The sequence below is a fragment of the Schistocerca cancellata genome, chromosome 2 (assembly GCF_023864275.1).
Source record: "Schistocerca cancellata isolate TAMUIC-IGC-003103 chromosome 2, iqSchCanc2.1, whole genome shotgun sequence".
Classification (NCBI taxonomy): domain Eukaryota; kingdom Metazoa; phylum Arthropoda; class Insecta; order Orthoptera; family Acrididae; genus Schistocerca; species Schistocerca cancellata.
In genome coordinates, this window is record NC_064627.1 from 192404322 (window position 1) to 193557754 (window position 1153433).

The 1153433-nt window shown below is 43.1% G+C and overlaps 1 protein-coding gene, 15 non-coding genes and 2 pseudogenes across 16 annotated transcripts; 3 read left to right on the forward strand and 15 right to left on the reverse strand.

The window, feature by feature from the left end:
- Positions 1-293982: 293982 nt before the first annotated feature.
- On the forward strand, positions 293983-771295 carry LOC126161511 (putative uncharacterized protein DDB_G0271606). The gene is made up of 3 exons (XM_049917416.1): positions 293983-294175; positions 762758-764605; positions 770876-771295. Exons 1-3 carry the CDS (start codon positions 294134-294136, stop codon positions 771089-771091), a joined length of 2106 nt encoding a protein of 701 aa, XP_049773373.1. The 5' UTR covers positions 293983-294133; the 3' UTR covers positions 771092-771295.
- On the reverse strand, positions 318559-318676 carry LOC126164187 (5S ribosomal RNA; annotated as a pseudogene).
- LOC126163287 (5S ribosomal RNA) lies at positions 603509-603626 on the reverse strand (annotated as a pseudogene).
- A 149394-nt stretch (positions 771296-920689) lies between the features above and the next one.
- Trnas-gga (transfer RNA serine (anticodon GGA)) lies at positions 920690-920773 on the forward strand. Its single transcript is given in 2 exon segments — positions 920690-920729; positions 920739-920773. It is a non-coding gene; the product is annotated as a tRNA-Ser (tRNA).
- Positions 920774-1010332: 89559 nt separating this feature from the next.
- Positions 1010333-1010404, reverse strand: Trnah-gug (transfer RNA histidin (anticodon GUG)). The gene has a single exon. It is a non-coding gene; the product is annotated as a tRNA-His (tRNA).
- A 7955-nt stretch (positions 1010405-1018359) lies between these two features.
- Positions 1018360-1018431, reverse strand: Trnah-gug (transfer RNA histidin (anticodon GUG)). Its single transcript has one exon. It is a non-coding gene; the product is annotated as a tRNA-His (tRNA).
- Positions 1018432-1021932: 3501 nt separating this feature from the next.
- Positions 1021933-1022004, reverse strand: Trnah-gug (transfer RNA histidin (anticodon GUG)). The gene has a single exon. It is a non-coding gene; the product is annotated as a tRNA-His (tRNA).
- A 21685-nt stretch (positions 1022005-1043689) lies between these two features.
- Trnah-gug (transfer RNA histidin (anticodon GUG)) lies at positions 1043690-1043761 on the reverse strand. Its single transcript has one exon. It is a non-coding gene; the product is annotated as a tRNA-His (tRNA).
- Positions 1043762-1048512: 4751 nt separating this feature from the next.
- Positions 1048513-1048584, reverse strand: Trnah-gug (transfer RNA histidin (anticodon GUG)). Its single transcript has one exon. It is a non-coding gene; the product is annotated as a tRNA-His (tRNA).
- A 13948-nt stretch (positions 1048585-1062532) lies between these two features.
- Positions 1062533-1062604, reverse strand: Trnah-gug (transfer RNA histidin (anticodon GUG)). The gene has a single exon. It is a non-coding gene; the product is annotated as a tRNA-His (tRNA).
- Positions 1062605-1096582: 33978 nt separating this feature from the next.
- Positions 1096583-1096654, reverse strand: Trnah-gug (transfer RNA histidin (anticodon GUG)). Its single transcript has one exon. It is a non-coding gene; the product is annotated as a tRNA-His (tRNA).
- Positions 1096655-1103897: 7243 nt separating this feature from the next.
- Positions 1103898-1103969, forward strand: Trnah-gug (transfer RNA histidin (anticodon GUG)). Its single transcript has one exon. It is a non-coding gene; the product is annotated as a tRNA-His (tRNA).
- Positions 1103970-1108534: 4565 nt separating this feature from the next.
- Positions 1108535-1108606, reverse strand: Trnah-gug (transfer RNA histidin (anticodon GUG)). Its single transcript has one exon. It is a non-coding gene; the product is annotated as a tRNA-His (tRNA).
- A 12444-nt stretch (positions 1108607-1121050) lies between these two features.
- Positions 1121051-1121122, reverse strand: Trnah-gug (transfer RNA histidin (anticodon GUG)). Its single transcript has one exon. It is a non-coding gene; the product is annotated as a tRNA-His (tRNA).
- Positions 1121123-1125983: 4861 nt separating this feature from the next.
- Positions 1125984-1126055, reverse strand: Trnah-gug (transfer RNA histidin (anticodon GUG)). The gene has a single exon. It is a non-coding gene; the product is annotated as a tRNA-His (tRNA).
- A 1149-nt stretch (positions 1126056-1127204) lies between these two features.
- Trnah-gug (transfer RNA histidin (anticodon GUG)) lies at positions 1127205-1127276 on the reverse strand. The gene has a single exon. It is a non-coding gene; the product is annotated as a tRNA-His (tRNA).
- Positions 1127277-1145433: 18157 nt separating this feature from the next.
- On the reverse strand, positions 1145434-1145505 carry Trnah-gug (transfer RNA histidin (anticodon GUG)). Its single transcript has one exon. It is a non-coding gene; the product is annotated as a tRNA-His (tRNA).
- Positions 1145506-1149719: 4214 nt separating this feature from the next.
- On the reverse strand, positions 1149720-1149791 carry Trnah-gug (transfer RNA histidin (anticodon GUG)). Its single transcript has one exon. It is a non-coding gene; the product is annotated as a tRNA-His (tRNA).
- Between the last annotated feature and the right edge of the window lie 3642 nt (positions 1149792-1153433).

Below are 1153433 nucleotides of genomic sequence, written 5' to 3' on the forward strand. Positions count from 1 at the left end.
GTAGAACAGTGTGTAGGTCACATCGTGAAAGTACGAAACTTTACTTCTGATTGAGACCATCCCATACAACATACAGTGAAAAAGCTAATTTGTATTGTGTCGCTCACCAGGGCTAGGATTTTAATGACAAGTCATATTTTTTTCCTGAACTTCAGGGTATATTTTACAACATTTCATGGAGTAACCCATGTATTGTAGTGTAGAAAAACGTATTTTTATTTTGCATATGATATTTTTTTAGTAATAAGTCATATTTTGGCCAACGTCTGCCATTATAGGTCATATTTCAGTCAGATATTCCTCAAAACGTGTGAAGCTATCGAGAGAATAAAGAACTTGACAACTGCTCCTTTGTTTGACAACTCTCTGAAGTTACGGTGGGTGGATGGTCTGAATAGAGATAACGTTTTTCTGGTAACATCATATGGCGTTTATTACGCGGCCAACGCAGCCGAGGGCTTCAAATTATCTAACATAGTATGGCGTACGTTACTTGCTTGCACATGCGTGACACAGAGTTGCAGAAGAGGTGCCCAATTAGCCCCATGAAGACAAATTAATTTCCTATGGCAAGAAAATCTATGTGAAAGTTTTTTCTATAGGTGCAGGAATTCACTACTCCTCCCTCTTCAGCCTGGCCTTTCACGGTGGGGTCTCGGTTCAATGCTGCTACGTATTACTGCAACAACTAAACCAAAGCAAAGAGAGTCTTTGGTGAGGTTGATAGCGATGAATCAAGTGCCATCAAAACTGCGAAAGAGTTTTTTACAGATACCTTGTCTGGAAACTTGGCATACACCAAAGCCATCTTTTCAGTGGGATCAGAAGCCTTCACGTGATTGAAAGCTGCTGGTACTCAACTGTGTGACGGCCTCGATATTGCGCAACTTGTGCAAAGTGAGCTGGGTCATGTGCCTGAGTCATGTGGCCGAGTCATGTGGCTGATAAAGTGAACAACGAATTGCAGATTCTTCTCCAGCGGAGCCCTGGGTACTCTGCAGTGCGCAGAATTAGTGACAGTCTTTCCGGGGATGCCACAACGCTTGAAGACAATGAACCAAAGCTGGCCTGTAGTCACCTCGCCGCCTTCCAGTAGGCTCCTGTGACGTTCTGTGATGTGGAGAGGAGCTTCTCTCGGTCCAAAACTATCCTCAACGACAACCGTTGGTTTCTGAAAATGGAAAACGTGAAAATGCACCATGTTATCCAGTGTAAAGGCACGGTTTTGTTGTTTGGTTGAATGTTATTATTTTCATTTTGCTTCATGTTTTTTCAGACGCATGCAGAAATTTCAAAAATAAGTGGTAGTTACTTTTAAACACTGGAAAGAGTAAGTCTATTCTCACAATCTGTTCAGAAATTTATTTTGTATTATAAGGTGTAAAAAACAATCAACACAAATGGTTTGAAATGAACATATACGGTCATATTTAAAGTCATTTCGGATCTACGTGCAGCGATTGCTGGAGTCACTACACATGAAGCAAGTTGTAAGAGGTCCATGACTAAAGAATTTATTGCTAGCGCACTCGAGCAGATGTAATTTCGATGGATTGCTCACACGCTGCCTGCGATATGTAAGCTATAAGAGAATCGCAGACCAGAGAGCAGTGGCGGCAGCAGTAGTAGTTGTAGCTCCGGCAGTAGGAGTAAGTAGTAGCTAGCATTCGGGTGTATGGAGTTCGCGGGGCCAGTCGAGGGGAGCGATGGTTGTGCCTCAGCGCTGTAGTATAAGGTAAAAGCAGCCGCACGCGTATGTAGTTTGTTACAGCTAAATTTGTATTACTGTTATATCAAGTCCCATCTAAATACTTTTAAAAATGTTTTTATAAAATTAATTTTTTTGACATTCATTTGAATTTAAAGAATTTACTAATTTCGCAGAAATGCCTGGTCATCCAAGTTATCGTAAAGAAAAATAAGTTGTTTCTTTTTATACTTGGCAAATCTAGCGGCCAGCATTGCACTGGGCTGTGCCAGAAAATTTTCTTATAGGAGCAGATATATACGCGTTATCCGGCGACTTCATTGAGGTAAGGATTTTCAATTTATTTAGAATGATCTTTCAGTGCCATGACGCAACCCTGCTGACGTCCAAATTTACCAGGTTAGAGTCACAGTCAGTTAATTATTGAAAGGATATATACGAGTCACATTTTTTATTGGGAGGTTAGTCACGTTATTATTGCGAGGTTACGGAATAGTATTCTGTTGGGAGGTTACACTGAATGTGAATGCTATACATATTTTTATTGTTGGGAGGTTACAAAGTACAAACACAAATCCAGTGTTTTAACCAGCTTGGCCAAGCGGTTCTAGGCGCTTCATTCTGGAACCGCGCGACAGCTACGGTCGCAGGTTCGAATCCTGCTTCTGGCATAGATGTGTGTGATGTCCTTAGGTTAGTTAGGTTTAAGTAGTTCTAAGTTCTAGGGGACTGATGACCTCAGATGTTAAGTACCATAATGCTCAGAGCCATTTTTAACCATCTGCCGCCCTGGCTACTGCAAAGACACAGCGTAATTTTAGATTAAGTGCAGTACAAAAGGGACTGCGCTCGTGCTTCTGTTTTTAACGCGATATTTTCTAGAATTTTATATATGCATCACCCCTATGTAGCTGTCTTTACGGATGGGTCTATGCAGGAGAACTCTGTCGGTTTTCCTAATCGTGTCCTCAAGGTTCGACTGCCTCAAGAATTCGCTGCCTTCGACGCAGAATTATGTGCGATCTTGAGGTCACTGGAGCAGATGAGACGTTCTTCCAGTGTTAAATTTCTTGTATGTTCAAATTCTCTGAGTGCCCTTCACTCTCTCCAACGTTTATACCCAGCAAATAAAGTCATTTAAAGTCAATCAGAATATCCAGGATGTCCCGTTCCAACTACAACGACTGGGGAAGGAGTTGTCATTCTGTTGAGTACCACGGCACATGGGTATTGTGGGGAACGAAAGGGCGGATCTAGCAGTCAAGGAGGCGCGGCGTGATCCTCAGGTATTTCAGCGTACCGTCCTCCCCCCCCCCCCCATCCCCAGCATGCTGTCACCTTGCTGTTGAGGTACAAAGTCCTGCGCCGAATGGCTGGAAGTGACCGACAATAAGCTCCGTGTAGTAAAGCGCACAACTCGGTCGTGGTATACTTCCTTCCAACCACGTAGAAGGGACGAGATCGTCCTTACTTGTCTTCGCATAGGCCACGGTCTTCAGACGCATTGATCTTGCTACAGAGAGAGGACCATTCAATGTGTGGCGGTTGTGACGTAGAGATAAATGTACGTCACATTTTTTTGAATTGTGTTTTATTTTCGGACCTGAAGGCCGCGGCGAATTTGCCGTATGATCTACATCCACTTGGTTAGAGGTTAGAGGTTATAAAGTTTTGTGAACTGTCCAACAGCTTTAACAAGATTTTAGGGAGATGTTTTTAATGTGTCTACAGGGCGACTGGTTCACCCTAGATTTTTGTAAGTGGTCGGCAAATCACATTTCCCTGTACTTTTCTTTTAGTTCTTGTGTGTTTTGTTTTCTCTGTGTTTTAATTTCAAGTATAGCTCCTTTCCCTTTTCCTAATCTGTTTTAGAGCATGTGAGTTAGAGTGACTGTGTGGTCATTTCGAGTGCATGAGTGTGCCACTGTTTTAGAGTTTATCTCCACATTCGTTTGTTTTGATAACTGCAAGGGTGCTGATGATCTCGATGTTGAGCGCCCATAAGATCCGAACACTACAACAACAACAACAACAACAATAATGTATGGGTTTTAGGTTACAAATGCTTCCATATTTCGCTGCTTCTTAGGCGAATTTAAATCCGGGCCCTCTTTATCACGTGGTCCAGGACTGCTGGCTGTTATCACTGCTACGGCAGAAGCAACGTAAGTCGTTGCTCTAAAAATCTCTTTGACTTGCAGGTTTTATATTAAATGTCCTTCGTGGAGGTTCCGACGTACCTTTATGTTTGGAACAGGGAAGGTTGCAACTTCCAAGTGTCCTAGCCATCGTATTCACTGTGATTTCACAAATTTTACTATGTCCCTGCCTTGTATTAACTCTTGCAATTCGGCATTGTAGCTCTCCAGCCTTCTTCCTCCCTTTTTGGCCCATAGATTTTAGCAGTATTTTCCGCTCAATGGTTCGTAGTGCATTTTTATCGTGTTCTGTCAACGTCCATACTTCTGACCCGTTTATGTGATAACTAAGCGGACTAGGGAATTATATATTAGCAGTTTTTTTTTTTGTAACAAGGCTTTTTTTGAAAAGTTACATACTTGCAAAGTAAGCTCTGTTTCCTGCTTGTATTCTTTCCCTTGTAGCCTTTCCAATACTGTTATCATTTGTTATTAGGGCTCCCAATTAGTTAAAAGAGGACACTCCTTTGAAGCATTTCCCATTGATGTTTAGGTTTTTAGGGATTCTTCTGGTCTCTGATTGTGACATTACCATATATTTTGTTTTGTTTTCATTTACTATGAGGCCAGTTTTTAAGGCTTCTGTTCCCATTGCCCGGTATATTCCTAGGAGTGTATTGGTATTTCTTCCTACTATAGCAATGTCATCAGCGTATGCACATAATTGGCTAGTTTTCATAAATATGGTGCCTCTTTCGTTGATTTTATTTGCTGCACTATGCAAGGCTATATTCAATTGAACAGTGGAGAATATATCGCCTTGCTTCACATCTTTATTAAAGTCAAAGCTTTCACTTGTTCTGTTAAGGACCTTTACTTTTGCTCTGTCATTGTCATTCTGATTAGTCTTATTAGTTTAGCACATATACCAACTTCTTTCAGTACTTTGTATAGTTCTTGCCGATTTATGCTGTCAAAGGCTTGTTTGAAGTCGATGGATAGGAAATTCAGATCTATATCATATTCATAGAACTTTTCCATCATTTGTCTTATCACAAATATTTGATCAGTTGTTCCCCTGTCTGGTCGAAAGCCACACTGATATTCCCCTAGTATGCCTTCTGCACACTTCTGTATCCTTTCGTTTAATATACTTGTGAAGAGCTGCGCTGTCCCCGCCCCACTGATGAGTTTTATTATTTGCGTAGTTCGGTTCTGTCTCAATGTTCCTAAATTCGTCGAGTGAAAGAGGGGACGGCGCAGCTGGTGAAGAAAATGTCGCCTGTGGCGATCATTCACCAGTAACTGAAGCTGTCTGACTGCTTCTCGTAATAACTCTTATTCAGAACTCCTTTTTTACAACAGTTACAGCGATTTATTTCTGATACCTATGTACAGTCGGCTCTTGAGATATCGCCTACTGCGTTACCGGCCGTCAAATTGCTTCTTCCTACTTTCGCTGTTATACACAAAGTTCCTCATTATACATTCTTCGTTTTTTTCCTCCGAAGTCCAACAACCGCCTCGGCATATCCCGCCTCTGCGACTCTGGACCTCTATGGAGTGACGTCATCAGCCTCACTGTGTTTGCTCCATGGCGGCCCGCTACTTGCCGCGTCAACGAAAGTCCGCGCCGGTTGCTGGCTCGGTGTTTGAATTATCTGCACATATAAAAACCAAATACTTCCGCAGTATTTATGCACATAACTAACAAATCCTAACCCGCAACTCAATTTTATCATTTAATTATAATTTGTGCTAGGCCAGGAGCGATAGACCGCGCATGCAACAGACCACTTGTCGTCTGTTACACCACAGATCTTATAAGCTGTGCTTAGGAGTGTTATATCTCTATAGTTTTCACATGCTGTTCTGTCCCCTTTCTTATAAATGGGGATTATTATTCCAATTTTCCAATTATCTGGCATAGTTTCTGTTTCCCATATGTCTGATATTAATGTGTGCAGTTCCTTTAATACAGCCTCATCGCCAGTTTTTATTAATTCAGCAATTATGCTGCCTTCCCCAGATGCTCGATTGTTTTTTGACTTGTGCACAGCCTCTTGTAATGTTGGATTTCATGCTTAATTGGTGTCATGGTCTACTTCCAGTTCCACTCTTTCCTCCTGTGCAGCTGTCTCTTCATCTTCTAGACTGGTGCGTAGTGTATCTTTGAAGTACTGTGCCCATCTCCTCACTATCTGTTCTTCCTCCCTTATCATTTTCCCATATTTACTGGAACAGGCCATTGTTTTTGGTTGGAATCTGTTCTTCATTTTGCCTGTAGCATGATAGAACTTTCTTATTTCACTCTGTTCCTTTAATTCTTCTAGTTCTTGAAATTTCTTCTTATTCCACTCTCTTTTCTTTCTCTTGCACAGTCTGTTAGCTCTTCTCCTTAATTCTCTATGTTGCTCCACATTATTTCTGGTTTCTCTCTGTAGCACTTTTGTTCTTGCCCTGTTTTTTTCCTTTATTGCTGTCCTGCAACCTTCATTAAACCATTCCTGGGTTCTTCTATTCCTTCATTATGCCTATTATTTCTTCTGCACCATCCTAATAGCTTTTTCAATCCCGTTTCACCATTCGTCTACTCCTACTGCAGTCTCTTCATTGCTCAACTTTCTGCTTACCTGTTATTTTTTTACTTCATCAGGGATGTTCAATTTGTCTGTATTCCATTTCATCATCTTTCCTACTCTGTTGCCATTTGTTAGTGACAGTTTCTCTCTCAAGACTGATTTTATCACAAAGTCGTCTGAATCACAGTTTGGTCCTCTGCAGCTCCGTACATCCGTAACTGACATGGAGTGGTGTGCAATCACTCAGATATAGTCAATCTGATTGACTACTCATCGGCTGCAGACTTCCAAGTACCCAGATGGATCCTTTTGTGTGGAAAGCGGGTACTTTTAATAACCATATTATTCCTTGCTGCGAATTGGCATAGTAAGTCTCCATTCTCGTTGTTTTCTTCATGTAGTGATTATTTTCCAGAAACTCCATATGGATGTTCATTCCTCCCTATTTTTGCATTAAAATCTCCTATTACTAGCATCAGGTCATATTTAGGTACTGCGCAGCATACTTTTTCCAAGTATTCGTAGAACTGTTCTTTAATATATCCTCTTTTTCCTCTGTTGGTGCATGTGCATTAACTATTGATATATTCCTAAATTTCCCTCTTAGTCTGAGTCTGCACATCCTTTCATTTATGGGTTCAAATTCTAGAAGGCTTTTCCTAACTTCCCTAGCTATTATAAACCCTGTTCTAAGTTGGCCTGTTCTTTCTTCTTGTCCCCTATATACCAATGAGTACTCAGGTTTATCTGTCTGGTCATTCCCTTGCCATCTTATTTCCTGTAGCCCCACGATGTCATACTTGAATTTTAAAATTTCATTGGCTATTTCTTTCATTTTTCCAGGCTGAAGCATTGTCCTCACATTCCACGATGCTAGTGTCCGTCTCCTTTGCCGGGGTCGTGATACATGCGTTCCATCCAGTTTCCGAGGCTTCTGTTGAATTTCCGTAATATTCTTCTTTTTTTTCAGTATGGGGTTATCAGCCCCATGCCCAACCCCCATCCTGGAGGAACAGGATTTTTATGAAGTTTACTCGTCTAGGGAAGCCTGGCTTCACTACACCTCTAGAGCCCTCCCTGCCCTATGTTGTGAGACACACTTCGTCTGGCTCCTCTGTCGAGACAAATCCGGCTTGGATGACCCTGGCAGCAGCTATGCTACCGCCGGCATAGCTCTCGAATTCGACGAAGCACTCAAACCCTCCCGCCCGGCACTGAAGGTGCCTACTACGTATAAGGCGGTGTCCCCTGGGAGGGTATTAGGTAATCTACCGCAATAAATTCTTTAAGTTTGCAGTGAAAAATAAGGGTAGTTATAAATTTGCATGTCAGGTCATATGTTGCTTCATATGAAATGTAGATAATATCTTGAATTATTCTTTGAACTTGGAGAGATATCGCTATCTGTCTCGACTAGTGAAAAAATGGAATGTATGCAAGCCGCTCCGTTACGAATGCACGTGCGAAAAAGCCAGATAGAAAGATTCATAGATCCCTGGTATTTCATAAACAGTTCGAAGTATCGAAACAATATTTTAGAAAACGATAGCACACAAAGAGCCGAATATTTTTCCACATGATTAGAATTCGAAACTTCCATATCCATCGCGATATTCAAGCGACTAAAGATTTTCTTCAATGAATAATGCAATTTTTAAGGACCGTCGATAGCTGACGAAACCAAAATTGCTGTGGGTTTTGTAACAATATAAGTGAAGAAGTTACACGGTTTTATTCTGATCTGACTTGCTCTCAGTTACTAGTTTAATAACACACTCTTTGAGGATCCTTTCGCAATTACAAATGCATTAGAATGCCAGTGAGATGAATATGTGTAAAGTCTGCTGTGTTTCGGTAAAAGAAAGAGATTTTAACATGGTAACAACAGAAGTGACGTATTATTCAAAATTCTTCATAGTCCTCTCCTCACCTACCTTCTAGATATGGCCCATAACTCGAGATACGTCCTCTGGTGTAACATTTGCAATGGCTTCTGTTTTCAGTACTTTAACCTCAGTCGGATTGAAATGAGCGTGATATGGAGGAAGCCTGATTAAACTATGTGCCTTTGCGCTTTACAGTTTGTCGACCTGGTACTGTGCGATTTTTGAATTATACAGCACTAAAAGTTACGTGCTACATTCAACTTTATACAGTGGAACATTTCTTTTTGCCCAGAACAAAATATTCGCTTTCCTTCACTGCATTGTTGGAGCTTTAGCCATCACAACGGAGTGGTTATCGAATTCGGAGAAAGATTTTGCAGCAGAACATTATCTCAGTGAATGTATTCGTGAATATCCACTTTTATTGAGAATCTTGTGTGCTCAGACGTTGTGCATTGTTGTTATTAGTGCAACGCCAACACAAAAAAACATTTGTTCACAACACCTGACGACGGCAAACACTTCATCGCCAGGAAATACCACTCTACAACGATGGATGACGTACGTAGAACGCTACTACGTGGTAATGTTATTCACGGCATGCCTACAGTGACCGGGCCGGGTAGCCGCGCGGTCTAGGGCGCCTTGCTACTGTTCGCGCGGTTCCCCCATCGGAGATTCGAGTCATCCCTCGGGCATGGGTGTGTGTGCTGTCTTTAGCGTAAGTTTGTTTAAGTTAGATTAAGTAGTGTGTAAGCCTAGGGATCAGCAGTCTGATCCCATAGGAACTTACCACCACCATGGCTACAGGGGCTCTTTACCAACAAAACCGCTGCTGACGTGGTAAGGAAAACCGGCTTGCCATTGGTGTTACCTGGGCAACGGCGTCACGTCCTCTCCGGTGGCCCAACCGTCAAAAGTCGCAACTGATTTTAAACGCTCTACATACGCAAGCATAAGTGCAAAAACTACCAAATACGACACATTATCTTCAGCACATGCTTAATTATTTTCATTTTTTCCAGTTCCGAACTCGATAGTTTAATGTTTATCATGAGTGTTCAGTCGATAGCGTTTATGAGTTTACGTGACGAAAGAGTGATGTTGCAATGACGTAACGGGTTCTGTGCTGTGATTGGCTGACAGAAGCTAACCGAGCAGCCACCTTATTTATCATTGTGTGTGTGTGACGCTAACATGACCTATTATGTGCTTTTCGTATTTATACTTGCCCATTACGAAAATATGCAATGAAGTGCTACACCACAGTAATGATCTCTTCATTTTAGTACGGTTTATTGTGCTGAAATGTCGTAAAATGTGACGTCGTTTTCTACATATGTTACCAGTTCATATTGCGATGTTTTCGGTCGCGTGACATACTGCAAGTGTTCACAGGAAAATAAAAATAACAACAATTCAAACACAATACACTAAAAAAAAACACGCCGATAAACGACTTTATCCCGTGAACGCTACCGGCAAGCAAGGAATTTATTAGCGACTGAAAGTAAATGGTAAGTATTTCGCGCCCTTATTCGCTTCAATCACACCTGAAACTCCTGCAAGGTGGTGAAGTGTGTTACCCTGTCAGCCGGGGTGGCCCAGCGGTTCCAGGCGCTCCTTCCTGTGTTCTATTCATATTTCTTTCAAAATAATTATTTCTGATTGTACAATACTCATTTTGGCCCAAATCTTTTTCATATAACTTCGCAATGCATTCTTTACCTATTCTCCATAGTCAGTTTCTTATGTAGTCTACCCCTCTTAAGCTAACTTAAATCTACTGAGCTCAGATGCTAAACTAAGGGACAAGGCAATGCAGCAGCACAAAACAATTAATGCAAACAGCAATGAAAAAAATGCAGATTTGCGAAGCAAGCAGCATTATAGAAATTAGCAAAGCAATTGCACTATTACAACTAATATAAGGCAATGTGCAGCAAACAAGAAAAATAAATCAGTAGTAAACTGGCTTAGAAGAGTAACACAAAGTCAAATTCAGTAACACTATGCCTGCCAAACAGCAGCATCAAATGAAGTAACTTATATCTAAACATGACATAGCTCAAGCAGAAAAAATATTACAGTAAAAATGGCCATGTTTAATACCTATGTCACATCTGAACACTAGAGTGATGCATCACAAAAACTTACTCTACCAAAAAAATTACCAAGTAGTTGAAAAGAAAATTATGTATGCAGTTCCTGTGAAGGGAAATGTCTTTGTGCTCCCCCATTTTTGGGAAATGTATTACAAAATTAGTATTTACTGGATCTGTAGACAGAAAATATTTATATTAGTACATCTACAAAATTCTATTTTAACCAGTGCAGCTAGAAACTAGATATTAAAAAACATGAAAATATGTACAAAGGAAGGCATGAAACATCATTCATTAGCCATATGGCATTTCATAAGGTAGTAAAAAAATCTCTCAACTATAAAGACAGTAGTCATAATCAGGTATATAGACATAAAATATTTCTCATCATTTCATTAGGCATTTCAGTAAATCATAAATTAAGAGCTCCACAGTGTAATCATATGTTTTCAAGTTTGAGCGTGTCGTATTTGGGATGCTTTCTACAAAGGAATGTCAATAGCGAGGATAAGGGCCTCCCTTTTTTTTCTACCTGTGCCTCTGAAAACGCACACACTAATGGCTTTTTATCCAGGCGTCTGACGCAGCTGGGTGCCCACGATGCATTACGTGCAGGTGGTCACTTAACTTTCTTACGGAAATATTTACGACAGCAGTTTCCGCTACAGTGACAGTCTCATATACAAAATTTCACGGGTCGAGAATTTGCGTTACAAATGTGTAGAAGCAAAATCTTATGAATATAGCAGTGTCCAAAAAATTTTCGCCGGCATTGTGATACATTCACGTATTTACACACATCTCATAACTCTTAAAGTACGATTCTTGGTTTCCAACATCCTTTTTCACAAGTCAGAGTCCCTAACCACTATTCATTACTCCTTACCTTATTACACATATATATATTCGTCGACACGTCAATCTTGCGACGACACTTCAATATTTCATCATAATAAATACATAGCATAATCAAATTCCTCATATGGCATCAGCTTATTGATCATAAACATACCGCAACAGCATAATACACATAGTCATCGTAATAATAACCTCAACCAACACTCAAAATCGTCGTAGCTTCCTCCAATAATTTCAGAACCTAAAAAAATTCTCTGCTCATGTCAAAAGTGTCATCTGCCCCAAACGTACTTTAAAAATCGTGATCCCATACCAAATATATCATTCAAAGCTCTCATAATATCACAATGGGTCTGAAAAAATATGAACAGTTCACAAAGTACAGACAAAATACAATTTCGTAAGTGTGAAGTAATCCAACTCTGTAATTGCGTAAACATGTGTCACTGACGTAATAAAAAACTTTGTCTCTCTCAGTTAAATGATCAGATAGCTGTGTAATTACGTGTTAGAGAAATATGGTACCAATGTGTAAAGTTGTGTAAGCAAATACCATATTAGCTAGGGCTCCTTGTGCTGGCCAAACACATGATACACAAAGTAATCGTGTACCCCCCTGAGGATTAATGTAATTATACCCTCAGGTGTTACAGATTACAACAATGGAATGAAATGTATCACGGAAAACTTTCCTTGTAATTCAAAAATCTTGAAAAATAAATGGTTTAAGTACAAAATTAATCACTCAAATACGTGTACTGTAGCGCTAAACTGTGCGTCTTGTTGTACGATAATCTCTGTGGAAGTGTCGTAGTTATTTTCCTCCGAAAGCTAAGTTCTGCAGAAGCCAATATACACTCCTGGAAATTGAAATAAAAACACCGTGAATTCATTGTCCCAGGAAGGGGAAACCTTATTGACACATTCCTGGGGTGAGATACATCACATGATCACACTGACAGAACCACAGGCACATAGACACAGGCAACAGAGCATGCACAATGTTGGCACTAGTACAGTGTATATCCACCTTTCGCAGCAATGCAGGCTGCTATTCTCCCATGGAGACGATCGTAGAGATGCTGGATGTAGTCCTGTGGAACGGCTTGCCATGCCATTTCCACCTGGCGCCTCAGTTGGACCAGCGTTCGTGCTGGACGTGCAGACCGCGTGAGACGACGCTTCATCCAGTCCCAAACATGCTCAATGGGGGGGACAGATCCGAAGATCTTGCTGGCCAGGGTAGTTGACTTACACCTTCCAGAGCACGTTGGGTGGCACGGGATACATGCGGACGTGCATTGTCCTGTTGGAACAGCAAGTTCCCTTGCCGGTCTAGGAATGGTAGAACGATGGGTTCGATGACGGTTTGGATGTACCGTGCACTATTCAGTGTCCCCTCGACGATCACCAGTGGTGTACGGCCAGTGTAGGAGATCGCTCCCCACACCATGACGCCGGGTGTTGGCCCTGTGTGCCTCGGTCGTATGCAGTCCTGATTGTGGCGCTCACCTGCACGGCGCCAAACACGCATACGACCATCATTGGCACCAAGGCAGAAGCGACTCTCATCGCTGAAGACGACACGTCTCCATTCGTCCCTCCATTCACGCCTGTCGCGACACCACTGGACACGATGTTGGGGCGTGAGCGGCCTAACGGTGTGCGGGACCGTAGCCCAGCTTCATGGAGACGGTTGCGAACGGTCCTCGCCGATACCCCAGGAGCAACAGTGTCCCTAATTTGCTGGGAAGTGGCGGTGCGGTCCCCTACGGCACTGCGTAGGATCCTACGGTCTTGGCGTGCATCCGTGCGTCGCTGCGGTCCGGTCCCAGGTCGACGGGCACGTGCACCTTCCGCCGACCACTGGCGACAACATCGATGTACTGTGGAGACCTCACGCCCCACGTGTTGAGCAATTCGGCGGTACGTCCACCCGGCCTCCCGCATGCCCACTATACGCCCTCGCTCAAAGTCCGTCAACTGCACATACGGTTCACGTCCACGCTGTCGCGGCTTGCTACCAGTGTTAAAGACTGCGATGGAGCTCCGTATGCCACGGCAAACTGGCTGACACTGACGGCGGTGGTGCACAAATGCTGCACAGCTAGCGCCATTCGACGGCCAACACCGCGGTTCCTGGTGTGTCCGCTGTGCTGTGCGTGTGATCATTGCTTGTACAGCCTTCTTGCAGTGTCCGGAGCAAGTATGGTGGGTCTGACACACCGGTGTCAATGTGTTCTTTTTTCCATTTCCAGGAGGTGTATTTACCTCATGATAAACAAAAGTGAAATGCTTTGCGTATAGATATCTTAGTTATTACACTTATTGTTGTGATGATGAAAGTACTGTGCTGTAACGTATTGTTGTGCTACGGAAAAGGCTGTCTCCTTGTAGCTATACCACAAAAGTCACCACTAAAACATGTCTCACGTTACAGAAGTTCCAAGTATGTGAGCCTCATAGTCGTGACACGATCGTGCAACTAACAAGCAAGAATGTACAAACAACAACACTGCGTCGGGGGGCTATGTAAGTAGGCTGTTTAGGTTCTTATATTGGTAACGCCACCGCCACGTAGCGCTCTCTGTATGAAAATCACTGGCTGTGCTGTGTGCAGTCTGTGGCTAGTTTGCATTGTTGTCTGCCATTGTAGTTTGGGCAGCTGGATGTGAACAGCGCGTAGCGTTGCGCAGTTGGAGGTGAGCCGCCAGCAGTGGTGGATGTGGGGAGAGAGATGGCGGAGTTTTGAAATTTGTAATACTGGATATTATGAACTGCTATGTATATTATGATTTTTCAACACTATTAAGGTAAATACATTGTTTGTTCTCTATCAAAATCTTTCATTTGCTAACTATGCCTATCAGTAGTTAGTGCTTTCCGTAGTTTGAATCTTTTATTTAGCTGGCAGTAGTGGCGCTCGCTGTATTGCAGTAGTTCGAGTAACCAAGATTTTTGTGAGGTAAGCGATTTGTGAAACGCATAGGTTAATGTTAGTCAGGGCCATTCTTTTGTAGGGATTTCTGAAAGTCAGATTGCGTTGCGCTAAAGATATTGTGTGTCAGTTTAAGCACAGTCACGTATATAATTTTTCTAAGGGGACGTTTCAACTTCTACGGTTATTTCATGTATTGTTGTCTGTTAGCGCTGACTGTTTACACAAACGCCTCTGCTCTCGGTCGTTAAGTCAAGGCCGTCGCCACTGCGTTGTCGGTGGCGAGAGATAATGCCTGATAATGTGGTATTCTCGGTACACTGTTGAGACTGTGGATCTCGAAATACTGAATTCCCTAACGATTTCCGAAATGGAATGTGCCATGCGTCTAGCTCCAGCCACCATTCACCGATCAAAGTTTGTTGATTCCCGTCGTGCGATCACAATCACTTCGTAAACCTTTTCATGTAAATCACCTGAGTACAAATGACGGCTCAGCCAACGCCCCTTGTGTAGCGATACTACCGCCATCTATGTATGTGCATGTCACTATCCAATGACTTTTGTCATCTCAGTGTACGTAACAGCATGTGTTGTTTCATCTTAATCTACATCTACAGTTATACTCCGCAAGCCACCCAACGGTGTGTGGCGGAAGGCACTTTACGTGCCACTGTCATTACCTCCCTTTCCTGTTCCAGTCGTGTATGGTTCGCGGGAAGAACGACTGCCGGAAAGCCTCCGTGCGCGCTCGAATCTCTCTCATTTTACATTCGTGATCTCCTCGGGAGGTATAAGTAGGGGGAAGCAATATGTTCGATACCTCATCCAGAAACGCACCCTCTCGAAACCTGGACAGCAAGGTACACCGCGATGCAGAGCGCCTCTCTTGCAGAGTCTGCTACTTGAGTTTGCTAAACATCTCCGTAACGCTATCACGCTTACCAAATAACCCTGTGACGAAACGCGCCGCTCTTCTTTGGATCTTCTGTATTTCCTCTGTCAACCCGATCTGGTACGGATCCCACACTGACGAGCAGTACTCAAGATAGGTCGAACGAGTGTTTTGTAAGCCACCTCTTTTGTTGATCGACTACATTTTTTCTAAGGACTCTCCCAATGAATCTCAACCTGGCTACCCGCCTTACCAACAATTAATTTTATATGATCATTCCACTTCAAATCGTTCCGTACGCATACCGGTGTTTGTACCGCTATCATATAATCATACAATAAAGGAACCTTCTTTCTATGTATTCGCAATACGTTACATTTGTCTATGTTAAGGGCCAGTTGCAACTCCCTGCACCAGGTGCCTATTCGGTGCAGATCTTCCTGCATTTCGCTGCAATTTTCTAATGCTGCAACTTCTCTGTATACTACAGCATCATCCGCGAAAAGCCACATGGAACTTCCAACACTATCTGATAGGTCATATACACTCCTGGAAATGGGAAAAAGAACACATTGACACCAGTGTGTCAGACCCACCATACTTGCTCCGGACACTGCGAGAGGGCTGTACAAGCAATGATCACACGCACGGCACAGCGGACACACCAGGAACCGCAGTGTTGGCCGTCGAATGGCGCTAGCTGCGCAGCATTTGTGCACCGCCGCCGTCAGTGTCAGCCAGTTTGTCGTGGCATACGGAGCTCCATCGCAGTCTTTAACACTGGTAGCATGCCGCGACAGCGTGGACGTGAACCGTATGTGCAGTTGACGGACTTTGAGCGAGGGCGTATAGTGGGCATGCGGGAGGCCGGGTGGACGTACCGCCGAATTGCTCAACACGTGGGGCGTGATGTCTCCACAGTACATCGATGTTGTCGCCAGTGGTCGGCGGAAGGTGCACGTGCCCGTCGACCTGGGACCGGACCGCAGCGACGCACGGATGCACGCCAAGACCGTAGGATCCTACGCAGTGCCGTAGGGGACCGCACCGCCACTTCCCAGCAAATTAGGGACACTGTTGCTCCTGGGGTATCGGCGAGGACCATTCGCAACCGTCTCCATGAAGCTGGGCTACGGTCCCGCACACCGTTAGGCCGTCTTCCGCTCACGCCCCAACATCGTGCAGCCCGCCTCCAGTGGTGTCGCGACAGGCGTGAATGGAGGGACGAATGGAGACGTGTCGTCTTCAGCGATGAGAGTCGCTTCTGCCTTGGTGCCAATGATGGTCGTATGCGTGTTTGGCGCCGTGCAGGTGAGCGCCACAATCAGGACTGCATACGACCGAGGCACACAGGGCCAACACCCGGCATCATGGTGTGGGGAGCGATCTCCTACACTGGCCGTACACCACTGGTGATCGTCGAGGGGACACTGAATAGTGCACGGTACATCCAAACCGTCATCGAACCCATCCTTCTACCATTCCTAGACCGGCAAGGGAACTTGCTGTTCCAACAGGACAATGCACGTCCGCATGTATCCCGTGCCACCCAACGTGCTCTGGAAGGTGTAAGTCAACTACCCTGGCCAGCAAGATCTTCGGATCTGTCCCCCCCATTGAGCATGTTTGGGACTGGATGAAGCGTCGTCTCACGCGGTCTGCACGTCCAGCACGAACGCTGGTCCAACTGAGGCGCCAGGTGGAAATGGCATGGCAAGCCGTTCCACAGGACTACATCCAGCATCTCTACGATCGTCTCCATGGGAGAATAGCAGCCTGCATTGCTGCGAAAGGTGGATATACACTGTACTAGTGCCGACATTGTGCATGCTCTGTTGCCTGTGTCTATGTGCCTGTGGTTCTGTCAGTGTGATCATGTGGTGTATCTGACCCCAGGAATGTGTCAATAAAGATTCCCCTTCCTGGGACAATGAATTCACGGTGTTCTTATCTCAGTTTCCAGGAGTGTATATACTGAAAAGCAGTGGTCCCATAACAAATGGATCTGAGCACTATGGGACTTAACATCTGAGGTCATCAGTCCCCTAGAACTTAGAAGTACTTAAACCTAACTAACCTAAGGACATCACACATATCCATGCCCGAGGCAGGATTCGAACCTGCGACCGTAGCGGTCGCGAAGTTCCAGACTGTAGCGCCTAGAACCGCTCGGCCACATCGGCCGGCTCCCATAACACTCCCCTGTGGCACGACAGAGGGTACTTTAACGTCTGTAGACGTCAAAATGCTGTGTTCTGTTTGCTAAAAACTCTTCAATCCAGCCACACAGCTGGTCTGATATTCCGTAGGCTCTTACTTTGTTTATCAGGCGACAGTGCGGAACTGTATCGTCCGCCTTCCGGAAGTCAAGGAAAATGGCATCTACCTGGGAACCTGTATGTAATATTTTCTGGGTCTCATGAACAAATAAAGTGAGTTGGGTCTCACACGATCGCTGTTTCCGGAACCCATGTTGATTCCTACAGAGTAGATTCTGGGTTTCCAAAAACGACATGATACGCGAGCAAAAAACATGTTCTAAAATTCTACAACAGATCGATGTCAGCGATATAGGCCTATACTTTGTGCAAGAAATGATCTTTACAAACTTTAACTAACACTATTCATTGTTTCCATGGAGCAACCAATAAGAAAATGCTCTTTACTCGTAGAAAAGCAAATTATATTTCACTAATGCTGGTGTAACGGCATAAACAGAGCTTGAAAACAATAACTTTTCTAGTCCTCATCTTCTACATCTGAGTGCAAAATATCAGTCATTATAGGTATCGGTTGGCTAATCAAATATTTTCTACTGGAATGATTCATAGTCTTGAATGTACACTTCAACTTTCTTCAAATCCTCTACCTTATCCTTATGAATAATTCTTCTTCTGAGAAAGAGAAGTGGATTTGGCTGTTTTTGCATAACTGAAGGTATTCATAACTGATACACTGGTGAATGAGCTGGCGTGTACCCTCCCCTTCGTCAGATTGCTGTATCGAAATTCTTTGAGCATGGATATCTTGAATGTTTCCCTTTCATTCTTAGGGCTTACTCGACCAGAACGTTCATTGGAGTTTGTGGTCTTCTTATAGAAAGGGAGCCACCAACCTGTGATTGAAGGCATATCATCAGTCACCATTTGCTGAGTCTTGAATCACGATTACAGGGTAGAAAAGGACGTCTGTGAACAGGGAAAAAGTGCTTGACTGTTTCAAATCCATCACTGTCATACCAGCTTCACAAAAACTTCACTGCATGTTGTTTGTGTTTTGGCCTATGGTACAATCACTGAAAAGTGTTCATTAGGAATCCTATTCACTAATTCTGCCTCAATCAATTTTCTCTCCTTGGCGTTCAAGAACGAGGGCTTGCCAGCCATGGAAGAGAGAGAGGGGGGAAAGAGAGGTGACGATGTAAGAGGTGTCTGGCTTTCCGTCGTCCGCTTACGTAACCATCTAATTTCCGATTAACTCGGAATGTCTTGATTTCTACTGCCGCCTTGCTTGTCGTTACTGAAAAATAAAATAATTACTTCGAAGAACTTAATGAGATTGCAACACACTGCCTGCACACGTTCACAGGTCGACGAACTAATGTGAGAGTGATTCATTTTACATAAAGCTCTTCTTGGTACTACTGTCGTGCCAGTTTCCTTAAAAATTTCAGAGAAACGGACTTTTTCATCCGAAAGAGTGACCGTTAAGTTGTCTCCACGGACGATATCGCCGAGAGATGCAGAGAGAGAGAGAGAGAGAGAGAGAGAGAGAGAGATACTGCACGTCCAACTGTGCTTTTCGAAAAGTAGGGTTTCTGCTATGAGTCTACGTAAGTCATTCATTCATTCACATGTCTTGTTTCGTAAATCTCATCAGCGTTCATTGATATTCCAGCATTTGACAAAGATCGTACTTATAGGTTATTTATATACACCAAATTATCTTCCATATTAAATCTCTCTCGCAGTCATGTTTACTGCTTTATATATTATATATAAGTGATGTTTTCACGAAGCGTTGATGTACGGCAATGTAACGAGTGCTGTGTACCATCATACAGCAGACTGTAATTATAGCTTAGAATATAACGGCTCCTTTTCAACCAATGATTCGAAAATATCGCCAAATACAAGTATCCGCAGCATCAACCAAATTATTCAGAGGGGTAGTGATGGGCTAAACTGCGATTTTCCGATATCAGTGATTTCTGTGAATGCTACTTTTCAGTATCTGTTATTCTTAACTGTGATTTGTCGCAGTTTAGAGTCGCAGTTAAGGAACATAGGTCGTGTATCCCTCCGCCACTGCTATTTCTGCGATTTCTGCTACTTCCGCGATTTCTGCTACTTCTGCGATTTCTGTGACTTCTGCTATTTCTGTGATTCCTGCGACTTACCACCGTATGAAAAAGTTACATCTGTCAACACAGAAAATTGCATCTCAACAAACCTGTCATTGGCAAGTATGTTTTACGTTTTTTCTTCTGTTGGCTTTAATTTTGTATTAAAGAAACAACTATGAAAATATTAATAGTATAATTAATATGTAAGTAGCCGTACAGTACCGTATTAGTTCGTATTTAGAAAAAGAATTCTAACATATTGTTATGTTCACAGGTACCTGAACTACATTTCAGTCACTCAGTAAAGTCAGATCTGAAGAAATTGCCACTGCGTCATTAGACCGTTTTCGTCAGAGGAGAGGTTACTTTCTAAGCGTTTCGATGGACTTAATTACTTCAGTGAGATCGTTCTTGCAAATGTGATATTCATTATAGCTAATATTAGCAATCTACTCTGTCAATTATATTGCTAGTAATTAATGACAGCAAAAATTGTTTAATAATCCTTGTGTTTTTGCAAACACAGTTCTGACTCTGATTACTGGTTGCTGTACGTATCTATCCACATCAAGGCTGTTTTTGAGAGAGACTCGTGAAGATTCAAGACAGCTCTTAGAGGATTTGCAGTTTAAAAGTGAAATAATTGTGAAATAAGTGTGTGAATGATTAAACTGTGTTTTATTCAAGTTGTTGTGCGATTTTAAAGGAATAATAAATGTCAAATACAGTGAGTGAATAATAAAAATCTCATTTTCCACATGTTTAAGCCGTCCTATACCCATAATTTTCCTCCACTTACTTATTGGTAAACACTTGTTGGAGAGTGACATGCCGCCCCCCCCCCCCCCCCTTTCTCCACAATCTTGGTGTGACACTGACCTGTAACATATCCCGAAGTCTACAATATGCATTTTGAGGCTGTTGATATGAAAGTGGGAAGTACAGATCTTCCAGTTAAATCAGGAATAGCTTAAGTGCATTACTTGAAAGTAACACAGGTAGGTGGTAGTAGTGTCGGCAAAAAGTTCTTGTGTGTGAAGTTGCCATGTAGAACACCAGGTGGAAAACTTTTCTCCCGAGTCTTGAACTGTGTCGGAACAAAAGTGAGGCATTCATATGACTGTTTTCACTTCTCTACACTTATACAGATGTCTGAGTTCTGCTGTGTTAACATTGCGAAGTCCTGTAGGCATGTGGAGTATTAACCAAAACTGTCATATTGGAAGCAGAATCAAACACATTTGTTACGTTACTTGATATTTTCAGGAGAAAAAGGCAATGTTGCTTTTTATATTAATAATACATTCAGAGTCACAGCAGTATTTGACCAACCATAACTGATGCTGAATGTGCATGTCGTCATATAATATGAAGGGCTTATTTCAATAGTGGTACAAGTCCATTACCTCCACTTTTCTGTCTATAATGCTTCTGAAATTAGTGATCCAAACAAACATAAATAAAGGTTCATCTCTAGCAAGAAGCCATATGCTTGAATATTTCTGGTATCTCTAATGCAGCTTTGTCAGCGCTCATTTAACTTTACGACTCTGTATCTCAAAATGAACAAAAATGGACTTGTACCACTATTGAAATAAGCCCTTCATATGCACACACAGCACATCGATCTCGTGAGGCACAAGGCTCTCATAACGAAGTACGTACGTCGGTCAACAGATGACACTAGGAAAAGTATGTTAACTGCGCTTTTTAGTTGCTACTTGCGATTTGTCACAGAAATAGCAGTTTGACTCGGTAGCGAATAGCGTAGTATGAACTTTGCTCAACAGATGGCAGTGCTAACTGCGCTTTTTAGTTGCTACTTGCGACTCTTAGTTGCGACTTGTCACTGAAATCGCAGTTGGACTCAATAGTGTATCGCAGAGATGGGCGTAGTACGAACTTTGACCCACAGATGGCACTGTTAACCGCGCTTTCTAGTTGCTACTTGCGACTCTTAGTTGCGACTTGTCACGGAAATCGCAGTTAGACTCGATACTGTATCGCAGAGATGGACGTAGTACGAACTTTGGCCAACAGATGGCACTGTTAACTGCGCTTTTTAGTTGCTACTTGCGACTCTTAGTTGCGACTTGTCACGGAAATCGCAGTTGGACTCCATAGCGTACCGCAGAGATGGATGTAGTACCAACTTTGGCCAACAGTTGCCACTGTTAACCGCGCTTTTTGAGTTGCTACTTGCGACTATATGTTGCGACTTGTCACTGAAATCGCAGAAAGCAGTGCTAAATTCGACCAATAGATGGCTCACGTCTTTGAATATGAAATACTACTTGCGACTGCTAACTATGACTGAAATCGCAGTTAGATTCTGTAAAGTTGCTACTGTGATATCTGTGACTTCTCAGTCACTGTGATTTCTAACAGATACGCGATTTCCTGCCCACCACTACAGAGGGGCAGAGTTAGCTGAATTAGCCGCTCATATAGCAACAAATTGTAGTTTTGGCCCAAAGCATAACGGCTCCAGTAAATCATCATACAGCCTGTTTTAATTTAAGCCCAGAATATAACGGCTCCTGTGCGGTAATTCGTAAGCCAACAATTCGAAGCTTTTACCACACAAAGTATCCCGAGTAGTGGATTTAGCTGAATGAGCCGCTCCCCTTGCAGACCCACACCCAGACCCACTAAACATAAAATTGGTAAAGCAAATGAAATCAGTATACTGTACCCGTGGTCTAGGGGACGCCGGCACGGTAACTCAGCGTGTTCGGTCAGAGGGTTAGCTGCCCTCTGTAATAAGAAAACTGAGTTAATGGATCAACAACGAACTTAAACGGATGTCTTACGACGTCCGCCCCGAGCAGATGGAACGAACTACAGCGAGCAAGATGAGATTAAAAAAAAAAAAAAAAAGAAAGGGGGGGTAGCGTCTTTGATTCATAATCAAAACGTCTTCGGTCCCGGGTTCGATCTCCGCCACTGCCAAAATTCTGATAAATAATCAGCATTGGCGGCCGAAGACTGCCGGCATAAGAAGTCAGCCCCATTCTGACAACGGTCTTGTCAAAGAGGGCGGAGGAGCGGATAGAGGTTCAGGGTACTCTCTTGTCCTAGGGGTGGGAAATTGCCCCTAAAGGCGGAAGAATCAGCAATGATCAACGACATGAGGGTGCAGAAGGCAATGGAAACCACTGCATTAAAGACACGTAACGTGTATCCACAGGACATGTGGCCTGTATTTGAAGAAGTGTCATGACGATCTCTCCATTGGCAAAGATTCCGGAAAAGTCCCCCATTCGGATCTCCGGGAGGGGACTGCCAAGGGGGAGGTTACTATGAGAAAAAGATTGAATAATCAACGAAAGGATAACGTTCTACGAGTCGGGGCGTGGAATGTCAGAAGCTTGAACGTGGTAGGGAAACTAGAAAATCTGAAAAGGGAAATGCAAAGGCTCAATCTAGATATAGTAGGGGTCAGTGAAGTGAAGTGGAAGGAAGACAAGGATTTCTGGTCAGATGAGTATCGGGTAATATCAACAGCAGCAGAAAATGGTATAACAGGTGTAGGATTCGTTATGAATAGGAAGGTAGGGCAGAGGGTGTGTTACTGTGAACAGTTCAGTGACAGGGTTGTTCTAATCAGGATCGACAGCAGACCAACACCGACAACGATAGTTCAGGTATACATGCCGACGTCGCAAGCTGAAGATGAACAGATAGAGAATGTATGAGAATATTGAAAGGGTAATGCAGTATGTAAAGGGGGCCGAAAATCTAATAGTCATTGGCGACTGGAATTCAGTTGTAGGGGAAGGAGTAGAAGAAAAGGTTACAGGAGAATATGGGCTTGGGACAAGGAATGAAAGAGGAGAAAGACTAATTGAGTTCTGTAACAAGTTTCAGGTAGTAATAGCGAATACCCTGTTCAAGAATCACAAGAGGAGGAGGTAAACTTGGAAAAGGCCGGGAGATACGGGAAGATTTCAATTAGATTACATCATGGTCAGACAGAGATTCCGAAATCAGATACTGGATTGTAAGGCGTACCCAGGAGCAGATATAGACTCAGATCACAATATAGTAGTGATGAAGAGTAGGCTGAAGTTCAAGACATTAGTCAGGAAGAATCAATACGCAAAGATGTGGGATACGGAAGAACTAAGTAATGACGAGATACGTTTGAAGTTCTCTAACGCTATAGATACAGCAATAAGGAATAGCACAGTAGGCAGTACAGTTGAAGAGGAATGGACAACTCTAAAAAGGGCCATCACAGAAGTTGGGAAGGAAAACATAGGTACAAAGAAGGTAGCTGCGTAGAAACCATGGGTAACAGAAGAAATACTTCAGTTGATTGATGAAAGGAGGAAGTACAAACATGTTCCGGGAATATCAGGAATGCAGAAATACAAGTCGCTGAGGAATGAAATAAATAGGAAGTAGCTAAGACGAAATGGCTGCAGGAAAAATGTGAAGACATCGAAAAAGATATGATTGTCGGAAGGACAGACTCAGCATACAGGAAAGTCAAAACAACCTTTGGTGACATTAAAAGCAACGGTGGTAACATTAAGAGTGCAACGGGAATTCCACTGTTAAATGCAGAGGAGAGAGCAGATAGGTGGAAAGAATACATTGAAAGCCTCTGTGAGGGTGAAGATTTGTCTGATGTGATAGAAGAAGAAACAGGAGTCGATTTAGAAGAGATAGGGGATCCAGTATTAGAATCGGAATTTAAAAGAGCTTTGGAGGACTTACGGTCAAATAATGCAGAAGGGATAGATAACATTCCATCAGAATTTCTAAAATCATTGGGGAAAGTGGCAACAAAACGACTATTCACGTTGGTGTGTAGAATATATGAGTCTGGCGATATAGCATCTGACTTTCGGAAAAGCATCATCCACACAATTCCGAAGACGGCAAGAGCTGACAAGTGCGAGAATTATCGCACAATCAGCTTAACAGCTCATGCATCGAAGCTGCTTACAAGAATAATATACAGAAGAATGGAAAAGAAAATTGAGAATGCGCTAGGTGACGATCAGTTTGGGTTTAGGAAAAGTAAAGGGACGACAGAGGCAATTCTGACGTTACGGCTAACAATGGAAGCAAGGCTAAAGAAAAATCAAGACACTTTCATAGGATTTGTCGACCTGGAAAAAGCGTTCGACAATATAAAATGGTGCAAGCTGTTCGAGATTCTGAAAAAAAGTAGGGGTAAGCTATAGGGAGAGACGGGTCATATACAATATGTACAACAACCAAGAGGGAATAATAAGAGTGGACGATCAAGAACGAAGTGCTCGTATTAAGAAGGGTGTAAGACGAGGCTGTAGCCTTTCGCCCCTACTCTTCAATCTGTACATCGAGGAAGCAATGACGGAAATAAAAGAAAGGTTCAGGAGTGGAATTACAATACAAGGTGAAAGGATATCAATGATACGATTCGCTGATGACATTGCTATCCTGAGTGAAAGTGAAGAAGAATTAAATGATCTGCTGAACGGAATGAACAGTCTAATGAGTACACAGTATGGTTTAAGGGTAAATCGGAGAAAGACGAAGGTAATGAGAAGTAGTAGGAAAGAGAACGGCGAGAAACTTAACATCAGGATTGATGGTCACGAAGTCAATGAAGTTAAGGAATTCTGCTACCTAGGCAGTAAAATAACCAATGACGGACGGAGCAAGGAGGACATCAAAAGCAGACTCGCTATGGCAAAAAAGGCATTTCTGGCCGAGAGAAATCTACTAATATCAAATACCGGCCTTAATTTGAGGAAGATATTTCTGAGGATGTACGTCTGGAGTACAGCATTGTATGGTAGTGAAACATGGACTGTGGGAAAACCGGAACAGAAGAGAATCGAAACATTTGAGATGTGGTGCTATAGACGAATGTTGAAAATTAGGTGGACTGATAAGGTAAGGAATGAGGAGGTTCTACGCAGAATCGGAGAGGAAAGGAATATGTGAAAACACTGATAAGGAGAAGGGACAGGATGATAGAACATCTACTAAGACATGAGGGAATGACTTCCATGGTACTAGAGGGAGCTGTAGAAGGCAGAAACTGTAGAGGAAGACAGAGATTGGACTACGTCAAGCAAATAATTGAGGACGTAGGTTGCAAGTGCTACTCCGAGATGAAGAGGTTAGCACAGGAAAGGAATTCGTGGCGGACCGCATCAAACCAGTCAGTAGACTGATGACCCAAAAAAAAAAAAAAAAAAAAAAGTTTCTCAACGTACTCCACGAGCCGGAAACAGGACTCAAACGGGAAAACTCGCTCACCCTCCGTAATATGCGTGGGTGCAGGACGGGTAGAAGAGGCAGAGGTGAAACAACGTTAGCTATTGCTCGGTACTGACTCGAACGCAAAGAAGAAAGCCTACCAAGGTTACGAACCCAGGAAGCAACAGCAGTCGAGGTCAACACAACGTACGGACAAATAACAATGATTGCCGCGTACTTCAGACCCTACGCCCTTGAAGCAGTTTTCGAATGTGACAGCATTCGTGCAACGTGCTATTCGAGGAACATCAACCTAACACGAATAAAACTAATCGAACTCGAAGAGAGTTTGAGTTCGATAGTGTGGAGCCCTCCTGAAGCGACAGACCTGCTGTGGCCGGAAAACCAGCACCCGGATGTCTTGGACAAAATTTATCGACCTCCCGCTGGAACAAAATATGCTCCACAATATGACGTCCGACCATAACCAAGCACTTCAAGACCCTAAACGCTCCACTCACATTACTAAGGTCAACGGAAACCAACTGGATACAATTCGCCCGCTATGTCAGCAACAATATCCATCCTATTTGCCATCGTGCATCCGTAGAAAAAATGGATGAAGCCGTCACTTACCTGGCAAAGAAAATCTCCAGGGCGCAAAGCTGGTGACCAACATCACAACCGTACAAGTTTTGTATCAGATGCGATGATCGCCTCTCCTTCATTAGCTATCAGAAAAGAAGGGCATGTGTACGGTGGCAGAACCCGAGGGACCTGAGACTGAAACATAAGACGGAACTAATCGGACCAGAATTCACGGAAAGACTTCGCAAATGGCGCACCGAAATGTGGGAAGACCAAGTGACTACGTTTATACTCCAAAACTGGGACGAGTGGCAGCTATTAAAGAGAGTCAGCACACAGAAAGCACATGAACAGTCATTAGTAGGAGGCGAGGATTACTCTATGGTACATTGCAAAAGCAGAGGGTGTTGTTGCTGTTTACCAGGAGCAAACCAGGCAATGCCAGCTCATCAAAACGGTTGTGACGCAATTGGAGAGCGCTGAGTTGACCAACTAGCAAGGAGAATCTTGACAGACGCACACACTATGGAACACGACCATCAACGAAGTACCGGCCATCTTCAGAATATTGGAATCACACAAAGGACCAGGCGTAGATAAAGTGACCAACCAAAAAGTGAAACGCCTGCCCCATAAACCACTGGTCCTGTTGATGCAAATACAATGACGGAAAAAGCCGCAGTACCAAGAAATAATTCATTGAGAGTAATGAAATTTCATGAATAGATTTGTCTACGTAATATATTGATATGATTAATATTGCAAGACCACAGGTTAATGTAAGTGCGAGATAAGCCAGTGCAAATGTAAAACGATGGTACATTAATAACGGTGTAGCCACCAGACTACTTTCAAACAGGCAAACGTAGATGCATTGTGTCGTGACAGGTGCAGGATGTCAGTTTGTGGGATAGTATTCCATCCTGTGGCATTTTGTCAGTCAACACAGGGGCTCCTAATACTATTTGTGGATGACGTTGCAGCTGTCGTTTGATGATGTCACATATGTGTTCGATTGGACTCAGATCTGGTGATCGAGCAGGCCAAGGCAAAATGTCGACACTCTGTAGAGTATGATGGATTACAAGGGCGGTATGTGGGTGAGATTATACTGTTGGGAGACACCATCTGGAATACTGTTCATGAATGGCTGCTCATTGACTTACAAATCTGCAGTCAGGATGCGTCGGATAACCACGGAGTACCCCTGCTGTCATATGAAATCGCACCAAAGACCGTAGCTCCAGGTGTAGGTTCAGTGTGTCTAGCACATACATGTTGGCTGAAGGCCCTCGACTGGCTTCCTTCTAACCGACTACCACTGGCACTGAGGCAGGTCCAGCTTTCATCAGAAAACGCAACGGACCTCCACCCTGCCCTCCAGAGAGCTCTCGCTTGACGCCAATGAAGTTCCAAATGGCAATGGTTTGGGATTCAGTGGAATGCACGCTTTAGGTCGTCTGGCTCGAGGCTGTCCTTGAAATAATCGATTTGTGACAGTTCGTTGTGTCACTGTGGCGCCAACTGCTGCTAAAATTGCTGCTGCAGATGCAGTACAATGCGTCAGACCCGTAGGCCGAGCACGATGGTCTTGCATCTCGGTAGTGCCACTTAGCCGTCCAAATCCCGGTCATTGTGACCACCACTGCCAGCAATCATGTACAGTGGTTATATTCCTGACAAGTTTTTCTATGATATCGCAGAAGGAACATTCGTTTTCCTAGCCCTGTTATAACGGAAAAAATACGGGTAAGCTATAGGAAGAGACGGGTCATATACAATATGTACAACAGCCAGGAGGGAATAATAAAAGTGGATGACTAAGAACAAAGTGCTCGTATTAAAGAGTGTGTAAGACAAGGATGTTGCCTTTCGCCCCTGCTGTTCAATCTGTACATTGAGGAAGCAACGATGGAAATAAAAGAAAGGTTCAGGAGTGGAATTAAAATTCAAGGTGAAAGGATATCAATGATACGATTCAATGATGACATTGCTACCCTGAGTGAAAGTGAAGAATAATTATGTAATCTGCTGAACGGCATGGACATTCTAATGAGTACGGAGTATGGGTTGAGAGTAAATCGAAGAAAGACGAAGGATATAAGAAGTAGTAGAAACGAGAACGGCGAGAAACGTATCATGAAGATTGATGCTCACGAAATAGATAAAGTTAAGGAATTCTGCTTCCTAGGCAGTAAAATTACCAATGACGGACGGAGCAAGGAGGACATCAAAAGCAGACTAGCACTGACACAAAAGGTATTCCTGGCCAAGAGAAGTCTACTAATATGAAATATCGAACTTAATTTGAGGAATAAATTTCTGAGAATGTACGTCTGGAGTAAAGCATTGTATAGTAGTGAAACATGAGCTGTGGGAAAAACGGAACAGAAGAGAATCGAAGCATTTGAGATGTGGTGTTACTGACGAATGTTGAAAATTAGGTGGACTAATAAGGTAAGGAATGAGGAGGTTCTGCGCTGAATCGGAGAGGAAAGGAATATGTACAAAACACTGATAAGGAGAAGGGACAGGATGATAGGACTTCTGTTAAGGCATGAAAGAATGGCTTCAACGCTACTAGAGGGAGCTGTAGACGGCAAAAAGTGTAGAGAAAGACAGAGATTGGAATATATCCAGCAGATAATTGAAGACGTAGGTTGCAAGTGCTACTCTGAGATGAAGAGGTTAGCACAGGAGAGGAATTCGTGGCGGGCCGCGTCAAACCAATCAGAAGACTGATAACCAAAATTAAAAAAAAAAAAAAAAAAAAAAAATTACACTACCTCGTTCAAGCTCGGTGAGGTGTTGATAATGGCTTCATTGTCACCTTAAGGGTATTCTTAATTAACATCAAGCCGCATTGTTCTATCTCAAAGATAACTAACGCTCACAACCAGCACACCATGTGTACAAAGCAAACCTGTTTTGCATCCTCATAGTAGTTGTGCAGCTGGTGGGAAATTTGAATCGACATCACATTTCATATCTAGTAAACGGCTCCCACCTTTCATTTATGTCGCAGAAATCCTTCTCGGTGTTGCAATTTTCTTCCATCAGTGTATTTGAAATACCAACTTTGCAATGAAGTACCAATACAATTGGACTAAAATTTCACCCACGGACTATCGTATCTTATGCAGTCTTGGATTCTGTGGTAGATGTGTGATGAAACACATTTTTCTGCTGATACCAGACTTACTTTCCGGTATAGTCCAACACGAATTGGTCGGACACAGCGTTTAAATGCGCCTCCATGGCCACCTGACCTCAGTCCCCTCGGTTTTTCTGTCTGGTATCATCTTAAAAGTGAAGTCAACAACACTGTGTTCGATACGGTTGAAGAACTCCAACAGTGTGTTCTACAGTCTTGTCAAGATTTAGCAGATGACTCGGGAGAGTTAGAATGATATCATGGCTCACTGCAGAAACCAGTGCAGTATTGCCTCCAAACGTGAAGACAACATTCGGAACACTTGCTTTAAGAGGCACCTGTGTATAATAGATTATAATATGTGACCTGGAAATTTACTACTGTATCCCTTGTTAACGTAGGCCTTGTGAGAACTTTGATTCCATTTAGATGGCGGTTTAATTAAAAAACTTAACTAGGACAGTATTTGATACTGAAGCCAGTTCGGGTCGTAACAACACATTCGCAGATATCTCGCAAAGTCCTTGTCCAACGTTTTCCTTCTATTATGGAATATTACAATCAGTGTCAGTTTCTGGTACTTTCGTGGTCTGGAGGCAGCATCTTTGACTAGTAATCAAAACGTCCTCTGTCTTGAGTTCGATTCCGGTCACTGCTAAAGTTCTGAATAAAAATCGTCAGAAATGGTAATCGAAGACTTCCGCCATAACGAGTCATCATCGCTCTGCCAACGCCCTTGTTACAGAGGGTGCAGAAGCGGACAAGTATTCACGGAAATCCCTTGCCAGGTTGATGAGAAAATGTCCCTAAAGGTTACCGAATCAACAATGGTCAAAGGCTTGAGAAAGCTGAAGGCAACGGAAACCACAGTGTGAAAGATGCACAATGTGTATGAACAGGCCTGTAACTGAAAAAAAAGTCTTGCTGGTCTCCCTAGTCGCAGAAGATTTCGGACTATTCCCCCATTCAGTTGTCCGGGAGTGGACTGCCAATGAGATATGGATGGATCAACTAACTGAAACATAACATTCTACGAGTCTAAGCGTGGAATGTCAGGAGTTTAAAAGTTGCAGGGGAAGATAGAAAAACTGAAAAGGGGAATTCAGATGTTCAGTCTACAGGGTGGTTAGTGAGGAGTAATGGAAAGATAAGGACTTCAGGCCAGACGACTACAGGGTAAAAGCAACAGCAACAGAAAATCGTGTGGTGGGAGATGGATTCGATACGAATAGCAAGGGAGGGCAGCCAGTGAATTATTGTGGATAGTTCAGTGATAGGGTGTTCTTATCAGAATCGACAGCAAGCCAACAGGAGCAACAATAGTTCGGATAAGAATTATAAGAGCTGGTATACTTGGAAAAGACTGCGAGACACGGAAGATTGAAGCTAGGTTACATCATGATACGTCAGAGATTCTAAAATCAGACGTCATATAGTAAGGCATACTCTGGAGCAGACATAGATTAAAAGAATTGTCCAGACGAAACAATACCCAAGAAATGCTGACAGGCGTTTGAAATTTTCTAAGGCCATAATGAATTCCAAATATAGGCAGTTCATTTGAAGGGCACTAAGAGTCTCTAAAAAGGGGAGCCACAGATGTTGTAGAGAGAAACATAAGTGCATGGAAAGTATTGGCTAAGAAACCTTGGGTAACAGAAGAAACAGTTTAACTGATCGACGAAAGGAGGAACTACAAAAATGTTCTAGTAGAGAAAGGCGTACAGCGTTATGAGTAACATAGGAATGAAATACAATGAAGCTGCCGGGAAGGCATGACGAGATGGATGCATAAAGCGCGTGAAGAAATCGGAAAAGAAGTACTCGTCGAAACGACTAATTCAGCATATGGTATAGTAAAAACAACTATTGATGAAATTTAAAAAGCAACGGCGTCACCAGTGTAAACTGAAGGCCTCTACGAAGGGAAAAACTACATAAAAACATGACAGAAGACGAAATAGAAGTCGATACGGAAGGCGTATGGGATCCAGACTCAGTCAGAGTTATTTAGAAAATTTGTGATGAAGTAAGGCAGTAAGGATAGGCAACATTCTTTGCAATTTCTAAAATCCTTGGGGAAGTGGCGACCCAAAACTATTCACGTTGGTATGTGTAGTATATGAGATTGGAGACATATCATCCACACAACCTCAAAGATACCAAGGGCAGATAAGTGAGAGAACTATTGCACAATTAACTTGACATCTCACACATCCAAGCTGCTGACAAGAGTAATATACAAAGAATAGAAAAGAAAATTGCTTGTTGATGACGATCAGTTTGTCTTTATGAATTTTAAAGGACCCAAACAGGCAGTTTCTTATTTATTTGGACTCCAGAGTGTGTACCCTATTTAGCCATCTAAAACACATGGTTACAATGTATACTGAATTGTATGACAAGTATACATAAATTCATATTTACAGACGTAAGAGGTCAAACTGTCACAATTTTGTCCACCATCAATTGATAACAAATATACTGAGAGGCTAAATGAGACAGTTGTGATTTATCAATTCACCCCATTATGGAAAATGCATCACAAACAAGACATAAAAATTAAAAATGCATACTGTTGAAACGTACAGATTTTTCCCAATACTGTTGAGGAAATTATTAACCACTTAATAATGTAGAGTGTTGTTGATAAACATAAGAGAAGAAGCTAACTGAAGAAAGTGATATCCCATACTCAGCAGTGCCTTCAAAAAGTTCAACCTTTCTCAGTGAAATTTGGGATACGAAAACAATATGTACTTCACATCAGCTTCCAATTCAGAATCACACTCACATGCAGGAGAACTGTAAATATTTATTCAATGTAGATGGAGAGTAAAAGGTACATGGATGGTTTGCCCCCTACATATTCTGTGAACGTATTGTAAAACGACATACAGTATATAACAGTTAGTTGTTTTGTAACATCTCCAGTAATGAATATTTTTAAGGACGCTATGGAAATCAGACACGATTAACTTTTTTTGAGAAGAGAATAGAGGATACAAACTTCAATGCTTGTAAATGTGTCACTATCTTGGCTGTAAAGATAGAAACGCCTATAGGAACATGGAAGGCTTTCTGGAAATTTATTTTGGAAATTTGTGGTAAGTTACTGAAGGACCAAACTGCTGAGGTCATCGGTCCCTAGGCTTACACACTACTTAATCGAACTTAAACTAACTTACACTAAGGACAACACACACACACACACACATGCCAGAGGGAGGACTCAAACCTCTGACGGGCGAGCCACGTGACCCTTGGCAAGGCATCTCATACTGCATGGCTACCTCACCCGGCAAGGCTTTCTGGACTTGGATCTGAAGGGATAGAAAAGAACATCCAGTATATTGCTACTGTGAAATTTTGGATCCGTCAGTGTAAATACATAGATGATCAGGCCAGTGAGCTGCAACATAACTAATAAATCTGCAGTTGACATCAATGCTGTCCAAGCTGGAACCTGGCAGTTGTGTGTGTCTTGATAGTCTGTTATCTTTTATATATCTACAACGGGCGCTGATAACCTCGCTGTTGTGCGCCTTAAAACACTAATAATCATCATATATATACAAAGCAGAATGAATCTGTGTATGTCCAATTTATCCTCCCAAACGCTTGGTCTGTTTTAACCAATTCTAGCACAGAAGCATCAGGCCTAATGACAATCAGTACTGTGTGTTTTATAACTTCTTATCTCCAATAGAAGCGGAGATACAGGGAAAAACGTATTTTTCCCAACTCCTGACATGTAGGCTGCCCTGCACAATGGAAATGCTGTATGGAACAGTATTGGCCTGCAGTGCAGAGTGGCCACACGGTTTGAGGCGCCATATCATGGATTGTGCAGTCGCTCCCACCAGAGATTCGAGTCCTACCTTGGGCATGGGTATTGTTCTTAGCATAAGTTAGTTTAAGTAGTGTGTAAGTCTATGGACCGATGACCTCAGCAGTTTGGTCCTTTAGGAATTCACACACATTTGAACAGTATCGACCTGCCAAATCAACCTACATGTCTTGGGGGAAATAAATAGTTTTCTGGGCCCTGCCCTGTGTGACAGATGTGCTGTGTTGGTGTGTCATTGGCCAGCTTTATCAACCTGCTATACATGGCAACCTGTACATCAGGGTCAAACAAATGATTTTCAAACCCCTGATGTGCAGCAGGGTGGCAGGTGAGTTGTGGGAGTAGTATTGCCCTGCTTTATTGAACTGCATTGCAAGAGTTAGACATGCCTATCGTAGAGCTGGGTACTGGTTGAGATGAATAGAGGAGGCGATAGGCAGAACGAGGCTGAGGTGGAAATAGATGGAGAGAAGGCAGGAGTGTGAGATGCATGAGGCAGGTGAAAAGTATAGAGAGATAGTTCCCAGGTGGGCGAAGAGAAGGGAGTGGGAGGAGGAGGATATGGTCAGAAGAAGGGAACAAGAAGAGATGGTTGCAGAGGGGAAGTGGAGGAAATGGACATAGAGTGGGAGGAGGAAATGAAGAGACAAAGTTAGTGGGGAGATATACAAATAGAGTGTGGATGAAGTGGCCAGACAGAAGGAGTAAGAGATGGATAGAAAAGAGGAAGGATGAGATATGTTCAGTGTATCTATCGATTGAATACATATTGTTGAGTGGTACTTAAGATAAGTAAATAAATTAGTGAAATCAAAGTGAAGTAGAAATTAGAAAATAGATGAAAAACTTGGTTTAGTTTAGAGAGTTACATACTGGAAAACAGCGGGCAGAACAGCAGAGCAGAAGAGACAATGACCGTGAAGTCAGCAACTTCCACATAAACGGACGCTGTCGGTTCAGCCGTCAGGGCATCGCCTGACCGGCTCACGTGTTTCTCAGTTGTCACATGTGAGCAAAGAGCCTCGCCAACATTCCAAGAGCCAATGACCGACGTTAAGAAGATTCTTCGAGAAGCTTTTCAACGTGACAGAAGAGGCAATGACCGTGAAGTCGTTCACCTCCAGTAAACTGAAGTGAATAAATACGTGAGACGCAGTTGGCCTGACAGACAAAAGAAGTGAAGAAGAGTAGCAGTAGTTTTCAGTCAGATTCGGTGCTGAAGACCGTCATGCAAGAAGAGACTACATCATGCACAGACGCACCAAGTCCTCCGCTGTAATGGAATAGCAAGCAGCAGACTCGGCGCCAGAAGACAGAAGTTAAAAGGTATTTGTAGACGGATTTTTACATACCCAGGTGACTCGTGAGGACGGGAAGGAGACGGCCTCACATCAGCAGTCACCTGTGAGCTGGGATGAAGATCTGACAGCCGAAGACTGGCAAGCGGGAGTCCGTTGTTCGAGTCCGGGACACTGGCCTTCCCCCGTAGCGCCGCTCCGCTGGCCGACGCACAACACACGCGGTCGCTTAGAGAAGAGAAACACTGGGACGCCACATCCAAGGTATCACCATCTGATGCACGACTTCGCTCGCAATAATTAAACGGGCCACCTCGCGCTGCGCGTCTCCAGTCAACTGGGCAAGACGGCGACACGAGATACACACTGCTGTGAGTAATCAGACGCCGCCGCTGCCGCAGCAGAAGGCTTCGCAAACGACACAGCTGCCGCTCTCCGAGCCAGAACATTGAGTAAGGAAACAGTTGTACAAATCTCCAATAAAAGTTATCTTATGTAAAATGCTGTTTCATTCTACCTCATACCCGAGCCAAGGAAGAACCCACCCTGCCCACATGTTGTTAAGAGAGAAAAATTAATTAATTTAGTATTTTCACCCTGACATAATGCTTTAGAGTCAAATGCCCTTTGCAGAATCCTCATCCTGACAATTGTCTAGCATCAAAAGAGAAAACCCAATTACATTTAGTGACAGAAGTGTTACAATATAGGAATCCTTTGGGGAAATGCCTAGTATTCAAGTAAAGGCATAAGCAGAGTACACTGAAGAGAGCATATGACAGAATACAAGTGTCAAAGCCGGTACAGATGGCTAGAAGTTTATTTCTTCTATAGCAGATGTCCATACTTGATAAATGAAGTCTCGACTCACACCTGCGGATACCGCGTAGTGTCTGTTCTTTCGGACATGTCCCAAAGCACAGACACCAAGCATCCATATTAGTGCAGTTGTGATGCGGAAACGGAGCGGTTTATCTGACGTACAAAGGGCCATAACCATTAACTTTCGGACCAAAGGTAGAAGCATTTCCGATAGGGCTAAGTCTGTTACTGTGCGCGTGCCGCCGTGGTAAATAGCGCTATCCGAAACCGACACCAAGGCAGCTGTGGCGCACCACGGGCCATAGCTTCGACCATAGATACTAGTAGACTGGCCTTGCTGTGCAGAAGCTATAGAGCTATAGAGCTCCAACATAAACCGCGTGACTGTTGGCAAAACGTGGCGGGATTTCAAATCAGCGGTCTGCCATCCTCTGTTTGTATCCTATTTTACCTACATTTCTCTGTTGACTGCCAAATGCTTCCAACAAAAATTGCCTTTTTATTTGCGAAAATTATGTCAGAACTACATTTGACCTGGATTTGTTCACAGTACCATTTATACAATCTAACAAATACATCGAACGCCCCTCTGGTGGGCAGCGGGACGAAATTACAATAAACTATCAATTAAAGTAAAATGTCGTTAAAATTCTTTTAATCAGTAAGAGTGGTCCCGTGTCAAAACTTTAAACATTGGATTCCCCACGTTTTGAGCTCTAGTGACTTATAAAATAAAATGGGATATGGGAATTATGTCAACTATAGGTGCCAAAATTGTCGACTTTAGGAGCAGGTCGATTTTAGAGTATCAATTTTAGGTGCACTTCAAAGGTTCAGTTCCTACTATTTTTACAAAAGTTTAAACTATCAGTTTAAAAAAAATTATATTTTAGATGCAAGGTGGGACTTTGAAGTTTCAGAAAATAATTTTGGAGCCAACATTTATTTAAAAGTATTAGAAGGTAGAAAAAATTCTCTTCATGCGTCGACTATAGGTGCTCTTACCTTATTATAATTTCACTTGTATATACAAAAAGGCGCGTATGTGTAGATGGCTTAAAGTTTTTCCGTTTCAGGGCCTGTGTCCAAATCTGCCTTCGGTTTTCATCCTTAGGGAACCTATGAGTAGGGACGAGAAAGAGTTATAGTTACTTCTGTAACCGAATTATCACAGATACTTTCCAAAATGTAATATGAGTCTGACTTTACAGGCATCACTTTCAACACTTTAATTTACGTGATAGCCTATTTCAAGTGTAAAAAACATATAAAAGTCACGTCAGCAGATTTCAATAAACGCATCTGCACTACCATAGAAACACTTACACGTGAAATGCAATGCCATTTGCCCCTACAAAACGCTGAGTACAGCCATAAACGCAACACGAAACAACCATGTTTTGGCAACATTCACGTGACTTTAGCCCAGAGATTGGTATCCCGTCAGGTCCAGTGGACTTTCCTCTGTTGAGTGATTTAAGTTGCTTTTCTGTTCCTTGGACACTTATTTCGATGTCAGCCATTTTTTCGTTTGTGCAAGGATTTAGAGAAGGAGCCACGAAAATGACGTCAGGGCCAGTCTATTATATTTATGATCGAAGGGCCATAGACCGTTGGGCTGAACGACGGCTGTGGAGATGTGTACAGGCGAATAGACGTGCAAGTGTCCAGATAAACTAAGGGGCTGTCAACAGTGTGCCACTAACGTCCGTGTAGCAAGCGTTGTTGCGTATGGGCTCCCACAGCAGCCGCCTGGTCCAGGCACCCCTGCTGGTCATCGGCGACGAAAGCTGGATTTTGCACGCGAATACTGCAACTGGACGTTCACTGAATGAAGACAGGTGGCCTTTTCAGATGAATCACGTCTGCAAAAATCGTCGGAAGGGCGCAGGGCGAAGGAGGGAGCGTGAGGGTCTGGTCCAGAGCGAAGGACGGAGCGTTATGGTCTGTGATCTCGTCAATCTGGAGGGCACAATGGATCACCGAAAGTATTTATCTATCCTCGGTAACCATGTACACCTCTACTGCAGTTTGTTTCTCCTCTTATCGATGGCACCTACCAGCAGTACAGTACAACGTGACACAGCTCGCATTGTACGTGCATGGTTCGAAGAGCACAAGATGAGCTTACCGCACCCTGTTCCCCGGATTTAAACCTAATCGAAAATCTGTGGGGCTGCTCGATCGGGCTGTGCAAGCCATGGAGCCTCAACCGAGGAACCTATCACAGCTGACCACAGCACTGGAGTCGGCATGGCTCCACATCTCTGTCGGTATCTTTCGGTCTCGCATTGACTATCTTCCTGCACATCCCCCGCTGCAAACAGTGGTTGTTCAGGTTTTTGATAGCGTGTCACATACATGTGACTGGACAGTGTAACTGAATAATTTGGATAAAAAGCTTTCAGAATACAAGCAAGTGTTTTAGTAAATAGTGGAACATAGATTAGCGTGCCTCCCACGCCAGTGTTGTTGTTGTTGTGGTCTTCAGTCCTGAGACTGGTTTGATGCAGCTCTCCATGCCACTCTATCCTGAGCAATCCTCTTCATCTCCCAGTACCTACTGCAGCCTACATCCTTCTGAATCTGCTTAGTGTATTCATCTCTTGGTCTCCCTCTACGATTTTTACCCTCCACGCTGCCCTCCAGTACTAAATTGGTGATCCCTTGATGCCTCAGAACATGTCCTACCAACCGATCCCTTCTTCTGGTCAAGTTGTGCCACAAACTCCTCTTCTCCCCAATTCTGTTCAATACCTCCTCATTAATTATATGATCCACCCATCTAATGTTCAGCATTCTTCTATAGCACCACATTTCAAAAGCTTCTATTCTCTTCTTGTCTAAACTATTTATCGTCCATGTTTCACTTCCATACATGGCTACACTCCATTAAAATACTTTCAGAAACGAGGTCCTGACACTTAAATCAATATTCGATGTTAACAAATTTCTCTTCTTCAGAAACGCTTTCCTTGCCATTGCGTGTCGACATTTTATATCCTCTCTACTTCGACCATCATGAGTTATTTTGCTCCCCAAATAGCAAAACTCCTTTACTACTTTAAGTGTCTCATTTCCTAATCTAATTCCCTCAGCATCACCAGACTTAATTCGACTACATTCCATTATCCTCGTTTTGCTTTTGTTGATCTTCATTTTATACCCTCCTTTCAAGACACTGTCCATTCCGTCCAACTACTCTTCCAAGTCCTTTACTGTCTCTCACAGAATTACAAAGAATTACAATGTCATCGGCGAACCTCAAAGTTTTTATTTCTTCTCCATGGATTTTAATACCTTCTCTGAACTTTTCTTTTGTTTCCTTTACTGCTTGCTCAATATACAGATTGAATAGCATCGGGGAGAGGCTACAACCCTGTCTCACTCCCTTCCCAACCACTGCTTTCCTTTGATGTCCCTCGACTCTTATAACTCCCCCTGCTTTCTGTACAAATTGTAAATAGCCTTTAGCTCCCTGTATTTTACCCCTGCCACCTTCAGAATTTGAAAGAGAGTATTCCAGTCAACATTGTCAAAAGCTTTCTCATAGAGAAATTGTTAGTTATGTACGAAAGTGATGTGGTATGTGCGGGAGCTATGGAACAAATAAAATATAAGTTCGATAAATCGTGTTCGAATGACATACCCATTGAAGTCTGTGTAGACCCATGTACTTCATTTGCAACGAACGGGGATTAGGGCAACGGCCAGTTTGTCAAGGAGCAGTTTATGATCGTTGCTGCAAAGGACAAGAAACTGCTAAAACCAGGCTTTAGCGATTAACGTTACTTGCCAAATGAGTTCGAAGTTTGTGCAACGATGAAAAAGTGAATTAACTTTAAATATCGAGACTTTTATTTTACTGTTTGGCAAATACGAGGTAGTATACTTGTGTTACCATCGTGAAAGTGAGGGACTGAACGCCAAATAAGATGGACATCATTTGAGAGACAAGTTGTAACTGTATTACGAAATTTGTTGCAGAGTTCATGTATGCACAGACTCACAATGGTATGAAGTACTGAGATCATCTTGATTAAATAGTTAAATCCCCACGGGCTTCCAGCTAAGTGTTACTCGGCCATTGTGTAGTGGTATTTGGTTTACAAAAGCTGTTCTAATTGGCCATCATGGAATACGATGTAAAGCTCACACATCGCTTCACTGTTTGAAATGTTCCGGTCTGCAACCGAATAGCCCACAGGCTTCACTGATAGGCTGTTCAAGAGCCTGTACATTAGCACGTGTCTAGCAAAGACAACTGTTTTCAGAACCCTCCACAAGTAAAATTCAAGGAGACTTTGTAAGTAGGCTACTTCTGCGTTGGCAGCGCAGTGTAGCGCTTTGCACTGGATCTCTGACTGCGCTTCCTTTGTAAGGGACTCTGTGGCTGATTGGACTCTTTGTTGGAAGTTAATCGCCAGTAGTGTTTGGCAGTTGGAAGTCTGTCGCCAGCAGTGATGGAGGTACCGTTGGGCAGTTGGAGGTGAACAGCCAGCAGTGATGGATGTTAGATGTGAGAAGTTAGCACTGATGGAGGGTAGAGGTCTGAAGTGTTAGCGTAGGCTAACGATCTGTACATGTTCGACTTGGAGATTGAATATTATTCATGACTATATACGTTTGTATTAGGTTGGGTTGTTTGGGGGAAGAGATAGCCGACCGCGGTGGCCGTGCGGTTCTAGGCACTTCAGTCCGGAACCGCGTGGCTGCTACGGTCGCAGGTTCGAATCCTACCTCGGGCATGGATGTGTGTGATGTGCTTAGGTTAGTTAGGTTTAAGTAGTCCTAAGTTCTACGGGACTGATGACCTCAGATGTTGAGTCCCATAGTGCTCAGAGCCTTTTTTTTGGGGGGGGGGGGGGGAAGAGACCAAACAGCGCGGTCATCGGTCTCATCGGATTAGGGAAGGACGGGGAAGGAAGTCGGCCGTGCCCTTTCAAAGGAACCATCCCGTCATTTGCCTGGAGCGATTTAGGGAAATCACAGAAAACCTAAATCAGGATGGCCGGACGCGGGATTGAACCGTCGTCCTCCCGAATGCGAGTCCAGTGTGCTAACCACTGCGCCACCTTGCTCGGTTTTTTTTTGTACTAGATGTCAATGACGATTTATATTTGTTTTTGAAATGGATGTCACATTATTATGGTAAAAAAAAATACATTATTTGGTTCGCAACAAAATCTTTCCTTTGCTAACCACATGCCTTTTAGTAGTTAGTGACTTTAGTAGTTAGAGTCTTTTATTTAACTGGCAGTATTGACGCTCGCTGTATTGCAATAGTTCGCGTAATGATGATTTTTGTGAGGTAAGTGCTTGATGAAATGTATAGGTTATTGTTAAGATTTCTTTTTAGTCTGGGCCATTCTTTTGAATTAATTATTTGAAGCCAGGTTGTAATTTTTTTGAGCAGTCAGATTGCGTTGCGCTAGAATATTTTGGGTAAGTGTTGACATGATAAGAAAAAGTAAAGAGCAAGTAGGGTCAGTACGTTCAGTCTTACTCAGCTGTTTCAGAATCAGATAACGTAGAAATTTCATCTTCTCAGTCATTCTGCAATTTAATTGCAGACACACTCATTTAAATAAAGAAGTTTCAACTTAAGTACGGTGATCGAGGTGCCCATGTCACAAGTGCCTCCATGTCACAGGAATCCTGTAGGAATCATGAGACTTTTGGAGATATCTCCTACGAGTGTTGACGAACGCTTGGTGAAAACTTTTTAAATTGTATTGTTGTTGTTGTTGTGGTCTTCAGTCCTGAGACTGGTTTGACGCAGCTCTCCATGCTACACTATCCTATGCAAGCTTCTTCATCTCCCAGTACTTACTGCAGCCTACATCCTTCTGACTCTGCTTAGTGTATTCATCTCTTGGTCTCCCTCAACGATTTTTACCCTCCACGCTGCCCTCCAGTACTAAATTGGTGATCCCTTGATGCCTCAGAACATGTAGCCGTAGCATGGAGAGCTGCATGAAACCAGTGTCAGGACTGAAGACCACAACAACAACAACAACCACCGCGTACGTTGCGAAGCGATGTTTCCATTTCAATGCTCACAAATTTCCTTTAGTAATATCTTCTACTTGAGATGAATGATTTTAAGACTGATTGTACATCTCAATGCAAATATTTTGGTTCTTGCTGCAGGGCAATCCTGCCATCTAGTTGTGAAGTGACGAAGTTTTTGGATGTTGTATCAGACGGCATACAGGAAGCGTAACAAAGATGGGTACATATTTCATTCAGTTTTACGTATTTGAATGTTAGAGGAATCAGAGTTTATATGTGTTAGCATATTTAGAAAACATTTGAGTACTTTATAAACTAAATTTGATTACCAGTTCACAAAAAGAATTTTGTTGCAGGCGTTAGAAAATGAGTGTCCATTTAAACGGACATTTGGTCTCGGTGGTTGTTTGTTATGCGAAAACAACTTTTTAGGTTACATTACACCTCTTTTATGAAGACAGGAGACTAGAATTCGAATGACTGACTTTACCAAACATTCGGTGGATTAAATTCCGTGCGTTTCTGAACAGTTCTCGTATATCTTTAAATCCGTTTGCTGTGATATGGATATGACAAAGACATGGCGTGGGTTTTCTGAGGAAGTTTTGAGCTTGTGTGAAGCAGCTATACCGTGTAAATGGTTTGATAACAGACCAGTTGGTTCAAATGGCTCTGAGCACTATGGGACTTAACATCTATGGTCATCAGTCCCCTAGAACTTAGAACTACTTAAACCTAGCTAACCTAAGGACATCACACAACACCCAGTCATCACGAGGCAGGGAAAATCCCTGACCCCACCGGGAATCGAACCCGGGAACAAGTAGGGGAACGTGGTCTAAAATGACAGTGTGGCAAAATGACGTATCTCGTGTTTCTTGTTACTGGTACTGGAGGCAGCACTTTATGGCACAAAGTTATGTTCTGTAGTTGTTGACACAAGAAACGTCATGGGTGTTCACTCAGACACTTACATGCTATGTAAAGAATCGTACACATCAGGTTTTAGAGGCTGAGACAACTGTTCTTCTGTAGAGTACTACGCCTGGATCGTTTTATTTATATTTTTTACGAGGAAGGTGAGTAAACACTTCCTTTGCAAACATTTTAAGCATATTAGTGGCCATTTAAGTGCAACTGTTTATGACCAGTGTCCTTTCACACAGAATGCTATCAGCTGCGGGTAAAATGACACAAGCATGTCATTTTACCCACAACCACAGTTTATGCTCCAGTCTTTCCGTTCATTTCATAGCATGTAGTTCATTACTATCATTATTATGTTAGTAATAATGATTTGATGTTGTAAGAGACCGAGCAATCACAAGTCATGGGATTCAAGAGCATGCAGAAGGCTGTTGATGGTGTTAATAAGAGGCAAATGGGCTGGCAGCATGCCTACAAATGTTCGATGTTTGTCAATATACTTGACCAAAGGCAGTACAAGGCAAGAATAAGCAAGTCATAAAAACTGATAAAGGTTTCGGTCAGTTCCAGCAAACACTTCCAAAAGAGCTAGAAACTGAGCTAATACAGAACATTAAAGACCTTGAATTCAGGCTACTTTGACTTACATTGAACGTTGTAAGGAAACTGGCACTGGAGTTAGCGAACAGGAATGAAATTGGCAATCGTTTCAGCAACCAGACGCTGATGCCAGGTATTAGTCAACGTAAACCAAAAGAGACATAACTCATTAATCGTTTATTGTGGGCCCACAGTGAGTTTTCTGGGTTTTCACAAAGTCAAAGATGTTTACGTGTGCCGTTCGCAAAAAAAGTGAATATCTATAGAAGACATAAGATTACGTCGTTTTGCCCAATGAATCTCAAGAAATGACATTGTATAAGCTTCCTAGTAATTCGTTGTAATAAAGATATAACGTATAACATAGTTCCCTTTCAGGAGTCATGGTGTAGTGAATAGTTTTTAGTGTTAACTTACAAAAAAATAAAGTTTGTAATTAAAAAATGTACCCACAGTAAAATTTTTCCTTAATGGTATGTTACTTAAGGACACATTACCCTACGGCACTGATATAAAACTAATGCGACGAATGTTCCTGTCACATGGCCTGACATTTTATGTTCTTATAAACATGCTATTGAAGGTTTAGAAAACTTATATGTGTTAATTAACATGTACAGAATTTGCGTTATGTCTAGACAATTGAATTGGAAGATGTTGTCCCAGGATATAGATTCAGCCTGTGTGAACAGCTGGACAGAGTACAAGGAAATTACTGAATTACTGGGAGACAAAGTGATAATACTCTCACTCCATTTTAAGCTTATCAAAAGTCATCAAAATAAAACGTATTTGATCTAGTAATGACTTTTTGAAGAACAAATCAAGAAGTCTAAGTTTTGTATCCCGCCTGGAAGGCGGCCCGTGAGTATGCTCCTGTAAACTGAAGGGTAGGCCGAATGTAGGAAGTGAGTAGGAGCAGGAAAAGGTAAAACACGTCGGTACAGCGTGTAAAATTATATATATTTACTATAGCCAAAAACAAGTGAATGAATGGTTACATAACTTTGCCATGATGAGCAAGCCTTATACCCGTCGTAAGCAGTGCAAAGTCTCTATGAAGCGAACTGTCCCGGCTGTCTGCTCTTGATCAAATGGGCTGAATCTGAAGCGGAGCTCGTAGAGCTCTACAGTGCCGGCCAGAGGGCGCTGTCGTCGATGTCGGTGTCGTAGCGCCAACCTAAGAGCTTGCACCTACGCCGTGGCATTGTAGCTATCGATACCACTCCAAGAACAGAAATTCCTCCAGGACTAGAAAATCGAAAACATCTTATTGTGCATTTTTCTGAGAATCATGAACAAAAAGAAGGTTAAAGGGGTGAAATGTCTTGTTATAAGCATAAACTCCATGTATTGTGTGAAAAATATGATGTCACTGTGTGTTGCAGAGGCAGAAACTGTTTCAACAGTTTCATAATGCAGGAAGCAACAACCTTTGTTACTGTTTGTGCATCGTAATCGACACTGTGTAAAAAAATAATAAATCTATTTTCAGTTAACGTATTGGATTCATTTTGTTTCTAACACCTACTTTATCGACCTCAGTGAACAGATTTTTCTTCATGTCGCCTATTTGACTGTCTTTTAAAGGATCAATTGAATAATATAGTGTGTCCCCCTCAAACCACCCTGATTTCAAAGACCAAAGAAAAAAACCACAGTAGATACGATAGTGAAAAATCCACCATATTGTACAGCATCTCAAAGAATTTATTTATTTATCATCTATCCACCTCTACAAGTGAACCATTTGTAGCACGAAAAATATCGAGTCTATTTTCAATTTCTTACCAAGTTCTTTGTAACACTTCCTCTGTTATTGTTGCAATCGCATTATACACTCCTGGAAATGGAAAAAAGAACACATTGACACCGGTGTGTCAGACCCACCATACTTGCTCCGGACACTGCGAGAGGGCTGTACAAGCAATGATCACACGCACGGCACAGCGGACACACCAGGAACCGCGGTGTTGGCCGTCGAATGGCGCTAGCTGCGCAGCATTTGTGCACCGCCGCCGTCAGTGTCAGCCAGTTTGCCGTGGCATACGGAGCTCCATCGCAGTCCTTAACACTGGTAGCATGCCGCGACAGCGTGGACGTGAACCGTATGTGCAGTTGACGGACTTTGAGCGAGAGCGTATAGTGGGCATGCGGGAGGCCGGGTGGACGTACCGCCGAATTGCTCAACACGTGGGGCGTGAGGTCTGCACAGTACATCGATGTTGTCGCCAGTGGTCGGCGGAAGGTGCACGTGCCCTTCGACCTGGGACCGGACCGCAGCGACGCACGGATGCACGCCAAGACCGTAGGATCCTACGCAGTGCCGTAGGGGACCGCACCGCCACTTCCCAGCAAATTAGGGACACTGTTGCTCCTGGGGTATCGGCGAGGACCATTCGCAACCGTCTCCATGAAGCTGGGCTACGGTCCCGCACACCGTTAGGCCGTCTTCCGCTCACGCCCCAACATCGTGCAGCCCGCCTCCAGTGGTGTCGCAACAGGCGTAAATGGAGGGACGAATGGAGACGTGTCGTCTTCAGCGATGAGAGTCGCTTCTGCCTTGGTGCCAATGATGGTCGTATGCGTGTTTGGCGCTGTGCAGGTGAGCGCCACAATCAGGACTGCATACGACCGAGGCACACAGGGCCAACACCCGGCATCATGGTGTGGGGAGCGATCTCCTACACTGGCCGTACACCACTGGTGATCGTCGAGGGGACACTGAATAGTGCACGGTACATGCAAACCGTCATCGAACCCATCGTTCTACCATTCCTAGACCGGCAAGGGAACTTGCTGTTCCAACAAGACAATGCACGTCCGCATGTATCCCGTGCCACCCAACGTGCTCTAGAAGGTGTAAGTCAACTACCCTGGCCAGCAAGATCTCCGGATCTGTCCCCCATTGAGCATGTTTGGGACTGGATGAAGCGTCGTCTCACGCGGTCTGCACGTCCAGCACGAACGCTGGTCCAACTGAGGCGCCAGGTGGAAATGGCATGGCAAGCCGTTCCACAGGACTACATCCAGTATCTCTACGATCGTCTCCATGGGAGAATAGCAGCCTGCATTGCTGCGAAAGGTTGATATACACTGTACTAGTGCCGACATTGTGCATGCTCTGTTGCCTGTGTCTATGTGCCTGTGGTTCTGTCAGTGTGATCATGTGATGTATCTGACCCCAGGAATGTGTCAATAAAGTTTCCCCTTCCTGGGACAATGAATTCATGGTGTTCTTCTTTCAATTTCCAGGAATGTAGATACGATGTCGCAACGCAGGAATATCACATACACACGGTCCTTAACGAATTCCTACATAAAAAAATCAAGCGGCGTAATGTCGGGTGAACGTGGTGGCCAGGCAATGGTTCCTCGGCGTCCAATCTAACGATTGGGAAATTTCCTATACAGGAATTTGCGAACAGCCGTTGACCAATGCGGCGGAGCTCAGTCTTGTTAAAAAATGATGTTGGGTTGCAAGTCTTGTATCTGAGGGTACACAAACTGCTCCAACATGTTCCGCAAAGAAGACCGGTGCATCAACCCTGTCGTGCATTAACCCGCTCCAGACGTTTAGCTTATGGCTATCACTAACATGTTCAGTGACAACGTGTGGATTTTGTGAACCCCAAATTAGAACATTTTGCGTATTAACCCTTCCTGATAGATGTTGCCTCATCTGAGAATAAACATCTTTCCAGGAAGCTGGCATCCATATCAATACACTGCAGCATATCCGCAGCAAATTGTTGTCGTCGTGGTTTGTCGTTCAGCGTCAGATGTTGCAGAATTTGCACTTAATAAGCACATACGAAGACGTTGGTCAGCTACACGATGCAATGTTGATCGAGGTACATCAAGTTGCGTAGCTGCTTGACGAATTGACTTACGTGGGCATCTGAGAAACGTTTGTCTGATGTCCACCACTGTCTCTTCTGAAACTCCGTTACGTGCACCGCCAGAATGTTTCATAACACTTCCTGTTGCCACAAACTTCATATACCATTCATTAATCGTTTTGACATCAGGTAGATCACATTCATAGACACGGTGATAACTTCTTTGCGCAGTAATCGGCGATTTTATTTCTGCAAACCACACTACTGCTTGCGCTCGCTGCTGTTGAGTCGCCATTTTCACTTCATGTGACCATGCTGCACTCTGGCGATACTCGGCACTTCTGACGCGGGAATATAAGTTCTTTGAGATGCTTTACAATGTGGTGCATCTCTCATTGTCGTATCTACTGTGGTTTTTCTCTCCTGGGTCCTTGAAATCAGGGACGTTTGAGCGGGACACCCCGTAAATTAACACCAAGTTATGTGTAATGTTATGTACTAGTACTAAGTGCTTTATTGCAGACTCAGCAGCCATCGCCGGACACACATTTGTGCACCCAGTCTGGTCGGTACGTCCAGCCATTAATACGACATTCGAATGCATCCTAGATGGGGCAACCTCTGCGTGTCGGAAGCGAGCGGCTGGCTGACGCGTTGCTCTTTCCAGATACGGCGAGGCCGGACGCGGAAGAATTCCGCGTAACTGGAGCGGCCACAGCAGCAGCCACGCCGCCGGCGAGGTTGCGACCCGCCCAGAGCGATGACGCAAGCACGCGTCACAGGCGAAAGCTACACACCTCGCGTTCCACGCTGACCGCAGACGCGGCCGTGAAAAGCTTTCCGTGTCCGGGGGGCGTCTCAGACGTGTAGAAACTTTTAACACTTATTTTATCCCGTGAATGAGCAGCCATATCATCAAGAAAGACGCGAGTACTTTCCCTCTCTCTCCCCCACAGGAATCTGGAATACAGAGTTTTTATTCACTATAGCATTCTCAGGCATTGTAGAAGCGATTACCTGAGATTCCTCGAAAGCCCTACTTTATCCAGTTGCTGACTGCAGTGAGCCAATACTGAAACTTTAGCAATTGCTGTATAAGTTGACATTCCATAGTAGCCTTAGTGTCGTTGCCCCCTTGCCTGCCCTCTTTGCCCGCCCCCTTGTCCGACACCTTGCCTGCCCCCATTGCCAACTGATACTAATTCATATGTGCTATCATGTGTGAATTTGTTCAAATGTGTGTCAATTTTTAAGGGACCAAACTGATAAGGTCATCGGTCCCTAGACTAACACACTACTTACACTAACTTACGCTAAGAACAAAACACACACTCATGCCCGACGGAGGACTCGAACCTCTGAAGGGAGGGGCCTGCTATCATATGCTTTAGCCAGGAGATCCGAAGATTGCCTGGCAGCCAGTGTTGGCAGCTCTTTAGCGTTACCATGAGGCGATCTGACGTTGCGCTCCATGGCAGAAACATGGACTCTCTTCATTTGTGGAGTAAGGCTCCATCTCCAAATTGCGAGTGCAGAGCAAACCATTCGTCACAATGTTGTAGAACGTCCCAGCAGGACCTATCGTGGTACTTTCGAAGATTTGCTGATGACAGCGAACCACACAGCTGATTATATTAAAAATTTAGATGCCTTTTTGTAAATTAGGTGTGTTATTGCCTGCATTGTATTTAATACTGTGCTTTAAAAAAAACCAGGCGATGAATAAATAGATACAGTCACATCTGTATCAATTTTGGCTTAAATTGCTCCAGGCATTCAAGACCAATGATGGCACACGCACACACGCACACATTCATGTGGTGGAATAATATTCATGTAACTTCATAAGATTTCTGTAGCATTGAAAATGGAACCTTTGGATACATTTTCACTTATACATACGATTATAGGGTCATCTTCCAAAAGAACCATCTGGATTTACGAGTATATATCTTTTACAAGCATGTACACCTGTAAATATGAGGAACTTAGTAGCTGATATCCTCGGTGTGGCGAAGCAGCTGATACCACTTTGTAAGACCAGCCTTTCTGAGCTGATTGTATAAAAATTAGGTTCCTTTAAGAGTATGTTGATATAATTGCTCCATATTTAGCAATGGTATACAATCGCTCGCTCGACAAAAACCCGCACCTAAAGACTGAAAAGTTGCACATTGCAAGAACATGTATGTTGCTCGTTTGTTTTAATTATCAGATCAGGAGAACGGACACACGCATGGTCATATGATGAGGGGAAACAGCGGACCAACGCCCGTCTCCGGACAATCTGGCCCGAGTCTGCGGAACAAACAAAGGTGAATTAGGAGGAAACAATCGTGTAGTCACAAATTTTTGTGCAATAGTAGGAGACAGGACGATGAACAACATACTACAAGTCCTGAGCGATTAGGTGTGTGCGTGCGGGTCGTTTAAAGGTCACTTGATCATGTTTTTCATGAATAATTCGAAAACTGCTGCGTCTAACGAATATATTTCCCAGTACAAAATTAACCTACATTAAGATTCCTACAAGAAAGGTACTGTTTATATTTTCTCTAGGAGTAGGTTGCACGATGTGGGGGTGGAAAAATTGCAGATGATTAAAAGTAGTCTTTAGATGATACAATGTTCAATGTTATACGAGGGTCACTCCAAAAGAAATGCACACTATTTTTTTTAAATTCATCTTTTATTCTACATGTTGGAAAGTTTTACAGTATGTAGAAACATCCTTTAGAAACACATTTCTACACATAATTTCCATCCCTCTCAACTGCCTTAAGCCATCTTGGAACCAGCGCCTGTATACCCGCACGGTAAAATTCTGGACCAACCTTTTGGAGCCACTGTTTGGCAGCCTGCACAAGGGAGTCATCATCTTCAAACCTTGTTCCACGAAGACAGTCTTTCAGTTTCCCAAAGAGAGGATAGTCACATGGAGACAGGTTAGGACTGTAAGGCGGGTGCTTCAGTGTTGTCCATCCGAGTTTTGTGATCGCTTCCATAGTTTTTTGACTGACATGTAGCCGTGCATTGTCGTGCAACAGAAAAACATCCTGCTTTTGCGGATGTGGTCGAAGACGACTCAGTCGAGCTTGATGTTTCTTTAGTGTCCTCACATATGCATCAGAATTTATGGTGGCTCCACTTGGCATGATGTCCACAAGCAAGAGTCCTTCGGAATCGAATAACGTCGTAGCCATAACTTTTCCAGCAGAAGGTGTGGTTTTGAATTTTTTTTCTTGGGTGAATTTGCATGATATCACTCCATTGATTGTCTCTTCGTCTCTGGTAAAAAATGATGGAGCCATGTTTCACCACCTGCCTCAATTCTTCCAAGAAATTCATCTCCACCATTCTTGTAGTGTTCCAAAAGTTTTTTTTGTTTTTAGCCACTGTCAACATACTGGGAACCCAACTGGCACAAACCTTTTTAATGCCAACACTTTCAGTATTCTGCAAACACTTTCTTCCCCTATCCCAACGTAGCGTGACAATTCGTTCACTGTGATGCGTCTGTCAGCAGTCACCAATTCGTTAACTCTCTGCACATTTTCTGGAATGTGTGCAGTACGCTGCCTGCCGCTGCGAGGAAAATCTTCAATATTGCCGTGCCCGCTTTCATCACGTAACCTGCTTGCCCACCGAATAACTGTACTTTGATCGACAGCAGCATCTCCATACACCTTTTTGAACCTCTTGTGGATGTTTCCCCACTGTCTCGTTTTCAGGGCATAGGAATTCTATGACAGCACGTTGCTTCTGACGAACGTCAAGTGTAGCAGCCGTCTTGAAGACATGCTGTGACGGCGCCATCACGGGAACAGGTTGAACGAAGTTTGAAAACAAGCGGGAACGATGTATCTACACACTGTAAAACTTTCACACATGCAGAATGAAAACTGTATTTTTACAAAAATAGTGTGCATATCTTTTGGAGTGACCCTCGTAGTTTTAAATGAACTGTGTTACTAGTAAATATAATACGTGTGTACCACACTTAAATGCAACAGAGCCTTTTTAAGGGAAAAATTGTTTTCTGGGCATATAACGTTTCGGGGGTGGCGGGGAGGGGAAGGGGTTTCGAAGGGCGGCAGGTCGCGGATTATGGCCATGCACTTCCCTTATTCGTAGATCTGCAAACTGAATGAGAAGCAAGCAGACGAATCCCCATGCTATCTATCCCCACACGTCACAATAAACAACTATAGAGTGTTTCACAAAGTTATACCGACCCTTTGTGCAGTGCGCGTTATGAATCGCAGTGCTCAGAGGTTTCTGAGGGCTGTTAGTTATCCACAGTGCGTTAACACTACATGGGATACAAATACAAATACAAATTACTAATAATATATTGCAAGCAAAGCATGTCGAAAGGATAAACGTAAATCTCTTACACTACTAGATATGAAATAGATTCTTAATTAACCTTTACCACAGTTGTACAGTACTTCCGAGAAAGGCAACCACCTCCATCACTAGCGCTGCTTACTTTTCAGTTTACAGACTATACCTTCCCAGCATTTCCTGTGCATTTCTCTTACGTAAGTAGACAAAATCATAGAGCTAGTGTTTATACCAGTGGAATTATTTTCAGTTTATTACGTAAGAGCGTATTTGACGTTGTTGGGCTATTATGTACACAAGCTCAACACCTGGAGCTGTCAACTGTCCACCACATTTAAGTGCTTGTCCCAAGTGTGACATGTCGTCAGTATGTAGTCGACAAGGTCAATTTCACTGCCTCCAGCATCGATGGAGGTAATGCTTCTCAGAGCATGAGGGGTATCAAATTCATAACCACAGCCTTAGCCCTCCAGATATTTGGAGAGGCCCTGAGGCTTAAATTGGCTCCTTCTGCAACAGAAGCAGGTCACCTAGATATTACGGAATTCCAAATATTTCAACGTAAGTTAATTAATCCATTGCAACAGATTACTGCTCTAGGCTTTAACATGATCAGTCTCACCGCGTAAGACATATTCATACCCACCTTAGAAGATATACTGTGGACCTATGGCAAGAGGCTCCACTCGGGGCGGTTTACTTCACAGGTGCCAGCAGTTCTGAGTGGAAGAGATTTATATCCAATCTACTAGTTATGTTGAGAATAGTGCAATAGCTTTCTGATCATTCATTGATTCACCAGCAAGTGTCCACAACGTGGTTACATGGTTCAAAATAATCTTTCAATACTCTCAGGTTACCTCATTTACCAAGCGAATCCCTTTCCCACCAGCATAACATAGGTCGTTGAGATCACACCTGCAAATTAAACACTTCGGCGCCTTTCACGCTTCACCGCCATTGTTTACAAGAACGTTTATTACATAAAAACTCACTTAAAAACTGCAAATAAGTACTTCACTATCTAAACACATGTTCAGTGAAGTTATTTTGACTACTCACATAACAGAACTGGACAGGAAATGCTGAGGAGGTATAGCCTGGCTGGGTTAAGTGGCATTTCACGGACGAACGCTAAAACTGCTGTACAGGATACCTAAGAACGAATTTCATATTTAGAGCGTAGAACAGTATACAGTCTGTCCATATGCTCCTCTTGCATTAGTATTATTAGTAATTCATGTCTGTATTCCATGTACTGTTAACGCACTTTGTGGAAAATGAGTATCCCAACAAATTCCTTTGCACTGTGGTTCCCGTGATTCATAAAGCGCACTGCCGAAGGGTTGGTATAACTTTGTGGAACACCATGTTGTTGCTTCTTGTGACGGGATGGAATAGACCGAAAGAGGTCTCTCTTTATTTTTCTTCAGTTCGCAGACATAAGAACAAAGGAAGTGCATGACCACAATCCGATGACCTTCCTTCTTTCACGCTTCTAACCCCCCCCCCCGCTCTGTTACACTATTACAATCCCAGGACACCATTTTTTGTTCACGTGAAGCTGCCTGCGAGAAGTTCACACATATAAATGAGAGCACTGGCACACTTTTTTTATGGTTAAGATTCGAAACATGTGGTGATGATGATGATGATGATGATGTTTGGTTTGTGGGGCGCTCAACTGCGTGGTTATCAGCTCCCGTACAATTACCCAATCTTTGCTCAGTCCAATTTCGCCACTTTCCTGGATGATGATGAAATGATGAGGACAACACATACACCCAGTCATCTCGAGGCAGGTGAAAATCCCTGACCCCGCCGGGAATCTAACCCGGGACCCCGTGCTCGGGAAGCGAGAACGCTACCGCGAGACCACGAGCGGCGGACTCGAAACATGTGGAGCTCCAATAAATACCTGCGGTGCGACTTAGTAATACGTCTGTCCAGAAAGCCATCAGACAATGACAGGATATGCAAGAGGCTTCCAGCCACATACGAGTAGCCAGCATGTCTTTGAAACGATGCAATTGTTTTCTAGAGAACTGTACTGTGTCAACAACAGTTCTCTATAAGGTAGCAATAAATACTGTCTGCTTGGTGTTTCTTATTAACATCTAATTTAGTTATCAACTAAATTAAACTAAATACCTAGGAATTAGAATTACGAAGAACTTAAATTGTAAATAGCACACAGAAGATGTTATGGGGAAGACGAACCACAGACTGCGTTTTATTGGCAGAATGCTTAGAAGATGCAACACATCTACTAAAAAGACTGCCTTCACTACGTATTACCGACCTCTTTTGGAGTACTCCTGCGCGGTGTTGGATCCTCACCAGACAGGATTAACGGAATACCTCGAGAAAGTTCAAAGAAGGGTAGCACGTTTTATGTTACAAGAAATAGGGGTAAGAGTGCCGTGGAAATGATACAGGATTTGGGGTGGAAATCATTAAAATAAAGACGGTTTTCGTTGCGGTGGGGTCTTCTCACGAAATTTCAATCACCAACTTTCTCCTCCGAATGCGAAAATAATTTGTTGACGCCGTCCTACAAAGGTATAAACGATCTGTATTATAAAATAAGGGAAATCAGAGTTCGCACGGAAAGATATAGTGTTCGTTGTTTCCTCACGCTGTTCGAGAGTGGAATAATAGAGAAGTAGTATGAAGCTGATTCGATTAACCCTGTGCCAGATATTTAGTTGTGATTTGCAGAACAACCATGAAGTTGTAGATGTAGATCAATGTCTTTAATGCGATGGTTACACAGAGCGCTATAAAGGTTACAGCACAGATAATTTAGAACTTTGGACTGTCTCTGGCCACTGTATGCAGGACGGGCAAGCTACGTAATCGCTCTGCGCCGTATTTCATTCCCTTTTCGACGCTGCTGTAGCTCTTCCATTCACTCGACCTTGGACTTTTTGGATTCCTTCCAATGCGAGCTGTCCTCTGACTTGCATTTTCTGTAATTCCGAGTCATGTGAGAGAACACCTTTCGTTATTTTGTAATTTTTAATTTAATGCCAATTTTCACTTATATTCCGGCGAATATATTTACTATCTCATTTTGCGTTCTAGTAGTGCTTCGCAAGCTCTTCACAATAATATCCGGTTCAGTGTCCTAATTAAACGCGTTTCCACTTCTAGCTTTAAACGTAGCTAATTCGTAACAAACCATGCACATGCGCTTACATTTGTACAATGAGTCACAGGCAAAACAGGTACAGGCATAGTCCATCCCTCGTTGGCTTCCCCATATAACACAAAACACTATTTTGTCAAAATTTGAAAAGTAATACTTTTATTGGATTTGTTGTTGCTTATACTATACCTAGAATTATTTTATGTTCATTTTTCTTGGAACTGAGAGGAAAAAAAATAGTTAACTGAATTACAAACCACTCTTAATTTTGGATGGGGCTTGTACTACCGTGTATGGTGGTCATTTAAAAGTCCACCTTCTTATATCAAGAGTAGGTATATAAAAAATATGACATTTTGAATGCAGAGATAATACAATATATCAATTAATTTGAGGAATTACAAAAATGGAACACATTACAATATTCAAACAAGAAAACAGAACTGAACATGATGAAATATTATAAATTCCAGTGCTAAACATTTGATTAGGAATGAAATGGGTAAAAACAAGGGCAGAAAAGAACAACTTTGCATGTAATACTACTCCTCTTGGGTTGCTTTTTTCTACTATGATGAGCAAACCTTCTGCTCGTAACCCTCTGTGGCAAAATTGGTCCTACATTATTCACGATCTATGGAACCACGTTTCTGACATTTCTGCCAAGAAACTTCGCGTCTGTAATCAAAACTTTTGGGGGAGTCTGTGGTCCATGATTCTTCTTGCTAGGAAAATTTCCAGTTAATTCATGGGCCGAGATGCTTCGGAAATTTAGGTGTTGCATTGGATTTCCATGGTGACTGTGCCATTTTTGCGATCTCATTACAAAGAATGAAGGAAATGACAACTTAAGCGTACAGAAAGTAACAGAATAATTTGATCAACCACTTTCTTGGTTTCCATGTAACACTGTAGGTAGGCATCAGTTGATCGAATTCATTACCTATTGTAGTGAGCAATAGCTTTGGGGCACTCAATACTTTCCATTTCAGCTGCTTGTTTTTCCTAGACACTTGAAGCACCTCGCTAGGGTTATGCATGTTACTCCCCATTACAACTGATTTTGTACCTCTGTCTTTCCAGTTGGTTGTGGAAAGATCATGTTCCATAGCAGAATCATGCTCTCCTAATTTCATCTGATTGTCAGCCTTTAGTAACATTTTGGGAAAATATTTTCTATTTTTTGGACATGGTTCCACAAACAGATGTACCTCTAGTCAATAATTTTTAAAGCAATGGCAAATTAGTAAAAAATCTGTCGAAAAAGAGGCAGTACCCTAAAAATTGTATTGGTTTTGAAAGTGACAAAACAACTTCCTCTCCTAGAGAATCTTCTTCCTTGAGTTCATATTTGCCTTCATAAACCTGAAAAGTTAACATGCACGCTTTAAAGCCATAGGCTCCAACCAAAATTTTGAATCCTCGTTTTGTTGGGTTCGTTGGTACTTACTGCTTTAGGGAAATCCTAACTTTGAAAGCCACCATGCTTTCATCAATATTGAGAAACTGCTAGATCTAAAATTAGAAAAAAATAATTGGTTTACATGGGGAAGAAGTGAGCGAATTTTACATAACTTGTCAAACCGACATTCTCCCTTTTTTGGCATTTTTGGGAATGCAAAAACCTTACTATCTTCAAAAATCTTCTGGCAGACATAACTGAAGCTACCCTTTTACAGAAAAAATGGAATCAGGTGACCAGTAACGTCTTATGCTAGGAGGTCGATGGTAACCCATTACAAGAAGTACACCAAAGTTTGCTTTCAGTTCAACTGTGGTCCAGTTTAGATCAGTGCCTTTCAGACTAGCACAGAGATCAGATTCTCTAACAATATGTTCTAAGATGAAGTTAGAAAAAAAAACAATGAAAATATAGCTATAGGAGATTCTAAATTCACATCAATATTTGTTCCAAAACCCTGTGAATAATTTCCTAAATTATATAGGGAAGGATCAGTAACATTTTTTGAAAAATTGTACTGCACGGTAGACCTAACATGAGCATTGTCACATTCATCCTCTTCTTCACTTCGTCTTCATTCTCATCATTTACAGGGACTACAAATTTTTGTTGAGGTGATAGAGCAATGATATCATTTCAAGAATCATGGAATGAATCATCTCCCCCGCTAGTAATGGGATGACTATTAGGCAATACGTCTTCGGCTTCCGTCTATGAAACGTTGGAGGTCTTGTGGTTACATCTCTTCCAGTTCTCGAAACGAAAATCTGTTCGTCAATATGTACATCTGCAAAACTGAAATGTGAGGTTATGCCATTTTACATTATGTAGGTGATATAAAATGTATATATAATGTTAAACACGCAAATAAATACCATACATACTTTATTTTTAAGTAAGTTTCACATTAATAACGCCTTCAGTGTGACGATTTTATCTCGTACGCACAAAACGGCGTGAAAGATACATCTCAGGTGGGCAGTGTTCGGCCAGCCGACCACAATTTCAATAAGAACGTTCTAACGACATCAGAAAACAAAAAGTGACCTCTTAAGGTGCCACCATCCGTTTAGGAATCCTAATCTGTCTCTGTCGATCCATCATGGACAGAGGTTGCAATCAAGTCCTCGAATGGAGCACTTGGGATACGTTTTGGAATCCACGACATCCAAGAATTAATGGCACTGTATGACAATATCGTTTATTTTTTAGAGATGCATATGGGGTCTGAAGATGACATAGTGGAACGCCGAAAATCGTAGTCAAAATAAAATAAAATAACATCTCAATTACACGTCTGTTGGCGAATTCCATTGATAATTACCTAATCTGTTGTCAAGGGTCACTTTTCAATATAACAAGTACAATGTTTCGCTCTTATGATAGATGATCAATATATCGACCACTGTCCTATAAATGGTTTAGCATTGTTTGCGTATTACTAATCTCACAGTTATTAGCGATTCAAATCTGATAGTATTTTCTTCCAAAAAAGTTCGATCAATGAGAGACTACACGTTTTCACGTCTTACTCTTATTTACGTCAGGTGTGCATATGTCATGGTTGTTTCACTTGCAAGTAGACTACGCCGGAAAGCAACCACGAAGAAAATAATTAGCATGTGTAATTGTTAAAAGGCTTTTATTTAATTCAGTAGTTTCTCATTTCGTTTCTGGAACCACTCATTTCACCTAAATCGCACCGCATGCTTTTGCTGGACGTTAACACCGTTTCTTAGGAGGGGGAAATTGCTCCCATGACATTTCAAACCATGTCTTCTCTCACCGTCATGAAGACCACACGCCCTAATACTACTTACTATACTACGCTCTCATCACAGTTATCTACGATGGTTAACAACAAGGCAAAAATAACATTGCTACTTGTCGAAGAAATCTTCTGGAAAGCAGACGTGACAGCCGCCACAACCGTCGTCCTCTTTCTGAACAATAGACTCATTACATTTATACACTGGTGTGTAAAACTTCCACATGATGTGTTACTGCGAAGTAACATAGCTAGATGAAACTTGGACCATACACAGAAACGACTGCTATAACACAGAAAGTAACTGAAAGAAATGCGCAATGATAAGAACAGAGATGAGACTTTTCTTCAGATAAAATAATCACCCTGAAGTTACCGCGATGTGTAATGGTTGTCTTTACGTTACAAAAAGCGAGACACGGTTGTTAACCGGGTATGTGGTCACCACGGACGACAAGCGCACGGTATTCAACATGCTTCTATGCTATCTACAAACTTGGTAAGAAGTTCTTGTGACAGAGCGTTCCATTGCCCTACTGGCGCGGTTGACAACTCTGCAGTGCGTCTCGCCAGCGCATCCCACACGTCCTCGATGGAATTTAAGTCGGAAGAACGGGCAGACCAGTTCATTCGCCGAATGTCGTCTCGTTCCAAGAGCTCTTCTTTCTGCGTTGATCATGTATCCTGACATCATAACACCTGGACCACCAAAACGATGTTCACCAATGTTCCTTGGTGCATTATGTGTTCTACTGCAAAAAGTGCTGCCGATGTGCGGATGCCAACGGAACACAGTGCAATGGTCGTCGGACAAAGCGACCACCATCATATAGTCGTCGTGCCCCTGTGGACCATGAGACAGCGCGCCTTGCAGTCCTGTCAGTTGCTGTAGCATTTGCACACACTGTATGACGTGGTTCCCTTCCTGCTTGTCACATAATGTGGCGGCCATCTGCTGCAGTAGTTGACAAGGAAGAACCGCCTCCTCTCCTTCGGGCAGCAATGCGTGTGGTTCGGAACGCTCCCATGCACGTGAAACAACGCTGTGAGCAGAAACAAACTCCTGGGTGACACTCGTCACAATCGCTCTTCCTCCAATTTCCCAATGATTCTTCCCTGTGTGCAGTCAATCAAATGTTGTCTCCAGGCCATGTTGCAACGAAGAATACTGTCACCCCATTTGGCGCTATAGTCACGCTGGCCTCACACCTCGTGAAGGCCAGCTTTCTGTGAACGACTGGAAAACTTCTCTCAACATACTCTTGCATTTTCATTCATTTGCACTTACTTGTTCATATTCTACGTTACTTTACCCAGAGAATTTTGCAGATAAGTGCCCAACATCACAAAATACCTTATATATTGCTGCCTCACGCTGTCCACATCACATTTCGACACAGGTCTGTCACATTTGTACGACGTACATCAGTAGGTCTAAAATTTCAGTTTAAATCATTTTTTAGTATTATAAACGTGCCTACTTCCGTCCTGTACAGTTACTGCTGAGAGATCATGATGAGTGATTGGTTGTAGTGGAAACGCAACACTCTAACTCAACTTCCTCGTCGACACCTATGTTCTGCTAGCCCCTCCTGTACCAAACTTTTCATCTCAGAGTAGCACTTGCAACCCACGTCTTTAAGAGGGATTTCTTCCATTCTCTGTCTTTCTCTACAGTTTTTACCCTCTATAACTCCCTTTAGTACCACTAAAGTTATTCCGCGATGTCTCAACAGTATCCCACCATTCAGCCTCTTCTTCTTGTCAGCGTTTTCCATATATTCTTTTCCTCGTCGATTTTCCGGAAAGCCTCCTAATTCCTTATCTTATCAGTCCACCTATTTTCTACATTCTTCTGTGGTATCACATCTCAAATGCTTCGATTCTCTTCTTTTCCTTTTTCACACAGCCCATGTTTCACTACCATACAATGTTGCGCACCAAACGTACAAACTCAGGAATTTCTTCCTAAAATTAAGCCCCATGTTTGATACTAGAATACTTCTCCTGGACAGAATGCCATTTTTGCCAGTGCTAGTCTGTTTTTTTTTTTTTTGTCGTCCTCGCTCCTTCTTTCGTGGGTTTTTTCGCTGCCCAGGTAACAGAATTCCTTCATCGACTTCGTGATCACCAATCCTGATGTTAAGTTTGTCGCTGTTCTCACTCCTGGTGCTTCTCATTACTTTTGTCTTTCTTCGATTTACTCTCAGTCCATATTCTATAGTTCATTCCATTCAGCAGATCCTGTAATTCTTCTTAACTTTCACTGAGGTTAGCAATGGCATCAGTTAATCTTATCATTCATATCTTTTTATTTACGTCAGTGCTTCTTCGATGTGTAGATTCAAACAGTAGGGACGAAAGACCACACCCCTTTCTAACAAACTTTTAATCCGAGCACTTCGTTCTTGGTCTTCCACTTAGTGTCCCCTCTTGGTTCTTGAAAATACTATGTATTACCCGGATTTCACTGTAGCTTATCCCTATTTTTCTCAGAATTTCGAACGTCTTGTACCATTTGACACTGTCAAACGATTTTCCCAGGTAGACAAATACCAGAAACGTTTATTAATTTTTCTGTAGTCTTGTTTCCATTATCAACTGCAACGTTACAAGTGGTCCCTGGTGCGTTCATCTTTCCTAAATCCAACCTGATCGTTGTCTAAGATATCCTCAATTTTCTTTTACATTCTTTTGTGTATTAGTCTTGCCAGCAATCTGGATGCATGAGATATTAAGCTGATTGCGCGATAATTCCCGCATTTGGAGTCTTCGGAATAAGTGGGTGGATGATGTTTTTCCGAAAGTCAAATACTACATCACCAGACTCGTACATTCTACGCATCAACATGATTACTCATTTTGTTGCCACTTCCCCGAATAATTTCAGAAATTCTGACCGAATGTCATCTATCCCTTCTGCCTTATTAGATCTTTAGTCATACAGAACTCTAATTCTAGTACTTGATTTCCTGTATGTTCTATATCAACTCCTGTTTCTTCTTCTATCACATCATCGGACAGGTCTGCCCCCTCATATAGGCCTTTAGTGTACTCTTTCCAACTATCCGCTTTCTCCTCTGCATTTAACAGTGGAATTCTCATTGCACTCTTAATGTTACTACCCATCTTTTAATTTCAACAAAGATTGTTTTGACTTCTCTAAATGCTGAGTCAATCCTTCGGGCAGACTTTTTTTTCGGTTTTTTCGCATTTTTCATGCAGTCATTTAGTCTTATCGTCCCTTCACTTCGTGTTTATTTCATTGCTCAGCGACTTGAACTTCTATGTGTCTTAATTCCCCTGAATATATTTGTACCTGCTTCTTTCATCGATCAACTGATGTATTTCTTCTGTTACCCGTTGTTTCTTCGCATTCACCTTCTTCGTACGTATGTTTTTTTCCAACTTCCGTGAATTCTCTTTTTAGAGACGTCCAGTCCTCTTCAACTGAACTGCCTAATGCCCTCCCCCTATCTAGAGCCTCAGAAGACTTGAAGCGCATCTGTTCATTCCTTAATACTTCCGTATCCCACTTCTTTGCACACTGATTCTTCACGACTAGTGGCTTGAACTTCAGTCTACTCTTCATCACTACTAAATTGTAATCTGAGTCTATCTCTGCTTCTGGGTACGACTTACAAATTAGTATCTGGTTTCGGAATCTGTGCTCGACCATTGTGTAATTTAACTGAAATCTTCCTTTATCTCCCGACCTTTTTCAAGTATGCCTCATGCACTTACGATTCTTGAACAAAGTGTTCGCAATTACTAGCTGAAATTTATTGTAGAACCCAATTAGTCTTTCTCGTTTCTCATTCCAGGACAAAAGCCATGTTCTCCCGTAGCTCTTTCAACTGCTCCTTCACCTACAACTGCATTCCAATCATCATTGACTATTACATTTTCACATACCTTTACGTACTGAATTACCCTTTCAGTATCCTCATATTCCTTCTCTGTATCTTCATCTTTGGCTTGCGACGTCGTCATTTAGCCCTGAACTATCGTTGTCGGCTTTGGTTTAGTGTCCATTCTAATGAGAACAACACTGTCACTGAACTATTCACAATAACTCACCCTCTGTCCCACATTCCTATTCAAAACGAATCCTACTCCCGATAAACTGTTTTCTGCTGCTGTTATTATTACCCTATACTCAACAAACCAGAAATCCTTGCCTTCTTCCCATTTTTCGAGAACCCTCACTACACCTAAATTGGGCCTTAGCATTTCCCTTTTCAGATTTTCTAGCTTTCCTACCACGTTCAAACTTCTGACATTTCTCGCCCCGAGTCGGAGAACATTATCCTTTCATTGGTTTTTCAATCTATTTATCATGGTCACCTGCCCCATGGCAGTCTCCTTCTAGAGATCCGAATGGAGAACTAGTCCGGAATCTTTTGCCAATGGAGAGATCATGACGCTTTTGAATTATAGACCACATGTCCTGCGAAGTCACATTTTTCATCTTTAATGCAGTGGTTTCCATTGGCTTCTGCATTCCCATGCCGTTGATCATTGCTGATGCTTTCTCCATTTTGGAGCAGTATCCCACCCCAAGGACAAGAGAGTGCCTTGACACCAGACCGTTGGCTGAATTACTGTAACTTCTTATGCCGGAAGGCTTCGGCCACCATTTGTGACGATTTTTATTCGAAATTTAATCAGTGGCGGGTTTCGAACCCAAGATAGAAAACGTTTTGATTACTAATCAAAGCCGGCCGCGGTGGTCTCGCGGTTCTAGGCGCGCAGTCCTGAACCGCGCGACTACTACGGTCGCAGGTTCGAATCCTGCCCCGGGCATGGATGTGTGTGATGTCCTTAGGTTAGTTAGGTTTAAGTATTTCTAAGTTCTAGGGGGCTGATGACCACAGCTGTTAAGTCCCATAGTGCTCAGAGCCATTTGAACCATTTACTAATCAAAGATGCTACCCTTTTTTACTTATTTTTATTTATTTTAACGGTGGCGTAAATCTAACCCGGATCGCCTGCCTTTTTTGTGGACCTATCTCCATGTCTAACTAAATTTAATCTACAAAAAGAGAAAAAAGAAGTACCCCTACTTGGCAACACAACTTTGACCCTCCCATACTGTTCCCAAAAGTTATCCCAGGGCGATAGGCTTCTCAGGTCTATATAATTTTTATGTTTTTATATTTTATTTTTTATTTCATGAGTATAATTAGTGAATGTATACAAATTAAACTTTTATAAAATAGAACGTTACAAAAAATTTGATTTAAAGCACAAACTAAAATTACGTTATTTACTACTTGCGCTACCTCAGCTAATAGTATATTTCTTTGAGAAATGGCACAATTGAAGTTTTCGTGTCCACTGCCTCTGGTGATTTCTAGTTCCAACAAAGCCTTCTAAAATATTTACAAGAGATTAATGTTGCACTGCCAGTGATTCAGTGAAAGCTGTGATCCGACAATCAGCCAGTCGCATTCCTTCGTCTCTGCTTGCAATTCAGGACATTTCGTCATCGATGTGATACTGCGCGGAACGTCACACTAAGCCTAGCACTCCCCACGTAGAGAGGGAAGGGAGGTTTACGCAAACACTATGCAAATAATTAGTTAAAAGCGTACGATACCACGGTGTGCATTCAAGAGCACCGTCAGCGTTTTGCAGGTTGAGACCTAGTAGTCAAGGGAAGCCACGATTCGGTTACGATTGTGGACGGGACCGTAATCTGTTACTATTGGTTGCCTTTTACAGTTACACCAAATTTATTTTAAACCAGTAATTCCACACTCAACAATAAATAAAAATAGCAAACGTTATTAATAAAGGAATAAACAACTGTGTGAATAATAATGTTTTCATTGAGTTACAATTCAGCAAATCACCATTAATTACAGATGTTTTAAAATAACGCCACTGTGATCTGGGCGGAAGGACTTACAAGTAAAGAATGGCAATAAATTATGAATTGCTTAAACCTCGCTGCAATTTACAGCTTACAGGTATTGAAATATTAAAGGTAAGTAGCCACAAACACAGCAGAAGGCATCAGACGCCAGAAATGGCGGTAAATGAGGTTTTAAGGCTTACTGCGTAAATAGAAACACCAAAGTAGAATTTTAAGGCAAATGACCACAATCACAGCTCAACACCTTACGCGCCAGGAACCGCAATAACACAAAAAATTTAGAAATCTTCTGTAAAACAGCAAATACAATAGCAAAGGTTAATTTAAAAAAACAAATGGGTGAAATAAGATGATAGTAAACTTTGTAAGACAACCCGTAACATCCACTCAACACTGCACTGCTAGATTTATTCCAGAAGGCGACCAGAACTGTTAACTAGACATATATAGGATGGTCCATTGATAGTGACCGGGCCAAATATCTCACGAAATAAGCTTCAAACAAAAAAACTACAAAGTACGAAACTCGACTAGCTTGAAGGGGAAAACCAGATGGCTCTATGGTTGGCCTGCTAGATGGCGCTGCCATAGGTCAAACGGATATCAACTGCGTTTATTTAAATATAAAACCCCATTTTTATTACATATTCGTGTAGTACATAAAGAAATATGAATATTTTAGTTAGACCACTTTTTTAACTTTGTAATAGATGGCGCTGTAATAGTCACAAACGCATAAGTACGTGGTATCAGGTAACATTCCGCCAGTGCGGACGGTATTTGCTTCGTGATACATTACCCGTGTTAAAATGGACCGTTTACCAATTGCGGAAAAGATCGACACCGTGTGGATGTATGGCTATTGTGATCAAAATGCCCAACGGGCGTGTGCTATGTATGCTGCTCGGTATTCTGGACGACATCATTCAAGTGTCCGGACCGTTCGACGGACAGTTACGTCATTTTAGGAAACAGGAAGTGTTCAGCCACATGTGAAACGTCAACCACGACCTGCAACAAATGATGATGCCCAAGTAGGTGTTTTAGCTGCTGTCGCTGCTAATCCGCACATCAGTAGCAGACAAATTGCGCGAGAATCGGGAATCTCAAAAATGTCGGTGTTGAGAATGCTACATCAACATCGATTGCACCCGTACCATATTTCTATGCACCAGGAATTGCATGACGACGAATTCGAACGTCGTGTACAGTTCTGACACTGGGCAGAAGAGAAATTACGGGACGATGACAGATTTTTTGCACGCGTTCTATTTAGCGACAAAGCGTCATTCACCAACAGCGGTAACGTAAACCGGCATAATATGCACTATTGGGCAACGGAAAATCCACGATGGCTGCCCCAAGTGGAACATCAGCGACCTTGGCGGGTTAATGTATGGTGCGGCATTATGGGAGGAAGGATAATTGGCCCCCATTTTGTCGATGACAGTCTAAATTGTGCAATGTATGTTAATTTCCTACGTAATGTTCTACCGGCGTTACTACAAGGTGTTTCACTGCATGACAGAATGGCGATGTACTTCCAACATGATGGATATCCGGCACATAGCTCGCGTGCGGTTGAAGCGGTATTAAATAGCATATTTCATGACAGGTGGATTGGTTGTCGAAGCACCATACCATGGCCCGCACGTTCACCGGATCTGACGTCCCCGGATTCCTTTCACTGGGGAAAGTTAAAGGATATTTGCTATCGTGATCCACCGACAACGCCTGACAACATGCGGCAGCGCATTGTCAATGCATGTGCGAACATTACGGAAGGCGCACTACTCGCCGTTTAGAGGAATGTCGTTACACGTTTTGCCAAAATCATTGAGGTTGACGGACATCATTTTGAGAATTTATTGCATTAATGTGGTATTTAGAGGTAATCATGCTGTAACAGCATACGTTGTCAGAATTGATAAGTTCACGAAGGAACGTGTATCACACTGGATCATCCGAAATAAAATGTTCAAAAATACCTGCGCTCTGTATTTTAATTTTAAAAACCACCTGTTACCAACTGTTCGTCTAAAATTGTCAGACATATGTTTGTGACTATTACAGTGCCGTCTATCACAAAGTGAAAAAAGTGGTCCAACTAAAACATTCATATTTCTTTATGTACTATACGAATATGTAATAAAAATGGGGTTTCCTATTTAAAAAAAGCAGTTGATATTCGTTTGACCTATGGCAGCGCCATCTAACGTGCCAACCATAGCGCCATCTGGTTTCCCCCTTCAAGCTAGACCAGTTTCGTTCATTGTAGTGTTTTCATTTGAAGCTTATTTCGTGAGATATTTGGCCCGGTCACGATCAATGGACCACCCTGTATAACCTTTAATGCAGGCATTACAAGGTATTGTAATGAATAACACAATAATAAAACACAAGGACCAGTACCTAAGTTGCTTAAAGGGTACTGAGGCGGATTATACTCGCAGAAGGCGTGGACTAAAGCAGTATTACACTGAGCTACTGGCCATCAGACCCCCTTTTAGAACACACGTCTTACAAGAACCAAGGGGCCACATATGGTGCTTCAGGAATCGACCTCTCAGATAGTCCGGCAACGAACACTTTTGCGAGCGATGAGATAGGGATCCAAGAGTTGCATTCACTTCACAAGTTCATAACTCAGACTAGGGACACTCTAAAGAATTACTAATGATAATATTGCAGAAACTACCTGACGACCAATAACCAAATGCTGCGATGCAACAATACGCCAAAGCCGGAACCGGCAGTCTGCACTGCGTCCACAGAATAATGTGCTGAGAGGGCCTGGGCCGAGAAAGGAATCACTACCACCAGGGTAGAAGAATCACCAACCGGCCTACAATCAAGAAAGCTGTCAAATCTACACGCCTTACCGGACAGCAACGGCAAGGCAAGGAAAAGTACACTGCCGTAGTAATAAGAAGTCGAGGAAAGCTAATAAGGTCCGCCTTCCCGAAGCATTCCACTCGCTGCTCTTCACCTCGGCGACACTACGAGCAGCAACACGAACCCATGATAGTTGGCAGAAATCGGTGGTGCATCATTATCCACACTCACAGTGAATTGACAGTTGGACACTTGGCTTCTACCGTGTTATGCAGAACGTCCCACAGAAGGGTGTTGTAAAAATATTTTGCCTTCTGCGGCCGTGTTGTGGCGAGATTCGATGTCACATAACTGTATTCCAGAATGAATGTCGGTACACGGGAGAGTTGTGTCACGACGTGCGCCACCGACACTGTCGGACGTGAGAGAACGGTATCAGGACCTCCAATAGACAACCCGTGATAGTAACGTGTCGACTGGGTCATCGTTTCCACATACTGCTTATACAAAGGGCAGCTGCCTGTGCACGAACGTTCACCAGTCCATGCCTCACATCGCGCAGAGGCAGGGTAAGAGTGCCACAACGTACTCTGAATACGTGTCCTGTGGATAGGAAATAACCGAAGGTTGCCTGAAGTCTGCAACCTACCGCCGCCGGTAGGGGAGAACCTGTGCCACGTGACTGGGTTTGGACGTAACGTGGAGGTTCAACTATTCCACAAGCTGTAGCTGGTTCGAGTTGCGAAGTAGGTTCTGGCGTACCATCACACATACTCGTACAATCTGTAGTACCCGTCTATGGTTTGCCGCGGCCACCCCGCGTACATCCCTCATAAACGTGACTCCCAGATGCTGTATCTCAGTTCAGTAAATGGTAGGAGGAGGGCGACAACGCTCAGCACCCGATACCCAGCGCTGCCGACTTGTTTACCTTCAGATGACTGCAAGCAGCATCTCCATATAGCCAGATCCAGTTGAGTACGCTGCCGACTTCATTGGTGGAACGTACCACCAGCAACGGGTCATTGGCGTACCCCCTATAGCTGAAGGGTGTGTGCCAGATAGCCTACGGTAGACACCCCCGAGGAGTGGCACGAGCGCGATTGCATAAAAGTAAGTAGAAAAGGGGCCAACCTTATCGTAGAAACGTCGTGATAGGTGTTGGGCCTACCGTCCGTCCGTTGACCTGGTTCTCAGAGCTGGCTGCTGTCAGAAGGCGCTGCAGGTTGTCAATGAGCTAGGGGGAAATCCTATACGGCCCATCACCTGTAGGAGGAAATTAGGCTGCTCTCTATCGAAGGCCCTATTGAAACCGTTGGAGACGAAGGCCGCTTGCAGCCGGCTGTTGTGGTCGAGCGGTTCTAGGCGCTTCAGTCCGGAACCGCACTGCTGCTAGGGTCGCAGGTTCGAATCCTGCCTCGGGCATGGATGTGTGTGATGTCCTCAGGTTAGTTAGGTTTAAGTAGTTCAAGTCTAGGGGATGATGACCTCAGATGTTAAGTTCCATAGTGCTTAGAGCCATTTGGACCATTTTTTACAGGCCGTTTGTAGCCGGCATGCCGACTCGATGTAGGAGGAAATTATGGGGCTCTCTATCGATGGCCTGATTGAAATTGATGGGGACGAAGGCCGCTCGCAGGCGGCATCTCGAGTGGACCGCTATTCTCTGCAGTCGCCGGTGGCGATTTGGATGTTGGCACCTCTCCGTTGCGATATCTGTTGCGGGACGAAGGTTATATCTTCTTCAAGGGGCCTGGCAAAAGCCTGGCGATGATCTTGTAGTCGGCGTTCAACATTGTAAGTGGCCGATAGCCTTATGTACTTGTATGAGAAGTCCTTTGACTTACGTACGCGGTACTGTGCAGTCCAGGGACGTGAGTTCTCGGAACATTTTAACCCTGCGGGGCATCTTAATATCACGGAAGGTCCAGTAAAACTCGACTTGTAGTTCACCAGTCTCTGGGGACGTATTGACCGCACCTTTGTCCACGACATACCCCACCTCCTCAGACGAGACTTTCTCCATTAATGTCGTCGCTGTTACCATGTCGATAGTGCGTGTATTAGCGCTTCAGCAGTGTCCTCATTGTCTACGGCTCTTTCCTGATAACGATGACGAAAATGATCCCCCATGCTTTCACTGTTGTTACGTGGGTTGTACATTAGCGACCTTTTTGCGTTGTAAAGCGTTTGATTGACTGTCGGCGTCGTCGGCGCATGTCCGCCACGATATGGTGCACGTTGGGGACCTCTGCGGCCGTTCGATCATGTCGTCATGAGTGGACTACGGAGCCTTCTAACCGGCGCTACGTCTACATAATGTGTGAGCCTTGAATGGGTGACATTCTCGTTGTCTGTCCAGCGATGGGGGTAGAATGCTGAGGCTCCTGAGCGCCGCATAGTAAAAGTTAAGGAATTGCCCGTGAGACGTAGTCGTGTCCTTTCCAAACAGCATTTTTGGTGGATTGCCGGTTTGGCACAGGGCAGCCATCACGACAAAGTCGAGTGGTATTGGGAGTCACATCATTCATAGTTAGCTCAAGATGAGGCGGCTTGCAGACGGCAAGCCGTGCCGACTCCCAGTCTGGGGAGTTTGGTGGCCAGGGGAGTACGGTAAACTCACCCTGGCGCTCTTCGAATCACGCACGTACACTGAGAGCTGCGTGACACATTGCATTGTCCTGCTGGTAGATGCCATCGTGCTGAGGAAAAAAACAATGTGCATGCAGGAGTGGACTTCGTTCCGAAGGATATATGCATTTTTGTGCTGATTCATTGTACCTTCCAGAATGACGGGATCACCCAGGAAATGGCACGAAGACATTCCCCAGACTACAATGTGGACCCATCCGACGATTGTCCCAGAGTGTTTGCTTTCAGACGATTCACGCCGTACACGTCGACGGCAATCTCTCCAATGGAGCATAAACATGATTCATCAGAGAAAGCCACCTGTCGAATCTCAGTAGACGTCGAGGTGCACCATGGGCGAGCAAGTTCCATCCTTCGTCGCCGATGAACAGCAGTCGGAATAGGTGCTGTGGATGCCCATATGCAGCAACGTTTGCTGAACGGTTGTTGAGGAGGCACTATTGGTAGTTCCTTGTTTCATCTGGGCAGTCAGTTGGACAACAGTTACACGTCTATTCCCCCGTACACATCTCCTCAACCCTGTTTCACACCTCTCATCTATGGCCCACAGTGTACTACAGTTGCCTCGACATCGGTTTTGGATAGCACCACGTATCCATCCGCCTCTAGTCATACCTGCTTCGCCACTTTTCACATTATATTGATTTCGTTTTTTGGTTATCTGTATACTATTTAAGCTGTATTCTATTTTTAGCTGATTCATTTGCTTCTATCCTTAAATAAATGTAACTAGCGCAAAAAGGCATGTTACTGTTTAATTAAAAGATACTGAAAAGTGCGGTACCAGCTGCCTCATTCTACCTTCCTCAGCACCTTCAAAAAATTCTCCAAAATTTTGGCATGCAAACACATCCGCTCCCTTTTTAACATACAACTCACATCTCATTCCCACCAGCTTTCCTAATTGCAGCTCGCTCATGCCCGCTAGTCCTTCGCTGTAACTCGCTCTTTCCCATCCACTTCCACTTGTCCTTTCTCAACCACTCAGTCGTCCCAACTCATTGTCATAATCTCTTTGTCTCTCTATGTCATCGTCTCCTGTCTCAATGCCACACTAGCCTTCGTTCTGTCCTACTAATAGTGCATCCTGTCACTGTCATTGTCTCCCTCTTACTCTCTCTTATTTCTACTAATTCATTCCTTCCAACTGCTGCTGTCTCTTCTCACTGTCGCTATCTCTCTCTTCCCCATTGTCACTGTCATACACACTGTCTCTCATTATCTCTGGTTCTCACCCATTTCCACTTTCTTCTTCTCTTTATTTCTGTCCCATTCGTAGTGTCTCCTTGACTCTTTCCCTATCAGTGTTATGTCACAGTCGACTATGTTCCAGTGTCACTGTGTCCCCGTCTTTCGCTCAGACTGCCATTTTCTCCTTCGCTCTTTCTACACCACAACCACTGTCTACTGTCAATGTTTATTACTTTTCCGTGTCTTTGCCACTGACTCGTTCTCTCTCAGCATAAAAAAGGGCGAATATTTTCGTGTACCAAAATTTGTAAATGTGCTGAGGAAGGTACAACGAGGCAGCTGGTACCCCACTTTTCATTTCGAATCTTAATTTAAACAGGAGCATCTTCTCCTTTTTGTGCTTCAATAAGAAAATTTTTTCGGCGACTCCTCTACCTCAACAGGTTATGTGACTCTTATCAAAAGAACTCTGTGGGGCAGTAAAGTTTTGATAGTTTACCCATGTGAAACTGAAGTAATGAGAAACAAAGTTTTACACCGCAGACCAGATTTTACGTGCACAAAAATTTGGCGTGTGCTCCCAGAACGCTTTTGATGATAACGGTGACACTTAACAGCTTATTTACCCATGATATGTCATTTTATCAACTACGTTTTCGCCTCACACCGTATTTTAGAGTATGGTAACATTGAACATCTCTATCTCGAAAAGGGATAAAGATATCAAGAAAAGTTTCAAGGTTGTTCGAGATTGGAATCTTAGGAATATATTGGAAAAATTTCAGCCATTTGCTGCTTATAGCCGGCTTGGAATTCGTGGCTCGATTTTGGTACCCATAAATGACGTATTTGGGGTGTTTCTCGATAATCGACAAACCTTTTTACAAAATGGAAGATACCACTTCTTGATAAATGCCTAGAGAATATACCATTAACATTTGAACAATTTGATGCTGATAGTCATTCAGATATCCACTGCTGACGGCGAAAAACTGATGAAAAGCGCTTTTTTCGGATTTTCTCAGCAACCGCCCATGAACTAAATGTTGCCTCCATAAGCCCCTTAAGGCGCACCGTAGAAGACATGTAACGCATGTAATGCTCCATTAGCCTAAATTGGGGGGAAGTATTTTGTAGAATAGTTACAGTAAGACGATCCTGTGTGTACAAGTGGTCCCTAACCCTAGGGCTAATCAGAATACCTGACCCTATCTTTCGTCACCAATAGAACCCGAGGTAAGAGCATCGGAAACATCCCATTAAATGTGCGACGTTTTCAAACATATTGGTAGCGACCCATAACCCTCCCGAACCAACCTGTTTTAAGAAAAGTGTTTCATTGCTTATTGAACGCATCTCCTAAATAAGCTGACTTTCCTAGGTATCTTGAAAAGACCTTTAAAAATAAATCCGAGTTATAGTAGAATGGGTTGTTATATGCTATATAGGTTTTCCCCTGCGACACAGGCATGTCTCCAAACCTGAGGCTGACATGTGGAACACCTGCTTTAACAGGCACAAGTGTACAGTGACTAGTTTCAACCACTGTTGTAGTTCTTGTTAAGGTAGTCCTTGGGTGAAATTTACGCCAAACTAGATGGGGACTTAACTGAAAAATTTACATTTCAAATACATTTGCACTATCCAAGACAATGTTTCACAATGTCGGTTAGTAGCTACATGAACGTCATTATAACAAAAGCGGCTCGTTTGCGGCCCAATGTTTACTGAAACAGTTGGGCTGCAGTATTATCTCGTACTTTCACTAGTGTCAGTTTTCGCTACTAATTATTTTCACTCTATAATTATGAAAATGTTTGCACTTGGGCGCCTCTGACGCACCTTCCAGCTTAGTAAACCAGCTTAGTCCTAGAGAGATCCTTGTGCCTTAAACCCATCCTGTACACGAGTTATATCATTTCCTACGCCTCCAAAACTGTGGGCAACGTTTCTATATTCATGCGGTGGTAACCCTTGAATTTCTCTGGATAATTTCGTAAAGGTTAGCAGGTTTCAAAACATTCTCCTGCTGATCTACTTTCTTTAAACTGGTGCACCCATCACTCCTTCCTAACTCTCCTATTAAGGGGAACGCTCTTCTTCTGCAGAAACCAATATCAAAGAGACCACGAGGCACATCGGATCAGAAGACGTAAGAGTCCAATGCAATTGTAGTCTAAACGGCTAAAAGTAATAAATACTTCAGAATTCGAATCAGTAACAACCGCCAACCTGAGTAACTTAGAATTACATATCCTTCACGTAGCGAAGTAGCTGAAATCAGTAAATCAGTATATTAGTCAAGTTCCTTTCAGGATACTTAAAAATTGTATACAACCGCTTGCTCGTCGAACAATTAGTACCTAAAGACAGAAAATTTGCACCAGTCACACCAATACCCAAGAATGAAATTAGGAGTAGTCCGCTGAATTTCATATCCCTATCAGTAATGTCGATTTGCACTAGGATTTTGGAATGTAAACTGTGTAGGAACATAATAAATTACCTAGAAGAAAACTATTTATTCACAAACAGCCAACACGGATTCAGAAAATATCATTGTTGAGAAACACAACTAGCTCTTTATTCTCACAAAGCAATGAGTGCTATCGACAGAGATGTTGAATTGATTCCGTATTTTTAGATTTCCAGAAGACTTTGAACACAGCGTATCACAAACGACTTCTAATCAAATTGCTTACCTATGGAGTATCGTCCTAGTTATGCGACGGGTTTCGTGATTTCCTGTCAGAAAGTTCACAGTTCGTAGTAACTGACGGAAAGTCATCGAGTAAAAGAAAAGTAATATCTAATGTTCTCCAAGGAAGTGTTACATACCCTCTTCTGTTCCTGATCTGTATAAACGACATAGGAGACCGTCTGAGCAGTCCCCTTAGATTGTTTGCAGAGGATCCTGTCATTCACCATCTTGCGAAGTTATTAGATGATCAAAACCATTTACAAAATGATTATGACGCGGAAAGTGGAAACTGACACTAAATAAGGAAATGTGTGAAGTTATCCACATGACTAATAAGAGGAGTACTCTAAATTTCGGTTACACAATAAATCACGAATTCAGCTAAATGCTTGTGGTTACAATTACGAATAACTCAATTTGAAACAATCAGATAGGTAATGTTGTGGGCAAATCATATGAAAGACAACAGTTTATCGGCAGAACACTTATAAAATTCGTCTGGTCTACTAAACCGAGCGCTTACACTACGTTCGTCCGGCCTCATCTGTAGTATTGCTGCGCGGTGTAGGATACTCATCGGATAGGACTGACGGAGCAAATCAAAAAATTCAAAGAATGTAGCTCACTTTATGTTATAGGGAAATAGGGGAGAGAGTGCTACGAATACGATACGCGAATTGAGGTGGCAAACATTAAAACAACGGCGATTTTCGTTGCGACAGAATCTTCCTATGAAATCCCAATCATCAACTTTCTTCTCAGAATGTGAAAATATTTTGTTGGTGCCAACTTACACAGGGAGGAATTATCATTATAATAAAATAAGAGAAATCACAGCTCGCACTAAAAGATTTAAGTTTTTGTTTTTCCCGTGGGCTGCTCGAGAGCTGAACGGTAGAGAAATAGCTTTAAGGTGGTTCGATGATACCTCTGCCAGGCACTTAATTGTGAACTGCGGAATAATCATGCAGATGCAGATGTAGAAGCGTCGGTCACCCTGTCACTGAATCCCATTGCATGTTGCCTATCTAATAGCTACCAGGTGCAACGAAGTTTGAGTTTCAGTACGAGTAATGTGGTCATTAACCGTTATAATCGCACATTTAGCACAATGATACAAGTATCAAAGTTAGATACAGTTCATATGTCTTCAGACAGCATCACTCATGGCACACAAATTACCCAGACTCTATTCATCCAGTATGAGAATGAGGGCACTAAAAAACTTCCATCACATATTACACATAATTTCAACTTTTCTGAAACTTTCTCTTGCTGACTACGCCTACGAATGTTCGTGCAGTAAAACTATGTCATCAGATTTTATTACTTATTCTAGCCACAACAGACAGTATCTACATATACGACTGAATGCACTAGCAAATTGTACGATTATACAACGTACAGTTAAGTAGATATGATGTCATAAACATTGATGTCATAAATATTGAGAAACATGAAAAACTAACTTTCCTAAAAATGGAGAAAATTATACATTAATTCATTACAAAATGCTTGGTATCGCGCGGTCTGCACAACAGGCTTCAATAGAACTATACGATACACCACCCCATATGCCAACCTCGGCCATTCCGAAGTTAGTCACTATTGCTATAGCCACCCGACAATCAATCAATTTCATATGAAAATTCCCTTTGTTAAAATACCCTCTTCAGATCACAAAATGGGGCCCAGTACAACTGAGATCGTCAAACAGAATGAAAAAGGAATATAAAAGATCAAATTCGCACAGTTAACAAGCCAAAATTACTGCATAAAATGCACTTAATACAACCTTTGAGACTGATGAAATAGTAAGTTGATTTTTCTTTAGCAAACTACTTTTTCTGTTTGCAATAAGATACTGAACTTCGTTTCAGGATAACTTTCATAGACGTATTAAGGAATTTGCAGGATATTTAAAGATGGGTATCTGAAAAACTAATTTAATGAAAGACACTGCTACAGTTGAGTACATCAGGACTGTAGTTTCGCTTTGTTACAGTTATAACACCAAAACGGAATGGTGCCTTAGAATCACCAACAATTACATTCCTTTTTCTCTCAATCGTTATTGCTTGACGTCCACAAATTTGATCACAAGATGCAGTGTTCAAAATTTTAAATTGTGTTTCAATTTCCTGCCCTCAGATAGTAAAAACAAATAGCCACACATTACACATAATTAAGAAAAAAACGCATCGCGTCACGAATCATGCTGTTTCAGTTTCCTTTACTCACTTCACTTTTTCCTATTTGTCCCTCTCTATAATCCTACCAGTTGCTGTCGACTTCTTAATAGTTACCAGTGAATCGCTTTATTTCGTCGGTCTTCGATGTCATCCAATGACGAAAACAGGAGTCATTCGAGTGCGACTTACGAAGTCTCATTCCTTTCCACACTCATTCGTAATCAGGCGTTTGAAATTGTTTTCTGCATGGCAGTACTATTCTTTGAAGAATAACTGGGAGGGAAGGCGGATATTAGTTCTACGAACTTTGAGTTACTGTAGTCAACCCTGAATTTTTATTGCAAAAACCATTCGATACGTAAATGTGACTAAGGGGAGAAGCATATTGCGAATGATTGGTGAGCCGGTGAAAATAAAAGAATAGATCAAGGGACATACAGTAATGGAAGATTTAACTATAACTGTAATTAAAACATAGGTGGTTGGGACCCGTGTCCAGGAAAAGAGACCGAAGATAAAATAAGAAAGTTCTTTGTTGGCTTCCAGGATAAGAAAAGATCTGGATGTTGAGGTAATGGAAGGTGAGAAGATGACGTTAGAAATGCTTATTGCTTAAAACTGTAATGGGTGATGGAAAAGTCTATAGGAGGCCCTCATCGCACGGTTGGCGTCAGATGCGTGATGATGATGATGACGACGATGATGATGATGACGATGACGGTGAATATTCAGTGAAGTGTGTTGATAACCACATATTTATTGCTTTGTCAGGTAGCATGTTCGTGTTGACACTACACTGACCCAGTCCAATAAAAATCAAAATAAGCAGTAATGAAAAAACGAAATATGTTATGGTCTCTACCAGTAACTGTTTCTAAATAAGGAAACGTTTTCTGGAAGGTATGCCAGTACTTTAAAATTAATTATATTATAATCACGCAGAAGTAAAATGGATATATCCTTCACGTTTTTTCGCAAGCTCTTTTTCCTTTTTCACTTGAATCATTTATGTACATTAAGACTGCTTCGAATAGAAGGTGTATAAAGCCTGCAGCCTTACAATGAGGCAAAATGAAGGCTTTTCTTTGATGTGTGGCATTAATTCCCTGTTATATCATTTGCTAATCTTATCGTTTTCACTTCGGTTCATAAGCATTTCCGTTGTAATTCATTACCTTACGATTTGTTGCAGAACTACGACGATGTCAACCCGTACAAGCAGTAACACAGACTAGTTCATGTTTCAGAAAGAAACGGAAAAATTACTGGTATCATGTATTAAAATCAACCACGAAAATGTGGAAACGTGATGTAACATGTAATTTCACATAAATGCGATAAATTCATAAATACGAAACATTAAAAAGGAAATATCAACCGTAACCAACACAGGAAAACAATACTAACCGCTTAAGGACAGTTTGTTATACTACGGCACAAAAGCCGAATGTTCCGCGGAGATACGTGCAAATATTTGAGTAGTAAGAGGTACGGGATAAGAAATAACGTGAATTTTATCAAAGCTACAGTGTTTTACAGTTAATATTTTACATAAGCCTTTTAGCTCTGCCAGGACTCGCATCAGACTGCGGCAACTTTTTTGCGTCCCTGGTCTGCGCGAGAGAAATCTAGCTCAGTGCCACCTGGCGGTTTTCTGTCGAACTGGGAGGTTCTGTTGCACCAGTACAGGTGGCGCTCGGCTTCAGTCGTTCCTTAAATGCGTGAACATGGCAGCCACAAATAATTTACAGAAAGAGTGACAAAAACTGTCTGGTTGTGACCAAAATCAGTTACATCTGGTTCACGAAACATTTTTATGGTACTAATCTTCTCGGAACTAGCCTGTGAATGACTTGAAACCTGTTCTTCCATCTACGGTTGAATAAGAATTTTTCATCGTCGTAGTCCAGAGTAAAGATTACTCGTTTGACAGGTTTCGTATATCAAAAGAAGTGCCGCCTTTGAAGACTTCACTTTCTGTATGAAATATAAGAGTATTAAACAACTTTTGTGCAAGCATCTGTGAGATCTGCATATCAACACGTTGAGGTTAATACCTGAAGTTCGTTGTCTTCTTTGTCAGGGCGTTAACCCCTAACTATAGTTCCTTTGGCAGCATTTGTAACAAAAAATCTCAGATTCCAGTCGTAGCATGTGAAGCTGTAAAGTGTAAGTAAAAAAAAAAAAAAATATACTGCGTCTATAGTGACTGTTAATACAATACAAAATTTCTACTGGATGTTGCTAGATGACCAAACCGCGGTGCCACAGAAAAATGTATAACATATGAAGCAGACGAAGTAAATATCCAAACGTAATATCATTCTTCGAAGAGAACTTGACATGATAATGTAGAAAGAAATGAAGGGAGGAAGTTACTGCAGACCAATCTCTAGATGAGAAATTGGGAAGAAGAAATTTATAGAACTAAATTTAACTTTTGTTACTAAGTACTTGTATTATAAAGGAAAATGAGAAGCACTAATATTGCCAAGATTAAAGAGACTTCACGCGAGCTCTACCTCACCTGTATCTTCAGTTTTCTTGAACAGGCGTTTTTCCTAATAAATTATTATAGCTGCAGTGTGCTGATACACACTAATGTCATTTGTAGCCAGTAAAGTACTTGAAATGTTGGGGAACAGTTAGCCTGTGCCTTACGAGCCCTCTTAACAGACTTCTTGTGCGTTTATTGTTGCGTTTGCTACCAAAGGCACTCGCAGTAGCGCTTTGGAAGCAGACCCATCTATGCAAAGAAGTTTTTTTTGTGCATCTTTGATTCTACTTCAGCTAACAGCTCCTTATGACGCAGTCCCACAGTTGACACGTTTTCTTCGAAAGGAATGGGCGAGGTAGGCAGTGATTAAGGCAGTGGACTCCCATTCGAAACGAGCAAGGTTCAGCATCCAATGCAGCCATAAATACTAAGGATTTCAATGTTTTTTGTAAATCCCTTAAAAGGGCGGCTCCCCCTGTCGGAGATTCGAATCCTCCCGCGGGCATGGGTGTGTGTGTTGTCCTTAGTGTAAGTTAGTTTAAGTTAGATTAAGTAGTGCATAAGCTTAGGGACTGATGACCTCAGCTGTCTGGTCCCATAAGACCCTACCACAAATTTCCAGATTTTCCAAAACCCTTAAAATGAATGCAAGGATGGTCCCTTCAGAAAGACAACAGCTAGTCTCAAGCCCTCCCGTGACCACTCTGAACTTGCTCTTCGTCTGCAACGATTTGGTTGTCGACCGTAGATTAAATCATAATACGGCGCCGGCCGCTGTGGCCGAGCGGTTCTAGGCGCTTCAGTCTGGAACCGCGCGACCTCTGGGGTCGCAGGTTCGAATCCTGCCTCGGGCATGGATGTGGGTAATGTCCTTAGGTTAGTTAGGTTTAAGTAGTTCTAAGTTCTAGGGGACTGATGACCTCAGATGTTAAGTCCCATAGTACTCAGAGCCATTTGAACCATAATACGGCAGTACACAGTTACACGGGGGATTCAGCTTCAAAGAGGCCCTATCACTTAAGTTTATTCTATGAGTAATATTTTATTGGCAAACTTACATCGTAAGTTATTATAAATTACAACAGGTGTAGGAAATGTTGTCCATCCATTTGGACGTACTTCTCGACACGTTTGACCATGTTTCTGTCTACTCTTGTTAGCATTACACGGCCTCATTTGTTGATGGCTTTCGTAATGTTTGTTTTCAATTGCTGCAAGGTATGTGGGTGGCTCCTGTAAACAATATCTTGTACGTATCCCCACTGAAAGGAGTCTGGACTGTTAAGACCAGGGGATCGTGATGGCCATAATACTGTCGAAATGATTCTTCCACCAAAAAAGATCCCATAGCATCTCCATAGCAGAACAAGCTGTGTGACAAATGGCGCCATTACGTTCCAACCAGCAATCACGCTCATCCTCTTGCAGTAAGGATATGAACTGCTGGATAATGTGTTGGTAGACGGCAACATCCACAGTCGTTTCCTGAAAGACGTGGCTCGTCAAAACTGACCTTTGTCTGGCGCGTACCTTATCTAAACACTGAGCCTGGTTCGCGAATTTTTTTAACTAAATTCTGAGAAACGCTTTTCACTGGTGTTTCCTTTTCAAATTTCTCCGCGAACTTTCCTCGACGCACGTGATGAGATTTCATCACAAAGTAATATCACGAATTCACATTCTCCAATAGTTAAGCTCATTTTAACAACCAACAAGGCACGATTCCGCAACTTTGTTCAAAAGCCAGTCTCAGCAGTGACTGGCACAGCTTAAGTGTGCAGGCAACAAACAGCCCTCCAGCTCCAGCCCCAGTCGCACCAACAATATAATTTCAGCCATCTCACACCTATAGCTGTATATGCATTTCAACAACAATATTCACGTACCATAAACTGCTGAAAGATGGGGTCTCTTTTAAGTTGAACACTGTAAATGCCAACGGTATACACTCCTGGAAATGGAAAAAAGAACACATTGACACCGGTGTGTCAGACCCACCATACTTGCTCCGGACACTGCGAGAGGGCTGTACAAGCAATGATCACACGCACGGCACAGCGGACACACCAGGAACCGCGGTGTTGGCCGTCGAATGGCGCTAGCTGCGCAGCATTTGTGCACCGCCGCCGCCAGTTTGCCGTGGCATACGGAGCTCCATCGCAGTCTTTAACACTGGTAGCATGCCGCGACAGCGTGGACGTGAACCGTATGTGCAGTTGACGGACTTTGAGCGAGGGCTTATAGTGGGCATGCGGGAGGCCGGGTGGACGTTCCGCCGAATTGCTCAACACGTGGGGCGTGAGGTCTCCACAGTACATCGATGTTGTCGCCAGTGGTCGGCGGAAGGTGCACGTGCCCGTCGACCTGGGACCGGACCGCAGCGACGCACGGATGCACACCAAGACCATAGGATCCTACGCAGTGCCGTAGGGGACCGCACCGCCACTTCCCAGCAAATTAGGGACACTGTTGCTCCTGGGGTATCGGCGAGGACCATTCGCAACCGTCTCCATGAAGCTGGGCTACGGTCCCGCACCCGGTTGGGCCGTCTTCCGCTCACGCCCCAACATCGTGCAGCCCGCCTCCAGTGGTGTCGCGACAGGCGTGAATGGAGGGACGAATGGAGACGTGTCGTCTTCAACGATGAGAGTCGCTTCTGCCTTGGTGCCAATGATGGCCGTATGCGTGTTTGGCGCCGTGCAGGTGAGCGCCACAATCAGGACTGCATACGACCGAGGCACACAGGGCCAACACCCGGCATCATGGTGTGGGGAGCGATCTCCTACACTGACCGTACACCACTGGTGATCGTCGAGGGGACACTGAATAGTGCACGGTACATCCAAACCGTCATCGAACCCATCGTTCTACCATTTCTAGACCGGCAAGGGAACTTGCTGTTCCAACAGGACAATGCACGTCCGCATGTATCCCGTGCCACCCAACGTGCTCTAGAAGGTGTAAGTCAACTACCCTGGCCAGCAAGATCTCCGGATCTGTCCCCCATTGAGCATGTTTGGGACTGGATGAAGCGTCGTCTCACGCGGTCTGCACGTCCAGCACGAACGCTGGTCCAACTGAGGCGCCAGGTGGAAATGGCATGGCAAGCCGTTCCACAGGACTACATCCAGCATCTCTACGATCGTCTCCATGGGAGAATAGCAGCCTGCATTGCTGCGAAAGGTGGATATACACTGTACTAGTGCCGACATTGTGCATGCTCTGTTGCCTGTGTCTATGTGCCTGTGGTTCTGTCAGTGTGATCATGTGATGTATCTGACCCCAGGAATGTGTCAATAAAGTTTCCCCTTCCTGGGACAATGAATTCACGGTGTTCTTATTTCAATTTCCAGGAGTGTATTACGTCACTGCCATCCAGGAAACACTTGGTTTTATGTTTATTTTAAAGTCTGGCCACCCCCTGCATGTTAACCATGTATGGCCAGCGCAAGTTTTGACTTAACGTAATTATATCCGTTTAACAGTTTACAACACAAAGCTGAAAATGGCTCTGCAGTGTAGACTGTACAGCAGAAAAAATACAAAAGAAAAGGATATTCTAATCCAGATTACGACTTGCTCAGATAAATGCCGTTCTGTACGTAATCGCCTACTCAAGACACACTTGTCTGACTTCTGCTTCTTGCCCTGTAATTTAGAGAGGGGACGCGTTTGAAACGCACGCACTCATATTGTCATTGTGCCTAAAATAATGAAGACGAACATGTAAAATTTTCTGCGGTTGTTTGTGGTAGTATAACGCAACTTTGAGTTAAGTTGCTGTAATTTTCTTCGAATCAGAAATTACTATAAAAATATGTACTGCACTACATCAGTAATTATTAATGTTTATTTTCCTCAAAACATATTAAACAAATTATCGTCAAAGTTGAAATGTGTTATGTCTACAGCCATATAAACAATAATGCATAACCAGTTCTGAATATCTTCGATAAAAAATTTATAACCCTTTACTTTTTTTGGGTGCAGGAATCCGTACAGGAATTTCACTGCTTTTATCCGTACGTCTTATCTTAAATAAAACATTTGAAAATTTACCTCTGTGGATGATGCAGTGTGAAAAACATATGATCCAAATATCAAGGCATTATATCACAGATGTCCTGAGAAAAAGGTATGTCAATTATACCCTCTCATGAAATAATAGAAATCAGAGTTTTAAGTGTTCGTTTTTTCCATGCGTTCTTCGAGAGTGAAACGGTAGAGAACTAGTTTGAAAGACGTTCAATGGATCCTCCGCTCGTCATTAATTGGAAGTAACCGTGTAGATGTAGATAATGCTGCAGAATTATACTTAGGATCTTCTTTGTCCTCAAGACTTGTCTCGTAACTCCTTTTCTTTTGTCTTGTTTCCTCTCCTCGGCCTTGAATATATATTTCAGCTTTAGAAACACGATGATGGCCAAATTTCTCAAGAATTGTTGGAGTGATTGCAACAGCCCTGAAACTCAAACGCTGTAACATTTTCACTCTCCCTACTTTTTCCATGGTTAAAAACAATTACAGCATCAAATGTTGCATGATTTACAACTATAGATGCTGAAAATGTTTGCTTGGAACAACAATTCGGGATTAGCGCATTCAGAGACTCATTTAGATATTGAGCTTTGAGATTGTCCATGAACACACTTCCTTAGTAGGTCAGGAAATTGCCAGGAACCTAAATGTGAGCTTGATAGCATGTATTTCACATTCAGGAATTATTAGATTACATCAGATTCAGTTTTTGTTGCACAGACCCAAAAATGGCTTGATTCTCGCGGGTGTGGTAATATGTCAGAAAGTATAACATAAAACATATAAAATATCTGAATATAATACTCAATTCCCTGATCATTTGTCAGAAGAGTGTCAAAATATGCGATTACATTACAGTAAACTGGAATAAACTGGAACTGCTGATATTTACAGAATTAATACACTGTCTGAATGAATCATAGTTACGCACTTTTAATAAACTTATCATACACAGAATACCCAATCTTGACTGTTGTGACCAAGTGCTGCCGAAACTGAAATCTAACAGACATTTTTTCTTCTGCCAGTCTCACAGTCTCTGCTAAGATATTCATCTATAGAGTAGAAGGCATTGCTTACCAAAAAGTTTTTCAAAGACTGTTCAAAATGTGCTTTATCTAAAACCACGTTTTTAATGGATGCTTACAATTTATTGAAAATTTGTGTTCCTGAATATTGGACCCCGTTTTGGACCAAGGTAAGTGACATAGATCTTCATGTAGATTGTTGTTATTCCTAGTATCGATACCATGTTAAAAACAATTGGTTGGAAACACAGACATTATTTGTAACTAATTTCATCAATAAATAAATATACTGAGAAGCAGTGGTTAGAATACCAAGTTGTTTGAGAAGGATTCTGTTTTGGTTGGCAGGAGAGCCAACACCGTGTTACTAGAAGGAGGCCGAAAGGCACGCGTTTTAGTTCACGCAGGCTGGCGTGAGGTCTGGAACAGAACAAGGAAATTAGAATTTAGAAAAGCGGACGTAGCTAGTGGAATACTTAACTTTAATCCGTTAAAGAAGAACGTCGGTCTTGCCGGTACATGATTCACAATATCAATGGTAACTGATAATGGCGCCTTGCTAGGTCGTAGCAAATTACGTAGCTGAAGACTATGCTAATCTATCGTCTCGGCAAATGAGGACGTATTTTGTCAGTGAACCATCGCTAGCAAAGTCAGTTGTACAACTGGTGCGAGTGCTAGGAAGTCTCTCTAGACCTGCCGTGTGGCGGCGCTCGGTCAGCAATCACTGATAGTGGCGACACGCGGGTCCGACTTATACTAACGGACCGCCGCCGATTTAAAGGCTACCACCTAGCAAGTGTGGTGTCTGGCGGTGACACCACAGATTCTACATGAAGTTATTGAATGTACACCACAAATGAGTCTTATTAGACGCTTCTGCAATCTAAAAATTTTTCTCACTTTGACGAGATGCTCCAAAATATGATCCCATATGACATAAAAGAGTGAAAATAAGCGAAGTATACGAGTTTTTTATATTTGCATCACCTACTTCTGACGTCATTAACATTGAAAATACAGACTTATTTAGGCTCTTCATCAGTTCTGAATTTACTATCGAGTTGTAATCTCAGAAATTTAACATTGTCAACCTCTTCTATTTGCATGTCTTCATAGGTTATACACATGCTGGAAAGAAATCTCTTACAGGTTCCGAATTGCATATAGCGGGTCTTTTCAAATTTTAATGACAGTAAATTGATGCCTGTGAAAATTTCATTAGCAGCCATTTATATACCTGTACCTGACTTTCTTTTTATTGTGATGTTTGTATCACCAAAAAACAAAAACAAAAAACAAAAAAAAACTTAGCGTCTGGCAATTTAACAGAAGAGAGGTCGTTAATGTACACTAGAAAAGCAACAGGCCCAAGATGAACCTTGAGGAACACTACATGTAATAATTCTCAATGAGATGAAGGTTCGTTGCTTACTCCACAGGTATTTCACAGCGACACCCTTTGTTTCCTGTTGGTTAGGTAAAACTCTAACCATTTTGTAATACTATCAGCGACACGCTGTAATTCATGCAGTTAAAGGCATTTGACAAGTCACAGAAAACACCAGCAGCGTCTGATTTGTCATCTAATGAAAAAGTACATTTTCACTGTACATGTAAACAGCCTTTTCTATGTCTGACCCCTCAAGGAACCCAAACTGTGACTTGGACAATACATTATTTGTAGTCAGAGGCTTAAGATGATGCCTGAACACAACCTATTCAAATATGTTTCAGAAAGACTGCAAAAGTGAAATTGGCCTGTGTTCTTGTAAAGATGCTTAACTTCAGCATATTTTAGCTAGTATGGTAAAGTTTCATTCAAAGAGAGTGATTTCACAAATAACCTGAGATGGAACACTCTTTGATTAACTTCATTGATATGTTATCATAAACGCTAGAATACTTAGAGTTTAAGAGTTTCGAGATAGATGCTACTTCTTTGGGAGAAGTGAGTGTCATTCCCATTTCACTGAATTTATTAGTAGAGACTGGTATTCGATATTCCACCACACTGTTTACTGAACCTGATAACCCAAGCTGTCAGAAACAAAGTACTTTTTAAGGGGTTTGCAACACTACATGCAGTTGTTACCCATGTCTGATTTATTTTTAGAGTTTCTGTTCCTCTTCTTTTCTGGCCACACCTGCCTCTGTGTTCACTATGTCCCATGCGGTTTTTATTTCGTTGCCTGATGCAATTATCTTTTCCTCATAATAAAATATTTAGATTTCTGCATTATCTGCTTCAATATTTTGCAGTAATCTGTGTTTTCATGAATGGGCTACATTAAAATTTTCTTTCTGGCTGCCTGTTTCATCAATGTGAATGTAATTTTCAGTTTTTTCTGCCCCCCCCCCCACTCTAAAAAAGTCTACTGTTCTGCTACTTGTAACCAATAGCACTTTATCATATGTGATAGTGCCCCTCTCTCACTTTAAGTTATTTACTATTAGTCCTTCCCTTTACTATTGAGGTGAAGGCCATGCCAGGTATAGCCCCACAGAACCACACGGTCAATAGGAATCACACCAATATGAGACCCCATACCTGATCCAAGCAGCCGTTCCACCTCAACACTTCTAACAGAAGAGTTTAAATGAGGCCTGTCATGGCGCTTCAGAGGAGAATGTATTTCTTGTCGGCGCAGAAACTGTTATTCCCCCAGATAGGGAGAGTGACTGGAGAACACTGAACAACGAAGATTGTTTTTTCATCACTTATCATACGATCTCGAGAATGAAACTTTGGGAAATAGTAGTCAATAATTTTTACTTCTGAATGGAAACAAAATCCACAAATGAAATGTTTGGTCACATTGTAAGTAGGCTGTTTATGTTTTCTTTATGTAAGTAGGCTGTTTAGGTTCTAACATTGGTAACGCTGCCGCCACGTAGCGCTCTCTGTACGAAAATCACTGGCTGTGCTGTGTGCAGTATGTGGCTAGTTTGCATTGTTGTCTGCCATTGTAGCGTTGGGCAGCGGCAGCTGGATGTGAACAGCGCGTAGCATTGCACAGTTGGAGGTGAGCCGCCAGCAGTGGTGGATGTGGGGAGAGAGATGGCGGAGTTTTGATAATTTGTAATACTGGATGTCAATTATGAATATTAAGGTAAATACATTGGTTGTTCTCTATTAATATCTTTCATTTGCTAACTATCCCTATCAGTAGTTAGTGCCTTCAGTAGTTTGAATCTTTTATTTAGCTGGCAGTAGTGGCGCTCGCTGTATTGCAGTAGTTCGAGTAACGAAGATTTTTGTGAGGTAAGTGATTTCTGAAAGGTGTAGTTTAATGTTACTCAGGGCCATTCTTTTGCAGGGATCTTTGATAGTCAGATTGCGTTGCGCTAAAAATTATTGTGTGTCAGGTTAAGCACAGTCTTGTGTACAATTGTTCTAAGGGGACGTTTCATTACCTGTCAGCATGTCAAGAGTCAGCACTGTCTTTCCGTTGGAAGGACACCACTACTTCTTCAAGACTGCATGGAAATCCACTACTTCTGTGTGCAATTTCTTTTACTAATGAGACTTTGTGAAAAAAAACTGTAATTACTATTATGATGAATGATCAGGGCTGTCTTTATGGACTGTGAGAAAATTTTAGCTTTTGACCAACATTGTATCAATAAGTGTGTGCATTTTATATCATTGTTACTGTAATTGTGAAAAATTTTTTCAAATATGTATTGGCCAGTGCCCAACACCATTTGTAAATTTTTTTGTGGGGAGCATGGGGGCTTTGTAAGTAGGCTGTTTATGTTTTCTTTATGTAAGTAGGCTGTTTAGGTTCTTATATTGGTAACGCCGCCGCCACGTAGCGCTCTCTGTACGAAAATCACTGGCTGTGCTGTGTGCAGTATGTGGCTAGTTTGCATTGTTGTCTGCCATTGTAGCGTTGGGCAGCGGCAGCTGGATGTGAACAGCGCGTAGCGTTGCACAGTTGGAGGTGAGCCGCCAGCAGTGGTGGATGTGGGGAGAGAGATGGCGGAGTTTTGATAATTTGTAATACTGGATGTCAATTATGAATATTAAGGTAAATACATTGGTTGTTCTCTATTAATATCTTTCATTTGCTAACTATCCCTATCAGTAGTTAGTGCCTTCAGTAGTTTGAATCTTTTATTTAGCTGGCAGTAGTGGCGCTCGCTGTATTGCAGTAGTTCGAGTAACGAAGATTTTTGTGAGGTAAGTGATTTCTGAAAGGTGTAGTTTAATGTTACTCAGGGCCATTCTTTTGCAGGGATCTTTGATAGTCAGATTGCGTTGCGCTAAAAATTATTGTGTGTCAGGTTAAGCACAGCCTTGTGTACAATTGTTCTAAGGGGACGTTTCAACATTTGCACACGTCTTCCCCTTAAACTTCTTATGATGTTCTGCCATCGAAGCAGAGATATTATGTGGACCACTTTAAGTGGACTTGTTATTCATCGTTGTGACTGAGACGTCAATCAGCAGCAACATCACGAAACCCGAACCGTATAACTGCATCTCAACACATCGTTCTATCTCTAGTCTTTGTACCTGACCTACAACGCAGTTTCCCTTGGCAGAATGGCGAGTCTGTGTAAAGTCAACGATCTCAACCACTGTTTGACTGCGCATTTCGTAATGTAGAAATTTAGTACTACGCTTAGCTATCTATCAAAAATTTATGCAAGCGTTGAAGAAAACAAGCTGCAACTAAGGGCGAAGTAATGCCAGTTTGTTAAAAGTTTGTCTAGTCGTATCTAGTAGGACATTACAGTAGACTAATTATTCCCCGATGATATATGTTTCTAGCACATAACTTTGCTTAGCAAATATGCGATCTCCAGTTGTAACATGAGCCAACTTTCGAGCTTGTCCAGACACAAATGTCTAACAACAGTCTTTTCGCAGAAGGAAAAGAACCGTAAACTTTAATTCGTGACACTGCACAGAACACATCAACTTTTGTATGCTATACGGTAGCACGGGGATTCTGTGTCCCCCAGATTCGCACACTGTACACGCTATCTAGGGGTGCCGACACGGTACCTCAGCGGGTTCGTTCTGAGAACGAAAACCCCCTGTGTGACATATTCTACGATGAACTTGTCTTGCGACGTCTACCCGTACCAAATGACGAGAAAAATGACGAACAAAATGAAAAAAAAGGAGTGGTCTCTTTGACTAGTAATCAAAAAGACCTCGGTCAGGGTTCGAACCTCTCCATTACTTAAATTTTGGATGAAAATCATCAACAATGAATGCAGAAGACTTCATGTATAAGAAGTCACCCTCGTTCTGTCAACGGACTTGTCAAAGAGGGTGGAGGAGCAGACAGAAGTCCAGGACCCTTTCTCGCCCTTGGGGTAGGAAGCCGCCCCTGAAAGGCGGCAGAATCAGCAATGGAAAACGCTATGAGGACGGAGAGGGCGATAGGACCACACTATCAGAAAAGGGAAATGCTAATGCTTAATCTAGACGTAGTGAAGGTCAGCGAAATGAAATGGTAAAACGACAAAGATTTCTAGTCAGATGTGTGTAGGGTAATATCAACAGCAGCAAAAAAGAGTATAACGGGAGTAGGGTTCTTTATGAATAGGAAGGCAGGGCAGAAAGTGAGTTAATGTCAATTGTTTAGTGACAGAGTTGTTCTCATCAGACATCATAGACAGTAAACCAACACCCACAACGATAGTTCATCTATACATGCCGATGTCAAAAGGCAGAGAAAGGAGAGAAAGTATACGAGGATACTGAAGGGGTGATTCAGTAATTAAAGGGAAGTGAAAATCTAATAGCCGTGGGGGGAATTGCATTCGGCTGTAGGGGAAGAAGAAAGGGTAACGGGAGAATATGGGCTTCACACGAGGAAAGGGAGGAGAAAAACTAATTGAATTTTGCAATAAATTTCACCTAGTAATATCGAACAATCTGCTCAAGAATCATAAGTGGAGTAGGTATACTTGGAAAAGGGGGGAGATTAGGGTAAATTTCAGTTAGATTACGTAACAGGCAGACAGAGATTCTCAAACCAGATACTGGATTGTAAGGCGTATCCAGGAGCAGATTTAGACTCAGATGACAATGAAGTAATAATGAAGAGTAGGTTGCAGTTTAAGAGACTAATCAGGGACAGGCGCAAAGAAGTGGAATATAGATTTACTAAGGAATGAAGAGATACGCTTGAAGTTCTCTGAGCCTGTAGATATTGCAATAAGGAATATCTCCGTAGGCACTTCAGTTGAAGAGGAATGGACATCTCTCAAAAGAGCAATCACAGAAGCTGGGAAGAAAAACGTAGATAAAAAGGAAGGTAACTGCGAAGAAACCATGGGCAACAGAAGAAATACTTCAGTTGATCGATGAAAGAAGGAAGTTCAAGATTGTCTGGGAAATTCAGGGATACAGAAATACAAGAATGAAATAAACAAGAATTTCAGGGAAGCTAAGGTGAAATGGCTGCAGAAAAAGGTGAAGGAATCGAAAAAGAAATGATTGTCGGAACCATTATCTCAGATGTAGAAGAGTCAATAAAAGCAAGGGTGGATTAAGAGTGTAATGGGGACTGCAATGTTAAATGCAGTGGAGGGAGCGGGTAAGTGGAAAGAGTACATTGAAGGCCTCTATGATGGGAAAGACCTTTCTGAGGATGTGACAGAAGAAGAAACAGGAGTCGATACAGAAGAGATAGGGGTGCAGTATTGGAATCAGAAATTAAAAGAGCTTTGAAAGATTTAAGACCGGATAATACAGAAGGGAAATACAACGTTCCGTCCGAATTTCTAAAATCACTGGGGAAGTGCCAACAAAACGACCATTCACGTTGGTGCGCAGAATGTATGAGTCAGGTGATATACCATCTGACAATCGGAAAAATATCATCCACACAATTCTAAAGATAGCACGAACCGATAAGGGCGGGAATTACAGCATAATCAACTTAACAGCTCATGGATCCAAGTTGCTGACAAGCATAATATGCAGAAGAATGGAAAGGAAAACTGAGAATGTGTTAGACAACGAGCAGTTTGACTTTAGGAAAGATAAAGGCATCAGAGCGGCAATTCTGAGGTTGCCGTTGATGATGGAAGCAAGACTAATGAAAATTGAAGACACGTTCATAGGATTTTTCGACCTGTAAAAAGCGTTCGGGAATGTCAAATGGTGCAAGATGTTCGAAATTCTGAGAAAAATAGGAGTAAGCTATAGGGACACACGGGTGATATACAATATGTACAAGAGTCAAGAGGGATCAATAAGAGTGGAAGATCAAGAAGAACGAAGTGTTCAATCACTACATCGAAGAAGCAATGAAGGAAATAAAAGAAAAAAGTTCTAGAATGGATTTAAATTCAAGTTGAAATGATGTCAGTGATAAGATTCATTGTTATTTTCAGTGAAATCGAAGGAGAATTACAGGTTCTGCTGGGTGGAATGAACAATCTGATGAGTATAGAATGCTGACTTAGAGTAAATCGAAGAAAGACGGAAGTAATGAGAAGAAGCAACTATGAGAAGGGCGAGAAACTTAACATCAGAGTTGGTGATCACAAAGCAGACGAAGTTAAGAAATTCTACTGCCTAGACGACAAAATAATCCATTTCTGATGGAGTAAGGAGGACATAAAAATCAGACTAGCATTGGCAGAAAGGGGATTTCAGGTCAAGAGAAGTCTATTAGTATCAAATATAGCTCTTAATTTGAGGAAGAAATTTCTGAGGCTGCATGTTTGGAGCATGGTAGTGAAGCATGGATTGGGGGAAAACCGGAACTTAAGAGAACCGACGCATTTAGGATGTGATGCTACGGAATAACGTTAAAAATTAGGTAGACTAATAAGGTAAGGAATGGGGAGATCCTCCGCAGAATCGACGAGGAAAGGAATACTGTACATGGGAAACACTGATAAACTGATAAGAAGAAGGGACAGGATGATAGCTTATATGTTAGGACATCAGGGAATAACTTCCATCTTACCAGAGGGGCTCTAGAACGTAAAAATTATAGAGGAAGACAGAGACTGAAGTTCATACAGCAAATAATTGAATCATAGGTTTGAAGTGAGAAGACTGGCAAAGGAAAGGATTTCGTGGCGTGCCGCGTCAAACCAGACAGAAGAGTAATGACTCAAAGAAATACCTTTCCACTACGTCATTCACAAAAATGTTGCTTCAATACTGAAGATGAGTTTCTCACAAAACCCATCCTCTTCCATAACGCGTCGCAACTGTGCCGGAAATCCAAAGCATCTGACTTTCTCATCGAGCGTCAGTGCTGTTAGCAATTGCAAGTGATACGGATTCAGCTTCAGTCGTTCCTTTAATATTTTTCAAACGGACGGTTGTGGTATGTTAGGTCTCTACTTACATTGTTCGTCGATGTCTATGGGCAACGTGCGAAAGTCGCCTGCACTTGGTCAACTGTGTCTTTCACTCACTGCAGGCCGACCCGTCTGTTTCCCCTTGCAGAGGTATCCTGAAACTTTAAACTGCGTGTACCACCTGCGAATGGGTTTGGCAGTTGGTGAATCTTTGCTGAACTTCGTTCCGAAGTGTCGTTGCACTTTTGTGGTAGACTGATGTGAATGTATTTCAAACTGAACATACGCTTTCTCGAATCCTTTCGCCATCTCGCCTAATTCCTCATTGCTGCGCTCTCGTGGCAGAAATTTAAAGTGCGGCTGCAACGATATTTCACTTTTTGAGTTTTTCTATATGGGTTTTGAGTTTTGTGACAATATTTCAATGAGCTTACGGTGAAATTATGAAATCGCTTGAATCGTTTATAATAACTTTGTATTAATTGCCTTTCCTAAACAGCTGCCTGCTGCATCTAATTGGTTCTAACGTTTCCTCAAGAAAGCTCCGAGACGTTCTGAGCTTGCGTCTGCCCGACGCCCACCAACGTCTCGTCTCATATTCATCATCTGTTGAGAAAAAGCTACCGTAAAATTCCTCAGTTCACTGGATGGTGATAAATGCAGCTTGAATCCTATCAACCCCATGAAATAGAGTCGCAATCTGTTCCTCTCTCTCCTGGTATCCTAGCCACATTCTCATGATATTGCAAAAAAAAAAAAAAAAGTCGTCCTCTGTATCGACTACAGTGCAGTCCGAAGGTCAGCAAGTCGAGAGATGTGGTTTAGAGTCTGTGGCATTAGTCTATCTCGAGACAGACCACTATGTCAAATGGGTTCACTACAGACTCCATATCATTTGTAGAATCCCCATAAACTGATTCTGCACTCACATACCCTCAGAGGTATTAACTAGAGTGTTTCGAGTGGGATCCTGACGGATTTCTGAGGACGTAATTATGGGAGCGAAGGAATAAATGTATTGGTGTACTGTGTGCATAAATTGCCACCTTTAGAATTCTAAAGGTGGCAGGGGTAAAATACAGGGAGCGAAAGGCTATTTACAATTTGTACAGAAACCAGATGGCAGTTATAAGAGTCGAGGGGCATGAGAGGGAAGCAGCGGTTGGGAAGGGAGTGAGACAGGGTTGTACCCTCTCCCCAATGTTATTCAATATGTATATTGAGCAAGCAGTAAAGGAAACAAAAGAAAAATTTGGAGTAGGTATTAAAATCCATGGAGAAGAAATAAAAACTTTGAGGTTCGCCGATGACATTGTAATTCTGTCAGAGACAGCAAAGGACTTGGAAGAGCAGTTGAACGGAATGGATGGTGTCTTGAAGGGAGGATATAAGATGAACATCAACAAAAGTAAAACGAGGATAATGGAATGTAGTCGAATTAAGTCGGGTGATGCTGAGGGTATTACATTAGGAAATGAGACACTTAAAGTAGTAAAGGAGTTTTGCTATTTGGGGAGCAAAATAATTGATGATGGTCGAAGTAGAGAGGATATAAAATGTAGACTGGCAATGGCAAAGAAAGCGTTTCTGAAGAAGAGAAATTTGTTAACATCGAGTATAGATTTAAGTGTCAGGAAGTCATTTCTGAAAGTATTTGTATGGAGTGTAGCCATGTATGGAAGTGAAACATGGACGGTAAATAGTTTGGACAATAAGAGAATAGAAGCTTTTGAAATGTGGTGCTACAGAAGAATGCTGAAGATTAGATGGGTAGATCACATAACTAATGAGGAAGTATTGAATAGGATTGGGGAGAAGAGAAGTTTGTGGCACAACTTGACCAGAAGAAGGGATCGGTTGGTAGGACATGTTCTGAGGCATCAAGGGATCACCAATTTAGTATTGGAAGGCAGCGTGGAGGGTAAAAATCGTAGGGGGAAAACAAGAGATGAATACACTAAGCAGATTCAGAAGGATGTAGGTTGCAGTAGGTACTGGGAGATGAAGAAGCTTGCACAGGATAGAGTAGCATGGAGAGCTGCATCAAGCCAGTCTCAGGACTGAAGACAACAACAACAACAACAACAACGTGCATAAATTTCGTAAGTGCACTTTCGTATTTTGGAGTACGGAGTGTGAGGAGATGAATGCACAATCTACTTTTTTGAAATGTATACTAGAAGTGTTACATATGTATTTAAAGGAATAAAAATATCTGTCTTTCTTTTATTAAATTCAGGAATGTTAATAATATATAACGAAATTATGATCATCCTTAACGTTTTACAACTCGTCGTGTACCTGGACCAAGTGAGTCGCTGCAATTGTTATACAATCAAGTCGGATTCTTTGAAGATGGTGTTCAAATTCTAAGAAATCAAATTCAGATTATCGCTGTTTCCTCTAAATCGCTTAAGACAAGTGGCGTGATGGATTCTCTGAAGAAGTTACGTCTGTTTTCCTCTCCTACACTACTGGCCATTAAAACTGCTACACCTCGAAGATGACGTGCTACAGACGCGAAATTTAACCGACAGGAAGAAGATGCTGTGATATGCAAACGATTAGCGGTTCAGAGCATTCACACATGGTTGGCGCCGGTGGTGACACCTACAACGTGCTGACATGAGGAAAGTTTCCAACCGATTTCTCATACAAAAACAGCAGTTGACCGGCGTTGCCTGGTGAAACGTTGTTGTGATTCCTCGTGTAAGGAGGAGAAATGTCTACCATCACGTTTCCGACTTTGATAAAGGTCGGATTGTAGACTATCGCGATTGCGGTTTATCGTATCGCGACATTGCTGCTCGCGTTGGTCGAGATCCAGTGACTTTTAGTAGGATATGGAATCAGTGGGTTCTTGAGGGCAATACGGAACGCCGTGCTGTATCTCAACGGCCTCGTATCACTAGCAGTCGAGATGACAGGCATCTTATCCGCATGGCTGTAACGGATCGTGCAGCCGCGTCTCGATCCCTGATGGGGACATTTGCAAGACATCAACCATCTGCACGAACAGTTCGACGAAGTTTGCAGCAGCATGGACTATCAGCTCGGAGACCATGGCTGCGGTTACCCTTGACGCTGCATCACAGACAGGAGCCCCTGCGATAGTGTACTCAACGACGAACCTGGGTGCACGAATGGCAAAACGTCATTTTTTCGGATGAATCCAGGTTCTGTTTACAGCATCCTGATGGTCGCATCCGTGTTTGGCGACATCGCGGTGAACTCACATGGGTGTATTCGTCATCGCCATACTGGCGTATCACCCGGCTTGATGATACGGGGTGCCATTGGTTAAACGTCTCCGTCACGTCTTGTTCGCATTGACGGCACTTTGAACAGTGGACGTTACATTTCAGACGTATTACGACCCGTGGCTCTAACCTTCATTGGATCCCTGCGAAAACCTCCATTTCAGCAGGATAATGCTCGACCGCATGTTGCAGGTCCTGTACGGGCCTTTCTGGATACAGAAAATGTTCGACCGCTGCCCTGGCCAGCACATTCTACAGATCTCTCACCAATTGAAAACGTCTGGCCAATGGCCGAGCAACTGGCTCGTCACAATACTCCAGTCACTACTCCTGATAAACTGTGGTATCGTGTTGAAGCTGCATGGGCAGCTGTACCTGTACACGCCATCCAAGCTCTGGTTGACTCAATGCCCAGGCGTATCAAGGCCGTTATTACGGCCAGAAGTAGTTGTTCTGGGTATTGATTTCTCACGATTTATGCACCCAAAGAGGGTGAAAATGCATTTACATGTCAGTTCTAGTATAATATATTTGTCCAATGAATACCCGTTTATCATGTGCATTTCTTCTTGGTGTAGCAATTTAGTGGCCAGTAGTGTATATTGGTCTACACCAACCAATGTTGCGTCTCTAATATACTCTCTTTCATGGGGGCTTTAAACCTTAATCTATCGTTTTTTATAGGGGGTTTCTGTCTCAGTGTTTCCTATTTTTTGTTATTATTATTATTATTCATAAGGACTTAATATGTACAGCCTTTGTTGTCCAGGTGGACTCACACGTTAAGTCGTTCAGCAAAAATGTGTGGCGATACGCCAAGACGTCGTAAATATTGCCAGTTTTTGACGTAACACACAATACTTACACATGACATGCAATTATGGATTAAAAATGCATTTAATATTTGGATTTCTACTTGTTTTGCAGCGGACTGAATGGCTTACCATGCAGAAGAATATTCAGTTATGTACTATAAAATGCTTCTCCGTGACAGGTTTGTATTACTTTTCGGAAGATAACAGCCATTATAAATTCATGAGTTATTTGTATATTGGTGCTTCTTCCACCCTTTTGTGAATATGAAAGACTCTTTCACTGCCGATAAACTGTATTCTACAGTTTATTTTTTGATCTTCACAGCATTCCTGGGCCACACTTTACAGGAATATGGCGTCGAGGCGAGGTGACTATTGAATCGTATATATTTGAAGAGGCATCAGTCTGTAATTTGAAAATTTTGAGTTTATTACTGCTCCAGGTACTACACTGCACAAACTGACATTAAAGGGGTATCTGTCCATCAGTTAATGTACATGAGAAATGCTTCCGAGAAACCAATTTTAGTTTCACAGGAGTATCAGTAAATGACTCATGACCTTTCAAAGTAAAGAGGCATCAGTTGAGACTCATATTCCTTTGGAAAGAAAGCTTACGTAGATGCATTGACGATGGTGCATATCACCTAACACTTTATACTCGCACCCCTAGGTAACGTTACCAATAGTGCTCACAAGTAAACAATACGCTGTAACACATTGTTTCTCTGTTATCCAAACAATTAAAGTAGAAACGCATTATGTTTATTTATTTTTATCTATTTATTTAGGTAACAGGCCCTCTCTTGCATCGGACCAAGGTTTAACACAAAGAGTACTACTTTTTACATGGTAGTTACCTAAAAATAACAATTTTATTATGACAGATGGCATTAAAATTATTTGAGTGTCTATGGTGATAATGTGTGTAAATAATGCTGAGTATGAACTAATGTAGGTAATAGTGGCAGTACTTGTACTACAGTTGCTGCTGCCACTAACAGTGATAATAGTACTAATAATAATTATTATTATTATCATAGTAACAATGACAATAGTGATAGTAATGATACTGACAAATACGAGAGGAAGTCGGAAAGTAAAGGGGCTTTTGCAGTTTCTCGCCGGAGGGGTTGGTAACACTGCTAGTATCCCGTGCTGAAGCATTGTCGGGGGCAGTGATTCACTTTTTGTTGCGGAAGGTGTTAAACATAAGGAGATTATTCGCCGTCTGGTGACACAGCTCTTTATCGTGAAGCATGATCTACGAATGGATAAAGCGCTTCAAACAGGGAAGAACTTCTCTATGTGACGAGGAAAGACGGGGGAGGCCATTGACGTCAACAACTGAGGATATTTTGGAAGTCGTTGAGGATATGGTGATGGAAAACAGACGAATCACAGTTGACGAAATAGCCAGTGCTTTACATATATATCATGTTTCAGAGTATTCCATCTTACACGACAGACTAAATTTTCGGAAAGTGTGTGATGGTGGGTATCGAAAGAATTTTCAGTGCAGCATATGGCGCAAAGGATAGACGTCTCTCGTAAAACATTTGGCCTGTTATCATCGCGAGGGACATGGATTTTTTTACAGCAAAGCCTTATTACAGACGAAGCGTGGGTGCCTCTTCAAGAACTGGAAAGTAACACTGCGAGCATGGTTTGGAAACACCCATCGTCACCAGAACTTAAGAAATTTAAGCGTCAACCATCAGCTAGTAAGATTATGCTAACACTATTCTGGGACACGGAAGATGTGGTAGTCATTCATTTCACCGAAACAGGCGAAACTGCGAACATCGAGAATTATTGTGAAGTGTTGCGAACTAAATTGAAACATGTAATTAGATCCAAAGGTCGCGGAAAACTACGGAAAGGTGTCATCCTGCAGTAAGATAACTCTCGGTCACATTCTGATAAACACACGGCCGAAATAATAAATAAGTTGGGATTCGAATTGATGGAACATTCAGCATACAGTCTAAACCTGGCTCCAAACGATTTCCACGTGTTTGGATAATCGAAGGAGCGCTCAGGGGAAGAAGATTTGCAACTGATGCATTGTTTACAGGTACAGCCCAAAACCTTTTTTCCTACGGAATTAAATAAAATGTGAAACGATGGACAAAGTGCGTTGAAGTGCATCGAGGTTACGTAGAAACATAATGTATGTTTCAGTTTTATATCATTGGAATAAATATTCCTTTTCTAAAAAATCCATTTACTTTTTGACTTCCCCTTGTAAATAAAAATATTATCTGTACAAAGTAGATGTTTTCTGGTATAGGTAGTCTTCGGGAAAGGAATTAAAAAAGCTTGCTCCAGCCCACGTACACAGCAATGATAATCACTATTATTGTTTTAGTATACAGTATATGTACTGTCTTATCAAGCTGGATGTGTTATTTAGTTCTGTAACATAATGTGAGAAACTATTCCAGAGTCGGGTTCCTGTTAGTGAGAAGGACTTCAGAAAGTTGCTGAACGATGTGGTGGGACAGAAAGGATTTTTCTCACATGGGAACCGGTGTTTCTGCCATGTTGTTCAGAAAACAACTTGAAGTTCGGCCAGAGATGTGAGGGAAAGTTTACGTTGATAAAACGTACAGAAGACAGAGGGAATGAAAATGTCTGCGCGTTTCTGTATGCAGGCGGCATAGCTGTGGATATTTGTGAAATACAATCGACGAGCCGAACATCACTGATATAATGAACACAGGGGTTCATAACTAGTACCAGGCGCCGTAACGTTTCCTGAGAAGACCTTGTAGGATAACATCGGTGTAATCAATAATTGCAAGTACACTCACGTTCAGAAAAACAGAACACCTTGAACGACCAGAGAAAGGACGTTCATATTCGCAGGACACGTACATTAGGATGTTCCGCAGAAATGATTAGCATCTGAACCATGTCTGTCCGCGGGTTCAAGGTCAACATCGATACCGCGGCGCAACACAACCAACCGGTAAAATGTGCGTGGGACTCTCGTTGTCGCTATAAACCAAGATAACGGATCAGTGTGACTTGAGTAGATGTGCAGGATGCCTAACAGACGTTTGCGCGAACCGTGTCGTCAAATCATGAGTTTTAAAGAGGGCGCATTATTGATATGAGAGAATATGACGTATCCATTCGGGAAATTGCTGCTTATGTGGGACTACATGTTGCGGCAGTGAAACCGATCTCTGGCGCCGCCTCCAGCACCGGGACCTGCCACTCCCCACCACCTTCCAGTCGCTCCCATCCCCCACACCTCCTCCGTCGCCGTCAAGCGCCCCAGTGGCACCCCTGCCTCCTCTACTCCCAAAAAGGCTCCGCCTCGTCCCCCTTCCTCCACCCATGATGCCATGAATGTCTCCCCGCCTGTTCCTGCCCCCTCCTCCTCTTCCTCCACCCCCTCCTCCTTCCGCTACCTCCTCTCCCGTCCTGATCCCTCCCTTCTTTAATCCCGGAACCTTACCCTCTTCCTTTGCCAGAATTTTCCTGGTGCCCCCATCTCCCTCCTCACACCTCGCCATGATTCGGTGCTCATCTCCTCCCCCAGCCCTACCCTCCACACAGACCTCCTTTCCCGCATCCCTGTCACCCGCTTTGGCCCTAATGCCTCCCTCACCCCTGCTCCTTCCCCGCCTCTCTCCCGCCAACCCCAACCCTCGTGTTGCCCGCTGACCCTCACCGCCGTGATCACTCTGCTTAATCCGACGATCACGGAGGATGAGGTGTTGGCAGAGCTTCAGGCCCATCCCCATCTGGAGGTGCGTGCGGTTCGTCGCATACACAATGCTGCCGGCCCCACCAGCCTTATGTGGGTCTTTTCCGAGCACACCCCCTCCATAGACCGTCTCCTGAAGGAGGGTGCCCTCCTTTTTAACCAGTGCTATAAAGTTGACCCCTCTCATTCCCCTCGTCAGTCCCTCCGCTGCCAAAAGTGCTTGCAGTATAATGCGCACCCGACATCTGAGTGCCGCGAAGCCCCCACCTGCCCGCACTGTAGGCAAGCCCACTTTTTACGGCAGTGCCCCAATCTCCAGTCCCCCCCCTCCTGTAATACCTGTAACCTCCCTCATCCTAACTACTCCCAGAAATGTAAGGCACGACCCCTTCCTACCACTCCTGAACTCACTGTTCCTGCCTGCTGTCTGGACGCCCCCACCCCTCCCGGCAATTCCCTTCGCCCACCCTCTACCGCTGAGGGCATCATCAGATTCCTCACCATCATCCTTCAGAATGTTCATCCTTTTCAGCGCCCACACTCCGTCCAACAGATCTCCCTCACCACCCGTTCCATTTTCCAACTCAAAATGTACGCCACCTACTGCAACAACCAGGCCCATTTCACCTTCTCCCATCTTGACACCCTCGTTTAAATCCCTGTCATGGCACGACAGCACCGTATCCTTTTCAACAACATCCGCTCCCTTCCCGCCAACAAGAACCTCTTCCTGCACCCCCTTGCCACCCACCGCGTGGATGCCTTCCTCGTCAATGAAACCTTCCTTTAACCCCACCACACCGTCCACACTTCGCCCTACCTCCTCCACCGCTCCGATAATCCCATTCCGATTGCGCGTGGCGGAGTTGCCATTGGGCACCACCACCAGATCCCCGTTCGGCTCCAACCTCTCCTTCCCAACCCCACCAAATACCTGATCCTTAGTCTCTTCTTCCCTGGCCTTACCGTTACCTGCGCCACCATCTATGTCCGCCCTAAGGCCCCTATTCCCTTCGACTTCCTCTCCCACATTGACCGTACCTTCTCCTCCTACGTGATCGCCGCCGACCTCAACATCCATAGTCGTTCCGCCGCCCAGTTATGGCGGTGGCATCGGTTCCTCTCCTCCCTTCAAGGCGAACTCATCCCCCCAGCACACCTGTCCCGATGTTATCCTCTCCTCCCCCAACCTCCTTGGCCGCATAACGGTGGATGTCCTGGAGCCTATTGGTAGCGACCATCTCCCTGTCCTCCTTACCATTTCAGACGGTCGTCGCCACCGCCCTGACCCTCATCATGACCCTCCTCCTCAGTACATCCATGACTATTCCTGTGCCAACTGGAATGCCTACCGGGATACCCTTTCCACCCAGGTCGATAGCCACCCCTTCACCTACCACCACCCTGACGATGTAACCCATGCTGCCTCCTTTCTCCAGCAGACCTTGTCTGAGGCCATGGAGGCCCAAGTCCCTATTGTCGCCGTCCACCCCCACCGTCCTACCTTACCCCCACAGGCCGTCCTCCTCCTCCGTGAATCCCGCCATCTCTACCGTGCCTTCCTCCGCACGTGTGACCCAGACACACTCCGACGCCACCAGCAACTCCAGTGACACATTCGTAATTTGCTCGCGGCTAAGAAACGCCGGGACTGGCGACAGACATGCACCCGTTTAAATGCTACCCTACCTATCAACTCGTCCAAGTTCTGGTTAGCATTCCATCGCCTTACTGGAACTAAACCCTCCCCCTATTATCCTCTTCTCCATGATGATCACCCCTTCCCTGCCTCCCTTAGTAAGGCAAATCACTTTGCCTCTTACCTCTCTGATGTCTTTTCCATCCCCGATGATCCCCAGTTCGATTACTCCCTCTTCCCGGATGTCCGCGATCGAACTGACACCTCTGTCCCTCCCCTCGCTCCTCGTTTCCAGTACTTGGACAACATTGCACACATGGAACTCAATGCCCCTAACACTACACAGGATCATATTGCTACACTCCACACGAAATGCAACACCGCTCCTGGTCACGATCGTGTCACCTACCGTCACCTTCGTGAAGCTGCTGTCTCTTTCCTCTCTACCCAGGCCAGGCTCTACAATGTAGTCCTGTCCAACGGTTACTACCCCAACCTGTGGAAAACCTCCCGTATCCTGATGTTCCTTAAACCTGGCAAACCGCCGTCCGCCGTCTCCTCCCACCATCCCATCAGCCTTACCTCGGTCTTCAGCAAGGTCCTGGAATCTATCCTGACCCACCGCATCCACCAGCATCTCCGCCAGCAGCGCCTCCTTCCCGTTAGCCAGTGTGGCTTTCGGCCATCCTTCTCTTCCGACGATCTTCTCCTTCACCTCACTCATCTCCTTTCACACCAGCTTAATTCCCGTCGCTCCGCAATCTTCCTCTCCCTGGAACTCGAACGAACTTATGACCGCGTATGGCATTCCGGTCTCCTCTTCAAGCTCCAAACCTTCGACCTTCCCATTAACTACATCCGTCTGATCGGCTCCTTTCTGTCCCACCGTCCTTTCTACTTCACCATCCATAACACCGACTCCTACACCTTTTTCCCCTCCGCCGGTGTACCCCAAGGCTACGTCCTCTCGCCCCTTCTGTACCTTTTGTATACGGCGGTCATGCCGCCGCCGTCACCCCCGTCCATCTCCTCCAGTTTGCCGATGACACTGCCTCCCTTGCCCTTGCCCCCACCCTGCAGCGCTCCCAACACCTTCTCCAATCCCATCTTGACCAGTTCACCGCTTGGTGCAACCAGTGGTTGCTCAAGGTCAATACCTCCAAAACCCAGGCGATCATTGTAGGCAAAACCACCCCTTCCTTCCGCCTCCTTGATTTCTATCTTACCATCTATGGCCGTCCTATCGCCCTCACTCCCACCCTTAAGTACCTTGGCGTCACCCTCGACCGTCGCCTCTCCTGGACTCCCCATCTCCAGACAATCCAAGCCAAGGCATGCTCCCGAGTACGTCTCCTCAAGCTCCTTTCTGGCCGTACGTGGGGTCTGGACCCCTCCACCATCCTCCACACCTATAAATCCCTCATCCGCCCTATCCTTTGTTACGCCCATCTGGCCTGGATCTCTGCCCCCCCCCCCTACCTTTTATAAATCCCTCCAAATCCTTGAACGCCATGCTCTCTGCCCCACCTATCGCATCCCTCTCCCCTCCCCCACGCTGATCCTGTATGATCTCATCCCCTTCCCCCACCTCCTCCTTTTCCTTGAAAGGATACGGATCCTGTACACCTCCCGAAAACTCGATCCTCCTCATCCGCTTGTCTCACCCATCCTCTCCCACCCCCACCTGCTGCCGCGCCTGTATTCCCATGTCCCACCCGGTCTCCATCTTTCCACCCTCCTCACCCTCTCCCAAGGTGGCTTCCGTCAGCGCCCCCTCCCTGATGATGTCCTCCTCCCCTCCATCTACTCCTCCTATCAACTTTGATCCTCCCCCCCCCACTTCCTGTGCCCTTTCCTTTAGGCACCCTCCATCCCTTCTCTTTCCTTTTCCCCCATCCCCTCCCTCCTTCCCTCTTCCCTCGGGCTTCCCCTCCCCCTTCCTCCCTTCCCCCTATCTCCCCTGCGCATGGTATCTGCTCTCCCCTCTCCCTCTCCCACCCCCCCTCCTCGTCTCTTGGCAGGTCCCCGGACTCGTCCACGGTTAGTGAACATTCGCGCGCCGGAGATCAATGTCTCGTGTTCTGTGTGTGCCGTCGTTTTGTGCTTAAGTGATTCAGTGTTATTCGTTTTGTGCACCTACGTTCACGTGTGACAATTTTCGTCTCTGTCTGTGTCCAAGTGTCTGAAGAATTTTATCTTGCACTCTACGCCCGTGAACGGCACCTTGTATTTTAAAATGTGTTTGCTCCGTTTATAAGTCCACCATGTTTTTTCTCTAAATGTCTTCATTTGTATATTTGTGTTTCTCTGCGGCCAAAGAGCGGCGTCGTATGCTGCTGCAGGCCTGCCTTTAATACAGGTTTCAAAATAACAATAAAAAAAAACTGTCGTGGGGTGAGTTGGAGCGTGCCAGGAGGGCAGTTCGGACCTGGCAGTGGTGGAGTTGGAATGCGGCACTAGTTCAGTCGGGTTGGAGCAGCAGTGAAGCCTGGATGTCCATGGCTCGCCAGACCGTCGCCGCCACGAATCACTTGAGCTGGGGACGGTCTTCATGGATCGTCGGTCGGTCGTCCTACTGTACGACGTGTATTGGCTCGCCGATCGCTCATGGATTGGCTGAGTGTGTGTATCGACTCCCGATTTGTCTTCGTGGTTGCACAGCCACTGCTGAGTGTCGTTCAAGTCTTCGTGCAAGTGTTTGTCAAACTGTGTAGTTGGCGTCATTTCCACTGACAACTTGTTTTAAATGTTGTCGGCACACTGGCTGTCAGTCGGTCGGTTAGAAAGGATCGGCAAGCAAGTCTCGGCGCGGCACAGTCGGCCGGGCCCGCTGGCGGTCTCTACGCAGTGTCTGAGCGTGTGGGGGCTGTTCCGAGTGCTACGAGGTTCGTGGCTCACCTACCCAGGACATGAAAGTTGAGTGATGATTTAATTTCCGAAGGCACGTCTGTTCACGTTGTCCCCTTGGTTTGGTTGGTGGTTCGCTGTTGGCGGTATTCCTGGGAGCAACAGTGAGTGTTCGAGTTGGTGAAGATTTAGCCGCCGTGTGGTGGAATTAATTATATGTGACAGTTTGAAATTCCAGTTCACCAGCGGAATTTTCTGCCTTGTGGCCATTAGTGTTCCGGTTACCTGCCCTGGTCGCTGACGTAAATTCAGGCAGTGTCCTTTACTCACCTGTTGTCGCTGTCCAACAGGGTGTGTAGTTTTTGAGAGCTTAATGTATGTTTGGTTGTGGACGGCTATGTCGGTAACGTTTTAGCTTTGGAGTTCTCGTATACTGGCCGGTAGTTAGCAAGTCGTCTTGTCGGTGTGTCCCTGACTGTCTCTTGGTTGTGTTGCCGGCGGATAGAGTATAGTTCGGCCGACTTCTTGTCCCACCTAAGCGAACGTTAAGATTTCGAGGGCAGACCGAGCCCCCTGGAAACTTCTGAGCACCGTTGCCTATACTGCCTTCTTATTAGCGTTTAATTGTCTATTTTTAATGGCTCATAGCCGATGGTTGGAATTTGTATGCTTGTAATTGTGTTTTTAAAAACATGGGCGTTCAGCCGTTTTAAAAGTATTTTTTTCTAAATTGGGCAAGTCTTACGTTGTCTGATGATAAAGCTTGGGCCTTCTACCTGTTGAAAATTTATTGTAGTTTTGTTGTTCTTAAAATGATGGGCCTTCAGCCGCTTTAAAATTTTGGGTTCTTACTTATCAGGTCTTACATCACTTGGCCTTAAATACTGTTTAAGGTTAAAGCCTAGAGACTTCCGTCTGAACAAAATAATAATTATTATAGCAGTGGTATTTAATTCATGGGCCTTCAGCTGTTTTAGAATTAAAGACGTTTTCTGTCGATAGTCAAGCTTAGACGTTGCGCTGTAATGTTTGGACAACTAAATAAAGGGTTATGTTTGCAGAGTAACTGACAGCCGCTCATTCTGGCCCCCTTCCACGATTCGTACTACTTGTCCTGTCTGCGGGTTTAGCGAGGCGTCTCAGTCTCGTCATTCTGGAAGGGACAGTCGATCAGCAGAAATATGCATCTATTCTTGGGGCTCATGTCCACCCCTACATGTACACTCCTGGAAATTGAAATAAGAACACCGTGAATTCATTGTCCCAGGAAGGGGAAACTTTATTGACACATTCCTGGGGTCAGATACATCACATGAACACACTGACAGAACCACAGGCACATAGACACAGGCAACAGAGCATGCACAATGTCGGCACTAGTATAGTGTATATCCACCTTTCGCAGCAATGCAGGTTGCTATTCTCCCATGGAGACGATCGTAGAGATGCTGGATGTAGTCCTGTGGAACGGCTTGCCATGCCATTTCCACCTGGCGCCTCAGTTGGACCAGCGTTCGTGCTGGACGTGCAGACCGCGTGAGACGACGCTTCATCCAGTCCCAAACATGCTCAATGGGGGACAGATCCGGAGATCTTGCTGGCCAGGGTAGTTGACTTACACCTTCTAGAGCACGTTGGGTGGCACGGGATACATGCGGACGTGCATTGTCCTGTTGGAACAGCAAGTTTCCTTGCCGGTCTAGGAATGGTAGAATGATGGGTTCGATGACGATTTGGATGTACCGTGCATTATTCAGTGTCCCCTCGACGATCACCAGTGGTGTACGGCCAGTGTAGGAGATGGCTCCACACACCATGATGCCGGGTGTTGGCCCTGTGTTCCTCGGTCGTATGCAGTCCTGATTGTGGCGCTCACCTGCACGGCGCCAAACACGCATACGACCATCATTGGCACCAAGGCAGAAGCGACTCTCATCGCTGAAGACGACACGTCTCCATTCGTCCCTCCATTCACGCCTGTCGCAACACCACTGGAGGCGGGCTGCACGATGTTGGGGCGTGAGCGGAAGACGGCCTAACGGTGTGCGGGACCGTAGCCCAGCTTCATGGAGACGGTTGCGAATGGTCCTCGCCGATACCCCAGGACCAACAGTGTCCCTAATTTGCTGAGAAGTGGCGGTGCGGTCCCCTACGGCACTGCGTAGGATCCTACGGTCTTGGCGTGCATCCGTGCGTCGCTGCGGTCCGGTCCCAGGTCGACGGGCACGTGCACCTTCCGCCGACCACTGGCGACAACATCGATGTACTGTGGAGACCTCACGCCCCACGTGTTGAGCAATTCGGCGGTACGTCCACCCGGCCTCCCGCATGCCCACTATACGCCCTCGCTCAAAGTCCGTCAACTGCACATACGGTTCACGTCCACGCTGTCGCGGCATGCTACCAGTGTTAAAGACTGCGATGGAGCTCCGTATGCCACGGCAAACTGGCTGACACTGACGGCGGCGGTGCACAAATGCTGCGCAGCTAGCGCCATTCGACGGCCAACACCGCGGTTCCTGGTGTGTCCGCTGTGCTGTGCGTGTGATCATTGCTTGTACAGCCCTCTCGCAGTGTCCGGAGCAAGTATGGTGGGTCTGACACACCGGTGTCAATGTGTTCTTTTTTCCATTTCCAGGAGTGTAGTTTGCTTTTTCCTCGGCGCGATGGTATCTACCAGCAGGACATGCCTCTTCGTGCGTGGTTCAGAGAGTACCAGAATGGTTTACCTTACTTCCTTTGCCACTAAATTCCGCGGATCTAAACCAATCGAGAATCTGTGTGAGTACCCCGACAGGGCTGTTCGAGTTATTTAACTTTAACAGAGACACGTAGCGAAGCTGGCCACGGCACAGGTGTTTGCATGTCTCAGCATCCCTGTCGATATCTTGCAGAATCTGACTCTTTTTCCCGCACGTCTCGAGGCGTTCCGCGTTGCAAAAGGTGGTTATTCCGGTTTTTGGCAGGTGGCCACATTAATATGGCTGGACAGGGTATATACATAACTTGCAAAACGGCTCACTTGTTCGTTGCGTCGGCGGTAGCAAACGCCACCGATAATTTCACTTCGTAGCAGCGTGGAGTCGTCCCTTCAAACTTGAATTTTTGAAATGTGGGTTCAAAAGGTTCAAATGGCTATGGGACTTAACATCTGAGGGCATCAATCCCCTAGACTTAAAACTACTTTAACCTGACTAACCTAAGGACATCACACACGTAAATGCCCGAGGCAGGATTCGAACCTGCGACCATAGCAGAAGCGCGGTCCCGGACTGAAGCGCCTAGAGCCACTCGGCCACGACGGCCGGCACAATGCACAGTAACCCGATCTCTACTATGAGCAGCTGGCTCGTAATATGCTTCAGGTATGCAACCTGGATTTTCTGACTTAATTCCAAATTGTAAATCGCTCCGTTCACCTTGTATCGGCGGGCTGCACAGATAATCTGGTGCTTCAGTCGCCAAGCAGTGTTCCTTAAATTTAGTAGTGTTAGCGTGACTTTTCGTTGAGGTAATTCGTGATTCATTTGATCTTGATCCTTGATAACTTTTGACTAAAATATTGATACATAACCAATACGGATTCAGAAAATATCGTTCTTCTGCAACACAGCTAGCTCTTTATTGTCATGAAGTAATGAGTGCTGTCGACAAGGGATCTCAGGTCGATTCCATATTCCTAGATTTCCAGAAGGCTTTTGATGCCCTTCCTCACAAGTGACTATTAATCGAATTGCGTGCATATGGAGTACCGTCGCAGTTGTGTGACTGGATTCGTGGTTTCCTTTAAAAGAGGTCACAGTTTGTAGTGTTAGACGGTAAATCATCTAGTAGAACAGAAGTGATATCTGGCGTTCCGCAAGGTAGTGTCATATGCCCTCTGCTGTTCCTGATCTACATAAATGATCTACGTGATAATCTGAGCAGCCCCCTTAGATTGTTTCAGTGACGACGCTGTAATTTACCGTCTAGTAAAATCATCAGACGATCAATTCCAATTACAAAATGATCTAGAGAGAATTTCTGTATGGTACGAAAAGTGACAATTGGCACTAAACAAAGAAAAGTGCGAGGTCATCCACATGGGTACTAAAAGAAATCCGATAAATTTTGGATATACGATAAATCGCCCAAATCTAAGAGCTGTCAACTCGACTAAATACCTAGGAATTACAATTACAAGCAACTTAAATTGGAAAGACCACATAGATAACATCGTGGGGAAGGCAAAACAAAGTCTGCGCTTTGTTGGCAGAACACTCAGAAGATGCGACAGACCCACTAAAGAGACAGCCTACATTACACTTGTCCGTCCTCTGCTGGAATATTGCTGCGCGGTGTGGGATCCTTATTAGGTAGGGTCGACGGAGGACATCGAAAAAGTAGAAGGAAGGGCACCTCGTTTCGTGTTATCGCTCAACAGGAGTGAGGGTGACACTGATATACGCGAGTAGGGGTGGCAGTCACTGAAACAAAGGCAGTTTTCTTTCTGGCGAGATCTATTTACGAAATTTCAATCACCAACTTTCTCTTCCGAATGCGAAATATTTTGTTGACACCCACCTACGTAGGGAGAAATGATCATCATAATAAAATATGAGAAATTAAGGCTCGAACGGAAAGATTTAGGTGTCTCTTTTTCCCACTTGACATTCGAGAGTGGAATGGTAGAGAAGTAGTATAAAAATGGTTCGATGAACCCTCTGCCAGGCACTTAAGTGTGAATTGCAGAGTAACCATGTAGATGTAACTTTTGTGAAACTTAAGACTAAATATCATCATGTTAAAGCTAGACTTCACTATTTCAAGATCCTTAACTTGTCCTACGACTTTGACGGTTCGGTCACCACTAAAAAATAAATATATCCCAGTCAACTACAAAGTTCTGCTTTGCTGTGTCGACGTTTGTTCTTTGCGTACAGTGGCCAGATTAGACGATATGACACTGAAGTCTCACAGACTGATACAGCGAGAATATACGAGCACACATGTTCCCTTTTGTCGGTAAGTGAAGCGTTGTAATAGCGGTCCTGGTACACGATCCTCTTTTATTTCTGCCGAGACTATTTCAAAGTAAACTATAATCGTAAAACTGCCTCGTTCACAACACAGTTTGAGACTGCAGCTATATTTCGTCAGCAATCCATTCCCGATGCACGAATCTTTAAAGAATCACACGCCCACGTGTAAAACAGCTTTACTTTGGAAACAGCTAAATGAGCTCATTATCATATAAAGTGGAAAATTTGCACTCCATTTTAAGGGCAGTTTTTCACACATCACACAATCAGGTCGTATTTCCTGAACTATACGTTCAGTCGCATTAATGTGACCATCGGCTATGTTCGACGTGAACGTGCAATAACCACTCCCAGCTGGCAGGTGGCAGCACTAGCAGCGGAGGGTACTTAACAGCGACGGGGGACGCGAAGAACAATGCAGTCATTCCCGTAATGCCGTTTATCTGGCGTTCAAGAGGGCATAATCATTAGCCTTTCGGGCCAAGGGTAAAGGAGTTACCGAAACTCGTAATTTCGTAAACTGTTCGCGTGCCTCCGTGGTTAAAATACACCGTGCATCGCTAAATGGCGCCATACAAAACGATGCCGAGGAAACTGTAGCTCACCACAGGCCATAGATGACAGGGATGGAATACGGCTCCAGAAATGTGTACATCTACATCTACATTTACACTCCACAAGCCACCAACGGTGTGTGGCGGAGGGCACTTTACGTGCCACTATCATTACCTCCCTTTCCTGTTCCAGTAGCGTATGATTGCCGGGAAGAACGACTACCGGAAAACCTCCATGCGCGCTCGAATCCCTCTAATTTTACATTCGTGATCTCCTCGGGAGGTATAAATAGGGGGAAGCAATATATTCGATACCTCATCCAGAAGCGCACCCTCTCGAAACCTGGACAGCAAGCTACACCTCCATGCAGAGCGCCTCTCTTGCAGAGTCTGCCACTTGAGTTTGCTAAACATCTCCGTAACGCTATCACGCTTACCAAATAACCCTGTGACGAAACGCGCCGCTCTTCTTTGCATCTTCTCTATCTCCTCTGTCAAGCCGACCTGGTACGGATCCCACACTGATGAGCAGTACTCAAGTATAGGTCGAACGAGTGTTTTGTAAGCCACCTCCTTTGTTGATGGACTACATTTTCTAAGGACTCTCCCAATGAATCTCAACCTGGCACCCGCCTTACCAACAATTAATTTTATATGATCATTCCACTTCAAATCGTTCCGTACGCATACTCCCAGATATTTTACAGAAGTAACTGCTATAATTGTTAGTGCCGCTACCGTATAATCATACAATAAATGATCCTTCTTTCTATGTATTCGCAATACATTACATTTGTCTACGTTAAGTGTCAGATGCTACTCCCTGCACAAAGTGCCTATCCGCTACAGATCTTCCTGCATTTCGCTGCAATTTTCTAATGCTGCAACTTCTCTGTATACTACGGCACCATCCGCGAAAAGCCGCATGGAACTTCCGACACTATCTACTAGGTCATTTATATATATTGTGAAAAGCAATGGTCCCATAACACCCCCTGTGGTACGCCAGAGGTTACTTTAACGTCTGTAGACGTCTCTCCATTGAGAACAACATGCTGTGTTCTGTTTGATAAAAACTCTTCAATCCAGCCGCACAGCTGGTCTGCTATTCCGTAGGCTCTTAATTTGTTTATCAGGCGACAGTGCGGAACTGTATCGAACGCCTTCCGGGAGTCAAGGAAAATGGCATCTACCTGGAAGCCTGTATCTAATATTTTCTGGGTCTCATGAACAAATAAAGCGAGTTGGGTCTCACACAATCGCTGTTTCCGGAATCCATGTTGATTCCTAGAGAGTAGATTCAGGGTTTCCAGAAATGACATGATACGCGACCAAAAAACATGTTCTAAAATTCTACAACAGATCGATGTCAGAGATATAGGCCCATAGTTTTGCGCATCTGCACGACAAATAGACGTGTGCGAATAGGCGTGCAGCTGTTCGGCAACTGATCGGCCAGATGAGGCAACGGGCCAGCAGCAACGACCGTTCCGCGAACGCTGCTGCGTACGGGCCTCCGCAGCCGAAACCAAACATCATGCCTGAGGATGGGGTGTTATTGGTGTTAATGTTTTCATGGCATTGGCTGGGTGATATCTTCATTCTGGGAGGCACAATGGATCAACACCAGAATGCCTGTATCCTTGAGGAGCATGTCCATCCCCGCATGCCGATTGTTTTTCCTTGACACGATGGCACCTACCAGTAGGATAATGCAACGTGTCAGACAGCTAATAGTGTACGGCGTAGTTCAAAGAGCATAAGGTGTACCTCTTGCATTTCTTGCTTTTATGTTTTCGTTTTCTTCAAAGGCAAATATAAAATGTGAAGCGGTAGCCCAGCATAGAGCCTGCGCCTATCGTCATGTATTTTTCATTTTCAAATGTTTTTTAAATCATCATCATCATCATTTAAGACTGATTATGCCTTTCAGCGTTCAGTCTGGAGCATAGCCCCCCTTACACAGTTCCTCCATGATCCCCTATTCAGTGCTAACACCGGTGCCTCTTCTGATGTTAAACCTATTACTTCAAAATCATTCTTAACCGAATCCAGGTACCTTCTCCTCGGTCTTCCCCGACTCCTCCTACTCTCTACTGCTGAATCCATGAGTCTCTTGGGTAACCTTGCTTCTCCCATGCGAGTAACATGACCCCACCACCTAAGCCTGTTCGCCCTGACTGCTACATCTATAGAGTTCCTTCCCAGTTTTTATTTGATTTCCTCATTGTGGACACCCTCCTGCCATTGTTCCCATCTACTAGTACCTGCAATCATCCTAACTACTTTCATATCCGTAACCTCAACCTTGTTGATAAGGTAACCTGAATCCACCCAGCTTTCGCTGTTTGTTTTTTTTAAAAAAAAAAAAAACAGAAAATGTTTCTCCTGTTCGTCGGTAATAGGAGGGACTCTCTTTCTGCTAATGAACGAAGGTAGATGCACGTTCCCCGGCCGTCGTGGCCGAGCGGTTCTACGCGGTTCAGTCCGGAACCGTGCTGCTGCTACGGTCGCAGGTTCGAATCCGGCCTCGGGCATGTATGTGTGTGATGTCCTTAGGTTGGTTAGGTTTAGGCACTTCTAAGTCTAGGGGAGTGATGACCTCAGATGTTAAGTCCCATAGTGCTTAGAGCCATTTGAACCAAGACGCACGTTATTTTAGAACGTAATGGACGGTAGCCATTTTGATTGTGAGAATAAGTAAAAAGTCTGTATTCCTGATGTGCGTCGAAGGAAGAATATAGTTTTTTACCAGTGAAAAGGTGTGTGAGTCGTTATTCCAAGTAGTACAGCAATATATAAAAACCCAAGAAGCCCACCTGTGTACCACGGGGTTATCACGAGGATCCGATGACAACAGTGTGAAGGACACGATCAAGATTTTGTAGGTGGATACGTAGATCGGACGTAGTATTATTAATTGGTAAGCATAAATCTACAACAAGAGAAAGATTATTTCGTTGATGTGGAACTAATATGAAAAGATTTTTTACCCATTCACAGGCATAGCTCAGCTTATTGTGTTCGTCCGACAGGCCGGAAAATTTCATAGGAGGTAGTAATCAAAATTCCGATTTCACATAACCTCTTTATTATTTTCTTATCTGCCATTAATTTCATTATTTCCACAAATAATGTCGTGTGACTAGGGCCTCCCGTCGGGTAGACCGTTAGCCTGGTGCAGGTCTTTCGAGTTGACGTCACTTCGGCGACTTGGAGGATGGAGATGAAATGCTGAAGATAAGGACAACACAACACCCAGTCTCTGAGCGGAGAAAATCTCCGACCCAGCCGGGAATCGAACCCGGGCCGTTAGGTATGACATTCCTTCGCGCTGACCACTCAGCTATCAGGGACGGATATTATTTCCTCATATTTTTTATTATAAGCACCAGAATGAGTTTACGATGCTCCTCTGGCAACAAATTCCCGGTATTTAAACCCAATCGAGATTCTGTGGGACCAAACCGATAAACCAGGTTTATCTGGGCACTGCACTGGAGCCGTCATGGCTCTACGTCCCTGTCCGCACCTTCCAGATCCCCACCGACCCTCTTGCTTCAGATCTGCGCTCCAAAACGTGGTTATTCAGGCTTTTGACAGGTGGTCAAATGGCTCTGAGCACTATGGGACTTAACAGCTGTGGTCATCAGTCCCCTAGAACTTAGAACTACTTAAACCTAACTAACCTAAGGACATCACACACATCCATGCCCGAGGCAGGATTCGAACCTGCGACCGTAGCAGTCGCGCGATTCCGGACTGCGCGCCTAGAACCGCGAGACCACCGCGGCCGGCACAGGTGGTCACATCAAGATTAATGGACCTTGTATATGTTCTACAGTCATATTATTTTGTAGGTACAATCAGTCATATAATTATGTGGAAAATAACTGCAAAATGTGTTGCGAATAGAGTTAATAAAGAAATAATGAATTACAACGTCATACATAATGCAGAAGAATACTTGCCGGAACAGTGAAAATCCAATACCGATGGATTTTTTCCTTTCATTAATTTGCAATGAATGTCAGCGAGAGTTTCGAAAAGTTTGAAATTATGTGTAAAGTTTGTAAGAAGTCGCTAAGTGCTCTCATCCTCGAATAATGATCAGCTGTAGTCTGAATAATATGCACGCCGTGACTTATGCTCCCTCAAGACATGTACACAATATCTAAATTATGTACTTGTATTTCTATGATAAACCTGTAACTTAACATGATACCACTTAATGAGAATTTATTCAATCCTTACGTACAAAAATTTAGCCTGTGTATGTTTGTGGTTGCTAAACTCTGAATTCTGTCAGTTTATTGACTTGAAGGTTTAACTCAGTCTTACATTCTAATACGTTCATGGTTTTAAGTATCTATTTTTAAATGTGCAAAATAAGCAATAAATCAATGGAAAACATCGTTACCAAAAATAGAAAAAAGCTCTTGGCCAATTTATTCAAATTTTTACACGATACTCTAATGAACTTTGGGAGGGGCATAGGCTACATATTTTAATATAGGCTGTATATAATACATAAATATAATATATAAAAGGGAAACGTAATTGACTGATCTACTTCAAACCACACACACACACACACACACACACACACACACACACACACATATATATATATATATATATATATATATATTGGAGCAATGTATTATTTTGTTTTCTTGCCACAGACGGTTTTCACTTGAAACAGGAAATATGCATTTGCGGCTCATCGGCTTATGATTGGAATATTACTATAAAATCTGAACTTGCAGTAACAATAAACAAATCTCGAGGTCGGAAGGGTAGGGAGAGAGGGGGGGGGAGGGTGCGAAGAGTAGAAATGGACAGAGGGGTGGGAGGAAATGAACATAGGGACAGGAAAGGAGGAGATGGGCAGAGGGGGCAAGAGGAGAACGAGAGAAAGGAGGGGGAGAAGATGGACAAAGACAAGCGGCAGGAGGTGACGGATAGAGAGAGGGGAAGGTGGAAGAGAGGAAGGGTGGGAGAGAGGTGACAGACATGGGGGAGGAGACTAGGACGTAATCCAATTCCCATACGCTTTCTGCATTTCTTACTTTCCAATATAACCACTACAATGTGGGACCTGGTACAGCTAGTAATTGTATAAAATACTGCAAATCAAATTTTTGTAGTTCCTGTAGGCGTTAAATACGCAATCTGCAATACGGCTTGGATGATTAGGTGACAGTGTTAAACATTTATTAATATGGATTGAACATGCATATAATTAAATTAATCGAAATAATGCAAATAATTAAATTAATACAAACTAGGTCATATTGTGAGTATACAGACCTCCTGCCCTGGAACTGAGATGCACCTGTGTATATAAGTAGTAACGAAACTTTAACGTTCTCCGATGGTTTCCCACGTTACCAGTTTGTATTCGTTTTCGACAAGAACTGCAAGATTCCCACAGTCGAAAACAAAGATACCTTTACGTTCAGAAGCGTGAGAAAAGAAAATGTGATTCAGTTGAAAGTGTGCTGCAGAACCGCTTAGTTAATGGTTGCTAACACAGTTCTACCCAGTATTGTCCGCATGTTACAGAATTCCTGGAGATTCGCGACGGAGACCTGTTACACCGCTAGTCTGATCACAATAGCCGAGCGGGCGGCTGTTTTTATTGGCGTCTGAGTAACAAGAAGTGCTTCGGGCTGAGTGCGGCACTCGACACGTAGCTGCAACTAACAGCTGGACTGTGACTGTAATAGGCGAGAAGAAACGGCGCTACGGCAGCGGCACATGCAGGGGGTCATTAGGTCGTGCTGCCTCGCTATTAGAAGGTGCTAGCGGTAATGTTAACAGTGGAACACCCTGCCGCCAGTCATTGTACGACCGTTCTACGTCGATCAGTCGTGAGCTGATGCCGAGGCATTTGTCACGCCAGCCTGCCTCATGAGGGAGCAGTTACAGTCAACGTGTCACGTTTTAAAGAGAAGAAAACTTCTCAGAACGTGCTTAATCCACCATTTAACTAAATACACGTCTGTTTTCTCTTCCGTTTTTGCTGTTTTAGCAAGAGTAGTCTGGGAAAATAAATGGTATTCGCTGAGCCCACGGCGTAGAAAGTCGGAAAGTACCGGGTTATCAAAAAGTCAGTATAAATTTGAAAACTTAATAAACCACGGAATAATGTAGATAGAGAGGTAAAAATTGACACACATGCTTGGAATGACATGGTGTTTTATTAGAACAAAAGAAAACAAAGTTCACAAAATGTCCGACGGATGGCGCTGGACAGCAAAACGTCAGTAACTGCGCATGACAATCGTGTATAAAAGGAGCTGTAATGAGAGAGAGAATCAGATGCGCCAGCAGTCGCAGCATGTTGACGTTACCTGAAAAGGCGCTTTTAGTGATGCTGTATTATCAGAACGGGGAATGTGCTAGTTCAGCGTTACGATCCTATCACCATAGGAAGGGGATTCGAACGGGTAAAGGTCCTTTGACAAATGCAGCTGTGGCAAGAATGATTTCGAAGTTCGAAGCCACGGGATGTTTAGACGATAGACCCCGTAGTAGCCGACCGAGCACAAGCCGTGTTGCTGCTGAGACAGTTCAGGAAGAAATGGAGACTGTAGCGGGTTCGTCTATGCACGGGGAAGTCAGCGCTCGTGCAGTCGCACGTCGCACCGGCATTCCATAAACTGCTGTTTGGTTGGCATTTAGGCGTACCCTCCGATGCTATCCGTACAAAATCCATCGGCATCATGAACTATTACCTGGCGATTTAGTGAAGCGGAGGGCATTTACGGTGTGGGCGTTTCAGAAGATGGCGGAAGGTGACGATTGGTTGAGTAACGTGTTGTCATTACCGACGAAACTCATTTCACGCTCCGAGGGTCTGTCAACGCCCACAACTGCAGAATTTGGCCTACCGAAAATCCTAGAACTGTCGTGGAAACTCCGTTGCACGACGAGAAAGCCACGGTATGGGTTGGATTTACCACTCTACCGTTATCGGGCCTTTTTTCTTCGAGGAAATGCCTGACTCTGGTTTTGTAACTGCTACCGTGACGGGTGAGAGGTACGCCGATATGTTACAGAATCGCATCAGCCCTAGCCTGGCTGAGAAACACCTGCTAGAACGTACGATGTTTATTCAGAATGGCGCATCACCCCATATTGCTAGACGCGTGAAAGATCTCTTGCGCGCTTCGTTTGGTGATGATCGTGTGCTCAGCCGCCACTTTCGTCATGCTTGGCCTCCCAGGTCCCTAGACCTCAGTCCGTGCGGTTATTGGCTTTGGGGTTACCTGATGTCGCAAGTGTATCGTGATCGACCGACATCTCTAAGGATGCTGAAAGACAACATCCGAGCCGGCCGCGGTGGTCTGGCGGTTCTGGCGCTGCAGTCCGGAACCGCGGGACTGCTACGGTCGCAGGTTCGAATCCTGCCTCGGGCATGGGTGTGTGTGATGTCCTTAGGTTAGTTAGGTTTAAGTAGTTCTAAGTTCTAGGGGACTTATGACCTAAGATGTTGAGTCCCATAGTGCTCAGAGCCACAACATCCGACGCCAATGCCTCACCATAACTCCGGACATGCTTTACAGTGCTGTTCACAACATTATTCCTCGACTACAGCTATTGTTGAGGAATGATGGTGGGCATATTGAGCATTTCCTGTAAACAACATCATCTTTGCTTTTTCTTACTTTGTTATGCTAATTATTGCTATTCTGATCATATCAAGGGCCATCTGTCGGACATTTTTTGAACTTTTGTATTTTTTTTTTTTTTTTTTTTTTGTAATAATACCCCATGTCATTCCAAGCATGTGTGTCAATTTGTACCTCTCTATCTACATTATTCCGTGATTTATTCAGTTTTCAAATAATACTGACTTTTTGATGACCCGGTACTTAAATTACGGTGTCGTTAATAAGTGGCTAGGTTAGCAGATAAACGTGAGCCAACACCTAAATGGAAAAAAAACCAATTCAGTCCTTCTACTTATCTACGTGCTGAAAGGAAAGTCTACGAATTTTTTGGTTGAAAATTCAATAACATTCTGAATCTTTATTTCTCATGTCTGTAATTTATTTCTCAACGTAGTCATCCACGCGACGAAGACATTTGTCCCAACGGGAGACCAGTTCGTCGATATCATCATTGCAGAATGTTTGACCGTTTTGTTGGAGACACAGCCTCACCGCTGCTTGCACTGCTTCGTCACTATCAAAGCGAAGTCCTCGAAGCTGTTTTTTAAGTTTTGGAAACAGATAAAAATTGCATTAGGCCAAGTCGGGAGATTGAATGAAGTCGGGACAGTAAGGAGGACGATCGATGACAGCGAACCCAAGGCTTCGCATTGTCGAAGATGTCGAAACGCTCGTGTGTGGTCATGCTGAAGGAGAGGGTGCTCCATGTGTGGACGAACTCTTCGAACTCTAAACTCTATTACAGCTCAATGTTTCTCATGCACCGATGAAGTTAGTTACGTACCGCCTTGTTACACGGTGCAATTCGGATCCTCAAGTCACAGAGCGCTTCAGATACATATACATAAAGAACAATGATGTAGAATGTTAATATAGTTTGTTTTATATAAAAAAGTTTAAGTGATGAGACATTACTTTTCAGCACGGCCTCGTACTTCGTTTTACTCACCTTGTTCCTCTTAATTCACCTCTTCTTCCTCTTCATCGTCCTCTTCATCCTCCACCACCTCCTCCTCCTCCCCTCCTCCTTGTACATGTCCTTCGAATCGCTCTCCTTCTACTACTCCTGTTTTTCTTCCACCTTCTTCTTCTTCTTCTTCTTCCACCTTCTTCTTCTTCTTCTTCCACCTTCTTCTTCTTCTTCTTCTTCTTCCACCTTCTTCTTCTTCTTCTTCCACCTCCTCCTCTTCTTCTTCCTCCTCCTCCTCTTCTTCTTCCTCCTCCTCCTCTTCTTCTTCCTCCTCCTCCTCTTCTTCTTCCTCCTCCTCCTCTTCTTCTTCCTCCTCCTCCTCTTCTTCTTCCTCCTCCTCCTCTTCTTCTTCCTCCTCCTCCTCCTCTTCTTCTTCCTCCTCCTCCTCCTCTTCTTCTTCCTCCTCCTCCTCCTCCTCTTCTTCTTCCTCCTCCTCCTCCTCTTCTTCTTCTTCTTCTTCTTCTTCTTCCACCTTCTTCTTCTTCCTCCTGTCGCTTTTTCCCTTTTCTGTCCTCCTTTGTTTAGTCTGTCACTGTAATGAGTTTATTTTTCAAATCTCTGAATACTATAGCAGTCAGTTACACCTTTCACACATCACTGTCTCAGGGGCATCCCAGCAAGGAGGTCTACACGTTGATATGATGGAGAGGAAGGAGAAGAAAAAGACGGAAAGAAGACAAATAAAAACGACAACAAGAAGAAAATGACGGGTGACCGTCATGTTTGTGTCTCACCACCGTCTGGGACGTCTCCAAACAAGTCTTCAACCTGGAATGCCTTTGACTGGAGTAGACACGACTATGTCCACTCTTTCCGTTAACTTGGGCTATGAGGCCTGAACGTTGTCAGCATTGTTTACAACAACGGACTTCAAATCATTAACCATGATTCCATTCATCTCACCCCCTTCTTTGCCTTTTTATTTAATCCTTATATACATTTTCTGTTTCTTCAGGCTAGTTCTTACGCACTAGTTCACAGGAATTTGTTAACTTAGAAACTTCATTTTTAACAATATTAACAGCCTCCCTGTGAGCCTCCTTTATCACTTAATCGCCTCTTCTAACCCTGTGGTGCACATGTATACAGTGGCAGCTGTTAATGTCTCTTCTTTGGTGTTTTCAGTCAGTTGTAAGGTTGCAAATGCACACAACCCACTTCAGTGGATACTCGCTATTGGTGCTGTGCCCTATGTGCATTTGCAGTCACCGAACTGACTGAAAACGCCAAAGAAGGGACCGTTAATAGCATGTTCACTGAATTCGACATGTATAAAAGACGGTTAAGATCCCTTATTGCTGAACCACCTTCCAATTTTATTTCTTTTCTGAATTCTCTAGTTTAAAGCTGTAATTCATTTTTAATTCCTTGTAATTAGTATCTAGCTTATTTTCTAGTTCACCAATAAAATCACATTTTAATTCATTCAATTTAGAACACAATTCTAATCTCAGATTTTAGTTATCAATCTTCAGCTCTCGGTTATAATTTATTATTAATTATTTGGTTATCAGAGCTCAACTCTTCGATACTAGAATCAAATTTGGATTCTAAATCGTACTTCTCCGAAAATAATTTTCACAGTACTGAGTAAATAGCTTCGTCATTCCCTGAGTTACTTCATTTCATACTAGTTGACTCCTCGTTTCTGTTAACATCTTATCACTTAAAACTCCATCATCAACACTTTCTACAGTTTCACTGTCTGTTACAAATTCATCTTTTTAACCATATGATCTGTAACTCAATCTTATAATCTTCGTTCCCTTTCATGGTTCCTTATTTCAATTATAAAAGCGATACCTTTTAAGCTTATGTTAAAAACAGTTAATAAGACATGCAGTGCATCTGGTGAGTTGATCAGATGCTAATGTGTTGCGGATGCAGGTCATGGAACCGCGATGTGTGAACTACAGTCGTGGCCCCTCTGTAGAGGAGCAATCAGCAACCACTCGTTTCATCATCTGTTCGTCACGTTGATGGCGTGACCCCCCTCAATTGCTGCCGTTGACTGCCACACGCCCGTGACGCTTTCACTCACTGTCGACGGTTGCAACGCATGCCCGCTACACGCTCTGTTAGATTTATAGGCTCCACCACAACCCACCACATAGAAGCAACACCTGCTAGACAATACACTAACTCGATTGGGAAAGCGAACGAGCAAACTTCCTGTAGGCCATTAAGTGAACTCAAGAGCCTCATGTGCTCGCTGGCGCCAAATCCCGAGCTCTTCTTAGACCATCAGCACACGGGATCGACTGCCACCGGCTCACCAAATGCTACAGCAGACTCTAGACGGGTGTGTGGAACTGCACCACCTACAGTATAGCTCCTCATTGACTGGAAGCGTCTCCTCGCTGTACCGAGCGAGGTGGTGCCGTGGTTAGCACACTTTACTCTCATTCTGGAGGACTGTTCAAATCCGCATCCGGTCATCCTCTTTTAGGTTTTCGGTGATTTCCATAAATTGCTTCAGGCGTATACTGGGATGGTTCATTTGAAAGGCCACTGCCGATTTCCTTCCCCCACCTTTCCTCATTCCATGGGACCGATGACCTCGCTGTTTGGCCCGCAGTCCTAGATCAACCAACCAACCAACCACCTCGCTGTTTTTCATTCACTCCCATTCAGGCTTCTATTGAAATCCGTTATTAGCGAGAACGATACTAGCAGGGTCACCAGTGTGATATTCTGTGTATCTGGAGGTATATTAAACTGATGGCCCGAACTAAAACCTTGACGATTCTGGCCACAGTAAAACTGCTAAGTTCGAACGAGGTTTGGTCACCAGCATTAGGGACCTACTACATGTCCCCAGCTTATGTGCAAGGTTCAGTTAATCTGTGTAATTAACTAAAACGTAATCCAACTGCGAATTATTGAGTATTTTTTGTCACTGAGTACAAGTTAATAGTTTTTATTATCAGAGAGGGTATAGGCTTTTAAAGTAATAAAATGACCACTGCTAATACTTATAGTCAATTACACTTCAAAATAACATAGTTCAACTTACAAAGGCTTATGCAATGATCAAACTGCAATCTTATCACTTAAAAAACCTCCACTTCACAAATCTATCAATCATAAAAGCACAAATGCTACAGCAAAATTTTTCATATACTCTTCCAGGAAGTACTATTGTCTATAAAGCTGTAAAATCCCTGACTAAACTTCAGTTCAGTATTAAATAGATTCATCATTAAGTACGATCTTCCGTTGGCGCATCAATTGCTCCAGAATACAACGAAGAACCACCTTTACAATACAGCCTGTCTAATTTTTTTCATTATACAGAAATCTCGTTAAAGTTCTTTGACGGAACATGTTGTAGGCCTGCCGTCGTGGCTCACACCTTCTGATACCAAATATTCTAATTCATCACTTCTGTAGAAAGTTTATAGAAACATTAGCATAAATACATGCGACTAGAAGTGCTTCCCTTGGGATCTAAGCAGTAGAAGTAAAATTCCCCAACATTTATGGTTCATTCGATGCTTAAAATACGTGCTGATGGTACACTAAACGAGCCTTCACAGAGCGAACTACTGCGTGTAGCAGATACGTGTACCACTACGTTATGTTAAAGGAACGTTTCTTTGCATCAAGTAGATAACATTATCAGTTAAAAATACAATACGCATAATACAATACGCATAAATACTCCTAAAATATGCAGTAGTAAACCTATGTGTACCCGTTGCACACACAAAGAAATCTAACATGACTGCTTCTCACATATACAGGCGTTCAATGTCTTATAAATTATTTATAGGTGACGAAATGCATAATCTGACTGTTCATTCCACTACTCCATACACTGCCTAACCAAAATGGTATAATGAAAGCACACATGAAAACGGTGGTGAACTACACGATGCAATGTTGATAGCGATACATCAAGTTGCCTAGATGCTTGACGAATTGACATACGTGGGCTTCTGAGAAACGTTTTTCTGATGTCCTCCACGTCTCTTCTGAAACTCTGTAACGTGCACCGCCAGAATGTTTCAGAACACTTCCTGTTGCCAGAAACTTCCTATAACATTCCTTAACTGTCTTTACATCAGGTTTATCACATTCATACATACGACTATAATTTCTTTGCACAATAATTGGCGATTTTGTTTCTGCAAACCACACTACTGCTTTCACGCACTGCTGTGGAGGCGCCATTTTCACTTCACGCGACCATGCAGCACTCTGGCGGCGATACTTAGCACTTCGGACGCAGTAATATAAGCTACAATGGGCTGCAGTTTTCATTGTCGTATCTACTGTGGTCTTTCTCTCCTGGGTCCTTGAAATCAGGGAGGTTTGAGTGGGACACCCTGTATATTTTAAAGTCTGACTGTCCATTTGACTTCCTCTGTCTTATTAGCTTTATTCGTCGTCCACTACCAAAGACGTAGATACATACACCAAGTATGAACTGTTTGTTTGTAATAATCCAGTATAATATTGTTATGCATGGAGTTACTTTCATTATTTCTATATGTAAATTATTGATTCCTTCTGAGGGAGTCATTTTATTATAATATTATGAGTGTGATCTTCAGCCTCGGAAGTTCTCTTGCCTTGACACGGAAAGCGTGAATAGCAGTCAGTCACTTGTAGGCAGTATCACGGTACATCCAGCACATTATGTGCGCAACAGAAAGTTAGTTTTTGTGTAGTAAAGTGGTGCAAAATGAGGAACTGAAGCGTCATTTGATGTAACTTACAAAAGTAAACTGTCTCATTCAAATAACTACATCGGATGCTAGATATTTGCAGGCAAAATGTGTAGTTGTAATTGCTCTCACCATAAATACTTCAAGCATTGTGATTAAGGAAGCTGATATGGCGAGTAGTAACTCTCTATTTAAAATGCGAAGATAATGTAAAATATTGATTGCACCCTGCTCACACGACTCTGTTGTGTTTAAAGGGAAGAACGTTTTTTTCTATCTTTAAAAGCGAAACAGGAAAGATATTTGGTAAATAATATAGAATAAAATTGCATGGTTTCTGGTAACTTATGTAAATATTCTTTTCCCTAAATTATTTAAGAAACAAACACTGTTAAACACAAAGTAAATTCCGTTCGTACTAATATTTGTGCAGTAATCGTAATGTGAAGTTAACAGAAGTATTTACTTAAATTCTCAAACGAAAATGTTATTCTATTCTTGGAAAAGTTGCTTTGCTATTTTACAAGGTACAGTTCATTTTCAGCGTTTTTCAGGCTAAACGCAAATTACTAACATTAACAAGTAATACGATTTCTCTTTGAATAATTTCATATTTTCAGTTGTTAAAGTAAATAAAGCAATTGTTTGCTTGTTTCACTCGTTCGCTAAACTGATAATACCTCAAGAAAAGTTTTAATAATGATTTAAAGTGCAAATACAACAACTGCTCTCAAAATTTATCCCTTCAGGACTAGCTACCGATTTATTTAGTTAACAACATTCGTTTCCAAAGGGACAATGCATAAAGTGAGATTGTACTCTTTCCTGTCCCTGCGGTGAATACTGGCACTGTTTTCTGGCGCTTTATGCAAAGCCATCTCGACAGCTAAACTAGAAAGTGAGGTGTTAGCGAAAAACGATTTTTAATGAACATGGCAATATCAGCCAAACGACTCTGATGACGACATAGCCCCTGCAGTAGCGTAAACAAGTGTCAGAACACAGATTCTTTTTCTAAATTAATATCAGTGAAGCAAATTTCAGATCAGTTACTTTTCAGTAAAAGTGGTCATGTGAAGTATAAAAGCATAGCTTTACTAGCCTTCTCGAGCCCACAGTTTATGTACCGGTAGCTGCTGAAGGTCGTAGCAAAGTCACACGAACCAGCAGACGCGACTTTGCCCTTAGGAACTAGCAGATAAAAGAAAGATTTAAAATAAAGACTAGTTAGGTTACAATTTTTAAATTAGAAATAAAAATGGATTTTTACAAGTCCAAATGTTTCAAATGGCTCTAACATTTGAGGTCATCAATCCCCTAGAACTTTGAGCTACTTAAACGTAACTAACCTAAGGACATCACACACATCCATGCCCACTCAGCCACACCGGTCGGCTTTTTACAAATGGACACATGTGTACGTAACGACTTAGATGTAGATACATATGACGTGCAAACATTAGTATACTATACTTTTTTAATGTCTGTAAGCATATTGTATTTTTAACTATTTCATTTAGATGCCGCAATTGATAATAATTGTGTACTTCAGGCCAGAAAACCTTCCTTTAACCTGTCGTAATGGCTCTTGTATCTGCTATACGCAATATTTCGTTTTAATTATTTTGAATCTACTACTATTTACACATTCTTGTTCATGTGTAAGTGACTTGAAGTCGCTCTCCTGACCGAAGCTGGTTGTCCGTAAATTAACGTATATCAGAGCAGCTTTTGATGATTTCGTGATGCCGGTCTTGAACTACACTGGAGCTGCAACACTGTTTATGGAAAATAAAGGATAACAGCTTTTGTCATATTAATCAAAATATGTTTACTGCAATTACATCTGGAAGCGTATAAAATTCACGTCCTGCGTCAGTCATAGTAATAGGAGTAACTATTTTTTAAAGTGTGTCAAATGCCCTCGTACTAATAGAAAATACACTTACTGTGATTAAGTGTGCAAAATAATGTCATTCAAATGATGATTAAGTGTCGCCAACAGATCGTTGGTTCTCATTCTTAAGTTGAAAAGCTATTTGTGGATAATTGTCGCAAATATGTAACTTCATGTAAAAGCAAGAAATGGAAAGTACACCACTGGCCGTTAAATCGTGGAATAACTTGTCCAGGAATTATTTCAGGTAACAAATCCGTTCTTCGCGTTCGGCATGACTACATTCTCCTTACTATTCACAAAAAAAGCCTTCCAATTACTTCACTTCAGGCTGTGGACATCAAAGCTTCATGATCATTCTACGCTCCCACTGTGCAGTAAGCCTCAGTTTCAAAGAAAGACCCCACAATTTCGCCGTCAGTCCGCAAGCAGCACCAGACCGTTGCTCTTTCAGTATGCAAAGGCTGATCCTGAATGATGCGAATGTTGCTGTGTTCCAGATCCGACTACTCTGTTAATTTACGTGTACCTGTTCAGATGGGAGTACGATTAATGACTGCACAAGATTTTATAACAAAAAATTATGTTAATTAAACCCAATATCCTCCCATCAAATTCCTGGTGCCTGAAATGATCACCCTGCTTGTGTTCTGTTAACAACTGTATCTTATAGACATTCAGATAAAGATTTTAAAGTTCTTTGTGCTGAGCTTCCCTGAATGATCAGTTATTGTGATCAGAGGTGAACTGATTTTCCTTGGCTCACTTTAGCGCAGTATTTTACAATCGCTCTGTTTACAATAGAAAGGTACCACGTGGAAACCAAGGCGTCTTAACATGTAGTACGGAAACCTTTTCTTCAAATTCCCTATTCCTTTTCTACACAGTTAAAGGTTTAATTTCCTTTCATCCATAGAAAATTTCACATAATTGGCGACCGATTGTCGCGTAACATTCTCCGATAATGCAATGGTTCCTCACCATAACAAAGCTCTGTTATTCTCTGTAACGTTCCGTAATGACTTGCGAAACTAATAGCATCATAAACAGATGAGTATAACAGACACTAACGACAGATGACGGTTGCCTGTCCTCAGGTCGCTGGATCTGCACGCAACTCGCACGTGTGCGCGCAAATCGCAGATCGCAGCGATGGATCTCTGGTGGCTAGTGGTTATCGAGCAATACAGTGAATCGCTAAGAAGTGACCGTGTGTGATGATACCGCTGGCTAGCAACGAGCAGTTTATTTATATACAATAATTATTTCATCAGTCTCAATCGCATATTGAAACCCAAAAACCACCTGGCTGAAAATGACTCACAAGTTAGTGGCGCCCTCCATCGGTAATGTTGGAATTCAATAAGGTGTTGGCCCACACTTAGCCTCGATGACAGCTTCCACTCTCCAGATACGTTCAATCAGGTGCTGGAAGGTTTCTTGGAGAATGCTAGCTCGTTCTTCACGAAGTGCTGCACTGAGGAGAGGTACCGATGTCGGTCGGCCTGGAACGAAGTCGGTGTTCGAAAACGTCCCAAAGGTGTTCTGTAGGATTCAGGTCAGTACTCTGTGCAGGGATGTTATTGTCATGTAACCACTCCGCCATCGGCCGTGCATTATGAACAGGTGCTCGATCGTGTTGAAAGATGTAATCGCCATCCCCGAACTGCTCTTGAACAGTGGGAAGCGAGAAGGTGCTTAAAACATCAATGTAGGCCCGTGCTGTGATAGTGCTACGCAAAAGAGCAAGGGGTGTAAGCCCCCTCCATGAAAAACACGACCACACCATAACACCACCGCCTTCGAATTTCACTGTTGGAACTACACACCCTGGCAGATGAAGTTCACCGGACATTCGCCATACCCACACTCTGCCATCGGATCGCCACATTGTGTACCGTGATTCGTCACTCCACACAACGTTTTTCCACTGTTCAATCGTCCAATGTTTACGCTCCTTACAACAAGCGAGGCGTCGTTTGGCATTTACCAACGTGATGTGTGGCTTATGAGCAGCCGCTCAACCATGAAATCCAAGCTTTCTCACCTTCCGCCTAACTGTAGTAGTATATACAGTGGATCCTGATGCAGTTTTGAATTCCTGTGTGATGGTGTGGACAGATGTCTGTCTATTACACATTACGACCCTCTTCAACTGTCGGCGGTCTATGTCACTCAACGGACGAGGACGGCCTGTACGCTTTTGTGCTGTACGTATCCCTTCATGTTTCCACTTCACTATCATATAGGAAACAATGGTCCTAAATATGTTTAGGAGGGTGGAAATGTCGCATACAGACCTATGACACAAGTGACACCCAATCACCTGACCACGTTCGCAGTCCGTTGAGTTCCGCAGAGCGCCCCATTCTGCTCTCTCACGATGTCTAACGACTACTGAGGTCGCTGATATGGAGTACCTTGCAGTAGGTGGCAGCATGATGCACATAATATGAAAAACGTATGTTTTAGGGGTGTCCGGATACTTTTGATCACATAGTGTAACATTAAAATTAATGGCAGGGGCATTACTATAACATGGAACACGCCATGGCATTAATTTTAACGTTATCTGAAATAGCTCTACCCGGACAAAAAGCGTAATAAATAAGTAACGTATCTGCAACTTACGAATGTTTCACAACGCAATTTGTTAGGGATTGGTACTAAAAATGAAATTGTTTTCTAATAAGTGATAAATGATAATACCTCGTCGTTATATTGATACTTTAAGCAGTTCGTTTACTCTTATGTAGCGATATTGCACTATTTGGCTCACTCAGTATGACTGAATAATGGGATAATGGGATAATGATTTTATACTGAGATTTATTGAGTTGCTCTTGAGCATAAAGGAATTTCGAATAACCGAATATAGTAACTTCGCTTTTATGGCGCTGTCATCGGTAACATTATCGTTGATATCGTTTAGTGAAGATATTGACTGCCTTATGATACCGGTATTCTTTGCGTACAAGGTTCCTTTTAAATTTTCGGTCAATTTTCGAGATTTGTTGTGTAGACTATTAAAAGTATCTCGCGTCAAGTCCACGCTAAATTTCGAGCTTCTGTAAAGCACCACCATACTTGGAGATCTTGTTTACATTGAAATCTGACAAGATATTTTCGTTGCTTCTGCAAGACTGCAGTGTTTTGTGTACCATTGAGGATAAGTACCGTTAACTCTCAGGACTGCGTAATCCAGGGCTCTTCCCAGCTATTAATAGCATCACTTCACGCAGTCATTATGGGACATATTCATAGACCTTTTTCTACTCCTTTACACAAAACAGCGATGCTGGATCAATCAGACGAAAATGTCTATAATCAAACTACATTATGTAGAAGAGTTACGGATATCTTCGGTAAGCATCCTTCCAACACGTCTTCTGTGATGTTATATACTGCTGTTCAAAATTAAAGCGACAAACGGAAATTTTGCATGGTTGCTTTAATTTTGCCACAGAACAGCATATACAGGTGATGGTAAAGTGGAAACAAAGTAAAGAATACAGAACCTGAACAACTGCAACATGCATAACTGTAGACAAAAATGATCTTCGTTTTTTCCAACTTAACAGATTTGCACACACATTCCGACAATTGGATAACGAGTTAAGTATGGGGTATACATCAGGCAGGGTGTGACAATGTCTGACAGCAGTACAGACCTGACAATGACGGGGCGTACTGTGAATGATGTCATCAATCTCATGTTGAGGCAATAACTCCCATTCTTCCTGCAGAGCTGCTCGCAAGTCTTTGAGAGTGATTGGTGGGTGCTGAGATTATGTAACCTATCTCCCTAATGCATCCCACACAAGCTCTACGCGATTCAAACCCGCAGAGGGAGCAGATCACGCCAAGAGTATATCTTCCGTTTCAGAGAAAACGTCAACCAACTGTGCTCTATGGGGTCGAGCTTTATCGTCCATCAAACGAAGTCTCGGCCCACAGGAACTCACAGCAACCGCGCATAAGGTCCCAAGATCTCATCACGATACCTGACAGCCGTTAAATCTTGCCGATTCACCCTTGTAACTCCCTGAAGAGGTGTTCGAGTTGTCGACGTAATACCTGCCCACACCATTCGGGGTCCTCCACGTTATCGTCTCTTTCTACAACATCTGAGCCCTGAAACCGTGTTCCATGTTCCCTCGAGCTGCAATTCCGTCGAGAATCACTCTCCAAACCGGTTCCCACATGTGAAAAGAACACTGGCCCTCTGCTCGATTGTCCATGTGGCATGTTGACGACTCCACTCTAGATGCCCCTTTCTGTGCAGACGCGTCAGAGATACATGTGCAGCAGATCTCTGACAATAAAGGTCATTCTCCTGAAGCGTTATGTACACCGTTTGCCTCGATACAACACGTGGATGCTGCGAGGTCACATGGCAGTTGCTGTGCGGTACTAAGGCCTTCGCGGAGTTACAGCCAAATAAAGGTCCGCTATTTTTGATGTAACACTTGGTTGGCAGTGCCCTGGTCTTCAGGATACAGTTCCGGTCTTTATAAAGTGTTGCCTCATCCGAAAAACAACGAAACGATCTACATTAAGCCATCGGGCAATATTTCTTTCCCCCTATGGCTCTCCACCGCAGATAGTTCGGTAGGTGACTTCTCTGTGCCATCGCTGTTTCACAGAGGAGGACCGCACTGCAGTTCCTTCTCTAAATCCTCGCACAAACGAAAAATGGCTGACATCGAAATAAGTGTCCAAGGAATAGAAAAGCAACTGGAATCACTCAACAGAGGAAAGTCCACTGGACCTGAGGGGATACCAATTAGATTCTACACAGAGTACGCGAAAGAACTTGCCCCCCTTCTAACAGCCGTGTACCGCAAGTCTCTAGAGGAACGGAAGGTTCCAAATGATTGGAAAAGAGCACAGGTAGTCCCAGTCTTCAAGAAGGGTCGTCGAGCAGATGCGCAAAACTATAGACCTATATCTCTGACGTCGATCTGTTGTAGAATTTTAGAACATGTTTTTTGCTCGAGTATCATGTCGTTTTTGGAAACCCAGAATCTACTATGTAGGAATCAACATGGATTCCGGAAACAGCGATCGTGTGAGACCCAACTAGCTTTATTTGTTCATGAGACCCAGAAAATATTAGATACAGGCTTCCAGATAGATGCTATTTTTCTTGACTTCCGGAAGGCGTTCGATACAGTTCCGCACCGTCGCCTGATAAACAAAGTAAGAGGCTACGGAATATCAGACCAGTTGTGTGGCTGGATTGAAGAGTTTTTAGCAAACAGAGCACAGCATGTTGTTATCAATGGAGAGACGTCGCCAGACGTTAAAGTAACCTCTGGCGTGCCACAGGGGAGTGTTATGGGACCATTACTTTTCACAATATATATAAATGACCTAGTAGATAGTGTCGGAAGTTCCATGCGGCTTTTCGCGGATGATGCTGTAATATACAGAGAAGTTGCAGCGTTAGAAAACTGCAGCGAAATGCAGGAAGATCTGCAGCGGATAGGCACTTGGTGCAGGGAGTGGCAACTGACCCTTAACATAGACAAATGTAATGTATTGTGAATACATAGAAAGAAGGATCCTTCATTGTATGATTATATGATAGCGGAACAAACACTGGTAGCAGTTACTTCTGTAAAATATCAGGGAGTATGCGTACGGAACGATTTGAAGTGGAATGATCATATAAAATTAATTGTTGGTAAGGCGGGTACCAGGTTGAGATTCATTGGGAGAGTCCTTAGAAAATGTAGTCCATCAACAAAGGAGGTGGCTTACAAAACACTCGTTCGACCTATACTTGAGTATTGCTCATCAGTGTGGGATCCGTACCAGATCGGGTTGACGGAGGAGATAGAGAAGATCCAAACAAGAGCGGTGCGTTTCGTCACAGGGTTATTTGGTAACCGTGATAGCGTTACGGAGATGTTTAACAAACTCAAGTGGCAGACTCTGCAAGAGAGGCGCTCTGCATCGCGGTGTAGCTTGCTCGCCAGGTTTCGAGAGGGTGCGTTTCTGGATGAGGTATCGAATATATTGCTTCCCCCTACTTATACCTCCCGAGGAGATCACGAATGTAAAATTAGAGAGATTAGAGCGCGCACGGAGGCTTTCAGACAATCGTTTTTCCCGCGAACCATACGCGACTGGAACAGGAAAGGGAGATAATGACAGTGGCACGTAAAGTGCCCTCCGCCACACCATTGGGTGGCTTGTGGAGTATAAGTGTAGATGCAGATGTAGATCCTGCCGCGTCTGTGACTGTGTGCACAGCGATTGTGGATGTGGGGCTATCTGGAAAACACTGTTACATTTGACAGGTCCCATGACGTAATCGTTGGTGTGGTTGTCCGTTGACCGGAATGCCATCTTCCGTGCAGGACATGATCGTGCGGATCTGTTGACGGTTTGTATGATTATATCGCGAATTATACACAGGGCGGGTAAATAGCTGTTTGTTGCTTTAATGTTGGACACCAGTCTATATCTACGCAAGCCAAACATTTCAGACGTACTATGGTTCACCGACGGTTGTAGTAGCGTAGTTCTTAAGCTTCCAGTTAGCACTGTCAGATCTGGAGTTCGGTCGCAAACAATATGCTTTCAATATCATGTAGAGGGTTGGATAAAAATTTGGAAACACGACGAGAAATGTAAGCTTAAACATAACTACACATTACAGCGAAGCCTGCAGGTCGCGCTGATGCATTTGATCACGAACGGCACATGTGCAATGTCCTCAAATACATTTGCAAGTCTCAGACGTAGTGAGAAGAGTGTTCTGTGCAGATGCGAATGTTTTATGTCGGAACTAATTGAATTAGAATTTGGGCAAATTGTTGGTGCTGCATGGTGGATAATCCCGTAACCAAGAAAGCCGAAGTGTTTGGTGTTTCAAGAGGCACCGATCAAAGATCTATACAGCATAAAAGAAAAGTGGAAACACGTCACCTGCTAAGACACAATGCTGACGATAGCGTGTGTTGAATGATCCTGACGGACAATTGTTGAAATGGATTCTGACAAAAAATAAGAGCACGACAGCTGCAAAAGTCACTGCAGAATTGAATGTAGTAATCGCGAGCCCTCTCATCATCAAAACAACACTGAGGCAGGTGGGAATTTCGGACCCAGTTGAAGATCCAAAACAACACGTCGGACATGATAACGCTCCCAACAGGAAAACGTGGTCTCGAAGCCACGAAACCTGGACTATAGAGCAATGGAAGAATGTTCGATGATGACTGGGACAGCCATAGCCTGGTACTCCACGATTCCTGCTCACTCTGTAAGGCCGCGTTACTGACAAAGATTATGCGAACGTTTTGGCTGGTCAGATCTTCCCATGATACAATGTTTGTTCCCACTGCTAATGCTGGGTTCCAAGACGATAGAACCCCTATTCACACTGCTCGCGCGGTACAGGACTGGTTTTGTGCGCATGTGAATGAACTGTCGCATCTTCCCTGGCCACGGCAATCGCCAGTTCTCGATGTTATTGATCTTTTGCGGTCTGCTTTGAGAGGAGGGTACGTGATCGCTATCCATCTCCTTCAACGTTAGCTGAACTTACCACTATTTTCCGATAAGAATGGTATAATATTCCCATGAACTGTTTTTGTCCACTCCAAGACGACAGAAAGCTGTTTTGAATGGAAACGGTGTTCCGCATAAGGCATGGTAATGTGTTGTGTTTGTGACGTTTCCATATGTTAGTCCACCGTCTGTATATCGACTAACCTTTGAGAGTAGTCTTGAGGCTACGCCATCTAGCCGCACTGATTTTCGATCTGTTCTTTCGGCTGAAAACTGTTTCACTCTCTACGTCAAACAAAACAGTCTTTATTGTCAATTGCAGTTTATCATGTACTGATATCCATTGTAAATGGTTTCACTTCAGCCTTCTTTTATGAAATCATCTCAGTCTGAAAGGAGCTTCGTTACTGAAGACAATCTCTGACAATGCCGATCTCGCATCAGTAAATTTGATTTCCCTCTTTGTGAACCCTCAAGTGCGGCTTCCACCACATGAAGTATACTTAAGTGCTGTGTTTAATCTAGAAGTACTCTCTTTTTCGAAATGTCCCAACATACGAGGTGCATTCAATTTCTAAGGCCTCCGATTTTTTTTCTCCGGACTGGAAAGAGATAGAAACATGCACATTGTTTTAAAATGAGGCCGCGTTCATTGTCAATATGTCCCAGAGATGGCAGCACTATACGGCAGATGGAATTTTACCGCCAGCGGCGACAATGAAAACTGTTTTAAATACTGAAAATGGCCACGTTTTCCTTACTTGAACAGCGTGCAATCATTCGTTTTCTGAATTTGCGTGGTGTGAAACCAATTGAAATTCATCGACAGTTGAAGGAGACATGTGGTGATGGAGTTATGGATGTGTCGAAAGTGCGTTCGTGGGTGCGACAGTTTAACGAAGGCAGAACATCGTGTGACAACAAACCGAAACAACCTCGGGCTCGCACAAGCCGGTCTGAGGACATGATCGAAAAAGTGGAGAGAATTGTTTAGGGGGATCGCCAAATGACTGTTGAACAGATCGCCTCCAGAGATGGGATTTCTGTGGGTTCTGTGTACACAATCCTGCATGACGACCTGAAAATGCGAAAAGTGTCATTCAGGTGGGTGCCACGAATGCTGACGGACGACCACATGGCTGCCCGTGTGGCATGTTGCCAAGCAATGTTGACCCGCAACGACAGCATGAATGGGACTTTCTTTTCGTCGGTTGTGACAATGGATGAGACGTGGATGCCATTTTTCAATCCAGAAACAAAGCGCCAGTCAGCTCAATGGAAGCACACAGATTCACCGCCACCAAAACAATTTCAGATAACCGCCAGTGCTGAAAAAATGATGGTGTCCATGTCCTGGGACAGCGAGGGCGTAATCCTTACCCATTGCGTTCCAAAGGGCACTACGGTAACAGGTGCATCCTACGAAAATGTTTTGAAGAACAAATTCCTTCCTGCACTGCAACAAAAACGTCCGGGAAGGGCTGCGCGTGTGCTGTTTCACCAAGACAAAACGCTCCCGCACATCGAGCTAACGTTACGCAACAGTTTCTTCGTGATAACAACTTTGAAGTGATTCCTCATGGTCCCTAATCACCTGACCTGGCTCCTAGTGATTTTTGGCTTTTTCCAACAATGAAAGACACTCTCCGTGGCCGCACATTCACCAGCCGTGCTGCTATTGCCTCAGCGATTTTCCAGTGGTCAAAACAGACTCCTAAAGAAGCCTTCGCCGCTGCCATGGAATCATGGCGTCAGCGTTGTGAAAAATGTGTACGTCTGAAGGGCGATTACGTCGAGAAGTAACGCCAGTTTCATCGATTTCGGGTGAGTAGTTAATTAGAAAAAAAATCGGAGGCCTTAGAACTTGAATGCACCTCGTAGTTACCGTATCATAGTAATACAAGAAGATGCTTCTACCCTGGGCCGTGGTACAAGAACTTTGTTCCGATACTTTTCAGTTAGCGTCAGTACTGAAAGAACAAGGACTCTTCTGAGCTGGCGACCCGCACTACGTCAGCAAGAAATATGCACGCCCGTTAACGAGCCCACCGGTTCCTCACCGGAAGCCAACACACAACTCAAAATGATGTAAGCGAGAGGTAGTCGTCGTTAGACGATAAGTGCTTTCTACTCTCTCTCTGTACTAGGTGATGAATAATAATTTTCAAGTGAAATTTACAGTGTGCCTGTGGTAGGTGACAAGAAAAATAGTACAGAAACGTACGAGGTGACACCCTTCGTTAACGTAGCGCACGGTTGTTGACAATCGTTAAAGCAGTGCACTGCGCAGGTAATTTTTCCCTCCTGTACGTCTCCGTACTACTTTACTGTGCAAGAAAATATATTTAATGCAGGCAAGTCTTGACCCGGAAGTGCTGAATGAATTGGTGAAATAAATAATTGTTACGACTGAGCAGCTTTCTTTGTGTTAGCCTATTTCCTAAAACAATGGCACACACCATTCGTTCCACACGTCAGCCATATTTATGAAGCTATGCCACCGGCTACAAAAACTCGATAGAGACGATAATAATAAGCGTAAGGCCGATAAGGTTTTCAGTGAAAGTATCGTTAATAATGTCCGAATCTCGTATCTAAAGTATCTAATAAATGCGCTAGTAAGTTAGGATAAAAGCTCATAGTGATTCTAGATACGAACTGCAGTTTGCATCGTATATCACAACAAATGAATTAGTCAGACACTCTCTTTCTGGTTCATACAGAAGCTAAGCTCACAGAACAAAATGTTAATCTCATTCCTAAAATATCACACAGGTCGCTGCGAAGCACGTAAAGTTAAGATTTTAAAACCGTAATTTTTTTCGTATTTTTTCCGCCGTCGTTGTGCAGTTATTTGACTGGAGTTGCGGTTATTTTATTTACGGCCCACTGCGTAGACTTACGATTAAAAATCAGAGAACAACATTAAGTAACTGATTATTAACTCCAAATTCCAATGGTGATAATATTCGTGTAGAAAGAAGAACAAAATTTGTTGCATTTAGCTTACAGATCAAGCACTTGAAAGATTATTATTTTTATTTTAACTGTGACCCAGTGGATATTTTCTATGTATTTAAAATATTTGTTTGTATACTGGACTGATAACTTCTTCAGGGTTAAGTGTACAGCCACGTACACCTATGCGAAAAACACTGCATACTTAGTTCAGTTCAGCAACGTTCAGTGTCTGGCCCAGTGCTTTAACTGTCATACCGATGGCGAGTTTATGGGGAAATTGAGCCGCCTGAACTGAAAAGGTACGTTTGCGTGTATCATTGGTATTCTTGGTATCAAAACAGTTCCACAGATAGCTATTATTGTGCAAGCGATAAAAATATTTTTGACATCAGTTACTCACTGTCTTCTTTTGTTGCCAAGTCAGGGGGTCTTCAAATTTCTCAATAAAAAAATAGGTGAACTAATTTTCAGTATTAATTTATGCCTTGGAACTCCAGGCGGCGCAAAGAAGTAGCGTAATGCACTGCCTTTTCTGCTTCTAAGACCGTTTCCGCCAATTCTGACATTTGCGAGTATTAGATTAATTAAAAATGCCTTGGCAGTGCATCCAGGTCCATCTAAAAAAGACATTCTCCCTTTGTTGTTGTTGATTTATGTCTTTATCAAGTTGTAAACATTTATTGCTCATGATTAAAATGGCAGTCACTTTGATCGATCTGCAAAAGTTAGTAAATGATACTCCATGTTGGTTGACGTTTTTATTTTAGAATGTAACGGTAAATAATACCCAGAATGTGTTACAGTTTCGCCTGATAGAGATTCAGTCTCTTTAATCAAGTCAAGTAAAGTTTCATCAAATATATTTTGGTCGCAATCTACATCATCCGATGACAATTCCTGTCGCGTTGAGTGCTGTATGCCTTGAGCCATGCTTTCGTGATGATTTTGACAAAGGAGCATGGGGCTAATAACTGCACAAAACGGAAGCCAATAAGTGCCTCTGTGATTTTACTGTACAGCATATCACAGGTTCGGATAGCGTTTTCTCCAATCTTCTTGAGACTCATCATCAAGCAGACCCATGGCTTCGCAAGCCCCTCACCGCTAGATGGCAAGGGCATCACTTTCACGGATTATGGTACTAATAACTTCGTGAAGGTCAATTTTCTGGCGCAAGTCCTTCAGTTGGGAATCACCTCGGCGATGTTTGTCTCCCTAGCCAGTTTTCCAACCGGGAAAAGGTGACCTACAGTTTAACGTCAATCTGAAACTCATTTCAAGAAAATGGCTCTGAGCACTACGGGACTTAACATCTGAGGTCATCAGTCCCCTAGAACTTAGAACTACTTAAACCTAACTAACCTAAGAACATCACACACATCCATGCCCGAGGCAGGATTCGAACCTGCGACCGTAGCAGTCGCGCGGTTCCGGACTGCAGCGCCTAGAACCGCGTGGCCACCACGGTAAACTCATTTCATTTCTGGCGAATGTTCACATCATTGAGAGATAATTGATAGGTTCTAGGTTCAAAAAACAGAAATAAGAATCCGTGGTTCGACCTTAATTTGATACCGCGACTTTGTATTACTAGTGACGCGCCTTACCACGTGACTATCACTCCCGAACTGGATTTGCCTCCCGGTAAATCAGACCCACAGTTCAACATGGAATCCGAACCACGTCTCGCATCTGGCGAATGTGCTCATCATTGAGAGGTCACTGCTAGCTTAACATACTGAGTGAGAAATCGGTATTCCGACATTCGATTCCGCAGCTTTTCGGTTTTCAGACACGCCCTTTACCGCTCACCACCAGGCTCGACTCGACTCAAGCTTCGTTGTTCACTGGTGTTGTGGCGGCTGTACCGCTAAATAACAATGTCCTTATTTTCACAGTTCGACCGATATCCTCGAAATACTTATATAAATTATACACACGACATTCTTCGTGAATCTGATAGTCAGAACTGGTTCAAAATCAGTACAGTGGTACCTGATAGTATCCTGAACGTACAGACAGGAGATAGCAGAGAACTTCCACTTATGTCTTATATAGAGAAGAAGACAAGAGAAGAAATAAACAGCGTATTAGAGGTGTAAGTACAGATATTTTTATTGGTCACTAAGACAGTGTACTGAATAACACTACATCAGTATTTATTTCATTTGCCGACTAGTAATTATAGCTATTAGGAATATCATGTTTTTAGGTTGGTTAATAGCTCCAAATACATGTGGAAAGAGCAAGCCATTAATGTTTATTTTCCCCTGGACAGCAGGTCACCTGCGAAGTGTGCATGCATACACTCAAAGCTGTCAGTCTATACTAAGTGTATTCCACTTAGCAGTGCAGTTACGAACGTGCAGAAAACATCAGTTAGTAAGTTATGTGACGTGTTTGCGGGAAGAGTATCAGACTGAGAGAAAGAAACACCTAAGACACTGAAGTGGGTACATATTAAGCTACCAATTGTCACAGTATTTACACTATACCCCTAACACCCTGTAGACTCTGTCATTTCAAACTCGTGAGAGAAGGAGGGGCTGTTGTAGAACTTCGTCCATTTCAGCCAAATATCCCAACAGGCAGGGATTGGGACAGAGGGGATACAGAACGGGAATATTTAACAGGATATCTTCAGTTCCGGTATTCGTACGATGATCAAAAGAAGCCTTCTGACGACCTTGGTCAGACTATCGGGACTGGAACTATTTTAATTTATTTTTGTGACAACACTGTCCATTGTTTCAGTCAAAAATTAAATTTCTGTATATATAAGGACGATCAAAAACCTGTTTGAGGGAGTTGTTGCTCGATATATGCAAAGTAGCGGGTCTCCAATGAGCATATATGAGCGCCGACGTGTAGGATTCGTGTCTTTCCGACGTGCGTCTGATAAATCTGGAAACGTGAACTATGGTAACATTATTACCAACTCGTCAAAACAGGACGAAAGTGCTGTTATTATTACCACAGCTGCCGAAGGACAAACTCTGGTAGACATCCGTCGAAGAATGAAGAACATGTATGGAGTAGTACGTTTGTCGCAAAGCACTGTTTTGGAATGAAATCTGCGCCTAGAGGTGCTGATGCTTCATAATAACGCACGTGCAAATATCGAAAATGCCGTAACGCAGAAGTTACGCCAACTCAACTAGGAAGTTCTATAACATCCGCCCTGTAGTCATCATATCTCCCCATGTGGTTATCACTCCTTCAGCCAGTTAAAATGCTCCATGAATGATCGACGATTCCTGTCGGAGAGCGGATGTGCAGCAGGCAGTTACGGACTCGTTCATGCAACAGGGCATGATGTTCTACCCGCTGCATGTCTTAACCTGATACGCCGGCGGGATGATTGCCTGGACGCTCACGGCGATTTTGTCTGATTGGCATACCGATTCCGGATTGTACGGCCTACTAACAGAAACTTTTTGGTCGCCCCTTATACATAGTTACACACATCAAAAAAGTTTTGCATCACCCTGGTTCCCAGAACTCCTGAAGGTAGACGTTGACTGTGGATATTATATCACAGACACAGCACCTTTGACTGTTCAGAGCTGTCACTAAATTCACTCAGACATCTAAACAACCATGCACGAGCAACGCCTATTAGACGCAGGGAGTCCGACAGCCGATCAGTTCCAGTCATTCCACCAGGAAGGAGCTACACGGCTCGTGTTGTCTGTAGTTCAACAATGCCTATACGGTCGATACCGCGGTTCTATCGCGTCCACATTGTTACTTTGTGCCAGGAAGGGCTTTCAACAAGGGAAGTGTTCAGGCGTTCCGGAGTGAACCAAAGCAATGTTGTTCGGACATGGAGGAGATACACAGAGACAGGAAATGTCGATGACATGCCTCGCTCAGGCTGCCCAAGGGCTACTACTGCAGTGGATGAACGCTACCTACGGATTATGGCTCGGAGAAACCCTGACAGCAACTCCACAGATGGACCCAACAACATACCGAATGGACCGCTCGGGATTGCCATCACGTTCACTTCACTGATGAGTGTCGCATATGCCTTGAACCAGAGAATCGTGGAGACATGTTTGGAGGCAACCCGGTCAGGCTGAACGCCTTAGACACACTGTGCAGCGAGTGCAACAAAGTGGAGGTTCCCTGCTGTTTTGGGGTGGCATTATGTGGGGCCGAGGTACGCCGCTGGCGGTCATGAAAGGCGCCGTAACGGCTGTACGATATGTGAATGCCATCCTCTGACCGGTAGTGCAACCATATCGGCGGCATATTGGCGAGGCATTCGTCTTCATGGACGAAAATTCGCCTTCCCATCGTGCACATCTTGTGAATACTTTCAGGGCAACGACATCGCTCAACTAGAGTGGCCAGAATGTTCTCCAGTCATGAAGCCTATGGAATATGCCTGGGATGGATTGAAAATGGCTGTTTATGGACGACGTGACCCAACGTGACCCACCAACCACTCTGAGGGATCTACGCCGAATCGGAGTGGGACAATATGGACCAACAGGGCCTTGATGAACTTGTCGATACTATGCCACGACGAATACAGGCATGCATCAATGCAAGTAGACGTGCTACTAGGTATTAGAGGTACCGGTGTGTACAGCAATCTGGACCACCACATCTGAAAGTCTCGCTGTATGGTTGTACAACATGCAATGTGTGGTTTTCATGAGCAATAAAAAGGGTGGAATTGATGTTTATATTGATCTCTATTCCAATTTTCTGTACAGGTTCCGGAACTCTCGGAACTGAGGTGATGTAAAACATTTGGGATGTGTGTATATGCAGGGTATTTCATAGCCAGTGCATTAGTATCTAGGGGTGATAGATGGCGACATGGAAAAAAACTTTTCTTGGAGACAAAATGTTCGTTGATACTAGGCGGCGACGCTTGGCGTCTTCGCATTGAATTCGCTGAATTGAATTCGCTGCATTGAATTTTAGCGAACTTCAAGGGTTTAGTAACCAGGTGTGCTGCATCCACGTACTGCGTACCCATGTAATCAGACAGATTGATTTCCAACAAGAAATGAGTGTCTCTAAGCGGAAAAAGACACTGTAGAAACCCAGTCTTATGTTATACGGAGCAGGTGATTGGATTGTAGGCAACACATGTTGCATATGAACGCCGCAAGTGGCTATCAACTCCCGGCGGTCAGCGGAATAAACAATACTACTAAAGACTCCTAGTGTCACCAGCAAGCGTCAGATAACATTTCCTCTCTTACAAAACTTGTCAGTGAACATTTTCTCCCTTACAAAAGTTGTTCCCTTGGTGTGATCTATCACCCCCGGACGTTTGACGCAAAGACCTTGATACGGCCTTTATGTGTATATTGCGTGTCAGTATGAAAAGTTTCAAAAGTTTTTTAACTTTGTTATATATATTCTGCGAGAGAACAGAGATTGTTGATTGCTAAGTCAGGACGTGGCGTGTGTGTGTTTATGTGTGCGTGTGTGTGTGTGTATGTGTGTGCTTAACAGCACGTGTAAACTGTTTTAGATCCAAAGTGTGAATTATTAACGAATGTATATTTGTAGCAAAGTTTTTGTTCTCGAAAACACCAATCTCAGAAAACAATCTGAAACATACTACTTGAAACAGTGTAGTCAAAGTGGAGTGATGTCTACACTGGGCATTTGGTGTGAATTACATGTGTAAAAGTGCTGAAGTGCTTCTCTTTACAAAATCAAGTCTGGGAAGATCATTTAAATGCTACAACTATCGAACAGTGACGAGTAATGTTTGTAAGGACGACGAGGCTGGTGGAGTTATTTCTACTACCGTAACTTCAGCCAATATGAACAGACAACGCAATTAGACCATGAGTTTCTGTCACCAACGTGGAATGACGATACAACATATCTGACAGCTAAGCTGTTTCATTGGATTTTCCGACGCTTAGAAACTTTTCCTCTAATGAGATTCCTCTCATGAGTTTTCTCTCGCAATGTTTTTGCAAATAATAATAATAATAATAATAATAAATCTATAATTCTTCCACTGAATTTAAGTGCACGAGTTCTTGTGGTTCTTATCTGTCTTACGCAGCTTTGTTTCTGAATCTTTCCGAACTCTTTTAGTAATTTCAAACATTAAATTCAATTAAATTTTACATTAAATGATTTTAATAGTAACTATAAGACCTACATGTGAACGCTTCTTTTTGACATGGATTCCGTTATTGTGGCATTTACCTTTGTGGGGTGATTCTTCTTGTCAGTATTTTCCGTATATTCCTTTCGTCGCCGATTCTGCAGAGAACTCCCCATTCCTTACCTTATCAGTCCACCTAATTTTCAACATTCGTCTTGAATGCCACATCTCAAATGTTTCCATTCTGTTCCGGTTTTCCCACAGTCCATATCTCACTCTCGTACAATGCTATGCTCCAAACGTACATTCTCAGAAATTTCTTCCTCAAATCGAGACCTATGTGTGCTACTAGTACACTTCTTTTGGCCAGGAATGCCATTTTGTGTCAGAACTAGTCTGCTTTTCATGTCCACTTCGCCCGATCCGTCATGGGTTATTTTGCTGCCAAGTAGCAGAATTCCTTAACGTCGACTACCTCGCAATCAAAATTTTGCTACTGAACGTCTTGCAATTCTTATTTCTGCTACTTCTCAAAACTTTCGTCTGTCTCCGGTTTGCTTTAAATGCATATTCTGTACTCATTAGACCGTTCATTCCATTCGACATATCCTGCAATTTTTCTTCCACTGAGGATAGCAATGTTATCTACGAATATTATCGCTGATATCCTGTCACCTTGAATTTTAATCCGACTCTTGAATCTTTCTTTTACTTCCGTCATTACTTCTTGGATGTGCAGATTGTACAGTAGGGGTGAAAGACTGCATCCTTGTCCTACGCTCTTTTTGCTGCATATAAATGTGCATTTGCAGGGTTTTTGAGTGTTATTCCTTTATTTGTGTATTTATACAAAGTTTATGTCGATGTTAGTGGCATTTGTGCAATGCTTATGTAAAACACGCGTGTCGTATAGATCCTCCGGTAAGCCAGTTGGCTTAAACTAATCAGCAAAGGGTAGGCGTAGGCACAGCGCTTAGATACGAGAAAACTCTAAATCATACAGATAAATGTTGAATGGGTTTTACCTACGCCTCAAAAATTATCATTCTGAAATATTCTAAAGGCAGTATGGAAAATTGTTACCAGTCACAGTTTTAGTCCAAGGGTATGAATTATTCCGTGATTTGTTATTAGTTATTTTTTTCATTTTATAATTGTAACGCGTTTATTAATTCCAATGCAGTAGTGATAAGGCGCCGTGTCTTCATTTTATTTTAACATTTGTTGTCAGTTTCTGCTCAAACTGGAACATAATTTTCATTTTATTTATTAAAATTTTACGTGAACGCGATAGTTTCTGATAGAAATAATAACGGAATGGATCTTGTTTTGTTACAGGCGCTGTATAAGGTTCAGAACTGGCGCCAGGTTGTCATGTGACCTCTACCACTGGCGTAACCAGGGCGGTGAAGTGGTGTGCATATACCATTCAGTTCTATGGAATCAATACAGTAGCCGGCCGGGGTGGCCGAGCGCTTCTAGGCACTACAGTCTGGAACCGCGCGACCGCTACGGTCGCAGGTTCGAATTCTGCCTCGGGCATGGACATGTGTGATGTCCTTAGGTTAGTTAGGTTTAAGTAGTTCTAAGTTCTAGGGGACTGATAACCACAGCAGTTAAGTGCCATAGTGCTCAGAGCCATTAAAAAAAAATGAACCAATCAATACAGCAAGGTGGGTAGATGTTGGTAAGCGACTGAGAGGCAGATATGAACTCTGTATACGGACGCGCCAGTCACCTCACCGTGAATGAAGTAGTTCAATTTGCTTGACGTGTAAGTGTAGAATGTCCATCGTGTCTACAAGGAATGATATATCACTTGCAGCCAAGTAACACGGTGTAATAAAACGTTGGTGCTCAAAAATAATCCTAACCGACAGCAATCGGAGACGAGGGTTATACCTTGTTTCAGGCGCGACAAGAATTACTGCTGTCAATGAGTGTACGTCCATATCAAACAGTATCCGAATCAAACCTGTATGCAACTTACATTTGGAGTCGGGTACTTCGCTCGAATAATACGTGTCGAGTAAACAGCACCGAGAGTCGGCTCGCCGACAGTGTCCAACACTGTATGGCAAGATCTCAGATAGTCACTCTCTGCCAGTTAAGACGTCCTGTGTAGATGGCAACCTCTATCCCTAGAGAGACGCTCGCCATAGCTCTCAGATAAAAACAATTTTACCGACTTTTTTGGTAGAGCTGAGATTACTCTCTGCTGAGAAGTCATATTGCGTCCGAGATCTGTGTAGCATTTCGCAGTTTCTACACTACCACATCTTGCTAATACATTTTACCGTGCTCAAGCTCTTGTTAGACTAGAGTACCTACGAAACTGCGTGTTCTGAGCTATAGTTTGTGGCCGTGGCATGTTTCTGAGCGAAGAAATCACTCAGTTTACCTACTATTCGAAGAGGACGAACATCAATCAGCCTATTTCTGAAGTTATAGACTTAAACAATGCAGTGCAGCAAAGAATACACTAAACACTTGCTAACGCGGCCATTCCTTCCAAATATGAGTGCCGAGTTAATGGAAGTGCCGAATTATTGGGAGTGTTCTAAATTTAGTGAAAACACTTAGGGATTACACTTTATTGAATCCAAAGACACATTCATTTTCATAGAAAACTTTGTCCTGGAGTCCTGGTGTGTATATGTATACAGTAGTATCCCTCGCTATGAAACATGTCCCAAATTTTTAGTTGTCGCAGTGACGATAAGCGACGGAAGTACGCTTTGTCAAAAAAATGGCCCTGAGCACTATGAAACTTAACTTCTGAGGTCATCAGTCCCCTAGAAATTAGAACTACTTAAACCTAACTAACCGAAGGACATCACAAACATCCATGCCCGAGGCAGGATTCGAACCTGCGACCGTAGCGGTCGGGCGGTTCCAGACTGTAGCGCCTAGAACCGCTCGGCCACCCCGGCCGGCACTCTTTGTAACACAACAGCTTTACAAGCATTACATCGGTACTGCATGTATCTGATTGTTGCATAATGTACTTCACGAAGATGTCTGCAGCTACAGCAGCAGCCGTGTGAGATATTTCCGTGTTTTCTCCCCCTATGTACTCTTCTTCATCGCTTTCATGTACGCTTTAATCTAATCTATTCGTCCTTAAAAGTTTGCTTATAAATAGTAACTCGTCCTACATTGAACTCAGGAGTAATGCCATTCTGCGATGAACCTCAATTCAGCTTATCTCTAATTTCGAGTTTCTACCTAAGGCCTAGCATGACATTTTTCCTTTTATAAATCATTATACTGAACGGTAAAGAATGCCACAATTTCAAACATGTGTAGCGTTCTTTAACATTGTAATTAAATAACAACCCTTTTCACAGGAGAATTCGTTATTGTATGCGTCTTTTCTGCCTGAGCGACTAGAGACCGGATGTGGAACGGATTACAGTGAGGCCGGATTATTGATGGGCGGATTGGCGAGAGTTTAACGTATATCGCTTTAGGACATGGTGTAGAAAAGATCTGAAGGTCATCGTCAAAAGAATTGATATTGTGATCAAAGACTGGAATAAAACATATTTGTATATAAAAACAGAATTAATAAAGAAGGAAATTGTCACTGGTCAGACTCGACCTCACGTTAATTTGAATAAACGTCTACCTGGAGAGGTTGGCTGGTTGATCTGGCGAAAAGGACCAAACAGCGAGATCATCGGTCCCATAGAATTAGGACAGAATGGGGAAGGAGGTCGGCCGCGCCCTTTCAAAGGAACCATCCCGGCATTTGCCTGAAGCGGTTTAGGGAAATCACGGAAAACCTAAACCAGGATGGCCGGGCGCGGGTTTGAATCGTCTGTCTCCCGAATGCACGTCCAGTGTGCTAACCAGTGCGTCACCTCGCTAGGTCTACCGGTATTGTCGGGACAGTTGAAACTACTATCGCGGCGGATACGCATAGCGGAGTGAATCTCAGATACGTGTAGGCAAAAATGTAATGATGAAGGCTGCCAGGAAGTGGACTCAGGAAGAATTTGTGCAATTAATTAGTTTCCACGAGGAAAGGCAAGCGTTACGGAATGCACAGTTACTGGACTGCAGGAACTGAGATAAAAAGCAAAGTTTGTTAGCTGGAACGGTTACAGTTTTTAATACTTCCACAGAAGAAATTTAGCACCACAATATCCAAAAATTAAGGGTTACTCAGGCATTTTTATAACTTACACTAATTAACATAAAGCAACAAGTGAAGTTATGTTTGAAAGTAATCACTTTGGAACTCGGAATACTGCCTTTTCATTTCAAGTAATTCACCTGTATCTATAATTTTATATGAGGTGATATTTATTGATTACATTATATTGGATGTTGAAGAAATGACCTTCAGGAAGTTACGAGTGGTTCCTTAAGTCAATATAAGTAAAAACGTTCAAATAAATGTGTGTCTGGAAATGCTTCATTTCTCAGATATCGACCCCATCTGGCTTTTGAACGAGTAGGGGTATGAAGCTGATATCTGGTGTAATGTTGTTTCATTGTAATTGTGACTTTACCAAATGTTAAAGAGAGTAAACGTACTTAATGCTACAACTCTTCGTGTCAAAAAATGGTTCAAGTGGCTGTAAGCACTATGGGACTTAACATATGAGGTCATCAGTGTCCTAGACGTAGAACTACTTAAACCTAACTAACCTAAGGACATCACACACATCCATGCCCGAGGCAGGATTCGAACCTGCGACCGTAGCAGCAGCGCAGCTCCGGACTGAAGCACCTAGAACCGCTCGGCCACAGCGGCTGACAATCTTCGTGTCACAAGAAGTCTGTCTTTAACACTAATACTAAAACATTTACATAATGACGTCTAGTTTGTCAATTATGAGTACATTTATAAGGAGTAATATTTCCATTTCCATCGCTGACATTCTCCTAACATTTCGATATTGTTGGAGCTCTACAGCGAGATACTTGCATGTTCCACAATCATCCCGCCACGTAATCCATTCTCTTATCCAACACGAACACGCTCGTTTGTGGTTTTTCCTTGCCACTAAAAGAATGAAAAGTGCAGCTGTAGCCTGACGCCCTTCCATCGCAATCTCTTCTTTCACGCCGGAACAATCTCGCGGAAAGTGATCTCTCAGCTCCTCCAGACCTTGTCGCGTACAAACGCTTCCGACATTTGCTCTCACAAGACTCTCAGGCATTTACAGAAAATACTCACAAGTAATTGTCCACAGTAACTATCAGCGAAAATTAGCCCTTAGTGTAGACAAGTGTGCGAGTACTGTCTGAGAAAACCAAACTGTCGGAGACAAAAGAGCTCTTATATGATTCCCTGCCCTAAGGGTCACTGCTTACAGCAGCAGTTAAAACTGTACTTTTTCAATGGCCGAGTCAACACAGGTACTGGGCAGTAGCTGACTGTAGGCATGGAGTGTGGACCCACGATCCGAGATTTTTCCACTTTTCGTATGATGCAAGGCGGCGATTGTCCTGACAGTTCAGTGATGCATTTAATCCGCGATGTGTGGAGCATGTAGCTCATGTCAGAGGAGACTCGATGATGTTTCAGTCGTGTCTTTCATCTCATGAATTCGGTCTGCTCTTTCCCGTTACTGTGAACATTAATCACTGCATTTATTATAACATCCACAGTGAGCAAGCGCTGACGTTTCTTCTGCATCTTCAAAATTAGTACATTGTGGACATTTCCTTCTACCAAGGTTACGACAGGCGTTTTCATAGAGCTGCACAAGTACATTCCTGGGGTAACGAACACCCAGTCACCCTATAGCACCTCGATTTGCATTGTATTTCACCCCTTCTAAATACAACAGTAACTCTATGAGGCTGTTGGGGGTGGCAGGTGAAACGTAGTAGCCACAATTCCCAAAATTTGTTACCTCTGCAGAATCTAAAGATGGTACAGCTGAAGAAACTTGTGCTTTCTCTTCCTCATCAAAATGTAGCCATTGTCTAGGTTAGAAGCGGTGGTACATGGTGTTAATGAGACGTCATCCAAGGGTGACTAATTTTTTGTCCGTTATGCTTATCATGCAGGAATTGAGAACTATTTTAATGTAGGAATCATACAGTTTTGTAATCGGATGTAGTGATTACTGACAGAAAATGCGAGCAAGTTCAGAAATTGTTTAATTTCATTTTACCGGTTTCAGCAGATCGATCTACTATCTCCAGAAGTTCCATACAGGTTTACATGATTAGCAAGTCAGCGTGAAATAAGGATCAGAGAATAAAGACGTCATACAAGGAATAAGTAAAATATATAAAAGGTTTCAGCACAAATGTACAATGGCTGGGCTCGAGACAGGTATAACAGATTCCTTAGGAATGAATGTGCAACATATGAGTATCAGAAAAACCACATATCGCCACCGGGTTTCGCCCTCTCCCTTCTCTCATTATCATCGTCATCATCACCATCATCATCGTCATCATAGAACACAGACATTACACTACACACGCTACACTACACTACACTACACACAAACACACACACTGCATACATGTATTATTACAAATATTGTAATGGAGCAAGTTGCAAATAAATAAATAAAAATCAAGTGATGGACTAATGACTTTAAGTGATTTTTTTGTATGTCCGTCCATTGACTGAAGGCCTTGTGGACCATGACCGTTCACTATTGTAAGAAAATGAACACCCTATAGCCGTCCTTATGTTCTGATGTATTGTGTAGCTACCAGTTTCAGCGCTTCAATGCTGAAGGGGTTAACACGATCCACGTATGCAGCGCATCAGTCGCCAATATAACTGGTTTACGCGGAGTATCTGTAAACTTTTGTGTCAGCACTCCAACCACCAACTGCCAGCTGGCTAGAGAAACATTGTCGCGCCTCTATGCATAATAGGACCACTAGCATCCAAAAATCTTATCATACCATATAAAATGCTTAACCTAAAAATTTAGAAAGACACTCACACATTGCGTGAAATGTTTCACAGCTAAACAAGCAATAATACAAAAATAAAATCTCTTATAAGGGGAGTTAATTAAAAGCCAGGTAAATAATTCCGTTTTATTAACTACTGATGTTGACGCCATGGGCCGATGGAGTAGTGGCATATCACCGAACATATCAAGTATCCTGGAGGCGAGGCTGCAGACGGACCTTAGGTAGCGGAAACGCAAGTTAAGTCCGCCCACCCGGAAGCGTGCGAGGGGCCCCGATGCATGTTTACGAGTTGACTTCATATGCAGAATCCGTATCCGTAGCTTAGGTAAATGCTGGTTAAAGTCGATCGTACAATTACTTGAAAGCTAGCACAGCGTGATAACAGTCGCTTAATGTAGGTATTTTAGCAACTGTGACAGTGAACTACTTCACTAACCTGTAGCCCGAGTTAGTAGAACGACAGAAGATAAATAACTATGATAGATGAAGTAGTGAAACGGGAGTGCCCTATTTGCTATACTGATTTTCAAGAAATTTTGGCCAAAAGTGTGTATGAAGTAATGAATTTGATAAATGTACTCAACCTCTGTAGAATCCATATAACCATATTCTTTGTGAGTCTGTTCTTGAGACCACAGATGTTGCTCAGAGAGGTTTCTTCTTTTGAAGAGAGTAGCATACAAGGTGTGTTAAACAGTCTGGCAATATACTTGGATTGAAAAGGATGGAAGCTGGCCTGTCGTGCAGTGGAGACAGCATTATTTAGAAAGGATCTTGCAACAACTTGTTTGATGAAAAATACCGAGTAAGTTGGGGTCTAGTAATGGTGGAATTAGTAAGCCAACGTGTTAGGTAATCAGTTTTTTTTGTACTTGTGTAGTTTCTTATTCTTAGAACATTGCGTATGATTGCAGTTTCGTAAAGAAAATTTTATAATGCAATATATAGTTTTGTCTTATAACTGAAACACGTATCAAGAAAAGTAATTGTGCACATGAAAATCACAAAGAAATATTTCGCTAACTTGTCTAGATTTGAGAACTTTATGAAAAGTGTGTTGTTAGTCTCGCTTAATGAATCATAATTTTACTTGGGTCTTGTTCTCATTTATCAGTTGTTGAGTTAAGTTTCTCATTTTTCATTCCTTACCTTTACGAATGAATTTTGCATACTCGCATTGCACATCACGAGTTGTGTGCTACAGAAGCATTTTTACGAAAATTGATATGATACCGTCTCGCATTCCACATCGCAAGTACGGTAAATGAAATTTGATTTTTGACAGTTTCATCTGTATCTTAATAGTACAGGGTGCAGAGTAGACGAGCGTTTCGTTCGCACAGGTAGGCCAACAAATTCACTTATCATTAAAATTCATGTCCATTGTGATATATGACTGTAGCTACAACCTCAAATTGGAAATGGGAGTATAATGAACTTGCCCATTCTTACCGACTCTGGCCGCATTCGACTTAAGCGATTTTGGGAAATCACGGTAAACATAAACCCGGATGTCTGGACGGGGATTTGAACCGTAGTCCTCCGAATACCAATCGACTGTGTTACTACTGCGCCGCCTCGCCCTGTCTGTGTTGTTTTTCCAATTGGGAAAAAAAATTACTTTTAATCACCATTGAAGATAAGCTTCTTGCTGGAAGGGAATTAAAATAGTAAAAAATAATGTGAGGACCAATAGTCAAAAGCCCACATTGGTGTCTATTCGTAGCATGAGCAGGGCTAATATACGGAGTGTCCTCTGGTTACAGTATGTTTGTTGCCTTTTCAACAGGCCCACGAAGTTGTTCACTTTCTAAAGGACTCAAAATACACAGAAGTGGCAAAGAAACTGGTATAGGCATGAGTATTCAAATACAGAGGTAGAATACGGCGCTGCGGTCAGCAACTCCACTACAAGACATCAAGTGTCTCGCGCAGTTGTTAGATCGGTTACTGCTGCTAAAATAACAAGCTATTAAGATTTAAATGAGTTTCATCGTGATATTATAATCGGTGCACGAGTGATGGAAGCAGCATCTCCGAGGTAGCGATGAAAAGGGGATTTTTCCGGACAACCACTTCACGAGTGTACCGTGAATATCACGAATCCGGTAACACATCAAATCTCCGACATCGCTACGGCCGGAGAAAGATCCTGCAAGAACGGGACCAACGACGACTGAAGAGAATCGTTCAACGTGACAGAAATGCAACCCTTCCACAAATTGCTGCAGATTTAAGTGCTGAGCTACCAATGAGTGTCAGCGTGTGAATCACTCAACGAAACATCATCGATATGGTCTTTCAGAACCGAAGGCTCACTCGTGTACCCTTCATGACTGGACGACACAAAGCTTTACGCCTCGTACGGGGCCCGACAATATCGAGAATGGACTGTTGATGACTGGAAACATGTTGCCTGGTCGGACTAGTCTCGTTTCAAATTGTATCGAGCGGATGGACGTGTACGGGTATGGAGACAAACTCATTTATCCATGGCCCCTGCATGTTAGCGTGGGACTTTCAAGCTGATGGAGGCTGTCTAATGGTGTAGGGCGTTGTGCAGTTGGAGTTAAATGGAACCTCTGATATGTCTAGATACGACTCTGAGAGATGACACGTACGTAAGCATCCTGTCCGGTCACCTGCATCCATTTGTGCCCACTAGTTGGGCAATTCCAGCAGGACAATGCGACACCCCACACGTCCAAAATTGCTACAGAGTGGCTCCAGGAATACTCTTCTGTGTTTAAACGCTTCTGCTGGCCACCAAACTCCCCAGACATGAACGTTATTCAGCATATCTGGGATGCATTGCGACGTGCTGTTCAGAAGATATCTCCACTCCCTCGTACTCTTAGTAATTTATGGACAGCCCTGCAGGATTCATAGTTTCAATTCCCTCCAGCACTGGTTCAGTCATTATTCGAGTCCATGCCACATCGTGCTGCGGTACTTTTTAACGTTCTCGTTGGGGTGCTAGATGATGTTGGGCAGGTGTACCAGTTTCTTTGGCTCTTCATTGTATATACACCTGTCTTTCCAATCACTGCTCTGTGCATTATGTCGACTCTCATGGCCAGCACTGCCACCCGACCTGCCTGTGATCGAGCAGCAATGGCTGATGATGGGCAGACTGCATCATCAGTCTCCATCTTTCACACATCCAAATAGTATTTGCGACAACTGCTGAATCTACCGTAGAAGGCCTGTTTCCCGAAAAGCCGTCTGACACGTCCAATGTTGTCTTAACTTCGTGCAGGGCGATGTTCAACTCTGCCAGCCCTATACACACAGCCCATCGTGCCAGTTTTGTTAATAGTATGGAGATGCCACATTCACATTTGAACAAAAAGCAGTTTACTATTCGATAATAGTTCTTTAAATATAGTACTTACATGAAATATTTGGATCGTTTTAAAAATCCGTATCATGAATTGGAGATTCTAACTACAGCAGCTGTGTATGCATAGATTTCGGACATCAAAGAAAATATCATTAGCTATCAGCTGTGCCGGCTACTCTTTACTGTGGCTCAGTCTGCTTAAATGGAAAAGGAAGAAAAGAGGAAGCACACGTTTCTAACACGTTTGGGAAATGCCCCTTTATTTGTCCATCTCCTCTTTCCTTCTTCCTCCAACCTCGAGCCATGTTTATTGTCACTGCAAATTTAGATTCTGTAGTACTATTCTAATCATAAACCAACAAGCCATAAATACAACTTTCCTGTTTACTAACAAAGTTTCAATATTTTATATATATATACATAAAAATCGAAACGGTGCAGGTTGAGATGTTTGATATCAATGTTTTCCCTTTATATATTACACGTACGTATTTATGTATTATAAGTATTAAAAATAATAATATATTAAATAATAATTTGGTAAATAGTTAGAGGTTCGTAAAAATTTAAAAATAAACCGTACATCCTATTACGCAATATATTTGAAGAGTATGATGATGTGACAAAAAATGGTAACCTCGTGTCATCTTCCTCAGCTCAACATCTTCCTTATGGAGGACTGCTGACTCAGTTTTTCAGACAGAGAAATTTTAATGACGAACAATGTGTACAATGACGTGTCATGAGACGTGGATCGATAGTGGACCATTTCTTTTGGAATTAATCACATGTGTGTGTGATTATACGCCTGATTATTTATAAACTTTTAACTATGTCATATTGTTATGTTAAACTGACGTGCCTAATATCATTTTAAAATTATTTGTCGATGAATGAACTAATTAACTAACAAACTCGTGCAGAAAGGTAATCACAAACTTGCATTTAATTTTCAATAGATTTCTAAGTGAACTGAAAAGCTTGTGTGAAAAACCCCATATTTTCAAACAGTGGTCGACATGTTTCATTGTGTCACATTTTTTTAATTTGTAAAGAGGCTCCTCACAGCAGTTGAGAACTTTTCTCTTTGATGTATTATTTGCTGTATGCAGGATGTTAACATTAACTGTTGACAGCGTAGGAGAAGGCGAGACGAACATGTTTATATTGGGCACCTGTGATCTATGAAGCCAAAAAAACCTAAAATTGGTCTATAAAGCCATATGAGAGTCACAGTGCATGCACGGCGCACCAGTTTCAGGATACACAGGCTTAGTCGGCTACTTAATTAACATTACTAGTTCAAACTGTCCAATGAGGGTAATGAAAGAAGAAAGTCTTTTGTAAATGTTATGCAAGAACTACTTACGTATAGAATACAGTCTAAATTTAATGTTTACAAGTACGTTAATTTCGTAGTAGGAATGGCAGGTAAACAAAACGATATAATTGTTAATTTTATGCTCTTAAAGTACAGAATATCTCGAGTTAGCAATTACACAAATGCCAAATTTACATTTTATACCTGCAAGAACAAAGGGTTACTCATATTTTGATCAGCAGACGAAACTAAGTTCGTCCGGCCATAACTGCGTAATTGCGTAACGCAATGTACAGCCGTGCAACAGCTGGATTGAGTCCCATAAATACAACATTGCGTTTTCGGCGTAACAAGCCTTCCAAGAAGCTTGCGCCCACCTGCAAACATAAGATCAGTACTGTGTAAAAGACAAAACAAATGTGAATATCCATTTGAAACCGGTGAAGACAAAATTTTGTATTACAGTAAATAACAGACTTCGGTCACTGCTTGTGCTTTCCATTTTGCGTACTTCAAAAATGCTCTTATTTCAAACAGTAAAATAACGGCCCGTATATCTTATGTTTAATTTATCCCATGTGAAGCATCCTACATTTTGACAGTTTTATCACATTCAACACATTAGATCTAGTGTTTTCAATATTTTTATAACCTTTCTTTGATTTTTTAGAAACTAGTGTGCTCGTTAACTGTACGAGTTTAAGATGCATGTGAATCCTAGGATTCGGAGTGTGTCCTTAACAAATTTCTTCAGGTCGTTGTGATGCATGGGCTTGTTAGAGCTCATTTTCTCGCCTCAGGTACTAACCTTCCTGACAATGATTTCTCCTGTTAGGTTTAGATGCACGGAATTAGTTAAGTTTTATACTCCGCAGCCTAGTCAGGCACTTGAAACACAATAATGCTGCAGGTTTCACGTCGACGACTATTTATTGATGACCTGGCTCTGGAATGGATGTTCGCCTGGCAATGAAAGATTTTATCTGTAAAGACCGCAAGATAGTGTTACACGAAGAACGAATGGGTGCAGAGTAACAGCAGTTTTACTGTCCAGCTATGGCACTGACTATCGTCCATTTGTTTGTGCGCCATCTTTTAGTTGTAATGCGAAGCATGTAAAGTGGTTGAATGTCATTGTCACAGTATGAGTGATTGTAGTTATTTTCAGCTTTGACTGGGTTAGTTTTAACTTACAGATTATATATACTAAAATGATGACATTATAATTTCTGTCTTTCGGATGTTAACTTCGCTAGTAATTTTATGTAAAATTCAAAGCTATGTCAAAGCTGTTGCCAACCGATGTCATTTCACCACATCTTGGAGAAAATGCACCAGATGACACTTCCTGTTTTATTGTTTTCTGGGTATATATTACTACAATGACAAACTGTGGTTAACTATTTTAATATCAGAGTGCCACAAACGAAGTTCATTTATAGAAGCTACATTACAATTTCTATATATCATATTTTAAATAAGAACAAAAAAATTGAAGTCGTACACACTTATAGAAGATGCATGGACGTAGTTTACAGATAACGTGAAAGCGGGTGGTTTTCCCAACAAGAACTCAGTTATTCCACTACCGTATGCCAGCCACCGTAACTAATTCTGCCTCTCGTGAGCATATTAGAGCCACAACTCGTGCAGCTGTTACGGGAGTTATGCATTCCATGCCTACTGTTATAAGCGAATTAACTTGTAGGCTAATTATAGCTTACCACAGACCAGTCTTTACTTCACCTGATTTGAGAATCTACTGAGAAATTACAGACAAACTCATAGAAACTCACGAGATATGTAGTAATATGAAGTAGAATGATCACGAAGGCTCAGCCGTATGTAAAGCAGACGGCGGACACCAGCTCACAGGTAGGAGACTGCACAAATACAACCAGTCTATATAGGTGGCTTTAAAATGAAGAAAAAATGCAACAAATGTCAAATTGGCATGTGGTGTAGCACCTACTTGGATATGCAGATGATAGACATTTCAGCACAGCCGCAGAAATTAACTAAATTAACATCTGTATATATAAAAAGAAACGTCGTGACTGACTGACTCATAATAGCCCAGCCCAAACCTCAAAGGAAACAAACTTGAAATTTCGAAAGGGTGTTTGTTTATCTTGTACTGTAGGCATCGTTTAAGAAGTGATTGTTCGAAATTGCACCCGTGAAGGGCTGAAATGATTTTTTGAAAATATATCGATATTAAGACAATTTTTAAGCTACAACTACAGCAATTGGTATGCTGTTTCTCGCTCAGCCATAAATAAATAACTAATTTTTATGAACCACTGAATAGTCAAGATTGCATAAAGTATTTTTATTTAATTCAACCAATTTCAAGGAATGAAAGGGGAAGCTGCCTGGTAGAATTTTGCAAAGAGAATGACTTTATCATAGCTAACACTTGGTTTAAGAAAGGAGGTAATATACGTGGAAGAAGCCTGAAGACATTGGAAGGTTTCAGATAAATTATATAGTGGTAAGACAGATATTTAGGAACCAGGTTTTAAGCTGTAAGACATTTACAGGGGCAGATGTGGATTCTGAGCACAATTTATTGGTAATGAAAACTAAATTAAAACTGAAGAAACAGCAAAAAGGTAGGAATTTAAGGAGATCGGACCTGGATAGACTGAAAGAACCAGAGGTTGTAGAGAGTTTCAGAGGGAGCATTAGGGGAAGGTTGACAAGAACAGGGGAAAGAGATGCAGTAGGAGAAGGATGGGTAGCTTTGAGAGATGAAATTGTGCAGGCAGCAGAAAAACAAATAGGCAAAAAGACGACGGCTAGTAGAAGTCCTTGGGTAACAGAAGAGATATTGAATTAAATTAATGAAAGGGCAAAGTATAAAAATGTAGTAAATCAAGCAGGTGAAAAGGAATACAAACGTCTCAAAAATGACATCGACAGGAAGTGCAAAATGTCTGAGCAGGCATGTCTAGAGGACAAATGTAAGGATTAGAAGCATATATCAACAGGAGTAAGATAGATACTGCCTACAGGAAAATCTGAGAGACCTTTGAAGAAAAAAGAATATCAAGAGCTCAGATGGGAAACCAGTCCTAAGGAAAGAAGGGAAAGCAGAAAGGTGGAAGGAGTATATAGAGGGTCTATACAAGGGTGATGTACTTGAGGGCAATATTACGGAAATGGAAGAGGACGTAGATGAAGATATAAAGGGGCATATGATACTGCGTGAAGAATATGACAGAGGACTGAAAGACTCAAGTCGAAACAAGGCCCCGGGAGTAGATAACATTCCGTTAGAACTACTGATAGCCTTGGGAGAGCCAGCCATGACAAAACTCTTCCAACTGGTGAGCAAGATGTATCAGACAGGCGAAATACCCTCAGACGTCAAGAAGAATATAATAATTCCAATCCCAAAGGAAGGGATCGACAGTTTTGAAAATGACCGAACTGTCAATGTAATAAGTCACGTTTCAAAATGCTAACACAAATTCTTTACAGACGATTGGGAAAGTGGTAGAAGCAGACCTAAGGTAGATCAGTTTGGATTCCGTAGAAATTTAGGAATACGCGAGGCAATAGTGACACTACAATTTATTTTAGAAGATAGGTTAAGGAAAGGCAAACCTTTTCTAGCATTTGTAGAGTTAGAGAAAACTTTTGATAGTGTTGACTGGAATACTGTCTTTGAAATTCTAAAGGTGGCGGGGTTAAAACACAGGGAGCGAAAGGCTATTTACAATTTGTACAGAAGCCAGATGGTGGTTATAGGGAGTGGAGGAGCCCGTAAGACAAGCAATGGTTGAGAAGGGAGTGAACACAGTTTGTAGCCCACCCCCGATGTTATTCAATCTGAACATTGAACAAGTAGTAAAGAAAACCAAAGAAAAATTTGGAGTAGGAATTAAAATCTATGGAGAAGAAATAAAAACTATGAGGTTTGCCGACGACATTGTAATTCTGTTAGGGACAGCAAAGGACCTGGAAGAGCAGTTAAAAGGAATGGACAGTGTCTTGAAAGGAGGATATAAGATGAACATCAGCAAAAGCAAAACGAGGATAATGGAGTGTAGACGAATTAAATCAGGTGATGATGAGGGAATTAGATTACGAAATGAGACACTTAAAAAAAGTAGATGAGTTTTGCTATTTGGAAAGAAAAATAACTGATGATGCTCGAAGTAGAGAGGATATAAAATGTAGACTGGCAATGGCAAGAAAAGCATTCCTGAAGAAGAGGAGTTTGTTAACTCCGAGTATAGATTTAAGAGTCAAGAAGCCTTTTCTGAAAGTATTTGTAAGGAGTGTAGCCAGTATGGAAGTGAAACACGGACGATAAGTAGTTTAGACAAGAAGAGAATAGAACCTTTCGAAATATGGAGCGACAGAAGAATGCTGAAGATCAGATGGGTGGATTACGTAACTAACGAAGAGGAACCGAATAGAATTGGGAAGAAGAGGAATTTGTGGTACGACTTGACTAGAAGAAGGGGTCGGTTGGAAGGAGACGATCTGAGGCATCAAGGGACCACCAATTTAGTGTTGGAGGGAAGCGCTGATCGTAAACATCGTAGAGGGAGATTTAGAAGGATGTGGGCTGCGGTAGTTACTCGGAGATGACAAGGCTTGCACAGGATAGAGTAGCATGAAGAGCTGCATCAAACCAGTCTGTGAACTGAAGACCACTACATCAATAACATGCTGTCGTCTTGAGGTCTTAAAATATTCTGTTGTAAAACATGTTTATTTTAGGCTGTTCTCACGCACAAGATGTCAAATGGATAAAAATAGCACATTATAATAGGTTTGTCAACGCTAAAATGTCTTAAAACATGAAGACGAATGCCTCGTTAATATGGTGCCAATATAGTTGCACTATCGGTCGGAGGATGGCATTCATGTATCGTTCAATCGTTACGGCGCCTTCCACGACCACGTCGGCCCAACATACCGCCACCCCAAAACAGCAGGAAACCTCCACCTTGCTGCACTCGCTGGAGAATGATTCTGAGGCGTTCAGTCTGACCGGGTTGCCTCCAAGCCCATCTGTACCGGAATGCATAGTGTCGTGGTTGCAAAGATGATCGTTGCCATGGACGTCTGAAGTGAAGTTGCGTATCATCCAGACTATAGCGTACAGTTGTAACACGACGTCCTGTGGCTGCACGAAAAGTATTATTCAACATGGTGTTGCTGCTGTTACGATTGCTCCGGCCCATAATACGTAGGTAGCAGTCACCCACAGCAGTAGTAGCCCTTCGGCGGCCTGAGCGAGGCATGTCATGGACAGTTCCTGTCTCTCTGGATCTCCTCCATGTCCGAACAACATCGCTTTGGTTCACTCCGGGACGCCTGGGCACTTCCCTAATCGAGAGTCCTTCCTGGCACAAAGTAACAATGAGGGCGCGATCGAATCGCGGTATTGACCGTCTAGGCATGGTTGAACTTCAGACAACACGAGCCATGTACCTCTTTCCTGGTGGAATGACGAACTGATCGGCTGTCGGACCCCCTCCGTCTAATAGGCGCTGCTCATGTATAGTTGTTTACGTGTTTGGGCGGGTTTAGTGACATCTCTGTACAGTCAAAGGGACTGTGTCTGTGATACAATATCCACAGTCAACGTCTGTCTTCAGGAGTTCTAGGAAACGGGGTGATACAAAACTTTTTTGATGTGTGTATTTGACATGTCATCTGTTTTCACTAAATACCACTGCATGTGACTTCAACCTACTCATTTCCCTTTTTAATTTCTGTAACTTACCTACTTGATTAAGAGTTATACACGTTCTCAGATGCTAAAGACAGTTTCTCGGAGACGGCAACGCACCTCTCTCATGAGTCTGCATGTCGAACACTTTGTTCACGTGGTGGAAGAGGAAAGCGCTGCTGAGGCTGCCGGGAAGTGAAACTACCTAACAGCCAGCTAGGGCCTGAGAGCATCATATCGTTTATTGTTTAATAATTACTGCAGACCATTATTATAATATACAAATACACTGTTGCTACAAAGTGGAAATGGTCCAAATTAAAATCCTTGTTCCAAATGATAAAAAGCTCGGACTATTGCAGCAGCCATATGAATGTTGATATAACGTAAGATTGCTTGGATTTTTAACAAAATGGAGTTGTATGACTACCAAACTTAACGAACGACTTCAGTGTGCTGGGGTATGCTATTAGGGAAGTACTGATGTTATAGGAAACAACAATATGGCCGGCCAGAGTGGCCGAGCGGTTCTAGGCGCTACAGTTTGGAACCGCGCGACCGCTACGGTGGCAGGTTCGAATCCTGCCTCGGGCATCGATGTGTGTGATGTCCTTAGGTTGGTTAGGTTTAAGTAGTTCTAAGTTCTAGGGGACTGATGACCAAAGAAGTAAAGTCCCATAGTGCTCAGAGCCATTTTTGAACAACAATATGTCCGTTCCATGTTCCTCGACAAGTTTGCTTTTCGCGGCAAAGATGACACAACACAAGTGATCGTAACAAGTGCAAAAGACTACTGTTGTCGGCAGTTCGGCATTGTTTTGGGGCTTCATGGCGTTGTGGAGGGAGGGAAGAGGGTGGAGCAGGTGGCGACATGCGGAAGCGAGTGACAGTACGGTTAAGCTGTCCTTCGACTGACCGACGTTCAGGTAACAGTACTATCAAATATGTGCAGATATTACCGAATTAGAATTGGTTCTTACAAATAATATTAACCCACAGATTTTAAGGAAAATACTCACGTTAAACGATTCCCTATTGAAGTTTTGGAGTATAAAATACAGGGTGGTCCACCTGAAGTTCCGGATGAGATTATCTCGAAAACTATACATCGAGTAAAAGTAGTGCGTAAGGCAAGTTCGTAAGCTCAAGGGGGGACATCAAATGATACTACACGTGACCCCAGTCCCCGCCCCCTTAGATGGGCCGGGGGGCAACTTTTAAATCTTAAATGGAAAGACTCATTTTTTATCACAGATGCGGATTCTCCATAAAAAAGTAATCAATTTTTGTCTGAAACATTTTTTAAACCATTAACAGATGGCGTTGAAATCGAGAAAAAAGTAAAATTGTGAAAGAACTCTGATTTGAAATCGTGAAAAAAGTAAAATTGTGAAATAACTCTGATTTATTTACAATTATCCGAGAAAGACGCATCAAATCGATAAAAAATGTGCACCAGTTCTTTCGCTACGCCAAATTAGGCTATATTTGTACAAAATGAACTGTATTCTACTTTTACCGTTACCCAGGAACAACGATATGGACGTAGTAGAATGATGTTCCCATGGGGTGCTTGATTTGTGTGAGTCCTCTTGCCTCTCACATGTTGGGGTACTTTATTAATGAAATTAGCCACGAAGAAATTGTTCAATGTTATCCCCATTTGCTTCAATGCATAAAGTCAATCGTCTGCGAAAGTTGTCCACAGTTTTGAGCAGCACATTCCGTGGTATGGCTGCACACGCTCTTCGAATGCGTTGCTCCATATCGTTTAGGGTTGTGGGCTGTCTTTCATAAGCAATATTTTTTAAATAACCCCACAAGAAAAAATCAGGAGATGTTAGGTCTGGTGAACGTGGAGGCCACTGAATTGGCCCGCCGCGTCCTATCCACCGACCCCAGTACCGTAAATTTAAAACGTCCCGCACATTATTAGCATAATGGGGAGCAGCTCCGTCCTGTTGGAACCACATTCGTTGCCTAGTTTCTAAATCAACATCTTCCATTAGCTCCAACAAATCATCGCGGAGAAGTTGTAAATAAGATTCCCCACTAACATTTCGATGAAAAATATATGGTCCTATCAAGTAACCGTTTAAAATTTCACGCCAGAACATTAACGACCATTTGTGTTGATTATCAACGGGTCTGTGTCAGTGTGGATTACCAGGGCACCAATAATGACAATCATGACGATTTAATTCATCAATGTTTTTGAATGTGGCTTCATCCGTGAACATAACGTATCTAAAAAAATCAGTGTCACCTCTTATCATTTCCAAGGCCCATTGGCAGAAATGCACGCGTATTTGCATATCTTTCGGAATTAATGCCTGTGTCAGTGTGATATGATACACATGATATTTATGTGCCTTCAAAATCCTCAAAACAGTTGATTTCGGTATTCAAGTTTCTCTCTGAATCGCACGACTACTGATTTCGAGATCCAGTTGAACACAGGCGAGAGCGGTGAGGGCACGAGCGTCATTTTCATTGTATTCCTGATGACGAGGTGGACGGTGCATGTATCCATTTCGAGCTCGTTGAGTGCAATTTCGAATAATGTTTTCACTTGGATGTCGTCTGCTTGGGAAACGATTCGCATACAATTGTGCAGCTGCAGCGTAATTGTTATGGCATTCACCTAAAATTAACAACATATCAACAAACTCTGTAAGAGGATAGTGAGCTATGGTTCGCTAAAGAATAATTTACTTTCGTCAGTTGATGTTTACGCTTCACAATCTGAAAGTGAAGTGACCTCTGATCGCATTGCACCCATCTTTATACTGAGCCATAGTTCGCAGTTTGGCCACAGTATTTTTTTTTTCTTTATTGAATTTCAATTCCCCCCTAAGGGGGCGGGCTGGCAGCAGCTTAGCATGCCGCTCTTCAGCCTACAGACTGTGTGTGAGAAAGATCAAAAGAATAAATAATAAAAAACAGGCGATAAAATCGGAGACTTAAAGAGTAACATGGCGTAAAGAAATCGTGGAACTTAAAACAAAGAACAGAGGGATGATGATGCTAATAAAATACGTACGAAGCAGACAGGGAAAACAATAGACAGACAATTAAAAAAACACGGCGACAGTCTGGATTCTGTTCGCAAAAGACATAAAATTCACACCTAGCGACAGCATGGTTTCTGTTCGCAACACGAGAAAGACAAACAACACTGAATAGTCACTGGAACACTGCACTAAAAAGTTGGCAAATGTGACGTACCACAGTCGAGAGCAGGTGGGGGGAAACTGGACAGAGGATGGGAAAACAAAAAAGGGGGGAAAGGAGAGTAAAAGCGAAGGGGGGAACTGGGAAAGGAGCTGACGGAGGATGAGGACCCAGAAGAGGGGTGGATGCCACAGTAGCGCCAGAGTCGGGTGAGTAAAGCAATTGTGAAGAGTTCCCTAACGAGATTGTAGTACCATTCCGCCTCCCTCCATCAAAAACTGTGGCCGGTAGGATACATTTTGTAACAAAATAGCTTAATTTGGAGTAATCAAGGAAATAGTGCACATTTTGTATCGATTTGATGCGTCCTTCTCGGATCATTCTAGATACATCCGAGTTCTTCCCCCATTTTAATTTTCTCGGTTTCAGCGCCATCTGCCAATTGTTTAAAAAAATGTTTCAGACAAAACTTGATTACTTTTTTATGGAAAATCCGAATCTACAATAAAAATGGGGGGTGGAGTGGGGGCTGGTGGCATGTGTAGTATCATTTGATGTCCCTCTTTGAGCTTACGAACTTATCTTATCCAGTATTGTAACCCGATGTATAGTTTTCGGGATAATCTCATCCGAAACTTCAGATGGACCAACCTGTATATTTGTAGCAGTGCTGCCGTTTGGCCCTTTGTCTACTACGGGTAGAAGTACAGGGCCCAGAAAAGGCTGTAAACTATGCTATGTCTGATTATAGTTTAATTATTTGCCTGTAAACTATGTGGATATGTATGTTGAGCATCTGATTCTGTTGCGCTGCTCGAGTACTGCCTATTTGTCGTGAGAAAATTGCATTTGAAAACAGGAGGACGGATGTCGGGGTAGGCACACCATAGAAGACTGTAGTTTTAATGGAACGTTTGTTGATGGTGATTGGCAGTGCAACACAGCAATACTGTACTAAAACAGGGTAGTGGCAGCTGTATACAGGGTGTTTCACACTTCAAGTTAGATACTGCAAAAAGGTTACAGAGGGGATGCAGTAAATCATGTTTTACATAGGAACCCATGTCAGGAAACGTCATCCATCGATGCTACAGAGCGTGAAGTTATATATATAAATATATGTACATACATGTAAATATACATACGTGGTGATTCCGTGATGATGTAGAAGGATGATGGAGAAGGATAAATGTATCAATTTGAGGTAAGGATCCCTCTGAGCGGAGACCGTTCTGAAACCTCTGACAGTGGAATACATCTCCTGGTAATATTGTTTAAGGTAGACAACTCTTTCAGACGTAGTAGTATGAACCAAAACAAGGAAAAAAGTCCATTAAACATGGGCTGTAAAATGTACACCTGAGAAACTATGAGCACTTGTTTATCTTCGCTACTGTGAAACACATCTCTTCTACTAAACGAGTGGTCACTTTTGTTAGCTCACTGCCCGCCCACGTCACAATCCTGCTAGTCTTAGCTGTGCGGGACGCTTATGGCGTATTTCTTTTTTTCTTTTTCTACGATTCGTGTGTGATACGACACAGAGCACCCAAGAGGGCATTTATTACAATAGCTCTTTCCAGTAGCTTCAACAGTCATGGTGGACGATTTTTTTTACAGCGGGATTTGGTGTGACAGAGAGCACCCAAGAGGCCATTCGGTCACTCTCTCTCTCCCTCTCCCTTTCTTTCTGACGCTCCAGCAGCGTTTTATATCTGGTGTGTGTGATTCTTATGACCGTTACCCATGCAACAAAGGATGCTCATAAAGCCATTTCACTCACTCTCTCTAGTGACATTATCTATCAACTGTGACAGAGATTCTGCCTTTGACAGAGAGAGCGCCATTCTGCATGTCATTAACCCTCCAGTGCCATGACTAGCATTGTAGCAGGAGAAGGATGACATTATGGTGAGGACGCACAGTATAGAGACTACATGCTTCAATGGAGCATATAACAGAAGACATTTTGTTGTTCGTTATAAATACAGTGAATACCTCTACTGCTCCTGTCCAATGTCAATAGTGGCGGTATCAACACAGGTGAGGCAAACTATTTACTCCACACTTTAAATATTTCTTGTGTGTTTCTTTTAATAAAAAAGTACTTGTCTGTAGAACCATCATTCGGCTTCCTGCCGCTGTTTACAACTATAATGGAAATTTGTGGTAAGGTCTTATAGGTCCAAACTGCAGCAGTCATCGGTCCCTAAACCTACACACTACTTAATCTAACTTAAACTAACTTACACACACACCCATGCCCGAGGGAGGACTCGAACCTTCGACGGGGGGAATACTATAATCATACAGTATGTCCTATACGGTATCCAGTTAGCGACATAATCTTTTTTAACCGACTAGGAAGCCTTTTTATGCCGATGTTGGTAGTTAGCAGCAGAGTTGTGTTGAGGGTAATTGTTTACATTGTAAATTAATAATGTATGAATTCAATGTGTGTGTGTGTGTGTGTGTGTGTGTGTGTGTGTGTACATACTTGGACTTTCCGCCGTTATTTCCAAAACTGCTATAATCTTACATTGTCAAACTCTTCTAAGGCAGTTTTACAGCGAAGTCATTGTTCTTAACAGACTAACAGTGCAAGAATAATTTCACTACTGGCCATTAAAATTGCTACACCACGAAGATGACGTGCTACAGACGCGAAATTTAACCGACGGTAAGAAGATGCTGTGATATGGAAATGATTAGCTTTTCCGATCATTCACACAAGGTTGGTGCCGGTGGTGACACCTACAACGTACTGACATGAGGAAAGTTTCCAGCCGATTTCTCATACACAAACAGCAGTTGACCGGCGTTGCCTGGTGAAACGTTGTTATGCCTCGTGTAAGGAGGAGAAATGCGTACCATCACGTTTCCGACTTTGATAAAGATCGGATTGTAGCTTATCGCGATTACGGTTTATCGTATCGCGACATTGCTGCTCGCGTTGGTCGAGATCCAATGACTGTTAGCAGAATATGGAATCGGTGGGTTCAGGATGGTAATACGGAACGCCGTGCTGGATCCCAACAGCCTCGTATCAGTAGCAGTCGAGATGACAGGCATATTATTTGCATGGCTGTAACGGATCGTGCAGCCACGTCTCGATCCCTGAGTCAACAGATGCGGACGTTTGCAAGACAACAACCATCTGCACGAACAGTTCGACGACGTTTGCAGCAGCATGCACTATCAGCTCGGAGACCGTGGCTGCGGTTACCCTTGACGCTGCATCACAGACAGGAGTGGCTGTGATGGTGTACTCAACGAGGAACCTGGGTGCACGAATGGCAAATCGTCATTTTGCGGATGAATCCAGGTTCTGTTTACAGCATAATGATGGTCGCATCCGCGTTTGGCGACATCGCGGTGAACGCACATAGGAAGCGTGTATTCATCATCGCCATACTGGCGTATCACCTGGCGTGATGGTATTGGTTTCCATTGGTTACACATCTCGCTCACCTCTTGTTCGCATTGACGGCACTTTGAACAGTGGACGCTACATTTCTGATGTGTTACGACCCGTGGCTCTACCCTTCATTCGATCCCTGCGAAACCCTACATTTCAGTAGGATAATGCACGACCGCATTTTGCAGGTCCTGTACGGGCCTTTCTGGATACAGAAAATGTTCGACTGCTGCCCTGGCCAGCACATTCTCCAGATCTCTCACCAACTGAAAACGTCTAGTCAATGGTGGCCGAGCAACTGGCTCGTCACAATACGCCAGTAACTACTCTTGATGAACTGTGGTATCGTGTTGAAGCTGCATGGGCAGCTGTACCTGTACACGCCATCCAAGCTCTGCTTGACTCAATGCCCAGGCGTATCAAGGCCGTTATTACGGCCAGAGGTGGTTGTTGTGGGTACTGATTTCTCAGGATCTATGCACCCAAATTGCATGAAAATGTAATCACATGTCAGCTCTAGTTTAATATATTTGTCCAATGAATACCCGTTTGACATCTGCATTTCTTCTTGGTGTAGCAATTTTAATGGCCTGTAATGTATATATGATAAGTATATTTGTGCTAATCGTTTTATACGGTAATCGATGTGTTTGTTGAAATATCACAGTGTATTAACTGTTTAACATTTAAAGTCTCGTATTTATGTGTGCGTAGAGGATGATCTTCAAAAGTGGGAAAAAATCTGTCAAGAAATATTACGACCTAAAAACGGCAACGGCTGGGGCTCATGCATTGGAGTGCTTAGAGAAAAGTCATTATTTTTAACAAACTACAACACAGGGACTAGTTCCCCATAGACTTGGTACATAGCAATAAATTGCTTGTTTAAATAATGTGTATGGTAATTGTTAAACTGTAAAAGTCTCACATTTATGTCTCTTTGTTTGATGATCTTGATAATTGGGAGAAAATTGGTAAAAAAATGCAACAAATTACATTAAAATAGTAAACTGCAATGGGAAGGGATCAACAGCACAGTGTAACTCTTTGAATAGCCCGCAATTTTTAGGTCACATCCTATAGCGTCACAGCGCATTACGTAATTTTGGATCAAATATTAATATAATATTTACCGCCATTTTTCAAGGGGGATGAATCTGCAGCTGATCCCTCCGATGACCTTTTCATAATCGTGCACACACATCGAATGACGAATCTCAGCGATTGGACTAGAAATAAAAGGGGTAGGGGGACTTGTTTCTCTGCCATTTTTAAGTCATCTTATTGGCCTAAGTCATTGTGGGGGGGGAGGGGGAGGGTGTCTTTGATTCTGGTGCTTGCATGCCCACAGAGAATGGGTGATCTTCATTTTCCCGCCATTTTATACACGTGCCCTAGAACTTTGAGCTGCAAAATGGTTGAAGGCTATTGAAGCACATGACTGGTATCAGATTACATCGCCGGCCGGTGTGGCAGAGCGGTTCTAGACGCTTCAGTCTGGAACCGCGCGATCGCTACAGTCGCAGGTTCGAATCCTGCCCCGAGCATGGATGTGTGTGATGTCCTTATGTTAGTTAGGTTTAAGTAGTTCTAAGTTCTAGGGGACTGATGACCTTAGAAGTTGAGTCCCATAGTGCTCAGAGCCATTTTGTTAAGTCCCATAGTGCTCAGAGCCATCTGAACCATCCATCACGAGATTACATCCTGACTTGAATGTAGCACAGGTTACACCGCCACCTTGAAAAAGGATCCCGAGGTGCACTATTGCGCGCCTGTTGTACGTTTATTAAGATGTGTGTGTGAGGTGTGTGTGTTTGTATGAATTCCTAAGGGACCAAACTGTTGAGGTCATCGGTCCATAGACTTACACACTACTTAAACTAGTTTATGCTAAGAAAACACACACCCATGCCCGAGGGAGGACTCGAACCTCCGGCTGGAGGGGGTGCGCAATCCGTGCCATGGCGCCTCAAACCGCTGGGTCACTCTGCGCAGCTTGTTAAGATGAACTGAAAATCTATGATGATGAAGGCTAATGTATAATTTCAGTCTCGTTATTAGTAGGAAGACGTAACATGTGTTACTTGGTCGTAAGAAGTAGTAATATTCAGTCCCTGTGAATGTAACTTTCTGTCAAAGCCTTTATTCTTTACACTGACCTTCAGTTTTGTAATTTGATGCTAACTGAAGCGCAAAAGTGTCGTCACCAAGCCCGCATTTCGTCGTCGTGCGGTAGCGTTCTCGCTTCCCACGCAAGGGTTCCCGGGTTCGGTTCCCGGCGGGGTCAGGGATTTTCTCTGCCTCGTGATGGCTGGGTGTTGTGTGCTGTCCTTAGGTTAGTTAGGTTTAAGTAGTTCTAAGTTCTAGGGGACTTATGACCTCAGCAGTTGAGTCCCATAGTGCTCAGAGCCATTCTTTTGTCGTCACCAAACGTGACGTTACATCTTGCATAGCTACTACTTCTTGACAGAGGTATTATACAGAAACACCAGTATGTGGTAAACTTGATCATATCGAGTCATTAAACTGATCATATTTAATAAATTCAGTCTGTACTATAGATTATCTTACAGATATGCACGAAGCTTCTAAGTTAATAGTGACGATTACCAAAATCAAATGACTTTGATTTTTCCTTTCAACAACTTTTACTCCCTGTCCCTGTTAGGCGGGCTATTGTTGAACTAACTTTATTTTCACCCGAATGTCCCAGTACACTTGGGGTGGGGCGGATGGGATTCTCATGCGTATGCTATGACTGGGATATCGGGCAGTGATATATCGAAACGTCGGAGTGAGTTAAGCTATATTTTTCATCGAAGGTTGTTCAAATTGTTCTACGGATATAACGGGAGCGTCGCTATTTTGTGTACATATAATCAGATATTATTATTATTATTATTATTATTATTATTATTATTTATATTATTATTATTATCTAACTCGTAATAGAGAGAACTAAGCCTTAATTTCTTTTTCATACTTAAAAATTTACAACATAAGATCAGCACCTATCATTTTTTACTATGAATTTGATAGAGAAATTTTAACTATTTGAGTTGTGTATTTTCGTAATCTCCTCTCACTCTATAGTAATGTTGGTAGAAATATAATTGTGGAACCTTCTCCTGTTTGTACTGTTCGTTGCTTGTTTTGTGTTTGTATTAGAGATTTTTAAGTGCAGAAGCAAAAAGCAGAAACAACATGAAATGCATCTCAAAAGCGATGTGTGGAAACATTTTAACCAAACAATGGTAAAAGTGTGAAGGGTAGTTATTGTGGGAACATCCCTGAACTTCTGGTACCATTACAAATTTAAAAACTTAAATAAGGTGGCAACAGTGATATTAACCTCGGATGTATGGATTGAAATATATCAAACTAAAAGTTTTGTGGGTGTTACTGTCCTTTATGTGCATCGTGATAGGGATGAAATAAGTTCAGTTTCCTTAGAACTTTTTGAGCTCTCAGAATGGCATACCTCAGACTGTACTTCTCATGTTCTGAAAAAAACTTTATGATTAGGTCACAGCTGTATTTGCCAACGGTAGAGCAAATACGATGAAGGAAAGAGTATCTATGTTTTGTCATTAAAAGTATATCCACTGTTCTGCTCATATGTTACATCTTGTACGTACAAAAGTATTATCTTCCTCAAAAGGACTCGAAGACTTATTAAGTGTAACGCCATCTTTGGCTCAGGACTCAGGAATAGGGGATGGTCGATGAATTAAAATAACAGACTACCAACAGCCATTATCTTGATATTGTCTTATTTGGCAACGAGTTTCGAGTTTCCAATGGCGTCATCTTCAGGACTATACAATAAAAGTACAAGACAGCAGATAAACCATAATAGGATGTTATACTTAGTGTTACATAAATGAAACAATTTTTACATATTTATGTATAAAAGAAACCACTGAGAAGTAAATTATTCAGATTATAACGAAAGATACACCATGAATTACAGCATGGTATGCATACATAAAACAAGAACATCAATCACCTAAGAGAAATAACTAGAAAACAGCAGTGTCGGTGAAATACAAACAGTATTCCTATACATTCATACGTCCATCACGATAAACGAGTCTGTGGATCGACCTGCACCAGTGGCCAGTGAAGTTACTGCTTGCATTGAGGTTGACCCTCACCAGTGGTCCATTGGGAGGTTGCCTCAGATCGTTTTAGGTGGGTCGAACTTAAGGCCTTGTCGGTTAGTCTGACAAACAGGTTCCAGGTGTAGTCTGCGGCTGACACTGTCTATCAGCCAGATACAGTCGCGTTTCCTGTTTCAGACGAAACCTCGCAGCCCGCAAGATCTTCGCAGTCACCGAAGGTGGGCTGACTGTTAGTTGGAAGCTCCAATGTCAGGCGCGTTATGGGGCCCCTTAGGGACATGACTGCTAAGGAGAGGAAGAACGCCAATGTGCATACCGGGTGGAGTCATTCCAGACTTGGAATGGGACCTTCTAGATGCCAGAAGAGCACAGGTTACAGCCTACTGCAAGTGGTGGCTCACATCGGCATCAGTTATGTGTGGCCGCTTTGGATAGGAAGAAATGCTACCTGGTTTAGAGAAGCTATCAGAAGTGGTAAAGGCTAGCTTGTGAGATGAAAGCAGAGTTCACCATTTGCAGCATAGTCGACAGGACCGATTGTGGACCTATGGTACGGAGCCGAGTGGAGAGTGTGAATCAGAGGCTCAAGCGATTCTGTGATGATGTAGTGTGCAGACTCTTCGACTTGTGCCGAATGCTGGTGGGGTTTCGGGTTCCACTATTAGGTCAGGTGTCCGTTACACGCAGGAGGCGACTACACAGCTAGCAGGGGCTGCGTGGTCTAGGTGTCTTTTTTTAGGTTAGAGCACCTCAGGGAAACACAATAAGGGCCCTCAGTTTCAAAGTGTGCACGTTCAAATTGTTCAAATGGCTCTGAGCACTATGGGACTCAACTGCTGTGGTCATAAGTCCCCTAGAACTTAGAACTACTTAAACCTAACGACATCACACACATCCATGCCCGAAGCAGGATTCGAACCTGCGACCGTAGCGGTCCTGCGGTTCCAGACTGTAGCGCCTTTAACCGCTCGGCCACTCCGGCCGGCTGTGCACGTTCAACTCAGGAAGAACGTAGGTCTAGGGACCATTGGTAAAACAGTCGTAAATTGTCATAGCTGTGTTGGCAAAGTACCAGACTAATAGAAAGCACTGATGCTCCAATCGTTATAGGCACTGATAGCTGACTGAAGCCAGAAAAAAGTTCAGCCAAATTTTTTGCGTAGGACCTAACGGTGTTAAGAAAGGATAGGCAAAATACAGTTGGTGGTGGGGTGTTTGTTATTGTTAGTAGTAGTTTGACTTAGAGCGTAATTGAAGTAGACAGTTTGTGTGAATTAGTATGGGTAGAGGTCATTCCTGACAACTGGAATAAAACAGTAACTGGTTCCTTTTACCGACCTACCAACTCAGATGAAACAAATGCTGAAAGGTTCCAAGAAAACTTGAGTTTAATTTCAAACATCTACCCGACTCATCCAATTATAGCTGATGGTGACTTCAATTTATCCAGCATATGTCGGCAGAAATACACTCCTGGAAATGGAGAAAAGAACACATTGACACCGGTGTGTCAGACCCACCATACTTGCTCCGGACACTGCGAGAGGGCTGTACAAGCAATGATCACACGCACGGCACAGCGGACACACCAGGAACCGCGGTGTTGGCCGTCGAATGGCGCTAGCTGCGCAGCATTTGTGCACCGCCGCCGTCAGTATCAGCCAGTTTGCCGTGGCATACGGAGCTCCATCGCAGTCTTTAACACTGGTAGCATGCCGCGACAGCGTGGACGTGAACCGTATGTGCAGTTGACGGACTTTGAGCGAGGGCGTATAGTGGGCATGCGGGAGGCCGGGTGGACGTACCGCCGAATTGCTCAACACGTGGGGCGTGAGGTCTCCACAGTACATCGATGTTGTCGCCAGTGGTCGGCGGAAGGTGCACGTGCCCGTCGACCTGGGACCGGACCGCAGCGACGCACGGATGCACGCCAAGACCGTAGGATCCTACGCAGTGCCGTAGGGGACCGCACCGCCACTTCCCAGCAAATTAGGGACACTGTTGCTCCTGGGGTATCGGCGAGGACCATTCGCAACCGTCTCCATGAAGCTGGGCTACGGTCCCGCACACCGTTAGGCCGTCTTCCGCTCACGCCCCAACATCGTGCAGCCCGCCTCCAGTGGTGTCGCGACAGGCGTGAATGGAGGGACGAATGGAGACGTGTCGTCTTCAGCGATGAGAGTCGCTTCTGCCTTGGTGCCAATGATGGTCGTATGCGTGTTTGGCGCCGTGCAGGTGAGCGCCACAATCAGGACTGCATACGACCGAGGCACACAGGGCCAACACCCGGCATCATGGTGTGGGGAGCGATCTCCTACACTGGCCGTACACCACTGATGATCGTCGAGGGGACACTGAATAGTGCACGGTACATCCAAACCGTCATCGAACCCATCGTTCTACCATTCCTAGACCGGCAAGGGAACTTGCTGTTCCAACAGGACAATGCACGTCCGCATGTATCCCGTGCCACCCAACGTGCTCTAGAAGGTGTAAGTCAACTACCCTGGCCAGCAAGATCTCCGGATCTGTCCCCCATTGAGCATGTTTGGGACTGGATGAAGCGTCGTCTCACGCGGTCTGCACGTCCAGCACGAACGCTGGTCCAACTGAGGCGCCAGGTGGAAATGGCATGGCAAGCCGTTCCACAGGACTACATCCAGCATCTCTACGATCGTCTCCATGGGAGAATAGCAGCCTGCATTGCTGCGAAAGGTGGATATACACTGTACTAGTGCCGACATTGTGCATGCTCTGTTGCCTGTGTCTATGTGCCTGTGGTTCTGTCAGTGTGATCATGTGATGTATCTGACCCCAGGAATGTGTCAATAAAGTTTCCCCTTCCTGGGACAATGAATTCACGGTGTTCTTATTTCAATTTCCAGGAGTGTACATGTTTAAATCCGGAGATTCACATAAAACATCACCGGAAATCGTGCGGAACGTATTGTCTGAAACTTATTTCGAGTAGTTAGTTCATGAACCCACTTGAATAGTAAACGGTTGTGAAAAGACAATTGGCCTCTCAGCAACAAATAATACTGAGCTAATAAACCGCATCAAAACGGATACAGGGATTAGTGAACACAGAGTTGTTGTAGCGAGACTGAATACCGTTACTCCCATATCCTCCAAAATAAGCGAAAATATATCTATTCAAAAAGGAGATAAAAATTCGCTTTTCGCCTTCCTAAGGGACAATCTTTACGTCTTTCAAATTCACAATTTAAGCATAGACAATTTGGTATGAATTCAAAGAAATAGTATCGACAGCAGCTGAGAGACTTATACCAAATACTTTAACGAACGTCGGAGTCGATCCCTCATGGTACACAAGATCACCAAGATCGGCAATTTTTGACCTAAGCTCGAAACTTAGCGCGGGCTTCAGTGCGAGATGCTTACAATAGTCTCCACAACGAAATCTTATCTCGAAACCTGAAAATCCGTAGAGATTTTGGTCATATGTAGACTATGCTAGCAGCAAGACACAACCAATGCCTTCCCTGCGTGATAGCAATTGAAATACCATGGATAAAAGTGTTGCTAATGCAGAGTCATTAACACAGCCTACCGAAATACTTTCACCAAAGAAGATGAAGTAAATATTCCAGAATTAAAATCAAGAAGAGCTGGAAAGTAGATATCCTCGGAGTAGTGAGGCAACTTAAATCACTTGATAAATGCAAGTCCTCCTGTTGAGACAGTGTACTAATTCGGTTCCTTTCAGAGTATACTGATCCAACAACTCCATGTTTAACAATCATACACAATCGCTCGTTCGACGGAAGATTTCCACCCAAAGACTGTAAAGTAACACAGGCCACACCAATATTCAAGAAAGTCAATAGGAGTAATCCATTAATTACAGGCCTGTATCATTAGCGTCCGTGTGCAACAGGATTTTGGAACATGTATTGTGTTCGAACATTTGAATTGCCTTGAAGAGAACGGCCTATTGACACATAATAAACAGTAAAGACACATTTAGAAAACATCGTTCTGTGCAACACAATTATCTCTTTACTCACACGAAGTTTGATTGCTGTCGACAAAGGATTTGAAATTGATTCCGTATTTCTAGATTTCCAGAAGATTTTCGACATCGTACCTCACAAGCAGCTTGTAATCAAATTGCGTGCTTATAGAATATCGTGTCAGTTAAGCGACTGGATTCATAATTTCATTCAGGAAGGTCACAGTTCGTACTAACTGACGAAAAGTCGTTGAGTAAAACAGGAGCGATTTCTGGTGTCCCTCGCCTGTTCCTTATCTACATAAACGATTTAGGAGACAACATGAGCAGCAGTCGTAGGTTGTTTGCTGACCACGGTGCCGTTTACCTTTTAGTAAAGTCATTAGAAGATCAAAACAGATTGCAAAACGATTTAGAAAACGTTTCTTTATGGTGCGACAACTGGCAGTTGACGCAAAATAATGAAAAGTACAAAAAGGAGCCCCTTAAGTTTCGGTTTAAATGATACGTCTGAAGGCCGTAAATACAACTAATACCTAGGAGCTACAATTATGAACAACTTAAACTGGAAAGAAAACATAGTATTGTGAGGAAAGCGAATCAAAGACTGAATTTTATAGGCAGAACAGTTAGAACATGCAACAGATCTACTGAAGAGTCTGCCTGCACTAAGCTATCCGCCTTCTTTTGGAGTACTGCTGCGCAGTCTGGGATTCTTGCCAGATAGTGTTAACGGAGTACATCGAGAAAGTTCAAAGAAGGGCAGCACGTATCACAGACACGATACAAGATTTGGGATGGACATAATTAAAACTTTGGTGATTCTCGTTGCGGCGTGTTCTTCTCGCGAAATTTCATTCACCAACTTTCTCCTCCGTATAAGAAAATACTTTGTTGACGTCGATCGAGAAGGCAGAAACGATCATCATAATAAAATAAGGGAAATCAGAGCTCGCACGGGAATATATAGGTGTTCGTTTCTTCCGCGCACTGTTTGAGAGCGGAGTGACACTGAATTATTGCGAAGATATTTCGATGAACCCTCTGCCAGGCACTTCAGTGTGACCAGAATGAGATTTTCACTCTGCAGCGGAGTGTGCGCTGATATGAAACTTCCTGGCAGATTAAAACTGTGTGCCCGACCGAGACTCGAACTCGGGACCTTTGCCTTTCACGGGCAAGTGCTCTACCATCTGAGCTACCGAAGCACGACTCAGGCCCAGTACTCACAGCTTTACTTCTGCCAGTACCTCGTCTCCTACCTTCCAAACTTTACAGAAGCTCTCCTGCGAACCTTGCAGAACTAGCACTCCTGAAAGAAAGGATATTGCGGAGACATGGCTTAGCCACAGCCTGGGGGATGTTTCCAGAATGAGATTTTCACTCTGCAGCGGAGTGTGCGCTGATATGAAATTTCCTAGCAGATTAAAACTGTGTGCCCGACCGAGACTCGAACTCGGGACCTTTGCCTTTCGCGGGCAAGTGCTCTACCAGCTTCTGTAAAGTTTGGAAGGTAGGAGACGAGGTACTGGCAGAAGTAAAGCTGTGAGTACCGGGCCTGAGTCGTGCTTCGGTAGCCCAGATGGTAGAGCACTTGCCCGCGAAAGGCAAAGGTCCCGAGTTCGAGTCTCGGTCGGGCACACAGTTTTAATCTGCCAGGAAGTTTCACTTCAGTGTGATTTACGTCCAGTTTAAGTTGTTCATAATTGTAATTCCTAGGTATTTAGTTGAATTTAGGGCCTTCAGACGTATCATTTAAACTAAGTTTAAGGGGTTCCTTTTTTGCACTTTTCATTATTTAGGGTCAATTGCCAGTTGTCGCACCATAAAGAAATGTTTTCTAAATAGTTTTGCAATCTGTTTTGATCTTCTGGTGACTTTGCTAGAAGGTTCCGCAGATATCAGATCCAAAGAGAGAAGTGAAAAGTGAGCCGTGGTGCCGCTCGCGTTGCGGCCATTTCTAGGTTCGCATCGTTTAGTTGGTGTAGTTACGGTTGACGTCTTATTTTTGTGTTCATTGGTGCCACTCCATTGTCTGTCCGCTAGTGGCGGCAGCGGCGGTTATCGATACCTATTAACGATGGTACTGTCTTTGGGGCGACGTCGTTCTGTTTCCGGGAGGTGTGAGTCGGAGGTCTGTTGGGGACGGACACACGAGCAGCCAGGTCCTCGCAGCGTACGTACACGCTGGGCCCACTGGCGGCATCCGTGCACTGCCGGATGGAAGGGTTGTCAACCGGACCCAGAAAGTTTAAGCTGAGTGAACCTTAATTCAAGTAGTGAAACCTCCACCATTGTGAGATATCGCCATCTGGTAGCGTGTTGCTGTTCGCATTGTTGCCGAGACGAAGAGCAGCGAGTGGAGCGTTTGGGGAAGGCGAACGTAATTAGCACTCCTCCACTTCGTATTATTAATTGTTGCATTCTATATGTCATTATTTGTGAAGTTCAACCAATGGTATTTTTCCTGTCTAGTGGCCGCTAGCGCCCCAGTTACTTGTCCTGGAGCTTAGTGTATGTTACGGAAGTGTACTTTTCCTCGCCTTACCGCTGCTGTAAGGCGTGTAGCTCGACAGCTTCCTTGATTTGGGGGCCGGGTGGTGTTTTTTTTTTTATCCTACTCTGGTATTAGTGGTTCCTTTCTGCTTTCAGATACTCTAAACAACGGAGTCTGAAGACGTAGTGCTGACTGCCGGTCACATCTTAGGTGTGTTATTCCATCGCTGCATTGGTCATAGGACATTAGGTAGATTCGGCAAATGATTATTGGTCATGCGTTTAAACTGCCACTAGTCTGAGTTACCATCTCGTGAAGTGAATGCAACTCTTGGCTGCCTGTCTCATCGCTTGCGGAGTTTTGAGGAACTTTCCCAGTTCGAGCCTTCGAGCAACGTCTGCCGCCCCCCCCCCTCTCCCCCTCCATGGTTTAGTCAGATTTGTTGATTTTATAAAAATTAAATAACTGTAATTTCACGTTGTTTAACTGGTTCTTGAAGGATTGCTAGTCAGACCTTAAGCCGTGAACAGTTTTTAAATTATTACTATTGGAGCCTTCAGCCGAGAAGTAGTTTGAATTTGTTGCCTTTAAGGCCTTCCGCCGTGAGTGTTACTTGTCTTGAAATTTTAATTAGACAATTTTATTCTACCAGTGAGATTTCGATGACTGTTCTTTTAAAAATATTTTAATAACTGTAATTGAAATTTGAAGACGTTAACTGGTTGTAAAAATATCGCTATGCAGGCTTTCAGCCGTGAAACAGTTTTAAATTATTACTGTTGGGGCTTTCTGCCGAGAAATAGTTTGAATTTGTTGTCATTAAGGCCTTCAGCCGTGGGTGTTACTTGTCTTAAAAATTTTAATTAGGCAATTGTATTCTTACAGTGACATTTTGATCTACATCTGCATCTACATCTACGTGATTACTCTGCTATTCACAATAAAGTGCCTGGCAGAGTGTTCCATGAACCACCTTCAAGATGTCTCTCTACCGTTCCACTCTCGAACGGCCCGCGGGAAAAACGAGCACTTAAATTTTTCCGTGCGAGCCCTGATTTCTCTTGTTTTATGGTGATTATCATTTCTCCCTATGTAGGTGGGTGCCAACAGAATGTTTTCGCAATCGGAGGAGAAAACTGGTGATTGAAATTTCATGAGAAGATCCCGTCGCAACGAAAAAAGCCTTTGTTTTAATGACTACCACTCGAATTCACGGGTCATGTCTGTGACACTATCTCCCCTATTTTGCGATAATACAAAACGAGCTACCCTTCTTTGTACTTTTTTGATTTCATCCGTCACTCCCACCTGATGTGGATGCCACACCGCACAGCAGTACTCCAGAATAGTGCGGACAAGCGTAGTGTAAGCAGTCTCTTTGGTAGGACCTGTTGCACCTTCTAAGTGTTCTGCCAATGAATCGCAGTCTTTGGTTTGCTCTACCCACAATATTATCTATGTGATCGTTCCAATTTAGGTTATTTGTAATTGTAAGCCCTAAGTATTTAGTTGAGTTTACAGACCTCAGATTTGTGTGACTTATTGCATATCGAAATTTAGCTGATTTCTTTTAGTACTCATGTGAATAACTTCGCACTTTTCTTTATTCACTGTCAGTTGCCACTTTTCGCACCATACAGATATCTTATCTAAATCATTTTGCAAGTCGTTTTGATCTTCTGATGACTTTACAAGACGTAAATGACAGCATAATGTGCAAACAATCTATGACGGCTGCTCAGATTGTCTCCTATGTCGTTAATATAGATCAGGAACAATAGAGGGCCTATAACACTTGCTTGGGGAACGCCGGATATTACTTCTGTTTTACTCGATTACTTTCCGTCTACTACTACGAACTGTGACCTTTCTGACAGGAAATCACAAATCCAGTCGCACAATTGAGGCGATATTCCATATGCACGCAGTCTAATTAGAAGACGCTTGTGAGGAACGGTGTCGAAAGCCTTTTGGATGGAATCAATTTGACATCCCCTGTCGATAGCACTTATTTCTTCATGAGTATAAAGGGCTAGTTGTGTTTCACAAGAACGATGTTTTCTGAATCCGCGCTGACTATATGTCAATAAATCGTTTTCTTCGAGGTACTTCATAATGTTCGAATACGGTATATGTTCTAAAACCCTGCTGCAAATCGACGTTAGTGATATAGGCCTGTAATTCAGCGGATTAATCCTACTTCCCTTTTTGGGTATTAGTGTGACTTGAGCAATTTTCCAGTCTTTAGGTACGGATCTTCCTGTGAGCGAGTGGTTGTATATAATTGCTAAATATGGAGCTATTTTATCAGCATACTCTGAGAGGAACCTGACTGGATACAATCTGGACCGGAGGCCTTGCCTTTATTAAATGATTTAGGCTGCTTCGTTACTCCGAGGATATCTACTTCTATGTTTCTCATCTTGGCAGTTGTTCTTGATTGGAAATCAGTAATATTTACTTCGTCTTTTTTGGTGAAGGAGTTTCGGAAAACTGTGTTTAATAACTCTGCTTTAGTGGCACTGTCATCAGTGACTTCACCGTTGTTATCGCGCAGTGAAGGTATTGATTGTATCTTGCCACTGGTGTGCTTTATGTATGACCAGAATCTCTTTGGGTCTTCTGCCAGATTTCGAGACAGAATTTCGTTGTGGAAATTATTAAAAGCATCTCGCATTGTAGTACGCGCCATATTTCGAACTTCTGTAAAACTTTGCCAATCTTGGGGATTTTGCGTCCTTTTAAATTTGGCATGCTTTTTTCGTTGCTTCTGCAATGATTGTTCTTTTAAAAATATTTTAATAATTGTAATTGCAGGTTGAAGTAGTTTAACTGGTTCTTGAGACTGCTGTTCAGGGCTTCAGGCGTGAAACAGCGACAACCGTAACTATACCAACTAAACGATGCCAACCTAGCAACGGCACCAACGCGAGCTGCAGCACTGCTCTCCTTTCACTTCTCTCTTTGGCTCGGATATCTACGGAACCTTCTACGAATACTGGTGCCTTGTCTTCTACATTTACGAGTGGTACTTGGTGTCATTCATGCGACCGGTGAGGGTACTCCCTTCTTGATTTATTAGTTTTTGAGTATCTGAAACTTAATGAATGTTCTTTCATATAACCCACTGGTTTGGTTTTCTGCCTAAGCTATCCCATGTGGTTCGCCTTACGAAGTTCATTGGTAAAAGGTAATCCTGCGTTATTTCGTTTCTGTTACTTTTCGTTAAAATTTCAGTCCATACTGTTTCTACTTTACCTCTTGCCTAGGCATGAACTGTTATATTTATATAGTTCCTCGTCAACACTAACAAGTTTAACGATTGTCTGAAAGTTGGATTTAATCTTTCTGCCTATTTTACCACAGTTAATTTATAGGACAATTGTTCATACATATTCTAGATTTTAAAATTACGGAGATTTTTTAACTATGACAATATTTGTGATCCCCACATGGACTTCCGTTTGCTTATGGATTCTGCAGGACTTACGGACTTTTATTTTTTATTTCTGGTTTCACATGTTGTACACGAAGAACAATTTGCATCATGGCTTTGGTGGGACATTATTGCTAGTTACGATTTTCTATAAACGATATTCTCCAGTAATTTGTTATTAGGTCATCCTGTTTGAAATCAATGTTTGTTCCCCTTCTTCCGAATATTGTTATTACACAAAGGTGGTAGTACAACCTTGCTGTTAGATTAATGGCAGGGGTTTTGACATACACTCCTGGAAATTGAAATAAGAACACCGTGAATTCATTGTCCCAGGAAGGGGAAACTTTATTGACACATTCCTGGGGTGAGATACATCACATGATCACACTGACAGAACCACAGGCACATAGACACAGGCAACAGAGCATGCACAATGTCGGCACTAGTACAGTGTATATCCACCTTTCGCAGCAATGCAGGCTGCTATTCTCCCATGGAGACGATCGTAGAGATGCTGGATGTAGTCCTGTGGAACGGCTTGCCATGCCATTTCTACCTGGCGCCTCAGTTGGACCAGCGTTCGTGCTGGACGTGCAGACCGCGTGAGACGACGCTTCATCCAGTCCCAAACATGCTCAATGGGGGACAGATCCGGAGATCTTGCTGGCCAGGGTAGTTGACTTACACCTTCTAGAGCACGTTGGGTGGCACGGGATACATGCGGACGTGCATTGTCCTGTTGGAACAGCAAGTTCCCTTGCCGGTCTAGGAATGGTAGAACGATGGGTTCGATGACGGTTTGGATGTACCGTGCACTATTCAGTGTCCCCTCGACGATCACCAGTGGTGTACGGCCAGTGTAGGAGATCGCTCCCCACACCATGATGCCGGGTGTTGGCCCTGTGTGCCTCGGTCGTATGCAGTCCTGATTGTGGCGCTCACCTGCACGGCGCCAAACACGCATACGACCATCATTGGCACCAAGGCAGAAGCGACTCTCATCGCTGAAGATGACACGTCTCCATTCGTCCCTGCATTCACGCCTGTCGCGACACCACTGGAGGCGGGCTGCACGATGTTGGGGCGTGAGCGGAAGACGGCCTAACGGTGTGCGGGACCGTAGCCCAGCTTCATGGAGACGGTTGCGAATGGTCCTCGCCGATACCCCAGGAGCAACAGTGTCCCTAATTTACTGGGAAGTGGCGGTGCGGTCCCCTACGGCACTGCGTAGGATCCTACGGTCTAGGCGTGCATCCGTGCGTTGCTGCGGTCCGGTCCCAGGTCGACGGGCACGTGCACCTTCCGCCGACCACTGGCGACAACATCGATGTACTGTGGAGACCTCACGCCCCACGTGTTGAGCAATTCGGCGGTACGTCCACCCGGCCTCCCGCATGCCCACTATACGCCCTCGCTCAAAGTCCGTCAACTGCACATACGGTTCACGTCCACGCTGTCGCGGCATGCTACCAGTGTTAAAGACTGCGATGGAGCTCCGTATGCCATGGCAAACTGGCTGACACTGACGGCGGCGGTGCACAAATGCTGCGCAGCTAGCGCCATTCGACGGCCAACACCGTGGTTCCTGGTGTGTCCGCTGTGCCGTGCGTGTGATCATTGCTTGTACAGCCCTCTCGCAGTGTCCGGAGCAAGTATGGTGGGTCTGACACACCGGTGTCAATGTGTTCTTTTTTCCATTTCCAGGAGTGTATATAGGCTAAGCTACCTCACTCTCATATCCGTTTTTCTGTATTTTTTGTTTTCAGCGATCTTATAATGTGAGCAGACATAGAGGTTAATGACTTCGTTCTTTCTCGGTAGGACACATGTTGTTTACATATGTGGTTTGCATGAATTCATACATTTTACCAATCTTATGCTTGACCATGTTCTTTCGGCCCATTTGGTGATCACGGAGAGGCGATCAGAGGTACGACACAGATTTTTATTAATTGACAATGTGTTGATCTGGTTTTAGCACATGTATTTTCTACATTCCGTTGATTTATATTCCCGTAATCCGTTACTGGAATGGTTGATTTGTTGTTCCGACCGCTGGTTCCTTCTGGTTCTTTGGCTTTTTCTTACACTGAGATCTGCGTGTTAGTTGTATTTTAACGGCGACAGAGTCGTTTTCAACTATCCATTGGATCTCATGACGTGTGTATCATGGATCTCTGGCATTTTTAACTTAATTATTATGTAGAGTGCATACAGCAGTTTAAGATTTTGCTGCTGGACACTCATAACTGCGCACTGTTTTATTCCGTTGTTGTCAGTTCGAGATTGTGTGCATGAATTTTTATTTACTACATCTTACACATTTATACATTCATTTTTGGGCGTCATAATAATAGATGGATTCTTATTTCGGTTTTCATCTTCTTTAGTTACTTCCTCGGAGAGTACCTTGTAAAAGGTACATCTTGCGTCATTTCGCTTTGGTTAATTTTCGTAAATATTATAGCTACAATGTTTTCACTATACCCTGTTGACTCAGCATGCACAGTTAAATTTATGCAGTGCCTCAACGCTAACAAGGTAACGATTGTCTGTAGGCTGGAGTTAGTCCTTCTGTAGATTTTAATGTGATTAGATGTTACTTCTCTTGATTAATGAAAGCACACATTTAGGTGAATTTAGAGTATTTCGCAGCAGTGGCGGCCAACAATTGACGTACATCTGCAACACTGAAAATGGCAATAACTCGGAGGCAGGCTGCTTTGCACACATATGAACATTAAATAAAATCAGTTATTTTATATTAACGAAGAAATTATATTCTTAAATAACTAACACAAATTATCACATCGGAGACCATCCATACACGTAATAAAATGTTGGCGTACCAGTACCGGTGCTATTCTTGAAAGAACTCGAACAGAAATAAGTTTTAATAGTATCACAGTATTTAAATTATTAGTGTTAACAATGAACATTGTATTTTCTTTGATTTTGTTGAATCGCAGATACGACTGTTATCTTAGTTTATTGGATTGTGTTCTTTTGTCACTTCGTGTCTTTCATGGGCAAGAAATATTTATTTAGCATTTTTTCCATTTCCAGGTGACAATACAATTTGTAGACAATGAATATGTCTTATCAATGTCTGAATTTCATTGACACTACTGTTCTGTAGTTATTTCTGTTAGGTAGCTGATGTTCTTGTTTCATGTATGCATCTCATATTGTATGTTCATAGTATATCTTTCACTACAACCTGAATATTTTACTTATTGCTGGTTTCTTTTGCTTATATGCATTAATATGTATCATTAGTTTCATTTATGTAATGCTATGTGTGACATCCTATTATGAATTTATCCTCTTTCTTGTATCTTTATTGTCTTTATTTATAGGTCTGAAGATCATGTCAGTCAAAGCTAGTTGCCCAATAGAACAGTATCAAAATAAAGGCTGTTGGTACACTGTTGTTACATTTAAAAGGCATATGCATCAGATTCAGAGCTCTAATTAAGCACAGCGTAGCCACGAGCGACCATCTGAGGAAGGTGACAGAACGTAGCACGAAGGCAAAGTTAATTCCTTACCTTCCAGTAAGATAGTGTAGCAGACATCATATGACATTTTCAGTACTCATCGTTCAAATCTGGACGTGGTTTCAACAGAGGAGTTAGAGAACCTCACGGAAATCTTGGATTGTTTAATATCTGTCCAATATACAACCAGAGAAATATCTGAAGATATATAAAGAGTAGTATAATAATTCCCATAGAAAAAATTATGTGGTCTACAATTGAAGCGTTGAAGCCTGAGGGGTCTGTAGCAAGGAAACTTAAATAAGGTACGTGTGTAAGTCTTCTTTCCCTGAAATTAGTAATTAATTTGTTTAAGTAATTAACGGTGGAATTATTTTAAGGTGTCATTGGAGAAATGGCCAAGCGTTTTCAAAAAATGGAGATGTGCCAAGCATTGACCTTAGCACATTACTGGATCCAAGAATCCAAAGATGCCTATTTTTCAAACCCAACTGATAATGTTGAATTTGTGAGAAAAGTGAATACTATGCTGACTGAAGTGTAGAGTGAAAAATGTGGCTCTGAGACAGGTGCTGTCACTTCAGCAGATAAGGTTTTAGTAGTATACGGCAAAATCTAATGATGAAAAAAATATTATTATGTATTTAGATGCCGGCCAGTGTGGCAGCGCGGTTCTAGGCGCTTCAGTATGGAACCCCGTAACCGCTATGGTCGCAGGTTCGAATCCTGCCTCGGGCATGGATGTGTGTGATGTCCTTAGGTTAGTTAGGTTTAAGTAGTTCTAAGTTCTAGGGGACTGATGACCTCAGATGTTAAGTCCCGTAGTGCTCAGAGCCATTTGAACCATGTATTTAGATATGGAATTCTCCCTGTGAAGTGGCTTTCAAAATATTGCCCAAGAACCATAGAAGCTAAAAATAAAAAAAGTCTAGAAACTGTGAAGGCACTTCGCTAGAATTATCAGTATATTTATGAATTCCAGCCCCTGGTCACGAAACAACCCCTTCACAATCTGGAGGGAAATATCTCAACGTAGTTACAGTCTGTATTATTGAACTAGGATATATTGATCTGTTGTATGGACTCCATTCCCAGCGGGAAGACTATTTTCAAAACCTAGTGAAGTGGTTTCTTCTCACAAAAGTAGATTAAAAGGAGAACATCGCAACAAACAAACTTTTTTATGTTTTTAGAAAATAGATTTTCAAACTGATAATTTTTGCATTTACATTACCCTTATTGTGAGTGATTTTTTTATATCTCGTTTTTCTACCTGCTTTTTCATATGCTTTAGTGCCACGTTTTTATTATTTGTATGTAAAATTATTTGTATGTAAAATAATGTATATATACTAATACATCTCTAAATTTATCATGTCTGCATGTCTTTGAAAACACTAACCTCCAAATCTATAAGACGAATTTTCGTAGGGTGTGGGGCACTGTGGTCTTTACTTCATCAAAATCGGATCAATGGAATAAGAAGCTATCTTGAGTTAAAGTTTAGCTGTCTGCATGTCTGTCTGAATAAGCTAATCTCGAAACCAACTAGAAGAATTTTTTCACTGGTAGCTTTAGCGTGGCTAGGGGCTCACTGTACCCTATACTTCATCGAAATCGGGTCACTGAAAAAAGAAATATTCAAACATGTTACAAAAATGTGCAGTGTATATGTATGAGTGTCTCATATCTATTCCGAAACCAGAAGACCAACTTCAACCAAACTTGATACACATACCACTTTCCGTTTGGAAATAACCACCTATCTATTAAAGGGGTGAGAGTGCGGATGAAAAAGTAATGTAGCAGACGACGCACAAATGCCCACATTTTATTTATCCAGTATTTGAGAACGAGACCACTTAGTGACTTGCAACAAATTTTGCACATAATTTCAAATGTTTAAGATCTTTTTTCGCTGACTCCCATACATAATGACGAAAGGAAAATAGTTTATCGCTTACTGCATTTCCACTTTTCATTTTCGCAAAAGGTACGAGGTTTTAATTTATTACGTCTTTACTACTCACTGTATATGCGTCACATTTCGCAGACAGTGCTCACATATACCACTGAATGTACGTGTAAACTTATGTAATTGTACGACACATAGTTCAGGATATATGACGTCTTAACCACTGTGATGCGTGAAAAACCGCCGTATCATGCATTACTTTTAAATATGTTATTACTAACCCGCTAAACCGATTTCGATAAAATTTCGTAAGGAGTTAGATGGAACCCTTAGGAAGAACATATGTCACCTGAGAAAGTATGTGTTGCTTTGAAAAATATTACGCTAATTAGGGACAAATATTTACTCTTTGAAAGAACTATTTGAATGTAGCTGCAAATTTCTATCATCGTACGGCACAGGGAAAGGTGCAGGAGGAGACAGACAGAAAAAGGGAAGAGGACGAAATGGACAGGGGAGATGTGAAGTTGGTAATCGAACATGTTTTAGAAACCTCTTTAGGGACCTAGGTACTTTACATTTAGATACCAATATATACACACCCTAATATGTCTGTGGTTAGTAATAGGAATGAACTGCGCAAATCACTAAACTAGGTCACTATCAATCACTCCACAAAATTATTTTACTTACCCAGACGGGTTTTCGGGTTCATAACCCATCATCATCGGCATTTGATACAGAGAGACGAACAACTGTTTATGCTTCGATTTCTATTGTACATATATAGCATTAACATAAGTCCACTTATATATATATATATATATATATATATCTGTGGCATATATTCATTCATACAATTACGTAAACTGCAATTTTTGTCAGTTGGCATGTGAAGGCAGAATATACAAAAGGTATGAGATTGCAAATTAATACAACATATCACGTCGAATAAGACATTTTTTATGTGCTTGAAACAGACTCCAAAACAAAATTATTCTTGAAATTTTGTACATAGTCCTATTCTGTAACTCTTTTTGTTCATTAAGTATGCTGTCTGGTTGTTTTTTCCATATGTGAGTATATATGAATTTGCCGGCCGGTGTGGCCGAGCGGTTCTAGGAGCTTCAGTCTGGAACAGCACGACCGCCACGGTCGCAGGTTCGAATCCTGCTTCGGGCATGGATCTGTGTCGTGTCCTTAGGTTAGTTGGGTTTAAGTAGTTCTAAGTTCTAGGGGACTGATGACCTCGGATGTTAAGTCCCATAGTGTTCAGAGCCAACCATTTTTATATTGGAATTTCATCTACATTATTCAATAATCTGCCTTTTCCTGCTTTATGGAGAATGGTTGTAAAGCCGAAAACCAGTTTTGGCAAATAAAACATGGTGTGTTGAATACGTCTCTTAATAGATAGCGTTAACCCGCGCTCGCTCGCGTATATTCTAGTCACGTGATAACTCCCGGGTTAGGTTTTTTCTAACAATGAGAGCTTGCACCTTTTTAAGCTCTTTATGCCAGACAAAGAAACGTTTATACAATAAATCATTTCTTTATTACTACCAAAGCATTATGAAGTGGTATAAACATGGTATGGAACATGTAATTTGCTAAACTTAAAAATGTTTCAACATGCAAAAATTTCAGAAACTTTTTTGATTATAATTACAACACCTGTGTAAACATCAGTTCGTAATATTTGTACCAAGTGATGACTTAAGGTTAACCACAATCCTTTTTACTCGTCAGATTCAGATATGGCTTCTTGTGACACACACTCCAGGCATATAACAACACTCGATGCTGTGTGTTCTTTACAAATAGGGCTGGAACAATGATAGCAGAGATGCTGTGTGATTCTGTTTTTCCTTTTAGGGCAGTAGTGACACCTTGTTTTTTCTCTTGATTAAATTTCTTCTTTAGCTGTCGGTAGCTTTCAAAAGTGTACAACACCTTTTATTTTCTCCTTGAAGCGAAGTGATATCCTCGGAATCGACATGCGTTTGATCATGTGGGTTTTTACAAGCATCATACTCAATTCTGTGATGAATCTTCTCCGTGGAATTTAGTTATTTGTGTTTACCTTATATATTATTTTAGCATTTATTGCTCCGATGTTCAACACACTGGAAAACATTATAAGAGGCCAGCAGTTGCTTATTCGTGAAACAGAATACTCTGATTTCAAACGGTCGGCAACATCTACACCTCCTTTCGTCGGACTGTGAAATGTAATGACTTCAGGTTTGTTCGCTTCGTCACTGTCAGCGTCTATATCATCGTCGCTGTGCACGATGGATAACATTAGAACATTCTTTTTCTTCTTTCTTTTTTTGGGACCTATGAGCAAATCAAGCAGTTGTTGCTTGGTTTTTCCAAATGCGAATATGCTGCTGTTTAGTTGCCTACACTTTACGTCCAGGAGTTCCGGTGGAATTTCTCTTCTATTGTTCCGTAGAGTACCTATTACTGATTGGCGTACATTTTGTTAGCCAATGGTATAAATGTAAAATAATTGTTCATCGTCACGTTTCTGCCTGTATTGACAATAGGTCGAATCATTTGTATCACCACATTCTCTGCATCGTTGGGTACTTGATATGGCCCAGTAGGCTGTTTTCCTGCATATACTTCCATATTTAACGTATAAGACGTTCTGGCATCACAGAGCACACATACCTTGATGCCGCATTTTGGCATCCTTGTTTGCTATACACTGCCTGAATTTGCAACGCCCACGGAATGGTTCTAACATCTCGTTTATCGTTGTCAATGCACCGGCTCTATAGCTCCTGCTGTAGACATCCACAAATTCGTCAAATATTTCTCTAATAGGTGCCAGATTATCTGTTTTCTTTCTCTGAGCTCTCGTAGATCTGTCGTCAAAACGTATAGCTCGGAGAAGTGTGTGTGGAGCCTTCGTTTGCTCATCGATGCAATAATGAAATCCAGTGCAGTCCCATCAGTGGCGCATAGCTCGTCAGTACTGAGATGCTGTGCCTTTTTCCCTCCTGCAAGATATAATACACCAAAGAAAGCATATAACTCTTCAAAATCTGTCCAAGGGCAGTCTCGAGCACTCCGTGAATAGGATGCTGTCATTCTGTCAAGTTATTGGTTTGTGTGTTCCACAATGCGACCAGTTACACTATCTGGAAAATTCCAAAATTTTCGAACTTTTTGCAACACCCTTCACACCCGGTAACTGTGTTACAGTATTCCGACGGGCAGTTTTTGCTGGAGGAGCGTCTTTCATCAACCATTTTGTTATTCCATCCTTACCAAGAAAGGTTTCACGATCTGTATATTGAGAAACAGCTGTAGCAGAAGTAACAGATTCGCTGTGTGACTGGCCTGTTGCGGTATTGATCTCTTCATGCTCAGAGGCTGCGTCAGTATCTGATGACAGACCCTCTATGTAAATATACTCGTCCAGTGGTTCATCTTGCCATTTCAATATCTGTTCCTCAGACATGACTTCTTCCCTGAAAAGTTTTATATACAGGGCTATTACAAATGATTGAAGCGATTTCATAAATTCACTGTAGCTCCATTCATTGACATATGGTCACGACACACTACAGATACGTAGAAAAACTCATAAAGTTTTGTTCGGCTGAAGCCGCACTTCAGGTTGCTGCCGCCAGAGCGCTAGAGAGCGTAGTGAGACAAAATGGCGACAGGAGCCGAGATACCGTATGTCGTGCTGGAAATGCACTCACATCAGTCAGTCATAACAGTGCAACGACACTTCAGGACGAATTTCAACAAAGATCCACCAACAGCTAACCCCGTTCGGCGATGGTATGCGCAGTTTAAAGCTTCTGGATGCCTCTGTAAGGGGAAATCAACGGGACGGCCTGCGGCGAGGGAAGAAACGGTTGAACGTGTGCGGGCAAGTTTCACGCGTAGCCCGCGGAAGTCGACGAATAAAGCAAGCAGGGAGCTAAACGTACCACAGCCGACGGTTTGGAAAATCTTACGGAAAAGGATAAAGCAGAAGTCTTACCGTTTACAATTGCTACAAGCCCTGACACCCGATGACAAAGTCAAACGCTTTGAATTTTCGGCGCGGTTGCAACAGCTCATGGAAGAGGATGCGTTCAGTGCGAAACTTGTTTTCAGTGATGAAGCAACATTTTTTCTTAATGGTGAAGTGAACAGACACAACGTGCGAATCTTGGCGGTAGAGAAATCCTCACGCATTCGTGCAGCAAATTCGCAATTCACCAAAAGTTAACGTGTTTTGTGCAATCTCACGTTTTAAAGTTTACGGCCCCTTTTTCTTCTGCGAAAAAAACGTTACAGGACACGTGTATCTGGACATGCTGGAAAATTGGCTCATGCCACAACTGGAGACCGACAGCGCCGACTTCATCTTTCAACAGGATGGTGCTCCACCGCACTTCCATCATGATGTTCGGCATTTCTTAAACAGGAGATTGGAAAACCGATGGATCGGTCGTGGTGGAGATCACGATCAGCAATTCATGTCATGGCCTCCACGCTCTCCCGACTTAACCCCATGCGATTTCTTTCTGTGGGGTTATGTGAAAGATTCAGTGTTTAAACCTCCTCTACCAAGAAACGTGCCAGAACTGCGAGCTCGCATCAACGATGCTTTCGAACTCATTGATGGGGACATGCTGCGCCGAGTGTGGGAGGAACTTGATTGTCGGCTTGATGTCTGCCAAATCACTAAAGGGGCACATATCGAACATTTGTGGATGCCTAAAAAAACTTTTTGAGTTTTTGTATGTGTGTGCAAAGCATTGTGAAAATATCTCAAATAATAAAGTTATTGTAGAGCTGTGAAATCGCTTCAATCATTTGTAATAACCCTGTACATTCAAATCCAACAGAGAATGTCATGTATTCTGTTTAAACAATTGCTTCATTCAATTCGTAAAACCTAATAAGAATACTTAGATTTTTATAGAAGACGTAACATACGCTGAACACTTTCAGGAGAAAACAAAAGAACACAGCTGCATGTTACAAGTGCAAGAAACAGACAAAAGGAGAAGCAAGGCGATATTCCACGAAAGGAGAAGTAATTGTTACGTAAAGACTCCCGTGTTAGAAAAAATCTAACACTGCACATCAATTCAAATAATGGCACAGCTAGCAAGCTATTGTTGAAATTTGACTGTCGAGTCACAGATTAATTGAAGCACGGGATATGAAAGAAAGCATTTCTAGATCGTCAGTTCTTTAGCTTTGAAATGTGCTGGAAGATTTCATTAAAATTATAAATGTAGGATTTTTTCTAACAACAGGAGTGATCGAGGGTTAAGCTAAGGTTCGCTATGAGATTCACTTTCACACACTAAACCAAACTGACGTAGATAATCTTCACGTTGACGCCAGTTTCCGTCGAATGACGAGGTGCAAGAGATGGTGCTATTGTGGATCCGTCTGCGGGCGTCCGGGTTCTACGAAACAGGCATCGGTCGCTTCGTCTCCCAGTGGGACAAGTGTCTTAACGTGAGTGGTGATTACTTTTGAATGGAGCCATTCCATGCTCCCGCTGTTTCCAATTTGATTGCCACTCATACATTTCACGTCCTCCATAACAAATACGAACTTAACCGTGCATTCTTTCTTCTGTACCATATAAGCACAAAAAGTGAATTTTCGTTATTTGTTATCTTTCTTGACGCTAGAATTTTAGTACCTAGCTGTGTAGCTCAGCCAGACGAGACGTGCAGATAAGGACGAGTCAGCAGTTCCAGCCAATGAAACAACTCTTGGGTGCGGTCCAGACACGCCTCCACTAACGCTCTACTTTTATCTACCAACAAATCCTAAACGAGAATGAGATTTACACTCTGCAGCGGAGTGTGCGGTGATATGAAACTTCGTGGCAGATTAAAACTATGTGCCGGAACGAGGCTCGAACTCGGGACCTTTGCTTTTCGCGGGCAAGTTCTCTAGCAACTGAGCTACCCAAGCACGACTCACGACCCGTCCTCACAAGTTTGGAAGGTAGGAGACAAGATACTGGCAGAATTGAAATTGTGAGGACGGGTCGTGAGTCGTGCTTGGGTAGCTCAGTTGGTAGAACCAATGACCCGCGTAAGGCGAAGGTCCCGAGTTCGAGTCTCGGTCCGGCACGCAGTTTTAATCTGCCAGGAAGTTTCAAATCCTAAACGCTTCGGGGGAACAGTGTCGAAGCGTTCAAGTGCTCGTGACACGTTTGGCAGTCTTTTCTGAGCTGCCACCTGGCCTTTCCCAACTGTTGGAATTATGTATCCCTACGCAGACATGCGTATCCTATGGGAAACAGCACTCGCAAATCCGTCTTCTGAACTATACAGTGTGTCTCTCCTAAGAAACGTCAGGCGCATTTTCTCTGGTGTTTCGGCAGATATTTGCAATTTAATCTGTAGCTGGTGCCAGCCCAAAGTAACAATGTTTGTCAAATCTTCCATAACACACCCAGTGTCAACGGAAAGCGTCGCTTTGTTCCAATTACAAAAAAAAAAAAAAATAAAATAAAATAAAATAAAATAAAAAAATAAAATAAAATAAAAATAAAAAAATAAAATAAAAATTATAGCGGAATTTTACCTGGCCATTCTATGCAGTAGTCCCACGTTAGTCCAGTTTTATCGATATGCAATAAGAGGGACTGTGAAGCACGAAGAATAGCCAGTTACCAGCAGCAACTGAGCAGCACTGTTGCAAGGCGTCAGGAGTCAGTGCAGGCCACGGGGGAGCTGATTACTGGCTATTCTTCGCGCTGTACTGCCTCTCTTAATGCATGTCGATAAAACCAGTATCACACTTGGCTAATACGGAACCACTCTATGCTTTGGAATGACCAGGAGAAATTCCGTATTTTTTTTTTTTTTTTTTTTTTTTTTTTTGCATGTAACAAACCGACGCTTTCTGTCAACTCTGTTCGTCTTCTGAAAGACGCGAACAGAAGTATTTCTTTGGGATGGTCCTAGCTACACGTTGCAAAAACAAAATTACAAATATCTGCCGAAACACCAGAGAAAGAACGTCTGATGAATTTTAGGAGTGACAACTGTGCATCTACCATTACAGCCATAAATCGACGATGGTAACCACTCTCCACTGAACAGGGAGCGCAATGAATCGGTAACATAAGATCTACAACGCATAAAAAACACAGAACTAAAGGGTGAGAAAATAATCTGGATCGGGAAATCATTACAATAAGATTGGCACAAGACTGACTTTTGTTAGAGAATACGCTGGAAATGGCCACCATTGACACTGATGCAGCGCTGTGCTCGATTTATCAAACTGCGAGAATCGCGTAGCATCCCTGGCTGTGGGAGAACAAACAGTAGCAGCGTTTTTTGTTGTTGTGATGTACGTCTTACAATGTATGAATATGATTTGAGTACACCTGACCGGTTTACCCCCACAGTTAAAAATTGGAAGGAGCGAGATCGGGCGATCGAGGTGGCCAGGAGATTGTACTCCTCTAGTGATTGACCTCTCCTTAACAAACACCTCATGCGTTCGTCACAACGTCGTCAAGGCCGTGTGTGCTACTGCTCAGTATTGGTGAAACTATTCATACAGGCGTTAGGCCACCTTTAGTTGATCCACACATGGATCAAAGAGTTTCTGGTCATACTCGTTACCGTTACCATTTCGATTAAAGAAACGTGTCACAATACGGACACCAAACGCTGTGCATCGTACACATATCTTGAGACTATGAAACCCGCTCTTCAAAGTACTGATAGGGATTTTCTGATGTATAATAGTGTATATTCTGTGATTTTATATACCCAGAGGGACTGAACAATGCCTCATCTGAAGAAATGAAAAACTGAGAATCGAAATGTTCCCATTCCATTTTATTCAGAAACCTCTGGTAGAACTCAATACGCGGACGTTAATCTGGACGCTTTAACTCATGCACAACAGCTAATTTATAAGGATAAAAATGCGGCTCCTTTTTGATAATATTTCGGCACTACGATCCGATGACTGTCGTTTGCACAGATAAACAAATTTGAGATTTCGTCGGACTTGGTGTCAGGCTTTCCTTCACTCGAACTCTTTTACGATAGTTAACGGTTTTTATTCGCAAAAGAGCCCGTTTCGACCCAATTTTGCCACAAAATTTTATATGGCTGACTTTTATGGAGGTTTTGACAAAACATTTTCAAAAAAGAAAAAAAATGGCTCTGAGCACTATGGGACTTAACATCTGAGGTCATCAGTCCCCTAGAACTTAGAACTACTTAAACCTAACTAACCAAAGGACGTCACACACATCCATGCCCGAGGCAGGATACGAACCTGCGACCGTAGCAGTCGCACGGTTCCGGACTGAAGAGCCTAGAACCGCTCTTCCACCGCGGCCGGCCAAAACATTTTCAGAATTAAGCATTTGTGTTAACAGTTCGTCACACGTTGTTCACAAACTGTACTTCACGTAACACCCGACAATGCACAAACGCTATATTGCTGTGAGCACCATTTCGTTTTCTAGTTTTCTATTCAGCTAGTCACTACTGTCCTATACACGACCGATGGCGGTTCGCGTAGCTCGAGACACGGGCGGTAATTCCATTGTTGCCCGTTCCAGGCGAAGGTTGCGGTAAGCGCATACACGTGCTCTGCGGTTGAAGAAAGCGTGTATACTGCAAATTATGTCTTTCGCTCGCTTGTGCAGAATTTGTCGCTAACCACCACCATTAGCCGCAACAACTCGCAACAAACAGAACAAAAATTCACCAAATAACTCGCTACGATCAAGTTTAATGCTCGCATTGGCTACGATATTCACAACAGTGCACCGAGAACACTACTGGATGCCTGTTAGCCTTGTCGGGGAATGGGTGACGTAGATGTGCAGAACAAACATAAACTCGACGGTCACTGCAACTATAATCATGTCTTATCCTCTCACTCAAACGTAATGACACAGCGAAGTACTCGGGACAGGGCATGGAAAAGATGTGCATGCGCAGGCATTTAACGGCTACGGGTTGATGCAAAAAAAATCAAGGTGTCCTGCATTTTCTATCTTGGGCAGTTCTGCTCTTCTTTAACAAGGGTTAATTCCGAGACAGCCTACTAAATACATTCCGGGGCAGTTTTATTTTGGCCAGCATGTACAAATACGTTAATTTCTAGATCTCTCGATTATGGGTAACGTACGTGATGACAAGTCAGTCTAGAGTTTAGTTTCATATGGTTCGTTCTTTCCGCCTCTTATAAGTTTTGTTTCAGAGAGCAGTGTATTTTATTACCTGTCGTATTTAGAGGCCTTCCCTAAATTGGGAACTTGCCAGTACAGGTACTGAGATCAGTAATGGTGTAGTTTTTAGAAAAGTCAGGGATATATCGACTGCTGACATTACCTCGCGTTTTTCCGTCCAGTATGGCTGGTAGTCTATACGGGAGACGTAAGGCGCCCACCATGGTAACACAGGAGCTGTTGTAAGAAAAGAGATTTCAAACCAGGACTTGCAGTTATCAATTGCTGCAACAAATCCATGACGTCATTATGACATGTCTTCCACAAACATATGTACCCAACGGTTTGGTTAATTAGAACCATGTGTTAGTCAACTGACGGGACAAATAATATTTATTTTGGAAATGCATATTGAGAAATTATAACGACACCTGTTTCACGTAGACCCATTGTATTTCTACCTCAGAGTTGGAAGCAACATTAAAAATTATTGTAGCAACAAAACGGAGAGTGAAATGTTAGTTTACTTGTAATAATTTTATTGGATTTACGTGAAAAAACAGCCATAAATTTAAATTTTATCTTTCGCAGTGGATTATACCACCTTTATGCGAATTAAAAATACGTTACCCTTCGACAAAGCAAAAAATGAAAATACGAGGAAATGTCAATAAAAATGTACGAACTGCTTGAACTGGTTCCATTCCGTACATTGAGGCATTGAGTTGTTTTGCATTCATGAATTTGTAAGCAAAGGCCAACTTGCAAACTGGAATCATATCTGGTTATTAATCTAGAGTTAAGGTCATACTCAAAACTAACTGCTTTTCTCGTTAATAATGTTAATCAGTATGCGGTATCCGTTGTGTAATTCCAATATGCTACGTATTTTGTACAATTACATGTCCTAAAGAGCAGATACCTCGTGTGTAACTGTATAGATACTCCTGTGTTTCGTGTCGGCCGTCAATGGCTGTGATTAATCCTGTCCAATAATGTCTCTCTTCCTTAGCAGTTGTCAAGTAGTGTAATTATGAACATCAAGAAAAGTATAACGCTTATACGCAGAGAATATTGAAATAAATATCTTGGTTTATGATCACAGTAATAGGAATAAGTGGGCCCAAGTCATGGTCCGAAAACACCCCGAAAAGAACAGAAAGCCTCCTCTATTCCCCCCCCCCCCCCCCACCCCCACTGTAGGACTATAGCTTGCCTTCATTCCTACTTTTAACATGCCTCAAATGTCTACGATTTTGATAAAAACAACAGTAAAATACATTGTTTAATAAAATGAAGTATATAAAACATATTTTAAACATTTTTTTTATATCAGTGCTTAGAACATCACTTTAGCATAACGCCCAATAAACTGAAGTTCAGAGATCTAATCTTTCAAAAAACATACTTTCAAATAGTCGAGAAGTACATGTGTCATGCAGTTAATATAAGAACTATAACAGCAACAAACTCTTATAACTTTTCCAACGTCATAACTTACACGATATAAAATAGAAATGTCTGCACAACATCTTTAGTATTTCACTTGGCACTGCGATTGTGAACCCTGGTTTGTAGACTGTCTATGCGAGCGTGTGGGTGGGGGGGGGGGGGGGGGAGGCGATTTTTGTTCTGTCGTTTTCGTCAACGTTCGGGAATTCCATATCTGAAATAAAGGACTACTGCGAGTAGGTCTCGTACCCTGAGGGTTCTGTAAAAGCCTAATTATGTGTGTACATATTTCATATACAGCTTTTGATTAGCGATTTTGCTAGTGTCAGAATACGTGATGTAAGTGCCCGTAGCTTTTGATTGTAATGACTTAGTAGCTAACATTTTTACACGCCAAGGAACCGTACATCATTGTATTAGCATAAATTTCAAATTGATGCCTATAGCTGTTCCTAAGATAGAAGGGTCTTAACAGATGTTACTTTCTCTGCCTCGTGATGACTGGGTGTTGTGTGCTGTCCTTAGGTTAGTTAGGTTTAAGTAGTTCTAAGTTCTAGGGGACTGATGACTATAGATGTTAAGTCCCATAGTTCTCAGAGCCATAAAGGAAACTCTTAACAGATGGATAGAAAGATGGACAGGAAAGTTGTGGGATGTTACCCACTCGTCTCGTATAGGGTGCCTAAAGGATGCAGCGTTCGAAATGCTTTGCAACAATTCAAGCAAGTGGCATTAATAGTTTTATTTCAAAAAAGCAGATTGACAGTTCTTAACTCTGGAATAACAGTGGTGTCACAAGCGATGGGTGACGTGCAAACATGAAATGATCTTCGCTATAGACAACGTCTATGCAAGATAGACACACAGTTTGTGGATCACCACTAATTGATATCGTAGAACTCTCTCCTGGGCCGTGTTAATACTCTGCGCGTACTGTCCACTAATGTCCGGCCGAGGCTGGCAGGAGTGGCGCTTATAATCACTTTGGCAAGGTGCCGCTCCTGTCGTGGTGACGTCCTGTTTAGGGCACTATTGGCTGACGTCGCCTCACCACCTTCTCTGGTCTTGCGTTCTTCCTCTTCGTTCCGGCGCTTGTGGTTACGCCAGATCAAAAGTGATCCTGTAGCTGTTCCGCTTTGTACCGATCGAGGTACGGAACTCTAAAAAGCTCTCGGTTGTGATGGTATTTTTATCACTGAAAGTTAGCTGTGAACGCTGGAAATGACGAAAAAACAGTTCACGTCTGGTTAAAGTCTTTACTGCTTTTGTACGAAGCAATGATGCAAGAAAATTGAAGTATTCACTATTTAATGAATTTGCGTCCCATCAGTTTACTCTCCGTTATTTACAACCTTTTTATTGAAGTGTTGGTAAATCTCATCAGCTCTATTGTAGATAACGCACAGACCAAAGAACAAGGAAGTTTACATAGTAGTTACAGTGCAACTGACCATACACACACCCTGTGTGAAGTAATTATTCGAGCCAATGAAAATGAAATGCCACCACGCCTGACTTGCCCGCTCGGTTGGCCTTGCGGTCTAACGCACGGCTTTCCGGGCGGGAAGGAGCGCCTGGTCCCCGGCACGAATTTGTGTCGAGATTTGTGTCGAGGTCCGGTGAACCAGCCAGTCTGTCGATGGTTTTTAGGAGGTTTTCCATCTGCCTCGGCGAATGCGGGCTGGTTCTCCTTATTCAGCCTCAGTTACACTATGTCGGCGGCTGCTGCGCAAACAAGTTCTCCACTTACACGTTCACCACCATTACTCTACCACGCATACATAGGCGTTACACGAACAGTGCGACGACGTTTGCAGCAGCATGGACTATCAGCTTGGAGACCATGGCTGTGGTTACCCTTGACGCTGCATCACAGACAGGAGCGCCTGCGATGGTGTTCTCAACGACGAACCTGGGTGCACGAATGGCGAAACGTCATTTTTTCGGATGAATCCAGGTTCTGTTTACAGCATCATGATGATCGCATCCGTGTTTGGCGACATAGAGGTGAACGCACATTGGAAGCGTGTATTCGTCATCGCCATATTGGCGTATCACCCGGCGTTATGATATGGGGTGCCATTGGTTACATATCTCGGTCACCTCTTGTTCGCATCGACGGCACTTTGAACAGTGGACGCTACATTTCAGATGTGTTACGACCCGTGGCTCTAAACTTCATTCGACCCCTGCGAAACCCTACATTTCAGCAGGATAATGCACGACCGCATGTTGCAGGTCCTGTACGGACCTTTCTGGATACAGAAAATGTTGGACTGCTGCCCTGGCCAGCACATTCTCCAGATCTCTCACCAACTGAAAACGTCTGGTGAATGGTGGCCGAGTAACTGACTAGTCACAATACGCCAGTCACTACTCTTGATGGACTGTGGTATCGTGTTGAAGCTGCATGGGCAGCTGTACCTGTACAAGCCATCCAAGCTCCGTTTGACTCAATGCCCAGGCTCATCAAGGCCGTTATTACGGCCAGAGGTGGTTGTTCTGGGTACTGATTTCTCAGTATCTATGCACCCAAATTGCGTGAAAATGTAATCACATGTCAGTTCTAGTATAATATATTCGTCCAATGAACACCCGTTTATCATCTGCATTTCTTCTTGGTGTAGCAATTTTAATAGCCAGTAGTGTACATGCACATACGATGTAACATCTAGGACACCTCGATGGTTTCTGTCAGAATTTTCAGAACTTTCCCTTTTAAGAGGAGTGAAGCAAGGTGATCCTTTATCCCCGAAACTATTTATAGCAATCCTTGAGATGGTTATGTCCAAAAATTAATTGGTAAGAGAAGGGAACCCTAATAAATGGTAAAAGACTCACTAGCTAGAGATATGAAGTTGATATAGCAGTCATAGCCAACAGACTATATTGTAATCTTCTACAAAGGATTTGTCAGACAGCTGTGGAAAAGTGGCCTTAAGATAACATGTACCGACTGGGATGTGGAGCCATACCGACACCTTTGCAGTGGCCAGCTGCGCTGCGTTTCTTGGTTGACGATCCACGGCGCGTACAGTCCGCTAGAGGTGTCGCAAAACTTATCGATTTGGTTTTAATCTGGGGAGTCTGACAAACTCAGTCTGCTGCTCTTCGAGCCATACACTTACTCTGCGTTCTGTTTCACACACTGCATTGTCATGTAGGTTGCATTGTCCTGTAGGTTAATGCCATCGCTCCTAATCAAAACACTAAGGATAGATGTATTCTTAATCCATTGTGTCTTCCAGAATGACCAGATCACCCAGGGAATGCCACGAAAAAATTCCCTAGGCCAGAAGGCTCCCTCTGGTAGCAGCGTGTTGCCTTTCAGACGTTTCATGCTGTACACGCCAAGGACCATCTGTCTGATGGAGCCTAAAACGTGATTCATCTAAAAATGCCACATGTCGCCACTGAGTGGGCCTCCAGTTACAATATTCGCGTGCAAATTCCAGCCTTCGTCGCCGATTAACAGAAATCAGCAAGGGTGCATTAACCAGGCTACGGCTGCGGAGACTGATACACAGTAACTTTTGCGTTAGGGTTGGTAAGGAGACATTGTTAGCCCCTTTGTTCCTCTGGGTGCTAGCTGCTCAAAACTTGCACATCTGTTCGCCCACAGACATCTCCGCTGCCGTCGTTCGCACCTGTCATCTATGGCCCGTGGTGAAACACAGTTGCCTCGGTGCCCGTTTTGGATAGCACTATTGTGCCACGCGCTGTATACTTTCACGAGGGTGGCACGCAAGCCGTTTAAAAATTTTGCGATTTCGGAAATGTTTCCATCTTTGGTCCGAAAGGCAATGATCATGGCCTTTTGGACATCAGATAAAGTGTTCCGTTTCCGTTTTACGACAACGACTGCACCTTTCCCGCATTTTCCGAGAGGCCTTATATACCGTCCACCTGGTGTTGCCATCCGCAGTCTGTGCATTTGGACATCGGACATAGGCGGTGGTCACTTTAATGTGACTGAACCAAGTATATATAAACGCTTTCACTATTTTTATCAAAGGATGTGTCTGAACCTCATGATTCCGTCTCCACTGTTGGATACACGCCTGGAAGCGCTGTAACAAATGTGTCTGAAGAGGCCGCGTACAGAATCGCGGTTGGATGAGGATGGAGGAAGACGGAGGGTCTTGGCGTTCTGTTCCTATTTGAGCTAGGAAAATGGGGTGAAACGTATTTCGGTTGGCCCCGACCAGCGGCCTTTTATATAGCCATTCGAACATTTGTCGTACAGTACGTATGTTACAGTATATTAAGCAAAGTTCGAACGCCGAACCGTAGCTGGAGCCCAGGAAAATTGTGCGAATTGATTAATTCCTGTGGTAAAAGATTTTAATCGGGCTGAAATTAGTGCTCAGTTGATGACACCATTTGTACGTGCACCGAACGCATTTTACGTGCAGAAACATTCACCCTCGTTTGGATTGTACTTGAATCAACAAGTCACCCTTACATAACACCGGACAGGAGCTAGACTCATGGTCAAATTTGGTCCACCGGTATGTCGTATCTTGGTCTAAAGTAAGTTTTACTCGTTTGAAAAAGTCTTGATTCATTTGGGTTTTGCTTGCAGAAAAGATCGCCGCTTCTATACTTGTACGAGTCAGTTCAGACTTCACACGAAGGTAGACAAATGGAAAAGCGGAAATGAATTTTTTTTACAATTACATACGTGGTGTCTGTTCTTTCGGAGGTATCTCTTTAGTTCCTTTAACTATGAAATTTTCTTTTATCCAGTAATCTTTATCCGTTGTCGAGATATCTTTGTTTAACGTACTTCTGGGAGTTTTTTGACGCGCGCCGCGTCTATACGTGAAACTTGTACGAATAGATTCAAACTTTACGCGAATATAGTAAATGGATAAAGACAAAACAATTGTTTCTATCTAATAATCTTAATTAGCTTTCTAGATACGATGGTTTAAATTAGAGTTACATGTAGTGCGTAAATTTCTTTCTTATGTGAATTGAATCCGTGTAAACTATTTAAAGTAAATCAAATAAATAAAAAAACACGTTGTTTCTATAAAACTGAAAACTCGCTTTCAGACATATAGCTTCATTCGGATTTTACGTGCAAAAAACACATTTCTGTGAGTTTTTTCCGCGCGCCACTTCTTTGTTTCAGACTTGTGCGAATCGGTTCAAATTTTGTACGAAGGCAGACAAATATATGTAATTAGTGGTCGTCCTTTTGTTTTGTGAAAGCTGTATCCATTGCTGCGATATAAGCAATGTGATTCGAAAGACAAAGAGCCATACATCAGAACAGACGTCGTCGGAGTCAACAAAAATCTACATCGTTTGCCAAGCTATGGCGGCCTAATGTCAAAATTATGTTAAAATGGGAACCAGAAAGAAAAATGCTCCTATCGTAGCACAAAAAAGGTGAAATGGTCCTGGGCAGAGTTAGGGACGTGAAAGAGGGGAACTAGCTTTTCGATTTGTCTAGCAGCTTCAAAAACATTTAAATCGAAACATCTTGACATATTCGCGGTTTTTACGAGCTAATCCCACTTTCCCAGCACAGTGTGATCACTTAGGAACAACCATTACAATATCTAAGAGTCTATTAAGATTGAACGGGCAACACAAACCGGACTGCACTTCTTGTTTCTGTTACTTTTTATTTGTTTCCGTATTTAGTAACGCTAATCAGAAGTCGTTCTCATGCAAAGAGACATAAAATTATGTGCTCTTAGAGAGTGGCTACATCGTCAGTAGAAAGTAGCCGAGAGAGGGGGTGCATCTGTAACAGAAAGTATCCTAGAGTGAGATGAACGAATCCTAATTTTAATGACGCGTTGTGTCATATTGGACCACAAACGCCATATTGGATGGCATGATGGCATGTGCCGTGCTACACGACAAGACATCATGCATCATGCTGCTTCACTTGACACGATGAATTATGTTAAATGACGTTGGTATAACACTAACAAGTAGAAAAACCGGAATAAGTCAAGGTGTTTTTATTTAAATGTCTTTGAAACTGCGAGATAAGTCGAAAAGGTAGCTGTTTTCTTTTGCATCCCTAACTCCGCCTAGGACATATTCTCCTTTTCTCGTGCTACGATAGGAGCGTTTTTCAGTTTGGTTGTAAATGTTGTTGACTGAGACTCTTCAAAAGCCAGTAAAGGGTAACCAAGCACGTGACAGGACTTGGCAATACGATTCCGCCCTGACTCTCAGAACTGTGTCCTCCCATTCAGCGGACTCCATAAGAGGCTATTAAGTTTGAACGAGCAACACAAACCGGGTTGCACTTCTTGCTTCTGTTACTATTTATTCGTTTCCCTATTTAGTAACGCTAATGAGAAGTCGTTCTCAGGCAGACAGCCTTCCATTTCGGCTTATCTTCCGAGTTGCAAATGGAGTAACAGGAAGCCCTTGACGGGCACAGTATTTTTGACAGCCAGCCTGCTATTATTACGACCGTTCTCGCCGCTCGAGTATGGGAAGCAGCAGTTAAATGTCGCAGTTAAAAGTGGCCATCGATTAGCAAGGCGGCAGTTAAAGGCCACAGGCACGGGCAGGCACAGGCATAGGCCTGTTAGGCCCTAGCGATCTCCGCAGCTCCACCAGTAGTTGCGGGCGCGGCAAAGATCAAGGCCGCCGTGTTCTCGCGCTCCCACGCATACCTCCGAAGCTTATTAACGTCTTGCAGAAGCGGCGCTAACAGATTTCGGATAATATCCCAGCAGTCATTGTCTTCCTCCGTTGATTCTCAGATTGTCGGTCCCTCAATGTTCTGACTGCACTCTCCATGTCAGAGCCTTAGCCTCAGAGGTTACAGTACAGCGAGAAGCACACCTAACAATGGGTTTGTTTATTTATATTTTACACCCCGCGTCTCGGGAAGTTATTCCCAATATCAAGTGCGTTTTCTCTGTTGACCTTGCTATTTTTACGTACTGTTTTTGACGTGTGAGGTTCTGCTTTCTTCAGTTGACTTTCAGTTCTTTTATGGTCCATTTGAGAAGATATGTTAAACATCACACACTGTTTTCTGTACACAGTAGACATCGTATGTGAGTTATTCTCGATATATAATCGACCAAATGACACCCAACCATGTTCAAAGTGTCTTTGTTCATGATTTAAAGAATGCTGTACCGTGGTTAGCTTGCAAAGACTTTTTATTCATTGATGTTCACAATGGTTTGATGCGGTCCGCCTCGAATTCCTCTTATGTGGCAAGCAATTCATCTCGGACTAGCACTTCCATCCTACGACCTCAATTATTTGTTTGATATATTACAATCACTGCCTTACCTGCAGGTTTTACCCTCTGCAGCTCCCTCTTCTCTCTAGTAGCATGTAAGTCATTCTCTGATGCCTTAACAAATGTCTTATCGTCGTGTTCCTTCTTCTTGCCAGTGTTTTCCGTATATTGATTTCTTCACCGATTCTGCGGATTACGCATCAGTCAACCTGGTTTTCAATATCCTTCTACAGCACCACATGTTACACGCTTCCATCTTCTTATTTCCCGATTTTCCAGTAGACCATGATTCGATATCATACAACGGTGTGCTGCAAACTTACATTATCATAAATTTCTTCCTCAGATTAGGGTCGAAAGTGATACTAGCAGAGTTCAGTTGTCCAGGAATACGCTCTTTGTTTGTGCTAGTCCACTTTTTATGTCCTTGTCTGTCTGTCATAAGTTATTTTGGTAGCAGAATTCCTTCTTTTTGTTTAACTCGTGGTTCCCTATTTTGGTGTTAACTTTATCGTTAATCTCATTTCTAAAATTCGTGACTAATTTCGTCTTTCTTCAGTTTACTGTCAATTCACATTCTGCGCTCCTTAGGCTGTCGCCACTGACAGCCTTTCACGCTGTATTGTTATCGTCCTCTTGAACCACTTCTTGCTAAATGAAAGATGCAACAGGCATCACAACCTAGGACCTTATTTCTCTTATTCACATAACATCTTTCATTTCCATTGTTTGCATCATCCAATTTATGTGATTTCTGATTTTTGACTGTTTGGTTTCTTTATATATGTGTATAACTTTTACTATTAAATGTCGCGGCACAAAATCAACAACAATTATTTTAGGCTACAAAGAGTTGTCACCTAGAAAGGATTTCAATTTGTTTTTAAAGCTTTTGTTAATCGACAGTACCATAAATTCACTTGAGAGATGGTCAAACATTTTTGTCGCATAATCGATCATCTTCTGGCAGAACGACTAAAATTTTTATTTGGATTACTTTTCAAAATTACAGATACGTGTCTTTATCTATTTATTTTTTGCAGTTGTGCCATAAGAAGACTGGCTCCGTCATAACTAGTTTCTGAGTAAGAAGAGTAAAATAAAGATCTTTTACAGCTTTGTGTGTTTATTTTACAAGGAAATATCTTTTACGTAGGCTGTGACGCAAAATTCTAAGAAGACTTGTGAGTAACCAATTATAATGAAGAGCACGCTTAAGTTGTCGATAGTCAGTCTATTTCTGATCCTAGTGTTGTATTTATAAACGCTTCTGTTACTTTCAAATAACGCCCTATTCTTCACGAGAAACTATGTAGGAGGGTAAATATATTGTGAAGTTGTTGTTGATAAAACTAAATCACGTTTCTGTGCACTGAATACTTGTGTCTGTATGCAGATTTACACAAACAAATTATTCTGTATGACACTCCATAAACGTAAGAGTAACGTACAGCAGCTTCCTGAGATATATCTGTCGACAGTGTCATAAGGTCTAATTTCGCTTCTCACTCCAATGCATTCTCTCTCCAGAATGCTACAATTCACGACGAATGCAAAGAACTAGATCATATTTCAAGAAAATTCTTTTGGGTATGTTAGCTCGTCGTGATATGATAAAGGTACCGACTTTTCGACTACTATAGCAGGCAGCGTTCATCAGAATCAAGCCTTGTGATTATTGGTTAGTAATTTACATCTGTTATTGAGTCCCTGCCCTTGCAACCGTAAGATAACTGACCGTTCTCATACAGGATCAAACTCACTGCTATGAATAATTGATGTTTATATCTGTTGGTGGTCATTCGCGAATCCTTGACACTTGTTGTAATAGCTTTCTTAATGGGCCCTGTGGAGGCGCAACCACTTCGACGTAGCAACATTTTCACCCTAACACCCTCTGACCTCGCTCTGTTAGTGCCAATTCACCAATAACTGCCTATTGCATTTCACTTCAGTTTCAAGAGGTTTGCAGCTAGGCGTGCTAATAATCACCCATTACAAAATAGAACATAAAATTTGTCGTCATATTCTGAAATCTTGCTGTACTGTAAGAAAAATTTGAAGATAAGACACTATAATCGAAAACATGGAGCCGGTCCCTGTGGCCGAGCGGTTCTAGGCGCTTCAGTCCGGAACCGCGCTGCTGCTACGGCCGCAGATTCGAATCCTGCCTCAGGCATGGATGTGTGTGATAACTTTAGGTTAGTTTGGTTTAAGTAGTTCTAAGTCTATGAGACTGATGACCTCAGATGTTAAGTCCTATAGTGCTTAGAGCCCCTTTGAAAACATGGAAGTAAATCGGTAACTTCTTAAATAAAGCGAAAAGAAAACAACAACTTGTAGAAACGGGTAATCTTCGACCGTGATCAGGCGTTTATATGTTTCCCTTTCCTCCTCATTTTGCACATATTATTTGCCACTCCTCTATCATCAATAAATTCAAAATGATTCATGGTGGTGACCGTTAATAGTTTTTCAGGCCTAAGACACGAAACAGAAAAGAACCTCAGTGGTTCTAGCCGACGACGCAAGCTGCCACAGATAGTCTCAAACCAGGATACGCAGACGGGGAACAACATCTAGGACTTTCCAGGTTATAAAATCATATCAAAGATGGTAAACTTAGAGTAGATCGACTTCGCAGTATAAGATGCATTTTGTAGCCTGTCTCGCGTGCCTTAGTTATAGTATCTGTTGAACGTTAACAGCTTCACACATTGATAAAGGAATCTCGAGCGGCAGGAACTCGACACTCGGATTCGGACAATGTTACGACTGACACCTGTGGCTGCAAACGTAGATATCTCTGCACACGCCAAGCAGCCTTCGGACTGCTGACTGCAGCCGCTAGGAACCTTCAACACAGATCGGAATCACGTGTTAATTTGCTCTTACTCTGCTGTTGCTAAATAACTGGTTCTGCACCTGCACTTGCCATAGGCTGCACGTTGTCACAGCGACTGCGCGAACGACTTGGTCAGCTACAACGTATCATTTTGTTTCGAGTAATTTTTACGCGTTTTCCGTGCCTTTGATTGCCATTCCAGTTGTATTCCAGAGACGCTTGCGGGCTTAGTTCGAACGTCACTGAAGTCGTTTTTGTTCTACTCACTGACAATTAAAAACTATAAAAGGCGTAACCGCCGTTTAACACCCGTAAAAGCTCCTTCTGCGATAGACAGTTTCTGAGATGGATTTTGCTTAGACTTCATTACAGCGTTAGCGCTTATAGAAACCCGTTAATTAGACTAAATGTTGAGAATGAAGAGGCGAAGAAACTGGTACACCTGCCTAATACTGTGTAGTGACCCCCGATCACGCAGAAGTGACGCAACACGACGTGGCATGGAATCGCCCTGCAGGGCTGTCCACAAATCCGTACGAAGGGTGGAGGTCTATTCTGAACAACACGTTGCACGTCGTCCCATATATGCTCAATAACGCTCATGTCAGGGGAGCTTGGTGTTTAAACACGTAAGAGTGTTCCTGGAGCCACTCTGTAGCAATTTTGTCGCATTGTCCTGCTGGAAATGCACAGGTTCGTCGGAATGCACAATGGACGTGAATGGAAGCAGGTGATCACACTGGATGCTTACGTACGTGTCACATGGCAGAGTCGTATCTAGACGTACTCCACTGCACTCCAACTGCACACGCCTCACACCATTACAGAGCCTCCACCAGCTTGAACAGTCCCCTACTCACATGCATTTATGAGGTTTCCTCAATACCCGTACACGTCCATCAGCTCGATATAATTTGAAACAAGATTAGTCCGACCAGGCAATATGTTTCCAGTCATCAACAGTCCAGTGTCGGTTCTGACGAGCCCAGGCGAGACATATAGCTTTGTGTCATGCAGTCTCAAGGGTACACGAGTGGGCCTTCGTTTCCGAAAGCCCACATCGATGATGTTTCGTTGAATGATTCGCAAGGTACCCAGCATTGAAATCGGCAGCAATTTGCGGAAGGGTTGCACTTCTCTCATGTTGATTCTGTTCAGTTGTCGTTGGTCCCGTTTTTGCAGGATCTTTTTCCGGCCGCAACGACGTCGGAGATTTGATGTTTTACCGGATTCCTGATATTCACCGTACACTCGTGAAATGGTCGTACGGGAAAACCCCCACTTCTTCGCTACCTCGGAGGTGCTGTTTCCCATCGCTCGTGTGCCGGCTATAACACCACGTTCATACTTAATTTTTTGATAACCTGCCATTGTGGCAGCAGTAACAGATCTAACAACTGCGCCAGGCTCTTGTTGTCTTACATAGGCTTTGTCGACCGCAGCGCAGTATTTTGCCCGTTTACATGTGTCTGTATTTGAATACGTATGCCTATACCAGTTTCTTCGTCGCTTCAGTGTATCCACTGAAGACGCTTTGTAAAAAAGGCGAAACGAGTCAGGGTGCATAAATAAAAATAAAAATTTCGATGTGCGGCATACAAAAGACATTTTCTTTGAAACAACTGCAATTTATATACAGCTCTGCGAAAATGGTCACTAAAAGAAACGTGTAATACTATTGTCATTTCAAGCGAGGATAACTCCAAATAGACGCACAATTTTCGTGATTGTATCCGGAAGGCTAGAATTTCGTAGTCGTTATTGAAATTAGTTCTGTTTTGCTGAGCTATGAACCTGCTACTTGTATCAAAAATAAACGTTCAGAATATTCAAATTAAAGCCTATAATAATTAGAAACATTTTCCAATGCGAGTTGCCGCCAAATAAGAGTGGTGTTACCGTCGCATTGAATACTAGCGCTAGGAAAAAAAGGCACAGTTTTAGTTACGGGAATTCAACAGCAACCGAACTTTCTCCTCCTAATATTTCTGTTATAAATTGTTCAGCCATATTCTGAACGAGCCGTAAAGACTTCCCACCACTTTCATATACAGGGTGGTCCATCGATCGTGACGGGCAAAATATCTCACGAAATAAGTGGTCCAACTAAAACATTCATATTTCTTTACGTACTACACAAATATGTAATAAAAATGGGGGTTCCTATTTTTAAAAAAATGCAGTTGATATCCGTTTGACCTATGGCAGCGCCATCTAGCGGGCCAACCATAGCGCCATCTGGTTTCCCCCTTCAAGCTAGACGAGTTTCGTTCTTTGTACTTTTTTCGTTAGACGCTTATTTCGTGAGATATTTGGCCTGGTCACTATCAATGGACCACCCTGTGTACCGGTAGGATGAATCAACTACGCATTGATACACGGAAAACTCATAATGTAAGAACTGCCACACTACTACTGCTCCCTCTGTAAAGAACGTTATGCAACAAATTCTGATCTACAGGGTAACAGGACCGTTAGCTGTGAGAGCGAACAATTGCGTGTGCTGGATTAGACAATTTATCAGTGTTGAAGCCACCAGCAACTGGTATTCCAGAAACCCTAATCCCAGGTGGAGGCTGAAGATTTGGAGACCCGGGAACCCCAATTTTCTGGTAAGTTTTGATGTTGTGTCGTTGTTTATCGAAGTTCCGCGTGTAGAATCGTTAACCCTTTTTACAGAACATATTCACAAAAATTCCATAACCTTGTTTCATGTTGTGATACCCTCACCTTTTACTTAACTAGCACTTTTATCAACAAATTGAATTGATTGCCATGGGATGTCATTTGTCACCCTTGGTTGAATTTTTGTGTAAGTAGCAAGGGGAGACCAAGCTTCCGATATAACGTAGATCTATTCAAGAAAGGCACATTATGTCGTATTTCAATTTATGATATTGTACATGTAATATTCATACAGCTAAGAAATAGGGGTCACCGTGCTTTCAGCTATCTAGTTTCAGCTGCCTGTAAAGGTCACCCACCAAATAGACACACGTAGGTCAATGCAAACAGAAGGATTTTTAGAATTCTTGGTAGGATATCAGATGAGAAACAAATAAATTGTACTGAAACGCTATTAATTTTTGCATATGCTGTTCATTTACACGCAGGAAGCAACACTTTCTTTGTATTTGGTATAGTTTAGGCGCTATCCAATTTCGTTTTTAACTTATAATTTAAATCTACATTAGAAACATGTTTCGTCTTCCAGTCAGTAATTTGACAAGTAATAAGGTAAGTTCTCAAGTTCTGGCATGTATCTAATTCTTTTCTTGTAAAATATCTGTTTTATGACTTTGGAAACTATTTCTGTTCCCTCCTGCATTTGGGAATTTAATTTTGCGTCTTATTTCTTTCGGTACTATTGTTAAAATGTTCCACACCTTCCTGTGTGTACGCTAACAGCTCTTTTCTTATACACTCTAGTGGAATTTCTGTATAAATTTACAACTTTTGCAAAAGAATGTGCATTAAATGTACTTTTTGCATCCAGTTTAATCTCTGCAGATGGCTATTGTGTTGCTAGATAGACAACGTCCAGTCCACCACATTTAGATACGATGTAATCAGCCTTTTTAAGCTGGTCGAAATGGGAGTCAGCTTCATAAACCGAGAGAATCCCTCATTTTTGACCGGTACTCCAGCACAGGGCCCCTTAGCAATGTTATTAACAGTAAATGTAGATATCTTACACTCTCCACTTGTACCTTGTACCCAGATTTCTCCAAACATTTTGTTAAAGTAATATGTAAACCTTGACTGCACATCTGCAATAGCTTCTTCTTTTTCCATTTGCAGTTTATATTCATCTGTTGTGACTGTTTTTTGGTCATATACTCCAGTTTTAGTTTCTTCAATTCGACAACTTCCATTTGCAGTTCTCTGCTTGCTACTCCTAGCTCATTACCTGCACTTAAAGGAGTAATTTCTTTAATGGGGAATGGCTTAAGTCTGTTAGACACTTTGGGTCTTTTTCTTTAGACTTGTGGAATAACATTGTTTGTGGGTCTCAGTCCTAATTTGGCAATATCTGTATTTGATGGTAGTGCCAATCTTAAGTTACCACTTTGAATGAAATTGTTGCGAGCCACTACTGACGAAACGCTACGTTAGGCGTGTTATTAGGCCATCCAAATCCCTTTACTCCTCTCCTATGTTTGTGGTGCCCAAGCCAGGTGGGGGTGAGGGGTGGGGGAGGGTTCCTGTTGTTGATTATCGGCAGTTAGTAAATAGGAATTCCTTTTTGATTTTCACTCATGTTTCTCGTGATTCCAAAGGTCAAACGTCTTTGCGTTATTTGACCTGAACCAAGCTATTACCAAACCCCTCTTGCGGAGGAGTTAGAAACTTTTATGGCCTTTGCTAGTGAAATGGCACTTTAAGAGTATGATCAAGTTCTGATTGGGCTGTCAACGGGGGCAGCAGTGCTGTCCAGTATCTTGGATATGGCGTAGTCTGATTATAAGTTTGAGTGAAGATTTAATAATTTTTAGTCGAAATTCTCCTGGAGCATGTAGGCATCATTAGAGAGATCACGGGTGGAACCAGTCACTAGATGGGTCGTATGTATTTCAGTATTTCAGTTTAAAGTCAGACATATCCGTGGCTCGGAAAATGTCATAGCAAGTGGACTGGGCCGAATATTTAATCAGGAGTTGCAGGAACAGTTGGATGATGATGAACCTCCTAGAGAAGTAACTCTGGAGTCATTAGATAATCAGAGTTGTACCATTCTCACTGGTTTCCCACTTCTCTTTAAGGATGTTGCCATACAAATGGATAGGGACTCTGAGCTGAGTAGCATTAAGGAAGGGATAGAGAATGAAAAAAATCGTCAGGCCCTATTGTTTGAAGGGAAATGTATTGTGTTTCACTGTACGAGACGAGCAATATGAGAAAACCGTGCTGCAGGAGACCTGGATTCTTCAGTGTTCAAGTATTATCATGAAACCCCGGTCACAGGTCATTTGTGAGTGTTCATAACGCACAGGTAAATTATATAAATATTTGTTTGGAGAGGCACGGATAACAGATAAAGGAGTCGGTGCTATGGTGCAATATTTGAGGGATCAGCAAACTAGCGTTGAATACGTGACAAGGTTTTATGTCTTCTAATGTTGCAACTGAAACTATGCAAAACATGTATGTTCATAATGTGGGGTCGCTCCCACGTTCCAAAGAGGGTAATTGGTATGTCTTCGTTTGGTAGATACAAGAAAGGTGAATGCAACGCGTATTTGTTACCTTTGGGCGTGCTGCGTTTCGTAATTTCCGCTTCTAAGTAGCTGATAGTATAACCATGCCCTATTGTCCAGACACTTCCCTGGTGAAATCGATTAATCATAATTTGAGGGCAGCCATGGTCATTCTCCATCACAAATCTGCCCTATTTGGGAGTGCACTCGTAATAGGTTGAGGGTATCCCATGAGAAAATGAAAAAAAAAAAAAACGTAACAATGCTGAAGACGGTTGATCTCGATGAAACCAGAGGATCAGGTTTGCGTGAAAACTTTCCACGCGACAAATCGTGGGGCAGATCAAATTAATGTAAAGCATTTTTCCCAGGTTGTGGAATCTACTTGCATTTATTTCGACGCCCTCGTCACCTTGCTGGTGAGGAATCCCCACAATAGAAGGATTTTTAGAAAGCGTGTATCTCAAGCTGAACCTTGTGTGAAAGAAGATGCACCTAAATAACAATGTAGATTTATGCTGGTTGATCTAGCGTTGTGAACTGCACGGTGGTGACGTCGGCTTTGTGCAGTAACTGGGTGAAGTTGTGTTACCCATGTATTCAGATTATGAATTTTCTTTTTCTCTCGGTGAATATGATAGTTCTCATCGAAAGACTAATGTAAGGAGCTGTTTCGCACTACCTTACATTGTGAGTGAGGTGAAACTGAGAATTTGTGTTTAATGTGCAAGTGCGAGTTTTCAGCCATGGTCCACTCCCTGTGGACTTGAGATTGGTGGTGGAGGATGTGCCGACCTTAAGTCGGATCTGGTTGCGGTGACTAGAATTTCTGCCTGTGCGTCTCCTGGCTTGCTCCAATGTGGCACTGCGATTAGCGCTAGTGTGACGACGCCTAATAGCGGCTGCTTCTTACCGGGCCACTCGGCTCAACAAAAGAGTGGTCCTCTTGACTGAGCCTTCAGCCTGGAAGTATTGACTATTCGACACGCTCTTCCTGCAGGACGCCACTCGCCGTACGTAAGGCGTTCAAAAAGTTTTGCATCTCTAATTTTTTATTTTTTGCGGGAGGAGAATGAAATTTTTTGTGAACATACTTGGAACATTTAGCTGTAAGTTGGTATATAAAAATGTTCTCTTTTATTTACAGATGAGCCGTAATGGACCGTGAAGTAGATGTCAGGTTACGACAACGGTTAGTGATGGAGTTCCTCTTCAAGATAAGCGATGACTCTGCCACATCGATTCACAGGAAGTTGCTCCCTGTTTATTGGGAGGACACAATGGATCGGAGCAGTATCCAGCGGTGGTTGTAGAGGTTTAAAGAAGGTGATTACTCTCTACTGGACAATCAACGATGCGGTAGACCATCGACGGCAGTGAGTGATGTGAATAAGGAGACCATTGATCAAATCATCCCAAATGACAGATGTGTGACGTCACGACAACTTGCTGAAATGACTCGTTTGTCATTGGGTAGTGTGATATCACTGGTACAGTCACTAGGGTACAGAAAAATCTGTACACGTTGTGTGTCTACATTATTGATAAGAGAAATGAAAACGATGAGGAAGAATGTGTAGGAGGGTCTCATGAAGACCTTTCCTGAAGCGTGGAAACAGTGTTTTGACGGCGTCATTACCCAGGATGAAACATGGTTGTTTTTGTCTGAACCTGAGAGCAAAACTCAATCCATGGAGTGGCGTCATCCGGGTTCCCCTCGGAAACAGAAACCTAGACTTTCACGAACAGCAGACCGAAAGGTGATGGCCTCCTTCTGGGATTCGTGTGGTGTCATTTTCATTGACTTTGTGGAACCTGGCTCCATAATTAGCCGTGACGGTTACTGTTTGTCATTGGAAAAGCTGCGACGTGGCATCAAGACTCACAGACCGCAGCTTCAGGGTCTGCTCATCAGACTACATCATGGGAATGCCAAACCCCATACAGCCTTGACGCAGGAGAAAATCAGGAAAATGGCTTGGGAAATTGTTCCTCATCTTCCCTACAGTCCGGACTTGGGCCCGTCTGAATTTTACGTCTTTGGCCGTCTGAAGGCCCACCTGCGCGGTAAAACATTTGATAGTGAGAAAGACCTTATGGTGTAAAAGTCAGTCCCCAGAATTTTACCAAAGCGCATTTACATCGTGGAAAGAACGTTGGGCCAGATGCGTCACAGCTGATGGAGACTACATTGAGTAGGCTCAATGTGTAACTAAATGTTCCAAGAATGTTCACAAAAAATTTCATTCTCCTCCTGCAAAAAGTAAAAAAAATTAGAGACGACTGTGAAAAAGTTTTTGAACGATCTTCCTACATCGCCCGTGGCGGTGAGAGTGGCGATTATCATCAGATATTAGTGTCATTTGTGTAGCAGTTGGCGCCGACGGTCACGTGCTGGTGTCCAAATTTGTAGGGCGCCACTGAATGGCTTGGTTGACGCTTTCGTGCGGCTGCTGTGGCTGGGTGCTGACGGCATCATAATGCAAGCAATGTGAACTTGGTAGTAGCTGCCTGAAGTTACTGGGGAATAACCCACTTGAAAACTGAGAACTGTTTCCAATTGTAATATTCAGCCAAATTATGTTATCTGTGGTGCTAGCAGAAGCAGTTATTCTAGGAATGGATAACAGCATGTTCTACATTATTTGGGTGTATCGCAACACACTGTTCAGTTAAAATATTTCATGGTTAAAAGCGTGCGTTCTCTAAAATTGTTTATATTGTGTTTCTAACATGGGTAAACAAGTCATAACATTATACCAGTCATCAATTGCAGTTAAGTATTTTAAAATTCTGTTGTACTATAATTGTGTGACAAATAGTTGTAAGTAACGTTACTAGAGGTTTTGGATCTGAAAATTGGAGGTTGAAATTGTAATAAACGCAGTGTGTTTTAAAGGAATACGTCACGCCCACTTCAACCTAGCCTTTCTCTTACTAGAACTTTTACAATGGTATTGTGGAAAACAGTGTCCTAGATTGATGAAAATATTTCTCCTGCTTTCACATAATACTTTTGTGATATCATCTTCGATGGAATTTTTACGTAGTTTACAGGTAAAGAAAACAGTTTTCAGTCTTTTCTCTGTTTTGATTGTTTGGAAGGTTGACCTGAGCACCTTTCAGTGTTCAGATAATTACCCTAGTAAACATACTGCAGAACACTGTAAACACCACGCAGCATCTGTTCTGTGAGCTACGTTCGTTGACTCCATGCGGAAGTGATAGGAACAGAGCACAGAGACACACATTGTAAGTACCATTTGTTAGCTTTTAAAATATTTACACAACTTGCACAAGGCAAACACGCAATGCATACCCTAGTTGTATATTTTAGCCTCCATCCTGGTAGTACTATGTTATTTTGCCAAGGAAGACGTTCAGATTTCTTGTGGATGCATATCCGGACACTTTCTAATATGAGTAAGGTAGTTTCCAATGTCTTTTTTCACTCCTGAACTTGTGATTTGACACATGAATTTGTTACATATCCTTAGAACTGCAGGTCATTAACCTTAAGCACTTTACCACTTGTGGTATCGTTATTTAGAATCACATAGTTATTTACCATTTGGTCTGCTTGCGTAAAGAAGTTGTAGTTTCATATTACGTAGCCACACATCACCATTTTAGCGTCAATCAATTCTGCTTCATATGCTTAGCCCTAGGTTCTTTACATTCCATCGAAATGGTTTCCAGTACTTATTTGATGAGTTTTCCAATATTCCTTTTGCTTTAACGCTGTCATTCCCATGAAGGACAGATGGTACCTTTCCCTTAACGCCATTTCTGGCAGAGGTGAACTTGGAGGAGAATTTACTATGCAGATAATAGTTTATTGACCCATACATATCCTTCTTTAACGTTACAGATCTGCCCTTCTCTAACTGATCACAGATTCTAGTCACCGTAATGTTGTCATAAGACGTTCTGTAATGGGTGAAAGCTCATTTACATTCTAGAATGAAAGGCAAATGTCCCGAGTTCGACTCTCGGTGGGGCACACAGTTTTAATCTTCCAGGAAGTTTCATTTACATTCTGCTTGCTAAGGAGTGTGCAATTTCTGGTGTAGTATATGTATCAGTATCAGTATCAATAAGAAGACTGTTCAGGTTCTCCAATAATAGCCACAAATCAAAGCGTACGCCAATTGATCTCCACTTCTTCCACAATAGTTGGCAGATGATTACCATATCGGAGGAATCAATGTTGGTGCTTTACGTTATCACAGAAAAATGTTGCGGCTATCAAGCCTCCTTTTATATTCCTTTTATACTCTAAAGATGACAGGTGGCAGTCACATGATCTTTCAATAACACCTTCTACATCTGCTTGCACCTGCAGTCCCTCCCACAGATATCTTGCACAGAAAACTGTTCAATTGGGCTGTGAGTTGACAGCAAGACTGCAAGTACAACCAAATTAGGATTGGATGACTCTAAAATGGATGTACGAAGGGAAAAGCTGCGTGGAATATTGGAGCATTTTCGTATAGATGGCTGTTACCTATCGGCGCTGGATGTAATGCAAGATTTGCTGGAAATTTAAAAAAAAAATGGAGATGTGCAACTGCCTAATATCAAACCATAACTTCTATATGCAAGGAAATAAAATATAAACAGCAATCTGATTGTAAATAACGATAAGACATTTGGAAAGGACTCTTAAATGTAGGTTACGTCTCCAAATTAATGGATTAAGAAAGCAATAATTACTAAATGAAACAAGAAAGACAATTAATTTGGCTTAGTGCATTAAAGTGGCTCACAAATCTTCTGACAAGCATTAGCAAGGTGTGAAGTAAAACCTTGTCACATCTGAATAAACGGGTCTGGGGTAATATTATAATAATCGCGCATCAAGATGAAACAGGTACGTTTGTATAGGCGTACCGTGATCGTCGTGTTATTAGAATTGAAGACAGGGAGCACTACAGAACGAAATGCGTTGCATCTGTGGCCAGAGTTGAAAGCAAATTGGTCATAAAAATCTGAGAGCAGTGTTTCAGAGTGAAGCTTGAAGTTACTGAAATCCTCTACAAATGACTTTGCTGTCCCAACGGAACATGTCGCTGTTGCAGTTCTATCTCAGCATATTAATCTGTAGGTGCAGGCTGAAGCGCTTGCAGAAGCGGTGATTGGTGTCACACCAACGACCCCCACCTGCAGCTAAGTTCGAATCTTTCTGTCAGCTCATCTTCTCGGAGATGCACTCTGACAGCGACAGAGGGCAACAGCTGGGGAGTCTGATGGTTAAAGCTCCCGGTGATGAAGGCTCCTGGTAATGAAGTAATTTTGTACTGAATGCTAGGGATACAAATATGCCTATGGATATTCCGAGAGCCAACCAGTAAGAAAGATTCCTTAATAGATGATGTTCCCCTTTGTTGAGTTTTGCTTTCGGCAGTTAACTAGTATGGCATTTCAATCATTAGGTACTGAAAAAGGCGTCTTACTCTTTCTATTTCTTTCTGTGACCAAGAAAGAGGAACTTTAGCAGCAGAGCAGAGTTTCTGTCTCTAAACTCCAGTTTATTTACTTTAGCCAATTCCGGCAGTTCTTATTGTGTAAACATTTAGTGTCTGTGAAATCAACTTTCGGCAGCAGCCCACACTTGCAAAGGTGTCCCAAACTGCTAGCTCTCACTCCATTTTCTAGATGTAATCTGTAGTCTTCGATACGTTCCAAAGAAACACAGCTTTCTGATTTCTTTCTACAACAGTGACTTTACACCTCTGAGTCGTAACAATATCGCTGCTGGATGCCTTATACTACAGGTGATTTTATGTATGATGCCTGTGGGGCATCAGACGTCCAGTTACGTGACCTCTCTGCTCGCGTGAGCGCCAGAAGCTCTTCCCAGTCGCCTTCCAAAGGCCTCTTACTTTACAAACCATGCAGTTCCAAGTAAATTTGTAAAGTATATTAATGGACAACTGACAATGGGGGTACTGATATGCATTTAATCGTTGGTGTTGATTAATTATTCTGGTGTGACGGGTCTTTTGGTTCTGATTATATTTGTTACGGGACAGTTTTAGGAAAAACGGTCGCGTAGTACTGGGTATCATATTGGTCAAGGACTTCACACTAACTATGGCTCAGTAATACAAGTGACAGTCTAACTGGGTACAATATGTGATCACTTAAGAAGTGGTTTTCATGGCCTGTCCAGGTATTGGACACAAAGGCAACAGGAATAAAGGAACTTCGGGCTCACACACTTGTAGAAGACTAGTCACCCTGCTATCATTCTGCAGTAACTGGTTGATATTCGGTGAGACATGCTTCTAAGGGACAGACAGTGAATTAATTTTCAATGATTTTGTCAATACAGATTTGAGGTTAACTGCTGAATACATTTTTTATATTGACAAATGAAATTAATAACTCAGATCCTTTCTTGAGACTATATGGCCCACACCCAACCAGTTAGTAACCATTTTGCCTTGATTATTCATCATTTAATTTTATTGTACACTGAAGCGTCAAAGAAACTGGTAGAGGCATGCGGATTCAAAATACAGAGAAATGTAAACAGGCAGAATACGGTGCAGCGGTCGGCAACGCCTATAGAAGACAAGTGTCTGGCGCAGTCGTTAGATCGGTTATTGCTGCTACAATGGCAGGTTATCAAGATTTAAGTGGGTTTGAATGGGATGTTATAGGCGGCGCACGAGCGATGGGATACAGCATCTCCGAGGTAGCGATGAAGTGTAGATTTTCCCGTACGACCACTTCAAGAGTGTACCGTGAATATCAGGAACACGGTAAAACATCTAATCTCCGACATCGCTGCAGCCGGAAAAAGATCCTGCAAGAATGGGACCAATAACGACTGAAGAGAATCGTTCAGCGTGACAGAAGTGCAACCCTTCCGCGTGGGCCATCAACAACCATGCGAACCATTCAACGAAATACCATCATTATGGGATTTCGGAGCCGAAGGCCAACTCGTGTACCCTTGATGACTGCACGACACAAAACTTTACGCCTCGCCTGGGCCCGTCAACACTGATATTGGACTCTTGATCAAAGGAAACGTGTTGCCTGGTCGGACGAGTCTCGTTTCAAATTGCATCGAGCGCGTGGACGTGTACAGGTATGGAGACAACCTAATGAATCCATGGTCCCTGCGTGTCAGCAGGGGATTGTTCAAGCTGGTGGAGGCTCTATAATGGTGTGGGGGTGTGTGCTGTTGGAGTGATATGGGACCCCTGATACGTCTAGATACGACTCTGACAGGTGACACGTACGTAAGCATCCTGCCTGATCACCTGCATCCAGTCATGTCCATTGTGTATTCCGACGGCCTTGGGCAATTCCAGCAGGGCAATGCACCACCCCACAGCTCCATATTGCTACAGAGTATCTACAGGAACACTCTTCTGAGTTTAAACAATTCCCACTGGCCATCAAACTCCCCAGACATGAACATCATTGAGCATATCTGGGATGCCTTGCAACGTGCTGTTCAGAAGAGATCTCCGCCCCCTTGTACTCTTATGGATACATGGTATGAGTTCCCTCTAGCACTACTGCAGACATTAGTCGAGTCCATGCCATGTTGTGTTCCGTCAATCCTGCACGTTATCAGGAAGGTATACCAGTTTCTTTGGCTATTTAACGTAGTTTATTTCTGCGTTTGTAATGCTTCTTAAACTAGCGTGACAAGACGTTGATTGTTGTTTTTTTTTGCCATAGTCTCTTGCGAGAATTCGAATGTCATTACTGTAGCCGCAGTATGGTAATAAATTTCGTGGCTCATTGAGAAGTAATTCTATCGAAATGTAGGTATGTGACATTCTGGAAAATAATTTTTCTTCGTAAATTTGTGATTTTCCTTACCATGTTATTGCCAGCGACCAAGGAATTATTTGTCTTATCAGGTTGTGGGTAATGAGGCCTGAATCCAAGTAGTTTTGAAAATAACGTGTGCTTTCTGTGTGATGTGTGTACTCTGTGTGATGTTCTTGCTATCTGATTTCAAGAATGGAAATTCTGAGAAAGAGGAACACACTGTACTTAATTTTCTGTGCATTTGCAGGTAATATTACTTTTATTTTCTTGGACTGCTTGCATTAGCTCACAGGTTCTTTGGCTAGGCCTTGAATTTTGCTTGAAGCTTTCATCATTTCCCTCGTAATCTACGATATTTATTGGATTGTTACCTTCAACCCACTTTTTACCGCCATGGCTTCTCCTGCATTGAAATTATAGGGCAATGCGTTTCGCTCTGTAATGATAAACGCGTTTTCTTACATCCTAAATGCTTAAATCGAATGTCATCGCTTCAGATGTTAGAAAATGCCCTTCCAATTCGTTTCCAACTTCGTGGGAAAACACTTTACTGCAGCCGAAAGTTTTTCTATCCCTACTCGAATTTTTTATTTTCAACAAGCCTTTCCATTGTTGGCTTAGGCACATTTTATATGCGTACATATTGCTTTAAGCGACAATCCCCATTTAGATACACTGTTACAGCTAACGGCAATTCAAGTGTGCTCCACTTTCCATAACTCATTTCTGTTGCATACTGTTATGCAGAGTAATTATGTAATTAGTTACTTAGAACAATGAACGCATTAAGAAATTCACTACATTGTTTCTACACATTGTACTGCACTAATAATGCTGGACGAGTTTTTAATGCTCACAATGAGAGCAGGATTTTGAAATTTTACCGCTATAATATCGGAAACTTATGGCCGTGTACTGTAGGCACCGTCGCCATTTTCTCTTTCTCAATATCTTGCTAACGAACCACAACGAATGCAGATTCATGATTATCTGAAAAAAAGGCTATTTCATGTATGTTGAGCCGTAAATGGTTCAAATAGCTCTAAGCTCTATTGGACTTAACATCGGAGGTCATTAGTCCCCTAGACTTAGAGCTACTTAAACCTAACCAACCTAAGGACATCACACACATCCATGCCCGAGGCAGAATTCGAACCTGCGACCGTAGCAGCAGCGCGGTTCCAGACTGAAGCGCCTAGAAGCGCTCGGCCTCGGCGGCCGGCCAGTCAGAAACATTTGGGCCTTGTATGGAAATAATGTCACTGGACAAAGCACCGCGAGAAAACGGTTTTCTCGTTTTAAGGTGAATCGTTTTGTCATTAGTGACTCTCGACCTTCAGGAAGACCCTGGGAATTAGATGAAGATCGGATAAACACATTAATCCACAATGATCCACTTGTGTATTAGGGAAATAGCAAACGTGATGAACTGTGATCATTTCACCGTCGTGCGACATTTGCACGCAACGGGGAGGGTTCAAAAGTCGGGTACATGGATACCTCGTGCTCTAAGCCAAAATCGCAGAAAACAGAAGGTGGTCATATATGTATCTGTTCTTGCTCGTCAGCAGTTGGCTTGTGAACAGCACCGACCATTCCTATCCTGCATCGCTACTGGTGACGAGAACTAGCGTCAAGGACTGGCCGAGCCAAGCAAAGCAGCAGCTCCCCGTTCAAAGACCTGCGCGTATCCACAAAAGATAATGTTATGCATCTGGTGGAACAGTGATGGCGTGCGGTCCTATGAATTGCTACCAGAAGGTGTAACTATCACTGCTGACATTTATTATCAAGGACTGAGACGTATTGAAGACGCAATCAAAGAACAATGACTAGGGAGACTGCATGAAGTGATGCTACTCCACAATAACGCCCGCGTTCTGCTAGACTGACACCGAGCGGTTCTAGGCGCTTCCGTCTGGAACCGCGTGACCGCTACGGTCGCAGGTTCGAATCCTGCCTCGGTCATGGATGTGTGTGATGTCCTTAGGTTAGTTAGGTTTAAGTAGTTCTAAGTTCTAGGGGACTGATGACCTCAGATGTTAAGTCCCATAGCGCTCAGAGCCATTTGAATCATTTTGCTAGACTGACAAAAAAGACTATACATGAGCTATGTCGGAAAGTAATTCCAACCCAGGTTATTCATCTGATACTGCCATTTTCACCTATTCCGCTCTGTACTGTTAATCTTCAAGGAACGTCCTTTCCAGATGAAAATGCGCTCCGACCATGGCTCGACGAGTTCTTCTCCTCAAAACCATGTGATTTCCACAGTCGTTGAACGAAAAGCTACCGTACCTCATCGTTGGCAAACTGTTGTAAATAGTGAAGCAGAATCTACATATTATTCATGAGCAAAGTCTCTGGTACACTATGTGATCAAAACTATCCGGACACTCGCAGAAACATACGTTTTTCATATTGTGTGCATTGTGCTGCCACCTACTGCCAGGTACTCAATATCAGCGACCTCAGTAGTGATTAGACATCGTGAGAGAGCAGAATGGCGCGCTCGGCGGAACTCACGGACTTCGAACGCGGTCAGGTGATTGCGTGTCACTTGTGTCATACGTCTGTCCACATTCCTAAACATCCCTAGGTCCGCAGTTTTTGATGTGATAGTGAAGTGGAAACGTGAAGGGACGCGTACAGCACAACAGCGTACTGGTCGACCTCGTCTGTTGACTGACTGAGACCGCCGACAGTTATAGAGGGTCGTAATGTGTAATAGGCAGACATCTGTCCGGACCATCATACAGGAATTCCAAACTGCATCAGGGTCAACCACAAGTACCATGACAGTTACGCGGGAACTGAGGGAACTCGGATTTCATCGTCGAGCGGCTGCTCATAAGCCACACATCACTCCGGTAAATGTCAAACGACTCCTCGATTAGTGTAAGGAGCGTAAACATTGGACGATTGAACAGTGGAGAAACGTAGTGTGGAGTGACGAATCACGGTACACAATGTGGCTATCTGATAGCAGGGTGTGGGTATGGCGAATGCCCGGTGAATGTCATCTACTAGCGTGTGTAGTGCCAACAGTAAAATTCGGAGGCGGTGGTGTTATGGTGTGGTCGTGTTTCTCATTTAAGGGGCTTGCACACCTTGTTGTTTTGCAGTATCACAGCACATGCCTACATTGATGTTTTAGTACCTTCTTGCTTCCTACTATTGAAGAGCAATTCGGGGATGGCGATTGCATCTTTCAACACGATGGAGCACCTTTTCATAACACACGTTTTGTGGTGGAGTGGTTACACGACAATAAAATCCCTGTAATGGACTGGCCTGCACAGAGTCCTGACCTGAATCCTATAGAAGACCTTTGGGATGTCTTGGAACGCCCACTTAGTGCCAGGCCTCACCGACCAACATTGATACCTCTCCTCAATGCAGCACTCCGCGAAGAATGGACGCCGGCCACTGTGGCCCAGCGGTTCTAGGCGCTTCAGTCTGGTTAGTCCTTAGGTTAGTCAGGTTTAAGTAGTCGTAAGTGTAGGAGAATGATGGCCTCAGATGTTAAGTCCCATAGTCCTTAGAGCCATTTGAACCGTTTTTTGAAGAATGGGCTGCCTTTCCCCAAAAAACCTTCCAGCACTTGATTGAACGTATGCCTGCGAGAGTGGAAGCTTTCATCAAGGCTAAGGGTGGGCCAGCACCATCCTGAATTCCAGCATTACCAATGCAGGGTTGCACGAACTTGTAAGTCACTTTCAGCCAGGTATCCGGATACTTTTGATCACATAGTGTATGTGTAGCCGTTGTGTTTATTAAACTTACGGAAAAACGCTACGAACTTATGCCCCAAAGCAATATTAAACTGCAACTGTCCTCGTTAATCACCGACACTTTCTAATACCGTTTCTTTTTCTTTTTTTTTCAAAATTCGTTACTATGTTAACGCGTACCTGCAGACTATAGCACCGCCAAAGTCTACCCGCCGAAGGATTCGTAGATTTAATACCAGATTTTCAGCATTCACTCTCACGGTGGTGCAGTGGGGCGTTTATTTCAGTGTGTGTCTCGATTGAAAACACCTCCCTGCAAACAGACCAAAAATTAATATAACTTCATTTTCTTCGAGATTTGTGTCTCCATATTTTTTCTTTTATTATTACTTCTTGACTGCAAAACTTCCTTGTAAAGTAAGTTCTGTGTTCTACATTTTACCAAACTGCTCTTATTGCTCTCGACAAAACTACCTGAGGAAGTACAGGAAGTTCTGAGTTGAAGAGAGTAATGGAAAGGATGTTCTTCCTTTGAGCATTCCCTTGCGTATATGTGAAAGCTGTGTCGTATGTGTATGTATAGTGTGGATGAATGTAATAGGAGCGTGCGTAGTGTTATGTTTTGTGCTGCGTGATGATGATGAGAGAAGGGAGAGGATGAAACCTGGTGCAGGCACACAGCCTACACCTCTCGAATAGCACCAACGGGTCTGCCGAGCTTAACGTCCCCATTCGATGGACGGCTCACCATGATCATTAGCACATAACCTCACTTAATGAGACATTGCGGATAGGTTTGGAATTTAATCCAGGACATTGGCGCGAAGACTGGTGATCAGGAACTTTACGCTACCAACCTCTCCTTCCGTTGCCAGCCAGATAATCGCAGCGAAAATGTCATCCGCCACCCCAGGATTCGAACCGGTTTAGCTCAGTGTCGAGTGCCGCCGCCCGGTAATGGAGGCACACTAGTGATATTCATTTCTCTCTCTCTCTCTCTCTCTCTCTCTCTGTGTGTGTGTGTGTGTGTGTGTGTGCGTGCGTGCGGTAATCCTGCTTTGCTTGAACTGAGCACCGAATGTATGCCGTGCAATGGCAAACAAACTTGAAGCACGATGGCGAAATTTTATTAATGTCAGTAAAGGCATTTGCGGTGGTTAATGCAACAATCCGGAATATCATCAGTGAAATATTTTCATGGCCCGACCTTGGAGTGCGAGATCTAAATTTAATACCGTCTAACTCGACACGCTCATCAGTAAACGCTAACATTGCGAGGCGTATCTCAACGCCCTCACAGCTGAATATTCATCCCGAGCCATTCGCATTCAAGCAGCGCCCGCGTCTCCACCATTTGCAGCCTGATAGTTTGTTTAAGGCTCTGCGTCACACCGCAGGCCTGTAATTTTAGTTTCTGCCGGCTTTGCACTTTCACGAAGTTGCAAGTACTTTTTACTCTTCATTGACGCACGACTGGCGCAATTTCTCAGGTTATCTGCATCCGCTTCTAGGCCAGAGACGTGCTACATTCAACTACACTGCTAGAGAATTCCTTAGGAATAGAGTTCCGCTCTACCAAAACTACAGTTTGGTAGTATACCGCATAAATGGCGCACTAAATCGTACGATTACTGGTAGTATTGATATAACTGACAGGGAAAGAAACTAAATGAACGTGTAAAAGAGGAAATGGGAGCCGACGATCCTCTCTTCGTTTTTTGTCTGTTTAGTTATCTGTTTTGCACATAATTAGAACCGCTTATCACTGTGTTAGTATAGTGTGTATGTTATAACCTTAGAGATTATAAATTGCATTTATAACTAATAACAATTAGTTGATCGCGTAACTTCTGCACTTTTATGTAACCAAAGCAGTTACTTTTTATGCAAGTACCGTTTACATGCACGAACATAAGAAATATATAGGCCTTAATTGTTGTGATTTCCTGCTCATTAGAACGTTCGTCTTCATGATCAGAGGCAAGAGTTTCCTTTAAGTTGTTCATGAATAACAGTAATATGTTTTTTAAGTTCGAGAAATTATTGAAGCAATGTCTTATACATTTTTATTTTACGTTCTTTTTTATTTTTATTTTTTTTAGGAAATTTAATTTTCCAGCGCTTTATGATAAACCTGTATTGCTTTCTTAATTTTTACTAAAACTTCCCTGTTTTTCACTCTAAAAATCAACAATTTTTTAATAAACCTGAACTAAACATTGACAGTTTCAGTATTGCTGTAAATACTGTTTATGTTTAAGTAAGAGATAGGAGGATAACTATGTAGAATAAAAATGTCCCGTATGTTACCCAGCCCTTTACATGTCCTCGGTCAGTTTCTAGACGGTTCACTGCTTCCGGTTTTTAGGGGTATCGAGTAAGACTCTCACCGCATATGTGAAGAAAGCAATCGTTATTAGGTAACGCCCGATAGGTATGCAACACACCCATTGTACAGGTAACGTGGGTACGACCTTAACTGACCAAAGCTACTAGCAAAACTACAATAGTCGTCGTTTGCTTATGGTATTTTTGGTGCATACGATAGTTTTACAATGTTACGTAGAATGGCTGGATTTGCTTTATTTTACGAAATTACTAGATCGTGAACTGATACGCAGTCGAAGTAATATTTATGCCACTATATACTAAAAATGCCAGGAATATTCACTGAAACTCCGGAAATATACCGTGTACTGCAATATGAAGACCTCAGACGTAAGCAATACAATGTGGAGAGTTGGTTGTTTCGAGAAATTGCACGGTAAAGTTTCAATAAATTCTCATAAATAAGATACTTCAAAAACAAGCATTGTGATTTTTTTCCAGTAAATTACGCTTTTCAGTTATTTCCAGAGTAGCGACATATTTTTAAAATCGTAAATTCTATCCAAAATTTTATTCCTAATAGTACGTCTGTGGTTCCTTAACATTGTTTACTTGCAAACTGAGTGCACCTGACATCAGTTTCCACTGACTTCCCATTGTTCACACGCTGTGCGACTTAATTAAACGTTACTGTAAAACCTCTCAAAAATACAAATTCAAAAGTCCACATTGTTTCCATTTATTTTACTGTGTGTTAACAATTTGTGAAAAAAATGCAGTATAATAACCTCAAAAATTAATCTAGGTCTCAGCACCAAATAAAATGAATTTTGCTGTCATCTTATTACCGCAAGTAAACCATCTTAAGGATGCCCCGTAACATTTCTGCTGTCACACTGTCATGCAAATTCACTGTAAACATTGGTGAGGGGCACAAATTAACATTTTTAACTTGCTGAAGGAATTATTCATATTTTCATGATTAGCAATAACATTTGAAGCGCATTTGAGTTCAGGTCCAGACTCAGAACCTTTATCCGAGTTGTAGTTATCGACATAATCGTCAGAGTTATACGAATTTCCCCTGAAAAGCATTTTTAACAGGAATACCACATACGTTTCTACTACTGACAGCTATGTTTTTGACTTGCCACTGTTTACATGCAAATATCCTGACAAAATTGCCATTATCGAGAAATTAGAGACAGGGCTACTATTTCTCGTTCTATCGTGGAGCTGGCAGCTAATAGGAATAAAGCACTCCACTTACCAGATTTTACATGCAATAACTCTTGTTGTCATTCTGTGTCCCTTACCACTGTTTACAGATGAGGTCTTCATATGAGAAACATTTGCAGTGTAGGTTATTTGATTTGCGTCTCTTTGAGCCAGTTCGATGGGAGCATGTCACCCTTGGTAACTTCCACCCTTCAGCAAGTCAGATATCGACCCGTTAGTTGCGCACCGCTCGCTTGCTTTGCTTGAAAGACACTTGGTTCCTGGAGTAACGCATGTTGTAGATGCAGGCCTGTGGCAGCATCAGCGGTGGTTGCTAATAGGCAAGATGCTGCAACCAATTTTGTGTGATACTTCTACAACACGATTATTTTACATTAATTTCACATGGTAAACTTATGACAATTTTATATTTTCTTAGACGACTTCCAACAGCTGTAATAAATAACTTGGAAGGTAGGAGGTGGGCTACTGGCGAAAGTAAATCTGTGGGAACGGTTCGTGAGTCGTGCCCGGGTAATTCACTTGATAGGTCACTTCCCCGTGAAAGGCAAAAGTCCCGAGTTCGATCCCTAGTCTGACACACAGTTTTAATGTGACAAGATGTTTAACATCAACACAAGCTGCTACACAGACTTAACATTCATTCCGGAACATACTGTAAAACACACTGTAAAAATTCATGACAGTCAGCTGTATTAATCTTTATTATTACCATCAGTTTCTGTAATATGCCATATTCTCGGTATCTGTGTCAACAAGAAGCAAGCAAAATTACAGAAAAGTGTGCACACACATAGTTAGGTTAATGAGTAAATACTAAATAATATTTACAAAGAAAGACTAACATGTCATTACAAAAACTGACATGGAAATCCGTATTTTAATTATAAACCCTTCATAAACGTACTATAAACATTCTAACTCAGAATAACCAATGACCTATTACACAGTAATTGGTGACTGATAGTGATGCTGTTAGCATACAGGCAACTCAGATACCAAAGGTCATCCTTCATTGATCAATCACGTTCGGCACCTGTGCTGCCAATTTGCCCACTACTTCACGATAAGGTACCAATTGCTGTTTAATGGTTAATTTTTATTCTGTATTACAACATTTTTTGCCTTGCTAAATTAGCTCCTTTATGAGGAATTTATAGTTAAAATACGGTTTTCCACGTTAGTGTTTGTGGTGATACGTGAGTTACAGTGATCTTTTTCGTACTACTTTCTGTTTATCCGTTAACCTAACGATGTTTGTATACATTTTGCTGTACTTTTTTTCTTCTTTTGGAGGATGCAGATAGCAAGAAGAAGTTACACAGGCAATACCGATATCGGTAGTAATATTAAAGAAAATTTAATAAAACTCTATGTCACGGATTTTTTAAAGTTTTGATGATTTGCGGAGGCGAGCTTTTCATTATGCGTGAAGCATTATAGAAGTTCAAAGTTGTGAACTTGAAGCTGGATACGGAATCGTATTGGTCATTCAGGCCGAAACATTATGCATTTAATTTTGTCATCCTCTCCTTCAATTTAGGACGTTCTATATTTGGCTGTTTATCAAGTTCCACTGTATCACGAAAACCAAGTGGCTCATGTCCTTTTCTTTCTTAATTTTGAAGTCAGTATACGGGTAGATCATTTAATTTCATTTGCTTTTACTAATTTCTAGTTAGCTAACTCATTTATTGAATAGTCAAATATATTCCTGGTGCAATTTTGTCTAACGCCATCTTGTGAACACATGTGGTGAGACACCTCTTTTTGTCTGTTATTGACTGCAGATAGCGCAGATGATGCAATAATTTGGTTTTCACTTATTTTTCCCACGTTAGTAGTTAAGCACCCAGTTCTTTCCATGTAAGAAGTTAAAAGTAAGTTTTGTCGTAGGTTTCTGAATTTAGAATTGCAGTGAAAAATTTTCTACGATGTGTATCCATGTTTCACAAATTAAAGTCACAAGGCACTGCATAGCCGTGTTCAGTATTCTGTAGTGCTTCAGCAGTTTGCACCAGTACTGAGCTTCCTTTTGGTACCCAACTCATTTCCATTGTTTAGCTTCACAAAAAAAATGTTCTTGCTTCACTTCACCACGCACTATTCTACTGTCTTTCGGAACATTTACACCCGTTAGGTTACTTATGCATGTAGTCAGGAGCAATGACATCGACATATCGGACTTTTCAACAAAAATTTCACCATTTTTTGTTACGATTTGAAACTTCTTAGTCTGAATGCATAATTTCATAATATACAAATGGCACATGCGTTGTGTCTACAAGATGAAACTGATTACACAGCCATCTTTAATGCAACAGCGTTTCTGATCAAAACTTAACAACACGTTTCATTCAGAGACTTTGAAATGAGACTCCCCTTGTGTTTTCGAAAGCACTAACGTTGTCATCCGTATTTCCAAGAGATTGGGCTGTCAGAGAACCAAGCCTGAAAATTGCCTAGAAATCAAGGTAAAACTTGCTTCAAACTATGAACTCAATATATAATAACATTTTTGAAGACGACTCTAATCTTTCCATCTCACTATCCACTTTTTCTGTTTATCATCTGATTATCCAGATTCAGGGATTCAGAAGTCCTGTTAGCTACTTGGCAAGTAACGGTGTTCGTTCTAAAGGTACTTAACATGTAGTGATGTACTGTATGTAGCAGCTTTGTATTCACATATTAGGTAAATTTTTTCTTTAACAAACAGCAGTGTAATCAAGTAAGTATTAAACTACTAAAATGATATAAACAGCAATCGTTTATCCTAACTGAAGAGACAGAGAGTATTTTTTTAAAGTAACGGCTTTCCTTATAATTTGCAAGATGGTTTCAGCTGCGTATGTTATTTCTTGTTGTGTAACTGTTTTGAAGCTGTATATAGACTTTTTTGTTGTATGTGGTTTTGGTTGTGTAATTTGCTTTGTTCAGCTTTTTAATTTTATTTTTCCACGTTGTTTTCTCATCGTTATGATTTCACCTAAATATTTAAATTTATCGATAGTTTTGATTTCCTGTTCTTCTATTGTAACTATGTTTGCAAGTGATGGATCAGTTAGTACACTCTCTGTTTTTTCAAATGATATTTCACGGCTGATTTTCTGTGTTATATCTTGAAATAATTTAACTTGTAGAGTGGTCTTTTAAAAATAGTTGGCTATGAGAGCAAGATCATTAGCAAATCCCAAGCAGTTTAAACTTATATCATTTTTCTCACTTCCAGTTCTTATTTCCTTCGAAATATCCTCCGTACCATTCTCTCATTACACAGAGTGACCAGAAATAATCTGAAAAGCTTGTAAGGGTGTTGCAGGGTAGGCTGAGCTGAGAAATAATTGTTTTGAAAAAAACTCGATACGGTGTGCTGTTTCCTAGTTTATTAGCACTGGAGTTAGCCAGTCAGGTCGTTGCGAGCCCATACTAAAATGGCCCTCTAGGGACAGTGTCGTCAAATATGAAATCTTCACGGGTTATCAGCCGAATGGCGTCGTCTTCTAGTCGCAACGTTTCAATGGATTGCGTATCCATCATTTTCAGACGAAGATGCCGGATATACAATCCACTGAAACGTTGCCACTAGAAGACGACGCCACTCGGATGATAACCCGTGAAGATTTCATAGCTGAAATACGCCGAGAAAGCCTGCAATCGCAGTCTCGTCAAATGTGTTCTTCGTTTGGTTTCCTAAAATCGAAGAAGAGAGCGATACAAAAGGTGGACATCGGACGGTAGTAGGGATCGAATAAGAGCGAAAGACTGAGCAATCTCGGATGCTATCATCTAAGCTATGAGAACAATTGGTGATAATTGTATCTGACGGACCATCAGAATTTGCGCGCCAATAGCCTGATTGGCTAACTTCGATGCTAATTAGCTCAGAAACGGCGTAACGCATCGATTTTTTTTCTTAACAGTTATTTCTTAGTGCAACCTATCCTGTTTAGGCCACCCTGTATATTCCAGTGCACAGTTGAATGGTAATGGTGACAGGCAGTCACCTTGTCTTCAGGTTGTTTTTATGAGGAATGGTTCAGAAATTTCTGTTCTAAATTGACTTTTGATTTGGAGTTGGTTACAAAGTAAGTTCTGTTAGTTTAATTAGTTTTGGATGGAGTGCTAGCATTCTATAACAGTTTTAATAATGTATGTAACGGAGACAGTCTTATTAGAGTCTAAAAATGTGATTGCCAGAGATTTGCTCCGTTTGCAGTATGCTACAATCAATTTTAAACTAAAGATCTGCTCTGCACAGTTTCTCCATGGTTAGAATCCTCCCTGGTGTTCCCCTAATTCCTGTTTCATTTGTTCCTTCATTTTTTTATATAGCATCTTGAATCTTGTATGTACTCGTACAGTCTACATCATAAATTTCTACGTTTTTCTCATCTCTAGTAAGTGTATATCTCAAGTCGTTCCACATCCTCGAAAGTTCTGCATCTTCGCTGGATCGGCAGAATATGATGACAATGAATGAATGAATGAATGAATAATAAAATGGATTATTTCAGACAGGAATTTTTGTTATGATTAATCACGGATCTAGGAGATGATCCCCTTCATTTCCAATTTCCGTTGAGGAGTTTTCCGCCTCGTCATCCTTGAACAAAATAGCTTCGAATGCTTTGCTGCGTCAGGTTTAAGAGATATCTCAAGATTTCGTCACTTCCGCCACCGTCTTCTTTAGGAGGCGACAGTGTAACGTCGGGATGGCGTCATGGAAACGACTAGGAATTTACGTATACTACCACAAATTATGCCGATATCTACCGTAGAGGTATGCCAGTTGACCCAATGATCTCGCTGGAAGGTAAGCAAGTGTCGTCTTTTGGCATGGAGCGCCCTCATTCATGTAACACTAGGACTACAGCCAGCGTCCCCGTTAAAGCTCATGTTGCATCACCCGAAATCAACGGTTCCCTCGATGACAGCATCCCAGTGGGTCGGCATAAAGGGCAATTTTTTCATAGCTCTGTGCTCGTTTAAGAGATATCCACCGCTGATTTTTTATTTTGTCCGTAATGGAGGAGGTCGTGGTTGTTACAGTCAGTGTTAAAATGTCCACTCAGAGTTCCGAAATACTATAGCAAGAGATGAACTGGCGCCGTAAGGTGCCTTTTCGCAAATAAACGTTACGCTTCAACCAGAAAAGGGAAGTTTATTTTAAAAAGTACTTCATATAATTATGTATTTCTTTAACAGGTGAGGTCTGAGGCCAAGAAAATAAAAAATACAGATATCGAATAATAATAAATCCAGTAAATGTAAACAGGATATGAGACACTACAAAACAAAAAAGCGAAATAAATGGCAGCTGTAAAGAGTGTGCTCAGATGAATACATTAAATTACCAATAAATACACTGATGCAAAAAAAGTCGCAACGCCAAGAAGCAGCTGAGCGACATAAACGAAACTTTTTAGACGTCTTTCTACATCTGAAAGTTGATGTCTATTCAAATTTATCGTCACCTGCGTAGGAGAGGCGCTAATAGCGCCACTATGAGAAAGCAAATCAGGCTTGCTTTAAATACACGCTGTAACGGTAGTGAGGGTTACTTACCTTTGACATTGGACGTGGTGAATTGATGCTAATCCAGAACACCTTTAAGGCGACAAAGACACCGTTATCAGCAACTCATCAACTTTGAACTAGGGTCGTGTAATATGGCTACGAGAAGCTGGATGATGCTCCTGTGATATTGCAGAAGGACTTGACAGTAGCAAGAAGACCAGGCTCCGGGCAGTCACTTGGCACTATCGAGAGGGAAGACCATCGTGTTCCGTGTATAGCTCTGTTGCATCGTACTGCATCTGTAGCAGCAATTTGAGCAGCAGTTCGCGCCACAGTGACACAACGAACTATAACAATTTGTTTAATTTAAGGGAAGCTCCAAGCCAGCGTGCACTCCACTGACTCTAAAACACCGCCATTTGCAACATCAGTGATATCAAACGAGAGCTCTTTGGCGGGCGGGGTAGAGGTTTGGTGTGTTTTCTGATGAAAGCTGGCTCTGCTAAGGTACCAGTGATGGCCGTGTGTTGTTTAGGAGGCGGCCAGCTGAGGACCTCCAAAACAACGTATCTGCGCACTGGACACACTCGACATAAACCTGTAGTTATGGTCTGCTGTACGATTTCGAATGATACCAGGAGCTCTCTCGTGGTTATACCGCGCGCCCTGACTACGAAACAGTAAGTCAGTTTGGTAATTCGACCTGTTGTGCTGCCATTCATGAACAGAGTTCCAGGGGGCGTCCTCCAACAGGATAGCGCACGCCCACTTACCACTGCTGTAATTCAACGTGCTATACAGAGTGTCGTCATGCAACCTTTGCTTGCTCTGTCAACAGACCTGTCTCCAGTCGAGCACATTTGCAACGTCATCGCACGGCAGCTCTGACGTCATCCACAAGCAGCATTAGCTGTCCTTGTACTGATCGACGAAGTGCAATAGACAGGAAACTCCACCCCACAAACTGCCATCCTGCACCTGTACATCACAATTCATGCATGTTTGATTGCTTGAATTCAACATTCTGTTAGTTACACCGACTTTTAAGGTACCAGAAATTCACATTTGCAATTGCTTACCCAGGGCTTACATTAACCAGTGATCGTGCAATGTTAAACTGTTAAATCTATTACCTAAATGAGTGTATTCTTACCTAAACGAATGTATACCCGAGATTTCATTGTTTTACATTAATTATTGTTTGGTGTTGCGATTTTTGTTTCCTTCAGTCTACTAAACATAAGAATTTACGTGAAAAATAAAAACAGGGAAATTATGTAAAGGCTGAGATCAGGTGGTTCTGGCACTAAATAAATCCAATAAAGCACAACATGACTTCAGTTACTACTTGGACAGAGGAAAACATTTCCTCAAAATATACACACATCAAAGAAAGATTTGCATCACGTCGGTTCAGAGAGATCCGGAACCTGTACAGAGAATTTGAATTGCCCCCTCTGTTTATTGATTGGATAGCCACTGAATTGCTATTTATTTATTTAATGGGATAATAATAATTATTAAAAGGTGGCAATTTTATTTAAGCACCGTTTTTGTTCTTTCGATTGTTGCGAGTCAGCGATGGTGCAATGCTGCTCGCTTTGGAGAATACACATTTTATAAGAATTATTTGGTCCAGGAAACACTTTTGTGATCACAGTTGCGATTTAGACGGTATTCGCGTAATTGTACTGATTAAAAGTTATCGTTTCCGAAAGACGCAGGTTCGATTAAAGCTGTGTGCACTTTTGCGCGTATAATGAAAATATTCACAACACGTCGCGTAACAAAAAGAAACATGCGAAACACAACCGTGATCAAACGAAGAAAATATATGATAACATAAATGTTCTTCGCTGTTATTCAGGACAGGCTCAGATTAGACCTTGCAATTTTTAGTTATAGGAAATCACAAGGCGTTACACCTTGGAGATATTTGTTTTGAATAAATTGTGTTTACCTTCTCTCTCTCTCCTTTTCACAGCCTTTATACCTTCACATCGATTAAGGAACTTTTCCTTCTCTACCGACCAGTACGAGAACAAAATTCAGACTCAACAAAATGTCTTACATCGAATTATTACATGCTTAACCCTTAACAATCATATATAGTTTCGTAGTACAAACAATGCTGATTTATTCCGTGCACTAGAAAGTCTTTGATACATTGAGCACAAAAATGAAAATAATAAAATTATAATTACATTTTTAATATCATGAATACTTCTTTAAATCATGAAAATAAGGTTTAACATCGTCGTAATATTAATTTTCATCGTTGTAGCACTACAAATTGGAATAGAGATCAACATAAACATCATATTAGCCATTGTTATTTCTCATGAAAACCACAAATTGCATGTTTTACAACCAAACAGTGAGACATTCAGAGGTGGTGGTTGAAATTGCTGTATACACCGGTACATATAATATCCAGTAGCACGTCCTCTTGCATTGATGGATGCCTGTATTCGTCGTGGCATACTATCCACAAGTTCATCAAGGCACTGTTGGTCCAGATTGTCCCTCTCCTCAACGGCGATTCGGCGTAGATCCATCAGAATGGCTGGTGGGTCACGTCGTCCATAAACAGCCCTTTTCAGTCTGTCTCAGGCATGTTCGATAGGGTTCATGTCTGAAGAATATGATGGCCACTCTAGTCGAGCGATGTCGTTATCCTGAAGGGAGTCATTCACAAGATGTGCACGATGGGGGCACGAATTGTCGTCCATGAAGACGAATGCGTCGCCAATATGGTGCCGAAGTGGTTGCATTGTCGGTCGGAGGATGGCATTCACGTATCGCACAGCCGTTACAGCGTCTTCCATGACCACCAGAGGCGTACGTCGGCCCCACATAATGCCACCCCAAAACAGCAGGGAACCTCCACCTTGCTGCACTCGCTGGACAGTGTGTCTTAGGCGTCCAGTCTGACCGGATTGCCTCCAAACACGTCTCCGACGGTTATCTGGTTGAAGGTGTATGCGACACTCATCGGTGAAGAGAACGTGATGTCAATCCTTAGCGGCCCATTCGGCATGTTGTTGGGCCCATCTGTGCCGCGTTGCATGCTGTCGTGGTTGCAAAGATGGACACCGCCATAAACGTCGGGAGTGAAGTTGGGCATCATGCAGCCCATTGCGCACAGTTTGAGTCGCAACACGACGTCCTGTAGCTGCACAAAAAGCATTATTGAACATGTTGGGCCGGCAGCTGCGGCCGAGCGATTCTAGACGCTTCAGTCCGGAACCGCGCTGCTGCTTCTGTTGCAGGTTCGAATCCTGCCTCAGACATGGATGCGTGTGATGTCCTTAAGTTAGTTAGATTTATGTAGTTCTAAGTCGAGGGGACTGGTGACCTCAGATGTTAAGTCCCATAGTACTTAGAGCCATTTGAACCATTTTTAACATGGTGGCATTACTGTCATGGTTCCTACGAGCCATACTCCGTAGGTAGCGGTCATCCACTACAGTAGTAGCCCTTGGGCGGCCTGAGCGAGGCATGTCATCGACAATTCCTGTCTCTCTGTATCTCCTCCATGTCCGAACAGCATCGCTTTCGTTTACTTCGAGATGCCTGGATAACTCCGTTGTTGAGAGCCCTTCATGGTACAAAGTAACAATGCGGACGCGATCTAACCGCGGTATTGACCGTCTAGGCATGGTTTAACTAAAGACAGCACGATCCGTGTACCTCCTTCCTGGTGGAATGACTGGAAATGATCGGCTGTCGGACCCCCACCGTCTAATACAGGCTGTTCCAACCGAGCTCCAGGGAGCCGGAGCGCTCCGGAGCGCTCACTGCGGCAGCTCGGAGCCCGCGTGGAGGGGGAAAGCGAACTCACTGCCCCCTGGCCGCATGCAGCCGCAACTGACGCAATAATCCGTGTTCAATGACAGCTATGATTAGCCGCGGGAGCCCTGTACCTCTATTGGAGGATACCTTTCTATTCATTGAGAGGGATGGTCGTCCGCAGTGTCTTGTATGTCATAAAGTAATTAATTCTGTGAAGAGGTACAATATACAACGACATTATACATGTCTTCACGCAGCGCACTACGATCAGGTAGAAGGCGTTGCACGCAGAGAACTGGTGGCCAGGCTTAAGAACGACATACCAGGAGACGTTAAGTTTAAAAACGGTTTCGTAATACGGAGGGTATCAAAACATGCAACATAGTTCGTGATCTGTAATGCGTTTATAATTTTCAGGTGAATGAGAGCGGAGAAAACACTACTGAGTCTGCAAATCGAGCAAGCTGCAGGGTGGCTCACATCATTGCGACGAGTGGCAAGCCGTTTTCGGTGGGACCACTCGTAAAATCGTGCATGGTAGCCGTTGCAGAATGTTTGTTTCCAAGGGAGGTGCAGGCAATTGAAGGGGTTTGCCTGTCGAAGCAAACAATGTCTCGTCGAATCCTAGACATGGCAGCGGATTTAGAGACACAACTCAGGAAAAAGGCGGAGAGCTTTGTTGCATTTTCGCTAGTGCTTGACGAAAGCACCGACATATCGGACTGTGCTCAGCTTGCAGTTTTTGTGCGTGGAGCTGCAAGTAACTGAAGAACTCTTGGATGTGGTACCACTCGATTATACCGCAACAGGACGTGACATTTTTGAAGCTGTTTGTGAATCAGTGGACAATATGAATTTGCCGTGGGATAAGCTCCATTCTGTAGCGACAGACGGTGCACCACAAACGATCGGGTGTCACCAAGGTTATGCTTCTCGTTTGAAAAATAAACTCAGGGACGAATTCGGGAAAGACATTTTGACTCTTCATTGTTTTATTCACCAAGAGGCACTGTGCGCTGAAACAATAGAGCTAGGTGGCGTAATGAAAGATGTCGTGAAGTGTGTGAATTTTGTGCGGCGTCACGGTATGAATCATCGCCAATTCAAAGGATTCCTGAAAGATATGGAAGCGGAGTATGGGGATATACCTTACCACAGTACAGTTCGTTGGCTGAGTCGGGGAAAATTTCTTGATGTTTTCTTTGCCATTCGTGAGGAAATAACCCTTTTTCTCGAAATGAAAGGGGAAGAAATGCGTTTTCTGAAAGATATAAAATGGATATCAGAGCTGGCGTTCCTAGCTGACATAACTATGCATCTAAATAATGTAAATCTGTCATTGCAGGGCAAAGGGCAGCTGATAGTAGTTGACATGCACGACCAGATCAAAGCGTTCATGCAAAAGTTACGTTTATTTGAGAGGCATATGAATAATGGACATGTAACGTTCTTCAATCGTCTTGCTTCTTTAAAACTACCTGAAGGTACTACTTTCGGCGATTACCAAGCAAAGTTAAAGCAGCTCATCACGTCGTTTGAAACACGATTCCGAGACCTCACTAGTTTGGAAATGGAACTTAAGGTGTTCAGCATTCCTTTTTCAGTTTCCCCCGATGACTTGTCATCATCACTTCATTTGGAGATTATTGATTAGCAAAATTCAACTTTGTTGAAAGACAGGTGCTACAACACATTGGATTTGTCATGATGGTATCGTTCATTACAGCAAAAAACATTTCCCAAGCTTCACAACAATGCTGCTCAGATCATGGGCATGTTTGGATCTACATATTGTTGTGAGCAGCTTTTCTCAGCAATGAAAAGAGTAAAAAGTAAGGAACGATCGTTTCTTCAGGATGCAACAATGAAGGCCATCCTCCACATTACCGCTGTGAACACTTTGACGCCTGATATTTTCGATCTCGTAATGAAAAGAAAAGTCAAGCTACAGAGGCCCAATAAATTTAGTATGCAATTTCTTATAAAACAGTTGTTTCTTATTTATTTCCTGAACATCGTATTTCCTGGTGTAGCATGTCACCACATCTTAGGAGCTAAAAGTATGAGGTTGTCGATCTTGTAAGACGCCACTGGCACATCAAAACGCTTGCCTTGCCGCCTGCCTCAGCCTGCCGTGCCACCTGCCGGCGTGCGGGCCCACTTGAATGGTCGCAGCGAGCGACACGGCTCCCTGGAGCCGGGAGTGCTCCGCGGCTCACAACGGAGCCGACGAGCTGGAACAGCCTGGTCTAATAGGCGCTGCTCATGCACGGTTGTTTGCGTCTTTGGGCGGTTTTAGTGACATGTCTGAACAGTCAAATGGACTTTGTCTGTGATACAATATCAACAGTCAACGTCTATCTTTAGGAGTTCTGAGAACCGGGGTGATGCAAAAAAATTTTTATTGGGTGTATATAAATCATCAAAAGACTTAAGTCTCCTGCGTTTGCTGCTGGTTCCGAAAATCAAGATGATTCGATATTTCGTCGATCCGTTTCTCCGCCATGTTCAGAAGAAAGTTGCTGCTGCTGATAGGGCTCGCTGACATCTGATGCCAAGGCTGCAAATCTTCGTTCTATATGGACCTCCTCCGTACCGTACACTGCGGATGCGTCGCCCACCGTAGTTTCTGTCTTCCGAGACTGGGCTGGCGGCTCCGCCCTTAATAGAACACCGACGGCAACGATATGCCGCACTCAAAGACTGTTTCCAAACACTGGAGCTGGCCGCACCAAAGAGCATTGTGTTTTGCGGAGCAATAGAGGGTACCACGTCCTGCTAAAAGGGAAAACATTGTCTCTATTAATCAACTTGTCTGCCACCCTAATTTCAACTGCCTCTTAATAAACACTGTGGTGGTGCTGCAGAAAGCTTTAAATTTTGGTCCCACGCAAAGAGACTTCCTGTTGCAGAATTTATCTGCTCTATATAACAAGAGCTACACAGCCTCCTCGAGAACCAACAGAAGCAATAAGGCAAGAACTGTACAACATATTGTGTCAGACTCGGCCGCAGTGCGATAACATCTGCGGAAAGAGCAGTTATTCGATCCTTTAGGGATGATAACGAAGTAGTAGTTTTACCAGGCGACAAGAGAAATGTCACGGTTGCTATGACAAGGGATTATTACAAACATAAAATGCATTCATGCTACTCAACGATCCGGCTTACAGAAGATTATTTGCTGATCCCACAGAAAGGATTAAGCGAAAGAATGTTTCAGTCGTGGAAAAAAGATCACTTTGTTGGAAGATTTACGCAAAAAACTTCATTCAGCTGCTGTCGTGTCGCCTATTTTATATGGTCTGCCGAAGTTAAATAAGGAAGGAAGGAATGAAGGAAGGAAGATTGGATTTAACGTCCCGTCAACATCGAGATCATTAGAGACGGAGCACTAACTCGCATTGTGTCAGGGATGGGGAAGAAAATCAGCCATGCCAGTATGGCTCTGAGCACTGTGGGACTTAACTTCTGAGGTCATCAGTCCCCTAGAACTTAGAACTACTTAAACCTAACTAACCTAAGGACATCACACACATCCATGCCCGAGGCAGGATTCGAACCTGCGACCGTAGCGGTCGCGCGGTTCTAGACTGTAGCGCCTAGAACCGCTCGGCCACTCCGGCCTCAGCCGTGCCCTTTCTAAGGAACCATCCTCTCATTTTCCTGGAGCGATTTTGGGAAAGCATGGAAAACCTACATCTGGATGGCCGGACGCGGGATTAAACCGTCGTCCTCCCAAATGCGAGTCCAGTGTGCTAACCATTGCGCCACCTCACTCGGTAGTTACATAAGGAACAGGTTCTCTTACGCCCAGTTGCTAGTAATTTGGGTACACCCACTCATAACTTGGAGAAATACCCTCTCAGAAACAAAAACGACGCACCAGGGAGTTATTCACACTAGTCACAAATTAATATTATTGCAAGAATCCTCGGAAAATGCAAAATTGTAAGCTTTGGCGGTCGATGGATGAATGTGTGATGCTGCAGCGCAATTTCACCGCACAGCTTGCAACGATAATGAACAGAGGACATTTCAGTACCATCGCATAAACTCTTTGCAAATTTCATTCTGTGTACCCAATTGCGCAGTAACTATGTCTGGCGGACAGGTGAGTAACATGATAAGCAGACGTCAGCACTTGAGAAAGGTGGCTCACAGAAAGGTTCCTTACGCCGACTGCCATTGACTTCCTACATCTACATCTACATTTATACTCCGCAAGCCACCCAACGGTGTGTGGCGGAGGGCACTTTACGTGCCACTGTCATTATCTCCCTTTCCTGTTCCAGTCGCGTATGGTTCGCGGGAAGAACGACTGTCTGAAAGCCTCTGTGCGCGCTCTAATCTCTCTAATTTTACATTCGTGATCTCCTCGGGAGGTATAAGTAGGGGGAAGCAATATATTCGATACCTCATCCAGAAACGCACCCTCTCGAAACCTGGCGAGCAAGCTACACCGCGATGCAGAGCGCCTCTCTTGCAGAGTCTGCCACTTGAGTTTGTTAAACATCTCCGTAACGCTATCACGGTTACCAAGTAACCCTGTGAGGAAACGCGCCGCTCTTCTTTGGATCTTCTCTATCTCCTCCGTCAACCCAATCTGGTACGGATCCCACACTGATGAGCAATACTCAAGTATAGGTCGAACGAGTGTTTTGTAAGCCACCTCCTTTGTTGATGGACTACATTTTCTAAGGACTCTCCCAATGAATCTCAACCTGGTACCCGCCTTACCAACAATTAATTTTATATGATCATTCCACTTCAAATCGTTCCGCACGCATACTCCCAGATATTTTACAGAAGTAACTGCTACCAGTGTTTGTTCCGCTATCATATAATCATACAGTAAAGGATCCTTCTTTCTATGTATTCGCAATACATTACATTTGTCTATATTAAGGGTCAGTTGCCACTCCCTGCACCAAGTGCCTATCCGCTGCAGATCTTCCTGCATTTCGCTACAATTTTCTAATGCTGCAACTTCTCTGTATACTACAGCATCAACCGCGAAAAGCCGCATGGAACATCCGACACTATCTACTAGGTCATTTATATATATTGTGAAAAGCAATGGTCCCATAACACTCCCCTGTGGCACGCCAGAGGTTACTTTAATGTCTGTAGACGCCTCTCCGTTGCCCGCCTTCCGTGCCCGTTTGCAGTGCTGTCGGGCACATTCGGCCTATAATCTCATTAAATGGAGTAGAACTGACTTCAGTGATTTGCCGCGCCTTGAAACGAGCCCCATGACAACCGAACGAGTGTCTGGAGACGCCGTCGGCAGCGTTTGGATACTAAACCCTATGCCACCCGTCAAACGGCCCGACAGCCACTCGTGATGGTCTGGGGTGCCATTCCTTTTCATAGCAGGACCCCTTCGGTTGCCATCCGCGGCACCCCTAGAATACAGCGGTACTTTGACGATACTCTACATCGTGTCTTGTTGCACTTTGTAGCATGCCATTCTGGTCTTAACATTTCAGCAAGATAGTGGCCGCCCGCACATGGCGAGAGTTTCTACTGCTTATCTTCGTGTTTGTCAAACCTTACCTTGTCCAGCAAGGTCGCCGTATATCTCCCCAATTGAGAGTGTTTAGAGCATTATGGGCATCACGGAATTTTGATGATCTGACGCGTCAGTTGGACAAAATTTGGCAAGATATCCCTCAGGATTCCATCCAACAACTCTATCACTCAATTCCAAATCGAATAACTGCTTACATAAGGGCCAGAGGTATACCAACGTATAATTGATTTGACAATTGCAATCTCTTGCATTAAACAAACAAATTTTCTGAAATTGTAATCATTTATTTGTCGGCACATGTACATCATATATACCGTTTACCGTCCTATTCGGATGACTCCTTCTTGGAACGTCGCATTTTTTTCTGAGTGTATAAAATTTCTTGTCAGTATGCAAAGGCTTACATCGGCCGTTCGATTGGCACAATTCAGGAGAGCTACGTCACACATCGCCTTCACACGAAGCCACACCCTGAAAAATTTGCGGTAGCAGAACATAGCTTAAACGAGGCATGCGGGATGAAATTTGACGAGAAAGTAGTAGTTGTCAGTACATCCTGGTTTTTGAACGGTGTAAAGAGGCTACTGAAATTAGCTTGGCAAACAATTTGATTAATAGAGACAATGGTTTTCTTCTACGCAGGACGTGGAACCTTGTAGTATCCCACTTCAGAACACAACGTTCTTTGGTGGGCCCAGCATGAGGGTTTGAAAATATTCTTTGAGTGCGATATATCGTTGCTGCCGGTGTTTACTATGAGCGGCACCTCAAGCCCAGTCTTGGAGGGCAGCAACTGTAATGGGCGGCGCATGCCCCATGTGAAGTATGGAGGCCTGCGTAGGACGGCGACTTGCAGCCTTGGCATCCGTTTTCTGCGGGACTCATCAGCAGCAGCCCTCTACTTGCGAATGCGAACAGATGGATCGTCGAAATACCGAATCTTGTTGATTTTAGGATACAGCACCAAACCCGAGGGGCTATTAAGAATTATTACGGCAGGAAATCCTACGAAGACACATCAAAAGTCTTAACTGACGGTTCAGTGAATCACAGTGATCGCAGCGAATCAGAAGTGACAAGGAACGCCTATAATACAATTTGAAATGGATTATTTTGACTCTGGTAAATAATCAAGTAAAATGGAAATCTCAGCCAAAGCAAAAGTAGCAATATATATAGACTGATATTTAAATAGAGACTACCCTGGCTAGTACCCTAAAGGAATCTATAATTCATATAATAAACCCCTCAAGGCTTCAATTAAAACAACAAGTAGTTCTCGCTCTTATCTGCTCTTAGTATCTCCGGAATTGAGTGGATGCTATTTTTCAGAAAGCCTGACCGTAAGTCACACTTCTCACTACACGCTAGCATTGCCACTACCCCCAATGATTTTAGAAATTCCGAAAGAAATTATCTATCCTTTCCGCCTTATTTGATTTCAAGTATTCGAAAGCTCTTTGAAATTCTAACAAATACTGAATCCCCTACGTATTCAATAGGAAATCCAATTTCTTCTTCTATCACGTGATCAGAGAAGTCCTCCCACTCTTAGAGGCCTTCTGTCTGCTCTTTCCACCTGTCCACTGTCTCCTCCAAGGTGAGTAGTTTAAATCGGACTGTCCAGACTGTTTACCAGTTAGGTTCCTGTCGGACTATGCTGATACAGTAGCTCCATACCCAATAATCATATTGTTGTGTACATAGTTCCGCGTAGTCAGCGCGTACATAACTTTCCCACTAGAGCGCGCCCTGCTAAGCACAACAGCACAGGCGCAGCGCTCGTCCGTCTCCGCACTACAAGATGGCGCTGTCTTAGAGACGGACCAAATTCTGCTTCCGCCGATCCGCAGCCAATGAGATCGCTGCTAACGTAGAACCTTTTCTCCTCGCGGATCACACTCGCACAGTGATACCTGAACGCTCGAGGTATTATAATTAGTGTACAGACCTCTGATTAGTCTGCATTAGTATGTATTAGTCAGTACCAATCTATAGTCAAGTTTCAGTCTGCACCTAATAAGATTATCATATTCCTGTACATAGCCATGAAGATAAATGTATAGACACCTTGCCAAGTATCAGAGATAAGTGAGATTAAGATTAAGATTAACGTACCAAGACCAAAGGAATTTCAGATTGTCAATTGTAAACAGCATTCAGAATCAAGTTACGTAATATCTATGGTTTTTATTATTTTAATAAATGTGTGTGAAAATTAATCAAGTTCTGTTTAAAGTTGGTCACCGTCAGTCTGCTACTCTAAGCGTGCAAGTGGCATTTCTATCGTCTGACCTAACGGCAAAAAAAATGGTTCAAATGGCTCTGAGCACTATGGGACTCAACATCTTAGGTCATAAGTCCCCTAGAACTTAGAACTACTTAAACCTAACTAACCTAAGGACATCACACACACACCCATGCCCGAGGCAGGATTCGAACCTGCGACCGTAGCAGTCCCGCGGTTCCGGACTGCAGCGCCAGAACCGCTAGACCACCGCGGCCGGCTACCTAACGGCAGAAGATAAACACGCCACGATAAGACCACGAGACATATTGCTGACACTCGCCTACTTCGTTAGAGTGACAACTCAAATAATCTGATGGTGTGTGTGCCGAAGGTCTTACAGTACGCACACCACACATATACAACCATTCGCTGGACGGAAGATCTGTACCCAAAGAATGGAAAGTTGCACAAGTCACACCAATATTGCACAAGTCACGCCAACATTAAAGAAAGGCAATCTACTAAATTAGAGGCCTGTATCATTAACGTAGATATGCAGCGAGATTTTGGACCATATATTGTGTTCCAACATTATGAATTACTTCGAAGTCAACACGGATTTAGAAAACATCGTTCTTGTGAAAAACATCTAGCTCTTTATTTATTTGAAGTGTTGAATGTTACTGACAAGGGATTTCCAATTGATTCCGTATTTATAGATTTACAGAAGGCTTTTGACACTGTACCACACAAGCGGCTTGTAGTGGAATTGCGTGCTTGTGGAATATCGTCTCATTTATATGACTGGATTCATAATTTCCTGTCAGAGAGGTCACACAGTTCGGAGTAACTGACGGAAAGTCACCGAGTAAAACAGAAGTGATTGCTGGCTTACTTCAAGCTAGTGTTATAGGTCCTCTGCTGTTTCTAATCTATAAAAACGATTTAGGAGGCAATCTGTGCAGACATCTTAGGTTGTTTGCAGCTGATATTGTCGTTTATTGGCCAGTAAAGTCATCAGAAGATCAAAACAAATTGCGAAACGATTTATAAGAGATATATCTATGATGCAAAACTTGGCAATTGACCTTAAATAACGAAAAGTTGTCATCCACGTGAGTGCTAAAACGAATCCGTTGAACTCTGTTTACATGACAAATCAGTCAAATATAAATATATTCAACTAAATACCTAGGAATTACATTACGAACAACTTAATTTGGAAGTAATACATACAAAATGTTGTGGGGAAGGCTAACCAGAGACTACGTTTTATTGCCAGGACGCGTAGAAAGTCCAACAGATCTATTAAAGAGACTGCCTACACTACGGTTGGCCATCCTCTATTAGAATACTGCTGGGCGGTGTGGGATCCTTACCAGATAGGATTGACAGAGTACATCGAAAAATTTCAAAGGACAGCACGTTTTGTATTATCGCGAAATAGGGGAGAGAGTGTCATTGAAATTTTACAGGATTTGGGGTGGTTATCATTAAAACAAAGGCGTTTTCCGTTGCGGAGGAATCTTCTCACGAAATTTCAATCACCAATTTTCTGCCCTGAATGCAGAAATATTTTGTAGAAGCCACCTACATAGGGAGAAACCATCATCATAATAAAATAAGAAAAATCAGAGGTCGCAGGGAAAGATATACATGTTTGTTTTTTCCGTACGTTATACTAGATTGGAATAACAGAGAACTATTGTGAAGGTGGTTCGATGAACCCTCTGCCAGGTACTTATATGTGATTTCCGGAGTATCCATGTACATGCACACATTTCCTTCTTAAGGCTACTGCCCTTAATTTTAACTTCGTGCATGAACTATGCAGATAGCCGTACCGTAGTTTCAACCACAACGGGAGGCCTGGCAAACGCGTGGTTGTTGGAGAGTGGCAGGAGCCTTTTAGTGGTAGCACTGGCTACAGTCTGGATGATCCACTGATCTGGCCTTCTAACATCAGCCAACACAGTGTTAATATTCTGGTACTGCGCACGGCTGAGACCAAGTGGAAACTACAGTCATTATTTTTCCCGAGGACATGTGGTGTACTGTATGGTAAATGATAACAGAATTCTCCTTAATATAATATTCCGGAGAAGTAATAGCCCCCCATTCGGATCTCCAGGCGGGACTATTCAAGAGGATGTCATCAGGAAACACAGAACTCTCACGCTACATATGGACTGTAGTATGTTAGATTCCTTAATCAGGTAGGTAGCCTAGAGAATCTGAAAAGGGAAATCGGGAAATCGATAAATTGTGGAAATTAGTGAGGTGGAATGGCAGGACGGACAGCAGGGCTATAAATATAAAAAGAAATCGAGGTTATTCAGGGGTAGGTCTAACAGTTAGTAAGAATATACAGGGCGGTCGGAAATTCCCGTTGCAAACTTCTAGGAACTGTAGTGGAGAGTGAGTACATAATATTTTGAATAGGAACCATGTTCAGAAACGTACTACTTCCATGCTACAACCATTTGAAAACGTGTTGCTAATGCGACCATTTTTACAAGTAGTTGACTGGGCGTGACCCAGTAAATCACTTGTTTTACAGTTCCACTCATTAACAGACAATGAGACTGCTCGTGTACTTGTTGACCGGTTCTCATAACCGTGATGCACTAACGCCTCTTCCAATTCGGGCGTGTGGGGCCTCCCTGGAGCGCTACAGTCACGCCCGTTGCTGGTGAAGATACCCTTTCTCGAAACCGTTGCGTGATTGTGGCGAAAAGGGTACGCGATGTAGTCTGACGTTGTGGAGATCTAACTTGATAAAGGTGACTAGCAACTCTTCCATTGCCGTGAGCTTCGCCATTCAGGAAGGTCAGGTCGGTATTTTCTGTAAACTTGTACTCAACTATGTTGCTCCAACACTAAAAGGTGCGTGTCCGCAGCTCGTGGTCGTGCGGTAGCGTTCTCGCTTCCCACGCCCGGGTTCCCGGGTTCGATTCCCGGCGGGGTTAGGGATTTTCTCTGCCTCGTGATGACTGGGTGTTGTGTGATGTCCTTAGGTTAGTTAGGTTTAAGTAGTTCTAAGTTCTAGGGGACTGATGACCATAGCTGTTAAGTCCCATAGTGCTCAGAGCCATTTGAACCATTTTGAGCACTGACAGATGCGTGAATGAGGCTCAACCAGATCAGTGAGGTAGGATAGGATGTCAAATGACATCAGCCTATCTGACGTAAGCACCAATCACTATGACTATGCTCTTGCAAACCTACCTAGAAAACATGTTTTCAAACGGCTGTAGCACAAAAACGGTACGTTTCCGGACGTGTGTTCCTCTTAAAAATATTACATACTTGCAGTAGAACAACTTTATATGCCGACTAGTTTTTGCAGATGGTAAAGAGATTCAAAGAATGTATGATGAGATAAAATAATTTATTGAGATAGTTAAGAGAGATGGAATGTAAAGAAAGAGACGAAAAAATGGTAAAAGAACATGGATTGGGGAAAGGAGTCAAAGAGCAAGTCGACTGGTAGAATTTTGCACAAAGCGTAATTATAGTCTTTTCAGAATTAGGTTAGGTCTGTCAGTGAGGACGGAAGTGTAAGGGGGAAGGTAGGGGTGAAGGTAGCCCACACTGCAGCCTCAGGCCATTCTCCGCCACAGCCGCAGCAAACCCGCAAAATTGTTAAACCTTCACATCATAGTATTTATTGCTTGCAGTGAGCTTCAGTAGCTGTCGGCGTGCTGTCGTGTGTGATCGTTGCGCCCTGTGACATTCCGTGTGTTAGTTTTTACGGTTGTAGGAGTTATTCTTTTATTTGTTATTACTGTTATTTATTATTCGTTGTGACTGTTTTCGTTGTTACTGTTATTCGTCGTTACCGTCATTAGGGAAGATTGAGAAGGACATGTTCGACGTTCAAAAGGAAACTGGACAACCATCGAAACTTAACTCCCGTGTAAAAATGCCGTATGGAAAAGCGGGTTATCAGTACCAACTCGTTTGCGGAAGCTGTGATTCGTCGTCATGTTTAGATTAGTACCGCAGGAAGGAACATCCGACACTCAGGAGATTACTGGTCATACTCCTGGACATTTTTAAGGCAGTAGAACATCCTTGTTCGCAGTTTTGCACTGCCTAGGCGTTCACTATGGACATTTCTGTGGGTGGAAGCTGTTGATGGACAGAGCTGACATAGCTGCACGGCGATGCCGATTTTTAAGGGACATCCGTAGCATAAATATCGGCGAAGTGATGTGAGTTGATGAAACGTGGGTCGGTTCTTGTCACGCTGTGAAGGAGAGCTGGACACAGCTAAAGAAACAATGGCAAAGCATTCTGGAAAGAGGGCAGGCTTATTTTTCTTCATGCAGGCAACTTGAAACGATTTCTCCCAATAGTCTCCTGTTTTTTAAATCGGAGTAAACAGGAGGTTATCACGAGGAAATAGACCTTGTTACATTCACAGTAGGTTCATTACCTTCTGATAAAGATAGTTTTAAAACTGTCTATATCATGGTCAAGGTTAAATAAACCTGTATTTTGGAACTGGCTGGCTGTTATTTCCAGTCCACTGAAGCTGTTGTAGGGTTAACTTCGTGACGGCACACATACTTGCAGGAACAAGTATGTCAAATGAAACTGTAGACACCAAGTCTCATTAATGAAATTAGGGATATTTATGTTTGATTTAGTAAAACAGACAATGTTTTATTTCACATTAGAACTTTGCTTCTAAATACAGCACACAGTAGTTCAGAATACTGAACTGAATGTGTCGTGACTTCTTTCGTTCACATTCCACTAAACTTGCAAGTAAGTGGCTAACAGTTGGAACTAATTACTTTGCTTTGAGGATTCTATGTTAGATGTACAAGTTGTGACCTGTTTCTTCTCAAAGGGTTCCACCGAACAGGTGCGTAAATAACTGTTGAAAAGATTTGTTTTATTGCCTTGCTATTACAGTTTACTTTTTTTCAGTATCACTTTGTTTCAATAAGCATAGGGCAATAATTAACTCGATTTTAAGGAAATTAGAAAAATAAATTTCACCAAATTGTTCGAGCTATGTGACAAATGTTTTGCTGTATATAGAGGAAGGTTGTTTTAACTTCAGACAACTACATATCTCGAAAAGGACACATCCTATGGAAAAAACGTTCTAGGTGAAACGTAAATATTAGCAAAGAAGACATCTATCTGTGCAACAATTGGCCACCTCCAAACCACCCATGCTGTTTGGGAAGAGTCATCTATGTTTTGGGGGACGAAGTGAACGTTATGCATCACATGTAACTCAGAGTATCTCGTGTCAGACAGGACTCCGCTTTGGAGTTTTCCACATCTCGAAAATTCGATACCATCGTCAGGAAATTCATTTTCGTTAATTGTTCATACTGCATTAATAATTTGCTGACGAAAAGTAAGGTGAAATAAAAGGTAGTGTAACTCTTCCAGTTACCTTTCCATCCCGGTACATTGAATAGCTCTCTGTAGTTTGAGCGTGTGGTTTACATGAGAAGTGGCAACAATGTTGCAAGCATCAACGTGTTACTGCCGAACTGTCAATCCTAAACTAATTCAAAACAGAGTGTAGTCACATTTATCATGTACAGTTGTAACACTCCAAGTCATTTTTGTTACACACTTTGAAGAGCAGCGCTCGAAGCGTACAGTATGCAACATTTTTGACCGAGTCATTGAATGAGTGGAAGTAGCATCATTTGTATGGATGCGTGGCTGTCAAGGACGGACAAAATGGCAACACCAAACAATAATTAGTGTAGAGTAATGAAATTTCGGGGAAACATTTGTAACGGCCGGAGTGGCCGAGCGGTTCTAGGCGCTACAGTCTGGAACCGCGCGACCGCTACGGTGGCAGGTTCGAATCCTGCCTCGGGCATGGATGTGGGTGATGTCCTTAGGTTAGTTAGGTTTAAGTAGTTCTAAGTTCTAGGGGACTGGTGGCCTCAGAAGTTAAGTCCCATAGTGCTCAGAGCCATTTGAACCATTTGAAAACATTTGTCTAGATAACATATTCAAGTGACTGACATTGCAAGATCACTGATTAACATACGTTCAAGATAAGCCACTGAAAATGTGAAATCCTGGTACACTTATAACTAGTGCAGCCACCAGAATGTTGAATGAAAGCATGCAGACTTGCATGCGTTGTGTTTTACAGGTGCCGGATGCCAGTTTGTGGAACGGAGTTCCATCCCTGTTGCACTTGGACGGTCAATAGATGGACGAATAACGCTGTTTGCGGATGACGCCGGGGTTGTCGTACGATGTTGTCCTCCTATCTACTCGATTGGAGACACACCTAGTGATCGAGCAGGCAAAGACTACATGTCGACTCTTTGAAGAGCATGTTGCGTTAAAACAGCGCTATATGGGCTAGCGTTATTAAGTTGGAAAACACTCCCTGGAATGCTGTGCGCGAATGGCAGCACAGCAGATCGACTCACCAGGCTGACGTAAAATTTTGCAGTCAGGGTACGTAGTATTTTCACGTGAGCGCTCCTGCCGTCATACGAAATCGCACCACAAACGATAACTCCAGCTGTAGGTCCAATGTTCCTAGCACGCAGACAGGCTGGCTGCAGGCCCACAATCGCCCTCCTTGTAACCAACACACGACCATCGCTGGCTCCAGGGCAGAACCAACATTCATCAGAAAATGCAACAAACCTCTTCACTGCCTTCCAATGAGCTCTCGCTTGACATCACTGAAGTCGTAAATGACGGTGGTGTGTGGTCTGTGGAATGTAAGCTACAGGGCATCTGGCTCGGAGCTGCCTTGAAGCAACCGATTTGTAACATTTCGTTGAGTAAATGTTGTGCCAACGGCAGCTCATATTGCTGCTGCAGATGCAGTACAATGCGCCAGAGCCATACACCAAACACAAGGGTACTCCCTCTCGGCAGAGTCGCGTGGCAGTCCGGAGCTGCCGGCCAGTGTGGCCGAGCGGTTCTAGTCGCTACGGTCTGGAACCGTGCGACCGCTACGGTCGCAGGTTCTAATCCTGCTTCGGGCATGGATGTGGATGATGTCCTTAGGTTAATTAGATTTAAGTAGTTCTAAGTTCTAGGGGACTGATGACCTCAGATGTTAAGTCCCCTAGTGCTCAGAGCCATTTTTTTTTATTCCGGAGCTCGGTCCTCTCGTGTGTCCTCCTGACCAAGTCTCTCTGCAAAATCGCAGAAGGAACATTCAGCTTCCCGTAGCTCTATTACACGACTTCGTTCAAAGTCAGTGAGATGTTGATAATGGCGTCTTTGTCGCCTTTAAGGCTTTCTTGACTAATATCAACTCATTACGTCAAATGTCAATGGCAGCTAAGGCTCACGACCGTTGCTGTGTGTATCTAAAGCAAACTTGATTTCAAATGGTTCAAATGGCTCTGAGCACTATGCGACTTAACTTCTGAGGTCATCAGTCCCCTAGAGCTTAGAACTACTTACACCTAACTAACCTAAGGACATCACACACATCCATGCCCGAGGCAGGATTCGAACCTGCTACCGTAGCGGTCGCTCGGTTCCAGACTGTAGCACCCAGAACCGCACGGCCACTCCGGCCGGCGCAAACTTGATTTGCATCCTCATAGTGGCACTACTAGTGCCACTTTCATGCGACTGGTGCGAAATATGGACAGTTGTCTTTCAGATGTACAAACATGCCTACCAAATTTCGGTTATGTCATACAACTCCTTCTTCGTGTTGTGATCCTTTTCCGTGCAAGAAATGGTTAAAATGGCTCTGAGCACTATGGTACTTAACTTCTGAGGTCATCAGTCCCCTAGAGCTTAGAACTACTTACACCTAACTAACCTAAGGACATCACACAACAGCCAGTCATCACGAGGCAGAGAAAATCAAGTTGTGCCACAAACTTCTCTTCTCCCCAATCCTAATCAATACCTCCTCATTCTTCTGTAGCAGCACATTTCAAACGCTTCTATTCTCTTCTTGTCTAAACTATTTATTGTTTATTGTCCCTGTTTCACTTCCATACATGGCTACACTCCATAAAAATACTTTCAGAAACGACTTCCTAACACTTAAATCTATACTCGATGTTAACAAATTTCTCTTCTTCAGAAACGCTTTCCTTGCCATTGTCAATCTACATTTTATATCCTCTCTACTTCGACCATCATCAGTTATTTTGCTCCCCAAATAGCAAAACTCATATACCACTTTAAGTGTCTCATCTCCTAATCTAATTCTCTCAGTATCACCCGATTTAATTCGACTACATTCCATAAATCCGGAATAGCCTGTGCATTAAGACAGGCATGTTAGGACATCCGGAATAGCCTGTCTTAATGCCCATATACAGGAGTTAAAACGAATCTCATTATCGTTTCTACACAGCTCTTGTGGAGAGAGATGTGATAGGGATGGAACCTATGTCGATGGAGATTGCGTAGGACACTGCCTAGTTCATGTCACTTCCTCGTGCGAGTGCGCTGGAGCAACGTGCGAATCAACTGCAACAGCAGCAAGAACATTAATTTCCCCCTCTTCTGTCGTCACTTGTTTCCCTCTGGTAGTTGCTAGGTATTACACTACCATCTTTACGTAACTGGTCCAAGAGATTGATGAATAAATGCCGAGATGGTGGACGTCTATTCGGATATTTTGCCGCATACATACACCGTACAAGAACGAACTGCATTCTTCCTACACACGCCATACATCACGCGCATGTAGGCTTCTTCTGCAGTGGAAAATCCCATCGTCCACTCACGACTCAGTGCTTGGATTGTCATATTAACTCACTAGAAAGCCGCAGTGCACTCAAGGAACACACAAGCACACTGTAAGCAAACATAACTAAACTATGCAGGTTGAATGGCACAGACACGTGTCGTTGTGGACACTTTTCAGAATACGGTATCTCGTAAACGACTCGCACTAGGATCCTGCAAGAAACATCACTGACACTTTAATTTGTCCTACTTTTAATTAGTTTATGTCAATAGACATTGTTTCTACTTCTAATTTGTTAATGTCAATAGGCGTTGCTCCTTTCGTTTGCACAAAAATACACTTTCTAAGTATTATTACAATCTGTTTATTGGCCACCAATTGCTCAAATCGAAGCGTTCTGTGAAATGCACACATCAATAGCTCTTTCCATTTTGCCATATTTGTGGTGCAAGTGGAGGGAAGAGAACCAGGGTAACCCCTGCCGTTGTGTGTTGCCTTAGTGGCTAAAGCATCTGCCTCACAAGCACGAGACTCCGGTTCGATTCACGGGTTTAGTACAAATTTTAACTCAGCTTTTCAGTCCATATACACACAAACTGATTTTAAACGGTTACGAAGATCGCCCCCACGTTGACGGGCCAAAATACAACTATCCAAATGAGTAAAAGTACTAAGCAGGTGCAGTAAATCTGTTAATTGCCTTATGGCGTTTCTCATTAACAGAAAATCACAGATCAAGACCATCAGTTACACTTGTATACCGCACAAATAGCTTAAGCCCCAATGAAAATGCCTACCGCGGTGAACAATTTAAAGTACCAAAATTTTACATACAATTTTCATTAAGAAATCCGATACCTCGGCCATACTGACCAGTTTATGGCGGCACTGACTAATCTTAACTACAAAGAACTTTAATAACATTTAAGACTGATACAGGATAGCTGAATTAATGGCCGGAGGTAACTGAAACAAGTTTTAAAACAGGTGCAGATGCTTTAGGATTAACGAGAAATTTTGTTAAAATAGTAACTATTTTGAGGGATCTTAAGATTACGTTTGAACACGCCTCCATGGATAGGCAGGTTATCGGGCTTATGAACATAGGGAGCCATAGGGAGCAATGGCCGACCGGGCACACTAGATCGAACTTACACCAAAGGCCGCCTCTAGAACGTGTTGCTTAGACTTACTTAAGCGAGATTTAGAAGAAACCAGTTGCGTTAAGTCAAAAGCGAAAGTAATTATAAATATAAAGGTTCCCTTGTGTGTACCGTACATAATTGGAATATAGAACACCGAAGCAAGGTGAACGCTTAATCTCAAGGGATATAGGTAAGCAAAGAACTGCAGTAGCAAATCAAATATAAAAAAAGTATCAGCTAAGCTCGGCCTGTAGAAACAGGAAACAAACAAATCACAAGATAATTACCAAACAGACGTGTTGTTCGAGAAACATCTCATAAAAAGTAATGCCGAAGAAGATGGAGTAAATACTCCTGAATTCCAATGAAGAACAACTGCCAAGATGAGATACATAGAAGTAGATATCCTAGGTGTAATCCAGAAAATCAGCTAAACACAACCTGGTAGAAAAATACAAACAAGCACCTTCCCTCCCAACAGAATATTTGAGGAACACAGTAAACACCTGCTAGACCCTAAAGGCATCAGGATGCAGTGGCTCATACATCTGTTACGAACAAATTACTGCCCGTTACAAAAGACCTCACCATATACTCCACAATACGATGGTGGAAATCAGTATAAAGGCAGAGTTCCTGCGAAAGTAATAGTACAATGCCTATAGTATACTGTATAGAATTTATTACGAAAGTAATAAACACCTAAACAATCATGACGGAATTACAGAGCTTCTTTCGTAACACGCGTAAGAAAATAACACCTTTGCCTTTCCTGGATGGAAATGGTACAAAGGCACTCACTATCCTGTTGTGTTATTGTATTGTTAGTACTTTGTCTACCCTTCGTTCTTCCTAATTACCTCAAAAATTCTCTTCGGCATTGATTTTTCTAGCATTTGTAGTTTCTTGCAGTGAAATTGTCGCTCACTCTTTCAGCTCACATACTACCTCAAATTGCATCGCACTGTGATAAATGTGCCTTGAAAGTATTCTCCAAAGGTTTTACACGGGGTTCATGTAAGGGCTACATCCACGTCAAGGCAAGACATCTATACCTTTATTTTCAATCCACTTCTTGTTTGTAGCGGAAACATTCATGGATGAATTATCTTGTCGTCTAGGTACTAACACATAGTAATCAATTATGTCTTTAATGTCTCAGCGTAAATGTTGAAGTTCATTTTAGTGTTCAGCCAAGCAATGGGTGATTTAGTTTTAGGGCTGAAGGCTGCCCATTTCATAACACTTCCATCAGCAATATTTCTGCTCTTTCATACCTGTTGCCCTGTTGTCAGGTCACAGCAATAATATTTATATCCAGCAGGGTCATGTAAATTAAACTTCTTTTCATCACTGAAGATCGCCTTACCACATTCTGAAATCCGTGGAATATGTTTTTCAGCCAACTCCAGTTTAGCAGGCACGCGGCCTCCGGTATCCCAGCAACGGGGCAGAGACATACACAGGCCAGATACAATGGATTACTGAGCGCCAAGACTGTGGTACGCTCACATTACGAAGAGTTGACATGATTTGCTTCCACGAAGTGGTTACTTTCTTTGTTTTCCGTGCAGTTCATTTCCTTCCATGAAGAATAGTTTCCAGAAGGCGTATTGAGCACGAGAAAAACTTTAGTACATGCCATAAACTTCAGACGATGGACGTGTTTTTAAGTGTAAGCAGAATTCAATAAATGGAAAGGTTAAATTAAATGTCAGATTACACGTGCGTTCCGCGCAAGGTGTGACAACAAAGTTACGTGCATCCATATACTCCTGGTGACTTGTCAACCCTGAAATAATGTAGAAGTGAATGAAGGCACATGACCAACAATGTAATTCCGGATAAAGCTGGGTCTATGGTTCACCTGGTCGTGCAATAGCTGCTGACATGCTTTTGAAAATGTAGATTCGACATTCCTACATTTCTGGATAGCATTTTCCACAGTGTCCCAATGCAGACTGATAACGGAGGTTCGAGCATACGGTTTAGGTTCACAGATACACGAGCCGCTCGATTACTTCGTAAGTAAAATTTCCTGGCAGATTAAAACTGTGTGCCCGACCAAGACTCGAACTCGGGACCTTTGCCTTTCGCGGGCGAGTGCTCTACTCCGCTGCCGAGTTAAAATCTCATTCTGGAAACATCCTGCAGGCTGTGGTTAAGCCATGTCTCCGCAGTATCCTTTCTTTCAGGAGTGCTAGTTCTGCAAGGTTCGCAGGAGAGCTTCTGTAAAGTTTGGAAGGTAGGAGACGAGATACTGGCAGAAGTAAAGCTGTGAGGACCGGGCGTGAGTTGTGCTTCGGTAGCTCATATGGTAGAGCACTTGCCCGCGAAAGGCAAAGGTCCCGAGTTCGAGTCTCGGTCGGGCACACAGTTTTAATCTGCCAGGAAGTTTCATATCAGCGCACACTCCGCTGCAGAGTGAAAATCTCACTTCGTAAGTAATAGAACCCAGCACGTTGTTCTGGACGGCGAGTGTTCATCAGAGACAAGGGTATCGTGGGAACTACCGTGTCTGTGTGTGTGTGTGTGTGTGTTAGGACCGTTATTGCCCTCTGCATACATAAATTATGTGACAGACAGAGTGAATAGCATCTACATACATACATACATGTATATACATGTTAACGAAGGTGAAAACATAGGTTCCCAGACATACACAGGCGAGATACAATTGATCACTGAGAGCCAAGAGGGTCGCACGCGCATGTCACAAAGAATTGACGTGATTCGTTTCCGTAAAGTGATTACTTTCCTTGTTTTCCGTGAAGTTCATTTCCTTCCATGAAGAATAGTTTCCAGAAGGTTTAATCAGCACGAGGGAAATTTCTAAATTGAAATTTAGGGAGCGTTTGAATTAAAAACTTGTGTAAGGCAAGTGGATGGCTTACCACCTTTATTATTTTAAACTGTGCTTTAGAAAAAAAAAGTATGGAACCGGAATTTTGAGTAAAAAAAACAATAAATTGAACCAATAATTCTGGGAAGGAAATAAATTGTATTAACTTACATTGCTTGACTTTTATAGACTATTTGCAGATAATGTTACAGAAGCAATTACTCTTATCTTCTACAAAGATTTCCAAAAACTGGTCTCAGTATTTCAGCTGAAACAAATCACGATGAATGCAAAAACTTCGTCAAAAGACATGGAAACACAAGTAGATAAAATAGAGCAGTTAGAAAATACAACTGTCTTGGAGAAACCATACAGCAGAAAGGTCTATTTGCAGTAGATTTACGAGTTAATGAAATAGCAAGAGCATACCTTTGCCAAAAATTATCTACAACAAGAAATGCATATCTAGAAAAATAAAGCCGGGCGCGGTGGTTTAGCGGTTCTAGGCGCTCAGTCCGGAACCGCGTGACTGCTACGGTCGCAGGTTCGAATCCTGCCTCGGGCATGGATGTGTGTGATGTCCTTAGGTTAGTTAGGTTTAAGTAGTTCTAAGTTCTAGCGGACTGATGACCACAGATGTTATGTCCCACAGTGCTCAGAGCCATTTTTTTAGAAAAATAAAACTAAGGTCCTATACCACAGTGGTAAGACCAGAATGTCTATAAGCATGTAAGTGTTTGATGATGAAGTGTAAGCTGAACAAAACAAAGGTACTTGAAAGACAGATATTTAGAAAAATGATGGTTGCAGTACAAACTACAGATAGTTTGGAAATGAGAAGTAACAAGGAGATTTACGAAAATATACAGAATATATCAGCAGTAAGGGCATAACCAAGGTAAATCTTTGGACATCTCCATCGAATGAATGAGAACAGACTAACGAAACAAATATCCCTGATTTCTACAAACAGATGAATGGGCTGTGTACTTAGAACTCTGCATTGTAATTAAAAAAAAAAACAAAAAAAAAAAAAAAAAACAGGCAGGGGCATCAAACCAGGAGGAGAGAGTGGTGTAAGGCGGCATTTTTATCAAGTCTGTTTTTCATGTTGTTGTGAGGCTAAATTCATCGAATCATTTTCCTTTGCGGAAGATAGCACTCTACTCAAGTCACGTTCACAAGCTACTGAACTTACTTGGATCATCTGGTTTTACAATACTGAACAAGCCAAAGAAAAGTATTATCAGTCGTTATTAGCACAACGGGAAGCTTGGATATATTAAGGCATAAGCATAGTGGAAGGTGACACCTCAGGGATTCTCTGAGGTTCCTTATCATAAGTCAATTTCATTTTAATTACTTTATCATTCATATCACGTCGCTGAAAAGTGGTTGACGTATGGGAACGAATCTGGATTGAGAGCGTGTGATGTAATCAAAACAATAAGATGTTTATTACCAAAAAGATTAGTAGTTTATTTAAGAATAAAAAGAACAAGAAATTGGCATCATTATTCAGAAAGAACATGAAGTTCCTACAATCTTCATACAATTCATAGAAGAAGGTAATTTATTCTTAACTATCTTTCATTGTATATAATGAAAAACATGGTCCCTTAACAAGTGTAATAGGACAAGGAATAATGGAGTCAAGTTGTAAGGTTCCCATATGCTTTCTGCTATTGTAAATAATTCATCTTTACTGAACTGGGACCGAAATGAAGGAGCGCAGTGCGTGGGTGGTGAATAAGATCCATGACTCTGTGTCGTCATATTTTCCCTCCGTATTGTTTGACAAATGTGTCGCTTTGGTTGTAAATTCGTCTGTTTTGTCCGGAATCGAACCTATCTATTCATTCTGTGATGTGACCGTTTTTTCTGATTCTTGGTATTTTGTACGTGTGCCGTATTCATCTCTCGCCTAATAAATTCTTCCTGTAAATTAGTACATTCATTCAGTGACTCTTCTATTTCAGCGCGTCTCTTGCACTGACCTATTATACTTATCCTTATTCTTCTTTAACTGTAGCACCAATTTTACTATAATTGCATCCTGATACTCAACAGAAGTGCTAACATATGGCACAAGTATACTTTGTGCATGAGAATCCATAATAACAGATCGTAACGAAAATCAACCGTTACGAAATTTGTATCACTCATAAAATAAATTTTCACACACCGGTAACAAAAAAGATAAGATTAAAGGTTTCTGTAAATGCTAGACAAATGAATAACATTTTATTTTATTTTAATGATTTTGTTTATTAACATAAACTGTTATGTGGGAACACTTTTTTAGCTTTGTGTTAACGTTTTTCCTGTTTACTCCCTTTATATTTATTTATTGTTCAGTTTTTTACTTTTTACATGGCAATCCCACCACACTGTCAAAACTTCGTTCACTGTGCTTTGTGCTTCAATCTAGATGTTTAACTTCTTTTCCAATGTCGTTTATAAACATTGTAACTTCTTAGGCGACAGCAGTCATTAAATGTCTGATGATGGCCTTATAACCAGAAAACCAGGTAATATAATAAATTAGTTCTGTAGAACAAAAGCAAACTAGCACTTTTAATTTATAATAAAGTTTTTCTACCAAGAACCGACGGAAGAATCAGTTAACAATATTTAATCACAATCTACAGAACTCGGCAAACAGCGTGTGTGCTTCCTCCCTGTGTAAATACAGTCTTCATATGTAAAACTTAAATTAGAACATTCTCTTGTACACCTTGCAACCCGAACTCTAACACTTATTGTGTTACTTGTAATTGTAACTTACTGTACTCACTTCTTTGTAAATTAAGAAAACTGCATTCTCCTTGCCTTATCACAGCTAAGACAAACCGTATGAAATTTTTTCTGCCTTGGGCCGGGGGGGGGGGGGGGCAGGGGGCAGTGGACAATGTGGGATTCTCATATGTCTTCTGCTATTGCGACATAATTCACCTTTGCTGTACTGGGACAAAGATGAATGAGCACAATGCGGGAGTAGTGAATAAGATCCTTCACTCTGCGTTTAGATTTATCTGTAGTGGAGCTGATAGTGAGTTGCGCAGCATTGGCCGTTCTAATTGCGGGCACAGTAGCGAGCAGTTGATCCTTTTAGAGAATGAGACCTCTTATCTGCAACTCTTTATTATGGAGATGAAAACTCATTTATAATACTCTCATATTATTTATATCAATGGAGAAGATTTTGAAGGAGTTTTAAAATTATGTTTGTTAATTTTGTAATGACAGAATTTTGTAAATGTTAGAGTCTTTTTATGTTGTACAATCTTTTCTCAATAACCAGAGTTTGATTTCTCAAAAACGATTTTCTTTAAAGTAGTGCCCACCTCCATGATTCATAGTAATGTTTTGAATTTTGTCGTGTGTCCATTGAACCTTACGCCACATTATGTCACAGTTGTTTCTGACCAACAAATTTAGGGTAGAATATTATTATCTTTAGCTGCTACATCTGCTGATTTGTATTTGCTTTCGGGAATGTCAGTACTCCACACACTAAAACGACATGCTGAGCAAAAGGAAAGTCACTTTTACTACAGGCATGTCTCACCTTGCATTCTTGAGCAAACAGTGTATGGTCGGGATTATCAGGTGTCGTCTAGGAAGTAGATTAATTTTCAGTAAACAGTATTGGTAATATCAGACAGTTATTTTCTTTCGAATAGAGCAGTGATCTATTTTTTGTGGATTATGCAAGTCTGGACATTGCACCTCATCAGACGCAAAGTTCAAAATGTACTTAGTTACTGAGTTTTAGTTACATAGTTTTCATTGACCACACTATTATTTTCCTTTGGAATTTAATTAGACTCATTTTTTTCATTTCAAGTTTTGCATTTCATGAAGTTTAAAGTTTTATTCAACAAGACTGTTCACATGCTCAACACTGGCCTACCAACACTCAGTTTTCCCCAGTAATTGAACACTATACCTAAATTGCACCCTAGATGAGGAGAAAGTTTTTGAAATCAATATATTCAGTTTTCTCACATACAGAATTTTCTTTAAAGAGAAAGCTTTCAGATGTTGACTCTTTCCATCTAGGATAGTCCTCAAGTTTTTCTGTGATTACGTACTTAGATTGCAACACATGTTTTCGAAAGCAAATCTGCTTCACGCTTATATGTACTAACATTTGTATTTTCTCTTCCAGACTGTAATTTTCATTGTCAGTTTTGTATGTTATTTTTCGTGTGACATTTCTGTGATTCTTGAAAACGTCTTGTGTGCAATGACGTTATAGTACAGATTATGCGTGAATTTTATTTGGTATACAGGTTTCGATTCGAGTCTCTTGCATTTACAGAAAAATTTAATCTTATCTTTTTTGTGACTGATGTGCGAAAAGAATTAGACAGGTAAGTCTCAGACCTGATTTATTTGTATCAAAAGTGCGTTAAAAATCTGTAAATAGAAAATGAAAAGAAATTCTCTGTATGCATATATGTAGTCAATGTGTAGGTAATTTTGCATGTTACGAGAACGACTACTGTACGAAGTGCCAGGCATTCAACGAAGAGCGTGTAGCGTGGACTAACTACTAAGATTGAATTCAAAAATAGTAAAAACACCGTAAATATTCGAAAAATAGAAAACAAAGGTAGGTCGCGAAGTGGCAAAGATAGATCACCGAAGGCTCAATTAATCAGTTGGGAGTGAATTTAATCTGACACTAGCATCGCGGACAAAGGGCCGAAGTTCTAATATATTGACTAATGACTCAAAACTGACGATAGTTTCGACAGAATTACAGAGTCCATTTTTCATTTCACAATAAACCAGATTTTTCCTAAAGTATTGGTAAATGAGCCTTTCTTGTGTGTGTGTTACCGTAAACACAGATCTGCTACTGAGCTCAAAGCTATAGCACTTACAAGAAACTGAAAACAATCCTGTGTGTGTGAAAACCACTCATTCATAAGCTAATAAATACGCAAACCAATAACTTCACTCTCAGTAGACTTGCTCAGTATGAACTGCTTGAAAGAAACGTAACTGTATATAAAAAAACCTGTAATGTCGGCTTGTATAAGAATGTCACCTGAAACACACGAAAATTTCTGCACTGACTTATGCGCAAAGGAAACGCGTATTGTAATTTTCACCTGAAAAAGGAAGTACTGGCAGAAACAGTAACATAGCAAGACTCCGTAACAGCTAAAAAAATACTGCTAAAAACTAAGTACAGTTAGTCTAGGTTCATAAACTTGACACAAAATGCCAATGAAACACATGACTCAATCTTAAAGTTCTAGAATTTCAGTTAGGAAGGAACTTATCAAAGAAAACAATTATAGACTCTAATATGAAAATGCATTTAATCTCTTAACTTCCATGGTACAGAAGATCAATCAATAGAATAATTATCAAAAACTCGGGTGAAGTGGACCAACAATACATGTCTACAGAAATAAAAATAAACTTTTTACCTCATCAAATAATACGTTGTTCTTCATTTCAAAACCTTTTTATGTCCGGATGCTATCTAACCATTGTTCTAAGTTATCAATCCTCCTCGTAATAAATCTGCAACTCACATATTTCCAAAAATGTGTCCATGCATTACGCAGTACACTCAACGAAAAAATTCGCCTGCTGCTCACTGCAGCTATCCACTACTGACTGTCAAAGATCCTACGACTTTACAGTGCTGCCATCGCAGACACAGATACTGTTGCCAGACAACTGTCTCTCTGACCACAATTCTTCAAACATATCATATTCCTTCACGAATATTAACTCAGCCATAACATATTCGAAAAGTATCCGTCTTACATACCTGTTATGAGAACGGAATACTTATTTTTCAACGCAATGGGCGTCAAGTTCAATGTAGTTATGCCACGCGCAAGGAATTCTTGGGGGCGTGTACATAACCATTGCTGCCTGAGCTTCCTCATCTTCAGCGAACTTTGAGCCAACAAGAGCTTCTTTCAGTGTGTGAAAAATGAGATTATTTCAAGATGCCCCAGGGAATACGGGAGGTGGGACAAGCAGACGAACCTCAGCTCTCCCTAAACATATCCATGCGCCTTTCTTTGATTTCTGATATCAAATGTTTTGGAATACACCTCGCATATACTTTCTTAAAGATCAGTACGTCATGAACATTACGGTGGGCTGATCCGACACTAATGTTTATCGATGTTACAGTATTACTCACCGTAATATACCTGTTTTGCCGTAGCAGTTTATCCACTCTCGCAGTGTTGTTCTCCGTGACTGCACAAACGGAGCGTCCTGGGCGTGGTGAATCTTCAGTATTTGTTACACCGCGTTTGAACTTATCTGCCCGCTCTGACATTTGTGTTTCACTCAACTTTCAGCGTGCTGCACTGTCATCCGACGGTGACTTTAGGTTGGTTACAACCCTTCAGCTAATAAAACTCCTCCACCTTATTTCATTGAGTCCCAGTAGGCGAAGCAGGTGTAACAGTCCCATCTGATAACAGTTCTAGGACATCACCAACAAAAAAGCACGAACTTCGTCGAAGTTTTGTATTTTCCATATTACTTTTCCTGTTGTTCATGAATTGACCTTGTATTTCCTTAAATCCGCACCACTAAATATACAGATGAAATAGCCGCTAAATGACTACTGAAAGACTAAGTATAAGAAGCTACGGGAGCTCGTGGTTGCACTAAACAAATCTCTTCGTGCACAACTGCGACCTGTGTGAAAAAATTAATTTAGAGGAACGAAAAATTTAATCACGAATCAGTTTGTATAATACAACACTGCTGAAAGAAACAAATTAAGCATCACCACATGTTCAAACTACTCAGTCAAACACTGGACTCAAAAATCTAACACAAAAGTTCAACAGAACAATTCCTCATAGCGGCCGCTAGTACAGTGAGTTGCCACATGCCGTTTTCACTCGTAGTGGCATAAAAGGTGGGTGGGGGGTGGGGGGGGGGTGGGGGTATGGGGAGGGGAGGGGGCATTGGGAGCGTAGGACCTGTTACAGGCAGACAGCGCCTAACCCTGCTCAGTGGCATTCGGTGGCAACGGTACACCTTTGACACTGATCTCACTTTCCTGGAATACTCGTCAACCAGATTAGGGGTGCGTTGGAAAAACTGACACATGCCCTCCCGGTTCCCCCCACGTAACATTCAAAGTCAACTAATTCAAGCATTCAACAATTCAAAATCATTCATAGGAAACGACAGGAAACAAATGGGTACACACATCAGAAATGTTTTGCACCACCCCGTTTCCTAGAACTCCTGGAGGTAAACGTTGACTGTGGATATTATATGACAGACACAGTCCCTTTGACTGTCCAGACATGTCAATACACCTGTCCAAGGATGTAAATTAACCTTGCATGAGCAGCGCCTATTAGATGGAGGGAGTCCGACAGCCGATCAGTCCCATTCACTCCACCAGGAAGAAGGAACACGGCTCGTGTTGTCTGTAGTTCAACCTTACTTAGACGGTTAGTACAGCGGTTCGATCGCGTCCGCATTGTAATTTTTTGGCAGGAAGGGCTCTCAACATGGGAAGTGTCCAGGCGTCTCGGAATGAACCAAAGCAATGTTGTTCGGACATTGAGGAGATACAGAGAGACAGGAACTGTCGATGACATGCCTCGCTCAGGCCGCCCAAGAGCTACTACTGGAGAGGATGACCGGTACCTACGGATTTCAGATATCTTTTCTAAATCGTTTTGCAATTTATTTTGATCTTCTGATGACTTTACTAGTCGATAAACGACAGCGTCATCTGCAAACAACCTAAGACGGCTGCTCAGATTTTCTCCCAAATCGTTTATGCAGGTAAGGTACAGCAAAGGGCTTATAACACTACGTTGGGGAACGTCAGAAATCACTTCTGTATCACTCGATGGCTTTCCGTGAATTACTACGAACTGTGACCTCTCTGACAGGAAATCACAAATCCAGTCACATAACTGAAACGATATTTCATAAGGTCGCAAATTCACTACAAGCCGCTTACGTGGTACAGTTTCAAAAGCTTTCCGGAAATCCAGAAACACGAAATCGATCTGGAATGCCTTACCAATAGCACTAAACACATCACGTGAATAAAGAGCTTCTTGTGTTTCAAAGGAACGATGTTTTCTAATTCCATGTTGACTGTGTGTCAATAGACAGTTTTCTTCGAGGTAATTCATAATGTTGAACACAATACATGTTCCAAAATCCTGCTGCATATCGACGTTAACAGTATGGCCCATATCGTAATTTAGTGGATTAGTCATACTACCTTTCTTGAATATTGGTGTGACCTGTGCAACTTTCCAGTCTTTGGGTACGGATCTTTCGGCGAGCGAACGGCTGTATATGATTGTTAACTATGGAGCTAATGCATCATCATACTCCGAAAGGAACGTAATTGGTACACAGTCTGGGCCAGAAGACTTTCTTTTATTAAGTGATTTAAGTTGCTTCAGTACTCAGAGGATATTTACTTCTCCGTTACTCATGTTGGCAACTGTTCTCGATTCGAATTCTGGAATATTTACTTCGCCTTCTTTTGTGAAGGCATTTCAGAAGGCTGTGTTTAGTAACTCTGCTTTGGCAGCCCTGTCTTCGATAGTATCTCCATTGCTATCGCGGAGAGAAGGCATTGATTGTTTCTTGCCGCTAACATACTTCACATACGATCGTATGATTCAAACTGTGCACAACAGGCTGCATATTGCGCAATTTCACACCCGACGTCCGTGGCGAGATCCATCTTTGCAACCACGACACCATGCAGCACGGTACAGATGGGCCCAACAACATACCGAATGGACCGCTCAGGACTGGCATCACGTTCTCTTCACCGATGAGTGTCGCATATGCCTTCAACCAGACAATCGTCGGAGATGTGTTTGGAGGCAACCCGGTCAGGCTGAACGCCTTAGATACACTGTCTAGCGAGTGCAGCAAGGTGGAGATTCCGTGATGTTTTGGGGTGGCATTGTGGGGGGGCTGACGCACGCCGCTGGTGGTCATGGAAGGCGACGTAACGGCTGTACGACACGTGAATGCCATCCTCCGACCGATAGTGCAACTGGATATTAGATGTACAGCAATCTGGACCACCACCTCTGTATGTCTCGCTTCCTGTGTGGAACAATATGTAATGTGTGGTTATCGTGAGCATTAAAAGGGCGGAAATGATGTTTATGTTGATCTCTATTCCAATTTTCTGTGCAGGTTCCGGAATTAACGGAGTGATGCAAAACTTTTTTTGATGTGTGTGTGTACTACTCTGAAGTGACAAAAGTCATGGGATAACGATGTGGACATATCCAGATGGCAGTAGTCACATGTGCACAAGGTTTCAAATGGCATTGCTCTGGTGGAGCTGTAATTTTTACTCACGTGATTCATGGTAATATGTTCCCGACGTGGTTATGGCTCCACGACGGGTATTAACCGACTTTGAACGCGGGATGGTAGTTGGAGTTAGACGCATTGGACAATCAGTTTTGGAAATCGTTAGAGTACTGAATATTCCGAGATCCGCAGTGTCATGAGTGTGCCGAGAGTACCAAATTTCAGGCATTGGTTCTCAGAATGGACAACGCAGTGGCCGACGACCTTCACTTAACGACCGGGAGCAGTGGAGTTTGCGTAGCTTTTTAGTGCTAACACAAAAGCAACACTACTTGATATGACCGCAGAAATGAGTGTATGAAGAACGACGTACTTATCTGTTAAGACTGTGCCACGAAATGTGACGTTAATGATCTTTGGCAGCAGACAGCACGACATCGCCCGCAGCGCCATTGGTGAGCACGTGGCCATATCGGTTTGACCACAGATGACTGGAAAACCCCGACTTCAGATGGTAAGAGCTGATGATAGGATGTGAGTATGGCGCACTCCCTACAAAGCCATGGACCAAAATTGTCAACAAGGCACTGTGAAAGCTAGTGGTGGTTCCATAATGGTGTGGGCTGTGTTTATATAGAATGGAATGGGTCCTCTGGTCCAACTGAACCTGTCATTGACTGGAAATGTCCGCCCCGGGTAGCTGAGTAGTCAGTGCGACAGAATGTCAATCCTCAGGGCCCGGGTTCGATTCCCGGCGGGGTCGGAGATTTTATCCGCTCAGGGACTGGGTGTTGTGTTGTCCTCATCATAATCATTTCATCCACCTTGACGCGCAAGTCGCCGAAGTGGCGTCAAATCGAAAGACTTGTACCCGGCGAACATTCTACCCGACGGGAGGCCCTAGTCACACGACACTTACATTTACTGACTGGATATGATTATGTTCTATTACTCTCAGACCATTTGCAGCCATTCTAGGACTTCGTGTTCCTAAACAATGACGGAATTTTTATGGATTACAGTGCACCATGAGTAACAAATGGTTCAAATGGCTCTGAGCACTATGGGACTCAACTGCTGTGGTCATAAGTCCCCTAGAACTTAGAACTACTTAAACCTAACTAAACTAAGGACAGCACGCAACACCCAGCCATCACGAGGCAGAGAAAATCCCTGACCCCGCCGGGAATCGAACCCGGGAACCCGGGCGTGGGACCCATGAGTAACATTCTGAACAATTCGCGCGAATGATTTGCCAACCTACATTTGGCCCGACATGACTCCCATCGATCATTTATGGGACGTAATCGAGAGGTTAGTTCGTGCACAAAATTCTGCTCCGGCATCACTTTCGCAATTATGGACGGCTATAGATCCAGCATCGCTCAATATTTCAACGATTTGTCGAGTCCATGCCACGTCGAGTTGCTGCACTACAGCCGGCAAAATTAGGCCCGACATTATACTAGAAGGATTCCGTGACTTGTGTCACCTCAGTGTAAATAAACACATATTCCAATTCAGTATTCCTCCGGAGACTTGTTATCAAGCCAAATGAGTAACAACGGTGCAGATTGTATATTGTTAATACACTCTGAAATTCAGAAATGACAATGTTTATGAAACGACGCTTGCAGTATCCTTTCAAAGAAAATACAGTATCATAGATTAAAGAAATATGACAAGAACTAGAAAGAAGCAACGCGATGGAATTGGAAATAAAAGAAAGAAAACTTTTAAGAACATAATACTAAATTCTGAAGACCTCCATTTGAGAAGACAAAATGAAATCGGCAGCAACATGGACGGGAGAAAGGAAAAGACGATATGGGGACGAAATGGAGCTGTACCGGAAAAAATAAGAGACAATTAAGGAAGAAGAGTAAGTTGTTACTTGATCCTAGTTGGTCAATACGAAATTCAGGAAATTCTGTGTGCGCAGTTTGAGTCTACACAGTAGATATTTCGTGGGAACGTCTGCATAAAATCATAACATCTGTTTCGTATTAATATGTAGTTTAATTATTACTCTCTTTAATACAGTGGTCACACAAAGTAGTCTAACGGTTACATAATAGATACATTACAATTTTGGACTGTCACTGGTCGCTATACATCGGATGTCCTAGGTACGTAATCACTATCGTCGTTACTTTATTTTTATTGCGACGCTGCTGTTGCTCTCCCATTCATCCTACAATCGACTTTTTACGCCCTTTGGATTCCTTTCGACGCGAACTTCCCTATGAGTTGCATTTTCTACAACTCCGAGCATATTTGCAAGTCATATGAGACCAAATCTTTGATTATTTTGTAATTTTCCATTTAATGCGGATTTTGTCTTGCTATCTGGCAAATGCTTGTATTGTGCTGTTTAATACTTTCTCCACGCAGTAACTGCTTCATCGGTTCACGGGCGTCCACAGCATTATCCGACGCGACGCCCGTGAAGCGATGAGGCAATACTTTTATTGTCTCACTTTCCCGACGTAGGAAGTATTTGTACCTGATCTGCTGCCTGTGTCTACGTAATATGCCTTCAGCTGCTTGTAGCCCTTGCAAGTGGACCAATTAAAACGAAAAATAGAGTTCTTCAACCTTAGTTTCCACTATTTAGCTCTGACTGTCAGTAATGCCCAAATGATAGTATAATCCCCGATTAAACATGATTTTTAGGATAGTTTCAGAAAGTTATTATAAATAGGAGAATAGGTGATTTTTTGTAGTATTCAACCACTTACCACTTCTCTAGAAAAGCAGCGAACGGTGAGTGGACTAAGTTTACTTTTATTTGCCTGTTTAATTTATAATTTTGATGCTACATATCTTGAAACTCAGTGAGTCAAAATTTTTCAGTCTTTGTTCGTTTTTTACGTTTACTGCAGAAAATAACCGATTTTCGGTCTTTTATTCCTGTTATTTCAGAAACTGGTTATTTCGAGCGGTTTTAACTGTCAGCGATATCCGCCATTCCTACTGGCCACTGAGTACTGTTGGGATTTTGAGTCGAGTGTGAGTGTGAGCAAACGTTACAGCAGCTGTACTGTTCGGTGCAGGCAGTGCAGCGCGTACAGTATTTTATTTCCTCACCGAACGTGCTGTTGTTAATGTAACGTGACTGTAAGTGCAATGCAGATCAGAATGTGTAAATAGAGGAAGATATTTTGTTAAGTTGTTTATGTAAAGTGGTTTATAAACAAAGATCAATATTAACGGTTTGAAAAGTGTAACATGTGACATTATAGTCGAACATTTATTTAAGCACTAGACAGCAGTTTGTGGCTTTGTCTGCTACATTGTTTTCGTTTATTAAAAGTCGCTGGCATTCCAGAAACTGCGCTTCTCATTCGGTAGTTAGAGAGCCTCAGCCCACTCAGTGTAACTTTAGTTACAGCCTCACACTGAGAGAGACGAACTGCACGACCTACGAGCTACTTCTGCGCAGGGACATCGGTAAACGATACCTGGTGGTCATTTAGAACGTTTATGTTCTGTGTTGATATGACAGAGCAAAGCTGTATTCCCAGGCAAGCTCTGCATTCAAACTACTATTTTGGACACGTCCATGTAATCTGTGGTAATAAAGAGGAGGGAACGCTGCAGGATGTTAGCATGCTGACTGCATCGAACATTGTTTTTTGTTGCAAAGGTTAATCAGTTCCCAAATAGCTAGCTCCCACAACAAAAATAGCATCACCCGTCGTATTACACTCCTGGAAATGGAAAAAAGAACACATTAACACCGGTGTATCAGACCCACCATACTTGCTCCGGACACTGCGAGAGGGCTCTACAAGCAATGATCACACGCACGGCACAGCGGACACACCAGGAACCGCGGTGTTGGCCGTCGAATGGCGCTAGCTGCGCAGCATTTGTGCACCGCCGCCGTCAGTGTCAGCCAGTTTGCCGTGGCATACGGAGCTCCATCGCAGTCATTAACACTGGTAGCATGCCGCGACAGCGTAGACGTGAACCGTATGTGCAGTTGACGGACTTTGAGCGAGGGCGTATAGTGGACATGCGGGAGGCCGGGTGGATGTACCGCCGAATTGCTTAACACGTGGGGCGTGAGGTCTCCACAGTACATCGATGTTGTCGCCAGTGGTCGGCGGAAGGTGCACGTGCCCATCGACCTGGGACCGGACCGCAGCGACGCACGGATGCACGCCAAGACCGTAGGATCCTACGCAGTGCCGTAGGAGACCGCACCGCCACTTCCCAGCAAATTAGGGACACTGTTGCTCCTGGGGTATCGGCGAGGACCATTCGCAACCGTCTCCATGAAGCTGGGCTACGGTCCCGCACACCGTTAGGCCGTCTTCCGCTCACGCCCCAACATCGTGCTGCCCGCCTCCAGTGGTATCGCGACAGGCGTGAATGGAGGGACGAATGGAGACGTGTCGTCTTCAGCGATGAGAGTCGCTTCTGCCTTGGTGCCAATGATGGTCGTATGCGTGTTTGGCGCCGTGCAGGTGAGCGCCACAATCAGGACTGCATACGACCGAGGCACACAGGGCCAACACCCGGCATCATGGTGTGGGGAGCGATCTCCTACACTGGCCGTACACCACTGGTGATCGTCGAGGGGACACTGAATAGTGCACGGTACATCCAAATCGTCATCGAACCCATCGTTCTACCATTCCTAGACCGGCAAGGGAACTTGCTGTTCCAACAGGACAATGCACGTCCGCATGTATCCCGTGCCACCCAACGTGCTCTAGAAGGTGTAAGTCAACTACCCTGGCCAGCAAGATCTCTGGATCTGTCCCCCATTGAGCATGTTTGGGACTGGATGAAGCGTCGTCTCACGCGGTCTGCACGTCCAGCACGAACGCCGGTCCAACTGAGGCGCCAGGTGGAAATGGCATGGCAAGCCGTTCCACAGGACTACATCCGGCATCTCTACGATCGTCTCCATGGCAGAATAGCAGCCTGCATTGCTGCGAAAGGTGGATATACACTGTACTAGTGCCGACATTGTGCATGCTCTGTTGCCTGTGTCTATGTGCCTGTGGTTCTGTCAGTGTGATCATGTGATGTATCTGACCCCAGGAATGTGTCAATAAAGTTTCCTCTTCCTGGGACAATGAATTCACGGTGTTCTTATTTCAATTTCCAGGAGTGTATTTCCGTCGTAAGGTGCTCAGACGTAACATTTGTAGGCAAACTGTATTGTAAACGACTTTGAAAAGTGACATGGATGAAGTATACGACAATAGAATCAGAAACTTTCTAGTATACATGGAACCGCAAACAAGACTTTTACAAAACACATGCGAAAGCGTCACAGTTGACTTCGGTATGCAGCTTGTCAAAAATGTGCAAATGTGTGTGAATTCCTAGTGGACCAAACTGCTGAGGTGAGGGCGGTTCTAGGCGCTACAGTCTGGAACCGCGCGACGGCTACGGTCACAGGTTCGAACGCTGCCTCGGGCATGGATGTGTGTGATGTCCTTAGGTTAGTTAGGTTTAAATAGTTCTAAGTTCTAGGGGACTGATGACCTCAGAAGTTAAATCCCATAGTGCTCAGAGCCATTTAAAGATCTAGCCGTAACTCTGCAGACCGATACAGAATGGAAAGAGCGCGTAAGGACGGCAGCAGGGAGGGCGAATTGTCGACTTCGGTTTTTTGGACGAATTTTAGAGAGGTGTACCTCATTTACAAAGGAGACCGCGTGTGGAATGCTAGTGCTATAAATTTTTGACTACTTCTGGAGTTCTTGGTATTACCACCTCTCATAACAAAAAGTACCGGATGGTACAGATGGGAGCCGCTGATAAATCGCGGGGACCGATGGGCTCCCTTTGGAGTTCTACTGGGTAGTCTCCCTCTGGAGTTCTATCCGGAGGTAAGTTGCCGGGGCCCAGTCGGCTCTCTCTGGAGTTCTACGAGGCGATACAGATGGGAGTGACTTGTAAGTTGCCGGGACTCGATGGCCTGCCTCTCGAGATGTACCGGACGATGCAGACGGCAGCTGCTCAGGGACGCGAAGACCTCCCTCTGGAGTTTTATCGGCTGTTACACGCGGTAGCCTCGCTCTAGAGTTCTACAAGACATTTTCTGGAGTCGTCCTTCATAGACATCTGTTGCGTTTTACTGTGTCTGATGGTGCAGCTCCCTGGGGCCTTCCTTGAAAACTGATTGTACCCATTCATATACGACGAGGCAGATCATGATCTGCGATTTTCGCCTGTTAACCATACTCAACAGTGACACGAAGATTTTCATTCCACAACTGGCGGCATATCTCAAGCGGACGGTTCGTTATGTCACTTCACAAGACCACACATCGTCAAGAGGCTATCGTAACATCTGCACTAAATTTTATCGGAATCGCGACGTGATTGCGCCCACCAGTTACTTGGGGTCTTGAACTCCCTCGACTTAGCTATCCCTTTTACAGGGTTGACCGCACGTTCACTTGTGTTTGATGGCGATACTACAACGTATGGCGTACCCGGTCTTCCTTGTGGCGCGACGTCCAGGGTGTTATACAACGGCGTCTAACGCCGGCGAGCTTGATGTAATGCTCTCAGAGACATGAAACGTCTTCACTTTGGAACCGCTGTTCTGTGGCCTCTGCAACGCCTGATGGGGATTACACTGAACAGACACACTTTTTGCTGCACTGCCTATGCTATCTGGTACTCCTTTGGTGGCGGTGACGATATCCGCGCAGCATTGGTGTGGGTGGCGACCTGGTGGGTGTATCATCCCCTGCCCCTGCCCCTGTCTTCCCACGCCCCCCCCCCCCCCCGCCCCCTTGTGAGTAAGTGGCACAGTTCGTTTCTTGGGCACTGACTTCACAGTTGACCTACAGCATTCGACAGTTCTCAACAGCAGTCGCCTATTAAACCAGATCAGAGAAGGGCACAATCTTGGGACTCTTACAACGGACACGCATTCAGTGTGTTGCACAGACGCTTCCGATCCTGCTATCTCTAGCCCACCGCATGCTGGCGGCTTCGGGATCCTCTGTCATTATGAGCATGCTGTTTAAGATCCACTAATAGTCCCTCATCCTCCAAAGGGACATAGGAGGCTTGAGCCTTTTTCATGTTCAGGACGGAGCGAAGGCCTGATTTTTAAGTTCCCACATGAAGATGTGGAGACGTTGTGCGATATGTCTTACAAGTCTCCTGCTGGAGGCCTTAGTGCCTATCTCTCCGTCTCCCCTGGCGCCGTTGTTGGACATCTCAGCACCTTTCTTCTACAATGGCGTATTCTTCCTTCAGCTAGCATACATCTGTACAGCACTATTGCCCACACGCTTAACATCGGCGAGGGCGATATACACCAACCTGCAACAGAGTAGGGCATCGAAGCATCGAACGTGATTGAACGGAAATGTCCCCGTGTAGAGTGACGTGTTGTGTGGCGGGTGGTGAGCGCCACCACTCTTGATACGGATGTTCAGTCCGATTGGTCCATAACGGTTAATGGGAAGCAGGTGTGCCAATCTCGCCTACATCAAATTCACATCGTGGACCTTCCACTGAGGGTCATCTGTGGAGTGATGGATGCGAATGACCATCACCTTGTTTGTGGATTGGCGAAGGATGTTTGGCATTTGGTGCACCAGATACTGGTCTTCCTCACGCGTCTGACTCTCGACCGGGTGACTGCACAAACGCTCCTCTTCCCTGATGAGACTATTTTCCGAGAACAAACACGAATTGTATGGCATGGAGACTCCGTCACGCCTTACACTGTTTGTTTGGTGACGGTGAGAAGACAACGCTCGATATTTGGCGATACTTAAACTGGTTGACCCAACGTAATTCCTAGTACCACCAACATTTCTCAAATTTTCTCTAGAGCGCTCTCGGTAATCCACCTCGCAGCTGGATTATCCATGACAGGAGAAGTTTCCTTGATGCAATTTGGTCATCTTGGATACAATGCCATCCACCCTTCTTAGTTCTGAGGGGGAAAATGGGACTTCGTGCTCAGGCATATACAGGGTCGTCCATCTGAAGTTTCGGATGAGATTATCTCGAAAACTATACATTGGGTAAAAATAGTGCGTAAGACAAGTTTGTGAGCTCAAAGGAGGAACTATGGCTTGGCATACTCAGTATACTGAGCCATAGATCGCTGTTTGGACACGGTAGTGCCACAGTCGGATGAGTAATGCAATTGTGAAGGGATCCCTAACGATATTTTAACAACATTCTGCCTCCCTCCAAAACAACTGTGGCGGGTAGAATACATTTTGTAAAAAGTAGCTTAATTTGGCGTAATGAAAAAATTGGTGCACATCTTGTATCGATCTGATGCGTCCTTCTCGGATCATTCTAAATAAGTCGGAGTTCTTCCCCAATTTTAATTTTTCTCGATCCATCTGTCAATAGTTTAAAAAAATGTTCAGACAAAACTTGATTACTTTTTATGGAGAATCCGAATCTGCAATAAAAAATGGGGGATCCATTTCAGATTTAAAAGTTGCACCCCGCCCCACCCAAGGGGTAGGGGCTAGGGGTCACGAGTAGCATCATTTGATGTCCCCCTTTGAGCTTACGAACTTGTCTTACCCATTAATTTAACTCGATGTATAGTTTTCGTTATAATCTTATCCGAAAATTCAGATGGACCACTCTGTACATCGTTCTGTGTCAGAAGCAGGAAACTTGTTTTCGATTTCCTGTTATATTTATTCTGCGGCTGTCTTTTGCTCCATTTGTATAAATAAATTGTTGACAGCGGAAGGTACCGGGTTCCCGTCCATCTACTTCCAAGGTTCTTTGTTATACTTCTTGTGTTCTAAAAGATTCTGGGTTCTTCTTAATATTTTAATAGAAGTATTACCTACGGCAGTCACTGTGTCTCATTATAAATAATCATTTGCTGCAATTCTTATTGCAAAGTCCAATGACTGCAAGGTTTCTCCACACACCAGGAATATCAAGGTAAGTGCCAATCTATGTCAAAAGGTAAACACAAGTTACATGCTGGAAGTTTCTGCTATTATGAAACTTTGGTGCAAAATATATATACCTATCTCTTGCACACAATAACCGTCACATGTTTTTATCTTGTAGGTAACTAGTTTTTTCAGTGGTGGTTAGCAGATTAGAAAAAAATCTCGTCTTCCATTAAAATGAAATTACGAAACTAATTTTTATCTTAAAGTGTACGTGATGAAGTACGTTACTCCAGAGTGATCGTATCCAATGCAGCATCGGGAATATGGATACTGTAGATCAGGTGACTGAGATTAGATACTGTACTTTAACTATATTCAATCTCAAACAGAAAATGGCATGAAGATCCAATTGAGTTATCAAATAACTTCTACTAGTATGTGTGTTAGATCATTGTACAGCATCATCCGTTGTTGAAGCCGTCGAAGAGTCCCGAATCTTTTCCGTGATTTCCTCCACTTTTTTTGGACAATGGCGGACAATATTAACGCACCTATTTTACGCGCGTCTATTTTCTTAAAAACCTTGATTTACCCACCAGATGCCGCAGACTGACACTGGAGAGCGCTGAGGTCGCAAATCACCATGAGGAGCACGTAATTTTCTGTGAAATGTAGCAGGTTGTTTCAGAGCGTGCAGCGGACACTACGCCTGGCGCGCTTCGTTTGAGGACGTCATACTCAATGATAAAAAAATGCACCAAATACGAAGTTTAATCTCATACAATATGGTGGCTGCTAAGTTTTGTTTGTGAGCTGAAAACGATGTCCCTCTCCACGTTCCGGACTGCGAGGCGAAACTCTGACATGCTAGATTCTTCATTTCAAGGTCCGCCGTGTAGTGGAAAGTGGAATTCCACGCTGTGAGACGTCAGAAGCTCCTCGTCCACGTCCATTTTAATGTCCCGTGAGAGGACGGCTTAAAGCCGTCGGCACGCGGAGCGTGGATTCGAACGGTGAACGATGAGCGTGCCGAGTTTCTGACGCCATAACTTCGAAAAAGCACGTAGTGGTCTTTTAGAACGCGTAGAGCAATATCTAGCACGTCAGATATTCTGAAGGTTCGTTTGAACGTCGACCAATGAGAGCGAAGAACGCCACCTACTCCACAGGACGCCATTTCTTTAGTACAGGTCTACGAGAAGCCATACTAGCTTTCAGTTGAAGCCGTTTCGTATATAAGCCATTCTTAAGCACCAAAAAATTGAGGATCCCTTGAAAACCCGTTGTCAGTTGTTCGGAAACGTCATGTTGGTGCTTAAAGAATTTGTAAGAGGTCCATGATTAAGGAATTTGTTGCTAGCGCACTCGAGCAGATGTAATTTCGATGGATTGCTCACGCGCTGCCTGCGATATGTAAGCCGTCAGAGAATCTCAGACCAAAGAGCAGTGTTGACTGCAGTAGGAACTGTGTGGCAGTAGGAGTAAGTAGTAGCTAGCAGTCTTGTGTATGGAGTTGGCTGGGTCGGTCGTGGAGAGCGAAGGCGGTGCCTGAGCGTTGTACTATAAGGTAAAAGCAGCCTCGCGCGTATGTACTATTGTGATATCAAGTCCCATGTAAATGTTTTTAAAAAATCTCGTAATAATAGACTTTTTTTATAAAAAATTAACTTTTGACAATACGTGTTATCCGGCGACCTTATTGAGGTAAGAATTTTCATTTTTTTCATTCAGAATGATCTTTCAGGGCCATGACGCAGCGCTGCTGACGTCCAAAATTTACCAGTTTAATTTCACAGTCAATTATTGAAAGGTTATCTATGAGTAACATTTTTTATTAGGAGATTAGTCACATTTTATTGTTCCAGGGTTACGGAATTTATCTGTGGAAGGTTACGCTGAATGTGAATTATAGAATTATATTTTTTACTGTTGGAGGTTATTATGTAATTATCTGTGCGGGGTTACACTCGGCGACAACCGGCCAGGAACGTATTTTTGTGAATTTCTGAGAAGTAGTCAGTTATATATCTGCTCTTATTTACTTCATGTTTAATATAGTTTGTATCTGCGCAACGCATTTACTAACTTGTCACTCTTTTTTTTCACAGATCATCGACAATTTATTGCTCTTTGTTGTTATTGTATTTGTTCCATTTTTGCTTTGTCTTTGTTTGAGTTTGTGCTAACCTTTGACTTGTGAAAATGCCGCGAAAAATTGCTAACATTACATCGCGATGCGTAATGAATGAAAAAGCCGACTTAAATAATTTGACTGATAATACTAGCGCACTCAGAGCCATAATGATAATCCTCCAATTATAGATAATCATTTCGTGCCGACCACCAGTATAGATTTTATTTTAAATGATGAACAAACAAATCCAATTATGTTAACGACAATTGATGACGCGGCACGTTCCGTTACAATGAATGCTGCCCAGTTTGACATACCTGAATTGCAAAATTTACACAGTGAACAGATAAATGTTTCTGACGAAGATGAACGATGTAGTCAAAATATGTCAGATTTATTTGATTCCGATGTAGTGACCAACAGTGCACATCCAATTGTCAAACCTTTTCAAGAATCAGAGACTAACCGAATGGTTACACAAAACGTGACAAATGCAGATACACCACCACACAGCACAGAGAATAGAGTAGGTAATATTGGCATGGATCAAGTTATGGCATTATTGCTACAACTTAATGAAAATCTCAAACAACAACTTAATGAATCGAACAAACAACTTAATTAAAATCTCAAACAGTCGAATGAAAAACAAGACAACAATTTCAAACAACTTAATGAAAATCTTAAACAGTTGAATGAAAAACACGAGAATCTTAACAAACAGAACAAACAACTTAGTGAACAGATTACAGCCGTTGTCGTGCAATGTCAGGATACTAAAGAACAATTACGTGAGGAAATTACGGTTTTGCGAGGAACAGTAGTGAAGAAATTAGATCTGTTGCACAAGAATTAAGTAATACACATGCAGCCACAACGAAATTACTTAGAGATGAATTTAGTGCAGTCGCTAAACAATGTTCTGAAAACACAACACAGTTAAGCGACGAGTTTAAATTAATGTCAGCAGAACTTTCACGCACACTGGATGTGAAAGTCGACAAGAAATTTGAACGACAAAACAGCCAAATTGACGAACGTTTTAATCACCATCTACAAAACAGTGAAACGCGTTGCCGTAATTTCGTACAGGAACAGAACAAAGTAAAGAAACAAGTCATGGAAACAATTTCTGCACAGAGACAGGAAGATACGCGTAAATTGTTTACGAAAGCAAAAACGTACGTAGACAACAACGTTGCTACAGTATCAGACGAAATCAAACAGTTGAACACCGAATTGCATGATGAAATCTCCGATCTTAAAACAAAAACAGACACACACACAGTAGATTTTCAGACAGTGACCAACAGACTTGAACAATCAGAATTAATACAGGATCCTGATGCCAAGAATCAACAACAACAGATTATCATGAATGAACCAGACAGTCGGTATCATCCCGAACCTAATACGTCAGGACGAAGTAACAGAACAGTACGAATAGTCGAAATGCCACAATATCCTCCTGCAAACAACAGCACGTCAGAAAGAATTTGACTAGATACAGTACAGGTTGCGTCTTCCAGCAACGTAAACAATACTTTTGACACACAGAATCTTGTTCGCGAAAATGTTATTACTTTTCACGACATCCGAGACACACTTTTGCATGAAAAACCGGTTATACCCATCCTGTTATTGAAGTAAAGATTGGATCATCCAAATTTTCAGCAGTAATCGATTCTGGATCACCTATGTCAGTTGTAAATGAAGAAACTTTAAATGAATGTAACAAAGAGAACACCTATCCTACGTTACCGTTAGGCAAAACTAAAGTAAAAGGAGCAGTATCTGGTAAAGGAGTAGATGTAAAATTACAGACACACTTATCATTTTGCATTGCAGGTCATACGTTCCACTCAAATTTTTGGATTGTTCCCTTATTGACAACAGACGTTACTTTAGGTACGAATTTTTGGTACAACATGACGCAATTATAGACTTTCAAAATTCCTATTCAATGTTAAAGCATGAAAAGGTACAACTGGAATTAGAATTTCAGCACGCTTTATCTGCAAATGAACCGGCAATTAATCGAACAGAGGTCATTTCTACATCACGTAACACAGATTGTCAATCCACATTGTTCACAGATACGTATGTACACAACTACAATACACCAGACGAAGCCGACTATGACGTTATGCAGATGATTTCAGAGAAAGTAAAACAGAGCAGTGCAAATGCGGACGACGAACGTACTCATCTACGCAATATTCTTTTACAGCAAGCTCCAGTTTTTGACAACATCCCTAGTACTATGTCCGGTTTCATGTATGAATTTCAAGTTAAACAGCATGACACATTTAAAGCCAAACATTATCCTATTCCGTATATCCACAGAGAACAAGTTAAGAAAGAATTACAAGCTATGCTAGACCAAGGAATTATTAAACCGGCAGTTACTCCGTACATAAACCCGCTTCATATTGTTAAGAAAAAGGATGGCTCACTTCGCCTCGTACTTGATTCGCGTCATGGTTCAAAAATGGTTCAAATGGCTCTGAGCACTATGGAACTTAACATCTAAGGTCATCAGTCCCCTAGAACTTAGAACTACTTAAACCTAACTAACCTAAGGACATCACACACACCCATGCCCGAGGCAGGATTCGAACCTGCGACCGTAGCAGCAGCGCGGTTCCAGACTGTAGCGCCTAGAACCGCTCGACCACCACGGCCGGCCCTTCGCGTCATGTCAACGACATTATTATTAATGAAACAGATCGCCCACAGACACTAGAAGAACTTTTGCAGAAATTTCATGGTACTGCTATTTATTCCACATTAGATTTGAAATCGGGATTTGGCAAATTCAGCTCCATCCGAACTGTAGAAAGAACACAGCATTTCTCTGTTTTGGTGACTGTTACCAGTTTTGCAAATTACCGTTCGGCTTAACAATTGCTTCAGCAGCATTTATTCGCGGTTTAAATACTATACTTCCGACAGAACTTAAAGACAGAATCACAAAATATGTAGACGACATCCTTATCGCAGAAGCTAACTGGTCTGAACACAATCTGATTCTTGAACAACTTTTACGAACTTTTCGTGCACAAGGACTCACAGTTAATCTTAGCAAATCACACTTTGGCAAAACTTCTATAAAATTTCTTGGACATGCAATTTCATCAGAAGGCATTGCGCCTGACCCGGAAGAACTTCCAAGCTTTACGTGACATTACTGTTCCAACGACGAAGAAACAACTACGCAGCCTTCTGGGTTTAATTAACTTTTTCCGTAAATTTATTCATTACTGTGCTTTAGACACCCCTAGATTATGCCAACTGACGGGTAAAAACGCTATTTGGTCCTGGGATAGCCAAGCACAGTTTGAGTTTGTTATTTGAAACATGCCTTGTTGAATGCACCACTTTTATCACACCCAGATCTTACCAGAAACTTTTCCATTGCCACCGACAGTTCTAACACCGCTTTAGGCGTACATATTTTTCAGGAAATTGAAGAAGACGGTGCTACAGTAATAAAAAACATCGCCTTTGCAAGTCGCATTCTGTCACCTGCTGAAAGCAATTATTCTGTTACAGAGCTTGAAACATAATGTGTTGTATGGGCATTTACCAGATTTAGGCATTTTCTTTATGGAAGACGTACTACCGTTTACACAGATCATAGAGCTATACAGTTTTTACTTTCCGATAAATTTACACATGACAGATTAAGCAGATGGAAACTTTATTTACAGGAATTTTACAGTTGTTCACATTCCAGGTACACAAAATATTGTAGCAGACGCACTGTCCCGTTCTCTCAGCAACAGTCAGCAAGACATCGCAACCAACTTCTGCCAAGTAAATTTTAGCGTCATGTATATTCAACAAGTTGCATTTGAATATTTCACTTCGTCGTAATTACGAGACATAGCACAAGAGCAGAGCAAAGACAACGTATGGAAAGAAATTAAATACCTTTGGCAAGATAAGAATAACGTTACCATTAGAAACCATTACACTGTACGCAATAATATTCTGTTTCGCCGCTCTCACCCTGACAGCAACAACTGGTTATTATGTATTCCTGGCGAGCTTGTTACCAAACTAATTTGGTATACTCATTTAATTTACGCACATTATGGAGCCAGAAAATGTTTTCTTATACTGAGACAGAACTGTTACTTTGCCAACATGGAGAAACGTATTCGACGAGTTTTAGCGTCATGTAAAATCTGCCAGAAAGCTAAATCAGACACGACTTCACATATTCCTCGGTTACATCCCATTGTACCTATTAAATTGAGACATATGGCCGCTGTAGACATTTTTGGTCCGATTACCAGATCTAATAGAGGTTTTTGTTACATCTTTGTCGCTGTTGAACTCACTTCGAAATCTGTTTGTTACATCTTTGTCGCTGTTGAACTCACTTCGAAATCTGTTACCTTCACTCCCTTACGCAACACTACTGCTAAATCTATTTCGAATGCATTTGTAAAACATTTTTAATTTCATGTAGGACATGTATTAAAAGTAAGTTCCGACAACGGACCACAATTTCGATCTGCGATATGGACTCCATTTTACGAGCTACAAACATTTCTCCGATCTATATATCCAGGTATCACGCTTCTTCGAACCCTTCTGAACGACTGATGAAAGAAATTGGTAAACTGTGTGGAATATACTGCCATAAAAGACATATTGATTGGGATACACACATACTCCCATTCCAGGATGTAATTAACTCCATACCAAATGAATCTACTTTGCTATCTCCGACTGTTATATAGAAAAATGTTGAACCACCTAACAAAATTAAAGAATTAGTATCTTTACCTACATCTCGTCAACTACGCCACCATGAAATAATTAACATTGCGCTGAACAACATCAAACGTGCCGCAGAGCGCCGGAGAAGACAGCAAAAACAGGTTTGTACACGCCGTGACTTTCACATAGGACAGAAGATATTAGTACGCACACACTATTTATCCAACAGAGGAAAGAGTAGATGCAGTAAATTTGAGCTTCTATACGCAGGTCCATATAGAATTTGCAGCATTCCTCACCCCAATGTAGTACATGTCGAAACTTTGAGAACCAGAAAAAGCAAAGGCAATCACAATGTCTCCAATATTAAACCCTTTATTGAATGGACATACTTTATGACTTATCACACTGTAATGCCTTTTCCAGATATTGATATGGCCACTTACTGATGATGATTATATTTTTTACTTGGCAAGTGCCCGGCAAGGTAAGGTTAGCAGGTCGCTTTTCTTGTCGTTACATATCAGACAGTGCACATTTTCCATTTCTTTGTGTATGTATGATTGTTTTCCTATCGAAAGTAGAATTTTTGTCTGTATGCACTATGAAATCTTTAAGATGTAACAAACACCAGTTGACTTTAACATTTTTGCCTTATGATATCTCAATATCTTGACTATTCTACATTTTTTGCTACTACATTATGATACCATGTGTACATTTTTGCATTGGAAAATTGTCTATGGTTTTGACCTAATACGTTTTCTGTCATGCTATGCTGTATGCTTAGTAGTATCACTAGAAACAAGTTTGTATTTAATGAGTACATGATTTAAATGCAAGATATTAATCCTTATTCGTCATTTTCAGAAAGAAATACCGTGTAAAAGAAATAAATTATACAACCACAGTGGTTTACTATGAAATGGAAATTCCACCATCGGAATGAACGAAAGAAAATGCAATACCATGTCATGAAGAGTAAATGGATGAGAATTAACAAGCATTAACAAGAATATACTATACACACTGTATGATAGCAGTCTTGACTAATTATTTTTCTTTCAGACTACGAGGCGATTGATAGAGGCTGTCAGACAGAACTACACACGTTAATTTTAGTGATGAAATATGCTAGAAGTAAGAAACTCTATAATATATGAAGTAATGAATGATAATAAATAGTTGTATGAGGATATGGTAATATGAAGAATGAAGTTTTTATTTACAGATGAATAATGAAGTGTCTATTTTTTTGCAGATGATAATAAATGATGATGAATAGTTGTATGAAGAATATGGTAATGTGAATAATGAAGTTTTTCTTTGCAGATGATGATAATGATGGAGTCTATATATTTTCTGTTAGTTAAGAAATGCTATGTAGTTATTTATGTATTTCTTGCATTTCCTTTTGACAGTATGTCTTATGTCGCATAGTATAATGACTGAATGTTTTGGGAAAGACAGCTAGAGTACATACATATTAAGTACACATTTCATTACCTGTTCATTTGAAGTTTACTAGTTTTCAGCATAATATACATTTTTTTTCTTTCAGGTCGAATACACTTTGTATTTTTTCCAGGAGAAGCTTTTCATGATATTAATATGCTATAAGCAGTTAGTTATTAAACCTATTCTAGTACTTGCATTTTTTTTTTACCCAGTTGTGTCTATCATTTATGAATGTGATCACATATACTCTACTTGTTTCATAACCTTGCTACTGCTGACTCATGACGAATGACGTTATTACCCCTTTTTTCCAGCAATAAGTCAAAAGCAAATATTTTCAGGACCCAGCAATTAATTATCGATCCCAACGCAATGCATTGCTAGCACAAAAAAAAAATATTAGCAGTCCCATTTATTACCAGTATACAACTAAATAATGCTACCAGTTTAAGATATATTTCTAGTCCTAAACATAATGCATATTTCTCTGATGTATTGAATCCATTACGTATACGAATTATTCGACTGCAGACCTCGAGTAATAGTTACAAGGTGTTACATTTTAAATATGTCTTATGTCACTTGCATGATATCATATATAAACACTAACAGCTTGATTCTTCACGCAATAACTCTTGTTTTGAATCATGGCTTCTGAATAATATTGAATGATGTTTAGTAATAATGTATAAATGCTGTACCAATGATCACTGTAATCAGATGACTTATGCATAACTGAATGCCAATGATTACTGTAATGAAATGACCTACGCATAAATGCTATGCCAATAATTACTACAATGAGATGAGTTATGAATAGTGTTTTGTAGTAGTCAATACTTACAGCATATTTAGTAACTATCCAATGAATGCCAATGATTACTGTAATGAGATGACTTATGCATAAATGCTATGCCAATAATTACTGTAATGAGATGACTTATGCATAAATGCTATGCCAATGATTACTATAACGAGATGACTTATAAATAATTTTCTGTAATACTCCACACATAGTACATAAATGTTTAGTAACTAGCCAATGAGTGCCAATAATTATTCAAATCAGTTGATACACTAGTGTAATTCTGAATGATTCTGACCTAATTACCAGCAATTACTGCAATATCCGTAAGTCCTGTCCATCCTCATGATCATGGAGCACTATATTTGGTTTTTGCACTAATTCTACGTTGATATAAGAGTATGGATTCTACCAGAATGTGGTGTTGACATGAAGCTGTCCACCACTCTGACCGAAGGAGATGTCATTACGGTCCTACTGTTTGGTGTACCTAATGTACTACCAAAATGATAACATACAATATTAATACAACGTTTCAGTGTCTTGGCTACACTAATAAATACTTCAAGGAAGAGAACTTCATATTGTCTCACTTGGTGTTATGCTTTTGTACAAAGATATGGACTTTCAGTGCAGCTACATGCAACCTACTGTGCTACCACCTTGATGCCATCCTTCCCATTACTTTCCTAGTCCTTGTAAAAATGATAAAGACTTTTAGAGTGCGTGTGCACTTTATTTCATTTCTTAATTTATTCAGTTCTTGTAAAATGCTAAAGACTTTTACAGTGAGTGTGCACTTCATTTCATTTCTTAATGTATTCAGTTCTTGTAAACAATGATACAGACATATGCAGTGTGTGTGCACTTTATTTCATTTCTCAACATGTTTAAATTCTTGTAAAATGGTAAAGACTTATACAATGCGGGTGCACTTTATTTCACTTCTTAATGTATTCTGTTCTTGCAAAAAATGCTAAAAACTTATACAGTGTGTGAGCACTTCATTTCATTTGTTAATAAGATCAGTTGTCCTAAAAATGCTAAAGACTTTTACAGTGTGTGTGCACTTTATTTCATCTCTTAATGTGATCAGTGCATGTAGAAATGTTAAAGACTTATACAGTGCGTGTGCACTTCATTTCATTTGTTAATATAATATGATCAGTTCTCCTAAATATGTTAAAGACTTACACAGTGCGTATGCACTTTATGTCATTTGTTAAAATATTTTGTACTCCTTGCGTATACACTTTGTCATTTCTTAATATATTCTGTACTCAGTGCTTGTGCACTCTATTTCATTTCATAATATGTTCTGTACTTATACTATTTATCAATAATGTTATATATATATGTATATACTCTGTGACTGTAGATTTAGTAAACTAAATAGATTACAGAAAAATTTGTTGCTCACGGCAAGTCCAATTGACTCACCATCGCTGCCCAATTTTTGCCCCCCCCCCCCGCCCCCCTCAGTGGAGGGTTATGTAAGAGGCCCATGATTAAGGAGCAGATGTAATTTCGATGGATTGCTCACGCGCTGCCTGCGATATGTAACCTGTAAGAGAATCTCAGACCAGAGAGCAGTGTTGTATGCAGTAGCAACTGTGTAGCAGTAGGAGTAAGTAGTAGCTAGCAGTCTTGTGTATGGAGCTGGCTGGCCCGGTCGTGGGGTGCGATGGCGGTGCCTGAGCGTTGTATAAGGTAAAAACAGCCTCGCGCGTATGTACTATTGTAATATCAAGTCCCATGTAAATGTTTTAAAAAAATCTCGTAATAATATTCTTTTTTTTATAAAAATTAACTTTTGACAATCATTCATATCAGTTTAAAGAATATACTAATTTCTCCAATCCATGGTCAACCTGATTATTGTAAAGACAAATCAGTTGTTTCTTTTTATACATGACAAATCTATTGGCCAGCACTGCACTGAGCTGTGCCAGAAAAATTTCTTATAGGAGCAGGTATATATGCGTTATCCGGCGACCTTATTGAGGTAAGAATTTTCATTTCTTTATTCAGAATTATCTTTCAGGGCCATGACGCAGCGCTGCTGACGTCCAAAATTTACCAGTTTAAATTCACAGTCAATTATTGAAAGGTTATCTATGAGTCACACTTTTTTTATTAGGAGATTAGTCACATTTTATTGTTCCAAGGTTACGGAATTCATCTGTGGGAGGTTACGCTGAATGTGAATTATAGAATTATATTTTTTACTGTTGAGAGATTATTATATAATTATCTTTGGGAGGTTACAAATTATTTTAACTTGCGTTTTGTGCCGTTTAGAGGCAATGGCACGCTGAGGATCCGTCTAAAACCATTGTTCTTGGTACAGTTTGTTATAATTAAATGTCAGTTAATAACATAAGTTAATAACATACCTACGATTAAATGTTTCAGGAGATGATAAGAAGCAAAATATGGTCGGAACGGAACCATGGGCGGAGTAGTGTAATGAATAGACACAGAATTGTAAGGTAACAGGTGATGTGTTGCTGGTTCGTGTCTCACCGGAAAGATGAACCTTTTTTACTAACCTTCCTGTTTTCAAATATGCTCTGATACTTACTTCTTAGTTTAACAGAATTTTAAGTAAATATAAGTGTCCACTTTCTGAGGAGTGAGTTGGTTTGATTGGCTTGATCTACAAGACAGCTTGTACTACTTGCTCTAAGATGTTCTGCACTTTCTGGTTCCAAGTTTCGTATTTCACGTGTTATAAAGATTCTGCTACTGGCCACGCAGGGTAGCCGCGCGGTCTTAGGCGTCTTGTCACTGTCCGCTCATCTCCCCCGTCGGAGGTTCGAGTCCTCCATCGGGCATGGTTGTGTGTGTCGTCCTTAGCGTAAGTTAGTTTAAGTTAGATTAAATAGTGGGTAAGCTTAGGGACCGATGACCTCAGGAGTTTGGTCCCATAAGACCTTACCACAATTTTCAAAAAAATTTTCTGCTAATGAGTAGGTGCAGTGATGAAGTATGAATGATCTTAGGCTTTTACTAAAAAATGAGAATGTTGAAATAGTTTTTACCTGATGCGGAGAACTATTGTAAATTTGTACAGAACTATTTGCAATGGACCTTTTATAAGCCCTTATTGACTGAAGAGACAAAGGCCACCTCCTAATAGGGTGGTGGACCTAGTTTTGCACGGCTTAGTGCAGCAACTCAACTGGTCGTTGGAAGTCTTCTGCAGAAATATTGATCGATGCTGCCTCTACAGCCGTCCACAATTGCGAAGGTGTTGCCGATGCTGGATTTGATGCACGAACTTTCCTCCCGATTATCCTCCACAGAACTTCGATGGGACTGATGATGGGCGACCTGGGTGGGCAAATCATTCTCCAGAATTCTCTACGAGGTTCTTCAAATCAATCGCAAAGAACTGTGGCCCGGCGACATGGAGCGTTGTCGTCCATAAGATGAAGTTCACGGATGATTGCAAATAGTCTCCCAGTAACTGAAAATAACCAATTCCAGCCAATGATCGGTTGAGTTGGACCAGAGGATCCGAACCTTACTATCAGCTCTTACCAACTGAAATCGGGACTAATCTGACCTGAGTCGGCCGTTGTGGCCGAGCGGTTCTAGGCGCTTGAGTCTGGAACCGCGTGACCGCTACGGTCGCAGGTTCGAACCCTGCCTCGGGCATGGATGTGTGTGATGTCCTTAGGTTAGTTAGGTTTAAGTATTTCCAAGTTCTAGGCGACTGATGACTTCAGATGTTGTCCCATAGTACTCAGAGCCATTTGAACTAATCTGAACTGGATAAGGTGTTCCACGTCTAGGGTCCAACCGATGTGGTCACGAGCGCAGGAGAGGCGCTGCAGGTGATATCTTGCTGTTAGCAAAGACACTCGCGTCGGTCCTCTGCTGCCATAGGCCACGAAAGCCAAATTCCGCCGCAGTGTCCTAACGGATACGTTCGTCGTACGCACCACATTGATTTCTGCTGTTATTTCATGAAGAGCTGCCTACCTGTTAGCCCGACAACTCTGCGCAAACGCCGCCGGTCTCGGTCGTAAAGCGAAGGCCGTCGACCAGTGCGTTGTCCATGGTGAGAAATAATGTATGATATTTGGTATTCTTGGCACTCTTGACACTGTGAATCTCGGAATATTGAATTCCCTAACGATTTCCGAAATGGAATATCCCATGCGTCTAGTTTATTCCCGTCGTGCGGCCATAATCACCTTGGAAACCTTTTCACACGAATCGCCTGTGTGGAAATGAAATTTCCACCAATGCTATGCCCTTTTATACCTTGTGTATGAGATACTACCGCCATTTGTAAATGTGCATATCGTTATTCCGCTATATTTGTCACCTCAGTATATAAGATACTCATGGATACTGAATTTTTTAACTATACCTTGTGTATGAGATACTACCGCCATTTGTAAATGTGCATATCGTTATTCCGCTGTATTTGTCACTTCAGTATATAAGATACTCATGGATACTGAATTTTTTAACTTATGTGTACTAAAGACTAGCATTTGCATAAGGAAGGAAATGTGCGTTGTAATGGAAATAATGTAGGAGTTTTACGCCGGTCCATTTCGTAGACAGTATGATGCGAGCTAGATGAAGCCGACAATTGTTGCTGGAGCACGCTGCGATCGCGTATACCACGTTGAGGCACACGTACCGTATGGCCAAGCCGCATCGCTTCTGAGCATTCAGCAGTACGTTAAGCCGTCGCGACACGGACCGTGCAACCGAACGTTGAGCGTTGAGCGTGCCGAGTTTCTGACGTCATAGCGTGGAATAGTACGTTCGGGAGTCTTTCCGAACGTGCAAAGCAGTATCTACCATTTCAGATATTCTGAGCGTGCGTCTGAGCGTTGACCAATGAGATGGTACAACGCCGCCTACGTCACATGCACGCCGTCTTCCTTCAGTACAGAGTTGTGAGGTGCCATATTGGCATTCATTTCAAACCTATACGTATATATGCCGTTCCTGAGCACCATAAAAGTGAAAATCACTCAAAAACCAGTTGTTAACTGTGTGATTCAGTGCAATAAAATAATGGAAAACATTATATTCGCGGCAAAAGAATTATTGTAACTAGCGTATTATGAGAGTATGCTATTTGAAGGCAACGAGACACTGAGCACCCATCAAAACACATTGTTCTTGGTACAATTTGTTATAATTAAATTTCAATTAGTAACATATCTACGATTAAGGTTTTCAGCAAGTGCTAACATGCTATGATTGAGTGTTCAAAAGCGAGTTGCTGGTTTAGCGGAGTAGCAGTACCAGAGTAGAGCAGTGGTTGTATAAATATATTTTGCTCCTTTTCCTTTTACGCTTCGTAATTCACATGTTGCAAAGATTCTGCTACTGGGTATGAACAGCGATCAAAGCAGGTTGACCTAAGGGTTTTTCTAAAATGTGGGAATGATGAAATAATGTTTATCTTATGTGGAGAAGTACTGCAAATTTGTATCGCACTGTTTGTAGTGGAACTTTTATAAGCCTGTGTCCTTATTTATTGGACGTGGTACTTTCCTTCTTGTGAACGATGGAGGAAATGTGCATTTTAATAGAGCTAACGTGGGAATTTTATGCGCGCCCTTCTCGTAAACAGTGTGATTTACGAACTAGAAACATCCTGCAATTGCCGCTGGAGTGCGTTGTGATCGCGTATACCACGTTGGGGCCCACATACCGTATGCAAAAGTCGCGTCATTTCTAAGAGTTCAGCAGCACGTTGAACTTAGCACGCTCTACGTTGACGTTCAAAAGCACGGTGCCTGTGCCGACGGGTAAGCCCTTTCGCTGCTGCGGACGTGCTCTTTGCATTCCGTGCTGAGGCGGCTTTTGTTATGGCAGTACTCCTCGCCAAATGCTGGTGCCTGTTCTGAGACACGGCATTCCGGATGATATGAAATACTTATCATCCGATATTTGGAAAACTACTAGGTGAAAAAATTTTAATCGTGCACATCTTACACTCTGATATCTTTTCTTGATAAAGAACTAAATTTCCATTCGTTTTCGTCATACTTATTGCGCTGCATCAAATTAAGTAAGACACTGCATGTAATATTAAAGACTTTGCAGAGGTAAAAATGCATTGCGTAAACTCATCGTACGTTGATTTTAGCTGAGACATCGTAGTGAATGAAATGTAGATAAGGTATCGAATCATTTCGTTCTCGAGTTATTTTGTTTTATATTCCAAGGACGGTCGCATGCGATCCTCCCATTCACGTCCTTTCGCATCGAGAAGCACGCAGTCGTAGCAATCGTCATATCTCGTAGACCGTTCAAGGTATCTAAACGCTGTTTTTTGCAAATAATAGCACGCGGTGAGGCATATATGTTGCATGACAAATACTCGAAACATCTTTCCACAAAATGGCTCTGAGCACTATGGGACTCGACATCTGTGGTCATAAGTCCCCTAGAACTTAGAACTACTTAAACCTAACTAACCTAAGGACATCACACACATCCATGCCCGAGGCAGCATTCGAACCTGCGGCCGTAGCGGTCGCGCGGCTCCAAACTGTAGCGCCTAGAACCGCTTGGCCACCACGGCCGGCCGAAACTTCTTTATTCGCCAAGATATGGAGGTAACAGGCCAACAATAGACATCTTTTCCCTCCATCGGTTAATGGAGAAGTATTGAGAAAAAGACGGTCTCGTAAAGGGAGAGCGATTTGCTGACCACATGCCCCTCCATATCCGCATCCAGTGACGCCTGTGGGCTGAGGATGACACGGCCGCCGTTGTTGGGCCTTCATGACCTCTTCGGGCGGAATTAAACTTTTACTGAGAGAAAGGGAAGGATCTGAGAATAGCGTTCCTGGATTTGGAGAAAGCATACGACAGTGTACCAAGGGATAAAATATGGGAATGCTTGCGAAAACATAATGCCCTTTTTCATTAACTGAAGATTGCGAAAGCAGTGTGCAAGTTGGACGTGGAAGATCAAAGCGGTTTAAGATCAATAGAGGTGTTCAGAAAGGCAGTTTACTTTCCCCATCACTCTTCATTATGCGTATGGACACAATAATAAAAGAAATCAAGGAAGTAGAAAATGAACATCTCAGTGATTTTACTTTTGCCATTTTACTTCGCCATTTGGGGAGAGACGGAAATGAGGATTCAGAGGAGGCTCGATTACTGGAATAAAAATTCAAACAATTCTAGGCGACTGCGAGTAAGAGCAGGACAGTGGCAATGGTGATGAATAGGACACCGACACCTTGTAAGATCTACTGAAAGGAGGGAAGGTTGAATGTGTGAAAATTTTCAGTTATTTCAGTAGCATCATATCAAGTGGTGGAAGTGCCAAACTAGAAGTCTTAGACAGAGTAGCAAAAGAATCAAACAGGTTCTTTCACCAAGTACGAAACCTAATCTCAGACAAAGGAATATCCTTAACAGCTAAACAGACCATGTATAAAACGTATTTCCTGCCAATCACGACGTGTAGTGTGGAGACCTGTGCCACAAATAAGAGCGAAGAGAGTCAGATACAGGCATGTGAAATGCAAGTTCACTAATTCGGGGTAGGGGGGGAGGAGAAAACACCGAGGTCATCGGTCCCATAGGATTAAGGAATGAAGGCAGCAGTGTCCTTTCACAGCAATAATCCCGGCATTTACCTGAAGCGATTTAGGGTAATCACAGAAGACCTAATCCAGGTTGGCCGGACGCGGGTTTGAACCGTCGGCCTCCCGAATGCGAATCCAGTGTGCTAACCACTGCGCCACCTCACTCGGGGTGTGAAATGAAGTTCCTTAGGCCAATTGTACAGAAAACCAGTAGGGACAGAGTCAGGAACGAATATTTAAGGAGAGACCTGCAGGTGACCTTGACCATGAAGGAAAGAATGAACTGGTTAGGTCATGTGAAGCGAATGCGCCCAACTCGAACTCCAGATGCAGATACCAGGAAAAAGACCAATTGGGCGGCCTAGGAAGAGATTATCGGACCAGATTAATGAAGGTATCAAGAAGAGAGGAGGAACGTGGGATGCATTGAAGAGAAAAAGCTATAACAGGACGAAAATCAATAGAGGCACATAGTTCACAAATTTCTTTCCCGTCTCTTTTGCTACATTGTTGATATGGATCAGCGGCTGGTCAAACATTTAACAATGAAATTCGCCAAACAGCAGTGCAATTGAGGTTATTTTATTTTGTTTTCGCTGTTAGTTTCGGCAATTCATTACGCCATCTTCAGGCCTCATAGTGAGCTCTAAAAAATAATCGATATTGCCATATTGGGGCCATATGTTTCTGGATGTCGACAAGTGCTCCCTTCGAACTTGGGAATTCACAACATCCAGAAACATATGGCCCCCATTATGGCAGTATCGATAATTTTTTAGAGCTGAATATGAGACCTGGAGATGGAATAATGAATTGCCGAAACTGGTGGCGAAAACAAAATAAAATAGCTTCTCAATTGCACGGCTGTTCTGCGAATTTCGTTCTGAAATAAAAAGTACATCTAGGCTCACTGGAAGGAATTCCGATTACGATGATGATGATGATGATGATGGTGCAGAAGTAACTCGTATGCAGCAATGAGAGGTCTACGGCTCAGGTCGCATTTAGACGTCCAGAACAGTGTAGGAAAGCAACCTGCCAGGTTAGCCGAGAGCGCTAATGCGCTGCTTCCTGGACTCGAGTAGGCGCGCCGGTCCCGAATCGAATACGCCCGCCGGATTAACCACGAGGACCGGTGTGCCGGCCAGCCTGGATGTGGTTTTTAGGCTGTTTTCCACATCCCTCTAGGTGAACACCGGGCTGGTCCGCACGTCCCGCCTCAGTTACACGACTCACAGACATTTGAAACGCATCCTCACTTTTCCACGATTTACACTAGACGCAGACAGATGGGGTACTCTGATACAGTCCCGCGGGGTACAGGGAGGGGGGAGGAAGGGCATCTGGCCACCCCTTCAAATTAACATGCCAAAACCGGTTTAACCACGAGCAAAATGCGGGACAAAGGCGCAAGCGATAGATAGAACACTGTAGGAAAACGCAAGCGGCGCGAGTATACAGGGTGAAAAGTATTTAAACCGATAAACTCTGGGAGGTTGTAGGGGACATCAAAACAAATATTTTTCCCTAATGTCATTTTTTCCTATGAGGAGTATTTAAACCGGTAGAGGAAGATTTTTCTGGCGGCAAATTAATTAAACCAACAAACACTTTTTCATTTTTTATGACCAAGAGACAACACATTAACACAGCCCAATTTCAATTACAGTAGATTTTCAAAAATGTCTCCATTGACACCTAAACAAAGGTTACACTGTCGGATCATGTTCTGTCTGACACGGGAAAAAACATCAGGAGTGTCCTGAATTGTTCACCACGCAAAAAGTGGGGATCGAGCAGGCCACGGTACAGGACCACCTCTGCCAATCCACGTTTATGGGAACCGTCGGTCCAGGAATCCATACACACGACGGCTGAAATGTGTCGGCTCCCCATCATGTTCGAACCACATGCGTTGTCTTGTAGGGAGCGGGACGTCTTCCAGCAATTCTGGCAATGCTCTAGGGAGAAAATTGTAATAGTGCCTGCCATTTAATGGCCTAGGTAGCAGATACAGACCAATTAAACAGTCCCCAACAACACCGACCCACAAATTAACGAAGAACCGCACTTGATGAGCGCTAGTAACTGTGGCATGCGGGCTATCCTCACTCCAAACATGCGAATTGTGGATGTTGAAGATTCCATCAAGCCCGAACTTTGCTTCATCGGTAAACAACTCAGAGGATGGAAACGTAGGATGCATTTCACACTGTTCCAGGTACCACTGCGAAAACTATGCTCTGGATGGATAATCAACTGGTTCCAGGTTGTGGAGTGAAATGGACGTAACAATTTCTCTCGAAGGACTGTTCTTACACTCGTCTGATTCGTCCCCATTTTACGTGGAATTGCACGAGTGCTGATTGAAGGATCCCGCTCCACATGCTGCAAGACAGCTTCCTCAAATTGCAGCGTTCTTACCGTACGACGGCGTCCCTGTCCAGGTAATCAGCTAAATTATCCGGTCTCACGCAGACGTTGGTACACAGCAGCAAAGGTCGTATGATGCGGGATACGGCGATTAGGATATTGTTGTTGATAAACCTTGCATGGGGGCTTAATTATAAAAATGAAAATGCAATAAAAGTAATTTTGGTAGCTATGTGTCCGGTTACGAAGTCTCGTAACCAGTTGGCTCTGAGTAGTATTAGTACGCAATCTGACTGCATAAAATAACAATAAAGAATGAAAGGAAATTTCTGTTAACACAATTGATTATTTAAGTCCCCTGCAACTGTAAAAGCTACGAAACAACAAAGCACAAGTGTAACTGTTCTGTGTGTGGTAGTGTGATTCAACGTACTTGTATCTGGCACGGTTCTTCCTCAATACGACAAGAAATTTTAAACACCATTTACAATGAACTAATTGAAAAACCAGAAATACTATAATTGCACATAGAAACCAGAATTACAAGTCTAATACATGAACACGAGCCAGATGCTTTGTTGACTGAACCTGTGACCATGATGCATTATTATTAAGGAGATTTGAAATAAAAAAGTTTTTGTTACCTCCATACACGAGGGCTGTCCAGCAAGTAAGTTACGATTGATCGCGAAATGAAAATCACAGTGAAAATCAGAAATGTTTCATTTGTAACCTTTCAGCTACTTCTCTACGTAGTCGCCGTTCTGACTCAGACATTCGTCGTAGCGTTGTACCAAGTTTCGAATACCCTCATCGTAGAAGGCAGCCGCCAGTGCTTTCCGCCAATTCTCTACGCTGGCCTAAAGCTCGTTGTCTGTGCCAAAATGTTGTCTTCATAGCCAGCGGTTCGTTTGAGCAGAGATGAAACTCAGTGGGAGACAATTACGGGTTGTATTGTGGGTAACCAAACATTTCCAATTGAAACGATGCAGGAACATCTTCATTGCACCTGCAGAATGAGGCTGAGAATTGTCTTGAAGAAGAAACCGCACGACAGTTATGTAATGTTGGTTGCATAGCTTCAGGGGAAAATTCTCACCAGGCCCTCGTACTTGGCGGGAGACACTATTTTCTATAACATCTTTACGCGCTCACTAAGAGCTCAGGATTGAAAAGAGCGACATAATTCTACCTAGAGTCATACTAGAGACAGTGCCCAACACATCTTTGCAAAGCTTTATCGGATTTTCATAGTCGTTTCCATTTCGCGACCGATCGTAACTTACTTTCTGGACAGCCCTCGTATATTGACGAAAAATACACTATGATCATTACAACATCTTCCATATATACATTACACCAACCGAACAGCATCTACTCTCTCGCCCGACAGAACAATAACTGCACACGACATGCTCTCAACTAGTACTGCTCTCGACATCCTCTCAACAAGCACTCCCACGACAACCTCTGAACTAAAACTGCTCTCGACATTCTCTGAACAACTACTGGCCACGGCAACCTCTAAACTACAAATGCCCCAGTGGAGGCGGCGGAATAATACTCTTTGGTGCAATCTCTAGTGCTGTGGCTCAGTGTAGCCACCTTTCAACCTGCTGTGCAGCTCGTCCGTTGTAGTGCGCTACGTAGTACGCACGAACCATATCAGTGTACTCAATCCAAGTGTATCGCTCCATTAGTAAACAGAGACAATGCACTGGTGGACAGCAGTTTCCTACAACTGAAGAGCGTAATACGCCCTCTAGCAACTGAAGATCGTAATACGGCCTCTAACAACTGAAGAGCGTAATACGGCCTCCGCCGGTTTAAATAATCCTCATAGGGAAAAATGACGTTAGGGAAAAATGTTTGTTTTGATGTCCCCTACAACCTCCCAAAGTTTGTCGGTTTAAATACTTTTCACCCTGTACACCTCCACAACATCTGGGGAACGGCGTGGTGGGACGCGACGCGTATGCAGGTCCACAACAGCGAAATGGTTAAGGGTGGCTGGGGCTCCGAAACGCCGCGGAAAGGCCCGGCGGCGGCCGGCTGACAGGGCTGCAAGCTGGAGGCGACCTTGCGGCTGCGCCCCTCCCTGGCGCCGAGCGGCCGGTCCCGCTGCCGCGGCCAGCTGGTGGCTCGGGCCGGTGGTGGGCAGCGGCGCGGCGGCTGGCGCGCGCCGGCGAGCGCTCGGCAGTCAGTGTGAGCCCGCCGCGGCCGTGCCATGCTCTGGTGCTGCTCCCCGTAGTGCGAGCAGGCGACGCGAGGCGAGGAGCACCAGCAGCGCCGCACAGCGCACGCCACGACGACATGAGGCCAACCCTCGTCGCAGCCGCTCTGCCTCTCCTGCTGGTGAGTCACCATCTCTCGTCTCCCTATACTCGACAGCGACGTCTCTGACGTTTCTCCACAACCAGCGACTAGCGCTATCAAAATACCACCCTGCACCAAGCGGAGTCCGCCACCAATAATTTGTCTTAAATTTCTACGGACGTTATTTGATGGCCGCTACAGTATTATAAAGTTTTAATGAAACAATACAGAGTATGCTGCAACAGTCACCTACTACACATATCCTATTAGCACGACGCGTTTCGGCAGTATGGTGCCATCATCAGGCACATTTGCTATTACTTTTATATTTAAATTAACATAATGTGAGGTCCGTTTCCCTTGCTGCGCGTGCCAGTGAGGTTGTGTGTCGAAAGAGACACCTGTTCGGGAAGATTAATGTTCCGTAGTCTGTACATTACATAATAAGCACGTTTAGCCATTTTGCTAGTGCATTTGCTTACGTTTTTGTTGGTAATTTCGTTGTCTGGCACACAGAGCGCAGTAACAGGTACACTGCAGCTTAATATTTTCATAATCATTTGTTTACATCAATCCAAAGAGTCATAAAAACTAGGATAAACTAGTTTCTATTCCTTAAATAGAAGTATGCAGTGAAGATGAAACATTTAGATCTATTTATGTGATGATAAATAGTAGATGAGTAGCTGATAAAGACAATTTTTTTCAATGAAGTAGGCATTCAGCATTGGAGAAGCTTTTGCGAAAGTCAATATTATTAGCTTCAAGTTCATGTTTCACAAAGCCGTTCTTCCTGGCGAAACCTCAGAAAATTTGCTAAACGGCTATTATTTTCTGTTTTCTGCTGACTTGTGTCCACAGTCCTGCACTTTTAAAAATCTTAGAATATATACATCACCATGATTGGGTCATTTTTAAGCGATAGCTTACTATGAAATGTGCATGTCATTCCTTTTAAAGAGGACACTATCCTCATGTCAAACGATGTTAACATATTCCTTGTGCATGCCACGGCAGAACTCTTCGTCATTTACGTGAAGTAAAGTGCTAAACGGCTATTATTTTCTGTTTTCTTCTTACTCGTGTCCAGAGTCCTGCACTATTTGAAAAATCACAGCGTATATATATATATATATATATATATATATATATATATATATATATATATATATATTCACCATGATCGCGGATTTGCATTATTGTGTCATTTTCAAGCGATAGTTTACTATGAAATATGTCAATGCATGTCGTTCCTTTTAAAGAGGACACTATCCTCATGTCAAACGATGTTAACATATTCCTTGTGTATGCCACGGCAGAACTCTTCGTCATTTATGGGAAGTAGAGTAGCACTGCATGTAATAATTGCTACCGAATCCACGCCATCTGCGCACGTAATCTACGGCGCGCCCACAAGGTGTTGCACTTCACAGCTACGTCAACAAGTGCGTCAGCGTCATTTGTCAAAACTGCCAGTGGCCATACCATTACGCTGTCGGCCAGAATGACATAAACCGAGTGACGGAGAGGGGGGAAAACATTCAATCATAAATTTTTGGGCTACACGTAACCGAGATTGCTTTCAACATCAACTGAAAATACGAGTAACTCTAACTAGTCACTTTTACTGGCCTTCCCACTAGGCTTTTCAAAGAGTAATGCTTTTGTCATCAAGAGGGCGTGAAAAATTCTTACTTACTAATTTTGTGAGCAACTTGCTAGAGTTTCATTTAAGTTTTTACGTATTCCGTGGACCACATTCGTAACGGCTAGGCGCGACATGGAAGATGTCAGCAGACTTACAAACATGACTATATGATCGTCATTTAGTCATTTATGTAACTGGATTTCTGTATTCAAATCGTATCACAAATTTTGATAAATATAACGCAGACCACAAACTGATACCGGTGGTTCTTCGTATTAACGGCTGTACCATGATTCAATCGGCTGTGGTGACACTGTGTCTTGCGATAACCGAAGTAGCGCGGAAAATTTTTAACTGTAAAACAGGACAGTTTAGGTTAGGCTTAACCTTCATTGCTTTTAATATTAATTGTCGATGAAAGTATCCGTAACGAGTCACATTTACTAGTCTTTCCATTTGGCGATTCGGAAAGTGACAACTAAATCGTCAGATGGATGTATTTAAAGAAATAAGTCAAGAAAATTTGTACGTACGACTTTTCTCGGCAGCCTGTGGTACAGACTGGGTACACTCCATAAAGGCAACAGTATGACTGTCTTGTATCGAAACTCTTTCGTTGCCTTTTCAGCCTTGGATCGCATACGTACTTATCATAACCGGTCTCGACTTGTTTGTAAGTCATTATCAGATGGTGTGCTTAAAAGAAAGAAACGGGATAGTAAAATACTAGGAAACTCAATTTCAAATCATTAAAAATTTAACTTCTTAAAGTTAGTTTGATTTGGAGTTTGATTTTCTAGTATTTTGGTATCTCATTTTATCTTCCTATTTAAGCACAGCAACTGATGGTAACTTAGTAAGGGCTCTAAACCGGCTACACCGCTATCTGTGCGACAATAAAAGAATGTGGTAGTTTAGTTTAGATTTTCGCATGTCTCGTGGACCATATTCGAGGCATCTCGCTAAGATGTGCATCGTCTCATAAAGTTACAAATAAGACACAATTTCTCTGTCATATCATAACTGTATTTATGTAACTACATTTTTTTATAGTTCTTCACCAACAGAAAAGTTTGACAAATGTAACAACCGTATACAGAAAACATCTATTCATAAATCCATTTGTAAAGCAGGACGAGTTGCCAAGCTTGAAATCAATGTCTTTTTAAAAATTTCACTGTCTACGAGCATATTTAATTCACAAGAGAGGTGGTATTTCAGTGCATGTACAGAAAATACTCGTAGTGAGATGTAAATACGACTCGAAAAGCAGCCTGTGACATCTGGAAGACAGGGTCTTGGATCGTCCAGAACAGTCCTAGGTACAAACTACCTACAACTTTTTACTTTAAATAAATACACTTGAAGATTGAGGTGCAATCTTACGACTTTTCACTTTAAATAAATACACCTGAAGATTGAGGTGCAATCGAAACACCTAGGGAGAAAGTTAGCTATTTTCAACTCAAAAACACCTAGTACAATGTGAAAACACTTATGTAGGATCCTGAAGATTGCAGAGTGTACCCGAAACGCAATTTATCAATTCCACTGCGTTACAATATTTAAAAACTGCATGAAGCAGTAAGTATTACGCTAGTTTCAGGAAATTCTTATTCACTTATTTCAATGAAATCGACAACAGTGACAGGCTGTATAACTTAAGTAGGCGATACTTTTCGTTTTTCGCTAGCACACCGGAGTTCAGTTGCATAATTCCGCACTTGAGACTGATTAATAACAGACATCGTACCTTTCTATTGCCTGCTGCTCTGTGTAACACTTATCTGTAGCTCAAGGAAGACTTCTTCCATTCATGCATAGGTCGACTCTTCCTATTCCATCCTTTTCAGAAATCCTGACGTATTGATCGCCCCAGAATGCATTTTTCCTTTTTGTATATGATGTGGAGATTTACGATTTTTCGTTCAAAGACATAATTCATTTAATTGTTTCTTTGAAACAACTTACCATGAACTGCTTAAGGCGTGCTTACGTTCAGTAATGCGTTTTTGCCGAAAAGAAAAGTGTAGTATTCCTTTCTTTTTTTGCTCCTTTTCTTCTGCTACATTTTATTTTCGAACGTGCACTAACTCGGTAGTATGGCCTTACCAATGGATAAACATTCCAGATTTACATGCCGGTTAAATGACAACTAAGAATTTTTAGATTTTGCACAACGTAAAAGGAAGTCTTCTGGACTTTGTATTCAAACAGGCGGATATGGAGAAATCCACGTTTAGTGAAAAATATCTTGAAAATCGAGACGCGCAAAATTGCTAAGATATTGTAATTGTCAACCGTAGAATATACCATAACAACTGCCACGCGTGTAACTGTTTAACATTTCAGAGCAACTGGATGAGACTTGCTCAAGGCGCGACATGGACGAGCGTACCAGAGAAGGAATATGCCCTTGAACTTGTTGGGCGGAAATGCTGATGTAACTCCAACAGTACAATTAATGTCAAATTACCAAATGTTTGGCGATAGTCTATTATTGTATATTAATTTATTAAACAGACTTCACCATGCTGAGTTTGTGTCAGTACGGGTCAACGAAATTTTCATGAAATTTGTTTTCGAAATGGTAGTTTAAGTCTAAGAAAGTGAAGCGAATCTCAAAACCGTAGAATATTACTCTGTCACTCATTGAAGTGTTTCGTAGGAAAAGTGTAAGCGCTTTTTTAATTATAATTTAGGAATTATTTTTGATAAGGGATAATATAAACATCATAATTTAAGCATCACTGAGTTTTCTTCAGTGATCTACTTTGAGTTTGAGGAAGATTTCGAATCAACTTAGAGCTACCAACTCGGCTGACTTGACTATTCTGCTTTAGTATTTCAATGACAGTAGTCTGTGAACCTAGTTTCGGAAAAATCACTATTTTATTTACCTTTTTGGTTTTATGACGACATGAATTTCTTCATATTCTATGTTATCAGTTTGACTGTGCCGGATGTATTCATACTCACTGTTATTTACACTAAATCACAAATTTGTTACCTGTTTTCTTATTTCTAGTCTTGGTGGGTGGGAGGTATAATTCTTTTGGGATCCTCAGAATTCGGTATTACCTTCAACAGCTTAAGTAGAAATCTCTGTTTTATTCTTAACTGGTTATTATATTTCATCGCATTGTAATACATAAAGTTTCATTGTGCCAAAAACTAAGATTATCTTTGATATTTTAAGCTATCAAAAAGCGAAATTGTCAGGTTGGACTGAAAAGTAACTGATTTCGTAACCATTTGCTGTAGATACCAAGTAGTCAATACATATTAAATCATTAGTATATATCAGTATAACACATTAACGTTAGTACATTCAGAAAAGATAGCAGAGTGTTACAACGTTACATGTTAAAGAGCTATAATAAAGATCCTCGGAGAAATAGATACTCAATTATATATGCAAGAAAATGTCATCCAGATTATACACTGTTGGATATTTTTAGCTGACATGGCATGACAGTGTTCGTGTACAATGACGCTTATTAGTCGCACTGTAACGATGTTTGCTATTCACCATTATTGCTAAGTAACCTTTATGAATCCAAAAACAACTAATTAAAATAGCATAGTGTTTATAACAATCAATCGTGTGTTATTTTCCTTGGAGTACGTTTCGTGTAACGATCAGCCAGAGCAACACGTTGGCTTAGGGGCAGAACCGATGGGATAAAAATCAGTTAGAAGGGAACGTTGTCTTTCTTTCACCATTTTTAACCTATGTGTTGACGACGCTCTATGGAAATTGGATATATATCTAGGAATTGAATTAAATAAGAACATACTAACCTAAGAGAATAACCATTTTCTGATGATAAAGCTATAATGTTAGAAAGAGAAGATGACCTCCAACTTGCAAAATGTGGGGTGAACCAAAAACGTGAGGAATAGGCTACAATCTTGACACTTCGTTTCGTAAGAAGAAAATTATGGCCAGGTAAACATTCACTATGGCCGAACATAATAAACAGCAACGAAATAATTGGGCAATCGTCACATTTTAAACATCTGAGATGCGACACAAGTTTTCATAATGATAATGGCATGCATAAAAAGCTGCACAAACTTCTAGCAATATTTAGAACAATAAATAAAACAACTACGAAACTCGAAAAGATTCGAGAATTTTTCTTCTCTTCCCTCGAGTACGTACCGTGTTGAACGCCGTCCACTTCGTCGGGATTTACAAATTTTATTTTAATATTTAGTCTTGTGGCCGGATGCTCTTCCCGACACCACAAACGTCAAGTTAACCTAGGGGAGGGGGAGGGGGGACAGTCTGTCTGTCATCGTGTAGACTTTGTTATCGTATCTTAACTGTTCGTGTATCGTATTATCTGAGGTGGAATTTGGGGATCAGCCTGGCATTTGCCTAAGCGAGTTTGGGAAACTAACTAAAAACCATAGGCTGGACGGCGGTACTAGGCCACTGTCATTAATCCGCCGCGCGTGTTGAATCTGCGTATGGCTCACTTCCCTGTCTGGAAAACTAGTGCGTTGCGCGTTACGCTTAGGAGCAGATCGGAAAAGACTTAAGAATTAGAGCACTTAAAGGCGTGGCGGGTACAGGATCGCGAGTTGGATAAAAAAAGAAACAAAGATGACATTCTTGAGGAGATTCTACAAAAACCTGTGAAGTACTCGATATGAACTGAGGTACATACTTTTAATGAGGAAGCAGCTCGATTATAGAGATAGGCGGAAATAATATATACATAAAATTCGTAAAGATGGAGCAGACAGGTGTAAGACAATGACGACGACGAACTACAGTATGCAGGTTCAGTTCGAAAAACCAGAGTGTCCCCAGAATAATTCCCTAATAAGTGCCCTTAACACGTTCCACACCGCCGCGGACAAAATGAAAGCCATTCGTTTGAGACTGAAAAGATATCACACAGCGCATCGTTCCGCAGACGGGAAAGCTAGCAGGAAACAGAAAGTTCGTTTGGCGTTTGACGGACGAAAGATAAAGGCAAACTCCAGAGGTCAGAGTTGTCAATAAGAGGCACGTGCTAGGAAATTACACGCAATTGCCGACATAATCGCTCTTTCACTTGTAACGAAAGAGGTTATGAAACGCGGTGTCGCCGGTTTGGAGGACCTGGACTACGCTGCGCTACTTTCCACAGCCGCAGTTGTCCGGCCGGCAGAAATACCAGCTGCGACAACGCCCTTGCAGCAGCCTCCAACACAGCGTAGAGCAACTGCTGAGCTGTGCTGAACTGTTTTCGCACTTACACTTAGGAGAATCCCTACAAAAATTTCCCGAAGCTAGGGACACAGTATCGAACGAAAACCGTCGATTATTTACTCATGAATAGTACCATACGAAACGCATCGCACTCATAAAAGCGTGAAAGAAAAATTCCGATACCTTGAGAGATCGCTACTTATCTTTTAAAAAAGATACATTTTTTTATTTAAATCCTTCTTCCATCCACGTCCTCACGTATTTATGTCTGAGCAAAACAATGAAGCACAAAGGAGGAGGAAACGAAATGAATCTTCTTGGGGAGAAGTTATGCAGTTCATTTCACCGATTACAAAATCGACTCAAATTAACAAGGCATCTGACAGTATGAAACCACTTTATGACGTTGCACTACCATTGGCCTCATTCAGTTGGGAAGAGTGTCATACAGCCGTTGAGTTCTCTCCTGAGGTCAGCTGGGTCAACACTGATGTAACTGGTCCTTAATATCGAAGATACTAACACTAGGACGTTGTTGACTTCCAAACTGGTCGCACACATGTTCTATTGGGAAGAGACCAGGATTTCCTGCTTCTCTTGGGAGTACCTCAACATACCGCAGGTAGTTCACAGAGACGCGTGGCAAAAGTAGAGGAGCAATGTCCTTTTGAGAAATGGCATAACGATACTGTCACATGAGAGGTAACACGTGAGGACGCAAGACGTGCGTGATGTACGTTGTGCAGTCAACAGTTCCCTCAATCAGCATCTGCCGTGACCTGAAGTCACAGCGATGGCAACCCACAACAAGACATCTGTGCCTCTCGTAAACGAGAATGAGACCTCTCCCCACATCACCGGGAGCCCTCCATCGGGCATGGGTGTGTGTGTGTGTGTTATTCCTAGTATAAGTTAGTTTAAGTAGTTGGAAAGTCTAGGGACCGATGACCGATGGTCCCTTAGAAATTCACACGCATTTGAACATTTTAAGCATAGCGGACGGCCAAGTTCATCATGGTAGTGCCGAATCACTTCTCATCTCTGAACACACTGGGACCCCAATAATTACCAGTCCATGTTTCCCGCTCACGGCAGCACTTCAAACGCAGCCACTTTTTGTTTTAGTGTTGCCAGCAGCCTGAGACGGTAGTACTCTAGTCTGACTGCTGCTAGCCTCTGAATAATGGTGCTGGATGACACAGAATGTTTCAGGGAGTCCGATACTTGTTCTGACGTGGCAGGGGCAGATTTGAAATATGCTTCGTGCGCAGTACGACGAACCTTCCTTGTGGTCGCCTCACATGGTCAATGAATATACCTGCTCGACATGGAGCCCATCATCAGGGTACTGTCGTATTCAAATGCCCTACAGATCTGGTAATTGCACGATTCGACCAACGGTCAAATGAAGACCGACAGTGAGAACCCTTTCAAACCCTGTCTTGTGCTGATGACGCTGTCTCAGACTCCTACACGACATCCCAGTATCCTTCCCAATGAACGCTCCACAACTGATGCTTTTCTCGCCCTACACAAGGTGTCTCAAACCTTTTGGGTCAAATTGAAACTGGTAACAGTGGGTCCACAACCGACTATTTTGACATAGGTTGGTTGGTTCAATCGGGGTAGCGGGCCAAACAGCGAGGTCAGCGGTCCCATCGGATTAGGGGAGGATGGAGAAGGAAGTCGGCCGTGCCCTTTCAAAGGAACCATCCCGGCATTTCCCTGAAGCGATTTAGGGAAATCGCGGAAAACCTAAAGGCCGGACGCGGGATTGAACCGGCGTCCCCCCCCCCCCCCCCCCCCCCCAAATGCGAGTCCAGAGTGCTAACCACTGCGCCACCTCGCTCAGTTTGGGATAGGGAACCAACGTTCGAAAATGCATTTTTATTGTGTTATGGACGTGCACAGCGTGAAAATAACGTAGCTCAGAGTAACTGTTCAAAGTAATTACCGCCAGTCTCAATGCCTACATGGCAACGGCACATGAAGTTCTGCCGCATTCTCTCAAAGGTCCCTGATATCTGTTGAACAGAGAGACATGCAGCCTCGACCCTAGCAAGCAGGACTTCATCTGTTTGAACGGGGGTTTCATATACCAACGTCTTGATGTAACCCCAGAGGAAAAAGTCCAGAGATGTGAGATACGGCGATCGCACTGGCCATGGGGTAGGACCTCCCCCTCCAACCCAACAATGGGGTTATGTGCTGTTCATGTGCACTCGAACATTAACATCGTGTTGAAGCCACATCCTTTCGCAGACAACAGAGGTTATAGTCTCTAAGAACTGTGCAGCATACCTCGCAGGTACAATAGGTAACGTGCACCAGTCAACAAGGTTCTGTTAAGTGATATTCGCTCAGATGTAGCGAGAAGTCGTTGTGCATGACAGTTTAAACGCTCGAAGGATGACGTTGCGCCGACAGGGAAACCAGAAGATGGGGTACGCAGAAAAAAATCACGCAGCGAAGCAACTGGTGCCACCACAGAACCAAGTGTGAACAACACTAAGGGAGCAAACAAGGCTATTTCTATCGTTCTGTCGTTTGACCAACGAGAATAGTATTCTAAGCAGAATTTAATCACCAATGTTCTGTCTCGCTTCATAAGGCCAGTGAATCAACCTCTAGAGCCGAGGTTGCTAAGACAGGCCTCGAATCGGTGGTATTTGGCTATAAACTCGGTGACAGAACAAATTTTCAGCATAGGTATCTGGCCAATAAGGGGTGCAGAGGTAATGGCGTTATGTATCTGATCACCAGACTTGGTGCATACGTCTGCGATTAAATTGCAACGCACTCCGCAGTGTCTCAATAAGTGAAGTCATTTGAACTATCCGTCGGATGGGGACGCCAAACCCGGCGGCCCCTTTGGTACTACTGCGGAGGAATAGGTTATGTGGTGGCTTCCTTCGCTCGTCATCACCATACAGCATGATATATACACACCCATTACAGTCACCTACACTCATCAAATAGACTTCGCTCAAAACTCTCATTTCAGAGTGGAAAGAGACCAATGTGTGCAGGTGCGAACCAAAATCATGGGTGTCATCAGCTCCAACACACTCCAACGAACATTTTGCTTAAGACATTTATATGTTTACACTCATCAATTTCTAAATATCTCGTCTGACTTCCGGAGAACGAAGTGAAAGACTAAGAATATAGTAAATAGCAAAAATTTTTGCAGAATTACGAGCTGCGTTTAATACATAATACTTTTCTGCTTCTTGTCCGAGGGCCTGCACTTGTGGGTGTCCTTACCGCCTGAACGCTTGCATTCCAGCCAAGGAAATGAGGACATGCACAGGTTGGCAGTGCTTGATCCCAACAACAAAGCCGACATGGCCCGCGAAACCACTGGTGGTACGTGCAAACCACAGGAAGTTGAGTGTGACGAGACAAAAAGCCAAAGACCGTGCACTAAGACTGACTTTCCCAAATGTACGTGGGAACTGAAGATAGAGACAGCATTCCACCATTATATCCTCCTGTAGCCACAGTCTGCAGACCTGTGTCAAACCTGTGATCATAGTAGTAGTGCTAAATGTAACTCTGACAACGATAAGCGCACCCTACCATTTTATCTACGTCTACATAGTTACTCCTCAAGTCCTCGTACTCTACATGGCACTACTAGTCAGTCCCTCTCGTATTCCACTCACAAACGGAGTAAGGAATAAAGGACTGTCTGTATGCCTCCGTTAGAGCCCTAATTTCTCTTAGCTTATCTTCGTGGTCCTTACGCGATGTGTACGTTGCCGGCAGTAGAATCGTTCTGCAGTCAGCTGGAAATGCCGGTTCTCTAAATTTCCTCAGTAGTATTTCGCTCAATAGAGTTTCGCGGAATGAACGTCGCTTCCTTCTAGAGATTCCCATTTGAGTTGAGGAAACATCTCCGAAATACTTTCGTGTTATTCGTACCTACTGGTAAAAAATCTAGCGGTCATTTCTTTGAATTGCTTCAATGTTTTACTTTAATCCAACCAGGTGGTGATACCAAGAACTCCAGCAGTAGTCAAAAATTTATAGCACTAGCATTCCACATGCGGTCTCCTTTGTAAATGAGATACACCTCTCTAAAATTCGTCCAAAAAACCGAAGTCGACAATTCGCCCTCCCTGCTGCCGTCCTTACGCGCTCTTTCCATTCTGTATCGGTCTGCAGAGTTACGGCTAGATCTTTAAATGGCTCTGAGCACTATGGGACTTAACATTTAAGGTCATCAGTCCCCTAGAATTCAGAACTACGTAAACCTAACTAACCTAAGGACATTACACACATCCATTCCCGAGGCAGGATTCGAACCTGCGACCGTAGCGGTCGCGCGGTTCCAGACTGTAGCACCTAGAACCGCTCGACCACCCTGGCTGGCGCTAGATCTTTAATCTATGTGACTGTGTCAAGCAGCACAGTACGAATACTGTGTTCGAACATGACGGGATTCTTTTTCCTCTTCATCTACATTAACTTAGCTGTTGTTCATCACACCAACGAGAAACCGTGTCTAAGTAAACTTGTATCATCGTACAGTTACACAACGAAGACACCTTCCCGCACACCACAGCATCATAAGCAAACAGCCGTAGATTGCTGGTCACACTACACGTCAGATCATTAATGTATACAGAGAATAACAGCTATCCTGTCAATCTTACCACACACTTTCCTGTGGCATACCCTGCGATACGGACACCGATCAACACTCGCAGTCGAGGACAACGGACTGGGTTCTATTACTTAAGAAATCTCCGAGGTAGTCACATATCTGGGAACCTATTCCATATGTTCGTACCTTCATTAACAGCCTGCAGTGGGGCACCAATTATCTATCACTACGGAACCTACCCGTTTCCCCCCATCCATGGTTTGCAGGATGTCATGGGAGATAAGGACAAGCTAAGTTTCGCGAGAGCGAGGCCTTTTAAGTCCGCGCTGATATGCGGACAGAATCTTTTTCGTCTCACGGAAGTTTATTATTCACTCATGCTCATAAATTAAGGATAGCTGCAGAATGTGATGGCACACAACGTGGCACTACACAAAACTGGCGCTAATAGCATAGGTACATAGGGAACACACACGACACAGATCTGTAAGTCCACAGTACTAGCGATACACTGAGAAACACATGTGCTACAAAACGCCACTGTTTCCTGCGCATGTACCCCGATATCAATATGGGATATGATCACCATGCACATGTACACAGGCCGCACAACGGGTTGGCATACTCTGGATAAGGTGGTCGAGCAGCTACTGGGGTATAGCCTCCCATTCTTGCACCAGTGCCTCTCAGAGCTCCTGAAGGGTCCTAGGGGTTTGAAGACGTGCAGCGATACGAGTACGTCGACCGAGAGTATCCCAGACGTGTTCGATGGGGTTTAGGTCTGGAGAACAGGCAGGCCACTCCATTCGCCTGATATCTTCTGTTTCAAGGTACTCCTTCACGATGGCATCTCGGTGGGCCTTGTGTTATCGTCCATCAGTAGGAAGGTGGGACCCACTGCACCCCTGAAAAGGCGGACATACTGGTGCAAAATGACGTCCCGATATACCGACCTGTTACAGTTCCTCTGTCAAAGACATGCAGGGGTGTACGTGCACCAATCATAAACCCATCACACACCATCAAACCACGACCTCCATACAGGTCCTTTTCAAGGACATAAAGGGGTATGTGACCCGTGGTCTAGGGGTAGCGTCTGTGATTCATAGTCAAAATGTCTTCGGTCCCGGGTTCGATCCCCGTTACTGCCTAAATGTTGATAAATAAATGGCGGCCGAAGACTTCCGGCATAAGAAGTCAGCCTCATTCTGCCAACGGCCTTGTCAAAGAGGGTGGAGGAGCGGATAGAGGTTCAGGGCACTTTCTTGTCCTAGGGGTGGGAAATTGCCCCTAAAGGCGGAAGAATCAGCAATGATCAACGACATGAGGATGCAGAAGGCAATGGAAACCACTGCATTAAAGACACGTAACGTGTATCCACAGGACATGTGGCCTGTAATTGAAGAAGTGTCATGATGATCTCTCCATTGGCAAAAGATTCCGGAATAGTCCCCCATTCGGATCTCCGGGAGGGGACTGCCAAGGGGCAGGTTACCATGAGAAAAAGATTGAATAATCAACGAAAGGATAACGTTCTACGAGTCGGGGCGTGGAATGTCAGAAGCTTGAACGTGGTAGGGAAACTAGAAAATCTGAAAACGGAAATGCAAAGGCTCAATTTAGATATAGTAGGGGTCAGTGAAGTGAAGTGGAAGGAAGACAAGGATTTCTGCTGAGTATCGGGTAATATCAACAGCAGCAGAAACTGGTATAACAGGTGTAGGATTCGTTATGACTAGGAAGGTAGGGCAGAGGGTGTGTTACTGTGAACAGTTCAGTGACCGGGTTGTTCTAATCAGAATCGACAGCAGACCAACACCGACAACGATAGTTCAGGTATACATGCCGACGTCGCAAGCTGAAGATGAACAGATAGAGAAAGTGTATGAGGATATTCAAAGGGTAATTCAGTATGTAAAGGGGGACGAAAATCTAATAGTCATGGGCGACTGGAATGCAGTTGTAGGGGAAGGAGTAGAAGAAAAGGTTACAGGAGAATATGGGCTTGGGACGAGGAATGAAAGAGGAGAAAGACTAATTGAGTTCTGTAACAAGTTTCAGCTAGTAATAGCGAATACCCTGTTCAAGAATCACAAGAGGAGGAGATATACTTGGAAAAGGCCGGGAGATACGGGAAGATTTCAATTAGATTACATCATGGTCACACAGAGATTCCGAAATCAGATACTGGATTGTAAGGCGTACCGAGGAGCAGATATAGACTCAGATCACAATATAGTAGTGATGAAGAGTAGGCTGAAGTTCAAGACATTAGTCAGGAAGAATCAATACGCAAAGAAGTGGGATACGGAAGTACTAAAAAATGACGAGATACGTTTGAAGTTCTCTAACGCTATAGATACAGCAATAAGGAATAGCGCAGTAGGCGGTACAGTTGAAGCGGAATGGACATCTCTAAAAAGGGCCATCACAGAAGTTGGGAAGGAAACCATAGGTACAAAGAAGGTAGCTGCGAAAAAACCATGGGTAACAGAAGAAATACTCCAGTTGATTGATGAAAGGAGAAACTACAAACATTTTCCGGGAAAATCAGGAATGCAGAAATACAAGTCGCCGAGGAATGAAATAAATAGGAAGTGCAGGAAAGCTAAGACGAAATGGCTGCAGGAAAAATGTGAAGACATCGAAAAATATATGATTGTCGGAAGGACAGACTCAGCATACAGGAAAGTCAAAACAAGCTTTGGTGACATTAAAAGCAACGGTGGTAACATTAAGAGTGCAACGGGAATTCCACTGTTAAATGCAGAGGAGAGAGCAGGTAGGTGGAAAGAATGCATTGAAAGCCTCTATAAGGGTGAAGATTAGTCTGATATGATAGAAGAAGAAACAGGAGTCGATTTAGAAGAGATAGGAGATCCAGTATTAGAAACGGAATTTAAAAGAGCTTTGGAGGAATTACGGTCAAATAAGGCAGAAGGGATAGATAACATGTCATCAGAATTTCTATAATCATTGGGGGAAATGGCAACAAAACGACTATTCACGTTGGTGTGTATGATATATGAGTCTGGCGACATACCATCTGACTTTCGGAAAACCATCATCCACACAATTCCGAAGAAGGCAAGAGCTGACAAGTGCGAGAATTATCGCACAATCAGCTTAACAGCTCATGCATCGAAGCTGCTTACAAGAATAATATACAGAAGAATGGAAAAAAAAGAAAATTGAGAATGCGCTATGTGACGATAAGTTCGGCTTTAGGAAAAGTAAAGGGACGAGAGAGGCAATTCTGACGTAACGGCTAATAATGGAAGCAAGGCTAAAGAAAAAGCAAGACACTTTCATAGTATCTGTCGACCTGGAAAAAGCGTTCGACAATATAAAATGGTGCAAGCTGTTCGAGATTCTGAAAAAAAGTAGGGGTAAGCTATAGGGAGACACGGGTCATATACAATATGTACAACAACCAAGAGAGAATAATAAGAGTGGACGACCAAGAACGATGTGCTCGTATTAAGAAGGGCGTAAGACAAGGCTGTAGCCTTTCGCCCCTACTCTTCAATCTGTACATCGAGGAAGCAATGATGGAAATAAAAGAAAGGTTCAGGAGTGGAAATAAAATACAAGGTGAAAGGATATCAATGATACCATTCGCTGATGACATAGCTATCCTCAGTGAAAGTGAAGAAGAATTAAATGATCTGCTGAACGGAATGAACAGTCTAATGAGTTTGAGAGTAAATCGGAGAAAGACGAAGGTAATGAGAAGTAGTAGAAATGAGAACAGCGAGAAACTTAACATCAGGATTGATGGTCACGAAGTCAATGAAGTTAAGGAATTCTGCTACCTAGGCACTAAAATAACCAATGACGAACGGAGCAAGGAGGACATCAAAAGCTGACTCGCTATGACAAAAAAGGCATTTCTGGCCAAGAGAAGTCTACTAATATCAAATACCGCCCTTAATTTGAGGAAGAAATTCCTCAAAAATGGTTCAAATAGCTCTGAGCACTATGGGAGTTAACAGCTATGGTCATCAGTCCCCTAGAACTTAGAACTACTTTAACCTAACTAACCTAAGGACAGCACACAACACCCACTCATCACGAGGCAGAGAAAATCCCTGACCCCGCCGGGAATCGAACCCGGGAACCCGGGCGTGGGAAGCGAGAACGCTACCGCACGACCACGAGCTGCGGACAAATTCCTCAGCATGTACGTCTGGAGTACAGCATTGTATGGTAGTGAAACATGGACTGTGGGAAAACCGGAACAGAAGAGAATCGAAGCATTTGAGATGTGGTGCTATAGACGAATGTTGAAAATTAGGTGGACTGATAAGGTAAGGAATGAGGAGGTTCTACGCAGAATCGGAGAGGAAAGGAATATGTGGAAAACACTGATAAAGAGAAGGGACAGGATGATAGGACATCTGCTAAGACATGAGGGAATGACTTCCGTGGTACTAGAGGGAGCTGTAGAGGACAAAAACTGTAGAGGAAGACAGAGATTGGAATACGTCAAGCTCCAGATGAAAACCCGGCGAGAATAACTCTTCAGACTATACCTGGACTAGTCCGTGAACATAACCTGGGACCACTGTTCCAATGACTATGTACCGGTACTGTGTTCTTGACAGCAGGCCTTACGGGCTCTCCTGTGACCAGGGGTCAGTGCAATGCACCTTGCAGGTCTCCGGGCGAATAAACCATGTCTGTTCAGTCGACTGTAGACTGTGTGTCTGGAGACAACTGTTCCAGTGGCTACGGTAAGGTCCCGAGCAAGGCTACCTGCAGTACTCTGTGGCTGTATGCGGGCACTGATGGTAAGATATCGGTCTTCTCGTAGTGTTGTACACTGTGGACGTCCCGTACTGTAGCGCCTAGACACGTTTCCTGTCTGCTGGAATCGTTACCATAATCTTGAGATCACACTTTGTGGCACACGGAGGGCCCGTGCTACGGCCTGCTGTGTTTGATTATCCTCCAGTCGCCCTAGTATTCTACCACTCATAACGTCATCAATATGTGTTCTTTGAGCCATTTTCAACACACAGTCACCATTAGCACCTATGAAAACTTCTGCACACTTACTCGCTGCACCGTAGTCTGACATGCACCAACACATTTCTGCGTATGTGGACTGCTGCCAGCGCCACTGTGCGACGACCGAGGGTCAAATGCACCGCATGGTCATATCCCGAGGTGATTTAAGCCCGCAAACCGCCCACCAGAGCGTTGTTTCATCATGTATCAGCATTATGCTTAATTTATGAGCATTATTGTATTTATTATATTCAGAATATGTTCACTCTAAAGCTATCAATAAACTATCAATATTACGGCCAACGCTGACCTTCTAATTTTAACTCTACAGCAAACTGATGTTATGGATATTGCTCTGTAATTTATAGGATCGGTTTCTTTAACCTTCTAATAAACAGAAGTTACCTGCGCTTTTTTTCCAGTGGATTGATCTTTACGGTTAACGAAAGGTTGACGATAAATGCAAGCTAAGTATGAGGCCAGTGCAGTAGAGGTTCTAAAACCGAACTGTGATTCCATTCAGACCTGAGGACTTATTTCCATTCAATTCTTTCAGACGCTTGTTAAGATTGAGGTATGCCAGTTAGGTTGTCCTCGTTGTGGGACTCTGTGCCACAATCAAATGACGGTGTATTTGTACTTCCCCTGCGTGAATGATTTCTTAAACGCGAAATTTATAACTTCAGTTTTCATTTTGCTGGCGTCTGTTGCCACACGACACTGGTCGACGAATGACTGGACAGGTGCCATTGACTCGCAGGAATATCCTCTGGTACGTGACAAGATCTTTCCCCAAAGTATGGCGGTGGAAATTACGATGTTGTCAAGATGGTTCGAGATTGTTTCTTTCACAGCTTTTAAATTAGTGACTTGGTTTATATGTTCCATGCGTTTCTCAACTTCTCTGACAAATCCTTTTCAGTTCGTGTCTTCTCTATTGTACTCTCTTGGAAGTTACACCAAATCGAAGTATCAAGCACTGAAGTAAACAAATCATTATTTTTAAATGTTGTATAGTTTTTACAGTTAAAATCCTAGGAATTTTTGGTGCGTTAAAAGGGGGCAACGGCAAGTGACGCAAGTTTGGAAAAACAAAACTGACTTGGAAAATAATTCAAATGGTTCAAATGGCTCGAATCACTATCTGACTTAACATCTGAGGTCATAAGTCCCGTAGACTTACAACTACTTAAACATAACTAACCTAAGGACATCATACACATCCATGCCCGAGGCAGGATTCGAACCTGCGACCGTAGCAGCAGTGCGGTTCCGGACTGAAGCGCCTAGAACCGCTCGGTCACACCGGCCGGCGGAAAATAATTCATGAACCTTAAAATGACAACCCAACCGACATCAGCCACACCTGCGGTTGAGATGTAAGTTGGTTGCCTATGTTAAGTTGCATGGAGTATTTTCCACATCAGTTTTATTTTGCCCACCCTGTATTTTTCGTTGAGACTGGGGGAGGGACGGGAGAGAAGGGTGGGGGAGACTTGGATTCCCTGCAGAACCGAACCTTATATCCGCACCTCAGAGGTCTTGCAGTCAACTCTTTCTCAGGACACAAGTCTCATTTCAGCATGGAAAGATCACATTGAGTTGTACACGAAGACAGGGAGTGTGTTACACTGTTTTGATCGAGACTGGTCGTAATTAGTAGAATCCAAGAATCCACGACTGATGACCTCAGGTGTTAAGTCCAATAGTGCTTAGAGCCATTAGAGCCAAGAATCGACCTTAAAATGAAGCTTGGAAATCGATAGATTGAAAAACTATCGTCAATAAATACATCTGAAGTAAAAGAGAAGAAATTATTTTCGTCAGTACAGAAAAGCTGACATAATGAGGGGCTGACTTGGGGAGGGGCAGGAGAGGGGGGTGGGGGAGACAGTAAAAAATATTGGATTCTCTGAAGAACCGAACCTTGTAAAATTACGAACAACTTCAGTTGGAAAGACCACATAGATAATATTGTGGGGAAGGCGAGCCAAAGATTGCGTTTCGTTGGCAGGACACTTAGAAGATGCAACAAGTCCACTATAGACGCAGCTTACACTACGCTCGTTCGTCCTCTGTTAGAATATTGCTGCGCGGTGTGGGATCCTTACCAGGTGGGATTGACGGAATACATCGAAAGGGTGCAAAAAAGGGCAGCTCGTTTTGTTTTATAACGTAATCGGGGAGAGAGTGTGGCAGATATGATACGCGAGTTGGGATGGAAGTCATTAAAGCAAAGACGTTTTTCGTCGCGGCGAGATCTATTTACGAAATTTCAGTCACCAACTTTCTCTTCCGAATGCGGAAATATTTTGTTGAGCCCAACCTACATAAGTAGGAATGACCATCAAAATAAAATAAGAGAAATCAGAGCTCGAACAGAAAGGTTTAGGTGTTCGCTTTCCCCGCGCGCTGTTCGGGAGTGGAATGGTAGAGAGATAGTATGATTGTGGTTCGATGAACCCTCTACCAAGCACTTAAATGTGAATTGCAGAGTAGTCATGTAGATGTAGATGTAGATGAGGCAATTGGTGTGAATGTAACGTAGGTATACAGTAGGCTTCAGGTGGAATAGAAAGTATTTCAGTAGATGGGAGTATACACAGTTCGGATAACACATTCGACGTGTGTCTAATTATCACTGGTTACAGAGATAAGTTTTTATTTCGCATGTTGGTACTCAAATCGTTGTGGTGTAATTTATCGATTGTGCTTCTTGTTCTAGTTTTAAAGCTGTGTTTGAGTTTACGTATTTGAATTTTTCAGTTGTGACTGTGGTTCAAAAGGTAATCAGTCGACTGGACCTGTTCTGTTACCGCATCGTCTTATAGGACTCCATCGTGTAGACTTTCTTGAAAATGAGCTTCACGCATTTTGAAATGGGTAGCGATAGCAACAAGAATGGAAATGTTCTTGCAGCTTGACGAAGCCTCTACACATTCGAGTCATCAGATGACATGTCATCTGAACCTAACATCTCCCTGAAGATGAATCGGCAGAAGTGATCACGCTACTTGGACAGCAAGGTTCCTGGACCTTTCCCCTTTACATTTTAGCCTGTGGGGATCATTGAAACGCGAAGTTTACAATGAAAAATTAAACACAAGAGGCAAACTGATCGTTAGGATTACAAGTAGTGCTGCTTTCATAAAATTTCATCAGGAGAAGCTCGGAAGAGCTACATTTTGTGTTGTCGAGCGAATTCGAAAGTGCGTTGAAGTCGGAGTAGAAATTTATGAAAATCAACTTCTAATTTAATTATCTTCTTATTGCTTAACACCTTGTGTGAATATTTGTTTGGGTTACGTTCTAACAGGCGTATGTCTACAACCAGTAGAAATGTTTTATTCGAATTTTCTTTACTGCCACCTCCGAAAATATTTATTATTGCTCACGAAACGTGTTGTATACTCCTGTACCATTTCGTGGTAATATGATTGAAGTTTTGTCGCTTGCACGGCCACGTCACGCTCCTCTTCAGATTTATTCTTCAATAGTCGATGTTTCGAAGCTTCTACTGGTATCTTCCTCTGACTATTCTGGTGCCCATGGCTGGCTGAATCGTAAGTCAAGTGGAGACACTGGGAGTGTCTTCAAGATCTCAGCAGGGTAGGCCTAAAAGGGTTGGCTATTGGAGAAGTAATTTGAAGAGGACATGACATGGCCTTGGAGCCCACAATATCTTGCAGGCACTGAGGTAAGGATGCAACTGGTACCCTGATGTAGCTACTGGTATCTTCTTCGGACTATTCTGGTGGCCGTGGCTGGCTGAATCGTAAGTCAAGTGGAGACACTGGGAGTGTCCTCAAGAAGATCTCAGCAGGGTAGGCCTAAAAGGGTTGGCTATTGGAGAAGAAATTTGAAAAAGACATGACATTGCCTTGGATCCCACAATATCTTGCAGGCACTGAGGTAAGGATGCAACTGGTACCCTGATGTAGCTACTGGTATCTTCTTCGGACATAGGGGCAGAAATCCATTCCAGTACGATTATGCCATAGGTGGTAAATCATTGGAAGCGGTAACGACCGTAAAATACTTAGGAGTTACTATCCGGAGCGATCTGAAGTGGAATGATCACATAAAACAAATAGTGGGAAAAGCAGGCGCCAGGTTGAGATTCATAGGAAGAATTCTAAGAAAATGTGACTCATCGACGAAAGAAGTAGCTTACAAAACGCTTGTTCGTCCGATTCTTGAGTATTGCTCATCAGTATGGGACCCTTACCAGGTTGGATTAATAGAAGAGATAGACATGATCCAGCGAAAAGCAGCGCGATTCGTCATGGGGACATTTAGTCAGCGCGAGAGCGTTACGGAGATGCTGAACAAGCTCCAGTGGCGGACACTTCAAGAAAGGCGTTACGCAATACGGAGAGGTTTATTATCGAAATTACGAGAGAGCACATTCCGGGAAGAGATGGGCAACATATTACTACCGCCCACATATATCTCGCGTAATGATCACAACGAAAAGATCCGAGAAATTAGAGCAAATACGGAGACTTACAAGCAGTCGTTCTTCCCACGCACAATTCGTGAATGGAACAGGGAAGGGGGGATCAGATAGTGGTACAATAAGTACCCTCCGCCACACACCGTAAGGTGGCTCGCGGAGTATAGATGTAGATTCTGGTGCCTGTGGCTGGCTGAATCTTAAGTCAAGGACACTGGGAGTGTCCTCAAGAAGATCTCAGCAGGGTAGGCCTAAAAGGGTTGGCTATTGGAGAAGAAATTTGAAGAGAACGTGACATGGCCTTGGAGCCCACAATATCTTGCAGGCACTGAGGTACGGATGCGATTGGTGCACTGATATAGCTATTGGCGTTGTTAGTCATTTGCCGTTGGCTCTAGTGACGTGACAGCACATCCCTCGTCGACCCGTCCTCTTACGTGGCCGCCAGGTTAACGTGTCACCTCGGCTCAAGGTCGCGTCGTGGACATGAGGCCAGGTGCAGCGGAGGGTCAGACGGAGCCGGTGCAGTGGGCGCCCGTTACCGGCGAACATTTGCGCCTAGCAGTCCGCTCGCTGCGGCTGGTGGCTGGTGGCTGGCCCACTGCGAAAGTTGTTCCAGTTCTGGGCCGCAGTTGCGCACTACCTGGGCGCGCTGCGTCACGTGACCGCCGCTGCAGCCCGACCCGACCCGCTCCGCTATAAGGACGCCGAAGTCGCCGCCTGCTCCTTCACGGCTCATTCAAAGTAGCCAGCTGGGAAACGGTGGAGTTGGGTGTGGACTGTGTCACAGCTCTGCTGACGGCCTGCTCCTTACCTACGCAGTTTCGAAAAATGCTGCTGAGAGTGGCAGACCGATGCACCATACGTTATATTATCAATTGATTACCACCAGTTCACAAAAGCGGTTCTACACAGTGTTGTTCATGACCTAATTTATTTTGCACGCTGCAATTAATAGATTAATGGTAATTATACTGTTATGTATTACGGATATACCGATATTTCTTTCACGACAATCAACTTTACATAATCGATTAACTGTTTAATTAATTATTTCATATTTTCCTTCGTTGTTTTGCTATTCTTTCCTTGATGTACATTTTCTACAGGGTGAACATTAAAAAAAATTGACAAATTTCGGGGGCGGATTTCTGACTGGAAATGGAGGAAAATAGGTCCTATGTACATGTGTCCAGAAATAGACGGTGTGCGTGCAGCGACAACAAATCGTCCTGGAACACAGTTCAGAGCTACAGCGCATCCGCGACACAACAGACGTTCAAAGCAGCTTCCACGGAATGGCAGATGACAGAGATAGTCGCGGTTGTCATGCAGGATAGACTGTAAACTTATTTGTCCGTCGCTGACATAGAAGACCGCAAACCTTCTTTCCTTCCCGTCTGGACAAGCTGTGCAGTGACTAGGATACATGCAAAGCTTACTGGGACAGGGTAAATGCTAGCTACAATGAAGTCGATAATTCGATTGCAATATTGCCATTTTAATTTGATATCCCCCTCAACTGACAAAATTTACAAAAAAAATGTGAATTTCTTTGTCCATCCACACACTACTGAGAATGGCACATTAACAATTTGCAATTAGGCGCCCCTATTACCGGCAGCTGCGTTGATAAATACTCGGCACCTCGCAAGGATAACTACCAGATCAAGAATATTAGGTAAGTTGATGGAAGTGGTTAAGCGTTGGTGAAAATCACGCTTCTGAGCACACAAAGACCTCTAACAGCAGAACTCTGGACGGAATACGCGTTGGTGCAGTGCTGCGATACAGACCGTATATCTCCCTTCGAAGACGATGGCCAAGACGCCGTCTCCAAGTCCGTACCACTCGATGGCACAATTCTCCCGTCTCCACGGGTACGAAAACGCGGCGGAAGAACACTCAGTTTCGGCAAATGTCGAACGCTCTATCATCGCCGAAATCCCTCCAACGGCATTTCTGAGATCTACACAATGATCGAGTAGGCCATATCGCCCCTAGGCAAACGAAATTCCCGTCTTCGCCACGTGTTGCCCAGCACAGGTGGCTCCAGATGCCGGGCTATCCCCAAAAGCGCCGCATTGTTCCGCGTTTCCGGTGACCGCTGCCTGCCTCCCACGGCGGCCCGGCGAGCTACGGCCAGCTGCAGACTTTATATTCCACAATTCCCAACTTCCGACACTTTTCACCAACACTTTAAGTTAGTGACTTAATCATGCAGACATGCAGGGAATATTGCTCGAGAGTGCCTCATATTTGTCGTAATTCAATAGTCATGTTCTGATGCCCTTGCCACTCCCTTTATTATTAATACTAATGTTGGTAAGCTAACGTGTAAGTGCCCATGTCCTGGCACCTTACAAGACATAGTCGTACTTTGGTTTACACCATGTCTGCGGGCCACTTGCCTGGGGCTTGTACGTGGGTTCGTCTCAATATCCCGTAGAACCCGGTCCGCGACATCTGGTGTACGCACAGTCCGCCGTCTCCCTTCACATTTTTCTGTCTGAAAGGACTCATACTCACACAAACGCCCAAAAAGGGCTTGAAATGTTGTTTGATGTATTTGCTGTCTGTGAGGGTATTCGCTTTGGTGTAGCCGTGCTGCCTCTCGATCCTTTCCATCTGCTTGCCCGTATACAAATAACATCTCGGTTCCTTCACAGTATGAATACCGGGCCATTGTTATGCTCACAGTACAGTGCGTCAATCACACATCCTGCAGCACACAAGGAACACATGGCACGTGACCAGACATCATTCGTCACCGCCATCTACCGTGGCAACGATGCATTTCGGAACACTTGTTCACAGGGCCTTTTTTCCTCCATTTTCAGTCCGGAATCCGCCCCTGAAGTTTCTGTGTTTTATTAATGTTCACCCTTTATGTTGGTTTACCAGCAGCACCGGCATAGAAAGGGACATCAAGGAAAGAGCTGCAGTAGTAACTAAATGCATGCATTCCCTCAGGGAAACGCTCACCTCAAAATCAATATCAGCGAATACTGAGATGAGAATATATAAGACAGTGATAAGACCAATAATCATTTACGGCTGAGAAATCTGAAGCATCATCAACCGATAAAAGAAAAGACTATTTATGTTTGAAAGAAGAGTTAAGAGGAAGATACGGGAACCTATCTTACATATAGGTGAAAGGAGAGGGAGGAAGAATGAGGCAATCTACCTCTTTATGTAACAACCAACAATACTACACAATCTGGAGAGCAAAAGAATCCAGACCGTGTAGTGTAACCCGTATGCCAGAAGAAAAAAAAAGCACTCCGCCATCAGGCAACAAGTGGACCATCGATGCCATCCGACCGCCGTGTCATCCCCAACTGAGGATGAGGATAGGAGGGGCGTGTGGCCAGCACACCGCTCTCCCGGTCGTTACGATGGTTTTCTTTAACCGGCGCCGCTACTATTCGGTCGAGTAGCTGCTCAGTTGGCATCACGAGGCTGAGTGAACCCCGAAAAATGGCAACAGCGCATAGCGGCCCGGATGGTCACCCATCCAAGTGCCGGCCACGCCCGACAGCGCTTAACTTCGGTGATCTGACGGGAACCGGTGTATCCACTGCGGCAAGGCCGTTGCCTATGCCAGAAGAAAGATAGGTGAATACAGTACTTGAGGGGAAACCAAACACCAGACGTCCCATAGGACGACCAAGGCAGTGCTGAATGGACGATTTGACGAAGGACTTGGCAGCCCTAGGGACTGAAGACACCTGGAGGAACTGAGCAGAAAACAAGAAGGAATGGGTGCAGTGTGTGTAAGCGGAGTGTCGCCTGCAGGGCTTGTGCCCGCTTGATACGTATGTTTCAAAGCCTGTTTCAGGAAGTGAAATAAGAATCACTAATTTATGTAATCTTTTTCCGACCAGTAGCGAAAGGTTAGCTGTTGTGTTCCCTGCCTGAGAACCGAGTGTTTGAAAAGGAACAGAGAAAACCACTATTGCCGGATATTCATGAGGCGCACCACGCTGAACACGGTACACTGCTACATTGTCTTTCCAGAATTGCAGTGGAGATGTTTTCCGGTTGACACAGGCTGATGTAAACAGAGCCTAACTTCAGAGACTAAACCCCGGCTATTTGCTGTTACCGAGGTACAGCTCTGCTCATGAGGCAGTGAAAATGCTCCAAAAATCATCTTCCGCAATAGCCGGTAATTGTACTTGTGATTCTTCGACTTCGCCAATGTTGATACAGTAAGAAACCGTTTTGGCACAGCGACTCTGTATTATCGTAAGGAAGGTGAGAAAACATCAATCAGTTGCAATTCCATTGGTTTTTTATTTATTTTCCATTATCCTTGCATATATAGATTTCAGACATAAATAGCCACCTTCAGTGGATCTGAGTGAGTTCTAATCCAACAAACTCCCAGCAGTACACGACACATTAAGGCTTTACTGGTGTACAGGCAGAAGGAAGCTGTCAAGAATGTTGTCTTGTTGCTCATCTTACAGCGAACTGTCGTTTTGGACCGCCAAATATGTGGGAATCAACGCCCCGAAGGTAAGGGGTGATTTAATTGACGGCCTTTATGCCACCGCATGGGCGGCGGTGTGTCTGTAATGTTTTCCTCGGCCACCTATAAGAACACTGCATGATTTCAATTCTGGACGTAGCGATTCTAATTTCAGTCGCAGAAGCGTCAAAAGAAGAGGTGAAATATGGCTAAGAAGGGGTGCAGCGACCATCCCATCATGTGGCATTGGGCATAATTATGGTGGTATTTGGTGCCAACGTGACGTCGTTAACCTACTTTATACCTCACATGAACTTCTGCATCTACATATATACTCCGCTAGCCACCAAGTGGTATGTGGCGGAGGGCACAATTCGTGCCAAAGTCATATTTCCACCCCTCTGTTCCACTCGCGGATTGCGCGAGGGAGTAACGACTGTCTGAACGCCTCAGTATGAGCTCTTATTTCTCTTATCTTTGAATGGTGATCATTGGGAAATTTTAAAGTTGGTGGTAATAATATATCTCTACATCCTCGGTGAAGATCGGATTTCGGATTTTAGTGAGCAGCCCCTTCTGTTTAGCGCGCCGTCTATCTCTAAGTGTGTCCCACTTCAAACTTTCTATGAGATTTGTTACGCTCTCGCGATGGTTAAATGTACCAGTCACGAATCTTGCCGCTCTTCTTTGGACCTTCTCAATCTCTTGAATCAGACCCAACTGGTAAGGGTCCCATACAGACGTACTCCAAGACTGGACGAACTAATGTATTGTAAGCTATTTCCTTTGTTGAAAGACTGCATCGCTTCAGGATTCTACCAATAAACCGCACTCTAGAGTTCGCCTTACCCGTTACTTGTGAAATCTGATCATTACATTTCAGATCATTTCGAATAGTCACACCCAGATACTTGACGGACGTTACCGCTCCAAAGACCGGGCATTTATTTTGTACTCGTACATTAACGGGCATTTTCGGCTTGTTGTACGCAGTAGGTTACACTTACTAATATTGAGAGATAACTGCCAGTCATTACACCACGCATTTAATTTCTGCAAATCCTCATTGATTTGTTCACAACTTTCGTGGGATGCTACTTTCCTGTAGACTACAACATCATCGGCAAGCAGTCTCACGGTGCTGTCAATACCATCAACCAGATCCTTTATGTAAATCGTAAAAAGCAGAGGACCTATTACGCTGCCCTGGGGCACACCTGAAGGTACGCTTGTTTCTGTTGAATTCACCCGGTTTCTATCCGCATATGTCATCGGATAGACCGTAACGGCGCACTTTTTGTAGCAAGCGACTGTGCGGAACTGAGTCGAATGCCTTTCGAAAGTCGAGAAATATGGCATCAACCTGCGAGCCGGTATCTAGAGCCTGTTGTACATCATGCACAAAGAGGGCCAGCTGTGTCTCGCATGACCAGTTTCCTAAAACCGTGCTGGTTTCTGCAAATGAGCTTCTCAGTGTCTAGAAAGGTCATTATGTCTGAACACAAAATATGTTCCATGATTCTACAACAAATCGATGTCAGTGAAACTGGCCAGTAATTATGTGCGTCCGATTTTCTACTCTTTTTATAGATTGCTGTGACCTGGGCCTTCTTCCAGTCCCTTGGAACTTTCCGCTGTTCGAATGATCTGTGATAAATAATGGATAAGAATGGTGCTATATTTGTAGCACAGTCAGCATAAAATCTTACGGGGATACTGTCTGGGCCAGATGCCTTCCTGGCGTCTAAGGATCTTAACTGTTTTACGATCCCAGATACACTAAACACTATATCAGCCATCCTTTCCTTTGTTCGATAATTGAAAGGGGGAATGGTGCTGCAGTCTTCTACCGTAAACGAGTTTTTGAAAGCTAGGTTTAGAATTTCGGCCTTCTGTTTATCATCATCAGTTACATTACCCGTACTGTTGAAGGAAGAGAAGGTACTGAATTATTTGTGCGGCTGGTCCCGGTGGAGGTTCGAGTTCTCCCTCGGACATGGGTGTGTGTGTTTGTCCTTAGGATAATTTAAGTTAAGTAGTGTATAAGCTTAGGGACTGCTGGCCTTAACAGTTAAGTCCCTAAATTATTTGTAGCTATGATTTGAGATCTGATCTTTTTTTGCGCAACTGTCGACACTTTCCTGTATGAAGCGTCGCCAAGCCCGAGGAGATGTCGGAGGGTGCTGCGCTTTTTCCCCATTACAGAAGAAGGTTGTAGGTTTGAGCCAAATTTAAAACTTCTTGCTAGCAATGGGGTTTCGAAAAACTGATACTTTAACTGTATTGCGTAGCGTTCTTTATAACTGACGATTGTCTCTAAGCGAAAGTGATTGTATAATGAAGAAATTTTTATCAGCAACTCCTCGCGGTGAATCATGAAGTTTTTCAGACTACCATTTGCTTATTGAAGACTTTATCATATTTCGTCTGCGTAAGAAGGAATTCTGTATCTTAAACGGTTCCTGAAGTATTTGAGGTGAACTGCTTAGCTGAATCACTCTGTGATATACATACGTGATATACACGTGGTGAATAAGAATCATACTCATACTCTGTGTAGTAGAGTTTGGAGGCATGCAGATCAGCACTAGTGAGAGAGGAAGAAAGTTATGAGTTTGGCGTGAATGCTCATAATGTCTTTAAGAGCGGTTGAGGTAGCAACGGCTTTTAGCCATTTACACGGAACCTGTTTGACTTGGAGGCCACGAACGTCTGTGGTGTCTAGAGAGATGCAATCCCCGCCACACGCCGTCACGCCAGAGTGCACGACACTCGTCCCTAATGGCAGCGAAGGGCAGAACGATAGGTAGTATCGAGAGAGCGAAACGCTTTGCTGTGTAGTGCAGTCGGAGAATGTTCCTCGAGTGCACCATTGTTACAGTACTAATGACATCAAAATGTATCTTACGATATCGTTACACAAAGCACCTTGAAGTCCAGTTACCCAACCTGACGCTTCGCCACAAAGGGATGCTACAAATTTCACACGATTAGAAACAAGTGACTGGTAACGTATCAAGTTTCATCCAGAATAATCAACTGGATACAGAGTTAGTGCTCTATTGTCGGGAATGTAGTACAGAAAACGATGCCAAGCCGCCTCATACGGTGTTATAGGTAACGTCTACAGCTAAGCGCTACATCTTACAGTTTTCAAGGTCTACAGCGACACCTAGGTACCTAATATTTCACAAGCGTGGCGGAGGTTACAGAATAACGTTGCACCCAACTTTAGTTGTTGTAAATATTCCAATCTGTGATTTCCCATTACGTTTTCAACCTCTACACGTCCCTCAAATTCCGTGGAAGTTATTTCTTGAAGTCTTAACGCATAACCTGTCTTCCTGTTCCTTCTCCTTGTCAATGTTTTTCTCATGCTCCTCTACACACCGATCCTGCTAAGAATCTCATCTCTTAAAAGGCCGACTAATTTTTAATATCCTTCTGTAGCATCACATCGCAAATGTAGTCCATGATTCACTTCCGTACAGCGCTGTGCTCTAATCAAACATTCTCATAAATTTCTTCCTCAAAATATAGAATATGCTTGATATAGTAGGCTTCCTCTCTGTATTATTCTGTCTGTCCCACCGTGAACTAATGGTTAATTATAGGGGGAAAAAAAGCGAACGCATATTGATTTAGTCCGCTCGTGCGAATTCGTTTGTTATTATTAAACCTGTTTATGCTGCGGTGATCTTTCTTTTGCGGGGAGGTGTTACATTTACTCCGACCCCATGTTGACAGGAAATTTTCTGCAAAGTTTAGCGATACTTCCACGTTGTCTGATTCCGTCACCTTTGTCCGCGATGCCTCATGAGATTGGTAGATCTTTACTACTCCGGTTCATCCAACTGTTTGCAGAAGAGAGGCAAACAGAGCGTGATCAAAGCACTTTGGAACGACATGTTACACAGAACAGGGCACTAGATACATCGCAGTATTTGCCAGCATTATGGCCTACAGCATTGCACTGAGTCATCCTACCGAATAACTTGATCAGTTTACTTCAGTATGTACCGTAGAAGATGGGTGGATTGTGGTTCGGGCTGGAGAGTTGTGAGGCGTGGGCTCAATTTTACAAATAATTTATTAACCACGTTCTTATTAGCAACAGAGAAATGACAACAAATAATACCTGATTTTTCAGAAAAGTAGAGTTCTTGAAGACACGGTTCAGTAAGAGAACTGTTGTCGGACACTAAAGCACTCAGTTAGTCCTCCTCTTGTAATCTGGAAGCCCCTGTCTCCGCTGAAAGCGCCGTTCTGTCGCCCAGGGAAAGGACACCAACCGCCCAACTGCATTTCTTTTATTTTCGATTTTCGTACACAATGGCCACACCCCGCACTGGCCGTTGGTGAGGTTCTTTGGCGTATCAGCTTGAAGACTAGCTCTTGACTCTCCAACAACTCACTCTCCAACTGCTCCACGGGCAGACACCGGAACTCATGGACGGCCCCGCTTACAGCACGCATGGCATCACGAGTAGCCCCTACTGCGTTGCAGACAACTCCGGACAGCTGTCCTTTGCCGCCACCGGAATCAAGTCCACAGCGCGCCAAGGTCCGACTGCTCTGTCCGGCTAGTCTGCTGGTCAGTCCGTGACTGTGGCCTGAGAACTGATCACACCAAGACTCCCTGCTCGCGTTGCCCCATCCAGGCGCCACAAACGCTGCCGACCGCGTACCTACCCAAGCGCCTGCGCGAGAGCAACGCTAACGCAGCCGGCTGAGCAGGGCAGAAATTCACGAGACAAATACACTGAAGAGCCAAGCAAACTGGCACACGTGCGTAATATCGTATACAGACCGTGCGAGCACGTACAAGTGCGGCAAAATGACGTGGCATGGAATCGACTAATGTCTGAGGAAGTGCTGGAGGGAATTGACAGCATGAATCCTGCAGGGCTGACCATATCTCAGTAAGACTACGAGGGGTTGGAGATCTCTTCTAAACAGCTCTTTGCAAGACATCCCAGATATGCTCAATAATTTTCATATCTGGGGAGTTTAGTGGCCAGCAGTAGTGTTTAAACTCAGAAGAGTGCTCCTGGAGCCACTCTGTAGCAATTCTGGACATGTGGGGTGTCGCATTGTCCTGCTGGAGTTGCCTTAGTCCGTCGGAATGTACAATGGACTTGAATGAATGCCGCTGATCAGACAGGATGATTACGTACGTGTCACCTGTCAGAGTCGTATCTAGACGTGTCAGGGGTCCCATATCATTCCAGCTGCACACGCCCTACACCATTACAGAGCCTCCACCAGCTTGAACAGTCCCCTGCTGACATGCAGGGTCCATGGATTCGTGAGGGTGTCTCCATACCCGTACACTCCATCCGTTCTAAACAATCTGAAACAAGACTCGTCCGACCAGGCAACATGTTTCCAGTGATAAACAGTCCAGTGTCGGTGTTGACGGACCCAGGCGAGGCGTAAAACTTCGTCTCGTGCAGTCATCAAGGGTACATGAGTGGACCTTTGGCTCCGAAAGCCGATATCGATGATGTTTCGTTGAACAGTTCGCACGCTGTCACTTGTTGATAGCACTGCATGGAAATCTGCAGAAATATGCGGAAGGGATGCACTTCTGTCACGCTGAAAGATTCTCATTAGTCGTCGTTGATCCAGTTCTAGCAGGATCTCTTTTCGGTCGCAGCGATGTCTGATATTTGATGTTTTACCGGTTTCTTGATATTCACGGTACACTCGTGATATGGTCGTACGGGAAAATCCCCGCTTCATCGCTACCTCGGAGATGCTGTGTCACATCGATCGTGCGCCTAATATAACACCACGTTCAAACTCACTTAAATCTTGATACTTGCCATTCTAGCAACAGTAACCGATCTAACAACTGCGCCAGACACTTGTTGTCTATATAGGCGTTGCCGACCGCAGCGCCGTATTCTGCATGTTTACATATCTCTGTATTTGAGTACGCATATTAGTTTCTTTGGCGCTTCAGTGTATAAAAATCTTCGAAATGTTTTGCTTATACAGGCTGTTCCATTTATTTGATGACCGCTCGCGAGGAGTTGTGTTTGCCGGCCACCGACCCTGCGCAAGCCGATCGAAGGGTTCAAAATGGTTCAAATGGCTCGGAGCACTATGGGACTTAACATCTGAGGTCATCAGTTCCATAGAACTTAGAACTACTTAAACCTAACTAACCTAAGGACATCACACACGTCCATGCCCGAGGCAGGATTCGAATCTGCGACCGTAGCAGTCGCGCTGTTCCGGACTGAAGCGCCTAGAACCGCTCGGCCACCGCGGCCGGCCGTCCGAAGGGCTCCCGCGTGTGCCTGTTAATGCCGCACTACGCACTTTTCCGGGCAGTGCCACTCCAACAGTGAAACAAACATCATGAGTGTAACAGTGAAGTCTGCGAACGCAACAAGGACAAGACTGAATTATTCCACTCCACATATTCTTTGCATATTGAAGTTTTGTGTCCTTGACGTAACATTATCAGAACGCCTGGATATTTTTATACCACCTGAACCCAAAATGGATAATTTACTTTAGCAGAGCTGTCCTTGCAACGATAACGTTGGTTTCTACTCTTAGATGACGACAGCGTCTCGCTCTTACTTCTCTCTTGTTGCTTAATGTAGTGATGTTTCCATAGGTGTAAGGATTCATAGAACACGTAGCTGAGCCGTCACTGGATCTGACTGCCATGCGGAGGACCCGGGTTCGATTCCTGCTACTGCCAGCTATATCTCGCAGTCGGACGGACTGGTGCTGTGTGAACTCTTCCTCTTAAGGAAAACTGAGGAACGAGGTGAATCAGAAGCAGCATCTCCAAGTTCGGAAAGCTGACAGCGGTTGCAAGCGATGTGTGATCACGTAACTCTCGACATCGCATCTAAATGGCGTCGATAGTCAGAGAACGACACAGTGGTCAGCCAACATCACGTGGCCTCCAAGTTATGATCGCGAACTAAGTTTGTATGTAGTTTTATCATTTGCAAATTTTGGACCCAGATACCTGTTGCCACCTGTACAAAGCACACTATAGGACCGCATACAGCTATGCCATTCTATAAAGAACAACTACCGTACTTCTGAAACAGTATCTCAGGGCGTCGTTTGAATTCAGTTGCACAGCAATTTTTTCCATTTCTTAAGAATTTACTATACCAATTACAGGAAGTCTGCCTGATACGCAAAAACTATATAAAGCTCTTTTGATCCCTTTGTCGTCAGCATTCCGTAAAGATCGATGGGACAATTTTAAGAAGAATTTTGCGTGAAATGTGTAAAATATCCTTTTCACTTCATTCTGTACTAATCATTCCCTTACGAATACGATAAGTCATAGACAGGTAAAAATCTACTGTGCTTATTCGAATCACAGTTAACTATATTTGAAATTACGCTGTTTTAATCGTCATATCCCCAGTCTGTAAAGTGATGCGTTCGAATTACTGACTGTTTTGTGTAAATATCACGTTTTCTACGCACTGTTCGTGAAGTAATGTCTTCAGTGGAGGCAGCATTATTTTCTTTCCTAGTTTCAAATCAAACTAGAAAACCGATAACTCTTTGTTACTCACTAAACGGGCCGGTTCACAAATCTCGATCGTAATATCGATTATTCTGTTCGAACAGAGCTTTTGACATTAAATATTAGCTACGAAATTTTATAACGGACGGATCACCATCAACAGATAGTTATGCCTTCATTTCACCGGACAATTGAAAGAGATATATATTGTTAAAAACGCAAACAACTTACACACGACACATGTTAGTGTTATGGATCCTCTCCTTCCCATTCTTCCCCATTCTACGTGAGGAAAATATTTACAAAATCACCATCAAGTGCAGATATCTGGCTGACCATGTTACCATTATTTAATGAACCGAAACCTAGGCATACGAATTTTGAAATTATTTCGTTGCATACATTACAGAACAACGCCGAAATCAACCAGAATGAGCGATAATGTTGTGGGATTAAATATATTTATAGACACCTCAAACGACTGCATTTTCTTTTGCACGAACATTAAAGAGATACCAATAATACTGTTCTACTCGTCTATCTAACTATGCTTCATATGAACTACGTTAAATCCGTGGTCGATGCAGATCGGTTCGAATCTTTGGTATGAGAAGGACTAGTGGTCGTATATCAGCATGCAATGCGCCGATCTTATGGGTTAAATTCCAAATCTCTGTCTAATGGAATAAATATATATCATCTTACTTACGATGGTTCATCAATAGGATAGTTGCATTTAGCTCACTTAGTCTAGTGCTAGACGGAGACCGGTAAGCTGAACTGAAAGAGAATTTCTTCATTTCATTCCCATAATAATTCATAAAATCACAAACACAAGACTACAATTCATAACCGTTCATCATGTCGTTCACACAACGCACATCCACCTCTGCATAACTAATCTACAATTCAGAATTGATTGTTTTACAGAAGGTTGCCATCACCACTTTTAGAATATTCACCGGTTTAGCACTTGGGAAAAATGAACTCCTAAATCTTTCTGTGCGAGCTCTGGTTTCTCTTATTCTATTACTATCGTAGTTTCTCCCTGTGTAGGTGGAAGTCAAAAGAACATTTTGGCATTCAGAGTAGAATATTAACGACTGAAATTTCCTGATAAAGTCACGCCGCTAAGGAAAAGACCTTTTTCTTAATGTTTGCCACCGCAAATTTCTTTTCGTATCTGTAACACTCTCTCCATTTTCCGTCATTATCTTATATGAATCAAGAGTCAGTTGAGTTTGACAAGAAACGATATTTTCTGAATCTGTGATTTTTATGGGTCAGGTGATTGTTTTCTTCAAGGTATTTCATAACGTACCTATTACAGATCGATGTTAGTTATATGGTTCTATAATTCAGCAAATCACTACTTCTTTCTCCTTCTGTACTGGTTTGTCCAAGGCAGATTTTCTGTCTTTAGATGGAAATCTTTCGTCTGCAAGTGATATTATATGACTGTTAAGAATCGCTATTTCATGAGCGTTCTCTGAAAGCAGAAAACTTCGAGTTTCACCTGGACCGGAAGACTTGCCTTCATCAAATGAGTTAAGCTGCTTTGCTACACACACACACACACACACACACACACACACACACAGCATCTACTTCCAAATTACTCAGCTTGGCAGTTGTTCTTGATTCGTCTTTCGGAGTATTTAGTATATCTTCTCTCGCGAAAGAATTTCGACAAACCGTATTCAGTACTACCAAGGCACTGTCCTCGGTAACATTACCATTAACGTCGTGCAGTGAAAGTGTTGACTGAATTATGTTCCTAGTGTACTTTACATATGATCATAATCTCTTTCGACCTTCTGCTAGATTTAAATGATGATGATGGTGATGTTGATGATGAATAATTACATGTTGGTATGGGCGCCCGACATCATGATCATTAGCGCCAATACTAACATGTAACTACAAAGAAGAACACAAATAACGGTCTAAGAACGTGCACACACACACACACACACACACACACACACACAACGACGATAATCACGCACTTCGGCACATTTCGATGCAGAGTTTCGTTGAGCAGATTATTAAAAGTATCTCGCGTGGAATTCCTTACTAAGCTTCGGAAAACCATAGCCAGTCTTGCTTGCATTTCTTGCGTTCTTTTAAATCTGGCATGCTTTATTCTGCCATAGTATCCTGGCCCTTTTTGTACCATGGGGGTCTGTTCCGTCTCTCATTAATTTACTTGGTGTAAAATTCTTACCCGACAGCAGCACTGAGTCTTTCAATTCAAGCAACGCTTGGTGTATGCGTATATCTTCTAGATATCTATTCTGAGAAAAGATGAGGGGTTTTATTTTCATATTTCAGTACCTTGCACGAACACACAGGAAAATGGGTCGAAACTTTCGTTTCCAAACTAAAGAATAGGCGCAATGCGTTTCTGGGTGGTAAGGCGTCATACGCATACAGGTTCATTGACCCAGGTTACTTGCCGTAGCTGGATAGTGTTTGGCCGTTAAGTCATTTCTCCGTAGAAACACGTCAGCTGCAGCCGCGAAGTACGTATTGAGAGTGTCCAACGACGCGTGTCGGCTCAGACCGCTGGACCGGGGAGCAGTACCGTTACCAAACGCCAAACGCCGACTCACAAGGCCTCCGCCAGTGTGCGGTTTGCCCGCAGACTCGAGGTACCAATTGCTCCAGTGCCGTATGGCGAGCTCTCGAGCTCTTACCGAATGTCGCAAACGTTTCTTTGACTCGAAATCCTAAGCACAGTGTCACGATGAAGAAAAAAGCGGGTGTGTTACAGCACCGTGGCCGCAACAGGATCGCCGCGCAGAGGGAAATGCGTTCCTCGTGACCAGCGGTGCGCATCGTGCACTTGCGAGTGGTGGGGGAAGCGCTGGAGGGGAAGCTGGAAGTAACAGCGACGGCCGCTAATTGGCTTCTCATTCACACGTGCGCCAAACTCGTGATTAACAGCGAAATGAACAGGAACCATACTGGAACGTTAGTATATTTAGATTGCGTCGGAGGCTTCGTGCCGCGTTTTCTTACAATTTAAGCTATGGTTTTCTCATCGTAATTACTGTCACACCTGCAGAAGTGCGTGTGATGAGAGTGCCTATGGTGTGGAGTAGAAACTAATAAAAAGGTCAGGACAGTTTGGGGACGTCATATCCAGCAAAATTTTCCAAGTAACTGTATGTCGGAAACACATAGTTGTCGAGCTACGACCACAAAACAACTGCAAATCAGCGAGTAGCGAAAGGACGTGTGTACATATAAATCTGCTCACCCCTGTTGGAAACTGTTATGCTGAATAGTGCAGTTAGTAGTGAAGTTAGCTGAAGATAATGATTTTTGCTGAACGGGCAGAAATAGACAAACTTTACATTCCTGTCAATGTCTGGTTAGATTAGACGCCGTACTTTTTTTATAATAAGGTGTACTGCACTAAGATACAGTGTTTAATTTCTGATGATATTCCAGAGCACGAATAAACTTCTATTCGTACTACTTGCGGTCTATAAAAATTGTGAAAGAGGAAATCGAAATTAAATTTAAATCACTCTTTCTTTTCTCATGTCACGTTTTTTACGGCAAGTTTTCGAAATTCCAGTCTTAAACGTCGCTACAAACTTTACTTTTTAAATTTATTGGCCTTCGGAGCGTGCCCACGTACCCAACTCAACACTGTAAATATTATAAAACAGTTTGTTTTTTACAGTTCAATGTATACATTACTTTAAGTCGTAGCTTGTTACGAAGTTACATAGACTTAAGAAATCGCTACAGAGTTGACATCATCGAAGAAATTATTGGTTTGGCAAAATCGCCATTCCAGGCATTCTGAAACACCGGGCAAACTTCCTTATGTTCTCCTCTAACTTTATGAGCTTCCTCACGTTCTCCTTTGACTTTATGAGATTATCAGCTAGCTTTCGTCCATTCCGTATAGTATCATGTACTGATGTACAAACCTCTCTGAGTTAGAAAAAGAAAGCACTGTGAATCACCTCTTACGCGGTCCAATTGCTGCCACGTAATTCTTTACTTAAGGGAAAGGAACCGGACAAGAGTGACTAGGACACGCGTGCCTAGGGTTCCGTGCAATGATTATTATGTGTATTAGCAGTGATGAGTGAGTATCAAAATACGTGACATAAATTGTTGCATCTTTTGAACGCGTTGACTTAGAAGCTTAAATTTATTACACCGCCAAGAGACCTTGGACCTTAGTATTTGACGTAAATTGGAACCTCTGCTCGTTCTTGAGAAGAAGGTTTTTCACAGACGGAGCGACAAAGTGATCCTAACAGTGTTAAGTGTTTACTGACTCATGTAAGAAACCCTAGACAGTATATTTTTATTCTATTTTGAACGATATAACTCGCAGTTTCGTATTGGATGCATTGGAAATAAAGCCATTCCTGTGCGTTAAACAAGCAACGATGTTATTATCGTACGCACGTAGATTTCTTGTTTTTCATAGAACCACTGTGTAATCCTCACATACCCCATACATGTCAGCTGACGTGAATTACTTTAAAAATCATAGATGATTATGAGAAAAACTCGAGGAAAACATGTGTGTCAAGTGACAAGCAAATATTTATCAGTGGATAGCTATAGATTCTGTGATTTTCCTCATTAAATATGTAAGTTGTGAAATTCTCATTCAGTTTTTCCGAACTGTTGCTACATCACTAATTACCTTCAAGTACTGGCACAAATAATACTCACGTCAAAAAAACTGTACTACAATTTGCTACCGAGGAGTCCCACGTTCTAGTTCAGGGGAAATCAAATCGGAAAATCACGAAAACATTTATTCGATAAACGCATTTTATTGTAGTAGGTACGTCACTTCTAACGAATCTTCCGGGATGTACGAGGTTTATTGACCAAAATATAAAATGTTAGGAATATTGTACAGTTTCATAGGTACCTTAAGGGTAAATCTGTATCCGTAACAAATAGCGTACAAATGTTTCTCAGTATCGTTTGTGATGCCATAGATAACATAAATATCGCCATGAACAACAACTTCTGGAAGTGAACAAACAGCCGATGAGGCATCCAAGGACCAAATTTTGCTTCCTGGTGCAGCCTCAAGGAAGTGGCAGCCCACGCGTCTGGAATCGGCGAGGACCCCTCTGTTGTTGTGCGGGCGCTGGCGCATTCGTGAGAGCTGCAATTAACGTTTGGTCACACACCGAAAGAGCCCGCCGGTCCAATGACACACGGCCGTATTTAAAAGAACTTGCGCTGTGTAAAGATCACGGCCGTGTGACGTACGGACCAACTTGATCTTCGTGCCATTTATGTTGCGATCTGACTTGTTGATTGCGTAAGCGCTGTAAAGTAAGACTTGAATTTCCTGTAACGGGATATACATGTTGTAAAATATAAGTTAAGATGATATGCGAGATACCTGTTATTGATCCTTTATCTCCCAGTTAGCCGTCGTTCGATCGTTTGACCATGATAAAGCTAAGATTTCTTTTGTGGTCATCTACCACATCGGGGGAGGAGATCAGTGGTCAACGGCTCGTCGACAGCTATATCATTAGAGACGGAGTGCTAGCTCGGATTGTGTCAAGGATGAGAAAGTAAATTGGCTGCGCCCTTTCAAAGGAACCATTCCGCCATTTGCCTGAAGCAATTTGGGGAAATCAATGAAAAATCTAAATCAGGACGGCCGCACGCGAATTTGAACCGTCGTTCTCTCGAATGCGAGACCAGTGTGCGAGCCACTGCGCCACCTCACTCGGTGCTCGTTCTGTCTGTAATACAAGGTAACAACAGCCACAGATTACAAGGAAAGCGAGTAAAAAGTGATTATAAGTATGTTCATTAGAAGCGGCTTTGGTAATGTCAGCTAGTGTCATGTACTGGAGAAAAACAAATGATCAGCACCTAGTGAAGATCGCCAGCTAACGCTAAATACAAATAAATGTAAGGGTGATGTGCTCATTGACTTCAGGAAGGCATTTGATACAGTTTCGAGTTGTCGTTTACGGTAAAGAATTGAGAGCTAAGCGATTATCTGCGCAGATTTGTCACTAGATTCCGGATTTTATTGCATTTAGAACTCAACACTTGGCTCTTACCGGAACAAAATAGAGATATGTAAAGGTAATTTCAGTAGCAGTCGAAGAAATCATGATGGGACAATTACTGTTTTCCAGTGTAGTTGCAAACGTCGGGAAGTACCCCAGAAGTGGATGACAATAGTTGAACATGTGACGTCACCCGATGACGTACCTCACCGCACGTGCAACGGTTGGTCTTGTCGATCCTAGACTCGCTTTCAGTGGACTATGACACACATTGCTGCACAACGATGCAAATTTCGAATATTATTATTTTTTAATTGGATTCTGTCGTAAATATAGAAGTTACAAAAATACTGTTCTCGCTCCAAGCAAGCAAAAGTGATCTTATTTTTTGTTTCTTTCCTTTTTTCTCTTCTTTTTTTGTTTACAGACATTATTCAGTAAAGAAAACGTCTGTCATTTACTGGCAGCGACAGAATTCGGAAGCTTATACTCATTTACATGTGACTCAGTAGGTAGGTATTTGTCGTACTGTAATTTTCAATATATCAGTGAAGACCGTGGGACCTATAAATAAAATGATAAGACTTACCTAACTATAAACACATAATCGTCACTCACAATGCAAAAATGTTGCCTGTCGGACGCAGAAACTCGAACCATGAGCCCCTCGCACTAAAGTCGCGCACGTACGATCGAAGCCACACCGACGTGAATACTTAGTTGCCTTGAATTGAGATGGTCATGTGCAAATAACACACTGCATGTACAGCGACGTATATCACCTATCATCCTCTTTTGGGTCATTTCCCGACATCTGCGGCCCACGAGTCTCACATTAAATTACATGTCTCAGGGTCATCTACGTCGCTTCAGGAGGTGTTTATTAACGTTAATAAGAATCACTCAAAGCAAAACGAGGATAATGGAATGTAGTCGAATTAAATCGGGTGATGCTAAGGGAAGTAGATTAGGAAATGAGACGCTTAAAGTAGTAAAGGAGTTTTGCTATTTGGGGAGCAAAATAACTGATGATGGTCGAAGTAGGGAAGATGTGAAATGTGGACTGGCAATGACGAGGAAAGCGTTTCCGAAGAAGATAAATTTGTTAACATCGAGTATAGTGTCAGGAAGTCATTTCTGAAAGTATTTGTATGAAGTGTAGCCATGTATGGATGTGAAACATGGACGATAAATTGTTTGGACAAGAAGAGAATAGAAGCTTTCGAAATGTGGTGCTACAGAAGAATGCTGAAGATTAGATGGGTAGATAACATAAGTAATGAGGAGGTACTGAATAGAATTGGAGAGAAGAGAAATTTGTGGCACAATTTGACTATAAGAAGGGATCAGTTGGTAGGGCATATTCTGAGGCATCAAGGGATCACCAATTTAGTATTGGAGGGCAGCGTGGAGAGTAAAAATCGTAGAGGGAGACCAAGAGATGAATACACTAAGTAGATTCAGAAGGATGTAGGTTGCAATAGGTACTGGGGGATGAAGAAGCTTTCACAGGATAGAGTAGAATGGAGAGCAGCATCAAACCAGTCTCTGGACTGAAGACCACAACAACAACAATAAGAATCACTCTTTATGCTAATGACACGATGGATAACGTTGGAAGCTCCATGAGGCTGTTCGGAGATAAAGTGGTTTCCTCTAAAAAGGAAGCAAAGCCAGAAGACTGCACTGAACTGCAGCAGGACCTGTGGAGGATTGAGGATAGGTGCAGGCATTTGCAGGTGACCCTGAATATAAATAAATCTAGTGTATTGCGTGGCTTAAGAGAATATCAGCCGCAATCCGGTTTTGAAATATATCCAATGGTGACAGTGAAATTTTGTACAAGACTGGGATTCGAACCCTTACTTTCGGCTTTACGCGAGCGGTCACCTTAACGGCTTCAGCTATCCGCTTTGTGTCCAACCCAAATTCTCCTCAACTTGTAGCACACTGCACATGGAGGGTTCACCGTCCACCATTCATTATCCTTTTTGCATTATCCTCTTTGCTCTCAGCTTCAACTGATTCCTGAAAGTATATATATATATATATATATATATATATATATATATATATATATATATATATATATATATATATATATATATATATATATGTGTGTGTGTGTGTGTGTGTGTGTGTGTGTGTGCGTGTGCGTGTGTGCGTGTGCGTGTCCGAAAGAACAGACACCACAAATACACTCTAAGACAAAAGAGAGATACACCACGAAGGAATTATCTGAATACGACGGAAATAGGCAGATGTACTGCACATCTACAAACAAACAACTGATTTCAGAAAAACTGGATGATTTGTTCAAAAGAAAGAGCTTCACAAATTGAGCAATTGTGACGCTTTCGACAATCACTCCTGGTTATCGGACCATACTGTGGGCAACAGTCACTTTGGAATCCAACCACTGTCTGGGTGTCTCTTCTTCGGCAGTCATCGGGACTCAGTTCGAAGCGGGAACTCATCAGACAGTTCTACTCCAGTCAATGAGATCCCAGAACGAAACATGTCTGGAGACACCCCAGGCAGAGGTGGGATATCAACATTAGTGTCACTCGCCATACCGCCCGACATCCACGAGTAGTATTCTAGGGTGCCATTTCTTTTCATAGCATCATAGCAGGGCCCGTTTGGTTGTCCTGCGCGGCACCCTTACAGCACAGCGGTACGTCGTAGATAGTCTACGCCCCTGGGCTTGTGTATCAGCCAGATAATGACCGGTCGCACTCGGCCAGAGTTTCTACTGCTTGTCTCTGTGCTTGCAAACCGGCCCTTGGTCAACAAGGTCGCCGGATCTCTCCCCAGCTTAGAGCGTTTGGAGCAACCATCTCGGGGTTTTGACGATTTAATCCGTCAGCTGGACAGAATCTGGCACGATATTACTCTGGAGGACATCCAACAACTCTCAGTGAATGCCACGCCGAAACCGCTTGCATAAGGGCCAGAGATGGATCAACGTATATTGACTTGCTCAATCTGTGAAGCTGTCATAAACCAATTTTTCTGAAATTTTAATCATTTATTTGGCTGTACGTTAACATCATGTACCGATTTCAGTCCCATTCGGATAATTACTTCTTGGAGCGTCTTCTTTTATATATATACTTTGCCAATAACCCATAGTAACAACCCAGACCCGGATCCTGCACGGTCTGGTTCCAGGATATATATATATACGGATACTGCAGGCTCTGGGTTGTTACCCCCCTCCGCTAGGACGGAAGTAGTGTACCCCAGGTGTCTGCGTCTAGTATAAACCGTGAAATAGTGCAAACGGTTGTCAAATGACTGCGAGTCGAATAACTGAGGCAGGACGTGGGGAACAGCCGGGTATTCTCCTAGTGGGATGTGAAAAACCGCCTAAAAACCACATCCAGGCTGGCCAGCACTCCGGGCCTTGGTCGTGTATCCGCCGGGCGGATTCGATCCGGGGCGGGCTCGCCTACCCGAGTCCAGGAAGCAGCGCATTAGCGCTCTCGGCTAACCTGGCGTGTCATACATACTTTATTATTGCAAATAAATGGGCGATGAAATCGATTAGTGGACGCACATCTCTGGAAATAGTAACTACTGCAGAATACCCTGAAGTAACCGTACGGAGCAACTTAAAATATACTGACCACATAAAATTACTGTAGGAAAAGCAGATGCTCGGCTGAGCTTCACTGGAAGACTTCAGGAAATGTAGTTCGCCCGAGACAGAAGTTAGACCGATTCTTGAGTGCTCATAATCGTTCGCCGTAGCTTACCAAATATAATTAATGAAAGTGACATACAACATCCACCGAAAAATGACGCATTTCGTCACCCGATGTTTACTGGCGCGACGGGATTACGGAGATACTCAAGACTCCATTAGCAGCCACGACAAGAGATGCGTTGTATATCACGGAGAGGATTACTACTAAAATTCCAGGAGAGTACGTTCCAGGAAGAGTAACACCATCATACACTGAAGCGCCAAAGAAACTGGTATAGGCGTGCGTATTCAAATACAGAGTTACGCAAACAGGCAGATTTCGACCGTGCGGTCGGCAACGCCTATGTAAGACTACAAGTGACTAGCGCAGTTGCTAGATCGGTTACTTCTGCAGGTTATCAAGATTTAAGTAAGCTTGAACGTGGTGTTACTGTCAGAGCAGGAGCGATGGGACACAGCATCTACGAGGCAGTATATCTGAGATGCCTTGCAGCGTGCTGTTCAGAAGAGATATCCACCCCCTGGTACTCTTAAGGATTTATGGACAGCACTGTAGGATTCATGATGTCAGTTCTCTCCAGCACTACTTCAGGTATTAGTCAAGACCATGCCTCGTCGTGTTGCGACACTTCTGCGTGCTCCCTATGTCACTGAATGGGTAAAACAGCCAGAAACCATTGGTTGCAGGAACCCTATCTAACGACTTCGAAAAACAATAAAAATTTGATTTTCAGTATTTCATGTCATTATTGAGCGAGTTTAAAAATTTAAAATGCTGTCATAATCTGCTGATTCAGTGGTGTAATCTGCCGTTAAACGTTTAATACAATAAGTCGAGTATTATAGCCAGAAACTGTGTATGTGTCTTGAGGGAGCGTAACTCAAGGCGCGAAAATTACCCACATTTTATTCATCCAGTATTTGAGAATGAGACCACTTAGTTTCCTCCAACAAACGTTCACTCAATTTCAAACCTTTTCGAAACTTTTTTTCACTGATACGTCCCACAAAATAATCGCTTACTACTTTTTTTCTGTTGCCGCAGTAATAATTATATATTAGGCACAATGTTTTAATTTTTTACTGCTTTGGTACTATATCTGTTCGTAGCAAATTGTGTAGACAGTATCTACTTTGTAGCAATGATTATATCAGCAAAATTACATCACTATAACACACACACAGGAGATACTGCGCCATAAAGGTTTTACATGTTTAATATATGTATTTAACACTTTAACTCGTTTGTATAGAAATCAGAATTTTGAAAGTGTTTTATACATGGGAATTTAGAATCGCCATCCGGGGGCTGTTGATAAGCAAGAATTGGTCCAACAGCGATGACGATCTCTTTCGTGCGTGAACTGTGCTTCTTCAAGAAACTCGCCATTCATCCGAGTCTGCCGTCAGCCTTGCTCACGGTAAATCGCCGCGGAAAGAAACTCTTAGACAATTGAAATTAGTGGCTGATTATGTTGATACATCACCACTCACGTTGACAAGAGATATAGCATATTTTCATCTACTTAGGCACGCTATCTACATCCACATCTAAACGCCGCAAGGAACCTGACGGTGGTTGGCGGAAAGTGCTTCTGGACCACTTACTTCTCCCTTCTACCCTGTTCTATTCGCGAATAACATGTGGGGACTATGACTGTTTGCAAACCTCCGTATTAGCTCTACTTACAAGGATGTTGGCGTTGCGGTTATTTTTCGCGAAGCTTACGAGGGGGAAATAATACAATGAAGAGCCAAAGAAAATGGTACACCTGCCTAATATCTCGTAGGTAAAAGAGACGGCAGCAGTTGTTTTAATTTTCATTTCATAACCTACGCAAATATCTGTCTCTAAAGGAAAGTGGCGAGTACTGTGCACTCTGTCGTCAGTTGTAATAATCAGGCAAGCTGTACGAATATATGAGATGAAGCAAACGTACTATTACATACTTGAAATGATGCTTGATGGCACTCAAAACCGAGCTTACAAACACTCTGCAAAACTTCAAAAAATTCAGAAAAACATGTGACAATTTGCCTTCAGGCTATATGTTTGAATGACGAACGTAAATTTTCGAATAAGATACCCTGAACACATAAAGCAACGAAACACTAGAAACACGTACAGCGCACTGGTAAAGCTCCTAAAATGCCTGCTGGCATAAGAACGCCGGTAGGCCTAAGCCGTAATATTAATCCGTAGACAGATAACGGCCCCCCTTTCCCACTTGAACACACAGTTTTTTGACGTATAAAATCTCTGATGCAGATTTTCATAATTTTGCAGTAACATGCCGCATACGTATAGAGACATGAGTGTGAAATAGTCAAACGGCCAGAGAACATAAATAACGTAGTATACGGTATCATTCAATTAATTATTATTCAATTTTTAAGCTTTTCAAACTTTTGGTATCCAATAAAGTAACGGTTTCAGACTTGGATTCCTAGACGTATCCCTATTATATTCCTCATCCTCAGGACGTCATAATTTTTGCCTTTCTTATACTGAACTAAAAATTGATTAAAATCCATATTTTGCATGTGGGGAGCTCGGCACATTCCACTGAAGAAAACAAAGTGATTGATTTGAATTTGTACATTTGTCGTCCGAAGTCTGTTCGTTCGGGCTATGAGACCGAGCACATACTGGCGTACTGATTTGAAAAGTCGGCCGTCTGCGGCCGGTGTCGTTAGTCAGGGGAATTCCCAAATGTTGGTGCCACTGACTGCAGGCTAAGTGGAGAACTACTTGCCTTGAGTCTGGTCTATGACTAAAGCCGCTGGTTTGTCGTGTGCAACTCTGCAGAGGCACAGCAATAGTTACAGCTACGACTAAACCACGCCTGCCCCCGCCTGTTACCCAGACACAGCACCTGACTCATCCGGAGCGCAGAGACGGATTTTCGCGACCTCGGCAGGGTAACCGCTGTCGAAAGCCGCACACTCACCTCCATGCCGGAGAGGTCGCCACATGCCACAACGGATACGGCGATGAGTGTCACGCTGGCTCTGCTGACCTCTGATCTCCCCTACACCCTCCTCTCTACCCTGCTGGCTCACCGTAGCTTACCTGTGTGGCGCGCTGCTCGAACCGACAGTGAAATCAGTGTCAGCTGACTGCAGTGTAATTTTATTGAAGTCGTCGATATGCGAGCAGTCGATATGTTAGTACTGTCCGGCCACAGTTAAGTTGACCTTTCGCACTGTGACTGCCTGGAATGGAAGAAGGCGTGTGTTAATTCTGCATTAGACTGCCATCGTGAGAGGAGAGGTGAGGGGAAGGCAACACCTACTGCCTTCCACAGTACTGGTAACTTTACCCGTATTTTGTGCTCGTACTAAATCAGATTTAACACATGCGGAAATATTGACAGTACCCGAAGACAAATGAGTATCTTGCAACTACTACCGATTTTCTCCACTACTGGCAGCACAGTCAAAAGGATCAACTTATCGTGGCAAAACTGTAATCGATTGCTTCAGATGAGAACTCCATTGTAAACTATTATCTAACATTATACGTAGGATGTAACATGACAGGTGCTATCGGCCAGTACACACAACTGCTTTACACTGTCCGTCGCTATCCATATCGATCTTTTTACTCTACCAGTTTTCTTCGTGTGGTTCAAGTTTTCGTATTAGGTTTGTCTTTCAGAAATTTTCCACAGCCTTACTACACTACTGGCCATTAAAATTAATACACCACGAACATGACGTGCTACAGACGCGAAATTTAACCGACAGGAATGATTAGGTTTTAGAAGCATTCACACAAGGTTGCCGCCGGTGGCAACACCTACAAAGTGCTGACATGAGGAAAGTTTCCAACCGAATTCTCATACACAAATAGCAGTGGACCGGCGTTGCCTGGTGAATCGTTGTTGTGATGCCTCGTGTAAGGAGGAGAAATGCGTTCCATCACGATTCCGACTTTGATAAAGGTCGGATTGTAGCCTATCGCGATTGCGGTTTATCGTATTGCGACATTGCTGCTCGCGTTGGTCGAGATCCAATGACTGTTAGCAGAATATGGAATCGGTAGGTTCAGGAGGGTAATACGGAACGCCGTGCTGGATCCCAACGGCCTCGTATCACTAGCAGTCGAGATGACAGCCATCTTATCCGTATGACTGTAACGGATCGTGCAGCTACGTCTCGATCCCTGAGTCAACAGATGGGGACGTCTGCAAGACAACAACCATCTGCACGAACAATTCGACGACGTTTGCAGCAGCATGGACTATCAGCTCGGAGACCATGGCTGCGGTTACCCTTGACGCTGCATCACGGACAGGAGCGCCTTCGATGGTGTACTCAACGACGAACCTAGGTGCACGAATGGCAAAACGTCATTTTTTCGGATGAATCCAGGTTCTCTTTACAGCATCATCATGGTCGCATCCGTGTTAGGCGACATCGCGGTGGACCCCCATTGGAAGTGTGTATTCGTCATCGCCATACTGGCGTATCACCCGGCGTGATGGTATGGGGTGCCATTGGTAACACGTCTCGGTCACCTCTTGTTTGCATTGACGGCACTTCGAACAGTGGACGCTACATTTCAGATGAATTACGACCCGTGGCTCTACCCTCATTCGATCCCTGCTAAACACTACATTTCAGCAGGATAATGCACGACCGCATGTTGCAGGTCCTGTACGGGCCTTTCTGAATACATAAAATGTTCGACTGCTGCCCTGGCCAACACATTCTCCAGATCTCTCACCAACTGAAAACGTCAGGTCACTGGTGGCCGATTAAGTGGCTCGTCACAATACGCCAATCAGTTCTCTTGATGAATTGAGGTATCGTGTGGAAGCTGCATGGGCAGCTATACCTGAACACGCCATCCAAGCTCTGTTTGACTCAATGCCCAGGCCGTTATTACGGCCAGAGGTGGTTGTTCCGGGTACTGATTTCTCAGGATCTATGCACCCAAATTGCATGAAAATGTAATCACATGTCAGTTCTAGTATAATGTATTTGTCCAATGAACACCCGTTTATCATCTGCATTACTTCTTGGTGTAGTAATTTTAATGGCCGGTAGTGTAATGTGTATTGGGAGTCAGAACCACCTCCAGAGGGCAGTGACGCCCGCAGCAGTGCCTCCAGACACTTTAGTTACGAGAAGACGTTGATAGACCCTCGTCTAAACACAGTAGCTTCAATTTAAGTATCTATTTACAATATTCATTTGAATAGTGTTGAACAGATACTGTCTCTGCTACAAAGAATTAGAACAGCGGAATTTTAGTGAATAGAAGTAACAAGTTTCTTCTTGATAGTTGTCTCTTGTACGACAGTCGTAGTGGCTTGTGAGTACTGACGAAGTAGTCCACAATGTTGATGTCTGATTAGTTAGGCCGAGTGGCCAGTGGTTGGCAGACCGAGTGACACTGAAGCACTCATCTCTTACAGAGATCCTTTCAAGTGATTATTGAAAGTATTTGACATTCTGATAAGGGGTTTTGGTCTGACATCTGACTAGTACATGTGTTGTTAGGTGACAAGTGCACGAATCACTTCTCGTCCCGTCATATCCTGCACGAGCTCGATGGGAGATCAGTCCTGAGATCGTCCTGGCCAGGGAAGTTGCTGCACTTCTTGCAGGGCACTTTGAGTTTCACTGCCAATGTGTGGGCGAGCATTATCCTGTTGGATAAACACATCGTCTTCCTGTTGCAAAGACAGCAAAATAAAGGGTCCAACAACGGTCTGCACTCTGGTTAGCGGCCACTCCAGAAGCAACAAAGGTGGACGGTGATTGTAGCTTATCGCAGCTCAGACCATAAGGCCAGGGATGTAACCAGTGTGTCTTGGATGAATGCACTCTACGAGACGAGGTCTATGTCGTACGCGCGAAAGACTAACACTTCCATGCGGGCAGAATATGCTTCCATCGCTGAAGACCTCCGCGCGCCATTCCATCTTCCAAGAGAACCTCTGACGACACCAGTCGAGCCTTGCACATCGATGATGTGGGTTAAATGGAAGATGGACTAGAGGTGTGTGCGTCCGTAGTTCCACTGCTAATAACCTGGCCGCAATAGAGCGTGCCGACACCTTGGGTCCACAAGCCCTCTTATCTATGCTTTGATAGCTGTACCACCTGCCACTGCTGTCCTTACAATACGACGATCGTGTCGGTCTGTTCTACGCGGACGCCCAGAACCTCGTCAACTAATGCGAGAATGTACACGTAACCACTGATACTAGCACCGATGCACAACTGATGCAGCACGTCCAACATGTGTGGCAATTCTCCAAAAGGATCATCCCGCGGAAGGCCACAACTGGACCCCTTTCAGATTTGCGCATTTGGCTATAGGAGGCATGAGTGCGCCTCCGTGACACGGTTTCCTACTTGCTTCACACGATGCACCACATTGAGCCTTCTGGATGCGAGCAATTCCTATTAAAGATTAGACACAGATGGCGCTCTGGAAGCTGTGCCGCTACGCTATTTGTTGGCGGGTGACGTTGAGACCATTATCTGTACATTATTATCCCCCCGGTGACATTCGCCCTTATCGGATTAAAATCGACGTCGTCTTTCCAGATATATTAATTTTTTCCGGTAGTGTTGAGGCGTAGCGCCGTATACCGATCGTGCCTTGGGGGCAGTTCAATAGGAGATGTGTCTCAGAGCTGGATAGTGACAGATGGTGACGCGAGACTGGCCGCACACGTAGTTTATGTATCAGCCGATAGAGGACAATATTGGACAGGGGACTGATTTAGTTTCGATTGTGCCCACTAGAGTGCACTAAAGTAATAGAACGTGTTTCCTAAACTGTTCTAGTATTTTCATAAAGTGTTGTTATGTCTTTTTGTGTAGGTAAAATGTTATAAAGTGTTTTAGCAGTATGAATGATGCGTGAGTGTGGTTTAAGGTTAATATGAAGATAATTGCTTAACGAGTTATGTAGTGGAATTTAGTGTGGGAACATTTCGAAGAAGTATGCATGTGGACAAAGGGGATTTTTGTAGAACAGATTTGTAAAGTAAGTCTATGGAAAGGAAAAGTTAATTCAGGTATAAATAACAATAGTAAATAACTTTATTCATAAACAAAACTTCAACATATTAGATAGTTACGTCGGTAAAAAGTGCAGTCGTTAGGCTTACTATTTTGCGATTGGTTATTGATGAAAAGCGCGTACTGACGTGGGGGAATGTTGTTTTGCTATTGGCTGTTGAGTAAACTGACCAATGGTAAAGCAATATTCTTCGCGCACCTTTTTCTGCTGGTAGAGAAGACTTCTACATCTACATGATTACTCTGCAATTCACCTTTAAGTGCTTGGCAGAGGGTATTCTAGAGAGGAGTCGGAGGCTAGCCATGAAACATTTCGGGCGTGTTTAGAAGTAGTTGCGATGGAAATGATACGTTGCCGGATCTAGCAGTGTTTCAAACATCAAAAGTGTGCTAAAGTGACGGCATATTTATTCCGATGGGTGTGTAGAAATTTCTGAATTTTTAAGTGAATTTTGTGACGAGAAAAGACATAAATTCCGCATGGCGTATTGAGCAGGTCGGTGGCTTAAAACTGTGAGTGCATTAGGTACCGACAGAATTAATATTTGGCGAGCATTCTCAATCAAAAACAATCCGTATTTTTGTAGCTATTACGTTTTCGGGAAATGCAACACCATAAACTTGCTAACGTGGGTGAAAGGGATTGTGAGTGACTGTGTTAAGTCTAGCACGGGCTTGGCAGTGATACTTGTTCACATAAGTTGCAGAATGTATTAATGAAGGACAAAATTTCCAACTTTTAATTCTGTGTGAAAACTTTCTCCCGAAACATAGATTAGTGACTTTAATTGCAGCCTGGTTCACGTCGAAGTACAGTGGGTTTCGCTCGGCTTGCCTACTGATGATCTGCTGAGACAATGTTCACAGGTAGGTGCAGGTACGTCGTAAAGGGACGGAAAGAACCGCGCCACCGCAGTGTCTTTTGTGTGAACAAGCACGTCTGAAGGGGAGGCTAGCAGCGTCATAACTGATCATGTAAAAGAAAAATTGAAGATTGTTTGATTACAGTCAGAGGCAAGCCGAAATACATTCAAATGGCTCTGAGCACTATGGGACTTAACATCTGACGTCGTCAGTCCACTAGAACTTAGAACTACTTAATCCTAACTAAGGACATCACATCTAGGCGCTCCGTCCGGAACCGCGCGACTGCTACGGTCGCAGGTTCGAATCCTGCCTCGGGCATGGATGTGTGTGATGTCCTTAGGTTAGTTAGGTTTAAGTAGTTCTAAGTTCTAGGGGACTGATGACCACAGATGTTAAGTCCCATAGTGCTCAGAGCCATTTGAAAGGACATCACACACATCCATTCCCGAGGCAGGATTCGAACCTACGAGCGTAGCAGTCACGCGGTTCCGGACTGAAGCGCCTAGAACCGCTCAGCCATCGCGGCCGGCTCCGAAATACGTAAAATTGTTAAGTTTGAAGAGTCGAAAAGCGATGTAAAAGGAGTATTACATTGTCTAAGAAAGTGAAAGACAACTCGCCCACCGTAGTTGTGATAGGAGAGGTTTCTCCGCCGCCTCGGAGCTGTGGTGCCGGCCAGTGCTCTCGTGCACGCCCACGCCGCGGCCGCGGCTGCGGTTGCGGCTGCCCCCAGTGCTTTCGGTACTTTCCAGCGCTCCACGCGCCGCCGAAGGCCGCATTCCCTGTTCGAGCGTCCTTCCTTTGGCGGGGGCCTTCTTCTTCTCCTCCTTCCCTTGTCACGCCGTGACATCCGTATTAACGCCCGCGCTCCGGACGTACCGCCTGACCAATCGCTGTTAATGCAGTCTCATCGCTTCTTTCTTTGACTTCTGGCCGGTTCACGCTTGCGCACTTCCGAAACTTGCGGAGCCCCGTTAGGGAGCGAGATCAATTACTTGCCGAAATCTACCACGGTATTTTCTTAGGGATGCGTTACGTAAGGTAAAGTAAAACAATTCAGTGTTAGAATCTGAAATCCAAATGTAGAGTGCCTTCAGTGAATTCTTTTTCGAAAACTTTCATTTCTACTAGACCTCTAAAGCAGAGGCAAAGACGCGTTTCCCTGAAACACTATCTAACCACAAGTACCTGGGCACATACTACTGGAGTACGCAGTGCATCCACCCTTCGCCTTTGTAATGGCTTCACCACTGCTAGGGATACTTCCAAATGGTTCAAATGGCTCTGAGCACTATGGGACTTAACTTTTGAGGTCATCAGTCCCCTAGAACTTAGAACTACTTAAACCTACTAACCTAAGGACATCACACACATCCATGCCCGAGGCAGGATTCGAACCTGCGACGGCAGAGGTCGTGCGGTTCCAGACTGTAGCGCCTAGAACCGCTCGGCCACTCCGGCCGGCCGGGATACTTTCAGTAAGGAATCAGAATGTCTGTAGAGGAATGGCTGCCCATTTTTCCTCAAGAGTCGAAACTAGACAAGGTAGTGATGTTGGACTGTCGTGCCTGCAGCGAAGTCGACCTTGTAGCTCCTCCCGAAGGTGTTCCATTGCCTCAGTTTGGAACTATGAGCAGGCCAGTCCATTCCAGGAATATTACTGTCCACAGATCATTGCCTCACATCTGCTTATTTGTGAGACGATGCATGCATTGACGTGCTGGTACAAGCAGTCATCATCCCCGAACTGTTATTCTGCTGTACGTAGTGTAGAGTGGGTACTCATGCTTACACATTTTCCTGATTGGAATGAGCGAACCACACTCTGACCACGAAAAACCCCGCCATACCGTAACACCATCGACTCTGGTACTTCACTGTTCGCCGGCCGCTGTGGCCGAATGTTTCTAGGCGCTTCAGTCCGGAACCTCGCGGCTGCTGCGGTCGCAGGTTCGAATCCTGCCTCGGGCATGGATGTGTGTGATGTCCTTAGTTTAGTTAGGTTTAAGTAGTTCTAAGTTCTAGGGGACTGATGACCTCAGATGTTAGGTCCCATAGTGTTTAGAGCCATTTGAACTTCACTGTTGGCACTACACAGGAAGCCAGGTAACGTTCTAAACGCATTCGCTAAACCCTAACCTTTCCATCGGAATGCGGCAGCGTATGGCGTGATTCGTCACTCCAAATCACTAGTTTGCAGTGCCCAATGGCGTAGCTCTTTACTCTACTCCAAGCGTCACTTATCAGTGAGTACAGAAATGTGTGGCTTATGAGCTGCTCGGCCATTGTACCAAATTCCTTTCAACTCACTACACACAGTCATTGCGGCAATTGGCCTGCTGGTAGCACTCTGTAACTCACAGATGATTCATTCCCACTAATTTCATGCGATGTTTTACAGCCAGTCTGTGCAATGGTCGAGTGCCCTTGCCCATCAGTATGTGAGGTCTGCGTATCTTGGTTTAGCTGTGGTTATTCTTTCGCGTTTTCATTTCACAAATGCATCAAATGGTTCAAATGGCTCTGAGCACTATGGGACTAAACATCTGGAGTCATCAGTCCCCTAGAACTTAGAACTACTTAAACCTAACTAACCTAAGGACATCACACACGTCCATGACCGAGGCAGGATTCGAACCTGCGACCGTAGCAGTCCTGAGGTTCCGGACTGAAGCGTCTAGAACCGCTCGGCCACAACGGGCAGCTATCTTCATGTTTGTAACAAATTCCGGGATAATCTTATTAACGTCGTAGAAGCATACATTTTGTTCAGTAAAAAAAAATCTCTTGCTGTGACCGTGCCGAACCAACACTGGGCCATTACAAGACATACTGCGTGGTCCGTACAGTGAATCCCAAGCGCCGCAGTCATTGCTGGCACCAGGCGCTGTTCTGATATGAAATGTGAGAAGCGTCGTCGTGTGGCTCAGCATAAGCAGAGTCGTGCTACTGAAAGCGTAGTCTTCCCTCAATAATAGATTTGAAACACGCATATTTCAAATACTGTACGGAGGAAGAAAAGGACCTTTTGATGGAGACCTTCGTGCTCAAAACAGGGCCTTGATTCTTCGCATCGGTTTGTAGAGTAATCTAATTTATGGCTGAATTTCCAGTAGCTTTCGTTTTCAACATAACATTGAAAGTTAATAAGGTCGTCGCTTTGTAATGACCTTTGTTCGGAGTGTTTACGTTCCGACTGATTTCCAATTTATGTGTTTCTAATTGTACTCTCAAGCAGCACTTAACGTAATGGTCCGAATCTGGTCAACAAGTCCGGCGATACGCTTGGTTTTGCACTGTGAGTAAAACACGCTGGCGGAACGAAACGTCCTGTTCGGCACGCCACCTGAGCCGCGACTAATTCGAAGGATTCGTCAGCGTAAACTCTTCGGCGATCATGCAGCAATGGGCGGACTCCGGTAGCTCTCCACGCAGCCAGGGAACAATGGCAGTACGGTGTTGGCTCGTCGCAGCGACTCACACCGGATACAGCTAGCCCTGTCCCCTAAGTGCAGTGTCGATCGCACGTGATTCCCGAATCTGCGACATCAATCAATATCCATAAGAAAATATCCAGTCCTGAAATAAGATGATGTGGATCTGTGTTTTAGGAGTCAGTTACAACAAGCCACTCCAAATAACTGAAGGTGTAGTTTTCGCTAAGTTCAAGTGGACTTTGTCACGTATTTTCTGACGTATGAAAATAATTATAAAGTTTAACGCTGCCGGTTTATACGGTTTATACAATCAACATTTTCTTATAATGTTTAACAAGACAACACCGCCACAGTCCACTGTCCCAACGTCAAGAGAAGAGGTCTCTCAACATACGCGAAGACAACTGTATTATATGTAACCAAACACTTAAGTGCGGTTCCTACGTTTATCGTTATGACGGTCATAGCAAGAGCTCAAAATGTTCACCTTAAAGACTGGTACACGCTATAAACCGATTCAGGAAAGACAATACTACACGTTTAATTTCATCTGGACTTACTGCAGCGAGGGGCAACGGCTTTGCCGCAGTGGATACACCGGCTCCCGTGAGATCACCGAAGTTAAGCGCTGTCGGGCGTGGTCGGCACTTGGATGGGTGACCATCCAGGCCGCTCTGCGCTGTTGCAATTTTTCGGGGTGCACTCAGCCTCGTGATGCCAATTGAGGAGCTCCTCGACCGAATAGTAGCGGCTTCGGTCTAGAATACCATCATAACGACCGGGAGAGCGGTGTGCTGACCCCACGCCCCTCCTATCCGGATCCTGAGGCTGACACGGCGGTCGGATGGTCCCGGTACGCCACTCGTGGCCTGAAGAAGGAGCGCTTACTGCAGCGAGCGAGGTGGCACGGTGGTTAGTACAGCGGACTCGCATTCGGCCATCCAGATATAAGTTTTCAGTAATTTCCTAAATCGTTCCAGGCGAATGTGAAGATGGTTCCTTTAAAAATGGCATGGCTGTTTTCCTTCCCCATCCCCATCCGAGATTGTGCTCCGTCTGTAATGACCTCGACGTCGACGGCGCGTTAAACCTAATCTTCCTTTGGGCTTACTGCAATAAAGGCATGTGTAATACAGCGTTTCTTGTTTTCGGGAAACGTAGATGTATCCTTCGTCATTACATTTTAAATATCTAAGGATGTAAAGCCTTGTGGACGTGCGGCCTATTTTTTCTCTTCGACTACTAATCAAACGAACCCTGTATATTCAGTTAATCTTGTAAGAGACAATGTTTTATCCAGCCTGACAGTGAAATACATATCAGCATGTGCTCCTGGGAATAGTAATCAATAAAAATGCTTAATTTATTATGTATTTTTGAGTCTGCCATGAGTTCCAGGGTGGTAAATATTCATATCAATGAATAAGGAGCCCCTCCACCTGCGCTGTACGATGCGATGGCGCATTGTTATCCATTAAAATGCAGTCAGCTCCGAAGGCACACGGGGAAGGAGTTCAGTGTCAGAATAGCGTTAATCGTTGAAGGTACCGTGTTCGAAGATCTGGAGATTAACGTCCAGGACCACTATGCAAACTGACTCTGCTTTCATCCGAGAAGAGCAGCCGACTCCACTCCTTATTGGTCTTAACTTTTAAGAAGGTACAATCACCGGTCAACGTTATTGTGACACTATAGTCCCACCGCATTTGGGGGGGGGGGTGGAGGGGGATGGAGAGGAGCATTTGGCTCCAACTTAATTTTTATGGATGACAATGCGAGACGCATCGTCCAGTGCACACTCGGTGTAACTGTTTAACGAGAGGATATGCGGCATATGGACTGACCCGTCTCCCCCCCCCCCCCCGCCCCTCCCCGTACCACTGACTTCGGTCCCATCCAGCACGTGCGTGGACATATTGCAGAATGCCGATATGCATCAGCGACCATCCAACTAATCGTCAACCGAGCTCTTGGATGAATGGGACACTGCACCACATCTCCTTACCAGCCTTGTAGGGAAAACTTTGCACAGCATGCATTGTCGTCCGTCGTGATCACAAGGCTTACTAAGAACCACGGACTGCCTTTTTTAATGTACAGGGAATGTTACGAATCGTGGTGACTTCAGTGCAATTATGGTCTTTTAATAAATGTTTCATTTATGTTTGTCTCATTGCGTATTTCTTTCAGTTACTGTTGCAGTATTTTCTGTGATTGGTCCAAGTTTCATGGAGCTGTATTACCTGGCAGTGACACATCATTAGAAAGTTACTTTGCTCCTTTAGCTTTTCACATCAGTACACATTCTAAAACTACGTATAAAAGCTGCGATGCCTCATGTTTAGATAGTTATAAAAGACGTACTGACACTGCCGCTCGTAATCAATCGTAAAACTTGTTTTTGTTAGAACAAGATTCTTCTGCCTAATTTTTGTGGTACTTCTCAGCCCTGCCATTGCGTACATTTCTGGTGATTTAATGATGAATACGCCAAAGAGCGATTGTCTAGTTGTGAACACAATATTCATCATGCTGTTTTTCTAGATATGTTGTTCAGTATGACACGATGTGTATACAAGATTATGTGGAACAGTGAAACTAACTTTCTGACCATCTCTGGTTTTCTGAAGAGAAATGGCCACGATTCTCCTCTCTGAGACAGGAAACCTACGGCGTAGCACCCTTGAATATGAGTGCCAACTTTTACACGAGCAACGTTGCCAAGCGGTCCGTTAGTTATCGGTGCATTTAGCCTGATCAGGGAGCAGCACTCACAGGAAAGCTGTACGCAGTATAAATTAACAAACAGTAGAATGTGTCATATACGTGTGTGTACCCGTTACGAAAACAGAGTCTGCCTGGGTTCGATAGATCTCCCATATTCTACCTCTCTTTCCGTCATAGCGTTAATTCGCTTCTACCGAGATTTTTTTAACGATTTGACAGATTTATTTCACTTACCTTCGTACTCGGATTCTATTTATGTTGCCACAGTCTTCAGTTTACCTAAAGGAGGTAAACTGGATGCAGCGCATATGGACTGTGCTATTTTTGTTCAGTGTGTCGTCATATCTACTCTGTATATCGATTTTTCTGAGGCGGAGATGGGGCACTAGCTTAGAAGTTGCTTAAACGAGCGTGGGAAACAGCTTGATAATGACACACGGTGTTGTCTCTATACCAGGTTAACCGCTGTCAACATACCGAGAGGGTTCGACCTGGTTGGTTGGGTTTGTTTGGGGGAAGAGACCAAACAGCGAGGTCATCGGTCTCATCGGATTAGGGGAGGATGGGGAAGGAAGTCGGCCGCGCCCTTTCAAAGGAACCATCCCAGCATTTGCCTGGAGCGATTTAGGGAAATCACGGAAAACCTAAATCAGGATGGCCGGACATGGGATTGAACCGTCGTCCTCCCGAATGCGAGTCCAGTGTGCTACCACTGCGCCACCTCGCTCGGTTTCGATCTGGTCTGGATCAATTATCCGTCTCGCAAACCTCCGCACTGTGGTCTTTTTTTGTGTCTGTTTCTTCGTCATTTCTTGCCAGTAGTTGTTCGCGGTGTCGTATTACGTCTTACAGATTCTGTCGATGAGAGCTTCACTCAGTTTTTTTCATTACAGAGAGTGGCCAGTCCCCTGACTGAACACGCTGAGCTACTACGTCTGTTAACTGCCGGACCAGGAAAACGCGGGAAACGCTTTATATGTGTTAAGCTACACAAGGAAATCGACAGCAGTTTCACAGTATTGCTCAGAAAAATTCCCACTAAATCGTTTGTGTATTAAATACTTAGGAAACGTTAGAAATCGTTTAAAACTTATCCTTCGTTTCATCGTCCCAGATGAATTTTTATTTATATGATGCCTAGTTTCGATTAATATTTGGTGGTCTGTATGACTATGTAGTTGTTAAACAACTCATCGTATTTGCACAGAACTTCTCCCACGCAGCTACGTATATCTGGAGATGATTAAATACTAATCTAAATCAGTCTTCATATAAATGTACGTGAAAGTGAGACGGTAAAACGAAGAATAAATTTTGAATTTCACTACTGCTATTGGCCAGCCGGAGTGGCTGTGCGGTTCTAGGAGCTACAGTCTGGAACTGAGCGGCCACTACGGTCGCAGATTCGAATCCTGCCTCGGGCATGGATGTGTGTGATGTCCTTAGGTTAGTTAGGTTTAATTAGTTCTAAGTTATAGGAGACTGATGACCTCAGAAGTTAAGTCGCATAGTGCTCAGAGCCATTCAATACTGTTGCGGAACCCCCACGACGGACGTGTCAGCAATTGTGCCAGAAGACACACGTGCCATCGAAAACCTACGTGTCATTATCGTCAGAATCTTCATTTATTTGACATGTTGTTGTTGTTGTTGTGGTGGTCTTCAGTCCGGAGCCTGGTTTGATGCAGCTCTCCACGCTACTCTATCCTGTGCAAGCTTCTTCATCTCCCAGTACCTATTGCAACCTACATCCTTCTGAATCTGTTTAGTGTATTCATCTCTTGGTCCCCCTCTACGATTTTTACCCTCCACGCTGCCCTCCAATGGTGATCCCTTGATGCCTCAGAATATGCCCTACCAACCGATTCCTTCTTCTAGTCAAGTTGTGCCACAAATTTCTCTTCTCTCGAATTCTATTCAATACCTCCTCATTAGCTATGTGATCTACCCATATAATCTTCAATATAGCACCACATTTTGAAAGCTTCTATTCTCTTCTTGTCTAAACTATTTATCGTCCACGTTTCACTTCCATACATGGCTACACTCCATACAAATACTTTCAGAAACGACTTCCTGACACTTAAATCTATACCCGATGTTAACGAATTTCCCTTCTTCAGAAACGCTTTCCTTGCCCTTCTCAGTCTACATTTTATATCCTCTCTACTTCGACCATCATCAGTTATTTTGCCCCCCAAATAGCAAAACTCATTTACTACTTTAAGCGTCTCAAAATGGTTCGAATGGCTCTGAGCACTATGAGACTTAACATCTGAGGTCATCAATCCCCTAGAACTTAGAACTACTTAAACCTAACTAATCTAAGGACATCACACACATCCATGCCCGAAGCAGGATTCGAACCTGCGACCGCAGCAGTCGCGCGGTTCCATACTGCAGCGCCTAGAACCGCTCGGCCACAATGGCCAGCTACGCGTCTCATTTCCTAACCTAATTTCCGCAGCACCACCCGATTTGCTTTTGCTGATGTTCATCTTATATCCTCCTTTCAAGACACTGTCCATTCCGCTCAGCTGCTCTTCCAGGTCCTTTGCTGTCCCTGATTTCTGGATAATCGGCTTCTGTAGAGTTTACAATGTATTACAGTCTTAATATATATGTACCCATGGTGATCTTGCATATTTTCCCGTTACACCCACTCACCTTCCATTAAGACGCAGCCTCAATGTTCATCTTTTGGGGTGGTACGCTGTGACACAGTTATGAACAACTATTGAGGAGATGTAGTGAATTAAGCCGGCCGAAGTGGCCGTGCGGTTAAAGGCGCTGCAGTCTGGAACCGCAAGACCGCTACGGTCGCAGGTTCGAATCCTGCCTCGGGCATGGATGTTTGTGATGTCCTTAGGTTAGTTCGGTTTAACTAGTTCTAAGTTCTAGGGGACTAATGACCTCAGCAGTTGAGTCCCATAGTGCTCAGAGCCATTTGAACCATTTTTTTGTAGTGAATTATGTAATAAAAAATACGTCGGGCTGCAGTTCATGTTTCTGTAACCAACAAAGTTACAAGAGAGGTTAATGGCTCCTGGTAGCTAAACAACATCTGTTTGACACGTTTTTTTTACTTTGGTTCTGGACATAAATGTCATACAGAGTGGTTAACATAAATCGGACATCCTGTACCTTACTTTACTGTCGGCATCAGTACATTTATGTAATGTGGGAGAACAACTAAAAATATTATGTATCTGTAATTTGATTACATCATAAGTGACCAGTAACTATGATCCAGTGTCATCCGTAAAAAAATCTGGTCTAACCGTTCTCAGCAACTCAAGCCGAAGAAACCATATAAATAATCTTTACGAAAAAAAAGAGAAAATGGTTTCAAGTACCTCCATCACTCACATTGTTATCTTCACATGTGAGGTATGCAGTCTACATCAGCCCCTGCCTCTAAATTTAAATAGTGAAGTGTTGTACGACACCAGAAGAACTGACTGAACGAATGTATTCTCGGAACTAGTCGTGCTGGCACGTCAACGGGGGAAGACTTTTTCTGTGGTGTAGCCAGTCGTCGGCGTGCGTCGGCCTTGACCGAAGACATTCTCCTGGCGGTCGTGTCACAAGAGCTCCGGAGCACGTTGCGTTGCGTTGCGTCTAATCGCCGCTGCCTCTCACTTGAGGAAACCCGCTGCGCGAGAGTCGCTCGTCTTCCCGCTTGTTGCACGGGTACTGAGCGCGCACGACTGACGCCGGTCGACAGTTTCCCAAGAATCTCTACCTTTTGCAGTCAAAACCAACGGTAACAGCTAACGAGTATACAGCTACGCGATTTGACATATTTTGTTTTCATTTGGAAAATTACACCGACTGGCTTTCGAACGCTTTCAGTACTTACCTTGCTCGATAGATCCGATCACATTACCTCTGGAGCATGTAATTGTATGTACCTCTTAGCCACAGCTCACTATCAAAGGACTGATATGAGCCTCTGTCTCGTTAGGGACAAGGAAAATATCATCAAGTTGTCACAACGGCAGCACGGAGCGTTACCACCGCTACAGCAATTCAGGTAAACACAGTTCGCCAGACATTCGTCAGTTCTAGACAAGCTCTTCAGTGATTCGTCATCCCCAAGCTACTTGCTACACTGTAAATAATTTAAGTAATCGATTCTGCTGATTGAGAGCTTCCAGATAACAGCGCTACCAAGCAACAATCGACTCTACCAACTGTCGACGGAACCTTAGATCCAAAGCTACCGTAGTTGACAATCTTGGGAACAAACTGATTCTTGCCGCGATACACTAGAGTAAATAATACAGCCTTCGACGATGACCTTCCCCCACCCTTCATAATCTTTACGAGGAGCAACTGACTGAATTTATCCAGTCGGGCATTGGCGTCCATTTTTGCGCTACAGGCAGCTCTGACTGGAAAATAAACATTTCGGTGAATATCAGTGTGGAAGCAACTCTATCAGTCTATTCGTAGAGTTACGATCGTCGTGCAGAATACTAACAGAACATTTAAATTCGATGTTTACAAAAGTCAGCTTTTGCGTAAAACAGACTAGCAAATAAACATAACATTGACTTCGATAAAACAGAAATATCTCCTTTTGCAAGTTTAAGTATTTTGGTGAACGTTAATTTGCAGTACAGTTAAAACTCCATTCTTTTCAGCAACTGACTGGCATTACAGCAGTCTTACAGGTACGTAAGGCTTGCCAGATGTTTAACACCTTTGTATAAAATTGGATTTTTTTTGTGTGTGTGTGTATTTCTGTCTCACTTTTACCGATGGAAAGTGAAGTGGCGGAAAGGGATCTTTTAGTTTTATAGATAGCACATATTTACAGAATGTATAACAATAGAACCAGTTCTTTCTACTTTTACTACAAGCTTTTAAAGATGGAGGAGGAGGTTAATGGTTAACGTCCCGTCGACAACGAGGTCATTAGTGACGGAACACAAACTGGTATTACGGAAGGATGGGTAGGCAAATCGGCCGTGCCCTTTCAAAGAATCACCCCGGAACTTGCCTAAAGCGATTTAGCGAAATCACGGAAACCCTGAATCAGGATGGCCGGACGCGGGGGTTGAACCGTCGTCCTTCCGAATGGGGGTCCAGTGTGCTAACCATAGAGCCATCTCACTCGGTAGCTTTTAAACAGCTCAGGAGTTAGCTTAAAAGCTGTGAATAATTCTTCTTTTTAGCAGAGGAATAAGATTCAGAGTCTTATTTCCGTTAGAGGCTAATGTCTATCCAGTACTCATTTTAAAAGAGGAAAACCGGACAAGTGCAAAAAAGGTCTGGCGCACAGAGATTTTCGTTGAAAAGTAATTACCTACAGACATATTTCATCTACAGATTCCGATGAGTGTGTTTGGGAGCATCAAAATATGACATAAATGCCGTATTTTTGACTGCACTGACCTAGAAGCTTCAATTTTTTACACAAGGGACCGTAGACCTTATAATGTGCATCATATTTAACAGCGGAAGGAACAAATATTATCATCGCCTGTCGTATCTGGTGACACGCGGCAATCAATAAAAATATTTCTTTTCTAAATTCTTCAAAAAAAAAAAAAGTAATTTGTGAACTGGATGATACGGCTGCAATTTCGTCTTTCTACCATGATTCACCAGAGCACACATCGTCCCAAGCAGCAGACACAATACATGGCACACCATAAATTGTTTAAAAGTCTTTTCAATAACTTAATACTCAAACTCTTTTACTTGATTTCATAAATATTACGAGGCGTTAAGGAACGTAATGAGAATGCAGTACGCATTTAAAAAAAGTTTTAAAACAAATAGGATTTAGCACTTTAAACGTACTTATAGCTTTTTCATGACTGAGAACCGTAAACCACCAAGAACAGAAGCGAAGCGGGAATTTAAAATAGCCGTAATTAGTTTTATAATATTTTTCTGTGACCGGTGAGCTATGTCCGAACATGATAGACATTCATAATTCGTGCCTCAAGCTACTATGCACGGTTACATTATCTCTGGCCAAAACGAGGGGTAATTCGAATAAGAAAAGCCGGCTGGGGTGGCCGAGCGGTTCTAGGCACTACAGACTGGACCTGCGAGCCAGCTACGGTCGCAGGTTCGAATCCTACCTCGGGCATGGATGTGTGTAATGTCCTTAGGTTAGTTAGGTTTAAGTAGTTCTAAGTTCTAGGGGATTGATGACCTCAGCAGTTAAGTCCTATAGTGCTCAATTTTAAAAAAAAAGTAATATTTCGTAATATATGAATATATTACAACTGAGCTATTTGAAATAAATTTCAAGCTCTTACCTCTACCCATTCCGAACGAATCCGGGTCTTAACACGTGGACAAAGGGACAGACGGACGACAAATGGCCAAAAAAATACATATTTTTTATGTAATATAGCTACCAGTTAACCATTTTGTGAGTTTTTCTTTACTTGTACGGTGCGATCTTTCTTCTCGTCAAATTTCATGATTCTAGGTCGTCGGGAAGTACCCCGTAGGTTTCAATGAGCGAGTTTGTGAGTATCAAAATATGTGACATAGATGACCGTCTCTTTTGATTACATTGACTTAGAAACTTAAACATTTTACGCCACCGACGGACCGTATGCCTTAGCATTTCACGTAAATTTCAACTTGATAGCCGTATCCGTTCCTTAGATGGACATACAGACGGACAACGAAGATCTCTTATAAAGAGTCCCGTTTCTACCGAATGAGGAACGGAACCCTTACAACAAGCTACTTCCACGTGCACGAAGTTTAAATTTATTTTTAGAAGCTTTGTGTGTGTGTGTGAAATCTTATGGGACTTGACTGCTAAGGTCATCAGTCCCTAAGCTTACACACTACTTAACCTAAATTAGCCTAAGGGCAAACACACACACACCCATGCCCGAGGGAGGACTCGAACCTCGTCCGGGACCAGCCGCACAGTCCATGACTGCAGCGCCTAAGACCGCTCGGCTAATCCCGCGCGGCTTTAGAAGCTTTACCAATAGCGCAAGGTATAAGGCACCGTCTTATGAACAGGAAGGGGGGGGGGAGAGGGCAGGGGGGGGGGGAGGTGAGAGGGAAGGGATGGAAGGCGGCAAATACATGTCGTTTGTGTGGAACTATGTTCATGAAACGGCCCTGACAGCGGATATAATTTTAGTGGTGCGTCGAAGCACGTCCTCGATGTTAAGAAACTACGAAGAAATTCGCAGAATTGTTTACGTTGCAACGGGCGCTACTTAAGGGGCTCCGGAACGCCCTATACTTGCAATGTTAAAATAACGCTTATAAATTACATCTTTCCTCACAAAGTATTTGAGGTAGGAAGTTGAACTTTTTACAGATTATTTATTGGAATATGGGCTACAACTTAACACAGGGATTTTACAAAATTTTAGTTCAGTTATTAAAGATGATTTTTTTTCAAATGTAATGAAAATTCACATTTTTTTGCAATTTTTTATTTATATATTCAAAAATATACAGTTTTTTGGAAAAAGGCTGTGTTAAATTATGCAGAAGGTACTGTGTAACATTTACTGAAAGTTTGAAACAAATATGTTTGGAAGATCCTTAGAAAACATGTAATTAGTATGAGAAAATAAAGGTTTTGGGAATCGAGCGACAAAGATTGGATTAACTTTTTAGTGCATTCCAGGTCCATAGGACGGATGATCTTCATCCTCTGCAAACTCCTCCTCCAGCTTCCTCTTGTTCCTCCTCGTGTTTACTCTTGCTTGTATTTCTAGACTCTTTACAGCCCTGTCTGCAGCCCGAAGGCGTTCCTTGTCTAAAGCAAGCATCGCTCGTACCATGTTAGAATGTTATTATTTACAGTAATAACACATACCTTTGGCTTTCCAACATTTCTCCTTTTCTTAAAAGCCTTCAGAGGATTTCTAATAACTTTACTTTTACTCATTATTATACTTCAACAAAACAGAGACTCAAGAAACAGAATTAATTACGAATATTTTCGAGATAACGACAGAGTAAATAAACATGAAACAATCGACAATCACACCAGCGATATGTATTGAACCATCACAGGTTAGCCACAACACATACTTTATCTCACATCACTAAAATGTACCTGATGAACACGGACGTTAATAATAACACCATTTGACAGCAGTTTAACAGCGCCACAGTGGGTCACGCCCATGTAGAACACATTTCAAAAAAAAAAATTTAAAAATAGTTGTAGTCTTCGGAATTGAATAAATTATATATCTTTTAAAAGGTAATAGCCTGCAGATTCAAAAAACGCAAAAAAAGTAAAAACTGAACTTTTCATGCTTTTGAGCCTTTCCGGAGCCCCTTAAGCACTTTCTGGCCGTTGCAGGTTTTATAGGTATTTCTGTCGAACCTCTCTTGTTCGAAGACAAATGCCCGAGCCGCCATACGCCGGTGATTTGTGGCGAGCAGTTTCCGGTGGGCAGGCGAGTAACTCGCAGCTCTGCACGCAGCCAGCCGAGGTCGGCGACTCTAGCGCCGGCGCCGGCGCCTGCAGTATCTGCCGCTGCAGAGGTCTGCAGAAGATAAGGCACGCGCCGGCGCTCTCGCCCTCCCACGCGGCCGGCCAGCCAGTGACCGCCGAGCCACGACACGACACGGAGACCTTTTGACTGCCTTCTGATTCTGCCGGCCACACCCCGCTGCGATATTACTCAGCCGCTCCTCCAGGAAACACCGTCCGTGCCTGCAATCCGCTGTTTATCTTTAGGCCTTTCTTCTCTCCTCGTAAACGTCACAAACAAGGCACTCACGACCCTCCAGTTTTCCCTGCGATGCCTTCCAACTGGTTCTGTTGTGTCTCCTTTGTTGTTGTATTCTTCAGACCGAAGACTGGTCTGACGCAGCTCTCTTCATACCAGTCCGAATAACTACTGCAATCTACATTCGTGTCAACGTGTTTACCGTATTCATCTCTTGGTCTCCCTCTACAGTTATTACACCCTCACACCTCCCTCCAATACTAAACTGATGACATCCTGACATCTCAGAACGTGTCCTATCAACCAGGTCCTCCCATTAGCGAAGCTGTGCGACAAATTTCTTTTCTCCTCAGTTCTTCTCACTAGTAACATGATCTACCTATCCTATGTTCAGCATTGTTCTGTAGAATGACATTTAAAATATTTCTTTTCTCTTCTTCTCTGAACTGTTTATCGTCCACGTTCCGCTTACGTCCAAGGATACTCACCAGACAAATACGTTTACAAAAGACTTACTAAGACCTCAATCTACAGTCGATTATAACAAATTTCTCTTCTTCATAAAATCTTTTTATGCCATTACCAGTCTATATTTTGTATCCCGTGTCCTTCGGCCACCATCACTTATTTTACTGCCAAAACACACTACTGGCCATTAAAATTGCTACACCACGAAGATGACGTGCTACAGACGCGAAATTTAACCGACAGAAAGAAGATGCTGTGATATGCAAATGATTAGCTTTTCAGAGCATTCACACAAGGTTGGCGCCGGTGGCGACACCTACAACGTGCTGACATGAGGAAAGTTTACAACCGATTTCTCATACTCAAACAGCAGTTGACCGGCGTTGCCTGATGAAACGTTGTTGTGATGCCTCGTGTAACGAGGAGAAATGCGTACCATCACGTTTCCGACATTGATAAAGGTCGGATTGTAGCCTATCGCGATTGCGGTTTATCGTACCGCGACATTGCTGCTCGCGTTGGTCGAGATCCAATGACTGTTAGCAGAATATGGAATCGGTGAGTTCACGAGGGTAATACGGAACGCCGTGCTGGATCCCAACGGCCTCGTATCACTAACAGTCGAGATGACAGGCATCTTATCCGCTTGGCTGTAACGGATCGTGCAGCCACGTCTCGATCCCTGAGTCAACAGATGGGGCCGTTTGCTAGACAACAAACATCTGCACGAACAGTTCGAAGACATTTGCAGCAGGATGGACTATCAGCTCGGAGACCACGGCTGCGGTTACCCTTGACGCTGCATCTCAGACAGGAGCACCTGTGATGGTGTACTCAACGACGAACCTGGGTACACGAATGGCAAAACGTCATTTTTCGTATGAGTCCAGGTTCTGTTTACAGCATCATGAGGTCGCATCCGTGTTTGGCGACATCGCGGTGAACGCACATTGGAAGCGTGTATTCGTCATCGCCATACTGTCGTATCACCCGGCTTGATGGTATGGGGCGCCATTGGTTACACCTTTCCGTCACCTCTTGTTCGCACTGACGGCACTTTGAACAGTGGACGTTACATTTCAGATGTGTTACGACCTGTGGCTCTACCCTTCTTTCGATCCCTGCGAAACCCTACATTTCAGCAGGATAGTGCACGACCGCATGTTGCAGGTTCTGTACGGGCCTTTCTGGATACAGAAATGTTTGACTCCTGTCCTGGCCAGCACATTCTCCAGATCTCTCACCAATTGAAAACGTCTGGTCAATGGTGGCCAAGCAACTGGTTCGTCACAATACGCCAGTCACTACTCTTGATGAACTGTGGTATCGTGTTGAAGCTACATGGGCAGCTGTACACGCCATCCAAGCTCTGTTTGACTCAATGCCCAGACGTATCAAGGCCGTTATTACGGCCAGAGGTGGTTGTTCTGGGTACTGATTTCTCAGGATCTATGCACCCAAACTGAGTGAAAATGTAATCACATGTCAGTTCTAGTATAATATATTTGTCCAATGAATACGCGTTTATCATCTGCATTTCTTCTTGGTGTAGCAATTTTAATGCCCAGTAGTGTAGCATAACTCATCTACCACTTTATGTCTCTCGTTACTTAATCTGATCCCTCGTCATCGCCTGAGGTTTTCGACTACATTCCATTACCTTCCCTGGCTATTGTTCATCTTACATCCTCCTCTACATAATTACCATGTCATCGCCAAACCTAAAAATTTTACCTCTTCTCGCTGAACTTTAATTCCTACTCGAAATTATTCTTGTCATCCTTTACAACTTGCTCACTCTACTTGCTCACTAACAGCGGGGCTAGGCTACAACCGTGTCTCTTTGCCATCTCAACCAGTGCTTCCCTTTCATTCCCCTGGACGCTTACAACTACTGTCTGTTCTTTGTATAAGTTCTAAGAAACCTTTCGTTGTCTGTATTTTATCTCTACTGCCTTCAAAATTTCAAGTTAACATTGTCAAAAGTTTTCTCGAAGTCTATAAATGCTATATAAATGCTATGCTATATAAGATACGTCTTAGGCTCAATATTGCCTCGGAAGTTCACCGACGTCGCCTTCGACCAGTTTTTTGGTTCTTCTGTGTAAAATTCGAGTCGGCATTTTGCAACCATGACTTGTAAAACTGATAGTACAGTAATATTCACACACAATCAGCACCTGCGTTCTTTGGAATTTCGGTTATTATACGCTTCTTGAAGTCTAACGGTATTTCGCCTGTCTCATAGCTACATGTTGCACACCAGACGGAATAGTTTTCGTGTAAGGACCGCGAAAACAAGATAAGAGAAATCACGAGGCTCGTGTGGAAATATACAGTGTGTTTGACCATACTAGGTGCAAACGAAAGACGTAAAGGAAACACGATGAAAGAAACAAACGATGTTAATAAATAATTAAGAGGATCTACATCAAACTTAAATCTGGATACTCCGAGTGTGATCTGAACCCTAATCTCCAGTATACGGTTTAAACACTGCGACACTTCAGTCGATACGAAATGTCGATGGTCCCCCCCCCCCCCCCCCCATAAGACGTGTGCGTCAATGCAGTCATGCCACTGTTATATAGATGATAATCGTTACGGTGACTTCATGCATGATGGTGCACTGGCGCATTTTCTTGTGGCTGTTCAGGGGTACGTATCACGTATCTTCGACAACGACTGTATCGATCGTGGTTCGCCCGTACTATGACCTACCAGGACCCCCGACTTGAGCTCTGTTGAAAGTGTCTAATGCCTAGTCATTGCATGCGGATCACGTCTGGTATTTTTGAACATGTACGGGCGTCGCTGAGATTTACTGAAGCTTGCCTTAACATGAGTCTTAGCCAGATGGAACAGTTGATGTAACGCGTTGTTGGATCTTCGGGCATTCTGTTATAAGGTTACTTGCTCAGTCGTCTTGTAACGGTCCGGGCGGCTGCCCCCGTCGGAGGTTCGAATCCTCCCTCGGGCATGGGAGCAAGGGGCCGATGACCTCAGCAGTTTGGTCCCATAAGACCTTACCACAAATTTCCAAACATTTCCTTGCTCAGTCATGAAACGTCATAAACAGGGAAACCATTTCTATTGGCGTAATTTTCTTCTTTCAATTCCCTCCATTCGCCCCTTTCGTTCCTTGCCCTGTACAGACAGTAAGTTTTCCCTCTCTCCATACGCCAGAGCAACAGGTTCAAATTGTTCAAATGGCTCTGAGCACTATGGGACTTAACATCTGAGGTCATCAGTCCCCTAGGACTTAGTACTTAAACCTAACTAACCTAAGGACATCACACACAACCATGCCCGGGGTAGGATTCGAACGTGCGACCGTAGCAGTCGCGCGGTTCCGGACTAAAGAGCCTAGAACCGCTCGGCCACCGCGGCCGGCAGAGAAACAGGCAAGGGAACGAATAGCAACGGTACAAGGTAACCTTCGCTACGCACATGACAGTGCCTTTCGGAGAGTTTATTTACGTGTCTAGGCACATTTGGTGAAATCGCGGAAAAACTAAACCTGCACGGTTTGGCGGGGATGTGTGTCACCACATCACCACCTTCCCCGTTTAGAGGAACGCCGTTCCGGATAAGATTTTACTTCTCAATCTGTACACTGCAAGTTGTCGTACGGAGTGTAGCGTAGAGTAGACAACGTGCCTCAGTAATTTCCCTTGTATTACGGCACGTGGAGAGAACAAGTTGTCGATACCCGTGTAGACACATTATACTTCCTGCTTTCTCAGCATAGCCCTCACTAGCGAAGTGTATTTCCGAGGAACTAATATTTTTTCGTATCTTGACAGTGAAGATTTCGCGAAAACTAACGCAAGGGGATCGACGGTTGGTGGATTGACAATTGACCCTCAAAACAAAAAAATTTAACATGTTGCGCATAAAGAGACAAAAAGAAATGTTGTTGCTTCGTTGTCTGACAGTCGAAGGATCATTGGAGGCAATAACATCCACTAACTATCTTGTGGTATGCGTACGGAGCGATTTAAAACGAAACTTTTGTATCCCGCCTGGTAGGCGGCGCGAGGGTCTGCTCCTGTAAACTGGAGGGTAGGCCGAATGTAGGAAGCGAGTAGGAGCACGTGAGGCAAAATTTCGGTACTGCAGTGTGAATTTAAATCACCTTTGCTATAGGAAGAATTAGGATTACATTAGGCTTACGTAACTTTGGCTGAGATGAGCACGTAGGTGCGAAGCCGTACAGGTATCAACGCTAACAGCTACTAGTAGTTGGACAAACTTTCATTGAAGTAACCAAGTCTGTAGTGGCTAGCCCCCTATGAAGTAGAAACGATGTAGCTCGGTCATCGGCTCGGAATCAAATGGGCAGAATCTGCACCGGCGCTCGTAGAGCTGCACAGCGCCGGCTAGAGGGCGCTGTCGTCTGTGGCGGTGTCGTAGTGCCAACCTACTAACTTGCACCTACGCCGTGGCATCGTAGCTATGGATAATCGATACCACAGAAAAAAACTACATAAAACTAATCCTAGGGGCCCCACAGATTCATTGCAAGAGTTTTGAGGGAGTGCAGTAAAACCACGAAGATGGTAACTTACAAACCACCCGTTCGACCGTCACTTGCGTATTGTTTCTCACTTTGACTACCTCACCACGTAGCAATAATAAAGGAAACTGAGAAGATACGAAGAAGAACGCCGCGTCTCGTCACAGGTTCCTTTAGTGAGATCGAATGTGTGACAAGGCCAATTAAATAGATGTGATCGACGCTACAAGAGAGGTGGTTATCCATTATGCGGTGGCTCACAGTTACAATTACGACGTCCAGTGTTCCTAGAAGAGCCAAATAATATATCACTCGCTCTTATATATATCTTGCTAAAGATGTTGAAGTACCCTCCTACCATTCGCGACTGGAGCAGGGAAGGGGGGAAGTGATAGAGGTACACGAAGCATCCGCAGAAAAACACCGACAAGTGTCTTGCGGAATATAAATGTAGATTAACACTTCGTTGGAGAATTCAGTGACGCTCTAACAGTGACGAAACTAGCCCCTGATGAAGTAAGCAGCTGATTCTCTTCCGTTGATTCAACTTTGAAAATAAATAACATGTCAGTAGCAATACTGGGTTAATTCTTTGCTTTGTGCAGCTACGACTCATGTCAGAAAAATTATTTCAATTTAACACTTTGCGAAATGTTTCGAACATATTTTGCTTATAACCAAGGGTATTTTTTTAATACTTATCACGGAAAAGTTGCTGAATGAATCTAAAACTGACTGTGCGATAATCTATAAGCAGTGACCACAACTATTTTTATGCAGTCGTTTCTTGTGTGACAGTGAGAGTAGACGTCGGTGAGGAAGTGACCTCTAGTGGTGGTAGCTGCTTTGTTATTGCGATGTAGGGTTAGAGTTAGAAAGAGCTTTAGGAAATACTTTTTAGAGGGTCGGATTGCGGAAGTCGGTCTTCTTCTCGTCTGCCTACCCCTTCGTTTCAGAGTAGCGTTTATTCCAACATCATCAATTACTTGTTGGGTGCATTCATATCTCTGTCTTCCCCTACAGTTTATGCCCTCTGCGGCTCCCTCTAATATAACGTAAGTTATTTGCTGCTGTCTTAGTACATATCCTATTAGCCTGTTTCTTCCTCATATCACTGTTTCCGTATGTTTCTGTCTTCGCTGATTCTACAGAGAAGGCAGTTTTGGCGTTGCACTTGGCAATAGAAGCAGGACTTAAGAAAAATCAAGACACCTTCATACGATTTGTCGACCTAAAAAAACGCGTTCGAAAACATAAAATCGTTAGAAATTTTCAGGAAGATGGGTGTAAGATACAGGGAAAGGCAGGAAGTAAACAATCTGTGTAAAAACCAAGTATGAAAAATAAGAAACGAAGACGAAGAACAAATGCTCGGATTAAAAATGTTGCAAGATAAGGATGCTACATATCTGTGCTACTGTTGTTTCTGTACATTGAGATGCGATGATGGAAACAAAAGATAGGTTCCAAATTGGGATTAAAATTCAGGATGAAAGCATGTCAACGACAAGATCGCTGATGAGATTGCTATTACTACCGAAAGTGAGAAAGAATTACAGGACATACTGAGTGAAAAACCACCTACTGAGCAGAGAAAATGGGTTGACAGTAAAGCGAAGAAAAATGAAAGTAATGAGGAGTAGCAGATACAATATAAGTGATATATTTAAGATCAAACTTTATCACTACGAAGATGACAAAGTGAAGATATTCTGCTACCTTGGAAGTAACATATGACGGACGAAACAAGAAAGATGTAAAAAGCAGATTAGCACACGCAAAGATGACATTCCTAAGAAAAATAAGTGTTCTAGTATCAAACATACTTCCTAATTTTGAAGAAGAAATTTCTGGGGATATACGTTTGGAGTACAGTATTATATGCTAGTGAGTCATGGACTGTATTAAAACCCCAAAAGCAGTGAATCAGATTAGGTGCACTGATACGATAAGATTTGAGAAAAATCAATGTAAAGACGAAAATCTGGTAAACACTGATAAGAGGATGGTACAGGATGTCCTAAGACAACCACAAATAACTAACAATATTCGATCAAAAACGTGGAGTCAACGCAAGGCACCACACTTGCTAGGTTGTAGGCTTCAAATCGGCCGCGGTCCGTCAGAACACATCGGACCCGCGAGTCGCCACTGTCGACGCTAGCAGGCCGAGCGCCGCCACTCGGCTGGTCTTATGAGGCAAGCTAGCGCACTGGCCAGTTCTATAGCCGACTATAATAGGAATGGTTCACTTGTTATAGCTTCAGATATCTCATTTGCAGAGACGCTAGTTGGCGTAGCCTTCATCTAAGTCAGTCGCTACGACCTAGCCAGGCGCCACATACAGTTTATGCATTGATAATTGATCTATATGTGTGAAGCAATCAGAATTTTAAAGAAGTATTCGCAGTTCAGTCTATAACTGCACTTGTAAATACGTTTATTGTAACCACTCCAAAACCCAGGCAATCATCATAGGCCACACCACCCGCTTGTCTCCATGATTTCTACCTCACCCCACCATGAGATACCTTGGCCTCATCCTTGACCGACGCCTCACCTGGACCCCTCACCTCCATCCAGCAGAGAGCCCATTTCCGCCTCTGCCTCAAACTCCTGTCTGGTTGGACATGGGGATAGCATCCTTCCACCATCCTCCACACTTACAAATCCCTCATCTGTTCTATCCTCTGTTATGCCAGCGTTGCCTGGATCTCTGCACCCACCCACTTTTACAAGGCCCTCCAAATCCTCGAACGCCATGCGCTCCACCTTGCCTTCCGTATCTGGCTTCCTTCCCCCACACGGTTCTGTATGAACTCATCCCCTTCCCCCACCTCCTCCTGTTCCTCCAACATCTCCGCATCCTTTACATTGTCCACAGGCTTGATCCCACACCGTCTGGTTTTCTCCTTTCTCTCCACACATGCCCATTGCCGTGCCTCTATCGCTGTGTCCCTCACTCTCTCCACCTCCACACCCTCCATCTCCTTCATCAGGGCAATTTCCAGCACCTCACCCTCCTGGATGATGAACTTCGCCATGACATATACCCTTCCTTCCAACTATAGCCTGGCCTTGTTCACCCCCACCTCCCCAGGGCCCCCTTTTTCCTCTCCCCTCCTTCTCCCAGAGTGGATTTTCCTCCTTCCCCCCCCCCTGAGACCCTGCACCCCATCCTTGCCTCTTTCCTTCCCACGACCCTCCCTACCTGGCCCTCTTCAGCGCGGCCCCCCTCTCTTCCCCTCCCTCCCTTCCCTAGTGCTGTTTCTCCTGTGCGTCAAGAGGTGTGATTTTAATTGTGTTCTGGCCTTGTACTTAGTGTCACTGTCAGTGTTTGTTATGTGCTACGCCATCCGTCGATTCTTTCATGCTCCAGTCATACTGTGCCTTGTGTTCTTTTAATTGTCCCAGTGTGTGGTTTTTTGCGTGCGCTACTTTTTTACGGTTTTTATCTCCATTTTACAGTCGCCTCTTTTTTTGTCTATTGCCTTCCATGATGTTCCCCTTTTTTATATCTATGTTCACCGTGTTTTCTCCTTTGTATATTTTTAAATGTCTTCTACTGTTAGTTCTATGTCTTTCGGCTGGAGAGCAGCACATATGCTGCTGCCAGCCCACCCCGATGGGGAATTGAAATACAATAAAGGAAAAAAAAACGTTTGTTGTACAAAGTCAAGATCGATGTTCGCTGCTGATAATGAATTAATGCTAAGTATTTAATTGTTTTCCTGTCTACTAACTTTCTAAACATCTAAGATGTTCCAGATACATACCATCAAGTATAGTTCATTGATCTTCAAGTCAGCCTACGTGATCAACGCGTGCAATTAATGGGCCACACCTCGTGATCAGACTAAGAGTCAAATTGCGTGACTCAGCCGGGTCACCGTTTTTCCATGAGGCTCATAGTTACGCCTCATACGTAACAAAAAGAATATGGATATGTATTAGTGACCATTAATATGGGGATTTGCAAAAAGTCAATAATAATTTCTTCTACAAGGGATGCAGCAATGTGGTCTGTGGGACCGTAATTATGATCCTGCTAACTCATGATTACTAGTAGAAACAGAATTCCACAAAATTGATTCTCCTCTTCCGTAAGGCTGGCTGATTAAGAAAGGCTGAAAACGTCGTCACACGATATCCGCGTCTACAAACGACCCTGCTGTGTTTCCCCTTGTTCGAATTTCGTGAGTCATAAGTGTGTGGCACGACTGGGCGCCGTTTATGAGCCATGAAATTCGGCGTAGCGTCGTTACTGGGCGCGTAACGAAGCGATTTTGAATCGCCAGGCTAAGGGGGTCCGCGAGGGGTGCAGTATGCTCTCTTTCTTTTCTGTCATCGTATATTGCAGACGAAATGTGTGAAGACACTACGTCTCCAGAATCTAGTTCAGAATGTCCTAACTATCTCACGAGCTGATTCCAAGACCTGATAATGCATATAGTGACAATCGTCGTGAAATATTTCGTGCCAGTGATACCTGCAGCAAGAAACTGATGTTTATACAGAGATAATATTTGTTTTAAGGATGCGGGTTGCGGACGTCAGCCCTCTTCTCATCTGCGTGTCCCTTCGTTTGCCTATAGTTCATTAGTTGATGTATAAAATATTTTATCTTAGTTAAATAATCTTACGTCGCATTTACATTAAAAAATTTCCATTTGTTTTATTATCAATTCTAGCATTAACATCGCCGGAAATGGAGATACTCTGTACATGCACTAGTTTAAAATCTTTTATCCAACATAATTTCACCACACCACAAACTTATATTCGTACCTGTTGATGGCGTAACAGCCAGAAACTGGTTCGCGTGGCCGGCCGCGTTGGCTGTGCGGTTCTAGGCGCTCCAGTCCGGAGCCGCGCTGCTGCTACGGTCGCAGGTTCGAATCCTGCCTCAGGCATGGGTGTGTGTGATGTCGTTAGGTTAGTTAGGTTTAAGTAGTTCTAAGTTCTAGGGGACTAATGACCACAGCAGTTCAGTCCCATAGTGCTCAGAGCCATTTGAACCATTTTTTTTTTTTTTTGGTTCGTGTGACAAATAATTGTAGATTGTAGAACATTATATCAGTGTTGTGTGTGTTCTGTTTATAATGTATAAAATATTCTACCAAGTACCGACGGAAGTCAATAAAAGCAACTAAAAAAATCCTATTGACTGTGTCTCAGATTCCGACCATAAGAAATCTGTAATGTAAAGTGGTATTTGTGACACAGTCAGAGGCGGTTTGTGGGTCAAGTGTGGCTATCAGTGACATATGCTACTTCAAGTGTGTTGCTTCAAGCACAAACAAAGCCTTTACTTTTAACGTTGCACAACGATTTTCCATATGCAACGCACTCCATTGCAATTTAATAGTTAGAAGCGCTGGATATAACATAATAGCATTCATCGAAGTCATGTTTGGCGGTCTTTTTCTTTTAGTTTTTTATGTTATGTAAACAATACTGTATGTTTGTGTAATGTTATAGTATGTATCTCACATCGAGGGTGTTACCGAATTCGGAGTTCTTAGAGGGATTTTTTGCCGTTTTATTCACACACGGCTTAAAGTTGCACTCCCATATGATCACGCCAAACGAGGGAAGAAAGCAGGAGGGTTCAAAAAGCATAAATACTCTTGCTGCTTGTGATCGGGTTCAAATGCCGTTGCATGGTTTTAAACGGACGAGAGCATAAATTGCGGTCACGCTGCATTGTAAAGGGGTGCGAGAACGTTCAATAGGAGTGCACAATATCCATAGGGAAGGGTTGAAACTTCCGAGGGTGTCAGCAGTATAACAGATTTTCTATAACATCCTCCAGTTGCTCATCGCACTGTGGACTGTGATTTTCGACATCGAAATGCATGGGACTCAACGCACCAAGGTAAGCAGTGGTTTCATTGACACCGTACATTCCACCTCCTGAGGAGTTAACGCGTCGATACTGGGCGGCGGTAGGTTTGAAATGTTTTCCCTGGCAGCCCGTAAGAGATTTCAACGCAGGGTGTCGCCGTTCTGATGTTCATTGCAGAGACGTCAGAGGAAGGGGTGAAATGTAGGTAAGAGGGGCTATGAAGACCTTATTATCGTGTTATACGCTCACTATGGCCTTGGTAAGAATTGTGGAGAAATTTGGTGCCAATGTGACATCATTATCCCACCTTACAACTCATGAAATTTTGAGCAGTGACCTTTTTTTCGCATGTGTCGACACCGAACCGGAGGGTGACGTCGTATGGCTCCCGCTTTTGCATCATTACAGAGGAAGACTGTAGGCACCTTTGAGTCAAATTTCAAACTTACGCGTCGTAACTGGAGACAATTATGGTATTTCGAAAAAACAACCCTCTAATTGGTTGCGCAGTGTATTTCGCCCACCATGAAGTTACCTAGAGACTGCAAAGATTTGCACACGTTATGAACGCCGGAAAGATAGGAAAACAGTCCAGAGATTAGTAAGAAAATAAAGCATTGTCGTTAAGTGCGTGTTGTGTTTGCCACATTGGCAACTTGTAGGTTAAGGGGCTCCGGAAAGGCTCAAAATCATGAAAAGTTCGATTTTTACTTTTTTGCGTTTTCTGAATCTGCAGACTATTACCTTTTAATAGATATATAATTTATTCAATTCCGAAGACTACAACTATTTTTAAATTTTTTTTGAAATGTGTTCTACATGGGCGTGACCCACTGTGGCGCTATTAAACTGCTGTCAAATGGTGTTATTATTAACGTCCGTGTTCATCAGGTACATTTTAGTGATGTGAGATGAAGTATGTGTTGTGGCTAACCTGTGTTGGTTCAATATATATCGCTGGTGTGATTGTCGATTGTTTCATGTTTATTTACTCTGTCGTTATCTCGAAAATATTCGTAATTAATTCTGTTTCTTGAGTCTCTGTTTTGTTGAAGTATAATAATGAGTAAAAGTAAAGTTATTAGAAATCCTCTGAAGACTTTTAAGAAAAGGAGAAATGTTGGAAAGGTATTTAGAAATATGGGAATGAAGATAGGTTGTAACATGGTACGAGCGATGCTTGCTTTAGACAAGGAACGCCTTCGGGCTGCAGACAGGGCTGTAAAGAGTCTAGAAATACAAGCAAGAGTAAACAGGAGGAGGAACAAGAGGAAGCTGGAGGAGGAGTTTGCAGAGGATGAAGATAATCCATCCTATGGACCTGGAATGCACTAAAAAGTTAGTCCAATCTTTGTCGCTCGATTACCAAAACTTTTATTTTCTCATACTAATTACATGTTTTCTAAGGATCTTCCAAACACATTTGTTTCAAACTTTCAGTAAATGTTACACAGTACCTTCTACATAATTTAACACAGCATTTTTCCAAAAAACTGTATATTTTTGAATATATAAATAAAAAAATGCAAAAAAATGTTGTGAATTTTCATTACAATTGAAAAAAATCATCTTTAATAACTGAACTAAAATTTTGTAAAATCCCTGTGTTAAGTTGTAGCCCATATTCCAATAAATAATCTGTAAAAATTTCAATTTCCTACCTCAAATACTTTGTGAGGAAAGATGTAATTTATAAGCGTTATTTTAACATTGCAAGTATAGGGCGTTCCGGAGCCCCTCAAAGGAATACGAAGACTTTTGTTTCACCCTGACTCATTCGAATGCCTAATGTTGCTTAAGAAGTCTTAGTCTGTAACCATATGACGGAAAGTCAATTTAGAGGCAATTTATGGAAGCTGCTTTGGCCTGTTGTACGCTTAGCTTCCTCGCCAGCCGTTGACACTTTGCGGGACGGAGGACAAGTTGTTCGTTCTTTTTTCTTTTTTTTTTTCTCCTCGAGGTCGATCCAAGTAAGGTATTAAGCGGGATCTCATTTCTAGACCTTGACAGCGAAGGAACCTAGAGGCAGAAAAACCCGTTGTCACCTTGTGAATAAAGAACTTGGGGACCCGCTCGACCTGCAATGTTTAGCGCGACTGATTGGGCTTGTAAGAAGCAACTAAAACTGCTTTTATCATAGGCCACAAATCTCCGTTCGTCAGGGGGAAGCCCCGGACTTTTCTGGCCGGTGCGAACCAATTTCACAGTTGGTACCGCGAGGTGCGGGCCTCATCTGCAGCGTGAGGCGGCCTTGCGGGTTATCCCACGCCACTTACGTAAGGAGTTTATAACGGGACGGCGGCAGCTTCTGAAGCGTCTTCTCGGCTAGGCTGACCTGGAGCCAGGCTGCGATTAAAGCGAGTCAGTGTGTCAGTGAAGCGCTAGTGTGTGTTGCATCAACGAGTCCCTCTAGGCGGTTTCCAGCACTCCTAGGAAGTTGAGCCGTCGGCGCACAGCACGAGGGAACTAACGTTAATGTGCACGCAGACGGCATATCCAGCGTCACGAGAGACAGCGAGAGCGGTTAATGTTATTCTGCACTCTCAGTTCTGTACAGCGGCAGTTGTCAGTTTTATTTGGCTCGCAAACCATACAGTTTGTTCACGAACATGGACGCGCTTAGGATACCTATATTAGCTCTATTGAAACGCACATTTCCTTGCTTGACCATATGCCAGCTATGTTGTTCTGTTTGTGGTACACATAAATGAAAAATTCGATGTCCATGAATACGCAATAAGACAACAAGAAAATAAAGGTGTCCAGCCAGTAAGGACACCAGCTTATAAAAATCCTCCAAATCAAACAAACTCACTGTCTTGGTTCCAATTTTATTTTTCAACGAGGCGTTTCGCCCTATTTAGGGATCTTCATGTTATCTACATAGAAAACAGAGAACAAATACATCTATTTAAGAATCGCGATCGCGTTGTCTCGATTACTTATACAGAATTTGTCGCTTACCACCACCGCCAGCCGACACAACTCGAAAGAAATGGAATCAAAAAACCACTAAATAACTCGTTACGATCACGTTTAATGCTCGCATTGGCTACGACATTCACAGCAGAGCGCTGAGAACACTACTGTACGCTCATTGGTTGTAGACGCAGATGCGCAGACCGTGTCTAAACTCGGCCACCATAGTTTGTGACTCCAACTGTAAATATCCCGAAAACGACGCTTATAGATTAAAAGTTAATGTTAGTGGAAAGGACATCTCTCTGTCCTATAAATGGCAACCTCCTATCCACCTCTTGTGTGTGGGCGGGGTCAACTTTGTATTTTCAAATGGACCCCCCCCCCCCCCCCACCTCTCGCATTTCATTGTGTATTCGGTTTCCACTCCAGAAAATACGTACGGTTTAGTCAAACCATTGTTTCCCATTCGTAGCCGATGGCGTTGTAATAGGCAAATACCAAGTGTGCCAGTTTTTGCCATTAAGATCCGATGCATTTGATTCTGCATTTCATTTTCCATGTGCACATATGCCTTTGTGTTGTAACGGTTGAAATTTGTTTTCGAAGTTTTCTTTGGTGTTCCAAGTTTTGATTGTACAGTACAATACAGTTAGCAAAACAAAAAAAAAAATCTACTTAACCTAGGACAAACACACACACCCATGCCCGAGGGAGAACTCGAACCTCCGCCGGGACCAGCCGCACAGTCCTTGACTGCAGCGACTTAGACCGCTCGGCTAATCCCACGCGACTACAGTTAGCCGTCTCGATGTCTGGCTTTGAAACTACGTTTAGCGTGGTCCAGAAGGGGTGGTTAGGAGGTGCCCACTTGCAGCGCAGACCGATGTCCCCTTTACTAATACTATCTTTTGAGACAGAACGTCCTTTTTTTTTTTTTCGATGCGTCGTCCTCGAGATATTTGGTTGTCTCAAGTTAAAGCAAACATCCTGCCGGCCGCGGTGGTCGTGCGGTTCTAGGCGCTCCAGTCCGGAGCCGCGCTGCTGCTACGATCGCAGGTTCGAATCCTGCCTCGGGCATGGATGTGTGTGATGTCCTTAGGTTAGTTAGGTTTAATTAGTTCTAAGTTCTAGGGGACTGATGACCACAGCAGTTGAGTCCCATAGTGCTCAGAGCCATTTGCACCATTTGAACCAAACATCCTGTGGACTGATTTCATAGATGTAGTAGTGCAGAATAGTGGCTCTGAGCACTATGGGGCTCAACTGCTGAAGTCATTAGTCCCCTAGAACTTAGAACTAGTTAAACCTAACTAACCTAAGGACATCACAAACATCCATGCCCGAGGCAGGATTCGAACCTGCGACCGTAGCGGTCTTGCGGTTCCAGACTGCAGCGCCTTTAACCGCACGGCCACTTCGGCCGGCAGTGCAGAATAGTAATTCGGATCCGCTAATAAAAGTTTGCCATTAAATCTGCGGAGCCTGTACGTCGTGCACATTTCACCGCTTATCGACAAAGGCGGGTTCCTTCCGGCTGGGGCCGCGATTGTGCCACGGAAGGTCATTTTACAATTGTCATAAGACCACGAAATGAGAGCAAGACAATAGAAAGTAAAAAAAAAAGTGTTTCAACCAGGGTTCTCCTGTTTTGGAATATACCATCGATCTTCGACATCACAGAATGCTCTCTCCTTCCCACGACGACGGTACTGAGTCTTAAGACGTCGGGACACGGTCCGTGCATTCGAGCATCAACTTTGAGCTGTCGTGTTTCTGACGCGGGAAAAGCAAGCTGGGGAGCCTTTCCGAACGTGCAGTGCACTATCTAGCGTGCCAATTAATGTGAACGTTTGTTTGAAAGCAGATCATTGGAGATGGAAGAACGCTACCTAACCTATGTCACATGCACATCGTCTTTCTTCAATACAGAGTCGTGAGATGCCATATTAGCTTCCAGTTGAATCCCATATGTGTATATCTCGTTTCTAAGCACCAGAAAATTGAGGATCTCTCGAAAAATCAGTTGTTAACTATACGATTTGCTGTAATAAAATGGCGGGAAACTTTGTATTGGTAGCCAGCCGGTGTGGCCGAGCGGTTCTAGTCGCTTCAGTCTGGAACCGCACGACCACTACGGTCGCAGGTTCGAATCCTGCCATGGGAATGGATGTGTGTGATGTCCTTAGATTAGTTAGGTTTAAGTAGTTCTAAGTTGTAGGAGACTGATGACCTCAGCTGTTAAGTCCCATGGTGCTCAGAGCCATTTGAACCATTTTTTTTATATATTGGTAGTTAAAGTATTATCGTAACTTGCGTAACATGGAAGTAGACGGCTTCAAGGCAATGGCAGATTGAGGATCCATCAATAACGCATTGTTATTGATGAAATTTATTATATTCAAATGCCAGTTAATAAAATAGCTGCTATTAAAGCTTTCAGGAGATGTTAAAATGCGAAGACTGGGCACATATCACTCATGGTCGGTGTAGTGTAACGAGTAGAGATGCAGGATTGTAAGGGAATAACTGATGTACTGCTGGTTCGTGTTCCACTCTATCCGAGTACTTTTTTACTAACCTTCGTGCTTGCTAATAGATTCTGATACCTTCTTATTAGTGTAATAGAGATGTGTGTAATATTCAATGTAATGTAAATGTAAGTGCGCTGTTTCTGAGGCGTGAGTTTCTTCGGTAGCCTTCTTCTAAAATACAGCTCGTATTACTTGCAGTAGGGTATTTTTCACTTCGTTTCAAGTTTTGTTTTCACAGGTTGTAAACATTCTGCTGCTGAATAGGACAATGATCAAGCAAGAATGACATTAGTGTTTCACTAAAAAGAGAGAATGATGAAATAATCTATGTCTTACGTGGAGACATGCTGTAATGGAATTTTATAAGCCTTTTTGATTTAGTAAGCCGGTCGCGGTGGTCTCGCGGTTAAGGCGCTCAGTCCGGAACCGCGCGACTGCTACGGTCGCAGGTTCGAATCCTGCCTCGGGCATGGATGTGTGTGATGTCCTTAGGTTAGTTAGGTTTAAGTAGTTCTAAGTTCTAGGGGACTGATGACCACAGATGTTAAGTCCCATAGTGCTCAGAGCCATTTGAACAATTTTTTTTTTTTATTTAGTACATTCCTTATAACACCTTTATGGATACTGAAATTTATTTATATCTATTCTACAGACAGAACAAGATCACTAGATTATTGACAAGGGAGAAAATGTGCGTGTTAGCAGAGCTAGAATAGAAATTTTACGCCCGTTCGTTTCGTAAGGAAACTTGTGATTTGCGAGCCAGGTGCAACCGACAACTGCCGCTGGAGCGCCCTGCGATCGCGTAGGGAATACCGTGCTGAGGCACACGTAAAGCATAGTTTCTCAGGGACGCTCAGAGTTGACGTCCGAAGGCACGGTCCCGTGTGCGAACGGCCTGAGCAACCTCTCAGCCCCAGAGGAGTGAATAAAGCCATTCTTGACGAACGTATGCACGGGCTGGGAAAGAGCAGTGGAGAGTGCGGAGGGGCACTGCCATCTCCATATATTACCACAGGCAGCAAGGCACGCGACGCGACTACCGGAAGGCCGTTAAAAGATCTGCGTGACTGTACGAGCCGGGCTGCAGCGCCGGACAGCGCGCCACAGCGGGGGAGATTTCGCGCTGATAAACCCGCGCGGCCGTTGTTTACGAGCGGTAAGGAGCGCCGTACGTCACGCTGGCCCCACACGCGGCCATTGTGGACGCGTATGGGAACGGCCTCATTACGCGGACAGACACCGACCCGCGGCACGCCCACTACGCAGATTTGCGATGGGCGTCACCTTCGCAAGGGGGCGGGGAGCGCGCATGCGCGTCATAAACATCGCGTAACCCTTGTCCACTACCAAAATAAACAGCACACGCTATGTCTCACCACGGATGGATGAGGAAGCGCGTAACCTTTCACCCTAACCTTTCACCCGTTGACGATACTTGTTATCTCTTTTTCACTTCGCACCTGGACACTTTACGTTCCCGCACGCCTGAAATAAGAGTTTTAAGGGTGGTGACATTGCTATCAGAATCAAGGTCACGGAAAATTGCAGGACCTGTTGAAGGTTCAAAAATGGTTCAAATGGCTCTGAGCACTATGGGACTTAGCTTCTGAGGTCATCAGTCCCCTAGAACTTAGAACTACTTAAACCTAACTAACCTAAGGGCATCACACACATCCATGCCGGAGGCAGGATTCGAACCTGCGACCGCAGCCGTCGCGCGGGTCCTGACTGTAGCGCCTAGAACCGCTCACCTGTTGAAGGGAGTCTAATGACCACACCATATAGATTGAGACTGAACAGAATTAAAACGAAAAAGGAGTAGTGAAAATGAAAACAGCCATAAACGTGGCATCGAAAAGGGTGATAAGGTAGAAGTCGAAGTTGAGGAATTCTCCTAGCGTGGGACGGACGATGCCAGGGCTGCATATAGCACACGCGAAAGGCCATTCCTGAACCAGAGAACTCACGTTAATGTGGCCACCTGTCAAAACCTGAATAGGGAATAACCACCTTTTGCAACGTGCACTGTTGCTATATGGTGAGGAAGCGGCTCAGTTAGGTTCTCGGAGGTACTGACAGTGTGTGCGGAACCATGCTGAGTACAATACCATGTCCAGTTGCGCTAGGATTCCCGGTTGAGTATATATGGCTCAGACGGCCCGATAGAGCTGGTCCCACACATTCTCGACTGGGTTTTAATCTGGAGAATCTGCTGGTGAGGAGAGTACGGTAAACTATTCCCCGTGCTCCTCAAACCTCACACGTACACTGCGAGTTGCGTGTCACGTTGCATTGTCCTGTTGGTAGTTGCAATCGTGCCGAGCCGCGCGGGGTAGCCGCGCGATCTAGGACGTCTTGCCACTGTTCGTGCGGCACCCTTAGTTGAAGATTCGAGTCCTCCCTCGGGTATGGGTATGTGTGTTGTCCTTAGCGTAAGTTAGTTTGAGATAGATCAAGTAAGCCTATAGACCGATGATCTCAGCAGTTTGGTCCCATAGAAACTTACTACCACCAACCGTGCCGAGGAAAAAGAAACTGCCATGTAGGGGTCAACCTGGTCCCCAAGGATAGTTTCATACCTATACTGACAGATAGCGCCTTTCAGAATGAGGAGATCAGCCATGGAATCCCACGAAAACATTCTCCAGACCATAACCTCCCTCCTCCGGCCTGGAGCCTTCCGACAATCCAACGGCCAATGTCCGATGGAGCATAAAATTTGATTCATCAGAAAAGGCCGCCCGTCGCCACTCAGCGGATGTCCACTTGCAGTATTGGCGAGCAAGTACCAGCACTCGTGTCCGACGAAGAGCTCGACCGGCGGTTTCGAAATGTTTTTTTTAAGCTTTTAAAACTTTTTGGAAAATAATTATTTTTTGTTTTTATGTGTGTTGCGGCGTGTGAAAATTATCTCCTGTCTTTTGCTATTTCCAGTACGACACCTGAGGATGGGCTTATAACTGTCCGAAACCGATCGTGTGAAAATAAAGTAATTTACAACTGAAGCGGTATTTTCAACCTCTGCTAGATCGTAAATAGTTCTCCTGTTTGAAATTATGTATTTATTACTAACGTTTCTGGCTTCAACATCATTTCCGTGCGATCTTCCAAACGCAGGTTTCTGGCTGCACTGCCACATTTTTTTTTTTTTTTCTTTGTGTCGCTCGAGTACAGTGAAAAACCGAAAGCTTGCGTCTAGAAGAGTTCATGGAATATTGCAGAAGACGGAAAACGGTAGTAATAAAAAGAGCTGTTCATGACATCGCTGAGTCGATATGTAAATTAAACCACAATTGTTAACAGTTAATTGTAAAATACAGCTTTCTTCGGATGATGTAGTAATCTACTCTCCAAGTTCAATAAATTACGCTTCACGAAGGAATTATCCTAATGAGACAGAAATCGGTAGCTGTGACGCACACGTACAAAGAAGCAAGTGAAGTCAAAATCTTCTGGGTTATTAGGCCGCGTCATATTTCTTCGTCCGCAGCTCGTGGTCGTGCGGTAGCGTTCTCGCTTCCCGCGCCCGGATTCCCGGGTTCGATTCCCGGCGGGGTCAGGGATTTTCTCTGCCTCATGATGACTGGGTGTTGTGTGCTGTCCTTAGGTCAGTTAGGTTTAAGTAGTTCCAAGTTCTAGGGGACTGATGACCATAGATGTTAAGTCCCATAGTGCTCAGAGCCATTTGAACCATGTTTCATCTAAAATGTTCGACGTTTCGACCCCTCTGTTGGGATCTTCCTCACTATCTTTTGATTCATCAGAAAAGGCCGCCCGTCGCCACTCAGTGGATGTCCACTTGCAGTATTGGCGAGCAAATACCAGCACTCGTGGCCGATTAAGAGCTCGACAGGCTTTCGTGGCCGTTGTCACTGAAGTTAAAATCTTCTGGGTTATTAGGCCGCATCATGTTTCTTCTAAAACGTTCGACGTTTCGACCCCTCTGCTGGGATCTTCCTCAGGATCTTTTGGTGTGCACTACTGCTAGAACACTGTCAGAGACGAGTGTCGCGTCCACTTATAAAGGGGGACTTTTCCGGCGTTCGTGCTGGAGAAGTGATAGTATTGGTTAAAATTCATATGGTTACCATTGGTGGGCCATAGTCATAGGCTAATACAAAAGAAGGGGTGTTGGTAGCTCATCTCCTGTGGATACCATTGGCGGTCATCGTCATTGGATAGAAAGGCAGTATTCCACACTTTTGCTGGAGAAGGCAATTTTAACTAATACTATCACTTCTCCAGCACGAACGCCAGAAAATTCCCCCTTTATAAGTGGACGCGACACCAGTCTCTGACAGTGTTCTAGCAGTAGTGCACACCAAAAGATCCTGAGGAAGATCCCAGCAGAGGGGTCGAAACGTCGAACGTTTTAGAAGAAACATGATGCGGCCTAATAACCCAGAAGATTTTAACTTCAGTGACAACGGCCACGAAAGCCTGCAGACTTACATAAAGAAGCAAGTGATTACAATTTTAGAAAAAATTGTATGATTTATGCAAGAGGAAGTGCTTCACAAATTGAGTAAAGAAGTAATACGTTGATCCACCTCTGACGCATATGCAAGCAGTTATCCGGTTTCGCATTGATTGACAGAGTTGTTGTATTCCTCCTGAGGTGTAGAGTGCCATTTTCTGTCCAATTGGCGCGTTAGCTATTCAAAATGCCGAACTGGTTGGGGGCCTCTTCCCATCATGTTCCAAAAGTTCTCCGTTGGGTAGAGGTCCGGCAATCTTGCTGGGCATGGTAGGTTTTAGCAAGCACAAAGACAAGCAGTAGAAACTCTCAGGCACGGTTATTATCTTGATGAAATTTAAGCCTGTAATGGTCTGCCGTGAATGGCAGCAAAACGGGGCGTGGAATATCGTCAACGTACAGCTGTGCTGTAAGGGCGTCGCGGATGCCAACCAAAGGGGCCGTGCTATGAAAAGACGCGGCAGCCTAGACCGTCACTCTCGGCTATCAGGCGACAGTCAGCTTTGTATCCCACTGCTGTCTGGGGCTTCTCCAGACATGCTTTTGCTGGTCATAGGGACTCAGTTCGAAGCGAGACGCATCACTGAAGACAATTCGACTGCGTTCAATGAGATTCCAGGTCGAAGGCCAAATTACGTAATTGTACAGCACACAGTTCAGGAGATGTGACTTCATAAACACTGAGATGCGTGAAAAACTGGCTTTTCGTAATAAGACATTTGAGGCTGTTGAGGGTTTGATTCTTTGAAGAATCGGGTGTGGGAGGGGCAGTGGGTGGGATGCTCACGTTCTCAGCTTGAGATGACTGTTGAAAACATTTTGAGAGACTGACCAGTTCCGCACGAATGACAGAGCAGTTTTGCTTTTGATCTTCAAGCGCCGGCCCGCAGCCTCAGGAACGACAGCGGCGCCCGCTGCAGCTGAGCGTCACAGCGGGCGGCGGGCGGACACGTCTCGGCGCAGCGCGCGTAGCGGGCAGAAGGTTAGTGCAGGATCAAGGACGTGTCTGCGGCACGGCGTGTTGTGGTCCGCTAGGCCGCTCTCCGTTGCGTCACCGCCACGCAACGCCACAGTACACGCTCCTCCTCCCTGGTCTCACACGCTCTCGACTCGTGCGTGCGGAATACACGCTAGCGACGTTACATTACGATAGTGTGGCCAGACGTACCGTATTTTACGGGATCGTCTCTTACTTAGCTGAAGTGTCCCGCTGCACGGACAAAATACATACGTTACGTATATTGTCCCGTTTTCATTAAGCGTCCCATATATTTTCAAACAGCGTGTTTCTAACAAGGGAAAATCCCCATCGCACCCCCCTCAGATTTAGTGGTATCTTCATTGGATAGCGCGTCAAGAACTGAAAGATCAAGGATGAAAACAGGAAGAAGGTGTACCGAACTGTGGAAAAAAAGAAACAGTGAAAAGTCCAAATTCAAGATGAGCAACATCACACAGATTGTAAGAATAACTGCATCGTGGTTGTATGGTCACGGTATTGGACTGCAAAGCTCGGGATACACGTTCAAATCTTCCTCGTCCCCTTCCAGCCACAGGTTGGAGTCCTCCCTCGGGAATGGGTGTGTGTTGTTCTTAGCATAAGTTAGTGTAAGTAATGTGTAAGCCTAGGTACCGATAACCTAAGCAGTTTGATCCCTTAGAAATTCACACACATTTGAACATTTTGACCTTCCTCGTGCCCTACACCTTTTTCTTTTCTTCTTTTTTTTACCGCAAAATTATGAACTGTCCATCCGGTCGTTGACGAGTCCCCTGTATTCAAACTTGTGCCTGTGTCGTGGTGTTGCAACAGCGACGTGTGAAGACCTCAAGATCTACGTACCTCCCATTTGGTCTACACAAGTGCCACGTATTACGCCTCTTGCGTTAAGTTTTGGAAGTTTTGACTCTAGCATTCCTTCGACGTAACATAGTTCACGCCCGTTTATTTATTGTTTTGATATCTATGAGAGGTCAACGTGCCATCTCGCCTGCTGCCACTGTATTACTAACGTTTTTTCGCTTCTGCATCATTTCAGTGCGATCTTCTAAAAGCAGATTTGGTTTTTAACACTTTGTTTTGCACAGACAGCTTTTTTTCTCAAATTTACTTACGACACTAATGTATGCTTACCACATGACTCATTTTCTATAGCCAATGTATAGTATGAAAACTGTCAAGACTACAGAAGAAGAATAGACACAACAATGACGTGACGGAAAGTTCATAAATTTGAATATACTGGGTGTTTCACTAAATGTATTTGCCTCTGTAAGTTACGAAGTAATAGGCGACGGAAATATTTATTTTGGTAGGTCACCATAAGAAACGTTACACTGGCTGCGGAGCTATGAACATAGTTTATTGTGTTATTATCCAAAGAGTTACAACAAAAAGATAGAATTTTTTTAAATGGAACAATAGTTGTTTCTGTCAAGCAGTGGAATCAGCAACACCAACAGTGTATGCATCAATTCAAATTACATTCCTATCACTTTTAGTTTGGGAGATACAACCCTATCAAAGTTTCAGGGGCAGATACCACACACGCTGCGCATAACGCAATACGCCTTCTGAACGTGGTGCGGCCGAGTTGTAACGTCGCCGGTGTGACAGAGCGAGAAGCTTCCTCGATGCGCTGTTAGACTCACTCATAATGCAAGTGAACTATGTTAAGAACCCACTGACATATTTATAAGAAACAAATTTTGGATAGAATTTAGAGTTTTAAAAATATGTCATTACTCTAGAAATATTTTAAACAACTACTTACCTGAATAAAAGATTAACAGAGGATGTGTACTGCTGTGCAAAATTTGAGGACGAAAGTAACTTTCGCATGATGTAACGTAGTACAATGATACTTGGACCTTACATAGAAAGAACTGCTACAGCGTAGTACAGGAGGTAAGTGAAAGAATTACGCAGTGAGGCGAACAGAAATGGCACTTTTATTCAAAGAAAATAATTACACTGAAGTCTCGGCAGTTTGTGATGGTCTGCTGGACGTCATAAAAGGTGGGACATGGTTCTTAATGCGCCAGCCCGGCTAGCCGCACGCTCTACGCGCTGCTCCCCGAGCGGCAAGGCGTGCCGGTCCGTCCGGTGGATTGGTGTGCCGACCAGCCTGTGGATGGTTCTTAAGGCGGTGTTTCATCTACCTCGGAGAATGCTGGCTGGTTCCCCATATTCCGCCTCATTTACACTGTGTCGTCGATTGCTACGCTGACACGGTTTCCACGTACATGTACACCATGATTATTCTACCACGCAAACAATTGAGGTTACACTCGTCTGGTATGAAACGTTCCCGGGAGGGTCCACTGGGGGTCGAACCGCACAATAACCCTGGGTTCGGTGTGGGGCGGCGGTGGGGTGGGTGGACTGCTGTTGCATGTTGTGGGGTTGCGAACCACTGAGGGCTACGGGGGGAGGAAGCCTCTCCGTCGTTTCTAAGTCCCCGGTTTAATACATACATATATGGTTCTTAATAGGGTGTGAGATCACCACCGACAGCAATGCTTGCTCTGTACCGTGCCCCCATGCTGGCCACGTGCCTTGCCTGGAGTTTATGTGGCGAGGCGTTCCATTCCTCCAGCATCGCGGGTGACAGCTGCTGAATGGTCGGTGGTGTATGTGGGCGAGCCGCGATACGTCTCCGCAACTCATCCCATAACTGGTCAGTGGGATTTCGCCGAAAATTCTTTCGTTCTGCGCAATTCGATGCGATCGCGCATAGTCATCCATAGAAGGGAAGTCAGAGCCGAATGCAGCCTGAAAAGACGAGCATGGAGGAGGAATAAAGAGGTTCGTGTGCCAACGCAACATTACGCCTCCCCACACTATAACATGTGGGGACCAACAGTGTCCGACAATGCTGGACGTAGCCTCATATGACGAGATGTAGAACACGCAACACAGCCGGGAACACGCTACAGCAAAAGAGCTTGACTCAGCTGGCGTCTCTCAGTGCCCCTTCTCCTAGTCTCCAATTCTCAGTTATGTGACGGTTCGCTAGGTTTCTATCAAACCGAATGCTCTCTTTCCTCGGTTGGATTAGTGGGGTAGGTTTGGGACGCGCAAGCTGTCCAAGAGGCCTCCAATTAAAACACTTGCTTCGCACCGTTGATCGACACGGAATTACTGTTACGTCATCTAGTTCAGCCTGTTTAACGCATCAGTCAGATGTAATTGAGCATACAAAGCAGCACCTATAAAAAAACTGCCCTTGGACAAAAAGTTCCTCGTCTTAATCTGAAATCGTCTACTCGTTTCCTCGGTCCCGTCCCAATACACAGTGGATCATTCACTGGAATGCATTCTATTCAATAGTGTCTTCACGCACTTTTACTGACTTCTAGAGAAATGACTTTTTCAGTGACAAGCGTGTTCAGTGGCACATGACTATAAGGAGTTTCAGCTATTCCCTCCCATTCCAGAGACAACATCTGGTTGTGTTTAAATGTACCATTTACATTTGTAAGCTGAGAACGGCCTTCCTGCCATTTGTACATTAACAGGGAACTGCTGCTCCATTCATGACGGACCATACATTTTTAAGTCGGAACTCATCAAATACAGTGGAATGTCAGGTCTTAAATGGCTACACAGGATAATTGAAATGGCCTGGGAGTCGGGACAGGTTCCATCAGACTGGACAAAAGCAGTAATCACACCAATATTTAAACATGGAAACAGAAAAGATTGTAACAACTACAGAGGTATCTCTTTAATCAGCGTTGTGGGTAAAATCTTCTCAGGTATTGTTGAAAGGAAAGTGCGAGTATTAGTTGAGGACCAATTGGATGAAAATCAGTGTGGGTTTAGGCCTCTTAGAGGTTGTCAGGACCAGATCTTTAGCTTACGGCAAATAATGGAGAAGTGTTATTAGTGGAACAGGGAATTGTATCTATGCTTTATAGATCTAGAAAAGGCATATGACCGGGTTCCTAGGAGGAAGTTATTGTCTGTTCTACAAGATTATGGAATAGGAGGCAAACTTTTGCAAGCAATTAAAGGTTTTTACATGGATAGTCAGGCAGCAGTTTGAGTTGACGGTAAATTGTGTTCATGGTTCAGAGTAATTTCAGGGGTAAGACAAGGCTGCAACCTGCCTCCACTGTTGTTCATATTATTTATGGATCATATGTTGAAAACAATAGACTGGCTGGTTGAGATTAAGATATGTGAACACAAAATAAGCAGTCTTGCATATGCGGATGACTTAGTTGTGATGGCAGATTCGATTGAAAGTTTGCAAAGTAATATTTCAGAGCTAGCTCAGAAATGTAAGGACTATGGTATGAAGATTAGCATCTCCAAAACGAAAGTAATGTCAGTGGGAGAGAAATATAAACGGATTGAGTACCAAATAGGAGGAACAAAGTTAGAAGAGGTGGACGGTTTCAAGTACTTAGGATGCATATTCTCACAGGATGGCAACATAGTGAAAGAACTGGAAGCGAGGTGTAGCAAAGCTAATGCAGTGAGCGCTCAGCTACGATCTACTCTCTTCTGCAAGAAGGAAGTCAGTACCAAGACTAAGTTATCTGTGCACCGTTCAATCTTTCGACCAACTTTGTTGTATGGGAGCGAAAGCTGGGTGGATTCAGGTTACCTTATCAACAAGGTTGAGGTTACGGATATGAAAGTAGCTAGGATGATTGCAGGTACTAGTAGATGGGAACAATGGCAGGAGGGTGTCCACAATGAGGAAATCAAAGAAAAACTGGGAATGAACTCTATAGATGTAGCAGTCAGGGCGAACAGACTTAGATGGTGGGGTCATGTTACACGCATGGGAGAAGCAAGGTTACCCAAGAGACTCATGGATTCAGCAGTAGAGGGTAGGGGGAGTCGGGGCAGACCGAGGAGAAGGTACCTGGATTCGGTTAAGAATGATATTGAAGTAATAGGTTTAACATCAGAAGAGGCACCAATGTTAGCACTGAATAGGGGATCATGGAGGAATTGTATAATGGGGGCTATGCTCCAGACTGAACGCTGAAAGGCATAATCAGTCTTAAATGATGATGACGATGATGATGATGATGGTGGGCAAGCCGTTGTACTATGTGTCAGCTGATGTGAGAAGCTGACTTGGAAGAAGACATCACCGACGAAGAGAAAGAAAAGCACTAAGTACTCTGGCTGTAGTGTTACGAAAACAGGATGCCACTGAAAACAAACACCTAATGGTTTACTTCCACGAGACCTCAGTTCATACACGTTACACAGTGAATAAAGGCTCACAGCGTATATGCCAACAGTGTTGTCGCAGAAAAAAATTGATGATAAATCTGACTGTCGCGATGCTTGCATGTAGGCTGACACACTCCTGGTGCTGCGGCACACTGAGTCCTTTCGCCGGCAAATTTTGTTGTGGTTGATGTACGCCACACAGGGCCGATTCGAGAATATTTTTCTACACAAGCGACCTATCATTTGATGCCCTCTCTCTTCCCCGTCCCCCATCCATCTTCCAACACATTCATCCGTTTTAGTTTTCGTTAAGAATTGTGATACGCGCTGTATACATAGCTTGCATTTGGACACACTGGCACCCCTCTCAGCTTCGCACCCAAAACGGCCGCTAATAATCGTGATGAGTCCTGTATAGAAATCTTGCAGCTTGGGGCCCCGCCGCCACACATTCTCGAAATTTACAGGCTTCTGTCCGAATATCACGTTTAACACGTTGATCTTTCATTACAAGAAACGTCTTTCCATTGCGCCTCAGTCCAGTGTCCTCGTTTTATACTCCATAGGGTGTAACACCTAGTAAATGCCACTAAGACAGCCGATTATGGAGAGCTGAATAGCCATAGAAACCAAATTTACACTCTCTCTCTTTCTTTCTTAGCGTTTATCCCGTCATATATGGGAGCACTGTTTTTTTTTTGTCTTTGTTTAGCAACTTTATTTCGTTTCAAACTTCATGCCGCCACAGTAGTCAGTGAACCTAAGGCAGCGAAGTCATGAATTGTACTATGTGGGACTGTGTTTTAAATGTTTGGGTATCGTATTGTCTAAGATGGGACCAGACCAGCATTTTTCCAAACGAGCGCGTTAAACCCCTTTAAACACCGCATTCGAGCTGGCCGATGTAGCAGACCAGCGGCAGTTAATCTACCGCACTCATTCGACGCTCATAAACCTCACCTCCCTCCTGTGCAGGCTCTTTGAGCTGCGCGAGCAAGTCGTGGAATCCTCGAATATCATGACGACAGGAGTAGATTGTAATGCAGAGCTGAATTTTTTTATGTTGGCGGAAGGTAGCCGGTTTGTGAAAGACTCGATTCTGTGGTGTCCCTGAAGGTCTATTACTTACGCTGTCGTCGTCACGTCTCCCCCTGCAGCCACGTGAGAAACATTTAACGTAAGTTCGGTAGAGCCGTAGGCTGAGCGGCTAATCGTTATATGTGTGGCAACCAATCACCTGACCTTGGTGCAAGTCCTTGATCTACACAGAACGCTGTGTTCCTGTCTGTCACGACGTCTTGTTGCAACTACGTGCTGTATCCGTTCGATCCGCGTGATAACGTAAGTCACTGTCAAGCATATTTGCTCAACTTAGAGCGCCAGTACCTCCAAACAAACTTATATCCATTTTCTTTGCGGAATATTAAGATAGTGGCGAGTCAGCTTACAACGGAACCTTACGGATTGCCCCACCATTATCGATTTTCTTCATGATATTATTATTATCTGAAGCATTATGAAGAAACTAAAAAAAAAAAAGCGGAAGAATCCCCTTTGAAGATTAGAATATTACCGAGCGCTGTTAATACAAAATATTTTTCATTTGTTTTTGTATTCGCTGGAAGAACTGAACATAATATATGTTGAGTAAATAATACATTCCCATGGATACAAAATGTTCATTGTTAAAACAAAGAAAAATACTAGGTGAATATGTAGTGGAATATTATTATGACCGTAAAGCCATCAGCTATAATCTCGTTAGTAGCAGACTTTTTTTTTTTTGACTTGACTTAATTTCTTTGGCCCCTATGGGGGCATAGGGCATCCAGGAGAACTCGCCATCCGTCTCTGTCTTTGGCCATTTGCCTCAATTCTGCCCAGGTCTTGCCAACTCTTTTTGCTTCCCCTTCCACTGTCCTCTTACATGTGCCCTTTGGTCTTCCTCTCTTCCTTGTTCCCTGGGGATTCCATTCCAATGCTTTTTTCTCGATGGCTCCATCTGGTTTTCTCAAGGTGTGCCCCAACCAGCCCCACTTTCTCTCTCGTATCTGGTCTTCTATAGGTATCTGGTTTGTTATTCGCCAGAGCTCCTCATTACATATTTTTTCTGGCCACCAGATATTCATGATGCGTCGAAGACATCTATTTATGAAGCTTTGTAACTGGGTTGTTATCTTTTTATCCTTGCTGAAAGAAGAAGCAGAGACTGCTGGCCTCAAGATAAATACAGGCAAAACAAAGGAAATGAGAGTAAATTCAGGTAACATGGAGATGCCCCTGTTGATAGGTGAGCAGCGAGTGGAGACTGTCAACTCATTCCTGTATCTGGGTAGTATGGTGGCGGAAGATGGTGGAGCTGGAGATGACGTGAAAAACCGCATTAAAAAGGCAAATGCTGCCTTCATACAATTGTATCCAATATGGAAAAATAGAAATATCACATACAAAACAAAACTCCGTATTTTTAATACAAATGTGAAGGCTGTCCTTCTGAACGCCAGTGAAAGCTGGAAAATGGATAAAAAGACTTTTTTTTACTTTTACTTAAATTGATGATCTTTAACTAATGTAAAAATTACTTAATAATTATCATAATTTTTAAAAAATCTTTTATTTTTAATTTTTATTGGCTTGAAACTGCAAGTAAAGAAAAAACAAAGTTTCGCTTTCTGGTCTTAGACCAAATCGGCGTCGTCCGGCAGCCGTGTCATTCTCTGCCAATGGCCTCATCGGATGCGGTATGGAGGGGCCTGTGGTCAGCGCTCGCCTAGTAATTGTCGGGTTCTTGACCTTGGAACCGCTACTAATCAGTCCAGTAGCTCCTCATTTGACGTGACCCCGTACTAGTCCTCCCATGAAGGAAAAAAGTCCCTGTCAGTACCGGGATTCGGAACCGTGTCCCTCGCATGGCAGTCAGCCGCGCTGACCGCTCCGCAACGGAGGCGGACGAAAATGCAAGTATTCAATATGTATTAAAATTTGGCAGAAAAACGTGAAACATGAAATAGAAAATAAAATACCTTTTCATTTCCAGAGATTCAACAGTGTTATTGATTTGAATGAAATCATTCTGGGTATTACGCCGCGTCACTATGAAACATTAAAACAACTAAAATACTGACGTTTCGACCGACTTTACAGCTGTGCTCTTCAGGCCGACTACGAACTTATAGTGTTCTTGACGTGTATATTTTTTTCATTTACCAAAAGGATATTTTCCACGGCTCCATCAAATATTAAAATATTTCCATACGATGAGAACAGAAAATAAAATTTTTATTTTTATGAAAAACTCGGCGTTGCCCTGATACATCTTTTTAAAGCTATGCGTCCACGTCAGCACACGCAATGGTATATGCGAATACTATCTGTAAAACGTAGTCAGTAGTAAATAAGTTGTGAATTATAACGTCGCGTCACATGCGGTACATGTCCTCTATGAACGGCGGAAAAATAGTAAGTGATAAACATTTTTTTCTTTCATCATTTTGTATGGGTTGTCCGCGAGAAAAATTTTTGTGAGGGTTCCAAATCGTGTAAAGTTTGTTACAAGTCGATAAGTACTCTCTCTCATTCACGAATACTGAATGGGTGAAGTCTGGAAATTGACGCGTCACGGGTTGCGCTTCTTTTTCATCCCGACCGTTACCCCTTTGGTAGGTAAGTGGTTGTTACCCTCGAAGCTACTGTCGCCTGACACTAAAGTATATGTCCACCAAGTTTGGTTGAAAGCGGTCCGTTGGTTGACGAGAAGATGTAGAACAGACACACACACGCACGCACACACACACACACACACACACACACACACACACACACACACAGACACACACATTCTTACATTTTTATAATATGTATAGATTAGGATTCAGTATTTGTGACCTAAAAATCTCCATTTTTTAGTAAATGTGAAATTTAAATATATTTAATAAATGTTGTTACTAGCCATGTTCGAACAGGCAACTTCACTATTACGCTACGCACTCAGTTACCGTTAAATACGTTAATGAGCTAGAAATGTTTTCTACTTAACAGTTCTCGGAAAACTTCTACCCAACAAAGGCGAGAACTACGGTACTGGTATCTGGGCACGGACCTTCAAATCCTGTAAGAATGGAGAATGAGGAACGGTTTTCTTTCTTAGTAAAAGTCGTGAAAACGTAGATCAAATTTTTAGCGAATTACAAATATTTGTAATAATTACAGCGAAATGAAATAGTAAGTAAATTTAAAGCAACTTATTGTACTGTCGGTTGAACTATCTTTATTCCTCCATTTTTAATAACATGTTACTCTCTATACTGTTCACATTTATCTCCTTTCCCTCGTATTTCGAGGGCGTTTGAATGCTGGGATTTGTATCGTTTCCGTTAACATCGGTTACTAACGCACATCTGTACGATGGCACCCGACTCGGAGGTATCTGGTTCGAATCCTGGTTATCATCGACATCATTATCGACTTTCCGCTCCAGACGCCCTGTGTGGTTTACGAACGATCTCCACTTGTGTCTGTCGACGTACAATTTTTTTTTCTCAGTACTGTGTCCTAGCTGACTCCTCTTGTTCCTATACGCTTCTTCACTTGCTTCAGCCGTCTCTTCCTTCCCCCTGTCTTCCTACCACTTTTTTTTTACTAATCTCATCTGCGTGTAGCCATTGTTTTGCTCTCTCCTCAAATATTGGTGATGGAAGGTATTTTCACCGCCAGCATTTGGCCGGGAAGGGGAGTGGAGGTGGTGGTGTAAGGTTCCCGATCACCAGACGGATTGCACCCTTTCCCTTCTGAATCACACAACACACGTCCATTACTAGCACTCAACAGTGCACTTAAGACACAACTGCCATACACCGCGATGCAAGGCAGCTTCGCGAAGGAAGAGAACCCTTTTCCATTAGGTGACTGAGCAACTTCTCGAGGTGTGCGAGCCATTCATTGAAGCTATTTGTGACTTCACAGTACCATACAAAACCACTCCTCACACTAAAAACTTCATAAACATTCTTCTTAGCCAATTATGCAGTAACTCACCGAACGTAACTTTTCGCCATAAAAACTCTCCATAGTGGCGTTGCTGAACTTGCCTCAACTTTCTCTCCCCAACTTATAATGCTGCTTATTCAACATCTTAAATACTTAAAATTGTTTTTCTGCATTCGAATTATTACACTGTCAAGAGGAAGGGACAAGATGATAGGACATGTGTTGAGACGTCAGGGAATACCTTCCATGGTACTAGAGGGAACTGTAGTTGGTAAGAAGCGTAGGATAAGACAGAAATTGGAATACGTCCAACAAATAATATAGGACATAGGGTGCAACCGCTGCTCTGATGCTACTTGAGGTTGCAACAAGATGGGCATTCCCATCTGCTTATATTTCTCATTCTTACCGAGGAAAATTATGTACTGTTACTTCCGAATAATATTGAGCAGATTCGTTGATAAATGATGTACTTTCCTGACACTCGTTCTCATTTTAATACCTTGTGTGATAAAAACTGTCGAAAAACCATACTTGTTTCTAGTCCACCCGATTCTTCTGCAACATTTCCTTCAGCTTATGTTTTCCTTTAATATGTGCAAATGCAGCGTACAGAGTTTGGCATTCTCATGCTATGATTGCCTATTATTCTTAATTGTCAAGCTACATCCCTCGTCTCTATTCCTTTCCTAAATCCAAACCATTCTTCCTCCACTTCGCTTTCGACTGTAGGTTGAGTATTCTTAGTCAAATTGTAGCAACCGAGGCACAATCACCAAAGAAAGACGCTAACCATAGACAAAAGAATGCAAACTGTATTTAAGCAGTGGAACTAATGAAAATGCGAGACGGGAAAAAGAGGAAGAAAAAGAGAAAAGGGAGACAAAGAACTAAGAATCCTGATACTGCCATTTTTCTGTGGTCGGCTGCAACTGGAAGCTTTCTTAAATAATTTGGTGTTCCTGCCCTTGCTAACGGACAGAAAATATAGAAAGACATTGCTCGAAGAAAAACTAATGAAGCATCTGAGGTGGACGGCATACCTGTACCTGGTCATTCTCCTAATTTAATGTATTTTATAGCATCCTTAGTGGCATTGATAGTTTTGAGCACGATTCATTGAAAATGCGAATACGGTAAATAAAGATATTCTTAAAAGTTATATTTTGAAATCAAAAGAGATTGCTGAGGAAGAAAGCAGACCACACTAACACAGCAGTGTAGTGAAGCAGCCATGGTGATGTCAGTGAAGATGCCGCAGAAGGTGAAGAAGAGGAAGCAGAAGAAGAAGAAGAAGAAGAAGAAGAAGAAGAAGAAGAAGAGGAAGACGAAGATGATGATCAAACTGCTGGTAGTGTTGAAAGAAAGAAATGCTAATTACTGTGATAACAAAAAGTGAAACTTATATAATGTGTCGATAACCTATTACATTTTTTGTACTGTACTGTATATTTTCAAACAATGTACATTTATTGTTAACAAATTAAATTTGAAAAAGTGGAAAAGTTATGTACTTGAAGCGTTTTTAGCATTTCCGTATTGGGATAGCGAACAAATTGACAAAGAATGCAGAACTTCCACGTCTACATTCGTAGAACTAAAATTCTACTAAGAATCCACCACACATATGTTTAAATTTACCGGGTGATCAAAAAGTCAGTATAAATTTGAAAACTGAATAAATCACGGAATAATGTAGGTAGAGAGGTACTAATTGACACACGTGCTTGGAATGACATGGGGTTTTATTAGAACCAAAAAATACAAAAGTTCAAAAAATGTCCGACAGATGGCGCTTCATCTGATCAGAATAGCAATAATTAGCATAACAAAGTAAAACAAAGCAAAGATGATGCTCTTTACAAGAAATGCTCAATATGCCCACCATCATTCCTCAACAATAGCTGTAGTCGAGGAACAACATTGTGAATAGCTCTGTAAAGCATGTCCGGAGTTATGGTGAGGCATTGGCGTCGGATGTTGTCTTTCGGCATCTCTAGAGATGTCGGTCGATCGCGATACACTTGCGACTTCAGGTAACCCCAAAGCCAATAATCGCAGGGACTGAGGTCTGGGGATCTGGGAGGCCAAGCATGACGAAAGTGGCGGCTGAGCACACGATCATCACCAAACGACGCGCGCAAGAGATCTTTCACGCGTCTAGCAATATGGGGTGGAGCGCCATCCTGAATAAACATCGTACGTTCCAGCATGTGTTTATCAGCCAGGCTGGGGATGATGCGATTTTATAACATATCGGCGTAATTGTCACCCATCACGGTAGAAGTTACAAAACCAGAATCAGGCATTTCCTCGAAGAAAAAAGGCCCGATAACAGTAGATGTGATAAATCCAACCCATACCGTGACTTTCTCGTCGTGCAATGGAGTTTCCACGACAGTTCTAGGATTTTCGATAGCCCAAATTCTGCAGTTGTGGGCGTTGACAGACCCTCGGAGAGTGAAATGAGCTTCATCGGTCCACAACACGTTACTCAACCAATCGTCATCTTCCGCCATCTTTTGAAACGCCCACACCACAAATGCCCTCCGCTTCACTAAATCGCCAGGTAACAGTTCATGATGCTGATGGATTTTGTACGGATAGCATCGGAGGGTAGGCCTAAGTGGCAAGCAAACAGTAGTGTATGGAATGTCGGTGCGACGTGCGACTGCACGAGCGCTGACTTCCCCGTGCATAGACGAACCCGCTACAATCTCCATTTCTTCCTGAATTGCCTCAGCAGCATTACGCCTTGTCCTCCGTCGGCCACTACGGGGTCTATCGTCTAAACAACCCTTGGCTTCCAACTTCGAAATCATTTTCGCCACAGCTGCATTTGTCAACAAACCTTTACCCATTCGAATCGCCTTCCTATGGCGATAGGATCGTAATTCTGAACTAGCACATTACCCATTCTGACGATACAGCTTCACTAAAAGCGCCTTTTTCAGGTTACGTCAACATGCTGCGACTGCTGGCGCATCTGATTCTCTCTATCATTACAGCTCCTTTTATACACGATTGTCATGCGCAGTACTGACGTTTTGCTGTCCAGCGCCATCTGTCGGACATTTTGTGAACTTTTTTTTTGTTCTAATAAAACCCCACGTCATTCCACGCATGTGTGTCAATTTTTACTTCTCTATCTACATTATCCCGTGGTTTATTAAATTTTCAAATTCATACTGAGTTTTTGATCACCCGGTCTTTTGAACATACAGCTGACTTTTATATAAGATAATAACAAACAGTTACACAACCAATTATTATTCACGAGAGGTTAGGCCTACTTGTGGTAAAGTTTTTAGATCACTGTGACACACGAAACGCGAAAACTGCAAGTGAAGTGGCGTGAGACAAGACTTTCAGCTCTGAAAGTCACTCCATCGGCCGACCCTGTTATTCGGCAGACCCAGAAACAGCTCATCGGTGTTGCTCCTCAGCAAAGGTTGACCGCAAAGCCCAGATTCCGGACCGCGCCTCAATGAGGCCCCTGTGACCGCAAGGCCTGCCTTGATCTTTGCGAAGAAATTCTGACAGAGGCGCGATCGCCGTCTCTCACGCCGATAGCATCGGCACCTCGGCTGACGAATATTAATAACACGCATGGTTACCGGCCAGGGCAGCGCCGGCTCTGGGACCTGGTATGCGGCCAGTCCACGCGGAAGTCCACAACCCGACACCCGAGGCCAAGGCTGCGTGCCGTCGGCAAGGACAGCTCTAACGTCCGGCACGGCGTATCTCAGCATTAAGGGTAAGCTCGGTTACGTAAACACTCCGATATCGGGGCCTGGGTATTGTCCTTACGTTCGTATCGCCATAATTGACACTCACATGTTGCGCTAGGTGTATAGGCATACAGGGTGTTACAAAAAGGTACAGCCAAACTTTCAGGATACATTCCTCACACACAAATAAAGAAAAGATGTTGTGAGGACATGTGTCCGGAAACGCTTAATTTCCATGTTAGAGCTCATTTTAGTTTCGTCAGTATGTACTGTACTTCCTCGATTCACCGCCAGTTGGCCCAATTGAAGGAAGGTAATGTTGACTTCGGTGCTTGACATGCGACTCATGCTACAGTACTAGCATCAAACACATCAGTACGTAGCATCAACAGGTTAGTGTTCATCACCAACGTGGTTTTGCATTCAGTGCAATGTTTACAAATGCGGAGTTGGCAGATGCCCATTTGATATATGGATTAGCACGGGGCAATAGCCGTGGCGCGGTACGTTTGTATCGAGACAGATTTCCAGAACGACGGTGTCCTGACAGGAAGACGTTCGAAGCACTTGATCGGCGTCTTAGGGACCACGGAACATTCCAGCCTATGACTCGCGACTGGGGAAGACCTAGAACGACGAGGACACCTGCAATGGACGAGGCAATTCTTCGTGCAGTTGACGATAACCCTAACGTCAGCGTCAGATAAGTTACTGCTGTACAAGGTAACGTTGACCACGTCACTGTATGGAGAGTGCTACGGGAGAACCAGTTGTTTCCGTACCACGTACAGAGTGTGCAGGCACTATCAGCAGCTGATTGGCCTCTACGGGTACGCTTCTGCGAGTGGTTCATCCAATAATGTGTCAATCCTCATTTCAGTGCAAATATTCTCTTTACGGATGAGGCTTCATTCCAACGTGATCGAATTGTAAATTTTCACAATCAACACGTGTGGGCTGACGAGAATCCGCACGCAATTGTGCAATCACGTCATTTACACAGATTTTCTGTGAACGTTTGGGTAGGCATTGTTGGCGATATCTTGATTGGGCCTCATGTTCTTCCACCTACGCTCAATGGAGCACTTTATCATGGTTTCATACGGGATACTCTACCTGTGCTGCTAGAACATGTGCCTTTACGAGTACGACACAACATGTGGTTCATGCACGATGGAGCTCCTGCACATTTCAGTCGAAGTGTTCGTGCGCTTCTCAACAACAGATTCGGTGACCGATGGATTGGTAGAGGCGGACCAATTCCATGGCCTCCACGCTCTCCTGACCTCAAACCTCTTGACTTTCATTTATGGGGGCATTTAAAAGCTCTTGTCTACGCAACCCCGGTACCAAATGTAGAGACTCTTCGTGCTCGTATTGTGGACGGCTGTGATACAATACGCCTTTCTCCAGGACTGCATCAGCACATCAGGGATTTCATGCGACGGAGGGTGGATGCATGTATCCTCGCTAACGGAGGACATTTTGAACGTTTCCTGTAACAAAGTGCTTGAAGTCACGCTGGTACGTTCTGTTGCTGTGCGTTTCCATTCCATGATTAATGTGATTTGAAGAGAAGTAATAAAATGAGCTCTAACATGGAAAGTAAGCGTTTCCGGACACATGTCCACATAACATATTTTCTTTCTTTGTGTGTGAGGAATGTTTCCTAAAAGTTTGGCCGTACCTTTTTGTAATACGCTGTATACCAAAAGACAAGTAATTAAAAATAAAATGAAAGAAACACTCCACTCGCTTAGGACTCGGCGAACCGACCTGAAGACCAAACTGTTGCGTTGCCAAAGAAACTGGTACACCTGCCTAATATCGTGCAGGGCCTCCGCGAGCACGTGGAAGTGCCGCAGTGCGACTTGGCGTGGACTCGACTAATGTCTGAAGTAGTGCTGGACGGAACTGACGCCATGAATCCTGCAGGGCTGTCCATAAATACGTAAGAGTACGAGGGAGTGGAGATCTCTTCTGAATAGCACGTTGCAAGGCATCCCAGGAATGCTCAATAATGTTCATTTCTGGGTTTTGTGGCCAGCAGAAGTGTTTAAACTCAGAAGAGCGTTCCCTGAGCCACTCTGTAGCAATTCTGGATGTGTGGGGTGTCGGATTGTGCTGCTGGAATCGCCCAAGTCCGTCGGAATTCACAACGGATGCAGATGGTCAGAGAGGATGCTTACGTATGTGTCACCTGCCACAGTCGTATCTAGACGTATCACACCAACTACCCACGCCACACACCGCTACAGAGCCTCCACCAGCTTGAACAGTCCCCTGCACACAAGCAGGGTCCAAGGGTTCATGAGGTTGTCTCTTTTGTGTTAGCAGAAGAGCCAACACAGTGTTACGAGTGGAGGCCGAAAAGGACGCGTTTTAGCTCACGCAGGCTGGCGTGAGGAGGGAAGAACTATACTGCCGTGAGGTCTGGAACATGACAAGGAATGAGAATTCAAAAAGCGGACGTAATTAGTTTGATACTTAACTTTAATCCATTAATGATGAACGTCGCTCCTGACGGTGCATGATTCACAATATTATCTGTTCAGAATACATTCTTGAAGATAGTAATTATAGTAACTGAATAGGGCGCCTTGCTAGGTCGTAGCAAATGAAATACCTGAAGGCTATGCTAAACTGTCGTCTCTGCAAATGAGAGCGTATGTAGACAGTGAACCATCGCTAGCAAAGTCGGCTGTACAACTGGGGCGAGTGCTAGGGAGTTTCTCTAGACTAGACATGCCGTGTGGGGGCGCTCGGTCAGCAATCACTGATAGTGGCGACACGCGGGTCCGACATATAGTAACGGACCGCGGCCGATTTAAAATCTACCACCTAGCAAGTGTGGTGTCTGGCGGTGACACCACAATCTCCATACCCGTACACGTCCATTCGCTCGATACAGTTTGAAACGAGACTCATCCGACCAGGAAACGTGTTTCCAGCGATCAATAGTCCAATGGGCCCAGCTTTGTGTTGTGCAGTCATCAAGGGTACACGAGTGGATCTTCGGCTCCAACAGCACACACCGATGATGTTTCGTAGAATGGTTCGCACGCTGACACTTGTTGATGGCACAGCATTGAAATCTGCTGCAATTTGTGGAAGGGTTGCACTTCTGCCACGTTGAACAATTCTCTTCAGACGTCGTTGGTCCCGTTCTTGCAGGATCGTTTTTCGACCGCAGCGCCGGAGATTTGATATTTTACCTGATTTCTGATATTCACGGTTCACTCGTGAAATAGTCGTGCGGGAAAATGCGCACTTCATCGCTACCTCGGAGATGCTGTGTTCCATCGCTCGTGCGCCAGCTATAATACCACGTTTAATTTCACTTAAATCTTGACAACCTGCCATTTTAACAGCAGGCAACTTGGTGCCTTATACAGGTGTTCCCAACCGCGGCGCAGTATTCTCCCTGTTTACATATCTCTGTACTTGAATACGCATGCCTATACCAGTTTCTTTGGCGCTTCACTGTATAACTCGATGACGCTTCAGTTCAAAGCAGGAAGATTCAATGATCACCGGCATTTACAAAACATCGATCTTGGAAGGTTATCGATGTTCTAACATCGATACTGAGTTCATTCAATCATTTTTTTCGAGTCATCAGTCTTCTGACTTGTTTGATGCGTCCCGCCACGAATTCCTCTCCAGTGCCAACCTCCTCATCTCAGAGTAGCACTTTTACCCTTTGACGTCAATATTTAAGAATGAAATTCGTCAAACAGCCGTGCAATAGAGAAGTTGTTTTATTTGTTTCGGCAATTCGTGATGTCATCTTCAGGCCCGTGCATAATAAAAAGAGTATACATGTAGGGTACATCAAGGTGTACCACACAATGGATCAACAGAAACTGTCCCTTCTCCGTATCAGTGTTTCTCATATAATCATTTTCTCGACTATTCTTCGGAAAATCTCTGCTATCTTTATCGTATCAGTTCACCTAACTTTCAACATTTTTTTCTGTTGTACCAAATCTCAAATGCTTCGATTCTCTTCTGTTACGGTTTTTCCACGGTATGTGTTTCACTACTATACAGTGCTGTGCTCCAAAGTACACAATCAGAAATTTATTTCTCAAATTAAGGCCTATGTTTGATACTAGCAGATTTTTCTTGGTCGGGAACGCCCTTTTTTCCAGTACTAGTCTGCTTTTGATGTCCTTACTCCGTTCGCCATGGATTATTTTGCAGTCTACGTAACGCGATTCCTTAACTTCTTCAAGATCACCAATCCTGATGTTAAGATTCTCGCTGTTCTCATTTCTGCTACTTTTCATTACTTTCGTCTTTCCTCCATTCACTCTCACTGTACCTACTAGAATGTTCATTCAGTTCAATACATCCTGAAATTTTCTTCACTGAGGATACCATCAGCGAATCTTATCATTGATATCCTTTCGCCTTGAATTTTAATTCCTCTCTTCAACCTTTCTTTTATTTCCGTATTGCTTCCTCGATGTATGAATTGAACTATTGGGGGGGGAAAGACTACATCCCTGTTTTACACCCTTTTCAATCCGAACACTTCTTCCTTGGTCCTTTGCTCTTACTGTTCCCCCTGGCTCTTACACATATTGTTTACTACCCGTCTTTCCCTATAGCTGAGTCCTATTTTTCTCAGAATTTCGAACATCTTGCACCATTTGACATTGTCGAACGCTTTTTCCTGGTCGACAAATCATGTGAAGCTGTCTTCATTTTTCTTTAGTCTTGCTTCCGTTCACAACAGCGACGTCAGAACTGCCTCTCCGGTACTTTTACCTTTCCTAAAGCCAAACCGAACGGGTAAGCGCAGTTGTTAGCACCCTGGACTCGCCGTACGGGAGGACTACGGCGGTTCAAACCTGCGCCTGCCATCCTGATTTAAGTTTTCCGTGATTTTCTGAAATCGCGTAGGGCAAATGCCTTAATGGTTCCCTCGAAAGAGCACGACCGATTTCCTTCTCCATCCTTCCCTACCCCAAGCTTGTGCTTCGTCTTTAATGACCTCGTGGTCGGCAGGACGTTAAATACTAATCTCCTCCTCCTCGCCCCCTTCTAAAGCCAAACTGATAGTCATCTAACAAATCCTCAGTTTTCTTTTCCATTCTTCTGTATATTTTTCTTATCAGCAGCTTTGATGCTGAGCTGTTAAGCTGATTGTGAGATAATTCCTCGCACTTGTCAGTTCTTGCAATCTTCGGAATTCTATTGATGATGATTCTCCGGAAGTCAGATGGTATAACGCCAATCTCAAATATTCTACACATCCATGTGGATAATTGATATGGTGCCTCTTCCCCCAATTATTCTAGAAATTCTGGTGGGGTGTTGCCTATCCCTTCTATCTTTGATCTTAAGTCTGCCGTAATTCTTTTAAATTCTGATTGTAATACTGGATCCTCAATCACATCCCTGTCGATTCCTGTTTCTTCTTCAACACGTCATCAACGAGTCTTCATCTTCATAGAGGTTTCAAATGTACTTTCGTCTCCTTTATAAATAATGCTGTACTTTTAAGTACACCCAAAATTTTACTGACTTCCAAGTAACTGAAACCTAAATAATTGCTCATTTTATCAAAATGGTTGCCTTAAAATTTTAAAAAGAAATAGGAAAAAAATACATTTAATGATCGCGAAATAATGATGCAGTATTGTTTTAAAAAAATATGTTGGTTCTGGCTGTACTCTGGCTTATATATTACTTAACGGCCACCTAAGTGTAAGAGGTCGATAACTTCAGTCACCATCCTCTTCACTGAGTCCTACAACACAAACTTTCTCGATGTCCTCCGTCAGTCCTATCCGATATGAATACTGGGCATCAGTGCTCCAAAAGAGGACAGATAAACGTAGCGCAGCCAGTCTCCTTAGTTGATCTGCTGCATGTTCTAAGTGTTCTGCACAATAAAATACATTCATTGGTCCACTTTCCCCACAACATTATCTATGTGATCGTTCGAATAATAGTTCTAAGTATTTGTTATCGCTAGGTATTGAGCTTAATTAAAAGCCTTACATTTGTGTGTTTATCGTGTAGCCGAAATATAACGAATTACTTAAGTCCGTCCGAAGAAATCTCGGAAGGCCAGGTCTCGGAAGGCCATGTCCAAAAGAACAAACACCATATATATATATACACTCCTGGAAATTGAAATAAGAACACCGTGAATTCATTGTCCCAGGAAGGGGAAACTTTATTGACACATTCCTGGGGTCAGATACATCACATGATCACACTGACAGAACCACAGGCACATAGACACAGGCAACAGAGCATGCACAATGTCGGCACTAGTACAGTGTATATCCACCTTTCGCAGCAATGCAGGCTGCTATTCTCCCATGGAGACGATCGTAGAGATGCTGGATGTAGTCCTGTGGAACGGCTTGCCATGCCATTTCCACCTGGCGCCTCAGTTGGACCAGCGTTCGTGCTGGACGTGCAGACCGCGTGAGACGACGCTTCATCCAGTCCCAAACATGCTCAGTGGGGGACAGATCCGGAGATCTTGCTGGCCAGGGTAGTTGACTTACACCTTCTAGAGCACGTTGGGTGGCACGGGATACATGCGGACGTGCATTGTCCTGTTGGAACAGCAAATTCCCTTGCCGGTCTAGGAATGGTAGAACGATGGTTCGATGACGGTTTGGATGTACCGTGCACTATTCAGTGTCCCCTCGACGATCACCAGTGGTGTACGGCCAGTGTAGGAGATCGCTCCCCACACCATGATGCCGGGTGTTGGCCCTGTGTGCCTCGGTCGTATGCAGTCCTGATTGTGGCGCTCACCTGCACGGCGCCAAACACGCATACGACCATCATTGGCACCAAGGCAGAAGCGACTCTCATCGCTGAAGACGACACGTCTCCATTCGTCCCTCCATTCACGCCTGTCGCGACACCACTGGAGGCGGGCTGCACGATGTTGGGGCGTGAGCGGAAGACGGCCTAACGGTGTGCGGGACCGTAGCCCAGCTTCATGGAGACGGTTGCGAATGGTCCTCGCCGATACCCCAGGAGCAACAGTGTCCCTAATTTGCTGGGAAGTGGCGGTGCGGTCCCCTACGGCACTGCGTAGGATCCTACGGTCTTGGCGTGCATCCGTGCGTCGCTGCGGTCCCGTCCCAGGTCGACGGGCACGTGCACCTTCCGCCGACCACTGGCGACAACATCGATGTACTGTGGAGACCTCACGCCCCACGTGTTGAGCAATTCGGCGGTACGTCCACCCGGCCTCCCGCATGCCCACTATACGCCCTCGCTCAAAGTCCGTCAACTGCACATACGGTTCACGTCCACGCTGTCGCGGCATGCTACCAGTGTTAAAGACTGCGATGGAGCTCCGTATGCCACGGCAAACTGGCTGACACTGACGGCGGCGGTGCACAAATGCTGCGCAGCTAGCGCCATTCGACGGCCAACAACGCGGTTCCTGGTGTGTCCGCTGTGCCGTGCGTGTGATCATTGCTTGTACAGCCCTCTCGCAGTGTCCGGAGCAAGTATGGTGGGTCTGACACACCGGTGTCAATGTGTTCTTTTTTCCATTTCCAGAAGTGTATATATATGACCTTCTTCTTCTGTGCGGATGCACACATATTACCCGAACTCTTACGGGACTTGGTAAGAATGTCTTCCACGAGTAATGAATGTGTTGGGTAGGGACACTACGAATGTAGTGCATGGAAACGTAAGGTGAGAATTTGGGTCTCACGGGAGGCTTGCGCGAGATAGTCTGTGTAGTCACACTATTCTCTGTGCCCTCGGTGGCTCAGATGGCTAGAGCGTCTGTCATGTAAGCAGCAGATCTCGGGTTCGAGTCCCAGTCGGGGCACACATTTTCACCTGTCCCCATTGATATGGAACAACGCCCGTCAGCAGCTGAAGGTATTAATGTATAATTCTAATTTTGTTCTAGACGGCTGCAGGTCAACTAGAACAGACACCATATCCATATATATGTCTAAAGTCATAGGAAGTCCCCATGCTGCCTCTGTAGCCGGCCATAGTTGCGAAAGTGTTGCTGGTGCAATATTTTGTGCACGAACTGTCCTCTCACTTATATTCCATAAATGTTCGATGGGATTCATGTCGGGCAATCTGGGTGACCAAATGATTCGCTCGATTTGTCCGTAGTGTTCTTCAAATCGGCCGTGAGCAATTGTGGCCCGCTAACTTGTATGGGAACATCAAGTCCATGAATGACTGCAACTGGTCTTCGAGTAGCCCGACGTAGCCATTTCCTGTCAATGATCGGTTTAGTTGGACCAGCGGACCCAGTCCATTCCATGTAAACAGAACCACCTCCAGCTTGCATAGTTCTTTGCTGACAACTGGAACCCTGCTTTGAGCTCTTACCAACAGAAATCTGGACTCATCTGACCAGGCCACGGTTTTCCAGTCGTCTAGGATGCAACCGATGTGGTCATGAGCCCAGGAGAGGCGCTGCAGGTGATGTAGTGCTGTTAGCAATGGCTCTTGCGCTATTCGTCTGCTGCCATAGCCCATTATCGCCAAATTTCGGCTCACTGTTCTAATGGACACGTTCGCCGTACGTCCCGCACTCATTTCTTAGGTTATTTCACACAGTATTGCTTGTCCGTTAGCACTGGCAACTCTACGCGAACACTGCTGCTCTTGGTCGTTAAGTGAAGGCCATCGCACACTACGTTCTCCGAGGTGAGAGGTAGTGCCTTAAATGTGGAATTATTGACACACTCTTGACACTGTCCTTCTCGAGGTATTGAATTCCCTAATGATTTCCAAAATGGAATATCTCATACCTCCAGCTCCAACTACCAAATCTGTTGATTCCCGTCGTGCGGCCACAATCACGTCGGGAAACTTTCCACATGAATCACCTGAGTACAAATGACAGGTCTGCCAATGCACTGTCCTTTTATACCTTGAATACGCGATATTAAGGCCATCTGCCGGCCGCTGTGGCCGAGCGGTTCTAGGAGCTTCAGTCCGGACACGCGCTGCTGCTACGGTCGCAGGTTCGAATCCAGCCTTGGGCATGGATGTGTGTGATGTCCTTAGGTTAGTTAGGTTTACGTAATTCTAAGTTCTAGGGGACTGATGACCTCAGATGTTAAGTCCCATAGTGCTTGGAGCCATTTGAACCATTTTAAGGCCATCTGTACGTCTGCATGACGTTATCCCATGACTTTTGTCACGTCACAACAGTTACTCGTCTTAGGGTGCATTTGTGACCGGAATCGAATCATATCTATTGTTATTACTGCTGCTGAAAGTATGTTTTAAGACACTTAACCGTTATTTGCAGCAAAGTATACACTTAGATTTACATGCAAAAAATATTTATTATCCTTTACAACGGTTGACGATAGCAACACGCTTATGTTCAAATGTGTTGGGTATTTGCTCTGCGTCATTATTTCCAGAATTTTCCGACGCGACGTTTTGGCCTTCTTTCTGAGATCATCTTCCGGGAACGGGCTGCACACTGTCTGCACAGTTCCCGGAAAAAAGCCTCAGCAAGAAGGTCGAAGCGTTGCATTGCCAGATTCTGGCAAGAGTGACGCGCTACCGCTACGGAAGAACTTTTAACATTGTCGACAACAGCCGGGAAAGCCTACGTTCTTAAGCAACAGGGGAGCTATCGTTAACTTATTTCTATTACGTGTACTTGGAGTTTTACAAAACTAGTTTGTCACTGAGCGCTCCAATCAAATGCCAAGGCTGCTACTAATATGTTTATTGAGGCGCTTGCCTCCATAGCTGTAACAGCTTACTGCAATACCGGCTCTACGGAACAGACATGTAGAAGCTAACTGTTTGTTGTCACCTTCATTTTATCTTTCAAAAGGGTTGTAAATGTATAGCAGCCTTACTGTTTTTTTTTTTTTTTTAGTTTCTCTATACTTTGAAGTAAAACAAGGTGAAGTTCCGCGTTCTGGCACGTATACAGGCCTAACAAGACCGACCGATCGCCGCGTCAACCTCTGCCAATGGCGTCACACGATGTAGTATGAGGAGCACGTGGCCAACACGCCGCTCTCATGACTCTGGATCCGCTGCTACTCGGTCAAGTGGCTCCTCAGTTGGCCTTCCCAGTTTGAGTGCACTCCGTTCCAGAAAAAAAGAAAAATCGCTGAAAGTATCGCGAATCGAACTCGGGTCCCCTGTATCGCAATTTACGGCGCTGGCCACGTAATACTGGAGCCTACTATACTCAGAAGTCAAATATAATAATTATCTTCAAGACTATTCAGCGTATCTCTTCTGGAATCGTCCATGAGTTCAGTTCTCGATACGTATAGTTACAGTTCTTGATACTGTAACACTTACCTGATGCAAAATCTAATGCTTGAAACAGAATTATCAGTAAAAAGATGTTTACAAATTCTGCTAATAATAGCTGATGAAACTTTTAGTTGTTGAAACACACTCCGTTTCGCGGCCTAAAGCCGCATCATCAGGTGCAACAACGTTAAAAGGTCACAGGCACACACGTCGCTCCTTGTCAAAATTTACTATACCGTAAATATTGTCAATACTACGGTGAAAGAAGATCCGACTATATTCACTATATAGTAAATTTTGACAAGGAGCGATGGATGTGCCTGTGACCTTTTAACATTGTTGCACATTCCGGCGGGGCGGCTTGGTCTCCTCTCATTATCCTTTAAACAATCAGTCCACCTACCTGGTGAAGTTTCAGTTTGCCTGCCCCTTCACTCAGCGATGGTTTAGCCGACAAAAGAAGCGTTAACGAAAATTCAGCTTAATAGCTACCACGCAAAGGCCATATAACTGCAGTCCATGGGCAGCAGCTGGAAGTTAGTTAAACTATCGAGCGGTCGGTATTCCTGCGTGACTCGTTTGAAAAAAAAAAAAAAAAAAAAGTCTAAAATTTCCTTTAAGTTGGTTCATAGTTTTTACAACAAAGAAAATGGCACCAGCTTAGTGTATTTTGGCTGCGACAAGTGGAACATCAGCGACCTTGGCGGGTTAATGTATGGTGCGGCATTATGGGAGGAAGGATAATTGGCCCCCATTTTATCGATGGTAATGTAAATGGCGCAATGTATGCTGATTTCCTACGTAACACACTACCGGTGTTACTACAAGATGTTTCACTGCATGACAGAATAGCAATGTACTTCCAACATGATGGATGTCCGGCACATAGTTCGCGTGCGCTTGAAGCTGTATTGAATAGCATATTTCATGACAGATGGATTGGTCATCGAAGCACCATACCATGGCCCCCACGTTCACCGGATCTGACGTCCCCGGATTTCTTTCTGTGGGGAAAGTTGAATGATATTTGCTATCGTGATCCACTGGCAACGCCTGACAACATGCGTCAGCGCATTGTCAATGCATGTGCGAATAGTATGGAAGGCGAACTACTCGCTGTTGAGAGGAATGTCGTTACACGTATTGCCAAATTCATCGAGGTTCACCGACATCATTTTGAATATTTATTGCATTAATGTGGTATTTACAGGTAATGACGCTGTAACAGCATGCGTTCTCTGAAATGATAAGTTCGCAGAGGTACATGTATCACACTGGAACAACCGAAATAAAATGTTCAAACGTACCTACGTTCTGTATTTTAATTTAAAAAAACCTACCTGTTACCAACTGTTCGTCTAAAATTGTGAGCCATATGTTTGTGACTATTACAGCACCATCTATCACAAAGCGAAAAAAGTGGTCCAACTAAAACATTCATATTTGTTTACGTACTACACGAATATGTAATAAAAATGGGGGTTCCTATTTAAAAAAAAAACGCAGTTGATTTCCGTTTGACCTATGGCAGCGCCATCTAGCGGGCCAACCATAGCGCCATCTGGTTTCCCCCTTCGAGCTAGATAAGTTTCGTTCTTCGTAGTTTTTTCGTTTGACGCTTATTTCGTGAGATATTTGGCCCAGTCACGATGAATGGACCATCCTGTATACATTCAGACATCTCCTTGAAAGTGTTCCCAGCGGAGTTCAAGCCACCACAAAGGCGAAGGGTGGATACATCATGTATTAATGTCCACTACTAGGTGTCATGGTACTTTTGATCAGATTGCATTTGTGCAAACTAGGACAGTCTGTCAGGGGATTTTAGAAACTGTACACGTAACGCTAGAGAGTAGGCCAGTCCCTTCCTCGCAGACCTCATTCTCAGGCCGACGAATTCGCTGTACGTGCGACACGGATCTCGGTCCGAAGCGCGCGTGATATTCCGGTCTCGCCCCGTCGGACACAGGCGGCCGCCGTCGGCTGGACAAACGGCCGGCAGTTTCGCTGACAGCACTTTGGCAAGCACGGGACTCCGTTTGGCTGCTGGACCGTTCAGCGCCGCCACACGTCCACCCACGCCACCAGAGCGCCGCTCCCAGCTGGTGGCGACACCGGCACTCCGTCAGCGCGGCGGGGCGGATCGCCCAGCTCGCCGCCTCGCTCTGAGGAAACGGAGCCGGCGACATTCCCACGGCGTTTCCGATAATTGCCCCATCGCGTTTGCGGTTATTGTAACGGCAGAGCCCCTCGCCGCCGCCGCCTGCAGCCTCCGGGGCAGACTCGTCTGGTAAAAGGGGGCCGCCCGGCTGGCTTCAGACCTCTCCGGGTGACCCTGGCATGGCGAAATCTGCCCCGATGGCCTGCTCCAGAGCTGCCGGCACACCTCCTTCAGTCTGCAACGCTGTTCTCTTTGTTCAGCTGGATCTACCCACTGCGAGGGGCCTGCTGTAGCGACGCACAGCAGACCGCAGCGACGTCAGATGGACGGCTAATTTGCTGGACGAGCTGTCAACAGTTCGATGCGCTGGCCACCAGGAGCGCTGTGTTCGGTTTCTCCTTTCCGCAGTGCGAATTTCAATGACTACTAATTTCTTAGCTGAGTGATAGCCGGCACGGTAGCTCATCGTGTTCAGTCAGAGGGTTAGCTGCCCTCTGTAATAAAAGAAACTGAGTAAATGGATCACTGGTGAACTTGAACAAGCCTCATGGGACGTCTGCATCGAACAAAAAATAGCGAACAAAATGATATAAAAAAAAAGTGATTACTTGCTTGACTGCCATGCAGCACGCCCGGGTTCGATTCCCGGCCGGTTTGGAGATTTTCGCCGCTTGTGGACTGGGTGTTGTGTTGCCCTCATTATCATTTCATCCTAATCACCGGCACACGAGTCGCCCAATGTGGCATCGACTGCAAAAAGACTCGCACTCGGCGGCCGAACTGCGTGATTGTATTGAGTGAAACGCTGTCTCAGGATGCTGCATCACGTTTCGTATTAGTTCTCGCTGTGTTAGAACTCAGCACACGTATTCAAATCGAAAATCTAACTACAGACTGCGACAGTGGTGACCCCGACGTGATTTGAACATGCAAGAGTGGACTAGAAGTCCTCGTACTCCCTAGTTGTTGTTTTTCTTGCGGCCTTTAGTCCGGAGACTTGCTCGATGCAGCTGTCCATGCTGTTCTATCTTATGCAAGCCTGCCCATTTCCAAATAACTATCGCAACCTACATCCTTCTGAATGTGCTTACTTTGTTCACCCTCAACGATTTTTACCTCCCAGACTTCCCTCCAGCACTAAATTCGTGATCTCTTTATCTCTCAGAATGTGTCCTATCATCAATTCCTTCTTCTAGTCAGGCTGTACCACAAATTTGTTTTCTCATCAGTGCTATTCAGTACCTCCTCATTAGTTACGTGAACTCTCCATCTGAACTTCAGCATTCTTCTATATCACCATATTTCAAAAGCTTCTATTCGCTCCTTTCTAAACTCCACCTTGCACTTCCAGACATTGCCACACTCCAGACAAATACCTTCAGAAAAGACTTCCTAACACTTAAATCTATATTCGATGTTTACAAATTTCTCTTCTCCAGAAACAATTTTCTTGCCATTGCCGGTCTACATTTTATATTCTCTCTACTTCGGCCAAATAGCAAAACTCATCTACTACTTTAAGTGTCTCATTTCCTAATCTAATTACCTCAGCATCACCTGATTTAATTCACCTACATTCCATTATCTTTGTTTTGCTTTTGTTGATGTTCATCATATGTCTTTCTTTCAAGACGCCGTATATACCGTTTTACTGCTGTTCCAAGTCCTTTGCTGTCCCTCACATAATTATAATGTCATCGGCAAACATTGAAGTTTTTATTTCTTCTCCCTGAACTTTAATTCCAACTCCAAATTTTTCTTTGATTTTCTTTATTGCTTGATCAATATACAGATTGAATAACATCTAGGATAGGCTACAAACCTATCTCACTCCCTTCTCAACCGTTGCTTCTCTTTCATGCCTCTCGACTCTTATTACTGCCGTCTGGTTTCTGTACACTTTCGCTCCCTGTATTTTACCCCTGCTACCTTCAGAATTTCAAAGAGAATATTGCAGTCAACGTTGTCAAAAGCTTTCTCTAAGTCTACAAATACTATAACGTAACGTTCCCTTTTCTAGCTTATCCTATAACGTAAGTCGTAGGGTCAGCACCTGCGAAAAGTAGGGGTAAGCTATAGGGAGAGACGTACAAGAACCAAGAGGGAATAGTGGACAACCAAGAAAGAAATGCACGGATTAAAATGAGTGTAAGACAGGGATGTATTCTCCCTCCCCCCCTCCACCCTACTGTTAAATCTGTACATTGAAGAAAAAATGATGGAAATAGAAGAAAGGTTCAGTAGTGGAATTAAAATTCAAGGTGAAAGGGTATCAGTGATACGATTCACTGATGACATTGCTGTTATGAATGAAAGGGAAGAAGAATTACAATATCTGCTGAATTGAATGGACAGTCTAATGAATGCAGAATATGAGTTGAGAGTAAATCGAAGAAAGACGGAAGTAATGAGAAATAGTAGAAATGAGAATAGCGACAACAGGATTGATGATTACGAAGAAGATGAAGGTAAGGAATTCTGCTATCTAGGCAGCAAAATAACAAATGACGGACGGAGCAAGGAGGACATCAAAAGCAGACTAGCATTGGGAAAAAGGGCATTCCTGACCAAGATAAGTCTACTAATAACAAACATATTCCTCAATTTGATGAAGAGATTTCTGAGACTATACGTTTGGAACACAGGATTGTATGGTAGTAAAACATGGACTGTTGGAAAACCGTAAGAGAAGGGAATCGAAGCACTTGAGATGTGGTGCTACAGACGAATGTCGAAAATTAGGTGGAACTATAAGGTAAGGAATGAGGTTCTGCGCAGAATCGGAGTTGAAAAACACTGACAAGGAAAGGGACAGGAAGATAGGACATCTGTTAAGAATTAGAGACTGACTCCCATGGTATTAGAGGAGCTGTAGAGGGCAAAAACTGTAGAGGAAGACAGAGATTGGAATACATCCAGCAGATAATTGAGGATGTAGGTTCCTATCTTTCTCCGAAGTCCAACTGATCTTCCCCGATGTCGGCTTCTACCAGTTTTTCCATTCTTGTGTATGGAATTAATGTTTCGCAATCAAGACTTATTAAACTGATAGTTAGGTAATTTTCACGCATGTTAGTACGCGATTACATTCTTCTTGAAGTTCTGTCTAAATGATTCCATTTGTGTTATGACAAGTACTTATTTACGTATTACGTGCCCAGTATAACGGTATATCCCCCATAATGCTGTAAACACATTTCGATATGCTATTCTTGACATATTTATGAGCATGATCGGTGTTATAGTGCGAAATGCATCCTGAACAGCATTTCTTCATTTTGTAGCGTTACGGCATGCAGGCACATGCGCCTTATTGACTCCCTATAACAATTTGTCAAGTATGGTGAGGTCAGGAGTTCATGGTGGCCGTTTAAAGGCAACAGCTGTTGGTGAGTCACGATCCATCCACGTTCCTGGCAAGTGTTCATTTAGGAGCTCGCGCACTGCAAGAGTAATGTGGGGTTCTCCTCCTTCCTGCAACCATATGCATCCTGGCTACTTTCCCCAACTGAGGTATTAACCATGTTTGCAACATAAGTGAATAATTTGCCCATTCACATCCCATCAAAAAAGTACCGTCCAAGCAGTTTTTGTAATGCCATCGCTTACCAAATCACTGCGAGAGGCGGGTTCCTTTCTGACTTGCCTGTGAAATGAGGATTCTCTTTCGCCGAAACGACAATATTCCTGCCACGCGAGCTGCGATAAATGGCACAGTGAACATAACCCTGGCACGGTTCGCTGCATTTGGAAATTGAGGCAGCAAAGAACGGCATTGTAAAACGCGCTTATTTCGGTCTGTGTCCGGTAACTCGTTTGACAGCGCTGTCGAAAAGGTCTGACCTTTAAGTCTTTTTTCACGTGATCTCGCGCTGGCGTCCGCGGTATATCGAGTTCCGAAGCACATTTACGTTTCGATTTCGTAGGAGAAACGCCTGCACTTGCAGCTTCTCGTGTCGGCTTCCTTCCTTTACGCGGCCTGTATTTACCACTGTCAAAAGCAGTGGAGGCTTATTAAATCTTTCCTGGAACGCTCTCATAATCTGTATGTTGTTGTTCGTGCACCCACACACTTGTCACTAAGTGCTCCTCAATAACATAATTAGGATTGCTTGCATTTACCGTGGCTGAAAATTAAAACTCGCTTGCGACTGTGAAGACAAGTAAACATGAAATCCAACATTTGATTTCAACAACTGATAGGAAGTAACACAGCAACCAACGTGCATAACAAAATTTTCACGGAACAGGGGCTACGGGAGTACAGGGACCTCTCGCCCACCCCGTACATACTCCGCGAGCGGCGTTACAGTGTATCATGGAGAGTACTTTGTACCATTGCTAGACAGCCCCTTACTTCACTCGCATGTGGAGTGATGCATATCTCAGTAACTGACCAAAATCTCACTTATTCTTTAATAAGTTCGTTGGCTTCTTTCGGTTGACGGCTGCCACTGCGTTGTAAGTTTTCGCTGTGAGCGCATAGCAAGTTATGACTCTGGCAGTAATGCACTGAAAATACTTGTACGAAATCTGACACATGAAGAAACAAACACGCAATCTGAATACTGTTAATGAAATTTGAGGTAGTGAGCAAACTTTCGTAGCGCAGTAGAAATCACAGGGGGGCCTCAACAGGAATTAATGGAAATACACTCCTGGAAATTGAAATAAGAACACCGTGAATTCATTGTCCCAGGAAGGGGAAACTTTATTGACACATTCCTGGGGTCAGATACATCACATGATCACACTGACAGAACCACAGGCACATAGACACAGGAAACAGAGCATGCACAATGTCGGCACTAGTACAGTGTATATCCACCTTTCGCAGCAATGCAGGCTGCTATTCTCCCATGGAGACGATCGTAGAGATGCTGGATGTAGTCCTGTGGAACGGCTTGCCATGCCATTTCCACCTGGCGCCTCAGTTGGACCAGCATTCGTGCTGGACGTGCAGACCGCGTGAGACGACGCTTCATCCAGTCCCAAACATGCTCAATGGGGGACAGATCCGGAGATCTTGCTGGCCAGGGTAGTTGACTTACACCTTCTAGAGCACGTTGGGTGGCACGGGATACATGCGGACGTGCATTGTCCTGTTGGAACAGCAAGTTCCCTTGCCGGTCTAGGAATGGTAGAACGATGGGTTCGATGACGGTTTGGATGTACCGTGCACTATTCAGTGTCCCCTCGACGATCACCAGTGGTGTACGGCCAGTGTAGGAGATCGCTCCCCACACCATGATGCCGGGTGTTGGCCCTGTGTGCCTCGGTCGTATGCAGTCCTGATTGTGGCGCCCACCTGCACGGCGCCAAACACGCATACGACCATCATTGGCACCAAGGCAGAAGCGACTCTCATCGCTGAAGACGACACGTCTCCATTCGTCCCTCCATTCACGCCTGTCGCGACACCACTGGAGGCGGGCTGCACGATGTTGGGGCGTGAGCGGAAGACGGCCTAACGGTGTGCGGGACCGTAGCCCAGCTTCATGGAGACGGTTGCGAATGGTCCTCGCCGATACCCCAGCAGCAACAGTGTCCCTAATTTGCTGGGAAGTGGCGGTGCGGTCCCCTACGGCACTGCGTAGGATCCTACGGTCTTGGCGTGCATCCGTGCGTCGCTGCGGTCCGGTCCCAGGTCGACGGGCACGTGCACCTTCCGCCGACCACTGGCGACAACATCGATGTACTGTGGAGACCTCACGCCCCACGTGTTGAGCAATTCGGCGGTACGTCCACCCGGCCTCCCGCATGCCCACTATACGCCCTTGCTCAAAGTCCGTCAACTGCACATACGGTTCACGTCCACGCTGTCGCGGCATGCTACCAGTGTTAAAGACTGCGATGGAGCTCCGTATGCCACGGCAAACTGGCTGACACTGACGGCGGCGGTGCACAAATGCTGCGCAGCTAGCGCCATTCGACGGCCATCGCCGCGGTTCCTGGTGTGTCCGCTGTGCCGTGCGTGTGATCATTGCTTGTACAGCCCTCTCGCAGTGTCCGGAGCAAGTATGGTGGGTCTGACACACCGGTGTCAATGTGTTCTTTTTTCCATTTCCAGGAGTGTAAATTGCTACCAAGATCTTCCACTGTCGCCGGCCGCGGTGGTCTAGCGGTTCTGGCGCTGCAGTCCGGAACCGCGGGACTGCTACGGTCGCAGGTTCGAATCCTGCCTCGGGCATGGGTGTGTGTGATGTCCTTAGGTTAGTTAGGGTTAAGTAGTTCTAAGTTCTAGGGGACTTATGACCTAAGATGTTGAGTCCCATAGTGCTCAGAGCCATTTTTTTCTTCCACTGTCCTTACACAACCTATCAGTGTAATCGTTCCCTCCTTATGGGAGAGGTGTGTGCCATGTAGGTGTAACTGTACGGTGTACGTTCTAACATCTATCATAAGTAAAACAATACATTTCAAAGTACACTCCTGGAAATGGAAAAAAGAACACATTGACACCGGTGTGTCAGACCCACCATACTTGCTCCGGACACTGCGAGAGCGCTGTACAAGCAATGATCACACGCACGGCACAGCGGACACACCAGGAACCGCGGTGTTGGCCGTCGAATGGCGCTAGCTGCGCAGCATTTGTGCACCGCCACCGTCAGTGTCAGCCAGTTTGCCGTGGCATACGGAGCTCCATCGCAGTCTTTAACACTGGTAGCATGCCGCGACAGCGTGGACGTGAACCGTATGTGCAGTTGACGGACTTTGAGCGAGGGCGTATAGTGGGCATGCGGGAGGCCGGGTGGACGTACCGCCGAATTGCTCAACACGTGGGGCGTGAGGTCTCCACAGTACATTGATATTGTCGCCAGTGGTCGGCGGAATGTGCACGTGCCCGTCGACCTGGGACCGGACCGCAGCGACGCACGGATGCACGCCAAGACCGTAGGATCCTACACAATGCCGTAGGGGACCGCACCGCCACTTCCCAGCAAATTAGGGACACTGTTACTCCTGGGGTATCGGCGAGGACCATTCGCAACCGTCTCCATGAAGCTGGGCTACGGTCCCGCACACCGTTAGGCCGTCTTCCGCTCACGCCCCAACATCGTGCAGCCCGCCTCCAGTGGTGTCGCGACAGGCGTGAATGGAGGGACGATGAGAGTCGCTTCTGCCTTGGTGCCAATGATGGTCGTATGCGTGTTTGGCGCCGTGCAGGTGAGCGCCACAATCAGGACTGCATACGACCAAGGCACACAGGGCCAACACCCGGCATCATGGTGTGGGGAGCGGTCTCCTACACTGGCCGTACACCACTGGTGATCGTCGAGGGGACACTGAATAGTGCACGGTACATCCAAACCGTCATCGAACCCATCGTTCTACCATTCCTAGACCGGCAAGGGAACTTGCTGTTCCAACAGGACAATGCACGTCCGCATGTATCCCGTGCCACCCAACGTGCTCTAGAAAGTGTAAGTCAACTACCCTGGCCAGCAAGATCTCCGGATCTGTCCCCCATTGAGCATGTTTGGGACTGGATGGAGCGTCGTCTCACGCGGTCTGCACGTCCAGCACGAACGCTGGTCCAACTGAGGCGCCAGGTGGAAATGGCATGGCAAGCCGTTCCACAGGACTACATCCAGCATCTCTACGATCGTCTCCATGGGAGAATATCAGCCTGCATTGCTGCGAAAGGTGGATATACACTGTACTAGTGCCGACATTGTGCATGCTCTGTTGCCTGTGTCTATGTGCCTGTGGTTCTGTCAGTGTGATCATGTGATGTATCTGACCCCAGGAATGTGTCAATAAAGTTTCCCCTTCCTGGGACAATGAAGTCACGGTGTTCTTATTTCAATTTCCAGGAGTGTAAAATATCGAGACCGTTATCCAGAAAACAGATACGAAAGCAAATAAATAATTCCCATAATCGTCCTCGAATGGAACAAAACATTTACAAAACAGGAAAATAATCCCATATGTTTCCTGATCCACGTAATACTATTTAGAGAGTGGGAATGCAGTATAAAAGCCGATCGATATTCTCTGATGACTCAGTGAAAGATAAATATTGCTCATGACATTTTCAAACAAAGACACGAACCGAACAGACCGCTAACCTTGCTTGCATGAATACACAGTTGCAAATTTCGCCTCGGATATTAATCTGAAACCACATGTAATATAGAATCGCCCCAGCGCAGCGGAACCTTGCAGCCATCTCACCAATAATCCTGGATGACGTAACTCCTTAACACTCATATCGATAACACACAAGACACATGTCTACACACACTGGACTCGCATTCGGGAGGACGACGGTTCAATCCCACGTCCGACCATCCTGATTTAGGTTTTCCATGATTTCCCTAAATCGCTCCAGGCAAATGCCTGGATGGTTCCTCTGAAAGGGCACGGCCGACTTCCTTCCCCATCCTTCCCTAATCCAATGAGACCGATGACCTCGCTGTCTGGTCTCCTCCCCCAAACATCCCAACATGTCTACACTTTACAACTCTTCAGCAAGCAGCACATATGTTCACAGCATCAGGCGGAGAGGAAGAGAGGAACCAGAATGACTATGTGTCGCGCTGCCCAGTCGAACTCGAAATTCGGCTCCAAGCAACCTGATTGGCTGGTTAGACTCCACACTCTGAGTACTCAATTCAGATATGCTTTTCACTACCAGACGAGAGATAATGCCACTCTAGCAAAGGAAAACATGGACTACAGAGTCTGAATGACAAGAACGCTTCCCATCTCGCGTGCTGATCCATAACACGAAGGTCGTTGACGGCTTTCAGGGTGTTAGGCCGCATCATTTTGAAATACCAAAACAACTAAAATCCCGGCGTTTCGAAGGCTTTTGCAGCGGTCCCCTTCAGGGCGACTAAACTGCTGTGTTCTGGGGATGGTGTTCCCTGCATACAGCATGGTGATTGCCACTCCGAGACTGAAAACCGTCTGATGGCGTTGGGGGCTTAGGCACAGTTAGAAAGTGTACCAGTGGAGCAGAGACAAATGGAAAATCACTGTAGGGAAGGTAATGGCCACAAATGGGGAACTCCTCTGACATAAGTGACTTTAACAAAGGATCGATTGTTATGGCCCAGAGCCTAGAAACGAGCAGCTCGAATAGGCGGAGCTGGTCGGCTGTTCTCGATCTGATGTCGTGCGCACGTATGGATAGTGAATAGCTGAAGGGCGGTCAAACTAGGAGTAGGCAACGAGGTGTCTGACGTCCACCTCACCACGAAGTGTGGAGGTCGGAGACTTGCCCTCTCTGTAAAGCAGAATAGGCGGCGATCTGTGGAAGATCTGGCGACAGAGTATAATGTTAGTGCAGGCGCAAGTGTTTCGGAGCATACTGTTCAGCACAGATTGAACATGGGGCTTCGCAGCCAACGATCCCTACGTCTTCCTATTTTGGGCGAACGACATCGTCAATCAAATTGTCGGATTCATCACGTTTCTAGGTACATCAACTCCATGGGCCTGTCCAGAAACGCCGTCATCCAACGGAACTGCTGCTCGAAACGTGCATCGTACCACGGACGCAGGTCTGTGGCGGCAGTACGATCAATGGGATGGGGGGGGGGGGGCGGAGGGGGACAGTCACCTGACCTTCATGGGATCTGCGGTGGTAACAGAAGGTGAAGGCACCCTGACAGCTATCGACTAGTTGACATTATTGCGAACCACCTACATCCAACCGTGACTGATATCTCCCTCGACGACGATGGCCATTTCGTGTAGGAGAACCATAACTGTCACAAAGGCCGAATCGCGATGGAGTTGCTTGAGGATCGTCATAGTGACCCCGCGTTGATGACTTGGCCGCCAAATTAACCTGATCCGAACTCGATGGAACACATCTGAGATGAGATCGGGTCATAATTTACGGGGACTTCGTGACCTGTGAGTCATCTGGCACCACAAACTAAAATAAACTTACCAAAGACTTGTGGAATCAATACCACGAAGAGGTGCTGCAGTATTGCGTTCTGAAAGCGGACCAATACGTTATTAAGTAGGTGGTCATAATATTGTCAGTCCCCAGTGTAGACCATGTGTGTAATCCTTGGATTCTGTAAGAACAAATACAAGGGGCGTTCAATAAGTAATGCAGCACTTTTTTCGTCGTCCAGTTTTGGTTGAAAAAAAAATGCGGAATTTGTTGAGGGACGTCGTGGAATAGTTCCCTATAGTTTCATGGACTTCCGATAGGTGATAGCGCTGTACGTAGCCTTCAGAGTGACTTCAGCGGAGGCGTGTTCCAAGCAGAGATCTGTCATTCAGTTTCTTTTGGCAGAAAACCAGAGCATCGCAGATATTTTTAGGCACTTGCAGAATGTCTGCGGAGTCAGGAAGTAAACAAAAGCACGGTGAGTCGTTGGGCGAAGCGTCTGTCATCATCGCAACGAGCTCGAGCAAAACTGTAAGATCACCCGGATGCCGACCTGCAACATACAGCTGTGACTCCCGCAACGTTAAAATGTGCGGACATTGTCACTCGAGGTGATCAGCGGGTCACAATCAAACTCCTCTCTGCTCAACTAGACGTCTCTGTTGCTATTGCTAACACACTCGTCCACCAATTAGGGTACTCAAAGATGTGTACCCGCAGAGTTCCTCGCCACCTAACTGAAGACCATAAAGAGCAACGAAGGACAATCTGTACGGAATTGCTTGCACGTCACGAGGCTCTTCGTGACATTTTCTTCTCGAACATTATCACAGGCGATGAGACATGGGTTCATCACATCGAACCAGAAACAAAACGGCAACCTGTGGAGTGGCACCACACCATCTCTCCTCTGAAGTAAAAATTAAAAGCCGCGTTCTCACTCAGTAAAGTCATGGCTACAGTCTTGCAGGACTCTGAAGGGGTTATTCTGTTTGATGTCCTCCCTCATGGTTCTACGATCAACTCGGAAGTGTGTTGCGCTGTCTTCAAGAAACTGAAGAAACGATTTCAACGTGACGGTCGCCACAAAAATGAAAACGCACTTTTTATTCTCCGTGAAAACGCAAGGCCTCACACAAGTCTGTGCATTCCAGAGAAACTCTCAAAACCTCAGTGGACTGTTCTTCCTCATCCAACATACACCTCTGATCTCGCACGTTCTGACTTCCATCTGTTTGGCCCAATGAAGGATGCACCCCGCTGTTTAGCCAACAGTCCTGTAGTCTCAGCAATACTTCATGTCTTCCAAGCCAAAATGTTAGCATCTGGAAATGCTTCAAGGCCACCATAATCTGCTTGATTGTCCCACACAACAGCAAGTGTCAAACAGGTACTACCTCCAAACACTGCTTTCACATCACAGGTAAAGTTCAGATGGAGTCCACGAAAAACATTTGGACCTCGAATCAATTGCTGTTTATTAAACTGCCCAGCCAAGTCAATATCAATCGCCTTCAAACTGTTACTGATGATGGGGAGGTTACTGATGCAGCAAGACCAGTGTAGTGGTACCATACGGGCATACAGGCCGCCCCAGTAACATGGCGTAAGGCCGTCACATTGAACGGAGCTTATGGTGAAGAATACGGTTTTGTAGCTTAAAGAGTGGGGAGCAATATGGTGTATTGGAATCCTGAATGAAAGCAACCTGATTTCAGAAAAATAAATATGATACATTACTTATTGAACACCCCTCACGATTCGACAACTGTTACATACAAAATAGCAGCACATCAGTTATGACTTGTAGCTACTGACAGTGACAACAGAGGGAATCGTCTGAAGCTCAAACCAGAAATTAAACATCGTGCGGAATTTGATCTAAGACAGTCATGACGGCAAACTACGTTGATCTATCACTGGACGCCCTAAGGCTTCTTTGACAATGTCATGACCAATGTTCTTCCCAATATTATCTTTATTTCTTCATTTTAAAATCCGTGGCTTTTCTACACTGCTGTGTTGATGACATAAAAAACTAATACTACTGAGTAGCATTAAACCCTCATTCCTGTCTATGCATAAGGTGATGCAAAGTAACCGAGGAATGCGTGGACGTGCTTCGATGACGTCTAAGTCTCCAAATCAGAGGAAAGAGCCCTCGTGAACATCTGTCCGCCCGCACATCGTGGGATTGTGCAAATAATCCGCAACAGCCATCTGTACGCTTTCACTTTAGCGTGGCCGGATTTGACGTGCGCATGCCCGCCCCCGCTAGCGGATTCCTAGAACAGAGTTCGTAGTCCGGGACGCGAGATTTATCTGCGGGTTTATTCGTTGTAGTCACAAGACTAATTTGCTCAACAGAGCCAGTACAAATGAGACCTTCGATGTATATATGAAAACGTAACGGAATCCTGTCGACAGTATAGACTCATGTTTTGCATGTGTATTTTCAGTCTTCTTCTCTTCGCTGAATGTATTTCAGTTTCAGTTCAATTGCCACTAAACGTAGTCTTTATCTCTTCAAAGGGAAACAGCCACATTTCCTAGACGTAAAAGGTCTCAACGAACATTAATAGCTAGCAAAAAGAATGGAAAATAATGAATGAAACAGAAATATTTGTCTCATAGGGCAACCTGCACCTTTGCTAAATATTTAAATGATTAACAGATTAACATTTATTGGCTTTGTCGAAAGTATTTGAGGTTTTCCAAAGCAGTACCAGTTGTAATTCTATCTGTAGATCTATCGCTGCTATACCACTCTTCATGGTCAACGCCAGTTGTGGCATACCTCGGCAGCTTTCGGGTCTACGCATATTCGTATTTGTAGCCAGTTCTATTCAGTATAACAAGTCTACAGGTTTTGCGAGCGTACCAGATGGAGCTAAAACAGGTAAAATTTAATTCTGACTTAACAGAACTACATCTACATCTACATGGTTACTCTGCAATTCACACTTAAGTGCCTGGCAGAGGGTTCATCGAACCATTTTCATACTGAAACTTCCTGGCAGATTAAAACTGTGTGCCGGACCAAGACTCGAACTCAGGACCTTTGCCTTTCGCGGGCAAGTGCTCTACCAACTGAGCTACCCAAGCACGACTCACGCCCCGTCCTCCAGCGAATCTCGGTCCGGCACACAGTTTTAATCCGCCAGGAAGTTTCATATCAGCGCACACTCCGCTGCAGAGTGAAAATCTCATTCTGGAAACATCCCCCAGGCTGTGGCTACGCCATGACTCCGCAATATCCTCTCTTTCAGGAGTGCTAGTTCTGCAAGGTTCGCAGGAGAGCTTCTGTTAAGTTTGGAAGGTAGGAGACGAGGTACTGGCAGAAGTAATGCTGTGAGGACGGGGCGTGGGTCGTGCTTGGGTAGCTCAGTTGATAGAGCACTTGCCCGCGAAAGGCAAAGGTCCCGATTTCGAGTCTCGGTCCGGCACACAGTTTTAATCTGCCAGGAAGTTTCATATCAGCGCACACTCCGCTGCAGAGTGAAAATCTCATTCATTTTCATGCTACTTCTCTACCATTCCACTCTCGAATGGCGCTTGGGAAAAAGGAACACTTAAATCTTTCCGTTAGAGTTCTGATTTATCTTATGATGATGATCATTTCTCCCTACGTAGGTGGGTGTCAACAAAATATTTACGCATTCGGAAGAGAAAGTTGGTGATTGAAATTTCGTAAATAGATCTCGCCGCAAAGAAAACCGCCTTTGTTTCAGTGACTGCCACCCCAACTCGCGTATCATAGCAGTGGAAGCCTCACCCCTACTGGGCGATAACACGAAACGAACTGCCCTTCTTTGCACTTTTCCGATGTCCTCCGTCAATCCTATCTGGTAAGGATCCCATACCGCGCAGCAGTATTCCAGCAGAGGACGGACAAGTGTAATATAGGGTGTCTCTTTAGTAAGTTTGTCGCATCATCTAAGTGTTTTGCCAACAAAGCGCAGTCTTTGTTTCACCTTCCCCACAATATTATCTATGTGGTCTTTCCAATTTAAGTTGCCCGTAATTGTAATTCCCAGGTATTTAGTCGAATTGACAGCACTTAGATTTGTGCGATTTATCGTATACCCAAAATTAATTGGATTTCTTTTAGTGCCCATGTGGATGACCTCGCACGTTCCTTGTTTAATGCCATCTGCCACTTTTCGTACCATACAGAAATTCTCTCTAGATCATTTTGTAATTGGAATTGATTGTTTGATGACTTTACTAGACGGTAAATTACAGCGTCATCTGCAAACAATCAAAGGGGGCTGCTCAGATTATCACCTAGGTCATTTATGTAAATCAGGAACAGCAGAGGGCCTATGACACTAGTTGGCGGAACGCCAAATATCACTTCTGTTCTACTACGGGCATTCAACATGTAATGAAACATTGTTATCTGAAATTAGTTCGGTTTCATTCAGGATTCCAGTACCCTATATTGTTCCCACTCTTTCGGTTACAAAACCTTATTTTTCAATATAACCTTCGTTCAGTGCGACGGTTTACGTCTCGTTACTGTATGCCCACATGCCCACATGGTACCACTCTACTGTTTGACATTGGAGCCAACGTCTTGCTGCATAAATAACCTTCCCTTCATCCAAAAGAGACGTCCAGTTGAGCGGAGAGGTGTTTGATTGTGATCCATCAATCACGTAGAATGAGAGTGTCCGCACGTTCCAACAGTGCAGGGATACCAGCGTGACTGTCGCCCACCATACCCCCCCCCCCCCAACATTTCATTTTATGGCAGGAGCCCTTGATTGTCATCTGCGGCACCCTTACAGCACGACAGTGTGTCGAAGATATTCTACGTCCCATTTTGTTGCCATTCATGACAAGCCATCCTGGATTTACATTTCGCCAAGATAATGTCCGCCTGCACACGGTGAGAGTTTCTACAGCTCATCTTCGTGCTTACCGAACCCTACCTTCGCCATCAAGGTCACTGGATCTTCTCCCTACTGAGAACGTTTGAAGAATTGCGAGCAGGGTCCTCCAACAAACTCGTGATTTTGACGATCAGACGCTCCAGTTGGACATCATTTGGAACGATATCCCTCAGGATATCCAAAAACTCTGTCAATCTGTGCCAAGCTGAATACCGGCATGCATAATGGTCGGAGGTGGACCAGTCTGTTATTGACTTTGTCAACTTGTGAAGCTCTTTCTCTTGAATACATCATCCAATTTTTCTGAAATTGTAATCGTTTGCTTGTGTGTACATTTACATCATATTTCTGCTCCACCCGGATAATTCCTTCGTGGTGCGTCTTTTTTTTTACTCCTAGAATATGGATAGGATTTACTACCAGACGTTAAACGCTAACCGTGGCTATACGTCCAGTATGAATCCACCTCTAGTGACCTCCGTAGCTTAGCTTTGTCCTGGAAGCTAAGCTGCCAGCAGCCGTCCAGCTACTGAGCGCAGAGCCTGTTTCTTTTTGCCCCGTGTGTTACTGAGCAAGGCCACTGCTGCGACACTGTGTCTGGCACACACACACACACACACACACACACCAGCGGAAGTGAAACCTGTTCCGTGTGTCCGCTTGTACGTCGCCCAAGGTACTGTCTCCTGATCTCACTTCAATCACCGCCCAGGCTGCTGGAGTAGCCGGAAAAGACGCGGATAACTGTCCACTAATGTCGGACGTCCGGGAAACGTCAATAGCATGTCTGTACTCTTTACAAGGTCCTGCTCCGTATCGCCTCGTGATGGTGTGCAAGGCATCCACAGCTTTTTGGATTTATTTTCCGCTTCAGCTCGGCTGCAATGTTGACACTACTTCTGCCTTAGTAACTTCAGTTACTCCAGTCTCCATGCTTTCACGCAAGTGGTAGGCAATGTGTGCTCGCACATGGCGGTACACATCAGTACAGAGTTCACACCTGCAAACATGTGACCCCATTCCTAAGTACAGGTACTGTCTTTATACTTGGGCGTACTTTTTACTGTTCCAGCATCTGTTTGCTAGGAATATATTATGTGGATATACGTCGGTGTAGGTCGCGTTCTTGAATACAGGAATTGTACTGGAAATCGGTACTTCATGGGATGATGTTCCTTCTGCCTCATAACCACTTGAAAACACACTTGCAAGTTTTCAACGACTTTTGGGATATGCCCATTCACATTTATGTCCCATTCTTCCTGAGATTCCCTTTCAGATCTTCATCAGAATGTTTAGATAGGACTATTCCATCTTGATTAATGTGATGTTACTTAAAGTAATCGGTCGCCTACCAAATAATTCACAGTAAACCATTTAAAACACAAAATTGTAAAATTACGAACATTAGCTTCCCTTCAAATAGAGCAGGAGATCTCAAACTTTTCTCTGATGGAAGACTTTGAGAATCCTAGTAATTTGTGAAGCAGCTTGTTTGTTTCTAAGGATAATAAAGTTTTTAAAATATAAGAACTTGACTTATTCAGTGATTACTTCAATTTTAAATCGTAATTAATAACTCAAAAATCACAATAAAATTTTAGAGAAATAATTAGTATCTTCAAAATGTTGAAAAAGAAAAAAAAGCCGTGTTACAATAACACTTTTTAGCGGCACACTTATTCGCTTCCTGCAGAACACAGTTTGGTCCAAAAATGGTTCAAATGGCTCTGAGCACTATGGGACTTAACTGCTGTGGTCATCAGTCCCCTAGAACTTAGAACTACTTAAACCTAACTAACCTAAGGACATCACACACACCCATGCCCGAGGCAGGATTCGAACCTGCGACCGTAGCAGTCCCGCGGTTCCGGACTGCGCGCCTAGAACCGCGAGACCACCGCGGCCGGCCACAGTTTGGCAAACCCTCAGATAGAGCATCAGCGAAGTTTCAAATGGCTGCCATTAACAGTCACGTTTGTATTAGACAGGTCCCTATCCTCACATACAGTGCACATGAAAGTTAGCATCACAATGATTTACCTGAAACAGTTCAGAATTGGGCACAGAACACAGCAGTCATCTATCAACATTAGTAACATAAATGTATCCAATCATGCGCATTGCCGAGAATCTTTCTCACACTGAGTTATAACCCCGCGGCTTAGCCGCTCTGTCTTAGGCGCATTGCCACGGTTCGCGTGACTTCCCCCATCGGAGGTTCGAGTCCCTCTTCGGGCATGGGTGTCTGTGTTGTCCTTAGTGTAAGTTTGTTTAAGTTAGATTAAGTAGTGTGTAAGCCTAGGGACCGAGACCTCAGCAGTTTGGTCCCATAGGAACTTATCACCACCACTGAGTTAAAACAGTCTGAATTTAAGAATCTGCTAAGCAATCATTGCAGCTAATCACTTTATCCGTTGCAAAGTCTGTATCCAAAAAAACTAGTCATTCACTCTGGCCAATCACATTAACACAACAGGATGTGTAGGTCTATAATCACATCGTTTCGGTGACCATTGGCAAACATCAGCTATAGTATCTGCTTTATGCACTGTCTTTGTAATCGTAGGTACACCTATTCATATACTGGTCACGCCTCACAATGGTAGGAAACACAAACACAACATACATTCTACCATTATAAGTGTACACTCTGCCCACTAGGCCACGAGATAGCTCCGCTGCGTCTGATACCTATGGTATCTCCCACCTTGGAGCTGCTCCAGCACGGCGGGACTGAACAATTGTACGCAGACAAAAAGAAACAGGCCGTATCGTACCACACACAATGGGCATCTGCACTTTCTATTCCAGCTGCCCCTACTGCTCAGTTTTATAAAACACACAACTCCTTCAAATACCGCACGCAAGATTTTCATATTCTCTCACTCGCTACGTCTGAATAATTAGTCATACAGATAAAAATGAACTGGAAATTTAATGTAGTTAAATTTTTGTACTTGGATATGTTTATACTAGAGGCCGTAAGATTCTAATTATTCAAGAAAAACGTACAAAGTGACCTTCAAATGCATTTTCTTGAATAACTTTAAAACCTTGGCCTCCAGCGAAAACGTACAGCGGTACAAGATTTAACTACTGTAAATTTCCTACAAAAAGTTCCTGTTCATTCTTTTTGTAGGACTAATTGTTTACACGTAGCGAGCGAGAGAAAAAGAAATCTCGCGCGTCGTGTTGGTAGGAGTTGCGGGTTGTATAAAACCCATTGGCAGGGGCAGCTGAATCAACTTGTTATGAGTGAACTCAAGTCATACTCTTACCTGACAGTGTATTAAAGAGTTATCCCTTCATTACTTCCCATATTATTTTCTTAGTTTTCACTACCTCCATATTGCTTTTATTTTTTACGTGGTAATAAGTGGAAATCTGCAATGACATTCTTTGAGTGACCTGAGTCTGAGATGTATAACAAGAAAATGCAGTAATATTCTAGTAAGATTCATTACATTCAGTGTGGATGATGAACTTCAACTCTGATTTAAATTGGCTCTTTATTTAGATATGATAGACATACACTTTTTCAGTTTGATACGATATGTACCATTAAGCAGTACCATTAACCAGTTTTCGAGCCACTGCTCGCTCAACATCACATGGAGGTGTTACAGGAATATTGTTTTCTGGGCCACGCGCAGCTAGATGCTAGACTCATAGTGCTGGCGAAAATAAGGGAAATGTATACATAATTAGACTTGCAGGAAACGAAAGAAATGTTATATTTTATGATACATTGCATTACATATTAATATCCATGACTCTTCCATTCCAGTGACACTTTGAGATATTGGGATCACCAATTTAATGTAAGTTTTGTCTCTATAATTTTATAGATCTCATCATAAAGTCAGTCATTTCTGTCTGTTTCTCAGAATTGTAAGTGAGCGTCCTTGTAGGCCACCTGTTACTGGCAAACCAAGGTGATCGCAGGCAAGCAAGTGCATCGATTAGTTTTCTGTTGATTAAATATGTCAACAGTCACGCTCTGATCAAACATTCGAATACTGACACGTTACGCATTGTGACTATGTTCTGGTGGTTAACACTGTATTTTGGTACCAACTATACTGTAAGTATGGCAAATTTTTACTGTATTTAATCTTTTATTAATTTATTTAAAAAGTTATGTTTTTTATGATATTGGTAGCGGATTTTCACATTAAATGAAAATCAATTGTTTGTGTCTGTTCCTGCAAATATGAGGATAGCTGCAAGTCTACTAAAACTGATTATCGTCTAGTTACAATATATAGCGATCAATATGTTTCACAGATAGCCGTGCACGAGGTGGGATTGGAAGTGCAGTTCGTGACGTCACTGCCGGCCTGCCCTTCCATTTGCACGCTAGCTCGCCGCAGCCGTGTGCTCATACAACCACAGCCCACGACCGAGAGTCTGTGGCGCGCGGGCAAGTTATAGCTGTCCAGCTCACAGGAGATACCAGCCCATTAGCTCCAGGCTGACGAAAAACCTTCTTCTCTCTGTAGCCAGGTGCTGGCCCAGGCGTCTACACTAGCGGATAGGTTGGTTCAAATGGCTCTGAGCACTATGGGACTCAACATCTTAGGTCATAAGTCCCCTAGAACTTAGAACTACTGAAACCTAACTAACCTAAGGACATCACACACACCCATGCCCGAGGCAGGATTCGAACCTGCGACCGTAACAGTCCCGCGGTTCCGGACTGCAGCGCCAGAACCGCTAGACCACCGCGGCCGGCCTAGCGGATAGGGCTAGCACACATGACTGACCAGCAAATGATGTGTTACTAGATCTGTAAAACTACCTTAGGCTGCCGGAGACTATCATAATTAAGTGTAGACTATAGTAGCTCACCTAGTGCTCTCGGTCAGTTAAGATCATTAAGGCATTACCTGCACGTTGGATACTTTGCATTGCTGTTGGGCGCTACCCCAATTCGGCCGCTTTCTTTGCGTATCCGAACAATGTCTCACTAGATTACCCTAGAAACCGGTAGCACTGAACCGTCTAGAAACTGAGAAAAGGCCGTGTAACCTACGGAACATTTTTGTTCTACTTAGTTACCCTTATATCTGTTACATAAAAATAAACAGTATTTATAGTAAAATGTAAACCATTGATGTTTAATTCAAGTTTCGTTCCAAAACTGTTGATTTGTAACTTGACACAGGCGGATGTTGAAGTAAAACAAAAAGAAAATCGAGCATACAGTGCTAGAAAAAGCAATTTCCTGAAAAAAAGTAAAATAAGAAAAAAAAACTTTGCCTCAATACTTCGTCGAGCTTATATGAAATATGTTTCTGTTATTGTTAAGCAACTTTTGCACTTATCAGTAATAACGGGAAACATCTGCCTTTGATCGTGATGAACAAAGGTCTACTGAGTACAAAACAACAATACTTATATAGATTTTTTACGTTTGTGCGCTTTTATCAGAAGTAACTGTTTTGCCTTCATAAAAGCGCAGAAAGTAGGCGAGTAGCTGATTTTTATTACTTATGAAATGCGAATTATACACATCAAACAACATTTTGCATCACCCCGTTTCCCAGAACTCCTGAAGATAGACGTTGACTGTGGATATTGTATCAAAGGTACGGTCCCTTTCACTGTTCAGAGATATCACTAAACCTGCCCAAAGACGTAAACAACCACGTATGAGCAGCGCCTATTAGACGGAGGGGGTCCGACAGCCGAACACTCCCAGTCATTCCACCAGGAAGGAGGTACACGGTTGGTTCAAAAAATGGCTCTGAGCACTATGGGACTCAACATCTTAGGTCATAAGTCCCCTAGAACTTAGAACTACTTAAACCTAACTAACCTAAGGACATCACACACACCCATGCCCGAGGCAGGATTCGAACCTGTGACCGTAGCAGTCCCGCGGTACACGGTTCGTGTTGTCTGTAGTTGAACCATGCCTAGACGGTCAATGCCGCGGTTCGATCGCGTCCGCATTGTTTCTTTGAGCCAGGAAGGGATCTCAACAATCCCGGCGGAGGTTCGAGTCCTCCCTCGGACATGGGTGTGTGTGTTGTCCTTAGGATTATTTAGGTTAAGTAATGTGTAAGCTTAGGGACTGATGACCTTAGCAGTTAAGTCCCATAAGATTTCACATACATTTGAACATTTAATGGATCTCAACAAGGGAGTCCGCAGCTCGTGGTCGTGCGGTAGCGTTCTCGCTTCCCACGCCCGGGTTCCCGGGTTCGATTCCCGGCGGGGTCAGGGATTTTCTCTGCCTCGTGATGACTAGGTGTAGTGTGCTGTCCTTAGGTTAGTTAGGTTTAAGTAGTTCTAAGTTCTAGGGGACTGATGACCATAGATGTTAAGTCCCATAGTGCTCAGAGCCATTTGAACCATTTTCAACAAGGGAAGTGTCCAGGCGTCTCGGAGTGGACCAAAGCGATGTTGTTCGGACATGGAGGAGATACAAAGAGACACGAACTGTCGATTACATGCCTCGCTCAGGCCGCCCAAGGGGTACTACTGCAGTGAATGACCGCTACCTGCGGATTATGGTTCCGAGGAACGCTCACAGCAATGCCACCATGTTGAATAATGCTTTTCGTACAACCACAGGACGTCGTTTTAAGACTCAAACCGTGCACAATAGGCTGCATGATGCGCAACTTCACTCCCGACGTCCATGGCGAGGGACATCTTTGCAATCACGACACCATGCAGCGCGGTACAGATGGGCCCAACAACATGCCGAATGGACCGCTCAGAATTGACATCACGTTCTCTTTACTGATGAATGTCGCATATGCCTTCAACCAGACAAACGTCGGTGACGGCTGTACGATACGTGAATGCCATCCTGCGACCGATAATGCAACCATATCGGCAGCATATTGGCAAGGAATTCGTCTTAATGGACGACAATAAGCGCCCCCATCGTGTACGTCTTGTGAACGATTTCTTTCATGAAAACGACATCGGTTGACTAGAGTGGCCTGCATGTTCTCCAGACATGAACCTTATCGAACATGCCTGAGATAGATTGAAAAGGGCTGGAATGAGATTTTCAGTCTGCAGCAGAGTGTGCGCCGATATGAAACTTCCTGGCAGATTAAAACTGTGTGCCGGACAGAAACTCGAACTCGCGACTCATTCTGGAAACATCCCCCAGGCTGTGGCTAAGCCATGTCTCCGCAATAACCTTTCTTTCCGGAGTGCTAGTTCTGCAAGGCTCGCAGGAGAGCTTCTGTGAAGGTAGGAGACGAGGTACTGGCAGATGAAAAGGGCTGTTTATGGGCGATGTATCCCACCAACCACTGTGAGGGATCTACGCCGAATCGCCGTTGAGGAGTGGGACAATCTGGACCAACAGTGCCTTGCTGAACTTGTGGATAGTATATCACGACGAATACAGGAATGCATCAGTGCAAGAGGACATGCTACTGGGTATTAGAAGTGCCGGTGTGTACAGCAATCCGGACCACCTGTATGGTGGTACAACATGCAATATGTGGCTTTCATGACCAATAAAAGGGGCGGAATTGATGTTTATGTTGACCTCTATTCCAATTTTCTGTACAGGTTCCGGAACTCTCGGAACCGAGGTGATACAAGACTTTTTTTGATGTGTGTATATTTTGTAAGAATATAAAATACGCAATGGACTAACACTGAACGATGCACGGTTATAATTATATGAAAAAAAGGGCGAAATCACCAGCTTTCAGTTTCTCTGTCTCACAGTCATTTACGTCTCTTTCACTGCCAGTGCTACCAGTACCACTTTACTACCGGTAATCCTATCATTTACTGCTCTGTGTATTAGAGTATATCATACAAAAAAAATCGTCAAGGTAAAGTTAAAGAAATTTGAGCTCACAATCCTTCTCCCCACGAACAGTTCGCGACTGGAATAGGAAGGGGGGGAGGGGTCAGGGAGGTAGGGGTGACAGTGGTTGACAATGTACCCCCCCCCCCCCCACCACACACCGTAAGGTGGCTTGCGGAGTATATGTAGATGTAGATGTCACGCATTGGGGTTTCTGTAACCAAAACTGCCACCAGACGTCTGCGAAATTAACGACTGCGGCTATTGTACGGTCCTGATTTGTATTCGGCGCGGACAGTGGGAGGAGCCCCGATTTCCGCCCGATAGCGGCCAGGTGCGGGCCTCGCCGCCACGCATGCGCAGGCGGCAGGTGAATGGAGATGGCCCACCGGGGCGATTTCTCGCGGTGTCTGCTGGCGGCCGTCCATCTCTTAATCCAGTGGCCGGCCGCGTGAGGGGTCGCCGCTGCGGCGGCGGCGGTCTGCGCGTGCGCGGAATCGCCCGCTGCGCCGCGGCCACGCCCCGGGCGGCGCACCGAGGCTACATACGAGCCGACGAGCGTGGCGATCCCCAGCTGCGGATTCCAGGCACGGCAATAGGGCCGAGGTTTTTCTCCGCCGGCCTTGGGGAACGCCAGGCGCTGAGGAATGGAGGCAGCTGTGGGAACGGTGCAGCGTGGTACGCAGCACAGTACGCACTGCAATGGAATAAAGTGAAGATCGCAGTTTCTTACATACACTACTGACCATTAAAATTGCTACACCACGAAGATGACGTGCTACAGACGCGAAATTTAACCAACAGGAAGAAGATGCTGTGATATGCAAATGATTAGCTTTTCAGAGCATTCACACAAGGTTGGCGCCGGTGGCGACACCTATAGCTGACATGAGGAAAGTTTCCAACCGATTTCTCATACACAAACAACAGTTGATCGGCGTTGCTTGGTGAAACGTTGTTGTGATGTCTCGTCTGAGGAGGAGAAATTCGTACTATCACGTTTCCTACTTTGATAAAGGTCGGATAATAGCCTATCGCGATTGCGGTTTATCGTATCGCGACATTGCTGCTCGCGTTGGTCGAGATCCAATGACTGTTAGCAGAATATGGAATCGGTGGGTTCAGGAGGGTTATACGGAACGCCGTGCTGGATTCCAACGGCCTCCTATCACCAGCAGTCGAGATGTCAGGCATCTTATCCGTATGTCAGTAACGGATCGTGCAGCCACATCTCGATCCCTGAGTCAACAGTCGGGGACGTTTGCAAGACAATGACCATCTGCACGAACAGCTCGACGACGTTTGCAGCTGCATGGACTATCAGCTCGGAGACCATGGTTGCGGTTACCCTTGACGCTGCATCACAGACCTGCGATGGTTCAAATGGCTCTGACCAATATGGGATTTAACATCTATGGTCATCAGTCCCCTTGCGATGGTGTACTCAACGACGAACCTGGGTGCACGAATGGCAAAACGTCATTTTTTCGGATGAATCCAGATTCCGTTTACAGCATCATGATGGTCGCATCCGAGTTTGGCGACATCGCGGTCAACGCATATTGGAAGCGTGTATTGGTCATCGCCATACTGGCGTATCATCCGGCGTGATGGTATGGGGTGCCATTGGTTACACGTCTCGGTCGCCTCTTGTTCGCATTGGCGGCACTTTGAACAGTGGGCGTTTCATTTCAGATGTGTTACGACCCGTGGCTCTACCCTTCATTTGATCCCTGCGAAACCCTACATTTCGGCAGGATAATGCACGACCGCATGTTGCAGGTTCTGTACGGGCCTTTCTGGATACATAAAATGTTCGACTGCTGCCCTGGCCAGCATATTCTCCAGATCTCTCACCAACTCTGGTCAATGGTAGCCGAGCAACTGGCTCGTCACAGTACGCCAGTCACTACTCTTGATGAACTGTGGTATCGTGTTGAAGCTCCATGGGCAGCTGTACCTGTACACGCCATCCAAGCTCTGTTTGACTGAATGCCCAGGCGTATCAAGGCCGTTATTACGGCCAGAGTTGGTTGTTCTGGGTACTGATTTCTAATGATCTACGCACCCAAATTGCGTCAAAATGTAATCACATGTCAGTTCTAGTATAATATATTTGTCTAATGAATACCCGTTTATCATCTGCACTTATTCTTGGTGTAGCAGTTTTAATGGCCAGTAGTGTATTACAAATCGATGAACGGCTTCCAGTGTTTTATCGTCATGATATTTATTACAGAATTTTAACAGTAATGAATACTGAGGTTGAGGCTGGCACTAAATTAATTGCAGTCATGAAAGAGACATTAACAAATTCAAAATGCAAAATTAAATTTATAGGTGAAACCTACAATTTATGATATCAAAGTTTCTGTAAGACAAGGAGATCAATTGTTGTCATCTGTGTAGTGAAGAATATAATCATGGAATGGAAGAAGAAAGAATTAAAAGAACCGTAATTGAAAGAAAAGGATATAATCTGAGAACTAACTGTCTGGCTTTTCTAGACCATCTTGCTAGGTCTGCTGAATCTACAAAAGATACAACAATCCAGATAATCTCCCAAATCTTGAAAAGTAGGTGTATATATAGGGTGTTTCAGAAGTGATAGCTGATATTCAGGTATATGGCAGGAATGATCATTCGAAACAAAAAAGTCAAGCAAACATGGGCTGTAAGACGCATACCTTAAGAGCTACGAGTAATTCTTGATTATGGATAGTGTGAAATAAATCTCTTCTACTGCAAGGTTTTTGCTTCCCATATTTTCGGAAGTGGTAGTATGGACCGAAACAAGAAAAAAAAGTCCAGTAAACATGTACTCTGAAATGCATACCTTAAAATCGTTATAGCGTTATTCGAAAAAATGTATTTACAAAATGGGTAATACCAAACTGATAAAGAGGACTGACAGCCTCGTCAGTGAACGATAAAGAGAAAAACTCAGATACAAACTACGCACAAGGCAAGTAATCGTTGCCCATAACAGATAATCACATAACAATGAAACAATATGATATAACTCCTTTAATGCTGTTGAGAAGTTACGTTAATTACCCCAGCGCACTTGGAGCATTGGTATTAGAAGCCCATCACATTTTCGGAGTTGCGCCACGTGGCCTTACCATTGTGGTTAACGAGGCTCTAGTTTCTCCGCTGGGGAATGACGCTAATTGGCGTGACCAAACGCCTCGTACTGGTCACGTAACATCCGCCGAAGCCACTACACAATGAAACAGTTTGCATGTCCATAACAAGCGGGATAACATTTTTGCAGTGAGAGTTTTCGGCCGTCAGTCGAGCACACAGGGCAGAACTGCGCTGTTGAATCTCTCCTGATCTCATTACGCTTCTTGCGAAAGCACAGGTAACATACTGTAGGTACCGCGCTAGGGAGAGCTGCTTATGTACCTGGGTCAAGAGACTTTACAGAGCTCTTCTTCCCTACTCCTGCATCTACCCAATATGATCTCTCTCACCTTCTTTTCTACACCACCGTGTAATCCTTCCTTCACATTCATACCTCACTTCCAACACATTTCATGTAATATTAATTATTAGTAAGAACACGAGGAAAAGCGAGTTTCATTTTTTCGCTTCGTAATATTTCTAACGAAGTAGAGCGGTAACTCGTGATGTTGAGTGAAGTTTAACAAATTCTAAAAGTCTGTTGTTGATTTTTTCCCACACAAACAAACTAAAACAAAAATGACAACAATAAAAACAACTAGTCTTATTTTGAAAATGAGTTGGGTGTCGATCTAAAATTACGTTCTCACTTGTTAATTACACTGATCAGTCAGAACATTATATGACCACCTACCTAATAGCTGGTATGTCTGTCTTTGACACGGATAACAGCGCCGACGCATAGTGGTATGGAATCAATGAGATCTTGGATCGCTGAGGAAGTTTACACCACATCTGTACTCTGAAGCCACCCAGTTCCCGTAAATTTCGGGGAGGGGACGATGAGCTCTGACGCCAAGTGCAATCACATCCCACATGTGTTCGATCATGTTAGGATCTACCAATTTGGGGGGTCAGCACATCAACTGGAACTCGCCACTGTGTTCCTCTCACCACTCCATCACACTACTGGCCTTGTGACATGGAGCATTATCTTGTTGAAAAATGCCACTGCCATCGGGTAATACGATTGCTGTGAAGCGGTGTACGCAGTCTGCAATCAGTGTACGATACTCCTTGACCGTCATGGCGCACGAGGTCCAGAGGACCAAGAATGCACACGTGAATGTTCGCCAGAGCATAGCGGAGCCGCTTCCACCTTGACTCCGTCCTGCAGAACAGGTGTTACGGAGCTGTTTCCCTGGAATACGACGGATTCGCGCCCTACCTTCTGCTCTGCCACTGCGCCAACGTCCAGTGCCGATGGTCAAGTGTCCATTTCAGTCTTAGTTGCCAAATATTGGTATTAACATTGGCACGTGCGTGGGTCGTCGGCTAAGGAGGCCCATCGTTAGGAGTGTTTGGTGCACTGTGTGTTCAGACACACTTGCACTGCCGGCCGGAGTGGCCGTGCGGTTCTAGGCGCTGCAGTCTCGGTCCGAATCCTGCCTCGGGCATGGTTGTGTGTGATGTCGTTAGGTTAGTTAGGTTTAATTAGTTCTAAGTTCTAGGTGACTGATGACCTCAGAAGTTAAGTCGCATAGTGCTCAGAGCCATTTGAACCATTTGAACACTTGCACTCTGCCTATCATTAAAGTCCGATGTTAGTTCCGCCACATTTCGCCGCCTGTCCTGTTTTACCAGTCTGCCCAGCCTATGACGTCCGACATCTGTAATGAGGAGTGGCCACTCAACCCCACGACGTCTGGACGTGGTTTCACCTTGGTTTCGCGACATGTTGAAAATGCTCACCACAGCACTCCTCGAACGTCCGACAAGTCGTGCAGTTGCCGAAATGCTCGTGCCGAGCCTCCGGGCCATCACAGTCTGCCCTCGGTCAGACTCAGACAGATGGCGCGGCTTCCCCATTCTACACACGAAGAGCACGCTCACTGATACTGCAAGCGCCGCGCGTGTGTCTAAGTAGCAGTTATTCCTTGTCAGGCGACGCTGAAATCTGCTGGACAGGGTTGGGAGCTGTATCAACATAGACAATTTAGCACCAAAAGGCAATGATGCAGTACAGTTAGTCTTCTACTGAAGCTAGCGTTTGGTGTTAGTTCTACCTCGCTATTTTAGCAAGTTAGCATATATTTACGAGTTTATATTCTTCAAGTTCCCCCCTTGACAAAAATTAACGTTGACAGTTGTCAGGTCGTATTCATTACGCCAACTTGGTTGTCATCATCACCAGTGTAAGATTCCTGATGATGGACTAGTTCCGAGCACCAATCTGATAACAAATACAGTGCTATTACAAATGATTGAAGCGATTTCATAAATTCACTGTAGCTCCATTCATTGACATATGGTCACGACACACTACAGATACGTAGAAAAACTCATAAAGTTTTGTTCGGCTGAAGCCGAACTTCAGGTTTCTGCCGCCAGAGCGCTCGAGAGCGCAGTGAGACAAAATGGCGACAGGAGCCGAGAAAGCGTATGTCGTGCTTGAAATGCACTCACATCAGTCAGTCATAACAGTGCAACGACACTTCTGGACGAAGTTCAACTAAGATCCACCAACTGCTAACTCGATTCGGCGATGGTATGCGCAGTTTAAAGCTTCTGGTTGCCTCTGTAAGGGGAAATCAACGGGTCGGCCTGCAGTGAGCGAAGAAACGGTTGAAGGCGTGCGGGCAAGTTTCACGCGTAGCCCGCGGAAGTCGACGAATAAAGCAAGCAGGGAGCTAAACGTACCACAGCCGACGGTTTGGAAAATCTTACGGAAAGAGCTAAAGCAGAATCCTTAACGTTTACAATTGCTACAAGCCCTGACACCCGATGACAAAGTCAAACGCTTTGAATTTTCGGCGCGGTTGCAACAGCTCATGGAAGAGGATGCGTTCAGTGCGAAACTTGTTTTCAGTGATGAAGCAATATTTTTTCTTAATGGTGAACCGACACAATGTGCGAATCTGGGCAGTAGAGAATCCTCACGCATTCGAGCAGCAAATTCGCAATTCACCAAAAGTTAACGTGTTTTGTGCAATCTCACGGTTTAAAGTTTACGGCCCCATTTTCTTCTGCGAAAAAAACGTTGCAGGACACGTGTATCTGGACATGCTGGAAGATTGGCTCATGCCACAACTGGAGACCGACAGCGCCGACTTCATCTTTCAACAGGATGGTGCTCCACTGCACTTCCATCATGATGTTCGGCACTTCTTAAACAGGAGATTGGAAAACCGAAGGATCGGTCGTGGTGGAGATTATGATCAGCAATTCATGTCATGGCCTCCACGCTCTCCCGACTTAACCCCATGCGATTTCTTTCTGTGGGGTTATGTGAAAGATTCAGTGTTTAAACTTCCTCTACCAAAAACGTGCCAGAACTGCGAGCTCGCATCAACGATGCTTTCGAACTCAATGATGGGGACATGCTGCGCCGAATGTGGGAGGAACTTGATTATCGGCTTGATGTCTGCCGAATCACTAAAGGGGCACATATCGAACATTTGTGAATGCTTAAAAAAACCTTTTGAGTTTTTGTATGTGTGTCCAAAGCACTGTGAAAATATCTCAAATAATAAAGTTATTGTAGAGCTGTGAAATCGCTTCAATCATTTGTAATAACCTTGTAGTTCATAAGCAACTTCACCCGAGATTACGATTGCAGTTGGTGCCAATTCACGGTTTACGCCAATCTGGTACTGTATGTAAAGGCCGTAAAACAGAGCATTTTAAACTTATTTTATATGCAACGTAAAATTGCAGACCTTGTAAATGTAATTAACTAGTGCATAAACTATAAATTATGACTTCCTCTGAATATTGTTCAGCCGCGCGGGATTAGCTGAGCGGTCTAAGGCGCTGCAGTCGTGGACTATACGGCTGATCCCGGCGGAGGTTCGAGTCCTCCCTCGGGAATGGGTGTGTGTGTTTGTCTTAAGGATAATTTAGGTTACGTAGTGTGTAAGCTTAGGGACTGATGACCTTAGCGGTTAAGTCCCATTAGATTTCACACACATTTGAACATTTTGAATATTTCCAGAATGAGATTTTCACTCTGCAGCGGAGTGTGCGCTGATATGAAACTTCCTGGCAGATTAAAACTGTGTGCCCGACAGAGACTCGAACTCGTGACCTTTGCCTTTCGCAGGCAAGTGCTCTACCAACTGAGCTACCGAAGCACGACTCACGCCCGGTACTCACAGCTTCACTACTGCCAGTACCTCGTCTCCTACCTTCCAAACTTTACAGAAGCTCTCCTGCGAAACTTGCAGAACTAGGACCCCTGAAAGAAAGGATATTGCGGAGACATGGCTTAGCCACGTCCTGGGGGATGTTTCGCAGGAGAGCTTCTGTAAAGTTTGGAAGGTAGGAGACGACGTACTGGCAGAAGTGAAGCTGTGAGTACCGGGCCTGAGTCGTGCTTCGGTAGCTCAGTTCGTAGAGCACTTGCCCGCGAAAGGCAAAGGTCACGAGTTCGAGCCTCGGTCGGGCACACAGTTTTAACATGCCAGGAAGTTTCATTTTGAATATTGTTCAAATGTTCAAATGTGCGTGAAATCTTATGGGACTTAACTGCTAAGGTCATAAATCCCTAAGCTTGCACTGTACTTAACCTAAGTTATCCTAAGGACAAACACGCACACCCATGCCCGAGGGAGGACTGAATTATCCTAAGGACAAATACACACACCCATGCCCGAGGGTGGACTCGAACCTCCGCCGCGACCTGCCGCACAGTCCACGATTGCAGCGCCTCACACCGCTCGGCTAATCCCGCGCGGCTTCCTCAGAATAAAATATGGAGTAGTAAAATTTACAGTGTTTTAGTACCGAAGTAATATTTTCCACCATTAGTGTTCTGGGGTTGAACGTATTGTCTGTGAAATGGTCATTTATCGGGGCTATGTAGACATGTGAGACAGTAGTATTTCATTAAACTCTAAGACGAAACGGAGACGTATATGTGTTGGTTAGGTATAATTTATTTCGGATGACAGATACGGCCTTCCGCGGTATCTCCTCAACAACTTTGGGAAATAATTGTAAAATGGAGGGCTGATGCATTAGCTGCCATCAACGAATTATGTTAAAATTTTCAAACCTGTTATACTTAATTCCTCAAACCTCATAAGAACAGAAGTGTTCGCAACACCTCACCATCAGTTTCTATTAATACGACGCCATCTCAGTTTCATAATCAGACTTGTAAAGACTAAAGCAGTTTATCACTCACGTAAGAGCCGTGAAATCATCATGTACCTCTCGCTATTCTCTTAACAATGCCAGCGTTAACCGGGATTGTAAGGACAAATGCCAGTGAAAGGCGTGGGTAATTAGCACCAAACAGAAATGTGTGTAGTGAATCAAGTATCTCGGAACGACAGCTGTGTCCTAATAGAACGACCACCTGTGTCGAAATCGAACGTGTCTTTCTGCTTTAAGCGGCGGTACATTGCACACCCTCGCTTCGGAACAGCGTGAATAAAAAACTTTAACTGGCTCGTATAGCTTCTAAAGTTCCACGTAAACGACGTATAGAACTCTTTTTTCATGAAATGTAATGACATTTGTTCCATCACGGGATTATGAAAAAGTGCATTCACGATCTTACACGAGAGTTGCAGCCATAAAAAGTAAAAAAAAGTTCCGCTCTTCTCTGCATAACTGCTGCAACGTGTACCCATTGGAAACTGCTTGCTGTATTAAGGCCTTGGTTATTTAAAAATTTTCCTCCTCACACATCTGTGCTTTACCAAACTGACGTTTCTTCGATGCGTCAGGGTGTTCTGTCAGCCTATCCCTTCTTTTAGCCAAGTTGAATTTCCTCTCCTACTATATTTAGTCTCTCTTCATTAGTTGCCCTCCCCCCCCCCCCTTCCCCGTTGAGCCATTGACCTTGCCGTTGGTGGGGATGCTTGCGATACAGATAGCCGTACTGTAGGTGCAACCACAACGGAGGGGTATCTGTTGAGAGACCAGACAAACGTGTGGCTCCTGAAGAGAGGCAGCCTTTTCAGTAGTTGCACTGGCAACAGTCTGGATGATTGACTGATCTGGCCTTGTAACACTAACCAAAACGGTCTTGCTGTCCTGATACTGCGAACGGCTCAAAGCAAGGGGAAACTACAGCCGTAATTTTTCCCGAGGGCATGCAGAATTAATGGAATGTAGTCGGTCGGGTGATGCTGAGGGAAATAGATTAGGAAATGAGACACTTAAAGTAGTAAAAGAGTTTTGCTATTTGGGGAGCAAAATAGCTGATGATGCTCGAAGTAGAGAGGACATAAAATATAGACTGGCAATGGAAAGGAAAGCGTTTCTGAAGAAGAGGAATTTGTTAATATCGAGTATTGATTTAAGTGTCAGGAAGTTGTTTCTGAAAGTATTTGTGTGGAGTGTAGCCATGTATGGAAGTGAAACATGGGCGATAAATAGTTTGGACAAGAAGAGAATAGAAACTTTCGAAATGTGGCGCTACAGAAGAACGCTGAAGATTAGATGGGTAGATCACATAACTAATGAGGAGGTATTGAATAGAATTGGGTAGAAGAGGAGTTTGTGGCACAACTTGATCAGAAGAAGGGACCGGTTGGTATGACATGTTCTGAGGCATCAAGGGACAAGGAATCACCAATTTAGTATTGGAGGGCAGTGTGGAGGGTAAAAATCGTAGAGGGAGACCAAGAGATGAATACACTAAGCAGATTCAGGAGGGTGTAGGTTGCAGTAGGTACTGGGAGATGAAGCTTGCACAGGATAGAGTAGCATGGAGAGCTGCATCAAACCAGTCTCAGGGCTGAAGACCACAAGAACAACAACAACATTAGTTACCCGGTCTATTCATCAAATCTTCATTCTTTCGTAGTACCTCATTTCGAAGACTTCTCTTCTTGTCTGAACTGTTAGTCGTCCATGTTTCACTTGCATACAAGTCTTCAAACATCCTTTCGTCCATAGCTCGGAGCTTCCGCGGCGTCTCATGCAGTCACCCGGTTGGCGGGGCGTGGCGCGTGAGACAAACTACGCGACCAACTGCTCCGTGGTATTTAATCGGAAACGTTTATTGGAGGACCCAATTTAATTCTCTGCTCTGCTACAGATGTAAAAGCAGTCTACATAGGGGCCAGCAGACGGCGTTAAACTTCACAAGTAAATAATTAAAATTGTAATAACTATCAACGATGGCGTGCTGAAAGGTAACGCCTGCGAAGTTTTTATTCTGTTCTCAATATCTGTTGAGATAATAAATGTCACGCATATTACTCGGTTGACTTCTCCGCTTTGCTTACGCAAGTTGTCACTCTCTGCCGCTAGAGGGCTCCGATATGTATCATGCAACATGGCGGTTTAAGAATCATGCAAGAAGGTCGCATAGGTTGGTTGGTTGTTTTGGGGAAGGAGACCAGACAGCGAGGTCATCGGTCTCATCAGATTAGGGAAGTACGGGGAAGGAAGTCGGCCGTGCCCTTTGAAAGGAACCATCCCGGCATTTGCCTGGAGTGATTTAGGGAAATCACGGTCGCATAGGAAGACAGTTTTCGGAAGCAGGTTTTAAATTGCAAGATATTTCCAGGGACAGATGTGGACTCTGTGCACAATTTAATGGTTATGAACTGTAGATTAAAACTGAAGAAGGTAGGAATTTAAGGAGATGGGATCTGGATAAACAGAAACAACAAAGGGCTGCGAGTTTCAGAGGGAGCATAGGAAAACGATTGAAAAGGACAGGGGAAGGAATAAAGTAGAAGAAGAATGGGTAGCTTTGAGAGATGAAATAGCGAAGGCAGCAGGGAATCAAATAGTTAACAAGAAGAGAGCTGGTAGAAATCCTTGGGTAACACGAGAGATACTGAATTTAAGGGGAAAGTGTAAAAATGGAGTAAGGGAAGCAGGCGAAAGGGAATACAAAAAAATACGAAAATGAGATCGACAGGAAGAGCAAAACGGCTAAGCGGGAATGGCTTGAGGACAAATGTGAGGATGTAGAAGCATATATCACTAGAGGTAAGACAAATGCCGCCTAAAGGAAAATTAAAGAGACCTGTGGAGAAAAGAGATGCAACTGTATGAATATCAAGAGCTCAGATGGAAAACTGTTTATCACAAAGGACCACTAACTCCAGAATTTCAAGATAGCAGCCTCTTTAAAACACGATCTCCGACCCACCACTTGTAACATCAACAGCATAAGGACTGACGGCCAGCTCCTCAATTTCGCGAGCTCCAAACTGGTCCAGAAAGTAGAGGAGTTCGATAATTATTTATAGCCGTACCCAGAACTTCGTACACGTGCAATTTGTTTTTTACTTATAAAGCTTCTTTGTATACAAAATTTGAAGCAGTACCATCGGGGACATAAACGAAGAGCTTATTTGCTTCACTAACACGGGAGAGTCGCACGAAGAGTTGACTATCCGAAAAGCAACGGACGCCAAAGTGCACACCCTCAAAACGCAGCACCTGCTACGGTGCTTTGCTTATTTTCATAGAGTAACACACGCTCATCGGGCATTGTGTGCGTTTGAAGAGAAATGATAAACTGTTAGGAATATGATCGTGAATATAAAAGCTCACTCGCTTATGGCACTTCCCGTCAAAATTTTCCCCTCATAATGTTGCATTAAGCCTCTGTGAATGAGGGGTTCGCAGGAGCGAGATAATGCATGACACTCTCCATCAGAGTTATGTTATGTCTCGCTTTCGGAACGAGTTTCCAAAGAGCAAGTTAACGCCTGATCTCGAGTCACGGGTAGTCTCTCCTCACGACCTTCTTTTAGCCGTTCTGGCGTATTCCGAAAGACTCGAGCGTTTGCTGGCAAACGAAACAAAATCGAAATATGAGTACGCTCCCTAATCGCAAAGAGAACTTAAATTCTTTTTTTGAATGTAAATAAAACCTGTCGAAAGAAGTAAAGAAATGTCGTTAAGTTTTTCATGCACAAGGTGATATAAGTAAACTCGTATATCCTGGGAAAGTAGGTTCAGTGTTTCTTTGTATTTGTAAAGATAAAATTGCAGTACTTAATTTTGTCACTGTCGTAGACTGTGAAAATACGGCTGTCACTGAATTTAAAAAACGAACATCGCCATATATTGGTTCTTTCGTGTACTAAGAAACTAACAGCGCCTTCTGTAGGTTTTTCTATTGTACTAGCCCGTAATGATTAAACATCTGAAGTACAAAGCTGAAAAGACGATTCTAAATAAAACTTTAAGTTAAGATATTTTTGCCATGTTCCCATTTAGATGAAATAAACCCTATATGTTGCCCCAAGCTACGCTCAAGTTACCTGTAAAAACCCTATGAAAATTCGTGCAGTACTTTCGGAACTTAGCGTGCGCAAACAAACAGACAAATACGACGGTTTGACATGAAACTTTACTTTACTTTCTTCCGTGACCCGATTTTGATGAAATAAAACCTATCTGTTGACTCAAGCTATGCTCAAGTTACCTATTAAAACCCAATGAAAACTTGTCTAGTAATTTCGGAGATTCTTGTTTGCGAACAGACACGACGCTTTTACAGTTTTATTACTAGTGTAGTTTCAAAATATACGTATAGATTTATGTTTTCCGGCCATTCTAGCAGCACAATGTACAAATTTCCAACGGTCATTGACTTACAGCGCTTCTTATAAAAGCTGCTTCCTGACATGATTCATTGCAACTTGTATCAGTGGAAATATTAGCCATCATGAGGATATATCTCGACCTGGAGCTGGCCTCGTATGCTTCGATCAATGTCGATTTAGGGGGAATTATGAAAATACCAACTCATTATCTTTAGGCTGGAAAAAACACGGGGAAAGCAGTAGCCACCGAAAGGGGCAAACAGGCGCAGTGCAGTAATACACTGAAGAGCCGAAGAAACTGGTATTCCTGTCTAATATAATGTAGGGCCCCCGCGAGCATGCAGAAGCGCCAGCACGAAGTGGCATGAACTCGACTAATGTCTGAAGTAGTGCTGAAGGGAATTGACTCCATGAATCCTGCAATGCAGTCCATAAATCCGTAAGAGTACGAGAGGGTGGAGATCTCTTCTGAACAACATGTTGCAAGGCATCTTACATGTTCATGTCAGGGGTCTGGCGGCCAGTGGAAGCGTTTAAACTCAGAGGAGTGTTCCTGGAGCCACTCTGCAGCGATTCAGGACGTGTGGAGTGTCTCATTATCCTGCTGAAATTGCCTAAGACCGTCAGAACGCACAATGGACATGTATGGATGCAGGTGATCAGACAGGATATTTACGCACGTACCACCTGTCAGAGTCGTATCTAGATGTATCTGGTGTCCCATATTACTCCAACTGCACACTCCCCACAGCATTACAGAGCCTCCACGAGTCCCCTGCTGACATGCAGAGTCCACGTTTTCATGAGATTGTCTCCATACCCGTATAGGTTCATCTGCTCGATACAATTTGAAACGAGTCTCGTCCGACCAGGGAACAGGTTTCCAGTCGTCAACAGCCTAGCGTCGGCGTTGAAGGGCCCAGGCGAGGCATAAAGCATTGTGTCGTGCAGTCATCAAGGGTACACGAGTTGGCCTTCGGCTCCGAACGCCCATATCGATGTTGAATGGCTCGCACGCTGACGCTTCTTTGACACTTGTTAACGGCCCAACGTTGAATTCTGCAACAATTTACGGTAGGGTTGCACTTCTGTCACGTCGAACGATTCTCTTCGGTCGCCGTTGGCCCCGTTCTTGTAGGATCGTTTTCCGTCCGCAGCGATGTCGGAGATTTGGTGTTTTACCGAATTCCTGATATTCACGGTACACTAGTGAAATTATCGTACGGGAAAATCCCCACTTCATCGCTACCTCTGAGATGTTGTGTCCCATCGCTCGTGCGCCGACTATAATACCACGTCCAAACTCACTCTAATCTTGATAACCTACCATTGCAGCAGCAGTAACCGATCTAACAACTGCGCTAGATACTTGTATTATATAGGCACTGTCGACCGCTGCGCCGTGTTCTGCCTGTTTAGATATCTCTATATTTGAATACGTATGTCTGTACCAGCCGGCCGGAGTGACCGAGCGTTTCTAGGTGCTACAGTCTGGAACCGCGCGACCGCTACGGTCGCAAGTTCGAATCCTGCCTCGGGCATGGAGGTGTGTGATGTCCTTAGGTTAGTTAGGTTTAAATAGTTCTAAGTTCTAGGGGACTGATGACCTCAGAAGTTAAGTCCCATAGTACTCAGATCCATTTTCAATTTCTTTGGAGCTCCATTGTAGTATGTTATAGCCTGCACCTTCAGAAAATAACATGCTAACATTTGTATTTAAGTACGGCGACGCAACTTTAATTACGTGAATGCTAGCGCTAATGACCGTGCTGTCGCGTATCCTTATAAACGACAATAACAATGACAATACCTCATCGCCTACAGTGGTATATATCACACTTATGAATGTCTCCGCCGTAAAGATTGGGCTTGGAATGCGGCTGGCAGGCCGGAAGTGTGGTAAGGAGACTTTCTTCAGGACAGGGCAGTTGTCTCCCAGTTGTTTTGCTTTCAAAGGCGTGGGGGCCGCACTGCGGCCGACATTGGTGAGTTCGCCGTGGGCGAGTACCGCAACACGGTGGGCGGCAGCGGCTGCGACTGCCACTGCCTGGCCGACGGCGGGAGGCTCGTTGGCGCTACGCATTCCGTTCCCTGCTGCAAGGCAGATGTATGGAAATGCGAGCCTCAGCAGCGGCCGCCGCGGAGGTTAAGCGCCGCCGAACAAGTGGGCGCAGTCGTCTACTGCCGAAGACGACTTTGAGGCATTGTTCTCTGCTCGCGTTCCCAATGCAGCCTTGCGCGTCCTTTCCTGGCGATCGCGAACCTAGCTGAATGCGGCTGTCTTCCGGAGCGGCAGTGTTCTGCAACAGGCGAATGGTTTGATAGAGGACAGCTTGTTGCACACCACGAGTTGCACTTCAGAAGCGTTTATTTGCCAGAGCAGTACTCGGGCACGCGCCTAGCGTCAGTGGCATCTGATACAGAGGATAAACAATCTCACGTATGGATACCTATATAACACGAGAACACTTTGTATGCACCACAGCAGAAACACCGAATTACTCACATTCTGTGCACGTCTACATCCGCGAAGTGCCAAATTAAAATCATTATGGTCGTTGATAACAATATCGATCTAGGAAACACCAAAACACCATTAATACATATATAATTCTAATTGAAATGCTACACATAAGCACAGCTTTATAACTTGTACGTCGGACGATCTATGCATCGCAGAGGTAAGACACTCTGTTTTTGCCATGAGACAATGGTTACCGTGGTCGTGGAAGAATTATTGCGTCTTCTTCTTTTTCTGCGCTTTTCTTAGTAGGGCAATTGTGGCCTGTTACGATTCCTATCTTTTTCTCGGTCCGCCAGGACCTCTGTTCCCTTTTCGTTTAAAGTTCCTTTCTGTCCACCCAACCACTGTGGTATATGTTACTGAATACTTGTCGTGCCGGCCGGAGTGGCCGAGCGGTTCTAGGCGCTACAGTCTGGAACCGCGCGACCGCTACGGTCGCGGTTCGAATCCTGCCTTCGGCGTGGATGTGTGTGATGTCCTTAGGATAGTTAGGTTTAAGTAGTTCTAAGTCTAGGGGACTGATGACCTCAGATGTTAAGTCCCATAGTGCTCAGAGCCATTTTAACCATTTTTAAATCGCTCCTCAGTCACATTGTCACTTATTTAATGGATATGACTGTTTCTAGTGACTGTTCAGCAGTCATGTGCACGATACCTTACATCCTTACATATGTTGTAGGTGAGCTGACAATCCCTGTATCAAGTGTCGATTTTCTACAGCTGTTCTTCTATTTTACTACAGGTTTTCTAGCTTTGTGATTTCTCCATATACTATGTCATCATCTACGAATAGCCAAACTTCCGACGTTATACATTAGGTCATTAGTCTGTATTGTGAACGGTAATGGTCCCATACCCTCTAGAAATCATCGAAGCTACTTATATGTCTGAATACATCTCTCGCAAAGAGTGAATTGTTGTGTTATCCAGTTAAGTGACAAAACTGTTCTGATAATCCGTCAGCTAGTATTTTGCTTAAACTATCAGGCATCAGTGTGTCTAACACCTTTCCAGAGTCAAAGGAATACGGCTTCAATCTGGGTGGCGGTGTCCACTTCCTTCTCTGTCCTCCAACGTACCTTCTCTCTCGAGCTATTCAAATCTGAAATGGTTTGGGGAGATAAGAAACGAAAGGGAGTGGACCACTGGTGTCAGTTGCATTGGGACATTACGCGGAATCAGCAGCGACGAATGAAAATATGTGCCGCACTGGGATTAGAAACTGGGACCTCCTGTTTACTAGGTAGCAGCGTTAAACACTGCGCTATGCGGGGCACAGGGTTATCGCAACTGCGCGGACCATCTCGGCACGCCTTATGGCCGATACACATTTCCATCGAGCGCCACCTGTCCACAGTATCTGTCCATGTCCTCCATGTCCGCTCTCTGAGATTACCACATGAGATCGGGTGCAGCGATGACACTACGTCGAATGGCGCAGTAACTAACGCACGTGCCTAGTTAACTGGAGAACCCGGGTTCGAATACCAGTCCGGTACACATTTTCATTTGTTGCCGCTGATCCCGCGTAATGTCCCGATGCAAGTGACACCAGTGATCCCTTTCCTTTCTCCCCCACTCCACCTTCAATTTACGTCAGCGTGGATTGTTGCATCGTTGTTCGAATGGTTTAAATGGCTCTAAGCACTATGGGACTTAACATCTGAGCTCATCAGTCCCCTAGACATAGAAGTAATTAACCTAACTAACCTAAGGCAATCACACACATCCATGCCCGGGGCAGGATTCGAACCTGCGACCGTAGCGGTCGCGCGGTTCCAGACTGTATCGCCTAGAACCGCTCGGCCACTCCGGCGGGCGGGTATATCAGTGCGTATTAGGAAGCACGCACGTACCTTCAAACAGAAAAGTAATTCCGCAACTTTATTTTTTTAGAGGTGGTGATTAAATATTCATGACTGACCCCTACAGCAGTGGTTCCCAACCTGGGGGTAATTTCCCGTTGACGGGTAAAAAGAAATCTTCTGAGGGGTAAAAACAAAATGATTCGATTCTGTTTCAGTCAAGAAACTAAATTGCTTTCAAAAGATCGTTACAATTATCACAATTTTGCAATACTGATTATATCAGTTATCAATAATTACTTTTCTCAATTAGTAGCATTAATGCGATGGAAGTTACAGATTCCTCACATAGTCCACCCTCTACACACAAATGTTGCGCTTTGTTGCGAACGTCGCTGACGATAAAAGTGAGACACATACGTAATCTCAAGAAAATGTGTCCTCCAAGTTGTAGATAGTATCTGCAGTAGTCCAGAAATTGCTTCGTTGCCCGCTTTGAAACAGATAAGTGAGTTAATTGACAGCATGCCACAGCGGTAACTACATGAAGGCTGCTAAACTCCTGTACACAGTTTCATTATTATTATTAGAGTGGTTAGACAAAAACTATTAACAGCCTGAAGTCGTCCTATTTCTGTGAGTTCAGAGGTAAGGAGTGCAGCAATGAAGTGATTTACGAACAGTAAATACAGTCCATACGAACAATAAGTACCGTGCACACATCCGAACTTGTTTGATTTTACAATGAAGCCTGAAACAAACTGGTATAGTCATGCGTATTCAAATACAGAAATATATAAACAGGCGGAATACGGCGCTGCGGTCGGCAACGCCTAATAACACAGTAAGTGTCCAACGCAGTTGTTAGATCTGTTACTGTTGCTACAATGCCAGGTTATCAAAATTTAAGTGAGCTTGAACGTGATGTTACAATCGCCGCACGAGCGGTGGGACACAGCATCTCCAAGGTAGGGATGAAGAGGGGCTTTTTCTTTACTACCATTTCACGAGTGTACCGTGAACATCAGGAACTCTGTAAAACATCAAATCTCCCACATCAGTGCGGCCGGAGAAAGATCCTTCAAGAACTGGAACAACGACGACTGAAGAGAATTCTTCATCGTGGCAGAAGTGCAACCCTTCCCGCAAACTGCTGCAGATTTCAGTGCTGTGCCATCAACAAGTGTCAGCGTGCGAACCATTCAACGAAACATCATCGATACAGGCGTTCGGAGCCGAAGACCCATTCGTGTGCCTTTGATGACTGCACGACACAAATCTTTACGCCTCGCCTGGACCCTTCAACACCGACATTGGACTGTTGATGACTGGAAACATGTTTCCTGGTCGGACGAGTCTCGTTTCAAATGGACGTTTACGGGTATGGAGACTATCTTATGAATCCATGGACTCTGCATGTTAGCACGGGACTTTTCAAGCTGGTGGAGGCTCTATAATGGTGCAGGGCGTGTGCATTTGGAGTGATGTGAGACCCCAGATACGTGTAGATACGACTCTGACAGGTGACACGTTCGTAAGCATAGTGTCTGATGAACTGCATCCATTCAAGTCCATTGTGCACTCCGACGGACTTGGGCAATTCCAGCACGACAATGCGACACGTCACACGTCCAGAATTATTACAGGGTGGCTCCAGGAAAACTCTACTGAGTTTGAATACTTCCGCTGTCCACAACTTCCCCGACATGAAAATTATCTGGGATGCCTTGCAACGCGCTATTCAGAAGAGATCCCCACCCACTCGTTCTCTTACGGATGTATGGACTGCGCTGCAGGATTCATGGTTTTATTTCCCTCCAGTACTACTTCAGATATTAGTCGAGTCCATGCCACGTCATGTTGCATCAGCATTCTGCGTGCTTCCGGGGGCCCTGCACGATATTAGGCAGCTGCACCAGTTTCTTTGGTTCTTCAGTGTAAAAGGGTTTGCAGTGTACAGGCCAAGCAATTACCGCAATGGAGAGGAGTAATGCAGGGGAAACGTGTTTTGTAACGAGTGCCTACCCTCACTGTAGTTAGTCAGCTTTGTTTTCTCAGGATTTGTGGGTAGCAGTTGCGATGCACCACAAATTCATTTGTGATTCATTTTAACACCCACACACCCACCCACACACACAAACTAAATATCGTTCATCTCTCATCATTTTAAAAATAAAAGAGTTCCAATAAGTCTTTCATTCTACAGTTTGGTTAGGTGCTAAAGTTGGTGATAATGTGGGGGAAGGGGAGGGGACAACAGACACCACTGAGACGTTGGGAGGGGGTACTAGCTAATGTCTGATTGCATTCCTCAGTGTTAATGGTCTAAGAGAGGTTGGAACTATTGCCCTACAGCTTTATTCGCTTTCCGACACGATTTCACTTTATGTGCGAAAGACGGGGCACCGCGTGCATTGAAGCGTATGGGAGGTGACTTGTTGCTCTCTGGTTGGCTCGGTCGGCAGTAGCCACGGGCGCTGTGGGTCCGGTGAATGACATCTGGACGGTCAGCGCGCGGCGCGGCGTCTGCTTGCCGCATACCGGTACAGGCGGCCAGCCTGCCCTGCCCTGCGCTGCCCTGCCGTGCTCCTAATACAGCCGGCGAGGCGAGGTCAGCAGCGCCGGGCAGCGCCCACCTCACGGGACGCTGCGGAACCCGCTCTCCGCGCCTGCGCGCTCACGGCTGCGATGGTCACTCCATTAGTACCGCAAACCAACTACGTACTTACTTTGCAGTACACCGACGAACCAAACATTACGGCCACCTGCTTACTAGCGTGTTGATTCACCTTCATAATGCAGTGCAAAAGCTATTCTGCCTGGCATGGATTTCGCAAGTACTTGGTAGGTTTATGGAGGCATGTGGCATCAGATATCTAAGCAAAAGTGATGCAATTCCTCTGAATTACGACTGGGTGGTTTGTGGTCGCGGAGCTGGCTGCCGATAGCGTACCAGATGTGTTATAACGAGTTCAGAAAAGGCGACTTCCGTGGGCGTGACATCAAACCACTGTACCCCGGTTCTGGCCTTGTGACACTGACGGTTATCCTACTGGAAAATGTCATCGTCGTTAGGGAAGACATCAAACATGGAAGGATTGAGGTAATCCGTAATAATGTTCACGTAGCTGTGATGCTACCTCAAGCCCAATGGAAGTTCAGATTAATGCCCCCCAAAGCCCCCACTAGCCGGCGTTTGTGGCGAACTGCTTGCTCCGAGCATCGCCTCGCCTGTTCGTCTGGTTGAGAGTGTACCTGAGCACGCCTGATCATCGACCTAGTGTAACAAGAAATACGATTGATGCGACCAGGAGACAGATCTCCAGTCATCCACGATCCAATCTCGATGATCCTGTCCCCACTGCAATCGTAACTCACTATATAGTTGGGTCGCCATTGGAACAGGCTGGACAAAATGCGCTGCTTTTTTAAACCTTTCCAATCTCAATGATCGTGTCCTCACTGCATTTGTAACTGACGATGGCGTGCGTCGCCATTGCAATGGCGACGCACATGTACGTGTGTAGGGGTTGTCCGCTGCAGAGCCCCATGTTCAACAACGTATGCTGAACGGTGTGCGCCGAACACTTGTGTCTACATCAGCACTGTACTCTGTATTCAGATCGCCACAGATCTCCGCCTGTCCTGCTTTACGGGGTGGTGAAACCTCCAACATCCACGTTCTGTATTGAGGCGTCGGCGTCTCACACCTTGTACCCTACTCGTGATTTCACCGGCCCTTAGCCACTGTTCATAGAGGCCTGCGACGGTAGCTTCCCCATTTCGGAGTCAGTCGTTCCCATGCGCCTGGTCATAACGATCTGCCCTTTATCAAAGTTGCTCGTGTCTGATTATTTCCCCGTTCCTGGCTCGAATCGGATTTTCTGTTTCTCCCTACTCCGCTTACACACTTTCCTTTGCGCGACACGCGCCTACAACGCCACTATATGGCATTCAGTCTCGTGGCAGGTAGTGTTGTAACCTTTTTGCTCATCAGTTTACACTCTGTGTGCAGCCCACCTTACTGAACGTGGCTGAGTGAAGCACTGTCGTCCCCCCTCTACCAGGCCCTCACCCCTCTTTTCTTCTACAATCTGTATGACCTCGAACCTGTCTAATTTAACCTTTATGGTCTTCTCGCGACGTATTTGTATGAGAAACAAATGTAGTGACTGATTGTTCTTGCACAATACGTTCGCGGCATTTTAACAGCAAAGCACACCATGACGTAGAAAGCCTCTCCTGTAGTGTTTGCGCCGGCCGGAGTTGCCGAGTGGTTGTAGGCGCTACAGTCTGGAACCGCGCGACCTCTACGGTCGCAGGTTCGAATACTGCCTCGCCTCGGGCATGGATGTGTGTGATGTCCTTAGGTTGGTTAGGTTTAAGTAGTTCTAAGTCTAGGGGACTGATGACCTCAGTTGTTAAGTCCCATAGTGCTCAGAGCCATTTTAACCATTTTTAAATCGCTCCTCAGTCACATTGTCACTTATTTAATGGATATGACTGTTTCTACTGACTTTTCAGCAGTCATGTGCGCGATACCTTACATCCTTACATATGTTGTAGGTGAGCTGACAATCCCTGTATCAAGTGTCGATTTTCTACAGCTGTTCTTGCATTTTACTACAAATTTTCTAGCTTTGTGATTTCTCCATATACTATGTCATCATCTGCGAATAGCCAAACTTCCGACGTTATACATTAGGTCATTAGTCTGTATTGTGAACGGTAATGGTCCCATACCCTCTAGAAACCATCAAAGCTACTTATATGTCTGAATACATCTCTCCCAAAGAGCGAATTGTTGTGTTTTATTTGCTAGAAATTATCCAGTTAAGTCACAAAACTGCTGTGATAATCCGTCAGATGGTATTTTGCTTAAACTATTGTACATCAGAGTGTCTAACACCTTTCCAAAGTTAAAGGAATACGGCTTCAATCTGGTAGGCGGTGTCCACAGCCTTTTCTGTCCTACAACGTACCTTCTGTGCTTCTCAATCATCGAATTATAACATCTGGCTGGTTTCAGTATTCCACCAAAGACAACATTTCCATTCCCCAGTAGGGCGAGAACAACGCTTCACATATGTTTTTCGAGCTTTAAATTTTTTTTTGCAAATACGGTGTTCCTGGCCATTAAAATTTTGCTATTCTTAAACATCGGTATTAATCTGAAAATTCGCATATGGTGGAGAACATTGCATGGAGGCGAACGATGGAGTGCGGGAAGATGTGAAAAGAATAGAAATATTTGCTACGGTCGCAGGTTCGAATCCTCGGGCATCGATGTGTGTGAGGTCCTTAGATTAGTTAGGTTTAAGTAGTTCTACGTTCTAGGGGCCTGATGACCTCAGAATTTAAGTCCCATAGTGCTCAGAGCTCTTTGAATTTTTGAATAGAAATATTTGAGTTCAAGTATTATAGAAGGATGTTGAAAATTAGGTAGATTGAAAAGGAGTTAGGAGATTCTCCGCAGAATCGGCGAAGAAAGCAAAAAATGGAAAACACTGACAAGATGAAGGAACGGAAGGATGAGACATGTGTTAAGACATCATGAAATAAGTTCCTTGGTACTAGAGGGAGCTGTAGGGGGTAAGTTGCGGACAGGGACACATCTGATAAATAACTGAGGACGTAGGATGCAATTGTAACACTGAGCTTTAAGATGTTGCACAAGATAGGAACTAGTGGCTAGCCGCATCGGACCGGCCAGAAATTTGATGTCTCGAAAAAAATAGAAAAAAGACACAGATTTCCTATCTTTAATTTTTTAGTAGTACAGAAGTGCTGCGATGAAAGAATGGATGAAGGCTGTCATGCATGAATTTGTTGTGCTGTAAAGACTGCAGCATCTCCGAGTGATATTGAAATCTATGAGCAGCGTTCCGAAAACTCTATTCTCTTCAACTATAGTCCGACAATGTCTAACAAGTGAACCATGCCTACTCTTCAGCACCGATTTCGTCCAGATTTATGTTATATGATGGTATGTGCACGGCTTGGTCAGAAATGAAAGAATAGGAAGCGTTTTTCTTTTCTTGGGGGGGTGGGGGTTGGGACGTGTGTCAGCTGAGGCATGGGTGATGTATGTTAGCGTAAATTCCAATCAGCGGTTGGCGCAGCTGAAAGAGCACTGAATGGTAATCCGTGAATCTTTGGGTAGAGTCCCAAAGCGGGAACTTTTTTTCAGTTTTTACGTCACACTGGAAATAAACCGAAATATGCTCAATATACTGTATTTACTAATATTTTCATAAAAGGCATGAAGAGGAAATGCATTGTAACATTTGGGATTACAAATAAATTTCCAGGAAGGTATTGTAAGGGATGTACGACAACTTCTTGCGTAAAAAAAAGATATTTTATTATTTTATTGTTGATGATTTACACGTGCTGGGGTGAGATTCATCGTAGCAGTAATTTTCTCGGCATCTTTCTCACGTTATGAACGCCGGATTTTTACCATTACTTCGTTATTTTAAAGATTCTGCAGAAAAACAAACTTGGTTTACGTACTCGCTCATCGTACAGTTTGACAGCAAATACGTATTGGCGAAGATGATCGGTGATGTGCAACGGATTGTATTTTGATGCATTCTTCTCGGGGTATGATTTCTTTTTCTCTCTCTATGATTTAAGAATAGCTTTGAAACTTTTTAATCAAATTCTTTACTTGATGATAAAAACAGACTACGCAGGGATGTACTAGCTGAGTGCATTTATGGGCAGTAACTTTTAACTGCACGATGGCAATCCTTCTTCATCTTGATAAATCTCACCATATACCTGTAGATTTGTTGGTTATTCACACGTGTTAGCTAAGAGAATAACTTTATTGTCCTGCGCAGGGGGGAGCGTCATGTCAGCGAAAACTTTTTTGCAGAGGCAATTGTAAGTTCACCAAGACTTTGATGAAGTGGTGATGACATTCGTATATTTTACCACGTACTCGTCCACCGTATTTTGAATCTCAGTCTAAAATTTACTTTGCTTTTCAAGCTTTTTATGAATATATTAATAAACATAACTGTTGAGCACTATTTTGATTTTGTAATGTACCGTGAACAAACAAAAATAGTTCCCGCTTAGGGACCCGACCCAACTACCCTCTCTTTTTTTTAAAATCTCATTTTGCTCTATATTGGTCGATGAATTTGTTCGTGGCGGACGTCCGATGACAGCCGTTCAGGTTCTTTGTTGATCCGTTCATTCAGTTTTTTATTACAGGGGGTAGCTACCCCTCTCATCAAGCACGCTGAGCTACCGTGCCGGCAAAATGGTGATGGACACACAACACCCAGTCCCCTGCCGGGAGCCCTCGGATTACCGTTGACTACTCTTTCCCCTGCGCCAACCGCTGCCTGGAGCCTACGCTAACATAAATGGCACATGCAGCGGCACAACACCGCCAAAAACGCTATTTTTTCTAAACGCTTGGCATGTGCTGCCCCACTTCTGTTACTTTCATTTCTGGCCAAGTCCATCATGTACCACAAATTTAGTTGAAACCGGTGATGACGAATAGTTGCAGAGCTCTTGTAAGACAGAGAGGGAGGAAGGTTCGCGATTAACCGCCCTGTGGAAGAGTTTATAATTAGAGATGAAGCACAAGGACGCAATTAAGAATGAGGAAGTACACCGGCCGCATCTGCTTCAAAGGGAGCATCCCAGCACTGTTATTAATTTGCCTATAAAAATGTGGTTTACCGGACATGGACTTCAATCCCATTGCTGCAAAAATCCAGACTCCTCATCATTGCACTAGCTCTTATGGTGCGTGAGGAAGATAACTGTTGAATTACTAGACCACCGCGAGAATACCCTCGGTGTACAAGTTGTTACATAATGTTGTCTACAGGTCTACCTGTTTTTCTTTGTACCGTCACTACTTATGCTGACAGATCAATTAGGAGTTATAAAGCGAGGCCCGGGCGATGTTGGCTGTCCTTGTTTTGACCATACGAGTCGAGCTGTAGGCGGGCGGGCCAGCTGACCGCACCGTCACGTGTTCAACTGCATTTTGGCCTGACCTTCGTTCACTCACCGTCGGTGACAGATCTGAATTTTAAATAATTTTCTCCCTGTAGTAGTCTGCAATACATTTCAATTTTTATTGCTCATTTGTTACCTCTGTTGCACGAAACCCATTACATGCAACCTGAAACGGCTTGTAACAGCACAGCAAGCTCCCCATAATACGTGTTTTCAGCGCGTAGTTTGGCGCTTTTTAAAAGAACGAAATAGAAAATGAAGCCTATGAAGTCCCTTGTTACAATTAAAACGAATATTTTTGTTTGAATACACTTACGCACATGAATCACGTATTACCACCGGAAGATGATGCAGGCTGCAATTCCATCGTCTACACTCCCTGAAACCCACGCAGTCTTCGTAATGCACGTACTGCTTCATACATTTATTTGGTAGTGCTTCTTGGCGAATTCGGATTAATTCTCTGCATTATTGTACCTGTCAAATGAGTTAACATATATGGGCCGCCAGCCTCTCTTTGACCTGCGAGACAGGTTTAGTGTACTCACTGCTGCAAAATCATTAATAAAATACCGTGTAGCTTCTTAAGTACAATGGTATGCGAAACTTAAGGACAGAGGTAACTTTCGCATGATGTGTGTCACTGTCAAGTAACATAGCTCGTTGAAACTTGGATCACACATACAAAGAATTGCTGCAGTATACAAATGGTTCAAATGGCTCTGAGCATTATGGGACTTAACATCTGAGGTCATCAGTCCCCTAGAACTTAGAACTACTTAAACCTAACTAACCTAAGGACATCACGCACATCCATGCCCGAGTCAGGATTCGAACCTGCGACCGTAGCGGTCGCGCGGTTGCAGACTGTAGCGGCTAGAACCGCTCGGCCACCCCGGCCGCCTGCAGTATACACTCAGGTGACAAAAGTCAGGGAATGCATATACACAGATGGCGACAGTATCGCGTACACAAGGTATAAAAGGGAAGCTCGTTAGTGGAAATGTCATTCGCACTCAGGTGATTCATTTGAAACGGTTTCCGACATGATTATAGCCGCGCCGGCCGCTGTCGCCGAACGGTTCTAGGCGCTTCAGTCCGGAACCGAGCTGCTGCTACAGTCGCAGGTTCGAATCCTGCCTCGGGCATGGATGTATGTGATGTCATTAGTTTAGTGAGGTTTAGGTAATTCTTAGTCTAGAGGACTGATGTCCTCAGATGTTAAGTCCCATAGTGCTCGGAGCCATTTGAACCATTTTTTTGAACAGGCTCCCCCACTTTTATTCAGTTCCAAAGAGCAGTGAATATATTATGTTACTTATGTTACTTTACCTACCCCGTCCTTAAGTTTTGCAGAGCAACGAACATTCAGGTAAGATTCCGAGAGCCGACCACTGGAATGGACTATGCCCACCGCTAACAGTTCAAAACACCGCCCCAACCGCCTACCAGCAACTCGCTCCGATAATAACCACAACAGCAAAACATGAACACTGTTTAAACTCAACAGGAAAAGAGTCAGAATAGAATCAAACAAATTTCTCCGGAAACAAATATAATTTAAACCTTACCAAGTCCTTCTCGATCACTAAAACCGCTGGCTATTGACTCTGTAAATGTAAGGATTCAATGGTCAAAATACACGCCTATCCTGAACAATACATGCCTAAAAAATTTTAAATTGTCTATTCAGAATCCGACTCCCGCCCTCGGAAACGTACTTCTGATTCTCGTAGATTTCCCTTAGTGGGTTCAAATGGCTCTGAGCACTATGGGACTTAACATCTGCGGTCTTCAGTTCTCTAGAACTTAGAACTACTTAAACGTAACTAACTTAAGGACATCACGCACATCCATTCCCGAGGCAGGATTCGAACCTGCGACCGTAGCGGTCGCAAGGTTCCAGACTGAAGCGCCTAGAACCGCTCGGCCACAACGGCCGGCCTCCCTTAGTGGGAAAATGACTTAGTTTATGATGAGGATCACCAGGAATGAGGATCACCAGCATATCTTGGAACTCTTCCATTGGTCCGTGTTCGCACACAAAAAAACACCAATATGGCAAATGTGGGTTTACTTATTCCCCAAACTAGTTTCAGCGAAATATCGTCATCTAAAACATACAGAAATAGCATTGTTACAAAACTCTGTAAAAGATCATTACATATGTACTGCTGGTTTTTAAAATATTATTTTCTGTTAATACTTTCGTAACACCTTATTTACTATGCGACACAGCATGGTTTTAGTATTTTTGTTGCTGTTTGCGGCATATCTTCTGTGTTAGGTATTATGAAAGTATACACAGAGAATAATATTTAAAAAACAAATAGTACACATGTAATAACATTTTGCAAGATTTAATAACTAAGTTATTTCTGCGTGTTTTAGAATTAAAGGACCCACAATGATGGCGATATTTGTCGCTGGAACCAGTTTGGGGAATAACTAAATTAATAACAAAAGTGATGTGCATCGAGGTGGACCTACAATTCCCCTATTGTTGTTTTATGAAGATCACCCACTTCTTACGTCGGAAACAAACTTTTGAACACTGCCCAGCCTCAGAGGGAACACAACACACACCTGCGAGGTCTGCAGAATCTCCGTTTCCGCGAGCGCCCAAAAAACGCTTCTTTTACCTTCAGACCTTCCAGCTAATCACAACACGGAGCAGAAAGAAGGTATTTTCTTTGGTCATTTCCTGCTCCCGACTATGCCGTTTCTGTAACGTGCTACTTCCTGACAGGACCTTCAGAACTTTCCTGCAGTGGATTTCGGCAAACACCTGCCGGCCTCGTATGCCCAGAATAATACTCTTTTAGTGGCATTAAGGAAAGACCGGCTCATTATCTCTTGGTTGGGAATAACCTCTTTTCGTGGCTTACACAATCTACATTACTAAGCGGCTAAAATGATACACATTCCCACTTGGAGGATGCCTATCTAACGGCTTCCAGCTCCAACAATAATTCGCTATCCAGTCTTTCATACCTACTCATTAAGAAGTGTAATATTACGTTATTTAACATAGTGAAACAGTAAGGACAAGGGCTATTCCTTTTTATGGTCCAATACATCGCCAAATGGAAACCTTGGTGAAAATGAAAAATATTTTATTTGCAACCTGTTTTATTTAATCACATCTTCTAGCTACTTCTCTACATAGTCGCCGCTCCGACTTAAGACATTTGTCAAAGCGTTGCGCCACCTTTCCAATATCCTCGTCATATGCGACAGCCGCCTGTTTTTTCCGCCAATTCTCTATGCTGGTCTGCAGCTCGCTGCACTGTGACAAAATGTTGTCTTCATAGCTAGTGGTTTATGTGGGCGGAGATGAAACTCTGAGGCAGTCAATTCCAGGCTGTATGGCGGGTGACCAAACATTTTCCACCGAAAAAGCTGCTGGGGTGTCTTCATTCACCATCCAGTTTGAGGCCGAGAACTGACGTGAAGAATAAAATGCACGGCAGTTATGTTATGTGGGCTGCATGAAATCAGGCAAAATTTCTCAACAGACACTCTTACTTGCAGGGATACACTATTTTCTAGGCACCTTTACGTGCTCGGCGTGCGGTCACAACTTAAAAGAGTGACGTGACGCTATCGATGGGCATACTAGGGCCACTGACCAACACGTTGGTGCAAAGCTTCATCGCATATTCAGAGCGGTTTCCATTTAGCGACCTGTCGGACATTAATAAACGGATAGCCCTCGAATTAAAGTTAGAAGCTGTGTACTCGTCTTGAGATGCATAACGTACGGCATCCAAATTACCTAAACTATTTTAAGCCAGTATCCGAGAATGAGTGCACTTAGTGACTTCCTACAAACATTACACATAATTTCAAACCATTACAAAACATCGTCTCACTGACACTCCGCACAATATAATGAAATTTTCGCTGTTCGTGCAGTAAAACTGCAGCATCGGACATAACTTTTTAATTTTTACTTCATTACTGCTAATTCTATCAGTAAAACATTTTGCAGAATTTATTGACGTCTACTACTGAATGTACCCTCAAAATTACGCCACTGTACGATACATAGTTCTGGAGGTATTACCTCACATACATCAGAAAAGTGTAAATAGTTCACAACGAGTTCTGACTTGAATTTTTCATTAGTCTAAGAGCAAATAAACCAAAACTAATAAAATCAACGTAATTAGTGTTTGCGTTTTCAACCATAAATTTTTTACATGCTTAACTTCAAATATTTAACACGTCAACTCATCTATAAAGTATTCAGTCTGTGAAGATACATGTAATTCGAGTCTTTAAAGAACTGCAGGTGCCGCGTGGGATTAGCCGAGCGGTCTGAGGCGCTGCAGTCATGGGCTGTGCGGCTGGCCCCGGCGGAGGTTCGAGTCCTCCCTCGGGCATGGGTGTGTGTGTGTGTTCGTCCTTAGGATAATTCAGGTTAAGTAGTGTGTAAGCTTAGGGACTGATGACCTTAGAAGTTAAGTCCCATAAGATTTCACACACATTTGAACATTTGAACTGCAGTTGGGGAAGAAGGGGGCTACTGGTAGCAACAGAAACGAGCAAACAGGTTCGTTCCGGAAATGTTATACTACGAGCGAATCACGTTGTGCATTTCCGACATACTCAAGTGTGTACAGGGTGACTCCGCGATGATGTTACAAACCGTGAGAGGATGACGGAGACGTGAAATGTATCAGATTAAGATACGGGTGCCTGATTCGGAAATGGCCGGATCGAAAGTTGTTTGCGAAAATCGTTCTTATACCCCTGACAGTGTAAAACTGTACCGGTAGTGTTATTGCTGAGGTTGTAGTGTAGGCGACTTCTAAGAGGTGGTAGTATCGATAGCAGAAAAAGGAAAATGTCTAGGAAACATTGGATATAAAACTATGAGCACTTGTTCATCTTCGATACTGCGTTACAAATCACTTGTACAGCAAACTTTTTGGATTCCATATTTTTGGAGGAGGTAATGTGAACCAAAACAATAAAATAAGTCCGTAAATATAGCCTCTAAAATAGGTACTTGAAGAGCTATGGGTACTTGTTCAGTAGAAGAAATGTCTTTCATAGTAACGAAGACGAACAAGTGCTAATATCTCTTAGGCATCTGGGAGCCCAGGTATATCAGTTATTGCTTTCTTGTTTTGTTCCATACCACGACGGTTTCCCATAAAGTAATGCACTGCATTTTTTTCTTCAGTAATTCTTTACTGAACATAATGAGAATTCCAAACACGAAAGAATGGTGTTTTATCTACACAACCTATTTTTCCACGTAACGTCTATGCCGATCTATGGTCTTCGTCCAGCGAGAAAAAAGGGGGTGTGTGCCCTGTCGGTACCAATCCTTGTCCTGGTGGCGGAGCCAGTGCTTCACCGTGGAACTTCCTTTAGTGATTGACAGATGCAGCGCCAACTGCCGAGTCGTAATGCGCCTGTCCTCGCGAATGACAACATAATCTCGCTGCAACAGGTCAGATGTGACAGTTGTGTACGGTCTCCCAGACCGCTCCAAATCGTGGAGTTCCGCCGAACCGCTTTCTGATGACCTCACCCTCCGTGCCCAGTGACTAACTGTACTTCCGTCGACAGGAGATGCTCCATAGACTCTACAGAAGCGTTTGTGAATATTCCCCACAGTTTCTTTCTCTGCAGTGAGAAACTCAGTGACGGCACCTTGCTTGTAACGTACATCACCTGCAGACGCCATTTTGAAACTGTCCTGCAAAAAAAAATGGTTCAAATGGCTCTGAGCACTATGGGACTTAACTGCTGAGGTCATCAGTCCCCTAGAACTTAGAACTACTTAAACCTAAGTAACCTAAGGACATCACACGCATCCATGCCCGAGGCAGAATTCGAACCTGCGACCGTAGCGGTCGCAAGGTTCCAGACTGTAGCGCCTAGAACCGCTCGGTCACCTCGGCCGGCCAAACTGTCCTGCAGCTACTCTATCTGTCGGAAGTGACGGAAACTTGACGCGCTCACTCAGGAGACTTCAGATAATATAAACGTAACGTTTTACATTCGTAGCGTTGCTATCGGCTGAGAAAAAAATTACTTTCTGGGCAATCCTCGTACCACACCTGAAAGTTGCCTACCCTACAATCTTACCAACAATAGTGCCGCTACATCTACATCTACATGATCACTCTGCAATTCACATTTAAGTGCTTGGGAGAGGGTTAATCGAACCACAATCATACTATCTCTCTACCATTCCACTCCCGAACAGCACGCGGGAAAAACGAACACCTAAACCTTTCTGTTCGAGCTCTGATTTCTCTTATTTTATTTTGATGATCATTCCTACCTATGTAGGATGGGCTCAACAAAATATTTTCGCGTTCGGAAGAGAAAGTTGGCGACTGAAATTTCGTAAATAGATCTCGCCGCGACGAAAAACGGCTTTGCTTTAATGACTTCCATCCCAACTCGCGTATCATATCTACCCCACTCTCTCCCCTATTACGTGATAATACAAAACGAGCTGCCCTTTTTTGCACCCTTTCGATGTCTTCCGTCAATTCCACCTGGTAAGGATCCCACATCGCGCAGGAATATTCTAACAGAGGACGAACGAGTGTAGTGTAAGGTGTCTCTTTAGTGGACTTGCTGCATCTTCTAAGTGTCCTGCCAATGAAACGCAACCTTTGGCTCGCCTTCCCCACAATATTATCTATGTGGTCTTTCCAACTGAAGTTGTTCGTAATTTTGACACCCAGGTACTTAGTTGAATTGACAGCCTTGAGAATTGTACTATTTACCGAGTATTCGAATTCCAGCGTATTTCTTTTGGAAGTCATGTGGATCACCTCACACTTTTCGTTATTTGGCGTCAACTGCCACCTGCCACACCATACAGCAGTCTTTTCCAAATCGTTTTGCAACTGATACTGGTCTTCGGATGACCTTACTAGACGGTAAATTACAGCATCATCTGCGAACAACCTGAGAGAACTGCTCAGATTGTCACCCAGGTCATTTATATAGATCAGGAACAGCAGAGGTCCCAGGACGCTTCCCTGGGGAACACCTGATATCACTTCAGTTGTACTCGATGATTTGCCGTCAATTACTACGAACTGCGACCTTCCACTGTCAAAGCTACTACAACGATTTTCGCTTATAATTTTCGACCGGTCGCTTCCGGACTAGGATGCCGTACCTCAAATTGATACATTTAACCCTAACATCGCTTTGAAGGTAATCCTTCTCAGGGGCTCTGTCCTACCCAGAAACTACTTTGTAGAACATTAAATACTGTGTCTTCTACATGTCATTCACTCTGATTGAGAATGTACATAAAAAGTGTTCAATACAAAATTTACGTTTCGCCGCGTTCCGCGGCAGCGCATGTTGAGCGGCTGAGGAGCTGCGACAAGTGTCAAGGTCCCGAGCGTCGCAGCTTCCTAACTGGAAGCCATAAATTCGCCGACGGCCGCTTATTAACATAGTGGTACGACTTAATGGGGACCGCAAGCAGGGTGACGCAAGCGCCTACTAGCCGAACCTGTGAGGTGCGGACGCTCTGGCAGGGGTTCAAGGTTGCTGTCGCTCGGTGGACGGAAATTGCGATTTACAAGATCTCTCCTGGCACCGCCGCCCGCTTCGATTCGCTACGGAGCCCGCAGACCGCGCGGCACCGCGCCATAGCGTGATGTATGGAACACCTGTTGTCTCCGTAGCGGTGGATAAGGAAGTGGCGGACGAGGCAGGCACCTAAATTCATTCAGGAATGTATGCGACACGGCTGCGCTGGCCGTGGTGTCACGTCAGCCGTCCGGTTATGCGAGCGAATATGGTCGGCGACCTCACTGACGCTCAAACGGCTCTTTCGCGACACACGTGGCAATCCCGCAAGAAATATCTACCGTAACAGACTTCCTCAGCAGCAGTAACGACGTGTTAAAGTCTCACGAGAGAGAATAGTTTCTTTTATTAGCGTTTTAACGTTTCTCCTTTTTTTCCTGGCGAAGAATACTGCTCAGAAACTTAGTGCTACATGATGTTCGGTTCTTGCGACAACCCGCACGTTCACCATAATTTCTTTTCGTTTTTCTCCACAGTTTAACGTCCTAGCGCTTGCAAGATTCGTTGTTCGTAGGGGGAATAGCTCAGCAGGACATGAATCGTGGCAGGAAATGGTCTTAGCATTGCTGAATGAAACTTTATGGCACGCATGTAAAACTGCGTTTGGCTACATTGGCCGAGTGCAAGTCTTTCCATTGGAGGCCATCTCGGCGACTTACGTGTTCCTTACCTACCCTAGGTATGCAACCGAGCAAATGGGAGTCAGAAATACCGGGTGATCAAAAAGTCAGTATAAATTTGAAAACTGAATAAATCACGGAATAATATAGATAGAGAGGTACAAATTGACACACATGCTTGGAATGACACGGGGTTTTATTAGAACAAAAAAATTACAAAAATTCAAAAAATGTCGGACAGATGGCGGCGCTTAATCTGATCAGAATAGCAATAATTAGCATAACAAATGGCTCTGAGCACAATGAGACTTAACTTCTGAGGTCATCAGTCGCCTAGACCTTAGAACTAATTAAACTTAACTAACCCAAGGACATCACACACATCCATGTCCGAGGCAGGAGTCGAACCTGCGACCGTAGCGGTCACTCGGTTCCAGACTGTAGCGCCTACAACCGCACGGCCACTCCGGCCGGCAATTAGCATAACAAAGTAAGACAAAGCAAAGATGATGTTCTTTACAGGAAATGCTCAATACGTCCACCATCATTCCTCAACAATAGCTGTAGTCGAGGAATAACGTTGTGAACAGCACTGTAAAGCATGTCCGGAGTTATGGTGAGGCATCGGCGTCGGATGTTGTCTTTCAGCATCCCTAGAGGTGTCGGTCGATCACGATACACTTGCGACTTCAGGTAACCCCAAAGCCAATAATCGCACGGACTGAGGTCTGGGGACCTGGGAGGCCAAGCATGACGAAAGTGGCGGCTGAGCACACGATCATCACCAAACGACGCGCGCAAGAGATAATTCACTCGTCTAGCAATATGAGGTGGTTCTAATAAAACCCCATGTCATTGCAAGCATGTGTGTCAATTTTTACCTCTCCATCTACATTATTCCGAGGTTTATTAAGTTTTCAAATTAATACCGACTTTTTGCCCACCCGTTACACGTCCTTTATGGCGACTCCTCAAATCATTGAGAGGTAAGCACTAGAATATAAGCAGAATTCCGTAGTTCGACCAGGATACTGCAGATATGAGTGTAAAATGATATTGGAAGACAAAGAAACCGCAATTCAGTAATCCATTAGGTCGAAATTTTTCGCTGTTTGAAAGTAATGATTAATTCTTACGATAAAATAAAAACAGAAACCAGTCGTTGTTAACAATGCTACTTATTAGGAGCAAATAGTTCCATTACAAGTTTCGAATCGACAAGTTGGTCTTCATACGGTTGTTAAAATTTGATTCAAATGGTTCAAATGGCTCTGAGCACTATGGGACTCAACTGCTGTGGTCATAAGTCCCCTAGAACTTAGAACTACTTAAACCTAACTAACCTAAGGACAGCACACAACACCCAGCCATCACGAGGCAGAGAAAATCCCTGACCCCGCCGGGAATCGAACCCGGGAACCCGGGCGTGGGAAGCGAGAACGCTACCGCACGACCACGAGATGCGGGCTGTTAAAATTTGAAATGGCATTGTACTGTACATGAACTCTTCGCTGTTTGTGCGAAGATTTCTTGGAGTGGTGGTGCACTAGAGCAAAATAACGGCGTAAGATGTTACTGTAGACGGGCCTGTACACATCTTCCTAAGATAAGACGGGAGAGCTTATGTTACTTGTATCGTAACTCTCCGACTTTTTATTGTACTGTGAATGTTTTCAAAGAAATGCATATTTAGTCAAACTAAACGCAAAATTTAACAATTTCATAGACATTGCACCATCAAATACTGTAGATCAGTGGCACGGATGTTTATGCAGAAAAATAATGATTTACAAAAACCAAATTGTGCCAAGGACTGTGTGTGCATCAGACAAGTTACAGTTTGTAAATGGATGTTGCGACAGAAAATTCACAGACCACAGATATTACAGTCAATGTAACATACGTTTTCTGAGCATTATTGTACACTGAAGATCCAAAGAAACTGGTACACATGCTTAATATCGTGTAGGGCCCCCGCAAGCACGCAGAAGTGCAGCAACACGACGTGGCATGGACTCGACTAATGTCTGAAGTAGTGCTGGAGGGAACTGACATTATGAAACCTGCAGAGCTGTCCATAAATCTGTCAGAGTACGTGGGTATGGAGATCTCTTCTGAGCAGCACGTTGCAAGGGACCCCAGATATGTTCAATAATGTTCACGGCTGGGACATCTAGTAGCCAGGGAAAATGTTTAAACTCAGAAGAGAATTAAGAGCCTTTCTGGGGCCAATCTGTGGCAGTTCTGGGCATGTGGAGCGTCGCATTGTCCAGCTGGAATTGCTCAACTCCATCGGAATGCACACTGGACATGAATGGATGCAGGTGATCAGGCAGGATGCTTACGCACGTGTCACGTATCAGAGTCGTATCTAGGCGTACCAGGGGTCCCACTTCACTCCAACTGCACACGCCCCACACCATCACAGAGCCTCCACCAGCTTGAACAGTCCCCTGCAGACATGCAGGGTCCATGGATTTCTGAGGTTGTCTCCATACCCGCACACTTCTATCCGCTCGATACAATTTGAAACGAGGCTCATCTGACCAGGCAACATGTTTCGAGTTATCAACAGTCCAATGTTGGTGTTGACAGGCCCAGGCAAGGCGTAAAGCTGTGTGTCGTGGAGGCATCAAGGGTACGCGAGTAGGCCTTCGGCTCCGAAAACCCATATCGATGATGTTTCGTTGAATGGTTTGCACGTTGACACTTGTTGATAGCCCAGCACTGAAATCTGCAGCAATTTACGGAAGGGTTGTACTTCTGTCACGTCGAACGATTCTCTTCAGTCGTCGTTGGTTCCGTTCTTGCAGGATGTTTTTCCGTCCGCAGTGATGTCGGAGATTTGATGTTTTACCGGATTCCTGATATTCATGGTACACTCGTGAAATGGTCGTACGGCAAAATCCCCACTTCAAAAATGGTTCAAATGGCTCTGAGCACTATGGGTCTCAACATCTTAGGTCATAAGTCCCCTAGAACTTAGAACTACTTAAACCTAACTAACCTAAGGACATCACACACACCCATGCCCGAGGCAGGATTCGAACCTGCGACCGTAGCAGTCCCGCGGTTCCGGACTGCAGCGCCAGAACCGCTAGACCACCGCGGCCGGCAATCCCCACTTCATCGCCACCTCCTAAATACTGTGCCCTAACGCTGGTGCGCAGACTAACATCACGTTCAAACTCACTTAAGTATTGAGAACATGCCATGGTGGTAGCAGCAGTAACCGATCTAACAACTGCGCCAGACTCTTGTTGTCTTATATATGTGTTACCGACAGCAGCGCCGTATTCTGCCTGTTTACAGGCGCTTCAGAGTAAATAATGTAAATAAATAGAGGAAACCAGTTCACCATAAAAAATTATAGAAATTTGAGTTCTGTTAAATTTTGTGAAAACTGAAATGTAAGAAGCATTTATATGCAAATGTTATGGAGATAACTATTATGAGAATTTTCTAGCAATTCGCATTCCGATAATTGTTACATATTTGGAATACAAGTTTACAAATATAGTTATTATATTAAGAATCAGTCATCTTCGGAGAATCTAACGTGAGTCTCGTATTAACTAACGAAAATTATAGCTAATACAGAAGCTTACCAACAGTTATTGCCCCCATCCTCCATTCGCAAAAGGAACAGGCTGGTACCAAGATGTACCCTCCGCCACACATCGTTTGTGGCTTGCAGAGCATGATGTAGGTGTAGATAAATTACATTATTTGCCAGGCTGTCACACCATCTCTTACTATTCAGAAAACATTTACTATAGCATCTTTTTCACGGACCCAATACCACTACGTTCTTTTTTAGCTCTCAAAATAAACTACTACCGCGTTCTGAATGGACAGTGTACTGTCCATGGATTAGCTACCAATTCGGGGTCGGCCGCGGTGGTCTCGCGGTTAACGCGCTCAGTCCGGAACCGCGCGACTGCTACGGTCGCAGGTTCGAATCCTGCCTCGGGCATGGATGTGTGTGATGTCCTTAGGTTAGTGAGGTTTAAGTAATTCTAAGTTCTAGGGGGCTGATGACCTAAGATGTTAAGTCCCATAGTGCTCAGAGCCATTTGAACCAATTCGGGATAACGATGTTTTTTACCGATCCAACGACTTGCAATATGGATACAATTTACCAGAAAGATACTGCTTTTCTGTTACTATTTAGACGACCATAGTCTGTCGACTAATTCACCCACTCGACTCCAAACCCAAAACTCAACTGCCCTAAAAAAAAGTGATCCTGAGTTCGAGAAAAGGAAAATAGCGTCTTTATTTCCACTTTTTAACAATGCTTGGTCGTATGCTACAGTCGTCAGTTGCCTTTCTAGTGGCGTGCTTCGGTGCCTTCATTAGCGTTCAAGGCGCGTACTTAATCATTATTCATAATTTCACCGTGCAGGGAAACTGGAGGCTCTTGTCTGCCCCGTAAAATTTTACAGCACTGTAATTTAAACAACAAAATTTTCCTTATCATTTAGCCAACGACTGTCTGTAAGTAAAGTGTAGCGACAACTTCCTTATACGACGATTAACTCTCATTTCAGGCCATTGCTCAATAAGAGTGGTGCATTGTCAGAAGAGACAACACGTTCCGGCTTCCTATATACACAGTTCTGCTGCGGTATGGATGACACGTGCTTCACAGAGTGCGATTGAAACGGCGGAGCAACTGAAAACGTATTCCAAAGTTGAAGAGTGCGGGGTAGTTCGATTCTAGTCGGTAATGCGTCTAAACTGGACAGTGACTCACCGCGAAATTCTGGCGGAGTACGAACCAAATGCAGCGTCACGACCATTCTTAGTGATATGGTGCCAAGAATTTGACCAACGCCGCGAAGATGTGCCTGATTGGGAAGCCCAGATGTTGCAGCATGCGAGTTCTATCTCTTCAGCAAGCTGGAAGACTATCTGGGAGGGAGTAGGGGGGCGTGGGAGAAGATATTTTACAACTATGAAGATGTTCACACAGCGGTCCACGAATGGCTCCGAGATGAAAAAGTGGATGTCTGTCGTCACAGAACTGAACGATTTAAAATTCAATATAAACGTCACAACCGCAATAAACTTTTTTTAAAATGTAAGGTTATCGGTTTCGGACAGTTTTAGACCATCTTAAGACCCACAGTGAAATATTTACTTGCAATAGAATTCTGCTGTATCTAAATATTTCAGTGCGGATCTGAAGATGGTCTAAAACAGACCGTAACCAGTAACCTTATATAAAAAAGTGTATTGTGGTTGTGACTGTTTGTATTAAGTTATAAGTAATAAATAAACCGCTGTACTCCAGAGAGGCATGTTCTCAAAAAAACTAAATTATTTAAATTATTGGTTAGAGAAACTTCGTGACTGTCACGTGATGTCACGTATCTATATCATTTTGAAGTCTAGAGCACCATTCAATAAAATTTACTTGGCCTGTCATAATAATGTGTAACTTCCTTTTTTAAGCCCCCCCCCGTTTATTGAGATAATAAGATTCCCGACTGGCTACAACTAAAGTACAGTTACTCACAGAGGGGTCGAGTATGGTCTGTAATTATAGTGTGACAGCGAAACTTGGTAGATATTCTAATACGTTAATGGGAAACCGATTTACGCTGGGAAACAGTTAGTTCCAGTTTTGGCCGCCAGGTGCAAATCTGGCTCTGTAAATGCCAGAAAGACGTACAGAAATGTTTCCATAAGTAATGGATTAGGAATGGGACGTGGGCAGAAATTGTCGAACAAGTGAGAAAGGCATGATGTTAATTTTATTTCTAACCGCCATTTACACAGTTTGTTCGGTATGTGCACCGGAGGTGTCAACGAGATGCTGTACAGCGCCAGATTTGCACCTAGTGGCCAAAATTGGAACTAACTTATTCCAGCGTAAATCGTTTCCATATTAGCTTATTTACCAAGTTACAATGCCATACGAAAATTATAGCCCACAATGAACCCCCGTTGATTGTTGCATTTCAGCTATAACCGCCCGGTACTTTGGAACTGACCAGGAGGGTTTAATAGTCTAAGTTAACGAATTAAACCAATTGAGTAGTACAGAATATAACAGACGATTACAATCTCGATTTCAAAACTCACACCACCATTTTTTTTCACGCTCTTTCCCGAAAGGATTAATGCTCCCTCTCAACTGACCTCTGCGATGACGATACGTTCATGTGTATGGCCCCCTGCCACTCTCACCGGTACACTGGTTCCTCGTCCACAGGTATTTCCCGGAACAGAAATGGCAAGAGTGTGTCAGCAGCGTCCGTGTGAGGTGAGGGGGCGTTGCGCCCGTGGCCAGGCCGCGCGGATGAATCACAGCAAGCGGGAGGGCGGAGCGCCCTGGAGCCGCGCTGGCTGACCGCGCTGGAATGCGCTCTCGCCGCGGGCCTCCAGGATCTTCCAGCAGACTTACTCTGCCAAAACCCCTCCTCCCTTTCCTACCAGTGTCCACATTAAGCCCGTGATAATACCGCCCCATACTTGCTTCCTCCCCCACTAGTAACGCAACAGACTGTTGTGATGTGCAGTTCGAATCCGAACTCCACTGTCCAAATTTCGGACGTTCTTCACAGATATGTTCTGGGTATTTGGTATAAAGTAGCCTGGTGTCTTCGGTGCCTCGTTACGTAGTAACTCCATTTCGATTTTTTACCCCCATTCCTCTTTGTATGAGCACTGGGTTGAAAATGTCTGCGTAACAACGCAAATATCGACAGTATATGCTACGTGTCCTCTTTGGAAACAAACTTGTTCCATTTACTCATCGTACGGTAAGGCCCACTTTACTCTGTGGCCACAAGCATGTACTATTCAAATGTTTTCCAAGACAGTGGCTGCATGTGGCCATTGAAATGAATCAATGGCAACAGGTGAAAATTTGTGCCGCACCGGAACTCGAACCCTGATCTCCCGCGTAACACGATCCTAAACAGCCTCGAACATCCGAGCACGTTTTCCACCTGACCAAATTCACAGCCTGTTGCTCTTTCAGTGCGGATGCAAGTCAAGCTCGATCTCTTTCGGGAATCCGAAACGGCGAGTGAGGGGTCCTTGCGTAAGTGACGCACGCTACTGATGTGCAACAGGTTGCGAATTTGAACGCGTAATTATGTTGTATGTTTTGGTGATTGCATATTACAGAATTTTTCACGTTTGTTGTGGTATTTTCACAGCAAAAATGTAACTGGGTTAACAACTCGAGTAAGAGGTACATAAATAAACGTTAACATGATCCTGACGATGAGCGTGTAGGCCGATGCTGGCCCGGAAAAAATAAAAATAAAGCAGCAGTCTCGTCTGTCGTAAAGGGCGATTCAGTTTCCCCTACCTATGGGTTTCATACAACCCGCAATGCCTTTAAATATACACTAAGGGCCATTAAAATTGCTACACCAAGAAGAAATGCAGATGATAAACGGGTATTCATTGGACAAATATATTATACTAGAGCTGACATGTGATTACATTTTCACACAATTTGGGTGCATAGATCCTGGGAAATCAGAACCCAGAACAACCACCTCTGGCCGTTGTAACGGCCTTCATACGCCTGGGCCTTGAGTCAAACAGAGCTTGGATAGCGTGTACAGGTACAGCTGCCCATGCAGCTTCAAAACGATACCACAGTTCATCAAGAGTAGTGACTGGCGTATTGTGACGAACCAGTTGCTCACACACCACTGACCAGACGATTTCAATTGGTGAAAGATCTGGAGAATATGCTGGCCAGGGCAGCAGTCGAATATTTTCTGTATCCAGAAAGGCCCGTAAAGGACCTGCCATATGCGATCGTGCATTATCCTGCTGAAATGTAGGGATTCGCAGGGATCGAATGAAGGGTAGAGCCACGGGTCGTAACACATCTTAAATGTAACGTCCACTGTTCAAAGTGCCGTCAATGCGAACAAGAGGTGCCCGAGACGTATAACCAATGGCACCCCATACTATCAAGCCGGGTGATACGCCAGTATGGCGATGATGAATACACGATTCCAATGTGCGTTCACCGCGATGTCGCCAAACACGTATGCGACCATCATGATGCTCTAAGCAGACCTTGATTCATCCAAAAAAATGAAGTTTTGCCATTCGTGCACCCAGGTTCGTCGTTGAGTTCACCATCACAGGCGCTTCTGTCTGTGATGCAGCGTCAAGGGTAACCGCAGCCATGGTCTCCGAGCTGATAGTCCATGCTGCAGCAAACGTCGTCGAACCGTTTGTGCAGATGGTTGTTGTCTTGCAAACGTCCCCATCTGTTGACTCAGGGATCGAGACGTGGCTGCCGATCCGTTACAGCCATGGCTGTCATCTCGACTGCTATTGGTACGAGGCCGTTGGGATCCGGCATGGCGTTCCATATTATCCTCCTGAACCCATCGATTCCATATTCTGCTAACAGTCATTGGATTTCAAGCAACGCCAGCAGCAATGTCGCGATACGATAAACTGCAATCCCGATAGGCTACAATTCGACTTTTATCAAAGTCGGAAAAGTGATGGTACGCATTTCTCCTCCTTACACGACACATCACAACGACGTTTCACCAGGAAACGCCCGTCAACTGCTGTTTGTGTATGAGAAATCAGTTGGAAACTTTCCTCATGTCAGCACGTTGTAGGTATCGCCACCGGCGCCAACCTTGTGTGAATGCTCTGAAAAGCCAACCATTTGCATATCACAGCATCTTCTTCCTGTCGGTTAAATTTCGCGTCTGTAGCACGTCATCTTCGTGGTGTAGCAATTTTAATGGCCAACATTTGCTCGTACGCCACACATTTTTGATGATGTTAACGATATTTGCTTTGTGGGGCACACAACCGGGTGGTTATAGCGCTCGTACAAGTTGACAATCTTTACACAATCCAGTCACTCTGCTATCCCGAATGATGATGAAATGATGAGGACAACATAAACAGTCTCAAGGTGAAGAAAATCCCCAACCCGGGCGGGAATCGATCCTGAGACTCTGTGAGTTAGAGGCAGCATCGCTAGCCACTATACCACGAGCTGCGGACGCCACACATTTCTGTAGTCACCGTTAAGTGACGTTTGAGGTCGTCTAAAGATCGATCCCATGATTCGGCGTATGCCTGCGGATTGTTAGCTGTCCACATGTGTAGTTCCAACACTGAAGTATGGAAGAGGTGATGTTTTGCTGTGTGTTTCATGGTTAGGACCTTACTTTGTTTAAGAAAAAGCTTAACGCCGAAGGGTGTGAACAAGTTTTACAGCATTATGTACTAGGTAGAGTAGAGTAAAAGCTCAAAGAGAATGATCGTATCAGCGCGACAATCCAACTTTTCATAATGCAACAAGTGCGAAACGATGGCTTGTGGACAGTAATACCCTTGAAATGGACTGGACTGGCCTGCCTACAGACCCGACCTGAACGGAAACAAAGACCTTTGGGAAGATTTAGAACTTCGTTCCCAACCCCAGCATTCAATATCACTGTCCTCTCTGCTTTCGGCTGTTCAGGAAGAATGGGTTGCCATTCTTCCACTGACACTCGAACATGTAATATCATTGGGATTTCCGTCGTATGAAAGCGTTGAGTACCCTTGGAAAGGCATTCACCTATATTAAATGACCAACTTATGAGATGAGATCTATTCTTTGAAAGACAGTTGCTTGATATAATTTACGTAATTGTAAAGATGTGCATCTAGCGCGGACGCTAATACATCGATTGCGCAGTCAAAGAAACATTTTGACAGAAGCTGAACTGAACGTTCCGCTTCGCTATAAATAAAAGATGACAGTAAAAATCTTTGTAGATCTTCAAATTTTATCGTACTTTTGCTTGTGATGTGAAAGCGTAAAGAAGGTCGTCTTTAAGCCATAAAAGTGGGCGGTCTTGGCAGCGTGCAGACAACAGTTATTAATTAATAAAATTCAAGTAATTTATTTTCGATACTGTAAACCGGCAGGTTATTGTTATGAAGGTGTTGAACGGTGCAAGAATTGCATCGAAGGAAGCAGAAAAATAATGACTGTAATTTGTGACAAAAACGTGAACCAAGAAGCTAGCACAGGACAGGCTGAAATCTGATCGCACCATACAGTTAGAAAATTACTTATGTAAGATATACTGTTTATAAATAAGCCCTAATTGCTTGTGAGAAGTATTTGAATATATTTAGTGTTCACCAGATTTATTATTCTATTCTTTTCCTTTATTATTTTACGTCCGTGTAATATTATTTTTATAAATGTCAAACAGCCTTTACTACAGCAGAAAATACTGCGGCATCCTAGTCGTAGACAGAAGGCCGCTCCTTGTCTTCTATACAACCCATAGCTGCCCCATTTATTAATGATTTTATTTGCAAATGCAATTCTATTATTGTTCATTGCTAAAGATCCCTTAGGTAATTATAAAGTTCATACTGATTACGTAAAGAAATCTGGGTTGTACTTTTCCGAATAATAGAAGCCTTTGCGTAAACAAAAACTAGCCTCCTTCTGGCAACGATCAGGAGCCGACCAGAAGACGGACATCTTCGACCGCTTTCGTGTCTCCTGTGGCAAAGATGTTCCAAACTGGGAACACGACATTCTAGTATGAAACACAATATACCGTATATATAATTATCAGATTAAAATTGAAAGAATTGAAATATATTTAACTTATTTTTATTTCTTTTATCATTCTAGAGACACCACAGTGAACGTATCTCAAACAGAATTCGAGCCGTCATAAAAGCGAAAGGTGAAGACACCCCGTACTAACGTCCACTAACAAGTGTCCAGACACTTTTGCGCAGACAGTGTAGTCTCGTACAGTCGGATGCATCTTTTTGGAACTCGGTGTATTGCTCGAAACCTTGTGCGAAGAAATAGTGAAAGCTGCAACAGGTACGGAGAGTAAAGCTACAGGTCTTAGTGTGTTACGAGACAGTGGCCAACAGTTGGCAGCGTCCAGAATCTAGCAGTAGCGGGTGGTGCCGCGTGTTCGCCCACCCGCCGCGACTATGAACGGCAATTGCCGGCGGCGAAAGCTGCGCTGGCACAGGGAGCACAGCAAGTCGTGACGCCGCACGCCGCCGCACGTCTGCATTATTTCCAGCAGTCACGCCGCCGGCGCCCCGGCAGATGCGCGCCCGACACAGCTTCGTGGAAACCGGCGCGGACGGCGGAGACAGCGCTCTGGAGCGGAGCCACTGGTGACGCGTCGGACGCAGCCGGACTCCGCAAAGAGAGACACAGCCGCCCCCCTGGTCGTGACAGGCTTACTACCAGCCACACACGTCTACAGTTACCCACATGATCGTACCGGTAGCGGAACTGCGAGTAAAGAGATTAAACAGCTAAAATTTTTTGAATCATAGTTTTAGGAAATGTGAGCGGTCATAAAACACTACTAAAAATGGAATAAAAACTGTCCAGACCTCAAAAAATACTTTTTTTTTTTTTAAAAATGGTAGCCAGTTTCGGCCAATGATTGATCATCCTGAGGCCACTACATAAACTTGTAAGAAGGCTGTTTAGGTTTTTATGTTGGTAACGCCACGTAGCGGTCGCTGGTTGCACTCATTGTTGGAATATTCGTTTGTGTAGTGTTGGGCAGTTGGATGTGAACAGCGCGTAGAGTTGGGCAGTTGGAGGTGAGCCGCCAACAGTGGTGGATGTGGAGAGAGAGATGCCAGAGTTTTCAGGGTTACTATAAGCGGACGATCTGGACGTGTGTGCGCCAGAAATAGGAAATTTGTAAAGATGGATGTCATGAATTGATAGATATATATGATGACTTTTGAACATTATTAAGGTAAACACATTGTTTGTTCTCTATCAAAATCTTTCATTTGCTAACTATGCCTATCAGTAGTTAGTGCCTTCAGTAGTTAGAATCTTTTATTTAGCTGGCAGGATTGGCTCTAACTGTATTGCAGTAGTTCGAATGACGAAGATTTTTGTGAGGTAAGTGATTCATGAAAGGTATAGGTTATTGTTAGTCAGGGTCATTCTTTTGTAGGGATTATTGAAAGTCAGATTGCGTTGCGCTATAAAAATATTGTGTGTCAGTTTAGTGATGATCAGAATAAGTAAAGAGATAACTGTCTGAGTACGTTAAGTTTTGCTCAGCTGTTTGAAAATCAAATAACGTAAGAGGTTTTCCAGTACTGTCATTCATAACTTTTCTAAGGGGACGTTTCAAACTGTAAACCGACTAACATTAAAGTCATTAGAGGACACATGGAGACAAATACGAGGGTCGTTCGATAAGTAATACCCCACATCTTTTTCTCAGAACATATTTATTCTTAGAATTTGGTGGCAATGTCTTGTCAATGTCCTGTTTTTCTGTGTAGTAACTATCAGGTTCTATGGCTGTACGCCAATGTTGTGGAAGAGCATGTCATCCCTGTGGCAAATGCTCTTGTCCTGTAGGCGTAGCCATGTTTTCACTGCATGACTGACACTCTCGTCATCTTCAAAGTGTGTTCGCCGACGCCTCTCCGTCGGTCTCAAATCGCCCCAACACTTCAGATGAAATTGCCTTTCTTTGAATCTTGTGGTCCGCTGTGAGCAGTCGTGGAACCCATAGCTAGCAACTCTTTGAATATCCGAGAGTTTAGATAATTGCAGACTCACTTCCAATACTGACCGACGACTGTAGAGCCAATTGTAGAGTTGTGATGCGCCGCTCGGCCTGAATAATGGCGTCCGCACCTGGTGAAACGTCGTTGTGATGCCTCGTGTAAGGAGGAGAAATGCGTACCATCACGTTTCCGACTTTGATAAAGGTCGGACTGTAGCCTATCGCGGTTGCGGTTTATCGTATCGCGACATTGCTGCTCGCGTTGGTCGAGATCCAATGACTGACAGCAGAATATGGGATTGGTGAGTTCAAGAGGGTAATACGGAACGCAGTGCCGCATCCCAACGCCCTCGTATCACAAGCAGTCGAGATGACAAGCATCTTACCTGCATGGCTGTAACGGACCTTGCAGGCACATCTCGATCCCTGAGTCAACAGTTGAGGACGTTTGCAAGACAACGACCATCTGCACGAACAACTCGACGACGTTCGCAGCTGCATGGACTATCAGCTCGGTGACCATGGTTGCGGTTACCCTTGACGCTGCATCATAGACAGGAGCGCCTGCGATGGTGTACTCAACGACGAACGTGGGTGCGCGAATGGCAAACCGTCATTTTTTCTGTTGACAGCATCATGATGGTCGCATCCGTGTTTGGTCACATCGCGGTGAACGCACGTTGGAAGCATGTATTCGTCATCACCATACTGGCGTATCACCGACGTGATGGTATGGGGTGCCATTGGTTACACGTCTCGATCACCTCTTGTTAGCACTGAAGGCACTTTGAACAGTGGACGTTACATTTCAGACGTGTTACGACCCGTGGCTCTACCCTTCATTCGATCCCTGCGAAACCCTACATTTCAGCAGGATAATGCACGACCGCATGTTGCAGGTCCTGTACGGGCCTTTCTGGATACAGAAAATGTTCGACTGCTGCCCTGGCCAGCACATTCTCCAGATCTCCTACCAATTGAAAACGTCTGGTCAATGGTGGCCGAGCAACTGGCTCGTCACAATACGCCTGTCACTACTATTGATGAACTGTGGTATCGTGTTGAAGCTTCATGGGCACCTGTACTTGTACACGCCATCCAAGCTCTGTTTGACTGAATGCCCAGGCGTACCAAGGCCGTTTTTACGGCCAGAGATGGTTATTCTGGATACTGATTTCTCAGAATCTATGCACCCAAATTGCGTGAAAATGTAATCACATGTCAGTTCTAGTATATTATATTTGTCTCATCAATACCTGTTTATCATCTGCATTTATTCTCGGTGTAGTAATTTTAACGGCCAATGGTGTAATAAGTTCGACGTACACATCTCTGACGTTAATATAAGTGGATTTTGGGCTGTACATTTCAGTTCTGCAGTGACTGATTTAACCAAATATAGATGATTTTGTTTCTTTGTTTCTGCAAGATGCACACGTTTAAAAGAAAGATTTCAGCGATGGATAGAGAAAATATAAAAATATGACAGAAAGATTTAGATTCAGTATGATATGATGTCCCAAATGGCTTTAATATCAGATGTGGGTAAAAGTAGTCAAAAAACTATATTATGGTGAGTCGAGGAAGGTGGTTTTTGTATCTCTGTCGTTTGTCCCTTCCCTGTTCCATTCGCGAATATGCCGTGCGAAGAACGTCGATAAACTTAAGCATGACCTCTAATTTCTCTAATTTTCTCGTCATGGTCATTTTGCACGATATACCAGATAGTTATAAATAAAGTGCAGCTACTCAGATAGGTCCAGTGTGGGTTGTAATTATCGTGTGGCAGTGAAACTTGGTAATATTCTATAGCTTTAATATGCAACCGACTTACGCAGTAAAAAAAAAAAGAAAAAAATATAGTTTCAGGTGCAAATCTAGCGCTGTGAATTCAGGAAAGACTTTTAGAAATGTTTCCATATGTAATGAATAGGAATGGGAGTTGGGCAGAAAACGCGAAACAAGGGTGAAAGGCATAATGTCGATTTTGTTATTAACTGCCGCTTACACATTATGGCCAACTGAGCACCGGAGACGTCGACAAGATGCTGGACAGCGCCAAATTTGCACCTGTTGGCCAAAACTGTAACTAATTTTTTTCCAGCCTAAATCGAGTCCGCATTAATTCATTAGCATATCCACCAAGTTTCGCTTCCATTCGATAATTACAGCCCACACTTGACATCCGTGAGTTGCTGCCCTTCGCCCGCATCTTGTGGTCGTGCGGTAGCGTTCTCGCTTCCCACGCCCGGGTTCCCGGGTTCGATTCCCGGCGGGGTCAGAGATTTTCTCTGCCTTGTGATGGCTGGGTGTTGTGTGCTGTCCTTAGGTTAGTTAGGTTTAAGTAGTTCTAAGTTCTAGGGGGCTGATGACCATAGATGTTAAGTCCCATAGTGCTCAGAGCCATTTGAACCATTTTTGAGCTGCCCTTTGATTATAGCCATCCGGGATGTGGGAGGAAGTAATATGCTTCCCGTTTCTTCCTTGAGCTTACGCTTTCGTAATTTCAAAAGTAAACCTCACGGTGATGAACCATAGACCTCTTCCTGCGTCTGCTACTTGAGTTTGTTGAACATCTCCGTAACGCTCTCACGCCTACAGAATGATACTGTGACGAAACGTGCTACTCTTCATTGACTTTTCTTTGCCTCTTCTATTAGTCCAACATATTGCCCGTCACAAAGAAATTATATTGCTTCACCCAGTAAAATCGTTATTTTGTTTGGATATGAGTTACTACGTGCCAGTGTGCTACGATAGATTACAGAACTGTGGCGGTTACAGAAGCCAAAAGTGAGCAACATTTCAACTTATTAGTTACAAGACTAAACGTCCACTTCGGACAGCATTTCTCCCCTGCACACGGGTGCGCAAAATAAAATTGGCCCCGAAAATACACACACAAAAAAATAGTTTTGCGTCACCCCTGTTCCCAGAACTCCTGAAGATAGACGTTGACTGTGGATATTGCATCACAGACACAGTCCCTTTGGGTCTTCAGAGATGTCACTAAACCCGCCCAAAGATGTAAACAACCATGCATAAGCAGCGCCTATTAGACGAGGTGGTCCGACAGCTGATCAGTTCCAGTCATTGTACCAAGAAGGAGGTACGCGGCTCGTGTTGTCTGTAGCTCAACCATGCCTACACGGTCGATACTACGGTTTGACCACGTCCGCAGTGTTAGTTTGTGCCAGGAAGGCCTCTCAACAAGGGAAATGTCCAGGCGTCTCGGAGTGATCCAAAGCGATGCTGCTCGGACATGGAGGAGATGCAGAGAGACAGGAACTGTCGATGACATGCCTCGCTCAGACCGCCCAAGGGCTACTACTGCAGTGGGTGACCGCTACCTACGGATTATGGCTTGAAGGAACCCTGACAGGAACGCCACCATGCTGAATAATGCTTTTCGTGCAGCCACATGACGTCGTGTTACGACTCAAACTGTGCGCGGTAGGCTGCATGATGCGCACCTTTACTCTCGACATCCATGGCGAGGTCCATCTTTACAACCACACCATGCAGCGCGGTACAGATCGGCCCAACAACATGCCGAATGGACCTCTCAGGATTGGTATCACGCTTCTCTTCACCGATGAGTGTAGCATATGCCTTCAACCAGACAATTGTCGGAGACGTGTTTGGAGGCAACTCGGTCAGGCTGAAAGCCTTAGACACACTGTCCAACGAGTGCAGCAAGATGGAGGTTCCCTGCTGTTTTGGTATGGCATTATGTGGTGCCGACGTACGCCGCTGGTGGTCATGGAAGGCGCTGTAACGACTACACGATACGTGAATGCCATCCTCGGACCGATAGTACAACCATATCGGCAGCATAATGGCGAGGCATTCGTCTTCATTGACGACAATTCGCGCCTCCATCGTGTACACCTTGCGAATGACTTCCTTCAGCATAACGACATCACTCGACTAGAGTGGCCAGCATGTTCTCCAGACGGGAACCCTATCGAACATGACTGGGATGGATTAGAAAGGGCTGTTTATGGGTGACGTGGCCCACCAACCACTCTGAGGCTGGTTCAAATGGCTGTGAGCACTATGGGACTTAACTTCTGAGGTGATCAGTCCCCTAGAACTTACAACTACTTAAACCTAACTAACCTAAGGACATCACACACATCCATGCCCGAGGCAGGATTCGAACCTGCGACCGTAGCGGTCCACTCTGAGGGATCTACGCCGACTCGCCGTTGAGAACCGGAACAATCTGGACCAACAATGCCTTGATGAACTTGTGGATAGTATGCCACGACGAATACTGGCATGTACCGGTGCAAGAGGACGTGTTACTGAGTATTAGAGGTACCGGTATGTACAGAAATCTGGACCATCGCCTGTGAAGGTCTCACTGTGTGGTGGTATAACATTCAATGTGTGGTTTTCATGAGAAAAAAAGGCCGGAAGTGATTTTTTTGTTGATCTCAATTCCAATTTTCTGTACAGTTTCTGGTACTCCAGGAACCGATGTGATGCAAAACTTTTTTTGATGTGTTTATTTATAAGACTGGTACAGAAGTAAGCCCTGTTAAAGAACAGAACTGCCCTTCACAGAAAATGATGTAATCCGTGATTTAGATGCACCAATCATTTGCTCCCGCTTGTGTGAGCATGCGTATCTCCCGGATGTACCGTCCCGAGTACTTCACTACGCCATTACGTACGAGTGAGTGATAAGAGCAGAGTAGCTGACGTGTTTAGTGACCAGCTAAATGCAATCCTAAATGGGACTCATAATAAAACAGCCTGTGTTAATTTTTCCATTGTTATGAAAAACGTTTGCAGAAGTGCTTGTGCTGAAACGGAGTGTTTGGGTTGGTTGGTTGTTTTGGGGAAGGAGACCAGACAGCGAGGTCATCGGTCTCATCGGATTAGGGAAGGACGGGGAAAGGAAGTCGGCCGTCCCCTGTGAAAGGAACCATCCCGGCATTTGCCTGGAGCGATTTAGGGAAATCACGGAAAACCTAAATCAGGAAGGCCGGACGCGGGATTGAACCGTCGTCCTCCCGAATGCGAGCCCAGTGTCTAAGCACTGCGCCACCTCGCTCGGTCTAGGAGTGTTTGGGTATAAGGCTCCAGCAATGTATGCAGCTCGACCCTTAGTGGCAAAATGGCGCGAAACGGGCTCTGAAACGAAAAAAAACCGTAACTATACGAAAAGAGTTCGAACAGCAGTAAACATTGTTGTAAATATTTTGTGGTCCACTTTTATTTTGCCCACCCTGGAAGTGAGGTTGTAAAAAATAATTAGAAATTCTTCGCCCGTCTTAACAAATCAGTGACATAAGGTCTCTGTGACTCCATCCTCTATCACCGCCTATTAAAACTCCATGCACAGTACGCCTGGACATTCACAGTGACAGGCCTTCGTGCTGGCTGGTTGTGTGCAGGTCGTATTTCTTTGGCAGCAACGGCCGCTTGTCCCGAGCGAAGACTTGGCGACTCCTCTGGACCGTTTGTTTACAGCATCGTTCCGAACAAAAGAGTATTCTAAGGCGGTGAGTCAAGCGGAACTTATAAATGCGATAAACATCGCGACTGTGCAACGCGATGGCGCCGGCCACACAGGTCGTCAGTGCGCCACATCTCACTTCACTCTGCTCAAGTGTCGAGTGCGAGGGGGAGCAGCACAACATCCACACGTCCATTGTAGTAACTGAAGGAGTATGCGTTTCATAAACTGAAGTGCTAATCTGTTGGGTAAGGTATCATGTTCTTATTCTGTGGCTCAAAAATCTACATCTACATCAACACAATACTCCGCGAGACACCAAATGGTGTATGGCAGACGGTACCTTCTCCACTACTACTTACTTCGTTTTCTATTTCACTTGTCCTCGCCGTCCTTAAGCGAACTGTACGTTGGTGGTTGCGGAATCGCTCTGTAGTCAGCCTGAGATGCCCGTTTTCAAATTTTTTTGAATAGTGTTTCGCGAAAAGAAGAGCGCCTTCCCTGCAGGAATTCCCATTTGAGTTCGCGAAGCATTTCTGAGATATTCACGTGTTGATCGAACCTACCAGTAAGAAATGTAGCGGCACGCCTCTGAATTCCTTCGACGTCTTCCTGCAATACGACCTGCTGGAGATTGCAAACACTTGAATAGTTCTGAACAATAGATTGCACTAGCGTTCCCTGCGCAATCTCCTTTGTGGGTGGGCTACACATTCCTAAAATTCTCCCAATGAACCAAAGTTGATAATTCGCCTTCCCTACTCCCATTCTTACTGGTAGCTATGCTACATGACTGTGTCAAGTAGCACAGCATTACTAATGTATTCCAACCTTACAGGATTGTTTTTCCTGCTCGCGTGCATTAACTTATATTTTTCTGTACTTACAGCAAGCTGCCATTCATCGCACGACAGAGATTCTGTCCAAGTCATTCTGTACTGTCCTACACTCACTCAACGACGACTGGTTGGATTTGGCTTCTCAAACTATTAGTAATAAACGGCTTAGTGTTTCCCGTGTACTATCTGGACGTCGACTGTTTCGGGAGGAGATGTGTAAGAAAGAAAGGAAGGAAGATTAGCGTTTAACGACCCGTCGACGACGAAGTCAAACCTGGAAAACGCGGGAAAATTGTGGTTAAAGCTGAAAGACGTTATGGACTGCGGTCTGGATAAGTATATTTTAAGTAAAGTGGTAAAACAAACACGGCAGAGACCCAACCGGATTTAATATCACAGTTCGTAGATTGTTGCGAAAACAGAGACTACTACAATCCCGCTAAAAGAGAGATTTGCAGGATGCTGATGGAGAGAACTTAATAGCAACTCTTGAGTCTCTGGGGATGGCCATGCGTGAAGCCTACAAAAAAACGTTACAGTGCAATCCTGGCGAAAGATTTATCAGAAAATACTAGCACGTTCTGATCACATGTAAAGCTAATCAATGGATCCAAACCTTCCACTCAGTCTCGATGGATCCGTTTGGTCTCGAAACCGAAGACAGTAGACGGAAAGCAGAAATTTTAAAATCCACATCATCAGCAAAACAGTGGCTGACTGCTGCTCATCCTATCAGTCACCTCGCAATACATGTCATCTAAATTTGTCCAACAGGGCTTACAAGAGAACTACGTCGTCTTGCTTTTTAGCATCCCCACGTACGTTTTTCGAGCATTCCCATCACTCAGTCGTATTGGATACATCGACCTGTTACGGTACTAGCAGCACGTCTTTGATTTCGTTCATTCCTACTTGATAAGGACACACCGGAACAATATTCTAGAACTGGTCTCACTATCGTCTTGTATGCAATTTCCTTTACAGATACACTGCACTTTACTGGAATCCTTCCAACAAATCTTCCATTCGCTTTCCTTTATACTGGTTTTACGTGGTCGTTCTATTTCATATCGCTTCTTAACATTACCCATGACCACTCATACGATGTGACACGCCCAAGGTGTTCAACACTATTCTTGAGTCAGGCGCTATAGGGTTCTTTATCTTTCTTACAGGCATTATCTTACATATCCATATTCAAATAGTATCACAATTCACTACAGAAAGAGTAAATTTTGTCCAGGTCCTTCCGCAATTCCTTACAATCCTCCAACGGCGATATTTTCCTAGTGGCCTACACATCACCGCCAGCGATCAATATTATAGTACTTCTGACCATTTCTGATAAACCGTTAATACACGCTCTAAGGGAAAAAAAGAAAAAAAATAAGAAGCATCACGAAGGAATTTTCCGAATGGGATGGAAATCTGTAGATGTGATGTACACGTACAGACGAACAAATGATTACAATTTCGGAAAAATTGAAAGATTTATTCAAGAGAAAGAGCTTCACAAATTGAAATTACAATTAAATCAATACAATGAAATGAATACCCTTAGCTGCATACAGGCGTTGATACACGTCAAGGGGGACAGTTGAAAATGTGTACCCCGACCGGCACTCGAACCCGGAATCTCCTGCTTTCATGGCAGACGCTCTATCCATCTGAGCCACCGAGGACACAGAGGATAGTGCGACTGCAGGAACTTATCTCTGGCACGCCACCCGTGAGACCCGCATTCCCAACTGGTTGTCCCGCACTATATTCGTAGTGTCCCTGTTCATTACACTCATTACTCTCGGCTTTACCTACTCCCGAAAGAGTTGGGACATGTCCGAAAGAACAGACACCATCTTCATATACGTTCACAAATTGAGTAAGTCAGTAATGAGCTGGTCCACTTGTAGCCCTTATGCGAGGAGTTCTTCGGCTTGGCATTGCTTAACAAAGTGGTTGGATGTCCTCCTGTTGCGCCTAATTCTGTCCAACTGGCGCGTTAGGTCGTCAAAATACCGAGCTGGTTGTAGGGCCGTGCCTATAATGCTACATTGGGGGGAGATCCAGGGACTCGCTGTCCAAGATAAGCTCTGGTAAGCACGAAGACAAGCAGGGTAAACTCTTGCCATGAGCGGGCGGGCATTATCTTGCTGAAATGTAAGCTCAGGATGGCTTGCAATGAAGGGCAACAAAACGGGGCGTAGACTATCGTCGACGTACCGCTGTGCTGTGTGATGGCCGCGGATGACAACCAAAGGGGTCCTGATGAGGAAAGAAATGGCACTCCACATCATCACCCCTGGCTGACTGATGGTATGGCAGGCGACAGTCAGGTTGGTATCCCACCGCTGTCAAGGGCTCTCCAGACACGTCTTGCTGGTCATCGGGGCTCAGTTCAAATCGGGACTTATCAGTGACGACAATTCTACTCCAGTCAATGTGATATAGCCTATTTGTGAGTCTGTGCAGCGGTGAGACATTGCCACCGCAGTATTCTCTTGCGCTACTGCATTTTTAAACGTTGATTTTAAAATTTCTGTTATCTGTCTGCTGTCTTCGATTTCGACCCTAGACGAACCCACGAGAGACTGAAAGGAATGTTTTGAACCTAATCATTGACTTTACGAGTGACCAGAACGTACTAGCGTTTTATGATAAATTTTCCACCGGGACTGGATTGTCAACATTTTTGCAGGCTTCACGCATAGCCCTCCTTATAGACTGCCGAGATGCGATTAACTTCTACCCAGTAGCGTCGCTCCAATCGCTGTTGCAGCGGGATTGTGGTAGTTTCTCTTCCATAACATTCTACAAATGGTAGTACTAACCAGACTGTCTTTATCGTGTTTTAGTACTTTACTCGGAACGTACTTTTCCAGACCACGCTTTATGACGTTTTTCATCTTTAAACCCAGTTTTCCACGTTTTACAGATGTGACTTCGTCGTCGACAGCACGTTACTCCCCAATCTTCATTCGTTTCTTCCTTACACATCTCCTCGTGAAACAGTCGTTGTGAAGATAGAAGTTAACGTACCAGGAACACTAGAACAATTATTACTGGTACGTTGTGGAGCGAACTCCAACTTGTCATACACTTAGGATACTTCTCAGAATCGCGAACTGTTTGCAGGGAAATTACGTACTATCTATCAAGCGAGTTCCGTCGCAAATGACAGGAATGAAGGACTGCATAGAATTCGCTGGTCTGTAATCGACTGCTGATTGTCCATAGCGTCCAGGGCGTGTAAATTGATGGTTGTCAAACCACGCTTGACTGCAGCTACGTGTGTGAATTGGTAAGTTCGCAGCTTGGAAGCCACGATTGCTTGTAAATGAACGGCTTTTTCATGATAACTACCTAAAACAGCTACATAATCAGCTGTAATTCGTCTTTGTAACAATAGGGACAACAGATTTCGACCAAACTGAAAGGTATGATCTTGTGGTACATTATTACTATTAATGAAAAACGACGAGAATACAAATTGGAGACTAACACCACATAGATTATGGAAAGGCTTTCGATACAGTGATCTGACGTGACCTTTGAAATCATGGAAAACGATGGTATCAGAGACATTTAATGCAAGTAATAAAGAGTTTGTACCACTACGCAGAAATCATAACAAATATAGGGAAAGAGAAGAGAGGACCAATTAGGATCAACAGAGGAGTGTGACAAGGATTTTCAATATGTATTTAGACAATTTACAACTATCATTTGTGAACCTATCGGGACAGAAAATTATACGATGCTAATTTTAATTCAGGAACTCTTTTGGTGTACGTCAAGTTTAGTTCGAGGCCGTTGTAGCATCGATGGGATAGTTCCTGTTATTGAGATGAGCATAGTAAGTTTGATATATTTCTCTGCAACATGAATATGTTGGCGCAGAGTCATAGATACTTTCCGTTGTCACCGTACCTTATGGTAAGAATGGAAATTTCGTAATCTGATGACAACTAGCTTTCCAGAGCTTCTCTGAACGCTTTTTCCAGAACTTCAGTGTTGGCCCACGTGTCAGAGCGTTTGCCATGACGTCATTCTAACATTTCACGACTTGGTGACGCACAGGTCCTGCAAGGATACGACACAGTATGGTTACATGTAATCAGAAAAAGAGAGAGAAGAATCACTGAGTATCACCTTCACGAAGGCAACAGCCAATTATTATTTAATCTCAACGTTGACTGGCCGACCGGCCAAATCTTCTCGTGTTGTGAAATCTAAATGTAAACATCCGGAGAAAAGGCGGGTATTAAACTTTCATTGTAATCTGTTTACATACAAAGATCCTACATATTAATAACTGTATGTGTAAATTCGTTTTTACTCTTAAGACAGACGCAACAACAAAGAGAGCGCAAAATTTTATTTTTAACCGCGCACTGCTGCCACTACAGACTAGTAAGAGTAAGCTTTCAGTCTGACACGAGTTCACAAGCGAAATTCATAGAAGATCTTGTTTCCGGTTTCTCTCTTCCTTTCAGTATTATTTCTCTTCTTCTGGTCAAGAGCATTCTTCAGCGGTGAGCAGAGGGTTCCGATTATTTTGGTCTTCTGCTTCCTTCTGTAAACCAGCGGCAATATGTGCTGTCTTTCCTGCTTTTACTGTCGGACAATATGTTATTCTGATGAAATTGCCGCAGTAGTGAAGTTCACAAGTTGACAAATGTATAGCAAGACTCCAAACGACAGGTATCTGCCTCCAAGTGGACGTGGCGGATGTGACATATAAACTTAATATCTAAAGCGAAGCGTTACACTACAGTGACTGTTCAAAAACACTTACATTTTGAGGTTCGTACGTTACGACAGAGCCTAACAAATACGTTTTCTCGCCTGAGTACCAAGAAAGAATTGAGAACCAACAGCGAAAGTCTGATCTTTATGTGACTATGCACTGCTACAACGGACAGGTTTCCAAGCGCAGCCAATGCATAAAAACTTTACTTGCGTACTCTTGACCGAACTTCCCTTTCAAGAGGTGCAGATAAAGGTTATTCGAAATAAATATTCTATTAATTAAAAAAATGATTTCAGATTTACTTCCTTTGTTTTATAGTAGTTTTAATAATCAGAAAGCCAAGAGCTCGCCAGAGATACTCTTAGTATGCTGGACTAGAATTTGGCTCAAAAAGTACTGTCATCTCCCGAATACCGCTAGTTAAAATAAGCTGAAATGTCGGCGTCATGCTTTCTCTGAATACATGTGCCGCAGTTTCTTATAATTACGTAAAATATTTTAAATGATGGTATTTTATCGTTGATTCAGCGATACAGTTGACATACACTCCTGGAAATTGAAATGAGAACACCGTGAATTCATTGTCCCAGGAAGGGGAAACTTTATTGACACATTCCTGGGGTCAGATACATCACATGATCACACTGACAGAACCACAGGCACATAGACACAGGCAACAGAGCATGCACAATGTCGGCACTAGTACAGTGTATATCCACCTTTCGCAGCAATGCAGGCTGCTATTCTCCCATGGAGACGATCGTAGAGATGCTGGATGTAGTCCTGTGGAACGGCTTGCCATGCCATTTCCACCTGGCGCCTCAGTTGGACCAGCGTTCGTGCTGGACGTGCAGACCGCGTGAGACGACGCTTCATCCAGTCCCAAACATGCTCAATGGGGGACAGATCCGGAGATCTTGCTGGCCAGGGTAGTTGACTTACACCTTCTAGAGCACGTTGGGTGGCACGGGGATACATGCGGACGTGCATTGTCCTGTTGGAACAGCAAGTTCCCTTGCCGGTCTAGGAATGGTAGAACGATGGGTTCGATGACGGTTTGGATGTACCGTGCACTATTCAGTGTCCCCTCGACGTTCACCAGTGGTGTACGGCCAGTGTAGGAGATCGCTCCCCACACCATGATGTCGGGTGTTGGCCCTGTGTGTCTAGGTCGTATGCAGTCCTGATTGTGGCGCTCACCTGCACGGCGCCAAACACGCATACGACCATCATTGGCACCAAGGCAGAAGCGACTCTCATCGCTGAAGACGACACGTCTCCATTCGTCCCTCCATTCACGCCTGTCGCGACACCACTGGAGGCGGGCTGCACGATGTTGGGGCGTGAGCGGAAGATGGCCTAACGGTGTGCGGGACCGTAGCCCAGCTTCATGGAGACGGTTGCGAATGGTCCTCGCCGATACCCCAGGAGCAACAGTGTCCCTAATTTGCTGGGAAGTGGCGGTGCGGTCCCCTACGGCACTGCGTAGGATCCTACGGTCTTGGCGTGCATCCGTGCGTCGCTGCGGTCCGGTCCCAGGTCGACGGGCACGTGCACCTTCCGCCGACCACTGGCGACAACATCGATGTACTGTGGAGACCTCACGCCCCACGTGTTGAGCAATTCGGAGGTACGTCCACCCGGCCTCCCGCATGCCCACTATACGCCCTCGCTCAAAGTCCGTCAACTGCACATACGGTTCACGTCCACGCTGTCGCGGCATGCTACCAGTGTTAAAGACTGCGATGGAGCTCCGTATGCCACGGCAAACTGGCTGACACTGACGGCGGCGGTGCACAAATGCTGCGCAGCTAGCGCCATTCGATGGCCAACACCGCGGTTCCTGGTGTGTCCGCAGTGCGTGCGTGTGATCATTGCTTGTACAGCCCTCTCGTAGTGTCCGGAGCAAGTATGGTGGGTCTGACACACCGGTGTCAATGTGTTCTTTTTTTCATTTCCAGGAGTGCTCCTGGAAATTGAAATAAGAACACCGTGAATTCATTGTCCCAGGAAGGGGAAAATTTATTGACACATTCCTGGGGTCAGATACATCACATGATCACACTGACAGAACCACAGGCACATAGACACAGGCAACAGAGCATGCACAATGTCGGCACTAGTACAGTGTATATCCACCTTTCGCAGCAATGCAGGCTGCTATTCTCCCATGGAGACGATCGTAGAGATGCTGGATGTAGTCCTGTGGAACGGCTTGCCATGCCATTTCCACCTGGCGCCTCAGTTGGACCAGCGTTCGTGCTGGATGTGCAGACCGCGTGAGACGACGCTTCATCCAGTCCCAAACATGCTCAATGGGGGACAGATTCGGAGATCTTGCTGGCCAGGGTAGTTGACTTACACCTTCTAGAGCACGTTGGGTGGCACGGGATACATGCGGACGTGTATTGTCCTGTTGGAACAGCAAGTTCCCTTGCCGGTCTAGGAATGGTAGAACGATGGGTTCGATGACGGTTTGAATGTACCGTGCACTATTCAGTGTCCCCTCGACGATCACCAGTGGTGTACGGCCAGTGTAGGAGATCGCTCCCCACACCATGATGCCGGGTGTTGGCCCTGTGTGCCTCGGTCGTATGCAGTCCTGATTGTGGCGCTCACCTGCACGGCGCCAAACACGCATACGACCATCATTGGCACCAAGGCAGAAGCGACTCTCATCGCTGAAGACGACACGTCTCCATTCGTCCCTCCATTCACGCCTGTCGCGACACCACTGGAGGCGGGCTGCACGATGTTGGGGCGTGAGCGGAAGACGGCCTAACGGTGTGCGGGACCGTAGCCCAGCTTCATGGAGACGGTTGCGAATGGTTCTCGCCGATACCCCAGGAGCAACAGTATCCCTAATTTGCTGGGAAGTGGCGGTGCGGTTCCCTACGGCACTGCGTAGGATCCTACGGTCTTGGCGTGCATCCGTGCGTCGCTGCGGTCCGGTCCCAGGTCGACGGGCACGTGCACCTTCCGCCGACCACTGGCGACAACATCGATGTACTGTGGAGACCTCACGCCCCACGTGTTGAGCAATTCGGCGGTACGTCCACCCGGCCTCCCGCATGCCCACTATACGCCCTCGCTCAAAGTCCGTCAACTGCACATACGGTTCACGTCCACGCTGTCGCGGCATGCTACCAGTGTTAAAGACTGCGATGGAGCTCCGTATGCCACGGCAAACTGGCTGACACTGACGGCGGCGGTGCACAAATGCTGCGCAGCTAGCGCCATTCGATGGCCAACACCGCGGTTCCTGGTGTGTCCGCTGTGCCGTGCGTGTGATCATTGCTTGTACAGCCCTCTCGCAGTGTCCGGGGCAAGTATGGTGGGTCTGACACACCGATGTCAATGTGTTCTTTTTTCCATTTCCAGGAGTGTATTTCATATGTTCTAGTTTGATGAGGCTTCTCAAATAAAAATCAAAGAACCCACAGTTATGTCCATACTATAGTATCTTTGTCTGATCACAACACCATTTCAAATCTCCCATACCGGCTTGTTCTAGTGACAAAGAAAAGAAAACTCCCTGTGAGGTGCGGAACTACGTTCGAGCGCAAGATGCCCTTTGAGTTTTCGCCTGTGGGGCTGGTTGGATGGTTAGACCCTTAAAGAGAAACTAAACAGAAGAGACGAATTGATCAGTCGAATTATGCACAGTGCTGCCATCATAAACGAATGCCAAGAAGACCTAAGAAGAGGTGCATAGAATTCGAAAATCTATTGAAGTCGGAGATGGAATTTATGAAAATCAACTTTGAACTTATCTATCTCCTTTTGTTTAACATCTTTTGTATTTCTATGTTTTTCATTCTAACATCTGTATTTCTGAAACGAACCACAAAAAATATTGGAATGTTTTACGCGAAATAATGTATACTGTCACTTCCTCAAATATTTACTAATCCTCCTGAAACATATCCACATCAGGTGAAAATATGGTGGTGACATGATGATGATGGTAATGATGATGATGATGACAGTGAAGAAGAAAATGATGAGTAACCTCTTAACGCATACGGATATCTACTGTAGTATTTCACTTCATTATATACACTACTGGTCATTAAAATTGTTACGCGAAGAAGAAATGCAGACGATAAACGAGTATTCATTGGACAAATATATTATACTCGAACTGACATGTGATTACATTTTCACGCAGTTTGAGTGCATAGATCCTGAGAAATCACTACCCAGAACAACCACCTCTGGCCGTAATAACGGCCTTCATACGCCGGGGCATTGAGTAAAACAGAGCTTGGATGGCGTGTACAGGTACAGCTGCCCATGCAGCTTCAACACGATACCATAGTTCATCAAGAGTAGTGACTGGCGTATTGTGACGAGCCAGTTGCTCGGCCGCCATTGACCAGACGTTTTCAGTTGGTGAGAGATCTGAAGAATGTGCTGGCCAGGGAAGCAGTCGAACATTTTCTGTACCCAGAAAGGCCCGTATAGGACCTGCAACATGTGGTCGTGCATTATTTTTAGGTATGTCCATTGGTGAGAGATTAAATTGGAAGAAACACATTGATGATCTGCTGAAACGTTTGAGTTCAGCTACTTATGCAATAAGGGTCATTGCTAATTTTGGTGATAAACATCTTAGTAAATTAGCTTACTACGCCTATTTTCACTCATTGCTTTCATATGGCATCATATTTTGGGGTAATTCATCACTGAGGAATAAAGTATTTATTGCACAAAAGCGTGTAATCAGAATAATAGCTGGAGTCCACCCAAGATCATCCTGCAGACATTTATTTAAGGATCTAGGGATATTCACAGTAGCTTCTCAGTATATATACTCTCTTATGAAATTTGTTATCAACAACCAAACCCAATTCAAAAGTAATAGCAGTGTGCATAACTACAATACTAGGAGAAAGGACGATCTTCACTATTCAAGATTAAATCTAACTTTGGCACAGAAAGGGGTGAATTATACTGGCACTAAAGTCTTTGGTCACTTACCAAATAGTATCAAAAGTCTGACAGATAACCAACAAGTATTTAAGAAGAAATTAAAAGAATTTCTGAATGACAACTCCTTCTACTCCATAGAGGAATTTTTAGACATAAATTAAGAAAAAAAATTATTAAAAAAAATAAAAAAAATAAATAAATAAAAATAAAAAACACACAAAAAAATAAAGTTGTTATATTAACTTAAGTATGTTGTTAAATTAACCTAATTATGTCATGTATTGGAAAATTCGACTCGTTCCACATCATTACGAAATATCGTATTCATGATCCATGGAACTAGTATTAATCTAATCTAATCTAATCTAATCTATCCTGCTGAAACGTAGGGTTTCGCAGGGATCGAATGAAGGGTAGAGCCACGGGTCGTAACACATCTTAAATGTAACGTCCACTGTTCAAAGTGCCGTCAATGTGAACAAGAGGTGACCGAGACGAGTAACCAAAGGCACCCCATACCTTCACGACGGGTGATACGCCAGTATGGCGATGACGAATACACGCTTCCAGTGTGCATTCACCGCGATGTCGCGAAACACGGATGCGACCATCATGATGCTCTAAACAGAACCATGATTCATCCAAAAAAATTACATTTTGCCATTCGTGCACCCAGGTTCGTCGTTGAGTACACCATCGCAGGCGCTCCTGTCTGTGATGCAGCGTCAAGGGTAACCGCAGCCATGGTCTCCGAGCTGATAGTCCCTGCTGCTACAAACGTCGTCGAACTGTTCGTGGAGATGGTTGTCGTCTTGCAAACCTCCCCATCTGTTGACTCAGGGATCGAGACGTGGCTGCACGATCTGTTACAGCTATGCGTATAAGATGCCTGTCATCTCGGCTGCTAGTGATGCGAGGCCGTTGGGATCCAGCACGGCGTTCCGTATTACCCTCCTGAACCAACCGGTGCCATATTCTGCTAATAGTCTTTCGATCTCGACCAATGCGATCAGCGATGTCACGATACGATAAACCGCAATCGCGATAGGCTACAATCCGACCTTTATCAAAGTCGGAAAAGTGATGGTACGCATTTCTTCTCGTTCCACGAGGCTTCACAACAACGTTTCACGAGGCAACGCCGGTCAACTGCTGTTTGTGTATGAGGAATCGGTTGGAAACTTTCCTCATGTCAGTACGTTGTAGGTGTCGCCTCCGGCGCCAACCTTGTGCGAATGCTCTGAAAAGCTGATCATTTGCATATCCCGCATTTTCTTCCTGTCGGTTAAATTTCGCAATTGTAGCACGTCACCTTCGTGGTGTAGCAATTTTAATGGCCAGTAGTGTATGTCAATATAAGGTTTACTTAACGTAAACAAACTACTTGCCACAGGAGTATTGTATAATTTGCCACTGTCATTGCCTAGCAAAGCATCGCTTGTTGCTCCCACTAATAAATTGTTGTACAACTATATCTGCAAACTTAAGCACTCGTGTCTCCTAGACGATGATGCTGACTGCTGTAGCTGAAGTTGTAAGAGGTCCAAGCAGATGTAATTTCGATGTATTGCTCACGCGCTGCCTGCGATATGTAAGGTATAAGAGAATCTCAGACCAGAGAGCACTGTTGACTGCAGTAGGAACTGTGTAGCAGTAGGAGTAAGTTGTTGCTAGCGAGCAGTCTGGACTGGTGTATCGTGTTGGCTGGGCCTGTCGTGGTGCAGCGATGCCGGAGCCTGAGCATTATTGTATGAGGTAAAAAGCAGCCTCGCGCATATGTAGTATTGTTATCTCAAGTCCCATCTAAATGTTTTAAAAATCTCCTAATAATAATTTTTCTCATAAAAAGTAACTTTTAACAACCATTCATTTCAATTTAAAGAATTTACTAATTTCTCCAATCCATGATCATCCCGATTATTGCAAAAGAAAAAATCAGTTGTTTCCTTTCATAAATGACAAATCTATCGGCCAGCATTGCAGAGGGCTGTGCCAGAAAAATTTATTGTAAGAGCAGATATATATGCGTTATCCGGCGACCTTCATTGAGGTAAGAATTTTTCTTTTTTGATTCAGAATGATCTTTCAGGGCCATGACGCAGCACTGCTGACGTCCAAAATCTACCAGGTTAAATTCACAGTCAATTATTGAAAAGTTATAAGTGAGCGACAATTTTATTGAGAGGTTAGTTACATTGTATTATTACCAGGTTACTGAATTTATTTTTTGTTGGGACGTTACGCTGAATGTGAACGACATAATTATAATTTTTTACTGTTGAGAAGTTTAGGAATTTTTCTGTTTTAAGGTTACACTAAATGTGAATGAATTTTGTGGGGAGGTTACAAAGTCTCGAACTCGGCAGAGCTCTTGCATGCTCGACACTGTATTGACATCGGTGCGAGGGCACTATTGTTGCTGGGAGTGAGGCATGGTCTTCTGGAGTGTCTACCACTGGTTGTTGCGGATTGCAGCGAGCCCTCCTCCTAATGTCTGTGGTGCCCATTCACGCTGCCGGCTTTGGTGTGACACCGCTGTCTCTGGACGATACCACAGGTAGCATACGTGTATTAAATAGCAATGTAACTCAAGATTATGAAAGAGTATTACGTACGAGACTTCGCACATCAGTCTCGCAGGAGGTGGGGAGGAGAGTTCTTCTTGGGTTTTCACGATTCCCAGATTTCGCTAGGCGAGAAGATTTGGACGGTCGGCCAGTCCGCGTTGACATTAAATAATGATTGGTTGTTGCCTTTGATGTCTTTCTGAATGGTTCTTCTCTCTCTTTTTCTGATTACATTGCAGCTGCAGGCTCAGGAGGAGAGAGAGGGGAAATGTTTTCCTATCTTGCATATACCAGCTCAAGTGCTAAGCACCAGTACAAATGGCTCTCGGAATTAATGTTCCCCGAACAAGTAGTAAAGCGGCTTTCGTAATCGAATGTGACGCTTATTTGAAAAACGAATATGAACTTAGAGCAACTCAGTTGTAATGTAACTCAATAAGTACAAGAAAAACGACATTTAAAGCATCTGCTTGACATCGAACTCCGTGTCTCATGTCACATCGTGTTCTGTTTTTCCTGACTCTTTCGGAAGTCGGAATCCTACAAGACTCCGTTGGGCCAAGAATATCTTCATCGTCATGCTTTATGATTCACATAGCTGGACACAACTTTACCGAGCAGCTACAATGCAACTGTTTTAACGTTGCGCCTGGCAGCGGTCGAAACCATGACACCATAATCACGAAGATTAACGACTTGTGCCGATACGAATCGAGCAGAACAGGGAAGCAAAGTGACGCACCTATGGAGACAGACAGTAGCACTCGTTGTTGGTATTAAATTTTGTGTTATTATTTCGATGATAATTTACGTTTTATAAACCCGAATTTCAGAAAGGTATTGTCTAAGAAAATGATTATTCATTATAGGTTTCATCACACGTTTTCAAAAATTGAAACATGTGATTCTTATGCTTGGGGTAGGCGACCAGGGTGTGGTATGGAAGGGGGGGGGGGAGAGTTGAGAGAGATTTTTTGCTTGAATAGGTGCGTTCCGCCAGCTAAAATTAAAAAAACAAAATTAAGCACTGCTATGTAGGCGTATTCAGCATTTGCTGATACGTACGGTCTTGCTAAAAGGTAGACTCAGCCAGCAAATCACAACCACAGTTGAATAATTCATTTAAACTAACTGAAGCACAACTTCACAACATAAACTTCAAAACGAACGTGACAGTAGATAAATAAGCCCACAGCAGCTGGAGCAGCAACATGCGGAATGAAAACTTACCTTCGTAAGCAGCTGTAACTACATCTACATCTACATTTATACTCCGCAAGGCACCTAACGGTGTGTCGCGGAGGGCACTGTACTTGCCACTATCATTACCTCCCTTTCCAGTTCCAGTCGCGTATGGTTCGACGGAAGAACGATTGCGGGAAAGGCTCCGTGCGCTCTCTAATCTCTCTAATTTTACATTCGTGATCTCCTCGGAAGGAATAAGTAGGGGGAACAATATATTCGATACCTCATCCAGAAACGCACCCTCTCGAAACCTGGACAGCAAGCTACACCGCGATGCAGAGCGCCTCTCTTGCAGAATCTGCTACTTGAGTTTGCTAAACATGTCCCTAACGCTATCACGCTTACCAAATAACCCTGTGACGAAACGCGCCACTCTTCTTTGGATCTTCTCTATCTCCTCTGTCAACCCGACCTGGGACGGATCCCACACTGATAAGCAATACTCAAGTATAGGTCGAACGAGTGTTTTGTAAGCCACTTCCTTTGTTGACGGAGTACATTTTCTAAGAACTCTCGCAGTGAATCTCAACTGCGCACCCCCCTTACCGACAATTAATTTATATGATCATTCCACTTCAAATCGTTCCGTACGCATACTCCAAGATATTTTACAGAAGTAACTGGTACCAGTGTTTGTTCCGCTATCATATTATCATACAATAAAGGATCCTTCTTTCTACGTATTCGCAATACATTACATTTGTCTATGATAAGGGTCAGTTGCCACTCCCTGCACCAAGTGCCTATCCGCTGCAGATCTTCCTGCATGCATTTCGCTGCATTTTTCTAATGTTGCAACTTCTCTGTATACTACAGCACATCCGCGAAAAGCCGCATGGAACTTCCGACACTATCTACTAGGTCATTTATATATATTGTGAAAAGGAATGGTCCCATAACTGTGGCACGCCATACTTTAACGTCCGTAGACGTCTCTCCATTGAGAACAACATGCTGTGTTCTGTTTGCTAAAAACTCTTCAATCCAGCCACACAGCTGGTCTGACATTCCGTAGGCTCTTACTTTGTTTATGAGGCGACAGTGCGGAAGCGATAAAATTGGAGACAAGTTATATGGAATGTTTTATTCGAATTAGTCTGTTTACAATATTTACTAATTCTCGTGAAACACCCTGTAGACAGATGGTAAAGAGCGATTCTGCGAGCGTTTCATTTGTAATGACAATGTTCGCCCAGTTGATTCTTGTATAGCTGTGGATGCAAGGCACTCCGTAAGCTACGCAACTCGTCGTATCTCATCTAGACGTTCTCTGATGCAAAACAAACGGCCGGAGAGGAAATTCGTCCCGGTTCCTCGGCGAGTCACGCCGGACCGGCACTTAGACTTACGTTGGACGCCTGGGACGGCGAGGGTGGGGATGGAGAGGGAGGGAGGGAGGGGGGGGGCAGTTGTGAGGCGGAATACATTATCCGACATTGCGACAGCAGAACCGCCTCGATCGTGTAGTAGGCTGTATCCCATGTTCCGCAGACGTCGCAGCAGAGAACTGCACGATACTTCACACAGAGAATGAAATTTTCACTCTACAGCGGAGTGTGCGCTGATATGAAACTTCCTGGCAGATTAAAACTGTGTGCCGGACCGAGACTCGAACTAAGCAAAGGTCTCGAGTTCGAGTCTCGGTCCGGCACACAGTATAATCTGCCAGGAAGTTTCACTTCACACACAGTTCTACTCAAATAACGAGTTCACTAACTGAACACACCGGATGAAAAAAAATGGTCAACTCCAAGAGAAATAGCGCTAGCGGCATGAAGAAAGGTCGCTAGTTTCTTCATGTATACCATATCCAGTTGCAGGCATCCACGGATGGTTAGATCCCACGGAGCTGGCAGCTTGAGGAGATGCTGACTGCTACGTCTGAGCCCCCGTTCCAGATATTCCATCACATTTTTTTATAGGATCAACGTCGGTCGGCTTAGCCGCACAGTCCACTTAGCTGAATTTTGGAATTCATTCATGTTAGTGTATTATGATAATTGATACCGAAAATCCCCTGTGTAGGAATCATCATGGGTCCCGAAAAAACGGTCACCTAAAACCCAAATGACTCTGATCGTGCATGAGGCCTAGAAAGCATAGATACCGGCACACAATATGCCAACTCGCTTCGTACCTAGGACATAATAGAGAGCGGATATAAAATCCTATAAAAGATGTGTTCTATATAGATCTTTTGGGTCACTTATTACTAATCTGATGTCGAAGTTACAAAATTCAAAATGGAGCAACTAATTTGTCGGATAAAAAAATATAAATTTTGTGGATTCGAGTAAAATACTTAGTATAAGGTATTCTGAAGTCGCTGATAAAAAATTAGATGTTGGAATCGACGTATAGAAATGTTTTATTCGATATTTTACTTTTTTCAAATAAAATTGTGGCTACATTTTCCATTTGCGTTATTATCGTTGCCAGTAGACTCGCTGTCGGGTTGTCCACTGGGAGATGAATCGAAAAGCAAAACTTTTACCCCACGTAACATTTGTTTATCTTCTTCAGTTATCACTTTCTGGAAGCTCGAGAAGAGTAGATCCGAAAATGCTAAAAGCCAATAGAATGCGTCATGCATTGCTTTCTCACGGGAATGTTTGCGTTTAATATCTTCTCCGTAAAGCCGGATACCGTTATTACCAGCCATTCCACAACGCAAAATTAATATCATCACACTAATATAAGGCACAAGTTGTTGAAGTGAACGATAATACGAAAGCGGACGGAAGTCAACGCAAATGTAAATGATGCGTCCAACCACTGTTCACTGGTAACGTCATACTGGAGGTATTTACATTGAGCCTGTTTCCACATCATCCACAATTTCAACAAATTAATCGCAATTGCTTGTCTTTAGCAGCTGTTAGCTGTCCCAGGAAAGTTTCGCTGTCCCATGTGTAGGTTTCTGAGCGAGTAGATGCTGGAAAACATCTCTTCAAGATGTTCATCACAGAAATATCCAAAATACATTACTTCTCCATTAATTTCAATTAATTGTTTAATTGATGGTTGATTAAATTACTATAGCGAATTATTGTAGAATAATTTCCAAAATATTGTGCATTATTGCAGAATACTGTCCACTATAGCACAATAATTGCTTACTGTGTGGCATGGCCGCACGGTAGACAAATGACGCAGACTAAAAACGAGCAAATATGGGGACTACACCATTAATGTTGGTTGGTGGTTGACTGTTTCGGTGGAGAGGACCAAACAGTGAGGTCATCGGTTCCATCGGATTAGGGAAGGACGGAGAGGGAAGTCGGCCGTGTCCTTTCAAAAGAAACCATCCCAGTGTTTGTCTGAAGTGATTTAGGGAAATCACGGAAAACCTAAATTAGGGTGGCCGCACGTGGGTTTGAACTGTCGTCTTCCGAAATGCGAGTGCAGTTTGCTAACCATATGCGCCACCTCGCTCGGTATGTGTTGTAGAACAACCATTTACAACAGTGGAGCCACGTACAAGAAATTTTGTAGCCAAGTATTTCTGATAATATCACCAGTAGTTTATTTTAAGTCGATGTACGTGATCAAACTGATTGAAATGTCAAAAACATTCCTTCTGGAGTGCTATCTAACGTATCTTAATCTAAAAACATCGCAGTATTGCTGTCATATGTTAAATAGGTCATACAAACAATATCTGACGTATGTGTCGTCGTACGATTTACTCTCCACCTGAAACAACCATATTGACCTGTGGCTCGAATGCCACCACGCCATTGGAAAAGTACGCACCAATGCCATCTACACAGGGTTCCATGGGACTAATGTCGCAACGCGCACCTTTGTCTATTTCTTTTATGTCCAGATTTTGAAGCGAGTTGGCCCACTGTGTGGCGCCTATATTGATGCTTGTTCTCCGAAGGCGTTCGATACAGCTCCGCACTGCCACCTAAGGCACAGAATGAGAGCATATGAAGTATCAGACCCGATGTGATTGGACTGAAGAATTCTAGCAAACAGCTTTTCATTCTCAACGGATAGGAAAGCAACTTCGCGCTTACTCCAAGGGAGTTTTAAACGACAGTTACGTATCACAATACGTACAAATGACCTATCAGATCGATTCGGAAGTTCTATGAGGCTTTCGCGGATGATACTTTTGTTTAGAACGAAGTATGAACGACAGAAAACTGTAGCGAAATGCAGAAAGACCAGCAGATCATCTACACTTGGCGCCAAGAATAGAAGTTGATCCTCAATATAAACAAATCTAACGAGTTGCCGAAAAATAAGCAGAAAGACCATTCACTGTCTGCTTCTACGATTGCAGAACAATTACTGGAAGCAGTCACATCCATCAAATATCTGAGAGCAAGCGTGGCAACGACGTAAAGAGGTACGATCAAATTGAGATTCACTGGAAGAATCCTGAGGAGGTGTCATCTAACCACAATGGAAGTAGCTTACCAATGTTACAATATTGCGAGTCGTCTGGGACCTGTATCAGATAGTATGATACAGAAAACGAGATCCATAAAAGAGAAGCGTGTTGCGTTACAGGTTCATTTACGAAGTGTGAAAGCGTCATGTAGATGCTCGCTCAAGGATGCAAGCAACGCTGCGAGAGAGACGTTCTGCGCCACGTTGTGACTTACCGATAAAATTTCGAGAATGTACCTTAACAGAAATTGTGATTTACTGATAAAATTTCGAGAAAGTACTATACTAGAAGGATCAACAAACACACTACGAGGGTTGCCCAGAAAATAATGCACCGCATTTTTTTTTCTCAGCCGAAAGGAATGCTACGGAGGCGAAACGTTACGTATATGTTATCTGAAGTCTCATGAGTGAGCGCTCCTAGTTTCCGTCACTTCCGACAGATAGCATAGCTGCAGGACAGTTTCAAAATGGCGTCTGTAGGTGATGTACGTTACAAGCAACGTGCCGTCATTGAGTTCCTCATTGCGGAGAAAGAAATTGTGGGGAACATTCTCAAACACTAGTGCAAAGTCTATGGAGCATCCGCTACATCTACATCTACATCTACATCCATACTCCGCAAGCCACCTGACTGTGTGTGGCGGAGGGTACCTTGAGTATCTCTATCGGTTCTCCCTTCTATTCCAGTCTCGTATTGTTCGTGGAAAGAAGGATTGTCGGTATGCCTCTGTGTGGGCTCTAATCTCTCTGGTTTTATCCTCATGGTCTCTTCGCGAGATATACGTAGGAGGGAGCAATATACTGCTTGACTCTTCGGTGAAGGTATGTTCTCGAAACTTTGACAAAAGCCCGTACCGAGCTACTGAGCGTCTCTCCTGCAGAGTCTTCCACTGGAGTTTATCTATCATTTCCGTAACGCTTTCGCGATTACTAAATGATCCTGTAACGAAGCGCGCTGCTCTCCGTTGGATCTTCTCTATGTCTTGTATCAACCCTATCTGGTACGGATCCCACACTGCTGAGCAGTATTCAAGCAGTGGGCGAACAAGCGTACTGTTCCCTACTTCCTTTTTTTTGGGATTGCATTTCCTTAGGATTCTTCCAATGAATCTCAGTCTGGCATCTGCTTTACCGACGATCAACATTATATGATCATTCCATTTTAAATCACTCCTAATGCGTACTCCCAGATAATTTATGGTATTAACTGCTTCCAGTTGCTGAACTGCTATTTTGTAGCTAAATGATAAAGGATCTATCTTTCTGTGTATTCGCAGCACATTCTACTGTCGGCAGAAGTACAGTTAGTCGCTGGACACTTAGAGTGAGGTCATCAGAAGGCGGTTTTGCGGAGCTCCACGATTTGCAGCTCTCGGGGAGACCACCCACAGCTGTCACACCTGACATGTTGCAGCCAGGTGATGTCATTCGCGAGGACAGAGGCATTACGACTCAGCAGTCGGGGCTGCATCTGTCAATCACTAAAAGAAGTGTGGCTCCGCCACCAGGACAATGGTTGGTACCGACAGGGCACACATGGCCTTATTTTGGGCTGGAGGAAGGCCATAGAACGGGATAAAGATAACGTGGAAAAATAGAATGTGTAGATAAAACACCATTCTTTCGTGTGTGTAATTCTCGTTATGTTCAATACAGAATTGATGGAGAAAAGAAAATGCAGTCATTACATTCTCGGAAACCCTCGTACTTTCTCCAAAGTACAACACACGAATTCACCACGAAGGAAAAAAACAGAGAGACTGAGCACAGATGTAGGCTTACCAAAATTCGTTCTTCCTGCGAATCGTTCGGAATAAGAAAGGGGGGAAGGAACTATGGTACATAAAGTACGTTCGCCACACACCGTAAGGTTGTTTGCGGACGGTAGGTGTAGCTGTAGATATGGTGAGTGTTCGCAAACGAAGATTTACGAGTGCAGCCATGTGAGCAGGACTTATCACCTTGTAAGGCAGTAGTGTCCACAGCACACCCATAATGAAGATGAAGAAAGGGCAGTAATTACTCGTCGACAATGTTGAAATAATCGCCATTGTTCATGTTCATGGCAATCTGAACTAATGGTCCCACGTTATCGTGTTTAAAACATCCTCAAAACATCACAGAACCACCTCCAGTCCAAATGCACACTATGTGAGTTGTATGTCTCATCGGACTGTCGGAACACTCGACGCCACGCAACATCTGAAAAGAGACGAAATCGAGAGGCGTCGACCCACACTCCACGCTCCCAGTCAGCTACTGACCCATTTCTGTTCTGTTTGGTCGAATGAAGATGTTTAACACAGAACCCTTCACTGTGGAGACCAACTAAATGTTCGCACGTTCCACAAGTTCAAAAAGAGAAAAGACTCGTATACTGACAGTATGATCAAGATGTAAGCAATAAGATCGCCAGACAAAAAGAAGTCACCCTTTTGTGTCTTCTCGTTATCGCTTTAGGCTTGAACCATGGGAAGCAAGGAGAGGATATTGTTTGGTGGCCAGTATCCTCTTTCTATAACAAATTCTGCATGCATGTATTAACAGGGTTCTTCAATCATAAAAACAAGAAGTTGATTAAGGGGCTCAAAAACATGAAAAGTTCAATTTTTACTTTTTTGCGTTTTCTGAATCTGCAGACTATTACCTTTTAATAGATATATAATTTATTCAATTCCGAAGACTACAACTATTTTTAAATTTTTTTTTTTAAATGTGTTCTACATGGACGTGACCCACTGTGGCGCTGTTAAACTTCTGTCAAATGGTGTTATTATTAACGTCCGTGTTCATCAGGTACATTTTAGTGATGTGAGATAAAGTATGTGTTGTGGCTAACCTGTGATGGTTCAATATATATCGCTGGTGTGATTGTCGATTGTTTCATGTTTATTTACTCTGTCGTTATCTCGAAAATATTCGTAATTAATTCTGTTTCTTGAGTCTCTGTTTTGTTGAAGTATAATAATGAGTAAAAGTAAAGTTATTAGAAATCCTCTGAAGGCTTTTAAGAAAAGGAGCAATGTTGGAAAGCCAAAGGTATTTAGAAATATGGGAATGAAGATAGGTTCTAACATGGTACGAGCGATGCTTGCTTTAGACAAGGAACGCCTTCAGGCTGCAGACAGGGCTGTAAAGAGTCTAGAAATACAAGCAAGAGTAAACAGGAGGAGGAACAAGAGGAAGCTGGAGGAGGAGTTTGCAGAGGATGAAGATAATCCATCCTAAGGACCTGGAATGCACTAAAAAGTTAATCCAATCTTTGTCGCTCGATTCCCAAAACTTTTATTTTCTCATACTAATTACATGTTTTCTAAGGATCTTCCTAACATATTTGTTTCAAACTTTCAGTAAATGTTACACAGTACCTTCTGCATAATTTAACACAGCCTTTTTCCAAAAAACTGTATATTTTTAATATATAAATAAAAAATTGCAAAAAAATGTTGTGAATTTTCATTACAATTGAAAAAAAATCATCTTTAATAACTGAACTAAAATTTTGTAAAATCCCTGTGTTAAGTTGTAGCCCATATTCCAATAAATAATCTGTAAAATGTTCAACTTTCTACCTCAAATACTTTGTGAGGAAAGATGTAATTTATAAGCGTTATTTTAACATTGCAAGTATAGGGCGTTCCGGAGCCCCTTAAGATAATCCAGGTGTTGTGGTACAAGCTCTTCTGCAATAGTCCACGTTAGCCTCACTGCTGGTGAAGTACGCATACATTATGTACACTACTCTGGTCGCTAGGAAATGACTAACACTGAGCTAGAGACTGAGCTAACTGGGACTGGGACTCCCACTACGCTGTGACTGGTGACTCGACTCGTTGGCTCACCGGGTGACTGACTGGGCCCTCCAGTCCCTGGCGGCGATCTAAATACTGGCTGTCGAAAGAATGTTGGCGGCGCGCTACTGTGAGTTTGTCTTTGGCCACTCTCCTGATAGGCTCACTTGCTCCGGTGTCTTCTCGCAACCTCTTTGCCGCCTGGTATGCTAGCGACAGCTTACACCAGCACACACCCCAGTGCACATGCACAGATGAATCGTCAAGCCTTGCACAATGACGGAGTCGTGTTCTCATCGATGCACAAAATGCCTGTGTGAGAATAAAGCAATAGTGAGCAGTGAGACATTAGTGTTTCAAGGGGACGTTGTACGTAAACATGGGTAAATGTATGTGAGAGAGTGGCAGAAAGGAGCCATCGTAATTAGCCTTACCCACGGCAATATTGTGAGTAAACTACTGGATTTGCTGGAATGGTGAACTGTTTAACGCGTCTACCAGCAGTGGTGTAACTCACATGGTCATGAAACACGAAGTCAGAATTGTGGTCGGAAAAAGGTCTTGACTGAGAGGGACCGGAGAAGTGTTTAAGGGCTTGTGATTCAAAACCACTTGCAGACCCAACAGGAATTGCTGCAGGCAGCGGATGAAGATCCATCTCAACCCATTAGTGAGAGAATGTTGCGATGGGAGCTACATGGAATGAACATTTGGAATCGGCCACCACGTAAGAGGCCATTGCTCACCTTAAGCACATAATGATGACAGTAGCAAGTTTCATCTGGCTGGGAGAGTATGTGACTAATTTTCTGAACGTTCCCCCCCCCCTCTAACATCTCGATTGCTCTGCAAAATCATCTGACTTCAACCCCATAGGAAATCTGTGGGACGTGCTGGAACCATGGGCAAAAGGCCGACATCAGCATCCCAACGATTTGGTAGAACTGCGCGATCAAATCCTCATCCAGCCGCTTAACCTACATGCAGCGTACCTACACAACCTTGTGGACTCACTTCCTAATCGAATCCAGACGGTTATCAAGTCCAGGGGCCGAATTACACGATATTAAATGATGCTTTTAATGATTTCTCTAGGGGCGACTACTACAGTGGGCTTATTTCAATAGTGTTTATCTCTCTGAGAACAGGAACAGTAAAACATTTAAAGAATAAATGTTCATTTCACATAGCGAGACAGGCTTCATAAAATGTTGTTTAGTAGCACAGTAGTAATGAAATGAACGTTACCACAGCATGTCGCAAAAACAACCTTGACGCATAACTCACGACAGCTAACGTCACAGCTCGTCAGTTCATTTCTAAAATGCCGAATGTTCACTTCTTATGGGCGGCTAATTTGAGGATTAATGTAGTAATCAAAAAACTGTCGGTTTCTGCAAATCAGATAACGGTAAACATAAAGTGAATATTACAGATCCGGTTGCACTTCCATTTCGTGGAAAATTATAAGTGACAACAAGCCACAAATTTCCTCTGAAATTTCATACAGTGATTTATAACTGCTAAATGAGAGGGTAGCTACAGACTAACACGGAAATCGTGTCATTATTAAAATAACCATTGCCTGTAGTAAGGGGAGAGAATGCCATTGTAGTTTACAAGGTTGATGTGATCGCATGCCTATGTTGGAATGGAAATAATTAGAGGATATGTGTACAAGAGAAAGGACAAGGTTTTGGAAAGGAGATGCGTGAGCTCTGCCGTTGAGCGCTATGCATTCAGTTCAGCGCAGTAAAGGAGAGAATAGTAAGGAACAGATGCCACGTCATGAAGTTTTCAGTATTCAGTGTCTGCAGTCTGTACTCACCTCTGTATGACTAAACATTATCTATTGATATTATATTTTTTTATATTTTGTTGTTTTATGTGTGTATGTAGCTCTTCCTCTTTGTTGGATAGCAGTTTATGGCGGAAACCAGTGGCACTATAAAGAATAAATGAAAACATCAGCGTACATTTATTACGTGATGTCATTTCTACTGATGATATCGCTTCATAATATAGGTAGAAATTATTCTCTTTTTTGAGCTTAGTCTCGTTGACACTCTGATTTCCTCATCATGGTCTTAAAATCACGTTATGTTTATATGTTCTCAACCTCTTAAATACGTTACATTTTTCACTTTTAATGCCCAATACTTCCCACATACATATAAACTTTCTGGACGTGTAGGGAACCTTTTTCTGTTTAGGCTTAGGCGCTTCAGTCGGTAGAAATGTACCCATTAAAGAATAACTTAATTCTTCGTCCGTATGTCTATCTGTCTATTAAATTTTTCTCAGGAACGGGTAGAGACATCAAGTTAAAATTTATATCACATATTATGGTCTACGGTCCATTGGCGTTGCAAAGAATTTACCCTTCTAAATCAATGCAGTCAAAAGATGTGGCCATTTCTGTCACATTTTTTGTCACTTGCAAACTCACACATGAAAACCTGTAAGATACTTCCCTTTGACGTAGAACCATGCAATTTGGCAAAAAGCAAGATTTTGCGGTATGAGTAAAGGGAAAAAACCCTTAATTCTTAATTTTCAATTTACCTTGTGTGCAAATGACTATGACTAATATAGACTCCCTCTTTCGTTTTTTGAAAGAAAAGTGGAACATGGCTACGTTGACAAGGTAAACAAAGATCTATGGATGTCAGAGACATAAACTTAAAAGCATCTTCATTGTTAATGTCTTGTCGTTGGCATACATTTTTTGTGCCGCTAGGGTTGTCGGCACTTGAGAGGGAGAGAGAGAGAGAGAGATAGATAGAGAGAGAGAGGGGGGGAAAGGGAGGGGGGAGAGTGAGACACAGAGAGAAAAAGGCAGGGCAGGGAATTGTTGAATTTTCCTCGTCACAAGTGATTTGCTGTATAATATATATAGCTGCATTGCTGATAGGCGTAAGCGAAATAATGATAGTTTTATACTTCCCTGCACGATACTACATTTCGCTACTTCAAATAAATAAAAGATAACAGCACCTCTTTTAGTAACGATATACAAGGAACGTTTTCTTCAGACCCTGTGTGACATACAGTTCAACTGCAGAACCTTTGGGTAAAGTGGCAGCTATAGCTCGCAGGTTAGAATTCTTGAACATCTGTTTGGATGCTCAAATTCTTAACGCTCCGTCATCCTGTTCAAGACGAGTAATAATAACAGCCAAAAGCACTCAGTCATAAAGCATAAAACGAAGTGAAGCTACTTTTACCCTACGAAGCCTCTACTGCACCAGAGATTTATGACCAAGTCGCTCAGCCGTGTGCGGGTACATGGGTTTCCAAATCAGTGTTTCTGTATGCGCCCCTTCTTCTCACCGCTACGGTGGTCACGCATCGACCATGTATCCTTTGTTTGTCTTGCCCGCTGTCGGCTAGTTCGTGATTTGGATTGTTCTTGTGCAACGTTAGGAGCAGCATCTTCGCCTCACGCGTGTCGCAACGTACATGCACGAATTACGCAGTCTGGGGTTCTGTACATATGCTTCCCGCTGTGCTTTCCGGAGCTATAAACAATCCCAAGCCAACGGGGACTTCATAGCTCAGACAACAAAGGAGCCTGTAATCGAGATAGCGGGACGCTCCTTCTCGTTCTACGTATACACTCAACAAACAATTCTACAGTGAATGCAGAGGATATCAAATACTGATGTTCGCCTGTTCTATTCACACATGGAGCGAGGGGAAAATTACTGTCTTCGGTACCTCCCTTGTCTTATTTTCATGATCCCTACACGAGTTATAGGAAGAAGCAGTTGAACTTCTTCAGATTTATTGGACGTGAAGACTCCACAACTTCAGCGCTGATGTTATAGCAGCGCAATGTCGGGTTCTCTCTTTTTTTTTACGAATATTGCCTCGTATTTATTCACTCAGTAAGCCATGTATAAGGCGCTCTAAATTTAATTAAAATCGCCCTGCGCAGATACTTTCCAGTATACGACAGCATCATTATCGATATATCGGAGAGTCGTGATGTTCTCCATTAATTTAGAGCGAGAATGCCAAGTGTGACTCCGTACATGACAAAGCATTTTTCTGCAGATAGGAATTCCGGAGCTAACCTTCATTTATTTTTTGTTAGCATTTGTTTCTTTGCTGCTAGTTTCAGGGTCGCAGCCGCATTCTCAAGCACACCCGTATAACAATGATACATGAAGAGTAAGTTATACTGGTGACTATGATGACAATTTGTTCTGCCCGTTAGGCAAGTCCATCACTATAAGTTCTGCATTCTCCAGTCCTCAAAGCTTCCCGACATCCTTGTCGTAGCTGCTTATGATGCCTTTATCATGATTTTGTCAATTAACTGGTATCTTATTACACACCTAGCCCTTTAAAAAAAAATCAAATGGCTCTGAGCACTATGGGACTTAACATCTGGGGTCATCGTTCCCCTACAAAATTAGAACTACTTAAACCGAACTAACCTAAGGACATCACACACATCCATGCCCGAGGCAGGATTCGAACCTGCGACCGTAACAGTCGCGCTGTTCCGGACTGAAGCGCCTAGAACCGCTCAGCCACCGAAGCTGGCCAGTCCCTTCTCCAGCCACGGTTCCTTCTAGTGCATCTTTTATTATGCAGTCTCTTTTCACTCAGTGTTTTTCCCCCTTGTTCCCAATATTTGTCTTCTCTCATTCCTCCTGTGTTGTAAAACCACAGTCCTTTTATCTGTCCGTTTCATATCATACGTCATTCTCCAAATGCGCATCTAAAAAACCTCAAAACATTTTCCTCTCTCTGACGTTGTGTCCACATTTCGGCACTGTACAGGTAAATGCTCCATACAAAACACTTCACTAACCTTTTTTATTTAATGGAACACGGAAAGAACTTCCTCTGCTATGAAACACATCTCTTGCAGTACTGTCCTTTATTTCTTCATTTTATATCACCTTACTGTTTATTTTCATCCTAGGTACCTCAAGTTATCAACTTACACATTAACTCATCACAGATTTCCACTTTTATCTTTCTTACTTGCCCTGCCTTTTTCACATTAAAATTAATTCCATACTCCTTGCAGCTGCTATTCAGTTGTTTTACCACATTCGTAACCGATTTTTCTCGATTTCCATTGACTGTGTCCTTATAAAAAACATTGCCCTAGACCTCTTCACATTTATCTTCATTTTGTGTTCCTCACAGCTGGTGTTCAATTATTTCGACTGATTTATAATTGTCTTTCCATTATAATAACATTGTAATATCATAAATGTATGTAGTACACAATAGTAAATTAATCCATACAAAACATTAAATTTAGTTTAGGTTACAGATAGCTGCTTAATCTATTAAGCACGAAGTCATATTTCGTCATATCTGTCGTATAACTTTCATGAGGTGTAGCTAATTCTTTAACGAATTACATATCTACCCCCAAAATTAAATTACATTTTGTACTTTGTAAGTTTTGATGTCCCACTGAGTATTGCATAATTTAATGGCAGTAGAAGGAGTTATGGAATAATTTTCTGGGAAACAACAACTTACAGGGACAGTATTTCCGGAATACAGAAGCGTGTTATTTTCGCAGATGTTCTTTGTCATTACGAATATTTCTCTTTTATAAAGAAATTTTGAATGGCATGGGTTCAACACTCGGATCAAAGACAACGACTACAAAAACGTCAAGAGGTTAAAATTAGTACAAGAAAGAGTAAATTAAATAGGTAGCAATGTATTTAACAACGTGCCAGAGGACATTAAATGTCATGTAGAAAATGTGCTGGTGTTTAAGATTGAATAAAAAATTTTTTCTCGGCAACCATTGCTGCTCCAGTCAAGAGGAACTTCACAGAAACTTTACACTTAAGGTTTTAGTTTGTAAAGTTTAGTTACAATAAGGGTAATAGTTGATAATTAGCATTTATTATGGTAATTAGCACTTTAATACTGAACCTAGACATTTCACTGTTTAGCACTTAAATAAAATGTACGTCTTTGACTTATTTCAACAACTCACTCTTTGTAGCAATTATGAAATACAACTAATACAGTGTAATGCTGCTATAATGTAACTGACCAAAAATTGTATCTTCATGTGTGTAGGCAGTATTTACATAAATGTTTTCTCAAGAATGCTGCTGTGACCACGGTAACAGCAACAAGGAAAGAAACGTCATTGAAAGATAAATTGTATCTGTTCAATCCGGTAATTTTAGAAAAAAATCTGAAATTTTCTGCTGTCGGTCCGGCAAGGTGAGTTGTTTTTGTCCGTTGAGAAAATTAATGGTTTTTATTATGCTTCCTTGTGCCGGACATGATGTTACTTTGCTTCTGTTGAACATTAGCCATGTGGTATTTACTACCAGGTTTCGTTAGGAAAACATTCACTGAACCACTCGCGTGTGTGTGAAGCTTCTGTGTCGGATCATTTCTTGATTATTACTTATGGTTGCCTCGGAACATAATGCATGTGGTTGCCAGACGACACGACCTTGGTCATTATGGACAGGATATATAAGGAACACTCTAGTGTTGATACCTGAAACGCTGTGGTGCAAGCTCGTGTGGGATTCTTTGATCGGATTCGGTGCGGCCGTTAGTTTTTTAACATCGCAAGACGACAAATATAGTGAACACGAGATGTCATATCTGCAAATTATATGGGGCAGCATCCGCGGGTGCGATCGAAAATTAGCCCAGTCTACTTTGTGAATGCTAATGTGGATATACGACGCATCTTGTTCTCGTGTCTGGCCGTCGCATTTCACAGTGGGCGTCTCATTTGCATGTTTTGGTGTCTGGCTGCCGTTCAAATTTTCACGCATCGCGTGTCGGGCTAATTCGTTATTTGTCACTACTATTTTGTTCACCTGTCAAGGTCAAACACATCGTTACGTTGCAACACTTCCCAATATAAAAAGTTCTGATTCAAAATCTTAAATGCGCAGGATCTTTAAATTTACCACTGATCTTGTAATAGATATCGAACCTAGACAATTGAGCATTCATGGAACCTCAGAAGATGTTTAACGAATGTTTGATTGATCGGACACCAGTAGTGAAAAATAAATAAAAGAGTACTTAATGGTAAGGACTCCAAAATTACGTTAAAAACGTTACTCCGCTTTCAAGAAAATCCCGTATCATGAACCTCAGTTTTGCTCGGCCTATCGATTTTCACACAAAGCAAATGACTCGATGAAGGCAACACACATTGAATACAAACCCCACAGAGTGCCTATGCCCTGCAACCTTTCAGGGGCATCGAAAAAGTAGTCGAATACTTCGAGAGGTGGTAGAACGCATCAAAACAAGAAAAATAAGTCCAACAAACATGGGTCCAGAAATGCATTTTTTTCTCTGATAAACACGTGTTTACAGGAAGTGTTCAACATCGCGCCCATTCATGATAATGCCCCCTTCCGCACTCTGGCGTAAGGAAAGACGCACCCTTTGAAGTACACCCTGTTGTTATATCTGCTGGCACGCAATGAAGACGCGATCCTGTATTGTCCACACATCATTGATTGGCGTGGCGTAGACCAATTCCTTCAAGTGTCCCCATAACCAAAGGTCTAAGCGATTGATGCATGGGGAATGAGCAGGCACAGGTGTGCCTCCCGCGCCCACCTCCCCCTCACGTCCCTGACCAACCCTGCAGTCCTGAAATGTCTGCGTCAGATGTTCCAGCACATTGTGATGAAAGTGTGCTGGCGCGCCATCATGGATGAACCACATTTGTATTCATTGCCTCACTGGTGCAGCCTCCGAAAGGTAGGAAATACATTAATGAGAAAGTCCAGATAATAGCACGTATGGCCCTATTAAAGTATCGCCAAGTACCCCTGCCTATACCTTGATTGAGAATCGTTGTTGATGCCCACTTTCCTGCATTGGTTGGAGATGTACATGTGCCCAAACATGCTGGATATGGAAATTCACATCTCTTGAGAACCCTGCGTCATCGGCAAATAAAATTTTGGATGAGAATTCTGCAACAGTCACTGACAGAACCGCTGTCTGCCATGATGATCCTGTGGCCTTAGGGCCGAATGCGCTTTAGATGATATGAGTACAGCAATTGTTCATGAAGTACCAGATGAGAGAGTGATACACGCCTTCTGCTGCTGTCCGCCGCTCGTGGTCTCGCGGTAGCGTTCTCGCTTCCCGAGCACGGGGTCCCGGGTTCGATTCCCGGCGGGGTCAGGGATTTTCACCTGCCTCGAGATGACTGGGTGTTTGTGTTGTCCTCATCATTTCATCATCATCCAGGAAAGTGGCGAACTTGGACTGAGCAAAGATTGGGTAATTGTACGGGCACTGATAACCACGCAGTTGAGCGCCCCACAAACCAAACATCATCATCATCATCTCGCCTTCTGCTGCTGCTAATAGCCGCACACTGGTAACAAGAGCTTCTTCCACCGAACGGAGCACACGATCCTCCATGTGAGGCATGTGCACTGTGTGGGACCTTCCACTGTCAGTCTCCCGAGGTGCAAGGTTACCTGTGTCCCTCAGACGCTGGAAAATTCTGTCGAACAGCTTATCAGAGGGCACTCTGCGCCGAGGAGATTTTTCAGCGTAGAGGACACGGGATCGCAGGCTACGTCCATTTGATAAACTATACCAGAATTTCACTAGCACTTGGTTCAAGAATCATAAAAGAAGGTTGTATACATGGAAGAAGCCTGGAGATACTGACAGGTTTCAGATACATTATATAATGGTAAGACAGAGATTTAGGAATCAGGTTTTAAACTGTAAGACATTTCCAGGGGCAGATGTGGTCTCTGACCACAATCTATTGGTTATGAACTGTAAATTGAAACTAAAGAAAATGCAAAAAGGTGGTAATTTAAGGAGATGGGACCTGGATGAACTGACAGAACCAGAGGTTGTAGAGAGTTTAAGGGAGAGCATTATGGAACGATTGACAAGAATGGGGAAAGAAATACAGCAGAAGAAGAATGGGTAGCTTTGAGAGATGAAATGGTGAAGGTAGCAGAGGATCAAGTAGGCAAAAAGACGACGGCTAATAGAAATCCTCGGGTAGCAGAAGAGATAGTAACTGAATTGATGAAAGGAGAAAATACAAAAATGCAGTAAATGAAGCAGGCAAAAAGGAATACAAACGTCTCAAAAATGAGATCGACAGAAAGTGCAATGGCTAAGCAGGCATGGCTAGAGGACAAATGTAAGGATGTATAGGCTTATCTCTCTAGGGGTAAGATAGATACTGCCTACGGGAAAATTAAAGAGACCTTTGGAGAAAAGAGAACCACTTGTATGACTATCAAGAGCTCAGATGGAAACCCAGTTCTAAGCAAAGAAGGGAAAGCAGAAAGGTGGAGGGAGTATATGGAGGGGTCTATACAAGGGCTATGTACTTGAGGACAATATTATGGAAATGGAAGAGGATGTAGATGAAGATGAAATGGGAGATATGATACTGCGTGAAGAGTTTGACAGAGCACTGAAAGATCTAAGTCGAAACAAGGCCCCGGTAGTAGACCACATTCCATTAGAACTACTGATAGCCTTGGGAGAACCAGCCCTGACAAAACTCTACCATCTGGTGATGGTCGAAGTAGAGAGGATATAAAATGTAGACTGGCAATGGCAAGGAAAACGTTTCTGAAAAAGAGAAATTTGTTAACATCGAGTATAGATTTAAGCGTCAGGAAATCTTTTCTGAAAGTATTTGTATGGAGTGTAGCCATGTATGGAAGTGAAACGTGGATGATAAATAGTTTAGACATGAAGAGAATGGAAGCTTTCGAAATGTGGTGCTACAGAAGAATACTGAAGATTAGATGGGTAGATCACATAACTAATGAGGAGGCACTGAATAGAATTGGGGAGAAGAGAAATTTGTGGCACACCTTGACTAGAAGAAGGGATGGGTTGGTAGGACGTATTCTGAGGCATCAAGGTATCACCAATTTAGTATTGGAGGGCAGCGCGGAGGGTAAAAATCGTAGAGGGAGACCAAGAGATGAATAAACTAAACAGATTCGGAAGGATGTAGGTTGCAGTAGGTACTGGGAGATGAAGAAGCTTGCACAGGGTAGAGTAGCATGGAGAGCTGCATCAAACCAGTCTCTAGACTGAAGACCACAACAACAACAACAACAACAACCAGAATTTCATATCCGCCGTTTCACTAGTCGAGTAGTAGGCTTCCATTGCTAACATGCGGTGGAAGAGAGAAACTGTAAACGTACTACACCATTTGTAGGTACAAACAGCAAATAACAGTAAACACATAAGTGAATCCACGTTTCGGAGAAGGTAAAACACCATAATACGTACCCAAGGTTGACAGTAATGTACAATAAGGCACACAAACGCGACGAAAACTAAAGTACTGCTAGTAGCATAGCCTACAACGCTACTCGGACCGTACAACTGACTATAGGCCACCTAAAGGAGGAAGGGTACTGTAAGTAAGACAATCGCAATACCCTGCCAACACATTTGGTGGTGCGCATATGCAACGACTGCGCTACTGTCCGCAACCAAGCGTCACGCGGCCCTTCCTATAAACACGTGTTTATCTCGGAATGTATGCGTTTCCGGACCCCTGCTTTTTGGACTTATTTTTCTTGTTTCGATGAGCATTACTACCCAATATCGTTGGCATGGTAACATTATTCCATGCTTTATCAACCGTGATTATAACTGCCAAAAACGTTTTAGGGCTGTGACCATCTTCAGTGCCATCCAATGTCACAGTTTATTTGCGACACGAAGTTTTTAGAGTTACTCCCTGTTGACCGGCTTTAATTTCTAAGTGAAGTTCACACGGTGAGAATTAATTTTCGTCCAGCTACTTTCCTGTAGTCCAAAGCAACGTCAGAGAACAACTTGATGATGTAGCTGCCCTTCCCTGATAAACCCATAACCAGACAAGGTGTTGTTTGGGGACTGACGTGGTGTGGCGATAACAGATTTTGGTAGTAAGATGGCAAACCGTCACATGAGCATACCACCGAAATCTCCTGACGACGTTACGGGATGTTGTTAGGACGAAGCGTCACAGGAGCTGTCCAGTGGGGTGGTCCTGTCCTCAAGCATGATCCCGTCCATTTTGCGCAGGATAGAGGCGCAAGCACTGCTTCTCTGGACCATCAAATTTAGTCTCACCTGCCATATGGCACGCAGGGACTTCTTCCTCTTTCCTCAGATGATGAAACAGTGCGTGCGGACACTTCCAGAAGGTGTCTTTCGAGGTGAAACGTTATCTGAACATCCAAAATCGTGACTTCTACAACGAATATGTCGTCCAATGTCCATTGCTGGGAAAAATGAGTCGCATTGACCGTTCAATACTATAACAGCTTTGTTTTATTTTGTTTCTGTTTGTTGTTGTGTACGTAAATTGGTTTCCTACTCTTAAATTTTTGTATACGTCTGCGTCGCAATCTTAAACGGAACAACGCAAGTAATGTGCTTACTTAAACGCTGCTTGATGAAAATAGTCGCCAAATCCATCTGAAACTGTGTATCTATACTGGAATTAAATTTTACCAAAAATAATAAGAAGACGTAAAACTGTATCCTAAAGAAGCTGCCCTGTAAAATTCTGTATTGCGCAGTGAATGAACAGTGCTACAATGCGTGACGCCACAGTATGTGTCTTGGAATCCAACAAACAAAAAATAACAGAGTAAAAATTGCGAATAAAATTACAAACAGAACTTTGAAGGAATAACTGTTCAAAATGCTTCTGCAAAAATTGCCCTGCATATTTACGTACGAAAACTGACTAAATAAAATTCCTAACTCTAATTGACAAACGTGTAATATTGCACTGTGAGAATAAGAATGACTGATATAGAAATGAAATCTGAACTGAACTTTACCTAAGTTGTACTTGCTAATAATTTTATAATGCAATTCTTAACTGCGCATGGCTTTGCAGGGTCCTGATAGCGACGGCCGTCCGGGGTGGCCGAGCGGTTCTAGGCGCTACAGTCTGGAACCGCGCGACCGCTACGGTCACAGGTTCGAATCCTGTCTCGGGCATGAGTGTGTGTGATGTCCTTAGGTTAGTTAGGTTTAAGTATTTCTACGTTCTATGGGACTGATGACCTCAGAAGTTAAGTCCCATAGTGCTCAGAGCCATTTGAACCATTTGATTGCGACGTTAAACTGACCCTAATATACTTTCATGAGTTAGACTGCCGCAACGGAAACTCGGTACTGTTCGAAAGTGATGAATGCTAACATGTAGCGCAGCAGGAAACCAGCCAAAGGAAGTAAACCTTGTGCAAGCGCAGTGCAAGGGAGTGCAACTGTACACAGCACACCAGGCTTTAATACACTCCTGGAAATGGAAAAAAGAACACATTGACACCGGTGTGTCAGACCCACCATACTTGCTCCGGACACTGCGAGAGGGCTGTACAAGCAATGATCACACGCACGGCACAGCAGACACACAAGGAACCGCGGTGTTGGCCATCGAATGGCGCTAGCTGCGCAGCATTTGTGCACCGCCGCCGTCAGTGTCAGCCAGTTTGCCGTGGCATACGGAGCTCCATCGCAGTCTTTAACACTGGTAGCATGCCGCGACAGCGTGGACGTGAACCGTATGTGCAGTTGACGGACTTTGAGCGAGGGCGTATAGTGGGCATGCGGGAGGCCGGGTGGACGTACCGCCGAATTGCTCAACACGTGGGGCGTGAGGTCGCCACAGTACATCGATGTTGTCGCCAGTGGTCGGCGGAAGGTGCACGTGCCCGTCGACCTGGGACCGGACCGCAGCGACGCACGGATGCACGCCAAGACCGTAGGATCCTACGCAGTGCCGTAGGGGACCGCACCGCCACTTCCCAGCAAATTAGGGACACTGTTGCTCCTGGGGTATCGGCGAGGACCATTTGCAACCGTCTCCATGATGCTGGGCTACGGTCCCGCACACCGTTAGGCCGTCTTCCGCTCACGCCCCAACATCGTGCAGCCCGCCTCCAGTGGTGTCGCGACAGGCGTGAATGGAGGGACGAATGGAGACGTGTCGTCTTCAGCGATGAGAGTCGCTTCTGCCTTGGTGCCAATGATGGTAGTATGCGTGTTTGGCGCCGTGCAGGTGAGCGCCACAATCAGGACTGCATACGACCGAGGCACACAGGGCCAACACCCGGCATCATGGTGTGGGGAGCGATCTCCTACACTGGCCGTACACCACTGGTGATCGTCGAGGGGACACTGAATAGTGCACGGTACATCCAAACCGTCATCGAACCCATCGTTCTACCATTCCTAGACCGGCAAGGGAACTTGCTGTTCCAACAGGACAATGCACGTCCGCATGTATCCCGTGCCACCCAACGTGCTCTAGAAAGTGTAAGTCAACTACCCTGGCCAGCAAGATCTCCGGATCTGTCCCCCATTGAGCATGTTTGGGACTGGATGAAGCGTCGTCTCACGCGGTCTGCACGTCCAGCACGAACGCTGGTCCAACTGAGGCGCCAGGTGGAAATGGCATGGCAAGCCGTTCCACAGGACTACATCCAGCATCTCTACGATCGTCTCCATGGGAGAATAGCAGCCTGCATTGCTGCGAATGGTGGATATACACTGTACTAGTGCCGACATTGTGCATGCTCTGTTGCCTGTGTCTATGTGCCTGTGGTTCTGTCAGTGTGATCATGTGATGTATCTGACCCCAGGAATGTGTCAATAAAGTTTCCCCTTCCTGGGACAATGAATTCACGGTGTTCTTATTTCAATTTCCAGGAGTGTACTAATGATTCTTCCGGTAAGTTCAATGCGGCGACACATCATTACAAAACCAATTTTCGTGACGAGATGTTGGTAGTAACTGTACTTACTGAATGATTTAGAAGATGGTAGCATCCAAAAGCTGTATTTTGAAACTATGATTCCTTAACAATTACAACAATCTTTACAAAACTCTTTTCTTATAAAAAAATACAATTCTGCCATGGAATTAGTTATTGAAATGTTAAAGGAGTGGTGAATTTGTAACTTTGGGTCAAACTATGTGATCAGATAATTTTTCTTGATCTCGTCTCAGCAAACACACCAACTTAAGAGAACCAATAAAGAAAAATGAAGCTACAAATCTTTCATTATAAATTACACACGAGCAAGTAACGCAGCGACAACATTACCTGATTATCTTCACAATTCTCAAATTAATTTTTACAAAATCATAATTCCAAAAAGCAATATCCTATGCCTTTACATCATTTTGTACTGTTAGTTACATCCAAACTGCTCAGCAGTGTGACCAAGAATGCTACACTGGCAACGACAATGCTACCGACAACCAAAGATCACATTGCTTGAATCTGAAACCTCTGTGGCGTAACACATTCACTCAATAGTGTTACTGTGTTCGTTCTGTGCGAAAAATATCCAGTGAACTACACTCATGCTCATAAATTAAGGATAATTGCAGAATGTGGTGCCACATAACGTGGCACTACACAAAACTGGCGCTAATAGCATAGGCACATAGAGTACACACACGACACATATCTGTAAGTCCACGGTATTGGTAATAAGTTGAGAAAACCGTCCTGAAACACACGTGCTACAAAACGCCACTGTTTCCTGCCCATGTAGCCTGACATCAATATAGGATATGGTCACCATGCACACTACACAGGCCGCACAACGGGTCGGCATACTCTGGATCAGGTGGTCGAGGAGCTGCTGGGTATAGCCTCCCATTCTTGCACCAGTGCCTGTCGGAGCTCCTGAAGACGTGCAGCGATATGTCGACCGAGAGCATCCCAGACGCCTCGATGGGGTTTAGGTCTGGACAATAGGCAGGCCACTCCATTCGCCTGATATCTTCTGTTTCAAGGTACTCTTTCACGATGGCAGCTCAGTGGAGCCGTGCCTTATTATCTATCAGGCGGAAGGTGGGACCCACTTCACCACTGAAAAGGCGGACACACTGGTCCCGATACACCTGCCATGTTACAGGTCCTGTGTTAAAGACAAGCAGGGGTGTACGTGCAACAATCATAATCCCACCCCACACCATCAAACAATGACCTCCAGACAGGTCCCTTTCAAGGACATTAAGGGGTTGGTATCTGGTACCTGGTTCACGCCAGTGATAACCCGGCGAGAATCACTGTTCAGACTATACTTGGACTCGTCCGTGAACATAACCTGGGACCACTGTTCCAATGACCATGTACAGTATTCTTGACACGAGGCTATAGGGGCTCTCCTATGACAGGGGTCAGTGGAATGCACCTTGCAGGTCTCTGGGTGAATAAACCATGTCTGTTCAGTCGCCTGTAGACTGTGTGTCTGGAGACAACTGTTCTAGTGGCTGCGGTAAGGTCCCGAGCAAGGCTACCTGCAGAACTCCGTGGCCGTCTGCGGGCACTGATGGTGAGATATCTGTCTTCTTGTGGTGTTGTACATTGTGGACGTCCCGTACTGTAGCGCCGGGACACGTTTCCTGTCTGCTGGAATAGTTGCCATAATCTTGAGATCACACCAGAGCGTTGTTTCACCATGTATCAGCATTATCATTAATTTATGAGCATGAGTGTAGAATGAAGTATAACATATCGAATGAAGAAGGAGCTCACGTGACATCTCTGAACACCAAACTTCCTGGCAGATTAAAACTGTGTGCCGGACCGAGACTCGGTCTCAGGACCTTTGCCTTTCGCGAGCAAGTGCTCTAGCATGTGAGCTACCCAAGCACGACTCACGACCTGTCAAAAAATGGTTCAAATGGCTATGAGCACTATGCGACGTCATCAGTCGGCTAGAACTTAGAACTAATTAAACCTAACTAACCTAAGGACATCACACACATCCATGCCCGAGGCAGGATTAGAACCTGCGACCGTAGCGGTCGCTCGGTTCCAGACTGTAGCGCCTAGAACAACACGGCCATTCCGGCCGGCACGCCCTGTCCTCACAGCTCTACTTCCGCCAGTTCCTCGTCTCCTACTTTCCAAACTTCACAGAAGCTCTCCTGTGAACCTTGCAGGAGACGAGGTACTGGCGAAAGTAGAGCTGTGAGGACAGGGCGTGAGTCGTGCTTGGGTAGCTCAGTTGGTAGAGCACTTGCCCGCGAAAGGCAAAGGTCCCGAGTTCGAGTCTCGGTCCGGCACAAAGTTTTAATCTGCCAGGAAGTTTCATATCAGCGCACACTCCGGTGAAGAGTGAAAATCTCATTCTGGAATAAGCTAGAAACACTGTGTAAAAAATGGAAGTTTGATGGTCGCAGCTTGAGATTTACGAGGAGATGATAAGAAATTTATGGCTAAGTCTCGTAGATGTAGAAACCTTGGGATCGTAGGCGTCTCTTGGACCATCTTGAGGCATCATCTCCTCTTCACCAGTTTCCCAACTTGGGATTTCCGCCTGCATCAATCTGACGATAGCGCCATGTTCGGCGTGCACATCACAGGCGAGATAAGACGCCTGCAGGTGAGGCGATCACTATCTCGTGGACGCGGGTGGCATCCGCGGTGCGGTGCGTTTCGGAAGGGGGTCCGGCCAGCGCCAACCTCGGCCCTGTGGCGCCTCCCATGTATCAGGCGGCCGTCCACGGCCGGTTGCGCCAACCCTGGCGAAACGGGCGTCTATTTTCCTCGCCGCTCTGGTGTCCGTCCCCATTCACCGTCGCGCAGTTGGCCGCGGGGGCGGCGTCGGCGGCGGCGGGGACCTTGGGCGTTGCGTCACGGCAGCTGCTACCGCCTGCGCGCGGCGTCCACACTGCCCAGCGTCCGGCGGCCACGCCTGAGCCGCCTCGCAAAACAGCCGCCGGCTTGGGCGAGGCCGGTCTACTCGCCACAGGGGCCCCGGTCTCGCAACCACCACACCATACACGAGCTGCACTAATTACTCCTCACTTACACACCTCTCTCCCTCTCTGTTTTTCTCTCTGTCTCCCTCCCTCTCCCACTTACACACACACACACACACACACACACACTATAATCTGACGGAAAAAAAATCAAACCCCAAGAAGGAGCTGTGCGACGTAAACGAAAGTTTGTAGGCAGATGTGTCTTCAAATTTCGCGCCAGTCGCATACTAGTACATCCACTATGAGGATGCAATCAGGTTTGCTTTAAATACTAGCTCTGACGATCGTGAGTATTACTTACCTTTGAGACTGGGCGTGGTGAGTTGATGTTAGCCAAGAGTGCCTTTGAGGTGACGAAGACGTCATTAACAACACCTACACGAGGTCGTGTAAAAGGGCTACGAGAAGCTGGATGTACCTTCAGCAGCACTGAAGAGAGACTTGAAAGGAATGTAGCCACTGTATATGATTGCTGGCAGCTGTGCTCATGGGAATATTCGTTTGCAAGAAGACCAGGCTCCAGACGACACTTGGGTCTACTGAGAGGGAAGACCATCGTGTTCGGCGTATGGGTCTGTCGCATCGTACTGCATCTGCAGAAGCAATTTGAGCAGCAGCTGACACCTCAGTGACACAACGAACTGTTTCAGATCGCTTACTTCAAGGACAAGAGACAGCCTACATTACACTTGTCCGTCCTCTGCTGGAATATTGCTGCGCGGTATGGAATCCTTACCAGTAGGATTGACGGAGAACGTCGAAAAAGTGCGAAGAAGGGCAGCTCGTTTCGTGTTATCGTGCAATATAGGTGAGAGTGTTACTGATATGATACGCGAGTTGGGGTGGCAGTCACTGAAACAAAGTCGGTTTTCTTTGTGGCGAGATCTACTTACGAAATTTCAATGACAAACTTTCTCTTCCGAATGCGTAAATATTTTGTTGACGCCCACCTACGGAGGGAGAAATGATCCTCATAATAAAATAAGAGAAATCAGAGCTCGAACGGAAAGATTTAGGTGTTCCTTTTTCCCACGCGCCATTTGAGAGTGGAATGGTAGAGAATTAATATGAATATGGTTCGATGAACCCTCTGCCAGGCACTTAAGTGTGAATTGCAGCGTACCATGTAGATGTAGATGTAGACAGCTCAGAGTCAGATTGGTGTCACGCAAGAGCTCATTGGAGGGTATTTTTTGATGAAAGCTGGTTTTGCCTCAGTAGCAGTGACGGCTATGTGTTGGTAAGAAGGAGTTCAGTTGACGGCCTGCAACCAATATGTCTATCTGCTAGACACACTGGACCTACACCTGGAGTTAGGGTCGGGGGCGCTGTTGCATATGACAGGAGAAGCACTCTCGTGGTTAACACAAGCCCTGTGACTGCAGATTTGTACGTCAACCTGATGATTCGACCTGTTGTGCTGCAATTCATGAACATTAGTACAGAGCGATTTTTCCAACAGTATAACTGTCGCCCACGTACCGCTGTTGTAACCGAACATGCTCTGACCTTGCACTTCTCGATCACCAGATCCGTCTCCAATCGAGCACATATGGGACATCATCGGTCGACAACTCCAGCGTCATCCACAAACTGCATTAACCGTCTGTGTACTGACTGAACGAGTGGAACAGGGATGTGACATCAGACACCTGTACAACCCAGTGCATGCACGTCTGCATGCTTGCATTCAGCATTCTGGAGGTTACATCGGTTACTGATGTACCAGCATTTCAAATATGAAATGGCTTATTTCGCACGTAGATTAACTTTTAATCTTGCAGTGTTAATCACTCTTTGTCACCTTAAAGGCATTCTTGACTAACACCATTTCGACACGTCCAATTTCAAAGGCAGCTAATGCTCACAACCGTTACAGAATCACAGTGGCGTTACTAGAGGTACTCTCATGTGACTGGCGCGAAATTCGAACTGAGATTATCTTTCAAATGTAGAAAAACACCTAACAACTTGCGTTTATGTCGCACTACTCCTTGAGCTTGATGTTGTGATTTTTCCCATCAGTATCTATATATTTGACTAGCAAGTCTGGAAAAATCTGATCTCCTGAAGCCCCTCCTAATGAAATTATAGACTGCATTAATATTTTGTAACATCATCACAGCTTCTTTCAAGCAACCGTCAACAATTCCTGCTTTCATAGAATCCAGAATAGTTGCAGTAAAAACCAATATCAGCGACTAATGCAAATCACCACAACTGTGTTACTAAACAATATCTTGTGTCATGGTTTGGTTCTTTCTTTGAACATCGCCGGCCGGGGTGGATGAGCGGTTTTAGGCGCTACAGTGTGGAACCGTGCCACCGCTATGGTCGCAGGTTCGAATCCTGCTTCGGGCATGGATGTGTGTGATGTCCTTAGGTTAGTTAGGTTTAAGTAGTTCTAAGTTCTAGGGGACTGATGACCTCAGATGTTAAGTCCCATAGTGCTCAGAGACATTTGAACCATTTTTTTGAACATCATCAGGATGCTAATTTGCGCTAATGATGTTCCAAGAACGAAACCTGTCGTGACACAATAGACTGTTTAATAATACAGCTTTGGTAACGTTTTTACATTTGTTGTAAATTTTTCATATGTACGTAGACGATAATACTGTGCAGGGTGTTTAGTGTAATGGCTGTAGATGCCAATTCTGAACATTCTTATTATTAAGTTTACCACTAATAGCAAATAACAGTGACTAACTAAATCTAGTATTTACACTTAAAATATTTTCACAGAGGAAAATGTCTGAAGATCAAGTCATTTCTCCTCAGTATCTTTAATTCTAGGATCTCCAGTCCAGGAAGGTATGCATGGGAGCTTCTGTGAAGCTTGGAAGGTTCGAGATGAGGGGCTGGTGGAAGTAAAACTGTGAGTTCGGGTCGCGAGACGTGTATGTGTAGTTCAGTCTGTAAGAGGTTCGAATGCTGGTACAGCAAAACATTTTTCGGGATGTTTCAAGAGAGTAAACACTCCACAGCAGAGTGCAAGATTCACAAATACAACTATTCAGCTACAGAAACAAAAATGAGAATAAGGGACATCCATTTTCAGCTGCGAAAATGTTTGACGCTGACACTTCTACCTCTTCCAACATTGTGACACCTACAGGATTATAAATAGGATATTATACACGATTAAAACTAAGTCTAACAATTGTGCGTCGTTGTGTACGTGAAAGACGCTCATCTGGATCATATTTTCCGACATGCTACATCCTCAGAATAAGTGCGGGTACTGCTTCAGAACTATTGGTAGTCACTTCTGTATTTTCAGCATTCCATTTCATCAGAAAGCCTCCAGCTTCTGACTAGTGTTCCCCAGAGATATATCAGTGAAACAAACCCCACAGCTAACATCTGCCCAAAAAGTAAACAGCGATGGACGCAGTTACGACTGAAGGTCCGACTGCCAACGACAGACTGATTTATGGCTAACGTTTATGAAGAGACGGGTTCATAAGAAACAGGCTTGGTGGTTCCAAAACTGGCAACGATGTTCAGCAGAGGACAGCTGGGAAATAAGTAGAATAAGTACACATAATTCGCCAATCCTGAAGTCCCTCAAGGCGTCACTGTCATATTTCAAAGAACACGAACCACGCGGGAGGGAGAATGGAACAATCTGCCTAATATAATGACAGGGGAGAACGCCAAGTAACAGCAATAATCCACTACCAAATACGGAAGAGGTACGATGGTGATAAATATGTTGGTAGCCATTCTGCAAACGAATAACATACGTACTCCATAGATTATATCCATCTTGGTGTCTCATTTCTCATTCTTGCTACCTTACCTGAATGCCTGAATCCTCCGCAAAAGGCCTTAGGTTCTTTTACGTGCTGCTCATTTCTCAGGATGGTTTAAATTAAATACTAACAATTTTCTCGGTGATAAAGAGGAGGGATAGTCAATAAATCTGAAATGATGAAGTGAAGTGTAATATTATGCGCATATTAGAAAACAACGCATAACATTCAATTCCTGCAGGTAATTCCTTACTTGTATAGTTGAATCAAAAAATCTACACACATGGTACAGGATCTTCGATTCATATTTAATGTCTTATATATAATACAATTAATAGTTCCGAAAGCAGACTACAGAATATATAAGAAATCACGGCATGGTGTCGACTCTTCCAATGAATGGCATTCAGATGCTGTTAATCTATTCGACGAGAGTGTATTTGAAACCAACTTAGCGTAAGGTATCTACACTCTCTACTTCACAAATCACAATAACAATCTGTTAAATTTCTCTCGGCAAGTCGAAGAAACTCCGAGTCTCCCTTACAGAATATTGTACAAATCTTCCTCAATAAAGAGCATTTTCCGCAATAAAGAAGAAGGCGAAAGTTTTCCATAACATTTATTTTAACTATGTATCTAATTTTTATTTTTCCTGGTATAAAGCACATTTGACAAAATATTAGTCACCTCATGATTCATCACGGAAACACCTTGTACACTACCTCCACTACTGGCAATGGCCTCAGTCCGGCGAGTAAGGAAGTGCAGAAAATGGTGGAGATGTTGACTGCTAATTTCCTTGCACTGTTTGAAAGAATTCCAGACGTTTTCTATGGGATTAAGATCACGTGACTTAGAGTACTGGTTGAGGTCCGATGATGTGTCTGAGATTTCGTCACACCAGGAACGTGTTCATCTAACCCTATGAAACCGGCTGCCGTCATTTGGGAAGACGGCAGTGCAGAAAGCGTCTCTTCACGAAGAAGAAAGGGCAATACCTAGTGACTGATAATGTTGAAAGTAACAGCCTGATTCGCATTCATGGCACCCTGAATGAATGGGCCTAAATTGTGTTACGACAAACACTCCCAAAATATCACAGAACCTCCTCCGATCCGAGCTACACACTACATACACAGCGAATTGAATGCCACGTTGGACTGCCAGTGAGCTCGATACCTTGCATCATCTAAAAACAGACAAAATAACGGTTCGAGGGGGCACAATACACGCCTGATGTCAATTACTGTCGAGTTTCTGCGCGGTTTGGCCCGTTGAAGGCAGGCAGCTTTACGTGCCATTGTGAACAGTGGTCTTTTGCGAGGTTCCCGTGTACAGATGTCCGTGGCACTCAACCCGTTTCGTACTTTTCGCCCCTAAACTGGTTGAGATGGACCTGCATTCACTGGGGGCAGTGCTTCCAACTGGGTTTGAAGCCACCTGTCATTGACGTGGTGTGAAACTCGTCACCGATTCCTATAGGTTAGGCCCTATTTACAACCGCTCGTGTTACGCCCTATCACATGAGTACGAGTGTTATATCATTCCTTGCAGAAGCGTTAGGCAATACGTCTTGCTACAGCAACAAATCGGGAAACCGTTGATGGTACAGTCATGGGATGTACATATCCGATAGGTCCTTTCTGCTGATCTGCACGTCGGCTCATCTTAATGCGCTGATTCTATACACCCGACTGGCACATACCATACCACGTCACTGCCATGACATAATTCGGCGGTGGAGGGTGACGTTACCTACTGGTCCTAATTACATCCCATCATCAGTGTCCGAAAGCGACTGGGGTGATCTGTTATACGGGTGCCTCAGATTTTGTCCGCTGAGGCTAACTTCTAGTATTGCTGTTTCCATTATACACTGACGTGTCCGGTGTAGTTGTTAGATCGGTCACTGCTGCTACCATGGTAGGTTATCAAATTCAAGTGAGTTTGAACGTGGTGTTATAGTCGGCGCACGAGCGATGGGACACAGCATCTCCGAGGTGGTGATGAAGCGGGGATTTTACCGTACGACCATTTCACGAGTGTACCGTGAATATCAGGAATCCGGTAAAACATGGATGTTCGGATCGAAGGCCCACTGATGTACCCTTCATGACTGCACGACACAAACCTTTACGCCTTACCTGGACCTGTCAATACGACATTGGACTGTTAATCACTGGAAACATGTTGCTTGATCGGAGGAGTCTCGTTTCAAATTGTATCGAGCGGATGGACTTCTACGGGTGTGGAGACAACCTCATGAATCCATGGACCCTGCACGTCAGCAGGGAAGATGGTGGAAGCTCCGTAATGGTGTGGGGCGTGTGCAGTTGGAGTGATATGGGACCCCTGATACGTTTAGATACGACTGTGACAGGTAACACGTAAATAATCATCCTGTTAAAGCACCTGCATCCATTCGTGTCCATTGTACAATTTCAGCACTACAACGCGACACCCCACACATCCATAATTGCTACAGAAAGGCTCCAGGAACACTCTTCGGAATTTAAACACTTCCGTTGGACACAAAACTCCCCAGATATCAACATTATTGAGCAATTCTGGAATGGCTTGCAACGTGTTGTTCATAAGAGATCTCCACCCCCTTGCACCCTTGGAGATTTATGGACAGCCCTGCGGGATTAAGGGTGTCAGTTCCCTCCAGCACTACTTCAGGCATTAAATGATAATTAATTGAAACCCTCAGCTGCCGACAGGTTTTGTTGACATACCTTGATGGGAAGAGCTGAAAATGTCTGCCCTGACCGGGAATCGAACCCGGGATCTCCTGCTTACATTGCAGACGCTCTGTCCATCTGAGCCACCGAGGACACAGATAAACAGCGCGACTGCAGGGACTTATCCCTTGCACGCTTCCCGTGGCTCAGATGGATAGAGCGTCTGCCATGTAAGCAGCTGCCCCATCAAGGTATGTCAACAACACCTGTCGGCAGCTGAGGGTTTCAATTAATTATCATTTATTCTAGAGAAGCTGCACGGTTTTCAATGGTATCTGTCCTTTCGAGAACAATTACTGTCTTCATGTATAGCTTCAGACATTACTCGAGTCCATGCCACGTCGTGTTGTGGCACTTCTGCGTGCTCTCGGAAGTCTTACACGATATTAGGCACATGTACCAGTTTCTTTGGCTCTTCAGTGTATTATAGGAAAAGGATAGGGTGTTACGGATATAAATAGCATTCCTGGCGCTATGATATTGACAAGAAATAATACCATAAACAAAATCTAAATATCTCGGACTGGCTATGGATACTACATTATTATAGAAACCTCATGTAGACAACCTCGTAACAAAAGCAAGAGGAAGACGACACGGTGTTTCAAAACCGATAACAGGACGTAGTAACGGAAATTCAAACGAAACATTAGGTCATACATACAAGACTTTCGTTAGACATATACTTGTCTTTTTAGCTAACCCACACTACACCAAAATAATTTTGAGCACCGAAAGTAGTGTGCTAAGGATAGCTAGAATATCTAGCGCAAATACGGAAAATAACACCACACACGAAACAGGCAAGATAAAACCTTTAAAATACCGACCCATCTACCTTCTTAGAAAAATCGTATTGAATAGATTATGCAGCAATACAATGGCAGCGGACCTATTTCAAGATAAAAATAATGACTTTCCCTTTCTTAAGATATGAAGAGCAGCCAACATAAACTAATTGCTATAAAAAAACAAGGAAGGAAAACTAGGACAATGACAGTCAAACCTACCATCCACAACACATTCGCAAGTGAGGATTTAGAGGGGTTCCCCTTACCTACAAGGCTGGTGCTGCGGTTGTACCTTGCCCCTTAAAAACCAAAATCAAATTTAAAAAATCAAAATCATAAAAAAGAACAAAGAATACACGTCACTTAAAAAGCCTCCCTCTCCCCATCTACGCCCCAAACAGAACAACCAAATCAATGGCTGAAAAGAGGGATAAATCAGAGCCTTCCATACCATGCATTGACTTTGACCAATGATGTAATAAGAATCTCCACAATGCAGAACAAACATGATTTGAAAATGGTGACTAACGATACTATCCATTCCCATGGTGCCAAAGTATTACTATCAAATACAGAAAGGTACAAATATGTAATAATAAATTTTGAAGCTAACGGACAACAACGGGAAACTGGAGGTTTTGAGTGGGGACTAACTAAAATAGCAACCGCAGAATTACGGTAGCAGGAAAATACACGAAACGAAACACCCAAAGACACACAATAGAAAAAATTATTTAGAAGACGCAAAAAAAAAAATTGCGAGAACCGACTATAACACACATCGAAAATATCCTATATAGCCCAACTAAAAATAAGAACACTAATAATAAAAACTAAAAACCGACAGAAGTAGAGAAAGTCGAGAAAGCAGTACCAATACACATAGCCAAAAATCGCGAGAACTGACGAAACTCGGTTTCGGAAACATCACTTGACCTATACAGCTTAACTTAAAACGTCGATACCGATACAATAATCAAAAAACCAGCAGTGGCACGAAAACTAAAAAAGCAGGTATCGTACAAAAATTGTAAAAACATAAAACAAATTGTTAAAAGGTTGACATGAGTATCACATATAAACTGAGTCTCTCTGTCTAAAATAAAGTAGCACGCCCGGCGAGAATTTTTTATTCGGAACGGGAATGTATTCATAAATATATCCAAGTTTGCGTAAATTGTTATCACTATTTTCGCTCGTTACTACGTCAAACATGGAAGTGAAAAAAAAAGAAGAAAGTTGTCGTTACGTTACAAACCTGAAGCCGACGACGGCCATCTGAGATAGCCAAAAACATTAGGCTCATTACTTTTGTAACTCCATGGCTCACTGAGGTGATACTTCCCTGTGACGTCACTCTGACGTGCCTGTGCACAGTTTCGACCATTGGGGATATCTGTCGACTTTCATAGTATCCGAAATAGCTTTGTAGCTTACCAGTCGATTTTTTACTCTGAAAATTATTTGCCACACACTGAAATATGAGTCATAGGTAAGATTTCAAAATGAGAAATGTGTAAGCTACAATGAGACTAGTGCATTGACAATTTAGTAAAAAAAGAATTCTGTTCTGCATGGGGGTATGCCTCTGTTCAGTTCTGTTTCTTTGACATTTCGATAATCGTTCACTTAGTACCTTTGCGCAAGATAAGAAAGCATGCCTTGCTTATTTCGTCATTGTACACGTATATGGAGTAATAAAGTAAGTCCTTTTTGCAAAGTGAATATTAAAAATGTTTTGCTTACGTGTTGAAAGCTGAAAATGTATCGAACAAGAAAATGTACCAGCAAGTAAACATGTGTTGATTTTGGAGTTTCAGCTTCATCTGCTATCGATACAAATACAGTAAAATTGGAACTACACACACACACACACACACACACACACACACACACACACAGAAAAAAATTGCATCACCCCAGTTCGTAAAACTCCTGAAGACAGACGTTCACTGTGGATATTGTACCACAGGCACAGTCCCTTAGACTCTGCAGAGATGTCACTAATCCCGCCCATAGATGTAAACAACCATGTATGAGCAGCGCCTATTAGACGGAGGGGCTTCGACAGCCGATCAGTTGCAGTCATTCTACCAGGAAGGAGGTACACGGCTCGTGTTGTCTGTAGTTCAACCATGCCCAGATGGGTCAATACCGCGGTTCGATCGCGTCCGCATTATTACTTTGTAACAGGAAGGGCTCTCAACAAGGGAAGTGTCCAGGCACCTTGTAGTGAACCAAAGCGTTGTTGTTCGGCCATGGAGGAGATACAGAGAGCCAGGAACTGTCGATGACATGCCTCGCTCAGGCCGCCCAAGGGCTACTACTGCAGTGGATGACCGCTACCTACGGATTATGGCTCGGAGGAACCCTGACAGCAACGCCTAATGCTTTTCGTGCAGCCACAGGACGTCGTGTTGCGACTCAACTGTGCGCAATAGGCTGTGTGATGAACAACTTCACTCCCGACGTCCATCGCGAGGCCCAGCTTTGCATCCACGACACCTTGCAGCTCGATACAGATGGGCCCCACAACATGTCGAATGGACCGTTCAGGATTGGCATCAAATTCTCTTCACCGATGAGTATCACATATGCCTTCAACCAGACAATTGTCGGAGACATGTTTGGAACGCCCTAGACACACTGCCCAGCGAGTGCACCAAGGTGAAGGTTTCCTGATGTTTTGGGGTGGCATTATGTGGGGCCGACGTACGTCGCTGGTGGTCATGGAAATGTGTGAAATCTTATGGGTCTTAACTGCTAAGGTCATCAGTCCGTAAGCTTACACACAACTTAACCTAAATTATCCTAAGGACAAACACACACACCCGTGCCAGAGGGAGGACTCGAACCTCCGCCGGGACCAGCCGCACCGTCCATGGCTGCAGCGCCTTAGACAGCTCGACTAATCCTACGCGGCTTGGTCATGGAAGGCACCGTAATGACTGTACGATACGTGAATGCCATCCTCTGACCACATCGGCAGCATATTGGCGAGGCATTCGCCTTCATGGACGACAGTTCACGCCCCCATCGAACACATCTTGTGAATGATTTCCTTCAGGAGAAATTGATATTTGTGGTAAGGTCTGATGGTCTGATGGGACCAAACTGCTGAGGTCATCGGTTCATAAGCTTATACACTACTTAATCTAACTTAAACTAACTTATGCTAAGGACAATACACACCCATGCCCGAGGTAGGACTCGAACCTCCACCGGGGGGAGCCGCGCAGACCGTGACAAGGTGCCTCATACCGCTAACCCCCGCGGCTTTTCCTTCAGAATAACCACATCGCTCGACTAGAGTGGCCAGCATATTCTCCAGACATGAACCCTATCGAACATGCATTGGATAGATTGAAAAGGGCTGTTTATGGACGACGTGACCCACCAACCTCTCTGAGGGATCTACGCCGAAACGCCGTTGAGGTGTGGGACAATCTAGACCAACAGTGCCTAGATGAACTTGTGGATAGTATGCCACGACGAATACATACATGCATCAATGCAAGAGGACGTGATACTGGGTTTAGAGGTATCAGTGTGTACGGCAGTCTGGACCACCATCTCTACAACATGAAATGTGTGGTTTTCATGAGCAATAAAAAGAACGAAAATGATGTTTATGTTGATATGTATTCCAATTTTATGTACAGGTTCCGGAACTCTCGGAACCGAGGTAATGCAAAACATTTTCTGATGTCTGTAAATGAATTACGAAAGCATCCCTTTCACATCACATCCTTCTCTTCCTGGTTATTAGGATTATGCAAACAATGAACAAGTTACATTAACATGCCCAAATGCGTCGTACTACTAGAGGAAATACGCATTCAGAAACAGAAAAATTTTCGAAATTGCCTTCCTTACACAATGTTATTTGTGTGAGCAGTGTTAGTTTTAGCATTCAAAATAACTGTGGCGAGCACAAGACAAAATAATGAACCAGAAGCAATTGTAAACAGTAGTCTGCTAATGATTTGGGCTATTTAAGATGGCAGCAGGCCACGCCCACTCTGGCTTCAAAACAATGCACGGCGTTAAGTCGATAGAGCCATCTCCCTTCCTTTTTCACCTCGACGAGGTCAACGAAAGATAATGAACGACGGCATCCACCCTTCATTACTGCGTCAAAGCCCTTTCAGAAGAGAGAGTGAAACAAAAAAATAAAGTTAGCTCACAGACTCTCACAGTCTGCTGAAAGCGATACGTGCCAGCGGCGACACTGGCGGCTGTCCATCAGCTGCTCTGTTCTCACGCCCGCACTCCGCTACTGTGACGTGACTGTGACAGCGATTCACAGCGGCGTGCCGGCCTGGCCGTGGTGGGGTTGCCACGCAACGCCACTTGTGCATGAGGACGCCGGCTGCTGGAGCGGCCACGCCACGCTGTACCGAATATAGGCCGGCGCGCTGGCGAGGCCAGCTGTCCCAAAGTTAGGAAACTCGGCCTTCCGGCGTACAGCGCCGGTTGATTTCCTCGCGAAGCAGACTCCCGCCTGCAGTTTGCTAATGTCTGCGCGGAATTCTTGCACCCGCGCCAGCCGAGAGCAAGCGAAAGGGAGGTCGTCCGGGATGATGAGAAACACAGCAGCAAGAGGCGCGCAACTTCTGCATCTGCACCTGTACTGTGCAAACCATTTCATGGTGTGTGGCGGAGTGTAGGTTTAACACCACCGTCACTTCTCCTCTTCCGTGTTCTAGTCATGAACAGTGCTTTCCCTTGCGACAGACTACTTTTAAGTGCAGTGAATTTAAGCAATATTCTAACTGTTTTTGTCCTAATTTCATCAGCGTACCGTTATGATAACAGACGAATGCCTGCCTCAGTATTTAGGGACTCAGTATTAAACTTAATGTCGTCCGTGGGAACATTTGGTGTGTCGCGGAAAAGTCACCTCCCTTAGATACTCCTGCTTTGACTTTGCGCCAGTTAATGGTGATAGATTACTCTTAATAGAAAGCGATGATGTCAGGCAGAGCATGTAGCATCACGTGATGAATAGTGTTCTCCTCTATATACGTAGTTCTGCAATTTCATGAACTCCTCAAGACTTTGACGCAGTAGCCGTTTAACCTGTCTGCCACAGTTGGATATGAAACGTCTGGAAATTGTTTTATATATCGACCTCGATCTCTCAGCTGGGTGGTACTCATAGATGCACATCAATTTTGACAGTACTGCCCAACGTTCTTCTCATTTATGTGTTTCATTTGATTGCGGATGAGAGACCTCCAATAGCTTCGTCCCTTGTGAATCATTTGCGATTTCCTTACATTCGTATCTCTTCTTTCGAGCTACTTATTTTAAAATACGTGAGTTAATTCTCGTGTATTTGTCACAGTTCTTTACCCAATTGTTTTGTTTATTAGTTGCACACAACGCCACCAATTACTTGACATATACGAAGGCTGTTCGGAAAGTAAGGTGCGATCGGTTGCGAAATGAAAACCACAGTGAAAATCAAAAAGTTTTTATTCGCAACAGCTACCTCTCTAAATAGTCGCTTCAGGCGAAATCTCTCACCAGATCCACATACTTGGCGGGAGACACAGTATTTTTGGGCATTTGTACTTTGCGCTCCGAACTGAAAAGAGCAACGTGAAGGGCTGACAGTCACATTAAAGACACTGTCCAACACATCTGTGCAAAGTTCCATCGGATTTTCACATTGGTTTCCATTTCGTGCCTAATGCACTTACTTTCCGAAAACGCCTCGTTACACTTGTACTTTTTCACCGCTTACAATTCACTGTCGACATTCAGTATACTAGTTTTATAGATATTCAACATCTTTTACTAGGGATCAAGAAGAAATGGGGATCGAAAGCTTAACAATAGCGTAACGGTGTCCCCTAATTCCTATTTGTCTAAGGTCACCATTTCTACAATGGTAAAAGTTTTCGTTGCTATAATTGTTACTTTCGGGAAAGCTTTTGATTGCAAATTCATGGTTATCATGTGTACATAGGTACCACACGTCTCCTGGAAACGTCCGAAAGACCTCTGGGAGAGCAGAAATAGATCCAGTGACCATTATTCCAACGGATTAGGGAAAATGATATGTCAGGAAAATAAACGCTAAAACTGAATGCGTTAAATGAATTCTTGTGTGCATAATTACGTAACTGCAGTAGAAGACTTATTCAATAACACGAATATCTGTAGACAAAATTTCTGACCATTAATGACCTTGTATTTGAGCCCTCTGCACATAATTTGAATAGAGTAATAGAATTAATAGAAAAGATTATTTTTCGCTCTTGATACACAGTGTTTAAGTGATTCGTCGAATATTTTAGAGACTGTGAGATATCTTAATGTGTGCTATTCCTAAACTATGCAATCAATCGATGAAAGTGGCTTACAATATTCTAGTAACCATGTATTTTCTGTAATGTTTTTTTTAAGTGTTAAATTAGGTGACAAGCAGTTTCAGCAAAGCAGTTTTTTTAAAACGAAGTGAACACAATGTAAGAGAGACAATGATTATAGCTTGCGCAAAGTTATTCTGTCGTTTACAAATAGCACATACAAAATACCTCTTACTACAGTTAAACGACTGTATTCACTGATACGTCGGACTGTGCAGCGTATTAGCAGCTCAAGCGTACACGAGTATGAAAAAACTGAATCGATTTTCAGTTTCTCTATTCAGGTCTGTGGCACTAGGCATTCCGCTGTTACAAGAGTCGTATATCATTAAAAAGGATGTTTGGTTTCGAAATATTTAGGAAGTGGAACACCCACAGAAGTACGCACTGACGACGAGACGACGGTATATGATGGTGGGAAATGCGAAAACGTACGCCATAGCAGTTGTTTTGGATGAACTCTCGCATCATATGTCGAGGAGTCAAAACGATGTGACCACTGCAGACGGCGAATTTGGACGCCGCGTGAGGGCGTTGCGGTGCATGACGCGGTAAGAAAAAGCATATAAGCGGACCAGAGCCGAATGACGAAACGTTCTAGTTACAATGTGGGACACAAATGGGGAAATCCACTGACTTCAGCAAATCAGGCAAATGGTAGGATTCGACGCCTGGGAACGAGCATCACTAAAATTGTAAAGCTGGTCCGCTGCCCGTGTGCTGCTGTCTTGAGAAACTGTGGAAAGTGAAAGACGGCAAAACTAGGAGATGACAGACGTCCACCACTCATCACAGAACGTGGAACTCGGAATCGTCCCCGTTCTGTAAAATAGGATAGGTTCAAATGGCCCTGAGCACTATGGGGCTCAACATCTGAGGTCAGCAGTCCCCTAGAACTTAGAACTACTTAAACCTAACTAACCTATGGGCATCACACACATCCATGCCCGAGGCAGGATTCTAACCTGCGACCGTAGCAGTCGCGCGGTTCCGGACTGAAGCGCCTAGAACCGCTGGGACACCGCGACCGGCAAAACAGGATAGGCGACGTGGGGGATCAAAAAGCAGAGTACATTTATAGTGCTTTGACTATTGTTTCAGAGCACAGCTTTCCGTGAACACTGTTGAACATGGGCTTCCTTATCACACGCACCCGACGTGTTCCAATGTTGACCCAGCGACATTGTCAATTACGACTACACTGGGCAACGGATCATCCAGACTTCACCAGGGGTCAATGTGAACGTGTCGCATGGTCGGATTAATCGCGTTTCTTACCATATCATCCAGGAGAACGCCAACTCGGAGCATGGTTCACCCCCCCCCCCCCCCCCGGCGTGTATCGGTGGGGACAGTAATACGCTATGGAGGATGTTCACCTGGTCTTCCATGGCACAGATACTAGTATTCTAGGGCCTATGACAGCTGTAGACTATATGAACATTATCGCGAAACGGTTTCATCCGTCTTCCCGGACGGCAGTGGCATCTTCAGCAGGACAATTCTCACAATACCGGAATCATGCTATAGTGGTTTTAAGAGCACGTTATTGAACTCACATTAACCTGTGGAACACTTACAGGACGCTGTCGGGCTCCAGTTTCTCCCCAACAAACCACGGTTCCGTATTTAGGGGAAATACGTGACCTGTGCGTAGATAGGAAATTTCTTTTTGGAAATTTGTGGTAAGGTCTTATGGTACCAAACTGCTGAGGTCATCTGTCCCTAAGCTTACGCACTACTTAATCTAACTTAAACTAACTTACGCTAAGGACAACACACACACCCATGCCCGAGGGAGGACTCGAACCTCCGACTGAGAGAGCCCTCGCGAACCGTGACAAGGCCCCTAGAACGCGTGTCTACCACACGCGGCCTGTGCGTAGATTTCTGATGCCATACACCTCTGGAAACCTACCAAGAACATGTCGATTCCATGCCATGCAGATATGTTGCTGTACTGCGCACCAAAGCTACGCTCATGAGTAACGTGCCTGTACGTATTTTCCTGTTGTGGAGAACGAGATGCTGCATTGACTGGTTATCGATTTCTTAAAATTCCTCTACTGTACTTTGACGACATGTTAGCATTCCAGTGAGTCTCATGCAAGGGCATTATGGGTGCGAGACTGTACCGTTCTTATGAGCCACGTGGAGAGTCATAACGCATTCCTAGTGGCCGCTCCAATTCTCTGCAGTCACGAGATAGAAGGATCACAGGGTCACGCAATTGGTGCGTGTCTTCAGAGTTGCCAAACTTGTTACTCATGGACTCTGCACGTGAGAGGTCAGAAGAAAAACAAAGGGAACGGGCACGTAGAGGTTGAAGTGTTGCGCGTTCTAATTATGGCGTTAACTTCTGTCAGGGGTTAGTTTTGCAACACCAAACTCATCTTTCATTTCACCTACTATTTAGGGATTCAGCACGAAACAAAGCTAATAAGCAGTTTATGTATGACGCAATAGGTAAAAGTAAAGATAATATATCAGATGTCAGAAGGAATTAAAACAGGGAGAGGGGTTAGACAAGGCTGTTGTTTTTCACCTACTCCGTGTTACGTCTGTTTATATAGTTAAAAACCGTTTCCCATAAAAGAATGGTGTGAGAATAGAAGAAAGGATATAATATGACGTTGGCAGTATATTTCCAAGTTAAAATGTAAAAATCATTTAAGAATAAAAAGAACTAACCATCAGCCTTTAGGAACATAGAATTAAGTTACTTTTGAAAAAGCATAGAAGATGAAAGGGAGTATTTGTAAAGAGTTCGTGGAGCTACCTACGGCGTAAAATAAGCAGTAATCTGACATTCAATGAAAAAGTGAAAACAAGGGTAGCTACCGCAACAAAAATGTTATTAAGAAGAATTATTATTTTCTGTGTCCCAAAAGAAATGTTATTTGTAAGAATTATTATTTCCTGTGGCCCATTAAAAAGTGTTACGTACGGAGTGTTGCCTTGTACGGTGCGGCGACAAAGAGAGGCTTTGGAGATGTGGGTTTGGCGAGAATAATGGAAGGTGCGAAACAACCATATAAAAGAAGGATTGAGGCTGAGTGAATGACGGACTCTGAAAACCAAAGGAGAAAGAGAAATTGTACAGGATACTGGATGAGGAGAGACTGCATCGTAAAGCATCCACGGGGAAGAAGTGATGATAGGGAAGAGAACCAGAGGAAGGAGAAGATAACTGAGGAAGTTGAGCTAAATGCGTCATACGCTCCCATGATAGGTATGGCGCAAAAATATGAAAAACTCTAGAATGCCGAATTTCCAGCGATGGACTCGCCTTATTGGGAGAACCCATCATCATCATCATTATCATCATCACCACCATCATCCAAGTTCTAATTATCAGGCTTACGTCTTAGGAATTGAACATCTAATTTTGTGCTTGCACGCAAGAGGGTACCAGCTGAGCTGAGGAGAGGGAGGGGTGAGGGAAACTACAATTTCTGATAAAAGTACCGAAAAACCATGTTTATTGATTCCGAAAGATGGTATCAGTTTGTAACAGATGCCTACTTCCTACAATATTCATAACTGAAATAGTTTAGTTTGTACGAGACTTTTACAGATTATGTAAGTCTGCAGGCTATCGTGGTCGTTGTCAGACAAGTTAAAATCTAGTATTCTAGCAGTAGTGGACACCGGAAGATCATGAGGAAAATCCCAGCAGAGGTGTCGAAACGTCGATTATTTTAGAGGAAATATGACGCAGCCTAACAACCCAGAAAATTTTAACTTGACTTTTACATATTACTGTACTGTGAGATAGTTAACGGTGAGTTAAATGCGTATGTTCTCTCTATACACATTTTCGTAGTTTTGATATTGACTGGTAAAATGCGTAACTGAAGGTATAGTGCCATTGGTAGTGTTGTGAACCTAGGGCCACCTAGCGTTTTCATTTGCAAGGAGAATAGCGGTTCGGATGGCTCTGAGCACTATGGGACTTAACATCTGAGGTCATCAGTCCCCTAGAACTTAGAACTACTTAAACCTAACTAACCTAAGAACATCACAGACATCCATGCCCGACGTAGGATTCCAACCTGGGGCCGTATCGGCCGCACTGTTCATGACTGAAGCGCCTACAACCGCTCGGCCACTGCGGCCGGCGAGAATAGCGGCCATCGGAGAAATAGTTTCGCGATTTTGCGATAAATGATTCTGGGCTCCCTTGCTGCTGGTCAATGTCCAATAGATGTCCTGAATTCCTTCAGACTGAAAGTGAATTAATAACTCTGCATGTGCGTCAGGGCAGAATGTTTTACGCCTAGGAGGTCAAGGTGGGTGGGATTGCGGCTACTGCGCTCCTCTGTTCTAATTGGCAACGTACTTGCTTGCTGGTCCTTCCTAGGGTATACTGGATAGTGCAAATGGAAATGGCACAAGACGCTCTACCTTCCTCTAAAAATCACAGAAATAATACTTGCATATTTCAAGTAAGCTCAAAAAGAAATAAGGCACAATTGCGAACAACATAGTGTTGGAGGTGGGAAAAAAATAAATTAGTGCTTGTGTTCAAAGAAACCGTATTAACTGAAAAAAGAATTGTAAATATCTTTTTTTTTACAAAATTTCATCCTGCTGATAAACCTGTGCCACTTGTCATCTGCAGTGGCCTCCTTATTACTCAAGTTTTAAAAATTTTTTCTGACTTCCTGTTCATACATTACGTGATGAGGAAATAATCCATTTTGGGAACGAATACACCTTTATCCTTCCCTAATAACTATCGATGCTTCTGTGCCAGAATCGCTTGTCTTAATTTGGCCCTCGCAACTCACATACTAGTCGTTTAGAGAAAGCATACGTGGCAAGAACAAATCGTATTCTCTGTTTTTTGTGACCTCAGATCCATTTGATACTTTTATATAAATCATTTCATCTGATCAAATTCCTCACGTCATCTGTCAATTTTTTCTGATGAGAATGTTCACCACGAGTTCTGTTCACACTATTCCACCCATTCCTTCTTAGGAAAACATTTTCTGTCTCTGAAGCAGGTGACTGTATGCGGACTAAAATCATACTGCTATCGTATTTATCGGCTACTGCCTCAGTAGTAGCAAGACAGTTACTTATCATTGAAATAATCGGCTTTCAATAGACCGTCTGCAGGATCATAATTGTGGTCGTTATGTGAAAGTCGAATAGCAAGGAAGGGATATGGAATATATCAGAATTTTCGGTTGCTGTGATGGTTGAATATTAATTAAATGGAATCAAATAGACGGTAGTAAAGCCTGCGACGGCACAGATTTGTACTCTCCTATCGATAATAGAATAAGTGACGAACTAACTTCACTATCATTCATATCTGTGGTCTGTTCAAAGGAATCAGCCCAGCGATCACTTGAAGTAATTTAATGGCAACAGCAAACAGCAATAAATCTGATGGTTGAATTTACCACTGGTAACTACACCCACGTGCCTTACAGGAGTCCTCTGGAATTAAATAACTCTACACACTGGCTCACGCAGTGCTATGAACTGCTACTAAGAAATGTACCATGTGATGAGTCACTGGGCGACCTGAAGTCGCTAATAGGGAAATAAAAATTCTACCAACATGAAAGGCGACTGGTTGTAGTTTCTGAAAACCTTTAGAGAAGTGTCACCCGTATACAGGGTTCGGTGATGGATTAGTTGATTAGCTGCACGGTTGCTTGTTAAGCTCCCGGCAGTACTGCTACGCTTGAGATGTTCGCATGCGCTTTCAAGCACCAGCAGCTTTGACATTTTAGAGCGTCTGCGGGAAAGGGCGCGCGGGAAATGACGCAGCCGAATCATTGGTGGAGTGTAACTGTTGTGTTCCTCGGTCACGGGGCTACTGAAGACGACCCATGTTCACAGTTACGCAACGGAAGGAGAATAGTGTAGTTTCCTTCGGCATATTAGCTCAGACGTGTAACAGTAGTCAAAGTGTATTCGTGAAATGTCACATTCAGTGGTAGCGTAACCACTAGACGATGGCCGATGAGACAACTCTGTAGGTAATGCACTTAATCTCTGAAATTTTGCTACGTTTTCAGGTTAGAGTAAGTAATTCAGTAGTCATCTAAATTACTATGGATGATCAGTTTTGCAGACACCTTGGTTTCACGAATATTGGACAATGATCGGGTCTACCTTGCCGAGTCTTTAAACCTGATATCAGAAGACAAAATAGGCAACTGTCGGTTAATGATCGCAAGTAATGCGCCATAGAGTCTAAATCCATACGAATCAGTTGATTGAGCCAACGCTGTCGTGGCCGGAGACTCAAGGGCATTTGGGTGAGACAGGAGGTACAAAGTTGAGGTACTATCTCCGTATTCGGGGGTACGACGGTTGACATCCAGATTTAGGTTTTCTGTGGTTTTTCTTATTATTTAAAGCAAATGCTGGGAACGGTCATTTTCCTACCAGGTTCTTCTCCAATCCTAAATCGTGCTCCTTCTGTAATGAGATCGTTGTCGATGTGGACGTAAATCCTAATATATGTTTTCCAAAACCAATTTCAGAAGAATTTTTAGAATTAATTTCAATGCCTTCAGCTGCTGACGGGCGTTCATATATACCAACGGGGACAGATGAAAATGTATGCCCCGACAGGGAGTCGAAATCGGGATCTCCTGCTTGTATGGCAGACGCTCTACCCACCTGAGCCACCGAGGACACGGATGAATAGCGAGACTGCAGGGACTATTTCGCACACGCCTCCCGAGAGACCCATATTTTCACCTTGTATGTGCACACACTACATTCGTAGTGTCCCACCGCAACACGCTCATTACTCATGTAAGACATTCTTACCAAGACCCGTAAGAGTTCGGGGAATATGTGTGCATCCGCACAGAAGAAGAAGGTCCTTGTCGGTATTGCCAGAACTATATGCTTAAATTGATATGGCAATACCGACAAGGACCTTCTTCTTCTGTGCGGATGCACACATATTCCCCGAACTCTTACGGGTCTTGGTAAGAATGTCTTACATGAGTAATGAGCGTGTTGCGGTGGGACACTACGAATGTAGTGTGTGCACATACAAGGTGAAAATATGGGTCTCTCGGGAGGCGTGTGCGAAATAGTCCCTGCAGTCTCGCTATTCATCTGTGTGCTCGGTGGCTCAGGTGGGTAGAGCGTCTGCCATACAAGCAAGAGATCCCGGTTTCGACTCCCGGTCGGGGCATACATTTTCATCTGTCCCCGTCGGTATATATCAACGCCCGTCAGCACCTCAAGGTATTAAAATTAATTCTAAATTCCTTCTAGACGGCTGCAGGTCATCAATGGTGTCTGTTCTTTCGGACATCTCCGGAACAACAGACACCATATCCATATAAGTATATTGTCAGAACAGTCTTGTTGCGTTATTACATTTGTTCTATATCTCCCACATTAGACACAAACGTGTTACTGTTAATAACAATTTTCCATTACGATATTGTCTTCAGACTTGCTACACATGCGCAGCAGCTTACGAAAGGACTTACGAAACAGTGCAAACTCGACATTTTTCTTAAATATAAAGTCTTTTTAGCTTTCAGTGAATTACATTCCTCAGAAATTCTCAACACAGTTTCCTTAATAACTACTGGCGTTATGTATATAGGAAATGTCTTCCACATGGTGGTAAATTACGTTATCTGAGCCGGCCGGAGTGACCGTGCGGTCCTAGGCGCTACAGTCTGGAATTGCGCGACCACTACGGTCGCAGGTTCGAATCCTGCCTCGGGCGTGGATGTGTGTGATGTCCTTACGTTAGTTAGGTTTAAGTAGTTCTAAGTTCTAGGGGACTGATGACCTCAGAAATTAAGTCCCATAGTGCTCAGAGCCATTTGAACCATTTTTTTACGTTAGCTGAAGCCACCACCATGTGATGTAACAACGCCGACTTGTTCTGAAGCAGATATTTTTAGAAATATCGAAACCTAGGTCAAGGGCTAAATAAATTTTTAGTTTGCAACTGGGTGGTTGATTTTTTCAGTCTCTTCAATTGCAGTTGTAATCATTTAATGGTTCAAATGGCTCTGAGCACTATGGGACTCAACATCTTAGGTCATAAGTCTCCTAGAACCAACGATGTGTAGGTATTTCCTTTTACGAAGTTACACCGACATCCGGCCGTATGTTCTGGACATTTTTTTCTTCGGCAATGTGTATCCCGTCCCTGTCTACTGTAGCCCAGCCTATATAATCACTCCATTTACTCTTTTTTCTCCTTCAAATTCAGTTCTCTAGCGGCTAGTTCCAGGCCACACAAGAACAGATACGATGGCGGACGTCGCTACACTAGGTGCCGGCCGTGGATATGAACGAGAAAAGAATGCGAGCAGTGGAAAGAGCCTGTAGGCGCAGCGGCTGCAGAGGTTCGAACGCGCGGAACTGGTTCTCGATTAACGGATCGGGAACGTTACGCAAGAGTGCTCGCAAAATAAACGGCCACGCAAATAAATTAGCGGCGAAGAGGTGCGCCAGTAAGTAAGCAACCGCGGTTACGTTGCAGGCTGGCGGGCGCGTCAGATATGGGGCAGTCAGCGTGGGGAAGCGGGTCAAAGCCAGCGCGGCGGCGGCGGCGGCGGCGGAGGCGGCCAGCGCCTAGCGCACAGTGCGGTGAGCGGGCGGGCGGCCACCTGGCCTCGCCGGAGAAAGTGGCGCCCGCCGCCGGCCGGGCACGGCCGTGTACGCCCTCACGTAACGCTGGCGGTCAGCTGCCATCGGCACCCACTGCGGCCGCTGGCGCTCCACTAATACACTACTGGCCATTAAGATTGCTACACCCAGAAGAAGTGTAGTTGATAAACGGCTAATCATTGGACAAATATATTATACCATAAATGTCATTACATTTTCACGCAATTTGGGTGCATAGATCCTGAGAAATTAGTACCCAGAACAACCAACTCGGCCGTAATAACGGCCTTGATATGCCTGGGCATTGAGTCAAACAGAGCTTGGCTGGCGTGTACAGGTACAGCTGCCCATACAGCTTCAACACGATACCACAGTTATCAAGAGTAGTGATTGGCGTATTGTGACGAGCCAGTTGCTCGGCCACCATTGACCAGACGTTTTCAATTGGTGAGAGAGCTGGAGAATGTGCTGGCCAGGGCAGCAGTCGAACATTTTCTGTATCCGCAAAGGCCGTACAGGACCTGCAACATGCGGTCGTGCATTATCCTGCTGAAATGTAGGGTTTCGCAGGGATCGAATGAAGGGTAGAGCCACGGGTCGTAACACATCTGAAATGTAACGTCCACTGTTCAGAGTGCCGTCAATGCGAACAAGAGGTGACCGAGACGTGTAACCAATGGCACCCGATTCCATCACGCCGGGTGATACGCCAGTATGGCGATGACGGATACACGCTTCCAATGTGCGTTCACTGCGATGTCGCCAAACACGGATGCGACCATCATGATGCTGTAAACAGAACCTGCGTTCATCCGAAAAAATGACGTTTTGCCATTCGTGCACCCAGGTTGTCGTTGAAGTTGTTTGAAACAGGTGATCGCGCCTCAGTAAAACTGTGGCTCCATATCGTAGGCGTCATCGTGCGTCTCTGAGCAAGATAATGAACAAGTTTGTAACGAGATTTTGCACGGCAAGTGCCTAGTGCGATAATAGCTGCCGTATTCGGAACGTGCAATCGCTTATGTCCGAAAAGTGAAATTGGAGGCTGAGACGGTCGCGTCCCGGAGTTTTACGGGCTCGAGTGACCGATGCTCCGTAAGCTCCCGCCCTCAAAAAACAGGTCTCCTGCCAACCACTAAGGGAGGCAGCGGGGAAGTTCTACTTAGCTGATACTGGCTACCTTCCTCTGAAAGGTGTTGCTTTCAAATGGATTTCGTTTTTGAACGAAGTCTGACTTACCAGTTCCAAATAATGTAACAACGAAACATAACAAACAACGAATCTGCGTTCATAGATGCGTAATATAACACGTACCAAGTGTTCAGTACGAAACGGAAAATATTAATTCAGATTTCAACTGTTCCATGAAAACATTTTTCAAGCTTCGTGCTTCTAAGTATGTTTATTCATTACAGTAACATTTACGCTTAAAGTATACATAGATCCGTCGCTAAAATTGACTACGTATTTCATGTTGATAGCTGGTCTCTTTCTGCTGCACATGGGGTCCACACGTGAACTAGTGAAAGACAGACAGCAACAAAACTCTGTCAAGGGCTTCAACACAGGACCTGGACCAGATCTAGCTGCAGACCGTAACCTTGGCCGTTGCATCAGTTCCATAGCGTAAGATACCACGTTACCATCTCCACATGTTACAGCCGGCTTCGTATTTTACGGTACTTCGGATATAGATATGCAGGAAGGGTCACAAACTGAATGCGCCGTGACTAACGAAAATTTGTGCTAGGCGGGGACTTAGTACTTAGTTTCTCATCATCTCTACTTTTTTCTGCACTATTATTCCTCATTTATACAGTGAACTCAAAGGAAAAACGCACTATTGATGCTACAGCACAGGATTTCACCTTCTGTATTTATATTTATACTCTGCAAGCCACCACACTGTGTTTGGCGGAAGGTACCTTGTACCACTGCTAATCAGTCAGTTTCCTGTTCCAGTGGCAAATGGAGAGAGGGAAAAATTTGTGTTTATGTGCTTCCACATGTGCCCTAATATCTTTTGTCTAGTTTTTCCTGTCCTTATGCGAGACGTAGTTTGACAGCGTTAGTATCGTTCTGTAGTTTGTCGCAAATGATGGCTCTCTAAAGTGTTTCGCGAACTGCAGGTCTTTTTTCCTCCGGGGGTTCCCAGCCTCCACGAAGCTTTTCAGTAATACTCGCCTGTTGATGGATCCTACCGGTAACAAATCTAGCCATCCTGCCTCATATTGCTTCTGTCTTCCTTTAATCTACCCTTCTGGTGATCTCAATACACTCAAGCAGTAGCGAATGGGTGCACACGTATCCTCCTTTATAGATAGCTACACTTTTCTAGGACTGTCCCGATAAACACAAGCCTTCCGTACAACCGTCCTTACGTGCCCGTGCTGTTTCACGTCGCTTTGCAACGTTTTGCCCAGATAACTGACAAGACTATGTCTGCCAGCACACCACTTGTACTTACGGTTTCCCATATTTGCAGAAAGCAGCCATTTATCGCACCGAATAGAAATTCTTTTCATTTCATCTGTCCTCCTACAGTCACTCAAAGACGACATTTTCTCAAAGACTACAGCAAACGGCCATCCCTTTCGTCAGATCGTTTATGTATACAGAGAACAAAAGCGGTTCTTTCTCACTTCCATTCTTGGTAATATCAGTTTTATAAGCATCAAAACATGGTCTAATGCATGTTTTTGTCTGCTAGTGCGGTAGACAACCGCACCTACTTACGCACATTAAAATACAGACGTTTATGTTTCAAGTAGGGCGCCAATTTTTTCACTGAACACCTGCAAGGTGTCACTGCGTTTAGAAACAAGGTTCTATGTTATCATTCTACACATATTTTCGTCGTTTGAGAATACCTCGTAGGGCCAAAGATATCCGCCAGATAATTAACATACGTAGGTTGGAACTTAAATAGTGGCAACAAATTATTCACAACCGATATAAAGGCGTTGCATGTTTGCACCTGTTAATCTCCTTCAAAGTAGTCACCAGCGTTGTGTAGAACACGTTGCCAGCGATGTCGAAGGCGTAGTATACCGTTAGCAGGGCCTGTTCAGTTGATGGTGCGAATGGAGCGATCTACTGCCTGTCAAATCTCTGGAACAATTCCGAAGTGAATGCCACAAAGTTGTCCGTTCACCTTCGGAATCAAATCAAAGCCAAAAGGACTTAAGTCCGGGGAGGTGGGTGGTGCAGTACTTTCCAGTCCCGTCGACCGAACAGAGCAGCCACAGCTTGTGCTGTATGCGCCCGCGCATTGTCGTGCAAAATGATGGATGGGTTGCGCAGAAAGTGTCGCCGCTTCTTCTGCAAAGCTGGTCACAGGTAATGCTTCATAAACGGCCAGCGCGGGTGCATACAGCGCAAGCTGTAGCTGCTCTGTTCGGTCGATGGGACTGGGAAGTACTGTACCACCCACCGTACTCCACGGAGTCCTTGTGACTTTGATTTGATTCCGAAAATGAAGGAACCACTTGGTGGCATTCGCTTCAGAATTGTTCCAGAGATTCGACGGGCAGTAGATCGCTCCATTCGCACCATCAACAGAACGGGTGGAAACATGTAACTCTTTTGCATAGATTGTGAATAAATAGTTGCCACTAGTGAGTGATACCATTCCTACCACACTACCTTGAGGTATGCAGATATCGATATTCGCTTCTGACGATATCGTCCCGGGGGAAAAAGAGATACAAACGTGAGGGGACTGAACTATTTCTGCGAACCGCGGAGACAACACACGTACTTTATGACCGTAAAAATGCAGTAGCTGAAGGTACGCCCTGTTTACTGCTAGAATTATAGGGCAGTAGAGTCACCTGTCAAGTGTTGCCAGAGTAAACAGCCTGTAGCTGACCACGGCCACGTGACGAAAGCGCCTGACCCGGTTTAGTCGAACTTGTTTGCAGCTCATATACAAGTACTCGAAATGTTTATGATTCGTGACGGGATCGCCTTCCCAGGCTCCATGAAGTCAGAACTGATTTCCACACCGGCGATGATGGTGTTATTAATCATTTCAAGGACTCCCCACCTACATCACAGTACGTGGTTTGGAAATTATGGTGCAGCCCCATGACTGACAGGTCGATACAAATTTTCGTCTGATTTCTGAGTTACAACTGAGCAATTTCAAGACTGCCCCTTTATTGTCGCTCCACCCTGTACTCGCATGGTACACGACTAAGTACGGCAAATGACCGCGATATTTTTCATTCGTTTTTCCCTTACGTCGTACGACAAAAAGTACTCATACCTTTCGTGTAGCGCGTAAAATGTTCTATAATTTGCGCTGGTAAAACGTATTTTTACACCACATGCTTACCAAAGGACATAGCTTCAAAGGATCGCAGAAATTTTTGAAAGAACGTCGTATTCGCCGTTGACTGCAGAAGCAATTTATTTCACAATTGCAATTTCGGTCTTTGGGTCATTTTCAAGAGGTACTGCAAGAGATTTTGCTTCGGCACATGTCAGACTTTAAAATTCTTTTGCAAATTTAGAGCATTTTCGTAGCGAAGATCGTGCAGCGTTTCTCTGTTCATAGATACACCATATAATGTCATAGTGAAACCTCTTGCTACAAACACAACGGAAAGAATGCTCAGCGCCACTCTACACCGAGTCTCTCCTGAATTCACGGGCCCAAGAGGGAGGATGTGGGATAACGCAATGTGACCGATGTTAATCTGAATGAAATGCAGAATGTGAAGATATCCAACTCTTAACACTTACAACCTCAACTGAAAATTGATAAGGTCAGAGGGGAATTTTATTACCCACTGTCGATGTCATCATGAAGAAAAAATGAAATATAGTTTAAACGTGCTATAACAAGGAGAGAGAGAGAGAGAGAGAGAGAGAGAGAGAGAGAGAGAGAGAAAGAGAGAGAGAAAGAGAGACAGACAGACTGCAGTTACGCATCAGCTCTGAGTCTGCCCCGTAGCTCACAAAGACAATGGGATGAAAGCAAGAACGTACTCTGTGCATCATATTTCGCTACATAGCACCTATAGAATTACCCTTTCACTGGTGTGTTACACGTACTTGAAATTGTCGAAAACGATCCATAACAGATTGGTAGCTACAATTTTCTGCCGAGAATTACTACGCGTATTTACATCGCATAGTAATAGTCTCTATTTAAACGCCACAACGGCCATAATTATTAATGCATTTAGAACTTTCGCACGGTTTCGCATTGTCATATGCTGCTTAGCTGACTGTCTTTGATACAAAGTACAATTGGCTTCTGCATTTCTTAATGCAGTCTGAATTTTAAACTTCAAAATTCTTTACCCCTCACTGATTTGTCCCATAATTCGAGAAAAACAAATGCGTAGCGCAGAAGCTTTGTTCAGAATTAGTTGTTTTTTGGTGAAACTACTACGTGTAATGGCCTGGATGGTTAGTCCATCAGCAATCGCTCCGCAAAGCAAATGTGCGTTTGCAATGTACATTTGAGCAGAGCACTGTATGACAGTGAGACACTGACTGTGGCAAAACCGGAACAGAAGAGAATCGAAACCTTTGAGATGTGATGCTACAAAATAATAGGGAAAACTAAGTGGACTGATAAGGTAAGGAATGAGGAGGTTCTCCGCAGGATAGCTGAGAAAAGAAAGCTGTAGAGGGTTAAAAAAAGCTGAAGAAGGTAAAAACTATAGGGAAGGCAGAGATTGGAACACATTCAGCAAATAACTGAGGATGTAAGTAGCAAGTGCTACACCAAGAAAATGGTTGGCGCAGGAGAGGAATTCGTGTTGGGTTGCATCAAACTAGTCAGGAGAGTTATGACTAAAAAACAAATGGATGTTTGTGTAACCTTTGTAATATCCAATTACGCTCACATTTAACAGTAAGACATACAACGTGATCACGAATTACAATACACTTGTGGCATATGGAAAGAAATTCACAGAGAAAATTCTCAGCATTAAATTAATTTAACAACAGCAGACAAGTAAGTTTTAATATGTCACTACGTAAAAGGAAGTTAATAGCGTTGTTAGATCAGCTATAATGAAACGAAAAGCAGTAATGTAAAGAGGAGATTGACGGGATCAGTTGAACAAAACCTATGATAATCTGTGAGTGCAATTTCCTATTTCATGCCTTACCTATTGATATATGGTTCGATAAAATAGATAAAAGTAAATCTAAAAATCATCAGTCTCTCCAGTAAAGAAACAGTTTATGTTGTTAAGAGTATAATAGATCAGTTTAGATGTTGTTATGGCATTAAAACAGATTATGAAATCAGCGTACTCCTGCCGTGCTGGTCATAACAAAGCGTACGTACTTCAGAACGTTCCCTTTATACAAAACATAGCTATGCAAATGTAGTATTAAAAACGAATTATTTCCGTTAAAAGTTTACGAAAATAAACGGTTATTCAGGTTAATAAGTAATAAATTATTTTTGTTTGACAGAAGAATGGTATAAATTTCGATGCAGTCTCTCCACACAGAAATAATGTACCAACAAAATCTTTGATAGTAGACTCAGTATTGCGCAGGATCTGCAGGAAAGACATTTGATTTCACACATTAAAATAATTGTTTCGAATGATTACTCGGAGAGGAAGGGAAAATAAAAAGTAGTGCACAATTTTATTTTACACGCAATATCGAAAGCGGTGAACAATAAGTCACCTCGCACGACGATTTAAGTGGGTCTGCACTCTATATCATCCTGTTTGTAGCTATGCTTTTGCAACATCGTAAGTATTTCACTAATCTCTACATATAAAAGTCAGTGTGCTGACTGACTAACTGACTGACTGACTAAGGACAGAAACTTAAAATTTGGAGAACGTGTGGGTTCATAATATAGGTGTCATTTAAGAAAGTATGTTTCCGAAATTCCAACCATACGTTGGTGAAATAGGGGATGAAGAGTTTTCTGAAAAATATCGCTATTAAGGCAATTTCGAAGTGAGGCCTACAAAAAATGGTGTCTGGTTTTTCGGTCAGAAATAAAGAAATATGTCTTCCAGCATTTTTGGAAATTTAATCCTTAGGGGGTGAAACAGTGGGTGAAAGCTTCTTTTGAAAATATGTCATTATTAAAGAACTACTAAAATATTTTTAAAGCTACATCTACGAACTCTGGTATTTTACTTCTCGGTTACAAATAAGAAATTACGTGTTTTAGTGTTTTTAGAAATTGAACCCCTAACGGGGTGAAATAGTCAGACTAATTCACTGACTGATCATCGACCAGCCCAAACCACTAAGAACAGAATATTGAAATTTGGAGACCACATGGATGTTGTACTGTACGCGTCGCTTAAGAAGAGATTGTCCGAAATTTCACTCCTGAGACGGTGAAATAGGGGATCAAAGGCTTTTTAAACGTATGTCCTTATTAAGGGAATTTTGAAGCTAGAACTACGAAAACTGGTATTTAGTTTCTCGCTCAGAAAATAAAAAAACGCATGCTTCAGCATTTTTGGAAACTCAACCATTTAGGGTGTAAAATAGAGGGTTGCATTTTTTGAAAATAAATAATTGCTTAAGAACTACTAAAGACTTTAAAGCCTACATCTATGACAATTGGTATTTGACTTTTCGCTTAGAAATTAGAAAAAAATACGTGTTTAAGTATTTTTGGAAATTCAACGTCTAATGGTGTGCAAAGGGGAATGGAAATTTTTAAGAAAATATTTTGTTACATTAAAAAGTTTTTTAACCTAAATTTATGAAAATGGTTATTTCACTTCTCGGTCAGGTATAAGGAAATATTAGTTAGGGGATAAAAGTTACTATGGAAATATCTCCTAAAGAACGCAAAAGTTATGATTAACAAATCCTTTCGACTCCAGCTACGAAATGGTTCAAATGGCTCTGAGCACTATGGGACTTAACTTCGTTGGTCATCAGTCCCCTAGAACTTAGAACCCCTTAAACCTATCTAACCTAAGGACACCACACACATCCATGCCCGAGCCAGGATTCGAACCTGCGACCGTACCGGTCGCGCGGTTCCAGACTGTAGCGCCTAGAACCCCTTGGCCACTCCGGCCGGCTCCAGCTACCAGAATCGTTTTTCAATCAGAACTACATTCGGAAAAGACCATGCTTGTATGGCCTTATTTAGCGAGAAAAGCTTAGAAGGTGTTGCAATTTGTGAACAGCATAAAAAATTCTATTAGATAAAAAAAGAAGAATCTCTGCAGGCCAGACAGTCTACGGGAGCGAAGCAGCGGATGCTAAGCTGGTATTCAATATTTTCTACTTTTTCTGCATCAGATCTTCACCTGTGTCAGGTTAGACTAATGATGGGCTACCAGCCATATTCGATTTGACAATTACTGGAATTAACTTATTTTTAAAATTTTTCCTCTTTGTCGCCAGCCAATGCCATAGTTAATAGATGATGCTAACATTTAGGAGGGTAGAGGTCGTAATTTCCTTTCGACCATCCAGTTTTAGACTCTGCGCCGTTTCCTTAAACGGTTTGAGGTGATTTCTTTGATAAATACACCTGCGATTTTGTTCTCCAACCTCCCCTGATTCGAGGTTGTGCTCAGTCTCCAATGACCGACGAGACATGAAGTCCTAATAGTCTTTGTTTTCTTCGCTCTTGCAGCAGTCATCTGTTAACCTGAGAGTGGAGAAGCATGTATGCCATCCATCAGTAAACCGCATATCGTTTTGTTCAGTGTGTGATGGTTTTCAAACTATGTGTGTTGTGTGTTTCTGAAGTGGAGTGGAGGGCCATGCACGGCGTTTGCCTGGAAAAGTGTGGAAAACCGCTTGAATGACACGCTCAGACTGGACAGTGCACAGCAATTGGAGTTTATCCAACACGTGCACGCGCTTTACGTAACATAACAATGTATCTTCTGTGCATTAAGGGCTGTAGAATACTTTAAGGTGCTCGTGTCGATAAATATCAGATCTCAAATTTGAATAGTCGCGGCTCGATGCGTCGTTGATGTAAAAATTTTCCCTTTGTTTGTCTTGTTCTGAAAATGTGAAAAATTCAGAATAATGCCGTGGTTCCGATTATGCAACAGAATTTGGATGTACGTATCATGTATCCGTCTGAAGTTGTTAGTCCAGTTGGCAGCGAAGACACATATAAATTTTGTTAACAGATAATTAGACGTGTGTCATTTGTTGATTTAGCACCATTTATTTTCAATAAAATAAATCATCAATACAATTCTTTCCAATTTTGTTGGTCGATGTCTTCTGCAAATCATTTTGTGTGATTTTCAGGCTAGTTCTTTTCAAAACCACTAAGACTAAAAGCAAGAAAAAATAATAAAGTCTAACGTACCATGGATAATAGCGTCACCAAAGGTGGAGCAGTGGAAGAGCACGAAGAAGAGGATTTGTCATCGCCTTTTCAAAGAAATCGTCTTGCTTTTCGCCTTTTATCACGTTCGGCTGCTTTCTACTACTTTCTTACGGCCAAATACTTCGTCTCAAACAACCTCGACCTCAACGGGACGTTAACTCCAACCTTTTTCCGTTCAAAATCTGTAGGAAAAGTCAGGCAAAATGGACTGTTCACCGTGATAAGAAATAAAGCAGCCGCCAAAGCGAGGGTTCATTAGAAAACTAATTTTTTAAATTTATTCTCCAATACTTTCGCCTAATCGCCATATACGCAGTACTCTGACCATAATACTTCATTGCTATCAACTCTTGTCCAGTTAATGTTGTTTTTCGGAAAAAAATAAACTATCGTAGCTGGAAGAGAGCATTGTTTTGATCGCTGGGCAGAGCTGCTGAAAAGACTGATTCCCATTGTGTACTGTGCACAGTATTCTAAAAATGCAGCGACTACAGTACGCAATAATAGATGATATATTCTCTTTCTCTACCATTTATGAACTAAAATCGTTAGGATCATCAGATAACGCAACAAGAACTTAAGAAAAGGAGGATCGACAGCACTGATAGTGACGAGTGAAGTTTCAGAATGCCACATAGCAATCTCGAGACTGAGAAGGGCACTAGGTATACGAACACAATCAATCTCATATTCGTAACCCAATGACGCAGCTTGCTTCGCAGTTGTGTGGTTAGTTAATCTCAGTCGCAGCAATTTAAAAAGTCTTTGTTGACATAAGCTGTTGAGAAATAACTGCTTGATACTAGTACCACGCGTCCTTCACCTTGCTTGTTGACTAATACGGCAGACGTAATCGCCACGTCACGAACAGCGACTGAAATGCAAACATTTCGACGCCGCCTGTGACCGCGCTCCATTGGTGAACATCGCCGAGCACAAAGCTGAGGCGGCACGTGCGGCTGTACGGGCTTAGCGCTGGAATGTGCTCGCGACCTCTGGAGGACACTGAGACCACGCAGCGATGGCCCTTGTTCTCCGCGTATTGAAATCACCCAGATTTACATTCAATGGACAGGCGTCGATACCGACGAAATGTTCTTGTCAGAGGATTACAGAGCTCAATCGATTGTTCCTCTTCAGAAAGAAATAACTCTCGGAGCTGCAAGGGAAAAGACATTGCTTTGGTCGTATTGCAGAGCTGACGAATATAATAGTCCTCATCCTGTACTGTGCACCATCTTCTTAAAATGCTGCCACATCCCTAAGTTGCAATATTTGATGGGTTCCGCTCCGTTGCATGTTTTCATAATCTCCGTTTATTGGATACATTCCTTACTTAATCAGCAGAAAGATCTGATATACCAAACTTCTTTCTGTCTAGCATATTAGACAAGTAGCATATATGTATTTAAATAATATATGAAACATAGATTCAAGATCCTCTTGGAAAATTTCTGGTTTTTATTATTTCTTGTTTTATTAATTTTATTAGACTGCGTACATTTTTTATGCTTTGGATAACCCGCAATCAGTGGTTATACATTGTTGTCATAGTCTGTTTCGATTCTATCGAACAATCCTCAAACATAGATGTAGCATCTCACCTATAGGAGCAGCCCGTCAGTGTGTAAGAAAATATGAGTGTTAACTCATAGTAGAATATAGTCCTATTGTTCTATGGCCGCGCGGGATTAGCCGAGTGGTCATGGGCGCTGCAGACATGGACTGTGCGGCTGATAACGGTGGAGGTTCAAGTTCTCCCTCGGGCATGGGTGTGTGTGTTCGTCCTTAGGGTAATTTAGGTTAAGTAGTGTGTAAGCTTAGGGACTGACGACCTCAGCATAAGATTTCACACACATTTGAACATTGTTCTATGACACAGCATGCATATTTGCTTATAGAATAAGACGGGTCACTCTTACAGCCGAGATACTCAGATCTGAAGATGGTTCCATGAAACCGGAAAAGGACATAAATTTAGAAAGTCTGTTTATGCAGTCTTAATGGAACCTCCTACGCCGATCCTTAGCAGTACGTCGGTCCCATTAGGCGTTCCTCTTTACTACTTTCAACCTGAAGCGTTTTTAGGTGCAGTGATCAAAATAGGAGACTGACTTTGTTCTGTCAGGTACAGTCATCAAGAAACAAAAATAAAGATGGTAAACACATTTACACTTGATAAAAACAAAAAACAAAAAACCGTTACAGAAGATTCCACTGCAAACAATACAGTTTCTTTCCACTGTCATCTTGCGTAACACATCGTTTATGAGCCAGCTGCCCCTCCTCACAACTGGAGACACTTCTGAATGCATTTGAGCTTACTCGTTGCCAGATTGTCTAGATAAGCCTGAGGGTAATTGAAGACATGCGCGGAAAAACGGGCTAACTCTCAAATGTAAAACCTTAATAAGTATTGCCATTTGTTGCTGGGTACTAGCAACACCCCTAAATATCACTTGGCGCTGAGACCAATGTCAGTTGAGACAGGGCGATAGCAAACCACTCGCTTTGCCGCGCAGGGTAGCCTCGTGGTCTAGGGCGTCTTGTCACAGTCCGCGCGGCTCCACCCGTCGGAGGTGGCTACTTCTATGACGATCCGCAACTGCTTCTGTCGCTTGAAACTTGTTCCAGATTCCGTATACAACACTTTGAGTCACAAAATTTGCTGCGACGTCCACCTGTCTCGTTCCCTGCCCGTTAGGGTGGCCGGCCTGTGTGGCAGAGCGGTTCTAGGAGCTTCAGTCTGGAACCGCGCGACCGCTACGGTCGCAGGTTCGAGTCCTGCCTCGGACATGGATGTATGTGATGTCCTTAGGTTAGTTAGGTTTAAGTACTTCTAAGACCTAGGGGATTGATGACCTCAGCTGTTAAGTGCCTTAGTGCTCAGAGCCCATTAGGGTGACTGTACGGAGTCTCTGACCCGACGTTATTGTTGTCCGAACCACCCTAAATCTACACAAGTCTCTTAATGGAACACTGCACAAGTATTGCAATGTTCACAGATGACGCTGTTGCCATAGATTGCACATACTAAAAGAATGTAAATGTCGTGTGACTAGGGCCTCCCGTCGGGTAGACCGTTCGTCGGCTGCAAATCTTTCGGTTTAACGCCACTCCGGCGACTTGCGCGTCGATGGGAATGAAATGATGATGATGAGGACAACACAACACCCAGTCCCTGAGCGGAGAAAATCTCCGACCTAGACGGGAATCGAACCCGGGCCCTTAGGATGGACACTCTGTCACGCTGACCACTTTTTTTTTCCTTCATTTTGTTCGATATAGTTCGTTGCGTTTGGTCTGGGCGGACATCACAAGACATCCGTTCAAGTTGATCTTCGATTTCTTTACTGAGTGACTTTATTACAGAGAGACCACCCAGGTACCTGGGGTGGACAGTGCACATAAATGCTCTCTTACGGTAGAAACGTGGATTGATTCAGCTATAATTACATTTCAAACAAACCAGTGTTTTGGTATCATAACGTACATTTGGATCCCAACGTTCAATATTAAAGTCTGGGCAATACGCAACGTTTATTTTAACCACCGTGTTTCAATAATCAAACGTGATTAACATCTGTATGCTGATTGTCATCGGGGACCTAACAAATTCTTCTATTGACTTGCATCTCTTGTAATTAAAGTTATTTGCTGCAGAGTTCTGCCACAAACACATGATTTCCTTCACTAAACGTCAAATTACCACACCCTTCGACATTTTTGTTGTTTTTAGAGAGACCGCAGGAAAAATCTATGCGGAACATGGCCAAATAATACTAATGCAAACGAAAATGAGCAATAAGATCACGAAGAATATTTTCGGGTACATTACTGTAGTGCCACAACATCAGTAATGGTCGTATCAGTAGCACTTCCCGTAACACGGTCAAAAACAGAACCCGATAAGTTACGAGAGTAAAGTTTTATGTAACTACGATCTCTTACCTCCTTTTACATGGCACGAAAATCACAGTGAAAAGAAAATGTATGGAATGTAGTGTTCCTCTATTTTTGTATTTTCTACGAGTGGAAGTTAGGCTATGCGGGAGAAGCTTTACACAAACTTTTCTCTTCTTCAAAACATTCAGGAGAATGTCTTGAAAAAATTTAGAAATGTTGCTCCTTTGAGACATGTGATACAACAACGTTGACACACAACGGCCGCACATCCGCTAATTAACACTTCTTGCTTACAACTGAGTGATCGAATGGCTATCTGTTATTGACAGTTATTAGTTAAAGCTGCCACCTTGGTGCGTTGACGTCACTTATATGCCAGGATAAAAACGGACTCGGTATTTTTTGGACGGGGGTGTTAGGTGTGCATGTTCGAGTCCTGCCTCGGGCATGAATGTGCGTGATATTCTTAGCTAGGTTTACGTAGTTCTAAGTTCTAGGGGACTGATGACCTCAGATGTTGAGTCCCATAGTCCTTAGTGCCATTTGAACCATTTTTTTAGGTGTGCTGTTAACAAACACTTATTTTTTTCACCATTGTTTCTCTATAGCAACTGTTGTTTCTACGAAATTTATTAAAAGTACGTCAGTCTCGTTGGAGATTACGCTAATATTTTATGCGCTAGTAAATAAATTCGAAGAGACCTCATCCTTAGTCAACAGAGGACAGAATATTTGTGAAGGAAAGAGACGTTACGGGACCGTATCTTATTTCTGGTTCGTGAGAAATAATGAACCACTGTAAAAGTCAGGCAGTCGTCACGACTTCATAAATCAGTCGAAAGTGTTCTTGCAATAAATCTGAGAGGTATATTTGAAGACACTTACGACTGTTATTTGACACAGCTTTTCGCAGCCTCCATTGCATTTACGCTCGCAGGGAAAAACCGACAGTGGCAAACTTAACGATGTACGACTCCGGGTTTAATGCTTCACTGAGTGTTATGGCAGCTGAACGAAGCCCATGTCCGAGGCACTCCGCATCGCTGCCTCCGAGTCCGCGAGTACCGTATAGGTTGTTCTCAGTTGGTGCATGTCGTTATACACATTCTGCCATCCGTGTGTCCTTTCCATCGCTCTCTGCAATTCAAATCTGCGATGCTGCGCTAAAGTGGCATGTGGAGGGCAGACCTCAACAGGTTGAGTCAAGGACTTCGTCTCTCTGTCTTACGTACTGCGTAGTATTTCTGCACGGACTGCACGTCCTCGAATTATCAGCCGAGCTATTGTCTTTCTTCCGTAATCGAGTGGGAGTTAGACAACGAAGCGATTTTGTTTTGATCTGTTCGAGGTCATTGTATGAATAATGAAATGGGCATGGGAAGACGTACGATTATATTGTTTCGTAGCATGTAACACTGGACAGTTAATGTAATTTCGTATTTTTCAGTAACGTTGAATATATGTTAATAATTTACTCCCATTTCGAAGATGGAGAATAATATTTTATGTGACTTTATTTCACTGCAAACTAAATCCAGAGAAAAACACATGTGCAGTTTATTTTTATGCCTTCAGGGCTGCTATGCAGTGATCGGTAACAGGTGAAGATTGAATATACTCATCGAGAAACATTTATTGCATTTTGACGGATATTTAGAAGCAATGAGCACATTATATCCTCCTGCGACATTAGCTCAAAGGTAGTACGAACATCTTCGCGACACAGAAAGCATTCGTCATCGAGGTAAGAGCCGTAGCAGGTCGCCAAATGTGAGCGAAAACAAAGTCGATTACAGTGGAGGCAGCAGAGATGCAACTAGCAACTGCATCTACCAAGCCTATTTAGATTACACGTGATACACGTATTGGATCCTACAAAGTTGCGTTTTGTGAGATATTTATAGCCACTGCCGAGCACGATAATGGTTTGCCATATATTCTGGATGATAAATATATTTCTTTTTGGTGTAAAAATTGTTTGGGAATGGGGTTGTAAAAGTTCCGAATGTGTCATTGACATCGATAATAATAAACAGGCTTGGTACCATTTCTAAGTGACGTGTTTGTCCTAATTTCCTTCATCAGAGAGTTATCGTAGGGCACATGAACTTGTGAATTTTTCTACGTTGGTTATTGACAACTGACAGCGAACAAAAACCTTTTAAGCACTGCCTTCTAGGTTATTGCATCTCACAATGTGTGGTTAAAAAAAAAAGGGTTCAAATGGCTCTGAGCACTACGGGACTTAACTTCTGAGGTCATCAGTCCCCCAAAACTTAGAACTACTTAAACCTAACTAACCTAAGGACATCACAAGCATCCATGCCCGAGGCAGGATTCGAACCTCCGACCGTCGCGGTCACGCGGTTCCAGACTGTAGCGCCTAGAACCGCTCGGCCACTTAGGCCGGTTGTGGTTTTCATCTGTGGGGTTTAGACAAGGATCAGGTTTGTTGTTTATAGCCTGGTGAGGCTACCTTTTCCTAGTTGCACCCAAATGTTCTTGCATGGTACTTCAAATTGGTAATTGAGACTGTCTGCACTAAGCCTGTCCGTCCTCTGCTAGGGTATTCCTATGTGGTATGGACTGATTGCCAGATAGGATTGACGGAGACATCGAAAAACTTCAAAGAATGGCAGTTCGTTTTGTAGTATCGCAAAATTGGGGACAGAGTGTCACGGATATTATACGCGAGTTAAGGTGGCAATCTTTGAAACAAAGACGTTTCTCGTTGCGGGGAGGTCTTTTCACGAAATTTGAGTCTCCTACGTTCTGCTCCGAATGCCAAACTATTTTGTTGACGCCCACCCCCTTAGGAAGAAATGATCGCCGCAATAAAACGAGACAAGTCAGAGCTCGCCCAGAATGATTCAAGTGTTCCATTTCGCCTCGTGTTGTCCGAGAGTGGGACCATAGAAAAAAAAAATCCGAAGGTTGTTCGACGAACCTTCTGCCAAACACTTAATTGTGGATTGTAGATATAGATGTAGATTATAACTGGAGCTGTCTTTCGGTTATTATATAGTACAGTTACGATCTCCTCATATCCTGAACAAATATTCAATGTTTGGGAATGTGGTTCCATCGATGTTATCAAAATTCAGAAAGCGTACTGACAGAGCCATCCTGAACAAAACGTGAAATTTTCCTGAGACGACCTGCTGAGATATGAACTAGCCCATGGTGGAGTACACACATGTACTGCATCGAATAAGATCGGTGCAAACAGCTGGTATCTTTGATATCAGAGCATAATCCTGTGTTCATGTTCGATTCTGGTGAAAATATATTTGTGAAAACATGTATCAAATAGTATAATAACTCTGGACCACTATACGTACTACATAGCGTTGTTACCGTACGTATTTCGTTGTCCAGGCGAGTTCCAGTTTGTGTTTCATTTCCAAAGATACGTTTAAATCATCAACCCTCCATGTACCGTACGAAATACCTAAAATGTGGATGACATTCCTCTTGCATATGTCACAACAGTGTCTTACGTGCCCTAGAATGCGTAGCGGACTCTATCTCCTGGAAAATATGCTATTTTTAAGTTGGATACTTTCATTTCTTTTTATTGCACTACTGACAATAAAATTACTGAATTTCTGGCTGTGGTCATTTCATGACGTTCGTATGTCTCTTTCTGTTTCAGGTGAGTTGACGCCAGTAAAGACTGCCCATCATCGATGAGTAAGTCTGGTTCCGCATTTTATACACAAAAAACTGGTTCAGTTCTGCATGTTTCTCAGTGAGTTACTGAAATATATTTCAAGAACACAATGAAGGATGTCTGGTTTATTTAAATCTGATTCAATGAGTGTTGCTGGTGAAGGTAACTGTATTTAGTTATACAGAAAATAAGTGAATATGCGGTGATAGAACTTCTCCTAATACTACATTTATTAAGTTAGAAAATATTATGTCAGACTGTTCCTAAAGTATCATAAAATGTTAACATATATTTTTTAATGAAAGGTGTACACAGTTCTCTTTTTCTTTGGGTAGATGAGCAAGGAACAACCACGATCACTGCAAATTTCCACTGGTGTATTACACGAAATAATAAAATAATGAAAGAAAAGTTTTCATAATTTCTGTTTTTTTACATCGGATGAGGCATATTGAAGTATCGACTCTCATGATGGAAGGTTGATAAATTCTTGAATCACAAAGTTATTTACCAATAATTCCCATCGCCAGATGAGCAAAAATACCAATTTATTATCCATAAACAACAGTTCTGGAATCGCTGACCAGACGCAGAAACATTTGGCTAATCGTTTGAATGTCGAATCATATTGTCACAACCTTCGTAAGCGTCAGAAGCATAAACGAAGATTAGAAACGCAAGACGTAATGAAGAAATATATCGTGGAAAAGCCCACAACTGTACTGTCACTTGGCGCTGCTATCACCTGTAGTACATCGATGTATGAAAATTGCGAAAATTGGTATAAAGCTCTTATGAAAAATATACAATTATTTTACTACTAGAGTGACACTACAGGAAGGTGACAAAAGTCATAGGATGCGATATGCACATATGCAGATGGTGTTAGTTTCGTGTACACAAGGTAAAAAAGGGAGGCGTGTTGGGGTAGCAGTCATTTGTAGTCAGGTGATTCGTATGACAAGGTATCCGTCGTGAGCATGGCCGCACAACGGGAATTAACAGACTTTGAACGCGGAATGGTATTTGGAATAGACGCATAGGACATTGCATTCCGGAAATCGTTAGGGAATTTAGTATCCCAGATCCAGATTGTCAATAATGTTCAAAATAGTTCAAATAGCTCTAACCACTATGGGACTTAACATCTAAGGTCATCCGTCCCCTAAACTTAGAACTGCTTAAACCTAACTAACCTAAGAACGTCACACACATCCATTCCCGAAGCAGGATTCGAACCTGCGACCGAAGCAGCTGCGTGGTTCCGGACTGAAGCGCCTAGAACCGCTCGACTATGTCAATAGTGTGCCGAGAAATCCAAAATTCAGGCGTTACCTTCCACAGTGCACAAAGCAATGGCCAAAGGCTTTCACTTAACGACCGAGAGCAGCTGTGTTTGAGTAGGGTTGTCAGTTATGACATACAAGAAACACTGCGTGCAGTAAGTGAAAGAAATCAATGTGAGACATACGACTAACGTGTCCGTCAGGATAGTGCGGCTAAATGTGGCGTTTATGGGCTACGGCAGTAGACAACCGACGCGAGTGCCTTTGCTAAGTCCACGACAACGCCTGCAGTGCCTCTTCTGGACTCGTGACCATATAGGTTGGATCCTAGATGACTGGAAAACTGTGGCCTGGTAAAGTGAGTCCCGATTTGTGATAGTAAGCGCTGATGGCATGGTACGATGGCCAAGGGCACAAGTTGTCAACGAAGCACTGTGTAAGTTGGTAGTGTCCCTAAAATGGCGCGGACTGTGTTTACATGGAATGGACTGGGTTCTCTGGTCCAACTGAACCGATCATTGGCTGGAAATGGTTATATTCGGTTATTTGGAGATCATTTGCTGTCATTCACGAACTGCATGTTCCCAAACAACGATGTAGCTTTTAGGGATGACAATGAGCCATGTCACCGGGCCACAATTGTTCGAGATTGGTTAGAAGAACATTATGGACACTCGAGTGAATGATTTGGCCAGCCAGATCTCCCGACATGAACCCCGTTTACCGTTTATGAGACGTAATCGAGAGGTCAGTTCATGGACAAACTCCTGCACCGGCAACACTTTCGCAATTACGGACGGCTACAGAGGCCATATGGCTCAATATTTCTGCAGGGAACTTCCAACGACTTTTTGAGTCCAAGCCACGCCGAGTTGCTGCACTACGCTGGTCACTTCTAAAAAATTCACTTTAAAAGAATGCATAACGGATCGTATTGGTTAACAGGTGATGATAACTGATGGAATGTGATGTCATGCAACCGAATGCGAAAGAGCTTGTCGTGGAGCTCATCGTGATACTGGCTATCCTTTAAGGGGTACCTGCAGGTAGTGCTGTAATATGTTCCATATACACGGAAGAAAACAAACCTCCAGAGGCTGAATTTGGCCACGGGTTCCAGGTGGTATGGACTGCAATGCCACACACTTTTCAGGAGCAATGGTTTGGTCTAAGGGAGTATGATTTTTATACGTGGACTAGTAATCAAGCCAAAGCACATTGTTTTGACCATCTATTGTCCTAAAGCAGTGCTCGTATCAAAGTTCTAGTTCTTTTACGACCTTTTTCCCACTCTTTCTTGCTGTGACGTAAATATTCCCTACTGTCCTTGCAAGATTACGCACACGAGAAAGAATCGTAGGGGGCAATGCAACTCCAACTTCTCGCAGCACAATAAATAACTTTCCAGTCATTTTAACATCCAGATTAACAGTGGGCATAATTGTATACGAATTCACTAAAGCATTGATGTTAGTTTTCTTGATACAAGTCTCTTGGTACCTGTAATTGCTACGGTTCCTTTCGATTCAACAGTTTGCTGTGCATCGTCGAGTGACGCTTTATTTGAAATTTCTTTATCTTACGACTCCGAGTATTGTAGCACTGTTTGAAGTTAAGCAACCACACACTGCTACCCTTGCAATCACTGTAATCCATCTGAAGCGCAGTTTGATGTGGTAGGTCACTATCATGCACATCCTGTAAATTGTATCGAGCATCGTTGAAACGTTTTCTGTAAAAAGTGCACCTTATCCTTCTTCGAATATCTGTAGATTTTCTTATGCACTACACGGTCATTTTGCCGCGGATTTATTAGAAATCAATTCGTTCTTGTTGGTTTACTACCCTGCGGATGATCTTCCACGCACGTAATCATGTTTAGCACCCGCTCCTTGGAAAACGACTGTGCTTTACTGTGTTTCACTGGAACCATGATTTGCGGCTCTCTGTCCGACAAGGATGATGAAGTACATGGCTCGGCACCTCTTTCAATATCACTTTCACTTTTTAAGCAGGTATCATCATCATTTATTCCTCACGTGCATTGTCCGCACAGTCGAGCGTATACGACACTACACATTCCACAGACTCATCTTGCAGAAACGCTAATATTTCATCTGTCACTTATTTCTCACTCTGCGAAGTTTCTTGGCTTCCTTTCCGATGAAATTTCAACTTCAGCAACTGTTGTAGATATAATGCAACGTTTGTTTTGTTTATCGTTGCCATTACTCTGCTTTATATCAACACCGCTAGTACTGTAGCACTGTTCTGAGTTACTCGTCGACTAAGCGGCTCAACTATGTTCCGTAGCCGTCATTGGCATTTTGCGACCTCGCACTCAGGAGGTTCCTTATTATTTTTCTGTGTGTATCTACTTACACCTCAGACATCTTCCACCAATGTAAACTGTCGAAAGTGAGGAAGGAAAATGGTTCAAATGGCTCTGAGCACTATGGGACTTAACATCTGAGGTCATCAGTCCCCTAGAACTTAGAACTACTTAAACTTAACCAACCTAAGGACATCACACACATCCATGCCCGAGGCAGGATTCGAACCTGCGACCGTACCAGTCGCGCGGTTCCGGACTGAAGCGCGTAGAACCGCTCCGTCACCGCGGCCGGCAGTGAGGTAGGATACAGTTATGTAATTACCATGAGAGACATGAATATAGGAGCGAGATGCCGATGATTAGTAACTCGAGAATTCAAAATAAAACTGTGTCTAATTTAGATTAGTTTATAAGTGCGTAACTTTCAGTTGTGCAGATTTCGATGCGGCATCTGTCGTGGATCTATCCAAAGACCTTAGAATGACATCTGAAGTATTCCTACGGCACTTATTCTGGTTGCCTAGTAAGTACCTTGAGACAGCAACTTGTGGATGCGTTTTGTCCTTCATGAACCGATGTTCCCAGTTCCGTTTACTTTCCTAACGGACTCCGTAGTTAGTGCTGCCCCCGTCATTGCCTCCCACGTTATGGCTGCTTCAGTGCGACTTTCGTGACGTGTAGTAATTGAACGATAACGCTACTGCACTACACAGCGTTTGCTCCCTAATTAATTTACTTGGCCAGAGCGTGACTTCGCACGTCGTTATGCTTTGTCTGTTGTTAAGATCTGTACCAAAACATTGACACCAACTCATAGGGACCAATAACAGTACACTGGTCGATACAGTCATTAGGTGAAGGTTTGTCAATTCTCGATACGTTCAGTTTGAGATTACTAGTGTAACGGAATGACGTGCTTCGTCGAAACGCAGGGAGTGTCACTTCACAAGAAAACGTCTCGTTAATGCAGATTTGCAATCACGTCAATGCGAATAACAACAGTTTCTTAGTACTTAAGAACATATGAGGTTTTTTTTTTTTTTTGGAGGGGAGGTGGGTGGGGTCATCAGTCTTCTGACTGGTTTGATGCGCCTCGCTACGAATTCCTCTCCTGTGCTAACCTCTTCATCTCAGAGTAGCACTTGCAACCTACGTCCTTTATTATTTGCTGGATGTCTTCCAATCTCTGTCTTCCTCTACAGTTTTTGCCTTCTATAGCTCCCTCCAGTAACATGGAAGTCATTCCCTCATGTCTTAACAGATGTCCTATCATGGTGTCTCTTCTCTTTATCAGTGTTTTCCACATATTCCTTTCCTCCCGATTCTGCACAGAACCTCCTCATTCCTTACGTTATCAGTCCACCTAATTTTCAACATTCGCCTGTAGCACCACATCTCAAATGCTTCGATTCTCCTTACGGTATCAGCCTACGTGATTTTTGCCAAGTATATTGTAATATAGGTGAGTAGTTCGGCGAAGAATGTTGATTGTCTAGCATAGACTGAAGCCTGATAACGAAATCATGATCGTGTAACGTTAATTGTAGTTTTCCATGTTGTAGTCTTGTAATATGTGGTCCAGGTATAGTAATTGCACTGGTGTCAAAAATTAAAGCAACAAACTACTATTTTCCCGTATTGTGTGTAATTCATGACATAATCATATAAACTGCCAACAGATGTCCGTACGACAATGTTCTGCACGTAATATAGCATTCCGGTCAACGAACAACCACGTTAACGATGACGCCAGGGCACGTATTAAACAGGGTGTATTTGCCAGGTAGTCCATACCTACAATCGCTGTGTACACAGTCATAGACGATGCCGTGTAGCACAGTGAAGACGCCTACCAGACTGCGGTGGAGAGACATAGGAAAAATGGAAGCACGACAGTCGCCAATTGATGTGGCGCGATGACTTACCGTGAACCGTTCTGTTGTTTTACGGGTGTGGCGACAGTTTATAGAGACCGGAACTGTATCCTGAAGAACAGAGCAGGTCCGACCACTGTGATATCAGAAAGAGAGAACCGTTATTTGGCTGTAAGGAAACGACGGTATCGCCTTAGACTACACGGCAACTGCCATCTGATCTCGCAGCAGCCACTGAACATTTTCTATAAAGGAAAACGGTGTACAGAAGGCTTATGAGAAGTGACTTTTATTGCCGGAGACCTGCTGAATGTGTACCTCTGAACCATCTTCACGGAAGAGAACTTCTAGAGTGTTTCTTCAAGTGCAGGAACAGATGGTAGTCACTGGGCGCAAGATCGGGGCTATACGGAGGATGATCCAGAGTTTCCCATCGAAAAGATGTGATGAGATCTTTGGTCTGATTCGCCACATGCGGACGGGCATTGTCTTGCATTAAAACGATGCCCTTGCTCAACTTCCATGGACTGTTGCTCTGATTCTGGTGTGACGTAGGCCACCCATGTTTCATCGCCCGTAACAACTTGGCTTAAGAAATCATCACCGTCGTTGTGGTACCGCTCAAGGAAAGTCATAGCACTGACTAAACGTTTGGTTTTGTGCACATCCATCAACATTTTTGGTACCCAACGTGCGCACAATTTTCGGTAATTCAAGTGCTCGGTCACAATGCCATCATACAAAACACTACGAGAAACATTAGGAGAGTCATCCCGCAAGGAAGAAATCGTAAAGCGTCTCTCTCACCTTATTGTCCACTTCCTGCACCAAACTTTCATTAACGACCGAAGGACGCCCACTCCGTTGTTCATCACGCACATTTGAGCGGCCATTTTTAAATGCTCTCACCCTCTTTCTCTTACCATTCCATCACTCATAATGTTTGATCCGTAAACTGCATAGATCTCACGATGAATATCGACCGCTTTTAGGCCTTTAGCACTAAGAAATCTTATAACAGCCCGTACTTCACAGTCGGCGGGACTCACGATTTTGGAGGCGTCTTAAACAGTCAGTACACAACACAGGGTTATTTTGTAAGCGTGATACTGTTACGGAGATGTTTAGCAAACTCAAGTGGCAGACTCTGCAAGAGAGGCGCTCTGCATCACGGTGAAGCTTGCTATCCAGGTTTCGAGAGCGTGCGTTTCTGGATGAGGTATCGAATATATTGCTTCCCCCTACTTATACCTCCAGAGGAGATCACGAATGTAAAATTGGAGAGATTCGAGCGCGCACGGAGGCTTTCCGGCAGTCGTTCTTCCCGCGAACCATACGCGACTGGAACAGGAAAGGGAGGTAATGACAGTGGCACGTCAAGTGCCCTCCGCCACACACCGTTGGGTGGCTAGCGGAGTATAAATGTAGATGTAGATGTAGAGTCGTCAACATGCCACCTGGACGGTGGCGCGAGATAGATGAGTCTCCATTTGGTCTGGAGAGTTATTCTCAACGGATTCGTATTAGGAGGGAACGTGAAACACGATTTCGGGACCCAAATATTGTGAAAAGAGATCTATAGCGAGGAAGGATCCTAATGATGTGAGCAGGGATTACGTGGATCACTCTAACACCTCTTCATGAAATTGTACGAGTGAATCAGCAAGGTTTAACTGCTGTCAGGTATTGTGACGAGATCTTGGGACCTCTTGTGGGGTTTTTGCGAGGTGTTGTGGGCTCCGACTTCGTACTGATGGAAGACAATCTCAACTTCATAGAGCACAGGTGGCTGATATTTTCTTGGAAACGGAAGAATTTTCACCCATGGCGCGGCCTGATCGCTCTCCCGATTTGAAACCCATGGAGGTGCTCTAGGGGTTGCTCTAGGGAGACGGGCTGCATCACGTTAGCATCCACCAACCACTGCCCAAGACTTGCGAGCAGCTATGCAAGAAGAATGAGGGTTATTGCCTCAACATGAGATGTATGACATCATTTACAGCGTGCCCCATTGTTGTCAGGCTTGTACTGATACCAGAGGTGGTCAAACCCCATACTGAGCACATTAACCAGTTGTCAGAATGTGTGTCTCAATCCGTTAAGTCCGAAAAACCATATTTATCTACTGTTGCACCTGTTGCAGCTGCATACGTTCCGTATTCTTTACGTTGTGTCTACTTTACTATCATTTGTTCATACTGTTTTGTGGCAAAATAAACGCAGCTTTGCAAATTTTCTGTTTGTGGCTTTAATTTTGGACACCAGTGAGTTTTATCAGTTGGAAAAATAGCAATTAGCACGAGATTAAAATATGCCGGTTTTGTGCTATTACGTCAATATCTTATTTCTTCTCGTTATCGAAGATCCAGTTTTTGTGATGAGCACATTTTCGTGCGGCTCTAACCCTTCGACGTGACGCACTTTCCTTGTGAATATAACAACTGAACTCGGTGCACATTGATTTTAACTGTGTGTTGATCTGCTTTCGGAGCGCAAAATATATCAGCAAATTTGCATGTCATAGATTCTGAAAGTCATTACTAACTTTCCAAAGCTATGCGGCATCAGATGTCTACTCACATGTCACGCAATTCCCGTTAACACGTGAACGTCAGTTCACCGTAATGCTCAACTTACTACTTTAGCACTATTCTAAAGGCAAATTTAGTGGTCAAACGTGAATGTAAGTTCACTATGATGTTCATCATGCTACTGTAGCACGATTCTTAAGTCGTGATACGGACAATTATCCTGTTGAAACATGCCATCGCCGTCGGGGAAGACATTAAGCATGGAGAGATGCAGGTGACCCGTAAGTCCACAGTCGTCATGATTACTCCAATTACTGAAGGTTCCATGGAAGCCCAGGTGAATATCCTCCACAGGGATGTCTCGAACACCCATTCTCCCGGATGACGTTGTTCCGGAAAAGACCATCGGCGTGTAAGGAGGAACATGATTCGTCCGATCTTGCGACACGTATCCATTGACACACGGTCCAGTCTACATGATCCTGCACCCGCCGCAGTCGTAATTGATGATGTCGCTATGTCAGCTTGTGAACATGTAGAAGTCGTTTGCTACGTATCCGTATGTTTAACAATGAGCACTGAACGGTGCGGTCCGAAACGGTTGTACCTGCACCTTCATTGTAGTCTGTCATCAAATCTACCAGAGATCGTCATCTGTCGTGCTTTATAGAGCGGGTAAGCCTCCTGTCTCTACGTTCTATGACTAGGCGTAGACGTCCAACACGTTGTCGACTACTCAGGGTTTACCGTCTTTCAGTCACTTTGCATGGATGCACACAACAGACGACCAGCTTCGCCGTTTCCTAGATAACGATCTGTCCGTCAAAATCACTTTTGTCAATGGATTTATGCATTTGCGGTTCGTATCTTCATTTGAATAGTTCTCCATTCGCCTCTGCTCCGCTTTTACTACCAATTTCCTTACCACGTCGCGTACCCGCTATGCGAGCCGGCAGTGTTCAGTGGACTGTGAGGATAATGTCAGTGTGCACGGCTAAAAAGTGGAAGATGAAACTAGAAAAGCCTATTATGTGGTATATACGGGAATACTAAAGTTATTACTGATATTTTATTTCAGTGATACATCATGAATAAGACGGCATATTGATATATACTTAGGTAACTAAATTCAAATATACTAAGCTCTTTCTCATTACAACAAGGAATAGAACGTCAGATACAGTATTTAAAAAATGACAAAAAGCTTTTCATACTGTTAGGCTTGGAAATCCTAATAATTTTGCCACCTGTCTTTGTCGTAATTTGCCATTTCAAAGTACTTAACAGACAGTCTAAGATCAGGCGCGCAACACCAGAATAGATCACTTCATGTGCTCAGGCAGAGTCGTCAGATTCAAAATCGGTTTATAATTTTTTTTACCACACACTCTTGGCCTTAATTTGAATGGCATCGAGAAGAAGATGTCACGTCAGAAGCGTGCCTTGTTATTTGCACTCCTGCACTCCATTAATATCCACGGAAATATCACTTGTTCGTAGTTCAGGGTTTCGTAGCATTATATTGGGCAAAGTTTCTCTCTGTCTTCCGTAAGCGTTAATCACCACTATAATTTTTTCCACGTCATTTCTGAAATAACAGAGTACATGAAACTATGACAAGGCGACTTAAAGGAATGACTTTGTGCTTTTCAGGGGTCAGGGCCCCGCCTGACAAAGAATACAGGCCATTCGTGACACCCATCGAAGGCTGGCACGCGGAAATTGAGCGTGAAATTGTAGAGAATACTGACGAATACAAATTGCAGGCACTTTATCATTGGGCCACCCAGAGCTTAAGACTAAGTTACGGAGGCTATTCGCCTCTTGCGGCCAGGGGCAATGTGACAACGAGCCCGTTCTCCTTGTAAGTACCGGAGCGTTTGTTGTAACTAGCCGCGGTCCGTGTGTCCAGTTTCCCGCCTGCTCTAAGTTACGAAACACGAACCACACCCTGTTTGCTCGTTTTTGATGCGATTAAAAGACAGATTACAATCTGGCGCGCAGTTATGTTGCAGAACAATGCCACCCGTCCGTGACATTCAGCGACAAAAGGATATACCCTTATTAATGTTGCGAGGCATGAAGCATGAACTCTTACCAACACGTTAGTTATTGTACGTAGACTAACGGTGGTCCGTTGCCAGAGTTCAAGTAACTGCTAATGTAAGTATCGACGTTTTATTTTGATATTCCAATGGAACGTTTCCCGTCTCAGGCGTAAATAAAATCTTATTCGCTGGGAGATAACGTACATTTATGCTAAACTCTAGACAGAACCGAAATGTACTAAATACAGACTTGAGGGTGAGGAACAAACTGAACATTACTGTTTCAACAGCAACTACCGCGAGTGAATTAAAACAAGTTTGTTTATAAACAGAACACACAGCGCATATCGTCAGCACCTGCTCTTTTGTCCCAAAATATTTAGTGCAATGGTGACAGCACGAGAAACGGAGGTAATAAATGAAGTGAAATACAGCTCCTGTGTAACGATCCACCGGAGACCACTTACCTCTCGTATCAGAATATTCATAAAACATCCCTGAAAATCCTCCGAAATTTTGGTGGTGGTTGTAGGGTCCGCTCCGTATTTTTCGGTATAAGCGACTAGCGCTCTCGATGGCAGAGCAACAGTAAAAACCATCAAAATTATTTTCCATATACACTGATATTATTTATAAAATTATAAATTATACTGTAAACTTTACGTATACTGATAAATTAGACCAGAACTTTAATAGAGGAATACTGAAGATATTAAGCCTAGTTGTCAATCGTGTGATTATTGCCACAACATGTTTCGGGACAATATTATCCCGGTTTCAAGTGCTTAACAAATTTTGCTGTTTGCAACTGTACCTCGGGAACGATGGATGCAACGACTTATGATGTTTTATGTTTTATGGTTTGAGTTTACAATGCAGGTGTACATCTTGTTTTTAAGTTTTGAAGAGGCCTACAGCACAAAAACAATTGTAAGCGCTTCAAAATGGGATATCACACTATTGACAACTGGGCTGAATATCCTCAGTTTGCTTGAATAACAGTGGTATGATGCCTTCACATCAATTCTTAATAGAGGAACATCGGCTTCTTTATTTTTTAATTACAAAGACTGCCAAGAAAAGTGAAGCACCCAGGAGGAAACGAAATGAAACTTCGCGGGTTGACAGGACATGTGGTTGCATTTCGGTGATTATAAAATCGATTCAGACTTACAAACAACCTGGCAGTATGTGACTACTTTTTAGTATGACGTTGCACACCATCTAGTCTGGACGCATGCGCTGAATACGTTCGGAAGGGTCTCATACAGCCACTGCGTCGTCTCGTCTTAAAAGTAACATCTAACCACTACACCTTTGTCATAGGAAACAGTACTGTGAAATTATCGTACTAAATTAAACCTCGTTATACAGTAATGGCAAAGAAGAAACATCATTACAATTGATCACTGTGAAGCCTTTATCTATACAGAACGTTACAATTCGAACGTCCTGTCTATTGGATTAGGATCGGCGTAGTCCAACTACCTGCATTACGAACTTGAGAAATGAAAATCTTGTCTTATCGATCTTAGCAATTCGCTGTTGTAACTGGTCTCTGGTATCGTCGATACTGAACTGGGACGGGGTTGATGCAAGAGCTGGACCAAGGGATCGGGAGATCTTGCTGGTCACGGGATTCCCTCAACATCACGCAGACAAGGGACTTTGTTGTACAGTGGCGCCACGGTACTGTCGCATGAGAGGTAAAACACGAAGGCTTAGGATGTCCGTTACGTACCGTAGTGCTGTAAGATTTCCCTGAGTCACTAGCAACAGTGACCTGAAGTCAAAACCTGTGGCTTCCCACAGCATTATGCCAGAAGTAACACGAATGCGTCTCTCCAAAACAATGGAAGAAAGGGACCTCTCTCCATGTCAGCGACGTACACGTCTACGATGGTCATCTGGGATAGTGTAGAACCGCAGTTCATCGCTGACCACAGTTATCAGCAGTCAATGGTTTTCGGTCACGTGACCATCAACCACTCCAAACGCAGCCGTTTGTGCTGTGCTGCTAACAGCAGCCTACGAATTGGGTGATTATTTCCCAGACCTGTCGCTGCTAGTCTTAGACCTATGGTGCGAGTTGGCACAGGATGCTGCAGGGAGTCCATTACCTGTTGACGTACTACAGGCGCAGATGTGAAGCGGTTTTAATGTGCTTGGTATACAATTCTACGCTGCTCCCTCGTGGTTATCAGACGTGGTCGAGCGGAACCTTAACAATGAGTATGCCTGCCTTCAGGTTTCCATGATTTCAAACATCAGATCACTGTGACTTCCCAATGCTCCAGAAATCTGGATATTCCACTATTTGACCAGCTCCAACAATGGAGACCCACAATGACGCCGTTTCAAACTTTTCGAGGGGCTGATAAAGAGTACGCGGCATCTCCGTGATCTTCAAAGTGATCACTCAATATCCGACACCGTTAACGCCATTTATATACTCTACGGACCTAGTAACAACACTAAATGCGAATAACATTGATACAGCGTGGCGGCCGTACTACCTGTCACAGAACAATTTAGCCTTCAATCCATCACATACCTGCCGATGATGTGTTTGTTGACTGAGGCTGATTGGTTGGTTTATTCGGGGGAGGGAACCAAAAAGCGAGGTCATCAGTCCCGTCGTATTAGAGAAGGACGGGGAAGGAAGTCGATCGTGCCCTTTCACAGGAACCGTCCCAGCATTTACCTGGAGCGACTCAGGGAAAAGCACGGAAACGTAAATCAGGGTGGCCGGAGGCGAGTATGAACCGTTGTCCGCCCGAATGTTTGTCCAGGGTGCTAACCACTTCGCCACCTTGCGCCGATGAAGTGTGTGTGTGTACGTAGTTACGGTGCCATCCGAATATGTCCTCCGAATGCTTCACTATTTTTCTCAGGCAGTGTAAGTACATAGCTTACAACACAAATATTTATGAGACTTTAGAATTTTTTCACGAAATAATGTTAATAAATCTTGAAAGTGCGAGTGAGTAGCCCCGTATTTATTTGCTATACGCGTTACAATTATTAACAGCTACTTATTGGTAGCATAACATATAGTTTGTGGAAGTCTGTGCTAAACGCAAGGTGGATATAGTTAAACTTCCGCGACTTGGCAGGGCCCCCATGAAAGACGAAAGATCGTAGGACAATGCAGCTTTGTTTAAACGTTCATAAGCATATGCTGAAACGAAATAACTAATAACCCATTGAAAGAAACATATTTTAATATCCACATGGCAGTGTAACATTTGTTAATCGCGTGCCATGTTTACGCTGCAGATTACAAACATTGCTCAATGTAGCGACCCCCTGCATCCACAACAGTCTGAAACAACAGTAGACATTTCTCTATTATTGCCTGAAACATCTCAGCTGTGATGCTGGCTCGTGCACTGCTTGAAGACTGCACACTGCGAGCAGCATCTACAGTCATGGTAACTGTAACTTCTCCAACGATTTCTAACGCGGTTCATATATGGCCTCTACCTCGAATAATTCCCAAATCGCTAGTTAGTTCAAACTTCCGAATCATGTTCTTCAACCCCGGCGCCAAAGAGAACCTCCCCGTATTCCCTTAATGCATAAATATTCACGAAAGGCAGCAGCACTATTGCTGTCGTTTTGATGAAACAGCTTTATGAGGAACGCCCTGCTCACCTCGTCCAGATCCATATTGACTGCCTGCAACTGTAATGCATACTGATGCTTGTGTTTCAACCCTACGTCACCGTACCAGCACCGGCGCCTGACGGCAAGTCATGGCACCTACACTAGTAACAACGCAAATCCTGCAAAGCACAGTCTGAACATCGTTCGTATAAACGTGGGTGCCCATGCTGTAAACAGGTTCCGTCGACAGTGGCTTCAGTAGCGGAAGTATAATTATAACCACACTGCACAGTAGCACTAATGTGGGGAAAGACAGAAAAATATCGCCGCAGCACAACAGTTTTCGAATTTCCTCTCCGTAGCTGTCCCTTACTCGACGGCAAGTATGTGTGTGTGTTTATGTGTGCGTGTGTGTGTGTGTGTGTGTGTGTGTGTGTGTGTGTGTGTGTGTGTGTGTTCTAAATCTGGCGGTGTGCACTCGGTGTGCTGGTGGTGTGGGCGGGGCACACCAGGTGGCCCCTCCCTGGTTAGCATTGAACTCCGTCCTCCGCCGGCAGCGCAAAGCAGGCATGCTTGTGTGTCTGCAGAGCACTTCAATTCCTCTTACCTCCTTTCGAACACTTTTATTTCTCCCTTTATCGCCTCCTACAGTTCCCTGAATTTATTACGTAACACTTCCCCTACAGGAGTTTGGAACGACTACGTCACCATCAATGCCGCACACTGAAAGTGGATTAACAAGCAATTGAAATCATTGTTGTCCAAGTTCAGTAGTTATTACTCGCAGGGAAAGTGCATGACGCCGAAGGCTTAGAACTACACGAAAATGAGCTCATACCAAAAACAGGACTTTCAATAACGCGAAGAAGTAAAATAACGATATAATAGCGCAAGAAACACACGCAGATGTGGATCATTGCTGCACCATCGGCGATGGAAGTGGTCTCCGAAGAGTGACTGAGGCGAAACGCAGCTAACTATGAATAATATAAAAGCTGCTCGTCAGAGCAATGGAAGACATTCACAGTCAGATGATATTTGAGCGGATTTAGAAACTAGTTACAGTTTGACAGTGATGTGAAAAACGTGGAAAAATAGATCATCATTTTGACACTTTAATATTGCGTACTGGCTGGGACACGAACCCAGATATAGCACACTGAACAGGAGACCACGAACGGATGGATCCTAGTTAGGTTACCGGCCGGACACACAGTTTCAATTTATCACAAATGATTATTGCGCTTCGTACTCCACCCTAGCATTTCGTGCTGATGAACACATTACGAACTTGTGTGTGTGTTTGTGTGTGTGTGTGTGTGTGTGTGTGTGTGTGTGTGTGTGTGTGTGTGTGTGTGAGTGTGTGTATCACGTATCACCTCACTGTAGCAACTGTCATCTAACCGGAACAGTTAACCTTCCGATAAAGCGCTACGAAAGTTTACGAACATTGATGGCGCTATGATACCACACCGAACGCTCATGACCTAATACATCCGTAGTAGAGGATGCATTAAGGAATGAAACTGTGTTATCGATGAGTACTGTATAATGCTGGTGATAACTGACTTTATGATATGTACTAATTGCTCATAAGCATTGTAAGAGACGCAGTAGATGAAAGAAATCGTATTTCAGAAAAGCTAAGAGTTGATGGGGAGATAATTCGCCTGTTCGGCTGTTATTGGATGCGAGTTCTGCGTCCACAATTCATTGGCCCGTAATTAGCGGGAATCGTGTGACCGGTGAGTACTAACTTTCGGAAAACTACTAATGACTTTTCAAATCCATGACATGCAGGTTCGCTGATACAGTGCACTCTGAAAGTGGATTAACAAGCAATTGAAATCATTGTTGTCCAAGTTCAGTAGTTATTACTCGCAGGGAAAGTGCATGACGCCGAAGGCTTAGAACTACACGAAAATGAGCTCATATCAAAAACAGGAACTTCAATAACGCGAAGAAGTAAAATAACGATATAATAGCGCAAGAAACACACGCAGATGTGGATCATTGCTGCACCATCGGCGATGGAAGTGGTCTCCGAAGAGTGACTGAGGCGAAACGCAGCTAACTATGAATAATATAAAAGCTGCTCGTCAGAGCAATGGAAGACATTCACAGTTTGTATGCAGAAGTTTCTGATTGGATTTCAAATCTACAGGGTCATTACAAATGATTGAAGCGATTTCACAGCTCTACAATAACTTTATTATTTGAGATATTTTCACAATGCTTTGCACACACATACAAAAACTCAAAAAGTTTTTTTAGGCATTCACAAATGTTCGACATGTGCCCCTTTAGTGATTCGGCAGACATCAAGCCGATAATCAAGTTCCTCCCACACTCGGCGCAGCATGTCCCCATCAATGAGTTCGAAAGCATCGTTGATGCGAGCTCGCAGTTCTGGCACGTTTCTTGGTAGAGGAGGTTTAAACACTGAATCTTTCACATAACCCCACAGAAAGAAATCGCATGGGGTTAAGTCGGGAGAGCGGGGAGGCCATGACATGAATTGCTAATCATGATCTCCACCACGACCGATCCATCGGTTTTCCAATCTCCTGTTTAAGAAATGCCGAACATCATGATGGAAGTGCGGTGGAGCACCATCCTGTTGAAAGATGAAGTCGGCGCTGTTGTTCTCCAGTCGACTTTCGCGGGCTACGCGTGAAACTTGCCCGCACGTGTTCAACCGTTTCTTCGCTCACTGCAGGCCGACCCGTTGATTTCCCCTTACAGAGGCATCCAGAAGCTTTAAACTGCGCATAAAATCGCCGAATGGAGTTAGGTGTTGGTGGATCTTTGTTGAACTACGTCCTGAAGTGTCGTTGCACTGTTATGACTGACTGATGTGACTGCATTTCAAGCACGACATACGCTTTCTCGGCTCCTGTCGTCATTTTGTCTCACTGCGCTCTCGAGAGCTCTGGCGGCAGAAACCTGAAGTGCGGCTTCAGCCGAACAAAACTTTATGAGTTTTTCTACGTATCTGTAGTGTGTCGTGACCATATGTCAGTGAATGGAGCTACAGTGAATTTATGAAATCGCTTCAATCATTTGTAATAGCCCTGTATATTTCGGGCTGTTGAACCCACTATGAACTTCACATTAAGACGAGACGGCCAAAAATCTCTTCAGTGCGGATGAACACCAGGCTCGAATTCTTTCAGGAATTGGATAAATGTCGCGACCAGTGAGGATAATGGGCAAGGTTCACTACCTTAGTAGTGTGTTAATAAATTGAGAACTTGAGTCTGATGGGAGGCGTGCTAGGGTAGTCTGTGCAGTTGCAATGACCACTGTGTCCGGATGGTTCAGTGATCAGAGAATGTGTCTTTTAAGCAGGAGACCCCTGTTCGAATCCTGGTCCAACACAAATTTTCAACTTTATCCATTGATTTCAATGGAAACCACAGGAGGCTGCTTACCATGAAGAGGGTAATGAAAAGTTGGTACAACGTTACAATATATGTCAAAGTCGGTTCTGCGACTATGTAGAGAAGTACGCGAAAGGAGCAGCTAACTGCTGCAAATACAGCAGTTCTGATTTTCACAGTGGTTTTCACTTCGCGTCCGATCGCTCCTTACTTTCCAAATAGCCTAGTATATTCGAAGCACATTTTCATGCCTTTCTGTTCTTTAGACGTCACGGAATTACTTTGCCAAAAGTTCCAGAGGTATGTTGCAACATGGATACGGTTTTTTATGTAAATAATTGCTGTGATTTGATGTTGACGTCTGTGTCGTACCTTCATAAAAATCTGTGGGATGAGCCTGCATTAAAATAAGTGTTCGCCTTCCTTGAGCCTTGCCGCAGTGGCTACACCGGTTCCCGTGAGATCACTGAAGTTAAGCGCTGTCGGGCGTGGTAGGCACTTGGATGGGTGACCATCCAGGCTGCCATGCGCTGTTGCCATTTTTCGGGGTGCACTCAGCCTCGTGATGCCAATTGAGGAGCTACTCGATCGAATAGCAGCGGCTCCGGTTAAAGAAAACCATGGTAACGACCGGGAGAGCGGTGTGCTGACCCCACGCCCCTCATTCCCGCATCCTCCGCTGAGGATGACACGGCGGTCGGATGGTCCCGGTATGCCACTCGTGGCCTGAAAACGGAGTTCGCCTTCCTTGCGTCAGACAATTGTTGCCCCTTCTCCACCTCCACCTCCTCTCTGTCAGGCCAGCAACGGCTTCATCGGAAGTGAGCGCTGTCAATCGTGAACTTTGCTCCGAGTGACGAACGGGGTACTGTGGGAAAGTATCCCACGGTGCGCGAACTATGCGACGGCCCGAGACGGCGTTCTCCACACGGCGCCGCTGCCGCGGCCGCGGCTTCCCAGAAGCGTGGGTGTCCGTGACCCTTGCTTGCCTGCTGCCTGCTGGCGGCCTGGTGCACACTCTGACGCCGACGCCGGGACCGCCACGCCCCCGCCGCCTGAGCCAGCCTTGGGACGTCCGCAGGAACGCGGATGCGACGCCGGCGTCAGCTCGCTCGAGGTGCCACTCCGTAACGGAATTGTCGGTCCCTGTCTCCACGATTGCAGACAACGGAGTGCAGCGTATATGAGCTTAAGCCAGTCTCCATTTAGCCGCCGACTGGGGGTGCCGGCAGGCCAGCTCAGCGCGTTCGGTCAGAGGGCTGACTGCCTCTGTAATAAAAAGACTGAGTGACGCATTCATCGATCAACTTGAACAGGTGTCATACGACGTCCGCCCAGGCCATATGCCGAGAACAGTAACGATCAAATGAAGAAAAAACAGGGGGTGGTAACGGCTTTGACTATAATCAGCTTTCGAAGACCTCGACTGCTTAAATTTTGAATAAAAATCATCAGCATTGGTGGTCGAAGACTTCCGGCATAGTCACCACCATTCGACCAATGGCCTTTTGAATGAGGGCGGAGTTGCGGACGGAGGTTCAGTGCACTCTGTTGCTACTGGGGTGGGAAATTGTCCCTAAAGGCGGAAGAATCAGTAATGACCAACGGTATGAGGATGCAGAATGTAATGGAAACCAATGCAATGAAGACACATAATGTGTATCCACAGGACATGTGGCCTGTGTTGAAAAGTTGTTATGATGATCTCCACTGATAAATAGTTCCGGATTAGTCCCCCACTTGGATCTCCAGGAGGGGACTACTAAGGAGAAGCGACCATCAGAAAAAGACTGAATAACCAACAAAAGCGTAACGCTCTACGAGTCGGGGAGCGATATAGCAAAACTTTGAAGTTGGTGCGAAAGCTAGAAAACCTGAAAAGAAATGCTAATTAATGCTCCGTCTGATAAAAGTATGAGTAAGCTATAGTGAAGGTATGCATAAGTACCAAGAGGGAACAATAAGACTGGAAGACCAAAAACGAAGTGCTCGAATAAAAAAGGGATGTAAAACGGGGCTGTAGTCTCTCACCTCTACTGTTCACTCTATTCAGCTACGAAGCAATGGCGGAAATAACAGAAAGGTTCAAGAGCCGAATTTCAGGTTGAAAAGAGGTGAATTATAAGGTTTGCTGATGACATTGCGGTTCTCAGTGTTAGTGAAGTAGTATTACAGGATCTGTTCACTGGAATGAATAGTCTAATGAGTATAGAATATGGACAGAGGGTAAATTCCGCGGAGCGCCCCATTCTGCTCTCTCACGATAATGACTACTGATGTCGCTGATATGGAGTACCTGGCAGTAGGTGGCAGCACAATGCACCTAATATGAAAAACAGGAACAGACTTACAAGACTTACAAAGAATATGGTTATATCGATACTACTGAGATTGAGTCGATTTATCAAATTTCATTCACGCTTACGGCCAAAACCACCTGAAAATTGTCGTGGCAAACACAACAGCCGCCTTTCAGTTGGCCGAACCGATTTTCATGACGTAATAAACGACAGTCCCCCCCCCCCCTCCCTCCTCATTCCTCCTTCATCCCTGAGGGGTCTCTCTCCTGTAGAGGCCAGAAATATAAAGTTTAATTCATAGTAATACCCACAGAAGCGAATAACCGAACATTCCTCTTATGTTCCATCCTTTCACTGAGTAGAAAGACATTAGTATTATCTGCAGTAAAAATAAGTATTTGCTAGATACTTTATGACAGGATGAAGAGAAGTAATTATACAATATTTAGGTACTTACCGGTTTCTGAAGTACCAGTGAGTACTCCATGTTACAATACTCCGTCCTTGTGTACAGACGTTTCCTGGCTCTTAATGTCCTAGAAGTGAAAGTGTCCAGTTAACACACACATCCGCACAATAGTGAAACGGGGAGCTTGAGGGCAGAAAACGAAATTTCAGCGACGAAATTTTAGACGGCACTACCTACAAGAGGATACATAAGTTTAATCTTACCATTGTGAGAGATAGGACCACAATGAGAGGTTTTACGTTGTGTAAACAGCGTACCAAATGTGGTCGACTTAAAGTTTTGATTTGTCAGATTCCACAACGACACAGAGCTTTCTGTGCATTGTTAATGTTTAAGAGATTAAGTGGATTCTTCACGAGCAACTGGGAAATTATCATCTGAATGATTTTGTCCTACTTGGCTTCAAATGGCTCTGAGCACTATGGGACTTAACTTCTGAGGTCATCAGTCCCCTAGAACTTAGAACTACTTGAACCTAACTAACCTAAGGACATCACACACATCCATGCCCGAGGCAGGATTCGAACCTGCGACCGTAGCTGTCGCGCGGTTCCACACTGTAGCGCCTAGAACCGCTCGGCCACTGTGGCCGGCTTTTGCCCTACTATCTTGTGCGCTAAGCTATTCTGGATCTCACGCTAGGCGCCAAATTACATAATCTTCACTTTACTGGCCCGGCCATATCAGGTGTTTTAATTACTGATATGTCGTGCAGGGGTTTTGCTGTTGTGCCTGTTCCTATAGCGCTCAAAAGGTCACACCTGACGTTGTTTGTAAACATATACACAGTAACCATGAGCACTACCTACCGGTAGGACGCCGCACTCAAATGGATTACGGCACTGCAATTGAAAGTAAAGCAACGGTAGGGGCACATGAGAGACGTCTGTGGAGCAGTTGAGTGAACATCCACCGTGCTACGAAGGACAGTTGCGACCAGTGATCGGCTCCAAATCATCATGTTACATGCAGAAGTCTTGTCAACCAGGGAAGTTCCTCGAGGAGTGAACTGGAAACAAAATGATGTGGCAGACATGGAGTCGATTCCAGTCGACTATTAGTGTTAAGGACTTACACCACAAATGCTGTCCATGTGCAGTAGATGCACAGGATGGTCTATATCAGCGACTTGAGTCAGAGGAACCGTGAGCTCACTGGAACAGAAGTGAATTCGGCGTTGGAGGAGGCTACAGGAAGTCACGCATCGCATCGAACTAGTAGGAGACTATTGCTTGTTGCGAATTACCATTCCCGTCGACCATAGCGAGCACGAAGTCGTACCCCATACCACCACTGGCTCCATTACAGATCGGCAAGAAATCAGGCACAAAGGACGTTCCATTATTCGCGTCGCGTATTCCTCACGGACGAATGTCGGATGCGCTTGTGCCCTCTTAATCGCAGACAACGCGACTGGAGACAACCCAATAATACCGGACGCTTCTAACACTAAATCCCATATGCGCAACAAGCTTTGATAGTATTACGTGAGCCCAGCGTACACATCTTGTGGTTGGGGGCAATCTCACGGTTCCGCTGTACGGTGTTGACATTCTGCATCCAGTGGTGGGACCATATCGCCAACAGTTTGGTGACAATTTCATCTTGATGGATGGTACCTCGCGTGCTCATCGTGCTGTTCTCACAAAAACGTTCCTTCAGCATGGTAGGATCACCAGAAACTAGTGGCCTGACTATTCCCTGGGTATGAAACCCGTCAAATAAGTGTGGGATATGAAACTTCCTGGCAGATTAAAACTGTGTGCCGGACGGAGACTCTAACTCGGGACCTTTGCCTTTCGCGGGCAAGTGCTCTACCACGAGCTACCCAAGCACGACTCACGCCCCGTCCTCACAGCTTTAATTCCGCCAGTACCTCGTCTCCAAGTGTGGGATAGATTGAAAAAACGAGCTGCTTTTGGACGTCAGCAACGACCACGTGCTCTGCGAGACTAATCCAGAATCACTATTGAAGAGTGGGGCAATTTGAACTATGACTGGCTTGGTGATCGTATCGATGGTATGCCATGATGGATTCAAGCCTGTATCGAAGCAAGCGACGTTCCACCTCGTACTGATGTTGATCAGCATTGATGAGAAAAGGTCCTCATGGGCGACAGACGATTTTGTCGTTCCACAATTTTTTTCTTAATAATCTGTACACATTGCAAATGAATATACAGAGCGAATCAGCTGCTCCTACCGTTGTCGTCTTAGGCAGTTCGCACTGTTGTAGTTGGTCTTCATAAGCCACACTCGCATGCTACGCGCGAGCTATTAGTCCTACAGATGAAATGAACAGGATATTTTTGTAGGAATTTTAAAGTAGTTAAAGTTTGTACTGGGATACGTTTCCCCTAGAGTCCGTAGTTTTCAGGTTATTCAAGAAAAACGCACCCCCACTCCCACTCTCAGTACCCACCGGTCAGTATTTCTAGTATATTGTCCATTTACAAAAAAAATGCGACTGTACAAATTATTTCTCACATTCCACCTTTCTTGGTCTTCATTGAATGGCCTTATTACGCCACTGACTTACTGGAGCACTTACAAATTTGAAGATTGATATTTTTGTAAATTTTGCATAACAATTTTTGGAATTTTAACAGCAAAAAATAAACGATGACGTCTTTGTATTCGTCAGGCCTTCTGACTACGAAACTACTGTGCTTGTAAGGGTTACGTCTGAATACAACTGTCAGCATAGTTAGCTATTGCGTACCGTTCACAGAAGTCGTTACTAGTTCATTACCCTCACGCGTACGTGTAAATTAATAATGTTTAGGAAGTAGCCGACTATGGTGGAGGCGTAACAGCCCAATGAAAACAGACAAAAAATGCCGAATATCGGAAATAGTCAGAAACTTTTGTTCCGTGGTAAGACGGAGTGCCACGAACAACATACTAGAAATCCTGACTGATACGGGATGAGTCTGCGGTGAAGGTGCGTTCGAAGATCACTTTTGTACGTTTTTCTTGAATAACTCGAAAATTGCGGCCTCCAGCGAAAACTCAGCACAAAATTTAACTACACCAAATTTCCTACAAAAAAAGGTCCTGCACATTTTTTTTTTACTGTAGGACTAATAGTTTGCATGTAGCGAACGAGAGAATATCAAAAATCTTGCGCATAGTTCATGAAAGCCAGAGGTAACATTGCGGGTTGCATGGAACACCAGCGGTTGGGGCAATTTAATCACCCTGCAATCACATGCCTCAGAGCAAACTTTCTTTCGTCTGCCAAGAATTCTGGAGTAAAGTGGCTAGAGAAAACTTCTGTTTATGTGTGGACTTCGATAGTAACCCATCGTTCTCCCCCCTCCTTATTCCCGTGTTTCGTTAACACCACCGGCCGGGCTGGCCGAGCGGTTCTAGGTGCTACAGTCTGGAACTGCACGACCACTACGGTCGCAGGTTCTAATCCTGCCTCGGACATGGATGTGTGTGATGTCCTTAGGTTAGTTAGGTTTAAGTAGTTCTAAGTTCTAGGGGACTGATGACCTCAGTAGTTAAGCCCCATCCCCCCAGGACGGAATTAGTGTGCCCCAGCTGTCAGCGTCTAGTACAATTCATGGAATAGTGCGAACGTGTTCAGATGTCGGCGAGTCGTGTAACTGAGGTCGAACGTGGGGACCAGCCCAGTATTCACGTATCAGGATGTGGAAAACCGCCTAAAAACCACATACAGGCTGGCCGGCACAGCGGCCCTCGTCGTTAATCCGCCGGGCGGATTTGGCCCGGGGCCGGCGCGCCTACCCGAGTCCAGGAAGCAGCGCGTTAGCGCTGTCGGCTATCCTGGCAGGTTTGTTTAGTCCCATAGTGCTCAGAGCCATTTGAACCTTTTTTTTTCGTTAACACTCAAACTATCGGACGCACCCACAGTTAGGCCTAGATAAGTTTTCCGTACACCATATCGTATGAATATAGTTAAAAGTTTAATTGTGTCTTTCATTTCAAAACGGTTCCCTTCCGTCGCCTTCCTCGCCCATTCTTGGCACTGGTCGTCTCCACATCCAGTAAGGCCTATACACCTCATTCAAGGTTTTCTCTGTCTCCAGTAATTTATCGCCAGTAGCATAATCGAGCAGTCATGGACTTGAAACTTCCTGGCAGATTCAAACTGTGTGCCAGACCAAGACTCGAACTCAGGAGACCGAGTTCGAGCCTCGGTCCGGCATACAGTTTTAATCTAGCAAGAAGTTTCAGCGCACACTCCACTGCAGAGTGAAAATATCATTCTAGAGTAATTGACTTCTTCGGCTATTTGTCCGTAGTACGTGACACTTGGTTCCATTGCTGACAATCCACCAGTCAGCGATCCCCGACAGGTGTTCCTGCAGGGCAGCCAGCGAGACGCGCCGCGGTCCGCTGGTGGCTGTGCGGCGAGCGCGGCTCGGCCGCGTCTTGGCCGGCGCCGCGGGCGAGGCGTGAATGCCAGACGAAAGGAGAGGAGAGGCGGCGATAGCATCTGCTGACTCACAGCGCAGCCGCAGCCGCCGCTGCACGCTGCCAGCCGCGGCCCGCGCTGGGATCCACCGCACGGCCGCAGCGGCACGTCCGCTCCGCTGGCGCCGGACGCCGGATGATGCACTCGCATTCGCGGCCCGCCACTCCTCGCACGGAGGCGGCCTGCATTTACATTTCAGACTTGTTTAGTATCCAGAGCACCCGCGGCAGAGTCAGGTCACAGCCAATTCCACAGCGGTCAATGAGTGGAGGACACTGTTTATGAATCACACGTCGCTCTGCGAGCCAACGACCTGCACTCCGCGCGCGCGTGTGTGTGTGTGTGTGTGCAGAGGGTGTCCTCTGCCTCGCTCCGGCCCTCTTGATAGGTACGGGCATGAAACTAAAGGTAGAGAGAGGTTAAAATCCGTAATCAGATGACTGCATTCACACTTCTGCGCCTGCGAGCGAATAGAACCGGCCTCGAAAATATTTAATGTACCTTAAGATAGAGAAACCAGCTTACGTCAGCGGCGCCCAATGCAGATGATATGAATGCTGTTGCCCATATTAACTGGTATAAAATACTTTTAGTGCCAACTTTTTTTTTTGTTCAAAATGGTTCAAATGGCTCTGAGCACTATGGGACAACTTGGTTGGTTGGTTGGTTTGGGGAAGGAGACCAGACAGCGTGGTCATCGGTCTCATCGGATTAGGGAAGGATTGGGAAGGAAGTCGGCCGTGCCCTTTCAGAGGAACCATCCCGGCATTTTCCTGGAGTGATTTAGGGAAATCACGGAAAACCTAAATCAGGATGGCCGGACGCGGGATTGAACCGTCGTCCTCCCGAATGCGAGTCCAGTGTCCAACCACTGCGTCACCCCGCTCGGTGGGACTTAACTGCTGAGGTCATCAGTCCTCTAACTAACCTAAGGACATCACACACATCCATGCCCGAGGCAGGATTCGAAGCCGGCCGCGGTGCCCTAGCGGTTCTAGGCGCTCAGTGCGGAGCCGCGCGACTGCTACGGTCGCAGGTTCGAATCCTGCCTCGGGCATGGATGTGTGTGATGTCCTTAGGTTAGTTAGGTTTAAGTAGTTCTAAGTTCTAGGGGACTGATGACCATAGATGTTAAGTCCCATAGTGCTCAGAGCCATTTGAACCATTTTGAACCAGGATTCGAACCTGCGACCGTAGCGGTCGCGCGGTTCCAGACTGTAGCGCCTAGGACCGCTCGGCCACTACGGCCGGCGTAGTTAGAACACAAAATGAAACAGATGATCATTAAAATATTCACGTGCTAAAACATAGAACTTTAACACAATCATAACAGCCTTAACGAAAGTACGGTTGCAGCAAAGAATTCATTGCAGTCAACCAGAAGCAAACCACTAACATTTAAGAGCAAACAGGTATTGACAGTAAATTACTAACATTCTTTCAACAAACATAAAAAGTCGGTCGTTAGCGGCACTAAAATTTTATTAGATTCACATTACGATTTAAACAGTTTAAACTTTTACCTTCAGAAGTTTCAAATAGTTCCAAATCATTCGTAAACCGACGTTAAATAAGGATCGAACCACTGTGTCCTAGAAACAATGAGCAAAAAAAACACAACCAAAAAGAATATGTTAAAATGATAAATATAACACGATTGTTAAAAAAATGTAAAACAGATAAGCATTAGCACCACGACGTGCCTTTATTACAGAGTCAACAAAGAGAATCACCTCGCAAAAGAATATATATAGTATATGCGATGTGTAGCAAGCATCAAACTATCAAATCGCTAATCATATGTCATATATGCGACTTAAGTCATGTAATATACTGATGACTTGAGGAGAATTTATCACGCATATATACACGCATATATGACTATGTAAATCTAATTGAAATCTTATACATAACCACAAAATGGTTCAAATGGCTCTGCGGGCTATAGGACGTAACATCTGAGGTCATCAATCCCCTAGAAATTAGACCTACTTAAACCTAACTAATCTAAGGACATCTAAGGACATTACACACAGCCATGCCCGAGGCAGGATTCGAACCTGCGACCGTAGCGGTCACGCGGTTGCAGACTGTAGCGCCTAGAACCTCTCGGCCACTTTTTTTTTTGCTCGCTCCAAATAAGAGGCAGTCAAAAAGTAAACAACATAGACGACGAAAGTAACGATCGTGCTCTGGTGGTTCATTACGAACTTAATTCAATGTGTAGATAATAATAATAATAATAATAATAATGTCGTGTGCTCGAGTGGCCTGGTCCAAATACTTATATTCGGCACCACTTCGGCGACTTTCGTACCCCTAACCTACCTTAGTTACCCATCCGGGCAAAGGGGACCTATCGTTCAACGTGGAATCCGAGCATGTCTTCCTTCTCACATTGTTGTCCGTAGCTCGTCGTCTAGTGGCTTGCGTTGCTGTCTCTGGATCACGGAGTCCCGGTTTCCATTCCCGTCCGGGTTGGGGATTTTCTCTGCCTGGCGACTGGGTGTTTGTGTTGTTCTCATCATTTCATCATCATCATCATCATTCGTGACAGTGGCTCGATTGGACCATGGAAAAAATGTGACTGTGTAGAAATTGTGACTTTGTACGCGCTTGATGACCGCGCAGTTGAGCGCTCCACAAATCAAATATCATCATCTCGCACTGTTGAGATGTGAATGTTAGATTAAAATAAACACTGGAAACTCCATAACCTGAGTGAGATTTGATCCCACAACCTCTCGGTTTCCAGACGCGCATTTGGCCGCTAGACCATTTTTATATGAGTGAATTTGCGAATACGAAATGTCTGGCATGTATGGCCGTATCTGGTTGGTTCGTTGACTCGGTAGGAAGAGACCAAACGGGCAGGTCATCGGTCCCATCGGATTAGGGAAGGATGAGGAAGTAAGTCGGTCGTGCCCTTTCAAAGGAACTATCCCGGCAATTTGCCTGAAGCGATTTAGGGAAATCGCAGAAAACATAAATCAGGATGGCTGGACACGTGTTTGAACCGTCGTCTTCGACAGACTCAAAATCCTTCCACTATCAGTATTCCTACAAGCCTACGGCGCTACATCGTCTTAAGCTACAAGTCTCACATTATCTATCGTTTCGTCGGTCATGAGATTACACATGCCTTTTTTGTCAATCAGCTTCCTGCAAAATGCAGTGTTTCTTCGGTTTTTATACTATACTGAACCCTGTTCCAACAGCTATATGTCATCTTCAGTGGGCGCTCTTTTATTTACGTGAAATGCTATTAAACATTTTGGTTGGTTTAGTATTATAGGTTTAAAATACTTACATTTGCATTTATATTTTTTGTGATGCCTTATGTGACTGCATTAATTTGAAACAAAGAGCTGTAAACCCTACAGCTTCGTCTACTTTTCGTCTACAATTTACTCCGAAGACTGAGCTTACTTGTTCAAAGAATAATTATTTTTGAATATTTTTTTCCGAGAACAGGAGTACTGGATGTTCTGTGCTCTCATTTTCCGTTGTATTGTTTGTCCTTGATCCACTTCTCTCTCGGCAGTTAACGACGTTTCATACAGTGAAATGAGATTTTTGGAACTTTTGTCGCCACAGTCATCAAGAGATATGCTACTTTCGCTACTCGCTTGTACTTTGTTGTTTTTGGCTAACAGGCGACCGTTTTGTGATACAAGAGCAGTGGGAAACATGTTTGCTCATTGTGTATGTGTGTGTGTGTGTTTAATCCACGTGCGCACGTCTGTGTGTGTGTGTGTGTGTGTGTTCAAATTACAAAACACAGAAAAACGGGAACAGGAACTTCCATCCTCAGAATAATTCGACATTTTACCGGAACTGAAATTTTTATGTAGGTCGGTCACATATCAGTAGTCTCGCGAAACGATAGCAAAATGTTAGAAACGCAAACACCTGCAACAAACTTCCATTTTTGAGAAACAGTGGTTCTCCCGATGCTTTTTATTGAGTAAAAATGTGCGTTAGCGGGAAAGGGTCCAAGAAGAATTGAAACTCCATAAATAAAGTCTTCGAGTAGAGCCAGAAGAGTTACATTAAAAGATCGTCTCTGAAATAAAACTGTGCGGATAAATCTAAAAGTATTGAAGGGAATAGAAGATACATATAGAAAGAATAGATATTCGAAGCCACTCGAAACAAATAATGTAGTCTAATAGAAGAAAAAAGATCGGAAAATATTTTTAAAAAATGGTACTATGGCGATAATGTAGAAACTCGGAGTAGGCAGTAACGCCACTACTCTCTGAGTGAAACATCTCGATGACGTGTAGCGCGGCGAGCGCCACCGCATACATTTCTTTTATCGACTTCGGGACAGTCGTGGACAGACACTCGGTGTTTTGTGTTGCTATATTAATCGGATGGGTCAACTACATTTTCTGTTACATAATTTTTTAAATGAACACAGCGCAATCTGGCTGTACTATTCTTTATTTAACTACAACGCAGGTTTCGGCCTTTTGTGCCATTTTCAAGCGACTGCGTTTATGTCATTAACATATAATGCAGGACACCAAGCTCAAAGTTGGCCATAAATTAAGAAAAACGTTGGCCCCCCACTAAATGAGAGATGTAAGATCATCATCTTGTAAAATCTGTTATTTATTGATCTTTAACAAGATGATGATTTTACATCTGACATTTCGTGGAGAGCGAATATTTTTCTTAATTTATGGTCAATTTTGGTCCTGATCCTGCAATATATGTTAATGAAATAAACTCAATCACTAGAAAATGGCATGAAAGGCCGACGCCTGAGTCGTAATTAAATAAACAACAGTATAGTCTAATGCGCTGTGTTCATTTAAAACTTATTATATGACTGCTGCTCAGCAACATCAATAATTGTCCTTTAAACAACATGTTCTTGCGCTAGGTGAGGTTATTGGATTCGTACTCGAAGTATAGTTTCTCTCTTTACAATCCGCTGAGGAACTTCTGAATTATAAGTTTCAATAACGGCAAATTACGCGTTATCAGTAATAAAACAATCAGTTCCTGCTACATGTGTGGAAGACTTTTGTCACATTAAAGCAAGACTTAGCCGACCGAAACACAGAAACAGAAGCATTCCAGAAGTCTCTACGCAGTGAGCAATCGTCACACTCTCTTACTGAGGACGAAGCTTGATGTCGGGTCAAAATAGTTATCTACGAAATTTCGAGCGCCGTTTAGCGTGTGATGGATCAGAAATTATTTTCCCTGTAGATGAAGAGTTCCAGTCGTTGACACGACTGAGTGAATGCTTTTATTCGATATCTTATCCAATGACAATATCGTATATACTACATTGCGCTCTCCGTGTGGCTGTGATTATCTTCACCATCTCCTGACCGGTGGATGGTGCGTCGGATATGTTGTTGCGGTGTGGGTAATTGCGCTAAGTGCTTGTGGCGTTTGGTGTAATTTTCCATGTTACTGTGGCTTTTACGAATATGTAAAAGAGGCGAGGAGACAAAAGTCATGGGATAGAAATATGCACATTACAGATGGCGCTAGTATCGCGTACACGAGTTATAAAAGAGCTGAGCTGTCATTTGCACTCAAATGAGCCAAGTGAAAAGATTTCCGACGTGATTATGATCGCACCGCGGGAATTAACAGACACTGAAAGCGGAATGGTGGTTGGAACTACATGCATGGTACATTCCATTTCGAAACTCGTCAGAGAAATTCAATATTCCGAGATCCACAGTGTCAAGAGTCTACAGAGAATACCAAATTTCAGGCGTCACCTCTCACTAGGGCCAATGCTGTGGTCGACGGCCTTCACTTAACGACCGAGAGCAGCGGTGTTGGCGTGGAGTTGTCAGTGTTAACAAACAGACAACGTTGCTTGAAATAACAGCAGAAATCAATGTGGCAAATACGACGCACATATCTGTTAGGACAGTGCAACAAAATTCTGCGTTAATGGGCTATGGCAGCAGATGACTGTTGTCTTTACCAACAACATGATATCGCCTGCAGCACTTCTCCTGGGCTTGTTACCATATGGGTTGGGCCCTAGACGACTGGAAAGCTGTGGCCTGGTCGGATGAGTCCCGATTTGAGTTGCTAAGAGCTGATGGAGGGTTTGAGTATTGCGATGGCCATGGACCCAAGTTGTCAACAATATACTGTGCAAGCTGATGGTGGCTCCATTATGGTGTGGGCTGTGTTTACATGGAATGTACTGGGTCCTCTGGTCCAACTGAACCGTTCATTGATAGTTACGTTCGGCTACTTGTAGACCTCTCGCAGCCATTCATGGACTTCATGTTCCCAAACAATGATGCGCCATGCCACTGGACCACAATTGTTCGCGACTGGTTTTGAGAACATTTCGGACAGTTCGAGCGAGTCATTTGGCCACCTATATCGACAGACAAGAATACCATTGAATATCTGTGGGACATAATTGAGAGGTCATTTCGTGCGCAAAACCATGCACCGGCAATACTTTTGCAATTATGGACGACTATAGCGGCACTGTGTCTCAATACTTCTTCAGGGGACTTGCAACGGCTCGTTGAGTCCACACCACGTCGAATTGGTGAGGCAAAAGGAGGTCCGACACGATATTAGGAGGTATTCCACAGTGTACATGTGTGCAACAAGGGCACCGTTTGTGGTGCGGCTGACGTCAATACGTTAGTGAAGTCGCTGACTGGGCACAGGGAGTTGAGCCAACAGCCCGCTTTGGCAATCTGTTCACTGGGTTACCTCCGTGCAGGCGCGGGCTGATTCAGTGTTAAATCACAGAGCGGGATGATCTGCACAAATGTTTTTACACGTCTTCCCACCTAATTCATCTACGCCAAGACGAGTATTGCGAATCGAAACTTGGAGAGGCACTCTATGCTCTGATAAGTGTCAGTCCTCTCTATGGCTTCAAATTTTCACACAGTTGCTTCTGAATCTCTCGAGGAACTTAAGAATAATCCTGCATAATTGACTGTTTTTATCATATGTTAATTTAGAAATGTAGTAATGTAACATCAACACAGAAAGTTTTATAACATTCAATTTACAACTGCAAACGTATAAACCCCCGCACACCCCTCCCTCCCCCCTCCCCGGATAACTGAGCACTATGTCAGTGAAGTCTATGACACGAACTGTCTGGGAAGGTGTGACAGCAGCCCGCAGTGGTTCAAATGGCTCTGAGCACTATGGGACTCAACTTCTGAGGTCATTAGTCCCCTAGAACTTAGAACTAGTTAAACCTAAATAACCTAAGGACATCACACACATCCATGCCCGAGGCAGGATTCGAACCTGCGACCGTAGCGGCCTCGCGGTTCCAGACTGCAGCGCCTATAACCGCACGGCCACTTCGGCCGGGCAGCCCGCAGTGAAAATATGTTCATTCATTTGCTTCTGTGCAGGCTCAATCCAATTCGATGCGACAATACGGAGCGGTTGGTTTGTCTACACTCTATATGTTGTGACACATTTGCCCCACGGGGCGCAATCGATACTTGGGAAGATACCCTATCTACATCTACATCTACACTCTGCAAGCCACCTTATGGTGTGTGGCGGAGGATATCTTGTGCACCACTGTCACGTCGTCCGTTCCCGTTCCAGGCGAGAATGGTTCGCGGGAAGAACGATCGCCGGTAAGCTTCCGAGTAGGCACAAATCTCTCTGATTTTACCTCCATTCTCTGTACGAGAGATATGTATAGGAGGAAACCCGATATTTGTTGACTCTTCTAGGCATGAACTCTCTCAGAACTTCAACGGAAAATCACACCGTAATGGTGTCTGCCACTGGGGTTGTTTGATCGTCACCGTGATGCTTTCGTGCTTACTAAATGAACCTGTAACGAAACACACTGCTCTTCTTTGCATCTTCTCATTCTCTCTATGAATCTTATCTGGTACAGGTCCACACTGAAGGACAATATTCAAGTACTATTTTGTTCACGGACTACGTCTCCTGAGAATTCTTCCAATAAGTCTGAGACAGCGCTTTGCCTTTCCTGCGATTAGTTTTATACGATTCTCCCACTTTAAATAAATCCGAACGCATACTGCTAGATACTGTCTGGAAGCATCTGCCTCCAGTGATTGTTCTGCAGTCACCTAATCATTCAATAATGGGTGTTTTTATCTATGTAATCGCCATAAGCTACATCTGTTTATGTCGAGGGTCAGTTGCCACTCGCTGCACCAAAACTCGATACTCTGCAAGTCTCCCTGCACGTCTTTACGATTTTCTAGCTTTGCGGCTTCTCTGTATAAAGCAGTATTGTCCGCGAGAAGCGTCATGGACTGTCAGAAGTTGTGTACGATGTCGTCTATATAAATAGAAATGTAAACGTCGGTTTGTTAAAAACGATATTCTCCAAAAGTTTTTCACCGATTGCTTTGAAATTGTGACACAACCTTGAATTTGAATACGCGTGTGTTTTTTTATTCATATCTTACTGTATATAATAAATAAATAAATAATAGTATATAATGTATAAATAAATATATGTGTAGTATAAACGAGGAAACTTTACTACATGTCTCAGTACTATAATGAACATTCAGACAGACATGGGATGTATATGTAACAGTAATATTATTGGTTTATGAGTAGAATACTACTACAGAATCTGAATCTATAATAACAATAAATAAGACACTAAAAATGGATACAGAAAGCGGCGAGAAGGAGACAGACCCAGAGAAGGGACAGGAGAAAATGGAGAGAGAGGGAGGGAGAAGATTGATATAAAAAGGTGGATAAGGTGATGAGCGGTGAGAGGGGAGAGAGACGGGCAGGAAGGTATGGAGAGAGATGGGGGAGAAGAAGATGGACAGAAGGGGCAGGAGGTAATGGACAGAAACATGGAAGGGAAGGAGATTAAAATGGTTCAAATGGCTCTGAGCACTATGGGACTTAATATCTCAGGTCATCAGTCTCCTAGAACTTAGAACTACTTAAACCTAACTAACCTAAGGACACCACACACATCCATGACCGAGGCAGGATTCGCAACTGCGATCGGAGCGGTCACACGGTTCCAGACTGAAGCGCCTAGAACCGCTCGGCCACACCGGCCGGCCGAAGGAGATAAGCATTATACACAGGTCCCATAAATATTAGAAACATGTGTCTTCACTTTTGTTTCTGTTTCATTGGATCAGTGTGATCCACAGCAATACGCGGGCGGGAATAGGTAGTTTGTATAAACTGTGGAAGGTAATGACGCTATAACAGTCGCTTGGAATGCGCCCGCAGTTACTTTTACGTCTGAAGCCTTCTCTCCATTGAGAATGATATGCTGTGTCCTATTTGCTGGCACTGGTATTTGTTATACTTCTGTATGTCTTGTAGTTCTCTCGCAGACGTCTTCTGAAACTCCAAAAGTAATTTTGAATACAGGTATATAATGGCATATTTTTGATGTACCTGTACATTAATTTAGAAATGTAGTATGACCATAAACGGTATTGTTCGCTTAAAAACTACATAACAGCAGCGTTGTGCCCATAGCATGGGCCGCATGGAGAAACAGTCTTGACACGCGCGCGTGCTTGCACACACACAAAAACACACACACACACACACATACCACAAACATGCGGATAGCATGCTCCCTGGAGCATAAGAAGAAGGAGTAGCGACACAGACATTAATGGGGTCATTGCATGTATTTGATTGGAGCTCCCGCATAACGAGACGCACACTGAATCAGCGACGTGTGAGCGTCGTCGCCTCCGGTCGTGCAGCGCGTGCGCGGTCGCCTGGGCAGCAGGTGCTAATCCCAGGCATTTACATACAATAAGGTTGCCGGCCATCGCGACGGAGCCAGGGCACCCACGCAGTCGGGTGTGGCCTGTGCATCCGTGCCGATGAAGACATTACCGAACATTACGGCAGCTCAGCCGGCGAACATTACCTCAACATACCGCTGCCACATGTGAGATGCGGTGTGTGTAGCTAATAGCTTCTTACGCACGCATGTTTGAAGACGTAAACAAATTGGAGACTGCGGGCTTACCTTCGAGCAGCGTGCTGAGATCCCAACTGTTTAATACTACTTGCTGTGCCTTAACCTCTTCGGTTCCCGGCCACCAGCGGCATGTTTATCCGTCTAATGCTTCTATTACTTATAACTGATGACACAGAATGCTGCAACCTGTTGCAGTAGGTAATGACACCTCCCAGAAGGTAAGGAAAGTTCTGACGCGTTATTTTTGGCGTCACATGGTTTATGTATGCAGCTGAAAGTCGCCAGGTCATTGTCGTATACGACACTCAGGGAGCGAAGAGGTTAAGAATTACAGTGAAAAGAGAAATTAATAGTGGCAGAAACACCGTTTTTGGAGGGAGCCTGTAATATCGGGCTGATAAGAGCGTAGAAAGGATTCCCTTTCTTTTCTTTGCACCCTGTCCGTCATCACCTCTGATGGCCAAGCAGGTTCGTCTTTCTCTTGATCAAATGGTTCAAATGGCTCTGAGCACTATGGGACTTAACATCTGAGGTCATCAGCCCCCTAGAACTTAGAACTACTTAAGCCTAACTAACCTAAGGACATCACACACATCCATGCCCGAGGCAGGATTCGAACCTGCGAACGTAGCAGTCTCGTGGTTCCAGACTGACGCGCCTAGTACCGCTCGGCCACAGCGGCCGGCCAGACGTTACGAGAAAGGCGTTATTCTCCACGAAAAGAACTATTGTTAAAGTTCCGAGAGCATACACGTGAAGAAAAATCGCACAAAATATTACTTTGTTCCTCTTACATCTCTCGAAATGACTACGGCGGTTAAAAACAAGTAGGGAAGATTATCGACATTCGTTCTTTTCAAGTACTATTCACAGCGGTGTAAATAATAGTGATCTGCTACACTTCGTAAGGCGGTTTGAGGAATACAGAAGCAGATGTCTCGCTCCTGACTACCCCCGGTCGCTTCCCCCACACCCGCAAGAGAAATTAAAAATGAGGAACTTATTTCCGTTTTGAGCTACCTCGTCGGAATCTTCTCATTATAGGCCACGAAGATTCTCCTCTCACACCTCTCTTATTACATCTGGAAAAAAAATAGGCGGCTGAGAAAGAAACCTTGAAGTAGCGTTACTACTGTATGAAAAGGTTTTTGAGAGACTGATATCATCCAAAAATTTAGTGACTGCTCAAGTTATTTAGTGAAGCAAGATATTTGAGGTACGAATCACATTTTCAGACTACAATGGCAACACAAAAACATTTGACAGAAGCACACAAAGACAATAAATTTGTTCTGTACAGATCTGGTATGTTTTGTGGTCTTCCTATTTAGAAAGAGAAGGATTACATAATTTGAGGAATTATTCATTCTGTATTGTTCTGTTGTTCTGTACAGATCTGGTATCTGTTGTGGTCTTCCTATTTAGAAAGAGAAGGATTACATAATTTGAGGAATTATTCATTCTGTATGTTGGTCTGCTGCCCATGTAAGGAAATTTTAAATATTCACTCACTTTATTCACATGAGATGGCTGTCTTCTTGTGGTGTGTTCAGTTACCTCCATTTCTTTGGTTTCTTGGATCTTGTTAACAACTGTTGTTAAACTTCCAAAGGATACTTAAAACACGATATCACAAAATGGTGAATAAAGCAAAGCTAGTTTCCGTTTAACCATCAAGAAGTCGCTCCTGACATGTTTTCGTGGCTTTGTGGCAGATCCGCTTACGACGCTGTACGGGTAGGACATTGTTTACTTCGCTCTTTCACAGTGCTGCGAGTACTGGAAGTCTGCTATTTACGTGATGTTTTGTGCTTTGTGCCCGACGTCGAATTCGTCTTTGTGTTTGTTTAAGTGTGCCCTTGGTAACGGCGTTGGCCACTTTTTTTTGTTTCTGTAGCGTCCAGGTCTATTCCAGGTAAAGGTACAGTGTGTTTTTCTTTCGATAAGTCGACCCATCACGTGCATTTCTCTGGAAATCAACGATTGATTGGTAGATACTTTTGATTTGACTTCGAATCGGGTGCAAACAGCGAATTTTGACACCGAACTCTATGCTTTCTTTGTTAAATTTGCAAATCTCTTACAAGTAGGAACATTACTGCTTACATATTGTTCCCAAACATTTAGTAGAGTCTTCCTTGCGAAAACAGATAATGTTTATCTTAAGGACCTATTGCCAAAAATAAGGTAGAGGGTAAAGTGCCTAGTTCTAAATCAAAAGATCTTGGTGCCAGGTCCTTCCAGCACTTTTTACCTGTCGAAAATCATTTCTTTCACATCTGACAATGTTGCTTGATGTGAAAAGTACTGAGTCGCACCATAGGTCAGAATCCACGTTAAACTGTAAACTGGCTTGTTAAGTCAATTCTCAAAGGTCGGACGTAGCCAACGGCGTACCACCTTCCGACATGTCTAGTGAAGCACTGTGACGCTCAAAACAATCTTATTAGTGATTATTTCTCTACTTATGTCGATAATAGTGTTGTCAGTTATTGCAACGTCTTCTGCCCATCTTGCTGTCGCATCCCCTTCCTACCGCACACAAAGTTGATTGTGATGTCGTGTTTTTAAAGTATGCTAGATTATGAACAGTGGTTATCATGATCCACAGGACCATAGCAATGGAAGTAACTGAATACACCACAAGGACCAGGCAACACTGTACAGAACATCTGTGGTATTTTAGTGTATTTCAGTTGGATATTTTTGTGTTGCCATTGTAAACGCAGTTGTGGTTTATATCTATAAAGATATTGCTTCACTAAATAACCTGAATACTATAGAAATTCTTCCAGTCCATACAGTCCATACACTCCATACAGTCCAGTCCACACAGAAAACCAGTGCTTAACAGTATTGGTTAAAAACAGCCTTGGTTGCAATTTTAGTTTTTTATTTTTCAACTACGCGTTCCGCCTTATTTAGCCATCTTCATGTTATCCTAATTTGGTATTTCTTAGAAGGATCCTTTAGACAGTGTAGCCAGAGGGCATTGTCGAATATATCAGGCCAACATCGCCTTCGTTAAACTCAGTAAAAACGTTTCTAGATGGACGCGAGTGACTCCATGACCTGCATAACGCGTTCCCGTTCATAGGAACGAGTAACAGAAAAAGATGGGATCCTTTTAAGAAATACCAAATTAAGATAACCTGAAGATGCCTAAATAAGGTGAAACGCGTAGTTGAAAAATAAAAGACTAAAATTGCAACCAAGACTGTATTTAACCAATAACTTGAATACTTTTTGTGGTTGACAGTGACCTCTGAAAAACATTCTTATATTTTTGAAACAGTCACAGTCAATTAATAGTGATAATGGCTTTAAACTGCTACATGAACTTAATACTGGGGTCTTCTCTGTACCTAAGTACGGGAATGATTGAGAAATCGCTCGTCTATTGTAGTCAGTATAGCGGATCTCGCATTTCGCCGAGAAAAAACGGTAGAGGTTACGGGAAGGACGCTCGAGGACGTCACAGTCACAAATTAATGGGACGCGCCAGAGCAAAGCAGAACGGCTGTTTCTTCTGGCGAGCGTGCCGACGTCGGCAAAGTGATCTCAGGAACCGAATTTCACGCCCCGCGGCCGCGTTTCGAGGTCGCCCTGGGTGGCCTTCCAAGGCCTTGGGTGAGAGGTCTGCTGCGCAGAGTGAGTCGGCAGTCGAATTATCGCCCGGCAGCAATTATGCAGCTGCAGCTCGCAGAGCAAGTTTCACATTAGTGATACTCTGTGACACGGTGAACTTGTATTCTCTTCTGCCATTCGCGCGTTCCTTGGAAACACGGTCAGGTGGCTGATGATGGCTGTCTGGAACGTCACAAATAGAGCGTAGGGTGCGCACGAAATATCTTGGCTTGTAGCTGTGCAGACGATGGGCTAGTGGCGATGGGAGGGGGTCAGTCTTTGTTGTAAAGTACCACCGCGTGGTAGGTTCAAATGGCTCTGAGCACTGTGGGACTTAACATCTATGGTCATCAGTCCCCTAGAACTTAGAAATACTTAAACCTAACTAACCTAAGGACATCACACAACACCCAGTCATCACGAGGCAGAGAAAACTCCTGACCATGCCGGGAATCGAACCCGGGAACGCGGGCGCGGGAAGCGAGAACGCTACCGCACGACCACGAGCTGCGGACCCGCGTGGTAGGTGGGAGGGGTTGTAATTCGGCAGCTGAAGCCTGTAGACAAAGTCATATCTCGCGTGACCTGTAAGCTACAGCTTGCGAGTCTGCAATCGATCGTACTGACAGGTTATGCGAGCAAGATCAATAATATGATACATATAGCCGTTCAGAGTCATTAGTTTCGCAGTAGACCATAGAAAAAGAAATAAACACAGGATAAACGATAGCGAAACAAGATCGACCATGTACTGCCAGAAATATCACAACACAGAGAAGAGGTAAAAATGTAGTTTGTCAGACAACGTCATTTTTTAGCATACTGACAATCTAAAATTCCACTAGGTCGATTTAAAGGAAGACACTGAAACAAAAACTTAGCAGTAATCCTCGCATATTCAAGTCTAAACTGAAGGATTTCCCCATCGATTACTCCTTCCATTCTATCGGAGAGTTCCTGGTAAAATAAGCTAACTCCTGTGTTATATTGTTGACTGTGGTAAAATATCTCCACAGCTTGTCATCTGCAGAGCATTCGTGTACATCTTATTTTATTTCAATATCTTAAAGATAGATGCGAAACAGCAACTATGTAAATCTGAAGAGGTTGAAAACTCATCCAACCAGCTGCGAACAAAGGATTATTAGTTATTAGACCTTGACCTAGATTTTGATTTTTGTAAAAATAAACTCTTCTAGCATTTGGCCTTAGTCTCTGGCATGATGTACACACATCTTATGCAAATATTTTATCCTATTACGCCTATTACAATTTTATGTTGACGAGAGCCTCTACCTGGGGGCATGTACTAATGAGCATTCATTCTGAAATACGATATATATCATTTGGTTGCTGTCTAAAGCCATGGCTTAGGATACTTCTTGTTTTGTCAATTTTATATATGCCACGAGCCGCTCGGCTTCATCAAATCTAATGTACCATCATATGATGTAACAAGGCCCACTCCTATCTAAAAATGATATTTTTACAAATATCGCAACCTAGGTCAAGGGCTAATAGACCTTTCTTTGCAACTGGTTGACTAATTTTTCAACCGCTACTTATTTTATTTATTTTAATTTCATGTACTGACTATCACCATGCGCATGGAGATTTGCTTCCCAGTTTGGTCCTACGGAACTAGACGCGTAAATTAAAAGAAAAAAAAAAGTAGACGTGCTGCTAATACGTTACCGGTAGGTTTGGAAATGTTAGGAGGCGGTCTTTTTGCGCAACACAACTGAGAAAGTTTAGAAATCCAAGATTTGCGATAGGACAGTCTTACTACCACGTAATGACTACAAAGACAAGAAATCGGGACTCGTACGGAAGCATTGAGACAGCCACTTTTCTCTCACTCCATTTGCGAGCAGGAAGGGAAACGAGCTGTGGTATAACTTACACTCAGCCATGCAATGTACTGTGACTTGTAGTGTGTGTGTGTGTGCAGATGTAGATGTAAATGTAAAGGTGCGTTTACACTGCCATTTGTATCGGCACGTGTATGAGATACATGTATATGCGACTTTGCGACATGTATCGCGACTTGTATGAGTTGACAAGTATCAACCTCATACATGTATGAGCGTGCGTTTACACTGGTTGATATGTATCACTGTGCGATAGCTTTCGACGACGATTTGGAAGATTTCACATTTTTATGTGCTGGTACACTTGCTCTTTTGGAAGATGATAGGAAGAAAAGGCGGAGGAAGCGTAGATGGTGGCAGAGAGAGTTTCTCGCGAATTAACGCTAAAGGATGGCGCATATTTTAGAAATTATGTTAGGATGAGTATGGAGGATTTCCGCGGTTTGTTATCACTTGTGGCTCCTCTTGTGTCCAAAACCAACACAAACTTTCGGGAAGCATTTCCACCAGAGGATCAGTTGGCAGTTACACTCTGTTTTTTGGCCACTGTGGATTCCTCTTGAAACGAAGATTTCATTGCAAAACATTTGCATTGTCGCGCGATTGCTAATGCCAACGTCTCACACACGATTGTCGGTATCCATTGTCAACATTATCACGCGAGGCCGCCGGAAGAATAGCAAAAAATTGATATACGTGCCAGATGCATGAAAAAATTATAGATTGTATTACATACTCTGATATATATAAAACTTTTACCTTCACTTCTTGGAATAAAACTTCCACAATGGCCTCGCAAACACGAAGAATAATGTTGCATATGGCACTTTTTGATGTTCTATGCAGATACATTAACGTCGAAACGATAGTCGGCACCTCCAAAACTCAAACAGCCGCCAAAGAGCCTGGTACTACGCATGCTCTAATCGTCAAAATAAGCGGCAGGCGACAAGACGACAGGAAATGATAGTACTGCGCATGCGCGAGTTCAAATGTCGCTCATACATGTCGCGTATATGGCCAAAAAGCGATATACAAAATGTATACGCGACATGTATGAGCTCGAGGGTCCGCATACAAGTTCCGTGAATTTTTGTATGAGGTGATGTATCGCGACATGTCAAATTGACATGTCGCTCATTCATGTCGCGATACATGTATCCCAGTGTAAACGTACCTTAAGATGTAGATATATATCTACCCTGAGAAGAGCAGAGGAGGGCAGCACCTGATCCACCACTCTCCCAGAAAAAGAAAACAGCCTTGGACCGTCCATTCCGCCCCGCCAAGCAGACATATATTTATTTATATCAGTTTGGAGAGAGTCAAAAGATGTAAAGGATACTGACCAGTAGCAAGTGCACCCATAGAAATTTTTTATGCAGTCTCAAAACTGTTTAGTTGTTCGTCGTTGTGATTTGATCCTCCTCCATCCACCCCCTCACGTCGTGAGTACGTTCTTGACTGTCACACTTTAATTCATTTTACAATTCAGACTGATTAAAATTTTGTGACTTGTTTACATATCCGCAGAAATGTTGTGTTGTATGCAGTGCAAGGTTCAGTCACCAGAAACAACGACGTACAAACAAAATTGTGTTACTTATAACTCCCCGAAGATTACTGTGTGGCTAAATACTCTATTGACACTTAACGCAGCTTTATAGTTACAGGCAATTGCTTTCTTGAAAGACAGTAAATTATGGGAAAAAAGTTTCTAAGTAGTAACAGTACGATGTAAATAAAGTGACACTTGTTACCTGGATTATAGTGTAATACATAGCACTACGTTTCAAGTGAAGTACTTGGAATAGCGAGTCCAGTAGTCGATTCGGAAGGCACTAACTAATTACGAGGGAGGTAACTCAGCGATGCAGAGTAGTAAAACACCTAATTGCACTGCAGTGCGTTTTATACCGAAACAGTCACCGGCGTAACGGCCGCTACTGTTAGTTGCTCCCACGTGGTGGTAGCATTTGTGGGCTTACCTCCTTAAACATCAAGATTATATAAGCACGTCGGGACATGTACATCATATGACCTTCACAGCACCATTCGTTACAATTTTCGTTAGTAATTGAATTTAAATTGTTGCGACAAACCACATGCCGCATTTCAAATTGTTCACACCAAGCATTTACGACAAATTTCTGTGAGAAATAAGGATCGCAGAGACAGGTGAGGCACCTGGAGCCATAATGGCGCACAGCAGAGACACAGAGTTTTGAGAAAAATAGAAGTTCGTTCAAATTAAGTTTGTAGGCAAACCGTTAGTCTCATTGGTTTGACTTGCCGTTTAACCACGTCTCAACACAATATATTTCCTATAAAAAATCAAGTACTCAATTTATACCATGAAATTTTAGTTAATATTTAGGATTGTCATTATTCATGTTAATCCACAAAATTTTCATAAACAGGCTAGTGGCAATAGTGTCTTTTTGACTGCTGTGTAGTGTGTAATTAAGGTGAAACCAGATTCAGAACAGTAAATGTATCACTCGCTCAATTACGACCTATCCAAACACTTCATGGTCTTCGTTATCATCATTTTCGTGGAGCACATTCTCTGACTTGAGGTTCAGGAAAAACCATCTATTCACTTTAGGCACTAAGTTTTGCCAGCTTTCTTGAAGAAATAGGCGCCAGTGTAGCCAGAGAGCCTTCTTTTTTTGTCATTTGTTTTCTGACTGGATTGAAGAGGCCCGACACGAATTCCTCTTCTGTGCCAACCACTTCATCTCAGAGTGGCACTTGCTATCTAACTCCTCAATTATTTGCATGATATATTCCAATCTCTGTCTTCCTCTACAGTTTTTGCCTTCTACAGCTCCCTCTGGCATCATGGAAGTTATTTCCTGATGTCTTAAAAGATTGCCTACCATCCTGTCCCTTCTCATCGTCAGTATATACCAAATATTCCTTTCGTCTCTGATTCTGCACAGAACCTACTCATTCCTTACCTTTACAGTCCACCTAATTTTCGACATTCATCTGTATCACCACATCTCAAATTCTCCGATTCTCTTGTGTTCCGGTTTTCCCATAGTCCATCTTTCACCACCATGCAATGCGGTGCTCCAAACGTACACTCTCATAAATTTCTTCTCTAAGGCCTACGTTTGATACTAATATACTTATCTAGGCCAAGAATGCCCGTTCCGCGAGTGCTGGTCTGCTTTTGCTGTCCTCCTTGCTCCGTCCGTCATTGGTTATTTTGTTGCCTATGTAGCAGAATTCCTTAACTTCATATAGTTCGTGACCATCAATCCTGATGTTAAATTTCTCACTGTTTTCATTTCTGCTTCTTCTCATTAGTTTCGTATTTCTTCGCTTTACTCTCAAGTCATATTCTGTACTCACTAGACTGTTCATTCCTTACAGCAGATCATGTAATTCTTCTTCACTTTCACTCAGGATAGCAATGTCATTAACGAATCTCATCATTGATATCCTTCCAGCTTGAATTTTAATCCCACTTCTGAACCTTTCTTTTTTTCACTTATTCACATCATAGCTTCTTCGATGTACAGATTGAACAGTAGGGGCGAAAGACTTTATCCCTGTCTTCCCAAAAAAAAAAAAAAAAAAAAAAAGCACTCCGTCGTCAGGCCACGAGTGGCCTACCGGAACCATCCGACCGCCGTGTCATCCTCAGTAGAGGATGCGAATAGGAGGATCAGCACACCGCTCTCTCGGTCGTTATGATGGTATTCTTGACCGAAGCCGCTACTAATCGGTCGAGTAGCACCTCAATTGGTATCACAAGGTTGAGTGCACGCCGAAAAATGGCAACAGCGCATGGCAGCCTGGACGGTCACCCATCCAAGTGCTGACCACGCACGACAGCGCTTAACTTCGGTGATCTCACGGGAACCGGTGTATCCACTGCGGCAAGGCTGTTGCCTTATCCCTCTTTTACACCCTTTTTATTTATATTACACATTATATTGTATATTACCTGTCTACCTCTTAGCTTACCCCTATTTTTCTCAGAATTTCGAACATCTTGCACCACTTTACATCGTCGACGATTTTTTCAGGTCGACAAACCCTATGAATACGTCTCGATTGTTCTTTAGTCTTCCTTCCAGTATCAGCTGCAACGTCAGTATTGCCTCTCTGGTGATTTTACCTTCCGTAAAACGTAACTGATTGTCATCTAACACATCCTCAATTTTCTTTTCCATTCTTCTGTATACTACTCTTGTCAGCAACTTGGATTCATGAGCTATTAAGCTGATTTTGCGATAATTCTCTTGTTTATCAGGTCTTGCAGTCCTCGGAATTGTGTGGCTGAAGTTTCTCCGGAAGTCATATGGTATGTCGCCAGACTGATACATTCCACACACCAACGTAAATAGCCGTTTTGTTGCCACTTCGCTCAATAATTTTAGAAATTCTGATAGAATGTTATCAATCCCTTCTGCCTTATTTGATCTTAAATCTTCCAAAGCTCTCTTAAATTCTGATTCTAATACTGGATCTCCTATCTCTTCTAAATTGATGCCTGTTTCTTCTTCTATCATCACATCAGACAGATCTTCCCCCACACAGAGGCCTTCAATGTAGTCTTTCCACCTATCCGCTATCTCCTCTCCATTTAACAGTGGAATACCCGTTTCACTTTAATGTTATCACCCTTCCTTTTAATTTCATATTTCTATGTGCTGAGTCAGTCCTTCTGACAATAATTATTTTCGATTTCTTCACGTTTCATGAAACCATTTCGTCCTAGTTTCCCTGCACTTCCTGTTTATTGCATTGATCAGCGACCTGTATTTCTGTATTCCTGAATTTCACTCATCATTTTTTTACATGTTTCTTTCATCGATCAACTGAAGTATTTCTTCTTTACCCATGGTTTCTTCGCAGTTACCTTCTTTGCACCTATGATTTTCGTTCCAGTTTCTGTGAATGCACTTTTCAGAGATGTCCATTCCTCTTCAACTGTACTGCCTACTGAGCTATTCCTTATTGCTGTATCTATAGCTTTAGAGAATTTCAAGCGTATCTCTTCATTCCTTAGTACTTGGTATCCCACTTCTTTGCGTACTGATTCTTCCTGACTAATCGCTTAGATTTCAGCCTGCTCTTCATCACTACTACATCATCATCTGAGTCTGTATCTGCTCCTGGGTATGACTTACAATCCAGTATCTGATTTCGGCATCTCTGTCTGGCAATTATGTAACCTGTCTGAAATCTTCTTGTATCACCCGGCCTTTTCCAAGTATACCTCCTCGTCTTGTGATTCTTGAACAGAGTCTTCGTTGTCAGTAGCTGAAATTTATAACGTAACTTAATTAGCCTTTCTCCTCTCTCATTCCTTGTACCAAGCCCAAATTCTACCGTAATGATTTATTCTGCTCATTTCCCTACGACTGCATTCCAGTCTCCCATTAGTAATAGATTTTCATCTCCCTTTTCGTACTATATTACCCTTTCAGTATCCTCATATCCTTTGTCTGTCTCTTCATCTTCAGCTTGGGAAATCGTCCCTGGACTCACGTTGTCGGTGTTGGTTTGCTGTCGATTCTGATAAGAACAACCCTGTCACTGAACAGTTCACTGTAACTCTGCCCTACCTGCGTATTCAAAACGAATGCTACTCCCGTTATACCATTTTATGTTTCTGTTGATATTACTATCTGTCCAAAAATCCTTGTTTTCTTTCCATTTCAATTCACTGAGTCCTACGCCTGTGTATCTAGACTGAGCGTTGGTACCGCAATGGAAATTTGTGCTTTGGGCTTTTACCGAAGAGGATATTAGGGAAATCGGTGAGACACCTTTTTGCAAATTTCATATACAGGGTGTATTGATACAGCACTCATGAAGCTGGTTCACCATAAGATCAACAGATGTCACGAGCAGGCATACACGCTGCTATCTCAAAATCTACCAAGTGTGCTTTCAGCCCTTGTGGGTCTCAGCGCCTCACTTGTAAAAGACGTTTTTGGGTGGACTGTTCAGAACATCTTTAAAAGTTCCACTGAGTTTTTTCTCTAACTATATCTGCAGGATGGTACGAAATACGTTTGCACATCTTACTCTGGTTTTGTATCTGGTGCTATCCCATAGCAGTACAACGCATTTTCAATTTGTTTATCATATTAGGAGTGTCATAATTTCCTTTCTGCACCAAATAAGTGTGGATCAATGAATCGCCATCATACAGCAATAACAGAAAGGAAGAATTAAATTAGTTGTATTTCGGTAGCGGCCGCTGACACATACATATTCAATACATACAAATACAAATACATACTCCGACACTGATGGTAACATTTAAAAGTAAAGTTATTAGTCGAAACAGAAAGTGTATAATAGCAAATTCTGAGATATTTTATTTCTGTGATTACAGAAGCCTCAGATAATCCTACATTTCTACATACATTTTGTTGCTGTTTTACATGGAACATATTTTCACTTAGGGAGTTTTTACAAGGGTGGCGAATATAATTTTTTTACTACTTATTAAGTTGCTACACAACTAGTGAAACCTAAAATGGCACAAAACTATCGAACAGTTATCCACAGTTGAAAACTTTCGTACGTCACTGTGCACTCTTTCTCTGAGTGTAGATACAGTAATTACATGCATAAAGGTACAGAAAACAGCTCTTGATTGTTATTCTGTTAATAACAGTTGACGTAGCTAGTAGTTTGACGGTTCCCAGGTTCGCATAAGCTCTGCAAATCTCGCTGGTTGCACCCGCCGACATTGTGAAACTCACTCCAATTTGAAACCGGTCCGTCGAAGTATCGTGTTCAGTCAAGGACCTGACGTATACGTGATTATTATGGTCGACATAAAGGTATTAATCTAGTCACGGAATTTCCGGCTGTAAAATTACATTGCTTCTCCTCCCACCCAGGGCCCATCTTTCTGTGCTTGTAGGCTATTAAGACCATTCGCTGATGCGGTACAAGAAATTGCAGTGAAAAAAGTTGCAACTCCTCAATGGTAACGACCTACGGCAGTTAGACAAGGTCGCTTGCGTAATGTAGATCAAAGCATTTCATCTAGAAGAGATGTCTGTCTAACCAGGGCCGCGCTGTAAGAAGTGCGACAGTTTCGTGTTTTAAAGCACGCAGTACTACTGACGGATGAAAGTCTTTCTTTGTCATACCGTTTCCACAAAAATGTACGTCGCTAAAATTTATGGCTGAATGTTGATAGCAATATTCCTATTAAGTATAATAAATGATGGGAAACGTTATTAACAGCATAATAAGATACTTACAACCATGTTGTTAATATATATCAGTCATTCCGTCATTGGTTAAGAAATCTGTTATCATTACGTAATCTATCGTTTGCTGTGGTGAGAAACATCAATGAAGGATATGAACTAGAAGTGGCAACAGATAACTTAACTGGAATAGTAACCGATTACTGAATATTTGCTGTTATGCTATTGACAGATTATCTGAATTTGTTGTTATTTTGCATAAGTGCCATATTCTGCGACATTTGTTATCTATAGTGCGTACTTAGGCCTGATCTCTAATGACACACTGTTCGTACTTCCATCTACACTCCTGGAAATGGAAAAAAGAACACATTGACACCGGTGTGTCAGACCCACCATACTTGCTCCGGACACTGTGAGAGGGCTGTACAAGCAATGATCACACGCACGGCACAGCGGACACACCAGGAACCGCGGTGTTGGCCGTCGAATGGCGCTAGCTGCGCAGCATTTGTGCACCGCCGCCGTCAATGTCAGCCAGTTTGCCGTGGCATACGGAGCTCCATCGCAGTCTTTAACACTGGTTACATGCCGCGACAGCGTGGACGTGAACCGTATGTGCAGTTGACGGACTTTGAGCGAGGGCGTATAGTGGGCATGCGGGAGGCCGGGTGGACGTACCGCCGAATTGCTCAACACGTGGGGCGTGAGGTCTCCACAGTACATCGATGTTGTCGCCAGTGGTCGGCGGAAGGTGCACGTGCCCGTCGACCTGGGACCGGACCGCAGCGACGCACGGGTGCACGCCAAGACTGTAGGATCCTACGCAGTGCCGTAGGGGACCGCACCGCCATTTCCCGGCAAATTAGGGACACTGTTGCTCCTGGGGTATCGGCGAGGATCATTCGCAACCGTCTCCATGAAGCTGGGCTACGGTCCCGCACACTGTTAGGCCGTCTTCCGCTCACGCCCCAACATCGTGCAGCCCGCCTCCAGTGGTGTCGCGACAGGCGTGAATGGAGGGACGAATGGAGACGTGTCGTCTTCAGCGATGAGAGTCGCTTCTGCCTTGGTGCCAATGATGGTCGTATGCGTGTTTGGCGCCGTGCAGGTGAGCGCCACAATCAGGACTGCATACGACCGAGGCACACAGGGCCAACACCCGGCATCATGGTGTGGGGAGCGATCTCCTACACTGGCCGTACACCACTGGTGATCGTCGAGGGGACACTGAATAGTGCACGGTACATCGAAACCGTCATCAAACCCATCGTTCTACCATTCCTAGACCGGCAAGGGAACTTGCTGTTCCAACAGGACAATGCACGTCCGCATGTATCCTGTGCCACCCAACGTGCTCTAGAAGGTGTAAGTCAACTACCCTGGCCAGCAAGATCTCCGGATCTGTCCCCCATTGAGCATGTTTGGGACTGGATGAAGCGTCGTCTCACGCGGTCTGCACGTCCAGCACGAACGCTGGTCCAACTGAGGCGCCAGGTGGAAATGGCATGGCAAGCCGTTCCACAGGACTACATCCAGCATCTCTACGATCGTCTCCATGGGAGAATAGCAGCCTGCATTGCTGCGAAAGGTGGATATACACTGTACTAGTGACGACATTGTGCATGCTCTGTTGCCTGTGTCTATGTGCCTGTGGTTCTGTCAGTGTGATCATGTGATGTATCTGACCCCAGGAATGTGTCAATAAAGTTTCCCCTTCCTGAGACAATGAATTCACGGTGTTCTTATTTCAATTTCGAGGAGTGTATATAAACGATTATTATCGTAGAGACATAAACACTGGATTCTAATGTTATGACTTACGCTGGAATAGCCTATTTTGATGCGAGGATTAATGCTAGACTGTATCGTTCACGAATAATTGTAATGTACATGAATTTAGCCTACAATGCCATGCAGACATTATAAAAAAATAACATGATTTCGTAATATTCCACGGCCAACGTAATTGTGAATAAAATGATTTTGACTTTAGACCACGTCATTGGGAAACGCTAAAGGAACTCAATTTCCGACGGTTAACCGCCCTGATGAGAACCACTGTGAAATCTGTCGAAACTTCGGAAAATTATTTGCGTTAGTGTTTCATAATGACGTGCCCATTTACCCAAAATTACTTTATTAAAAAAATCATTTGACGGTTAATGTGTAGTACTACAGATTTTAATAAACTCATGACACTTGGTTGCATTAGAACTACTTATTTATTTGCCACCGATTTCGGCCAACGACCATCATCTGGCACCTGAACCAACGTTAAGAACCGAGAATGAAAACAAATCTTAAAGTACAGAACGTTATAAGTACAAAAAAATACAAAACCTAACTTACGAAAAGTTGGCTAATACAAGTCACATGTCGATCGCGTTGAGCCGTAAAACTGCACTGGCTGACAAACTCACGAATTATAACGCAGAAGAGTAGTATTTTTCCCATACCTACTCATTAGTTACGTGATGTATCCACTTTCTCTTTAGGATCGTTCTGTAGCACCACATTTCAATAGCTACTATTCTCTTTTCATCTAAACTGTCTATCGTCCTTTTTTCACTTCAATTTATGGCTACACTGCATACAAATTGTTTCAGAGAAGATTTCCTAACATTTAAATCTTTATTCGATATCAACAAATTCCTTTTCTTCATAAACGCATTATTGCCGTTGCCAGTCGGCATTTTATATCCTCGGCCATCATCTAATTTCCTCAGCATCGCTTTATTTACTTCTACTACATTCCATTATTCTTGTTTTGGTTTTTTGGATGTTCTTCTTATATCCTCTTTTCAAGAAACTGTCCGTTCTGTTCAACTGCTCTTCCAAGTCCTTTGCTGTCTCTGACAGAATTACAATGGCATCAATAAACCTCAAAATATTTATTTCTTCTACCTGAACTTTAATTCCTATACCACATTTTTCTTTTGTTTCCTTTACTACTGGCTCAGTGTATAGACTGAACAGTATCGGGGTTACGTTACAACTCTGTCGCATTCCCTTCTCAAGCACTGCTTCCCTTTCATGTCACTCGATTCTTGTAACGACCATCTGGTTTTCATACAATCTGTACGTACACTACTGGCCATTAAAATTTCTACACCAGGAAGAAATGCAGATGATAAATGGGTATTCATTGGACAAATATATTATACTAGAACTGACATGAGATTACGTTTTCACGCAATTTGGGTGCATAGATCCTGAGAAATCAGTTCCCAGAACAACCACCCCTGGCCGTACTAACGGCCTTGCTACGCTTGGGCATTGAGGCCACCAGAGCTTGGATGGCGTGTACAGGTACAGCTGCCCATGCAGCTTCAACACGATACCACAGTTCAAGAGTAGTGAATGGCGTATTGTGACGAGCCAGTTGCTCGGCCACCATTGACCAGACGTTTTCAGTTGGGGAGAGATCTGGTGAATGTGCTGGCCAGGACAGCAGTAGAACATTTTCTGTATCCACAAAGGCCAGTACAGGACCTGCAACATGCGGTCGTGCATTATCCTGCTGAAATGTAGGGTTTCTAAGGGATCGAATGAAGAGTAGAGCCACGGGTCGTAACACATTGCAATGTAACGTCCACTGTTCAAAGTGCCGTCAATGCGAACAAGAGACGTGTAACTAATGGCACCCCCTACCATCACACCGGGTGATACGCCAGTATGGCGATGACTAATACACGCTTCCAAAGTGCGTCACCGCGATGTCGCCAAACATGGATGTGACCATCATGATGCTGTAAACAGAACCTGGATTCATGCGAATAAATGTCGTTTTGTCATTCGTGTACCCAGGTTCGTCGTTGAGTACACCGTCGAAGGCCCTCCCGTCTGTGATGCAGAGACAAGGGTAGCCGCAGTCATGGTCTCCGAGATGATAGTCCACGCTACTGCAAACGTCGTCGAACTGTTCGTGGAGATGGTTGTTGTCTTGCAAACGTCCCCATCTGTTGACTCAGGGATCGAGACGTGGCTGCACGATCCGTTACAGCCATGCGGATAAGATGCCTGTCATCTCGACTGCTAGTGATACGAGGCCGTTGGGATCCATCACGGCGTTCCGTATTACCCTCCTGAACCCACTGATTCGATATTCTGCTAACAGTCATTGGATCTCGACCAACGCGAGCAGCAATGTCGCGATACGATAAACCGCAATCGTGATAGGCTACAATCCGACCTCCTTAGACGAGGCATCACAACAACGTTTCACCAGGCAACGCTGGTCAACTTCTGTTTGTGTGTGAGAAATCAGTTGGAAATGTTCCTCTTGTCAGCACGCTGCAGTTGTCGCCACCGGCGCCAACCTTGTGTGAATGCTCTGAAAAGGTAATCATTTGCATATCACATCATCTTCTTCCAGTCGGTTAAATTTCGCGTCTGTAGCACGTCAGCTTCGTGGTGTAGCAATTTTAATGGCCAGTAGTGTAGATCTTCGCTTCCTGTATTTGACACCTCTTACCTTCAGAATTTCAAAGAGAATATTCCAGTCGATACTGTCGAAAACTTTCTTCAAGTCCACTTACGCTTTCCTTAACCTATCTTCTTGCTTTCCCTTAATCTATTTTCTTAGATGGATATTGCATCGCGTATTCCCACATTTCACCGGCATCCAACCTGATCTTCCTCGAGTTCGGCTGCTAGCAGTTTACTTATTAAACTGATAGTTCGGTAATATTTACACTTGTTTGCATCTGAAGCGTATCCTGTGTTAAACGTAGACTGTAATTAATGAAATTCCTTGCCATATGCGAGACTCTGATTTTTCACGCTAGGCATCTCTGAAAGCTGTAAAATTCGGAAACTGACATACACAAACTTTTTGTAGAGGAAGGGTAAAGATTCCCCGACAGCTTCTGGGTCCGCACCAGAGACCAACACGGAGTTAACTTCAAGTGACGTGAGGCGAGTTTAACGACGACCTCAGGCGATGAGGTGCCAAGTAATGCGGATCGGAATGTCAGAGGCCCTCCTACGTGGTCAGCCAGCTGTGAGGAATGTGAGTCGCTTGCCATGCGGGCGAGGCTTCAGGGAAGGGCAATGCGGTAAGCGGAGTTTGAGCCGAGGTGTGGGCCTGTTGCGGCTCGCGCGCGCCTGGCGAAAGCTAGCAGGCACGGGCCGTCGCGTCGCACTCGGCCGACCCCTGGGAATTCGCTCATTTGCGTAAGCAGCGCGGCGCCGCGCGGCCGAGCGGGCAGCTCGCCACACCGCGTTAATTGCGCTCATCGCGGCACGGCGGGACGGTACCGCTTCATTCATGAGCGCCTCTGCGTCTGGCTCTCACTATTAGCGTCTCACTAAGCTCCGACTGGGCGGGGCGTACGTTGCCGAACTGGGAGCTTCATACTTACCGAGACGCCAGCCAAATTTCCTTCTTCTCTACATCTGCATTCATATTCCGTAAGCCACCGTACAGTGGCAGCGTAGTGTACGTTACCTTGTACCACTGCTGGTCATTCCCTTTCCATTTCCACTGTCAAACAGAGCGATGGAAAAAGCAACTGTGTATACAGGGTGTTCCGAAACCATTCGTTCAAATTAGTACAGCAGGTAGAGAACATTAGATGTACATAGATTACCCAGAACATTATGACTACCGACCTCCGCTACGGTCGCAGGTTCGAATCCTGCCTCGGGCATGGATGTGTGTGATGTCCTTAGGTTAGTTAGGTTTAAGTAGTTCTAAGTTCTAGGGGACTGATGACTTCAGAAGTTAAGTCCCATTGTGCTCAGAGCCACTACCGACCTCACTACTGGCCATTAAAATTGCTACACCACGAAGATGACGTGCTAAAGACGCGAAATTTAAGCGACAGGAAGAATATGCTGTGCTATGCAAATGATTAGCTTTTCAGAGCATTCACACAAGGTTGGCGCCGGTGGCGACACCTACAGCGTGCTGACATGAGGAAAGTTTCCAACCGATTTCTCATACACAAACAGCAGTTGACCGGCATTGCCTGGTGAAACTTTATTGTGATGCATCGTGTAAGGAGGAGAAATGCATACCATCGCGTTTCCGACTTTGATAGAGGTCGGATTGTAGTCTATCGCGATTGCGGTTTATCGTGACATTGCTGCTCGCGTTGGTCGAGATCCAATGACTGTTAGCAGAATATGGAATCGGTGGGTTCAGGAGAGTAATACGGAACACCGTGCTGGATTGCAACGGCCTCGTATCACTAGCAGTCGAGATGACAGGCATCTTATCCGCGTGGCTGTAACGGATCGTGCAGCCACGTCTCGATCCGTCAGTCAACAGGTGAGGACGTTTGCAAAACAACAACCATCTGCACGAACAGTTCGACGACGTTTGCAGCAGCATGGACTATCAGCATCGAGACCATGGCTGTGGTTACCCTTGACGCTGCATCATAGACAGGAGCGCCTGCGATGGTGTACTCAGCGACGAACCTGGGTGCACGAATGACAAAACGTCATTTATTCGCGTGAATCCAGGTTCTGTTTACAGCATCATGATGGTCGCATCAGTGTTTGGCGACATCGCGGTGACGCACCTTGGAAGCGTGTATTCGTCATCGCCATACTGGCGTATCACCCGGCGTGATGGTATGGCGTGCCATTGGTTACACGTCTGGGTCACCTCTTGTTCGCATTGACGGCACTTTGAACAGTGGACGTTACATTTCAGATGTGTTACGACCGGTGGCTCTACCCTTCATTCGATTCCTTAGAAACCCTATATTTCAGCAGGATAATGCACGACCGCATGTTGCAGGTCCTGTACGGGCCTTTCTGGATAAAGAAAATGTTCGACTGCTGCCGTGGCCAGCACATTCTCCAGATCTCTCACCAATTGAAAACGTTTGGTCAATGGTGGCTGAGCAACTGGCTCGTCACAATACGCCAGTCACTACTCTTGATGAATTGTGGCATCGTGTTGAAGCTGCATGGGCAGCTGTACGTGTACACGCCATCCAATCTCTGTTTGACTCAATGCCCAAGCGTATCAGGGCCGTTATTATGGCCAGAGTCCATGAATCCTACAGGGATGGCTATAAATCCGTAAGAGTTTGAGGGGTAGGAGATCCCTTCTGAAGAGCACGTTGCAAGTCATCCCAGATATGCTCAGTAATAATCATGTCTGGGGAGATTGGTGGCCAGCGGAAGTGTGTAAACTCAGATGAGTGTTCCTGGAACTACTCTGTAACAATTCTGGACGTGTAGGGTGTCGCATTGTCCTGCTGGGATTGCCCAAGTCCATCGGAATGTGCAATGGACATGAATAGATGCAGGAGATGAGATGCTTACGTACTGTGTGGCGCGCATCATCGAAAAGTGTTTGTTGCGAAAATTATGTTATTTATGTCACACTGTGTGTCATACTTGCGAGATACTTATATCGTCCGTTCACAGATGAAATACATGTCTTATTTCTATTTTTTTAAGACACGCTGCCGAAAACACTGAAGTACAGTTGTGATATTCCCGCACGAAATCCAAGAAAAGGCTGTCGTGAAGTGTTCAGGACAACTCAACACCCGAAGACCATACCACTGTGACACATACTTGAAAAAAACCACAAGAAGTCGCTGCCGAAGAGGTTTCCCAATTTAAAAAAATTAACGTGCGTGGCAAACTAACAAAACAGGCTGCCATATAATCGCAGAAACGGAAAGGCTAAGGGGATATCAGTTGTTTCGCGACTAAGAAACGACACAAGGCAGACAAAGTAATTGTGGTAGGAACAGACTGCTTCGAGCTAAGTTCGTTAGGACTTACGAGCGTGTGGAGCTTAAAATTGCATTTACAGTGTCTACGTATTGTCCGTTGCGTGCTCTTGTTGGCAATAGTAATGATTAAAAGTGAACTCGATGTATCATGAGTTGGATGTGGGCAACTAGTGGCATTGCTCTTTCTTAATTTCCCATGTTTCCTAAATGACGTTGGATGGTATTGTGCACTGCTTAAGCAAAAGAGCCGTTAAATGGGACAAAGAGTCATTAAGAAGCCAGTACTGGCCGCGAATAAGCAAAGCCACGAGGTTTTAGTACGACATGGCTTTATGATCACGCAAAGGGGAATTTCAGTAAACTAAAAAATCAAATATAAAACTCCTTGGTAAAGGCGATGTAATATTCATATGCTTTGGTTACATGATAGGTAGCTCTAAATGAACTACAGCAATTCGTCTCAAATGTTACGCAAAAACCATTAAATTCCTACGTTTACTACTTACTTGACTTGATTCATTTTACTCCTACGGGGGCATAAAGCATTCAGGAGAGCTCGCCATCCATCTCTGTGTTTGACTATTTCCTTTAATTCCTCCCGCATATTGGCAACTCTCCTCGCTTCCACTTCCACCGTCTTGTTCCATGTATCTCTAGGCCTGTTTCTCTTCTTTGTTCCTTGGGAATTCCATTGTAATGCCTTCCTTTCGACTGCACTATCCGGCTTACTCAATGTGTGCTCCAGTCATCCACACTTTCTTTCACGTATCTGTTCTTCTGTAGGTGTCTGATCTGTTTCTCTCGGAAGATCCGTAGTACTTATTTTTTCTGGCGACCTGCTACTCATTATGCGCCGGAGAAACCTTCTTTTACTACACAAGTAAGGAAGTATCGCAGTGAACATAACCTGCTTAGTAATAGTTGTCAGGGAGAGGGACTGATGTGGACGAGGGCACACGAACCTAACACAAAGTAATTATGTGTTCCATTGCAGTTTAGTTTAACACGCGACATGAGGAATGAGCATGTAGCAGTGTCATCTAAGAAAGTACTGCGGCATGAAGTAACGGCATATCTGCGTCCTTACGACAGCAAAACCTTGTCCAGAGTGTGGTCACTTCCGATGGACCATGCACTCCCCAATTGAAATCCGCGATAAGCCTCTAATTGACTCTCTCAAGGCAAATATGTTGAGGTGCGTGAGACATACCACGTACAGCTGCGCAGAGATAACGGGGCAGAGAGCTAGGGGATGCAAATGCACCGTATTCGGTGCGGAGCGCCGTCCGACGCCGATAATATTTGATCCGCTGACGCGAGGGCGTGACGTCTGCCCGTATCCATGACAACGTCCTTGGACACGAACCTGCAAGGACAGCTTGCGGCCGCGGCAAATTCTGCGAGTACCATCCAGTTCTCGCCGTAGCAGCGGGCGGCGCCGGTCCAGATGCAATTCCACTGCTGGCGCTGCTCCAGAGCTTCCACCTCCTCCTTCCTCCCACTTCGCCGCTGGAGACGGATGGAAAGCGCGAGTGGAGATTCTATCTGCGCATTTTGTCCGGGGAGCGATGCGTATTTGTCAGACGGATCAGATAGCGGTCACGAAGTAATTTGGTGCTGCTGAACCAGTATTAGAACGAGAAAAATGTGCCTTATATAAACGTCATATATGAAATGTGAGTTAAGCGATAAGCAGCCTACTCGTGTAGCTTAACGTGCAGTACGCTAGCTAGCGAGACATGGAGGTGAACAGAAATCGGATCGAATTCTCTCATTTTGATCTGGTACACCGGCCAGCCTGTGGTTTTTTGGAGATATTCCAGGCTGGTCTAGGAAAATGCTGCAGTGTTGCCCAACCTCCGCCTCAGAAAATAAGATACACGCAAACGATACAATAACGAACAGAACAAGTTTTGGACTAGTCGGAGCAAGATGGCACATGCGAGCTCCTTCTCTCAAGCCGTTCTCACGAGAACCGGGAAAGTTTTCGTAGACGAGGGACTGGTGGATTTTTGTGACCTCCCACCGAAAAACACGTCGTTGCGTGAAATACTGAACAAGACAGATCAGATTTTTGTTTAGTGGGCAGGAACTGGGCCAGTGGGCTGCAGGACCGCACCCTGCCTGAGAGGTAAAACTTTGCGGTTGCCATAATGGCTTTAGTCATTTTCCGTTTGATCTCAAATACGGAGGAATCATTTTAGAGCTTTGCTATCCCCATTTCTTCACTGTGTGTGGGAAGAACTGTTCCGTGCCTGAAGAATGGAACACTACTGAATTTATTTATGTATATAAATAGGCACTAGGAAAGACACATGAAATTTGGAGGAATTAATTTACTAAGTGCAGGATACAAAATTTATGGGAAAATTCTTAAACAAAAATCAGGAACGTTAATCTCGAACCATTAGGCTTCAGAAAAAGATCTTCGAGTAACGATAAGACAAATTGCTGAAAAACGTCGAGAATTTGGCTTAGAAACACATTTAGCATTTAGTGATTACGAAAAAGCCTTCGATAAGGTAAAAATGTCCATATGGTGAAAAATACTGAAAATAAAATCTGTTCCTAAACACATTATTAGTACAATAAAGTGTCTTTATTTAAATACGAAAATAGTTATAAGAGTAATAACTTCAGATTCTAAAACGTCGGATGAAATTTTAATGAATGAAGGGGTATAGTCTATCACCCACTTTATTTAATTTATGTATTGACGATCAAGCTTTGAAGTGCAAAAATGAAACACAATTAGGAAATAAAGTAGGATCTAGCATAACATTAAATATTCTGTTTTTCGCTGATGACCAGATATGTATACAGGGATGAAACACAATTTACAAAGATCCCTATAAATTGAGCGAAAAAGCGATATACTACAACAAACTATAAATGAAAACGAGACAAAAATAATGGCTTTCAAAGGGAAGAATTCAGTCAGATCTAAAATAACAATAAATGAGAAAATTTTACAGTAAGTATACCTCTTCAGTTATCTAGAAGGTGATATTAGTTTTAACTATGACAAAGATATTGAACACAAGGTTAATAAATATCGAGCCATCAGCGGGAAAATTGGTACAACGTTGGGAAGGAAAACAAGAAAGAAAACACAAATGAAATTCTATAAAGATACTGCTACACCTACTTTTGTGTATGGTTCCAGATCATGGATAGAAAAAAAAACCGCGTATACAGGCAGCAGAAATGTAGTTGATGAGATATATAAAGGGCTGTAGTAAAATGAATAAAATAAGGAATGAAACAATAAGATATAAAAATCTTTTCAATTAATGAGAAGGATGAACAGAGTAGAAAGAAATGGGAGGATCATGTTGACAGAATGATAGAAGATAGATTACCAAAAAGATTATGAATTATCGGCAAACAGGAAAGAGAGAACTAGGTAGGTCTCGTAAGAGATGGATGGATGGGTGATAGATACCGCTGCAGGTGACTATAAAACCTAATCCTTGGAAAGAGATGATGATCTCAAATTTGGTGGGGATTATATTAGAACTTGCGTCCTATGAACTCACGCTGTTTCAAAGAACCAGCACGTCGAGAAATTCTCATAAACTCGTCGTTATTGATACGATTATCTGTAATAAAATAACGGAAATTATCATATTGTCTGGTTACAGAATTTTCGTATTATAACTTGAGTGTTATGAAAGTAGGACGTTTCACGGCAATGGCCTTAGTTAGCAGCTGTCCGAAGTGGTTAGTACGACGAAAGACATTGAAAATGAAGAAAAACGAGTACCGAACTATGATTAAACACTTTCAATTTCTCGAGTCTAAGTCATTCGATATGGTTCTGATAGGTTAGTATATATAGTCATAAATGACTAATCAAGACCATTCTAATGTCACAGTTTGGAACTGGAGCCGATTGAAAAGCAAGAAATCGGTTAATATTGATATACAAGAAAGTGGCTCTTCCACACTCCAGCTAGCAGAGAAACAGTCACGACGTCGAAAGCGTACGGTACGAGAGTCTATCAGGTTCATTTGGTTGCCTTGATCCAACCTCATTTTGCAGTCTCAAAAACTGATTTGGTAGGAAGAAATTTTCAATAAATTAAAATACTGTCACCTTCATAACTGAGTATGCTGCAAAGTTTGAGGAAACTACTTCTCCAGTGTGATGGTAAAGTCTCCTTGGGTCAAGTCTACATCTACATCTACATTTATACTCCGCAAGCCACCCAACGGTGTGTGGCGGAGGGCACTTTACGTGCCACTGTCGTTACCTCCCTTTCCTGTTCCAGTCGCGTATGGTTCGCGGGAAGAACGACTGTCTGAAAGCCTCCGTGCGCGCTCCAATCTCTCTAATTTTACATTCGTGATCTCCTCGGGAGGTATAAGTAGGGGGAAGCAATATATTCGATACCTCATCCAGAAACGCACCCTCTCGAAACCTGGACAGCAAGCTACACCGCGATGCAGAGCGCCTCTCTTGCACAGTCTGCCACTTGACTTTGTTAAACATCTCCGTAACGCTATGTTACCAAATACCCCTGTGACGAAACGCGCCGCTCTTCTTTGGATCTTCTCTATCTCCTCCGTCAACCCGATCTGGTACGGATCCCACACCGATGAGCAACACTCAAGTATAGGTCGAACGAGTGTTTTGTAAGCCACCTTCTTTGTTGATGGACTACATTTTCTAAGGACTCTCCCAATGAATCTCAACCTGGTACCCGCCTTACCAACAATTAATTTTATATGATCATTCCACTTCAAATCGTTCCGCACGCATAATCCCAGATATTTTACAGAAGTAACTGCTACCAGTGTTTGTTCCGCTATCATATAATCTTACAATGAAGGATCCTTCTTTCTATGTATTCGCAATACATTACATTTGTCTATGTTAAGGGTCAGTTGCCACTCCCTGCACCAAGTGCCTATTCGCTGCAGATCTTCGTGCATTTCGCTACAATTTTCTAATGCTGCAACTTCTCTGTATACTACAGCATCATCCGCGAAAAGCCGTATGGAGCTTCCGACACTATCTACTAGGTCATTTATATATATTGTGAAAAGCAATGGTCCCATAACACTCCCCTGTGGCACGCCAGAGGTTACTTTAACGTCTGTAGACGTCTCTCCATTGATAACAACATGTATATCTAAGGAAACTGTGTTGAGACGCAAAATATATATTTAAAAAATAGTTATTGTATTATCCAGCCAACGCATAAGATCCTTAGAGTTGTGATCTTTCTGTAACGATATTTTTTACCACAAGCCTACTAGAGAAAAACAAAGAGGACATCGATTGGGACTTAACATCTGAGGTCATCAGTCCCCAAGACTAAGAACTACTTAAACCTAACTAACCTAAGGACTTCACACACATCCATGTCCGAGGCAGGATTCGAACCTGCGTCCGTAGCAGCAGCGCGGTTCTGGACTGAAGCGCCTAGAACCTCTCGGTCACAGCAGCCGGCAAAGAGGACACCGATTCTGGGTCAGAGCACGCCATCATGTTTAATAGTACGTTAATGCAATGTACAGTAAAGATCGCCATTTGTTGCACAACAGTCACAAAATACTAGTTCCTGCCAGTGAGTATCAACAGTCTTCGGTGTTTTCGTCAATAAACATGATCTCGTCACGTGTGCGGTACACGTGCCATACTAAAATCTCCTAACAGTACTTGACAATGAACGGTACGTGTGACGAGATAGGTTGAAAACTAACTATGGCTACTAGCCGAGACTAGTGATATGGGTAAGGTTTGTCACACTAATTGCGATCTTCACTGAGATATATGACAAAGTTCAAAGTAAGAAACAACTAAACTACCAATTCACGACGCATGTCCCTTTAGTTTCAAAGAAAATATGAGCCACAAAAGACAACATGTGGTGAGTGAAAGTTATTATTAAAAGCAGGGTAGGATTCATATCTACCACCGACACCTTTTTGTCATTCAATTTGTCACAAAAAAGCTAAATATCGATCCATTGTTGCTCCATCGATTAGACTGCACTGAACAGACGACTGAGGCCTGTAAGAAGTCAGTGTCACTTAATTCACTGTAGAATATAAAGTGGTATTTCCTGTCGAGCTTAAAAAGAAACTCGTAGGATCACTAATACTCCCAATATCACTCCTGCCTACGGACAGTAATATCCGGTACGTACTGGTAACCGTAGAGTCTATCATTCTTTATGTTCTCTCTAGTCTTCCCGATCATTGCACTCCCTCTTAATCTTCGACTCACATTACCATCCGAACAGCAGTGCAAGACAAACTAACCTGTGCACAGCCATCAAACATGTAAAAACACTTTATCAAGAAAGTAAAATCCTCTCTGTACCACTACATGACACAACCGTCTTCTTAAAGTCATTTTCGGTATCAGGATCCCATCTTTACAACGATCTTCTTCAAAATGTTAGAGAAGCTGAATTCGTACCTAACGCCTAATGGTTCACTTTCTATTACAATAGCTGTCTTCCAGATATTCGTCAGCAACTCACTTTTCAGCCCCGCCGCCCTCTAGCATTTCTCCCTCCCAATTTCCTACAGAATTCTCTATTGAAAGTCTATTCATAACAACAACGTCCTCTCCATTGCTCATGATACTGAACACAACATCAAATGTACTCATCTAGGAAATGTCATGTTATTCTGAATGTTCTTTATCGTTTTTATTAATATTATTGCCAATTACTGTAATACTACTATTTTTGTTGTAATATATTTTGGACTAAATTGTCCCTGCTTCGATACAGGAGATACAAGCTAAATAAACAATAAATAATTAAATAAACGATGTATCATTTAAACGAATTCCGCACACCGTTTAGAAATACGGCGCTGTCATCTCGATGAGCAGAGTGAGCAGGTGGCGAATAGTGAGGCAGAAATGTGTCTGACTGGATTACTGATTCGCTACACTATCGTTGTTGTCACGTCGTAAGAGGAAAGGGCAGTTATACAGAAACCAGCGAGCCATTACGAGCGCAGTTCCCAGCCTTCGCCGACATTAAGTATGCAACCCGCCTTACTGGCGTGCCTTTTTGGTCATCCACCTCCCGGCGGCACCTTTTCATGGTCGGCAGCTAGCTTGTCGCGGCGAAGAATTCTGTCAGCCGTATGCTGGAAACGCGATGATTTCAAGAGCTATGAGTGCTGTGTAACGAATTAAAAATGACATTCTACTGGACATCAAAGAAACTCTGCGTGGCCTTGTCAGCTCTTCGTCGGAAACCAGTTCAACAGGTTTGCCCACTAGACTTACGAACTGATGATGCGAGAGACATCTGATCTTCACTGTGCAACCGACCAGATGTGCAGCTCTTAACAGAATTAATGATAAAAACATCGTCTGGACATTCATAAGGTAGATGACAGTAGGGAGTGAACGTTCTGTACCTTCAGTACGTGACGGAATGTGCAGTGCTGCGACTGTAAATCATTCACTCTCGGGCAAATAGCGCCCAGCTGCGCGAAAGTATTTCTTTGCTTCGTAAGCAAACATTTGAAGGTCGGGTGCATGGCACAGCGGATTGTATTGGGCGAGAGTCGTTTATAAACTCTGCTGCTAGTGGCAGCACCCGTCACACAACTGCAATGTAAGCAATGGACGAACAAGACCAGTCAGGCGATTTTTACGCAAAACAACATTGTGTTTCGGAGTGGCAATAAATAATCGGTTACTAATGAGTTTTTCGGCGCTCAATTTTGACAGTGAAAAATTCAAGTAATATAAATGTCAAACAATCACAGTAGTATGTGCGGTCTGTATCGAACAAGGCAATGTACCAGACAAACCAGATAGCGTAAAAATTTAAATTCCTACGTTTTTTTTTAACAGGCAAGTATAGTGCATTCAGGACGTAAATGATATGAAAATAGCATGGTGAAATCTGCAGAAAAAGAAAGACTTCTTGGAATTACAATCAGGAAAGTGGGTGACAAATATACGCTTCCGAGAAGTACGTGAAACGATATATGTAAAGTTTTAAGGGCCGGCCGCGGTGGTCTAGCGGTTCTGGCGCTGCAGTCCGGAACCGCGGGACTGCTACGGTCGCAGGTTCGAATCCTGCCTCGGACATGGGTGTGTGTGATGTCCTTAGGTTAGTTAGGTTTAAGTAGTTCTAAGTTCTAGGGGACTTATGACCTAAGATGTTGAGTCCCATAGTGCTCAGAGCCCTTTGAACCATTTTTTGAAAGTTTTAAGGGAAGACCGAGAGGTGGCCGTGAAACCTATTTTAGGAAATTATTTTTTCCCATTAGTACTCACTGATGAATGGAAAACAGCTTTGTATGATGATGTAAGCAATTCACATAGCTGTCTGATAACTTTAAATCTAGTGCACAAGTATGCACAGCCACTGAAAATAAAACATCGGTTAAACAAGATAAAAATGAAAACGAATAAGGACTTTTGCTATGATGTTATGAGAAAGCATGAAAACTTTAGTTGTGAACAGCTGAACCCTTAAGTTTATAACCATTTAAGATCTAACTGAAACGTTTGTTAGAACATACTAAAATTTTATGTCTGATACAACGCTTCAAAAATTTAATTGTTCAAAATGCAAAGGAGAGAAAAATATTTTTAAAAGTCAAGGAATATATATTCGTATAACACTGCGTTTTATAATTATATCCAGTAAAGTATCATAATACTGTTTAGTGTGAAAAATGTTCCAATACAACCTTGCCGCCTGTTATATAAGAATAACGCACGAAATGAAAACCAAGTGCAAACCCGAAGAAGATTTGCAGAGGTGAGCTGGATAGTGTCTCTAGTATGCCCGAAGACGGTGTAAAGTTGCTGTTTCCAGTTCTGAGAGGACAGTGAGTACTTAATGATGCCTAGAAAACAGTGTATTCTGCCTGACGTCATGTAGCCTACATAACGTAACTGTTACGCGTTTCCTTCTTCATGGCAATTCTCGGTCGCAGTCTGCAAGGACAATTAAGATGCTCCTGCAGAGTTTTAGATGGAATGTTTTTGGTCACTTATAATATAGTCCATAATTGGCTCCCCTTAATCTCTGCTCACATGAACCTCTAGCTTGAAGGCATTTTGACAAACACAGCGAGCTGTAGACCGGCATAAAGTGGCTGCCTTCTATGACGAGTGTGTTTGAAAGTTGGTACAACGCTATGACGAAAGTCGAAGTCGGAGCGAAAAGTTGGTACACCGCTTTGACGAATGTCGAAGTCCGAGCGGCGACTATGCAGAGAAGTAGCTGGAAGGTTTAGCTAACTGTTGCAAATAAAACACTGTTGATTTTGACAGTGGTTTCCATTTCGCGAACGATCGGTCTTTACTTTCTGAGTAGCACTCATAATTCTGAAACAGCCTACGTATCATAAACCACCCAAACTTCCTCTATATTGTTCCAGTACCCCTTGTAAACCAGTCAAAAGATGCCTTGGTATACTGTATTTTGTTGAAAGCTGGTTGTAGGTTTTTATACTTTAAACCTAGGCTAATGTAAATACTGATTCCATTGTCTAAATCAAATTGTAACATTATGCACTTAATCTCATTTACTCGAAAGAAGTTCTGTGAGGAGGAAGCGAAATCATCACGTCGAACTCGCCTACTGTGTCTATGAAAAAGTGCTACCACAACTGAAATCCAAACCACTTTCTATGACACAATTTCTCTGAGGAGATCCAGTTTACTGACAGCACCTTAAAGAAGATGGATTCGTAATATAAGATCTGTATACGTGTCATTAGGGCTATGTATAAGCGATTTTTCAGAGGATGGGAAGTGAATGCAGAAAATAAATCGTAACAAATTTTCTCTCTGTGTGACGACGGACTGACTTGCTAACTACCGCCTTCTGTACATGGTGACGAAACCACGAGGTAGGACAGCAGTAGCTCCTTCAGTGATATTCTACGTAAAGGTGCTAGTCAACAGACGCAAATTAAAATGTTACAGCTATGAACAGCGTGGTAATGGTAAACTTGGTATACTTTATAATGTTAAACTTCCTCTCGATTTATTTCATTTCTCATTTCAACTTCGTACTGCAGCACTAGAGTGCAACAGGGCACCACTAGTATTTTAAGCTTGTACACAACTGGCCATGAAAACTGCTACACCAGGAAGAAATGCAGATGATAAACGGGTATTCATTGGACAAATATATTATACTAGAACTGGCATGAGATTACGTTTTCACGCAATTTGGGTGCATAGATCCTAAGAAATCAGTTCCCAGAACAACCACCCCTGGCCGTAATAACGTCCTTGATACGCCTGGGCGTTGAGGCAAACAGAGCTTGGATGGCGTGTACAGGTACAGCTGCCCATGCAGCTTCAACACGATACCACAGTTCAAGAGTAGTGACTGGCGTATTGTGACGAGCCAGTTGCTCGGCCACCATTGACCAGACGTTTTCAGTTGGGAAGAGATCTGGTGAATGTGCTGGCCAGGACAGCAGTAGAACTTTTTCTGTATGCACAAAGGCCAGTACAGGACCTGCAACATGCGGTCGTGCATTATCCTGCTGAAATGTAGGGTTTCGCAGGGATCGAGTGACGGGTAGAGCCACGGGTCGTAACACATCTGCAATGTAACGTCCACTGTTCAAAGTGCCGTCAATGCGAACAAGAGGTGACCCAGACTTGTAAACAATGGTACCCCATACCATCACGCCGGGTGATACGCCAGTATGGCAGTGACGAATACGCTTCCAATGTACGTTCACCGCCATGTCGCCAAACACGGATGTGACCATCATGAAGCTGTAAACAGAACCTGCATTCATCCGAAAAAATGACGATTTGCCATTCGTGCACACAGGCTCCTGTCTGTGATTCAGCGTCAAGGGTAACCTCAGCCATAATCTCCGAGCTGATAGTCCACGCTACTGCAAACGTCGTCGAACTGTTCGTGCAGATGATTGTTGTCTTGCAAACGTCCCCATCTGTTGACTCACGGATCGAGAGGTGGCTTCACGATCCGTTACAGCCATGCAGATAAGATGCCTGTCATCTCGACTGCTAGTGATACGAGGCCGTTGGGATCCAGCACGGCGTTCCGTATTACCCTCCTGGACCCACTGATTCGATATTCTGCTAAGAGTCATTGGATCTCGAGCAACGCGAACAGCAATGTCACGATAAACCGCAATCCCGATAGGCTACAATCCGACCTTTATCAAAGTCGGAAACGTGATGGTATGTATTTCTCCTCCTTACACGAGGCATCACAACAACGTTTCACCAGGCAACAACGGTCAACTGCTGTTTGTGTATGAGAAATCGGTTGGAAACTTTCCTCATGTCAGCACGGTGTAGGTGTCGCCAAAGACGCCAGCCTTTTGTGAAGGCTCTGAAAAAGCTAATTATTTGCATATCACAGCATCTTCTTCCTATCGGTTAAATTTCGCGTCTGTAGCACGTCATCTTCGTGGTGTAGCAATTATAATGGCCAGTAGTGTAGTTAAACGGATTTGAAGATAGATTAATGAGACACAGAAGTGGATACTAAATAAAAATATGCACCGGACTGGAGGTTTTTTCTACGTAACACATTCAGATCAGCAAGAAATCACTGCTTCCTCCCACATACAGCACACCTACTTTCATGCCCGATGTATCAAAAAAATTGCCTTTGTAACCGGACCAGATATAAAGTAACGACTAAATCCTGTTTTACTTCAAACTGTCTATCCATTTTAGGCAGATAGTAAGCACAACTTTGACAGTTCATAAAAATAAATGAAAGAGAACTTTGATTTAATGTGAAAAATAACTCTGGGTTCGTTATGGGTCGGCAGTGGGGTGGGTGGACTACTGTGGCCTGTTGTGGGGTTGTGAACCGCTGAGGGCTACGGCGGGACGAAGCCTCTCCGTCGTTTCTAGGTCCCCGGTTCAATACACACACAATACAATACAATAAGGAAATTTTTACATTCTTGATCTACTTCTACATTCCGAAAATAGACTAAAATTTTAAAAACTCATGAAATAATTTTAGATGGAGACGAATGCTCTTTGTTTGTCTCATAATTTACTCGCCAGATATCATCTACTTGTGAAATGAAATAAAATTATTTTTAATGTTGTTACTGATCATCCTACTGATTTAAGTCAGACATTTCTTTATAACTGGGAAATTAATTACGCATCAGGAAAACCTGTTTCGATAACATATGTTCCTGAATAGCTTACTGGTTTGTTTGCGTACTTTCCTCAATCAAAATTAATCTTCAAGATGAATTAAAATACTCAACTTAGATAGACTACGGTAACGATATTTCCATTATCTTCCAACCAAAAAGAAAGTAAGAAAGTTACGAAATTGAATGTTTCATTAAGCAAAGTAATAAGCGTATAGACATGAACCTCTCTGCGTTTCAACTTCATTTCGTTTTTAATCGGTGCCTTGGTTTCAAGCTGACCGATTAACGGCTGCCTGCAGCCGGATACTGGCTCCCTGCACAACACAACATATCGCGCTGATAAAACCAGACAGCCTTGGCCTTTAGCAAGGGCGGTCAGCACTCGAGACGAAAAAGAAAAACCGCGCCAAGATTTGTTTACCACCCTCATACTCTCGTTCGATCAAGCAGCTAGCCGATAGGCTCCGATCTCCATCCAGAGATTGGACTGGCTATTTGCGTTTATGTCCTGTAATAGTTTCCAAGAAGACCTCGCCGCAACTGGATGTCCTCTAACCCACACCAAACTTCTTACGGGAACTGGGAACTATCCGTAACCATGCCTCTCGCAGTGGTCGCAGGAAATCTTGAAATGTCGTACATCCTAAGTTTTTTCTCTGGGGGCAATTAAAATCGAAACTCCAAGATAACGATGGCAATAAATTAGCGCTAAGTTCAAGAGATTTATGGCCAATACAAGAGCCTTCTGCAGTTTGTATTTCTTTAACCCGCTGTGCATTGTTAAAAGTGAAATAAATATTTATTCCTTTCTGCATATATTGCTAAAAAGGAAAAAAAATTTTTTTGAAGCAGTACAATCAAATAATGATATTATAACAATTAAGTCCAACTGAATTCACAAGTTTGGGACAAAGAACTGATTTATGTTTCCTTTTCTGTTTTTTCTCCATTCCCTTATTGATTGTCTTTGTTTTCGTTTGGGTTTATGAGACATGGGACAAAAAAGCAAAAACGCTTCTACCCTTTTACATGCGATCAAATTTTGGTTGTAAAAAAAAAATGTCTAAATTTCTTACCAAACTTAAATTGTATCTTAAGGAACTGCCTATCAGAATTCGCCATATACACAGATCCGCACTTTCCATAAAATACCTAGCTGCAGTAAATTCATCGGATTCAGGGATATATATGCACAAGCAGTAGTCGAAACCTTGGCAATGGAGAGCAAATCTTCTTAACAGCTGAGGTATCCAGGCACGTCTCGTCACTGCCCTCACTGCTTCAGTTCTACCAGTGTTTCCCTTCTACTGCCAAACTTCATAGACAAAACTGAAGATTGACGGCTGTCGCGAGTCGTGCCTGCGTAGCTCATTCGGTCTGACAACTGTAATTCGGAAGGCGGGAAAGAACTCCCGCCAGATTGACACTCGCAGTTTCGCTCGAGCCCGTTACTCTGTCCCGCTACGTAACGTTAATGCCGACGAAAGGCAAGACACTAGATTCAAGTCCCGGTCCAACACGCAGCAAGTTTTTGAGGAGCAGACACACTCTTGCAGAGCTACCTGCGTTCTCTCACCTTACAAGCTGCCCCGCAGCGGTCACCGGCCGGTGTTTCAGCAGCGCGGGGCCGTCCTAGGCCAGAGTCCATGTCCCCAACTGCAGTCGGCCCGGCGCGCTGCACCTGCCACTTTCTCTATCGGCTGCCAAGGCCCCCGGCCGCCTCCGTCATCGCTATGCAGCGCGGGCCGCGCTTTACGAGGAGAAATCCATTTGCGGGAGCGGCTATTATACTCCCGGCTCTGCACTCCGTAGTACGTCTTCTCAAGGAATTCTTGTGAATGTCTCTGAGCACTATGGGACTTAACTGCTAAGGTCATCAGTCCCCTAGAACTTAGAACTACTTAAACCTAACTAACCTAAAGACGTCACACACACCCATGCCCGAGGCAGGATTCGAACCTGCAACCGTAGTGGTCGCGCGGTTCCAGACTGTAGTGCCTAGAACCGCTCGGCCACACCGACCGGCGAAATCTTGTGTATCTCTCAGTGAAGCCGGGCTACCCTAGGAGCAGGAATTCGGCACCTCGAGAGCAGGACAGTGCATTCCTGTTTTCCCAGAAAATTTATTCAGTCCACACGTGGTGTGTAGGAAGTGTGTTGAGACAAAGTGTTGTTACCTTAACCAAAGTGCTAATATGAAACTTCCTGGCAGATTAAAACTGTGTGCCCGACCGAGACTCGAACTCGGTCCCGAGTTCGAGTCTTGGTCGCGCACACAGTTTCAATCAGCCAGGAAGTTTCAAATCAGTGCACACTCCGCTGCAGAGTGAAAAGCTCATTTTGGAAATATCCCCCAGGCTGTGGCTAAGCCATGTCTCCGCTGTATCCTTTCTTTCAGGAGTGCTAGTTCTGCAAGGTTCGCAGGAGAGCTTCTGTAAAGTTTGGAAGGTAAGAGACGAGATACTGGTAGAAGAAAAGCAGTGAGGACCCGGCGTCAGTCGTGCTTCGGTATCTCAGATGGTAGAGCACTTGCCCGCGAAAGGCAAAGGTCCCGAGTTCGTGTTTCGGTCGGGCACATAGTTTTAATCTGCCAGGAAGTTTCATATCAGCGCACATTCCGCTACAGAGTGAAAATCTCATTCTCAAAAGTGCTAATATACCGTGCAGTATGAATCGCGTACGAGAAAAGAAAAGAAACCTCGTTTGTTTGCTGGTAGCTCAACACAATGGACGATGAAGAAGAACATTATTTGATACAGACTTATGCTGCACCCTTTTGTATCGAAAGTTAGCATGAGGCCGCATTTAAAGTGATTGGCGTAATTGTTAACTTGATTATTAAAATGTATGAGAGCGTTATAACTGTTATTATTTAAAGTGATTTTTTTAATTTGACGGTTGGCTTGATCTTATTTAATAAGTTTTTAAAGGTTTGGGTAAATTCGTAAGTAATAGTATTTTGTATTTTTTAAATTATTGTACATTTTGGGTGTCATTACATAGGGTGTACGCCTCACGTACCTGTTAATCATCTCTAGTCGAATTGCTTGTGAGCACTGTCTCGAAGGGTGGCTGCACTGCATTTTATCGGAAAGTTGAGTGCAGCTATGTATTCGTACGTCACTTGTTATGAGAAGCTCGTATTGTTGAGTTGTTACAGAAATGGGGCAGTTTTCATTACAGCAGCGAATTGATATTGTGGAATATTACGTGAAGATACGCTTCACCAATGTACACTACTGGCCGTTAAAATTGCTACACCAAGAAGAAATGTAGATGATAAACGGGTATTCACTGGACAAATATATTATACTAGAACTGACATGTGATAACATTTTCACACAGTTTGAGTGGATAGATCCTGAGAAATCAGTCACCAGAACTATCACCTCTGGCCATAACAACGGCCTCGATACGCCTGGACATTGAGACAAACAGATCTTGGATGGCGTGTACAGGTACAGCTGCCCATGCAGCTTCAACACGGTACCACAGTTCATCAAGAGTAGTGACTGGCGTATTGTGACGAGCCAGTTGCTCGGCCACCATTGACCAGACTTTTTCAATTGGTGAGAGATCTGGAGAATGTGCTGCCCACGGCAGCAGTCGAACATTTTCTGTATCCAGAAAGGCCCGTACAGGACCTGCAACATGCGGTCGTGCATTATCCTGCTGAAATGTAGGGTTTCGCAGGCATCGAATGAAGGGTAGAGCCATGGGTCGTAACACATCTGAAATGTAACGTCTACTGTTCAAAGTGCCGTCAGTACGAACAAGAGGTGACCGAGACGTGTGACCAATGGCACCCCATACCATCACGCTGCGTGATACGCCAGTATGGCGATGACTAACACACGCTTCCAATGTGCGTTCACCACGATGTCGCCAAACACGGATGCGAGCATCATGATGCTGTAAACAGGACCCGGATTCATTCGAAAAAATGACGTTTTGCCATTCGTGCACCAGGTTCGTCGTTGAGTACACCATCGCAGGCGTTTCTGGCTGTGATGCAGCGTCAAGGGTAACCGCAGCCATGGTCTCCGAACTTATAGTCCATGCTGCTGCAAACGTCGTCGAACTGTTCGTGCAGATGGTTGTTGTCTTGCAAACGTCCCCATCTGTTGACTCAGGGATCGAGACGTGGCTGCACGATCCGTTACAACCATGCGGACAAGATGCCTACCATCTCGACTGCTAGTGATACGAGGTCGTTGGGATCCAGCACGGCGTTCCGTATTACCCTCCTGAACCCACTGATTCCATAATCTGCTAACAGTCATTGGATTTCGACCAACACGAGCAGCAGTGTCGCGATACGATAAACCGCAATCGCGACAGGCTACAATCCAACCTTTATCAACGTCGGAAACACGGTGGTACGCATTTCTCCTCCTTACAAGAGGCATCACAACAACGTTTCACCAGGCAACACCGGTCAACTGCTGTTTGTTTATGAGAAATCGGTTGGAAACTTTCCTCATGTCAGCACGTTGCAGGTGTCGCCACCGGCGCCAACCTTGCGTGAATGCTCTGGAAAGCTAATCATTTGCATATCACAGCATCTTCTTCCTGTCGGTTAAACTTCGCGTCTGTAACACGTCATCTTCGTGGTGTAGCACCTTTAATGGCTAGTAGTGTATGTAAAGAACTGTTCCAGCTGTCCTGGTAGGGAACTCCCCACGATGAGCACTGTTCGAGATCTGGTCAAGAGTGGAGGGTTGTAGGATCTGTTCAGAATGTGTAGATGGATAGGTGACCGACAGTAAAGACTCCTGAAATTTGAGGCGGAATTTGCATGGACATTTCGAAAAGTCCCCTCAAGACGGCTAGGACGTTATCGCAGAAGGTTGGTGTATCTAGTACATCGCGTCACCGTGTACTAAAAAGTGTGAAATTAAAAGCCTATCGTGCGAGTGCAATGCAAGAGTTGAAATTAATCAGGAAAAAAAGAGTTCGTTGTGGAAACTGGTTGTTAACATCAATTGATAAAGGTTCCGTGGATGCCTTGCTTTACTTCATATCAGATGAGGCTCGGTTTCAATCGTCAGGTTGTGTAAACTCTTACAAAAGCAGATACTTGTCGCAGGACAGCCAACATATTCTACATAAAGAACCTCTCCACTCAGAGGAGGTAGGCGTTTGGTGTGCATGAGCATTATTGGTCCCATATTTTTCAATTACACTTCGAACAGTGCCAGATATCTAGAGATTCTTGATTCTTTCTATGCACAGTTAACAGCTGCATAGAAGCTGTATCCAGTATTCCAGCAAGATGAACAGCCGCTCACACATCCAACCAAAGCATGTCCTGCATCACCGACGTGTTCCGTGAAGAAAGGCTTGCCCTTAGAGGTCTCTGACCTCCGAGGTCCCCGGGCTTAAAATCGCGTGGTTTTTGTTTATGGGGCACACTAAAAAGCAAGGCGCACGCAGAAAATCCTCACGCAAAAGACGATATTAAGCGGAACATGACTTGAGAAATCAACAACATTAGGCCTGCAGAATTACAGCGTGTTGCTGGTAACGTCATCACACGAAGTTAGCGATGCCTGGATGCTTATGGACACCACTTCCAGCGTCTCTTATTACAGGTAACTACATAATTTTTAACGTTAGCTGTTATTTATCCTTTTTTAGTTAGTTCGCTGTTACATGAATTTTGGGCGTGAGGTGTACAGGTTTTATGTGGGACTCACTGTACGAGATCATCATTAGATACCTAAGGGATCCTATTTGTGATATTCTAAACAACTATACGTTTAGGGATTCGCTGTATATATTCATTGTAAAATTATAATTCTTTAGCTCAACTCATGATTGGGTATTCAGCTTAATGCTTGGATTTTTGTGCTGTTTAATAAGAACTGGTTATTTGTGTAATGTTGTTACGCGCACGGCAGAAGAATTTCGTAGTCAAATGGTCGTCACCACCTCCGTTTGCACATGACTCATCTAGGAAGTAGCTGTCAGCGTTTCACTTGGAATGCACGTACCACTAACGGTAGGTTTCGCACCTGTTCGCTCCACTCCTCATCCACAGTGAAGTCTTGCGTAAAAGTGGATGCGACGGGTCGAGTTTTCCTAAACAAACACTGGGGCCACCTCAGTGATGGATCGGGAGGCGGGCTACAGCAGAGTGCGGAATGCGTGGTGGCGGTAGGTGACGGATGGAGTGGAGGATAGTGCGATAGGCATCGGACTGTACTTTCGCCGCGGCCCACGGCGGGAGAAACCGCGGCAGGGGGTGCGTGGGTGGAGTTCTGTACCGCAGCTGCGGCCACCGGCTTCCCACCTGATGGCCAATTAGAGGCTTTCGCCCTGAGGTCACTCCGCCACCCTCTACCGGAACACTCGACACTAGATGCTAAACCGGGTTTCACCTCGCCTCGCGGAAGCCACTGACTCATGGGCGTTCCCCCAGGTTGCATTCCTTCCTACACGGTCCCTGCTCCGACAACAGATTACAAATGATGGTGCTGTTACATATACACTGAAGAGCTAAGGAACCTGGTACACCTGCCTGGCGTCCCAGATATGCTCAATAATAATCATCTTGAGGTCGAAGTCCCTTTGTCCGTGTTTGCTGCAACAGTACGTATGTTTTTGAATGGGGTCCGCCTTTAGCAAAACACAATTTTGTTTTTTACCCCGAACATGTTTCACTGCAGTTACAGTATCACCAGCGGGCTTTTATTTTATGGCTGTTAAACATAAAAGAATGTTCTTTACTGTTTCTACACGAGTAAATATTAATTTTTGAAGTCGTAATTACAATTTTTTTCAAAAACACGTAAAATTATGTATTCGTACCTTTTTACCACATGGTGTGGTTTACCTGAGGTACTATGTTTTTATAGTACATGTTTTCTTTCACCGTTTGTCATCTTCAACGGTATAAAACTTAATGTAAACGAATTTTGAAGCAAAAATTACGATTTGGAAACTTTTATGTCTATGCCTGAAAATTAATTAATCCTATATGGAAAGCTGTGTGTGTTTGTGTCTGTGTGTGTGTGTGTGTGTGTGTGTGTATTTGCGTATTGAATGGTCACTGTAGTGTCACTTTTCCCGTTTACCAGCTGTAAAAACAAGATGGCAGACAGTGGAACAATTTAAGGCGTTTCTGGCTGTTGTTTTGAATCTTTCCGAAGTGTACGTGATATTTTGTACGTGCGTTTGTGTGTGCGAAAGAGAAAAAAAATGTTCAAATGTGTGTGAAATCTTATGGGACTTAACTGCTAAGGTCATCAGTCCCTAAGCTTACACACTACTTAACCTAAATTATCCTAAGGACAAACACACACACCCATGCCCGAGGGAGGACTCGAACCCCCGCCGGGACCAGCGACACAGTGCGTGACTGCAGCACCTGAGACCGCTCGGCTAATCCCGCGCGGCTGCGAAAGAGCGAGTGGGGGAGAGAGAGAGAGAGAGAGAGAGAGAGAGAGAGAGGGAGAGAGGCTGTAGGTCTGAGGATTTTTAATTATTATTATCGTATTTATACTTACTTACTTATTTTTTATTTTATTTTATTTTTTTATTTTTTCATTTATTTTATTTGTGTGTGTGTGATTCCGCCGCAACGAAAAACGCCTTTGTCTTAACGATCTCCACCACAAATCCTGTATCATGTCCGTGACACTCTCTCCCCTATTTCTCGATAATACAAAACATGCTGCTCTTCTTCAAACTTTCTCGATGTACTCCGTTAACCCACACAGCGCAGTAGCACTCCAAAAGAGATCGCACAAGCGTAGTGTAGGCAGTCTCTTTAGTAGATCTGCAGCATTTTCTAAATGTTCTGCCAATAAAACGCAGTCTTTGGTTCGTGTTCCCAACAACGTTTTCTGTGTGTTATTTCCCATTTAAGTCGTTTGTAATTGTAATTCCTAGATATTTAGTTGAATTTACGGCTTTTATATTTGACTGATTTATGGTGTAACTGAATTTTAACGGATTCCTTTTAGCACTTATGTGGATGACCTCACACTTTTCCTTATGTAGGGTCAATTGCTAATTTTCGTTTCATATAGATATCTTTTATAAAACGTTTTGCAGTTTGTTTTGATCTTCTGACGACTTTACTAGGCGATAAACGACAGCGTCATCTGCAGACAAGTTAAGACGGCTGCTCAGATTGTCTCGTAAATCGTTTATTTAGATAAGGATTAGCAGAGGCCCAATAACACGATCTTAGGGAACGCCAGAAATTTCTTCTGTTTTATTCGACGATTTTCCTTCTATTACTGCGAACCTCTCTGGCAGGAAATCACGAATCCAGTCACATAAATGAGACGATATTCCATAACACGCCATTTGACTACAAGCCGCTTGTGAGATATAGTGTCAAAAGCCTTCTGGAAATGTAGAAATACGGACTCCATTTGAAATCCCTTGTCAGCAGCATTTAACACTTAGCTGTTATGCTACACACAACTAAATGTCAGTACATTTCATAGTTTTTATTTTTAAGAGATTTTTTTTTGTTCTGAATCTGAAATCGAATAACGTGTATTCGAAACCAAGGAAGCTAAAAGTAGAAACGTTGCGTTCAAAGCTAAAAATGACACTCATTTGACTGACTGTCAAAATACTTACAAACTGTAATGAACACCAATTCTTAGATTTTGTTCATAGTGACATACTTAGATCTTAGCTTAGACAAAATTGGCGGTGACTCGTTGAAGGCAGCTCGCGCTGCATCGTTTAACAACACCTTGTTTCTCTCCACACTACGTACCTTTATACTATGAACAAGACAAAATAGTATGATTTTCTCGTACTTTCCGATAACGGTTGCAAATATTTAACCACTATTACCATTTGACTACGACGCTTCAATCATTAATACTACCCAATCACGAGAACACAATGCAAGTCTTACCTTTTTTCTCTGATGCTTTGTGTCTCCTTGGAACAACACACCACAACGATGCCGAATATTTGGCAGCACTTGGTACACTTAATGACCACTACTATGCGATTATTGTCATTATCCACACAGAAATCAAGCCGGCCCATCAATAGAACCGACCCATCTATAGCAACCTTGCCCTCCTTTACTATCTAGCCTCTAATGACAGTTACATGGAAATTTATATAGAAAAGCGAATTTCTTTTCCTACTGTGATAGAATTGACGGTATTGTTGTTAACATCCACTTGGTACCTTCTGCGCAAAAGAGAGCGGGAATACAAAAGCATAGGAATATGTTAAAGATAGAAACGGTAACATAATATATGTCTCAGCATATACGAAAGTTAGGAACGAAAGTATATGCAAACGATTCATAGGTGTGAGAACAAGGTGATGCGTCTTTGCACAGGCAGTCAATCAGTGTGCAGCAGAGGGGCCTGGTGATCTAGCGGCGAAGCGTGTTCCTGGAAACCCAGCGGTCGTGGGATCGAATACCGAGACCACGGGAACTTACATTCTGCCTTCAGTCTAGCCGTCACCTCTCAACGGTATGAGGAGTCGCCTAGGAGGTTCAAATGGCTCTGAGCACTATGGAACTTAACTGCTGAAGTCATCAGCCCCCTAGAACTAAGAACTACTTAAACCTAACTACCCTAAGGACATTACTGCCCTAGGCAGGATTCGAACCTGCGACCGTAGCGGTCGAGCGTTTCCAGACTGTAGCGCCTAGAACCGCTCGGCCACTCCGGCCAGCGCCAAGGAGGACATGTAATCCACATTCCACGTGAAACTGCAGATCCCCTCCAACCGACTGGGTAACTGGGGTACATTAGGGATACGCAAGTCAATGGAGTGGAGTGCAATTGAACGACTTACGCTTGGCCATAGAGTCACACGAAATTGTTAGCATACAGTATCTGTAGAACGGGCTTGGTGGAGCGAGTCCATCACTTTACTACGGTCTACCGGGAGCCACCGGCTCGCACTGATATTCGCGGGCTGCTTGGATACCATCTTCGCCGGCAAGCGGTTCATAGAATCGTGAGGGACGTTTGTGATAGGAACCTAACTGTGAGTAAGTACCAAGAAAGTGACTAAGTTCCGAGATAATGTATTCAGTTATGCGAAACCTTTGAAAACGTTTTCAGCAAAAACGCTCCAACCCAACTATCACAAGCAAATCTAATGTGCGCCTGCTCATACAGCGTAACACGCTGCGTGTTAGCATGGCGTGCCAGGCTCGTAACGAATCCGGGCGGCGGATTAACGACCGTGGGGTGGCACACTGACCAGACTGGGTGTCGTTTCTGAGCTCTTTCCGGCGGCCTTTAGGCAAATGCTGGGCTGCCCCAAAGTCCGCCTCAGAGAGTACGATACACAAACAGTTAAAACACCATAACACACATGGCGTAGCCTGCGCGATTCAGAGATTCATTTCTCTTAATTACATCACTATGACGACTGTGGTGTCAGGAAGAACATCCGACCACAAGTTAAATTATACAATAAATTTGCCAAATCCTGTAGAACTGGACTTCTACTATGCCGCAAAAGCGCTTGGGAGGAGAAAAAAGAATGAGACATGTGTGACGTACTCCTCTGTCATAGAATTTTATTAATTTCGTTCCAATTATTTTATTCTGTTTTGTGTTCATTTTTACTTGGTGGTTATTTAAGGTGTGAACTTTTTTAACTGTTCAAATTTTAAATAGTCTTGATTGCAAAAAACATAAAAGTAAAACTGGCTGATAACCATCTTCAGAACAAGTTTACTGAGGACATAGTGTCTGCGTATTATACTGTGGTGACAAAAGTCATGGGGTAGATTCATATACAGAAGGCGGTAGTATCGCGAACATAAGGTGAAAAAGGGCATGTAATTGGCGTAGCTGGCATTTCTACTCAGGTGATTCATGTGAAAAGGTTTCCGACTCGATACTGGCCGCACGACGGGAGTGAACAGACTTTGAACACGGGACGGCAGTTAGAGGTAGATGCATGGGTCATTCCATATTGGAATTCGTTAGGGAATTCAGTATTCCACGGACGATAGTGTCACGAGTGTGCCGAGAAACCAAATTTCAGGAATTATCTCTCACCACGTACAAAGGAGTGGCCAACGACCTTCATCTCATGAAGAACAGCAGCGGCATTAGCGTAGAGTTGTCAGTGCTAACAGACAAGCAACAACGCGCGAAATAGCCATAGAAATCAATGTGCGACATACCACGATCGTATCCTTTAGGACAGTGTGCTGAAATTTGGCATTAATGGGTTATGGCAGCAGACAATCGACGCGGGGGCTTTTGCTGACACCACATCATCTGCAGCGCGTCTCATGGACTCGTGACCATATCGGTTGAACACTAGATGACCGTAAAATCGTAACCTGGTCAGATGAGTCCTGATTTCAGTTTTTAAGAACTAATGGTAGGGTTCGAGAGTGGCGCAGGCCTAACGAAACAATGGACCTAGGCCGTCGACAAGCCACTGTGCGAGCTAGTGGTTGCCCCAAGACGGTTTGGGCTGTGTTTACATGGAACGTACTGGGTCCCCAGGGTCTAATTGAATGTTCGACTACATGGAGACCATTTGCAGTTATTCATGGATTTCCAAACAAAAACAGAATTTTTATTTATGAAAATGCGTCATGCACCTGGTTTGAAGAACATTCTCGACAGTTCGACAGAATGATTTGGCCACCCACATTGTCTGACATGAATCCCATCAAACATCCATGGGTCATAATCGAGACGTCATTTCGTGCAGAAAATCCTGCACAGACAACACTTTCGTAATTATGGACGGCTGCAGAGCCAGCGTGGTTCAGTACTTGCGCAGGGGCTTCCAGTGACTTGTTGAATCCATGCCACGTCGAGATGCTGAAATACGCCGAGGAAAAGGAGGTCAGATATGATGTTAGGAGATATCCCATGACTAGTGTCATTTCAGTGTATGATGGTCACAGCATCATCGTTGTGTAACTCATAACATGTTTACTAAAGAATCTGCGAACAAATACATTGACGGCAGGATCGTCCTTACGAACTGTATCGCGTCAGTAATAAAAAATTTCAAGTTTTTTGACTTTTACGTCATCTCCTCTTCAGAATCTGCTAGTATATCATCAGCAAATCCAATACAATGTATTTGCTTAGCATTAAATTTCATCTCTTTGCTGCTCCTATTCGATACAAGAAATATAAAAATTAAGACAGAAAATACAATACTTAAGCAAGTAAATGAATTTTGATAGTTGCAAAGTACAACATTAGATATTAAAAGACAAATTGCCATGACCGAACAATCCTTTAGGAATAAGTGTAATTTATTAACGAAGAATCACCTTAGTAGAGAAAAAAGAAAGAAATTAATGAAGACATTTTTTGGAACATTTTATCTTATAGACGTGAAGCGTGGGCCATTAGGAAACAGGACAAGAAAAAAATGAGATGCGGATGCGAAGAAGAGACTCAAAAACACCCTGGTCTGAAAGATATGTCAGTCTACAAACACTGAAAGGAATTAAAGAGAAAAGGACGTCAGCGTGAAAGAGAGAAGAAAAGCTAAATTAATTGGACAACTCGTTGGACCTAACGGCTCTCAAAAATCTGTTAGAAGGTAATATCTTGGGAAAAGAAAATCAAGAGGCATGGCTACAACATCTGTATTAAAGTGTTGCCAGTAGAATAAAAAAATGGTTCAAATGGCTCTGGGCACTATGGGACTTAACATATGAGGTCATCAGTCCCCTAGACTTAGAACTACTTAAACCTAACTATCCTAAGGAGATCACACACATCCATACCTGAGGCAGGATTCGAACCTGTGACCGTAGCAGCAGCGCGGTTCCACACTGAAACACTTAGAACCATTCGGCCACAACGCCCGGCGTCAGTAAAATAAACGGCAGCAACTACAGCCAAATGGTAAAAATTACGAGATAGAGACGAGGATGGCTTCAGCAACCAGGCGTTGCCTCTCTGTTAAAATTTAATTGATAAGAAAAAAAAAATCTTGAGGCTATTGCTGTTTACATACACTATTGCATACATAGATTGAGAATCAACCTCTCTCCACTGATTAAAATTGTATTCAATGTTAAAACAGTCCGTTCGATAAAAAGCAATTTCCTATGCCAATGAAGTTTCCATTATGCTTTGCCTGCTAAATTAATTCAAAGTAGCACAGTTGAAATTAATAGTGCAGTATTACTGTATTTAACAGTCTCAGTCCTTCCTTTAAATGGTGTCGTGTATGTGTCATGCGGATTCCTCAAGCGAGTTACACGCTTCTGCGACCTCACGTACGTATGCTTTCCGCACGTCCCTCGATTTCTTCATGTTCCCTCACACTTGCTCCCATAAATTTTCGGTTGCGACAGGGCTCGAAGCAGGCTCTGTAGCAGATTTCCTGTGGCCGACCTTTGCGCAAACGGCTGAGCACGTGTACACACGCCACGTCTCGGGATTGGAGGCTGTTAATTAGTGACAGCTCTCGTTAGCTGCGTGCGGAACATTGTAAGCCTATACGACATTACTGGCTGCTTTTCTTTTAAGATTTATCGCCGTTCTTACACTCGGCCCGAGATAGTGGTAGTATTGGCACCTTCTTTTGTGCTTTCTATTTTCGAGCACGTAGGACGTGGCGAGACCTCCTTTGGATACCACAACTGCTGCGCAGTTTTTGTAATTGTGCTCTCCTTAGCTGCGCCCACGTGGAGCTTTAGAGCCAACGAGCAGGTGGACACTCCACATGCAAGCTTCGAGAAGGCGGACGGGTTGTGTGCAAACGAAAGAATACATGTTGCTTCCGGGGCAGTTAATGGACAGGGAAGTCCCAGAACGGCCGAGGACGTCTGTCTGGATACGACGCTCAACGGAGTTTCCTTACCGCCCTACTGTCTCGAGCGACTGTAGCGACTGCTTAGGAAAATCCCCCTGCGTCATGTTCCACGTAACTGATCAATGACGAGCTAATTTTTTCGATCTTTCAACAGAACGAGTAAAACGATACGGGGTGAACATAAAGCGTTTCACTGAGTACAAAAATTTTTAAGGAACTATGCTAGACACGGCTATGCGGTTTGTTGCAAATGGTACCTTATCTCAGAAAATTTTTACGGATATAATTCCACACGTGATCCTTACCTGTAGAATATCTCGGTGATAGTCAGTTTCTCTCCATCTCTGGGATAACATCTACTCCTTCACCGCCTCTACAGCGTCTCATATTCGTGCAATAAAAGTTTGCAAATTGGCAGATAATGAACTGCACACTTCATCCTTAACAATTAACAAGCAGTAAAGTCAAGAGTGGCTACTTCGGGTGAACATGGAGGCCATGATGTTGGACCGTCTACACTGAGCCGCGTGTTCGGAAAGATTTCATCCAAGAACTGGCAAATATATATATATAGCCCCCTGTGTAACAGTAGAGCATCTAATTACTAATGGTTGAAGTACTGGTAACTGAGGTGCAACGTAAAATTCCAATAAGTCCACGTAAACTGTTGTATTGATGGCAGGCTCACTGAACAAGAACACAAGAACACAAAGCGTCTTCACTTTCGGGCAGTACACGACATGACGGTGTTGGATCCGTATAACATTCCTGCTCAAAATATTGATGTCACCATAAATTCCAGTGAAGTTCAGTCGTTCCACATTATTAATTTGCATGTCCGCCCCAGTAGCTGAGTGGTCAGCGTGACGGATTGCCGTCCTCCGGGCCCGGGTTCGATTCCCGGCTGGGTCGGAGATTTTCTCCGCTCAGGGACTGGGTGTTGTGTTGTGTTCATCATCATTTCATCCCCATCCGGCGTGCAGGTCGCCCAATGTGGCGTCGAATGTAATAAGACCTGCGCCAAGGCGGCCGGACCTGCCCCGCGAGGGGCCTCCCGGCCAATGACGCCAAACGCTCATTTCCATTTTCCATTAATTTGCATGAGCTACAGGTAAAAGATAGAGCTTATTTCCAAGTCTTTCTTGAGAACAAGAAATGTCACATGATTATCAACAGTACTTAGCTCCGTTCGTTCAGTCGTTGAGAAATACTGTCATTCACGTCTGCTCGCTACAGAAAGTCTTCCTATTGGAGTACTACGGCATCCAATTTCTGACAAGTGTATGGAAAATCTTTAAATAAGTATAAGTTCACTTGCACATTTATCAAATATATCTTCTTAAATACATTTTCGCAAAATTAACTTCCACAGATTGTGACAGATCTCAGCCAAATCGAAGCTAATCAACAACTCCTGTGCCGACGCAGCTGCTGAAGAATATACGCTATTTTCTTTTAACAATGTCAACAGGTACAAAGGTCGTTGAAGATAACTTTTTAATTGACTTACAATTTCAAATAGTATTTAAGAAATTTTATAAGCACACCAAACGCACAACAGAAAATACAACTGCAGTACTCGTGGCAAAGCCAAAACTCGCATCGTGAGCGTTTTAACAATCAGTATCACAAACTGTTAACCTTAGACCTCATCAGTTGAGATTGTTCTTGCCTGGATTTGTGTCATTTCCGTTTAGACTTTTACATTCTTTTATAAACAGTCTTATTACCGCCGTTTTGTCCCGCCCTGCAGTGTTACCCACTGTTAAACAGTTGTTTACAAAAACAATGGCCTGATATGTATTTATTCCAATTTTCTGTCAGTACATTCTCTCCTTCCGGCTCTATCTGCCCATCTCTTCCACCTCCCCCCATCTCTCTCTCCCTGTCTATCTCCCTCTCTCTCTCTCTCTGTCCACCTCCTCCATCCCCCATTTTCTGTTGATATCATCCGTCCTCCTCTCTGTCTGTTCATCTTCTCCTTCTCAAATCCCCCCCCCCTTCTCTCTCCACCTTATCACTCCATTAGAATAGAAGTCTGGTAGTTCTTATCCCCATAGTACTTCTTTCCAGATCGTAACTAATAAGTGTACCAAATTTGATTGAAATTGTCCCAGCGGTTTAGGATGAGCTTTTTACCCACTGCCTTGCCTGTGTATACGCATGTCAAATATACAGTATTTCATATGCATTTAACGTATGTCGCACATATTTTTACACGTATTTCACCTGTATTATTACTCAGCTCACTGTCTATGATGTCGTATTTCCTAAACAATATGTGGTGCAATGATATAATTTTTCAGGTACACCCAGTGGTATATGTGGCTACTGCCTGTGAAATGTGTTGCAAATACTTTTTCTGTTAAAGAAATAATAAATTCAGAAATCGTTCTTGATGCGGCCGTATTTACAACGTCACATCTCCTGAACTGTGTGTCATACAATAGCGTACTGTTTCTAGTAGCGTTGTTGTTGTTGTTGTGGCCTTCAGTCCTGAGACTGGTTTGATGCAGCTCTACATGCTACTCTATACTGTGCAATCTTCTTCATCTCCCAGTACCTACTGCAACCTACCTTCTGAATCTGCTTAGTGTATTCATCTCTCGGTCTTCCTCTACGATTTTTACCCTCCACGCTGCCCTCCAACACTAAATTAGTGATCCCTTGATGCCTCAGAACATGTCCTACCAACCGATCCCTTCTTCTGGTCAAGTTGTGCCACAAACTTCTCTTCTCCCCAATCCTATTCAATACTTCCTCATTAGTTATGTGTTCTACCCATCTAATCTACAGCATTCTTCTGTAGCACCACATTTCGAAAGCTTCTATTCTCTTCTTGTCCAAACTATTTATCGTCCATGTTTCAATTCCATACATGGCTACACTCCATACAAATACTTTCAGAAACGACTTCCTGACACTTAAATCTATACTCGATGTTAACAAATTTCTCTTCTTCAGGAACGCTCTCCTTGCCATTGCCACTCTACATTTGATATCCTCTCTATTTCGACCATCATCAGTTATTTTTCTCCCCAAATAGCAAAACTCCTTTACTACTTTAAGTGTCTCATTTCCTAATCTAATTCCCTCAGCATCACCCGACTTAATTCGACTACATTCCATTATCCTCGTTTTGTTTTTGTTGATGTTCATCTTATATCCTCCTTTCAAGACACTGTCCACTCCGTTCAACTGCTCTTCCAAGTCCTTTGCTGTCTCTGACAGAATTTCAATGTCATCGGCGAACCTCAAAGTTTTTATTTCTTCTCCCTGGATTTTAATACCTACTCCGAACTTTTCTTTTGTTTCCTTTACTGCTTGCTCAATATACAGATTGAATAACATCGGGGAGAGGCTACAACCCTGTCTCACTCCCTTCCCAACCACTGCTTCCCTTTCATGTCCCTCGACTCTTATAACTGCCATCTTGTTTCTGCACAAATTGTAAATAGCCTTTCGCTCCCTGTATTTTACCCCTGCCACCTTTAGAATTTGAAAGAGAGTATTCCAGTCAACATTGTCAAAAGCTTTCTCTAAGTCTACAAATGCTAAAAACATAGGTTTGCCTTTCCTTAATCTTTCTTCTAAGATTAGTCGTAAGGTCAGTATTGCCTCACGTGTTCCAATATTTCTACGGAATCCAAACTGATCTTCCCCGAGGTCGGCTTCTACTAGTTTTTCCATTCGTCTGTAAAGAATTCGTGTTAGTATTTTGCACCTGTGGCTTATTAAACTGATTGTTCGGTAATTTTCACATCTGTCAACACGTGCTTTCTTTGGGATTGGAATTATTATATTCTTCTTGAAGTCTGAGGGTATTTCGCCTGTTTCATACATCTTGCTCACCAGATGGTAGAGTTTTGTCAGGACTGGGTCTCCCAAGGCCGTCAGTAGTTCCAATGGAATGTTGTCTACTCCGGGGGCCTCGTTTCGGCTCAGGTCTTTCAGTGCTCTGTCAAACTCTTCACGCAGTATCGTATCTCCCATTTCATCTTCATCTACATCCTCTTCCATTTCCATAATATTGTTCTCAAGTACATCGCCCTTGTATAGACCCTCTATATACTCCTTCCACCTTTCTGCTTTCCCTTCTTTGCTTAGAACTGTGTTTCCATCTGAGCTCTTGATGTTCATGCAAGTGGTTCTCTTATCTCCAAAGGTCTATTTAATTTTCCTGTAGGCAGTATCTATCTTACCCCTAGTGAGATAAGCCTCTACATCCTTACATTTGTCCTCTAGCCATCGCTGCTTAGCCATTTTGCACTTCCTGTCGATCTCATTTTTGAGACGTTTGTATTCCTTTTTGCCTGCTTCATTTACTGCAATTTTATATTTTCTCCTTTCTTCAATTAAATTCAATTTTTCTTCTGTTACCCAAGGATTTCTACTAGCCCTCGTCTTTTTACCTACTTGATCCTCTGCTGCCTTCACTACTTCATCCCTCAAAGCTACCCATTCTTCTTATACTGTATTTCTTTCTCCCAATCCTGCCAATTGTTCCCTTATGCTCTCCCTGAAACTCTGTACAACCTCTGGTTCTTTCAGTTTATCCAGGTCCCATCTCCTTAAATTCCCACCTTTTTGCAGTTTCTTCAGTTTTAATCTACAGGTCATAACCAATAGATTGTGGTCAGAGTCCACATCTGCCCCTGGAAATGTCTTACAATTTAAAACCTGGTTCCTAAATCTCAGTCTTACCATTATATAATCCATCTGATACCTTTTGGTATCTTCAAGTTTCTTCCATGTGTACAACCTTCTTTCATGATTCTTAAACCAAGTGTTAGCTATGATTAAGTTGTGCTCTGTGCAAAATTCTAGCAGGCGGCTTCCTCTTTCATTTCTTAGCCCCAATCCATATTCACCTACTACGTTTCCTTCTCTCCCTTTTCCTACACTCGAATTCCAGTCACCCATGACTATTAAATTTTCATCTCCCTTCACTATCTGAATCATTTCTTTTATTTCATCATACATTTCTTCAATTTCTTCGTCATCTGCAGAGCTAGTTGGCATATAAACTTGTACTACTGTAGTAGGTGTGAGCTTCGTATCTATCTTGGCCACAATAATGCGTTCACTATGCTGTTTGTAGTAGCTTACCCACATTCCTACTTTCCTATTCATTATTAAACCTACTCGTGCATTACCCCTATTTGATTTTGTGTTTATAACCTTGTAGTCACCTGACCAGAAGTCTTGTTCCTCCTGCCACCGAACTTCACTAATTCCCACTATATCTAACTTTAACCTACCCATTTCGCTTTTTAAATTTTCTAACCTACCTGCCCGATTAAGGGATCTGACATTTCACGCTCCGATCCGTAGAACGCCAGTTTTCTTTCTCTTGATAACGACATCCTCTTGAGTAGTCCCCGCCCGGAGATCCGAATGGTGGACTATTTTACCTCCGGAATATTTTACCCAAGAGGCCGCCATCATCATTTAATCATACAGTAAAGCTGCATGCCTTCGGGAAAAATTACGGCCGTAGTTTCCCCTTGCTTTCAGCCGTTCGCAGTACCAGCACAGCAAAGCCGTTTTGGTTATTGTTACAAGGCCAGATCAGTCAAACATCCAGACTGTTGCCCTTGCAACTACTGAAAAGGCTGCTGCCCCTCTTCAGGAACCACACGTTTGTCTGGCCTCTCAACAGATACCCCTCCGTTGTGGTTGCACCTACGGTACGGCTATCTGTATCACTGAGGCACGCAAGCCTCCCCACTAACGGCAAGATCCTTGGTTCATGGGAGTAGCGTAGTAAGCGAGAAACTTCTTTTCGTTCATCATTTGTGGAGATTTTCGGATGGAAAATGTTTCACGCAGGTTTGAAATTATGGGTAAAGTTTTTTGCATGTCGTTAAGTGTTCTCGTTCTCAAATAATGATCAGTCTTCAGAATTCGCACTTGGTGAGTCACATTACCTTTTCACCCCCACCCCTACCACTGTGGTAGCTTACACCCACTCATTACTAGACAAGGATATGTGTACCAAACTTGGTTGAAAACAATCCAGTGTTTTAGAAGGGTATGTGGACCATACACACACATATATGTATATGTAAATCCGTTTTTCCACAGTTCGTGGTTCTTGATCTGTTACATTACAAAAGGAACACAAGAACTGACAAGTGTCTCTAGTCTGGTGGTGATTATGTCGACATATAGCTCAAGCATTGCTGTATGTGTTGTGACTAGTAAATGTGTTTTTTTTTTTTTTTTTTTAGATAAAAGGTAGGGAGGCTCTGTTCCTGAATGGTCTTGATATCATAAAAACGGGGGAGCACTGTTACGCTTAAGTCATCCCGAGTGAAATAATGCGCTCCACCTACACGTTCGTCACGGAGTTTCTCACGCTCGTTGCCAGCTCCCCACCAGAAACGAGCCCAGACACTTGAAGCTCGCAACAGCCGATTAGCGACGAGCTAGACGGCTTGCGCAACTACGGCATCGTGACCGGCGTCCGGCATTAAGCCGTTGCCTAAGAGCACCCGCTCGCTTATAGCTGTGAAGGCCAGTGGAGGACGTTCACTCGCCGGCCGGGGATGGCCGCTCGGTGGCGCCAGGGGAGGAGCCGAGGACCCCGCCTACCGCAAAAGCGATCCCATTCCGCGCCCGAGTGCGTGCGTGCGTGCGTGGTTGCCTGCGCGTGCGCGCGCGCTCGGCGGCGTCCTTGGTGCGTGTCACGTGACCGGCGGCTCGCCGTTTCCGGCGGCCACGCCCTGCGCTGCCGGACCAGCCTTGGTGCCCCACGCCGCACCACAGCCCGGCGCGCTCTGGCGGCCTTCACCTCCGCGGACCGCTGCCACCGCCGCCGCTGCCTCGGACACTCCGGCCGGCCTGCCTGCCGTAAACTGCGCACTTGTTGCTCCTAATAACCACCATTGTCTCCACGCACGAGCACCGCGCTGCAACTGTTGTAAAATCGGTGTCTTACGCCTTTCAGTTCGTAGTTCCACTAGAGTTGTAAAACTACCGGTGGCTACTTCCATAAATAAGCGTAGGCTGCTGTAGTTTTCCTACTAGCTCTTTCAAATTCTATAGGTGGCAGGGGTAAAATACAGGGAGCGAAAGGCTATTTAAAATTTGTGCAGAAACCAGATGGCAGTTATAAGAGTCGAGGGGCATGAAAGGGAAGCAGTGGTTGGGAAGGGAGTGAGACAGGGTTGTAGCCTCTCCCCGATGCTATTCAATCTGTATATTTAACAAGCAGTAAAGGAAACAAATGAAATGTTCGGAGTAGGCATTAAAACCCATGGAGAAGAAATAAAAACTTTGAGGTTCGCCGATGACATTGTAATTCTGTCAGAGACAGCAAAGGACTTGGAAGAGCAGTTGAACGGAATGGACAGTGTCTTGAAAGGAGGATATAAGATGAACATCAACAAAAGCAAAACGAGGATAATGGAATGTAGTCGAATTAAGTCGGGTGCTGCTGAGGGAATTAGATTAGGAAATGAGACACTTAAAGTAATAAAGGAGTTTTGCTTTTGGGGAGCAAAATAACTGATGATGGGCGAAGTAGAGAGGATATAAAATGTGGACTGGCAATGGCAAGGAAAGCGTTTCTGACGAAAAGAAAGTGTCAGGAAGTCGTTTCTGACAGTATTTGTATGGAATGTAGCAATGTGTGGAAGTGAAGCATGGACGATAAATAGTTTGGACAAAAAGAGAACAGAAGTTTTCGAAATGTGGTGCTACAGAAGAATGCTGAAGATGTGATGGGTAGATCACATAACTAATGAGGAGGTATTGAACAGAATTGGGGAGAAGAGGAGCTTGTGGCACAACTTGACAAGAAGAATGGACCGGTTGGTAGGACATGTTCTGAGGCATCAAGGGATCACAAATTTAGCATTAGAGGGCAGCGTGGAGGGTAAAAATCGTAGAGGGAGACCAAGAGATGAATACACTAAGCAGATTCAGAAGGATGTAGGTTGCAGTAAGTACTGGGAGATGAAGAAGCTTGCACAGGGTAGAGTAGCATGGAGAGCTGCATCCAACCAGTCTCAGGACTGAAGACCACAACTACAACAATTGGTCAGTGAACAGGAGGTTTACTATCTTTAGCCCGAAAAAAGCATGTTCTTTGAGGATTTTTTTCTCGGGATGTGTTACAGATATCAGTGTCAAATTTGTTCAAAATATCTATTGATATTTCCTCTACAAACTGGAATTTTTTCGACCGGAATTGTCGAAGAGCAAAGTTGGAAGTGCCGTCGGAACGAAACAAAAGTTCTATGTAGACCTCCACGCGCGGTATGTCACAGGTTAGCCGGTTCGTCTGAAATCAAAATTCATTTGACGTTAGCGGAGTACATACGATTCTTTAGGACTTGCATCTCGCTTATTTGTACCATAAAAAACAAAATGGCGGCCATTTGAAAAAAATAGGGTTTTTTCATCGATTTTTCGTCGGCCAAGTAAAAATATTTATAGTTGATGGATCGGAATAAACGTGGTACAACTCCTAGACAATTTAGTTAGCTTCGTCGGAAACAAAGAATCATGCCAATCGGTTAAGTAGATGTGAAGTTACCATAACGCGCGATAAAAGAAACGTCATTTCGAGAAAAACGTGTTTGAAGTTTTGACTACATATAAATGCAATATTACGCAACATACATTCAATCGGCTATTCCGGGTCCATAAACTATATCTTCCTGTTCCTCACAGAGCGCGTTCTGCTCGATCTGGGCCATCCTGCGCTGCTCCAGAGCCGCTCGTGCGGCCGGTGACAAGCGGTTTCCGGCCGCTTAAATCCGGTGGTCGTCCGAATACTTGGCGAACTGCGAGGAATAGAGTTTCAGGGTGACGTACATCGTTGTCATGGTCTTCAGAATTGCTCAATACCCTTCGTTGAAGCTGCTCACTGCCAGGAAATTAGCAATCTCCACAGTCTTTGAACCAGAATGCAAATGCTTGGGCGCTAACTTCCAAAAACACGCGTTCAAACTTTCATTTGAATTTTGTCTGTTTCATCCCAAGCACCAGTACAATAACTCATCCTCCGAAAGAAAAAAACTGGTGCGTGAAAAAGGACGATTTCAGGCAGGTGCATTTTTTTGTTCAACTGCGAATAACAAACATTTCCGTTCCGTATTCGGAAAAAACCGTTTCATGGGTGCATTCTAAACACTTTTATGGATCAAAAAATTCAATTTAAAAAAATCTGTTTTTTGAACCAAAATATGGTAAACCTGCCCTTAATATCATGCCCGCATTACTTGCATACGTATTGGGCGTTACCTCATGAAACTCGCTTTCGTTACGTGTGCGATCAGTTTCGTACTAGATTCCCCCAAAATCCTGAAAGGTGTACCGTCTAATTGAGTGAGGATATAGTCCCCGTTTGCATTTGCAGCCTTTGTACTTTTTTCTACGTTTGCATTTAAAATTATTGGATATAGGTTCTATCTTTTACGCAAAACACAGTTTTTTCTTGGTACCTAAACATGTTTCAGCACCTCTTTGTCATCATAAGTGGATTCTGTTTATTGAACAACTTGATTTTACACAATATAGTTCTGTAGGATAATCTGTATGTTGCCCTGCACTGATAGCCTGTCACGTTTTGTTGTGACTGATCCTTCATCTTTCTCATTCCGAGAGCACTGCACTGCACACACGTTAAATGTACTTTGCGTAATTTCGGATTCCCAATCGCCTTTTCCCTTCCCGTTTTGCGAAATTATGCAGACTACATTTAATATGTGTGCAGGACCAGAAACTTAGATTTGTTAGTTATTCATCTAAATTTCTAGCGTAGCTGCGTTTAATTTATAGTAGTGATTAGTTTCGAAGATATACGTCCATTTTCACACGAGACGTGCACTCAAAGTGCTTATCAAAGCAAAATTCCACTTATACACTTTGGTAATGTCCACGGAACACATATTCATACAACGCATATGAATGTCTTATTACACGCTTGATACATTCGATGGATGAAACTGCACAGAACCATTTTGCTTGTGGTATCGTGTACTTTAAACTACATGCATCTACACCATTATTTATGATACACCATGTACAACACGATCATCCATGAACAGCCTCATCCATTATATCTGTCTTGAAATAATAATGGCGGTATAAAAGACCGTAGAATGGTTGCCCTCACATCCAAGAGTTTCTGTCCTTTAAGTCGAACATACATCCAATGGGAAATAATTCTTCAATCCAACAGCAGAGCTGCTTAGACAGTCTGTATGACCAGACTGAGGCAGATGCTTGGCTTTTAAAGTTCTCTCCCTCCCTTCCACCTTTCTCTCTCTCTCTCTCTCTCTCTCTCTCTCTCTCTCATTCTCTACATCTACCTCTCTCTCCTTTTGATTATCTGATAGAACAGGATATGCTGTTTTCATGATTTGTCATTCGGTAGGTCGTCAGTTAATGTAAGGCGTATCGTGTGAATTTTGTTCTGAGTATTACAGCCTTTTATTGTTTATGTCTTATATTTTCTGAGGCAGAGAATTTAACTAAAGGAGGGCGGAAAACCGCTGGCCTTTGTAGTAACACGCCAGTGGATAATCCGCCACACGGATTCAATCGGGATCGGCTCATCTTCTCAGCTCACGCGTTAGCGCACTGCGAATTTAGTTACATGAACAGGTCGTTCGGATGATAGCTCTCAGCGTATATATTGCACCACGATGTTACCGTTACCAGTCCAGTGCTGTGTTATGTTATTAGTTTCTTTCCTGTAGCGATGGAAATATGCAAGGTGTCCCAGAAATGTCTCGACAAATTTATAGGGTCGGAGTTACCGGCGCCAAGGCCTGCCTGGCAATAGGCCACCCCTTCGGCAGTAAACGTGACTTTGTATACTGACGATCGTATGTGGAACGTCTCGCAGTGTTGTTTGCTATTCAGTGATCGCAACTGATTGCCACGATCGTCAGTGGAGTAGATGGGGATAGCTGCCACGTAGAAATGCCCTGTCTCCAATCAACGTGATGCTCTGTTGCCTCGGTGGATCATGTTTCGGATACGGGTTTCCATTCGCAGTTTATTTTTCTCCAATATTTCTCGATAAACAGGAGAAAAATATATTGCATACAGAAACCCGTGTAGACAACCATCATCCACCAAGGCAACAGAGCATTAGATTCATAGGAGAGAGTCCACAGCTCGTGGTCGTGCGGCAGCGTTCTCGCTTCCCACGCCCGGATTCCCGGGTTCAATTCCCGGCAGGGTCAGGGATTTTCTCTGCCTCGTGATGACTGGGTGTTGTGTGATGTCCTTAGGTTAGTTAGGTTTGAGCAGTTCTAAGTTCTAGGGGACTGATGCCCATAGCTGTTAAGTCCCATAGGAGAGCCATAGGAGACAAGGCCAATCCACGCAGCAGCTAGCTCTATCTTCTCCACTGGCGATCGTGGCCATCAGTAGCCATCACTGAACAAGAAGCAACATCGTGAGACTTACACCTACGCCTACGCCTACGCACGAAGTCACTTCCGAAGGAGTGGCCTTGTGGCAAGCACCGGCGCCTGTAAGTCCGACGTTGTGTAGTGTCGTTGGATGACGTTTCCGGACCCGTTTTCCTACCCTATATTTGTTCCTCAAGATACCCTTTACAAAGCCTCGAGGTGTCGAAGTTTGCCGCAATATAAAAGAATCAGTGCATTTTAAAGTTTAACGATAGCATTCTTCGTCTGTAGCGAACTGAGAAGACAATGAATATTCACACAGAGTTAAGGGCCCATCCTGTGTTAACAGTAACAATCTCGCTATTAGTAGTCTCTAAACAGCATTGTAGCCATCGTCTTCATCGAGAGCGTGGATGATGCACGGAAAAAAAATTTCTGGTGCACAAACACGAGCGTAAATAACAGCCGCAGTATTAGCAAAAAGTTAGTTTCATATAACCACCGCTCTGATGAGAGAGTTTTATCATTCAAGACATATTCTTGTTGGAAAATAGTTTTTAATCCTGCTAGATGCCTCCAAAAGTGCCGTTGCTGACTTCGAACCCCTGAAATACGACCGTCTCATGTTAATACGGCGCTAAGAGAGGAAAAAAAGGATCTACAAATGGAGAGAGATTACCGCTTTGCACCTCACCATTCGCCGAAAGCACTTCGTAAACATCTTGTCCGCGCGTTTGAATGACGCAACAGGAACAGCTAATTGCGTTCGCACCAAAACCGCGTCGTAGTTGGGCGTGGTCAGTGGGATATGAATGGCCTAATTTAGATGTAGCACTGTGAATATGATTCAAACAACGGTGTCGTCTTTTCGTCTCGATATGCTCATCTTTAGTAGTATCATAGTCCTACACGTCTGCAATTACTCAAAGTCATTATTTGTTTTAATTGTTTATATTTCTCCACAGTAGAATCATCTTTTTCGTAGATCATAGTACATCACATACATAGCGTATGGCGTCCGCTATTGCCTCCCGGATTTTCTTCTTAGATCAATTACCTAGTAGTATGAAACAGTTGGTAGTTATAATAAAAGCTACATGAAGTGTAGTGGAATTTCTTCTTGCAAATTAGTATTGCTGTGCCACGAAATAAGTTGTGAACAGAAAGTAGTGTGCACCAATTAGAAAGAATTAACTGGTCGTTTCCTCGGACTGTGATATCGTCGACGGTTATGAGAAGCTCACCATACATGTACGTACTTTTTAAAATGTAGCAAGGGAAAATCACTAATTACATACCGATCCAGATCAAACGAAACCGTATGTTGCATCTGTGTGAGCCGAAGAAAAATACAATGAAATAAAATCGCTTATTATTTTAATGTATCCTTCCGTCGTTTCATAATGAAATTATTTTACATTTAAGAGTGAAAATTCGCGTTGTTTGTTATGACCGGATATGAAGTTATTAGATGGTGAGGTAGTAGCCAAAAATTCAAATTTAACAAACAGAATTTCTCTTCGCCCTTTCGGCAGAGGTACACTGTTTCAGAGGCTTTCACTCCCTTAGTCTGAAGAAATAAAAATCGTTCAAACGGTTCAAATGGCTCTGAGCACTATGGGACTTGACATTTGAGGTCACCTGTCCCCTAGAACTTAGAACTACTTAAACCTTGCTAACCTAAGGACATCACACATATCCATGCCCGAGGCAGGATTCGAACCTGTGGCCGTAGCAGCAGCGCGGTTCTGGGCTGAAGCGCCCAGAACCGCTCGGCCACACCGGCTGGCCAAAGGATTTGTGTTTCACGAAGACTAATACGCGTCTTAGATCGGATCCTACTACATTCTTAGTTATATGTAAAACACCTCACCAGCCGTTATCATGAAATATTTAAATTTATGATACCGGTTGCATCCATTGAACTCCTTCATAAGACACATGCCTAGGCTATAACTTTGACTAGAGTTTCGGCACAGAAGAAAACAGTTGTAGGACGTGGTTTGATTGGGTAGTGAAGGACGTCAGGAACTCCTAGACCAGCTGTCTCCCTAGAATGTTCAACGGACGGAATTGTTAGTGAAAATACAACAGCTGATGGAATATTCTACGTATGCCTTAAAGTATTAAGTTCTTTGGTACCACAATGCAGAACGTATTAAATTAATGATCTTATAACATTTTTGTTATAAAGCGCCTTCTGACTCAACCTGACAATGAGACTTGGCATTGCCCGATGGCATGTGAAGTAGTGTCGTGTCCACTGTTGACAGCGTTGGGTAATCGGATCTGAACATTCATTATTTATAAAAGAAGGAAACCAAATTAATAGCCGATGGATCTTAATAATAACCTTAAAGCACAGCCTGAGTTGCGTTCTAGAGGACAGGTCATGTGAATTCAGTAATAATGACAAATGCATCGAAAATAATCATTGGATTAGTTTGAACGAAAAGACGCCTGAAATTTTTGGGCATGTAACAGTAATGGACGACTCTCGATTAAATAACTAAATTTGCGATATCAAAAATAAGACCCGAAAAACCAAAGTACTGTGGGTAGCCGACACCTAAAGCGATCTCCAGGAATCCGCTGTTGACCCTTTGGCAACAACACGTACGACATACTGTTTGAAGATCGACTTTCGTAAGTTCAAGCCCAACCAATTAATAGAAGGAAGTCTGTTACTGTAGAAAACGCACAGACACTAGAAGGATGACCGACACATCGTGACAAGATGATGAAGTGTAGGGAAAGATAAGAAGAACAAGAAGACTAAAGTTAATTGTTCTACTTTCTCCTCGAAGAGTCAAACGAAATAATAATAACAACAATAATAATGATAATTTGTTGTTATTTACTGAACTCAGTACCACGTTGCGAAGATGAAACTGAAAATAAATAAGTCAATAAATATTACCATTTTGCCAGAGTTCTATACTAGTAAATAGCTAAACGATCACTCGTTCACCCCAGTCACCTAGATCCATTTGTAGGTTGCTTATCTACGGCTTTCCAGGAACAACAAAAATTTCATTTTAAAGCTTTCATGTAATTGTCGACAGAATTTAAAAATTTAAGTAGGTGTCATAAGAAACACATTAAGCGGTATAACTTTAAAAAGGTTTAACACGATAGTATAAGTATCAAAGTTAGAAACTGTGTATATGTGTTGAGGCAGAATAGATCAAGGCGGGCAAATTATCCAGACTAAATTCATCCAGTATTTGAGAATAAGAATACTTAGTGACTTCCAAGTTTTACTCATTACTTCAAACCTTTCCGAAACTTTTCCTCGCTGTACGCCCCTCCCCCCCCCGCCCCCCTGTCCCCATCCACCACACTGCCCATGGCTCGCCTACGCAAAATAATGAAATTAAAAATGTTGAACGCTTACTACATTTTCGCTATTCAGCTTTAGCGTCAGGCACGAAGATTTACTTGTAATTTATTACTTCTTTACTACTAACTCTATTCGTAACACACGTACGCTTCCAAATTGTTATCATTGTACGACGCATAGTTCAGTAGTTATGACGTCATAAACATGGAGTTGTGTGAAAACCTACAACCTCTTCAACCATGTTTTACATGCTTACGATTAAATATTTAACGAATTTACTTATTTCTTAAATAATCAGGCGTTTTATACATGGGAGTCAGATTTTTTAAGGCAGTAGGTGGTGGGGTTTCTGGTATTATTAAATGAGCAACGGCATGGGCTCATGGGCTCATGAATTTTAAATTTTTTCACTTAATTGACTTTCATCGTCATAGTAAGCAACGGATACAAGAAGAAATTGGGAAAAAGTAAAAAAATCTGTTGCTTTAAGGAAATGGTTTTAATTTGGATTATAATTTTAAAATTTTTACAAAATCAGCTTTATTATCATAATAAGCAACGAATACACGAAGAAATTGGCAAAACGTAAACAACCAATGATTTTAAAGTTGTGATTTCACTTTCGAACCACTGGTAAATACAATTACCAGACATCCATTATTTCATAAGACATATTTGAAAGCGATTTACAATTTTTCGTAGACACAATTCCACATTTCGAAACTTCCATGAACACATAATACCTAAAACAAATTATAGTCGTAAATAACAGACAAAAATTTTATATCAAAAGTAATTATTGCTCTAGTGGATTCATTTCGAGACCAGTAATACCAGCAATAGCACACACTCAAAACTACGTTATAATAACTTTAGATATACTTGCTTGTTGTCAGTGAACTCCTCGGTACGATCACTATAAGAAATAAATAAAACATAAAGCGTGATACAATTTCCTACAGTTACAGTCCACGATATCCACCCCCGACTGTTGCTTTGAACTCAGTGAAGTGACTGCTACATTGCACTTCATTAGTAGAAGTATCTCAGTATACCACTAGATACATCTGTGTTGCAGTAACGTCGGTGGTTTGACGCGAAGGGCACTGGTACATTTTTCGAAAAAAAAGAGGGTTGACAAACGAAACGCTCGTGTTGCACGTACGACAGAGGTTTGCCTCGCGAGTCGTGAAACGCATGTGTTCTCTTCCTCCACTGCGACCAGCGTCTCGTATGGATTGTAATGCATTTGCAGTGCGCCGGCGATCGTAATTGTCTGCGGGCGTATCCTGTCAGCCCACTAGCTGTTAACCAGAGGGGAGCGGCTCCGTCGACGCTGAGCCTGTACAGAGCACACACACGGTGCGCCTGCCAGCTTCCACGACGCAGTCCTGCGCGCCACACGCCAGGACGCTTCGCTCCATCCAGCGCATTGTATTCTAATGGCAAGCAGACCTCTTGTTGCGTGGCGTGATGCATCGCATTGCTTTCCTCCCCCTCCCGCCGGCTGCAGTGAAGTCACACGCAGCTAGCAGGCGGGGTGCGGTGCTTAACCATGTACCGACTCCTGGCGCAGTGCCTATGAGAAATGTCTACCCACGGAAAAAAAAAAAACATTTCTTGGAGAACGCTTGTTGAAACCAAATGACACTGGATGTTTCATGTCACATCGAGAAAATTCTAATCTAATTCAGATGATGGCGTTTGCTCTTGCAGTCAACACCAGCGAATGGGGAATCAAAGATCCACTGACAGAACGGGTCGACGTTTGGTTTATGGCTTATGGTTTTTAACGTAAGATATTTGTATTTTTTGAGCTTCTTATGTTTTGTGATAAAACCTGAAGACAGTATTATAGAAAGGGAACAGGAAGTAGATGGAGATGAGACCGGAGACATGATGCTACGGGCTGAATTTCTCTCGACACTGACCTAAGAGCAAGTAGACCGTGTTCCCTCTAGATTACGGAGCTGCTTGAGTGAGACCGTCGTGACAGAACTTTTCCACTTGGTATACGGGATATATGTAAGTTTGCTGTTTATGTTTTTATGTAAGTAGGCTGTTTATGTTTTCTTTAGGTAAGTTTGCTGTTTATGTTTTTTTATTGGCAACGTTACGTAGCACTCTCTATATGAAAAGTTTGAATTGTTGTCTGCCATTGTTGTCATGAACTGCTATAGCTGGATGCGAACAGCGCGTAGCGCTGGGCAGTTGGAGGTGAGCCGCCAGCAGTGGTGGACGTGGGGAGAGAGATGGCGGAGTTTTGATAATCTGTAAGACTGAATGTCAATTATGAATATTAAGGTAAATACATTGTTTGTTCTCTATTAATATCTTTCATTTGCTAACTATCCCTATCAGTAGTTAGTACCTTCAGTGGTTTGAATCTTTTATTTAGCTGGCAGTAGTGGCGCTCGCTGTTTTGCAGTAGCTTGAGTAGCGAAGATTTTTGTGAGGTAAGTGATTTGTAAAAGGTATAGGTTAAAGTTAGTCAGGGCCATTGTTTTGTAGGGGTTATTGAAAGTCAGATTGCGTTGCGCTAAATAATATTGTGTGTCAGGTTAAGCACAGGCTTGTATAATTGTTCTAAGTGGACGTTTCACATGTAAAATTGTTCAAAGGGGACGTTTCATATTATATGAAACGTCCCCTTTGAACAATTTTACATGTGAAACGTCCACTTAGAACAATTATACAAGCCTGTGCTTAACCTGACACACAATATTATTTAGCGCAACGCAATCTGACTTTCAATAACCCCTACAAAACAATGGCCCTGACTAACTTTAACCTATACCTTTTACAAATCACTTACCTCACAAAAATCTTCGCTACTCAAGCTACTGCAAAACAGCGAGCGCCACTACTGCCAGCTAAATAAAAGATTCAAACCACTGAAGGTACTAACTACTGATAGGGATAGTTAGCAAATGAAAGATATTAATAGAGAACAAACAATGTATTTACCTTAATATTCATAATTGACATTCAGTCTTACAGATTATCAAAACTCCGCCATCTCTCTCCCCACGTCCACCACTGCTGGCGGCTCACCTCCAACTGCCCAGCGCTACGCGCTGTTCGCATCCAGCTATAGCAGTTCATGACAACAATGGCAGACAACAATTCAAACTTTTCATATAGAGAGTGCTACGTAACGTTGCCAATAAAAAAACATAAACAGCAAACTTACCTAAAGAAAACATAAACAGCCTACTTACATAAAAACATAAACAGCAAACTTACATATATAAGACAGGCGAAATATCGTCAGGCTTCAAGAAGTATATTATAATTTCTATTCCCATGAAGTCAGTTCTGACAAAACTCCTCCCGCACAGGCCATGAAGGCGCAAAGGCACCGACCGGCCGCCGTGTCATCCTCAGCCCTCAGGCGTCACTGAATGCGGATATGGAGGAGCATGCGGTCAGCACACCGGTCTCCCAGCCGTATGTCAGTTTCCGAGACCGGAGCCGCTACTTCTCAATCAAGTAGCTCCTCAGTTTGCCTCACAAGGGCTGAGCGCAGCCCCCCTTGTCAATAGCGCTCGGCAGACCGTGTGGTCACCCATCCAAGTTCTAGCCCAGTCCGACAGCGCTTAACTTAGGTGATCTGACGGGAACCGGTGTTACCACTGCGGCAAGGCCGTTCAGTCCTGACAAGTGTGAATATTTTCAAACTATCAGTTTAGTAAGTCATGGCTGCACAATAGTGACACCGCTTATTTACAGATGAATGGAGAAACTGGTAGCAACCGATTATGAGGAATGTCAGTTTGGGTCCTGGAGAAATGTAGGATACGCGATGCAATAATGACCCTACGATTTATCCTAGAAAATAAATTGAAGATAGACGGACCTACTTTTATAACCTTTGTGTTTTAGAGAAAGCTTTTAACAACGTTGAACGGACTACATGACCTGAAAATCTGAAGGTATCAGAGATAAAACCCAGGCAATGAAAGGTTGTTTACAACTCGTGCAGAAAAGAGACTGCAGCTGTAAGAGTAGAAGAAAACGAAAGGAAAGCTAGTGGTTGAGAAGGAAGTGAGACAGGGTGTAGTCCAACCGTAAATCTATGCAATCTGTCTATCAAGCATGCAGTAAAAAAATCAAGGAGAAATTTGGAAAAAGACTTCAACTTCACATAGCAGAAGCAAAAATTTTGACTTTTTCTGACGGATTGTACATCTGTGAGAGACAGAAAATGACTTGGAACAGCTGCTGAACGGAAACCAATGTTTCCGTTCAGCAGCTGTTCCAAGTCATTTTCTGTCTCTCACAGATGTACAATCCGTCAGAAAAAGAGGTTATAAAACGAAAATTAACACAAGTAAAACAAGGGTAACGGAATGATGTCGAATTTAATGTGATGTCGACAGAGTCAGATTAGTTAACACGACATTAAAAGTAGTAGATGAGATAAGCTATTTACGCAGAAAAATTATTGACAATGTCTGAAGCAGAGAGGATATAAAATGCAAATTGCCAATAGTAAGAAAGTCAATTCAAATAACACAGAATATAACGTCGATAATAAACACTTGAGATAAGAAAGAATGGAAACTACAGAAGAATGCTGCAGATAGATGTGATACCTCGAATAACTACACGCCATCCAAGCTCTGTTTGACACAATGCCCAGGCGAATCAAGGCCGTTATTACGGCCAGAGGTTTGATTGGGTTCTGGGTACTGATTGCTCAGGATCTATGCATCCAAATTGCGTGAAAATGTAATCACATGTCAGTTCTAGTATAATATATTTGTCCAATGAATACCCGTTTACCATCTGCATTTTTTCTTGGTGTAGCAATTTTAATGGCCAGTAGTGTACATAATCGTCAAAAATCAAGCTGCTCGCAATAGTTCAACACGACAACGATACGCTGGTGATGACCACAAGGTACTGGGTTCCTTTCCATGTAGATGTGTTGCTCGGTAACGAAATTGTTCAGTGGAATGGAAGATGGCCACATTGCTTCAATTATAGCAATCATTTGTAGAGAAAAAGTGCAGTTTGTGTATTATTAAGCGTTTGAAATAGTTTCGTCCGGTCGCTGCCTCTATCATATACAATTTTGTCACGTTGCCTTCAAACAGAGTTTTTTGTGCGCGGCCTTTTTATGGTTGCTACTCTGACCATAGCTCTCTGTTCCCCTCATCACTGCCTCCATGAAATTACATCTTTTGTATTACTTAAACACATCCCTTTTCACCCATTAGTGCATTATGCACCCTCACTCGAACATATTGTAATGATATTTACAAATTATCTCAATTTTCTATCAACTTCCGCCGATTGTGTGTCCATTTCGTCCAGTCAAAGAACCGCAGTGCTGTAACTGCCTACCACCGACACGATTGCTAATCCCGAGAGCAAACGCGAACCCATAATTTAGCGACCTCACCTAAGGTGGCGTATCTGTCTGCAGCCGTGTATCACAAAAACTCCCACCGTGCAGAATGCGAGCGCCGGGCGATGTTTGCAGATCGCGGGCACGATCCGGTAGGAAAGACTTGGGCCGCCGGGCTCGACCAGTGTTTTGCTCGGCGGTACGACCCGCCCCTGCTGATGAGGGCCCAGAAGCTGGGCGGCACCCCGCCTTACGTAAAGACCGCCGCTGGCCATCCTGTAAGACAAAGGAGGCCGGCCTTGGAAGGCCACGCGGCATCGGGTTGCGAACCCGCCGCCTCGCTGCTCGCTGACCGGTCCGGGCCGGACCGACGCGGTACGCCGCAACCAACCACTGAGCCGCGTCTTGTCGGAGAGCTGCGTTACACGTCGACCAGCGTGTCGCCTGCCGCATTTACAGCGCACTACAAGTGTTCACGAGCCATCCAGAAGAATAAAAAAAGGCATTCATGTGGCCCATGTAAGGCTAGTGCACCAGATGGACAGAATTTCTATTTGGTACAATGACTGGCGTCTTGAAACTTATTAGTAAATTAAAACTGTGTGCCAAACCGAGACTCGGACTCGGGACCTTTGCCTTCCGCGGACAGAGTGAGAATTTCATTCTGGAAACATCCACCATGCTGTGGCTAAACTATGCTTCCGCAATATCTTTTCTGCTACTTCTGTAAGGTTCTCAGGAGAGCTTATGTGAAGTTTGGAAAGTAGGAGGCAAGGTACTGGCAGAATTAAAGCTGTGAGAAAGAGTTGTGTAGTCGTGCTTGGGTAGCCTGCTGGAGGAAGGCAAAGGTCCCGAGGTCGAGTCTTGGTTCGGCACACAGTTTTAATCCGCCAGGATGTTTCATATCAGCACACACTCCGCTGCAAAGTGAAAATTTCTTAATGGCCACTTACTTCAAATGTGGATAAATATAAATTAATGTGAACCGGTAGGAGAAAAAATGTTGTAATGTTCGAAGAAAATACAGATGGTATGCTGTTTGACAGTTACAACATCCATTCCCTTGTATGTCGTAATTTTTCGAGAAAATAAAATTTCTCTCTATGTGTAAATTTAGTTTTTATTTTGTTCTAAGCTGTTAAGATTGGTCATTGCAAGCGAGTCTCAGTATACGACGAATACTTTTACTGCACTGCATGCACTCGATCGGGTCGAAATGTTTGTATGGAAATTGTATCTGTTAAAATATTTCAGTTCGATCAAAATTTTACTTATGTTTCCTTTTCGTTTCGTGGCTTCGTCGTCTAGGTTGGGTTCAGATGCTAGTCGATCGAAACTATTAATGCACGGTTTAAGCTTTTTTTGGTGTCTCTCTCTTACAGTGGTACCAACGGCCTTGCCGCAGTGGCCTTGCCGAAGTTAAGCGCTGTCGGGCTGGGCTAGCACTTGCATGGGTGATCATCCAGTTCGCAAGTGGGGTGCACACAGCCGTTTTGAGGCAAACTGAGGAACTACTTGATTGGGAAGTAGCGGCTCCGGTCTCGTAAACTGACGTACGGCAGGAAGAGCGGTGTGCTGACCACATGCTCCTCCATATCCTGATCCAGTGACGCCTGTGGGTTGAGGATGACGCGGCGGCCGGTCGGTACCATGGGGGTCATCATGGCCCATTCCGGTGGAGTTTATTTACAGATTTTATGTTACAATGGTGGAGGAAGTGGTTCACTAAAACTTAAACACAGGAGTAAATAACCCGCCTCCGTGGCCGAGGTCGCTAATGCACGCTTGTATTGTGGTCCTCGACACGGGGATAACCCGGTTCGAATTTTCACTGCCAGTCTTTGGCCCCAATGGGAGGAGAGGTGGTGGCGTAAAGTTCCTGCTTTGCGCCAAGGTCCTGGTATAAATACGAAATCTCTCCAATGTGTCTCACGAAGTGAGGGTCTGCGTCCGGGGCATTGCTGATGGTGATTCGTCCATCAGATGGGGACGTGAAGCTTGGTAACCCCCTTGGCGGTACCCGCAATGAGTAGGATATGTGCCAGCAAAGGGTTCACCCTCTTCCTTCTCTCATCATCATTATACAACACAAACATTACACTACGTTCCACATGCCTACACAATACATACATGTAGTATTGCAAAAATTGTAATGGAGTATTTTGTAAACAAAGAAACAAAAATGGATACAAAAACAAGAATAAATTACATAATGACTGTTCTGTAGGTGCTCAATGCTGAAGGAATCTAGTTTTCTGTGCAACTCCTATTAAAAGACGAGCGTAGAACTATTTTTATAAAATTTCAAGTTTCATAGCTACTGTATTTTACGTATCATCGAAAAACACAGAAAATGTGTGAATAATGATTTTCAGTGGGAAAAAAAATGATTTCTATTCCCAGTTTGTCCGATTTCCTTAAACTGGCAAAAATAATGGTTCTGTTTCATGTAACGAAAGTTTCGACCGTGCACTAAGAGTTACTAAGACCATAAGATTCTTTTAGTTGAGTTGTTTTATTTACTAACACGTTATTTCAGTAGAAGTATACATTTTTCGAGTCAGAAAATTTAAGGCTGGTAGACAATAATAATGGAACATTAGATGATTACATTTTTAAGTTGGAAGTTTAGATAAAGGGCAGTCAAATGAAAACGAAACAGATGGAAAAATAATAATTGAACCCTTTATTATTTTAAAGATAATCACCACAACTGTTAATATATTTTCCCCACTATGTGACAAGTCGGTCAATTAACAATGAAAACATGTTCCAAGTAGGTTGCATTCTTTTTATTTTTAGTGTAATTGGTCATTTTCAGCAGTGGGTCATTTTCAAGCACATTGTCTTAAGCTTCTGGCTTTATATCACATCTAATATATCGTTAGTACATGTGGACAGGTATACATCTTATTTCTGTGTGTATATGGCACAACAACAGTACAAGAAAATACAATACATGATTACATCCATTGGCTAATGGACGTCATCACCTACCTGTTTCTGAAACGAATCACAAGACAAGTATCTAGATGTACAGACTCACGAGTATATCGTTGTCGACATTTTGTTACAGAACTACGGAATCTTTTGGTGCCGTCAAATGTGAAGATGATACGGAGATCGAACAACTATTGTACAAGAATTAACTTGCATTCCGCATGCTTTTCTTTTCTTTCATGAAAAACGGGAGTGAGTTGAGAGATAACGACGTTGATTTTCGGAAAACTTTAGATACAAGTCCTCACTGTCATCTTCTAAACAAAGTAACAGGTTTATGGAACGTCAGACGACCTTTGCGCTTGAAGTGGGAAACTTTTTTGCAAGAAAGGAAAAATTCTGATTTAGCACCCCATCATCACGTTATTATGAGTGAAGTGGAGCGCTGAAAGACAATATAACATGAAGAACACTTATTCCACTGTCAGTAGAGATATGTTGTTACCCGCCTACCAAATGCTTTACGCAGCTATGTTACGAGAGCGGAGTAAAGCAACAGCACTCGTCGATTTACGGGTCCACGCCTAATTCCTTTTAATGAGGCAGTGCGGACCGTGGAGGATGATAACGATCGCGTAAACCGTAATTTCAGTCTGGCCAACTGTGCGAAAAACACATACCTTTCTTACGATTACGGAGTACACAAGAAAAAAAAAAAAGAAAGAAGCTGACCGTTTGTTTTATCTCGTAGCCATCAATAAGATATAACTGTCCTTTGTTCGAGCAAGGTAACTCCTTTTTTTTTTAAATCAAGGCCGTTAGTTGTGTGGGCGTGGTATCAGCTCCGGAAAGGAAAATAACGCAGCACGTCTGGATTGCAGTGTAAGGAGAGACCCTCTTAATTGGACACCGATAAGGCATCTCTGCAGTTCTCTGCATTTCTTTTTCGACGAAATTTTCTTGTTTCTTGCTCGTTTCGATTGCACGTAATGAAGAAAAAAGAATTTCAAATCCAGTATCCCCAGATGCTCGCTGGAAGAAAGATATGTATCCCCTATTTCAGTTGACATCCCGCTTACGCGTAGGTTTCGTTGATACGGACACTGAACATTTTATTAAAGTCTCTGAATTTTGATCTGATGATGTTAGTAGATGAAACGACGATATAAATAAAGAAATATACTCATCAATCTACACTGTTTCACAAACAAAGTTAACTTTATCGAATCGATTCTATGAATGTCTTGAAATTCGCGTTTCTCAGTTACCTTGTCCATTACCGACCGTAGTTTCCTGCAGCTAGATTAGATAGTGTTTTAAATTACTGAGGTGTGCGACCCGCAGTTTCATGCCTTTTTCTTACTGTCTCTTCGGGATTATTCTGACAAAGTGCAGCTCACCTGCAAGTAAAAATGCATTCTAGGTCCTCATGAGACCTATTGTTGAGTACTGCAACAGAGTTTTGAATGTACCAAATCGACCTGAGGAGGATGAAGAGATACTGCTACAATTATAAACAAATGTCTTGGTACAAATGAAAGTGTTAAGAGACGATCAGCGAATTTGAATCGAAATGATTGGAAGGAAAACTTTCTTCTCCAAGTAGGAGTAAATTTAGGTAATTTATTTCCAAGAGCAAGTAAAGTAGCTATAATGCCTCATTTTTTTTATTTTTTTTTCGCTGCCCCCCTTGAATTCCTCTCTTGTGCCGACCACTTCTTCTGAGGACAGGTCTTGTACTCTACGTTCATCAGTTATTTGTTGAATGTGTTCCTATATCTGTCATCCCTTACGTTTTTACCCTCTATAGCTCCCTGTGGTATCATGGAAGTTATTCCCTGATGTCTTTACACATGCGCTATTATCCTGTCCCCTCTTCTTGTCAGTGTTTTCACTGTGTTCCTTTCCTTGCTGATTTCTCAACCTTCTCATTCCTTATCAGTCCACAGATGTTCTTACTGATCAAGATTCACTACAATACAATGCTGTACGCCGAACGTACGTTGTCCGAAATTTCTTCTTCAGGTAACGACCGACGTTTGAAACTAGTAGACTTCTCTTGTCCAGTAATGCCTACTTTGCTGGTGCTAAATTGCCTTTAATATCCTCCTGGCTTCGTTCGTCATGCGTTATTTTGCTTACAAGATAGCAGAATTCCGTAACTTTGTATAGTTCGTGGTTCCCTATTTTGATGTTAAGTTTCTCACTAATTTCATTTTTGCCACCCCTCATTACTTTCGCCTTTCTTCGGTTTACTGTTAATACGTATTATGTACTCATTAGACTATTCATTCCTTTCAACATGTCCTGCAGTTTTTCTTCACTTTTACTGAAGATAGAAATATCTACAGCGAATCTTATCACTGATATCTTTTCAGCCTACGATTCAATTCCGTACTTGAAACTTTATGTTATTCTGTCATTGAACAGTAGAGGAGATCGACTACATCCTTTTCTTATATTCTTTCTCAAGTGGCACTCAACAGTAGGGGCGAAAGACTACACGCCTTTCTCACACCCTTTCCAATCCGCCCACTTCATTCTTCGTCTTCGTATTCCTTTTTGGTTATTGTACGCATTGTATAGTATTCGTCTTTTCCTACAGCTTATCCCTGTTATCCACGGAATTTTGAACATCTTGCACCATTTTACACTGTCTAGCGCTGTTTTCATGTCATCAGACCCTTCGAAAGTGCCATAAATTTTCGTGAGTTCTAAATTTATAGTCATGCTTTAGGTGGTACAGCAGATACACTGTACCTCAAATTCAGCAAAACGACGATTAAAGCAGCGTCCGGTCAGTTGGATTTAGGTTTTCCCTAGATTCCCTAAGTTGCTCCTCTTTGAAAGTAACGCTAAATCTGATATAATTTAACTGCTTACCCTTTTGTTTCTAAGAAGTAAATTTTGTGTCCACATCGGACGGTCCCTGTAGCCGCTGTACCAAGCTGAAGTTCCCTTGCAGCCGAAAACTGCCATCGTCGTTGAAGTTGCATGCTGCCATATTCGCCGCGATTTCAGTTATTTTTTTTACTGCTCTGAATGAATTTCGGAGACATTTTTCACAAATCACCTTGTAACTCCATAGCGGTGTTTCTGGCGACCTTGGGATGAGTACTATGATAAATTAAACATCGCAAGGGAACATTTTAAGCCAAGAAAATAGATTTTTTGAAATTTTAGTTACATAGAAATGACAGGGCCCGATTTTTCCTTCCCTGTAAGACAATCAACCACGTCTTATGTTTATTTGTTAGTTTCATGTAAAGAAGCGGGTAGCAAAAACCGCCGGAAGAGGTAGCCCCATGTGAAATCCACTGTGTATGACACCCAAATATTGCGTTGGATGGCGGAATATAGAGCGATTGTAGACACGATACCTGAGCAGTCTGTTACAGTTCGGTGTTTTCTGAACATGGCAGAATGTCACGAGTTAACCAGATTTGAACGTGAAATGACAACCGGTGCATACGCACGGGTCGTGGTACCGGGTGGTTATAGTTAAACTGATGGCTTTCCGAGTGCTGCAGTGCGTGCTGTATACATTGCAGGACACTAAAACAGGTGAATGAGGTGGGGAAGCAAGGAAAGGGAGGTGGCCCATTCCCATTGCAGTTGTTGATGAAGTTGCTGTAGCTATAGCCGACTATGTAACAGATGCCTCAAGTTCTCCAGCCAGTTCTCAGTCTGTGTCACGGGAATTTTCTCTCCCCTTGTCAACAGTTGAAATGATTTTACGGCGCATTTTACACTGGTATCACTACAGCATTCAAAATATGCACCAAATGAAGCCCCATGCTAGGGTTCACAGCTGTGATTCAGGTCTTCGGTGTTTGGCTCGCGTGGAAGTCGGTAACATGTGGCATATTATTTGGACAGACGAGGCTCATTGTACTCTGCACGTTATCGTGAATGCACAGAACCGTCGCGTATTGTGTTCTACAGCTCCACATGTTTTGCTGAAATATCCACTGCCCTCAGCTTATTTGCGTGTGTAGTGTGGTTTCACAAATTCCTTTATTCGCGGTCCGTTTTTCTTAGAGGAGATATCTCCCGGGCCTGTGAGATGCACTGTGACATCTGGACGTGATTCCAGCATTGCAAAAACTCTACTTCGTTCACACTACCATTTTTATGCAAGATGGGGCGACACCACATGCAGACTGCCAAGGGAAAGATTTGCCTCGAGAAACGTCAGTAAGTACCGCATCATCGCTAGGCAGTTTCAAGATGTGTGACCTTCTAGATCTTCCGACCTAAATCCATGTGTGTTCTGGCTGTGGAGATATCTGAATGATCGTTTCTATGATGAACGTACCCGGACTCTTCCTCGTATGAAGGACTGCATGTGACGACATATAGCTGAGACTACACTGGATATTTTGTGATCAACTGTCGATCATGCCATGTTACGGATGAAGCATTTTGCTGAGTCGGGAGGCCATATTGAACACTTATTGTAACTTGTGACCATATACTAATGAACGTGCCAAAACAACCGTTATCATGTGTTTGATCGTTCTTCTCTTTTTCCTGCACCCACACCACATTCTGACTGCTTACAGCACTAAATTTTCACTTAGTGGCGGAAACTGGAAGTAATATTACTCCGCGACCGCACCGTTTAATAAACGTTCTTACGAGGTTTCAGCTCCCTGCAATGTATACATCCCGCACTACAGCACTCGTTCGGCGTGCCATTAGTTTAACCATCCAGTAAAGTGAAGATAATACAAGAATTCTGGTTTCTGAGATGAGCGGTGGGTGTTTAGTGTAGGGAAGACAATCTGCTACATGCATAGATCGTTGCTCAGGACGTCACCTCCGCACAGCCGTCGATGTAGAAGTGGAGCGTCAGGAAACCATTCCTACCACGACTGTACGGAGACAAACGCACCGCACAGACTTCAGCGGCGGGCGACAGACTCACTGTATTTGCACATATCTGGAGTACTATATTGAGGAAGAAATTTCAGCGTACAACGGGACCGCGTCTACTCCTTATCACTGACTTCGTCCATATTTATGAAATATACAGGGCCTGGCCAGAAATAAAAGTGACTGAAATGGAAACTCCAGATGGCCACGCGTTTAGAAAAAATTGAAGTTTTAGAGCGGGCTGGGTAAGGCATGAACTGTTTACATTAGCGTAGCTTCCACGCAGCGGTTGGCGCAGCGGGAAATGTACATAAATGTCACGCGAAGGTCGTGGGTTCGAGTCCCTGTTGCAAATAAACCGAAAAAATACTCATTATATTGTATTTGTTAAAATGTTCACAGAAGGCATAAAAAGGAAAGGCAAAGGAAAATTTGGGATCGCTAATAAATTTCGAGGAAGGGCTTTAAGGGGTACACAAGAACTTCGTATATAAAATTAGATATTTTTATTACTTTATAGCATAGTTAAATCGAAGAAAGCATTAATCTTTTTCAGCATCTTACACACTTTTTAATTGCCGCATTTTTTACAATTACATGTTGTTCTAAAGTTTCTGTACAAAAAAGAAACTTAATTTGTATTCATAAGATGTTCCCTCTCATTGCACAGTTTGGCAGTAAACGACGTGTAGTGCATCATTTCTCTATATATCGGCAACGATTGCTTGTGATGTACAATGAAACGTATATTTGACGCTGTTTTCTCGGGACAAGATGATAGCTGTTTTGAAGCTTTTTGATCAAATTCTTTAGCTCACGATTAAAACATACATCGCAAGATTGTATCATGCTAAGCATTTGGTGGACATCACTTTAATACCGCACAATTGAAATCCTTTTCCATCTTGAAAAATTTCGTCGTATTATTGTGGGTTTTAAGAGAAGAAACTTGCTCTCCTACACATAGGGTTTCAGCACATGTAATGCAATATATTGAACATCATCTCGAATTGTTTGCAGTGTAAGCAGAGTAAAAATTGAAAAAGAGCTATTCTCATAGTGACTCGATTCCATAACCCTCGGATTATTACACTTTACCTTTTCCGCTGCCGGAAGTGGCTCATACCTTACCCGGCCTCCGGCAAAAAATTATATTTTTTTCTAAACGCTTGGCCATCTGTAGCTCCCACTTTTCTCACTTTCATTTATGGGTGAGCCCTGCGCGTGTCACAAATTTGGACAAAACTGGTGATGACGAGCAGGCGCCGTCTCCTTGTTAGTTGATAATTCTTCAGTGTTAAATTATCCGGGTGTAATATGCGGTGTTTATACCATGTCTACAACAACCTTATTCAGTTTTATAGGTGTCAGAAACACGCGTCACACTTCGAAGACAGAGAACTGATCTTACGAACGCAAGGATGAAAACGGTTAAACCAGCCAGCGCGCCTTTTGTAGTGTATAATCTCAAGACTCGATGATAAATGTTGGAAACGGTGCTTTTAGGAAGTATCTTTCTATTTTCAATACAGCAGGTTGTCACTGCGCTTAACGAACGTTGAGCAACTCTTTTCTATTCGCTCGAAACAAATATACCATATTATCTCCTATTCTTGAACTGAATAATTTAGCATTTTCGCTCACATGGACGTATTTGGCTGGGAAATAAATCGATTTCTGGCGAACGACCTTTAATATGTATTGTTAGAACGGCATTCAAGGTAGTTTTCTCGTGGTTACCTTTCGCTAATACGCCGCTTTCAAAATAAATCGCTTGACTGCCTCTGTCTCGGGTACAATGTTTCCCTTAATGGTTCACTGAACCGTATAATAGAGCCTCCATTGAGCCAATGTGACCTGCTTACGTGCTTTCACATTATGTATTACGCCATACTCTGTTGTTTCCAGCTGACGGAAGTACTATTTTATTTGTTTCCTCTTCCACTGTTTGGATGAATGAACTGTTCGAGGAACAATGCGCTTGGGGATTTCGTATCGCCGGTACATTATGAGGAGCATTTGTCGACATAAAATATAAAATTACAGGTTTTGATATGAATAAAGCAACTAAACAGCGTCGTACTCATTTGCAGTATCGACGAACATTTAATATGAATTGTTGAATTACAGAATTGGAAATAAGTGTATGACGTTACATCTCCTTCACTTCAAAAGACTACAGCACCATACATCTACAAGTAATCTGTGTGAATGTATGGAGATCTAACAATGTTTATACTACCTGAATCAGATTAACTAAACTGAGTTTAGAAACCGGTGTTTCACTTGCCCTCCTTCGCAGCAACACTAACAAGTGTTACTTATATTACTATAGACATCCACTTTGGGAGACAGAGATCAAGTTACTCCTTTTCTGTGTAAATCTGGCGGGCCTTTGAACCCCGTTCTTCCAGAAACAAAATCCTCTATACTGATAAGAGTGCCATCCTCTCGGTTATTAATTCCGGTATGCCAGGGGCAACAGAGTTATTGAAAAATGTCTACATTGGACTTATTTGGTTCTGATGTGACATTTAGCTTCAATGCACTTTATTTAAATATCGTGAAACTTTGAGTGGAAATTTGCCTAGTGACAATCGTTATCGAATATTATGTTAGTAGTCAGATCATTTATCGTAATGACAGCTGTTACTTATTAATGGCAATTGTGAGTTATACGGAACATCAAACCACCGAGAGCATTAGGCATTTAGCATCCCACGTCAGGACACACTTCCTCTTTTATTACTATAATACATTGCTGAGAAATAGGCCGAAGCATCTATTATTGTTCAATTATACGATTGACTACTACTCACCGGGAAGAAAAACGACTGTAAAATTTTCTAGGACTGTCAGTACGGGGCAGCTTAAAGTAAAATGGTTATGTAAAGCTAATTGTGGGATGAATAGATATCAGATAGTTGCTTTAGAAGAATTTTAAGGAAACTTAATTCACGCTTTCAAAAGGTTGCTTGAAAAAGCTTGCTTTGATAGATCCAATAATACTGCGTGTTCAGCTGGGCAGCTACGAACTAGGAATAACAAGGGGGACAGGTGGCATCACGCGCGTTTCGTCACCGGTCCCTGGTATGTGCGAGAACGTCCCGAAGATGCTCGTCAAACTCCGATTGTACCCGATACAAGTACAGCTTTGCGCCTCACGGAGAAGTTTACAGTTTTACATTCGAAAAGCATATCGCAGGCAACATCCTCCCACAAACATTTGGCTAAATGGCCACGGTGGGGATATCATAGATATCAGAGCTCATACAAGAGCTGAACAGTCGTCCTGCTCATGCACCTTTCGCGAATGGAACAGGAATGTGTGTAAATAACAGTGATACCTCAAGTTGTATCCACCTCACACCGTAATACCGCTAGCGATTATAGATGTAGATGGTATTCAGAGCTGTTTGTGCTACTCTCACATTACCGCTGCAAATTATGACACAGACAGTAACTAAGTTATAAGTGCAATACTTCTCGCAGGGCTAGAAGTGACGGATACGAGACAGTACTGCTGAAGAGAGGTCAAGGAGTTAATATTGCGCAAGTCAATAAAACGACCCGACGCGTTCAGTACGGCTGAGTCGGTATCATTAGTGATTCTGAGTGTATTCATATTTATGGCACTTTCTGACTTGTTAGGTTTTTTGCGTCTGGAGAGTCTGAGGTATGAACGATGACGCCTTCGTTTTTAAATGTTTATTTTTAATTCTATTGTTCTTCGACGTTGAAACAGGAGGCCGACTGGATCATTATAAGATTTTCAGCCATTAGTGAACAAGTTGAATCACATACAGCTTGAAGTCTTTTTACTGCGTCAACTTTTTAAGTTACCGAAACGAGGTTTTTGGGAAAGCTCGGTAGGTAAAGGACCACGTAAATCTGAAAAATGTTTTAAATGCGAATTTATGTCTGTGTGTATGAGTTGCATTATTTCTGTTCAGTAAGGAGTGTTTCAAAGTGTTTGCATCGAACCTCCTGGGTGACAGATCACGTTTAAGGTTAACAACTTTCGTTAGAGGAAAAATGTTTGCTGACCCTGACGCTTTCGTATTTGTTATGTCCCTGAGGGGTGGCAGGGGTTGCTCACTCTGCGGCACGCATATGTCTTGTGGGTTGCCTATAATCTAATCATCTGCTCCGTATGAAACGGGGTAAGCCCACCAACATTAAAGTTCCTGATTCGATCCAAACTACATTTCTCTGCTTAGAGACACCCATTCTTAAGATTTCGTTGTTGAAAATTACTTTATCAATTTGCTGGGGTAGAACACCAAGTTATTAAATCCTACTAGTTCGACGACATCTAAACATCCCAGGGCCAGTGAACAATAAAAAATTCCCAGCGTCGTCGGGAAGCGTCAGCGAAGGTTTCGTCTCTTACAGAAGTTGTTCCCCATTACGTGATCTGTCACCACTGGAGGTTTGATGCACATGCTCTGTGCATGTGTGCTACAAGCATATGGACGCCGACAAAAGTTTGAGATGTCAGCGATGTTTGTTGTTCGATTTAATAAAAAAAAATGTAAGATCACACACGCTCTCGTTATCAGTATTCACAATTTAACGTTTCTAAGCACAGAAAGGGGCAAAGTGTGCAGTGATAAAAGTATACCTCCCTTGTGAATTATAGGGACAACGAAGGATGATGGTAACATTTTAGTTCACTCGACGTCTGTGTTTTTGACTAAAGCTTGGCCGTGTTGAAGAACTATCGTTCGTGGTAATTACATTTGGTTCGGAAGACGTCCAGATGTGCTCTAGCAAGAGACGAAAAACCGGAATCCCCCCCGAAAAAAAAGAGAGGAAAAAGAATAGGCGAGAGTAGAAATCGTGCTCTGAGGGTCGCCTACAAACTTAGTTATGTGTATACACAGTTAATACATCGAGGCAATCGAGAATCTACGATTTTTGCCTGTTATCGACATTGATAGTGGCAAGGTATCGGTCCCGGGATTTCCAAGGCTTTCGAGAATGTTTTAATTTTTTTAGTCTGAAGCCGGGTAACATGTACCAAAAACATTTCTTGTGAGATAATTAAAAATTTAAAACTTCCCTGATTTTTACCTCTATTTGCATTGTGCTGACAAATTTCGTGATTCTAAGTAAGGGAAGTACCCTATAAATTTTAATGAGTAAATTTACGACTATCCAAATGTGTGACGTAAATGGCCCTATCTTTTCAGTATATTGACTTTGAAGCTTAACTTCTACACCACCCAGAGAGCACAGACCTTAGTATTTAACATAAATTTCAATTTCGTGCATCTACGTGTTCCTGAGGTAAAGGTGTTTTAACAGACAGGTACACAGATACTGAAGCAGATAACAAATAACAAATTTTTTTCGTGTGTTACAATTACATATTAACAACTTTCGGATTTTTTTCTTTTAGTTGTACTGGAAAACGTTGCTTCTGGCCAAAGTTCCTGATTCCATGTCAGTGGGAAGTACCTTACAGGTTTTGTTAAGAGAGTTTGCGGATATCAAAATATATGACCCAAATAGCCCTACTGTTTGACTGAACTGACTTAAAAAAGCACTCCGTCTTCAGGCCACAAGTGGCCCATCGGGACCATCCGACCGCCGTGTCATCCTCAGCTGAGCATGCGGATAGGAGGGCCGTGTGGTCAGCACACCGCTCTCCCGGTCGCTATGATGGTTTCCTGTGACCGGAGCCGCTACTATTCGGTCGAGTAGCTCTTCCATTGGCCTCACGAGGCGGAGTGCACCCAGAAAAATCGCAACAACGCATTGCGGCCCGGATGGTCACCCATGCAAGTGACAGCCACGCCCGACAGCGCTTAACGTCGGTAAGCTGACATGAACCGATGTGTCCACTACGGCAAGGCCGTTGCCGCATTGACTAAGAAGCTTCTATATTTTACACCACCCAGGAGCCGTAGACCTTAGTTGTTGGTGTAAATTTCAACTTGATACGTCTGCCTTTACTGAGAAAACGGGTTTTTAACAGTCAGACAGGTAGACGGGCAACAATCCCATAAGGGTTTCGATTTTACTGACTTAGGTAGGGAGCCCTAGTAAAAACAAAAAGAAGCCGAGCGATGTTTGTCATACTATATTATAGTTGTTAGTGACCTGCCAGGTTAGTGGAGAGCGCTAATGCGCTGCTTCCTGGGCTCGGGTAGGCGCGCCAGCCCCGGATCGAATCCGCCCGGTGGCTTAACGATGGAGGCCGGTGTGCCGGCCAATCTGGATGAGGTTTTTAGGCGGTTTTACACATCCCACAAGGTGAATATCGGGCTAGTCACCACGTCCCACCTCAGTTACACGGCTCGCAGACATCTGGACACATTCGCACTATTCCATGGATTACACTAGCCACAGACAGTTGGGGTACACTAATTCCATCCCGGAGGATACGGGGTGGCGGCAGGAAGGGCATCCGGCCACCCCTTCAATTAACCTTGCCAAATCCGATTAACCATGCCGACCCTGCGTCATTGCGGGAAAAAGGCACAAGCAAAAGAAGGAAAAGATTATAGTTGTTAGTGGGAAGAAAAGAATGTGGGAAGAGAGAAGTGTATTTAATCTTCATTCGTTGCAAAACAAAACACTCCATCCTGCTTTCATATGTTACCACTTACGTTACGAAAGAGTTCTAGGCAGAACCAGTCCTACTAAATTCTACATGATCGGGTCGTGACCTCCACTGCGTGATTTACGTGTCTGTAGACACCACGAGTGGGTGGAGTTCTTGTTTGGGGCGTAGCCGAGTGCTGGAGGCAACGTGTAGTGGTGACCATCACGTTGCTAGAGGGGACAGGGGACAACGGACAGCCGGTAGCCGTTACGTAAGACTTGGTGCGGGCGACGCGAGGAACAGCACACAGCAGCGTTATGGGGCGGAACCGCGAGGGCACGCCGCCATAATAGAGTCAGAGGCGCGGCAGGCTGGGCCACGTCGCGGTTCACTGCGCATCTCGGCCGGCAGTACTCTCTCTCCAGGGGGGAGGAGACACTGCTCTGTCTCCAGCCACGAGGCGCGGAAACAACGCCACACCTCACTCCGGCTGGCCTTGCTGTGTCCTGCACACGTTTCCTTTCAACGCGTTGAAATGATCCCTTGCGAGTCGTGACCTACTCTGTCGCTACCCAATTACCCACGAGCTGTGCTCATCACACTTGTAGGTAATACTACCGGTACGATTGGATGTCACACCTAAAGCTGCTATGGCTAACAAGATTACATACTTCTTCTATCACTTCTTTATATACTGTGCATTGGTGGCACTGATTTTCTTATTCTCTATCGACCGACATATTGAAAAATAGGGCAGTCTGTATTATTTCACACACCTATTGATACTTTCAACAGAAGTAATCATGTACTAAGTGTTGCTGCTAAATTCTTACATGCGAGTGCTGTGTTTGGGCTGTACGCTCTACAGACCGGCAACTCCTCTGACATTAGTGATGTACCAGCGGCCTAATGAGGAAGGGTTACATCGCAGACGACACAGCTGCAATCATGCACGTCAGAAGGGGCGTCACCAGAGGAAACTGGCGCCGCGGACGTGGACCATGTCGGCACAAATATTTCAGATGTTTCAAATGGCGCTGAGCACTATGGGACTTAACATCTGAGGTCATCAGTCCCCTAGAACTTAGAACTACTTAAACCTAACCAACGTAAAGACATCACACACATCCATGCCCGAGCCAGGATTCGAACCTGCGACCGTAGCGGTCGCGCGGTTCCAGACTGAAGCACCTAGAACCGCTCAGCCATACAGGCCGCCACAGATAGTTTCTCTAGTTATGTAAACTGAAGGGTAGGGGGGAAGGGGGGGAGAAAGAAAAGGAAGAGGAAGGAACTAATGATGTTGCTTGCATGGGGACTACATGCGGAATAAGCGGCGACGAGGGAAAATTTGTGCCGGACTGGGGCTCGAATCTGTGATACACTGCTTACTTGGCAGTTGCGTTAACCACTACGCCACCTGCACACAGTGTTTATCGCAAACGCACGCTCCCCAGCCGATTTGGCAAGGTTAATTGAAGGGGTGGCCGGATGCCCTTCCTGCCCCCACCCCGTATCCTCTGGGATGGAATTGGTGTACCCCAACTATCTGTGGCTAGTGTAATCCATGGAATAGTGCGAATGTGTTCAGATGTCTGCGAGCCGTGTAACTGAGGCGGGACGTTGGGACCAGCCCGGTATTCACCTTGTGGGATGTGGAAAACCGCCTAAAAACCACGTTCAGGCTGGCTGGCACACCAGCCTCCATCATTGTAGTCCCACCTAGCGCCACTTTTCTTCAGTCCCTGTGCATGTCCTCCATGCTCGCTAATTTTAGATTCCCGCTGGGGTTCCAACGTAAATCTGCATCTCCACTGAAGGGCGTGGATTCATTGCCCATCGTGGCGAATCATATGAATGCATGGTATCTGTTCCTTCGGACTGAACTGGGTATAGGTAGCGTAAAGCAGCTTAATACGCTAGATTAGAAGGTAGGAAGCAGCTTTCACAGTTGAAGATACGCATAATCTTTTATTTAAACAAAAGTCCACCACCCAATGAGTCAGTAAAATAGCTTTTAACAATAAGTAAGAAATTAAACAACTTAAAATCTTTTTATTCCAGTCTTTGATTACAATATGAATTCTTTAGACGATGACTGGTTTCAGTCCGTAATTACCATCCTCAGATCTTTTTTACACCATGTTCTAAAGTGATAAGGCCATAATGGCGTCGTCAAAACATATAAATATAATCAGCATAGCATCGTCATATGGCCTTACCACTTTAGAACATGGTGTAAAAAAGATCTGAGGATTGTCATTACGGACTGAAACCGGTCATCGTCTAAAGAATTCATATTGTGATCAATGACTGGAATAAAAAACATTTGACAGTATTGGATCACTGTTTATATACGCGACCATGTCGCAGTTGGTTCAAAATGGTTCAAATGGCTCTGAGCACTATGGGACTTAACATCTATGGTCATCAGTCCCCTAGAACTTAGAACTACTTAAACCTAACTAACCTAAGGACATCACACACATCCATGCCCGAGGCAGGGTTCGAACCTGCGACCGTAGAGTCGCGCGTCTCCTGACTGAGCGCCTAGAACCCGCAGTTGGTGTTTAAACAACTTGTTGAATATTAATGAGGGAATGAGATTAGCGATTGATATCAACAAAAGAGCTTTTAAAAAATTAAGAAACTAAGCAATTTGTCAAACATTAACAGGTGTCTGAAGTCAGCCAAGCTGCATGTTAATAATCAAAACACTAACATTCACAAAAAAATTTAATTGGCTTTTAAATATATCTTAAACAACAGCAAAATAAGCAATGCGTCACGTCTGATGGTGGTACCAGTTCAGAACAAGGAGAAGTAATACGGATCCAATTCAGTTCCGTAACATGAAGGACAGCCCGACGGACGCGTGTGCTGGTGGATAGGGCAGGTCCCGTACGACGTGAACTGCAACACACTAAGAACTAAACTTAGAAAACTAGTAACAGCTCACTGGTTTACGAAGGATGGCACATATTTCATTATATTACCATTTAAGCACCAAAAATATCTAAATAAAATCAAGCATCAGTCCACTCAGGCAATATGACGATAAGCAACAAAGCGCTTAACAACTGGATAGCAGTCTGATTACAGAAGTGAGAAAAGTAATAAGGTTTACGTGACCCCAAAATTAATTAGCAAAAAGCTACTTGTTCTAATTATGGAGCAGGAACAGCCATTACACAATATTCTAAAATGGAAGAAATCTCAAAGTCCCTGACATCTAACGTGTTTTGCAGTAAGGGCCTAGCCATATTAACGAATCGGGCAGCTCTTACTAACGTAAACTCCACTATATCAAATAGCTAAGCAACAGAATCTCAGATGTCAAGTCAAACTTGATTTACCACGCTGCCCGTAACAACTACAGCGAAAAGGTACATTCTTATTTTAGCAGAGTTTACCATAGAAAATCTTTTGGCGGGTCAACTAACAACCCTACCAAAACGTTTTATAAATACTTCACTAATTGATTATAGTGAAAAAGCATTCTGGTTAAATTAGACTAGCCTCATTAAAATGTCTTGCAAATGCTTAACTAAAATGGTTGCAGTGAAAAGGCACCCTGATTAAGATAGACTTCACTTACTTAAAAGGAAGAGCAACACACAGTGCATCCCTCAACATAGTCCACAGTATGCCACTCGAAATGTGACCAGTTTAACCAGGCAGTTATGATTAACGTAACTCCAGTAGCCCTCCAACGCAGACCACGCAACTTTCACACAGTTCACAAACAGTTGCGACTAACGTCTGTAATAAAATAGTTTCCAGAATGAGATTTTCACTCTGCAGCCGAGTGTGCCAGACCATAACTCCGCCGGCCGCTGTGGCCGAGCGGTTCTAGGCGTTTCCGTCCGGAACCGAGCTGATGATACGGTTGCACGTTCGAATCCTACCTCGGGCATGGGTGTGTGTGATGTCCTTAGGTTAGTTAGGTTTAAGTAGTTCTAAGTCTAGGGGACTGATGACCACAGATGTTAAGTCACATAGTGCTCAGAGCCATTCGAGCCATAACTCCAGGTATAGGTTCAGAGTGTCTAGCACGCAGACAGGTCGGATGCAGGCCCTCAACTGGCCTCCTCGTAACCAATACATGACGACCACTGTCACCGAAACAGAAGTAGCTTTCTTCATCGAACACAACAACCTCCAATAAGCCCTAAAATGAGCCTTCGCTTGACACCACAGAAGTCGTAAATGGTGGTGGTTCGGAGTCAGAGGAATGCACACTACAGGGTGTCTGGCCTGGTGCTGTCCTTGAAGTAAACTATATGTGTCACTGTGGTGCCAATTGCAGGTGAAATTTCTGATGTAGTACGCTGGGCCATAGCCATACGCTGAACACGATGGTGTTCCTTCTCAGTAGTACCACGTGGCCGTCCAGAGTCTCATTGGGACCATACATTTTCGTGATAACCTCTGCTGGCAGTCTTGCAGAGTGGCTACATTCCTGCCAAACCTTCCTGCAATGTCGCGGAAGGAACATCCAGTTTCTCGTAGCCTCATTATTTGACCTCGTACAAACTCACTGAGGTGTTGATTATGGAGTCTTCGTCGCGTTAAAGGCATTCTTGACTGACACCAAATCATCATGTCTTATCTCAAAGATAAATAACGCTAACGAACGGTACAGAACGTACACTACTGGCCATTAAAATTGCTCTACCAAGAAGAAATGCAGATGATAAACGGGTATTCACTGGACAAATATATTATACTAGAACTGACATGTGATTACATTTTCACGCAATTTGGGTGCATAGATCCTGAGAAATCAGTACCCAGAACAACCAACTCTGGCCGTAATAACGGCCTTGATACGGCAGGGAATTGAGTCAAACAGAGCTTGGATGGCGTGCACAGGCACAGCTGCCCATGCAGCTTGAATACGGTACCACAGTTCATCAAGAGTAGTGACTGGCATATTGTGACGAGCCATTTGTTCGGCCACCATTGACCAGACGTTTTCACTTCGTGAGAGATCTGGAGAATGTGCTGGCCAGGGCAGCAGTCGAACATTTTCTGTATCCAGAAAGGCCCGTACAGGACCTGCAACATGCGGTCGTGCATTATCCTGCTGAAATGTAGGGTTTCGCAGCGGTCGAATGAAGGGCAGAGCCACACATCTGAAATGTAACGTCCAAAGTGCCGTCAATGCGAACAAGAGGTGACCGAGACGTGTAACCAATGGCACCCCATACCATCACGCCGGCTGATACGCCAGTATGGCGATGACGAATACACGCTTCCAATGTGCGTTCAACGCGATGTCGCCAAACACGGATGAGACCATCATGATGCTGTAAACAGAACCTGGACTCATCCAAAAAAGAATGACGTTTTGCCACTCGTGCACGCAGGTTCGTCGATGAGTACACCATCGCAGGCGCTCCTGTCTGTGATGCAGCGTCAAGGGTAACCGCAGCCATGGTCTCCGAGCTGATAGTTCATGCTGATACAAACGTCGTCGAACTGTTCGTGCAGATGGTTGTTGTCTTGCAAACGTACCCATCTGTTGACTCAGTCATCGAGACGTAGGTGCACGATCCATTACAGCCATGCGGATAAGATGCTTGTCATCTCGACTGCTAGTGATACGAGGCCGTTGGGATCCAGCACGGCGTTCCGTATTACCCTCCTGAACCCACCGATTCCATATTCTGCTAAGTCATTGGTTCTCGACGAACGAGAGCAGCATTGTCGCGTTACGATAAACCGCAATCGCGATAGGCTACAATCCGACCTTTATCAAAGTCGGAAACGCGATGGTACGCATTGCTCCTCCTTACACGAGGCATCACAATAAAGTTTCACGAGGCAACGCCGGTCAACTGCTGTTTGTGTACAAGAAATCGGTTGGAAACTTTCCTCGTGTCAGCACGATGTAGGTGTCGCCACCGGCGCCTACTTTGTGTGAATGCTCTGAAAAGCCAGTCATCTGCATATCACAAATCTTCTTACTGTAGGTTAAATTTCGCGTCTGTAGCACGTCATCTTTGTGGTGTAGCAATTTTAATGGCCAGTAGCGTATAAAATTCTGTAGCTTTCACAATAAACGTACCTTCTTTTGCACTCGTCTATCCATCTTAGCTATCGAGACGTTTAATTTTGAAATCAGGGACGCTTTCGCTGGATACTAATCAATAGAGTCTCGTAATGGTACGGGACATTACGTTAGCTGTAATTCATTGTTTCTGAGGTGAACGAAGACTACGATCCACGTTTCGTAGAGTGCACGACTTAGCGTCGCCTCAGATGGTACTGTGTGCCGGCGGGTGGGGCACGGCGTTGGCGGCTTGAGGCAGGGAAGGCCACCTGGTCGCCTTCAGCCCCACGGGGTCGAACAACCCGGGCGCTGGCAGTGGCTGCGGCGGCGGCGGCGGCGGCGGCGGTGCGGTGGCGGTGAGGCCGGTCTGGTTTTGTTTCCACGTAAGGCGTGGCCGCCGGGTTCAAGGCTGTTCGAGCGACCGCCCCGGCGCCTCCGCAGTCGCGGGGCTGTGCTGCCGCTGACTACCGGCGCTGACGTGCTGTCCGCGGCACTCCGATGATCGCCCTGCTGTGTGCCGAAGGTTTCGGCATTAAAACTGTAACACCGTGCAGGCACTACGAAAACAAATAGGTGTGAACTGCACTACATGCTTGCGTAAGAGAAAGATAGGCATTTCAGTGCAACTGCACAAAGTAAGTGGAAATAATGCCATCTACACTGAGGAGACAAAAGTCATGGGGTACCTCCTAATGCCGTGTCGCACCCCTTTCGCCTGGCGTAGTGCAACAACTCGACGTGGCAAGGACGTTGGAAGTCCTCTGCAGAAATACTGGAGTCTCTATATCAGTCCATAATTGTGAAAATGTTGTCGGTGCAGGATTTTGTACACGAACTGACCTCGAGATTCTGGCCCATAAAAGTACGATGGGATTCATGTCGGCCCATCTGGGTGGCCCAACCATTCGCTCGAATTGTCCAGAACGTTCTTCAAACTAATTGCGAACATTTCTGCCCCAGGTGAGATGGCGCATTGTCATCCATGAGCATTCCATCGTTGTTTGGCTACATTAAGTCCATTAATTACTGTAAATAGTCTTCAAGTAGCCCTACATAACCATTTCCAGCCAATTATCTGTTGAAATTGACCAGAGGACCCAATGCATTCCATGTAAAAACAGCCCACCCGATTAGGGAGCCACCACCAGTTTGCACAGTGCAGATGAGTCCTGATTTCAGTTGGTAGGATCTAATGGTAGCTTTCTGGGGTCTGCGCTACACTCGAACGCTACCATTAGATCCTACCAACTGAAATCAGGACTCGTCTGACCAGGGCACGTTTTTCCACTCGGCTAAGATCCAGTTGTTATGGTCACAAGTCCAGGAGAGGGACTCCCATCGACCGTCTACTGCCATAGCCCATTAACGCCAAATTTCGCCGCAATATTTTAGCAGATCGGTTGTCGTACGTCCCAGATTGATTTCTGCGGATTTCATCCAGTACTGCTTGTCTGGTAGCTCCGACAACTCTATGCATATGCCGCTGCTCGAGGTCGTTAAGTGAATGTCGTCGGCCACTGCGTTGTTTGTGGTGAGAGGTAATGACTGAAATGTGGAGTTCTCTGCACACTCTTGGCGTTGTGGATCGCAGAATGTTGAATGCCCTATCGATTTCCGAAATGGAATCTCCCATCCATCTAGCCCCAACTACCATTCCGCGTTCAAAGTCTGATAATTCCCGTTGCGTGGCCTTATTCACAACGGAAACCTTTTCACATTAATCAGCTGAGTACAAATGGCAGCTCCACCAACGCTCTGCCCTGTTATAACTTGTATACGCTATACTACGGCCATTTGTATCAGTGTATATTGCTATCCCATGAGCTTTTTTTTTTTTTTAAGTAAAGGGAAATCTCGGGGTACATTATCTGGCTACACAGAGCGGATTTTGTCGATGGGTCGTAAATATTTCCGACTGATTCTGATAAACGAGCAGGCTCCGCCTATACGTCAGTGGAGACATGTCTCTTAGGCCGTTACCCACAGTTCATGGAACCGGAGATCCCGCCTGCTCAGCTGGGCAATTACGAGTGGATATATGAGATGGGCTTTTAGTTTGCTTTGAATTTCACTTGACAGCAAGTTTTAGTTTTTCCAAATATGGTGAAGGAGTGGATCCAAGATGCCATTGAAAACTTACACAATTTTACTACGAAAGAATTTGTTTGTGGAATTTGATCCACGGACATTAGGTGGCCTGCAATCCAAAAATCGTGTGTCCGAAGAGGTGCTTGAAATATTTCTAGATATTATTCCAGGTGTGGATCAAATTGTAATAAAAGCTAAGCTACCAAAGTTGAGATCAATTTTCAGAATAGACGGTGGCCTCTGAAAGAAGCGGGAGACTGAAATGTATAGTTCAACACTATGATATGTGCCAACAGAAACCATTTGTGCGACTTTTTTCGAGAAATATAGTGGTTGAACAAATAAATGAAAAAACCGCAGAACATAAATGAAGATTCTAGCCATGCCTGCAGTGTGCGCTCTTGTATTTTACCCCGACCGGCACCTCTGTAACGTCATGTGTCACTTGTGGTCAGAAACATGTACTGTGCAATTGTGAGTGGGCTATGTCGGAGCTCAGTGAATCCTAACGTTGCTAAATTGTTGGTGCCCGTATGGTGGGTCCTTCTGTAACAAAATAACCAAGGTTGCCTAAGTATATGGTGTTTCAAGAGGCACCGTATCGACGTTTTATACCGCACACAGGGAAAGCGGAAAACCATCGTCTCCCAAGTCACAGCGCGGACGAAAGTGTGTGTTGAGTGATCGTGACAGACGGCCGTTGAAGAGAATTGTGACGAAAAGTCACGTCAGAATTGAATGTCACACTCGCGAAGCCCGTCAGTGCCGACACAATAAGAAGGAAGCGGAGCTCCAGAAGCGGGAAATTGCAGGGCGAACTGAAATTAGAAATTGGAATTTTGTGGTAAGGACTATGGGACCGAACTGCTGAGATCATCGGTCTCAAGGCTTACGCACTACTTAATCTAACTTAAACTAACTTTCGCTAAGGACAACACACACACCCATGCCCGAGAAATAGAATTCCAAAACCACTTGCCAGTGATACAAATGCCAATAACAGGGCAGCGTGGTGTCGAAGCCATAAAGTACAGCAGTGGAAGATTTGGTCAAGTGAGTCTTGTTTTGCATTCTTTACGTCCCAAGAATGAAATCTGGAGTGGGTTCGGTGACGATTTGGGCAGGCATATCGTTTTAGTACATAAGCACCGTGATTATTCTGCAAGGTGTTATGTGACCATTAAGGCCGATCGGATCAGTCCCATGGTACAATATTTGTTCCCTATTTGTGATAGCGTGTTCCAAGACGACACGGACTCTGTTCACACTCGCACCGCCCAGGTTTCGTGAGCACGAGGATGTATTGTCGAATCTCCCCTGGAAACCACAGTCACGATATCTAGGTGTTATTGCGCCTTTGTGGTCTCCTTTGGATAGAAGTGAGCGTAAATGCTACCCACCTCTTGTCCGTTACCTGAACTCGGCACAGTTTTACAGGAAAAATGCTGTAAGATTCCTCGGGATCCTTACAGGAGCTATGCTTATCATTCCGAGACGACTGGAAGCTGATTTTAAAGCCAGTTTTCCTACAGCGTACTAGGTATGGTAATGCGTTGTGTTTTTGATGTTTCGGTGTTTTTAACCATCTCCTGTACATGAGTACACAGCATTCAAACCGCAGGCGACTACAATAATTTTCTCTCTACTCTCGCACATACTAACTACCACTCTATGATGTAAAATAATTTCAAAATCTGCTACCAAAATAATACCTGAAAAGCTTCCTACATAATTTCGGTGATTTATCGTCTCGCGACAACTAATATCCGTAGCTTATAGTTTCTGTCCTATCGAGCATTCACTGCAGTCTTGTATCTGTCGATGTCGATTTATGTTACGCGTGAAAGACCACGGCCTCCGAACAAATCTTGGAGCCTAGATCCGACCTACAGGGCCTGCAAGTTTGTCGGATTTGGGTCCACGAGAAATACGAGCCCCGCAACGAACTTGTGACGTCTCACTAGTCGCCTTTCCCGCCATGCATCGCGAACGCTCGGATCTGTGTGGGGCTCAGGGGTAACAGTGTGTCCGTGAAGTGGTAAACACTCATTAACTTTGTCATGTGCTATCGAGAGCTTGCATGTAATTAAACGTGCAGTAAAAATTATTTAGCTTACGGCAAATAATGGAGAAGTGTTATGAGTGGAACAGGTAATTGTATCTATGCTTTATAGATCTAGAAAAGGCATAGACCGGGTTCCTAGGAGGAAGTTATTGTCTGTTCTACAAGATTATGGAATAGGAGGCAAACTTTTGCAAGCAATTAAAGGTCTTTACATGGATAGTCACGCAGCAGTTAGAGTTGACGGTAAATTGAATTCATGGTTCAGAGTAGTTTCAGGGGTAAGACAAGGCTGTAACCTGTCTCCACTGTTGTTCATATTATTTATGGATCATATGTTGAAAACAATAGACTGGCTGGGTGAGATTAAGATATGTGAACACAAAATAAGCAGTCTTGAATATGCGGATGACTTAGTTGTGATGGCAGATTCGATTGAAAGTTTACGAAGTAATATTTCAGAGCTAGATCTGAAATGTAAGGACTATGGTATGAAGATTGGCATCTCCAAAACGAAAGTAATGTCAGTGGGAAAGAAATATAAACGGATTGAGTGCCAAATAGGAGGAACAAAGTTAGAACAGGTGGACGGTTTCAAGTACTTAGGATGCATATTCTCACAGGATGGCAACATAGTGAAAGAACTGGAAGCGAAGTGTAGCAAAGCTAATGCAGTGAGCGCTCAGCTGCGATCTACTCTCTTCTGCAAGAAGGAAGTCAGTATCAAGTCTAAGTTATCTGTGCACCGTTCAATCTTTCGACCAACTTTGTTGTATGGGAGCGAAAGCTGGGTGGATTCAGGTTACCTTATCAACAAGGTTGAGGTTACGGATATGAAAGTAGCTAGGATGATTGCAGGTACTAGTAGATGTGAACAATGGCAGGAGGGTGTCCACAATGAGGAAATCAAAGAAAAACTGGGAATGAACTCTATAGATGTAGCAGTCAGGGCGAACAGGCTTAGATGGTGGGGTCATGTTACACGCATGGGAGAAGCAAGGTTTCCGAAGAGACTCATGGATTCAGCAGTAGAGGGTAGGAGGAGTCGGGGCAGACCGAGGAGAAGGTACCTGGATTCGGTTAAGAATGATTTTGAAGTAATAGGTTTAACATCAGAAGAGGTACCAATGTTAGCACTGAATAGGGGATCATGGAGGAACTGTATAAGGGGGGCTATGCTCCAGACTGAACGCTGAAAGGCATAATCAGTTTTAAATGATGATGATTATGTAAGAATTATTAAACTCGTCTGAAATGTAACTAGCTCTCCTCCGGAGACGGCCATTGGCACTCGTAAGAACTGTAGTGTCACGTGCTGTGACCCACGCCGGGGGGGGGGGGGGGGGCGTTGGACCCGGTCGGATACGACGGTCCTAACACCAGCAGGACGCACTGGTCAAAATTATCCGCGGAATTGGCCTGCGACTCCGGCTCGTCGCAGAAATCCGCTCGTGTGTAGCTAGCTATTCCCGGAATGAGGAAAGATTACACAGAACGTTTCTCATTCAGAAATCACTGCTGAATATTGTGGGAACAGAGTTTTATGTCCGTTGTAAAAAGCTGAAACCACTACCAGCACGGCAGTGGACAGTGGGAGGATCATGGCGTATCGAAACTGTGGTTTATCTTTCCGCCATATTGCTGCCTTCGTGGGTCTTTATCCCTTGACTATAATGCGAATACGTAATCTATAAATCCAGGAGAGTCATTCTGATCGCCATGCAGGATTTCAGAGGTCCCACACGACTAGTACACAAAAGGTCAGAAATATTGTTCGCTTGACAACGCAGGTTGGTACACCAACCTTCACGTTGGGCCAGGATATGAGTTTCATGCTGCAAGATACCCACACGGGCGTGCGACGACTTCTGGAACAGCACCTACTGGTTGCAAGGTGACCATTTTTGCGTCTTCCCTTGGTGCGGCAGCACAGTTGTGACCGCAAAGAAAACATTGTACATTGAAGTAGCATCTCGTTGTCTTTTCAGACGAGTGACAGTTTCACGTAGAGCATCACGATGGACGTATTCATGGATGAAGGCTCTGAGCAGAAAGAAGAATGTTGGCAGACTGCTTTCGTCATCGTTAATCGAGCACGGCCTTGGGAATTATGGCATGTGGTGGTATTAGGCACACTACGCGATCACCTCTAAAACAGGAGGAACTTGTGATGTTTAAACATTTACGTCTTGGATGTGGTTTTATCTTGATTGAACAGCTGCAGCTTATTAATAATAATTTCTCACGGCCACTGAACGGCTGTTTACCTGCTGCGCGTACTGTCTCGAGGATGTAATTTTCCTCAAACGCACATCCTTACGTCACTTATTCAGCACTAGATAATTTATATTGCAGTCCAGATGTCATTCTGCAGCAAAAGAATCCTATATTCACAACTTTGTCAAGAAGAGACAGTTTTAATGATTTATTTCTCCCCAGTTTAATACAATAACTTTTCATTAGTTATTTATTCGATATACCCATGTAATCCTCAGAATCCTTCTTAACAGCCGATTCCTTGAGCGTATGGCGTCTCACTTCTGTACAGTGCACACGAACACTTTCAGAAAAGACTTCAAATGGTTCAAATGGCTCTGAGCACTATGGGACTTAACATCCGAGGCCATCAGTCCCCTAGAACTTAGAACTACTTAAACCTAACTAACCTAAGGACATCACACACATCCATGCCCGAGGCAGGATTCTAAGCTGCTACCGTAGCGGTCGCTCAGTTCCAGACTGAAGCGCCTAGAACCGCTCGGCGACACCGGCCGGCAGAAAAGACTTCCTAAACTTCTTTTCATATTACAGTGTAGCACATCTCTTTATTCCAGAAAAGTTTTTCTAGGTATTGACAGTTTGTAGCCTCATTATTTTTGCATTTGTCAGTTATTTTTCTGCTCAAATGGCAGAATCTAATTTCCTAATCTACTTACTTCGACATCTCCTGTATTAACAGCAGTCAATTACCCTCGTTTTACCTTCGGTACTGTTCCTCTTACAACTTTTCAGTACACTATTCATCCAAATGGAGGAAACGAAAATTCACTCATCTGCGGGTGACAAACGGAGTTGCCCAGACGCTGCGCGATGAATGAATCAGCTCGGGCGAACAACACGAGGCGTGGAAAACTGCGTTCTCGCTTATCCGCTCTCTGTTACGGGGCATGAAAGGAATCCGGTCACGAGCTGTGTTGTCCTTCAAGCATTACCGGTTCCTGCGTCACTTCCCTGAAATCTTATACCTCTATATAGGGAACTATAACAGGCCACTCGATTTTCAATCGACTGTGAAAATCCGACGGGGCTGGGAGAAACAAAGGATCATGCTACCAAAAATAGCCTATACATACTGCAGATATATCTTCACCTGTAAAGGAGGTTGAGAGTGCGGGTAGCATTCAGATCTCTCTGTACAGATAAGAATCTATAGCTTAGGCGTTTGTTTCTTGCTTCTGTGTTAACAGAAGCTTTAATCTTAGTGTTTCTTTGCCCGTTATAGATTATCTAAGAGCCAGACGTGCACGATTTTTCATTACGGTGCGAGGTTGTGTGGCGTTAACTGGTAGCAGCGTAAATAGGAAGAACCATCCAAATGAATACAAAGGAAACATGCGTTATCCGGTTTTAGCACTCATAACCAGTAACAGTATAAATGATGATCTCTCTCTCTAGGCGACGGAAAACAAGTTAATATCCAGTTATATTTAATGGAGGCAGTGTTGCACAGCTTTAATGAATGTTAAGAACTGTCTTATGCAAAACAGAGGTATAAGAATATATTTTATTAGGGACGATAGATTTATGTCTAGGATCAGATCGTCATCGGCTGTAAAAGCCATCTCAGTTTGCGTAACTAAGTGAATGAGTATACCCCACACCAGTGTCTGTGAGGTTAAATGGACATATATGTTACGAATATATACCTATTATTAGTGGTGTAACAATATTACTTCAGTTACGCAAATGCATAGCTGAGGTAGTTTCTGGACCTGATTATGGTCTGATACCCTACCGAAACCGACCGTCTCTACTAAAATGTAGTGTCGCAACTGTATATTGCATAATGCAGTTCTTAACGTTAATATCTAGAGAGAAAATGTAAGACTCATATAGGTGGTAGTTACACCGTTTAGACGCACTCTTTAAGCATCTGTTGAGCTATTTCATCATTAAAAAAGTGACAAATTATTCTGTTGACACATTTTCCAACACTTGAATAAAGTGCAACAATGTAATACACATTGACTTACGTTCAACGCAACACTTTAGCACTGATGTAAGAGACCACGCTATAATTAGAAAGCCGGCCGGTGTGGCCGTGCGGTTCTAGGCGCTTCAGTCTGGAACCGCGTGACCACAACGGTCGCAGGTTCGAATTCTGCCTCGGGCATGGATATGTGTGATGTCCTTAGGTTAGTTAGGTTTAAGTAGTTCTAAGTTCTAGGGGACTGATGACCACAGGTGTTAAGTCCCGTAGTGCTCAGAGCCATATAATTAGAAAATGGAGTGTTAAAAGAAACAACAAAACCTTACCTTCCATACAGAGGGTCACGTCATACGATTTGTAGCTTAACACTAACTTAAAAGCATGCGCCTAGAGTTGTGTGTAGAAGGAAGTGAACCTAGAGTAACTAGCGCAGCATATGTTGTTGATATATATAGAGCACGGATGACGAACAGATTCTCAGCCAAACTGAAAGTTTATGGTAAAATTTTAGTAAAGAATTACTGATTCAATTGTTTTTTCAAACATAATTTTTTAATGTGTGAATGCTGACTGAAGCGACTAAGGCTGAGTTTCCAAGATGGGTCTCTTATTCGATGGGCAGGTGCGCGAATCTCCCATGACAGTGGCAATAGTGGCTCTGCACAACCGCACCGACTATTCCAGCACACCCCCTTCCTCAGTCCAAATTCCCACTCAACCCTCAGCCACTTGGTATTCGCCCTAACTCGAACAGCATTGCGGAGGGTCTTCAGCTCCATTGGAATAGCACTTCAGCATTGAGTGAAACGGAGGATTTTGCCTGAAATCCAGGCGTAGGCGCTTTAATTCAATGAAACTATATGGTTCCAGATACCTTTTCAAGTCTCAAACATTTATGATGTATATATGCAGACTGAAGCGATGAATGAAAATTTGTACGATTATAACATTTTTGATTAAAGCACGTGTGCCTGGGTTTCAGGAAGGGGGTCCTGCTTCGTTCGAGGCTGAGGTGCTTTTCTAATACAGTTGAAGAGTCTCCGTGATACCGTTTGAGTTTACGGTCAGTACCAAGTGGATTGAGCCTTGAATGGGAATTTGGATTGATGTGGGAGATGTTCTAAGGTAGTCCGTGCAGTTGTGCAAATCCACTGTGCCAATGTGGTGTGGTAGTCAACGCATCCGCCTAGTGAGCAGCAGACCGTAGTTCGAACCCCGGCGTGGTGCAAATTTTCATTCGTTGTTACAGTCTGCATGTAGATGTTTGAGATTTGAAAAGGTTTTTAATTGTACTTCTCGTACTGGTATTATTGATTAACTGTCCGCTCCATCCGCCTATTGAGTGAATAATCTGTTTCTTTTATACCTGACTACTTTCTGTAGCTTCTTCTAACGACAATTTTTTTTAGTAATTATAGAGCGCAGCAATCAGTCGTCCTTTTTTTGCAGGCTTTATTTTGCAAATCCGGATTTCGGCTAGTGCCTAGCCATTATCAATGCACTATTTTCTAGTCTCAGTGCATGTCAGTTGCCTGTTGTTCGGGCGTCAGTCACAGTTCTTGTATTCAAAGAACTGTAACACACTCCCGAACAACAGGGAACTGACATACATTGAGACTAGAAAAAGCTGCATTGTAATGGCTGGTGCCTAGCCATTATCAATGCACTATCTTCTAAGCCGGCCGGGGTGGCCGAGCGGTTCTAGGCGCTACAGTCTGGAACCGCGCGACCGCTACGGTCGCAGGTTCGAATCCTGTCTCGGGAATAGATGAGTGTGATGTCCTTAGGTTAGTTAGGTTTGAGTAGTTGTACGTTCTAGGGGACTGATGACCTCAGAAGTTAAGTCCCATAGCGCTCAGAGCCACTATCTTCCAAACATATCAGCGTGATCATGACCTTCGTGTAAGAGCTGTTATTTTGTTTTTCCGGAAAATAAGTGTAATAGTAGAGCAACTAAGAGTCGTGAAATCCGGATTTGCAATTTGGAAAAAAAGGGGTGGGAGGATGACTGATTGCTGCTCTCCATAATTTATAAATCTTGTCACAGTCGCTGAGTGCACTCGCGTTCCTAATGGAAGCTAACCTGACAACCTTTTTTTGTTGATATTTGACATTTGCCGATTACAGTAACGAGCTGTAACAGGAAATGTAAATCTGCCATACACTTATGAGCCAATACCAACTGCTTAATACTGACGAACCTTTGAAACGCTACACAACACCAATTCTGTGTGGCATGTATTCGACCTGTCGACGGTAGGTTTTTTGAAGTAAGTGGCGCCAGAAGTCTACGCACAGGTCTTGTAGTTCCCGTAGATCGTAGATCACGAGCTGCACGATTGTGTGCGCGGACTTAGTGTCCCACATGCGCTACTTTTGGTTCAGGTAGGCGAGTTCGTTGGCCACCACATCAGCGTGATTTCTCTGTCATGCTCGTCAGACTACTGTAACCTGATTCTGGCATTGTGACACGGACAGTTATCTTTCTGGGTGATCCCACTACTGTCGAGGAAGACATCAGGCTTGAAAGGATGCAGGTGGTCCACAGTAATGGTCACGTAGTCCACGGCTGTCTAGCTGCCTTAGACTGTTACCACTTGAGGCCAACGTTAATGTTCCACATTGCGTCACACTGTCCCCCACCGGCCTCCGTTTGTGGCACGGTGCGTGCTTCTAGCAGCCGTCCACCTGGAGGACGGCGCACGCGGACATGAATGACGATATGGCGTAATACGAAGCCCGATTCATCCGATCTGCCTTAACAGTTTTCGAGTCTCTCCTCTCCAGGCGCCGGCCCGCAACTACACGGCCTTTGTCAGCGTCACTTAACGAGGTGTGGCTATGAAATAACGGGACAGATGCTGTCACAGATTAAGTATCGTCTGCAGACATATCAGCGTGGTCATGGCCTTCGTGTAAGAGCTGCTATTTTGTTTTGTCGTAAAGTAAGTGTAATAACAGACAAAGGAATTGTCATGAATTTCCGCATTAAACGTGGAAAAACTGCTACAGAACCTTATCTTCTACTAGAATCAATGTATGGTTTTTAGATTGCAAGGTTACATAGTAGCTACTACGTAACCTTACAAACTAAAAACAGCCGATGGAGGACGCAGAAAAACGGACTTGCACAGGGTACTGCCGTTGCTCAAATATTATTTAACATCCATACGAATGACCTTCCCATTAGCCACCAGACACGAATGCTCATTTATGCCGATGATGCAGCAGTGGCCACACAGGAAAAACCTTTGAACAAGTGGTGGAGAATCTCACAGGAACCTTAACAGAACTTGCTACCTATTACGAAGGCAATAATCTCAATCCAAACCCTACTAAATCTCAAGTATCCGCCTTCCATCTTAGGAACAAACATGCCAAACGGAAACTCCGAGTCATGTGGCAAGGGGAAGAGCTGAAGCGTACAAGCAGTCCAAAATACCTGGGAGTAACATTGGACAGAGCGCTTACTTTTAAGCAGCACTGTCACAACACTAAAAAAAAAAGGTCTGTGCCAGGAACAACATACTGCGGAAGCTAACAGGTTCGTCGTGGGGAGCTCAAACACACGTTTTGCGCACCACGGGTCTGGCGCTGAGTAGCAGCGGAATACGCCGCGCCAGTTCGGAGGAACTCTGCTCATACTAAGCAAGTTGACGTCGCCGTAAACGAAACTGTACGTATTGCCACAGGATGCCTCAAACCAACTCCCAAAGACAAAATTTATCCCATCATAAACATAGCACCACCCACTATTTGCAGACAAGTAGCCGCCGAGATCGAAAGATCAAAACAAAAGAATGATCCTCGACACCCGATGCATATGCACCGAAAACAAATTGTCCGGCTGAAATCCCGCAGGAGCTTCATTGAAACTACCGAAGAGCTCGCCACCAAGCCCGTCGCAAGGCGGCTATCTCTTTGGGAAGAAATGGTGCCACACTCCACAACGGAACTACTTGACGAGGGATCTGCAGGATTTCAACTACCTTTTAGAACTTGGAGGTCATTAAACCGGCTGCGCACTGGAGTAACTGGGTGCAACTCAAGCCTGTTTAAATGGGGCTACAGTGATAGCGATAGGTGTGAATGCGGAGCAATACAGGACTTGGACTACCTATTGATTTGCCCAGATATGTCTATAAATGCACTAAAGACGATATTTTGAAAGTCAATGACAAAGCAACCTACGTTGCTAATTACTGGAAAGGGAAGATATAATTGGTGCATCCGGATACGGAAGAAGAAGAAAATGTATGGTGAACGCTGTTTATTTCCTACGCCTGTTTTTGAGTGGTTCAAGAGTTCCCAAGAAGGCCTAGCAAACGTTGAAGATGTCTCACGTCCTGGACGCCGTTCAACATCAAAGACGGATGGTGATATCGAAAAAGTTGGTAATGTGATTCGATCTACCATCTGTTGAATATTAGATCGATTACTGAAACTGTAGGAATTAACAAAGAATGCGTAGCCAGTTCAACTTGAGAAAAGTGTGTGCGAAACCAGTGCCGAAAATTTTCACGATCGAACAGAAAGAAGCACGTGAAAATTTTGTACTGACACTTTGAATACCACTGAAAATTATCCCAATTTCTTGTAAAGAGGGATATCATGTGACAAAATTTGGTTCATCACTTATGATCCAGAAACTAAGTGCCATTCCATGCACTGGCAGGATCAAACATCACCGAGAGAGGAAAAGACTTCGCTGAACAAATCAAGATTCAAAGCGCAGTTGACTGGCTTTTTTTTCGATATTCTTGCAATTGTGCATAATCACAGGTTACCTGAAGGTCAAAAATTAATCACCGTTACTATCTTAAGAATCTTGCTCAACTCAGTGAGAAAATAACAAAAAAGGCCCGAATTTTGGAAGAATAAGTCAAGCGTTCTGCATCAAGACAACGCACCAGCTCATACCGCATTGTCTGTTCAAATGGCTCTGAGCACTATGGGACTTAACATCTGTGGTCATCCGTCCCCTAGAACTTAGAACTACTTAAACCTAACTAACCTAAGGACATCACACACATACATGCCCGAGGCAGGATTCGAACCTGCGACCGTAGCAGTCGCGCGCTTCCGGACTGAGCGCCTAGAACCGCTAGACCACCTCGGCCGGCATTGTCTGTTAAGAGGTTTCTCCTGAAGTACAGAATTCCAGTGTTGGAGCATCCACCTCATTCGCCTAACCTAATACGATGTGACTTTTATTATACCCCAAGGTCAAATCTGCATTAAAAAAACGAAACAAGATTACAGTCTGCTGAAGCAGTGAAACAAAAAGCGGCATTTGTCATCAAGGAGCTCTCGGAGGAGGACTTTAACATTGTTTCCACCAATGCAAAATCCGCATGGAGCATTGCAGGGATGTAGAAGGGGAGTGTATTGACGGTAACAATAATTACTTGTGTATGTTTTTGAAATAAAAAGTTTTACAGCGGTAGTCCCATCATTTCACAGCCCCACTTCGTATATCATTGGATTTTAACCCTCTGCGGACCATGTCGTTGATGGAATGATTACTCATTCCTCTTCTCCACTTATATCATTCCGTTGCCGCGTCAAGTTCCCACTACGCCAACAAGCGGCATTCATACTCGCGGTGAGCTGTGTTGATCATGTTGTGGTTCCTGTGTAGTAATTAGCTATCAGTAAACAGTCGTATATTAGTAATTTTTTTCTAATTTGTGGTAAGGTCTTATGGGACCAAACTGCTGAGGTCATCGGTCCCTAAACTTACGCACTACTTAACCTACCTTAAACCGGTGGGGGGGGGGGGGGGGCAGCCGTGCGGGCTGTGACTAGGCGCCTCAAACCGCACGGCTAACCCGCGCGGCAAAATTAGTAAAAATGTTACAGAAACAAAAGTAGGTCGCATGATTTCCTAGTGAAATTACGCCAGTCCTTACGAAAGGTTATAGTTTGTAAGGTGTCAAGGACACCGACGTGACAAAAGTCATACTCTAGCGATGTGCACGTATGCAGGTCGCGGTAGTATCTTGTACGCAATGTATAAAAGGGCAGGACGTTGGTACGCTGGCGGAGCTGTCATTTTTAATCAGGTGATTTGCGCGAAATGATTTCCGATGTGATTATGGCAACATAAGGCAATTAACTAATTTTGAACGAAGAAAGCTAGTTTGAGGTAGAAGCATGGGACATTCCGTTTCGGGAAACATTAGGAAATTCAACGTTCTGGCATCCACAACGTCAAGAGTGGTTTGAGAGTAATTAAAAGTCAGACATTACCTCTCACCACGCACAACACAGTGGCCGATGGCCTTAACTTAACGACCGAGAGTGGCTGCGTATGTGTAGAGTAGTCAGTGCTAACAGACAAGCAACACTGCTTCAAATGACGGCAGAAATCAATGTGGCACGTACGACGAACGTATCTGCTAGGACAGTGCGGCGAAATCACGAAGTCTGGCATTAATGGTGTATGGCAGCAGACGACACGCGAGTGCCTTTCCTAAAAAGCACGACACCGCCTGCAGCGCCTCTTCTGGGCTCATAACTATATCAGTAGGACCATAGACGACTTGAAAGTATTGGTCTGGTTAAATGAGTCCAGATTTCAGTTAGTAAAAGCTGATGGTAGTGTTCGAGTGTGTCACAGACCTCACAAAGCCATGGAGCCAAGTTCTCAACAATGCACTGTGCAAGCTGGCGGTGGCCCCGTAATGGTATGAGCTGTGTTTACAAGAAATTGACTGGGTCCTCTGGTCCAATTGAACCGATAATTGACTAGAAATGGTTATGCCTTGCTACTTGGAGACCGTTTGCAGCCATTAATGGTCTTCACGTCCCCAAACAAGGATGGAATTTTTATGGACGACGATGCGCCATGTCACCGGACCACAACTGTTCGCGATAGGTTTGAAGAACGTTATGGACAATTCGAACGAATAATTTGGTCACCCGGATGGCCTAACGTGAACCCCATCGAACACTTATGGGACATAATCGAGAGGTCAGCTCGTGCACAAAATCCTACACCGGCAACGCCTTCTCAATTACGGACGACTATAGAGACGGCATGGCTCAGTATTTCTGGACTTCCAACGACTTGCTGAGTCCATGCCAGGTCAAATTGCTGAACTACCCCGGGAAATAGGATGTCCCATACGATACTGGCAGGTATCCCGTGACTTTTGTCGCCTCTGTGTAAAGTAAGGGCTGTGGATCATGCGCCCACGTGTAATGTCGACAAGACAAAACTGCTCTGGCTGCACGTTCGCATAGTAGTATTTCGCTAGTAATCTCGTCCACTGCGCCCGACGGACAGGTATTAGTCTGCATATACGGTACCGCCTTATAAACAGGCGTGCTTTAGTAGGCACTGCTCGGATGGCCGTCCAAGCTGACTACACAGGATGCTCTGGCGCACTCCAACTTAACTTTGCATATTACGGCACACGAGACACTTCTCTCTCGTAGAATGCTCTTTCCCATCTGCCGTATTTTAGACTTGTCGCCCGAAATTAGACGCCACTTTCTGCACGCCAGCAAACACGCAGCCAGCTCCGTGGTTCCCGGTGTAGTTTATTTGCATATATATTAAAGTCGTTCGGGAAAATAAACAGGCTCTTCAGAACTTACAAAAAGAAGAAGCGCAAGATTTGCAAACGCAAGAAGCGAAATAACTACGAATGCAAAAGTCTTTATTGATCGAGTAGCGTCCCAAGCGTTTGCTACTCTACGACTTTGTAGCCAGGACGTTCGCTAATTTTGCTCTTGACTTAGAGGTATACGGTTCGACTGCAGACGTGAATGAAGTTATCATACCAGAAATAGAGCGCAAGTAAAGGAAGCGACTTGACATTTACTTCCACATCTAATCTTTGCAAGCGACGGAGTGAATTTCTGGTATACATCAGGAAGAAAGACTGCGGACAGTCGCTCTTCAGTCTATACTGTATTGCAGATCCGCTGTAGATCAGTACACCTATAATGTAACTGAAATCTAGCTCTCCAACTGAGCAATCATTGCTGACTTCCTTCCTGTCTGAATTGCCTAACAATCGCTGCGTACAATGGTTCCATTGGAATCCAGCCAGATTTCTGTTATAGCTCGAATAACATTTGTGACTGCACTGGGGGGAGAAGGGCGGGTGGAAGGGGAGCGGGCAGGTTTGCTGAGTGCAGTTATCCACGGTAGACAAGGATCTCTGTGTCCCTATAAAACAGGAAACACGATGAGCATTTGGCGCTCGAGGAGGCACGGTTGCCTGACGGCTTGCTCCAACCGCTCGACTCGCCGAAACGTCAATGACGAAGAAATTTTAATCGGAATACGCCATTGTCATTTCCACCATTTCCTGTTCCTTTCACAAATGGCACGTAAGGATGGACGCTACGTCACCGTATGGACGTTAATTGCCCTCACTTCTCTATCGTGGCCGTTCCGCGAGATATATGCGAGAGGAAATAATACATTCTTGACTCTTCTCTGCACGCACGCTCTGGCGATTGTAGTAGCAACAAGGATCGAGTTTAACGTGTAGGCGACACCTGAGTCATTGGAAACGGAGCACTAGGATAGCTTAATAAGGATCGGGAAGAAAGTCAGCTCGTCAACGGGAGCACACTGGAGGTCGCCTGAACCTGTTTAGGGAAAACATACAAATCTTACATCTGGAAGGCGGGCCGGCGATTTGAACCGCTGTCCTCTAGAATGCGAGTCCCTTTGTACTAACCACTGAAATGGCTGACATTTAACAGTGAATCTCCCTGTGATGCACAACAGACACAAGAACATCTGCCAATGGAGTCTGATTAACATCTCCGTAATACTCCCGTTCTTACTGAACGAATTCGTGACGAAATGCATTGCTCTGCTTTGGCACTTCTCTCATCCTTCTATTAATACCTCAAGTTAAAACTTACAGACAGTAAAACAAAACTCAAGAGTCAGCCGAATGAGAGTTCTCTAACACCCTTTCTTCGTCACTGGTTTTTTAACGTAAATATTTTATGCGAGCTAGACAGTTTTTGTTATATTTTTAATAGTATTTTATGACCGCTCATATTTCCTAAAAATATGTTAAAAATTTGTTTTTAAATACCTATAGATTCTTTACATGAAAGCTTGACGTCTGATATTCCTTCAACTATTTCAATGTGCTCATACCAATTTATGCCGCTCCATGTGATTATTCGTGCATATATTACGAGTGTTGATACTCCTCCGGTTAGGCAATCGAATCCGCCTGGCGGATTAACGACAATGGTCGGTGTGCCGGACAGCCTGGTTGTGGGTTTTAGGCGGTTTCCCACTTCCAGCTAGGTGAATACCGTGCTGGAAAACAAGTCCTGCCTCAGTTACACGATTCGCAAACATTTCAAAAACTTTCGCTCACTTTCACATGAATAAGATTACACACAGACATTTGGGGTGCACATACTTCGTTCCGGAGGGAAGGAGGAAGGAGGGCGTGGAGATAGGAAGAACATCCGGCCATCCCTTAAACTAACAACGTCAAATCCTTTAATAACCATACCGACGCTGCACTAATGCGGAACAGAGGAACAAGAAAACGATAATAATGATTACGACTGTAGTCGTTTTCAGTGATTTGTCATCAGTAATGTAACTGAACAGTAGTGAATCTTTATATTAATGTATGTGCAGTACATTACATTTATGTATGCTCATTTTCATTTCGCTCAGCTTCTCTACGTCAAGAGGGTTTTACGTCCATTGAATCTTTGGTTCTGTAAAAAACATTCTAACGTGACTGTTGACTATAACTGTTGACATTTTTGAAAATATTGGGAATCCGATATATTGATATTTATAAAGATATCATCACTGGTCGTTGATATATCGAGAAATATCGATATATCGAAGTACAAGCCTATTAAAATATCGGCTGCACATTGTAAATATATTGCCGGTTTTAGAGCTGTACATTTACGTATTGATGTATTGTCAGATATTCTGTACAGCAACAAGCTAGTAGGCTGTTTACCAGTCTCAAAGGCAAGAACGGAAAGGAGAACGACGCACGGTCACGCTTGGCGATAACCACTTTGCTAACAACAGTAACTGCATGTAGGTGGTACAACAAAAAGTGTTCGATAGATCCGTCATTCGGTTTCGTCCCATATCGGATTTGTCCGGAACACTTCCTATCGACTTCCCGGTTTATTTGATTTCTGCAAACGCCAGCGACATAGCAGTTGTGCCAGAACTGCGTAGTGAACTCAAACGTTGCAGTTTCTGCTGGTAGCACCGAGCGCCGATTACGTCAGCCGTTCCCCTCACACCTCCGCGGCCATCGCAAAGACCCATCTTTACATTTAAATTTTTGTTCAGCATTTTCAACAAATGTTTTTGAAGAATTCCGATGTGAAAAAATAGCACAAGTTGCTCTTTCTTCACATCGGAAATCTTGTTATTCCATTCACACCACAGTCGAAGAGAAAGACTGTACGTGATGAAAACTCAAAAAGTAGTAAGACCCCTTACAGAGTGAAAGTAAAATTATGTTCTACTACAATTTCAATACGTACCGCAAATTGTGAAAAAATAATTAATTTAAAAGTTTCGGCACTCGATATTGCCATTTCTATATCGATATGTCGGGGAAGTAGTTTTGCCAATATTTATCGATACCTTGTGGAAAAGATATCAATATGTCAATATTTAGTCAACTGCCCTATTGATGACAAGGGCGAGTGGTTATGTCTGTAATGTACAGGTTTTCATGCAATGTCAACCTCAAATGTCTCCTCAGTTGTCGTACCATGGCAACCATTTTTACTTCACGAAACAGACACACAACGACATAATCAAGGAGGAAGCAAGGGGGAGGGGGTATTAGAAGGATGCTGAGCTCAGCACTCCCATTGGTACCAGTGAAAATATTAGGCGATCTGCTATCAGCTACTTTCACTTTCTCCTTTGTTTTCGTTACCTATGTACCCGCAACAACACAGGTAGAAAATTGTCCAAGCTCTTCCTCCTCTCACTAATAATATAATGGACATGTGTGACTTACCACTGAGACGTCGGATATGTTGTCCGCCGTATAGGAGCCTCGTACACATGTTTAGGTCAGTTTGTCATCGAGTCATCATTTTCACTACTTAGCTCTCAACCTTCCGTTTATACCTTTTCTAAAATAGTGAATCTGTTTCATTAAGGTTTCATGTCACGTCGAATTTGATTTGTTATGCCACTGCTTGTGCCTTTGATGTACTACAAAACGTGTTACTGCGAAATGTGTTGAACAAACTGGAACGAGTTATCGTCAAAACTTGCACCAAATGTATATTCACGTCACTTTCTTCCACAAATTAAGGCCGATGTTTTATAAAAGTGACACCCTCTTTAGCTGTGTTAGTCTTTTTTACGTCCTCCTTGCTTCTTCCGCAATATGTTATTTTACTTTCATGCAAACATATTCCTTAACACCGTGACATCCAGTTCTGATGAGTTTATCACAAATATAATTTCTGCTACTCCTCATGACTATCGCCTTTCTTCAGTTTACTCTCAATTCATATTCTGTACGTACTCGTTAGACTGCTCAACCTTTCAAAGTGTCCTGTAATTATTGTTCCCTTCAACTAAGTAGAGTAATAATAATCAGAGAATCTTGTTGTTTTCCGTTCATCCTGACTTTTAATCCTACTCTTGAACCTTTCTGTTATTTCCATCATTGCTTTCAGTGTATAGAATGGACGGTAGGCGCGAAAGACTACATCCTTGCCTTGCACACTTTTTAATCCTAGCACTTTGTTCTTGGTATTCCATTCTTATTCTTCCCTCTTGGTTCTTGTACACATTGTGTATTATACGTCTCTCCCTGTAGTTTACTCCTCTTTTTATTTCCGAATTTCGAAAACCATTTCACAGTATCAAACGCTTTTTCCAGGTCGATATACCCTATGAACATTGGGTTACTACTGCATTATGATTAATCTTAGCCTGAAGAATACTAAAGAAATCGACTCTAATTAGTTCGCAGGGAAAGTCATTTATTTGTTGAGTTTGCTATAATATACAGTAGTATTTTGTGGTTCAAATGGCTCTGAGCACTATGCGACTTAACTTCTAAGGTCACCAGTCGCCTAGAACTTAGAACTAATTAAACCTAACTAACCTAAGGCCATCACACACATCCATGCCCGAGGCAGGATTCGAATCTGCGACCGTAGCGGTCGCTCGGTTCCAGACTGTAGCGCCTAGAACCGCACGGCCACCCTAGCCGGCTAGTAGTTTGTGCATTAAATAACTTTTACTTGGAATACACGGGAAGTTAAGTTCCTTTCGTTTCCCTTCAGCCTAAACTAAGTTATGACAACATTGTAACTGCATTTTTCTTTCAGCAGATGTAGTCTATACTGACTATCGCGCAATAAAATCGTAAGATCCTTAAATATATCCACACAGTGTGATGCTGGAGATTCATGGCGTAAAATAAACACCATTTAAAACCTGAATCCAATTTAAAGTGATTCTTAAGAAATAATTTCTTATTTAATATTCATTTTACAACCAGTCTCCAAAACTGCCAAAAGCACATTTAAATTTTGATTAAATAACGACGTTAATGAACAGTGTGTTTGAAGTAATTACATTTTTTGGTTGCTCTTATTTCTTACTGAAAATCTCTACAGATATTATTATGCGAATGAGTTACAGTCACTTAGAGTCTGCACAAAAATATAACGATGGAATTGTTTTAACCCGGTTAGTATTAAATGTAATGGCAAATCCGGTTGCCTTAAAGCTATCTTACAGAGATCATTATCCATAGATGAATGTTTCAGAACACTAATCACTGCACCTTGCAGTAAGCCAACGGCTGTATTATTAACCAAATTACCTACGCTCTTCATATCAGATGGCCAATTTCAAGTAACGTTCGCCCACTTAAACCATGTAATTGCAAGACTAAAGCAGCGAAATAATAGGTATGCTAAGTTGGAGGCAGATCAAAACACTGTGATGGACTGCGATTCGAACCTCCCCATTCTGTACAATGCGCTTATAGACTTTTTTTTAGTCTGGCACTTTACCACCTTTTAGTTTTTGTTTGTTAGGCCTGCAGTTTTTTCTTATAACCTGTGTTCCAGACCGGTACTCGAGCCTGGAACATCGCATACCGACTGCCCTACGCAGGCACAAATCCCATGGCTGACCGATGATCGATCCCTCCTGTCACTTCGCCACTGCGCCACCAAACCAGTAGTTCAAACTGAGCTGTCCACACACGCTTCAAGACGTGGCCCCATAGCGACATTTCTGTCAGTACCTCTTTACCAGTTTCTAAATTTCACAGTACTTCTCCTGCACAGCTTGCTATACTAGAATTCTCAGAAGAAAAAAATTCCGGGGGAATTGCTTAGATGTCGTTGACAGGATTTCACACAAAATAATTACGGCTGCAGCTAACTATCAGAAGATCACCGCGAACAGATCCTGGCAGCATTTAGGCAGATGAATGCCTCCAACTCCTTTTTGAACTAAACTGAGTACGTAAGTGATCCGCCTTCAGTAAAAATGTTCTAAAAATATTCCCCTTTTCACACAAAATGTTAACCCAGCAATGAATATTAACGTGATATCATCCCGCCTTAATTGATATATTCAGAAGTATTAAGTGCTTTCATAGTGCAACGAAAAATGTAAGCGGAGATTGAACATATATTTAAATTAATGCAACATTATAACCACACCTTCTAATTTCCTGATAAAATGTGTAAAGGGTCTTTGTGTCCGCCTTGTAGAAACGACGCATGCTATGGGGATGTAAGTCTTAAATGTGTAGACCAAAAAACATATTCGCAAACGAACCTGAAATACGTTAGTCACCCGAAACATGATCAAGATCAGCATGTACTCTCGAAGTTCACAGAAACGTTAATTTACATTATACTGACGGTAACCCACGCAAAAAATGGCAAAATGAACGGGTCGTTTGCATAACGATTCTGTTGAAGACAAATTGCATTTAATAACTTGTACTCTCTTCAACTACCGATTGAAGTAAGAATAGAAGAGCACATGACAACAACACAGAAATTTCATAAATGTCAGTAGGAAGAAAAAAGAATCTAGAGGAATTTAGGTTAACTTAAAGTCATTATTCAAAAATCAAATAAGAAAATGGAATGTTGAGATAACATTCGTCCTCCAATGGACCACGTGCAGTATAATTCCGCCGGCCGCGGTGGCCGTGCGCTTCTAGGCGCTGCAGTCCGGAACCGCGGGACTGCTACGGTCGCAGGTTCGAATCCTGCCTCGGGCATGGATGTGTGTGATGTCCTTAGGTTAGTTAGGTTTAAGTAGTTCTAAGTTCTAGGGGACTGATGACCTAAGATGTTAAGTCCCATAGTGCTCAGAGCCATTTAGTATAATTCCAAAACATTAGCTTCTGAACTAGAGGAAGCCCCACACTACCTAGAATAGCTGCTAAACATTACATAAGCGTATCCGAAGCCCTACCAAAGAAATGCCGATATCAATCCTTTGACATGAAACGAGATCTCTCTCTTTGAACGTCGGATGTTGGATGCACAAAGGATGGTGCGTAGAAGAAGCTGAGAATTTTTCAATAAAATATTACGCCAAGCTGCGCCTGCTAGCAAGGGTCTCACCATGCGCTGCTGTATGTTGCGAAATAGAAACAGTAATCAAAATGAAACTGACAAAACATCGTGTAAGTGGAGATAGCGACCTCGTAGTGGGTGTAATACGAACGACTCGGGAAACAAGATGCCTGAGAACATCCTGAAGAAGTTGAAAGCAAAGTGCAGAAAAATTCTTTATCCAACTGTCTACGTGGGCACACTTCTGTAAAAACTCACGTGCTGACACCGGATTGGTCAGTGAGCTATTCCTCCAAAGTATTGCATATATATATGCCTTTATTAGCAGCCGGTAGCCAAAGACAGTAGCATGCTTTTTCTCTTTTTAGTCCTTAGTCTTCTCATTGGTTTGATGCAGCCGCCAACAATTGTCCTACTGTACTAAAATCTTCATCTCAAAGTAGCACTTGAGTCCTATGTCCTCAATTCTTGGATGTATTCCAGCCTCTGACTTCCTGTGCAGTGTTTACCCTCTACAACTCCTTCTAATATTACGGACATTATTCTATGTTGTCCAACTCATGTCGTGTCATCTTGTCCCTCCTCCTTGTAAGTGTTTTCCACAAATTCTTTTTCTCGCCGGTTCTACGGAGAACCTCCACATTCCTTATCTTGTCAGGCCACCTAAGTTTTAACATTCTTTTGCTGTACCACATCTCAAATGCTTTGATTCTCAGCTGTTTCGGTTTTCCACAGTCCGTGATTCACCACAGACTGCTGTGCCCCAAACGCACTTCTCGGAAATTTCTTCCTCAGATGAAGGCCTTTATTTGATTCTAATGACGTCTGTTGGTCAGGAATGTCCTCTTTGCCTGTGCTAATCTACTTTCTTGTCCTCCTTGCTTCGTCTTTCATGGCTTGATTTTGCTTCCGAGCAAGCAGAATTCGTTAATTCGTCTATTTCGTGGTCATCAGTTGCGATGTTAAGCTTCTCGAAATTCTCATTTCTCCTACTTCACATTACTTTCGTTTTTCCTCAAATTACTCTCAGTCCATATTCTGTGCTAATTAGACTGTTTATCCGATTCAACAGTTTCTGTAACTCTTCTTTACCCACATCTTCACGTGCTTTAACAGACGAGAAATTGAGTGTAGAGTGTCTGTGCACCTGGCAAGTGGCTTTAACACACGTAAAAATAAATTATTTCAAAGATGTTTTGTAATTCACGACTTTCAAAATGTATGAAAAAAATTGTTCCAGTTTACAACAGGAGGGCTCATGTGAGGTTTGGTAGGTAGGAGAGACGTACTGGTACAATTGGTGAGGGCGCATGTTCACTCGTGCCTGTATAGCCCAGTCGGAAAGTGCATTGGCCACGAAAGGCTAAGTGCTGGGTTCGAGTCCTGGCCGGCCCTCAGTTTTAATCTGCCAGAAAGTTAGCGAACACTTCGCTGCAGAGTGAGGGATTCATGCTGCAATACGTATAACGACTGGTCTACCCTGAGCAAACTGAGGTGAGCTCGTGAGGAAAAATTGGTCAGGTGCGAGTAGGACACGCGCACTGAGGGTTCTGTAGAAACTTACTGATGAATATAGACAGTTCGCCAACTCCAGGAGTCGAGAATCTGGACCATTTTTAACTGTTCTCTACGTTGACACTGGCAAGATATCGGTCCTAGGTATTAGATAATATTTTAAATTCAAGTTTGACGTCACATAAGAAATGGCAAAAGAAATATTCTTTCCATGTGATATAATTAGAAATTAACAATTTACTGATTGTACTGTGTAACCTTGCTTCTTCCCAAATTTCATGATTCTACGTCAATGAGAAGTACCTTACAGCTAGTGATGAGACATAAATGCCCGAATCTTTTGGCTGCATTGACTTAGAGGCTTACATTTATTACACAGCCAAGGGGTGTAGATCTTCGGATTCTACATGTGTGACATAAATTACAAACTGAGAAACAGGGGTTAACGGACGGACAGATTGACAGAAAACAAATAATAATTTTCCTTTGTTTGGTTTAGTGAGAAATTCACAATTTCCAGATTTTTTTTCCTTTACTTGTGCAGTGAGACTCTTTTTCTTGCCAAGTTTCATGATTCTAGTCCAACGGAAAAAACCCTACAGGTATTGATGAGTGAGTCTGCGAGTATCAAATTAGGTAATATATACGGCCGTATCTCTTGACTGCGTTGACTTAGAAGCTTAAATGTTATACACCGCCAAGGTGCCTTAAAAGTTAGAGTGTGACATAAAATTCAGCTTGATGCATGTGTCCCTTCCTGGGAGGAAAGAGTCTTAACATATGGACGGACAGGCACATAGTCAGATAAAAAGCAAAGACAAAAAATATTTTTTCGTGTGATATAATTACATATTTATAGGTTTAGGGTTTTTTCCTTTGGTTGTACTGTGAAGACTTGCTTCCAGCCAAATTTCATCAGTGTAGCCCAACGTTAAGTACCATAGACGTTTTGATGAGTGAGTTTCCGAATATCAAAATATGGGACATAAGTAGCCGTACCGTTTGATTGCATGGACTTAGAAACTTCAGTTTTGTACACCACCAAGGAACCGTAGGATTTCAGCTTGATACCTCTTCCCGTTTCTGAGAAAAGTAGTTTTTAAATGTAGGACGAACAGACAGACAGACAGACGCACGGAAGGACAACAAAGGGAGTCTATAAAGGTCCGTTTGTATCGAACGAGGTATGGTAGAACCCTAAAAACGCAGCCAGGCCATCGCAGAGGGTGGTGGAAGCTAATGCACTAGTGGACGCATGACGTACTGTCGCGTTACATCGGTACCAACGGAGCAATGTCAGCTCACTGAAACGGCACCTTTACAAAGTGATTGCGAGCGCAGTGTGTGTGTGTGTGTGTGTGCGAGAGTTTTACCGGTAATGGGCGGCAGCTGCGGCCCACAATGGCCGACCGTGGGGCGGCGGTGGCGGCCGACCGCCGCCCGCGGCGTGGGAGGTGCCGCCCGCCGCTAAGGACACCGCAGTGTCGCCGCAACCAGCGGGCCCCAAGGCGCGCGCCCGCCGCTTGCCGTACACAGTGTGCTACCAGGGCGCTGCAGCCATCTAGCTTCCATTTCTTTCTTGCATGTTTTAGGTAACCGAAGATAAAAAAAACGACGAAGATAATTGTGAGGCCACAATATTCTAGACTTCCGTAAAACTTGTCATACCGTCAATGTCGACGTACTGCTCAGGAAAATGCGAAAATTAAAATTTTCATATAGTGTGCTGTAGAAACTTGAAAAACAGATAGCAACGTGTTGTCTGTGGAAATAAAGAGTCATCCTGAAAGCACGTCCTCTCATGAATGCTACAGGGATCATTCCTAGCCCCACTTATGTTTTCCCTGTATGTCAATGTGAAATGATCCGTTTTCCCAAACTAAGTGAGAAACAACTCTTGTAGATTTGTACGTAACTTCTGTAGTCTTCTAGAGTCACAAATTACTAATTTAGCACATTTTAAACATCAATGAAAGGGATTCAAAATGGTTCAAATGGATCTAAGCACTATGGGACTTAACATCTGAGGTCATCAGTCCCCTAGACTTGGAACTACTTAAACCTAACTAACCTAAGGACATCACACACATCCATACCCGAGGCAGGATTAGAATCTGTGACCGTCGCAGTCGCGCGGTTCCGGACTGAAACGCTTAGAACCGCTCGTCCACAGAGGACGGCTTAAGAGTTTCTTCGTAACGTTATTCAGAGATATTAATTTTCTTAACGGGTCGAAGCTCCTGCAGTTGCAACGACTATTTATACGTACACGCAAATAACGTTACACAATAAAAACTACACTAATTTTACATGAGATATTACTTTGCAGCTGTACACACAAAGTCATTACAAGGTAAGCATTGTTAACAGAAAGAAAATACGTAATGAAAAAAATGCATACAGACGTCATTAAAGTTTTTCCAGAGACCTAAACAATTAGTAAAAGTAGACGGACATGGAATAACTAGGTAAAATAAGCCTTTTATACTAGCTTCCTTTGATTTGTATTTACTGTTGTAATTATCGAAGAATGTAAACTGTGTGTTTCTACCTGCACTACTGTCATTTTCAAAATTTAGTATGCTACACTAGGTGTAAGTTATAACACGATTATCATAATATGTGTAAAGTAAAATACGTAGAATTCTTGATTAAATGTAAGTAGCTGCTTGATAGCCCTAATCTTCTCAGGTTAAATAAATAAAATACATCAAAAACTTCCGTGACGTGAGCAAACTGTAATCCCCTTGGCTGTAAGGAAATGAAATGTCAGTACACCTCCTCCCCCCCCCCTCTACCCCCACCCACCCCCATTAAAACAAGTCATTTTGCGCATTCATGCTGCTTTGAACTGCTGCGGATAGATATAACACTACTCACACGTATTTACATTAGACGTATTTATGTTGGTACTCCACTGCCAATGTGTCTTTCACACACACACACAGTGACGAAATACGGGAGATGTCACCAGTGAAACCATTCCTGTGTTCGAGAGCAACGATTTTGCGGAAACCATGGGATACTGAAGCAGTCAAGTGAAAGCGTAGATAGTAGTGTTAAAAGTCACCATACAAAATGAACGTATATCACTATTGCAAGAAACACAAATCGTGTGGAAATACTAAACTAAACCAAACTCCGTCCGAACAGGCCTTGTAAGACGCAACGGTATCGACCGGTCGCCGTGTCGTCCTCAACCCGCAGGCGTCACTGGATGCGGATATGGAGTGGCATGTGGTCAGCACACCGCTCTCCCAACCCTATGTCAGTTTACGAGACCAGAGCCGCTACTTCTCCTCAGTTTGCCTCACAAGGGCTGAGTGCACCCCGCTTGCCAACAGCGCTCGGCAGACCATATGGTCACCCATCCAAGTGCTAGCCCAGGCCGACGGCGCTTAACTACGGTGATCTTACGGGAAACGGTGTTACCACTGCGGCAAGGTCGCTGGCTATCGTGTACAGAGCGAGCCACAAAAAATGTTAAATATTTGACAAGTTTTCTTCCAGTTTTAAGAGAAAAGAACGAAGCGAGAAATGAGTTTTTCCGTCATTGATTAACTATTACTGTAGCCTCTGTGCCATACATACTAGAAAAATAAATCCTTAATGTAAGATTTTTGGAACTACTAGCATGAAATGCTATTTAATGTAAATACGTACCTACTCTGCTGGCTTTAAATAGCGCTAGAAAAAGAGGAGGAAGTGTAGCTACATATTGTGCAAAGAAGAAGTAAAAGACGAAATCAACCTTCAGTTACGTAATACAAAAGCCTTAAAGTACGCCAGGTATGACTTGCAACTTGATCAACACAGAACAAAAGCCAGGGTGGAGAATTGCAAGAAAATGAACAACGAAAGTGTTCTGTCAGGTGCAACAACGGAACTCAGCGCCCACTGAAAGAGTGTGGCACGATTCCAAGAGACAGAACCACTTTCAAGCCGTGCCTTCTTCAGTAATTGGAACGGCGAATGCCATCATCGTAATCACTTGTGGATTAGATCTTCGATTTATTCCACTACTTGTAACCACTGTCTTCAGACTTTATAATCAAATGGCTGCGACGATGATTATCAGTTACGATATGCCGTTGCTGTTCGCAACAGTGTTATGTTTTTTCTTCTTTTTGTTTTTCAGTATCGTGCGACTAGACTAATTAGGGATCACTCTAGCGAATGGGTACCTGAAATTACACTTAAAAATTGTTTGTAACAAACCGAAATTTTCCTTCAAAGCTGGGAATCGCATGAAACAATTTCAGAGCATTACTTTTCTATTAAATCCATCAACATACCGCTATTACCTTCCAAAACGTGGAAAAACGCATCTGCTGACTCCTAGGTGTTATTTGTCGTTAAAACATCGTCAGACCTTGTGGACATCAGCTTCCATCATCATCCTCTTCATCATAAACCTTGTATTAGTTCGTACGCCATACATCGTTGCCGAACAACATTTTACTGTCTGACCTTGCTGTCATTGGCATATACACTTAACAGCCCAAGAATAACTTGTAGTTGAGTCAGAATTCGTTTTTGACCAAAGATGGAATATAAATACCAAACTAGAGTGTTTGATTTAAGTAAATATGGAATCAACAGCTGCGAAACAACCCTAGGAATTTCTCAAGTGGCATTTCAACCATTCTATCACCCACGACAAAGATATGATTCCAATAAGTTCAACAAGTAATCTTTGATCTTCCTCCTAAAATATCTTAAATAATAAATTATGAACATATTCATCGATGAAGGCGTTCAGCTGCTTATGAAGTGACGTAAACCATCAAAGATGAGCTTAACGATTTGAATAAAGATGTTGACAAAATTTAGAGAATAATTTGGTAACAAAGAAGTCTCTAACAGAACCTGACGAGGGCTGTTCGGAAAATAAGATCCGATCGGTCGCGAAACGAAAACCACAGTGAAAACAAAAAAAATATTTTACTAGCAACACCTTCCAGCTACCTCTCTAAATAGTCTCCCCTCCGAGTTAGACATTTGTCTTGGCGTTGTACGAATTTCCAGTACCCCCGTCACAGAAAGTAGCCGTTTGTACTTTCTGCCAGTTCTCTAAATGTCTTCTTAACCAGCGATTCATGTGAGCAGAGATGAGCAATGGAGGAATCCAATTAAGAGCTGTATTGCGGGTGATCAAACACTTCCCATTGAAAACGCAGCAGGAGCGTCGTCATTGCCCCTGCAGACTGCGGCTGAAAATTGCCCTGAAGAATTAAATGCATGACATTTATGTTATGTGGGCTGCATAGCTTCAGGCGAAATCTCTCACCAGATCCACATACTTGTCAGGAGACACTTGTTTTACGCATTTTTACGTGAACACTTTGCATTGTAAATTGAAAAAAAAACGACGTGAAGGGATCGACAGGTACACTAAAGACATTGCCCAACGCATTTGTGCAAAGATCCATCGGATTTTCACAATGGTTTCTACTCCGCACCTGACAGGACCTTACTTTCTGAATATGCCTCGTATATACAATTATTCAGATGCTTAAATATCCAATGTCACAGTCTTGCTTCCGATGTATTATTTTTTATTTGTAACAAATGTGACCAAAAATATTTATTTATGTTGTTATTGATGCATATGGAGTAAAAACAAAGGAGAATTAAATGCGATAGTGGCAGCTAGCCTACTTCACTTGAATCGTACCGATGACCCCACTGACATTAGTGTTCCCTTATAATGCCCAAGGCAGCGTGTCAGCCTGATAAAATAACACTCACAGCTTCCATTTCCACCGTGGAGGTGGATGTCAGATTTAAATCAGCCATCACTGTGTTTGTCTTGTTCATGGAGGTTGACGTGTGTAGAGAAACCCAAACTTTAAAAACAGATATTACACAGAATTTAGACGATCAGAAACTGCAGACTACTGGTCGCAAATTAATATATGTAGAATTACGAATTGAACATTGCGTAAAAGGCAGGTGTTTGTCTGCTGCTTACGTTTCTGTAGGTGTTTCTACGTCTTTACTTATTGCGAAGCTCTCGTATTTCTTCACCTAACACTTCTACAACTAGATACGTGTTCCGCAAGCCAATATAACGGTGCATGACCGACGCTGCTTTGTACTACCGTTGGTCATTACCTTTCCTGTTCCATTCGCAAATGGAGCAAGGGAGAAAGGACTGCCTTCATGTTTTCGTACACAGTCCCGTTTTCTCTTACCTTGTCTTTGAAGTCCTCACACGCAATCTCGGTGGCAGAAGAATGGTTCTGCAGTATGTCGCAAATACTGTTTCTCTAAATTTTCTCAAAAGTGCTTGAAAAAAGAACTTTCGCCCAGGGATTCTGATTGTCGATCAGGTACGATTTCCTTAATGCTCACTTGCTGATCGAATCTACGGGTAACAAACCTAGCAGTACGCCTCTGAAGTGCTTCGATTTCATCCTTTAATTCGACCTGATGGGGACCAGAATCACTCGATCATTCCTAAAGAATGAGTGACAAAAGTGTTCTGTAGGCAGCCTCATTAATAGATGAGCTACACTGTCCCAGAATTCGCCTAATAAAGCGAAGTCAAGCAGTCCCATTCTCTAAAACGGATATTACGTGCGTGTCTCTTTTCACGTCGCTTTGCCACGTTACGAGTCAGGCAGGGCACCACTAAAGCCGTATATTAACATTAGAAGACTGTTTCTCTCAATACAGTTCCGCACTGTCGCCTGATAAACAAAGTAAGAGCCTACGGAATATCAGACCAGCTGTGTGGCTGGATTGAAGAGTTTTTAGGAAACAGAACACAGCATGTTGTTGTCAATGGAGAGACGTCTACAGAAGTTAAAGTAACCTCTGGCGTGCCACAGGGGAGTGTTATGGGACCATTGCTTTTCACAATATATATAAATGACCTAGTAGATAGTGTCGGAAGTTCCGTGCGGTTTTTCGCGGTTGATGCTGTAGTATACAGAGAAGTTGCAGCATTAGAAAATTGTAGCGAAATGCAGGAAGATCTGCAGCGGATAGACACTTGGTGCAGGGAATGGCAACTGACCCTTAACATAGACAAATGTAATGTATTGCGAATACATAGAAAAAAGGATCCTTTATTGTATGATTATGATAGCGGAACAAACACTGGTAGCAGTTACTTCTGTAAAATACCTGGAAGTATGCGTGTGGAACGATTAGAAGCGGAATGATCATATAAAATTAATTGTTGGTAAGGCGGGGACCAGGTTGAGATTCATTGGGAGAGTCCTTAGAAAATGTAGTCCGTCAACAAAGGAGGTGGCTTACGAAACACTCGTTCGACCTACACTTGAGTATTACTCATGAGTGTGGGATCCGTACCAGATCGGGTTGACGGAGGAGATAGAGAAGATCCAAAGATCCAAAGAAGAGCGGCGCATTTCGTCATAGGGTTATTTGGTAAGCGTGATAGCGTTACGGAGATGTTTAGCAAACTCAAGTGACAGACTGTGCAAGAGAGGCTCTCTGCATCGCGGTGTAGCTTGCTGTCCAGGTTTCGAGAGGGTGCGTTTCTGGATGAGGTATCGAATATATTGCTTCCCCCTACTTATACCTCCCGAGGAGATCGCGAATGTAAAATTAGAGAGATTCGAGCGCGCACGGAGGCTTTCCGGCAGTCGTTCTTCCCGCGAACCATACGCGACTGGAACAGAAAAGGGAGGTAATGACAGTGGCACGTAAAGTGTCTTCCGCCACACACCGTTGGGTGGCTTGCGGAGTATAAATGTAGATGTAGATGTAGATCTGCATTAAATTACATTTCCCTCATTTACAGCAAGTTGCCATACATCACAAAAATAGGAACTCTCTCCAAGTCAACTTGTATCCTCCAACAGTCAGTGTCTTCAGCGAACTGTCATGGATTCCTGCTCACCCTGTCTATCAGGTCATTTATGCGTGTGGAGAACAAGAGTAGTCCTACCACACTAAAAATCAAATAAAAACAGTCTCGATCACGTTTTCAAATTTTTTGTTTGTTAGCAACCGGTTTTCGCCCTTTCCTCAGACCATCTTCAGGTTTTCCACCATCATTATGGTTGCTGATGGAGCGAGATTTCCGGGGCTCCTTTGACGATCCCTTTGTCTCAGGCGATCACTCGCCACTCACGTACTAGTCTCTTGTAGAGTCTTTAATTGGAACGCAAGAGAAGATTCTCTTCTTGCCAAGTAGCACGTGATTCCATCAGGTAAGAAGTGAGCGGAATTTCGTTTCTTTCTCATCTGAATGGTGCTCAGTCCAAGTTATTCGAGTCATGCGGCACTACAAGTATTTCTTCATTCCTCAGGACCCCGGGAGGAGAACATTTTTGACACAATGAAATCGTGTGGAGTCTGTGCCACTCCTAACAGACGAGGGGAAAGTCTTGTAACTTTTTTAGGTGAGGGGCACAAAACGCGGTTTGGGAGCGTTGACCCTGCAGCAGTGCGCGGTGTGCCGTGCCGCGCCGCGCAGTGGCGCTCCGGCAAAACCTGCGGCTGCGGGCTCCTGTTTCACACGCTCTCCACGTAACAGCAGGTACGGCCGGCGGGCCCCATACAATGCGGCAGGAAGCTGCCGCGCCGACAATGCGCCTTGCTGCAGCTCCCGATGTTTCCTTTGTGCTCGTCCGATCTGTCAGATTTCTTCCTTTACACTCAGTTTCTCAAATTACCGGCCGCTGCCGTTTTGCAACGTCGGTGGGAGTCAAGCAGTATCCGAGCAATATTCACTGCTCGTTTACGTGCGCATTTTCCTGTCGAAAACCGAAAGGCGCAGAGATTTCAGTCCGTATTCCGATCGAAATTACCTCATGATTGACGGCCACGAACGAAGCACTAAGGTGGCGTTCAGTGATGGCACTGTACGCGTTCAGACAATCTCACACCACAGTTGGCAAACTTACGGAGGTATTCTCGGTGGCATTAGTTAGTGTCACACCCTGTATATCTCCCAGTTGCCGTCGATACTTATGAATTGAAACCGCATCTCGTCCATGCTTACATACACTGCTGGCCACCGTAAATGCAACACCAAGAAAGACAAGAGGTAGCACAACAAAATTTATTTTGTAGATAACATGTTGACCAAGTATCAAATGATTACGTTTACAGACGTCTGTGACATGTGGTTCCTGCCAGAATCAGTAGCCAGAGTTGCCGCCATTGTTGGAGATCACCGCTGCCACACGCCCGGCATTGAGACGTTGGATGTGTTCCTGGGATACAGCAGCCCAAGCAGCTTCCACACGTTGCCAAAGATCATCTGGTGTGGCAGCTGGGGATGTAATCCGGGTCACTCGTTGGGCAACCATGGACCACATGTTTTCTATCGGCGAAAGATCCGGAGAGCGAGCCGGCCAGGGAAGCAATTCAATCTGGTTATTGACGAAGAACCTTTGGACAATGCGTGCCACGTGTGGTCGCGCATTATCCTGTTGAAATATGGCTGTGGCCGAGCCCTGAAGGTAAGGAAGGACAACTGGCACCAGCACCTCGGATATGTAGCGCCGGCTATTTAAAGTACCGGCAATGCGTACTAGAGGCGTGCGAGAGTAATATCCAATACCGCCCCACACCATAATACCCGGTGCAAGACCAGTGTGGCGGTGCATAATGCAGCTGTCCAGCATCCTCTCTCCACGGTGTCTCCACACTCGAATTCGACCATCGTGGTGCTGCAGACAGAAGCGTGCCTATTCAGTAAAGACAACGTCATTCCATTCTGCCGTCCACATCCGTCTGTCATCACACCATGGGCGACGGAGACGTCTGTGGTTCTGCGTCAATGGTAGACGAAGCAATGGACGTCTTGCGGACAGACCACTCTGCTGTAAACGGCGTCGAATGGTATGCGCAGACACTGGATGATGCGTTACAGACGCAATGTGCTGTGCTATGGTTCGGGATGTCACTGAGCGATCCGTGACTGCCATGCGCACAATTTACCTATCATCACGTGCAGTGGTGCACCGAGGTGAATACGATCGACCACGTCGGTCCGTCGTACCCTCCTGCATCCAACGGTCACATATCCGCATTACAGTTGTTTGGTTTCGTCCAACACGACTAGCGATTTCTCTGTATGATAATCCACAATCTCGGTAAGCCACTATCCTTCCTCTGTCGAACTCGGATACTTGATCAAAAGATGTTCGCTGTTGTCTACGAGGCATAACTGATCGTCTTGTGAAACAACCACAAGGTAAACACACGTGCCGAACGTACACTCGTCGAAATCGCCAAGCCTTAAATGGCGCTATGAGGTGGCGCCACAGGCGCGCGTGATGTGCGTCTGCGCTGAAATTCTAATCAGTTGCATATCTCATCGCTGCAAACTCATGGTGTAAATTTCACTTGATTCGGATGCTTCCTTCAGGGTGTTGCATTTACGGTGGCCAGCAGTGTAGTTACATTGAAAGTAGTGGAGATTGTTTCTCAGGAAGACGTGAAGCTGATTTTTGTCTGATTTTTTTTAGATATATGTATTTTGCGTTTATTTTGGTGGATTTGGAAGTTACGGTATTCAGTCTCGCTACAGCTACCTTGTAGTCACTAATCCCAGTATCCGTCAGGACGCTCTCAGTTCGTTGTAAGAGGTCAAGTATGTTTTCGCAATCATTTGCACTACTAGTGAGTTCCGGAACTGATTGTTCCATACAATTTTCTGGGAAACTTTCAGTACGATTTCGGACGATGTTTTATACCTACCACCGACTTTTGAAAAGACGTGTTATTATGTAAACATTTAGATGGTAGACTGAAGTCTCCACAAAGTATAATTGTATGAGCGAGGTACCTATTTGAAATGAAACTTAAGTTATCTTTGAACATTTCAAGATCTGTATCAGCTGAGTTGGAGAGTCGGTAAAAGGAACCAATTATTAATTTATTATAGTTGGTAAGTATAACTTCTATCCATATTAACTCACAGGAAAAATCTACTTCAGTTTCACCACAAAGTAAACTACTTCTGAAAGCAGTAAACACTCCACCACCAACTGCGCTAATCTATGCTTTCTGGACACAGTTAGATCCTTTGTCTATATTTCGATTGAACTTATTTCCGGTTAATAAAAACCGAACACTGTACGGATAATCTTAAAGACACGGTCGATACGAATTAAATGTTTTTACGAGAAACTGCTATATGTATAGTTGCAGAAAGCGAACCCCTTACCACCAAAGAATTTGCTGATAAGAGATGGCTTCCTTGCATGCTACTATATTGATTTGTGACGGGCCAAGTAGGGATAGACAACAACAGTAACAAAAATAGATGGTAACATAGATTAGGAACGACTTACAATTATTTATTTATGGTAGTTTTTCAGTACTTGTATGAAGACTGTGCGTGGCAATTTAGTTCATAGTTCACATACCCTAACCTATCTTTGGATATTGTTATAATCCTAAATCTAGCGAATGATGACTAACAAAACATTTATAATTTCCATTTTGGCATTACATGGCGATGACTGTAAACGAGTCCTGAGACCCTCACTGAGACAATGCCTTGGTGCTGTCAGACTATTCTCCGACGATTGTCTTGAGGTACTGCCCGCTGACTGCAGCCTTTTATCTCCTTATACTTAAGTCTGTCGACTGAATATTCACTTCGGAACTATTTGTGCGACGTGCGGTGCTACCTTGTGTATACGCTGCAGCAACGTCCCGAAACGGAAACACTTTTATCGCCCCTTGTATACATTTGAAAACAAACACGGACAGAAAGTGAGCTTCAAGCACAAGATATACTAGTATTATGGCATAGGCTCTGATTGGAGAAACGTTTGGAAATGAATCGGGGAATACTTTTCTAAAAACCGTTCCAGCATTAACTTCGCTCGATTTAGGGACACAAAGCGAAATCTAAAAATGGATGACTAGGCGGCGATTTGAACCCTGCTCATCGTCCGTGTGAATCCGCTGACTGAATCTGAGTAGCTCAGAAACCGTTTCTTGGCATTCTTCTGAGTGATAGCTGACGTTAAGTATCAGCTGATGGATATTTCTCCTTACGCATTTGACATTTTGGAAGGCAGCTGATCAAGCTGAGAAATCGCTTCCTAATGTTGAAGTGAAGTTCTGTCCTTGAGCTTGGCACTGCTCTGTATGTGTGCCACGGAAAACCGCAGGAAAAGCCATCCTAAGGTCACAGCCATTACTGTGTACAAGGTCTGTATTAATGGATACCTTTCCCGGATACTCGGAGAAGAAAGCATAGCCTGTGGTTACCGCTCGTAGACTACGATATAACGTTTGCTCTTATTAACTGAGGTTCATTAAAATTTCTGGAAGCGCATACGAGCTGTATTCTCTCAGCGTTAGTAACAAGAACAATGAATTACAAAGGGGTCTATACATTGTCTCACATAAGAAACTACCAATTTTCTGTAAGTAGCTTCACTAAGTAACACAGTCCTGAAAGTCTCTCTACACATATTCAGTCAAAATATTACGAGATATTACCAGGGTAGTTTCTGATTATACACCTTGGCTATTTTATGCTAAAAACATTACTGCCTGCTTTAACGAGAGAGGCTATCATACTACATTAACTCTACCCACGTTTTCTTAGAAATTAGGTGATACCGGTTAAAATGAATTTGGCCTTGCATGTCCTTCTACAAAATTGCGGAGGCAGACTCGACACAATTACAGGAACTTGTTAAGTTTGCATCGCATAGAAGAAGTAAGATTTCCTTCAGTTTCTTCCCCTTGTAACTTTCACGTCATTTTGTAAAAATGTTACTTCACTCTGTTCCAGTCGCCTAAATTTAGTTAGTCCACAATTTGCACAATTGTATTTATTTTGGGATTTATGTGTATGAATTTTTTGAGTGACTTCATATTCGCCAATGACTGAGGTATTTATTGTCATTTCTATAATTTCAGGTTCGACTTTTCAGTCATTTTCAAATGTTTAAGGTGCCGAAAACACGGTAGTAGTCAACATTCGTAAAGTAAGGGAATTGCACGTGATCCTATATATGGTTCATGTCAATATTCATGACGTACACCATCAGTATACAACAGAAGGGAATAAATCTTCTGAAACAGAATTCCTGATATCTGCACTTAAAAGTCGGTTTCAGCCTATTTTTAACAAATACGGTGTACAATAGTAACATGTGTATAAACTGTGAATCCATTTCCACGAGGTTTATTTACATTGTTACACATCGATCACATATATGACGAATACTGATTTGAGCCATATACGCTGACAGCACCTTTACTTATTTTACTAACACTGACAAATATTGTGTTTTCAGCTCCTTAACCAGATGAAAACGACTTAAAAGTGGAAATGGCGATTGCGGAAATTACAATAAGTAGTTCAGTAGCTGGCGAAAGTGTAGTCATTTAATAAACAATTGGCTTTGGTACTCTGTCACTTTTCAGTTACCTTATGATTTGTTTCTCTCACGATTCAAAGGCCTCAGAGACTTACATTTTTCATAGTACACAACTGCCAAACATAGTAGCTGCTAAAGGAGTAAACAACACTAAAAGAAAATAACTCATTTGAACTTAAGACAATTAAAGAAAGCTTAAATAGATTTCGAAGTTGCTTCAAAGCAAGATATAAGTTAAATTATAACAACTTTTTCCTGACTCGAAGTTACTACTGTTTACAAACTCAGAAAGTAAACCAATGATGATACTCCAGAAAATTCCTTAAGGCAAGTGTTCGTCGCTGAAAACAGTTCTACCTCACAACGTACGCTCGTTTTTGTTAATGTGGAGAAATTGGTTGTAGTATGTTATTTTCAAATACCAGCAGCCTTGATTATCTTTTAAATGTCATAATCCTTAACCAAAAGTTCAATTTTGAACTTCTGTTCTGTACTACGTCTAGTCCTAATCGCCAGCACAGTTTTTATCCTCAGAATCACGCACAAATTCTTTCCTAATGACACGTGAGAAAACTCGTGTGATTAAAGAAAATGAAGTTTCTCGTAAATGTAGTGCCAAATAGCTTGGGCTGTTAGTTGCTCAAGAGTTGCACATCTCTCCACCCATATCTCCGCATTCTTCGTTCACCCTTTTTATTTGTGTCCCGTCGTGCATCACAATTGCCTCGATTTTGGATAGCGCGGCACGCGAACAGTTTACAAACTTAGCCGTTTCGGAAGTGCTTCCACCCTTTGGCACAAAAGCCAATGATCATGCCGTTTTGGTCATCAGATAAATCGTTTTGTATCCGTATTATGTCAATTGCTGCACTGTTTCCCGCATTCTCTCTCCGCCCCCCTCCCCCTCCCCCCCCCCAATCCGACACGCTCTATATACACTCCACTGCTAGTACTGCCACCTGCCCTGTGTGACTGGGTATTCCCCGTTCACGTCAGACATAGGTGGTGGTCATTAATGTGACTGGACTGTGTATATTCTAGGAGGCGTGGTAACAGCACTAATGCTCTCCAGCCGCTCTACACATCAGAAAGAATCGCAACTGCAATCATTTACATTCGCTTCGATGGTTTGTACTTGTAAGAAGTTACATTCACATCGGACCGTGTCTTCGTAGTGCTTCACTTTTATTTTCAGGGAGTGTATAAGTGTCTCTGAGCACTGAGGAGAATTGATCTGAAGATAACTGACGTCGAAACCGTAACCATTGTAAGATATACAGCGATGAGTCAAATGAAAACCTTAAATTTGTAATAACAAATCGAAATTTCGCGCCGTTATCCTGTTAGTTGGTAAGAGTGCTACAGACAGCGTGCAGAATGGCTTGTAGGTGGCAGCATAGTGCAGATGCACACATTCCGTCGCAGTATTAGTATAAAGATGGCCGCCCCACCTTGCGACTTGCAGCAGGGAAGAACGGAGTTCCGTTATTCGGTTTTTGCGTAGTGAAGGTGTGAAACCTATTGAAATTCATCGACGAATAAAGGTTCAGAACGATGATGCATGTTTGTCACAGCAGAAAGTCTACGAATGCAGTAGGAAGTTCGCAAATGGTGTCACTTCAGTGGAAGATGCTCCTCGTCCAGGTCAGGCACAACGAGTTGTGACTCCATAGAACATTGCACCAGTTGCAGCCATAGTGAAGGAAAACCGCCGAGTGGCACTGAGTGACATTGCAGCATGTTTACAGACTAGTCATGAGTCAACACACTACATTGTGCATGATGTCCTCCAGTTTCACAAAGAGTCTGCAAGATGGGTGCCACGGCAGCTGACTCCTGAAGTGAGAGAACGACGTGTTGATGTTTGTGAAGAACTTATTCGGTGCTTTGAACGAGGAGGTGGTGGCTTTCTTGCAAGAACTGTTACTGGGGACGAAACCTGGGTTCACTTCCACCAACCGGAAACGAAGAGAGCGAGCAAGGAATGGCGCTATTCCTCATCACCAAAACCAAAGAAGTCTCGAACAGACCCATCAGCAGGGAACGTTATGCTGACTCTCTATTGGGACGAAAAAGGCGTCATTTTGGAGCATTACACGCCTAGAGCGACCACTGTCACCAGTGCATAATACACAGATCTCCTAAAAAATCATCTGTGGCCTGCAATCAAACCAAAGCGACGTGGATTGCTGTCAGCAGGTGTCCTTTTGCAACACGACAATGCAAGGCCCCACACTGCCCGTACAACAAATGGTTCAAATGGTTCTGAGCTCTATGGGACTTAACTTCTGAGGTCATCAGTCCCTTAGAACTTAGAACTACTTAAACCTAACTAACCTAAGGACATCACACACATCCATGCCCCAGGCAGGATTCGAACCTGCAACCGTAGCGACCAGGCGGTTCCAGACTATAGTACCTAGAACCGCTCGGCCGCTTCGTTACAGGATCATTTAGTAATCGCGAAAGCGTTACGGAGATGACAGATAAACTCCAGTGGAAGACTATGCTAGAGAGACGCTCAGTAGTTCGGTACGGGTTTTTGTTGAAGTTTCGAGAACATAACTGATGATGGTCGAAGTAGTGAGGATATAAAATGTAGACTGGCAATGGCAAGGAAAGCGTTTCTGAAGAAGAGAAATTTGTTAACATCGAGTATAGATTTAAGTGTCAGGAAGTCGTTTCTGAAAGTATTTGTATGGAGCGTAGCCATGTATGGAAGTGAAACATGGACGATAACTAGTTTGGACAAGAAGAGAATAGAAGCTCGAAATGTGGTACTACAGAAGAATGCTGAAGATTAGATGGGTAGATCGTATAACTAATGAGGCGGTATTGAATAGGATTGGGGAGAAGTGAAGTTTGTGGCACAACTTGACTAGAAGAAGGGATCGGTTGGTAGGACATGTTCTGAGGCATCAAGGGTTCACCAAATTAGTATTGGAGGGCAGCGTGGAGGGTAAAAATCGTAGAGGGAGACCAAGAGATGAATACACTAAACAGATTCAGAAGGATGTAGGTTGCAGTAGGTACTGGGAGATGAAGAAACTTGCACAGGATAGAGTAGCATGGAGAGTTGCATCAAACCAGTCTCAGAGCTGAAGACCACAACAACAACCTTCGCCGAGGAGTCAAGCAGTATATTCCTCCCTTGTATACCTCGCGAAGATACCATAAGGATAAAATCAGAGAGATTAGATCCCACACAGAGGCATACCGACAATCTTTCTTTCCACGTAGCGGTCGCGCGGTTCCACACTGTAGCGCCTAGAACCGATCGGCTACCATGGCCGGCCCCCGTACAACAGTTGCAACAATCACAGACCTGCATTTTGAGTGTCTTCCTCATCCGCCATACTCACCAAACCTTGCCCTAAGTGATTTCCATATGTCTGGACCACTCAAAGACGCAACGGGAGGAAAGAAATTCCGTTCTGATGAAGAGGTACGCCACGCGGTGCATGAGTGGTTGCGCGGAATACCAAAAGAATTTTTTTCTAAAGGAATTTATGCACTATATAAGCGCTGGAGGACTTGAGCGTGGGGGAGATTGTGTTGAAAAGTGATAAATAATATTTAAAAAAGTATTTAAGGTTTTCGTTTGACTCGCCCTCGTATATATGTGTTCAGTGACTGAAAATCATAGTAGTAAAAGTGTCATCATGATCGTGGGCTCTCACTGCTACATTATGTCCTTCTTTGAAAACAAGTGTTGAAGTACTGTTTACGTCATCGTCCAACATCGCCAAGTGAGGAGACACACATGTAAGCGGCAGAAGTATTGTCGGTTCGAATCGCCTGCTTGAGGTAGCGAGAATCAGGAGCAAGAACCGCTGGCTTCACTCCAAGAGTGACTAAATATCTTCCGCTAATGGATGGTATTTCTGCTCACGTATCCGCGCAGGGAGAGTGTTCCGCTAGACCCCGCCCCCTGGCCGCCGCCTCAGCGCCAGAATTAACGCTGATGCTGGCCGATGGGCGAGATGCGTGACGAACCAGCTGGGAGCGGAGCCGACCGGCCGCAAATGCAGAGCCGTGTCTCGTGCGTGTCGGCGCGTCCGCCATTGTCCGCCCTCCTTCCTCCAGCAGTCCAGGTGCGCTTGAGCGGCCTTGGCGGGCGCCGCGCCCAAGGAAAACGCCGCCGGCAGTTCTGGAGTCCGGCTGTTTGTCACTGCCTCTCTTACCCCAGAAACACGTCTGCACAACGGATACCGCATCTGCATGTACGGCTGACACGCCGGGTCTGCGAGTAACAACGCCTCGTTAGCGGCTGCCACGGCAGATGTTATGTTTCTTGGCTCCTGAAGATTCCCCCACGTAACTCGTCCCTGACAGTATCTTTAGATATATTTTACTTTCCATTACAACTACACAGAAATGTATCTTCCTGGAAATTATACTGTGTGCCGAATCGGCACTTGAACCCAGGACCTATGCTGAAAAGGTGCTTAGGTAGCTCACAAAAGGTGAAGGTCTCGGGTTCGAGACCCGGTCTGGCGCTCATTTTTAATCTCCTAGGAAGTTTAAAATCAGCGCACATCACGCCGCAGAGTGAAAAATTCATTCTAGATTCATAGGAATGGAAGAAAATATTGCTTCAGACAATATGCTGGGAATTATACTGTGTGCCGAATCGGCACTTGAACCCAGGACCTATGCTGAAAAGGTGCTTACGTAGCTCGCAAAAGGTGAAGTTCTCAGGTTCGAGACCTAATCTGGCGCTCATTTTTAATCTTCTAGGAAGTTTGAAATCAGCGTACATCACGCCGCAGAGTGAAAAATTCATTCTAGATACATAGGAATGGAAGAAAATATCGCTTTAGACAACGAAAATCCACACACACCTTTACCTCTACTATGTAATATAGTAATAATGATGATGAGGTCCCCTACTCCTATGAGCGTAGAGGAACACGCGGGTGACCCACACCGCTGTACTAGGTGGTTTGCCATTGCCTTCCTTCCTCCGTAATGGGGATAAATGTTGATGATGAAGATGACGCAACACCCAGTCATTTCGAGATAGGGAAAATCCCTGACCCCGCCGGGAATCGAAACCGGGATCCCGTGAGCGGGAAGCGAGAACGATACCGCACGACCACGAGCTGCGGAGAGACAGGAATAAAAAACTACTTTAAATACGAACATTTTTAATTAGGCCTTATTGTGATTAGTACTCAATGAAATTAAATGAAACAAGTAGTTTACGTTTTTCACTCCTGGCAGGGATGCTACAACAACCAGTAATATACGACGAAGCAACAAACAGACTGGGTTGAAAGTTTGTAATTGTCTTTTATTTACCAACGTCGCATTTCGCCTGAATCAAGCATCTTCGGATTGTCCTACACAAAAAAAAAATACATTTCCTTAGAATTGTCATGACTCCTTTTTGCAAAACTAGAGTTACTAGAGACAAACTGTAACAAGACTATGAACCGAATGTAGCACGACTAAACTTAATACTACCTAACACCACCTAATATCAACAAGTCGTGTTACAGACTCTTGCTGGTAACTCCTGTTTTGCAAAATGGGGTCATACCACTTCTAATGAAACACAATTTTTTTTGTGTAGGGCGATCTGAAGATGTTTGAATCAGGCGAAACGCGACGTTGGTAAATAAAATATTATAATTACAGCCCTGCAAACAAGACTGTTTGTTTTTCATCAAGAAATTTACTGTTACTATGCACTACTTCTTTATTTCCATGACGACGTATCAGGGCTTCAAACCTGCATCTTAAGCTGGATTTGTGTGGATTAAAGCGCTATGTATGTTGTGTTACGACTTTCGTAATCTATGCCTGGTAGAAGAGAACAGACGCAGTTCATAGTTCCTAGTTATACGGAGGGACTTTTTGCAAGGATCAACAAAAACATAAATGTAAAGCCGAAAATATCTCGGGTAGTCACAGACAGTTCCCTGTCGCGTTACATCAGAGACACGTGTTAGTCTGTAGTGTCCACCTTTGCTACATTTTTTGTTAACAGAGTGCAATGTATGTCGCATAACACGACACAAATGTGAGTCTGGAACCGCTTTTTGCTTTTACATTTTTGTTATGCTTTTGTCGTCTTCCACTAGACAGTGCCACAGTCTACCCGGAAAATCATTTTAATTCACAGAAATACACCTGATGATGGAGGTTTGGAGCTCGGAAACACGTCGTGAAAATAAATAAATTGACTGTTAACGTGTTGTTTCATTCAATATATCTTGTCCGTTCAGGACGTTATATCTACGATCGTGGTTGAAATTGCAACGAGTCTGTTTATTATGTTTTGTAAACTTTTTCCTGGCCCATTAGATTGCTTTGAGCCATTTCAGGTTCATTATCAGATGGTGAATAAGTACAGGAAATTTGTAATGTGCACCATATGAACTAGTTGCTGGGACGATGCTGACGTCACAGGACAATTGATATAGGGTTAGATCGAAGCCAATACTAAGCGAAGAAGGAGTAGCTAAAAAGTTGAATGCATATACAGAATGGCTAGATATGAGAAATTCACTTGATGAATTATACAAAGGTAATAGGAACTAAATGAAAATGAGATAGGAGATACGATACTACGAGCAGAATTTGACAGATCACTGAGAAATCGAAACAAGTCTCCTAGAAAAAACGACACTTCTGCAGAATTATTGAAGGTCTGTGGGAGAGCGGTCCGTGACAAAACCACCCCAAGTGGTAAGCAACATATAGAAAACAGATTAAACAGCCTTAGACTTCAAGAAGACTATAAAAATTTTCATTCGAAATAGGCAGTTGTTTACAACCGTGGATGTGACTGAACAAGCAAATACTGAGACAAATTAATTACAGAAGAATGGAAACAGTGGTAGAAACCGATCTCGACGAAGATCTGTTTGGTTTTCAGAGAAATGTAGGAACACGTGAGCAGTAATGACCGAAAGGCTTATCTTAGAAGATAGAGTGAAGAACGACTAACATACGTTTATAGCATTTATAGATTTAGACAAAGCATTTAACAGTTTTGACTGGAGTAAAACTTTTGAAATTGTGAAGATTGCAGGGATAAAACTCACGGAGCGAAATCAGACTGCAGCTCTAAGGCGCGAATGTCATGAAAGGAAAGCAGTAGATGAGAAGCAAGAGAGACACGGACGTTTTTCCTATCCACGATGTTACTCAATCTGCTTGCTGAGCAAGCAGTAACGGAAACAAAAGGGAAATTTGGAAAGGGAATTAAGGTTCATGGAGAAGGAATAAATCTTTAATTTGCTGATGACAAAGTAATTTTGTGACTGACGGCAAGGGTCGTGGAAGAGCAGTTGAAGGGATTGGATAGTGTGTCGAAGAGAAGTTATAAGATGAAGATCAACAAAAATAAAACAAGGGTCTCGGAATGTAGTCCAATTAAATCAGGTAATTCTGAGGGAATTAAATTAGGAAAAAGAGACACTGAGAATAGTCGATGATGTGTGGGAAGCAAATCAGCTGACGATTGCCGAAGTAAAACGCAGACTGACGATAGCAAAGAAATAGTAAATTATTAACAACTAATATACATTCAAATGTTTGGAAGTCTTTTGCGAAGCTGTAGCTGGTACGAGGTACAGAACCGAATGTGGAAGAAAAAAAGAAACTTCTGGCGCAATCTCAATAAAGGAAGAGGTTCGGTTCATAGGGTGCATCCTTTTTAAGGCATCAAAAATCTTAAGATTAATAATAGAAGTAATTATCTGTCTGTGGGGGGGGGGGGGGGGGGTAGAAGTTGTAGAAGAGACCAATACTCGGATGCAGTAACCTCATTCAAATGGATGTTGGCTGCAGTAGTTATGCGCAGCTGAAGCGATTTGCACAGGACAGACGGTATATCAAACCAGTGTTCGGACTGAGACAAAATGGTCTCTTCCTCAGTTACCACAAACTCGATCTAGCGTTGCCCTGTAAAGCTCTTCATCGGAATTTCTTCTTTTCATTTCTTGTATAGCTTGGTCAAGTCCGTTTTTATATGACGTCTTTGCGTAGCATTTCTTTTCCCACATTTGTCTTTATATCTCAGACTGACATATTAGTTCAATGGTACAAATGGTTCTGAGCACTATGGGACTTAACATCTGAGGTCATCAGTCCCCTAGAACTCAGAACTACTTAAACCGAACTAACCTAAGGACATCACACACATCCATGCCCGAGGCAGGATTCGAACCTGCGACCGTAGCGGTCGCGTGGTTCCAGACTGTAGCGCCTAGAACCGCTCGGCCACAACGGCCGGCCGACATATTAGTCTGACCCACAGGAGCCACAGGGAAATAAACTGTCGTTAATAGCGTTTGAAATTAACTATTCCTCCCTGAGTACAGTGTTTTAGATTCTACCCTCGAATTCATAACTTTCTTTCATTTTCTCTCCCCCTTACAATAATTTACGTCCACACCTACACAATTTGCATGAACAATTGTCTTCACAGTTACAGTTCCTGCTTTCATTTAGTCACTATTTTTAACTCCATTTAACATTATTTTTAACTCAAATCATTCATTAGGTCTTTTTCTGAAATCAAAGTCATCTGTCCATCTTTCACTACTGTAAATTAATACTATTGTGGAGGCATCACTGCCGGCTGGTGTGGCCGAACGGTTCTAGGCGCTCGAGTCTGGAACCGCGCGACCACTACGGTCGCAGGTTCGAATCCTACCTCGGGCATGGATGTGTGTGATGTCCTTAGGTTAGTTAGGTTTAAGTAGTTCTAAGTTCTAGGGGACTGATGACCTCCGATGTTAAGTCGCATAGTGCTCAGAGCCATTTGAACCATTTTTGAGGCATCACTACCGTGAACTAGAGAAGGTAAGTTTCTGTAAACTTGCATATTTCGGACTCTTGTTCTGTTTTATTTAGTTATTTCCCAAGGTTTCATCCATCCCTGAACTTGTCAATGAAATTGAGGTTGGTTGTTAACCTCTGGAAATTGGACGCACAGCATCTAACTCCACACCTGTGCCCATTCGCATTGTTATCGTTTTCGATGCCGTGTTATTCAACCACGAACACCGAGGAACGCAGGATGGGAGATACAGTACGTGTGCGTATTTGGTCAGTCCTCTTTGCTAGGTAGTTTTTGCTGCGTGGCAGTACCTGTCAGGCACGTTAATACCAACCATCATTTACTTTGCCACGAGCATAATAGGCAGGGTCATGGCCTTCCAGAGTAAGATGTACTTCTTGCTAATTGGTCATCAAGGACACGAGGAAGTGGATACAAACCAATGTCTCATAGCTCATCGTGCGATGTCTGCTGGCAAGTATTTCTTTCTTTGTTTTAACCTTTGTTACTCCTGTCGGCTATGATCGACAGCTTTTTAGCGCTGATTTCAATTTGGAGAATAGCAATAACGTCTTCTGGGGCTTTACAGCCCTGTAATTTATAGTGACGCGAGTAACAAATGCTTGTTGACACGGGCAGACGTAGTAAGGTGACTAAGCACTCACTGCGAGTCAAAAGCGGCACCCGCTTCCAGGGGCGGCCACCAGGCGGCAGTACGAGTAGTAATCAGCCGCTAGTTCTGTTATGCAACTTCAGCTAAAGAAGTGTACTTTAGTAAGCCCTTCATTTTTTAGAGTAATTGGAGCACTTACCCGTCAGTAGTGCAATTCAATTGCTGCCTTTGCCAGTCACTTATCAGCTGAATATGTAATGATCTATTTCCAGAATGTAATTTCACTCTGCAGCGCAGTGGGCGCTGGACTTCCTGGAAGATCATAAATGAACCGGACCAGACTGAAACTTGGGATCTTCGCCTTTCACAGACAAGTGCTCTACCGACAGAGTTACTCAAGCACTTTTTACTACCTGCGTTCACACCTCCAGGTCCGACAGTACCTGATCTCCTACCTTACAAAGTTCACAGAGGTTCGTGAGTCATGTTTGGATAGCTTAATAAATACAGCATTTGTTTACGAAAGGCAAAGGTCCCGGGTTCGAGTTCCGGTACAGTGCAAAGTTTTAATCTGCCAGCTAGTACGCAGTTTACCATTAATTAACATATTCACTTAATTCGTTTCTGAAACTAAAATCAATAACATATCTTGAATAATTGGTTGCTTCCGCTACTTGCTATAGTTATGAGTACGTGAAGACTTTGACAGCAACTTGAACAGATGGGGTAATTCTGGGTGATCACATAGCCTGGACTGAAAACACACCAGCGATTTGCAAAGAAAGAGTTAGCGTCTCTCTATGCACTGTACAAATATATTATAAAACAAATATTTCGTCTGGAACTTATAAGTCAACTCACAGAATAACTACGACTCTGATTCCTTCGCTATGATGACGCTGTTCTTGAAAGACTTTTGTATGAGTACTCATGCCGAACGGAATGCTTCTGCTTGATTTATTAGTGATGTTCGTTTTTTCAGTCACAGCACTCCAGCACAAGAACAATTCTCATGGAGAGGTGCAGATAAGAATAGAAACTATCAATCCTCATTTTGCTCTACCGTCTGCTCAACGACTGCAATCCCTCTTATTTATTTTCAACTCTAAGAATTCTGTCTGATAAGTAAAAGCAGAAACACTAGACGTCAGAGCCGGCTGGGGTGACCGAGTGGTTCTAGGCACTACAGTCTGGAACCGCGCGACCGCTACGGTCGCAGGTTCGAATCCTGCCGAGGGCACTGATGTGTGTGATGTCCTTAGGTTAGTTAGGTTTAAGCAGTTCTAAGTTCGAGGGGACTGATGACCTCAGAAGTTAAGTCCCATAGTGCTCAGAGCCATTTGAACCATTTGAACTAGACGTCAGGAAAACAACATTTTCTCTATATCACTTCAGAAGTCAGACATCTCATCAAGATCGTTTCCTGTTTCAAAAATTAAGCTCGTTCCCAACTTTGAAAGAGAGTTGACTCTATTCTGTCAGTTTGTCTCTTGCACATACTTGTTTCGAAGCTCACTTTAGTAAATACTCCCCTACTGCTCGCCTCTCCTTCTCTACAGAGTACTCTTTTGGAACAGTCTGATCTTTCCAGAATGAGATTTTCACCCTGCAGCGGAGTGTGCGCTGATATGAAACTTCCTGGCAGATTTAAACTGTGTGCCCGACCGAGACTCGAACTCGGGACCTTTGCCTTTCGCGGGCAAGTGCTCTACCATCTGAGCTACCGAAGCACGAATCACGCCCGCTACTTACAGCTTTACTTCTGGCAGTTGGAGACAAGATACTGGTCGAAGTAGAGCTGTGAGTACCGGGCGTGAGTCGTGCTTCGGTAGCTCAGATGGTAGAGCACTTTCCCGCGAAAGGCAAAGGTCCCGAGTTCGAGTCTCGGTCGGGCGCACAGTTTTAATCTGCCAGGAAGTTTCAGTCTGATCTTTGTTAAGAATGATCATCACTACCATTCCAGTCTTCTCCTGTGTCATTATGTTTTCTGTTTCCGAAATTCGGTTTAAAAACTGCTAAACTAATAAGTATCGACGTTATTTTAGTGTGTTCTATTATTGTTATTATGCACTGTTATTATTTATGTTGGTAGTTGTAATTATCTTCATAATAATAATATCTCAGATGGACCACAAGTGAGGCCCCAGTCTGCCCAAGCTAGGTAAAGCTAGGTAAAACAGTGCTCGCATTCTTTCATGCATTTCTACACAGTGCCCATTGGTATCTATCAAAACGTGAAATTAGACTCGCAAACTGTTAACTGTTAATAACTGAACCTATGGGAAAACTTGCTCTAGAACTCGTGTCGTCCTCGGCACTAAACGAATATCATAAAATACTGAAAATACATTCTGCTACAAGCATGGAATGAAAACGTACCAATAATGAAAGTACAAATCAACTAAATCAAAGGCCGTCGCTTGGGATCGTTAGGTCAGATACCTGTGTTCATGTGGAACGCATAGATAAATTCACATAAAGCAGTACTACAATTTTTTTGGAAATTTGTGGTAAGGTCTTATGGGTCCCTAAGCTTACACACTACTTGATCTAACTTAAACTAATTTATGCTAAGGACGACACACACACGCCCATGCCCGTCAGAGGACTCGAACCGCCGACGGAGGGAGGACTCGAACCTCCGACGGCAGAAGCCGCGCGGACCGTGACAAGACGTCCTAGATCCGGCGGCTACCCCGCGCGCCAGCGGTACTAAAAACTGATCGTATGTAGTGACAAGTGATCATTATGCTAGCCTATCGTGTAATTTATACTGAAAGTGACAATTCTTCACCATTTAGCTACAGATGGTTGGTTGATTCGGGAGAGGGGACCAAACAGTGAGGTGATCGGTTTAGGGAAGGATGGAGAAGGAAGTCGGCCGTGGCCTTTCAAAGGATCCTTCCCGGCATTTTCCTGAAGTGATTTAGGGAAGTCACGTAGAAAACCTAAATTAGGACGGTCGGACACGGGTTCGAACCGTCGTCCTCCCGAATACGACTCCAGCGTGTTAACTAATGCGCCACCTCGCTCGGTGCTACAGATGGTGTAATACTTTTTTAATGAAATGAAAAATGTCCATCCCGAAACTGAATACTACAAGTGCTAATTTCAGTATTAGATACTTCTAAAGAACACTGGCGTGGACTTACGTGGTGAATTTTTTGAGCATCTCCATTGCTGACCATTAAAAAAAATGTTCAAATGAGTGTGAATTCCCAAGGGTCCAAACTGCTGAGGTCATCGGTCCCTAGACTTACACACTACTTAAACTAACTTAAGCTAAGAACAACACACACCCATGCGAGAGGGAGGACTCGAACTTCCGGCGGGAGGGGCCGCGCTATCCGTGACATGGCGCCTAAAACCGCGCGTAGCAAATTGGAAATTTGTCGTGAGGACTATGGGACCAAACTGCTGAGGTCATCGGTCCCTAGGCTTACGCACTACTTAATCTGACTTGTAACTGAAACTAACTGCGACCTGTAACTGAAACTAACTTACGCTAAGGACAACGCACACACCCATGCCCGAGGGAGGATTTGAACCTCCGACGGGGGAAGCCGCGCGAACCGTAACAAGACGCCGAAGACCGCACGGCTATTCCGTGCGGCGGAGAGTAGCAGGTGACGAAATTTTTACTTATTTTATATATACAGTATAGTAGGAAGACACATTATATATTCTCCTAAGAGCAGTCAGGCACATTTTCTCTGTTTTTTAGGCAGATATTTTTGGCACCAACAAAGTAACAATCGATTATTTTTAAGAGAATGATGACAGCATATAGAAATAGTCATACAGTCGGTATCACGTGACGGATGGTGGTGCCCTCTATCCGCTCTATAAAAGCGAGAGCCCCTCAAGCCTTAGTGGCAGTACCCGTTTTACCTCGGAAGATTTCTCCCGCTGTTGGAGACGAAACGTAAAGGAGCAGTTTTATACATCGACCACGGCCTCTGAGCCCGGAAGTTATAACTCAGGAATAATGACGACGTTTGCGCTCAAGAATAACATAATGCTCAGCAGTTGACATAAATGGATGAATGATTCTGAATTTTTACCAGCGTAACAAAATATCGCTCGGGTAGTTCACTTTGTGTGGTACCGCGTACTTCACCATGTTGTTGCCGGTGTGTTGTGTTACAAAGTCCTGAGCGTCCGGCCCGTGTGGTCAGTAACGGTGCCGGACATGGCCAACTTTTGCACCAGAGCAGGGCCAGAAACCGTTAGCAGGCTGGTGTGACGGCTCAAGGCCGTACTGTGCACTCCCGGTGGCTGGCTATGCACCCCGGCCTCGTGCAGAACGCGGCGGCGACCTTGCCTGCGGTAATGCCAACAGCTGCCGCCCAAGCCACGGCTGCTGCTGAAGCGCCCTGCAGCCCCCAGAGACAATAGTGCCATGCTTGTTCGCCCACGTGGACGCGGCCTTCACCGGTCGTCCGCCAATCAAATCGTTTCCGTAGTGCCACAAGGGTCAGTGTCGGAGCCTATGATATTCTCAGTATTTTGCGTAAGCAGCCTGTCGCAGAGATAGCGGCCCATACTCGAAACACTAACAATGAAGAACAAAACTGTAGAGGACATGATGCGAATGGGAAAGTATTTTACTGACGCCGACCTTCAAAGGGAGAAATAATCATCATAATAAAATAATGGAAATCACAGCTTGCACGGAAAGATATAGGTGTTCGTTTTTTCCCGCGCTCTATATGAGACTGGAATAATAGAGAATTATTGCCAGGCACTTAAATGTGAACTGCAGTGTGTCCATTTAGAAGTAGATGTAGATTTCTCTTAAAAAAAAAACAAACTAGTATGGTTGGCACACTGTACGAGAAGGCGTATTAAACATTATTTCATGCGTAAGGGACGTCATCGTGATGACTATGTATTATAATTATATACACATAAAACAGTTGATACATATTACATTTTTATAGTCTTCAAATCTTCTTATGACCGTATTGGTATAAAGAAGATGTGTATAGCAATAGAAAAGTTTCATAATTTATTTATTAATTTATTTAACCTGATCAGATTAGGGTCATCAGGCAGCATTTCACACATCAGAGTTACATCATGACAATAGTTTAAATAAGAAAATTAGATTACTCTAGTGACAATATGAATGAAGAATAATGACTAAGACCTAATAAAGTAAGTGCTGGCAGTATTTTTACAACAGGTGCTATCCATACAAATTATGATAAAAGAAATAATAGTAATAGTAAAAAAATCAAATAATAATGATAAACATTAGAAAAATTGGCAATAGTAATGAAGATTTGTGCAGATGTACATCAATATCTTGGTGTGTAAAGTAGATGTTTACTAGTATAGCGAGTTTTGGGGAAGGGAGATTTAAGGAGGGGGAAAGAGGAAAGGAATGAGGTGAAGTGCATTCATGTACAGAGGAAGGCATTACTGTTGCTTAAGTAGATACGTCATTAACTGTTTTTTGAAGCCGGACATGTTTTTATGTTCTCTAACATAACGAGGGAGGTTACTCCAGAGTCGGGTTCCCGCTGCTGTAAAGGACCTGGAGAAGGTGACTGAACGATGCAGTGGAACAGAGAGGGCTTTATTATGATGGGAAGGTGTGTTTCTGTCATGTTGTTCTGACATAAGCGTTATGGACGAGGAGAGATATGAGGGACAGTGTACATTTATAAGACAGTAGATGAGACAGAGTGTATGGAAATCTCTGCGTTGGAATGTGAATGTGAATGCGAACTGAAAACAGGAATTACAGCTCACATTATGCGCATAGACATACTTTAACGTACAGAGCTGTGATATAATCAAAGCAAAGATGACTGGTAGATGCAGTATGGTACATCGTGTCATATAGTTTAGGATGCATGTATCTCGTCTCTGGGATACACCGTATTATAGATGTACTCCTTCTCAGATACCTCCTTTTGTAGGTGCGCCCCACTCTCTCGAAACACAGAAATTTGTGTCTGTTTGTTCTTATACCCCTCACCATACATGAAATAGGGGGTGGGTTTGGAGGAGAAATGGTCCCCTCGGGGAAAAAAATTATACACAGAAATTTTACTTCCCCAGAAAAAGTTTCTACCAGTTACATGTATGCTCTTAGGCCCTATGGCATCATATATTGTTTACTATGGTTGGCGAATCTTCTGGATTTTTGGCACAGGATCAGGTACTTTTGCCTCTAAATGCAACATACAGCTAGGAGAACTCACCAAGCTGGGATGCAGAGTTAACTCGTCAAAAATGTGCGTGTATGTCAAAATGTTTTAAGTGTCTTTGAAGCTGCCAGGTAAGTCAAAAACATAGTTACCTCCTTTTAAATTCGCAGCTCTGCCCAGGACATATTCGCCTTTTTTGTGCTATGAGAGGAGCGTTTTCCATTCTGCTTCCCAACTTTTACTCTGCAATAATTTTGACGTTATACCGCCTTAGCTTGACTCGGGCGACGGCTGATTCAGTAATTTTTTTTTTTTTAATTGTCTTTCGAACAATGTTACTTGAGCTGGACATCGTTAGTCTGGCTCCTCTACAGTTACCTGCCTGTTATGGTCGAATCTGTCCAGTATAGCCTACTGTCTCCTCAGAACACACAAGCATTACCACCACGTCAGGCTTCCAGGCCCCATTGAGATTTTTGATTTGTTTTTTAAATTTTTTATGTTATCAGTTTTTATTATTTAGTATTTTGTTTTATATGTTTATGTTTTATTTTGGTTAATTTCTAAAAAAATTTGTAGTTACATACATTTTATTCATATACGTATAAGATTATACGTAAACAAATGAAAAGCGGGTCGGTGGGGCCGAGCGGTTCTAGGCGCTTCAGTCCGGAACCGCACGACTGCTACGATTACAGGTTCAAATGCTACCTCGGGCATGGATCTGTGTGATGTCCTTAGGTTAGTTAGGTTAAGTAGTTCTAAGATCTAGGAGACTGATGACCTCAGATGTTAAGTCCCATGGTGCTCAGAGTCATTTGAACCATAAATGAAAAATAACAATGCATACTTAATACAGTGCACAGAATAACAGCAAACATAAATACGATACCGGACGAAATAGTAATATTGCGCGAAGTTTATGTTAATAATGTATGTAAGTAGTTTATATTACCTAGAAAAACTTGCGATACGACCATATTACACAGATATAGATAAACTTATACTTAAAAGCTTACTATGTCGCAAGCTGAACGATTCGCGCCACAAATAATAAACTATTGAAAAGCATACATCTTGTTAACATCTCTTGTCTTAAAAAGCTTGTCTTTTTTGTTTGAGGTAGGCTATAATAAAACCGAAAATTAAGATACCGCCGCTAGAAAAATTTACGAGAATAATTCGGCGCGAAATGTTGCAACAACTAATCCGTATTGAGTGAGAATGATTGGATGAAATAAGCAGAACATCTACAACACAACGCACGGACAACAAAATACTATCATCTTTTCAATCCTGTAAGAAAATTGACGAACTTAAGCTCGTTTTGCCTGAAAATAAATTTTCTACAAGGCATCATAGCAGTTTTTGAGAGAAAAAACGCAGTACAACATTTTCTGTTGGTTAGAAAGACGGTGACATTTCTTCTGACAATTATTTTATAGCAATTTTCGTGTTAGTTTAATTTTCTGCATGGTCACCCGCAAAAAGCTTTAAATGCTCGATCTAACAGAGTATCATTTTCTACAAGCATGGGAATAATTATGGTTTGGTAACCGCATTGTTTTGCAAGTCCAAAAATTTTTCGATGGTTTTAAGCCACTGGTGAATAAAACCTCTAACTTAGAAACAACTAAACGATAATCATCCGTAATGAACGGTTGTTTTAATTATATCCAGATGCAACGATTAAAACGAAATGCATTTCCACGAAACATAGTTTCATGTCCAAACGCAAACACTTCCTATAAACACTTTGCAAACACTTCCTATATAATAATAATAAGAATATACACTCGTGTCCAAAATTAAAGCAACAAACTCGAAAGTTTGCAAAGTTTCGTTTATTTTTCCACAAATCAGTATAGTTGGGTGATAATAAGGAGAAACAATATAAAGAATTGAGGACGTAAACAACTGCAACATGCATAACGTTAGAAGAAAATTTCCTTCGTTTTTTTTTTTTCAACTTAACTGATTTTCACACACATTCCGACAACTGCTTAATGCGGTTGGTATGGGATGTGACCACCTCTGGCAACAATACATGCCTGAAAAACGACGGGGCATTCAATGAATGATGTCATGAGTCTAGTGTAGAGGCTACGACCCCCATTCTTCCTGCAGAGTTGCTCGCAAGTCTTGAGGGTGGTTGGTTGATGTTGACGTGATGCAAACCGTCTCCCAGTGCATCCCAGACGTTCTGTATGGGATTCATATAGACCTCGCCATACTTGCAATATCTTCTGTTTCCAAGAAAACATCAACCACCCATGCTCTGTGAGGTCGAGCATTATTGTCGGTAAATACGAAGTCTAGGCCCACAGCAACTCGCAACAATCGCTAATGAGGTCTCGATATCTCGTCACAATACCTAACAGCACCTAAACGTCGCCGAATCACTCGTACAATTTTATAATGAGCTGTTCGAAATCCTTGCCCACACCATTAGGGATCCCCCACGATATTGGTCTCTTTCCACAATGTGCGGACCCCGAAATCGAGTTCCACGTTCCCTCCAGATGCGAATCCATCGTGAATCACTCTCCAGACCAAATCGGGTCTCATCTGTCAAAATAACATTGGCCCATTGTTCGACCGTTCAGGTGGCATGCTGACGACTCCATTCTAGACGTTCCCTTCTGTGAAGGTGCGTCAAAGGCAGACATACAGCAGGTCTCCAACAATAAAGGCCTCTCTGCCGAAGTCTTCTGTACACATTTTACCTCACTACAACACGTCCAGTGGATGCTACGAGGTCAGATTCCAGTTGCCGTGCAGTACTAAGGCGGTACCGTCGTGCACTTACAGCCAAACAACGGTTCTCTCTTCCTGATGTTAAACGTTGTCGGCCCCGCTCTGGTCTTCGGGCTAATATCGACGTCTTCAGCTATCGCCACATCCGAAAAACAACAAAACTATTTACATTAAATTATCGGGCCACATCTGTTTGCGACTGTCCTGCTTCCATTACTCCCATGGCCCTTCACCGCAGAGAGCATGGTAGGCGTCTTCTCTGTGCTATATCGCCGGCCGAAGTGGCCGTGCGGTTAAAGGCGCTGCAGTCTGGAACCGCAAGACCGCTACGGTCGCAGTTTCGAATCCTGCCTCGGGCATGGATGTTTGTGATGTCCTTAGGTTAGTTAGGTTTAACTAGTTCTAAGTTCTAGGGGACTAATGACCTCAGCAGTTGAGTCCCATAGTGCTCAGAGCCATTTGAACCATTTGTGCTATATTGCACCGTCGGTGCCTGTGTATACAGCGATTGTGAATGTGGAACAACTCGGCAAACACTATCCCGTTTGATAAGTGCCCCGACGTCATCGTTGGCGTGGCTGTCCGTTGACCAGAATGCCGTCTTCCGCGCGGGACATGATCGTAGGGACATCTGTTGATAGTTTGTATGATTATCTCGTGAATTAGACACAGGACGGGGAAATAGTGGTTTTGTGCTTTAATTTTGGACACTTTAATTTTGGACAACAGTGCTTTTTTCGTTATCATCTGTAACACTTTAAACCATCTCAGCACTTGCGATTCTCGTAAAACGTGATTTTAGAGCATTTTTTGTGGAAATTTAGACCCTTATATCATGACAACGAATAAATCTTCCACAAAACAACAGGACGACCGTTAATAGCATGTATGTGGTGTAGGAAAGAGGTTCCTTAAATTTAATGTGGAAAGTATATTCCTGAGACCTAAGAGTGCTGAAGTTCCCTGTATGATCTGTAGTAGAAGGATATCGAACGGTGATGGTAATTTTTATACGAGCCTTCATATTGATGACCTCTGTAAGACATCAAAAGAAACTTTGAACTATTTGTCAATCTACAATCGATGATTCCCAAAATCGATTTTGGAGTACCACGTAAACGAGGCCTTATACAGGTATTCCTTATCTGAAACGTACTACGTACATTACGTATGAAAATACGTGTCTGCTTACCCTTCACCCCCTTGTGTTATATGAATAGTAGGCTAACGTCCAGTGAGAAACATTACGTACAGTTTATCGCTCCGACACTTACTGCCGTGAACACGCCACGGCAACGTGCTGAAAGTATAATGCTCTCGTTCAAAGGTATCACTGTCATTTTCGCCATCACTAGTCGTTTCATCGTCATGCAAGATCGACATTACCTGTGCGAAATGTAAGCGGTCACATAACAGTATCTGTCGGACGCTGGTCTTGCATAACCGGTAAATTTTGCATACATTACTTCTGCAACGAGCTGCTCACAAGGTGATCCAAGTCCACGCGTCCACAGCTCTGCGCATGCTTTTGTCCGAATGGCCTTTCTGGAGACACCTGGGCAACAAGTCAGTTCTCACTTGTAGACCTCGCTGCAACTTTGGTAAGGTTTCATTGGAGATGGTTACAAAACATGTAACATTAGACCGAATGTAGAAAACTCTGTAATTGAAATTGCTTTCCTTGCGCTTATGAAACCTTTGCTACTCGGAGTAGTATCGAAATTATCTCACTGCAAGTGTTTAATAAGATAGCTGGTCTCGTTCTGAAGCCCTATGGTTGTTTAATTTCTAGGCTTGCAGGCATGATTATTCACCTTATTTCTGTCACCTTAAATGAAATCGGAATGCAACGTCGTCCCTCAGAATACCCCCTCTCTACACACGCAAACACTAAAAAAATATTGGACACAAGACGGCAAAATAGCTAGATGACCCCATTTGCTAAATATCTAACAATAAGCTCACAGTTAATTAAACCCTACACTAAGGTGACAAAAGTCATGGAATATCTGTGTCCACCAACGCAACAGAGCATTGTATGCGTGGGAGTCAAGGCCTTTCTATGCAGCAGCCAGCTCTATCTTCTACAATGACGATCGCGGCAGTCAGTCGCGATCACTGAATAACAAATATCATTGCGAGACGTTCTGTCTGTGATCCATCAGCGTAGAAGTCACATTTGCTGCCGAAGGGGTGGCTTAGTGACAGACTCTGGCGCATATAACTTCAACGTTCTATAGTGTCGTTGTGTGACGCTCCCAGACGGTGCTCCTATCCTCGATTCGTTCCTCAATACATCCTCTTCAACCCGTCGAAGTTTGTAACAACATTTCTGGGAAATCCTATATACCGCACATGCTGACAGAGGAAGGCGTTTAGCCTTAATGGATTGAATTTTTAGCCGGCCGGAGTGGCCAAGTGGTTCTAGGCGCTACAGTCTGGAGCCGCGCGACCGCTACGGTCGCAGGTTCGAATCCTGCCTCGGGCATGGATGTTTGTGATGTCCTTAGGTTAGTTAGGTTTAAGTAGTTCTAAGTTCTAGGGGACTGATGACCTCAGAAGTTAAGTCCCATAGTGCTCAGAGCCATTTGAACCATTTTTTGATTGAATATTTTTCTTTGTTATTATTATCCTAAGGTGTGTACTTTGCTTTTAGTGATTCTTCTGGTCCCAGAATATTTTCTGTGCTCATAACTACACGTAGATTCACTCTTGGACCGACAGGTACGTTTTTGTGACAAGAAGTGGCTTCTCATTTACTTCGCAGCCACCTCACCGCAGGCCCCTGTGAACTCTGCTACCTGCTGTATCAGGTGCTCCTCAGGTAGAGCGAAATTTTGGGACCTGTGCTTGCTGGACACAGAAAGTCACCCTGAGTCGTATTTCATGCCAGGAAATTGTAAAGAAGTCATCAAAGCGATTTCAGTACGGCTGTCACCTTAGGAAAGAATCCGTATGTTATTTGATCGTCAATTTTTTTTCCGTCTTTGTTTTAAAAAATTTCATTTACTGTCCGCAAAATATTACCTGTCTGGAGCGCCTGACGCCGCACGCTAATACGTTAACCAAAAAATTTCGTTTGTTGACGAGGTAACACGAAAAAATTCCATAGACCGTTCGCAAAATTTCTGCTGAAATAACGTGGATCGAGTCTGTAATGTTTAAAATCTTTCATTATTTTTCAGAATGGAGTACTGCGTGATCGAAAACAGAAATTGCGATAATATCTCTATAACACTCTTGAACTTATGTTGCATTAGTTGTTGTAATTTCAAAAACTATTTAAAATGTGCTCAAATTATTAGCATCGATCACATTCGGAGGAAACTCGCTGCAGTTTCAAATATTTGTGTACACATATACTTACAATAAAATCATTGAAAAGTTTAAGCGTGATCTCGTTCCATTAGCGAACGGACCACAGAGAGATCGATTGCTTCAATGTCATTGTGTGAACTTTTATCAGTCTGATTTTACTTCCACTCTTCCTTTTGGGCCGACATGTAAGGACATGAAGAATATTATTATTTCTGCTCCGAAACCCAATGTCAAAGTATATTTTGCGGGCAATTCACGTCTTTTACCAACTGTGTAGTAGTCTCCCGCAAGTTAAACCATCTATTAACTACTCCAACGCTCCTCCTTAGTTTAACTTCAGTTTCTCTCCTAGTCAGACCTTTATACTGATCTCACATATAATGCTGCGGTATACTGTTACGTACAAGAAACTTAAGTTTATTAGTAATTTACCACTAAATCGAATCGTGTCATTGGGTTTAGCACCGGTTAAGGCTTTATGATCCGTGACTTCATGTCCCAATGCTTTGCTACTCCTGGGTATTTGTATGTTAGCATAACAATTATTCACTACTGGTGTGCTCAAAGAGTGGTTAATAATAAATCCTTGGGAGTCATGAATTAGAAATTTTCCATATTTGGTTATATATATATATATATATATATATATATATATATATATATATATATATATATATATATACTCCTGGAAATGGAAAAAAGAACACATTGACACCGGTGTGTCAGACCCACCATACTTGCTCCGGACACTGCGAGAGGGCTGTACAAGCAATGATCACACGCACGGCACAGCGGACACACCAGGAACCGCGGTGTTGGCCGTAGAATGGCGCTAGCTGCGCAGCATTTGTGCACCGCCGCCGTCAGTGTCAGCCAGTTTTCCGTGGCATACAGAGCTCCATCGCAGTCTTTAACACTGGTAGCATGCCGCGACAGCGTGGACGTGAACCGTATGTGCAGTTGACGGACTTTGAGCGAGGGCGTATAGTGGGCATGCGGGAGGCCGGGTGGATGTACCACCGAATTGCTCAACACGTGGGGCGTGAGGTCTCCACAGTACATCGATGTTGTCGCCAGTGGTCGGCGGAAGGTGCACGTGCCCGTCGACCTGGGACCGGACCGCAGCGACGCACGGATGCACGCCAAGACCGTAGGATCCTACGCAGTGCCGTAGGGGACCGCACAGCCACTTCCCAGCAAATTAGGGACACTGTTGCTCCTGGGGTATCGGCGAGGACCATTCGCAACCGTCTCCATGAAGCTGGGCTACGGTCCCGCACATCGTTAGGCCGTCTTCCGCTCACACCCCAACATCGTGCAGCCCGCCTCCAGTGGTGTCGCGACAGGCGTGAATGGAGGGACGAATGGAGACGTGTCGTCTTCAGCGATGAGAGTCGCTTCTGCCTTGGTGCCAATGATGGTCGTATGCGTGTTTGGCGCCGTGCAGGTGAGCGCCACAATCAGGACTGCATACGACCGAGGCACACAGGGCCAACACCCGGCATCATGGTGTGGGGAGCGATCTCCTACACTGGCCGTACACCACTGGTGATCGTCGAGGGGACACTGAATAGTGCACGGTACATCCAAACCGTCATCGAACCCATCGTTCTACCATTCCTAGACCGGCAAGGGAACTTGCTGTTCCAACAGGACAATGCACGTCCGCATGTATCCCGTGCCACCCAACGTGCTCTAGAAGGTGTAAGTCAACTACCCTGGCCAGCAAGATCTCTGGATCTGTCCCCCATTGAGCATGTTTGGGACTGGATGAAGCGTCGTCTCACGCGGTCTGCACGTCCAGCACGAACGCTGGTCCAACTGAGGCGCCAGGTGGAAATGGCATGGCAAGCCGTTCCACAGGACTACATCCATCATCTCTACGATCGTCTCCATGGGAGAATAGCAGCCTGCATTGCTGCGAAAGGTGGATATACACTGTACTAGTGCCGACATTGTGCATGCTCTGTTGCCTGTGTCTATGTGCCTGTGGTTCTGTCAGTGTGATCATGTGATGTATCTGACCCCAGGAATGTGTCAATAAAGTTTCCCCTTCCTGGGACAATGAATTCACGGTGTTCTTATTTCAATTTCCAGGAGTATATATATATATATATATATATATATATATATATATATATATATATATATATTACGCCTGACTGGCATTTTCTCTATATTTACACTAACGTCCATAATCCGCAAACCGCTATGAGGAACATAGCATTTGTCGACGCGGAAAAACCGTTAGACAGTGTCAAAATGGTGCAAGGTGCCCGAAATTCGGAGAAAAAAGGGGTAAGCTATATGGAAAGATGGTTAATAAACAATATGTACAACAACCAAGAGGGAACAATAAGAGTGGAAGACCAAGAACGAAGTGCTCGAATTAAAAATGGTGTAAAACTGGGATGTAGTCTTTCACCCCTACCTTTCAATCTATACCTCGAAGAAGAAATCACGGAAATTCAAGAGTGAAATTAAAATTCAGGAAGATGTCAACGATAGGATTCGCTGATAACACTGCTCTCCTCAGTGGAAGTGAAGAAGAAATACAGGATCTGTTGAGTGAAATGAACAGGCTAATGAGTACGGAATATGAATTGTGAATAATTCGAAGAAAGGCGAAAGTAACGAGATGTGGCAGAAATGAGAACAGCGAGAAATTTAACATCATAGCTGGGGATCACTAAGTGAACGAATAAAGGAATTCTGCTATCGAAGCACCAAAATAATCCATGACGAACGGAATAAGGGGGACATCAAAAGCAGACTAGCCCTGGCAAAAAGTGCATCCTGACCAAGAGAAATGTACTAGTTTCGAGCTTAAGCCTTAATTTTTGGAAGAAATTCTAAGAAGGTACGTTTGGAGCACAGAATTTTACGGCAGTAAAACTAGAACAGAAGAGAATCGAAGCGTTTGAGATGTAGTGTTACAGAAGAATGTTGAAAATTAGGTAGACACATAAGCTAAGGAATGAGTAGGTTCTCCGGGAAAATGGCGAGGAAAGGAATATGTGGAAAACACTGACCAGAAGAAGGGACAGGATGATAGGACATTTGTTAAGACATCACGGAATAACTTCCATGGTACTAGAGGGAGTGGTAGAGGGTAGAAACAGTAGGGGAAAACAGACTGGAATACATACAGCAAATAACTGTGGACGTAATTTGTAAGTTCTACTCTGAAGTGAAAAGGATGGCACAGGAGAGGAATTCGTAGAGCAAGGCATTGCCCCAGTTATTAGGACCTCTTCCCTTTCCATCCTTCCATGTAGCGCGTGAAGAATGTTTAATTGTTTCTGCGCTCGCTGTATTTAGTCTAACCTTGCCTTTACTACTGCTATGGGTGCGATACGTAGGGGACTGTAATATCCTCCAAGAATCATCGCTTAAAGGCGTTCCTTAAAATTTTGTAAGTAGGTCTTGTCGAAATAATTTGCGTGTGTCTTCAATGTCTGCCAGTTCAGTTTCGTCAGAATCTCCATGACACACTCCCACGCGTCAAACAAAATTGCTCTTCTCTGTACACATTCAATATAAACTATTAGTAGATATTGTAGTCACACGATACTACATCTTTTCGTTTCGTAAACCGTACAGTTTTACTTTTCTCAACATTTTGCCAGTTTTTAAACCAATTTGAAATCTTGTTAATCCGACTGGGCATCTGTGCAGGTTTTTGTCAGACCATGCTTCGTTATAGATAATAGACAATAACGCGGAAACACCAAAAACACACGACACATTATCACACTATTACGCAGTAGGAAACCCGCTGGCATTGCAAACAGCTTCCAGTCGTCTCGGAATGCATAAATACAGGACCTGTATGGTTTTCAAGGGAATGTTATATCAGTCTCCCTGAAAAATAGCGACAACATTTAAACTGAATATAGTTCAGCTCATAGTTGCACAATCGTATCGTATTTCTTTACATGATGTATATCCAGATCACCCCTAAGTTAAAAATGCTGGGAATTTTGAAGAAACAGTGCACCGCAACACCTCATCTAAGTCAGGTCATTAAGACGTGGGACGTCAACTCTTTCTGAAAAAGAGTAGTAGAAGGAAATGTCCTATTTATGGAACAATCCCGATTTATGGAACCAACGCCCTTAGGGACCTTCGCGTGGCCAGAGGGTTGTCTGAATTCGCCTTCTCATTAATGGTGCAGTGTCCAAAAATAGTTCAAATGGCTCTGAGCACTATGGGACTTAACTGCTATGGTTATCAGTCCCCTAGAACTTAGAACTACTTAAACCTAACTAAGGACAGCACACACATCCATGCCCGAGGAAGGAATCGAACCTGCGACCGTAGCGGTCGCGCGGTTCCAGACTGAAGCACTTAGAACCTTCCAGCCACACCAGCAGGCGCAGAGCGAATCAAAATTTAAAAGTTTAGGAGGAGATGTGGAATATACAGGGTTATTATAAATGATTGAAGCGATTTCACAGCTCTACAATAACTTTATTATTTGAGATATTTTCACAATGCTTTGCACACACATACAAAAACTCAAAAAGTTTTTTTAGGCATTCACAAATGTTCGATATGTGCCCCTTTAGTGATTCGGCAGACATCAAGCCGATAATCAAGTTCCTCCCACACTCGTTGCAGCATGTCCCCATCAATGAGTTCGAAAGCATCGTTGATGCGACCTCGCAGTTCTGGCACCTTTCTTGGTAGAGGAGGTTTAAACACTGAATCTTTCACATAACCCCACAGAAAGAAATCGCATGGGGTTAAGTCGGGAGAGCGTGGAGGCCATGACATGAATTGCTGATCATGATCTCCACCACGACCGATCCATCGGTTTTCCAATCTCCTGTTTAAGAAATGCCGAACATCATGATGGAAGTGCGGTGGAGCACCATCCTCTTGAAAGATGAAGTCGGCGCTGTCGGTCTCCAGTTGTGGCATGAGCCAATTTTCCGCGGGCTACGCGTGAAACTTGCCCGCACGCGTTCAACCGTTTCTTCGCTCACTGCAGGCCGACCCGTTGATTTCCCCTTACAGAGGCATCCATAAGCTTTAAACTGCGCATACCATCGCCGAATGGAGTTAGCAGTTGGTGGATCTTTGTTGAACTTTGTCCTGAAGTGTCGTTACACTGTTATGACTGACTGATGTGAGTGCATTTCAAGCACGACATACGCTTTCTCGGCTACTGTCACCATTTCGTCTCACTGCGCTCTCGAGCGCTCTGACGGCAGAAACCTGAAGTGCGGCTTCAGCCGAACAAAACCTTATGAATTTTTCTACGTATGTAGTGTGTCGTGACCATATGTCAATGAATGGAGCTACAGTGAATTTATGAAATCGCTTCAATCATTTGTAATAGCCCTGTACTGGGTGACAATTATTGAACTGAATGAAACAAAACCGTCCTAACTTCTGAGAAGTTTGCGTTAGGACGTTCAAACTGCACGGTTGGCCACGGGATATGTTGGGAATTAGTATGCACATACATGGTTTGATTTAGCGACGAAGCCCACTTTCATTTGGATGGATTCGTCAATAAGCAACATTGGCCCATTTGGGGAAGTGAGAATCCGTATTTTGTGATCAGGATGTCTCTTCACTCTCAACGAATGACTGTGGTGTGGAGTGTCCAATCACGCAATAATCGGTGCGGTATTACTTGATGGCACGTTGACTATCGAACGGTTCATGAAGGTTTTGGAAGATGATTTCGTCCCAGTTATCAGAAGTTACGCTGATTTCGACAAGATGTGGCTGAAGCAAGACGGCGCTCGACCCCATCGAAGCAGGAGAGTGTTTGATGTACTGGAGAAGCACTTTGGGGTACCCCGAGGCGACTGGCATGGGCCTGGATTGGCCGCCCTGTTATCCTTATCAGAACTCATGTGACTCCTTTTTTGGGGCTATACTAAAGACAAGGTGTACATCAACCATCTCAAAACCATTCCTGAGCTGAAAACAGACATTCAGGATGTCATCGACAACATAGATGTTCCGACACTTCAGCGGGTCATGCAGAATTTCGCTATTCGTCTGCGCCACATCATCGCCAATGATGGCAGATATATCGAACATGTCATGACCTAGATCCGAATATCTGTAGTGGCGTTTACATATTGAATAAAGTATGTGCACGTTGTAGTTTCTAACTAATTTACTTTTTTTTTCATACAGTACAATAACTGTCACCCTGTATATACAGGGTGTTACAAAAAGGCACGGCCAAACTTTCAGGAAACATTCCTCACACACAAAGAAAGAAAATATGTTATGTGGACATGTGTCCGGAAACGCTTACTTTCCATGTTAGAGCTCATTTTATTACTTTTCTTCAAATCACATTAATCATGGAATGGAAACACACAGCAACGGAACGTACCAGCGTGACTTCAAACACTTTGTTACAGGAAATGTTCAAAATGTCCTCCGTTAGCGAGGATACATGCATCCACCCTCCGTCGCATGGAATCCCTGATGCGCTGATGCAGCCCTGGAGAATGGCGTATTGTATCACAGCTGTCAACAATACTAGCACGAAGAGTCTCTACATTTGGTACCGTGGTTGCGTAGACAAGATCTTCCAAATGCCCCCATAAAAGAAAGTCAAGAGGGTTGAGGTCAGGAGAGCGTGGAGGCCATGGAATTGGTCCGCCTCTTCCAATCCATCGGTCACCGAATCTGTTGTTGAGAAGCGTACGAACACTTCGACTGAAATGTGCAGGAGCTCCATCGTGCATGAACCACGTGTTGTGTCGTACTTGTAAAGGCACATGTTCTAGCAGCACAGGTAGAGTATACCGTATGAAATCATGATAACGTGCTCCATTGAGCGTAGGTGGATGAACATGGGGCCCAATCAAGACATCACCAACAATGCCTGCCCAAACGTTCACAGAAAATCTGTGTTAATGACGTCATTGCACAATTGCGTGCGGATTCTCGTCAGCCCACACATGTTGATTGTGAAAATTTACAATTTGATCACGTTGGAATGAAGCCTCATCCGTAAAGAGAACATTTGCACTGAAATGAGGATTGACACATTGTTGGATGAACCATTCGCAGAAGTGTATCCGTGGAGGCCAATCAGCTCTGATAGTCCCTGCACACTCTGTACATGGTACGGAAACAACTGGTTCTCCCGTAGCACTCTCCATACAGTGACGTGGTCAACGTTACCTTTCACAGCAGCAACTTCTCTGACGCTGACATTATGGTTATCGTCAACTGCACGAAGAATTGCCTCGTCCATTGCACGTGTTCTCGTCGTTCTAGGTCTTCCCCAGCCGCGAGTCATAGGCTGGAAATTTCCGTGCTCTCTAAGACGCCGATCAAGTGCTTCGAACGTCTTCCTGTCGGGTCACCGTCGTTCTGGAAATCTGTCTCGATACAAAAGTACCGCGCCACGGCTATTGCCCCGTGCTAATCCATATATCAAATGGGCATCTGCCAACTCCACATTTGTAAACATTGCACTGACTGCAAAACCACGTTCGTGATGAACACTAACCTGTTGATGCTACGCACTGATGTGCTTGATGCTAGTACTGCAGAGCAATGAGTCGCATGTCAACACAAGCACCGAAGTCAACATCACCTTCCTTCAATTGGGCGGTGAATCGAGGAAGTACAGTACATACTGACGAAACTAAAATGAGCTCTAACATGGAAACGAAGCGTTTCCGGACACATGTCCACATAACATCTTTTCTCTATTTGTGTGTGAGGAATGTTTCCTGAAAGTTTGGCCGTGCCTTTTTGTAACATTCTGTATATACAAGCATCCTTGTACATACGTACATATGTAGGTAGATTTTTTTAATACGTATGGGTGTGTACATGTTCTGTAATGGCGTCAGAGTACGTTACCGTTGTCTCTCTGCGTAATAATCACTTTTTTGTATGTCTGTAAATCGTCCGAGGAGAGCATCGGGACTGAGTACGGCCCTATATCACAGTTCATGCGCTGTGAACCTCTCTCCGACGAGGATCTCCGCGTCAAGATCGACGTGACGAGAGTGGATGCCATGTCGACGTGGGGCTGATGTTGTTCTGCCGGTTCTGCTTCGCGTGTTGGTGCGATCTTGTTTGCTTATTCCCGTTCTGTAACAGAACACTCGCATTCGTATCTTCCACAACACTTATAAAGCACCCGCTTCTGTGGTGACGCTTTGTGGGATGGGAGAGATTTTGTCTTTTTAATACTGGCGAATGGTCAGCCACATTGTTATTGTCCACCATTCGCAATTTCTTAAAAGTTCTTGTAGTTGTTGTTAAGTCTCTATGGGTTTTCTAATTTCACTATAGGCTTCACAGTTAAGTCGTGGGAGTTCCCGCATGACCGCATTGACACATCTTATTGTCTTTTGAGTTGAAACTGTACAGGTAAACTGGATATGGGCCGTGTTCCGTTAGGTAGTGTACCATGTCCTGTCCGGGGTTTACATGGTCGAGGGCTAAGTGTTAAGTAACGCACGGGAATAGTTGCACCTTGGATATACATTGAGTGACATTTAACTAATCTGATTCTGAATATCATTTTGATCATAGTGCCACGAAAGAACGGAGTCGTTGCGCCAGACGGTTGATTGGTGCAGCAGCATCGATGCTACACAGTGCTGTGCATGGCAGCTCCCAGACATAGAGTAATCGTCGTCAGACGGCGCGGCGCGGCTGTTGCACGCCGACGAGTGCGGCCGTGGCATTTGCGCTGGAATGTCCGCACGGGGGATCGAAAGCGCGCTCGCGCAGCTGCAGGTGCTGTGTCGACTCCCTGCCCTCCGCTCTTCGTGCGCCGCATTTGCCAGTCCACTGTCTAGCGCGTATAAGCACTAGAGTGAGAATGAGAGACAGGGAGAAAAGTGAGACGTCCTGACAGACCAAAACTGTGTATCGGACCGGGACTCGATCCCGCAACCTTTCCTTTCGTGGACAGTTGTCCTGCAGGTTGAGGTACTGTGACGTTCTCTATGCTCGTGGTAGAATGGTAATAAATTCTGATCTCTCATTCAATAGTGCCACAAACCGAACCTGTAGATTTCATCAATTCATGTGATGGATTCCAGTGTCTTCAGTCAAATCCCAGTTTCCTGACCCGAGAGATCACTTGCGCTATCAGATTTTTATACCAAACAAGACGACCGAATGAACTTCTCCTCACACGCTGACAACATGTGTACGGCAAGGCTAGGACTTCAACATATGTAAAAAGGAGGACCCAACTCTCAATCGTTTCCTAGAAAATCTAGTTTGAAAAGCTTAGGCGTAGTTTTACACTTTATTGGTCCTGTAATCTCGAAGTAGTACACAGTCGAGCGCTTCGTTTCATAAGCGTGAGGTCTCTGCATCAAATAGTGCTGCTGATACAACTGTTTTTGTGAGCTATATTCGGTGATATGATTCGATACGCATGGTACGCCGTGAAAATGTGTGACTACCGCTAACCGTATATTAAACAAAACCAAGTTTGTTTTGCAACAGACGCATTGCAAAAACCATACTCATGGAAAATCACGGTCATATTAGCATGGTACGCCGCGAAAATGTGTGACCACCACTAACCGTTTATTAAAGAAAACCAAGTTTGTTTTGCAACAGACGCATCGCAAAAACCATGCACATGGAAAAACTCGGCGTTCATTACTTGTTTTGTATTTCGCAATAATTATTGTTTCCTAAGTTTTTACGATCAGTATCATACCGATTCTGGCAGTGTTTTATAAGTTACATAGCACATTTGTCACAAATCTAGATACAATAATATAAATAAAAAGACTATACTGATCTGTTTGTATTTTCTCGTGTGTCCTTTTCTTATTTAGAACCTTCTTAACAAGATATATTTTTCTCTTTTTTCGAGATAAACTTAAGCAAAATAAAAAATGAATCATTAGATTCTGACAATTTGTGTTGTGATAGTAAATGTAGTGCTAGAATTACGTGTGAATAACAAAAACAGTGTACCAACAGCGATATTCCACCCAGAAGCCCTGCGCCTATGAAACTAGGCGCTTCCTCACTCGGCTGCGTCATCTGAATACCTGCAATCTGAATCCATAGGCATCCCGCTCTCCTAAAGTTTAACGGATGAGAAGTCACAAAACTGAAACATAAACATGAACGTAACAGTAGAACTTCACAACCGAAACCTAGCGCTATTGTGATTAATTTTAACTTCTTAAATTTGTTTAAATATATACATATTAATGTAGTAGTAATCATACTTGAGTCCACTCTTACTTCCACGAACTAATCTGCCATCTTAGAATTATAAAATACTCTGTGAAAGACGATAAGAACAGGTGCTACTCACACTGGTTTCCTAAGTTAAGTCCCAAACCTCTCTTTAGAGCTTCTTAGGCGAGGTCATTTGATACTGATAATTATGAATTTTAGCTCGGTGCCCCTCATCGAGTCATTAGAATAGATTTTGTTGATGTCGCAGCCACCATTCAGATGAAGCAGTAATATGTGGTAATGGAAACCATCTCGTCTGTTTAAATTCGTATGTATCATAAGCACAACCAGCCAGTTTTGGCCCACAAGACCATTTTCAGGCATCTTCGTGTGTCGATTATAAGAAACTGAAGAGTGCATTGTAATTTTTAATGTTATCCTGTTACACGTAGCAAAATTATTGTTCGGAACCGTCTACTGAGTTTTGGGAAATGTGTAACGCAAGAAAATTTTCGAGCGAACCATTACATGTAACCACGTACATAACACAACGCGAGTGCAAAGATATAACTTCAAATATAATGCTGCCTGACGTAATTTCTTCATTCCCTGACCACGTTAAAAAAAAGTGCTCTAATCCAAATGGTAAAAGATTTGATGCAGTTTTTATGAAAAGTATACGTGACCATGGTAAGCACAATGAAATTCATAAAATTCGTAGGAGGACTGCTTGTTGGAGCCAATCTTCATTGTTGACGTTTGTTTTCTGCTGGTTGCTTCACTCAGCCACATGAAGTTCCGATATCTTCTTAGTTATAACTACTTTATACAATCATAGCAATATATTTAAAAAAAAAAAATTATATTTTTTCAGTTTTATTTCATCATAACAAAACATAACTGACCACTTGTCACGTTTTTCTGCGCTTATGTCTGCTCTTAAACTCTGTCCAACTGTTGATATTCTTAGATTTCTAGGAGGCTTTTGACACCGTCCCTTACAAGCAACTTGTAATTAAATGGTGTGCCTGTTGAGTATCGTGCCAATTGTGTGACTGGATTCATGATTTCCTATGAGAAAGTTCGTAACAGCTGACGGAAAGCCATCGAGTAAAACAGAAGTAATATCTGGAGTTCCCGAAGAAAGTGTTACAGGCCATCTGTTGCAACTGATCTACATAAACGATTTAGGAGACAATCTGAGCAGCCCTCTTAGATTGTTTGCACATAACGCTGTCATTTACCACCATTTAAAGTCGTAAGATGATCAAAATCAAAGGAAAAATCAATTAGACAAGATATCTGTGTGGTTAAAAAAAGTGACAGTTGACTCTAAGCCACGAAAAGTGTGAAGTCATCCTCATGAGTATTAAAAAGAATCTGCTATTTTTTAGTTACTCGGTAAATAACACAAATCTAAAATCCGTAAACTCAATGAAAAATACTTGGAATTGTATATACGAATAAGTTAAATTGGAACGATCACATAGATAATGTTGTGAGAAAAGTAAATCGAAGACTGCGATTTATCGGCAGAACACTTACAAAATGTAACAGGTCTACTACAGACTCTGGTTGCATTACGCTTGCCCCATCCCCTTCTGGGCTATTGTTATGCGGTGTGGGATCCGCATCAGATAGGATTGACGGAGGAAATCGAAAAAGTTCAAATGAGGGCAGCTTTTGTGTTATCGTTGAACAGGAAAGAGAGTATCATGGATATGATAAGAGAGTTAGTGTGTCAGTCATTAAAAGAAAGGTGTTTTTCGTTGCACCTGGATCTTTTCACGAAATTGCAATCACCAGTTTTCTCCTCAGAGAGTGAAAATATTTTGTTGGCATCTACCTACTATTCGTTTACATAAGAAGTGCACATTCACTTTGCAATTACAATGGATTAATTACAACTGAACAAAGATAAATAACCACGTTTAAAATTTTGTATACAAGCTCACATTTCAAGACTTATAGGTTCGTTACACAAGTTTTCAAAACATCGAGAATTTCAAGTAGCCTACCCGATCCACAGTGACGCGCTACAATAGTTAATCATTTATTCTTGACACAAGCGTAATATAATACGTCCAAACATGAATGTCGGCCCTGAATTACTGTGCTCACAGCACAGAATAATTATAGTGTACTTAAGGTAGATGTTTTTGTATTGTCGCAATTCTCTGATGATGAGCTTTTACACCTGGAAATGAATGAAAGGGACCTCGTCGATCAGATCCTGAAGGTCACGTGATGCAGTGCGGCCGTCGCATCATCGTGTGCCATATGACGTCATTTGGATGCTTTGTGGAGGGGCCTTGGATCATCACACCAAACTACCAAACGTTGTCGGCTTTCGGAACCTCGTAGCCGTTACGTTTCACCCTAGCAGCGCCTAAACTACCTTCAGGAGGTCGAGGCATCCGCGTTCCACTCCTACCACGAAGCAAAAGTCCATGTCAGCACTGGATGTCGAAACCAGGTCCACCGCATAGCCTCACACCACCTAACCGCCCAGTTATGGAGGCGAACACTGAAAGATGTAGTGTTAATAAGAACTTACCCAACAACATACTAGCAACCTGTGACTGGCAGCGATTACTCTAAAATATTCACTTACTGAGATTTCATATTCCTTGTTCAGTGTACCACACTTCACAGTAACACATCAGCATGTGTTACGGAAATATACAATGGAAACCTGGAGATGAATTTCAGCTTAGTTCTACAGTACAGGTGAAATCTAAAATTTCATTACATGAAGCCTCCGCTGTTTACATGTTCGATTCTCAATTCTTGTCAATCCTGAAACAGTTCTCGATCATTGGTGATAAGAGGTGTAAAACTACCATAGGTTACCATGGACTAACATAAGTATGGCTGGTTCAAATGATTCAAATGGCTCTGGGCACTATGGGACTTAACTTCTGAGGTCATCAGTCCCCTAGAACTTTGAAGTACTTAAACCTAACTAACCTAAGGACATCACACACACCCATGGCCGAGGAGGGATTCGAACCTGCGACCGTAACGGTCACGCGGTTCCAGACTGTAGCGCTTAGAACCGCTCGGCCACCGCGGCCGGCTAAACATGGATGGACTAGGTAGCTTTACCAGTAGCCTTGGCCAGTTAAGATTGTAATCACTTTACATGTACGTTAGGTGTCTTGCATACCTGTCTGGCGTTACCCCCTTTCCATCACTTTGTTTACATAAGCGATCAGTGTCTTACTAAATTCCCCCTAGACACCGAAAATTGCGTACCGTCTCGAATCTGAGTGACGATATATAAATAATTTTTGCTCTTATCGTTATTAATAGAAAACTCTTGTATTTTATGATGATGATGAAGAACGTTCTAATGAGCACAAAATAACAAAAATAATTATACAGGTTTTTTTATGTTTGTCTATGTTAACAATACTTGCACCAAAATTAATTGTTTTGGTTACATGAGAACGCAGAAGCAACGCGATCTACTAATTTTTAATGCTTTTAAAATGCAGTATTTTGAGGATATAAAATAAAAAATGGACTAACGCTGAGCGATGTGCGGTACTAATTACGTGCAACCAAACGAAAAACGAAGGGAAGTCGTCGATTCCCATTTTTTCTCTCACGTTTTCATTTATGATTATTTCCCTACCAATTCTACCAATACTGTCGGTAGTCCTACCGTTTACGACAGTGTTTATATACTGTACCAAAACTATCGAATCGCAATTTTACTTGAGAGCAACTCTGCTAGTGACAAATTTTGAATGCATTTAAAAATGTGTGACAAAGTGAAAGAAGTAGAGCTCGTTAGAAGTGGCGATTAAAACACAAATGGAAATCGAGAAAAAAACCTGCTTCAAGTCTCCTTCACATTTCGATGTTCACTACAATTTACATCGTGTTACCAATCCTGTGACGTCCTTGTTCCGCGTGTTTACAAGTGTCAAAAACGAAATGAGTTCGGTGTCTACTTTACGACCTGGAATATGGGTTTCTAGTCATCTGATGGCCACCTCATTTGTTAGAAATTTTAATTTCCTGTCTCCTGATTCCGCTACAGAAGTTCTGTTGCTACGGAGGTCGAAAAAAAATTTATTGAGGCAGTTGAGATACGGAAAGCTGCCATTGAACACTCGCGACACGACTCCTGAACGAGTGGGAAGTCGTTACGCGCTGTTTTATTTCCAAAGCCCTGTTAAGAAAAGGTCAAAGCTGTTTACACGAATATACTGGGACAAAACTTCCAGTAGTCAGGTCTGTTGCATCACCAATCGAATATGTTGATTTGGTTGACGTCACAGACCAGAATCCTCTACACGTGCTCTGCTGAAACAGTTTGTTCTCTCCTTTGTACTGCGTAAATGAGACAGAAGCGAAAATTTAAAGTAATATCTTCCTCTGACGTAATCAGTCTTTTTCATTTTATTGATTTATCTTTAGTTTAGGTGACGATGGAGTGATGTAGTCCCACAGCTGTATAAAACGTAGCTTTGTGCTAAACACTATTTTCTACCCAATCTACAGTTATAGTCTCGTCTGCTAGAACACTACAAGTGTCAGAAGGTGTACTCACATTAGGAAATGCATACCATCCGATCTAATGTAGACAAAGGAAAAAATTAGGACATTTGTCATAGGTGAACGCCAGATAATGTCATATTTGATTTAAAGTTAAAAATAATTAAACAAAAATAATTGAACTCAGTTTCTTATTTGTAAGGGCATTATTTTTCAATTAGTGTAACAGAACACTGCCATTATTGATTCGTAACTCTAGCAGTCAGCCTTCAGATATCTTGCAGTGCATATTTAAAAATAAACATTTGTACTCATTGCCTACACTTGATCGAACATGTCAAGCGGTTTCACTTCTAGTAACTCATGTAACTCGTGCAACGCAATACACTAACCAAAATTATCACGGTATCAGCCGTTATCTGACTTGAAAAATGTGTGGATTACAAACATTCTGGAAATAAAATGTGAAGATGCGAAACAAGTGACGCAATTACCAAATCAAACAGAAAAGAACGAGTTACATTTGTTGCTTTGACTTTTTGAAACAAAACGATACCTGTATTTGCGATACAACCAGATTCTCACGGCGACGGTTTTTGATGAGTGAATGGGAAAACAGTATGTATAAGTTGTTTTTTTTTTCTTTTTTTCTTAGTATAGTGATCGACGCTGAAGCAGCATATAAGCCTATTCTGCCTTCTTGCCTGACATCATGTGAATCACGGGAAGCGGTGACGAGATCCAGGTGTCACGTAATTTAGCCTACTACAGAAGTTAAAACTGCCAACTCTGAACGTATTTCGAAATTTTTTGCCACTTCCTTTAAAAGGATGTGCTGTTAGATGTGTCTGTCCCATTGGGAACTATTACTTTTTAATCTCAAAGCAACGTACTTGCGCTTTTAATTACAACTACTATATTTTTATATCCTCCCACACACGTCTCGCGAAATGATCGTGGTAGAAGGTTAGATGCTATGGTGATTTACTGACAACCGTTCTTCCCACGGAACAGAAATGGGGGGGGGGGGGGCTGGGGGAAAGATAGTGATACCATGAATATCCACTGTCACACACCATAATGTGTTTCGCGGTGTTTAGATGTGAGTTTAGACATAGATTTTTATCTCGTTGCTTAATACATGTTTGTAACTGCTAAGTAACAGCATGTGACCATTCGTCTGGGTGAAAATCTATAACCAACGTCTTTTAATGGCAGGACGGTTAAATAAGACGTATTTTAATTCGTTCTGGCCTTGTTCACACATAAATAACAAGTGTAAAAAATAAGCTGTAGCTCCTGCGAGTGGTTTGGTTGGTTGTTTTGGGGAAGGAGACCAGACAGCGTGGTCATCGGTCTCATCGGATTAGGGAAGGAAGTCGGCCGTGCCCTTTCAGAGGAATCATCCCGGCATTTGCCTGGAATGATTTAGGGAAATCACGGAAAACCTAAATCAGGATGGCCGGACGCGGGATTGAACCGTCGTCCTCCCGATGCGAGTCCAGTGTCTAACCACTGCGCCACCTCGCTCGGTGCGAGTGGTTTCACGGGTTTAGTTATCCAACAGTAAATTCTTCGTAAGGCCAGCGAGGTTACCCTTCTTTTGTATACCTGCTAGACAGCAGTTGTCAAGCATCAGTAAGATACTTTTTTTTTTTTTTTTTTTTTTTTTTTTTTTATAAACTGTTCCCTCCTTATTCAGTTGAACTGTATGCCGCAATGGAGAGAGCGTTGTTACTCTCGGCCCCTGAAACTTTTCAGAAGAGCGGAAAAAATTCGATAACTGTTCTTCAGAGCAAAGAGAAGGGCTTTTAACTAAGTAATGGCTACAGAAGCCGATTGGCTGAAAGCAGGATGGGCTAGGAATGTTACCTTTTGAAGAAACGGTAATTGGGTCATTAAGGTTTAGCAAGACCTATTTACATGGCGAGTTGGAGTAATCGCTGTCAGCAAGATTTCTCTGCAGATGGACGATGACTCAGTTACTCCGTCAGCGCCGACGCCTTCGTTGCGTGTAGGTCTGGCCTTCACGCCGCTTCATTCTGCTTCCTGCCGCGCTAAAGAGATCAGCTCTTCTCTGTTGCAAACAGGCCTCCACCTGTTCGTTGCCCGAGACGTATCTTGTTTACAACTCAACCACATTCCAGCTAGTAATGAGTTCACTGCTACTTTACGAGGAGCCTAACGAGTGGCTAGATGCTTACGTAGATTACGTACTGTGCTGCTGTATACACCGAACTCCTTTTGTCTCACAAGTGTTGTACTGCCTCGGGTGTCAGTTGTACAAAGGTATACTGCTTCTCATACTTCTAAATGAGTAATGAAATGCGATTGCTGACGTAAAATTGGTAAAGCTGTGGCAGACTGTACGAGTGTGTGCCAAAAATTTGATTGCCTTTAGGCGTTCTAAAGACAACAAAATTTCACCAAGGAAATTTGTCTTACGTATTGACCAGTGCACACCCTGAGGTCTTGTAGAATGTCATAAGCTCTACGTCTGTCCACAGCATTATAACCCTTCTCAATATCTGCGAAGATGACAGTACGTCGACAGATCCTCAGCAACTTCATCACGTACCCTACCTGTCGTACACAAATTCTATATTTCTCACTTGGAATCCAACCTTTTTTTTCGCCTTTTCGATTATAATCCTACTGAGGACCACGATTAAGCAACTAAACTGCGCAGTCCTTGAAATACGCCTTTATCTATTCATTTCTTTCTTTCATCTTGTCTTCTAACTGTTTCCTTCTTTGTGTTCTCGTATTTGATTTAGGTTTGAAACACAATTTCTTTTTAATTTTGGTCTTGTCACTTGTTCTGTCTGTAAATTAACACTTACTTACACCAAATTACTCCAAGACCAGTTACGATTTATAATCCAATTTGTGGGGACGTAATCTATAAAAGTGCAGGTAAAATACAACTCTTTAGTTAATGTCTGTGACCCTGTTACACTTATTTTTCTAATGCCTTTCAATTGAAATAGTTTCACTCACAGTCAGTAAGTAGATTGTGAGGGTGAATTCAGTGAAGATGCGATGATATCAGAGAAAACTAATCACAAATAGTGAATCTACAGGGCATCACGAAATTCATTCCATTTCAGCAAATCCAATTCAGATTATATACAACAACTACGTTCACGACATTTCGGTATGTTTAAAAGCGGTAAAAATAAACACCGTTTTAAGTGATAAAAAGTCACAGGTGCACAGTTTTTCCACTCTGTGTCTTTCAACCGTTAGCGCTAGCGATGTTCAAGGACGTTGTTCAAACTACTGTATGATGAATGTTGTCTTAGGGATACTAAATGCCATTTAGCGTTCCGCAACTACGACATCGGATCGGGTAGGTCAGGCATCAGGGCTGTATCTTTGCATAACACTCTAAATCTTTCTCCATTTACTTTCCCACTTCAGCCATGCGACAGCCATACCCTGCATCCTGTTTTTTATTCAGAACGACTCTGCATTCAATAGGAGGTTAATGCTTCATCTTTTGTCATCGTTGTAGCTCAGCTGTCGGCATACTGCAGCTGTTTGCTTTCTATCCAACAGGGAACCAGTATGTAGCGTTATAACTATCTATAGTTTTCTCCTGACTCTCTAATTCTTTCTGCTTTCCGTCCCATTTGCTAATCTTACTCAATTATTTCTCGCGCATCCTCTGACCAATTAACTTATTCTTCACGTTGATTCCTTCTGTTATGTTTCTGCACAGGTCACTTCTCACATTCGACAAGAACGTAATGAGAAAATTGCTTTACATTCAGAAGCCCGAAAATGGTGTATAACTTTTTTTTATCTTCCTATTGACCAACAGGGATCAAGTAATATCTTCAGTTCAATTCTTTGTTGTTTCGTATTTCTCCAGTGCTCTTCGATCTCCTCCCTGTATCCTCTTTTCGTTTGTTCTGCTCATGCTAGCCCCGATGCAGTTCAGATTTCTTTCTTCCTTTGTCTTGAAAGCCTACCAAACTTCGTGTTTTATTCTTAAAAAGTTTTTGATGACATTTCCGTTTCTTTGTTATTGTTTCCTGTAGATGTTTTCCTATTTCTGATTTCCACGGTACTGTTAATTTATTTTTGCAGAAATACAGGAACGCTTGTTTCTTTACCCTGCTCTCTTTCAGTTGTTAGAAATGGTCAAAGAAAATTAACTTTCGCTTTACCATTATTTCTGATATTTTCTGCGTATTTTGGGAGATCTGCTCATTGATTCCCATTTTCAAACTCTGTTTACTTTGTACTGCAGCCGTCATTTTTCTAAATATCCGTTATTTCAGATGTTCCTATTCTACTCGCTTTAGTTCATCGTTAAGCTGTTACAGGCATGTAAATATTCTGGTCTTGGCACAGAATTTTAGTTATGTATTTCTAGATATGCATTACTTATTGATATGTTCTTGTCAAAAAATGCTCTTTTTGTTTCATTAATCCTAAAATCTACTTTCCTTTTTTCGTATTTGTCATAAATTTTGTTTTTTGAGCTGGAATTCTGAGATCCGCTCTATTCGCTACACTTTCCGGAAGATATAAAATATATTTGAGCAACTGTTCTGCATTGCCAAATCATCTGTAAAAGCAACACATTCTGTCTCATTCAATTTTATTTTCTTTCCGAAATTATAGCTTCAGTTTTGTGACTTCTTAGCTGCAGTACCAGATCGTTACAATTTGTTCTACAACCCAGTTAAACAGTAAAAATGGTAAACCGTCGGCTTGTCTTACGGCAGTTTGTATTTTAAATGGCTGAGATGTTTCTACGGTGCATTTCACTTTAGCTATTCTATTTATTAAAGTTCACGAATATAACACTAAATTCTCTAATGATTTTTATCTATTGTCTTTCTGTCTAGAAAATCAAATGCTTTCTTGAAATCAATAAACGATGCTTTTATCAGTTTCTGGTTAACATTCTGTGGCTAATTATTGGTTTTAAGTTAAAAATCTGTTCTGGGAAGGGTCTTCCCTTTCGGAAAGCACCCTGATATTCTCTACTACGATTTGAAGTTCGAATTGTAGAGAATAAGAAATCCTGGGTCATCCCTGAAATCCAAAAACAAGATTAGGCTGTCAGCCTGTAATTTTGCTCACCTAAGGCTATCGTCATTATTATTATTATTATTATTATTATTATTATCATTACTCAAACTGGGGCCTCAGTGGACCACGTATTATACAACAAGGCGCATATTCAGCGTTATGTTTTAGCAGTCCTTTGGGTACACATAACTTTCTTTCTCTCAGATTTGGCTCTTTGCCGCTCTTCGGACCAAGTTGTTCCGGCTGCGGGTTTGTGCAGTCGTGAATTTTCTGCCTAAATATTTTCCTTTCTCACGTTGTGTAATTCCTGTGTCTTTCAGGTGTTCTGTTAGTGCACTGATCAGTTTCTTTATTTCAGTTTTCGCTTTATTGCGAGTTTCGTGAAATCCCTAAGTGGTTGGTCCCGTTCTTTTAAAACACTTACAGAATTTTAGCCTTCGTTTTTCGATATCCGAATACATGTTGAGGTACTTTTCAGTTTCTGTATTTGCACTTTGTCTTTGCGTTGCTCGTTCAGTATAATTTAAACTTTTCGTTCTTTTTTTATATTACTTGGATGTCTCTTTTTCTGTGTATAGTGAGAGTCTCATCCCCAAAAATGCACTCTGGCTCGATGACTGTGTTGTACTGTTTTTTGTTTTTTTGTATTTTGAGATGCACTATCTATTATATGTAGGTATCTCTTGTAAACATGAAAGCTATTCCGATTTTGGGACACCAAATTTCGCAACCAGTCTTGTCTAGGCCAGTTTGCTGAATGATTTTATTAATATAATTACTATTATTCTACAGGGTGTAGGTAATTGGTTACAGCCGGCCGGTGTGGCCAAGCGGTTCTAAGCACTACAGTTTGGAACCGCACGACCGCTACGGTCGCAGGTTCGAATCCTGCCTCGGGTATGGATGTGTGTGATGTCCTTAGGTTAGTTAGGTTTAAGTAGTTCTAAGTTCTGGGGGACTGATGACCTCAGATGTTGAGTCCCATAGTGCTCCGAGCCATTTGAACCATTTAATTGGTTACAACCTACCACAGTGCTGTGGAGAAAGTCGTGATAAACAATTTGATATGAGACAGATGATTGTGGCTTATCAGTTCAGGGTACTATCACTAGCTGACCTACAAAAATCACTTAAGCTTTAGCGCATGTGCGGCGTGTGAGATTTTCAGAACTCTCCCGCTCTCTGCGAGAAAATTATTGGTCCTAGAGAAAAACTTAAAAGGATCTTTTTAGTCGGACATTTGAAGCAGTTTAATTTTGTACTGGGATACGTTTTCGCTAGGGCCCGTGGTGTCCGAGCTTTGCAAGAGAGACCTGCAAAAGTGGCCCTCAAACGCCCCCGCATCCTCTCACTCACGAGCCCGGCTGTCATGACCTTTAGTATGTTGCTAATGGCTGTTCCTCCAACCAGTCTGCAATAACATGCAACTGCAGAAATTATTTTTAATATTTGCCTTTTTTGTGTTTAACTACCATTGGCATTGTCGGCTATTTCGTAAACATTTTTATGTACACTTTCCCGTGAAGGTATTCAAAGAAAAAAGACTTTTTCAAACGATATGCATAAACTAATTACGCTTAAAAATCGATCTCAACTGAACCCCAACAAGCACATTAGTTTAGGCAACACATACAAAGCTATTTAACTGTTTATTTTCTGCTGTTCTAATTCACAAAAATTGAGGTAAAAATCACACAAATATCAGGTTTATGATTTATAAGTGGATGATTAAGCAGATGATCTAACAACAGCCCAGAAAACGGAGGGATAAAAATGTCGCAGATGCGAAACAATTCATGTAGTGATGAACATACTAAAAATCATGAGTAGAGCTGGGTAAGTGCATGTGTAATGGGGGGTGGGAGGGAATTGGGTTTGAATGACATTATTATACGTTTCTCTTGAATCAGTCGAAAATCTCGGTCCCTAGCGGAAACGAATCCCTGTACAAAACTAAACTACATTAAATTTGATGTAAAAAGTGTTCATTTTTTTTCTCTAGAAAGAATACTTTGCGCGCAGAGAATGAGAGAATACTGAAAGTCTCCGACATACGTTGTAGCTTTGATGGTTTTTGTAGGCAAATTTGAGGTAGTTTTCCGACATGATGGGCCACAAGTATTTTATATCGATTTGATCGAGCTCCTCTACACGAGTGTGGTATGCGGTAAACAATTATTGTTTGCTATGCACTATACAAACTATAATGTTTTCTCGTTGAAGAGCCGGCCGCGGTGGCCAAGCGGTTCCAGGCACTTCAGTCCGGAACCACGCGACCGCTACGGTCGCAGGATCGAATCCTACCTCGGGCATGGATGTGTGTGATGTCCTTAGGTTAGTTAGGTTTAAGTAGTTCTAAGAGTTTTAGGGGACTGATGACCTCAGGAGTTAAGTCCCCCCCCCTCTTTTTATTTATTTATTTATTTATTTATTTATTTATTTTGTTCAGAGCCATCTGAACTCGCTGAGGAAGCCTGGTAAGAAAGGTGAAATACACGCAAAAGTAAATAAACAAAAAGCCTAGCTGAGTAGTAAGGTACAGTGTTTGAGTGCACGGCAATGACCGCCCGCTGCGCTTTGTTGCAGATCACGTGCGTGGCACTAGTGGGGCCGAGCGCGGGCCTACCCGCCCGCGCTTCCTCGGGGCGGCCCCGCCCACGAGCAGACGACCTGATCGCGGGGACCGACTTCCTGTCGGTGTTCATCGGGTCGTCACTGCCGCGGACTCCCCAGCAGGTGGCCAAACCCAGGTTGCGGGACTCCACCACGGCGCCGGAGGACATCGGCTTCGGTGCCCGCCTGGCGCCCAAGAGTTCCAGCACCACTCTGACCACTTCGCGCGCCACCCCGACGCCCTTTAGCGCTACCACCGAGACCCCACTCGCTGGCCCGTCCACCCGCCAGCAAGATTACAGCAGCACGTACGGCAAACCACCGGCAGAAAGCGACAGCGAGACATTCCAGTCCTCTACAGAACCCACCCAGCGGATCGAGGATTCCGCTTCCGAACTCCACTACAGGACTTACCCGCCACAGAACTCTCCCACGACATCCGATGTCACCCTTCCTCCCGACAGTAGTATATCGGTAGTCACAGATATCGTCACATCGAAACAGGAACTGATATCACTTACCGCCGGAGACCCTACTGATGGTGACCAACACGCCAGTGACGGCGTACTGTCTGCGTCGAGGATCACCAGCTTCTATGTGCAGCGTCAGGATGAAAACACACGTGGCACTCAGCATCGTAGCCCTCACCAAACCTCAACGAATGTTGCATACCACAGCAGTAGTCCGCACAATTCTGTGCCAGATCCTAATGTTCACTATCAATCGTCAACTGGTCAAGGCGCCGAGACAGGAAGCCTGTTTCACAGCAGTGTTGGTCCCAGCCCCAGCTATCACACTGTAACGCTCCACGAGCAGCGTCAAGACCACAGTTACCAGGGACACAGTACTGCCTTTCCCCAGTCCACCTCCAATTCGTGGTTCTCCTCCCATCCTACTCAAGCTACTCAAATAGTTGTTAGCCACCCTGGACAGCCGACTTCTCGGCCCGAAAGTTCGACAGTACAACAAGTAATCTCCGTCCGGGTCTCTTCGTCGGTAGTGCAGGGTCCCTCATCACCGCCCAACACTGCACGAAGTAAACCGTTCGGTATATCTCAACCGAGTGATTCTCCATTTCACCACAGCAGTGAATCTTCCAGTCACGACAATTTTGTTTCTAGTCGGACGGAAGGTGATGGTGCGAGGCAGTACTCGCAGACGTCGTTGCCCGATTCTGCGCAGGCGTCTCAAGAACGAGCCGTGGAGGACCAGCAGCAGGTGGTTCCCACGTCACTCGTGACCGAGGACCAGCCGGCGGCGACGGCTGTGCAGCGCAGCCAGTTCAGCGTCGAGGAGTCTTCCCCATCGGATATCTCGGCGCTGCACGCGCAGCGAGACCACCACAACAGGCAGCACAACTACCACGACGATGGCAGCGACCAGACGATCGCCACAGTGGTCGAGGTGCCAGCGCCCGCCGTGGTCAACTACGAGTCACGCGTGTCGTCGCCCACATCCAACAGCCGCGTCCAGTTCTACAGTGGGCCACCGCCGAGCCAACCTGAGCCCGTGAGGCGCCACGGCTGGACTCCTCAGCGCGGTCGCAAGAGCTTCGGTCACCAAGGCCAACAGCAGCAGCAGCAGCAGCACCATCAACAACAGCAGTCGCAGCAGCAGCAGGACCAGCAGTCGCCAGCTCACCCCCACCAGAGCCACTCTGAACCCTCAGAGCACAACTACGAGCAACCGGAGCAGAACTATGAAGTGGACGAGCAGCTGAGTGTGGTCACCAATGGCCGTGCACACGGCATTCAGCCCCAAGACGCGTCGCAAACCACTCAGCCCTCGACGGCCCCTGTGTCTGCGCCAGAAAATCCGCAGGTATGATTATCGCTTATTTTTTAACTAAATTATTTATTCGGTCTTCACATTATCTAGATAAATAACATAGTCTCACAACTGTGTACAGTATATAATAGTACTGTTATTAAACCAGAATGCCTTTATGCATCAGAAAGCCTTTCGTTAAATCTAGCCAAACAATCAGGTGAAGTAGTAAAGAACGGCCGGCCGGAGTGGCCGTGCGGTTCTAGGCGCTACAGTCTGGAACCGCGAGACCGCCTACGGTCGCAGGTTCGAATCCTGCATCGGGCATGGATGTGTGTGATGTTCTTAGGTTAGTTAGGTTTAAGTTGTTCTAAGTTATAGGGGACTGATGTCCTCAGAAGTTGAGTCCCATAGTGTTCAGAGCCATTTTTTGTAGAAAAGAACGACAGGAAAGTACTGTAATCAGGAAAATCTTGGGACCAAAATATGAGAATGGGAAATGGAAATTAAGAAATAATCAAGAAATTTATGAAAAAACAGAGCAATAGAGCAAACATTAGACACGATGATTAAGAGAAGAGTTGCATTGTATGCACACATAAAAACGTTCGATGAAAGCGGGATAACAGAAAGAACTTTTAAGTTCTTTAACAGAAACCCAAAAACATCAATGGCGTGGATAAAAGAAGTTAAAGCAGACCTGAGGGAAAAGGAAACAATGGATGCAGAAACTGGAGAAAGATAAAGGTTCAGAGTAAAAGTAAAAGATTTCAAGGGCCTCCAGGAGAAAACAAAGAAAAAGCAGATGCGATATGACAGAAGAAAGATGAGAAAAGTGTGGGGAAAGGATGAAAATTACTGGAAAGAAAGGAAGGAGGAAAGAAAGAATACGTAAGTTATTTCATGTGGTCCTTATTAGGTCAAATCAATAAAAAAAAGTTTATTCCTGCTATAAGCATTACGAAAAAATTCTGATTTCAACAAGAAACGAACGCTTCGACAAAAGCAAAAAAGAAAGAAAAGAAAATACTTTATACGACTCAAAACTATTGCAAACATATTAGCAGGCTGCAAATACTATGACGTTTCGTATTACAGTCCTGTTTCATATTACCACGATCTCCCCTATTATTTTAGTATCTAACATGGTCTTAACCATATATAAGTGCTTTATCAATACCATTCTCTGATATTTGTGTTCTTGGTACAACTTTTTTTTTATTAATAATTTTTTCTCCTATCTAAATAACCAGTGACATCTAACTCCAAAGTCTCTGACAATCAACTGGGTACCGGGCAGGTTGTCACAAAATTTTCTTGGACAGAACTTTTTCTCTGAAAAGTTGATGCAATGGTTTAAATTCGTGCAGAAGTATAGTAAAGCATACATATTACGAGATATACTAATGATAGGAACGGAAACTGTGAACAATGCCTCTTCAGAATTTAATAATCATTCATTGTGACAACTTATAACAATGTGCACTAGTGTACGATTGTCATTTCATGAATAACGCACATAAATTTTTATTTATTTCCATCTTCATTTTTCGATGTCATCTCATTCCATGCTTTCAATATAGCCTCCCTGCCCTTTCAATGACCGCTTTTTATAACACTTTGTACACATGTAAGGATTAGATGCCTTTACGTTAAGAAGGTAAACATGTAGGAGTAAAATCACAGTTTAATCTTAGTTTAATTAAACAACGATTATATGAGATAAACAACGTTTAATTAAACAATAACAAAATAAACATTCATTATATCACTCTGATGACGCGTACAAATATCACCCAACAATAGTGACACTCTCTAAGCATGTGATCACAGCCAACCACTTATTCGATTGCTAATTACCTCGTAGACAACTGTCTCATTGTGGAACTGTGTCACTAGCTCGGAAATTTCTTGCACGCATCGTACACTGTTTTTCGCCTAGCTTGCTTTTTATTCTGTACTACTGCTGCTCACTTGCCAGTGTGTTAGCTGAAGCAGTAAAGAAGGAATAGGTACGGGCTCGCAATTTTTGAGCAAAATTGTAACGATACAAGACAACGTTATTTGTGGTTGGCGCACTTTATACATAGGCGTGCACGCTCGTGAGTTAACCACTTACTTGGCTGCTAATACTACTGTTAACTGTTCTGGCTGGAATCTATATGTGTCCAAACACTCGCGTCATATCTTACAACTGATTTTAAGGTATCTAAATTGCTAGTAACTCTGTTTTCAAGAGAAGTTGAAATGAAAACAGAAGAATTTCGCGCCTTTAGTCTCACTTCTAACTACCAGACAAAACCGGCATTGCCGGGTGTTCATTTTGCCAATTTTCTATTAGAAACTAAAACAAAAAGTGACCTGTGTTTTTGCAGCGAACTATAGAAAAAAATTTCATTTCCATGGATTCATGAAAATACCTTTGATGTTATGAGACAGTTGTTGAAAGAAATATGCACAACATACAAATATATAAGTACAGCATTGCCTTAGCATCACATTTCAAAAGCTTCTATTCTCTTGTTGGCTGAACTACATATCGGCCACGTTTCACTTCCATGCAAGGCTACATTGCACACAAACAGCTGCAGGAAAGGCTTTCTAATATTTAAATTCAAGTTCCATGTTAAAAAATTCCTCTTTTTCAGAGAATCTTTTCTTGCTGCTGCTATCGTGATTTTGATATTCTCTCTAAATCGGCCACGGTCAGTTATTTTGCTGCCCAGACAGCAAAACTATTCAACCACTTCACGTGTTCACTTTTCCTGACCTAATGTTCTTAGTATCATCTGATTTCATTCGACTAGACTCCTTCACCTTTGTTTTACTTTTGTTGATATTCACCTTATAACCTCTTTTCGAGACGAACTGCTATAGACAAACCAGAGCTAAAGTATATACTGCGATGAATTATGCAATGAAAGAATCGTAACAGTAGAAACATTTTCTTACGGATACCGTAATTTAAAATTTACTTCAGATTATTATGAAATTGCCCAAAAAGGTGGTTTAATAAGTGAAAACTATTATCATCTTCTTCTTCCTCCCAAGGATTAGGCTGTTGCCTGTTCTGAACTCAAAAACAAACTCATTTCCATTTTTTTCAGGGTATTCTAATGTCTGTTTAGCCATTCGGCTTGTTGTTCAGGATCTTCTCAGAAGTTCTGTGACCTGACATTCTCATGAGGCGTTGTGTCTAATCTTCACGATATTTTTTAATTTTTTCATTCATGTTGAAAATATTTAATTCTGTTCTAGTATCTTCAATTCTAATCATGTCTCTTCTTATGAAGCCCTTCGTCTTCTCTGCGAAGTAGAGTCTCGGTACTGATATTTTGCATTAAACGACTGGTCTCCCTGTTTCTTGATTCGTATTTATAATAATTTCCTAAAATTAATTCAGTAACTCAATCTATAAATGTTCTCTCGGTGAAATATATCCGTGTTTTTATATCATGGGTCTTCGTTTAGCTACAAATTTACGGGCAGGTATTTCAACGCCTGTCCATAACGACCTCCTCATTGACAGAACGTTAAAATCTCGACAGAGAGAGACCTCGACATCAATTGGATATTAAACTCACCCACCGCAGACCAACCTTCGCTGACGAAAAGATAAACGACTGAAGGGAACCCATTCCCGTTAACAAGTGTTCTAAATTGTGAAGCTTAAGGTGCAGTCTTCCGAATCTTATTTGCGCCCGCTCGTGGCAGTAATGATCTCTAGAGGGCTAATCTGCCACTTTGCATGCACGATACCTCTTTTTACGGGCGCTGCGTTGTCCTCTAAATCAACACAGCCGAACAGCGCGCCGGTGGCTAATGGGAGACTAACTCTGCAGGGAACTAATTATCCGAAGGCACTCCATCCCGTGGAAGGTCGGCAGCACAGTAACAAGCGTGACGAGATGGATTCACGGCTCCGTCTGTGAAGCTGCTATCGACACCCTAAGGACAGAGCCGACTCGCTAATGGAATACGCTCTTGCTCTGGTGCTTCCGTAAGCGGGACGGCGGCAATGGAATGTCGTTCTTACACAATACTCCTGACACTTCACTTCTGGGTATTTCCTGCGGAGTGATGTTTAACTGCACACCGCATAAATCTTCCTTAAGATTCTGTATGTCAAGAGGCTAGGGAGGTACAAGGTCTCCTTGTCACGACGTAGCGATATCTAGCGTCATCACACATACAATTCCTTACCCAGCCGTTCTCGTATTGAAGAAAAATTGAATGTGAGGCCCAAAGCATCGGTTGGTGACCCTCTAATGATTCCGATAATATTTTGCATACCACTAACGGTGTGTAAAGGTTGAAACAAAAAGGTCAGAATGCAAATATGTAGTATCACATGTCCCACAAGGATCAGTGTTGGGTCCATTGCTTTTCTCATTATCCGCTGATGTGCCGATTTTTATCTCCAAACGAAGATATCAGTTCTGCTCTCACGATCTTTAGCTACTCCCATCTGGAAGTCCAACAAAACTGTGCATAGCCACCAGGATGTGAGTGCTGACTTACTTGCCTTATTAGAGTATACACAGAACACGGGTTTGAAATTGAACCCACCTAAAAAGAAAGCTATCTTATTCACTCATAAAAGACTTACCTTCCCTCAGTCCAGAGAAACTCTTCCACCATTAATCCGAGACGGCACAGAAATAACCTTTCCATCTTCTGCAAACGACTTGGGGCTAATTGTGGACCATTACTTAGACTGGACTGAACACACAACTGTGCTCAGTAAGAAAGTTCCTGCGTCACTTAATTCACTATCCAAATATAAGAAAATAGTTTCTCTCGAGCTTGAAAAGAAACGCGTGGAATCACTAACACTCCTCTTACCTGATTATGGCAATCTTATTCTGCAAGGACTTTCGAGAGAGAGCTCACACATGCTGTAACTGGCGATGAATTCTTGTGTGTGATACATTTCTTGCGTTCGCTATTACGACCATATCACTCATGCCTACCAACAATTATCATACCTATGTGCTGATAAGCGTAGATACTATCATAACCAGTATTTGTCCTATTGTCTTTTCAATCATTGCACTTTTCTTCAATCCTTACACACTACGAATACTGCTACTACTGTTACCTGAAGATCAGAATAGATATGCTGGTTACCAACAAAGTAAAACCCTCTCTGTGGCACCTGGTAACATAGACATCTTCTAAGAATCATCGAAACCTGTCTTTGAAATAATAAGCCTCAAAATATGAGAGGAATTAAGTGTTCAGCTACCCTGAGATCTTGGAAGAATCATGAGAAAGATCGCAGGAAAGAGGCTCAAAATATCGAAGAAGTTATGAAAGGAATATGACGCAACCTGATCAACCAAGACATGTTACTTCCAATGACAATAACTTCAAGGCACCAAAGGCTACATCAGATTGTGAGATAGTTAAGAGGGTCTGAGGGTCGAATATTGATAGTCTAAATGGCTTCAGGAGGCTTAGTGGCTAAATCAGCCCCGTCTTTGGGATAATTTTCGACTTTAAAGCGGAGACTGTGCTATATGGTGAGCTATTGAGCGAATCTGGATGTGTAATATTGGTAAGTCTGGATGGCTTGAAGACTTACTGATTCACACAGCCTCTTATTTGAAATTTTTGTCGTTCTTCAGGTAGTGAAGGCTACTCCAGATGGTTAAATAGTTGAACTAGATCAGAATGTGGAGTGTTAAGAAGTGCGGATGGCTTTTTGGACGGGAAGAGGCGTCTTACTGACTGATCCAGCCTTGTATTTGAGTCGTTTAGGCTGATGTAAGGTACCAAAGACTAGACCAGCGGCTGAAGTTGAACACGTGGATCTGAATGTGTAGTCTTTCGAAGTCTGGATGTCTTGGGGAGGCTCGCTAATTGATTAGCCACGTATTTGGGATTTTTGGATGGTCTTACGGCACCAAAGGTTACACCACATGGTGAATTTCCAGAAACAGATCTGGATATGAGATGTTGGGAAGTATAGACGGCTTGAGGAGGTTTACTGATTGATCCAGCCACTTAACTGGGACATTTAGGTGGACCCAAGGTACCAAAGACTACACCAGATGCTAAAATTGTAGAAGTAGATCTGGATGTGCAGTGTCCGGTAGCCTTGATGGCTTTGGGGAGGGGCAGAAGGACAGTTTAATGATTGATTCTGCCTATTATTTGGGATGGTTTTGCTTTTTTATTGTACCAAAGGCTACACCATATTGTGAAATCGCTGAAGTGTGTCTGGGCCCTGAATTTTAGGCTGTCTGGATGGTTTCAGGGATTTACTCATTTACTCGGCTTCGTATTTGCGGACTTTACATAGATGTATTGGTGTTGCAGGTGGACAGCGCAGGCAACAAGGCCGGCTACGTGGTGGAGGGCCGCGGCTTCCGCAAGTACCGCGTCGAGGAACGAACCCCGGACGGCTTCATCGTCGGCGAGTACGGCGTCGTCAACAGCGAAGGCGACCCCCTGCGGGCGGTGCGCTACACGGCCGACGGCACCGCCCCCACCAAACTCATCGACCAGGCGCTCAGCCACTTCCTCTCCCTCTGACGTCACTGCCCGCTGGACGCCACGCCCACCGCTACCTGCCGACTCTGCGACTGCTCCGCGACGCGCAGGTGCCACCAGTCAGTTTCCCGGACCTGCTGGTTGTGATCTGTGTTTTTAGGTTCGATAAGAAAGCCACTGTAAAATTGTTGTCAATACACGTTGCTATTCTCAAAAGGAGTTTCAATACAGAGATTAAAAGACCAATAGTCCTATTTAAGACATATACATGCTAAAGCATAAAGGGCTGAAAATATTTTCACAAGTGGGGAAAATGACATACGCTAATATCTTTGTTACTACGCTTACGTCACAACAATATACTGTATGTAGCAGTCACAGTGTACTACGCAACAGAAGCTCTGCAATTCAGCTCACGCCGCAAACAAGACGTCTCCTTTCCCCACTGCAGCTGATCTCTTCACAATAGATATAAAATCATCTTTAAGACGCAACATAATTTAACCTAAGAGGCTATGTCCTCACGTAACGAATTACCGTACCACAAGATTCCAAAATAATCATATATCCCTCCATTTTGTATTCAAAACACGGACGCAGCAGTCGAAAGGAAAAGATAAGGCAATGTGTTGTGGGATGATCAGAATACGATACAACATCATGCACGTCGCTCAACGGTCAAGAAAAGCAAATGAAACAGCTGGGACGCTACGCTGCCGTTAACCTAGAAGGACTAATTGCCGGACTTGTAGAGATCACGCTGGATTTGCGTTTTGCATGTCGTATAGCCTTCGTGTCGTTTACGTACGAGACGAGATTCTAGTTCCCCCCCTCGGAGATGCCATGCCTCCTTTGCACCATCGCTGCGGTTTCGATGAAACGTGAACTACCCGGTTTAATGATTTGGTGCTTTCGTCACAAATCTGAAGAGCATATTTTATAAATATGCACTCAGTGTACTAAATAACGTTTCAGACATTTCCGATGTTGAATCTGTAGGTAGTGTCGCCTAAGATCTTAAGCGGCAACCGCTTGTATCCGCTGCTTGTATAAAATGCGCTTTGCATGTGCTACCTCTAGTAGAGTGACAGGAAACGCAGATCCAGTGGTCATCTCATTTACGAGTGAGGCTGACGCAGTTGGGTCTGGGTCTTCGTAGAGCTTCCAGAGTTTGTCTAAGCTGGCTCTCTTTGTCCTAGTGGCTAAAGAGCGAGGCTTCAGCTGCAGTGCTGAGAATTTGTTCAAAGAGGTTACTTTTTACTAACGCAAGTATAAATTTAATTTATCTTTCTCCGCTTTGATACCGAAGATTCTTGCCACAGTTAAGCTTCCTATTGCTTCCATGTTACAGGACGGGCACATAAAACTGCCCTCAAAAAGTGTTTCATGTACCTTAAGACAGCCAATCCACCTTACAATATCCATAACTGGGGCGGATGATGTAAGGTTAGTTTCCTAGCTTAAGGTGCTTGAAATATTTTCCAGGTCACTTTTATTTTGCCCACCTGTAGTTACATCTTAATGCAATATCTTTGCTGAGAATCGTCATTACAAGATTCCATGGTATATGTGTTTGTCTTGCTTGCTTTCTATGTTTTTTGTCTCGCAGTCTTGTGTCAATCTTTTCATCTCTCAGTGCTTCTTACCCAGCGCCCTCGAAAATATTCCCATTTCTACGATTTAGGTTCTAGTAGATGATGACAGATTGTGAGTCACTTCTTATTTCCGAGCCAAGAGAATGCTTGATGCATTTCACACTCATTTATGACAAAAACTTCTTTGGTTTAAACAAACGCTCACAGTATTCTAGTCACAACTTCTGAACACAACTTTTGCAAGCCGCTCAGCAATAAGTACGTTCTTTCAAGTATCAAACTCGCTTACTCTAAGTACACAAGGAAAAACCAAAGGAGGTTTCCCAAGTACAGTCAACCCTAACTGTTCCTCCGATTATTTCATTTCAACTAGGTTCCCTTTTTATAACGACGTCACTAAGTTAATATTAAAAATAGTCCATAATTTTTTTTAGTTCAGGGACAATTTTTTGCAAATAATTTCTAAAGAATATGCGTAGTGTACCATAGTCATCCCCAACGCCAGTTTTTCTTAACTCTGTATCACTTAACAGTGTTTATTCCGTCGCTATTGACCTCAATCTCGATTATCATTATTACTACAAATCAGTTACAAGCCGTATGTTTTCTTTGCTGCTGATTTAACAACTCGTCTCTTTTTGCAATAGCCACTCCAACTAGTAATTTTCTAAAATTTCAGGTCTTTTCAACATTTTCTGAAATCTGATTCTCGGCTATTCTGGTAGTCCAATTCTTCTGCTACAATCTATGAATTTGTCTTCTTTCCAATCCAATCAACAATATTACCTTTTATCTTTGCTGCCATGGCAAGTCCTTCAAAAAGCTAATACAACTGTAAGTTTTTCGAGATTCTCCCTCCTCTACGTTCACTGCTGCAAAACTATTGTATTTTCCTTTTTTTTGTTAGAGTCAAGGTTTCAATTGCATAATTTAAAGTGATAATTAAAAAGTAGTTGCAGATCAATATTTCGATTATTTCTAGAGATTTTTCTACTCTTTAGGAAATTTTTCAGGCTACAATAAGCATTATTTGTGCTTAGTAATCCAATTTCAATTACTTGTTGTATTGAAGAAGACTTCTAGATATTTAAATTCGTTAATTTCTTCAATAATTTCGACTTTGAAATTACTGTTATCTTTGGGAGTACTTGTGAGCACATTTTTTTTCTGCTGACATATCGCGATGTTAATGATACACTACAAAATCAAAGTTCCTGTTCTTCCTTCCAGTTTAGAATTAATTTCTCGGCATCTCATCTTTAACCTTGTACTTACGCAACAGGTTATAAATAAATTCTACTTGAAACATACAACAGTCGATATCGCGGAATTCTATATACCATTTACTTTTTCTTCAAATTAATTTATTGTGCTGTATCTATACATTGTCCTTCGCTTTTTCATCATTATATGATCTTAGACGGTTATACGTGTGGCGAGTTTGAGAGCCTGGCCGCGGATTCGATCCTAAGCAGCGTGGCGTCCCAGGTAGGTTAGCACAGCCTGCGCGATGACTGCCCGTCCAGGATTTGGGCACATCTGGACGGCTGGGCCGTATTTGGGCCCTGGCAGCACTTGTCGCGTCGGCAAGGTGTGCATCGGTTTAGCTTTCCCCTCTAACTCTGACATGGCACTAATCTATGGAACATGAAATACCGCCGAACTCACCTCATAGGCAGATGTTATTCTTCCACCTAAGATACAGTTAACAGTTCTTGCATACCATTTGGCAGGTTGCACATATAAATAGTCAAACGCCTCAAGGTCAATCAATGTGTTTAACCAATGTCACTTTTCAATTCACAGTGATTCTATGGCTCTGTGGTGTAGATATCGTCAAATCTACATCAAAGGTGCTTGAAAGAGCGAACTAATGGTCGTATACAATAAAACCACATTTCAACAATATCGCAATAATGTGCCTATAATACTAATAACAATACAAAAGCAAGAATGCTAACAAACATTGATGTCTGTGATATATAAACTCTGTAATATGAAATGGACTTTGAACTGTGCTCATAAGCTAGTCTGAGACCAGTGATAATACTTTTTCCTCTGTATTTTGTTTCTTCAGTCTTTTTTTTGTAATTTAGTTATGAAAGTATCGTTATCCTTTATTTCAGTTCCAATACTAGTGCTTACAGATCTTCTGGACAGTTATCTCCGCTTTTATTCCATGGAAACTTATTACAAGTGACCAAAAACTGGATCGGTGAGAAAGTGGAGGTCTTAACAAACGATTTTGTATCATTGTTCGTCGACTAATGCATTGTGACCGCCGATGTCAGTACACCGTTCATAGCTTCTTGCCAATGTAATTAAAATGTACCATTAAAACTTATACTGCAAATAAACGTCTCGCTGTTTTTTATAATTATTCTCTGTGATTTCAGTTGTGTTCATTAATGCTCCTTTTAATCACCATGCAAATGTTACGATATATTTTCGTAACAAAAAGACCCACTCAATGTAAATTACTGATCTTACTTATAACCAAAACATAAATACTTACATAGCTTTTTTATTCTGTAGAAAAAGGAATATGGCTACAGAAAATTTGCTGTTCTCGACAATGCAGGAAAAACTAACAGACTGTAGAGAGTAGGTGAATTAAGAAAGACTTCAGGATTTACCAAACACCTATGCTACAAGCGACATTATTCGGAATGCTGTGTCAACCAGCAGTGTAAGGCTAAGTGGTGCAACGTCTTAAAATGTGCTAAGCGTGCTTCTTGAAGTTTTGGCTTTGCAATCGTTGAGCCCGTCGGTGCAATACTCTCCATTTCATACACAGTTGTATCAAAAAGAGCAGAATTGTAAGCGAATTTAATTAACACTGGACAAAGAACGTTGAAACTGCAAAACACGGAAGCCAAAGTAAATGTAGACATACTTCAAGGTATCCATTACACAGTTTTCAAAGTTGGTTGAAATTTTTGGTATAATATGCAGAGCAGTATAATAAAAACTGACGCTGATTCCTACTACGATGGAAGAACGAATGCAGTTTCTCTTTTGTTGTAATGTGTAATCACTTCCCCATAACCGTTCACGTCCTCTGTGCAACTGTTTTCTCTTTATTTTTGGGGTATTGTAATAAGAACGTTAAGTACGATTGTAGTACTAAATTCTGATTTAGTCACAAGTCTGATACAAGGATGTTTGCCATCCTTAATTTGCGACATATAATGAAATGCGTGAATTATTTAATATTTCCAACTGGAATTTCATAATACATAATCAGTGCATTTCACTCTAATATTACAAAATTCATTAAATGGAACTATAATTTTATGGGGCTAATTGTGTGTCTAAGAATTAGTTTACTTCATACTTAACTCATAGCATGCAAATGCTAGTAATGTACTTTGTATAAGGAATTATTTTACATCTGGATAGAAAGCACTACAGGTATGCCACTGGATTGATACTGGATACATATTTTTTTCTTTTTTATGTGTAAATTGTCCCAAATCATCTGCTGATAAATGGAAAATAATAATTTTGCTTAGCAATTAATTCTACCTTAGTGGAACTGAGAGGCATGTTCACCAAAATTATTCACTTCATCTCTGTAATCAGAATGTCACTTGATATTGACTCATATCAAATCTGCAAACAAGACAGAGTGCAACTGCAAAAGTAGCAGGGAAGTGCAGAAAAAAATAAACAGAATTAGAGAATGTCATTCTCAGTTGCTTTTGCTCTTGTAGTGAGTGTAGTTTATAGCAATTAATGTGTCTGGATGTAAACTTACTGTGTAAACTTTTATTCATTAATACTATGCTGAATATTAGCCAATGGTCAACTCCATAGAAAGACATAAAGTATATACCACACAAGAAAATTTTCTTTAAACAACTGTTTCAAAACCACAGCCTCACAATAGTGTTACTTTAACAATCAGTATAACATCAAAACATTAGCTTTCATAAAAATATCTCTAGATTAAATATGACCAGCTTTGTTAATGCTCTGTCTCTGTAGCTAAGTGGTTATTGCATTCTAATACTGACAGCAGTTCTTCCATGGTGGAAGAACTATAACTAGATTGATGGAGCCTTGTAGGGACGAGTTAGGAGCTGCTTTAGCAAGATAGAGATAATAGACAACAATTATAATTTTAAAAATAAAGCAAAATTGCTTGGTAAATATATTTACTTTGTAAACGAATTATTAACATAAAATGGCCCGGGTTCCCGGGTTCGATTCCCGGCGGGGTCAGGGATTTTCTCTGCCTCGTGATGGCTGGGTGTTGTGTGCTGTCCTTAGGTTAGTTAGGTTTAAGTAGTTCTAAGTTCTAGGGGACTGATGACCATAGATGTTAAGTCCCATAGTGCTCAGAGCCATTTGAACCATTAACATAAAATGTTAGTGAATGGTAGTGTTTGCATGTTTTACTTCTGAACAGAGTAATACAGATGTCAGTACAAATCAAACACAGTTGCATCTTCAACATCACTGCATGGTATTCAAAATATTATCGAAAAAAATTTCTTTTCAATTAAAAAATATGTAAGTCATCATCACAAATAACAAAGCCCATTAATATTACCCAAAAGTCTGTTATCTAGTAACACCTATTAGCAAATTATACAGATCAATGGCAATAAACAGCCTAAAATAATATTCAGTCATCAGTGGGTGACTAATGAACAGAAGAAGACAAAATTAATAAAGAAAATTTGAAGTAGTTGTTATATTCACCAAAAAAGGGTATGAACAGAGAAAAGGTAAAGAGTCATTTTTAAAATTTCTGTATACATTGAGAAAGATATGCTTTGTCTGGATTTTAGAAACGTGTCTTTTAGTTTCATGGTGCAAAGAGTATTGTGCAAACAATAATTAAAACATGCCAACAGAAACTGGCTTGTGAGTCTTGTAGATTTTCTTATTAGTGATACCACTGCTTTAGATTAAGCATGCCTTAAGCAATTTTAAAGTGATAGTATATGGCACAGTTGAGTTCAGTTTTCACTTCATTCATATTTATTATTCATGAACAGTATCAATGGTCAGTTTACTTCACGTAAATAATGTATTTTTCATAACAAAGGTCAGTAACCTAAAGGGGTTGTAGGGAGCATACCAACAGTTCACAAGTGCCCATTCATAGTTACACAGGTAGCTAACTAACAAGAAGGGAGCAAGGCCATAACATGATAGAAACATCACTAAATTACTCTTATTGGCTGACATACAGACTATACATCTTGGTGACGACAATAGTAGCTTTGTTCTTTGAGTACTAGCTACTGACTGGCTGTAGTTTGATTGATGTGATTAGGACAGATTGTACAAAATGACAATATATGTAGGACTATTATATGTTAAAAAATAACATATAGACAAAATATTTAGTTTAACTGTTGTATAGATGTCCGTAAATTGGTTCAATTAATTGCTCTCTCTTATGGGGCAAAAGCTTTAGTGACCACTTGGAACTATGAAAGTTCACCAAGAATTCTGAAAACTTTAATTTTCTATATGAAATATTTTACAAACTAGCATGTTATTCTATGAAAGTTATGTAAGGAATCCGAAAATTTATGGTTGCAAGACAACAACACTGAAATTTTGAAAAGATTACATTCTGTAATTCTGACATTCTGTTCTAGATACTGACAATTTTGAATTAAGATAACTTTTGAATTTTATAGCCTTCATACAAGACAAGGCATTTCTTAGAAAGACTTGAGCAAAAGATTTCAAATAATATATATCAATCCTATCACAAAACGTCATAATCAGTATCGAAATTAGAAATAAAGACAGTTTTAGTGAATCATAACTTTAGAATAATTCTACCTGAACTACCTACATTGTTGGTAGCAGCAGATATAAATCATATACTAAATGATAAAGCTTTAAAAAATAAATGTTATGTAAGAATTTTGAGACTTCATATTTCCAAACTTAACGTTTTACATAGGGAACACAAAATAAGAAAAGAAAAGAATATTAGGTAGTGGGATTACAACAAGTGAAACTATTCCACCTTCCTGAAATTTCAACCTGAACTCAGACTCTAGTTGTAGTGAAATGGAAGACATGAATGAACGTTAAAATAATTTACAAACATGTGGAATACATGAAGAATCTCTGAAAAGAATCGACACTAAAAAAGTAAAGTAAAAACTCTCATCTTAGATAAAGGCAAGGCATCTTTGTAAAATGTAACTCCTGAAAATGCTTTCAAATCCTTAAGAGTAAATTAAAGAGTATCAGGCACTGAAATGTTCTTTACAGGTGTAACTATTTGATATAAGTGCCTAGGTACAGTCAACTTCCAAACTGCCAAAAAACATACAATGGTTTGTAATGTTATTTTGAATGAAAGGTTTTGGAGATGGTGACAGAAGGAGCATCTTTTTTAAAATTGTTATTTGTCGTTTTGATTAAACTTTGTTTGGGAACTACTTCTGCACTGAAGTTATTGGTGTGGGGGGGGGGGGTGAATAACTGACTACTTGGGTCACTTAGAATTGTATTCATGACTGCCTCAGTTAGATTTGCAGCCCAAAGTGCCCATCAAAAATTAATAACAATGCTGTCAACAGAGTGGACAGATACATCCGTTGTTGATTTTTACTACACGCAGGGGGTACAAAGATGTAAACAATCTACTTCAAGATAAGCATATGAGAGACTGGAAGGCTGATGTACAAACAGCATGTGATTAAGAAATGTACTACATTTCTCCATAGTCATTTACTCTCTCGCTCTGTCTCTCGCTCTCTCAGTTTCAGTATGCTACCAGTATGGAGTATTCTCAAATAAATTCTGACAGCTACAAAAAAAACCAACATACATGTTAGTATTCAATCAACTCAGCGCTTTTAAAGCAATATGGCTGCCTCTAATGGCAGAAAGAGGGTCACAAATTTCTGTCTCCAAGAAATTTCACAAATGGAAAACTAACAGGAATTTCTACCATGTATAGATATTTGTTTTACTTTGCACATTATAATTTTCCATGTGGAAAATGCAGAGTTACTCCAGCAATTAATATATGAATACATGTTGAAGTTAACAATCATATGATAATATGCTGTGCTCAAAGAAAAACTCGCCAAGATATCTGAAAATTACAGTTCACAAATTTACATACACAAATTATCAGAAGGTGGGACTATATACAATGTAATGTGTTATAGATACTTCAACATTCTATAGCAAAACAAATGTACAGGCAGAGGTAGCATCAAGAAAAGGGCATTATCCTGAGTTCACACAACCATCCAAAATTAAATTAAGAAGTCAGTATTTCTTTACACATATGTATATTTCTTTCTAAAGGGATGGGGACCTAGCTCCTCATAAACCATATATTGTAGCAACAAATATACAAACAGATCATAGAATCCTTGAAACAAAAAAAAGAAAAAAAAGAAGATAATCACATAGAAACATGGAAAAATGAATTCCTATGAGTAATTGCAAGAATGAAAGGCATTTTACATTTACATGAAACCAAGAAAATGAAAGACTACACATGTGGTAGTGAATATGGTTGAAGTCCATATGCCATCATATTACAAACACAAGGAGTAATACTTAAATTGTGTTCTTGCAGAAAATGTGTGTCAACATGCCACTGTTCATATTCACTTGAAAAGTTAGTTTGTCATCAGATCAAAACAAAAAGGAAAAGGAATAAACTCCACAATTAAAGCACTTAAGAACTATTACAGCATAATATGGATGCCACACTTTTTATAATTTCCTGTTAAGAACCAAAATTTGCAACACACACTTCAACTCATGTGATATAGAAAAAAATCACAATTAGCATAAGAATACTTGCATCAACAAAAGGTCCAGTAATTCCTATCGCTGATTACTTCCAGCAGGAAACCTTATTGATCTGACACTAAGTAAATAGGTACAGGAATCATATTACATTTAAATGAAATCAGACATGCAGAAATAAAAAGTATGATGGTGGAATGTAAAAATGAATATCAATACATAGTCATAAATTAACAAGAAAAGTTGTAAGATGCATCTTGAAGGCCAGAGGTTGAATATGCACATCTCATGGGAATGACTCGATAAATATAGGTTTTTGTTTCACATAAAAAGACTTGTTACATAATAATAAGAAATGGCATTGGTTCGGTTACATAAGAAAATAGGATGATATTAGGTCTCATGTACACTCAAGTCTTGATAATACACTTCAGTCAAGACAAAGCAAAAAGACATCTGGCTAAATGAAAGAAAGAAAAATCATCCACATGTTTCACCACTAATCACTTAACATTGGTGGCATTCTCATATTGGACGTCTTTGCCTATGTGGGAGGGAACCTTACACTTAAAGTTCCTGTGAGTGAGTCCGTTTTCTTCATGGAGCAACACCAGTCGCCTTCACTGCTCACCTCAGGTAGTCAAGTGCCACTTCTATTATTCAATAATCATCATATATTAACATTTGCAGGTTGGATAATTTTCACATCATGTCAGCATCACCCTTGTGGACCATACTGTTGTCGAGCCCTCACGTGATAACTTTGCAGTGCACTCTCAAGATGCACTAGGTTGCTGTTTCATAATCATGACTGACTGAATATGTCACTGTGTGTGTGTGTGTGTGTGTGTGTGTGTGTGTGTGTGTGCGTGTGTGTGTGTGTGTGTCTGAGTGAGAGAGAGAGAGAGAGAGAGAGAGAGAGAGAGAGAGAGAGAATGTGTATGTGTGTGTATGGTAGTGAGAATTTTTTGAGGTTTTTATGGCATTACTTAGGACAACGGCAGATGAGCTTGTGGACCTCACAGCTCCTGGAAAACGTCTGAGGCCATAAAAGCTAAATAGCAGTCATTCATATGGCCTGGATTACCATTGGGTAGACAATCCTCCTTCTTATGACTTGGATTACCAATAGGTGGGCAGTCCCTCTTTTTATGACGTGGATTACCGCCAAACACTCCTGATGCGTACTAGGACTGAATGCACATGTTCTGCATGCGATGGTACATGCAGTGCTGTGGTGCACCTTGTTGGTTTCAGAGACTCTGCAATCAGAAGGGGTGTGTCTCTGCCGCTGTACAGCCACCAGGACGTCGATCCTCAAGGATCGTGACTTCAGACCAGTTGGAGTGGCTGCTCATCTGGGTAATACTAAGCACAGCAAGCCTGGCAGTCAGCATATTTTCAGCACACTCACTTCCGAACACAGTGGTACAGCATTCACTGCACTCTATCTGTAGCGGCGCTCGACTCTGCACGTAAAGGGACCCAGTTCAGGCTGGCAAAGACTACATTCCTATCTGTCATCTCCTCATCGCCAGGACTGAGGAAGGCTTGCTCATTACCTTGTTCCAAGTGGGGTTTGCTTTTCCCATCATGCATGAACAAATATCTCCAGCTGCTGCGTACTACCATACATTGCAAACAGTGAATTCACATAACATTAACAATTTACAAATAACTGAACACCTACTTACCTATTTCACTAGATTGTAAAATGTTACAATGCCAAAATGCCTGTAACCCCATTAGGTTGGGAAACGTAAAATATTTACAGTATTTTACACACAGGTGCATCGTACATTTCCACATTAGTACTGACTAAAGAGAAAAATTTTAAAATGCTTAAACCATCACAGAAATGTATTTTTACTCATTAGCAATGGGTATAATAACTATCTGACATTTAATGCTTTTCCATGTGGTACATTCTGGTTCTGATAAGTGCTAGCACAAAGAGATTAGAATGATTACTTTGCTATATGGCACTGATGAAGTGTAATGGGGCACATATGAGGAAATGGAACAGGTACTGTTTTCCTCTCATCAACTTTTTCCCCCTAGCTACTTAATTATTCCAACTCTGCTTTCGATGTACATCTCCAGGTAAATTCTCTTGAAGCACTGTGACCCAGAAGGACTATCAAGACACATTATATCATTAAGTGGTTAGTTTCTACGCTATACTACTCCTTACATCTTGGATAATTAGTCAGTTTCTACATTTCCACTTATCTGTAACTAGAGTAACTTTACCCTCAGGATCGATGGGAATCATTTTCATCGAGTATCTCATCATAAATGGACCTATGACATGGAAAAGAGACATTGGCATGTGGGAACACTACATAATTTTTCACATGGGTATGGAAAATCTGGCACAAAGTGGTTACATTACTTTGAATAATCGCATGTCTCTTATCACCCACATAAGTTACACATTATTGAAGTCACTTCCTGCACGCCATCTTCTCACCTTTTGTTATGTTACACCATTTACCAATGTGAAAAGTTCGCCTTGCTGCTCACTCATCTGGAACACACTATGTCCATAGTGGGAATTGTCATTGCCATCAACACACAATCTCTCTTTGTCACCTTAACTCAGTAGTCGATTGAGATATGGAATTTCATGGAAATAAAAGAAACACAAAACATACTACTATTCTTAACACTGCTGTTCTATTAACTGAGATTTTAAGGGTAAGCTTGCACTACTTACTTTGCCTCATCTCCGACTTTGACAATGCAACTTCCTCAGAGCAAGCAGACATACGATAAGCGTAGCGTTTCCCCTGCAACTGGCAGAACAACAGATAAAACTGTCATCTACCTCAATACTACTACATGGGCACAGCGTTTCCTGAGGCAGACAATTTCTCAGCGTTTCAATCACATTGTACATTTAAGTGGGTATGTCAAATTCTTCTCTTGTTCCTATTTCCCCACATCGTCTCCTGCAATGACCAAGAATTCCAAACATTTATGAAACTCTACACCTCATAGATGTAGTTATAATACTCAGTAGTTTTGTAAAAATACACTTTTAAGACAGGCAATTCTCACTGTATCTTGAGCTCAGTGTTTTCACACAACATTTGTGATCACATAAATCTGTAAGTGATATAATCACAAATCACAAGTTGAAGATCATTTAAGAACATATCAAACAACAACATTCACTTACTGGTAGAGAAAAACAAGTAATCGTAACTATGTACCAACCATATGTAGTCAAACGTCTCATCAGCCTCATTGCAATGGTGGAGGTAAACATAGAAATCATACCTAATGTACATTTTCTATTTATTTTACAAAGACTTTTGTATCTCAAATGTTGTGCATGCTGTCATATCTTTTTAATCGGATGGTCTCTAGGTCATTCATACTTGAGAGGATACGCTTTCTTGGACCGTACGTGTGCTCAGTTGTCGTCAAGTCTTCGAAGAAAGCAGATAAAAATTCGCTTGATGCCTTCCTAAGAGAGAGTCTCCATTCCTTCCAAGCTAATTATGTAAGTGTAGACCAGTTATGGCTCAAATTGAAAGATACAGCATCGACAGCAATAAATAGATTCATACCGCATAAGTTAATAAGAGACGGGATTGATCCACCATGGTACACAAAACACGTCAGAATACTGTTGCAGAAGCAACGAAAAAAAGCGTGCCAACTTCAGAAGATCGCAAAATCCCCAAGACTGGCTAAGTTTCACGGAAGCTCGAAATTTAGTGCGGACATCAATGCGAGACGCTTTTAATAGTTTTCACAATGGAACATTGTCTCAAAATATGGTAGATAACCCAAAGAGATTCTGGTCTATGTAAAGTACACCTGTGGCAAAAAACAGTCGATACCGTCACTGCGCGATACCGATGGAAATGTTACCGATGATGGTGTCACTAAAGCGGAGTTACCAAATACAGTTTTCCGTAATTCCTTCACGAAAGAAGACGAAGGAAATATTCCAGAATTCGAAACTAGAACAGCTGTTAGCATGAGTGACATAAAAGCAAGTATCTTAGGTGTTACGAAACAACTCAAATCACTTAAGAAAGGCAAGTCTTCCGCTCCAATCAGGTTCTTTTCAGAGTATGCAGACACAATAGCGCCTTTCTTAGCAATCATATACAATCGCTCACTTGACGAAAGGTCTGTCCCTAATGACTGGAAAGTAGCACAGTTCAGACCAATATTCAAGAAAGGAAACAGGAGTAACCCATTGAAATACAGACCCATATCACTGACCGCAACAAGCAGTAGGATTCTGGAGCATATAATGTACTCGAATATCATTATGAATCACCTTCAAGAAAATGACTTACTGATACATAACCAACGTGGATTCAGAAAATATCGTTCTTGTGCAACACAGCTATCTCTTTATTCCCATGAAGTAATGAGTGCTGTCGACAATGGATCTCAGATCGATTCCATATTCCTAGATTTCCAGAAGGCTTTTGATACCGTGCATATGGAGTATCGTCTCAGATCTGCGACTAGATTCGTGATTTCCTCTCAGAGAGGTCACAGTTCGTAGTGATAGACGGTAAATCATCGAGTAGAACAGAAGTGATATCTGGCGTTCCGCAAGGTGGTGTCAGAGGCCCACTGCTGTTCCTCATTTACATAAATGATCTAGGTGATAACCTGAGCAGCCCCCTTAGATTGTTTGCACATGACGCTGTAATTTACCGTCTAGTAAAATCATCAGACGATCAATTTCAATTACAAAATGATTTGTATGGTACGAAAAGTGGCGATTGACACTAAAGAAAGAAAAGTGCGAGGTCATCCACATGGGTACTAAAAGAAAGCCGGCCGGTGTGGTGCCGGCCGGTGTGGCCGTGCGGTTCTAGGCGCTTCAGCCTGGAACCGCGTGACCGCTACGGTCGCAGGTTCGAATCCTGCCTCGGGCATGGATGTGTGTGATGTCCTTAGGTTAGTTAGGTTTAAGTAGTTCTACGTTCTAGGGACTGATGAACACAGATGTTAAGTCCCATAGTGCTCAGAGCCATTTGAACCATTTGAGCCGGTGTGGCCGAGCGGTTCTAGGCGCTACAATCTGGAACCTCGCGACCGCTACGGTCGCAGGATCAATTCATGCCTCGGGCATGGCTGTGTGTGATGTCCGTAGGTTAATTAGGTTTAAGTAGTTCTAATTTCTAGGGGACTGATGACCTCAGCTGTTAAGTCCAATAGTGCTCAGAGACATTTGAACATTTTTGACTAAAAGAAATCCGATAAATTTTGGGTATACGATAAATCGCACGAATCTAAGGGCTGTCAAATGGACTAAATACCTAGGAATTATAATTACGAGCAACTTAAATTGGAAAGACCACATAGCTAATATTGTGTGGAAGGCGAAACGAAGACTGCGCTTCGTTGGCAGAACATCTAGAAGATGCGACAAACCCACTAAAGACACAGCCTACATTACACTTGTCCGTTCTCTCCTGGAATATTGCTGCCCGGTATGGGATCCTTACCAGGTAGGATTGACGGAGGACATCGAAAAAGTGCAAAGAAGGGCAGCTCGTTTCGTGTTGTCACGCAATAGGGGTGAGAGTGTCACTGATGTGATAAGTGAGTTGGCTCCGCAGTCACTGAAACAAAGGCGGTTTTATTCGCGGCGAGATCTATTTACGAAATTCCAATCGCCAGCTCACTCTTCCGAATGCGAAAATATTTTGTTGACACCCACCTACGTGGGGAGAAATGATCATCATAATAAAATAAGAGAAATCAGAGCTCGAACGGAAAGATTTAGGTGTTCCTTTTTCCCACGCACCATTCGAGAGTGGAATGTTTGAGAAGTACTATGAAAGTGGTTTGATGAACCCTCTACCAGACACTTAGGTGTGAATATGACTTTCCTAGAGACTAGAAATCTACTCTGTAGGAATCAGCATGGGTTTCGAAAAAGACGATAGTGTGAAACCCAGCTCGCGCTATTCGCCCACGAGACTCAGAGGGCCATAGACACGGGTTCCCAGGTAGATTCCGTGTTTCTTGACTTCGCAAGGCGTTTGCTACAGTTCCCCAGAGTCGTTTAATGAAAAAAGTAAGAGCATATGGAGTATCAGACTAATTGTGTGATTGGATTCAAGAGTTCCTAGATAACAGAACTCAGCATGTCATTCTCAATGGAGAAGTAAGAGTGATTTCAGGTGTGCCGCTGGGGAGTGTCGTAGTACCGTTGCTATTCACTATATGACCTTGTGGATAACATCGGAAGTTCACTGAGGCTTTTTGCGGATGATGCTGTAGTATATCGAGAGGTTGTAACAATGGAAGATTGTACTGAAATGCAGGAGGATCTATAACGAATTGACGCATGGTGGAGGGAATGGCAATTGAATCTCGATGTAGACAAGTGTAATGTGCTGCGAATACATAGAAAGAAAGATCCTTTATCATTTAGCTACAATATAGCAGGTCAGCAACTGGAAGCAATTAATTCTATAAGTTGTCTGGGAGTAGGCGTTAGGAGTGAATTAAAATGAAATAACCACAGAAAATTAATTGTCGGTAAAGCATATGCCAGACTGAGATTCATTTGAAGGATCCTAAGGAAATGCAGTCCGAAAACAAAGGAAATAGGTTACAGTACACTTGTTCGCCCACTGCTTGAATACTGCTCACGGGTGTGGGATTCGTACCAGATAGGGTCGATAGAAGAGCTAGAGAAGATCCAACGGAGAGCAGCTCGCTTCGTTACAGTATCATTTAGTAATCGCGGAAGTGTTACGGAGATGATAGAGAAACTCCAGTGGAAGACTCTGCAAGAGAGCCGCTCATTAGCTCGGTAGGGCTTTTGCTGAAGTCAAGCAGTATATTGCTCCGTCCTACGTATATCTCGCGAAGAGGCGAAGAGGATAAAATCAGAGAGATTAGAGCCCACACAGAGGCATACCGACAATCTTTCTTTCCATGAAAAATACGAGACTGGAATAGAAGGGAGGACCGATAGAGGTACTCAAGGTACTCTCCGCCACATACCGTCAGGTGGTTTGCGGAGTATGGATGTAGATGTAGATGTAGATGTAGAATTGCAGAGTAACCATGCAGATGTAGATGTAGATTCGAATAACGAATTCACAGTATCCAGATACTTATGGCTCCAATATGCCAACATCGATACATCTGATTGTCTATAATTGAAGTGCTTCTGGAGCCTGAAGATGGCATACAAAAAGTTTCGAAATTGATCGTCAAATTAAAATAACTTCTCAAACCGTGAGGGTGCTTGGCGGTTTTCCTCGGGAAATATTTGACCAGCCACTGTCCCGGACACACAATAAATCAACAGAGATATTTGGAAGGAGCCGCAATAAATGTTAAAGAATTTTCTACACAAAATCTTCTACTTCTCGGAAAATTAGTGTGCTTTCACCAAGGCCTTCTGTCCTATATGCAGTACTTTACTGCACAAGATCCCTTCCTGCTAGCATATCCTGCCTGTTCTCAGTCAGCTTTTATATGTTCTTCAGTACTGAAAGGTCTCTGTTGGATTCCTTTCATGTTAATTTCTTAAATCTGTTGTCATTTACGGCATAAATTCCTCTTCTAAATTTACTGTGGCGTTTCTGACTATGTGGGAGGAGACTGAGTAGTGGAACGTGTTACTTTTACACATAAACAAGAACGATCTGTCACACTACTACACTTTAAAACACAGTTTATATGTAATTCATGTCACACAGCCTCATACGGAACCTACATCCACTTTCTTTTATATACTGTATATGATAAGATACTGACGTGGTCCCTTCCTGAGGGGTGGCTCACAAATACAAACGAAAGTGGCCAGAGAGGCAGCTTCCTATACCAACATGACAAGGGAGAGACAGGACCATACTAAGGATAGAAACCTCTTTGCTTTTAGAAAGCGTAGCTACCTGTTCCGACGTTGGTCCTACTGTTCTCTAGCAGACAGGCTTGTCTGCTACCCTGAGGCATGCAACTAGAAATACATTTGCTCATTCATCCTCTCACACAGAAGGGAAGGGGGTTGACAGTATCTTATCATATACAGTATATAAAAGAAAGTGGATGTAGGTTCCGTATGAGACTGTGTGACATGAATTACATATAAACTGTGTTTTAAAGTGTAGTAGTGTGACAGATCATTCTTGTTTATGTGTAAAAGTAACACGTTCCACTATTCAGTCTCCTCCCAGATAGTCAGAAACGCCACAGTAAATTTAGAAGAGGAATTTATGCCGTAAATGACAACAGATTTAAGAAATTAACATGAAAGGAATCCAACAGAGACCTTTCAGTACTAACTGGACAATCTACTGGTGTCCCTTCGTTTCATCAGGGGAAATGTTTACCGAATTTAAAATTCTATTGGGAAATGATTTATGCGTTAGTACACTGCTGTACAACTATGGGGTAACTCATTCCTAAAGTTCTGAAACTTATGCCGAAACGCATCCCATTCCGTTTGTTGCTTTGAGCAATATATCCTACAAGTATCCCCATCCTCTTTCACGGTCTCTTCAGATAGGTTGGAAGCTGAGTGGTAAAATTAAAAGTATACCGGTGTTATCTTCCATTTCGAGCATCATCATCTGGAGTAGAATTGTGGCCCGTTGTCTGAGATGACCTTCTCGACTTGGCCTACCTCTCGCTAGGAACTACTGCGAAAAGTATTCACCACTGCCCGAGTGATCGAGCTTCACCGTGGCGTGAAGGTTCCAAACTTTGATATTATCTCAACAGAAAGAAAAACATGTTGAAGAAGTCGTGTCGTTTGGGGAAGGGGACTGTATGGGTCGATGGCAACGAATTCTCTCATTCCCACTGGAATAATCGGAATAACAGAGCCTGATTGCTAAGAGTGGAAGGCTTTGCCATCTGGTAAACCTTGCCGGTTCCTATAACTATCTACAGATCCGTCTTTGTGTTGTTAAAGTATAAGTATCCCTAAGTTTCTTGAAACATTTCATCATCACAAATTTGCATAACTATGGCTTATACAGGGTGGTTCAGCTGATAAGCCTATGGATTTATGCAACACGCAATGCTGTCAAAACCCAAGAGCGAGTGGATTTTTATATTCTCTTGCTCACTATGTGCAAACTTTCCGTACTACATAAAAATGAACAGGGTCTTTCTGTAGGAAATTTAATGCAGTTAAATTCTGTGCTGGAACAAGCTACACTGGAGGCCACGGTTTTCGATTTATTAAAAAAATCCCGTTCGAAGGTCACTTTTCTACGTTTTCCTTGAATACACTACTGGCAATTAAAATTGCTACACCACGAAGATGACGTGCTACAGACGCGGAATTTAACCGACAGGAAGAAGATGCTATGATATGCAAATAGTTAGCTTTTCAGAGCATTCACATACCGGTGACACCTACAACGTGCTGACATGAGGAAAGTTTCAAACCGATTTCTCATACAGAAACAACAGTTGACCGGCGTTGCCTGGTGAATCGTTGTTGTGATGCCTCGTGTAACGAGGAGAAATGCGTACCATAACATTTCCGACTTTGATAAAGGGCGGATTGAGGCCTATCGCGATTGCGGTTTATCGTATTGCGACATTGCTGCTCGCGTTGGTCGAGATCCAATGACTGCTATCAGAATATGGAATCGGTGGGCTCAGGAGGGTAATACGGAAAGCCGTGGTGGATCCCAACGGCCTCGTATCACTAGCAGTCGAGATGACAGGCATCTTATCCGCATGGCTGTAACGGATCATGCAGCCACGTCTCGATCCCTGAGTCAACAGATGGGGACGTTTGCAGGACAACAACCATCTGCACGAACAGTTCGACGACGTTTGCAGCAGCATGGACTATCAGCTCGGAGAACATGGCTGCGGTTACGCTTGACGCTGCATCACAGACAGGAGCGCATGCGATGGTGTACTCAACGACGAACCTGGGTGCACAAATGGCAAAACGTCACTTTTTCGGATGAGTCGAGGTTCTGTTTACCGCATCATGATGGTCGCATCCATGTTTGGCGACATCGAGGTGAACTCACATTGGAAGCGTGTATTCGTCATCGCCATACTGCGTATCACCCGGTGTGATGGTATGGGGTGCCATTGGTTACACGTCTCGGTCACCTCTTGTTCGCATTGACGGGACTTTGAACAGTGGACGTTACATTTCAGATGTGTTACGACCCGTGGCTCTACCCTTCATTGGATCCCTGCGAAACCCTACATTTCAGCAGGATAATGTACGACCGCATGTTGCAGGTCCTGTACGGGCCTGTCTGGATACAGAAAATGTTCGACTGCTGCCCTGGCCAGCACATTCTCCAAATCTCTCACCAACTGAAAACGTCTGGTCAATGGTGGCCGAGCAACTGGCTCGTCACAATACGCCAGTCACTACTCTTGACGAACTGTGGTATCGTGTTGATGGTGCATGGGCAGCTGTACCTGTACACGCCATTCAATCTCTGTTTGACTCAATGCCCTGGCGTATAATGGTCGTTATTACGGCCAGAGGTGATTGTTGTGGGTACCGATTCCTCAGGATCTATGCACCCAAATTGCATGAAAATGTAATGACATGTCAGTTCTAGTATAATATATTTGTCCAATGAATACCCGTTTATCATCTGCACTTCTTCTTGGTGTAGCAATTTTAATGGCCAGTAGTGTAATTAGAGAATTGCAACTTATAGTGAAAACTCTGGGTCTGTGTCGCCTGGCCACCATGAGCTGTTGCAGGACGATTGATTCACGGATCCAGTTATATGGCTCCTTCCGTGTATAGCGATTTTACGACTATGACGAGTGGGGCCTGAAGATGGCATCAATGTAATGCCGAAACTGGTAGCATATAGAAGTTCATAAAATAAAATAAACTTCTACAAATCATACGGCTGTTGGTAAATTATTGCATCAAGAATTTCTCTTTCCCTGTCCTTAAGTCAGGAGAGTCAGACTGACTTTCATCAAAACTTGCCGACTGAGATACTCAAGCACGACTCACGCCTCGTCCCCACAAATTTATTTTCGCCACATTAAAACTGTGTGCCGGACCGCAGTATCCTGTCTTCCACAAGTGCCACTCCTGCAAGTTTTGCAGCGAAACTTCTGTGAAGTTTGGAAGGTAGGAGACGAAGTACTGGAGGAAATGAAGCCGTGAGGACGAGCCCTTATTTGTGCTCGGGTAGCTCTGTCGGTAGAGTACTTGCCCGCGAAAGGCAAAGGTCCCGCGTTCGAGTCCCAGTCCCGCACACAGTTTTAATCCGCCAGGACGTTTCAGGTTTGAGGAAATCTGCAGAAGAGCTTAATTCGTCATTACTATAAACATTCTTCACAGCTGTAGTTACAATTAGTAGTCACACAAAGAAATTAACCAAGTTATTTGAGAGAAATAATTCAAGATAAAGGAATATAACTATGTGCTATGAAGTAAAAGATGCACACGAGCAATAATCCATGAGAAATGTTCGCAACACAAATGCGTATCGAGCGACCTTAGAACGAAGCATTGCAATACGGTGGTGAAATCCAAATGTCTAAATGTGAGTGAATGCATATTATTGATTTAGTAGTTACATAAGTAAGAAATATTAGAAAGAAGAATAATAATAAGGAAAATTCCAGGATCGCTGGGTAAGTGAGAATAACGACGACGGAACTCATCTGAAGAAAGAGGCAAAAGAAGACATCTGATTTCAGATTCATGAGGACCTGTCTATTTATGTTTATAACCCGAGTGAGTGAAGAAATCCCATCTGTTTCAGAAGTATAGTGATGCATGCCGAATCACGACATAAAATCTGCCCACTTTGTAGAGGGAAAAATGCCTGCTGCATTACCAATAAAGTTATTTAGGAAGATATGGACGACAGAACATTTTAATATAATCTAAGAACAGACCTGGAGAACAACTTCTTGGGTAGCCGACTTCTACGACCCAACACTTAACCTTCTTGTGCGTGCTTATTACTTTATGCAAACCTCACACAACCAGACACCAGCTACACGCGAGTGTGGGTTGAATACATCAGAACACTGTGCACATTAATTTATCTGTTTACTAGTCTTTCTGCACTTGCAAGTTTATGATCTGATATCAAGTATCTTTATGTCACTCATGACAATATGCGGTGGTCAGTATGCATGTAACTTGGAATGCACTACAAGTTTAATCGTCATGTAGATCCAATCACCTACCTATGTGTGGGCGTTATTTTTCTCTGAGTACGTCGTAACTCCTGTTTGAGTACAGCGATACGTAATGCTCGGATTACTTATTCTAATGCATAAGGACGGTCTGTCAATATGTTAGTTAATTTGGAAGTTACTCTATTTTTGACGGTTTACCTACAGTTCCGCAAAGTGTTCCAGTGATTTCTGAGACCTCCATATCACTGAAGGCCTCTTCATTCTGATAATCAACCAGCGAATTGCGTGCTGGAGGATAATGTGCAATGATTAAGACCTTCTCCTGTATGGGGCCTTCAAATTGAATTCTTGTGGGTAATAATGATTGCATTCTTGTGGGCAATACCACTTCGTCAAAAAGGAAACGACTCTGCTCGCGTTACTAAGGAACTGTTCTTCGACGCGTAATAGTGCAAGACTGCTTTTTGACCTAGAACTATATCCTCACGCTAGAACAACTTTAGTCGCAACCGATGAACTCGGCGGCCGTGGAAGAGCGCTTGACTACAGATGAGTTCTGTCTCTCCTCTGAAAGGCATAAACGACGTACTACTAAGCAACTCACTGTAAACCTATTGAAAGAACATTTTGAGTACCGTTAGTGGAGAGAACGAATACAGATATCTGTGGACCAAAAATAACCGAAATAATTTGCGTAGTATATTCGATTCATATGTAAATATGAAAATTCAGTCTCGTTGGATTTGTGACAGACCTCATAAAATGCCTAAAATTTTTTTGCATTTCCTGCATATGTTGGTAAATGTGTGGGGTTTAGATTAAATGTGAGCAGAGAATGAAAAATCAAGCCTTATTAAACTAAAAAACACAAATTTACTGCAAAAGAAACCTCGAAGCAAAATAAAGGCGGTCTATGCAAAAGTACACATTTTTGAACGCCGATGAACTCAAAACCAGCTGCTGTTTAATATTTAAACGAAGACATTTCTGCAACAGTAAAAATAATTTTGGGCGTATCTTCTCGCAGTGTTATGGGGCCATTGATTTTCAAAATATGCGAGTTTATAAAGGATACCATACATAGCGTCGGAATTTGGTATGAGGCCTTTCGCACAAGATGTTGTTCTACAGAGAGAATCTGCAACGCTAGAAAACTGTAGCGAAATATAGGTCGACTTACAGAGGATAACCGCTTGGTGTATGGATTGGAAATGTACTGTGCATGAATAGCCAGGAAGACCCATGACACGACTGCTGAATAATCATGTATTAAATTACTTGGAGTATGCATACTGAGCTATTGAATGTTGAACGACATTACAAAACTAATTGCAGATAAGACAGGTTCAGGCTGAAATTCATCGGAAGAACGCTCAGGAAAGGCACTCCGTCTATGAGGAAGGTAACTTAGGAAAACACTCTTTCGACTAATGCTCGAATACTGCTAGTCAGTCTGGAATACGTATCATATATGATTGGTATCTGAAATTGGGAAAATCTAAAGCAGGGCAGGGTGTTTTGTCATAGAGCAATTCAGTAAAAGTGTAAGCTTCATAGATACGCTCATACAGCTACAGTGGCAGACACTACAAGAGAAGCGTTGTGCTTAACGGTGAGGTTTACAGTTATATTTCCGAGTGTACACGCATTAATTCCTCCCACACACGTATCGCGAAGAAACGGCCTCTGGAAAACGTGAGAAATTCAGGCTCACGCGAAGGTTTACGGACAGTTCTTCCTGCCTCTGTAAAGTGGCTTGTAAAGTGTTGGTGTAGTTACACATGTAATATTACGCTCGCAGTAAATGTTTAACTCTTATTTAATTTGGTCTGCATTAGCTAAAACGATATGAGATTTGTAAGACGTCTTGATGCAAAATGGTTCTTTGTCGTATGCACACTTCTAAACGTAATATGCGAGGAACTTTCGATAAGTAATGCAAATCATTTTTTCCTGAAAGAACGTTGGTTTTATTCGCGATACCAGTAACCACATTACATATTATTTCACACTCTTTTGGCTACAAAACCGAATTATTCAACTTGACCTCCTTTCAATGCGACGGCCATGCACAACCTTACTGGGAGAACCTGTATGCATGTGTGGCACCACTCTACTGGTCTCATCCAGTTGAGCAGTGAGATGTTTGAGTGTGATCCGTAGATCACCTCTAGTGTACGCACGTTCCAACACTGCAGGAGCGACAGCTATGTGGGGCCGGCCGGCACATGGAATATCAGACAGGTTTGCTCGACTTTGTTGTAGTGATGACCGACGCCTCGCCAGCCGCTGTGGCCGAGAGGTTCTAGGCGCTTCAGTCCGGAACCGTGCTGCTGCTACTGTCGCAGGTTCGAATCCTGCCTCGGGCGGTGCGTGGATGTGCGTGATGTCCTTAGGTTAGTTAGGTTTAAGCAGTTCTAAGTCTAGGGTACTGATGACCTCAGAAGTTAAGCCCCATAGTGCTTAGAGCCTTTTGAACCGACGCCTCTCCCAACCACTCACCGTGCTTTCGTTGACTGTCAGGTCTCCGTAGACACTCTGCAAGCGTCTATGAATATCTGTAATGCTTTGGTTTGCCGCCAAAAGAAACTCAATGATAGATCTCTGCTTGGAACGCACCTTCGTTACATACGTCATTTTGACGAGTACGAATTGCGCCGCCACCTGTCTGAACTTCAATGAACTATAAGGGCTGAAGCCGGAATATTCCACAATTTCTCACAAGTAATTCCATATTTTTTCAAAAGAATGTTGCCAACAAGAAAAGTGTTGCATTACTTACTGAACGCCACCCATAAAAATGGATGTACTTGTATACAGGGTGTTACAAAAAGGTACGGCCAACTTTCAGGAAACATTCCTCACAAACAAAGAAAGAAAATATGTTATGTGAACATGTGTCCGGAAACGCTTACTTTCCATGTTAGAGCTCGTTTTATTACATCTCTTCAAATCACATTAATAATGGAATGGAAACACACAGCAACAGAACGGACCAGCGTGACTTCAAACACTTTGTTACAGGAAATGTTCAAAATGTCCTCCGTTTGCGAGGATACATGCATCGACCCTCCGTCGCATGGAATCCCTGATGCGCTGATGCAGTCCTGGAGAATGGCGTATTGTATCACAGCCGTCCACAATACGAGCACGAAGAGTCTCTACATTTGGTACCGGGGTTGCGTAGACAAGAGCTTTCAAATGCCCCCATAAATGAAAGTTAAGAGGATTGAGGTCAGGAGAGCGTGGAGGCCATGGAATTGGTCCGCCTCTACCAATCCATCGGTCACCGAATCTGTTGTTGAGAAGCGTACGAACACTTCGACTGATATGTGCAGGAGCTCCATCGTGCATGAACCACATGTTGTGTCGTACTTATAAAGGCACATGTTCTAGCAGCACAGGTAGAGTATCCCGTATGAAATCATGATAACGTGCTCCATTGAGCGTAGGTGGGTGAACATGGGGCCCGATCAAGACATCACCAACAATGCCTGCCCAAACGTTCACAGAAAATCTGTGTTAATGACGTCATTGCACAATTGCGTGCGGATTCTCGTCAGCCCACACACGTTGATTGTGAAAATTTACAATTTTATCACGTTGGAATGAAGCCTTATCCGTAAAGAGAACATTTGCACTGAAATGAGGATTGACACATTGTTGGATGAACCATTCGCAGAAGTGTACCCGTGGACGCCAATCAGCTGCTGATAGTGCCTGCACACGCTGTACATGGTACGGAAACAACTGGTTCTCCCGTAGCACTGTCCATACAGTGACGTGGTCAACGTTACCTTGTACAGCAGCAACTTCTCTCACGCTGACATTAGGGTTATCGTCAATAGCACGAAGAATTGCCTCGTCCATTGCAGGTGTCCTCGTCGTTCTAGGTCTTCCCCAGTCGCGAGTCATAGGCTGGAATGTTCTGTGCTCCATAAGACGCCGATCAATTGCTTCGAACGTCTTCCTGTCGGGACACCTTCGTTCTGGAAATCTGTCTCGATACAAACGTACCGCGCCACGGCTATTGCCCCGTGCTAATCCATACATCAAATGGGCATTTGCCAACTCCGCATTTGTAAACATTGCACTGACTGCAAAACCACGTTCGTGATGAACACTAACCTGTTGATGCTACGTACTGATGTGCTTGATGCTAGTACTGTAGAGCAATGAGTCGCATGTCAACACAAGCACCGAAGTCATCATTACCTTCCTTCAATTGGGCGGTGAATCGAGGAAGCACAGTACATACTGACGAAACTAAAATGAGCTCTAACATGGAAATTAAGCGTTTCCGGACACATGTCCACATAACATCTTTTCTCTGTTTGTGTGTGAGGAATGTTTCCTGAAAGTTTGGCCGTACCTTTTTGTAACACCCTGTATAGAGTATCGATAATTAAAGTTCCAATAGCGAACGCTGTAGAAAGAGAATCACTGCTTAGACTGATGTCGTACTTGAACAGCATGTTATTGACGCAGGAAGACACGTCATGAAACAAAAGTAACGAAAGTTTTACCATCAGATGGCGCTATAAGCCTTTACCTTAAATAGGGTCGGCTTCAAATGAGTGATGAATCGCATTACAACTGCTACGTCTTGAGCTGCACAATATCGGATTTTATTTGTTCTGAGGCCAAAAACCACATAGAAAGCAAAATGACATCGGTTTTTAATTGTCCTGGAGACAAAAACCGCATAAAAAGGAAAATGATATCATTTTCTATTTGTTATGGGACCAGAGACCGCATAAAAATCTCGTGAGTCTGGCGCAAGACGCGTTCAGTATGCTGCCCGCTGTTTTTTGCCACAAGTTGATGTCGAGAAACAGCATTTTTAGGAATACATCGGAGTGTCTCGGAGGTCATGTTCAGAATGCGTTTCTCAATGCGTGCCTTCATTTAGCTACGATGGCAACTGGAGGAATGAACACAACATCTTTCAAATAACCCCACAGACAGAGTCACACGTATTAAGAGTAGGTGACCTGGACTGCCGGGCTGCAGGGAAATTGCTTATAATTCTACCGTTTCCGAAATTACCTCTACAGCAGCGCCTCGTTGGCTTTGCAATGTTCGAAGAGCGCCATCTTGAATAAAAATTGTCCTACCCACATATCCACGTTGTTGAAAGGTTGGAATGATAATGACTTGCAAAAGTCTCTCACAGCGTTTACCACTAACAGTACATGTAACAACACCCGCAGGAATCATCTCCTCGAAACAATATGATCATACGATCAAAAACGACGTCAACCCACACTACACATTCACCTTTTCAGAATTAAGTGATACCTGAAACTTCCTGGCAGATTAAAACTGTGTGCCCGACAGAGACTCGAACTCCTGACCTTTGCCTTTCGCGGGCAAGTGCTCTACCATCTGAGCTACCGAAGCACAACTCACGCCCCGTCTCATAGCTTTACGTCTGCCAGTATCTCGTCTCCTACCTTCCAAACTTTACAGAAGCTCTCCTGCGAACCTTGCAGAACTTCGGTAGCTCAGATGGTAGAGCACTTGCCCGCGAAAGGCAAATGTCCCGAGTTCGAGTCTCGGTCGTGCACACAGTTTTAATCTGCCAGGAAGTTTCATATCAGCGCATACTCCGCTGCAGAGTGAAAATCTCATTCTGGAAACATCCCCCAGGCTGTGGCTAAGCCATGTCTCCGCAATATCCTTTCTTTCAGGAGTGATAGTTCTGCAAGGTTCGCAGGAGAGCTTCTGTAAAGTTTGGAAGGTAGGAGACGAGATACTGGCAGAAGTAAAGCTGTGAGATCGGGCGTGAGTCGTGCTTCGGTAGCTCAGATGGTAGAGCACTTTCCCGCGAAAGGCAAAGGTTCCGAGTTCGAGTCTCGGTCGGGCACACAGTTTTAATCTGCCAGGAAGTTTCATATCAGCGCACACTCCGCTGCAGAGTGAAAATCTCATTCAAGTGATACATGTTGATGTGCTGGCGGATTTTCCGTTGCCTATGTTCTGCAGATCTACGTACTGTCCTTGGAAATGGAAATGGGCTTTGTCTGACCACAAAATGTTCCATGGCCATTCATTGTGCACTTCAACCCAAGCAAGAAATTCCAGAGCGAACGTTTGCCTAGCTGGCAGGTCAACAGGAAGCAACTCTTCAAAACGCATCATTTTGTAGGGATAGCAGTAGAAGATGTTTCAAAGTATTTTATACATCTTGGTTGCAGGCATATCCAACTTTCGGGCAATTCCCCGTGCAATGTGTGTTTTGCACACCACCGATCGACTCCTCCTGCAATAGTGTGGTCCATCTTCGACGCACATTGCATCAACTGATCTTCTTTCTCTGACACACTGCACTTCAAAAGAACCTGTCTTTTCGAATGCTGTTATTTATTTTCTTAGCAGACATAGGACCAATGCCTTTCTTCTCACCCCTGAGTGTCTGGAACGTCTGCAGGACGAACAATGACGAACAACCGTGCGCCCCACGTGGGGCCCCGCGAGCATGCGGAAGTGCAGCAACACGACGTGGCATGAATTCAGCTGATATCTGAAATAGTGCTGGAGGGAACTGACACCATGAAGTAAGAGCACAAAGAGATGGAGATCCGTCCTGAACAGCACATTGCAAGGCATCCAAGATATGAAATTTTGATGTATAAACGTTATTTGAGTTAGGGGTTCGAATTCATGAGACCAGTTATAGCATGGGTGCATTTTTTCTGAGCTTTAGAAAAGGGTTCAAGACAAGTTAAACAAGAGCAGTCATCTTCACCCCTACCTTCGCTAATTGAGACTTCATGTAACTTCTTCTTTTTGTTTCCTTTCTTTTTCAATTTTTTTGTACTCCCGTTATTTTCAGTTGTTTTTCTAAATAGATACTTAATTAATTTTTATTTGCTTTTTTATCTAGTTCTTCAGTGTTTCTTTTAACTGATGACTCTGTTCAAATTGCTGTATGTCTTTTTCTGAATTTTTCCTATCTCTAGCTTCTTTCTGTATTTTATCCTGTTGACAGGCTTTGGTAAATGAATGTTTCATGTATATGCTAGTCTTCAACCTTATCAAATTTTGTGAAATGTATATTATTTAACGATGATCCACTAAAACTGCTAACTGCTTTTTTTAAATTTTTACAATAATGCGCAAATCATATAATTTGGTGAAGACCTTACTTCAAGAGGCGACGTGTACACATTGTTGGGGTCTGTTTAGGGTTCGATTAAATTATCTTGAGATTTCTCTAGAAGCTGTTTATTTGGCTCAATGCTACTTTGCTAACTTCTTCGAGGCGTTGTTCGCACGCTGCTCTCTGTCGCTCACACAGCTTTGTGCAAAATCCGCTGCCGTTTATACGCCGCTATTTTATGGTTACAGCCCTGTGCACCGAAATCCTGAAGAAATACCGAACGGAGTCGGTGCAACAGGATACGCCGGAGAGACCATTTGTGATACATCGTAATTTGTTGTAGTCTCCTTGGGTTGTTAAATATCAAGACGTCACAAGGTGAGTTGAAGATGTTTTTGAACGCCCCACAGTGCGACCAAGAGACTGGTGCTTTGTGTACAGCGTGAGGGGAACGATAACAGGACGGTTCGATTGGATTCAAAAAAACTGAGTTGTTATATGCCTGAATGGTAGCCGCTATCCTTGTTAATGTTTGATAACTGATTTGTTACGCAGCTGCAGCTTCAAGAATTTTTGCCTTCCTCACTGCTGAAAACATGATGACTGGAGAACCTTCTCCTTCGTTTGTCTTCTTGTATCTTCTCACCATCTTTACCTGAAGCAAGAGAAGAAACTGCTATAAACATCTGTTGGAGTAGGTTGTTACATGTGACATTCCAGAAATTTTTGTGGCAACGAACCCCGGAGAGACATCTTAGACAAAAAACAGGGCTGGAAAAACGGACCTTGAAGAGAAACTCAGTATTGGTACAGAGTATCTTCGTGCAGCTATTATAAAATAATATAAAATAGTTGTGATGTGGACTACACTGAGTACAGATTGAATAATGAGAGTTAGGTTCCGACCATTAGGGAGCAACAACGATGAGAACTGAGACTTTGTAACAACCAAGACGTGTGAGAACCTTCCCTGGTCTCCACTACTACTATAACTCTCGAGTTATGCTTATATTATAGCAGTGTAGTGGCCTCTAGGTGACACAATACTCTGCACGATTACAAGGATTACTAAAAGTGTATAAAATAATTCGTGTGAGGCCAAAAGCGTGTAGTTCTACAGTTAAAGAAACTGAGAATCACTGTACAAAACGACATATGAGATACTTAACTAACACTCTTTGAGAAACAAACTAAAGATGTAGTACGTAACGTTTTCGTCTGCACGGCAACAGTTCACACACAACTTAATACATAGATTTGACTGAACAGCAGAACAAACCAGATGAGACATATGACTGACTTCATATAATTGTGAGAGGTACCGTCTAGTGGGTTCGGAATGACAGGGGACTCACCGACTGGGCAATAGGACAATTATTGAACTATATGAAATAAAATCGTCGTAACTTCTGAACGGTTTGCGTTACGATGTTGAAACTGCACCGTTGGTCGCGGGGCATGATGGGAATTAGTATGTTTGATTTAGCCACGAAGCCCTCTTTCATTTGGATGGGTTCGTCAGTAACCCAACAGGCGAATTTGGGGGACTGGGAATACGCATTTCGCAATCGAGAAGTCTCTTCACCATCAACAGGTGTGTGAGTGTGTACAATGTCTAGTCACGAAATAATCGGTGCGATATTCCTTGATGGCACGGTGACTACCAAACGATACGTGAACGTTTTGGAAGATGATTTCGTCCCCATTATCCAAAGTGACCGTGGTTTCGACATGATGTGGTTCATGCAAGACGGAACTCGACCCCATCAAAGCACGAGAGTGTTTGATGTCCTGGAGGAGCACTTCGGGAATCGCATGCTAGCCCTGGGGTACCCAGAGGCCACTGGCATGGGCCTCTATTGGCCGCCGTATTTTCCGGATCTGAACACATGCTGCTCCTTTTCGTAGGGCTGTATTATAGACAAGGTGTAAGGCAATAATCCCAAAACCATTGCCGAACTGAATACAGCCATTCAGGAGGCCATCGACAGCATCGATGTTCCGATGCTTCAGCGGGTCATGCAAAACTTCGCTATTCGTCTACGCCAGCCGGCCGTGGTGGCCAAGCGGTTCTAGGCGCTTCAGTCCGGAACCGCGCGACTGCTACGGTCGCAGGTTCGAATCCTGCCTCGGGCATGGATGTGTGTGATGTCCTTAGGTTAGTTAGGTTTAAGTAGTTCTAAGTTCTAGGGACTGATGAAATGTCGTGTGACAAGGGCGTCCCGTCGGGTAGACCGCTCGTCTCGTGCAAGTCTTTCGATTTGACGCCACTACGGCGACTTGCGCGTCGATGGGGTTTAAATGATGATGATTAGGACAACACAACACCCAGTCCCTGAGCGGAGTAAATCTCCGACCCAGCCGGGAATCGAACCCGAGCCCTTAGGATTGACAGTCTGTCGCGCTGTCCACTCAGCTACCGGGGGCGGACTAGGGGACTGATGACCTCAGATGTTGGGTCTCATAGTGCTCAGAGCCATTTGAACCATTTTTTTCTACGCCACATCATCACCAATGATGAACATGTCACAATCAAGGTCCGAGTATTTATGTGTTAAATAAAGTGTGTGTACGCCGTAGTTTGTAACTAACTTACGTTTATTTTCATATAGTTCAATAATTGTCTCCCTGTACATTAGGCCCAACCCTCCGGTTGGACGTATACATAGAGCAAGTGACATGAATACGTTTGATGAATTTGATTTATCTGGGCTGACAAGAAGTCAAAATGAATTTACAGAAAATAATTAAGTGCTCGGTATATGGATGAGCTGATTTGTCACCTATCAATTGTGATAATAAAAATACTTAATGAATTTTCATTTTGCTAACTCTATTTAACTGGAAAGTGAAAACTTACATTCAGTACCGAGTAAAAGCATAAAGCAAAGAGAATTATGAAATTAAATTCCTACGACTAACTTCTCTTTTACAGAAATAATTCTTTAAAAGAGAAGAAAGAAAGTAAAAGAGAGAGGCCGATATATGGGGAAATGTATCGATATTGTTGCCACATTGACAGTATAAAGCAGACGAATGAAACCGGCGTTATATCTACAAAGCAGTGACGTTTTTTATGCGATGTCGTCTCTAATTGCTCACAATATGTCATACAAATTCTCTACAGTTTACAAAAGGTCATTAGAGTCACAGTTGGAAATGGAGCTGAGACATTGTACATTCACGAACAATAACAACGGAATTACTTTGAATCGAGACAGGAAAAGCATACAAAATCTGTATCATTATGATGAAGAGGAATTTTCGCCCGTCGTCAGTATTTTTTTCCGGCCACACTTATCACTAACGTAAGCTAGCGTTGAGGAAAACTTTATTTTTACTTTGTCCGTCTCAATTACATGGGTATACAATTTTTTGCTGCAGTGGTTACCAGTTTCTGGCTGACCATTCTCAGACCACACATCTACATTACAAAGTACATATCGTACAGAAAATCTTTTCATACAGTATGCATGTCGATATTACAAGCGGTTATATGACTATAGGCATATCTAGTTATTGGCCGTAACTAGTTATACAACATAATGAATAAAGGCACGAACTGTTTCATATAAGGAAGTTAAACTGTGAGCAACAAATGCGCTCATTGACATGACAGCCCATGTGTCTACTGTTTCATCTTAACGACGCAGTCAAACTGACAGGTATAATATTTGGTAGTGTCACCCTCATATAAGTGGTGTTTCCGTAAGAGCGTGCAAAACTGTAACAGGACATAGAGAACGCTACGCTGAACAATTTGAAGTACGGAACCTGGGATCGGAAAAGCCAGCTTAAGAAGATACGGAAGTAAACTTCTCTACCGCTTTGTCTGGCATTACTGTTTTTTCCAGCTTATTTACAACTAACATGGGTACAAGTTTAAAAGTAAAATGCTGTTTATTTACATGTACTTTCTTTATTTCCTGCAAGGAAACAAGGAGGACGAGCCTGGTTTCTAGGAGGTCACGATGCAGGTTTTGTTTACTTGTCCATAAGATGGCTCTGTTGCATCACATTTATACTAACCCATAACATAACGTGCTATGAATCAACGGCAGAGCACTTCATTACTCAGTGCAATTCACAGACGTACAGTACAATACTGTGGAGAAGTACCGGTACAGTACTCACTGACGCGCATTCTCTGTATGGGGATGTACGTTGCAATGCTCTCGCTGCTGAAATGCTGTACAGGGAACGATTCCCTAACAGGCATCATCCGTCACAACGAGTGTTTCTATCCCTCGATCGACGAATGCGGGAGACTGTTTCATTGGAAATAAGAAACGGAGGAACTAGCAACATGAGGATCACTCGCACATGCGATTTTGAAGAGGAGGTGTTGGAACGTGTTGCAGGGGATCCCCACTATAAGTATCCCTTATATTTCATGTGAAATGGACGCTGTACATAATAGCGTGTGGCGAGTACACCAAGAACGACAGTTACACCCATATGACCCACAACGAGTCCATGCAATACTTGTGACTGACTTGGCACCAAGGGTCGCATTGTGTCAGTGGTTTATCCAATAATGGATTGATCGACCGGATTTCCTCCAAATCATGCTGTTCAATGACGAAGCCTCATTTCATCGTGATGGTATTTCGAACAGCACAAATAGCCATGTAGCTGTGGTAGAGTCACACTTTCAGGTACGTTTTGCTGTGAATATTTGGGCCGGCGTTATAGCCGACCATCTCACTGGGTCACATTTTCTACCTGGCCGTCAGAACTTGAGGTTCGTTCTACCTTATTTGTTGGAGAACATGCACTTGGCTGTTCGTGTGAGGATGTGGATACAACAAGACGGTGTATCGCCTCACTTCAGTGTTGATATATCCAACCATCTCAGTGCTGTATATCCTGGCAGCTGGATTGGAAGAGGAGGTGTGATTCCATGGCCTGTGAGATCACCTGACCTAAATCCCCTAGTTTAGTTCGTAGGGCGATATCCAAAGACTTGTATATGAGATTGCTGTGGATACGGAGATGGAATTAGTTGCCAGAATTGCAGCTGCCTGTGATGTAAGTAGAAACACACGAGGAATATTTCTCAGGGTGTGTCAGAACCTTGCTTGCCTATCTCAGGCTTGCACTGAGGTTGATGGCCATCGTTTCAGCACATTTTGTAAGATACAGTACAAATGGCACGTTCATTGTGTCAATGATGGTATTTGCAGTTAACGGTTTGATTTTTTCCTATTATCTCCTTAAGCTGGCTTCTCCAACTCCAGGTTCCCTATCACAAATTGTTCAGTAGAGCGTTCTTTACGTCCTCTTAAGTTTTTGAACGCTCCTACGGACACACCGTGTGTAAGAGGCATGAAGAGCGATGTATGTTGAGTGATCACTATTAAGGTCACTGAGATACAGCCTATTCGTGTGAGACAGCATTATCAGCACCTTAAAGAGTTTCGGAGGAGCCTTATTGTGCATCTTCATTTGGTTGGCTGGTCGAATAACCCATTATCAGATCTGTGTGACATTGGCTCGATTTTGGACTGTATGGCAACGTGAGGGCAGTAATACATTCGTCAGCCCATGAACACTACAAGCGTGTGTCGCCGTATTATGCACCAGGTACATCGTAACCCTTTTGCATCTGTACCTGCCTTCATTGAACAAGTGTTGGACTCCCTGCAACTTTCTGCGTCATCTTACGCCATTTGGTCAGAGATTAGCAACAGCCGCTCTAGGAAATTCCCATGCCACGCCTATGCTATCATTAACACTACAACACAAATGGTTGCGTTTGGAGTAGTGCCGTGAGCGAGAATAATAGACTGCTGACGAATGGCTTCGCATTGAGTGATGTGAACAAGACGAGTTGTAGCTAAGTCCAGCACGACTTCAAAGTGTATGTAAGTTGTAGGTGAATAAACGTTGTACGCTCTGATATGACGAGATGTATCTTGGCTTTTTCTGGTGGGCTAGATTTAAGCCATGACTAAAGAGTAGAATCTACTTTTCACACTGAGATATATTTAGGTTACTCGTAAGACGGTGATGGGACGTGCTAGCTCTTTACTATTGCACGTTAATCTACGACATGTCCATGTTCCTGTCAGTCAGTCACGAGAAACATTATCAGATTCGGAGGGATGTTAGTAGATGTTAAGATCTGTTACGATTTGAAACTGAAAATACTGACTTTTAACTGTGAAAATTATTCCAGTACGTGATGAAACACTGGATGGATAGCTAATTCTCAGAAAATGGATGGAGGTACTTCTTCATTTTGTGGGTGATCCTGGTTTCCAGACTGGTGCGGCCGAGGGTTTCGAGTTGACCGCACAACAGTATGTAAGATAATGGACGATGTTACGTATCAGACAGTTTTAAAAGATCATGACTGGATTCCATTACCGTCTAAAATGCAGGAAATGCGAAATGATAAAAATTATTGCGACTGCCAGTTAAAGTGGAGGCTTTGTAATGCGACGAAAAATTAATTAAAAAACCAGTATTACATGGTGATGAATACATCAGTCACAAGGCTATCACTCTATTTATGTGCAGGCCACCTTAGATGCTGGTGAGGAATTTACTAGCCCAAGTGCAGAATGGGCAGGTAGCGTAAAGGATGCTAGAATATGGAGACGTCAAGCAATTTGAAACATAATTTCTGGGTACAACGGGGATGCTTGCTTACTTGGTGATTCACGGTACGGAAAATCTCCATGATTAGTCACTCCATTTACGCCAGAAAGAATGGCTTATCAGCCACTATTAAATTTGGCCCATGGTAGAGAAACAGTGATAGTGGAGAGAGCCTTTGATGACCTAAACACCCAGGGAATTACCTCCGGCCTGGACTTTCTGACGATTGTTGGAGATGTTTGCTTTCAGACATCTCACGCCGTACAAGCCAGCGGCCACTGTCGGATGTAGCGTGAAACGTGATTTATGTGAAAAGTTCACCTGTTGCAGGTCACTGAGGGTCTAGTTGCGGTAATGACGTGCAAATTCCAGTCTTGTTGACGATGAACGGCAGTCAGCAGAGGTGCACGAACCAGGCTCCTACTGCGGAGGCACATTCGCAGCAACCTTCGCTGAACGATCATTGACGAGACAGTGCCAATAGCCTTGTGAGCTATCTGGGCGGTCAGTTGCTCAACAACTGCACGTCTATTAGCCCTCACATATTTTTGCAGCCGTCATTCAACCTTGTCATTTGTCGCCTGTGGGGCATCACAGTTCTGAGGCGCCGGTTTTGGATAGCGGCTTATTGCCATCTACACTTTGCTCAACAACTGCACGTCTATTAGCGCTCACATATTTTTGCAGCCGTCATTCACTTTTGTCATTTGTCGCCCACGGGGCATCACAGTTCTGCAGCGCCGGTTTTGGGTAGCGGCTTATTGCCATCTACACATTGCTGAACAACTGCACATCTATTAGCCGTTACATATTTTTGCAACCGTCATTCACCCTTGTCATTTGTCGCCCGTGGGGCATCACAGTTCTGCGGCGCCGGTTTTGGATAGCGGCTTATTGCCATCTACATGTTGCACAACAACTACAGCGCCATCTGCTGGCCGGTTTTTCCACTCTTTTCGGTTTCAGTAAAATCCCATCTCATTTCAGGCCTATGTGTCAAATTTTACCTCTCTACCTACATTACGTCGCGAACTAGTGCATTTTCAAATGCTAACGGAATTTTGCGTCACACTGTGCATCAGAAGCTAATGGCCTTTCCGCAATGGTAACACCGGTACACGTCAGGTCACAGAAGTTAAGCGCTTTCGGCCTTGGCTAGCACCTTGATCGGTGACCGTCCCGGTCGGCCAAGCGCTACTGGGAAGTGGGTTGCACTCCGCCCTTGCGAGGCCTATTGAGGAGCTACCTGATCCAGAAGTAGCGGCTCCGATCACGAAAACTGACAACTGTCGGGAGAGCCATGTGCTGATCACATGCCTTCCGTATCCGAATCAAAAGCGGATGACACCACAGCCGGTCGGTACCGTTGGGCTTTGCAAGGCCTGTTCGAGCGGAGTTTGTATATCAGGATGTTGGCACTGCTGGTGGACACATACGTTATTCTTCCATATTTCTATAGCGAGCGATGCTAACATTGTTTGGAGGCTGCTTAGCAACTGATTGTCAAGTGCCCGTACAATTTTTGTAAGGACATTGCTACTGGGGAACTGATGACCAAGAGATAGAAGATACTAGCGCCGGCCGGGACGGCCGAGCGGTTCTAGGCTCTACAGTCTGGAACCTCGCGACCGCTACGGTCGCAGGTTCGGATCCTGCCTCGGGTATGGATGTGTGTGATGTCCTTAGGTTAGTTAGGTTTAAGTAGTTCTAAGTTCTAGGGGACTGAAGACCTCAGCAGTTAAGTCCCATAGTGCTCAGAGCCATTTGACCCAAGATACTAGCAAGTCTAATGATGTGATAATACGTGTTCCGAGGACACTGCAGGAGTATATGGCTCGGATCTTCTTCCCGTCCGCAAAACCAGAGATGGGACGCGCTTAGATTGAGTCGATAAAGATGTTTGTGGAATTTCTAACGACTAAAATTCAGCCGTGTTCTAACTCTCATGAAGCTGCTTCATGTTTGTATTTTATTATACCATGCTACTCTTGGAATCGTGGCTGCTTCTGATTTTAGGTGTCCTCGACCATTCCTCTTAGCAGTCCGATGACAATCCCTTATCGAGCACGGGTATCAGATCTGTGAGAAACGATTTATCATATTTAAATACCTCCATGTACAGATGATTACTTTGCTAGGAGGTGTACTTGTTCGTTTCCAGGTAACCCGGATTGGCCTTTCTTCCACACCATCATTATCTTGCGATAGCTCCACCGCACTCGATACTCAAGGTTGGTGTTTCCTGTCAGTAACGGGATGGTACACCTAGAATGATTGTTTCTAATCAGTTGTAGGGCTGACATACTATTAGAGATGATGACTACTGAATTTGCTATGTGTGAATACTAGGGCTTCCATTATGGCCATCAGCTCAGCTGTCAAAATAGTGGAGTGTGGATGCCGTTTGAACAGGCCCCGTATCTTGCTTTAGAGCACCTAATAGGCACTAACAGGACCGTCATTAGACTTGGATCCATCTGTATACATCATACACCCTAACAAAATAAAAAATATTGAAGAGGTTGAAAAAATCAGCCAACCAGTTGCAAACCAAAGGTTTATTGAGCCCTTGACATAGGTTTAGATATTTATAATCTTGTATTTTTCAGAAGGAATGGACCTTGTTACATTAGTCCTTCACACCACTCCTTCTGAAGAAGATATTTTTATAAATATCGAAACCTACACCAAGGGCTAAATAAACCTTTGGTTTACAACAGGGTGGCTGATGTTTTCTATCTCTTCAAATTTATACAGTTGCTGGAACGCAGCCATGTTTAAGATCCTGAAAAAATTATTTTTAAAATTTTATTATTCACACTTACATATTTCACATAGTGAGAGGCCATGATTATTTTTAGTTGTAACAATGGAATCCTACACGAAGTTGGAATGGGATCGTGCTACATTTTTGGTTCATAGATTGCTATCAAGAAAATTTCCTTTCGTATGAAATGTTGAGATAAAACATTCTAATATTTCGTAATTTATGTTAATGTCTTTCATAAAATAGGTCCACTCCAACCCAAAGTTCTGTGTGACTTCATCTTGTGGGATTTGAATAAGATCATTGAAAATATTTGACCGGACCACCTATCTGGAAAATCATCGAATTCTTGAAAGTAATGTCGAAAATTGCAGATTCCCTTCTCAGATATACAGTATGACTTAATGTCGGTGAAGCCGACTCAGAACTCTCCCACAGAAACCTCGTATTTAACATATGCCACTTGCCTCGCAATATTTTTGAAATTAAATTGTGACTAGAATAGCACAAATAATACACACGACTTTGAATAAATTTTTGCTTTCAAATTATATTTTCAACATAAACTTACATTAATTCAGCAATGAACAGGAGTGAGAATCAAATCAGCGAAGGAATGCGTTGCGAATTTGAATGAAAACGCGAATGCTAATGAAATAGTTCATATTGTTTCGTTACTTACGTATCAATTGTGACAATATATTATCATCATATTATGACGCAGTTTTTATTTTGTCTCTACGACTTCGTTTCTTCTTTCCCTACGTAATCTTAGCTACTGTGTTTGAACATTTGCTATGATTATTTATACGTAACCAAAAAATCATAAAAAGCTACATAAAAGTCCTAAATTTAAGAAACGAGGCGCCAGAGCACTCATCGTGATAGTGAGACAGGAATTCCAAGACCGTTGCGTTAGTTCTGTGCTGGTTTTCTAACGTTAAACTGGTCCTGGTGCCGAACTGCGGAGTCAACATTTCGTGTGGGCTGTCGTAATTAGCTCTTTGCTCACACGAAATGTTGAGTGTTATCGGAAAAATATTTGAAACTGAATCCGTATTTCCAGTTTTCCAGATTGCGTGCTTATGGAATATCGTCTCAGCTATGTGACTCAATTCGACTGATTTCTTGTCAGGGAGGTCACACTTCGTAGTAATCGACAGAAAATCATCGAGTGAAACAGAAAGGATTGCTGGCGTTCTACAAGGTAGTTCTATAGGTTCTCTGTTTCTCCTTACTTATATAAACGATTACGGAGACAATCTGAACAGCCACCTTAGGTTGTTTGCAGATGATGCTATAATTATCGTCTAGTAAAGTCGTCTTTGGTTCGCCTTCCCCAAAACTTTTTCTATGTCTCCTTTTCAGTTTAAGTTGATCTTCTGGTCAAAACCAATTGCAAAATGATTTAGGTATGGTATCTGTATGGTGTGAAAATTGGCAATTGACCATCAATAACGAAAAGTGTGAGGTCATCCACATGAATGCTAAGACGAATCCGTTAAATTTCGGTTACAAGATGAAGCAACCATTGCTTAAGGCCGTAAATTCAATTAAGTACCTAGGAATTACAATTATGAACAACTTAAATTGGAAACAAGACAAAGAAATCGTGGGAGAGACGAACCAAAGATGGCGATTTATTCGCAGGACATGTAGAAGATGCAACAGATATACTAGACGGCCTACACAACACTTGTCCGACCTCTTTTACAGTACTGCTGCGCGATGTGGGATCCTTACCAGACCTTAAAGTAGTACATCGAGGAAGTTCAAAGAAGGGCGGCTCGTTTTGTATTATCGATAAATAGAATAGAGGGTATTACGGAAATGATACAGGGTTTAGGGAGGACATCATTAAAACAAACGCATTTCTCATTGTGGCGGAATCCTCTCACGAAATTTCAATCACCAGCTTTCCGTACGCAAAAATATTTGGTTGACGTCGTCCTACAAAGGGAGATATGATCACCATGATAAAAAAAGGAAAATCAGAGTTCGCACGGAAAGATATACGCTGATGAGCCAAAGAAACTGGTACACCTTCTTAATATCGTGTAGGGCCACCGCGAGCACGCAGACGTGCCGCAAAACAACGTGGGATGGCCTCGTCTACTGTCTGAAGCACTACTGGACTGAACTGACAACATGAATCCTGCAGGACTGTCCATAATATCTGTAAGAGCACGAGAGGGTGGACATCTCTTCTCGACAGCACGTTGCAAGGCAGTCCAGATATGCTCAACAATATTCATCTCTGGTGAGTTTGGTGGCCAGAAGAAGTGTTTAAACTCAGAAGAGTGTTCCTGGAGCCACTCTGTAGCAATTTTAGACGTGTTGGGTGTCACATTGTCCGGCTGGAATTGCCCAAGTCTGTCGGAATGGTTCAAATGGTTCAAATGGCTCTGAGGACTATGGGACCGAACATCTGTAGTCATCAGTCCCCTAGAACTTAGAACTACTTAAACCTAACTAACCTAAGGACATCACACACATCCATGGCCGAGGCAGGATTCGAACATGCAACCGTAGCAGCAGCTCGGTTCCGGACTGAAGCGCCTAGAACCGCGCGGCCACATCGGCCGGCCTGTCGGAATGCACAATGGCCATGAATGGAAGCAGGTGAGCAGACAGGATGTTTACGTATGTATTATCTGTCAGAGTCGTATCTAGACGTGTCATGGGTTCATAGCATTCCAACAGCACACGTCCCACACCATTAAAGAGCCTCCATCAGCAGTCATCAAGGGCACACGAGTGGGCCTTGGGCTCCGAAAGCCCATATCCATGATGTTTCGTAGAACGGTTCGCGCGCTGACGCTTGTTGATGGTCCAGCATTGAAATCTGCAGCAATTTGTGGAAGGGTTACACTTCTGTCACGTTGAACGATTCTCTTCAGTCATCGTTGGTCCTGTTCTTGAAGCATCTTTTTCCTGCCGCAGCGATGTCGGAGATTTGATGTTTTACAGGATTCCTGGTATTCACGGTACACTTGGGAAGTGGTCGTATGGGAAAATCCCCACTTCATCGCTACCTCGGAGATGCTGTGTCCCCATCGCTGGTGCGCCGACTATAGCATCACGTTCAAGCTCTCTTAAATCTCGATAATCTGCCTTTGTATCAGAAGTAACTGATCTAACAACTGCGCCAGACACATGTGTCATGTAGGCGTCGGCGACCGCAGCGCCGTATTCTGACTGTTCGCATATCTATATATACACTACTGGGCATTAAAATTGCTACACCAAGAAGAAATGCAGATGATAAACGGGTATTCATTGGACAAATATATTATACTAGAACTGACATGTGATTACATTTTCACGCAATTTGGGTGCATAGATCCTGAGAAATCAGTAACCAGAACAACCACCTCTGCCCATAATAACAGCCTTGACACGCCTGCGCATTGAGTCAAACAGAGCTTGGATGGCGTGTACAGGTACAGCTCGCCATGCAGCTTCGTTGCGATACCACAGTTCGTCAAGAGTAGTGACTGGTGTATTGTGACGAGCCAGTTGCTCGGCCACCATTGACCAGACGTTTTCAATTGGTCCGAGATCTGCAGAATGTGTGGTCAAGGCAGCAGTTGAACATTTTCTGTATCCAGAAAGGCCCGTACAGGACCCGCAACATGAGTTCGTGCATTATCCTGCTGAAATGTAGGGTTTCGCAAGGATCGAATGAAGGGTAGAGCCACGGGTCGTAACACATCTGAAATGTAACGTTCTCTGTTCAAAGTGCCGTCAATGCGAACAAGAGGTGACCGAGATGTGTAACCAATGGATACCAATACCATCACGTCGGGTGATACGCCAGTATGGCGATGACGAATATACGCTTCCAATGTGCGTTCACCGCGATGTTACCAAACACGGAAGCGACCATCATGATGCTGTAAGCAGAACCTTGATTCATACGAAAATGTCGTTTTGTCATTCGTGCACCCAGGTTAGTCGTTGAGTACACCATCGCATGCGCTCCTGTCTGTGATGCAGCGTCAAGGGTAACCGCAGTCATGGTCTCCGAGCTGATAGTCCATGCTGCTGCAAACGTCGTCGAACTGTTCGTGCAGATGGTTGTTGTCCTGCAAACGTCCCCATCTGTTGACTCAGGGATCGAGACGTGGCTGCACGATCCGTTACAGCCATGCGGATATGCTGCCTGTCATCTCGACTGCTAGTGATACGAGGCCGCTGGGATCCAGCACGGCGTTCCGTATTACCCTCGTGAACCCACCGATTCCATATTCTTCTAACAGTCATTGGATCTCGACCAACGCGAGCAGAAATGTCGCGATACGATAAACAGCAATCGCGAAAGGCTACAATCCGACCTTTATCGAAGTCGGAAACGTGATGGTACGCATTTCTCCTCCTTACACGAGGCATCACAACAACGTTTCACCAGGCAACGCCGGTCAACTGCTGTTTGTGTATGAGAAATCGGTTGGAAACCTTCCTCATGTCAGCACGTTGTAGGTGTTGCCACCGGCGCCAACCTTGTGTGAATGCTCTGAAAAGCTAATCATTAGCATATCAGAGCATCTTCTTCCTGTCGGTTAAATTTCGTGTCTGTAGCACGTCACCGGCCGTAGTGGCCGAGTGGTTCTAGGCGCTACAGTCTGGAGCCGTGCGACCGCAACGGTAGCAGGTTCGGATCCTGCCTCGGGTATGGATGTGTGTGATGTCCTTAGGTTAGTTATTTTTAAGTAGTTCTAAGTTCTAGGGGACTGAAGACCTCAGCAATTAAGTCCCATAGTGCTCAGAGCTATTTGAACCATTTTTTGTAGCACGTCATCTTTGTGGTGTAGCAGTTTTAATGGCCAGTAGTGTATGAGTTCGCAGTTTCTTTGGCACTTCAGTGTAGGTGTTTGTTTTTCCTGCGTGCTGTTCTAGAGTGGAGTAACGGAGAATCTTTGTGAATATGGTTCGAGAAAGCGTCTGCCCGGCACGTAAGGGCGATTTGCAGGATAGCTATGTAGATGTAGATGTAGACGTAAAGCGGTAAAAAAGGACTTTTCCACACCCTGTGCCTTAATGCCGCGGTCGACCCAGCTCGCTCTTGTAGCGCCCTTGTGATCAGTGTGGAGCCAGCGTGTTGGTTCCGGAGCACGTGGCGCCCCGCCCCGGCGTGCAGAGTTCCGTGGGCTGAGGGCTGGCCAGAAAGGTCACGACCGCGCGTCGGCGGCCGCGGCAATGAATCGTCCGCGGGAACAATGGCGTGTCCGACCACTCCCCGAGCCGGCTCCTAGCTGCCGGCTCCTGACTCACTCGCGCCGTCTGGGTGGGCTGGCGCCTTCCCGAACCCAGGCCGCTGTCCGCTAGCCGCTGTCCGACAACCACCCCGCGCCGACCCGAAAGGAATCCGCGCTCATTTTATTTGAACGCCGGAATCCCGGGCAGTGTCGATGCCCGCGCGCTGTAAAGCCGCCCACAGGCCGACCGTAAATTGGCATCACGGCGCAGACCGCTGCAAGTCTCATCCTCTGCCCTCAGAGATAACACCGGGATTTGCAAATTAGGTGCTCCGAGCACATCCCGCCTCGGCCGCGGGTAAAATACTGTTGTCTCGGTGGGCGGACCGGGACGTAGGCACCGTGCTGTGGAATACTGGAGCACTAAAGCCGAAGGGCGCCTAACGACCTCCTCGAATCACAGCATGTAGGCGCTTTATGAGCCGACATCCGTGCTGTAGCCGTATAAATGGCGATAACAACCGTAGTTTACGGTCCGTTGGAATCACAACACCGCCTCGTTCTTTTATTGTACTTCTTCTCTATCTCTGTCTAGTTCGAGATCTGGCTGATAGGAAGGGGCAACAACTACAGTACCTCTGTAACTCACTATCGATGCCGTTCCTTTTCATGCTTTACTGACTCTCCACTGCTTCTGCCTACTCTAAAAAGCTCACGCGGTGGACAGGGATACAGTTTCACAATGAGCGCCGTCGTAGCCATATACAACAATTCTCGGGACATTATGCCTTTCGCTCCCATAAGGTGAATGTCCGGAATATCGCACGTTGTGTCCAAGCTCTTAATTTCGACCTTTTACGTGTCTGTGACACATACGACAGTGGTGGAGAAGGAATTGTTCGTCATTGGTTGTTTGATTTGGGGGAGGGGACAAAACAGCTAGGTCATCGGATTAAGGAACGATGGGGGAGGAAGCTCCTTTCAAAGAAACCATCCTGGAATTTGCCTGAAGAGGTTTAGGGAAATCACGGAAAACCTAAATCAGGATGTCGAGTGTGCTAACCACTGCGCCACCTCGTTCGATTTGTTCGTCATTATCTTGACCACCATTCCCACTGGAGAACAGTTAAGCAAGTGTGCTTCCTCAGAGTAGCTTCCGAATACAGTAACACTTTAACCTATTTCTTTGACCAGTCATTTATATGTAGTACGTCTCCCGATTTGTTGAAATTTGCTGATGCAGCAAGAAGTAGAGTGGTACCAAGCGGCCATACAGTCCCTCCCAGTAGCATGGTGTAAGGTCGTCGCGTTGAATGGAGGTAATGTTGAAACGTATGGTTTTGCAGTCAAAACAATAGGGAATGACATGGTGTAATGAAATCCTGAATAAAACTGACATGCTTCCAGAAAAAAAAGTGCTGTGTTACTTATAAAAGCCCCTTGTAATCAGAATACCATGAGATGCTAATGGTGCGCTATTGTAGTATGATCAAACCAACCACTTACAGCCAATTTAACAGACTGAAAAATACATTCATATGTACCAGTTATAGTTAAAACATAATTAATGTTAAGCATGTCATTGTTATTTCAATATAAGTTTACGTTTCCCCCTGAAGAATACTGTGGAACTAGAATTCGACAAGGAGAGGGAGCGGCCAACAGCTCATGAAATCCAGAGTTGGGTAATTACGAACAGGGGCGGTTCTAGAAGTCGGTCAAGGAGGTGGACGGTGAATGGCGCGGGTGGGGTGGGGGACGGGTTTGGGGGAATGGAATGTCGCTTAACAAAAGGAGAGTTGGGGTCGTACACTACAAAATTGGTAAACTTTGGTGTTGCTTAAAGTAGTTTTTGGTAACTGTTTAGGAGTTCACGGTAAAAACGTGTCTACAGAATGTGTGTGCTTGGGAAAATAATACGATTTGATCCAGATGTCCGGCGATTTCGAAGTTTTTGTCTGGGCTCAGCATTTTAAGTGTTGGTAGGCATACCCGGCATATTTAGCTTTCCTGATTATTGTAAGTGGTGATGGCTCTGAGCACTATGGGACTCAACACCTTAGGTCATAAGTCCCCTAGAACTTAGAACTACTTAAACCTAACTAACTTAAGGACATCACACACACCCATGCCCGAGGCAGGATTCGAACCTGCGACCGTAGCTGTCCCGCGGTTCCGGACTGCAGCGCCAGAACCGCTAGACCACCGCGGCCGGCTTGTAAGTGGTACTCGTACATTAATATACATCCAGTCTATATTAAAAAATAATAAGAATCCTATTTTAAGGTAAATGAGATTTATTGTTTTAGATAGTAAGCTATACATCGCAACCTATATTGCTACATAATTATAAAATAATGATTGAATCTGTTGAAGTAATATATTCGCTGATTTCTGAAGTCATTTTATCCACTGTAATATGATGCTCCTTCCTTGCCACCACTCCTGACTACCTACATAAAACTGGTAAGGTATCAAGTAGATAGTATGCAAATGAAAATTAACACGTCGATCTACTATTCCAAAATTTGCACTAATTTAGCGATGAGCGAGTCATCCGTGAGTGTGCAGTTCACATTGCGTTAGCATTAGCAACAGGCTCTGTCGCATAGCTTACCGTTACTCCAGTCGAAGCCAACCTGTCAAATGTACATGTCTTTAACATCTACATGGAGGTTGCAAGCAAGTAACAAAACACAAATTTATGCCTTATGGAAATGTTCGTGCAATTCGAAAAGATGTATGGGCAGATTTTTACCTGTTCCCCTCCCAAATGGAATAAGGTCAACCAAAATCGAACTTAAAAATCCAATTCTGTCTGTAAAGAGTATTGACGAATGTCAAACATACAGGGTGGAAAAAAATGGTTCAAATGGCTCTGAGCACTATGGGACTTAACATCTGTGGTCATGAGTCCCCTAGAACTTAGAACTAGTTAAACCTATCTAACCTAAGGACATCACACAGATCCATGCCTGAGGCAGGACTCGAACCTACGACCGTAGCGGTCACGCGGTTCCAGACTGAAGCGCGTAGAACCGCACGGCCACACCGGCCGGCTACAGGGTGGAGAAAAACTGTGTCTCCAAATTTTAACACTGTGTAGCTGATGCTAGTAGGAACCAAGATTACTAATGTTGTGTAGGTCGATAACGCACCATTTTTAAACTACAGAAACTCGGCGCCACGCGCTTCGATTGACCGTGGGATTGGCCTGTTGCCGTTCGTCGGCTGACGGGCCGTGCTATGGTTGTCGGTTCACACATACAAACGTCCCTCGCCCCGTCGCTGTCCCAAAGTGATGCATTGTCCAGAGCATCCGGCAACAGGGCAATCTTGTGGCCAATCGGAGCGCGTGGCTCCAAGTTCCCGTAGTTTAAAAACTGAGCGTTGCCGACTTACACAACATTAGTAATTTTGGTTCCTACTGGCATCAGCTGTCCAGTGTTAAGATTTCGTGACTCAGTTTTTCTCCACCCTGTACGAGATGCGACAATAAAGTAATGAGACTTATTTTCTTTGCAAGATGTGGCAACCCTACAGGCTTGCGTAGACACAATATCTTTGACCTTGGTCTGTAATCTGCTGCTAGTCCAAGTGGCACGTCAATGCAACTGCTCAGTCGTGGGTTGTGCTGTAATACGTTAACACGTGTTTGTGTCTCTCGTCATAGAAATGGAACCGCATAATATTGCGCAACGGTATGCCATATCTTTTTGCGTTAAATTGGGTGAAAACGCGACGACAACTTACGGTGAGCTTCCGAAGGCTTTTGGAGAGAAGGTTATGTCAAGGGCTAAGGTTTTTCGTTGGCATAAAATGTTTAGTGAAGGCAGAACGAATGTTGAAGATTAAGACCGCAGTGAACTACCATGCGTGCTTGTGTGTTATTTCTTTGATTCCAAGGGAATTGTTCATATAGAGTGGGTGCCTCCTGGACAAACAGTTAACCAATATTACTACAAATATATTTTAGAAAGACTTCGTAAAAGCGTTCCTCATGTCCGTGCCAACATTGCTGATAGTTGGATTCTGCATCACGATAATACGCCATCCCATACTGCTCTGTCACTACAGCAATTTTTAACCTCAAAACAAATTTCAGTGCTACCACAGCCAACTTATTCACAAGATATCGCTCAGTGCGATTTTTTTCTATTTCCAAGGGTCAAAATGGCGGTGATGGGACATCATTTTCAAACAACGCATGATGTCCAAAAAGCTATGATGAGGGTCTTGGAGGATATTACAGAACATGAGTTCCAGAAATGTTACCATCAATGGCAAAAGCGCTGGAAAAAGTGTGTGCAATCAGAAGGGAACTACTTTGAAATGGCTCTGAGCACTATGGGACTTAACTTCTGAGTTCATTAGTCCTCTAGAACTTAGAACTACTTAAACCAACTAACCTAAGGACATCACACAAATCCATGCCCGCGGCAGGATTCGAACCTGCCACCGTAGCGGTCGCGCGGTTCCAGACTGAAGCGCCTATAACCGCTCGGCTACACCGGCCGGCGGAACTACTTCGAAGGAGACAACACTAAGTTTGATTAAACCGGTAAGCAACATTTTTTTTCACATCAGTCTCATTACTTTATTGTCGCACCTCGTATATTACATATACGGGTCAACTACCATCATGCTTCAGATATAATGAAACAGATCATGTTAAACAAGACTATCTCAGACGAAAATTATTTATTCCTGGTAGACATGATAAGAAAATAATCGGTGGCAAACAGTGCCACATCAGCTGAGACTAACTCAATTGGTGTTAATGGTTGCAAGACTGTAAACAATAAGTCTTAACACAGTAGTGATGTTCCCAATGAAAGCGTACCTCGGCCTTTAGACGTACACGGAAAAAGTCAGATCGAGGAATACTGACCCATTACCTGGCAGTGATGTTCAAAAAAATGTTCAAATGTGTGTGAAATCTTATGGGACTTAACTGCTAAGGTCATCAGTCCCTAAGCTTACACACCACTTACCCTAAATTATCCTAAGGACAAACACACACACCATGCCCGAGGGAGGACTCGAACCTCCGCCGGGACCTGCCGCTATCTGGCAGTGATGTCCATGTCAGTAGTGTAGCTGTAAATGAATAGCACAGCCGACACTACAGGACGGGGCAAATAAAAATGGCCCGGATGAGTGGATACGATTGGATGTGAATGTATGACGTGCGCCCCACGTGTATACCCGCCACGTGATCCACACCGGTTCAGCGCGTACTGTGGACTGTGTCAGTGTGAGTGGAGCAGGCAAAATGGGACGATGGTACTCAACAGTGGAGCAGCGGGTGTTCGTCGTGGAAAGTAACGCGAGAAGAAAGTCGTGGAAACGGTGTGATCAGTTGTTTGCTGATATGTTTAATGGTGTCAAAGTGCTAGCAAAGAGTGCCACGCAACGCTTTGTCCGAAAACGGCTTCAGAAGGGATCTGTTTTGAACAAGTCTAAAAACATTCCTAGCCAGGGTCCAAAAGTACCAAGAGATGAATGGCGGACACTTTCTACATCTGCTGTAGTCAGGTTAGTACAGGATTTCCTTTCTTCTGCTGTGTTTCTTTGTGCCATGGAACTCCGTTCTCCTGACCACTTTTTTTTGCCACACCGAGTAGCCATGTCTAGACAACAAACGGTAAACATTGGGACCAAAAGGCAGACAATGCAATCTCAATCGGGCAGTTTAAAATAAACAACTCAGAAATGTCCTCGATAGAGGTAGTTCATGGTGAAGCGATGGGTGGTGCTCCAAAGTCAAGTCTTATCATTAAATCGATGATACGTTCAGCGGAAGCATCTGCGGATGCACTATTATAAACAATAGAACAATCAATGATGGATACAACTGAGTTTACTGTTACAGAAAAACTGAGTCACATTTCGGCTGAAGAGTGTAAAAGGAAAATTTCTATCGAAGGGAGAAGAAATGATGGGAACAAAGGGACCACAATGACTTTCATTAGCGACCTAGGGGAAATTGTGACTGAAGATATGACAGTGTGTCTCAGAAGCGACCTCCCATACCAAACAATGTTTTTCTGCCAACAGTTGCAGGGACGAAACAAAGTGCAGAATCTGGTGATTGTAGGGTCAAGTAGAACCAGTGGAAATATCGGAAAAGAAAGGTGAAGCCTTATCCTAATCTCCAGCCAGACCAATTACAAGATCAAGAACAACAAGTACAGACACGAGAAATAAGGAAAAGGAATTCACAACCGTATTTATGGCATGTCAAACGTATAAAATTTCTACTTTAAATACTAACAGAGTATCAACTAAGTTCAAACAGACCTGTCTCCAACGGTTCTTATACGCGGCTGAAGTCGGTATGGCAATACTCCAGGAATCGAAACTAACAATACGTCCGAAATTGTAGGATAAAACATAATTTTCAGCAAGTATGAGTCCAGGTATGGTGATATTAAGAAAAGACGGGATTCAAATGGCAGTTATTGGGAGGCTTTTAAGGCGGGAGAGCAATTTCTGCACAAACAGAAGATTCAACCGTTATAAATGTGAGTACTCCGTCTGATAACAGCCATGTCCCCGAAATATCCTTTCTTCCAGGAGTACTGGTTCTGCAAGGTTCGCAGGAGAGCTTCTGTGAAGTTTGGAAGGTAGGAGACGAAGTACTGGTGGAATTAAAGCTATGAGGACGGGGAGTGAGTCGTGCTTGAGTAGCTCTGTTGGTAGAGCACTTGCCCGCGAAAGGCAAAGGTCCCGACTTTGACTCTCGGTCAGGCACACAGTTTTAATCTGACAAGAAGTTTCACACAAAAAGTTACCTCCGTATTACAGTATTGAAAGAGCTGCCTATCTTGTGAATACACTACTGTTAGACATTTGGTGAACGTTAGGTAGTGAATTCCCAATGCATTTATTGCAATCAACGTACATTATACGTATACAGTGCGCATCAAAATACTCATCGGAACCTTGTCCATTACTGATATACATTTTCTGAATTTACCTTGCACTTTTAGTTTTTAAAACAAAAAGTGCGCCAAGTGTGTTTAAATAAGGTGCGTACTTAATCATTAGGCTATGCTATAGGTCTGTCAGTCACCATACCCTTATTTGGCGATCAGATTCATTGGCTTCACCAACCCACCAACGAGCTATCACCTTTCAATCTAACCTAGACCTCGGACTACGCTACACAACGGATATTTCAGTGACGGCAGAAGCCCAACATCACACGTAGCAGTGCTGCCACCAGGTAAAATCCCAAGTACAAAATTTTTCTCAGAGTAAATTAGCTTCTTGGATCATTTCTTCGACCGTATGTAGTTTATACATGGTCCAGTAACGTTAATGTGACCGCAGCATATGTTCGACGTCAAAGTGCAATGATCACTGACTGACGAGAGGTGGCAGCACTAGCAGTCGAGGGTATATAAAGCGTGTTGGAGAGACGTGGAAAACAGTCCAGTTGTTGTCCTAATGCAGAAGCGGAGCGATTTTTCTGACATCCAAAAGGGCATGATCATCGGATTTGTAGCCAAGGGTGGAAGCATTTCCGAAACAGCTAAGTTTTTAAACTGATCGCGTGCCACCGTGGTTAATGTATACCGTGCATGGCAAAATGGGGCCATCCAAACCCGGCAAGGAGGCAACTGTGATGCATTACGGACCATAGATGACGGGGTAGATCTATACGAGCGAACAGACGTGCAGCTGCTGAGCAACTGACCGCCCAGAGGAAGCAAGGGGCTACCAACGACCTTGCAACGAACGTTACTGCGTGTGTGCCACTGCAGTAGGCGCCTGGCTCATGCACCCATGCTGCTTGCTGTTTATCGGTGACGAAGACTGCAATTTGCACGCCAATACCGGAACTGCCCCCCCCCCCCCCCCATGAACTATGGACCTTGCCGTTGGTGGGGAGGCTTGCGTGTCTCAGCGATAGAGATAGCCGTACCGTAGGTGCAACCACAACGGAGGGGTATCTGTTGAGAGGCCAGACAAACGTGTGGTTCCTGAAGAGGGGCAGCAGCCTTTTCAGTAGCCGCAAGGGCAACAGTCTGGATGATTGACTGATCTGGCCTTGTAACAATAACCAAAACGGCCTTGCTGTGCTGGTACTGCGAACGGCTGAAAGCAAGGGGAAACTACGGCCGTAATTTTTCCCGAGGGCATGCAGCTTTACTGTATGATTAAATGATGATGGCGTCCTCTTGGGTAAAATATTCCGAAGGTAAAATAGTCCCCCATTCGGATCTCCGGGCGGGGACTACTCAAGAGGATGTCGTTATCAGGGGAAAGAAAACTGGCGTTCTACGGATCGGAGCCTGGAATGTCAGATCCCTTAATCGGGCAGGTAGGTTAGAAAATTTATAAAGGGAAATGGATAGGTTAAAGTTAGATATAGTGGGAATTAGTGAAGTTCGGTGGCAGGAGGAACACGACTTTTGGTCAGGTGACTACAGGGTCATAAACACAAAATCAAATAGGGGTACTGCAGGAGTAGGTTTAATAATGAATAGGAAAATAGGAATGCGGGTAAGCTACTACAAACAGCATAGTGAACGACCTGAGTCGAAACAAGGCCCCCGGAGTAGACAAAATTCCATTGGAACTACTGACGGCCTTGGGAGAGCCAGTCCTGACTAAACTCTACCATCTGGTGAGCAAGATGTATGAAACAGGCGAAATACCCTCAGACTTCAAGAAGAATATAATAATTCCAATCCCAAAGAAATCAGGTGTTGACAGATGTGAAAATTACTGAACAATCAGTTTAATAAAACACAGCTGCAAAATACTAACACGAATTCTTTACAGACGAATGGAAAAAAATAGTAGAAGCCGACCTCGGGGAAGATCAGTTTGGATTCCGTAGAAATGCTGGAACACGTGAGGCAGTACTGACCTTACGACTTATCTTAGAAGAAAGATTAAGGAAAGGCAAACCTACGTTTCTAGCATTTGTAGACTTAGAGAAAGCTTTTGACAATGTTGACTGGAATACTCTCTTTCAAATTCTAAAGGTGGCAGGAGTAAAATACAGGGAGCGAAGGCTATTTACAATTTGTACAGAAACCAGATGGCAGTTATAAGAGTCGAGGGACATGAAAGGGAAGCAGTGGTTGGGAAGGGAGTAAGAGAGGGTTGTAGCCTCTCCCCGATTTTATTCAATCTGTATATTGAGCAAGCAGTAAAGGAAACAAAAGAAAAGTTCGGAGTAGGTGTTAAAATCCATGGAGAAGAAATAAAAACTTTGAGGTTCGCCGATGACATTGTAATTCTGTCAGAGACAGCAAAGGACTTGGAAGAGCAGTTGAATGGAATGGACAGTGTCTTGAAAGGAAGATATAAGACGAACATCAACAAAAGCAAAACGAGGATAATGGAATGTAGTCGAATTAAGTCGGGTGATGCTGAGGGAATTAGCTTAGGAAATGAGACACTTAAAGTAGTAAAGGAGTTTTGCTATTTGGGGAGCAAAATAACTGATGATGGTCGAAGTAGAGAGGATATAAAATGTAGACTGGCAATGGCAAGGAAAGCGTTTCTGAAGAAGAGAAATTTGTTAACATCGAGTATAGATTTAAGTGTCAGGAAGTCGTTTCTGAAAGTATTTGTATGGAGTGTAGCCATGTATGGAAGTGAAACATGGACGATAAATACTTTGGACAAGAAGAGAATAGAAGCTTTCGAAATGTGGTGCTACAGAAGAATGCTGTAGATTAGATGGGTAGATCACATAACTAATGAGGAAGTATTGAATAGGGTTGGGGAGAAGAGAAGTTTGTGGCACAACTGGACCAGAAGAAGGGATCGGTTGGCAGGACATGTTCTGAGGCATCAAGGGATCACCGATTTAGTATTGGAGGGCAGCGTGGAGGGTAAAAATCGTAGACGGAGACCAAGAGATGAATACAATAAGCAGATTCAGAAGGATGTAGGTTGCAGTAGGTACTGGGAGATGAAGCAGCTTGCATAGGATAGAGTAGCATGGAGAGCTGCAGTAAACCAGTCTCAGGACTGAAGACCACAACAACAACAACAACAACCATACCTGGACGTCCACTGAGTGGCATCAGGTGACAATTTCATATGAATCACGTTTTATGCTCCTTTGTCGTGAAACATCTGTAAGCAAACGCACTGCGACAATAGTCAGAAGTCTCCATTACGGAGGTGTTTCATGATTGATCTCATCAACCTGGAAGACACAATGGGTCAACACAAGTTCGCGTCCATCATTGGGTACCATATCCACCACTTCACGCTCTTTCCTCCGCACGATGCCATCTACCAGCAGAACAATGTAACGTGTCACACAGGTCGCAGTGTACATGCGTGGTTCGAAGAGCCCAGCATGGGTTTATCATTCTCCCCTAGACAACGAACTCCTGGATTAAACCCCATTGAAAAATCCATGGGATAGCCTCGGTCGGGCTGTTAGCACCATAGATCTTCAACTGGGAAACGTAGTGCAACAGGCCACGAAACCGGGGTCGATATGGTTTCACATCCGTGTTGGTACCTTCCAGAATATCAGTGAATCTATTCCTGAACTAAGTACGAACTCCGTCTCCATGACGGAGATGTTTCCTGGTTGATATCATCAATCTGGAAGACACAATGGATCAACACAAGTTCGCACCTATCATTGGGTACCATATCCACCACTTCACGCTCTTTCCTCCGCACGATGCCAGAAACCGCGGCTAGACACTGTAAAGATTTTACTGCGAAAACTGAAACATCTCAATTTCTGTAATTTGTAACAGATATCTGATTTGTTGCCTGCGCTTACTGAGCGTATACTCTTGATCCCTACGTGTATTCCAGAAACCGCGAAGGTGACTGTATGGTGTTGGAACTTATGAACAGGACATGTAGGAGAGGCAAAGGTACTTACGTGTATGAGGAGGTCTGTAAACTTTAGGAGCCGGTGTAGGATACGGGTGGAAGAAGATACACACGAAAAGAGAGGGCTTTCCTCATGTTCTTTTTATGTGATACGGTACAATACAGCATCACCGGTCTTTCGCGCTCTAACTGTGTTGGTGCGGCAGTAAATTTAACCACAGGGCAGTGACGCTGCGTCACTGCAATACAATTTGGAGGTTTAGCGATGGGCCTTGGAGTCCTGTACCACCCTCCAGTGGTGACAGTACTCTTTTCCTGCCGTCCGGGATGGCCGAGCGGTTCTAGGCGCTACAGTCTGGAATCGTGCGACCGCTCCGGTCGCCTCGGGCATGGATGTGTGTGATGTCCTTAGGTTAGTTAGGTTTAAGTGGTTCTAAGTTGGAGGGGACTGATGACCTCAGAAGTGAAGTCCTATAGTGCTCAGAGCCATTTGAACCATTTTTTTTACTCATTTCCTCATGTGCCGCCTTGGTCGTTTTTAAGTATGTGACGTAAACTGCGCGAGCCAGTCAAAAAAAATGGTTCAAATGGCTCTGAGCGCTATGGGACTTAACATCTGTGGTCATCAGTCCCCTAGAACGTAGAACTACTTAAACCTAACTAACCTAAGGACATCACACACATCCATGCCCGAGGCAGGATTCGAACCTGCGACCGTAGCTGTCGCGCGGTTTCGGACTGCGCGCCTAGAACCGCTAGACCACCGCGGCCGGCGAGCCAGTCAAAATGTGTGAAATTCTCTCCTCTAGTACTCAAGTGTAATGCGTCAACCGCAGTATAATCATGCTCAGTTATTCGTGGTAATTCTTGATTTTAGGAGAAACGTGATGAAGCAGTTAGCGAGCTGTCGTCTACCACCGTTAATACTTGACCCGAGTCACGAAAGCTGCCGCAGCATCTAACACGCGCTCTGAACGCCAGATGGCAGGAGCTTCTCCGTACTGGCTTCCTGGCACTCACAGGGAACAGTGCACGCTGTGAAAGTAGTGCATTCCTTGCCAATCGCGAGTGGTAAAACAAAACAACGGTTTCGCTCAACTGTAGAGTTATCATCCCCACGTGTGACTGAAATGGTTCAGTCACTCAGAACATACACTATAAATCCACTGTGTTGCAATGATTTTTTTCAGAGATTTGCACATACGCATACTTGACAAAATTAAGTTACCACCAGGAGACATCAGATGACTAACACATTGTAATGGCCTCCAATCGCATAGGGCCCAAGTTTCGTTAAGTATGCAGCATCCAGCTGAAGTTACTAATTAATGGTTAGACCCCTGAGCTGCTGAATAAAACCTACTCGTCCCTGAACTAACACAACCTATCCGGATGATCGGACTGAAAGTAAACTTAGTGCTCCTTGCACTGAGTAAGTCTCAGTCAACTGAGTTTATGAGTGGATTAGTAGTAATAAAATCTCGTTGTACTGACTCACTGGGATATTTTCTCTCTGACAAGCATTTGATCAAATTCTGAGTAAAACTTTCGTATTACCGTCAAATAAAACATTTACAAACCAAATAGTCTGATTAGGTGTCCCTGAGGAAGCCAGACGAATAGCTGGACGGGTTGCACAAGTAACGTTAAGAAGACAATTTAATACTAATTCACGAATAAAATCACAAGTAACTTCAATTAAACAATAATAATCACCATAGGAATACATGATATCCTTTATATAGGATAGTAGTTATTTTATAAAGTCTATCTTAACACGTGGGAAAAGCCTCGATTTGGTATGAGAAACGATTCGTCTCTTCCTCCCACAGCACACACATAGAAAGGAGAGAGCATGAGGATAAATCTACTTCTCTGCCTCGTGATGACTGGGTGTTGTGTGATGTCCTTAGGTTAGTTAGGTTTAAGTAGTTTTAAGTTCTAGGGGACTGATGACCATCCCTCTCTTTTTTCCATCATCTCCTCCTCTTCCCTTTGCCTATTTCCTCCTCCTCTCTCTCTCTTCGTATCCTCCTCTCCCATCTCTCTACCTATCTCCTCCTCCCTCTCTGTCCATATGTTACTCTTCCCTTTCTCTGCCTGTCTCCTCCTCTCCCCTCTTCCTTTCCGTATCTCCCTTCCTCTTCACCTCTTCCTCCCCCTCTCTCTATCTATCTCCTTCTTCTCCCTCACTGTCTGTCTATCTCCTCCTCCCCTCTTCTCTCTCCGCTCTATCACCCAGTTGAGTCCGCCGCTCGTGGTCTCGCGGTAGCGTTCTCGCTTCCCGAGCACGGGGTCCCGGGTTCGATTCCCGGCGGGGTCAGGGATTTTCACCTGCCTCGAGATGACTGGGTGTTTGTGTTGTCCTCATCATTTCATCATCATCCAGGAAAGTGGCGAAATTGGACTGAGCAAAGATTGGGTAATTGTACGGGCGCTGATAACCACGCAGTTGAGCGCCCCACAAACCAAACATCATCATCATCATCACCCAGTTGAAATCGTTCCAAGGGCTTAGGATGAGCTTTTTATCCGTGGGTTTGCCCGCGTACGCACATGTAAAATATATTTGGCATATATTTAACATACTTCACACGTCATTGTACATATGTTTCATTCGTATCTCTAGCAAATTTCGCTCTACAGTTTCATTTTCAAGCAGCTTAATGTGTATGGCATAGTGTCTACTGCACTATGTACTGTACAATAATAGAACCTTGCAGGTACACCCACTGATATATGTGGCTACTATCTCCGAAAAGTGTGGTAAATAGAGTTAGTATAATGAAGTACAAAAATTAATTGTCATGCATGATGCGGCAGTATCTCGTTGCATGTCAGTGTTTTATGACGTCAAATCTCCTGAAATATGTATCGTGCAACGATATATTTTTGTAGGTACATTCAGCAACGTATGTGGATACTGTATGCGAAATATGTTGTGAATAGACAAATACAGTAAGGTGCGATTCCACGTGTCTGCTTTGATCAATGATGTCATATTACGCGTAAATGCGACTGTTTATTGTAGTTACTAAGACAGTAAATATAACATTTAACAACACGCCGATTACATTCCTCATTATGGTGACGACAAGATAGAGCATTATGTTCATCAACAAACGTAAAAGACGCGTAAGGTATGTCAATCAGCAAAGGAAATAGAATTAATGAGTCACCCGCAAGAACGAGGGGTATTGAATTGGGATAAACTTAAAAAAGGTTAATAAAGATCATTCCAGAGGAAGGAAAACATTGAAAAATGGGACAAGCGAAATCATATGGAGAAAACTGAAAAAAATATTCAAAAAAGTACGAAATTGGACTCGAGTAATTCGTAGTAATAGAACAATCGATTTCGTATATGCAAAGCCTCAACGACTTCACATTTGAAAAGAGAGGAAAGTAGAGAAAAAAAGGCCAAATTATGAGTAGCACTTCATTTCACTCACAACTATATGAACCACGTCCTGAAGCAACTTGCCTCATTACAAAAACAGCCAAATAAGTGTTAGAAGTCGCCGGCCCGTGTGGCCGAGCGGTTCTAGGCGCTTCAGTCTGGAACTGCGCGACCGCTACGGTCGCAGGCTCGAATCCTACCTCGGTCATGGACGTGTGTAATGTTAGGTTTAAGTAGTTCTAAGTTCTAGGGGAGTGATGACCTCAGATGTTAAGTCCCATAGTGCTCAGAGCCATTTGAACCATTTTTGAACTGTCAGAAACGGCGTTATATTTATAATTAAGAATCGTTTCATTAGCAGCAGTTTAACTTCTGCTCTAAAGTTCCTATCAGGCCTTACCATCAGAAATCATACCCAGTTTAGAAATAAACAGCCAATTAATTGTGTTAAAAAACCAAAAACGCTACTTATGTCTGCATCAACAATTTAATCTATGTTTGCTATTTGAAAACATCATACATTAGTCAAGAAACTAAGACAATCAGAGAAGTCAATAACATGTTGCTTACATCCTTCGCAACGTAAAATAGTTTCATAGGGGACGTTATGGGTTAAAGCGGACGGGTGGGAACAGCTGTAGCTCTTGACCTGTGAATAGAGTTAGCAGTAAAGAAGTAATACATGAAAACATAACTCACGCCGCAATTTTTCACGCGTCTCAAAGTTTACAGCATCATATTTCCTGAACAGTGTGTGTTATAATGATATATTTTTGTAGCTACATACGATGGTACACGTGAATACTGTCTGAAGTATGTGTCGCGAATACAGGTAGTAGTAAAGAAGTAATAAATTAAAACCTCATGCTGCATGAACAGAAAAAATGCAATAAGCGAGAAACTTCTTTCCTTTTGTCATGTTGTGGGGGTTGCCAGAGAGAAAAGTTGCATACAGGTTTGAAATTATGTGCAAAGTTTGCTACAAGTGCTCTGAGTTTCGAACACTGTATGACTAATGTACGACTATTTGTGCATCGTGGAATACACTGCTTTTTCACCTCCATCCCCATCCCTTTGATATGTAAATGATTTTTACCCCACAGCGATGATTTCCAGACAGTAAGTAATATGCTTACCAAGTTTGGTTGAAATCGATTCAATGGTTCAGGAGGAGGTTTGGAACATACATGAATACATATGAAGGCACGTGTGCATCCATTTTTATAATATGTGTGGATTATGCATACCAGCAGGAAAATTTTTAATACATACACTATACTCCGTTCGGCCAGAGAAGGTGCACCATAGGTTACGGTGACATGGTACGGCTGCTTCGCGTGTCTACCATGAACAATCGAATATCGCTTTTAGGTTTACGTTTCTACGGTAACGCCTCAATCACTTCTAGGCGCCTGTGGTTTCGAGTCGGTGATGCGGTGCGTCCGGTTCTAAAGGTTTGCGTGTTTGTAATGCACGTATTGTGAAGGTGAGTTTGTAGACATTTGTCTTTATAGTAGCTTCTTGTAGTGTAGGAATGACAACGTCTGGAAAAGGAACTCCTCTGGAACGTGAAGACAGTCCATGTGTTTCTCTGAAAAGGAATTGACAGTGGCGATCTTTTGATACATACCATTTTGTAAAGTAGTGGACGGAGTGGCATAAGCGTTGTATATCTGTACAATTACAAAGAAGAAGTGGCTAATCGGAAGGAGGTTGCATATTCGCCGCTGGAAACTCTGTTCTTGTGACGGTGAGAAAGACGAGGATGAGGACATGATGGGTTGAGTTGTTTTTAGGGAAGACCAGACAGCGAGGTCATCGGTCTCATCGGATTAGGGAAGGACGGGGAAGGAAGTCGGCCGTGCCCTTTCAAAGGAACCATCCCGGTATTTGCCTGGAGCGATTTAGGGAAATCACGGAAAACCTAAATCAGGATGGCCGGACGCGCGATTGAACCGTCGTCCTCCCGAATGCGAGTCCAGTGTGCTAGCCACTGCGCCACCTCGCTCGGTGGACATGATGTGTGGCGATATTTTGTGAAAAGCATGACACGTACTGTCCAAAAGTCCTCCATTATCACTATCCGCTTCGGTTAATAACCAGTGCACTTTACATGTAAAGCAAGAAAAGTATTAAAAACCATGGAGTACAGTCAGTTATACAGGAGGCGAGTCGACTTTAGTGTCCGAGTAACGCGTGAAAACATAATTACTATTTACAACAACTTGAAATAATTTATGGATACTTTTTCTCTTCTAATACAAATTTCTTGCTTGCTTTGAGAGATCGAGGCTCAATTTGCGTGTTACAGTGATTTTAATTTAAAATTAATGCTTTGTTATAATTCGACGTTGCATGTCGTTAGTTCTCGCAAGTTTTTATCATGAGTATTTCGGTACTACCTTATGGCTTTTTGTACTGCTGTCCGTTTTCTTGCTGTTTGTATTGGTACACAGCTCAAGTAATGTCTTCCGTACCGCACTTCGTTCAGTGTCGTGAGACTTGACTATGTATGTTGTATGTGTATCGGTATCATCTTTAGCTTTTTATACTGCTGTCTGTTTTCGGATGTTTGCGTTGATATCGGCGTTTAAGTTGCGCTATGCGGGTCAAGTGGTGTTTTCGACTCTACGTATCGTCAGTTCACCCGAGTTTTCGCGTTGTGTGTTGTGTTGGTATTGACTCTTGGCTTACTGTTTCCGTCCCCCTGTGTTTAGCTTTGTGCGTTGTTGTCAGACTTTTCAGTTGAATGATATACATCAAATAATAATTTCGATATCGCATTTCGTTAGCTTTGGCTGTTTGTACTGGTGTCACTTTCTGTACTTTTGTATCCATTTTTCGTTTTTTGTGTGAGCTTGATCTTTTCTATAACGAATTTCGTTAGTTCTCGCAACTTTTTGTCCTGTGTATTGGTAATGAATTTTGGCTTTCTGCTTTCGTACTAGTTTTTAGCGTTCTGTTTTGCTGTCATTCCTTTCAGTTGAGCTATATAGATCAAATGATTATTTCCGTATCGCATTTCGTTATTTTGGATAAGTGTAGTGCTATCACAGTTTCTCTGTTACCAGTTTTTGGCTTTTTGTCATGGTACCGGTCTTTTAGGTTGAATTATACGTGTCAAGTGACGTTTTCGTTACCTATTTTGGTTAGCGCAAATTTGATGTTTTTTGCTGTCATCGTGATTTTGTGGTTGTTATATTAGTTTCACCGCGCCCTGAAACCTCCAAATCGCGTGGTTGTCATGTTCAAAAATGGCTCTGAGCACTATGGGACTTAACATCTATGGTCATCAGCCCCCTAGAACTTAGAACTACTTAAACCTAACTAACCTAAGGACAGCACACAACACCCAGCCATCACGAGGCAGAGAAAATCCCTGACCCCGCCGGGAATCGAACCCGGTAACCCGGGCGTGGGAAGCGAGAACGCTACCGCACGACCACGAGATGCGGGCGGTTGTCATGTAACATTCAATATTTATTACTAGGAATTTATACGATTCTGTATTTTATTTTTATATTTCAGTGCCATGGGAACGGATAATGTCATTGGCTGCCATTTGGAAATCATATCTGTGTTGAATTCTGCTGTTTGTTATGAAATCATTGGTTAAAGTTAATGAAAGGTATCGAAGGCTTTGGTTTATGGCACGAGGTGGTATAACCTTAGTACTTACAAAAGCTCATATATTACTTGAAGACCTCTGTTGTAAGCAATCCTAAGAGATAGTCGATGAAAAACGGTGTTACTGCATGTAAAACATGGTACGCAATGCGCTTTATTCATATTGGTTGACAGTTCCACGATAAACCGAGAAATGGCAACTCTATCTCTTATTTCAGATACTCTCTAATGGCAGCTTTATCAGGACGTGTGGATGGTAACAGTGGTACATGCTAATAACATGGCTGGCAGTAATGGTAAAATTTGCGGTGTTCCCATTAGAAAAATGCTTTTCATAGACGTTATGTACGAATCCGAGGACGATGGGGATAACTATACCTGAAATAAAGATCCTTAATATATTCCGGACCGCAAATCGGCTCCTGAAGTTGTTATTGATCGGGTACCTCCCAATAATTATTTTAGCAAGTAAAGAATTGGTGATTTTAAAGATATGTCGTTACTACAGAAATATTTTAAGAAAAAGACTTATCTGAATTAAGAAATAACTACGATTTACTTGAAATATTACTGCACAATTTCTCAAAGCCACGAACTTTTCCCTTAGCTTTGTTTACAGCCACGGTCTTTAAAAAAAAAAAAAAATGGCTATGAGCGCTATGGGACTTAACATCTGAGGTCATCAGTCCCCTCGAACTTAGAACTACTTAAACCTAACTAACCTAAGGACGTCACACACATCCAAGCCCGAGGCAGGATTCGAACATGCGGCCGTAGCGGTCGCGCGGTTCCAGACTGTAGTGCCTAGAACCGCTCGGCCACTCTGGTCGGCACCGGAGTGGTACTGAAGAACAGGTAGCACTAGCGTAGTATATGCTGTCTCCTTTAGAAATGAACCGCACTTTCCTAAAATTCTCCCAGCAAACCGAAGTCACCCATTACCTTTTCCGTCTCGAATCCTTACATACTCGTTCCACATCATATCGCTTTGTAACATTACGTCCATATATTTAAACAACGTGACTGTGTGAAGCAGCCAGCCGGGGTGGCCGAGCGGCTCTAAGCTCAACAGTCTGGAACCGCGCGACCGCTACGGCCGCAGGTTCGAATCCTGCCTCGGGCATGGATGTGTGTGATGTCCTTAGGTTAGTTGGGTTTAAGTACTTCTAAGTTGTAGGGGACTGATGACCTCAGAAGTTAAGTGCCATAGTGCTCAGAGCCATTTGAACCATTTGAACTATTCCGGTGTTTTGGATCTGCACCAGATCAGACTAAAGGAAGACATCGAAGCAATTCAGAGACGGGCTATTAGATTTGTTTGCGATAATTTATAACAACACGGAAGTACTACCAAGATACTTCGATAACTCAGATGGGAATCCCTGGAGAGAAGGTGGCGTTCTTTTTTAGGATCACTATTCAGAAAATTTAGAGAAAAGGCATTTGAATCTGACGGCAGAACGATTCTGCTGGCGCCAAAATACATTACACGTATGGACCACGAGGATAAGATAGGAGAAGTTAGGGCTCATAAGGAGTCACATAGACAGACAATTTTTCTCGCTTTATTTTCGAATGTAACTGGAAATGAAATGTCTAATTACGACTGAGTGTACCCTCCGCTACTCACCATACAGTGCCTAACGGAGTATGTGTGTGGATGTATGCGTAGACGTAGAGACACTTATTGTATTCTTGTTGAAAATCATTCTGACAGTTTACTGGTGTAGTTAGTATGCTGCACAGCTGGTTAGTAGACCTTGCTAAATCAATGAAATATCGTCCCTCAGCATTTGCGGCCCGAAGACTTCCGGCAATAAGAAGTCACCCTCATTCTGCCAACGACCTTATCAAAGAGGTCGGAGGAGTGGACAAAGGTTCAGGGCACTCTCTTGTCCTACGGATAGGAAACCGCCCCGAAAGGCGACATTGGCAAAAGATTCCGGAATAATCCCCCATTCGGATCTCCGGGAGGGGACTGCAAAGGGGGAGGTTACCAAGAGAAAAAGATTGAATAATCAACGAAAGAATAGCGTTCTACTAGTCGGGGCTTGGAATGTCAGAAGCTTTAACGTGGTAGGGAAACTAGAAAATCTGAAAAGGGAAATACAAAGTCTCAATCCACAAATAATAGGGGTCAGTGAAGCGAAGTTTAAAGAAGACAAGGATTTCTGGTCACATGAGTATAGGGTAATATCAACAGCAGCAGAAAATGGTATAACAGGAGTAGGATTCGTTATGAATAGGAAGGTAGGTTCAAATGGCTCTGAGCACTATGGGACTTAACATCTGAGGTCATCAGTCTCCTAGAACTGAGAACTACTTAAACCTAACTAACCTAAGGACATCACACACATCCATGCCCGAGGCAGTATTCGAACCTGCGACCGTAGCGATCGCGCTTCCACACTGAAGCGCCTAGGAAGGTAGGGCAGAGAGTGTGTTACTGTGAACAGTTCAGTGACAGGGTTGCTCTTATCAGAATCGACAACAAACCAACACCGACAACGATAGTTCAGGTATACACGCCGACGTCGAAAGCTGAAGATGGAGAGATAAAGTGTATGAGGATATTGAAAAGGTAATACACTATGTAAAGGGATATGAAAATCTAACAGTCATGGGGGACTGGAATGCAGTTGTAGGGGAAGGAGTAGAAGAAAATGTTACAGGAGAATATGGGTTTGTGACAAGGAATGATAGAGGAGAAAGACTAATTGAGTTCTGCAACAAATTTCAGCTAGTAATAGCGAATACTCTGTTCAAGAATCACAAGAGGAGGAGGTATACTTGGAAAAGGCCGGGTGATGCGGGAAGATTTCAGTTAGATTACATCATGGTCAGTCAGAGATTCCGAAATCAGATACTGGATTGTAAGGTGTATCCAGGAGCAGATATAGACTCAGATCACAATATATAGCAGTGATGAAGAAAAGGCTGAAGTTTAAGACATTAGTCAGGAAGAATCAATACGCAAAGAAGTGGGATACCGAAGTACTAAAGAATGACGAGATACGGTTGAAGTTCTCTAAGGCTGTAGGTACAGCAATAAGGAATAGCTCAATAGGCAGTACAGTTAAAGAAAAATGGACGTCTCTAAAAAGGGCCATCACAGAAGTTGGGAAAGGAAACATAGGTACAAAGAGGGTAAATGAGAAGAAACCATGGGTAACAAAAGAAATACTTCAGTTGATCGATGAAAGGAGGAAGTATAAAAATGTTCCTGGAAACTCAGAAATACGGAAATACAAGCCGCTGAGGAATCAAATAAATGGGAAGTGCAGTGAAGCTAAGACGAAATGGCTGCAGGAAAAATGTGAAGACATCGAAAAACAAATGATTGTCGGAAGGACAGACTCAGTATACAGGAAAGTCAAAACAACCTTCGGTGACATTACAAGCAAGGGTGATAACATTAAGAGTGCAACAGTAATTTCCCTGTTAAATGCAGAGGAGAGAGCGGATAGGTGGAAAAAATACATTGAAAGCCTTGGTGGGGGAAAGATTTTTCTAATGTGACAGAAGAAGAAACAGGAGTCAATTTAGAAGAGATAGGGGATCCACTATTAGAATCAGAATTTAAAAGAGCTTTGGATAACTTAAGATCAAATAAGGCAGAAGAGACAGATAACATTCCATCACAAATTTCTAAAATCATTGGCGGAAATGGCAACAAAACGACTTTACACGTTGGTGCTTAGAATGTATGAGTCTGGCGACATACCATCTGATTTTCGGAAAAGCATCATCCACACAATTCCGAAGACAGCAAGAGCTGACAAGTGCAAGAATTATCGCACCATTAGCTTAACAGCCCATGCATCCAAGTTGCATATAAGCATAATATACAGAAGAATGGAAAAGAAAATTGAGGATGCGCTAGATGATCAGTTTGGCTTCAGGAAAGGTAAAGGTATGAGAGAGACAATTCTGACGTTGCGGTTAATAATGGAAGCAAGACTAAAGAAAAATCAAGCTACGTTCATAGGATTTGTCGATCTGGAATAAACGTTCGACTGTGTAAAATGGTGTAAGATGTTCAAAATTCTGAAAAAAGTAGGGGTAAGCTATAGGGAGAGACGGGTCATAATACAATATCTACAACAGCCAAGAGGGAATAATAAGAGTGGACGACCGAGAACGAAGTGCTCGTATTAAAAAGGGTGTACGACAAGAATGTAGCCTTTCTCCCCTACTGTTCAGTCTGTACATCGGGGAAGCAATGATGGAAATAAAAGAAAGTTTCAGGAGTGGAATTAAAATTGAAGGTGAAAGGCTGTCAATGATACGGTTTGCTGATGACGTTGCTATCCTGAGACTGTCTGCTGAACGGAATGAGCAGCCTAATAAATACAGAGTATTGACTGAGAGGAAATCGTAGAAAAATGAAGATAATGAGAAGTAGTAGAAATGAGAACAGCGCAAAACTTGACATCAGGAGGGATGGTCACAAAGTAAATGAAGTTAACGAATTCTGCTACCTAGGCAGTAAAGTAACCAATGACGGACGGAGCAAGGAGGACGTCAAAAGCAGACTAGCAATGACAAAAAGGACAGTCCTGGCCAAGAGAAGTCTACTAATATGCAACATCGGCCTTAATTTAAGGTTGGAATTTCTGGGAGTGTACGTCTGGAGTACAGCATTGTATGGTAGTGAAACATGGACTGTGGGAAAACCAGAACAGAAGAGAATCGAAAAATTTGAGAGGTGGTGCTACAGACGAATGTTGAAAATTAGGTGGACTGATAAGGTAAGGAATGAAGAGGTTCTGCGCAGAATCGGGGAGGAAAGGAACATATGGAAAACACTGATATGGAGAAGGGACAGGATGATAGGAAATCTGTTAAGACATGAGGGAATGACTTTCATGGTACTAGAGGGAGCTGAAGAGGGCAAAAACTGTAGGGGACGACAGGAAATAATTAAGGACGTAGTTTGCAAGTGGTACTCTGAGATAAAGAGGTTGGCACAGGAGAGGAATTCGTGGCGGGCCTCATTAAACCAGTCAAAAGACTGATGAAAAACAAAAAGTACACTGTTGCTACTAGATAGAGCCAGTGTAGATGAATATCTATTTGCCCTATGGGTGCCCAGCTTCGCAGGATTTGCTTTGTAAGTACTTTCAGTGTGATGACTTGCCGTTAGACACTGGTGTTGGTACGGCGACGTAGGGTTGAAACACAAGCATCAGTGTGCATTACAGTTAGACACAGTCAAAATGGGTCTGGACAAGATGAGCAGGGTTTCATTCGTAAAGCTGCTTTACGAGAACAGCAACATTCCGCGCCGGGGTTGAAGAACATGATTCGGAAGTTGGAAGTAACTGGTGATTTGGGAATTTCTCCTGGGAGACGCCGACGGCGAACCGCGCCACAAATTGTTGATGGAGCTACTGTTCCCATAGCAGGGAATGCTGGATGCAGTGTGCGATCTTCAAGCAGTGCACGAGCTGTGTCACGACAACTGAACATTCCGTGATCCACCGTTCTAAAAGTGATGCCAACAGTTTCGGAGTGATATCTCTAGCGCGGTTCCAGGTTGTCGCGGACACAGATGGTTGCCACACTGGGTAACGTGTTTAACACGGAACGTAAACATGGTACATAGTTAACAAATATTACACTCTCATGTGGAAATTAAATCGTGTTTCTTTCAGTGGTTCATTCGTTATTTCTCTTGCGCATGTACTTACATACGTTTCTACCGTTTCATTGACCTACGATAATTCGTTTGTCACGGGGAACCTCTGAAGTAGCGAAAGTACAATCATAATCATCCTACAATAAAGGGTACCTAGTGTCACTGGAAAGCGTCAGCGATCATTTCGTTTCTAACAGAAGTTGTTCACCATGACGTGTTCTATCACCTCTAGATGTTTGTTGCAATGACTTTGAAACTTAATGTATGACCTTGCCGTTAATTTTCTGATATTTACTCTTGTTTCAAGTGTGTGCACTCTGTATATTCTGTGGGTGCGTTAGTGTAGTAACATCTTTCTTATGTTGTATGTAAATTGAAGATGGAGAGTGGAAGAAACGAATTGAAAGGGAGGGGATCACTGCGTGGTATCTATTCTTCCGGACATTCCGAAAGAACTGACACCACGCATTCATACACTCCTGGAAATTGAAATAAGAACACCGTGAATTCATTGTCCCAGGAAGGCAAAACTTTATTGACACATTCCTGGGGTCAGATACATCACATGATCACACTGACAGAACCACAGGCACATAGACACAGGCATCAGAGCATGCACAATGTCGGCACTAGTACAGTGTATATCCACCTTTCGCAGCAATGCAGGCTGCTGTTCTCCCATGGAGACGATCGTAGAGATGCTGGATGTAGTCCTGTGGAACGGCTTGCCTTGCCATTTCCACCTGGCGCCTCAGTTGGACCAGCGTTCGTGCTGGACGTGCAGACCGCGTGAGACGACGCTTCATCCAGTCCCAAACATGCTCAATGGGGGACAGATCCGGAGATCTTGCTGGCCAGGGTAGTTGACTTACACATTCTAGAGCACGTTGGGTGGCACGGGATACATGCGGACGTGCATTGTCCTGTTGGAACAGCAAGTTCCCTTGCCGGTCTAGGAATGGTAGAACGATGGGTTCGATGACGGTTTGGATGTACCGTGAACTATTCAGTGTCCCCTCGACGATCACCAGTGGCGTACGGCCAGTGTAGGAGATCGCTCCCCACACCATGATGCCGGGTGTTGTCCCTGTGTGCCTCGGTCGTATGCAGTCCTGATTGTGGCGCTCACCTGCACGGCGCCAAACACGCATACGACCATCATTGGCACCAAGGCAGAAGCGACTCTCATCGCTGAAGACGACACGTCTCCATTCGTCCCTCCATTCACGCCTGTCGCGACACCACTGGAGGCGGGCTGCACGATGTTGGGGCGTGAGCGGAAGACGGCCTAACGGTGTGCGGGACCGTAGCCCAGCTTCATGGAGACGGTTGCGAATGGTCCTCGCCGATACCCCAGGAGCAACAGTGTCCCTAATTTGCTGGGAAGTGGCGGTGCGGTCCCCTACGGCACTGCGTAGGATCCTACGGTCTTGGCGTGCATCCGTGCGTCGCTGCGGTCCGGTCCCAGGTCGACGGGCACGTGTACCTTCCGCTGACCACTGGCGACAACATCGATGTACTGTTGAGACGTCACGCCCCACGTGTTGAGCAATTCGGCGGTACGTCCACCCAGCCTCCCGCATGCCCACTATACGCCCTCGCTCAAAGTCCGTCAACTGCACATACGGTTCACGTCCACGCTGTCGCAGCATGCTACCAGTATTAAAGACTGCGATGGAGCTCCGTATGCCACGGCAAACTGGCTGACACTGACGGCGGCGGTGCACAAATGCTGCGCAGCTAGCGCCATTCGACGGCCAACACCGCGGTTCCTGGTGTGTCCGCTGTGTCGTGCGTGTGATCATTGCTTGTACAGCCCTCTCGCAGTGTCCGGAGCAAGTATGGTGGGTCTGACACACCGGTGTCAATGTGTTCTTTTTTCCATTTCCAGGAGTGTATAACGTTTCTTGTGTTTTACTTCAAACCGTGATCGCTTTGCTAAAAATTAACTATTCATGATGCTTCAGGACGTAGCCTAGCAACCGATCCTTCCTTTCAGACACGTTATGATACAAACTCCTTTCCTCCCCAGTTAGATTCAGTGCTTCCTCATTAGTCATCCGATCTACTCAACTGATATTCAGCGTTCTCGCGTTGCATCACATTTCGAAAGCTTCCATTCTCCTTTTGTTTGGTTTATCATCCACACTTCAACACCTGACCTGCCTAGGGGAAAAGAAACATTAATGGCTTTCTCTTGCCAGATGCATCTGAGGTACTAACCAAACTAAAAAACATATGACATGTAACAGATATAATCATTAGTCTGTAAATGACGTAAATACTGATGCAACGTTGTTCCGTACACTGTCCTCAGTGACCGGTAGTAGTATCTGTACTTACACCATTTACAGCCTATATATGTTACATACGTTAGCAAATCCCTCTTTTTCAGATATGGTTTTCTCACTGTCGCCAATCTGAATTTATACTCAATCTACCTTGGCATCTGTCAGTCCTTTTGCTTCTCAAATTTGCAAATCCAGTTCTCTCAGTCACCTGAATTAATTCAACTATTTTCTATTGGCATTGTTTTACTTTTGTTGCAGTTCGTTTTGTAACCTCGTTTCAAGACAGTATCCAATCCGTTCATTTGGTCTTCAGAGAGTTTTAGCCTCTCTTATAAAATTACAATGTCATCGGAAAATCTCATAATTTCCATTTATATTACCTGAATTTTACTTGCCTTTCCAAATTTATCGTCGGTTTCCTTTACCGTCTGCTCAATGTACGGGTTGAATGACATGAACTGTCTCACTTCCTTCGCAGCTACAGCTTCCCTTTCATGTCCTTCGACTATCATAATTGCAGTCTGATTGAAGTACAAATCGTAGATAATTTTCCTTCTCCGGTATTATCACTGATAACTTCATAAGTTCAAAGAGTTTATTCAAGTCAACATGGTAGAAATTTTTTTAAATATACAAACATACCTTCGAAGATCACTCTCCCCTCTCTCCCACCATGGACCTTGCCGCAGTAGGGTGACTGGGGTGTGTTACAGCATCAGACAGCTGTACTGTAGAATCAACCACATCGAAGAGCATCTATGAAAAGATCAGACCCACATATGGTTGCTGAAAAGAGGCAGCAGCGTTTTCAGTAATTTCAGAGGCAGCAGGCTGGATGTTTGACTAATCTGGCTGGCTTTGTAGCTTCAGCCAACATGGCCTTACCATAGTGACACTGCGAACTGTTGAGGGTAGGGTGAAAGTACAGCCGTTACATTCCCTGGGGTGATGAGTCCCTACTATAAGACTATACTATACTATACTATAAGACTATACTATAAGACTGCATCAACCTGAGTAAAATATTCCGAATGTAAAATAGTCTCCTGTTTCCTTCGAGTGTCCATTACATTTGAAGATGACGTCGTTTGGAATATATGCTGTTCCTTGTATGTGTTGTAAGACTACTGTGTGTGTGTGTATGTGTGTGTGTGTGTGTGAAGCGGCAAACACTGCCATCACGTAAAATGTTCAGCAGTAAACATATGTAATCGGTACTGACCTTCTTCCCTTGGCTTGGCAGCTGTGGAAGTTAACTCGTTGAAAGTATTTCACTGCCTGAATTACTAATGAAAGTGATCTGTTTAAATTTATGGTTTAATTTAAAATCACTGCAGGTGCTGTCAAATGAAATACATTACTAACAGCCGCTCAAATACCTGTAGATGCCATGATGTTCACTAAGTAAAAAGACGGCAACAGAAAAAAAGAGCACAGAAAATATGTCGCATACAGTACCAATAATTGCTTAAAACATGCTGTAACATACAATAAAATAAGGTAGTATAAAAGTATCCATAGAAAACTATATTTCAAAAGACGATTTGTAAAAATATAATAATGTTTTACTGTGTTTCTACAACCATGACATTTTCTGCAAGTTTTAGATTAAAAAAACCCACTGATGACGGTGATATTTGTCGCCGAAACTAGTTTTGGATAATATAGAAATAAACGAATAACAAGATGTTTTGCATCAAGGCGGACTCAATTTCTGATATTACTGAAATACATATCGTTGTTATGTAGTTTAACAATTTAAATGTCTTCGTGGTAGGCAGAGTGAATATTGGAATAATTAATTAATTTAAAAGGTTGTGCCCTGGAAGTGTACATATAACACATGATTATACTTTAATGCAAAAAGGGGGACAACCCGTCGAAAGTAGGTTTTTGTGCTGTCTGTTCTACGTAAATGAATAAATGACAACATATATATGCAGCTGCCAACAGCCTTCCACAGTGCTATCACCGGTTCCCGTCAGATCACCGAATCATCGAAGTTAAGCGCTGTCGGGCTTGGCTGACACTTGGATAGGTGACCGTCAGGGTCTGCCGAACGCTGATTGCAAGCGGGGTGCAGACAACTCTTGTGAGGTCAACTGAGGAGCTACTTGATTGCGAAGTAGCGGCTCAGGTCACGAAAACTGACAACGGCCGGGAGACAGGTGTGTTGACCACATGCCCCTCTCCATCAGCATCTAGTGACGCCTATGGGCTGAGGATGACACGGTGATCGGACGACACCCTTGGGCCTTCCGAGGCCTTCCGAGTATATATGCAGCTGACTACGACAGAGCGCCGGCCGGAGTGGCCGTGCGGTTCTAGGCGCTACAGTCTGGAACCGCGAGACCGCTACGGTCGCTGGTTCGAATCCTGCCTCGGGCATGGATGTGTGTGATGTCCTTAGGTTAGTTGGGTTTAAGTAGTTCTAAGTTCTAGGGGACTGATGACCTGAGAAGTTAAGTCCCATAGTGCTCAGAGCCATTTGAACCAATTCGACTACGACAGTAACATCTCCACTGATATATCTGCATGCCCAAAGAAAACTAGAAGCGTTGATGCATTATAGGCTGCTCTCACAGGCGTCGACTGAATTCCACGCCTGACGCACATACAGATTTGTGTATAACATAGTCCCAGTCCGCCAGTCTCACTTCGGAGATGTTGAAAATTACAAAATTCCTAGTAGAGAGAAAGTCGCATAACAAATTAAAGTTGTTAGAATACAGAGAAATGATAAAAGCCGGTAAGAAAAATTCACCTCAGAAATATATTTCTATTAATACTTTTAAACAAGTACACAGTGTGGTACACAAAAACAAAGAAGCTTTTAAATAACTTGGCCTCCGACCACCATGACAAAGTATCTTAATGATAATCCTGGCACAATATCACAAACTATCCTCACAAATTATCGTTTGCTAGCGAAAGTTCAGTCTGCGAATACCGGGTGGATACACTGTTCCATGTGCGACGTTTGATCAAAAGCGTTCAGAGGATCTTCAGGTCCCTATCCCCCATAAGATTGCAGTCTGCCGGCCGGTGTGGCCTTGCAGTTCTAGGCGCTACTGTCTGGAGCCGAGCGACCGCTACGGTCGCAGGTTCGAATCCTGCCTCGGGCATGGATGCGTGTGATGTCCTTAGGTTAGTTAGGTTTAATTAGTTCTAAGTTCTAGGCGATTGATGACCTCAGAAGTTAAGTCGCATAGTGCTCAGAGCCATTTGAACCATTTTTTGATTGCAGTCTCTGCGAAAAATAGTACATAACCAGAGCTTCTTCTATCACTTTAGAATACATAAGCCAGATATGGATAACAGAAAAGCTACCTGTTACAACGCATTTCACACATGAAGCAAGGCTGGATCTCACTGAGGAAAACTGCCTACGAAGCCGTCAAGGTCTTCGTCCTTCCTCCACAGACACCGGAACGGAACTCTTATACTCAATGTGTTTGTGTTCCACGCTTCCCTTCCAGGCCTCAACGAAAACGCGAAGATACCGTAGCTACTAACCGACGTGTCGTCTGAATCACTTGTGTCTAGTCTCTCATGTGCAGCTAAGGCTACGTGCTTACGAAGATAGCCGAGCCTAGGAGGAGATACGAATTTGAGTAATTTTTGCGTGGCGCGCAAGACGAAGTCAGTTTTAACTTTACAGACGATAAGTACATGTTATTATCATTGAAGTAATACAGAAACACACTGAAATTAAACGAATCAGCAAAAAAGAAGTGCTTTATTACACATATTATATTCCATACTCTTTTTCCGCTTGTGACAGAAGCTCATTCAAAAATCGTGGTACACGAAGTCACTTGTTCTTGGACATCACCAGCGTCCAAGCTCTCCAAGATCATATTTTGCAGTTTTAATTATGAGAGATACAGAAAACACAACTTTCTGGAAACAGAAATATCATGTACTGTGCTGCAGGCAGCAAAGCATAAATTCAGTTTCTTCAAAAGAAATAAGTTACATCACACTTCTGACTATTTTGTTCAGTTCATCTTCTCTTTCTCCTGATGTAGTTTTCGTAGGTATAACTAATTTTTTCTCTACAACATGACACTGTGTCACCTGTGATAAACAAGCAATTTGAAACGATTTAGCTAAGTCTGACATACGCATCTGAGACTATGCATTACTAACTCGAGCCACCATTTCACTAAAAAAAAAAAAACAAAAAATCATCTGAGCTCTTGGTCTGATCTGTCTGAAATGAGGGAAGCACATGGTAAACATTCTCTCACGTCGTCAGGCACAAAAAAGAAAAAAAATGGTTCAAATGGCTCTGAGCACTGTGGGACTTAACTGCTGTGGTCATCAGTCCCCTCGAACTTAGAACTACTTAAACCTAACTAACCTAAGGACATCACACACATCCATGCCCAAGGCAGGATTCGAACCTGCGACCGTAGCGGTCGCGCGGTTCCGGACTGTAGCGCCTAGAACCGCTCGGCCACTCCGGCCGGCGTCAGGCACAATAAGCGTAATTAATTCGAAATTTAACCATTGGCTCCATTCATGGAAATTCGGCCACCATGATATTTTTTTAGCATTTCACCTTGAGCACTATTTATAGTAATGAGAACAAAGATTTCTCTTCTCAGAAGTGAATCCCTGAGGCAGCTTTCATCTTGTGGCTTACACTTGTGTTAATGTCTCTGTCTCGTGAAATCCAAATGCAGCATTCCGATGATTTTGTTGTTTCAGGTACCCTCTTCATTCTTGCTTACTTCCATTCGGTTAAGCAACTGCTTGTACTTTGCTGCTCCCTTACATTTTTATGGGGAATTTCCCTTACATTCCAGTACATGATGCTCTGAACGATGGCATACATGATCTGAAACGTAGTACAATCCACGCTTTTATACGTTAAGTAACATGTTGCTTTCAGTCTGCTGCTTTCAGTCACTGAATTTCTACAGCAGACCGTTACAACATTCTCAAAATTGAACAAACTCACTCTTCAACACAGGGCGCTCTTGTTTATATGTGACACTGAATGTTACAGAATTTATGGAATACTTCTGTTAAATTAATGAGGAAACCTAGATTTTTTTGAAAACATTAAAGAGGAAAAAATTTGCACAAAGCCGGATGTGAACTGGAAACATTTCTGTTGAAACTTCCTGGCAGATTAAAACTGTGTGCCCGACAGAGATTCGAACGCGGGACCTTTGCCTTTCGCGGGCAAGTGCTCTACCATCTCAGTTCCACACTGCCCATCGACAGAGTCTATGTATTTAATCTGCCAGGAAGTTTCATATCAGCGCACACTCCGCTGCAGAGTGAAAATCTCATTCTGGAAACGTCCCCCAGGCTGTGGCTAAGCCATGTCTCCGCTATATCCTTTCTTTCAGGAGTGCTAGTTCTGCAAGGTTCGCAGGAGAGCTTCTGTAAAGTTTGGAAGGTAGGAGGCGAGATACTGGCAGAAGTAAAGCTGTGAGTAGCGGCCGAGAGTCGTGCTTCGATAGCTCAGATGAGCAGCCGGCGCGGTAGCACAACGTGTTCGGTCAGAGGGTTAGTTGCCCTCTGTAATAAAAAAACCGAGTTCACCGATCAACAACGAACGAAAACGGCTGTCTTACGACGTCCGCCCCGAGCAGATACAACGAACGAAAGAGAGCAACATGAGATCAAAAAAAAAAAAAAAAAAAAAAAAAAGATGGTAGAGCACTTGCCCGCGAAAGGCAAAGGTCCCGAGTTCGAGTCTCGGTCGGCACACAGTTTTAATCTGCCAGGAAGTTTCATATCAGCGCACACTCCGCTGCAGAGTGAAAATCTCATTCTGGATTTCTGTTGAAAGTCCGCACTTCTATTCATTATACAACGCACGTTTTATTTTTATCTTTTTAGCTCCACCATGCCCATCGACAGAGTCTATGTGTTTGATTTTAATCTGTAATAAATGCTTTAATCACTGATATATTTGTAACAAATCTTTTCTAAAATGATGTTTATTTTGGTAGCTCTTCAACACACCGATGTTCTTAAATGTTGTATAATCATAGCACGTAATCTATGATCATACGACATCATAGCGCTTAAACAGACCACCAACTACAGACTTCTATCCAGTATGACTTCTCCTAGTCTTCACATATGACGAAAAAAGCGATTTTGCATCCCTTTTGCTGCATTCCTCTCTACGAAGCAAATATCTGACATTTCAGATTTCGCTGTCACGCTTGAGAATGCTCTTCAACGCAGAATTCCACATTGTAACCAGCTGCACGAATGCGTGCCGTTTCACGTCCTAGGTCAGGACAGCTTAGCGTTGCAGCAGCATCAGGATAGATTACGAGGGGGTAATCATAAAATTTTAACTAAAATCTATAATTAATTAGTCGTTTGTTTTTAGGCACATGTCTGCCGTCGTGGTAAAGAACGAAATCCCCCCGCCATAGCACTATAGCACACTGCTAAAGCAGCTGAAGCCTATTGTCATTGGGAATGCCACAAGGTAATTCGTTGGCTAAAGAAGTCACGTGGTTTGGTCTGACTCAGCTGCAACATCTACGTTGCATACTTGGCAGTACTGAGTCTATTTATCAGCATGACGCTGCTACATTTATTCGATCGTAAAGGACGTCGCCTCTCCTGCCTCTCCTGAGGCAGTCTGCAGCACAACTACTGTAACTAGTCCTTGATGTCCAGGATACTACCACTGAGACGGAGACGATTCCGCGTTGCTCCTGTACATGTTATACTGGGGACAGATGTTTGGAATACCTCAAAATCACGTAAATCTCTGCCCAGGTCGCCACTAAACTCACGCGCGACTGTCACCCGTGGTAATGCAGTACCGCAATTCAGATTTGAAAACAATGAATGATGTGAATAAAACATAGAGTCTACTTAATAGTACCTAGGACCTAAATTTAGCGCCGACAGTTTCTGGAGCGAATAATTTGATGTTAAGTGTAGGCAGATTATTCTGTTCAGTCGGAAAACGCAAGCAGATTCTCCAGGAGTAGATACAACCCAAGGGCAAGATACATCTTGTTTTCACTGTGAGTCAACGTTCGCCTGTCCGTGAGAACTCACAGCTATTCTGTGTCTGTACCCCCCCCCCCCCCCCGTCCCCCACCATTTTCCCTCTCGACCCATTGTACTCGTACCAAATGTTAATTGCATGTAGAGGATCGTGACGCGCGGGTCGTGCTAGGTTAAGAGCCAATTATCGACAAGTCTTCCAGTGAAAGTGAAACTGTCGACAAGAACACAGTCATCAAATCACAGCTCGTCAATTCGATATCATAGTATACGATGCTGTTACAAAAATCTAGCATACCGAAGGCAATGTCAGAAAAGAAGAATACATGCAATACTATAGTACAGAAATATTCCCGTGGAATGGGCAAACAGTACAGTGTTGCAAAGATTAATAATCTGTTCGCTAATATGAAGAGTCAAAAGAGGAACAGATCTGTAGGAAACAAGAAATAAAGCAATTAGACTTAGAGACTGGGAAAAGGATTTATTGATGTTGCTCCGCCAGGAAGATAATCCTGTTCTCAGAAAGGTTCCTGGTGCTGTTTCAGTTGACGTCAAGCACATATCAAACGCTGCTAAGGATTCTGATAGAAATGAAGATTCGAGGGAAATGTCAAACACAGGTACATGCCCACTTGTTGCTCCTACGACACCAGTATCGACAACATCGACATCCATTCGACCTGGAGTGAAAATCGTTACGACATATGAAACTGATGAAAAAAAAGACTTGTCTTTACCTCACCTTCAGAGACTTGAATTGTTGAAACAACTGGAATTACATAACCTTCAAATAGAAAAAGCTAGAAAAAATTGTAGAGGACAAACCTACTCAAACGTACTATTGGTGTGAAAAATAAATACTGTACAGTTAAAAGTTTCCTGTTACCATATCCTTCTCATTCCTTTCTTTATTGTACAAACAAAATAAATAAAAATATCGTATGTAATTTTATTGCTCTCTTATAATTACGTGATTTTCAATCATAATTGCATTTCTTACTTGTTGCTTATTACATTTGAATAGTACACAACTGAGGCAAGAAAAAACACCTGATTAAATCCGAGCATTTACTAACTCTTCCATTCTCCACGAACCTTGCTTCCAGTGGTTTCCAGCTGTCTGTTGATAGGCTCGCCTTCATCAGGACTCTCGCTTTCGTCGTCGTCTTCTGCTTCGTCTACACATTTCCGGGACTCTAAATGATACTGAAAGTGATCTTTCAGGTGCTTTGACATGGTGTGCAGTACAGCACACGTTACTATTAATTTGGGGATTCTGTCTAAAGAAAGTCCTACGCAGTTACCGACGCCTGGAAATCGTTGCTTCAGTTTACCAATGGCTCTCTCCACATCGCTCTATCTCTGGTATGGACAGAATTTAATCGTCGGTGATCGGCACTTCTTGGTGGCTTAAAAGGAGTGAATAACGGTAGAGATATTCCTAACCTTTAATCATCAAGGAAGCAAGCATCCCCTTTGACCATGAAACTATGTTTCCATATTCTAGCATCTTGTACGCTATCTGGCCATTCTGCACTTGTGCTAGTAAATTTTTCACCAGCATCTACGGTGGCCTGCACGTAAACAAATGCATAGTCTTGCGACTGATGTATTCATTAACATGTAATACTGGTTTTTTTAATTAATTTTTCGGTGCATTCCAAAGCCCCTACTTTAATTGCCAGTCGAAATAATTTTTGCTATTCTACCTTAGCCGAATTAATTTCTCGTCAGCTTTTAAATCTCTCTGATACATATCATCATCCATTTTGTTACATACTGCTGTCCGGTCGATTCTAAAACACTCGGCTGCGGCAGTCTGGAAAACAGGATCATCCACAAAAAGCAGAATTACTTCCATCTATGACGTACTGGAATAATTTCCACAGTTAAAAGTCCACATTTTCAGTTTCAAATTGTAACATCTCCAAGCATCTGTTAACATCCGTCCGAATCTGATAACGTTGCTCATGTCTGACTGGCAGGGACATCGACATGTCTCAGACTGACGGATAATGGTTAAGAGCTAGCGTGTCCCACCACTTACGAATAACCTAGATATATCTCAGTATGTAAACTAGATTGTATTATTTATTCGCAGCTTAAATCTAATAGATACATCTCGCCATGTTAGAATCTGCAAAGTTTATTCACGTACAACTTACATACACGATGTGATCAAAAGTATCCGGACACCCACCAAAACATACGTTTTTCACATTAGGTGCATTGTGCTGTCACCTACTGCCAGGTACTCCATATCAGCGGCCAAAGTAGTCTTTAGACATCGTGAGAGAGCAGAATGGGGCGCTCCGCGGAACTCACGGACTTCGAACGAGGTCAGGTGATTGGATGGCACTTGTTTCATACTCCGTTCGATAGATTTCCACACTCCTAACCATCCCTAGGTCCACTGCTTCCGATGTGATAGTGAAGTGGAAATGTGAAGGGCACGTACAGCACAAAAGCGTACAGGCCGACCTCGTCTGCTGACTGACAGAGACCACCGACAGTCGTAATTTGTAATAGGCAGACATCTGTACAGACCATCACGCAGGAATCCCATACTGCATCAGGATCCACTTCAATTACTTTGACAGTTAGGCGGGAGGTGAGAAAACTTGGATTTCACGGTGGAGTGACTGCTCATAAGCCAAATATCATGCCAGTAAGTGCTAAACTACGCCTCGCTTTGTGTCAGGAGCGAAAACATTAGATGATTGAACGATGGAAAAACATTTGAAACGTCCCCTTAGAACAATTTATACAAGACTGTGCTGAAACTGACACACAATATTTTTAGCGCAACGCAATCTGACTATCAAAAATCCCTGCAAAAGAATGGCCCTGAGTAACATTAAACTATACCTTTCAGAAATCACTTACCTCACAAAAATCTTCATTGCTCGAACTACTGCAATACAGCGAGCGCCACTACTGCCAGCTAAATAAAAGATTCAAAGTACGGAAGGCACTAACTACTGATAGAGATAGTTAGCAAATGAAAGATATTAATAGAGAACAAACAATGTATTTACCTTACTATTCATAATTGACATCCAGTCTTACAGATTATCAAAACTCTGCCATCTCTCCCCCCACATCCACCACTGCTGGCGGCTCACCTCCAACTGCGCAACGCTACGTGCTGTTCCCCGCTGCCTAACACTACAATGGCAGACAACAATGCAAACTAGCCACAGACTGCACACAGCACAGACAGTGATTTTCGTACAGAGCGCTACGTAATGTTGCCAATAAGAAACATAAACTGCCTACTTACATTAAAGAAAGCATAAACAGCCTAATTACATAGAGAAAACATAAACAGCCTACTTACATAGCCCCCATGCTCCCCACAAAAAATTTTACAAATTTTTTTGGCCAGTGGCCAATACAGATTTGAAAATTTTTTTCATAATTACAGTAAAAAAGATATCAAATGCACACACTGATTAATACAATGTTGATCAAAAGCTAAAATTTTCTCACAGTCCATAAAGACAGTCCAGATTGTTCATCACAATAGTAATTACAGTTTTTTTCACAAAGTCTCATTAGTAAAAAAAATTGCACACAGAAGTAGTGGATTTCCATTCAGTCTTGAAGAAGTAGTGTTGTCCTTCCAACGGAAAGACAGTGCTGACTCTTGACATGCAGACAGGTAATGGGCCACAATGGAGCAAACCCACAGCAGAGTCAGTCGAAGTTGATGAATATTGGTAGGTAGGTCATCACAGAGCAGACCCACTGCAGTCCTGGTAGAGAGTATTGGTGGGCCACCAGAGGTGCAGACCCACTGTAGTCCTTGTAGAAATAATGGTATTGGTGGGTCATCAAAGGTGTAGACCCACTGTAGTCCTTGTAGAGATGGCCAGCAGCCATCTGTTGCGACTGTGCAGGTGCACAATCACCATTGAAGAGTCTTGCAGATAATAGAGCAAGTCCATAACCACCACTTGTGCACTCACAAAGTTTTTGGAATTGTCCTTAAAACCAGCAATGCTGTTATCCAGTCCCTTGCTGAATTATTAACACACGTGCAAACACTAACAGTCCCTACTTCTCACATATTGTCCACATACTATGACCAACAGAAACATGTGCAGTGAAATGGATGCTTACAAGTTACTTAATTTGATTAACTGGCGTCAATTACAATTATATAACATAAGAATACAATTACAAAGATACAAAATACATCATTAAAAACATAACAATACAGATAACATTTGTAGTAATAGGGGCTTTACAAAAGAATAGAAGTAAACATATACATCAGTGTTACAGGAATGATGACATGAGTACAAAAATAAAAGATCAGAATCACTTTTGAAACGTCAACTTCACACATGAGCATTAAAACAAAACAGAATAAATAATGTCTAAGCATCTTTACAAAGAAAATAACAGAGTATTAGAAAAATTCTACAACATAGCTCTCATCAGCTAAACACATAAAGACAGGAAAAACACAAATACACAAGGGTACACAAACATATAGCGGAATAATAGAACGAAAGGACAGGGTTTGTTTTACTGCAGTATTTTGCAAACAAAACTTTCTTTACTTCTCGGAGATCTCCCTTCATTCATCATTATTCCCAAAAAGTCCTATCTATACCTCCTTCCTGTATTCTATTCATATTTCTTTCAAAATAATTATGTCTGATTGTACAATACTCATTGGGGCCCAAATCTTTTTCATATAACTTCGCAATGCATTCTTTACCTATTCTCCATACTCAGTTTCTTATATAGTCTACCCCCTCTTGAGCTAACTTAAATCTACTGAGCTCAGAGATATATATACCAAGGGACGAGGCAATGCAGCATCACATAACAAATTATCACAAACAGCAATGACAAAAAATGCAAATTGGCAAAGCTAGCAGCATAAATTAGCAAAAGTCAAATTCAATAACACTATGCCTGGCAAACAGCAGCAACTTATACCTAAACATGACATAGCGCAAGCAGAAAAAAAATATTACACTAAAGACGATAATGCAGACAAGGGAAATGTATACTCACATCTTAATGTCTATGTAATTAAAGTGGTGCACCATAACAACTTATTGTAAAAAAATATTACCATGTACTTGAAAAGAAAATTATGTGTTACTGTTACTAGTTCCTTCTTATTGTTCTTTCCTTTCCAAGTGCTCCTTTTTTTAAAGAATGTGGATCATAAAATAATTATTTAATAGATCTGTTGACAGAAAGTGTTCACATTAGCAAATGCATTTCATCTTATAAAAGCAATGCTGCAATACAGCTGGAAACCAGACATCAAATGAAATAAGCAACTATGAAAAGCAAAGCATAAAAATATCATTCCATAGTCATGTGGCATTTCGTAAGTCAGTAGCACTCAACTCTCGGAGAAAGATACTTGTCATAATCAGGTGTGCAGATGTACGAATATTTCCCATCAATTCATAAGCATTTCAGTAATTAGCACAAAGTGTGAGTAATCATATGTTTTCAAGTAACGAGGGTGTCGCATTAGCGATGAAAGGCACACCCTAATGGCTTGTTCTCCAGGTGTTTGACACAGCTGTGTGCCCACAACGCATTACAAAAATCATATGTTTTCAAGTAACGAGCGTGTCGCATTAGCGATGAAAGGCACACCCTAATGGCTTGTTCTCCAGGTGTTTGACACAGCTGTGTGCCGACGACGCACGTGCAGGTGGTCACTTAACTTTCTTACGGAAATATTTACGACAGCAGTTTCCGCTACAGTGACAGTCTCATATAAAAATATTTCACAGGTCAAGAATTTGCTCTGCAAATGTGTAGAAACAAAATCCTATGAATATAACAGTGTCCAAAAAAAATTTCGCCGGCATTGTCATACATTCACGCATTTACACACACATTTCATAACTCTTAAAGTACGATTCTCAGTTTCCAACATCCTTTTTTACAAGTCAAGAGTCCTTAACTTCTTTCATTATTCATATACATATAAACACGTAATCACATTCCTCATATATGGTAGCATCATCTTATTGACATAAACATACCTCAACAGCATAATACACATCGTCGTCGTAAAAATAACATCATAACACCTCAGTCAAATCTCAAAATCGTCGTAGCTTTCTGCAATAATTTCAAAACCTAAAGAAAATTCTCTGCTCATGTCAATAGTGTCATCTACCTCAAACGTACTTTAAAATCATGCTCCCTTACCAAATACATCATTCAAAGCTCTCATAGTATCACAATGGTACCAAAAAAATATGAACAGTTCACACAGTACAGACAAAATACAATTTCGTAAGTGTGAAGTTATCCAAGTCTGTAATTGCGTAAACATGTGTCACTGACGTAATAAAAAAGTTTGTTTCTCTGTTAAATGTTCAGATAGCTGTGTAATTTATGTGTTAGAGAAATATGGTACCGATGTGTTAAATTGTATAAGCAAATACCATATTAGCTAGGGCTCCTTGTGCTTGCCAAACACATGGTACACAAAGTAGGCGTGTACCCCCCTGAGGTTTATTGTAATTATACCCTCAGGTGTTACAGATTACAAGAATGGAATGAAATGTATTACGGAAAACCTTTGTATCATTGTATTTCAAATATCTTTGAAAATAAATGTTTTTAGTACAAAATTAATCACTCAAATACGTGTCCTGTAGCGCTAAATGTGCGTCTTGCTGTAAGATGATCTCTGAGAAGTGTCGTAGTTATTGTCCTCCGAAAGCTAAGTTCTGCAGAAGTCAATATACTTACCTCATGATACACAAAAGTAAAATGCTTTGCGTATAGATAACTTAGTTATTACGCTTATTGCCGTGATGAGGAAAGTACTGTGCTGTAACGTATTGTTGTCCTACGGAAAAGGCTGTCTCCTTGTAGCAATAGCACAAAAGTTACTACTAAAACATGTTTTACTTTACAGAAGAATTCACAAAAACTGTGCAGATATCAAACAGATACACCGCAAAAGCAACATTGTAAATTGTCGCTCATTAGTAGCGTCGTGATAAAATCGTGTAGCTGTCACATAAACTAACCACTGTCTCATCTGGTATCTCACTGAAAGTACCTTAAATCCAGAATCCACTCTCAAGCAAACCAAAATGTTGCATGAAAATTTCATTAGCAGTGCCGGTATATGTTCTAATCGTGCAACTAACAAGCAAGAATGTACACACACAGTTACACTGTGTCGTCTGTTCGCAATAACAATGCATTCGTAATTTCTGTTTAAATAAGTTCTCTTGATTCTTGACTGGATATTTAACTTCAAACATTGTTGCATGTTAACAGTTTCTCAGTGTGACAAATTGTACAAGTAGCGTGAAGTGAAAATTGCAAAGACTAAGTTAAAAAGCAGATTATCTGTCAATAAACGGTTGTACATGAGAAATGTGGTGTAAACCTTTGCTCTTCTCAGTACGCAGAGTTTCAACTTGAATGCAATTATCATGCGGTATTCGTCCGTAAAGAATACTGGAATTTTGCTCACGGTTAGCGTCAATGTTATTTTTCCCTGAGCCAGCGGGCCGCCAGCGTGTGTAGTGCCAACACTAAAATTCGGAGACGGTGGTGTTATGATGTGGTCGTGTTTTTCATGGAGGGGGCTTCCACCAAGTATTGGTTTGCGTGGCACTGTCACAGCACAGGCCTACACTGATGTTTTAAGCACCTTCTTGCTTCCCACTGTTGAAGATAAATTCGGGGATGGCGATTGCGTCTTTCAACACGATCGAGCACCTGTTCATAATGCACGGCCTGTGGCGGAGTGGTTACACGACAATAACATCCCTGTAATGGACTGTCCTGCACAGAGTCCTGACCTGAATCCTATAGAACACCTTCGGGATATTGTGGAACGCTGACTTCGTGCCAGGCCTCACCGACCGACATCGATACCTCTCCTCAGTACAGCACTCCGTGAAGAATGGGCTGCCATTCCCCAGGAAACCTTCCAGCACCTGATTGAACGTATGCCTGCGAGAGTTGAAGCTGTCATCAAGGCTAACGGTGGGCCAACACCGTATTGAATTCCAGCATTACCGATGGAGGGCGCTACGAACTTGTAAGTCATTTTCAGCCAGGTGTCCGGATACTTTTGATCACATTGTGTACATCTTCAAATCGTGAAAGACTTAGCTACAACTCGGTTTTGTTCACATCACTCACCGCGAAGCCATTCGTCAGCTGTCCATTATTCCCGGTGCCGGCACCATTACATACACAGCCGTTTGTGTTGTGGTGTTAATGGCAGACTAGGCCCAGAATGGGAATTGCCTAGCGCGGCTGCTGCTAGTTTCCGACCAAAGGGCGTGAGATGAGACAGAACGTTGCAGGGAGTCCATTACTTGTTCTCTGAAGGTAGGCGCAGATGCGAAAGTGTTACGAAGTGCTTGGTGCACAATACGGCGATCCTCCCTTGTAGTGTTTAGAGGTCGACGACAAGTATTCCCCCCCTCATTTTGCTGTGCGGTCCAAAATCGAGTCACTGACACATCCGGTCGCACGAAGAATACAAGGGCCAAAACCCATACATAAGGAGGCGTTGACAAGGACAGTCAACACAGCAATTCACATGGGAGGACATAAGCACGACCAAAGACTCTGAAACCGCGGAATGAACCACAACACTAAGTGAACATGATTTAGAAGGAATCAACACGTAAGGGACCCAGACCAACACATGACACTGCATGCCATAACACAATCATAAACAGCATAACAGTCAGTAACAATCATAAAACAAACACCGACACCACATACTAAGACTCTAGTAATAAGGTAATGTCACTTGGGAGAAGAAAGCTCGAAGAACCTTTATTCCGAGGCTCCTCCGTCCCGACGACACATTGCATATGGTATATTGTACACATGCAGTAAAGTATTATTCGTCTTATTATATGTAGATAGAAGTACATTATCTTCTTTACGTAAGGCAACACTCAATGAATTTTATATAGCGATTGTATTTTCTGTATAAACTATGTATCAAACTATAAAGTTATGTATTAAGTTATTTAAGGAATATTGCGCCCTAGCAGCAATGAACTACATGCTTTTTCTACCAACAAATTTACAACCATAAGTGTATTCTTCATGCAGAGCTTAAATTCATGAATTCCATGTATCAAATGCTCAGTTAGGTTCAAGTAGTTCTAAGTTCTATGGGACTGATGACATCATCAGTTATGTCCCATAGTGCTCAGAGCCATTTGAACCTTTTTTTTTTCTTTCTTTTTTTGCAGATGAGAAGAACTCTAGGTTCTCGACCTTCTCACCTGTAATAGGTAGGAATAGGCTACTATCAACAACGAGGTACGTAGACCATATTACACGTCCATATACAGTATTTCACTTCGCTCTATAAAATCCAACTTATTTTCGCTACACTTATTGTATCTTTTTTTTTGTTTTTTTACATTTGCCTTATATAAACCATATTCTCCTCAACTAGGGAGAAACAAATTAAATAGAACGACTTTAACAACTGTTAAGCATTCGATTCTCTGTAACCTTGGAAATTTTTTTATATATTATGTTCTTTATATTATTTAAAAAAGCATTAACAACTGTATACCAATAAGAAGTCTTTGCTGTTCAATTTAGAATCATCTGACCCACCTTACATTTCAAGCCTGTGGGTTACTCTCTACTTTTAGTGAAATAAATTAATAAATAATCCAGACACACCACAAATCTGGATAATGCACTGTTCTTCCAGCGAGTCAAATGAAGACCATAGTAAGGCTTCCTTGAAACTCTGACAGGTGCTGATAACGCTGTCTCACATGAGTAGACTGTATCTTAGTGACCTTCACAGTGATCACTCAGGCGTCGGACGCTGTTCATGCCTCTTATATACCTTACCAAGCCTGGTAATATAACTAAACATGAACAACAGTAATGCACAAAGATGGCTGTTCTATCTATCAGACAGAATTTCAATTCCACATTGACATTCCACCATGTTTTCTGCGTGCTTCACTTTATTTTCTCAGGCAGTGTAATCACGTAACTTTATTTCAATTGAGATGATGATCAAAACTCTCCTAGTACGCCCCATACGACACCTTGTTCAGGAAAAGAAGACGGAAACCAATATTTCGTTGGCTCTCTGCTTTGTTATTGCTCGCGTAACAACTAATATATGAGATAAAATATTTTGCTACGAAAAGAGCCCCGAAATACTTTTTAGGGATGCTGTGCTGTGACTTTCTTTTGATCATTAATTTTCAACAAAACAAAATATATTGTGTTCTTATTATTCTGGATCTGGCTTTCTATTAAAGGAACATTTTTTCGCTAGTGTAACTCGCAATAAAGTTCAACATATCTTCCTTACTTTACAGTTATTGAAAAGGTTATTGAAAATTATTTCGTTATCAATACTGATGTTACGGTTCGCAATGTTTGTTCAAAATCAAAATTTTGCAGTGGATTTTTGTTAACAGTAAAACACCAATAAGTACCACGACTAACACGGGAACGTGAGACTATTATCAGAGAAAAATATGTTTTTACTTTAATGTTTGCCAGACCAGAACTACGCACAGCAAGATTTCTTTTATGTTATGAAGGTAAATTATCTTTTTGCACTGTTAATAATGTATCATCCGCAGCCCGCGTCCACCTGTAAAACCCATCATAAAATCTGCTGCTCTGCCCTGCAATTCCGAAAGCTGAAAGAAATAATTTTAGTTCACTATTACCTGTCCGCTTCTTTGCGGTATGATTGGTTTCATTTAATGCAGTTTGAATGCGCCGCGGCAGTGGCTCGTTCGTTCGTAGCGCAGCTCTGCACCACGAATAATATTTAAATAGCTGAAAATGTTTTAAAAGGATGGGATAAAATACCAGGCAAGCTTATTACAAATCGTAATGCAAGTTTTCACTAATTAACTCTATATTCAATACATTTAGGCAGATTAAATTTTTACACACATTTACAAATCAGTACCTAATGCCGTACGTCTCTCAATCGTGACAAAAGAATGCTACACAAGCGTACAATATAACGTCACAGGCTCTTCCTACAAATTAATGTTCGGTCACTACTATTTATACGCGTTGTGACGTATTCTCATCTTTGTTTGATATTTAATAACTATCGTCTGTGGCGGTTTCAGTACTCGCCGACGCAGATATTATCTTTAAAAAATCGGTACATAATTCTATACAAGTATAAAATATGACACATAATGGTTTCCGTATATTACATAAAGTTCACACAATCATTGTCCACGCAATTACAATCATCCAGTTCAATTATTCTTTTCTCCTTTTTTACCACATATAATGTGTGTTTTGCCAGGAGACGTTACAAATACCAGTGATCTTCTTGGTCGTCTCTTATAAAGCGTGTGACACAGCAAAACTTGGATCTTTTCAAGGAGCATATGCTACATCTACATCTACATCCATACTCTGTAAGCCACCTGACTGTGTGTGGCGGAGGGTACTTTGAATGTCTCTATCGGTTCTCCCTTCTGTTCCAGTCTCGTATTGTTCGTGGAAAGAAGGATTGTCGGTATGCTTCTGTGTGGGCTCTAATCTCTGTCATTTTATCCTCGTGGTCTCTTCGCGAGATATACGTAGGAGGGAGCAATATACTGCTTGACACTTCGGTGAAGGTATGTTCTCGAAACTTTAACAAAAGCCCGTACCGAGCTACTGAGCGTCTCTGCCGCAGAGTCTTCAACTGGAGTTTATCTATCATCTCCGTAACGCTTTCGCGATTACTAAATGATCATGTAACGAAGCGCGCTGCTCTCCGTTGGATCTTCTCTATCTCTTCTATCAACCCTATCTGGTACGGATCCCACACTGCTGAGCAGTATTTAAGCAGTGGGCGAACAAGCGTACCGTAACCTACTTCCTTTGTTTTCGGATTGCATTTCCTTAGCATTCTTCCAATGAATCTCAGTCTGGCATCTGCTTTACCGACTATCAACTTTATATGTTCATTCCATTTTAAATCACTCCTAATGCGTACTCCCAGATAATTTATGGAATTAACTGCTTCCAGTTGCTGACCTGTTATTTTGTAGCTAAATGATAAGGGAACTATCTTTCTAGGTATTCGCAGCACATTACACTTGTCTACATTGAGATTCAATTGCCATTCCCTGCACCATGCGTGAAAACGTTGCAGATCGTCCTGCATTTCAGTACAATTTTCCATTGTTACAACCTGTCGATACACCACAGCACCATCCGCAAAAAGCTTCAGTGAACTTCCGATGTCATCCACAAGGTCATTTACGTATATTATGAATAGCAATGGTCCTATGACACTCCCCTGCGGCACACCTGAAATCACTCCTACTTCGGAAGATTTCTCTCCATTGAGAATGACATGCTGCGTTCTGTTATCTAGGAACTCTTCAATCCAATCACACAATTGGTCTGATAGTCCATATACTCTTACTTTGTTCATCAAACGACTGTGGGGAACTGTATCGAAAGCCTTGCGGAAGTCAAGAAACACGGCATCTACCTGTGAACCCGTGTCTATGGCCCTCTGAGTCTCGTGGACGAATAGCGCAAGCTGGGTTTCACACGACCGTCGTTTTCGATACCCATGCTGATTCATACAGAGTAGATTTCTAGTCTCCAGAAAAGTCATTATACTCGAACATAATACGTGTTCCAAAATTCTACAACTGATCGACGTTAGAGATCTAGGTCTATAGTTCTGCACATCTGTTCGACGTCCCTTCTTGAAAACGGGGATGACCTGTGCCTTTTTCCAATCCTTTGGAACGCTACACTCTTCTAGAGACCTACGGTACACAGCTGCAAGAAGGGGGGCACGTTCCTTCGCGTACTCTGTGTAAAATCGAACTGATATCCCATCAAGTCCAGCGGCCTTTCCTCTGTAACAATTGTGATACTAAATGTAACTGGGTTTTCTCGTTTGATGCCAGTTAATTGTCAGGATGAGCATTACTGCAAAGGGCATTTGTTTTTAAAGCATTATGTCAGGGTGAAAATACTAAATTAATTAATTTTTCTCTCTTAAAAACATGTGGGCAGGGGGATGGGGTTCTTCCTTGGCTCGGGTATGGGGTAGAATGAAACAGCATTTTTACATAAGATAACTTTTATTGCAAGTTTCGTACAACTGTTTCCTTACTCGATGTACTGGCTCGGAGAACGGCAGCTGTGTCGTTTGCGAAGCCTTCTGCTGCGGCAGCGGCGGCGTCTGATTACGCGTGGCAGTGTGTATCTCGTGTCGCCGTCTCGTCCAGCTGACTGGAGACGCGCAGCGCGAGGTGGCCCGTTTAATTATTGCGAGCGAAGTCGTGCATCGGATGGTGATACCTTGGATGTGGCGTCCCAGTGTTTCTCTTCTCAAGCGGCAGCGTGTGTTGTGCGTCGGCCAGCGGAGCGGCGCGGCGGGGGAAGGCCAGTGTCCCGGACTCGAACAACGGACTCCCGCTTGCCAGTCTTCGGCTGTCAGATCTTCATCCCAGCTCACAGGTGACTGCTGAAGTGAGGCCGTCTCCTTCCCTTCCTCACGAGTCACCCGGGTACGTAAAAATCAGATTTCAAATACCTTTTAACTTCTGTCTTCTGGCACCGAAGCTGCTGCTTGCTATTACATTACAGCGGCGGACTTGGTGCGTCTGTGCATGATGTAGTCTCTTCTTGCATGACGGTCTTCAGCACCGAAACTGACTGAAAGCTTCTGCTACTCTTCTCTTCTTCCTTCGTCTTTCGTCTCGGGCCCACTGCGTCTCGCGTATTTATTCACCTCAGTTCACTGGAGGTGAACGACTTCACGGTCATTGCCTCTTCTGTCACGTTGAAAAGCTTCTCGAAGAATCTTCTTAACGTCGGTCATTGGCTCTTGGAATGTAGGCGAGGGCCTTTGATCACATGTGACAACTGAGAAACACGTGAGCCGGTCATTGCCTCTTCTGTCACGTTGGAAAGCTTCTCGAAGAATCTTCTTAACGTCGGTCATTGGCTCTTGGAATGTAGGCGAGGGCCTTTGATCACATGTGACAACTGAGAAACACGTGAGCCGGTCATTGCCTCTTCTGTCACGTTGGAAAGCTTCTCGAAGAATCTTCTTAACGTCGGTCATTGGCTCTTGGAATGTAGGCGAGGGCCTTTGCTCACATGTGACAACTGAGAAACACTTGAGCCGGTCGGGCGATGTCCTGACGGCTGAATCGACAGCGTCCGCTTATGTGGAACTTGCTGACTTCACGGTCATTGTCTCTTCTGCTCTGCTGTTCTGCCTGCTGTTTGCCAGTATGTAACTCTCTAAACTAAACCAAGTTTTTCATTTATATTCTAATTTCTACTTCACTTTGATTTCACTAATTTATTTACTTAAGTACCACTCAACACCTCTTTTGAGCGATTTTATTTGTTTCTCTATCCTCTGTCGTCTATTTCGATATCTGCTATTTTGTCGTCTGTGCGACAATCTAGAGAAGGAACTACACTGCAGCGTGAGTAGCGCGAGTGAGCATCGTTAGCAGCCTTTGGGTGTATTTACGACTCCGGCGCGAGCAGCGAAGCGGCGCAGCTCAATCCTGCGACGTACTGTACTGTGCGGTACGCCCACGCACGCCGAGGCCGGGCCAGGCCGCTATGAATTTCGCGGACAGCTAGGGCCGCCCGTGTTGGACCCGCCCTTGACCTCTGCTCGCATTACAGGACGTCATAACGGCGCGAGCGTCCGCGCTACAAACGGCAGCTGACCGAGATTTAATGTCTCACTCCCCGCTGAGTTATTTTATTGCCGCGGAAGAAAAACAGCTTATTGTGCAGTAGTGACGGAACTACAGTGTCGTGGCGTGCAGGTCAGTTCTCCCTGCCACGCCCTGCTGACTGTACATTCACAAAGACTACAGGTAACATCAGCGGTGTGTACAACACTACACAAACGGTCAAAAACGCAACACGCTAACACGCATAATACGGTGTAAGACGCCCATTGACATTCGAAGGAGCTTTCAGTCGTCCCGAAATATACACTACTGGCCATTAAAATTGCTACACCACGAAGAAGACGTGCTACAGACGCGAAATTTAACCGACAGGAAGAAGATGCTGTGATATGCAAATGATTAGCTTTTCAGAGCATACACACAAGCGTGGCGCCGGTGGCGACACCTACAACGTGCTGACATGAGAAATGTTTCCAACCGATTCCTCATACACAAAAGCAGTTGACCGGCGTTGCCTGGTGAAGCGTTGTTGTGATGCCTCGTGTAAGGAGGAGAAATTCGTACCATCACGTTTCCGACTTTGATAAAGGTCGGATTGTAGCCTATCGCGATTGCGGTTTATCGTATCGCGACATTTCTGCTCGCGTTGGTCGAGATCCAATGACTGTTAGAAGAATATGGAATCGGTGGGTTCACGAAGGTAATACGGAACGCCGTGCTGGATCCCAACGGCCTCGTATCACTAGCAGTCGAGATGACAGATGGTGTACTCAACGACGAACCTGGGTGCACGAATGGCAAAATGACATTTTTTCGGATGAATCCTGGTTCTGATGATGAATCATGATGATCGCATCCGTGTTTGGCGACATCACGGGGAAGGTACATTGGAAGCTTGTATTCGTCATCGCTATGCTGGCGTATCACCCGGCGTAATGGTATGGGGTGCCATTGGTTACACGTCTCGGTCACCTCTTACCCGCATTGACGGCACTTCGAACAGTGGCCGTTACATTTCAGATGTGTTACGACCCATGGCTCTACCCTTCGTTTGGATGCTGCGAAACCCTACATTTCAGCAGGATAATGCACAACAAGGCCCCGGGAGTAGACAACATTCCATTTGAACTACTGATGGCCTCGGGAGAGCCAGTCAAGAAAAAACTCTACCATCTGGTGAGCACGATGTATGAGACAGGCGAAATACCCTCAGACTTCAAGAAGAATATAATAATTCCAATCCCAAAGAAAGCAGGTGTTGACAGATGTGAAAATTACCGAACTATCAGTTTAATAAGTCACAGCTGCAAAATACTAACGCGAGTTCTTTACAGACGAATGGAAAAACTGGTAGAAGCCGACCTCGGGGAAGATCAGTTTGGATTCCGTAGAAATGTTGGAACACGTGAGGCAATACTGACCTTACGACTTATCTTAGAAGAAAGATTAAGAAAAGGCAAACCTACGTTTCTAGCATTTGTAGACTTAGAGAAAGCTTTTGACAATGTTAACTGGAATACTCTCTTTCAAATTCTAAAGGTGGCAGGGGTAAAATACAGGGAGCGAAAGGCTATTTACAGTTTGTACAGAAACCAGATGGCAGTTATAAGAGTCGAGGGGCATGAAAGGGAAGCAGTGGTTGGGAAAGGAGTAAGACAGGGTTGTAGCCTCTCCCCGATGTTATTCAATCTGTATATTGAGCAAGCAGTAAAGGAAACAAAAGAAAAATTCGGAGTAGGTATTAAAATTCATGGAGAAGAAGTAAAAACTTTGAGGTTCGCCGATGACATTGTAATTCTGTCAGAGACAGCAAAGGACTTGGAAGAACAGTTGAACGGAATGGACAGTGTCTTGAAAGGAGGATATAAGATGAACATCAACAAAAGCAAAACGAGGATAATGGAATGTAGTCAAATTAAGTCGGGTGATGCTGAGGGAATTAGATTAGGAAATGAGACACTTAAAGTAGTAAAGGAGTTTTGCTATTTAGGGAGTAAAATAACCGATGATGGTCGAAGTAGAGAGGATATAAAATGTAGACTGGCAATGGCAAGGAAAGCGTTTCTCAAGAAGAGGAATTTGTTAACATCGAGTATAGATTTAAGTGTCAGGAAGTCGTTTCTGAAAGTATTTGTATGGAGTGTAGCCATGTATGGAAGTGAAACATGGACGATAACTAGTTTGGACAAGAAGAGAATAGAAGCTTTCGAAATGTGGTGCTACAGAAGAATGCTGAAGATAAGGTGGGTAGATCACGTAACTAATGAGGAGGTATTGAATAGGATTGGGGAGAAGAGAAGTTTGTGGCACAACTTGACTAGAAGAAGGGATCGTTTGGTAGGACATGTTTTGAGGCATCAAGGGATCACAAATTTAGCATTGGAGGGCAGTGTGGAGGGTAAAAATCGTAGAGGGAGACCAAGAGATGAATACACTAAGCAGATTCAGAAGGATGTAGGTTGCAGTAGATACTGGGAGATGAAGAAGCTTGCACAGGATAGAGTAGCATGGAGAGCTGCATCAAACCAGTCTCAGGACTGAAGACCACAACAACAATGCACAACCGCATGTTGCAGGTCATGTACGGGCCTTTCTGGGTACAGAAAATGTTCGACTCCTGCCCTGGCCAGCACATTCTCCAGATCTCTCACCAATTGAAAACGTCTGGTGAATGGTGGCCGAGCAACTGGCTCGTCACAATACACCAGTCAGTACTCTTGATGAACTGTGGTATCGTGTTGAAGCTGCAAGGGCAGCTGTACCTGTACACGCCATCCAAGCTATGTTTGACTCAATGCCCAGACGTTCTTTTTCACTGCATACATAAAGCCTCACAGTCCGCACTAGCCGATATTATTAAAAACAAATAGGAACATGACAGCCCAAGAAAGTTATTACCGCCAGAGGTGGTTGTTCCGGGTACTGATTTCTCAGGATCTATGCACCCAAATTGCGTGAAAATGTAATCACATGTCAGTTCCAGTATAATATATTTGTCCAATGAATACCCGTCGAACATTTTCTGTATTCAGAAAGGCCCGTACAGGACCTGCAACATGCAGTCGTGCATTATCCTGCTGAAATTTAGGATTTCGCAGGGATCGAATGAAGGGTAGATCCACGGGTCGTAACACATCTAAAATGTAACGTCCACTGTTCAAAGTGCCGTCATTGCGAACAAGAGGTGACCCAGGCGTGTAACCAATGGAACCCCATACCATCACGACGGGTAATACGCCAGTATCGCGATGACGAATGCACGCTTCCAATGTACATTCACCAAAATGTGAATGACGTTTTGCCATTCGTGCACCCAGGTTCGTCGTTGAGTACACCATCGCAGGCGCTCCCGTCTGTGATGCAGCGTCAAGGGTAGCCGCAGCCATGGTCTCCGAGCTGATAGTCCAAGCTTCTGTAAACGTCGTCGAACTGTTCGTGCAAATAGTTGTTGTCTTGCAAACGTCCCCATGTGCTGACTCACGGATCGAGACGTGGCTGCATGATCCGTTACAGCCATGCGGATAAGAAGCCTGTCATCTCGACTGCTAGTGATACGAGGCCGTTGGGATGCACCACGGAGTTCCGTATTACCCTCCTGAACCCACCGATTCCATATGCTGCTAACAATCATTGCATCTCGAACAACGCGATCAGCAATGTCGCGATACGATAAACCGCAATCGCGATAGGCTACAATCCGACCTTTATCAAAGTCGGAAACGTGATGGTACGCATTTCTCCTCGTTACACGAGGCATCACAACAACGTTTCACCAGGCAACGCCGGTCAACTGCTGTTTGTGTATGAGAAATAGGTTGGAAACTTTCCTCATGTCAGCACGTTGTAGGTGTCGCCACCGGCGCCACCCTTGTGTGAATGCTCTGAAAAGCTAATCATTTGCATATCCCAGAATCCGCTTCCTGTCGGTTAAATTTCGCGTCTGTAGCACGTCATCTTCGTGGTGTAGCAATTTTAATGGCCAATAGTGTATCATCAGTTCTTCGTTTCCCTTTCCCTTTCCCTCCCTCCACCTTCAGTTACATTGTATCATTCTCCCTCGAAAATATTAGCAATTTCAGGAAACGATGATGGACGTGGACAGCGGTCACACACCCATCTCTCGGAAGAAGATCTCAAAGACTCAACAATATTGACATCTGGTTACTGTTGTGGCCAGGGAAGAAGCGATACTTCACTCTCCAGCTTATGGAACCAGTGCTGGAAATTGTGGAACAAACACTGTATCACAGGATGGACCTATTCAGACAAAACGGTAACGTAATCCTTGACAGTAATTCGATCTTGGAGACCAACCATGGGGCCCATATAATACGCCAATATGGCTGCCGAACAAAGCTTGCCATGTTTCACTCTTAGGATGTAAACTCGGTCAAAAGTTGGAAACTGAAACAAGATTCATTCGACCAAGTGAGAGTTTTGCATTGCTACATAGTGCAGGTTTTATAGCTTTGGACCACACTTTCTTCTTATGGGCATTTCCGTCACCGATAAATGGTTTTGGTATTCTTGTTGGCACCCACCATCTTGTCTTCTCCAAAGATGCCGAACATCTGCTAACCAACGAGTTCAGTAGGTGTCAGCTACAATGGCAGCATTCCATGTGAGCCAAGGATAATTGCAGAAATTTACCTCTGACGCCGAACATCGTGCCTAAATCCCTGTAAATATTTATTCACAGTAGACAATCCACATGAACATTAAGTAAAGTTAGACGAACGTAAAGGTCACTCAACATTAAAAACTGTTATTGTTGCTGTTGTGGACTTCAGTCCTGAGATTGGTTTGATGCAGCTCTCCATGCTACCCTGTCCAGTGCAAGTTTCTTTATCTCCCAGTACCTACTGCAACCTACATTCTTCTGAATCTGCTTAGTGTATTCATCTCTTGGTCTCCCTCTACGATTTTTACCCTCCATGCTGCCCTCCAATGCTAAATTTGTGATCCCTTGATGCCGCAGAACATGTCCTACCAACCGGTCCCTTCTTCTTGTCAAGTTGTGCCACAAACTCTTCTTCTCCCCAATTCTATTCAATAGCTCCTCATCAGTTATGCGATCCACCCATCTAATCTACAGCATTCTTCTGTAGCACCACATTTCGAAAGCTTCTATTCTCTTCTTGTCCAAACTATTTATCGTCCATGTTTAACTTCCATACATGGCTACACTCCATACAAATACTTTTAGAAGCGACTTCCTGACACTAAAATCTATACTCGATGTTGATAAATTTCTCTTCTTCAGAAACGCTGTCCTTGCCATTGCCAGTCTACGTTTTATATCTTCTCTACTACGACCTTCATCAGTTATTTTGCTCCCCAAATAGCAAAACTCCTTTACTAGTTTGAGAGTCTCATTTCCTAATCTAATTCCCTCAGCATCACCCGACTTAATTCGACTACATCCTATTATCCTCGTTTTGCTTATGTTGATGTTCATCTTATATCCTCCTTTCAAGACACTGTCCATTACGTTCAATTGCTCTTCCAAGTCCTTTGCTGTCTCTGAAAGAATTACAATGTGATCGGCGAACCTCAAAGTTTTTATTTCTTCTCCGTGGATTTTAATACCTACTCCGAATTTTTCTTTTGTTTCCTTTACTGCTAGCTCAATATACAGATTGAATAACTTCGGGGAGAGGCTACAACCCTGTCTCACTCCCTTCCCAAGCACTGCTTCCCTTTCATGCCCCTCGAATCTTATAACAGCCAACTGGTTTCTGTACAAATTGTAAATAGCCTTTCGCTCCCTGCATTTCACCCCTGCCACCCTTAGAATTTGGAAGAGAGTTTTCCAGTCAACATTGTCAAAAACTTTCTCTAAGTCTAAAAATGCCAGAAACGTAGATTTACCTTTCCTTAATCTTTCATCTAAGATAAGTCGTAAGGTCAGTATTGCCTCACGTATTCCAATATTTCTGATCTTCCCCGAGGTCAGCTTCTACCAGTTTTTCCATTCGTCTGTAAAGAATTCGTGTTAGTATTTTGCAGCTGTGACTTATTAAACTGATAGTTCGGTAATTTTCACATCTGTCAACACCTGCTTTCTTTGGAATTGGAATTACTATATTCGTCTTGACGTCTGAGGGTATTTCGCCTGTCTCATACATCTTGCTCACGAGATGGTAGAGATTCGTCAGGACTGGTTCTCCCAAGGCCGTCAGTAATTCTAATGGAATGTTGCCTATTCCCGCGGCCTTGTTCCGACTCAGGTCTTTCAGTGCTCTGTCAAACTCTTCACGCAGTATCGTATCTCCCATTTCATCTTCATCTACATTCTCTTCCTTTTCTATAATATTGTCCTCAAGTACATCGTCCTTGTATAGTCCCTCTATATACCATAACACATGGGTCAACAAGCAGGATTTCATGGTCTCCAAACGACTTCACTGGAGTAATAACAGTTGGTCGTTCCCGGCATCACCTGAATGGGTGACATCAAGGGAAGAGGTGATTTTGGGGACGTCTCAATTTGCTGCTGTTAAATCACTCTAACATCACAGGGCTCAACAACTTCCCCACCCTTTGGTGGTTCAGGATGAGTTTCCTCAACAGATGGAGGGATACTAGGAGAAACACCAGAGCACTCAGCAGCTGTTTTCGCACTATCGAACCCGTCTGAAATCAGGACTACGAGATACATCAACCGACAAAATTACTTCCAGGAGGGTAGGTGTGGAGTGGACCCATCCGACTCCTCGCTATCCTACCTACGGTGCCACTTACTCTGTACTGCGGACACTGCCTGCTTGGTAACAATTTCAGGGCCGTGCTCGGAGAGTAAAGGCGGAAAGTCGGAAGCAGTAAACTGTGCATCCTGTTGTTTTATTGTACCCGGGGAAGACATTGCACCAACTTCGTGAACAGTAGAAACGAGATGAGCTAACGTCAACTTACTGGGCTGTTTGAATGAGAGCATCAATACAAAAATCCGCCTCAGGCAACTGGATCTAAGGTGGCCACTTTCATTTCAGAGAAAGCGTGTCCCCAGTTGCCCTTTATACGTAGTATGAATGCGGTAACCACAGACCAGCAGATGGGTAGGAATGTCACATTTAACTACCATCTCCAATGAACGGATTCCGTTTTAATATTGCAAACCGGTGTTGATGGACCAGTGTTCGTGTCGAATACCCCTTACATCACCGTAAGGAAGAGACACTACCATAAGTAAGCTGTCGTCTGTTGCCGGTGGGAGACCGAACATCGGGGGTTAATACACATATCAAAAAGTTTTGTGTCACCCCGATTCCCAGAAGTCCTGAAATAGACGTTGACTGTGGATATTGTATCAGAGACACAGTCCCTTTGACTGTTGAAAGATGTTACTAAGCCCGCCCAAAGATTTAAACAACCATGCATGAGCAGCGCTTATCAGACTGAGGGGGTCCGACTGCCAATCAGTCCAGTCATTCCACCAGTAAGGAGGTACACGGCTCGTGTTGTCGGTAGTTCAACCATGCCTAGACGGTCAATACCGCGGTTCGATCGCGTCAGCATTCTTACTTTGTGCGAGGAAGGGCTCGCAAAGAGGGAAGTGCCCAGGCGTCTCGGAGTGAACCAAAGCGATGTTGTTCGAACATGGAGGAGATACAGACAGACAGGAACTGTCGATGACATGCCTCGCTCAGGCCGCCCAAGGGCTACTATTGCAGTGGATACCCGCTACCTACGGATTATGGGTCGGAGGAACCCTGACAACACCATGTTGAATAATGCTTTTCTTGCAGCCACAGGGCGTCGTGTAATAACTGAAACTGTGCACAACAGACTGCACGAAGCGCAACTTGACGCCCAACGTCCATGGCGACGTCCATATATGCAAACACGACGCCATGCAGCGAGGTGCAGATGGGCCCATCAACATGCCGAATGGACCGCTCAGGATCGGCATGACGTTCTCTTCACCGATGGGTGTCGCATATGCCTTCAACCAGACAATCGTCGGAGACGTGTTTGGAGGCAACCCGGTCAGGCTGAACGCCTTAGACACACCGTCCAGCGCTTGCAGCAAAGTAGAGGTTACCTGCTGTTTCGGGGTGGCATTATGTGTGGCCGACATACGCCGCTGGTGGTCATGGAAGGCGCCGTAACGGCTGTACGATATCCTCCGACCGATAGTGCAACCATATCGGCAGCATGTTGGCAACGCATTCGTCTTCATGGACGACAATTTGCACCCCCATCGTGCACATCTTGTGAATCACTTCGTTCAGGATAACATCACTCGACTAGAGTTGCCAGCATGTTCTCCAGACATGAACCCTATCGAACGTGCCTGGGATGGATTGAAAAGGGCTGTTTATGGACGACGTGACCCACCAACCACTCTGGGGGATCTACACCGAATCGCCGTTGTGGACTGGGACAATCTGGACCAACAGTGCCTAGATGTACTTGTGGATAGTATTCCACAACGAATACGGGCATGCATCAATACAAGACGATGTGCTACTGGGTATTAGAGGTACCGAAGTGTACAGTAATCTGGACCACCACCTCTGAAGGTCTCGCTGTACGGTTGTACAACATGATATGTGCGGTTTTCATGAACTATAGAAAAGGCGGAAATGATGTTTATGTTGATGTGTATTCCAATAATCTGTACAGGTCCCGGAACTCTCGGAAACGAGGTGATGCAAAACTTTTTTTATGTGTGTATAATCCAGATTCACGTTAGCAAGAAGCACCATACTTATGGAAACATCACAATGATTACAGGGAACTTGAAAACCATGATGCAAAAGCAACCTATCTACTTATGAACCTGATAAGATGTCATATGATTTGTATCGACGAGCCAGTCATGAATATCAAAAGATTGGGCTGCACGGAGCGCGTGAGTTATCAAAACTGATGCTTACTGTATCTTTTCTTGGAACACGCTTAGTACTCATGGCAGACATTATGAGCGGACTGCGTGCTGCTCACAGACATACCAAACAATTAATGCTACGAACCAAATAACGAAGCAACATACGCGAAAACACAAACAAGATGGAGGAAAAGCTGTCCAGCCGCACGCGGCGGTGCGATGCTGCAATAGACTAACAGTCTTCCCGCTAGGGTGCTCCAGGTACATGTCGCAAAGAATGAAGATGCAAAGTTCTGCTGAAACACCGCAGTAAATACGTCTGACAGCCCTTAGGAGAGACAACTGGTACATAGTTGCAAGGATACTGAACAGTCTTGTTAATGTGACTGCCTGCCACAAATATCCAAAACTTTTTGCAGCACTGATGTGCCGGAAGAAAGTCATTGGGGTTGTGCAAGGTAACGATGAGGTGTTGTGGGCCATCTGCGCTAGGTGTCTCGGTTGAGAATCCATAGCGCGAAGAGCCCGATCGAGGTAGTCCCACGGATACTCGATTGGGTTTAAATCCTGGGAGTTTGGTGATCAGGAGAGTACGGTAGACTTATCCTCGTGCTCCTCAAACTATTCACGTGCACTGTAAGCAGTGTCTCACGTTGCATTGTCTTACTGGTAGATTTCATCGTGTCAACGAAAACAAAATGGATGCAGGTGTGGACACGGCCCCCCAAAGGTAGGCGGATACCTATGTTCATCAGTTGTGCCTCCCAGAATGACGAGATCACCTAGGAAATGCCATGATAAAACAAAAAGTTCTCTCTTCGAGCCGGGACCCTTCCGATGGTTGTTGCAGGGCGTGTGCTTTCAGACATTTCAGACCACACACACCAATGGCCATCTGTCTGATGTGGCAGACTTGTAATCTCTCAGTGGACGTTCAGTTGCGGTACTGGCATCCAGATTACAACGTCCATTGCCGATGGACTGCTGTCGGCATGGTTGCATGAACCACATGCCTGCTGCATAGGTCCATACACAGCAACGTTCGCTGAACGGTCGTTCAGGAGAGACTGTTGGTAGCTCCTTGGTTCTTCTGGGTGGTCAGGTGCTGAACAGTTCAACCTCCATTCGCCCGCACGCATCTCCACAGCTGTCCTTCACCCCTGTCATCTGTGGGCGGCGGAGCACCAGAGTTGTCTCATCGCTGATTTTAGATTGAACCATTTGGTATGTACGGTACACTTCAACGACTGCAGCACGCGAACAGTTTACAAACCTGGCCGTTTCGTAAATGCTTCCACCTTTGCCCTGAAAACCAATGGTTCAAATGGCTCTGAGCACTATGGGACTTGACATCTGTGGTCGTCAGTCCCCTAAAACTTAAACTACTTAAACCTAACTAACCTAAGGACATCACACACACCCATGCCCGAGGCAGGATTCGAACCTGCGACCGTAGTGGTCACGTGGGAAAACCAATGAATATGTTGTTTTGGATGTCACATATTTCGTTGCGTTTCCGCATTACGACGAACGACTGCACTGTTTTCCTCGCCCCATCCAACACTTCTTTATAAATCCCCCCCCCCCCCCCCCCCCCCCCCCCCGCTAGGCCTGACACCTGCCATCCGAGAGTGGTTATTGTACGTTGTCGTCGAACATAGCCATTGTTCGTATTTATGTGACAGGACCGTGTATCACTGCTTGGATAAATAAACTCTTTCTCTGGTGTCTACTGTATCATTGTGTATCAACATAAAACAGCGTGAATCGTAAACATTTATGTAGCAGTGTATACTTTATACGAGAATTTAAATTACTCTCTTGTAACAGGGACTATCTACGGAAGTGTTGGTAGCCATTCAGGCTCTCTTCTTTCCAACATACACTACCGGCCATTAAAATTGCTACACCAAGAAGAAATTCAGATGAAAAACGGGTATTCATTGGACAAATATATTATATTAGAACTGACATGTGATTACATTTTCACGCAATTTCGGTGCATAGATCCTGAGAAATCAGTACCCAGAACAACCACCTCTGGCCGTAATAACGGCCTTGATACGCCTGGGCATTGAGTCAAACAGAGCTTGGATGGCATGTACAGGTACAGCTGTCCTTGCAGCTTCAACACGATACCACAATTCATCAAGAGTAGTGACTGGCGTATTGTGACGAGCCAGTGGCTCGGCCACCATTGACCAGACGTTTACAGTTGGTGAGAGTTGTGGACAATGTGCTGGCCAGGGCAGCAGTCGAACATTTTCTGTACTCAGAAAGTCCCGTACAGGACCTACAACATGCGGTTGTGCATTAACCTGCTGAAGTGTAGGGTTTTGCAGGGATCGAACGAAGGGTTGTAACACATCTGAAATGTGACGACCACTGTTCAGAGTACCGTTAATGCTAACAAGAGGTGACCGAGACGTGTAACCAATGGCACCCCATACCATCACGCCGGGTGATAAGCCAATATGGTGATAACGAATGCACGCTTCCAATGTGCGTTCACCTCAATGTCACCAAACACGTCTTTACCCTCCCAGCACGACCCTGAAATTGTTACCAAGCAGGCAGTGTCCGCAGTACAGAATAAGTGGCACCGTAGGCAGGATAGCGAGGAGTCGGATGGGTCCACTCCTCACCTATCCCTCCTGGAAGTAATTTTGTCGGTTCATGTATCTCGTAGTCCTGATTCCAGATGGGTTCGATAGTGCGAAAACAGCTGCTGAGTGCTCTGGTGTTTCTCCTAGTATCCCTCCCTCTGTTTAGGAAACTCATCCTGAACCACCAGAGGGGAGGAAGTTGTTGTGCCCTGTGATGTTACAGTGATTTAACAGCAGCAAATTGAGACGTTCCCAAAATCACCTCTTCCCTTGATGTCACCCATTCAGGTGATGCCGGGAATGACCAACTGTTGTTATTACTCCAGTGAAGTCGTTTGGAGACCATGAAATCCTGCTTGTTGACCCATGTGTTGTGGTGCTTGACCCCTCTCTTGTGTCGATCGAAATTGCAAGAATCCCATCCTATGTAGTTGCCAACTGCTGCTCCTTGTTTGTCACCTATTCTGCCTAATATTCAAGAACCGCCTACGTCCCCGATTGCCCATGTTCTATTGCCTCAAAGTTGTTGTAAACAACGCGTCCAATCAGAGCGGTCGGTGGCTCGTAAAACGAAGGAATATAAAGATTGTAGAGGTGGAGGTGGGAGTACCCAACCCTCTGATTAGTCAATGGAGTGGGCAATGGATCTTGACGCTTTGTGATGACTTAATTCAATTGGTCAACACCTCGAATTCCGTTTCTTGTTGTTAAAATCTGTGGGCTTATACGTTACTTTCTTTGAATGCTGATAGGGTGGAATCAGATCCGCGGCTCGCCTCGCTGCGTCAGCTTATCTATGATTCATGTACGGGTGTCGTATTCCTACAAAAAGTACAATTTACTCGCTTTTCTCTCCCTGGTTTTTGCACTATGATTAACTTGCCTCCCGAATGTTCCACGGGGACAGACTTGTTTTTTAGGGAGGGCATTCCCAATGAAGGAATTGAAGTTCTTGTTAACTTGATAGTGGTAGAGAAATAGAATGTACCTTTTTTTCACCTGACCTTACTTCTCCTTTATACATCGGTACTGGACACACTTTGGACGGTTCTCGACTTTATAAAGGAGAGGTGGTTTACTCGTTACAGAAAAGTCTGGAGAATATTTTGATAGGTGGCGATTTTAACTGGGTTTTGCGCCCTGTAGATCAGTCTCCCAGTTTTAATTTCTGTTGGCATTTGCAAGATTTAATTCGTTCCTTGAGGCTGAAAGATGTTTGTGTATGTAAATATCAGACTCTTGCCAAATATACCTGTTTTATTGCTACTGGTAGCAGTATGCTTTACGAATTTTATGTATATAATACTAAGGAACCAATCTGCTGAGGTCATTGTCCCTAGACTTACACACTACTTAAACTAACTTATGTTAAGGATAACAAACACACACACAAACCCATGCCCGACGGAGGACTCGAACCTCCCGCGGGAGAGTCAGCGTAATCCGTGACATGGCGCCCTAGACCGCGCGTCCACTCCGCACGGCTTTTATGTGGGTTTTTGGTGTTTGATGGGTACTACTTTTACACTGATTTTGAACGACATGTTTAGAAGAGAGTTTGTGCCCTATTCTCTTAAAGTTAGCAAAATTGTGTTAATTCGTAAAAGTTCTGGTCAGGCAGCAACTAATAAATAGACTGTGGCGAGGGTGGTGAATAGCTGGATGTCTGTGTTGCTGGGTCCAGTTGTTGCTGACCATCAAAGTTGTTTTCCTGGTCGTACTATTCTGAACTCGGTAGCAGAATGTCGTGATATCGTATTAGCAGCCGCTGTTACTTCTGTTACTGGTGCTCTGGCGTTTTTAGATTTTGACAAGCTGTTGGACCCGGTCGGCCATGGCTTCCTGTTTCACGCACTGGAAGCCGTTGGATTGACATTTGACCCACGCAGAATCTTCTATAAATTGTTTACGGCTATCCAAGGTTCGGTGGCTGTCAATGGCCAACTGACACCCTCCTATTACCATCCGTAGGGATTTTCCTCAGGGGAGTCCGCATTCAGTGTCAGTGGTTTTCTGTCAATTAAACACCTTCTACGAAGAATTGTCGCTGAGTTATAATAATAGACTCTCTTGGGTGAGACGATCTACGTGGGTGTTGTCATGGTATTACTTCGTTCTCTCGCTGATATTCCATCTCTTGGGTGAGACGATCTACGTGGGTGATGTCATGGTATTACTTCGTTCTCTCGCTGACATTCCATCTCTCAAGGCAAAGCTGGAGTTGCCTTATATCTGGTGCCCTCGTCAACGAAGGTAAATTCGCTTAATGAAATTACAGGGTTTTGATCATACTACCATTTCGTGGACGACTGTGGTTTATGGGACAAATCTTTCTTAGTCATAATTCACCGTTCTCCTCTCCAAATGGCTACATATAATTGAAAGCCGGTTACGGAGAGGACATAAGGAACAATCCGGGAACATGAACAGCGTTCCCGTAACTTGTTTCAGAAAGTTCGGATTCTATATACCTATGTCTTTTCAAAGCAAATTACATCGTTCATATTTTACCCCATCCCGCGATGATGGCTAAGAAACTAAAACATGTGTCTATGGTACATTTAAAACTAGTTGCGACTTTTGACAGTTCACTGTTAAGCAAGTGGAGGGAGGCGTAGTTTCCAGCGTCTGCTGAGAACGTCAGCAGATGATAATGCCAGGCCTACCTGGAAGGCTAGCTTGACTGTGCGAAATGCAAGACGCGGAAGACGGCCGATCTGTAGTGTTTTTCAAATGATTTTAAAGAAACCACTCACTAACAAATTCTGATTCTTGCACATCTTATAGCTTCGTTCGTCAACCTAATGGTGAACTGGCTATCACTTCGTTAATGGTCATAGTTATTGTGATATTTCGATATTGGGTAAACTGCTATAAGAAATTCTTAAAGTTTTCAGTTAACAATAGGGATCGCTATGAATTTGTGTTTAGTGTATGTTAAGTCATATGTTGCTGCGTATAAAATGTAGACAACGTATTAAATTATTCTTAAACTTGGGGGGGTATCGCTATCTCTCCTTCCATTCTCGAGAAAGTGGAGTGTATCTAAATTGCTCCGTCGTGAACTCATGCGTCAATAAAAAGGCCGGAAAAAAATGTTCGTAAAAACTTGTATCTCATAAACGGTCTGAGATAGCAAAATAAGATTTTGGCAAGTAATAGCTTACAAAGAGGAGAGTACTTTTCATACGATTAATATGTGAAACTTCCATATCTACCGCGATATTCAAGCAACTACAGATTTTTTTCAGTGAAGTAAAGTAATTCTTAAGATCCAGCGATAGCTGTTGAAACGAGAATTGCTGTGGGTTTTGCAACAATATAAGTGAAGAAGTTACACGTTTTTTTGCTATACTGAGAATTAATTTTTTCATAAACTATTCACCGGTCTTGCCCTCTGTTGATAATTTAATAATATACTGTTCCAGGATTCTTTCGCAATGGCAACTGCATTACAGTGTTAGTGAAATCAATATTTTTAAACTTTGCTGTGTTTTGGCAAAAGAAGCATATTTTAACAAGGCAACAACAGGGAAAACGTAGTCCTCAAAAATAGTCACAGTTCTTCATAAATCCATGTCTCCTCAACTACCTTCTTGGTATGGCTGACAACTCGAGACTAGTTCTGTGGTTTAACATTTGCAGTGACTTCTTTTCTCAGCATCAAACTTCTTGCTGTTGTTTGCATTCTTACTTTTCTCCTTGACCCACACTTTCTCAGTCGGATTTAAATAAATACGTTGCGGGGAAAGCCTGATGAAACTATACCTTTTAGCGCTAGACAGTTCTTCGACCTGGTAGCGTGGAACTTTTGGCTTGTACAGCATTAAAACTTCCAGTAACTTCGTTTTATACGTGCTACGTTCAACTTTATCTCATGGAGCATTTCCTTGTACCCAGTGGAAACAAACCACATTCTTCCATTGCACTGTTGGAACTTTATCCATACCAACAGAGATGTATGGTGTATTAACCATCACCATTGTCGAATTCGGAGGAATATTTTGCAGCAGAACATTATCTTCACAGCCGGTGAACGTGTTCTTGGACGACAATTTTAATGCGAATCTCGTATTCAGACGTACTGCACTGTTATTACCAATGCAACGACAACATAAAACACTTGTTCACAACAGTTGCAGAACACTTCAACGCCAAAAAACGCTACTTCACAACGAGAGCTCAAGAACGTAGTTGCATGTAATGCGTGACACCATGTGGTACTGTTAATCCGCGGCGTGGCAACAAGGGCGCTTTGCCAACCAAACCTCTGGCGGCGCGGAAGGGAAAGCCGCCTTGCCATTGGTGTTATCTAGGCAATGGCGTCACGTCCCCTTCGGTGAGCAAAACGTCAAAAGTCGCAACTAATTTTAAACGCACTATAGTTGCTTCTTTTATCGAAGTATCACATTTATTTATTTTGATACGAGGTGGCAGCATGTACGCATTCTCTCGTTGCTGCCCGCATCTCGTGGTCGTGCGGTAGCGTTCTCGCTTCCCAAGCCCGGGTTCCCGGGTTCCCGGGTTCGATTCCCGGCGGGGTCAGGGATTTTCTCTGCCTCGTGACGGCTGGGTGTTGTGTGCTGTCCTTAGGTTAGTTAGGTTTAAGTAGTTCTAAGTTCTAGGGGGCTGATGACCATAGATGTTAAGTCCCATAGTGCTCAGAGCCACTTTCTCTCGTTTCTTTGGAACTTTCCGATATTCAAAGAAAACTGTCTGTATTATTTGTTCGGCGCACCGTGCGGACAAGGCAATCTAGACATTCAATCGCGGTTATTTTACAGTCTGAGGCCGAGCAGTCTTTACCCGCCTATCGACGTTGCTCGAATGCATTTCCATGTCCGTGAATTATATATTGCTGTCTGTTATTTAGGGGCTGATTCTACGGAGGCAGCATCCCACTACCACATTTTTGTTAATGCGCGGGAGAGGGATTGACTGTACGGTGACGGTTGAAAGGGGAGCGCCGAAAACTTCTTGGAATACGGTGTGCCTTCATCTGAGCCTTTCTGTTTTACCTACGGCGGTGGCGTCCTCGTGGTATCACGTAGTGCACAATCTGTTATCCAACAATGGGCGCCCATTTCGTATTCGACTTAGTGTTACATATTAATGTAGTCGCTTTCCCGCCATAGTCACGGTGCAGTATAGATTTACCTGTCGTGCCGGCCAGAGTGGCCGAGCGCTTCTAGGCATTACAGTCTGGACCGCTAAGGTCGCAGGTTCGAATCCTGCCTGGGGTCTCACGAACATTCGTAATATCAACAGCAGCAGGAAAAGGTGCAATGGGATTAGGACTCGTAGGAAAGTAGGGCACAGACTGATCTGCTGTGAACAATTCAGTGATAGGGTTGTTCACATAACAATCGAATGCAAACCAACATGAGTTTGGCTCTAGCGGCTATGCAAAGCAGGCGTTTGGTATTTCCGTTTGCGAGGCATGTGAATGAATTTTGTTCATCTTGCGGAGTTAACCTGCGCGAGCGCTAGTGTACATCGATTATGGCGAATAAATATGGAAAGTGTACATTGCGATTCAACTTCTGTAAAGAATGTGCAAGACCGAAAGCTTTGGACGTGGAACGCTTTCTCCGTGAATATGTCGAGATCCCAGCAACAGAATTTCTAGGAATATACATTTCCATGCTTCGTCCCACTGTATATATTAAGATGATTTACGGTGCTGCAAGTGAGAACATTCTGCATGACTCTTATCATGTGGACGGGAACGTCTGTGTTGTCATGGTGGAACATGCGAGCCTGGGAATCCGGATCATGCAGGTGTTCGAGTTCCCTTTTGAGTGGCCTTCCAGCTGCACAGAACGATGCATGGGCACACGGAGGAGCGGTGGCCACAGTTCAGCACGGGTTATGTCAGATCACCATTGATCTCAAGAGCTATGTATCATCATATCTGAAAACCAGCAGTTGTCAGGCAGTACTGACTTATGATGGTTAACCTCGGACCTGTTCTGGATGTGGACAGGAAGGTCATCTCCGGGCGAGCTGTAGGAATTGACGGCAATGGCAGTGCTACAAGTCACTTACGAGATGGTCCACTCTGTATCGCATGAAATCGTAGGGACACGGGCACGTTAGACAGTCGGGGCGGCCTCAGAAAGAATAGCCGGCCGCTGTGGCCGAGCGTTTCTAGGCGTTTCACTCCGCCACCGCGCTACTGCTACGGTCGCAGTTTCGAATTCTACCTAGGGCATGGATGTATGTGATGTCCTTAGGTTAGTTAGGTTTAAGTTGTTCTAAGTCTAGGGGACTGATGGCCTCAGATGTTACGTCCCACAGTGCTTAGAGCCATTTGAACCATTTACCAAAGATAACTCTGAGGAAGGGGTGGAGGGGACGTTGCATACCTCATTTGCTCGTTTCTACAGCATCAGCTTTGTCATTGGGCGATCATACTACAGGTATTGCAACAGGGATCGACACCCTTATCGTTAAGACGTATGCTTTCTCGCTAGACGTGCTAAAGTTCCTTCCATCCTCTGACATGCAAACAGCGTTCCCCAAAACAGCACAAGAGGCAGTGCCGTGCGACATCTGCACAGGATGTTTCCCTGTGCCCTGACGACGACATGTCTGCACACCTAGATGATGCCCCAACATCTTCGAAACCGAATGAGGCGCCGGCCTCGGTGGTCTCGCGGTTCTAGGTGCGCAGTCCGGAACCGCGCGACTGCTACGGTCGCAGGTTCGAATCCTGCCTCGGGCCTGGATGTGTGTGATGTCCTTAGGTTAGTTAGGTTTAAGTAGTTCTAAGTTCTAGGGGACTGATGACCACAGCTGTTAAGTCCCATAGTGCTCAGAGCCATTTGAACCATTTGAACCGAATGAGGCCATGGAACACACAACATTGGAATACTAGATGTCGATGCCTCCACCACTGCAAGGAAGTGATTCTACTCTCCAAGACTCAAATTTCATCGCCATAATGGACAAGGCTGCTGGTTTGGTGCGAATAGAAACTGACGACATGAAAACTGTTGCTTCAGTGGTTGCTCCAGCAAGGGATGACTACAAGGAGGATCTGGACCTCTTGGAGCTGTTGCCAGCGCCTGAGACGTCGAACTAATACTTGAGGAAGGCGAAGGGCACGGGACAGACGGACACTTCCAACAGCCTGCCTCCGCACCGATGTCCACTAATCCTAGTACACACTCAAAAATTCAAATTGGTTCAAATGGCTCTGAGCACTATGGGACTTAACATCTATGGTCATCAGTCCCCTAGAACTTAGAAGTACTTAAACCTAACTAACCTAAGGACAGCACACAACACCCAGCCATCTCGAGGCAGAAAAAATCCCTGACCCCGCCGGGAATCGAACCCGGGATAGTACACACTGCTGGGATGGGAATTAGGGCCATGCCTGCCAAATTGCAACGATAAATACTAACAATGTATGCTCACCAGTCGCCATATGTCTTCTGAGGGAGATGACTTGGGCACCTCATATAGATATTACGTTGATGCAGGAAGTTCATCTCGCTGCGCTGCCACAGGTCGCTGGATACTAGTACTATGCGTCTCATGCGGATCGTAATGGGCACAAGGTAGCCATTTACGTACACGATGTGTCCCACATTGATGACATCGGGCATCTTCCATCTGTCAGAAGAATGACCTCCATGATGTTGAAACACGTATAATTAACTTTTATGTGCCGTCGGGTTCTGAATGACAGAGAAACAGGGCGCGCTATTTTGAGGAAGACATTACCACCGTGTTCCTTGGACGTCATGTACATACTCTCCTTGGCCGGCCGCGGTGGTCTCGCGGTTAAGGCGCTCAGTCCGGAACCGCGCGACTGCTACGGTCGCAGGTTCGAATCCTGCCTCGGGCATGGATGTGTGTGATGTCCTTAGGTTAGTTAGGTTTAAGTAGTTCTAAGTTCTAGGGGACTGATGACCACAGTAGTTAAGTCCCATAGTGCTCAGAGCCATTTGAACCATTTGAACCATTTGAACCATACTCTCCTTGGCGGGAATTTGAAGTTTTTTCTTAGTAGCGGTAGAGGGTACCATCCGCCACGCACCATATGGTGGCTTGCGGAGAATCTGTCTAGATGTAGATGCAAATCAACAGCATGAGGATGCAGAAGGCAATGGAAAGCACTGCACTGAAGACACATATGTGTATTCACCGGTGCATGTGGCCTGCGATTCAAAATGTCTCATCATCATCGTCTCTCCGCTGGCAAAATATTCCTGATTAGCGGCCCATTCGGATCTCCGGGAGGGGACTGCCAATTAGGACATGACCACGAGAAAAAGGTGAGACAACCAACGAATGGATAATATTCTGCGAGTCTAACCAAAGCTTGTCAGAAGTTGTAGAAAAGATAGAAAACCCAGAAAGAGAAACGCTAAGAATGAATCCAAATATAGTGATGGTATGGAAGGAAGACAGGAATTTGTGGTCTCACGAATACTGGGTAATATCAACAGCAGCAGAGAAAAGTGTATAGAGTGTAGGATTTCTCATGAATAGGGAAACAGGGCACAGACTGTGAACAGTTCAGTGATAGGGTTGTTCGCATCAGATTCGACAGGAAACTAACGTCTACAGCGATAGTTCACTAATACATGCCACCGTCGCAAGTAGAAGAGGAAGAGATGGAGAAAGTATATGTGGGTGTCGGACGAGTAATTCAGTATGTAAAGGGAGCTGAAATCTAATAGTCATGGGGGGCTTGAATGCGATTCTAGGGGAAGGAATAGAAAAAAGGGTTACAAGCGAATATGAGCTTGGCAGTATGAGTGAGATAGGAGAAAGATTGATTGAGTTCCACAATAAATTTTAGATGGTAATAGCAAATACTCTGTTCAAGCATTATAAGAGGAGGAGGCATATTTGGGAAAGGCCCGAATAGACGGAAAATTCTAGCTTGATTTAATCGTGGTCAGAAAGAGATTCCGATATCAGATACTGGACTGGATTGTAAGGCGTAACCAGGTGCAGATGAAGACTCAGATCACATTTTGGTCATGATATAGAGCAGAGTGAGATTTCAGAGAATCGTCCGAAATAACTCATGCACTCTAGCTGCTGGCAAGAACAATATGCAGAAGAATAGAAAAGAAAACTGAGGATCTGTTAGATGATGATCAGATTGGATTTAGGAAAGCCAAAGGAACCAAAGAGGCGGTCCTGTCGTTGCGTTTGATAATGGAAGTAAGACTAAAGGGAAATCAAGACACGTTCATAGGATTTGAAGATTGGGAAAAGGCTTTCGACAGTGTAAAATACTACAAGATGTTTGAAATTCTGAAAAAATTAAAGTAACCTCTAGAGAAAGTCGGTAATACACAGTTTGTGCAAGAAAGAAGAATGAACAATAATATAACGTAGAACGAAGCGCTCGGATTAAAAAATGTGTTGTTCAGTCTATATATTGAGGAAGCAATGACGGGAAATAAAGTTTGAAGGGTGGAATTAAAACTCAGTGTGAAAGGATATCAATAATAAGATACTCTAATGACATTATTATCCTCACTGAAAGTGAAGAAGAGTTACAAGATCTACTGAACGGAATGAACAGTCTAATAAGTGCAGAATTTTGATTGAAAGTAAAATGCAAGAAAAATAAAATAAATAAATAAAAAAATTAAAAAAAGGTAATGAGAAGCCCCAGAAATGAGATTAGAGAGAAGCTTACATCAAATCACAGGCAGCTGGAAAACCAGAGCAGAAGAGGATTGAGCGTTTGATATATGATTCTACAGAGGAATGTTGAAAAGGGATGAGGAGGTTCAGAATCGGTGAAGAAAGAAACATACCGGAAGCACTGACAAGAAGAAGGGTCAGGATGATAAGACACGTGTAAGAAATCAGGGAATGATCTACATGGTACTAGAGGAAGCTGTAGTTCGTAAAAGCTGTAAGAAAGATAGAGATTGGAATATATTGATCAAATAATTGAAAACGTAGGATGCAGGTGCTATGCTGAGATGAAAAGGTTGACTCAGGACTTGAATTCCTGGCGGGCCGTAACAAACTAATCAGAAGACTAATACCTCACAAAAAAGAAAAAAATACTGAAGTCGTCCCATGTCAATACTGCGCATCACGTCTTTCACGCGGCGCCAGTTGCCAGTAGAAAGCATCGAGTAGTCTACCAGTGACTGAGTACCCCGCCCTGCCCAGTGTTGTCTGCTACCGCCATACAGAAGCGCTGCTGAGTCGCTGCTGGAACACTTTTTATGCTTCTTGTTTTAATGTCTTGTGTTTATATGCGTCAATAAAACGAATATCGCACTAATTTAGAGAGAGTCTATCGATTGGGCACATAAAATTCAGCTTTCAAAACATTTTGGTTGTAGTCGGAAACAAATCGATACTTTCGGTTGTGCTTCACATGATAGTCGTGATGAACAATGTCTGTTTGGACAAGTCCATCTACACACTACAAAAACAAAATATCAAATATCTGCTGAAACATCAGAGAAAATGAGCCTGGTGGCTCTTGGGAGAGACAACCTGTATTTACGCCCCAAGACAAAAGAGAACAACGCACATGAAGGAATTGCGCAAATACGAAGGAAATCGGTAAACGTGATGTACACGTGCAGACGAACAGATCGAAACATCCCCTTAGAAAAATTAATGAATTACTGTGCTGATAAACCTCTTAAGTTATTTGATTTTCAAACAGCTGAGCAGAACTGAACGTACGCAGACATTTCTCTCTTTACTTACCCTGATGAACACTAAACTGACACACAATATTTTTAGCGCAACGCAGTCTGACTCTCAATAATCCCTACAAACGAATGGCCCTGACTAACAATAACCTATACCTTTCATGAATCACTTACCTCACAAAAATCTTCGTTACTCGACCTACTGCAATACAGCGAACGCCAGTACTGCCAGCTAAATAAAATATTGTAACTACTGAATGCACTAACTACTGATAGGCGCCGGACGTTGTGACCGAGCGGTTCTAGGCACTTCAGTCTGGAACCGCGCGACCGCTACGGTCGCAGGTTCGAATCCTTCTTCGAAAATATATGTGTGAGATGTCTTTAGGTTAGATACGTTTAAGTAGTTCTAAGTTCTAGGGGACTGATGACCTCAGATGCTAAGTCCCATTGTGCTCAGAGCCATTTGAACCATTTGAACTGATAGGCATAGTTAGCAAATGAAAGATTTTGATAGAGAACAAACAATGTATTTACCTTAATAATATTCAGAAGTTATATATATATATATATATATATATATATATATATATATATATATATATATATATATATATATATATATATAGCAATGATCACACGCACGGCACAGCGGACACACCAGGAACCGCGGTGTTGGCCGTCGAATGGCGCTAGCTGCGCAGCATTTGTGCACCGCCGCCGTCAGTGTCAGCCAGTTTGCCGTGGCATACGGAGCTCCATCGCAGTCTTTAACACTGGTAGCATGCCGCGACAGCGTGGACGTGAACCGTATGTGCAGTTGACGGACTTTGAGCGAGGGCGTATAGTGGGCATGCGGGAGGCCGGGTGGACGTACCGCCGAATTGCTCAACACGTGGGGCGTGAGGTCTCCACAGTACATCGATGTTGTCGCCAGTGGCCGGCGAAAGGTGCATGTGCCCGTCGACCTGGGGCCGGACTGCAGCGACGCACGGATGCACGCCAAGACCGTAGGATCCTACGCAGTGCCGTAGGGGACCGCACCGCCACTTCCCAGCAAATTAGGGACACTGTTGCTCCTGGGGTATCGGCGAGGACCATTCGCAACCGTCTCCATGAAGCTGGGCTACGGTCCCGCACACCGTTAGGCCGTCTTCCGCTCACGCCCCAACATTGTGCAGCCCGCCTCCAGTGGTGTCGCGACAGGCGTGAATGGAGGGTCGAATGGAGACGTGTCGTCTTCAGCGATGAGAGTCGCTTCTGCCTTGGTGCCAATGATGGTCGTATGCGTGTTTGGCGCCGTGCAGGTGAGCGCCACAATCAGGACTGCATACGACCGAGGCACACAGGGCCAACACCCGGCCTCATGGTGTGGGGAGCGATCTCCTACACTGGCCGTACACCACTGGTGATCGTCGAGGGGACACTGAATAGTGCACGGTACATCCAAACCGTCATCGAACCCATCGTTCTACCATTCCTAGACCGGCAAGGGAACTTGCTGTTCCAACAGGACAATGCACGTCCGCATGTATCCCGTGCCACCCAACGTGCTCTAGAAGGTGTAAGTCAACTACCCTGGCCAGCAAGATCTCCGGATCTGTCCCTCATTGAGCATGTTTGGGACTGGATGAAGCGTCGTCTCACGCGGTCTGCACGTCCAGCACGAACGCTGGTCCAACTGAGGCGCCAGGTGGAAATGGCATGGCAAGCCGTTCCACAGGACTACATCCAGCATCTCTACGATCGTCTCCATGGGAGAATAGCAGCCAGCATTGCTGCGAAAGGTGGATATACACTGTACTAGTGCCGACATTGTGCATGCTCTGTTGCCTGTGTCTATGTGCCTGTGGTTCTGTCAGTGTGATCATGTGATGTATCTGACCCCAGGAATGTGTCAATAAAGTTTCCCTTCCTGGGACAATGAATTCACGGTGTTCTTATTTCAATTTCCAGGAGTATATATATATATATATATATATATATATATATATATATATATATATATATATATATATATATATATATATATATATATCAGTTCGTGATATACAGTATTACAAATTTACTCTTTCTGATGGACACCCGTCCAGATCGTCCGCTCTCAAAATTCTGCCATCTCTCTCCCCACATCCACTACTGCTGGCGCCTCACCTCCAACTGCACAACGCTACGAGCAGTTCACATCCAACTGCCCAACACTACAATAGCAAACAATTTCACCCAGCCACTGCACACAGCACAGCCAGTGATTTTCATACAGAGCGCTACGTGGCGTTACCAATATAAAAACTTAAACAGCCTACTTACAAGATGACTCCAATTTCAGAAAAATTAAATGATTTATTCAAGAAAAAGAGCTTCAGAAACTAAGAAAGTCAAAAACGCCTTGGTCCGTCTCTGGCCCTTAAGCAAGCAATTATTTGGTGTGGCATTGACTGATAGCGTTGTGGGATGTCCCCCTGACGGATATCGTGCTAAATTCTGTCCAAATGGAGCGTCAGATCGTCAGAATCCCGAGTCAGTTTGGCGGCCCCGCCCACAATGCTCCATACGTTCTCAACTGCGGAGAGCACTAACACAAGCAGTAGAAATTCTCGTCGTGTGAGGGCGGGGATTATCTTGTCGAAATGCAAGCCCAGGATGGCTTGCCAGGAAGGGAAGCAAAACAGGCAGCACAGTATCGTCGACGTACCTCTGTGCTTTAAGGGTGTCGCGGATGACAAGCAAAAGGTGTCCTGCTATGAAAGGAAATGACACCCCCTGGTTGTCGGACCTTACAGAGGGCGACAGTCAAGTTGGTGTCCGACCACTGTCTGGGATGTCTTCGCTGACCACCGGGTCTCAGTCTGAAGAGTGGGTCATCACTGAAAACAGTTCTAACCCAGTCAATGAGATTTCAGGCCAAACACGTGTCTGGAGGCGCCCTGGACACCAACCTCACTGTAGGCCGCCATATGACCCGACTGGGTGCCACTTCCTTTCATAGCAGGACCCCTTCCGTTGCCAGAAGTTGGAAACAGTGTGAAACAAGACTCGTCCGACCAAATGACAGTCTTCCCATTTCTCCATATTCCATGTTTAACGGCTTCGGCACCTCGTCTTTCTGTTTCGGTATTTGCATCACTGATGAGTCGTTCCCCAAGAGAATGTTCTTGCCATTTGCTGTTGCTATTCCGTATAAAATGATTTAGGAGACAACATGAGCAGCCCTGTTTGTTTGCAGGTGATGCCACGATCTTGCAAATTCATCAAAAGATCCAAAACAGTTGAAATATGACTTACAAGGGAGTTAGCGCAACTTGCTATCCCAATTGTAGTTGAGTTGTGGTTTGTATCAGTATGTTTGAGGTGCTGATAACAAAAATGTATAAACTATGTGCCATCACCATTTACCCTGTAATCTTCGTACATCCATAGTTGAAATAGAGAACAGTGGGACGTCAGCTGGTATAAATTCATATTAAAAATGAAGAAATTTCTCCATCTGTATTTAAGGTGTCGATTTTATTTTGGCAACTAGTTTCAACGTTGTAACAACGTCATCTTCAGGCCCATTCACTTGTTGACGTCAATTGCGTGCTGCTGATACTAGAAGTCAGTGGTGAGGTATGGAAGTGCTCCGTGTGGAAGGTGAGTTACTACCGACCTTCCACACGGCGCACGTCCAAATCTCACCACTGACTTCTAGTATCAGCCGCACGCAGTTGACGTCAACAAGTGAATGGGACTGAAGATGACGCTGTTACAACGTTGAAAGTAGTTGCCAAAATAAAACCCACACCTTAAGCACAGCTGGAGGAATTTCTTCATTTTTAATACAAAATTACCCTATAAGCTACGAAGATGCGATATTCTGCTCGCAGTGGACCATGCCTAAAATGATATCGTGACTTTAGTAACTGTATTCATCGCAAACAATATTCCTCTAGATAATATAGTTATTTTCAGTGTATCCTATGGTCGACACACGCCGTTCCTACTGATCCTCACCTGATGACATGTCCGATGCTACGTCTAGGGGAACCAGACAGACATTACGGTAAGAGCAAGGAAATCTGTATAATAGCGACCCTCGCCTGTGTTGCATCAACTCGGCAGCTCATCCGTCCGTTTGTGGTGTTACCGATTTCGCAGCACGTCACGTTACTCTCACTGTCAACGTAATCGTCTGATAATTAAACCTGCAAATATAGTGAGCATGATTGCTAGCCGTTACAAACACAAAAGAAGATCCACAGAAATTACAGTGAAGGAAAGAAATGCAGCTCCACTCATAATCAATCATTTATAGATGAGACATGGGCAATCAATGGTAATAACAAAAAAATGGTTCAAATGGCTCTGAGCACTATGGGACTCAACTGCTGTGGTCATAAGTCCCCTAGAACTTAGAACTACTTAAACCTAACCAACGTAAGGACGTCAAACATCCATGCGCGAGGCAGGATTCGAACCTGCGACCGTGGCGGTCGTGCGGTTCCAGACTGAAGCGCCTAGAACCACTCGGCCACACCTGCCAGTTTAGAAATGCTAAATGTTATTATCTTTACATAAAGAGGAGTATTACCTTCTCACTAACCTTCCAATCGTGAGCTAAACCCTTAATTTTTATATTTTAATTTAGTGACTTTACTCGTGGCACTTCTGTTGCCTACAGTCACTTTCAGAACCCAAATTAATAATCAAATTAATTAATTTAATAACATAGAACCTTAAATTGCTGGCGTACCACCACAATAAAATAAAAACAGTGAATAGTTGAGGGAGAATGAATGAGAACAGTGACGTATTTAAGATTGCAAAGTAATGGCGAGTTGCATTAGTCCTTCGATAGCTACAACGAGTGCTCATCCACTTGAGTACTGAAAGAAGTCCGGTAAGTTCCGGTTACATGATAAATCACTCAAATCTAAAGGCTGTCAGTCCAGCTAAATACTTAGGATTTATAATTACGAATTATTTAAATCGGAACGATCACATAGATAATATTATGGGGAAAGCAAACGAAATACTGCATTTTATTGGCAGAACACTTGCAAGATGCAGCAGCTCTCTAAACAGTCTGCCTATACTACGCTTGTTCGTCCTCTTCTGGACTATTTTTGCGCGTATGCGTCTGCACCAGATAGGGTTGACGGATGAAAACGAAAAAGTTCAAATGAGGACAGCTCGTTTCATGTTATCGCGAAATAGGGAGGAAAGTGTCACGAAAGTAATACGCGAGATGGGGTAGAAACCATTGAAACGAAGACGTTTCCCTTTGCGGCGGGAACTTCCCACGAAATTTCAGTCACCAACTTTCTCCTCCGAATGCGAATCTATTTTGGTGGCGCCCACCTACGGGAGAGGTGATCGTCGCAATAAAAGAAGAGAAATTATAGCTCGCATGGGAAGATTTGACACTACTGGCCATTAAAATTGCTACACCAAGACGAAACGCAGATGATAAACGGATATTCATTGGACAAATATTATATACTAGAACTGACACGTGATTACATTTTTACGCAGTTTGGGTGCTTAGATCCTGAGAAATCAGTACCCAGAACAAACACCTCTGGCCGTAATAACTGCCTTGATACGCCTGGGCATTGAGTCAAACAGAGCTTCGATGGCGTGTGCAGATACAGCTGCCCATGCAGATTCAACACGATACCACAGTTCATCAAGAGTAGTGACTGGCGTATTGTGACGAGCCAGTTGCTCGGCCACAATTGACCAGAGGCTTTCAGTTGGTGATAGATCTGGAGAATGTGCTGGCCAGGGCAGCAGTCGAACATTTTCTGTATCCCGAAAGGTCCGTACAGGACCTGCAACATGCGGAGGTGCATTATCCTGCTGAAATGTAGGGTTTCGCAGGGATCCAATGAAGGGTAGAGCCACGGGTCGTAACACATTGGAAATGTAACGTCCACTGTTCAAAGTGCCGTCAATGGGAACAAGAGGTGACCGAGACGTATAACCAGTGGCACCCCATACCATCACGCCGGGTGATACGCCAGTATGTACGTTCACCGCGATGTCGCCAAACACGGATGCGACCGTCATGATGCTGTAAACAGAACCTGGATTCATCCTAAACAATGACGTTTTGCCATTCGTGTACCCAGGTTCGTCGTTGAGTACACCATCGCAGGCGCTCCTGTCTGTGATGCAGCGTCAAGGGTAAGCGCAGCCATGGTCTCCGAGCTGATAGTCCATGCTGCTGCAAACGTCGTCGAACTGTTCGTGCAGATGGTTGCTGTCTTGCAAACGTCCCCATCTGTTGACTCAGGGATCGAGACGTGGCTGCACGATCCGTTACAGCCACGCGGATTAGATGCCTGTCATCTCGGCTGCTAGTGATACGAGGCCGTTGGGATCCAGCACGGCGTTCCGTATTACCCTCCTGAACCCACCGATTCCATATTCTGCTAACAATCATTGGATCTCGACCAACGCGAGCAGCAATGTCGCTATACGATAAACCGCAATCGCGATAGGCTACAATCCGACCTTTATCAGAGTCGGAAACGTGATGGTACGCATTTCTGCTCGTTACACGAGGCATCACAACAACGTTTCACCAGCTAACGCCGGTCAACTGCTATTTGTGTATGAGAAATCGGTTGGAAACTTTCCTCATGTCGGCACGTTGTAGGTGTCGCCACCAGCGCCAACCTTGTGTGTAAGGTCTGAAAAGCATCTTCTTCCTGTCGGCTAAGTTTCGCGTCTGCAGCACGTCATCTTCGTGGTGTAGCAATTTTAATGGCCAGTAGTGTAGTGTTCGTTCTTCCCGTGCGCTGTTCGAGAGTAGAACGGTAGAGCATTTATTTGTTAATTGCAGGGTAGTGATTTAGGTTTAGATATAGTTGACAGATAGCCAGTGACTGTGAAGGGAGATTTTCTATACAGCTGGGGACAGCTTAGGCTAAACCTCTGAAGTGTCTTTAGAAGACGTTTTGTACCCTCGTAAGGTGCTCTGTTCTGCACCGCTGCGCCATTGCCTCAGTCTGGGATGAACGCCACACGCTTCGAGACGCGCGGGACCGTTCGCATTGCGCAACTTTCCTTCAGTTTTTCCAGCCTTCCCGCGAAACGAGACGACGCAGGCGAATCGTGGAAGCAGCAGCCGGCGCAGTAGTCACCGGTAACCGCCCCGCTGTGGACCCTTTTTGCCAGTCCATCGGCAACCTGTTGGCATTGCTGGATGCGACAGGGCGCGTGAAAAACTGGCCCGAGCGAGCCGCGCTGATGGAGCTGGACTCGGCGGCGCAGAGCTGCTCATCTGCGAAATGTCACGGCCGACTGTGGCGGAACAGGTTCGCAGTCGCATCGCCCCGCCTCGCGATACACATTCGATCTTTGTTTCTCCCCTCCTCCCTGCCTCAGTTTCGTTCTTCCACACTGTATCACCTGACTGGGCGGGTAGGTGGGAAGGGGCGGGGGAGAGTGAAGACACCTCTGGCACGGTGATAGCCTTTTATAGGGCGTCCAGGGCTGACCGCCGGAGCACATGAGCTGACCTCGTGGCTGCGCCCATTTCTTTTTTTTCCCCCCGTTGCTTTTTGGCTCTCATTCCTGCGAGCCCTACGCTTACGTAAGGTTCGTGAGAATCCGCGCTGAGGAATGCCAGGGCTGTTCTCCGAGCTCGGGGGAAATTATTTACGCATTCCTACCGCCTGGGGTACGCCATCGTCCGCACCTGCTCCGGTGACGGACAGTACAATGTAGCAGTCCATTACCGCGAATGTTGCGACGCCGATCAGCTGGGAGAAGAGCAGCAACTGACAGAGCTGCGTCATTGTGTTGTGACTGACAGGTGGCTGCGTCAGCATTCCGACATTTCAGTTTCAGCCTCGTTCAGAGATGATTACGACCTTCCTCCTTGATCGGTTAAGTCTTTCCCTGATCTGTTAAATATTTGCCCTGGAAGGTATGAAATATTAGTATCTTTTTAACGAAGTCTGGGAATATCAATTGAAATACACAATTAAAAGTAACCTTTCACTTACAGTCAGCTTTCCACTACGCATTTATGACGATTATACGTCAATTTTCTGTGGCTTTGTTTCAATGGATACGACATAAACGATTAGAACATCCGATTTTTCTGAGTGGTCTGAGACACTATCTGGTAACATATGACATAAACAAACTACTTTGCTGCATGACTGATGATTTGATTGCATAGATATTGAAATTGTCAATCTATAGAAAGTTAATATAGTAGAAATACGATTTAAAATCTGTCTATGACCAATGAGAGGTGTTTGTATTGCTGCTTATCTATATAATCAAATAATTCATATGACTATGGACCCTAGATGATCATGAAGTAGAAGAAGAAGATCAAGACAGTAATGATGATAATGAAATAGAAGAGGAAATTGATAATGATAAAGGAGAAGAAGGAGGAGAAGAAGGAGAAAAAGACTAAGCAATAGAAGAAGATAATCTAGAAGACGAAGAAGAACATGAAGATAATGGTGGGGTGGTGGTCGTGGTGATGATGTTAATGATGCAGACGATGATTCCAAAGGCAAATATTATGAAGATGATGGAGTAGAAGAATAAGATTATGATGATGGACATAGTGATAATAATACCAATAATTATGATTGTAAGAAGGCAATAAATCGCAAGAACAAGAAGAAAAGAATAATGGCGATGGTGCTGCTAATGGTGGAGATTGCGATAAAAAGGAAATAATGATGATGGGAATGATAACGATACAGAAGAAAAAAAGAAGAAGGAGGGGCAGAAGGCAAAAAAGGATAATGAGAAGAAGATGAAGATTGATGATACTGATAATGATAATGAGGACAACAATGCATGCATAGGATATGCAGACAAGTTTAAACAACCAAACTGTCCAACTACCTGCTTCTACTATAAACTTGTTTTTTAAGGAGATACCAGAATATACAAAATATGCCGGTGGACGGCAAACCTGTAACTTTTGTTGTGTGTTACAAAGAGTCAGGACAGACTTATGGTCGCTGAAAGGAATACGATATCTGCAGCCTGGGGAAGAACTCATCACATGTTAATGTCCCATGTTAATGTCATAGAAGACTGAGGAAGAACGAATACTAATTACGAATTTGCAAATCGTTTTTTCTCAGCAATACAAGCGGGACAAGAGCCTGTCCGAGAGGTGCCCTCTTGGCTCACCTTCTCAATCAACTTAACCTCCTCTCCCAGCTGCGATGACCAGGTAGAATATCTTACAAACGTTATCCCTAGGTGCCGCCGCAGAACGTTCCATTCCTCGCACTTCCTCCGTACCGCGCCGTCTCCCAGTCCCTTGGTGAACTGAGGCGTGCCGCACGCAGTTCGCGCGCGGAGATGTGCTCTCCGCATTTTAACCGTCATTCTATGACGGCAAAATGTATTTATTATAAACAATAGCGTGCACATTGTCGTCTAGTTATTCGGGGTAGCAAAAAAGCTGGCTGGGTTTCATTCACTAGTTCTTTTAGCAGTGCCACTCCCTCTTCCGTCATGTGGGCCAACCTCCGACAACTGTTTGGGACTAAGGCCCATCCTCAATTTCCGACCTGACAGTAGCAGACGATGTCATAGTGAACCCTATTGCTATCTCCACCTTAGGCCGCCATTTTGCGGGGATTTAGAACTCCTCCCACTACCACACTGCCTTCCTCTGTCGGAAACGAGTGGAGAAGGCTCGCTCTGAGGGCGATACCCTTCTCTTCTCAGAATAGGAGTGCTACCATGGTGCCTTTACTATGAGGAAGCTAGATCATGCTCTCACTTCATCCCGATCCTCCACCCCAGGGCCGGACGAAGAAGAAGGAGGAGCAGAAGGAAAAAATGGGTAAAGAGAAGAAGATGAAGATTGATTATACTGATAATGATGATGAGGACGGCAATGAAGGCATATGATACTGTAACAAGTTTGATCAACCAATCTATCCAACTCCCTGCTTCTTCAGTGGCATCTTCAGCGATGCCTGATCGTCTTTACTCATGGAGCATCGACAATGGTTTTCATTTTTCCGCTAACAAAACCGTTTGTACGAATTTCTACCAGCGCATTTGGTTTCTTCCATCGTCTTTATATCTTGGGCCTGTTGCTCTTCCGTTCGTTGAAACTATGAAATTCCAGGGGCTCCCGGCCGATAGGAAACTGTCTTGGTCCTCCCACGTGTCTTACCTGGCAGCCCGCTGTACGCGGTCCCTCAATGTCTTACGTGTCCTCAGTGGTACTTCCTGGGGAGCAATTCGATCCACTCTCCTCCTTTTGTACAGTTCCCTTGTCCACTCAAAACTAGATTATGTGTTTAAGCGTCTGCACGTCCGTCCCTCTTACGAAGTCTCAAGACTATCCACCATTGTAGCGTCCGTTTGGCCACTGGCGCCTTTTACACTAGCCCGGTTGAGAATCTGTGTGCAGGACCTGCCCAACTACCGCTGTTGTATCGCCGTGACTTTCTCCTCAGCAGATATGCATGTTGTTTGTCTGCCGTGCCTGGCCAACCATCCTATGCCTAGTTCTTTCGATTACTCCTTTGATCGCCAGTATGGGGCGCGTCCCTCTTCTCTGTTACCTGTTTGAGTTGGCTTTCGGCGCATTCCGGCTGATTAACTTCACGCTACCTGCCGCTTTTCCGATGGGTATGAACCCCTCACCACCTTGTCTTCGTGCGGCGGCCAGTGTTCACCTTGGCCTTCATTCGCTTCCTAAGGACACTACTCCACCATCGCTCTGTCACCTTAAGTTCACGACCTTCGCACGGAACTTCGCGATAGTACCTCGGTGTACATTGATGGCTCTCGGAATGACCGTGGTGTCGGGTGTGCCTTCGCCATTGGCACCGACGTTCTTCGTTATCGGCTTCCGGCACACTGCTCAGTATTTACAGCAGAACTGTTCGCTCTGTATCAGGCCATGCAGTCATCTGGTGACACAGGCTTTTCAATTGCGTCATCTGCTCTGTTTAGTGCAACGGGTCCAGGAAAGCTGTCACTTAATCACTCTTCATGGAGCCACTGTGATGTTTATGTGTGTTCCTAGTCACGTCGGTCTGACAGGAAATGTGACCGCTGACGCTGCTACCAAGGCAGCAATCTTCCTACCTAAGCTCGCTCGTTCTTACGTTCCCTCCGAAGATCTCTGTGTTGCCGTCGGTCAACAGATGGTGTCACTTTGGCATCACCACTGGTCCTCCTTTCATGGGAACAAACTCTGGGGAATTAAGCCTCTCCCACCGGCCTGGACGACCTCCTCTCGAACCGCCCGCCGTGAGGAGAGAGCTAGGTTGCATATCGGACACTGTCTTTTTAGCCATCGCCATTCGCTAAGCGCTGCTCATTGCCCTCAACCTTTGACGGTCCGCCATTTCCTGGCGGAACGCCTTCTCCGAACCACTTACGTTTTCATTTGTTTTTTCCGTCTGAGTTATCGGCCGCTTTAGCGAACGACGCGCGTGATGTTGACCGCGTTTTACTTTTTATCCGTCGTAGCAATATAGCGAGGGACATTTAACCTTTAGTGCAGAATCTCCGTTTCTCTAGGGCGTATTTTACGGACTTTTCTCCATTTCTCTGTTTTAAGCTGTCTTTTTTTCCGTCGATTGGGCTTAACGTGTAATCGTTTTTAACTGCTCTCTTTGTCTCCGTGTTCCACGCTTCTCACATGGGCCAAATTATTTTTGCGCCCTTAAACAAATCTAACTCAAGCCCTTCGCTCTTTTGACGGCTTGAACTCTGCCGGGAAAACTTTCAACGAGCTGTCTGAATGTTTGTGGACGGATCGTAGTCCATTCTTCCTCAAGAGCCGAAACCAGAGATGGTACTGATATAGGACGTTGGAGTCTGGAGCCAAGTCGACGTTATAGCTCACCCCATAGGTGTTCCTTTGGGTACAGAGGGATTCTTGGCAGGCCAATCCATTTCAGGAATGTTACTATCCATAAACTACTTCCTCACAGACGCTAATTTATGATACGTAGCATTGTCTTCGCCTCCGAACTGTTCCTCTACTGTCCGCAGTACACAATGATTTAAAATGCGTTCATAAAACTCCGCATCTAGCATTTTCTTAAGCGCAATAAGGGGACGACATGCTGACCACGAAAAACACCCACATTCCATACATTCCATAATACCATCTCCTCAGCACTTCACTGTTGCCATTACAAATTATGGTTGGTAACAACTCCAGGCATTCACCAATCTCAAACGCTTCTATCGGTTTGCCACTGTGTATAGCATGATTCATCACTCAAAATTACTCAGTTCCAGTCATAAGCACTTAACGCTGTTTCAAGCGTCGCTTAGCATTGACTACAGAAACGTGTGCTCGTCCATTAGACCCCTTCATTTTAACTCCTTACACATAGACATTATGGTAGCTGAACTACTGGTGGTGCTTTGGAAATCACGAGTGATTCCTTCCGCAGACTTCATGCGATTTTTTACAGCCACCTTCCGTAATGCGAGATGATCCTTGTCCGTCGATATATGAGGTCTGCCGTCTCTTGGTTTAATTGTGGTTGTTTCTTTGCGTTTCCACTTCACAGTCACATTACCAACAGTTGACTTGGACCTCTTTAGAGGATCTGAAACGTCGCTGATAGGTTTGTTACGTAGATGATATCTGATGACTAGTACACGTTGGAAGTCACTGTACTCTCATAATCAACCCATTCTGCTGTTACCATTCCTCCACTGACAACCCAGTAGTCCCCGCCTCCTTTTATACTGGCGTGTCCGTTTTTAGTGACATCCAGTGGTCAATTCCGCATTACGTAGGGGTGTCCAGATATTCTTGATCAGATAATTAGCACATCATTCCAAGTGTATCATGAGACGTAAGTGTGTGACACTGTAGATAGTGATCCATGAGTCGGCTGTGGACTTTAAGCTCGTCGGCCCCGTTGCTGCTCTTCGACAGAAATAGGCTATATATGCTGGGACCAGTTTCACCCTCTCCCTTCTCCCAGCATCATCACAGAACACAAACATTTCACTACACTGCACACACATCCGTTACACTCACCTGCAGTCCACAAATCACATATCCAAAGATCTTACCCGTCTGCCCAGCACGTATAAAAATGTAGAAAAAGATGTGTAGTAAATCAATTACTCTGGAAGTCCAATAACAATTTCTATCAAATTCAGGTGTATGTGAAACGTTAAATCCGGCGAATATTAAGTGAGCCTGGAGAAAAATGATGTAATAACTTAATGGATATGAAAGTTAATCGTAAGTATATGGCTAGTGGTCTGTTTAAATAATGAATGAGATTGGTCAGATTTGCTCTGTGCAGGCCTCTTGTTTCCAGATAGTTCCAGAAATATTATAAAAGCAGTGGTTGCTATTTTACTGGAAAAAAAGAACAACGTATTAATAACTGGAATCTTCCCCGTCTAATTCAGTATCTAGGAGCTCTACTAACTGTGTACTTCGAAGCGTCCAGTTATTCATTAACGTAAGAAATCAGTCTCCCGCAGTCAGATAATGGTACCAGTATCTTTAAGTTCATTCAGGAAGAGCAACTACGTTGAATAGCGAGTAAATTTCTCTTGATAACTGGAAGTGGCCCTGTGAGATCGATCGTAGTTGTGCGTAGTTGTAGTGTACAATTATGGAATGGAGGCAGCAGATTAGCAACTCATTGTTATCTGCTAAGGTCATTAGTCCCTAAGCTTACTCACTACTTACCCTAAAAGGACAAAAACATACACCCATGCTCGAGGGAGGACTCGAACCTCCGCCGGGACCAGCCGCACAGTCCATGACTGCAGTGCCTTAGATCTAAGCAATACAGTTCAAGAATAAAGTTACCGTTATTCGATTTTGCTATCCCTACATAAACATGCCCTTGAAAGTGAAAAACTAAAAACAAGTTATTCGGACACAAAGTTCTTGTCTTATTTTAAAAATGCGAATATCAGATTCTCGGCCCACTAATCCTTGTTAATGTCCATCCACTTAAAGATAAACTGATCACTGAATCCTCCTGGACATTAAAAACTTGTACGCTAACGTTCAGGTATTATTCAAAATAACTTTCTCACGCATAAGAAGCTCTGAAGACAGAAAACTTTCCAGGTTATAGAGCTACTGAGGCTTGTCACTGATTTTAATTATTTCCCATTTAACAACAAATTTTACTATTTTGAATATGGCTGCATTTCAGCAACGATTACAGAATAACAGCTCGAACAAGACAGCTAACCAGTTGAATTAAAGGTTAATTGAATACCACCACTTAACGCAGCTGATTGGCTGTCTTAATCAACTGTTAACAAATTTTACGTCCAGGAAATTGGCCTTCCTATGAGATCAAGCATATGAGGCACAATGACAGATATTTTTACTAGCAATCTGGAATATAATGTGTCCTTTGCCGGGCAGCAGTGAGAAAGTATGACAATGACTAAGTTAAAAATGAATCTTCTCAGTGCATGAATTAAAGGTTTGCCGTCGGAACGACACATCGCAGAAGCGATAGCATAACGTATTGGATTTAAATCCAAACATCTGAAAATATTAGTTGTCTCATTGAGTATTATGTGAAATCCTGTATGAAAAATGAAATAACCATCGCTTACTGATCGGTGAATGTTTCAGGCCGTGTGGTGCTGATGAACGTACCCTTGTTCGATAAACAGATTGACCGTGAAAAATCTTAGTTTCATTTCCATCTTAAATAGCGTTAGGCTGTGTTCAGAATACAATGCTCAAACAGCAAGATGATATCGCAGTTTGAGCATTGTAATATCACATATTGCTGTTTGAGTATTGTATTCTGTATATTATTCAGAACAATAACAAGTACAAGATTTGCCAGTTACTCATACCTGCATCTACAGCACAAGATGGGACAAACCAGAGTGAATGACGCGAAGAAGCTTTTCTCCGCAATAAATTTCTAATGCTTAACAGCTGACAGTTTTTTTTTCGTATATCGATACCTTACCTTTTTACTTTCACTGAAGCATCTATTCTCTTTTACCTTACGCTTGCATATGTGTACATTTTTTTACAACAAGCTGGATAAATAAGAAAAGAATGTCACATTTATTTCTTTTACTTGAGGAGTCAGCGTGTTATAAAAACCTGTATCAATGAAACTTGGTTGCTCGTGGATGGAGCTGAGGAGTTCATTCATAAAACAGTTGGTAAATTTAATAGGTTCCACGAAGAAATTGACTTTATTGTAGAGCTCTAAAGCACTTGTATTTCGTTTTTGTACCTTGTGGCGATGAGACAAGACAAACTGCATACCTTCAATATCTTCAGAAAGCCAACAGCAACGGATGTTGTGACTTCTAACAAGTCTTGCCATCCGCCAATTTTTAAATAAATCCAAGCACACTGACAGACCGATGAGGTTCTTACAAAAGAGTAACAGAGTTAATTGGGGCTCCTTGGAGGATAGCTTTCGTGAAACGCTGTGAGCGGTTCATCATTTCAATATGGTTCAAGTACAACTGCAGTACCCCATTTCAACTAATAAGACAGCAACAGCTGCCAGAAGTTAATTGTCAATCACTTAGTCACAACTACACTCCTGGAAATTGAAATAAGAACACCGTGAATTCATTGTCCCAGGAAGGGGAAACTTTATTGACATATTCCTGGGGTCAGATACATCACATGATCACACTGACAGAACCACAGGCACATAGACACAGGCAACAGAGCATGCACAATGTCGGCACTAGTACAGTGTATATCCACCTTTCGCAGCAATGCAGGCTGCTATTCTCCCATGGAGACGATCGTAGAGATGCTGGATGTGGTCCTGTGTAACGGCTTGCCATGCCATTTCCACCTGGCGCCTCAGTTGGACCAGCGTTCGTGCTGGACGTGCAGACCGCGTGAGACGACGCTTCATCCAGTCCCAAACATGCTCAATGGGGGACAGATCCGGAGATCTTGCTGGCCAGGGTAGTTGACTTACACCTTCTAGAGCACGCTGGGTGGCACGGGATGCATGCGGACGTGCATTGTCCTGTTGGAACAGCAAGTTCCCTTGCCGGTCTAGGAATGGTAGAACGATGGGTTCGATGACGGTTTGGATGTACCGTGCACTATTCAGTGTCCCCTCGACGATCACCAGTGGTGTACGGCCAGTGTAGGAGATCGCTCCCCACACCATGATGCCGGGTGTTGGCCCTGTGTGCCTCGGTCGTATGTAGTCCTGATTGTGGCGCTCACCTGCACGGCGCCAAACACGCATACGACCATCATTGGCACCAAGGCAGAAGCGACTCTCATCGCTGAAGACGACACGTCTCCATTCGTCCCTCCATTCACGCCTGTCGCGACACCACTGGAGGCGGGCTGCACGATGTTGGGGCGTGAGCGGAAGACGGCCTAACGGTGTGCGGGACCGTAGCCCCGTTTCATGGAGATGGTTGCGAATGGTCCTCGCCGATACCCCAGGAGCAACAGTGTCCCTAATTTGCTGGGAAGTGGCGGTGCGGTCCCCTACGGCACTGCGTAGGATCCTACGGTCTTGGCGTGCATCCGTGCGTCGTTGCGGTCCGGTCCCAGGTCGACGGGCACGTGCACCTTCCGCCGACCACTGGCGACAACATCGATGTACTGTGGAGACCTCACGCCCCACGTGTTGAGCAATTCGGCGGTACGTCCACCCGGCCTCCCGCATGCCCACTATACGCCCTCGCTCAAAGTCCGTCAACTGCACATACGGTTCACGTCCACGCTGTCGCGGCATGCTACCAGTGTTAAAGACTGCGATGGAGCTCCGTATGCCACGGCAAACTGGCTGACACTGACGGCGGCGGTGCACAAATGCTGCGCAGCTAGCGCCATTCGACGGCCAACACCGCGGTTCCTGGTGTGTCCGCTGTGCCGTGCGTGTGATCATTGCTTGTACAGCCCTCTCGCAGTGTCCGGAGCAAGTATGGTGGGTCTGACACACCGGTGTCAATGTGTTCTTTTTTCCATTTCCAGGAGTGTAGTTTTGTGACCACTTAAAGAAGTTACAACCAAAATTAACCTTAACGTGATTGTATCAATGTGCTGCAGTGTCAAGTAGGCACCTTAAAGTGTGCTTAGATCTCCGTGAGGGCAAATAACAGACATTGCTCATTTTCCTGCTTGAATGCGGCACATAAAAAATTCACTCGTCATCTATAAAATGCAGAGGACACGAGATAAGACGAAACCCTGAAAAGAAATTGATGTTAAGAACCGAATCGTATGAAATAGACAAGAATCCTCCCAATAGATCCACATTATCAGCAAGTGGAGTGAGCAAACCACTGGTACAGCGGCCAGGACACCGATACAACATATACTTCGAGCATGGGTCATGCCCATTGAAGAACGCCCTGGCGCGTATCCGTGGAACCGGAGCACCAACGTAGGAGGCCGATGTATGCAACTGTGGGAGCCACACTCAACCGAGAAATTAATTACATGACAGCACAAGAAGATAGGGGAACGTTTTTAAAAAAACCAACATCCTGAATCACCGGTATGACAAACAGTATAACTTACAAACAACGTAAAGTACATCGACACATTGACAGTATCATATGAAATAGTGTTTAAGTATGAACTACTACACCACATTCGTGCGAGGGGGTAAAAACTGACATATTAGAGCGAACTGATTACAAAGTATTGATAAAATATCTACCGCTTTCAAAAGACACATTACGCTACCCGTCAGAAAAATTGGGTGAAGTCAAAAAACGGAAGCTTTAGTTTATGTCGCTGAAAAGTATGTGATTTGCCCTAACGTGAATGAAACGTATTCTTGAATTTACTGCCAACAATACTTACTCGAAATTTAAAGAATTAGACACAATGGAACTAACATATTTTAACATATCCAAAGAGGTGTTTTGTAATATTATCGACAGAAAAATGAATGCGAAATACCCTCTTCTCTGAACATCAGACTGGAAATTCTTCTGTAATACGTGGATTTATTTGTAATTTAGTAAATCATTTGGTAGCAGTAAATCTATTATCATGTATGGAAATCTGAAATCCTGTTACACTCTCCGACAATTAATTCAGTTTTTAATTATACCTCTTATATCCTACTACTATCACTACTATGAAAACATTTCACATAGCACTGGGTGTGCGCTAGGAGCTCTCCTACTCCACGTACGTTGTGGCATGGTGACATCTTGACCACCATGTTGGAATCATTAAATATGCTTTTGGTTTATGTATACGTAGGTAAACAACGATCTCTGAATCACGTATCATCCTGCAAGACGTGTTAACACCTTCACTCCTACGATGTAGTCTGCAGTCCTGACACTTAAAAAGTAAAACGAAGACACAAAAAGGAAGTATTATGGTCAGCTATTACAAAAAAACTTAGAAAGATAATTCAGCATTTTACTTAATCATTCGATACAGCAGTGTCAAAATAGTCTATTTCGATATTTGTTCAATCAGTACATATTAACAGGTACATTAAAAAATTGCTATGCTGGAGGTGCTGGCTATTGTTTGTGCAAAGTCCTAATATATATATATATATCCCTTCCTAAGTGGGTAAGTGGCATGTAAGTGGTATATATATATATATATATATATATATATATATATATATATATATATATATATATATCCCCCATGAACCATGGACCTTGTCGTTGGTGGGGAGGCTTGCGTGCCTCAGCGATAAAGATGTCAACAGTGTTGAGAGGCCAGACAAACACGTGGTTCCTGAAGAGGGGCAGCAGCCTTTTCAGTAGTTGCAGGGGCAACAGTCTGGATGATTGACTGATCTGGCCTTGTAACATTAACCAAAACGGCCTTGCTGTGCTGGTACTGCGAACGGCTGAAAGCAAGGGGAAACTACAGCCGTAATTTTTCCCGAGGACATGCAGCTTTACTGTATGATTAAATGATGATGGCGTCCTCTTGGGTAAAATATTCCGGAGGTAAAATAGTCCCCCATTCGGATCTCCGGGCGGGGACTACTCAAGAGGACATCGTTATCAGGAGAAAGAAAACTGGCGTTCTACGGATCGGAGCGTGGAATGTCAGATCCCTTAATCGGGCAGGTAGGTTAGAAAATTTAAAAAGGGAAATGGATAGGTTAAAGATAGATATAGTGGGAATTAGTGAAGTTCGGTGGCAGGAGGAACAAGACTTTTGGTCAGGTGATTACAGGGTTATAAATACAAAATCAAATAGAGGTAATGCAGGAGTAGGTTTAATAATGAATAAAAAAATAGGAGTGCGGGCTAGCTACTACAAACAGCATAGTGAACGCATTATTGTGGCCAAGATAGACACAAAGCCCATGCCTACTACAGTAGTACAAGTTTATATGCCAACTAGCTCTGCAGATGATGAAGAAATTGATGAAATGTATGACGAGATAAAAGAAATTATTCAGGTAGTGAAGGGAGACGAAAATTTAATAGTCATGGGTGACTGGAATTCGTCAGTAGGAAAAGGGAGAGAAGGAAACATAGTAGGTGAATATGGATTGGGGGGGAAGAAATGAAAGAGGAAGCCGCCTTGTAGAATTTTGCACAGAGCATAACTTAATCATAGCTAACACTTGGTTCAAGAATCATAAAAGAAGGTTGTATACCTGGAAGAATCCTGGAGATACTAAAAAGTATCAGATAGATTATATAATGGTAAGACAGAGATTTAGGAACCAGGTTTTAAATTGTAAGACATTTCCTGGGGCAGATGTGGACTCTGACCACAATCTCTTGGTTATGAACTGCAGATTGAAACTGAAGAAACTGCAAAAAGGTGGGAATTTAAGGAGATGGGACCTGGATAAACTGAAAGAACGAGAGGTTGTAGAGAGTTTCAGGGAGAGCATAAGGGAACAATTGACAGGAAAGGCGGAAAGAAATACAGTAGAAGAAGAATGGGTAGCTCTGAGGGATGAAGTAGTGAAAGCAGCAGACGATCAAGTAGGTAAAAAGACGAGGGCTAATAGAAATCCTTGGGTAACAGAAGAAATATTGAATTTAATTGATGAAAGGAGAAAATATAAAATTGCAGTAAATGAAGCAGGCAAAAAGGAATACAAACGTCTCAAAAATGAGATCGACAGGAAGCGCAAAATGGCTAAGCAGGGATGGCTAGAGGACAAATGTAAGGATGTAGAGGCTTGTCTCACTAGGGGTAAGATAGATACTGCCTACAGGAAAATTAAAGAGACCTTTGGAGACAAGAGAACCACTTGTATGACTATCAAGAGCTCAGATGGCAACCCAGTTCTAAGCAAAGAAGGGAAGGTAGAAAGGTGGAAGGAGTATATAGAGGGTTTATACAAGGGCGATGTACTTGAGGACAATATTATGGAAATGGAAGAGGATGTAGATGAAGATGAAATGGGAGATACGATACTGCGTGAAGAGTTTGACAGAGCACTGAAAGACCGAGTCGAAACAAGGCCCCGGGAGTAGACAACATTACATTAGAACTACTGACGGCCTTGGGAGAGCCAGTCCTGACAAAACTCTACCATCTGGTGAGCAAGATGTATGAGACAGGTGAAATACCCTCAGACTTCAAGAACAATATAATAATTCCAATCCCAAAGAAAGCAGGTGTTGACAGATGTGAAAATTACCGAACTATAAGTTTAATAAGTCACAGCTGCAAAATACTAACGCGAATTCTTTACAGACGAATGGAAAAACTGGTAGAAGCGGACCTCGGGGAAGATCAGTTTGGATTCCGTAGAAATGTTGGAACACGTGAGGCAATACTAACCTTACGACTTATCTTAGAAGAAAGATTAAGAAAAGGCAAACCTACGTTTCTAGCATTTGTAGACTTAGAGAAAGCTTTTGACAATGTTGACTGGAATACTCTCTTCCACATTCTAAAGGTGGCAGGGGTAAAATACAGGGAGCGAAAGGCTATTTACAATTTGTACAGAAACCAGATGGCAGTTATAAGAGTCGAGGGGCATGAAAGGGAAGCAGTGGTTGGGAAAGGAGTGAGACAGGGTTGTAGACTATCCCCGATGTTATTCAATCTGTATATTGAGCAAGCAGTAAAGGAAACAAAAGAAAAATTCGGAGTAGGTACTAAAATTCATGGAGAAGAAGTAAAAACTTTGAGGTTCGCCGATGACATTGTAATTCTGTCAGAGACAGCAAAGGACTTGGAAGAACAGTTGAATGGAATGGACAGTGTCTTGAAAGGAGGATATAAGATGAACATCAACAAAAGTAAAACAAGGATAATGGAATGTAGTCGAATTAAGTCGGGTGATGCTGAGGGAATTAGATTAGGAAATGAGACACTTAAAGTAGTAAAGGAGTTTTGCTATTTAGGGAGTAAAATAACTGATGATGGTCGAAGTAGAGAGGATATAAAATGTAGACTGGCAATGGCAAGGAAATCGTTTCTGAAGAAGAGAAATTTGTTAACATCGAGTATAGATTTAAGTGTCAGGAAGTCGTTTCTGAAAGTATTTGTATGGAGTGTAGCAATGTATGGAAGTGAAACATGGACGATAACTAGTATGGACAAGAAGAGAATAGAAGCTTTCGAAATGTGGTGCTACAGAAGAATGCTGAAGATAAGGTGGGTAGATCACGTAACTAAAGAGGAGTTATTGAATAGGATTGGGGAGAAGAGAAGTTTGTGGCACAACTTGACAAGAAGAAGGGATCGGTAGGTAGGACATGTTTTGAGGCATCAAGGGATCACAAATTTAGCATTGGTGGGCAGCTTGGAGGGTAAAAATCGTAGAGGGAGACCAAGAGATGAATACACTAAGCAGATTCAGAAGGATGTAGGTTGCAGTAGGTACTGGGAGATGAAGAAGAAGCTTGCACAGGATAGAGTAGCATGGAGAGCTGCATCAAACCAATCTCAGGACTGTAGACCACAACAACAACAATATATATATATATATATATATATATATATATATATATATATATATATATATATATAAAGTATGAACTACTACACCACATTCGTGCGAGGGGGTAAAAACTGACATATTAGAGTGAACTGATTACAAAGTATTGATAAAATATCTACCGCTTTCAAAAGACACATTACGCTACCCGTCAGAAAAAGTGGGTGAAGTCAAAAAACGGATGCTTTAATTAATGTATATATAGTTTTTTACTTATGTATATATAGTTTATATATATATGCCACTTACCCACTTAGGAAGGGAAAGTTGGCGGTATTAAGGTGACGCCTAAAGTCATAGCTTGAGAGGTGTAGTGAATCCTTGCTCATCAAAACAAAACATACCGCGAAACTCAAATATATCTTCAATGTCTTTTTGACGATTGTGACCCCACGCAGGAAATAATCAAGTAAGAGACAAAATGTTCTGATGGTTATGAGAAATAGGATCAGGATGTTTACCACCAGCAAATGCTCTTTTTGTAGACGACAGTCTTCCATGCCAGTAGCAAAAATCTCCGGGAAGGTCGACCTTATGCTAGTCATAGTTGCCAGTGCCCACTGCAAATAAATATGTTTCCCTGCCTTGGGTCAGTCGGCTACATATCAAGGATCTGACCCACTAAATTAGCTGGCTGCAGGATCGATGATCACAATAGTTAACCTCTCAACCAAAACAAATGCTCAAACATAATAATTGCACAGGTTTAGAAAGATAAGCAATGGATCTAAAGAGTAATTGTAGGAAAACATACAGGGTGATTTTTTCCGCCGTGTACAAACTACAGTTGTCTGTAGCGAACTCTGACATCAAACAACGATAGATACAGTCCTCACCTGTATGCTTACAGGTAATAAACTTATTAAATTGCTCTCTGTCGAACACCAGCATCTGGTCAGTTGTACACAGTTCCCACCAAAAAAATAAAGATAGTACGTTCCTCTCCAGGCTTTTTCCCAGCGTGTAATTGAAGGGTAGAGTTTTAGTTTGTCTCCCACTAGTTTCGAGTGGTATTGTGAAATTTTTTCCCACCAGGATAACACCAGTTGTATGGCATCGTCAATTTTTTTTAGCTTTATTGCGATTTTAGGCGCTCCTTGTGTAGCGCTATGCATATAGTTGTGTAATTAGGACCGGTCTTTACGATTACGTAATTAGGATAGATATTAACTTCAGTTTCCAACAATAATAAATAAAGTACACTAATCTAACATTCCTCTCCTGCAACTGGGCAGTTTCCATGTTGTTGGGAGAGGAGGGGGGGGGGGGTTGCACTTTGGCTTTCCAACCAGAAGGACCAGGGTCCCAAGCCCCGGAAAAGGCGCTGCCATTTGTAATTCCCGGGTGGGGTGGGACGTCATCGCACCCTGGGGCAAAGAAATTCATACCAAAATTCGAAACTCCCACCAAAATTCGAAGTACTCTCCAATAGGTTAGGTGGGGAAGGGGCAGGGGAGGTGTGGGGAGGGGAAGGGGACGCGGAACACGTTCCGGCTAAGGAAAACACATGAGGCAATCTGGAGTGGGGGTGGGTAGGGGTGGTGGTAATTAATTGATCAATTTAATTAATTTGCATATCAATTTGACGTCAACAGTGTTCTCAGAGCCCCGGTACCCTACTAGTAACGCCTCGCTCAACGACTCACCGCGCTTTTGTTCACTGCCAGGTCTCCGCAGACATTCTGCAAGTGCCTCTGACTATGTGCTATGCCCTGGGTTTCTCCAAAACAAACTCAACGAGAGTTCTCTGCTTAGAACACATCTCCGTTACAGACGCCATTTTGAAGCCAATGTTTAGCGTCGCCATCGATCGGAGCTTCATGAGACTATAGGGGCTGAAGCGGGAGAATTCCACCATGTCTGATAACAAATCTCGCATTTTTTCAACCGAAACTGGCTGAGTGAAAAATGTGTTGCATTACTTTCTGAACGAGCCTCGTAGATAGCATAGCAATCGTCTAATTTGCTGATCTCCCAGAATCTTTCTCCATGTGCGAAATCTTCTCCCCTGAAAAATGCATCATAAAGTGAATTGATCTAAAAGGGAGCTGCGTATAAAAGTAAATCCTTTTTGAACTTAAGAACACTCCTCCACAGTGAGACCATGATTTTTTATATTTCTCTTCCTATAATTACAAGCGTATCATTAGTGGGTAATTTTCCATCCACTTACATCTTAAATTCAATAGTGATAAAATTATGTAAAGAAGGCAGCTGTTTTCTATCACACCCGTGTATTCTCCTCTGGGAGCGGAATATGAGGCAGAAAATACTGATGTTGTACGAGTAATTGTCGACCCTGGAAACCGAAAGATTGCTGGATCGAATCCAGGTTGAACAACGGATTTTTTTTTCTGCTGTTAACCCAGCCTTCGCTTCTCCATGATGAAATTTCTTGCTCCGGTTGGATAAGTGACGTAGGTTGGGGACACGCAAGTCGCCGTAGTGGCGTCCAATAGAAAGCTGTGGAGCTTCATGGAATTATTGTTGTACTTTAATTAGCTGAACATTGTTTTCTGTTCAATCTACTCTGCTATAAAACTACTGAGTGTGATTTGTGACAACTTTTACCGTCATACAGGGGTCTGGTTGGTTGTTAGGTGAACCTCAAATCAGTTAATTTCCATACGGATGGCACGCATTGCATTCTGCTGTTAAGGAATTTAGTGTTGATTTAGGACTAAGCAGACGGTATTTCTGAACGGATACCAGAAGAGCAATTAAAAAAAGCAAATAAATGAGTACATCGAAATCACGAATTATAATCGCAAAGGAAATAAAGGTGTAGAAAGCTATTAAATTTTCAGTCTCTTACATTTTGAGATTTATAACACATAATACATACGTTCTGCCTTTCCGAACTACATAATTTACTAAACAGCAAGGAAAAATTAGAAAGACCTGTTCCCTGCTTATACGGTAGCTGTGTAAATGAGATTCACCAGCTAACCACGGAGCTTACAAACATTCCGTAGAAAACGCCGTTCGTATTCACTACAGGCATCTGTCACAGCAACGATAAGAACATTTCCATTAGCTATGCTGTTGTGCCTGTTAATCTCAGCGATCCGACTCGCTAAACCATATACTGAAACGATATAGTACTAATCCCCGTCATATCTCTGCAGGAACCGGAGAAGCAAAATATCTGCTGAAAACTGGTTTTACAGTTACAGTGGATAGCTGGTTCTGGATAGAAAGCTACATTTAACATGTAACCAGTTACCGCTTCAAAATGGAAGTCGCCTTTTAGTGAGATAACGTAGCAACGTCCTAAGAGAACCATAATTTAACAGTTCCAGAGATGTAAACGCTTCAGACGGTTGTGTAATTACTAGAGGATGCCAAGATTTTAAGGGAAGTATACTTTCTGGAAGCTGTGTAGTCGCTGCTTCCAAACGGTGTGCAAGTAAGGTACATATTGATAGCTGCCCTTAAAAAGACGCCACAATGTTCGTATGTACTTCTCATTGTTTTGGTTTACAAATGCAGTGAGATAGCAGAGGCCATGGGAGAGCAATACCCACATATAGATGACGTCAGTATCGTGAACACAATTTATAAAAAGGCATGTAAAAAGGTTTCCGACGTGATTATGGCCGCACGACATGAATTAACGGACACTGAAAGTAAAATTGTAGTTGTAGCTAGACGCATGAGACATTCGGTTTCGGAAATCGTTAGGGTAATCAACATTCCGCGAGGCGCAGTGTCAAGAGTGTGGCGAGAATACTAAATTTTAGGCGCTACTTCTCACCGGGTCCACAGCTCGTGGTCTGGCGGTAGCGTTCTCGCTTCCGGAGCACGGGGTCCCGGGTTCGATTCCCGGCGGGATGACTGGGTGTTGTTGTGTCGTCTTCAGCAGAATCATTCATCCCCATTACGCTCGGAGGAAGGCAATGGCAAACCTTCTGCAATACGACCTTGCCTAGTATTGCGATGCGGGTCTCCCGCATCGTTCCCCTACGCTTTGTCAAGGAATATGAGACTTCATCATCATTCATCACCTCTCACCGGACAACGCAATGTGCAAAGATCTTCACTTAACGACCGAGACAAGCGGCGTTTGTGCAGAAGTGTCAGTGCTAACTGACAAGCAACATTGCGTAAAATAACAGCAGAAATCCATGTGGAAAGTACGACAAACATATTCGTTATGATAGTGCGGAAAAATATGGCGTTGATGGGCTATGGAAACACAGAGGGATCCAAAAAAATGTATCCACTGTTTAGAAGTCTAGAACTTGCAAACTAATTGACGGAGTTGTCTCATTTTTGGTGAAAGTGTAGCCTGAAGTCCAACTTAAAGATATCACTGTAGGTGCTCCAAATGGTCACCATTAACATCCACACACAAACGATGCCGCCGAACGGCAGCAAGAACTACTGACTGCAACGTGTTCAGTTGGATATTTGCACATGAATGTACAATGGATTCTCGAAGTTCATCCAATGTGCGTGGCTTTTGTCGATAAACGACGTTCTTTAGTGTTCCGCACAGGTAAAAGTCAGAAGAGTTAGCTCTGGGGAACGTGGTGGATACTCCACAGCACCTCTACGGCCTATCTATTTTCCTGGTAGATTTTCGTCGAGATACGCCCTAACACGATTTTGGTAGTGGGCTGGGGCACCATCTTGTTGAAAGTAAACTCTTCTGTCTCCATACAAGTCTCGGATGGCAGGTAAAATTGATGTCTGAATCTTCTAAAGCTACACCTCACCGGTAACTGTGCCGTCAAAGGAAGAATGGCCCAATCAAGCCCCGGTAAGACAACCCACACCACACATTTACTCCTGGCAAATTCACGGCTTTGCCTAGATGGACGTTCGGATTTTCGGCGGCCCAGTAGATGCAATTGTGGCGATTTACAGTACCATTGAATTTGAACTGTGCCTCATCAGACCACACAATCATCTCTGCAAAATCTTCAGCGTTGCGCACCATGTTAGTAAACCACTCGCAGTACTCCATTCTACGATCTGGGTCGTCCTCGTTCACTGCGTGTAGCAATCGTGGGATGTAGCACTTCCACTTTGCTGTCTTCAAAACACTAAAGGACGTCGTTTGTCCGCAAAAGCCACGCATATGGGATCAACTTCGAGAATCCATCCTACATTCATGTGCAAATATCCAACTGAACACGTTGCAATCAGTAGTTCGTGCTGCAGACCGGCGGCATCGTTTGTGGGTGGATGTTAATGGTGACCATTTCGAACACCTACAGTGATATCTTTCAGTTGGACTTCAGGCTACACTTTCATCAAAAATGATACAACTCCGTCCTAGAGGACTGGAAAACCGTGGCCTGGTCAGATGAGTCCAGATGTCAGTTGGTAAGAGCTGATGGTAGGATTCGGCTGCGCCGCAGACCCCACGAAGCGACGGACCAAGGTTGCCGACAAGGCACTGTGCAAGCTGGTGGTTGCTCCATAATAGTGTGGGCTATGTTCACATGGAATGGACTTATTCCTCTGGATGTTTCACTATTTGGAGACCATTTTCAGCTATTCAGGGACGTCATGTTCCGAAACAACGATGGAATTTTGTTGCTCAGTGGCCCCGGCCGCAATTGTTCGTGCGTGGTCTGAAGTACATTTTGGATCATTCGAGCGAATGATTTGGTCTCTTAGATCTCCAACAGGAACCCTTTGGAACATTTATGGCACATAAGCGAAAGGTTAGTTCATGCACTAAATGCTGCACCAGCAACAATTTCGCAATTATGGAGGGTTATAGAGGCAACATGGGTCAGTATTTCTGCAGGGGACTTCCCAAAACTTGCTGAGTCCACGCCACGTCGAGTTGCTGCACTACCACGGGAAAAAGGAGGCCCGACACGGTATTAAAAGGTATCTCATGATTTTGTCATTGCAGTATATAGCCGTACATGTAGATGCTTAGTGCGCATATGTCGGAAAATATGCCATGATCAAAGCATATAACTGAGGGTGGTCTAACAGATTCAGATATATGCCGGGTGTCCCTCTAAGAGTCTACAGGCACGTTTCTCTGATGTTTAGGAAGATGTCTGTATTCTCAGTTTTTCTGTGTGTAGCTGCGAAAGATATATACATAGGGTAAATTAATTCAAGTTTTGCAAGAAAATATTATATTGAACCAGAGATGGTCAAATGTACTATCGATTGTGTAGTAGCATCGCTGCTCAACAGCGATCGCTGATTCAATGTGTTATGGGTAAAGTGTTAGAGTAACTTTAGATCGAGAGATGTATGGAGAACTCTCAAGTGTAAAGACGTGTTTTACCTGATGTGTGTTGGATATATACTTACTCGCTACGAGCAGTAATGATTTTTATTTGCAAGATACTATGATGTTTGCTAACTGTAAAAAGAATCTCAACAGAAGTTGGAAATAATTAAGTTAAAGAGAGTTGTTTTGTTACTAATGTAATGCGCGTATTCATAAGTGAAGATTGAGACAATGTACAGCGCTCACATCCAATGATTTTGTGAAGTTAATGCCGGCCACGGTGGCCGAGCGGTTCTAGGCGCTTCAGTCTGAACCGCGCGACTGCTACGGTCGCAGGTTCGAATTCTGCCTCGGGCATGGATGTGTGTGATGTCCTTAGGTTACTTAGGTTTAAGTTGTTCTAAGCTCTAGGGGACTGATGACCGCAGATGTTAAGTCCCATAGTGCTCAGAGCCATTTTTTGTAAAGTTAATTGTCAATGTATACTCAGTTTATTGAGTGTGTTAATTGCAGCATTATTAATTTTCAAAGAGTCAAAACAGATCCATGTCACTGTTGATTAACTATTTTTCTCAAGAAGTAATTGTCCCAGCCACATTCGATTTAATTAAAATGTCTGCTAAGCAACAGCCGTGCACAATAGCTGTTTGCTAACTATACGGTTTAAAGTAGTAACAGGGAGCAGTACGAAGATTGTTACCATTGCGCAGAGAAAGGTAAGAAATTTTATTATTTCAAGGATAGCATTCATTAAGCACAGACACATTATATTCAAACTGATCAAGTTTTGTTTTATCACCAGGACTAATTGTAAATCAACAGTTTTGAATCAGATTCAGTTTTTGTGTTGTGTAAATTCATGCAGTTTTGGTTTGGTTTCAAGTTACAAACAGTTTACATTCCCGCAGCTAAATTAAATTTAGATTCTCGCAGTCAGAAAACTTCAGTACCGGTTCAAAATGGTTCAAATGGTTCTTGCGGGTTAAAGTCTATCGTTACTAGTCCCCTAGACCCATCCAAAGAAAGAACTACAAAACAGCCATGGGCGAGGCAGGACGCATACCCGCGACCGCAGAATCAGCGCGGCGGCCCCAGCTCGGGCCAAAGCGCCCAAGCTACGAGACGAAATATACGCCCACATGCCATTCCCTCCCAAATACTTGCACCCCACACGCCCACACTCCACCACCACTCCCACAGCCGCGCCCCAGACCAACGTTACTAGTCCCCCAGACCCATCCAAGGAAAGAACTACAAAACACCCATGGGCGAGGCAGGACGCAAACCTGCGACCGCAGAAACAGCGCGGCGGCCCCAGCTCGGGCCAAACTAGTCCCCTAGACCTATCCAAAGAAAGAACTACAAAACAGCCATGGACGAGGCAGGACGCATACCCGCGACCGCAGAAACAGCGCGGCGGCCCCAGCTCGGGCCAAAGCGCCCAAGCTACGAGACGAAATATACGCCCACATGCCATTCCCTCTCCAATATTTGCGCCTCACACGCTCACATTCCACCACCACTCCCATAGCTGCGCCTCAGACCACTGCCAGTTACGTAATTTCAATTGTACGAGGCGTGTTTTTTAAGTAAGTACCGTTTTGCCACACCATGGCCACAGCGCTGCGGTCGGCGCTCTGCGCATCCGCACTGGGTGCCCACAATCTGCTGTCTACGCACATGCCTCCGATAATCGTGAGTCCCGCCGACTGTGAAGTACGGACTGTTATAAGATTTCTTAGTGCTAAAGGCTTAAAAGCGATCAATATTCATCGTGACATCTGTGCAGTTTACGGAGAAAACATTATGAGTGATGGAATGGTAAGAAAGTGGGTGAGAGCATTTCAAGATGGTCGCACAAATGAGCATGATGATTAGATTAGATTAGATTAGATTAATACTAGTTCCATGGATCATGAATACGATATTTCGTAATGATGTGGAACGAGTCAAATTTTCCAATACATGACATAATTAAGTTAATTTAACAACATACTTAATATAACAACTCTTTAATTTTTGTTTTTTATTTTTATTTTTTTTATTTTATTTTTTTTTTTTTAATTTATATCTAAAAATTCCTCTATGGAGTAGAAGGAGTTGTCATTCAGAAATTCTTTTAATTTCTTCTTAAATACTTGTTGGTTATCTGTCAGACTTTTGATACTATTTGGTAAGTGACCAAAGACTTTAGTGCCAGTATAATTCACCGCTTTCTGTGCCAAAGTTAGATTTAATCTTGAATAGTGAAGATCATCCTTTCTCCTAGTATTGTAGTTATGCACACTGCTATTACTTTTGAATTGGGTTTGGTTGTTAATAACAAATTTCATAAGAGAGTATATATACTGAGAACCTACTGTGAATATCCCTAGATCCTTAAATAAATGTCTGCAGGATGATCTTGGGTGGACTCCAGCTATTATTCTGATTACACGCTTTTGTGCAATAAATACTTTATTCCTCAGTGATGAATTACCCCAAAATATGATGCCATATGAAAGCAACGAGTGAAAATAGGCGTAGTAAGCTAATTTACTAAGATGTTTATCACCAAAATTTGCAATGACCCTTATTGCATAAGTAGCTGAACTCAAACGTTTCAGCAGATCATCAATGTGTTTCTTCCTTCGGTCGTTAATGAAAGGTTGATGCAGAAAGTGGACAATAGGGTGAGAGAAAACAGACACTTTACGATTTCCTCCTTGCGGGATGACTTTCCTAATGTTTCTCGTAGTGTTTTGTATGACACTGTGACCGAGCACTTGAATTACCGAAAACTGTGCGCACGTTGGGTACCGAAAATCTTGACAGACGTGCACAAAACCAAACGTTTAGACAGTGCATTGACTTTCCTTGGCGGTACCACAAATACGGTGATGATTTCTTAAGCCAAATTCTTACAGGCGATGAAACATGGGTGGCCTACACCAGAATCAAATCAACAGTCCACGGAATGGCGGCATTCAGATTCACCTAGAAAAGTGAAGTTCAAACAAACAATTTTTGCCTGGAAAATCATGTGCACAGTTTTTTGTGACAGAAAAGGAGTATTGCTAGTGGAATTTCTGCCTCACAAAGAGACAATCAATGCAGCAGCTTACTGTAAGACAGTGCACAATCTGCGTCGTTCAATCCAGAACAAAAGACGTGGCAAGTTGAACAATGGCATCGTTTTGCTGCAAGACAATGCTCGTCTGCATGTGGCGAATCAGACCAAAGATCTCATCACATCTTTTCGAGGGGAAACTCTAGATCATCCTCCATAAAGCCCCGATCTTGCGCCCAGTGGCTACCATCTGGTCCTGCACTTGAAGAAACACCTGGTTATGCAGTCGTTAACAAGTCAGGCGGCAGACTTCTATGAGGAGGGTATTGAAAAACTGGTACAACGTTATGGCAAGTGCCTCAATATTCATGGAAATTATGTAGAAAAGTAGATTAAGGTACAGGCTTTCATGTAAAAATAATATTATTGAGATATCTTAGCACGTCTTTTTTAATTTCAAAACGGTACTTACTTAAAAAACACGTCTCGTATTTCAAACGCACATGCTTCAGTTGGAGTAACCCTAAACAAATGCTGCTCACTACGTTTATCATGCGATGACCAGTGTCGACGGAAAGCTTCGGTTGGTTTCCCTTTACAAACAAAATGATTTTTATAGCCGAATTTAGTGCGATGTTTGCTTTAACGATGTGTAGTTGAAAAAATGGGTCAAATGGCTCTGAGCACTATGGGACTTAACATCTGAGGTCATCAGTCCCCTAGAACTTAAAACTACTTAAACCTTACTAACCTAAGGAAATCACACACATCCATGCCCGAGGCAGGATTCGAATCTGCGACCGTAGCGGTCGCACGGTTCCAGACTGAAGCGCCTAGAACCGCTCGGCCACACCGGCCGGCAATGTGTAGTTGAGAGAGAGAGAGTAATGCATAAGAATCAACCAGTATCGCAGCAGCAACAGCACCTCGTTGACCGCTACCGCCTTGCAGCTGTGCCCTGGCCGGACAACGTAACGCTTAATGCCTACCTGAAATGCAGATGCTTTCCGCTGGAGCTGTGCAAGAAACCGCGAGAACGGCCAAGGCCAGAGGTCAGGTTCTGCGTCGCAGATGCAGTTTGGATCGTAGAGGACACTTAGGGAGCGTCCTTTATGGAATCACAAGGACTCGCCCGCACGTTGCCGGCGACAAATTGCAACACATGAGCGCGAATACAATGGTTGCTGTCGTCTGGCCGCCAAACAGCGGCGGCACCTACTCTGTGGATTGATGCATTGTTGTGTAGCCCGACGAAACGTATCCTCCAGTGCTTCTGTCACAAACGTTAAAGCCGTCTCCTCGTCGAAACGGTAACCATTTGCAAACAGCCTGGCCAGCTGGTCGCGCGTTGTTCTTCCCGTCAACACATAGTGTCGGAAGTTCCATGCGGCTTTTCGCGGATGATGCTGTAGTATACAGAGAAGTTGCAGCATTAGAAAATTGCAGCGAAATGCAGGAAGATCTGCAGCAGATAGGCACTTGGTGTAGGGAGTGGCAACTGACCCTTAACATAGACAAATGTAATGTATTGCGAATACACAGAAAGAAGGATCCTTCATTGTATGATTATATGGTAGCGGAACAAACACTGGTAGCAGTTACTTTTGTAAAATATCTGGGAGTGTGCGTACGGAACGATTTGAAGTGGAATGATCATATAAAATTAATTGTTGGTAAGGCGGGTGCCAGGTTGAGATTCATTGGGAGAGTCCTTAAAAATGTAGTCCATCAACAAAGGAGGTGGCTTACAAAACACTCGTTCGACCTATCTTGAGTATTGCTCGTCAGTGTGGGATCTGTACCAGGTCGGGTTGACAGAGGAGATAGAGAAGATCCAAAGAAGAGCGGCGCGTTTCGTCACAGGGTTATTTGGTAAGCGTGATAGCGTTACGGAGATGTTTAGCAAACTCAAGTGGCAGACTCTGCATGAGAGGCGCTCTGCATCGCGGTGTAGCTTGCTGTCCAGGTTTCGAGAGGGTGCGTTTCTGGATGAGGTATCGAATATATTGCTTCCCCCTAATTATACCTCCCGAGGAGATCACGAATGTAAAATTAGACAGATTCGAGCGCCCGCGGAGGCTTTCCGGCAGTCGTTCTTCCCGCGAACCATACGCGACTGGAACGGGGAAGGGAGGTAATGACAGTGGCACGTAAAGTGCCCTCCGCCACACGCCGTTGGGTGGCTTGCGGAGTATAAATGTAGATGTAGATGTAGATGGCAGTACTTTTGCCAATCTGGTTTATCAGTTTGCTTCCTCCCTCGTGCACGCTGCTCCGTGCACTGCACTCGATGGTGGTCCTATGCTCTGCATAGCGGCGCTTGGGGTACAGCATAAAATGTAGGTGTCCAGGTGTTCATTCCATACCTCTTTACCCAGGCAGTCATCCATAGTACTAACTGGTGTCGCTCTGGCACTGACTTATGACTTACCGCACTTAGCCCGATCGCTGTTATCTAAAAATGTTATATAGTACTTCCTTTTTGTTGTCTCATGTGTACGAATGCGTTTAAAAATCATTATTAGCTTATGATGGGCATATAATATCCCGAAACCGGTCGTGGCTTAAGCACAGAAAAAGTAAAGAAGCTTACGACTGAAGCAGTATTTTCAACCTCTACTATAATGCTTCGTTGCGGATGTTCCTCCGGCAGGCTTTTTTGCACTTACAAACAGTTTCAGTATAGAGTTGTTTCACCGACCACCAACACAAAGTGAAAAGCTACCAAGCACCGCGGTGAAGTTGTTAAGGCAGCAGCAGACTCTTGCTCGCGAATGAGGTTCAGATCACACGAGGAGAACACGACAAATGCCAAAATCCGAAATCCCAGAAACTTCCCTCAGTGTAAGAGGGGTCAAAATAATCGAACACGTGTTTCGGCTTGTACGTAGATATTAGACTTATGAGAAAACGATGATCAAGGTTTTCGAGGTAATTTATGTACCTTTGTGCGAGTAAATAGTTTAACAGAATCACTGGCACAATGATTAGCCTTACGGCTTCACATGTTTGCACCCCATGTTCGAAACCCGAGTATTATTTTTACTTTTGTTTCTCATTTATTTGCTCATGTCCCCATAGGATTACTACAAAAAAATTTTCAGGGTATTTTCAAACAGCGTGGTCCTTATCTATCTACTAATTTATGTCTGGTGAATTAATCAAGAAAACAGTGAATGAATCAGAAAATTATTTGACACTGTTTTCGGTCAAATTTCTGTAATGTATCCTAATTTACACTCAATTGTAAGGGCCGGTATTCGGGAAAATTATTTGTTATCCATCGTTTGTCGCAAAATTATTGCCAACGTGTGGAATCTTCAGGAACGTTAACGACGTTTCTTCCCTGAGTGAGATTGACAGGCAGAGATGTCACTTTTGCAAATTTGCCTTCATGCGATGCTCGTAATGTTCGGAATTTCTGTGTTTCGAATGTTTATATGTTCGGTGTCAACCAAGGAAATACACCAGATCTTCCTGAAGAATAGGTATAAGAATCAAATATCAGAATTGATATAAGAATGAAATACAAAAATTAGAGGATTTAAAAGAGTGTAACCCCGAAAATACCATTTACACATAGAGGGTGACAATTATTGAATTGTATGAAAAAATGTAAATTAGTTAGAAACTATGGCGTTCACACACTTTATGCAACATGTAAACGTCACTACAGATATTCGGATATAGGTTATGACATGTTCCGTATGCCAGCCATCACTGGTGATGATGTGGCACAGACGAATAGCGAAATTCTCCATGACCCGCTGAAGCGTCGAAACATCGATGTGTCGATGACCTCCTGAATGGCTGTCTTCAGCTCAGCAATGGTTTTGGGGTTGTTGCTGTACACTTTGTCTTTAACATAGCCCCAAAAAAAGGAGTCGTCGCATGTGTTCAGATTTGAAGAACATGGAGGTCAATCGAGGCCCACTCAAGTGGCCTCTGGGTACCGCAGAGCCAGAATGTGGTCCCCAAAGTGCTCCTCCAGACATCAAATACTCTCCTGCTTCGATGGGGTCTAGCTCTGGCTTGCATGAATCACATCTTCCAAAACCTTCAGTACAGTTCGATAGTCACCGTGCCATCAAGGAATATCGCACTGATTGTTCTGTGACTGGTCATTGCACCCACTCAGTAAGCTGTTAAAGATAAAGAGACTTGTCGATCGCGAAATGCAGATTCTCAGTCCCCCAAATGGGGCCAATTTTGCTCATTGACGAACCCATCCAAATGAAAGTAGGCTTCGTCATGAAACCAAACCATATTGACATCAAGTCCTGTTCGTCAGTTGTGTGGGCAATAGTACTGGCGAAACACAACCTCTGTTCAATGGCCCTGGGGCTTAACGGCTGATGGGTTTGAATTTTGTATAGGAAGAGATGCAGTTCTTCAACAATAATTTGTCGCAGTGTCTTCCGCTTGATTCCCACCTGTTGTGCAGCTCGTCTCATCTATTTCCTGCGGCTGGTTTGAAACACAGCGACTGTCTTCTCGATGTTTTCAAGCGTTTTCTCCCCCTTTGGACGACCGACATTGCCAACACTGTCATCATGAAGAACAGTACCTGTTCTCTAAAATTGGACAATCAAACATTGATCCTCTGTTTCTCTGAAATGGTCGCATCTTCGAATAAGCCGAGACACGTGTTCGCTTCTTTTCGACGCCTCTTCCACAGAGGGAAGTTTTTGCGATATCGGGCTATGACAGTTGCCGTCTTCTCCTCGTCAGTGTGACCATTTCAGAAGTACACTATCTTACGATAATTCGGAGTTCGGATATCACTGAACTCTTCTGGACCCTTAACATCTCCGTGTTTCTAAATGGTTCAAATGGCTCTGAGCACTATGGGACTTAACATCTGAGGTCATCAGTCCCCTAGAACTTAGAACTACTTAAACCTAACTATCCTAAGGACATCCATGCCCGAGGCAAGATTCGAACCTGCGACCGTAGCGGTCGCGCGGTTCCAGACTGAAGCGCCTAGAACCGCTCGGCCACACTGGCCGGCCCGTGTTTGTAAAGCCCCCGTACACATTTAAGTTTGCTAAAAGTTTCTAGCAATGTTTGAAACAGTGTTTGATGTTACGACCAGGTGATCGATGTTCGCAACCTGTTACAAACATGTTTTGAAACACACATCTACATCTAAACCTCCCAAGCCACCTTGCGGTGTGTGGTGGAGCGTTTTTCTGGTAACATCATCTGTTGCCCTTCTTACGCTTCCAGTTATGAAAGGCGCGTGGAATGACTGACTCTCGATAAATTCTAATTTCTCTAATTTCTCTAATTTTCTCGCCATGATCATTTCGCGACATGTTGCTCAAGTCTTACTGGGAAGTACTCTGTCACAGTTTCAGTGGTAAGCCTAGCCGAGAAGCACTATACTTCTCTTGTAGAGTCTGCCACTGCAGTTTGCTGTGCGTCACCGTAACGCTCTCGTGCCGATTAAGTAACTCCGTGAGGAAACGAGCCGATCTTCGTTGGATCATTCTGTCTCTTCTGTCAATCCTATTGATGAACAATATTTGAGAATCACTCAGACTGACGTATTTTAAGCCTGTTCTTTCGTGGCTGAATCGCGTTATCTTAATATTCTGCAATGAATCTCAGCCTGGCATCAGCATTTACTACTATTTGTTTTATGTGGTCATTCTGCTTTCGTTCGCTACAGATGGTTACTCCTAGGCCTTTCATGGTACTTACTGTTTCCAGTGTTCTGCCACCTGTATTGTAATCAAATAGCAGTGGACCTATTGGTCTGTTTATGCGCAAAAGCCGGCCTGAGTGGCCGAGTGGTTCTAGGCGCTACAGTCTGGAAGCGCGCGACCACTACGGTCGCAGGTTCGAATCCTGCCTCGGGCATGGATGTGTGTGATGTCCTTAGGTTAGTTAGGTTTAAGTAGTTCTAAGTTCTAGGGGACTGGTGACTTCAGCAGTTAAGTCTCATAGTGCTCAGAGCCATTTGAACCATTTTTATGCGCAAAACGTTACATTAATTTATATGCTGGGTCAACTGCCAGTCCCTTCTCCGATCATCGATCCTACAGAGTTGTTTCTGTCTTATGTTGCACTCTTATGACGTCACGCCGTCCCAATAGAAAGCAGAATTGTCTGTAAAAAGCCTCATAGAGTTTCCGACGTTATATGCTACAATGCTACATCATATACAGGGTGATTCACGAAGATATACAAATCTTTTAATATGTTATTCTACAAGAAAAACTGAAGAAGAAAGTTCACATAAACGTAAGTCCACAAATGTTTAGTTGCGGTGTTACGGCTAATAAAAGGTTTTTCCTAAAATTTAGCAACTTCACTAATATGAAGCCATCGCAAAGCTGTATGAGGTTAAAGTAAAGCATGATTTACATTTGTTTTGTTGTTATTGATCTAGTGAATCTAACGAAAAATGTCCCAGACCTGTATCTGCTGTAGTTTTCCAGAACATACAGAGAAGTAAAGAAGTAATTTCGTAATTTTTTTTATTTATTAAATACTTGGCCCAATTTGTTTTTTAAATTCTAGACAATTGCACAAAGTTTTCAACAGAAGTTGCAGAGAATTTAATTTTCGAAAAATGATGGTAATAACGTTAACTGAAACTGTGTGAATGTGTCAGATAATCTGCTTTTGTTAATACGATAGCACACGTGAATTCAAATTAAACCGGCAAAGAAAAAAGCTCAGTGTTAAGGGAGTTATGCAGCGTACACACAATTTCACAGTACATTCACAATAAAACATCATCTTGGACAGTTTCCAGCCACTGGCTGGGTCTGTCGGGAACACAAGCCTCTCCATCGTGTTCTGTCTTTCCACCATTCCCCCTCTTCCACCTTCGTCCAGTTCTCTCCTCTTCTCATCACACATTCCTTCACTCCCTTCACCCATCTGTCCCTTGGTCTTCCTCTGGGCCTCTTCCCCTCCAGTTGCAGATCAAACATCCTCTTTGGAATTCTCCCCTCATCCATTCTCTTCATGTGTCCATACCACTGCAGTCTTGATTTTTCTATCCTGTCCTGTACTGGTTCCTCCTTTAGTCTTTCCCTCACATTCACATCTCGCAATCTGTCTCGTCATTGTTACACCCAACCTGCTCCTCTGGAACAACATTTCACTAGCCTGTATTCTACTTTTGTCGCTTTTGTGCATTACCCATGTCTCACTTCCGTATGCCAATATGGGGACAAAGTAGGTTCGGTATATAATTCCCTTGGATTTCTGTGGCACCTCCTTGCTCCAAATAAGCCCCCTAATGCATTTGTAGAACTGCCCTGCTTTTCTGCACCTTTCATTTATTTCCATTGCGTTTCCCCCCTTACTTTCAATCACGCTTCCCAGGTACTTGAAGTTCTCTACCACTTGTAGTTTTTCCCCTCCACAAGTTATATCCACATTTGGCCTATTCTTCTTCCTTGTTGTGACGATTATTTCACTTTTCTTTGCAGAGAAATGCATTCCATATTGTGCTGTCATTGCCTCCCATGCATCTAACTGCTCTTGCACCTCCTTCTCGCAATTTCCCCATAACATCAGGTCATCGGCAAAAAGCACTGCTTTCATTTTATGATCTCCAATTGCATCTGATACTTGCTGTAGGATTTCATCCATAACAATAATAAACAATAAAGGCGAAAGTGCACTTCCCTGTCGCAGCCCATTCTCCAGCTTAAACCATGCAGTACGTTCCCTCCCCAGTTTCACACAACTCTCACTTCCCTCATACAAGGCAGAACATTCACAATAAATGTTCAAAAATGTCTCCACCGAGTTCAGTGCATTTAGCTGCACGTGTATGAACAAATTTTGTTGCTCGTTTCAGTTTCACAGGGTTGTTCTTAATTTCGTCTACTGCATTCATAATGCGAGCAAGTAATGCTTCACGCGTATTGACTTCGTCCTCATAAGCTATGTTAGGAAACGATTGAAACAACTCACTAACGGTTGCGAACAATGATAGAAACGTTTCTACATTCTTAATCGAAAGTAAACAAGTTTCTACATTCTCAATGGTTAGTAAACAAATATACTTGTATAATAATCTTTGCTTCTCTGGATGTTCTGGAAAACTGCTGCAGATACACGTCAGGGACATGTTTTATTAGATTCACCGGACCAATAACAACAAAATAAATGGAAATCGTGCTTTACTTTAACCTCGTACAGTTTTGCGATGGTTTCATATTAGCAAAGTTGCTAAATTTCAGGCAAAATCTTCTATTAGTCGTAACTCCGTAATTAAACATTCGCGGACTTAGGTTTATATGAACTTTTTTCTTTAGTTTTACTTGTAGAATAACATATTAAAATATTTGCATAACTTCACCCTGTACATATGACGTAGCATTGTAGAATATGTTCGCCCCGATAGCTGAGTGGTCAGTGTGACTGTTTGCCGTAGTCCTACGGGCCCGGGTACGATTCCCGGCTGGGTCGGGGATTTTCTCCGCTTAAGGACTGGGTGTTGTGCTGTCTTCACCATCATTTCATCCCCATCCGGCGCGCAGGTCGCCCAATGTGGCGTCGAATGTAATAAGACCTGCACCAAGGCGGCTGGACCTACCCCGCAAGGGGCCTTCCGACCAATGACGACAAACGCTCATTTCCATTGTAGAATCTTACGTCGGAAACTCAACAAGAGAGAGAGAGAGAGAGCTGCAGTAATGGACTTACAGTACTCACCTGGTGTACTCTAGATATTACCTTTACAAGCGTCGCTTTTGTTTCAACAAGAACGAAGTGTTTATTTCTATCTGCAGGAAATCCTGAATCCAGTTACAAATTCGCTGACATTTCGCTTTCTAAAAGGCAAGGCAGAACCGTATCGAATGCCTTCGGGAAATCAAGGAATACAACATCAACCCGGGCGCATTTGTCAACGGCGTCCTCGATTTCATGGACGTTATGAGCCAGAGGTGTTTCGCAACATCTCCAATTATGGAATCCTTATTTGTTTTCATATAGGAGCTCTTTCCAGAAATGTCATCATGCGTGAACGTAAAACATGTTCCATAAGTCGACACTAGACTGTCAGCAATGTAGACTTATAGTCATGCGCATGCGCGACGCCCTTTTCCGAAAACTGTTATGTCCTACGCTAGTTTCCCTTTCGTTCCTCTAGCGACCTAAAGGAAACAAGGTTCTCGATCAACTACCACATACCACTGCCTCAAGCCCCTAGTTTCTATTTGTTGTGTTTTGAGTCCTTATTTCTTCTGAGGCACTGTGATTCTTCTGTAAAGGGTACAATAATACAGTTAATGAAGAAGCAAATGGTAAAAATGAGAACATTATATGAGTGAAAAAACTGATTTAAATAACTCAGTAACAATTACATTTTTTCTTGCGTGGTATATATGTCCAATTTTCAGTGCTGCTATTTATTAAGACTGTATGTGATTCCTTGTGCCTTGTTTGCTTCACCTGCATTGCAGAAGTATTTTTACGGTTTTACTGCAGTCGAGAAGCCGTCCGGTGTGGCCGAGCGGCGCTGCTGCTATGGTCGCAGGTTCGAATCCTGCCTCGGGGATGGATGTGTGTGTTGTCCTTGGGTTAGTTAGGTTTAAGTAGTACTAAGTCTAGGGGACTGATGACCTCAGATGTTAAGTCCCATAGTGCTTAGAGCCATTTGAACCATTTTTGCAGTCGACAAACCGCAACATATAAATCTTGCAATTTTTAGATGCTTCTGTTAGAAAATACAGGGTTATTCAGAATGTAGGCACTTTCACGCGATCTAAAACGTGTTTGTACTGAGGTAAGGTATTATGCACCCTAAGATAGAAAACGACACACCACGAAGAAATTGTCCGAATGGGACGAAAATCGATTTGGTTTAGTTTTGTTTTGCTTTAGGGCACAAAAAACAACTGGGGTCATATGCACCCAGGTCAAAACTATAGAACACGAACACAGACGGGAGTTAAACGACTATACGTCAGTCCGAATGGACATTATAGGAGACAGCTAAAAACAGGCACGTGGAGAATCATCATCATCATCATCAGCATCATTTAAGACTGATTATGCCTTTCAGCGTTCAATTTGGAGCATAGCGCCCCTTATACAGTTCCTCCATGATCCCCTATTCAGTGCTAACATTGGTGCCTCTTCTGATGTTTAAACCTATTACTTCAAAATCATTCTTAACCGAATCCAGGTACCTTCTCCTCGGTCTGCCCCGACTCCTCCTACCCTCTACTGCTGAATCCATGAGTCTCTTGGGTAACCTTGCTTCTCCCATGCGTGTAACATGACCCCACCATCTAAGCCTGTTCGCCCTGACTGCTACATCTATAGAGTTCATTCCCAGTTTTTCTTTGATTTCCTCATTGTGGACACCCTCCTGCCATTGTTCCCATCTACTAGTACCTGCAATCATCCTAGCTACTTTCATATCCGTAACCTCAACCTTGTTGATAAGGTAACCTGAATCCACCCAGATTTCGCTCCCATACAACAAAGTTGGTCGAAAGATTGAACGGTGCACAGATAACTTAGTCTTGGTACTGACTTCCTTCTTGCAGAAGAGAGTAGATCGTAGCTGAGCGCTCACTGCATTAGCTTTGCTACACCTCGCTTCCAGTTCTTTCACTATGTTGCCTTCCTGTGAGAATATGCATCCTAAGTACTTGAAACCGTCCACCTGTTCTAACTTTGTTCCTCCTATTTGGCACTCAATCCGTTTATATTTCTTTCCCACTGACATTACTTTCGTTTTGGAGATGCTAATCTTCATAACATAGTCCTTACATTTCTGATCTAGCTCTGAAATATTACTTTGCAAACTTTCAATCGAATCTGCCATCACAACTAAGTCATCCGCATATACAAGACTGCTTATTTTGTGTTCACATATCTTAATCTCACCCAGCCAGTCTATTGTTTTCAACATATGATCCATAAATAATATGAACAACAGTGGAGACAGGTTGCAGCCTTGTCTTACCCCTGAAACTACTCTGAACCATGAACTCAATTTACCGTCAACTCTAACTGCTGCCTGACTATCCATGTAAAGACCTTTAATTGCTTGCAAAAGTTTGCCTCCTATTCCATAATCTTGTAGAACAGACAATAACTTCCTCCTAGGAACCCGGTCATATGCCTTTTCTAGATCTATAAAGCATAGATACAATTCCCTGTTCCACTCATAACACTTCTCCATTATTTGCCGTAAGCTAAAGATCTGGTCCTGACAACCTCTAAGAGGCCTAAACCCACACTGATTTTCATCCAATTGGTCCTCAACTAATACTCGCACTTTCCTTTCAACAATACCTGAGAAGATTTTACCCACAACGCTGATTAAAGAGATACCTCTGTAGCTGTTACAATATTTTCTGTTTCCATGTTTAAAGATTGGTGTGATTACTGCTTTTGTCCAGTCTGATGGAAGCTGTCCCGGCTCCAGGCCATTTCAGTTATCCTGTGTAGCCATTTAAGACCTGACATTCCACTGTATTTGATGAGTTCCGACTTAATTTCATCCACCCCAGCCGCTTTATGCACTGCAATCTATTGACCATTTTTTCCACTTCCTCAAATGTGATCCTATTTCCATCATCATTCCTATCCCATTCTACCTCGAAATCTGAAACATTACTGATCGCATTTTCACCTACATTGAGCAACTCTTCAAAATATTCCCTCCATCTGCCCAAGGCATCCACAGGATTCACCAGCAGTTTTCCTGACCTGTCCAAAATACTTGTCATTTCCTTCTTACCTCCCTTTCGTAGACTGCTAATTACACTCCAGAATGGTTTTCCAGCAGCTTGACCCATAGTCTCCAACCTGTTTCCAAAGTCTTCCCACGATTTCTTCTTGGATGCTGCAATTATCTGTTTGGCTTTGTTTCTTTCTTCAACATAACTTTCTCTGTCTACCTGGGTTCTGGTATGTAGCCAATTTTGATACGCCTTCTTTTTCCTTTTACAGGCTTCCTTGACTGTATCATTCCACCAAGCTGTTTGCTTCATCCTACTTTTGCACACTACTGTTCCAAGACATTCTTTAGCCACTTCTAGTACTGTGTCCCTGTACCTTGTCCATTCCTTTTCCAATGACTGTAATTGACTACATTCAACTAACTGGTACCTTTCTGAGATCGCTGTTATGTACTTGTGCCTGATTTCCTTATCCTGAAGTTTCTCCACTCTTATCCTCCTACATATGGACCTGACCTCCTGCACTTTCGGCCTCACAATCCCAATTTCACTGCAGATTAAATAATGATCAGTGTCATCAAAGAATCCCCCGAATACACGTGTGTCCCTCACAGCCTTCCTGAATTCCTGATCTGTTATTATATAGTCAATGACAGATCTGGTTCCCCTGCCTTCCCAAGTATACCGGTGAATGTTCTTATGTTTAAAAAAGGAGTTTGTGATTACTAAGCCCATACTGGCACAGAAATCCAAGAGTTGTTTCCCGTTCCTGTTGGCCTCCATATCCTCTCCAAATTTACCCATAACCTTTTCATACCCTTCTGTTCGATTTCCAATCCTGGCGTTAAAATCACCCATGAGCAGAACACTGTCCTTGTCCTTTACTCTAACAACTACATCACTGAGTGCCTCTAAAAAACTATCCATCTTATCTTGATCTGTCCCTTCGCAATGCGAATATACTGACACAATCCTAATTTTCTTGCTAGACACTGTCAAATCTATCCACATCAGTCGTTCGTTTACATACCTTATTGCAACTACGCTGGGTTCCATTTCTTTCCTGATGTAAAGCCCTACACCCCATTGTGGTATTCCTGTTTTGACTCCTGACAGGTAGACCTTGTATTCTCCCACTTCCTCTTCTTTCTCACCCCTTACCCGAATGTCACTAACAGCTAAAACGTCCAACCCCATCTTACTTGCAGCCTCTGCCAGCTCTACCTTCTTCCCAGAGTAGCCCCCATTGATATTAATAGCTCCCCATCTCATTACCATTTGCTTGCCAAGTCGTATCTTAGGAGTCCCTGGTTTGTCAGTTAGAGGTGGGACTCCGTCACCTCCAAAGGTCCGAGGCATTTTGCTCTGATTGTTGCCAGCATCATATTTAAAGTACCAGGGAAGCAGGTTACTTGCCCCGAGTCCCATTGGGTTTTACCCCTAACGGCTGAGGGACTAACCGGTGGATTTGGTAGTCTTTGCCGTATGAGCACAAAGGTGACCACGACTCAGAATATGTCCGAGATGGCCAGTCTTATTCCAAAGTAACTGGTATCCCGACTGTCGGGACCACTTACTTGGCCACTCATACGTTGCCCGTGGTTCATGAAGTAGGACATGACTACAGGAACCCACACCATGAACCATGTGGAGAAAGGGCTAAAAAAACACCATACAGAAATGGATATCCAAAACTAAAAGTTAAATGGCCTTCGCCATATTGCTTCGGCGGATAAAAAGTAAAACGCGGTCTACAGCCCGCGCGTCATTTGCTAAAACGGCTAATAAATCGGAAGCAAACCCAAGCTGGAATTAAATTGTTAAAAAAGGGCATTCCAACTGGAAGTGGCGGACTGTTAAAATTTGGGCGCAAAATGTACAAAGTGGTGGGGTAGCGCCACTATGCTAATGACGACCGATAAAAGGCAGTGCCAAATACGCAGCCGTGTTAAAATAATCTCCTACTGGCGGGAGGGCCAAGAAGAGGTCGTCCAAGGCACTGGGAGAGGCTGAATAAGCCGATTCTTACTCCCGTGAAGGGAGGACCATTGGCGATGCCAAAGGGAACCGCCTCCTGACAGACGGCAACACAGAGATCATCGGAGGGAATATATGTAGTCGCGGGCTGAGGTCCGAGGACTGCAGCCTTGGCAGCTGCCTCAGCAGCCTCGTTCCCTGGTAGACTGACATGACCAGCGAGTGACGTGACACTAGCTCCACGAAGAGTGAGCAAGTGACAGTTTTCCTTTTCCTGGACCCGCTGCACTAAGGGATGGGCAGTGTACAGCGCACATAGACTTTGGAGGGCACTGAGTGAGTGCGAGCAGAGGATCCAATTGGAAAGGCTGTGCCGCCGGATTCACTCCGTGGCCTGATACAAGACGAAGAGCTCGGCTGTAAATACTGAGGAGTGTGCCGGAAGTCGGTATCAAAAGACACGGGTGCCAATGATGAAGGCACACCCGACCCTACGGTCAGTCCGACAGCCACCAGTGTAGACAAAGGTACTATCGCAAAGTTCCACGCGAAGGTCGTACAGACAAACAAATGATTACAATTTCAGAAAGACTGCATGATATATTCAAGAGGAAGAGTCCACATATGAGCGAATCAGTAAAGCTTGGTCCACCTCTGGCCACTATACAATCACTTATTCGGCTTGGCATTGATTGATGGAGTTGTTGGCTGTCCCCCAGAGACGTCTTCGGCCCGGGATTTCATTGACTGGAGTGCAGTTGTCTGCATTAATGTGTCCCTCTTCGAACCGAGTCCCGATGATGAACAAAGACGTGTCTTGAGACGCCCAGTACAACGATGGAATATCCACCCGACTGTCGCCCGCCATACGGCCCAACCATCCCGAGTGATAGTCTAGGTTGCCATTTTATTTCATAGCAGGACCGCCTTGGTCGTCATCCGAGGAATCTTTACAGCTCAGCGAGTATCGATGGTATTCAACGGCTCTTTTTGTTTCCCTTCATGTCAAACCATCCTGGACTTACATTTCAGCAAGCCTGCCAAGGCGAGAGTTTCTACTGCTTGTCTTCGTGCATGCCAAACCCTACCTTGGCCAGCAAGGTCGCCCAGATGAGAAAATTTGGAGCGTTATAGGCAGGGCCCTTCAACCAGCTCGGGATTTTGATGATCTAACGCGCCAATTGGACAGAATTTGGCACGATATCCCTAAGGAGGACATCCAACAACTCTGTCATCCAATATCAAGCCGAATACCTGCTATAACAAGGGCCACAGCTGGGCCAAAGCGTTTTTGACTTGCTCAATTTGTGACTAAATCATCCAATTTTTCTTAAATGATAATCATTTATTTGTTCGTACATATGCATTATTTCCGTCCCATTCGGATAATTCCTCCTTGGCGCAACTTTTTTTTCGCAGAGTGTATTATGATTCTATGTATGAAAACTGCAACTCAAGAATTTTTTTATTACAGTGATATATACCAATATGGCTGCCAGACCAGCGGAGAAGGGGGTTCTACAACAGAGAAAGTGCACAATAGCATCACCTCGGAAATCCAGAACCTAATTTAAAGAGGCTCCATTTGTCAGACATTCCCTATGAAGAGGTACAGAAGTTTAAGGGAACAGGATGTCTCTAAAAGAAATGAACTAGAAATTCCACGACCAACTGTGTCGTAAATGCTGAGAAAGCGACTAAAATGAAACTGAATCGAATTCAGTTGCTCCAAGCCATTACACATGATGGCAAACGTTTGAGGAAACAGTTTTGCATTGACGTATTGTAGGTACTTAATGAAGAGGACCATTTCAACCGCAGGCTGATTTTCAGCCAATTGCTACCGAATAACGTCTGTGGATCCCCAAAGGCAAAAAGTGTACGGACGTTTTGTACTTTGCAGTGGCGACGATCAGTTGGTATTCTTATCTGGACACGTTTCATTTGTGTCTCATGCCGCATATGTAACAGGACAGTAATAATTTAATTTGTCAACAGAACGGTTCTGCACTATACTTCCACAACGATGTCCGTGGGTTCTTGGATCGTGCACCTGCCAGCAATCTGCATTAGTTGATATGGTCCCCTTGTTCACTGGACCTGACGCCATGTGATTTTTACTGATGGGTCACATCAAAGACACTTTCTCACAACATCACTGACTTCCGAGGAAGTATCACGGCAGTTGTAATTGACATCGATACGGACACTTAGGGGTGAATGTGGGCCGAATTGGACTGTGCACAGGATGTGTGCTATGTGATTAACAGTTCGCACGACACACTGAACATATGTGAGCGTAGCACAAAATTTCTTTGAGTTTCTGCTTCTGTACATACAACCACATAATATCTCAACTGAATACAAACTCTTTTTTCACAATCACTTGAAAGTGTCTAGATCATTTTGAATGACGTTGTATTATTCCTTACGTATCACCTTACAGATACTGTCACTACTTCGTGGCGTAGAACACACACACACACACACACACACACACACGCACACATACACACACTGAAGTCAGCGTCGTATAAGGAGGCGGCTCAATTTTCAGCCTTTCTATGTCTTCCCCTAGATTTGCCATTGGCAGCCAATAAGATTCATTCTCTTTCCAAGCAACTAGTTACAGCTAGATGGCGAGAATCTGTTTTAGCGTCATTTCAAAAAGTCAGGTAACGGCAATAAACGTGAAGTGCTTCCCAAGTTCACGAGCAGTCGAGGGGATTATTTACCACATTTATACCTTTTTCGATCCTGAAATTTAAAGCGGGACGCCTACTGGTGACATCTGAAGACACAAGAATGGTCTGCAGAATCATCTGGTGTCGGCAGAGAACTGTAAAGGAAATTGTAAACGAAAGTTTCAGAGTTGTAGGAATCTTAGGAAAAGTTGGTTTCATGTCGCCCGAAAAGCATCAAAATCGCAATAAACCTGTAACACAAATGTGTGGGTTTGACAACTATGTTTTAAAGCACTCCGTGTGAATAGTGAATGCCCGAGATCACAAAAACTTGTTACAACTATGTACGATGGTAGCAGAACGTACGATGGATGTACGACGTAGTTCAACAGTGTGTTATCGTGATGAAACGTGGGTGGATCAGAATCACTCCAAGAAGACCTACTGGAAAATGAGCGATAGTACTGGCGGTTTTAAACTTCCCACAGGAGTAGCTTCTCGGATAATTATTCTGCATGCTGGCTCTTCATCTGGTTTTGTTCCTGAGAGGAGACTTATTTAGCTGTAACAAAAACAGCAGTGCAAACCATTCGAAAACGAACGCTGTCAGTTTCGTGAAGTGGTTCACTGAATAATTGTTGTCATACGTTGCTTCGAAGTCGGTCAATGTAATTATCATACCAGTTATCATTCAGCTATTACAGGGATCACACCAAGTTTAACGCCAGGAAAGCGGGTATTTTTCTCTGGCGTCAAAATAAAAATATTCGTTCAGTATAAACTAGACTCGTGCCGAAGTCCTGTAGCTCGATAGTATTTTGCAACAGTTTTTTCTGCCAGTAAGTCTTTTTTCCGCAGAATAATCACACTTAACGACAGTCAAAAACGCCCACATACACGCCTCTCACACATTTTTGAAAATTTATGGAATAGGCGCATTTGCAAAGCAAATATAATGATTCTGGTTTGTACATGAACTTAATTTTGTTGTGTAATACATGTGTACTTGTAATATAGTGCAAATCGCAACAAATGACAATTTTGCAATCAGTTTGAATGACTTTGTCGTTAGACAATTTTTAATATGATAAAAATTGTACTTGACGTCTTCACAAAGCTTTGTCAGCTGTTCTCGCCTCCCGACGTCAGACGGATTAAAGCTCTGGAGCAGTGGACGCAACGTCGTCAAGACGTGAAGCAAGATTTCTCTCAAGACGATTGATCGAAATCGGTTTTAAAATGTATCATTCCCCTCATAGATCTGAACGTATAATACTATGTACCGTAGCCAAATAAATCTGACTGTTTTCCGTAGCAACACAGTTGGCCAATGTGGACTTTGTTTTGCCAGCTCTCCACTGTCACGCATACGGAAATCGCATCCCCTCCACACTTCCCTCCCGCTCCGCTCTATGCGTGGAGATGCCATCCTACGAGAGGCGTGATATAATGCAATAAAATACACACATCAAAAATTTTTTGCATCACCTCGGTTCCGAGAGCTCCGACACCTGTACAGAAAATTGGTATAGTGAAAAACATAAACATCATTTCCGCTCTTTTTATTGCTCATGAAAACCACACATTGCATGTTGTACTACCATACAGCGAGATCTTCAGAGGCGATGGTCCAGATTGCTCTACACACCGGTATCTTTAATACCCAGTAGCACGTCCTCTTCCATTTATGCATGTCCGTATTCGTCGTGGTATACTATCCACAAGTTCATCAAGGCATTGTTGGTCCAGACTGTCTCACTCCTCAACAGCGATTAGGCGTAGCCGGCGTAGATCCCTCAGAGTGGTTGGTGTGTCACGTCATCCATAAACAGTCTATCCCAGCCATGTGCGATAGGGTTCATGTTTGGGGAACATGCTGGCCACTCTGGTCGAGCGATGTCGTTAACCTGAAGGAAGTCATTCACAAGATTTGCACGATGGGGGCTAGAACTGTCGTCCATGAGGACGAATTCCTTGCCAATATGCTGTCGATATGGTCGCACTATCGGTCGGAAGATGGCATTCACGTATCTTAAAGCCGTTACGGAGCCTGCCATGACCACTAGCGGCGTACTTCGGCCCCACATAATGCCACCCCAAAACAGCAGGGAACCTCCACCTTTATGCACTCGCTGGACGTTGTGTCTAAAGCGTTCACGTCTCCGACGATTGTCTGGTTGAAGGCCTATGTGACAGTCATCGGTGAAGAGAACGTGATGCCAGTCGTGAGCGGTCCATTCGGCATGTTGTTGGGCCCATCTGTACCGCGATGCATGGTGTCGTGGTTGCAAAGATGGATCTCGCTATGGACTTCTGGACTGAAGTTGCACGACATGCAGCCTATTGCGCACAGTTTGAGTCGTAACATGACGACCTGTGCTTGCACGAAAAGCATTATTCAACATAGTAGCGGTGCTGTAAGGGTTCTTCCGAGACATAATCCGTAGGTAGCGGTGATCCACTGCAGTAGTAGCCCTTGGGCGGTCTGAGCGAGGCATTTCATCGACAGTTCTTGTCTCTTTGTATCTCCTCCATGTCCGAACAACATCGCTTTGGTTCACTCCGAGACGCCTGGTACCTCCCTTGTTGAGAGCCCTTCCTGGTACAAAGTAACAATGCGGACGCGTTCGAACCGCGGTATTGACCGTCTAGAAATGGTTGAATTACAAACAACAAGAGCCGTGTACCTCCTTCCTGGTGGAATGACTGGTCGGCTGTTAGACCCCCTCCGTCTAATAGGCGCTGCTCCAGCATGGTTGTTTACGTATTTGGGCGGGTTTAGTGACATCTCTGCACAGTCAAAGGGACTGTGTCTGTGATAGAATATCCATAGTCAACGTCTGTCTTAAGGAGTTCTGGGAACTGGGGTGACGCAAAACTTTTTTTTTTATGTGTGTAGTATAAAAATAGAATGTAAGCATTGTCGTTAATTTAAATGACTATTATTGTTACTGACAGCAGTTACGAAAACACCTCTCAGTGTATCGAAACTCCCTGAAGCAATACTGTTGCATCAAGTTTTTACCATGTTACTAATTTACGGAAAAAACAAAATCAATGTGACTGACTGCTTGCGTTTGTGTGAGTTTCTGCGCAGTTTACCCAGTTTGCGCAGTTTTAGGACAATTTAGGAGGCACAGTACCTGTGAGTAGATACACAAGAAACACTATTTTGTAAAATTAGCGTCCAACTATACCAAGATTTACATTTTACGATTATCCCGTCTGCAGTACAACCGCGCAAAGGCGACTGCAGTGCAAGAGGAACATGCATTTTCTAGGCCAAAAATCAATGGAAACAGTGTCATACAGACGCAGAAATCACGTTCAGCACCAATTTGAGTAGGTGCACTTCAAAATCGCGATAAAGTTCTGAAATAGGACATGGTATGTGTGGAAAGACGAAATTGGTGTACTGCTTTATTGTTTAACTCTTTAATGACACAGTTAAAGGCTTTTGAAAAGGTTCCACTATGACGAATGAATTTAAGTTATAAGATTGTTATGGGTTGCAAGATGTAAAGACTATAAAATTAACGATAAAATAAGGCAGCAAAGTATGTGGACAATAATCCTGAAACTAGGAAATTGGGGGTTTGATCCCAGATTTACAGAATTGTCTTTCATGGAGATCGTTCATTTTCTCTCTATTCAGGTCTTCACTGTAGATTACCACAAAACACCTTCCCCTGCCTCAGAAATTTCGCGTGCTGTTCTGTCTGACTATTTGAAAATAATATTTCAGTCATGGTAGACATGGGCAGATTTTCTTTTTTCCTTGCCCAAAGGTGTTTAAATAAGTTGCACACCAGAAAAAATAACAAATGGACTGAATTTACGTGATATATACAATATTGCAGTGCCTACATTGTTCAGAAGTTCGGTGCATTGTTCCTCGAGACATTCAAGGATGTCCGGAGGAACAGGTACTGCGGCGACTACAGCCATTATGAAATGTATTCGCAATAGCGAATGTGGAAAACCATCAGTTGTATAATGGAATGACAACGATGAAAGTTTATGCCGGGACTTGAACCAGGATTTCTGGCTTATCGTGAGCGACTGCCTTACCATCTTTTTTAGTCCTACACGCACTTTTCCGGTTTCTGTAATAAACATAGTTCTTTACATCGCTGTCAGTAAATCGCATTGAAACCTGAATCATTTCAATTTTTTTCATTCATTCACTCTCATCAAATCATTAAAGTGAAATGAATACCCCTAGCTGCATACAGGCGTTGATACACGTCAACGGGGACAGCTGAAAATGTGTGCCCCGACCGGAACTCGAACCCGGGATCTCCTGCTTACATGTCAGTTGCTCTATCCTTCTCAGCCACAGAGGATAGAGCGACTGCAGGGACGTATCTCTGACACGCCTCCCGTGAGACCCACATTCCCAACTTAATGTCCCGCACTATATTCATAGTGCCGCAGAGGATAGAGCGACTGCAGGGACGTATCTCTGGCACGCCTCCCGTGAGAGCAACATTCCCAACTTAATGTCCCGCACTATATTCATAGTGCCACTGCCCATTATACTCATTACTTGCGGCTTTTTGCCGATTCCCGTAAGAGTTCGGGCACTGCTTGTGCATCCGTACAGAAGAAGAATATGGTCAAATGGTCGGTGAGCCTTAACTATATTTATATATGAAGATGGTATATGATCTTTCGGGCATGCCCCAAAGAAGAGATACCATCTTCATATATAAATCATTAAAGCATTCGTAGCATAGTATAATTTCATACAATTACGTAATAAACTTTCAAAGTTGCGTTTTAGTCTCTAAACTGGAAAACTACTCCTAAAATATTCTTTCTGCGAATTTATTATCATCGTAGGTTGAGCCTAGTCTTAAACACGGCGTTCGTGCAAGGCCTGTCTGGGGTTTGAACAATAATACAAGTCCATTGTATTCCCATTGCACTTTCTTTTTACATGAGCGGTTTTTCATCACAACAAAATACAGTATCTTAGTTGGGAATGCTGATAACAAAACAGATTTATATATAACAACATAACTATCATAGTTCTTACATGAAACAGAATACACTCCAAAATTAACTTTTATCCATTGAGTAAAAATTAGAGAATACAGGTAACTAAGGAAGCAATTTTGTGTGTGTCTTTTTTATTTATACAGTGTAAAAAGAATAACAGAAAATTCCTTAAGTTAATATGGAAACTGAAGGGGGGAGAGGAGAAGAAAGGAAAGGTAAGGGAGGGGATCACTTCCGTCAGCTGCATCGGGACATTACGCGGAATCAACGGCGACGAATGAAAATGTGTACCAGACTGGATGGCACAGTGGTTAACGCATAAGCCAAGTAAGCAGTAGATCTCGGGTTCTAATCTCGGTCCGGTACACATTTTCACTCGTCGCCGCTGATTCCGCCGCTGACAGCAGTGATCCCCTGCCTTTCTTCCCCTATCTAACTTTCAATTTACATATAACGGACAACAGCTGCGGATTCTGCATGGTCTCTGTTCTTTCGGACATTTCCGAAAGAACAGACATCACGCATTTATATAATTCTTCATTTAACATAGGAAACAGGGTGGTGTGCCAAAACGAATCGGTGACCGCTCGTTTTGTAGACGACGGTTGGGGGCATGCCTTCGTAAAGCGAACACCGAGCCTCTGATGGTCACGAAAATATAGCTTCATCTGCCAAACCCGTTCACCAGGAACGTTCCAGCTGCGGGGCGGTTTGGAACGAATGCTCCATAGATAGTCAGCAAAAGTGGATTGGTATTTAACGAGTTGTCTCATTACGTGGTGTCGTGTTAGCAAAAACGTTCAAAAATCGATCACGTTCTTGGATCCATTTCTGAAAAGGTAAAGGACGGCCATACTCATTATCTAGGTGACGGCACGCATCTTTGATGGTGGAAAATACGTCTCGTCCGCACAGAGGAGCATACTGAGAGGATCATGTGCATTGACACCGTGAGATGAAGGGCCGGTACTTGCTGGAGAAGGAACCATATGTTCGCCACCGCAAATCAGAGGAGACGGTGTCCGTCTGTGTCGTCCACGTTACACCTCAGGCAGAGGGGGTTGTCTGCCAGGGCGAAGGCCTGGAGTTTATATCACGTTGGGTATTTACCGGTAACGACGATGTACCAGGTGACGCCCGTTTCCCTGGTAAAGTATGGTTGATGAACCGCGCACCACACTTTCGGCCACCTAACCTGCCGGTGACGTCCTTCGACTGCATTCCTGGGATGATTCCACATTAACAGGTGACAAATATATCGAGTAATGGGAGCCCTAGTGCGAGGAAAGTCTTCATGGACATTACTGTATTTCAGACGGAAAAGTTTGATATGTGATAGAACTGGTGCAATGTGGATCAGCGCGATAGGCGGTTGACATGAAATTGATGCATGTTCGTTGACCAAACCATTAGGCTATGCGAACACGCTTCGCAGCCAGAGCCAAACTTCCGTATGTCGTCAGTCACGTGATTGCAACCTGCACTCGTCCGAAAGAACACTGCATCGTGCAACAACACAGGCACTGTGGTATCGTCCTTATCCGCTGACACCGGGCGAGTGACTTTTATTTAGAATGTCGTTCCTGTACGAGAATATACGTAATGGATATACGATTGGAGGTTGTAGATAGACGGTTGACTATATGTGGTAGTTTGGGTCTGGCCCTGTGGCACGCTCAGATAACCTAATGGTAGCCGGCACGGTAGCTCAGCGTGTTCGATCAAAGGGCTGATTGACCTATGTAACAAAAAAAAAAACTGAGTAAAGGAATAAATGATCAACTTGGATGGATGTCACGTGACGTCCGACCCAACCAAACACAACGAACAATAGCAAACAAAATAAAATAAAAAAACTGGTGGGGTGACTGCTGGTGACAAGCGGGAAATCCGCGTTCGAGTCCGGTCTGGCACAAATTTTCACTGTCGTCATCCCATTATACTGCTGATGGTCGTCCATATTCGCAATTTCGAATACATTACACGAATCTGCGTGATGTTGTCGAGTACAGATTTAAGGGGGAATCACCCCTCCCACTCTTCTTCAAATAGACATTATTTTGGGGAGGCGCTAATGTTGTCAGTAATAACGGGGCGTTTAGATCTTCATCTGTGTCAGTAACATAATGGAAGTTAACAGCCTTCGATATAGCAATGCTCATTTTCACATCAGCATCTATTGCCTGGCTAACCACAATGCTTTTTGCTGCTATTTCAGTCATCAGCAGTGAGACGAAGTACTCTTTTGTTGATGTAAATGGATAACAGATTTCTCTTGTTACAATGTAACCGTTTCCGTGGAGAAGATAAACTGGAATAAAACTCGGCGAGATCATTCCGCTGCCTCGTTACTTGGGTAACGGACGTCGCTAGGATATCCCATCAAGAAGTACAAAATTGTTACATGTTAAGAGTATTTGCAATTTAGTCTATACAGGGTGAGTATTAAAAGAATCGACAAATTGCAGGGACGGATTCCTGAGTGGAAATGAATGAGAAAAGGTCCCATGAACATGTATCCGGAAATGCCGGTGTGTGCGCGACGATAACAAAACGTTCCGGAACACAATACAGAGTTGCGTCGCTTCCATGTTAACGACAAATGTTCAAAGTGGCCTCCATGAAATGCAGTGCACGCGTTCACAAGGCGCGTCTTGGATTGCCGCACCCTATCGTACGTTCCGGCCTCTCTCCAAACAGCATCACAGGCGTCTTGAACATGCTGTAGAAGAGTCTGCACATCAGGAACTAGTTCAGCATACACAACGCTTTTCATATGCCCCAGAAGTAAAACTCCAGGCGGTTTAAGTCCGGTGATCTAGTAGGCCATACTACAGTGTCCCCTCGTCCTGTACAACGACCTGGGGTTGTGAAGTGTTGGCGAAATATAATGCGGTAATGGGGTGGTACTCCGTTATGCAGAAACTACATAAGCTGTCGTATTGCCAACGGCAATGCTGCTCATGCAGAGTTTTCCGCAGGAAGTCCAGGTACGTTCCTCCCTCCAGGCGTTGCAGAATAATAACTGGTCCAAGTATGTGGTCGTCAAGAATCCCTGACCACACACTGATGCTGAACCGATGCTGATGCGCCGCCTCAATCATTCGCCGAGAATTGACTGTAGCTCACAGATGACGATTATGTAGACTGACGATGCCAGTTCTGGTAAAGGTTGCTTCCTCGGTAAAGAGAATTGATTATAGAAATCTCATAATGGTGATGGTCTGGCGCTAAAACCATCAGTAAAATCCTCATCGAACAGGGAAATCAGCTGCTGATAATCCTTGCACTCGTTGCAGGTGATAGGGATAGTAACAGTTATCTTGTAGAATACACATAATAGTATTTTAGCTTCTACCATGTTGGCTGCTCACGTGCCTGGAGCTTGTACTAGGATATTGTCTCAATATCCTGTGGAACCCTGTCCTCCAAAGAAATTGTCGCCTCCTTGCATGTTTGTCTGTCTGAAAGGACCCATGATCACACAGACACCCAAAAAGGGCTCGAAATGTTGTGCGATGTGTTTGATGTCTGTGAAGTTACTTGTTCTGGTATAGCCATGCTGCCTCTCAACCGTTTTCATCTGCTTGGCCGTATACAAACACCAACTCAGCTCGTTTCTGGCAAGAATACCGGACCACTCTGCTGCTTACACTATGCTGCGTCAATCACGCAGCCTGCAACACATATGAAGCACACGGCACGTGGTCAGGGGAATTTTCATACGTCAGCGCCAGCGGACACAGGTTGATAGAACCTGTTTTCCTCCATTTCCCCTCTGGAACGCGTCCCTGCAGTTTGTCGGTTTTATCAATGTTCATTCTGTACTGACCTTGCACACTGACTTGTTGTTTCGTCACCAGTGGTGGCTCTCTTCACTTTTCATCACTGTCATTACGACTTCGTCTATGCGTGTACTTGATAAGACGTCCGAACAGAAGTTTTTAGTGCGATCGTTAGTGAAGGTGGCTTAAGCCGAGAATTTGTGAAACTCCCGAGGATCCATTTCGTTTTCTAAGCTGATACTGTTCTGGGCCTGCTCTTAGCATAGTTCAGTTGCCCTGCTGCTTGGAAGCAGGATATCATTTCTTTGACGTACAGTTTCCAGTACCCCATCCGTTTAGCTTTAATGAAGTGTATCCATACACAGGCGGGATCATTGAATCCCTACCGCAGCAGCAGTGGACAAAAGTCATTGGATACCTCCTAATATCGCGTCGGACTTCCTGTTGCCCGGTGTAGTGCAGCAGTTCGACGTGGCATGGACGCAACAAGTTTTTGGAAATCCTCTGCACAAAAACTGATTGAGCCATGTCACATCTTTCTTTTGAGTCGTCAGTCTTCTGACCGGTTTGATGCGGCCCGCCACGAATCCCTCTCCTGTGCCATGCTCTTCATCTCAGAGTAGCACTTGCAACCTACGTCCTCAATTATTTGATGGATGTATTCCATCTCTGTCTTAATCTACAGTTTTTGTCCTCTATAGCCATATATAATTGCGGAAATGTTGCCGGTCCAGAAGTTCGTGCACGACTGACCTCTCGATAATGTTCCATAAATGTTCGATGGGATTGATGGTCTGGCGATCTGGGTATCCAAATAATTCCCTCGAATTGTTCAGAATGTTCCTCACACCAGTCGCGTAGAATTGTAGCATTGTAACGTGGTGCATTGTTACTCATAAGAATTCCATTGTTCTTTGAAAACGTGAAGTCCATGAATGGTTGCAAATGGTCTTCAAGAAGCAGAATATAACCGGGACCCAGTTCGTTCCATTTAAACACAGACCACAGTATTATGGAGCCATCACCAGATTGCACAGTGCCTTGTTGACAACTTGGGTCCATGGCTTCGTGTGGTCTGCGCCAGACTCGAAACCTACCATCAGCCCTTACCAACTGAAAGCGGAGCTCATCTGACCACGCCAAGGTTCCTGGTCGTCTAGAGTCCAATCAATATCCTGACGAGCCCAGGAGAAGCGCTGCAGGAGATGTCGTCCTGTTAACAAAGGCTCTCGCGTCGGTCGTCTGCTGCCGCAGCCTTTGAACACCGAATTTTGCCGCATTGTCCTAACGGATACGTTCGTCGAACGTCCCACGTTGATTTATGTGGTTATTCCACGCTGTGCTGCTTGTCTGTTAACAGTGACGACTCTGCGCAAACGCCGCTGATCTGGGTCTTTAAGTGAAGGCCGTCGGCCACTGCGTTGTCCGTGATGAGAGGTTATGCCTGGAAGTTGATATGCTCGGCACAGTCTGGACACTGTGAATCTCGGAATATTGAATTCCCTAATGATTTCCGAAACGGAGTGCCCCATGCGTGTAGCTCCAACTATCATACCACATTAATCACCTGAGTACAAATAACAGTTGCGCCAATGTAGAGCTCTTTTATACATTGTGTACCCAATACTACCACCATATGTATACGTGCATATCGCTATCCTAATGATTTTTGTCACCCCAGTTAGAATAATATATGAAGAAATCAGTTGTTCAACAACAGCACAGACAGTAAATGAGGGTGGTGTTTGCGGGGCCTATCGCTTTGGTCTCTTATTATTTTCCTTTTAAGAAAGACCAATCAGAAATATAATGCTAAAACACATCCTTTTTTCAGAGTTCTTGGATACGTCGAAACTTTTGCCATTTGCTTAAAGCTCAGTATTTTAGTAAGTATGTGGTGTCAAAATTGGTTTAAGCAGTAAATTCTAGGACATTTAACGCGTGACAAGTAAGGTTGGTTCAAATGGCTCAGAGTACAGTGGGACTTAACATCTGAGGTCATCGGTCCCCTAGAACTTATAACTACTTAAACCTAACTAACCTAAGAACATCACACACATCCATGCCCGAGGCAGTATTCGAACCTGCGACCGTAGCGGTCGCGCGGTTCCGGAATGAAGCGCCTAGAACCACTCGGCCAATACGGCCGGCGACAAGTAAGGTATATGTGATTTACGTTCTAGATTGCAAGGGAAAAAATATGGAGATGCTGCTTTCTCCACATGCACAAGGCTAGCTTTCTTCACCCAAACAGCCAGAAGCTTGTAAGAAACGAGGAAAGCTTCCAAATCCAGGTGACAGGCGTCATTTGACCCATCATGAGTCACGATTTGAAGCCATTGTGCACAACTTCTGTCAGCAGAGCCTCCTCCATACCTGAACGTGTCGGAAACAGACTCTGGCACTGTTTCCGGCATACCCGCTACTTGCCTAACAATCTCCATCGGTTGCCTAACTTGGGAGCTCCCAAAGACAAGCAGACCAACCTTCTGCACTCGCCCTGACCTTTCGGGAAGATGGACACCAGTTCCAGCATACGAGGCGCCTCTTGCTGGCTGAGGCGCACTTTCAACAGTGGGCAATGCTTCAAAGGTTGTGAGGGTACAGTCTTATGCCCAGTAACCAATTTCGTCTCCCGCCCTGAGATTCATGACCACACCACTGTTCGCCATTCACCTTCAGGTAAATATCGACCGACCTGTACAAGCTGTATGTGTTGTGACATCAGAGTTCCCAGCAATGCTAAAGGCTCCAGAGATACCAACGCTACTGTAGCCCAGGACAGCAGCCTCATGCATGTTGGCAATAGATGAAAATGCTGCTAGCTGTTTATAGACCTTTTAGATAATGTGCCATCTGCTGACTAGAATGTGCTGGGGCAACTTCATACTGGAAAAACCGTAATCGTTCCGTTAGCCACATAGCCTAAATTGTGACTTTTTGGTTCCCCCCAAATTAACATGGAGTTTTAGAGGTCGAAAGCCAAAACTGAGATTCTATACGGGAGACCGCCTGCAACCAACGCACATAAAGCTCATAAAATTCGGATCTTTCGTTAGGCACAGTCCTCTATCCCCTGTCCCTTTGAATACCAGGACACTGGACTATAAGGGAGCAGGTGATGCAAATACTCTACGAGTAACAACTTTGCAGACGTGGAAAATACATGGTGAAAGATGTTTGTCGCCCGTGCGTTCAAAGAGCTCGGAAGGAAACAATGTTGCAAACTTATTTCAAACAGCGCAGAAAACATATTTGCAACAACAACGCAGTCAGCAGCTCCCGCCAAACCTAGCAGCAATTCAGAGCACAGTGTTTCGTACGTGAGTTCAGTGTTTCTGATCATAGTTTCCCGTATAGTTACTCCAAATTTAGTATGGACAAAGACGGTGATTGTTGTGAGCAGATGCAAGCTTATTTGGTGGCCCTCCACTCACTGCTCCAGGCAGTGCTGGTTTTGGTCACTCAGCTTGAGGCTGTCGCGAATTGTAATCGCAGCAGGAGGCTGGACGTTGGGATACAACGGTCCACTACTGCGACCACCTCGAGTACCGCCCGCAGTGTGGATGAACCCTCACCTGTGGTCGAGTGGAAGGCTGTTTCAAGGTGTGGCAGGCAGCAAAACGCTTTCTGGGGGCCGAAAGCGAGGCCTACCCGGTTCATCTGATGCACACGTTCTGGGCGCTATCTGTGGCTCACAAAGACCCTGAGCTAGATGCAGTCGCTCGCCTGCAAGATCAGGACATTCACGCAGGGTCGATTCTTGTAGTCGGGAGCTCCAGTGTCAGGCGCTTAATGAGGACCCTTACAGATATGGCTGCCAAAGAGGGAAAATAATCCAGTGTGCACTCTGTGTACATACCAGAAGGAGCCATTCTAGATGTGGAAAGAGTGCTTCAGAATCCCATGAAGAGCACAGGGTGCCGTCAGTTGCAGGTGGTAGCTCATATTGCTACTAACGATGTGTGTCGCTTTTGATCAGAAGAGATTCTCTCTTGTTTCGGTCGGCTAGTTGCAGTGGTAAAGACTGTCTGTCTTGCTTGTGAGATGAAGGCTGAGTTCACTACCGGTAGCATCGTCGACAAAACCGACTATGGTCCTTAAATGCAGAGTCGAGTGCTAGGTCTATATCAGAGGCTCCTACGGTTCTGCGGCCGCGGAAGTTGCAGTTTTCTCGACTTGCACAATAGAGTGATGAGTTTTAGGGTTCCGCTTAGTAAGTCAACTATCCACGACACGCAGGAGGTGGTTACACGGGTAGCAGAACCTGTGGGAGTGGACTGCATGGTTTTTTAGCTTACAGGGTCTCGGGAAAGTGCAGAAAGGGCTTCAGGTTCAAAAGGTGCGGGACAAATACAGGAGGAGGGTAGATACAGCAGCAGTCAGTGTTGTAGCTCTAAACTGTCGTAGCTGTGTGGGAAAGAGCCACAGCTCAAGCGGTAATAGAAGGAACTGAAGCTCAAATCGTTATAGGTCCCGAGAGTAAGCTAAAGCCGGAAATAAGATCAGCATAAGTTTTTACGAAGAACATAACTGTGTTTGGAAAGGATGCATTACAATCATTTGGTGGTGGCGTCTTTGTTGCTGTGAGAACTAATTTACCTTGTGGCGAAATTGACGTAGATAGTTCCTGTGAGTTAGTATGAATAGAGGTTATATTGGGCAACTGGAATAAATTCGTAATTGGTTTCTTTCATCGACCGCCCGACTCAGATGACACAGTTGCTGAACAGTTCAGAAAAACTTGAGTGTCATCGCAAATATGTATCCCAATCACACAGTTACTGTGATGATTTCAATCTGCTGTCGATTTGTTGGCGAAAATACGTATTCAGAGTCGGTGGCAGGTATAAAGCATTGTCAAAAATTGTTCTAAATGCTTTCCCCGCAAATTACTTCTGCAGCACACTCTACGTATAAATAGTTGCAAAAACATATTTGATCCCTTAGTAACAAATAATCCCAAGCAAATATGGTGCATCATGACGGATGCAGGAATTAGTGATAACAAAATGGTTGTAGCGAGACTAACCACAGCAATATCCAAATCCACCAAACGTAAACGCAAAATATATCCCTTTAAAAAAAAAGGAGAAAAAAATTCGTTTGACATCTTCCTAAGAGAAAGCCACCACTCCTTCCCAACTAATTATGTAAGTGTACACGAGACGTGGCTTCGATTCAATGAAACAGTATCTGAGGCAGTTGAGATATTTATTCCAAATAAATTAATAAAAAGTGGTGCTGATCTCCTATGATATACAAAACACTATTGAAGAAGCAACGAAAAGAGCATGCCAAATTTTAAAAAAATACAAAATCTTCGAGATTTTTTACTGAATCTCAATACTTAGCGCGGCCTTCAGTGCCGGAAAATCCGTCCTGAAATCCGATAGAAAATCGAAAGACATTCTGGTCATATGTAAAGTTCACCAGAGCAAGACACAATCAATACCTTCACTGCACGATTCCAGTGGTAATATAACCGACGACGCACCACTAAAGCGGATGTCCGCCGCTCGTGGTCTCGCGGTAGCGTTCTCGCTTCCCGAGCACGGGGTCCCGGGTTCGATTCCCGGCGGGGTCAGGGATTTTCACCTGCCTCGAGATGACTGGGTGTGTGTGTTGTCCTCATCATTTCATCATCATCCAGAAAAGTGGCGAAATTGGACTGAGCAAAGATTGGATAATTGTACGGGCGCTGATAACCACGCAGTTGGGGGCCCCACAAACCAAACATCATCATCATCATCATCACTAAAGCGGAGTTATTAAACACAGTTTCCCCAAATTCCATCACCAAAGAAGACAAAGTAAACATTCCAGGTTACGAAAAGAGAACAACTGCCAACACGAGTAACTTAGAAGCAAATATCTTTGGTGTACCGAAGTAGCGAAAAGTACTTCATAAAAGCAAATCTTACCGTCCACATAGCATACCAATAAGGTTCCTTTCACCGTATACTGATACGATAGTCCCATACTAGGCAATCATATTTAACCGTTCGCTTGACGAAAGACCTGTACCTAAAGACTGGAAACTTGCACACGTCATACCAGCACTCAAAAAAGGAAATACGAGTAATCTGATGGATTACGGATCCATATGACTAACGCCCATTTGAAGTAGGGTTTTGGAACATCTGCTGTGTTCGAACATTTGAAACGTCCCCTTAGAAAAATTATATACGACTGTGCTTAAACTGACACACAATATTTTTAGCGCAACGCAATCTGACTTTCAGAAATCCCTACAAAAGAATGGCCCTGACTAACATTAACCTACGCGTTTCACAAATCGCTTACCTCACAAAAATCTTGGTTACTCGAACTACTGAAATACAGCGAGCGCCACTACTGCCAGCTAAATAAAAGATTCAGACTACGGAAGGCACTAACTACTGATAGGCATAGTTAGAAAATGAAAGATTTTGATAGAGAACAAACAATGTATTTACCTTAATAGTCATCAAAAGTCATAATATATACAGCAGTTCATGACATCCATTTTTACAAATTTCAAAACTCCGCCATTTCTCTCCCCACATCCACCACTGCTGGCGGCTCACCTCCAACTGCTCAACGCTAAGCGCTGTTAACATCCAGCTGCCCAACACTACAATGGCAGACAACAATGCAAACTAACCACAGACTGCACACAGCACAGCCAAACTAATACGTAACGTTGCCAATAAGAAAACATAAACAGCCTACGTACACATTATGAATTACCTCGTAAGGATTTAGAAAATATATTTGTTGTGAAACGCAAATAGCTCTTTACTTGCACAAAGTAATGAGTGATATCGATAGGGGAGCTCAAATAGATTGCATATTTCTAGGTTTGTAGAAGGCTTTCGACACTGTTCCTCACAAGAGACTTATAATCAAATGTGTGGCAATGAGAGCATCGCTTCAGTTGTTCGACTGGATCCAAGATTTCCTCTCAGAAAGGTCACAGTAGGTAGTAATCGACGGAAAATCACAGAGTAAAACAGAAGTAATATATTTTATTTTAAGTACACATTTTTGCTGCGTTATTTCTTTATTTACCCCTAATGATAAAAGTTACACGACGAGCTCATTTCGGTGATTTACTGTTGTCAGATGCACCTCTTAGGCAGTATGATGTTCATATGGCAACTCGGAGCGCAAATGTCTGTTGTCTTTTGGTTATGATATGATCACGTTATTTATATGTTTACTTTTTATTTGCGCCATATTGTGTTGTTATTTTGTGACAGGTTTTCTGACAGCTTTGGCTCCTGCAATGCTATGTGTTCATATGTGATATCACGCATTCCACAAGGAAGTGTTATAGGTCATCTGTGTTCATAATCTACGTATAGGATGTAGGAGATAATCTGAGCAGCTCTCTTACACTGTTTGCAGATAATTTTGTCACTTACCGTCAAGTAAAGTCATCGTAAAATCAAAATCAATTGGAAAATGTCTTCGATACGATATATGAACGGTGAGAAAAGTGGCAATTGTCGCACGAAAAGGAAAAGTTTGAGGTCATGCACATGAGTACGAAAAGAATTCTGTAATTTCGATTACACGATAAATGACATAAATTTCAAGGCTGTCAAATCGACTACATACCTAGAATTACAACTGCGACCAACTGAAGTTGGAATGATCACATAGATAATGTTGGGCTTTATTTGCAGAACACTTAGAAGAGGCAACAGGTCTACGAAGAAACAGTCTGTACTACGCTCATTCGTCCTCTACTAGAGTACTGCTGTGCTGCATGGAATTCTTACCAGGTAGGACTGGCGGAGACCATCAAAAAAGTTCAGATGTCACAGATACGATAAGCGAGTTGGGATGGAAATCATTAAAACAAAGGCGCTTTTCATTGCGGCGAGATCTTCTCAGGATATTGCTTCTCTCAATTCGAAAATATTGTATTGTTGCGAGCCTACATAGGGAGATATGAAAATCACAATAAAATAAGAGAAATCAGAGCAGGTACAGAAAGATTCAGGTGTTTATTTATTCTGTACTCTGTTAGAGAGTGAAACGGTAGAGAAATAGTGTGAAGGCGGCTCGAAGAACCCTCTGCCAGCTACATAAGTGTGAACTGAAAAGAATTGATGTAAATGTAGATGTAGAGTGCTTGCCCTGCTTAATGTGCCGTTAGCACAGAGATCCATTATACACCTAGTTTTCTGAACGTTGTTGCGGTCACTGCCTTTAACTTTCGAAAATGGTTCAAATGGCTCTGGGCACTATGGGACTTAACATCTGCGGTCATCAGTCCCCTAGAACTTAGAACTACTTAAACCTAACTAACCTAAGGACATCACACACATCCATGCCCGAGGCAGGATTCGAACCTGCGACCGTAGCAGTCGCGCGGTACCGGACTGCGCGCCAAGAAACAACTAGACCAGTTCCAGACTGAAGAGCGTAGAGCCGCCTGGCCACAGCGGCCGGCATTTAACTTTCAAGTTGGTCCTACTCAGACTAGTTTGGCTTCTTGGCAGTGGTACCAACGTTTGGAGAGCGGTAGAAAAAAAAAGGATGAAAGATTAAACTTTAACGTCACGTCGACGTGACAACGAGAGAAAAGAAATAGGAGACCGCGAGGTACATACCCCGTCCTTTCTACTCAACAATCAACATCACGGTTTCATATAGCATTCCAGTTGTATCGAAATAACCATGTACCTTAATATTATACTTTACGCAAAGATTCATCAAACGTATTCACTGAGTAAAAGACGCTCAACATCAAGACTAAACTGAACACTTCGTATTATTCACTCTTCTGATGATAAAGTGTGGTTTCGAAATTTGGTCCTTAGCAACAAACTCAGATTTAGAGAAAGTACAAAAATGGCTCTGAGCAATATGGGACTTTAACATCTGAGGTCATCAGTCCCCTACAACGTAGAACTACTTAAACCCAACTAACCTAAGGACATCACACACATCCATGCCCGAGGCAGGATTCGAACTTGTGACCGTAGCAGTCGCGCGGTTCCAGAATGAAGCACGTGGAACCGCAATGCCACTGCGGCCGGCAGAAAGTACAAGTCATCTAGTAAAACTTCCTAGCCATTGTCGTTGATGTCCTTCATTACTATCCAAACACAACAAGACAGGCTGTTTCGGGAGGAATAGAATAAGTTTTAGGAGGTGGTAGCATAGACTAATTCGAATAAAGCATTTTATGTAATATATTTAGTGGTTAAGAGGTACTGTTCCTTGGAAAGGTAAGTTTTCATTTCTCTTGTTGGTACTGCTGTTTATTTATCGACTGTCATTGTTTTGCTTTGAATTGTGATACGTGGTAAGTGAGTAGAAGGGCTAGGTTGAGGTGAGTGTGATACTTTTCTTCTGTTTCAGAAAATAATATCCAAAACTGTCATTCAATGAATTTAATAATTTTAAACGGTAAAATGGATGTACCTCTAAAGCCTCCTCAGCAGTCACAAAATTCAGCTACAATAATTCATGAAAAGCTAACATAGTGAAACAAATTTATTAATTCCCATTTTCCATGCATGTTAAATACTGCTGTGACATGAATGACATTAATCCTCAATAAAGTAAAAGTACTTTTACATAGCTAATACCCATCGACAGTTCTCAACACAGTCAATAGAAATTGTACTTGTGGTTTGTGCCATCACTGAGCTCTGATTAAATACGGCAAACTGCCAAGACAGAAACTGCATTCACGTACTTAATACAGCCAACTTGCCTTAGGCCGCGTCCTCAATATGCGTCAGAAGCGAAGGACAGCGAGCGACGTCTGGATACGCGACACTCTTGCAACAAGCGGTAGCATCCGGTGGTGCGCTCGAGTGTTCTGCGTGCGAGCGACCATCTCCCGCTACGTGATGCCTTCTAGAGCCGACCATCTGTTTCTGTAAACGGCGCCCCTAAATCGTAGAATACTGTAGCTCGGGAGTACAGAAACAAAATCAACTTTACTTAGGAAAATAAGGCGATAAAGTAGCGCTGTGCATGAAATTTACAAAGGGAGGGAACTTCATGGAGAATTTCATAAGTTATCTCATCAACACGTGAGGCAATACTGCCCCTACGACTTATCTTAGAAAACAGATTAAGGAAAGGCAAACCTACGTTTCTAGCATTTGACTATGTTGACTCTCTTTCAAATTCTGAAGGTGGCAGGGGTAAAATACAGTGAGCGAAACGCTATTTACAATTTGTACAGAAACCAGATGGCAGTTATAAGAGTCGAGGGACATGAAAGGGAAGTAGTAGTTGGGAAGGGAGTGAGACAGGGTTGTAGCCGATCCCCGATGTTATTCAATCTGTATATTGAGCAAGCAGTAAAGGAAACAAAAGAAAAATTCGGAGTAGGTATTAAAATCCATGGAAAAGAAATAAAAACGTTGAGGTTCGCCGGTGACATCGGAATTCTGTTAGAGACAGCAAAGGACCTGGAAGAGCAGCTGAACGGAATGGAAAGTGTCTTGCAAGGAGGATATAAGATGAATTCAACAAAAGCAAAACGAGGGTAATGGAATGTAGTCGAATTAAATGGGATGATGCTGCGGGAATTAGATTAGGAAATGAGACGCTTGAAGTAGTAAGTGAGTTGTGCTATTTGGGGAGAAAAATAACTGATGATGGTCGAAGTAGAGAGGATATAAAATGTAGACTGTCAATGGCAAGGAAAGCGTTTCTGAAGAAGAGAAATTTGTTAACATCGAGTATAGATTTAAGTGTCAGGAAATCGTTTCTGAAAGTATTTGTATGGAGTGTAGCCATGCATGGAAGTGAAACGTAGACGATAAATAGCATAGACAAGAGGAGAATAGAAGCTTTCGAAATGTGGTGCTACACAATAATGCTGAAGATTAGATGGGTAGATCACATAACTAATGAGGAGGTATTGAATAGAATTGAGGAGAAGAGATATTTGTGGAACAACTTGACTAGAAGAAGGGATCGATTGGTAGGACATGTTCTGAGGCATCAAGGGATCACCAGTTTAGTATTGGAGGGCTGCGTGGAGGTTAAAAATCGTAGAGGGAGACCAAGAGATGAATACACTAAACAGATTCAGCAGGACGTAGGTTGCAGTAGGTACCGGGAGATGAAGAAGCTCGCACAGGATAGAGTAGCATGGAGAGCTGCATCAAACCAGTCTTTGCACTGAAGGCCACAACAACATCTCATCAACTACGAAGATCACTAGACAAATGTTTCGAATATATGTGACTGAGAAGAAAGACGTTCGATTATCTCATCAACAAATTAAAGACGAATATTTCTCACATGACCAAGAACATTCAACAGCCGGTAAATGCGGAGGAATGACTGACTAGCGTAAATACGGAAGATTGAAGGATGTTACGTAATAAGTATCCGTGGTGTAGCGTCGTAGGTACGGAGTTCGATCCTGCCTAGATCTTAAATTTTAACTGGCTTGCCTACAACCCTATCACTAATGCTGTGTACTATGTTTTATCTGTATCATTTACATTGCATCTCAAAGCATATTTTTATGATCTTGCCACAGTAATTGACCTTTAAGTGTATAAACACCTATCCAAAAATATCATACACACTGAATTCCTGACAAAACACAACGAAAAACTGTGAAATATCGCTGATCTTTGACTGTCGGGAACGAAATTCATCATAAGTCAATGTTTAGGCCAAACGTTTCAGTTAATCTAAACAGTCTGCATAAGTAAAGCATACAAAAGTTTTGAAAAGGAAATTAAACTTTTTGTGATATGATTTGTCTACAAATAATCAATAAAATGTTTTAGAGAAACGTTTGATGCACCTCATTTTCGGTACATAATTTCTAGCATCATTCAAAGGAACGTAAAATGTTTCTTTTAGACAAATAATTTCACAAAATATTTGACCAATTTCGATGTGTTGGCTACATTTAATACACAATAATGTATCGCCTAAAACAAACTATACGCATAGTCTACACAATGTCATTTTACCTCTGCAAAATTTCGTGCAGTCATTTACTCAGTTTCGAGCAGCACAGTAAGCATGAGGAATAACGAAAATAAATTCAGTCCTTCATTGAGCAAAGATACCAGGCTGCAAGATGCAGAAGAATAAAATGTTCTTAAAATCGGATAATGGATATTTCGTAGCAGCCGGCACATCCACTCCAGTGCTTTGTGGAGAAGAATCGTAGCTGTCGCTCTCACTGTCACGCGTGCTGCAACGACAAGGTTCAGACATGTTAGAATTCAATGTTTTAGCAGAGGATAGGTGGTACAATGGACGTCGCTCATCTAGCACACTTCCGAAACCATACCTGAAGCTGCGTTTTGTCGTCTGAAGCTTTCCCGCGCTTTCGGTCGCTTCTGACGCTTACGTAGGTCGTGGCCTTAGGACAGCCAAACCAACAGTTTTCTGTTAGGCCACTATTCATGGCTCTACCATACCTATCAATCCTATTTCATCTGAACGTGCAAGTGAACAGAGCTTAGATAAAGTTCAATAAATTACTCAGCTGGTAGAACGTAGTCTTTCAACGAGCATTGGCAGCATTTGTACGTGTAACAGGGTTCCATATACAAGAATATGGCTAACGTAATATATGCGAAGCCTCTATCCTTAACATTTACAGCGGATCCAACGCCTTCGAGAAGAAGACGAAGACAGACCATTGGAATTTTTTCGCTGTTTAATTGTAAATCGCCTAATCATCCCACTAATATTGTTTATAGATGCAGTCACTTTCATTTGTGATGCTATCAAGAACACCCACAACAAACATCGTTGGTTCAGGAGAATTCAGAAGCCGTCACTGAAATATATTTTCAAGAACGCTTCTTTGTAAATGTATGGCGTCGTATGGTGGACGGTGTTAATTAGACTTCCTGTGTTACTTCATCGACTCAGAGAAGCTCGTTTCCTAGTCTTTCTTGAAATCGAGCTTACAACGTTACTGGAAGAGTTTTCTTTGGCTGCATGAGTGCGTATATTCTTGCAGCCCTACACATTCTAGTCGTCAGGTGATACATCATGTACTGTAAATCTAACATTCCCTGATCGATGGATCGGTGGGCATCAACATGTTTCTTAGGCGCCTCGATTAATATTTATTCTACATTTTAATAATTATATCTCCTTAACCAACAAAACTGGACACATATGGAATGTTTATTCGAATTAACCTATGCTACTAATTCCTAGAATATTTAAGCTTCTTTCTTTATATGAATTTTAATTGCACTCATCAATTAATTTAATTGATCACATTACTGACAGTGACCTGATGGACTTTAATAAAAATGGCTAATAATGTTGTGCTTTATAACTTTACATAGAAATTTTGCGTTAAATTTCATATACTACACATGAAGCTTCCTGTAAAAAACATGTCTAGATTTGTGAATAATGAATATTTTATTTTCAAAAACGTTTTCCTCGAGTAACATGTACCTTAGGTATCGTGTTCAACTGCTGAGAAACACTGACTGCTGGCTGGCCTTCCGTTGCACATGTGAACAGTGTCGTGAAAGAAAACTTTAAACTCCATGACATGCAGAATTTGAAATAAATGAAAATTAATCTAATTAAATGCCAACAGAAACTAATTGTGTGCATAACGAAAACTGTATACCTGAGCCTTAATACTGAAGTGCAGAGGTGTCCAAATTGTTATGACAAAGCTGCTTTAAGCTCAATTTTTATTGATAATTTAGGTAACTACATAACAGTGTAAGTTTACAAATGTTTTAATACTTTGTTTGCGTTTCTTTAGCTTTTATTAACTTCTGTATTCTCTTAGGCATACTTTCTACAAGTTTTTTTATAACTATTTTGAATATCTGGGCCACCAGTTCTATCAGTCCATTCATTGTTGTGATCTTCTGTATTCTTATTTTCTTCTTAAATATTGTCCGCACATTGTCGATTGGGTTCATGTCTGGACTAATCCCAGCCAATGGAAGCACACTATTTTCCTCCAAAAACTTTCCCACACTCAAGACCGTTAAACCATCGCCTTGTCTGGTCTGGTCTTAACTCTTTGATTCATAGAACCTTCAAAAATGTACAAATTTCCTGGACCCTTTCATGAAAAAACGCTGCAGACAGTAACTGAACTGTGTTGCTCCACAGTATGGCATACACAGTCGTTATGAAACTCCCACGATTCCCTCCTCTTCACGTACTGGCTGCTATTTTCAGTGACAGAGAACATTGATTCGTCATTGAAACACACCTGTAAGTAACTATTAAGCCTTTCATTACCACTACGCATTGCATTACTAAAAAATTTTTAGTGATATTTATAGGCAAATTTTGATAGCCATGTTGATCATATACAAAAAAATTTTAAGAGCAACATTTTGGAAAGAGTTCAGTTAATGAAATTTGTACTAATGTACAATTTTCTTTGTAACCACTCACTGTCTGTTGTGATACCCCGAGTCTGAAGGAAATTTGATGCTGTGTGTAGCGCCCTTCTGCCAAAAGTGTTGTAACAATGGCAGCTGTAGTTGGTGAAATGTCTTTCTTCCTACACACAACCTCAAATTGCGTGACTCCAAAAGAACTGAAATAAGCATCTCACTTGGCCTCTGATCTGTTACTTGGAATTAATTCCAAATAGTTTACTTAAATCGTTATTAACTGTTTAAGCAACAGGTAATCACTAATGTTCTCATCAACCAACACAGCACTCAAAAAATTCTCATTACATAATGAAAGCATGACTGTGTACACATACCCGATTTTTAACTGTCAGTGTCTTGCATTCATTCTAGCCGACCTATGCAAATCAAAATTCTCTACAGATGCCCATACTTACCTCTGAACATTCCACGTTCACCTCAGAATAATTATATCTGACCTAATTCCGCAAAATGCATATTAAATAAAAAATTTCAAAGCAAATGTTGACGTTACAGCTTCACCATAACAATTAGGCAATCTCTGTATATAATGTCAGATGCATCTTATGAAGTGCAATGTTTAATTCCGAAGAACCACAAAAATAAATTACTGCTCTACTCAGAAAAAGTAGCTATATGAAATTACCAACACTCTTCAATGAAAATTAATTGGCTTGCTTAGCACAACATCTGATGTTTCTGACTACGTTCAGTTTCCTCATAAGAGCGCAAGGTGTGATCTACCCTGAAATATTAGCGACTTACCTGCTGGTCAGCAGGCTGTTTTGTTTTTCACGTACTGACATCCTCAAAAGCAACATACTAATCAGCATATGCAGCAGCTAAAGAAAAATAATGTAACTTTATTACAAAAAATATTAAAAACTTTACTAAGAACGATGGAGGTGGGTTTTACTTTAATAACAATAGCTCTTGAAAAATTAAACTCTGATGATTGACGAAAAGGGCTGTACAATATACGAAAACTAACAATTCTCTCATCATAAAAAATTACAGACATCTCAACCAACTACATTTGTGACATAATGGATACAAAGAGATCAACAAAAGTCAAAAATATTATTTGTTATCTGAGGGACGAAGAATTACTTGAATTAATAGTTATTCTTGTTTGTGCAAGGATTACTTTTAAAAATGCCTCTAGAAATCTTCTCCATGAATACAACGAGTGAAATAGCTTTATTAACAAGTTTTCATCTCCATACTAAAGTATTCCAGATAGTTTCTCCCATATTCACAAAAAACAGATCTCATTCGTTGATAAACTCAAATGCTCGCTACTATGCCTCAGATAAGAATTCCCCAGTGCTGTGCAACTGACTGACTAGCAAGTGAACCGCAGATAAAAGTAAACGTAGAGTCAAGGATCTTATTCACCACTTGTGCAGTGCGCTCATTCATCTTTGTCCCAGTACAGTGAACGAGCGTGGTGGCGCAGTGGTTAGCACACTGGACTCGCTTTCGGGAGGACAACGATTCAAACCCGCGTCCGGCGATTCAGATGTAGGTTCTCCGTGATTTCCCTAAATCAATCCAGGCAAATTCCAGGATTGTTCCTTTGAAAAGGCACGCCGATTTCCTTATACCTCCTTGACACCATTCGAACTTGGGCTCTGTCGCTAAAGACCTCGATGTTAATGGACCGTTAAAGTCATTCTTCTGAGTACAGTAAAGATGAATTATTTGCAATAAAAGAAAACATATGAAAACCTTACACTTGAAATGACAGTCAGAGATATTAATACCTGTAGAAGTTTAGTATCCAAACCTAATTTTATTGCCATTCTGTATTGATTAAAACGACCATTTAACTTCAAACAGTGTAACTAGCCATCACTGAAAAGCCTTTCGAGATTACATAGCTATCATGAAGTCCATTACACGTAATTCTTAATTAACACTTCTGAGAAGAACTGATTGGTAATGTAATCTCCAGAATAACATATTACAAACTGTCGCATGAATGTTCAATGTCACGACTTTTCCCAGTCTCCTCGATTTTTCAACCCCATAATTCATAGTTTAATTATAGCCTGTGATTTCACTTTACGATCGAAAGCTCACGACCTTCACTTTCGAATAAACTGTTCATAGCAACAGCCTTCTATCAAACATGTCACATAAATTACTACTTGATGTCTTCTGCCCGGTCGTAACTGTACCACTAAATGGAATACGCCTGTCAATAAAGATTAACCCGCAACACCTGACCTGCTGCCTAGGGGAAAATGAACATAACAACCACTCTTTTCCGTTTTTGTATTAGTGACATGTTATTCTTTTATTCTGAAACTGTAATTACCTTCCAAAGTATTAATCTCTCCTGAATAATCATTCTTAAATAATTGAACTTTCAAGTTTAGATCCCGTTGACTTCGGAATATTCTGCCGAAATCATTTGAAAATTGGAAATTTGTGGTAGAGTCTCACGCGACCAAACTGCTGAGGCCATCGGTCGCTGAGCTTACGCTCTATTTAATCTAACTTATGCTAAGGACAACACACACACCCATGTCCTGGGGAGGACTCGAACCTCCGACGGGGGCAGTCACCCGGACTACCCCGAGCGGCAAAATCATTTGAAGTGCTTTAACTTAAGCAATGGTATAAAGGGACACAGATTGAATGAAACACACACATTTTAATATTCACAGTATAAGCTTCTCCACTGAAGTGGTTACAACATTATATTTAACCATTTATTACAACATTTTATCAGTGTGATAAGAGTATCGGCAAATCTTACAAGGCGTCCTCCTATCGGATGGGCTTCAATATCGACCGAATCCAGACAGGGTCGCGATGGCAGCACACCTCTGGAGCAACTTGCAGCCCCTCTTTTTTTCTTTTTTGGTACAAGAACGTGGAAAATAATTACAGCTACAACTAACATTAATAAACTACTTAACACCATAGAGCGGAAATAACCACATTGGGTATCACAGATCTTTTTGGAACAATACATCACGAAATGGTCTATTACACTAGTCAACAGCCATTTTGAACCTAGGATGTGATACATCAACTAGTATTATTTTGGTGTGTAGAATCCGAATATACCTTTAAAAATGTTCTATCACGTACCATTTTTGAGTTTTTAAAGGTTTTTTTATTTTTCATGTTCAATATTTCGCTTTTTGCTGTTCTTCTGTTCTGATGTTTAATTGTTTATTTTTGATTTGCTGAGGAGAGCTAGAATATCGACAAATCGTCAGTAAACGGTTGGTGTGGTAAGCCTGTGGTCTGAAAGAGATCCTCTGTGAGTGTTTCCTGTAAAAGATAGTGCAAACTTTTTGTGTTTGAAACTTACACTAAAAAAAATCTCATTGCTGTCCAAACCACCCCGACAACTTTGGTTATGTGTGTGGGAAAGTCACTCCAAAAGCCCAAAGAAAACCAATCACTGGTTTGTTTAAGAGGGCACATAAATTGTATTTTGATTGTCCTGTTGGTGTTCAAAATAAAAATTTTGCGCCTCATATTGTCTGCATAACCTGTACTACAACCTTACTCGAGTGGTTGAATGGAAAACGCTGAGCCATGCCATTCGCTGTTCCGATGGTGTGGTGTGAGCCTAAAGACCATTATTCAGACTGTTACTTCTATCATACAAATATTTCGGGACATTCAAGCAAAACTAGACATAAAATAAAGTATCCAAATGTATCTTGATTGTATTTGCCTATGCCCCATGATGAGCGGTTGCTTGCTCCTGTCTGTAACTTGAAAGCCACGGAACCAGACACCATGTCAAGTGAATCAGGAAGTATTGAACATACAGAAGAGTACTGCCCTCAATATCATGACACTTCGCCTCAGCTCTTTAATCAAAAGGAACTGAACGATTTGGTTCACGATCTAACACTTTGGAAACAGCAAGCTGAACTCTTGGTGTCGAAACTGCAACAACGGAACCTTCTAGCTCCGGGGACAAAAATTTACTGTTTCAGATCAAGAGGTGCTTCCTTTGCTCAGCATTTCGATATACAGAATTCTATGTGTGTATGTAGAGGTGTCAATGGTCTGATGATGCAGTTAGGTCTACAACATAATTCACAGGATTGGCGATTATTTATAGACTCCAGTAAAATAAGCTTGAAAGCAGTAGTAATACATAATGGCAATGAATTTTCATCGGTACCTTTGGCTTATGCGGTAGACATGAAAGAATCTTATGAAACCATGGCTTTGCTGCTAGAGGCAATCAAATGGTTCAAATGGCTCTGAGCACTATGGGACTTAACATCTGAGGTCATGAGTCCCCTAGAACTTAGAACTACTTGAACCTAACTAACCTAAGAACATCACGCACATCCATGCCCGAGGCAGGATTCGAACCTGCGACCGTAGTGGTCGCGCGGTTCCATACTGAAGCGCCTAGAACCGCTCGGCCACACGGCCGGCAGAGGCAATCAAATATAAGGATCATGAATGGCAGTTTTGCTGTGATTTAAAAGTTGTTGCACTCCTTACAGGTTTATAGGTAGGATTCACGAAATACTGCTGCTTTTTGTGCCTTTCTGACACCAAGAACTTTACACTCAAGGAATGGCCTATGAGGAAGCTATATGTTCCTAGAAACGTAAATGTGAACAATACACTATTGGCTGAGCCCGAGGAAATCATTTTGCCTCCCCTTCATATCAGGTTGGGCCTTATCAAGAACTTTGTAAAAGCTATGGATACAGAAAAAAATGGCTCTGAGCACTATGGGACTTAACTTATAAGGTCATCAGTCCCCTAGAACCTAGAACTACTTAAACCTAACTAATCTAAAGACATCACACACATCCATGCCCGAGGCAGGATTCGAACCTGCGTCCGTAGCGGTCGCGCGGTTCCAGACAGTAGCGCCTAGAACCGCTCGGCCACCTCGGCCGGCTGGATAAAGAAGATGAGGTCTTCAATCACTTAAAAGAAAAGGTTCCCAAATTAAGTGAGGCAGAGCTGAAAGAGATTATATTTGTTGGACCACAAATAAGAAAACCGCTGAAGGATCCAACCTTTGATACCAAACTCACTGATAGCCAATTAGCTGCTTGGTCTTCTTTTAAAGCAATTGTGAAGTAGTTTTTGCGTAACAGAAAAGGCAAAAACTATTTAACCATTGTGAATTATCTGTTGGACAACTATAAGGACATGGGTTGTAGAATGTTGCTTAAAATTCACTTTTTACATTCTCACCTTGATTTCTTCCCGGATAATTTGGGAGCCGTAAGCAATGAGCATGGTGAACGCTTTCACCAAGACATTCTTACAGGGAACACCGTTACCAAGGCCATTGGAATCCTTCGAGACGGGTGACTACTGCTGGGGTCTTGTCAGGGAGAGTGATGAAATGGCAAACAAAAGAAGAGCTCCGTCGTTGCATTTTTCAAAAACCAAAGACAACTAAAGGTGAAAATATCTTCTGAACTAATTTGGACCTTTTATTGGCATTATACCCATATATACATACAAAATAGTATTGATTTCAAACGTTCTGAATGTGTATTTTTGTTTGACTTAATTGTGTCAATTTTCGCTATTACCATTTTATATTCTGCTGTGTATCTAGGAAATGTGGCGTCATAGAAAAAACTGATTTCACCAGCGTATTCAGCACCCCAAAATTAGGTAAATCCACCCATTTACAAACCAGATGCAGAAAAAAAGTTGAAATTTGTTAACTGGTGTTATTAGAACAGAATGATAGAAACCCTCTCGAGTTGCTCGGAACCGCTAGCTTTTTCAGCTAACTACATACGATGGAAGTTATCAAAGGCTTATTATGTATGCACCGCAAATGTTTCATTTTATTTTCTTAGTAAGAGTTGGTTGGATTTTAATGATTACATCTAGGCACATGGTTCTGATATCTCTGGGTAAATCTGTTAAAAAAAATGGCTCTGAGCACTATGGGACTTAACATCTTAGGTCATCAGTCCCCTAGAACTTAGAATTACTTAAACCTAACTAACCTAAGGACATCACACACATCCATGCCCGAGGCACGATTCGAACCTGCGACCGTAGCAGTCCCGCGGTTTCCGACTGCAGCGCCTAGAACCGCACGGCCACCGCGGCCGGCGGTAAAACTGTTGTCTGGTCACTTAATCAAACTTGTTACCAATTTGAGTTAGGATATTTCACTGACTTAGGGTGCTTTGGAGCGCGTTGGATTAATTGTTGGTAGACTATTTCTGAGGAACGCTTTAGTGTGTTCTCTGCTAGGCAATTCGTTTCTAGATGCAGCTGTAGAAATATCTGTATTTTTTACATTTTGGATCGACACAAATCGGCGGCCTTAAATCAGGCCGCACTGCTACACAGAACTGATGGCAAGTACCTATCGGAGAAATGATTACAATGCTGCCAGATTACCTTTCCTTGAAGTCCATTCTCTACCTGAAGTATTCAAGAGGCGAAATTTTGTAAAAGACATTTTTATACTCGTATGCAAGGACTCACGCTGCGACTTCACAGTGAATTTTTTTTCATCCCGTTATACTGAGAACATTAGTAGTACAGTGACAAAAGTAATGGGATACCTCCTAATGTCGTGTTCTTTTACTCGGCTTAGTACAATAACTCGACGTAGCAGAACTCAATAAGATGTTGAAAGTCCCCTGCAGAAATATTGAGCCGTGCTTCCTCTATAGTCATCCATGATTGTGAAACTGTTGTCGGTGCAGAATTTTGTGCACGAACTAACCTCTCGATTGTGTCACATAAATGTTCGATTCGATTCATGTCGAGCTATGTGGGTGGCCAGATCATTCGCTCGAAATGCCCAGAATGTTCTAACCAATCGCTAACGATTGTGGCTCGGAGACATGGTTGTCTGGGAACATAAAGTCCATGGATACAGATAGTACCCAAGTAGCCGAACATAACAATTTACAGTCAATGATCGGATCAGATGAACCAGAGAATCCAGTCCATCCCACATAAACACAGTGTACACCATTATGAAGCCACCACCAGTTTGCATAGTGTCTTGTTGACAACTTGGGTCCATGGCTTCGTGGAATCTGCGCTACACTGGAAACCTACCATCAGCCCTTACCAACTGAAATCGGGGCTTATCTGACCAGGCCACCGTTTTCCGGTCGTCTTCATCTACATCTACATTCATACTCCGCAAGCCACCTGATGGTGTGTGCCGGAGGGTACTTTGAATGTCTCTATCGGTTCTCCCTTCTGTTCCAGTCTCATATTGTTCGTAGAAAGAAAGATTGTCGGTATTCCTCTGGGCGGGCTCTAATCTCTCTGATTTTATCCTCATGGTCTCTTCGCGAGATATACGTAGGAGGGAGCAATATACTGCTTGACTTCTCGGTGAAGGTATGTTCTCGAAACTTCAACAAAAGCCCGTACCGAGCTACTGAGCGTCTTTCTTGCAGAGCCTTCCACTGGAGTTTATCTATCATCTCCGCAAGGCTTTCGCGATTACTAAATGATCCTGTAACGAAGCGCGCTGCTCTCCGTTAGATCTTCTTCTCTCTTCTATTAACCCTATCTGGTACGGATCCTACACCGGTGAGCAGTATTCAAGCAGTGGGCGAACAAGTGTACTGTAACCTACTTCCTTTGTTTTTGGATTGCATTTCCTTAGGATTCTTCCAATGAATCTCAGTCCGGCATCTGCTTTACCGACGATTAATTTTATATGGCCATTCCATTTTAACTCATTTCTAATGCCTATTTTAATTTATGGAATTAACTGCTTCCAGTTGCTGAGCTACTATTTTGTAGCTAAATGATAAAGGATCTTTCTTGCTATGCATTCACAGCACGTTGCACTTGTCTACATTGAGATTCAATTGCCATTCCCTGCACCATGCGAGAATACGTTGCAGATCGTCCTGCATTTCAGTACAATTTTCAATCGGCACACCTGAAATCACTCTGACATCTGAAGACTTCTCTCCATTGAGAATTACATGCTGCGTTCTGTTATCTAGGAACTCTTCAATACAATCACACAATTGGTCTGATAGTCCATAGGCTCTTACTCTGTTCATCAAACGACTGTGGCGAACTGTATCAAACGGCTTGCGGAAGTCAAGAAACACGGCATCTACCTGGGAACCCGTGTCTATTGCCCTCTGAGTCTCGTGGACGAATAGCGCGAGCTGGGTTTCACACGATCGTCTTTTTCGAAACCCATGCTGATTCCTACAGAGTAGATTTCTAGTCTCCAGAAGAGTAATTGTACTCGAACATAATACGTGTTCCAAAATTCTACAACTGATCGACGTTAGAGATATAAGTCTATAGTTCAGCGCATCTGTTCGACGTCCCTTCTTGAAAACGGGGCTGACCTAAGCCCTTTTCCAATCTTTTGGAACGCTGCGCTCTTCTAGAGACCTACGGTACACCTCTGCAACAAGGGGTGCATGTTCCTTCGCGTGCTCTGTGTAAAATCGAACTGGTCCAGCGGCCTTTCCTCTTTTGAGCGATTTTAATTGTCTTTCTATCCCTCTGTCATCTGTTTCGATATCTACCATTTTGTCATCTGTGCGACAATCTAGAGAATGAACTACAGTGCAGTCTTCCTCTGTGAAACAGCTTTGGAAAAAGACATTTAGTATTTCAGCCTTTAGTCTGTCATCCTCTGTTTCAGTACCACTTTGGTCACAGAGTGTCTGGACATTTTGCTTTGATCCACCTACCGCTCTGACATTAGACCAAAGTTTTTTAGGATTTTCTGCCAAGTCAGTACATATAACTTTACTATCGAATTCATTTAACGCCTCTCGCATAACCCTCCTCACACTACATTTCGCTTCGTGCAATTTTTGTTTGTCTGCAAGGCCTTGGCTATGTTTATGTTTGCTGTGAAGTTCCCTTTGCTTCCGTAGCAGTTTTCTAACCCGGTTGTTGTACCAATGTGGCTCTTTTCCATCTCTTACGATCTTACTCGCACACACTCATCTAATGCATATAGTACGATGATTTTGTACTTTGTCCACTGATCCTCAACACTATCTGTACGTGAGACAAAACTTTTGTGTTGAGCCGTCAAGTACTCTGAAATCTGCTTTTTATCGCTTTTGCTAAACAGAAAAATCTTCCTACCTTTTTTAATATTTGTATTTACGGCTGAAATCATCGATGCAGTAACCGCTTTAAGATCGCTGGTTCCCTGTTCTGCGTTAACTGTTCAAATAGTTCGGGTCTGTTTGTCACCAGAAGGTCTAATATGTTATCGCCACGAGTCGGTTCTCTGTTTAACTGCTCAAGGTAGTTTTCAGATAATGCAGTTAAAAAAATTTCGCTGGATTCTTTGTCCCTGCCACCCGTTATAAACGTTAGAGCCTCCCAGTCCATATCTGGTAAATTAAAATCTCCATCTAGAACTTTAAACGGTCTAGGGTCAAGCCGATACGGTCACGAGCCCAGGAGATGCGCTGCAGGCGATGTCGTCCTGTTAGCAAAGGCACACGCGTCGGTCTTCTGCAGCCACAGCTTAGTAACGCCAAATTTCACCCCACTGTCCAAGCGATACTAAGGCCACCTGTATATGTAAGTATCGCTATCCCATCAGATTTGCCACCTTAGTGTAAGTTGGCGGCCTTCAGCGGCCTTAAATCAGGCAGTAGTGCTACACAGTAGTGATGGCAGGTACTTGTCGGAGATGTGATTACTGTTGAAACGCCCACTTAGAAAAATTATAAATGACTGTGCTTAAACTGACACACAATATTTTTAGCGGAACACAATTGACTTTCAATAATCCCTACAAAAGAATGGCCCTGACTAACAATAACCTATACCTTTCATGAATCACTTACCTCACAAAAATCTTCGTTACTCAAACTACTGCAATACAGCGTGCGCCAATACTGTCATCTGAATAAAAGGCACCTACTACTGATAGGCATAGTTAGCAAATGAAAGATTTTGATAGAGAACAATCAATGTATTTACCTTAATAGTGTTCAAAAGGTATAATATACAGGGTTATTACAAATGATTGAAGCGATTTCACAGCTCTACAATAAATTTATTATTTGAGATATTTTCACAATGCCTTGCACAGATACAAAAACTCAAAAAGTTTTTTTAGGCATTCACAAATGTTCGATATGTGCTCCTTTAGTGATTCGGCAGACATCAAGCTGATAATCAAGTTCCTCCCACACTCGGCGCAGCATGTCCACATCAATGAGTTCGAAAGCATCGTTGATGCGAGCTCGCAGTTCTGGCACGTTTCTTGGTAGAGGAGGTTTAAACACTGAATCTTTCACATAACCCCACAGAAAGAAATCCCATGGGGTTAAGTCGGGAGAGCGTGTAAGCCATGACACGAATTGCTGATTATGATCTCCACCACGACCGATCCATCGGTTTTCCAATCTCCTGTTTAAGAAATGCCGAACATCATGATGGAAGTGCGGTGGAGCACAATCCTGTTGAAAGATGAAGTCGGCGCTGTCGGTATCCAGTTGTCGCATGAGCCAATTTTCCGCGGACTACGCGTGAAACTTGCCCGCACGCGTTCAACCGTTTCTTCGCTCACTGCAGGCCGACCCGTTGATTTCCCCTTACAGAGGCATCCAGAAGCTTTAAACTGCGCATACCATCGCCGAATGGAGTTAGCAGTTGGTGGATCTTTGTTGAACTTCGTCCTGAAGTGTCGTTGTACTGTTATGACTGACTGATGCGAGTGCATTTCAAGCACGACATACGCTTTCTCGGCTCCTGTCGCCATTTTGTCTCACTGCGCTCTCGAGCGCTCTGGCGGCAGAAACCTGAAGTGTGGCTTCAGCCGAACAAAACTTTATGAGTTTTTCTACTTATCTGTAGTGTGTCGTGACCATATGTCAATGAATGGAGCTACAGTGAATTTATGAAATCGCTTCAATCATTTGTAATAGCCCTGTATATATATCAGTTCATGACATCCAGTCTTACAAATTTACTGTCTCTGATGGACACACGTCCAGATCATCCGCTCTCACTGTGTTACAAGAGTGCCTCTCTTTTACATCGATTTCCTACGAAATTTTATGAGAGACATCTTTTTACTCTTGGTATGCAAGGATGCACGCTGAGTCGTCAGCGTGCTTATATTTTTGTTGCCTTGTATATTGAAAACATTAGCAGCACAGTACTATAATGCTCATTTGGCGCCCGTAGGGTGCAACTTGTGTTTCTGTGGAACATTCGCCGACATTTAGTGCGTACTAGGTTCTATGTTTCGATCCAGCAACGTATCAGTGAGGATACGTCGTAGCAACGTGTCTTGGTTCTCAGCCGTCAGCTGAATGTTCCAGTGTGGACACCGCTGTTACGAAGGAATGGATGCCTGGTGGTTCCCAGCCGCCATGTGAAGAGCAATGACTGCCGGTCCGCCGCCAAGTGCAGTGTACTCCATCTTGGCAGGCGAGTATTATTTACGAGGGCAGTCACTGACCACCAGACAACCGAAGTTCTCCTTTTTCCTCCTCCCTCGACCTTCCTCCTGCGAAATCCCCCGTCACCACCAAGGACCGCATCCGAGGGTCCATAATGGGAAAGTGGAACGCCCGATGCATTCTGCATTATTTACATTCCGGGGCTTCCTCAGCTGCCACCTGCTGTCTGAGGACGATGTATTCACACAGTTCCTTATACGGCATCTCACATGCCACCATCACTAGCCTTTTATTTGCCCCTCGGTATCTCAGACGGCGGGAGCACCCATGTGAGCCAGAAAGATGCCTTCTCGCGCAGGGCAGCCAACAGTTTAGGATGACATCGGAAAAGGTAAAAATGCGTGAGTTACGCGGCGCGCAACCTTGCTCTCGAGTGCCGCCGCTGGCGTACCTGTCTGGCCGCCGGCCTCTGAACTTGAAGGGCGGGTGTTCGACCTCTGCCTCCGTCCAAGGCCGATCGCCTCGCTGGTTGACAGACAGCTGTGGGTCTCAAGACGGATGAACGAACGCACAGTCCACACGGGCAGTTCACGGCAGCACTATTAATGCAAACAGTTGCACACACACCCGTTGTTATCAAAGTACATCTTCAGCGAACAGCCACACATTCCAACAATTCCTTCCACATAGTCGTCGTCCCACCTTATACTCTGAAATTTGACAGTAAATTTTAGTCCCCTCTGCTGCATTTGGCAATGCAAGTGGAGTTTTGCAAATTTTTATTGGAGGTGTTATTATATTCTTCACTAAATTAAGATGCTCTTTTGATACATATATATTAATAATTTCCACAACGAAATTCTGTCTTGAAATGTGGCAGAAAACCGAAAGAGATTCTGGTCATACATAAAGCACACCAGTTGCTAGACGCAATCAATACCTTCAGTGCGTGATAACAACGGTGAAGTCACTTATGACAGTTCCACCAAAGCAGAGTTTTTAAACACGGTTTTCTGAAACTCCCTCACCAAAGAAGACGAAGTAAATATTCCTGAATTCCAATCTAGAACAACTGCCAAGATGAGAAACATAGAAGTAATATCCTCGGCGTAACAAACCATTTTAAATCACTTAATAAAGGCAAGGCCTCCGGTCCAGATTGTACACCAGTCAGGTTCCCCTCAGAGTATGCTGATAAAATAACTCCATATTTAGCAATTATATACAACCACTCGCTCACAGAAAGATCTGTACCTAAAGACTGGAAAATTGCTCAAATCACACCAATGTCCAAAAAGGGAAGTGGGGGTAATATGCTGAATTACAGGCCTATATCACTAACGTCGATTTACAGTAGGGTTCTGGAACATATACTGTGTTCGAACATTATGAAGTACCTCGAAGAAAACGATTTATTGACACATAGTTAGCACGGATTCAGAAAATATCGTTCTTGTGGAACACAGCTAGATCTTTTTACTCATGAAGTAATAAGCGCTATTGACAGGGGATATCAAATTGATTCCATATTTTTAGATTTCCTGAAGGCTTTCGACACCGTTCCTCACAAGCGTCTTCTAATCAAACTGCGTGCCTACGGGGTATCGCCTCAGTTGTGAGACTGGATTCGTGATTTCCTGTCAGAAAGGTAACAATTCGTAGTAAAAGACGGAAATTCATCGAGTAAAACAGAAGTAATATCCGGCGTTCTCCAAGGAAGTCATATAGGCCCTCTATTGTTCCTGATCTGTATTGACGACATAGGAGGCAATCTGAGTAGACGTCTTAGATTGTTTGCAGATGATGCTATCATTTACCGTCTTGTAAAGTCATCAGATGATCAAAACGACTTACAAAATGATTTAGATAAGATATCTGTAAAGTGAGAAAAGTGTAAATTGACCCTGAATAAAGAAAAGTGTGAAGTTATTCACATGAGTACTAAAAGAAATCAGCTAAATTTCGATTACGCGATAAGTCATACAAATTTGAAGGCTTTAAATTCAGCTAAATACTTAGCGATTACAATTACAAATAACCAAATTTGGAACGATCACATAGATAATATTGTGGGTAGGGCTAATCAAAGACTGCGATTCATTGGCAGAACACTTAGAATGTGCAACAGGTCTACTAAAGAGACTGCTTACACCACGCTTGTCCGCCCTGTTCTGGAGTATTGCTGTGGGGTGTGGGACCCGCATCAGATGGGACTGACGAATGACATCGAAAAAGTACGAAGAAGGGCAGCTCGTTTTGTATTATCGCGAAATAGGGGAGATAGTGTCACAGACATGATACGTGAATTGGAGTGGCAATCATTTAAACAAAGGCGTTTTACGTTGCGACGGGATCTTTTCATGAAATTTCAGTCACTAGTTTTGTCCTCCGATTGCGAAAACATGCTGTTGTCACCCACCTACATAGGGAGAAATGATTATCACTATAAAATAAGAGGAATCAGGGCTCGTACAGAATAATTTAAGTACCCGTTTTTCCCGCGTGCCGTTCGAGAGTGGAACAGTAGAGAGACAGCATGAAGGTGGTTCATTGAGCCCTCTGCCACACACTTTATTGTGAATAGCAGAGTAATCACATAGATGTAGGTGTGTGTGTGTGTTTGTTTCCGGAAATCTAGTATACTGACAATCTTTGCCTGTTATCAACATTGATATTGGCAAGATATCGGTCCTAGTGATTCCATGATTTTCGAACATGTTTTAATTTCAAATTTTTTCATGTGATATAATCACGAATTAACAGTCTCCTAATTTTTTCTTTACTTGTTCTACGAAACCATGTTTCTTACCTAATTTCATGATTTAAGTCAACGGGAAATACTGCTTTTCATGAGACAGGGAGACGTGTGCATTTATCACTGTGCAATCTCGTTCACTGAAATGTATCTTGAATTTGTAACATACCGGCACACATTTCACGTAACATGCACCCTATTAGAATATTTGTGTCCCATTGCCAAATAGAATGAAAAACACTTAAATAATCCGACATAATCAATTTCGGAGACATCAGATGGTATCCAAATACCCAAAAATTTGAGTTTTTATGGATGCACCGACACATTCCTTGAACCATGGACCTTGCTGTTGGGTAACACTGAAAATACTGAATTTAAGTGATGAAAGGAGAGAACATAAAAGTGCAGCAAAAGAATCAGACGAGGGGGAATGCAAATATCTAAAAAATGAGACTGACAGGAAGTGTAAAATGGCTAAGCAGGAATGGCTACAGGAGAAAAATGATTATTTAGAAGCATATTTCACTAGGTTTAAGATAAATAGCGCCTACAGGATGATTAAAAATAGCTTCGGAGATAGGAGAAGCAGCCATATGAATATCAAGGGCTCATATGGAAAACAAGTTCCAAGCAAAGAAGGGAAATCTGAAACGTGGAAGGAATATGTAGAGTCTATACAAGGGAGATGAACTTGAAGGCTATATTGTGGAAAGCAGAGCGTGTGAAGAACCGTTGAGGGGATCGAATCTGTAAAATATACAAATAACAATATTATAACATCCCGGTGTTGCACCTTACAAATCTTCAATTTTCGAATAGAATCAGAAGTGAACATTGACAGTTTCAGTTTTGCTATAAATACTGTTTAGTTTCAAGTAACAGACAGGAGGATAACAATGGAGAACGAAAACTTTCCGTAGGTTACCCAGCCATTAAAATACCCTCTCTCAGTTTCTACTTAGCTCACCGCTTGTGGTTTTTAGGGGTACCTAGTAAGAAAGCGATCGTTATGAGGTAACGCTCGATAGATATGCAGCAAACGTAACACCTATTTTTGACCTATTTTGTATCTGTATCGATATTCCTATGTCAATTTGTAGTATTGCTTATGTATAATACTGTATCTGCCACTGAAATTCTTTGACTATGTATACATGTTTCAGTTATGTGAAATTTTGAACGATGTTGTTTAAATAACTACTGAAATGATTGTTATGTAATGTACTAGAAATGACTTGGTCCATAATTGGGGAACGCAGGAGTGATGTAAAACACGTAGGGAAGCCCCGCAGCTACGGAAGTAGCCTGGCAGAGTGGAAAAGGTGCGGTTGGCGCACAAGTGGTAACTCGTCCTTTGTGACGAGTAAGCAGTCTGGGATGAGCAGTGCGATGGTTAATACCTCGCTAACAGCAGCGGATCATAGTGGCTCATATTCCTAGAGTTTTGATGCCAGAAGAACTTAAAGGGAGTATTTATGGGCCTCGGATGCTGAATTTGGTAATACCATTATCACGGGATGGTTTTTGGCCCCATAAAAATATTATTTAGACACCAAGAAGATCAGTAATAGGGCGAGGCCAACTGTACTGCCATGACTGCATTGCCGTCAGGTTAATAGACATTGCAAATTGTGCCACCAGTGCCACCAGCCTTCCACTGAATTTTTTTGTATTTGGCACTCTGTAAATAGACCAGGTATTTGTGAAAATCGCTTGATTTTAATACTAAACGTGGTGTTACTAAAAACTCTGCCTTACACCTGTGATTTTTCCCAAATCACAAACCTGAACAGGATTCCTATCCTAGTAGATTTAATTCCGAGTGTCCTAATTGATTATGAGAAAGGAATGAGCTTGAATTTAACGTTGTGTTGTCATTTTCACAGTCAATTATACTTTTTAGTAGGTCAAAAGACTACTTATGAAAGCACATTTGTTATTTCAAGAGTTATAGTTTGTTGTACTTTACTTAACTAATAACAGAGGCCAACAGTTTTTTTTAAACTTCTTTCACTTTGTTAGCTGATCTTTATAGATTTCCATGAACTGAATCCAAATCTAGCCTTAGTTTTTTTTACCGCCTGTAGTTTTCAAACAATGTGCTTTTTAGTATATAGTATAAAAATCGTATGCTATACGGTAAATGGGAAAATTAATGAAACGCTTTGTTATAACATAAGCATGGTTTGTATTTACTGTAAGCTACTTAAAACAATGAAATGTGTTAATAGAGGTTTCACTTGTCAGCTGGAATTGGTTTGTATTTTCTTTTTTCACTGAATTTTCTTGTGTAGCCTTTTCTACGGGGAGTCGCTTGTTGAACTTCTCGATGAAGTGACCAACAGTAGTCCCCCATCAGGTTGGTGTTCCAGCGACCTTGGTAGCGTTTTTCCATCACTTTAACGTCCTGGTGAAAATGCTCTCTTTGTTCCTCACTAACATCTCCCATATTCTCTGGGAAACAATCAAGGTGACTGTTCAAAAAGTGAACTTTCAGGTTCATTAAACATCCTAATGTTTTAAACTTCTTTAACATTGTAGTTATAATAGAAACATATTCTGGGTCTTTTTCATGTCATAAGAACTTCGTAACGACTTGCTTGAATGATACCCATGCTGCTTTCTCATTTAATATCATTGTGGACTCAAAGTTAACATCAAAGATCAATTTTCTACTGTCAGGTCCGACAAAGACGTCTTCTGAAAGACGCGTTCTGAAAGGTCTGGAAACGTTTGGCAGAGATACTAAAAAAAAAAAAAAAAAAAACATGGTCCATCTTTAGGCAAAGATTTTACAAACTGTTTCATTAGGCCTAACTTTATATGTAGAGGTGGTAGAATCACATGTTTTGGATCTACGAGGTTTGTGTGTAGAATGTTCTGACGACCTGTTTAAATATGTAATGTTACAAGTTGCTTTTGTGCTGGGAGAACATCTGTTCTTGACCCCCTGTTTACTGCTGTTTATACTACGCTGGAGTGCTTCGGAAACGAATCCCAGTTTGATTGCTCTGCTCCCATCAGCTTATCTCAGGGTCACATCTCCAAAATTCCTCGCAGAGGTATAACGCTAGCATCGATTGCCGTTTAAGGTGGTTGGTGGAAGAGGTACAAGCGAATGCGGGTGCAGCCTCAACCGACCACAGCTACTAGGAAACTACCATAGCCTACACTTACTTACGACAGTGTATGGCAGCCTATGGTGGTTTTACAACTCTAGGATCAACTTTGGTTATTTATTCGCGTTTCCATTCCGCAAAATCATCACCACCGGTCAACTTCACTAGTTTTAGAACGGCTGAAATGTCCCAGATGGATTTGTAACTCTGGTGACCAGACCACGTTCTAAGACGCCGAGCTCTCCTGAGCGAACCATTCCGCTGTCATTGTTTTACCGACATCACAGTACTCCCTGCCCCTTTTGTAGAGGCGGGCCTGCTCCACGTGACATTCCCACATTTTGCAGTGGGATACTTTTGATGAGACAGTGTTTAAAAGATGTCTAAGTGAGCTGTGGCGGCTTGTCATGCTGTATCAATATCGATATGCTCTTATCTTTTGCTCCAAGGTGTTGCCCACCAGCCGGCTGGAATGGCCGAGCGATTCTAGGTGCTTCAGTCTGGAACCGCGCGACCGATACGGTTGCAGGTTCGAATCCTGCCTCGGGCATGGATGTGTGTGATGTCCTTACGTTAGTTAGGTTTAAGTAGTTCTAAGTTCTAGGGGACTGATGACCTCAGAAGTTAAGTCCCGTAGTGCTCAGAGCCTTTTGAACCATTTGTTGCCCAGCGAGCACATCTCTGTCTGGCGTAACCTGGAGGGCAGGCTTTCTGGGACCACAAGGGCAGTATGACAGTTACTAGGATGAGTGGAGTATCAGCGGAGCAACTAAAGGGAAAGGAGGCCTTTTGCTGCCACCCACCTGTCTCAGTGCTGGCATAAACTGAAAAGAATATACAGGGTTCATGTTGACCTGTGTTTATCTTGCAGTGGCAGGGAACCTCAGGAGTGTATTATTAAAAACCCTCCGAGCTGTCAGAAGCGTGTTTACCAGCATTTCTGGATGCTCCGGTTCTGTTTGCTGATACTGAAGTCCGTGGAATTTTCGGGCTGAATTATATGAGCAAGATGTGTATGTTAAAAAGGTCTGCTAAATATTTTAATTAGATCTTTGTACATTACATCTTATTGGAAGTCCGATCTGTGAATTTTAAGTGTCAGTGGCCTTTAATTTCGGCTGATGTTAGTGTTCGCTTATACAAGGAAGGCTGTTGTAAAATTGTATTTTTGTTGTATTTGTGTGTATTTAAGTGCTTCCACCTGCCTGTTATTAACTCTTGCCTTGTTTGAGGCAAATAATCATCAGCTAATGTTAGTTCTGGCGTGTGGTATTGGTCGATGATTAATATAATCATAGGTTTTCTGTTACTGGTGTGAAAATGGACTTTCGTGTTGGCCGAATGTTATCAGGGTTAGTGTTAAAAACTGTGTGACTTATGTTTAATTTGAACATTTTCGATAAATGCTGTGCTCAATTTGTAGTTGTCGATTGGTGGAACATTAATCATCTTTGTGGACTTGGCTCTACTGTGTCTTATTCATTGAAGCTAATGTGCTGCTTATTCTACTCCAGCTCATGGATATCGTGAGTATATTTTATTTAAGTGATTTATATGGAAATTTTAGTTTGTCTTAGGACACATTGTCCGTTCTGAGATTCGCCTGGACTGTGCACCTGTCCAGGAACCACAGCATTTGAGGCAGTTGGCTCGGAGTTGGCTTAATCATTTGTTCCAGTAGGATTTTGTATAAATATTTAATTCCGAAGTTTCCATAAGCCAAATGTAAGTAGTATCTTAAATTTTCTTCTAACTTCTTAAGAGACTCTTAAATTTAGAGTAGTGTTCTGTAACAAATAATAATAACTATTGGGAGTGTAACAATTATTTATTTAAGCTTAGCTGTGACATGAGCTTGCATTTATTACAATTTATTTGTGCTGCAGAGAATTTTGTTAAGACTGCTTGTGTTCTGGCGTCAGTGCTGTTTATCGATCCTTGTCAGGCCCACTCATTCTGGGCCTAGTCTCTCTACACAGCTGCCTATTTATACAATTCTGTGCACAAGTCTCGGGCAGTGGAAGCTTGCACTGTCCGTCTCCTCCAGTATTATTTCTTCCAAGCTCAGATGACAAGTGGAATTACTATAGGTACTAATTGTCAAACATATAATTCTCAAACATGTACATTAAGTCATACTGGTGCAATGTGGATGACTTTTTCAACTAAATCTTTTGAAGATAGTTTTAAAGGCGTTTGTTTTCATTCTAATTCAATGTACAGTACTGATATAATAGCTGAATCTTTTGCATTTACCTATATTTCTGATAATTTACATGTACCTAATGTAAAAAATAATGAAGAAGAACGTGAAAACCATGATCGTAGTAGATCACCTATTACAGGCACTAAGGATGTTGAGGATTTAAGATAAAACAATTTATATTATTTTTGTAAAAGTTTATATACAATAGAATTGTACAAAGAAAATGAATTTGTTTCTCTAATTTTATATCCCATATAGTCCAATAATATTTATAAATCCTTTTTGTTCCCTTACATCTCCTTTGAAATGTTCAATATTAGATCATACAAATACAGGAGTTTTATCAGGGATAAAGTCTCTTTCAAACTTTATTTGAATATTAGTAGGATTACCACTAAAAATACATTTTAATTGTTCAAATAATCTTGGATCAAAATTAGGATCATCCATACATATTAAACATTTATTAGCACATTCGATCAGGCTAAATGTAAATTGTTTATGGTTTTTATTACACCACCCAGTATTAATCATTTGCATTGCTATTAAAGTAGCAAATGTAGATTTGAAACTATTACACGACTTATTAACTGAATACAATTTTGTTTTGCATTTGTTTTGTCTGATACATTATACAATGTATATATAAAATCATAAATGGTAACCCAGTCACCTCCAAACTGATATTCTAATAAATGTTTAATTATGTCTAACGGTTGTTTTTCACTGTAATAACACAAATCAAATTGTGCATATGCTTGAAAATACACTTTCTTTCCATTCAAAACATATAACTGCCATAGAGAAAAATCACGTAACACAATTTGAGTATGTTTCATAGCATTTAAAAAAATATTATCATTTAAAGTTCATAAAGAAATATTATTCCTCCAAAATAATGCATTTTATATCTTGTTAGATGGAAAGCTAACATTTTCCATGATATAAGCTAGTACTTTTTTGTATTTGGTCCAGATTTAATTTGTACAGAAAAACTTGTGTACTGATTATCAAATTCTGAACAGCTTGAGTCAATTTTGAATTGGAATTCTTCAAATTCACATTTGTATTACCCTTAATTTGGCTTTGTACCGAATGTTGTGTGGTAATGTTCTGATTTTCTGTCCATTGTAAAACTAACAAACCATAAATACATTTTTTGGTTTGTCCAGCCATGGCAAAGAAACATATCTGTCTAGGTTTCACAATGAAATACTTGAAGAGATTCATTTTTCCATCAGTGTCATAAGGTCTGATGACCTTAGTAAATTCAGCCCACCAAAAGATAGAAGTGATGCTGTTGTGGAACGTACATCTGCATGATACATTTTGTCTTTTCCAATTGTGAATGCAGTGGATGTGTTCTTTATTACTTCCTGCTTTTTTGAAGAAGGGGAAGACAAATTTTCCATGTTTTGTATTTCATATGAATTTTCTATAAATATCTCTAACGATTTTATAATGATTTGGGTACTGGTTTTGCCAGAAAACGTTGTGTGTCCAGTTGCTTTGGTACTTTAACATACTGCAGAAATTAACAAAATGTTCTGGGTTTTGGAATGGTTCCGTTTGTCCTATCTTAAAAATTTCAATTAGTAGTGTTATAATTTCTAGATATAGTGCTGAATCAGTACTGTTGTTACTTTCAAGCTTTCTTTTACTATTCCTTTACTTAGGTGGTGAATACTAACTGGTGTCTTCCTCATCTATGAGATCTTATAGATCTTTACCTGGGGTTTTAGGAGGTTCTTGAACAGTGACCTCCTCTGTATCAGAATAGTCTTAAGATGAAACAGTACCACTAATTTTATTGTTGGACATGGCTTTCGATCCATATAATTCGTTAATGTCCTTTTGGATTGGGTGAAAATAATATGTCTTCTTTTCCTTCTTTTAGTAACTTAAAACATTTCAAAATTACCCTTTAGTTTGTATTTGTGTGTCACCATGGTAAATATTTTTATCAACAAATTTTGTATGTATTCTTTCTCCAAATGTTGCTTTTAAACATACATTGCAAGAAAGAATTGAACTCATTTGTAATATTGTTTCAAACATATTATTAATATCTTTACATCTAATTCCCATTGTTTGAAAAGCATAATAATCTTGACTTGGAGAATAAGTTGAATAAGTATAAGGACTGGTACTGACATATGCCTGTAGATTAGTTATTTCCTTCACTGCATCATTATCTTTCTTATTGAGAATTTCATTTATGTGACATTCAGGACACAGTGCAGATAATAATTGTGGTTTGTAAATATTAGTCTTATGTAAATTATAAAACAAATGTAATTTTCCAATATTACATACACATTATACAAAATTGACCAGAGTAATCTTTGGAACTTATATTCATTTTGCCATGACCATTTCATACAACACATATGAGGGTTGACTGAAAAGTAATGCTTCCACCTACATAAATTTTCTACAGTTGGCAGCATTGGTAGCGGCAGGTACTGGCTTGTTCTGTAGCCTCTTCTCAACAGATCCAGTTGTCAGGAAGCCTTAGCATTGAATGATTGTGTTTGTACAGTGTAAAGTATGGAACCCTACACAGACGATTGGTCAATGCGATTTAAGCAACATGCAGTCATTGAATTCTTGACAGCAGAAGGTGTCACCCCGTAGGAGATTCATCATAGAATGGAAGCAGTTTATGGTGATTGTGTTGATGTGAAAGGAAAAGGGAACTGTTTTCCTGCAGCATGACAATGCCAAACCACACACTTCATGTGCCACCACAGCAGGACTTCAGAGACTGACTCTCACCACCATACGGCACCTCTGTACAGCACAAACTTATTAGTACCGTCTAACGTCCACCTGTTCCTGATAATTAAAAATGATCAGCAGGTACACGATTGAGATTCTGATGAAGACGATGAGAGAACTGTGAGACTGTGGTTGCCGAAACAGTGTGTCGACTTCCTCCATGACGGCTTCTGAAAACTTGTTCATCGTTGGCAGAAATGTATCCAACTGGCTGGTGATTATGTGGAAAAGTGAATAGTTTTACTTAAAGATCACATTCTCAGGATCATTCCTGCATTTGATTTATAAAAATATTCCCATCCAAACCCAGTTAACGACGGGGGAGGCATAACTTTTCATTCAACCCTCGTAGCAGGTATTATAGCCAAAAATCGCATAAAATGATCGTATCTTCTAAGTTCTTTTAATTTCTTGTCAAAAGAGCACTGGAAATGATTATCATTACGGTATATATATCATAAGCTGTTTGTTCAATAACATCGTGAACACGTGAATTAAATGTGCATTTAGACCATGTTAATGTAGTTCTATAGTTCAGTGGATCAGATTTGTCTGAATCCCATTCTAACATTGCACATGCATCTGATACAGTTGGATGTGAATCATTAGAATTGGTGTCCAAAGTTTCTATGGCTTCAAAAGACAGTTGTCTGACATTTCAAAAAAAACGAAATATAAAAATAAATCAGTTATGTTAATAAATACCTGCTAGTGCTTTTATATAACATATAGATTACCTGCCAGAGTAGATGGAGGATAACTCACTCTGTAACAGTACTAATGATGCGAGGTGCTGGGGCAAGCAGTGTATTTAACACTAAATTCTTCTACACTCCTGGAAATGGAAAAAAGAACACATTGACATCGGTGTGTCAGACCCACCATACTTGCTCCGGACACTGCGAGAGGGCTGTACAAGCAATGATCACACGCACGGCACAGCGGACACACCAGGAACCGCGGTGTTGGCCGTCGAATGGCGCTAGCTGCGCAGCATTTGTGCACCGCCGCCGTCAGTGTCAGCCAGTTTGCCGTGGCATACGGAGCTCCATCGCAGTCTTTAACACTGGTAGCATGCTGCGACAGCGTGGACGTGAACCGTATGTGCAGTTGACGGACTTTGAGCGAGGGCGTATAGTGGGCATGCGGGAGGCCGGGTGGACGTACCGCCGAATTGCTCAACACGTGGGGCGTGAGGTCTCCACAGTACATCGATGTTGTCGCCAGTGGTCGGCGGAAGGTGCACGTGCCCGTCGACCTGGGACCGGACCGCAGCGACGCACGGATGCACGCCAAGACCGTAGGATCCTACGCAGTGCCGTAGGGGACTGCACCGCCACTTCCCAGCAAATTAGGGACACTGTTGCTCCTGGGGTATCGGCGAGGACCATTCGCAACCGTCTCCATGAAGCTGGGCTACGGTCCCGCACACCGTTAGGCCGTCTTCCGCTCACGCCCCAACATCGTGCAGCCCGCCTCCAGTGGTGTCGCGACAGGCGTGAATGGAGGGACGAATGGAGACGTGTCGTCTTCAGCGATGAGAGTCGCTTCTGCCTTGGTGCCAATGATGGTCGTATGCGTGTTTGGCGCCGTGCAGGTGAGCGCCACAATCAGGACTGCATACGACCGAGGCACACAGGGCCAACACCCGGCATCATGGTGTGGGGAGCGATCTCCTACACTGGCCGTACACCACTGGTGATCGTCGAGGGGACACTGAATAGTGCACGGTACATCCAAACCGTCATCGAACCCATCGTTCTACCATTCCTAGACCGGCAAGGGAACTTGCTGTTCCAACAGGACAATGCACGTCCGCATGTATCCCGTGCCACCCAACGTGCTCTAGAAGGTGTAAGTCAACTACCGTGGCCAGCAAGATCTCCGGATCTGTCCCCCATTGAGCATGTTTGGGACTGGATGAAGCGTCGTCTCACGCGGTCTGCACATCCAGCACGAACGCTGGTCCAACTGAGGCGCCAGGTGGAAATGGCATGGCAAGCCGTTCCACAGGACTACATCCAGCATCTCTACGATCGTCTCCATGGGAGAATAGCAGCCTGCATTGCTGCGAAAGGTGGATATACACAGTACTAGTGCCGACATTGTGCATGCTCTGTTGCCTGTGTCTGTGTGCCTGTGGTTCTGTCAGTGTGATCATGTGATGTATATGACCCCAGGAATGTGTCAATAAAGTTTCCTCTTCCTGGGACAATGAATTCACAGTGTTCTTATTTCAATTTCCAGGAGTGTAGAATCTCCATATGTAAATGATGCTCTAAGCCCCCCCTATTCTAACTCCGACTTTTGCTGTTGCACATGGATTAAAAAATACACGCGAACTGACTGTAATCAACCCTGCAAGTGGAGTAGAAAAGAGTTTGGCACCTGCAATAATTTAATTTGATAAATAAGCTAAATAAAGGAAGGTTTCATTAACGTAGTGAGAAATTATTGGTTGCTCTACCGATTAACAGAATGAAAGTTCTGTCCAAAATAACAATGTGATTTATTAAGACTAAACACAAAATAATAAACAAAAACACATGAAACATTTATAATACATCAAATTGGCTCAAATTGGATACTCAAACAAACGCTATGAAGGTGAAGTTGTCCCTAAACTAGATTGTGAGGTTTAAGACGAAGTGGTATGTGGGGCCAATTCCTTGCCACTCAAATCTTAAGAGAGACACACAGCTAACCCAACATTAATTGCTGCTACTCAAGACAGAACAAAGTTAGAAAAAGACGAACAGGCGCGCTCTGCTGAGCTCTGATTATCACCTAGGAAAATCCCTATCTGCCGGTGCTGCGGACATACATTACCAAACTGTCATCTTAACTGCCAGAACACGATCTGGCGTACCGGAAGCGATGGCTGGTTGCTTCGACGTCCTCAAGAACACACAACATTCCCGCCCCCACGACAGTGGCCGTGGTTAAACGTTCCAATCAGCAACTCGAAAACCGGCGGAAAATTCCACTCTATTGCCGGAGCACTACCATTCCACCAATGGAGATTCTTGGCGCCAATTTCTGCGCTGATTTTGCTACGTCACGGAGCTATGCCCTGAGCAAGCCAATCACAGTTACTATTTTGCAGAAAGCGCGGGAATTTTCCCGCCACAACTGCCTGGGTACACAAGTCATTCCCACGCCTCGCTGGTAGCCCGCCAGAAAGTGTTTTCGCTAAGTTTCTGCGAAGTAACGGAACCTCTAGCCCAGCCGCTACTTCAGACCCTTCCGGGCGTGTCTTTTGACAATGTCGGCGTCTGCAAAGCATTCACTCGACTTCCTCACACCCGTCGGCTTAACGCTTTCCAGATCAGCAGAGCCCGCCTGTCACCGGACCACCCGGGTGACGAGAGACGCTGCGTGGGAAGTCCGCGTGTGAAGGAATAGCGACTTTTCACTGTATGCAATTAGAGAGGAAAATCGTAAGATAGAAATATGAGAGGGGGCTCATGCCACCTCTCAATGTGTTTTAGCATAGTACCTTTCTTTCGTACCAATATTTGTTTGGTTAGCCTTGCCAGCAAGGACCCTCACAAAGTCTCGATTCTAGCTATGTCATCGAACAGTGCGTTGCAGAATACTTGCACCATAAGTTCGAGGCTATCCACTTACTTAACAAGTTACTCAAATGTGAAAAGTTAGTATAGAAACATTCACGAGCAGTTAACAGATTGCCATGTAAACATCAACTACTACTGTGTGCCTTTGAAATTTAATGTTTCATCTGCTACATGTGCCTGCGAGAATAGTCCTTTTTTTTTTCTCTCTACACATCTCGCTACTTGTTAATTCTGTGACAATGAAGTTTAATCGCTATACCAGAAATTTATCATTAAAGAATTTTATTCAGTTTTGTCCAGTAAGGTACGGGCTGTCAATTTTACATCACCCTCAGCCGTGTGCTATTTGTCATCTTATGTTCCAAGGATTAGTGGACTGTAGCGCTCCCATATCACGCATTTAACTGACTGCTGTGGCAGCTGCTTGCATATCCCTGGGTCGCTCGCTAAATCAACATCTGCATCTGCAAATGGTCTGCAAACAACTGTGAAGTGCACGGGAGAGGGTATTTAGCCTGCTCCCACACTTTTGGGTTTCTTCATGTCCGGATCGTGCTGGACTGCGTGGAGAAAGACTGCTTGAATGGGTCCGTGAGTGCTGTAATTAGTTTAATCTTTTCTTCACGATCTCTATCGGAACGAAAAATGTCTCCCTTTACGTAACACTGGTTCTTAAAATTTTGTAAGTAGCCTTTCGCGGAATAATTTGCGTCTATCTGCAGGAGTCTTACAATGCAGGTCTTTCAACATAAACGTGACACGCTCCGTTAGTTAAACAGAAACTGACAATTCGTACTGCTCTTGTTCGTATACTTCAGTAACCCGAGAAAATCCTACTTGGTATGAATCTCACACACCTGAACCATATTCCATGATGGGACGGACGAGTGATTTGGAAGTAGTCTCCTCTGTAGACCGACGGCATTTTCCTAGTATCCTGCCGACGAACCGAAGTCTGTCACCTGCTTTCTCTACGACTGGACCTACCTGATGTTTACATTTCATAACCATCCTAATTGTTACATCCACTTACTACACCGTGCAGTCACATCGATGTGATCACCGGATCACCTCCTATGTTCGACGTCTACGTGCAGTAACCATTTCAGAGACAGCAGGTGGCGGCACTAGGAGTGGAGGATACACAAAAGGTCCCGCGAAGGGGTGGGCTGGTGGGGGGGAGCGGAGCGGGAACTTGGAAAACACTGCAGTCGTTCTCAAGTTGTGGAAACGGGCTGATTTATCTGAGGTTCAAAAGGGCAAGCTGGAAGGATTTCCAAAACAGCTATTTCGCAAACTGTTCGCGTGCCTTCACGATTAAAGTATACCGTGCATGACAAAATGACGCCATGTAAAACTGACGCCAAGGCATCTGTGGTGCCCCATGGGCCATATATGACAGGGATGAACGGCGGCTGCGGAGATGTTTACGGGCGAATAGATGTGCAACTTCTAACAATACCACCACTTGCAAAGTAGATTAGAAATCAGATTAATTATGTTGCTCAGGCAGCATATGTTCGCTTTATCGGGCAACAACAAAACTATTGACTGTGGGTGGTATCGTCAGAATCGAAATAACGAGGTCACTGTAAATAAGTCATTAATTTGGCACTTATCTTGAATGGATTTCCACGTAGATTTCGTCGAAGTCGTTATGGCTCAACTTGTTGATTCTAGGGTGATTCCACTTTGGCTGCTAGAAGGTCCGGATCTGTATTTTAGCAATATTTGAAGACCTAACAAATGCGTTTTTCAGGAAATTCTTAATTATCAAACAATCCCAGATCGGAACAATGGCATGGTAGAAATAATTTTTTACTTGGTGTTCACGATTCACATTTTTAATAAACTTCTTGTAAATTCACATACTTCTTCTTAATTGTCACATCATCAAGAAAAGTTTTGTATCAATCTTCACATATTTAATTTCCAACTTAACTGAACACAAGACTTGACTGTTCTTTTACAAAGCGAAATAACAACATAACTTCTGCAAAGTGAAACAAAGATTGCTCCGTACGCATTCGCACCAAAACGGTTACAAGTAAGTCAGATTATGACAGTCTCACAGAAATGAATACACACAAGAACCATATCACTGTGATATATCGATACATCGAAGTACCTATATATTAATAAAACCAAATGTGAATATTGTCACAAAAATTTGTCTGTTACTTCGCAGAAAAGTATTTCGATATTACTCGTATCGAGAACTGGGGTTGGAGTGCCGTAATGGTCACGTAAATAAAGAACCATTACAAACTGTTGACCATCTAACCGCCCAGATGAACCAACAATCTATCAACAATGTTTCCTGAACGACCGTTCAGCGAACATTGCTGTGTATGGCCCTTTGCAGCAGGCTCCTGCTTCATGCACCCATGTTCACTGTTGTTCTTCGGCGACAATGGCTGGAATTGGCACGCAAATTTCGAAACTGGTCTTCCACCGAGTGGCGAAAGGTGGTCTTTACAGATGAATCGCGTTTTATGCTCCATCGGCGTCAGATGTCTGAAAGTAAACACCCTGCAACAATTATCGAAAGAGTCCAGGCTGGGGGATGGAATGTTATGGTCTGGAGATGCTTTCATGGCTTTCGCTGGGTACTGTCGTCATCTGGAAGGCACAGTGGATCAAGACAAGTAAGCATCTATCCTTCGGGACCACGTCCACCTTTGCATTCAGTTTGTTTTTCCTCGGCACGACCGAGCGAGGTGGCGCAGTGGTTAGCACACTGTACTCGCATTCGGGAGGACGACGGTTCAATCCCGCGTCCGGCCATCCTGATTTAGGGTTACTGTGATTTCCCTAAATCGCTCCAGGCAGATGCCGGGATGGTTCCTCTGAAAGGGCACGGCCGACTTCCTTCCCCGACCTTCCCTGATCCGACGAGACCCATGACCTCGCAGTTTGGTCTCTTCCCACAAACAACCCAACCCAATCCTCGGCACGACTGCGTCTACCAGCAGCACAATGCAACGTGTGGCGCAGCTCGCAGTGTACGTCCGCAGTTCAAAAAGGACTAGGATGAGTTTACTGTACTACTATGGCCACGAAACTCCCAGGATTTAAGCCCTATCGAAACCTACGGACCACCTGTATCGGGCTGTTCGCTCCATGGATCCTCTACTGAGGAAACCTAGCGCAGCTCGCCATGGAACTGTAGTCGACATAACTTCACATCTCTGTCGGGACCATCCAGAACCTCACTGACTTTCTTCCTGGATGTCTCGCAGCGGCCCGCGCTGCAGAAGGTGGTTATGCATGATTCTGACAAGTGGTCACATTAATGACTGCACACTGTAGTATGAGTTGGCTCTCTGAAAGCCGGCCGGTGTGGCCGTGCGGTTCTAAGCGCGTCAGTTTGGAACCGCGTGACCGTTACGGTCGCAGGTTCGAATCCTGCCTCGGGCATGGATGTGTGTGATGTCCTTAGGTTAGTTAGGTTTAAGTAGTTCTAAGTTCTAGGGGACTGATGACCTGAGTAGTTAAGTCCCATAGTGCTCAGAGCCATTTTTGACTCTCTGAATTGACATTCAGTACTGCCAAATGACTGCTGCATTTTTATTTAACGTCACTCAGGACACATTGAACTTGAACTAACACTTCGAGTATTTTATTGAAGGAGGAAGAAGGTCTCCATCATAGATGTCCTGAAGTTCTTCCTCTGAATTATCTTCCGCTAGCAGAACTGTGATCAGTGGCTATTGTAAAATCCACGTCGTTTTCGTGTATTTCTTGATCTATATCACTGACATCTTCCCCCATCCACCGACCAACAATTTCATTAAACTTCGGATTATTAAAACTAACTCATTCCTGCGAACACATTTTTTACGATACTGAGGAAAACAGGTACGTAGTTCACGAGGTGCAGTCTAGGAGACCGCAACAGGTTTCAATAGCACATGTCAAAAAAAAAAAAAAAAAAAAAAAAAAAAGCAAAGGAGGCTATCAAACAACCGACAGCAAAACATTTAGGGTTGGCGATATAAGAAGGGCAGGATGGGTATAGGAGCATTCTGCCAGAAATGACCTTGGATAGAGAGTTCGAAAATTTTTGCATGGTGTGAGAGACCACACGTTGTGAGTTAAGGCTTAAACTTCGTGGCGTGAGTTTCGCTGTCTTAAAACGTAAAACAAGTTTCTAACTTTAATAGCTAGCTTACTGTGTATAAGTTTATACCTCTTAATGAGAAGATTACGACAGCATCATAAATCTTTAAATACCGGGAAAGTTCACTCATCATATCGGGTTGGGATGACCACTCACGCCCATATACAGGGTGAGTCACCTAACGTTACCGCTGGATATATTTCGTAAACCACATCAAATACTGACGAATCGATTCCACAGACCGAACGTGAGGAGAGGGGCTAGTGTAATTGGTTAATACAAACCATAAAAAATGCACGGAAGTATGTTTTTTAACACAAACCTACGTTTTTTTAAATGGAACCCCGTTAGTTTTGTTAGCACATCTGAACATATAAACAAATACGTAATCAGTGCCGTTTGTTGCATTCTAAAATGTTAATTACATCCGGAGATATTGTAAACTAAAGTTGACGCTTGAGTCCCACTCCTCCGCTGTTCAATCGTGTGTATCGGAGAGCACCGAAGTACGTAGGGATCCAAAGGGAACGGTGATGGACCTTAGGTACAGAAGAGACTGGAACAGCACATTACGTCCACATGCTAACACCTTTTTATTCGTCTTTTTCACTGACGCAAATGTACATTACCATGAGGGGTGAGGTAAACGTACACATGTGGTTTCCGTTTTCAATTACGGCGCGACTACCAGATCCAGATGAAGCACAAGGAAAAACTAAGGCGAGATCATAAAAACGACATAAAAAATGGCTCGGCAGTCTCCAGTGTTACAAAGTCCGTCAAAGAAATCCGTCCCTATAAATCACGTCCACGCCGGCAGATCTTTACAGAGCGACATTAAAAACATAGAATACCCAGGGAGACAAAACGCATCAGATATCACTTCTCGCCAAGACAAAACATCACCTTGGGAGTCCTACGTAAACTGTCGTAACGCAGCATGCCCTAATGTAGAGCTTGTCCTGTTAACATTTAGGGTAAGAAACGCGTACACGTGCATTAGTTAACACATGTAAGAGATGGAAGTGGAACTACACCCATGCTCATAAATTTAGGACAATGCTGATACATGGTGAAACAATGCTCTGGTGGGCGGTTTGCGGGTTTAAATCACCTCGGGGTATGACAATGCGGTGCATCCGACCAGCGGTCGTCGCACGGTGGCGCTTGCAGCAGTCCACATACGCTGAGGTGTGTTGGTGCATGTCAGAGTACGGTGCAGCGAGTAAGTGTGCACACGTTTTCAGACGTGCTGATGGTGACTGTGTGTTGAAAATGGCTCAAAAAACACATATTTATGACGTTATGAGGGGTAGAATACTAGGGGGACTGGAGGCTGATCAAACACAGCAGGTCGTAGCACGGGCCCTCCGTGTTCCACAAAGTCTGATCTCAAGATCATGGCAACGAATCCAGCAGACAGGAAACGTGTCCAGGCGTTACAGTACGGGACGTCCACAGTGCAAAACAACACAAGAAGACCGATATCTCACCATCAGTGCCCGCAGACGGCCACGGAGTGCTGCAGGTAGCCTTGCTCGGGACCTTACCACAGCCACTGGAACAGTTGTCTCTAGACACACAGTCAACTGACGACTGAACAGACATGGTTTATTCGCCTGGAGACCTGCAAGGTGCATTCCACTGACCCCTGGTCACAAGAGAGCCCATAAAGCCTGGTGTTAAGATTACAGTACATGGTCATTGGAATAGTGGTCCCAGGTTATGTCCACGGATGAGTCCAGGTATAGTCTGAACAATGATTCTCACCCGGTTTTCATTTGGCGTGAACCAGGAACCAGATACCAACCCCTTAATGTCCTTGAAAGGGACCTGTATGGATGTCATGGTCTGATGGTGTTGGTTGGGATTATGATTGGTGCATGTACACCCCTGCATGTCTTTGACGAGGAACTGTAACAGGTCAGGTGTATTGGGACGTCATTTTGCACAAGTACGTCCGCCTTTTCAGTGGTGCAGTGGGTCCCACCTTCCTCCTGATGGATGATAAAGCACGGCCCCACCGAGCTGCCATCGTGAAGGAGTACCTTGAAACAGAAGATATCAGGTGAATAGAGAGGCCTGACTGTTCTCCAGACCTAAGCCCCATTGTGAGCACTTCTGGGATGCTTTCGGTCGACGTATCGCTGCACGTCTTGAAACCGCTAGGACACTTCAGGAGCTCCGACAGGCTGGGAGGCTATACCCCAGCAGCTGCTAGACCACCTGATTCAGAGTATGCCAATCCGTCGTGCAGCCTGTGTACGTGTGCACGGTGATCATATTCCATATTGATGTCGGGGTACATGTGCAGGAAACAGTGGCGTTTTGTAGCACATGTGTTTCGAGGCGTTTATCTCAACTTATCACCAATACCGTGGACTTGAAGATCTGTGTCGTGTGTGTTCCCTATGTGCCTATGCTATTAGCGCCAGTTTTGTGTAGTGTCACGTTGTGTAGCACCAAATTCTGCAGTTAACCTTAATTTATGAATATGACTGTAGAAAAAACAATGAACGCATCACGTCTCGCTCTCCACAACACCGGTATACGGCTGTGACGAATGTACAAGATTTGAATCGTCTCTACCGGAAGGTGCACATTCCATGCTTTATTTTTTCGGTACGACACTGCAGGCTCATGTCGAAAACGTTGTTCCACACCATTTCGTGACAATATAACTTCTTGACGCTGAAGAATAGGGAGCTCATCAATGTCCGCTGCGGAGAGAGAGGCTCCCCCCTCCACCCAATGGAATGCGAAAAGCATAAGCGGGAGCGATGAACACCACCATCATCATCCGATAAAGAAGAGACTGGCAATGCAACATCTGAAGCTGTCTGCATCATTTGACTACCCAGAAGAGTTTCCGCAGTAACCTGTTACACCATCGTATCGTATTCAGGGAAGGGTGGCATTTCACTAGAACTCTGGAAAGACAGAAGAGCAAACGATGTCTTCGTTAAATCATCGGAACCGACCGGAACAGACGTTTCTAAGGGTGAGAAGAGCACTCATTTGCAACATCCATCTCAACATCAACAGAACCAGCATCGTCATCCTTGGGGAAACAAGAACCGTCGTTATCGTGACTATTCAAAGCATCACCTCTGGAAAAAGCACTGGGAAGGCGAGATTGCGAGGGAGTGACTTCAAAATCTTCAGCATTCTGGGTCCTCCGATCTTTGAACTGTGCTGCTTGCGCCGGCGCCTTAACGGCAGCAGGGGCTGAATCTGAACGTACCAGTAATGGCGCAAAGTTGCGCGGAATAGAAGGCAATATCTCCATAACGCCCACTAAAGCTGGAGAAGTTTTGACATAAGATTGCGACGACACATATTCAGCCAATGTCACCGTAGGACACGACCGGATGTTTCAGCTACCGAGAAATCTCCCAGGTTTAAGGCCGTGGTCCATGAAACTCTTCTATCGCTGACGTTTCGTCCAGAGCTACGTTGGACATCTTCGGAGGTGCTCCTGGTTGTGCTGAGTCTTGCCGACTGACGAGTCGGTCGTCAAAGAACGGCCTAAATACCGTGGAAAGTGGGAGTGGTCTGGATTTCACGAGACAGCAGAGATAAATCTTATCAAGGATAAAATATAACTATCGATCATAGTATGTCAAAGATAAAAACTTATCATCGATTCTGTAGCACCACTCTCTATATATCGCTGAGTTACATAGTTTCTTCTTTTCTATTAAAATTATCCCCATGTTTATATGTTTCGACGGCTTCTCTATATAGCCGTGGATAATAGTTCGTAATAGTACATAAACTTCAGATTCGTAAAATTTCACTACGTGATCACCCGACTGAGGAGCATGTTCCACCACGGCTGATTTGTCTGTTTTCCCTAGTCGGCAAAGACTTTTATGTTCCTTCAACCGTTTATTCGCAATTCTCTTTGTAGTTCCAATGTAGACCGTACCACATGTACATGGAATCTTGTACACAGCACTTGCAGACAGAGGGGGACGTTTATCCTTAACGGAAGGAATTGCTTGGCCTATTTTGTTAGTTGGTCTGAAAATCGGTCGAACGTTATGTTTCCTTAATATTACACCTCTTTTTTGTTGTGGATGATGATTGGAATCCTTATGTATGTGTAAGCTGCCGAAAGACTATGTTTCAAGCTGCCATCAGGCGCTCTCATAACGAAGACATCCAAGAAGGATATTGCATTGTCTTTCTCCATGTCCATGGTAAACTGGATTTTAGGATTTATACTATTTACATCACAAAAGAAATCCTCTAAAGCTTTTTTGACATGTGACCAAACCACAAATGTATCATCAACGTATCGATACCAAAAAGCGAATAAGAAACCATGCCGATGGTATCGATAAGTGGATGATAATTAAAATTCTGGTGGACAGAGCTAAAATGATTTGTGCGCCGGAGTACCTGGACACCGAGTTAAAACATGTAAAGCATGTTTTTGTGAAGAATGGGTACTTTAGTAAGGAAACACATAGAGTTTTGCGACCGAATAACAGGAGGCCTAAGGACAACCATAGGACACAGCGATGGAAGAACACGGTTTCTCTACCCTTAATCAAAAAAGTAACGGATCAAATCGTCAAGATTTTAAGGAAACATAATGTTTGACCGATTTTCAGACCAACTAAGAAAATAGGCCAAGCACTTCTTTCCGTTAAGGATAAACGTCCCCTTCTGTCTCTAAGTGGTGTGTACAAGATTCCGTGTACATGTGGCAGGTTCTACATTGGAACTACAAAGAGAAGTGTGAATACACGGTTGAAGGAATATAAAAGTCTTTGTCGACTAGGGAAAACAGACAAGTGAGTCGTGATGGAACATGCTGCTCAGTCGTGTGATCACGTAGTGAAATTTTCGGAAACTGAAGTTTTCTGAACTATTACGAACTATTATCCACGGCTATATAGAGAAGCCGTCGAAATATATAAACATGAGGAAATTTTAACAGAAAACTCAGCGATATATGGAGAGTGGTGCTACAGAATCGATGAGGAGTTTTTATCTTTGACATACTATGATAGATAGTTATATTTTATCCTTGACAAGATTTATCTCTGTTATCACGTGAAATCCAGACCGCTCCCACTTTCCACGGTATTTAGGCCGTTCTTCGACGTCCGACTCGTCAGTCGGCAAGACTCAGCACAACCAGGATCACCTCCGAAGATGTCCAACGTAGCTCTGGACGAAACGTAAGGGGTAGAAGAGTTCCATGGACCACGGTCATATAACCCGGAATGATTCTCACCGGAGGACGTTTTTCGTAGGACGGCTTTAAAACCGTAGCACGGCGCGAACTATTGGATCTGAGAAGCCACTTTCATTACAAAGGAATCAGGTTTCTTCTTGCCCTGCTTACGTAACATGAATCTGGTAATCACAAACATTCAGGTGTGAAGGAATATTTTTATGAACACACATTTCTACGCTTCGGATACCACTATAACACTGAAAGCGATGTTAATTAGACCAGTGTTCCTGTCGGATATGCCGAACGACTCCACGAGGAAGCAACGCCGCCTTAAGAAATGAATCGTCCACTTCGGGTGGGAGATTGTAAATTCTAACCGGAATATGCTCTACCGCCGCATTTTCAAGGAGGACAGGACTCACGGAATCATCACGATGTGGAACATCACGTGAAAGCCAATCTTAGAGAGAAGCTGTTCTGTTTGCACGTGATCTTGAAAGTTCACAAAAAATGCATTAAAACCAGAAGAAAAGTAAGCTGTATCTACCTGATCGCATGCAACACGAATCGTACCAACTAACCAATCGTGAATTTCTAGAGAGATCTGTTGCACATGACGCGTACTCTTGTTAAAAGTGAGACGAACGGTAGCCAGACGAGGAATGTTCTCGCGAGATTCGACGGACATCATGTGACAACGGCCGATACACACACAAGACTAAGAACACCAAAGTTCGACACACGCGGCGCTGCTACACAGGTGGAAGGAGATACAAACCTAGTCGCCCGAAGCGCAAGGCGGGGCCATCACTACAATATCATGGCTTGTGGTTCAGTGGTGGGTGCACTTCGCTTTCTCGTCAGCGGCTGCAAAACTTCTGACGTCACTCGGTTCCTCTAGAGCGCCGATTCTTCTTTCTCCTTCCTTCTGTCGCAAAGAAATCGTGGATCACAATTTAGTCAGTGCTTCACTAGTTTAATCAAAAACGGTTAGAAATTTTTGACATATGATAGCTCTCGTCTTTTCTTTCGTAATTGCAGTTAAATTATAGGGTACAGGTTCCGCCTTTTTTGCAAACACACTGTTTCTTCTTTTTACCTAAACATGTTTCAGCACCCCCGTGCCATCATCAGTAGGTATTTGTTTACTGAAAACCGTAAAAAGTGGACACATTTTAGGTTGTAACTGGTCTAACAAAGTGAGGCCCAAAGAAAGTTTTCTTCGTTTTGCTCGTTACTGTGATTTTTATATTATATGTCTTTGCAGGACTAACTGTATGGTGTCCCCAATGACTACATCCAAGACACAGCAGTACAACAACACACACACGCACACACACTCACAACACACACATACAACGCACATACTCACCTGCAATAACAAAATTGTCCACAGAACAGGAAACATGTTGAAAAAACAGTGACTTCAAATAGGATACAGGACAGACGACGCTACACAGAGAAAAACCAGTACGTAGGAGACACCCACAGATAATTTCAACAGATAAGGAATACATGAACTCACATGCAACACTTGTCAATCAGTATACGTGGGACTAACATGCAGGAACTTTAAAACGAGATACTCAAAACACCTCAGAGCCCTAAAAAGACAACACACACAGATAAAGGAGCTAACACACACACATACACATATACACACACACACACACACACACACACACACACACACACACACACACACACAGAGGGAGAGAGAGAAAGAGAGAGAAAAAGTAAACAAAATTCAAATTCGGTGCCAAACTCTGTAGGGAACAAATGAACCCGACGGGGTTATGAAATACAACAACATAGTGCTTACCGCGTTTTGTGAAGTAAGAAGGCGTTTATAAGAAACAAAATTAGACAAAGTACATTAATGTGTGTGTGTAGTGTCCTCAGAAAGCAGAAGAAGAAGGATCAGTCATAACAAAGATTGAGTAGTAAGAAATATACAAGTAACGCAAACATTTTTACACGGCGCAATCACGTTTTTTAAAAACCAAGGAGTGTGTTGGTGAAACTCACATTTACGTCATCTCGTTTTCAGGTGAAAAGCTATCAGTGCAGGATACCAAACAGAAGGTCCTGGAAAACCATATAAAAATCACGATAAAAAGCAATACGAACAAAAACACTCTTAGGCCTCACTTTCTTAAACCAGTTACAACCTAAAATATGTTCACTTTCAACAGTTTTCAATAAGCAAAAACCCACTGATGACTGCACAGTGTTGCTGAAACATGTTTGGCTAAAAAGAAAAAATAGTATGTTTGCAAAAAGGTGGAACCTATATCCTATAAAATAACAATACATGGTGAGTACTATGCTTTGATTCTATCAGGTTTGCTCATTACTGAAGACATTCCAGCGAAGTCAGGTATTCTTCTTGCGGCATTAAGAGTGGAATAGCAGTGTGGGAAGTCACATTAAGAAGCACTACCTATGAGACAAGCCCTCTGATGGGTAGTACGAGAATGGCCGAGAAGGCCTGCGTTCGAGTCTGAACTAAATGACAAAGACGCAAGCGTGCACGTGGCTGGCTCTGAGCACTATGGGACTTAACATCTGTGGTCATCAGTCCCCTAGAACTTAAGACTACTTAAACCTAACTAACCTAAGGACATCACACACATCCATGCCCGAGGCAGGATTCGAACCTGCGGCCGTAGCGGTCACGCGGTTCCGGACTGAAGCGCCTAGAACCGCACGGCCACAACGGCCGGCCAAGCGAGCACGTATTCACACGCGCACACATGTACACGACAACTCTCAAAACAGTAAAATAAGAATCCAAACAGTCTAGTACATCAACATCTATTTACACAGTAATTTCTGAGGCACTTATAATGTAAATTTGTGAACATCAGGATGTATTAATTTTATGTGTTGTACTTTAAAATAACTTATTGCATTAGAAAAATACTTTATGTTTCAGCCTGGATGTAGGTATACAACCGACTGATATACGGTTCTCAGACACAAAATCCTTGCAAACTAAGTTATAAATGTATGTATCTCTCAGCCGAAGCCTGAACACCGATATCTCAAAAGTTCTTTGAACGAACGAAAGTAAGCAATGCCTATATGTTGTGATTCATAATATCATAGCTTCAGAAAACAATCCTTCTTTTTAATTTTATCCATATTTTGCAGCTTCAAACGTGACGGTATTCAGTATAGTGGAGGTATGAATTGAAAAACGCCTTCAGTCACAACTTTTCGTGTTTTATTCAGTACAAGATGCATTTTGGACCCAGTGGATCCATCATCAGGTGTTATTCGTTATTCGCATTAAGACGAATTACAACTGATGATGAACCCACAGGGTCCGAAATGCATCGTGTACCGAACAAAGTACGAAAAGTTGTGACTGAAGGCGTTTTTCAATTCATACCTCCAATCAGCTGCTTACTAGGATATGTATATTGTGCTACTGCACCCCGATTCGTGATGTCATAGCGGCTGTACTTCTGCAAGATTGTTTGCAGAAAACGCATTTGTGTATGGCCAGGTGATATCATTAGGAAATGGATACAAAATGGGCAACATTTGCAAGTAATCAGAGACTGCTACAAAATCTGATAGTTGATCCTCAGTGTAAATAAATGCGAGGCACGTTGTGATAGTCCGCCCCCGGTAGATGAGTGGTCAGCGCTACAGAATGTCAGTCCTAAGGGCCCGGCTTCGATTCCCGGCTGGGTCGGAGAATTTCTCCTCTCAGGGAGCGGGTGTTTTGTTGTGCTAATCATAATCATTTCGTCCCCATCGGCGGGCAAGCCGCCAAAGTAGCGTCAAATCGAAAGACTTACATCCGGCGAACGGTCTACCCGACGAGAGGCGCTAGGCACACGACATTTATTTAGTTTGTGGTATCACGTATTGATACCATCAAAGCGGCGTCTTAAAGCTGGCAGTGGAACTGTAAGTTTCTATCAGACGTTGACAGCATTCGCGCGGAATCTGACAGATTCAACGGTGCGCTCCCGCTATGCTAAACCTTCAGCGGCTCTTGTCTACAAGCACCCTCTGCCGAAGCTATACAGGGTGAAACGAAATCCGCGCACGCGGGCTACGCAGCGCTGCTCCTCGCATACCAGCGATAAAAAAATGTCTCTCACAAAATTTCGTCGGGAAAGTACATCAGTAGATAGAGTTTTGCGTTATCATGCAGGAGGTTGTGGGTTCGAGCCTGGTTTGGGGAGCATTTTTTTTTATATTTGCTAATTTCATTCCGACATTTCATACTGTAATATACACCGTTTCTTAGGTCACATGTATCCAAAACTTATAACATTTTGTATAGCGGAACAAAACAATACGTGGTTAGACAAATAAGAAATAGACAGTTGAAACAAATGACCTGTCATATGACAGAATAACTGTAAAAACAATATCACTTTCGAGACGCTAAAAATGACAGCACACTACAACAACATAACATCTACTTATTTATGAGCGCTTAGATGTCGCACATTAACAACCACTGAGAATAATAATGTCCATATTAATGACTAGAAGGTTTCAGATAAATTATATAATGGTAAGACAGAGATTTAGGAACCAGGTTTTAGATTGTAAGACATTTCCAGGGGCAGATGCGGTCTCTGACCACAATCTATTGGTTATGAACTGTAGATCAAAACTGAAGAAACTGCAAAAAGGTGGGAATTTAAGGAGAAGGGACCTGGATAAACTGAAGGAACCAGAGGTTGTATAGAGTTTCAGGGAGAGCATAAGGGAACAATTGACAGGACTGGGGGAAAGAAATGCAGTAGAAGAAGAATGGGTAGCTTTGAGGGATGAAATAGTGAAGGCAGCAGAGGATCAAGTAGGTAAAAAGACCAGGGCTTGTTGAAATCCTTGGGTAACAGTAGAGATACTGAATTTAATTGATGAAAGGAGAAAATACAAAAATGCAGAAATTGAAGCAGGCAAAAAGTAATACAAATGTCTCAAAAATGAGATCGACAAAAAGTGCAAAATGGCTAAGCAGGGATGGCTAGAGGACAAATGTAAGGTGTAGAGGCTTATCTCACGACGGGTAAGATAGATACTGCCTACAGTAAAATTAAAGAGACCTTTGGAGAAAGGTGCATGAATATCAAGAGCTCAGATCGAAACTCAGTTCTAAGCAAAGAAGGGAAAGCAGAAAGGTGGAAGGAGTATATAGAGGGTCTATACAGGGGCGATGTTCTTGAGGACAATATTATGGAAATGGAAGAGGATGTAGGTGAAGATGAAATGGGAGATATGATACTGCGTGAAGAGTTTGACAGAGCACTGTAAGACCTAAGTCGAAACAAGGGCCTGGGAGTAGACAACATTCCATTAGAACTACTGACAGCCTTGGGAGACCCAGTCCTGACAAACCTCTACCATCTGGTGAGCAAGATGTATGAGATAGACGAAATTCCCTCAGACTTCAAGAAGAATATAATAATTCCAATCTCAAAGAAACCAGGTGTTGACAGATGTGAAAATTACCGAACTGTCAGTTTAATAAGTCACAGCTGCAAAATACTAACACGAATTCTTTACAGACGAATGGAAAAACTTGTAGAAGCCGACCTCGGGGAAGATCAGTTTGGATTCCGTAGAAATGTTGGAACACGTGAGGCAATACTGGCCTTACGACTTATCTCAGAAGAAAGATTACGGAAAGGCAAACCTACGTTTCTATTATTTTTAGACTTAGAGAAAGCTTTTGACAATGTTGACTGGAATACTCTCTTTCAAATTCTGAAGGTGGCAGGGATAAAATACAGGGAGCGAAAGGCTATTTACAATTTGTACAGAAACCAGATGGCAGTTATAAGAGTCGAGGGACATGAAAGGGAAGCAGTGGTTGGGAAGGGAGTAAGACAGGGTTGTAGCCTCTCCCCGATGTTATTCAGTCTGTATATTGAGCAAGCAGTAAAGGAAACAAAAGAAAAATCCGGAGTAGGTATTAAAATCCATGGAGAAGAAATAAAAACTTTGAGGTTCGCCGATGACATTGTAATTCTGTCAGAGACAGCAAAGGACTTGGAAGAACGGAACGGAATGGACAGTGTCTTGAAAGGAGGGTATAAGATGAACATCAACAAAAGCAAAACGAGGGTAATAGAATGTAGTCGAATAGTCAAGTGACGCTGAGGGTAATGGATTAGGAAATGAGACACTTAAAGTAGTAAATGAGTTTTGCTATTTGGGGAGCAAAATAACTGATGATGGTCGAAGTAGTGAGGATATAAAATGTAGACTGGCAATGGCAAGGAAAGCGTTTTTGGAGAAGAGAAATTTGTTAACATCGAGTATTGATTTAAGTGTCAGGATGTCGTTTCTGAAAGTATTTGTATGGAGTGTAGCCATGTATGGAAGTGAAACATGGACGATGAATAGTTTGGACAAAAAGAGAATAGAAGCTTTAGAAATGTGGTGCTACAGCAGAATGCTGAAGATTAGATGGGTAGATCTCATAACTAATGAGGAGGTATTGAACAGAACTGGGGAGAAGAGGAGGGAAGAGGAGTTTGTGGCACAACTTGACTAGAAGAAGGGATCGGTTGGTAGGACATGTTCTGAGGCATCAAGGGACCACCAATTTAGTACTGGAGGGCAGCATGGAGGGTAAAAATCGTAGAGGGAGACCAAGAGATGAATACACTAAGCAGATTCAGAAGGATGTAGGCTGCAGTAGGTACTGGGAGATGAAGAATCTTGCACAGGATAGAGTAGCATGGAGAGCTGCATCAAACCAGTCTCAGGACTGAAGACCACAACAACAACAACAACAGTTAATGACTGCATGACCTTTACAACAGAATACATTGTCCTCAGAACAACAGATGCTCAAAGCGACCTCACTGCACGTACAAACATTGTGCAACCCGATGGATCATACAGCCCTGGACCCTTCACAGCAAAGCTGCATCCACAGTAACACAGCTGCATCCACAGTAACAAAGCTGCATCCACAGTACCAAAGCTGCATCCATAGCAACAAGAGCAGCATGAACACGTGCTACCAATTCTTCCACATTCGTCGGCGGAGTAGAGTACACCTGTACCTTCATGTGTCCCCACAGGAAGAAATCAGGGGGATTTAGATCAGGTGAACTCAGAGGCCATAAGAACTGTACCTTGACGTCCGAGCCATTTCCACGGAAATGTTCTGTCCAAATATTTTCACACATTAACTCCACTGTGTGGAGGTGCACCATGATGTTAGAACCACATCCTCTGCCGAACATATAGTGGAACATCTTCCAGCGCATCAGGCAGATAGTTTGAGTGCAATTCATGATATCTTCGTCCAGTCAACTAGTCAAGCAACATGCAGGGGCCCAATCATCTGTCGTTCAATATTACGGCCCAATAGTTGATATCCACGGTCGCTGGTGATGTGAGGGTTAACTTCACATCAATGGTGGGCATTGTGCATATTGAAGACACCCTCACGAGTGAATGCTGCTTCATCCGACCGTATTGCGGTGTTCATGAAGTCACTGTTGGCTTCCTGTTGTTGTTGGAACCATTAACAGAATTGGGTCCGCTGATGGCGATCTGCAGGATGCAAGTGTTGCAAAACGGTTCTAGGGGCTACAGTCTGGAACCGCGCGACCGCTACGGCCGCACTTTCGAATCCTGCTGCGGGCATGGATATGTGACGTCCTTAGGTTAGTTAGGTATAACTAGTTCTAATTTCTAGGGGACTGATGACCTTAGAAGTTAAGTCCCATTGTGCTCAGAGCCATTTGAACCATTTTTGATGCAAGTGTTGCGTGAATGATAGGGGTGCAGTCCATGCTCAGGCAGCACCTTAACGACCGTGCATTGCGATACACGCAGCTGCCTTGCTACGCTACGTGTATTTCGCTTAGGTTCTTGGTATATGGCCTCCAGAATATCTTCCTCAGTTGCTGGAGTACGGCAAGTCCGTGGACGACCTCTGTCACACGATGGTCCCGAAGCCGCAGTTCCAGACGATGAAACACATTTTTATCTAGATGGCGTCCACGAGGATATCTAGCAGCATACTCAAGAGCGGCAACACCAGCCCGGTTATCAGATGCACCAAGGACCAGAAGCGTATCCACATATTCTTCGTTTGTGCATGACATACGTCTGACACCCTGGTTTCGAGGTTTACAATGAGAAAATTCGGTAAGTGTACGCATGTACATTCGAGTCTGTCACCGGTGCGTTACTCCGCTCTCGACTAGTCCCTGTCTGGTGGACAGCGCATACTGTATAAACATGCCGTCATTCCTACGCTCTGTTCCACGTAACGCGCATTACCTCTCTGACAGAAATTGTTTTGCATGATTCATTCCGACACCGCTAATTGTGAAATGTTCGGTCTCGAATTACACTGCTTCCCTAACGGTAATAGATGTGATGTTTCCACAATCCTATCGATAGAATAATAATAATTATAATAATAATAATAATAATAATAACGCATTGAAATAGTTACTAAACAACATGCAGTTACCAGACTCAATGTTGAAAGGCATTATTAGTGGGACCATGGTGATAACACACACAAATAATAACCGAGTTTGGGCATTATTCCCAAAGCACATTGCTAGTCCTACTGGTAACGTAAAGCCCTAAGACAATGTAGTGGGCCTGAACGAGGCATGAATAATAGTTGGTATCAATCTATGGGATCATTGGAGGAGGGTACAAAGAAAACAGGTTTCGCATCTAGTAGATGAAGTGGTGGGAATAAATTCATGCCCACGACGTGGAAAGGACTTTTTTCAAAGCTGACCAATCTTCCATTTCTACGACTGTAGTATGAACGTGACAATGTTTTGTAGAGGACTCGCTGAAATCGCTGTTGACGATTAAGATGCCAGATATCGTATCACCTGGACTACATTTACCAAATAAAAAATGTGGCCCAACCCAGGATCGAACCAAGGACTTCCTGTATGATAACTCAAAGCTCAAATAACTGCATCAACTTTACAGAACGACTATATTGTGCTGACAGAGGTACTTACAATACATGTGGTTACAGTGTTGCCACATTGCCACTCTTTAACGTCCTTTCTCTTCCAGACTTTGTAACAGTAATTTTTTATCGCTGGTATTTGAGGAGTCGCGTTGCAAAGCCCGAGTGGGCGAATTTCGCTTCACCCTGTATAGCGGCGGCCGGCAACAGTCACTCAACCTACTCAGGCTAGGAGCCTCTTTGCCACATGATGTCAAGCAGATGCCGCCTAGTTACGGCTCCGACATTCATTCGTGCTTTAGTTCGGAGACAGTCACCCTATTTTCTATTGTATGAACTGGACTGTACTTCTTGCTGCGTCATTTGTACCGAGTCTTCCTATACTTGGAGTAATAGAAGTTAAGTAAATCTTCTGTTTATTCTGTTAATTTGTTCGACAATCATTTCTGTTCCTGTCCAGCTTTCCTACTACGACTGTTGCTGCACCACTCTGTGTCCCACCTACAATTAACACTGTGTACGAAGTTGTACACCCCACACTTCTTACAAATAAACTCCAAGAAATTTGGAAATTTGTAGTAAGGACTATGGGACCAAACTGCTGAGGACATCGGTACCTAGGCTTACACACTAACTAATCTAACTTAACCTAATTAACGCTAAGGACAACACACACACAACACACACACTCATGCCCGTGGGAGAACTCGAACCTCTGACGTGGGGAGCCGCGCGAACCGTCACAAGACGTTTCAGTGTGGCTACTCCGCGCGGCTTAGACTCAAGAATCTGAATCGTTTCACTACATGCTCGGTGACCAGTCACTTGAAACCTGTCCAGTATCTAGAACCTAGCGTCAAGCGCGATTTAAGGTCCAACGATTGCACAAAATTAATGTCGATGTAGAGAAGGCAGATAAAGATTTATTCACGTACGAAAGAGGTAGCTTGCAAACTAATTCTTCCTCATTTGTTGAATATTTTTCAATGGTCTGCGCTCCTTACCAATTCCGCAATTCTTGAATATTTTTCAACGGTTTGCGCTCCTTACCAAGTTGGTTTAACAGGAATGTGTATGTGTGTGTGTGTGTGTGTGTGTGAGAGAGAGAGAGAGAGAGAGAGAGAGAGAGTAAAAGAGAGAGGACATAGGTCATACAGACCACCATAAAGAAGAGCTACGCGATACGGGACAGATCAGTTTAGTCAGCTGGTGTAACAGAGGTGATTCACAAACTGCTGAATGAGACGTTAGTGAGTGGCATTGTGCATCGTGGAGAAGTTCACTGCCGAAAGTGTGAGCACCCAAGTTCTTAATCTCAGTCTAAATGTGCGTTGTTTCTTCGCACAATAACCACACCGACATAATTTGACAAATTCTGGCTTAGACAATGTCAGTGGCGTGTTATTTGCGTATTATCCGCCATTGTAATAGATAGGGAGAAAATGGCTGTGGTGCACTGTTAAACCTCCGCCTCCGTGAAGCAGCACATATGCAGACGTAGAACAGGAAATAGGTGTTCCCGTCAACGTGACTATACGACCGAAATGAGGAATGAAAACTACTTATCAACTTACAGATGTAGGGCACAGGAAATCGACTGCTGTAATGGCTTAAATTAGGATTAAATTGCAATACGCAAAATTAGTTCAGTTACCGATATAGATATGGCGGTAACAGTTTCATTGAGTCAGAATGAAAATGTCCTGAGATGTTCGACCAGCACCAGTGGCTGACACTAGAAGCAGTTGTTTACTGCTAAAATAGGCAAAATTAGCGAGATTACAGGTCCGATGTAATATTATCTACAATTGTCCTTCCCGCCCGCCATTCGTGACTGGAATAGGAGAAGGCGGAAGTCTCAGTGGCCACAACATTACTTCCGCCGTACACAACGAGGTGGTTGCTGACAAGGGAACCTCCCCATCGCACCCCCCTCAGATTTAGTTATAAGTTGGCACTTTCGATAGGCCTTGAAAAACTAAACACAGATCAATCGAGAAAACAATAAGAAATTGTGTGGAACTATGAAAAAATAAGCAAAATATACAAACTGAGTAGTCCATGTGCAAGATATGCAACATCACGGATAATATGAACTAAGGAGCGCCGTGGTCTCGTGGTTAGCGTCAGCAGGTGCAGAATGAGAGGTCCTTGGTTCAAGTCTTCCGTAGGGTGAAAAGTTTATTTTCGCAAAGTTATGATCTGTTCGTTCGTTCATTGACGTCTCTGTTCACTGTAATAAGTTTAGTGTCTGTGTTTTGCGACCGCAACGCAAAACCGTGCGATTAGTAGACGAAAGGACGTGCCTATCCAATGGGAACCGAAACATTTGATCACAAGGTCATAGGTCAACCGATTCGTCCACAGGAAAACACGTCTGATATATTCTATACGACACTGGTGACGGCATGTGCGTCACATGACAGGAATATGTTGTCGACTCACCTAACTTGTACACTTGGCGAATGGGTAAAAAGGTTCTTCTACCTTGCCCGATTTAGGTTTTCTTGTGGATGTAATAATGACTCCTAAAAAAGTGATGAAACCATAAGCGTATGTCACATAAACTGAAAATAAAATGTTAAAATTTTCACCCGAGGGAAGGCTTGAACCAAGGACCTCTCGTTTCGCAGCTACTCACGCTGACCACGGGACCACGGCAATCGCGAGCTTCCCATTCCCTTGTTACTATTTATCTTTCACTTCGACTACTCAGTTTGTATATTTTGCTTATTTTTTCACAGTTCCACACAACTTCTTCCTGTTTTCTTGATTGATCTGTGTTCAGTTTTTCAAGGCCTATCCACTGTGCCAACTTATAACTAAATCTGAAGGGGGTGCGATGGGGAGGTTCCCTTGTGAGTGTAGATGTAGATGCAGACGAAGAAATTATGCGGATTGTACGGTCGATCAGCCATACAATGATGGGTCCGCCGTAATTTCTTCTCAAAGCTTCCTTTCAAATTAAATAAATTCACTTCCATGTGTGGAGCGGTAGTAAAAATTTCGCAAAACAAAGTCACGAAAGAAATCCTGCTGAAGTTGTAGGAAACCAAAGCAGCACCAACCTACTAATTTTATTAAAGTTTAGCGTAACTGATGAAGAAAAAACAAAAGAAAATAAGAGAAAATACAAGAAACATGTAGACAGAGTAGATGGTAAAATATTCCCATCTATTGTTTGCAATTAAAAGCGCAGTGAAATAAGAAATGTAGGAAGCCATACAAGAGGTAGAGTAGCGGAGGGTATTGTCCCTTGGAACGCTTACCAGACTTTCGCGTCTAGCCGGCCTTGCAACAGAAGTTTAATGTAGTTTCTTACTCCACTTTTATGTGATAGGGTATACCTTATATATACTGCAGTGTTTTTCTGAAATTACAAAAGTTACTCACAAAAGGTAAGTTATTTCCGGATGTGAAAAATTGTTCCTAGGTACATGAGAATGTCGTCATTCAAATTTACGAGTATTGCAATCAATAAAATCTCGTCAGTACTATATTCAACAGTCTATGTGTTACATTACTTCTTTAATTCAGACCAATTATCAATAAATGTAATCACATGTAGAAGAAGCATTACCAAAATCTAGTTAAGGCTAAAAAAATGGAAAGGAAGTTACTGGCAAATAACGCAAATTTCCATTTTCAAGACAGAGAAAATTGTCAATTCATTGAAGAAACTCAGTTCGTATGCAAATTTCATGTGTTCTGTGGTAGAACGCCTTCTTCTATGTCAAGGCCCAAGTTTGTACAAGACCGCCGATGTATGGCGTAACCGTCCACATGTTATGCAACTATTTCTAAAAATGCACAGAATTTTTGCTAGATATAGTGCGATTAAAATAACTTGATACTTGTCGTCTGTCACTTACCCCTACAGTGTTTCCACGTCGGCTGCCGGCTGCCGCTCGGTTATAGGAGACACACTGTGGGTCATCTTACAAGTGCTGTTAAGGAGCCAGCACACGTTCAACATTTACTGACATTACTAGTTTGTCATACCTTCAAAAGAGTGAAGCTACCCCTACATCATCAATAGTATTGTCATCATTGTCAGTAGACGGAGAAATTGTATGAGACTATATGTGCTTGGCATTAATTCCACTCTGGAAGCGATCTAGACTGAAATGAAAAAGAAACAACAAACTTCGAAATGCCACCATCGCTTTAGTAGAGCATTTATTCAGGTTACCGTTTTCAGCAAGCTATGTTACTATCTTCATGTTCCAAGTGACGCAAATTGTTATACACTTGGAGGAGATTCTTTGAAATGTACTGCATAAGATCCGAAAATTGAAACACAGTTTGCCGAAACAGATAATCTGATTAAATGCTCTATTAAAGCGATCGTCGTATTTTGACGTTGATACTTCCATTTTAGTCATTTTACAATGTCTAGATCTCGAATACCCAAAAGAAAACGTGTGCAGTAGTTATTTTACCTATATCTGGTAAGCAAAAGAAAACAAGGAGATAAGGGAAATGAGTTCGAGTATGGCAGAAAAAGAACGACTTGTCGTATGTTAATTTACTGACCAAAATCGTAAGAACGGAAACAAAAGACGCCAAATTAGCATCGTATGAGTCCTGCATCTTACGACAAATTATTGATGTTCATACGACATAGTACAGAAAAGCAAAATTCGTTAGTAAGTGATGCAATCACAGTCGACGAGAGATTAAGTGTAGCTGAGATCTCTGGTAACAGGCAGGTCATTTCAGTGCTTGAAATTTTGTGCTGTAATATCAGAAAACACAATTATCAAAAATGTTATTGGAACCCATGAAGTAACTACAGGGTGTTTCAAAAATGACCGGTATATTTGAAACGGCAATAAAAACTAAACGAGCAGCGATAGAAATACACCGTTTGTTGCAATATGCTTGGGACAACAGTACATTTTCAGGCAGACAAACTTTCGAAATTACAGTAGTTACAATTTTCAACAACAGATGGCGCTGCAAGTGATGTGAAAGATATAGAAGACAACGCAGTCTGTGGGTGCGCCATTCTGTACGTCGTCTTTCTGCTGTTAGCGTGTGCTGTTCACAACGTGCAAGTGTGCTGTAGACAACATGGTTTATTCCTTAGAACAGAGGATTTTTCTGGTGTTGGAATTCCACCGCCTAGAACACAGTGTTGTTGCAACAAGACGAAGTTTTCAACGGAGGTTTAATGTAACCATAGGACCGAAAAGCGATACAATAAAGGATCTGTTTGAAAAAGTTCAACGGACTGGGAACATGACGGATGAACATGCTGGAAAGGTAGGGCGACCGCGTACGGCAACCACAGAGGGCAACGCGCAGCTAGTGCAGCAGGTGATCCAACAGCGGCCTCGGGTTTCCGTTCGCCGTGTTGCAGCTGCGGTCCAAATGACGCCAACGTCCACGTATCGTCTCATGCGCCAGAGTTTACACCTCTATCCATACAAAATTCAAACGCGGCAACCCCTCAGCGCCGCTACCATTGCTGCACGAGAGACATTCGCTAACGATATAGTGCACAGGATTGATGATGGCGATATGCATGTGGGCAGCGTTTGGTTTACTGACGAAGCCTATTTTTACCTGGACGGCTTCGTCAATAAATAGAACTGGCGCATATGGGGAACCGAAAAGCCCCATGTTGCAGTCCCATCGTCCCTGCATCCTCAAAAAGTACTGGTCGGGGCCGCCATTTTGTCCAAAGGAATTATTGGCCCATTTTTCAGATCCGAAACGATTACTGCATCACGCTATCTGGACATTCTTCGTGAATTTGTGGCGGTACAAACTGCCTTAGACGACACTGCGAACACCTCGTGGTTTATGCAAGATGGTGCCCGGCCACATCGCACGGCCGACGTCTTTAATTTCCTGAATGAATATTTCGATGATCGTGTGATTGCTTTGGGCTATCCGAAACATACAGGAGGCGGCGTGGATTGGCATCCCTATTCGCCAGACATGAACCCCTGTGACTTCTTTCTGTGGGGACACTTGAAAGACCAGGTGTACCGCCAGAATCCAGAAACAATTGAACAGCTGAAGCAGTACATCTCATCTGCATGTGAAGCCATTCCGCCAGACACGTTGTCAAAGGTTTCGGGTAATTTCATTCAGAGACTACGCCATATTATTGCTACGCATGGTGGATATGTGGAAAATATCGTACTATAGAGTTTCCCAGACCGCAGCGCCATCTGTTGTTGAAAATTGTAACTACTGTAATTTCGAAAGTTTGTCTGCCTGAAAATGTACTGTTGTCCCAATCATATTGCAACAAACGGTGTATTTCTATCGCTGCTCGTTTAGTTTTTATTGCCGTTTCAAATATACCGGTCATTTTTGAAACACCCTGTATATGTGACCAGCAATGATATATTTAGGTAATTAACGTAAATTACCTCTTCTACGTTTCGTGATAGAGGTGACAAAAGTCGTGGGATAGCGATTTGCACGTATACAGATTGTGGAAGCATTATGTACACAAGGTATGAAAGGGCAGTGCATTGGGGGAGTTGTCATTTCTACTCAGGTGACTAATGTGAAAACGTGTTCGGGGGTGATTATGGCCACACTACGGCAATTAACAGACTTTTAATGGGGAGTCGTAGTCAGAGCTATAAGCACGGGACGTTCTATTTCAGAAATCGTAAGGGAATTGAGTATTGCGAGATCTGCAGTGTCAAGGATGTGCCGAGAATACCTCTCAACACGGACAACGAACTTGCCGACGACAACCGAGAACAGCGGCCTTTGAGTAGAGTTGTCAATGCTAACAGACAAGCAACACTGCGTGAAATAACGGTATAAAAGAATGTGTGGCGTTCAACGAACGTACCCGTTAGGACAGTGTGGCGAAATTTGGTAAAAAAAAAGTGTGTGAAATCTTAAGGGACTTAATTGTTAAGGTCATCAGTCCCTAAGCTTACACACTACTAAACCTAAATTATCCTAAGGACAAACACACACACCCATGCCCGAGGGAGGACTCGAAACTCCTCCGGGACCAACCGCACAGTCCATGACTGCAGCGCCTGAGACCGCTCGGCTAATCCCGCGTGGCGCCAAATTTGGTGTTACGGGCTATGGCAGCAGACGGCCGACGCGAGTGCCTTTGTTAACAGCACAACATCGCCCTCAGCGTCTCGGCTGTGCTCATGACCATATCGGTTGGACCCCCCGACGGGAAAACGGTGGCCTGATCAAGTGAGTTCCAGTTTCAGTTGGTAGGAGCTGATACTAGGATTCGAGTGTGACGCAGACCCAACGAAGCCGTGGACTCTAGTTGTCAACAAGGAACTGTGCAAGCTGGTGGTGTGGGCTGTGTTTACATGTAATGGACTGAGTCCTCTGGTCCAACTGAACCGATCACTGAATCGGAATGGCTATGTACGGCTACTTGGAGACCGTTTACAATTCTTCTCTGAGCGTAACATCTCACAGACTCAGTGTTTCTTAGTGTTTTAACTCAACAAGTTTTAATAGCGCTATGCAGTAGTGATCGTATCTATCACTTTACAGTGGTCAACGGAGGATTCTCTATAATTTTCGCCATCCATTTGGAGGTCTCGTCATGTACATGCAATGACTACGAAATACTCGTACATGTGAGAACCGCCATATTACACTGAGGTGACAAAAGCCGTGAGATACCTCCTAATAACGTGTCGGACCACCTCCTGCCCAGCACAGTGCAACAATACGACGTGGCATGGACCCAACATGTCATTGCAAGTCCCCTGCGGAAATATTGATCCATGCTGTATTTATAGTCGCTTGTAATAACGAAAGTGTTGCCGGTGCAGGATTTAGTGTGTGAGCTGACATCTCGATTATGTCCTATAAATGTTCGGCCGGTGGCCAAATCATTCACTCGAATTGTGCAGAATGTTCTTCAGACCAATACCAAACAATAATGGCTTGGTGACATGGCACATTGTTATCCATAAAAATTTCATCGTTGTTTGGGAACTTGAAGCCCAATGAAACATAGTAACACACAAACACACGCGTAAGATACAAGATCATCTAAAATCGGCCAAGGATGGTCACCAACCGCTGGAAAAAGCAGGAGTTTATAAGATTCCGTGTAGTTGAGGGGAGATGTATGTGGGTGCTACAAAAAGAACGTCAAAAAAACGAATAGAGGAGCATAACCAGGAGACCACCACATTCATTTTGATAGGACTCAAGTGCTGGCAGCCACAAGCGGATACCATGAAAGGTTATACAGGGAGGCCATAGAAATTGTAAAACACTCCAGGAATTTTAATAGGGAGGAGGAGGGGGTGAGTCGGCCGCGGTGGTCTAGCTGTTCTGGCGCTGCAGTCCGGAACCGCGGGACTGCTACGGTCGCAGGTTCGAATCCTGCCTCGGGCATGGGTGTGTGTGATGTCCTTAGGTTAGTTAGGTTTAAGTAGTTCTAAGTTCTAGGGGACTTATGACCTAAGATGTCCCATAGTGCTCAGAGCCATTTGAGCCATTTTTTTGGAGGGGGTGAAATTGAATGACATCTGGATTGCGGTGCTGAAGAAGATGTGTACCACTCTTCCACCACACGGTGATAGCAACAGCGGACAACGGCCAACTGTACTCCGCATTCAAAACATTTGACGTCACGCCACTGCGAGGAAGCAGCGAGGCAGGGTGTGAAAGCAACTACGATCCCGCTTGAAGATGTTCTCCGCATATGGTGACGAAATGTTGGGTTTTAAGGTGAAATCCATTCGCCCACGGCATAATAGCTCGGAATATTGTATTAATTGTGAGTTTTCTGACCGTGAAAGCTTACATTTTGCAAGTCGCTTAGCACATGAAGTGCAGAAGAATGCGATTCATTTGAGAAGCAAGTCAGTAAATTAGTAATTCCAAGTTCGTAACAAGTATTGGCGTGGGTATATAACTGAGCAAGACCATAACGCATTCTAACTAGAACCGCTTTATCTCCACGACGAACAAAATATCTCACAAAGAACATGTTTACTGAAGCTCCAAAGTAATTGGTACAGGCATGCATATTCCAATACAGAGATATGCAAACAGGCAGAATAGGGCTCTGCGGTTGGCAACGTCTATGTAAGACAAGCGTATGGCGCAGTTTTTAGATCGGTTACTGCTACTACAATGGCAGGTTAGCAAGATTTAAGTGAGTTTGAACGTGGTGTTATTGTCGGCTTACGAGCAGAGGGACGAGCTACGAGGTAGCCATGAAGTGGGGATATTCCCATACGACCATTTCACGAGTGTACTGTGAATATCGGGAATCCGGTAAAACATCAAATCTCCGACATCGCTGCGACTGGAAAAATACCCTGCAAGAAAGGGACCAAGGACAACTGAAGACAATCGTTCAACGTGAAAGAAGTGCAATCTTTTGATGACTGGAAACATGTTGATTGGTCGGACGAGTCTCGTTTCAAATTGTATCGAGCGGTCGGACGTTTACGGGTATGGAGACATCCTCATGAATCCATGGAATCTGCATGTCAGCAAAGGACAGTTCAAGTTGGTGGAGGCTCTCTAATGGTGTGGGGCGTGTGAAGTTGGAGTGATATGGGACCCCTGATACGTCTAGATACGACTCTGACAGGTAACATGCACGTAAACATCCTTTCCGATCACCTGCATCCATTCACGTCCACTGTGCATTGGCAGTTCCAGCAGGACAATGTGACACCAGACACATCCATAATTGCTAGAGAGTGGCTCCAGGAACACTCTTCTGTGTTTAAAAGTCGAGGAGTACTCTTCTGAGTTTAAACACTTCCGCTGCCCACCGAACTCCCCAGACATGAACATTGTTGAGCATATCTGGGATGCCTTGCAACGTGCTGTTCAGAAGAGATTTCCACCCCTTCGTACTCTTACTGATTTATGTACAGCCTTTCATGATTCATGGTGTCAGTTCACTCCAGCACTACTTCAGGCATTAGTCGAGTCCATGCCACGTCGTGTTGCAGCACTTCTGAGTGCTCTCGGGGGTCCTACGCAATATTAGGCAGGTGTACCATTTTCTTTGGCTCTTCAGTGTAGTATACACATACAAGCAGAAGGCAGATAGTGGTTATGACAAATGACGACAAATGTTATCGCAGCAACCCAGATTTGTTTGTTCGTAATTACTTTCTTTCCCAAATAATAATTTCCCCATCTAAGATTCATCTGTACCTGCTGATGCCTGTAATAGGAGAATGACAATAATGCTCTCTAGAAATACGGAAATATAGAAGAAAAGTATAGCCTGTGCTGAAATACACTAACTGCATTGAAGCCAAAACGCAATATGTTGGATGGTTTACAACTTTTTACGGATCTTCATAGAATCAAACTCATGGAAGGTTAGATCAGAATACGTATACCATATTCAGAGTAAAAGATTTTCGAGGCTACGAAAATGCCAAATAATAAAATGCATTAACTACTTGTAAAATAAACCTGATGTACTAATTTTTCTCCCGAAGGTCCCAAGTGGTGTTGAACTGAAGAACTCGGAAAAAGTTAAAAATGCTTGTTCTCATACACAAATTAATTAAAAGCTTACTACTAAGATGAAATTTACAGTTCTAAAGTGCGTAAGATAAACAATAAGGTATTGAACTCAAGGGCCGTCAAATGAAAAGCGAGTTTTCAGTGCTTAGTTACACATGCAACATTTGCTGCTATGAAATTATTCCGAAATCAAGTATTACACTACATTCATTTTATGTGTTATGACTTTAAATATAGACACTCCATTTCGCTTTGCTAAGAAATTGATCTCTGAAATACAATGAAATGGCTGCCACAAAATTGATTAAGGTTCTCCTAATCTGTACTTCATCTGTAGCTGACCTTTTTAAAGTTACTTACAAGCTACTGACAAAGTGTATTTCCGAATTATGAACACCAGAGTGTGTGATTTTAAGTTTTAATATGGATCATTTTTGTTCTTGTTAATGATTCCGGCAATTGATGGGTGTATTTCAAGGAGAGGCGTGTTTCTTGTGTTATATTTCATTAAAGAATAAACACACTGAGAACCTGTAGTATTATACCAGTATATTATCTGAAGAGACTGTTGTAAAAATTTGATGTATTCACACCGTCAATAATTTCTTACACTCTTTTGGACCGGGTAATTTCAGCATCTCCTTGTCAGATACCCCAAAAAGTGACATCAAATTGCAATATGGAATTAAAATAAGCAAAATACGGTTTTTTTGACATCATGTATGACCAACAACTTTCACTTAGGAAATAAAGATTGGTTTACGTTTTTCAGCTGCTGTGTGTGGTGCTTAGCCCAAAAGCTTTTTCCTTTTACTAGATATTACTTGCCAGAAATTAACTGTGAAAATCACATATCTGTGTGTCCTCATATTGTATGCATATGTTCAACAGCTCTTGCTAAAAATATATTTAGATTTTTATGAGCACATCATATACTCAGCAGTAGAAATCGATGCTGATACACGAGAATATCTGTAAATGGTGCTTGTATCATCTGTAACTATTCGTAATAGTCAAATGATTTCCACACTACAGAATTTTTCTTGAATACAGTTCTATTTTTCAACTTTCATCTTTTTTCCATCTGAGGAAGGAGGAAAAACATTGAGAAAGTTCTTATTATACGAAAGCTGTTTTACGATCTGCAGTTTGCAGTTGAGCATATGCCACTGAAGGTTCATGTTTGATTAGCAAAATTGTTTTCATTACTAATCGGTGATATGTTATATCATACATGATATATGTAAAAAAATATCAGATGGTGTGAATCACATCTGTGTAATATTGGTAACCTGAATGAGCAATTTTCAGTTGTTACAATGTGAAGAGGCCTTTTGACTACATCTGCAACTCTTTAAAAAATACAAAATAGAACATTATGCTGCCGTGACCAGGATTCCAACCTGGGTTCTTGCGGCCACAACGCAATGTCCTAACCACTAGACTATCACGGCTACTCCTGCTCTTCTCCAAACGCTTCTCTGGCAGTAAGAAACGGTCCTTTCCGCTCCAGTTGGCAAACTATCTCCGCTAGCAGGCAGATGGCGTCTCGACTGCAGTGGAACAGGTGGGAGCAGCGAGACAGAGGACGCAGACTGAGATCTGACGTCTCAGTGTTATTATTTCTCAAAACGTTACAAGCTGTTAATGGACAGCAAGGGTAGTCAGCTACAAATAAACGGCTTCCAACCTGTATTGTTCACATCCCGCAGTCCAACGTTAACATCAAGTCCATGCTTACCATTTCGCTTTGAACACCTGTTACAAATTTCTGGAGTTCCCGCCGTTCCCCATCCCTAATCATTTCATGAAGATATGCCAACATTCTGTCCCCCATGTTCTGTTCATTCCTCGGAAAAAGAAGGAGATGCACTGAAAATGTTGATGCATACGTAGTGAAACAACAAAATGAAATATGGTAGTAGCACTGAAATTAATATGCCTGTGTAAGATCTAGAAAGGTCCCGCCGGAGGTTCGAGTCCTCCCTTGGGTATGAGTTTGTGTGTGTGTTTGTCCTTAGGATACTATAGGTTAAGTAGTGTGTAAGCTTAGAGACTGATGACCTTAGCAGTTAAGTCCCATAAGATTTCACACAAATTTGAACATTTTGAACAAGATCTAGGGAAAAAAATTGAGAGAGAAAGCCGCATGCGATGTATTAATGTAGCTAGAACATAATACCAGTCATTCCTGCTTACTCAGTCAGCTCATTAGTGATGTGTACAAGTCAACCCTAGCACACGGAATTTTTTCCAGACAGATAACAATATCCTTTGTAAAACTCCTCAACAAGAAAGTGCATGGAAGAAATCTATTAAATTTTCATACAAATTGTGTAAGTAACACAGTCTACCTCAGAATATTATTGATTTTAGATGATCGGTTTCAGTCAGTATACTCCATCTTCAGGTGTTGTTACCTAATAACTCGTCGCAATTACTGCTGGACATCGTCATCTAAAATAAAAATACAGTTTTGTGATCTCGACTGTTCTACTCAGACAATATGAATATACAGCGTAATGCCATCTTACAGTAACTTTTCATCCAATTTCCTTACTGGTACCGGCCGCGGTGGTCTCGCGGTTCTAGGCGCGCAGTCCGGAACCGCGTGACTGCTACGGTCGCAGGTTCGAATGCTGCCTCGGGCATGGATGTGCGTGATGTCCTTAGGTTAGTTAGGTTTAAGTAGTTCTAAGTTCTAGGGGACTGATGACCACAGCTGTTAAGTCCCATAGTGCTCAGAGCCATTTGAACCATCCTTACTGGTATCATTCTTCGAAGATATCCGTTAAACGAATAGACCTAAGAGTGAAGTTACATATAAGTGAAAACAGTTATTTAGCTTAATGAATCCAGTCACTGTGCTCTACCACATCAACTACAGACTGTTAGTTTTTCGAAACCTAACCTTTCGACATAGTATCTGCGTACAAAATGCGAGTTGATTCTTGCGGAGAAGAAAACAGCAACTAGGCACTGCTCATAAGGCTATTTATTCACAAAAATAGCACTGTTACCACTTTCGAACCGAGAGTTTTATCTTTAGACGGCTGTTCACTTTTAGACTACTTATGTCGTTGTTTACATTAGTTGTCGGCTGTTTTACCCCCTTTAGCGGAGAGATCCTTGGAGCAATGGTTTACTACTATTTAGTGAATAACAATTTGCGTTCCAGAGGATTTGCTCGACTGAGAATGGCATTTAAGCATTTACTCGCCAAATATTTCAGGTATTACACTAAACTTTACCATCAGATGGTATTTTTGCGATACATCCAAAGCATTTTTCTTTGTGATGCTCTTCTAAAAATACTTAAGCTAGATGGAATTCAAAATATTACATGCAACTGGCTTGAATCTTACTTAACGAAAGGAATGCAGGTGTAACTTTGGAAAAATAAAATAGTTTGAGGAGAAAAGAAAATCTTAATGACTCGGGGCAAAGATAATCCCATGAGGTTTAATTTTCCGTTCCTATTCCTAAATGGCCATCCATCAACTGCTATGAACAAAACGGACTTGACACTGTTTCATTCGAGAAGAGCTGTAATTAAAGTTGTTAGAGAGACAGCAAAAGCAGAAGGAACTGTTAATTATGAAGTGGTTCTTGGAAAATCGACGCTTAATTTCAAAATACACCACAGGAAACGATTTTACCGAAAGTGGGGGAATGCTCGAAATTTTTTGGTCTAGGGAATGGTGACACCTAAGTTCATTTCCCTTTGGTATTTACGTAACTGTTAGTTTCCAAAGCAAACAAACCAACACATTAAGGTATTTTGTAAATTTCGCCTCTTAAATGTCTTTGGTGTAATTTTCTGGTGTAATTCATCATTTATCAAGTAGATACGGTGAAGTGACCAAAGTCATGGGGTACCTCCTATTATCGTACAGCTTCCTCTTTTGTCCTGCGTGTGCATAACTCGACGTGGCATAGACACAAGTCGTTGGAAGCCCCGTTCAGAAATACTGATCCATATTGCCTCTATAGCCGTCCATATTTGCGAAAGTGTGGCCAGTGCTGGATTTGGTGCACGAACTGACCTCTCGATTATTTCCCATAAATGTTCGATGGGATTCTTATCGGGTGATCTGAGTGGCCGAATCCTTCGCTCGAATAGTCTACGAGTACAATGTTCTACCAAGACGCCTTGCCATCCATAAAATACCATTGTTGCTTGGGAACATGAACGGATGCAAATGGTTACCAAGCAGCCGAACATAAACATTTCCAGTCTATGATCGGTTCAGTTGGACCAGAGTACCTAGTCCATTCCATGTACCTGAACACAGTCCGCGCCGTTATGGACCCATCACCAACTTGCACAGTGCCTTGATTAAAACATTGTTCTTTGGTTTCATTGGGCCTGCGCCACGCTCGAACCCTACCATCATTTCTTACCAGCTGAAATTAGGAATCATTTGACCAGGCCACGGTTTGCCAGTATTCTAAGGTCCAACCTACATGGTCACGAGCCCAGGAAAGACGCTGCTGGCAATGTCGTTCAGTTAGCAAAGGCACTCGAATCGGTTGTCTTTTCTCATAGCCCATTAAAGCAAAATTTCGCACTGTCCTAAGGTATGAGTACGTTTTACGTCTCACTTTTGTTCCTACGATTATTTCACCCAGTGTTACTTATCTGTTGCCACGCGGAGTGGCCGCGCGGTTAGAGGCACCATGTCACGGATTGCGCGGCCCTTCCAGCCGGGGGTTCGAGTCCTCCCTCGGGCATGGGTGTGTGTCTTGTCCTTAGCATAAGTTAGTTTAAGTAGTGTGTAACCGATGACCTCAGCAGTTTGGTCCCTTAGGATTTCACACACATTTGAACATTTGAACTTATCTGTTAGCACTGACAACTCTACGTAACGCCGATGCTCTCGGTCGTTTAATGTAGGCCGTTTGTCTCTGCTTTGTCCGTGTTAAGAGGTAACGCTGAAATTTGGTATTCTCGGCACACTCTAGACACCGTTGAACTCGGAATATTGAATTCCCTAACGATTTCCGAAATGGAATGTCCCATGCCTCTAGCTCGAAGAACAATTACGCGCATAGAGTCTGTTAGTTTCCATCATTCGTCAATAATCAAGTCGGATACCTTTTCACATCAATCACCTGAGTACAAATGACAACTCCGCCAATGAACTGCTCTCTTATATATTGTGTACTCGATATTACCGCCACCTGTACATGTGTACATCGCTATCCCATGAACCATGACTTTTTAGCACATTAGTGTATAGGTTGTATGGAAACGAAAAGTGAGAATGATATGTAAACATAAGCTAATGGAATTTTTCACAATTTTAAAGAAGATAATAGTGACGTCGCAAGCTACAGGTTCATTGTACATCATTAAGCTGTCAGTGGCTCAGAAAGTTATTCAATATGCAGTGAAAACATTGTTGAAGTTTGCCTAAAGAGACAAAAATTTTGAGAGTAAATAAAATTTCAATATCAAACAAGAGATGTTCTGATCACTACCTTGGAGCGTTGGACGGAAGGCAATGAAGGCATTATTATCGTTACACTGCAGCATATGGATGGGAAGTACAAGCTGTGCAGAAAATTTTAGAGCAGGGGCAGGGTGCTCCGACAGATGGGTACTGGAGTCTCTAACTCTGCCTACCAGCAGTCATAGTCTGGTGGTCAGGATACTGGCTTGTCGCCACTACTATCCAGATTCTAATCTTGCGTTCGGGAAAAGGCTGATATTTCAATGAGTACATTCCCTTAATCAATCTTTTTGTCATTAATTTGGTCATTTAGTAATTTCTGGTATTGTTTGTTATAACGCAGCAACACTTAATGCACTCCTAGACTTGTAGGAAACATTGGTGTTGCAACACTACAACTTTCTTCTTTATAACTTCCTATTATCGTCTTTACTCCATAACTACGATACCCTACTCCTTCATGAACCTACGTCCTATAGTCATTCCTTGTATACCGTTGACCATTTTCATCTCCAGATTTCTATTTCGTTGACGAGTCAGTTCTTTCAGTCATGTATAACATAAATTTGTTTCTCACCTCTTAGAATTCATTCATTGTTTTCTCATTAGCCTCTGGTCCATCTTCTGTAGAACCAGATTTAAAAAGCTCTTTCTCTGTGAAATGTAGTTCGCCTACGTTTCACTTCCGTACAAAGCTGTATTCCAGAAAGGTATCTGCAGATAAGGCTTCCTTACATTTAAATTAATGGACTTCTCCGTTTAAGCCGCGCTGGGTAGAGTCCGTCGGCGGTTCGAGTCCTCCCTCGGGCCTGTGTGTGTGTGTGTGTGTGTGTGTGTGTGTGTGTTGTCCTTAGCGCAAGTTAGTTTAAGTTAGACTACATCTACATCTACATTTATACTCCGCAAGCCACCCAACGGTGTGTGGCGGAGGGCACTTTACGTGCCACTGTCATTATCTCCCTTTCCTGTTCCAGTCGCGTATGGTTCGCGGGAAGAACGACTGTCTGAAAGCCTCTGTGCGCGCTCTAATCTCTCTAATTTTACATTCGTGATCTCCTCGGGAGGTATAAGTAGGGGGAAGCAATATATTCGATACCTCATCCAGAAACGCACCCTCTCGAAACCTGGCGAGCAAGCTACACCGCGATGCAGAGCGCCTCTCTTGCAGAGTCTGCCACTTGAGTTTGCTAAACATCTCCGTAACGCTATAACAGTTACCAAATAACCCTGTGACGAAACGCGCCGCTCTTGTTTGGATCTTCTCTATCTCCTCCGTCAACCCGATCTGGTACGGATCCCACACTGATGAGCAATACTCAAGTATAGGTCGAACGAGTGTTTTGTAAGCCACCTCCTTTGTTGATGGACTACATTTTCTAAGGACTCTCCCAATGATCATTCCACTTCAAATCGTTCCGCACGCATACTCCCAGATATTTTACAGAAGTAACTGCTACCAGTGTTTGTTCCGCTATCATATAATCATACAATAAAGGATCCTTCTTTCTATGTATTCTCAATACATTACATTTGTCTATGTTAAGGGTCAGTTGCCACTCCCTGCACCAAGTGCCTATCCGCTGCAGATCTTCCTGCATTTCGCTACAATTTTCTAATGCTGCAACTTCTCTGTATACTACAGCATCATCCGCGAAAAGCCGCATGGAACTTCCGACACTATCTACTAGGTCATTTATATATATTGTGAAAAGCAATGGTCCCATAACACTCCCCTGTGGCACGCCAGAGGTTACTTTAATGTCTGTAGACGTCTCTCCGTTGATAACAACATGCTGTGTTCTGTTTGCTAAAAACTCTTCAATCCAGCCACACAGCTGGTCTGATATTCCGTAGGCTCTTACTTTGTTTATCAGGCGACAGTGCGGAACTGTATCGAACGCCTTCCGGAAGTCAAGAAAAATAGCATCTACCTGGGAGCCTGTATCTAATATTTTCTGGGTCTCATGAACAAATAGAGCGAGTTGGGTTTCACACGATCGCTGTTTCCGGAATCCATGTTGATTCCTACATAGTAGATTCTGAGTTTCCAAGTAGTGTGTAAGCCGAGGGACCGATGATACTAGTACAGCAAAACTCATTCTAAGACTTTTAGTCCCTGATTGCGTATTCATATTCCCTCAGTATCGTCTAATTTAATTCGACTACTTCCCATGACCCATTTTTACTTTTGCATATATTCACTCATAACGTATTTTCAAGTCCTTTCCGCCTCTGTCAGAATTACCATGTCATCGGCAAACCGCCAAGTTTTTATTTCTTCGACCTGGAGATTAATTCTCTTATCAAAAAAATGTGTGTGAAATTTTATGGGACTTAACTGCTAAGGTCATCAGTCCCTAAGCTTACACACTATTTAACCCAAATCATCCCAAGGACAAACATACACACCCATGCCCGAGGGAGGACTCTAACCTCCGCCGGGACCAGCCGCACAGTCCATGACTGCAGCGCCTAAGACCACTCGGCTAATCCCGCGCGGCTTATTCTCTTACCAAATTTGTCCTTGGTTTCCTTTACTACTTGCTCAGTGTACAGATTTAACAACATAGGGGATAGGCAAGAACGCTATCTCACTCCATTCTCAACTAATGCTTCCCTTTCATATCCTTAGAATGTTAGAATTCCAGTATGGTTTCTGTACAAGCTGAAGATAACCCTTCCCTTCGTGCATTTTATCCATTAAAAATTTCAAAGATGTGTTGCTGTCAACACTATCAAAAGCTTTCTTTAAATCTACAAGTTCTTCAAATTTAGTTTTGCATTTCTTCAGTCTGGATTTGTACGTAAGTCACAGGGTCCATAGTGTCTCCTTTGTCCATACATTTCTCCGTATGTCAAACTGATCTCCCCTAATATCAGCATCTATCAACTGGGACTTTAGTCCGTAAATAATTCGTGCTAGTATTTTCGTCCGTGACTTACTAAACTAATAATTCGGTAATATTCACACTTGTCAGCGCATCTTTTCTTTGGAATTTGAATTATTACGTTCATTTTTTAGTCTGATGTAATTGGCACAGTCTCATTTTTATTTGCCGTGACTGGCACTAACAAGGAGCTAATAATTTGTATGGAGTATCGTCTGTCACAGAGACCTTTTTCCACCAAGGGCTTGAAATGGTCAATCACATTCTTCTTATAGATATCTCTCCCCATCTCCTTTCCGTTATATAATCTTAACGTTTGTTTCTCTGTACAGGTTTTTGTACATTATCAAACTATGCTATGGTGGTACACATGAAAAAAAAACTTCCAGGGTTTCTCTTCAAAATGACATGTGGATGATATCTGTACAATTTTTCGTTCTTGTGCAATAAATAATTGAAAGTGTTCCCGGACTTCATGTACGTCCTGTTTATTCAGTTCAGCTTACAGCCTTCCCTTCTTTGCTAAGTACCGGTTTGCCACCTGAGCTGTTACTGTTGATACAGTTGCTATTCTTAGCTCCAGAGGTCTCTTTAATTTTTCTATAGACAACACCTATCTTTCCCATAGTCATTCGCGGTTTTACAGTTTTGCGTTTCCTCTTTAGCCATTCCTGCTTTGCTATTTTGCACTCACTGCCAATCTCATTTTTCAGTGCTCTAAGAAAGCTACTGAGATTGTTTTCTGATTCGTTTATATCAGGAATAGTAAAGAACCTATCGCTGTCCCTTGTGTAACGCCAGACACAGTTTTGGTTAACCAGTTGGCATCGTTTTGTACGCAGTACGCCCTTCCTGACACGAAATCATGGATCCTGTCCCATGATTTACACTCACTTGTAGGCATTTTGATTGAAAGCCACTTATGAGAAAAGGTGTCAATCACTTAGGAAATCCAATAGCATGGAATCGATCTGAACAAAACCAAACCCATTTGCTAAAGAAAATAATGTATCAATGATGCATTTAAGTGCCGGTGTGCCATTCTTCGTTAAAATATTAACCTTCTGCCGTGACCAGGATTCGAACCTGGGTTCTTGCGGCCACAACGCAATGTCCTAACCACTAGACTATCACGGCTGGTGAACTCAGCGTGGGTGTACTTCGCTCTTCTGTCAGCGGCCGCAGAGTTGCTGACGTCACTCGGTTCCGCTAGAGCGCCGGGTCAGCTTTCTCCATCCTTCCATTGTAAAGTATACATGGAACGCAATTTCGGCTGTCTTTAACTAATTTGATTAAAAAGGGCTAGAAACTTTTGACGTCTGATAGCTGAAACAGTAATATGCCTGTAGAAGTACAGCGAATACTGCATACCGTATCATTTCTGACCATATACAGACCACGGTTCGTGAGAGTAGTGTTCCGGTTCGGATTGCGCACGGATGAACTAGCTTTTAGATGTTATATAAGAGCAAAGTCGAAGAAGGAGCGGAGTTTCCTAGCAGCATACTCCCTCTCGTCTACACCCTGGAGATTGCCTGTTGGTTTTTGTAATTTGTACGAGGTATGCTCCAGGAGTGCTCACGATACGTACTGAATACTGTTCTCCCTCTCTGCTATGTTTCCTTGTGCATTAACGACATTCCGGCGAAGTCAGATAGTCTACTGGCAGCATTAAGAGTGAAATAGTAACGTGGGAAGTCACATTATGAAGTGGCACTTATCAGAGAGGCGTTATTACAAGGAGAATGGAATAGGTTCTGAAGTAACAGAGCTAGTATGCTATCGTCAACAGCGAGTGTTCATCAGACACAAGGGTATCGTTAGGAGTGCCCCATGGCAGTGCAATAGGACCGCTGTTATTTTCTGTGTACATGAATGATCTAGCCAATAGGGTGGGCAGCAGTTTACGGCTTTTTTCCTGATGATGCCATGGTGTACGGCAATGTGTCGACATTGGGTGACTGAAGGGGGATAAATGATGACTTAGACAAAATTTCTAGTTTGTGTGATGAATGCCAGCAAGACCTAAATGTAGAGAAATTTAAGTTAATGCGGATGATAAGGAAGCACAAGCCCACATGACGTGGTGTCAACTATCAATTTCCCTCTCACTAGTAGGCAGTGTCGCGCCATTCGTAAGGACCTGGAGAAGTGTGGCATCATGAGGAAACAACGAAATGATGCCACAGTATCATCTCAAAGAGTTCAAATCCAGAGAAACATCGGGGTAAGAGTTCGAATCCCAGGCCAGTGCCACTATCTTCAAAATCTCAAGGTTACTTAAAATGAGAAACGATGGTCCTATAACTTTGCTTGACAACAGGTCTGTTAACTAAAACAGCATAACTAGTATAAGAAAGCTTGCTACAGACAGTGTTTCTGCAAGCAATACCTTCTGCCTCTGACGCAAAAAATAAACCAACTACATTCCAGACATAATGAAACAGACATGTTTAATGTTGATTTGGAACCAAGCCACAGTCCCGTGTTCTTTACTTGTCGTTACTGGAGATGAAGAGGGTATGTTTTGTGGCTGTTAAAAACTGGTGCCCCCAGCGGGAATCGAAACCACCACATCTTAGCCATTACAAGCTAGCCTCAGTCCAACCAACCACCAAATTTCACATGTCTTACCATCACATTTTTGTCAAAATGGAGTACTCAGCACAAGGCACGAGAAGCGTTGACTTCCTCTTCAGCTGTTGTTGTGAATAATCTATTGTTATCTACAAGTCAACGTCATGCAGTCCGAACACAAAGCCGTGATATCAAACGCATCCTTTTCCTACCTATTTTAAGTTGTATTCCGTCTGTGTGCCAAGAGCATCAGTGTTACAGAAGATCAGAGACAATTTTTTTCATTTTCTAACCAGCCAGTAATAGAAAAATCTTGCGGAAACGTGTTTGTGAAAGGGATCGCAGGTGTCTGTCATGTTAAGACCAATTTCAGTTCCATTAGCCAGCGGCCGCTTGACACAGAGTCTGCCGAAGTGATTGTGACGCATTGTCCCTAGAGCCTACTATCTCCAGCGGACCTTTATGTGTTCGAATTAGCAACTGTAATATTATGTAACGTTGCAGGCAATATAATACTATGTTTCGCCATGCCACGTGGCGATTTTGTATGGCATGTCGCTATAAGCATGTTTGACTATGGTCTTAATTTCTTCAAGTTTGTAGTATAGCTCGTGCCATCACAACTTGAATATTTCTCCTTTTTTATTTTATGAGGAGCGTCGTTTATGCATTAGAAAACGGCGTCTTAAACGAAATAAAGTCTAACATTTGTGACATTGTGTTCTGCTTGTGTTGAATAAAAGGGTGAAAACAGAGGCGGAAAATACGAAACACCTGTGCCCTGCATGAAGTGAGTGGTATAGAGAAAGTCATGTAGTATCGATTCAAGTAAGATCGCTTTGAGATACATTAATGACCAAATTCAGGAAGAGAAACTGGCATCGATATAGGAGATCGATCCTGGCATTTGCTGCAATAGATTGAAGGAGGTCACTGTAAACCTAAAACAGTGAGGCTGATGGCGATTTTCTAAGGAGAAAATAATGGGTGAGCCATAACAAACATCTCAAATGGTGGCCTGTGTGTGCCCACAATATGTATTGTTGTAGATATAAATCGGATGGCATGAAGAAGGTGTTTTATGTGGCGATATGCTCCACAGTGATGTGTCCTTCGCAGATGACATTTGTAGCCAGCAAATGAGAAGCCTTGCAGTTGTACAGCAATAATTGGGACGTGGAAGACAGCACCAAGCAGCTTGATTGGCAAATGCGCCCACCGTACACTTGCTAATCTAGAACCCACGTGTGTTTACCTTACTCTCCAGTTATCGATCAGCTACGAAGACAGTTTTTGTTTCTTCTGTTCGTTTTTGTTTGTTTTGTTTTGGAGATTGGTCTTTAAACGTGGCTTAACTCATAATCCGAAAGTCGCTATATGCTTGAGATCAAAAAACAACCTGCACGTCATCAGACGGTTTTCTATAACGAAGTGGAATATATTGTTGACAATTTCTTTGATATTTGTGCCTATTTTATTCAATAAACCTATGTGAAAGACTTCCGTTCTTTGCTAAGTATCGGTTTGCCACCTGAGCTGTTACTGTTGATACAGTTGCTATTCTTAGCTCCAGAAGTCTCTTTAATTTTTCTACAGACAGCACCTATCTTTCCCATAGTCATTCACGGTTTTACAGTTTTGCGATTCCTCTTTAGTCATTTCTGCTTTGCTATTGTGCACTTACTGCCAATCTCATTTTCCAACGCTCTAAGAAGGCTACTGAGATTGTCTTCCGATTCGTTTATTCATATCAGGAACAGTAAAGAACATATCGCTGTCCATTGTGAAACGCCAGACACAGTTTTGGTTGACCAGTTCCCATCGTTTAGTACGTAGTCCGCCCTTCCTGACATGAAATCACGGATCCTGTGCCATAACTTAGACTCACTTGTACGCATTTTGATTAAAAGCCACTTGTGAGAAAATTTGTCATAATCATTTCGGAAATCCAATAGCATGGAATCGATTTGAACAAAACCAAAATCAGTTGTTAATGAAAGTAATGTATCAATGAAGTAGTTCAGTGCAGGTGCGCCATTCTTCGTTAAAATATTAACCTTTTGCCGTGACCAGGATTCGAACCTGGGTTCTTGCGGCCACAACGCAATGTCCTAACCACTAGACTATCACGGCTGGTGAACTCAGTGTGGGTGTACTTCGCTCTTCTTGCAGCTGCCGCAGAGATGCTGACTTCATTCGGTTCCGCTAGAAACGCCGGCTCAGCTTTCTCTATCTATCCATTGTAAAGTATACATGGAACGTAATTTCGGATGTATTTAACTAATTTTATTAAAAAGGGTAAGAAACGTTTCACATCTGATAGCTGAAACAGTAATATACCTGTAGAAGTGCAGCGATTACTGCATCTCGTATCATTTCTGACCATATACAGACCACGGTTCGTAAGAGTAGCATTTCGATTCGGATTGCGCATGGGCGAATGGGTAGCTTTGAGAGATGAAATAGTGAAGGCAGCAGAATATCAAGTAGATAACTAGTCGAGGGCTCGTAGTAATCCTTGGGTAACAGAAGATATACTGAATGTAACTGATGAAAGGAGGCGAGACAGACTACAAACGTCTCAAAAATGAGATCGGCAAGAAGTGCAAAATGACTAAGCAGGGATGGCTAGAAGACAAATGTAAGAATTTCGAGACATACATCACTGGGGTAACGTAGACAGGAAAAGTAAAGAGACCTTCGGAGAAAAAAGAACCAGCTGTATGAATATGAAGAACTCAGATGGAATGCCAGATCGAAGCAATCGAATGAAAGCAGAAAGGTGGAAGGATTATATAGTGTTTTATACATGCGCGATGTTCTAGAGAGCAAAATTATGGAAATGGAAGGAGACGTAGGTGAAGATGAATCGGGAGAAATGACACTGCTTGAAGAATTTGACAGAGAACTGAAAGACATAAGCTGAAACAGTAGTAGACAACATTTCATTAGAACTACTGATAGCCTTGGGAGAGCCTGACATGACAAAACTCTTCCGTCTGGTGAGCGAGATGTATAAGACAGGTGAAATATCCTCAGACTTCAAGAAGAATACAATAATTTCAACTCCAAAGAAAGCAGATGTCGACCGGTGTAAAAATTACCGAACTATCAATTCAATAAGTCGCGGCTGCAAAATACTAACACGAGTTCTTTACGGACGAATGAAAAAAACTGGTAGAGCCCGACCTCGGGGAAGAACAGGTTGGATTCCATAGAAAAGTTGGAACATGTGGCACAATACTCACCCTACGATGTATCTTAAAAGATAGATTAAAGAAAGGGAAACCTACGTTTCTAGCATTTGTAGACTTAGAGAAAGCTTTTAACAATGTTGTCTGGAACACTTTCTTTCAAATTTTGAAGGTGGCAGGGGTAAAATACAGAGAGTGTAACGCTATTTACAATTCGTAGAGAAACCAGATGTCAGTTATACGAGTCGAGGGGCATGAAAGAGAAGCAGTAGTTGGGAAGGGAGTGAGACAGGTTTGTAGCCTCTCCCCGATGCTACTCAATCTGCATATAGAGCAAGCAGTAAAGGAAACAAAAGAATAATTTGGAGTAGGAATTACAATCCATGGAGAAGAAATAAAAGCTTTGAGGTTAGCCGATGACATTGTAATTCTGTCATAGACAGCAAAAGACCGGGAAGAGCAGTTGAACGAAATGTACTGTGTCTTGAAAAGGGGCTATAAGATGAACATTAACAAAAGTAAAACGAGGATAATAGAATTCAGTAGAATTAAAGCAGGTGACGCTGAGGTTATTAGGTTAGGAGATAAAAAACGTAAAGTAGTAGATGAGTTTTGCCACTTAGAGAGCAAAATAACTGATGATGGTCCAAGTAGAAAGGATAAAATATGTAGACTGGCAATGGCAAGGAAAGCCTTTCTGAAGAAGAAAAATTTGTCAACATCGAGTACAGATTTAAGTGTCAGGAAGTCTTTTATGAAAGTATTTGTCTGGAGTGTAGCCATGTAATGGAAGTGAAACATGAACGATAAATTGTTTAGACGAGAAGAGAATAGAAGCTTTCGAAATGTGGTGCTGCGGAAGAATGCTGAAGATCAAATGAGTAGATCACGTAAAGTATGAGGAGGCACTGAGTAGAATTGGGGAGAAGAGGAATTTGTGTCACGACTAGAAGATGGAATCGGTTGGTAGGACATGTTCTGAGGCATCAAGGGATTACCAATTTAGTATTGGAGGGAAGCGTGAAGGGTAAAAATTGTACAGGGAGACCAAGAGATGAATACACTAAGCAGATTCAGAAGGATGTAGGTTGCAGTAGTTATTCGGAGATGTAGAAGCTTGCACAGGATAGAGTAGCATGGACAACTGCATCAAACCAGTCTCTGGACTGAAGACCACAACACCAACAAAAAACAACAGGCGGCTTCCAATCACATTGCTTTCTTATGGACCATCGTATCAGCTGTGCACTGTATTCGTGAGTTCCTGTCTCAAAAGTCACAGTTTTGAGTAATTGACTGGATATTACCTAGTGAACCGGAAGTGATGAGTGTACGAGTGTGATTCTTCAAGTAAAGTGATGTGGAACTTCCGCTATTTCAGACAATCGAAACATTTGTGTTAGATTGGTGGTAGGTAATGTTACCATCTAAAAAATTTCTCAAAAAAAAAATTGCCAAATAATGTTGAAAATATATCTTCATCGTGCAAAACGTGACTACTGAACCTAAACAACAAAACGTGTGATCCTCTCCACGTGAATATCAAACCAATTCCGTTAAAGTTCGCTTACACAATAAATCAGTCACATTAAAAGTTGTCGGTTCAACTAAATATGTAGGAGCTACGAACGATCATAAACAACTAAAATTCGAACCATCATATCGAAAATATTGTGGGGAAGAAAACCTGAAGACCTTGTTTTATTAGTAGAATAGGCAGAAGATGCAAGAATTCGATTAAAGTGACCGCTTACAAAACACTTGGCCGTCCTCTTCGTGAGTATTCCTGCACGGTATAGGATCCCTACTAGGTAGTACTTAGGGAGGACATCAAAAAAGTTCAAAGAAGGGCAGCTCGTTTTCTGTTATCGCCAGATAGTGGAGATTTTGTCATGGATGTGGTTACTGAGTTAGCATGGAAATCACTGAAACGTAGGCGTTTCACATTGCGGCGAGGTGTTGCAACTAAATTCCAACCATCACCCTCCTCTGCTGAATGCCACGATATTTTGTTTACCCCGACATACACAGGAGACATACCATTGTGAGAAGAGACGTCAGTATTTGTACTGCAAGATTTAGTTGTTCGTTATTTCCACGGGCTTTTTGGAAGTGGAACGGTAGAGATATAATGTGACAGTGGTTCAAAGAAACCCTGCCAAGGACTTAATGTGAACTGCAGAGTATTCATGTAGTTGTGGATGCAGATATCAAGGGAGTGGCAGCAAGAAGGAGGGAGGGATCTAGGAATGGATAGGAGTGCAGAAGTGCAAAATAAAAGAGTGAAAAGCTTGCGAAGTATTCTTCATTTATACATATGCCACAATTCGTTTTATCTTAGGACGGGGAGAAAAAGAAGAAATGTTTTCAGAACGAGGAATGGATTGTGGGTAAGGGAAAAGGAATACGGTTCATATATTTTAAGAGGAATGATAGAGGATAGTAAAGAAAGCAGAAATTAAACAGGAACGTATAATTTCAAGGGGAGAATGAAGTAGAAGGGCAATTGAGGTGATAATGTAAGAGAGGCAGAGAGAGAGAGAGAGAGAGAGGGAGAGAGAGAGAGAGAGAGAAAGAGAGAGAGAGAGAGATAGAAACGAGGAGAAATTAACAATAAATGAAGGCAAGACGAAATCGTTTACATAGTGTTTGGAGGACAGAGGGTGTATTAATGGATGGAGGTGAAGAGAGAGATGTATTTGAAATAACACAACAGACTTTTAAAGAGTATTTCTAAAATAATTACTTTGTAAGTATCTAGACATGGTATAAATGAAATAAAAATATAATATGTAACAAACCGTGTATTCAAAAGAAACTCACCTCATTTAAAAAGGCAACTGAAAGGGAAACCAACTCAAAGTTTATTTTATCTGTTGCCAAGTAATCATCCACTGGCCCTCAAAGCGGAAAAATAAAGTAAAAAACGACATAACAAAACGTTTTAAGGACTAATATTCTATCAAAAATCCCAAATTATTTTGCACTTCAATCATGCTTCTTGGCATAGAATCTACAAGCCGTCGGATGTAGCAGCCAGAAGAAGGAACTTCCTCCCAGGCTTCGAGAATGCAGTCCCAAAGAGCGTCAGCTGTAGTTTGTTGGTTTCGTGGCCAATTCTCTTTTTACGTTCTGGCGACTCAGTCCACGTTTTCCATAGCGTTCATATCAGCAGCCCTTGGCGGACAGTCTATGACGTCGATGCCTATCGTGGAGAGCTCCTGCTGAACGAATGCAGACTAGTGAACGGAAGAATGGTCCTCTTTCAATGTGAAGTACCCTTCTCTGGACAGCATCCGCACTGACGGAAGCATCGTATTTTCCAATATGTGGGCGTATTGCTCGCTGTCGAGAATTTCTCTTATTCTGCGAAGAATTCCTGCTCCTCTCACACAAATCCATCCCCAACAGGAAACAGATAGACCATCGTTATTGGTGTGGAAAACACTTTCAAGTCAGTGAAAATTATGGTTTCCCACAACTCACTCAGATAGAGCTTCAAAAATGCCACCCGGTATAAAATGTCTTCGCTGAGCTCTTGCTTTACGGCGGATCTTCATGAGTGCCGTCTAGAATCCCTCAGACTTCGACGAATCGTGTCAGGGGAGGCTGGGAAGTTGGTCTCCCACCAAAACTGCTTCATGATGAGAAAAGAATTTTCTCTGCCCTTAGGCCCTAGCTCCCTGTCCTCCTGCTGCGAGCTCTCTTTCTGCCCGAGCCAGGAGCTCTGTTGGTAGCACCTCTTTCAAGGTAATTCCTCCACCATCTCGTTGCAGTGGTATGTGTCACACAATACCTTTTGCCATCTTCTCTGATGGGACATACACTTTCTTCAGCGAGAGTAATGACTGTGTCTCGAGTTGATCTCTCCCTGCGAGCCACTGCAACATATGTCCTGATGTGTATCTCTTCTTGTCGCAGGAGAGAAAGTATACATATTTACGTCAAAAGGAGTGGCAGGGGAAGAACTATGCACTGCGGCCCTCCTGGATCATTCCATGCTGGGGAGGGGGGAGGCGGGGTGGTTGTTGGCCTGCTACTGTTGGTTCACTTACTTCGGTCTCCAGCCCACCAGCCGTTCGGTTGGTTGGGTGGTTTGAGGGATAAAGGGACCAAACTACAGGGTCACAGACCCTTGCTCCAGACGGAAACAAGGCTCAGGGTAAAAAAAACTCCCAAAGTACGTTTGGTTAAGGCAAAGGGGGAAAATGAATGCGGAAGCACACCTAAAAAGAAAATGAATGGAACCGGGGAAAACATATACCATGGTCTAGGCTGGCTGATCACAAGAATAAAACAGGATGAGCCAGCCACTCTGTAACACATTAATATGTCCACCCCAAAAGAGACAAGGCGAGATGAACACATGAAGGTAAAACACGAACACCAAAGAAAACAAACGCAAAGAAAGGGTGACAGAGTTAAAATGGAGGGAGGGTAGGCGGAGGCCCCGGAGAGAAGGCCAAACGCCCGCCCTTAGATGGTACGATAAAAAACCACTTCACTAATAAAATGTAAAACTATATCTGCCGTTGAGGCATTGTCGCCCAGCACCGAAGGTAGGGTGCTGGGAAGATGAAAAGTCCGCCGCAGAGCAGCTAAAAGTGGGCAGTCAAGCCAGATGTGCATGACAGGCAGAAGGGAGCCACAGCGACACCGAGGTGGATCCTCGCGACGGAGAAGGTAGCCACGTTTTAGCCACGTATGGCCAATGCGGAGCCGGCAAAGACAACTGATTCCCTGCGAGTGGCTCGCATGGATGACCGGCACACATTCGTCGTCTCCTTCATGGCACTGAGTTTATATGGTGTGGTCAGGGTCCGCCATTCAGCGTCCCAAATCTCGAAAACTGTGCTACGCAGGACTGCTCGCAAATCGGTCTCCTGGAGGCCACTCTCCAGAGATGGTTTACTGGTGGCCTGTTTGTCCAGGTGGTCAACATGTTTATTGCCCGGTATCCCGACATGGCCTGGGGTCCAAATAAAGGTCACTGAGCGGCCACTATTGCAGAGGGCATAAAGATACTCCTGGATTAATAGTACCAAAGGATGCCTAGGGAAGCAGTGGTCGAGACCTTGTAGGCTGCTTAAGGAGTCACTACAAATGACGAAGGACTCACCAGAGCAGGAGAGGATATGTTCAAGAGCGCGGTAGATGGCAACCAGCTCACCAGTGAATACGCTGCAGCCGTCCAGCAAGGAGCGTTGTTCCGTATGCCTAAGTGAAGCCAACAAGACCGTCGACCAGTGATCCATCTATGCAGATTATTTCTGAGCCCACAAACTCACCAAGAACAGAGAGAAAATGCCGGCGGAGGACTTCAGGTGGGACTGAGCCCTTGGAGCCGTTCGGCCTGGCTGGCCTGTAGCTCGCGATCCGAAGATGGTACAGGCACAGGCTACAAAGCCACGCTCACCCCTTGAAGAATCAAACGTTTCATAGACCATCCCCAAGTCTGTAGCATAAACTAATGCAGCTAGAACTTTTTTGCTATGACGTGAGTATGCACATCTACTTTTGACGTTTCATACAATTACTTAAAGAAAAATAAGTTTAAGAAAATACTAATGATAAAAATAGCTACCACAAAATACACTCCTGGAAATTGAAATAAGAACACCGTGAATTCATTGTCCCACGAAGGGGAAACTTTATTGACACATTCCTGGGGTCAGATACATCACATGATCACACTGACAGAACCACAGGCACATAGACACAGGCAACAGAGCATGCACAATGTCGGCACTAGTACAGTGTATATCCACCTTTCGCAGCAATGCAGGCTGCTATTCTCCCATGGAGACGATCGTAGAGATTTTGGATGTAGTCCTGTGGAACGGCTTGCCATGCCATTTCCACCTGGCGCCTCAGTTGGACCAGCGTTCATGCTGGACGTGCAGACCGCGTCAGACGACGGTTCATCCAGTCCCAAACATGCTCAATGGGGGACAGATCCGGAGATCTTGCTGGCCAGGGTAGTTGACTTACACCTTCTAGAGCACGGTGGGTGGCACGGGATACATGCGGACGTGCATTGTCCTGTTGGAACAGCAAGTTCCCTTGCCGGTCTAGGAATGGTAGAACGATGGGTTCGATGACGGTTTGGATGTACCGTGCACTATTCAGTGTCCCCTCGACGATCACCAGTGGTGTACGGCCAGTGTAGGAGATCGCTCCCCACACCATGATGCCGGGTGTTGGCCCTGTGTGCCTCGGTCGTATGCAGTCCTGATTGTGGCGCTCACCTGCACGGCGCCAAACACGCATACGACCATCATTGGCACCAAGGCAGAAGCGACTCTCATCGCTGAAGACGACACGTCTCCATTCGTCCCTCCATTCACGCCTGTCGCGACACCACTGGAGGCGGGCTGCATGATGTTGGGGCGTGAGCGGAAGACGGCCTAACGGTGTGCGGGACCGTAGCCCAGCTTCATGGAGACGGTTGCGAATGGTCCTCGCCGATACCCCAGGAGCAACAGTGTCCCTAATTTGCTGGGAAGTGGCGGTGCGGTCCCCTACGGCACTGCGTAGGATCCTACGGTCTCGGCGTGCATCCGTGCGTCGCTGCGGTCCGGTCCCAGGTCGACGGGCACGTGCACCTTCCGCCGACCACTGGCGACAACATCGATGTACTGTGGAGACCTCACGCCCCACGTGTTGAGCAATTCGGCGGTACGTCCACCCGGCCTCCCGCATGCCCACTATACGCCCTCGCTCAAAGTCCGTCAACTGCACATACGGTTCACGTCCACGCTGTCGCGGCATGCTACCAGTGTTAAAGACTGCGATGGAGCTCCGTATGCCACGGCAAACTGGCTGACACTGACGGCGGCGGTGCACAAATGCTGCGCAGCTAGCGCCATTCGACGGCCAACACCGCGGTTCCTGGTGTGTCCGCTGTGCCGTGCGTGTGATCATTGCTTGTACAGCCCTCTCGCAGTGTCCGGAGCAAGTATGGTGGGTCTGACACACCAGTGTCAATGTGTTCTTTTTTCCATTTCCAGGAGTGTATTTCAACCAGCTATGAGTTGCACGATGCAGGAAACTCTCCATCAGATCTCGCCTTAAGAAAATACGTGATCTACCGAGATTACTAAGCGGATTTGAAAATTAAACAGTTTTGGTGGCAACCCTGCCAGATAATTGCGTATAAGCAGTATATCATTCACATATTGAGCACTTATAAAGTGTACTCATTGCCACTGAAACAATAAGTGCTGCACAACAGAAATTATGTTCTACCGAAGCACTTCATTTACATCTCAGTGACACGCAACTACTCTGTAATTCACAGTTAAGTGTTTCGTAAAGGGTTCGCAGAATCGCTCCAATTTCTCGACCGTTACACTCGAGTACGAAGCTTGAGGAAAAGGAACATCAAAATCTTTATGTGCTAGTTCTAATTCCTCTTATGTTTTTTACAGTTTTAATATCATACTTTGTACACTGGTGCCAACAAACACTGTCTGCATTCGGAGGAGAAATATGGGGATTGAAATGTCATCGAAACTGGAACACCGTTTGTTGTAATATTGCGTCCCTCTCCTCTTCAGTCTCATAGGGAAGAAAAAAAAACTTCCGTGACACTCTCTCTTCTATTTAGCTATAATAAAAAATCAGCTGCCTTCTTTAAACTTTGTCGATGTCCTCCATAAGTCCCGTCGAGTAATGATTGATCAGTGCTCAGCAATCCAGAAGACGTCGAACAGCCATAGTGCTGGCAGTCTACTTAGCAGACTTCCTGGGTCTTCTAATAGTTGTGTCAACAACGCAACATTTGTTTCACCCTCGCCACAGCATGTGATGTTTCCCAGTTACGTTATTTATATTTGTAGCCTGCAGGACCTTCGTTAGATCTATAACCCCTCAGATTTTCTTTTACTTACCGATTTCCTGAAACTTGACGAAAAAAAATGGTTCAAATGGCTCTGAGCACTATGGGACTCAACTACTGTGGTCATAAGTCCCCTAGAACTTAGAACTACTTAAACCTAACTAACCTAAGGACATCACACACATCCATGCCCGAGGCAGGATTCGAACCTGCGACCGTAGCGCTCGTGCGGTTCCAGACTGTAGCGCCTTTAACCGCTCGGCCACTCCGGCCAGCAAACTTGACGAAACCGTCTTAGTAATCCTGTGGAGAAACTCTCACATTTTATTGTTCAGGTTCCATTGTCACGATTTGCACCATGAAGGTATATTTTTAACAGCATTTTGCACTTCGTTTTGCTCTTCTTACGAGTTTACTAGACAGAAGTATTAACTGATACAACTCTAAGAGAAAGGTTCAGCTTGTCTGGTAACTAATATATATATATATATATATTAGAAACTGCAGAAGATCTACATCACTTTACTTGCGGAATCGCACTCATAACTTCTGTTTCACTGGGTTGACGTCCCGTCAGTTACTGCGAACTCTGACTATTCAGATAGGAACTCAAGATTTAAGAAGCACAACTGAGGCCATAGTCCATAGGAAAACAATGCGAATTGAAAGTCGCTTATCAGGAATGATACCAAAAGCCTTTTTGGAAGTCTATAAATACAGAACAATTTGAGAGCCACTGTACGCAGTGTCCGCCGCTCGTGGTCTCGCGGTAGCGTTCTCGCTTCCCGAGCACGGGGTCCCGGGTTCGATTTCCGGCGGGGTCAGGGATTTTCCCCTGCCTCGAGATGACTGGGTGTTTGTGTTGTCCTCATCATTTCATCATCATCCAGGAAAGTGGCGCAATTGGACTGAGCAAAGATTGGGTAATTGTACGGGCGCTGATAACCACGCTGTTGAGCGCCCCACAAACCAAACATCATCATCATCATCGTCACTGTACGCAGTACCTCGTGTAAATAAAGTGCCAGCAGTGTCTCACCAGAGTGATGCTCTCGAAATCCATGCTGGTTTGATATCAATAGGTAATTTACGCTGAAGCGCCAAAGAAACTGGTATAGGAATGCGTATTCAAAAAAAAATGTTCAAATGTGTGTGAAATCTTATGGGACTTAACTGCTAAGGTCATCAGTCCCTAAGCTTACACACTACTTATCCTAAATTATCCTAAGGACAAACACACACACACCCATGCCCGAGGGAGGACCCGAACCTTCTCCGGGACCAGTCGCACAGTCCATGACTGCAAATGCGTATTCAAATACAGAGATATGTAAACAGGCAGCATATGGCGCTACCGTCGGCAACGCTTGTATACGATAACGAGTGTCTGGCACGATTGTTAGATCGGTTACTGCTGCTACAATGGCAGATTATTAAGATTTAAGTGAGTTTGAAGGTGGTGTTACAGTCGGCGCAGGAGCGATGGGACACAGCATCTCAGGAGTAGCGATGAATCTGGGATTTTCCCGTACGACCATTTGACGACTGTTTCGTGACTGTCAGGAAACCGGTAAAACGTCAAATCTCCGACATCGCTGAGGCCGGAAAAGATCCTGCAAGAACGGGACCAACGACGACTGAAGAGAATCGCTCAACGTGCCAGAAGAGCAACGCTTGCGCAAACTTCTGCAGATTTCAATGCTGGGCCATCAACAAGTGTCAGTGTGCGAACCATCTACATCTACATCATACTCGGCAAGCACCTTATGGTGTGTGGCGGAGGGTACTTTCGGTACCACTATCTGATCCCTCCAACCCTCTTCCATTCGCGTATAGTGCATGGGAATAATGATTGTCGGTAAGCCTCTGTATTGGCTCTAGTTTCTCGAATTATCTCCTCGTGGTCAATACGCGAGATGTATGTGGAGGGAAGTAATATGTTAACTGACTCCTCCTGAAAAGTGCTGTCGTGAAATTTCAGTAGTAAATCTCTCCGTGATGCACAACGCCTCTCTTGTAGCGTCTTCCAGTGGAGCTCGTTTATCATCGCCGTAACGCACTCTCGCCAGCTAAACGATCCCGTGACGAAACACGCAGCTCTTCGTAGGATCCTCTATATCTCCTCTATCAGTCCCAGGGATCCCAGTTAGATGAACAATACTCAAAAACCGGCGAACAAGCGCCTTATAAGACACTTCTTTCGTGGATGAGTTACATTTTCCTTAAGATTATTCCGATGAATCTGAGTCTGGTATATCCTTTCCCCACTGTCTGTTTTATGTGGCCATTCCTCTTAAGGTCACTCTGGATAGTAACGCCTAGATATTTTACGGCAGACGCTATCACCAACTGTTTGCCAACAATAGTGCAGCTGTACAGTAGAGGATTTCTTTTCCTATGTATGCGCAATATGTTACATTTATTTGCGTTCGGTGTCAACTGCTAGAGCCTGCACCATTCATCAATTGTCTGCAGGTCATTCTGCAAATTCTTACTGTCTTCTGGCGTTACTACTCTGGTATAGATAACTGTATCATCTGTGAATAGCCTTAAATAGCGTCCGACGCTTTTTACTAGATCATTTACATATAGGTTAGCAACGGTCCTATTACACTTCCCTGTGGTTCTCCGGATATTACCTTTACATCTGTCGATTTAATTCCGTTAAGAACGACATGTTGAGTTCTGTCTCCAAGAATGTCTTGAATCCAATTGCAAGGCTGCTCCGACACCCCGTAAGCTTGTATTTTTGTCATTAAACGGCAATGCGGACTGTGTCAAATGCCTTACTGAAATCAAGGAACACGGCATCAACCTGAGTGCCGTTGTCCTCTGCGCTGTGGATCTCATGGAGGAACAGAAACAGCTGAGTTTCGCAGGGTTTTTGTTTGCGAAATTCATGTTGACTGTTTTAGAGAAGATATTGAATTTCCAAAACGTCATAATTCTTTAGCATAAAACATATTCCATAATTCTATAACAGATTGTCGTTTACGACATAGGTCAAGATGTGGATCTGCCTTGCAGTCTTTCTTAAAAACGGGAATAACCTGCGCTTTTTTCCAGTCGTTAGGTACCTTTCGTTGCCCAAGCGATCTACGATAAATTACTGCTAGAAGGGGAGCAAGTAATTCTGCATAATCTTTATAAAAACTCAAGGTACACTATGTGATCAAAAGTATCCGGACACCCCAAACATACGTTTTTCATGTTAGGTGCATTGTGCTGCCACCTACTGCCAGGTACTCCATATCAGCGACCTCGTTAGTCATTAGATATGGTGAGAGAGCAGAATGGGGCGCTCCGCGGAACTCGCGGAATTCGAACGCGGTCAAGTGATTGGGTGTCACTCGTGTCTTACGTCTGTACGCGAAATTTACACACTCCTAAACATCCTAGGTCCACTGTTTCCGACGTGATAGTGAGTGGAAACTTGAAGGGACATGTACATCACAAAGCGTACAGGCCAACCTCGTCTGTTGACTGACAGAAACCGCCGACCGTTGTAGAGGGACATAATGTGTAATACGCAGACATCTATCGAGACCATCACACAGGAATTCCAGCCTGTATCAGAATGCACTGCAAATACCATGACAGTTAGGTGGAAGGTGAGAAAATTTTGATTTCATGGTCGAGCGGCTGCTCATAAGCCACACATCACGCCGGTAAATGCCAAACGCCGCCTTGATTGGTGTAAGGAACATAAACATTGGACGATTGAACAGAGGAAAAACGTTGTGCGGAGTGACGAATCACGGTACACAACGTGGCGATCCGATGGCAGGGTGTGGGTATGGTGAATGCCCGGTGAGTGTCGTCTCCCAGCGTGTGTACTGCCAACAGCAAAATTCGGAGGCAGTGGTGTTATTCGTGGAGGCGGCTTGCTCCCATTGTTGTTTTGCGTGGCACTATCGCAGCACAGGCCCACATTGATGTTTTAAGCACCATCTTGCTCCCCACTGTTGAAGAGCAATTCGGGGATGGCGACTGCATCTTTCAACACGATGGAGCACCTGTTCATAACGCACGGCATGTGGCGGAGTGGTTATACGACAATAACATCCCTGTAATGGACTGGCCTCCACAGAGTCCTGACCTGAATACTATAGACACCTTTGGGATGTTTTGGATCGCCTACTTCGTTCCACGCCTCACCGACCGACATCGATACCTCTCCTTAGTGCAGCGCTCCTTGAAGAATGGGCTGCCATTCCACAAGAAATCTTCCAGCAACTGACTGAACTCATGGCTGCGAGAGTGGAAGCTGTGATCAAGGCTAAGGGTCGTCCAGTACCATATTGAATCCCAGCATTACCGATGGAGGGCGCCACGAACTTTTAAGTCATTTTCAGCCAGGCATTCGGGTACTTTTGATCACATAATCTCATCTGACGCCTTTCCGCTACCAAGCGATTATAGCTCCTTTTCAGTTCCGCGATCGGTTGTCTCAATATCTGTCATTTCGATGTTCGTACGACGATTGAAAGGAGGGACAGTGTTACGATCTTTGGCTGTGAAACAACTTCGGAAGACTGAATTCAGTATTACAGCCTTCTCCCTGTTATCTTCCGTTTCAGTGCCGAGATGGTCGCTGAGAGAATCAATAGATGATTTTGACCCACTTAATGTTTTAAGTACGACAAAAATCTCGCAGGTCTTTTTTATTCCGGTGTATTGACAACGTCTTACTTTAAAAATCACTGAAAACTTCTCTAATTACTCTACTTACTCTTATCATCCATTCGTTCAGCCTTTGTTCGTCAGCTATTTTTTACTTCTTTTGAACCTGAGATGAAGTGGTCTTTGTTTTCGTAGTGCTTTTCTAACACGGCTATAAACCATGGTGGATCTTCCGCATCCCTTAAAACCTTACTCGGAATATACTTCTCATGAGCATATTGAACGATCCCTTTGATTTTTTTTCCATTTGTTCTCTGCATTTTCACCCTCATCACCGAATATTTGATGCTGACTGACGAGACATTCTGAAATTTGTATCCTGTCGCCCTTGCTGAGCAAATGTATTTTCCTACCATTCTTAACATTCCTTGTAGGACCCGTCGTCAAAGATGCTGTCACAGCCTTATGATCACAAACACCTTCCTCTACGTTAACTGATTCAATAGGTTCAGGTCTGTTTGTTGCCAGGGGGTCTAAGACGTTACCATGCTACGAAAAATCATCAATATGGGCTTTCGGAGCCGAAGGTCCACTCTGCTGTATCCTTGATGACTGCACGACACACAGCTTTACGCCTCGCCTGGGCCTGTCAATTATGACACTGGCCTGTCGATGACTGGAAACATGTTGCCTGGTTGGACGAGTCTCGTTTCAAATTGGATCGAGCGGATGGACGTGTACCGGTATGGAGAAAACCTCATGAATCCATGGGCTCTGCATGCCAGCAGGGGACGATTCGAGTTGGTAGAGGCTCTGTAATGGTGTGGGGCGTGCGCAGTTGGAGTGATTTGGGACCTCTGATACGTCGAGATACGACTTTGACAGGTGACACGTACGAAATCATCCTGTCTGATCACCTGTATCCAGTGATGTCCATTGTGCATTCCTGCGGACTTGGACAGTCCCAGCAGTACAATGCAACACCCCACACGTCCAGAATTGCTACCGAATGGCTCCAGGAATACTCTTCTGAGTTTAAACACTTCCGCTGGCCACGAAACTCCCCAGACATGAACGTTATTGAGCATATCTGGAATGCCCTGTAACATTCTGTTCAGAAGAGATCTCCACCCATCGTACTCTTACAGATTTATGGACAACACTGCGGTATTCATGGAGTCTATTCCCTTGAGCACTACTTCAGAAATTAGTCAAGTCCAGGCCATGTCGTGTTGCGGCAATTCTGCGTGCTCGCGGGGGCCCTACAAGATATTAGGCAAGTGTACCAGTTTCTTTGGTTCTTCAGTATATTACGGAGTATTTCGCGACATTGAAGCAAAGTATTTGTTCACATGTCCTGCTGCACTTCGATGTCAATGAAATGGATCTGTAGATTACGTTTACTTTCTTTCTTGCGTATTACGGGGGTCTGTTCAATTTTTTATTCTTCTCCGTCAACATAAATAACTAGAATATTCCTCATGATATCGTAGTAAAAGTTTAAAGCCGCAGCATCATTGATGCACTCCTAAATCGTTAGCCCACCCAAAATAGACATTGCCTGTACAAACATAATCGTCCTGCTACGATTATGATGGGGTCACGATGACATAGTGGAATATGTCTGGTGAGGCATTGGTACTTTTGTTACTTCCTGGAATGATAGGCAATTACCATGCATGATTCACTTGATATATCTGTAGTATACCAATTAAATATTCTGAATGAATTCCACTGTGGTGTGTCATCGACTTATCAAATATATTTTTACAAACAGAGGCGAATACTTTCACGCAACAACTACAATTATTCTAGTTGTCTACACTGCAATTTATCTGTATCAGTCATCACAAGGGCAATGAGGAGGCGATGTAGGCTGCAGTTGGTCGCTTCTTCCATAAAACTGTTGACACACTGTAAGGAGTAAGAGGCAGTAGCTCTCAGTTCCTAACTCGTGCGAGAGTAACATTTTATCTCCTCGGTCACAGAGATACAAGCAGCTATATCGAACTCAGAACAATATCTATAGAAATTTTGGTACGATAAGACATCCCAATACGTTCGGTAACCAACGGTTCTAGAGGTAGTAGTGAATATAAAATACAGTCGAACTACTACTGGAAATACACAAATCTGTTACTGAAACTGTATTACTGAATACTCTGTTAACTGTGTGTCATTCAGCAGCTAGTGTCACAACCACATTGTCATATTTATATTGTAGTCTCGTAAAGCTACTTGAGTATAACAGAAGACTACACATTTAATTAAGATGGCCATTCGTTGTTGGGTATTATGATGAGACACCAGTTGTATTACATTAGTGTAGGTCACATTAATGGTGTTTCACTTACGGTTACTGAACAAAATAGGCACAAATATCAAAGAATTTGTGAACAATATATTCAACTTAGTTGTCGAACACCGTCTGATTAAATGCAGGTAGTTTTTTGATCCCAAGCATGTAGCGACTTGTGGATTATGAGTCAGGCCATGTGTAATGAGCTATCGCCAAAACAAAACAAACAAAAAGAAACAAAAGAAACCAAAACTGTCTTTGTAGCTGTTCGATAACTGGCGAGCAAGTTAAGCACATATGGATTCCAGATTAGCAGGTGTGTGGTGGGCGTATTTGCCAACCAAGCTCCTTGGCGCTGTCTTCCATGTCGCATTTGTTAGTGTAAAACTGCAACGCATCTCATTTGCTGGCCACAAATGTCAGCTGCGAAGGACACATCCCTATGAAGCATATCGCAACAAAAAACTCCTTCTTTATGTCACCAGCTGTATATCAATAACAACACATATTGTGGACATACACAGAGTATCATTTGAGATACTATTTGTTATAGCTTACCCACTATTTTCTCCCTATGAAAATAGCTATCAGGCCTCACTGTTTTAGTTTTACAACGACCTCCTTAAATCTATTACAGAAAATGGCAAGATCAATCCTTTGAAAGGGTACAGACGACTTTCTTCCCTATCCTTCCCAGTTAGAGATTCTGCTTCATATCTAATCGCGATTTGAGGGAGACATTGTACCGTTATCCTCCTTCCTTTCTTTTGATCTCAATAGGAGTAATGTAGGCAAGTGTCGCACGAAGGTTATTTGGTCGTCACACTTGCCACTATACACTGAATGTGGTGATTAATTTAACTCAGAGCGATTGTACTTGAAAAAATACTACTGTCCTTCACAATAGCTCTCACTCCATACAGGGCAAAGGTGTTTCGAATTACCTTCAGTTCATCCTTTTGTTAAAGACAAACAGAACACAATGTCACAAATATTAGACTCCGTTTTCTAACGTACAAACGACGCTCCTCATAACGTCAAAAATGAGAAATGTTCAAGCTGTAACGACACGGGGTATATTACAAACTTGAACAAAATAAGACCATAGTTAAATATGCTTATACCAATACACTAAAGAAATCGCCACGGAGCATGATGAAATATAGTATTATATCATATGCAACGTTACATAATGTCATACTCGCTAATTTGAGCGCAGAACAGCTCACTGGAGATCATAGGCTCTATGCAGGATGCTTCGCGGTCACTTGGGCGAACGCCAGTCTGTATCAGGGGGCTGCTAGCCGATTGCACTGAAATTGCACTTACCATGACAGACACCCAGGAGCGCTTTCACACACGTTTCCGCAAGATTTTCCTGTTACTGTTCGGTTATAAAATGAAAGAAACTATCTCTGACCTTCTGTCATACTATTCTCTTAGACGACAGGCACAATACGGCTTGAAAAAGAAAGGTAAAGAATGGGTTCGACGTCACGGCATTCTGTCCGCTCTGTATGACGTTGACTGCTGAAATAAATAGGTTATTCACCACCACAGCTCAAGTAGAAGTCAAAACTTCTCGCACCATGTGCTGCGTAACCCTTGATGCGAACACGTGTGAATATCGGTGGTTGGTTGGACTGAGGCTAGCTTGTAATGACTAAGGTGTGGTTCCGATTCCCGCTGGGGGTACCAGTTTTTAACAGCGACAAACATACTCTCTTCACCTCCAGTAACAACTAGCAAAGAATGCAGGACTGTATCCTGGTTCCAAATCAACGTTAAGCATGTCTGCTCGTTACTACCTGGCATAGTTTTGGCTGTGAGAGCGGAAGTCGCCGCTTGCAGCAACTCTGTCTGTAGCAAGCTTTCCTACACTAGTAATGTTTAGTTCACGTATGATCATGGGACCTTCATTTCTTATTTTATGTAACTTTGAGATTTTGAAAATATTGGTGCTGACCTGGGATTCGAGCTCGGATCCCGTTTTCCTCTAGATTTGAACCGTTCGAGATGATACTGTCCCTTGATTTCTGTGGTTCCTCATGGAGTCACACTCTCCCAGGTCTCTACGAATGGGGCGATCCTAACTACTATTGAGAGGGAAGCTGATAGTTGACAATGTTCGTGTGGGGTCAACAACAACGAAATGCATGTGGTTTGAGTCCCAGGCACCACAGAACTATTCGTTACATTACCTGTACAGAAAATGTACACATATCGCTACTGGTGAAGACAATATTTCATGTCTCTACGTAGCTTTAATACAGTGGTAAAAGTGTTACTGAGCCACATAAGCAATTTTCTTTTTATAACACTTGATACTTCACTGAAATTCTTTTGCAACTAAAAGTCATTTATCATTACTTTACTTAGAACTTTGAACTTCCTAAACTTTAGTATTTATCCATGACAAGTTGGTCATTTTAGCAAAATTTATTTACTCAGTTTCACTTTACTGATTACCCGAAAGAGAGTAAGAATATTAAAATCGTTAATTTTTTCTGAAATCATTCACTTCAGTACTTCAGCGAAATTTCCCTTCAGCTCTTCTGCTACATAAAATAATGCAGTACATTTACCAGCACTTTAAAAGTTAGTCCACAACAATTATTTTCAGACATTCATTCAAAGATGAAAATTAGTGCTTGTAGATGCTCAATAAAGCACTTCAGTTATTTGTAACGAGTTTAACTCGGAATAAAAAACACAATGAAAGGACAAGATATAGGTGAACGATTAGGAATTGAATAACGTGTGAACAAAACTTTATGTTTAACACAATCATTATTAAAAACAGTTAGTTTTGAATTAATAATTCACACTTCTAGAACTCTAATTATATAGTTCGTAACCTGTTCACTGAAGTCATTGGGTGTGCAGGATAGTAATGATCGCTGCACTACCCGTGGTACGGCATACACTTTTTTAAAAGTATGGACTAATTAATTTTTCTTGGCGTCGTTTAGACGTCCATAACTTAGTCCAACAACTTGTACCAGTGCCGTAATAATTCAGTAGTCTTCTTTCGAGACTATTGTGCAAAAGTTTCCAGGCAAGGTATCGCCTGCTCCGTCCGAGTGTTGCCTCTTTCACTGCTGCCTACAGTGTCTATCCTCTCGCTCTGCACCTAGCGCGCCAAAAACCCGATCCAACTGTTATGCTTATCACTGTAACTTCCGTACAGTACAAAAGAACTCTGTCTTTTATATAGCATATCCCACACATTGTCACTAAGCGTGTACCATTTTATACAAATGACAACTTGCACAAATATATAAAATTACACACACGACATTTTCTTTTCCGTAAGCCATGACAAAATATTATCACTTATATAGGTCACATATTTCTTTACATAGTTTAAAAACTAATATTAGCAAAGCAGTCTAAAATTATCACATATATCACACTTTCCACACAGTCTTTGCATATCACAGTTACATTATGACAAACATTAAAGGCAAAATATTTTTATACATTAGATGACATAGAAAAATCGTGCTACACTTGGCGTTGGCTCAGACGTCAACCAGTAGAGTGGTACCATGCATGTATACAGACACTTCCAGTAAGACGGCGATGGCCGTACACTGAATTATATTGAAAAATTTGGTTTTATTTCCAAAAGAATGAGGAATAATTTGTTTTAATGGAATAAAACCAATCTGTTGTTAGAAAAAACTGAGTTGTTTTACTTATTGAACTCTCCTCGTACTATACAGAATTTAAGTATGTCGAAGTTGTAATATTTAGAAACGATGCATATAACGCAACTTCATGTCTCACAACAACAAAAACAATAGAACATGCCGGAAACTATATATGCTTCAGGTACAACACTTTTCCCTACCATAACAGGCAAATTGCTTAATACATGAAGTGCAGAAGAAGACGATTCCTTTGAGAAACAAGTCGATAAAATACTAGTTTCAACTGCGTAACAATTGTTGGAATTGGTTTATAAATAAACAAGACCATAGTTCATTTTAGCTAGAAACGCTGTATATCCACGACGAACAAAGGATCACACAAACAACATGTAGTGTAGACATCACAACAGAAGCTATAGCTGTTTCATTTTACTTTTCTTTGTTGACTGTCACGACTCTGATTATTCAGATTTCTGATACACAGTAACACAAAATGAACTAGATTGGAGAAACAAGTGAAAATGACTAACTATGCAAGTGACTTCCAATGTTCCATATTAGCTAGTTCCTCTAGCACCGGAGATACTTTCTCGATAGTTCATGTGACTGACTGCTCTTCTTTTCAGTCCTTATTTGTGTACCACAAATCAACGACAAGTGACGACAAATGTGGTCCCAGTGTTCCATATTTGTTCGTAATTAACTGCTCCTCAAATTATCATTTCCCCATCTTAGATTCATATGCACCTGCTTATGTTCATCACAGTTCAGTACTAACAATTCCCATCTACAGAAAGTAGAAATACAGAAAGAAACATCGAGTATACAGAAATGTGCTTACTGCAGTGAAGCCGAAGTATTAAGATGCTAGATGTTTAACAATTAAGTACGAATCTTCATTGAATGAAACACCTTGAGGGTGAGATCAGAATTCGTTACCGTTATCCAAAATAGTTAAAAAGCTCATCACAAACATTTAAATGTCTTCTTCTGAAGTGGATAAGATGATCCATAGTTTATAGTAACCAAGGATTGTCAAACTGGAAACAGTGCTTAGTTATACATATTGGATTTGTTGCTCGGAAGTCTTCCGAAACCAGGTATTACACTGCGTTCATGTGATGTGATGTGATGTAATTTTAATCATAGACATCATTTCGCTGTGCTAAGAAATTTATCACTGAAGTGGAAGAAGATGGCTGCCTAAAAATTCCTTGGGATACTCCTTATATTTTCTTTATACGTAGCTGCTCATTTTATGGTTGCTTTCAAACTATTGAAAATGTGTATTCCTGAATTATGGACAACACAGTGAGTGATTTTAAGTTTTGATATAGAGTATTCTCGTTCTTAGTAATGATTCCGTGAACTGAGGGGTAGATTTCAAAGAAAGAGAGATTTCTTGTGATATATTTCATTAAAGAATAAATACCTATCTGAAGAGACTACTTCAAAGATGTCATGAATTAATACCTTAAATAATATGCTACACTCTTTTGAACCTGATTATTTTGGCATTTCTTTATCATGAACTGCAACATATGACGCCATATGACAATATGGAGTAAATGAAATCAAAGTACGCCTTTTTTATTAACACTGTGTATCTGCAAAAACTTTGACATTGCAAATGAAGATAGATTTAGGTGTTGAACTGTTGTGTGTGGTGCTATGCCCAAACGTTTTTCTGTTGTCAGATATTACTCGCCAGAAATTAACTTTGTCGTAATCTTGTACCTATGTGTCCCCATATTTTATACAAAACTTCAACAGCTCTTCCTAAAACTATATTACATCTGCTGTTTATCTTTGCATCACTCTCAACTATCCACAATAAGCAAACGTTTGCACCACTGTAGAGGTTTACTAGAACATAGTCATATTGCTCAACGTCGCTCCTTTTCCATCTTAGGAGGGAGGCAAAGCATTTGGCCATTTTCTGTTATTCCATTACTATGTTCACGACCTGCATATTGCAGTTGAGCATGTGATAGTCAAGGCTCGTCTTTGTTTAGCAGAATTGTTTCTTTATAACCTGATGATCCAGATACGTCATGTTTGAAACAAGCAAAAAAATTACAGATTGTGAACCATATCTGTCTAATGTTGGGGAACTGAATGAACAATTTTCAGTTATTGCAATGGGAGTAGTCTTTTGACTACATTATTAACTCAGCGAAAAGAAATACAAAATAGAACACCATATTGCCGTGACCAGGATTCGAACCTGGGTTCTTGCGGCCACAACGCAATGTCCTAACCACTAGACTATCACGGCTACTCTGGCTCCTTTACAAACGCTCCTCTGGCAGCAGAAAACTTTCCTTTCCGCTCCAGTTGGCAAACTAACTCCGCCAGCAGGTAGGTGGCGTTTCGGGCGCAGAGCAACAGGCGGGAGAAGAAGACGGAGGACGCAGACTGAGTTATCTCGTCTCTATGTTGGTGCTTTTCAAAACGTTAGCCGTAGTTTGTCGAAAGCAAAGAATTCATTTTGATGCGAACAAATGTGGAGTCGAGTCAACTATAAATGAATTGCTCTCAAACTATATTGTTTATATCCTACAACACAACATTAACAACAAAGTAGAAGCTGATTCTCGCGAAGAAGCAGAATACAGCAACCAACCACTGTTGATACAGCTGTGTATTCACACAAATAGCAGCGTTACGGGTTTCGAACCGACAGTTTCATCTTGACACCGCTGTTAACGTTTGGATTACATATGTTGGTGTTTGTATTAGTGTTCCACTGCTTTTTCCCCCTTTTGGCGAATGTTCCTTGAGATGGTTTTTCTCTACTACTTAGTGCGTCACAATTTGCTTTCGAGAAGGTTTGTCTGACTGAGAATTGCATTTACACATTTACTCACCAAATATTTCAGATATTAACACTAAATACCACCACATCGTATTTTTATAGTACATCCAAAGCATTTTTTCTTTGTGATACACTTCTAAAAATACTTAAACTAGATGAAATACAATATAGTACATGCAACTGGTTTGAATCATACTTAACAAAATGAAGGCAGTGTGTGACGCTGAAAAAAATCAATCAGTTTGAGAGGAAGAGATAATCTTAATGTCTCAGGGAAAAACTAATACCAGGAGGTTTAATTTTGTGTCCATTCCTTCTCCTTATGTAAGTGAATGGTCCTCCAGCAACTAGTATGTATAGAACGGACCTGACACTGTTTCATACGGGAAGTGTTGCAATTAACTGTGTCAGAGGGACAGCAATAGCACCAGAAATTAGCATCAGAAGTTGTTAATATTTTTGCAGGAATTATTAAGTATGTCTTGGAAAATCGATACTTAATTTCTAGAAAGCAACTGCAATACACCAAAAGGAACACAGTTAGAGAAAGTGGGACAATGTTCGAAATTTTTTGGTCTAAGAATTCGCGACACTCAGATTCAATTCAATTTGGTCCTTACATAACTATTGGTTTCTAAAGCAAAAGAACCAACATATTAACGTATTTTGTAAATTTCTACTCTTCATTGTGTTTTGGTGTAATTGTCTGGTGTAATTCATCACTTATCAAGTAGATACGCTGAGGTGACGAAAGTCATGGGGTACCTCCTAATATCGTACAGCTTCCTCTTTTGTCCTGCGTAGTGCAGCAACTCGACGTGGCATAGACACAAGTCGTTGGAAGCCCCATTCAGAAATACTGATCCATATTGGCTCTACAGCTGACGATACTTGCGAAAGTGTGGTCAGTGCTGCATTTGGTGTACGAACTGACCTCTCGATTATTTCCCATAAATGTTCGATGGGACTCTCATCGGGCTATCTGAGTGCCGAATCCTTCGCTCGAATTGTTCAGAATGTTCTACCTGGCACATTTAAATCCATAAAATTCCATTGTTTCTTGGGAACATGAAGTCCACGAACGGGTGCAAATGATTACCAAGTAGCCAAACATAATAACTTCCAGTCAGTGATCGGTTCAGTTGGACCAGAGCAGCTAGTCCATTCCATGTACCTAAACACAGTCCACACCATTATGAATCCATCACCAACTTGCACAGTGCCTTGTTGAAAACATGGATCTTTGGTTTCGTGGGGCCTGCGCCACACTCGAACCCTACCATCAGTTCCTACCAACTCAGATTGGGACGCAACAGAGCAGGCCACGGTTTTCCACTAGTCTAGGGTCCAACCTATATGGACACCAGCACAGGAGAGACGCTGCTGACGATGTCGTGCTGTTAGCAAAGGTACTTCCTCGCTTGTCTTGTGCCACAGCCCATTAACACCAAATTTCGAAGCAGTGTCCTAACGGATGCGTTCGTCGTACGTCCCACATTGGTCTCTGTGCTTATTTCACGCAGTGTTACTTGTCTGTTAGCACTGATAACTCTACACATCGCCGCAGCTGTCGGTCGTTGAATCGAGGCCGTTCGTCTCTGCGTTGTCCATGTTGACAGGTAACGCTTGAAAGTTGATTTTCTCAGCACACTCTAGACACTGTGGACCTGAGATATTGAATTTCCTAACGATATACGAAATGGGATGTCCAACGCGTCTGGTTCTAACAACAATTCCGCGTTCAGAGTTCGTTAATTTCCGTTGTTCGTCAATAATCACATCGGACACCTTTTCTCATGATTCACATGGGTACAAAGACAGCTCCGTCGATGAACTGCCTGCCCTTTTATACCTAGTGTACGCATATTACCGTCACTTGTATTGTGCATGTCACTATCCCATGACCCATGACTTTTGTCACATTAATGTATAAGTCCTATGCAAACAAAAAGTGAGAATGACATATACACATAAGATAATGGAAGCTTTCACAATTTGAAAAAATGATAATAGTGACATCCCTAGCTGCATGTTCATTGTTTGTCACTAAGCTGTTAGTGGCGCTGAACGGTATTCACTGAGCGGCGAAAAATCTATTGAAAGTTGCCTAAAAAGATAAAGATTTTGAGAGTAAACCAAATTTCAATTTTAAACCAGGTATGTTCTCTATTCAGAGAGGCCGGTAAGTACCTTGGAGTGTTGGACGGAAGGCAATGAAGGCAGCGTTATCGGTATACAGCCACAGATGGATAGGAAGTACAAGCTGTGCAGAAATTTGTAGAGCATATACAGGGCCCCCGACAGATGGATGTAAAATGCTGGATTGTTAAACTCCGGCTACCAGCAGTTATGGTCTATTGGGCTAGTGGTCAGGACACTGAATTGACTCGAATCTTGCTTACGGGAAAAGGCTAACATGTTAATGAATAAATTCCTTAACCAGTTCTTTTTGTCATTAATTTTGTCATTTAGTAATTGCTGTATTGCTTATTCTCACGCAGCAACACTGAATGGACTCGTACACTTGTAAGAAACATCCGCGTTGCAATACTGCAACTTTCGTCTTTATAACTTGTTATTATGGTCTTTACTCCGTAACTACGACAACTGGGGCATCCTACTCCTTCGTGTACCTACTTTCTGTAGTCGTTTCTTGTATACCCTCGACAACTTTTATCCCCGCACTTCTCTTCATTACGTTAATGACCTAAGGTAACGTTTTCAAGTCAAGTAATGCCATACATTTGTTTCTTCCCTCTCCGAATTCATCCAGTATTTCCTCATTAGCCTCTGATCTATCTTCTTTAGAACCACCTGTAAAAAGCTTTTATTCTCTTCTCTTTCTCTCTGAACTGTTTTTCGGCTGCGTTTCGCTTCCGTACAAGGCTGTATTCCATACGGATGACTGCAGATAAGACTTCTTCGCATTCAAATTAATGGACTTCTCCTTTTAGAACAGCTAATATTGCTATTGGAAGTCTACATTTTATCCTCTGTTCTTCCGCTTTCGTTATTTATTTTGCTTCCTAATCGTGTCCTTCGACTGTTATAACTCCAGTCTGGATTCTGTACAAGCTACGTGTAACCCTTCGCTTCCTGCACTTTATCCCTTTAAATTTTCAAACAGTATGTTGCTGTCAAGAGCTTTCTTTAAATCTACATGTACTTGAAATGTAGTTTTGCATTTCTTTAGTCTAGACGTAAACATAAACCGTAGTGTCCATAGTGTCTCCTTTGTTCGTAAAGTTCTCCGTATGCCAAACTAATATCCCCTGAAATCGACGTCTATCAGTTAGTAATTTACTCTATAAATAATTCGTGTTATTACTTTCCTCCGTGACTTACTAAACTGATAGTTCGGTATTATTCACACTTGTCAGCCCCTGCTTTCCTTGGAATTTGAATTATTACTTTTATTTGTGGTCTGATGCAGTTTTCACAGTCTCATTTTCTTTGTCATCGCGGGCACTCAGAAGGAGCTGCATAATTTGCGGGGAACTGTCACAGAGACCTTGTTTCCATCAAGGGCTTGAAGTGGTCAGTCACACTCTTCTTGTAGATCTTTCTCCCAACTCCTTTCCGTTATATTATGTTCACGTTTGTTCTCTCTGTACATGCTTTTACATATTCACTTCATCTTTCAGCCTTCCCTTCTTTGCTTAGTACTGGCTTGACATCTGAGCTGTTACAATTGATATAGCTGCTATCCTTTGCTCCAGAGATTTCTTTAATTTTTTATAGGGAACATCAATCTTTCCCATAGTCATTCACGCTTTTACACTATTGCAGGTCCTCTTTAGCCATTCCTGCTTTGTTATTTTGCACTAACTGCCAACCTCACTTTTCAACGCTCTAAGAGAGCTATTTAGATCGTTTTCTGATTAATTTATACATTTCAGGAACGGTAAATAACCTATCACTGTCCCTTGAGAAACGTCAGACACAGTTTGGTTTTCACTTGACCAGTTCCCATCGTTTAGTACGTAGTGCGACCTTCCTGATGGGAAATCACGGAGCCAGTCCCATAATTTGGACCCACTTGTACGCACTTTGACTGAAAGCCACTAGTGAGAAAAGGTGTCAATCATTTCAGAAATCTAATGGCATTGGATCGATTGGAACAACACCAATACTCATTTGCTAATAAAAGTAATGTATCAATGAAATAGTTAAGTGCAGATGCGCCATTCCTCATTAAAATATTAACCTTTTGCCGTGACCAGGATTCGAACCTGGGTTCTTGCGGCCACAACGCAATGTCCTAACCACTAGACTATCACGGCTGGTGAATTCAGACTGGGCGTACTTCGTTCTTCTGTTAGCAGCCGCAGAGTTGCTGTCGTCACTCGGTTCCGCTAGAACGCCAGGTCAGCTTTCTCCATCCTTACGTTGTAAACATGGAACGCAATGTCGACTCTGTTTAACTAATTTAATTAAAAATAGTTTGAAACTTTTGGCATCTGCTAGCTGAAACAGTTATATATCTGTAGAAGTAAAGCGAATACTGCATACCGTATCATTTCTGACCACATACAGACCACGACTCGTAAGAGTAATGTACCGAATCGAATTTCGCATTGGCGAACTCGGTTTTAAATGTTAAACAAGAGCAAAATCGAAAAAGGGACGGTGTTTCCCAGCACCATAGTCCCTTTCGTGTACACCCTGGAGCTGGCGAGTTGGCTTCTACAAGTCGTACAAGGTGTGCTCAAGAGGGGTTGGGCGGGGGGGGGGGGGGCAGGTGGCCTCACATTACGTGCTGAATACTGATCTTCGACTACGCTAGGCTTGCTTGGGAATGAAGGACACTCCTGTGAAGTCAAGTGTTCTCCTGCCAGCATTAAGGGAGAGCGACAGGGTGTCTGACGAAAATATTGCTCACATTCAGGACTTTTTTCTCCTTACTGGAATGTAGTAGACAAATGGGGTTCTCTGAAATGAATAAAGCATACATTAAAGTTTTTATCGGTATTTTTTATTGAAAAATGATAATATCTTCACTGTGTAATTGGGATTTTTCTGAGGCAGCTCTGGAAGAAGTTACATCGACGGTTGCGGCTGTAACTCTATTTTTTAACCCTCTTTCTTGCCAAAAAATATACTAAATATCAACGATGAACTGAAGGGAATTCAATTTGCTTCGAGGGAGACCAAAAACCTATTAAAATCGGATGAAAATTGTAGGGTGGGCGACGACAACCATGCCGAAACAACGGTTTTGGAAAAAACGCGTTTAAAGAAACAGGAGAAAGCTTGAAACTTGTGGGAAATCATAGAAGTCGGGTTGTCAGACAAAACATCTTTGCAAATTACGTCGTGAATACATGTACAACCGACAGCACAAAAAGCAGGCCACCCCTGAATTCAAAGATATAGGCCGAAACTGATTGTATGCAACCAACACAGCTATGTCGCATGTCCTCTAAACCCTTCACAGTACAGTCGCTTCCCTATACACAATCTGCAGCACAAAAGACCACTAGAGAACACTGCTCTTCATGGTAGTCAGTCCAGATGTAAATCAATACCGTCATACAGCAAACATTAGAAAACACGTTATTGGGGATGATGCCACCCTTAACACTTGTAATTTAACGTCATTGCACTGTGAAATACCGCAGACGTTTTATCACATTCATTAGGTGGCATGACGATTGGTGTTCGTGAATCCAATTTGAACCTACTGTTAACCAAAAAAAGCTTGGTGTCTGATCGAGACTCTACTAAGCGTAAAGAGATGTAAAATATCGAAATGTTCACCAGGATCAGTTTACAAGGCCTAATGTCCGAACCTGGAAATAAATGGCGGTACATTCTGCTCTGCAGCAGGAACCCCATGAAGCAAATATTGCCCCGGATAAGTAACCACGAAAGGTATGTATAAAGTGCAACGCACAGTTTTGAAAAGCCACGAAGTAAATTTCTGCTGATGGACGGGGAGCAGAACCCAGTGCCTATATGAATTATTAACTAAGCACAATCAGACGTTAGACATTAAATATGTAAGGCGATAGCGTGATATTGGAACCTGAAACGACGATACAAATGATTTTTGGCTGGCTTTCGAAAATGTCTTATAGCTTTGAAGAGACATGAAATATTTATTTTGCCTTCACCAGTAGCGAGATGTGCACATGTTTGGCTAGAGGTAACGAAACGAAGAGTTCTGAGCTGCCAGGGACTCCAACCCCACGCACATCGCCATTGTTGACCTCACATGAAGAGGTGTCAACTGTCAAACTCCCTTTCAATAGTAGTCAGGATCGTGATTTTCGTAGAGAAGACCTGCAGGAGTTTGGCACCGTGAGGAAACAACGAAATGATGTGACAGTATCATCTCGAAGTGTTCAAATCCAGAAAAATATTGAATTCCGAGCTCTAGTCCCAGTCCAGTGACTATATTTTCAAAATTTCAAGGTCACTTAAAATAAGAAATTCAGGTCGTATGATCTTACATGATGACTGGTTCGTAAACTAAAATAACATTAGTAATGTAAGAAAGCTTACTAGACACGACGCTTTCTGCAAGGTGCGACTTACGCCTCTGACAGAAAAAACTAATCCAACTCTGTTCCAGACAGTAGCGAATCGACATGTTTAATGTTGATTTGGAACCAAGGAACAGTCTTACGCTCTTTACTTGTCGTTATTGGAGGTGAAAAGGGTTTGTTTGTGGCTGTTAAAAACTGGTACCCCCAGTGGGAATCGAACACACACCACCCACACCTTAGTTATTACAAGGTAGCCTCAGTCCAAAAAACCATCGAATTTCACATGTGTTAGCATCATGTTTTTGTCAGAATGGGTTAGGAGCCACATGCTACGAGAAATGTTGACTTCCACTAGAGCTGTTGTTGTGAATAACCGATTCGTGGTTTCGTTGTAAACACGATGCAGTTCGAACGCAAAGCCGTGGCATCAAACCCATCCTCTTCCTTTCTTTCGTAAGCAGTATTCCGTCTGTCTGCTAAGACCATCAGTGCGACAGAGGTCAGAGACAGTTTCGTTCTTTTTCTAACTAACCAGTAATGGAAAAATCTTGCAGAAATATGTCTGTAAAAGGGCTCGTGGTTGTGTCTCATATTAAAATTAATTTCAGCGCCGCCAGCCAGCGGCCCCTGATACAGACCGGCGTCCGCCCAAGTGATTGCGACAAATTATTCGTAGGGCCTATGATCCTCAGTAGACTTCTCTGTGTTCGAATTAACAAGTATAACATTATGTAACGTTGCATATGATATAAGACTATGTTTCAGCATGCTCCATGGCGCTTTTGTGTGTCATATTGTTATAAGCATTTAACCAAGGTCTTATTTTGCTCTAGTTTGTAGTATAGCTCGTGCCATTACAATTTGAATATCTCTCATTTTTGAGCGTCTTTTACGCATTAGAAAATGAGGTCTAAAAAAGAGCAAAGGCTAACAATTGTGACATTGTGTTCTGTTTGTGTTTAATAAAAGGGTGAAAGCAGTGGAGGCAATTCGGAACACCTGTGCCCTTTATGGAGTGATTGCTATGGAGATTGTCAAGTGGTATCATTTCAAATACAACGCTTTGAGATAAATAATCACCACATTCAAGACGACAAATACGCGTTGATGATGGACGTTTCTGCGATTTACTACATGGTCAATGACAGTGTAAGTTTCAAGTGACAAGTCTAACGACCATTTAACCTTCGTGAGATACTTGCCTTCAGTAGTCGTGTTAAGGTTAAAAGAAAGGACTGACGATTATGGTACAACGACTCGTCGAAAACGAAATTAGACACGAAGCAGAATCTCGAACAGGGGCGGATGGGGAAGGAAGTTGTCTGTGCCCTTTCAAAAGATTGATCCTGCCATTTGCCGTAACAAATTTAAGGAGGTGACTGTGGACCTAAATGAGTGCACCCAGATGGCGATTTGAAATACCTCATGTTAACTCCATAAGGAGGAAATAGTGGGTGAGTCATAACAAAAATTATTTCAAGCTGTGGTTTGTATACAACCGCGAAATGTTTTGTTATTGATATACGTCTGGTGGCATAAACAATGTGTTTTGTATTAGGAACTGCTTCATAGGGATGTGTCCTTCGCAGATGACAAATGGTGCCAACAAATGAGAAACCTTGCAATTGTAGAGTAACAAATGCGACCTGGAAGACAGCACCATGGAGCTTGGTTGGCAAAAACCCCAATCCCGCATCTTCTGATCTGGCACCTGCAAGTCTTTACCTTTCTCGCCCCTTATCGATAAACTACCAAGAAAGTTAGTTTTTTTTTGCAGTTGTGCTTTAAACATGGCTTAACTCAGACTCCACGAGTCGCTACTTGCTTGGAATCGAAACAGTAACGACACACCATCTGACAGTTTGATAACTAAGTGGATTAAACTGTCGACAATTTTCTGATATTTGTGTCTATTTTGTTTAATAACGTAATGGGAAAGGCTGTTAATATGCACAACAATAATACAACTGATACCTCATCATCATATCATACAACGAATGGCTGTCTTCAGTAACCTTGGAGTCTTTTGTCACACTCACTAACTTTACTGGTCTACAACATAAGTACGACAATATGGCTGTGAGTAGTTAATGAAACACAGTCAACAGAGTATTCGGCGATACGGTTTCATTAACATATTTCTGTGTTTCAAGTAGCAGTTCCGAATTATTTTATGTTTATTACCTCTAGAAATACTGGTTTCCGAAGGCAGTTAGTCGTCTTATGATAACATTTCTACAGATGTCGTTCTGAGTTCATAGAGCTGTTTGTAGCTTTGTCACAGAGGAGGTACAAACAGCTCTGTTGAACCCAGGACGACATCTTTAGTAACCGAGACCTACCGCCTAGTACTCTTTGCAGTGCGTCTATATTTTCATGGAACAAGCGATCAACTGCAGCGTTCATCACGTCACCGTTGCCCATATGGTGGCTGATACGGATAATTCGCGATGTAGGCAACGAGATTAGTTGTAGTTGCTGTGTGAATGTAATCTTCCCAGTCCGTAAACATATATTTGATAAGTCGATGACACACCAAAGTTGAATTCATTCAGAATCTTTGATTGGTATTTGACATATCTTTATGCCTAGTCAAGTCTCGTTCAGACATGCGAGATTTTTTTGATTAACAATGAGTTCCAATTGGGGTCATGAACAACAACTCACGTCATGTAATGATTGTTATAAGACCGTTGCGGTATCACTTATTGCAATTAAGTTAAATTTACAAGTGTTAAGGACTGTCTCATCTCTAATAAGTTATTTTATAATATTTGTTGTATGATGGTATTGGTTTACATCTGGAGTGACTGACATAATGAGCAAGGCTTTCTACTGGTCTCTTTTGATAACCATTACGTGTAGTCAGACGACTGTATGCAACAGGTTTTCGGCGTCGAGAGGACCCGCAACACAGCTACGTTATATTGGTTGAATTGAATAGTGATCCACTATTTTTGCTGTCAAGTTTACCTTTGAGCCAAAGCTTATACAACATATTTCAAAAATCTTGTGAACAAGTGGAAATAAGCAACGTCTATGTACTGTGATTCATAATACCACAGTTTCACAGTCGACTGTTTACTAGGATACGTGTATTGTGCTGCTACATCTTGACGAGTCACGTCATGACGTCTGTACGACTACAGTGGTTTCGCGTCTGACACATATGTGTGAAACCAGCTGAGATTATATGAAAAGTGATGCAAAATGAGGTGACACTTTGCAGATAATGACTGCCTGCTGCGAAGACAAAGTTGACCCTCAGCATAAATGAATGTGATGTAATGCTCAAAAATAGATTGAAAGAATCTAAATCGTTAGATTATGCAATTGGAGATCAGTCACTTGAGACCTGTCAAGTATCTAGTATCTATCCGGGCGATCCGAGGTCGAACTATCTAACTATATGGAGAAGGTAGATCACGATTTAGTGTAGAAACCCAAAGGGAGTCAATTCCTAGCATCAAAGAAGTCGCTTAGAAAATATTCGTTCCAACAAATCTCTCTTATTTTTCGATGGTGTGTGGCCCTCACTAAGTTGGATTAACGAGAGAGAGAAGCATATTTAAAGAAGGACTGGGAACTTCGTGATAGGTCACTTTAGTCAGCTCATGTCACAGAAACGCTCCACAAACTGCAGAATGAGATAGTACATCAGAAGCGTTGTGCTATCATGGAGAATTTTACTGGCAAATCTGTGAGCGCCTATTTCTTAAACTGAGTGGAAATACATATTATTCCCTGGCACAACACCCACAGTGATGTAATTAGACAAATGCTGGCTTAGGATAAAGCGAGGAGAGATGACTCAATTTCGAAAACACGGCGTAAGAGTCCACATGTAAAAGCAAAAACGTTTGTCAGGTGTTTGACAGACATTTCACCTCTGTGGGAGAAAGATCGATTATATAAACACATCATTGAAATTGATGTGTTTAAACAGTAAGACAGTAACGGAAGGTTATTACATTTTTTATTCCATTCTGAAGTAATAACGTACACTTCGTGAGTGCTGCAGTCTTTTCCTGAAATGACAAAATTTATTCGGGAAAAATAAGTTTTTCCCAGTCGTGAAAAATTGTTCCAAGGAACAACATACACCTAGCAAGAAAAAGCTATTCACGTTTGCAATCGAGAAAATCTTGTCAGTACTGTACTTAATTGTCTACATGTTACATTGTTACTATACTACACACCAACAATCAAAAAGTACAGTCACATTAAAAAGAAGTATTATCTAAAACGCGTTCCAAGTTCAAAATATTTTGAACAAGAAGCTATTGGATACCAAGAGAAATTCCCATTTTCAAGACAGGGGAAACTGTTTAGTCCTTAAAGGAACTCAATTTTTTGCAAATTTCACGTATTCCATGGCAGAAGATCGCCTTCCGTTTCAAGGTACAAGATAGTGGACGTCTGACGATGTAGGGTTTAACCGTCCACGCATCTTGTAACTACTCTAACAAGTATTCAGTATTTTATTCACAACGAAACTCTGCAATTGAAGAGTAAACAGCATCCTCCAAATAGTTTTAACTTACGAAGGGCATACTATGAACAACGCAACAAATTCTTTTTTTACGGATAATTTCGGTTAAAAAATGCGGACCTTGTTTCTGGATATCCTGGAATATTCCTGCTTCGGTCCCTATAGTTTCATGAGGTTCCGATAGGTCGTAGAGGTATACGTTGCCTTCAAAGTGGCGTCTGTGATGGAGAAGCGTTCCAAGCAGAGCGCTGTCATTGAGTTTCTTTTGGCGGAAAACCAGACCGTCGCAGACACTCATAGGCGCTCGCAAAATGTCTACGGAAAGCTGGTAGTGAACAAGCAAGGAGTCATTGGGCGAGGCGTCTTTCATAACTGCAAAAAGGTCGCGCAAACATGTCGGACATGCCGCGTGCCGGCCGGCCGCACACAGCATTGTTGGAACCTGCACACACACACACACACACACACACACACACACACACTCATTAGAGATGATAAACGGATCTCAGTCGAACACCTCGCACTACAATCAGTGGACTACTCGGTGTGTGCATGCTCGGTTCCACCCCGCCTAATACGAGGAGCACTCAAGTTCTAAGGCCTCCGATTTTTTTTCTAATTAACTACTCACCCGAAATCGAATAAACTGGCGTTACTTCTCGACGTAATCGCTCTGCAGACGTACACATTTTCCACAACACTGACGCCATGATTCCATGGCAGCGGCAAAGGCTTCTTTAGGAGTCTGTTTTGATCTCTGGAAAATCGCTGAGGCAATAGCAGCACGGCTGGTGAATGTGCGGCCACGGAGAGTGTCTTTCATTGTTGGAAAAAGCCAAAAGTCACTAGGAGCCAGGTCAGGCGAGTAGGGAGCATGAGGGATCACTTCAAAGTTGTTATCACGAAGAAACTGTTGCGTAACGTTAGCTCGATGTGCGGGTGCGTTGTCTTGGTGATACAGCACACGTGCAGCCCTTCCCGGACGTTTTTGTTGCAGTGCAGGAAGGAATTTGTTCTTCAAAACATTTTCGTAGGATGCACCTGTTACCGTAGTGCCCTTTGGAACGCAATGGGTAAGGATTACGCTCTCGCTGTCCCAGAACATCATTTTTTCAGCACTGGCGGTTACCCGAAATTTTTTTGGTGGCGGTGAATCTGTGTGCTTCCACTGAGCTGACTGGCGCTTTGTTTCTGGATTGAAAAATGGCATCCATGTCTCATCCATTGTCACAACCGGCGAAAAGAAGGTCCCATTCATGCTGTCGTTGCGCATCAACATTGCTTGGCAACATGCCACACGGGCAGCCGTGTGGTCGTCCGTCAGCATTCGTGGCACCCACCTGGATGACACTTTTCGCATTTTCAGGTCGTCATGCAGGATTGTGTACACAGAACCCACAGAAATGCCAACTCTGGAGGCGATCTGTTCAACAGTCATTCGGAGATCCCCCAAAACAATTCTCTCCACTTTCTCGATCATGTCGTCAGACCAGCTTGTGCGAGCCCGAGGTTGTTTCGGTTTGTTGTCACACGATGTTCTGCCTTCATTAAACTGTCGCGCCCACGAACGCACTTTCGACACATCCATAACTCCATCACCATATGTCTCCTTCAACTGTCGATGAATTTCAGTTGATTTCACAACACGCAAATTCAGAAAACGAATGATTGCACGCTGTTCAAGTAAGGAAAACGTCGCCATTTTATGTATTTAAAACAGTTCTCATTCTCGCTGCTGGCGGTAAAATTCCATCTGCCATACGGTGCTGCCATCTCTGGGACGTATTGACAATGAACGCGGACTCCTTTTAAAACAATGCGCATGTTTCTATCTCTTTCCAGTCCGGAGAAAAAAAATTGGAGGCCTTAGAACTTGAATGCACCTCGTAGAAGACCATAAAGAGCAACAAAGGACCACCTGCGAGAATTGCTTGCGCGTTACCAGGCTTATCGTGACGATTTATTGTCGAACGTCATCACAGGCGATGAAACATGACTTCATTACTTCGAAGCAGAAACAAAACGACAATCCACGGACTGGCGACAAACCACCTCTTCTCCGAAGAAAAAGGCGGTAAAGTCATTTCGAATGTCTTCTGGGGCTCTAAAGAAGATATTCTGTTTGATTTCCTCATGACGCAACGATGAACTCAAGGGAAATGTACTACCCTCAGGAAATTGAAGAAACGACTTCACTGTGTTCGTCGCCACAAAAATGCAAACGTACTTGTCCTTCTCAGTGACCACTCAAGATCTTACAAATGTCTACGCCCTCCAGAGGAGTGCAAGGAACATCAACAATCAGGGTCTCGTACCTTCCGACGTCCATCTTTTTGGCTCCATGAAGGATGCACTCCCCGGGAAGCAGTCCCTGTATTACACTTTACCCCAACAGAACAAATAGTCCCATCATGGGAAAAGCCACATGTAGCTCTACTGTATGTGGGTATCTGCATGTAGTATCACGTCACAAAAGTGGTTACTTTCCACAACTGTAGTATAAATGTGGTGTCACCGCCAGACAGCACACTTGCTAGGTTGTAGCCTTTAAATCGGCCGCGGTCCGTTAGTAGTATACGTCGGACCCGCGTGTCGCCACTATCAGTGATTGCAGACCGAGCGCCGCCACACAGCAGGTCTAGTCTAGAGAGACTCCCTAGTACTCGCCCCACTTGTACAGCCGACTTTGCTAGCGATGGTTTACTGTCTACATACGCTCTAATTTTCAGAACACGGTGTTGGCTCTTCTGCTATCACATAATTAATGTTACCCTTTTACAGGATTTGACCGTGATGTATAACTAACGGATATGGAAAACAGACTATTAGTTCCTTTTCCTACGAGTTTTCTAGCTGGTAGAAAGAATGGCAGTAAAAAAGGAATAATCCTGCACCTAGGACCTTTCTGCACCAAGTTCATTAAGGGGTTTCTCTAATGGATTAACGGGCGGCAGCTTGTCTAGGCAAAAAGTGATTAAGTTTTTAAAAGAAAAAAAAGGACAAATAAATCTGGTCTGCTTTCTTGCCGTCCCCTAACATAACTTCATAAATAAATACATCTTTTCAGTATATGGTTCTGAGCAAGAAATATGAATCTTTTGGCTGCTACACCCAAATACATATACTACACGAACATACATATATATCTAAAAAGGCCACTAATTTTTAATCGTCACTGTATGCTAAAAGAATTTGACTGGGGTGGACTTATATGTTTTCATCTTGTATAACCAACAAATTCAATACTTAAATACTCGAATACCATATTACACACATTAAATTCATTAAGACGCTTTGATTATCACTTTCTCTTAACACATGATTTGTCAAAAGCCAAAGGTAGTCACTCTGTATTGCCATTTATTACTTTCATGCAGTTCTACTTCAGTGTTACTGAGCCACATATGCAATTTTCTTTTTATAACTCTTCTTACTGTACTGGATTTCACTTATAACTGAAAGAAATTTATCGTTACTTTACTTAAAATTTTGAACTTGCTAAACCTGAGTATTTATGCATGACAAGTTTGTCTTTTTAGCAAAACCTATTTACTCAGTTTCACTTCAGTTATTACCCGAAAGAGAGTAAGAATATTAAAACAGCTAAATTTGTCCAAAAACATCAACTTCAATAGTTAAGCAAAATTTCACTTCAGCATCTCTACTACGTAAATCATGCAGTACATTTCCTGCACTTTAAAAATTCGTCCACAACAATTATTTTCAGACATTCATTCAAAGATGAAAATTAGTGCTTTTAGATACTGAATAAGCACTTTTAAATGTTTTTACGTCAGGTTTAATTGGAAAGGAAATGTTTTTTATTTCATTCTTTGATCACAATATGAGTTCTTTAGACGATGACCGCTTTCAGTCCGTAACGACCATCCTCAGATCTTTTTTACACCATGTCCTAAAGTGATAAGGCCATAATCGCATCGTCAAAACATATAAATATAATCAGCTTAGCATCGTCATATAGATCTAAAATAAGGTGTACAGTAGGCCGCATCGTCCACACAGTCATTATTGCAATTGGCATGTCGCAGTTGGTGAAACCAGGAAAGGACCCTATATAGATGGAAGATTAGGAATAAAGTAACGGGGTGAACCAAATTTTATGTTAAACACAATAATTATTCAAAAAAAGTTAGTCTTGAATTAATGGTTCACGCTTCTACAATTCTAATTATACAGTTCGCAACACGTTGGCTGTAGTCGTTAGATGTGCAGGATAGTATCGTCAGCTACACTACCCATGGTATGGCGTTAATGTTTCTTGAAGTATGGACTAATTAATTCTTCTTCGCCTCGTTTTGACGTCCGTAACGTAGCACAACAACTTGTACTAATACCTTAATAATTCAGTATTCGTCTTCCGAAGCTATTGTGCAACAATTTCCAGGCAATACATCGCCTGCACCGTCCGAGTGTTGTGTCTTTCACTGTTGCCTACAGACTGTGGCCTCCCGTAGCCACTCGCTCTACAGGTAGCGCCCCAAAAACCCAAGCTACCTTTTACGGTTCCCACAGTAAATTCCGCACAGTAAAAAAGCACTCTGTCTTTTACATAACACATATCCTACACATTGCCATTAAGCGTATACCATTTTATACAAATGACAATTTGCAGAAATACCAAAAATTACATACACGAATATCTTCATTTCATTAATCCATGACAAAATATTATTTAGTAAATTATACATTCCACATATTTATTTACATAAGTTACAAACACTAATCAGCAAAGCACTCTAACATAACTTATATCACACTTTCCATATACCCTTTGCATATCACAGTTATATTACGACAGACTTTAAAGGTGTTTTAATTTTCGTAAATTGTATGACTGAGTAGTACTGATACTCGTGGATGATGGGAAGGCTAGTGATCAAGCGTCAAACAGTGGAGTGGTACCACGCGGGCATACAGGCCTTTTTAGTAAAGTGGCAAAGGCCGTCACATTAAACGGAGATTGTATTGAAAAATATGCTTATCTAGCCGAAACAGTGATGAATAATATGGTGTATTGGAATACTGAATAAAACTAACCTGTTTTCAGAAAAACTTGTGTTTCTTTGCTTACTGAACGCCCCTCGTATTGTGTGTCAAACCTATAATATTTAGAAATGCTGCACAAAACACAACTTCAGGTCTCAGAGAACAAAAACAGTAGAATATGCGGGAAAATACTTATAGCGGTTTCTAGGGCGGATTCTTTCATGTACATGAAGTGAAAAGAAGACGATTCCTTTGAGAAGCAAGTCAATAAAATACTAGTTTCAACTGCGCTACAATTATTGGAATTGGTATATAAATAAACAAGACCATAGTTCATTTTAGCTAGAAACGCTATATATTCACAACGAACAAAGGATCACATAAACAACATCTAATGTAGACATGACAACAGAAGATACAGCTGTTTCATTTTATTTTTCTTTGTTGACTGTCACGACTCTGAATATTCCGATTTCTGATACACAGTAACACAAAATGAACTAGATTGGAGAAACAAGTGAAAATGACTAACTATGAAAGTGACTGCCAGTGTTCCATATTAGCTAGTTCCTCTAGCACCGGAGATACTTTCTCGATAGTTCATGTGACTGATTGTTCTTCTTTTCAGTCCCTATTTGTGTACCATAAATCAAAAACAGGTGACGACAAAAGTGGTCCCAATATTCCATATTTGTTTGTAATTAACTTCTCCTCAAATTATCATTTCCCCAACTTAGATTCATATGCACCTGCTGATGTTTATCATAGTTCAGTACTAACAGTTCCCATCTATAGAAAGTAGAAATACAGAGAGAAACATCGAGTATACAGAAATGTGCTTACTGCAGTGAAGACAAAGTAGTAAGATGCTGGATGTTTTACAATTCTTTATGAATCTTCATTGAATGAAACACTTTCAGGATTAATTCAGAATTCGTTACCGTTATCCAAATCAGTTAAAAATCTCATAAAAAACCATTTAAATATCTTCTTCTGAAGTGGATAAGATGATCCGTAGGCTATTGTAGCCAAGGGTCGTCAAACTGGAACCAGAGCTTAGTTAGACATATTGGATTTTTTCCTCGGAAGTCTTCCGAAACCCGGTATTACGCCACGTTCATGTGATGTGATGTGACGTGATGTAACTTTAAACATAGACATCATTTCCCTGTGCTGAGAAATTTATCACTGAAGTAGAAGAAGATGGCTGCCTAAAAATTCTTTCGGATACTCCTTATCTGTGCTTTATCAGTAGCTGACCGTTTTAGGGTTACTTTCAAACTATTGAAAATGTGTATTCCTGAATAATGGACAACACAGTGCGTGATTTTAAGTTTTGATGTAGAGTATTCTCGTTGTTAGTAATGATTCCGTAAACTGAGGGGTAGATTTCAAATAAAGACGGATTTCTCGTGATATGTTTAATTAAAGAATAAATACAGTGAGAAGCATTAATATTATACGTGCGTATCTGAAGAGACTACTGCAGAGATGTCATGAATTAATACCATTAATAATATTTTACTCTCTTTTGAACCTGATTATTTTGGCATTTCTTTATCAGGTACTGCCAAATATGACGCCATATGACAATATGGAATTAATGAAAGCAAAGTGTGCCTTTTTTATTGACACTTTGTATCTCTAAAACATTCACAATGCAAATGAAGATAGATTTAGGTGTTCAACTGCTTTGTGTGTTGCTCTGAACAAATGTTTTTCTGTTGCCAGATATTACTCGCCAGAAATTAACTTTCTCGTAATCTTATACCTGTGTCGTCATATTTTATACAAAACTTCAACTGCTCGTCCTAAAACTATATTACATCTGCTGTTTATCTTAGCATCACTCTCAACTATCAACAACAAGCAAACGTTTGCCACACTGTAGAGTTTTACTAGAACATAGTCATATTGATCAACGTCATTCCTTTTCCATCTTAGGAGTGAGACAAACCGTTTGGCCAGTTCCTGTTATTCCGATACTATCTTCGCGACCTTGCATATTGCAGTTGAGCATGTGATAGTCAAGGCTCGTCTTTGTTTAGCAAAATTGTTTCATTATAACCTCAAGATACAGATACATCATGTTTGAAACAAGAAAAAAAAATCACAGATTGTGAACCACATCTGCCTAATGTTGGTGAACTGAATGAACAATTTTCAGTTATTACAAAGGGAGGAGTCGTTTTGACTACATTATTAACTCTGTACAAAGAAATACAAAATAGAACAGCATATTGCCGTGACCAGGATTCGAACCTGGGTTCTTGCGGCCACAACGCAATGTCCTAACCACTAGACTATCACGGCTACTCTGGCTCCTTTACAAATGCTCCTCTGGCAGCAGAAAACTGTCCTTTCCGCTCCAGTTGGCAAACTAACTCCGCCAGCAGGTAGGTGGCGTCTCGGGCGCAGAGCAACAGGCGGGAGAAGTTGACGGAGGACGCAGACTGAGATCTCACGTCTCTAATTTGGTGCTTCTCAAAACGTTATCTGCAGTCAGTCTTCAGCAAGGATTTCATCTTGATGTCACCAAATGAGAAATCGAGTCAACTAAAAATTAATTGCTCATAAACTATGTTATTTATATCCTACATTGCAGCTTTAACATCCTCTCTTTTAAACTGACGCCTACGATCTGGCTAAAACCACGTTTTAAAATTTTTTTTTGAGTTTTCCCCGACTCTCATCCCTAATTATTTCTCTAATATCTGCCAATTTATGGACACCCCATTCCGTGCATTCCTTGAGGAAGTGGGAGGAAGATACAGGGAAAGTGTTGACCCATAATCATTAAAACAACCAAAAGCAACATAGTAATAGCACTGAAATCTATATATCCATGTAGGACCTAGCAATAAGAAATATATAAAATAAAAAACTCGAGGAGTATTAATGTAGCTACGAACATAACACCAGTCATTGTAACTTGCTAAGTTATTCCTTAGTGGTGTATACAATTCAACACTAGCACAAGGAATTTTTCCGGATAAATAACAATATCCTTTGTTAAATCCTTCAACAAGGAAAGGAACAAAAACGAAAATAATTACCATGCAAACTGCGTAACACTGTCTACACCACAATATTATTAATTTCACATGACCAGTTTGTAGGTACAGGCCATCTTCAGGTCTGGTTGCCTTAAATCTCTTCTTAACTACTGTTACGCGTCGTCAACGAAAATAAATAATATTGCGATACTCAGATAGTTTTAAAATACAAATTACTGTAGCGCCTCGTGGGCAGCATACGAGTAATGCCATATTTTAGTAAATTTTTCATCCAATTTCTTTACTGATATCTTTTTTATAAAATATTCGTTGATCAAATATGCTTAAAAATGGTGTCACGTATAAGTGGAAATGACGTACTTCTTTTTTTTTATCTTACTGAATCCATAGCCACGGTGCTCTATCATATTAATCAGAGATTGTTATTTTGTTGGAAACTAACCTTTTGGACCGTGGGTTTGTCCTTAGTGCAAGCTGATTCTTACGAAGAAGAAAACAGCAACCAACCACTATTCATAAAGCTATTTATTCATAGAAAAGAAAGTGTTACCGGTTTCGAACCCACAGTTACATCTTTAGACGGCTGTTCGAGTTTAAACTGCGTATGTTGTTGTATATATTATTTGTCACCTGGTTTTTCCCTTTGTGGCCAAAGTTTTTTGGGGTTGTGATGGTATTTAGTACATCACAAAATACGTTCCAGTAGGTTTTCTCGACTGAGAATGGCATTTACACATTTTCTCACCGAATATTTCAAGTATTACATGAAAAACAACCACCAGGTGGTGTTTTTGCAGTTTATCTCAAGCATTTTTCTCTGTGATACTCTTCTGAAAAACATTAGCTATGTGTAATTAAATATTATATGCAGCTGATAAATATTATATGCAACTGATTTGAATCATACTTAACGAAAGGAATGCAGTGTGTGACGCTCAATAAATCAAATAGTTTGAGAAATGGAGAAAATCTTAGAGACTTGGGAAATCAATAATTGCACTTCACGTAAGTGCTAGTTTCGAAAGCATGCAGATCAATATGCTATCATACTTTGTAAATTTCTACTATTTAATGTCTTTGGTATAATTTTTTGGTGTGGTCCATCACTTAGAAAGTAAATATTGGTCGTATGAAAGCGATCATTGAGAACAACATTTTTACACACGCTAACAGAATTTGCCACAGTTTGGAAAAAGATAATAGTACCGTCTCTAGGTACAACTTCACTACAGCTGTCAGTGACTCAGTACGGTATTCAATTCAAATTCAACGGAATTTTCCTAAAAAGGTAAAAATTTTGAGAGCAAACCTAATTTCAGTTCTAAGCGAGGGACGTTACCTAACTAGAGCGCCCGATGAGTAGCTTGGAGGGTTGGAAGGAAGGCAATGAAGGCAATATTATCGATACAGTGCAGCAGATGGATGGGAAGTACAAGCTGTACAGAACTGTGTAGATCAGATACAGTGCACTCCTACAGATAGAAGTAAGATACTGGATTGGGTAAGTTCGCATAACAGTCGCTATGGTCAAGTGGTTAGCCACACCTTTTCAAGTTCGAATCTTGGTCACGGAAAAATATTGATATTTTAATGAGGACATTCCGTTAATCCGTCCCACTTGATCATTTAGTAATAGTTGGTATTGCTGATTCTCACACAGCAACACCGAGTGGATACTTACACTTGTACGGGAAATGTGTGTTGCAATACTACAGCTTTCTTCTTTTTAACTTTCCATTATATTTATTCCATGCTACGGTACCCTACATTTTCTTGAACCAGCGTTCTATCGTTATTCCTTATATACCCTCGACAATTTTTATCCTACATATTTCTCTTCATTACGTTAATGCGTCTGGATTCCTTCTCCCCCCCCCTCCCGCCCCCCTTGATTATACTCAGTGTCTCTTCAGTAGGCCCTGGTCTATCTTCTTTAGAACCACATTTCAAAAGCTTCTGTACGCTCTGAACTGTTTTTAGCTTGCGTGTCACTTCTCTATAAAACTACGGTCCAGACAAATATCTTCAGAAAAGACATCGTCACAGTTAAATTGATAAACTTCTTGGTGTTACCAGCCGATTTTATCACCTCCTCTTTGGTTATCGTAATTTATGTCTCTAGCAAAACTCCTCTACAATTCTTAGTGTCTCATTTCCTTTTCTAATTCCCTGAAAAATGTCTGATTTAATTCGACTACATTCCATGTCCCTTTTTCTTGCTTTTGGTGATAGTCACTAATAACCTCTTTCGAAGACACTACCTTTGACGTTTAATTCCCTTTACAAATGCCTCCTCCACAACTTGCTAGGTGTACACACTGAACAAAATTGGGAATAGTCAAGAATCCCTATCTCATTCCATTCTCAACTAACGCTTCCCTTTCATGTCCATCGAGTCTTCTAACTCTATACGGTTTTTTTAACAAGCTGAAGATAATTTTTTGCTTCTTGTGTTTTATTCCTGATACCTCTAAAATTTCAAAGCGTTTGTTGCAGACAACACTGTCCACAGCTTTCCTTCGCCGAAGATTTCCCTCCTTTGCATAGTACTGGTTGCCGATCTGACCTCTTAATATTCATAACTTGTTTTTTTTTCTCTCCAGAGGTCTCTTTAATTTTACTATAGGTGGCATCTACCTTTCACACAGTTATGCATGCTTCTAAAATTTTGCATTTACTCTTTAGCCATTCCTGCTTTGCTATTTTACACTTTCTGCCATTCTCATTTTTCAGCAATGCAATAAAGATACTCAGATTGTCTGCTAACTCATTGATACATATCAGAAACAGTAAATAGTCTGTCACTGTTCCTTGTGGAACACTAGATAAAGTTTCGGTTTCACTCGCTCCGTTTCCATCCGTTAGTACATACAGCAATCTTCCTGATAATAATTCACAGTTCCTGGTGCGTAACTTAGACGATATTCCGGTTGCTCGCGTTTTCATTAGAAGCTTCTAGTAAGAAAGTCATTTTAGAGCTATATAAAATGGCCTGAAAAAAGAACAATTACTTGTCAACAACAGTAATGTATCAGTGAAGTAGTTAAGTGCATGTGCGCACATTCCTCATCAAAATTTTAACCTTCTGCTGTGACCAGGGTTCGAATGTGGATTGTTGCTGCCACAACGAAATGTCTTGACCACTTTTTTTTCTTTTAGCGACAGAAAAGAGCGGACACTGTCAGCTACAAGCTGGCTGGAGACAAGGTAGGCAGGCGTCGAACCCCAAGGGCTGGCCTCGCCTGTCTCTGTACTGGTCCATCACATGGAACTGGCCTTTATTATTTTTTATTTTTTTAAATATTTATTTATTTATTTGTTTATTCTTCGAAACCTTAAAAGGCGTTACTCAAAAAGAAAGAAACAAAATCGGGATTCATCCTACATGGCTTCCACCACTGAAACAGGATATAAAATCACTGCCAGTAGTTGCCTGCCACATTTTTTGTTTATTTTTTTACTAATTAAAAAAAGACACATAGTACCACAAAAATGAAATAAACTTTGTAATAAGACACCTGAACAGGGACTATTAGAAAAATACCAAGAGGACCAGTTCACTCACACCTTTTTTCCTCAATTTTACGAAAAACAACGTAACAGGAGTGAAACATCCGAACATCATCCAACTTCATCACAATTAAATACGAGGTACAGCATATCCGCAAAAAGTGCATGATAGCGTGGCATCTTTAGACATTTCCACTGGCCGCAGCCACATACTGGTGAAAGACACTACACTCCGGGTCATACCCACTCCCCACCACATAAAGAACACAATGACCGACAAGCCACATAACTGCATTGTTCTTCCTGCTGGGTGGTGGAAAAGAAGGCTGAATCGGGTCGCAGGACAATCTCACCGGAGATTGCCGCTTCCGTCGCCGTCGCATAAAAGGCCAGTTGACAACAGACCCAATTCCGCGAGAGACCGTCCGATGACGTAATGTATCCGTTTCATGGTAACGATTGCACCGGTCTGTTTAAAAAATGGTTCAAATGGCTCTGAGCACTATGGGACTGAACATCTGAGGTCATCAGTCCCCTAGAACTTAGAACTACTTAAACCTAACTAACCTAAGGACATCACACACATCCATGCCCGAGGCAGGATTGTTCTTCTTTTCAGTCCCTATTTCTGTACCATAAATCAAAAACAGGTGACGACAACTGTGGTCCCAGTAGTCCATGTTTGTTCGTAATTAACTTCTCCTCAAATTATCATTTCCCCAACGTAGATTCATATGCACCTGCTGATGTTTATCATAGTTCAGTACTAACAGTTCCCATCTATAGAAAGTAGAAATGCAGAGAGAAACATCGAGTATACAGAAATGTGCTTACTGCAGTGAAGACAAAGTAGTAAGATGCTGGATGTTTTACAATTCTTTATGAATCTTCATTGAATGAAACACTTTCAGGATTAATTCATAATTCGTTACCGTCATCCTAATTAGTTAAAAATCTCATAAAAAACATTTAAATATCTTCTTCTGAAGTGGATAAGATGATCCGTAGGCTATTGTAGCCAAGGGTCGTCAAACTGGAACCAGAGCTTAGTTAGACATATTGGATTTTTTTCTCGGAAGTCTTCCGAAACCCGGTATTACGCCACGTTCGTGTGATGTGATGTGATGTGATGCGACCGTAGCAGTCGCGCAGTTCCTGACTGAGACGCCTAGAACCGCTCGGGTACCGCGACCGACTCGGTCTGTTTCACTAAAGCCATTGCGAAAAAGTATAACATTGATGGGGACAAGGTTATGAATTACATGGTACCAATAGGACGCCACGTCCATCGGAAAACAAATCGACCAAGCAACCTTCCAATCTGTCTCTGTTGGCAGGGGTTCCACAGAGAAAACGCAGTTTGGAAACGTCCAGCGGTATAACAGCATATTTATAGCGACATGCGACTGGGAAAGGATATCAACCTCCAAGTATTCTTTCTAATATGCCTTAATTTGTTATTTGTACTAGCAACACGTACTGGAGGGGTTAAGCTGGCAGGTTGGAGGCAGGCAAAAAGGCGAACTGTAAGTGACTGGGGGACGCAAAGACACGTTAAGATAGTGCGTCGAAGAAATACACCAGAAGCCGGCAGGTTCGAATCCTGCCTCGGGCATGGATGTGTGTGATGCCCTTAGGTTAGTTAGGTTTAGGTAGTTCTAAGTTGTAGGGGACTGATGATCTCAGATGTTAAGTCCCATAGCGCTCAGAGCCACTTGAAGCATTTGAAATACACCAGAAGCCTTGGCACCAACATCAGGGACGCCCGAACTTCCCATAAGCCGGGGTCTTGCCATAACCTCATAATGCACCTGAAAAATAGACTTTCGGCAGATAAACTTCCCCCATAATCGTTGTAACTTTAGGGATGTCATTGTAGAAAAGAGAAAAATTTGTGCAACAAAATAGGTTTTATTCAACACATACGTTTCCACAATCCGAACCTTATGAAGTAAAGAGATGGAGCGACACTCGTATTCAAGAATCGCCCCTTCAATCCTGTAAATCTCCGATTTAGCGCAGCCGTCTTCACCGGACAACGATCAGTTATAACACCCAATGATCGATGGCGGCGACAGCCACAGCCTAAAGAATCTCAGCTGCTTCAACTCCCCACAAATTGAGTAACTGACATTTCCGGTCTTTAGCCTGTGCTCCCAAAAAACACATCCAAAACTTCGCTGAGAAGCAGTATGTCTTCATGAGAACGAAGAAGTACCATAACGTCATCGGCATACGCACGGACGATATCCTTTGTCCTTGTAAGCGAGCAGCTATAGACAGCAATAAGGATTACAGGAATAGCACTAATAACGACATAGAAAGGGGACCCCGCAGCAGGACACCACGACACACTTCTACGGAGGGAGTAAGGCGACCATTCACGTCAGAATACCAGCACTAGAGAGGTGAACATCCGTCGTGCGGGATTGTTAAAATCAACATCACTACTTGCAACAGCAAATGAATAAAAAGTAATGTTCCCAACACAGAAACAATGGAATCAGTCGAGATAAGATCACGACATTCAGCAACGGGAGGCAGGAGAGTACGACCCGGTAGACAACACTGATAACGCGCAATATGTCAGCGTTATAGGTCGGACTTGATCGATCGACGAATGTCCTCAATTTTTGGGAATTAAAACAGTTTTTCCGAACTTACAGGAGGGCGGGTGAGTACCCGTTGCACACTTCATTCATCATAGCGGTTTCGTTTCTCCTATCAATGCCAAAACCGAACATAAAATTCTTTGTGAACGCCATCCAGTACCGGAGATCTGCGGAGCCGCGCGGCATTAGCCGAGCGGTTTGGGGCGCTGCTGTCATGGACTGTGCGGCTGGTCCCGGCGGAGGTTCGAGTCCTCCCTCGGGCATGGGTGTGTGTGTCTGTCCTTAGGATAATTTTTTCACATGCATTTTTAGATCTGCGGGAAGGAGAGCTAACTACAAAGTCAGAAACCTCATCACGGTAAAAATCTGTCAAAAACTCCTATGGAAAGCTGGTGTAACAACACTGTCAAGGAGAAAAGTATACAATCAGCAGACATTATACCGTCTGATTCCACTCCAGTGTAAATATGACAAAATACGGGAAAGTTCGCGCATTATATCAGTTTAGGTGACACTCACGTCCACATATAGAACGAATGGTAGAGAGGCAAGTCCTTTCAAATCGCGTTCGAAGCCGAGTTTGATGATACAGAGACGTCAACTCGTCCTGGAGAATCGAACGTGGCTGGGAATGCAAACGAAGACTTTCTACTTGCAGTCTTGTAAGTTGAAGGAGTCTCGCCTTCACCCGGTGAACATATATAATTGTGAATGGGACGTCTCGAGCACCATCATAAAGATCAAGAGGGACAGCATAATAAAATTCCCGAGTCCTCCTCATTCCAGCAGCTTTACGAGCGCTGAAACGCAGGAGTGCAGTGCGAAGGTGATATTTGACAATGGTAATCCATGATTCCATAATTGAGGGATGACGTGCATAAGAACGGATTGCTCGCCCCCATATGGCAGCGATGATATCATCCAGGGAGGGATACGCCAGATGAAAAACAGTTAGCTTCCAAATGGGGCGAGAAAGATGGCTGGCCAGAGTGGCTGAGCGGTTCTAGGCGCTTCAGTCTGGAACCGCGCTACCGTTCGGTTGTGGTTCGAATCCTGTCTCGGGCATGGATGTGTGTGATGTCCTTAGGTTAGTTAGGTTTAAGTAGTTCTAAGTTCTAGGGGACTGATGACCTCCGCTGTTAAGTCGCATAATGCTCAGAGCCATTTTTGAGAAAGGTGTACCCATTGCGGGACATGATTAAGAGTCATTAAACAGCACAGTAGCCTGTGAAGGTGGGAGGAACTGAATCAGCTGGCTACGTAGGGAAGCAGACAAATAAAAACGGTCCAGTCGACTACTAGAAGTAGCTGCGAAATACGAAAATCGCACTAATGTGAGACATCTGCAGATCCAAGCATCCTGCTGACCCAGCTACGCCAGCATATCATTAAGGGTATACGGAACGCCCTATGCTTACAATGTTAAATTGAGCTAGAAGTTAGGAACATTTTCTCATTTGTTATTTGGACGATACTCTTGATTTTTTCCAAGAACGCAGAGATATGTTCTGCTTTTATGCTGAATTATTAATTTTGAAAAAATAATGTATAGTTTTTCAGATATTTTATTTTTTGCAAATGTTAAAAAAAGTTATACATTTTAACAAGTATTTTAAAATTTACATCCATTAATACAAAATAATTCCACATATCTTTTAATTCAGATATATTAGAAGGTCTTAAGGAAAAACTACAGAAAATTTCATCTTTCTACTATAAATAGGCCCTGAGAAAATGTACCTTATACACAAAAAAACTAAAGTTACGGGAAATTAGCTTCAAAGTTTTTACTTCAGTACAAGCCTGCTCCATAGCTTGTATCATCAGAATCGTCCAACAGCTTGATGGCTCTGCTATGCTGTCTAGCCATCTTTGAATATACTTTTATGGCATTATCTGAAGACCTGAGCCTTGTCGAAACAAAGCATAGCTGCGGCAGTTCGTAGTGCTACACAGAGCCCCAACTTCTGCAGAACTTTGCACTTTGTTATAGTGCCCTGATTGAATGATGAAACAGCATCATAAACGCCAAAGTGAAGTGTGTTTATACCCACAAACACAGTTTTAGGTAGTCTATTCCATATCACATGGTTCACACACTCATTTGGATTTTGAGTCCAACCATGAAGACATTTCTTTAGTAGACTAATATCTGCGAGGTCTCGGAATATTGGTTTTATTTCATCCATTATGGCAGGTGGCAGGTGATGAGGGTGATTGTATTGTTTCTTAGTTATCTTGCCTCTGTTGTACTTGCACCAACTATCGTCTCCTTTTGGACATAGCCAACGTTGGGGATTCTCATTATTTGAAGCTGTATGAAAAAACAGAGCCCTGACTGCTCTTCTCATTAATTCTGCGTCTGCTGTATTCTGTCTTATTGCTAGACCATAGCACTTCTGAATATGATCTATTGTAGCATCTGTTAGTCTATTTTTCCCATCTAAAGTTTTTCCATCGCTCAATTTCTTGCCTTTCATGCTAGCCTTGAGCCGTCGAAGTCTTGATCCCTTCCTTTTCTGAACATGGCCAACACACTCCAATTTGGAAATTTTCACATCGTTACTATAGGGTCTCAGTTCCTCAATTTCTTTGAAAGCCTTTGAGTCACCATCTCCAAGATAATTTATGTATCTAACGTTGTACCATTTTACTGAGCGTTGATAAATACTTCTTACACCAGCAACTTCCATACCACCACTTGACCCATAGTAATTTGCCATGCACTGCTCTTCATGTTTAGTTTTCATTTTCTCCTTGCATCTGCAATGCTTGGAAAGTATTGCCACATCAACTACCTTACCAGTGTCAACACTTGTAGCTGTTACTATACCATTCAGAGATGTGTGGCATCTCTTCTGCCAGTTTTCATAAAAAGCTATGGACAAGTCTCTGCTATTATTATTTTCAACAACTGCTTCCTCAACAGCATATTTCATGTTTTCCTGTGCCACATCTTCTACAGCAGAGCCTATTGCAATTATGTGTTTGTTAAATTTTGAAGGTGGAGGAGGGAGGTTCATCACACCACACAACATGGCACCTGCAGCCCTGCCCTTTCCTATACACCGTAATCCATAAACCAGTTTAATGTTTATATCGTATAGTTTACCTGTATCTGCAGTAACATGTGAGGAATTGAAGAAAGTAACACTGTGTTTGCAATAACTGCACATCAACTCTAATTGACAAGCAAGTCCTACATGTAAGTTTGTTTTCAATGAAACACCACATTTTCCACGTTGTTTGCAGCACACATTGTTCTCCAAAACGTCTGATAATAAAGAGACGTTAATTAGCTCATATTTTGTAGTCCCAGCATTTAGTTTCTTGTATTCTTCTTCAATTCCAGCTAGTTTTCTTCTTGAAGCACTTTCCGGTGTAGTGGCAGCAGCATCACTCAATGTATCACTACCAGTATTGAGGTTAGTCGCTACTGGGACATCAGATACTGATGAAGATGAATCAGACGAATTTTTAGTACACTTTACTTTCTTGCGCCAATGTATACGCTTTCTAAATACCTTCAGACTAGGTCTTGGCATGTTGAAGGGAAGAAAACTCAATGACTTCTCCACATACGACTTTCACAACAATGACATGGACGTACTCACAAAAGAAACAATACAAATGGTGCAGAATCTATTGTCAACTGTCTAGCAGTGTAGCCAACAGAAAAGCTAACTCTCTTGTGGTCAATTATATCTCTGGCAAGGCTGTCTATATCAGGTGTATTTCGCGTCTCATATACAAGGTGCAGAACATCGTGTGTCTAAATTATTTTAAAAAATTATTTAAAATAGTTCTATTCACGTCAGCCAAATATTTTATACATGGTATTAAACGGGAGAGTCTAAATTTTTCGAAAATGCATTTACCCAAAAATCGATTTTTTTCATCGAAAAACTCATTCCGTATACCCTTAAGTCCACAACCACAGCAATAGTTGGGAGTCTGATCCACAGGACGTAAGGCGTAGTTCAAATGTTCCCCCTTACCCATCAAAATTTTCTGTGGATTTTGACCAAGTAAATAAATGGCATCTTTCTCATAAAAACACAAGCGATCATATGTACGACCAGTTCCAGTTGGAACATAAAGACAAATTAAAGCGAGTTCATAAAATCGACATAAGATACGTCGACCATCACCCAGTGGTTCAAAGTCCGTCAGCGTGTAAGATATGGGGGGGGGGGGGGGTTATTTTCACTTATTCTACAATTGAAAGCGCTTGTGTGAGATGAAATGACTAGTTTAATGTCGCAAAATTTCTCATCAACTTACAGCTTTTCACACAGTTTTCAACTCGCCAACATAAAAACAGCGCAATGGATAACGCATCTTGCCAACATCAAAAGTGAAATAAGTGTATACACAACAATGTTAAATATCAACTCTCTGAAAGAACATTAATCTTAAGCACAGTATTATGAAAGTGTAATTGGAAGTTTCTTTACATTAATCCTAAGCACAATAATATGAAAGTGTAATTGGACGTTTCTTTACAAAATTGCTCCTACACATACGTTATGATGTTGGTCAGTACTATGAAAATCGTCCGAATCCGGTTCAAGGTTCGGTACTATTTAGGATGACAATCAAGTCTATGGTGGATGGTTAGTCAAGTGACAAATTTTAGTGCAAGATTACCCAAGGTCACTCAAGTTTAAAGTGGATCCAAACTGGTGATCCAACAAAGCTACGCCTCTGCAGGCGGTATTCACCTTAAGCTGCAATGTGCTGCTATCTGCAAGGCAGCTGTCTCCCACTGAAATTCCTACAAAACTAATCTGGCCTTTGCTGAACTTTCCAGTCGAAACTTTCCCTATGTTTCTCGTTATGCGAGAAAACATGTACTCAGCCCTAGTCTTATTATGTGGCGATATACACGTGCATGATTGGAGCAGCGTGCATATTATAGTGCCCTGTCAGTTCTCCCAAGAACAGTTATCTAATTTGGCTGCTTCGTTTCTCGACAGTTGGAGCTAAACGTTGCTACACCTAATTTTAGCTGGAGTGCAGCCACTGTGGACGCAGTGTCCACACCAGTTTCTTCTCTGCATCGTATGGAGCGTTAAGTGCTCCGTTCTGCACTTGACACCAGTTCAGAGAAGAGTTCCCCTAAAATTTCTCTCTTGTCCTACTCATGGCAGAACTGCCTTCCTCCACTTGGGTTCCTTTTTCACATCACAGCTTTTTTCGACCAATGGGAGTGTTCGTCTTATTTTAAGGAACACCCTCTACGAATCGCAACGTCCCTTCCATCAAACTTCAGCAGTTTTCTCCTTCCTAGTGAGTTTCCGCCAATCGGACTTTTTTTGCCCATTCTAAATGCCTAAAGTACATTGATCTTTCCGTGTGTCACACTCACTGGACGAAAATGCGTCACTTGGTTTTGTTTGTATCCTGTTGGAATTTCGAAATGCAGTTTTCTGAAGCTTCCTCTCTGCCCTTTCACCGATGCCCTCGCTACAGGTGGCCCTCCAGCTTGGATCACCTGGCCTGGGGTCGCTGTCCTCTTTCCTGCCACCCCTTTAAGTGGTTGCCAGTGTAACTCCGGCAGCGCGGCTTCGCTATGCCGTTGTGGAGCTGGCTTTCCAAAACTAAAAGCGACGCGACTCACGTTCCCTGTTCTACCTTCCACTCAAAGACATGCATTGTATAGGAATGGTGTGTTAATTACTGTTGATTGACTGTCATCCCTTTTTGCATTACAAATTGATAGGCAAATGTTCTCATAACTGTCGATTTACATTAGGTGTCATCTTCACATTTCCATTGTGATTTGTAAAGGTCTCATGTAAGGTGCGAATCTGACCGTTTATTCTGCCACCTTACAAACGGAATAGCGTCCCAATAAAGCATTGGCATGCCAGTAACTTCAAAAAAACGTACAATACTCAGGGAGAAAAAACACATCAAATACCACTTCTTGAAACCAAACAGCAGCAGCTTGGGAATCGTAAATAAACTGACGTAATGCAGCAAGCCGAAATGGAGACCTTATCCTACAAATACTTGGGGGATGAAACTTATATACCTGCATTAGTTAACACATGCAAGAATGTTTTCCATACCACCGACAGGTGGGCGAGAAGACGGTACAAGATTTGAATCCTCCCAACCGGAAGGTGCAGAATCCATGCTCTCCACTCAACAGAATGCGAGAAACACAATCGGGAGCGATGAAAACCGTCATCAGATAAAGGAGAGACAGGCAGTGCAGCATCTGGAGCCATCTGCATCATCTGATTAGCTGGAAGAAAAATTTGTAGTAACTTGTTGCTCCTCCTTGTTCCACTGTACCAGAATGAGGAGGGGATGGTATTGCACTACAACACTATAAGGACAGAGCAGTAGACGATATCTCCATTAAATTATAGGAACACACCGGGACAGACATTTCTACTGGTGGAGGAGAGGACGCGGATGCAACATTCATTTCAGCATCAACAGATTCGGTCTCGTCATTCCTGGCGGGATAAGAACCGCAGTTACCGTCTATATTCAAAGCTACACCAATGGAAGTAGCACCCTCTACCACCACCTTCTCGGAAAGGCGTGGCGGGGGAGGAGTGACTTCAAAATCTGTATCATCCTGAAATCTAGCGGCGTTTGAATTATGCTAACGGTGCCGGCGCCATAACGGCAGCAGAGGCCAGTAAGGGTGGAAAGTTCCTGCAGAGTGGGGAGCAATCTCTCCCCAACGGCCTCTGAAGCTGGAGAAGTACTGACAGCAGATTGCGAAGACACTAGCTCAGCGGACAACGAGTTTCGTAGGACGACTTTAAAACTGTAACATGGCGAGGACAGTTGGATCTCGGACAGCCACTTTCATTACTAAGGAAGCTGGTTCCTTCTTGCCCTACAAGCGTAACATGAACCGGTAATCGCAAATATTAAGGTGTGAAGGAATATTCTTTTGAGCACACTTTTATACGTTTCGGATACCACTGCAACATTGCAAGCGATGCTGAGCAGACCAGCGTTCTCGCCTGATATGCCGTACGACTCCACGAGGAATCAACGCCGCCTTAAGAAATGAATCGTCCACTTAGGGAGAAATATTGTAAACTCCAACCGGAGTATACTCGATCGCCGCATTTGCAAGAAGTGCTGGACGAACGTAACCATCACGACGTGTAAACATAACCTGAGAACCAACCCAGGTGAGAAGCCGGTATACTTGCAAGGGATGTTGAAACTTCATAAAAAATATATACAAATCAGAATCAAAAAGAAGCAGCATCTACCTGATGAGATGTAACTCGAATCGTATCAACCAACCAAAGGTGAATTTCTAGACAGCGTAGTTGAAAATGACGAGCAGTCTTGTCAACGTGAAACGAGCGGAATCCGGAAGGCTAATAATATTCATGGGAGACTCGACAGACATCATGGTGCGGGTAGAAAACACGCTGCCAGAGAACAATACATGTTGAATATTGTGATCCGGCTGTACAAGGCTTGCTCAGGAATTAGACACATTCCAGCGAAATCAGGTCAGGTATTCCCCTGGCAGCATTAAGAGCGGAATAGTAATGTGGGAAATCACATTAAGAAGCAGCACTTCTCGGACAAGTCCCATTAGAAGGACAACGACAATGACCGAAGAAAAGGCCTCCGTTTTCGTCTGAAGCCAATTATTTTGCACCTCAGGGCTGAATGTCTGAACATGCAAACGCACAAGCACGCACACACATGCAGAAGACGTATGTCAAAAAAAAAAAAAAAAAAAAAAAAAAAAAATACCAATACAAACAGTCTAATTCTATTACACAGATTTATTGAGTAATTTTACAGAAATTGATGGTGTGAATTTGTGAATATCATGATGCACTGTTTTTATGTGTTGTACTTTTAAAATAGTGATACACTTTCTGTGTACATTTTAGCCTGGATATAGGTGTACAGGCTACTAATACACGGAAACGAAGAAGAGTCGGGTCGTCAGACACAACACCTTTGTAAATAATGTTGTGAATATATGTATCTTTGAACTGATGGCTAAACAGTGATATCTCTAAAGTCATGTGAACAAGTGAAAACCAGAAATACCTATATATCACAAGATCATAGTTTCAGGAAACGGTCAGCTGCTTACAAGGAGTACCTGTTGTCAGCTGCTACATCATGCCGCGTGACATCGTAACATCTCTTCCTCTGTGATGATGTTCGCCGACGACAGATATGTGTATGGGCAGATGCGATCATTAGGAAATGGATACGAAACGGGGCGACACTTGCATATAGTTAATGGTTGCTCCGAAGATTCACGGTTGACTCCCAGTGTAAATAAACTTGGTGCAATTCTCTCAAACAGACTGAATGAAAGTAAATCGTCTGACTACTTGATCGCTGCACAATCACTTCAAACCTTGTCTAATATCCAGAAGCAATCGTCCGGCGAGATATGAGATCGAACGATGCCACAAATATGTTGTGGAAAAGCCAGGTAATGATTTACTGAGAGAAACCAAATGAAGTCTAATTAAGGCAAGATTGAAGTCGCTTGCAAAATAATCGTTCCACCAATTCTTGAATATTTTTCGACGGTCTGTGGCCCTTACAAAATAGGATTACCGGGGGGGAGGGAGAGAGAGAGAGAGAGAGAGAGAGAGAGAGAGAGAGAGAGGGAGGGAGAGGAAGAGGGAGAGGGAGAGGGAGACAGAGAGAGAGAGAGAGAGAGAGAGAGAGAGAGGGACAGAGAGACAGAGAGAGAGAGCGGGTAGTCACACAAAATATTGCTTCCGGCTTAGAGAAAGGTCATTTTTGTCAGGTCTTGTCTCCGAAACGGTACAGGAACTGCAGAAACGGTCCAGAAACTGCAGAATGAGACGCTACATGATGGCCGTTGTGCATCGCGGTGAGTTTTCCTGCCAAAAGTGTGAGAAAAAGATAATTTAATGAACACCCTAGCTGCAAACAGGCGTTGATGTACTTCATTGGGGACATGTTGAAAATGTGTGCCCCGACCGGGACTCGAACCCATGATCTCCTGCTTACATGGCAGACGCTCTATCCATCTGGGCCACCGCGGGCACAGAGAATAGTGCGTCTTTCGGGAACAGATACTACCGTCATATATAGTTAAAATATGGCTTCCCGGCCATTGACCTTCTTGTGCGAACGCACACGCTATGCCCGAACTCGTACGGGACTTGGTAGATTAATCTGCCACGAGTAATGAGTATGATGGGCAAACATCTATTAGGCGCACTACGAATGTAGTGGTGTGGACATGTTGGGAATGTGGATCTCACGGGGTGCGTGCAACGGATAAGTCCCTGCACACGCACTATCCTCTGTGCCCGCGGTGGCTCAGGTGGATCGCCCAATCACCTCTATGTTCCACGTGTGGAGTGCCAGACACTGATGAACATCGGTTTGTTTGCGGACCGGCGGCGGAGGTTTGGCACTTGGTTCGACGTATTGTGGCTTTTCTAACGCGGGACATTCCGGATCGGATTACTCCCCTTTCATTATTATTTCCGGAACGTGACTATTTTCCTCGGACAAAGACCAATGCTGTGAATTGGATTCGCGGACATGCCATTCACTACCTATTTGGACAAACTGTAGACTCTGTACTCGATTTTTGGACATACCTCAATGACCGTCATTATGTCGTTGTCCGTCACCCAAAATACAGACAATTTTTCTCGAACTTCCTTGGGAGTGCTTTCCACGAGCCGCCTCGCAGCTGGAATGTGTTAAGCCAAGAGAGAAGAAGGTTTCCTGTTTGAACCAATGAACATTTCTGAACAATTCAACGGAACACATCAATTTCGAGAAGACGTGACTCAACATATTACCAGCGGGGCGCAGAAGGCCTCTGATCAAATACACAAAAAAACTACACAAAAAAAATAAAAAAATAAAAAATAAAAAATAAAATAAAAATAAAATTCAAAAAAAGGAAGATTTTTTTGTTTGTAAGGATAGCCCTAACCTTGATTTCCCATATTTACCCTGGTATATAGGCAACTCTCTGGAGTAGGTTTAGCCAGGAGCCAACGCCTGAAGTGGACCAGATCTTTTTTTTTTTTTTTTTGTTATAGGATGAAAAGTGGCGGTGGCACTTAGTTTTTTTTATATATTATTATTATTATTATTATACAAATTTGGCCGTTAAAGACCGTGAAAACAGTTATTTCTTGCGCTTCTGGGAAGTCTTCTTTCTCTCAATCCACAATTCTTTCATTCTTGCGCTGAAGGCGGCTTTTCTCTCTTCAGACCATTTAGTTCCACAAGTCTTCTTAATTTTCACACCGAAACCCGTGAATGAATTCAGTTTTTTTCTAAAAAGGTTTCTGTTAAATATTGTTTCCTGATCTATGTCCATTTCTTTTAGATCTCTTTCTGTGTTGATAAACCATAAATTTTTATTTTTCAGATTTGCGATGTACGAAAATATTTGTTTTGTAAGCCTATTCGGGTTCATCCTCATGATGTGAGCATAAAAGGAGCATCTTCTTTTTTTAATTTCGTCTGTAATTTTGCTGCACTTCGTATACACTTCTTTGTTGCTTTTTAGTCTGTATACAGGCTTGCCCTGATCATCTGTTATTTTCCTGTGTCCAAGAATTATCCTCACAATTCTTCTTTCACGATTTTCTATCTGTTCTGCGTATGTAAAATTTGCCAATGTTTCTGATGCATATAGTATCTCCGGTCTAATGACAGTCTGGTAGTGTCTGAGTTTAATGTTTTTGGATATACATTTTTTTGAATACATTTGTCTGCAGTAGTGAGTTGCTGTCTCTAGTTTTTGTATTCTAGCCCTGCAGGCTGGATGACCTTTTGCCAAAGGCTGAATTAGTTCACCAAGATATTTAAAATGTTTAGATACCTGTATTTTCCCGTATTTCGTTGTTATTTTCTTTGGTGGATTTTTGATATTTGTAATGATTTCTGTCTTTTCAAATGAAATTTGCAAGCCTGCTTTTTCAGCAGTTTCTTTAAGTAATTCTATTTGTTTTATTGTGTCTTTTTGTGTGTAAGCTAAACAGGCGAGATCGTCAGCGAAGGCAAAACAGTTGGTTTCAATGGCTTTGTAGCACTTCCCTCCAATTTGGACTTTCTCAACTCCATGTTTTTGCGTGAGTTTTCTCCATTCTGCTACGACTTTATCCAGAACACAGTTGAAGAGTACTGGGGACAGCGCATCTCCTTGTCTGACGCCGGTTTTGACCTCGAAATGCCGTGAAATTTCTCCTTGGAATTTTACTTTTGATGTTGTATTTGTTAATGTTTCTTTGATTATGGTGATTGTTGTTTCATCTATTTCATATTCTCGAAGTGTTTTGATGAGTGTGTCCCCATCGATTGAGTCATAAGCTTTTTTGAAATCAATGAATGTTATGAAATATTTCTTGCTCCTTGTAGATAAATAGTTCATTGTTGTTTTGAGGTTAAAAATTTGTTCGGCGCAGGATCTTCCTGGTCTGAAGCCAGCTTGATATTCTCCAAGTTTTCCCTCTATAATTGGTGATACACGATTGAGCAGGGCTTTTGATAGAATTTTGTATGGGACTGGGAGAAGCGATATTCTACGATAGTTGTTAACATCCCTTTTGTCACCTTTTTTAAACAAAGGGTGAATTAGGGCAGTTTTCCAGTGACTTGGGATTTTCTTGGTTTCCCATACTTGTTCAAGTTCTTTGTGTAGTGCTTCTACTGATGTTTCTCCCCCAAGCTTGAGCATTTCTGCTGTAATTGTGTCTTCTCCACATACTTTCCTGTTTTTGAGATTTTTGATTATGTTTGTGATTTCCTCTCGTGTCGGAGGTGTTGAATGTGTTGGTAATGTTTCTGGTTGCGTAAAACTGAGAGTCTGTTTTTATATATATATATATATATATATATATATATATATATATATATATATATATATATATATATATATATATTAAGGGGCTTTAAAAAAAATTTAAAAAAGCTGTCTAAGGCGCTGTTTAAAATAACAAAAAAACACAAAAAAAGGTGGATAGAGCGTCTGCCATGTAAGCAGGAGATCCCGGGTTCGAGTCCCGGTCGGGGCACATATTTTCAACATGTCCCCAATGAAGTACATCAGCGCCTGTTTGAAGCTAGGGTGTTCATTTAATTATCATTTATTTCTAGCAAAGTTGCATCGTCATCCACGGTAACTGTTCTTTCGGGAACAGATACTACCGTCATATATAGTTAAAAGTGTGAGTGCCCAAATTCTTAAACTGAGTCAAAAGGCTCGTACAATAACCACGATGACGTAACTAGAGACATTATGGCATATAAAAGTTCTGTAGTACATTGTTCGCGTATTATCCGCGGCTGTAATGGACATGGAGAAAATAGCTATGGTGCACCACTTACACTCTGCCACATAACATAAGAAGGCACATGTCGACGTAGAAAAGGAGAAGTGTGTTCCCGTCAGCTTGAAACACTGACTATCCGGCCGAAATAACGAATTAGCTGCTTTATTAGAAGACACTTTCCAACTTATAGACATAGGACACACAACAACACAGAAAAACGACCACTGTAATAGCTTAAGTTACGATTAAATTGCACTGCATAAAATGAATTCATGGACCTACCTAGATATGGCACTAACAGATTCGTTTAGTCAAGCGGAAACGTCACAAAGACTCCAGTGTCGTACGCTATGAGCCTTGGCTTACTCTTAAATTTCCCTGTACGTTCTTTACTGGAAGAGGCAACCCTTCGCATAATTTGCGTAAAGACCTTGGTGGTAAAATCAGTGAAATTAGAGCCCGGATGTAAGATTACCTATACTCGTTCTTTCCTGCGCCATTCATGACTGGAACAGGAAATGGGGGAAGTGACAACAGTACACAAAGTACCTTCCACCGTACACTCTGAGGTGGCTTGCTGAGTATAGATGTGGATGCAAATGTAGCTGTATCTGTATAAATTATGTGGACAGTACGGTTCATTAACCGTATAATTATTGGTCTTCCGTAATTTCTTCTCAAAGCTTCTCTCGAAATTCAATAAATTTACTTCTATATGTGTAACAATTTATAAAAAAGCTGCAGAAAAAAGTCGGAAACGAAACATCATATAAGTTTTAGAAAATTATAATAGTACCGACACTTTTCTATGGAAGTGAAGCATTGGTAACAGCAAGGTACCAAAAAGTACAATAACTGCTGAATAAACGAGGCGTCTAATTAGAGAGAAAGGACACACAACAGACGACCGTACAAGAAATGAAGATTTAAAGATAGGTTTAGAAATATAACATAAACGAAACAAAAGAAAATAAGAGAAAATGGAAGGAACATGTAGACGGTGTAGATGAAGAACCAATCAATACAGGCTTGCATCATTCTCTGCTTTCGTAGGGCATCATATTCTGGGGTAACTCATCATTGACTAAAAGATTGTTCATTGCACTAAAGCGTGTAATCAGAATAATTGCTGGAGGTCATCCAAGATTATCCTGCAGACACTTATTTAAGGAGCCAGGGATCTTCACTGCAGCCTTGCACTGGCAGAAGTAATGTATGGACCCACACATGGGGTGGAGTTGGGGAGACTTTTATGTTGTTACTCGGAAGCTGAACTGGAAAAAAATTTATTTACACAATTATGTTGAATGAGCACAGTTATAAGCCATTAGCTACAGAGTAGCAACACACACAAAATACTTTCAGAAGTGTCTTCCAAAACTAATCAGTGAACACCATAGAAAATAAATACTGCTTCAGAAAATTCACTGTGGCTAAAATATCTATTCTTGAACACCGTAGTAAAAAAATCGAGTCCCTTGCAGGACGATATAACTGGTAGAACTAAAGCTAAAATTCCGACAAGCCAGTACGGAGCACGCTCGTCGTGAACGCTGAAGTCTATTCCGAGCACGAGTAACGGAAAAGTTGATGTTCCCATCTACAGTCACCAAAACGATGACAATGTCCAGATGCGTCGAGCTGGTAGAGTTCGGTTGGAGAGGGCGCAACGCCTCGGTTGTGGAGTGGTGGTAAACAGTAGACTGGTTGCTGAGGGCGCAACGCCTCGGTTGTGGAGTGGTGGTAAACAGTAGACTGGACGGTAACAGCAGCGGCGTCTCTGGTACTCTGGCGAAGGATGGTCGTGTCCCTTTCTTCTGCTGCTTTGGTGCAAGCTTAAACTCTCAACTCTCAATGTGTGAAGTACTACACCTTTCTGATTGACTGCTTGGCTGGGTCGTGGAAACAGACTATAGTCTGGATCGGCGCACACCGATGCTAGTCGCGTGCGACGTTTGAGATTTTGGCGTGTTCATCAACGACGACCTATGTTGGTCTACTCGCTGACCTCTTCGCCCTGTCACGGTACGAGTAGATCCGTGGGCGTTCGAATTGTGTGGTTGGCAGGCATTCAGCTACCAGCACTGCACGTTGGACACGCCACAGCAGAGAGTAATGTACCTTGGAAACTGTTTAGACATTCTCCTCTAGCCAGCCCAATAACTAAAGATTATTACATTTTGTTATTCCACTTTGACGTGATAGCATAAAGTTTAAGTGTGCTGTAAAAAAATGGCTCTGAGCACTATGGGACTCAACATCTTAGGTCATAAGTCCCCTAGAACTTAGAACTACTTAAACCTAACTAACCTAAGGACATCACACACACCCATGCCCGAGGCAGGATTCGAACCTGCGACCGTAGCAGACCCGCGATTCTAAGTGTGCTGTAGTAGTTTTCCGAATTTACTAAAATTGCTCAGGAGAGGTAAGGAATTACCAGATGTGAAATGTTGTTCCAAGGAACAACATGGTCATGTACCCAGGAACAAATACGCTATTCAAGTTCACAACTGTTGCAAACGAGAAAATCTCATCAGTAATGTGTTTAATAGTCTATGTGGTACGTTATTACTCTGCTACACACCAATAATCAATAAGTGGAATCACATAAAGAATAAGTATTATTATAAACGAGTTACAAGTAAAATCATTTTGAAATAGAAGTATTACCAACTAACAGAAATTCCCATTTTCAAGAGAGGAACACTTGGTAAGACGTAAAAGAAACTCAGTTCGTTTGAAAATTTCAAGTGGTCCATGGCAAGAGACTCTCTTCTGTTTCGATATAAGATGGTCCACGAACGACGAATTATGGCTCAGACGTCCACATGTTATGTAACTACTTTTACAGATACACAGAATTTTACTCACTGGTCCATGGCAAGAGACCCTCTTCTGTTTCGATATAAGATGGTCCACGAACGACGAATTATGGCTCAGACGTCCACATGTTATGTAACTACTTTTACAGATACACAGAATTTTACTCACTATAAAACTCTGTAACACAGAAATAAGCAATATCCTCCAAATATCCAATGTCCTTAAATATGTGAAACTTGTAATATTCACAAACGTTGCACAAAGCTCAAGCTCATGTCTTAAAACAATAAAAACGCTAAAAAATGCCGCAAACTGCATACGGCGGTTTCCAGTGTGCATTCCTTCATGATTCTGAAATCAGTCAGTAGATTGAAACACCGACCAAGAAAGTACACTATTCTTCAGGTGCACCATGCCCCCTACGGTAACAGGCTAATTGCTTAATACATGAAGTGCAAAAGGAGACGATTCCTTTGAGAACAAAGTCATTAAAAACTAATTTCAACTTCGTTACAAATATTGGAGTGGGGATATAACTGAAGAAGATCAAAATGTATTCTAGCTACAACCTCTGCATCTGCACAACGAATAAAATACCACACAAAGATCGTGCATCCTAGACATAAAAACGGAAGAAAGAGTTCTTCAATTTTTCTTTTCTGCCTTGCCTTTCAGAACCCCGACCATTCTGGTTTCTGTTACGCAGTACCACAGTACGAACTAGGTTGCAGAAACATGTGGAATTGACTAACTACAGGAATGACTTCCAGTTTTCCTTATTATTTGCTTCCTCTAGTAGTGGAAGTATTTTCTCGATAGTTCACATGACCGATAGCTCTTCTTGGTAGTCCTTACTTTGCACCATAAATTAACTACAACTGACGACAAATGTGGTCCCAGTATCTTAGATTTGTTTGTAATTAACTTCTTTCACAAATTATAATTTCCCTAGCTCAGATTGATCTGTACCTGCTGATGCCTATCATAGTTGAACAACAACAATTTGATCTGGGTAAACAGGGAAATATAGAAAGAATCATAGCTTATACAGAAATACACCGACTGCATTGAAGCCCAAGAAGTAATACATTGCCTACTTTAAATTCTTTACAAATCTTCATTGAATGAAACATTTGAGAGATTATATCAGAGTTAGTCATGTACATCCATAGCAAAAAGATTCTTGAGACTGCTGGAAAAGTCAGAAAAGTAAAAATTCATTACATTCTTGCGAAAGAAACCAATGTGCTAATATTCCTTTCATAGATCTTAAGTGATATGGGCCTTAAGAATGAAGAAAAACATACTTGTTCTAATTTGCAAAATAATGAAAAGCTTACTACAAACATGTAACTGCACGTTACTAATGTGCATAAGATAATCCGTAGGCTATTGTACCGAAGAGTAGTCAAATTAAAAACTGTTTGCAGTGCTTGGCTACACATATCGCATTTGCTGGTCATAAGATGTTCCGAAATCAAGTATTTCGGTGTATCCACGTTATTCATTACGACTTTAAATACAGACACTGTTTCGATTTGCTAAGGAACTGATCACTGAAGTAGGAGAAGATGGCTACCGACAAATTCTCTACGATTTTCCTAATCTGTACTTTATCTCTACCTGACCTTTTCATGGCTACAGGCAAGCTACTCAGAATGTGTTTTCCTGTAGTAGAGATAGCAGAAAGAAAGGCTTTAAGTTTTAATGTAGCTTATTCTTGTATTTGCTAATGGTTCTGAGGTGCTGCTTTCAAAGAGAGACATATTCCTTGCGATTTATTTTGTTAAAGAATAAGTACAGTGAGAGGCATTAGTATCATACCTAATTATCTGAAGAGACAGCTGCAAGGATTTCATGACTTCACACCGTCAATAACTTGCTACACGCTTCCGGACCTTGTAATTTTACGATGTCTTTATTTGTTATCTCAAAAAAAGACTCCCTATCACAGTACGGAATTAAAGCAAGAAAAGTGTGTCTTTCTTTGACACTATGTGAGTGCAGCAACATTCACAATGCAAATGAAGATTAGTTTAGGTCTATCAACTGCTGGGTATGGTGTTCTGCCGCAACGATTTCTGTTATCAAGTATCATTCGCTAGGCATTAACGCTTTCAAAATCATATATCTACATTTATTCACCTTTTATACATAGCATCAACAGTTCTTTGTAAAACTGTATTAGATTTTTATGAGCACACCATACATTCATATTGGATGATGATACTGAACGTATTTTACTAGTTTATCTTTGTATCATATGTAGCCATTCGCCGCTTTTCACAACCTAGAATGGTTTCTGAACATAGGTATATTGATACATGTCGATCTTTTTCCATCTGAAGAGGGAGACAAAGCATTTAGGCAGTTCCTATTATTCCACTACTGTTCTGACGTTCTGCAGGTTGCAGTTGGGCATAGTAAATTCAAGGCTCACCTTTGTCTAGTAGAATTATGCTCATTATAACTCGATAAGCCACTTATATCATACTTGAAATACGTAAAAAAGATCGCCAAGTGTGAATCAAATGGTTCAAATGGCTATGAGCACTATGGGACTTAACATCTATGGTCATCAGTCCCCTAGAACTTAGAACTACTTAAACCTAACTAACCTAAGGACAGCACACGACACCCAGTCATCACGAGGCAGAGAAAATCCCTGACCCCGCCGGGAATCGAACCCGGGAACCCGGGCGCGGGAAGCGAGAACGCTACCGCACGACCACGAGCTGCGGACAAGTGTGAATCACAGCTGTGTAATCTTCATAAAATAAAATGAGCAATTTTATATATATATATATATATATATATATATATATATATATATATATATATATATATATATATAAAATCAATACGTTTCCTTGACCATGATTTGAAACATAGTTCATGAAGCCACAACACAATGTCCTATCAGACTATTATGGCTACTTACGCTCTTCGAAAAGCACTACTTTGGCAGCAGAAAACGGTCCTTTCCGCTCCAGTTAGGAAAGTAGCTCCACCAGCTGGTAGGCGACGTTTCGACTGCAGAGCAACGGGTGGGTGCGGCAAGATGAGGTCGCAGACTTGGACCTCACGTCTCTGTGTGTTTAGTCGACACAAGGAACTCAGCTTAATTTCAATAAATGTGAAATGGACGCAACTGTAAACAAAAAGCTTACAATCTACCTTATTCATCTATCACAATACAGCATTAACGTTGTCTTTTACAAATCCACGCTTAACATCTCGCTTTAAAAACCTATTACAAATTTCTCGAGTTCCCCCCCCCCCCCTCACCTTCCTCGTCCGTAAGAATTTCGTGAACATATTCCAGTTTTCTTTACACCTCATTCTGTACACTCCTTGGCCGGGAGGGGAGAGGGGGGAGGGGAGGAAGAAGATACACTGAAAATATTGACCCATATTTATATTCAAACAACTGAAAGCAACATTGAAGTAGCGTTAAAATAAATACATCTGTTCAAGATCGCTCAGAAAAAGTGTCGTGAAATATTCATGTAGCTACGGTCAAAACATCAGTCGTTCCATCTCAGTAAGTCATATCCGTACTGTTGTATACAATTCAGCATCACCACAAGGAATTTTTCCACACACGTAACAGTATGCTTTATTAAATCCCTCAATAAGAAAGGGCAGAGAAAAGATTTAAGTAATATCACATGAACTTCGCGATTAACACAGTCTACATGACAGCCGGCCACAGTGGCCCAGCTGTTCTAGGCGCTTCAATCCGAAACCAAGCGTCTGATACGGTCGCAGGTTCGAATCCTGCCTCGGCCATGGATGTGTGTGATGTCCTTAGGTTGGTTATCTTTACGTAGTTCTAAGTCTAGGGGACTGATGACCTCAGATGTTAAGTCTCATAGTGCTTAGGGCCATTTGAATTTTCTACATCACAATATTATTTATTTTAGATGACCAGTGAAAGGCAGTAAGTCGCTATACTCAAGTCTGGTTAACTAAGAACTCGTTGCATCTATGGTTGCCTTCGTCAACTAAAGGAAACAGTATTGTGGTCCTGACTGTGTTAGTCGCTTAGTCGCTTAGTCTCCTCGACAGCATAACGTCGACTTTTCGAAAATTACATCCAATTCCCTTAGTGATGCCTTTTATCGAAAATATTCGGTCAACAAGTATATTTTTCAGAAGCATTACAACTCAGTGGAAGCAAAGTACCTATTTCTTTTTATTTTTCCTAATCTACAGCCTCGGGTGCTCTAGCATATTTAGCAAAGGTAGCTATTTTATCGAAGTTTAACCTTTTGAGCCCGTTGCGGTGTACAAAGTGCAAGATGATTCTTATTCTTGAAAAGAAGAAAACAGCAACCAACCACTGTTTACAAAGATATTCATTCACACAATTAGCAGCGTTACCGATTTCCAACTGAGAGTTTCATCTTTAGGTGGCTCAGACTACGTTTTCTTTTTTTTTTTTACGTTAGTTGCCGGCTGTTTCTTCCCCTTGTGAACAAAGTTCCTTGGGGCAGTGGTTTACTACTACTTAGCGAATCACAGTTTGCGTTCCAGAAGGTTTGCTCGACTGATAACGGAATTTAAAACCAGATATTTAATGTATTGTGTTGTTTTTGTTGTTGTTGTGGTCTTCCGTCCTGAGACTGGTTTGATGCAGCTCTCCATGCTACTCTATCCTGTGCAAGCTTCTTCATCTCCCAGTAACTACTGCAACCTACATCTTTCTGAATCTGCTTAATGTATTCATCTCTTGGTCTCCTTCTACGATTTTTACCCTCCACGCCGCCCTCCAATACTAAATTGGTGATCCCTTGATGCCTCATAAGATGTCCTACCAACCGATCCCTTCTTCTAGTCAAGTTGTGCCACAAACTTCTCTTCTCCCCAGTCCTTTTCACTACCTCCTCATTAGTTATGTGATGTACCCATCTAATCTTCAGCATTTTTCTGTAGCACCACATTTCAAAAGCTTCTATTTTCTTCTTGTCCAAACTATTTATCGTCCATGTTTCACTTCCATACATGGCTACACTCCATACAAATACTTTCAGAAACGACTTCCTGACACTTAAATCTGTACTATATATACTATAGTATATATAAATTATTGTGTAAGAAACTATTACCATTTGATGTTTTTGTAAAATATTTCAAGAACTTTTATGTGTAATATTCCTCTGAAGAAAACTAAAAAAAAAAAAAAACAGATGGAATTAAACATATTGTATGCAGTTGAATCATACTTAACAAAAGGAATACAATGTGCGAAGCTGAAATAATCAAATAGTTTCAGAAGAAGAGAAAATCTTAGTGACTCGGGGATGAAATAACCCATGGATCTTAATTCTGGATCCGTGCCCACTCCTTGTGTGCATAAACGATCTTCCATCACCTGCCATGTATAAAACGCATATGAGAGACTTTCAGCCGGCCGGGGTGGCCGAGCAGTTCTAGGCGCTTCAGTCTGGAACCGCGCGACCGCTACGGTCGCAGGTTTGAATCCTGCCTCAGGTATGGATGTGTGTGATGTCCTTAGGTTAGTTAGGTTTCAGTATTTCTAAGTTTTAGGGGACTGATGACCTCAGATGTTAAGTCGCATAGTACTCAGAGCCATTTGAAAGTGTTTCATCAGCAAGTGATATAATTAATTGTTACAGAGACAACAATAGAAGAAGAAATTGTTAACAGTATTTTTCAGAGAATTATTACGTGATTCTTGGGAAATGGACTCTTAGTTTCGAAAAAAACAGCTGTAACACACTACAGGAAACTGAGTTAGCGAATGTGGGAGAATATTCGAAATTTTTGGGTCTAAGAATTGACTGGATGAGCGTATTACGTTTCTGAGACACCTACGTTCAACAAATTTTACTCTTCACTTAACTGTTAGTTTCAAAGCAAAGAATTCAACATCTCAACACATTTGTTAATTTCTACTGTTCACTGTCTTTTGGTACTATTTTCCGGCACAATTAATCATTTAGAAAGTACATATCAGTCGTATGAAAGTGAACAATGAGAATACCATGTATATATACACTAACGGAATTTGTGACAGTATGAAGACATTTTTATCTCCCTATCTATAACGGTTGTTTATCACACTAGCTGCCAGTGGTTCAGAATTGTAGTCAATATGGTGCCAGAAAAGGACCGAAAATTGCCGAAAAAGACAAAGGTTTTAAGAGCAAACTGAATCACAATTCTAAGCAAGAGGTTTCACTGTCTAGACGGGCCGTTGATTAGCTTAGAGGGAGTGGACGGAAGGCAACGGGGAGCAGCAGTGTTGGAACAGAGCAGCAGTTGGATGGGAAACAGCTGCCCGAAAGTGTGCAGTGCAGATGGAAGGCACTCCTACAGATGGATGGAAGATACTGGACGGGATCAGTCCCCCTACAAGCCGTTATAGCCACCAGGTTTGCATCTTGGACATGGAAAAATACTGATATTTGAATGGCATTCCCTTAATCAGTTATCTTTTCATTAACTTGGTCATTCAGTGAAATGCGGTTAATCCTTTTTCTCACCAGCAACACTGAATTGACTCCTACACTTGAAGGAACCTTTTTGTTGCAACACTGTTACTTCCTGATTTTTGACTTGTCTTTCTTCCACAGTTACTTCGACTGGAACCCGTACTCTATAGTCAGTCCTTGTACTCTCCCGACAATTTTTATCCCATACAATTCACTCAGAATCCACCCTGTCCGTAAAGGAAGGCCCCAAATTCGTAGCAAACTTAACTACAAATTTTAGTGTCTCGTTTCCTACTCTAACTGCTTCACCATCTTCTTATTTAATCCGACTACATTACATGGCCTTTTTTTTTTACTTTTGTTGATATTCACTCATAATCTCTTTACAAGACACCTGCTTGTAAGTCTTTTGTTGCCTCTGACTGAATTGCTATGCCATCAGCAAATTTCTTCCCCTTTAAGTTTAATTCCCTTTCCAAATGTATCCTTGGTGTCCATTACTATTTCCTTTTGTAAATACTGAATAGCATTGGCGACAGACAACAACTCTGTCCCATTCCCTTCTGACCTAAAACTTGCCTTTCATTTCCTTCAATCCTTGTATCTGCAGTATGATTTCTGTGTAAGCTACGGATAACCTCGTACATTCTGCATTTATATCAAAACTACCTATAGAATATCAAAGAGTGTGTTGCAGATAACACTATCAAAAGATTTCTTAAATCTACAGATGATTGGATGTAAGTTAGGATTTCTTCAATCTGCATTCAAACATCAGTCATAGTGTCAACAGTGCGTATTGTGTTCCTGCATTTCTCCGGAATCCAAACTAAACTCCCTGAAATTCAGTCGTTCCATCTCAGTAAGTCATATCCGTACTGTTGTCTACAATTCAGCATCACCACAAGGAATTTTTCCACACACGTAACAGTATGCTTTATTAAATCCCTCAATAAGAAAGGGCAGAGAAAAGATTTAAGTAATATCACATGAACTTCGCGATTAACACAGTCTACATGACAGCCGGCCACAGTGGCCCAGCTGTTCTAGGCGCTTCAATCCGAAACCAAGCGTCTGATACGGTCGCAGGTTCGAATCCTGCCTCGGCCATGGATGTGTGTGATGTCCTTAGGTTGGTTATCTTTACGTAGTTCTAAGTCTAGGGGACTGATGACCTCAGATGTTAAGTCTCATAGTGCTTAGGGCCATTTGAATTTTCTACATCACAATATTATTTATTTTAGATGACCAGTGAAAGGCAGTAAGTCGCCATACTCAAGTCTGGTTAACTAAGAACTCGTTGCATCTATGGTTGCCTTCGTGAACTAAAGGAAACAGTATTGTGGTCCTGACTGTGTTAGTCGCTTAGTCGCTTAGTCTCCTCGACAGCATAACGTCGACTTTTCGAAAATTACATCCAATTCCCTTAGTGATGCCTTTTATCGAAAATATTCGGTCAACAAGTATATTTTTCAGAAGCATTACAACTCAGTGGAAGCAAAGTACCTATTTCTTTTTATTTTTCCTAATCTACAGCCTCGGGTGCTCTAGCATATTTAGCAAAGGTAGCTATTTTATCGAAGTTTAACCTTTTGAGCCCGTTGCGGTGTACAAAGTGCAAGATGATTCTTATTCTTGAAAAGAAGAAAACAGCAACCAACCACTGTTTACAAAGATATTCATTCACACAATTAGCAGCGTTACCGATTTCCAACTGAGAGTTTCATCTTTAGGTGGCTCAGACTACGTTTTCTTTTTTTTTTTTTACGTTAGTGGCCGGCTGTTTCTTCCCCTTGTGAACAAAGTTCCTTGGGGCAGTGGTTTACTACTACTTAGCGAATCACAGTTTGCGTTCCAGAAGGTTTGCTCGACTGATAACGGAATTTAAAACCAGATATTTAATGTATTGTGTTGTTTTTGTTGTTGTTGTGGTCTTCCGTCCTGAGACTGGTTTGATGCAGCTCTCCATGCTACTCTATCCTGTGCAAGCTTCTTCATCTCCCAGTAACTACTGCAACCTACATCTTTCTGAATCTGCTTAATGTATTCATCTCTTGGTCTCCTTCTACGATTTTTACCCTCCACGCCGCCCTCCAATACTAAATTGGTGATCCCTTGATGCCTCATAAGATGTCCTACCAACCGATCCCTTCTTCTAGTCAAGTTGTGCCACAAACTTCTCTTCTCCCCAGTCCTTTTCACTACCTCCTCATTAGTTATGTGATGTACCCATCTAATCTTCAGCATTTTTCTGTAGCACCACATTTCAAAAGCTTCTATTTTCTTCTTGTCCAAACTATTTATCGTCCATGTTTCACTTCCATACATGGCTACACTCCATACAAATACTTTCAGAAACGACTTCCTGACACTTAAATCTGTACTATATATACTATAGTATATATAAAGTATTGTGTAAGAAACTATTACCATTTGATGTTTTTGTAAAATATTTCAAGAATTTTTATGTGTAATATTCCTCTGAAGAAAACTAAAAAAAAAAAAAAAAAACAGATGGAATTAAACATATTGTATGCAGTTGAATCATACTTAACAAAAGGAATGCAATGTGCGAAGCTGAAATAATCAAATAGTTTCAGAAGAAGAGAAAATCTTAGTGACTCGGGGATGAAATAACCCATGGATCTTAATTCTGGATCCGTGCCCACTCCTTGTGTGCATAAACGATCTTCCATCACCTGCCATGTATAAAACGCATATGAGAGACTTTCAGCCGGCCGGGGTGGCCGAGCAGTTCTAGGCGCTTCAGTCTGGAACCGCGCGACCGCTACGGTCGCAGGTTTGAATCCTGCCTCAGGTATGGATGTGTGTGATGTCCTTAGGTTAGTTAGGTTTCAGTATTTCTAAGTTTTAGGGGACTGATGACCTCAGATGTTAAGTCGCATAGTACTCAGAGCCATTTGAAAGTGTTTCATCAGCAAGTGATATAATTAATTGTTACAGAGACAACAATAGAAGAAGAAATTGTTAACAGTATTTTTCAGAGAATTATTACGTGATTCTTGGGAAATGGACTCTTAGTTTCGAAAAAAACAGCTGTAACACACTACAGGAAACTGAGTTAGCGAATGTGGGAGAATATTCGAAATTTTTGGGTCTAAGAATTGACTGGATGAGCGTATTACGTTTCTGAGACACCTACGTTCAACAAATTTTACTCTTCACTTAACTGTTAGTTTCAAAGCAAAGAATTCAACATCTCAACACATTTGTTAATTTCTACTGTTCACTGTCTTTTGGTACAATTTTCCGGCACAATTAATCATTTAGAAAGTACATATCAGTCGTATGAAAGTGAACAATGAGAATACCATGTATATATACACTAACGGAATTTGTGACAGTATGAAGACATTTTTATCTCCCTATCTATAACGGTTGTTTATCACACTAGCTGCCAGTGGTTCAGAATTGTAGTCAATATGGTGCCAGAAAAGGACCGAAAATTGCCGAAAAAGACAAAGGTTTTAAGAGCAAACTGAATCACAATTCTAAGCAAGAGGTTTCACTGTCTAGACGGGCCGTTGATTAGCTTAGAGGGAATGGACGGAAGGCAACGGGGAGCAGCAGTGTTGGAACAGAGCAGCAGTTGGATGGGAAACAGCTGCCCGAAAGTGTGCAGTGCAGATGGAAGGCACTCCTACAGATGGATGGAAGATACTGGACGGGATCAGTCCCCCTACAAGCCGTTATAGCCACCAGGTTTGCATCTTGGACATGGAAAAATACTGATATTTGAATGGCATTCCCTTAATCAGTTATCTTTTCATTAACTTGGTCATTCAGTGAAATGCGGTTAATCCTTTTTCTCACCAGCAACACTGAATTGACTCCTACACTTGAAGGAACCTTTTTGTTGCAACACTGTTACTTCCTGATTTTTGACTTGTCTTTCTTCCACAGTTACTTCGACTGGAACCCGTACTCTATAGTCAGTCCTTGTACTCTCCCGACAATTTTTATCCCATACAATTCACTCAGAATCCACCCTGTCCGTAAAGGAAGGCCCCAAATTCGTAGCAAACTTAACTACAAATTTTAGTGTCTCGTTTCCTACTCTAACTGCTTCACCATCTTCTTATTTAATCCGACTACATTACATGGCCTTTTTTTTTACTTTTGTTGATATTCACTCATAATCTCTTTACAAGACACCTGCTTGTAAGTCTTTTGTTGCCTCTGACTGAATTGCTATGCCATCAGCAAATTTCTTCCCCTTTAAGTTTAATTCCCTTTCCAAATGTATCCTTGGTGTCCATTACTATTTCCTTTTGTAAATACTGAATAGCATTGGCGACAGACAACAACTCTGTCCCATTCCCTTCTGACCTAAAACTTGCCTTTCATTTCCTTCAATCCTTATATCTGCAGTATGATTTCTGTGTAAGCTACGGATAACCTCGTACATTCTGCATTTATATCAAAACTACCTATAGAATATCAAAGAGTGTGTTGCAGATAACACTATCAAAAGATTTCTTAAATCTACAGATGATGGGATGTAAGTTAGGATTTCTTCAATCTGCATTCAAACATCAGTCATAGTGTCAACAGTGCGTCTTGTGTTCCTGCATTTCTCCGGAATCCAAACTGAACTACCTGAAATTCGCTTCCATCAGTCGATCCTTTACTCTGTAAGTAATTTGTGTTAGTGTTTTGCATCCATAACATACTAAACTGATAATTCGGTGACATTGGTGATACTCACTCCAATCACAGCATGTTTTCCTGGGATATTGAAATGTTACGTGTTTTTGTACTCTAAGGAAGTTTCACCTGTCTCATTTATCCGTGACTGGCTCTCCCAAGGTGCTCAGCAATTTGTGCGAAATACCAACTTCCCTAGATCTTGCTTCAACTAACACATTCTTCTTACAGTATGATCTCTCCCGTCTCCATTCCTTAATACTGTGTTCATGTTGGTTTCCTCCGTTCAGCCGTTCATATGTTCCTTTCACTATACATCTGCCCCTTCTTTGCTTAATACTGCTTGCCCTCCTGAGCTCTTTATACTGATACAGTTACTTTCTTTTCTTCACAGGTCTGTTTCATTTTCCTATAGGCGGCATATATATCTTCCTCGTACCTATGTATGCTGCTACAATTTTGTATTCCTTCTCTAGTCATTCCTGCTTTGCTATTGTGCACTTTCAGCCAACCTCATTTTTCAACAGTCTAAGACAACTGCTTACGTTGTCTTCTCATTCGTTTATACTGATGATGAACAGTGAAAAGCCTATAATTATTCCGTGTTGTACACTAGATACAATTTCGGTTTCACTACACCAGTTTCCATCGGTTAGTACAGACTACGACCTTCCTGACAGGAAACCAAGGATCGTGATGAGTACTTTAGACGATATTCTACTTACTCGATCTTTGGTTGAAAGCCGCTTGTGAGTTACGGTGTCAAAATCATTTTAGATGCCTTGTAGTACGAAATCGGTTTGAACAAAACCGACAGTCATTTGCTAACAAAAGTAATGTGTCTATGCAGTAGTTAAGCGCAGGTGCGCCAACCCTCATTAAAATATTAACCTTTTGCCGTGACCAGGATTCGAACCTGGGTTCTTGCGGCCACAACGCAATGTCCTAACCACTAGACTATCACGGCTGGTGGCGACGTTGTGGGTGTGCTTTGCTCTCCTTTAGCGGTCGCAAATTTGCTGACGTCACCCTGTACCGCTAGAACGCCGAGTCATCTGTCTCCGTTCTTCCGTCCCAAAGAAAACTTTGAACGTACTTTCGATACTGTTTAATTGAAAGCCGCTAGAAACTTTCGACGTATGATAACTGTAACAGTGATATATCTACAAAAGTATAGCCTACATAGCATAACTTATCAATCCAGAACCTGTCCGTAATTTGTGCAGTGTGTTCCAGGTGACATTGACAATTCGTGTCAAGTACGGTGCTGCAACTGTACTAGGATTGTTTAGGAATTAATGACATTCCGGCTAATTCAAGTATTCTCCTGTCACTATCAAGGGCGGATTAGTGATGTGGGCACTCACATTGCGGAGCAGTACTTACTAGAGAATCGCTATTAGAGGGAGGATGAGAATTGTCGAGGAACAGGCTTTTGAGTGTATGTTAAGAGCCCAATCTGTTAGAGCTATTTCATAATATTCGAAAACAACATATGTTGCATAATCCTGCTGTATATCGATGTTAATGATAAAGGCATGTAATTCAGCGGATTACTCCTATTTCCCTTTTTGGGTATTTGTGTGACCTGTGCAACTTTCCAGTCCTTCGGTACGGCTCTTCCGTCGAGCGAGCGGTTGTATATGACTGTTAAGCACGGAGCTATTGCATCTGCATACTCTGAAAGGAACTGAAGTGGTATACCGTCTCGACCGGAAGACTTGTTTGTATAAAGTGGTTTAAGGTGCTTCACTACTCCGCGGATGTCTGCTACTGAGATGCTCATGTTTGCAGCTGTTTTTAATTCGAATTCTGGAATATTTACTTTGTCTTCTTTGCTGAAGGAATTTCGGAAGGCTGTGTTTAGTAACTCAGCTTTAGCAGCACTGTCATCGATAGTATTTCTGTTGTTACTGCGCAGAGAAGGCATTACCTGTGTTTTGCCACTAGCATACTTCACGTATGACTACAGTCTGTTTTGATTTTCTGCCGGGTTTCGAGACAAGGTTTCACTGCGGAAACTATTATAAGTCTCTCACATTCAATCCGCGATAAATTTTAAGATTCTGTGAAAGGTCACCGGTTCTGGCCATTTTTCTTCCGTTTAAATTTGGCATCCTTTGTTTCTGCAACAGACCATGACCGAACAAGACCATATTCTTTCTCGTTAGAGCCGTTATATCTGCAGCACAAAGTAAAGATCGCACAAAGATCATGAAGTAGACACATTAGATCAGAAGGTAGAGTTGTACCATTTTTCTTTTCTATGAAAAGTCATATTCCCATTACAATACTTATTACGAAATTAAGATTACTAATTTATAAAGTTTCTTCTCAAAGTATCTGCTTCTCCTTCAGTCATTGTATTAGGCACATAACCTGTTACTGTAGGGGATAATGTTGTGCCAGGGGCATAGTGTACCAAGGAACATACACTGAAGAACCAAAGAAACTGGTACACATGCCTAATATTGTGTAGGGCCCCTGCGAGAGCGCAGGAATGCAGCAGCAACACGACGTGGCATGGACTCGACTGACGTCTGAAGCAATGTTTGAGGAAGCTGACTCCATGAATCCTGCAGGGCTGTTCTTAAATCGGTAAGTGAACTCTTCTGAACAATACGTTGCATGGCATCCCAGATAGGCTCAATAATGTTCATTTCTGGTGAGTTTGGTGGCTAGTGGAAGTGTTTAAACTCAGAAGAGTGTTCCTGGAGCCATTCTGTAGCAATTCTAGATGTGTCGGGTGTCACATTGTCCTGATGGAATAGACCAAGTCCGTCGGAATGCGCAATGGACGTGAATGGATGCTGGTGATCAGACAGGATGCTTACGTACATGCCACCTGTCAAAGTCGTATCTACACTTATCAGGATTCCCATGTCACTAAAACTACACACGACCCTCACCATTATAGAGCCTCCACAAACTTGAACAATCCTCTGCTGATACGCAGGGTCCATGGATTCATGAGGTTGTCTCCATACCCGTACACGTCTATGCGCTCGGTACAATTTGAAAAGAGACTCGTCCGACCAGGCAACATGTTTCCAAGTATCAACAGTCCAATGTCGGTGTTGACGGGTCCAGGCGAGGCGTAAAGCTTTGTGTCATACAGTCATCAAGGGTACACGAACGGGCCTTCGGCTCCGAAAGCCAATATCGATGACGTTTCGTTGAATGGTTCGCACGCTGACACTTGTTAATGGACCAGCATTGAAACCTGCAGCAATTTGTGGAAGCGTTGTATTTCTGTCACATTAAACGATTCTCTCTAGTCGCCGTTGGTCTATTTCTAACCGCAGAAATGGCGGAGATTTGATGTTTTGCCGCATTCCTGATCTTCACGGTACACCTGTGAAGTGCTCGTACGGGAAAATCCCCACTTCATCGCTACCTCGGAGATGCTATGCCCATCGTTCGAGCGCTAATTATAACACCACTTTCAAGCTCACTTAAATCTTGATAACTTGTCACTGTAGCAGCTGTAATTGATCTAACAACTGCGCCACACACAGGTTGCCTTGTACAGGCGTTGCTAATTGCAGTGCCGTATTCTGTCTGTTTACACATCTCTGTATTTTAATACGCATGCCTACACCTGTTTATATGGGGCTTCATTGTGTAGTATTCCTTGGATGTCGTTTCAGTGTAGTGGCTGATTTTGGAGCCACATGGAGGAATCCGCACTAGAAACTGCCATAAGCAGTTTCGGGCATTTTCTAATGTTTTTCTTGTTGTGAGACATGAGGTTGTGGTTTGTGCGGCCTCTATTAATATTTCAAGTAACGCATCCCGTAGCGCTATATATTATGTTATTATGTTAAAGTTATTTTAAGCATATTGTTTGTTCTTTAGGAGAGTTTAGTAGGAAGTAAAATTAGTATATCTGTAAAACTAGTTACATAAGCGTGGATTGTTAAGCTATACTTAGTCAGTCGTGCTCTATCTTGTACTTTGAAACTTGTCTTCTACCATATCGCATGTTAAATCTGTAAACGAACTGAGTTTCTTTAATGGCTTAACAGTTTTCCCTGTATTGAAAATGCAAAGTTATGTTACCTGCCAATAGCTTCTTTTTCAAAATGTTTTTAAATTGTACATAACTTTGATAGAACTTCCTCTGAATGTACACTCCTGGAAATGGAAAAAAGAACACGTTGACACCGGTGTGTCAGACCCACCATACTTGCTCCGGACACTGCGAGAGGGCTGTACAAGCAATGATCACACGCACGGCACAACAGACACACCAGGAACCGCGGTGTTGGTCGTCGAATGGCGCTAGCTGCGCAGCATTTGTGCACCGCCGCCGTCAGTGTCAGCCAGTTAGCCGTGGCATGCGGAGCTCCATCGCAGTCTTTAACACTGGTAGCATGCCGCGACAGCGTGGACGTGAACCGTATGTGCAGTTGACGGACTTTGAGCGAGGGCGTATAGTGGGCATGCGGGAGGCCGGGTGGACGTACCGCCGAATTGCTCAACACGTGGGGCGTGAGGTCTCCACAGTACATCGATGTTGTCGCCAGTGGTCGGCGGAAGGTGCACGTGCCCGTCGACCTGGGACCGTACCGCAGCGACGCACGGATGCACGCCAAGACCGTAGGATCCTACGCAGTGCCGTAGGGGACCGCACAGCCACTTCCCAGCAAATTAGGGACACTGTTGCTCCTGGGGTATCAGCGAGGACCATTCGCAACCGTCTCCATGAAGCTGGGCTACGGTCCCGCACACCGTTAGGCCGTCTTCCGCTCACGCCCCAACATCGTGCAGCCCGCCTCCAGTGGTGTCGCGACAGGCGTGAATGGAGGGACGAATGGAGACGTGTCGTCTTCAGCGATGAGAGTCGCTTCTGCCTTGGTGTCAATGATGGTCGTATGCGTGTTTGGCGCCGTGCAGGTGAGCGCCACAATCAGGACTGCATACGACCGAGGCACACAGGGCCAACACCCGGCATCATGGTGTGGGGAGCGATCTCCTACACTGGCCGTACACCACTGGTGATCGTCGAGGGGACACTGAATAGTGCACGGTACATCCAAACCGTCATCGAACCCATCGTTCTACCATTCCTAGACCGGCAAGGGAACTTGCTGTTCCAACAGGACAATGCACGTCCGCATGTATCCCGTGCCACCCAACGTGCTCTAGAAGGTGTAAGTCAACTACCCTGGCCAGCAAGATCTCCGGATCTGTCCCCCATTGAGCATGTTTGGGACTGGATGAAGCGTCGTCTCACGCGGTCTGCACGTCCAGCACGAACGCTGGTCCAACTGAGGCGCCAGGTGGAAATGGCATGGCAAGACGTTCCACAGGACTACATCCAGCATCTCTACGATCGTCTCCATGGGAGAATAGCAGCCTGCATTGCTGCGAAAGGTGGATATACACTGTACTAGTGCCGACATTGTGCATGCTCTGTTGCCTGTGTCTATGTGCCTGTGGTTCTGTCAGTGTGATCATGTGATGTATCTGACCCCAGGAATGTGTCAATAAAGTTTCCCCTTCCTGGGACAATAAATTCACGGTGTTCTTATTTCAATTTCCAGGAGTGTAGTTTCACTTAATGATTATTGGTGTGCAGCAGAGTAATAGAGTAGCACATAGGCTATTAAATAGAGTATTGACAAGTTATTCTCGATTGAAACAGTTGTAAACGTGAACTGCGTATTTGTTCCAAGGTACATGGCCATATTAGTCCTTGTAACAATTTTTCACATCTGGAAAAACCCTACTTTTCACCGGAGTAATTTTTGTAAATTCAGAAAAAGACTGCAACACATATAAAGAGCATGATTTCAGTTCAAAATGGAGTAAAGAAATGTAATAAACTTCAGTTACAAGGCAGCCCGAATAGTGTTCCAAGGTACAATCATCCCTATGGCGCCTCTTCTATGGCTTCCTACAGTTCTTATTCCAGTGCATGTTTAATTGTGAGGCTTTATCGAGAGTCTTTCTCACTCCACAGGGTCTACATGTTTCTTCCATTTTCGGTTTGTTCATTTTTGTTCTTTTTTTCTTTAAATCCTCATTCCTCTACGATATTTTGTTGTATACCTTTCTCTCTTCATGGAAGCCTCATTTATTCAGCCGATGCTGTACTTTTAGGTGTCTTACTGTCACATGTGCCGCATTTTCGTAAGTAATGCTATGGTTTCTAAAACTTCAGCTGGTTTTCTTTCCGACCTTGTTCTGTACTCGTTTTAATATAGTTACACATATGGAAGTAAATTTATTTAATTTCAAAGGAAGCTTTATGAAGAAATCACGGTGGACTTATCGTAGTATGGTAGATCTATCGTACACTCCGCATATAATCTACATCTACATCTATCTTCATACTCAGCAAGCAACCTCATTGTTTGCGGTGGATGGTACTTCGTGTTCTGCTGTCGCGACGCCGTTTTCCTGTTCCAGTCACGAATGACCGGAGGGAGAACGATTGTAGGTAATCCTCTACCCGGGCTTTAATCTCACTAATTTTTCCTTCAAGTTCTCTTGGCAAGATATACGAATGAACAAGCAGTATACTGGTTAATTCTTCTAGAGTCGAATATCAAGACTGAACAAATGGTCGTAGCGTTTGCGACTGGAGTTGGAGGGGCATCTCTGTGACGTTTTCACTTTGACTAAACGAACCTGTTACTGGTGTATTTAGATTGGCCACTGACCCCATTTTATACATTGAAAACTATTCCTAACTTAAGCTATTACAACAGTCGATTTTCTGTGTTGTTTTCTGCCCTATGTCAATAAGTTGGTAGGTAACTTCTAATAAAGCCATTTTCTCCCTGTCTGTTACAATCGCGGAGAATACGCGAGTAATACACTACTCACCATGTATAAAGTAGAATTTGTCTAATTATGTCATTGTGGTTATTGTTCGAGGAAATAGTGTGCCTTCTGACACAGTTTGGGGACGTGAGGGCTCACACTTTTAGCACTAAGGCTTCCACGCGATTCACAACACCCCTCATTTATAACAAATAAATTAACAAACGATGGAGCTGCTACCCGATGGTACACAAAACTGGCCAGAACACTGTTGCAGAAACAAAGGATGCCAAATTTAAACGGAAGAAAAATCCCCAGAACCGGTGACCTTTTACAGAATCTAAAAATTTATCGCGGATTGAATGTGAGAGACTTATAATAGTTTCCGCAGTGAAACCTTGTCTCGAAACCCGGCAGAAAATCCAAACAGATTGTTGTCATACGTGAAGTATGCTAGTGGCAAAACACAGGTAATGCCTTCTCTGCACAGTAACAACAGAAATACTATCGATGACAGTGCTGCTAAAGCTGAGCTACTAGACACAGCCTTCCGAAATTCCTTCAGCAAAGAAGACAAAGTAAATATTCCAGAATTCGAATTAAAAACAGCTGCAAACATGAGCATCTCAGTAGCAGACATCCGCGGAGTAGTGAAGCACCTTAAACCACTTTATACAAACAAGTCTTCCGGTCGAGACAGTATACCACTTAAGTTCCTTTCAGTTTATGCAGATGCAATAGCTCCGTACTTAACAGTCATATACAACCGCTCGCTCGACGGAAGAGCCTTACCGAAGGACTGGAAAGTTGCACAGGTCACACAAATACCCAAAAAGGGAAATAGGAGTAATCCGCTGAATTACATGCCTTTATCATTAACATCGATATACAGCAGGATTATGCAACATATGTTGTTTTCGAATATTATGAAATAGCTCTAACAGATCGGGCTCTTAACATACACTCAATAGCCTGTTCCTCGACAATTCTCATCCTCCCTCTAATAGCGATTCTCTAGTAAGTACTGCTCCGCAATGTGAGTGCCCACATCACTAATCCGCCCTTGATAGTGACAGGAGAATACTTGAATTAGCCGGAATGTCATTAATTCCTAAACAATCCTAGTACAGTTGCAGCACCGTACTTGACACGAATTGTCAATGTCACCTGGAACACACTGCACAAATTACGGACAGGTTCTGGATTGATAAGTTATGCTATGTAGGCTATACTTTTGTAGATATATCACTGTTACAGTTATCATACGTCGAAAGTTTCTAGCGGCTTTCAATTAAACAGTATCGAAAGTACGTTCAAAGTTTTCTTTGGGACGGAAGAACGGAGACAGATGACTCGGCGTTCTAGCGGTACAGGGTGACGTCAGCAAATTTGCGACCGCTAAAGGAGAGCAAAGCACACCCACAACGTCGCCACCAGCCGTGATAGTCTAGTGGTTAGGACATTGCGTTGTGGCCGCAAGAACCCAGGTTCGAATCCTGGTCACGGCAAAAGGTTAATATTTTAATGAGGGTTGGCGCACCTGCGCTTAACTACTGCATAGACACATTACTTTTGTTAGCAAATGACTGTCGGTTTTGTTCAAACCGATTTCGTACTACAAGGCATCTAAAATGATTTTGACACCGTAACTCACAAGCGGCTTTCAACCAAAGATCGAGTAAGTAGAATATCGTCTAAAGTACTCATCACGATCCTTGGTTTCCTGTCAGGAAGGTCGTAGTCTGTACTAACCGATGGAAACTGGTGTAGTGAAACCGAAATTGTATCTAGTGTACAACACGGAATAATTATAGGCTTTTCACTGTTCATCATCAGTATAAACGAATGAGAAGACAACGTGAGCAGTTGTCTTAGACTGTTGAAAAATGAGGTTGGCTGAAAGTGCACAATAGCAAAGCAGGAATGACTAGAGAAGGAATACAAAATTGTAGCAGCATACATAGGTACGAGGAAGATATATATGCCGCCTATAGGAAAATGAAACAGACCTGTGAAGAAAAGAAAGTAACTGTATCAGTATAAAGAGCTCAGGAGGGCAAGCAGTATTAAGCAAAGAAGGGGCAGATGTATAGTGAAAGGAACATATGAACGGCTGAACGGAGGAAACCAACATGAACACAGTATTAAGGAATGGAGACGGGAGAGATCATACTGTAAGAAGAATGTGTTAGTTGAAGCAAGATCTAGGGAAGTAGGTATTTCGCACAAATTGCTGAGCACCTTGGGAGAGCCGGTCACGGATAAATGAGACAAGTGAAACTTCCTTAGAGTACAAAAACACGTAACATTTCAGTATCCCAGGAAAACATGCTGTGATTGGAGTGAGTATCACCAATGTCACCGAATTATCAGTTTAGTATGTTATGGATGCAAAACACTAACACAAATTACTTACAGAGTAAAGAATCGACTGACGGAAGCGAATTTCAGGGAGTTCAGTTTGGATTCCGTAGAAATGCAGGAACACAATACGCACTGTTGACACTATGACTGATGTTTGAATGCAGATTGAAGAAATCCTAACTAACAATCATCTGTAGATTTAAGAAATCTTTTGATAGTGTTATCTGCAACACACTCTTTGATATTCTATAGGTAGTTTTGATATAAATGCAGAATGTACGAGGTTATCCGTAGCTTACACAGAAATCATACTGCAGATACAAGGATTGAAGGAAATGAAAGGCAAGTTTTAGGTCAGAGGGGAATGGGACAGACTTGTTGTCTCTCGCCAATGCTATTCAGTATTTACAAAAGGAAATAGTAATGGACACCAAGGATACATTTGGAAAGGGAATTAAACTTAAAGGGGAAGAAATTTGCTGATGGCATAGCAATTCAGTCAGAGGCAACAAAAGACTTACAAGCAGGTGTCTTGTAAAGAGATTATGAGTGAATATCAACAAAAGTAAAAAAAAAGGCCATGTAATGTAGTCGGATTAAATAAGAAAATGGTGAAGCAATTAGAGTAGGAAACGAGGCACTAAAATTTGTAGTTAAGTTTGCTACGAATTTGGGGCCTTCCTTTACGGACAGGGTGCATTCTGAGTGAATTGTATGGGATAAAAATTGTCGGGAGAGTACAAGGACTGACTATAGAGTACGGGTTCCAGTCGAAGTAACTGTGGAAGAAAGACAAGTCAAAAATCAGGAAGTAACAGTGTTGCAACAAAAAGGTTCCTTCAAGTGTAGGAGTCAATTCAATGTTGCTGGTGAGAAAAATGATTAACCGCATTTCACTGAATGACCAAGTTAATGAAAAGATAACTGATTAAGGGAATGCCATTCAAATATCAGTATTTTTCCATGTCCAAGATGCAAACCTGGTGGCTATAACGGCTGGTAGGGGGACTGATCCCGTCCAGTATCTTCCATCCATCTGTAGGAGTGCCTTCCATCTGCACTGCACACTTTCGGGCAGCTGTTTCCCATCCAACTGCTGCTCTGTTCCAACACTGCTGCTCCCCGTTGCCTTCCGTCCATTCCCTCTAAGCTAATCAACGGCCCGTCTAGACAGTGAAACCTCTTGCTTAGAATTGTGATTCAGTTTGCTCTTAAAACCTTTGTCTTTTTCGGCATTTTTCGGTCCTTTTCTGGAACCATATTGACTACAATTCTGAACCACTGGCAGCTAGTGTGATAAACAACCGTTATAGATAGGGAGATAAAAATGACTTCAAATTGTCACAAATTCCGTTAGTGTATATATACATGGTATTCTCATTGTTGACTTTCATACGACTGATATGTACTTTCTAAATGATTAATTGTGCCGGAAAATTGTACCAAAAGACAGTGAACAGTAGAAATTAACAAATGTGTTGAGATGTTGAATTCTTTGCTTTGAAACTAACAGTTAAGTGAAGAGTAAAATTTGTTGAACGTAGGTGTCTCAGAAACGTAATGTGCTCATCCAGTCAATTTTTAGACCCAAAAATTTCGAATATTCTCCCACATTCGCTAACTCAGTTTCCTGTAGTGTGTTACAGCTGTTTTTTTCGATCCTAAGAGTCCATTTCCCAAGAATCACGTAATAATTCTCTGAAAATATTGTTAACAATTTCTTCTTCTATTGTTGTCACTGTAAAAATTAATTATATCACCTGCTGATGAAACACTTTCAAATGGCTCTGAGTACAATGGGACTTAACATCTGAGGTCATCAGTCCCCTAAAACTTAGAACTACTTAAACCTAACTAACCTAAGGACATCACACACATCCATAGCTGAGGCAGGATTCGAACCTGCGACGTAGCGGTCGCGCGGTTCCAGACTGTAGCGCCTAGAACTGCTCGGCCACCCCGGCCGGCTGAAACACTCTCATATGCGTTTTATACATAGCAGGTGATGGAAGATCGTTTATGCACACAAGGAGTGGGCACGGATCCAGAATTAAGATCCATGGGTTATTTCATCCCCGAGTCACTAAGATTTTCTCTTCTTCTGAAACTATTTGATTATTTCAGCTTCGCACATTGTATTCCTTTCGTTAAGTATGATTCAACTGCATACAATATGTTTAATTCCACCTGTTTTTTTTTTTTTTTTAGTTTTCTTCAGAGGAATATTACACATAAAAATTCCTGAAATATTTTACAAAAACATCAAATGGTAATAGTTTCTTATACAATACTTTATATATATACTATAGTATATATAGTATAGATTTAAGTGTCAGGAAGTCGTTTCTGAAAGTATTTGTATGGAGTGTAGCCATGTATGGAAGTGAAACATGGACGATAAATAGTTTGGACAAGAAGAAAATAGAAGCTTTTGAAATTTGGTGCTACAGAAGAATGCTGAAGATTAGATGGGTACATCACGTAACTAATGCGGAGGTAGTGAAAAGGATTGGGGAGAAGAGAAGTTTGTGGCACAATTTGACTAGAAGAAGGGATCGGTTGGTAGGACATCTTATGAGGCATCAAGGGATCACCAATTTAGTATTGGAGGGCGGCGTGGAGGGTAAAAATCGTAGAAGGAGACCAAGAGATGAGTACACTAAGCAGATTCAGAAAGATGTAGGTTGCAGTAGTTACTGGGAGATGAAGAAGCTTGCACAGGATAGAGTAGCATGGAGAGCTGTATCAAGCCAGTCTCAGGACGGAAAACCACAACAACAACAAAAACAACACAATACTTTAAATATCTGGTTTTAAAATCCATTATCAGTCGAGCAAACCTTCTGGAACGCAAACTGTGATTCGCTAAGTAGTAGTAAACCACTGCCCCAAGGAACTTTGTTCACAAGGGGAAGAAACAACCGGCAACTAACGTAAAAAAAAAGTAGTCTGAACGTGAACAGCCACCTAAAGATGAAACTCTCAGTTGGAAACCGGTAACGCTGCTACTTGTGTGAATGAATGTCCGAATATTTTCGATAAAAGACATCACTAAGGGGATTGGATGTAATATTCGAAAAGTCGACGTTATGCTGTCGAGGAGACCAACGGTGATATGTACATTCAAAGCGACTAACACAGTCAGGACCACAATACTGTTTCATTTAGTTGACGATGGCAACCGTAGATGCAACGATCTCTTAGGTAACCAGACTTGAGTATGGCGACTTACTGCCTTTCACTGGTCATCTAAAATAAATAATATTGTGATGTAGAAAATTCAAATGGCCCTAAGCACTATGAGACTTAACATCTGAGGTCATCAGTCCCCTAGACTTAGAACTACGTAAAGATAACCAACCTAAGGACATCACACACATCCATGGCTGAGGCAGGACCTTTACAAAGGTCAGGAAAACTAACGAGTCTATCACTGTTCCTTGTGGAACGGCAGATACAATTTCGGTTTCGCTTCCTCCGTTCCCATCGGTTAGTATATACTACGACCTTGGATCATAATTTAGAGAATATTCCACTTTCCCGTACTTGGATTACAAGTCGCTTGTGCGAAACTGTGTCCTTATCATTTCATAAATCTAGTAGTACAGGATCAATCTGAACAAAATGAATAATTATTTTCCAGCAAGACTAATGTATCAATGAAAGGGTTAGAGCAAGTGCGCCATTCCTCATTAACATATTAACCTTTTGCCGTGACCAGGATTCGAACCTGGGTTCTTGCGGCCACAGCGCAATGTCCTAACCACTAGACTATCACGGCTGGTGACTACAGTGGGTGTATTTCGCTCTTCCGTTAGTGGCCGCAGAGTTGCTGACGTCACTCGGTACTGCTAGACCGCCGATTCAGCTTTCTCCTTCTTGCAGTAGTGAAGAAGATTTGGATCACAATTCCGACAGTGTTTGACTAATTCAGTTAAAAACGGTTGGGAACTTTTGACAACTGGTAGTTGCGACAGTGATAAATCTACAGAAGCACAGTGTCCACTGTGCAACATAACATCATTCCTGAGCCTATACAGACCACGGTTTGCTGGAATAATGTGCAGGTTTGGATTGCGAATGGGCAGACTAGCCTTTAAATCTGGAGTGCCCAACCCAGGCCCGGTTTTGGGGGGGGGGGGGGGGGATGGGGTGTCTGCCCCGGGCTCCAGTTTCAAGGCGCCAAATTAATATCCGTGTTTCACAAAGCGCCTAGCATCCAGAATACATTTATCTATCAACTATTCATATGATTTTGAAACGCATCCCTGTTGGTTCTTGAACATTTTTGAACACTTTCTAAGTTTATTTCTGAACGAATCGTAGACTGATTTTTGAATGCGTGCATAGTGTATAAGATGTCTCTGCCAGTAGAATCCCCTTTGAATCAAGAGATAAAAAAAACTTTCCCTCAGACAAAAGGGGACACAGCTATTCGAGCTCAGCCGAATACACCCGAACGGGTGAATACCATTCGCTGTTTGTTTATGTGATTGACTGAGTGTGCCAACGATCAGCATTGTTATAATTATAAGTGATATTCGAACAACAGGTATTGAAATACACGACTAACAGGAATGATAGGTAAGAAAGATTACATATTATCTAGTTGGTATATCCAAGAAAATGAAATTTTGACAAAAAAAATTTAGCAGATGGCTACATTACTAATGGCCAGTTGTACAGTCCTCGATTAGCAGCCGCCTAATTTCTATTCTCGGAATAGCGTGGAAACCGCGTAGTAGGAACACGCAACAACGCCTAACCGGAGAATAAAACCGAGATAACTAAACCAGTGATTCTAATAGTATTAGTGAAGTTGACCGGAGAATAAGTTTTGACAATGGCAGAAATAGTTACAGAATTAGTGATGACAAGATTGTTTCTTAGAACGAAGAAAAAGAAGAAACTGAGTCACCACACAAATTATATGGACGAATATGACGACTTCAAATTTGTATAAATATTTCGTACGCTACTGCTTTTCGATCTGACGCTTGAGGAACTGGAGCATACGAGGGCAACGTGAAACTATTTCTTGACATACAACTTCTTGCTTGTAATACGCCCAAAAGGCATTTGATATTGGTACTTCTTGAATTATATTCTGTCGTGTTATTAATGTAAATGAGGTGGATAAATATGACTATTTGTGACATGACAGTCTCGCTCATTTTGCGTGTGTTACAATTGCTGAGGTTAAGAAAGACCTATTTCATCTAGCAGACAGTGACAAAATTAACGTAACCATATCGAGAAATCACAGCACTCTTGGGTACTATCCGTATTAATAGCATTTTCAGTATTAGACAACGATATTTTGACTTTTCATGTAGCAAAACGTTTGACAAACTTTGATGAGGTACTAGTTTCTTCCACAGAAAGGAAAGCACGTCTTATAAAGCTGTAACAGGATTAGAGAGAAAAAAAATGCTGGGGCCTAAGGACTGAGGAAATGTGCATGTCTTACTTGTCTCCTGTATTTAGGATTTTACATTTCCAATATTTAATTTCATGTCGAACAAAAGAGAAAGTTATTAGCTAACAGGCAATGAAGAGTGGAAATTTTCTGGAGTTCTCATTCTCCCTTGTCACAAATAATATCACTCAGTATTAAATGTGAATCTTTTTTTTTTTAATAGAAAAGGGAGGTACAATGTCAAACTGGCCGACTGCGACTAGGAGAGGCAGCAAAGGATACTTTGATTTCCACTGTCTTCAATGCAGATATGATGCCTTCCATTACAATATGTACACATGTGAATTCCACATAGCGAAATACAGTGACGTACGATAGAATAATGCTGTGTGAATTGGCGTGTCTCAAACCAGTCCATTTAGCGATCTAGTGACATAAAATTTCATAAATACTTAACCAAAAAACAACACCATAGCAGAATTAACCATTTTGACTACACAGAATTCCTAAAAGTCAAAAGCTGTAGACCTAATATTAAATTTTCAGGATAGTATTCATATGAATAATTAAAATACACGCCATCGTAGATGTTGAAAAAATTTTAGCTTTCCATATCACTGGCGAGTTCTTTGTAATCTGGTGAATAATTTGTCAGAGCCGCGCGGGGTTAGCCGAGGGGTCTATGGGCGCTGCAGTCATGGACTGTGCGGCTGTTCCCGGCGGAGGTTCGAGTCCTCCCTCGGGCATAGGTGTGTGTGTTTGCCCTTAGGATAATTTAGGTTAAGTAGTGTATAAGCTTAGGGACTGATGACCTTAGCAGTTAAGTCACATAGGATTTCACACACATTTGAACATTTTTTGAATTTGTCAGAGCCAATCTTACACAGTCTTAAAGATGAGGATTAGACACATTATTTCTCCACTTAGATTTCACCGAGTTCATCACTGGAAACGCTGCCTCACATGGATAGGTTGATCCAAAGAAACAGTAAAACATACTACTCCACTTTTACAACGTTAGGGTACGTTTTTACAGTCAATAATTTCCAAAGATGGTCTTCATTGTATTCTGACGTTGAGGAAATGTTGTTTTGAAATTGAATTTTTTTCCTTTTCAACTTCAGTCTCACTACAATAGATTAGAGTACTTATTTTACTTCACATGTCTTCCACATAAACGTTCTGGAAAATCTGAGCTCTGAAATCTAGAATCGATTGCATTGCCTGGAAATCTGAAAATAGGATTTCTAGCTCTGCCATCAGTGCAGTCGGGTTGGCCGTATAATGTTTTGCAGCGTCTTGACCCAATGATGCTCGTTGACCGGACATTTCTGAATATATCTGAGGAACGTTTTTCACATTTAATTTCTATAACTGTGCTAACCAATGAATCACTTTACAGAAGACATATGAGCTCTGACGATTTGGTTTTTTTCTTCAAGTATTTTATTTAACTCTTATTTTAACTCTCAAAAACAGTTACAAATGTCAGATACAACAAAAGCGCGGTCAAACATATCTGTGCAATCTTCTTCTCTTTCCGACACAAAAATCTTATCTCTGGCTGAAATTCTCTAAATCTCAAAAATTTAGGCAACATAGTCTATGGGGAGCAGTGGCCTGATGCTGTATTTAAGTTAAAATGAACAGTCGAGATCGCAATAATATTTGTTTATTTATCGGTTTCGGCCGGCCGGAGTGGCCGAGAGGTTAAAGGCGCTACAGTCTGCAACCGCACGACCGCTACGGTCGCAGGTTCGAATCCTGCCTCGGGCATGGATGTGTGTGATGTCCTTAGGTTAGTTAGGTTTAAGTAGTTCTAAGTTCTAGGGGACTTACGACCACAGCAGTTGAGTCCCATAGTGCTCAGAGCCATTTTAACCATTTTTTTATTTATCGGTTTCGGCTCACATAAAGGTCATCTTCAGAATTTTTGGCCCCCTATGGCTGGTGCCGGCGTCCGGGTACGATCGTTGTATAACGAGAAAGCCGAGGAGCCGCCAGCACGAACCACAGGGTGCCAAGCATTTTGAAGATGGCTTTTATACGAGCCGAAAACGATAAATAAACAAATATTATTGCGATCTCGACTGTTTATTGTAACTTTTTAAAATCTGTTTAGGACCACACCTCTACTCAGCGATCCAACTTCGGTGTGCAATAGCAGGTCTCCATACTGGCTATCCAGTTCTCTAATAGCAGTCTAAACATTCTTCTCTGTAGTGATTGTCGGCGAACTGAATTCAGAATTATTCTGACAACAGTCATAACATATACCACTCTCAAAACAGTTCTCGCTGGTGCACCATGAAATGATACTTAAAGAAAGCTGGGAAATATTCGTCATTCGCACACAAGCTAACAAATGATTTGTGTTTGCTTAACATGCGAGGTGCTCCATCAGTGGTAATAGAAGGAAGTTCCTAAATTGGCAGATCGTTTTCAGAAACGTAGAATTTGAATGAATTCTAAACAGTCTTCTCCTTGTGTTGCCTTGTTTCAAGGTCAAAATTGTAAGAAAGTCGCCTTTCATACAGAAATTCGAAAATACTGATCCAAAAAAAATTAGCTCAGTGAATTTACTGTATCTATTGACTGTTGTAACTGCAAAGAGAAACACAAGCAGGATTACAAATCTTATCAGGCGACGTTTTATATCTTCTGCCATTAATTTCTCTTTTTTGTTGTAGTAGGTCTTGACAAGGCATGTTTCTGATGGCTCGTATTATATCTCTGATTAGTTTTTAAATGTGGAAAACAGAGGCTAACTCCTTAACAACTGTGTCATCGTCAAATGGTTTACATGTTTCATCAGTGCTTCAGACACACGAAATAACGATATATTTGGCAAGAGACTTTTTGTAAAAGCTCTACAATAAATTACTGCTGTGATCGTAATTTACTTTTAAAAACAGAAAGTTTTTTCCTCCTCAACTCACTGCCAACAGCTGCATCCTTTAGGTAAGGCTAAAGTAGCATTACGTGTCAAACATATATACCCATCTTTATGGATTGTAAGGAAAAACTTTTCTTCCTATGGATGCTTAGTTCATGAATGAATTTGTTCAACTGAATTATTCAGGTATAGGAATTGTTCGTGGTGGTCTTTCTTTTAGTGAACTATATTTCTTTTGCTCCACGCTTTTCCTCCCTACTGGAAGTGGAAATGAACATGAAAGAATTTCCTCTCCCTTGATACTGAGAACAACCCATTCCCAGGACCTAACCGGCCATATTTCCGAACTCCTAACAGTGAACTGTTCGAACTACATCTAATCAGAAGGCTGAAACTGATACGTTAGTTCACTTAGTTCAGTTGAGGCTCCAGTTCCGAACTGTGCGAACTGCGTCTCATCTAAACACCGAAGCCGTTCCGTAATTTCAGTTCAGTCTTCAGTATCTGTGTCTACACACTTCTTTCCCACCTTAAGAACTAATTTTTCCGAACCGTTAATTAAGAACGAGTTCCTTTTTCGAGAGCTCATAAGATGAGAATAAGAACGACATGGCAGATAGATGCTCTTTGTGACACTGAGAATACTTTGACCTTTAATGCTTCCCACATCCTAGGTTCTCAAGTAAGGCCTGTGTTACAACAAAGCGCTCAGCCCATTTTGACTAACAGTTTACGTGTTTTTTTTAATTTTATTTTTATTTTAGAAGGTAAGTCGTAGGAATGTGCACATTTGTTTGTTCCTAAAGGTTATTCAGTTTCTTTATGCACCAAAATTGTAAAATTTTTCTTTCAAATTTATGAGTTTAAGAGTTTTTCTAAGTGCTCTTATTTTCTGATACTTCAAAGTGAAAATAAGCGATGCATTTCACTTAAACTATGTCATTGAACTAGTCTGATAAGAAGAACTATCTCAAAGGGTGTAGTTCTGTGAAAAAAACTATTTGCCCATCTCTAGTTCTTCCCTTTCACCATGAAAGCGGTATGTTTTCCTGTATTTAGCTGCACTCAGTTTTCAAAAGATTACTAAGTGAGATCCATAACAAGGCGGGTAGATATTTTAGCTCTGATTGGTAACACTAGGCAGCGATCGGGAGACTTCACACCGCACTGGTTTGACGATGTTCGTTGTCAACTGCGTGGCATACTATTCGTCAGTGTTGACGGCATTGTCACTGACCTATGCTGTCATTGTGGTGTGTATTGTCGCGCTATTTTGTTTGCGATTGAGTCGAAAATCAGTGATGAGCCGATAATTTGACGTACCAGATCAAACAGCAAGTTCCGATAACACAAAGTATTTAATTATCATTACTTCTGTAGTGGACATTGTTGTTTCATGAAAGCTCGAAAACACAGGTTTGTGTTGTCTACTAGAGGCGGAGCGGCTTGTTCGTTGCTTTTTGTTTTTGTCCCCCCCCCCACCCCCCCTCCTCAGCTCTACACCTCAAACCAAATCTCATGACGCATCAAACCCTTTGCGCTCTCGTCGCTCACAACGCACCAATTTACAGTTCGCAAGTACTAATCTCAGCATCCAGAAAGAAAGACTGTTGCTTGGCACGAGCGTTAAAGATAGTGTAATGCACACGCAGACGAAAGAGGTGCAGACAGTGTTGTCATATTTACCGCCTACAAATACCGTGCGAAACACTCGTTGTCAACAAACTGGTATTTTACAAAAACAGTTCGTTTAAACAGACTTTGGGCAAAGGTGTTGAAAGATTGACTGATTAAGCCACGCTGATTGACCGGTCGATCGCCATCGACTAGTTGAGCACTCTGCTTTAGGTGTTATACAAGAGCAAAATCGAAGAAGTAGTGAAGTTTCCTAGCAGCATACTAACTTTCGTCTACATCTGGGAGATGGCGAGTTCGTTTCTCTAATTCATACAAGGTGTGATCCAGGGTGGACTCGCAATTCGTGCTAAATACTGTGCTTCGACTGTATTAGGTTTGCTTAGAAATTAAAAACATTACGGCGAAGTCAGACATTCTCATAGCAGCATTAAGGGTATATTAGTGACGTGAGAGGTAACATTGAGAAACAGCACTTCCCAGACAAGCGCTATTAGAGGGAGGATGAGAATGGCCGAGAAAAATGCCTGCGTTTGTGTCTCAAGCCAATCATATTGCACAATTCTCAAAACGATAAAATAACAATCCAAACAGACTGATCTATACAATAATTTCCCTCGTCCTGTAAATTTATGAACATCAGGGTGCACTATTTTTATGTGTTATTTTATAAAATAACTTAGTGCACTAGTGATATACTTTCTGTGAATTTTTCAACTCCGACATAGGTGTTAGGCAGACTGATACATGTAAACGAAAAGAAAAGATGGATATTCAAGAGACGATATCTTTGCAAATTATGTTGTGAATACACGCCTAAATAGTGATACCTAAAAAGTCCTACGAAGACCTGGAAATTAGAAATGTCTATAAATTGTGATCCTAATACCATAGGTTCACAAAACTGTAGGCTGCTTACAACAGTACCTGTGTTGTGCTACCGCACCCTCTACGTGGACGTTCGCAGACGACTCGTATGTGCACAGCTGGGTGAAAAAATTAGGGAATGTATAGTAAACGGGGAGACACTTGCAGATAATCAGTGGCTGATGCAAAGACTGACAGATGATCCTCAGCGCAAATAAATGTTATGCAATTCCCGTAAACAGGCTGAAAGGATCTAAATCGTTTGACTACGTGATTGGTGATCAGTTACTTGAAACCTGTCTAGTATCTAGAAGAAACCATCAGCGCAATTTGAGGTCGAGCGATCGAACAAACGTAGATATGGAGAAGGGAGACCATGATTTAATGAAAGGACCCAAAAGAAGTCTGATTCAGGGGCGAAAGAAGTCGCTTGCAAAACAATCATCCACCAATGCTTGTATAGTTTTTGACGGTCTGTGTCCCTTACCGTGTTACATTACGGGGAGTACCGGGTGATCAAAAAATCAGTATAAATTTGAAAACTGAGTAAATCACGGAATAATGTAGACAGAGAGGTAAAAAGTGACACACATGCTTGGAATGACATGGGGTTTTATTAGAACCAAAAAAATACAAAAGTTCAAAACATGTCCGACAGATGGCGCTTCATCTGATCAGAATAGCAATAATTAGCATAACAAAGTAAGACAAAGCAAAGATGATGTTCTTTACAGGAAATGCTCAATATGTCCACCATCATTCCTGAACAATAGCTGTAGTCGAGGAATAATGTTATGAACAGCACTGTAAAGCATGCCCGGAGTTATGGTGAGGCATTGGCCTCGGATGTTGTCTTTCAGTATCCCTAGAAATGTCGGTCGATCACGATACACTTGCGACTTCAGGTAACCCCAAAGCAAATAATCGCACGGACTGAGGTCTGAGGTCTGGGAGGCCAAGCATGACGAAAGTGGCGGCTGAGCACACGATCATCACCAAACAACGCGCACAAGAGATCTTTCACGCGTTTAGCAATACTTCGCTTTTCTTTTGTTCTAATGAAACCCCACCCCATGTCATATATATATGTGTGCGTGTGTGTGTGTGTGTGAGAGAGAGAGAGAGAGAGAGAGAGAGAGAGAGAGATAGAGAGAGAGAGAGAGGCATTTTAAAAGAAGAGTGCGGTTTCATGACAGGCCTATTCAGTCAGCTCATCTTCACAGAAATGACCCATAAACTGTAGAACGCCAGAAGTCTAGGCGGCCAAGCTTTCAAGCAGTCATGAATCCTATTATTTCCTCGCACAATATAGTACGATGGCATAATTAAACGAATTCTGGCTTATACAAGATCAGTGATATATTATTCGCGTATTATCCACAATTGTAATAGATAGGAAGAAAATGGCTGTGGTGCGCTACTACCCCTCCGCCAACTTAAGGCAGCATAGATGTAGACGTAGAACAGAAATGGGTGTTCCCGTCTGCGTGAAGTGCTGACTGTACGATCAAAACAAGCAATTAGAGGTTTTTTTTTAGAAGCCACCTACCGGTTTATTGGGATAGGGCAGAAAACAATACAAAAATTTACTGCTGTAGTAGCTTAAGCTAGTGTATATAATGAGTTTACTGGCCAATCTAGATACGGCAGTGACAGGTTCGTTTAGTCAAAGCCAAAACGTCACGAGGACGCACGTCCGATTCCAGTGGCAGACGTCACAAGCGGTGGTTTATTCTTAAAATTCCGTTTGCGTTCTTTGATAGAAGAGTCAACCAATATATTACTTCCGCCTTTGCATATCTCGTGAAAAAGTCTTGAAGGTAAAATTAGTGATATTATAGTCCGGATGAGGATTACATACAATCGTTCTTCCCCAGCCATTCGTGACAGGAACAGAAAAAGTGGGAAGTACCCTCCACCTTACACAATGAGGTAGCTTGCTGAGTGTGGATGTAGATGTAGCTGTAAACGTAGAAACTATGCGGAGTGTACGGTCGATCAACAATACAGCGGTAGGTTGCCGTAATTTCTTCTCAAAGCTTCCTTTGAAATTAATCAAATTTCATTCCATATGTGGAACGCTTGCAAAAAGAATTGCAGAATAAAATCTAGAATGAACCCTGCTGAAATTTTAGAAAACCACCTCTCATTTATGAAAGTGAAGCCTAGGTTACAGCAGGATACCCTAAAGTATAGTACCGCCTTAATTAATTAGGCTTCGAAGAAGAGAGAAGAATGTACAACGGAAGATCGTGAAAGAAATGAGGATTTAAAAAAATGTTCAGGAATACATAGCGTAAAAGAAGAAACAAAATAAGAGAAAAACTAAGGAACATTTAAACCGTGTGGACGGAGAAAGACTCCGAGTAAATTCTCGCAATTAAAAATCCTCGGGAAGGAGAAATGTAGAACCCATAGAAGACATAGGGTACAGGAGAGTGTTGCACACTTTAACTTACTTTACATACTTTGGCCTCTAGCCAGCCCTGTAACAAAAGCTTTTTATATTTACTTATTCTATTTTGAATTGATAGCATACACTTCATGTGAGCTGCAGACTTTCTGAAATTACAAAAACTAATGTGGAAAACTAAGTTTTCCCCAGACGCGAAAAATTGTTCCAAGGAACAACACGGTCATGTGCCTAGGAACAAATACTCCATTCAAATGTAAAAGTATTACAACCGAGGAAGCTCTTGCAACACTGTTTTTAATATTCCGTCTGTTAAATTGTTATTCTATGACATGGTGATAATGAATAAGTGAAATCAAATTAAGAAGACGCACTGTCAAAAATCGAATTAAAGTTAAAAACATTCTGAAGAAGAATCTATTGTCAGCTAACTTAAATTTCCATTTTCAAGACAGTCGTTAAAGAAACTCATTTCGTTTGTAAATTTCACTTGTTCCATGGTAGAAGACATTCCTCCATTTCAAGGTACAAGTTAGTGCACGACTAACGATGTATGGCTTAACTATCGAGACGATATGTAACTACTTTTACTAATATACAGAACTTATTCACCAAAACAGTGTGTATATGATCAATAAGCAATATCCTCCAAATAGCTATAACATAGTTTACAGCGCTTAAAAAAGTCGAACTTGTAATATTTACAAACGCCGCATATAACACATTTCATATCTTACACCAAAAACAGTAGAGAATACAAGTACCTTCTTATAGTGATTTATGATGCGGATTTCTTCATGCGACTCCAAAATCAGTCGCCAGGTTGAAACAACGACCAAGAAACGTTACATGTTGCTAGTTCACTACCTTCCAGGTACAGCACTCTCCCCTACTGTAACAGACAATTTGCTTATTATATCAAATGAAGGAGGAGACGATTCTTGTCAGAAGCAAGTCAATAAATTAGTAATCTCAACAACATAACAAAGAAGTAGAGTGTAATATAATTGAGCGAGTCCATGATTATTCTAGTTAGAACCGCCACATCTTCATGACGAACAAAAAATCACACAAAGAACATGTTGTATAGACATAAAGATAGAAGATTAAGTTAGAAGGTAAGGTTGTTCCATTTATTTTTTCTATGTCGAGTGTCAGGACTCCGACTATTCCGATTTCTGATACACAATAATACAATATGAACCATAATACTGACAGATGTGAAACTGACTGATCGTAGGAATGACTTCCAGTTTTCCTTATTAGCTGGTTCCTCTACACCGGAAGAATCTTCTCTGTAGTTCATGTGGCCAATAGTTTTTCATGATACTTCTGAGTTGTGTGCTTTAAATTAACTGCAAGTGACGACAACTGTGGTCCAAGTATCCCACATTTGTGTGTAAGCAACTTCTTTCTCAAATAACAATTTTCGCTGTATGAAGTTCATTTGCACCTTCTGGCGCCTGTCTTAACAAGACTGTGATCTATAAAAATATGTAAATATAGAAAAAAAGACAGCGTATACAAAAACACTTACTGCATTGAAGCTAAAGACGGAAGATATTGGATGATTTACAGTTCTTTTCGAGTCTTCGTTAGTACATCAGTAAAAAGATTCTCGCGATTACAGGAAATGTCAGAAAATGAAAATGCATTACATGCTTGCCAAAGGAAACTTCTGTGCTAATTTTACTAGGCCAGATGGGCCTCAAGATGGCAGACGAAGTAAAACAAAAGTTTTTTCATTAATTAATTAATTAAAAAGCTTACCACGAACATTTAAATATTTTGTACTAAAGTACATAAGACAACTGTTGTAGCCAGGGCTCATCAAAACAAAAACAGTATTCAGTGCTTAGTTACACGTTTTCCGTTTGCTACAGTGAAGCTGTTCCGAAATCGATTGTTACACTACATTCATGTTATGTCATTTAACTGTAATAATTGACACCAATTCGTTTTGCTAAGAAATTCGTCAATGAAGTGTAAGGAGACGTTTGCCAAAAATTTCCGGCTTCTTCTAATCTGTACTTTATCAATAGCTGACTTTCTCATGATTACTGCACGCTGTCGAAAATATCTATTCTTGAATTATGGAGACCGCCGTGCGTGATTCTAAATATTAATTTACATTATTCTTGTTCTTGGTAATCTATCCGAAACTGGGGTGTTGACTTCAAAGAGAGACATATTTCATGTGATAGATTTGATTGAAGAATAAATGCACTGAGAAGCAACAGTAGTATACCCAGTTATACTGTATGAAGAGACTACTGCAAGGAATTCGTGAATTCGTACCATAAAAAATTCGTTTGGTCCCGGAAATTCTAGCTTGTCATTACCACTTATCTCAAAATGAAGCGCCATATGGAAGTAAAGTATGCCTTTTTTTTTTTTGTCATCTATATCCACGGACATTAGTACTGCGAAGGAACATTTGTTTAGATGTGTCATAAGCTTTGTATGGTATTCCGTCCAAGTGATATTGCATGTATCAGATATTACACGATAAAAGCCAACACAGTCAAAATCTTACATCTGTACGTCCGCATATTTTATACATGTGATCAACAGATCTTTCTAGCAGTATATTAGGTATGCTGTTTATGTTCGTGTTGTCTATAGCTATTCACAATAGTCAACCGATGTCCACAATGTGCAATTTTCCTTGAATACAGTTCTATTGCTCAACATTGCTGCTTTTGTATCTGAGAAGGGAAACAAAGCGTTTGGTCGGTTCCTGTTATTCCACTACCGCCTTTACCATGCAGGTTGCAGTTGAGCATCTGACACTCCAAGCTCATCTTCATTTAGCAGAATTGTGTTGATTATAACTCGATGATCCATTTATATCATATTTGAAATATGTAAAAAAATATCGCAGGGTGTGAATCACAGTTGTTTAATGTTGGTAACCTGAATGAACCATTTTTAAGAGACCTTTTGACTACATTAGTAACTCTGTAAAAAGAGATACAAGAAAAGAGTACTAAGTTGCCGTGACCAGGATTCGAACCTGGGTTCTTGCGGCCACAACGCAATGTCCTAACCACTAGACTATCACGGCTACCGTCGCTCGTCTGGAAACACTCCTCTGGAAGCAGAAAACGGTCCTTTCCGCTCCAGTTGGCAAACTAACGCCGCCAGCAGGTAGGTGGCGTCTCGATCGCAGAGCAACAGGCAGGAGCAGCAAGACGGAGGACGCAGACTGAGACCTCGCGTTTCTGTATTGGTGCTTCTCTAAACGTTAAAGGTAGGTAGTCAACAGCAAGGAATTCATCTTAATGTGAATGATTGTGGAATTGAGTCAGCTATAAATAAGTAGCTCACAACTTACGTTATCCACACCCTACAATACAGCATTGACTTCTCCTTCAGTCCCATGCTTACCATCCCGCTTTCAATACCTATCATAAATTTCTGAAAAATCCCCAGATCCTCAACCATAATCATCTCATGAATATCTGCCAATTTTGTGTACATCACATTCTGTGCATTCCTGAAAAAAGATACACTGAGAATGGTGACCCACAGATATTTAAACAACCAAAGGCAACACTGAAGCAGCAGAGAAACTATTATATCTATGTAAGATTATTTTAAAAAATGCCACGAAGTATTAATGTAGCTACGAACATAATACCAGTCATTCTAACGTACTGAGTCATCTCCTTAGTGGTGTATACAAGACAACACTAGCACAAGGAATTTTGCTGACATAGCGATACGCCTTATTAAATCCCTCAATGGGGAAGGACGCACAAAAGATTTAAATAATTATATACAAACTGGGTAACACAATGTAGATCACAACAATATTTATTCGTGATAGCAGGTTTCAGTCAGTATAGGCCATCTTCAGCTCTGGTTACCCAAACTCTCGTCGTAAGTACTGTTGCGCGGTGTCAACGAAAATAAATAATACTGTGACCTTGATTGCGTTATTCAGACAGTCCGAAAATGCATATCACTGTGGTGTCTCCTAGACAACACAATGCTATCTTTTAGTAAATTATTATTCAATTTCCTTATTAGTGTCTTTTCTTTCAACATATTCGTTAAACAAATACATTTTTAGTGTAGTGTTACATGTAAGTGGAAACTATGTACTTAATTTTTTTATCTTAGCGAACCCACGGTGCTCTACCATGTTAATTATACATTATCATTTTGTCAAAAACAGAGTTTTGTACACGGTAGCTGTGTTCAAAATAGAAGTTGATTGTTTCGAAGAAGAAAACAGCAACCAGCCACTGTAAATAACGCTATTTATTCTTAAAAACAGAGGCGGTACCGGTTTCTAACCGACAGTTCCATCTTCACACTGATGTTCACGTTTAGATTACATACGTTTCAGTTCAGCATTAGTTGACGGCTGTTTCCCCTCTTGTGGCGAAAGTTCCTTGAGTCGGCGGTTTACTACGATTTAGTGAGTTACCATTTGCGTTCCAGACTATCTGCTTGGCAGAGAATGCCATTTACACATTTACTCACCAAAAATTTCGAGGATTACATAAAAAGTACCACCAGTTGGTAATTTTGCAACATATATCTAAAGCATTTTTCAGTGTGATACTCTTGTGAAAAAAAAACTTAACGTAAGTGGAATTAAACGTATTGTACACAACTGGTTTGAATCGTATGTAACGAAAGGAATACAATCTGTGATAAATCAAATAGTTTGAGAAGGACAAAAAATCATACCGACCAAGGAAAAAAATAACTCCATGGGCTTTTATTTTCGCTTCGTTCCCGTTCCTAATACATGTATAAAACGGTCTTGACACTCTTTCATACATAAGATATTATAATTACCTCTTTTGGAGAGAAAGCAAGGGAAAACGATGTTGTTAATAACATTATTCAAAGCATTATTAAGTCACTGTCGGAAAATGGACACTTAGTTTCGAATAAACTATTTTAACACACTACAAGAAACGGAATTAGCGAAAGTGTTAGAATGTACGGAATTTCTGGGTGTAAGAACTGATGAAAATATGAACTTTATGGAGCATACTAAGCTTCTCAGACATCTAAAATCAATAAATTTTGCTCTTCAAATAACGCTTTCAAAAGTAATAAAACAACATATTAACTTATTTTATAAATTTCTATTCTTTAATGACTTTTGGGTTTTTTCCGGTGCAATTTATCGCTTAGAAAGCACGTATTTTTTGTGTGAAACCGGAGAGAAAGAAATAGCATGTATATATACGCTAAAGGAATTTGTCGCAATTTGAAAAAAAAATTTATAGTGATGTCCCTAGCTATAACGTCGTTGTTCATCAATATAGCTGCAGGTGGTTCAGAATGGTATTCAATCTGAAGCCACAAAATCACTGAAAACTGCGGAAAGAGATAAAGATTTTGACAGCAATCAGTTCTAAACTAGAGGATTTCACTATGTAGAGCGACCGTTCACTAGCTTCGAGGGTTTGGATGGAAGGCAGTGAAGGTAGTGTTACCGATATACTGCATCAGACGGACAGGAAGTACCTCCTGTGTGTTGTAGATCAGGTAGAGAGCACTCTTACGGATGGATGGAAGATGATGGATTTGGTAATCCCACTTACCAGCCGTTATCTGCATCAATCTTGGTCAAAGAAGAAGACTGATATTTTAATGAGAACATTGCCTCAATCAGTTCTTTTTTAATTAATCTGGCCATAGATTATTCGTTGGAATTACTTGTTCACGCGTAGTGTCACTGTCCAGACACCTTCTGGTGTAAGAAACATTTATTTAGACGACACTGTAACTTCATTCTTTTCAGTTTATCTGGAATGCACAGTCACATTACGCTACATCCACTTGAAACCGTATTCTATAGTCAATCTTTGACAATTTTTATCCCACACACTTCTCTTCTTACACTGATGCTTCAGAGTCTCTCCTTTCGGTAAGGTAAGCTCTCCCCCTCCGATTTGCTTCAATACCTTTCAGCCTCTGCTCTATCTTCTGTAGAAACATATTCTAAAAGCCCGTATCATCTGACATTCTGAATTGTTTTTCACCTACGCATCACTTCCGTTCAAGACTACACTCCGGACAAGTATCTTCAGCAGAAGCTTTCTCACATTTAAATTAACAAACTTCTCCTTCTCAGAACCGCTATTCTTGCTATTGCCAGTCTGCACTTTATCCTATCCTCTATTCCTTCGCTGTTCAGTTTTACTACCAGTATATCAAAATTAATCTACAATGTTTAGTGACTCATTTCACGGCCCTTCTTTAATTTTTCTGACATTCACTCATAATCTCATTTAAAGACACTGCCTCTCCTAGAAAAACTATGTCATCGGCAAACACCGAAGTTTTTATTTCATTCCCCTGAAGTTTCATTCCCTTTCCAGACGTCCCGTGGCTTCCTTTACTACTTGCTCAAAGTACAGACTGAACACCGAAGCCGGCCGGTGTGGCAGTGCGGTTCTAGGCGCTTCAGTCTGGAACCGCGTGACCGCTACGGTCGCAGGTTCGAATCCTGCCTCGGGCATGGATGTTTGTTATGTCCTTAGGTTAGTTAGATTTAAGTAGTTCTAAGTTCTAGGGGACTGATGACCACAGTTGTTAAGTCCCATAGTGCTCAGAGTCAATTTTTGAACACTGAACAACAGTGGGTATAGGCAACAACGCTATCTCACTCCTTTCTCAACTACTCCTTCCCTTGAATGTCCTATTCTTTTAGCTACAGTCTGGTTTCTGCACATGTTTCTGATAATCGATCGCTTCTTGTCTTCTACTCCTGCTACATTCAGAATTTCGAAGAGTGTGATGTAGATAACACTTTCAAAACCTTTCTTTAAATCTACAAATGCGTTAAATGTAGGTTCTCATTTCCTCAGTTTGTATTCAAACGTAACTCCTAGGGTCAACAGTGCCTCTCGTGTTCGTACATTTCTCCGGAAACCAAACTAATGTCATCCGAAATAGCCTTCAATAAGTTGATCGATTATTCTGTACAGAATTCGTGGTAGTATTTTACAACTTTGACTTATTAAAGTGGTAGTTTGGTAATATAGACACCTATCAGCGCATGCTTTCTTTGTAAAGTGAAGAATTACCTTCGTCTTGTACTCTGAGGTAATTACGCCAGTCCATTAACCTTTGTCTTTGCTAGCTCTGCCAAGGAGCTCAACATTTCTTAGGGAATATTGTCTGTCCCAGATACCTTGTTTCGTCGAAGATCTTGGAAAAGTCTGTCGTAGTCTTCTTACAGTATCATCTCTCCCGTTGTCTTGCCATTGAATCTTTTACAAATTAATTTTCTCTGTACAGCCGTTTATATATTCTCTTCAACTTTCAGCCTTCCCCTTCTTTCCTTAGCATTAGCTTGCCATCTGAGCTCTTAATATTGATAGAGTTGCTTTCCTTTTCTGCAGAGGTCTCTTAATTTTCCTGCTGGCGGCATCTATATTCCACGTAGTCATATGTGCTTCTATAATTATGCATATCTCCTTTAGCCGTTATCATCCGCATTGCAGCAGTGGCTACACCTGTCGCCTGAGGATGACGCGTTACTTGGTCGATACCATTGAGCTTTACGAGGCCTATTCGGACGTTTTTTTCTAGCCCGTTGCTGCTTTGCTATTCTGCACTATCTGTCAATCTCTTTTTTCAGCGTTATAAGAAAACTGCTGAGATTCTCTCCTAATTCATTTATACAGATCAGGAACAGTAAATGGCCTTTCAGTACACGCTGCGATCTTCCTGACAGAAAGCCACGAATCGTGGTGCGTAATTTAGGCGATATTCCAGTTGCTCGCATTTTCAGTAGTAGTAGCTTGTGAGAAACGGTGTCAAACTCATTTTCAAAGTCTAGTAACATGGAATCGCTTTCAACAAAATCAATAATTATTTGCTAACAAAAGTATGTATCAATGAAGTAGTTAAGTGCAGCTGCGCCAATCTTCATAAAAATATTAACCACTTGCCGTGACCAGGATTCGAACCTGGGTTCTTGCGGCCACAACGCAATGTCCTAACCACTAGACTATCACGGCTGGTGAATGCATCGTGGGTGTACTTTGCTGTTCTAGTAGCGGCCGCAGAGTTGCTGACGTCACTCGGTTCCGCTCGAACCCCGACTCAGCTTTTTCCGCCCTTCAGTCGTCAGGAAAACTTGGTTCACAATTTAGACGGTATTTAACTAACGTTATTAAAACCGAACTTCTGACATCTGATAGCTACAATAGTGATATGTCTGTACAAGTACAGTGAATACAGCCTAACGTATCATTTATGAGCCTATGCAGACAATGGTTCGCAACAATAACGCTATTTGAATTGCTCATTAGCGAACTAGCCTTTAGATCCTATAACAGTAAAAAGGAAGAAAGATTGGGGTTTCGGAATATCATTCTCGCTTTCATCTACAACCTGGAGCTGACGAGTTAGTTTCTTTAATTTGTTCAAGGTGTGCTCCTCGGTGACACTCATAATGCGTGCTGAATACTGTGCTCCGACTCTTACTAGGCTTGCTTAGGCATCAGTGACATTCTGGCGTAGTCAGGTATTCTCCTGGCAGCATTAAGGGAAGAGCAGCAATGTGCGAAGTCATACTATTATATAATTTTGCATTTCCTGTCCAGCCATAGCCATCGTCCTTGCAGCAGTGGTTACAACAGTTGCCGTAGGATCTCTGAAACTGAGCCCTGTCGTGCTTGGTCAGGACTTAGACGGATCACCGCCCGCCACTTACGAGCGCAGTGACGCTTGTCGTCTAAGGATTACGTGGTAGTCGGTCGGTACTCCTGGGCTTTCCGAAGCCTTTTCGGACGAGAGTTTTCTCTAGCCATTGCTAGTTTTCTATTCTGCACTATCTGTCAATATATTTTACAGAGTTATAAGAAAGCTACTGAGTTTCTCTCCTAATCCATTTATACAGATCAGGAACAGTAAAGGGCTCCTCAGTACACGCTGCGATCTTCCTGACAGAAAGCCACGAATCGTGGTGCGTAATTTAGATGATATTCCAGTTGCTCGCATTTTCATTAGTAGTAGCTTGTGAGAAACGGTGTCAAAATCATTTTCGAAATCTAGTAACATGGAATCGATTTGAACAAAATCAATAATTATTTGCTAACGAAAGTAACGTGTCAATGAAATAGTTTTGTGCAGCTGCGCCAATCTTCATTAAAATATTAACCTTTTGCCGTGACCAGGATTCGAACCTGGGTTCTTGCGGCCACAACGCAATGTCCTAACCACTAGACTATCACGGCTGGTGAATTCAGTGTGGGTATACTTTGCTCTTCTAGTAGCGGCCGCAGAGTTGCTGACATCACTCGGTTCCGCTCGAACGCCAACTCAGCTTTTTCCGTCCTTCGGTCGTAAGGAAAACTTGGTTTACAATTTATACAGTATTTAACTAACGTTATTAAAACCGATTAGGAACTTTTGACATCTGATAGCTGCAACAGTGATGTGTCTATACTGGTACAGTGAATAGAGCCTAAAGTATCATTTGTGAGCCCATGCAGACAATGGTTCGCAACAGTAACGTTATGATTTGAATTGCGCATGAGCGAACTAGCCTTTAGATGCTGTAACAGAAAAATGAAAGAAGGGTGGGGGTTTCGGAATATCATACTCACTTGCATCTACATCCTGGAGCTGACGAGTTAGTTTCTCTAATTCGATCAAGGTGTGCTCCTCGGTGGAACTCATAAGATGTCTGAATACTCTGCTCTGACTCTTCTAGGCTTGCTTAGGGATTAGCGACATTCTGGCGAAGTCAGGTATTGTCCTGGCAGCATTAAGGGAAGAGTAGCAGTGTGAAAAGTCGTATTAAGAGGCCGCAGATATCACACAAGCGGTTTTAGAGGGAGAAAAGAAATGACCCAGGAAAAGATGTGCGTCTCTGTCTTAAACAAATGATGTTGCACCTCAGGCCTGAATGTGTTAGCAATTGTAAGACTTGCTGTGAGCTTTTCGAAATCTGACTGCACTCTTGTGTGTGGGCCGTAACTCTGGGGTAGTGGTGAAATTTAGAAGTGTTTCATAATTATGAAGTCGAATGTTTGTGATCTACAGTGATCAATAAGATAAGATTGTAGAGTCTTGTACCGTAGGGGAGCAAGGGAGAGGATGTTGTTATGGGTGGCCGGTACCCTCTTTTTACAACACAAATGCACATGTGGATTAACACAGTTCATTAGTTGCATGATCTTGATAGTTATCTTCAATAGAGTCCATGTGTTGTGGTACAAGCTCATCCGTAATTGTCCTCTTGCAGAGAATTTCGGTAATCTTGCTATTACAGACTTTAGTCTCGCTGCTAGTCTCGATATGGTCGCTATGCACTGCCGTAGCCTCAGTCAATCAGTAAACAAGCCCACACTACATCTGATTGACAAGACTCCAAACTGAAGTGTGAGTCGAGTGACATCTTCCGGTCAGCGGTGGTGGCATAAATACATGCTGTCAAGAGGTCGTTGGCAGCGTGTTGCTTGTTGGTATATCTCTGGTCTCTCACGTGATAAGGCACACTTGATCCAGCGCCTACTATCGATTTTCGGGCTACATCGTTGCCGACCGGTGTGCTGGCGACAGCACAAAGAGACTATTATATTACATATATTTTATATTCTAAAGATCCATAATGAGGTGATCTTTAAGAATGTAGAACATGTCGTAAAAGGAAAACATAATTACAAAAAAGAGAGACACATACCCCTTCCACAGATTGTAGATGAAATAGTTCTTATGGTTGTTCAAGAACCAAAATATCTCAGACATAATTGCAGAAAGCTCTTCTACCGATACAGAAGGCTTAAAAGAAGTGCATTCCCACAAATGAGGATGAGTTTTATGGCTTTTACAGGCGATCGTTGCGACTCAATGAAAGCATTCGTGATAGGTAAGCTGAAGTCGCTAATTAGATAGTGCAACTGGGTTATTAACGCAAAAATGTGATTTGCTTAGGTTTGATTAAAGGTAATAATTTACATTGATTTCTATGGAATATGAATTTTCTTTGTTTTGGTATACTCCCGACGTTTTTCTTAGGTGATGGGTCTGCTTCCTGGTTTTCGCTATCCGCTACCCTTTTTGAAATTTCCTTTTCCCTCCACCCTGGCCCTCTCTGCCACTACAGCCGCACATGACACTCGCCAGTTTCACCTTTCGTGCCACTAAATACTCGGAAAGAATGCCGAGTAATCTCTGGTGAAAGTAAAAGGAAGAAACAACCTTTGAACTACTTCATTTATGTACCTTAGTATGTATACGACTGAAATGAAATAGTAAGTCAAGGTAAAACAGATAACTGTTTGACATTTCCTCCAGCGAGTCTTCATCCGCTTACCAAAAAGTGGAAAATACTTTAAATTTAGGAACTATTTTTACATGAATGTTTGTTCAAAAGTTTTATTCATTTCCTTTTCAACTTTTGAACATACATTCATTTAAAAACATTTCCTAAATTTAAAGTATTTTCCACTTAATGTGAGGTATGTCATGTAATCTAACCGTTATGTCTTTCATCATATTAAACGAAATTCATCTCTTTAGTAATCCTTTCTTCCTTTCTAAAGTGGTTTACGACCTATTACCAACTTAACAGAAGTATATGAAAAAACAATGGAAGATAAATAATAATAAAGGGCCGAACCTTATATGATAACTCACATAACGTAGGGCAGAGAAACATTTAGAACCAAATCTTTTTCTGATATTGTTTCTGTTACTTAAAATGCTCTTCTGTAACGTAAGAGATTTATCACTGTAAATTAGCTGTTTTGTTTGCTGTCACATGAAACACAAAATGACCATAAACCATGAATAACTCTTCTCGGCACATGCATGTAAGTTAGAGGCGTATTGTAATGCTTGATTTGTTGGTGTATCATTTCCTGTGGTTCTGTGCAAGAGTGATAACGTCTTCCGACTCCAGTTCCAAATTTTGAGATGACTTTCGCTCATCATGTGCACCGCGTTTTAAACAAGTTGGCATTAATGACAGAATGGGGACCGCCTCAGTTTAACTTTGTATGGTCTTTCTGGTGTAGCTATGGTTTTGTTCGTACCATACAGCGCTGACTCTAGTTGACAGGACGATACTGTTTGCGTCTTTCCAAATATTCGTCTAGTTGCTCCCAGGATTTTTTATCTCTATTGGGTTCCGAGGCTTGTTTCTGGTAATCATAAATGATTCTGGTATTGACTGGTGTTTCAGCAGTCCCTATATAGCCGCAGTCTGTTTATTACTTTCGAGTATAGTCCAGGCTCATGTTTGTATGTGCTACATTAATCGTTAATTAACGCTTTTTCGGGTAAGGTAACTCAGTCGATAACAAACGGGACCGTCATATCACTTCGTTGCCTGTCTGTCCGTATGTTCAGACCCCTTATTCTCAGAAACGGGTATGGATATCAAATTGAAGTTTATGTAAGGTACTGAAGTCTACGGTCCTTTGGAAGTATACGAAACGTACATTCTACGACAGTGAAAATCAAAATATATGATCGTCCATAAAAGATCTCCTTTTCTCAGGAACTGGTACAGATACTGAATTGAAATTTATGTGAAATACTATGCCTATGGTCTCCTGGCGATGTAAATAAACTGATAAATTGCCACGGGGCAATAATTAGTGTTGAACAATTAAATTTCGAAAATACATTTCTTGGGTATCATATGTAACCGATTAATATTGCTACATTACAAGTTCATGTAAACGCGAGATAAGACATTACAAATGTGAAATGGTGCTACAGTAATAAACGTCGTAAGCACCAGAATGTTGAATGTAAGCATGCAGACGTGCATACATTGCGTTGCCCAGGTGCCGGATGTGAGTTTTTGAGATGGAGTTCCGTGCCTGTTCCACTTGGCCGGTCAATACAGGGACAATAACGCTGTTAGTGAATGACGTTGGAGTTGTCATCGGATGATGCCTAATATGTGCTCGATTGGAGACAGATTTGGTGATCGAGCAGGCTAAGACAACGTGTCGACACACTGTAGAGCATGCTGAGTTGAAAAAGCGGTATGTGGGCAAGCATTATCCTGTTGGAAAACACCCTCTGGAACGCTGTTAGTGAATGGCAGCACAACAGGTCGAATTGCCAGACTGACGTACATGTTTGAGGTCAGGGTGCGTGGATAATCACGACAGTATTCCTGCTGTTATACGAAATAGCACCCCAGACTATAACTCCAGATGTACGTCCAGTGTGTCCAGCGCGCAGACAGGTTGGTTGCAGGCCCTCGACTGGAGTCCTCCTAACGATCACACGGCCATCACTGGCACCGAGGCAGAACCAACGCTCATCAGAACACCACAGACCTCCATCCTGCCCTCCAATGAGCTCTCGCTACACATCACTAAAGTCCAAAATGCCGGAGGTTTGGGGTCAGTGGAATGCACTCTACAGAGCATCCACCTCTGAGCTGGGCGCCGGACACGATGGTCTTCCCTCCCGTAGTGCCACGTGACCATCTGGTGCCCGGTCTCCTTGCGACCGTACATTCTCATGATCACCGCTGCCAGCAGTTATGAACAGTGGCTACATTCCTGCCAAGTCTTTCTGCAATATCGCAAAAGGAAAATCCAGCTTCTCTTAGCCCTGTAACACGAACTCATTCGAACTCAGTGAGGTGTTGATACCGGCGTCTTTGTCGCCTTAAAGGCGTTCTTGACCAACAACTCAGTACGTCCAATGTCAAAGCTCAAGGCCGTTACAGCGTGTATTTAAAGCAAACTTGATTTGCATCCTCACAGTTGCGCTACTAGCGCCACACTTATGCTACTGGTGACTAATTTGAAAAGACATTATCTTTCAGATATAGAAACATGCCTACCAACTTTCCTCCTTTACGTTGCACAACTCCCCCTTGGTGTTGCGATTTTTTTCCGTCAGTGTAATTTAATCTTCAAGTGAAAGCAATCAAAATATACGGCTAAACATGTCACAGATTTTGATACTCGCAAACACACCCTTGGACATGGGTGTGTTTGTTGTCCTTAGCGTAAGTCAGTTTAAGTTAGATTTATTAGAGTGTAAGCCTAGGGACCGATGATCTCAGCAGTTTGGTCCCATAGGAACTTACCACTAATTCCAAAAATCCCCCCCCTCCCTCCTTATCAGGTTGGTTATCTGGAGCAAGTGACAACATGCAAGTGACCGAAGTGGCATCCAATAGATTATCTTCATACATAAGAACACGAGTCCTTTTCGCACTTGTCCGGCTTTTTTTTTATTACATCATATACTCTTGTTGCAGTATATGCTACAAGACCTTCGCTAGTTCAAATGACTCTAATAACTATGGGACTTTACATCTGAGGTCATCGGTTCCCTAGGCTTAGAATTAATTAAACCTAAGTAACCTAAGAACATCATACACATCCATGCCCGAGGCAGGATTCAAACCTGCGACCGCAGCAGCAGCTCGGTTCCGGACTGAAGCGCCCAGAACCGCTCGGTCACAGGGGCCGGCCCTTCGCTAGTCACTCTATTTCTGTTCCGGCGTCGCACTGTTTTATTGCTGTCTGTGTGCTGTTTTATTCCCCTTGGCCGTCTCTCAGCACAGTTTTTTATTTCTTTATTTTTCCTCTGCATGTCTCCCTCATCACATGGTGTAATGACGTATGTTGCGAGTAATTTTGTCCTTCCTTCGGTCTTTTCTTCGTCCACCGTCCACGCATGGCCGTACTAAGGCCGTTGTTTTCGATTTAAAAGGCCTTATTTTGATGATGTTGGCCGGGAGTTTATCTCGTTTTTATACAGGTCTCCCAAGTAAGAAAAATAAAATTCTGTTATTTGTTTTGGTTAACTTTCCTGCCCTTTCGCATACTGTATAATACAATAGCGAATTAAAGGTTGTGCCTGTTTGGTCCTACGGACTATTCACCCCTTAGCTCTTTGAAGGTTGTTCTTAAAATATCAGCTTCCAAACTTATTCGTTCTTCGTTCAGTTCTGAATCGCAAACATACAACATTTGCATCTGCGTTTGACAAGATGACCACCATGTCAGTAGTTGGCTAATGTCCGCTTCGGCCATGTTTACGCATTGGTGGTGGAAAACGGAGTCCACCAACGTTCCAGTTTGCTTAGCAATGGCATATAGTGGCTTCGTTAGCGCTGTGAGTGAGTGTGATCCGTGCGGACGTCAGTGTGATAATGAGAGACGTATAAGTACTGCTGGTGTATTCGTCTGCGTGTAACAGTCGCTCTCCGCTGCCTGGTCTGTATAGCGCCGCGTCGTATTGCGAAGCGTCAGCGTTAAGGCCGTGTGGAGCGCACCCTATATCGCCAGCAGCACCGGCATCAGCTCTGATACCACCGGCCACTGGGGGCATCGTCTCCGGCGGAGGTGCGTGCGGATTGCGAAGCGTCAGCGTTAAGGCCGTGTGGAGCGCACCCTATATCGCCAGCAGCACCGGCATCAGCTCTGATACCACCGGCCACTGGGGGCATCGTCTCCGGCGGAGGTGCATGCGGATTGCGAAGCGTCAGCGTTAAGGCCGTGTGGAGCGCACCCTATATCGCCAGCAGCACCGGCATCAGCTCTGATACCACCGGCCACTGGCGGCATCGCCTCCGGCGGAGGTGCGTGCGTGAAGTCACCGACTGCGGAAACAAAACAGGCGTCAGCAACAACGGCGTCTGTACGTGTACGTGAATACCAACAAGCAAAGTGGTCCAACAGCAAAGCCTAGATATCTCATCTACGCAGTATGAGATATGAATGAGGCAAAAAGCGACTCAGAGAGTTGAACAAAGCCCTCAAAAGCGTGTATCAAAAAGAATCATCCGATTTGGCACATCTATATCTCTGAAACTAATAAACATATACAATAAATTTTATATTTTGGTGAATGGGAAACTCTAAAAGTTTTTCATTTCATACCTTTTCATAGGTCTTTAATATGCCCCCCTTGAATCCACGGCGTATATCAATGCGGTATTCAAATTATTCGCACACTGCAACAAGCATGTCTCGAGTTACAGCTTCCACAGCTGCTGTTACGCGATGTCTCAGTTCATTCATTGTTGCTGGTAACGGAGGCACAGAAACAGAGTCTTTTATAAACGCCCAAAAGAAATAATCATATACATCCAGGTCCAGTGTCCCTGCAGACCAGTAAACTAAGGCTGAATCATCTGGTCCAATGCGACCGATCCATCGTTCAGTAATCCTTTGACTCAAAAATTCTCGCACTTCCAGATGCCATTGTGGTGGTACCCCATCCTGTTGGTCAATAAAATCGTTCGAATCAGTCTCCAGCTGTGGGAAAAGAAAGTTCTCAAGCATATCGAGATATGTGCTTCCTGTAACAGTGTTCTCGGTTAAGAAAAATTTACCATACACCTTTTCCCGTGAAACTGCACAAAACACTATAAATTTTGGAGAGTCCCTCTAATGTTGTTCCATATCCCGTATTTTCACGTTATGATGGTTCACCTTCCCCATTTAAATGGAATGTTGCCTCATAAAACACTAAGCGTGGAACTAAATGTCATCCTCCATCTTGCCAAGGATGAAATTACAAAACTCCACACGCTGTTGTTTGCCATCTTCACGAAGAGCTCGCAGTATACGAATTTTGTATGGTTTCATGTGTAAACATCGATGCATCGCACGCCAGACGAACATGGGGGACATGTAGAGCTGTCGAACTGGACAGCGAACGAATTTCTGCTGACTGCTTGTGAAATTATGGTGGATGCGTTCGACGTCTGAGTCAGAGACTTGGGGACGGCCCGGCGATTTGCCTTTACGCAAACAATCTGTTTGTCGGGATTGTTCTTTACATGGTCTAATGCTCTGTGCTGTAGGAGGATCCACACCATACCTAACATGAAAGTCAAGCTGAGCAGTTATTGCTGACCCGTACTGCGCAAAACGTAGAACACAAAAACACTCTCTGTTGTCCCGACACCTTTTTTACTAGAACTGAAGTGGGTCCATACTGCTGTTACCTAGAGGGTACCATACAAAATTCGATACTTTGCTCTTTTCAACAGTTTGTTCTTCACGCAGATATCTCAGATAACATAATAATTATAACTTTTTTTAAAGTGGATTATTCTTTTTGATACGCCCTGTACAGTGCGTAATTACGCAAAACCTCGAAAGCTACGGCAGCAAAAATACTAAAGTTAAAATAAAACTCACTCATTAGGCCACATCACACACAACACTGATAAGGCGACTAGAACAATAAGAAAATAAAATGGCACGCTTAGTTAGACTTTTCCATTTGCTCCACTGAAGCTGTTCCGAAATCGGTTGTTACACTACATTCATGTAATGTGATTTAACTTTAAGTATTGACACCATTTCGTTTTGCTAAGAAATTCGTCACTGAAGTAGAAGGAAATGGCTGCCATAAAATTCCTCAGGATTCTTCTAATTTGTACTTTATCAATAACTGACGTTTTTATGGTTACTGGCACGCTGTCGGAAATATCTATTCCTGAATTATGTACACCACTGTATGTGATTCCAAATTTTAATATAGATTACTCTTGTTCTTGGTATTGTATCCGATAACTGAGGCGTTGTTTTCAAAGAAAGACATAGTTCATGTGATATATTTAATTGAAGAATAAATTACTGAGAAGCAGCAGTAGTATATCCAGTTATCTGAAGAGACTACTGCAAGGAATTCATTAATTGGTACCATGAATAATTTGTTTGGACCCGGTAATTCTTGCATGTCTTTACCAGTTTCGTCAAAGTAAGGCACCGTATGGAAGTAACATATGATATTTCTTATGTCTTCTATATCCAATGACATTCGCACTGCGAAGAAACATTTTTTTAGATGTGTCGTAAGTTGTGTACGGTGTCACGTCCAAATGATTTTTCATGTGTCAGGTATTATTCGATAAAAACAAACACATTCAAAATCTTATATGTGTACGTCCACAGTTTTTATACGTTTGATGAACAGATCTTTCTAGCAGTTTATTAGATTTCTTTTTATGTTTGTGTCATCTGTAACTATTCACATAACTCCAATAATATCCATAATATGCCATTTTTGTTGAATATAGTTCTATTGCTTAATCATCGCTCCTTCTGTATCAGAAAAGGGTAACAAAGCATTTGGGTGGTTCCTCCAATTCCATTACTGCCTTTACCAAGCAACTGTGAATCTCAAATGTTTAATGTTGGTAGCCCTGATGAGCAATTTCCATTTGACTACATTAGTAACTCTGTAAAAAGAAATACAAAATAGAGCACTATATTGCCGTGACCAGGATTCGAACCAGGGTTCTTGCGGCCACAACGTGGTGGTGGCCTAAATACATGCTGTCAAGAGGGCGTTGGCAGCGTGTTGCTTTTTGGCATATCTCTGGTCTCTCTCGTGATAAGGCGCACTTGATCCAACGCCTACTATCGATTTTCGGGCTACTTCGTTGCCGACCGGTGTGCTGGCGACAGCTTAAGCCAGCACAAAGAGACTATTATATTACATATATTTTATATTCTAAAGATCCATAATGAGGTGATCTTTAAGAATGTAGAACATGTCGTAAAAGGAAAACATAATTACAAAAAAGAGAGACACATACCCCTTCCACAGTTTGTAGATGAAATAGTTCTTATGGTTGTTCAACAACCGAAATATCTCAGACATAATTGCAGAAAGCTGTTCTACCGATACAGAAGGCTTAAAAGAAGTGCATTCCCACAAATGAGGATGAGTTTTATGGCTTTTACAGGCGATCGTTGCGACTCAATGAAAGCGTTCGTGATAGGTAAGCTGAAGTCGCTAATTAGATAGTGCAGCTGGGTTATTAACGCAAAAATGTGATTTGCTTAGGTTTGATTAAAGGTAATAATTTACATTGATTTCCATGGAATATGAATTTTCTTTGTTTTGGTATACTCCCGACGTTTTTCTTAGGTGATGGGTCTGCTTCCTGGTTTTCGCTATCCGCTACCCTTTTTGAAATTTCCTTTTACCTCCACCCTGGCCCTCTCTGCCACTACAGCCGCACATGACACTCGCCAGTTTCACCTTTCGTGCCACTAAATACTCGGAAAGAATGCCGAGTAATCTCTGGTGAAAGTAAAAGGAAGAAACAACCTTTGAACTACTTCATTTATGTAACTTAGTATGTATACGACTGAAATGAAATAGTAAGTCAAGGTAAAACAGATAACTGTTTGACATTTCCTCCAGCGAGTCTTCATCCGCTTACCAAAAAGTGGAAAATACTTTAAATTTAGGAAATATTTTTACATGAATGTTTGTTCAAAAGTTTTATTCATTTCCTTTTCAACTTTTGAACATACATTCATTTAAAAATATTTCCTAAATTTAAAGTATTTTCCACTTAATGTGAGGTATGTCATGTAATCCAACCGTTATGTCTTTCATCATATTAAACGAAATTCATCTCTTTAGTAATCCTTTTTTCCTTTCTAAAGTGGTTTACGACCTATTACCAACTTGACAGAAGTATATGAAAAAACAATCGAAGATAAATAATAATAAAGGGCCGAAGCTTATATGATAACTCACATAACGTAGGGCAGAGAAACATTTAGAACCAAATCTTTTTCTGATATTGTTTCTGTTACTTAAAATGCTCTTCTGTAACGTAAGAGATTTATCACTGTAAATTAGCTGTTTTGTTTGCTGTCACATGAAACACAAAATGACCATAAACCATGAATAACTCTTCTCGGCACATGCATGTAAGTTAGAGTCGCATTCTAATGCTTGATTTGTTGGTGTATCATTTCCTGTGGTTCTGTGCAAGAGTGATAACGTCTTCCGACTCCAGTTCCAAATTTTGAGGATACTTTCGCTCATCATGTGCACCGCGTTTTAAACAAGTTGGCATTAATGACAGAATGGGGACCGCCTCAGTTTAACTTTGTATGGTCTTTCTGGTGTAGCTATGGTTTCGTTCGTACCATACAGCGCTGACTCTAGTTGACAGGACGATACTGTTTGCGTCTTTCCAAATATTCGTCTAGTTGCTCCCAGGATATTTTATCTCTGTTGGGTTCCGAGGCTTGTTTCTGGTAATTATAGATGATTCTGGTATTGACTGGTGTCTCAGCAGTCCCTATATAGCCGCAGTCTGTTTATTACTTTCGAGTATAGTCCAGGCTCATGTTTGTATATGCTACATTAATCGTTAATTATCGCTTTTTCGGGGTAAGGTAACTCAGTCGATAACAAACGGAACCGTCATATCACTTCGTTGCCTGTCTGTCCGTATGTTCAGACCCCTTATTCTCAGAAACGGGTATGGATATGAAATTGAAGTTTATGTCAGGCACTGAACTCTACGGTCCTTTGGAAGTGTACGAAACGTACATTCTACGACAGTGAAAATCAAAATAGACGACTGTCCAAAAAAGATCTCCTTTTCTCAGGAACTGGTACAGATATTGAATTGAAATTTATGTGAAATACAATGTGTATGGTCTCCTGGCGATGTAAATAAACTGATAAATTGCCACGGGGCAATAATGAGTGTTGAACAATTAAATTTCGAAAATACACTCCTGGAAATTGAAATAAGAACACCGTGAATTCATTGTCCCAGGAAGGGGAAACTTTATTGACACATTCCTGTGGTCAGATACATCACATGATCACACTGACAGAACCACAGGCACATAGACACAGGCAACAGAGCATGCACAATGTCGGCAATAGTACAGTGTATATCCACCTTTCGCAGCAATGCAGGCTGCTATTCTCCCATGGAGACGATCGTAGAGATGCTGGATGTAGTCCTGTGGAACGGCTTGCCATGCCATTTCCACCTGGCGCCTCAGTTGGACCAGCGTTCGTGCTGGACGTGCAGACCGCGTGAGACGACGCTTCATCCAGTCCCAAACATGCTCAATGGGGGACAGATCCGGAGATCTTGCTGGCCAGGGTAGTTGACTTACACCTTCTACAGCACGTTGGGTGGCACGGGATACATGCGGACGTGCATTGTCCTGTTGGAACAGCAAGTTCCCTTGCCGGTCTAGGAATGGTAGAACGATGGGTTCGATGACGGTCTGGATGTACCGTGCACTATTCAGTGTCCCCTCGACGATCACCAGTGGTGTACGGCCAGTGTAGGAGATCGCTCCCCACACCATGATGCCGGGTGTTGGCCCTGTGTGCCTCGGTCGTATGCAGTCCTGATTGTGGCGCTCACCTGCACGGCGCCAAACACGCATACGACCATCATTGGCACCAAGGCAGAAGCGACTCTCATCGCTGAAGACGACACGTCTCCATTCGTCCCTCCATTCACCCCTGTCGCGACACCACTGGAGGCGGGCTGCACGATGTTGGGGCGTGAGCGGAAGACTGCCTAACGGTGTGCGGGACCGTAGCCCAGCTTCATGGAGACGGTTGCGAATGGTCCTCGCCGATACACCAGGAGCAACAGTGTCCCTAATTTGCTGGGAAGTGGCGGTGCGGTCCCCTACGGCACTGCGTAGGATCCTACGGTCTTGGCGTGCATCCGTGCGTCGCTGCGGTCCGGTCCCAGGTCGACGGGCACGTGCACCTTCCGCCGACCACTGGCGACAACATCGATGTACTGTGGAGACCTCACGCCCCACGTGTTGAGCAATTCGGCGGTACGTCCACCCGGCCTCCCGCATGCCCACTATACGCCCTCACTCAAAGTCCGTCAACTGCACATACGGTTCACGTCCACACTGTCGCGGCATGCTACCAGTGCTAAAGACTGCGATGGAGCTCCATATGCCACGGCAAACTGGCTGACACTGACGGCGGCGGTGCACAAAAGCTGCGCAGCTAGCGCCATTCGACGGCCAACACCGCGGTTCCTGGTGTGTCCGCTGTGCCGTGCGTGTGATCATTGCTTGTACAGCCCTCTCGCAGTGTCCGGAGCAAGTATGGTGGGTCTGACACACCGGTGTCAATATGTTCTTTTTTCCATTTCCAGGAGTGTACATTTCTTGGGTATCATATGTAACCGATTAATATTGCTACATTACAAGTTCATGTAAACGCGAGATAAGACATTACAAATGTGAAATGGTGCTACAGTAATAAACGTCGTAAGCACCAGAATGTTGAATGTAAGCATGCAGACGTGCATACATTGCGTTGCCCAGGTGCCGGATGTGAGTTTTTGAGATGGAGTTCCGTGCCTGTTCCACTTGGCCGGTCAATACAGGGACAATAACGCTGTTAGTGAATGACGTTGGAGTTGTCATCGGATGATGCCTAATATGTGCTCGATTGGAGACAGATTTGGTGATCGAGCAGGCTAAGACAACGTGTCGACACACTGTAGAGCATGCTGAGTTGAAAAAGCGGTATGTGGGCGAGCATTATCCTGTTGGAAAACACCCTCTGGAATGCTGTTAATGAATGGCAGCACAACAGGTCGAATCGACAGACTGACGTACATATTTGAGGTCAGGGTGCGTGGATAATCACGAGAGTGCTCCGCTTGTACGAAATCGCACCCCAGACTATAACTCCAGATGTACGTCCAGTGTGTCCAGCGCGCAGACAGGTTGGTTGCAGGCCCTCGACTGGAGTCCTCCTAACGATCACACGGCCATCACTGGCACCGAGGCAGAACCAACGTTCATCAGAACACCACAGACCTCCAGCCTGCCCTCCAACGAGCTCGCGCTACACATCAATGAAGTCCAAAGTGGCGGAGGTTTGGGGTCAGTGGAATGCGCGCTACAGAGCATCTGCCTCTGAGCTGGGCGCCGGACACGATGGTCTTCCCTCCCGTAGTGCCACGTGACCATCTGGTGCCCGGTCTCCTTGCGACCGTACATTCTCATGATCACCGCTGCCAGCAGTTATGAACAGTGGCTACATTCCTGCAAAGTCTTTCTCAATATCGCAAAAGGAAAATCCAGCTTCTCTTAGCCCTATAACACGAACTCGTTCGAACTCAGTGAGGTGTTGATGCCGGCGTCTTTGTCGCCTTAAAGGCGTTCTTGATCAACAACTCAGTACGTCCAATGTCAAAGGTCAAGGCCGTTACAACGTGCATTTAAAGCAAACTTGATTTGCATCCTCACAGTTGCGCTACTAGCTCCACACCTATGCTACTGGTGACTAATTTGAAAAGACATTATCTTTCAGATATAGAAACATGCCTACCAACTTTCCTCCTTTACGTTGCGCAATCCCCCCTTGGTGTTGCGATTTTTTTCCGTCAGTGTAATTTAATCTTCAAGTGAAAGCAATCAAAATATACGGCTAAACATTTCACAGATTTTGATACTCGCAAACTAAAACCTGTATCGAGCCTGGTCTTCACCTCTCAACGGTCTACGGAGTCGGATTCCACGGTAAACTGTATCCTCCCCCCCCCCCCCCGCAGCGCGGGGTAGCTACGCGTTCTGAGGCGCCTTTGCCACGGTTTTCTTGGCTGCCTCCGTCCACCCTCGGACATGGGTGTGTTTGTTGTCCTCAGCGTAAGTCAGTTTAAGTTAGATTAATTAGAGTGTAAGCCTAGGGACCGATGATCTCAGCAGTTTGGTCCCATAGAACTTACCACTAATTCCAAAAATCCCCCCCCCCCCCACCTTATCAGGTTGGTTATCTGGAGCAAGTGAGAACATGCAAGTCACCGAAGTGGCATCCAATAGATTATCTTCATACATAAGAACACGAGTCCTTTTCGCACTTGTCCGGCATTTTTTATTACATCATATACTCTTGTTGCAGTATATGCTACAAGACCTTCGCTAGTTCAAATGGCTCTAATAACTATGGGACTTTACATCTGAGGTCATCAGTCCCCTAGGCTTAGAATTCATTAAACCTAACTAACCTAAGAACATCATACACATCCATGCCCAAGGCAGGATTCGAACCTGCGACCGCAGCAGCAGCTCGGTTCCGGACTGAAGCGCCCAGAACCGCTCGGGCACAGCGGCCGGCCCTTCGCTAGTCACTCTATTTCTCTTCCGGCGTCGCACTGTTTTATTGCTGTCTGTGTGCTGTTTTATTCCCCTTGGCCGTCTCTCAGCACAGTTTTTTATTTCTTTATTTTTCCTCTGCATGTCTCCCTCATCACATGGTGTAATGACGTATGTTGCGAGTAATTTTGTCCTTCCTTCGGACTTTTCTTCGTCCACTGTCCACGCATGGCCGTACTAAGGCCGTTGTTTTCGATTTAAAAGGCCTTATTTTGATGATGTTGGCCGGGAGTTTATCTCGTTTTTGTACAGGTCTCCCACGTAAGAAAAATAAAATTCTGTTATTTGTTTTCGTTAACTTCCCTGCCCTTTCGCATACTGTATAATACAATAGCGATTTAAAGGTTGTGCCTGTTTGGTCCTACGGACTATTCACCCCTTATACTTAGCTTGTGAGGGTAATCTTTGAAGATTGTTCTTAAAATATCAGCTTTCAAACTTATTCGTTCTTCGATGAGTTCTGAATCGCAAACATACTACATTTGCATCTGCGTTTGACAAGATGACCACCATGTCAGTAGTTGGCTAATGTGCGCTTCGGCCATGTTACGTATTGGTGGTGGAAAACGGAGTCCACCGATGTTCCGGTTTGCTTAGCAATGGCGTATAGTGGCTTCGTTAGCGCTGTGAGTGAGTGTGATCCGTGCGGACGTCAGTGTGATAATGAGAGACGTATAAGTACTGCTGGTGTATTTGTCTCCGTGTAACAGTCGCTCTCCGCTGCCCGGTCTGTATAGCGCCGCGTCGGATTGCGAAGCGTCAGCGTTAAGGCCGTGTGGAGCGCAGCCTACATCGCCAGCAGCACCGGCATCAGCTCTGATACCACCGGCCACTGGCGGCATCGTCTCCGGCGGAGGTGCGTGCGTGAAGTCGCCGACTGCGGAAACAAAACAGGCGTCAGCAACAACGGCGTCTGTACGTGTACGTGAATACCAACAAGCAAAGTGGTCCAACAGCAACGCCTAGATATCTCATCTACGCAGTATGAGATATGAATGAGGCAAAAAGCGACTCAGAGAGTTGAACAAAGCCCTCAAAAGCGTGTATCAAAAAGAATCATCCGATTTGGCACATCTATATCTCTGAAACTAATAAACATATACAAAAGTTTTTCTTTTCATACCTTTTCATAGGTCTTCAATATGCCCCCCTTGAATGCACGGCGTATGTCAATGCGGCATTCAAATTATTCTCATACTGCAACAAGCATGTCTTGAGTTACAGTTTCCACAGCTGCTGTTACGCGATGTCTCAGTTCATTCATTGTTGCTGGTAAAGGAGGCACAGAAACAGAGTCTTTTATAAACGCCCAAAAGAAATAATCACATACATCCAGGTCCAGTGTCCCTGCAGACCAGTAAACTAAGGCTGAATCATCTGGTCCAATGCGACCGATCCATCGTTCAGTAATCCTTTGACTCAAAAATTCTCGCACTTCCAGATGCCATTGTGGTGGTGCCCCATCCTGTTGGTCAATAAAGTCGTTCGAATCAGTCTCCAGCTGTGGGAAAAGAAAGTTCTCAAGCATATCGAGATATGTGCTTCCTGTAACAGTGTTCTCGGTTAAGAAAAATTTACCATACACCTTTTCCCGTGAAACTGCACAAAACACTATAAATGTTGGAGAGTCCCTCTAATGTTGTTCCATATCCCGTATTTTCACGTTATGATGGTTCACCTTCCCCATTTAAATGGAATGTTGCCTCATAAAACACTAAGCGTGGAACTAAATGTCATCCTCCATCTTGCCAAGGATGAAATTACAAAACTCCACACGCTGTTGTTTGCCATCTTCACGAAGAGCTCGCAGTATACGAATTTTGTATGGTTTCATGTGTAAACATCGATGCATCGCACGCCAGACGAACATGGGGGACATGTAGAGCTGTCGAACTGGACAGCGAACGAATTTCTGCTGACTGCTTGTGAAATTATGGTGTATGCGTTCGACGTCTGAGTCAGAGACTTGGGGACGGCCCGGCGATTTGCCTTTACGCAAACAATCTGTTTGTCGGGATTGTTCTTTACATGGTCTAATGCTCTGTGCTGTAGGAGGATGCACACCATACCTAACATGAAAGTCAAGCTGAGCAGTTATTGCTGACCCGTACTGCGCAAAACGTAGAACACAAAAACACTCTCTGTTGTCCCGACACCATTTTTACTAGAACTGAAGTGGGTCCATACTGCTGTTACCTAGAGGGTACCATACAAAATTCGAGAATTTGCTCTTTTCAACAGTTTGTTGTTCACGCAGATATCTCAGATAACATAATAATTATAACTTTTTTTAAAGTGGATTATTTTTTTGATACGCCCTGTACACTGCGTAATTACGCAAAACCTCGAAAGCTACGGCAGCAAAAATACTAAAGTTAAAATAAAACTCACTCATTAGGCCACATCACACACAAAACTGATAAGGCGACTAGAACAATATGAAAATAAAATGGCACGCTTAGTTAGACTTTTCCATTTGCTCCACTGAAGCTGTTCCGAAATCGATTGTTACACTACATTCATGTAATGTGATTTAACTTTAAGTATTGACACCATTTCGTTTTGCTAAGAAATTCGTCACTGAAGTAGAAGGAAATGGCTGCCATAAAATTCCTCAGGATTCTTCTAATTTGTACTTTATCAATAACTGACGTTTTTATGGTTACTGGCACGCTGTCGGAAATATCTATTCCTGAATTATGTACACCACTGTATGTGATTCCAAATTTTAATATAGATTACTCTTGTTCTTGGTATTGTATCCGATAACTGAGGCGTTGTTTTCAAAGAAAGACATAGTTCTGTGATATATTTAATTGAAGAATAAATTACTGAGAAGCAGCAGTAGTGTATCCAGTTATCTGAAGACACTACTGCAAGGAATTCATTAATTGGTACCATGAATAATTTGTTTGGACCCGGTAATTCTTGCATGTCTTTACCAGTTTCGTCAAAGTAAGGCACCGTATGGAAGTAACATATGATATTTCTTATGTCTTCTATATCCAATGACATTCGCACTGCGAAGAAACATTTTTTTAGATGTGTCGTAAGTTGTGTACGGTGTCACGTCCAAATGATTTTTCATGTGTCAGGTATTATTCAATAAAAACAAACACATTCAAAATCTTATATGTGTACGTCCACAGTTTTTATACGTTTGATGAACAGATCTTTCTAGCAGTTTATTAGATTTCTTTTTATGTTTGTCTCATCTGTAACTATTCACATAACTCCAATAATATCCATAATATGCCATTTTTGTTGAATATAGTTCTATTGCTTAATCATCGCTCCTTCTGTATCAGAAAAGGGTAACAAAGCATTTGGGTGGTTCCTCCAATTCCATTACTGCCTTTACCAAGCTACTGTGAATCTCAAATGTTTAATGTTGGTAGCCCTGATGAGCAATTTCCAGTTGACTACATTAGTAACTCTGTAAAAAGAAATACAAAATAGAGCACTATATTGCCGTGACCAGGATTCGAACCTGGGTTCTTGCGGCCACAACGCAATGTCCTAACCACTAGACTATCACGGCTACCGTCGCTCGTCTGGGAAAGCTCCTCTGGAAGCATAAAACAGTCCTTTCCGCTCCAGTTGGCAAACTAACGCCGCCAGCAGGTAGGTGGCGTCTCGATCGCAGAGCAAAAGGCGGGAGCAATAAGACGGAGAACGCACACTGAGAACTCACGTCTTTGTGTTGGTGCTAGTGTTGAATTGTATACACCACTAAGGAGATGACTTAGTAAGTTAGAATGACTTGAATTATCCTCGTAGCTACATTAATACTTCGTGGCTTTTTTTTGCATTTTTTTACATAGATATAATAGTTTCTCTGTTGCTTCAGTGGTGCTTTTGGTTCTTTCAATATTTGTGGATAAACATTATCAGTGTATCTTCTTCCTTCTTCAAGGAGCAAGAAATTCATCTTAATGTCAATAAATGTGGAATGGAGTCAGCTAGAAGTAAATAGCTCCCAGACTATGTTATTCACATTCTACAATACAGCATTAACTTCCTCTCCTTCAGACCCAGGCTTACCATCCCGCTTTCGACACCTACTGTAAATTGATGGAGTTTCTCCCGATCCTCAACACTAATCATTTCATGAATATCTGCCAATTCTGAGCACATCCCATTTTGTGCATTCCTTGAAGAAGCAAGAAGATACACTGAAAATGTTGATTCACAAATATTTAAAGATCCAAAAGCAACACTAAAGCAACAGAGAAACTATTATATCCATGTAAGAATATGCAAAAAAAAAAAAAGATGCCACGTAGTATTAATGTAGATACGATGATAATACCAGTCATTCTAACTTAGTAAGTCATCTTCTTAGTGGTGTATATAATTCAACATTAGTTTAGAAGGAGAGAAAATTATACCGACTAAGGAAAAAAATAATTCCAAGGGCTTTCATTTTCGGCCCATGCCTATTTCTTATACATGTAAACGACCTCCTATGTGTAAAACGGACCTGACACTCTTTCACACGACAGATGTTATAATTAACTCTTTTAGAGAGAAAGCAAGCGGAAACGATATTGTTAATAACATTTTTTAAAGAATTATTAACTAATTGTCGGAAAATGGACACTTAGTTTCGAAAAATCAACTTTATCACACCACAAGAAACGGAATTACCGAAAGTGGAAGAATATTTGGAGTTCTTGTATGTAAGAATTGATGAAAATATGAACTTGATGCAATATACTAATCTCCTCAGATATCTAAGTTCAATAAACTTTTCTCTTCACATAACAGCCGCTTTCAAAAGCAATCAACATATATTTTATAAACTTCTACTCTTTAATGTCTTTTGGGTTATTTTACGGTGTAATCATCACTTAGAGAGTACATATTTTCCGTATGAAACCGAAAAGTGAGAATACCATGTATATATACGCTAACAGAATCTGTCACAATTTGAAAAAACTTAATAGTGGTATCCCTAGCTATACCTTCGTTGTTCATCACTATGCCTGCCGGTGGCTCACAAATTCAATGTGCAGCCACAAAATCGTTGAAAACTGCGAAAAAAGATAAAGTTTTTGAGAGCAATCAGTTCTTTGGAAGAGGTTCTCTCTATCTAGAAGAGCCATTAGGAAGCTTAGAGGGTTTGGATGGAAGGCTATGAAGTTAGTATTACCGATATCTGCAGCAGATGGACAATAAGTACCCACTGTGCAGTGTAGATCAGAGAGAGAGCACTCCTACGGATGGATGGAAGATACTGGATCTGCTAAGCCCACCTAATACCTGTTATCTGCATCTGTTCAAATGATGGTCAAGGCAGATGATTGATATTTTAATGAGAACATTGCCTTAAGCAGTTCCCTTTGTTAATTAACTTGTCCATAGAATAGTCTTTGGAATTACTTAAGCAGCAACACTGACGAGACACCTATAGATGTAAGAAACGTTTATCTTGCCGACACTGTTCAAATAGCCCTGAGCACTACGGATCATCAGTCCCCTAGAACTTAGAACTACTTAAACCTAACTAACCTAAGGACATCACACACATCCATGCCCGAGGCAGGATTCGAACCTGCGACCGTAGCAGTCGCGCAGTTCCGGACTGAGCGCCTAGAACCGCTAGACCACCGCGGCCGGCTTTGCCGCACTGTAACGTGTTTCTTTTCCGTTCATCTTCAGCGCGCTACTATATTACCTTACATTCTCTTGAACCTGTATTCTATAATCAATCTTTGTACAACGACGACAATTTTTATCCAACAGACTTCTCTCCATCACACTGATGTCTCAGGATCCCTTCTTTCGGTAAAGTGAAGCACAAATTTTCTTCCCCCGCTCCCCTTTCGATTTGATTCAACACTTCATTAGCCTCTGCTCTATCTCCTTTAGAAACACAGTTAAAAATCTCGCATCATCTTACTTTCTGAATTGTTTTTCATTTACATGTCACTTCCGTACAAGGCTACACTCCAGACAAATATCTTCAGAGAAGGCTTCCTTACATTTAAATTAACAAACTTTTCCTTGTCAGAACTGCTATTCTTGCTTTTGTCAGTCTGCAGTTTATCCTATCCTCTATTCTTCCCTGTCACCATTTATTTTGTCGCCTGACCTAGAATTACTATGTCGTCGGCAAACCTCAAAGTTTTTATTTCTTCCCCCTTAAATTTAATTCCCTTTCCAGACATCTCTTGGTTTCATTTACTACTTGCTCAAAGTACAGACTGAACAACACTGAGGATAGGCAACAACGTTATCACACTCCATTCTCAATTAATGCCTCTCTTGTATGTCCTCCTAATCTTTTAACTGCAGTCTGTTCTCTGCACAAGTTGTTGATAATCGTTCGCTTCCTGTGTTTTATTCCTGCTACCTTCCGAATGTCGAAGAGTGCGATGCAGATAACACTTTCAAAAACTTTCTTTAAATCTACGAATGCGTTAAATGTAAGTTTGCATTTTTTCGGTTTATATTCAAACGTAACTCATACGATCAACAGTGCCACTTGTGTTCGTACATTTCTCCGGAAACCAAACTAATGTCATCCAAAATAGGCTTCTTAAGTTGATCCATTATTCTATAAAGAATTCGTGTTAGTATTTTGCAAGTATGACTTTCTAAACTGGTAGTTCAGTAATATCGACACCTATCAGCGCATGCTTTCTTTGTAATATCAAGTATTAGATTCGTCTTGTAGTCTGAGCTAATTTCGCCTGTCTCATTTATCTCCCAAGGAGCTCAACATTTCATAGCGAATATCGTCTGTCGCATATACTTTATTTTCCTCTAAGGTCTTGCAAAGGTCTGTCGCAATCTTCTTATAGTATCATCTCTCCCACACTCTTTTTCATTACATCGTTCTCAAATTTATTTTCTCTTCATGGCCGTTTATATATCTTCTTCATCTCTCAGTGTTCCCCTTTTTTGTTTAGTACCGGCTTGCCATTTGAGCTCTTAATAGAGATACAGTTGCTTTCCTTTTCTGCAGAGGTCTCTTAATTTTCCTGCAAGTGGTATTTATCATCCATGTAGTCATACGTACTGCTACAATTTTGCATTTCCTCTAGCCATTACCATTGTCCTTGTTTCAGTGGTTATACCAGCTGTCGTCACTTCGCCGAAGTTAAGCGCTGTCGGGCTTGATTAGGACTCAGATGGACCATCCTTTGGGTCTGTCGTGCGCTCTTGGCAACTGGAGTTTACCAGCCTTTGTGAGAGCAATTGAGAAGCTACCTGACTGAGAAGTAACGGCTCTGATCACAAAATCTGACAACGGCCGATAGAGTGATGTACTGACCGCATGCCCCTCCATATCCACATCGAGTGACGCCTGTCGGTTGAGGGACCAGTTCGGATGGAGAATTTTCTCTGGCCATTACTGCTTTGCTTTTTTGCACTTTCTGTCAATCTCATTTTTCAACAATATCAAAAAGCTACTGACATTCTCTCTAAACTCATTTATACAGATCAGGAACAGTAAAGAGCCTGTCACTGTTCCTTGTGGAACGACAGATGCAGTTTCGGTTTCCCTGGCTCTGTTCTCACTGGTCAGAACATGCTGCGATCTTCCTGACAAAGTCACGAATCCTGGTGCGTAATTTACATGATGTTCCTGTTGCTCGCATTTTCATTAGTAGTCAAAATCGTTTTCGAAGTCTAGTAACATCTAACTGACTTGAACAAAGCCAATAATTATTTGCTAACAAAAGTAATGGATCAATTAAGTAGTTAAGTGCAGGTGCGCCATTCTTCATTAAAATATTAACCTTTTGCCGTGACCAGGATTCGAACCTGGGTTCTTGCGGCCACAACGCAATGTCCTAACCACTAGACTATCACGGCTGGTGGATTCAGCGTTGGTGTACTTCGCTGTTCTCTTAGCGGCCGCAGAGTTGCTGATGTCACTCGGTTCCGTTAGAACGCCGACTCAGCTTTTTCCATCCTTCGGTAGTAAGGAAAATTTGGTTCACAATTTAGACAGTGTTTAACTAACTTCATTAAAAACGATTAGGCACTTTTGACATCTGATAGCTGCTATAGGAGTACAGCGAAGACAGCCTAACGCATCATTTGTGAGCCTATATAGGCTGTGGTTCACAAGAATAACGTTCTGATTTGAAACTAGCCTTTAGATGTTACAACAGCAAAATTGAAGAAGGATCGGGGTTTCAGAATACCATACTCGCTTTCATCTGCATCCGGGAACAGACGAGTTAGTTTCAAGATGTGCTCCACGGTAGAACTCATAATACTTGATGAGTACTGTGCTCCGACTCTACTATGCTTGCTTAGGGAATAGCGACATTCTGTCGAAGTGAGGTATAGTCCTGGCAGCATTGAGCGAGGACTAGCAATTTTCGAAGTCCTACTAAGAGACTGCAGTTATCAGACAAGCGGTATTAGAGGGAGAAAGTGAATGACCAAGGAAAATATCTGCGTCTATGTCTTAAGCGAATAATATTGCACCTCCGGATTTAAGGTCTTAGCAGTTGCAATAGTTGCTACGAGCTTTTCGAAATCTGGGAGTCGGGTGACCGCTGTCTTGTGTGTGGATCATAACTCCGGGGTAGTGTTCAAATTTAAAAGTGATTCATATTTATGAAGTCGTGTGTTGGTGACCTACAGTGATCGATGAGATAAAACAGTATTGGATTAGATATGCTTTATATTCTAAAGATCCGTAATGAGGTGATCTTGAAGAATTGAAAGGTGGCTACACTGAGCCACAGCGCCAAAGATCGCGCCAGAGAGTATTGTTCCGCCGCCTCCACTGGCAGTGATTATTGAGACGTAGCGGCAAGCAGTTCTTACCGAGAAGTTGTGGTGGACACTGCTTGTCGTGAAGACAGAGTGAGATGTGGTAGTGGAGAGTGTTGTTCCATGTTTTATGCAGTGGTTTGATGGGAGAGATAGCAGATGTTGTTCTAATGGAGATATTGTAATGGTCAGAGTGCATTTCGTCAATATATATGGAGGTATTTTCTTTTATTCTTTCAGTGACCTGAATAATGTGTCATTACAGGTTCAGTCAACAAAGCATCTGGCGTGTGTTCTTGTATTAGAGTGTAATTCTGATTTTCTTGCGCAATTATAGTATTTCTAATTTTCTTTTATTACGTCAGTATAATTGGTATTTAAAAATTCTTGTCTTGTTGAAGAAGAACCGTGCCAGATGTGCGTTGAGTCATACTACCACATACAGAACAGCTACACTTGTGTTTGTTGTTTCGTAGGTTTTATAGTTGCTGGGGACTTAATTAATTAATTGTGCTAACAGAAATTTCCTTACATTCTTTGTTGTCATTCTAAGCAGTCAGATTGCGTACTAAAACTAGACAGGGCCAGCCGTTTACGAAACAGCGTAATCGGACATACAGCGACAGAAAATTAAAAAGTATTTGCATTGCATTCTTATATCTTTATTATAATAAAGCCCCCATGCACGTGGCGACTGCTGCTTCGGATCGTCCCTTGGAAATCTTCTGATTGTAAAAATAGTAGACAGTAGTATTGTTGTAGTAATTTGTAGTTTAGTAATTGTAGTTATATTGCATGTGTAGATTTGGTAATTGTCATTCTTCTTATGGTATTTCATAACTTAATTTTGTTGTCTTGTATACGCGTTTGACGATTTAGTGCAATTATTTCAATGGTTCGTCAATCGTGTTTGAGGGAAACATTTCGAGTGAATGGTATTGTTGGACATAAGGAGGCATTGTGTGTAATTTTCGTACAGTGACGAGTTTTGTATGTTTTGTAAATGATTACGCGATCAATGAAAAAGGCAAAAATGATGGATAGTGAGAATGGCGAAATTGTTGACATGGCGAACTCGCCAACACAGGGGAACAGTATGATGAATAATGAAGTGGAAAACAATTTAATAAGTCGGGAAAATAGTACGGAACCATTTCAAAATTTTTCTCAATCAGAAAATTCACAGAATACGAGATTAACGATAGAAGATTCTGGAATAGTATCGAACACAGATAGCTTTACAGCCATGACGAAGGAAGCTGGTTTTGTGGGAAATGTTAGGGGCGAAAGGAATCTCGAACAAGTTAATATGGAGCAGTTGATGAGTGCAATATTAAATTTTCGATCTGAATTTAAAACTGAGATGGGAGCAATGGGATCACAGTTACGATCTGAATTAAAAACAGATATGGGAACAATGGCAACACGGTTAGACTCTCTGGGATCACAGTTACGATCTGAATTAAAAACAGATAGGGGAACAATGGAAAAATGGTTAGACTCACTGGGATCACAAATGGGAACAATGGAAACACGGATAGATTCACGAATAGGGACATGTTTCAAAAATATGAAAGATGAATTAAAGAAAGAAATCAGAGAAGAAGTACAACCGATTTTGAATGCTCACAATAATCGATTAGTTGCAGTAGAGATTAGACAAAGGGAACAGGATAGAGAACAGGAGGAAAGAGATCGCGTGACAGTACAGAAATTTTCAGAGTTAAATTTACAATGTGCACACGATAAGAAAGAAATATTTGAGAGAATCGAGGAATCCGTACCAAATGACAGATTAAATAACTTAACACAACAATATGAACAGTTAACTACCATATGTGTCAATACTGAAACCCGAGTCGCGACACTTACGGAAGACGTAAATAAACAGAAAGAACAAATAGGTGATTTATCGGAAAGAGTTGAGGACATTTCAGACAAATTGATAAATCTTAGTTTAAATGGGGACAGAGATTCAGATGACACAGCTCCATTGCCATTTTCAGAAACCGAAGAGTACCAGAGCATAAGTAAACATGTTGAAGATCAGGGAAAATTTAATGAACGCGTGAAAAGGGAATTTGAGGCATTAAAAAAGCAAGTCAAACAAATTGAAGGCGAAATCGTAGGAAAAGACGGCAAAAGAAATTTAGAATCACAGACACCAGAGGGGTTTGAAGAAAATAGTTTGTTTCATTTACGGAATGCAACAAGAGAGCGCCAGGCGCGCGAACTTTACAATAATCGACATTCGGACTCGAACAGACGCGGTAGGTCTTTGTCGCCACGAGGAGAAAACTTTGACTATAAACACTTTTTAACTGTTCGGAAATTTAAGATCTTTCGTAATTCTAACAATGACATACATCCATGTTCATGGTTAGATCAATTTACGTACGCACTTCCGCCAAATTTGCCACGAAGTCACAAACTGAAATTTATGTGCAGCTATTAAAGTCCTCAGGGGATTCACTACTCTAAGTGAATATGTGCCGTAGCGAGCATAGGGCCCCGAGCTGTAGTGGTGCTATTTCCCTTTTAGTTTTCTGCACTGCTACCTACTCTTTTACTATTCTTTGCATCTATCGAAACAACTCTTCTACGATCAATCTATCTAGAGAGCGTGTAAAAAATAACCGGATATGACTATTTTACCCAAAAGTGATTTCGGAAATTACCGTTTGGACTTACTGTATCTTCAGCAGCATTCATTCGTAGTTTAAACGA

Coding starts and splice junctions, on each gene's coding strand:
- LOC126161511 (XM_049917416.1), top strand. CDS start 294,134: ATGAGGCCAACCCTCGTCGCAGCCGCTCTGCCTCTCCTGCTG. Junction 294,176..762,757: donor CCGCTCTGCCTCTCCTGCTG/GTGAGTCACCAT, acceptor GCTTTGTTGCAG/ATCACGTGCGTGGCACTAGT. Junction 764,606..770,875: donor CTGCGCCAGAAAATCCGCAG/GTATGATTATCG, acceptor TTGGTGTTGCAG/GTGGACAGCGCAGGCAACAA.